Source organism: Cadophora gregata (assembly GCF_030347475.1).
Source record: "Cadophora gregata isolate MNR1 chromosome Unknown scaffold_10, whole genome shotgun sequence".
Classification (NCBI taxonomy): Eukaryota; Fungi; Ascomycota; class Leotiomycetes; order Helotiales; family Ploettnerulaceae; genus Cadophora; species Cadophora gregata.
This window is the reverse complement of record NW_026695933.1, coordinates 924,851-1,978,602: the sequence shown is the minus strand read 5'-3', so window position 1 is coordinate 1,978,602 and position 1,053,752 is coordinate 924,851. Positions and strand designations below refer to the sequence as shown.

The following is a 1,053,752-nucleotide window of genomic DNA, read 5'->3' as shown; positions in this document are numbered from 1 at the left end:
TTGGGAACTTCTTGTAGACGGCGGTGACGGTCTCCTGGGTGAATCGTTGACGACGCTAACCTCCATATCAGCGAATAATACCTTTTCCTGTTCGCCTATTCTCCTTACCTTGATGTCGCCATCCACAAGGCCCTGAATGAGTCTTACGACCTTCTGGACGACCTCTGCAACTGCACCGACAGCATCGGCGCTTCCTCCGATGTCGTCTGGGAAGCTGTGATACTATCAGAAATAGCATGATAAGTGTCGACGATTGCACTTACGAGACTCCGCCAGCTGTAACGGCACCGGCGATTGAGACAGAGCCGGTATCACTGGAAACAGTGGTAGCCCGCTAGTGGCTATTAGCATGAGTTTGAACTGGAAGGCTACAGTACCACGCTTACCTTGTCCAGGGGAGAGGCGGCACCGAAGGCAGCAAGGCCAATGGTAAGAACAGTGAGGATTGTCTTGGGGAACATCATTTTGGACTGGGGGGTTTCTTGAAGAAATGGAGGAGTGTAAAAAGAAGGTGGTATTAGAGAGAGGAAATATAAATGAGTGAACGACTGGATAGCAAGTAGAGAAGACTGTGCTGGTGAAGAAGAAGTTTCTCTGTTGTGCTGGATGGCCCTCTACTTATACTCATATTCGAAGCCATTCATCTTGTGAATACTGACTCACCTTCTCCCGGGCGTCGGCTCTGTCTCGCAAAGGATTTTGGCATGATGAGCTCGATTTGGTCGCCAAGATTGAAGGAACTCGAAACCCATGATACCAAAGTTGAGATTCTATGTCCAAAAAAGTCTATTCAGCTCGTCTGTTATCACCGACAATAACAAACCCGGCAAAAGTTGACACTGTTGTGGCTAGTCAAGTAACCTGATCATTCAGCAAGGGAACTTGAGGGGTTTCTTGTCCTTCCGGAGTTTCAGGGCTTAGCCTCCTCCCTATGATAGTCTCCGTGCACCAGGAGTCGAGCTCGTTTACGGACGAAGTTGAGGCTATACGGATGTATTTCGGGCACGAAGTCGAGTACCCGATGATCAGCCAAGCATCAGCCAATAAGCTTACCAGTTTTAATATCAAACCTTATCTCACAAGGCTCCATTCTGCATGAAATTTCTCGTCCGAGAATGATTCTAGTGGCTTGCCAAGCTGTCAATGAGAGACATCGTATAACGTGCGGACCGGAATCTCAAATCACCATATGGAATTACTCTATCAAGGTGTTCGCCAGGATGTTTTGTTTATTACGAGCTACCGGACGTAGAGCCTCTTCCGTCACAAGTAAACCTTAACTGCACAGAGGCTCAAAGTGCTGGCTTAGGCGAGCATGTTATCTGGCCTTCCTTCAACTCAGATGATCCAAAAAAACTGATCAGATGAGAGGGAATGATGAATCAGTTTGTATCTTGTTGGGTCCAGTCGAGGCTCACATTAGAGTCTTCCTGCATCTGTGTGAGGAGTAGAGTGCAGTACCAGCACAGCGCTTCTGTTTACCTAGTTCTCGTCAAGCCGGGGTAATGCCTTTACATTGAGTAGTAGATTCAGGTTACTCGCTTTAGATCTTGCAGACCTCTAACTGCTCTAAGCGTACCTTGTTCTGACACAAACCCAAGATCTACGAACGGAAAAATTCGTGCCGTTCCAACGGTACCTTTTTCTAGATTGTGGAGTCTGAAGCGATTTTCCCGTGGCATTAAGTGCCAGCGAGTCTCCACTGAGTCTCCACTATATCGAGCTTCTCTCAAATGACCCCCGTCATGAGGATCCCCCTTGTTATGCATAAATGGGCAGGTGCATAGGCGAGTCAAGAGAGAGGGTCTATGTTATCAGATGGAGGTCTCAAATCACTTTAATATATTTCGGTGTGCCCAAAAGTGGTATTTGCCGAAGAAATCCCGCAGACTCTGCAGCAGAAATCTCCTCTACATGTGTAGAACAATCGATTTATTTGGATGCTACTCTTATTGTCACCAACGAGCCATGAGTCTAACATGGAAGTCGAAAACTTCTATGGCACATTGCCAACTGCATCTATTATTATCTAGAAAACATCATTTCCAACGATGGGCAAACATGGGCGCTGAATGTTGTCCTGCAGCGTTGCACACGGAGGATCTCCGGCAATGAAGACTCTGGAGATTTCAGTCCCCAGGTCTCGAAGATCGGCAAATAAAATTTGCCCGATTTAATGGGCCTATCCCCACGATGTTGTGCGAACGGATTCATTGGCATTTTTAGTCTCAGGTAGGATGGTCAGTAATAAGTCGGCTATGTCACCGGGCCGGAGGCCAGTCCGTCAATAAGGTTGATCAAGATTCAGGATGAAAGGGCCTGGACCAGCAGCTTGCTAGCAAACGGATCCCATGTTTGGATTCTCGGGACTCAACCGACAAGCGAGTCATGAATCTCACTCAGAGCTGTCTCCTCCACGGCAGCTTTCTCGTCCGTGGATTCTTCACGATTGGTCTGGCACGGCTGTGTAGAAGTTGCCCGACATACCAGCTATACGCCAATCCTCTCATCTGGTGACACATACTCAGGAGGACAATTGAGTAAAGCATCCTTGATAACAGTAGCATGACTCGATGTAAGAGATGAGTGGAGAGAAGTTATCTAGGAGTTCATCAAATATACTTTTCAGTTCTGCACATGAGAAGGTGCCATCGAGGTCGAGACCAAGGCTTTGAGTCCCTTTGGATCATCTTTCATACTCAATGGTCGGTTCTAGAATGGTGTCTGTGATACACGTGTCTGAGTTGTGAAGCCCTTACTGGTGGTTAAGCAAAGAAAGATTCGAGAAATCACCGAAGAGCAGAGAGATTTTTCAGACGAATCACATCTAAGACGTCCTGGAGTAACAATCATCTGCACAAGAGAATCTCTGATTTAGGTAGGTAGTATTCTTAGCTCGCCGTGGAAAGGTTTTCACTCATCGCAAGCCGGTTATTTGCGTTTTTGTCAGTCCCACCACAGTGGATTGTTGACAATGAGCTGAGTCTCAGCAACGTGGAATTCGGCCAGCGACGCATATGGGAGGCTACCTGCCTGGAAGTCATGTATCTACGCGATTTCAGACAATACAAGATAGAGGGGGTTGAATCGCCACGTAGGAAGGAGGCAAGTGACAGAACGGTGGCTGCTGATGACTATGTCAAAGTTGAAAGTTGAAAGAGGATCAACAAGGGAAAAAGAGTCATATTGCAGTGCGAACAGATCAAGAGACCATAGGCGCAGAATTGTCGGACAGTAGTGATCTTCGATCACACGATTAAGCCTTACACGCTTGGCTTTGATGGCAGCAGTACGCCTTGTCTGCGGTCGTTTCTCTCTACTCTCGGAAACACGCCTCGAACTACGTTGACAATGTAACGAGTCAAGCAAAGGACATATTGGAGTAATCAGCAAAGACAATCCATATTAATTCATCCAACCAATGACTGGTTGAGTTGAACCAGCAAAAGACTCCACTAAGTTCCAGATCTGGCTTGCCGAGGCGGCTGTCAACAAGAGTTGTCTCGGGTGAACACCGAATCGCCTCGCCTCGTCTCATCAAAGCTCGAGCCACCTAGGTAGGACGAATGGTGACCCACGTGCACTTCGGATTCAATTCTCTCAAAGGAAAAAAAAAACGCAGAGCAGATTGTTGGAATGCAAAGTGGAATCAAACGCTCAAAGGGCAAAAGTACAGCAGAAGAACGAGTACGTGAAGAAGGAAAATTATCACAACGTACTCCCCATGTCCTCCGCACTCCTACCAATGGAAGTAATCAGGGCCATCAAAATCTTCCATCCAGGCTGAGGCTACTGACTGACAGCTGTGCCGAGGACGCGCTCAAGGCATCCGTAGGCATAGTCACAAAACCTCTTCACGGTTCAGAAACATTCATTTGTGCTCTCATGCTGTACCTTCTTCCCAAACCTTTCAATGCCCCTTCATCCTTGGATGGCACACAGCTAACTTGCCAAAAGGCCGAGTGGGAAGTGACAAGCACGAAAGTCCCAAAACAATCATGCGAGTTGTAAACTCATCTCCTCGAGACAACACAGATTTTGACGGGGCAACCCTCAACAACCTGGTCAACCAACAAACTCCCAGCATGGGCAAAATATCTAGTGTTCGAGAAAACACTTCTCACCAGCGACGCGACCATCACCAACCGATGGATCCTAAACAATCTAGACGATGACAACACCTAGAAGTCATACAAATGGTGCCGCGGGCTCAACATCGATAGCATCCGTACATCGAAGGAGATCCACGAGCTCTGGATGAAGCTGTTATTCGAGAGTAATGCTTCCCAATTCAATCGCCTCGTTGAACGACGACTGTAGAACCAATCGATTGGCGCCCCTCCGCCGAACAAGCCTGTTTATCTCGTTAAGATCGCATCTCTGATAGAACGAGCTGTTTTGCACGATCCGCATGTTGACAGTGATGCACTCGCTTCTTAGAGATACGTGCAACAGCTACCAGAGGGGCCGGATACTGAGCAGTTATCTTTCATCAGAGCGGTTCTTCGTCGTCTGAAAAGGTTGAAGTGTTGATCGTTGAGACCTACCATTGCTACCGATGAGTAGATTGATGGTGTGGTTGAATCTATCGACACTTGTTCTCCATTGAGAAGATAGATATGGTCGAAAGCCCAGATCATGGCAAAAGCTTGACCAGCAACCAAGTGGTACTCAGGACCGCGGCGTGGAGCCAACGCAGGCTGCTTCAACCAGCCTGCTAGCTGCTGCGATGCAGACTTCGGCGAAGCAACCTGACGATGGGGGCCATACGGCAAGAAGTAAACGGACACGGAGCCTACCGTCGTCTAATGTTCCATTGTCAATCTGCTCATCGTCCAGGGCTCGATATCGGCAACAGAGGATTCACATTCGATGATACCAGCGGGAGCACTTGGCGCAACCGCTCTCAATACTTGCCTTTCGTCGTATGGCAACCAACCAAGTGCAGTACAGGACACTGGTCCGTTCACCAAGCACGTTCTTCAACCAGGTAGTAGTCTTGCCAGACTACAGAGGTGGAAATTGACGAGGTGGAAGATGCAGAGAAAGATTCCGAGGGACGAGGTGCTCGACCAGGAACAGGGCCTGGGATCTGGTGATAGCGATGACGACGGACCAGAAGATAGCGAGAATTATTTCTACTCGGTAGAGTTGCCCTCAGATTTCTTAGGCGGTCTCCGTTTAGTTGTGCCTGGTCGTGGCAAATGGCACATTGGTCGCCGACTCGTACGATTAGCGGCCAAGATGCTTTGCCGATTCAAGAGCAGCGTCTTCTTGCAGCAAGTTGCAGGAGTACTTAGCAATACAATACTGCATTCTGAGATTGCCGATCCAAATAATCAACCTGTCAAGGGTGTTGAACCCGTCTGCTCGTCTGTCGCGTACCAGGAATGTGGATATGTCTCAACTACTGTAATCCCCTAGCGATGTATCCTTTCTCACTCTCCACGAAACCATCTTCCTTTGTGTGCTTTCTGGAGTTCTGGGACCTCATTGTCTCTTTGTGTGGATATTGCATTTGAGTTGTAAATGTGATGGCGAGACTGAGTTGCCGTATTCCCGCGACCGCACGAGGAGGAGTTCCAGCGTGTTTGCCAGAACAAAGAATACGCCCTACTTTCGAACCAGGAGCAGTACCAGGCCATGTGTATAGTTACCTGGCCATCAGTTGCCGCAACATCGACATGGAATCGATGTGATCGATTAGTCTGCAAACCGTCTGCTTTTCATGATATCGCTTGGACATTTCGACAATGCTGACACGGTCTGTCCTGCGCTCAGCAAAGGATCAAAGGTGAACTCGATCGAACCCTAGGCTTCATGGCAAAAGTTCTCATCACAACATTGCGATGAATCCGATCGATCTGTTGGCGGAGTCCGACCAGTATAGCCAGCGTCCAGTCGAAGTCATGACTGGCATGGCGCTTGGGATTGCGTCGATGGTATTGTCCTGGCTGAAGATCATGACGGGAATCCGATTCGGGAGGCGCTGCAGAGGTGAATTGAGCGGGTCGGACTGACGCAAGGTAAGTTCAACCACAATACTTACGAAACTCCCATTCACTCCAATTTAGGAGTTCTTTCGATCCTTACCGCTCAGTATATGGTTTCTCTTGCGAAAACAGGAGAGATAAAGGCCTCACGACGCAACGTACAAGAACAGAAGGAGCAACCCACCTGCCTACCTCTTCGATTGCTTGTCAAGTCACCTTGACCTCGGACCATCCTGAGGTTGTCTCCATCTTCCGAATATATTTCCCTCTTTCGTTTCAACATCTTGCGCAAGCGCGATCTCCGGCCATCTCGCTGACTCACCTCCAGCAACTTTCATTCAATCAATTAACATTACCTCAAGTAAACCATTACCTCAGGCAAACCGAAGAACTATTTCAGCTCAGCCTTTGCAAGTAACCTCCATTAACAGCACCTTGCTGGTCAGCAGGAATTTCATGCGGTCCTTTAACTCCAAGTATCATCCTTCCAGCATAGTCCAAATGGCAGTATTCGAGGAGATTGGCAGACAGGCTGCAGAGATGGAAAAGCATCCAGGACAGCACTACTGGGAGTTGTGGCTCGATGGTGTCGACCTGGGACCTGACTTCAAGCCAGACATTCGACCTCGACAAAAGCGACAAGCCTTTCTCAACGCAGAGAAGAATATGGGGTATCGAGTCCACAAGAATAAGAGAACGAAGACCAGAGGTGAAGAGAGGAAGAAGCGTTCCATGTCCACTGAAGAAGCTGTGTTCTGGGCAGTCATCGAACCAGACCATGGTGACTTTGCTGAAGAGTTCATCAAGGCAACAAGAACTTCCTTCGAGAAGCGAACTAGGAGAGAGCATGAGGTCATCAACATCTACTGGCGGTCGGGCCTCTCCCTCGATCCGGTATTGAACTTCGAGAATTCGGAGGTGACACAAACGTAGTTGGAAAGCCGTCTGTTTGGAGTGATTTGGTCTGGGGTATGTGTGCCGAAATTACTCGGAAATATTGAATGGCGCTGACTCTGAAAGAAGACAAGCCACCAAAAAAGGAGATGCCCAATCGAAGAAGAGCGAAGAAACCAACAAAGCCAACATCATAAACAATAACAACGAAACGTACCCCGTTCGAGCGTGGAATCCTGATGAAGTCTGGCAATTGGTGTGAGATTTTCCTGCATCTAAAGACTGGGACTTCCTTCAGGAGTTATACCCACTGGCGCAGGTCATCGAAGCTTTCCAAGGCTCCAAAGACGACACTGGTGTCGACCAAGTTGCGATGGTATGACACCACGATTCTTGACTTCCAGCATCTGTCACTTCTTCGGTCCAGATGGCGTTCACAGGCGCTATGATTCTCGCTGTCACAAAGTCCACAAGCGTCTCCGCGCGCTTTTCATGGCCTCCAATTCGATGTGTGCGAGATTACACTCTTGGCAACGATGGCTATTCTCGTCAGATAAATCACCGACGACCCGCCATCACGACACTAATCGGTTGGAGTTCATCACCACGGTGAGATCTGGTTGGCGGATCCAAGAAGCCACCGGGCTGGACAAATATGCTTAAGGCCAAAGGAGGTCAATTGTGGGTGATGGAAGATATTGGCGGGCCAATTGATGGGGATATGGAATCCACTGGATGGCAACTTATGCATGGCCGGGCGGGCGGCGTCAGGGGGAAATGAAAATGTGCCCATGATGGCAAAATATCCCAGCAGTTCCCCGCAGGTTTTGCTGAACCGGAAACACAAGGCCTGGTTTTCCCTGCTGCAAGTGGCTCGAGTGGGTGTGTTTACCCTGTCGCTTAGAGTGCTTGGCCCCTTGCGGTTCCTGTCGTGCCTGTCGTGCCCAGTCATTGGCGATCTTTACCCCTGACTAACTGCACTGGGAGCGGGATCGCTGCAAGCGAGCGCCCTCGCTGGCCCCTGGCGGCCCCCTTTCGCGCGAAATACGATCAACTCAATTTCCTTTAGCCCAAGCCCGCAACAAGCAAAAAATGGGACTGACAGCGCGAAGTGCCTTCTGAGTGGAAGACTGCGAGCTGTCCCGGCGCACGCTGGCTAGTGCAGGAACGACAACTGGACGAGCGCTGCAAGTGATCGCATTTGCCCTTTCTCCTGAAGTGCAATGTCAGCCAGGTATAAGAGCCCATGAGCCGCCCTTTTTGTCTTTCTCTCCTCAAGCCAACCACTTCATCACACTCGTTTTTGACTCTTCGGATCATTTTCACTCTTTAGTATACTATACTTAATTGTTCTTCATACTCAATCCATCTTTCCCAAGATCAAATAATTCCCCCCCAACCGTCAAAATGAAGGCCTCTATGATCTCCGTCCTCGCCGTTGTGGCTGCCGCTCAGGCTGGATACGTTGCCTACCCAGAGGGCTACCCAGTCGAGTCCACCTCTACCTACGAGGCACCAAAGCCAACCTACCCAGCTTCCACCTCCACCTACGAGGCACCAAAGCCAACTTACCCAGCCTCCTCCGAGAAGGTCTACGAGACCGCCTCCACTGAGGCCCCAAAGCCAACCTACCCAGCCTCTTCCTCCACCGCCGTCCCATACACCACCTCCACCGTGTATGAGACCAAGGAGTACACCATCACCTCTTGCGCCCCAACTGTGACCGACTGCCCAGGTAAGCTTTACAGAACGTGGAATTTCAGGACATCAGAAAACTAACAAACTCAATCAGTTGGCCACAAGACCTCCACCATCATCACCAAGACCACCGTCTGCCCGGTCGAGGCCACCAAGACCCCCGAGGCACCAGAGTACCCAACCAAGACTCCTGAGGCTCCTGAGTACCCCACCAAGACCCCAGAGGCACCAGAGCACCCAACCTACACCCCAGAGGGCCCAGTCAAGCCAACTTACACCCCAGAGGTCCCAGTCTACTCCACCAAGACCAACGAGGGCCCAGTCGAGTACCCAACTGGCAAGCCTTCCGTGTCTGTCCCAGTTGCTCCTTACCCAACTTACCCTGCTTCCACTGTTGGTAAGTTATTCTCCCTCACTCTCAAAGTTGAAAAAAATCAAGCGGAGAAGCAAGTCTAACAAGATCAAATAGTCACCAAGCCATACAGCACTGGATACCCAACTGGCTCTTACCCAGCCAAGAACACCACCGTCCCATACGTCACCAACGGCGCTGCCTCCATGAAGGCCGGTGGTCTCTTGATGGCCGTCGGACTCGTCGCCGCCCTCTTGTAAATTCTCCCATTCTCTCATTCTTGAAAAAACATGCAGCGCATTCGCATTCGAGGCGTTCATAAGGAATTGATTGGACTTTGTGGGAAGGGGTTGGGGTTTGGAAAATGGTGTGTGTGTGTGAAAGGACATAGCCGAGGAAGAGGAGAAGGAGTGAGCACATAATGGGGTTATTCTTTGTGATTTAATTTTTTTGAGGTGGTGTGTTGTAGGTATGTTTGGAAATATGAGAACGGTTGAAAGAAAGAAGAAGTAAGAAGAAAGAGAAGAAGAACAGTTGTGTGTGCGTGTGTTTTCATGTATACAAATCTTAGACCGTGACCGATTGTGGTTCGTTTGTTTTGGATACTTATACCACTACTGAGCACTGAATTTTCTTTTTATTTTTCTCTCCATGAAATGAAACTTTTGTAATGAGACGATTAAGAGTATGAATGAGCTATTGGGATGATGGAGCGAGATAATCTCGGGTTACTTTCGATATCTCGTGAAGTTTCTACAGTACGTTCGAATCTACCTAATAGATAGATATCTTCACTTCTCCCTCCATTCAATTCCTCTTGTTGATGTCTTGAATTGAAAAAAGTGACACGATGGATGCACCATCCTAACAACAAACAGCACAGACTCGACAGAGTCATATGGGAAAGCCCGAGCTCAATCAATAATCGCAGTGTTGCACTGCCCGCGGATCCCCCAAAGGCGAAACGCAGAATTTTTCGTGTAACCGAGATGAGATTGAGATGAGATGAGATGAAGTCGGGTGCGTGCGAGCCGGGTCTCGATTCTCGAATCGTAGGGCCAGGGGCGGGCGAGAGGCTAGGCTCGCTAGGCTGGGGTAGGTTAATCCAGGAACCGAGATGCTAGGACTCTAGGAGGCTAGGTATTTCGAATGATTTAGCCTCCCCAATCAGGGACTGAGGTCGAAAGTTGACGTTGCGGAGGCTAGGTAGGTATGATTCTAGATTGATTGATTGATTGTTGGTTGAGTAAATTTTACAGTAGGATCGAATGATTGGCGTTGGTTGGAGATTTGTTCTCTGGTAAGGTGAGGGAGGTGAGGGTGGTGAGGGAGGTGAGGGTGGTGAGGGAGGTGAGGGAGGGTGGTGGTAGTGTGGATGGATGGATGGATAAACTTGCTGTGCTGGTTGGTTGGATCGATGGATCGACGCATGGATGGATGGTTGGTTGAGTCATGAAATGAGATGAAATTGAAATTGACTCGTTACATTTGACTGGGGTGCTGCTGGAAACAACAAAGCAACAAAACAATGAGTGAACTGTGTGCATCTGGTGGAGATGAGATGAGATGAGATGAGACGCTTTGACGGCTTTCGTGTTGTATTCCAACCATGTAGATATTATTATTCTTTTTGGTCGAGTTGGAAGGTGCATCGGATTTGGAGTACGTGACTACCCTTGATATTGTCGGGGGGTGGGTGTGGGTGTGACTTGGTGATTAAATCTCAAATTTTACTTTGTGGGGAGGGGAACAGGACAGGGAAGAGTGGACGAGTATTGGGGGAACGAGGGGAACGGGGTCTGGGGACGTTGGGGATGAGAGATGAGATTGAGTTCCTGGGGAAGACGGAAATTAACTGCAGGCAGTGAGAACTCAAAAGTGCGGAGGATATGGGTCGTTTTGGGAGTTGGAGGTTGGAGGGTGTGAGCTAGCTGTGGGCGATGCGAGTGGTTGGAACTGAGGGTTTGAAAGCTGTAGATTTGGATAATGTCTACGTTCTTTGATTCTTGGATGAATTCGAAAGGAAGAGTAGGACATGGCGTTGTTCCGGTTATGGCATATATGTGGAATGGAGCTGGAGGAAGTCATGAGAAGTGAAGATCTGAGCGGAGGAGTTCTGTATATTTACTGCAAACGATAAGATGTGAATAATGAAGTGAACAAATCTCTAGCCTGAGACCAATCTAGGAGCCCGATCAAGTTTGTCTCTACCTACTGAGATATTTAAAGCACCTTTGAGTCCTTTTGACTTACTTTCTGCTGTCTTTCTGAAGCCTCGCAGATACCAAAGGACCTTAATTTGTTGTGGTAGACACTTCGGCTGTGATAGATGCTGCAGATTGATTATTGTTGTAAGAACCCCCTCTACCTGATCTCTAAAGAGGACCTACACTGTGATATGTTGAATGCGGTTCACTGGTTATCTACTTTCTGCTTTGGTTTTGGGAAATGATGGTACGAGGTTCTTAATGACAGCAACCAAAAAATCAACAATGTGCCCATTCTTGACAATAACATTCTATCTTGACCAATTAACGTGACATCTTGAATCACTGAACTGGATACTCTATCACTTGTGGACTGTTGATTTAAGTTGTAAGATCGTGCAGTCGACTGTGAATGGAATCGGTAGCTGATACGACTACCCTTCTGGAGAATTCCGGGTGTCCAAATTAAACATCAGTCGCAATTCGGTTTGCCATGGACGTGTTGCATTGGGAGAACAAAAGACTTGAGACTCTTTTATATTACCAAGAACTTGATTGACGAGTGAAGGCGCTGGGTATTAAGAGAAGGATGAATCAAATTAATGTGAGTGAATATTGCTTCAGTTTGAGGAACACGAAATATCTCCAGCTCCACTCGAGCCAAAATCACCTAAGGAATTAATCTCACCAGCCTAACATTGTGCTACTAACATTCTCAGTCATAGAGTATGTATTTAAATGAAAATACATCTGTTTTTGTTCGAGAGCGTGACAAAAACCCGCAAATATAGTCGTCTCAGGTCGTTGCTGCTGCTAGTATATCTTAGGAGAATGCTGGAAGATAATGTAGAGTGTGATATGGTCATGTGAAGCCCAGCCGAGTGAGTTGAGTGTAATGGGTAAACTTCTGACTGAGATTGTAGCTCGGGGGCGTGGTGATGATCGGATGTACTGGCACGGGCAACATTGACAGCAGTAAGTAGAGTTGACAGTGACAACAACTTTGTGGACGCAGGAGTTGACTAGATTGCTGCTGAATGTGAAATCATGGTGCTTGAAGACTTAATTTTAGATGATGTTCGGTGGAATGGAAGATTAGAGGATTGTGTAGCTTTACCTAAGAGAAGAAATTCCCCACGACACTAGCTGTCCCTTCAGAAGTAGCGAAATCGAGATATTGCAATTCAAAAGGCAACAGGATTACAGCAAAATCCATTTTTCCAGGGGTATCTTCAAGCCTACACAGAACTCCAACCAGAAATAAACTCAATACATCCCCTCCTTCAACCTCTCGCCAATCCCCTCCATGCCACCCCCCACAACCCTCCTCTCGTTCTCCCTATCCCTCCCATCCTCCCCAAGAATAACACACTTCACCACCTCCCCCCTCTCATCCACAATCGCCCTCCCAATTCTCCCATCAACCCACTCAATCCTAATCTGTTTCGCCTCCGCATCCGCAGCACTAATATCATTAATAACCTTCTCCCTCCCCTTCCCCTTCCTCGACTCCTTCTCATCTAACTTGAACTCCCTCCTCAAGCTCTTGATAACACCCGTGCGATTATGATACGCTACCACCTCCCTCCTCAGCGCTCTAACAAAGCGTCGCAAATCCTGCTTCTTGCCTCCCGCTCCAGCACTCTCAACACCCATCGCCGTGCTGCCTTTCCCGTGCGGTAGGAACTTCTCTGCGAGAGAAGAGAGCGGTATACTTGCTGGCACGGTATGGCGATGAATGCGCAGGAGATCGCTACCCTGCCAGGGCTTGTTCAGCATGATATAGTATGGCTTGACGAACTTCCCCGTGCTGGATACATCGATGCGGATTCCTAGGACATTGCCGCCGTCTACGGAATTGGGGTCTGGGTCTTGTACGCGGAATGTGGTTATTCCTGCGCAGGCGCGGTAGAGGTTCTCTTGTGTGTGTGCGCGTTGGGCGGTCGATGCTGCGAGGAGGAGGGGGGTTGTGTCGCTGGGTTGGGGTTGGGGTTGTGGTTGTGAGGGTTTTTGCGAGGCGCGGAGGCGGGTTAGGGTTGCTTTTGTGTGTCTTGAGGAGAGGATTGTTGCTGCTTGGAGTTTGCGCTGGGATTTGAGGGAGGATACTGGGAGTGAATATGTTAGACGAGTTGTGGTGATGGATGGAAGGGTGTTTACTTTGTGCTTGGAGGGAGGAGATCTCGTCGTCGAGTTGTGCGCCGATCGCGTCTGAGGCGGAGGTGTCTTCTGTCGAAGGGAGCATGGTTGTTGAAGTGTTCTATTAACTTAATCAATGGCTTGATGGACTGAAATGATAATGCGATCAATAATACAGGTGTCTAAGCAGGCGATGTCGTCGTGATACTCGAGAACGATGATGGTTGAAGTCAACACAGACTGGAGTCCTACGCGTCGCTTCGTTATCTGGCGCCAAATCCCGTGCTTGGTGGGCCGATAAGGCACGAACAAGCACGAGCTGGACATCAGGTCTTGTCTTGTCTCATGCTGCTAATCCTCCTGGATCATTGTCCCCATCCCTTCTCAACGTCTTCCACATATTATCTCTCTTCTTCTCTCTGTCGTCAGCTTCAAGTTCTATTCATTGGTGTCCTGTTCATGTTCTCTGCCAGCCGCCGGCTGCCTCGTCCCCTCCTTTGCCCCTCGTGTTGAAGAGGCCACGTTCGCTTGACAGTAGTGTTTCGTGCCTGGCGATCCACTCGCACCGCAGGCGGCCAGAATCTCCAGTCCAGTCCCCGTTTCTTTATCCCGCGGGACTTTAGAGGCCAGCGAGTCTCTAAAGCTCTGCCTCAACACCACATGTATGCCTACTCCATTAGGTGACACCATTCCTTCGATTTCTGTTCACTCGCAAAGCACCCTTCACAATAACCAGCGTCTACCGTTACACCACGATTCGCAATTCCCCCACGCGCAGGAACTCGACGATCTCGCCCCAAGCACCACTGGACAACGTCACAATAGAAACAGAAATTCCTTAAGCTTAGAAGACACACCGGAGGATACGCACCTGCTTACCGCAGACTCGTCAGGCGAAGAAGAAGACGATCCTTCTATGGGTCCCAAGTCGAGAAGGCCGCGATCCAAGGAGCCAAAAGGCTCGTCCTCTTCTGCTACAGGAGGGGAAAACGGTCACCTCAACGGCAGTATGAATAACAATGTGGAATACAGGCGCAAAAATGCCTCGCTCGAATCCCCAACCATTACAGCCAACCTGATGGCGCGCGAATCTTTTACATTAGACGACCATGTCCCCAAAACACCAACTATGAACAACCATGGCTTCTTTGAGCTGCCCATGTCGGACAGGAGGAATTTTGGCTTGCTGGTCTTGTTATACTTTCTGCAGGGTGTTCCGATGGGGCTGGCGACTGGCTCAGTACCTTTCTTACTGAAGCCTTACATGTCATACAGTGCGCTGGGCGTGTTCAGTTTAGCATCCTACCCATATTCGCTGAAGCTATTATGGAGTCCAATAGTCGATGCAGTATGGAGTCCCAAGCTTGGCAGGAGAAAGAGTTGGATTATGCCCATTCAGATGTTGTCTGGGATCGGTATGATATGGCTGGGAGCAAGAGTCAAGGAGATGATGGTTACAGCTGGCGCAGACGGTGGGGCTGGGATATGGGGATTTACCGGATGGTGGTTCTTCCTGGTCTTCATGTGCGCGACGCAGGATATTGCTGTAGATGGTTGGGCGCTGACGTTATTGACTCCGGGCAATATCTCGTACGCTTCTACGGCGCAGACAGTTGGCTTAACTGCTGGCCAGTTCATGTCCTACACCGTATTTCTTGCCTTCAACTCTCCCGACTTTGCCAACAAATGGTTCCGAAAGACACCTTTGGCGGAAGGTGTCATGACACTCGGGGGATACTTGACATTCTGGGGATGGGCATACATTATTGTCACGCTTGGTCTCGCAGCACTGAAGCGCGAAGAGAAGACCAGGAATGAGGACGGCATTTGGGATGTTTACAAGGTCATGTGGGGAGTTCTGAAGTTGAAGAACATCCAGACGATCATTATCATTCATCTGATCGCCAAAATCGGCTTCCAGGCCAACGACGCAGTTACCAATCTGAAGCTCATCGACAAAGGATTCAGTCAGGAAGACCTGGCTCTTACTGTTCTCATCGATTTCCCCTTCGAAATTGGTCTCGGTTACTATGCAGGGAAATGGTCCACGACTTACACGCCTATGCGCCTCTGGTGTTGGGGTTTCGTAGGTCGTCTAATTGCTGCTGTTATTGCTCAGATCACGGTTGTCATCTTCCCTGCCAAGGGTGTTGACACTTGGTACCTACTTGTGGTCATTGCCGAGCATATCTTTTCTACCTTTACCAGTACCGTCATGTTCGTTGCAGTCTCAGCATTCCATGCTAGAATTGCAGATCCTGTCATTGGAGGTACCTACATGACATTACTCGCTACGTAAGTTTCCTTTTCAACCCTGGTGATATTTGGCTTCTAACAGTATGCAGCGTATCTAACCTCGGCGGTACCTTCCCACGATTCTTCGTCCTCAAACTTGTCGATGCCTTCACAGTAGCATCGTGTATACCTCCATCAGCTTCTTACGTGCTCGACTCTAAGCTTCGAGGTCCTCTCGTTACCCAGCCTTTCTCTTGCGCCTTGTCAGCTGAGAAAGACAGGTGTATCCAGGGAGGTGGTCGTTGCGATATCACGACCGATGGGTACTATGTTATGAACGTGGTGTGTGTGATTATAGGGGTCGTTACGTTCTGGGGTTATATTAAGCCAGCGGCGTTGAGACTGCAGGCCTTGCCGCTGAGAGCTTGGAGGACTTCGGAATAGCAGCATGATGGTTGAGGGGAGGGCATGATGGAAAAGGGGGTGTGTAGAATATTGTAGATTACAACTTAGAGGGGTGGATGCATAGTTAGCATTTGAAAGCATAGCATTGAATAAGGATTTTGTGCAAGCTTGTGGTTGACTCGCGTTGGATATTCGCCCATCCTCCTTCTGTCAGTCTCAATCTCTGTCTAGAGAGCGCTCATTTCCACCTGTCTCAAGAAAATTCAAAACTTATCCTTTCAGCGAGTCATCTTTTCCTCAACTCATTACCTCCCCTATCTCTCAGCACGACGAAGCGAAACAGACCTGATAGCCTCGTCTGAGGCAACGTGGAAATGTCAAATCCCCCCATCCTTCCAATCGGGCTAGCCTTCCCTCGCTCCCGCTCAACGGGCCCCTTTCCTATCCACTCGGATGCAGACCTGCAAGAGATCCTGATCCTAGGAAATCTCCACAGAGCCCACTCCTTACTTCCCCCAGGGAAAGGAAAGCTTCAGATTTCTGGGCTGACTTGACCGCTTGACTCGTTCTCTAGAACCTCATCCCAACAGATTCACTTTGGGCTCGAAACTATTTGCCCGAATTAAACGGGATAAGTCCGCCTTGGGAGCTGAAGTTCTTAGAGCTCACATTCGATTGAGAGTCGCAATTGGCGCCCAAAAGGCGGAACTGCAAGTCGAAGGCGGATCACGTTTGCCCTACTTTTACATGCAGGACGAGACCAGACAAGAGGTACCTGCACGGTACTGACCTGCAGCATGCAGAGTCGGTGAAGAGGATCCAGTCAGGTCCCAGTCCCATCCTCATCCCCATCCCAATCGCCGAGTACAGCACATCACATCCATATTGCACGGTAGAGCTACAGCAGGGCAAGCAGAGGGAAGACAGCCTATCCTGTACGAACAGATGTTCGTCCGTCGATCAATCAATATCCTCGACTGTACGAAAAGCCACCCTCCCCACACTCAGCAACCTGTCGGAGTACAGAATAGGCGGATGCCCAACTGAGGCTGTCTGACTGTCGTTGGGTCTTGGGCTTCAGTGCTGTGGGGTTGGATGCAGAGTGCTGTGGCTGCTACATATGCGTGGGCACGAATTACACCCACGGTCAATGGCGATACCACAGGCTGCAGATGGTGCGCGGCATACCCACAGCCATAGAGAAAGGGACAGAGATAGAGACAGGGACGCCGTGGAGGATAGGGCTAGAGATCCAGCGAGAGATCGAAAGGCGAGGCGGCGTGCAGGTGCTGCACCACTACCACGCTGGTCGTCAGCGTCAGCCTCTTCATTGGACGACGCAGAGAAACTCTGCCACTCGCGTGGCGAGGAAAAGGTCACAGTCGGCACCGGTGCCACCAGAACTGGGACGGAGACGGGGAGGACTCGATACAGAACTCGACCCTGCGTCGTTGCGCAGGAGAAGGTTATATAGACTCGAGGGGCAGCAGCAGCAGCATCGTAGCCGTCATCATCGCCAATTGTCCCATAGCTCCAGCGAGGGGATTGGGAGGGAGAGAGACGAACTTACTTCCACGCCGACGCTGACAAGGACCATGACGACGGATTCGCATGCTACGAGGAGTTCGAGGAGGGATGCTACGGGTGCAGGTGCGAGTGTGAGTGAGGGGCATAAGAGGAGGGGACATAGAGATGAGGAGAAGAGACAGAGGAGGAAGAAGAGGGAGGAGGAAGGAGACGATGCGCCAGCGCAGTATGTATATGGTGCGCCAGCGGAGAAAGCAAAGACTGCGACTGTGAGGGTCTCTGAGACAAGGAGACTTGGAAGAGATGGAGAGAGCGATGAGGAGAGGGAGAGGGAGAGGGTTATTAGCTCGAGGAGTGTCAAGGAGAAACCGAGGGAGAACAAGATCAAGGTTGTATATGTGACGAGGGACGAGACCAGAGCGTCGAAACATAAGGAACCCAGGGTCAAGACTGTGAAGGAGGATAGACCTCGTGAGTCGGACGCTTCTGAGTATCGGAGTAGGATGCATCAGTCGAGGAGGAAATCTGTGGTTGAATCTCTGCCTCCGTCGCCACCTAGAAGGTATGTACTGGACGATGCTTGTGCTGGGTGAAACTAAGGTTTTGTAGACATACGTCGAGTCGAATACCACACTCCGAAGCTAGACCTGCGTTGAAGAGGAGCCATACTACGAGTTCGCATGTCCCCTCTACTAGATCACATATACCTTCCACAACAGGGACAAGTCCAACCGCGAAGCGATCGAGTTTCATGGGTTCGTTCTTTGGTCCAGGAATACAACCGCACCACCATGAGCCTGAGAAGCTGTAAGATCCATTATCCTTCTTCTCAAACTGACATGCTAAACTCCCCAGTGTTGAATGCCTAACCTGTCTCTCCGACGACATCCCCCGCTCCAAATCCGCAAAACTAAAATGCGGCCACCGAATGTGCCATTCATGCTTAAAACGAATCTTCCGCCTCTCAGTCAACGATCCCCAACACATGCCACCGAAATGCTGTACCGCCGACCACATCCCCCTCAAGCACGTCGAGAAGCTCTTCGACATCAACTTCAAGAAGAACTGGAATCGGAAATTCCAAGAGTTCTCCACCAAGAACCGCATCTACTGCCCCGCTCGCAGGTGCGGGGAGTGGATCAAGCCGGGGAACATGCATAAAGAGGACGGGAAAAAGTATGGGAAGTGTGGGCGCTGTAAGACGAAGGTGTGTTGTTTGTGCAATGGGAAATGGCATGGGACGAAGGATTGTCCGAAAGATGAAGAGACGAACAAGTTGCTGGAAACGGCGAAACAAGCTGGTTGGCAAAGATGCTATAATTGTAGGACTATGGTCGAGTTGAAGGAGGGCTGTAATCACATGACTTGGTATATCTCTCCCTCTCGTCTCATGTTGAAGTAAACAAAGCTAACAACACCCAGTCGATGTACAGCCGAATTCTGCATGATCTGCGGCCTGAAATGGAAATCCTGCAACTGCCCCTGGTTCAACTACGAAGCCGTCGAAGAAGACCGTCTCAACCACATGCAAATCCCCCGTGACGTCCCTGTCAACGGAGGCAACGTCCCTCCAGATCCCATCGACGACCGACCCCGCCGCATCCGCCGCCCCCGCCCGGCAACCTACCACGAAGAACTCACAGAGCGCCAACGTCAAGAACGCCGCGACGAAGCCCTAGCCCGCCGCATGCAGCGCGCCGCCCTCAACGACGCCGACGACAACTACCAAGGCGGAATCGGCGACATCCACGGCGTCGGGAATGGCGCCGCCCACTTCATGAATCAGGATTATGTCCGCGCAGCGCATAATATCCTGACGGGGAATTTCGACCAGGCCACCGCGGCGGCGAATTATGTCATGGGTGTCGCGAATGCGAGGGCCCCGGCACGGGCGGCGAGGAGGACTATGAATGAGAGGTACCCCGTGCCGGCACCACCTGCTCCGCCGCCGATGCTGAGGAGACATACGGTTAGGGAACGCGCGTATAATGATGCGTTGCCGAGGGTGAGAGCTGCTGAGCGGATTGTGCCTAGACGGAGTAGGACGGATTATGAGGCGGAGGCGGCGGTTCATGCACCGCTAGGGAGGACTCCCCCGCGTCCTGAGAATGCTTCTGCCGCGAGGGTTGATAGGCCTAGAGAAAGGGAGGGCAGAGGAGCAGGGGAACCGAGATCTGCTGTTCTTGCGGGCCTTGGGGGTAGGGGGAATAGAGTTAGTGCTTGGAGGAGTCATGTTCAGCCTGGTGTGGAGCCGGAGGAGGGGGTGTTGAATGTGATCCCTTAGGGGAGCGAGATTTGAGGATTTGTTTTGACGGTGAGATACCTATATATATATATCTTTGAGCTGCAAGGAGAGACTATCATCGACGGTGTATCGATCTCTCGGGTGGGACGAATTTAGCAGCTGTGGGCTGGAATTTCGAGGGTACGGGGTGGAAGTGGTTTATATGGGCCGGCAGACTACGGTGGCATGTTATTCATGTTTTATATCTTCGGGTTGGGGATGGTATATCCTTTTTAATGACTGAATTGTCTTGTATATACCCCATTTGGCATTTGTGGATGGATGGAAGACTGGCTTGTTCGAATACGTGGATATGGATGTGGATTTGGGTTTGGGGTTTGGGGTTTGGAGCTGTATTGTATGTAGAGAGAGAGATATGATCTTAACGACATTACATTCTTAATAATACAGTAAAGTTAAGGGTAGTGGGTTGATACGCTTATTTTGAAGGTCGAACGGGCTGTTTGTAGCTTTGCTTTGCTTTCTTCAAATTCTTCCCTTCATAATACTTCTTTCGCTTATGCCTGGACGCACATTAGATAAAGCTCTTAATTAAATTTGTAGTAACCATATCGGATGTTTCAAAACGCGAGGGAAGTGGACATGCTGCCTGCCTGCGTTCTTTTTATTTGTTCAAAGAAATCTCGCTTAGCCAAGCACATCAACAAAATATATCCCTTTGACAAGTCTTAAGGTGAAGGGTCCAGTGTTGAACACGATTCCTTAAGCCACTTTTAAGTAGTCATACAGGCCGCTGTGTTAAGTGCGTTGATCTAATTACGACTGACAGTGCAACATCAACCACTTCTCCCGACACTTCGGACAGCACTTCGAACAGCGATCTATTCACGGGTTTGTATTCTGTATGCTACGTTCTGAGAAGAGCTAGGAAGCTAGAATTCCACTGCGGAAGAGTCATCTCTAGACCATTTTTGTTCTTTCCATCTCAAAAGCCGTTCTTTCATCTACCATGGTAGCTGTAAAGGCTTAGGAAGGTTCTTTCCAATAGTCTCCTCCGCCGTTGCAAGACCCTCTATATACCATATGTCAGCACTCCAACTATTTATACAACCTACCTATCGACCACCCCATCTTACTGGCAAAAAGAGAACAAACAAAAAGTATCACTTACTCGGCCCTTCAAGCGCCCAAAACTCCCCCGTCTTCTCCATCGTCAAGGTCTCCTCCCAGCATAGAATACTCCCCGCTGCATCCTCCTCACTGACCGCACCCTTATCTTTCCAGTATTTGGAAACACCCCTCATCGTTCTCGTCATCTCCTCTCGCATAAGCCCCGGATGCACCGTAGTCACAATCACGCCGTCATCCTTTAGCTCGAAACTAAGAAGTTTCCCGACCATGTTGAGCGCAGCTTTAGAGGCGCGATGTGCGTAGTCACCGCCGTCTTCTTTAGGGTGGCGGAGTGTGATAGACCCGGATTCACAGGAGACAAGGACGATTCTGCCGCCGCGGGTGAGGAAACCGTTCGCGTGAAGGTTTTGGATTATGAAGGTAGGGGAGATGGCTATTATTGCTAGAGGAGCAGGGTTATTAGGGTTTTGAGAACAGGGGGAGAGAGGACGAGGGAGGGGGGAACGAACTGTATGTTTTGATTTCCAGGTCCCAATCCGGACCCCTCTTGAGATTTTCGTAATCCTCTTTGTGATAGCCTGGTGTGTAGATCTGCGAGTAGCATCAGCACATGTACTTCCTTCAATCCTCCCCTACACTCCCTAAAACTCAAACTCACCACAACATCAAACCCCCCCTTCGCCTGCCTCTCTCGCGTACCATGAGCCAACAACTGATCCACTAATCTAACACCTACCCCACGCTTTTCCACATCAATGTCCGTCAGCCAAATAATATTCTCTCTAAATTCGTCCCCTTTTTCTGTTAAGTGAGGCGCGTAGTCTCTTCGAGTGGTAGCGTAGACAGTAGTGTAGGTTTGGGAGGCGTAGAGGTTGGCGAGGGCAGCGCCGAGGCCACGGGTGGCACCGACGATGAGGATATTTTGTGCTTGGGGCATGGTTTGGGGTGGAGTGGAGTGAAGTGGAGTGGATTGGAGTGAAGTGGATTGGAGTTGTTGTTGTTCGCGAATGTTCGACTTGAAAAGGCTCAGTAGACACTTAGAGGGGGGGAGGTATATCGTTATAGGGGAGAAAGGGGGGTGTATCAATACCCGGGTTGGAAGGGAAGAGAAGAGAGGAGTGTAGGCTAGGGTGATAGTGGTGAGAAGGGGAATGAATGGGAGGGAAAAGAAGGAAATTGAGGACAGGCGAGGCGGGGGTTTTTATACAGATACATACAGACTGAATATGAGCACTTTCTACAGTTACTTTCTATAAACATACGTTTTTTGACTTCCGGGTCGTTTTATATCTCTCCGCTGGGCTGCTGCGAGGGTTGACATTTCGCTTCAGGCTTGTTTTCAGTGGTCTCAGCGCAATCACGTGCGCATGTCAACCCTGGCAGCAGCCCAGCGGATAATGGAGTCAATTGTTTACATTTTTTTTTGGAGCTAGATTCTCTGATTTTCATTGGATCTCTGTGATTTTAAGATTTTCCCTGACTCGAGCTGATATCCAGTCTTTGTCTGAACGTCTTTCGTTAGCCTTTCCCCTTGAACATCCCTCATTCTCTCGCTCCCTCCAAGGTAAGGTCTCCAAGGAGAGGTCTCCTAGTTCTCTACTACATTCTGCTTCTCTTTCCTCCTCCTCCTCCTCCCTCTTCCTTACCTTTCTTCCCTCCCTTTCCCCTTTTTCGATTACTCTAAAGTTAGTTCGTGCTTTGATAGTAAGACGAAAAAACAAAAAAGAGCTCAGAAGGTTCGGTCCGAGCTACTAAAAGCTTAATGTGTCTGTAGTTTTTGAATAAAATTACTGCAGGCTTTGGACCTATCTATCAGATATGAATTTTGTCTGTATTTTACCATTGAAAGTACAGACATAATACAGATAAATTACAGTTGTTGTCTGGATAAAAAGCCCGTAGGGTGGTAAGAGGAATGTTTTGCTTGCTGGAGCTGGTTCCGTTATCTCATGGAGGGGCAACTGTGGTTAAACCAGGGTCCAGCTTGAGTCAGGGCACTGCAGGTGTATGGCATGCTGCCGTCAGTGGATCATAGTTTGGGTTAGGTGTCGCACTTGGCATGTGAGATGAGCTGGAGGGGTAGTTTTTCAGAGGATGGGCTGGGGCACATTGAAGTGCACCTGGAGCGCGTTTCATATTGTTTTGTTGAATACACTCTGGACATTCAGAAACATGCAAACAATTCTGTTATCATAACGTTAGGAAGTCTCTCATAGCTGATCAGTTTTGGGGGAGAGTGGGTCGAGAACGGCACAGAGATGGTAGAGAAGCTGACATGGTAGATTATCAGGTAGTGGAGGGGTTCGAGACACTTCCCGGTGGGCATAGCCGCCATTGTGGATGTGCAACGTCACCATGAATGACTAAAGTATTCTGCATCCTCACTCAGTCTCACGAAAATAATCTGGCATTACTTTGGACAGAAGTGGGGCTCTCCAGCAAGCAGTCGCAGATTATCGACTATCACGCATAACAAATCGAAGGCGATATTTCCTTAAATCCCGAAGCCCCGATTCAAATATCAGCCTCTCGAGGAAAAGCCTTCTCTTTCGTGCCCATTTATGATTTTGATTTGGTTGCCCATCTCCCTTACATATGATCTCCAGATCCAATTTCTGCACGCTACTCCAAGAAGCTTGTAAGCTCCCAGATCGATGGGCAGGTATAAAACGGCCTAGTGGGCTGAGAAAATCTTCCTCGTAAGTTGCTTACAAAACCTCGGAGTCGTAGAAGCAATTGTTAGGAGTTTGCTAGCTGAGTTGCGCCGGCAGTGTATACCTAGCCCTCGATTGGAGCAGCCACACACCATGCACGTTTATCAACATGTTCTTAAAGAAAAAGCGTCAAGGACTCGGTGAATCCATCCACTGGCTATTGCGCTCACCTCGCCCTCGTGACCGAGCAGCGGGCGTAAAGAGCCCGGTAGGATCAAAAATTACCAGACCCACTCACTGACCAGCTTCATCACCAATAATCATTGGAACAAGCTTAGATGGTTCATTACTGTTTTGTGCCATCGCAATCACCAGCTGCAGGTGAATATTCTTGATGACGGTCGAAGTCTAGATTCTATAATCAGTAGGAAGTGCGACACTTGCGCTTGAAGATTCATTGATTGCCCATACAGCAAGATCGGGAAATGATACTTCCTTGAGACGGTGGGATAGGGCTTTTGTCGCTCGTCCGCGACAGTACAGCCGACCAAAATCAATCCTGAAGGTTGTTTTGACCGCCATCACCTAAGCGAAAATTTAGCGCGCAGCTGACTCAACGTCGACCTAGCCCAAGGCCAGCTTGTGATAGAGCTTTTGTCCTTTCGTCGAAGATTCTTTGTGTGAAACACAGTATAATTATCGCTGGAGCGATAGGTTACAAGCCTAGATTGATAAGCTCAGTGACGATTCTATTCTGTTGCTGTCCAAGGACTAGGCTTGGGGATTACTGTTATACACCTAACATCCTTCTTAATTCTGAGCAATGGCGCGCGAAAGATCGCTTTCGAGGATAGGTACCAACCATTTAGCGCGTGCATCCAACTGAAGTTTGTAGGACGCACGATCTCGCAAGAGGTCCAGAGATATTGCTAGGAAAGACAAGTATTCCGATGAAGAAACCTGTACAAAGGAATATCAAGGTAGTCTCATGGTCGCCATTGAGTGCGGTTTGAGTACTGACTCTTCATACATCATACCGAGGAAACGACGGCCGCTCTCGTGCAGCATCTTGCAACACTAATCTCATATTTGCCTTTGTCCTGTTGGAATGTTGGCCAGGTAAAGGACACTTGTGAGACTGTTAGCTTCTTTGTTACCTAACCAGCCTAAGATTTTACGTCCAGCTGTTCATTGCAAAATATACTCAAAGCTCTCACAATCAAATTGATAAGCATGCTCCACCAGATATAGCTTTTTCCATGGCTGATAAGGTGTGTCGTGACTCTTCATCTTCTGCGTACAGGATTATCTGCGTCCTGTTATTTTGCGTAGAATTGGAAAGACCGAAAACAAGAGTAACATGATACGTCGAATTTAGTTATCAGTTTGTATATCCTCTTGTTGATGGTGGCTGTCGGGTCCGATTGTCAAAGGTCTAGACTTTTTAATGATATGGGTTTGAATTTGGGAATTCTAGCAAACAATTTAGGAGTTCAAGCACAGTCTAGTGATAACTTACGTGTCCTTTACAATGTCCCTTGGCAACAGCTAATCCTTTATCCCGTACTGCATTTATTTCTATACCCCTTCTGCTTTTTCCTCTCCCTCGTCCTCTCCCCACAGGACGAACCGCTAGTTCCGTACCTGTAATTCCTTCGATATCCACAACTCGCTCGCTCTCCATTATGATTGCGTACCCCTTTGTCTTGGCCCATTCTATGAGTCCCAAACCTCTGTAATCTTTTACACTGATATCGGCTCCCCTTGTGCTGAACTCTACCACACATTCCCCTCCATCCACCCTGTCGCGCTCTTCGGGAGAATCTCATATCCCTGTAGCCCACAGTAGGGGCGTTCTGTCTTGCGCATCTCTGAATTCCATGTTGACATCATTGTCCATGAGCACACGGATTGTCTCAACATGAGTGCTTCTGCCAGAATACTGCTTGTCGAAAGCCAAGTGGAGTAATGAGTCTCTCAGCTGCCACACTACTCCAGATTCCCGTAAAGGCTCTAAGATTGGAGCCATAGAGGCGTGATAGCCAGGCCACAAAATGCCATGATGTTTCAGGTTATCGATCTTTGTAATATCCGCACCTTTCTGAAAGAGACATGAGATAAAGGCAGTCGGGTGGCTGGAGTCTTCTCTGTTACTTGCGACTGCCAGCTGGAGCACTGTCCACCCTTCAGCGGTCTGCTCGTTGATGTCTGCACCATATTCAAGAATCTAAGCCGATAATTCGATTGCTGCTGTCATACCGGCGGCAAAGTGTAAAGCTGTCCAGCCGAGCGGTGTTTTACAAGAAATCAGATCGCTATCAGAGGCGAGTAGATACCTAACTGCTTCTATATTTCCGCGGTAAGAAGCTTCATGTATAACCCCTTTTTCTTGAGAGTTTGATGCATAGGGAGACAGGCCTTTGTTGAGGAGTAGGGAAAGTATTTTCGGGCATGCTGATGTGAAGTTAGAAACTGAGGCGTTTAAAAGTGGGTTTTCGTCTTCATCAAGGTGCGTTACACAGGCACCTTTCTCGAGCAGCCTCTTGACAAAATAGACATCATCAGCTAAAACAGCTTGGAAAAATGGTGTCTTTTTGTCAAATTGCTTCATATCCTCCCCATTCAATGAGTTCACATCAGCTCCTCTGTCCAATAGCATATCAAAGATCTCTCTTGCTCGGCTACCCTGTCGCGCCATCTCATGAAGCGGCCTCATGTATTGATACTGGTCATGACAGCTTCTGGCTTCGGCATCTCCTCCAGCTTGTAATAGCAGTTTCACGACCTTTTTTCATTTCCTCTGCGCATCTTCCTAGGGTCCTCTGCGTACGCAATTGTGTATGGGCGTTTCGTCCATATCGGGCTCAGGCAAGATTGCTCGCAACAAAGCGTAATCAACACCCTTTTGGTCAAGCGTTGAATCAGTAAGTATGAACTCAACAACATCTTCAATCCAAGCAGCGGCCGCTAATTGCAACTCGTATGCCACCGCTGGTCCTCTCGGGACTCCATCGTCAAATGAACCACGCTCATTATTTGCCAGCCACGCAAAGACCTCCTTAACACATTCCAATTTTCCAGAGCTAGCTGCGCGATATAACACTCTTGAAATCATGCATCCACCTTTCCCGATCAATAGTCTTAAAACTTCCAAGAATCCAAGCGCGGCTGCTTCACAGACTGCGTCACTCGCGCTGCCGCCCTCTTCTTCATCCCAGTGCAGACGCAGCTGTGGATCTGCACCATGGTCCAAGAGAATCTTGACCGAGGTGATATCATTGTTCGCTACAGCCACTCCGAGGGGTGTGCTCGAAGGGGAGTTGAAGGGATTTTTCTCGTATTGATTGACCATGCTGTCTGATATCTTCAGCAGCCGTTCGAGCTCAGCGTGATCCCCTCTGGATACTGCGGCTTGCAGGGGCAGCGAGGGCTGTGGCTTCCACTCCTCGCCAAATTGTGAATACTCTTTGTCCATGATGAGTTTTACAATCCGTTATCGTGATAGTGGTTGCTTATGACTTGTAAATGAGGTACAGAAAGAAGTCTCGCAAACCTATTGTGGGAAAGCTCAACGTAGTCTGTATTACCATACTCGCTCATGCCCAGGGTGCCCCACCTGCAGTACTTATGCAGATTTAAAAGTCGTCTCCGCTCTGGTGCACAATTACATATTTGCATATTTTGCATTAAACTCGAGGCCCAAATCGACACGACAACATGGAATGACGACATCCACAAGCTGGAAAGAAGACCATACACGCATTAGCATCAAAGATTTGTGCTGGTGCCTCGCGAGTGTCCGGGTTTGGTGAAATCTAGTTTCCAGGCCTTGCTTCCTGCCAATAGTCTTAAGCCGAGCGCAGCTGCGCAACTTCGCATCTCCCCTTTCCTCAGCCGTTCAGTTCTACTTTATTCTATGAGCTGCAAATTGAATCCCATTTGGACGTTCTACCGTGGCTCATGGGATCTACAGAGAAATGCTATGTAAAGGCTGGAAAGATGATCCGAAAGAAAATCTTCCAATTTACGAGTACATAATGAAAGTCTCGGCCCGTTTCTCGCGCAAACAAAATTTCGATATCGAAATAGTGAAGGAACTCGAAAGCGACAAACAAATCTATTCCGTTTACGAGAACGCCCGACTGACTTCATGCACCCGACGATCACAGAGAGAACGAACAGTGAAAAAACATGAGTTTATGAAATACCACAACATGAGACTCCATAGGACGTGAACGATATCGAATTCAAATGTTACAGGAAGAGGTCGGCGAGATGGAGCTCTGAAAAGTACGGTCAATTTAAGACCGGACAAGTGGAATGAGGAGTAGTCTCCGAACTCTAAAGAACGCACTGACCGACCAAATCCTTCCGGGCGAGAGTGGAAGCGAGCCGCTAAGCTATAACAGGAAGTATGTTTATGCCCGCCCTCCTTGTGTTGCTAGCCCCACCAAGCGCGCCGCACCGAGTGTCCTGCTCGCAATTCAAGAAAAGAGACCATTACTTCGATCTAGATACCGTTGTAGGGTACAAATACTTTTCAAAAGCAGACGTTCCAAGGAATAAACACATATTTTCAGTTAATCCGGAATCCATTTAAACATTCGATATAGAATATAAAAGCCGCCTCGCTGAGGACGACACATCATCTTCCTTTCATACTCGACAACAAAGTGAAATAGCTTTTTTAAATCTACTGCCGCATCTCTCGCTTTTATTCTTTTCGGGAATTATTCGCTAGCGTCTAGCAGATTTACTTAAACGAGGTGCTTGAGGAATTATCCATTGTCATCTACAAAGGGTTAACTACAAGGAACATTTAGCTGGGAACATCTAGGAGGACAAAATCTAGCAAGCTTTTGTAAATGACACGAAGGCCCTTTGAGTAATCAGGCTTCGTCTGTCTGCTGACATCTCGAGCAGATCACATAATGGGAGGGTGCCACGCGATCTGCCAAGTTCAGTACTGGTAGATCGGTGGATGGGCCAGGTCTTCTCATCTGCGCGGTGATCTACCCCTCTTGGGTTAACATCGGCTGGAAGTGATACGCCTGGTCAGCCCTTGATGACTCGATTCGGAGAGCGGGACAGTTGACCAGCCCTAGAGCTTTGGACGCGGTGTCCTGAGTACGTTTACTTCCTATTATTCTACTTGAAGGCACTCTAGATGGCGTACCAAATCAGCAGCGCCCATTTCCCTTCTACACCATTGCTTCCAACCATATTGTCGGAATTACCAAGAACAGGTATGACATCCACCCCAGACTTAACCACCGCTACTTTTAGGCTATCTGGCAAATACCCAAGAGTAGGAGATGGTGCATAACATTGGCCTTGGTTGCTTTCTGCGATCATTCAGCACGAATCGCGGCTTTTGAGATTTTTAAAAACTGTTCCGGAGGTTTAGCGCCAGCTTCACTACACATGCAAACGTCGTGCATCCACCAATTCCTACTACTAAAAAGACGTCTTTGATAGCGTCAAAAGACATTGCTATCCCTACCACAATATCCTCAAGGACCTCTGTCGTAGCTCTCTGGTAAGTCTGCTGATATCCAACGTCTTTGCCACGCCAAAAAGTCATACTAATCTTTATGCCGCCACTAGTGCTAAAATCAGCAGTCCCCAACACCCTCAGAGTCACGAAACGGGCTCGTCCATCCGCTTCCGACAAGTCGCACATAAATTCTGGAGCCTTCGCTCCAAGCCAACTGTATGGTAACTAAAAAGGCTTGAACAAGGCGGTCGATACACAATCGGTGGTCGGCGGACTGCTCGTTTCTGGGAGTGGAGGGTTGGCTTAGGCAATCCAGGAAATGTCGGTTCGGACCAAACGGACAACGGTGAGATGGAAAGTCAGCTTCAGGATATTTCGACATTTAGTTGAACAGGGCGAGAGGAAAGAATAGTGTTTGATAACACAGCCGGTATTCTGCGTAATCCAACATACAATCCGCGGGTTTCTTACCGAGCTGGATCTTTCATAACTCATACCCCACCACCTCAATCTCCACCAATCAACCGATGCTACTGCTAAAAACACCATTAGTTGTAAACAATCTCTATATGGTGCAAGCTAACATCTAACAGGGGCTCTTGATATTACTGGAGGACTAGGAAAGTTTATCTTCCCCCTTACTCTACTCACCTCTTGATTTAGGACGTCTCAAATGAGAGGAGTGCTCTACTCTACCATCTGCTCTGTACTACACAGCTGCAGACGTAACAGAAGGGATGAGCGGCCACGACTCGTATAGGCTGTGATGGCGACGGTTTTTGGACCGACACGTAATGGATGTTACCGTTGGCCAGCTCCTGAAAATTTGTGTTGAGGGAGAAGCCAAATTGCCTCTTGATGTACGCTGGCCATTAAAGTTGGAGATGGGAAGTGTAGGAGTCAGGTCATTGGCTTTGACCTTTACAGGTACAGATACCGCCCGTTCAGTGCACTGCCACCTTTCATGAACAGATACATACCCAGCGGACTATTTCTTGTGGAAGCACTGGCCAGCTCTGAAGTCTGTGGTCGTGAGTTTTCAAGTGAGTCTATATTTCCTTTCAGATTGTGGCAGTGGTATCGATATCGGACTTCTTATATTTTACAACAACATCCGGTCGAGAGGACAACCCAGGGTAGTCATGACACTGCTTGAAAGCAAGCTTTAGCACTCTCACTGCACTTTGTGGAACAGTGGCCCTACCACAATCTTTGCTAGGTAAAGTTCTATTCTAGCTTGTAGATGGCCGAGAAGCTTGTAGATTCTACTCCACTAGCTTCTGCCAATTAAACATCATCATTGCTAACACGGTAGTAGGCTTTGTACCCAAGCTTGTGTTTCCAACCACTCTACCCCGTTCAAGATCGAACTTTGTCCGCCGTCCAACCCCGCCAATTTCATAAGCTCTATCCCAAGTTACCTTGCACGAAAGAATCAGAGGGGGTTCGAAGTCACTGAGGGCAAGCTAGATTATATGTTAGATAGGTCTAAGCCTTGAGGAAATTGAGGTCAAGGGAGGTGTTGCAATATCTGGAGACCTTTAAACTTAGGGAGACAGATACACTACAGCCGTAGAATAATCACATCGGTGTTAAAGAGAATAATGACAACGAATAGGCGTTAAACTGTCCCACCAACGATTTATTGGCAAGTGACTGCGGATTTGGCTTTCCAGGCTCCCAATCTCGCTATTATTCTTCCACTCTGGCATGGCTCTGATAATAGTACCCAGCATTTCCTGTAGAATCTTCAGATTTCGTCATGCGGGTTTCGTATTCGGCGTGGCATTCAGCTTACATCAAAGTGCCACGGTGAATTAGGCAAGATGTGTTGTGACTCGTCGTCCAACTGGTATAAGCTTCACCTGTTGCCGTGGTGACTTTTGTTGGATTCTGTGCCTCAAACTTCGACTTAACTGTTGAAATTTTCAAACCCAAAAACTTCTGCCCTTCTCGACTACCAAAGGCAAAAACTCGCAGAACGTTTATTTTCAGTTTTTTTTTCTGAGGCAAAGTTGGTACGTACACATTTGCGCCATGCATACAATCGCACTTGCCTTTGGTGAGCTGTGCTAACCATATCACAGAACCAAAGACACAATCTTCTCCTTCAACCAACACAAAAACACTCCAAATGGCTACTAACAAAGAAGCTATGTCCGGTTTCTTCATCGAACAGTCTCGCCTCGCGGTTACAATGAGTTCAATGCCATGCGCACTCTGCGACAGCAAGGAAGCAACACTCTGCCCGACTTGCGAGGATGCTGCATTCTGCACCAAACACTGCCAGGCCGAAGGTGAATGGATCCATAAATTTCTCTGCGCAATAAAAGACGAATGGGGTCGGTCGAATCCACGGCCGAACGAAGACTCGTATATCGCGATCTACTTCCCAGTCGACGGAACTGGTCCTGAGTTCTACTGGTCGAATCACAGACTCAAGGTTCAGAAGAACGAACTGACGGGCACTTTGGAGAGAAGTGACCTGCTGAGTGTGGATAGCGATGAAGTCAATTCTGGAAATATCGAAATCACGCATAACCTCGTCACCAAGAACAAGCTTCCGTACCCTTTGACATTTACTCTGAGAGACTGCCGTGGCGTTGATGGATCAACGGTTAACCTTTCCATCCTCGAGATGACACAGGGTGACCAGCGTGGTCTTTGGGCTGGACCAGCTGTCCTTTACCGCTTCAAAGATCACATCTCGATAGCTGATCTGACCTACTTCGCCACCTGCCTTAAGACCTTCAAAGATCCGGCTGGATCGTTGAATCATGCTTTTCAGTTGAATAAGCTTGAGAATGTAGAGAAAAGCAGACCGGAACTGTTTGCAGCAGTGAAGGGGAAGGTTGCAGCTAAGATGTACGCGAGGAAAGTTGCAAATGCTTCTCCAGAGAATAGTGAAGTCGAGGTTGTAAAGCCGAAGGAAACTCCACAGAAGGTTCGAATTCGCCTTGTACTTAATGGGAGAAAATAGTGGTAGCTCATTTATCAAAGTGGAGTATGGGGCAGCTTTGTTGAGTCTCTATGACATGCAACCTCGTTTCCACGAGGACATGGTCCGGATCGTAGCAAGGCTTTTGCCCTGGAATATCGTCGTTTGCAGGGGAAAGTTCATCTTAGACGTGAATTCTAAAGCCTTGCTATATCTTCTAACCCTGTGCTAAAAAGAATGGTTCCTCAAGAACGTGTGAAATCACATCTAAATAGGTTGCTATGACATTTGTTTTCTAAATTGGGCTGGGCTGGACAACATCCCCTTTCCCATTGAGTAGAGTAGCGATGAAATTTATAGCAACCAGAACGGGTTTTCCGTCAACACTTGAGTGAATTTGTATCAATCAGACCGGCCGAAGAAAATCTCCGAGATGTTTCCCTAGCCGGGTATAACAACTATCTTCTCCAACTCTACATCCGCACCAAACATCTTCCTACAACAACAAAGACAACGTCTTTCAACCACACTATCATCACCAACTGCCATCATCAAAGCGTCATGGCTCCCCCATGCTGCTGCGTTTATGGCAAGCCAAGCACCATGCAGTGCAGCCATTGCCATTCTGCAGACTACTGCTCTGGTCGCTGCGAAAACAACGATCTTCCTTCTCACCAAGTCCTTTGCGGAGAAATTACGGACTTCATCTCTTCCCACCCAAAGCCATCCGCAAAATGCGTTCTGGCGCTCTACTTCCCAATTCTTCCACTTCAACAAAAGGGCTGTACACCAGAATTCATCTGGTTTGATGGCAAGAACAAAGTTGCAAACGATCAAGTTACTGGTGCCATTTCCTATGTCGATTGCCTTGCTGATGATGACCACAAGAACCCCAACGGTAAGGGTTTCGAGATCTTCGCAAACTATGTCAAGAAGTTCGACTTCGAACACACCGTCATCCTCTACATGCGGCACGCCTTCCGATTCGACGGCTCCCGTGTCAATCTCAGCTTGGTAGAAACAACCAAAGGACAACTGAGCTCCCCTTGGGGAGGTCCTCTGGTTGTCTATTGTAGGCGTGGGCTCAGTATGGACTCCAATAGGGTGGATCGAGAAATCACATTATCTGACTTCCGGACATTTTTGGACTTCTGCAAAGTTTATGGAGAGGGTTCCGGTAGCATGCTGAAGGAGAACATGCTCCTTGAATTAGAGATCACCAATGCCAAACTCTTCTGGTCAGTTCTCATTCAGAACTCTGGTGGAATCGCAGCCAAAGGTGTGGAGATCTCTTGTACAGGCGATATGACAATCCTCGGTCGTCGCAAGTACATTGGCGTTGATGTTGCTGTCAACCATCCCATCTGGGATACCTTCAACATGCCATCAGATCCCACTGTGGTCTCAGGTATGATTGGGGTTCCTCTCCGCATTCAAAGAATCTATCCCGATGCTCGTTTCGCCGGAAAGGGGTTCGATACGATGGAGAACGATGACGCAAGATATCTCGACATCGAAACTGTTAAAACATGGCGACACTGGGGTATGCCGGACTCGGGTTATACAGGTCAAAGCGGTACAGGGAAGATTTTCGGCCGGGTCTTGGTAGTGAGAGAGGATATGAAGGATATTACACCACAGCAGATTGAAGCCATTGCAAGCTTTTTCCGACAAGAGGTCACACCCAAAATGCGAAAGGCAGGGAATGAACGTTTGTCAAAGCTGAGTGCGAAATCGGCTCAAATCGAAGGCAAAAAAACACTGACTGACTTGGTCTCGAGAGCCAAGTTTGAGGAATTCTTTGACAAGTTTAAGGCAAAGAAGATCAAATCTGGAGACACTTCTTGGGAGCAAGCTACTGTGCCAGAAGCAATTGATGGTGGCTTCCACGATGATAGCTTGACTCGTGTGGCTCAGCAAGTTGGCGGATTGTCAGTAAGCGGGCTGGAAACCTTATGTGGTTGATAGAACTGGGGTAGAAAGTAAGGTGCTGAGATATTGGTGGATGGAGGTGATGCTTTGACGACTGCTGATAGCTTATATTTGCGAGACTTTTACCACAAACCATTCGGCTTAATACAAGACATGAACTCAACTGCTCTCTTCCGTTCACAGCAGCAGCTGGAGAACATCAAGTACAAGGATGTCGCCATTTAGTGGTTACCACCATATCTCATTTTAGAGAAGATTCTATCAAGCACATACAAGGCTACAACCAATTTTGCCTCTGTGCCAGCGATCATGCCAGTCCCTTTCATTGTGATCTTGCAGTTCAACTTTCAGCAAGAACGCAATTACTCACTTTGAAAGCGACATCGTACAGAACAGAACCAAATAATGAATGCAGTCGTGTCTATGTCCATGATTGCGGATCTTAGCATGTTGTGTTCTTACCAACATCTTTGAATAGTCCGTCTAGATACATCGAACTTAACTATTCAAGAGATCATCAAACACGACTTTGCGAATATGATACATCACATTCAGCACATGATTTGTGATATATATATATATATATATAAGGTGAACAGAGAGCGCGTTCTAATTCACTAGCGTCAACTTGCGTTTGCCTGACAGAAGAAGCAAACAATCTACTCCGCGTATCGAATTTTCCCAAAGTCTCATAGATTATATGATCTCAAAGAGGGAACGTCTGCAATCTACATCACAACGACACCGCACTACGCAACTTACAATGTCCCCCCAACATTGTACATGGTGCAACAACTTGCTACCAGCACCAGGCGTCAATAACGACAACAGTCCAAATGCTTCACTTACCGGAAAACAACTTGCTTCTTCCCCTTGCCAAACATGCAAATCAGCGACCTACTGCTCGGCTCCCTGTTCATCCAGCGACATCCTCCACCACACCCTCTGCTCCAACTACGCCACCTTCATGGCCTCCACACCCCGCCCATCACCCTCACACAAACTGGCTGTCTTGCTCCCCTCCGACCTCGAAACCCCACGATTCATATGGATCAACACAAGACTCCATAGACAGAAGTGGGAGAGTGCACTATTCGAAGACCATCTTGGTCCAGATCAGCCTAATGCACAATCGATTTGCACCACCGAGGACGTGACCAGGTCAACTTCAGCCTCATGCACCAAGGAACAACTCTCAAACTCAGGTTCAACCATGCCCAAGTGTACATCGACACTTGTCGTAGATATCAGATCTTCCTACGCCGAAGACGGATCCTTGCAGAACTACTGCATCGAAAAACTGATTCCGACAGAGCTCGCTCAGCAATGGCGAGGTCCAGTGGTCATCAGTCTCAAGACCGGCGCGTCCATCACCTCCCCCGCCGCCACAGCAGGAGTAGGCCAACCCAAGCCACCTTTCTACTCGGATTTCAAACTCAGCGATCTCAACAAGCTGCAAAGCTTCCTGCAAGCGTATCAACTCCCTGGAAAAGATACAGTCCAAGGCGTCCGACTCCACTACCAAGGCGAAGCATTACCCTTCAAGAAGCCAGCCCTCTCGGTTGCACTTATCCCCCAGGATCACGCTATGTTTAACAACAGCGTAAACAACAATAACAACAACAACAACAGCCTCGGTGACAGTCCAAGTACAGAAATAGATACAGAAACCATCATTCCGATCTCCAGATCTTTAGGAATTCCAATCCTCATCCACCGCGCCGGGAAAGCCTCTTACAATTCCCCTTACAGTTCCACTTACATTTCCAACTACCAAAACCAAAGCCAAGACCAGCAGCTCACCACCTCCCCTCAAAAGCAAACCACCATCCACAGCGGCAACCACTTCAACCATAACCCTTCTCTCACCCACCTCACCCTCGACACCATCCCCCGCAGCCCAACATGGGGGTCGTCCACCTCTTCCTCTTCCTGCTCCCCCACAGGAACAGTCCTCCTCGCCCGCCTCGACAAAAAACCTCTAACCCCGCGCCAAGTGGAAGCCCTTGTATGCTATTGTAAAGATGTACTTTACAACGCGATTGACAAGGTAAAGCGAGAAGAAGAGCGGATGGCGGGGAAGGGTGAAAAGAGCTTGAAATTGAGAGAGCAAATGTCAGCGAGACTGGTGAACAAAAAGAGTTTTGAGAGGTATTTTGAGATATTGAAGGAGGTGAAGGGCGTGGTTGATGGGGAGTGGTGGGAGGAGAAGTCGTTGTTTGATTAGGTAGAGTACTTGATGGGGATGGGGATGGGGATGTGGATGTCACTACAGTGGCAAGGGCTCCATATTCATGGAAATAAAAATAATCTCCATTGGTATAGAGAGGATTCCATAACTACAGAGATTCCTTCTATACCAAAAGAACCTCATTTTTTATTGTGAAGGTGTGTTTTGTGTGAGAGTGCTTATGAAGTGTTGGTATCGTACTGGTAGACAACAACCGGACTAGGCTGTATGATCTCAACTCGAATCAGGATAAGCAGACAAGCAATCTGCCCATGGCGCCCAAGCCCAAACGAATTGCCAGTCAACAACCTATGGCAAAGAAGTTCAGCTACACTAGGCAAGCTCCTCGCGCCAGGCCATAGATACACTCTACTCTTAATGTACCAATCTCTATCTTCAAACCAAAAGAGTGCAAACACTTACTCACTTCCTCACTCACTTACTTCCTCACCCAAACCCAAACCCAGACCCAGCGACTGCCCCTCACAATCTCCAAACAGCCGCGTACGTATACTAGGTCGTGTTACTAACTTCCTCACTCCCTCACTCCCTCACTTCCTCATCGCAACTTCCAAACATCCACAAAACTACCGAAAGAAACGAAGCTAGTTTTCAGAAAAATGAAGGGATATATTTTTTTATTTTGATTTCGCATCATCAGATATTGCCCCGCCCTGCAATATATATCCGTACCCTCCTCGTGAATAGCCTAGCCTAGATACTGGATCTTATTATCTGGCTATACTGTAGTACTGAGTTTTCGTGCTTCTATCTATATGTTTGTTGGTCTGGTTTGTTGGTCTGGTTTGTTGGTCTGGTTGGTTGATATCCTGTTTTGTCATGTTTCTCATCTCATCTGCTCTTCCAAGATTTCATTTCACATACCACCACACCACCCACAACCACATCCATCGAAAGTCCTCAATGCATCGTTTCAAAACACAACTTTTCCACCCTCATCAATCCACCTCCTCACCCCCTCACCCCCTCACCTCCTCTCATACCCCACCCTCCCCACCTCCCTAACCTCATCCCCCATCCTCCTCAAACACAACCCCTCACAGAAGGCGCCCCACTCACCCCTCGTGCCCTCCCTAACAGCAGTCTGCATATCGACACCATACCTATTGCGATACTCTCTCTTGACGGCTTCCATGTGTGGTCTATCCCAGTGGTAGCGCACGAGGCGGGAGATGAGCAGCTCGGTGCGGATGCTGTCGGATTTGGAGAGCGAGAGCGCGTGGTGGACGAGGAGGGCGTCGCGGACGGGTTTGTTGATTACGCCGTTGAGGATGTGGGCTAGGAGTTCGCCCTGGGAGGATGGTTAGTTTGGAGTTTCAGTGGAAGGGTGGGGAGAAGGATAGATAGTGGGATATGAGAGATGAATACAGGACAGGGGGGGTTGTGATATGCGTTTGGTTGAGCGAGATGGTGATAAGAGGGTGTCATTTAAGACATGAAAGGAGACCCCAGACCCTAAGACCTGGAGCAATGGAACCGAGACTTGATGGTTCCGTATCTGGACACTTCCCAAGAACCACATTTCTCTTCAAACCGTGAATATAGAAACGTGATCCAGAACTCCGGAGTGCTGATCCAGGACTTGAGTTCGGAGTTCAAGCATAGAACGGAACTTCGACAAAAAACAACCGAAACATGGCAATAGAAAACGAACAGCGGAAAAAAAACTCACCACAAGATTCCCACTCTTCTTCAACATCTCCCTCGCAAAATTCGCCCTATACGTCGCCTCATACAGCCTCAACACCTCCCTCAAATGCGCATCACTCCTCACAACCACAATCCCAATCATCGCGCTCTCCCCACCCTTCTCGCTCTTCACAGCCCTATACAAATCCTTCACATCATCCTCAACCAGTCCCCTATCAAGACCATACCCAGGCCTCTCCTCCATCTTCCTTTCCTCAAGGACAAGCAAGACAGCTTTCTTGAATTTATCCTCTTTGAGTTCCGTCTTCATGCATTTAGTCAGCGAGTCAGAATATTTCTTATCGCTAAACCCATCCTTGATCTCCCTGATCTCGCGATTCGTCCTCCCCATCAAACTCTCAATCAACAACTCCCGTCGGGACTTCTCTCCCTGATACCAGAAATTCGCCCAATAAGCCTCGCTCTCCCACTTGCCCAGCGCACACGCATAGCACGCTTTCATGAGACTGGGATCCTCCTCCTTGAGACGCAGCTTGATATGCTTGGCGATGTTGACACCTTTCTTCTCGGAGCCCGTCTTGACGATCTTCTTGTACTCGACGCGGAGGTCGAGGATCTGCTCGTGTGTGAGGCCGGGCAGGATCTCGATGAGGGGTTGCGTGTCGGGCGCGCGCTTCTCGCCTTTGAGCGCTTTGGCGAGGATGGTGGCTTCTTCTTCCGGGTCGTGGAAGCGTGCTGTGCGGCGGGATTTCTTGCCTGTGCGGCGGTCGTCGTCGGATGAGTCCGGGGAGAGGGGCTCGATTAGGTTGATGTCGGAGTGTGCGTGCGAGGCGATCATGAGGGGGGAGGGCATGGGTGAGATGGATTGGTAGGTTCCGTGGTAGGCTTCGAGGAGGGGACTTCCCGGTGCAGTTGCGAGACTCAATGTTGCTCCTCCGTGGTGGCCTGATGAGACTGAGAGGGAGTGCATTCGTGGTGCCAGAGCTGCCGGGTTGGGAGATGCGTCTCGTCGTCTGGATCCTGGCTCTACAGTCACGATCTTGCTTTGAGATGTCCTAGCGGGATCTGAGATGTACTGTTGCTCTCTCCCATGTCTAGATCCCGAATTACTGGGAATAGAAACGCTGGAGTGCGAACCATGCCTATATTCCTGGCGAGGTGGACTAGCTGGGCGCCCATACCCGCCAGCAGGATTGTACGAGGTCTCTGTTCTCTTCGAGTACGTGATTGTCTCCTCTGGTTTCGCATATTCCCATTGAGGGGGCTCAGCGTATTGTCTGGATTGACCTTGTTGCTCAGGATACGGCATCTGACTCGGATATCCTCCAGGCGGTTGATATCCCGATGGAGAAGCCGGACGAGCGTACTGCCCCCCCGGAGGAGGTTTGTATCCCGAAGGCGAAGGAGGCTGAACATATTGCGGTGTACCATGAGAAATGCCTGCCGCAGCAGCAATACTATGGTGTCCAATCTGCGCGTTGAAACTCGCCCCTCTCTCCCTTCCACCATCCCTCTCCTCGTATCGTCTAGGATCATATACTCCTCCAGTTGGGATACCCTTCCTGGCATCTACCTCATACTTCGACGGCGGCGCAACAGGAGCTCCATATTCTTTGCCTCCACCATACCCCTTATCGGCATAATAATCCTTCTCCCTTCCCCTCCCACTCTCATAGGTCTTCGTGGGCCTCTCATCCTCCACAGTCGTCTTGTACGCCCCAGGCATAGCATATCCCCTCCCAGCGCCCGCACCAGGCGGCGACGAATCGCGATCTCGATACTGAGACAATGAACCGTACGAACTCCGCGGGTCGCGTGGATCCCCTCTTGGTTCGGCCGTCACGACAGCGGGACGGTCCTCGTAGCCGCCGGGCACTCCGTAAGCCCTTGAATCCTCATATCCTCGCGAAGAATCCTCATAGCTTCGAGGTGGTGAAGGTGCTCGCACGCTCTCGACTCGAGAGGAGTACTCGTCGACTCTGGAGCGGGATCTCTCGCGCTCGTCTCTTCGGCCAGGGGACTTCGAGCGACCCCGCCTTCGGTCGTCGCGTGGATCGAGAGACATTGTTCACTGTCTATTCTGGCCTTCAATGCTGTACAGTTGCTCGATAATAAATCGTATATCCAGATACGCACTGTAGAGATGCAATTGAAGCTGTGAAGGAGCAGTGGAAGAGAAACAAAAAGAGAGAAGTAAAAGATTGCGATCGCTCGATCAACTACGGTACCCAATTTCAGCTGAACGAAAATGCTCTAGTGCGGGGTGAGAAATAAGGGCGGCTGCCCAAACTCAGCGGGGCATGACAGCGCCTTTATCGTGCAGTGCAGCGCAGCAGCTTTGCGTCCCGTCCCAAGTGGTGCATCCAGCGCATAATCCGCCCCCTGTTACCATCATACAGTCAGTACAGCTGAGCGCCACAAGAAACAATTGGGGCCCATTTTGTTGAGACGCAGCGTCTGAAAGACCATCGTCGTAAGAGCAACGTATCAGGGCGTCCGTCATATAAGAAGTAGAGAAATGCACCTTGGGATGCAGTGATCATTGACGATGTGTTGGTGATACTATATGTATCATTTTCTGCTTGTGTGCATCAAGGGAGCTGTGGGGGAATCAATTGGATGGCAGTGGGTCGAAACACATTTACAGGGGTGTTTCAGCCTTGTAACTTAGCGCCAGCAGTTAAGGAAGCCGGCATCACCGAGTACAAGATGAGAGAGACCTGAAAGCGTCTACGTCCGCTGAAGGAGTCTCTCAGGAAGAAAGCAAGCAAGCAAGCAAGCAAAGGATTGGAAAGGGAAGTGACCAGGTTCAAGCTGCCGTGTTCAACTCAACGGAGAGTCTCCCTGACCTACCGCAGAGCAACTCGAGAGAATTATTCTACTTATCGAGAGGACAAACTGAAGAATGTCCACTTCAAAGAGCTCAATCGGTACATCCTAAGCTCGAAACGAGACAGAACAAGTGGTGCACGCTTCATAGAACACTGAGCGCCATGTGAGTATCATGAGTCAATTGATAGACTACTTCTCCTTCCCCGCTATCATCAATCTCAAAGACTGGAGCCTGGCCTCCCATCCTTACCAGCCAACGATCCCTAAACAACTTGGACGAACTGGCCAACACCTGGCACTCCGTCTACCAAAACATAAACCACATATGGTCCAGGTGGAGCCACGTTGTGGTTTGGTGGGCCATTGACGTACAGTGTCTGAGCTGGTCCTCCTCGTGCAGACTTGGTGATATCAAGATTCAGCATACGATGGCCCATGTGGACGGAATGAGTGACGAATCCTCCGTGATAAAGAACGACCTTCACATTGTCCGAAGCATGTGGTGGAATGAAGGTAATAATCATCTGGCTTCCATCAGCACGCACTGTCTTGTTCTCGATGACAATATTAGTAGGTCTCTGATTCGCCTTGTCGCCCTGCAAATATGGGGGAACATAGTTCTCAACACGCCACTCTGTGACATAGGGATTGGCGGTATTTGGTTGAAGTTGCGGCATCTCAACTGGATTCGATCCAGCGACCATGAGGGTGCCGTCGAGAAGTAGAAGGGCTACGGAATGGTACAATCGAGGAATGTTAGAACGAGCCAGGGTGCTGAAGCGCTGACCAAGTGGCTTCGCTGGATCGTACAAGAGAGCCTCCAAAGCAGGTGTATCTGCAAGGCCAAATCCTTGAGCTCCACGACTTCCTCCATTGAGCCAAACAACCGTCCCATCCGGAAGGAGAGTTCCCTCGACCATGCCGCGTCCTTCAGGCATTGAATCCATCTCCCATTTGGCGTTGGCATTCAGAGGCTGAATTCGACCACAGCTAGGATCCGTTGGGCTGGTGATGTCTTGGTAAGCTCCTCCACCACAAATGACAATATCGGGAGCCCAGTTGTTCTTGCTCGACAGCGGAAGGAGTACACTGCCACCCGTGTTGGGATAGGTGCGGTAATCGCCAGGAAGGTCTGGCAGCTCCTTGACTACTGTGTTGGATCCGACACTGAAAATCTGGGAAGCCTTCGAAACGAATACAAACAACGTACCGTCGTTGAGGAGATGAATGAATGGATACATGTAGTATGGCTGATTCTTCTTCAAGATTTCCATTGGGATGTTCGCTCCTCGAGTGACAGCGCCGGGACTGAGAATCTCGTAGGTCGGGTTATTGTTACTAAGAACGGTAGGATCCAGGCCGTTCAAGCTTCCGGAGGCGACAAAGATTGTTCCATCTGGCATGGTTTGTGCAGTTGCATACCAGCGCGCACTTGCAAGCTTATTACCAGGCTCGCTCCAGCTCTTTCCATTCAGACCTGCGTCTGTGGATGATCTTCCCAGGTAGCGAATCGCATTGAAGCCGTCGCCGATATTGGGATCCAGCCAGGTCAATGGCCCGTTGCCTCCAACCGAAATGACACGGCCGTCAGCAAGAAAAGTCCCTCCTGAGCAGAAAGCGTTCGTAGCATATCCGAGTGGCACTGCTGTGTTTGTGTTTGGATCGTACTCGGAAGACATGGCATAGTACCCATTCGCGGTTCGCAATTCCGTGTAATTCTCCAACTTGTCGAGAAAGAAGACACGACCATTAGGCATGAGACCAGCATGCATAGCAGGGACACCAGATCTGCCAACAACACGGAACGTTCCTCCGTTGGGAGCTGCTGGAGCAGGACTGGGACCTGGCGCAGCAACAGCAGGAGCATTCAAGCAGTTATCAGACTGGCATCCGGCTCCGCAATGGGCGCTTGTCTTCCCGCTATGACTGGTCAGACCTGCCTATCAGAAGGGACTGATGTACCTACCAGAATCCATACATGGAACAGCAGTTTCCGTTTGGCCAGTTGCCGCAGACAGTGTCGCCATTTGAAGTTCCACAAGTTCCATCGGTTGTGACACGAGCAGTTGCTGTTGCTCCAGGTGCCATGGAAGTTTTGACTGGGCCAATCACTGGCTCGCCAGATGTGGTAGCTGGTGCTGTTGGATTTCCGTCTTTACAGCCGCTCTGGCAGCCATTTGCGACAAGGCAGTGTCCATCGGTAGTTCCGCAGAATCTAAAGAGCATAAAGTCAGCACTCTATCCGCATGTAGCATCAGTTGACATCCCCATATTGAGAGCAGCAACCACCATATGGCCCTTTCGAATCACATCTTGCGCCGCCAAATTTGGATCCGCACTGCCCATCGCTTCGGGGAGGTATTCCTGAGGGGGAAGATTTCTGCGTTGATGGATTTGATTTTGTTGTTGATGTTTTGTGGGAACTGGATGGGGCTTTTGATGCCGGCTTCGACGTTGGTGATCTATGGGACGTAGAGATACTTGACTGGGGTGGTGTACAGCCACTTTGGCATTTGTTTGAGGCAAGGCAGTGATCGGGGCTGGAGCCACAGAATCTTGGAGGGCAAGTAATTAGATAAATGGTAGGTATATATGGCAAGAACGAAACGGAAACATGAACAGCTAAAAAATGAAATGATAAAGTGTTTAGATACCCACCCGTACTGCGAGCAGCAACCTCCATAGGGACCCTTTGGATCGCAGGTTGCACCCCCGAATTTCTATCTTGTCAGCAAGGGTTTCTCCTATGGAAGGGCAAGACTCACAGCACCACATTGGCCATCAGCACGAGGAGCTACGCCAGAGCTTGTAGGAGGTGGGATTGAAGTACATCCAGAAATACACCCTGTACCACAGTGGCTGCCAGTGTCAGTATGTTTCGAGATCAGCTTTCTCCGAGACTTACTCTGCACTATTTCCGCACCAACCATATTGCTACTTCCGTCAGCGATGCTCTCCTCATCCGCGAATTCCACCTACCGAGCAGCATCCACCAGTATAGACCTTGCTGTTTGGATCACAGATCGTATTGCCGTGGGCAGGACCGCAGCTGCCATCGGTGGAGTATGGACCATCTCTGACCTGAACCTCATGAGCCTCAGGTCGGAACGTAGAATAGTGGATGGAATCTCGGCGTTCCGTAGGAACACATCTGGTCACGTCAGTAGCTGGATAGTACAATTACCAATGAACCTACTGTCCAGCTACGTTGCAATCCTGGCCTCGCAAACAACCATTGTATATGCGGGGATCGGTGAGATTGCAGCTCAATGGGACATGCGTGAAGACGATGTTGGAGGAGACGGAGGCCGCAAGGCCGAGAAGAAGAGTAGTTGCTCTCATGATTCCTGATCTGTATGAAGTCAATCGGTGCTCAAACTTGTATGTGTGTCTTGGAGCTCTCTTTTTGAGGCATAAATATGGGCGATGTTTGCGACGCTGCGTTGCTAGGTGGTACCATCACGAGTTCTTGGTCCTGGAAGGCTGCATGTTGCCGGCCATTGATTGAGAGCAACTTACATTGGGTAGCAGGTGTGTACAAGCGGATCCAAAGTCGGAACTTGATGCAAGGAGTGTAAGGAAAGAATGGAATGAGTGTGAAGTAGGTAGAGTAGAGAAACATGCAAGACCGAAGCCTTGCACGAAAAAATGTAAGAAAAGTGAGGAATACGAGTATGTAGAATGGAGGTTGACAATGAGGGGGAGAAAGGAAGTCGGTCGAGGGAGACGAGATTAATCAATGAGTGAAAGCGCAAACGGAAGGAGCGTCAATAGCAGCGAGACTTCAAGCAGTGACGACAGGAAGGCGCGACTGTTTCATCAATTATCTCCAGCTCTCCTATTTCCAGCATCGTATTTGAGTCTTCTAGGCCTAGATATGCCATCTAATTTCCATCGACGGCAGGAGGCGTGTTTAAGTGTTTTCGGGAACGGGCCATGCAGAACCGGACGTTTTTAGTTGATGCTTAAGCAAATTACCACGGGAACTACAGTGGTGATTGCGCACAGCTCTGTAGGAACACGAGGGAATTTTACAATTTCTCGAGAATGCACCATGAATACTCTCAATTTCAGGCATCGTTGGCCTTCCACGGGTTGTTTGAAATGTCCATGTGTTGAGTTGCTGTTTGTTGGGGTTGGCGATCTCGCGAAGCCGCAGGAAAGGGGTCACACAAGATCTAATTTTGACTTCGAGATCCGGAGCTTTTCTTACTCAAGCTCACACGGGAACTAGAATAGCGTTGTGCTTCTCCAGATTATCTCCACCTCCGTACTAAAGCTGGGTATGGCCGCAGACTTTGTTTTGGAGGCTGTGGTCTGGACAAGCTTCCGCAAGCTTTTGGCTTGCTGATCAGCCGCGGGAGGAACAGCCCCAGAAAGGATTGATTTCCTAAGGGCTGTTAATCTCGGAAATGACAGTTTGGCTGTTGCGGACAAACCAGATCTCGCTGCTGGTGCAGAACAGCATATATGCCACATGCCGATCGTCCAGCTTGTCCTTCTCCTCCTCTTCATCCTCAGTCTAAACCTCTCCGTCGCGCTCCGAGCGTCGTCCTGACGAAGGATCCGGGACTCAGAATATATCAAACAATCCATTCCAATGTCCTCACCAACTCAAATCCTTCTTTGATATTCCCAGCACCTTCGCCATACCCGCAGCAACAGGTTCACTCTCAACCTCTCCCCTCCTAACTTCTTTTCCTTGTGCTCCCTTCACAGCGACCACCTCCTCCTCGTCGCCTTCACCATCGACATCCCCATCAAAAATCCCCAAATCCAACCCCCACCTCTTAACCTCCTCTTCAACAACCCCCTCCCACTTCCTAACCAACGGATGCGCCGCCGCAACATCTGGGAAAACCACCTCTCCCTCCCCATCTCCTTCCTTCCCCACCTCAAACTTCCAAATCCCATCCTCTCCCCAATACTCCCTCCCAAAAACACTCGTCGTACTCAACTCCTCTTTCGCACCTTTCACTAATCCCTCCATCCTCGTCCTCTCCCCCTCCATGCCCAATCCCTCCCCTCTCAACCCCGCCAATATCCCCTCCAACAACCCCGAAATCTTCCCAATCTTTAACCCCAGCACAGCGCCTAACCCATACCCCTCATCGAAACCCGCCTGTACACTCTCCCCTTTCCCTTTCGTGACGCCATCTCTATATCCTTCTGTTTCATGTTTTTCGCGCAGGCGTGGAATATCCGAGGGTTCGAGGTTTCCTGTGGAGGGGTGCTGGGAAGGGAGGAGGGAGGGTGAGGATGGCGCAGAGCCAAAGACATCGTCGAAGTCGTCGTTTGCGTATGAGGGGAGTGGATCGTCTGCCATTACAATTACCGGCGTGGCTATTGAATTGGAGAGAGATTTATCGTGTATCATACTCGTAGATCGCTGTATTGTTGAAAGAACGCCTGTTACTTCTGTAGAGGAAAAAATACTGCCCCTCATTTTCTGCCCCGCGCTTTGCCAAGACTCAGCCTTGTCTTCAGCAGTCTCCTGACAGGCTCGTGACTGAGAGTATCGGGAGGATGCATTCTGTTATATTTTTCAAAGAGCAAACGGGTCTATGGCAGTAATTAAGACGTTAATCTACTAATCAAATGCCTTTGTAGCTTACCTGGGCAAGCTGTGGCTGCACCTGGAGAAATCGCCTCGCTGGAGTAGTGGTTAACTCGTCTGCTTCCCAAATAGGCCTTGTTTTATACAAGACTTTATTCTGTAAGCAGAAAACAAGGGCTCGAACCCCTTGCGAAGCATCTAAGAGGTCTCTAGGACTGTCATTGTCTCTTTTTTTGAGCTCTGTTTATTAATCTGTTGAACGGTAATGATTTTTGGAAGGTTTGTTTGCTTCGACTTGGAGAGAGAAGCTAAGCGAGGTGTCGTGTTTGTCACCTCCTCCCTTACTCTTGCTTTCGCTGTGCAATATCTGAGCGATGAACCATGACCAATGATGTGATCTATGACTTTACTAGCATTGCATAGACAAAATTGTGAATTTCCTCCACATCTAGTTCCTTGTCCTGTCTCAGAAGTCATGCCTGTACCTGTGTATTTGCATGGCACAGCAATCGGACGTTAACGGCCTACTTGGGAGGTTGGGGCTTGGACCCTAAGCATTGTGCTCTCAATAATAGGAAGAAATGTGATTGAGGGAACGAGATCAGATTAAAGAGCCATAGCGACATCGTAGGGCGGAGTTGACCAAGAACTGGAGCATGACTCAAAAGAAATACGTGAGAAGGAAGTTTACGCACACGGGCACAAACATTCAAGGCTTGGACGTATCCAAATGAAACTGTGTTCAAGAGAATAGCTTTCCATTCTGATTCATATTCCTGACGTAAAGACCTTAATTGAGAGTGGTGTTGGCCAAGGAAACATAAAACCCTTTACACTTCGCATCCAACCTTGCTCAAAGCCCGAAACCCTCCCGATCACCTCCCAGACTTCAATAGCATTCTAATCAAGTAGCATCTTCCTCCCTCATAATTGCCTCATCATAAATATCCTCCCACTGCAAATCGACCTCAACCTCTGCAGCATACAGCTTCTCAAGATCATCATGGAGGCAACGATGCATCCGTTCTTGAAAGACCACCGGCAGTTCGGTTAATCCATTTGTCTCTGCCAAATAATCTCCAACCATGAACAGATTCTTCGTGGACACCTCATCCAACCTAGGAGGTAGTTCAATCACATGCTGCAGAGCTTTCCGGAGAAAGCGCATATTCTCGACTCGAGTAGCGAAGGCTCTGAAGTCGATGAGGAGGTTTTGGAGGTTATGTTCGGAGACGGTGGACTTGGAGATGTCCAGATCCTATTCAGAAGTCAACACAAAGTCTTGAGATTTTTGATTGAGACCGGGGCTGACCTGAGGTAACCTTACTGCTATTCGAGCTTGCAATAATTGATGGTAGCTAATTGACACTTCATACTTGAAGTACTGTCAGACACGTCTTTGGCGCCGAAGCATCGTCTCGCATGGAAAGACTCCAGATAATCTCTTCACCTCATCATCGTCAAGAATCTTGAAGTCGTCAAGCTTGTTAGGGCTTATATGCTCTGAATCGTAGATTTGTTTCGTAGACAGTCTGCAGTACTTAGCCCTGGGACACCACAAGAAGTGACGGCTGCCTTACAATTTCAGCATTGATGCAACTAGAGCATTGTTGCCTCGTCCCCATCTAGTCTGGTCTGTATGGTCCCAGCTGTTCGTCCTACTTCCAGATATTTGGTCCAGATCTATTGGGGCCGTGATTGAAAGCTCCAATTGATGTTCACAAATCAGAAATCCATTGACCTTATCAATAGCTTGCTCTGCGCTTGAAGCATCGGCAAACTTGACATAGGCTGTTTTACTCCCCGGTAGCTTGGCTCTCAAGGCAGCTTGTGAATGTGAAATCGAAGTAAACTCCAGAGAAGTGTCCAGAGCGTGGTTTGGGGCGAGATCGACTCGCATCAAGCCATGGCAGTGGGATAAGATGTCAAAAACGCGTTTGGGCAGGAGACTGGTCTCGCGACAGACGACAAAGGCGCCATATGCTTCTGGCTGGTAGTCCCCCATTTCGTGACTAATGTCTGGAGATTCTGGCTGGACTTGAACAGTCCTCAGTGAGATGCTGATTGTCAGAGTTGTGTCATTCGCCGTCAGCAAATTTCGCAGTGCGGCAGCGGATCATTGACAGGAAAGCGCTCTGCCGGTTCGGCGAATTTCGAAATATGAAGAGGGATCTATTCTATGTCACATCAGAATGGCAAAGCTTCTTGTGTCTGGTGAATTGGGTTCTGTTGCACCTTCGCGGTGGGTTTCTGTGAACTTCGTACCGTAATCTAGAGAGGCCCCGACCTCGGGAACGGATTGAAGTCACAAATTTTCATCCTTTCCAAATCAAATCAGTTTCTGTGTCTCGGGGGCGCTCGCCACCGAAAGTAGTGCAAGTATTCACCTTTCGCTCAAACTCTTCATTTTCACAACACGCTGCCGAAATTGGCTAAGCGCGTTCGCTTAAACACCTTATCAACCACCTCTATATCTTGAGCACCCACGCTCCGATTCCTTCCAAGTTCAAACCATCGTCGAGGCTATTCATCTTCAAAGAGCTACAGCAGCCTCACGCTCGTCTTCCTTTATCAACACACTCCTGAGCTCCCAACACAGACGTCGACCTTCATTTCGACCGGCACCTCAACCATTGTGCCTTGAGCTCCGCCGACCACGCTTCCATACCTCCAACTTTACATAGAACTTCGATGCACACATCTAATCGCGTCACTCCCCGAAGTATGCCTCCGTGGACGGCAACAAATCACCACACACTCTCTTCCCAACAAATTTGGTGAAGCTCAGTCGCTCACTTTACCCAAGGTCGAAGTCAGACCAGACCCGGGTTTGACTGAATGAAAAGATCCAAGGAGATCGACGTTTCGACGTCCTCCAATGGACAACTGTGTCTTGAATCTGCAACTTAGAGGTACAAAGTATATTTTTAGGTCACAAGCACTCCCACAACACTTTTACGCCCCCTACAAACGAACAGATCTAGTGAGTTCAGAGCTTTCATATGACTAGGTTTTAATGCAGCAGCTTGAGGCGTAGTCTTTCTAATCCTTGGCAATTCAAATCACTGCGATCTAAAGATCTGCAAAGTTTATGTGAAATGTTAATGTTTGCGAGCTTGTGGGGGCTGGAAGCTTACTGGAGGAAGTACTAATTGAAATTGTTGTCAAACTCATGGAGAATGTCGGACTTTCACAGTCGTGACTTTTCTTGTCTTACTGTGACCTTCCCAATGCAAAACAAAGACTCGGTTAAGCGTCGCAAGGAAACATCGGCAACGGAAGATCAAACTCGGCAATGAAATAATTCCTTATCAAATACTTAAGGTAGCAAGATTAACAATGTCATTATCATATCATAGCTCAAATTCATTTGCACCTGGTGCAGCGTGCTCTCCCACCCTCTCAGTTCGTCGCCTTGGTTCACCGAATAGTTACCGTATGCTCACCCCCTTTATTCTCCAACCACTCATCCACACAAACCCCAATAATCTTATACTGCCCCAACGGTCGGTTCCTACAAATCAACAGATTGCCCGACCCACCCGTCTGCACATACCCATAATCCCTCATCGAGTCCGTAATCCCATGCGTGAACTCCTCTCTGACCAAAGCCCTACCGCTCGGCCACCAAAGTTTCGGCACCACAGACTTATGGATCTTCGTGCTCCTGCAACTGCTGGAATACGCTCTATGCGAGTCGGTGTTTCCTCCATATGCGACCAGACTGAACGCTCTGCCGATATCGCCGACTTGGACAAGACCGAGTCCGTCGCGCAAGACTATCCTGTCTTCTTCCAAAGTCGCGGAAGTACCACCTAGTGAGCACCCCTCAACGGCGGTGATAGCTTCGAATATCAGTGAGAATGGAGCAATGATGATACAACCACAATTAACAATAACCTCGCACGAGATCTTCTCCGTACTCTCATTCTCCAGCCTCGACCCACAATCCGTGATGGCACCCATCCTGAAATTCATCGACCTATTATGGACCCTGAAATCATGGGGATGCGGATTCTCCCAGCCCGTTCCACTAACACATCTATCCTCCCATCCCGTCGGCTTGGCGTTGGGATCACTGATATCCCAATACGGTTGCAATTTACGGAGCAGCCTCCTCCTGTACTCAACGACGTCTCCACCTGGGTCCATGATACTTCCCAGCATCGTCGCGCATTGTACCAAGATCCTGCCTGTCTCGTCTGGAGCCACATCGCGAGGGTTGTCGTTCACGGGTATTGTCTCACTGCTGAACACACCGGTCTTGACTTTCTTCCCGGCGTTGCATCCTCGGAATATAAACTGAAATCCTCGGTCGCTGTTGTTGAGCGATATTCGCATATATTTCTTCGGCGTTCCCAGAATGCCTGTTACTGCAAAAGCCTTCGCCAAGCCCTTTGGCTTCAGTCGTCCTAGATTGACAACCGCAGCGAAACAATCTGTCGTCAAAGGATTGTTATGATTCGCAACAACTGGGATCCAGTCGCACTCTCCACGTTCCCCACTGCTGATCGCAAGTTTCGTCCATGCCAATCCCGTCTTGACAGACAGCTGCTTGAAAAATGCATACGAGATACTTTCAATGTTGTCACCGTTCAGATCCCTCTCCACCTCTTCTGCAGTAAACAACCCGCTAAACACCCCAAGAAGTCCTCTGAAGATATCTCGTCGCTGTTCGCACTCCCTTGGTGTGATTGAGATTGCCGAGAAAATATTGCAGACTCCTTTGTGGTTTTCATACCACCAGGATGGGCCGCCATTAATGATATCCGTCCTGGCCGAGCTGATCCCTCGAACCTGGGTCTGCAGACTATTCAGCACCAAGCAATCTTCGTCCAGGATCCGCAAGATCGCATTGACGGATGCGGTCCTCAGAACTCTTGATGTCGTAATCCAAGTATGCAACTTGTAAGCCTTGTCCTTTGAATCAGTCGCGAGATCCATCCAAGTGTTGAGTTCCCCGATACATGAGATCTGGTCCTTATTCACGCCGTACATGGTGATGTTCTTTCCCAGCAGCATTTCCTGGAATGTCCACACGCGAGTGAAATATGGGTTGTTGAACAGGGAGCGAACTCTGTTGATGCAGGTCGAGTAGCAGTTCAGTACGCCCATGTCAATGCCTGCTGATCTCACAGTCGAGTGGTCCATGGGGAATTTCCAAGTTGACGTCCCCCATTGAGACAGGATATTGGTAAGCTTCTCAGTCAAGAAAGCCTCAGAAGCCAACGACGCCCCTCCCATGTTCGCCAAAATATGATCAATGAACTTCAGATTGTCCACGATATCCTGTGGGTTCCACACCTCGTCCATATCCATCAGTATGTAGCATTTTCTGGCACTCTTATAGTATTGGTACATCTTCGGAATCTCTGATGACATTTCTCGCTCATCATCTTGTGCCAAGCAGATGCAGTCAACCCACAAATATTGAATATCGTCTTTGATCATCAAGCGTTTGATGTCTTCGAGTTTCTGTTGCGCCAGCTTCACGTTCCAGTTCACACCTGGTATCCCGCAGTTGTAGGGTTCTTGTTTCTCGCCCCATGTGTATGTGATGATGTCGAAGTGGTCAATTCTACCATTTGGATTGCGAGGTTGCTGACAGTCGATGACCTCGAAATTGTCGCCGGTACGGCTGAGGAGTCGGAGAGGGAGGGAAACAGCCATGGTGTGATACCCCAGATAGCCTTCTTTCTGTTAGTACATGCTCGCTATGAAGAGAAAGGTAAACTCACTGTTGAGGTGTTGTAACTGACAAGTTCACGGTTCAAGTCGTGAATGAAATCCAGAGCCACAAGATAAGTTCTTGTCAAATGTCATAGAGAGAAATAAAATATGTCCATGGGATCACCTCGAGCTGAAAAGTGCACGACGCGACGAGCTGAAAATAATTATCGCAGTGACCCACGCTAAGGCTTCTTGGTGATCCTCCTCACCGAGTTGGCGATCCTGATCATTGGCCAAATATGCCTGCCACAGCGCTACGGTATCGGGCTGGGCCGCCCCTTGTTAAGATGTTGATGAACAATAGGTCAGCCTCATATTTTCCTTGTCTGTGGCGTTGCTTGGCGGACCCTGTTTAGGAGTTTGTGGAGAAGCCATAAGCGCGTACAAAAGTCCCCCACCATATCGACAACAGCTCAGGATAGGAAAAAATTGGTTCGTTTCCGCGACTGAGAGCAACAACAGTCATGTTGTGCGGCACTTGGTCTGGCGCTGAGGAAGCAGGCGCTTGGTTGCGCCGTAGCTAGTAGCTAGGACAGGTCCCTTTCAACATAGCTTCGGAATACTTGGAATATATTAGAACAATGTGAAAAGCCTTGCTATTCCCAAGATGTGAATAAAGTCGAGGGAATGAATGCTGTTGATCATGAAAACCGATCACAACTGCAAGTCGAGAATTCGAGCTGGCTTTGACCTCCCATACCTTGATTCTTAGTTACAAAGGAATTGAATTACCGTCAAGCTACTGTACTTATTTCTGAAAAATTACTATTCTATGTGATTCGTGTCTAAAAATTCTCCTGTAGTTGGCTTTATCAAGTATATTAGGTAGATGGGGTGTTGAACAGATGGGAGGCAGGAGGGTGGGAATGCTGACAAATATCTCGGCTAATTGTTTACCAATAGGTAGGTTGGTAGTCGACGGAACGTCAGCCCAGGAAAACAGAGAAGAATGATCAAAAAAGTCTGTCAAGTCTGTGGGAATGAACATTCTACTCACCATAAACTTACATCACTACACCATACCCTCAAAGGTACTGGGAACTCGACGACCTCACCCACCGCCAAGTCCGCTACGATGTCCAAGCATATGTACCAGGAGGTTATCTTCCTGCAAGCCAAGTTGGACTTCGTGCTTCGGAATGCGCTGCTACTTGACCAAATGCATTTAGCATATCTGTCCGCAGCTGTGCGAAGAACGATACTCACGATTCACAAAAAATTCTGTTATCGGCGACGCTGCTTTTAGCTTACCATAGTCGGACAGGGAAATCAAAAAGAACGGATTCCTGTCAAGCTACAATAAGGAAGAGAGCACTTACTAAGCTCTTCAAGATTGGCAGCTGTACATTTTCCCTTGACCAATAGTACGAATGCTGACCCTATCAGTGGCCACCCGAGGTGTTGCTGCTGCGGACCCAGCCTACGTTTCTTAGCAACCCTTTTACTCGACGAGGGGTCTTTTCACCACGGAGGAGAAAAGTCTAAGAACACGAAGAGGCGCAGTAATAGTATCCTGAGCCTGGATATTAGCTGATAAGTAATCGATGGGCCTGAATGATACTCGTAGCGAATAGTAATGTTTCTGTGAACTGTTAGTCTAAGGTCATCCTGATTTGCATCTGCTACAATTGGTTGGAAACTTGACAGAAATGTTTCGTTTCCGCTTGTTTCAATATTTGTAACTCTCTGGACAGATTGACGGAGTCTGTCAAATGTCTAAATATAATAAAGTAAGTGAATACTATGACTCATGTTGTATAGAGGATGTTGGCCAAATGACAACTAAACCAGAAGCCAAGGGTGACAACCAAAAGACTGCTTAACATTAGTAGAACGAAGATGATGATCAAGTTCTTGCCACTCATGCAAGTAAAACATCAGTTCATGAAACTTTAGCCACATTACAACGCTGTAGCGTAAATATCTTCAGGTAGAAAACCCGAGAGAAAGAGTCTCAAATCACTTGTTCTAAGCGACTGAGGCGATGCAACTAAGCTGGCCGACACCTGACAACTAATTGGCATAAGCTTTCTTCCCCTCGATAGCCGTACAAACACAGACTTTCATGATGTGGGTGAAATAAGCTTGGATATAGAAGTGTTTAAGCACCGAGACTCGCAATGTTAGCGCTGAGAACTAGGTGACAGGGCTTTGTTTACTCGTTTGACAAACAGACAACTAGTAGTCCAATACCTAGCCATACTAATAAGTCTTCACCAAGCTTATAACCTTTGCTCTATCGCAAAAATAACGCATCTAGCATCTGATAATCACTTCTGTCTCTCTGTCAAACGCATCGACCCTGAATACGTAAACACGTCTATCTACGAGGGGCAGAACTGCTACATAAGTCAAGCGCCTTTACATATCTTTGCCCGCTTCAAGTTTCATTCCAACATTTGCCTAGATCTGGGAAAGAGCATACAGCAATCAATCTGATTTTGAGATTGTAGGAAGCGAAGGGAGGAGGAATTACTGCGAGGACACGTGTGTCGAGCTCGCATTTCTTCTTCGCTTGGCCCAGCATCTGGTCCACACCCTCACTTGCTTTAAGGAGACAACGTGGAAGCGATGAGATGGACAGTCTTCAGACATGTGCTTTGCTACTAGGCTTTCAGGATCCTAGCAAAATGTAGACGTCCACACATCAAGGCGAAATGAGAACCGCACGTCTGTCTGGCACCACTGAAGCAAAATTATCACGATTCCAACGGCCTCGATTGATCAGCCATCATCAGCCCCAGAAAAGTAGAATACAAAGATTACATTAATTTTATATATTATCACCATCTACAACTCATGCTCCCCAACTAATAATCATAATGCCTCCTAATAATCGGCCTCGCCGGATCCCACGGCCCATGAATCTCATTCTTATACTTCTGCAACCCAATAAGCCACCACGAACACCCCCCCATCGCCAACCCCGTCGCAAAAACCCCAATAAACACACCCATCAGCCCGCTCTTCCAAGGGAAATCCCAAAACCCCTCTCCATCGCCGCCACGACCAAGAATCAGGCCCACTCCACCGCCTGCGCCAACAACGAGGAGAATTGTGAGGGCCATATGGCCGCGCCAGGATCGCTGCTTTGCGTAGCGACGGAAAACGGGGAAGAGTCCGAAGACTTCGATGGAGAAAAGTGTGAGGGAGAATACCTCCCCTGTGCCTTCTAGGCGTGAGGCAAGGACTGTAGAAGCCATCAGTGCGGCGTTGGTGCTCAGACTAGCGGGAATATTCTTCACGCCAGAACCAATGGATGTCTCGGCTGGTGTGCTGTAATCGAAGAAGAATATATTGATTGTGAAAAGTAGGAAGGACATAGCCCAGATTGAATCCTCGGATGTGGACATGGTGAGGGATTTGAGGATTGGAGAGAGGCCGAGGAGTGTGAAGTAGATTAGGAGGGCGGATTTGGCTGTTGAGAGACGGAGGGAGGTTCGTGGTGAGAGAGGAGGCGATGAACCTGGAGAGGGGTAATTTGGAACGTAGCGCGGGGTGGGTATTTGTGGTGCTGAGGCCACAGATTGGATCGAAGAGGCCGATGCGGAGTGTGAGTGTCTGGCTAGATTCGAAGTACTATGGAGATTGGATGTAGACATAGATGCTGGATTGAGGTTGGATAGAGAGCTTGATGCTGATGCCCCGTGCGTGAAGATGGGCGGAGATGGCTGCGACTCTTCCTGTCCTACCCACCAATCCCACAATAGCCATCCCAGAAATGTGCCAGTCGATCCCCATCCTACTACTGAACCTGGAGAGACGCGCTCGGTGTATATTCCAACGAAACAGACGATGAATATTATAACCGAGCAGACATGTTGGACAATCACTGTCGAATCTGCCACCAGTGGCCAGAAATCATATGGTTGGAGTCGCGGATTCCGCTGCAGATGTTCGAGGAAGGTATCTTGATCGGTATAATTATCTGGGTCTACATGCCATCAGCTCAATGCTCAGTCGCCGACGCGCGCGATACTTACACGATTGCTTCACCCAGAGCAACTTCTTCCAAGTGCCCTTCTTTCTCCTACTAGCACTCCTACTATCGCCATGCCTCCCCCGTCTCAAAGGCCGCAGATCTCCAGTACTTCCATTGGTCATGCGCAGGTCCTTCAACTTGTTCACAGCAGCGGACTGCTTGCGTGGTGGTGAACCCTGATAGATGGCATCTTCAGGCGCGAGCAGCGTGCGATCTGTCGCAATTGGATGGGAAATGAGGGCTGGGAGTGTGGTACTTCGTGTCAGAGGTGGGAAGGGTTGTGTTGTCGTCGCAGATGGTGGAGGCGCCTGGTTGGGCACCATAACTTCTTCATGTGAGGTCAGATGGAGGTTGTCAGCCTCGGGAGATTTTGCCCATGAAGTGCTCGCTTGGCAGTTTAAGGGGCGGCGAGGCTGAATGCCAGGATTCATCATCTTGGATAACGTAGCAGAATATAACTTGTAGCTTTTCGGCAAAGAACTATATTCTCAACTCACATTTTCAAAGACAATAGATGCACTCGAAGCTTACCCATCAATATCCTGCACGTGACGATTTATTGATAGTCGAGGCTCTCCAAACTCCTTCTTCTGCTTGAGCAATCATCAGTACATCAGTCACTTCTTAGACGAGAAGCGATCAGTGGTGCTAATCATGCCAGTTTCACGATAACGAAAGTGTCTCTTCTCATGCTGTTTCTAGCTCATTAATGGACCTTGAGAATGGGACAGTTCAACCACAAATGGTCCGAGATCTACATCGTCAGTTCAGCAAAATACAAATCTCCTTACCCCAGAAGTTACATCTGCCACGGCGCAGCACCATTAATCTAAAAATGTCCATCACCCATCGGTTGTAGATACCAAAGCTGCCTCATCCAAGCCTTATGTTCCCATAAAAAGCACAAAACTCCTAGATAACACGCCTATGGTTTCCTCCACGTCCCCAGCCAAACCCATGATGCCTGTGAAGGAGCCTCTTCATCGGCAACCTCTAACAAGATCTTCAGACCAAAAACATCCTTTTCCACATGGCAGCTGCAGACTGCAGCAGAATGCGCGCTCGAACCCCTGCGACGATCTAAGTTGGCGAGTTTCAGGGTTCATCCTCACCCCCTTTCCCACCGACAAAACCTTCCTCTTTCTTTAGATCATAAACACGTCTCGAAATGGAACACGGGAGAAAGAAACATGATCAAAGTTGATGTGCTTTGCAAAGCATGAAATGTTGGAATTTGAAAGCCCGGCTGTCGGAATGGAACAATGGAATGAAGTGCGTAAGCTTCTTCAAAGGCATCCAAAGGAAGAACCCTGTGTTTCTAGCTCCTATCGTAAAATACCAGATCTAGCTATTCGTGGGTCTTTCCCGTTGGTCAATCTCGTGTTGGCTATGTACGTACCTTGTCCTGCTGGGTCCAGAGCTCGTATCCGACAGAGCTTTGTTTCTATTATATGGCCCCACACTGGCATGGAAGACCTGAAATCTTTAAACTTCAAAGCCGCAAACAAAGAAACAAAGTCCGGAATTGACGGTTTCAAGAACGAGTTGAGATGAATGACGAGTGGCGGCCGTGTTTCCTGTCGGTCAAAGTCTGAGATGTCGATTGTTTGACTTGGCGGTTTCGAGCGCAGAGAGATCTTAGTGGACGCCGCAGGAGGCGCTTTAGTTGCCAGTAGTGTGGGGATCTGTGCTGTTAACACATGGGCTGGGGGTTGGTCGTGTCCGTATCTGGCAAGGCATGGTATGGAATCCATGGATACCTACCGATTGATAGAGTTCTGTCTCTTCAGAATAGAAGAATATCAAAGTATTTTGAGATGTTCCAAACCATAAATAAGATAACACTGGAGCTTCGAGCTTGCCGGCTTCTCGTCCCAAATAATGCAATTCCTCTGCCAGCTTCTTCGGGGTATTTATTCCCACCGGAAAAACTCAAGACGCAAATGTCCAGTTCCAGCCTTCCATTCATCTATGTGTGCGGCGTTATTCAGCATTGATGCGCAGGTAATCAAGCCACCAATGCAGCATCAGCTCGAACATACTGGCAACGAGCGAGAATGAGGCGAATGCCGACAATAACGACAATAATGTAAAGCGACTACTGACGTTGTATTTTGGCACAGACAAGACAAGTAGACAAGTGCTACTCTGAGAGTTGCCGGCATAACCTTGATGAATAAGTAGAATAGCGAAAATTAACATCTCCAGGCTTTGGGAGGCGGGAAATGAAAACTTGGCTGTTCCGCGGACTTCTGCCATCCAGCCAAACCACTTTCAAGACTTTTCTTCATGCATCTATGACCATGACTGGAGCTCCTGTTTTGATCTGAGATGTCTTGAAGCTGCTCTGTCGTGTGATACATTTTGCAGCTCGCAATGCCGGAAATGTTCAGGCTCAAGGCCGTTTGCGTAAGGTACTGAAGGTTACATGAGCTGATGAGCTGCAGCGGCTAAACATGGGGTTAATGCGTCTGAGCCAACGGTAAAACCCACTGGGTGCAAACACTGGACTTGGAGTCTTGGACCTTGGGCTCTGGCCGGCGCGCCCAGGGAATCCACCATCTAGACTAAGCCACCAATCCCTGTGCTCGACTAGCTGAAAGAATGTTACTAAATAGCATCACACTTCGATGTCATCCGTATGAGGCCATAGCCCTGTTCTGTATCATCGTGTACCAGTGACAGTCAGTGCAGGGCAGGGGTCCTGATGCTTATTAGTTGCTTGATGGCACAGTTGCACCCGGTAAAGTGCGTGCGCTGGGCGGATAGGCTGGATCTTTAAAGGCTGTGTTTCCCCTCCTCCTATGTACCTCCAATATCTTGGAATCTGGCAGCCAACAATTTCTCCGTTTGCGTCGATGCTACATCCCTCGTTCCTAACAAAGCAGTCGTAAATCTGAAGAGTGCAGGAAGGTTGTTGAGAGTCAATTGGAAGTAAGGGATCCTCGCGCTCTCCTTCTTCGACTCAAGCTTCGAAACTCTTGACCTTCGGGAAATACCCAGCCCCATCGATCTCGACCTCAGCATCTCACAATGAAGCCAACCTCACCACTCTCGCTCCTCCTCTTCCTCCAGCTTGCATCTGCAGCTCCTCTCCCAGAGACTCTCTTCCCCTCCGACTGTCACTATACATCTTGCGCAGGGTTTCGCTCGGCGCTCCTCTCCTCCAAGCCAAATACACCTCCTACCCGCCTCACAAGTCCTCACTTCCCTGCGCACCAGCTGTCCTCCCCCGATACTCTCGATGTAGACGCATTCGATAATCGACCTTTCTCCCCCTCAGAGGATATCCGTCCCAGCGTCGCGCTGACCTCTGATCGCCCTCTCTCCTCCAGCTTTCTCCTCTCCCTCGCCAACCCCGCGTCCAGCCCCTCCATCCAAAAAGCACCGCAGTCAACGAGCTCGGAAGATTCGCTTGCCTCGAAACCAACCAGCGCATTACCGAATCTGCGAAGGGAAGACGCGGAGAGGTATTGGGCGTCTCTGCGACCTGCGAGTGGAAAGAAGGAGGACGAGGCTGTGGAGGACGATGGCCAGCGCCGTAAAGTCGTGTGTGGTGCCACCGGTTTTATCGCAGAGAGCTATGTGTCTTTCCATGGCGTACGTCTGGCGAGAGATTATAGCGACTTGATGGTTGTCGGTATCGTGGTGCTGTTCTTGGCTGCGGTGGTTGCGCTGGAACTGGTGGAGCGAATTGAGCATGTGTAAGATAATCACCCGCTCGCTTGTGATGTATGTGATGCTAATTGTTGTTACAGCGGCAGATCTTACGGTCGTCGACGAACACGGAGGGGACAAATATTTTTGGAGGATGATGAGACGCTCGCATACATTGTGAAGAAGCCAGTATCTCTACAGGCGGATTCTTTACAATATCAGATCTCACTGGGTCAACATCAGGACGAGAAGGAGGCATTTCAGTATGATAGCGATGCAGCTGAAAATGTTTGAAGAGCATGGTCCGGAACGGAACGATTTTTTTTTTGTGGGATTGGAAGCCAGGAGTTGGAGAGATCAAGACATACCCAGCGGCGTTTTCAAAATGGATAGGAGTTACATGGAGGAGGAATGGGGTCGTAGACAGGTCCTCACGCTCAAACCTAGATATATTCCTAAGAAAAGAATCCCAGACTTTCAACGGCTGCCTGCCTGTCTCCTTGTTCCCTCACAAGGCGATGCCACTCGCATTGTTCTCATAGGGACAATAAATAGCCAAATTAGAAATATTTGGATGGCTGCTATTCTGCCAGCGCATTTCCATCGTCACATATTCAAATGGTTTCCATTTTGTTTTCTCGTATAAAGCCTATTATTCAAGGAAGGTGCCTAGTGCTATCTAAGAGCGAGGAAAAAGCAGAAGCCCTTCATAATTATGGTCAAACTGGGAAGCGCCAGGATCGCTACCATTGCAGCTGACTTTGAAGTAAACAAGAGACAAAAACTCCCAGCTCAACCCTCCCGTCCAACGTCATCTTCGTCCGCAAACGTCCACCTCGACGGAAATGGAATCGGCAGCCGCTACTCACTGTACTATCAGCTTTTGTTTCAAGCGCGACTGTCAATTTTGAATACTCACGAGTCACGACGCCCTCTGGTTTCGTCCAGATCGGCGACTTGCTGAAGACCAAGGGAGACTACACTGGCCTCCTTGGCAACGGAATGGTGGTCGGCAATCTTGATAGCGGTCACTGCATTCTACTAGATGTCAATGGGGATCTGTGTAAGGAAGAGAAGTGCTTTCTATCGTACTCACCAGCCTCACTGGACCCTGCCCTTCCAGCAGATAATGGGAATTGGCAGCTGCCGTACTCGTAATTACAGACCATGCCTGTGGGACATGCGGTGGTTGGACTGCATTCTATTCGAGGTTGGTATAATCACCTACCTGCGAAAGTTTAACATCTGTGCAAAAGTACTTACCACGATTGCTGGAAGTGACATCCTCGGCAAGCAACGGGCGAATGCATTTGCCAAATGCGCAAATCTTACCCTTTGGACAGTCGCTAGGCTTAGTGCACTCTGTCTACTGTTAGTGTTGAGACGTGCTATGAAATGGTGATGGCTATATATCCTACTCACCATACTCATTGGAATCGACCTCCTCAGCAAGTAAAGGCCAGACACACGTGCCCATAAGGCAAACCTTGCCTTTGGGACAATCATTTTTGAACCAACATCCTGCTTGATATTTAATACCGTTTCATGGTATGATTAGAATAATGAGTAGCCTACTCACCCCACTCGCGGGCATCGACACCGTCAATAGAGAATCGCATACAGCGATTGAACAGACAGAAGTCTCCTCTGGGACATTCGGCTTGTGTATTGCATGCTGCTGCTGTTCAAGGTTAAACATGCTTGGCGATTGTTACAAAGGGTTCAGACTTACACTTCGTTGACTCGCTGTGGACAGTGGGCTGGCCTGGGTGGAAGGGACTAATAGAAGTGCTTGGGATTTCGATCAATACGTTGAGATTGCTTGGTGCTGCTGTTGCAAGGGAGAGAATGCCTGCCACGGTGAAGGCAGTAATGGTGGAGAGTTGCATGGCGACTTTGAATGGGGGACTTCCAGCTATGCTCGTGGAAGCAAGTATCTTGGAAGAGGCGAGTTTTGGGTTTCTCGATGTGTGACTTTGGAAGACTCATCATTTCAACTAGCAGCAGGACACCCTTTTATGTCTTATTGCTATGGTTGTACAGTCAAGGTAAAGATATTAGAGGTCCAGTGTACAATGACGATTCCAGGGACCCTAGCCACAGCACCAATGATCTCTGTCCACACTGTCTCGGCACTCGGGAGGTATACCATTGTCGATCGTGCACAATGGTGACGTATTTTCGTAGAGAAGAACGTCAAATCAGCTTTCCCCGCGCTTGTTTTCCTCGTTTGGCAATGTCACATTGAGCTTCGGCTGTCGCCTTAATGCTGTTTGTGGATTCAGGGGCGAAGGTTCATTCGGCTCATTTAAGCGAGCCGTGGTGTTTACATGTTGTTTTGCCTCGCCGATTACACTGCAGATCCTAAATTATCTTGTTTCATTGTTGGATATGGAGATCATTTACGCAAGACATGGTGTACAGGATCATTTTGGTAGATCAGTCAGCCAATTGAGAAATGGAAGAGTTCGCCATCAGGGCCGCTTCCCAACGATGAGTTCAGCGACTTTAACCACACCCCAATTTTGAACCAATTGAAAGTCTCTTTGTGATGCCCTATTAAACATTATCCACCTTGATGGTAGGCATTCAAACTCTAGCACTTGAAAGCTCTTGGTTGTACTGTAATTTCCACAAACGGTCTGATTGTAAAACAACTTGCTTCTCGGTCCTACATTGTGCCTGGTATTGTTTCGGCTAGTTTGTCGGAACATCCATATTGGCTACTGGATCAGTTTCTAGACCAGCACACGAGAGTAAAGCTAGTGAATTAGCGGCCTGTCTGAATGCAACTAGACTCGTTGGAGCTGGTCTCCATTCAGGATACGATATGTGCGGTGGATTTATCTGGTTGATCTGCTTTTCAGACCATCTCATCTTGGGCACAGTTTGGGAACCATGTTATCAGAAGCAATACAACGAAAAAGCTACTGCTGCAGAATCGAAGCTGGGATCAGTCAACAGTTTGGACGCTGGCCCTGCTAAAATCAGAACTTATGGTCGAATTGAAACAAGGACACTCCTGTCGGGATATTCCTGTTGGCACTGAAGCCAATGGGACCAAGGGTGTTGTATCTCTTCAAGTGCGACACGCGGCCACCTCTCCAGGCTGTGCCACCTGAAGCGAAAACACCCATTAGTGAGAAATACAGGGGACGTGGCGCTGTGAACCTGCTGAATTTGGTGAGCCTCGCTTGTTTAGCGATGGATTGCAGCAACTGCTACAGGGGTCTTCAGGCTACCCAACGAATCGCACTGAAGGTGATAAGCTAAGCTGCTTCTGTCGTTGGCGGGCCACACACCGAGATAACGCAACGAGGCTGAAATGTCAGCGTTGTGCCTGGTGGCCTAGGATATGTAAATGCTTCAGCCTCTCCTTCAAGCATCCAAACCTTCTAACTACAACCACATTTGACAAATCCTTACCTTCCGCTGGATCAAATTCAAGATTTCTGAATCCTAAACTTCCGTGGTGTGTTGCTTGCTTGAAGCCTCCTTGTTTTCAGTTGCATGTCGTCATACCTCGATTTCATTCATATCCGCTTCAGGTGTACGTCTTCCACCCCGCTTCTTATACTATGATTCGTCCTAATCACACTGTGCTGCAATGCAGATGAGTGAGCTGGAAGATGGTGTTCGAGCCAGCCAGGAAGATATTCAGCGTATGCTTGCACGAAGCTACAGCATTTGGTCATCTTACTCGAAAGACACAAAATCTCAAGACGGCCTGCCACCGTACCACCTCCAGCTCCGAAATATTCTTGGAAAAGTTCCAGCATATCTGGCTAACGGCTTGACCGAAGACAGCGGACCACCACAGTTACGGCTGGAACAGAGAGGTTCAAAGCAATCGGAATTGTTCATTAGCGGACACTCAATCTGGCGGACCGCAAAGGAGTCTTGCGGTCTCAAAAATAAGATTATCCCTTATCAGATACTGCTGGGTACCCAACGTTCGACGCTATGTTCTTTCACGACTGATTCACGTTTCACTAACTGGCCGGGTCTGTATGGTAAACGGATTGCTGTGAGCGGCAACGTCCTTGCGGTTCTAGCTTTTGCGTGGGCATATATTCTATCAGCCCGTTGGCTCGAGATGCAACAGTCCGACACTACGGCACAGTGTGTAGAACAAGAGAACCGTATTTTCTATATGGTAGCTGAAGCCAAAGGTATTTCTGACAGTGCTGAAAAATCTCCAGACGCACTTCATATCGATCTCGGAAGTGTCGACGATGATGCAGCGCGTTGGTGGGCTGCGATTTTGGCCCCAGGTGAAGGTTGGAGAGCAGAAATCACGCGAAATACCACCGTTTACCGATCTCCGTGGTCCATATGTATAACAGCCACACAGCTGTTCAGAATACGAAGATCAGGACACCATGAAGCCTCTTGCAGAGGCCCATTTGTTCCGCCATCCTCAGACGCGGCCTTGAGATATCTCGCTGACTTTGTCGTGCATCATTGTATCGACAGCCAATGCTCCGTGGCTTTGGCTGCGGCTTTAACGTTTCCGTTTCTTGGTTCTAGGAGCGCGAAGCTCCCATTGCCAAATATGATATCGCCAAGCACTCTCCCACCTGTTACGCCTCGCTCGCTCATTCCCGAGGGTCACCAAAAGAAAGGGATAGTTTGGGAAGAAGGCAAATTACTTTGTTACTACATGACCCTGAGCTGTAATACCCGTGGGATGCATGCTCTTCTTTGCAGCCCTTTCTTTGATGCTCAAGTCCCTTGCAACCTTGTTAGTCCATGGTTTCAACCGATCATAGAAACCTTTGACCCTTTATTCAAGAAAGGGGATCTCGAAAGTGTTGCGATAATTATGGGGAGACGGCAGCCAAAGCTGGCAGCGCTATGGATGGGAGCCGCCATCAGCGGAATGGCAGATCCCATCTTGCAATGGGCTCGATCAGGGCTAACAGCAATCGAGCTACACGCCGCTGCATGGACTGCCACTACACATTCATTCATTAGCCTCGTGTCTGACGATCTATATGGTCACGAGGATCAGGAAATTTCTCGTTCAGATGAGTGTCGTTTGCTTTTTCTTACAGACGCTGAGGGCTATTCTCGGATTCCGGTCTGCCCTTGGAAGCCATTCGGAAACACAGCATTGGGCGATACTGAGATCGAAGTCCGAAACCACGGGAAGTGTACGGGACACTATCTGCAATACATTGGCTGGTCCTGGAATTTACAAAATGAAAGTGAATTGGAAGATCCAGGCTTTACCGCTGATGTGCAATGGAATGACTCGATCGCAAATGCTGTCGACTTTTGTTCTACAGATCAACTAGATGAGAGGATTTTGAAAAATGATATGCTGTCAGAGCATGCAACTCGGAGTATATTTGGCTGGCTGCGGAGTTCAGGCTGGCCAAAGGGTGAGAAGGAAATATATTGTCACTCATGGATTGGGTTTGATGAATCAGATGAGGAAATTGATGATACAAGTAGTGATGTTGGCGAAATCGACAATACCATCAGAGCTGTTGAAGTATGGCTAACGGAACAATTCATGACAGGCTGGTATTCAGTATTCTGATATGGAGAGCACATAGAATGACCAATGAAAATCATCTCTACCCAGCAGGTCCTCTAAACAGCTTCCTTCCATCACTATGCAAAGTCCAACATATCTTCAAACCCATCAGGCCCGCCGCCTGGGTGAGCTGGGCATTTTTTGCATATAGCGTATTTGGTCGATGTCGTTAATCCGGTGTCGTGGCTCATGGTTTGACATATCTTCCACTTTACTCGACATTTATGAGCTTTGCAGGTGTAGTAGTTGTGCTCATTATTCGCGTGGCCGCAACTGGAGTTCGCACAGAAGCCATTTACCCCGGAACTTGCAGTCATGCTCAGGGTCCTAGATATCAATACTAGTCAGTCTTGGGTGGTCTAAGCGGATCAATTGTTACTAGAAGTAGTACATACGTTCCGAAAGTGTAGGGCCGATGTTTCCGGCTAATTCAGTAACTATGCTCGGTGCAACAGCAATACAAGACGAGAATCAAGTTTATGCTAGATAACTTATTAGAAGCAGTTCAACATCTTTCACTGTACTTGACTTACGGCCAAAAAAAGACTGAAGGATGGGCGGGGTGCTGGAATAAGAGGTCAAGCGCAGGGCATTCATGGGAGATATATGTCCATCAGTAATCCAACATTAGCTCTAGCAGCTCGTGGGTGTCCAATGGATTGAATCAGATATGCCACCAGTGCTGAAGTCAGCTAGCCAATCCGAGGAGATTGGCATCAAACGCCGAGTAGCACATTCCAACAAAGAGGGGGACGTTGCTTAACGGCAGAGGCACACGTACTCAAGTCGAAGCAGCACACCAATCCCGCCTTTGAACTCACCTACGAAACCAGGGTAGCACTGAACCAATAAAATAATTTGTTGTCCCATATCTAACCTTTATCGAGAAATCATCAGGCGTGCATTCATGCCCTATGCCTCAAAAGGCAGAAGACGCCCTGGCCCCAGCAGCAGAATCTGTACTTGGTCTGTTCCTCCCCCGGCTGGCGAGAACTCACGAGTGAACCAACCGCTGGTCCTCAGCCGAATCCAAACGTCTTGCAGATAGTCCAATAATTCGCTCCTCAATAGTGTCATACAGACAGTGTATCGCGCGTACAAATCTATGGAAGAAGAGAAAGATTCCTTGCCCCTGTATCTATGGGTTCAGACATCTCCCGACTTCCGATACGACACAACCGTATGGGCAAGGAACAGTCAGGTGAGGAATCCTTGACAAGCTCCACAAGCCCGATTCAGGTCCAATGAATGCTTGAGACATCTGCTGCACGAGCTGCAGCAAACGTACTCGGTGATGTTGTTGAAGTAGGCGACCCTGGTAACGCCCAAGGCTTTTAGTGGGAACCCGCGCCAGATTTCTACTAACAAATTACTTTCACATATTTATAGACTTACAATCTGAATCTGCTTCTAATCTAGTCGAATCGGTCTTGATGGTAAATTTTGATGATATGTGAATACCAAACAAAATAAGATCTTTAGTACTTATATAAAATGTTAGATAGGAGAGCGGGTGCCTTTTAGTGGTGTTTTCGCTTAATTTTGATCTTCAACAACAACACCGAGTACACGCCCTTTTCTGCCCACCTGTTCTGCAGGATTGATCATAGTTTTTGGGCAGCAGCACTTTATTGGTACCCGCATCTTCCGATATAGTCAATCCTGCAGCCAACCCAGTTTGTCACTTTGTTACTTTGATGCGAGCTGTATGACGTGCAAGAAGAGAAGTGTAACAGTCATGATGTCTCACGGTACTATCGGTCCGCTCGGTCCAATAATCGAAGAAAAGAGCGCTGTAGTAAAGTGAACAGTGGGTTGATGCTTATAATCAGAGAGATAAGATAAATTAGGGTGCGCTCTCGCTGGATGAAAGGGTTATCTGCTGCTGCCGCCTGGATCGAACAGATCGGACTTGCACATGGCGACGTCCGCTCGTCAAAAGTGCTTTTTGATGCCGAGCATCACGTTAAACTTGGTGATTTTGACCGTTCTATCAAGGTTGGAGAACACCTGGATTCTGGTAGTGAACACTTCGCAAGGCTGCTAGACGAGGAGGGAGGCCAAGATCGCGGAATGTATGGAAAGACTGGCCTCGCACTGAACAATTTGCTTTGAGCTCAGTCATTTATTCTTTGGTACAGCGCTACGATCCATATGAAGATAAATGATTCAATAGGGATCACGGTTCTGTTCGCATCGACAAGTTTCAAAAGATGCAATTCCCTCTCCTCTCTGGATCAACTCTCGATATAGTTGTACAAGAATTTTGGTATGGGTAGTTTGAGAGTACCAAGCAGCCCTACGATAAGATAGCTTCACACGGAGGGTGGTGTGAAGAACCCAAGGTCAAAAGGCACGGAATTGATTTTTTTTAAACAGTGTAGTCATTAGCTTTCCTCTTTGCAAAACGCCAACAAACGGGTGTTCGTTTCCAACCAACCACACACGCGAGCTATGCATATGCAGTGGAACCCACCTCCTTTTCTGAACTTTGCTGCCAGGAAACCATCATTTCTACGACGAACACACCAAACATGACTCTTCCAAACTCCAGCCTGAGCCACTCAGATATCATCCAAAGATGTCACCATCCAGACCGGCAGATCATCGGTGGATTGACGTATGGAGATCTCGTGATAAAATTATCAGAAGAATTAGTCGTCAAGTTCGGCCCCGGCGTATCAGTTGCGGAGGCAGATAACCAGAGAGCAGCATTCTCGCTCCTGGATAACAGCATCGTGCGCGTTCCACGCGTTGTTGACTTCTTCACCAGCACCGACAGGGGCTACACCAAAGGATATCTCGTCATGGAGTACATTCATGGGGATATCACAGACTCGGTGTCTGTGACTAGCAAACAGATTGATCAGCTTGTGAAGATTCTTACATACTTCTCGACTGTGCAATGCCAGCGCCCTGGGCCGCTGCTAAAACCAGGTGTATCGTTCGGGTTGCTTTGGGAGGAGAATGGAAAGCCGATATTTGAGAGTGTGCAAGAGATGGAGCGGTGGTTGAATTTCAGGCTGAAAGGCGATGAATCTAAGCTCGAACTGGGACGGTTTCCCTTGGTCTTGTGCCACTTGGATCTTGCTCTTCGGAACATTGTCTGGATGAAGGATGACACTGTGTGTCTCTTAGACTGGGCCTCAGCTGGGTTTTATCCGCGATTCTTCGAAATCAGCCTTTTGTTTATGGCGGGTCCGGAGGGCTACGAGACGACTTTGATAGATCGGATGGAGAAGTTGACGGATGTTGAGGAGGCTCAGATGGCCCTTCTAGAGTGTTCGTATTACAATGGTATAAGATACTACGTCGTAGGTTTCGGTTCTTTCTTTTGCTACTAGCTTTAGCTGACAAGGGTTCAAGCCTGAGTGTCGTGAGTTCTCAAAGCGATCAGACTAGTTGAAATATTGCTCAAATTGACATACTTACTTCATTGAGTATTGAAGCAGGATGAGCTTTGCTAGTACGCTTCTTGTCACATGGAGGTGGATATTGAAAGAAGGCTCCCGTTGATTGCGAAGGGAGAATTCCAATAGTTGTGAAATTTTCTTCTCAATCATCGTCTCTTCTACTTCTGGCTCGTCATCCAACTCATCCCAACCATCTACCTCGCACTCCTCAAAAACGCAAAAACACCACTACTATACCCCGCCAACGCCGCAACCTTCACCCTCTCCGCCACCTCCCTCCACTCCTTGACCGCCCCCCTCAACTCCTCACTCAGCATCAGGTTCTCAACATGTAGTCTTAGAAAGACCGCCATCCAGGCCTGCACGACGTCGAAGTCGCGGTTGGATTTGAGACGGCTGGTTAGCGCGCGGACGAAGTGCAGTTGTTCGTTGTGCGTGGGGTCCGGGGAGAGGGAGCGGATCTCGAGGTCGGCGGTGGAGGGGGAGAGGGTTTTGAGGTGCGTGATGAAGGGTGTGTCTGTGGGGTTGGGTTTGGTTAGCTTGGTGGTGGAGTGGGAGAAATTGGGGGAAGGGGGAAGGGGGAAGGGGGAATGCAGAAGGGAAAGAAAATTGTTGGACGTACAGTCGCCTGACTCGCTACCGGCACGCAGCGTAATGGTAAAAGCTCCTTCTGTAGCTTGTCTACCCATCTTCATGATCCTTGAGCGTTCGGCCGCTGTGGTAGCAGCGGACTCTTCGTCGACTCTCGACACAGGCATAGCGTTATCAAGGGCTGGGAGGAAGAAGGGTGCCTTTTCGGGGAGTTTGGGCGCTTCTTTTGGTTTGTTGCGCTCTTTGATTTGGTCGAGGTGGAGGAGAGTCATCCAGTTGCTTTTTGGTACCAAACTGAGTGACATGATGTCTTCGCTTAGCTGGTCTAGGGACGGAACGGGAGGAGAGTCTTCAGGCTCAGAAGACTCGTCTTCGAAGGCGCCGGAGAGCAGACCTTGACCGTTTTCGCCGGAGACGGTTGGGCCGGATATGGTTGCGATTTCGCTTTCTGAGATGTGGCGTGTGGGGACGTGTTTGAAGAGTGTGATGTTGTTCCAGATGTTGACGCCGACTTGGCCTTCACAAGTTGTGGCTAGGAATTCGCCAGTTGCAGAGAAAGATAGAGCTGTGCATTGAGTTTCCATGCGAATGGCGTCGATGAGATGACCGGTGGGGAGATCCCAGACTCGGAAGACGCAGTCTTTTGAGGCGGCGATTATCCATCGACCGTCGTTGGAGAAGCAGAAGTCGTTGATGGCGCCTTGACATCCGCGGAGTTCTCTGATGGTCTTCTTTGTGGCCAGGTCGACAACCCTGATAGAGAGGTCTTCGCATGATAGTGCGACTAGATCATTTGGCGAGTGGTATTTGATGCCAGTGAGGCCAACTTGGGGATACCAGTCTATCTCATCAACGAGCTTTCCACTTCCAAATTCCCAAAACTTGACTTTACCATCAAGCGAGCAACTGATGACGTTCTTGTTCAGAGAATCCACGACCAGTCCGGTGACTGCCTTTCTGTGTTTGCCAAGTCCAAGCTGGAATGTGCCAGCTTTTGGTGGTGGTGCAGCCCCTTCTGCTTCCAGCTGCAATTGAAGCTTGATTTTCTTTGCTTGGACTTTCGTCAGCTTGCATGGATACCTTTGTCGATGTTGTCCAGATTGCAAGTTAAACGTATCAATACCACCGTTCTCTGATCCGACAACCGCAAAAGTACCACAAGGACTCATGGCAACACTGCTGACATATCCACCATCACCAGTTTCCAATGCCCAGCGTCCTGCCCTCTTTCGTCCCCAGAACCATGTGCGGGCAGCAGAGTCTTGTCGATGGCCTGTCACCACGCTTTCCCATCCAGTCATTCCACTTGATGTAGCATCTGTAGGCTTCCTATCTCTGTTGATTCCTTTCTGCCAAATAGCACCATTTCCAGCATTGGCACCGAATCCGCCATCGCGATTCAAGGACATGGCCACGCATGTAATCTCAGGCGCTTTGAGATCCTCCAAAGAGCTTGATTGATTTGTCAGTGTACTAGCAAGTAAACCCAGCTTTTTGGCCTTCTTCCGAATAGCGCCCTGGCTGAGCTCTGTACTCTGTGCATCCTTTCGTAAACTCCAGCCCCACAGACTTCGATCCTTCCCAGCACTCAGTAGCCACTTTCCTCCACTATCCGCACCATCGAAATCGGAAGGGAGGAAAAGAAGTTTCGTGACAGGAGCTGCATGCCCGCTCCTTGAATGAAGGATCCGAGGAATGGGAGAAAATGGCGACTCGTCGAATATCCAAGTTTTCAGAGAGTTGTCCAGTCCACTTGTCACAACCACTTGTTGACCCCAAAGAAATTCGACCTTGCTCACGCCACCTCCAACAGTCGCTCCAGCATCTGATGGTGGATTATGGGCTCCTCTAAGTATTCCCATGACCCTTCCGCCATTGTTCAGATCCCAGAATGTCACATCGCCTGTATCTGGACCAGCTGTAGCCATAACTCCTGCCTTTCGTCCATCTTCACCAGCACCCAAGTCGTCAGTCCGGAATGAGATTGAAGTTATTGGCAAATGTCCTCCATCGAGCTGTATCACAGTCTTGTCGGCGCGAATATCGTGGATGATCAGAGGTCCTTCTGAATATGCGATTGCCAGTAGAGACAAAGCCGGAGTAGGCTGAAGCACAGTAACTGAGCCACAATTCGCAGCAGGTGGCATAATCGTGAAGATCAATCTTCCAGAACTGACGTTCCAAATCTCAACCCCTCCATCTTTCCTCCCTGCAAATATCTTATTCAAGTATGTGGGCATATTCGTGACTCCGCCTGTCAGCTCGTTCCCGCCTTTTGGTGCTGCCGTTGGGTATAAGGTGGTATAGTGTTCATATGTAGCCGACTTCCAGACTTCAATCCTCGTCGTACAACATCCTATAATCCATGTACCGAAGGTCAAAATCTGTTTGATAGGTTCCTTGACGTCTGTGGGAACCTCTAACTCTGCTATCTTCTTCCCCCGCTTGAAGACCCAGAATCCCGGCGATGAATCTACGCCTCCAAATGCTGCGAACACTACATCCTTGCTTGCCAATGTCGCAGTAATATCTGCTGGGGTTTGCGGTCGAGTAAGGAATAGCAGGCCGAGGCCGCGCTTGAGATCGTAGGTCTGTAGACATCTGCCTACGGAGGTAGTGATTTGAAAAGTCTTCTGGCCAAGGGCGACGGATGTGAAGGGCACTGAAGTCGAAGATACCAATCCGATAGTCTAAAAATATATTAGCAGGTCGTCCAAAGGGCAATCCTTCAGACATTTATATACCCTGAAGGGCGAGAAAAGCTTCGATTCTCGTCTTGTGGCTCGCGGCGCATCAGCCCCATTGAGCCTCTGCCTCTTCGTGACTGGGCCATCGTGACCACGCTCAATCAAACTTGACGGCATCTTCTCTATGATTGGATATTAGCCGTACAATTCGCAGAGTCGTGATGGTGGTTGCAGCCTTTACAATTGCATGGTGTTGATGTTGATGTTGACTTGCTTTGGAGCTTCGCAACTTTTTTCGTCGGACAAAATGATAATTTCTGCCGATGTCCCACCCCCACCCCTGCAGCTGAATGCTGCACTGCTGGTTCCGTTGCTTTTTGCTTTCTGGCCTCGCCTAAGTGTGACGGACAGCGACAGTGAGGCGGGCATGCGTGGGGGATAGCCCAGAAAATTGAAACGTGCAGGCAGCTGTACGTCTCTCTAATTTCCCCCTTCTTTCTTTCCTTCTCCTCTGTATAATCCGGCATTCCATCTGTGAATAGCCTCAATTCCTGCCCACCGTGTCACGATGGCTGCACCCCTCTCAACATGCCTGGATGCCAGCCCTGCCCTCTGAATCGGCGGTCGCTGCTTCTAGGCCACGCCCCCTGTCCCACCTCACGAACGTCATAACTGATAAGGAAAGAGGAGGACAGGACAGGGGATAAAAAATGAAATTCCACCTCACCTCACCATGGCTTTCGCCTGCGTCGCGCAGCCTTCATCAAGACAATTCCTCTGCCTCCTCCCCGTCCTGCGACTTCTACTCGACAATTGGAAGTCCTAGGTGACCCTGAGTCGCCTCCCGCTTCTGCCCATGGAAACGCCTGTGACCAGTGGCATGTCCACGACTAAGCATCCTAGTCCAACACCACCGACAGTGGAGACGACAACTTCTTTGCAAAGTTCTGGCCCAGATCTGGCACAGACAAATCAACCTCCTACAAATCCTCCCTCGACGGCCAATACCACCCACACTGCGAGTATTCCCAAATTGAAACCTCGTACGGCGTCACATACCCTCTCCTCTGCTGCGGGAGGACTCCATCCAACAACACGAAAAGGCCGATATGCGGAGCCAGGCACAACGGAAACTCATTCAGACCACGCCAGTATTTCCATGCCCCCTCCTCAACACAGACCCTCTATATCACGGTCGCGAACCTCTTCAACATACAGTCAGCGAGTGAACGTGGCGGATTTGAAGGCGGTGGTGGGTACAAGCAGGAGGACAAGCAGAGACGATTTTGCCGTGGAAGATATTGATACCCCAAAACTCTACCCGGGAAGCATGGCGGACGAATCGCAGAAGCTCTCTCAGTTGCCAGACCCGGCCCTGAGGCAGAGACCCTCAATGTCAGAGATTGACTCGAAGAGAATGTCGGTGTCTTCTGTCTATTCTCTGAGTTCAGCGCGGGCAGGTGGAGCACCAAGTTCGATTGCTTCCGCAAATGGCTCGGAACCTGGCACAGGAGCGACAGCAGCGTCGACAATTGGTGGGAGAACACCATCAGGCGCACTATCCCCCAATACCAAAGGCCAACAGGCGGAACCTGGGACATCTGCTGTCTCTGTCACTACTTCTTCTACAAGTCAATTCTCTACCCAAGGACATACTGGCCACCAACTCACACCTCGAGAAACTCCACAAGCAGCAAACGAGATTGCGAAACGGAATGCTGTCCAAAGAGGAGAAGGAGCGCCTAGGAGTCAACCACCAGGAAGATCTCGTAGTCGAGCAAAGAGAAGATTCAGTGGAAGCACAGGCGCAAGCAGCCACAGTCCGAGCAGTGAGAGAGGAATGCACTCCAAGAAAGACAAGGACGAGGAGAAGGCAGCCTCGATCGGAATCATTGGCGTATGTGCGCTTGATGTTAAGGCTCGAAGTAAGCCAAGTCGGAATATCTTGAATCGCCTGATATCAAAGGGTGAGTTTGAGGTGGTTGTGTTTGGCGACAAGGTTATTTTGGACGAAGATGTGGAGAATTGGCCTGTCTGCGACTTCTTGATATCATTCTACTCCGACGGCTTTCCCTTGGATAAGGCAATTGCTTATGTGAAAGCTCGGAAGCCGTTTTGCGTCAATGATGTACCCATGCAGAAAATTTTGTGGGATCGCCGAATCTGCTTGATGATCTTGGACAAGATCAATGTTCCCACCCCGAAGCGAGTAGAAGTCAACAGAGATGGTGGACCAAGCATCCTGACCGCGGATATGGCGCAACACTTGAAGGATACGACAGGAGTGGTTCTTGAAGGTCCGGAAGATGGCACGGGTGGTCAATGTAAAGCTCCTCGAAAGGTCGAACTTCTCGATGACGGAGACACTTTGAGTGTGGACGGAACACTCCTAGCCAAGCCATTTGTCGAAAAGCCAATCAGTGGCGAGGACCACAACATCTGCATTTATTTCCCCAAGAGCCAAGGTGGGGGAGCCCGAAAGCTGTTTCGCAAGATCGGCAACAAGAGCTCTGAGTGGGTCGAGGATATGAATATTCCAAGGGCAATTCTAGAACCAGGAAGCAGTTATCTTTATGAGAAGTTCATGAAAGTTGACAACTCTGAAGATGTCAAGGCATATACCGTCGGACCAAATTACTGTCACGCTGAGACTCGAAAGTCGCCAGTCGTTGATGGCCTGGTTAGACGAAATACTCATGGCAAGGAAATTCGGTACATCACCAGCTTATCTAAAGATGAAACTGCAATGGCAAGCCGCATCGCCACAAGCTTCGGGCAGCGAGTCTGCGGGTTCGACTTACTGCGCGCAGAGGGGAAGAGTTTCGTAATCGACGTGAATGGTTGGAGTTTCGTCAAAGATAACGAAGAATACTATGACCAATGTGCGAGGATTCTTAAAGATATGTTTATCAAGGAAAAGCAAAAGCAGCTGGGCGTTTCATCTGGTATCCCTTCGGGAGTTGCTTCACCTCAGCCAGATGGAGCTATCAGTCCAGTAAGCCGAAAAGACACATTTCCCAAGGAGGGCCATCGATCTGCACTTCAGCAGATTCTCGCCAAATCGCCAAGCATGTCTAAACTTCACGCACATGCACATCATCACAAGAAATCGACACCTCATGGTGGTTCACCGGATGTCTCTGCCGCACCGACTCCAAGAACTTCTCCTCCTGGAACAGATAGAGGCATTTCGTTACCAACGGTTCCAGCCCAAACCCTGCTACCGCCTCCTGCTGTTACTCTCCCGAATAGCGCGCCATCTACAGCTCCGTCAACAGTCCCATCGACTCCTACACCAGCAACCAGCACCACAAATGGCGAGATGGCACCTCCACCACCTCCAGCACCAAAGCATACTTGGAAGCTGAAGGGCGTAGTGTCCGTGGTCCGTCATGCAGATCGAACACCAAAGCAGAAATACAAGTTTACTTTCCATACCAGACCATTTATAGATTTGTTGAAGGGGCATCAAGAAGAAGTACTTCTCACAGGCGAGGCTGCTCTTGACAGTGTGGCCGTTGCGGTTGACGAAGCACTCCAAGAGGGAGTTGAAGATCGTGAGAAGCTCCGGACACTCAAGAATGTACTCGCCAAGAAGGGTGGATGGGCTGGCACGAAGGTCCAGATCAAGCCTATGTTCCGAAAGCGAAAGCCAGAAGAGCTACTGGTCACTACCCTGGGATCTCTCGATGAAGCAGGAATCAATGATGTCTCAGACGCACTACAGGATCTCAAAAACCATAGCACTAATGCTGCTGAGGACAGCCATGAAGATGGCGAAGAGCCTGTGGGTAGATCACCAAAGAGGCAAGATTCATTGTCCGGCGTCACACTTTCCAGAATAACAGCCGCAGAGAACAGTCTCATTCTGGATAAGCTACAACTGATCGTCAAGTGGGGTGGAGAGCCTACGCATTCAGCGAGATATCAATCTCAAGAATTGGGAGAGAATATGCGCAATGATCTCCAATTGATGAATAAGGAGGTTCTTGATGAGGTTCATGTTTTCAGCAGTTCTGAGCGACGTGTCACCACAAGCGCGCAAATCTGGGCTTCTGCTTTCACTGACCAAAAGGAACTTCCACCTGATTTTATCACTGTCCGCAAGGATCTCCTCGATGATTCTAATGCCGCAAAGGATGAGATGGATAAAGTGAAGAAGAAGCTGAAGAGTTTACTCCGCCAGGGTAACGAAGCCCCGCCACAATTTGCATGGCCCACAAACATGCCAGAGCCTTCAATCGTGCAGAGATATGTGGTCCAGCTTATGAAGTTTCACCGAAGGGTCATGCGTGCCAATTACAGCAAACTCTATGGAGGAGCTTCATCGTCCCTGAATGCAATTGCTAACCCTGGCGATAAAGAGAAAGGAGAATCAGCCCCGGCTGGTGGTGCACTCGCGCAAGCTACAGCAACTGGCAACATTCAATCTCGTTGGTGCTGTGGTGAAGATGCTGAGCTGTTCAAGGAGAGATGGGAGAAGCTGTTCGGTGAATTCTGTGATGCGGAAAAGGTTGATCCAAGCAAGATTTCTGAGTTGTATGATACCATGAAGTTCGACGCTCTACACAATCGTCAATTCCTGGAATGGGTCTTCACACCAAGCAAAACCATTCTTGCGGAAGAAGAGGAGGCCATTGCAGCAGAATCCAAGGGTATTGAGAAGCAAAAAGAGCAACCCAGAGAACCAGAGGAGGCTGTTGTTGACAGTCAAACTGTTTCTTTTGAGAAGTCCGATACGAATAAAAGCCTTCATAGACGAATGTTTAGACGCCGCTCTGTTATGGTTGGAAGCAAGACTGCTGAAGAGACACCCGAGCAATACTTCCGATTGTTTACAGGCAGTAGTCAGACCAAGGCGAAGACTGATGCTAGACTCGAGAAGCTGAGAGAGTTGTACAAGATGGCCAAGGTTCTGTTCGATTACATCTGTCCTCAAGAATATGGAATGACAGATGCCGAGAAGCTCGAGATTGGATTATTGACATCACTTCCTCTACTCAAGGAGATCGTCCAAGACCTTGAAGAAATGCAAGCTTCCGACGATGCCAAATCATTCATCTACTTCACCAAGGAGTCGCACATCTACACACTTCTCAATTGTATCCTTGAAGGTGGTATTCAGACAAAGATAAAGCGAAGTGCCATTCCGGAACTCGACTACCTCTCGCATATATCCTTTGAGCTGTACGAATCGGAGAACAAAACACCACCTGGTGTCGAGGATGTTGCAAAGTACGCCTACTCGATTCGCATCACCATCAGTCCCGGTTGCCATACTTTCGACCCGCTAGATGTACAGCTAGACAGCAAGCATTGCATCAGCTGCGCACCAAGACGAAGCTTGACTTCACATATGGAATGGACGGAAGTCATCGATTCATTACGGGCGAAGTTCCATCAGTAAGCTCTCTCCCAGCTACTCTCGATATGAACCCGGGCTAACAAACTACACAGAGTCAAACTCCCCAAAAGCTTCCTAGCAGTCAACCTCAGCGAATCGCACACTTTCCACAAGAAAGAAGAGCAAGAAGACCAACTCTCACCAACCAGCACCACCATCAACAAAGGCGACTCCCACAACACGACGCAGAGTCCCGCAGAGCTCCAAGAAGAGGCTGCTCTAAGCGAAGATTTCTACAGAAGGCCGAGTAGTCTGAATACCCCACCGACGAAAAATACCCTGGAGCAGATGCAGACTCAATCGACTGAGGCGCCACCGCCCCCAACAAATCAAGATGCTAGTACTTCTTGATTTCTCGACCGAACTTGGAAAAATAAGTGGGGAGTCCAACGAAAGACCCCTACACCGTCTGTCTGTCTCCTTACCTCGCCGTGCTGCAGACTCCACAACCAGCCCCTCGGGATTATGACACTTGTTCTTGGTGTCTCTCTCACCGCTCGCTGACGCCGATGTTCTCATTTTCAAGCGCCTGGTCATATCGTGTCGCGTAGCGTGTCATCGCATGTCATCTCACCCATGCATGTTAATGCAAATCCGAAAACTGACAGGTCACTTTCCGCCTTTCTGGACGCGCTGTCTGTTGGGGAGGGAAGGGGAGGGAAGGGGATGGGGAAGGGTCCTTCCTTATTCCCGACTTATTGTCTGATTGACTTACCGCCTGGCTACTTGCTTGCGTGCTTGCTTGCTTGCTTACTTACGCTCGTCCTCATTTACTTCTCGGATGGATCTCTTCCGAGGACTTTTCGTCTGATGTTCTAGTTCTAGTTCTAGTTTAGAGTGCGAGAAGGTGTGAGTGGAAGTGGGTGTTGTGGTGTTGCGGATAGATTAATTTGATGGGTGGCGGGAGATGGGCGGCGGCGCTTAGAGGATACACTAATGGATGAGTGGATGGATGGTTGGTTGGTTGGTTGGTGGGTGGATGGTAAATCTCGGGATGCTCATTCATTTTCATGGTTAACGAAATGAATTGAATTTGGAATTGATGGGTTTTGATGGTGGTGGTGTGGTGGTGGAACGGAACGGTGTATAACGGTTCATACACGGCCAGGTCAACCAGTCAGTCAGTCAGTCCGTTTTAAAAAGAGTATACACACACATACGAGGCGTATCTAGATTTTTTTCCGACATGTAAAGAGTGAGTGAGTGGGTGAGTGGGTGAGTGGATGGGTGGATGGGTGGATGGCTGTACATATGCATAATTCACATACTTACTCGCGAGCTGTGATCGAGTAGAAATGAAAACATGTTATGAGAAAATTCTAGAGTTTAGATTACACACACGGCGGCGCTTAGGTATACTTGTCATCTGGTCGTCTGGTCATCTGAAGCGCTGGAACGTTGGAGCGTTGCCAATCGAAGTCTTGAGGTGAGGTGTTCTCAAATAGGTGAGTGAATGAGATCCTGGAATCTGGGAATAAGAAACGAAAGTGGAGGTGAGTTGAGAAGTCAGATCTGATGGTGATTGGGAGTGAGAGGTGAGGTGAGATGTGATGTGGGATGTGAGATGGGATGTGAGATGGGATGTGTTATGAGAAGTGAGAGGTCGTTTTCAGGGTCCTCGTTGAGAGTGGCGTCCGTGGCTGTCGTGGCTATCGTGGCGCAGGGGTAAACGGTATGGGGGCTGGGAAGGGAAACGGAGAGGGAGATTTTCATCGTTGGAGGTCGAAAGCATTGCATTGGAGTGGAGTGGACCACTCATTCCCAAGTTTTGCTTTTCGACTCTGCCTTTCTTCCCTCCTGCAAACCATTCATTTAGGCGTCTGGCTGTTTCTCCTTCCGAGGGGTTTCTTTTCTTTTTTACCATTCTTTTATCCGTTGCTTTCCTTGCTAGGTGGTGTGGTTTTTAGGTTGATGGATTGATCATTTAATATAATAGAACAGTGAAAATAGTGATGAGTAGGTACGTACGTACGGACGTATCGGACTCGGAGTCGGACTTGGGATTGGGATTGGGATTTGATTCTTATTGGAATGGGGTAAACACTTTATGAAATGGAAGTGTTGGACTCAGGTTGCCTCCGTCGATTCCGGTTTTTGCTTGTTGGTGGGGATGGTAGTGAAGCTGTTGGTAGTGGTGGAAGCTGAGGAGTTGGTAGAAGCTGAGGAGTTGGTAGAAAGTTGAGGAATCTGGGATGGGGTATGGGGTTTGGGATACGAGATACGAGATACGGATATGTTGGTCTCCAGGTAGTCGGGTAGTTGGCTTGGTGGCTTGGTGGCTGGGTGATTGGGTGGTGGTCATTCTGGGCAAGAGGCAGACTGATGCAGAGATGCGGAGACAGACTTATGATGTGAGAAATTCCTTGATCCAGGGACCTATTAATCAGGAAAGCAGTAGTTGGAGTTGGAGTTGGAATTGATGGGTTTTGAGGTAAGCTTGCGAGTAGTCGAAATAGTGAGGGGAAGTAGGTACCTACGGAGGTACTCATTCATGGCCACATACCAGAATGCTTCTTTTATCAGATGATAACGGGCTGGCAAGGCAATGCATGCGAATCGGAGTGGTGGAGTATTGTTAACCAGCAGGCTTCCCCCTTCCTTTGGTGGTGGTGCTGTTCAATGTCAATTACTTGAGTGAAGGGAGTACACGCAGCTGGCCGAGTTCATACGCCTATCCAAAAAGCCAAGTACTTTGCAGAGTCCGGAGGAAGATACTCATTCCCGTCTCATTCTATAGATCCGTACATTACTCAATCATCCGGGTGGGGAACCGGCAAAATCACCAGCCTGTTGGTTATGTTGGCTCTTCTAGATCTCTCCTGTTGGAGTGTTCATGCAAGGGGAGACAATTTTTCAAGGAAGTTGCAGATCCCGTGAGTGAATATGACCCGAAAACTTGGTTGCTCTGAGATGAAAGGATGGGTTTAGTTGGGGTTTTGCGTCATGGGTCGTGTACATGTGCGTGACTTGAGGTGTTTGGGGAAATGCTGATGATAAAATTGGAGAGAAGGTAAGGTTGGGAAAATAAGGTGAGAAAGCAGGATATTCCGAGACAGATCCTGATACCAGGATCTAATGGCATTTATGTGATTTGGATTTTGAGGAAGTAAGGAAGTGATGATATGGTATTCTGGTCTGGAATTTTGGATCTCGATCTTTGATATGGCAGTCCATATCTTAGTTGCATATATAACTATTCAAACGAGCTATATCTCGCACAAACTAGCCTGGTATTTTGACTGTCGAACATTCTGATAGCTCGCCTGACGATCATGATCCTCAACTTGATCATGCGGCTCCTCTTGCTGGGTTTTGGGAGAACATTGATATGCCAGTCCAGAAACCGTACCAAACTTTGACCTTCGTTCTAGAAATATGAATTCGGAAGCTCCATCTACCGTCCCCAACTACCGGCTGGAGGGATTATTCTTCGAAGCTATATCGGTGCTGCGATATACTTATAGGGATGACTTGTCTTGGAGCAAGGGGACAGGGGAGACTCAATGTTACTGTATTTTCGTGGTAATCAAACCGGTGAGCTCGTGAGTTCGAAAGCAGAAGTAGCCGGATATCTTAAGTCTGATCTTAAAATATGATAGCACGCTGCTACCGTAACAGTACATTCGTTACACTCGTTAGAGGAACACCGGAAAAATTGTAGTCGCCTATATTACCATCGTGATAGACATACATTTTCACATATCAACTGGACGTTGGCATCTCATGTCGTGGCACAACATGTGGGGCCAACCCACACAACATCACTCTTCCCACATCAAAGCACAAGACAAGAGAAAGAAATGTCCGAAAGAAGAAGTTACAGGACGTACGGAATACACAAACCCCACCACGTTTCAAATTTCCAGAAGCATCATCGTGCATATCGAGGCGAATGGTCGAACCCCTCACCCCTCCCTGCGCGCACAGATTCTGAACGGTACCGCTCTTGGCAGGTGGTGTTCGTGCGAGAGAACCTAGCTAAGCGCATGAAGATCCTGGTCATGCCATGTGGTGCACGGAAATAAGATGATACTCTATACTTCATTGTGCATACAATGATGGAGATGTATGAGGACGAGTTTGGTGATATTAATAAGGAGGGGATGTTGGGGTTCGCTTATGCAGAGGGAGGAATAGGAAGGTAGGTTCCTTGTTTTGACGATGCTGCTTTTTCTTGAAGGTGGCAAGGGAAGCGGTGTGGACTGTAAATATGTGATGTCGGCATGTCCGAGAAAAGGGAAGGAATCACGAGTTAGAAAAGTTGCTTCAGGGCAGGGGGAACAAGTTCTTGATTTATCCCAGGCACGGGCAAGCAAGCAAGTGTTGCGCGAGATCGCCTTACCCGTTTGCACCATCACTGCCCATCCTCCGCAAGACCAACTTGAAAGAGGAAAAGCCCAAGCAAGAGCGGGACATGTGCGGACGAACGGTACGAAGGTACCTTCTCCTCTCGTCATCGATCACCTGCAATAACACCTCGGCAGGAGATCACAAGCACCGAGGATAGATATTGGAGGCAAAGGCTCCGACTGGAGCCATTTACGAAGCTATCTTGATATATCCAGGGTTAATGATATCCTGGCGAGGAAGGTAAAGAGTGTAAATTAGGCCGGAGAGAGGTCGATGTTTGGAAAGTTTCCCAAAGAAGCGACCTGCAGGACGGCGTATGCAGGTCGGAGAATATCTTGTTATACCGGTACTTTACCAGAGGAATCTTGATGCTAGTGGGGTTGTGGGCTAGTGGCAGGTGAGACTGAGACAGTGGGTTGGATCTAAATTCGCTGTTTTGGGGGACCTGCATGCTCGATATCAATGAGGGGAGCTTGTGGTGGGGTACGGAATCGGGACGATGGCCGACTTCATTTTCACCTGTGCAACAGTGAGGTCAGTAAGAAGTAAAAGGGTCAACTAACTGACATTCGATTCTTCGTATACACCCAGATCTCGGAACTTACTGTAGTGGGCATTTCCTTTGTCTTCCATTGCTGATCGTAAGTTAAAGCGAGATCAGAAAGCTGCGCCACTAAGTCCACGGAAAATAGCCAAAATGATGTATCACCAACTCGCTCCGTGAGCTTCCAGAATACCCGTATTTTGGAGATTTGGGCGTGATAATGCACGTATATGTCTCACGGCGCCATGTCTATCTTCCCCTTCCCGAAGATCTCACTCAGTCTTCCATCGATCCTTCTTTCAGCCCACTCGCTCATCGACGGCACTAGTTTCAGGGGTTGGGCAGCGAACATGGCTGGATTGATATCCGCGACCCGGTAAGCAGTTTCCCCGTTGAATCTTTGGTCCCATGTTCTTTCTGGATTCCTTGTTCTTTCTTTAAAATGAGAACCGTTTCTGAACCGTTTATTTGCTCTACATTGTTGATTGCGTATGCGCTTTCGGTGATTGGCGTTGAGATGCGGCACAGCTCGGCGCATCGAGTCGGGTTGCCAGCTGCCGATTGCTATTCGGAACACGGCAGCATGATTAGGGCAAGCAGGGGATTTGTGGAATTCGAGAGGGCAAGCGTTAAGTGATGCGAGACGGAAAAACGGTTGGAGCGAGAGCTGATGAGGCTCGATGGTAGATCGGTATCAACTAGATTGTTGCATGGATGGTCTCGGGATCCGTATGGCTGACAATTTAAGGAACTTCGTCCCCTCACACCATCAGATCTATTTCTTCTCGGAATTCCCCCATCATCTGCATTTAGAAGGCTGAAATCTTGATCGTCCTCCTGGGGGTGCAGGGCATCAGGAGATTATTCATCCCACCCGTATGCATCCAAGTACATCAACTACAAGATCTCCAGTCTGCACTGTGCCATTTTAGGTCTCAACTCCGTGATTGCCAATTGCTAGGCTACCATATACCGGCAACCTTAACCCTGGGTTTCTGGAATTCCATTTGAATCCCTGGATCTTCTAGACGTTAACAGGTCCACTTTTGTGGAGCGCCAGTGATGCTCAGACAAGGTACGGATCGTGATTCGTGGTTTCGGTCGTTTGGAGCTGATATTTGATGCGTTGTATGATTGAGTTCTTGTCAGAATGACTGGAACGGAAAATTTCAAGTCGGATTACCACTTGAAGAAATATCGAAGAATATTTTCTTCTTGGGCAGCTTCACGAGACGCCGGCTTCAGTTTCCAATACATTAATTCTTCGTTGTACCGGTACTTTCGCATTCCGGCTGGCGAGATCTCTCGTTCACTTCCACAGTTCCATATGTTGTGCGAGCCCTTGTTTGAATGCCTAGCCTAAGCCCTGTAGATTCTCTCCCATGCGCGCTTCGGTGGGTTTGACAGCGGATATCCTGCCCCTTGCTTTGCAATCATTACCAGGAATGAGCCCTTGCACCTCCACTCCCACCCCTAACGGCCGCCACGAGGCGCCTGTCATCTCTCGCTGTCCGGCAATTCTGTACGACCTATACTTGCGAACCATGATGCTGAGTTGGCACATGGTAACTCGATATCTGCTGGGCCGAGGAAGTATAGGTTGCACATTCTAGCTTGTCTTCCCTTGCAGGCCAGCTTACATATAAAATGAAGCCTAATATTGGTACAGCACAAAATGACAACTTGAACACAGCTTTGTTGAATTCGCTCAACTGGATATGAGAGGTGGTACGACTCTTGCTTCTGACAAGCCTGATCCTGGGTGATGTTGCACGGGGAAGTGATCCCGCAAACCTAAATCGAGGGGAATGGCAGCAAGCTGTGATCGCAAAGAGCCTCGATGTTTTGGGTTTAGAAAGAGGGCGAGGATGGTTTATTGGTCAGGAGGGAGGGACGTAAATAGAGTAAATTTGGTGGGGTAGGTGCAAGTAAATGTACGACTTGGATGCCGGGATGAAGCTTTGCAGACATGGAGTAACTTTCCACGCTTCAAATGTTCAGGAGACAGGGATATCCACCGTAAGAAATGCGATCAGACATACCCAGACCAGCCCGCAAAAGCCAATTGCAGCATCCATGAAGTCATCGATGTGCAGTTCTTCCACTCACGCCCAAAGCCCATCCTCGGCCGCAATCCAGCCCCAGGCCAGCCACGCCCAAGACGCACGGCGTCAAAGGTTATTTGATAGTGGCATGAAAAATCTCCTAGCTGCCTGAGTTATATCACGACCGCTCATGTGGCAGCAAAGTCAGTGCGCAGCACCGTCTCCCAGACCGTCCCAGTCCCAGTCCAGTGCCGAAGGTAAGTTATTATTTTCCATGGGTACGAAGTGCTCGTTTAGGGCAAAAATAAATGGCACTAAGTCCTTCGAGAGATCCAGCACGTCCTCCCGGACTCCGCGCGACCTTGAATTCTTTCGCACGAACCAATAGGAGAAATTACGCAGCTGGCATAGAGAATTTATCGTACGAAGGCTCGCAACGAATCTCGCTGATTTTTACCTTTCCATACCCTGGCGCTGTTCTGATCAAGTGAAGTGTTGGATGGAGTGGTTGATGGTGGTTCCACTCTACTACTCGACTAAGTACCAACCAAGACGTCGGGCTGGGCACTAGTACTAACCTCACCTCCTGGCACACACCACACCACTCCACACCAATCCATCTCAGGCACTGGAGCAGGTACTTCCGCTGTCCCCTTCTCTCCACCTACCACGATGTACCCTTCTCACGCTTGCCGGTTCCTGCAACTGGTTGATACCTACAGGTCTTGTGTCCCCCTGAATTTCTGGTCCTTCATGTCTTGTCCGTCGTCTCGCCCCCCTCCTCTCATCTTCACTTCCGTTCTCCTCTCCATCCCTCGACTCTTTCTTCCCCATGACTTGAGTTGTAGCGACGGTGGAACTTGTCCCTGCCAGATCCATGTGTGCTTTTCCCACGGTAAGGACCACTTATCCACATTTGTATCCACATCCACGAGGCATGCCAGTTCACCCATGCCGATTGCCATACTAGCCACGAGCGACCCGTTGTAACACCAGCAAGAACAAGCTCTATCCCTCCTCTCATCTGCTCTACTTTTATCCTCCGCCAGACGGTCCCCTGCACTAGACCCTCATTGCAGGACACTTTGTCCCCCTTCTGGCACCAGCTTAACTTTCAACTTAGTTTGGTCTAGGTCATCCGTCATTCTGGTTGAAGCTGCCCGGGAGGTCATCCCTTAGCCTCTTAGCTATTTCTTCTTACTCTTCCTGGGATGCCAAAGACCTTACGATATGCATATGCAGCTTCCCCGACGAACGTATATACATCCGGTGCTCTCTTCGGTTGCTTTCCGCACCGGCTCGGTATATACTTTCACTACTTTGCTCCATACATTTCAACGGTACATACGCACCAACATCTCCATCCATCCTACATAACCTGATCCCCAACGAACGTACCTGCACAGCTCGGCCTCACCAAAACTACCTGGGGAAGCATTGAGAGGGACAAAGCAGAGAACAGCAAGGAAAGAGGTTCTCTAACACTACTGTACCGTTTTGATTGCACAAAGGGCGGGTTTGCTTGCTTGCTTGCGTGGCTGCCGCTTGCCTTTGTTGTGTCCTCCAGCTTCTCTGCGTTGCTTGTCCTGCTTTGTCTTGCACTGCTATGTTTCTATCCGTTGCTTCTGCCTCCCTGCATCTACACGCTACGTACTTGGCCCTCGAAGTTGGCATATAATCTTTCCTCAAGGGGAAACTGATTACCTAGCCTCTGGATTGGCTAGACAAGGAAAACGAATTTCTTTTGGTTGGGCATTTGTTATTCACCTTTGTCGAAGGAGACAATATAAAGACTTGACGACCTCCTCCGACTTTCGACTTCGAGACGAGGAAGCAACAAACATTCTTATTCACTTTCGATTTGGGACGCCCACACAAGTGCCCCTATCCATTCACCCTTCAAACAAGCGAGGTGTTGATTCACAGATAAAGCAAACCTATTTCCAAGCAGTAGCGCGTTTGCGAAATCCCGTCACCTCAGTCTCGAGCTCCAACCACAACTACAACTCCAACACACCATCACCACTACTCAGTTTGCTCGATCTCTTCACATCTTGCAGCGTACGGAAAAGGTACGAGAGCCTCCTCCATGGACAGCCGATATTTCTTGAAGTGTCATGCTAACCCTCCGCAGAACTTGCCTATCAATCTAAACGGTTTTGCCAGACCCCCACGCCAATACCTCACCTCCTCAAAAGACTAGGCACGATGGCTGTCCCAAACTACTGTCACCATTCTTTCAACCTTCTCAAATCTGAGTCGACGCTCATTCAATGGGTCTGCTCCATGTGCCACTCTGGTCCACATTGGTATATCTTTGAGTGCAAGTATTGCAAGTTGAAGACGTGTCGGCCTTGTACGAACAAGGTCTGACTCGCGTCCTCAGCACGTTGCTTCCCTGTGAGCTGCGTCTGCTCATTGCTTGAAGAATCCGCGTACGGTTTCGGTAAGCTCGATCTTCTCATATCCTTACACCATTTGAACCATATCTCAACTTATCCTTTCAATGAATTTCATGTTCATTCAGTCCTGCAATTCCGTTATCATCTATCCTAAACCACATCCCTGATACATCCCAACTGCCGAGTCTGAGATCCAGCGCTATGCTATTATTATACAAAGTACTCTCCTTCATCAGATGAACTGCGTTTAGCCAAACGGAAACTTCCCAGTGGAATAGATCCTAAGCGGGATGTGACAGATGATGAGTGCAGATAACCAAGTTATGCGATAGCGATCTGACCCCCCTTGCTCACTTCTCGAGATCTCCCCACCACCCCAATATCACGATGAAAATGGAAATGGAAAGAGGATGAATGAAAGTATGGAGCAAATCCACTGACGTCTATGTCCAGGTTCTCGTCTTTCAATGCCATCCAACGTCACATATCGCAAAAAGCAATCTCCCCATCGTTCCGGCAAACAAGTAACTACGAACGACTAGCGCAACCCGATGTCCAAAAGAAAACACCGAAAATCCTCTCAAAACAGCTAAACGATCCATTGTACAGTCAACATGATTTCCGAGCCTCTATTGCAACTTCCAGCCTGTTCTACACTGTTTGATCTTCTCGCCTGTCAAATTTGGGGTCCAAAACCTGGTCGCCTATCGCCTCCCCCCACCACATTTTGGAGTCCAGTGTCCAATGTCTCAGCCTCTCACAATCGACCGAACACTTTATGCCATGCCATGTCATGCACTGTGGTGCGATGCGGTGTGGTGTGGTTGCGGATGCCTGCGGCTTTTGGGCTTCTTTGGGCTGCATGCATACAGATGACAGCACGGGAGGGCCAGGGGTGAGGCAATCTGACATGTCACTCTATTTCTGACCCGACTCTCTGACGACCCTTCTCGATTTCGACTACGATGTCACGAATCTCCTTTCTTTTGTTTGTCTACACCGATGCGATGATGATACACCGGACCAAGCAATTTGATATTTCCGAGTTTCCATTCCCGGCCTGATGAGAAAACTTCCAACGCCTCATCCCGACAACCATTGTCATCTACTGGGCATTCCATCAAATGACCTAGCAAATTACAGCTGTCTGCTCAGATGACTCGATAATTTGGAGGCCAAATACTGGAGCGCTTTCCTTCAGGGACCGGATGTTTGCTGTTACAGCTTACGAGGCATGGCGTGTCATTGCTTGCTTGTTTTCCTCTTTGAAAGAGCGTTGGGCAACAGGACAACAACACGCAATTCTGATTCAGCACTTGTTTCCCCATCTGCATCAGCGTCCAACACAGCACGTCAACGCAGAGTACAGCACGACCAGCTCGTCGGGCTCTCTCTTGCCTTCTTCTCACGAATACCTCACATGTTTTTTTTTTATTTCCTCTTTCTGTTCTGTCTCTGTACTTCCAGGCAAGCGAGGTGGCTTAGACATGGCTAGCGGGCGTTTCCCAAATTTCCGAATTTCTGTTTTATCTGATTTCTGGTTTTCGTTTCCATACCCGAACTAGGATGGCTGTTTACGCGAAAAGCAAAGCAAGTAAGGAAGCAAGATTGACTGAAAGAATTAAGAATGAGGTACGCAAGTACAACTGGGCTGGGTCCTGTTTCTTCCATTTGGGCTTTGGGCGTTACCTGTTATGATTCTGAAATTGATTGACTTTGTTTTTCCTGTGTTGTTCTGGTATTCATGAATTGAATCGCTTCTCTTGATGAGAGCAGGGATGTAATGAACATGACCTATGTAATCTACTCTACTCTACTCTTGCGCGACATGAATGACTTCAAACTCTGGAAATATACTGCGCACTGTCCCTCCGCGATGTATGATGTCTCAAGCCATAAATCCAAGCCAAGTCTTGAAATTTGGAGGAACAAACCTTGCACATCAAACTCTAGCCAATCTTCTTCGTCTTCAAAAAAGCCTTTCAACATTTCACATGCCGCGAGACTTCCTCTCCTCTTGCTCCACACAGCACACCATCCACTTCCGGTTGCCCGACAACACTACAATAGATTACACTACAATATATCCTACCCCTACCCTACATCATATTAAGTCCTCACTCATATCGTCTCCTCCCAGCACAAAGCTCCTCACCAACCTCGTGCTAATCAATAAACCTCGCTACCTCCTAACATGACGTTGGGACAACCTTTTCCCAACAACGCATCCATCCACCTGTCGTGTAACCATGTAACCGCGCTCCCATCCAACTCTCAATCACTCAGTCACTCGATCACTCACTTGATCATCACCGTCCACGTAACGTTCCCTCCTCAACCCAAATGCTCTCACTGGCACCACATAAAAACATGCCTGAAAACTTTCCCACTTCTCCATGTCAGTGTCCGATCTATTCCCGTCACAGTAGGGCTGTAGTCAATATAAGGCTTGTTCTTGTCTCTCTCCCTCTGTCCACGTTTCTCACACGCAGGGCGTGTGCTACATGTGCATGTATGCACTACATGACAGACCACAAAATAAATAAGCTTAAATACGTTGGGCCGCGGCGATCATGCAAGAGAGTGTGGACTTCGGCGTGCTGGCAAGATATGTCGTGTGACATTGAATTGATTCATCCCGATCCTGTGAGTGCCCGTCATTGTATGGCTGTACGACATAAGGCTGCGTAGGGCTGTCATATCCTTGTGGTCTTGAGTCTTTCTAGAAGTATTGGACGGGAGGTTAAACATGAGGAGGAGTGTATGGCGATCATGCAAGTATGGTTGCGTAGATAATGTGTGTATCCTACTTGCCGTGTTGGAGATATCGACGGGGGAAGAGATGGGTCGGCCCTTTTTTTCCATGAACGAAGTTTTCTACGGCCCTTCTGTTCTGCCCTCGCCCGTCAATTAAGGATACAAATGTCCATTCACAGCCAAGAAGTCCCATTTTTTTCCCCTACTAATGGCACGGTTGATTCTATTGGACTTCGTGTAACATAACAGTTAGCACTCTTTCTCTTTATGTTTGATTGACTGATAAATACGTAGCCAGCCTCATGATGGAAGTGATAACTTGCAGCCTTGTGACTCAGATGAGGTGCTGATAGGTAGTGGCGCCGCGTGGCATGGTGGTAAACTTGTGGGAACATACAGGATCTGATGGGTAGGTGGGAGGTAGTGTCACCTTCGGGTTTGGGGATTGATGAGTGGATGGAAGATATCACTTTTATGGGACTTGGTGGCTGTGGGATCTGCTCGCCTGTGAGGAGCTAAAGGAAGACAAACATTTGAGACGAGGTCGAGTGAAAGTACTAGAATCACCATGTGTATGTTTCGAAGAGATAAATGTTTAGATATTGTTAAATGCTGTTACTGACCATATTTTACGTGATCAGATCATCAGATACTTTGCTTGCTGAACCAGTTCTGGAAATCATATCCGTTCTCAGGCGTTTTGGCAAATGCAATCAGAAGCGCGAGAACAGCAATGTAGAACGCGAGACGGTATTGGACGGGGATGGCGGAGATATAGGGGAACTTTGGTGCTGGCGCTGGGTCGAAGGTTGACAGTCTGGGAACAAGTCCATCTGGGTTTTGTTAGCTCTTCTCGAACATATATATACTTCTATATATTCGTTTGCGAGCCTCTGGAGACTTAATACGAAGGGAAACTCACTCCATACACTCGTCTTCTCTCCCTTCTCTACTACCACCTCATCACCAACACTCAACGTCCCAGGCCCCACTGGGAAGCCGTACCTTCCAAAGACTGGCTCCCATTGCTTCCCCGTATCTACTCTCCTATCCTTCATCATCTTCTTCAACAGCTTCCCACTTTCTCCGTCTCCCATCTTCCCATGCTCAAGATCCACATTAACACTAATACACCTCGCACAATTACTCGTAAGAACGACCTTCCCGCCCCCATTTGGGAAAGTCAAACTCGTCCAGAGATCCTCCTCCCAAGCCTTCGTCCCATCAAGAATGATATTCGGGCGGAACTTCTCATGAACGGCCTTCTCATCGCCTGGTAACCGAGGATGGAGGTCACCGAGTGAAGCCTCGGACGTCACGAGCAAAGCGGCATTATCTGAGAACTGTATGTTTGAGGCCTGCGTCGGGATTGCGCCTTTCATTTCTTGCAGCCAAGATGAAGCTACGGCGTCGGTCTTTGGTTTACGGATCCCGAGGCTGTCGCCGATGAAGGCGAGGACGACTGGGTATCCGAAACATGCCGTGAACCAGTCGTTGATGGAGGCATCCATTATCCATGCTGGGTAGGACTTGCTGGTGTGGAGATCTATCTCGATTTTGACTTTATCATCGAGGCTAGGTGTGAAGGGGATGGTGACCTTTGTTTCTTGGGCTGGGTTGGGAGGTGTGATTGGTGGAGAGGGGACTCGGTATCGAACGATGAAGCTGGATGGTGAAGAACTGGGTGGAGATGAGGCAAGCTCGCAGTGAAATAATGCCATTTCTGGTCTATCCCCTACAAACATATATGCCCAGCTTCCATCCTCCTGGGGTCGGAGAAGAAGGTATCGACGGTCGTGGAGCAATCCTTGGGGTGTCAGGGTCGCGCTGGGAAGAGACATGCCTCGAAGGGATTTGATAGGGTAGACGATGAGCTGGGAATTGTTAGTGAAATTCTATCTTGCTTTGATACTTGATCCTGGCAAAGGAGGATCTGAATCAAGGCAGGGATCGGTCCCACCTCTGTGACCTTCATCTTGAATGTGGCCAGGTTTTAATATTTCTTCTCGGTACACTCGAATATGATCATGCGGTGTTATTGCTTATCGTGCGGAGGAATGTGTTGTCGTCTTGAGGGAGCTCAAGTTTAGTTTGTTATCTTTTACGTGTATTTTTGAAGAGTCATCATTTTTACGGACAAGGGATAACATCATGCATCTCAGGCACTAAGTGCGGGGTCATGATTACCCCTCCACCTTTGAGTTTTCCTTACAAACCACCAGCAATGTTTACGCAGGAAAGTAAGCATCGGACTTGGGACTCTCCATTTACCGGACCGGGATCCGGTACGATACCTAAATATCAGTACTTTTGTTAATTCTCGGATGCCTGATTACAAGCCCGTGTGCTTGTACTAAGTGAAGGACACAGCTGAAGCAGGACGCATCGATGAATGGATACGGAAGAACTTCCGCGATGCGAAACAACGGGGTTCATTGAAACGTTCGGTCTAGATCCTACATATCCTTGCTGATTGACAGGGAAAGAGGACTACAGTATGTGGGATATTCCCGAGGACGGAATTAGGGTTTGTGATTGCATTTAAGGTTTGACACATTCGACCAGGGGCGGGAAACCCCTTGCAGAGTATTTTGAATCGTTGGGTAGGAATGGGTCCAAAGCTGTCTTGGGTCGGTACTTCACGGTATATGAGGAAATAATCAGGGAAGTGAGGACGTGGATTGTTTGGGGAGGATTTGAATCCCGGTATGGAACGAAACCAGAGTCTTGGTAATTTTGGGGGTTAGGACTTTGACGTTCAGATGTTTCCTTGACCCACCAGACGGAGATGGAGGGTCAGGAGATTCGGAATTTGGCTTTAAACATGTGGTCGTAATGCTAGGATAATGCTTGGAGTTTGTGCTAGGGACAAGAGTGTTTTGATAGCACACTGGGTAACCCAAGTTTTTTTTTTGGATTTGGTATTGAGTGGAGGAGCAAAAGCTTGAGAACAACACAAAGAACCGGGGCAGAGATGGCTACCGTTCCATGCAGCATCATATTGAATACCCAAATCAATCTTCATAACATATGTTGCATAGACAATTAGTTGATACCCAATAAACAGAGTAACTCGTAGCTCTTACAGGGGCTCAGATACCCAGTTTCAACAGCTGGATGCTCGGTAGGGCTTTTTGATGAGGGCGGGCAGCTCAGAGTCGCTAAGACCTTCGGTGAGAGAAACGCGATATTCTACAACTGAAATACTTTCTCACATCACTATACTCAAAGAAAGAATCTCCTTCTAACTTGTACAAGTCGACTCAATCTTTAAATAAGAGTAATTTTAATCTTTAATCAAGGCAAATTCGATTATGAAAACAAAAATATACATCTTGAAAGTGAGTGACCTTCAGTAGTATTCTCGCTTATTCAGCTGCCCGGCCCTTATCAAAAACCCCACCGAGAAATGCCTAAAAGTTACCCCGCACTACCCCGCACTTAACTGAAGGGCGCTGAAGCGAATGTTTTGATCAGGATATTTAGCGAGCTTCCTGCGAAACGCTTCACACTCCAATACAACAAGGAACTTCAAAGGTAGCTGTCAAAGATATGAAAAACGTGGAGTAAAATAACACTGTATAACAATAAGATCAGAACTTCATTTAACATAGTCACTGCTCAAAAGTTACAAAGACAGGCACCTTTTGCCAATACCTCAGATCGTAAAGCTATAATAAAAGACACAGATTTAGATGTCCTTTTCTCGAAAGTAGAAATATACAGACTTAGTAGCGTATCCAAAAGAATATTCTAGATCTCGAACTTATTATCCCAACTATCAAGATGCTCCATGAAAATTCAAAACTTTTGAGGATTCACAGACGGGTCATAAAAAGAGAGTTGAGGTAGAGACGGTGTATCATGGAGCGAGGGTTGACGTGGAATTTCGGTCCACCCGAATGGTTCGACTGCTAATGCAAATTCGCCGATATAGTGAATATAGGTTTGGAGGGCGTGATCCTTCGAATCTTGAGTTCCTTCGTTGTCCCAAAGTGAGCAGAGACATACGCCATAAGAGGGTGAAAGTCGACTTGTTTGCTCTTTCTCGAGACGATTCATGAGAATCACCTCGTAGATTCTTTCCTCGGATTTGTAGATGTTGATGTAGGGATCTGGGATACTGGATTCAAGTCCTTCAAAAGCTGGGAAAGAGTCAATTCACTCAGTCCATTGATGATATCAAGGACATAGCCATGGCAAATTAGTGCCTCCTGATCATCAGGAAAAGAGATGGTGGCTGTAGACTTCCCACAAGCGATGTAGCCAGCTTTGAGACCTCAGTCAGCTCGTGACGTCCACGCTCGCGGGTTCGAATCTCCCCAAATAGCAGGCCAATCGACGCTCCACGAAGGGTAACCACCATTTCTCTTTGTTCTAGGATTTCCTAGGGAGAGAATATCCAGATCACCAGGCTTGCTCGATTCCTCAAGTAAGATTCGCTAATTCATATCTGTGACCACTTCCTCAAGAGACTTATCATAACCAGGGACCGGAACAATCTGAGTTACATTCATACATAGTCCTAAGATACCAAAAGTCTTGTCTCTCGTCACTGACGACATGGCTGTACAAGAGTACCGGAAAGCGGAGATGAGATCCATGGCTTTTTGCACTTGTTGTAGAATATACATCAAGTTCAACATGCTGATGTAGTCTTTCAAGCTATTGTGGAGTAAGGTGGATGCTGGTCGATCACCCCAGATTGCGAGAAGACTAGAGCGAAGAGTTTTTAGAGGGATGGTGTACTGGCCCTATGTTATGTGCACGGAGGGAGAAAGGGCGACTACTTGTATTATCCAGACTCTGTGCCAGTAGGGAATTGCGACTAGTGTCTGGAAGTCGGACCAGGTCTGAGAGCTTCCACACTAATTCTTCAAGAATGTAGCGGAAAGCAATCTTACCATGATTCGATTTCCATATATTCTCTCTTCCACCTTGAAATCTTCTAGTTCGTGCAAAGCTTTTGACACGGGATGCGTCTGTTCTTGTAAGCACAGGTACGACACAAATTCTCGCTTAAGCAGCACGCTGGAAGTGGTTAGCCCAGTTGGGCTGGGGAACAAACCATGTTGGAACTTCTCTGCGTCCAGATCTGCCCACATTGTTCCCACCAATATCAGAGCCAACCGACAGCAAAAATGAATTTGCCAACTCCACAAGATAGAGTGCTCTGGCTCAAGGCCATCCAGACACCGGGTGAGATTACTGATGCCGAGAGGCGCAGTATCCTCAGAATCGCCGACCCAGAAACACAGTTGGCCAACTCGCTTTCAATCAGTGGTCTAACTCCTGAAGAGTTTGAGGATAAACTCTTCATCCGGCCTGAGTCAGTGATTGAACGGGAGTGTCTTCTCATTCAGCATGGGTATCACATATGGAACAATCAGGAGGCAATGGCAAATGGTCAGATGGATTGGAATGTCGAAGATCGAATGTCACGCATCCACGCTTCCTTGGCACTCAAGAGGCCGCGTGAAAGAGAGGTTGAGAGGGCGCTCAGCAATATAATGGAGGCTCTCATGATGCAGAGACAGGACGCGAGCAGGCTCAGGATGTCCGGGGTTGCGGAGGAGACGCACCAGCCTTGTAGATGGGTACAGAGACTTATCGATGCTGAGATTGAAGCTGCATCTAATAGTGATGAGGAAGCTATGGTATGAGGGTTTATTGTTCTGAGAGACGCGATGACAACAGCACCATATAGCGATGAGGATTGGACGCTTTTCGTGAAGAAACTAGAAAAGGAGATTATTTGGGGTGTGAAAAGAGTGAATGGCAATCAGCGGATAGAAGCGACTCGACGATTGATTTGGGGGAAAGAAATGGTTGACGGGAACCGATCTCGAGGGACTGCACAGGTATGTCAAATTATGTTGCTTTCTCACTGAGCACTTCCTTGACATGTATACACGTAGGTCTTTCCAAGCTACCGTTACATCAGAGGCCAATGCGTCTCCACATATCATACATAAAACCTTCCTCTTGGTCACTTCCGAGGTCATGTCATCTTTCGTCGATGCTGGCACCTCCGATTACGCCTCTCCTGCCTGGATCTGGGCCTATGAAGCTTCCACCAAAGATTCACTCGCTCTTGTTCCTGCTCTTACGCCTGCCACGCACGCTCTACAACCAGTTGCAGAAACTCGATACGAAGGCAGACTCAAAGTATCTGCCTACTCACTATTCACTTGGTTCTATGCGGCGCGGGCGGAAGATATTTACAGCATGAAACTGTTTTGGGAAAAGGCTCAACAGCATCCTGCGGGAGTCTGGGAGATAGAGACGTCTATGGGAAGGTATCATCATCCGCTTGTACTGACAGACAAGTTTGCGGAGTATCTCTTTAACACGTATGAGTTGGATGATCGGCGGTAAAATCCGGTAGACTCTTCAGAGCAAGAGGGCACAAATTGCACCAGATGAGATGTTTGCAAGTTCTGTGGAGTTTCATTGCTCTCTTCTTGTTTTGCCCGCTCTGAAAAAAAGCCCTGTCCTCCGTGACAAGCTGCAGACTTCGCGATTCTTTAGCCATCTGTATCGCATACTTCAAAGAGGAGCATTCTTGAAAGCATTCAAGTTTGCCCCCGTGGTTTCAGCCTCCAAGTTCAGTTGGGCAAGGTCGTCCAGTATCTCCTCCGCAAAGTCCAGCAATACTGGGTCTTGACTTGTACGCTGAACATTGAGCCCAAATTCCCCTCAAAAGGGTTATCCGATTGAGAACCCAATTACGTATGAATATATCCATTCGAATACCCCACGCTTCGACCCCTTCGTCCCAGATGGGCAGTGTATTCATGAAATAGCCGTGCAAGAACATGTTGTGGTTGAAAACAGTCTGAAACTCGGCGAGGCTATCGTGGAGTGCTAGGATCAAGCTGTTCATGTTCTGAGCTATTCTAGGCATGCTGAGATAGCTCAAAACACCCAAGACTTGAGCTTCTTGTTAGAATATGTGCTTTGGGCAAGGAAGATGTACATCCACCGCGAATTGCAGAGGTGGCATTGGTTTCATGACCAGGAATAGTGCGGTCATATCCATTTTCAACCCAAGTGGTATCAGCGACAGGAGCTTTAAGGGCCCAACCATAAACAGGGAGCAACCAAAGAAGAACGAAGGAGCTCGTACATCTAAAGTAAAGGCATAACTGTTCCCGAGAATGGAACCGTTCTGAGACAGTCCGAGGAGCGTTCCTTAGAAAGTAGTATTTCACGGAAGAACTGCCCTGAGACAGTCCATTATTTCCCTCTGCCTTCGCCTCCAAGGTACATAAGGAAGAACTTTTAGAGCTCTCCGTGTCTTGTCCCATCGAGTACCATCGTTTAGACATTTCAGTGTAAATACTTCGAGAGTTGCATCTAAGTAGATTGTCAATAGAACTTGAAAAGATTTCACTTCATAGCTCAGCTGCTTTGAATCGTCAAGCGTTTCTACGAGTATAAACTCTGTCTAGTTTTATAATTCTTGTTATTACGCTTCGCAGCAGGCATATCATTAAGCGAATACAAAACAACGCTAAAATGTCCTCATAGCGGTTGATGGAATCAATCAAGCTCAATTCCAGAGCCTCTCACATTCACCTGACACTTGAATCACATGAAATCTAACACTTTCATTTTTCCAGATGATATTCACAAATTGAAAGAATACCTCTCTGACTTGGAGAGGAGGGAATGAAACAACAGCGTACTTCAACTGCAATTCTTCCACGACAACACACACGACAACACAAAATCTTTGCAGAGATCTGCTAGTCATTTTCCTCTCACGATGCAGCTCTTGCCACCTGAGCGGCTGAACACTGGTCGTGATATCGTCTTCGGAGTGGGTGAGGTTCGCTATGTGGCCGTTCACGAGAACAATGTGAGTTCTGCTGCTTAACGGTGCGTTCAAGGCTACGCCAGAACTGAATCGTGCCTAGAAACTTATCCCATCCCTGAACCGAGAGTTCAGTCTTGCCACGGTCTTCACGCTGACGTGCGATCAGAATCCGTCTGAAGTGACAGCTACATGGGTCCAGGAGCAGGTAGCAAGGTACAGCAACGAGGACGATGTCTTCAACGAGCAGTTCTTGGCCACCGTCATCTTTCATGTCAGGAGCAGCCAAGATGAATCTATCAAGGTCACGGATGAAGCACATATTCATCTTCGAGGGTGTGGAACTGAGCAAGTGGTATGCACTTCGGAGCCACAATTACTGCCAGGTCCGTTCGCGATAGTGGGCAGCCAACTCAGGGACGTCTGGAAATTGGTCGACGATGTCAATGGCACCTGTATGGTGACTTTGAATCCAAACCAGAAGTAATTACACGTTGCCTCTTTGCTTTAGTCTTCTAGCTAATTCGGGACAGTGCCAACGATGGATTCAAGCCATTCCCTGTCCTCAGCTCAGATGACCGATTCTCTAGCTTTGCACTCCCCTCGCGAATCACAAGTCGGGCGACGTCGAATTCACTCTTTGCTGGTATGCGCATCTTGGTCAAAGATAACATTCACCTCAAAGGCATAAAGACGTCCGTCGGTAATCGAGCCTTTTACGAAACATACCCTCCACAGCCTGAAACAGCTGAATGCGTGAAGAGATTGATCGATCAAGGAGCTGTGATTCTTGGTAAAACCAAGATGAACTCCTTTGCGACGTGGGAAGAGTCTGTGGAGTACATTGACTATCAGGCACCTTGGAATCCTCGAGCAGATCACCACCAATCTCCCGGAGGAAGCAGCTCTGGGAGTGCGTCGGCTGTTGCTACGTACGACTGGCTTGATATGACCATTGGCACAGACAGTAAGTCGTATCTTTTGACCTCGTAAACCAGGGTACTCACCAACACTGTTCAGCTTGGGGAAGCGTCACTCGACCTGCTCTGTGGTGTGGTTGTTATGGACTCCGTCCGAGTTTTGGAGCAGTCTCGGCTCATGGTATTGAACCATCCTGTCAGTAAGTTGTTCTAGTGTCAAGTTAGTGACTAGTTTTGAATACATTGGGGTCTTTGATACAGCTGGGATCCTTGGGACAGACTTGAGGAAATGTAGAGATTTTGCTGCAAAATGGTTACGGGCAGAGGTATTGCAGAAGAATCCTAAGGTGAGAGTCATTTCTGTATCTTCGTACTGTTACTAAGATTGAGTTCTAGCCGTTCAGCCTGGTTCTTTTCCCGCTCGATTTCTGGAAGGCCATTGATCCCAAACAAGCCAACATGGGTCGTGAGTTTGCGCAATTGGTCGTTGCTCATTTAAAAGCAGACTACCTCGAGATCTCTTTTGAAGAACTTTGGCTTGAGTCGCCACCCAAGGATGCTCAAGGCTGCACACTATCCGAATACATTGATTGGGCAGCCAAGGTTCAGGATTACGACGCATACCATAACTGCGATGACTTTCGGAAGAAGTATCAGAAGACTACTGGGCATGCGCCATATGTATCGCCACCAGTTCAGAAGGCGTGGTAAGTTTAGTACTGTTCTTCCTTAGATACCTGGCATCGACAACTCTTAGACGCCTCTCTCACATGATTGACAGGGCATTCGCACAAACCATATCAAAAGACAAGCGGGACAAAGGATTTGAACACATAAAGACCTACAAAGAATGGTTCGAAACCCAAATCTTGTCTACGGCGACCGGAAATGTTCTTGTAGTCATGCCTATCGAGTCAATGAATCCAAGATACCGAGATGAATCCCCAAAGTAAGCAGACGGCTTAACCACTTGAATCTCTACACGCTAACACTGAATACAGATTTGAATACCCTCCACCAGGCATCAACGCTCTTACTCTAGCACCAGTTCTCGAGGCCCCCGCTATCACAATTCCAATTAAGTCTACACTATACTTTCAAAAGCCATGTTGCTAATGGTTCTTGCAGTTGGTGAGATTCCGTATCACTCTCGAGTTACTAATCGCCAAGAGAAACTCCCATTCGCAGTGGCAGTCATGGGGAATCCAGGCAAGTTGTCTTGCGAATTTTGCAATGTCGAGAACGGTCAGGTTAATTATAGTCTCTAGGGACCGATCTAGCTCTCATGGATACAATGCATGACATCCTGACATACGCGAATCTACCAACCAAAGTAGAATGTGGTAGGAGCATCTTCTGAGCATGGTTACACGTAGCCAGGACGAGACGACAGCTCTTACAACGATAATTGCGTGACTAGTTCACTCGATTTCCTCATGAAGACATACTCATCTGTCCTTGTAGCTGGCTCCAAAATATGCTCGGGGTATTAGCACAGGTTAGGAGTCAAGAATTTACACGCTATGATTTACATATGCCGAGAGTTGTGCCTCAAAAACTGTGCTCTCTTCACCCTCTAATGGATGGTCAAAAACAAAAACGCAGCGATCACGTTCTGATAGATACGTGGTACGGATCGTAAGTATGTACTGGTTGTCCGCGTTTCCTTCATCGTATTCAAACCAGGGTACTGCCCTTTTTCTCCGCAGAGTCTGCAGCCACACCACACATACCTCATTGCTTTCCGATCAGACCCGACACTATGATTAGTAATAAATGCTTTCAGATGCAGTTTAAGCGATTAATCGGGCCCAAGTAATAGCGCGCTAATCATAAGAGTGAGAATAACGAGAGGTCAACAAATGTTTTACATTTAGCTGACATATCAACGTGAATTTTTTGAACCCGCGCCAAATCGATTTAAGTGGCCCTCCAATGTACACTGGTGTTGATGTTGATTTTAGGATCTGAAGTGTCTACTGCATTGAGCAAACCGACTTCAGACCAGGCTGCATACAGCCTCAACAAACGTGGTCCAGAACTCTCAAGCAGAAAGAGAAGATGCGCTCGATACTGCATCGTGGTCTTCCTGCTGAACCGGGTGTGAGGCTCGACTACTTGTGTTGAGATGATACTTGTCAACTTGCTTCCCGCTCATATCTTTACGTTCATGCATGACATCAAGCACGATACGAATCTGCTTGAGCTGTACGTGCTGCATACACAATCGAGGAGAGCATTAGCACATCCCTATCGACCAAAGGAGAGCGAGAAGATGACACAAATTGAGAGAAGTACTCAAATTCCCATGCCTTGGTAGCTGAGAGACTGACTCTTAGTGTTCACCAGATCGAGACGCTATCAAATCCACTAGGCACTATCCCGAGAAGACGCGACTACACGACACTGAAAAGCCCTACACCATGAGATATAAGCCTGAAGAGGAGATTCCACAAACAAGTTTCATGAAATGCGAATGATCAATGACTGTTGCTACGATTATGCGAGCACCTAGCTCCAGTCCATTACAATCTGAAAGATGTGGTTGATTTCCAGTTGGTCGAATTCCATTCGACGATGTCGTAGACAACATATGGGACGGCGATAATTCACAAGACTTTTAGATACAATATGTACGAGAAAATATCAAGAAAGCTTTGGGAGTCAAAGTTGTATGGGCTCTAAACTATGCGGTACGTAGGAAAGCGACACAAAAAGGGCGGCACTGCACGCTCTGAGACTTGACACGGGTGAGAAGACGTGACGCATCATTCCCTGTCTTACTGGTGAGCGAAAACTGTTATTATGATTAGACAATAGCATTGGCACAAGTCAGTACGTTACTTGCACAATACATGTGTACCAGTCTTAATTCCGTGGTGTAGATTTCACGAAGGAGGAAAGGGAACGAATGGTTCCCCTTCTCTTTAGAGATTGAGCCGAAGATGTTCTGAAAGGACATTGGCAAATTGTCAAATAAGCATAGTCTGCCATGGGGTTTGATACGACGATTTGCACACAATTTTCGCGTTGTTCTATGGAAATCCGTCAAGTGGCCTTTAAATGATTTGCCTCAGTCGCTCAGTTTTTTATTCCCAAGATATGATAGTCAACGACGTGGTATTCAAGGGCTTCGTGACGGAGAACTTGTGAGTCGTGTATAGCTCTAAGGTAGGATAATATGGACAGAGCCAGTCAAGTCCTGGCGCAAAGCTCACTTCTTAATATTCTGTTAATGCCTATCGAGAGTGGGCTCTGTGCCTGTACTCATTTCATCGACGAGTCGGTCCCTATCTATGCTATCCTGAGCTCGATGAAGCAACGACTGACGATGAGTCCATGTTAGCCAGATGACGAGTGTCGTGATAGTCAACGGTGCGGTCACAGCCCAATAGATCCAAAACCGGCCGTTTACTATCGGCGAGCCTTGACTTGCATTCCAGTTGAGTAGAGGCATGGCGAACAATGAAGCCACAAAGGTAGCTGGCAGGAATGCGACAGTGACAGCGGCCAGAGTCTTCATAGAGGATGAATCTCGCTTGCTTGCTGATGCAAGCGTTCTTGAGTCTTTGGCGATTGCGATGTTGAGCTTTGCGTCTTTTTGAGCAATCAAATTGAAGAGCTAGTACTTTGTCAGAAATTGCATATAGATAGTTGAGAATCTCCCGAAACTTTGAGGCAAATTGAGATTCTGCAAGGGATAGAGGAAGTCTTTCGGTGAAAGGTGTCGTACTGCGGTAAGCTGAATCTGACTACGTTGGTTCAGAAACTTTAATTGTGACTCCTGTACGTCTAGTCTCGTCCCAAGTATTGTATCCAACTCTTTCCTAGTCTTTGCCGATAGCGATATTCTTTCCTGGAGAAATTGAGAATACCCTTGCATATGGTGCTCGGATGACATGGTCGAGACAAATGCCAGTGCTTCTTGTGATACCTTTGCTATTCGCTCCTGGCCTGCCAGTGACGTTGCACAACCACTAATTCGAGCAGAAAGCGTGGCATATTCACCCTTGGCGACTCCAACGAACGATTTCTTCCAACCATGATACCCAGTGCGGTTTTCGACTTCTGCAATATTTCGATTCTCGCGCAGTAAGTCTCTATCCATTAGAGTGCCAAGTATGATGATAAACATGTACCCCACAGCCATCGGATGACCGATAAGTGCCGACTGATATTGTAGCAAGTTTTGCGCTGTTGATATTATCCACGGATCTCCCAGACAAATCCCTCTAGTAGCACCAGTGCTAGTGTCAAAGGACCAGGCAAATACCAGGAGGTCAGACAGGAAGGCAGAATAACTTTTTACATTTCCGGTTTGGAAATTCGCAAAGCCAGCTGCTGCAGTGGATCCATAACGAAGAGCCTTCTCAACATGGAAATGCTTTGATATAGCATCGAAATTGGACTCGCGAATATCGTAGCGCCAGGGTATTGTATCTTTTAATAGAGGAACCCATACCAAATGCAGCCCGCTAGAACGTTCTTGGGCGCGTAACCAATTGTCGACGTTTGAGCTGAGCAGGCGCGTTGTCTCTACAGGAATCCGCGTTGTCTCAGCACCGATAAGTGCGTCAGTCACCTCGAAATCTTGACAGCTGGAATTGAAGGCATGTGATGTGTACCGTACTCCGTGGTCTGCGTAGAAATTGCAGAGTCCTTCCATGAGTATGGCAGCAAAACGTCAAGGGTGTGGGCGTTACTCCGAAAATGAAGCCAAGCCCGGCTGAGCGCTATCTCGCCAGTCGCACACGCTGTAGAACCTCAACGAATGATCTACGGTACACAATAATTCATACGGGATTTGAGCGAAAAGAGCCTGTGTCAAGCAGCTAGTACGCCAAAGATGGGCAAGATGGGCGGGAGGAGGATTGATCACGGACGAGCGAGGCACATATGAGGAGCTGAAAGTTGTCGCCAAGCCACACTCAGCCCATGGAAGTGTCTGCATAATTGCATCACGTGCCCATATTCTGTTTTTGGCGTGATTCATATCCGTCACAGGCCTTCTGCCTTAAGCATAAATCGAGCAAGATACAGGTGTACGGTTCTGTATGGTTAAGCAGCTGAAGGTAGTTTCAGCCCCAATACTAATTTCGAAGTTGACAGTACAGTACGAAGTACGTTTTATAAAATGGATCTCGTCCAAAATTTGAAGGCTAAGTAATCAATATGCTTATCTATTCTATGGTCGCTGACTGGTCCAGTTTCAAGCGCTCTCCTGTGAGGTTGAGAGGTTCGTGGGCCTGGAGGGAGTGGTTCTTATGGATGAAACGATTTAGAAGTTAAGTTTAGGTGATATTCGGGACCTCCACATTCACCAATACATTATGCAATTGTAAAGTGGATATATATCAAGCACTATTGAGCCACGAATCCCGCAGTAACTCCCTCGCAGTCATCCTATCTTCAGGACTCCAAGTCAACATACCCCTCACAAAATCCAAAAACATCTCCTGATTCCTGCCCTCAAGAATATATTCACACGTTTCCAGCGTCTCATCCTTCGCAATCTCAATCTTTCCTGTCCACGCTCCTAATCACACGCGATCAGCTCTTTGAAGCAGTACCTATCTAGGTAGGCAGGATGAGCCACCAAACAGAGGAAATATTGAGATACGTACCATCCTTCCCGAAGAACTTAGGGCTCCGCTTTCCGCGCTCGAGAAGATCTGCTGGGGGGTATCCGAGCAATGCAATAATTTCCGCGAGATGGGCTCGTGTCGAGTAGCCTTCCCCATCTGGATCCTGCGCATAGAAAAGATGCCTGCCCTCGAACATATCCCATATCTAATCACAATCCAGGGTTAGCATCGTCTGGTTTCAAGGTTTTGCAGTCATCATTTCAAGGTATCGCAATCGAGTGCCGAAGACAAAACATACCAAAGCTCCCAAGTTCCAGATATCGACTGGATAGCTCCAGCCAGCTTCCAGCATCATCTCCGGAGCTCTGTAGATGACTGGCTGTGCGTAATTTGTTTGCACTTCGACGCCTGAGACGGCAGAGCCGAAGTCGCTGAGGACTGGTTTGCCGAATTCTTGTGGTCGGGCGAAAGCCCGTGAGGCGTAGATGGCTTTAGCGTCGACGAGTTTTCGGGGGGAGGGATGTTCTAATTCAGCTTTGGTGAAGGATTCGAAGACCGAGGTGTCTTCGATGTCGATGAGGATGTTGTCACATTTTATATCTAGCCATCATCACTTTTAGCATTTTGAGAGTAATGAGTACCTGGTGGAAGTGGAAATCAGATTGGGGCGAGTGCGTACCTGTGTGAATCAATTGGCATTCTGTATGCAAGTAATCCAAAGCAGCCAGGACGTCTTTGAGTGCAATTTTCAATGTTCTCTCCGGCAATCCGTTGTTGACTAAATCTCCATGTAAAAGATCAAGTAAATTTCCCCACATGGGTTGCTGGACGAGGCAGTTGTGATCTCCGCCAACACGGGGAATACTGAGTGTATCCAAGGCTGTCCTGACAAGTGTGAAGCCCCTGTGAGAGGGGTTGGCGCTACTTATCTTTCGATAATTGTTGAACTCATCCAGCATATTCGTTTCTCGTGTGTATGCTTTGATAGAAAACATAGCGCATATCACGAGCTAGCCAGACCGTTGACGTCCTCCCAAAACCCAACTTCCCAATAACTTGATATCGCGATGCAAGGACTTCCCCCGGTATCATAAGATAATATAATCCGGCTTTGAATTCCTCGAATCGTTCCTCTTCTAGAACGATAGAGTCCGGAACAACTTCAAAGCCTGTAGTGGGAAAGCGCAATGGAAGAGATAGCGGCTTTCGTAGAGAGGCTTTTGCCCAGCGGAATAGTGAGGCCATGTAGTGAAAATAGAAGCTTGATGTTGTTGGGAAGAGCAATGGTCGCTGAGGATGAAGAAACATGCTACCACCTAAGATATCTACTTGACTGCCAGAACCACACAATTCCAGGGTCACAGCGCTGCAGCGAGGCGCTAAGATGTTGGTGGTCGCCTGTACTACAGGGCATATGCACCAACTTTGGGCCACACTCAACGGTGTATTTGGGATGATGGAAGAGAATGAAGGAATGATTGATGTGGTGCATAACGACTGCAGTCTTATATTGTATTCTTGCTTCTGAGGGTATTGTGAAACAACTCTGTGTATCAACGCTTCAACGATCTATCTAATCAGTCTAGCTATTCTGCTCTACTCTACTCTATCCAACGCATTCTGTGATGAAGCAATGAACGAACGGTCTATGTTCTAGGTCTTCTGAAGTCTTCTTTCCTGGCCTCGCACTGAGCCGGTCAACCAATCAAGTATCCAGTCTCCGAATTTCCGTATTCCAAATTCCACCCCATGCCGATCCAAACCCAGTCTAGTCAAAGAGAGTGTACATATCCAGCTGTACACCCTCACGATCCAACCATAAGCACATTATGATCAATCCAGGATCATATCCAACGCCTTTCCCCATCTCCCAAGTCCCTCACTGAATCTTCAAAAACCCCTCAAACGGCTCACAAACCTCCCTAATCCTCTCAGCCACCCCATCGCCAGCCTCCCCCTGCACCCCAGTAACCACCAAATCCACCCACTTCCTGGCAAAAATATCCTTATTCTCAATCGTATAACACAACAACTCACAAACCTCCTCATCCCTCCCCACCCCGCCAATAAACGCCACCCTCTCCAAATTCGGCGGCAACGCCACACTCTGCAGCCTCGGAGTCTTCATCCCAAAGAGCTGATGATCCCTCATCTTCAATTCCGTCAAACACTCGAAATCCCTCAACTTGAGCGGATTTTTGCCCGCCAACGACGGACTATCAATAGTAATCTTCTGGAGGGAGTGTCCCGCCGAGCGACAAGAAAGAATGTAATCTTCCATGTACTCGGGGCTTTCCTCCAGGGCGGGTTCTGGGTCGGAGAGCTGCGTGATGGTGATTTCCTCGAGGGCTTCGGGGAGGACGAGCAGGTCGGCGAGCGCGTCGTCGTGGATGTCGCAGTCGAGGAGGGAGAGGGTTTTGAGGCCGGTGTACCAGGGTTTTTCGAGGGATTCGAAACCGCGCTCGTCGAGCTTGGCGCGCCGGATGGTGAGGTGCTCGAGGGTGGGGTGCCCGAAGATGTGGATGTTTTCTTGGAGGTCCCAGTAGCCGTTGTCCTCGCGTTGGTAGTAGAGGGAGCCTGGGTGGGTGTTAGTGGTGATAGTGAAGTAGAAAGGAGGTGTAGATGGAGACAGGGAAAGGGGGTGAAAGGAGGGATGTAATATGGTTAAGGCAGGAGAGACATATATGAGTAAGGTTGGGGAGGAGGGTATTATATCATATTCGGGAAGGTATGTTGGATGAGATGAGTTGAGATGAGAATATGAAGGGCGAGCACGTGAAAGTAAGATCCAATTCAGCCTCAGCCCATCCTCAACTTACAAGTCTTCAAACAAGCCAAATCAAACGGCCCATTAAACAAATTCCCAATCCCATGACTCAAACTCTCGGGCACCGAAATCACCAAATCCTCCAAATTACTCATCGTCGAAATCGTATGCGAGAACCGATCAATCGGGTGCGGCGTGTCCGTCAAACACAAAATATCCGCCATCTCCGCACTGGGGAAGTCGACCCTCACATTCTGGATGAGAGAACCTCGTCGCGGCCTCGTGACCAGCGATTCGGAGAAGAGGAGGTGGTGCTTCGGCTGGTCGAACAGGATGGATTTGTAGAGCACGGGGTCGGCGACGGAGTTCATGCGGCGGGAGACCAAGCACATGGAGGCGAGGTCGCGCTGGAGGGGCAGCTGGGACATGATGTTGATGAGGAGTTCGTCGGGGAGGGTTAGGAGTTCCCGTGATTGTGATGTCTGCAGTGTCTGTGGTGTATGCGCCTGGGGTTCTGGTTTTGGTGCTTGTGTTCGCGCTGGTCCTGGCCGCGTGGGGATTGCGGGGTCGTCTGATGCGTTCGCCATTGTGGATCCGGGGAAGGGAAGGAATCCGGGGAAGAGGGGAGGAGGAGGAGAGAGGAAGGCGGGGGAGAAGGATATTTTTTGGGGTGGTGATGCGCGTTGGGAATATTATCGTGAACTGGTAGCGTAGGATCTTTTTTTTATTTTTGGATGTCAACCGATAGGGATAGGGATTACCGATGACTGCGACGGCGCGTAGCCCAATACTTGCAAGTTGCCACGGTTGCCACCAACAAGGCTGCTTTCAGCCACGTGCAGGGAAGCAGGGCTGGGCTGGTGCGGTTGGCTTGGGAGGCTTAAATACACGTGATTCACCCACCCCCTCTGGTTGACATCTCATCTTGGATGACTGGACATGCTCAAATTGATATATTTTGACGATTGAATTGAATCGAAGGTGTTTTCTCGGTTAAAGATTTTCGCGCTCACTCAGTACCAGGATTTCCCCCCTCCAAAAACTTGAAAAACGTAACCCGATTTCCATCCCCATCTTTCACAGTAAACTGTCTATAACCCCACTCCTTATCGTCTATCTTCTCCACGATGCCCACCCTCCCATCATCTACAAGCTTCTTATAAAATGCATCCAGTTCCTCCGTACCAAGCGCAACCCAGGCTGTACTGGCACGAAACTCGTCTGCTTTACAGAGCCGAAAGTAGATGTTGGCTGCGGATTTGGGTCCGTTCGCAAGTGAGCAGAAGGTAGGTTCGGGGTCGGTGGGAGATTGGTGGATCCCGCCGATTTTGAAGCCGAGTTCTTTGGTGTAGAATTCGACTGTAGACGTGATGGAGAGGGAGCAGAATTCGGGGATGATTTTCCAGGCTGAGTTGGTGGGATGGGCCATTTTGTGGGGTGAAGGATTTGGCTTGCAGCGAGGCAGTGTTGGTGAGAGCGATTGAATACGATGTGGGGATACGTAGACGACAGAGAAACTCGTGATGCTGGATATAAATTTTTTGGTTGCGATGGAAGTAGAGATACTCAAGTCAAGAACCTCGGTTTTGAGGTTGGTTAGTGAAGTGGGGTAGTGGTAAGATGGAGAATGAATAGACCGAAACTAGGTAAAATGAAGCTTTCCAAAATTACTACCGGGAATTTCAGATAGGCAACCATGGCCTCTAACCCAAATCCAGGAATCATCTCTGCATGAACAGTACAATCATACTCAGTAAGAATCAACATTCGCTTGTTGAACAGGCAGAAACGCAGCACTCATGGAACGAGCAGACAGAAGCGGAAGTGATCTTCAACCATGGCTCCGTAACACCCAATATCAAAAAAACAGACAAAATGTCGCATATTTTCAGAACGCATAGCAAAACATAAAACCCAAACCTTTCCAGACTTCTTAAACCTTCATGCAACTGCTGAATCAGCTCGCTTTCAAGCGAGAAGAATCAACCCCAAAGAGTCTCCACTTAGACAATCTCGCACCCAGAGTGGCTTGTCACTCAGGCTATGCTCAGCTCAAGCCTCTAAGCCAAAAATGATATCGTTTCTAACAAAATACGAAGACAAGATCCTCCTCTTCTTGATTGAAAGAAGGGAACATGATTTTCCTCATCTGGAAATCGAACCTTCCAATCATATGCCGGGGATTAGCCAGCGAAGGGGTCTAGCGGGGTCACCCCAATACAGCTAGACCAGCCGTGCTAGAGCTCTGGATTGCTGATTAAGGGCATTTGTCAGATGGCATCATCCATTTGGCACTGGGCGAACTTTGTCTTGAAGCTCAAAGCATCAGGTCAGCCTCTCCAATCCTCTACAAACACCACCACCAAACTCCACTAGTAGCCACGAGAAGCGCTAGGTAGGTAGGTAATAAATTCCCAAGCCTCATGTAATTGTACATTCTCCTCATTCTCCAATCATCTCCAATGTTCTGGTCCATCGCGGCCTATCTATAAATGAAGCTCCTCTTCATTTCCAGCTCGATTTTTGTTCTTTCAATCAGCATCTTCTACAGTTCGCAACTCAGAGATATCTTCTACAGCTTCAAAGCCGTCAAGAATACAAACATCAATACCGATACAATCAACCAAACACCAATTCAACCCATCACGACGACTTCAATTCCAGCAGAGACGACCTCTATGACCGCAGCAAACACAGTCAAAGCAACCATGTCCAAAGCCCTCTCCCACGCAAAGATCGTCCCTCGCCGGTCCGCAGACCGCGGACACGCAAACCACGGCTGGCTGAACACATACCACACCTTCTCGTTCGCCAACTACTACGACGCGCGATACCAGAACTTCGGGTCTTTGCGCGTGCTGAACGAGGATCGTGTTGATGGCGGCAGTGGATTCCCAACCCACCCTCACCGAGATGCCGAGATCTTCAGCTATATTCTGAGCGGAGAGTTGACGCATAGGGATAGCATGATTAAGAAGGGCGCGGAGGGATCGCAGGGTGATGATTTCTACAGGATGAAGAGGGGAGATGTGCAGTTTACTACAGGTGGAAGTGGTATGTCTTTCTTTCCTTCACTAGGGTCCCCATACCCTTGCAATACTTAGTTCTTTTTATTAGCAAATACTGACTGAAAATCCACAGGCATCGCCCACTCCGAACAAAACGAATCATCTGAACAAGTCCACTTCCTCCAAATCTGGGCCCTCCCCTGGTCCCGCGGCCTCACCCCCCGCTACCACACAAAAACCTTCTCCGAATCCGCAAAACGGGAAGCCTTCCTCCCAATCCTCTCGCCTCTCAAGGGCGGAAAATCCGCAACCCCAGCTCAGGAGAAGGCAGCTGAGGCAATCCTCCCTGACACTATTCCTATACATGCGGATCTGGTCATGGCAGCGGGTATCATTCCTGTTGACAAGAGGTTCAAGTGGACTATTGGAGGTGGTGATGGTGTGGTTACCAAGAAGGCGGGGAGACATGTGTATGTGCATTTGCCGATGACGAAGGGTGGTGCGTCGAAGGTTAGGATTGATGGTAGGGAGGAGGTGGTGTTGAGTGAGGGGGATGGAGCATTTATTAGCGATGTTAATGTGGGGGATGTGTTGAGTGTGGAGAGTGTAGGCGAGGCAGAGGCGGAGGTTGTTGTGCTGGATAGTGATTAGATGGTCTAGGACTCTTCTTTGACCTAACTTTTGTATTCTCGCTCAAAATACCAATTCATTGATCTGTACTCATCTCGGTTATCTCTGTTTACACTTCTCCTCTCTCTTGTCTGATTTTAATTGCCTTCTCCCCAAAGCCCTCACGTTCCTCTCCTTTCCCTTCACCTACCTCTCCCAACCCATCTTCCTTTCTCAACACCTCACCTATCTCCCATTTCTACATCCAGAAGCGAATCGGGATTGACAACAAGTATTTCAGCGACAACACTCTCCCATTATCCATTACCGAAGGAGAACGATGGGCGAGTATCATCGCACCAGACAGTGAGATTCTTGACTTTTGACTTGCCATCTTAGAGTATTTCTGCACTTGCAAACCAAACCAGAACAAGGCACCTTCGCCGTAGTTTGCATATTTCATCGCGTCATTTGCTTCTTGCTTTCGAAGAAACGTGCGTACGCTTCCTTTTTATATCCCACTTACCTTCCCTGCCCAGTCTTTCGCCCTTTCCCTCCCTCCTATTCGGCGGGCCGCTGGGGTCTCTTCAATGGCATTGATTTTTTCTACGGATTGTTATTCACTTACCACTATTGATTCGCTCTGCTATTCATTCTCATCTACGTTACGCAGTCCACTGTGGGTGACTTGGAGATCTCGTTTCTATTGTTATGGGAGTATTTATTTACGAGTATGTGTGAGAGAGGGTAAGGAGAGGAGGAGGTATTTAAATCGCAGTGGAACGTCTTTCGTTCTTCCTGGTCAAATCAAGGTACGGTGTGTCAGATAATTGACACTTATGCTGTTCTATGGGAAACAAGCCCTTTACTCGGAACGAAACGAAATGAGTAGTTCGGGATGGTGGGATTGTTGTGGTCAACTTGTAGAAGATGATCTTGATGAGTCTTTTCTGGGGAGTGTTGAGATCTCAGTATGTACAAGGATAGGAGGGAGGGGGGACTGACAGCAATCTCGCTGATGACAATAACATGTCAAGGTTGAGATGAAAGAAAAGCTGCCTATCTACAGTATCTCTTCGTCTCAGACATTTCAGCTTTCTGTCAAAAGAAAAAGAATGGAACATGCTTATACTCTCACTCCTCCTGCTTGCATGGATAAGTCTTCCCCAGACATCGATCGACACACAGGCATGTAGTTCATTGTCGTCTTTGACTATGGGCTTGTCCGGCGTATTCTTGAGAAGAGGGATGTTTATATACCTGTTTGACAACTAGGAGGTCGAAATACAGCAAGTGATTTGGTTCCAACCTCACTACTAAGAGATTGATTTGGTAGATTCACTTCACCCATGGTTGCTTGGATACGTGAATGTTCGATTGTATTGACTTCGCTTCTCTGGATGAAGGGAATTGCCGTGTTGGGAGCAGTATGGTCAGGGAAAGTGTGGAGTGCTTGGTCGGGAATGCAGCATGCTTTTCGAATAGGTAAGTGTGGTCTGGGAGTATATATTAGATTCGCTTCTGTTCTCTCTACTCGGTAAGAGAATTCGTTGAACCTCCTCGTGTGGGTGTAGTGGTGAGCCTGATTCCACTTGTGTCTTGATTTCGAGCCAACATTCAAGTTACATAGAAAGATTATGCCTTTAAGGCAAGTTTTCTCCTCGTCTATTGCAAGAACCCTTATCTCTCGTGTACAAAGAAAATGACAAGTCTGCGCGGTTTAGGTGACAATGGATAATCTATTGACAGCGGAAAGTAGCTAAGATTCATCGCAAAGCGATATATCTTCATCCCAGTACTTAGATATGCTATACTTATCAGTTCTCATTTCCCCAGCAGGCTTGACATGGAGGACTTGAGAAAATAAAATACAGATATTGGTGTGGAGCAAGGCCAGCCACTATGGCGTTGATAAGTTCTTCATTGACTATGAGATTACTGATTCGGAGTTAGGTCCTTATCATGCATGTAAAGATGTAGCATTGCTGGTTACTGGGAGAGGGAGGGTGGTACGATGGAGGTAGGAACGATGTTGAGGTGGTGAATGAGCTTTCTGCCTGAAGACTCTGGACTGTCAGAACTTGAGAAGCATGAGGGGGATAGTTCGGAGTGGTGAAAGCTTCTCTGCCTACCTCATATGGGGAGAGAATTACGAAAACCATACTTGGGGAAAGGCATATGTTGACATAGGTGATCTATCTGACGAGTTTCATCACTAGCAAGGATCCGCTTTACAGAACACCGATAGTCAATTGGACTCCTGAGACATCAGATTTGATATCCTCTAATCCTTGCCCTCAGAGCACAGTTTATGTTGAAAAGGATTCGTGCAATAGTTTATCGCGTCTCATTGAGGGAATTCTGATTTCCGAGCCTTCTCCATCTCGCTGTCATTAGCGTTCTTCGCTGCCATTTTCGAGAGCACGCTGTCCTTTGTGGCATGAGTACTTGAAAGCTAGTACGCAAACACAGCTTCCATTGAGTTCTACCAATCAATGAAAGTCTGTATTTGTTTTCGGAATGTCTTCATGTTTTGGTACTATCCAATACGACATGAGTGATTCCGTTCCCATTACAGTTTATCGTGTAGATTTAAACTTTACTGTCATAGCCCGTCTTGCACACGATAGCACACATATAGCCTTCTACAAAGCAAGAATAGCAAGCAATATGGCGAAAACGTTTATTGGCTATGGACTAAAGGCTTCCCACTATCCCTGCTCTGGTTTTGCGAAGACTACACGCAGCAAAGCAGCCACTAAGAAATACAAGCATGCGCCCAATTGATATCCCAGCTCCGATGGGCGAGCACTTCAATTATCTCACCCTCTTCTGCGCCGCATGAACTTCCCTCTTATGGCGAGGCAACTTGTCCTTGCGAGAGAATGTTTGATAACACTCATCGCACATGACACTTTGAGAAGGATACCCGCTCTCTTTGGCCCAGACCTTGTGGTTGCTCCAAACATGTCGATCCTTTTGGCTTTGGCTCTTTGCCTCAGCCCAGCCACAGTCTTCTTTGGGGCATTGTCGGTGGACGGAGGCGTGACTTCTGAGGGACGTTAGATAGAATGCCCTTCAGATATATGCGAACTTACTTCGCGTCTTCGGTATTACATCCACGATACTGACAATCTTTCCATGTACAAAGGGAGCGAGCCCTGGAAGTTGTCTTGCGTGGAGTAGGTGGCATAGAGTCTAAAGACCCCTTGCTTGCCTCTCCTCTGGGCTGATCGCCTTCATTGAGATGTGACGAGACTTGTCCCGCCACGCCAACGTCAAATGCCCCTGCGTGGGGTGGAGACAGCATGCCATCACCTCAGAAATGATGGATGGGCGCGGCGTCACTCGAATAGTTCTCCAAATCTTGATGCTGGGTTAGCAGCAGTGCCGGATCGATGGTAGCGTCAAGACCCCACACAGGAGTTGGCGCGGATGTTGATACTTCAGATTGAAGCAATGCCGAGTCCGTGTTGGAGATAAACCATGTCATGGTGTTGTCGTAGCCTGCAGAAGCTGAGTAGCTCTCGTCGACATGAGAAACAGCTGGGCTATGTGAGAAAGCCATGGTGTAAATTAAGGCTGTAGCGAGCCTCTGGGCGAAAGGACTATATTGCTGTACATGGAGCGACACTTTTCCACGAAAGGGCTGAGGTTGAAATATCAGGAGAATACGGGGCTGTCGGGCGTAATTTTGGTCCTTTTGATCATTGGTTGGACCTGGGGTAGGCCAAGATTGGCAACACTATATGGATGCTGCATCTCTGATTACGTGGTCCAATAAGATGTGTATGACCCCCCATGAGCTCTGTGTTGCCCCCAATGAGATATGTACTGCCTCTTGTGACATCATCAGGCAATATCTAAGGCTGACTCCATGGTGCTACGTAGAGTTGAGAGCCTTCAGTTCTATTGTGCCTATCCTCTCCATCATATCGTCCTAGACACGCTATGGTAATGGTCTCATCCCAAGATTTCCATATGGTCACCGACAAAGTAGCATCGACTCGAGAACGTGGCGAGGCTCGCAAACAATTTTTGATCAATTCGGCTTTACTGAGCCTGATCGAACCTGTTCGTGGAGAACCAACAGAATGCCTTCTCGAGTGTCACCCCGATGCCGATGTTCTGAAAAGTAGTCAGCTAAAGGAAAAATTCCTTTACTCATTCGCGCTTATCTGCTCAACTTCAAGCTCCGGCAAGGAGACCGCTTCGGCCGTCTGTATGGAGCAGAAAAGGCCGTCTGGAACCATTCTACGTATTGCTCGCAATCGTGGTCTATCACAGCAAGACCGTATTGGGCTTGAAAAGGTGCTAAAGATTCTTATCGCTGCTGCAAATGGAGGTATGTAATCATTTATGGCCTACCATGCAGAGCTACTCACACTTCGCCTAATGCAGAGAAGCTATCAAGGCAGGCGGAAAATGAAATTCTTGAGGAGGTGGTTCTTTTAGACCAAAGCCGCATATTGTCGCTGGTACAAAAGCTTGAGAAAGCTGGAATAAGGCGTGTCTTTCAATTGGCAATGTCCGAGATGCCCAGTTGCGAATCCAACCAAGAATTACTTAGGGAACCAGGTTTTGGCCAGTGGATGAAGACATGCCCTTTCATAGCTACACCTAAAAGCTCCTCCGAGACTTCTCAGCTGAGCTGTCTGGTGGAATGGGCATCGCAGGCTCGATGGGTATATCAAAAACATTTGCGGATCTTGCTCGCTTACGGCTCAACGCCGAATCCGCCCTGTATGGAAACTCTTTACAAACTTGCTCGCTATTGGGGAGCCATCAAGTCCATGGTCAAACTTGCCGTGAAACAGCCTGAGCTCTTTGCTGGTATTCACATTCAGGATGTTGATGCCCCCATGCCGGAGAAATTCGCACTTCACCAGGAGAAAACACCACTCCGGAAAGCTCTCAAGCGGCTACTCAAGAATGATTGCGAGATGACGTTGGATAAGTTGGCCCAGCGCTGGGATTCAAATGATGTAGAGGTCGATTTGCGCAGAGCGTGTCGCTTAACGCTTACACTCCATGCCGAAATGCAGCTTCTCGACTTCTATGACCGCAACCCAGCTTTGGTGCCCCAGCTACGTTTCATGGGTACGAGTAAAAAGGCCTGCTATCTTTGTCACGAATTTCTACTTCGACATCCACTCCACATCAGAGTATCAGCTTGTCATCAAAAGGTTTACCCTTCATGGATGCCGCCATCCTCCCGTGATATTCCTGGAGTGGTCCGGAGCAAGGTTTTTTGGAAATTCAGTAAACATATTGAAGATGTGACTGTAGAGGCGCTGAGGACAGGTCTAGCGGCTTCACGGCGGCGTATGAGCAAGGATTCGACTGCAGGTCCGTCTTTAACAGCAACAGCGACTGCACCTACCGAGGTTTTGGGCACAGCAGCTACTACAGCGATACATTCCGTCTACGGGCGATAGCTCAACGGACGGAGGAGCTGAGACAACAATGGCTGGGCTATGAGAAGGGTAAATTGTTCACACAAGAGAGGCATGAAATGCTAGTATACTCCGAGATCAAGTTGGCACGCCACGATGGAAAAAAATACAAATGACTCGACTTTCCAGTGTCTACTAACACGTCCCATATATGACTCTGGGCAGCAGGACTCAGCTGTGAGACTTAGTTGCGAATCGTCACTTCAGACTCAGCGTCACAATGATACTTTACATAGCCGCTTGGTGCATAATATGTCGAAAGGGGGCTGACCTTTGTTGAGAAAGACTTGTTATGGCGATTTCTTTCACGGCAGATATGACATTAAACCTGATTGAATTAAGCTTTGTTACGAGAGTAACTTGAATTTCAATTTTGAAAGAAATCAATCAGACATTAAAGCGTACACAACTATTGAGGTTGATAGGTCTAGGTTGCAGTACGTTAAGCGAGTGGACGAAATGAGCGAATCGAAGGTTAACGATGTACGTTCGATATGTCACATACAGACTTTGACCGGGCGAACACAGCCTGCCTAACTGCTAGCAACTCGGCTGAACCAGAGCCAATCAACATGGAAAAGGGCCACGATTGCTTGCTGCCAACAGCTGTGGGGGGCCATCCACATACTACTCGGCCTCATCAAGATTTGAGATCGCACCGCAACTTGTTGCTGCCAACGGCTGCGGGGGGGCATCCACATGCTACTCGGTCTCATCAAGATTGAGACCGCGCCGGATCTGAAATGAAGTATAGAGAGGGAGTTTTGGATATTAATCCTTCATACAATCTTTATTCTACCATCACTCATACCATCACTCATACCATCAAATATGACGGCCGCAGACATCCCAATGGGAGACTATCGAAGCCTTTTAGATATCATCGACAGCCTCCGTGCGCAAGGAGTCGGCCGGTATGTGGACCTTCCCGAGATCATAGTCTGTGGTGATCAGTCTGCGGGCAAGAGCTCCGTCCTTGAAGCTATTTCTGGCAGGCGATTCCCTACAAAGGACGGGCTTTGCACTCGTTTCGTGACAGAATTGGTCCTGCGCCGAGGCCAGAACGCCAGCACTAAGGTATTCATCATACCCGGCGAAGCTCGATACGACAAAGAAAAGGAGGATCTCGAGCATTGGCAACCCCGATCCAATGTAAATAGTGACGGTCTCGAAGCAGTGACAGAGGAGGCAATGGAAGCCATGGGGAATTCGGATGCTCGAAAGTTTTACGACGATATCCTTCGCATCGAGCTCACTGGCCCCGACCAGCCGCATCTAACCATGGTAGACCTCCCTGGTCTCTTCAGGACTGGTAACAAGGAGCAATCAGACACAGATGTCGACACAGTCCACGGCATGGTTCAGAAGTATATGGCTCGGCCTAGGAGCATTATTCTAGCTGTAGTTTCGGCAAAAAATGAGTATGTCCTCCAGGAAGTGACATCAATGGCCAAACACGCCGACCCAGAGGGACTACGTACTATGGGGCTTATCACCAAGCCCGATACACTGGATACTGGCTCCGATTCTGAGGCGTACTGGGTGCGCCTCGCGCAGAACACTGAAGTGGAGCTCCGTCTCGGGTGGCATGTTCTTAGGAACCGCAACTTCGAGCAGCGGGGCTCGACTTCAGCCCAACGTGATGCCACCGAGAATGATTTTTTTTCCAGAGGCATCTGGACTAGCGTCATCAGAGAGCACTGTGGTGTGGAAGCTCTGAAGAATAGACTCAGCTCTGTCCTCAATGACCAGATCCTGTCTCAGCTGCCAAGCCTAGTTCAAGATGTGGAGAATGGCATCCACGAGTGCACGGAAAAGCTTGAACGACTTGGCCCTGTCCGGGGAACTCCGACGGAGCAGCTGAAGTATCTCCTTCATCTGAGTGAAGAATATACATCCCTGACGAGGCAGGCGATTGATGGCACGTACGGGGACCGCTTCTTCGGCTCTCGAAAGAAGCATGATGGATATCCTAGGAGGCTCAGGGCTGTGGTGCAGAATCTTCTGCATGAATTCAAACAGGAAATGTTCTCGAACGGACAGAGCCAGAGAATCGCCGATTCGGAGAGTGAAAGTGAGGACGAAGACGAAATCAGCGAGTCGCCCCGTATCCTTAGGTCTCGATACGTTAAGCAGGTCGCCTCTCACTTGAAGTTTAGCAGGGGACGCGAACTACCAGGCCTTTTCAACCCGCTTATTGTTGGCGATCTCTTCGAAGAGCAATGCGAACCGTGGCGAAACATTGCGAAAGCGCTGGTCGAGGATATCGTGGAAGCTGCACATCAGACGACGGAGCTCGTGATCCGACACGTTGCTGCCAATGATATCGTTATTCAGGTGCTTAAGTTTGTCCACGACATGGTAGAAGAACTCAAAATCGGACTGCACGCTAAGGTTGACGAGTTACTGGTTTCTGCCACGCAGCATCCCATTACATACAATCGGCAGTTGACGGACAACGCTCAGAAGGCCCAACAGGCACGGCACAAGCGTGCTATCAGACAGCTCATTCGAAAAGTATTTGGCTCACAACATTTCGATGACGTGGACAGAAAGATCAATCTCAATCCGGTACATTTCGTGGACCTTCTGGCACAGGGTCTCGAACCCAATATGGAGCTATTCGGAAGCTCCACAGCGGTTGACTATATGGAGGCATATTACAAGGCAAGTTGCACCTGGATTGACAGTGTCCGGAATACTGACTGTAGTCCTACTATTCTAGGTTGCACTGAACAGATTTATCGACGACGTTAGCGTGCTGGCAGTTGAAGACTGCCTCATCGGAAAGCTTGCTGAGCTCTTCCGATCGGACAAGGTCTTGGACATGAGCTCGGATGATATCTCTCGCCTCGCAGGTGAGACCGCAGAGTCTTCTGTCGAGAGGAAGCGTCTGGTGGATAAGCGCAAGATGCTCGATGATGGATTACGGGGTCTCAAGTGCTTACCAAAGCAAAAGAAATTCACCCGCCCTGCTGACTGGGATCCGGTGTCATCAGGAGATGTGAAAGAACAGCTGGAAAAGACTACATCCGATTCAGAGAGTGCATCAGTCGTCAGCTTCGATAGATCGCCATCCCCTAAGAGGTATTCTTAGGACAGAATACACCTACCCCATCATGGAAACTTTCAATTCGATGATGTCAAGTCTACAAAGATCAGGATCTATAAGGTTATCCAGCGTCCAAGAAAGGGTTTCCATAACGGCCGCTTTGGTATTTTGGGACTGATAATTTGGTAGCCATTTGTTGATTTTGATTTCAATTCTGCAATACATACTCTCAAGTGCACCATGTCCATATATACCAAGTTCTTGCCAAATGGCATGCACAAGCAGCGCGCAAAAATTATCCAATAACAAGTAATCATCTGGCGGTCTCATTGGGGTCGAAGATTGAGAAGTTGGCCTTTGATCTGATCAACCACTTGAGTCAGAAATGTTATTAGAGATTCTGATAGGAGAATGAATTTGCCCAACATGGTTTAGGTTTTAGGAAATATGCTGTCAATAATACTGCTTTGCAAGCTTTCGCCGGGCGCTGGTTTGAATTCACTTCATTCTTTCTTGGTCCTAGAGAATCACCACTTCTTGGATATAGCACAGATTAACGCCAGTAGCAATCGGCTTGAAATGAATTGATGTCGAAAATACAGGTTCCTTCCTCTCAGATCCCTCATTAATGAGGCTATTTCTTCTTGGGAGTGTCATGAATTGAGGAACGGAGCCGCACATCTTAATTTGGGCTTACCTTATACCCTCCTTATTTTCGATGTATGTTAGACAAGAACAATATCTGGAAAATCCGAAATCAATTCTGCCATGTCCCCCTCCAAACTGTTAGGATGACTCAAGAGACGAGTCACACGGGTGTTAGCTCAAAACCTGGGCTTGGTAATCCAACGACGGTGGTGCTCTCCACGCGCCGACGTGTTATCGCTGAAAAACTGCACCAACTGCTGGTCGTTGTTGAGTGAATCAGAAGCAGTGTCACTGAGTTTTCAAAATGGTAGCTTGATCTTTTCGCTAACTGCTTGTTGTTTTGAAGGTCGTTCTCGCCTCAGCTAAGCGAGCCGCTAGAAGCCAAGCAACGATGAAGCTCTTCATAATCAGCTATACGTACAATGTGTAACGACAAAATAGCTCAGGGTGTATATTAAGCCTAGCACTTTGAAGATACCTTCTGTTACTTTCTCCCTTGGTCATTTCCTTCGGTGCCGTAGGAAAACTCAGGTTTCTCTCCACGAGGTTTATCTCGACCAGGTTTATCTCAATAATATGTTTGTAAAGACTGGCTCCAAGATCTTCCACTAAGCTGCTGAAATATATTCATCTTGGATCATCTGTGTTCACCTGAATGTTTGATTTCTTGTTCAATATCCAAAATAGGAAACTGGACCCAGCCCCACACCTCTTCACGCCCAGATCTCTCAAGTCCTCAATTTCGCATGATGCATACAGAACTTCAAATTAAGATCATTAAGACTAGAAAACAGAAGTTTCGGGTGGATTTATCATTTACAGACGTCATTGATGAAGGGAACGAGTCAAATCACTGTTCGACCATTGCGCGCGCCAAGCAAACACACCCCTCCATGAGGAAAGATTTGGGCATACACATCCAGATCCAACCAAACGAAGCTACTAAGTAAGGAGAAGATAAATTAAGGGTGAACCGCTCATACAAGTACAGTACATTCTTCACTGTTCGGAACAACTGTGTACGTCGACTGAATGCTGCTGTTAGCGAACACTACCAGCCTCGAGAGTCAGGAAAAGAGTAATCAGTTCGACGGGACATGGATCAGTCAGCACCTGTCGATCATGCACTACGACATGATGTCTACAGAGTCCCTAGTAATCATCAAATTTCTTGATCGGAGGTTTTCTAACGCCAGAAAGTTTATCTCTTGACCTTTCGGATCTGTAAATCCGCAGACATGGTAATGTTGAATGAAGTCTGTTTATCTTCGCCACTATAATTCTACTAATTCAATGGATTGGTAGAGAGAGCAACCACAACCAGGGAGAACAGGGTTATTGGCTTGCCATGATCAGGGGCTGATTGATAAAACGGAACTAGAATGCGTGAGATTTTGGGTACATAGGTTCAATTCGCCCGGCGTTGTAGATTAAAAGAGGTTTTATGTCTGAATGGTGTTCAAAGTATATAAACAGAGTACCGTATAACTCCAACTGTACCTGCTACATATGGAGAAAGAAGATGTTTGGGTCTATCAAGACGTTGCTCCATGTGTCAGAGTTAGAAATTGGTTGTACATATGCAGAAGTAGATAAATCTGATAGGCCAATGCAGACGCGCTGAATACGCGCTGCAATGACAAGAGATCACGAACAAGGTGCAGTAACAGGAAGGATAGCGCTCAACATCCAATGAAATAGGGTCGGGAATGCAGTTGGCTAGTATCGAAGAGGACAGTGAAGATCTTGGCAAGCTTCCCGCTTGGGTAATGGTCAGCATGCATATATGCTTATTTGGTTGAGCACAGTGCTGAGTAACTCGACAGCATGAAGAGGAACCCATAGCACGGCATATCAGTCGAGACCTTGCCACGTGCGTGATGTACCACTGCTACGAGGCGGTGACACGAGGGGTAACGTAAACGCATCGCGCAACAGATGCTGTTATCAACGATTGTTTACATGCATAGAACGGTTATTGAATGCGAAGTCTCGGTAATCTTGCATGAGGGTACTTTTTGTGTTGCCGAATGAAGCAAGTGGAGAAAACGACTCTCAATGCGGCGTCCTGAGCGAAGTCGGAGGCGTAGATATGAGGGGAAATTCAAAGCGCTCGGATCCGCTGACAATGCTGTAATACTGTCGAAAGAATCAATCATAGGCTACAGGGTATAGGTATGCAGACTCATGATTCAGCAATGACTGTGGATCTCGCCTAGGTTGGCAAGCGAGGGGGAGGAGCGAGGAGCGCCTCAACTTTACCTCGACAAGACATGTTCTTCTTGTGGGGTAGATTGATTGAATTATAAGAGGTGGTTTAGAAATAGATACTTATGGTAGAAAAGACGAAGTTGTGTTCTTGCAGGCTAAAAAAGTATATCGTTTGGTAAGTTGAGGATACTGTCAGTTTGGATGTGTCAGAGGGCCATAGTCGATGGTGTTCTTGCACGTGAATGGGGTGACTTGCGCAGCTGCAACGACAAGACAACTTTCAAAAGGCCATTTTCATGTGTGAGGAACTTATCGAGATAGGATACTCCCTCTTAAATCTAACAACATATCTTTGGGCAAGTCACGTTGTCACTCGGTCGGATATGATCTTAGGCGCGGCGAAATAGCCTCGGGGATTGTGGTAGCCTCAGTTGGATGCAGAACTATAGCAGACTAAATCATCCACTAAACTGGAAGACTTTCAGAACACTTATCTCAAATGGATTTTGAGCTGCAGCGAAGAGTGTTGACGTAACCAAAACTGATGACTTTGGCGAGATTTGACCTCAGAGGATTCAAAGGAAATGATCTTGACATCAGTACATTTGCTGAAGAACATGAGTGTTGGTGATTCAAATCCAATATACCCCCACAGTAAGTGCTTCGCAGATTCTGGGGTGCGTGGCCAAGTGGCTGGTCGGAACAACCTCCGTAACTGGGGGTTGCAAAGCTGCAACCTAGGTATATCAAAACAATATTCTCATGGCATGCACGCGACAACATGACGCACCCATCAACTCAAAGTGGACGATGTGTGACATCAAAATAGTTCGAGACAGTACGGTGAACGAAGAACAACAAGCAACGAAGCGAAAAATCAGAAATGCCGATGAACCGAGTTTAGGAAGTCCACGGAAGGCTTCGACATTTCTAAGCCCGGCAGTGGCACACTTCAAGACAGCCGCTCAGTGTTGCTAGAGCGAATGTGGCGCCCGCCCAGCAGACGGAAAGAACAGACGAATAACAGTACTAAATCCTGCAGAGAACAATTCTTAGAACAAGAGATTGAATCAGATGTTGCACCTTTTGGCGAGCGGAAGCGGAAACAACTCGTCCCAGATCTCCAGCGCTTGCTCAGCATAAAACTAATGATTACAATCCACGGGTATTATTGAAGTTAAATCCGCCGCCGCACTAGCCGGATATAGTAATATCTTTCGGTGATTCTCGCGACTGCCCCTGAGCTCGCGACTTCGCGTTTTCAAAGCAAGGGATGCACGTCAAACTCTGTTGGCCGGTACTTCAATTCCCCCATGGCATTTGGCGAGGGTTTGTTTGATGGAATAGGAGAGGATGACGAAGCATATCCTTGGTAGTACGGTGGACGGGGACACATTCTCGCGTATTCCTAAATTGAGCCATATTCTTGGAATAGCATCATAGGAATTGCCTTTGAACTCTCCGTTCCGGTCAGAGGGTCTTCCTGGCGGTTAAATTGGACGTATGGATTTGGAGCGCTGGATACCATCTTGAATGCATCTTGCCAAGTGCCAGATGCCGGCAAAGATCTAATTGGGATCAATTTGCTGCACGAGAGACATGGGGCGCTCTCGTTTAGTGTCGAAAGATACTTCCATCTTCGATCTTTTTTAAAGGCGGGGGATGAGCTGGTATTTCGTGGGAATCGAGCCCTGCAAGATTCTGCCAAGACCATCGATTCTTGCTTCCATTTTGTGCAAACCTTTATGCTTGACAATCAACATGATGCTGGTCCGAGCCGAAGCCACAAGACCACCAGGATCCAGGGCAGCTTGTTAGTGGATGAGCCATCATGAGCCACTGCAACAGAGATGTGGTGCACCGCCAGTCCTTGGCTCGGGGTTCAGACGCTGCCGACCGCCGCTTCTTCTACGAATTTACCCAAAGTCAGGAGATTTCTTGCATCCTCGAAGACCGAGTTCGGCTCCTGTGCTGAATATGGAGGATTTATACACAGACGACCCCCCCCCCCCCCCCCCCACACGCCCCCCCCCCCTGGTCAGACGAATCAAAAGCTTCAGAATCTCTAGCAATTGCGAAGGTATAATAGCTCAAACAGCAATAAAATCACATATCTCCCACGCTCCGGTTAGCAAACCCCCAGAGGGAACCCCGTGCTTCACCTATGCTCTAACCCTAACTAACCTACTAACCCTAACTAAACCTAACTAACCCTAACCTTTAGGAATACACTCGAGAGTTGTACAGGCGTAAGTACTCAAAGTGCCCCGCAAGTAGCATTGATAGTACTTCCCTATTGGTTGCAAGGGGGGGCGTGTAGGGGGGGGGGGGGTCGTCTGTGTATAAATCCTCTGAATATGGTCCAGCTGATGTTGCTGGAAAGGAAATTCAACGGAGATCTGCGGCATATGTTGACGAATCGTTGCGGGAGCTCCCGAATGTCTTTCATACATTTCTCGAAGTGTCTTGTGCTCTGAATAGCGGAGCGGAATATTCTCTTGTGTCCGTGGAATGCCCGTGGCATACGCGGTTTACAAATCGCCGGTGCCCAAATATCGCTTATCAAGCTGAACAAAGACATAACTGATATTGGACAAAGAAGCTGTACAGTTCCACCTGACCCAGGAAACTAAAGAACTTTCTCTTGGGTCTTGGGCCAAGATATCTGATTTAAGGGGTGTTGTTGATGTGCACCGCATCGTAATCTCGTATCATGACGGAGTGTGAGTCCTGCACAACGGGAACGGGATCTCATGTCATCCGGGCCCACGAGGCTTTCGATATCCCTGTGCAAAGCTTTGGGCACATCTTATCACCGATGATCTTTAGATAGGCGTTCTGGAACGATCATGGAAGCGTGCCAAAAGCCGACCCAGAAGCCGCCTAAGATTTTCAACGGAGTAAAATTGTGTAGCTTCACTACTGTGTGGCCAAAAATGAGCCTCATGCTGCATCTCATCATGCATAAGTTCGAAAAGCCACCGACTTCATAGTTTCACAAGACTTTGTTTGGATGAATTAAAGATGTGGACGTGTCCAAATGGGTCCAGATCTAAAAGCAATTCGTGGAACTAACTTTCAAAGCTTCTTTCCATCCTTTTTGGTGACGGCTGCATCATGATGTAAACCTTTACGTCAAATTGACACACAAAACACGATCAACCTAAGCGTACCCGCATGTTTGTGCTCGTCCCAGCACCCTCGCGTTGTTCGTTCTGATCTGTGGATCAAGTGGAATTCCACCAGGATGGTCACGATATCTGCAAGGGCAGGCGAGGCGTGAAGGGTCTTCGCTCAATACCCATCCGGTGCCAATTTCGGGAATCACTTTCTCACTTCATCCCGTCGTAGATTCTCTCTACAAGCACCATCTACGGAAGCCATTACTAAGATGGATGCGCCGTGGGCCGAATTTGATAGTGGTTGTGGTGTCCCTCGGCATGTCAGCCCTGTCCACAAATTTTCTTGATTACCAACCCTCGGGATGAACCTGCAAACATTTCGGTATCAGAGGGAAAGTGAACCAGAAAGACTGAGATGATGTGATACGAGATTACAGAAAGATTAGCAGTACCCATGAATGCTTGACTGTACTTGATGAGTGAGGAATCAACAACATCGTAACTCTTTGTACCGTGCTTGATTGATCCAGGTTACGACCAACAAGTCAGCGTTTTACTGTGCTTACGTGGTCAATGAACTCAAGATTGGTCAGTTCGTTGCGACTGCTCTGTAACTGGTCGAGTAAAATTGTATGATAGTAAACTATGCCTGGCGATATGGGGCTCCAAGCTTAACATATGCGATAGTGCTTAGTACCGCAGATTCTAGGCATCCTGTCGTTCAATCCCACCATTCATCAGAACTTGCTGATTCTGAAACTTGGTGATCGCAATCCAGCCAGTAAATTGGCCCCATAACTTTCTTTGTTATCATCTACTGGGCATCAACGATTCTTGCCCCTCGAGTCATCATCCTGCTTCTCTTTGAGCTACCTGAATAATAAAATCCGCGTCTGGACCCAACAAAGTTCAACCTGCTTAGTAGTGAGCCTCATAAGGTGCCACATACATCACAAGGTTCGAGAACTGGCAGCCTGGCTGCGCTACAACCTTCCTTATCATGTTCCACATGAATTAAGCTCAAATTAGCCAGAGTATGTGCGGCCGGTGGCATTACCCAGGAAATCGAAGGGGGATCAGGTTGGCAAACTTATTTCATGTTAAAAAACAGATCGAGGGTGGTAATGTTATGCGAGTTACATGAGCCACAAGTGGACGAACAATTCGGAATTTCGTGGTGAGTGATTGATTCCCCGAAAACCTTCTCTGAAGCATTCTCAGCGAGAAACTCGTACTACAGCGTCATCGTGGGTGATTAACCCCCAAGGTTAGCCGCAATGGCCCTCCTATGGATTAGTGCCAGTAACCTTGTCCCGCAGTCCACGTCGTCTCTAGGGCTTCGCTTTCTGGCTCTTACTGTACGTGAGGCTTTTTATCCTGGTCCCATGCATAATCTCGGCCTCTAGCCAATACCGACGGATCTTTCATAACTTGTGTCCGAGAAGCATGTTTGGTCCGCCGTACAATCGGTGTAAGACCTTGTCGCGATCCGAGAAGCTAAGCCCAGACATGTCCCCCCAGCCCAAGCAAATGCTCATAGCTCCATAGCCTACTCGAATAATACAAAGGCACGCCCAGCTCCGGTCTCCTTGTTTTCATGATGCTATTGAATTTCAAGTCTCAGATTCTCTTTATATCCGTGGCGCTGTTCCCCCACACTGTTCACACTCTCTCATATCATGAACATATAGCCCATCACAACACTTCTGCACCAGACCCTACTTGACGTGCAGTCATCAACAACAAAGCCGCTCTGGAATTGCTTCCGCTCTCGGATCGATTTCCTATCCTGAAGATAGCTCTTGATCTCCAGGGTCCTGTGAAGTCAGCACTTGACAGACCGTTCCCCTGTCTCAAAGGAGACTTCTCGGATATAACAAGCTACTAAACCAGCCGCCCTTGGATGGGCCCTCTGAATCAGCACAGTCACATGATCAAACCCGACTGTTCAATATCGAGCTTGGATATCCGTTTGAACACTCAAATACTTCAGCCTCCCCACTCCACCACAATTCTTTCGATCCCTTTTCAGTATGTCTAATTCTGGTTTACCTTCCCCGCCATTGGACGACAACAAATCACACCTATCAAGAAAGATGTCGAAGCCTTCCAAGTCACTCAACAGAAGTTCGAAAAGGTCGACTTCATCACACGAACATAGTTCAGTTGTGTTAGATGGACGACATAAAAGAGTTTGGAAGGCATGTGAAAGGTGTCGCATGAAGAAGACCAAGGTATGATATTTGTTTCTGGATATCAGATTGTCCTTGCTGACTTATCAAGTGTGATGGAGAGTCACCATGCAAAAGATGTAAAGACGATGGACTAGTATGTACAGCTGGAAGCAGAAAGAAGACTGAATTCAAGCAATTACCTCGAGGGTGAGTGCCGACTTAGGTGCCAAAAACATGTCCGAGCTAATCACTTAGTGCCAGGTACGCGGAAGTTTTGGAGAACACCCAATACGCCCTGATCGCAACAGTTCAAAAGCTTTACACAATGATCCGCAATGGCGAGCAATGGGATCTAGGGGAACCTGAATTGAATGATAGAGGGCAACCAGTTATTCACGATATCGCCTCCAAGCTGGGTTGCATACGCGCCTCACCAGACCTTCCATACGCTTTCCCTGAAGGAGAACAAGACTTCGCTGAGTTACAAGCACAATTACAATCGGCGAGATCAGAGATGGCATCGGAGGATAATGGAAGCCGCAAGCATTCAGAAGATTCATCGTCATACTCTCCCGGGCTCCAAAGAACAGACCGAGCAAGCAGCAGTGAAAGCGACCACTCAAATTTGTCCAAAGACTACAATCAAATGATGTGGGCGCAGAAACAAGCCGCTGCAAAGATTGCGCCTCGGAAGCCTGCGCCGTTGAACATTGCGCAAAGACCATCATTCGAGGAGGAGCCTATGTACCAGAATCGCCCTTCGTTGGATACCACCAACTCAATGCCTTCGCCCATATATACCGACTACCAGACAGAATCGCCCATGTTCCGCAACGCCTCACCCTTCTCTCCGTGGGCAGGCACAGATGAGTTTCTTGGACCGGCGCATGCACTCGATCTCACGGCACACTACATGAGGCAACAAATACAGATCCCGAGATCATCGCCTCTAGCGAGACAAGGCGGATTCGATGCGGATGCGCTCAAAGTAATGCAGATAAACGACGGATTGAACTTTGCGGATGGAACTATCAGGCCAAACATGCTTGATTGCAATACTGGATACGACATAGATCAGATGGACAGCATCATTTTCACTGGAGACTACGAGGCGCAGATGGGTATGGCGTAACTCCAATGTTTACATCGGAACCCCTTTCTTCTTGGAAAATGGGTGGGCGGCGCGTTTGATTTTGGTTACGAGTTTTCTACTGTCTAATGATTCCCATTCTTGTTCAATGCTATCCTCAACGGGGTGTATCTATAGAGGTCATCACAGGTCCTTCACTCACATGTCGGCCTGTGGATTTGGCGTTCAGGTTGATAGTGGATATTCAGGGCGGACAAACCCTAATTGATGGAACTCAATTCAAACCTTTCCCACTCAAACATTCTCATCTTTAAGTGGTGTCATTCCCAATCTGGACCACTTTACCTGGAAAGTCTATCATGCACCTGAGGCTTTCCTCATTGTCTCGAAGTAGAATAAAGTTAAGTCGGGGCTGGAGCCATTCCTGACCAACCAACCTCCTGATTATACTGTACGGACTACGGACTTTATGCACAGAGTACAGACACAAATCCCACCAATGCCAAGATTTGGCGGCATGCAGAGTAAGTAATCGACACGCAGGCCCCAATCAGTGGTTGCTTACCTACGTACCACTAGTGGCTTTTCTCCAAGACTCATGATTACACACCACGAGCCATAGCAGATGCCAGTCAACGGAGCTCTCCAAGAAGCTCAACGTTTGGATCGGTAGGGAGTCAAGTTCGGTAGAGCATTACCGACTCAACCTTGTCAGAACGAACGAGTGTGACAGGATACTGAATAGGCAGACTCAATTCCCGGCTACTCGCCACCTGTCTGAACTTTCGAATGCCGTTTATCCAAACAGATCATGATATCCCCGCCCGTTTGCTTTACAGCCGAGGAGCATTTCAAAAACTCTGCTTCAGACCATTCCCCACCCCTCATGTGTGAAGCTCTCCCGCAGGTTGTGGAATGTAACTAAACCTCCGCCGTACTACTGATATCCGCCTTCGGCCGAACTCAGCATCTGAGTAATTGAGCACGAAGAATACCGCGGCCCCAGGATTCTTTCCCCTTAATCTGGCGAACTTAAGTTTTTCTTCTCGGCCATGGAAGAGGCCAGCCTGCTGCCTGAATTAAGCACATTAATCCAACACCACATTTTGATCCGATAGAGTATTCTTCGCGTCTCAGCAGGGATGTGTGATTTGCTGATGGTGGGTGGAGCGCAGGAGGGAGAGGGATTCGACAGGTACGAAGTACGGAGGAGAAGTCCGCTCGGATAGCCAGGTCAAACCGAGCCCGAACCCACAGCAGGTAGCCCGACACGGCGGAAGGTTTTCGCACATCCCTCGAGCTACCCATGCAAGCCAAGCTGAACGTTGACCTTTAAATCTTTGAATGGCAGCTTTGGATTCGTTCGGCCGCTTGCTGGCTTCCCTTTGGCGTTTTGGGGGCGCCTTGTCTGGATATCAATTGGGAAACTTACAGACGGGACACATGTCATGACATGGAATCACCAGCGTGGCTGGGTACGGTAGGGAGGATTTTCATCTTGTGAAATTACGAAATGGTCCCAAAGTGGATGGACATCTTGACTGCAAATTGACGATCATGCGCCGCTGTCAGCATACGGGATTGGAATGATGTTTGGCTGTAAGTGCGAGTACACGGCGTAGCTTAGCTGGCGCCGCAAGGCTGCGGCGTCCATAGCCTTTGGGACGAAATATTAGGAGCAGTTTCAGGGCTGATGACTGTATTTTTGGTGTCGCAGATAGCCTAGACTTGTGACATAGCGGGGTATCCAACTTCTTTTGATCGAGGGCTCACTTCGTCAACTCAGCCCATTATTTGGGGGAAATCATATCAGATTACTACGATCGTTGTCTGATGCCTCCTAATGGACAAGCTTATTCGTCAACTTATAGATGCGCTCTCGATGCCTTCTTGAGTCGGCGCCGTTTGCACCCAGCAGTGGGCACGATACCCACTATCGCAGCGCCACTTAGAGATCCCGCCTCGGAGGTTTTAGTAAGCCGAGTACTTTTGAGGTGGCTTTTTCAAAACGTGCTCGTAGCTGTGTATTCCTATTTGGAAAGTAGTCGGACTCAAAACCTTCATCTAGGCAATGCTACTCTCTGTGGAATCAGCATGTTGCAGGTAAGTGGTTCGCTGTAATCAGAATATGTGCGCTGTACCCCTCGCTTATTTCGAGGTAGGTGAAGCTTTGGCGTTGCATACATGTCCTGCTCGTTGGGATATGGATATGCATGTATGTAGAGGATCTCTATGTTACTGGTCAATATCTGCTATTTTTCTACAGACTGCCGAGGTCAATCCAACTTGGCTTAGATGTTCACGTAAGACGGTCATGACTGAGCCATTTGTTGAGGCTTCCATATCGCGTATCTCTGATAGGTTTGTTGGTTTTCCTAAATAATAGAATCTCTTCATTTACCGCAAGCATCGAACTGTGGAATAGACATGAGATCTTTGTCCAATAGCTTGAGCACTGTTCCACGAGCTTAGGTGTTATGAGCTTGAGCATCATGGAAGAAGATTTGTATCGATCTGTAGTGTGGTCGTGAGGCAAATACAGGGCCCTTTAAGCTTAAATTCCGCAGTTGCGCCTCCCACGGCCAAATGCGGCAGGTGTTTTGGTGGTAGCACACCCAAAATCAAGGGACTGATCATTCTGACCACCGCCTCTATGGTCTCGGAGTCACTTCCGGTATGTGTCTGTCAAATCCCCCGCCAGTAGTTTGCCATCACAGCTCTCGGGAAGTAAGGAGCTTTTACTCTGGAGTGGGGTCAGCCAGGAGTAGCTTGGCAGCATCCCTCTCCGAACTTCCCGAACAAATTTTGGATATATAAAGACGCCGCAAGACATGTACTTCTAACATTCCTTCGAACTTGAACTGGATACCAGGATGTACGCGTCATTGCGAAGTGTTACATCGGATCCAGAAGACCTGGGCAGCTCAGCCTCGGACTCATCGTATACGCTAAATCGACCAATGCAAATGGATCGGATACGGCGAAAAAGTTCCTTTCGTGGGCACCAAGAGAAAAAGATGTTTGGCTGAAGCTGGGAGGGTGTTATCGGCGGTTGGCATTACACCAAAATCGTGTTCGGACCCGTTTTCGCATCCGGTTAATAAGATTGGCGATATACGGCGCTGCGAGATGTGGGCGGCACTACGGTCGACTTCTTGACAACGAAGGACAAATTGGAGGCTTAAGGCTTGGGTGAATTGTGCCTGTCGTATGATGATCAGATGATGAGCTTGGAAATCTCGATTGCATGTGGACAAGCCTTGGGTGGTGCGGTTTTAGGACTTTGAACGCTGGGCCGTCCCGTTTGATGGGGGTTGCGGGCTCCTGGTGAACGCCGACTCGCTTGGAACTGGATGCCGAGAGGATTTTGTTGGAAGCCCGAGGCGCGAACACCTTGGGATGATGAAAAGTTTGACACCTTTCAAAAGCTGTGAGAGACTTCCTGCAGTTCCCAAGGTCAAGACCATCCAAGGAACATACCCAAGATGCATCCAGTTAAGTACATGCAGTTCATGCCAACTATTTCTTCGCGACATGCACTTCCAAAGTATGGACTCTTTTCGCTTGGCTGAATTCCAAAGTATGCTGTCATTTAGCTGTCTTGAAATTCTCCGATCAATTATTGGCCGTGCAGCAAAAGTTTGTTGCATGATGGTAGGGGACTGAAGCTCTTCCAAAGTTCGCTGTCGCAATTATCTACCTTCTGTCGATCTTAACATGGTCGAATGATTGGCTCTTGATCAATCTTACAGTCATGGGTTACTTGAGAATTCGCCTGCCTCGACATGCAAGAAGTGGTTGGTTTAACTTGGTTAAACTCTGAAGGGCAAAAAAGTCAACATGACATGATTTTCTGAGCTACATACCCGCCCTGAGTTTTAATTCATAATCTTCCAACGTAACATTTGTGTGGTTGATTTCATGGCATTAAGAACACACGCATCAAGACATGTGTCAAATTTGTCAGGAAATCGCGCCAGACTGCCGAACAAACTCCACTTGAAATATCAAGTCAGTCGCCTTAGTCGGGTAGTTGACTTGGTTTCCACCAGCTTTGAAGACACTTCAGTTCTTGCAGCTTCGTAATCTATGACGATGTATTCCAAGGCATAGTCAAGTTATTTAATTCCTTTTTTGTTCTGGATTACAATCGAGACATTGCCACGTTGTGCATCTAGGTTAAGATTTCAAGATTTAATGTTGGTGGCTGTGCAAGCATGGCAGACCTTGCCAAAGTCCTGCAATGTTGCGCTGTCTGTTTGCTAGGCTATCCACTCTGGACTTGTAACTTTCCGTTGCAGATCATATATTATTGGAGTTGGATAAATACATTACTTTTGATTGCTACATAGCACATCTCCTTACCTCTCTCTCACTATGGGTGGCAATTCTGGACTCGATGTGCCCATGTATAGTTTCATTCTTGGGCATATGTAACGATGCAGGGAGCTTCCGTTCTCGTTAGGAATTTCCCGCCTACTCAAAATAGCCAGCTTCAAGTGTGTTTGATACCTGGTCCTAGCCGAGTGATGCGACAAAGTTATGCTGCACACTTCTCCATGGCTTTACAGATGGCTCCCCGCTTTCAGCACCGGAAAGTTGAAGAATGCCTTGAATCTATGGAAAACTGACTGCGATCAAGTAAAGAGGGTGGCCGCCGATTTCCGAACCCTAGCTTTTCTGGAAAGTTAAATACTTAGTTCTATAAATAAACAGAATCGCTAGATTTTAACAGTAGATATCTTAATTATGGCTTCAATTTTACTTATTTAATTGGAAGATTGTTGTTTAGTCAATTAATTAGAAAAGAAATAAAGTTTGATAGGACTTTTAAAAGCAGAAGAGGCTAAGATCAACAATTCAAGTCTCTAGTTTTATAAACTAAGGTACAAAGTCTCATAGCAACAGAATAGCAGCAGGCGTCAAACCTTCGAGGGTTCGGAAATCTGTGGCCACCCTCTTTACTACAATATGCACGCAGCATGCAGCAAGGTCCAGCTCTCAGGATGCGATGATCGCTCCGTGCTGGAGGTCGCTGTCCTATGGACAGTGACGCTCTTCTGGTTCCGGATACAAGGCTAAGAAATTATTGATGCTTTGCGAAAAATGCCATTACTCTATGAAGTTAGGCGGCGAAAATTTTATTGCTAAAACTTTCCTGTAATAACGGTACGAGTGAGTACAAGAAGCGAACCGGACGAGGAACGGCTAGCCCGGCTGAACATGCTGCTCCAGGATGCATCTGGTAGCCACAATTACCTTATTCGCAGCGCATTGAAATTCCTACAACTCCTTCTTGATAACCATTAGAAAAGGCATACATCAAGGAACGCCGGTGATATCATGTGAGTAACAATTAGAGCATGGCTTTCGCTTCCGTTCTTGTTTACTTGCATACCAAGCTAAGCGAGTTGGCGTCGAGGAGCGAAGGGACTTCATGCAACGAACGCCATTGTGAAAGTCCCACCTTCTCTTACATTATACAACAAGCAGGTTTCTGTTTTTGTTATTATTTTATCAAGTTTTGAGTTCATCTGTATTCAATACTGTTGAGATCTGGCAGGACTTCGCCCCAGCTCGACCCCGCACGAACCGCAAAACATTGACTCTTTGAAGATAATTGGAAAGCAATAACAGGCCGTAATACCTCCTAACTGACTTTTCACATCAGTCAATATCACAATATGAAAGCTATTAAGCAGAAGAATGCAACGAAATTGAGAAGGATAAAATCTTCGGATTTACTACAGGTGAGGTAGAACACCAAACGAAGAAGCCTTCATCTAATTTACTCGCCTGTTAGAACGAAAGATAGAGCAGTATGAGCCAAAAAAAAGAAAAAAAAAAAAAAAAAAAAAAAGGGCAAATGACAATCAAAAATGAAATGCCAAAGAGGGCTTTTCGGTTGGAATGGTGGGAAGGGCCAGATGAGGTGTTCCTTCCAAGTTTGAAACTGAACCTAGGTCACCTTCCCTTCAGCAGGCCAGAATTCTGTGTACGTAGACTCGTGTTCCAGAACATTGCTTATCAGACTGATGGAAGCAGGGAAAGAACGATTTTGAGAAATAATTCGTGTGACACGTGCTGTTATTCTGTCAAGTCTTCTTCGTCCTTCGAATAGCAATCATTCATACAACATAACGCCTCATCAGTTACATAAGTTTCATCGAATCATATCATACTCGGAATAACCATTCAATCGTTTCGTCCAAAAGCTACAGGGAGCTCCATCCCCATTATCGGCCTTTGTTCCCAAGGCACGACCATCGTGTTCGAAGCACTCCACCCCACGCCGAATTCCGCTTGGATATTACCATTGCCAAACCGGATCCTCAAGAACAGGGACTCTCGTGCTGTTCGATGAATCGGCTTCTGCTCATTTATCCTATCTGTTCTCACCTTAATCCCCAATCCAAATAAACAATGGCTCAGCACCGACGACGTCTCAGAAATCTCTGGACCAGAATCACCAGTAAACTGCATCGCAGAGCTCCAAATTCAGTCAACGACATTCCCGATCAACAGCTCCCAGATCACGTCGAACCAACTTCAAACCAATCTCAAAACGTACAGCAATCCAACAACAACAACAGAAACGATCCCCAAGAGCTCACATCAGTTGTGAACAAACCAAACCATACCAGTACGAGCCCTGACGCTGTTCCTGGCTTTCCTCCACCCCGAAGTGGTCCAACAGGGGGCAACCACCCTCTATCACCCTTCAGCGCCGTCCCCATAGACGGACACACACACTTCCACTGCTCCCGCTGCTCCATCATGATCAACTACGACATCTGGAACATCTGCGCGAAAAACAGTCACCTCAACCATGTCCCTCGCCCAGGACCTTGCAATCACTGCGTGCAAGCGGGCGAAGAAGTCAAGACATCTTGCAAGACTATCAGATGCGAGAGATGCATTGGAGAGCAGGGAATGGCGAGTATATTGAAAGTGCGAGATCAAGCGTTGGTGGAGATGGGGTATGTCAGGCGGTTGAATGGAGTGTGGGAATTGCCCGGGTATCCGGGGAAGTGGGGGAGGGCGCCGTGGGATTTGGTGAGGTGTGGATTTTGTACGGATAAGAAGCTGTTTCCGCAGCGTGTGAACTTGGATGCGAGGTACAAAGAGCTGTGATGGATGGCTGACCTTCGAGATGTGGTATGAGTGCGTGAAATGAGATGTCTAGAAGTGGAGGGAGATCGTGCGGAGAGAAGCGAGGATGATCGGTGAAAGGAAACTTCTGTATCAGCGAGCTGAGTCTTGTACACAGCAAAGATTTGAATATTGAACAGCGAACAGGAAATATAAATACCACAAAATGAGGAATTAAATCAAAGCAAAGCAAAGCAAAGCAATATATTGTTCACAACGTGCCCACACCCAAGACCAAAACACAGAACTCATACCCTTACTCACTACCATAGCTAACTCTCCGTGAACACCCCAACCAGATCCTCACTCAAAGGACCAAACTCCCCTCGTCCCCATCGTCAGACTCACGCCCAGCATCAATGACCTCATACTCCTCATTGCTACTCACCACATCCCAGCCCTCACTCTCACCCTCGCTTGAGCCGTCTAGCTCCTCGTTTGGCGGGTGAGTGAGCTCACCTCGCTCAACCAAGTCACAACTTGCCGATTCACTTGCATCGGCAGTGGAAGTCTCGAGCTCAGTATCACTGGCAGTGGCAAGGATGACTGAATCATCGAGATTTGAGTCCTGGACATCGCTGGTACTGTGTGCTTTTAATTTTTCGGTGGCGAGATAGAGGATTGTTGAAGTGGCGAGTCCGTTGAGGGAGGGATCATCCACATCCCCATTCTCATCCTCAATTTCATCCTCATCCTCATCTTCATTCTCGTCCTTGTATTCAGTACAAGTGGCCTTAAATGTAGCTACACGATGTCAGCGATCTTTCTTCAGTTTTTCAAGAGGGGAAATCGCAGAAATCTGAAGTACTCACTAAGTTCATCAGTAGACTCAGAAGATTGCATGCCGCCGCTAATGTATAGACACTCCAGTCCTTTTCCTTTGCAAACCAAGCACCCGGGTCTTGTTCCATCACAGGTTGTTTCCGAGAGACGACAGCTGCCGCAGGCACGAGGTGGTGGTGGAGGTTGGATTTTAGGGGTTGTGGAGGTAGGAGATGGGACAGGAGCGGTTTCTGGGTCTGCTTCTGGCTTGGGAGCTGCTTCTTTTGCTTCGTGGATAAGTTAGCTTCAATCTCACATCCAGATAGAGATTCGCTCCGGTTATGCTCTACAAGAGATAGAAGGGCTAAAGGAACGGGGGGAGAAATGAGAAGAGGGAACATACCATGCACGCCTTTGCTCTCGCCAGCCACAGTACCCTTGATGTACAAACACTCTACTCCTCTCTCCTCACATGCACCACATCCAGGCTTACCCTCATCACAATCCAACCCCGCAAATCGACAACCACCACACGCCGTAGCGGCTTTCTCGTCCCATCCGGACTTCAGGTGGTACGCACAAACCGTGTCGTCGAAACAAGCTAGGCAAGGAGTTGCTGTTGCTAATGTTGGCTGTTGAGCATCGGAGTTGGTAGTCGTAGCATGCTTGGAGCGGATGCTTGGGGGTCGGTAAGGTTTTATGGAGGATGTTGGATGAGGATTGGAAGGCGAAGTGGGTTCGAGGTGTGTTGAGCATGGGATTAGCTTGTCGAGGCAGGCGAGGCAGGGAGTTGTGAAGCCCGGGAGAGGACTGGTAGTTGTTTCTTCTGATGGAAGGACGGGTGGAAGTTGGATGAGAACCTGCTTTGGTAGTCGCGATTTAGCTTCAGGGTTAACTTTCGGGATGACTTCTGGCTGAGGCTGTTGTTGTGGGGTATGGCCTAAGCGAATATCCTCAAGTCTGGTCTCCAACGAAGCTAGGAAACGCGGAAGTTCGGACTTTGATTCTTCGATTTGCGTGGTTGAAGCTACTGTATTTGATATGGGCGTAGTTGCTGATAAAGCTGTACTCATTTGGTTTTCTTCGAGGCGTGCTTTAGCATCACAAGGTCCGCAGAGGCCGGAGATTTGAATCTTGACGTTGACTTCACGGCAGGCGAAACATGTACGTGGCACCTCGTCAACTGTAGATACAAAGCATCATTAATCAGAATCTATGCAGTGAATTGAGGTGGTTTGAGAGGTGTAGATGACTTACAGCGGACAGGTTCGGTTCTCCGCGGATTAGTCAAGTATTGATAGCTGCATCTCTTCTCTGTATTCTTGCACTGAGTGCAAGTAGGTAGCGCATGATCACAGAGAAAGCTGTTCGTTTGACAGCTGATGCAGGGTTGGAATGCCCATTTCGTTGGAGTTGGAGGTTTCCAGGATAAGTCGGGATAGAGCTCTGCGAACCAGTCGCTGCTGTCCAGTTCCGCACTGGACTCTGGCTGGGAAGCGGAGGCTATGGACTCTAGTCATGCTGTGAGCGAGCTTGCATTAACCTCAGTGACGGAAATCTTTACCTTTAACCTGCTCTGCCAATTGCCTACGTTTGCGTTCATTCTCCCTGAAATTTTGCTTCAGAGCTACAGATCGCAGCAAAGATTCCTTGCATACGCTACAATAGATTTCAGTAGCTTCCGGATCCAGCTTACGGTCAAAGCATCCGGCACATGTATTCAAAACCTTCCTCCCATCTATTGTCTCATGAGAAATTTGAATCTGTACATTGAGTATGGGACTTACCTGATTCAAGGACAACCTGTAAAATATTGGGGGCACGCCCTGAAGGAGAATATGCTTGCACGGTCCTCACCATGACATCTGTACAACGCGGACAGGTGACATCCTCCGCGGTGCTGAGCTTTTCACCACAGCCTCGACATTTGACAGCACCAAAGTGCATCGAAGACTCTGGAGTAGTATCTCCCTCACCTCGAAGTAAGCTCGATGCATCATCTTCATTCTCATCTTCACCCTCACTAACCGAGCGGGTGTCCTTCAGTTCAGGTTTGTACAAGACAATACACTCCCCATCACAACAGAACAGACATTTATCACACCAATCTGGATTCGTCGCACATTTCCTCCTCGTCGCTTCACAGTACATGCACCATGTCACCATCCCTCTCCGTCTCGAAGTCCCATCTGAGTCGAGATCACACGCGCCACCCATGAGTAAGCACCGGAGACACGCCCTGTCTCCCTGCAGTACGTTACAGTCGTTCAGGCCTTGGAGGTGGCAGAACTGGCATGCAGTGCGTGGGACTGGAATGTGGGTGTCTGAATGCTCCGATGTGAGGTTTGCAGGTGCGGATGAGAGGACGGATGAGTCCACACCGCTGCTTATATGGAACACACTGCCATTGTTATGGCCGTCAGGATCTGAGTGATGGAGGTTGTATTGCGCACGTGTGTATTCCGTGATGTTTTGTTCCTGTGTTTGTTGGATGGTTTGCGCAAGGCTGGAGTTGCTGCCTAAAGAAGACACCTGGGAGTCCTGGGAAAGCGAATCTCTTAAATCCATGACGTCTCTCTTCACAAAGGCCAAATTGAAAATAAAGTTGCGCTTCTTCTCTTGCAAGAGCAGCCGATAGTCACATCGGGGTTCTGTGGATCTTTAATCCAGAAGGGTTTTGTAGAACGTAGAGATAAGGTTGCGGTCGGCGGAGGTGATGCGGGGTCATGGGAGCTGTGAAGCTGACAGCCGTCCTGTTGCCTGTGAGCTGCAGTGTAGCGAAATATCCCTGTCTTCTCGCGTCAGCCGCTTAGTACGATGAGATAACTGTAGGTGTCCTTTGATTTGGTGGGTAATAGGCTGGGCTTGATAGGTGTTGGATTTGACAGGTCGGTTAAAGGCTGTGGGGATTGCAAAGTTTAGGCAGTCGGCTTGGGGTTGATTCTGATGAGTAGTGAGTTCCAGGTTGTTGACAGCTCGAGACCTTTCAGAGAGCCGGATTGACATTAAGTCTGAAATGACGACTGCATCGGCAGAAGTTAAGCTTAGGAATGGTAGAACATAAGCAGTCTCTGGGAGAAGTAAATTACACCCTGTTGATACCGACTTCATTCACCATACCAGAGTGATTAGTCTTCGGCTCAAGCAACTTTTGTAGGATATTCTTTGGATCAGCCAAAGGCCAAGTACATAATATTACATAGCAACCCGCTGATACCACCCAAATCATGGACCACACTGTCCATACTTATCCGTAAAATCCGAAACATGCTCTCCAGGCCCAATCATAATCCTCCTAAAGTTAGGATCCCAGAGCTTGAGACCATTCGGTCGACTATCACGAAATCGTCAGAACTGTTCCCTTCACATCAAAGCTCGAAAACCTCTTACAACACTTCAAGCACAGATGACCCAGCTCGCTGAAGCTAAGTTGACCTGTGCCATCTTATTGCCCATACTTGTCAAGAAACTGCGAAGTATATGTCCCTCGCTCACACAGAATACGGATGTGGTTCGGATCGACGAACTTCAGACCATTGGGTCGACTGGAGAAGGCGATTAGATATGCGGTTTGCCATATATATTTCGAAAGCAGAGCAGAGAGAACTGAACTTCCAACACAACTGATTCCAGATGAGAATGATCACTGTCCATATTCATCAAGGAATGATGCAGGGTTCTGCCCCCGAATGATCTTGATACGCATATGGTGTGGATCCCGGAGTGCTAGACCATCTGGTCGACTGTTGGGAGCGGTCAGAATGAGATGAGAACAGAGGCAAATCACAGCCAGCTCACTTCAGCTGAGCTTGAAAATCCTACTGCCCGTTCCCATTAAGAAAGTCGGCCGGCTTCTTCCCGACTTTTACCCACATACGGGTGTGGCTGGGATCTCGGAAAGGGAGACCACTCAGTCAACCGTAAAGGTTTGGTGATAACCGCACACGAAAGCAGATATGGCATAGAACAAGTACAAGCAAGACAACCAAAATCACGCAACAGGAAGGGTAACAAGCCACACAATACGAAATCCACAAAACTCACTCCTCTTCCACCTTCAGCCTCCCAGCAGTCTTCTTCTTCCCCTCCCAAATCCTCTTCTTCTCAAAGAAGATATACGCAGCAGGATATACGGGACTCTCCGCGCCTCCCATCATCTTCTTCGCGCCGAGGAACGTATCCAGCGTCTTGGGCGTACATCCAATGGCGCGCACGAAACTCGCTTTCGTGAAGGGTTTCAGGGTTCCGTCTTTTTTGGGTTCGGCCGGGTTGCCGTTCTCGGGTTTCTTGTTGGATTTCCCTAGGAGGTCGTTGATTTTGTGCCGGATCGTGGAGCAGGTGTCGTGCATGGGGACCGAGGAGGTGCTTTCGCCGGGGAGGGTGAGGTCGAGGAAGGTGGATGCGCTGGGGTCGTGGGGGTGAGTCGTATCATTGCTGCCCGGGCGTTTGGGTGGGGAGGGTTTGGAGGTCGCGGGTTTTTGCTTTTTGGGGGTGGGTTTGGTGGATGGGGATTGCTTGTCTGCTTCTACGGTTCCAGTTGGGACGATGTCTTCGGAGGAGGGGTTCTCGATGGATGTGGGCCCTGCTTTCTTGCTTTTCGACGTCGTCTTCGTTTTGGGAGGGATGTTGACCGATGAAGACGGCTTATCTGCGAGTGCTTTTTTCGTTGCAGGTTTAGCAGAGGCTTTCTTCGCAGACGACTTCGAAGGAGAAGGTTTGGACGTGGTCTTCGTGGTGGAGCTGGTGGATCTCGGTGTATCGCCTGGTCTGATAGCAGGATACGGCGCAGGGCGAGCTCCTGAAGTGCGTCGTGCGGCTTTAGGCATGATGAGTGGTTTGGTGTTAGACTGGAAAGGATTGGGATGACTTTGTACGATTGATTGTTGGGGAAGAAGGGGGTGGGGAGAAATGTGGGATTTATGCGTTTGTGCTGGGCCCAAGTCGCGTCGAGATTGAAATGTTTACGCGATTGTCAACACAGACGTCACCACCTGTGATGTCATGGCGATCTTCGGGGTCAAATTTCCGAGCTACATTATCAGAATCAAAACTTTTCCGACTTCTTGCATTTCTGTATTCAACAAGCAGTATTCTGGAACGATATTGGTTGCGAGCACTCAAGTGGGTGGTTTCGTTCTAACCTGGTACATGGCGGGCCTGGTGAGCAAAGTGTACAAAGATAGCCGACTCAGCAGCCACTTTCGGTTCCCCTTCCAGTTTTCTATCTATTGCAAGATCTTGCTATGCTTCGAACAGTTAATTTTCTTTCCAATTGTCCCAAGAATTATATGCTTAGATCGCCAAAGAAACGGTTTAGTCGCAGAATTCTTTCTATCCAATTTATCTCACCAATGATCCCCTACAAGCTCCAAGACGTTTCATCCACTTCCATTTAGCTTGGAGTTCACCACCTCTTCCAGAGCTGCCCAGGCTTCTTCAACCACCGCTATCTCAGGATCACCAACATAGCGCGGCTCATCAAACGCATGCTTCGCATTTTTCGCAACAAATAATTTCGCAGGAGTCGGTCCTATCCACAGTTAACTTGGACCGTACAGAACACAAAGGTCTAATCACAACGCAGAAGTGCACAAATCGACTTACCAACGACCTTCGTTAGATTAACAGAAGCTTGCAAAGGAACCGGATAATCCGCATCTCCATGCACCACAATCGTCGGTACGAAATCCTTCCAACTCGGATCATCGAGGCTTCGATCTACACCCTCCATAAACGACGAAAACATCTTCTCCTGCAGAAACCACGGCAAAACTTGCTGTCTAGCATGCGTAGGATGGTCTTCTTCTCTAGCAGGCAAAACGAAATCCGGATTCCGACTTAGATCAGACAGCAGAGATTTCGGATGGAACGCCGCTGCCGCAGGAGTACTCCCGACGCTGACGGGCTCATCGAGGAAATGCTGTATGTCAGCTTGAAGAATCTTGGGTTTTGACGGGTCTAGTTTCCGCTTGAATGTCTCGTCGGAAGTGGTGGTTACGCCATAGTAGCTGAGTATAGCTATCGGACGATGTTCTTTGAAGTGGCCGCAGAGATAGGCCAGGTATCCGCCTTGAGATTTCGCATTAGCATCCCATGACTATATCATTGATATCGGGACTCATCAGGGAGATTTACCAGCACTTTGTCCTACAACAATAACATTCTCGAACGGCGGCAGCTTCTCTTCCGTGCCGGCCAGAATTCCCGGGAGGTCTTCTCTGACAAAGGAATATGCATCCTGGATATCTTCCAGCATTTCTTTACCGCTGATCTGTGGCAGCTTGCGGTAATCGGTACTGACCAGTGGCCATCCACGCTTGAGAGCAGATTGTACAATGCTTGGACCAAGATGAGAGCGGTCGAATGCAACGAAGCCTCCGCCGTGGATGAAGAGGACTACTGGTGAACTTGGAGTGTATTTCACGCTGCCGGCATCTGAGGATCTGGTATAGACATCGACTTTTATGTCGACTGAACCGACGGTCTTGAATGTGTGAGTAGTTTTTGTGGCCATCGCGAGGTAGTGCTGGAACAATAGGGGTGTATGCACTGTAACTTGGTAAGTGGAGGAGAAGGTTTCTTATGTGCTCTTCTTATGTGAGGGCAGTTTTCAATGACAGCGAATTTTGACTTGAGGCCGTAATTTTGGAACCGGTGGAACTGGTATTTACCAAACTTCGGCTATGACAGTTTGGTCGGTCTACTCAAGGACACGCCATGATGACAGCATGGTACCAATCACGTGAGGCTACCATCATCCTACGCAGAGCAAAGACAACGTATTCAATACTAACAGACTATGGAACTCTACAGCCCTAACCGTCACGAGCATTATTTATTCTCAGAAACAGACAGACAATCAAATTACTATCTTCGTCGCCTCTCTGAATATTCTCACTTGAGCATCACGTGCAGGTAAATCGCCAAAAGCAACCTTCGAGTCGACATGCGACGCGCAACAAAACGGCAACTCGTGGCATCGCGACGTGCAACAGATCGCCCGGCCCCAAGACACTTGCGAGCGCTAGCCAATGATGGCCGGAATCCGCGTGGTGTGGCTGAGTTCCGACCCCACCTTTATTCTATTCTTGGCGACAGTGGAAAGTCTGTTTTTGTTCTTGGAATATTATTGGGGGCTGGGAATGTGAAGAACAGGCGGAGGGTTGGAATATCTTTATCTTGGGATTTGGTTAATTATGAGATGGATATTGGGGTTTGCGGTTACGTGCGTGCTGGTGCAGGTTGGCTTGCCGGATTTTATTTGTGGTTCAGAACATGGCCGGGCGGGCACCGCTTGCCGTTCTAGAATTCTGATCCCGTGCCCGCCCCCACGCCTGCCTGCATTTCCATTCACCTGACTTCCAAGTTCGTCCCTCGGCTGAGGGCTCAGCCTTCTCTTCTAAGTATCCCAAGCCAAGCGAGGACTTTGTAAACATCAGGAAATCTACTGTGTTGCGCTTTGAAGCATACCCCGTCTTCAAATTGTCACGACTCTGTGCAACCTCACATTGCTCAAGTGACTAGTCTTGGCATCGCATTTCTCTCAACCTTTTGTTGCATTTCGACAAAGGGCCGGGCCAGTGAAGTGCGCCGGAAAGGGCCGCACCCCGCATGAGTTGGCCGGTCAGGAGGCCTGGCTGCGGGGGTAGCTGGCCGAATCTGCATGTCATATTGAGAAGTTACTGTTTCGTATTTTGAGTTTATTTTGTCATGGATAGCTGAATGGAAGAGATGTGAGACCACTATAATTTGTATACCAAGCGGGGCAGGAAACATCCCGTGAGTGTTTGGCTCTGTTGTTCCTGTATGTCGCTTAAGTGAATCTGCTTCCAGGGACCTTATTGAGCCGAGCGCCAATTGCTGATAAGAACCGACATACAATCAAAGGATAGCATCGTATTCGGATAGTAATTCTCTCTTTAATGTTCAAGAAAAGGCCCATGGTCGCCATGAATGCTCGGAGTATCAACATGATCTCTCTGCAACGATCGAGCGTCAGGCAGATTTCATGATATTCGGATAAGAAAGAGTCGCGTGAGCAAAGTACAAGCACACTGACAGTAAATGAGAGAGTGACAGCAAGGGGAAGACACTGTTATGAGATCTACACTCACTTAGTATGGTGGGGTCGTGATGAAAGACACTTTTGGCCTGTCCAGAACCCGTACCTCGAAGCAACTTAATTCTAGCACCACCCATGTTCAGCTTTGGATCGAATACTTTTATCTCAAGTTCTCAAATCTTCGTGAAATTTCATTTCATACTGTCATATTCTCCATCTGGCGAAGGGCAAGCTTAGCCTTTTTAAGGTGAGGGCATTCACTCTCTGACGCTCACTCACCCCGCCATCCTGCAATGTGGCTGTGGCCCTCATATTCCTATATTTAAACTGTTCTTTACAAATTGATCTCAGCTCAGAATTTCCACAGATGCTCGAAAAGCTGAACACGCTGTCAATGACTGGAATTAGAAGCTGGGAAGCACCTTTTTGAAAAATACAGGACTACTCCTTTCTGAAAATCCCGATTTGCACTTACCATCATTGTAAGATTACTAAACCTACCTACTCTTGAAGTCTCCAATCAAGATTAGCTTGCCGCAACTTCGACAACAACAACAACAAGCCAATTGACAACATAAGCAAAATAGCAAACACAACCCTTGTACAACAAGACTTCGTTTCTTAGCTCTAGAGAACATGCATCTAGCTCAATCCAATCTCCAGTGAAGGCATAATCTTTGAATTGAGGAACACTTTGGCTCAAAGAGTGTAATGTTCTCCTCATCTTAAGAAGAGAGCACGACAATGCAAGAAATTACTCACGTGTCCTTGATCCGGTCTCCAATTCTTCGCTCCGTAGGTCGAACCGGATATGCCACGTGCTGCGGACTTTCTCTACAAGTGGTTCACGCTTTATGGGAAAGGATCCATGGCTAGCTGCGAACTTGGAGATAGCGCCCAAATAGACATCGTGATTGCTGTAGGGGAGGTATGTGAAAACGTTCTGCTCGGTCCATGACTTTGTCTTTCGTCCTTCATTGTAGCCCCATTGTTCGCGGGCTATGCCGGCAAGATTTCCGCCTTCTTTGGAACTGAGGAGGAGGCTAAAACGGAGCCTTGTTGTGTCTGGCGGTATGTGGATAAGATTGCGAACGCGATCTGGTTCGGAAGCCTAGGGTTCAGGCTTGGGTTCTGGCTCAGAATTCAATGGAGATGTGCGTGCAGGGTTGCGAAAGGGAGCTGGTTGTGAAACTAGAAGCCCGGGCTCGGGCTCTGGCCGAGATGATGGAGGGGTTGGCGTGGGTGCTGGACTTTGCACGTCAGGGCGAAATTGGACAGTACTTGCAGACTTATAATAGAGGATACGGGGCTCTGGATCTCGTGTCGAGTCTTGGATTCTTCGAATCTTGAATGGGAGGTTATAAGGTGCCGCTTTGTACACTGTTTTTGTAATTTTGACAGGCAGGTCTTTTCTACACGTCACAACGATTAGCTCAAATGCTCATTGGACTTCAAATCTTCTGAAGAATACCGGCAGAAACATGGCCGTAAGGGGGAAAAGAATGAGGAGAAACGGTACTTCTGCTGTGCATCAATCCTTTTCTTGGGATTATCCAGATTCCAATATGTCGACCCAAAGGCTGCTCGCTTCGTAGCATGTTTCTTAATCTGAAAACCAGCATCCCGTCCACTTACTCCCTGATCATGTTCAACACTGGTCTCTTCTCCAATCTCCAATTGCTTGGTGTTCACGCCAGGGCCACCACTTCGAGTTATTCGAGCTCCACTCGTAGATCCCCGGACCTGTCCTTCACGCAACCGACCACGCTCACCTCCAGGAGTATTCAGATCCTCAGCCTCGGCATCTTTTATTAAGGCCAGCCGCTTCGAAATGTACCCTGTCTCGACCGGGCCAGGAGGAGCAGCGCATTTTCGAATCAATCCCAATCGACTCTTTCGGTGTACTAGAGCTCGTGGTTCCCCCTCAGCGGTTGGAGCAGCTTCCTTCGACAAATCCCGTTTGAGGATGCGGAGACGGACACTCGTGAGCTTCGTGCCGCTACTTGAATAGATCTGTCTGATGAGTCTGAGGTTGGGGGGAGCGGGAGGCATTTCTCTCTATGGACGGCGTCCTAAGGCGAGGCTGCACACTGTAGGTTTTGTTCTCTGGCGCCCACATGGTCTGTGCTGAAGCTCCGGTACTGTAACGGCCGAGAACGGTTCCCAGGACTGTTTCTCGCTTGCGCCTATCCCGTTGTTTGTTTACTCGACTGCAGGAGAAGGAAGAAGTTTTCCTGTTGCTATTGAGGAAAGACCCTTGCCGGCTTCTTCATTGAAGAAATCATGTATATTGGAACTCCCTCGTCCATATATTAAGTTTCTCAATTTAGAGTCGTGCCTCAAACCAGTTGCAAGATCTATTAACATCGCACAGCTTGTTGAACTTTTTTGAAAGAGCAGCAACTCTGTCATATTCTAGACCCATGAACAATTTTAGATATATAATTGCTACAGTTAATTTTCGATGTTATCTGAGTTGATGAAACATAGGTGAAGTTCATCTTCCCCATGCGCCATTCTCGAAATATGTATCGATATCCCTTCCAACATGAATATGAGCAACAAACTGGAACCTAGCAATCTATCACGTCCTCTTCTCAAAGCCACTGCTCTCCATCAACCATTTCCCAAAATCTTGCAACTCGGGCACCAGCTTTCTGCACTCCGCCACATCAGCTTTGCAACCCACCTTCCTGAACCAGTCAAACATCATCCCCATCTCTCTTACTCCCTTTTTGATCCCCCATCCCACAACGGCGTACGTCTCTGGCATATCACGTCCCAAAGTCTCCCGAAACACCAGTTTTGCCTGCTCAAAATTCAACTCATCGCCGGCAATTGACATCGACTTCCCCTTGAACATGTCGGGCAGTAGGAACGCCTTGGCAGCGAAAAGCCCAACGTCTCGAGTGGAAATGAGTTGAAGAGATTTGGACCCTACACCTGCCCACATACTGGCGAATCCCTTTCCTAGGAAATCGGGGGTTAAGTTATCGAAGAAAGCGACTGGGCGGAGGATGGTCCATTACATGGATGAGCGTGTTTCACGAATCCGCTTCTTGAGATATTGCTCGATGCGATGCTTTGTGGCGAAATGATGAATCTCCGTTGGATTCGTGTCACTGACTACATCTCCACCTCTATCAACAGACGTGAAGACAAAGTGACTGACGCCATTCTTGATAGACTCGTCGATCAGAGACATGGCTTGGTCGTCCTCTGAGACCTTTGTTCGCGGCATGGTCATGCTGAAGACGCCGTATATGTCTTTGTGGGCAGCGAAGATGCTGGTTGGAGACGAAGAAGAGCCTTCGACGACGGTTATGTTTGGCATCGAGTCGAGTCTTTTGGCCGATGGGGAAGTTGCGTCGCGGGTCAGGGCGAAGATCTGGAAAGGTGGTGGAGTGGTGCCTGAGAGGGCCGTGATGAGACTGCCGCCTTGCTTGCCTGTCGCACCCACAACTAGGAGCTTTCTTGCTGCCATTGTGACAGGGTCGTGAGCTGGATGGAAATTTCAGATTCGAATTGTGAGAGCCCAGGAAGCTGGGAATCGAGAATTCGGCAAAATTTATGCCCAACAACAAAAAGCTTAGAACACAGTACATGTCATTCGACTGTTCTCATCTCGAGGAATGTTGTTTATATACATCTGAGCTCCTCAGAAGCCCTTCAATTTCTTAGCATCGTCGAAGACAATGTTGACGTCGACACTTTGATTCGACCGAAAATCTCGGACGAATTGGTCCGGCCGGAAGCGCTTGTCCACATGCCATACCCTGCCCGCATCAGCTATTCGGCCAAAGCATGATACCGGATACAACTAACGCGGTTCAAAGCATTGAATCGAAGTGAGTGGAGAACTCACTATGATATTGTATATTTCCACAACAAACCTGTGTTAGGAAGAAACGAAGAAAACAAACTCGAAGCTCGGATGACTTGGTCCAACGAATGTCAGGACAAGTGAGGACACTCATCAGGGCACTCATCAGGTAACATCTCCACGATGGTATTTGGTGCACGGCTGATTTAATGGTCGCAATGACGAAAATGGGTGTTGCAATTTGCGTCAAAAAAAAAGTCCCTTCATCAAGCGGAAAGAAACATAACAAGCGAAACAACTATTGTCCCACATCATCCGTACAAGGAAACCTGCCAACCTCCTTTGTTATATCCCGATAATGAGAGGTACAAAACCAACCAAGTACTTGTTAAGCAGTGTCTTTGAGAAGACATGATAGACATCGTATCAGGTTACCAGAGTCAACAATCCCAATGCTCACCGAGACAAATGCTGCAGCGAGTATCACGAATCTTACGACAACTTGTCGTGCTCATGAGTCTGGGTCGTGAAGGCTGAATATCCGATCTAGGGTGTATGAAGGCTTAGCAAGTTTGCAAAAATCGTGGAGTCTTGGCATAGAAACTCGGTTTTCTGAGGTAGACACACTCTGTTGGCCAGCATCAGCCTTGGTGGAAAGATGCTTAGAGGATACCTGGACGCCAAACTAGGGGACCTGTGTTCAATTGGCTGAAAGTTTCGTTTTACAGTCAGAGCTGGTGAGAAATCACATGAGCTGCGTTGAGCTTACCGCCCGTATTATAATGTGAAGCAGCATCAATTCGATGGCCTCAGATCGATAGAGTCATGGCTGGGTTCGAACCTACTTCCTATCAAAGAAGTAGGCATCGAGCTTTATCAAGTTGAAAATCATAGGGAAGTCAGATGGATTTGTTACAAGTGGCACGTGGCAATATGAGGAAGCGAGAAGCAATGAGAAGTAATAAGAGAGGGAGAGAGAGTCAAAGTAGGATGATAGGAAAAGTATGTATGTATTTGCACCAATCGTTACGCTATTTCTTGGTCGTATGTCAACTGTAATCCGCTACCCTCTTCCTTTCCTCTTCGCTTTTTTTTCGACGAAAAAAACGTTGCTTTGGTCAGGAGGTTGGGTGCAGGTGGGCACGCGGTGTCCTAAGCGAGATCAGGACCAATAGGCCCCGCGTTTGACGCCGCCCCCTTCTTTCGACTTTCCCTTCGATAGTCTTTCTTGGCCTTCCCCCCTTCCTTTTTCTTTTGTAATATGACGCCATTAAATATCTCAAAGACACGTTCAACGGTTTGGTCGCACCTTTGGGGGTCTAGTGACTCCAATTCCGTAGTCAAAGCTTCAAACTTTGACAATCTTTTGGATGGCTTGTCTGCCTCAGCTGGGAAATCTGGCGAAGACGTCCGGGATACGGACAAGTCTCCGGTTCCACCAACCGTAATCCATTTCGACTTAACCGGTTCCTCCGTGTTTGATCCAGTTGAAATACCTGGCAAAGATGGCTGAGGTTCGATCACGTTCTCGTGGTTCTCCTTCATCCACTCGGCTACACTGTCTCGGTAATATCGAATGATATCCATGTGATCCTCCATGGAATGCTCCTCACTGCCCTTCTTTGTATCTTTAAATGAATCAGGAAGGAAGCTTTCCAATTCCGCCAAATCCCGCGAAATCTGCAAGTACAACTCATTCCAAGCGCGAACCGTCTTGAGGATCCCCGCCTTTGAGTGCACAGCTTGGTTACGGTCTGCATAATGTTGCACTGCTCGCCACGACGCTCTCTTAGGTAGGTAACAAGTCGACAAGAGTTTGTCTGCTGCGGTATGGAAAGACCCTAAGAGGCCTCCGCTGGACACAGTTTTATCGTCATATTCGAAACCAATAGCTTCCGCCCATTCTGCACAGTCGCGCGGGAAGGGGAGTTTGCTTCTTTTGGCGATGTTCTTCAGATCATTGTACACCTTGCCAGAATAGTCGCCTAGGCGTATGTGTGCCTGATATTCCTCCAATGTATATTCTTCCTTGACAGCATCTTCTGTACTTTCGAAGGGTAGAGTAGACTCGGGTGATTTGGACAGTTGCATGGGCGACAGCTTTTCGAGATTTGTCGTCGTGTTCTGTTGAGATGATTCACCGGAGCTCAAAGTCTCCCCAGTGGTCGCTTTCGAAGCCTCAAATGAAGCTTGGACTGTTTGATCTAGCCCAGGATTGACGGAAGAGGAGGAGGATGGTGAAGACATGATGACTGGGTCTGAGCCAGTGCTGGTAGAAGAAGCCGAGAATGCTGGAGTACAGATGTCGATGGGTCGATTTGAGATACAGATGAAGCAGAAGTTGAAGAGACCCATCGTAGATAGAGCACCCTTAAGTAATATCTCGAAAAAAAAGTCATTGTGTATTCCATACTGTTCTTTGTTTTGTCACTGTCCCCAAAGAACTGGAGCGTGATCTAGAAAACAGGCGAACTTGCAATGTTGTTCTACAAATGCTTTGTGAAAGTAAAAGAAAACAAAGGTCACAAAGAACTCAAAATGGGATTCATGGTTGAGATACAGATTTCCTTTGTTCTCAAAGAAGGCAGGAGAAGTTGGAGAACAATGTCGGAGTATCCGCTGGGCTGCTGCCAGGGTTGACTTGCGCACGTGATCGCATTGAGACCGCTGAAAACAAAGCCCATTGGAAGCCTGAAGCGAAATGTCAACCCTGGCAGCAGCCCAGCGGATAGATCAAGGAAAAGAAACGAATAGATTACATTGCTCCTAGATACACCTACAACTGAAACTCATCCCACACCTTGCAAACCTTTGAACCCAAGCCTTTGAGATGATTTGTCTCTGACGAATCCTGTTGGTTGCCGTTAACAAATCTTTCGAGTGCTTTTCTCGTCGCTTCTCCTGCTTGGAAATCTATATGTTTCGAACTCTTCTTGATGTATCTCAAGCACGGTTTTGGTTCTCGGGAGTTTTTTGTGTCTGGTGGACACATTACAGACTCTATCAAGTCTGAATGGACCGCATTACAGCCACGACGATGCATAGGGGGGACTCCTTGTGGGTAATATTCTTTCCATGCGATTTGACTCCAGCAAGTTCTCAGCCTCGCTACTGCGGCCTCGTCCTGAAACAACTCGTTATCCTCAGCCTGAGCAAGAGACTTATTGGACATTCGAAGCTGTTTCACCTTCTCAAAGTATGAATCACACTCGGATTTGCTGAAGCGCTTCGCAAGGGGGAAGTCCGTTAGTCTGGAAGTCGATGGGAGTCCTAGTTGCAGCCGCATCTTTTGCATAGGGGCTGAGAGCGGGTTTAACGTCAGCATCCAACGATAGCGTGCCTCCAAGTTATCAGTAGACTGAGGGAACATAGATATAGGACCATCTGGCTCAAGCCTGATCCTTTCCCACTCTTTTACATAATCCGATCTCCCATTTTCATTATACCAGCACATTAGCACCTCCAATCGCATCATATCTGCGTTTGTCCCAATAGCAAAATCCAACCGCGTCTCTACGTTGATAAAGCTATTATCTAGTGACCATTGAATAGTGGAATCGTCGCTCCAAAAACTGTCCCCCACCGCGGTTCCGAAGCGAATGGTGTCTTGCATGGCATTTTCAGCGTTCTCGAATAGGTACCCCTGGCTGGTCATGTTCTCAGGAACGTGTATACGAACTTCAGGGACGCTCCTTAATCGGCAAAAGGGTAAAAGAACATTCATATAGTCGTAATCCAGTGTCTGATCTGTTTTCAATGGTTCTCCATCCGGTCGAGTCCATTTTCCGAGCGACGAGTCAAGGAAGTGGATTTCGAGACTAGGAAGGCCACCCTGATGCTCGAGCATTTGGACCAAGTTTCGAGTGTTCTTTATCAGAGAAAGAATCAAGCTTGGATTTCCTTGTTCAATTGCATTGATCGATATCCTTAGCTTTTTCAGCATTTGGTACGGCAGATTTGAGAATCTCTCGTAGAGCTCGTCGCAAATGCTTGTTATCATCCATCTTGCCCCATGTGCGTTCTCGACCGTAATCCATTGAGACCAGACACATTCCACATGAATGTCAAGAATTTCTTCGTCGTACAGGTAGGGTATGATCTCCTCACTCAGTTGGCGACCAGCTCGCAGCACTCCAAGAGCATTTCCCCCTGTTGACGTATTATTAGATCCAGATGAACCGGTGGTCGGTCGAAGATTTCTCCAAATCTCTGCTCGGAGTTCACCAGGGAAAGCCTTGAGCAAGCCAAGGTTGTGTGCAGTCATGTTGATGAGTTGATTATACTCCGTCAGACAGGGTGTTAATAAGAAGTCATAGCAGATGAAACTGTGAGCGGCAGAAACTAGGAGGAGGAAGTGCTTCATATGTGGTCTCCTTCGGCCCATTAGCTCAAATAGCGCTGTCCATTTGCTCAACTGGCATGCGCTCAAAAATGTGTCTTAACTGAAAACGGCGGCGAATCTTTATTCCACAGTCATGCCAACACTCTCTTAGCTACGAATCCGCAATCTTTGCCAAGTACATGCTGATTGGGAAACCAGGGGAGAAAGGCTACAAATAATAACGCACGAATCCTATTGCTACACTCTGATCTGTACTTAATAGACTTCGTGGAGAGATGGAACTGAAAAAGATCATCATTTCCTTACCTTTGCATTGTTGATACTACATCATTTGCCTGAGTCGTTTTCGCCCAGAGAAATATTTCATGCGGGGTACGAAAGTAGTGAGATTTTCTTTCATACACAGCATTCCTCCGCTACCAATAGTCATGAAAAATCTACATTCCATAAACCCGAGCACAAAGAGTATGTATGGAAACAATATCATACGCCGAACTCAAAGAAAAACGGAACTCCCTAGTCCCATCCGGATATCATACAACATTCCAACGCCACCCATCCCCACCCACACTGAAATCATACTAAGTTTCAGGTGCTCGAGAAAGTAGAGACTGCACTCAGCCTAGATATATGTCCTCTCAAACATCATACTTCCCACTCCGCCGCTTCTCCCCCCTCCGCAGCCTCAACCAAATCGCCAAATCCTGGAACCCCATCGACGGCCTATTCAACGGGCTTTCCGGGCCTGTGTACACTAATAAATCATACAAAAATGCTCCGAATGTGCATCCCAAGAACGGGACAACCATTGGGATCCAGAAATAGTAGCCGCCTGCGCTCCATACTTGGTGGCCATACCCGAGGATGTAAGACATCAACCGGGGACCGAAGTCTCGGGCGAGGTTTATAGCGTAGCCTGTTTCCCATCTGTAGAGGGAATTAGTACTTGAATCTTTTCAGAAGTGATGAACGAGAGAATGCGAAAAGAGAAGACATACCCAAAACATGCTCCTAGCCCAAAAATCAAAAAGAACAAAGCAAGCGGGAACATCTGCCCCGCTCCGGTCTTCCCCATCGCTCCAGGATTCGAGTCATCCTTCAACGCAAAGATGACCAGCATCAAAATCGTACTCGCAATAAACTCGCTAAAGAATTGACTAGCTTTCGTTAAGAACGCCTGCGGATATGTGCAGAAAATGCCGGCTGTGGCTGTACTGCTCGGTGGAACGGTGCGAATACCGTGGCCTTCAACTTGGTCAATTGCGCTGATGTAGTTGGCATAGACCACTCCGGAAGCACAGAACGCGCCGAGGAGTTGAGCAATGAAGTAGATTGGGAAGCGCTTCCAGGGGAGTTTGCGGAAGAGGCAGAAGCAGAATGTGACGGCGGGATTAAGAAATCCGCCCGAGTCGCCAGCGACGTAAATTCCGAGCATAACTCCTAGACCCCATCTGTGTTTTATGTTAGATCGTGATGTGATGTCGGGGAAGGACAGGTTATGTATACCCCCAACTTATACTCTGATATGGCCCGAACCCGTTTCCGCCTGGAGCTGTTGTCTGCCCTGTGCTGAGAAGCACTTGTGCTACACTGCCATTTCCAAAGAGTATCATAACAAATGTACCCAAAAACTCCGCGAACGGTTCTCGGAACAAGACTCTGATAGAGCTCCACCTCAAGTGCTGATGGACATCGTGACCATCTACAATTGGTGCCTCGGGAGCCAGCCCAATCTTCGTCCGTATGGTTGAAATGGTATGCTGCCGATCGATCTGGCCTTGTGTCTTACTACTTTTTGTGCTATGGGCTGTGCTGGCAGTTGGGTAGTTATTCAGGTGTGTATTTGGCGGTGGTGATGATAGGGTGGGACTTCCGTGTTCTTCGCAATCTTCGAAATGTCCATATCGAGGCGTATCTGAGGGCCTTCGAGTTGCTGGGGACGGGCCAACTACGTTCGCTTGTTTTTCGAGGTGATTCGCATATGCTCGGTCGGAATTTTGGATAGCGCTGTCGGGATCTTTGAGACCTGGTCCACTGCCGTACTGACCTTCATTGTGATGCGTTTCCGCCCAATCTTTTGCTCGAGGACTTCCTGATGGCGAGTATGCAGTACCGTCGGAAGACATCGTGATGTCAAATTATCAAATATGTGCTGTGCCAGATGGTTGATGGAAATGACTTTTCCCCTTATGCGGCGTGCAAAACAATTATGAAGCTACGAGCTCAGACAGCTTTAATCAAAACATATAAGAAAGCTGTGGTAGTATTGAGGACGGTACCCCGCCATGCAAATCTATCGTCATCGTCCATATCTGGAGCCCCTGGCAAAGAAGACGGCCTAGACACTTGACTGATTTGGCACAGGCGTTCACGCCACTCCCGCAAAAGCTCTCCTATAATCGAGTTTAGAAGGTGTCAAAGGAGGAGATCGCGCTTGATCGGGGCACGAGGCCGAATGTACGGGAGGGTGGTGAGACCGGAGCATAGGTCCCTTTCGCGGCACGAACGACCTGTGAAATCAAGTGAGATGTCAAAATGAGGGGTTTGTGAGATCAGCGTGAGATGACATCGACATCAACTGTAACATCGCTCGGCACTACGCTGAGGAGAAAGTAGTCTCACAAAGCTGCTTCAACAGATTCAACCACTTGGTTGTGATTGTAAATAAAGTATGAATGATGCGAAACCATGCATATTGTTGATATCGATTTGTTGAATTGACTTTCACATATTCAAGGTCAACCCTTCGACACCACAAACCCCAGATCCTCGGTAACAAGAGGAACATACTGAAATGGGGGATGACTGGACTGTGTCTAGACTCTGGTGGGACACCTGGGGTAAAAGTGGAAAGGGTGGTGACGTTAGGCGACCTTGGCCCCCATGGGGAATGAACTGGGATCGGCGCCACTGACGACAACTTCAACGTTTCTTCTTGGCAGATTGTCTGGCATCGAATCAATCTTCGATACGAGTACGGATTATTATTGTTGAGCCAGCTGCTGTAAGAGAAAGAAGGCTGAAGTATGATTTCGGGCAACAAGGCGCTTGTCCAGCCTTGAAACCGTTTTCAAAGGTGCGATGCGATCAAGATCGTGAAAGGATGCATGCACTCCGTCTCACTGGCACGAGCGATGTCAACCTCGGCATAAACTCATGTATTCTAAGTGATCTTGATTTTGATTTTGTTAATGCGACGCCTGTTCGTGTTGAACTTCAGCGTGCACGCACAGGTCTGCGCCAACGACAGATATCTCGACGAAGCCGCTTCAGCAACCTCAAGAATATCCTTCTCAAGATCCAGCTGCTCCCACTTCCCCAGCTTCATCCTTAAATCCTTCAGTTCTTTTGGAATTCATATCAATCTAGTAATCATATAGTATGTCCCGATTACTATAAGTTCAGTTTTAATATTAGTAATTGCCTTCCTCTAACAAAGTGTATCAAAGGATGCTCCAAGCTGCATTGTGGGTGCTGCCCCTCCACAAAAGGGGGGTATTAAAACAGCTAGCATCTGGGCCGGACTGCACCCAGTGTGGAGGAAAACAGAGCTCTGATGCAAGTTGGCAGGGCCACTTCTATTGCACCAACTCAGAATGCCCTTTGTACCTGTTGGGTTGACGGAAAGTAATGGTTGGTCAGGGATTTTTGGTGGAAATCAGGGTACAGCTCATAATTACATTTCGGCGGGTTCGATTTTCGCTTTTTATACACATATGCATCTTATCCAGGCCAAAAAATACTGGAAAACCGCTCACTGATCACGATCGTCTTGAACATGAATCTGAAATGTTGTGAACGGCTCGATGGCAAGCCACAGGTGCCCGACACTGTGATTGACGGAGCGTTGCTCCAAGATTTAGCGTAGCCGAAGTTTAACCACACACCAAGAATAACCACGACCTTCCCGCTCCAAGCTTCTTCCCTGTTATGCATATCCCTTTGTTTACCGTCGTACCATGGAACTTCCACCAAAAAGCGAAGATGTATTCACTCAAATGGCTAGAACAAACCACCGCAGAAGAAACGAGGCACGGCGAAGTGCGATGTTAGGACCATGTCTCCTGCCCGACCGAGCGATCAATGGCCGAAGCTCGACTGGTCTCAGCTCCCTCACAGTAGTGCGATCGAGAAGATAATATCGACTGGTGACTGGGAGTACCTCCGATCAGAAGCCTCGAGACTCTATCCATCATCTCAGCAGGTTCCGTGTTCTATTGATCTTACTCGTTTTGCAAGCGGTCGCCAGAACGCAATCTTTGAAATATCCTTCTCCAACGGAACATACTGGGTCGCCAGGGTGTCCCTTACACAAGATGTCGAAATGCAGATGCTCAGCGAGGTTGCTACGATAAAGATTCTGCTCGAAAAAACATCGATACCGGTGCCGTCGGTCTTAGGCTTCAACTGCCAGAACAAGAATTCGTTCGGGTTTCCGTATATGTTCATGTCAGCTCTCTCAGGACGGACTCTCGATAAGACATTCGCGCTCTCCGTCCCGGAACAGCATAAACCCAAAGTTGCCGGCCAGCTGGCAAGATATTGGTATGAGCTCAGCCAGGTTACTTTTGACCAGATCGGCCGGATTTGGGGTGGACCCGGAGCCGACGATGACCTCCGCATCATATCCCTGCCGTGCTTTGGAGCTCGGGATTGCGAACCTGGACTTTATGACATCGGGCCGTTCAAGACTTCTGGTGCATATTTCTCGGGTATCAGACAAGGCATGAACAATCTTCTTCGTGCCCAGCACTGGGACGCTTGGCCACAGTGGTCCCGACCGTGCCAGGCGCTTACAGACGTTATTCCCTCATTGACCATAGCGCCACGACGTCGACGCGGGCCTTTCCCTCTTGCCCATACAGACTTCCACTACGGCAATGTGCTTTTAGACGACGACTACAATATCACCGCAATTATAGATTGGACCAACGCGCATACCGTTCCGGTCGAGGTATTTGCAGCGTGGCCCGAAATCATGATCCCTGGCTCAGCCTCGAACGAAGTAAAGGTAGACAAAGCCCATTTCCGAGACTTATTCACGAAGGCGCTTAAGAATCTCGAGTCAGCAGCCGAATCGGGGTCAACGAGTCTGGCGATATCGGGCTTATTGGATTCGTCTATGTTGACTGTGGTTCATCGGTGGCTATTCACCGTGCGAAACGTGCCTCACACACTACGGGCCGCCTCGGTGTATGCAGATATGGTACTGCGGGCCTTGTACGGCGATGAAGCAACCGTGGAGAACTACAAATCCGTACGGAGGAACAAAAAGAAACGCACAAGCGGAGGTCTCGGAACCTTGGGATGTGGCTCTCCTGGAACGGGGTAATTGTGGTGACAGTTATGGCTACGCTGGCGCAACAATAGGCCGGAGAGGGCCCACATGGACAAAAATAGGTTTGAGAACGTTATCGTGAAGTTTGCCCGAAATTCGAGAACCTCAAATTTTTGGCTGGGGACGGAGCGATCTTTACAGGCAGATCTTGATGTAATATACGATCGTTGTATGGACGATCTTGGCGTTCAACACGGCAATCGGCCGTTTGGAGAAAGGAGAACAGCAATTGCATAGACGAGGCGAGGACTGGGGATCAGGATTGCGCGGCGTATTTGGGAGTTTGAACTTCATTTCTTTTTGCTAAAACGGGTGTGGGTGAAACAGTACGATACAATGATACCAGGGGTGCCAATAGACACGCGACTTATTGTATAATACATGATTTCGGCAAAAATTCAGCTAGATTGATGAGACCACAAGACATGAAATACGACTCTCCAGCTCAGGCAGCGTACCATTGTTAACAAAGAAGGGTTTGAAATTTTGTAGGCTCCACAAGTCCGCCTCGTCTATCGTGCAGTCGAGCCCCCTTTCCTGGAAGTAAACAATGTCTCCTGAAACCACTTAAACATGTGAGCTTGACTATAAATTCCTTCTGAATTATAAGAATGTATGCTGTCAACAAAAATCAGACCGTCCGTCCCAAAATCCACTCGTCTCATCGAAAGCTACCCGGAATGTTGCCTAGGATCCGTAAGGGTGGGGCACGGGCACAGTGCATCATGCATCGAAACCAACAATGTCCTGATAACCTTGAGATATGACTCCGTTGCTTGATACCAAGAAGGGCGGTGAAGCTGCTGTGACTCAAAGTCAACCACAGTCGTCTTGCGTGCCGAAGGTCAAAACGAAGTGGGAGGTTATCACAACCGCCTTCCCACCTTTATGTTGACATTCATTTGGGGGTCCAAAAACAAATAATTTCCGCTTGCGCTTACAACATGCATTTCAATCATGGGCTCCTCGTCTCTATCATACCAGGTCTGCTTACATTGGCCCAATATTCACACCTTGAGCTGAGAGAGAAGCAACGATCTGATTTCACCGTTCCGCCAGAGCACTTTTCAGGATCTCTTGTCACCTCTCGGATACTCAACATACTAGAAGATGCTACTCCCTTCGACTTTTTCGATCCTTTGTATGCTGGGAATAAGCCATCCCAGATTTCCCTCAAACTTCCATACTCAGCAACAAGGGTGATTCCGTCCATCGAAAGACCAGAAGAGGGCTCGTGTCACTGCAGTTTTCAGTATTTCGGTGGTGTAGCCGCCCTGAAACTTGGTGTAGATGAGAACAGTGAGCCAACATTTGTCTATTCTAATTTCAGCATGTACTAAAAATGAATCTCCAAGTTAACAGCCCACTGGAGGGCAAACCCCCGCACCAAACTCCCGCAATTTCATCCGATATCACGCAAAGAGACCTCTCTCATGAGAACGACAATAGTGAGTGTAGAGGCTGCAAGGTTATAGATGTGGACTTCAGTAAGGATGGTCAAGCATTGAGAAGACCAAACTTCGGGGAGGATTTTGCGATTTTGCAGACTTTGCCTGATCTCGAATATCCGTCGAAGGACGAAGGCCCTGAAGTCACCGAGACTATACTTGCAAAAGGCATAAAGGAATTTAAAGAGAAAGAAAAAGAGAAGGAAGTGATAGAGGATGATGAGAAGGACAATCAAGCCCAACCGGTAGGTTTATCCTCAGTATCTGTTTTCAAGTCCTGAAATCCGAATAATTCTTCAGCTACGACTTCATACAACGGCGTGTGTTTTGGCAATTGAAGTAGAGTAGTGCTAACGAGTTAAACAGTCTATTGACAGTCAAGGTAATCTCATCAGTCAAAACACTGTTGAGGAGCAAGAGTGCCCTGAGATGGATACGCATGTCTTCCATTGTGGTGAATGTGGCGGACCAGATGAGCAAGGAAAGTGTAAAGGAGTAAGTCACCATCGTTATTTTGAGACGAGTATCAGTGAAGCTAATTTTGAAGGATCCCGAATATGATTACGAATTCAAGGGCTGCGATTGTGCTCCAGATCTCGATTGGAGCAAAGATATACCTGGACTCAAGAGACCGAATTTTGGCAGAGGGTCGGCTAGATTGATGAGATTACAAGATATCAAGTACGCAGATTCGTCAGACAGGGGAGCAAGTACTGTTTAGGTTCACATGGAGATTAAAGCAAGTCCGCCACGTCGAGCGCGCTGTTCAGTTGAATGCATGGAGCGGTTCAATTTTAGATATGGTTTGGAATTCGGACTATCAAAAGTAAGACAATGCGGCAACAATTTCCAAACACAGTCTCTACCATAGTCGGAGTTGTATGGAGTCTTCTGTATCTACTGCGCGATATTTGTTCTCTATTTCCCCTTTCATCATCACGCAATGGCTGTGCGGCGGGCGAGTGAGAGGGACGGGAATGATTACAGTATCTCGCTTAATTTGGCGAGCTTGGAGCAACCAACTTTCAGCCTGTCGTGTCCTCAGAAGTGGTGCCACTATGTATTCGCGTTGAGTTAGGTTAATTTCAACGGCAGTTAGTTATTTTTCTCGTGTCTTGTAGCTCATTGCAAGATTGTGCAGTTCGTATAACTGGAGACTTTTGGATGGCTAGCTTCTTCGTTTTCAGGAGGTTGGTGTCCGGGATTGTTTTTCTGACACTCAGCAACAGCATCAGTTTATTGTAGCTTGGTTGACGAGAAAGTGCTCGACCATCCATTCATACTACTCATAGACGAGATAACTGTTAAAGGAACATGCATTTTTGTCTTGTGTTTATTCGTTTCCTCTATGCCGCGAGCTTAGCAATACCTGTACTAGGCCCTAACTCATCGCCGAGAAAAGAAAATAGAAAGCCAAAGCACCCCTCCACACGCCGCCCAAGAAGACGAAGAAAAGAACAATGACTATTTCATAACACCAGGGTGCTCCGAGGGCCCCTACCTAGCAATTCATTGTCATTAAACTTGAACTCAGGAACCCTTAGTCTACTACAAGAGGTGTCAGCAAAAATACTAGATGAAGCATCAAAATTGTAGTAAACATACAACCAAACGCTCCTTAATCCAGTTCTTTGCCTTAGTGACACCCAGCTGACTACCAGTAAAGACAATCTGTTGCTCGTTAGAGCCCTCCTTCTTCGGCAATATGTCAGCCTTGCAGCCGCTTCGGCGAGCAGTGCCTTTGATGATTATGCCGACATTCTTTCCCAGCTTCGCCATGTCTCTATCTGTCAAGAGAAGGGTGATCTCAACGCTGGCTGGCTCGAGCTTGGCGTTGGCGGCATTGTCGACGGTTGTCTTGTCGGGCTGGTTCAAATGTAGGCATCGGTCGAAGGGGGGGTTCTTTCGCCAGTTTGGATTACCCATCTTGCTTGAGTGGGCTCGGGGATTTGTTTCTACGAGTGAGGGTGTTGTTTGGGTGCTGAAGAAAGCGGCGGCTTTTAAGATGTGGTCGAAACACTGAAGTTTTGTGAGCGGAGATGGGGTTATTTCTTGAGGAGGAAGAAAAAGTGTTCTTGGTGCGTACTGGTACTTCTGTGTCGAAGTCGTGGTGTCAAGGAATTGAGGAAGGAGAGTAAGTCTGCTTGGAGTGGAAACGGTGGGTTTATATGATAAAAAGGAAGGTTGCCTCCACGCAATGAGTACGCTAGCGATGCTCTCACTCTCAGCAATGAACTATGAGTACCCCACATCCCTCATTTGCTATACCAACCTGCACAGTGAGTGAATCATTTGTCGCAATATTGTTGTTGTGCTGCTAAGCGAGATGTTGGTGGTCTCGCTTCGACAGAACAATGTCTTAATCGGGCAATGTTTGGACTGGTTGAACGAACATAGAATGAATTGAACCAGTAAATAGACAGCTGAGCAGCAGCAAGTGAAGAGTATGTCGTAGAGCTTCCAGCCATTGGTAGGCGAAGAGGTAACGGACATCCCTTCCGAAAGGTATGGCCTAGATTGGGAAATACCAAAGACGGGTGAATCGTTCTTTGTCATCCTACTCTCTCCCAAGAAGCTTTATGGGATCCTACCGTCAAGATGAAGAAGCTCGCAGAACAAAAGATATCGTCATTGATGGCAAGTCTAGCACACAGGATTGCCCGGGGTAGATTAGAGGAATGAAAAGCAGAGTGCCACGGTAGTGCATGCTCTTATATCCATCCAGATAGGAACCATGCAACGGACAACACTTGATCACCCTCCCTCTCCCCAAGCAACGAGCACAGAGCCAACTCGTCATTTATCAACCACAAACACATAAGTTTGAAGTTACAACTACCCGTAATGCTGTCGCGTGTCGTCTTTTGCGAATGGTATGGCAAACATGTCGAATTGGAAATTACAGCGGAATTTGGGCAGCTAGAGACTGCATTGTGTATATTCAAATGAATTTATGGGTTGACAACTGACCTAGACAAACATTATGGGGCAGTTGACCTGGCGTAATTTCAAAGTCATTATATTCTTGACTTACAAGCTGCCTATTACCATGTCAAAACCTACTCTGAAATGGCCCCTTCGAGCCTCAGTATTTCTCTTGCTTATGCATGAAGTATCAGCTCCGATTCAAATTACTCCCCTTACACAGTACCGTGATGTGGCTCATCTGGACTTTGTTACTACTGCATGATTTGCATTTCAGGTCATTGGGTCAGTGGAGCGACGCTAGAAACGGCGCCTGGCTTGACCCGAAGGTGGCCCAGACCACGACTGGATCTGAGCTTTCCTCTTAGAGTTCCACAACACCACACTGGCTCGAACAAAAAGCGCTATTTCTTTTTAGACTTCCCCTCAAAGCCTCGCTTGAACTTTCTCTGTTTCCTGTACTTGGCGGATTAAGCTGAAGTGGGGATTGAATTCTTGCCTGTCGTTCCCAGTGACCGTCAGGTGCCCGAAAGAAGTGCCCGAAAGAACATCGATGACTTGCTCTTGCACCAGATGAACAGACCGTCAACCTAGAAACAAAGTGCTATGCATCCACTACAATGCATTATCCTCTCTCTCATATCCGACCCCTCACATGCATCATGACATCGCACAAAAACCCAATCGGAGAAAAGCGACCAGGCCAGCCTCGATGCTCTGCAGCTAACATAGCGTGAAGTCCACAGACCAGCCGTCCGGAAACCCATACAACAACATCGCAAAGCGCCTCAATTGACTATCCAGGCCTTCACCACGTCCCTGGAACAAGAAAACTGAAGACGTGGCGTGCACCTACCCCAGATCTGGATGTGAGCTCGTGAAAAGCTGACTGGTAGTGGTGTTTTGTTATCGTAAGTATGGGATAGGCGCGACCCGTCGCGACCTTGTCGAAGCCACATATCAAGCGCATTTCCTTGCAGCTATGGATAAGAGGCTTCTGCACCCCTCTGCATTTGAGGGGTTTGGATCAGGATTTTGGCAACTGCTGAGTGTTTTGTTACCCCTCAATGAGGTAGAGAGCCGTAATGGCGAACACTTCCTCGCATTACAACGGCACTCCGTTACACATCATTTGCTATGTCTTCTTGGTCATTACATATGTTGCTGTTTTGCTTCGTGTGTTTGTTCGGTTGAGGATTACAAAGGGGTTCCAGATTGATGATTGGCTGATGGTTGTTTCTCAAGTAAGTGCTTGATTTCCTACATAACCGATCCTGGCACAAAGATCTAACTAGACCTAAGATCATCTTCACTGTCTCTTGTGCATTTGTCCTCTTCGGAATCCAACATGGCATAGGAAGACACAATGCAAGTCTCTCGACTCAGAACCAAATCGACGGTCTCAAAGTACGCAGGCCCTACCTCCATCCCAATCCACAACACAACTGACCCAAGCTAGTTCCAAGCATTCACAACAATATCCTACGTTGCCAATATGATGACCCTCAAACTTAGCATCGCCATCTTCCTCCTACGAATTGCGGTTAGGCCACTATATATTTGGATTCTACGCAGCAGTATCGTCGTCGTAGCCATCTGGTCATTCGTCATCTTCATGTACGACATCTTCCAATGCTTGCCTGTACAAGCACAATGGGATTTCACGATTGAGCATCCAAAATGCGTGACTGGGACATCGTTTGTGGCGGCTGCATATTCGATTTCGGTCATGACGATTGTGACGGATTGGTTGTATGCGCTGTTACCGATCCCGATGTTGTGTGAGTGTTCAGTACTGGTTTGGGTTGAAATTGGAGTGATGGAAACTAATGATGCTGAATAGGGTCGGTGCAAATGACCACACAGGCGAAGGTTACAGTGGCTTTCATTCTCTCGCTGGGTATCTTGTAAGCAAATTCTTTTCATATCTCATCAAGCTCCAAGCTGACTCTTTCACTCCAGTGCCAGCATAGCAACACTCATCCGCCTTCGCTACCTCATCGAACTCACCGATCGATCAGATGTCCTGTGTAAGAACTCCCACCATCTCTTCCTCCCTGCTCTCCCTCTCCTTTCTCCCTCAGACTTACTTACTGACGCCCCGTTCTCCACTAGACGCAGCAACACCCGCCACAATATGGACCATCGTCGAACCCGGTCTCGGCATCACCGCCGCCTCACTAATCACCATCCGGCCCCTCCTCAAATCCTTCAACCTCCACGGCTTCCAACACCCCTCCTCAAACTACAACTCTTCATCCCATGCACGAACCCAACGTCAAAGTTTGAATTTGAATCCATATCATAGTCATAGTGAGACTTGGACGTGGACGAATAGTACGGTGTCGAGTCCCGGGTTGAAGGAGGGTGGGAGGTGGTGGATTGGTGGGAAGGGATTGGGATTGGGATTGGGACTGGGAGAAGGGAATGGCAGTGGAAAGGTGGTTGTGAGGGAGAGAGTGCTTGAGAGTGATGTGGGTGTTGTGCTTGGTGGGGGGGAGAGGGATGGGGGGAGTGAGGAGTGTATTCTTGAGGGGAAGGGAGGGGGGATTAGGAGGACGGTGGATTTTGTTGTTGAGAGGGAGAGGGAGTCAAATGGGGGGTTGGAGAGTGTGTAGCGAAGTGTTATGTCTCAATTTAATAATATAATGCGATTGTCTGTTACAAAATCAGTGGCATTGAGCTGAGACTCCAAGACTGCGTTCCGTTCTTCCGGATCCGGCATCGGATCCGGCATCGACTTTGTTAATACTATCTAGCCCTTGAGCCGGGGCAGTAAAACGGAAGTAGATCGCATCTCAAGAGCCAGATTCAAAGGTCCAATATAGAGGTCTACAACAAGTGAGTACAGAATGGTTGATGGTTTGGGACAGGCACCAAGCGTGTTGACTCTTCCCAGAAGACGCAAACAGATACATGCACCTTTCGATTGATTCAGCTGATCGACGATTATTGAAGAAGAAATCTATTATCTACATCCAATCTTTAGATTATCCTCCAGGTATCAAGAAAAACCAAATTGTATGTCCAGAAATTTTCACATCACAAGTCATCCTCGCTTGGCTCCCCTATCCACTCGCTAGGGCCCCCTGCAAAACAACACCCCCTCTTCTCTTCTCCAACCCACCTAAGCCTTCCCGGCAATCCCCTTCCTATAAACCCAACTCCTCGCCCTCTTCCCCCAAATATACATAGGAATAGTCGTCAAACTCGCCGCAATAGTCAGACCCCCAATAACAAAGAACACATTCCTAGTCCCCTGAGTCGCCAACCAATTATTAATATAATTGACCAGCCCAAACGCAAACATGTTCTTGACGAAATTCATGGCTGCGAACGCCTCGCCGGATTTGTCGCGGTGGCAGTCGACGACGTAGGATACGACGCCGGTGGTGCCGAGCTGGATGCCGAAGTTGATGAGGCCGAGGCCGACGATCACCGGGACGGGCCAGGGGGAGAGGGCCACGGCCGATTGGCCCCAGGCGAAGAAGCCGGTCGCGGTGAAGAGGAGGTAGGAAATCATTATTGGGAGGCGGAATTCGGGTTCTGTGGGGAGGCGGGAAGTCAGTCGTCGTTCTTGCGAAACTTCCAGGATGGGAGGGAGTTGAGGATCTTACCGAATGTACCGCCATTTCTCAAAGACATTCTTCGCACGATACCATCGATCAATGGGCCAGCCAAGAGCGTAGCAAGTACCGACGCGACAAAAGATGACAGATTCGTTAGTCCAACAGATGTGACGGAGAAGTTATATGGCGGAGCAGAGAAGATCTGCGAAAGTGTGACGGAGATACCGACGAGCCAGGAGATACATGTTGTGAACAGAAGTGTGGCCCAGAGAACGGCGGGAGAGGCGAGCATGACGAATGGACGAAGAGTGGTATTGATGAGAGAGACGTGGTTGACGTAGCCGCTCCAAGGCTTCATTTCTTGTGCAAATGTATATGGTGCGTCTGCGGCAGGACTGGCTGGGCTGGCTGGGCTGCTGGTTGGTGATGCACCTGCAGTCTTTTCGTTGGTTTCGACATGTGCGGCGTCCATCTTGTGCGTGAGTGTGAGTTCGGTCATGACCTGTGAACTGTTAGTTGGGTATTAATGAGATTGTAAGTGGTGACTCTTACGTTGTTGGCGCCAGTGTCGAGATTGACGGCTCCTTGGCGGTTGAATGCTGTCTCCGGCATCCAAAAGAATATCATGATGAGAGCGAGGCCAAATGCACCTCCCATAGCGTAGAAAGCTACTCTGTAGTTGCTTGCTTCGATGAGAGCACCAGCTAGATGAGAAGTCAGAGATGCGCGGTTCAGGTGTTTATGTGCGAAGACTTACTGATTGGTGCTGCCAAATTGATGCCACCCAAAACACCAAGATTGAAAACAGCAGATCGATAACCACGTTCATGAACGAACCTACTTAAGTCAGTCCAATTTTTCACACAGGGCCTTTCGTTACCACTCACCAAACATCGGCGATAGAAGCAGGAACGAGCGCCTCCAGCGGACCCATACAAAATCCCTGAAGAACTCTCGCAGCAACCAAAGACGCAAAACTCTTCGCAGCAGCGGCCCAGAAACACGTAACCATCAAGCCAACAGTGGTGATGAGATACACTGGTCTCTTGCCATACTTAACCGCGAGAGCATTGCAGATCAGACTTCCGAACGCGATGGCGACGATGACGCCACCCTGAACACCTTGGATGAAGGTTGAGAGACCGATTTCGAATTCTGCTGCGAGTTCTACGAATGCAGGACTGAGAAGAGGTCCGACGGCTGTGGTGGTCAAGATCAGCACTCATTCAGATTGAACACTTCTGAATTCGGCTGCCCACGGGGCTGAGGTGGAGTAACTTACCGCCAACGGCACCACAACTAAACGCAAACGCAATAGTAAATCTCTCCTTCTTCCATCTTGGCCAGTTGTATGGATCATTAGGCGAATCCGAAGGTTGAGGAACAAGCACTATCTGGCCTGTAGGGTCGTGCTTGAGGATACTGGAGTCAACACCATTTGTGTTGAAGTTCTCGCGGCCGAGTTCATTGAGAGGAGCTGTGCCGGGGACATGCTCGAGCTCGTGGTCTTCAAGGACACCGAGACCCATTGTGATCTATGTCAATCAGACAGTTTGTAGGTGCTTGGGTATCTTTTTGAGTTTTGGTGTAAGAGGAAAGGTATGAAGGTGTGGAGATGCAACGAAGTCAAGAATCCGGGGTACGTCGAGGGTTGATATAGAAAGTCACCCTTTACAAGGCCAACACCCTAGATCTCGAATAGACTTTCCCAGGTAGCCTAGCAAGTTATGAATCCGAGTCACGGGCCAGCAGGAAGGGCTGAGACACGAAGCTGGAATCCGGGGGAGGGAAGTCAATGAGAAGTGAAGAAGAATGATTCAGTGGTCTGGATGGACGCCATCTTAGATCCCAAGCAAGATGCTAAAATGACCCATGGGGTCGCGTTGGGCTCCACTCATGAGCTGGTCGGGGAGGAGATCCAAATGGAAGTGGACTTGGCGGACAGGAACACCTTGGTGCAGGTGACTTTGAGGGGGGTTAGCCGAGTTGTGGGGAAATACTTTTGATTGTCTGGGGGCTCGGGACAGGGAAGCTAGGGAGTCGCAGGGGTTGTGCGGAGTCTGGTCGCTTGCGTTGCCTCGACACAACAAAAGATGGGGAATGACATGGCCCGTGAGAAGTTTAATTTTATTGAGGATATGGGTATAGCATCGGGGAGGAGATACCAAGCTTATGACAGCCGCGTACTGTAGGTATTTGAACTTGGACGATTTTGTGGCTTGTTTTGGTTTCAAGGAGATGCTGACCACACTTCGGCAGCTGTACTTTGAGAGCTGATGGATGTTCAAAACGTGGCAGGAAATCCCCCTTCAAGGATGGGGCTTTTCTGAGGATGGGAGGAATTCCGAATGGCTTCTCCCAGTTGCCGTCCCGAAGCAGGGCTTCACGTGGTAAGTTTTGGACCCAATTTTGAGCTTAGGGGACCTGGACTCGGCGGTCGAATTGTTCTGGGTGAGAAGTCTTACGCTTTCTGTGCTTTGAGTCACTTCGTTATGCTTAGAGTGAAGATAATAGACGGTCTTTCACGCTTCATTAATTCAACCTCTCTCCTCTACTCGTGCAGCTACCTTCCGATCTAAGCATATCCCAACGCCCAAAATGCATCAAAATTATGCCTCGTTATATCATCCACAAGTTCCGGTGGCTCTCTAATTGTATACTTGTCCCCACTAATTTCGGCCGTGAACCCAGTCATAGTTGTGTTGCTGGTGAAGTCCTGGATGGCACTGATAAGTGTTGACATGGGTGTGATGATCATCGTGGAGAAGAGTTTCTCGTCTGCCAGGCCAGTAGCTATATCGGTTTATCAGATACAGTTTTTCTTCTAGAAGCAATGGAGAAATGAAGAGACTTACCGATGCAATTTGGGCAGATCCCATTTATCCTGATCCCTTCCGGCTCCAACGGTTTCGCAAGCGCCCTTACAGCACCCACAACACCATGTTTCGTGATACCATACATCGGAGCAATTGGGAATGGATATAGTCCTGCATTGGAAGCTGTGCAAATAATTTGGCCTTTATGCGAGGAAGTGTTCTTCCGCATGTAGTAAACCGCGAGTTTGATTGCTGTGCGCGGTTCTAATTAGCTTTCGTTTCCCAAATCTCTAAGGTATGCCACTTTGAAGCGCAGGAACGCAGTTGCAGGATAAAAGAACTCACAATACAGAGTCCCCACCAAGTTGATATCCAGAGTCTTCAGCACAGGCTTCCTCGGTCCTTCCCCCTCCTCTTCCATCTCGAGAAACTTCCCAATCTCACTCACGCCGGCATTCGCACAAACAACATCCACACTCCCAAAATCCTTGTACACTTCCTCGAATACACTCTTCTGCTCATTCCAGTTCGAGATGTCGCATCTGTGGAATTTAAATGCGGTCTTTGGGAACTCGGTCTGTAGCGAGGGTAAGAGATTTGGCAGCGGAACAGAGATATCGAGGATGGCGATTTGGTAGTTCTGCGATGCGAAGTATTTGACAAGGGCGAGGCCGATTCCTGATGCGCCGCCTGGAGAGTGGTGTTAATACTGTTTTGGGCGATTTGTGGTTTGGAGATAGAAGATGAAGTTGGAGAGATAAGAATGAGGGGTAAGTTTGTACCTGTCACGATAGCTGCCTTTCCTGTGATCGATGAGTTGGCCATGTTGAGATAAGCTCAGGATGTTTCGATTTCACAAGAATGCCTGCACAACTGAAAGCAAATTGATGGTCCTGCCCCAAAGTTTCAAAGATTGATGTCGAAGTCCAGACAAGAAATAGCCGCATTGCACGACAAGTAGCACACGGCGTCACACCTCCCCCTCCACACCCCGGAAAATCACCCAACTACTGCGCAAGAACGAACTACGTCAAATAATTTGTTTTTCTGTTCCGAACACGCTCGAACTTTATCAGCACAAGGCTGTCCATTTACATCATCCCATTCCGAGAAGTTTCCCGTCCAAATCTAAAGCCTCGAATCCAATCATCCCCTCCAATCCCCCCTCTCCTCCTTGCAAAGCCCCACGAAGGCTGGCAGCCCCACATCCCCAAACCTTCTACCCCAAGCTTCTCAAGCCACTGCCTGATATCCAATAGAAATCAGCAAGGGATAAGTTACTCGAGCCGTCGAGTTGGAAATGGAAGTAATTCCGTTCCGGGATTCCCCCTTTCTCATTCTCCACTGTGGACTGAAAGCGTTTTGGCGAATAACCTTGGGATTTACCCCGCGTCTCGTCTCGGTCAGGGTGCGCAGGAGGGGTTCGGAAAGCTACCCATGCTCTTAACTTACCCCACAGTTTTCATTCTGCGACGGGAGGAGGGGAGGGGTTGGGCTGGTTCGGGGAGGGAGATCGGGAGATACGTTTATACGTCCGAGCTCTGGTTTGAGGCACTTGGTTGAGAAGATACCTACCATTACATGTGATCAGATACTCATATCCACAGAGATCTTAGGATTTTTTTGAGTTGAGGATCTGAGCTTCTTTTGTTTACTTACAAAATATCCTTGCGAATAACTCAACATAGATATCCATTAAACGAGTTTTCTGCGAAGTCTATTTGAACGCTTTGATAGGAGACCGAAAGGAGACATCGAAAATGGCAGCAATACCCTTGCGAGAAGAGACTCTTAAAGAGCTTAAAGATAAAGTCGTTGTCATCTCAGGTATATTGAGCCCTTCTAAAACTTCTCCTTTCATCTCTCACATCTACACTCACCACTTCACATTCCACATCTCACTACCTCATTCCTCTCAACTCAACTCAACTCCATAGCCAGGAAAAGTAAAACAACACAGACAAACTGACTTCAACTCACCCCCAGGCTCCGCCCACGGCATCGGCCTCGCCACAGTCCAACTCCTCCACACCCACGGCGCCCACGTAATCCACGGCGACTGGGACTCCCAAGCCGGCTCATCAATCGACTCCTCCATCGCCTCCTCCTCGGCATCAAAAGTCCAAGTCCCCGACGGCTCAACGACATTCGTGCAAACAGACGTCACAGACTATGATTCTGTGCTGAGGCTGTTTGATACGGCGTTGAAGAAGCATGGGAGGGTTGATGTGGCGATTAGTAATGCGGGGGTGCAGGAGGCGGGGGAGTGGTTTGAGAAGGGGTTGGATTTGGAGGGTGTTAGGACGGTGAGTTTTGTCCCTAGTTCTAGTATCTAGATTTCTTGTTTTTGAGATTCAATTCCTTTCAGAGGCGAGCCAAGACTGTTCAGTTGGGCTGATGATAAGTAGAAACCAACGACCAAAACTCTCGATGTGAATCTCCTCGGTTGCATGTATTTCGCCCGCATAGCTTGCGTGTATCTGAAAGAAGGAAATACAGCTAAAGCAGATAAATCTCTTATCCTCGTCTCTAGTACTGCTGGATTCAAAGAAACACCTGGGATATTTGCCTATACGGCTGCTAAACATGGTGTTATTGGGTACGTTTCTCATTCTTTCTGCTCTCTTCTCTTCTCCTCACTTTCGCGCTCATTCTCAAATCCCCTTTATTCTCCAAATCCATCTCGTCTATTTATTCCTTTTACTCCTCTTCCCGACCCCAAAATCCATTCTCTTCCCCCACACAATCCCAAAATCCAATTCCAAACCCCCAAAAACACCAAATCCAAATCCTCCCAACACCACTAACCCCCTCCCCCCCAAAACACAGACTCCTCCGCTCCCTCCGCCCCTACCTCCCCACAACCCACCACATCCGCACCAACGCAATCTGCCCCTGGATGACCGACACCGCCATGGTCCTCGGCATCCGCGACGCCTGGCTCGCTGCCTCGCTGCCGGTAAACACGCCTGAGTCGGTGGCGAGAGTTATTGTTGAGACTGCTCTGGGTGCTGTTCCTGAGGGGGAGGAGAGGTTGAAGGATGAGGGGGTGGTTGAGGGGGAGGGGAGGGGGAGAGATGGGAAGGCGGCAGATGGGGAAAATGGCAAAGGGGAAAATGGGGATGGGAAGGGAGAGGGGAAGGTGAGGTATAACGGGAGAGCGGTTTTCGTTGAGGGGGGGAGGGGCTGGGATATTGAGGTGGGTATTGAGGGGACGGAGGAGAGGTGGTTGGGGAGGGAGGTTAGTAGGACGCTGGGGAGGGGGCAGGTTGTGTTGGGGGATGGGAAGGATTGGTGAAGCGAGGTGAAGTGAGGTCTGAGTTGAGGTTCACTCGCTTAATTGAGAGCTCGCCTCAACGGCATGTCAGAAATTCACTGGTTGTAAATAGTTGAACTGGACTTTTGTCTTGATTGAGTACATTATTGCATTACTCTTAACACCTCAAAGTGTTTACGCCTCAACTTTCAACCCCGGTCCTGGCCCAGGACCCTGCCCCTCCAAGCCGCCCGCACCATCTTTCAACAACCCCTTCAACTGCTTCAGCGTATCCTCACAACCGACCTCCATCCCCATAAGCACCTCCGCACTCCCCTTATTATTAATGATCAGCTGCGTAACCAGCCAGTAGTTGTATCCATTGCGGAAGAAGCCTAGACAGGCCCATGAGTTGCTCGGTATAGATGCGCGGATTGTGATCCAGAGGGAACGCCATCGTGAGAGGGCCGCTTTGATGAGTGCTATGTTGGAGGTTGGCGTGGATGGTGAGGTTGAGGGGTGGGCTGTGGATGGGGGGAGAGGGGTGGATGATCCGGATGTGGAGGGTGAGCGGGTGAGTGAGTGGGGGAAGTGTGTTATCTGGGTGTGAGCTGAGACGTAGAGGACTGTCGGTTCAATTAGCATTGATACCACTGAGTCGACGTGGATTAGGTTTCGAGAATGCAGACTACGTACGATGAATCATAATAAACATATCCATTGGATTCAACCCTAGAGAATTGCCTTTGGTACCATGGCCAGGTGCCTGACTCGGTCTGAAAAGGCTCTGAAATGCTTCCATTGTCGTCAGATTACGACTTAGCACAAAATTGCGCTGACTGAAGGGGTGCATAGTAGCGAAGAATGCTTCTTCACTTGGAAGATCGAATTTCATTTCTGACATGGAGAGACGACAGGGAAAGTTGGCAAAGAAGGAGAATGCGCAATCGAGGAGAGTCATGATATTTATGAGTCTACTGGCGTATTAGCGATATTGGATCGGGGAAGGGAGTCCGAGGCTTACCGTATCCGAGATTCTTGTTGTAGCCATAATATTTCATCTTGGCTATCTTCGAACTCATGTCGTGCTTTGGTAAGACCAAGTCTTCTTGCTACCTGTTTCTTGTCAGACTAGTTTGTGCAAGGAATGATTGAATGACTACCTTCACCACGACACCAAACCTAGTGTCTGAAGCACGTTTCCTGGAGATCATACTTCCTGCCCAGAACTGTACACATACCATCAGATATGCTGCTTGTAGGTACTGGAAGGCCAATACGCTCAGTTCAATAGATTCTGGTGCAGATATAGACGGCACTCTCAGCATATGCCGGATCTCATACTCATCCGTCAAGTCCTCTAATGAGTAGACATACAGTTCCACCAAATCTAGTACCAGCTTGGCCGTGCTGACTTCCGTGTCAACTTGGGAATACATGGCGCCCATCAGCACCATCGAGGCGAGAAGTGGTATTGGAGCGGTGTCGATAGTGAAGGATGGCTGGTGGATGATTGGACAGTGCGGATGCCAAAACTCGAAATAAAGGCTGACGAATTTTTCGATTCGCGATGGCGTGAAAAGGAAGTTTAGATTTTGCGATACGTGCTCCTGTTCGGGAGGGCTAATCTGTAACGATAGAGCTTTTCCGAATATAGCTTCAACGACTGCAGCGGATTGCAAACTTGGAGGTTCCCAGTCCCCAACATATGACCATCCAGTGATTGGCTGTTCGGCTCCATACATTGGGACTTCACCGAAAGGACTACTCAGAAAGCGTAGAAGGTTTTCTTCCTCGAACAAAGACCAGTCGATAGATTCATCGTCAAATGCATCGGAAGGAGCGCTTCCATTATCACTGATGTTTCCGAAGATATCAATCACGTCAGCTGAGTTTGAGGCTGTGTGGGCGTTCCGGAAGTTGAAGATATTCCTTCGTTCGTGCGAGGATGGGAAGCGGAAGCATTCGATGAAACTTGCGGTGCCAGAATTGAGAAGGAAGTTAATAGACCCTCTATCGGACTGACTGTTCTCTACTCCAGACTTCGGAGCTGAAGTGATATGAGCGAAGTCCGGTGAGCGAGACTAGAAGATGACTTACTTTCGCTTCGGACCGTCACCCCTTTCGATAACAACCTCGAGTATTTACAGTCTATTCTCTTATGTCGACAGGTTTTACAAGGGTTGTTTCCATCACAGCCAAGCTTCATGGATGTGCACTTGGTAGGTTAGTCAAGCTTGAGCATGGACCAGAATTGGGCACTCACAGAATCACATGCATGTGACCTTCTACCACCTCTTGCTGCTTCTGGTATTGAGCGATTCTTTCTTTCGGGACATGTTGGATAATGATCTCGCAGGTTATCACTGCACCTCATCAGTCTTATATCATTTACAGGATGGGCAAAACTTGCCTTCTCGTGAAAGCATCATTGCAGAAAATACATGAATAAGGTTTGACTCCCGAATCTGTACCACAATCAGCATAACCCGACTCCCTTCAATGTTAATCGAACTCTGATAAATCAATCACTTACGCCTCAGTTGATGTCTCTTCAAGTGGTCTGTTCTTGAGAACCTCTTGCCGCAGACGGAACATTGTACTCCCTTGGTGGGGCCATCTCCTCCTATCTTTGCCATACTTGAAGCCGAGGACGGCATGCCGAGAGCTAGGCTACCTAATTGACAGAGAATAAGGTCGGGCCGTAGGCGTAGGCGTAGGTCAAAGGATCGGGGAGTCGATGTTTATCTTCAATGGGGAGGAGATGGGGGAGGAATGGATGTCGTAATGAAGGATATCTTGGGGTCGGCACGGAGGTGTTGTCCCAATGGAAGGGGTGTTGTCGCAGTGGTGGTAGCGCAGCTTTCCCCGCAGATCTGGAATCCCCACCATCCTCGCTAGCGGCAGGACATTGGGTGCAACCACCACCAGAAAGGGTCACCCCTCCGACAGCTTGCTGACACATCCTGACCCGAACACTGTCCAGGTCTAGTGGGGCTCGAGGGGAGGCTGGGCTGGGCACGAAAGGAGCAGCATCCTGGGTCTGGTAGGAAGTTGAGAGTTCACGTGGAGGGCATATCGGCAGTGCTGTGACTGGACAGCCAGAGGCGAGAGCTCCACATCGTGTACATGGTGGCTTGCTTTATCTTCTTCAGGATATCTCTGCCGTCCTTTGACATCACTTGAAGGTCGATGAGAAACGATTGTTGAGAGATTGATAAGCATTTAAAAAGGGAAGCCAGCAATCCGTGCAACAGTTCTTAGGATTTTAGAGCCTCATGGGGATGAAAGAAGAGTGTTGTTGAAGCCTTACAGGAGCTTTAGAACTTTGGAAGCTTAGAACTCTTTGCCAAGACGAATTCTCATGCGAAGCTCGACAGAAAAGAAGCTGCGAAGTCTAGCTTGACAAGCCGAGAAGGAAATAAGACGTAAATTGCAGTCAAAGTAACAGCTCAAGAACCCGAGTGGAAAATTCCGTATCAAATAGAAGCCCTTCCCTTGGAAGCGGAGAGATATCAGACCCAAGATACTCGCACTGTTGAATATACTCAAGATAACAACTTGAAATTGGATCAGCCGCAGAAAAAGCAAAAATTACTAGGGCTCCAGAAACCCTAAAGATGTTCTGCTATTTTAGCAGGAAGCTTCGAACATGGTTCAAAGCTCGAGAAATGATTTCTTTCGATCGTTTTCAGAGCAGATCTTCGAATCCAAGTAAACAAAGAAAATCTATGAGTAGGACTGCTTGACTACAAATACGAAAGTAAAGAAAATCCCTCGATATGCAGAAACAGGGCGAAGCAGCATTGTCCCTCGTCCATGAAATGACCCCGCGCTGAATGAAGCCGTGTGCACAGCTCTCATGCCCATGTCCTAGAGTCGGATAGCAAGTACCGCTTAGTACCAACACCACCACTCCACTGCTTGAGTACGGCACATATGTTCTTGACTAAAAACAAAAGCCAGGTACTCGTACTTCAAGAAAAATGGATCCACAACTCGAATTCAAACATGGAAAAACCCAGATGTTCTTGGAAATTTCAGTCGGGGAGGAGTATCATGCCATATCGATAGCAATAGTAACCGGCACCATAGCCTAATAACTATCAACCACAACGGAGATACTCCTCGGATTCCCCAGAAAGGAGATAGGCAGAATTTAAATATGCTGTAAAGAGTTAGACCCACAGATTCGCATCATTCTGACGAAGTCACACATGACTACTGACAAGGTTCGGAAATCTCCCCAGGCGACATGTTAGCCGTTGTTGGTGTCCTGAGATCTTGTCGGGGAGGAAGGTGGGATGGGATGGACACTGAACAGTCAGCTTGCTTCAGGGCCTGACCAAACTGTGGAGACCCCTCTCTCGCGAATCTGTCAGCGCTAACCCCACTGTTAGCCGCCTGGCTAGAATATCGCTCAGCAAACGGTAATCATCACTCATCCAAGTCCTCGGCGGTGGTTTTCGTGTCTTCAGCTACAGAACCGGGATCCAAGGTTCACGACAGCGTCATGTTGTATTGCCCTAAGCATTTGAGACTCCTAGTCTCTTGTACTAGGTAGGTATGGCCGATCAGGTAAATATGGAGCAGTAACCTGCTCCTTCTTGTGTCTTTCATTCGTGTCTTCACTTTCCTGTTTCTCCACTGCTGGTCTGCAATCATGCCAGTGTTCACAGAATATTCTACTTCTTCGCGTGACTTACGCGTTCTTCCTTCTTTTGCCCCTCCACTGCCACGTCTAACACCCAGTTTTGAACCCGTCGAGGGCGAGGAGAGGTATGAAGTTGTGATTGCGGGGGTGAGTATCCAATTCCAAGCCTCCCAAGCCACCACTGATAATTTCCAGGCAGGACCAGCAGGTTTATTTCTCGAAGTCCTCCTCGCACGGTACGGCCTCAGCGACAAATCCCTCCTCTGTATCGACTCGAAACCCACTGCCTTGAAATCTGGCCAAGCAGATGGTCTGCAACCACGGACACTGGAAGTGCTGAAGAGCTTGGGACTGGCAGACGAGATCCTGACAGAAGGTTGTCAGATGTGGGAAGTGGCATTTTGGAATCCAGCTCAAGACAAGAATGGAGGAATTGAGCGCACATCAATCGTGCCAGACGTTGCGGTTGCGGCGAGGTTCCCTCACGAAGTCACAATCCACCAAGGACGAATTGAGCGCATTCTCGAGGATGATCTTAGACGGTACTCTGCACGTGGCGTGCAAAGATCTACCAAACTTACAAAGGTTGTGCTTGATGAAGCTGGAGATGCGGAGTTCCCTGTCCTGGTGGAGATGGAGGGGCCAGAAGGCACACGAAGTGTTCGGACGAAACATTTGGTGGGAGCAGATGGGGCACACTCACTGGTTCGCAGATCAATGGATTTCAAGCTAGAGGGGGAGACTTCGGATTTTATCTGGGGTGTTGTGGATTTTGTCGCGGATACCGACTTTCCTGACATCAGACGACGATGTGCGATACATTCGGATAATGGGAGTGTGATGGTCATTCCGAGAGAGAGGATCGCGACTGGAGAATATTTGACGAGACTGTATGTCCATGTTCAGGAGGAGGTGAAGCCTGAAAGTGACATCGCTGGAGAGGAAGGCGTGAAAGGCGCCAGTAAGGCGGAGTCAAAGGCCAGGAGAGAGAAGATTACCATGGAGAGCATATTTGCACAAGCGCAGGAAGTTCTCAAGCCATACTACATCAAACCGAGACGGGCAGATGCTGTGGATTGGTGGGCTGCATATCAGATTGGACAGAGAGTATCCGAGAACTTCGTCAAGCAGGATTCGAAAGGCGTGAATAGAGTGTTTATTGTGGGCGATGGTAAATCCTCCCTCCTCCCTGTCAACTTCAACGCTAATATTCCCAGCCTGCCATACTCATAGCCCAAAAGCCGGCCAAGGCATGAATGTGTCCATGATGGATTCCTATAATCTATCATGGAAGCTTATGCATTATCTCAACGGCTTATCTCCGATCACTAATTCTCGAGACACCATCCTCGATACTTTCGAGACAGAACGTCTCACCATAGCTAAAGAGCTCATTGCCTTCGACAAAGAGTTCTCGTCCATGTTTTCAGGCAAGATTGGTGCCGAAGGAACAGAAGGTCTTACACATGACCAGTTCCTTGAGGTCTTCAGCACAGGAAATGGATTTACAAGTGGCTGTGGAATTGAATATCCCGAGACTTCATTGGTTGAGAAGAATATTCCTACAGGCTTGGTAACCGGCTCGGATTACCTCGGTGGCATTCTGAAGCCCGGTAGGAGACTTCTCAATGTGAAGGTTAAGAGACATGCAGATGGCTACAGGCGAGATCTGCAAGATGGTAAGTCACTGCCCTCATTTGACACTTTGCAAGTACTCATCAGCTAGACTTCCCCTCCACCGGCCGATACCGCATCCTTGTCCTCACATCAACCGACCTCCTCACCCCAAGCAGCCCCTCTAGTCAGTCCATCGCCCATATCCCCTCCCTCCTCGCCTCCTTCCCAGCAGGCCTGATCGAGCTTGTCGTATTACATCCTCTTCCCTCCAACACCTTTGAATGGAAAGATCTCCCAGTAGCAGTGAAAACCCATGCTGAGATGAGTTTCTACAATGGCACGGAACTGCAGGATGCGTATGCTGTTTATGGAGTTGAGAAGGAGAGAGGGGCAGTGGTGGTTGTGCGACCGGATGGGTATGTGGGTTGTTTAGCTGAGTTGGGGAAGGGTGAGATGGGCATGGGGAGGGTGCAGGGGTATTTGAAGGCTTGTTTGAGGGTTGTTGGGGAAATGAATGGGCATAGTTGAGTGAGGATGTGATGCATGTTCTCTGTTTTGCTTAATAAGTGATTTCTTGAACATGAAGATCACGAGAGTAGTATGTTAATCTACGCGCGTTTTCTAGGAGAACTCAAACGTAGTGCATCTTGAAAGTTTACATTCCAACGAAGAAGCAACTCATCAAACACATCGCACATTTTCCACTTCGAACATTCCTTCCAGGCAGTTTAGCATCTTCCTCCAAGACAGTAACCGCGAATCGCCTACGAACCCACCAACATCCTCCCCACCCCCCAATACAGGGTTTCTCCTTACAATCCACAGTCCCTTCCTCCAAACCGTGCGTCTCCAATCTCTAAGAAACCCCCCTCCAAGAATTCTATCAGATGCTACCACCACGAGCCCATCTCCTCATCCCCAAATAACACCCAATCGCCGACGCCACAACCATAAACGCAAACCCAGCGATGATAGCAATAGTCGCTATTCCGAGTTTCTCCTGTGGCTTTAGTGGTGTTGGTTTGTTGTGAGCGAATGCTGCTATGTCGAGGGCTGGGCTTTGAGAGCTGCTGGTGGTGGTTTCTCGCTTGTGGATGGTTTGGGACGACGGTGGGGGTGTTAGGGATGGTTTGTTGATGGTTCGCTTAATCTCTTGGGTGGAGAGGGTCGGTTGAACACGACAGCGGAGGTTGGCAAGGATGGAGAATGGCGAGGACGGAGATGGTAGCTGTGCAGAATACAAGGCAGATGAGGGTATTCAGGTTCATGGTGTACTCTGCTGTTGAGAGTTGATTGGTGGAGTGGGTTTTGTGCGATGGAAATGCTTGGAGGGTGATGGAGGAGCGGTCGATTATTCATGTTCGGACGGAGGTTGGCGAATTACAATCATCTAAGTGGTTACGTTCTGAATGCGTAACATAAGACATGTGCTTATTGTCCTACATATTGCACTTTCCTCATCGAGTCAACGCCCGGGACTCATTTGTGTGAGACTATGAGACAAGAGGCGTGGAATATCATATAATCGGATCACTACCACCTTTCCCTCCAACCTTTTCTACCTGATTAGTCAGGCCAGTAGATCGGTCTCACCCACATTATGAGCAATCTTCACCCGGTTGGTATGATCTCCCCATTGGCCTCACAAGTACTCGAATGCTGTTATGCTGTTTCAGACTTCTTGGTCCGATTTGATAATAGAAGCAACGAACTAGATTGACAGAATTATATCTACTACCCTTGACCCACCCTTGGTGACTTTCGGTTTAAGCTTACATTACATCTTGACTACTTCGCGATCCAATACATCACTGACCATACCAGGATCATGAACAGGGCAATGCCTCCTATCGTAACAGCCAGCTCTGCACCCTTGCTTAGGTGAGACGGATGTTCCTCGCTATCCTCGTATCTTTGTTTTCTCCTGTTGGCGCGGGTCTGTCTGAAGATGTTGAGATTCTGGCACAAGGACGTTGCTTGGAGTGCTGACTGCTGGTTGGAGGTTGGTTTATTTTACAAGTGGAGACGGTTGCGTTGTAAGGCTGCAGACTGCAGTTGCGAGGACAGCAACAACGAGGAAGGGGATCTTCATGTTGTCACGATGTTAGATTACTTTGTAAACGCGGTGAGAGAGAATGAGAATGGAAAAGGGGAAGGAAGAAGGAGTTGTTTTATACTTGGCTGACATCAAAGGTATTCATGGGGATGATTATTTATATTGCAGAATGTTTTATTGTCATTCACAAAGGGTTAAAAGAAGATTTAACAAGCTAAATCACTAGTCTGGGGGCAGGATCTGAATCTCAGGAGAGTCAAATGAGCTTGTTAATGGTACTTGCCATCAAGGGGTGCTCGTAGTCTGAAAAAACCATCAACTGGACTCTTCCGAAAGATTCAAGCAGGTGTTCCACAATCATCTTCTTACTTCTTGTGCGGATGCTATCAAATCATTCCCAAAATACTGATTGCATCCACCGCATTCCACACAAAAAGCAGGCCTCAAAGAGCGAAAGCAACCCCAAAGATTGTGCCGAGTATGGGTCCCGCACGGTAGCTATTTCCCGAAGATTTCTCCTCCTCTTCCTCATCCTCTCCCAATTTCACATCCTTCTTGCGACGACGCTCAATCTCCTCCTCGTCCCCTTCGATGCGAGGGTGAAGGAGGGTATCAATACCGTAATAGATGACAAGGCAGATCCAAACGAGTAGGAGGGATGCGAACATGAATCCAATGGCGATTGAGGCGATGCAGCCGAGTTTCAAGCTAGAGGGATCCTTCTTTGCAGCATCTGGGATGGATGTCGGGTCTGGGAGGATGCCAGGGATTGTGAGGGAGAAGGCCGTGCCTGCCAGAATGGCGACGATGCTGAAGGTGGTGTGCTTCATCTTGATGGTGATGTGCTTGGTGGTTTACGCTTGTGGTTATTGCGAATGGGCTAGGACCAACAATGGCTGGATGTGATCGAGATTTCGAGTCACTACTTATTATATCTTTGAAACAAAGAATGAAAGGGAATGCTTTGAAGTCGAACTTCTCAAAGCACTCGCCGCTTAGTAGACGCCGCGCTAGTACTCGTTGTCAGGCAGACAAACACATTCACACACCTCATTGTTCTGCAACTCTGTTGTCACGGAAGGCTATGACTAATAACAGTTGATGTCGTGTGACAATGTCATTCAGTGAAAATGCTCAAGTCGCAAGCCAGACAAAGGACACTAAACGTTCAAAATAGATCGCATCCAAACAAACCTCAGGCGGGTCGCACGTGAGCTTGTCCAAACGACTTGAGCATCACCTTGCGTGTATTTGTATATTATATACAGTTGTCTAATAGGCTCTAAGAAGAGTGAGCCAGTAGACACACTTTTACAGGGCACAACACTAAAGCGAGGCGCCACGATTCTGATGTTTGCCTATACTACAGCGCAGGTGCATTAACTTTGGACCCTACAGAAAGTGTGTTCCGAATGGCAGCCAAGGGGATATAGAGCTGGTGCGCCACCCATAACCCAAAAGCAAACACACTGCATTTCCCACGTCTCATTTTTTTTTTTTTTAAAAAAAAACTTTGAAAGAAATATCTCTAACCCCCATCCGATCTCCACTATCTGCTTGGAGAACATACTCGCAAGCTGTAAAGAGAGGAGCGGACCTGGGCGTAATTTTGCTTTTGTCTTCCAGTGGGAAGTGAATACAATAAGAACCAATAAAAGAAAGCATTGGACTAAAGGCATCGGTCTTGAAATGAAAATGGCTAAGCATTGAATATCATTTGAAACCTTTTCCTACGACGACAGATTGTTCTGACAAAAGAAGTCACAGAAATCTGTTACTGAATCAGGTCAGATGCCCTTTCATTGAAACACCTGCCCTCACCACCAGCGGCCAATGAAGCAATCTTCACCACGTTCTTAACCTGCCTCCCATCTTATTCTTCCTTCGCCAACTCGTAGAAGTCCCGAGGTCATTCTCGGAAATAAACTGAGCTTCACAGCAAGTCGCTTCATAAGGTTCAATCGGGTGAGTCGAAGGCTGAGTCGAAGACTGAAACGTTGGCTTCTATACGATTCGTGGTAAGGAACATCAGGCCTTCGTAGTACTCCAGAGATTGAAGGGAGACTGTACTGTCAGCTTAGCATAACTTTCGTTCGGAGAAGAGCCCTCGAAATCTATGCATTTCCATCGCACAAGATGCTGGTAGTAAAAAGGAAAACGTACATGACTCTGTTTCAAGCATGTTTTCGACTCCAGAGAACCCATGAAGGAGAATAATTCTTTCTTGACCTATAGCCTGTCAGTATTATCTGAGAATAAGGTGTATGAACTTACACCTTTCTAGCCCACGAACCTCCTCTAAATGTGTCCTACTGTTGCCAATTGTATTGCTTGCCATGCATAAAATGGTGTCCCTGGCGCAATATATTTATATGCCCCGTCGCTGTCCTCAGACCTAGACTCTGCCTCTGACACGGCATCTGGGATATGACGCTCTAGCCAGCCAAGAATAGCTTCCCCGAACTTCCTCGCAGTCCTAGAGCATGCTTTAGAACACGCCTTAACGAGTTTCTTCATAATTATTTTCAATAGCAATGCCTTGAACTTCAGTCTTGGGACGTCTATATGGTAGAAGATAACTGATCTTTGTGGATGAGAAGAGATAGAGAATTTGTCTGAGAGTAGTTTATGTGGTGTAGTAAGGGCAAACCAGTGTTAGCGTACCATACTTCAACACTCTGGATGGGACGAATTGGGTTCTAGGTTGCATCGCTTGTAGCGGCTTTCAGGATTTGCCTCTAACCAAATCGAGATCTAGATTCTGGGAATCCGGCAAAAATCACGAGCGTGGCTAAGCTGGGTTCTCAGAGCCTACTGTAGAAAACTGTGAGAATATTGTGTATGGTATACAGAAGAGATTGCCTAATTTTTCTCAGTCTATGGTCGTATGTGAAGGATAGGCACTGTTTCACGTATATATACCATCCTCGATGGCGGTGAAACCGTTTCCTCAAATATGGGAGCGCCTCAAGTATGTATTGTGGGTGGCGGACTAGTTGTATATATCCCTTGGGTACTGCTCGAGATTTTCAGTAGTAGGGTGTAGCAATAGAGTCGCGTAGACACTTGCCATGTTGGTGAGGAAGGTGCCAGCTCTACAGGTCAAAAATTGGATTAGATTGAAAGTAGTTGCCCGGTGGATACCGAAACAGCATGAGTGGAAGCAGAGTCCTTTCAATACCTAGTTCTGGCAAGTATATTCGTTTCCTTGTCTTTCTTTTATCAACATCAGCGAATTCAGCCAATATGAATAACATCATCATCAATAACAACAACATTGTTATCAACAATGGGCCAGCGATCAACCAGTTGTAAGTATATCATCCCTTATTTCGATGTAGTGCTTTCGACCATGCAATACTAGTACTGACTTACACTTAGCCAGCCACAATACCCCAGCCGCCGTCAGAGTGAACCATCCAGCACCCGTTCTCAACCTTTCTCGCACCTCCGAGCAGACCTCAATCGCCCCCTCCTCACCCTCTCAGAGCGGTACGTGGACCTTCGACTCCAACTTTCCGAACACACTTGGGAAGACCATACCCACTGATATAACATACATAGCTTGGCCGACGAACCACAAACTTTTTCCGGTCGGGCGTGGGAGGTGATGACACAGTGGTGGCGGTCCGTCCGCGAGAGGTGGAGGGTGATGTAAGTGATACTACTCAGTATTACCTTGGGATAGTAACTAACGCTTTCAAGTCGGAGATGGAAACGCTGGATGGTTTGCCTGACAGTAGTGGGTATTGTGTTTGGAATAGTTGATCACTTCATCCGTTGGTGTAAGCGTTAGCAGGTATGGGACGAGGAGAATATCCACGCACCAGAAACATAAGTATAGTATTTTAGTGTATGGCATTGACCTCATATGCTTGCGTCAATACTTTTGGGATCAGAAATTGATTAAGAAGTCATGATCTGGTTCCAGTACATTATCATAATCTTTGATCTTGCTGAATGTCATCCACCGACCTTCCAAGCCCAGGCAGAATACCGAAGTACCAAGCGACCAGCGCAAGACATCCAACAAAGCCGTAGACACCCAACGTCCAGCCAAGTATAAAATCTCGGTTGCTACCCCCTAACTTCTGGTTCATGATCACCCCATCATCGGCCTTCGAATGTTTCAATCTTCCGTCGGTCATGCCACCTTTCTTTTGACTTTCGGCTCTGTTGACTAGATAGACTGACTTGTGTAGTTGATCTTCGTTGCTTTGCTCCGAGGGGCCAAGAGTGGCTCGGGCATGACGAAGCCTGTGGCGTAGACGTTGGCGTTACCGTTACTGGCTGCAGGCGAATGCAGGGTATCGGGCGCGGCTCCCACTTCAACGTGACTGGCAGTAGAAAACAATACTCCACAGAATAGGAGATTAAAGAATAAGGAAATTATATTCATGCTGTTGACGCGGAGCTCAGAATGGGGTGATGGGTAGGTCTATTGATGCCCGAGCAGTTCTCCTTGACAGCCTGGAGAGGTAGATAACGTCTAAAGCACATGCTCAAGAAATTTTATAGAGAACCTGGAGTTGTTTGTGATTCACGAAGTTGCCACTAGACTAATACTTATCATCACCGAAATGCCTCATTTGACTCTTCCTTATAGCTGACCCTACGTGGTCTTTTTGTAAACACAGACTGCTGTTGCCTGATCATGAACGTCAGCACAACGACGAAATTATAGATGACATCTGTGGAGGCTAGGACACAAGGACTAGGATGGTTTGTGTCCCAGCATATAATGCTGGCTGGTACATCTGGTCGAGGACAGATTATGTGCTACTTCAGTTGTGCCTGCGCACCTTACAGGCCGACACAAACGGGCCAGCCTTCCCAGTGAGCGTTTCGGAAAACTAGACTGGTAGCATATTCGACAAAGACAAACAAAAGTGAGAGAAATCCAGAACAGTATCATACATTCCAACTAACACGATCTATTGATATCTGAGGCACCCAAACGTGTGTGACAGGCCAATCAAGGCCATCTACTCTTTCGTACGCTTCTGCGACGTGAAGGCATCGGATTCAAGCTGCAAGACTCCGAGGGGCAGTGATCACATGGGGATTACGATCCACTGTAGCAGTAGGGAGTGGCAAACCTGGATCCACTTAGCACATACGACTACTGTGGAAACAAACTTCCCTGCTCCACGCCATCTAATCATAAAGTTATCTCCTGCTACTCTCATAGCCTCCAGATTTTCACAAGGGAGAAAGGCGAAATCCTCCTTGATGGCCGTACAAGCAGGGCGAGGTTGGTCTAGCGCGTAGGTCATAAAACTAGTAGGTAAGATACTGGCATGCTCATAGTCTACGATATAAAGGTCGCCTTTGTCTGTAAAAATAAAGTTTCCTTCATAGAGATCCGAATAACAGAAGCATAAATCTTCATTTTGAAAATTGATGCTTAAGCGATTCGTCTCAGGCATATTTGCAAGCTGGTAGACCAAGTGTCAGTCTTGGTATCTCTAGTACTTTAAGAGCAACTTACAGCTTGAACATGATCTTGTAAGGCATCGACTGAGAATACTCGACTGAAGCAACAGCATCTTTGAAGAGGGGATGCCGAATGGTCCCTCCACCTATCGGTCCAGGGGAGGCGTTGTCAGGAACTTCGAAAGAAAGGAACAGCTTAAGTGCTCTAGAAACTTGGTTGAAGTACAGGTCGTGTAAGATATCCTGGTTAAGCAAATCTTTGAGCGTTTGGCCCTGGACGTACTCCATGACGATATATCTTGTAGAAGCTTCTTCTAGCACGCGGTAGATTTTAGGTACGTGGATCCCGATTCGTTCCTGCTCGTGTAGTGCTTCAAGCGCATTGAAGGCGAATTTCTGGCTGGATATTTCTGACTCAACTCCAGACTGTGAACCTGCAATCTTGATGAAAGCAATCGGGGCATTGTGAGAGGGGTACACTACAGTGCGTGCACCATGGCGGTAATATGCTCTGCAAAACTTCAAGATCTCCTCATTTGAAGGAAGCTGCACTGACATGGTGACCGGTGGGCGAGGTGCTGACACTGATCCAAGAGAGAGAAACTGGAAGCATAGTAGTCAAGCACATTTAGTGACGACGCGACGTAGAGTGAGAGAGCGAATAATACAAAACCGGCACTGGCAGAAAATGGCGGTGACCTGTCAAACGCCTTAGCTGCACCAGGAACGCTCTTCTAAATGCACTGTAAAAGTCCACTGAAGCGAGCTCCTAAGTTGCGAAAAGAAGTGAATATTAGTGATCCTTACAGGCTGTGATGCCCTGTAAAGTCACTGAAGCACCCACTGTCTGTTTGAGCTTGGCGGCGTGCCTGTGGGGAGGCGCTTCTAGCAACTAAGCAACGAAGTAAGGGGATACACAATTGCATAGAGAACATCTAAAGCACAGATTCAAGAAAATTTATTAAAAACATAGATTTATCTTATAAATCACGAAGAAGTACTTTCGCCTTGTTACTCTTATTACTAGACATATCTTTATCGTCACAGAACTGGCTTAGTCAACATATTCTGAATGAACATTCGGTGACAAAGTCTTGGCTTGCTCGCGAGGGTGGCTCAACCGCGTCTCGGACTTCGCCCAATTGCAAGGCACAAAGTTCTAGCTTCATGCAAATATGTTTGAAGAGAAGACTAGAATCTCCCATGACATATATTATGGACAAAGAAATTCAACCCTTCTTTCAGATTTTGCAGTGACGAGCCGAGAGGTCTTCCGCTCCACCTCCACCTCCGGATCACCCCGCCCCCACATTTACCCCGAACCCCGGTGTCTCCGGATCCATATTCTTCCTTTTTGGGATCCATATCAACAGCCGCAAGTTTCACATTCCATGGGATTTATCGTTCTTCATGCTCATCATAGAAATATCGTCTCTTTGACAAGCAGCCCCTTACCATCAAAATGCTACAATTGACCCTTCTCACAGTCCTTGTGCCAATCCTTTTATGTATTGGATTGATCAAGGTAGGGATGGGCCACTCTTGAGAGGACTTCACATTAATGCTTTCAGTTCATTCATTACAGCCTTACTGATCCACTAAGCAAAATCCCTGGACCTCGACTCAACCGCTACACAAATGTAGCCTTGAAACTTCAAACTATGCGTGGACGGAGAGTTCACTACATCCATGAACTGCACTCAAAGTATGGCCCAACCGTTCGTATTAGTCCAAGCGAAGTCGCTATATCAGACTTGGCTTCTACCCGCGAAATTCACCGTATTGGCTCAGGGTATCTCAAATCTGAATGGTATGCCAAATTTACTGAGGAGAGCGAGGAGTCCCTAGGTATCTTTGCGATGATCGATGCCAAGCAGCATGCAGTACGGAGACGACTGTTCTCGGCAGCTTTTTCTCAAGCCGCATTGCTTCAATGGGATGATGTACTTCAATACAGAACGACTCTTGTGATCCAGAAAATCAAAGAGCAAGCGATGAGTAGAGGCGGTGCAGATATATTCTCGTGGTTTACATTCATGGCAACCGACATCATCGCCGAGCTCGGGTTTGGCGAAAGCCTGCACAGCCTAGAACATGGAAAGGTGATCTACCCCAAGTTCTTTGAGCATGTAATTGACTTGTGGGTACGGGCCTTGAATGCATAAAAGTTGACGATGAATGCAGAAATCAAGCTTCTCCGAGGATCTTGAAAAGGTCATGATGTTTTCTGGCCTTCGCTCAGAATTAGGCTTTGTCGCAACAATTCTATCCCATCTCCCAATCCCAGCAGTCCAATTCTGGCTTCAATCCGCGAAAAGAATAGCGGCTTACGGTACAGAGGCAATAGCAAAGAACAAAGCACTTGCAGATCGTGGAGAGACCAAAGACACGCTGTTCACTAAGATGCTCAGGGAATCAGATGAGAAGACTGGAACCCTGTCAGATGCTGACATACAGCGGGAAGCCGGCAATCTGATCGTTGCTGGAAGTGATACTACAGCTGTGACACTGACATATCTGGTGTGGGCGGTCTTGAAGCATCCCGAGATCAAACAAAAGCTGTTGGCAGAAGTCAGCAATCTTGGCAATAACCCGAGCAGCAAAGACACAAATGCTCTGCCCTACTTGACAGCTGTAATCAAGGAGACTTTGCGCCTATACGGAGCTGCGCCGGGTTCCTTGCCTCGTACTGTAAGTGTTGGTAGCTTTTTCATCCTTTCGATCCGTATTTCTAGTCGCCGTATTCCAGTATTTCATTCTAGGCTTTCCTGACTATGATGCTCAGGTACCAAGGGAAGGTCGAACCCTGGGATCCTACTTTATCCCGGAAGGAACTACCGTCAGCACCCAGGCTTACACACTACACCGAGATGCAAGAATATTCCCCGAGCCTCTTCAATTCAGACCTGAAAGATGGATAGAGCCAACTCAACAAATGAAAGACGCGTGGATGCCTTTTGGAGGAGGCTCTCGAGGTATTTAAAATTTCTTGCTTCCAAAGCATACGTTACTGATAAATCTAGTTTGCATTGGACTTCACCTTGCACAGGCCGAATTGACCCTTGCAGCTGCGAAGTTCTTCAAGGAATGCTCAAGCGCCACAGTCAGAACTCGTGATGAAGATATGGAACAAGAGAATTATTTCCTTGTTGCGCCAACGGGGCATAAATGCGAGGTTGTGCTTGGAAATTTGTAAGGCTCCGCTGTATATAGGTAAAAGAGATCCGGGGTCGTTGTCCATTCGGGTAATGATACACCCCCCCCCCTATTCTCCTATCCCCCCCCCCTATGGGGCCAACTAAACCCGATTAAAATATGAAGCTCGAACCTCAAAAAATCGTCAACGTAACTCAGATCACAACAATTCAACTCGAATTTATCAAGTAAGGGCGCAATGCCCGAGCCCCGGAGCTTGCGTAGGGCCGTGAGGGAGTAAGTCCCTTACGCAGTAGGCACAAGCCTTATAAAAAGATAGGTAAAATTTTGGATGCCGAGCGCAGCGGACATTCAGGAAACAGAGGATTTCAATTGCGTTCTGAAGGAATAAAAATAATCCAGCGCCGGTGGGACTCGTAGAACTTGAGTGGTTGAGTACTTATCGGATGCCCCATAGGGGGGGGGATAGGAGGATAGGGGGGGGGTGTATCAATACCCGTCCATTCCAAGGTTCGAATATTCTGGAAAAAGTTTATATATGCTTATGCATGGACTGGGAATATTTCCACAACGACAGTATGATATATATTGGCAGTATGCCTCACAGTACTTACTCGAAGTCACTCCCCTATCCGACACGAACAAATTATTTCGCTTATTAATTACATTGTTATAACCTTTCACTTCAGCCGAGTTAAGTTAATCATAAGGCTTCTTGCACGAGATAGGGTTTTGAGAGTTCCGAGTCAATCCCTGAGAGTTTCGAGTTATTTTCTAAGCTTAAAATCAAAGTTAAGTATTGAATTTACAGTATCAAAAGACAATGGCCAGTCGCAAACCCCTAAGGAGACTTTGAGCGTAGCACGGAGCTAGATGTGATGGACTGATCATGATAAGCGAGTCACGTAGGTAAGGCTAACGTCGTAAGGTTGTGAGGCTAGAGTTATATAGCGAACCTAGGACTAGCCTAGTTCACTAGCAGCTATATCCTCCTTACTTATTCTCGAGGCTCCTTAGGAACCTCTTCTTCTCGCTATCTTTTCTACTTTATATTATAGCTATTAATAAACCTTTATTATACTATTATATTAGAAAAGACTAACCTTACTTATAAAGGTCCTAATATCTACTTTTACTAAATTCCTTAAGTATTTTTCAGGTATAGTTAAGTTGTATCTTTAGCCCTCTTTTTTCTACTTTACCTCTTACACTTTATTATTTCCTTAAGCACTTTCTAAGTATAACTAAGTCGTATTTATAACTTAGGTACTATCTCTTACTTTTTATTTTTATACTTATACTTCCTTATAAGTAGTCTTAATCTTTTCTAAAAAAGTAATAGAATATAATATAGTATTCCTCCTGTTATTAAACCTACTACTTTACTAATACTAAGGGAAAGAAATCCGCTTTTAACCTCTTCTCTCTTATATATTACCTCTTATAAATGTAATAGTAGAGAGAAGAATAATATTATTCTCTTAATCTCCTATAGTAATACTATATCTCTTAAGGAGAATAATCCTTAGGACTAATAAGACTACTCTTAGGAGGAACGTGCTACTCTTATACTAATAGTTAGAATTATAAAGAGCTCTAAGGAACTTCAGAGACTAGCTAAGTGTAACGGTCCGGTATTTACTCGCTGTAAATACAGAACTGTTACACTTTGAGCACCTTCTTATCAGAGGTACCGACTCACGAAGATAACATATCCTCTGTTAAAGGATCGTTAAACGACTACTCGGCTCCTACTAAGGTCTTCGACTTAAAGAATATACCTAAGATCGCTGCCCCGGATCTCTATAACAGAGACCGATCTAAGCTTAGAGTATATCTTACGCAAGTTAAGCTTTATACGGGCTTTAACAGTTACTAGTTCGCTATAGAGACTAATAAAGTCCTTTAGGCTTTGTTCTTTCTCCGGGGATCTGCTTTCAACTAGATCGAGACCTTCCTCTTAGACTATATTTAGAACTGAACTAAAGATAGGAGAGTCTTTACGGTAATAACTAAGGAATCCTAGAAGATCTTTATAACCTTCAAAGGTTTCGAGTATAAGATTAACCGTGTCTTCGGCGATATTAATTAGAACTATACCGCTGAACGGAATATCTAGAACTTAAAGCAGGTTAGGTTAGTGACCACGTATACTATCGCCTTCTAGTAATTCACGAATTAGACTAGCTAGAATAACGACGCCCTTCGAGTATAGTACTATAAAGGGTTAAAAGATAGAGTAAAAGATAAGATAGTAAGATCGGACGCGCCTACCGACTTATAAGAACTTATCGAAATAGCTATTAAGATTAATAACTAAAACTATAAGAGGGCACTCGAGAAGAAAGGCTAATACTACTCCGGAATATATATATACTAAGGAAGAAGGGGTAATAATAAGAAACTATTCTATTTTTAGGAAATAGAACTTAACGTGACGTTCCGGAAGCTAAGTTATTAAGGAAAGCTACGTAGCAGCAGGCTATCTAAGAAAGTTATGAGTAAGTAACGAGAAAAGAAGCTATACTTCGAGTGTAGCTTTCCTAGTTATATAGCTAGCTCTTATCGATAAAAGAAGTCGTGGATAGATAAGAAATATACTAACGTAATAGGATATGGCTCTTATAATAAACTAATACGATAACTTACTACGACGTATTAATATATAACTATAGATAAGCTCAAGGAGAATCATATCTATACCTAGTTAAGCGATTCTAACGATAGTGAGTGAGATTCCGCGAGTGTTATAGATTAGCTTAAGTAAACTGTCGTTAGCACGCCCCCTGAGGACTATATATATTAAGATAACGATAGCTCTAGGCTAGATAATAATATAGAGCTAATACTAAGTGATAATAAGGAGGAGGCCTAGGAACCCGAGTAGACTCCAGAACTAGGGCTACCTTAACCTGAACTCTTAAGACTAAGAGTAAGTGAAACTTGGGAAGTTACCTAAAGAGAAAAGAGCTTATATCAAGTTAGCTATAATACTCGCTACTGGACTAATATAGCTACTAGGGTTACTTATTAAGAACTAGGCCTTGTCAGCTTAAGGGGTTTACTATAGGGGGTAAGGTACGAAGTAGTCTACCGGGACTATAAGCGTATCAGATAAAGAATAGCCGGCAGCTAGGAAGGACTGATAACCTTTATATAGTATTTATTACTCTAGAATACCGTTATTCTTAATACTAGCGCGCTACTAGAGGTAGGCAAGGAATAGGAAATCATAGCTAAGAACTAATATAATAGGATATAAGTCTATATCGATAATAACAGCTAGTACTATTACAAGATATATAACCTAGTAACATACACTAAACTCGGAATAGGGCTTATATATAAGGTTAGCCTAAGCTATAGTAATCGAAGGGTATAGGAAAGTGTCCTCGACTATAGTATATATTAGGAATATTTCTATATACGGTAACCTACTACTATTAGAGATAAATATCTTATGTTAGAAGTTAAAATTAAGAGAGTTAAGCTTTAGGTAATAGTAGACTCTAGGGCATAAGGGAACTTCATATCTCCTACTATTATACTTAAGCACTACCTGTTAATTAAAGTAAAGGATAAGGGATACTATCTAGTACTAGTAGATAATAAGGTTGCCTCTGATAGACTAATCGAGGTCTAGACTACTCTAGTCTATATAGGTATCGCCGGATACTCTGAAATAATCTAATTCGATATTATTAGGATTAGAAGGTATAATATTATCCTAGGGCTACTATAGATAGAAAAGTATAATCTTATTATCGATTAATAGATAGGAAAACTTAAGTTTAGTTATTACTAAGACTACTATTATCCACCGGGAATAGAAGCAGTAAGTATTCAAGAGGTTAGCGCTACTTCTAAGGAAGAGCTCGGATACTAAGATAAGGGTCTACTAATAAAGGATATACTATTAGTATATAAGAAGTTTACAGCACTGTTTAAGGAGGAACAAGGCATTAAGGCCTTACTAAAACACTAGGACTACAATTATCGGATCGAGTTAGAACTAGGTACTAAACTAATATTCTAACTACTTAGGGAATATTCCGCGATAGACTTAATAACAATTAAGTAATATATTAATAAAAACCTAGTGAAAGGATTTATCTAAGAGTCCAAATCTCTATAGGGGAGTAACGTCTTATTCATAGAAAAGAAAGATAGTAGATAATAAATATATATCAACTACTATCGATTAAATAATACTATAAAGAAAGATTGTTATACACTACTATTAGCCAAGGAGCTACGGGATAGACTCGTTAGAGCTAAGATTTTCACTTAGCTTAACCTACGAGGAGTGTATAACCTCGTTAGAATAGCTAAGGGAGAAGAAGAAAAGATAGTATTTCGCACTTGTTTCAGTTACTATAAGTATATAGTTATACCCTTTAGCTTAACTAATACACTAGCTATATTTCAGCGTCTAATTAATAATATTTTACGGCTTTACTTAGACGTAACGTGTATATACTATTTGGACGATATACTAGTCTACTCTAAATCAGAGGAGTAACATATGAAGGATGTTATAGCTATTCTCTAGAGGCTAGAGGACGCTTACCTATTACTTAAACTAGAGAAGTGTAACTTCCACGTGGATAAGGTTATCTTCCTAAGCTATATAGTTACTACCGCAGGATTAGCTATAGATCCTAAAAAGATTAAAGTAATTATTAAGTAGATAGGGCCCACGAATATTAAGGAAGTATAATTATTCCTCGGATTTACTAACTTCTACAGGCGATTTATTAAAGACTACTTGAAAATCGCTAGGCCACTTATAGAGTTAACTTATAAGGATAAGGAATTCTACTAGTCCGATAGTACATGAAAAGCGTTTAAGGTACTTAAAGCGGCTTTTATCACAGAACTAGTACTCACTTCCTTCACCCCTGATAAAGAAATACATATAGAGATAGATTCTTCGGACTACGCTATTAGAGCTATACTTAGCTAGCTAGGCGAGGACGGAAGATAGTAACTAGTTGCTTACTATTCGCGGAAACTATTACTAGCAGAACTTAACTATAATATATATAACAAAGAGTTGCTAGTAATTATAGACGTAGTACGCGAATAGAAAGTCTACTTTAAGGGCGCCGCCTATAAAGTACAGATCCTAACGGACTACAAGAATCTTATTTACTTTACAACTACTAAAGAATTGAACTAACGCTAGGTTCGATAGTATAAAACACTCTCTACTATTAAACTTTGAATTTCTTATATTAAGGGAACGGAAAACACTAGAGCTAACGCTCTAAGTAAGAAACCAGAATATCTTGTAAATAAAACTCATGAATCCTACACCGTACTACGGAAGGATAGTGATTCGCTAATAGTTAATTACTGATAGCTAGCCTTAATAGGCTAAGTCGCTAAGAAAATCTGGAGGGGCTATACTAACGACCTGGTTATAGCTGAATAGAAGAAGCAGCTAGGCGAAGGATTCTCTTTTACCTTAGACGGCACGCTTCTGTACTAAGGACGAATCTATATACCTACTAGGGATAGGATTAAATTTGTTATATATTAGTATAGGCTGCCCGCTTATAGACACTAGGGGGTAGCTAAGATACTGTCTAGGCTATCCAGGGAATACTACTTCCCAGGTATAAGGAAGGTAATTAAAGACGTAGTAGCGTCGTGCGATATATATATCCGGAATAAGGTATTATACTATACTCTATATAGGCTTATAAAGTCACTAATAATACCACCTTACCTATAGAAATTAATCGCTTTAGATTTCGTAGTTAAGCTATTACTCTTGAAAGACTTAGTTATAGGAATCGTATATAACTCGATCTATGTGATAACGGATAAGTTTATAAAGTACGTGTATATAGTACTAGTACTTAGAACATAGGACGCGCTTATAATAGCGTAAGTATTCCTTAGAACAATCTTCGTAAGCTATAGAATACTAGATAAGATTATCTTAGATAGAGATAAGCTCTTTACCTTGAAGTTCTAGAAAACTCTTATCACGCTCTTAAGAATAAAGCAGAAAATATCAACTGTATTCTATCCTTAGACTAATATATAGACAGAACGAATCAACTAGATAATAGAGACTTATCTTCGGTGTTATATGAACTATAAGCAGGACGACTAGGTGTAACTACTCCTACTTGCCTAGTTTATATATAATAGCGCGGATCAAGAGACTATTAGAGTATCGCTGTTCTACGTGAATTATAAGTATAATCCTACAGTATACAACCTACTAATAGCCGGTTAAGGTACCGCGCAAGAAGCTATACTATAGGCAGGTGAGCTTAAATAGCTCTATAAAGAATTATCAGCTGATATTCTCTTTATCGCGCAGAGATCTACGATCTACTATAATAGAAAGCGTAGCATAGGACTAACACTTAAGGAGGGGGATAAAGTCTACTTACTTAGAAAGAATATCGCAACTAAAAGACTAAGTTATAAATTAGATTATAAAAAGCTAGGACTATTCAGGATTACTAAAGTCAAGGGACTAGTTAATTATTAACTAGCTCTGCTAAAGATAATAAATATCTACTTAGTATTCTATATATCTCTCCTTGAACTAGTACCGCTAGGAGTACCGCCTGCTCTTATCATCGAAATATAACCGGTTAATCTGAACGCCGAATACAAAGTAGAGGCTATCTTCAACTATTAGAACTACTACAGTAAAACACGATATTTAATTAAGTGGAAGGGGTACTTATAATTAGAAAACACCTGGGAACCTAAGTCTAATCTCTATTACCCTAGGTTACTGCGAAGTTTCTATCGACGAAACCCAGGTCTTCCTAGAAGGAGTTCCTAAAGTCAGGCAGCGGTTTATTAACTAGGTGGAACTCAGAGGAGTCGCCGGTAGGCAGCGGTGTAAGTAGCTAAGCGGTAGAAGCTTGCTTCTCTCTCTCTACTACTTCCCGCGCCTCCGCTTTCTCTACTCTTTCTTTTACCTTAGCCTCGTCTAACTTATCTAGAGTTCTTAGATTACAACGAAGTATTTCCCTCTCTCGCTTACGAAGCTCGGCTTAGCACTACTTAAGCTCGCGGACGCGAGCTAAGCTAGCTATAGCTACCTCGAAGGCTATATCTCTCTTAAACTTCAGGCGATCTTCCTCTATACGAAGACTTTAGAGGTTATCAATAGAAACCTAAAGAGTATTGTATTTCATACCGCGACAGATATACTCCCTATACCTCTAGGACTTCTTATTCAGGACTACGTAATTGCGATAGTAGCGAATACAATTAGAATATAGTATACTAGGCGAGCCGTAGGAGTTGATCGTTTTAGTAAGTACTATTCTTTATTTATATTTAGTAGTTTTAGAGGATATAATGAAAGAAGAAGACGGCTATAGGTTATTATCAGTATTTCCTTTAGTATACTTAAGCGTGGGGACTACGCTAGGCAAGAAGGGGGATAGTGTTATGAACGCACTTAGAAGGAGTATCACGTGTATCTTAGCCCTGAGGCTCGGTAGTATTACTGTACAGAGAAGCTAAGAACTAGGAATGAAATCACGGGACTATATATCACGTGATAGTATAGAGCTTTTAGAACTATAGGATCCAAGGTTCCTAGAGCCTGGGATCATAGGACTTATAGGGATCTAAGGCTAACGAAGGTTCTATATAAGACTAGCATATCTACTATTAGATAGGAGCTTTGTACTTAACTTCAAATAGTATTCTGATACTTAGTAACTATCTTCTTATCTACGTGATACACTTACCTCTCGATTATTAGAGATCAACTGTAGCCTTCTGTATTTACAGCGAGTAAATACCGGACCGTTACACTAAGCACTAGGAGAAGTAAGATAAAAGCTTTTATAAGATACTAGAGATACTTAAGAACTTAACTTCTAAGTCTAAGAAGTCTAAGTTATTAAGCTCTTAATAGTAAACTCTTAACCTAAGGGATAGTAATAACTCTAATAATAGTAGATCGTCTAGAGATAACTAAGATAACACCTTTTAGGTATTAGTAGAGCTTACTTTTACTTACTAAAGATACTATAAGAGACTCTTACCTGAATTACGTATTAAAAAGTTCTCTAGTACCTCTAATAGCTTAGAATAGTATACTTAGTTCGCCTCTATAATAAGTAAGCTAGATATTAATACTAACTACTACTTAAGTAAGAAGGCCTAATAAACTATAGTATATAACTATACTAAGAGCGACGCCTAGAGTTATCTACTCTCTTACTTCGAAGTTAGTACTATAGACCTTTTTATAAATACTAAGGAAATACTTAGCTACCTTAGTAGTATCTATAGTAACGCCTTTAAGTAATAAGATACTAAGATAGCTTTAAATAAGCTCTAAATAGTAACTAGTAAGTTATTTACTAAGTACTACCTGAAGTTCTTAAAGCTTATTTAGGATACCTATATCTTATTCACTAAGAGCTTTACTACTTACTTTTATAACTCCTTATACCTAGCTCTTAAGGATTAGGTAGTCTATAAGTTCACTTCTAATAGAAGTTTCTAGGACTTTATCTTTATAGTAGATTTCTTAGATAAGGAGGTACACTAAACTTAGGAATAATATCAGCAGATTATAATAACTACTTAAGCTCTCGCGCTAGTAGTTCGCCTCTTAACCTCTACTTTCCTAAAAAGAGGCTTAGTTACCTTTCTACCTTCTAATAGCGTTCCTATCCTTACTACTCTAACTCTAGTAGTAGCTACTTTAAAAGCGATTCTCTCTTCTCTTAAAGTAGTCACGTGCTATAACTGTAAGAAAACAAGCTATATTACTAAGAATTACTCGGAGCCTTATATAATAATAGTTATAGAAGTTAAGGTACTAGAGAAGTACTTTAGTATTAGTCTTTTCTCTAATAAGAAAGTTAATAACTCAGAGGAAATTCCCTTAGACTCGGAAAACTTAGAACCTTAAGAGAAGACTCTTTCTTAAGGTAGATACTTAATCTTAAGGAGATTAATATATATTAGTTAATAGGTAATAAAAGTTTTATTATCTCTTATATATTATTTTATAATAGTATTAGAATTATATTACTTATACTTTCTAACTCTAGAGCAGGCGATTTCGCTTTTATTAATACTTACCTTACTAAAGACTTTATAAGGAAATTTAGTATAAAACTTACTTCTCTACTTAACCTTATATAAGTGAAAAGCTACGACGGATAAGCTAATAATATCGCCTCTTATATAATTCTTCTAAACGTTCTAATCGACTAATATATTTAGAAGGAGATCCTATTTATTCTCTTAGATCTTAGGAATTATAAGATTATTTTAGGATAGACTTAGATAGCTTACTTTGATATTTAGTTAAATATAAAGGACTATTATCTCGTTTAGCTATATAATAAGGATATTCTCGTAGTCCTCCCTTGTTTAATTCCCCTCTCCTAGGATACCTTACGATTATTAGACTTATCGTAGATATAAGTAACTAACTAATAAGATATATTCCGATATTAAGTAGCTATAGATACGAAGGACGCTCTAAGACCCTTCCCCTACTAAATAATAGTTTAGATAATAAGGGACATAGGAGAATCTGCCCTTATAAATATATTATCTACTAAATCTTGATACTTATCCTTTTCTTCTTAAAGATATTATATGATAAAGCGAGAGGACTAGAAGAAATACTATTAGTTAGAAAAGGAACGAGACTAATAACACTAAGAAAATTAGAGGATTATCTAAGAGCCTTTTACCCTGACTTATAATAGCTAGGTATAGGACTTAATTAGATAGATAGAAAAGGAACTACACGACCTTACTTTATATAAACCTCCTATTATAGTTCTAAAGGATATAGTATCCCCTTATTAGTACTCTACTAAGAAAGGGAAGACCCCTTTAAAGATAGATATCGCTGAGATTAATACTATAGTATTCTACTATATTCTATAGCTCCCTAGATCGGAATTCTTTATAGTAACGCTAAACGAAATTAATAAGGTAATTAACTAGGTAGCTTAGAAAGCTAAGTTATAGAGTTCCTCTGAACCTAAGGAATTATATAAGGATATCTTAGATAAGAAGCTCCCCTGCTAGTATAAAGAGTTCGCTAGCGCCTTCTTAAAAACAATTACTAACTCTTTACTAGACCTTATCCCGGGCTTAGACTATAAGATTAAACTAGAAAAGGATATTAACTATAAGTACAGTCCCTTATACTAATAGAGTAAAGCAGAGCTCTAAGTAATAAAGAAATACTTAGAGGAGAATCTAGATAAAGGCTTTATTATCCTAAGCTATATCCTATTTACTTATCTAATTCTCTTTATAAAGAAGCCTAATAAGAGCTTACGATTTTATATCAACTATTAAAGATTAAATAAGATCACCCGGAAGAATAGGTATCCCCTACCTCTTATTAATAAGGTATTTACTCAGTTAGAATAAGCTAAGATCTTCACTAAGATTAATATCTAGAGTATATTCTACTAGATTCGAATAGACCTTATATCTAAGGAATATACTACTTTCTACACTTAATATAGGAGCTATAAGTATAAGGTGATACTATTTAATCTAATAAACAGCCTAGCTACGTTCTAGTGGTATATGAATAATATACTCTTTAACTACTTAGATGATTTCTATACTACGTACTTAGATAATATTATTATCTATTTAAACGACCCCTTAGAATATGAGGTACACGTTAAGAAGGTCCTATAACGCTTATAATAGTATAGGCTTCCTACTAATATTCGGAAGAGCGAATTCTATATTAAGAAGATTAAGTTCCTCGGCTTTTATATTATTACTAAAGGAATTAAGATCAACTCTAAGGCGATAGTATACGTGAATAATTAAGAACCCCTTATAATAGTCCGGGGTATCTAGTTATTCCTAGGGTTCTATAACTTCTACTAGAAATTTATCCTTAACTATAGTAAAGTCGCTAAACCGCTAGTAGAACTTACTAAGGCCTTAGTCCTATTTAAGATAACACTTACTTAGCTAACTATATTCTAAGCTTTAAAAGAGGCTATTCTATCTCCTACTTATCTTAAGTATTATAATACGTTATATAAAACACGGATCGAGACTAATACCTTAGATAAAGTAATCTTAAGAGTACTATCGTAGAAGTATAGTAATAGTTAGTACTTAGTCGTATTTTTATCGAAGATAATAAACCCTACTGAACTTAACTACGATATCTATAATAAGGAAATACTTACTATCGTGTGTTCTCTTACTTACTAGAGAGTAGAGCTAATATCGTAAACAGGATACTAACGTTTCTAGGTATTCTTAGATTATAAAGCGTTAGAATACTTTATAACTACTAAGAAGCTTATAAGATAATAAGCCTATTAGTTAGAGATCCTAGTAGACTTCTACTTTACTATTATATACTACTTAAGAAACTAGAACGCTATAGCAGATATACTATCGCGAAGGGAGTAAGATATTAATAAGTAAATTAAGATAAAAGACGAATTATATACTCGGACTCTAATCTACTTAAGCTAGCTAGACTTATATATTCTAAAGGAACTAAAGAAGCTCTTAGACGTGTACTACTTAGCTCTAGTTAAGTTTAAGCTAGATAATGAAACTAATCTAATTATAGAGCTTATTTATATTAATTAAATATACGAAGCTCTAATAGTTCAATAGGAAGAATTAAAAGAGCTTAATTTATAGTATACTTTCCGGGAAGATAGCCTACTCCTATTTAAAGGTTAACTATAGATCCTAGATATAGATAATTTATATATATAACTTATCTAATATATTTATAACTAAATCTCTATAGCTTATCTTAAGAAGACTAAGATATTCAGCTTACTCCGCACTAAGTACTACTAGCCTAGTATACTTAAGGATATAGCTAGGTTCATATTAAACTACTTAGCTTATAATTATATGAACTATTATTAAGATAAGATACTAGGGTACCTCTACTCTTTACTAATCCCTAACTGCCTATAGTAACACTTAACTATAGACTTTAAGAGTATACTAAAAAATAAGTTTAAGTATAATTCTATACTTATTATAATAGACTATTTCTCTAAAGAAGTAACGTTAATCTCTTATTTCTCTACCTATATAGCTCGCGACTTAATATAACTATTTATCTCTAACTACTAGAAGTTTAATAGGCCCCCGGAAATAATAGTATTAGATAAAAGCTTATAGTTTATCTCCTTCTTCTAGAATAAGTTCTACTATATCTTTAGTATTAAGGTTAAGCTCTCTACTACCTACTATACTTAGATAGATAATTAGATAGAGATTATAAATTAATACTTAGACTAATATCTCTAGCTTTTTATTAACTACTACTAGGATAACTAGTCTAAACTCCTATTAATAATAGACTACACTTAGCTAACTCTCTTACACGAGTCTCTAGGAATATCCCTATACTAGTTAAAGTACAGGTATAAGCTAAGGACTAGTTAGGATTAGGATAAGCCTTAGCTAGAGGTCGAATAAACAGTTACTAAGAAGCTGAATATCGCTAATATATAGGCGTTTACTTGTTATTACGAATAGGTCTAAAGGAAAGCCTAAGAGTTCCTTCGCGACTAATAGAAAAAGAAGTAATATAACATGAATAAGTCACGCTAGGAAGTTAACTAAGAGGTAAGCGATTCTATATAAGTAATAATAAGAAACTAGAAGATATACCGCCTAAAGAAGAAGCTAGACAATTAATAGGTAGGCTTATTTAAGGTCCTTAGAAAAGAAAGCTACTTATTCCGCTTAGACCTCTTAGCTTTAGTTAAGGTCTACCTTATATTCTTTACAGATAAGCTTTAGTAGTATAATAATAACCTATTACTTAGATAAGTATTATAGGAATAAGAACTTATCTAAGTTAATATCGAATAAGAATAGAAAGTCTAAGATATCTTAAGAGTATACTTTAAATAAGATAGGACTCTATAGTACTAAGCTAAATAGAAGGGACTTAATCTTAACTCTAAATTCTACTCTACCGGAGACTTTATAACTTATTTATATAAACTTTAGGATTTTTATCAGGCTTACCTTATAGAACTAGGACCGCTTAAGCTACTCCCTAAATAGTTAACCGCTTAGGAAGTAGAGGATAATAATATATATAACAGACTAGTAGATAATACTATTATATCTAAGGTAAATCATAGGAAATTTTTTCACGGCTTAAAGATAAGCTTTCCTTAGAGGGGGAGGTAATATAATAGACTAATCACGATAGGCGAGTCACGTGAATAAGGCTAATATCATAAGGCTACAAGGCTAGAGTTATATAGTGAACCTAGGACTAGCCTAGTTTACTAGTAGCTATATCCTCCCTACTTATTCTTAAGGCTCTTTAGGAACCTCTTCCTCTCGCTATCTTTTCTACTTTATATTATAGCTACTAATGAACCTTCGTTGTGCTGTTACACTAGAACGATGAATGTATCTTGATATAAAGGCAGAAAGGGCTAGCGAAGTCGGAATCTCTTGCCTCTACATGGCGCTGGCTATTAACTGGTCTATTAGTTATAGATCAGGCTAAAAGAGTACGTAAACAGCGAAATTAACGCGTTCAAGCACCTCTCTCTTCTTTTTTCAAGTTATTATAAAGAAAAGGCTTAAGACGCGATTTTCTCGCCTACTAGCTCACTAGAGCTCTCTTAACGACTTAGATCTGAACATAGATATATTAAGATAAGACTAAGGTCTTATAATTAACTTTAAGTTGCTAAAAAATATATAATCTAGAGACTAAAAGACCTTCTTTTCAGATATAACATAAATCCAGTCTTCTTTTAACACGCTGAGTTATATGTTAATAAAGCTAAAGGCTATAACCTGCGATCAGTTTAACTAAAAACATATAAATGCTTAAAATAAGAGAATTACTAGATAGAGGCTTTAGAACCTCTAGTGATAGAGGCGAAGTGATAAGAAAGGGCCTATAGAGGTATAAAACAGAGGTAAGAACAGATAAATCAAGGTTTATAACCACTAGAATAATATACTCTTTGTAATAGCACGGTTTAGCGTTAGCTAGCACGTGAGCGAAATAACCACGGATCAGGTGATAACCTCTCTATTAGCGCGAATATCAAGCTGAGGAGCCTTCGATTCTGTGGAGGGCGCTCGAGCCTATATAGACAAATTCACCGGGCTATTCCCGATTAGGCCTAATTACATTTGACGTAAAGCTTGACGTAAACTCCTATAGTAGCGTAGAGCTATTTCCTCTTGCGTATAACTAAGTGGGTAACTGTCGGTAAACCCCTTCCAAGTTGACCGAGCTCTACCGAGTCTTACCGAGCTCTAGACTCTTCCTAATCGGGTATAGTAAAGAAGTGGTTACCACTACCTTTACACTCTTGAACTAGAATCGGAGATCCTAGTCATATAAAGTACAAGAGTTCGACTCTAGTCCTTAGGGAGACAGTTTTATAAGGTTTAAGGGAATAAAAGGGGGGAGGAACTAGGACTTAATATCAGAGGCTTATTTAGAGGATAGTACTTGCAGGTAAGTACATAGATAGTATTAGAATATGGAGGGATTCAGGCCAGATATCACGTGCACCGCTAGGCCAAAGACAGCTTAGTCAGGGGCACTTGACTCTTTATATACTACAGCTCCTTCTGTAGATAGTTCTGCGAGGCTTACAACTTGTGGCAACTGAACCCGTAGTAGAGCAGAGGAGTTAACTACAGTCAACTCTACCGTCCAATACAAACAGTCTCACCCACTGTTGTCTAGCCTTCCTCACCCAGCCCCGTGAATATGCTATGCAGTAGGCCACACCTTTCAAAAGATAGGGCAATTATATACTTAGTCTTATATAGGGGAGAGCTATTTGAGTTACTATTAAAAACTAGCTGTAATATAGAGTTTATAGTGCCTTTTAAAGGTATTAAAGAGACTAAACAGAGAAGAGTATAGTTAGTTACTATATGTAGACTCTAAGGAGTTATAGCTGTACAAATTTCTGTATATAGTACGTCTACATAGCGCTTTTAGCAGCTAGAAAGACTATGGAATTCCAAAAAAAAAAAAAAAAAAAAAAAAACAAAGGCAGAAAGTCTCGGGTGCATTGCCGTCGCTGAACGTCGACAGTATCCCCTGCATCTGTAGTAAAATAGTTCCATGGTAACCGCACATCCGAGTGAGCTGTGCGAGTCGAGTCGAGAAAATCATTCTGCTGGGCGCAGCCAATCAAGAAGATTCAACCTAGTTAAGGATGCAGGCACTTCCGTTCCGACAGGTCACTCAAGCACGTCTTGAGGTATTTACGGTTCCCCTTCCATGGCGTCGTAACCTTCGGACGGCAGAATGATGGGTAAACCTTAAAGAGTGGTGCTCGTCGGCTCCCACGTTACGCGCCACCGATCAGAGCAGGAAAGTCAAATGATAGACGAACCCATCTATGCTCATCCTGCAATTAAGCTTAGTGTCCCTGCAGACGTGTCATGAGATTTACAATTACCCCCGGCAACCACGTTAAAGGGTGGAAACAGCAATTTTGAGCTGCTTCTTCAACGGCAAATGAACATTCTCGTGGTCCTCTGTCAACATACCTAAATTAAAATGCGTTAATCCTTGCCCCATTTAAAATAGCTCAAATCCCTTCCTTTCAGGCTTTCAGGTATAAAATCAAGGCAGGGAGTCTCCACCGATTTACTTTGGTGCGGGGTTGTACGAGAGGGGGATCTCCTCCGCAAGGTGGGGAGTGACAACTTGCTAAGAAAAGTTAATTTCGCTTGCTCTTCTCAATTTCTTGTGCTGCCTACCTATATGCCAGTGTGGTTCGGCCGTCGGTGTTGAAAGTGTTCCGAGAAGAATACGGCTCGATGAGAGCGGATTTGGGTGGAATCTCTGGAAGTGTACGAAGGTACCATACATTTCGTTTAAGTTTATAAATGACAAGCTTCCTGCACTTTGTTTGAAGGTATCACACTCAATCGAGCCGCAGACGCCAAAGTCACTCGGACACAACAGCTTCTTCAAGCACAAATATGTTGAACACTTTTCTTACTTTGTTTCTGTTCCTGGGAGGCACGGTGGGACTGAAGACGGTCAAGAAGGATGTTGTGATCATTGGCGCTGGGTCTTCCGGCGTTTACACTGGAATTCGACTCATAGATGAAGGGAAAGACGTCGCAATCATCGAAAGTTCAAACTCCATTGGGAGCCATGCCAATACATACTACGATCCAGTTACGGGAAACCCGATCAATGTTGGAGTTCAATCTTTCCATAATACTACCGTTGTCCGGGACTATTTTGCAAGACTCAACGTCACCGCCACCTCATACACTTACCCTCAGTGGCCAACCGTGAACGTGGATTTTAGCACGGGAAAACCTGCGATAAACTATACATCCCCAAGCTTTCCAGACATCGTCGCAGGTTTCCAGGCCTTTAGGGATGTTGTTGCAGCAAACTACGCCTACTTAGATCACGGATTCCACTTACCAGATCCAATTCCGGAGGAGCTTTTCCTGCCATTTTCCGAATTTGCCAAAAAACATGGATTCGAGGTTATTCTCCCAAGCATAGCGGTTTTCATTCAGCCAATCGAGTTATGGAACGAACCTACCCTCTACGTTATCAAGAACTACGGTCTTCAATCTATTGAAACATACCTCGGAAGTCTCGCCGGGGCCGGAGTCTTCAAACCGGATGATGTGAATGAGATCTACACCAGTGCGGCGGAGATCCTCGGAAGCAGAGTGATCTTAAACTCCTCCGTTCAAAAGCTGAAGCGTTCATCCACTGGTGTGACTCTCCAGGTGAAAACGCCTCAGGGTGTCATCTGTATTGAGGCCAGCAAGGTCGTTATGGCTGCGCCCCCTTTCCTCCGCAATTTCGCAGGCTGGGATCTATCATCGCACGATAGAAACCTTTTCAGCAAGTTCATTGCCAAGAATAGCCACATCGCCATCACCCACAACCCAACATGGAATAACACTTCTTACAATGGGGTCGGACCTCAATCCACTTTCGGTACTCCTAGACTCCCCGGGACCGTCTCAATGATCCCAACTGGCTTCACTGATTCTTCCTACTACTCCTATGTTGTGTTTCTGGAGAACACTCCTGTCGAGACTGCACAGGCATTGTTCAAGAAGCAGGTGAAGACCTTGATAGCAAATGGAGTGGCACCAGCGAGCGACAACACAATCGTGGAGTGGTTCAATCACAACTACTACATGAACCATGTACCAACGGCTGATATCAGGGCTGGGTTTTATACCAAGTTGAACAATTTGCAAGGGAAGTCCAACACTTTCTATGTCGGTGCTGCCTGGGCTGGGCAAGATTCTTCTATGATCTGGGGAGTTGTTGACGAGTTACTACCGAAACTCTTGGAGTAAGTCTTGTCGGTGAGCAACCTCGTAGCATGATCTGTTGGGTCACTACAGGCATCTGCCAATCCAGCTCAAGGATTTTGTAACATAACATTCTTTGTACATATTTATATTAGATAGCCAAGGTCAACAAGTACCTTGTGAATGGAAATTTGCCAGTGCTTTAAGCAGCATAGATATCTCTGCCATTGCCACATAGGCTTAACCTTAATCCCCAATGGACGTTCTCACAGATAGTATAAACGGTACTAATCGTGATTCAACAGCTCAAATTCTTCACAAAGTAGCATTATCCACTGCATCTAAATCTGTATGCTACCTTGGAAGTATTGACGGTTTCATCAACCCCGTCCATTTCGAAAAGGGTGGCCGGTCGGCAACACATGGGGTCATTTGGCTAGAGTATTTCCACCATGAGGTTTTGATGATGGAATGGAGAATATTAATGCTTACTGTCTCGCCACCTCAAACATTTCCATACTTTAGAATGCCCTTGCTTAAATTAATGCGCTCGTAGAAAAAGAAATGTAGGGAATTTTACTTTTTGTAAATGACCAAGTGTTAATGATACTTATTCAAAGAATTCCATAATCCCCATCCCTTTAGCTATCCTAGCGAATCACAGCATTGCCGGGCTACTACAATCATGATCGAAGTCTCGCAAGTACGATACTCACGTGATGTTTACATAGAAGTCCGCTGCTACCTATTGGTACCTACAGGGCCCTGTTCTGCCCTCTTATTTCCAGCTTCCTTTCTTTTCCCTCCCATCTATACTCCGTCTTCTCGGGTTTCGCGAACCTTCGCGGTTGACATCGTCGTCTCCGAAGTCTCTGCACTGTGTGGGCCTACCCTTTGCCTCTCTGGGGTCCCTTTCATGACTTAATCCCAACACTAGTAATCCGAGAGAGAAAAATGCGTATCGGAAGGACGACTTCTAGAATGATTTTTGAGTTGATTTTCATATACTTTTTGGTTGACTTACTTGCCTGTATAAGTCTCCAGCCTTGACATGCGAGCCTCTGAGGTGGAACGGTGGGCATCACCTTGAATGGAGTGGCCACAGCAGGAGAAGCCTATCCGCCTTGCTGTACCCGAAGGATTGGGTATGAAAGGGCATGTGAGGCGACGAGAGAGATGTAGAAAAATGAAACATGATATAGGAAGCAAATCTCATGATTGTATCGAGCTTCGCTGACTTGGGGCTTCGAACATTCTAGTAAGAGATGTTTACTTTCCCCTATCACCTGACGTATCAAACACACTTACACACTTTTCACAGGGAGAGTAAAACCTGTAGCAGCACCCTAAAATTAAGCGAAGAACGCTGAAATCTGTATGCTGCGATGTCGTCCAGGCGGCCCCAGCGCCTCGCTTCAGCGCCCGGAAATGTGTGTTTTCGGCAGTTGAGGGGTCATGGACGCCTTGGAATTTTGCTTTGTATCGAAGAACTTGGCCAACGGCGACTCACTCTAAAAAAAATTACCAAGTAGTCTTTTCACAGCCAGTATCAAGTCACGATTCGCTCAACCATAATTATTCACAGATGAAGCTTGACGAAGACAATACCAATCAATACCTATTGGAAGTTAGTGCTGGCCAGGCGTGAAATGGGTAACGAACTAGGGGACAGAAGTCTGTGCGTTAGGCATTTTCCTAGGTGACAACCATGCCCTAGATAAGAAAATTTGAACTTATTTAGCTATTATTAAATATAAATCTTATAATAAATGTGTCTCCTCTTTATGATTTCATATTCAAATCCTAAGTTATTATAGTATTAAATTAGTAGGTATTTAGTTTAATTAACAGAGTAAATGATGACTTTGAATGGTTCGCTAAATGTGTAGTGAGGAAAATGCCCCGTGTAGACGGACTTCTGTCCCGTAGTTCGTAAGGTTTGAAAAAGGAAACTTCAGAAACTCTTTTCGGACCCAGACAGCATTACATCAAAGGCAGTAATTTTAGTTCGCCGTTAATTTCGGGACTGTACTTGCGCACATGGTTTCATGTAAAATGGATTGCATTCATGTGACTCCATGCTCTTGACCCCCAGAGCTCCGCGATGATAATGCTCACATCTTTTCTCCCGAGACCCTATCACAAATGAGATCCCTAATCTCTCTTTGAAAAGCAAATCCACAGCAAGCACCCTAAAACCGTAGCCCCCATCACACAACCAAAGCAAATAGCGAATATCTGCGGAATCGAGAATTTCTGAGGACCCGAAGTTGGAGGTGGTGTTGTAGTGTCTTGCCGACTTTCGAGAGTCTTTGTCGAAGCGGCTCGGTCTTTCAGGAGCGCTGAGGGTGAGTGTATTGTGTATGGTGGTGGCGATGATGCTTTGTTTTGTGGGGATCTGAGAGATAGCAGGTTGGTAGGGTCTTCTCCTGGAATGACGTAGCTGAGGGTAATGGCTGCCCAGAGCATGAATATGAGGATGGAGAGCTTCATTGCCCTTACTTGGTATGTGAGTCGCTGTTGGTGTATGGTAGTTTGGTCGTATGTGTCGTCCAAGAGAAAAAGGCCTCAGGATAAATAGATTCTTGAAGGTTCTGGACACGAGGCTTGTCTTTGTCGTGGAACAGCTGAAAAGGTTGTTCCTCACGAATCTACGTGGGGTCTTTGAGGGTGTTGCAGGGTTGATGCTGTGGGTGTAGCATATGCAAGGAACATGAAACCCAGTAGAAGCGCCAACAAAGCATATTTGGTGGCAATAGGCTGACAGTGAATTGCCGATCATTCACAAATGTGACAACAATGACGTATCATGGCACTTTAAATGACTGACAGGAGCGCTCTTTGAGATGAAGTTGCTTGACGTATCACGTGCGACTCAATGGTAATTAGTACCTAGGTAGCTATTTATAAATTTTGAATTCCTGGTATATACCGGTCGATTTAAGCCAGCTTACTTACCTGTTTGAAGAAGCGTTTTTATAAACGTGAGCACTCAACCATCTGCTTGTGTCTAATGTCAAGCCCAACCAATCAATTTCCAGTATTCGATGAGCTCTCAGGGTTTGAGAGCCCTGTATTTCCAAGCTCGCTTATTCACAGCACTACAGGGCCAATGTGTGTTGATGCGTCAAAGTCTCTCAAGTTCTCCACGATGAATTGCAATAATACGCACTTTACATACGTACATACTCCTCCGAAGAGTCTTGGTTCTTGTATTGCTGTCGCTCAAGGAGGTATGTTCAACTTGACTAAGCAGTCATCAATCCTAGCTTGCTAGCAGCAGCTTCAAATCCTTCATAAAATCCATCACTTCAACTACACGTCATTTTCACTATGCACATCGCAGAGCTTGTGAAAGTAGGAAAAATAGATTTTTTCATCTCAAAAATGCGGTTGTGGAGGGGAATGAAGGGGACCCGCCTCGCCACAATCCGTACTCCATTGCTCTAATGCAACCAACCCAGGATCAAACTGCCAGGTATAGACTCATCACCACGCTGCCTAGTAGCATAGTACGAAGCAGATGCACACTCAGACCAGAAATTGTGTATGAAGACCCTGAGACCCCGTCATCATTCCCACCAACATCAAACCATCCACCTACTCCTCCTTTTCCACCGCTTCCTCCTCCGCGACCACTACCTCCACGTCCGCCTCCACCGCCTTTACCTCCTTTGTGCTCTGTGAGGTTGACTTTTCCGGCGACAGTATCGGGTGAGAGAAGTCTGAGAGGTTCTATATTGTCTGTTTGAGGGAGGGATGAAGGCGAGACTTGCTGAGAAAGTTCTTGCGGGGTGGTTGTGAGGATGACCGCGAGTAATAGTGTAGATAGCACCATGAGGTAAAAGTACAGGAGAGTATTGTACTTCATGGTTATGGATTTGGTGCAGTGTTTGTGTTGTGTAGTGGTAGACTTGCCGAGACTGGACAACTTTTACCGTTGGGAAATTTCGGCGAGCTTTATACCTGCCCAAATCCGTGTCTTCGTTACTCCGAAGAAACGAGTCATCTTGAACTATGTTCGACATTCTGTCACCAGGACAGTGTGGAGGTTATCTTTTGTCACGTAATGAAGCTTGGTTCCTGTGATTGGGTGAATGGAAGGGAAAACAATCTTCCGCTGTTCTTCTTGACGTCCAGAAAATCACAGCATAGAATATCTTTCATTCGGGCACAAGATTGTCTGATGATTCAAGTATGACTGGAATAATGGTCGATAATAGTAACGCCTCACTTGTAATATTGAGGAATTGAGATTGAATAGAAATCAACAAAGAAGCTCTACCATCGGGTATTATCCGGCTTCTGTCATTTTCTCCACCTCATAGTCTCCACCCAACGATCCCACTAAAAATTTCCAAGTTCACTATTCCCTATATCTAACCAAATAAACACTTCCCGATCATAACATGTGCAAATCATGTGCATAATCAGGGGATATGACGAAGTGGTATCGTGCATCATTTGCATCCTGCGATGCAGCTTGCCGATTAGCAGTATTCATGACTTGATGAAATCCCGTGTTCGATCCGCGGTATCTCCAATTCTTTTACTTAATGCGTTAAGCACATTTTTTTGGTCTATTGTTGTCTGTGAAATTTTTGATTCTCCTCTTTTTCGTAGCTTGGCATTGTGGAGTGGAGGCCAAGCGACGAGGGGTTCAAGTGGGGTTCAGCAAGCGAGAAGTAAATAGATCGTATTTATCAGCTGGTCAATGGCCTTCATCATAAGAACGAGACTGAAGAATGTAATAATAACAAGCTTTGGTTTGTGCTAAGCCTAATAACTGTGGACTTCCACATTTCATAATGCTAATAATATTTACATTTTCGAACAACGTCTCTTATTTTCACTCAGCCCACACGACCTCTAAAGGCTTAACTCACATTATCGCTTTTGCCTCCTAACTGACTCATCCGGTCTCATCTCATCCACCCCTCACCCCTTCATATTTCCCATATTCACCCTCCCAGATTTCGCCTCCTACCCAGCAGGTGCGATAGCAAGTATCCCAACCAACCCCACCAACGCCGTCCACCCCATCAATATCGCCATCCCCTCTTCCCTACCCGCATCATCTGGCCCAGGCCCACTAGTGCATGGTTGTCGTTTCTCGGTTTTGTGTTCTGTTCCCTCTCCACTCTCTCCGTCCTCGGATCTTATCCTCGCATCCGGACTGGACAGTCCTTCCATGCTATTATTCTCCTGCATCCTTCCAGTTCTGGCAATGTCCCGTATTTTCTCGTGCGGATCTTCGTCCGTACGGGCTTGTTGCTGTGTGTTTTTGCTGCTTATACTATCTTCGTTTGATGAAGTTCGCTCTTCTATTTCGTCTCCCATCTTAACCTGTTCATCGTCATCTGACTCATTTTCCTCAACTGTATTGTCTGGCAAGCTCTCTTCATCCCCGTCCCCATCCTTTCCTCGTTCCTGAACTCTCGCCACAATTCGATCAACAACCCACTGCACAACAATAGTACGCGGCGTGAACTTGACTGGCATTTCAATATCTATACCTTCTTCTTTCTCTCCACCATCTCTTCTATAGTTATCCTCATCTGTTTCACCACTTTTCACATCAACGGGCAGTATGGCAACCGTGCTAGCCGTCTCGTTATTTACTCCATGTCTGTGGAGGTGCTGGATTGGGTGGGCATCCGAGTGGGCATCCGAGTGGGCAACGCGGTGGCGGTATGGTGCTGCTGAGACGAGGGGGACGAGTGAGAAAGACAGAGTGAAGATGAGAATGACCGCGAGTGGAATGGACAGTTGTGTCGTTGGGGTAATGGTGTACTTCATTTTGAGGAGAAGGAGTTGCTGATGGAGCGTGAAGGTCTATGAAATCTTGAACTTCTAAGTATTTGGATATGAGTTTGTAGCATACGAGGTGCCCAAAAAGTCTTAGGATCATGAGTTGAGGAGGGTTTTGGGTTTTATCTGTCTTTTCAGGGCTACAGGAATTGATCCTAGAATCACGAGTGTTTTAGATCTGAGGTTGGAGATTAAAGAAAGTGGGACGTGACTGAGATCATGGAATGAAAAGGGAAATCATCGGAACCAACTGGCTGATTGGAGACCGCCCAAATCTAAATAATCTTCTGAATCAACGCCACCAGCCCATTCAAAACCCAGACTCGTCATCTAGAAACCATTCCCTACTGCCCTTGTCCACTAACATCCTCAATTTTCTCTGCAACATTTCTGAAGATGCCCCTCAGTCGTCTTTGATACCACCATCCCCAGTACGTACTCAAACACAGGAACCCAACAGCCACAGCCCCAGTCCTCACCCACCACGTATGCGCCGCCAGGATAACAGCCGCTGAATCCGTACTAAGATTCACGTACGCCTCACTATCATCTTCAAACCTACCCCTCCAATACCATACTGGTAACGCGCAAAGACAATTCCTATACACGCCAACCAACTGCATGATCGTGCCACCTATTGCTGTGAAAATACTCGCTATACCAAAGAGCGACGCGAGACTCCAGAATGCGATGCAGCGGATGAAGTTCCAGCATGTAGATTTGGTGTAGCGGGTTGGACTGTGAAGTTTTCCGCCGGGACAGATGCTGCAGGCTGAGAGGACCCAGATCCAGAGTGAGATTTGGAGGGTTTGGGTTATGAAGTAGAGGAGGAAGGTTAGGGACCTACAGGAGAGACCTTTTTGTGGCGTGTAGTAGGAGGTGAGGAAGGCGAGGAGGAAGGGGATGAAGAGGGGAAGGATGGTGAGGATGATGATTTTGGACCAGGTTGAGTAAGTGAGAATTGTGTGCGTACGGAGGTCGGAAAGTTGTTTTTGGGGCGGCGTAAAGTTTGAAGGGGTTTGGAAAGAAGTCTTTGGAGCCAGATTGATTTGGATCGACCGCGGAACCACATCCACTGTGTTTTGTAGCGAGAACGGAAGGATAGTGCGAAGAGGTGGAAGGTCGGAGGGTGTTTGATGGTGGGAGTTGAAACAGCTGACTGGAATGTTGATGGATTGTTGCCTGCTAGGAGCAGGGAGGATATTATCGCAACATGTGGGATCGTCATCCACCTGAAGGTATCAATTATGGAATGAAAGGAAGGATCTTGAGGGCATACCACATCCCAAACGCGAGAGCGTGCGCAATATCGTTGTTGCCAAGGTTTGCAAGAACGTCGAAGAGCGTGTAAAGGAATCCTCCTGCGAAGAAGACTATGGGCACTCCTACAGCAGACCCAAACCTGGTAGGTCAGTATGGACAATAGATAGAGGATACGTGACTACATACGATGTCTGTGCATCGAGCATGGATGGCAGCCTCGTGGACGGATGTGGCTCTTGAAGCAAGCTCTCCAGATCATTCCAAGCATCCTCTTCTGTTTCCAGATCCCTGACTTCTGCATGGCTTTCTTAGTGGGGAAACTAAGCACGTGGAGTACACGCTCACCGTTGCTCCATCTGAAGTCCAGATTTCCGATGAGAATGATATACAGAAGTCTTGTAGCAAAATTCTTGTCCAACCTCCCATGTTGAAGACCTTGCTGTACAAAGTCCAGAATCCGACTATCCAGGAAAGCCTCAAAGACTCCACTGAGGATCACGGGTCCAGAAAATGCAAAGCAGAGACAGAGCCAGGTGATTGTATCAGTCAAGACGATAGTAGCGGCTGCGAGAAACCGCAGCGGGGTCATGAAGAAGCTCCAGGTGTTGTCCAGACTTGGCATGAAGAGTTTGTCGCTTACTTCAAGCTTCCTGCGCCTGGGAATGCTTAGACAAAACACCAGGCATGGGAAGATAAATGCGACCATTGGCCCGACCCATTGCTGAAGTTTCTTCGACTTGGAGATTTGCCAGCCAGGGCATTGTTGGTTGCACCATTTGAATGATGACCGAACGACTGGAGCACCAGAATGGTTGCCGTTGTAGACAGCTGTGCATGGAAACTGGTCTGCATGCAAGAAATCCGAGGCTGTGGTTCCCGGAGAGAAAAAGGTTGAATCTAATATTACTAGGCTGCCATTATCAAGGCTGAGACCAGTGCTGATGGCAGTGAAGCAGCAATAAGCCAAACTCATGCCCCCTAGAAGTGGGTGATGTGAGGGCGGAGGAGTTGAACTAAAGTTGACCAAAGCAGGGAAGAGATCACTCAATTCATTGTGAATTCCATCTGATTGGTCAGTGCCTTCCAAGGCGAAAGCAGGCATGAGGAGGAGTGCGATTGTGATAATGCGCATCGTGGTAGCCACTACAAGATCACAAAGGTAAGATGGTCGCGGCATGAACATGTTCCCTGTTGCTTATTATAACACTTGCCAGTGGAGGTCAGGCTCCTTGGACAACTCATCCGCAAAAGTGCAGAGGGCTGTGAGGTTGGCTGCAGTGACAATTCGAACGGTTCATGTATGATGCCTCTTCGCAGCTCAGATCACAGCCTTGCGCCTCCTCATTGTAATTGGATCATATGAGCTGGGTCGTTGCGAACTTGGGCGAGTTTATCAAAGGTGCCAGGGACTTTGAGGCTGTGTTGGGCGCCACACCCTAATTAGATGGAAGTACTGAAGCACGCAATCTGTAAAAGATAACCGAAAGACAAAACTTACGCTGTTACGCCCCGGTTCGTTGGGCAAAGAAAGCTGATTTCCAAGATGAAGTTCCAGAAATTCACTGGGTTCGCAACCCAACATTGTAATCGGCAGATTCGACGGACTACTGCATGACAGAAACAATGCCAATGTAGTACGAGGATCGGCTACAACTCGGATACTTGAAGTCATGCCGACGATTTTCGGAGTACTTGAGGTTTGCCAACATGAAGCGCTTCTGGAGAAGAAAGTCGGGAGATCTCTTTCGTAACAGTTGCCTGGTATCTGCTACCAGGAACGGGTGAAACGTCCTCGACGGACACCTTTCATTGCTCAACGCTACACGGCAGCGATTTTATGCCGTTACTCAGGATATATTGATAGAGAGAGTGAGTAGTTGACACCAGATCTCGATCATGGAAGGGTACATGGTTGGCGTAACCACTGGACTCCTCCTGCCCTCCAAGCAGGAAGCGATTCGTAGTTGATAATGTGAGAATTGATCGCAAGGGTACGTGGGATCACGATCCAGCCAAATGCAGAAAACAAGCCACGAGCAATTCCTCCCAACCATCTCGTCACTGATCGCCAACGCGTGGTCGTGGTCTCTTAATGCAAGTCGGTCATGGTAGCCAATGTAGGTGCCGCGGTCGTAAGTCTATATCTGCCAGTAAACCCATGGGGCCAAAATCAAGGCAAGCAATTTGACGCCGGAGAAATGAGAAAAGCCTTACGAACATAACACAAATGCGGCTCTTCTTGCAGCTTCTTTCCACAATGCATCACGGACATGATATCGACGCCGGATGCCACTAGACATAAACCAGCTTCGATGCCATGGCGGGATTACGCCGCAAAAGCAATTAGTACTACTGATGCTGTACCACACTCTGCCGCAAGCTCGACGCTATCTCCCCACGTACTAGGATTGTAGCTTAAGCTTGTGTTGACCAAAAAGGTGGTGTTGATGGTTGGATGTGGTGGTGTTGAAGACAGGAGAAGGGGGGTCTTGATAGATCGACAGCTTTCTTATCGCCGCTTGTGCCTGTGCCTCCCGCCTCCATCGCGTCATGGGCAGCCTCCTCCCCACTTCACTCCCTGTGCCACTGCCATGCCCACACAGGCATCACAAGCCTTGCGCCCTCGCTCTGCCACCACGATTACAATCACCCCTCCTTCTCGCTGACCATGGAGTTCCATTTCGTCCCATCATCCTCCCTGCCTCGACAGCATGGCATTGGACACGCTCCTCCCAGCCCAGAGCACTGAAGCTCTCGCGATAACCAGCAACGACGCAGCGTGCGCGGACCCTGAAGACGAGGCTCCGTCGGACTTCACTTACAGCGATGGAATCCTGAAATGGGACTCTTCTGAGATCCGCGACGACGATGTCATCATCGTGATCAATACCTTGGGCGGTACAGCCGAATACACAATATTCAGTCTGGAAGCGGAGAAGGAGGAGGAGAAAGGTGAGGGGGAAGTGGAGGGCCAGACGAAGCGCCCGTTCAAGCTGCGGACCACAAATGCTATGATCCTGCCGCAGGAGTTTCTGAATAAGTTTCAGTTCCAGGGACTGCCTCCCTATCTGCAATCTGCGAAGGATGTATATGTGCTTATCTCGACGCTGTCTGGTACTGGTCTGGCCGTGGCCTTCTTCGATGACATCTTGCATCCTCTGCTTCGGGCAGTAGGTTTCGAGGATTCAAGGTATACGGTTCTCAAGACGAAGAATGCGGACTCTGTGAAGGAGTTCACGCAATTCAACTTGGTTGATCGTGCGAGCGATGGAAAGGAGCAAGTGGTTATCATGTTGAGCGGAGATGGAGGGATCGTGGACACGATCAATACTCTGTTGCAAGAAAAGGGGCGACCAAGGTACTTACCTCGACTTTTCTCGAAACATTGCTAACTTCTCAGCTCATACACAAAGCCGACGTTTGTTCAACTTCCCCTCGGTACCGGCAATGCGCTCTTCCACTCCCTCCACAAACCATCCACTCTCCCCTCTATCTACATCCAAGGTCTCCGGACCCTCCTCCACGGCTCGCCCAAAGCCCTCCCCATATTCAAAGCCACTTTCTCGCCAGGCGCCCGGCTCCTTACCAACGAAGGGCAAACTGCAACTTCATTACCAGACAATGCTGTTTATGGGGCAGTCGTAGCAAGTCACGGCCTGCACTCAACTCTAGTTGCAGACTCCGATACGACTGAATACCGCAAACACGGTGACAAGCGCTTTGGGCTCGTTGCAAATGACCTCCTATATCCCAAAGACGGAGCACCGCACAAGTACAAGACAGACGTGACGTTTTTCAAGGGCTCGAAAGAAGAACTTCTGGAGCGCCAAGAACACGGCTACGTCCTCGCAACACTAGTCAGTAACCTGGAGCGTTTGTTCACCATCTCACCCGAGAGTAAGCCCTTCGAAGCAGCTTTGCGGGTGGTACACTTCGGGACGCTTAGTGGAGACGAAGCTATGGAAGTTATGAAAGCGGCATATGACAATGGGCGGCATGTACAGAATCAAGCAGTTGGGTATGACAAGGTAGATGGGATTAAAATCCTGTTCAGAGAGGAGGGTGAGGATTGGAAGTGGAGGAGATGTTGTATCGATGGATCGATTGTGGGGGTTGAGGATGGTGGGTGGATGGAAGTTCGGGTTTTGGGTGAGGGGCAGGAGGCGATTAACGTTGTGGCTGACTGAGATTGATATGTTTTTTGATCACCTAGATGAGCCTGCTTTGGTGCTAGACTATTCTCAGTTGTAGAGAGCATTGACATAGAGTAGATTTGCAATTGTGCTATGAGTCTCTTAAGAATGAGCTTCTTCTACTCTTTCACGTCGAGCGGATGGACAAGATTGCTATTGAGAAAGGATTGCTTCATCTCTCGTCCAGAGTTGAGTCTCGTACGATCTACCAGAATTGCTGAGTGCAGAATTGAATGGCTCTTATGGTAGAGGCAATGAGGACAAATGAGTTGCAACAGTGCAACATCGTCTCTCAACACGCCGGATAAAGTCCCGTGACTCAAGCCAATGTTGACATGCGCCGCATCATCGCGTCCCCCTCCCTCACGTCGGCCTTCCCTAACATAGCTACCTGGGTAGACCACATCGTATACCTCAGTCAATTCTTCCTCGAACAATGATGGGTCTCTCACGTGCGGATATTTCAGAGCTTCGATCTCTATTGCGGCAAGCTGTGATTAGTTGCTCCGAACGATGCCAATATCAATCTACTAAATGGTAAGCAAGGTTTGTCGTCACCACAAGCTTCATCCAACCAACTTCACCTTGAGATTGATACTAATTAAATACGTGTTGAATGTCCAGGGTCGCTGAACTTCTCGATGCTCTTCCGGATGATACTTCGGACACTGACTTGACACTCTCTACAGATATCTTTAGCCCACAAACAGATCCAGTCGAGCTGCAGCTGGAACAAAATGAGCTGCCCCAGTATCTCATGGCAAAAGCTCTCTTCGATTGCCACGAATTTCAACGCTGTGCAGCCGTTTTTATACCTAGCACATCTTCCGAGCATGTATTTGCAATGCGAACTAATTCGAATAGTCCTGCCCATGGAAAAGTTCCTCCATTGACATGTAAAGCAATGAGCCAGAGAGCGCTATTTCTGGCTGGGTATGCCCTCCTAATAGCCGGTGAAAAGGAGAAGATGGAGGAAGTGGGCCAAGTTCTTGGGCCGTCAGATACTGGTGCTATCGTTAATAAGCAGTTGGCACCTATCAGAAAAATGCTAGCTACTTGGTTCAACGAGGCACAACAAAAGTCTCCAAAGCATGGGCGAAGTCAGGGCTGGCTGGAATACTTGTAGTGATTTCCGCACTCCAATCTCGTGGACTCTCAGGCTAATTGTGATTTGAAGGTACGGACTAGCTCTAGCGAAAGATAAGAATCATGATCTGGCAATATCATGGCTGCTGAAAAGCGTTTCGCTATATCCTTGGAACTGGGGTGCGTGGCAGGAGCTGACCAGCCTAATCCGTGATGGCGAGCATGTGAGACTCCAGCCCTTGCTCAGTTTTACCATGCATCAATAACTAACAACGAACGAAGTTCAAATGGGTTCAGTCCCAACTAAACCCTACTATCATGGCTTTCATCTTCTCAGTCCACTGCCGCCAGGAGCTGCATCTTCTTTCGACATCTCTTGTTTCTGAGATTTCTCAGTTGCAAAGCATTTTTCCTCGCAGCTTGTTTCTTGATAGTCAACGAGCACTGGTCTTTTATCGTATGAAAGGTATTCATCCACTGGCTTCCTTAATAGCATCGTATCCTGATCTAAAGACAGATCTTCATGAAGCCAGCTCAATCTTCTCGAAAATGTTGGGGTATGATCCAAGACACCTGGATTTCATAGACCACTACTCGAATATATTATACAAACTGTAGGTCTTTTCTTTTGTTTTTAAGCCAAAACTTTCCGATGCTTGCATTGACATCTCGTGACCGCCACAGAAACTTCAGAAATCAAACAAAGGCTAACTTCCTCCTTACCTAGAGGCTCCCGCGAAAGGCTTGCCTTTGTGGCTCAGCTCGCCTCTACCATTGATCGGTATCGACCCGAGACTTGCTGCGTCATTGGCAACTATTATTCTCTCTCTTCGCGCCATGAAGATGCCATTACCCATTTCAGGCGTGCGCTTCTCCTGGACCGCAACTTTGCCTCAGCTTGGACATTGTTAGGGCACGAATATGTCAAACTGGAAAACACCCACGCTGCTATAGATTCTTACCGGCATGCTGTTGATATCAACAACAAGGATTATCGAGCTTTCGTCGGCCTAGGCCAGGCATATGAAGTGCTGGAAAAGCCAGCATTTTCCTTGTACTATTATCGACGAGCAGTCGCGTTGCGCCCGGCTGATATGGACCTGTGGCAGATGATGGCCAATTGCTTGCAAGGTATGTCTAGATTGCCTCAGGCGATAGATGCCGTGAAGAAGGGTATTGCCTGTGCTAGGTCTCATACTGAGAACTATTCCGGAGGTGATCTGGATACCACATGTCAACGCATCGAGCTGCTCTTTCAACTAGCCAACCTGTACGAGGAATCTCAAAATCGGCCACATGCTATTAAGTGTCTAGAGATCTGCCTAGAAGAATCTACTGCAATAGAGGGCAGTCTCGACAAAACAGACGAGACCTCGAAACGCATAGTCACATCGATCCTACCCAGCACACGATTACTTTTGGAACAGTGGGCAACGGCGAACAGTGAATAATTAAATAGACGTCTCTAATGTCATATTCTCAAGGCCAGGACATTCTAGCACTCTGAATCTAACTTCCTACATCAATTTGACCGGCTCTCCTCATCCTCTTTTTCGATCGGCATATCGGCAGAGGTTTAGCCAGAAGAAGAAAGTCCATTACCTATCTCCTTATTGTACCTACAAGCCTCATCCCACAAATACCTCGTCTCACGAATCTTCTCCATCTTAGAAGAGTGCACTGGCCATTCGTTCAACTTGTGTTTGGAGCTGGAAAAGAGTTTGGAGAGTGTGGCGTTGACCTGTTCAGAAAATATCACTGATTAGTTCATTGTTTCCAGATCAGTACAAATGAAGAACGGTGGGAGGGGCCAGGGACTCACGCTAGTATTACCACTGTTAATACCGCCATCGCCCCAAATCCCACCACCAGCTTTCACATCATGATCGATAAGGTTCAGGTACACGGAATCGACTAGCTTGATCAGAGCCTCGGGGATCTCTTCTTGGAGGTCAGACTTGAGAGTGGCGAGTTTGGGGTTGGTTTCGGGCTTGGTCTGCCAGGTCCTGATATCAAGAGGGTCAGCATTTATTTCGTTGGATGAGCTTGTGTAAATTTCAAAGTCGAATACCGGATTTGAGATTGAACCACGGGTGCCGTAAGATAAGGGAGTGATTATGGTATGCATGGGAGGAGTCTGGGCGTAACGACTTACCAAGCAATGTCAATCACATGCCCCACGCACTTGGACATCCACCAATCTGCAATCCACGGCTCGGCGTCTAGACAGGCTTTCCAGTATGAATGGCGATGTTCAGTGTAGGATGTGAAGGGGATGGGTACTGTCTCAGCTGGGCCATGGTCGGGTAGGAAGAGTGATTCGGGATTGTCTTCTTGAGTAGAGCAGGATGGGAAGAAGTCGTCTTTGAGGAGGAAATAAATAAATATTACAAACATATCAGCTCTCGTTCTTCTCGCTTTCCACATAAGAGAAGGCGGGCTCACATCGCCACAGCCATCGCCCCCTATGAAACCATCCTCGCCCTCGCCTGCGCATTCGCCTTCCCCAGCTCACTCTTCACAAAACCCGTCTCCGTAGCACTCAACCTCAAGAAACTCCTCGGCACCAATTCCTGAAACCCACTGGTGCTCGCGCCACTGTAGAAGAAACTGGCATAGCAGAACTTGCGCAGCCAGTGCCATTGTTGGCCCGTTAGCGGGAGTGCGAGGGGTGATTTGTGAACGGTGGAAAGGAGGGAGAAGAATGGTGTGTAGGTGTAGTGGGAGTGGAGAATGTGGAAGGCGATGAAGCGGTCTTTCGGGGGGATGGCGGGGGAGGAGAAGGAGAGTGTAGGGTGTGTGGCGAGCTGGGTCAGGATTTTGGATTTGAGAATGGCGGGGTCGGGGGCGGTGACTGGAGAAATTAGTCGGGGTGGAGAGGAAAGGGAGGAGAGGTATGTACCGCAGAGTGGTGTACTTTTGTTTTTGGGTGGCATTGTGCCGGTGGATGACAGATGCCCACAGATCGGAGGACTCTCAGACACCAAAAATTGGCAGAGAGAAAGCGGGAACCAAAATGTGAAGCCCAGCAGCAAAATGAAAACTAAGACAGCCGATGTTGCAACGATCAGATTAAGAAAGGAAAGCAAAGCCAAAACTGGCTTTGAGAAGAAACAGTGCAGTGGTTTGACAACGCTATTTGAAGAGCTTCGAACTGGAGGAAAACCAAGTACAAGAACGAGACATGATATGAATTAAGTTTCTGCAGTCTCTAGCTTATTTGCTAGCTTAGTAAAGATGGGTCCTACAAATTTCTTAATTGGTATTCTCCATCTTCATCGACAAAAATGAACCGAAGTCGGTTGAGACATCCAGGCTAGTAGAGTGAGGTACTGGGCAATTCACTTGATCAAGTGTTTGTGTTAATATCATTTTACGAGACTGATATTTCAGCATCTTCGAAATTCTGTCGTCAGCTTAAAATCGTGTTTTAATATTCTAGAGGTCTTCCGGTAACTCAAGGTCTTTGGTCCCCGATAGCAGAACCAACCACCACCCCTCGTCTCGAACACCTTTCTTCTCTTAAGCGTTTGTCTTCAATATCTCCTTCACTTGTCTGCTCAACCTAAATTACTTCAAAGTCTCTGCGAGGTCTTTGTGCTGTCATTGACTATCACTGCATTCACTGCCTCAAAAAATATACCCCTCTTCACTCGCTTGGTAGCGGACCCGCTTTTCAAAACAATGTCAACAAGTACCTAGGTACCTTTTTTGACTTTCAGAAGTTCCCCGGCCGGTTTTACTTCAACACAAACGACTTTTTCAATTCATGCTACCAGCCAAGGTTTCCATCTGATCCTCATTTCTTGTTTGGTAGGCAAGTCATACATCTGTGCAGACTAGAATGTGTCCTTTTAGGCGGACCTAAGCGAGCGAAGATGACCCCTCGGATCGTGACGCATATCCGGGACTACAATCTGACACAAGCCCAGTGTCCAGGTTAATGGGGATTCAAATCCTCTCAAAAAAGCAGTCTGCAGTAGTGAATCATATCTTTATTCATGGTCCAATTATTCGTCTTATCTCGCCAACCAACGCAAGTAAATAGCAACATGGAATTATTCCGCACCAGCCCACCTCAGCCATTGTGCCTAGCTCAGCTCAGTCAACTCTCAACCCGTATTATGGACCGCGGATATCGTGCGCCAGTGTCGTAGATATGTTTAAATCTACTGGATCTAAAATCTTGGAAGGATTGTTTTTGGGCAGGGGTTTCGGTGACTGCTTTGAGTGTACCGTAAATATACGAGATACCGACATGTCATTTACCTCCCAAGATTCTGCTACAGGCCTGGAGAAACTCCCGAGGTGCGCAACTTGACAGCCTTGCATATCACAGACATGTGCTCATGGCAGCGAGGAGGCGGTGTAGCTGGTTCGGCTGCATGATAGTCCGCGTATTACAGATATTCACCTCATGGGCTAGCAGAGCTAGATCTTATCAGATGGAGATGAAATGAGCTTGAGGTGGCACCAACACATGGCATGCCCCGCGTAAGAGGGCGGAGACGTTTACGCCCTTTGGCGCAGCCTCGCTCCATTGATGCGGGATCTGTCACCGAGCTGGATCGTGCATAAGACCAGGGTTCAGTATGGCTTCTCTTCATTCTAGATCATCGATGGAATGTATTTTACGTGCACGATTTGGTGAATTGGGCGGTGTTGAAAAGGTGTGGTTGCACATCTTTGCGCAAGCGAGGCTGTGTCTCACCAATCAGTTTGCAAAACGAAAGGGCAAATATATCCTTCCAGGGGCATCGGGGCATTGGAGCATCAGCAAGTACTTGTCTTATGACTCTTGATAAGTTCCTATCCCATATACCAGCTAATTTTCAGTACAGTGCCAATAGCGGTGCATTATTGCGCAGCCAACACTCGCCCCAATGACTCAATCCAACCTTGGTTGGAATGTTGCTATCTGGCACATCACGATCATGATAGGGAGAGTCTGCTTGTCACATCATTGCTGCCTTAGAATTCCAAGTTGACGTTCAAGATGCTGTGGCAGTGAAGCTAGGATGATGTAGAATTTGGACTACATTTCCTTGTTTTTTAAAGGAGGTTTATGTTCGAGGCTACGCAGTAATGAAGGCTCATGATGAGTATAAGTTATAGGGCTCGCTCCCCTCCAGAAGATTCGGAGATATTGTTCTCAGCCATGCGATGCTTGCTATTGAGTAAAGTCACTTGAAGCAAAACCTTTTCCCAGTCATGCCTTCGAACGAAGCTCACGTACAGTACGTGCTCCCTCCAAGACATCATGGTCATGATGAGGACCCCCCGCGTACGAGGCGAGCCATAAGCAAACGGGTCCCTGCTCACTATATCCTATCTTGGTCGACCCTCATCCTGGCTATCACATGCTACGTCCTCACATCCCTCTACGCGTGGCACCCTGAAGTAATCTCCCACGAGAAGATCTTCGGCGGTTCGCCGTCCAGAGCCCTTCGGGTACTCACCGTCCTGTCTACCCTCGCCAACTGGATCTTAGCCGCGACCATCTCGCAATCTTTTGATCTCATGTGGGGAATGCTCCTCGCTCGTAAAAACGGTTTGTGTCTGTTGAGCGGTCTCGCACTTCAGCCAGGAACAAGTCTGGATGGCCAAGCTGAGATCATCTGTAAGAAACATCAAGGCGGAATGAAACCACGCGCCTGGAGTGTATTCAAAGTTTTGAGTATGACCATAATTCCAATACTTGGAATCGTAGTTTTGAGTAAGTGTCTTCTCATTAGAATACCGAGATTCCTCCAAGTCCACTTTTGACGATTGTTAGGGGATGTGGAAGCAATCCCAATTTTCTATCAGAAAACATCCGATCCGGTGGCGAAAGCATACAGCGTCGGGGCCTTCAACGCCACCTTAGCTACTATTCTGCAGCCTCTGACTGATGGAAGTTTCGGGACGCGATACAAGGATTTTCTTTCGGATCCAGATCTTGTGAGAGAAGTCAGCACCAATGCCGACCGAAAAGGATGCTCGATTGCTCATTTCAATGACACAAAAGTACCCTGTCGGTCAAAGTTTTTGATCCCTGGAGGTATTGAACAGTTCGCCCCTCAAAGTTTAAATGCCGAAGGATTCTCGGGTTCAGACGATGTACAGCCAGTGCTCGCCAAAAACCTCCGTGGTCTTTATCTGGAGTTCGAGCAAAATAATGGATCCGTAACGTTCGACCAGAAAACAGACTGCATCCGGCAGGGTTATCGACTCGGGGCATATCAGCTATGTCTGAAAGACGTTGGAGCCAACCAGATTGCAACTTGTAAAGTTAATAGTGCAAGGCTGTCTATTCATAACTGACATGATTACAGATCTGACTCCTTGTCCAAAATCTCTCGCTGCTAACATGGCGTGCATGAGCAATGCAACATGGCCAACCGACAAGGGCTGGGGGACCACTCTGTCAACATACACTCGGCTCGCCAACGTTACTTACAATGGCTTGAACGGCACCATAATGGACCACAAATTCTCACACGACACTCCTACGCCTGTCCAAATCGCTGCACCGGAGCTCCTCCAAGTTTTCCAGGTGCTCTTCAGCCCCGCTGATCCTAACACCAAATACGGACAATTCCTTTCTCGTCTAGGCATTGTTTCAAATAGACCTGTGGAACCTTTGACTATTTGGCAATACTTTCAAGGTCTTACAGAGCGATCTGAGACCGATAAGCGGGTGAACAGACAAGCTATGATGGGCCTTCAGTCTCTCTTGGCCATTCCAATCTACCACTGTCAAGCGAAAGACTTTGCTGAGCTACGACGACTACTTCTTTCGCAGATTGACAATTCGCCAATACTTGAAACGCTAGGAGTTGAAATCGTCAGCTCGTTTCCTGCGGTGGAGCCAGATACCGATATCTATCCTGCAATAATGAGGTGGACCCTAGACGTTGGCCGGCCCAGTCTTCTCGCTTATATTATTCTCGCTGGGACGACACTGTCCTTGTGCATTATGGCCAATGTCATGGCAACATTCACTGATGTTGGAAGGAGATCCAAGCACATGGGGTCATTTCTTCTTCTTACCCATTTGTGCGATTGTGAGACCACGTATCGATGTGGAGCACCGTTTGCAGAAGGAACAGAGGTTCCACTGGAGCATTTCCGCGACTTGGAAGCTGGACAGAGACTAACGAAAGCTGCAAAAATGCAAGTGAAAATGACCGAAGGGAAAGCTCAGAACACCTCGGAAGGCTTGAGATGTGATGTTAGGCAGGTAGAAGTGCAGATCGTTGAGCTCACTAGCCGGAAAGAGGTGCAGGATGGTGAGACTCTGTTTCGGCCGAAGACTACCTAGGCTGGCATTCGTCATTGTCTCAATTTCTAGAGAGGGCTACCAGCTTGAAAATGCATTTTCTCGGAGGGTGTCATTGAAGCTTAAGAACGTTATCGGCTATTTTATATATCATGAAACTGTTGACATTTACTGCTGATAGTTAGTAAATTGGCAGGATCACATGATAACGCGCCAGTCAATGAGGTTACATAACTTCTAGCAGTGGACAAATAACACACTCTTTGAATCCTCCTCCTACGCTACGGAATTGACCTTCGTTCTGAGACCTTGGTCCTTTTCGCTTAGTCACTTTAAGCTCGCGGCTGCCAAGCCAAACCAGACGGAAGTCTATTTCAACCTCTACCCGCACCTCCACTGACCTGCTCATTCCAACGTCTTCCTCGTCTTCAGCCTGCGTGCCACATCAGCGACAACCTCGAGTCGCCCACCTCTTCCCACTTTATCTGCCTTTTTCGCTGCCGGACCAAACACGTCCCAAACTTCGATATACTTGTTCCCGCTTGCCTGGCTCGTCCCTATTGCTACAAATGCCTCCTTCATCCTCTCATGGCCCTTGATCGCCTTGTAGTCGTCCATCGTGACTGCATTTCCTTGCTTGTCTTTCAACTCTTGTGTATTCAAGGCGCCAAGTTGAACACAGTAAAGCACGAGAGCTGCGAGGCCGGCCGCAAAGGCTGTTGCGACAGAGGAGCCAGTCAGAGTCTTGCACTTCTCCAAGGGAGCATTATTGGGCCTGTCTTTGATTACATTATGCCCTGGGAATATGAAGTCGACGTCGGCTGGGTCTCCGACCCATTTCCATACGGTGCCTGAAGCTTCTGCGGCACCGATCTTGAAGAGATGCTTCGTCCCACCGCATGCTGCCGGGAAACTTCGATCAGCTGCAACGCCCTGATCGTTAGCAGCACAGAACATGAGAATACCGGCGCGAGCTGCGCCTTCAATAGCTGCTTCGAGATCGATGATATCAGTCGCGTTCGTTGCAGTACGCTCAATTGTCCAGGACATAGAGATAATATGCACCTTTTTGTCGACTGCAGCACGAACGGCCTGGCATGGAGTTAGCGATAGCGGCTCAGAGGTTGAAGGGGACGGACTTTTGCTGCACTCTTGGCCGTGATTTGTCTCTTCATGTTTTCACTAATATGCTCGTCGAGTTTAACGACGTAGAGCTGAGCTTTTGGAAACACGCGGCAGATGAGGCTCGCCATAACGGTCCCATGCCCACCACTTGTCACATAATACGGCTTACTCAAGTTCTGATGGGTGTCTCGCTGACAGAAACTGCGACCTCCTATGATCTTGGCATGAAGAGATTGCTCGTTTATATCTACGCCATCGTCGATCAATGCAATGGTGATTGGTTCAACGGCCATGTCTCGAGGGGCATCTACGTTCTGGATGAAGTCGGCAAATTCGTCCATACATGTCAACCAGCGATGGCGGTGTTCCGATTGTTCATGGGCAACATCGACAAGTCCTCCTGTGGGTGCCTGCTTTTCCGGTTGTTGCTCCTTGACTACATCAATCTCAACTTCCGGGCGGAGCCTTGCGAGGCGAGTGCGAAAGTCTTCGATATTGTTTTCAGTCCGCCGGCTACTTTCAAGGCCCTGGAGCAATCAACATTTCGAAGTCAAAAGTAAAGCAGAAGAATTAAACTTACTGGCTCGACGTGCAAGTGCACTTTCTTTAGCTTTCTCAACAACGGCAGCCCTCCTGCCTCACTCCAACCGCGTAAGACAGCATTATTTCCACTCCAGTACAAGCAAACTTCTTCCGCATCAAATGCTACAGCAAGAATGGTCTCGGTGCAAAGATCAAGTTTCCTCCAGTCCCAGATTTCAACCTTGAACCCCGCTAGCGCTGCTTCAATAGCTTCATCGCTATGGGCTGGCTCGCTCATGTCATCAACAATCACACGAATGATACGCTGAACTTTCTTATGACGCAGAAAGTTGAAGAGAAACACCATATCGCTACGGCCTTTTCCATCAGATCGAGAGGTCTTCCGCAGCTTCGTCGATGCCGGCTTTTTCTCAAGACGAAGACTTGGCAACGCGACATATTGGAGGATGTCTTCAAACTTCAAGTGGTCGAGCCCTTCTTCAATACGATCTTCGCTGATGATCTTGGAGGGCGAATCGTAAAGATCAAAGTAGATCTGGTTTTCTGTATCGTCGTCAGTATCACGACTTTTCACCTTTCCACATGTTACCTACCTTGATTCCGACCATACAAAAAGTCGACTACATCGTCATGATTCCTATGTCGCATACAATACAGTTTCAAGTGGTTCTTAATCATAGCTGCGCTTTCCTCGGTCACCTTTGGTTCTTCTTTAGGCTCTTTTTTCTTCTTCTTCAGCTTGTCAGTTTTGGCTGCAATTGGAGTTGCTGGATTGGAGCCAGCGAAGCCCATGGGTACACCTGTCCCAAGCTTCAGCTGATCCCCATGTCCAGTAGCGCCAGTGCTTTTGGCAGCGAATGGGCTTTCCATTCCCGTCGCGACCCGACGGAGTGGTGCAGGCTTGAAGTTGTCCATTGCAGGTACCGCACCCTTGGATCCAGCACCGGACTTCCCAGCCTTCGGGTCGACCGTTTGAGTGGCAAACTTCTTGTCTTTTCCCGGTACAACTTGTCCATCCGTGCTACCTTCTTCGTTCTTCTCTTGATTTGCAGTTTTCTCCTTCTCTGCAGCGAGCTTCGCCTCCTTTTCAGCTGCCCTCCTGGACTCGATGCGAGTGTGTTCATGATACTGGTACGGCGACAGTGATGGATCAGCGTTGGTCCTCTGGTCCATGGCCTTGTCGCATCGCGCTATAAGTACTTCCACAATTTCCAACTGTTTGTCTGTACATCGATCGTACGCAACAGCAAGGTGGAGCGGAGTATATCCTTTGTCCTCCTTCGCTTGCAGAGTCGCCTCGTCTGCAGCCTTGATGAGTGTGATGGCTAGTTCTGGAGCAACATTCCGGCGGATGGCGACATGAACGCAATTTTCTGACTTGTAGCATGGGATTCGAAGGATCGATGCGATGTCCTGGGAATTCTTACAAATGAATCGAACGAATTTACCTCGCTTCTTGTAAATAGCATGGTACAGGGCCGTTTTTTCATTGTTGTCTTTCTCTCGCAGGACTTGTGGGAAGCGGTCGATGAGAAGTTTTACGAGTGGCTGATAAATGTCGAAGACTTTGTCTTTCGCATCATCTACCAACATATGCAACAGGGTATTGTTGTCCCCGTTCTTCTGGCCGAGGTACGATGCATTTTCTGCTGCAAAGGCTTCCACTTTGGCGGGGTCCCGAAGGTCTAGCTTTCCTTCCTTGAGCCAGCTTATGATGTCCTTGAATCGTTTCCCAGCGCTCACATCATCCTCATCGTCGTCGTCCGAACTTGCTTCACTGGCATCTCCTGGATCCTGCTCCTGTATAGGTGAATCTGGTGGATGTCGGTCCACCATAACAAGCTCCTCTTCAATCTCTGCACTCATGATTGTTTTTTAAGATCGCATCAAGTATGGATGAGTGGAGAGTTAATTCACGTTCATTGAAGGAGACACAAGACTGTCAAGACGCAACTTGGATGAACGAAAGCCAAAAGCGGACCCCAGCCTTGAGGACAACCCTCGGCAACAGTTGCTTGTTAAACTCGAAGATTCTGCACACAACCTTACCTCCGGACAAATGTGAACTCTCCTCGTTTCAGCTGCAACCCCCTTTTCAAGCCTCGGCCGCTCCTAGCGCTGATGTGAGATGCTTGTGGACCGGGGTCTTCATGCAGCTGAGATTATTGTTTGCCGAATGCAGTACCGCCCGAGGCGCAAGAAAATCTGGGCATGAGGATTTGTCACACGAGGCTGAAGCTTGAAGCACTGTGATGCTCTCAATCCATGAAAGAGAGTCAAAGCAAGAACGATCGATTTTGAGAGCAAGTCGGGTCAGATTCAAGATATCACTACGTTTCAAGATGGCTCAATCATCGTGCCCTAGCATGTGTCACCTCACAGAGGCCCTCCAAATTTATGGCCCCCAATTCTTCGATATCGTACTTTTGCAAATTATTGGTCGGCTCCAGACTGGGATCAAAAAGAACCGGGTCGTCTTTCGGCTTTCCTCCAAAGACACGCTCCATGGCACTCTTGACGTCAACTGTGGCATTGATCTTGACAATGCACTGGAAGGGATTCTCATCCTTCCTCTTTAGAAGAATTGCAGTCCGCATGCTTGTGGGAACTCCAGTCTTTGTGGTGGCGTTCTCCTGTAGAGTCCACGAAGCACAGTTTGGCTTTCCCCAGTTCCGGCCTTTCAAATCGATTGATCCGGTGACTGTCGTCTGATCATTCGTGTCTCGACTGACAGTCTTCGTCCAACCAACTTTAGCTATTGCGGTCGCGCCCAAAAATCCACCCCCAACGTCCAGACCGGCTTCGCGTGACACCTCTTCATGCTGAGAAGTGGGTACCAAAGATAGAACTCCATCTGGCGATATTGAGAACACTTCAGGGCCTGTCTCACCTGGCTTCATGCTCCCAAATTCGAGCGAGATACTGACAGCTTGAAATCGCCTGGCCTTCCTGCGGGAATCGAATCGGAATTGCAAAATTATGAGTGTCGAGAATGTCTCGCTTTCCGCTGAGAAGAACCCGTGTATCACATCAAGACAGGAGCATCGAATGTCCACAGCCCCATGACGTTCAATATAATTACTGCGCTGGAGAGGAGCTGCAGGGTCATTTTGTGTTCGAAACGAGCTGCCTTCATCGCCCCCAGGAAAAAGTCCGACTTCGAAGAAAGGTAGTTCGTCTGATAATTCTTCATTGGCAGAGTCGTCGGCGGGGTTGTCGAAAGCACCCATCGCAACACCAATAGTCTCTTGCGCAGACGACATCTTGTAATGACAGAAATTGCAGAAATTGAGGTGTACTGCGAGTTCGCAGGTTTCGATGAGTGAAAATGTGCTCCGGGATAATATCCAACCGCCGGAGCGCAGGGTACGAAGAGTTCAGAAGAGAAGAAGCAGAGAAATCGCAAGTTCCGAGTCAACGAGTCATTCATAGTTGTCCTCTTTAATTCAAGAGTCTAACTATGAGTATCGTCAGGCCGTCAACTTGCTGTATGACTGGCGTGGTTTGTCACAATTCTGGATTGGCCCCCAACCGCCCCCAATTGTCACCACCATTCTCACCACTAATTTCCACATCAGAAAACGCCACCAGGCTGAGATAATCCCTTGTAACATCGGGTACACTATCCCTGCAAAAATCTCAGCCTTGGAGGAAGTAGCATGGGTAGCTCATCGGATCCAATTTATCGTCAGGGTGGAGTGTCAGCCTTGAAGTGGAGCTTCTGAATCTCGATATTGAATCTGAACTGCATTTTCTCCCTTCTTCACAACGATAACAACAACAATGTCGGATACCGCATCTGAGTTTTCTGAGTCCGCGTCGTCGGCAGCCTCGGTGGCGATAGCTGAAGCTAAGGATGAGGAAAGCACAGCGCAGCCTGCAGAAGAGCCTACGGAAGAAGAGCAGAGCTCAGCGGCAAGCGAAGAAGACCTCACAGTGGGCATGGGGTTACAAATTCTGGCGGGAAGCATAGTGGACTTCGATCCAGAGGGCGATGATGCGCGACCTTTTGAGTGAGTTCGGTTCCTCACATTTGGTTCTCATAAGAATAGAAATTTTACTAAATGGTATTCTCAGTGTCGTCGCAGTTCACGGCTATCATGGTGATAGACATACTTCCTGGGGCGGACCGTACAGCAATTGGCTCGAGGATTCGCTACATGTTCGGTACCCAAGCTCTCGAGTTTTGACTTTCGGATACGATGCGCAGGGGATCAAAGGGACTTCTACAAGAGCGGGTATAAGGGAGAAGGCTGTGCAATTGCTGGATGAGTTGGTCAAATTGAGAGAGCCAGAGAAGCCTGTTAGTACCTCACATGGCGCACAGCTCAAATACTCGGCTTATTGTGTAATCTAGGATCTGTTTCGACCCTTGGTATTCATATCACAAGATCTAGGTGGTATAATCGTAAAAGAGGTAAGAGTGCTAGAAAGACAGAAGCTATGGTCGCTAATCTGAGACAGGCATTTTGCATTGCAGCTTTTGAGTATCAGAAGTACCGATCAATAGTGCAATGGGCTCGGCTATTCGTATGTGATCTCAGTGATAGTCTTGTCCAGATCACTGATGCCTGCTCAGATTTTCTTCGGCTGTCCCCACAGATGTACGAGTGTGCAAAATATGGAAGATGTGATTGGGAATTTGCTCTACGCCAGCCAATCACCCCGCCCCATCGGAGCTTTAAGAACGATCAGGGAACTTAGTCGATCGGTCATCGAGATTAATGGATCTTTTGTTCTCTCGAAAGTGCCGACTGTTGGAACGATAATAAACATCTATTCAGAAGACGAAGATATGGCTTCGAAGGTGAGTACCTTCAGGTTCCGTTTAGTAAAGCGAGAGAAAGACCAAGTTGCGAGAGAACATATCCGAACTGATACAACTTTAGGTGTTTGAAGACTACACTGTGAGTATTGATATTGCGATGGGTGGAAGCCGATTTGCGAAAGCTGGAGCCCTGCAAGAGATCTCTCATACAGCGCCGGAGGACATATATGATACTATCGATCTTATCCTGGCGGCCTATCCAAAGCGTGATTTACACCTTGGTTCTCAAATCTATGAGCAAGTCTAACGTACTTTAGCTTCGGAATATAATAGAGATACGGAAAGAGCTCTCCGAAACCTTCAGCGTCAAGCAGCAGTTGCGTATCCACTCGAAAACAAATGGGGTCCTCATCGTCGATGTAGCTGGCTCAGCGATGACGAGACTTACAAATCATGGTTCGACAGCCACGGCGCGAACCTTCTCCACGTCCATGGGACCTCTGGAATCCTCGATGTTGGCGACTATCTGTTCCAAGACCTCAATACCAAAAGAGAGGACACAGCACCCTTAATTCATTTTACCTTCGACAAGTATGATGACCAGCGGAACTCACTTGCTGGCATGTTGAACTCCATCCACGCTCAAATCTACAGCCACCTTCCAGTCTATCACCCTGCCGCAATTGTACCAGAGCAGCAAATGATGTACTACAGTACGTTTTGAGCGACTCTCCAAGGTTTCGAGATTCAGTGGCCGTGATCTTTGAAACAACTAAAGAGCACAATGGCTGACTCTGTTATCATATAGGCAGCTGGACAACGCACGAGCTTTTCACTATGTTCCGCAATTTCTGCACGAACTTGTCCCATTCCGGCTGCTACATGGTCATCAACGGCTTGGACCAATGTGATGATACAATCTTACTGTTCTTGGAGAAGTTGTGCTATCAAGCTAGTATCACGGAGTACAAATTCAAAATTGTGCTTGTCAGTTCCACCAAGAATAGTATCCAAACCGCTCTTACTGGATGGCCAACAATCAGCACCGATGAACATGATCCAGTCACTGATGCGGAAGTGCTGAAATTGGAAATTGAGCGTGAAGTACTGAGTCTAGTGCAACAATACCCCGCACTATACGAATGCGAAACAACTGTCACAGAGAGGCTTCTCAAATGCGGCGAGGATCTAGATTGGCGTCGGATTGTTTTGAATGAAATCGAGGATGACAATGGTCTACAACAACTGCAAGGGGAGCTGGACAATCTGGAGGTAGCCAGCCCCCCGAAGTCACTTCAACGAATTCTGTCCAGTATACCGACTTCACTTCAACCATGGTCCAGCAAGGTCATCTCTTTAATCCTATATTCGTATCATCCCCTAAGCGTTTGGGAGTTAGCTCAAGCAGTCTCGCCCAAGCTATATTGCTTACCCAATCCCGAGGTACCTTTTGATCGCCACTATGAACACTTCTCTACGTCGCTAGAAACCTGCTTTAAGGGAGCCATCATCGTGAAGCATGGCTTGGTTTTCTTCGGGCATCCTGAGGCCAGGCAGTTCTTTGCATCTTCCGACACGCGACCAGACGCGGGGAGGGCAGCACACGCAGACATTTTCGATATATGTCAGGATTTCATATCCTCGAAGGAGGGTCAAGATTCTCTACAAGCTCTCGTTACTAGTGCAGCCCACGATATTGTAGAGCCGCCGATCTTCGCCCACCGATACGCCTTCTTAAACTATGCTGTCAAGTATTGGCCAAAGCATTACCAAGCTATAACGAAACCTTCACTGGAAGCAGATGACCCACCCTTGAGCAAAAAATACGCACAATGGATATTTGACTCGGGCATCATGCGGAACTGGGCTGAAGCTTACTGGTCTCTTTCCAATTCTATCTACCGGAGCGACCGGGGATTTCTGTCTTTTCTCCCAGTCTTTGCAGGCCTTGGCCTTCGCGACATAACCTCGGCGATCATTCTCCGTGATGCTGGAAACCAAGGATTTGAGAAAGATTGTGCTCTTGCGCTGACAGAGGCAGTGCGATATGGCCATGGCACTATTGTTCTCATGCTTCTGAAGTTAGGGAGTTTCACCGAGACAGACATGCTCAGTGCACTCTTTGCTGCTACTGCCTCCCTTGACGATACCATCCTCGACGACCTTGTTACCTATATTGGAAAGAAGTTCCCAAAGTTTGAATGGCCAGCAACAACTGTTTTACGAATTTGCCAATTCGGGCATGACAAAGTATTGAAAAAGATACTAGATCTCGGGGCCTCGCCAAATGACGGAATCGCGCTCCATGACATGACTCCTCTATTTGCTGCCGCACGTGAAGGTAAAGTGGAAGTTGTAAAGCTCTTGTTGGAATCCAAGGCTGGTCTCGAGTCAAAAGCACAGCATGGCCGGCATCCCCTTCACGCAGCATGCGTCTTCGGCCATGCTGAAGTTGCAAAGTTGTTGATAGCAGCTGGGGCGGACGTCAATGGTCTGGATTCCGAAAATGAGACACCGATCACGTTGGCTGTGCAGTGGGGAAACTACAAAGTTCTAGAGGTCATGGTGAAAGAGGCTTGCATTTTGGACGGCACTTGTGGGGAATTGAAAATCAGGACACCATTGACGATTGTTGCAGATCTTGGATTCATCAAGTGTGCTCGAGTGCTGCTTGAGAATAAAGCATCAACTGAAGTCGTTTGTGCAAGCGACTGGCCGCCTCTTCGATATGCCATTACAAGGGAGAATATGGAGATGATTAAACTCTTGCTAGACTCTGGAGCTGACCCCAGCACCACCCACGGTGGCGAACCCCTCATCACAAGTCAAGCCATAGATGGAAAGTTGGAGGTCATCAAGTTATTGGTCGAGCACGGCGCCACCGTGGATGCGATCAACTCACAAGGAGCAACTGCCATGCATTGCGCAGCGGAGAAGGGTTTCACTGAAATGATAACGTATCTACTTGACCACGGCGCTGCTCTCAATTCACAGCTTACGGCAGGACACACAGGTGTTCTTCTCGCTGCTAGTTGTGGTCATGCCGATGCTGTGAAATTGCTCCTGGATAGAGGAGCAGATATCTCCATTCCAACCACTGATGGCTGGACCGCGATTGGACTTTCGTACGACAATGCGGAGGTGACTCGTCTGTTGATGGAAGCGGGTGCGAATGCTGACAGAACGACCAACTCCTACACACCGCTCTACCTGGCTGCCATGTATGGCTACACCGAAGTTGGTAAGTCACCTTTACCCGCGGAATTTTGAAAGATGTCGAACAGTTGCTTCATTTGTCCATTCTTCGCGTTACCCCAGTCCAAATCCTTGATCTTCAAATGTGCGAAACCAAATTCTAATCTCACATTTAGTGAAAGTACTCCTCACTTATCCAATCAACCTAGAAATCGAGTACATTAGTGAAGCACCCGATGGGCCTAATAACAAGTACACAGCATTGACCATCGCCGTAACCAATACTCAGACTGAGATTGTAAGATTATTGCTTGAGGCCGGAGCAGACGTCAATCATCTATCCGAGACCAACAACTTTTGTACACAGTACGCAGTCCCTGCCGACTCAAGCATGATGCGGACTTTGATGGAGTACCGGCCAAAGCTCAATCTCCAGGACAATGACGGCGATACTGCGCTATCTTATATCCATGAGACGGCACAGCTTGAGACTTATCAGATCCTGGTGAATGGAGGCGCTGATCTCGAGATCCCCAACAAGCAGATGCACACCGCTCTCGGTAAAGCAGTAATGCAAGGTACGAGGAATGATCTTGTGAAGTACTTCATTTCAAAGAGAGCAGATCTGAATCCGGATGCTGGGAAATACGGCGGGCCGCTGCACATCGCATGTCGCTATAAGAATTTTGAGGCTATCGAAATGCTCGTTCAGGCTGGCGCAAACGTGAATCTCGTGACAACTGGCACATCGGGTACCCCGTTGCAGTCTGCAGCCCGGTGCTGGAACGTTGTCGCAAGTCAAGACATGCAAGAGAAAATGATTCGGTATCTCCTGGATGAGGGCAAAGCAGATGTCAATGTAGTTGGAGGTATGCAGGGCTGTGCGCTGAACGCCGTTTGTGGGTGGGCTAGCGCTGATATGGTGTCTTTGCTTCTCAAGAGTGGCGCCAAAACCGACGTGGTAGATGAAATGGGACGTGCTGTGATTCATTATGCAGCGATGCAGAGTCTTGCAAACTTGCAGCAGATCATTAGTGCTGGGGTAGAGGTCAACACGAAAGATGCGATGGGCAGAACCGCGATGCACTGGGCCGTTGTCAGCGGGTCCCTTGAGGTAGTTGAACGAGTTTACAGTCTCTCGAGGCGACTCTTGGATCAACCGGACAATGATGGTTGGACGCCACTATTATGGGCTGCTCGAGGATGCGAGACCGTCTACAAAGAGACACCTTCCAACGCTCAGGAACAGATCATCTCGTTTTTGATCGACCAGGGTGCAGACCCTCTCGTGAAAGGCAAAGGTCTTGAAAGAGAGTGGACTCCAATACAAATAGCCAGATTTCATGGAATCGACGACGAATTGGTTCAGTTCTTGGTCAAAAAGACAAAAGAAAAGCTTGGGAAAGAAGAACTCTATATAGAAGCGCAACATGCATGCCCGAAAGCCTCGGAACAAGTCGGCTCCTGCGATAGTTGTCATTGTGTAGGTTACTTCTCGCCTGCTATCCATGCATCAGCTAACACATACCACAGCAAATGCTCGGCAACCGGTACAAGTGTAATGACTGTCTAGATTTCGACTTCTGTTATAAGTGCTACAAGTCTCGCCTTGTTATGCACAACAAAGATCACACCTTCCAAATCCTTGGCCCAGAGTTCGAAGTCGTTGTTGAAGTTGAGAAGGAGAGCACCGAGGAAGATGACGATGATACGGATGATGATACAGATGATGACACGGATGATGATGAAGATGAGGAGAAGGCCAAGAAAAGTTGAAGGTCGCTGAGTTTTATGGATTTGAGCAACTGAATATCCTTTCGGGCTCATTTCACAGCTCTCGGCAAAATTCATCACTTGGGGGATTGGATGTGTAGGCTTAAGTGCTAAGAGCATCGAGTGGAGCCTACATACACACTGGCGACAATTAGCGACTGTTGAGTTCGCTCAAAGCCAAGGCGGAATTGAACTTTTCGTGTGCGTTAGGTTGGGGAAGGGTACTGTTGAACGACAAGTAGCTTTGAGTAGGCAGGTCCTCTGAATGGTTTCTGCTGCGCCACAATAGCATCAAGTCGAGCGTCTTTCTGGTACTACTACATGCTCAGACAGTCGTGACTACGTCATCTCAAGGCTAACCACATCGATTGTTTTCCAGCACTGAAAACGGTTGAAAGTTCCTATTACACTTGTCGCCTTCGCCGCCAAAAACCTGTCTCATATTATTACAAAAAGCAGATCGAGTGCTTGATTTATATCATTCCCTCAGTTCAGCACTTTCGTCGCTTGAGACCCTGATCAAAATTTCATTACTCTGAAAGTCTCCCGTTCTCATTCCTCGATCCATCTCCAGTCTCTCGACTTCTCTTCCACTCTCATTGACCCAGACTCCCATCCAAGACCCCACCGCTTTCGCTCTATATTCGTCGCCTTTCACAAGGGCGACCTTAGGCTCTTTGAATTCCACAACAGTGTCGACTTTCCCATTTGCAGGAATGTGGACAATGCTTTGGTCATTGATGGAAAAGTATCCCTCTGGGGGCACACGATGATTGATTTTCATGTCCAAACATGGGGCTTTGACCCCACTATTCGTAGATGTGAAAGACACAACTCCGATTGATGGTAAAGATACATCTAAGGGAGAAGACCATCGCAGGAGGAAGACTTCGTGTGGTGAAGTGTTCGCGAGTGTGATGCGAAGCTGAGCCGAGCCGAGAATGGACGCCTCTGACACTTCCGATGACAATGTGACCTCAATTGGAATTGATGAGGTAGTCGTCATCTTTCTGGAGATGACAGAAAAGTCGTCATAGACGAGAAAAAGAGCGACGAAAGTGAGAAATGCAACCGCTGTCGTCAAGATGGTGCGATGGCTGGCCATTGATTCGGCGTTCAAAGGCAATTGCAAAGAAGGTAGCTATGGTATGAAAGTCAGAGATGCAGAGGGGTTGGAAGATTGGAAAGCTTAACCGCGTTAATGCGTTACATAATCCCAAGTATAAATCATGTGAGTCCAAGATACTAACTTCGGAGCTTCCTGTTTCATCCTTCAAGCCTTGTCTATCTGCGGTTCGCGCCGACATGCATTTGCCAGCTGCCATATTTGTGGGGTGCTTACAAACAAAAACATGTAAGCGATCTATTACTTTATTAGGCAGGTCACTGATATTACGTGCACCAGGATGCTATCTACGGAGGTACACGATTCAAAGTGCCATACATCTCGCTTGATAATACCGGAATGCTTCCGACTACCATTGTTGTGAAATCATGTACTGAGAAGGTGATAGAAAAGGATCAAGTATCTGCCACGCCAGCAAGTTCTACCTTGATGTTTAAGAGCTCGCTTGTGTCAGTCCGACCGGCAGTTCATCAAACTGCCGCAGTCCAAGAATCTCAAGACAATCTATTCGCGCATGAGGAAGCTCGGAAACAAATCACAGGGTACTTGGTCTACACCTGTCAGACTCCAGAGTTTCTAGACCAGGAGGAATTCCCATCTCATCGCCGATCATAATCATATTTGCCGGATAACAAACCTTACTCTGGTTGCTCCCGCCCCTTCCTGCAACGTTATCTCAACATCGCAGGAGTTTTTGATTGGCGGTAAAATATTCCGATAGATGATGCGACAGACCGAGGCATCGATGCATGTCATATAAGGTATGATAAGAACGGTAACCAGGTTCATGCTTAACCAAACCTGATATCTTCTGCGGATTAGGGGCGGGGTTGGTGATGCCAAGATTCGCTATAAATTCTCGCTTCATTTTGACCTTCCCCTTGCGACCATCTCGCTTACAGGCATATCCTAACTTCAACATGGTTCGCTACCTAACCAAATCACCACCTTAATTCTGTGAACGTCTAGCAGTCAATCTATTAGGATGAGGAGGTCCAAGGAGAGCTTGTTTATAAGGCATTTGCGGAGTAATGGGCAATAATCAACCTGGATCAAAAGATCAGCACAAGCAGCCCATAGGTCACGTTCATGTGTACCAAAGTTCCGCGACTCAATGAGAACTTGCTCGTACATCCTTCAACTACAAGAAAGCTGTTGGGAGATATGAATACGTAGAATGCTTGTCCATAGTTGCCTTTCTCCAAAGTGCACTGATGATTTCGATTGGACTGATCGCTGTGGAAAGACTCATTCAAGCAATGAGTCCCGAATCGTGCATGCCATATGGTATGCTTAATGCATCTTGGCATTTCTTGGTATGCATGGGATTTAATATGGAAGAAACATGTCGATCTTCTTGGATTCTGAGCTTCCTCATGGAGATCAGGACAGGAACACTGACTTTCAAGTGGTGCAAAATGCTGCCGACGAACTAATCGCGTCGCTTCGGAGCTCTGAATGTGCCTCGAATGGAGTGTCTAGAAGCTGAAGATCATCGATATTATCCTAATCATTGATTTCTAGCTTCCTCTTTCCGTAATCCATCTCCGTTCAGATGAATGTCTGCAACTCGAAACAGAAGTTCGTCCCATGTCGTGGAGTCCTCGATGTTCTCTCAGGATTACGACCTTCTACTTTAGAATCGGATCTCAAGTTCCTCATTCATATCTCTGAGCATTGAACTTCGGCTCTCAAGCGTTGTTACCGCTTAAGTTCTTCCAAGCCAAGCTTGACTTCATCTCACTTGAACATAAATAATCCCTTCGCTCCCTCCGTTCCATCTTCAGCAAAGCACAGATCACATTCATACCCACTCTCACTATATCCTTCAAGATGCATTTCACTCCAGCTTTTGTTACTCTTTCCATACTGTCGGCTTTTGGGGAAGCCGCAGTTATTGAGAATGGCAAACGGGCACTTGGCTTGGAGGTGACTCTCGCCCCAGCTGGGAACGCTGCCGAGGTCATTGCTACCGTGAAGAATGTTGGTGCTCAAGACTTGAACCTCTTGACACCAGGTACTTTTCTCGACACCGCCCCTGTCCAGAAATTGAGTGTGGTTGATGAAGCTGGTAATTGATGCCCTACGACTTCTTCAAAAACCATCATACTGACTTTGCAAGATGTTGCTGTGCCCTTTACTGGCATTTTCCGTCGCCTGCAAACCTCTGATCTTGCCCCAGAGTATTTCAAATTCCTTAAGGCTGGCGAGGAATTCACGACAACGATCAATACTGCTGAAGTGCACGATCTTCAAACAAGTGGCACTTACACCTTTTCTGCTGAAGGAGCTATGAGATTTGCCATCGGAGAGTCAACTGAACTTTCTGGAGAGGCTGTTTCCTTCAAGTCAAACATATTGAAGATGGCCGTCGATGGCGCCGCCGCTGCTGTTGTCCCCAGAGCAGTTGATATGACCTTTGACAAGCGTACGGTGCTTCAATCCGGATGCTCAAGCGCACAATCAGCATCAACCAGGAATGCACTTACCAATTGTGCTGCCCTCGCCAGAGCTGCATCAACTGCTGCAATTTCTGGCTCAGCGAGCAAGTTCAGCGAGTACTTCAAGACAACTGCATCAAGCACACGCTCTACTGTTGCTGCTCGTTTGTCAGCTGTCGCCCGGGAGTGTAGCTCAAGCACTTCTGGAGCTACCAGATACTACTGCACAGATGTATTTGGTAAGATCTCCTCACCCAACTCTGCGAAATCACTTTGCTAAAAGTGGTTTTTTCAAGGCGAATGCAAGTCAAACGTTCTTGCATACACTATTCCAGCACAGAATGTGATTGTGAACTGCCCGCTTTACTACAGTGCCCTTCCAGCTCTCACGACCACATGTCACAGACAAGATCAAGCAACTACCACCTTGCACGAGATGACCCATGCTCCAGGAACCTACAGCCCCGGAACTGTTGACAATGGTTACGGTTATGCTGCGGCCACAGCTTTGTCGACCTCAAGAGCTGTTGCCAATGCTGACTCTTACGCACTTTACGCCAATGGTAAGTGATTGCATTCAAAAAGACTAAATCTTAAAGATCGTTTCTGACTTCGTGGCAGCCATCTACGTCGGATGCTAAGCTATCCGCCTCTCACATCATGGGAGAATATTTCAACCGTGCTCTACGAGACGTGAGGATGCGTAAGAGGAGCGGAGAGCAGGATTTCACATTATGACAAGGTGTTAAACAATTGAATGTCAAATTACATTTGGGCAATTTCGAATCTGTCAAGAACGCCTCTCCTCTCAACCTGTGTGAAATGACTACAGTCACAGAAAGTAGAGATGGTACCCTTGGCTCGCAGAATAATTCTTTGGGGTATGCAATTCGCAAGACGGGGTATCCCTTTTACTGACAATTACCTTCAACTTGTCAATGGCGGACGTGATCCTCGCGGTGGCGACAGCAGCGAAAGTCTCTTCCTCAATTACTCTCGAGCGTAGGTTTGGCAAATGATTGTTGACAGCAATCGTCCCTAGATCTGAAGTTCCGGGATGGCCGCATGGCAATTCACATCCTCTTCCGCCAATATTCTAACCATGGTTGACTGACTCTCAACTTCGTCAATCCAAATGACCCTTCCGAGCACCCCGAAAAATTCCCCGATACACCAAAGGCTGACTGATCGATGGTCTGGTTTGTCGCAGCGACGATGGAGACCCGAAACACCGATTCGCGCCACCACGATTTTGACGCAGATTCTTTGTTTAGCTTACCAAACTTCCTAGCCGAGAATCGCGGAAAGGGGGCCTCGGTTCGGGAATAGCATCATGACCTTCAACTTCTGCGTCACGCAGTTCTCCTCAGGAATTCGAACGTAAAATTATACTTTTCCGTTGAAAAACTTGCCTGCGTTTCAGAACAAATTACATAAACATGAGATATGATCTATCACAATCCCGTTCAAAGTTTGTGGCCTCGCATAACCTACAAATTTACCAGACTTCCCGTTTCCCTCGGCTACGACCCACCACGCCAATAATCCGAGCGTGGCGTCCCAAAAGATCAGCTGGATTCCCAGCAACGAGATTAAGTTTACCAAAGTTGAGGGATTCGACGTGCAACAAAGTTTCCAGAATGCTGCTATTCATGATGCTGACGGGAGAGGAGTTTGCTTTAGGAGGTAGTGAGACGGGATGCATTGACTATGCTGGGGGCTTAGCGAGAGACATGATTGATGCGGCTCTGGCACGGATAGTCTAGGCTGTGAGAAAGAAATGAAGTTTACCAGAGTTGAAGATTTCGATGTGCAACAAAGATTGATTTCTCTATGATTCGTAATCGGACGGAAGAGAATTGTCAGACTTTACTGATGGTCGTTGCTTTCACTGTCGAAATCTTTGACGAGTTGGCACGTACCGCGTTTGGAGGCCGCGCAATCAACATACTGTAAATGGGTTTGTGTTACCAAAGTTGAGAATGTCGACATGCAACAAAACCCAAATACTTTGACTGATATATGAGATATCACATTTGAAAACACGAGTCAGAAGTTGCAATGGAGACGGACAATATTGTCAATAGCGCGACTGGATCGGTTGCAGCAGATTAGCGAGGCAACCCCTGTAGGTTGACTTACCAAGACCTCAGGCGGCTCTGTGCACAAGACACTCTAAATTGGGTTACCAGATTTAAGGAATCCGACGTGCAACAAAAGTTTGTTTGTTTCTGCCAGTTTATGATAGATATCCTGGGTTTTGGGCTGCTTGCAGGGGAGGAGTTCCAGCGTGGTGCCATCGCATTGATGGCGAGGAGGCTTAGCGAGTGGGCACCAGCGCATTGGGAGATTTCAAGCGAATTCTGGTGACTTCGAGCTTCTGGGAATGAAATTGGCTTACCAGAGTTGTGAGATGCGAAGTGCAACAGAAGAGATAATTTTTGTTGTGATAGACAGTATGCCAAATCGTTCTCCCTCTACGTAGTTGGGGATGAAACGCTGATTGCAAGAATGGCATACTCCCTTTATTCTTGGGTCTGACAATGGAGTCTCCAAGACAAATCTTCGCTGGGGGGTTCTGGCCAGTAGAATAGAATAGACAGGATTTCCTGTTCGGCAAATGGATTTTGAAGTCCGAATCTGCGGTAATTAGACTCCTGCGCTTTTCAGAGTACTTGGCAGGCCCTATGAGACATACTCTACCTGAATATTCAGGTCTTAACGTCTGTGATCTCTTGCATGACGATGCTTTAAGATTGTAAATATAGTGTTTTCAAGCTTGTTTGCCCTGTTTGCATTCTTTTGATTGTGATCTGAAGACCGCACAGAGCTTTTACCCTGTTACTTGGCGGACCCATTGTCAGACCCAAGAATAAAGGGGGTACTGTTGACGAAGATTAGCGAGTCCACCCCCTGACGGCGTTTCGCGGTCCCCGAAACGACCGGCTATTAAAAGCTGCCATGTGGGTATTTGGGTCTCTGTTCTCTCTTGATCCTTTCGACGCTACTTGAATGTACAATAAAGTTTTAATGCTACGCTTTCGCCAGGAATGAATACACAGTAAGTGTACTATGCTACGCTGAACACGCTGGCTTCCCTCCCGGCTGATTGTAGAAGGATATTGCAAAGCAAGACCCCAAAATTCTATGTACCGAACGCTCCGAATAAAGGTGCCCAGACACTTTTCTCTGAAGCGCTTGTCGCCTTTCTTTCTTCTCTCTCCTCCTCCGCCTCCGCTCTCCTCGCTTCAATCTGAATGGCTCTGTTCAACTCCCTTGCAAGCTTTTCACATGCTCTAACATCAAGGATGTAAACATGAGTGCTACCTTCAACATCCAGTATAAGCGTCGCCAGTGTCCCCCCAGAAGGAGCCGTGCGGATCATTTCATCATGTTTCCAGATCCACCCTGCTTCCACTGTGTTGTGACTGTTATTTCGTGTTTGGTCCATGGCTTTTTCTGTTTCCACGAGTTGTTCCACGTCTTTCATAAGTTCGACTCTGGCTTTTTCCTCCTCTGAAAGATCTTTTCTTTCCCGTGGAAACGTCTGAGAAATGCCTCCGAAGATGTGTGGACTAGGCCACAATGCTGGTACTTTTATTCGCGGCAGGTATTGGTTTGTCTGTGGGCCTGGAAGTGACGGAGCTGTGCATCTCATTACAGCTGGTGGAGGACGACGTAATGGTCGGCAATGACTCAGATTTATTGTGTCCCTGCCAGCATATTCTTCCCCTAGTGTTTTCCTTGTTTGAATTATGTTGTCCTTTGTCGAGGAATTCAACCCATTCCTGAGTTTCCTGGATCCGTTTAGCCATGAAGAGGTCTCCGAAGCTGGTGTTGTAAGAGGCGTCGAGAATTCTGAGATCCCTTCGTCGGCAGGGGTTTTCAATTTACAGTTGCCGTTCGATCTTGCGGCACCACTGGGCCTCATGGTTCCATAAGTTGTGGCATCGTTTACTGGAAGGGAAGTTGACGGAGGCGAAGTGGCTTCGGAGCTCTGCGGCATTTTGTCCTTTATGATGGACAGAAGCTAGTCGCTCTTGAGTTCGATACTGTTGAGAGTGATCGGATTGCGAGATTCGTTGGACAATTGCAGGACTCCCGATAGCTAGTGCGTTGGCGATGAGCCTGACAGCGAAAGACATAGATGATAAGTTATCCTTCTGGAGGCTGAAAAGCTGAGTTGGAGAGAAATCTTATGATCAAAGAATGTTGCACTTAATATGAGACACCAAGGACGAGCTTCAGAACGAATGTATTGAAACAAATGTGTGGGTGTACATATAGATGCTGATATGGGTGAACGTGAGAAAAGTGGAAGAGGTTCAGAACCTGAGCGAGTAGAGGATAATTACTAAATGGTCGAAAGTAAACTGTTATGGACTTGGCTCAAGAGCAAGAGAAGGAAGGCAAGTGCGAATCATGTCTGTCAACATCACTCGTCAAATGAACCAACAAACATAGGTCCTATAGGTAATGATGGAAATCGCGACCGAATATCAATGATTGTAGGTTTATGGTACTAGATAAATATGAATTTAAATTTAGAGAGAAAAGTACAAAACATAGCGAAAGCGGAAATAAAGTGGCATGAAGCAGAGTGACACTGTCCAAAATGGCAGGGAAACTCTGTCAGCGAGACTTGCTCGTGATAACAGCACCCAAGGCAAGATCAAACGAGGCTCCATCGGGGAGCGAAACCAGACTCATCATCTGTATAATCCAAACTCGTGCGCTGTGTCACCTTACATTTACAGTTTCCACATGCCAGTAAGCCCAAAACCTGAACCTATCCACCATGACTGTCCACGTGACCATCACGCGACACTCTTCAATCACTTGACCATTATTTCTCCCAGAAGTCTACAAGCCTCCCCACTTATACTCCACCTCACGATCGCTCCGTTTATATTTCACTCATTGGTCAGACAGACGACCTACCTCCCCCAACCACCAAGCCTACCCCTGGAACCAGATCACATGTCCGCTTACCTCTGCATTCAGCCGCGCTCATCCACCCAATCGGTGTACGCACGCTACTGCATCGGTACCGGATGTTCCTGAAGATCGCTTTTGGTGGTAACATACGCTTTGTGGTGGTGGGTTGGGAGGTATACTGAAGTCCCCTATATATAATAGAGGCACAGCAGATGCGAGCGAATACGGGTGTGTTTGGTATGTAAGCCTCCCTCGGTTCGTTACAGGATGGAAAAACAGAGTAGGTGGTGTTGGTAGGATTGTTGGATTTGTAAACAAATGATTTGGAGTGTGTAGATGCGTTTGAGGCTGTGAAGTAAGGGTGAGTGGAGATCGACGCACTTCGTCTCTGTACTTGGTGAAGATAGTAGCTGAATCAAAGGCTAGGCTCTACTGGGAAAATGTAAACAAAGATCTCCGAAGAATTTTGTACATGACCACCATCAGCACCATGACAGCAAACCACGGACTTCCTCCCCTCCCACCTCGCCACTTACTCACCCTCCTCCCCGAAGCCAGCAGTCAGCCGCATACCTAGTACTGCAGTATGCAGATCCATGACCCTCAAGTGACACCTGCGGGGTAGATCTACATGTACCCACACACACACACATACACATACACACCTACCTAGAAAGGTACGGAGGTACATCACCACAGCCCAAACCGCTCCGCCATCCCGTCAGCGCCTCTCCCCACCTGCAATGGAATATCAGAGTGGCGTCCTGCAAACAAATTTGATTTACGCCAAGGATCAACGTCGTCAGTTTCATCCACTTTTCGTAGCCGAAGTTGACCGATCGATGTGTTACCATGGTAAAGAGAAGTATGGTTCAGACGATTATGCGTACGTTTGTTCTATGAATGCATCATTGATATCTTTAACCTTAGATGAGGGGAACGCGAGTGGAGATTAGATGGGGCGAGAGAGAGAGGGCGAGGTGAAGTGGTGATGTGATGATTGTGTTTGTTTGTTTGGTAAATCAAGGACGAAAGTTTGGTACCGGCCGTTTGCTGACCTGGATACCGCCGAGATCTTGCTTGGATGACGGCTCCTGTAGCCTGTAGATTATGTATTCCTACTCCGTCGTCTTCATCTGGACTGAGAAAAATTTGGAATTTGTGGGGAATCCATACATTGAAGCTTCAGTACCGTGATGAGCGAGAACAGTTCGATCGTTCCTTCCTATGCACGGCTGGGGTAAACCCGTGTGCTCTGGTCTGGTCTCGTCTGGTCTCGTCTGGCCTCGTCCACGTAGCGCGGACGGGGGAATTGCGATGTGGTACAAAGGACGTTTGTTGATATTGGAAAGCAATCATGTGTCCTGAACAGCGCTTGAACACGTTGATCATCCGCTCCCGCCGAGCCGAAACCTTGAATCCAAGAGTCTAAGGAAGGAAACTTCCTTCCTTCAGGTCACGAAAACCTTACGGATTATCCAATAGGGTGAAAATATGCAGATATGGGATTGTGGCACCAATCACAACAAGTGTTCTTGGTTGGAAGGAAAATGAAAAGGGGTAAACAGCAGGTCGACGAATCAGAGGTGCAGAAGAACGGGATTTGATTGAGTTTGGTTTGGTCTGGCTCTTTGGCCAACCTGTGGGTCTGTCTGGAGAGATTGCAGTAGGGGTCTTCGAAGGAGGGGGTGGGGTATATACCGGAGGTGGTAATGTATGGGGATACAGTCCTCCTGTCGTACTATCCTCAATACAGCAACCGAGATAAGCGAGAGAGTTGTTCCATGAGGCTTGCTTGGTCCTCCGTCCTATACCCACCCTTACCGCAACAACACACACGGTACATATATTTAACATACCCTAGTAGAGTACCTGCCGTACCCCAGAAGCAACGTACGTGCATTAGATCATCCCCACCTCAAGCCCCCCTTGCGTATGAGTAGCAGCAGCAAGGGCGGCAGCTGCATGTGTACACTGCGCATCTCTGCACGCCGATATCGAATCCTGGGGTCCTCGTGCGAGGCTTGGCGGGTCTGGGGAAAGCAGGTGAGAGAGGAGTAGAAAGTGACATGTCGAGTGTACAGTTGCTCCGCCGGTAAGTTGTTCCGAGGAATGAGGGGTAGGTACCCAAAGTAGGGTATGGAGGGAGGTCCACGTGTAGGGTCTGAAGGTTCGGTGCTTTTGACTTTAGGGGTGTATGCTTGTTTTTTTTTTGTTTTGGCTTGTGCTGTCAGGAACGGAAATGAAGATGCCGAGGCGCTGCTGCCGCGGTGTTTTTGAGGAAAAGAGAAACTGAGGAAGGGAGGGGTGTATGTGATGTCACTGAAGCTGTGCAGATAGGGACTGTGAACACTCCGTCTTGTGGAGTCTAAGTCAAGCGGCCCGGCCCTTGGTGGTATAGCTTTGTGCTCCGAGTGGGTCATAGAATCTTTTGAGTTTTATTCACTAGGCAATGAGATGCTTAAAATTTGAGGTTTTGTGTTGTATCATGACATTTCGACTCGACCATCAAGGCCTGAAAGGCATCCTATGCTAACTTCTCAATGCTATGCCCAGTCTCTGCCCCTCGCATTTCATTTCGTATGACTTCATCCATTCATTCATTCATGCCCAACATAAAATTACAATTGCGCCCAAGTTCGTCATCGTCCGAACAACCAAGACTTTAAGATGCAAGTCATCTTCCCCTGACACGTGACTACCCGGAAATCCCTCAGCCAGAAAGGAATCAACCCTTTCCAGCAATTTCCCCAGACTGAATAAAGTTCATCCCACCACCTGTCACTTTTGAGTGTGGCGGTGCGGATGGTGACTGACGCGCAGCGTGTTGGTGTGGAGCCATGGTGTTTTATATTTACTCTTAATTCGCTGTTGGATAGCGAGGCAGACGAGTCGGGTCTGCGGCCCGCGACTCCTTCAGTATATGACAGCCACACCCAACGACAGCTCTGCTTGCTGTGAAAGGCTGATTGCTTCAAATTCGGAGTCTGCGGACTCGCATATGTTCAATATATCGCGCGGTTGTTTGTCCCAGTACCATGGGAGCAGTCGGCCCTTCTGCCAGCTGCTCCTGAGTGCAGCGTTTCTTTCTGTCCTGTGCAGCTTCGGAGATTTTGAGAAGCAGGATTGCACACCGGTTGTAGCAGACAATGACGCGGCATAAAGTCGTTTTGTATAGTATCGTGGTATTGGTGATAGTGGAGTTTACCCTCCAAGGTAGCTGCGGCGGCGCATTTCTGCCTCGCGAATTATTTCGGCGGAGAGACTGAGACTTGGCGCTAGGTGTGCATAGCGCTCGATTTCCATGACTACATCGTTGATGATGGCATCGACTGTGTCCATATGCGGTACAAGCGTGGATATGATGCTTGAAAGTGAAGGCGACATGGTGGCGCCCATGAGGAGGAGAGTCTGAGAGACGATGGATAGTGCACCTTGCCAAAGATAAGGCATGTGACCTGCATGACTATTGATTGTTAGTAGGCTATTATACACTGTATTTGTTGGAACTTACTGCGCTGTGATATGCTCTAGCTGTCGGATTGAAGCTTCGAGGCATTTGCGGCAATTCTCACGGACCGAAGGATCCATAGCAGCTTGCTCATTATCCAGCACCGCAAGGATATACGGCCTGAAAATAATAGTTCGGCAAGCAAAATAACGTAGTCGCAGCACCGTCTGCACCGGGTCGGCAAGCATTGTTCGGCTGTATGGAAACTGCAGTGCTACTGGGAGGCTTTCGTACCACTGCGCGAGTTGGAAATCCAACTCCGCTACCACAGGCTCGAGACTTTGTGTCGAAGCCATCGAGTCTTTTGAGTAGATGAGTTGGCTCACTCGATTGAGGAGTCTTCGGAGGGCAATTTCTGCCAGAAAGTACCACAGGTCATCTCGACCAACACTTTCTTCCTCTTCAGGCTCGAAGCCACCTGGTAGTCCAACAGTTTCCTCGAACTGCACGATTCCTGAGTGTGGAAGGTCCATCTCAGCCAAAAGATCGCTCTCAAATAGCAATGCATTCCAATAGACTCTCTCGCTAAGTTCTCTCTGGCCGAGAGGAACTCTTCCAGGTGCGCTGAGAAGTAGCTGCAGTTTCGTGCTGGTACTGCTGAGCAATGTCCACGCTTCCAGAGGTCGGACAAGGTAGAAGAGGTATGCGGAGGCGAGAACGGTGCATTGAGCAGAGAGAACTGAGTTTCTGGTCATGAGACCCGGGAGTAATGCCCATGCTGCTGCGAAGTATGGCAGTCCTGGTGGGTCGTCGCTGGGCGGTACTCTAGAAATGCTAGCACTGCAGCTGGCTTGGCCAAGAGCCAGCACCAATAACACAATACAGCTTTCTGGCCCCTCTCGAAAACCGTTGGATAAAGCAATGCGATAGTGATTTGTCCAGTTGTAAGGATTGACACAGGCATACCACACATTGACCTTGGAAAAGAACGCTTCGATGTATGCCGAGGTATTTGACAGGTCCAAGCAGGGAGTTTTGGACAAGGCGAGAGGTTCTCGTGCCATTTCGAGTTGAAGTAGAATTTGAGGGTCGTAAGGTCGAGATACAAGATCCCGAATTAATGGCCATTGAAGGAGATGCAATGCAGCGTTAGTGTGAACTTTCGGCATGGTGGAGATGTTCGTTGGGGTGGTCCATGTGCCAAGCCCCGTTGCGGGGATCATGGATACGAAGTTGCTGGTGCTCTGCATCATGATGTCTTCATTGCTGATGGTAGTTGCTCCATTGATTGAAGGAGAACCGGTTGAGATCGCCATACTCGAGGTTTGTCCGACAAGATTATTTTGTAGAAGACCTTCGATTCGGGTGAGGTGTTCCAGAATCAGTTTGTCTCCAGCATCGAGTTTAATTCCTGGTTCCCGATAAATGCACTCTGCCCCGAGCTCGGTGCAGAGCTTGCATTTGGGTTTGGTTCCATCACATCTTGATTTTCTGGATCGACAGATCTCACACTGTTACACAAAATTAGTTGCTGGCATAGATTGAAGCCTGTAGACTTACAGCTATGGTGGCTCTCCGCCTGGGGTAATCGATGCCAGCATCTGTGCTCCTTCTCTTCAATGGGTTGATACCATCGTCACTGTTCTGTCTGTGCTGTACGCCGTTTGTCATGGACTCTCTATCTCCAGAGGACTGCGAAAGATTTCGTGCTTTCTGGGCTGAACCCAGTATGCCCTCGCGGGAGAAGTTCTGCACACGGCGGGAGTTGGGTGATTTGAGTGGGTTTGGTGAGTGTAAAGCCCCGTTTCCGTTCACACCATTGCCGTTTGTAATGAGCTGTAGACGAGGAGATGGGATATCAATGTTGAACTTGTCTCTAGAAATGGAGAATGTTCTGCCGCCTCCGGTGGCAGAGGTCGGAGAGGCATCTGGTGATGAGCTTGACATTGTGCCTGGTGCAGGAAGAACCGACAGTTGGGGTCATCGAAAAAGGTCCTGACAGCAGAATAAGAGGAAGCTGGCAGATGAAATTGCAATCATAAGACAAGGCTCAATCTCTATGTGTGACTCGAGGTTTCTAAAGAATATGAAGGCAAGGTAAGACAAGGCTTTGTTGATACGGGATCCATACCATATCTATTTTCGAGAAAGAGAGAGATTGATTACGTGCCGCGTGCACTACGCTGACATGGGTGGCCGATATCTGCAGGGTTCCCTCAGATACACGACTGGGTTGGTGATTGGTAGATCAGACGATGTGCTCCAGCTTGAGGAGCCTGCCGCCACCACGAAACCCTGTGATGCTCATGCAGGTTCGAGTGATGGAGAATCTGGGGTTCGGTAGGTGACGGCCGAAGGGAGGGCTTCTGGAAACAGGGTGGGAAAGCGAGGCTCGATATTAACCAAGACCAGCAGCTGATGAGACAACCGTTCATGCTGGAGGGACTGGAGCAGCATTATTGATGGTCGGGATGCAGATGCACGACTCACTCGAGCTACTTTAGCGGACGCATTTCCCCACAGTACCAACTGCAGTGGGAGCGAGGGGTTACAAAGGTACTCCAGCACTTTTCTGGTGCCACTACTACTACTACTGGCGGCGACAAAATCAGGAGTGGGATGGACCACTACCTCCGCGAACTCCTTTTAGGCCAATGGACTCAGGGGCTCGGCGTGAATAAGCGAGTGTTTTCAACCCACCCACTTGAGGCAACCGAGGCAGCGCCGACACCACCTCACTGCATTTTTGAGGCCCATGCCATCACTTCACTTGCTCCCCGCCTCATCTCGGCATCCTGCTGGCACAAGATGATTGCCGTTTTTGAAGTTTGAATGTGCCTGTGACGCTGTCTGCAGTTCGCATCTCCAGTTGGAGGAATTGCGGACTCTTGGTCTCCGCCGAAAGCGATACAAGTTTATTGTTTGGTTCGTGGCATGGTTTGGTCACTCGAGATTAGAGCCCACCAGGGAGCTTGGAGATCTTTGATGTTTCGCTGGGAGCGCTCTGGTTGGTTGATTACCGACGCTATACCGCAAATGGACCCGACGTGCATAGCAGCCTTCCAGCCTCAGGCGAGATGTGCTGACATCTTGGAGTGAAAATGCCTGGAGGCGAGTTGGATTTGAGAAGGAGCTGAGCATTTCCGTGTTATTTCATATTGGAAACCGACTAGTAAGGTTTATCTACTCCTTTCTGGGACCAGTAATGGAAACTCACTTTTGGCGCCGTGGGGAAATTGTTGATCTCCATGTTCTCCAGGTCTGAGTTTGGGACCCTGAATGACTTGGCATCTGATATTCCACGTTGGGCGAAGATCAAGGGACTGGAAGGGCAAAGATTGCTGGTCATGAGACTTTTTGATTAACTTTCTTATCTTATGAAGGACTTCAATCACACTAAAAGATAGGGGCAACAGCTCATATCTGTGACAAGGCGATGTCAAAACTCTGGATCGTCACGTGCATCGAAACTCTCGGTGACATGATGTTGCGGCCCGATTGTACTCTGGAAAGGGTAGGTAACAGGTCCAGAAGTTGTTACTTCCGTTCTTAATAATGTGAGAGTTCAGACCACAAGTGCCGAGAGATCATAACACGTCTCTCCAATACCGAAATTCTAATGTTCTTCTCTTCATGCAGGAGTGAGAGGCAAACAACTTTGTGGAGGCAACATGACGCTCTGGAGGCAACCTTAAAAAAATCTATTCCTTGAACTGCGGGAGAATTATTCTCCAGGCCGAGAACATGGAAATAATCCACCTGGAGAAACTTTCCGGGAGGTGTTCCTGACAATTTGTCTTGCTTGTGAAGCTGTACTTGCCGCGAGAGGGCTATTCAAAAAGTTGCAACCTGTTCGGAACATACTTCCGTGGAGCACACTTCGTAATGAAGCACGACTCCCAATCTGGATTACGACAACGCATGAAACTGGTCTTTACAGAGCTTAGCAGATAACGTATTCCTCGAATTCGTATGCTACCAAAAGCACGAAATGAGTAATTGCAAGCACTAGATATTGAATGCATTGGATGGCATTGGATGGTACTCGGGGAGGCGTCTAGAACATGCAGCCAGCTATCTCTGTTGTAATGAATAGGTCACCCAGAAGAGTATGACTTCTTTCAGTGATCAGAATAACCAGAATATTCAACTTCCAGCCCTGGACTGCAGCACAATGCCCAGGCTGTTCGAATAAATATGCGGGTTTGAAGTATTTCGCATGTCAGTCACGTGGCTATGGCGCGATCTCTTATCTTAGCTTATCGCAAGCGACTTGGCTGGGCTCGCCAATCTCTCTTCTTGATCGCGGGACCTGCTTCTTCTCCAAAGACCGTTCAGCCTAATATCCAACCGCGCTTTCTTCAATGCCGACCTCTACTCCGTTGTACAGTGGCGGAACAAGGGATCCAGAATACTCCCACGTTCAGTTGGATCCTGGCCACTCTCCTCTCGCATATCCACGTTCACGGAGCTCGTCCACGAGCAGATCGTTCCCCGCGTCGCGTCCATTTTAGTCTCTTTCGAGCTTCACCAAACCTTCCCTGAAAGCCAAATTTTCCACGTACCTACTCAATCCACCTTCCCCTCTCCAATTCTACCGGCAGATACTAGACCATGCTAGCTATCAAAGATGGCCTTCCCTGCCTTGTTGAACCGGACAACCGGAGACGGCCTCTTATTGTTGATGCTTGATCTGCATTCAGTGGTAGGTAGTTTTTCCGTCACATTTTGTGGTAGGTAAAGAGGTGGCCCCTTCTAACTCCGTGACAATGTTCTAAAGGCATTGTCCGTTTGTTTCTCTTCACTCTATCCCCTTGTCGAGCACATCGCCATGCTTTTCAAGCTTCTTACTGGTCTCCTTGCGGCTTCTTGGTCAGTCCAAGCAATTCCCTCTCCCGATGGACTTGGCTCAGACCTTACTATTCTGATCAACAATGATGTCCTCGGTATGTCATCCTACGAGTCATGATATTGGCGGATCTTAACAAATCTCTTGAAGGCCCGCAAAGTCCATCTGCGAATTCTGGAGTAATTTTACTTACCCCGCGATCCAAATCGTCCGCAGCTTCAGCATGTGCTGCTCTCGGGGAACAACTCTGGTCCCCGGAAGCATCTGCCGCAAGCATCCAAACCAATCTTGATTACCTCTCCTTCCAAGCCAAGTATACCAAAGATCAACGATATTGGATAGCTCCCCAGTCGTCAGATGCATCTGTTGGGCGAGCAATCGATGGGAACGGCCGGATAGTAAACACCAAGACCTTCAGCGAACACTCAAGATTGCCAGCTCTTTGCTCTCAATCTGCGCCATTCTCGAACGAAACATATCAGGATACTAGCTCAAAATGGCAGACAACAGTTCGGTCGAACAATGAATACATTACTGGGTATGTTTGGCACGTTTCTGTAGCCGACTAGGAAAATATATCGATAGGAAAATATATCGAGATGATCTGACAAAGGATTCGCAGATTTCGAGACCGTCTAAGCTTTCGATTCTTAGGTATTCGATACGCTGCTCAACCAAAACGATTCACATATTCGACGCCGTACAAAGGAAGCGGCAACAATGCCTCAGCGCTATCTTACGGTTCCCAGTGCATCCAACAATGGAGTGGAGGTTCAGAAGACTGCTTGTTTCTCAACATCTGGACACCACATCTTCCCGCTCATGGTGGAGATGCGAAAGAGGACCTCAAGCCGGTCATGTTTTGGATTCATGGCGGCGCTTTCACTAGCGGAACTGCAAATGATCCCACATTTGACGGTGGAAACATCGCTTCTCGAGGAGACGTCGTCTTGGTTGCTATCAACTATCGTCTCTCCACATTGGGATTTTTAGCGTTGGATGATGGAGTGACTAAGGGTAACTACGGACTTGCAGACCAGATCAATGCTCTTGACTGGGTTCGAAAGAATATCCAAAACTTTGGAGGTGATCGCGATCGCATTACTATTCTTGGACAGTCTGCTGGAGCCGCCTCGGTGCGGGCACTACTTGCTTCACCGAAAGCCACTGGCAAGTTTCAAGGCGCAATCCCACAGAGTAATCTCGGCGGAGGTGGCTATGGAACAACCTACTCTTCCTGGTTGGATATCAAGACTCAAATGTCTTTGGCTTCAGATGCGATCCTAACGGAGACGAATTGCTCAACTGCTGCCTCGAGGGTGGACTGTCTTCGAGACATATCTGCCACAACTCTTGTGACTGGCACTCAAGCCAGATACTTGACCGTCGATGGGACCTATCTCGCCTCATCAGAACTGATTTTGAACTACAAGGCTTCGGACAGCCTGTCAAAGGTCCATCTCATGGAGGGGTTGATGCGAGACGATGGAGCCGCAATCGTCTCCTACATCAATACCACTAACCTGACTAAGTCTATCACAGACGTCGGATTTGATGCCTCAAAAATTGTGTCGTCCCCGCTGTTCCCGCTACCAGTCACCTCCAATGCCACGTTAGATGTGTTCAACGTCACATCACGAGTCGCAACAGACTCTATATTCCGCTGCTTAGACCAAGCAAGCTCCTATGCAGGAGTATGGAACAAAGTCTTCGCTCCTAACCAATATTTCTACGAGTTCAACCGCTCTTATCAGACTTATGGATGGGATCCCAATGCACCCGTCTGCGACGCCCCCAAGACCGCAGATCACCCCAACGGCGATCCGGACTTGGAGTATTTCAAGTGTCACTCAGGAGAGCTGTATTATGTATTCGGTACCCTCACCCGAACAGGCTTACCGCTCCGGGATGAGAACGATCTTCCATTCTCACATTTCATCCTCGATTCCTGGGCGTCGTTCGCGAGATCTTACAACCCCAACCCGAACATAGGATACTTGAAAGCAAGGAATTATACGAACACAATCAAAGAACTAGAAGTGGCAGGTGAATGGAAACCAGTGGGCACCCAAGGCCAAGAAATGCGACAACTGCAGTGGCCAAGCAAGCAAGTCGGCTTTCGTGATGTTGAGCAGTGTGAGGCACTTGGTTGGCCGCTGGATTACTATTCTCGGCCATGATGAGATCACGCAGCGGTGGGTCGTAAAAATGTTTAGTGGAAGATAATTGGATATCTATCTAAGAGTTATTTCATGTCATGGAGGGCATCTGATTGAGATACATATAGCTATACATAGCAGGAAATGTTATCGCAGCTAGACACGTTTATGTTGTAAGGCATTCTTGATTTTTCTCTAATTAGACTTGCAGATAAGTTTGGATCGTAAGACCGCTCTGTGTTACCTTCCTAGTTCATGATACTGATCGCTTACGGACAATCCCTAAACAACTCAACGTCATTGTGACTTGCAAAGCCACGCGCGTTATTATCATTGTCCTTATACCGTAAGGAGCTTCTATACCCAAGCACCATCTGTCTTCAACTACTAACCCAATTCTACGAGTAGGCATAAGAGGACTGTCGAGCAAAAATAATAGGACAGTCGTTTCTAGAGACGGGCGTCAGCCAATGAGACAGGGGTTGCTCCCCTGGAGCTCATCATCGACGTAGGACCCCAGGACCCCGCTCGTCACCGAGTAGCCTCGCAGAACTCAACTCTATGAGTGAACATCTTTCCGATGATCTTGTCAGACTCAAAGACTCAGTATTTCTCTCTTCTTATGCGGTAAGTCGCTCTCTTCGAAAATCAAGTTGGGTCTGAAACCTACTAGTCGATAGTCACAAGTAATACCTGTATTGCTTGGGTCTCACGTGTGGAACATGCGATAGGCGCCTTGATCTGTCACGATGACTTCAATCTGGACGCGAATTAGAAAGGTAGCATACCTCATCCTACATACCACCATATTTTCCAATCCAAGACAAGAGCTCACACCGAACAGTCCTCAATCGTAATCCTCTCAGTCCTCTACTACACATTCTTCCCACTCCTCCACAGACCGCTAAACAACCTCATCTCACTCGCAACATCTCAGGCTACAGCAGCCGACTATTACAAATATATCATCGGATACATCCTCTGCGAGCAATGTCTGCTCTTCCTACTCCACAGCTTGACACCCGGCTGGATCGTTATTGTTGCTGCTTACGCTGCGGTCTTTGATTACCACTATAGTGTGGCGGAGGTGACCGTGAGGATTGATATCTTGAGGAATTTGGGGGTTTTGTTTTTGGCGAGGGATATTTCGAGATCGAGACCGGTTGCTGTCTCTGGCTCTGGCTCTGGTTCTGGGGCTAAAGCTCAATCTAAAGATCGGTCTTCTTCTTCTTCTTCTTCTTCCTGGTCAACCTCCAACTCACGTCCTCGACTCGACGATCAATATCTTTTGATAATATCCTGCTCAATCTGGCTTGTGTTATTCACCAGGAGCGTGTGGTTCAATATCTCCAGTCTCCCTCCGCACCCATCCACACAGCTAGACTCAGATTCAATTCCAGATCCAAGACCGGAAATTTCCCTGTTACAGCTGTCCGACGAGCAGTTTCAAATCGTATGGCTTGTTTTCTTCGCGCGTATTGTGCTTGCGATTCCGTGGCGATCGATCGTGCTGGGTGTAAAGAGAGATGGGGAGGTGAGGATGATGATTTATAATACGAGGGAGAAGAAGGATTGTGGTGTTGAGGGGTGTGGGTTTGGGTGGGATGAAGATGAGGAGGAGGAGGTGCTGGGTAGGGAGGATGAGGGGGAGGGGATGGGCGGAGAACGATACGACGAGGTTTTGGAAGGAGGGGAGAAGATGGGGGTGGACGGTGTGGGAAGTGGTGTGAAAGATGTGTCCGTGGGGAAAGGGGAGGAGGAGGAGAAGAAGAAGAAGAAAAAGAAGGGTTTGTTCTGGTTCTCGTGTAATCTGAATTTGATTTTGGTTGCGCTGGGAACGGTTGCGATGATTGTGAATTTTGGGTGGGAGATGGGCTGGGCTTTCGCTTTGGCGAGGGGTATTGTTGGGTATCTTTCTTGATGTTTTCATATGCTGCTGCACGCGTGTCGTTGCGATTGTTTTGATAAGAGGACGAGTATTTGGTCTGGATTGAAAAATCAATAGTGCAGTATTCTTCGGTTTTATATACAAAGGTATGTAAAATAATACAGTCTCCCTTAGCTTGCTTGATTCGCACACCGGGCCGCACCACCCCTGCTACAGTAGCGCAGGCCATGTCTCAGCGGACGAAGGGATAAGGTCGAAAGCGTCCAATTTCCACGTTGACGTGGAGATCCTCGAGCACAATCTTACAGCTCCCAGTGTTCTACTCGAGCATGTGAGGCTCTGGTTTAATATGTACGGAGAGCACTCGAGATCACGGGGAATGAAGCATCACATCTTTAGTAGTTTCAGTCCTTCCAGGTTGATATGCCACCACTTATAGGATATCTAGTTTTGACAACTATTTTGCGTGTCACTACAGATTAGGAGAACCAAAGAAAGCTCTGAATAAGAAATCATCGTTGGGTGTTGCTTCATACTTCAACTCATGATCAAGTGGCTTTCTGCTTGACAACTCTCGCGATCACATCGCTCAAGTTCTCCACTGGTAGCCCAAGCAGCTCATTGGCTAGCAGCCCATCCTTCTTGAAGTTCGCTCCTCTATCTGTGCTATCGGCATAGAGTAGCATCAAAATAAGGAGCTTCAGTCCATCAGAGTGATCCTTGTTGTCGAGTTTCCTAGCTTTCTCGAGCGCAGCCTCTTCAGTCATTCGGCGGACCTCCCACTTGCTACCAGTCGCTTCCTCCAGTTCGCCGAGGACTTGGTTTTGAGACACGGTGAAGGATGATATGAAGAGGGGCTTATTCTTCGTCTCTTCTGGCTTGAAGAGCACCTTTGCCACAGCAGTCGCGACAGTTCCCATGTTTGTGGTTGACCACTGCTATTCTCCAGAATCGTAGATGTGACGGCCCTTTCCTCGACATGGAAATCCAACCATCCACTTTCTAGACCCCAATCGAAGAACTGACCTGCGTGGATGGCCGTCCAAGTCAAACCGGTGCTCTCCTTCGCCTTCAAGTATGCGATGACCTTGACTTTGTCGGCGTACAGCGGAACAAGATCAGCGGCTGCAACGCATGTGTTGTTGCCATACTCGGAAGGAATGAAACGACTCACCCCAGCTTGAATGGCAGCGTCGATCATTCGAAGGTGCACTGTGTATGGGCGTCCAGGAAGGGCATATATGAGAGCGTCTTGGCCCTTGAATGCGTCGACAAGCCGGGTGACTGGGTAGTCGTCTTCTATCTTGTAGACCTTCACGTTCGATGGAAAGGTGGATTTCGAGCTCTCACGTGTCAGGACGGTCAGGTTGAATGCGTTGGACTTTTGGAGAACGGCGAAGAGCTCAGTGCCAAAGAGGCCTCCAGCCTAGATACTGATTAGCAACGGCACTTTCAACAGGCGAGACGATTTGGAAGAAAGTAAGGCACTCCCATCACCATGACATTCTTGATTGTTTGCGACATGTTTCGTGAGAAGTTGCTGTGAATCTCGGTTTTTTGACTAGTGCAGGAAACGGCGAACGATCTCACAAGCAATGAGCTTAGAGGAGGATATCGATAGCAAGGGTCTACAGTAGGTAGATGGCCTCTAGAGAGTTGGGGTAGTGGGGTAGTGGGGTGGGGGAGGTCGAGTTGAGTTGAGGTGAGGTGAGGTGGGGAAAAGGAGGGGTCGTTTGTGTTTTGGACTTAAATACTTTGAAGTAAACAAGCAGGAATCGTTTAACGAGGTGCTCCCAGCACGGCGTGAACCGGAGACAGTACACCCTGTCAACGAACGATCTACAACGCGCGACTGTAACGAAACGAAACGAGCGATGAGCTCGGGCATCACAGCAAAATGTCAACAATAGTTAGTAGCAGTGGCATGGCATGCCTCACAGAGCAGTTGTGATTTGCGTACCATGCCATGCTGCAAGGCAGGCATTGGTGTTTTTGCCATGAAGGTCGTACCGCTGCTCAAAACTCCGGTCAAGCTCGTACCTACCCCACAGCCAAACAGACCAGTCATGGCTGTTTGTTCCATGCCAACAGGCTCACGGTGAGGCAGCGCAACCTCTCTCAGGAGATATCACCTCTTCCACCCTTCTGCATCAGTCACGTTCGGGTGCTGATAAGCCACGGGGGGGGGCCACGAGGAAGAGGTTGTGCAGGGGATATACGCCGCGTGGATGGAGCCGATTGCAGACGGGACACGCCGTTTCTAGATAGACCCGCATCAAGAGTAATGGAATCGCTGTTTCTGCGGGGCTCGCAGAATTGGCTTTCGACAGCGACTGGGCGCGCGATGATGGTTCACGTTCGGCGAGAAATACTTACGATGTCCCAGGGGCACGCCTTGAACTAAAAAATCTCCTTTTCTACAGTAGTCCAATAATGCAGCCAGCACGACGATCCGGGTTTCGGCACCGAAAACGCGGCCCAGATGTTGATGGTCTCCTCGACGGTCTCATATCAAAAGTCAAAATCCAGGAGAGTTTCGGCTGAGGCTGAGAGAAGCTTTTCGCTGATCTTGCTGATCGCTCCATTAAACTTCGATCACTCACAAAGTCAAGTCTCCATCAAACTCAAAAAGAGCTCCGTGCTGGATCTGCGTCTGAACCACAAAGCCATGGCTATTTTAGTTCGCCGACTAGAAAGGGGGCGATATCTCTGGTGAGGGGGTTTGTGGATGCACTTTTCTATGGTGGGCTTTTGATGGCTTCATTCTGGAAGAGGTGTGATTGGGTGAGCGTTACCACTTTCTTGTTGTGGTCTAGTCAGGCACAGACGGGGTCTAGCCGTCCGACTGCAACCGCTTACCCCTTTTTTTGACGACAAGCTTCTGTCCAATTTGCAGATGGTTGAGAGTACCAATCACCACACGTTGCGACAACAGCCTGAATTTTGACAGAAGGAATAAGAAAGAATACGAGAACGCCTCCAGCAGTTCAGCGCCTTTTGGGGGGATTTGCGAAGGCACTTTGGCTGTCAGAACTGTTGAAAATCACTGTTGGAGAGAGAATACTTACGACACCGAGTACAAGATTGTGGACTCTTCATCTCGATAGCATCCGCTTTTGAGTTCACCCCCGCCTTTTATAAGAAGGCGCATGGAGAGAAGACTCACCGATCTGACTTCAAGGATGTTAAAGAGCTCTGATATATTGGTGTTGGTTGCACTTGGTGGCATGACATCCATCTAATCTTGCCAAGCGAGAAAAACACTTGGACGCCGAAAATACGGGTCTCCGGGTAAGCATAATAACAATCCCATATCGCCATTCGCTAGAATCCGATGGACTTTGCTGAGAGATATGCCCTGAATGGTCAGCTCGAGGAGCATTTATGGACCCCCGAGGGGTGTGCCTGGCAGCGGGGGTTCTAATCACGGTCTTAAACGACTGTGCCGCCCTTGGGCGCATCAATGGATCCTGCAACAGTTTACCGAGCCCTATCGAGGCCTCTCTAGCTCAACCTCCCCGGCGCATCACACAGTTCCAAGCCAATCCGTCAGCCGTTTTGGGCGTCACTCGTGCTGGACCTGCTTTAGCCAGACACAACAACAACCCGGAAAATTGTGGCTGTCCAAGAGAACTAATTTGACATACTGGGCTGGGCTCAGCTAGACCAAATCCATTTAGTGATGGCTTTCCCTTCTGTTTCTCCGCCTTCTCTTTCCCTTCTCTCTCTCTCCACCGACATCACCATCTTCACTCATCCTCCTCCTTCCTCCCTGCGGTGACCGTTGTGCCGTGCAGACTTTTGTTTGCGTCCTCTCCTTGACGATCCAGTCATCACAATCTTTACAGGCTTAGGCCATACCACAATCTTTTCAGGTTACTTGTCATTCTTTCTAGCATAATGTTTTCCACCAGATTCATCGCCGCTGCGGCGGCTTCTCTCTCTCTAATGTCCTCAGTTACGGCCGATTACAACCCAGCTTCTCAAGCGAACGTGGCTATGTACTATGTATGGAAAACGCTTTGAAGGAACGCATGGACATTGTGCTGATGGTGGAACAGGGACAAGGACCAAACCAACAGCGCTTGGCCCATTTCTGTGATTCTTCAGCTGTCGATATCATTCCTATTGGATTCATCAACATCTTCCCTAACTTGGCGAACGGATTGGTTGCCGAGAACTTTGGAAACCAATGTTGGGATGGAAACTACACGGGTCCTGGTTACAACGGCGTCAACAACCCAAAGAATAACTTCCTTTACAAGCAATGTCCTCAGCTCCAGGAAGATATCTACTACTGCCAGACTAAAACCAAGAAGAAGATCTTGTTGTCCCTCGGTGGTGACGGAGGAAACTACCAACTCAATGGAGCAGCCGATGGACAATACCTTGCCGATTTCTTGTGGGGCGCATATGGACCATATAACGCCTCATGGGTTGCAAAAGGAGGTGTCCGACCCTTGGACCGTGGTCTTAGCAATCTCGACCAAACCAAGACTATCGATATTGATGGATTCGATTTCGACATTGAGCGAGCGTCGCCAGGTTTGTCAACATTCACAAGGTAACACTTTCGCTAATCTTTTGTAGACAACCAAGTCGGTTACATTGCTTGCATTAAGCGACTCCGTGAACACTTTGCTGCTTACAAGGCCGCCAAGCCATGCTCCAAGACATACTTGATCTCTGGAGCTCCTCAGTGTCCTCTCCCAGAAGGTAACATGGGCAACATGATCGCGGGCGCCAAGTTCGATCTTCTGTTCATCCAGTTCTACAACAACGGTGCCAACGGATGTACCGCACGTAATTGGATCACCAACAAGAACGCCGGAGGGTTCAACTACAACAAATGGGTCGCCGAAGTCAACAAGGGTGCCAGTGCCGGTGCGAAATTGTATCTTGGTCTCCTCGGCTCAAGCGCCGCTGGTAACTCTGCCGACTATCTCACAGCTCTCGAGGCTCAGTCTCTCATCGATGCCTGGCACGGCGCTGCCCAATTTGGAGGTGTTATGCTCTGGGAAGCTACCTATGCAGAGGGCAACCTTCCTTCCAGCTTCCCGGGAAAGAACTATTATCAGATTATCAAGCAGGTTTTGAACAAGTATGCTCCAGCCACCACTGCTCCAGCGACAGTTTGCAGCACGACAGTTTCATCTACCCGATCTTCCACTAGTTCATCAAAGACATCTTCATCGACGAAGATCTCCACAACATCTTCGACAGTTAAGAGCTCATCTACATCGAAGTCATCATCGACATCTTCTAAGGCTACGAGCACGTCGTCGTCGTCATCTGTGAAGCCAACAAGTTCATCGTCTTCAGTGAAACCATCAAGCTCGTCTTCTTCGATTAAGCCCACAAGCTCATCATCTTCCGTCGCGCCATCAAGCTCAAGCTCCTCCGTCAAGCCAAGTTCGTCATCAATTGTCGTTTCATCCTCGACCTCGTCTTCGAAACCAGCAACCACAAGCTCCAGCAGCATTCTCACCTCCAAGACAGCTGCTGGAGAGTTCACCACGACATCTTCTGCTTCCAGCGCAGTCCCAACAGCAACCGGATGTTTCTACAAGGGATGCTTCACCGAAGCCGAAGGCATACGTGCCCTTTCCAGTGATGTTCTTGCTGATTTCGAGGGCATGACCATTGAGAAGTGCGCCACTTTCTGCTCAGGATACACTCTGTACGGTCTCGAGTACACCGGCGAATGCTACTGTGGAAACTCCTTGAACGCTGGAAGTGTCTCCGCCCCCGAGGCTGAGTGCAACCTTCCTTGCACCGGCGATGCTTCCCAGACCTGCGGTGGAGCAAACAGACTCAATGTCTATGAGTGCGGAGCTCTCCCAACTTCCAGCTCCACCTCTGCATCAGCTACATCAAGCATGGTTTCGATCTCGATTTCAGAATCCTCAAGCAGCTCTGCGACTTCGACAAGCGAGTCATCGAGCTCAACTTCAGAGGCAACAGTTTCTTCAAGCAGCTCCGCGACTTCGACAAGCCAGTCATCAAGCTCATCTTCAGAGGTAACAGTTTCTTCTAGCAGCTCGGAGACCTTTGTTACTCCTAGCATCAGCATGACATTTAGCTACAGCGCAACCAGCAGTTCTGAAATTGTCACTCCATCGATTAGCAAAACTTTCAGCTATAGCGCTACAGAATCATCTTCATCGACAAGTTCCGATATTGCTACTCCGACACCAAGCTCGAGCAGCTCAAGCGAGACCTCCAGCTCCGAGATTGTCACTCCAACACCAAGCTCAAGCAGCGCAAGTGAGACATCTAGCTCTGAGAGTGTCACCCCAACATCAAGCTCCAGCTCTGAGATCGAGACCACATCATGGAGCTCATCATCTGAGACTACTTCAAGCACAGCGTCGGGACCAGTGACATCAAGCACCTCTGTGTCATCTTCGAGCTTCCCAACTGGCCCACACTACACTAACTCCAGCACGAGCGTTGGACCCACCAAGTCAGGATACCCAACTGTAGTTACTTCAAGCTCGATTCCAACATACATCCCAACTTCGTCCAGTGTCACCAAGTACACAACATCGACTGTCTGCACCACCCGTGTTGAGACCATCACCTCTTGCGCACCAACAGTCACCAACTGCCCAGTAGGAAGTGTTACCACCAAGACAATCCCACTCTACACTACGGTCTGCCCAGTTACCGAGACCGAAGTCAAGTCGACCAAGACACCAATTGGTAAGCCAACAACGACTCTAGTCCCAGCAACCTACAAGCCAACAGGATCGGTCACCAAGTACACCACCTCCACCGTGTACACCACATCGATCTACACCATCACCTCATGCGCTCCAACTGTTACAGACTGCCCAACCAAGCTCGGCCACGTAACAACCGAGATCATCAAGCTCTACACAACCGTGTGCCCAGTAACCGAGAAGACTCCAGTCGCCACCCCAAGCACCTATGTCCCTATCGAGACTCCCGTCGAGACCCCAGTTGAGACCCCAGCTTACACCGGCGTCGCTGTGCCATCCAAGTCCTACCCAGCCGGCGGCGAGTATGACTCCTCGACCACCACATTGAGCAGCACCACTACTCAGTACAGGACCATCAAGATCGTCAAGTCGACTGCCACAATCGTGCCTGTGCCACACACCACCCTGGCACCATACCCAACTGGACCAGCTAGCGAGGGATACCCATCTGGAACAGCGGCGCCAACTGCCGTTGCCCAAGTTACTTCCTCAGCTGAGGGTGTGACTAGCACAAAGACTCCAGTGCCTATCTACGCTACCGGTGCTGCTAGCTCTTCGCGCAGCGCTGTAGGTGTGATGGTTGCTGTTGCTGCTGGTGTTGTTGCTTTCATGTTGTAAAGTGATGCACAGCTCTATTTTCTATTTGTATTTGTCGATTTAAGCGATTTATGTTTCTGGATGTGAGGGAGGCTTGGAGAATAAATGGGGCATGCGTGGGGAGGTATACAGTCTGGCATGGACTATGGATGTTTCAGGGGATGAGGTGCATTATTGGAATGAAATGGGATGGGAAGATAGAGCTGAGGAAAGAGCTCATCGAAAAATATCAGGGGATGGAAAATAGAGGGAGAGAGATGGATGGATATGTATATGTACATGATTCTCTGTACATATATGTCACAAATCACTTTATCTATCTCGTCTTTCGCTTCGGCGCCAGTATCTTCGTAACTTTGTCATTGGCCTCTCAAAGTCGATCTTGTTACCTCGGAGGGTAGTGAGGGGTAGTGACTTAGCAGGTAGACTTTGATGATGGCGATTTACTCTGATTAGTAGGAGCGTGGTCCTACTCGAGACTCTCATATCCAATAAAGACAACGAAGTACAGTACCCTCTAGAATGTAAACAATCGCTTGTGTCCAGAGTGCCCTAAGCGACTCGCTGAGCCACGTGCTGATAGCGAGATAACGGCTCGTTCCTCCCTGAAGCTCAACCTTAATTCTCATCGACCCCGCCATTCTCTCTTCACTTTATTCCCTCACCCCACTACCTACAATTCTACACAACTCTCTCTTTACGAATTATCCTTACACAGCATCTATAAACCTCGAACACCATCATGGCAGACCTCAACCTCCAAGAGATTCACGACCTGCTGCTCAATGTCGCCCAAGAAGCAGGGCGAATGATGCTCGCAGCAACACCCTCCTACCTCTCCTCCGGCACCAAATTGAACTGTACCTACCTTCCCCCTCCCCACCACTTCCTCTCTCACCTCCCCATCTCTCAAATCCCCATCAGCTAACCCCCTCCAGCCGCCGACCTCGTCACCGAAACCGACAAAGCCGTCGAAAAAATGGTCTCCACGCGCCTCCTCTCCGCCCACCCAACCTTCCAATTCATCGGCGAAGAAACCTACTACCCCGGCCAAAAGCTCACCTCCGCGCCAACATTCATCGTCGACCCCATCGACGGCACTACAAACTTCGTACATGCCTTCCCTGCGTTCTGCATCTCCCTCGGATTTACCGTCGACAAGATCCCCACTGTCGGTGTTGTGTATAATGCGTACTTGGATGAGTTATATACTGCCATTAAAGGACATGGCGCCTTCTTGGTACGTAATGGAGGAGAGAAACAGAGGTTGCCGCTGAAGCAGGAGCCGGAGCCACTGAAGGATCTGAGTACGTGTCTGGTGGGCACGGAGTGGGGGAGTGATAGAACAGGAAACAATTTCGCGCTGAAATGTAAAGTGTTTTCCAAACTAGCAGCTTCAAAGGAAGAGGGTGGTGCTATGGTCCACTCGCTGCGGGCGTTGGGATCAGCGGCTTTGAACCTGGTAGCTGTGGCGAGTGGACAGCTGGATGTGTACTGGGAGGGTGGATGCTGGGCTTGGGATGTGGCTGCGGGGTGGTGTATTTTGGTTGAGGCGGGTGGGATTATGGTTGGTGGGAATCCGGGGGATTGGGAGGCTGAGGTGGAGGGGAGGAAATACCTTGCTATTAGGGGGGCGCCGAGTGGGCAGAAGGAGATTGTGGAGGAGGTTTGGGGGGTTGTTGGGGAGGGGAGGTTGATTTATGAGAGTTGAGGAGGGACGAGTGATGAGTTATGACTGCGAGAGAGTGTGTATAGAATGCATTGGTGCCGTCCATAGAAGGCATGGCTTGCATAATAGATGCATGGGATAGACATAGACTGCATGGAATTCAATACATATATCAAATTCAGTCCCGGCATTTCAGAGCAAGCGATGTGCTAGAAGGATACTCGAAATCCTTTCCATTTGTACAACTAATCCATCGTTATCAAGTATCTACACTTGCCACCACTCCTCCCTCTCCTCCACCCACCTCCTCTTCTCCCTTTCCCATCACCACCCCCAATCCATTCTACCCCGTAACAGTAAACCAATTCCCCCTAACCGGCGCCCCCAACCCGGCATCCCTCACAAAAGCCGTCAAATTAAACCCAATCCCTCTACTCACCGCGCTCGTTTGCGAACTCGGCACCTTAAACCCAGCTGGCTGCGCATACAATATCTCAACATATTTATGTGCGTATGGTGGGTTTTCGGCTGGTGGTGCTGGACCGACGTAGGCTTTTAGGGAGGTGTCTTTGGTGATTAGGGTGTAGAAGGGGGAAGGGGAGGTGGTGGGAGCAGAGGAGGTGGTGGAAGAGGTGAAGCCTGTGAGGAGGCAGTGGAGGTTTGTTATGCGGGTGCCGGGGGTGGAACCGACGAGGGAGCCGGGTCTGTGGGTGGGGAGGAAGAGGGTTACTTGGGGGGTTTGAGGTGGTGGTGATGGGATTTGGATAAGAATATGGGGGTTGGGTTTAGGAAGTTAGGGAGAGAGAGGGAGAGGGAGAGGGAAAGAGGGGGTAGGCGTACACATCGAGATCTGTTTCCATATCAGTCACTTCATCACTTTTTAATGGTAACGCAGAGACAAGACTTACCAATCATGAAGAAGATATAGGTCCCATTCAAAGCTTCATCTGATGTTCCAATCGTTGGTATTTTCGCTGTCTCTGTTTGTTTACACCTCGTTAGAGCTCGGATTTCCACTCATGCAAGGCGAAACTCCTCACCAGCTTTTGTGAGTGCCAATCCAGGTGTCACGGACTTGGTGCCAAACTTGACTTGAAGCGTAGAAGTGACATTGGGAGTGAAACCTGGTGGTGTTTGGGCGAGCGCCGCGGCGGCGAAGAAGAGGGAAGTTAGGGTAGTGAGCAACATATTCGCAGCTGGGTATCGAAAAGAGGAAATGAAGAGCAAGAAGCGATGGCTGGAACGAAAAGTATGTAAAGCTTATAGCTCGCAAAGCACTACAGTCTAGATGGCAAGGTTGTTTATTGGATCGTGCTAGGGATCGAAACAGGCCTCAAGAAGGCAAAGTTGTGCTCGATAATGCATAACAATATCGTTTGGGTACTTCTTACTTTACCACAATCAGGCTGAGACTGTATCATAGTGCTGTATATATCGGTAGTCGTTATAACCGCGCCGGCAATGGATTTTGGTTGCTCACTTACCCCGCAGATCGAAAGTCACAGGCTGTTTACATATATTTTGGTAGCCGAGATCGTGAAAAGGAGAAAGGGAAAATAAGCGAGGAGGTGAGAATATTTTGATGTCTTGCCGTCTTGGCTTCTTGGGTTTGATTACCACCTCAAGTCATAGAGCAGTGGATGATAAACGGCAAGCTATTCTTGAGAGTCTGCTTGGGCCAAGGCCCTTTACAGATTCATCGCGTACACACCCAAAGCAAGCCCAAAATTCAAACTCAGAACTCTATTCCAACCTGGAGTCATGATGATGGTATAAGTGTATTGCTTTCCTGAGATATGAACACCAACCAGGACCTGTCGTTTGTTGCTCCTATTTGGCAACCTTAACTTGATTAGCATTCGTTTGCGTTTGCGTCCACATTCAATAAATCATTTGGGTCAGAACAAATCTCCCGCCACACGTGTCCCAAACGGAGGTTAAGGTATAGATGGAAATCTCGTCAAAAGCCAACCAGCCAGCCAGCACGACCTTAACTCCCCTTTGTTTCCAACTCGCGACCAAGCGCTCACATTTCCATTCCAGAACTTCTTTCACTGCCCCCCACGGCGAAATCCGAAGTCGCGAAATGCAACAAAAGCCAACACTCACACTCGCACGGCTCTCGCCATCTTCGCGTGTAAGTTAAACTATGGCTTGACGTACGACGCCCGATGCCCGCGGCAATTCCCGAAAGGTGCGAAATGCAATAAAGCCACGTCGCTTTCTAGCTTCTACCTAGCATTGGTGAAGGAGATAGTTCGCTGGCATGTATTATAATATTCTAATAGATAGAAAAGATTGATACGCTCGAAGTAATGTACCTTGCGAGTTGCGGTAGGTACCGCAGTCAGAACATCATTCTCGCTTAGCTTACCAGCGACCTCACTTTCTATGAAGGTGCAGAGGAGAGGTCGTAAAGAAGACAGACGATTGAGGATGTTATAGAGTTTCATTTCATAGACTCACTCATCATATAGACAGAAGGTTCTCATATACAGCATATACACTCGGCTCCACTAGCACGTACTCCACTCGACTCCATATCAGTCATTCTGCTCCACTATGCTCCATTCCATTCCAATCCAATTCAGACTATCCAGCTGCGATAATGCCCAAGACAAAGCTCGAAATCTATAATCTAATCCCTAATTCCAATTCCCTACCTAGGCATGCGTGTGTATCGAGAGTCCCCAAAATCGCCAAACTCCAAAACCCAAAACGTGCAGAGACAAGGAAATATGAGCAGAGGCTCAACCTGATGTATGAGCGATCAATGCTCTGTACTTCGTAGACAATGAAATTCACCAGGCAGCGACTGGCATTCTGTAATAAATTAGTGGGTTCTGACTGTGGGACTCTCGATTTGAGATATAAGCAAGAGAGACAGGGGCATTAGATAGCGGTTATCTCTTCGTCGACGAGAACGTCAGGGTCGATGTCTGCGCGGTGTGGTTGTGTATTGATTGTTACGGGGTCTTCGAGGTAGACTAGACGAGAGAGTCAGAATTATGGGGGGAGCGGTGGATGCAGGATACAAGACAGGATTGGAGGAAAGGAACGTACCGTTCGGTCGAATAAACCAACTGCACACCGAAGCGGCCACAAAACAACCCGTCAACACCACGAAGACAGCCTGTGGAAACGAGCCCACGGTACCCGCATAAATCGAGCTGAAAATCAGCGGACACACCACTCTCGCCAGAGCATGTAACAAGCCCGTGGCACCAAGCAGCTGTCCGATTCTATCATGAGGCACATGTTTCGTAAGCGCAGACTGCAATGTCGGACTCCCAACACCTCCCAGCGACGCAATGATACCAGAAAGCACAAACAGCGCCGGCGTTCGCGCAGCAGCGTACCCAGCAAAGCCAATGATTTCACAGACCACAGCTACACGGACGATAGCCAGATCAAGCCAATCAGACCCTGTATTCGGCTGCGGGACAGCAAATCCAGACTCTCTGCGCTCGCGGTTGGCCCGGCGGGTGCGCACGAGATAGTTGAGAGAGGGGAGGATGATGACGAGGGCGGAGACGCGGCAGATGTTGACGACGGAGCTGAAAACGCTGGTTTCGGGTGTTTCCCAGCCGAATTGTAAGTTGACGTAGTACACGACTACTGTGAGGGCTCCCATTGCTACACCGAACACGATGGTGTCGACTACGGAGAGTAGGATGAGATTTGCACGGAGCTTGTTGGAGGTGCCTGGGCCTGTTGGCCAGAGAATCTTGAGAGGTTCGAGGATGTTGGCTCTTCTTGCGAGGGCGGAAAGTCCGAGTTGGCCGTTTCCTACATTGATGGGGTTGATGACATGTCCGTCCGGGTCGACACTACCGGCCTCCAGCAAATATCTCGCCTGGGCTCGTTCTTGACGTTTCTTGGTCAGTGATTCGGGTACGACCAGGAGGATGAAGGTAATGAAGAATGCGTGGATCGAGAGCGCAAAGTAGAAAGGCGTGATGATGGAGTCGGTCAACTTGACCAGGAGGGCGGCAATGAGAGGTCCGATTGCGATTCCTGCGAAGAGACAAGCATGAAAGTATCCAAAAGCCACAGCTCGCTTTGGTGGTGGAGTACAGTCTGCAGCATAGGCGTGCGTAAGAGCCATTCCAGTTGTGAAAGAACCACATAGTCCATCAAATACAGCGCCAACCAGCACCCACTTGTAGCTGAATCGATCCGGATAAGTTGCCACGATAATGGTAATGACCTCTCCAATCAAAGCACCCGCGCTGGTAAGTGTGAGGAGCTTCAGCCGTCCGTAGCGATCAGACCAAGACCCAATCTTTGGAGACATTACGGCACTTATGATCCCCGTAGTCACTGTAATATAAAGCGTGAATGTTGTAGCCAATGCTTGGACCGCGGGGATGCGACATTGTGGATTGCTGGAGCCCAATATCACCGGCATGATGATAGAATTCGGATCCGAAGCAGACTTTTCGAGAAAGTATTCCCGGCATACCAGCGAGAGGAGGAGATTCAACTTCGGGACCATAATCCCACCTACTGCGGTAGCAAAGAAGAAGAATGGGGGCAACAGCCAGTACATCTACCATTATCAGCGCCACTCTGTTCGCAGACCAACATAACTCACAGATGGTTTATGCCTCCAATTCAATCCCTCGAAATCTGCTTCACCCTCCCACTGCGGCGCATCTTCTCCATCTTCACGTCCATTATTTGTGCTGTCCGAAGCACTGCTCCCACTTGCCAGCAGTGGGGTAACCTCGCTGTCCCTCTGTATCTTCTTGTCCAAGCCAGCATGTCTCCTCAACGAGTTCTTTGCGCCCCAAATATCCCTTCCCGTATCGCCATTATCTCCTCCCCGAGCGGTGTCCGCAGTCTCACTGTCGCCGTTCATGGTTGTACCCGTCACTCGTGTAAGCTTATCGGGCGGTTCCTGGATCCTTAGGTCGCGTGTCTGTGTCGCAAGAATTGGGAATGCGCCTGGTCAGATTGTGCGAAGCACCGCTTTCTACACTTCAATCTTGCGTGTATAATAGAGTGATAGTAGCAAGATCATGACAGAGGTAAAAGAAGGTGGTTGTAAAAAGAAAGGTGCTAGCAGGATTCCAGATGTCGTCCTCATCAGCTTCCCAGATAGGCTGGAAGTGGGTCCGAGTCCCTTGCGCCGTGGGCGGTACAGTAGCGTGTCCAGGCTTGGTTATCAATTTCTGGCTTAGATATGTCAGTACATTTAACACGTCAAGAGATCCCATTTGCTGGGAATGGAAACTTGAAACATGGCTGGCGTATCACGACATGGCATTCTGGCAAGTAGTGGATTGATACTCTACTGCGCAGGTCCGGATCTGGAGCGTTGCTTTTTGCCAAATGCTTGATAAGGTAATCAAACAAGCACGCTGCACCAGCCGATTGGAACGCGCTATTGGTAAAGTATAACTTAGATTATCACCCAAGGTTTGAGTGCAGCAATACATAGCCGGCTCATTGTTATTCATACGGCCAAGGCTACATCTACCGTTTGATTCAGCTGCTATTACTTAATAGCCAGAAATGGATCTGTTCTGGTGTTTTGACGGAACTCCATGATCGGAGTGTTTATTTCGATGGCCGAGGCTTGCGTTTCCAAGGGGCTTGAGTGGTGACATAATGCATTCCTAGCTGCAAATGGTCCACAACGGCACGGCGATAACACCTAATCTCCATTCTTGTCTAGCTGAGGATTCGACAATCCGACAACAGAATTGTACATCCTCAAAGCCTTCAGAAACAATATATACAGTGCGCTTTTCCTCTAACGTACACGTTTCTTGTTGGTATTATTAAGTTGATGTTGCAAATGTTTCCCCAACTCCCGTTCCTGCAAAGAACTCCTTACTCGCTCCACACTTTGCATTCGTACAAGCTGGACATCTAAGTCCCATCTGCTTACTGCAGATTTCGCCGCTGTCCAGATGTTTCTTTGCGATATCTGCCAGTGCTTGGATGAAGACTGGAGATCCGTTCAGACTCTCTGATCTCTTGATGGTGTCCTTGTGACCTGATTCGCCAATGACTTCCTGGTCCAGTTCGAATAGCGTCTCGATATGATCAGATGTGAATGCCACAGGGATCAAGATGAGGTTCTTTTGCCCCTTCTTGATATAATTCTCAACCGTATCACTTGTCTGGGCTCCAAGCCATGCTTTTGGTCCAACTTGTGATTGCCACACTAGCCGGTAGGGGTTGGAGTGGTTCAGTCTCTGCATCACAGCATTGACTGTTGCAGCAACCTCGGCAGGATATGGGTCACCTGGGAATGTTAATAGATAGCAGAAAATGGGATGAATTAAACATACCTCTGTTAACAACATCCATCGGCAAGCTATGAGCCGAGAACAAAAGCACCACATCGTCTCGTTGATCCTCTGGGTATGATGCGAGTTGATCCTCGATATTGAGTGCGATAGCATCCACAAGTCCTGGATGAACCGGCCATCTATCAATCACACTCCAATTGATTGATCCATCGTTGGCAAAGTTCGGCGACTTTCCTTCAAGCTTTTGTCTCCATTTCCATAGCTCATTCAAGCTACTTCCTGTTGTCGAACAGCTGTATTGCGGGTATTGAGTGAACGCCACTGCTCGTCCTCCCTTACCGCCACCGAATCCATCCTCTAGCAGTTTATTGTACATCTCTTCAGTCAATGGATTGGCATATCGAAATGCGACATATGGTTTATGTGGTGCAGTTTCTGGTGAGATTTTGTCCAAGATCTTGCACATCTCCGCCGCTTGGTATTCTGACCATTTACGGATTGGAGACCCGCCACCAATCGCCGCATACTGCTTCTGAATCTTTGGGGTTCGACGCTTCGAAATCAGAGGGCCAAGGTAATTCTGAAATCGCCCGAGAGGAATCAAGTCTGCATCTGCCTGTGTTTACATCAGCGGGTAAATATAGACAGGCGGGGGCGGGGGCGTACAAAGAGACGACTGAGAAAGTCTCCAACTTCATCAGTTGTAGAAGGTCCTCCCATATTCATGAACACCATCGCAGTAGGCCCCTTAGAACTTGTCGCATCTTGCGTGACTGGTGGTACCGGCGTCGCAAAGGATCGCAATTGATCCGCACCACCTCTTTGCCATAATGACGATGCTGGTTTACTCGTAAGCTTGGAGATGGTGGACGGCGAGGCCCTTTTCGTGACCTGGCTTATGGGTGTTCTGAAAGCCATGCTGAGGGATGTAATGGCACAGTTGAAGAGATGTGTTATGATATAAACATCCCGAGGTTGTGCTGTCTGTCTCAGTAGGCTGTTTGCGTAGCCTCAAGTCCACTCAGAACTTAAATGCACAGGGTTAAGCTGATGACGGAGCTTCAAAGTGCCGAGATGGTACCTAGCCAATAGCTGGCTGTCGATTTGAAGAGGGGTTTCACGTGCTTTCGTGGTCGCGACACTCCTTCACGCGTCTGCCTGTTTGGTTGCAACCTCAAACCGATGGCATCAACTCTGCATCCTCTGTGTGAGGGTCCTGCAATAGTCTATCACCACCCGCGAATTCGCTCAGCACAATTGGACCTTTGAATACATCAACGACAATACATGCCACAACATCAACATGTCAGATTCAAAACCATCATGGAAAGCGGAAGAGGAGGAGGAAGAGGAGGATTACGATGAGACAGTAAGCTCGCCGTGCCTATATCTTTCCCCTGCTAAAAAAACATAGAACTACGTATCTCAAAAAGATGCCGTACTCTTCGCTATCGACGTCAGCTCCTCCATGCTTGCACCCCCTCCTCTGTCCGAAGACAAGAAGGCCGGAACAGACAGCCCAACACTCGCAGCTATCAAGTGCGCATACGAGATCATGACACAACGTATCATATCCAGTCCAAAAGACATGATGGGCGTTCTGCTGTTTGGTACGGAGAAGTCCAAGTTCCAGGACGAGGATACAAGCAGCCGTGGATCAATCGCGTACCCTCACTGCTACTTGCTCTGTGATCTGGGCATTCCATCCGCCAAAGACGTGAAGGAATTGAAAAATATTGTGGCAGATTCCGAGGATGCGAAGGAATTGCTTGTTCCTTCCGAGGAGCCAGCGTCAATGTCGAATATGCTGTTCTGCGCCAACCAGATATTTACAACTCGTGCACCCACTTTTGGCTCTAGACGCCTTTTTATCATTACCGACAGAGATGATCCTCATTCTACAGACAAGGCGGCAAGATCGCAGGCTACAGTGAGAGCGAAGGATTTGTATGATCTGGGTGTCATTATTGATCTCTTCCCCATCTCACATCCTGATCATGAATTCGATCGATCTAAGTTTTACGATGTAGGTAACTGTAACCCGGATACCTAACTCTGCTGACTTGGCAGGATGTAATCTATCGGGACCCAGCGGAAGGAGGGGATCTTGCTGTGGTATCGACGAACTTGAAGTCCTCTGGAGAGGGTATCTCTCTTCTCCAAAACCTCATATCGGACATCAACTCAAAACAGGTTGCGAAAAGAACATTGTTCTCAAACCTGCCATTTGAAATTGGCCCTAATCTTACCATCTCAGTTAAAGGCTACAATCTCCTCCAAAAGCAAGAACCCGCCAGATCCTGCTTTATCTACGAAGGTGGTGAAGAACTTCAAATTGCTGAGGGTCGCACTACCAAATTATCAGCCGAGACTACGGACGAGGTGCAAAAGACAGAGATCAAGAGGGCATACAAATTTGGAGGTAGCCAGGTGGTGTTTACCGTTGAGCAGCAGAAGAAGCTGAAGCAATGGGAATCTCCGGTACTCAGAATCATTGGTTTCAAGCCCCAGTCCATGCTTCCGGACTGGGCATCGGTGAAGAAAGCAACCTTCATCTACCCAAGCGAGGATGGCTACATTGGATCTACTCGAACCTTTGCGGCTCTATGGCAGAAACTTCTGAAGGACAAACTCATGGGTATAGCTTGGTTCATAGCTCGAGCCAACGCCTCTCCTCTCATTGTTGCCATCTTACCTTCGGCAGAAAGATTCGACGATGTTACAGGCGCCCAAGTCATTCCTCCTGGACTCTGGCTGTATCCTATTCCATTTGCTGATGACATTCGCGAACCTCCCCCGGTGCCAAAGCCACTTGTAGCTGGCGCGGAGTTGATTGATCTCATGCGTATGATCATTCGACAGCTGCAACTTCCAAAGGCTATCTACGACCCAACCAAATACAGCAATCCTGCTCTTCAGTGGCACTACAAAGTCCTGCAGGCCATGGCACTTGAAGAGGAGCTTCCAGAACCGAGTGAAGACAAAACGATTCCCAAATACCGCCAAATCAACAAGCGAGCCGGCGAGTACATCCAGAATTGGGGCAAGGTTCTGGAAGAGCAATCCCGTGCATACACAAGAGCGCAATACGGCGATAACGATGGTGCGAAGCTGAAGCGAGGCAGCGATGCAGAGGAAGGACCTCAGAAACGGATCAAGACGGAGAAGAAGGGGTTAGAGGGCATGAGCCATGGTGATCTGAAGAAGCTTGTGGCGAATGGCAGTCTTGCAAAACATACAGTTCCTGAGTTGAAAGATTGGTTGACGTCAAAAGGATTGACTTCATCTGGTAAGAAGGGAGATCTGGTTGAGAGGATTGAGCAATGGGTTGAGGAGAATTGAGGTCATGTTTGGCTCTTTGGGATGTAGGATTACGGATGGGATTGTAAAATCTGGGATGGGTCTGGCTTGTATGGTGCATGTTTGCGATAGGACAAGGAGTTTCTAACAATACGAATAGATTTACAGTCAAAGATGCAAGCAAGCGGCTCAATGTCGTAAATTCTCCACGTGATGTATATCCAACGCATAATATCGCCCCCAGGAGCAAGGTTTCAACCTGATACCCGGGACACAACACATCACACCACACCACATAAACTCTCAGCCACGCAAACGTACGTGCGCTTCGAGGTAAAGCACCAAGGTATTCCCGGCTGGGTTTTTTCCCCGGCTGCAACAGCAGAACGACACTTCGTCTAAAGTTGAAGATGGAGATGCGATAGGTTCGCAGCTAGATGGAAGTTTGAAGGGATGAAAAGTCTACGAGGGATAGGCTGGTCTAGTGAGCAAGAAGTGCGATCTGCCTTGGCTGAATTAGGATCGGCGGGTATGATGGTGGATGGAGGGGGTGGATGATCGAAGGATGGATGGATAGAGGCTGAGTTTCTTTGGACGAGTGAGACAGTTAGAACAGCACGGCGATTGTGGTATGGTTGGTCGACGATATATGAGAGATCGCGGAGGGCTTTTATCCAAGATGAGGATTATCAAGGAGCTTGATATTTGGTGAAGAGGGGAGGGGAGGAAGAGAGGGGAGGCGAGATGAGTTTGCCAAGGGAAGAAAGGAATGTAACTTATGTCCTTGGTTGAGATCTTCGAGTTGCGAAGAGCTTACCAAACGCAGTTTCATATGCCATGCATGCCATCTCAAAGCGAGTTCAAGCAGTGGCAGCGACTCGTCTGAAGGACAGAACGAACGCAATAATGATATGCAGTGATGCGCGCCTTCCGTAATGTTACAGACTGGGATACCCATTCGCAATGTGGTGTTGCTGCTTTGTTGTCGGTCGTAGGATTCCTGCGCCACTCTACTGCTGCTGAATTGAAGCATGCTTACCTACCTTAGTCCTTTGAAGGACAACTAGAATTCCGTAGCTAGAAGAAAGTCAACAATGGCTGAATGGTACACTCGGTACAGCAGATTAGGAAATAGAAAACTAAGAAGAAACCCGCCGACGCAACAGATCAACAATTCCCAAACTCCCCGTAGCTTCAATTCAAAACTTGGGCAACTCCGCCCCCTGAATGTTCGGATGGATGCCCAGCGTTGCTTGAACCGTGCTTGGAAATCTTAAGTGGGTTTGGCTGGCTGACGAGACACCGCGGATCCCAACGGGCGGCGGCGGCGGCGGCGGCGCAGGGCAACTGCAGCCCTGCCCAGCAGCCCAGCGCGCAAGCTAAATCCGTCCGCCTGCGACACGGAGAGGGGGGCAGGGGGGCAGGGGGGCTAAGCCACGGTCACTTTTTGCATGGGGACGTGAGTTTGATCAACCGCAGAACTGCTGCAACTTCTTTTTCACAAGGCACACGACAGCTACCGATATACGAAGGGAAGAAGATACGCTCGTTTGTTACGACTGGACTCGATTTTGCGCAAGAAGGAAAGAAGGGAAGACGATAATACGGTACGATACGGAACTGCGATTCTGAACGGGGTTGGATCTATTTACATACCAGGACGAGGCTGGGCGGCAGGGCTTCTTTGTTCGACCACCGAGCAGCGGACTTTGAATCTCGAAAGGAACTGAATTTGGCGCATCTTTGACCTTGCCTGAAGATTTTACGGTTTCGAGATAGAGAGGGGTTACACTGCGACGAGGGCAGACCGGAATCATTCAGCAACAGAAGATTGTGAATCACCAAGGGGCGCGCTGGGAATTCCGGAAACTGCGGACAACTTAGGACGATTAATAGGAAGGGTTTGGGGAATATACACGATCTTCAAGATTTTAGGACGTGAGATACGGAACTTCTGCGCCGTTGTGCTTCTTTTCGAATTGCTCTGGATGAGCAACAGTCGCAACGATGGGTCTCCTTACCTTCAACGGCACATGCAATTCCACACTGGAAGAAATGCGGAGTAGGTCTCCAAAGTCGTCGGAGAAGTAATCATGCTAATAGTCGCAGTCGGTAGTTCGGAAATACCTATGGTTGGCACCATGACTTTCCATACCATAGGCTTGATTGTCGCAGCTGCATGCGCTTTCATAGCTATTCTCCTCTCTTTTTACCTGATTTGGATGCATGCGCTTCACTACACCAAACCTTATGAGCAAAGACAGTATGTTTCCCTTCTGTACACGCAAAATGACATCACTAACAAATCCAGCATCATCCGAATCCTCTTCATGATCCCGACCTACGCCGCAGCCTCCTTCTTACAATTCCGCTTCTACTGGCACGCCGTCTACTTCCAAGTCATATGCGACTGCTACGAAGCCTTTGCGATCGCGTCATTCTTCGCGCTACTCTGCCATTACATCGCGCCGGATCTGCACGAACAGAAGATGTATTTCCGCAGCATTGAGCCGAAACCTTGGGTTTGGCCTATAACTTGGTTCAAGAGCTGTTGCTGTGGACAGAGAGGACCGTGGAGGACACCGAGGAGTGGATTGACTTGGTTCAATATTATTTGGACGGGGGTTTACCATTACTGCTTTATTCGGGTGTCGATGACTGTCACGGCAGTTGTTACGCAGTATTTTGGAAAATATTGCGAGTCTTCTAATTCGCCGGTGTTTGCGCATATCTGGGTATGTTATCCAGTGCTTTTACTTTGAATACTACTGACCCTGTTAGATCCTGACCATTGAGAGTATTGCAGTTACGATTGCTATGTACTGCTTGATCCAGTTCTACGTCCAGCTTCGACAAGATCTTGCTGCTCATAGTCCGTTCCTCAAGGTCGTGGCTATTAAGTTGGTCATCTTCCTCTCCTTCTGGCAGTCTTTCATGATCAGTATCCTCACTTCAGAAACGTTAGACGTGGTCTCGCCTACCGCAAAAATCGCATACCCAGATCTCAAAGTTGGAATTCCATCTTTGCTGCTTTGTATCGAGATGGCTTTATTCGCCATCCTCCACCTCTTCGCATTCTCCTGGAAACCTTACGCCTCCTCCTCATCCGGTTCAGATTACCCCGTCTCCCACCTCAAGAATACTCTCGGTCCTAAGCAAGGCGGCTTCCTAGGCATCAAAGCCTTCATCGACGCCATGAACCCCTGGGATCTTGTGAAAGCCTTCGCCAGAGGCATGCGCTGGCTTTTCGTTGGAGTAAAAGATCGCGAAAACGATTCCTCCTACAAAACCTCCTCCTTTGATATCAACAACCCTCAAAATGACGACATGTCGCTTCAATCCACCAGCCCTGCGGGTTACAAGCGTACGCAAAATTTACCCATTGCAGAAGAGTTCCGCAGAAGTAAATTCGGCATGCCGAGTTTCGCTTCCGGAAAGAAAGTAGATGATGAAGGAGCAGGCTTGATAGCACACGCGCAGCCCAATCCGCTGAAATCTGTATCTTCCGGCTATGTCCCAGCGAGACAGAGGTACGATATCAATGGCCAGGATATCAGTTCAGGCGGAACAGTATACAGCCCCTATAACCCAGATCGCTCGCAGACCCCAGCGGGAGATATAGGCATGGCTATCGCGGAGCCGCCAGAACCGTATCAGAGCCATGTGGTGCAGCAGCCTTCAGAAACGGATAAGAGGAGACAACAGACCCCTTCTGAACAGTGGGCGAATTCGAGGCAACCTTTACATGATGAAGCCAAGGCGGAAGTGGAAACAGAGGATGCGAGGAGGCCGGTGGTGCATAATGCGCTTTGGGGCCAGCAGCAGCAACAATAACAAGCGCCGAATCCAAATCCAAATCCGTATCAAGAGCATCATCCGAATCAGTTTTGAAGAGATACGCTGGACCCTGGGAAGGGAAGGATGGATGTATAATACGAATGATGCCACGATCAGCGATGGCATGACAGGGAATTGAGGCTGGTTCCTAATACTGATACTGTGGTCATCTGCGCCGTGGATACTGGATTTTGTACAGTACGTAATGTCGGCTGGTACGGTTTGGGATGGCATCGTAGGGGCAAAAGGGCGTTTCTGATATGCAGAGTTTGCATATAACTCGGATCGGTTTGGTATCTGAGCGGGCGGCGTTGGGATATCGATTTGCTTTCAGGAGATGTGTGGATTGATTGCGGAGGATACAGACGGTGCGGAGGAAGTCGATTCGCGGACTGTTTGCTACCTTATTGAGGGCGGGGATTTATTGATGTTAAGGACCCACCTTGTAGTATGGGTAAGCCTTGTGAAGGCGAGTAAAGCGAAGCGAAGCGATGGCCTAGGATGGAATGAATTCAGATCGTTTAAACACAAATTCGCGCACTGTACCTATGCTCGATGAACTCACCTTAACTCATGCACTCACGTCCGTTCTCATGTCCTTCTCTCTTATCACACTCGTTACAGAAACTCAAATCGATAGGAACTTCTAAATCACTAACTCACTCAGGTCAACTAACTGCCACATCTTTTTCCCAGAAGCCGCAGTCTTCGTTCTCGGTCCAAGTACCAACTTGTTCCTGTCATCATTTTGTGGGTCTCTATTTACAAAGCTCGCTTACAGATAGCAAATAGCGCCACTCGGCCTCACCTCGTCGTCTGATCTGCTTTGTTGCTCAAAATGTCTTTATACTTGGAGAAAAACTCACTTCGTAGCGCCATTGTACGTAATATAATACTATCAAAGGAAGTAAGTTGAGTTTATTCATGCTTTGTCCGTTGCTTTGTTCGTGGCTTCCTCATTTGTGCTTGGATCTTTCAATTCGGTAGCGATGCTTTGATGGTGAACAGCTCTTTCCCTTGCTGTAAAGATTGTGTATATACCTTTGAAGTATTTTCGAGCTGCAGTCTTCCATGATCAATCGATCAAAGGGAAATTTTTGGTCTCTGGTTAACCACTGTTTGGCCGACTCTCGATTCTTGGTTATTGATTTTGAGACCCTCTGGTAGGGTAAGCTCGTCCACGGCATATGCTCGAATCTGTCACGAGTTCCTCTTTGCCACGCAGGTGAATATCCAAAGAGTCCGGAACCCAATTTGAAGAATCCTTCTTTCGTCCCTCGCACTTAAGAGCCTTTCAAAATCAAGTTCACTTCACGGTCAGGCAGCAGCTCTTGGTTAACTAGCCAAGCCCAAAGCTTCTCCCGCAATTATGGGCAAGAGATCACAGCACAAGAAGCAGCTCCGGGCTCAGCACAAACGCCAGCAGAGCAAGAAAGTTGAAGTTCATCCTGCATCTGTTCCAGTCAAGCCATGTCGCAATCGACCTAATATTCTCACCTTACTCACTATTCCGCTCGAAATCAGATACAAGATTGTAAGTTTTTTCCAATATCTTAACTATTTCTTTCTCCCTTCTCTCTGAACAGTATCAAGCCCTTGGCTTTTCTTCCTATCCAATTTTCGAGCCTCGAGACCACTCAATGAGCCCAATGCTGACCCCTCCACAGTTCGACACCATAGCCAACGGAACCCATACTATCACTATCGCACCAAATCTACATATCTACAGCCCTCTTATCGGTCTCACCTTCACTCATCCTCAGCTCGAACATGAAATCGCACAATGGCGTAAATGCTACACTCGACCTGCGATTCACCCTGTCTTTGGTGACTTCAACCCTACCCACACCACATTCAAGATCACTTTCCGATCCAACGAGCGAAGAGTCACCCGCATCTACGAACCAGAAGATGCGAAAAGCAAGATGCTGAATTTAGAGCTGTGGAAGCGCGCTATGGATTTGGTTGGCACCAACAAGCAATTCGAGGTCAACATGGCGATCAGATACCTCACCAAAAGACTGTGGGAATGGAAGCCGATCATGGGAAGACATAAGAAGCACACAGTGGAGTTCCGAAAGATGCAAGAAAAGTTGCGGCACCTGGTCTTTGATGAGGAACTTCATGGCAACGTATTTGTCATCAACTCTCCTCGGATGTATGAAGAACCATTTGGAGAGAAGCCAATGCTGGATATCAAGCCTGCTGTGTCGAATCGTCTCCCCGCTACCTCGAGCAATCAGGTAGCCTGCTACTATCGAAGTTTGGGTATGCAGATCAACAGTGAAGCCTTGAAGGACTTAGAGCGTTTTCAAAATCCTCAAGATTTGGAGGAGCGTCAGGCGGCTTTCAGGGATGTCAAGCTCGAAGAAAAGCCGAGATTGATTTGCGCAAACTTTGGCCATTTTCGCCCACTGAAAAAGACAAATGCCCACATTACTGTGAAGATGAATACACGCACACTTTCAACACCTGGTTCACCTTCACTTGCACTACTAAATTACACCCCTGAAGGGGCTCTCTCAAGCTGGCTCTATTGAGTTTCTGGCACCCAGTCTGTTACAACATACTTGCACTCGAGCATTTGATACCAGTCGAGCTTCTCGGGTCATAGGATAGAGAGTCTACAGCTGACTATGATTCAGCTTTTGCTTATTAGCATTTTGATATTTTGCAAAGCTTAGCATTACATTACCAATGAATTATGGAGCGTTCTATCCACTCATCCACTCTTTCCATCCTACTACTTGCCTTCCCCAGAACCCCACAGTAGCACCATCCCCCCATCCCCATCCCCATCACGCGCTTTCAGAAGCAAGGAAAACATGTAAAACACACATCACGGCCGCTGCCCCTAGAAACAGAACCGGAATCGACAATCCGAATATACTTTCTGTGATTATTATCTGGCATCTTGTCGTGTCTGTATATATTGGAGGGTGAATATTTGTGAGGTGCGAGATTTGTTTGTAGATTGTTGTGTAGGATGTGCAGTTGGTTTGTGAGGCTGAGATTAGGAGTGGTGAGAGTGTGAGAATGAGAATGAGGATAATGAGGGGTTGGAACTTCATTTTGTGGGTAGTGAGTTGGTGGCGTAAAGGGTGCGCTGTTGGGCGGGTATGCTGCTGTGTGTGGGTGGTGGGATTTTGGGATAGGAGTTTTTGGAGGAGATGGTGTGTTGAGATGGATGGGTATGTGGCTGTGGTATTGGACTACTGGTTTATGTTATAATCAATATTTTATGTTCTTAAAGTAGCTAGGAGAACAAGTAGCCTCCTACAACCCAGGTGATTGAGATTCAATGCACTAGACGATAGCAAATTTAGGAGCTGCCTTGGGAGCGGTGATTCATTCACCACCCGTGAATCAAACAAACACATACACGGAACACGCCCCGCCAGCTACAGCAACAAGCACAAAACCCAACCTTTATACACTCTATCCATTGTGTATTCTATTCCATCGAATATCTTTGAACCGTTTCATCGTCCAAAGGACGAAACTGCAAAGCCGCAGGTTGGCACCCTACAATGTACTTCATCTCCTCCATGGAAATAGTAACATTTGATGCTCCATCGACAGAGGCGACTTGGATAGTAACTGTTGCAGTATTGTTAGCTTCGATCGTGTTTGCTGCTATGCTGACTTCGTCGGGGGAAGAATGGTAGGATGAGATGTCTAGAGAGCATGATGCGTGAGGGGCATGGGTGAGGGAGGTTCTGGTCGCTTTTCGGTGTCTCACGAGGAAAGTGAGCAGGTTGGTTGTTTGGAAGTGTGGATATCACGATCGGGTCTCGTTTAGGGGATGCACTGGCATGTTGGATCATTCTGGTGTGGGCTACAAGCAGGTGAAGGATTCAATATGATTCTGCCTCTTATACACATCGGGCAGGGGTAAAAATGAGGCATACGTCCGATGTGCATGAGATGCAGAGTTACGCTGAAAGTCCGGCCGCTATAATTGGTTGGTCGAGCGAATGCTGGACAGACTCTGTTGCAGCTCTTTTCTAGCGTAGATCAGTGACCAGACAAATGCACTTTACCTGGAACCCAATTCGACCTACAGATCTTTGCAAAGACAACAAGTCATTCCGAATGAGACTTTGTGGCACTCGCCAATTCAGACTCTTCTTTGTGAGGAAGATCTAGATTGGAGTTGTGATTGAAAGTGTCAAGACATTGGCTTGTTTACTCCCGGGACATCTAAGCGAGCCTGTTAAATGACAATGATCCAGCGACCAGAACGGACCACCTAAGCCTCAACTTCAGCGATGCTTGAAGGGTGCAGAACCTTCATGTCTCCTAGTTGTTTCCGGCACTGGCAAAAGAGTGTCTTTGGAACCAACGTTGCGCTTTGTTGCTCACACCGTGGGCTGCCTACATAATCCAGCGGTATCCGCAGAAATTTCCCATCTATCACCTCGCACTACACCGAGATCCACCACTTGGAGATTCGGACTATGATACTGGCACGAAGACTCATGTACCCCATGTGTCAAAATGGTATTTGTGTACGAGAGGGATGAGACTCCGTACTCTTGTAGCGCAGAAGAGTTTGTGGCATGGAGAGTATGCGGATGTCGCCGTTCGCGTTCGCATCCTGGAAGTAGCTGTACAGCGAGCGGTTGGTCGCGAGATTCTTGTTGCAAGGATGGCGCTTTGTGAAGCGATGTTGTATATGGTCTCCTACCGTGCGATCCTGAGCATGCTCAGGGATATCGAGAGTATGCTTGCTGAGGAGGCACTTGATGGTTGGGATTGGAGAGTGGGTTTGAGAGCTCAGCTGGATGCAAGAGATCGGCTCTACTACAAGGAGATTGGAAATTTGAGTGCCGTTGCGGAAGAGAGGTACACGCTGGCTAGTCTTCCTTCAGGGATCGCATAGTGGGAGGTCGTCATTGAGTTGGATGTCCATCAATGTCTTTGTCTTTGGCTGGGAGTCGGGGTCTGATGAATTGAATCGAAAATGAAAGCACACTGGTGATCACCTTTGGAAATATCTTTACCACGTGAAGCTCTTGCATTGGTACGAACAAGAACAAAATATCCAAGTAGTGTCTAAGCACAGACATGAAAATCGATTCGAAAAGTTCCAGGCTGCGTCGGTGTATGGGCAAACCACATGACGACCCAGTTTGCCCCGGCCGTTGCTCATATTACTCCTGCTCTCTACGCTTTGTCCATTATCATCAAGGGACTCCGACCTGCGCGATCCTCAAGTAAAACTGTCGTGTGATTTTGAATTAATCATCTCGCGTTCTTATGAACTCATTCGCGCTATGGCTGTCCTCCATGAAGATGCGCAGGTCGTTAAGAATTCAGATGATGAAGTCTATTAATTCGATTTCGCTACCTCTGCCTTTATGAAACGCGATAAGCCTCTTACCCAGAGACTCGTTAGTGCGATGACGGGGAAATCTATTGAGAATCCATGGTTCAAAGAACGCTTTTAAAACGAAGCCGCTGCACTACAATTGCTCAGAAGTCAAGCGAGGATTCCAGTACCAGGCTTAAGATCATGGGAAGAGGACAGTGAAGAATTGCTGTTCCTTGAGACGGATCTATTCCTGGAGTCCAACTCAAAAGAGCTGGGGATAAGTGCCGGATGCCGAACCTCCATTCCCTCGATGGAGAAAATTTGCAAGAAGTGCGACTTATCGCTGATTTAATAAGGGATCTCTGTGATTTAGAAAAGCTTATATATTCTTACCTCTAAACTGTGCAGCTAAGACTTTATATTTTGACTTTCAAAGGTTAATAGTCGGTCCCCCTTTGTGAAGCTGCGGGCATTGTAAGCGAGTGCCCGCAGCTTCACAAGGGGAACTGACTTTTAAGTTGCGAACTCTAAATCATGTACTTTTGTGTATTTTATAAGATTGAGTCAGGTTCTGCATAATTGTTGAAAAAAAGGTATAGCGGCAAACTTTGTTCATATGAATTACATATTTGCTAAGTGACAGGATAGAGACTTATTCTGCATCTTTCTAATCTTTTTGATTCTCTAGAGAGGCTGCAACGGCTGTCGTTGGTTGTTTTGGTTATTGGTATTGGTAGTTTCGTTGGCCGTTGGCCATTAGCGCCGGCCCGTCCCGCCCGCTCTTGAAGCCACTTGTGGCGGAAGACAAAGACCTTGGATGGCTTGATTGGGGCATCAAGCTTTTAAAAATTTAGAAATAAAATCAAACGGGTGGAGCAAATGTGATAGACGGGCCAACGTTCGATCTCCCACACATCTTCAGCCGAAATCAGCCCAACGGTTCACAGCCTGCCGCTGCCCAGACCTGTTACTTGTCGAAGACTAGTCCACAGTGAAGGTCTTGCAACCATTTCCAAATACTGAGTCATGTACCTGACGTGCGAAGCGTTGGAGGGTTCCGAATGTAACATGCGCCCCTGGCTACATATCTGTCCCATAAATTCGTTACATAGACTTGGTTGGCAGTCGTTCCAACTCCACTCGTTCCCAACCGCCCCGCAGGTTCAAGACAGGCTGTCTCCGGGGTTCGTGTGACCCAGGCACGTGTCACAGCTGACCAGCTTCTGCACCTGCAAGACTCGTCAAAACGTAGCCGCATTCCAAGCTAATACGAGTATCCCGCATAAATAAAAGTAGCCGATTATGGCGCGTGAAGAACAGCACAACAGTTTCAATTAACGGGGTTTTTCGACACTCAATGAGCAAATGTACTTCAGACTTTCAGACTATCCTTCTAAATGCTCTTAAAATACTTATGTGACCTTAGGTACATTTGTTAGAGGTAGTACTTTAAAGTCCTCAGCTTGTCGCAATTCAACACCGTATCCCGATCGGCCACTTATATGGACGTGGGATAGCCCTCCCCCACTCCCCACCACGACCCCCAACTTCTTTTTGCAATGAAGAGAGCTGGAGATTGGCCAGCGTAAAAATCTATGTTCTTCTCTACTACAACTGGCACTGCTTAGCAGAACGGTTATGCGGAGCCTGAGTTGGGCCGATAGGGCCAAAAAAGTTTGGAGAACACTTGGTTGCGAGGGGTCGTAGTGGGCCAAAACCAGTTCTAATCACGCCACCTGTCCAACAACAGAGGAAACGACTGTCAATCAAGTATGTAATACCAGAATCAAGGTTCCCAACCATTAAAGAATCATGTGGCATGGTGACAGATGTACGTCAGGCATGTCACGCGCTATCTGATGGAAGTGTTTTGACAGCGGATGTTACAGGCTCGTCCCCTGATGATACGATTCCTGCTTGGAGGGATGGCCAAGTCCTACTGGGCTTAGAAGAGCTGAATATGTGCGGTGGAGTCGATAGCTAGCTGACTATGGAAAGTGTATGGGGCATTCGGCCTTTGCCCCAGCTGGATGATTCTACAATAGGGAGCCTTATGGGGTTCTTTGTGTAGACAATGACTGTAACTTGTCTCTAATTTGTTTGGATCTTCTATAGTAAGAAAATGCAGACAATGTCATACAAAGCCTGCTGTAAGTTTGTCAAAAAATGTAGACAGATCGGTGGACTAGGGCAAGGTTAGGTAGCTTAGGCTTTTCATGTCACGAGTGAAACACGAAGTCAAAGGGTACACACAGACCCTCTGACACACCGACAGTAAGATACTTACTTTCAGGTCACTCGGAAAAGAGAGGGAGAAAAAGAGAGGAATAAAGAGGGAGAAGAGAGAGGAAAGGAACGGAGGGGAAGGGGGAGGGAGAGGGGGGAGAATAAAAAGTAGAGAGACCTTACCTTGGAGGGAGACCTTTGAAGGAGAGAAAAAGAATGATTTCCAAGGGTAAACGCTAATACTTGCAGACAAAGTCTAGATATTAGCTTGAGTCAGGAGGATCCTCGAAAACCGGGGAAACTCAAAGAAAATCAGAGAATCAAGCGAGGAAAATATAATTGTCTCAATTACAGACAGAAAACAACCTGGAAGTTTAATAAGCTTGTTTACGGATTGTTCAACTACAAGAAAGGCAGAAAGGCAAAAGAATCAGCTGTTAGATGTCTAAATACGAAGAATGTGCAAGTCTGCGTATTTGTCCAAAAAAAAGTAAAGCAGCAAAGTTAGTTCATTTAAAAATGACAGTTGCTAACTTTCTCTAACATGCACTGATAAGAAAGGAAACACTTTTCAGTGGAGAGGATGAGCCAAGCGGAATCCCATTGGATCATCTACGCTCGAGCAATATTGTCGTCTGACACGGCGTTTGTGGTATCAACTCCAGAGAGATATTCAGTACATCCGGGCCCGCTGTAGGTTCTTCTTCTTTCAAGGCAGTGCCTTATGCTGAAGTGTCTACGAGAAAGTCAGAAGATGCAAGCCTCGGTCTTTCCCCACTTGTTGAGCATGTGCTCACAATTTATCAGCCGATCTGCTCTATAAGAACCCCTATCCCCCATCGTTCCATCCTTTTCTTGCCACTACCACGAACAAACACACACACAAACACAAACAAATATCAAGCGACCACAATCTTGAACCTCGACCAAGCGATGTCTGGAACTATAGCGCCACCCCTTGTCGACTCCTGCAGTTGCAAAGAATGCTCCTGTAGAACTTATGCATCATGCGCTGATTGCGGCTGCGACGCGTGCGCAGATTCATTCAATGGTATATGCAAAGTGAGTCTTACTGTTACTGAATATCTAGTCGTTTGGTCTCGTCTTTCTGACACATAATATCAGTTGTAACTAGCACCTGGAGAGCACCATCTTCAATACATTCGCACAGGAAGACCGCTTCCCTTAACTGCGGCACGGGCCATGACGAACTACTTCCCCTGCAATTTATTGGTTTTATGATCTAGAGGTGGCATGGAGCTTGGGTTCCCTTGTGGGTCCAGTCGATGGTAGGATGGCGTGGGTTAAGATTGATTGAAAGCACACTCTTTCTGGTTGGGATAGTCGCAGTTAGCAGGTCAATGATCATGTTTACTTGCTCAAAATTGTTGTCTGAATGTGAGCTGAGCAAATTTCGATTGAGTAATTTCTCTCATGTCAATTTTCCGGAACTAAATGCAGTCTGCTGTTGCGGATCTTTGTCGAGTACGATGAGCCGGGGCCACTTCATCCGGCTGTGACAGTCCAAAATCTTACAGCGACTGGGTTGACTGGCGATGTTGTACTGCGCGAAGGAATTCTGAACATTATCAGGAGGTTCAACATACGATTAGTCCGTAAGCACACTTGGTCAAGACACGTTACGGTTGAAGCAGATATATGTGACTTTTCCTTCATTTATCCTCCCTCTTCAACCACTCAAAATGTTAATACTGAATTGGATTTTAGTCTCTTAACATTAAGAAACAAAGATCAATCACAGCATAGGTCACAGAAAAACGATAAAATGGATAGGATTTTGTAACTAGAAAGGGTGCTTGCAAATATAAGCGAGCATTAGCATGAGAGGGTAAAGATGTGAAGCGAGTGACGTCTAATCTTGAGCTCGCAAGAATCACAGGACAGGGGATTATGGAGCAAACTTTGGCACTCGCCTTCAACGCTCGGCTAGCGTCTTATCGGGTATACCTAGTGAGATTGCACCCCGAGATCTATCAGCCGTTTACACCAACGTATAGGTACAGAGCACGAAAGGCAAGATCCACTCTGGCAGTTACATCTTATCATTCTGCAAGAACGGCTTTTTCGACCTTCTCCGCGTTCTCGTCAATCAAATACACTGTTATGTTCTTTGTTTTACTTGCCTCAGGTACTGAGGAGGGACGCAAAACAATAGATAACTGGCATAAAATCTGGTGAATGCTTAGCAAACACTTCCAAATTGGTAGAATAGGCGAAGGCGAAATTTCTAAGGGGTCCTCCATCAACCGCTCATAGTCTGACGGCATATCGTGGTGGCTCCGAACATTGATACCTCATTCTCGATAGTCTCTCAATAACTTGATCTCTTGTGATGAAAGGTTCCCTCGCTTTCCACTCTGACAAAATGCTGGATTTATTCGTAACTCAAAACTTGTTGGCTGGAGATCATGCTCAAACATCTTCGGAGTCGGATCAGTCAAGAAATCACAACAAAATAATTTTCATTACTATCACAGCGCTGCCAAAGTAAATCGAAATATAAGTGCTAGCGAAAATAGGATCAGATTTTGTATTATATAATTTAAAGCAGTATAAAACATAACTGTCAAATAACAATCTGAGAGACTTTGAAAGTCCAATGTTTACACCGCCGCTTATGTTCTTTCTAGCTGGTCTTACAGTCTATCTTTTAGACTCGATATCAATTCCAAGATCACAACCGTGCGTTCCATTTCTTCAGCCAAGGTCAAAGACTCATATGGGCTGCCTTCATCATCCAGCTCGGCCGGAAAGTACTTAACCAGGTTGGCATGTTCCTGACCAGCAGGAACATCATCGCCGGTATCTTTGTAGCACACAGATCGCTCGCAAAGCTTCAATCCGCCATCAGAGTTGTCCCTATCGTCACTAGCCGAGTCAGTCTCGTCGCCGGGGAAGCATTTGCAGAACCAGGCCCATTCCTTCTCCTTGGATTCCGAGTCTAAATTGTCTGCTGTGGCTTCTTCCTCCTCCTGCTCATCTTCATCTTCGTCGTCTCCCTCGTCCTCGTCCTCGGCATCATACTCTGTGTCTGTCAAGAGGTTTGTAAGTTCGGAGGATGGAACAGACTTAGGAAGAGCACCCTCAGATAGTGGATGATGGTACCGGCCACAGCCGTCGCAATACTCGATATTGTCGAGATCGAGGTCGTCATCGGCTACAAACTGTGGCTCAAGATCATGTTCTTGCTCTCTTCGTGGCTCTGGCTCTGGCTGTTGCTCTATCGAGGTATCATTATCCAGAATCTCAGGAAAGAATTCCTTGCAGCACTCACACCAGAAAGTTTCCTCGATGATCTCGTACTCTTCATCATCCTTTGACTCTGACAAAGCTGACTCATCAGGGACAGGGAAGCGGTACCTGCCAAAATCGTCATAGAAATCCAGGCTGTAGTAATCGTCAAAGTCCTCTAGACTTGGTTCGTACGGTGTATACTTTCTCCGAGCAGGTTCAGGTTCAGACTCAGGCGTCTGAATTCCGGTCTCTGTCTCCTCTTCATGTTGACTGCTGCCTTTCTTCTCTCCTTCTTTTCCAATACCAAAAAAATCAACGAGAGTCCAGTCAGGCTCCTCAGCAATTCGTAGCCTCGGTATGATCACATCGCGGATATGTCTGGTACGTGTGCAGATCTTGCAGCCACACTCTACTTCTTCATCCTCCATATCGCTGCCAGCAAGAGAGTCGGCTCTGTCCTGGGCCAGCCAGGCTTCGGGACACTTGGAATCATGGTATTCAAGCCCGATGTCGTGATCGCAGGAGGAGCAGATTGGGGTGGGGTCCGCGGTTGATGCTGCCATGGTGGCAAGTCTGGAGTCAGGGCTCGCTGATCGCATGCTGTCTGGTTGTGGTTGTGATTATACTTGTGGAGAGGAAAAGGAGAAAGTCGCGGCTGGAATTAGATGAGGGGCGAAGTATATATAGAATTAGTGGGGAAGATTGCTGTTTATGTTGCATTGTATTTTGGGAACAATGCTGGCCTGCTGAGTCAGAACAATGCATACCGAGGAAACAAACGTTGCCGGAATCTCTTTCAGGGGTGGCAAAGAGACAATGCTTTGATATTTTCTTTTCATTGAGCTTCTTCTTGAAAGGCTTCATTGTCGCCTGGTGTATGCTTTTCTTTGACCGAGCTCTTTCACGGAACTCAGCCTTTACATATCTTTGGTTGGCATGCGAAAAAAGAAACAATGCTTATTGTTACAACCGCTATTATTTATCGTTAGTACGATATGACCGAGATCTCAATTGCTTACTCTTGCTACCAGTCTGGGATGTACCTAAGTACTGTTACATACGTACCTTAGGTACTAAATGACGTCAACAAGCGAGAAGTAAACACCCCAAGGCTCGCTTAATCACCACCCATCATAATTCATGTAGAATTGCCTGAAAGTATTGCTCGAATGAGCCCCAGTAACCGGATTAACCACATATTGAAATGAATGTCAGTCAATGGAACGATTCATTGTTGTACTATGTTGATCTTCTCCCAAGCCGCGCTGGTGAAGCGTTGTGACAGAGCGATCCCGACCAGAACTGACAGCGCCCTCGAACAAGTCTATGACGCCTGAGAGCGCCTCTCAATATTCTAAATCCCGTACATGTTGCCAGTACAAGTGGCCACAACGAATTGAAACATAGACAAAGAGAAAGCAAAATTACGTGGACCCCGTATCTGAAGCCCAGAATCTCTCCCCACCACCGAGGACCTCCTCCAAAATCCTATCAACATGCTTACCACTCCAAGGACTCGTACTCGGTCTACTTTCCGTCTGAGATTGACCCAAATCAAAATAATCGAGATAGCTATTACGTGTAGGCTCCAGCAGGGTAGCTTCCTCCACAGAGCTTTCGTCCGTAGCTACGTTTTCAGGAGCAGGCATAAGTGACTGCGGAATCGACTTGCTGGGAAGTAGTTGGCCATGTAACGACAGCCGACGAGGAAGGTCCTCGGTGGTTGGATATCGCCCGACTGCTAGCGACATGTCTATGCCGAAGGATATGCGGAGAAACGAGACCGGGGAGCTGATGAACACGTCCAGCCAGTCTTGAAGCGCCGAAGAAGTCCGAGTCAAGGATTTCGAGTTACCTTCGATAACATTCTTTTCTGAGCGTGCCGCTTCGATCGATCTAGTGACCACATTTTTGACTACCGTGGCTCCAGTATAGCGATCTTTACATAGATCCATGGCTTCGTTCAGAAGCCGCAGTTGTCGTCGTTTACCTTCTGCCCTGGTATTGGCCGTTGATAGAGTCTGCAAGTCAATGGAATTTAGGATGATTGGAAGAGCCAAGTAGGCGACACTGATATTCTTGTTAGCAAGAAAGCCATGAGCATTGGGCAGTCGGTGAAACTTACGCGCTCACGGGGAGATACTTCGCAATATCTAGTTGAATGAATGCCCGGACTGTTTCCGATATGCTTGATACTGACATGTGAAGGGCGCTCCCAAGGTGTTTCATGCGTACGTCATGGTTTCTCGTGTCATCCCCTTGCAGCATGAAGGATTCCAGTTGGTAAAGTGCTGCTTTCGCAGATCTAAGTACTCGTCAGTGGTGAAGTATACATGAACAGTGGAGTGTGGCTTACTGGAAGTAGATGGAGGTCAAGCCACTGTAAAGTATGACCGACTTGTGCTTCTTTGACCAATCCCCCGGCACGACCCACTCGACAAATCGAGCATGCCACTCATCAAGACGGTCTTGGCATATCTCCATCTTCCTCGGCATTGACATAACATCATTGTAGTCCAGCTTGTCGAATGACCGGAATCCATTGGCTGGATACACATGTGAAAGCGTATCCGTTAACTCCACCGCAAGGTCTAATTGTACCAAGAACACTTGTGCTAGTTCCCGTTTCGTTTCTGCATCATAAACACAGGAACTTCTGAACTCCGGCTCGAGATCTTCCTCAGAAAGCCGCGATTGAGTGAAATCAAAATTGTCTCTTGTAATTTGAATGCAGCGACGCACACCGAGAGGAAGAATTCTGTCCCGTAAGATGATGCACCTAATCACATCAGCTGGCCATAATGAATGAGATGTACTGCTTGACGTACCACCAAAGTCTTTTTCTGATGAGTTTCTCTTCTGCTGAAAGTGTACAATCCTGGTAGTACATGGATACATTTGCGGCGTTCGCAAATTGAATTGAGAGACGCAGCCATGAAGTGTTCGACATCTTCCACCACAGGTCAGCTACGTTGATGAGTTCGGGACTTGTGGCCACTTACGGCTTCACGCTCTGATGAATAATATGTCAAAAGTAATGCTCCCTGGGATAGTGCTATTAAATCAGATGTTGTATCAAAATCGTGAAGCAACTTCGCGCGGCGATAAAAGCATGTTCGCGCTTCAACGTTCGTCTGAAATCCCAACTGACGAACAGTCTGATCTGATATAAACTGAAAATATACAATTAGTCAGAATCTTGTTATAGGATCGTTCTAACTCACACCACAGCTCACGAATAACATAGCTCTGAAGACGAACAATGGTATTTTCTGGTGCATAGCACGCTTCCCGTTTCCCTCTCGAGGAAAATACATTTCCCAGAAAGCTTTTTCGTCAATGATCGGTAGCACGGGGTGGACATGCAGAAAATACTCTCTAACAAGATCATCTAGTATTGGTCTTGCTGGGAGATGAAAACACCCTTTGTATTCTAAGAACTTGAAGTCTTCTGGCGCAATATGGGAAAGCGTCTCCGCCTCCAGGAAATCGAAATACGAATAAATCATATCCGGATGGAGATTTGAATTGGATGCATAATTTGAAAATGGATTGATTCCCGAGGAAAATGGAGTGTTCGGAGCTCGCGCTTTGTCTGCGACTGCTGCGAATGGTGATATGTTTGTGGACATATCGTCAAGAGGTGGTCGGTTCGTCCCTGAGATCTCGATTGGAGGAAAGCCTGGAGCTCCATCAACAGGTTCTAAAGGCTTCAGACGTACTCTCTTCCTGTTTAAAACAAAATTAGCATGTATCACATGACAATGGATCATTTTGGAGCACAAACCCTGCGCGGATCACGCATGTAATTCCATCAAGGCGACAATTCGTACAGGTATTTCCTCTACTCATGACATCGCACCGAACTTTCCTGTGAGAGATCAGCTCAATTCCTAGGTACGAATGCTCCAAAATACCTCTTGTGACACGCAACGCAAGCCTTTCTTGCCCTCCGCCGGATAATCCGGCCACTGGGAGCTACATCATGAGTACTGTGAGGAGCAGTGTCGCCGTCCTGAGAAGGACGACGCTCCTGTATCTCATCGTCGCCTGATTCAGGGCTCGACTGGTCGAAGACAAAGTCTGCTAACTGGTTGAAGTCGTCAACTTCCATACTGTCGTGTACTGGTATGAAAGCTCAATGTCGTGAGGTGCGCCCCTTCGCGCTTTAAATGATAAACCCGGGTGTGAGAGGAAGCCACATTCGTCGCCACCTACCCGTCGATGTCTATTTAAATTTTCAACTATTCAGAACTCTGGGAACGTCACACGTCGTCGGAGACAAGAGACATGGCAAATTGCAATGGACAAACAAGAAGTGCATGATCCGCGGTACTAGAAGAAGGCTCGGATGATCGTCTCGGTATTCTCCTGGGACGGCGCCGGATGGGTTCGCTCTTCTCGTCGCCAAGAATGCGGGGTGCGGGGGGATGAAGGATCGCCCACCACCCAAAGTTCGCTTGCCGATGTTCCATGGCAAATTCGGCTGCGAAATAGACTGAAGCCACTATTGGCTATATAACCGCGGGAGTTTCCTTCGTTTAGCTGGGAGACTATTATTTTGATGTTCCACGAGTCAGATGATGGCTCTGAGAGGAGGAAAGCATTCGTCAAGCTGGCCGGCCAGGTTGACCAAAAGAGGACCAGTTCCATGGAGCTGGACTCAGTGACGAGTACCCGGCTGAGCGCCAGGGGAAAATGCGGGGGAGAAGTATGCTTGTAATGTTACGGCTGAGCTTGTCCTCTTAGTCCAGATGTCTGTGCCGAAAGAAGGTCGGCTGTTGATATATAAGTACGGAATATACGCTCATGTCATAGATATATATTTCTCAAAGTCACACGCGCGCCGCCTGGCAAGTATATCTTCCAACCGATCGCAATGGTTTCTTCAGGAGACGAGAAAGAGTTCAAAGAGAACGACCCTTCAAATGCTCATATCGAGTCACAAAACCAAAGTGACAACGGTGCACAATGGAGTGTTCGACAGATAATCGCTACCGTGTCCCTCTCCATTCTTTGGGTTGGTAAGTCCTCCTAATCTCACCATAAGTTGACGACATACTCACGCCTTCTCAGGTTCCCAGGTGCCTCTCTATTTCACAGGCGGTATGCTGTCATACATGGCCGCTGACCTCGGGGGACTTGCTTTGACGTCGTCCGCATGGATTCCAGTGTGCAACACTCTTGCCGTCGCCTCAGTTGCACCTTTCTCCGGCTACTTGACTGATATCTTCGGCCGTCGAAATATCACACTCATTGGATCCCTATTGATTATGGTCGGCATTGTCATCGTCGGCACCGCACATAGTTTTGGGCAGGCGATAGTTGGAATGTCGATTGCTGGAGCTGGAGCGGGTATTGGAGAACTGACGGCTCTGGGAGGGTAAGCATAACCTCAAGTTTCCAAGAGAAGAGACTGACCGTACAGCGTGGCTGAGCTTGTCCCTGTCAAACACCGTGGACTTTACCTGGGAGGCATTGTCTCATTCTTGATCCCGTTCACGCCCTATGTTATGTATTCACAGCTCTTGTCGACTCGGACCTCGGAAGGTTGGCGATGGTGTTTTTGGATTTCATTGTAGGTTCTTCTCACAACTGTTCAGAAATAGTGCTAATGGCTGAACAGGATCTATAACTTCGTCGCATTCGTGGGAATGGTGTTCACTTACTTTCCCGAAAAGCATATGGTGATCGAGAAGGAGAGCAAGATGCAGACGTTAAAGAAGATAGACTGGCTGGGCGCAGTATTGTCAATCGTTGGCATCACCCTTTTGTTAGAATCCCAGGCCTCATCAGCAGAGCGAAACATGACTGACTGGATATACAGCCTCGTCGCACTTCAAGCAGGTGGTTACACTCATTCCTGGTACGTGCTGGCAAACCCGTTTTCTCCAAGAAGAGCTTTCTCAATAGGCAATTACTGACTCTTCATTGCGTACAGGAAATCCGCATACGTTCTGGCACAATTGATCATTGGGATCCTGCTCATCATTGCCTTCGTGATCTGGGAATGGAAAGGAGCGAAAGTTCCAATGGTTCCAAGAGAGCTTTTCCAGGGACAACAAACTGTTGGTGTAACATTCCTGCTTCTCTTCGTTGCCGGCATGAATTTCTATTCCTTGATCAACTGTAAGTAGTACTCAAATCGAACTTTTGACTGGCAGCCAACTCACCGTTTCTAGTCTTTCCACTCACATTCTCCAATGTCTACGCTCCTGATCCAGTCCAAGTGGGTCTGAAAGACCTAGGGTATGGCATCAGCGTCACAGCGGGAGCGACAATTCTCAACTGGGCTTTATCCATCTTCAAGAACCACAATCGCGAGCTCATGATAGCCTGTTGCATCGTCATGAGTACGTCTCCATCCCATTACCAAGACCCAACACTAACATATATTCAGCGGCATTCAGCGGCGCCCTCGCAGTTGTCAACCCCACCAACCCCAAAACCGCCGTCGCACTCGGCACCATCGCAGGGTTCGGCGTAGGCGGCGTTCTCGTCCCTCCATCCACCATAGCCCTCACCGTCTGCCCAGACAGTCTCATCGCGACAACTGTAGCGCTCTCCCTCTCCATCCGCGTCATAGGCGGTTCCATCGGCTACACCATCTACTTCAATATATTCAGCGAGAAGCTCACAAAAGCACTGCCGACATACGTCGCCGGGGCTGTTGCTAAAGCTGGACTTCCAGAAGCAGATATCATGACGTTTGTGGGGACGTTCTTGACGGATCCCACAAGTATAATGAGTGTGCCTGGTGCGTCGCCTGCAATTGTGGCGGCTGCGACGAGGGCTTCTCAAGAGGCGTATTCGTATGCGTTGAAGTATGTTTGGTATACGTCGATTGCTTTTGGAGTTGTGGCTATTGTTGCGGCTTGTTTCTTGGGGAATAATAGAAAGTATTTGACGGATCGTGTGGCGGCCAAGATTAGGAATTAATGAGATGATTGAATTTTATGCAGAAGCAGAAGAAGTAGAGATAAAGCGAGGTCGGTTATGACTGCAAGAAGACATAGAGTTGATGAAGGGATTGAAGTCGAGCAAGGACGGAATAGAGAGATTCAAGACAGAGGTGTAATACTTATTCTGCTAACCGAACGCAACATCGACAAGAAGCAAAACCAATTGTGAATGAGAGATGACTTAGTGCTAAAGTAGGTATGAGGTACCTATTTCCAAATCACGTGACCAACACGTGCACAGCGTCAACGAGAGAAAACCTTAAGGCTCTGGACTTGCTGAACCTTTGTCGAATACGACCATCTGCTGCCTGCCGAAACCTTTGCGACTGTATCGTCTTGTGGCTATCTCCCACGGCCGTAACGAGCTTGTGACTTGCGCCGTAAATCGAAACACATGTTCTTCCTTCAGATCTGGATGAAGCCGCAAGTGCTCAGATTCCGGATGCGGCATTGTTGCTCACCCAAGTAAAGCAAGTCTGTAATATAGAAAATGATTTGACTTGAAAAAGAGTGATCTATAAGGTCGATATGAGCCGAAGAAATACGGAACCGGTGCTGAAGAGGCAGAAAGACGTGCTGGAGGTATGCATTAGAATCTCACTTATTGCCCTGTACGGCTCTTTCTCCTGCCATTGCTCAATATTCATTCCATGACATCAATCTCAGGGAAAGCAATCGCCACCATCCGTTCCGTTTCGTTTTGATTTGCGGATAATTGCATGAAACGCATGTCGGCCACGTTGTACGACCGTTGGAAGGTACATGTCAGGCATCACAACTTGATTGCCGACTGTCCCAAATGATGGGAGCTGCTTGGATTAACTGCAGGTCGCCATCCATTCTGGATCTGTTACTTGGAGACCCCAGCGCATCTCCATTTGCGCAGGAAGGGGCAGGCACCTGAGATGGTAACAGAGGCCTGAAAAGTGGTTATGTGAGTGCGTTTGTCAGATGTGTGACCAAGGGAAGGGATTGAGCGGATGTAACATGTCTTGTACATCCAACCTTGAAGATACCTCTTCACTTACAAATATCCCATCCCTCGATAAATGAACATAATCAATTGCCCTTGCCTTGAACGCTCCCCTCGATCTATGAAAAGGCGTTGACTGCTCCTTTTCTTGACGCCACCTCCAAAGATCAACGACCTTAAGGAAAGACTTATCAAATCCTCAGAGCTCAACAACTTCTGCATCCAAGATCCAGAGCACATAATGTCGGCAACTTCAACAGCAACACATCTCAATTTCGACTCCACGTCGACTCCGCTCAATCCGAGTTCACCATACACGAATTCAAACCCAGCAAGCGACTGGTCTGCTCTGGCCATTGCCACAATCCTCTTGACGGTCACGGGCTTCGTCACCGTTATTGCCGTTCTATTTTGGATTTTTAGGAAGGAGAAGCTCGCCAGGGAGGGAGAACGGAGAGAGACAAACGCCAATTTCTGGCCTGGCTGTAAGTCTGCTACCGAAGCTTTGGAGAGTCACACAGATTGATGCTGAGTATTGATGTTCTTCAAGTTCCCACTCAGAGGATGGAGCAAAGGCAATCGACAAGAGTCTTGCCTCGATATTGTCAGGGCTGATTGACGAGGATGAGGAGGATACAGGGGGTTCGCGATGAGGCTTGAATGGACACTTTGGAGACGGGACAACCACGGAAGGTTTGAAACGCGGGGTCTCGTGTTGACGAGAGCTGCGAGCTCTAAATGTCCGGCTTCCAAACTTTGTAATGTGTGAAGAAGTGGCTTCAATTGTACGATATGTGGACGTTTCCTTCAGTTAGAGGTTGTTCTTGCTTGATCTCTTCACTGTCGTTCCAATGAATCTAAACACTTAAGACCTCGTCTTCCCCAACCACTTCTCAGCCCTCGAAGAAGCAAACAAGTTTAGTCCCAAGCCTTTCCGTTTCCACTCAATGCGAATAGGGGGGCCGAACACACCACAGCGCGTCTCCTAATTTCACCAACGCGTTGGACGCGGAAAGGCCAGCTCAGGCCAGCTTCTCCCCCGCCATGCTCAAACTACCATACAACTCTATCGCCAGGGCGTTTCCTAATAGAAATCTTAATCATGCAATAGTACTTCTCATTGGTGCCCGCCCCCTATTCCAAGTGTTTTCCGTTAGGTTCCTCTTGATCGCGCCGGGAAAGGAGACATGCAATTGGCGAGGTGGACCACCCAGGACCCAGGCGGTGAGCACGGATGTTGTGGATATCCTCACAAGTTTGAAGCGATTTGCAGGGATTCTTCCCACAACACAACCCTGGATTTGGGGCCGATCCTTATTATGGAATTCTATCAAGCTGGGGGGCTCTCCTCTTTTCCTTTCTTTTCCTTCCGTCTTTCACTGGGAGGCTTCTTGTTTCCCCAAGTACAAAAACTACAACTTCAAAAGTGCTTCAATGCTCTGTTGATTGGTGCCCTTCAGTCAGATTATCCTGCCAGTTTACTACGGCAAGCTCCAGTTTATTCTGCCCGATAGGACGAAAAGTTTAGTCTTTTGTCGGCGGGATTGGGTGATCCAAAGGTTCCCCGGCCACAAATAGTCCAGAGACGTATCATTTCATTGCCCTTCAAAGGGATCAATCGTGTTTGCCCTGCCCCGATCTCAATAATACTCATCACTTCTCCCAAGAATCAAGCATCCCTCGACTCAGCTATTGACACCAAAATGGCTGCTCCTGTGTCTGCCCAAGCTGCTCGAGCGTTAGAGCAAGTGAAGATGGTAGGAGCTCCTTGCGTCGTGCCTCTCTGCATTTCGCCAACTGATAGCTCACCAGGGCCTATATATGCTCTATGGAGCTTCTTACTTCACTGAGGATGAATGGATCAAAATTGACGGTTTGATCCATAAAGGACAATATGTCTTTACGAATGGACCTTCTCTCCTCGACGGCAACTTCGATGGAGAATTGATGTCCTTCGACGACGGTAACAACAAACCAGACCTTACCATCCAGATGAAACCCGATTCGTCCTTTGATACTGTGAAGGAAGATACATTTGTGGTCACTGAGACCCAGGTCGACTCTCCGACTGAGTCTGATCGTGCTGATTCTGCGACCGAGCCAGCAGAAACTCCAACCCATACCTCAATTGAAACTTCTTCCGATGACGAGGTTCCTGCGAAAGCTGCAGAACCCGACCCAGCCATGTTCGACTTTTCCCAATGGGATCCTCCTGCTGAGAGCACCGAATCTACAAACCTTCCCGAGCCTTCCGAGGCCACACCCGAAGCTGTGAGCACTGAAGTGCCTGTAGAGACTGAAACCGAGACCAACACCGAGACCAGCGCCGAGTCGCCTGCCGACGAAGAACTCTCTACTTTCGAACCCCCAAAACGCGAGCCAGTTGAGATCCCATCTGCTGGTGGACTCGCACTTGGATATACACAAGCACAATTGGACGAAATAAAGGCTTTCAATCAAAGTCTCACAAAGGCTGGCAAGAAAGGAAAGCGCAGAGCACAATCTCCATCACCAAGCTCCCAACCATCTGAAGCAACGACACATGCTCCGACTCCCAGCGAGCATGAAAATCGCATTCAGTCATGGGCATCCGAAGTCGATGCCCAAGAACCAATGGCCGAAGCCCCATCACCAGGACCGGTACTCCCAGTGATCGCCAACGAGTTTATTAAGACCTATGGTCGACAACCCAAAAGTATCAATGATCTTGTTCAGCCAAATAATCCTGCATTTGTGCCATTGGATCGCCGTACTCCTCGCATCGTCGCTCCGATCAAGAAACCTAAGTCGACTGGTGGCACTCAAGTGTTTCCTCAAGTAAATGTTGCACCTGGGACAATTCTGATCGCACAGAGCAATCAGCCAAAACGCAGCACAGTTGAGCTCGACGTCAGATCTGGTGATCATATTCGAATGTTGAAACATGTTTCGGGCATAAACCACCAAGCGCAGAATATGCGTACCAACCTTAGAGGCCAAATATCCGAGAATGTGTTCAAGAAGAGCCCAGATGTAGCGAAAATTGACCCAACGGCGGAACAGCAACGGGCATTTTCGCAGAGGACACCAAGTATCAGCAGCAACGGACTCGACGGTATGGAGAGAAGAAACGCCGCTGAATGGGATGATGTGTCAGTCTCGAGCAGACAAAGATCAGTCACTGCTGCAAAGCCGAAGCCCTTTGGTGGTTTGGGGTCATCTAGGTTTGCGGTCTTGGACGAGACGAAGAGTGTTGTCAGTTCTGCCAGCGAAGACATGGTTTCGCGAGAAGAAGTCGCAAAGATGGTCGATGAAAAGGTACGTTTCTTCCTCCTTTTACATGTATTACTAACAAAGATAGTTCGCACAACTACTCGCATCTCGCAATGGTGCACCTCCTCCTACTGGTCCTCGTAAGAAACCCAGCATGAATGAGCCTCTCCAACCTGTTACCCCCAAAACTGTGACTTGCTGGTTCTGGGCAACACCAAACAAAAGCTGTCGTTTCACTGCTGATGAGTGTCGAGATCTCCACGCATTCCTTCCCCCCTCTTCCTCGACCCCTGCCAATCTTCGAATGGGTAAACCTACATGGGGAGCACTGGCCGATTCCATCCCCCCTCCTACCACGGCTCAGATCCAAGCTCAAATTGCTCCGACACCAGCTCCTTTGGCTTTGGGCCAAGGTGAGGGAGAGTCTATGATGAGAGATCCGTCAAAAGCTTTCAAGACTTGCTGGTACTGGGCGAATGATACCTGTCAGAACACGGCAGAGACATGCAGGTACCTCCACAACCACTGTGCTGCGGGAGTTGCTCCCAAGCCAAGCGGATGGAAGAACAACTGGAGCCGCTGGGGTAAGTCTGAGGCAACGGATGAGTTTGGCAGGAGTGCCACTTGGCGTAGAGACAATGAGCAGAAAGCCGAAGATGAAGAAGAAGGAGAGCTGGTCTTGGAGACTGTAGATGATGGCGGCGACTGGAAAGAGGAGGATGAAAATGGCTGGGGAGAGAGTGCGCAGCCACCGGGGAGCACCACGGGCAGCTGGAACCAAGACCACCTGAACAACGGTTGGGGTGATCCAGCTGATAAGTATAAGCCGCCCCATGTGAAGGCTTTGGAAGAGAAGTCGTTGAAGGAGCAAGTGGGGTGGTAAAGAGCTTTTTTCTTGATCTTACATTGGTATTTTATCGTTATTATTTGTTCTCAAGTCTGTTATTTGGCTTCGTTATTCGGCGAGGAAAGAAAGAAAGAGTATACTATAGGACCAAGAGTCTATTATATGGGAGAAAGCGAGAGTTATTGAAAGAATAAGGAGAGAGCATATTACTGTCTGTCGGAAAGGAAAAAGATATTTGTTACAAGGAGATGCAATTAGTATTCCGAGTGGAATTTAGTCAAGTCTATTGAATAGGATGGGAAATGGATAATTTGGATATATACAGAATAGCATACGTACACAGATATGAGGAATGAAATATAAAAATTAAAAACGGCTCTGGGTTCTTCTCTTTTGATTGTTGGATTCCCATAATCACATGCGAAGCAGCAGGATCTTCAAGACAAGATAGGAGAGACCCGCCCTCCCGTCCTCTACACATGTCCGCTGACCAGAACATCGATACTCACAAACCAAAGTATTGCTCTCCAGTCATGACATTCACTCGATGATCAATCGATGCGTTATAGCTCACAGTATCTATCCCCCAGACTCTCATTCAGGCGAACGACTCAGTAGTTGAGCTGAATTGTGCTGGATTCGTTATCGCACTGGGCTTGGGACCTCGGCACAGATACAGTAAGCTGCCTGCCCTAGCCGAACTGTTTATGCCGTCTCGGTTAAGCGTCTTAGTGGGGTGAAAAAACCAGAGGAGAAACCCACACTGCAGGGGTTTGTTCGGGCGAAAATCTGAAAGAGAGAATGAGAGGGTGGCTGAAGGGTAAAAAGAGAAGGATGGAAGGGGTTTCTGAGGAAGGTTGTAGTGATTCTGGGATAAGAGAATGGAAGTGTTGAATGGTGTTGAATCAGGCGATGAATACAGCAAGAGTGCACTCTTGAATAGATTCTACCGTCCAACAGGTCTGTTATATCTGATCTGACCTGGAGTTCAAGCAAACAGCTTTCTGCGGCGCCCCTCCGGCGACCCTCAACCAGCCAACCGGCATCAAAAAGCAACAGAGGGAGGAATCCCTTTAGGACTCACATTCAAGAAAGACCATTAAAAGCAAAAAATCAAGGCCTTGACCCGGGATTGAACCGGGGACCTCTCGCAAATTGTACTCAGAGTAAATCCCTAAGCGAGAATCATACCGCTAGACCATCAAGGCTTTTTGATTGGATGATGTAAGAGTTTTTCTTATGTAGATACTTGTCACAATTAATAGAATTGAGATGTGTGGGTGGAAAATTTCTTGAGTGAGAGGGGCTGGAGGGTGAAGCGAGCCAAGACACGGAATCAGAACTCCATTAGGAGTGTGCTGGCCTTGTGGGGTTTTTGTTAATCAGAAAGACGTGCTAGTAGGAACGTCTATGCAACAATAGGGAAGAAGGATCTAGGAGCTCAGAGACTTCCAATACAGGATATCAATATCTCGAACTATCTGATACTGCAATGTCCCGAATGAGGAACAGACAATGTCGTGAGCATATACGGTCTACGAGTAAGATGCCTTGGTGCTACTTGATTCCCCCATCTCAGAGCCGGATGGCCCAGGGTTCTCCCGGGTCACAATCTAACTTTCATACAGTCGTTTAAGGACTACTCTGAGTATGATTGCGAGAGGTCCCCGGATCAATCCCGGATGAAGGCATTTGCTTTGTTCTCGTGTGCTATTGGCGACTAGTTTGACAAAGGACGGTTGAGGATTGACAAAGTAGTAATAGATGGTTCCCATGGGATTACGTCCCCGGAAGGGAACTACACCGCAACCGTTGGAGCTCCCCACTAAGCTCGCCGTGTCTTCTAAGACTTGACTCCTGCTTTCAGGAGCCCGCTGGACATATTAGAACGATGTAGATCAAGTTGGGTAAGGAAAGCTAGCTATTTGCCCAATGACTTCCTTTACATCTCCATGGGGTAAGGACTTGACGCTTTCCGTCACGCTGGGCTTCTCGCCTCCTATAATATACCCAGAGTGCTTCAAAATGAATATCAATCCATAACTTGCCCGCTGAAATATCCCACAGCTGTTCGCCAAAGTTGATACTACACTTCGTGTTATCACGTGATACTCCTCCGACTGGATTTTGGAGTAAACTTCACACCAGCATCTAGCTAGTGGTTGTGCTGGTCAACGCGCAGCCTACTGAATCATAAAAGTTAACGGTATTTTCAAAAGACACTCTTAACCCTCCCTCACCCATTCGATATCAATACTAACCATTAGCAAAGCTCCAGCAGTCCTTGATAGACCCATAGTCCAATCACCCCCTCTTTTGCCACTTCTCGATATTCCAAGAAGGCTCATATTGTCTAAAATCTTTATTCAGCGTTAATTATGAGATGATAGGCAACCTGTTATGAGGATCGCTTATTTTTGACATTCGGTAATGGACAACATCCTGGACAGCAACGTCTCGCGTAAACCTGTCATTGCTCGAGAGCTCTCCGCTTTGTGACAGAGTGAATTAAGGATTCGAAATTGGTATGATCTGATTGTTCTTTTCTTGATTTAGAACATTGAGAATTCATGATGCGCCAGAATTGTAGCCCAAATGCAGTCTGCTCCGCGAACAACTTCGACTTTTTCTGTGACCGTTGTCACTTGGCTCGTTAACATGGAAATCAACAAGACGTTACCTATCACTTACAATTCCTTAGTAGTGTATTCGCTAATATAAGAAGATGTTGACAATACGCCTTTTCCAGGCTGTGTAAGGATGTCAATGACTGACTTCATAATTACTGTGTTACCTGCATCAAGCCAAGTTCCCTACTGATAACTCCATGATATCCTTGTTTCCAGACTTTCGCTACTATTTCTAAGATTTAAAAAGGAAACGTTTAAAGATAGATCTTTACTCCGGCAAAGCAAGAAACCACACTGGTCTCAAACCAAAGATCCTGGATACCCTCATCAACTCATCCTCAATAACCGGAACAGTATGATAAAGCACGATTCCAACCCACGAAATTCTCAAAGCTGTCAACCCGATTGATTGCCATGTTGATCTCGGCCCATTCAAGCCCAGTAGGTCAACTGCGCGAACGAGAAGAACTTCATACAGCACGCAAGCACCTTGCATCCAGAGGAACGATGCATATCTCACGGCACTGACATTTGGAACATCTCTTGGGAGCGTGGCTGAATGTAGTACGCCGGAGAGTCCGAATGCCACGAAAATTTGGATGACATATTTGGTTGTCGACTTTTCAGGAAGGTTGAGAGCTCGAGAGATTGCTTTACCAGGACCGGTGAGGAGCTTTTGCTGTCAGTTGCTACATATCTCACAGCACTTTTGATGTGGTAAACTCACATTCCTAAACAACTGATGCCAAAATACACCCCAAAACCCTCTCAGCCCTCGTTCTGCAATTGCAATTGGACTCCCCATCACACTCGGCCAATTCTCTACCCTTCCCCAGAAATCATCAACTAACCCCACCCCACCGAGAGTAACAAATAACGCAGCGGGAATGGCACCCATCAGAGTGAACACAGAGTACTGCTGCAAGCCCAGGACAGCAATCCGAACGAACCGAGGAGACAAGAAATCTAAATGGTACTTCGCGAAGAAACCACCCAGACGACGAGGGAATGCCTCGTCGATCGAAGTCTCGATCTGCATGTACGGATCAAAGTACTGGTATAGATTCGTGACATCCATGGTTCCGATACAGAAGACTATGAGGAAGAGTTTCTGAACGACGAACGCAGTGCGTGATTTGCTGGATGGAGGAGGTGGTTGGGAAGAGTAGAGGACGGTTTGGCTGGTTGATGTTGCCCAGCTGATGTACCGGAAGGATATGACGAGCTTGGAAACCCAGATAGAACGTTTGTACCATGATGCAGGATATGCTTCGGCCCATGCAAGTTGATGGGAGCAGTTGGTAGTGGGTGAAGTGTTCTTGACGTCGCTTTTATCTGTAGACGCTGATGCAGAAAGCATATCAACGATTTCTCCCTCGCTGTCATCTTTCTTCTCTTCTCCACCGGCTGCAGGAGGTGCTGGTGGTGAACTTCCGAAATATAAGAGAGCGAAGTCTTTCCTGGGGTCACGGAATAGAAGAAGATCTGTTGCCCATAGAGCATGTACTGATGCTATGTATCCGAGGCCAAAACTCCATGTGTAGATGTGACAGCTCCATATCAGTGGTAGGAAGGCAGCTGCAAGTTTCATGTGTGACAGGACGGAGGGGGGCGTGAGCAGGGCCGCGTGGAGAAGAACGTGAGCTGTGGTGTGAGCACCGAGAGCTTTGAAGAGCTTGTCCATTACTGCAGAAAATAACAAGTCAATAACGATCTTTGCATAGGAAAGTAAGTATTAGCTTACGAAGGTGTGGGGAAAGCTCCTGGTTATGTTGCCATCTGGCCTCGTACGAAAAGCTGGTGCAGCGCAACCCTCCAGAGTCATGGGACTTCGTTACAATGCCACATGTGTGACTGTCAAACCAGATTTATTCATGAAGCTAGGAATGGTATTCTCTCATCTTCGACCACCGTGATTAACCCCACCTGGAACCAGTAAGTTCAACTTTCGGGGACTTCTTTTGACAGAGAGGGGGCAGTGTGGTATTCATTATCTCGGTAAAATTTACGACTAGAATGAGAGTACCTTCAAAAATACCAAAATCCAATTACTGAGATGTCGCAGATCCCGACAGGCTCAATGTTCTCAAGTGTTGTGGACCAGTCGGAAGGCATTTTCGTGCTGCAGCTGCACCTGTGATTTAGCGACGATCGCCTGGACTCCAGGCTTTGGTGCAACCTCGCCACCCGAACAGTCAAGATCTGGACATAGCGCAACGTCACAACGTGAAACTGGTATAATATATCGCTCGAAGGTTTGACAAAAGCTATTGAACACACTCTTAGAAGTAGCAGCCTTTTCATACATCGAATGCCGTTGATATTTCACTTTGGACATAGAAGTGCGGGGTAATTTTACCCCGCAGTAAAGCCTGGAGATGCCTGTGGCGTCAGCGCTTCTCAACAACGAATAGCCTGTACCTCGCCCACAACTGGAAGACAATCTAGATATGCACTAAGTGACTTCCAACATTGCCGCGTGTAAGACATGATTGATCTCAAAATACCGTATGGTTCACTAAGTTATCCGAGAACTACGGCCGAAGCCACCCAAACACAACGTAGCAAGGTATTCACTCTGTCCATCTAAATAATATGCCACTCACCAAGCATCTCTCCAGCCATATCGTCGTCGACATTCTCTTTGACTTCGCCCACAGAAGTGTCTTCAGTCTCTTCATCATGTACAGCTTTCGTTTCTGACATTTCGCCTTTTGTTTCATTCTCATCATTCGAATCTTTGGCTTGCTCCTGTTTGGTTCTCTCAGTCCACACACCCATCTCGAACATCATAGCTCCTGCACAACAGACAGCCAACAGCAACCATGGATTCTTCATCTTCCTTAGACCTGAGCTCTGAGCACGTAACGACTGACTTGGGGTGCTGGACAAGGACGATGAAGATCTCGAAATCGAGTTTGAGCTTGACGGGCTCGTCCCTGTACTTGGAGGTGAGACCGAGCTGGAAATGGAGCCTCGCCTTGAAGCCATCGAAAGCGTACGACTTGTCTCCAAAGTCGAAAAATCCGAAACAGACGTAATGACCTCAACCAGACTTTCAGTCGCAGTACTATGCAGCACACTATCCGTCGCGGGAACAACGTGTCCATTACTAACAGTCACAACAAACGTCCTTCCTCCAATCTCCTCACACCACTGAGCCGTATTGGCAGAGCATAGTCTCGCGGGCGCGTGTTGACTTGGTAGTTTTGGGGAAGCAGGGGTTGGAGTGAATGTATCTGGTTCCTGAGGGATGCCCCAGCTATCGAGAACGGAAGTTACCGTTGTGATAGCGGCGATGATGAATCGATCTGCGTGGTCGACTCTCGTGATGGACTCAGCTCGATATGAGAGCTGTGTTCCTTGGGTATTGTAGGTTTGTGTTTGTACAGTGGTTCGGGGTGGTGGGAACACTGTTCGAGTCTTCGTGACCGTCACCCGAACGGTCTTCCAGACAACACTCGTGGTCGCTGCTGGAATTCCGATCGACGAACTTGAAGCTGTTAGTGCTGTGAATGACGCGCTTGTGCTTGGCTCTCTACATCCCAACGGTGACATGGAGCGGTCGTGGGGATGACATGGTGGCAGCGATATCGAGACAAAAGTCTGGCTGTCGAATGGTGGCGTGACGGTAAATACAAGATTGCTCGAAGCTATGAGTTTTGGGATCTCCGAGATTGTTTTGAGCCGTGGTAGGTCTGTTGTTATCGAGGGTGTTGAGGAAGTATTCCTCTGGCCGTCATGGGCAATACCGACAGTGAAGAATGAACACAACGTGCTTAACTTGACAAGGACATACCCAAAGAATACCATATTGAAGAATACTAAAAGGTTTCCGCAGTTCTGAATTTTGTATCTGAATGATTGCTCGTTCTTTTGTGTCTCCCCAGTCTAAGCAAGACTCTGGTGGGGCCTTTTTTCAAGTTGAAGACAGGAACGAGGGATCTGGAGCAGAAAATTCCGTACATACCTTTGACGACTTATAATAACAGTTGGAGAATTGCACAATCATAGACTTAAAGATCCTGATTTCTGACTCAGGCTAGGCGAGTGAATGCGCTTAATATTTTAACGAGATATTGAGGAGGATGGTAGATGTGATTAACCATCTTCAAAACAGTCAACCTGGCGAATTTACCAAAACCGGAACCTCCAACCTCCATGATAACTATACCTCCACGGCTTATGGATAACTTAAAATGGAAAGTCCTCTCCGTTCCAGCCAGCGAAGTGACCTCCAGTCTTCTCCCTGGTAGCCTCATCGATCTGCTTCACAAAGCCAGCAGCACACTCATCAGTCGGCGTAAAAGCTTTCTCCATGCCTACAGCTCTGGCTCCAGCATTTCCCATATCTGTTTGAACGAATCTACATTATCCACATATTAGCATTACTCACAAATTCACGTATACATATCGTGAGTAACCTAGACCACTTGACGAGAGGTTAGGAAGGCAACTCACCCTGGATCCATCGCAAACGCCACCAATTCCTCATTCTCAAAATGAATCTTCCTCACGAAATAATTCCCAAAGGCTTTCGACGCACCATACGGCGACATCGGATACGGTCTCAACTCCATCCCCGTAATAGTCGCCAAAGCCGAGCTTGTATACACGAACTTGGCACCCTTTCCAAGTAGCGGAAACACCGCTTGGAACAGGATCACTGGTGCAAGACGTTGATCTGCCAGTGGGTTTGGATTTGAGAGATGGAGACTGAAGATACGGGAGTTGGTGGGGCGCTACTGATGCCCGCGTTGGCAATTACGATGTCGAGGTTGGTGATGGAGTGTTGAGTTTTGAGGGTGGAGATTGCGGAGGCGGGATCGGTTTCGGAGGAGCTGTCGATTTTGACGATGATGAGGGTGCTGTCTTTGCCTTTTGGGAGGGAGTCGAGGGATTTTGCTGTTGAGGGGTCTCGGACGGCAGCGATGACGGTGTGGGATGGGCGAGCGAGGTAGATCTCGAGGAGACCTTTGCCAATTCCTGGAATGTATCAGTATCATTTCAAACTCTCGGGATTGAAAAGTAATTACGAACCTCTGTTGGCTCCAGTGATCAGGACGGTAGTGTTTGCCATGTTGTTTTGTTAAATGCGAAGAAGCTGTCTGCTTGGGAAGAGAGCTTCGAGTGTTTGATGTTGATTGAGATGGAAGTATAGTATGGTACAAGAAGAAGAAGAAAGTGAGGAGGACAAGCGGAATATATACCCATTTCATCATCCTTGTAATATATCTTTCCTCAACTCCCAATCCAGAGGCAACAAACCCCTCGCTTATCGTACAGCAGCCAATAATCCGACCGTTCAGTGGGTCCTTCGCAAAGCAGCCCAACCAAAATAAACCTTGAAAAGAGGTCTATCCAGCTTTCCGAAAGATGGAGGATTCTTTGTAATTCATTAGACATGCTTTGCTTCTATGCAGATAAAATCCGTGCTTCCAGGCAAGGAATGGACTTCTCGTCCGTACGCTGAATAATGTTCAGTGCTTGTAAGGTAGGAGGGGTACGAAGGTTGGACGCGGCCGCGAGGCGGGCTGGGAACCCCTGAAGCGGCCGCCGGGCGGTGCTCATGCCCGCTAGTTTACGCAAAATGCATTCCCGCCGCATTATTAATCAGGCTGTATTGAAGCACCGGACATGGTAGCCATATGATACGATAATAGGAAAAGATACATGTCAAGTTCCATCACAGATACAGCTCCAGACGCGCCAGAGACCCACCCAAATGCAGCCGTTATTTCATCCATTTCCACCCTCTCATCGAAAACATATCACCAGGGCATCTCATGGCTTCCTCTCGCCAGCAACAGCGTCCTCAAATACCTTTACAATATCCAATATCTTCCCATCATAGCCACTTCCACCTAGGAACGTAACGCCAAACGGCAGTTTCGATCCTCCTTCCTTCTCGACCCAACCAGCATTCACGCTTACGCCGCAGAGATCCACCACATTGCCTGCATGTGTGAACATGCCAACCTTGGCATTCAGACCCAGCGGATCAGCTTCCATCTCCTTGATCGTTGGATGACATGGTGTTGAAGGAACGAGAAGAACATCAATGCCGCCTTCGAGGGTGTTAAATGTCCGCTGCGCTTGCATGGTATATTTAGCTTGGAGGGATTGATCGTGGAATACATTCCAGGGCTTCAATGGAGATTCAAGCGCGGCTGTGAAGAGCGCGTTGGTTGTTGGATGAAGGGTTGAGAGATTTGCCTCGAGAAACTCGTGACCGATGGAGGCGATCCGTTCGTGTACAAGAGAAGCATTATAGAGTAAGTCTGAGGCTTTCTCAAAAGGTGTATAGTCCACTTCGACGAGACGGCCACCGCATGACCTTAGCTTCTGGATTGAGACCTGGAACAGATCTTGATACTCTTTAGAGCAAGCTAACAAAGCTGAAGGCGGAGGAACACCAAATGTAAAGCCTCCATCTTTCGGCCCACGGAAGTCTTGTTTCCACAGCGTCAGGCTTAACGGCGTTTTGGCGTACGGATCAAGACAGTCATGCTGGTCGATAATATACCACACCTTTCTGGCATCTGTCAAAGTTGGCGCCATGACAGACAAAGTGTCCAAGCTTTTGCAAGCAGGTACCATTCCACGAGCAGAAACGGTGCCTTTGGTTGGCTTGAATCCGACGATGCCATTGAATGCTGCTGGTACACGGCCACTTCCAGCAGTATCAGTTCCAAGTGTAAATGATACGAGACCAGCAGCTACAGCAACAGCAGATCCAGAAGACGACCCTCCAGATATGTACTCCTTGCTGTATACAGAGTGAGGAGTACCATACGGGGATCGGCACCCTGATAGGCCAGTTGCTAGCTGATCCATGTTGAGCTTTCCGATGTAGAGTGCTCCAGCATCAAGCAGTAGTTGGACTGCCGGTGCTGTTGCTTTCGCAGTGTAAGCGAAAGCCTCGCAGGTTGCCGTCGTCACAACACCTTCCACGTCGATGTTATCTTTGAGCGCAAATGGAATACCATACAGAGGAGGCATGGGCTTCCCAGCGTACTTCTCCACGAGAGCCGTAGCCGCAGCGAAAGCATCTTGTCGGCTCTGTTTTGAGATCCACACAGCAGGATCAAGCTTCTCATACTTTTCGATGCGGTCAAATACCGAGTTGATGACATTCTCCGGGGTTTCTAGCCCGCTCTCGTATCGTTGCTGGAGCTGTGCAATAGGCAGAAGTACATCTTCTGATGCTGGCGGGGTAGATGGTGGGGTCAATTCTCGAGACTTTGATGCTGCTGCGAAGAAGTCCGTGCTGTTTCCAATATACCCAAAGAGCCCATCCTGTCCACAAACAATGTCCATAGATGTAGTGACCATCTGTGCATCGAAGCCGCCGGTGCAATCTGACAGGATGCAGCACTCGAATCCCCGATCGTTACATTCTCGGAGAGTGGTGGTAACACAGCATCTGCTTCTTGTTAGTAACACTACGAAACACATCTATTCTCGGAACGTACTCCGTGGTGACGCCAGAAAACAGGATGTGAGTGATTCCTCTTGCCAGCAATACTCGGTGCAGGCCTGTTCCCCAGTAACTTCCTTTTCCAGGCTTATCGATCACTGGCTCTCCAGGTAGCTGTCTCAACTCATCGATGATATCGTGTCCCCACTCACCCCGTACAAGCAGTCTTCCCATTGGACCCTGATCACCAATGCCCATTGTATGATGTCCATTTGGTGCACTTATCTGTCTCAACTTCTTGGATGGAGGTAAATCGGACAGATCTGATCTATGCCCTTCTCTGGTGTGAATGATGTGCAGTCCCATATCTCTGGAGACCTCGAGCACTTTTTGCAGTGTAGGAACGATGTTTCGAACTGCTGAGAAGATCTCTGGATTTCCGCATTGGATCGATCCAAAGCCATTGGGATCTACGAAATCTCGTTGCATGTCGATGATAATGAGTGCAGTCGTCGCCGGTGGAAATGTGAAGGTGTATGGGCGCGCATTGGGAAGAGACATCTTGATAGAGGAAGCCATGTTGAACAGTGGAAGTGATGAATTGAGTTTGATTGAGTCTCTCGAACTGATGAAGCTCTCAAGGACTTAGATTTGGCTCGACGATGAGTATATATAAATGATAGAGGATCCGAAGCTAAAATTTCAAGGATAGTGGGCAGTCTCGAAGATCGGGTTTCCAGGAACAATGTTTGCCTGTTACACCTCCAAATGCTTCCCACGGAGCATGGATTGAGGAGAGAATCGATGATGTTCTGGCTTTCGGAGGTAATTGATCTCTATCGCGAGCCACCTCGAAGATGGTTGAAGAGAGAATAACCCATCTCATTCGACACTTCTGGCCGTCGGTCAATATCATGACTTTGAGGCCGTCGCTGAACTCTCAGCGATGCTATCGTCGCGCCGATGGCTGTGGGCCGTAGGCTTGCCGAAGGCATTTGGTCAAGATGGCCGCTGATGATAAGGACTTGGAGCGAAGGGCGGGTGTTACAGTAGTGGCGTTGTGGGGCAACGGTGATTTGATGGCTGGTTATCTCCCGCCCAGCCAGTAATAACTCAGTGAGTCTGGCGAAATGCCGCCCATGCAACTGGTGAGCTTGAGCATCTTGGAAGGACAAGAGGTACATTTTTGAATAACGGTTAAGAGTTGGAAGTAAAGTACTATTTTCCCCAGTAAGCCCCTTCCAAGGTTGTCGCTTCTCTATTTTCCCAGCCATGAAACGCCGATCTCCTTTCCAGATGCTCTCAAGCATTCACCTCCTTGCCGAATATCTTCTAGTACTCTTCATTGCTGAATCTAAGTATAGCCAACCTTCTCAAGCATAGGCGACAGCTAGATTGCTCTCATAATGGTTTTTCATTATTCCACATGCGTCAAGAGCCCACCCGCACCTGGAAGAGCGAACACGTTAATTGTCGAACTAGGACAGTGAGTACTCGAAAACATGTGCGATCAAGCTGATGAGCCGTCGGGCCAACGCCATCAACTCGCCGTAGCAGCTCGGAAGCGTAGGCATGAATCTAGAGATCGCACCACAGGACAGGCACTTGGACTAAGCGTTGCATTTCGGTACTTGGGTATCTGGCCGTATCAGCGGGCAGCTCTTCTTCGTGGAGAAGTTCACAGTACCATCCAGTGATTGGTCTGAATCTGAGAACATTGGGTCCAATTCTACAGAGAAGCCCCAGCTAGAAACCTCGTTGACATCAGTCTTCTTCGTTTCGTCTTTTCTAATGTCTGTCTGCAGGTCGAGTGTTCTCAAGATCACGCCTTCTTTATAATGTAATTCATCTTTCAGTCTCTGTCTTACGAAAAGAACTTTTCAGCATATTCAAAAGTACCGTCGATCTCTTCTTGAGAGAACTCATGAATTTTGATCTTAAAAAAGTCTCTTTTTCTCTTACAGGCGTTTCTCAACTGTTCGATTAGCTCTGGTAATGTAAGGAGAGCTATATGATTAGGACCTCAAAGAAGCAAGTCGCTTGTTGATTAGGCGCCACGGGCTACAAGAGGAGTAGAAGTAGAAGCTACCATTGAGACTTTGAATTCACAGATTGCTGAAATGGCGAAGGGGCAGTGGAAGAAGTCGGTCTTGAGCAGAGGATATAAAGAAGCCACACCCCACTCTCACTGGACGCCTAGCGAGTAACTTATCGGCAGCGAGGGTCCTCGACCAATCTTCTTGCTAGAACCTCCACATATCTATTGGTAGGGAAGGTTTCACACTATGAGCTCTTCGGGCAAAGTGGCAGCGCAGGGCCCTATGCCCTCCGGCGAGCGACGGCCACGAATCCCAAGGCACCCCTTATCGCTGCTGGGTTTCCCCAGATATCGTGTTATCAAACACGGGTCACGGTAGCGATACACCACGACAGCTTCTATCGCAAGATACACAACTGGTTCTAAACTTTCACAAGAACATGATGCTGTCGATAGTGATGGTTAGAAATGCATATAACACCGCGATATTTCCTCGAATATTGAACGTCGACATCAGCAATATCTTCCGGCCTAAAGATCAGACCTGAAGGAGATTCCAGACACTGGGAAAAGACTCAACACCAGACAGATAACAATCAACACCATGGCTTTCCGTCAGCGGATCAGCAAAATCAAAGAGGGTGCGAAGGAGAAGAGAAAGCCTTCGGGATGGATTCTTCCACAGCAGAAAAGCTCCTTTGGAGACGAAGGCACTTGGTATTTGACTTCCAACTCTCTATTCAGTTCATCATTCTGACCTGAGCAGGACAAACATCGACATGGATGTCACTCCTCTGGATCGACGAACATGGACAGCTGTGACCATGGCTGGGTTTTGGTTCTCAGATGCGCTGAATGCTCAGTCCTGGATGGCTCCCTCTTCCATCCTCGCTGTGGGGTTGACTTGGCGCGAGGCTATCGTCTGTATCATCTTCGGAAGTCTTTGCTGCACCGTCCCTCTCGTTCTCAACGGAGTTCTTGGAGCTCGTCTTCACGTTCCCTTTCCAGTCGCCATGAAGTCTTCCTTTGGCTGGTACTTCGCTCGCTTCGCCATCGTCGTCCGCATGGCTACCGCTCTCTTCTGGCATGCTATTCAGACTTACACAGGATCTACGGCAATGACTCAGTGCATCCGTGCTATCTGGCCTTCGTATCTTGACATCCCCAATCATATACCAGAGTCAGTTGGAATCACCACTCAACAAATGGTCAGCCACGTCATCTTCTGGTCTGTCCAGTTCCCGATTCTGCTTACTCCTCCACACAAACTTCAATGGTTCTTCATCTTTAAATTTGGTAAGTGCTTGGTTCAAAACATGATGCTCAGTTCCTTGCTAACCTCTCAAAAGTGGTGGTAACAATCACCTGTGTTGCAACCGTCATCACCATGACCAAGAAAGCCGGCGGTTCAGGTGACATCTGGAAACAAGAATACGGTGTGTACGGTGCCAAGCGCTCCTGGCTGATCCTCTCCTCCCTTTCATCCATCACTGGAGGCTGGGCAACAATGGCAACCAACATCCCAGATTTCACTCGCTACCTGAAAAAAGAACAAGGCGTCTACTGGCAAGTTCTCTTCCTCCCACTTATCCAGCTGGTCCTTGGTCTCTTCGGTATCATCAGCACCAGTTGCGCCATGGTCGTCTACGGCGAATACATCTGGGACCCTCTCACTCTCGCCGCTCAATGGGACGGCCCTTCAGGTCGAGCAGGAGCTTTCTTCGTCGGCTTCGCCTGGGTCGTCGCTCAAATCGGAACCAACTTGTCCGCTAACGTCATCTCCTGCGCCAACGATATGACCTCTCTCTTCCCCAAATACATCAACATCCGGCGCGGTGTGATCATCACCACCATTACTGCAGGTTGGATCATGGTCCCCTGGAAGATCATCCACAGCGCTGCCTCGCTCCTCTCCTTCATGGCCGGTTTAGGTATTTTCCTCGCTCCAATTGCAGCTATCTGTGCAGCCGATTTCTGGATCACTAAAAAAACACATATCGATGTCCCGGCTTTGTATAAAGCACACGGTCGCTACAGATACAACAAATATGGCACTAATTGGCGCGCCGTCATTGCTTTCCTCATTTCTGTCGTGCCGAACATCCCCGGCATGGCAGCTTCCGTCAATCCGAAAGTCGACGCTGGTGGCGCGAAGTACATTTACTACATGTTCTATATCTGGGGATTCACGAGCGCGTTCACGACTTACAGTTTGTTGAACTATTTCTGGCCAGACGCAAGTACGCTTATACCGGAGACCATTCATGGTGATGAGGCGTTGTATGATGCTGATGGGGAGGTGGTGGATGCTGTTGAGGAGACCGGCAGCGAGAAGGGGAGCGGGGATTTGGGAAGCGAGAAGAAGGCTGTGACGAGCAAGGATTATCCGATCTAGGCTGTTCAAAGACTTGGGTGTTCTCGATTTCTCGAGACTCTTTAGATCATGTACAGGTCTTCTTTTATTTTGTTGGATAATGATTTAACTTGGAGATCTGGAGTGTTGAGCGTTTGTTGAGGGTGTATTTCCTTGGTCGTATTCCATATTGATGATTGCTTTGTCGTTCTAGAGTTTGGAGTGCAGAGTGGGAAATGGAATACCAGAGGAGGACTACGAAATAATCAATCTGATAAGAGGATGAATATAAATACATTCGTTAATGTTGCGGAAGCTCTGTCAGAGATATCTCTCGATACAATTTCTCTTGTCAGATTACAGCCTGAATTACGTGAGCGCAATCTCTGTCGGTCGCAGCATTGGCGTCTTGAACTTCACGTCCAATTCGTATGATGGAGCCTCGTCTGTGACTGTCAGCAGAGTATACGCAAAGAAGATACTTTGGGTTATGACTGACATGGCCCACTCTCCTCAAAAGGTGTTAATATATCGTCTTGCCGTTGCACTCAACTATGGCTAAGTCTTTATTTCTGGAAAGCCGGAAGGTCTTCTTCGGACTAAGCCGAAGCCCAATGGCACCGAGTCCTTGAGTACTGTACCACAGGGCATTGCTTCGACACCCTCATAGCCAACCTCGATGTGTGACTTGTGATACAAATCGCCCAGCTCGGGTTTTGAGCATCCGGATCCCAAACATGGTCCCCGTCATGACTATGGCGACGTTTCCTTCGGATGGATCGTCTTCAACAACCTCTCAAACTGAGGCAAGATGTCTTCCACATCTTTCAAATCAATACGACCAAAGCCCGGCATTCGCACCCCCACCAAAGCCGAAGTCTTGCGTCTGAGCCTCCACATTTCCCGTTGCATTATCATAGGCCCCCACTGGCTCAGCATCATCATGATACTGTCTTGAAAAGTACGGCGTGTCAAACGAGAACTGACTTGGCGAATGAAAGTCTCCAGTCACAGGTATATGTGCATTCGTGAAAGAGAATTGATCCGTGCTCTCAGATGCAATGCTACCACTCTCAATACTGTGATGCTCGAGAGTTGTAGAAGGCGTGGCCGGTGGTCGAGTAAGGACAGTGTGAGTGCTGGCTTCTTCTAGCAGGCCGAGATTGGCATCTAGGAGGACCATAGCGGGCTTCATGTACCGCGCACCGTTTTCGCTGTTGATTTTCAAGGTCCAGCGGTATTCTTTGAGTTTCATACGGTAGAACTCGCCTTCTTCTTGGGTTGAGACCGTGGATAAAAGTAAGGTGCCGAACACGCTTATCAAAGCGAAGTTCTGTGGTGATGCGAAATACCAGAAACTAGAGAGATGTTGAGGTTTGAGAGATTGGACAAAGTCGATAGCGAACATGAATCGTTCGTGGGCTACTGATCGACAGATTCTGTAGAGCTGTGGATCGGTGGATGGGGAGAGAGCAAGGAGGATGCGCCTATGGAGAGATATTTCGGTGGCGATATATGCGAGGCGGAGATAGCCTACTGAGTTGAGTTTCATTACGTGGGTGTTTTCCATGGAAAGGCAGTCTGGGAGGTTGGTGAACCACTCTTTAAGGCGAAGTTGGACAGGTTTGACTTTTTCCAGGACGATAGTCAGGCCATTTGGGCCTGCATTTGCGATATCTAGATACAGTGATCTGTCAGTTGATTATTTTGTGACAAAGCAATATCTGGACCCTACCTCTCGTCGTCTTGACTGTGAACACCGTCTCAAGGAGATCCGCCAATATTTCAGACAGCGATATCATGTGACTGAAAAGAATCCTGCCTTTTTGCACCTCAGAACTTCCTTCTTGCTCATCCTCAACTCTCTCCGGAAAGTCGGCATCAGTAACAGCATTCAGGGCCCAGTTCGAAGAATTTATCAATGCCGGCCGTCCGCTGCCGAGACTATTCCACTTGTCCTGCATGTAAAGACCCCAGCCGAGACGTTTGCGAAGGCCCTTTTCCCAATCGGGGATATTCCAGTTTGAAGCATCTAGGTGAAGACCTAGTCCGTAAGCAACACTGATGAGCTGTGCTGTCAACTCAGCTGAGTCTGCGTCGGTATGTTGCAGAAGTAGGAGTCCAGCTTGGACAGTCGATAGTTTTGGGCGATGGATTGTGTCACCGAAAGCTTTCCTAGCCAGCTTCTCCAATTCTTGTACATCTGGTTTTTTGAAGCTATTGAGTTGGTCGTTATATGACCAATACTGAAGCGCTAGAAGGTAAACAGCAGCCAGAAGTCTGTTATGGTCAGCGGCGAGCGGAAACCAACAGAGGAAAACTTACGGCGGGGAGAACTCTCTGTATGATCTATTGTACTTTTCCAAGTACACTTCCTTGTGAACAATTGGGAAGCTTGGAAACACAATTCTGAAGTACATCGCCACAAGTGCCTTGCCATGTGGTCTCACAATGGCTTCAATTTTATCCAAATCGTCAAGCTCGTCCTCATAACCCTGAGTTCCCGGATCCGGAAGCAATAGAAATGCCTCACTAGAACTCACCCTCCTCAATGAACCTCCCATGAGCTGAACTTCGGACTTTCCCGAGTGTGAATTTTTGCCCAAGAGAGAAGGCTCCAACCCCCGCGTAGCTCCGACGAATTGGCTGTGGTGCTTGTTCTGCAGCCCAAGAGTCTTTTTCAACAGACTCGGACCCTCCAAATCATCATACTCTTCAACACCTGTTCCATTCGTGGTACGAATAACACGTATTTGAGTCCTTGGGGATTTCTTCGTCACAGAAGACGAATTGGACTGCCTGGGAGCTTATCAGTGATCTGCACGTGATTCTACTCCTTCTCCTTTCATCCATCAGTGCGGCATACCTGCGCTTTGAAACTTCGGGATCGTCTCCATCTTGAGGAGCTTTCCGTTTCCGAGACTGTGGGTTCTGGACGAATGTACATTCCTGATTGTGGAACTTGCAGAGCACGCAGATAGGGGAGTCGTCTTCGAGGACGCATCGACTCTTTCGCTTCCTCTATCACGCTGTTATCAGCTCCCCTTTCGGCGAATATCCCAACTTGGAAAGCGAGGTTGTACATACACATGCATCACACGGTCTATCCTTGCGTTTCGACGGTTGTGGGGAGGTCATATTGTCACATTGCAAAATGGGCTGTTAGAACCTTGTGTGAGACGCGTCTGTGTTGAGGATATCGATATCGCACTGTAAAAGCACTTTTGATGTCGCTGACTCAGCAGGATTTTATGAACGTGGGGACAAGGCAGGGATAATTGTGCACATCCTGCAGATGTCCCCCACTTTATTGGGGAAGGGTGCGCCACTTCCAGCCATCTGGGATTTTTGAAGTTTTGCTGGAGATTGGAGCAGCGAATCAGAGGACATGGATATCCGATAGGCGAGGTGTGCTGATGAAACTGACACATGGGAACTGAACCGAGCATGCCGGTACGTGGATGTTCGGTAGTTCAGCCGGACTTGAGAGTCTCACTCTCAGAGCTTCTACAGATGCATTTATATTTTCCAGAGGAACAAAGATGGTATCAAGAAACTGCTCCGATGGTTGCTGGGACAGAGATGGCACCTGCCAACAGAATGGCTGCACTGCCGAGACTCCCCTAGAACTAATAAAAATTCATCATCGAAACCAAATGCAGTGTTTAGCCATTATTGGAAGGGAATTTAAACAAGTCACTTGTAGTCTTAGTCCTCTGTATATGAAACTGTTTCATGTGGAAACTAAGGTGCATCTGAACAGAAAGTTAACTACCATTCATGTCATCGACGAGATGCCCGAGAACGAGAGACACGACGGTACAGCATTCTTGGTCTATAATTTTGTTTAAACTCTTTCAAAGAAAGTCGAAAGAAACGAGTCGACGAAGGAGCTGTCATTCATTAAAATAGTACCGTGGTATAGATCAGCTCTTGTGGCGGGCGGGATACTTCGCAGCGTTAATTTTCAGGCTTTCAGTCCCCAGGGGTCCAGGCTGATCAGCCCCAAGTGGATCTGCCGCCAGATATTTCTTATGCCTTTCCAGAGATGCGTCCCATCACGAATAAGGAAAACTCTTTGTGCTACTATACTATGGTACAGGCATCCTTAGAATACGGTTGTATAAATCTATTTTTCTTGATCCCATGTTTTTCCGTGGAGGTTATTCTTGGCGAATGTGAGATGTCGTCAACCAACAGGCTGGAATTCTTGCAAACGAGGGGCGGCACCACCTTCACCAGAGAACCAACGATACAATCGAGTATTGCAACGAGAAGCATGTTCCAGCGGCATGTTTATGCGACCCTACAGCGAGTGCACATCTGCAAAGCCACTAGCAAATGTCAAGCTCGAGTCCCCTCTGGCCTTTTGAAGGTATCCGGGCGCCGCCTGACTGGCTTGGCGCCCCTGAGCAGGATGACTTCAAAGCACGCCACAGCGATGCCTCTCCTCCTCGCAGTGAGAAATGATAATACCGGTAAAAAACCCATTTGTCTATTATCTGCACCAGTCGCTCATCTGAGATTAGTTGAGGAAATATCAGAAGACGATCTCTATAGATACAGAAGACACCGCTGGACGTCCGTTCACATTCCAATCCATAACAAGGCTTGATGCTGAACCCCAACAGAATAAATGAATCTTCCCGATTGGAGGAAAGGTACCTCAAATTCAATCTTCAAGCACTATTAGAGGTCGCGGTTGCAGCATGCTCTAGCAATGGTGCCCGTCGTTGTTTGTCTTTCCATCCACAAAATTATGAGGCTTCTGAACTGATTCTATTTCATGTTACAGGTACCAAGGTCTTGAAGTGTAAAGAGGGAATGAACAACAAAGCATATGTTCTCACAATGGATAATGGCTCTGAAGTGTTAGCAAAACTCCCAAATCCATGTGCTGGGCCCTCCTTCTACACAATAGCATCTGAAGTTGCCACCCGCACCTTTGTAAGTTCTAAGTCAGGCGGTAACAGAAGCCAGGCACTGACTTTGCTAGCTACGTGATGCTTTGAGTATTTCAATTCCTCGCATAATCACGTGGTCTGCTAATCGAAGCAATCCTGTTGGGGCAGAATATATCATCGAAGAGAAGGCTGTAGGGGAGCCTCTTGGAAGCCTCTGGAAATCTTTAGACACATTGCCCATGAGCGACCGAATGGCTATTGTGGACGAGATTCTCGATATCGAGAAGAGACTTTTGTCAATAAAGTTTGCTAAGTCTGGTTGCATCTATTTCAGAAACGATATTCCAAACAGCGAACCTCTTCAGACTTCCACACCATTATCATCTCAGATACTGAACCGATTCACAATGGGACCACTTGTATCGAATGAATTCTGGAGTGGGCAAAAGTCAGAGATAGATCTCAATCGCGGACCATGTAAGACCATACATTTAGTATTTTCTTTTTGTTTTGAGGCTAACAATGAGAAGATGGAAGTCCCGAGAAATTTATCGAAGCTACTGCACGCAATACAAGAAAATTCATAGAAGAATACGCTCTTCCTCGCATGAACTATCATCGTTCGCTTACAGAGCAGGAGATGCCCCACGAAATGCTTGATCTTTTAGAGCGTTATCTACAGTTGGCTCCAGCCATGGTGCCTCCTCAACCGTCCGAAGACCTCGATATCCACGCACCAACACTTTGGCACCCAGACCTCCATCCTAACAACATTTTTATCAATCCTGAATCAAAGAAAATATCACACATAATTGATTGGCAATCCACATCGAGTCTCCCACTGTTCTACCACTCTCACGTCTCAACCGTAATCAAGCACCATGGCCCTACACTTACTGTGCTAGACGACCTGAATTCCTGGACTGAGCCCCCACAGAATTACAACAGTATGGCCCCGGATGAGAAGACATACATCGACAACGCGATCGGCAGTGAATTTCTTCACAAATACTACTTATCTTCCACACGAGTGAAGAACCCCACCCGATGGGCCGTCCTACAAAGAGCATAAGAGCTGAGTCTACGCACTGAACCTGCGGCTTGGGTCCAAACCTCATGGAGTACTAATGATACCTTCTTCCTTCGCCGGGCATTGGTGCGTATTGCAAATCGATGGGAGGGCCTTTGCCCTGCTGCCGGTCCCTGTCCTTGGGTCTTCAGCGAGGACGAAGTCGCTGCTTACCAGCATGAGAAAGAGACCAGAGGCTATGTTAGCACTTTTTTGTCCTATTTCCAAGATAACTGGGGTGTGCCTGCAGATGGATGCGTAGAAGTTGAACGGTATGATGAAGTGCGAGCAGAAATGAAGCGCATGAGAGATCATTTTGTTAGCAGCGCGGATGACGAAGAGGAGAGAGCCCTTGCTGAGAAGATATGGCCGTATGAAGATGGAGCGGACGCCTGAGTCTGGATATATGTCGAGGCATGTAGACGGAATGATTTCTTCCGAGTTCTCAATGAGATCATGTAGATAATGTAGATATCGCCGGACCACGCTCGCACTGCAAGCGCATCTGCATCTGGGCCTGAGATTTAACTATCGGATTTTCGAGAAAAATTCGAGAAATCGACTTCAAACAAGAAGTTGCCATGAAGTCTCCACACGGGTCGACTATTAAATCCAGGTCAGCGCCCTTAACATTGATATATGTTCAGGAGCGACCCAAAAGATGGATCTTGCAAAAGCTCTCTCGCAGTTATGCGACGTTCGGGGAGGTAGCAGAAAACCTTGAGCATAATAGACAAAACGAGGTCGCGTTCGGCTTGGTTAGTATCAGGTCGCATTCGTGCGATTCTCGCCGCGAGATCTCTTTCGACATCAGGAGTCGTTGTACGCTCGTACCAAGCATCATCAACTTCCCCTGGGAACCAAAATTTCCCCTTCCACTGGCCAGGCATCGCTCCAAGCTGCTCGACCCAGCTAATTGCCGTTGAACGACCACCGTTGCCGTAGAAGACGCCGTTGCCGAGATAAAGAACGGCGAAGAGACACATATAACTCCACATGTCGCTCGCAAGACTTGGATCTGCCCCATGGAGTCTCTCGGGGGCACAGAAGTGGTAAGGAGACTGCTCTTTGATACGCACCGTGGTCCCGTCTTTAATTGTGAGGCCAAAATCCCCCAAGTAAATTTTGGAACCCACCAAATTCAAAGGGGTAGCAATCTGTTGCACCAACTCACCTCGCTTCCACAGCGAGTCGCCCAGGGACACCTTCTTTGGGCGGCCGAGCATTTGATATTTGGTTGCTGTGTCGTAACCAGCGAGGAGAGGATTCAGGTCCCACATCAGCGCGCCTTCGTTAAGGTCTTCAGGCTGAATTAGCATGTAATCTTGGGACAAGGAGAAAGCATTTCATTACCGCGGTGCACCAATCCAACATCGTGAAGGCTCGCAAGAGCTATAAGCAGCTGCTTCGCAGCCGATACACGAGTAGCCACTGGTAATTCTTTGACGCGGTAGCCCAGGCTCGGGCTGAGGAGGGGAAGCACTAAGACGCGATACTGATTGTCACCGTGACCGGGTAGCAAGAATGAGCCTTGATGTATAACAAGGTGAGAAGTGTCGCCAACGGTCTGGAGAATTTCGTTCTGTATCTGGTACTCATACTCCCCTTTCTGGCCTGGAATTAAGATCTTGAGGGCAACGTCCCTGTGACACTGAGAATCGTGAGCCATCCAGACGGTGGAGTAGCCACCCCAGCCAAGCTTGTGCTCGATGCGATATCTCCCAGCCAGCACTTCTCCAATGCAAACAGGATAGTAGATTCCTCGGTAGTATCGTTCGAGAGGCTCGGACTCGTCCTCGACGTCGCCCTCTTCGTCAGAGTCCACAAAATCGCCATTGTCGGTGCAACATCCTTCTTGGTTAAATGTATCTTTCATCGTTTGTTAAATTCGTCGATCCGGAGTAGAACAGCTGTAAATTTGAATAAAGAAGATACTGCTTTTGCCTGCGCTAGGTAGATTATGGATGGTAAGGAGTGTGCGGTCTTTGTTCTTGGTTGATTGTACTTGAGACATTAAATATGCAGGTGCAGGTGATAGCAGGCGGAGTAGGCTCTTGTCACCCGCCGTAGTCATCCGTACAGCAATATCAGTAACTAGTATCAATCGGTATTTTAAGCGACCCTCACGAAAAGTGTGGAATCTGCCTTTCCGACCCACCTCCAACTTCCTTAAGGCAACTTAAGACTACTTGAAAAATAGATATCTATGAAGGTTAATATTAATCTTGTAATTATATCTATTTTCTATAGTGTGCAGTGTGTTATATATTAAGAAATAATCGATCTGCTGAAATCAAAGATTTTTGAGATTCCTTGGCTCTAGCTTAGCTTAGGGTTGGCTACGGGAAGCTAAATGAATCACTTATATGGAACGTCTACTTTCGCGATTTTAGGGAATACTACTTAGCGCAGTACTATACTACCTTTTAATACTCTTGTAACTTTTATAGAATATAAATATAGTATTTAAAATATAGCGGATTTTTCTATTAAGTTAGAATTAGTATTAGAGGTATAGTTATAAAGCTAGAGATAAGTACTTTAAAGAGGAATAGGATACTAAGGTATAGAAGTTTAAGATTAAATCTATATAATATCTAGGAAAGAATAAGAACTTAATATATAAAGAATACTAAGAGTATATAAGATAGTATAAGACTAATAGAAGATATAACTATATTTTATTAGTATAATAATATAAGGAGTAAGGAGTTAGGATAATAAGAAGTTTCTTAGGCTAAATATAAAGTAAAATTATATAATTTAAGTAAAGATAGTAGGGACTAATAGTATAGCTTAGTAGCTATATTAATTAGCTGATATATTACTATAATAAATAAACCTAAGGTTAAAGAGCTGATATTTTAAGCTTACTTACTTAGCTTACCTTACTTATAAGTATAAGATAGACTTATTAATAAGTTTAAAATTCTAAGTAATATATATTCTTTTTTAGTGTTTTTAAGTAGATTTCTATTATATATAAGTAAGCTGAAATATAAAAGTAAATATAATATATAAAGTAGTTCGTAATAGTGTAATAGTCCGGTATTTACTCGCTATAAATACAGAAAGCTACAGTTAATCTCTAATAATTAAGAGGTAAGTGTATTATATAGATAGGAAGATAGTTACTAAGTATTAGAATACTATTTAAAGTTAAGTATAAAGCTTTTATCTAATAGTAGATATACTAGTCTTATATAGAACTTTCGTTCTCCTTAGATCCCTTAAGATACTAGATCCTTAGATCCTTAGATCTATTTCCTTATAAAGAGATCTAGGGATCCAGGGATCTATCACGTAACTTATTATCTACTATAATCTAAGTAACTATTATTACTAAGCGTAAGTATATAGTAGTACTACTCGCTATCCTATATTATTCCCTAGTTAGTACTACCCTATTAATAGTACCGCTCCTTTATTAGTACTAATACCCCTATAGTACTACTAATAGTACTATTAGTATCTAGGTGCTAACTGAACTATAGTACTAAGGGGTTTATAACACTATCCCCCTCTTAGCCTAGCGTAGTCCTCATGCTTAAGTATAACCTTAAGGAACGTTAATAGTTACTAATAACTATCTTCCTTATCTATTATATCTAGTGTTATAAAGAAATTAAGTATCACTTAGATAAAGAAAAAACAAAGTATCTAGCTCGTACTCTGTATTAAGCGTGCTATATAACTCGTAAAGCCTTATTCCTTCTGCTATAGCTTTTCCTGTACCTACTTCTTAGATTTATTTATTTCGAAATAATACTTTAAGTATATTCACTTAAAGCGTTATAATTATAATACCTTAGGGTATATTAAGAAGTTCACTTTTAAATAACTTATATACCGGTTTAAGATAGGAAAAACTGTAACTCCTACTCGCTCTCTAATACCTCTCTCTAAGTCTATCGAGGATAATCCTACTTCTTAGTTCCCTACCTTTAAACCTAACGCCTACTTAGCGTTCTTTCTTAAGAGCTTGGTCCTTAACCTTAGGTCCCCTTCTTTCTAAGTAAACCTAGATTTCTTTAATAGAATTCCTATAGAAACTTAAGGTAGTAGAAATTAGATTTAAGTTCCTAAGTGTTTTCTAATTATAAGTACCTTTTTCATTTAATTAAATATTTTATTTTACTATAGAAATATTAATAGTTAAGAATAGCTTCTACTTTATATTTAGTATTCAGATTAATTAGTTATATTTTAGTAATAAGAGCTAGTAGTGCTCTTAGTAGTACTAGTTTAAGGAGAGATATATAAAATACTAGGTAGATATTTATTATCTTTAGTAGAGCTAATTAATAATTAACTAGTCCCTTAACTTTAGTAATCCTAAATAGTCCTAGCTTCTTATAATCTAATTTATAACTTAGTCGCTTAGTTATAATATTCTTTCTAAGTAAGTAGACTTTATCCCCCTCCTTAAGCGTTAGTCCTATACTATACTTTTTATTATAGTAAATCGCAGATCTCTGCGTGATAAAAAGAATATTAGCTAATAATTCTTTATAGAGCTACTTAAGCTTATCTACTTATAGTATAGCTTCTTATATAGTTCCCTGACCGGTTATTAGTAGATTATATACCGTGAGATTATACCTATAATTTATATAGAATAGTAATACTCTAATAGTCTCTTAATCCGCGCTATTATATATAAACTAGGCAAGTAGGAGCAACTGTACCTAGTTATCCTATGTATAGTTCATATAACACCGAAGATAAGTCTCTATTATCTAGTTAATTCGTTCTATTTATATATTAGTCTACAAGTAAAACGCGGTTAATATCTTCTATTTTATCCTTAAGAATATAATAAGAGTTTTCTAGAACTTTAAAGTAAAGAGCTTATCTTTATCTAAGATAATCTTATTTAGTATTCCGTAGCTTATAAAGATTATCCTAAGAAATACCTGCGCTATCGTAGGCGCGTCCTATATCCTAAGTACTAGTACTATATATATATACTTTATAAACCTATCTATTATTACACAGATTAAGTCGTATATAATTCCTATAATTAGGTCTTTTAAGAGTAGTAGTTTAACTACGAAATCTAAAGCGATTAATTTCTATAGGCGAGGTAGTATTATATCATGTACTATAGGGAGGAGCTTTATATAGTATGAAAATCTTGATTTATTAAGGTATTTTAGAGCTCCCTTATAAGAGAAAGCTCTAGGAGTTCTAGTTATATAAGTAGCCTCTAGTTAGCTAAAGCGCCTTAGGGAGTACCTTAGGTGCGTTAGGTGTATAATATACCCCCTCGCTTAGCTTTATAATAGTAAGTAAAGCGATATAAATAGTATAGATAATACTACCTGAACTATAATAAGAGTTAATACTAACTAATAGCGTTAGGTCTTAAGCGCTTAGTAGCTCTAAATATATAAACTAAGTAAGTCCCCTAGAACGCTCTTTCCTTAAATAATAACTTTAATATAATATTAGTAAATATAACTAAAAGCTCCCGCGCTACCCGCGCCTTATATACCTCTAACCTTACTACTACTCGCGTAATAAAGAAGAAGACTATAAGTTATTAATTTAAAGATTCTAATATAGTTAGTGTTATAAGAAATCGTTAGAACTACGCTAATACTTATAAAATAGGCCCGTAGCTACTATAGCTCCCCTACTGCTACTACTCTACTACTATTACTATTACTATTACTACTACTAGTATTAGTACTAACTCCTACCCGCTGCCCTACTATAGCAGGAGCTATCTGTGCTATACCTTATAGCTATTATATTCGTAGTAGTTTATAAGGTACATTAGGCGACCTCTATCGTAATAAAGAGATAACTTCACGCTGTTTTTATTATTATAAAAATAATAAATCAGGTTATATTACTACCTTCGCTCGTGCCGCTGAACTTTTCACTAGCTACTTAGTAGCCTAGGCCCTCCTAAAGAGCATACGTGTAAGTATTTCCTTATATTATAGTATTAGAATAACGAAGTATTAAGGTATTAATATTAAAGTACTAAGCGAGGCTAACTCTATAATATATATAAGCTCTTATAATCTGCCGGGCTACTATTTAAAAGGCCTTAGAGGCCGAGGAGAATAAGGATAAGAATAAGGATAAGATCTATACTGCTATCTATAAGTTATAATAGTAGTCTTATAGATTTTAGACGTTATCTAACTATTAATATTAGCTACTACCTCTACTCCTGCCTCTACTCTTCGTAGAGAGACTACTATTCCCTCCCCTCGCCCTATTTTTAGCGCTATAGGAATAAGCTCTAGCTCTATAGGAGCTACTATTATTACCTTTATAGCGTGTTTAGCTTTATATACCTCTGCCTTAGTAGAGGTTAATATTATAGTTAGCGCTACCCGGCAGTTAATTAACCTTCTTCTTTCTTCTTAGTAAGTAGTATAGGCTTTATAACTTTTAAGTAGTAGCTTAGGAATATTACCTCTTTATTATTATAGTTTAAGCTAGTATATTAATATAGCTTTATAACCTAGAAGTTATAGCTTAAGATCAGGTCCCTTACTCTTCGTGTTATTTTAGCACAGCTTTATAACCCTAAAGTAGTAGCTTAGGATTAGGTCTTATAATTCTACTTCTTCTCTTCTCTCTAATATCGTTTAAGAACTATAAATATAAAATAAAGGAAACATAATAAAAGAAAGTATCTATATAGATTATATAGCTTAAGTAAGCTTCTTAATATTAGCTCGAGAGTCTTAAAGGTTTAAAAGAGTAATAAATACTTTAAACTTCTACCTTAGTAAGTTTTTAGTTAAGCTATTAGCTAATATATTATTTATCAGGAGATATATTACCTGAAAACTCCCCTTTTTATACTCCTATTATAGCTATATATTCTATATATTAATATACTGAAGCTTTATTAAGATTCGCTAGTTCTCTTTAACTATTAACTAAATTATCTGTTTATTATTATAGAATATATTCCACGGAGCTCTTATATTAAGCCTTAGCTCTTTAAAGAACCTTTAAAGCACTATTACTTCCTTAGTAGTCTGTTCTACACTAAGAAGCTCTGCCTTAGTCGTTGAAGTAGTAATAGTATCTTATTAGGAGGCTTTCTAAATAATAGCTCCTCTAAATAGTATAATCAGGAATCCTTAGGAGAAATAACACGATTTAGTATTATCTATAAAAGATACGTCTAAAGTAATAAGAAAGTATATCTCTCTATTCTTCTAACTATAGATAATAGCTAGGAATCTTAAGCTAAATAGATATTATATAATCTAATTAACTGCCTCTAAGTATAGCGCGCTTAAGTTAGTAAGGAAGTATAATAGTTAAGAGGCTATAAAGGCGATATCTAGCCGGAGTATAATAGCTATATATAGTACTAACTTAACCTTCTCTTAATATTCCTTAATTTACTTAAAAGTTACTATACTAAGGTTCTTAACTAGCTTATAATATAGGAGAGGCGTGCTAAGGTACTTCCTATCTACTATATTAAACTTCTAAGCTATCTTCTTAATATAAATATTATATAGGAGAGATACTATCTTCTTTTCCTTATTTTATACTACTTGTACTCCTAAGAACTATTCTATATTTCCTAGGACTATTAGCTTATACGCCTTATATAATCCGTCTATAATTATCTAGCTCTCTTTAGTATATCTAATATAATATAAGACCTGAATATTATTAATATAAAACGCTATAAAGATAGTTTTATACTAGTTTATAAAGATATATAGCTCTTCTGCGAGTAAAGATAAGTCTAGCTTACTAAGTATTTTTATAAAGTCGCTATACTAGAGTACAGGTAAGTCTCTTAAGCTATAAAGCGCTTAGTTAATTTCTACTACTATTCCTAGTCTTTTCTAGCTTTCCAGAGGGAAATATAAGACTAAGATACTTCTCTTATCTCTCTTTATATTAATAAAGGCGTTAATTATATTAAACTACTTTACTTCTAAGTCGAATTAAGCTACTAGTACTATTACGACTTAGAATAACTTTACTATAAGTATAGCTACATAAGTTAAAAATATTATAGAGTTATCTTATATATTACCTCGTATTATAATCTAAGACTTATAACACTTAAGCTATCTTATAGAATCTACCTTATAAGTAAATACCTACTTTAAGGGAATTAGTAAAGTAGCTATATCTTCCCTAGGAATTAGTCTCTAATAGTCTCGAGCTTCTAAGTTTAATATCTCCTTTTTCGTATTAGCTTTAAACTACTTACTATATAAGTAACTCTTTAGCTCTCTCTAGTTCTTAGGTAGCTTTAGGAGCTTCCCTTGATATTAGTTTTATAAGTTAGAAGCTCTTACCTTTACTTAGATATCTAATATAGCGCTTAAAACTATTATATAAAGTATAATAGTATTATAGCTATTAGCTCGCGTTAGAGTCTTACTATAGAAGGTCGTAGTAAACTCTTAAAAGCGCGAGTAGCTATTTTATCTTAGAGCTACTACTATAAAGTAATAGCTACGTATAATAAGCTTTTTATATTCTCTCTAAGCTTCCTAAGTTACTTGGATTTAATCACGCTTTATTACTTACTACTATTAGTAGCTATTTCTAGCTACTTATAGAAACTTAGTCCTTATTACTTTAGAAGGAGCTTCTAGAAGCTTAGTAACCTATTACTTAAGGTCTTATAGCTATTAGCTAGGTAATATAACTTAAGAGTATATTTATTAGCGTGTCTCCTTAATACCTAAACTAGTATTATTACTACTTATAATATCCCTTTAGTACTAAGGTAAGAGATAATTAGTCTCTATAGCTTTAGTATCTCTTAAGGCGCTTTAACTTAACCTCTTATAAGAAGTTAGATCTCTACTACTATTAGCGAAGTTATTATTATAAAGGATTATATTATTACTCTCTACTCCTGAGGTCTAACTCTTATAAGGGAGTAATTTAGAGGTCTAAGGGAGCTCTAGCGAGTTAACCTCTATTAGCTCTTATACCTCTAGTACTACCTCCGAGCTTTATAAAAGCTCTATTAGAGTAATATCTATTAGTTCTAGTACTTCCTTAGTAACTAGTATAGTAGTCTTAATACTAACGTTAGCTTTAAATATAGCTTCGTTTAGTTTAGCTATATATTCCGCTATAACTATATTAGTAATATTATTAATACTATACTCTATATCTAGAGTAATAATATTCTTTTCTAGGTCTTTAATAAGCTCTTTTAAAGTAGAGGTAAGTTAGCTAACTTTCCTCTTTTTCTCAGGGAAATAGAACGTTATCTTATTAAACCGGATATTACACGTGATTACTATATAACATAACTAGAGCACCTAGATCCTATATAAGTTAGAAGTAATATAACTAACTAAGTATCTAACGTGCGCCTTAAAGCTAACTTTAAAGCTTTTATAATTCCTTCTAGCTTCTCTATTAGTTATAACTAGATATACACGCGCCTTATATATATATACTCTACTCTAGTTAAGTCTTAAGTTAGTTAAGAGCTTCTTTACTATTAGTAGATCGTACTACTAAAAATAGTTCTGAAACTATTCCTAGAGTACTTAATTTAAACTCCTTATCCCTCGGCGTGTGAGAGAACTTATATTATAAAAGTAGATTACTATATAATATACCTCTAGGTAAAGCTTCTCTGGTAAGTTTATTTAAATATATATCTTAATAGATTTAGTAATAATCTCTTATCTTACACGCTCCGCGCCGCCTATAGGTTCTTTAGTATATAGTAGGGGATTCTTTACCTCTATCTCTTCTCTTATAGTCTATTTCTTATACTTTAATATACCTCGAATAGCTATAACTAAGGTATTATTATTATACTAAATAATATAGACTAATAGTCTATATTAACACTTAGTCTAACGCTTAAAGTTCTCTAAGACTAATATAATATAACTAGCTAACTTACTTAGTAATATATAGCTAAAGAGCTTCCTACTATACTTATTCTTAATAATAAGTAGCTAGTAAGTGCTATTATAACTTATATTAAAGTCGAATAAGTCTTAGAGGATTTAGTAAAATAGCTTAGCTACTTTATTCTCTAACTCCTATCTTAATATAATATTTCTAGTATATATAATAGTATAATCTTTACACTAGATTCTCGATACTCTATTAAATTATACGCCTCTCCCTGCTTTAAGTAATACTTATAAAGTACTCTCTCCTAAATAGCTAGTATATAAGTACTATAGTTATAGAGTTACGAAACACTTCTTAAGTAATTAACTTAATAATTAGAAACCTTACTTATTTAAGCTATGACTTAGAGTTAGGTATATTATAATAGGTATACGTATTAAAGTCACTAGGTTATAAAAGTAATAAGAGTATCTAAAAAGCTTATATTTATTACGAACGTACTTAGGAGGAGTATCATATGTGTCTTGGCCCTGAGGCTCAGTAGCCTTACTGTATAGAGAAGCTAAGAACTAGGAACGGAATCACAGGACTATATATCACGTGATAGTAATAGAGCTTTTAGAACTATAGGATCTAAGGTTCCTAGAGCCTTAGATCGTAGGATCTATAGGGATCCTTAGGAGATAAAGGTTCTATATAAGACTAGTATATCTACTATTAGATAAGAGCTTCGTACTTAATTTTAAATAGTATTCTAATACTTAGTAACTATCTTCTTATTTACGTGATATACTTACTTCTTAATTATTAGAGATTAACTATAGCCTTCTGTATTTATAGTGAGTAAATACTGAACTATTATACTTTAAGTACCTTCTCGTCAGAGGTACTAACTCATAAAGATAATATATCCTCTGTTAAAGGATTATTAAATAACTACTTAGCTCCTGCTAAAGTCTTTAACTTAAAGAATATACCTAAGATCGCTACCCTGAATCTCTATAATAGAGACTAATCTAAGCTTAGAGTATACCTTACGTAGATTAAGCTTTATACGAGCTTTAATAGTTATTAGTTTACTATAAAGACTAATAAAGTCTTTTAAGCTTTGTCCTTTCTCTAGGGATCTACTTTTAACTAAATTAAGACTTTCCTCTTAGACTATATTCAGAACCGGACTAAGGATAAGAGAGTCTCTATAGTAATAACTAAGGAATCCTAGAAGATCTTTATAACCTTTGAGAGTTTCGAGTATAGGATTAACTGTATCTTTAGTAATATTAATTAGAATTATACTACTAAACGGAATATCTAGAACTTAAAGTAGGTCGGGTTAGTAATTACGTATACTACTACTTTCTAGTAATTCGCGAATCAGATTAGCTAGAATAATAATGCTCTTTAGGTATAGTACTATAAAGGATTAAAAAACAGAGTAAAAGATAAGATAGTAAGATTAGATACGCTTACTAACTTATAAGAACTTATTAAAATAACTATTAAGATTAATAACTGAAACTATAAGAGAGCACTTAAGAAGAAAAGCTAATACTACTTTGGAATATATATATACTAAGGAAGAGGGAGTAATAATAAGAAACTATTCTACTCTTAGGAAATAGAACTTAATATAATATTCCGGAAGCTAAATTATTAAGGAAAGCTATATAATAGCAGGCTATCTAAGAAAGTTATAAGCGAGTAATAAGAAAAGAAGCTATATTTTAAGTATAGCCTCCCTAGTTATATAGCTAGCTCTTATTAATAAAAGAAGTTATAAATAGATAAGAAATATACTAACGTAATAGGACGTGGCTCTTATAATAAACTAATATAATAACTCGTCGCGACGTATTAATATATAACTATAAACAAGCTTAAAAAGAATTATATCTATACTTAGTTAGGCGATTCTAATAATAGTAAACAAGATTCCGCGAGTATTATAGATCAGCTCGAGTAAACTATTATTAGCACGCCCCCTAAGGACTATATATATTAAGATAATAATAGCTCTAGATTAGATAATAATATAGAGCTAATACTAAGTAATAGCAAGGAAGAAGCCTAGGAGCTAGAGTAGACTCTAGAACTAGGGCTACTTTAACTTAAACTCCTAGGACTAAAAGTAAGTGAAATCTAGGAAGTTACTTAAAAAGAAGAAAGCTTATATTAAGTTAGCTATAATACTTACTACTAGACTAATATAGCTACCGGGGTTACTTACTAAGAACTAAGTCTTATCAGCTTAAGGGGTCTACTATAAGGAGTAGAGTATAAAGTAATCTACTAGGATTATAAGCGGATCGGATAAAGGATAGCTAGAAGCTAAGAAGGACTAATAACCTTTATATAGCACTTACTACTTTAGAATACTACTATTCTTAACACTAGTGCGCTACTAGAGGTAGGCGAAGAGTAAGAGATTATAGCGGAAAGTTAATACTATAGGATATAGATATATATTAAGGATAATAGCTGATATTATTACAAGATATATAACCTAGTAATATATACTAAACTCGGGATAGGGCTTATATATAAAGTTAGCCTAAGCTATAGTAATCAAAGGGTATAAGAGAGTATCCTTAACTATAGCGTATACTAGGAGTACTTCTATATATAGTAACTTACTACTATAAGGGATAAGTATCTTATATTAGAAGTTAAAATTAAGGGAGTTAAGTTTTAGGTAATAGTAGACTCTAGGGTATAAAGGAACTTTATATCTCTTATTATTATACTCGAATACTACTTATTAACTAAAGTAAAAGATAAGGGATACTATCTAGTACTAGCAGATAGTAAGATTACCTCTAAAGGACTAATTAAGGTCTAGACTACTCTAGTTTATATAAGTATCACTAAGTACTCTGAAATAATCTAGTTTAATATTATTAGGATTAGAAAGTATAATATTATCCTAGGGTTACTATAAATAGAAAAGTATAACCCTATTATTAATTAGTAGATAGGAAAACTTAAGTTTAGTTAATACTAAGATTACTATTATTTACTAGGAATAGAAGTAGTAAGTATTTAAGAGGTTAGCGCTACCTCTAAGGAAGAGCTTAGATACTAAAATAAGGGTCTACTAATAAAGGATATATTATTAGTATATAAGAAGTTTATAGTACTATTTAAGAAGGAACGAGGTATCGAGGCCTTACTAAAATACTAGGATTACGATTATTAGATTAAGTTAGAACTAGGTACTAAACTAATATTCTAACTACTTAAGGAATATTTAGCAATAGACTTAATAACAATTAAGTAATATATTAATAAAAACCTAGTAAAGGGATTTATCTAAGAGTCTAAATCTCTATAAGGGAGTAATATCTTATTCGCAGAAAAGAAAGATAGTAGATAATAAATATATATCGACTACTATTAATTAAATAACACTATAAAGAAGGATCGTTATATACTACTATTAGCTAAGGAGCTATAGAATAGACTCGTTAGAGCTAAGATTTTCACTTAGCTTAACCTACGAGAAGCGTATAACCTTATTAAGATAGCTAAGAGTAAAGAGGAAAAAATAGTATTTTATACTTATTTCAGTTACTATAAGTATATAGTTATACCCTTTAGATTAATTAATATACTAGCTATATTTCAGTGTCTAATTAATAATATTTTACAGCTATACTTAGACGTAATATATATATACTATTTAGATAATATACTAGTTTACTCTAAATTAGAAGAGTAATATATAAAGGATATTATAGCTATTCTCTAGAGGCTAGAGAACGCCTACTTATTACTTAAACTAAAGAAGTGTAACTTCTATATAGATAAGGTTATCTTCCTAAGCTATATAGTTACTACTGTAAGATTAGCTATAGATCCTAAAAAGATTAAAGTAATTATTAAGTAGATAAGGCTTATAAATATTAAGGAAGTATAATTATTCCTTAGGTTTACTAACTTCTATAAGCGATTTATTAAAAACTACTTGAAAATCGCCGGGCTACTTATAGAGTTAACTTATAAGAATAAGGAATTCTACTAGTCTAATAGCGTATAAAAAGTGTTTAAGGCACTTAAAGCAGCTTTTATCGCGGAACTAGTACTTACTTCCTTCACTCCTAATAAAGAAATATATATAGAGATAGATTCTTCGGACTACACTATTAGAGCTGTACTTAGCTAGCTAAGCGAGGATAGAAGATAGTAACTAGTCGCTTATTATTTATAGAAACTATCACTAGTAGAACTTAACTATAATATATATAATAAAGAGTTACTAGTAATTATAAACGCGGTACGTAAATAAAAAGTCTACTTTAAAAGCGCTGCTTATAAGATATAGATCCTAATAGACTATAAGAATCTTATTTACTTTATAACTACTAAGGAACTAAACTAATAGTAGGTTCATTAGTATAAAACACTTTCTACTATTAAGCTTCGAATTTCTTATATTAAGAGAACGGAAAATACTTAAGCTAATACTCTGAGCTGAAAACTAGAGTACCTTGTAAATAAAACCTATGAATCTTATATTATACTACAGAAGGATAGCGATTTATTAGTTATTAATAACTAATAGCTAGCTATAATAGGATAGTTAGTTATAAAGAAAATCTAGAAAAGCTACGCTAATAACCTAGTTATAGCTAAATAGTAATACTAACTAAGCGAAAAGTTCTCCTTCTCCCTAGAAGAAACTCTCTTATTCTAAGGATAAATATATATACTTACTTAAGATTAGGCCGAATTTATTAAGGACTTCTACGAGCTACTTACCTATAAATACTAAGGATTAGTAAAGATACTATCTAAGCTATCTAGGGAATACTACTTCCTTAGGATAAGGAAGGTAGTTAAAGACGTAGTAGTATTATATGATATATATATCCGGAATAAGGCGTTATACTATACTTCATATAAGCTTATAAAGTTACTAATAATACTACCTCGCCTATAGAAATTAATCGCTTTAGATTTTATAGTTGAACTACTACTCTTAAAAGACCTAATTATAGGAATCATATATAACTCGATCTATATAATAATAGATAAGTTTATAAAGTACACGTATATAGTACTAGTACTTAGAATATAAGACGCGCCTATAATAGCGCAGGTATTCCTTAGAATAATCTTTATAAGCTATAGAATACTAGATAAGATTATCTTAGATAAAGATAAGCTCTTTACTTTAAAGTTCTAGAAAACTCTTATTACGCTCTTAGGAATAAAGTAGAAAATATTAATTATATTCTATCCTTAGACTAATATACAGATAGAACGAATTAACTAGATAATAGAGACTTATCTTTAGTATTATATAAACTATAAGCAGGATAACTAGGTATAACTACTCCTACTTGCCTAGTTTATATATAATAGCACGGATTAAGAGACTATTAGAGTATCGCTATTCTACGCGAATTATAAGTATAATCCTATAATATATAACCTACTAATAGCCAGTTAGGGTACCACGTAAGAAGCTATACTATAGGTAGGTAAGCTTAAATAGCTCTATGAAGAATTATCAGCTGATATTCTCTTTATTATATAGAGATCTACGATCTACTATAACAGAAAGCGTAGTATAAGACTAACGCTTAAGGAAGGAGATAAAGTCTACTTACTTAGAAAGAATATTATAACTAAATAACTAAGTTATAAATTAGATTATAAAAAGCTAGAACTATTTAGGATTACTAAAGTCAAGGGACTAGTTAATTATTAACTAGCTCTACTAAAAATAATAAATATCTACCCGGTATTCCATATATCTCTCCTTGAACTAGCACCGCTAAGAGTACCGCCTGCTCTTATTACTAAAATACAACCGATTAATCCGAACGCTGAATATAAAGTAAAGGCTATCCTCGACTATTAGAACTACTATAGTAAACTATAATATTTAATTAAGTAGAAGGGGTACCTATAGTTAGAAAATACCTAAGAACCTAAGTCTAACCTCTACTACCTTAGGTTACTACGAAGTTTCTATTAATAAAACCTAGGTCTTCTTAGAAGGAGTTCCTAAAGTTAAGTAGCGGATTATTAACTAGGGGAAACTTAGAGGAATCACTAGCGGATAGTAGTATAAGTAGCTAAGTAGTAGAGGCTTACTTCTCCCTCTCTATTACTCCTCACGCCTTCGCCTTTTCTACTCTTTCTTTTACCTTAGCCTTATCTAACTTATCTAAAGTTCTTAGACTATAATAAAGCATTTCCTTTCCTCGCTCGCGAAGCTTAGCTTAGCGTTACTTAAGCTCGCGGACGCGAGCTAAGCCAGCTATAGCTGCCTTAAAGGCTATATCTCTCTTAAACTTTAGGCGATCTTCCTTTATCTGAAGACTTTAGAGGTTATTAATAGAAACTTAAAGAGTATTATATTTCATACCGCGATAGATATACTCTCTATACCTCTAAGACTTCTTATTTAGGACTACGTAATTATAATAGTAGCAGATATAATTAGAATATAGTATACTAAGCGAACTGTAAGAGTTAATCGTTTTAGTAAGTACTATCCTTTATTTATATTTAGTAGTTTTAAAGGATATAATAAAAGAAGAAGATAGCTATAGGTCGTTGTTAATATTTCCTTTAGTATACTTAAGCGTAAGGACCACGCTAAGTAGGAAGGGGGATAGTATTACAAATACACTTAGAAGGAGTATCACGTGTATCTTAGCCCTAAGGCTTAGTAGCCTTACTACACAGAGAAGCTAAGAACTAGGAACAGAATCACAGGACTATATATCACGTGATAGTAATAGAGCTTTTAGAACTATAGGATCTAAGGTTCCTAGAGCCTTAGATCGTAGGATCTATAGGGATCCTTAGGGGACAAAGGTTCTATATAAGACTAGTATATCTGCTATTAGATAAGAGCTTCGTACTTAACTTTAAATAGTATTCTAATACTTAGTAACTATCTTCCTATCTACGTGATATACCTACCTCTCGATTATCAGAGATTAACTATAGCCTTCTGTATTTACAGCGAATAAATACCGGACCGTTACAATATTTAAAGAAAGTCAGGTTAAACTTTCGAACTAGCTATCTAATAACTATACTTATCTAAACCTCCCTATACTATAAAGTAGTATTTTTCCCTAAGTACTATAGCCTAGCGTCTTTTAGTAATGCCTCTAAGATAATATTAATATAGAAATCACGGACTATAGTAATATTATTAAGTAATAAGTCTTAAGTATTTAAACTATTCAGCTTAGCTAAGGAGTTCTTAAATACTTATTTCCCTTTACTAACTACTAGAATTTATTACGTTCTAGCTTCTATATAGTTATTATTAGTTAATCTCTTAAAAGAACTTAGAACTAGCTTATTCTCGTGATTAACTAAGTACTAGGCGCTATAGTTATTAACTAAGGTACTCTCTAAGAGTATATAAGGAATATCAATAAAGTCTGTAATATAGATTCCAAGTGTCTCTTTAAGGTCTAAGAGCTTTAAATTAATAGTAGCTATATTAATATTTCTAGGGTACTTCCCTTTAGCTTACTAAGATAATAGTTCTTAGTCCTTACTAAGCTTCTTCCTAGTAATCTAAGCTATAGAGATAGTAGTCTAGCTTTCCTTAGAGATCTCTTAGCGTAGTTCTATATACTTAGGTGCCTAGATAGTCTTATGAATCCTCTTGATTTACTTATTATTTAGATAGAATCTTATACTATTAGCTTAAAAGCTATTATAAGCGAAACAGAGCTTCTAATACTTAATTAGAAGGTACTAGTATCTGATTCTATAAGAGTAGTTAGTCTTCTTATCTTCTTAATTTAAATAAGAGTGATTCCGAGAGCTTCCGGAATAGTCTTATAAGCTTCCTATATTAGAATAACTACTTAGTATTAGTATAGTATAGAAACTATTAGCTCCTTTACCTCTGTTCTAGTAGTGCTCCTCTATATTCGCTATAAACACTAGACTATACTCCTCTAGTATTATACTATACTAATATCCTAGAGTGTTATCTCTTATAATATTAGTAAATACTTAAGTAGCCTAAGTCTCTAACTAAACTAACACTATATTTAGGAAAGCTTATATACTACGTACTCTTTATATATCAGGAATATTATACGCTCTTATAAGACGGAAGTTCTTTTACTATAGCTTATACTATATACGAGGTTTAATTCGCGACTTCTTATCTTAATATATTAGTAAGCTAAGTATATTAGTATAGTCCGAAATAATAAAGGTTAGTACTACTACGTCTAAAGGTACTATATCACGCTTAATAGACCTAACTAGTACTTGTAGTCCTATAGCGCCCTTAGCTATATTATTATTAATTATATTAATTAGAATAGACTAGCTAATAGTACTATTTACCTAGTTAAAGAGGTTCTGAATATAGTTATTAAGCGCTATCTATTTAGCTAGCTTATTCGAGTACTCCTTTATTTAAGCTTCCTAGAGTACCTTAATATCTTTAAACTTAGCTTCTAAGGGCTTACTTATAAACACCGGCGGTTCTATTATACTCTCTCTTTCTTTAGTAGTAGTAGTATTCTATTTCACTAGTAAATCTAAGTTAGCTTATATTAATAACACTATCTACTTACTAAGGTAACTATTTGTTTCCTTTTATATAAAATTATTAATACTTAAGAGATTCGGTTATTACTTAATAATATTTCTAATATTATTAACGTTAAAGTTAATAAATCTCTAGATTCCTTTAAGTTTAGTATAGTACTAGAAGGTTATCTACTACTAGAGCTACTACTTTCTTTAATCGAGAGTATCGCCCTCGTGTTTAATTAACTTATCTTAAAGGTATATCGATATATCTAAGAGGCTTTCTATAGAACTAATAGTATTAAGAGTATTTCAGGAAGTTCAGGGAGGTATTTAAAAGAGTTCTTTAAGTAGCGATATAAGTATCTCTTAATACTACCTGTAACTCTACTTATACTACGTAGTATACTCGTATAGTAGCTTAAACGAGCGAATATAGCTCTTAACTATTATATACTATAGGAAGGAGCTTTATATAGTATAAAAGTCTTGATTTATTAAGGTATTCTAGAGCTCCCTTATAAGAGGAAGCTCTAGGAGTTCTAGTTATATAAGTAGCCTCTGGTTAGCTAGAGCGCCTTAGGGAGTGCCTCAGGTACGTCAGGTGCACGACATATTATTAGTAACTTTATAAGCTTATATAGAGTATAGTGTAATACCTTATTCCAGATATATATATCATATAATACTATTATATCTTTAACTACCTTCCTTATCCCAGGGAAGTAGTATTCCTTAGATAACTTAGATAATATCTTTACTAATCCTTAGTATCTATAGGTAGGTAGCCTATAGAAATCCTTAATAAATTCAGCCTAATCCTAAGTAAGTATATATATTTATCTTTAGAATAAGAGAGTTCCTTCTAAGGAGAAGGAGAACTCTTCGCCTAGTTAGTATTACTATTTAGCTATAACTAAGTTATTAGTATAGCTTTTCCAGATTTTCTCTACAACTAACTATCTTATCGCAGCTAGCTATCAGTTATTAATAACTAATAAATCACTATCCTTCTATAGTATAATATAGGATTTATAAGTTTTATTTATAAGGTACTTTAGTTTTTAGCTTAAAGCGTTAGCTTAAGTATTTTCTATTCCCTTAATATAAGAAATTCGAAGCTTAATAGTAGAGAGTATTTTATACTAATAAACCTACTATTAGTTCAGTTTCTTAGTAGTTATAAAGTAAATAAGATTCTTATAGTCTATTAGGATCTATACCTTATAAGTAGTGCCTTTAAGGTAGACCTTCTATTCATATACTATATCTATAATTACTAGTAACTCTTTATTATATATATTATAATTAAGTTCTACTAGTAATAGTCTCTGTGAATAGTAAGTAACTAGTTACTATTTTCTATCCTTACCTAGCTAGCTAAGTATAGCTCTAATAGCGTAGTCTAAAGAATCTATCTCTATATATATTTCTTTATTAAGGGTAAAGGAAGTAAGTACTAGTTCCGTGATAAAAGCCGCTTTAAGTGCCTTAAACGCTTTTTATGCGCTATTAGACTAATAGAATTCCTTATCTTTATAGGTTAACTCCGTAAGTAGCTTAGTGATTTTTAAGTAGTCTTTAATAAATCGCCTATAGAAGTTAGTAAACCTAAGGAATAATTATACTTCCTTAATATTTATAGGCCCTATTTACTTAATAATTACTTTAATCTTTTTAGGATCTATAGCTAATCCTATAGTAGTAATTATATAGCTTAAGAAGATAACCTTATCTATATAGAAGTTATATTTCTCTAGTTTAAGTAATAAGTAAGCGTCTTCTAGCCTTTAGAGAATAGCTATAATATCCTTTATATATTACTCTTCTAATTTAGAGTAAACTAGTATATTATCTAAATAGTATATATATATTACGTCTAAGTATAGCTGTAAAATATTATTAATTAGACACTGAAATATAGCTAGTATATTAATTAATCTAAAGGGTATAACTATATACTTATAGTAACTGAAATAAGTATAAAATACTATTTTTTCCTCTTTACTCTTAGCTATCTTAATAAGGTTATACGCTTCTCGTAGGTTAAGCTAAGTGAAAATCTTAGCTCTAACGAGTCTATTCTATAGCTCCTTAGCTAATAGTAGTATATAACGATCCTTCTTTATAGTGTTATTTAATTAATAGTAGTCGATATATATTTATTATCTACTATCTTTCTTTTCTGCGAATAAGATATTACTCCCTTATAGAGATTTAGACTCTTAGATAAATCCCTTTACTAGGTTTTTATTAATATATTACTTAATTGTTATTAAGTCTATTGCTAAATATTCCTTAAGTAGTTAGAATATTAGTTTAGTACCTAGTTCTAACTTAATCTAATAATCGTAATCCTAGTATTTTAGTAAGGCCTCGATACCTCGTTCCTTCTTAAATAGTACTATAAACTTCTTATATACTAATAATATATCCTTTATTAGTAGACCCTTATTTTAGTATCTAAGCTCTTCCTTAGAGGTAGCGCTAACCTCTTAAATACTTACTACTTCTATTCCTAGTAAATAATAGTAATCTTAGTATTAACTAAACTTAAGTTTTCCTATCTACTAATTAATAATAGGGTTATACTTTTCTATTTATAGTAACCCTAGGATAATATTATACTTTCTAATCCTAATAATATTAAACTAGATTATTTCAGAGTACTTAGTGATACTTATATAAACTAGAGTAGTCTAGACCTTAATTAGTCCTTTAGAGGTAATCTTACTATCTGCTAGTACTAGATAGTATCCCTTATCTTTTACTTTAGTTAATAAGTAGTATTCGAGTATAATAATAAGAGATATAAAGTTCCTTTATACCCTAGAGTCTACTATTACCTAAAACTTAACTCCCTTAATTTTAACTTCTAATATAAGATACTTATCCCTTATAGTAGTAAGTTACTATATATAGAAGTACTCCTAGTATACGCTATAGTTAAGGATACTCTCTTATACCCTTTGATTACTATAGCTTAGGCTAACTTTATATATAAGCCCTATCCCGAGTTTAGTATATATTACTAGGTTATATATCTTGTAATAATATCAGCTATTATCCTTAATATATATCTATATCCTATAGTATTAACTTTCCGCTATAATCTCCTACTCTTCGCCTACCTCTAGTAGCGCACTAGTGTTAAGAATAGTAGTATTCTAAAGTAGTAAGTGCTATATAAAGGTTATTAGTCCTTCTTAGCTTCTAGCTATCCTTTATCCGATCCGCTTATAATCCTAGTAGATTACTTTATACTTTACTCCCTATAGTAGACCCCTTAAGCTGATAAGACTTAGTTCTTAGTAAGTAACCCCGGTAGCTATATTAGTCTAGTAGTAAGTATTATAGCTAACTTAATATAAGCTTTCTTCTTTTTAAGTAACTTCCTAGATTTCACTTACTTTTAGTCCTAGGAGTTTAAGTTAAAGTAGCCCTAGTTCTAGAGTCTACTCTAGCTCCTAGGCTTCTTCCTTGCTATTACTTAGTATTAGCTCTATATTATTATCTAATCTAGAGCTATTATTATCTTAATATATATAGTCCTTAGGGGGCGTGCTAATAATAGTTTACTCGAGCTAATCTATAATACTCGCGGAATCTTGTTTACTATTATTAGAATCGCCTAACTAAGTATAGATATAATTCTTTTTAAGCTTGTTTATAGTTATATATTAATACGTCGCGACGAGTTATTATATTAGTTTATTATAAGAGCCACGTCCTATTACGTTAGTATATTTCTTATCTATTTATAACTTCTTTTATTAATAAGAGCTAGCTATATAACTAGGGAGGCTATACTTAAAATATAGCTTCTTTTCTTATCACTTACTTATAACTTTCTTAGATAGCTTACTATTACACGGCTTTCCTTAATAACTTAGCTTCTAGAATATTATATCGAGTTCTATTTCCTAAGAGTAGAATAGTTTCTTATTATTACTCCCTCTTCCTTAGTATATATATATTCCGAAGTAATATTAGCTCTTTTTCTTAAGTGCCCTCTTATAATTTTAGTTATTAATCTTAATAGCTATTTCGATAAGTTCTTATAAGTTAGTAAGTATATTCGATCTTACTATCTTATCTTTTACTCTATCTTTTAACCTTTTATAGTACTATACCTAAAGGGCGTTGTTATTCTAGCTAGTTTAATTTATAAATTACTAGAAAGTAGTAATATATATAGTTACTAACCCGACCTACTTTAGGTTCTAGATATTCCGTTTAGTAGTATAGTTCTAATTAATATCGCTAAAGATATAGTTAATCTTATACTCGAAACTATTGAAAGTTATAAAGATCTTCTAGGATTCCTTAGTTATTACTATAGAGACTCTCTTATTTTTAGTTTAGTTCTAAATATAGTGTAAGAGGAAGGTCTCGATCTAATTAAAAGTAGATCCCCGGAGAAAGGACGAAGCCTAAAGGACTTTATTAGTCTCTATAGCGAACTAGTAACTATTAAAGCTTATATAAAGCTTAACCTACGTAAGGTATACTCTAAGCTTAGATTAGTCTCTATTATAGAGATCCGGGGCAGCGATCTTAAGTATATTCTTTAAGTCGAAGACCTTAGTAGGAGCTAAGTTATTATTTAATAATCCTTTAATAGAGGATATATTATCTTTATAAGTTAGTACCTCTAACAAGAAGGTGCTTAAAGTATAATAGTCCGGTATTTACTCGCTATAAATACAGAAAGCTATAGTTAATCTCTAATAATTAAGAAGTAAGTATATTATATAGATAGGAAGATAATTACTAAGTATTAAAATACTATTTAAAGTTAAGTATAAAGCTCTTATCTAATAGTAAATATACTAGTCTTATATAGAACTTTCGTTCTCTTTAGATCCCTTAAGATACTAGATCCTTAGATCTTTAGATCTATTCCCTTATAAAGAGATCTAGGGATCTAGGGATCTATCACGTAACTTATTATCTACTATAATCTAAGTAACTATTATTACTAAGCGTAAGTATATAGTAGTACTACTCGCTATCCTATATTATTCCCTAGTTAGTACTACCCTATTAATAGTACCGCTCCTTTATTAGTACTAATACCCCTATAGTACTACTGATAGTACTATTAGTATCTAAGTGCTAACTAAACCGTAGCGCTAAGGGGTTCGTAACAAATAGCTATATAGAATATAATCTTTAAAGTAATATATCTTTATAATAAAGAATAATATAAGTATAATTTTTTAACTAGGAAATACAAAGAGAGCTGAAATATTTAATTCTAGAAATTTCTATAATATAATATAATAGAAACTTAGTAGAAGGAGAATATTAAAGAAGTAGTAAATACAGGGGATATAAGGCTAGAGCTACAAATAGAAGTAAAGGCTTTAGATATAATAGCTGAAATAGTAATATCTCTATAACGTAATATACTATAGATATAATTTTTTAACTAAGAGATACGAAATAATATAAAATAATTAATTCTAGAATTCTTTATAATATAATAATATAGAAAATTAGTAGAGAGGGAAAATATAAAGAGTTAATAAATATAAGAGTTACAAGATATAAATAGAAGTAAAGGGTTTAGATATAATAGCTGAAATAGTAATATCTTTATAATATAATATACTATAGATATGATTTTTTAACTAGGAAATACGAAATAACTTAAAATAATTAATTTTAGAAGTTATACTAATATAATATGCTAGAAAATAGTATTATATAGCTTTCTTAATATAAATAGGTATTTTATAGGTAGTACTTTATAGTTTATGATAATATAAAGGCACGTAAGTATTTAATAACGTGTTAATTAAGGCTGACTTAATAATTATAGCTGAAGCGACTTTATAAATAACTCTCTTAGATAAGTTAGTCCTATATTTTTAATAACTCTATATCTATACGATAGAAAAAGATTATATTTATATTAAATAAAAGCTAAATACTATAGGTATATATAAATAAGTTTTTTATTATTATATATAAAAGGATTTAAGTGTTAAAGGTAATTTAACTAAGTTTACCTTAAGTTAGAGATATCTTTACTTTAGTAAGTTATAATTATAAGTTTAGTTATTTACTACCTTACTAGCGCTAAGGTAGTAGCTTTACTATTTCTACGATTATATAAAGACTTCTCTCGCCTTCTTTTTTAACTTTTATTCCTTCCTTTAATAATACCTTAACTTTATAGTTAATCTTTAGCTCTACTTCCATCTCCTTCTTCCTTTTCTATTATAACTTTAAACCTTTAGTATTCTATTTTACTTTCTTTCTTACTCTTACTATTATCTAAATAGTACTCTTACGTGTTTAGTACTTACTTTACTATTATCTTTACTATTATCTTTAACTTTAACTCTAACTCTAACTCTAACTCTAACTTTAATTCTAACTTTAAGAATACTTATAAGTAAGCTCTCTTACTTTTAGTACTTTAACTTAGCTAACTTTAAGCTAGCTCTTAGTCTTTTCCTATAATAGTTTCTTATATTATAAATCTTAGCTTTATATATAGTTAAAGAGATTTAACTCTTACTTTAGTATAAAGTTAACTCTAAAAAGCTAAGTACTTTCTTCCTTTAATTTATATTTCCTTTAGTTTACCTCTCTCTTGCTTAGCTTCTCTAAGCTAGTTAGTTAGTAGTTCTTCTTCTTATTTACTTAAGCTCTTATATTAAATAAAAGTACTAATAGATCTTCTTTAATACTTAATTCTCCTACTACTCTTTAGTAAATAGTTAACTTTACTATTAGAAGCCTTATATTATTATATCTTAAAAGTAGTATAAAGAGATATTATACTTTATATATTAATATTAAGCTACTTTATCTTTCTCGCGGTCTTTTTATATTACTAAAAGGTAAGTAAAAGAGTAAAAGCCTCTTAGGAATATTCCTATTTAGCTCTATTAAGCTATAAACTACTAACTTAATAGCTTTAGCCTACTTAGGAAGTTCTCTCTTACTACTTATTAATTAAACTAACTATTATCTTAAGCTATTAATTTAAGGCTATCTTACTAGCTCTATTATTTAAAGCTACCTCGCTAGCTCTATAACTCTATAACTTAAAGGGAGGATAAGAAATACCTTAGGAGACTAGGAAATATCTTAGTTATAACTATTCTAGGAAGTACTCTCTTACTTTACTTTTTAACTAAACTAATTACTATTTTAAGTTTATATATTTCCTTAATCTAAGGCTACTTCATAAGCTCCTCTATTATTATTTAACTTAAGGCCTCTTCGCTAGCTTTATAACTTAATATAATTAACTTAGCTATAGCTATTTCACGTAGTAATCTCTTACTTTAACTTAATACTAAGCTAACTACTCTTATAAGTTTATCTCCTTTATTAACTTAAAGCTACTTCGCCGGCTCTATTATTTAAGGCTACCTCGCCGGCTCTATAACTATAATATAAGGGGGGAGGGTAAGAAAGGAAAGAGGGTAATTACTTTGGCTATAGTTGTTTCGGGAAGTACTCTCTTATATTACTTCCTAATTAAGCTAACTACTATTTAAAGTAGCTTTTTCCTTTATTTAAAGCTACTTTACTAGCTCCCTTTATTAATAACTTATAAGGCTTATTTATAATAACACTAAAGGTATTATCTCTTATTATCCTTTTATAAGGTACTATAGGTAACTTTAACCTCCTACTACTACGGAAGAGTTACTTAACTTTATAAAGGAGTATTAATAGCCTTGTTCGCTATTACTTACTTACCTTATAAGCTTTATCTGTCTAGCTAAGTATTATTATTTACTTTTAACTTACTTATATTAAGAATAGCTAATAAGCCTCAGATAAGGTTAGCCTATATAATAAGCTTACAATAGAGATTAACTAAGTCAGGTTAATCGTACTATAAGACATATCGCTATAACGTAACTACCTACTACCTATTATAACTTCGCTATCGCTATCGCCTTTACTATCGCCTTCGCTATCGCTTTCGCTATCCCTATTTATTATTATAGTTATATACTAACTTTCTAACTTACTAATCTTCTAACTTCAAATAGCTTTAAGAGGTAGCTAAAAAGCTTAGTTACTTAGTAAAGGAGTAGGCCCTTACTCCTTTATAAACTACTAATACTTAACTTTAACTTTAATTATATTAACTAGTTCTATTAATAGCTTAAGTAGTTAGGCGAACTAGTCCTATCTAAAGCTAAATATACTTAAGGCTTTATTAATATACTTAAGCACTTATTAATTCTTTAGTAACTCTAATATAATAGCTATATTAAGCTTACTCTCCTTAGAGAGTAAGTAATCCTATCGAAGTTATAGTAAAAGAGAGCTATTATAGTAGTCTGAATAAGCGGAGCTCTATACCTTTTTTTCTAGTAACTCTAATATAATAGCTGCGTTAAGCTTACTCTCCTTTAAAGAGTAGGTAATCTTATTAAAGTTATAATAAAGGAGGGCTACTATAGTAGTTTAAATAAGCGGAGCTTTACGCTCTTTTAGTACTCTATCGGAACTATCAGAAAGATATTAACTAAGTTCAGTATTAGCTAAGACTATATTTAAATCAGATAGTTATAACTATAATCTTAATACTAGCCTTAGTATATTAGTTTTAGTAATACCTACTGCTTTCCTTTTTATAAATTAGTTCCTTAAAAGGGCTTCTTTCCTACTATAGATTAGTTCTTTAAGAGAGCTTCCTTATAAAGAGAGGGGAAATAAGTAGTTAATTAGATATCTATTATATTAAGTACCTTTAGACTCTTAGAATCTTTTAATAGAAGTATACTTTATAACTAAACTATAACTAAGCCTAGTTACTATTACTACTATTAGTATTAGAAGAATCGCTAATAGAAAATATAAAAGATATAGAAGATAAGTCTTTAGAGTCACTTTCTCCTACTCTATAAAATAATAAGATAAGTACCTTATCTTTTCTCTTAGAGTTAGAACTAGAATCTATACTTATACTTAAACTACTATTACTATCTTCTAATTAACTTAAGTCTAGTTTATCTTTATCTTTATCCTTATAATATTAATACTCTTATTTTATATAATATACTTTTATAGTATTAATCTACTTTTACTCTCTATAAGGTTTAAAGTATTCTTTTATATTAGTTCTAGCCTCTTAAATCTAATAAAAATACTCTTAGAGACGTTAGTATATAAGAATATATAGCTAATTTAAGCTAAGGGAGAATATCTAAGCTTTTAGGTTAAATTCTATACCTTCTTACTTAAGGATAGACTTATAAAGAGCTTCTGTTTTAAGATATAAGTATATCTCTGAATTATAGTCTTTAACTTCCTTTTCTATTTCTACTAGTAATAGACTATAATCCGAAGAGTGCGAATTAGTACTAATTTTATAGCTATAATTCCGGAATTATTTTCCTAGGTATTAAAATATTTTATCTAGCTTTCTATATTAATAATAACTAGCTTATTTTTTATCTTAACATATATATCTAGTGTTTTAGTTCTTAATATACCATATAATTTACTTCTATATAATATATATATATATGAATATCACGAACCAGGCTTAGTCTTGGTACAAGTCACGGGTTAGCACTATAATACTGATAGTACTACTAAGTAGATAGCACTAGTCGGTGTTTAGTACTAAAGGGTTAATAGTACTATTAAGAGAATAGTACTAACAAGAGAATAGTACGAATTAGCGAGTAGTACTATACTCTACGCTTATTATCATAATAATAGTTATATTAATTATAGTAGATATAGGTCACGTGATATACTAGCTTGCTAGACAGGCTTACGAGCTTATACGCCCTATAAGACGTCTTACACGGCTTGTATAAGAAGTCGGAAGTTCTATATAATAAGTAGGTAGTTTCCTAGATAGTAGAGCTTCGTGCTTAAATCAAATAGTAAGTTTACACCTAGTTTACTACTACTTATAACGTCTTAATTCCTATTAAGAATTAAGTGTCTTATTATCTTACTTTATAGCTAATACTAACTAATAAGTCTATACTCACGATACTAATCGAGTTAGAAACGTTATACTTTAAGTACCTTACTTGAAGTATTATTAGTAAGATATAATAGCCCTTAAGGAAGGATCTATCGTAGGAGAAAACTCCTAGACTAGTAAGAAGGAAGATAAGGTTACTCCACCCTAAGTTAACCTACCGGATACCTTCCATAGTTAACGATCTAAGCTAGGATAGTTCGTACTCCAGTACTAGATATACCTAGCCTTTAATAGAGACAAGTTTAAGGCCGAATCTCTTAAGGTCTTATAGATCGCCTTATTCCTCCGTGATACTATAGTACACTAGATCGAACTAGCCCTTAGCGACTACCTTCTTAACTGATATATAACCGGAGCTTACTCTACTACTATAACTAAGAAGAATCGCGTTATCTTTCGTACTATCGCAGGATTTACTACAGCTATTAAGGGAGTCTTCAGAGACTCTAATAAGAAAGAATAGTCCGAGAAACACTTACTTAGTATCTACTAACAAGGATCTGTTTATAAATACACTACCGAGTTCTACCGTTACTCTATACGACTAGACTAGACGAATAGTAGTTTAAAAGCCTAGTATTATAAGGGCCTAAAGGACTATATTAAAGATAAACTCTCTAGGGCTAATAAACCCGATAGCTTAGAGGAAATGATTAAAACAGCTATAACTATTAACGAACGGATCTAGGAATAATAGAAGGAAAAAAGAGGGTATTTTACCCTTACTTAATACAAGAAGCCTTAGTTCCTAGAACAATATAGGAAAAGAGAAGGAAACTTCTAACCCTACCCTAATAATAAACGGAGTTATTATAACCTAATAGAAATAGATAAGGCTAAGAGAGGAGGTAAGGGCTAGGCTAAGAAGTAGAAACAATAAGAGAAGAGCTTATATTATACTTATAGTAAGGCCGGCTACCTCGCTAGGGACTACTCTTAGAATAAGAACAGAGAGAAAGCCCCTCCTAAAGATAAACGATAATTCGCTTTAGCTAAACGAAAGACTAAGCGCTATAAAGCGGCAGTACTCGAACGAGTTAACGAGGATAACAGTTAGGAGGAAGTCTTAACTGAATCCCTTAAAAACTAGCGAATTAGTAATATAGAATCCCTAGATACTTAATAAGAAAGCCAGGTAACTAATAATTACTAAGTAGACCAGCTGCCTATTATTAACGAAAATTAGGCCCTCTGCTCTTATAACAGAGAATAATAAGTCTAGATACACGTAGGAGATAAGCTAGACCTAGCGGAAAAGCGAAGGACTTATAATACCTTAGAGCGAGGCCTTAGTTATATTATTATCTATCAAGACACCGAGATTATCATATTTCAAGAGAACACTGAGTATATAAACTAATGATCTAAAAGATATATAGTTAGCCTTATAGAAGAACCCGAGCCTTAGGAATATAGCTAGCTAGACGACTATCTAGAAGTTAAAGATATATAGGTTATAACTATAATAACTAGCGGAAAATAGTATTAAAAGCGAAAATAATAAGTATAGGAACCCCTCTAATTCTAGAGGATAAGAGAGGAACTTATATAGAGCTAGGTTAACCTTAAGGAAGATATCCTATATACCCTTATCAGTTATAACTAAGGCTTAAGGAAGTAGATAGATAAGATAATAGGAGAAATCGTTAAGGAATAAAGGGATTTACCTGTAAAACCGTAGGAGTACCCCGATCACCTCGATTACCCTAAACTCGCTGCCACCGGAGAGATAGACTAACTAGTAGTCCAAGTAGAGCTAAATAGGAATATAGCTAAGGCCCTGATTAACTTAGGAGCTATAGGAAGGTTTATTCACTTATAACTAGTAGAATAACTAAATATACCTATTATACGTAACCCACGCTTTTATAGACTTACTTTATTAGATAGGAAAAACGTAGGAGTTAATAGGTAGATACGAGATAAAACAGTAAGTATTGAAATAAAGATACCTAATAGTTATACGGAGTACTTATTATTCGATGTTATCCTAGTTAGATAATATAATATTATCCTTAGAACTATATAGATAAATAGCTATAACCCTAGTATTAACTAGAAAGTAAGAATACTTACTTTTAATAGATATAACTATCGCCGTAGTTAACTATCCGGCGAAAGGGAGGCTAGCGCTGCTTCCTTAAGGATAACGCCGATTAACTTTACACGGAAGAGTCCGATTTCTAGCTAAAAGGAATCTGAAGGTTATCCTAGATAGAAGGATAACGTACAAGAATAGCTGCCCGTACCTTATAAGAAGTATATAAAGATATTCGAGGATCTATAGGATATAAGAGTATTACCTGAATATTAACCCTAAGACTATAAGATTAACTTTAAAAAAGGGTTTATACCTATTACAAAGAAGCTTCGCTACTATAATTACGCTATCACGAGGACACTTAAGGAATAATAGGAATAAGGAGTGAAGAAAGAATAGATTCGGAAGTCTAAATCACTATACGCGGTTAATATATTAGTCGCTAAGAAAGCAGGGGATCCTAAGGGAAGACCTTATAGCGACTATTATATAATTAATAACAGGACGATAAGGGACGTGTATCCTTTGCCTAATACTTAGTACCTACAGGATAGGCTAGCTAGAGCAATAGTATATACTAAATTAGACTAATGTAACGCGTTTAATTTAATCCGAATTAAAAGAGGGCACGAATAGAAGATAGCTTTTATCCTACCCTTAGGCTTATAGGAACATATAGTAATACTATTCGGACTTATAAATACACTAGCTATATACTAAAGGCAGAATAATAAAATTCTAAAGGACTTCATCGGAAAATTCGTAATATATTACTTAGATAATATCCTAGTCTACTTAAGAACTATCGAGGAACACTAAGGATATGTCCTATAAGTTATAGAAGCCTTATATAAAGTAGATTCTAGACTAAAACTATCGAAGTATAAATTCTCAGTTAAGTAAGTCACCTTCCTAGGATATATCATAAACCCAGGACAAATAAGTATTAACCTAGAAAAGGTTAGAGTAGTAAAAGAGTAGGAGTTACCTAAGAACGTCAAGGATATATAATCCTAACTAGGATTTACTAATTTTTATTAACAGTTTATCTGAAACTACTTTAAAATCGCTGAACCGCTTACTAACCTAACTAGGAAGGGTATCTCTTTCACCTGGACTAGCTAGTGCAAGGAAGCCTTCTAATGAATTAAGAAGGAATTTACTAAGGAACTAATCTTTTACAGTTTTAATAAGAAAAGGGAAAGTATAATTAAAACTAACGCTTCAGATACTTATACTAGTGTAGCCTACTTATAGCGAGACAAGGAAAGCTAACTACACCTAGTCGCCTACTATTCCGAAAAAATATCCCCAGCTGAATAAAATTATAATATATATAAGAAAGAGCTTATAGCTATTATTAAAGTATATAAATATTAGAAGATCTATCTATAAGGAGCCAAGTATCTAATTATCATCTACACCGACTATATAAATCTTTAAACCTTTATAATCACTAAGGTTTTAGATAATCGATAGTTAGCTAAGTAAGCTAAGGAACTTACCTCTTTTAATCTTATAATTAAGTACGTGTAAGGAAAAGATAATACTAGAGCTAACGCCCTAAGTAGGCTGCTAGGGTACGAAAGAGATAAGATCTATAATAAAACCGCCTTACTTAAGGAATTAGATAATAGGGACTTAGTCCCTTATATCCGAGAAGCAGCGGCCTTAGAACTTAAGAGACCTTAGGCAGAAATACTAAAGAAAGCTCAGGAGCTTAAAAAGTCTCTCCTAAAGACTAATAACTATACTATAGTTAAGAAAAGATACGTGCGAGTAAATAAGAAGCTATAGCTCCCGCTTAGCCTAACTAAGGAATATATTCAGGAATAATATAAACTACTCGTATACAGATATTAAGGGGTACGAAGAACGTACTTAAGGATTTCGTGATACTACTAGAGTAAGGGACTTCACGTAGTAGTTAAGGAGGTAGTTAGAAATTATAATACCTATATCAGGAATAAGCTAACTAGGCACGTACCTTATAAGTAGATAATCATAGTACCTATACCACTACAACCTTAGAAATCGATATTATAGGATTTTATTAGACTATTACTTATATCCAAAGACCTAGCTATAGGAGTTAGCTATAATATAATACTGGTTATTATAAAGAGACTTACTAAATATATAAACCTAGTACTAGTTAAATTAACGCTTATAGCCGAGGACCTAGCGCAGGTATACCTTAAAGAAGTGGTCTCTAAGCGTAGAGTACCGGAAGAAATAGTATCTAACCGGGATAAGCTATTTATATCTAAATTCTAGAAAGTATTAATAAGTTTCCTTAGAACTAAACGAAAACTCTTAATAGTATTTCACCTTTAGACAAATAGAGAAAATGAACAGATAAACTAAGTCATTGAAGTATACTTATAATACTATATTAACTACTAATAAGATAACTAGGTAGGACTACTACTACTTATAGAGTTCGCCTATAATAGCTCGACTATAGAAATAACTAACGTAACACTATTCTTTACTAACTACAGTTATGAACTTATCATATATAGAGAACTTAACTTAATAGTTAAGGATAATAATACAGCTTATATCTAGGTCTAGAAAATTCAGGACTTATATAAGGAATTATCTTAGGAACTCTAGTTCATAGTAGAAAGAAACGCATACTATTATAATAAAATGCATAGCTAGGAGCTAACGCTATAAGAGGGGGATAGGGTTTATCTTTTATAGAAAAATATTAACACGTAGTAGCTAAGCGATAAATTAAACTATAAGAAATTAGGACTGTTCAAGATTAAGTAAGTTAAAGGACTTTTAAATTACGAACTCTAACTACTAAACATAATAAAAAAGATATTCCTAGTATTCTATATATCCTTATTAGAAAAAGTACTACCAGGCGCACTACTAGCTCTAAAAACAATCGTAGAACCTATCAATCCGCTTAAAGAATATAAAGTAAAGGAACTGCTAGATTATTAGTATAAGTATAGTATTATTAAATACCTAGTGAAATAGAAGGATTACCTATAATCCGAGAATACTTAGGAACCTAGGTCAAACTTTTACTACCTGAAGCTACTTACTAGTTTCTATTAACGAAACCTAAGTCTACCTAGAGCAGGTCCTTAGGGTTAAAGGGAAGGCCGACTATTAGGTTATAAGAGGGGTCGATATCACTGGAACTAAGACGTTCCGCGCTTATTAACTTAGCACTTTTCTATACCTCTTTTACTTTCCGCTTCTTCTTAGCTTCCTTTTCTAACGCTTTAAGAGCGTCGAGCTCTTCTATTAAGTTCAGCCCGGTAGTAATTATCTTCTACTGCCTTTTATAAAGGAAACGTTTCTATTTCTTTAAACAAAGGATTTTCGCTATCGCCTCCTCTTCCTTAGTATCTAACTTCTTAATCTAAGAGTTAAGGGACTCCTAATCTAATGCTATCAGTATATAGTTCATAGTACGTATATCATATATCTTATTTAAATAGGTATATCAACTATACTAAGTTAGTTTAGGATCGCGGGGCGACACACAGTCTTTGCAATTCGTATTTTTATATCTAGTACAAGGTACTATGATTTTTCTACTTAATTCAATCTATCGCCTAAGCGTAATATAATCAACTCTTTTAGTTAAGCGTTCAGGTAGTATAATAAAAGAAGAAGATAGCTGTAAGTAGTCGTCGATATTTCCTTAGGTATACTTAAGCGTAAGAACACGCTAAGCTAGAAGGGAGATAATATCACGAACTAGGCTCAGTCTTAGTACAAGTCACGGGTTAGTACTATAATACTGATAGTACTACTAAGTAGATAGTACCAGTCGGTGTTTAGTACTAAAGGGTTAATAGTACTATTAAGAGAATAGTACTAACAAGAGAATAGTACGAATTAGCGAGTAGTACTATACTCTACGCTTATTATTATAATAATAGTTATATTAATCACAGTAGATATAGGTCACGTGATATACTAGCTTACTAAACGAGCTTACAGGCTTACGCGCCCTGTAAGACGTCTTACACAGCTTACACAGGAAGTCGGAAGTTCTATATAATAAGTAGGTAGTTTCCTAGATAGTAAAGCTTCATGCTTAAATCAAATAGCAAGTTTATACCTAGTTTACTACTGCTTATAACATCTCAATTCCTATTAAGAATCGAGCGTCTTATTACCTTACTTTATAGCTAATACCAACCGACGAGTCTGTACTCACGACACCGACCGAGTTAGAAACGTTACAATAAATTAGAGAGCTATCTTATTAATCTTTAAGCTATTAAAAAAGCTAGCCTCGTGTAAACTCTTAAAGTAAGCTTTCTATCCTCTTATTTATCCTTAAACTAGAAGATCCTACTAACACTTAATACGAATATTTTTCATTAAAACTCTGTATTAGTACGCTTCTTTCTATAGTATACCTAATCTATTCTATTTAAGTTATAGACCTACTTAATAGTTAGTAATTAATTAAGTCTCTAATCTCTTATCAGATCTAATATACTTTAGAAAGCTAAATCTCTTTATAGTATAGATATATTAAGCTTAGTTCGCGACTTAAGTCCTATTAGATAACCTAATATATATATTAATAATATAGCGAGAGAACCTATCGATTATACTATAGATCTTAAATCTAAAGATACTAAGCTTATTATAGCTATTAATACTCTATACTCGTATTAGCTCTTTATAAATATACTAATACTTAAACTATTTAGTCTTCTTTAGTTTTCTACTAATCACTTCCTCTTAATTAAGCTTATTAATAATCTTTCTATACGCTCTATAAGAGATCTATAAATTAAATAGCTTCCGGATATCTTCTACTATAAATCTAATCCTTTAATATATAGATTAGCTAGTAGCTAAAGCCTCACGGATTATAGCCTCTACCTTAGTAACTACTTTAGGATTATTCCTTTTTAACCTTTATTATAAATCGTATTATTTATATACTTTTTTATAGATATAATTCGATAAGTTAGGATATTTATAGTATTCTCGTAGAGCTTCTTTTATTTCTATATATTAGTAGTTTCTTTATTAAAGTATTTTATATAACTTTATAAGGTTTAGATCCTCTTATTCGCGCTTTCTCTTATTTAGCTACTTCTATTTTAAAAACTAATTATAGAAAGTATATCTCTTAAGAGTAAAATCGAAGTACCGGATATAGATCTATTTATAGGTCTAATTAAGTATTAAGTCTTATACTATATAAAGATTCTAAAGCTCCTTTTAAAGGGTAACTTAACGTGCTAGCGGATACCTTTAAGGTATAATAAATATCTCTTTTATAAGTACTTACTTTAAGTATATAAGATAAATAGGAGAGTAGGAATATAAAGTATAATTAAAGGTAAGATAATATAAAGTATTTTCACTTAATAGGGTATACCTTACTTAAAGTAATTATAATAAAGACTTTATAGAAAATAAAGTATAATTAAGGGAAAATCTATTTAATTAGCTAGCTAATAACCCTTAGAGCTACTATTAAGTTACTTAAACTTTATATATATTTTCCTTATACTTGCTTTAGTATCTTATACTTAATAAAGTTGAAGTTATAAGTAGAACTATACTTATTAGATAAGTCTACCTAGTACTTAGTTAAGATCTAGAAGACTAATATTAATAGAGAAACTAATCTCGTTTTTAGTAATAAGGTTAGACTAGTTAATTAGAGGTTTACTATCTTTTCGGAATATAGTAGTAATATCTACTTATAGTATTTTAGCTACTAGAAGCGTATATTCTATAGATTACGAGGCTTTAGTAATATTATTAATAGTAATATCAGATTAGTGTGACTTTCTAGTTACGTATATTTTTATATATAAGTTAATCGACTTTACTTTAGTCTCCTTTTTAATCTCTACCTTAATAGTAGTATTAGTCGTATCCTTATTATCTAATAATAATAAAGATAATAACTCCTTTTCTTCCTTTTTAATAGTTTCTAGCTTAATTTAGATACCTGCTTTTATAATAGTAGTACTAATAAATTTAATACTTTTATTTCTCTTAATTTTAGGTATAGTTAGAGAGATAATAGGAGAGATAGAATTAGATCTTCTTTACTTTAAAGCTTTTTTTTTCAGTTAATCTTTTAGCTTTAGAGCTAAAGAAGATAGGAGATTTAATATAATATTTTTTAATAGAAATAACTATTATATACTTATTAGGTGTACTAAGTCTAAGGTAATAGAGGTCTTACTATTACTTTCTATTAAACTTCCTTAAGCTATTAATAATATAGAGAAATTTACTTAGTAGCTATCCTAAGGGCTAAAGTCGAATATTAATCTTCCGTTTAAAATTAATATTAAACTTAGATAACGATTCTATCTATAAGTCTGATTCTCTTACTTAAGTATAAAGCTAGTCTTAGATAATTAATTATAATACTATATTCTTAAAGATCTTAAAAAGATAATTTAATACTCTAACTTTAACTAAAGTAGAGAACTTAAGGTTATTTAAGAATAACGTAGCTTAGAAAGATATCTTAAGATTATCTTTTAGATTAATACTAAACTATTAGAGGAGCTCTAAGGTAAGTGCCTTATTATTTATATCCTAATCTTTAGTATACTTCTTTTCCTTTACTATTTAATAAGTAAGTTCCTCTTTATTAATATAATAAGTTAACGTAAGTATAGATCTAGTTATAAAGATCTATAAAGGTCCTTCCCCTTAAGCTAGTTTATACTATCTCTCTTTAGCTATCTTCTCTTACTTCTTTACTTTCTGTTTCTTTTATCTCTACTCCTTCTTAATATCTGTAGTACTTTTTATACTTATAAAGATAATACTATTATTATTACTATTATTATCTGAAGATCTCGTTACCTTAGTACGTTCTAATAGTAGTATAACTAAGGGTCCTAGTAAGTTCAGCCCTTAAAACTTAGCGTAGCTAATCAGAGTATAAAAGTTAGCTAAATCGTTCTTAATAATATTATTATAAAAGATATATATTTTAGCTATAATATCTAACTATATAAAAGAGTAACTAATATAAGAAAGTACTTCTTATATGTTAAGGAATATAGGAAATATATAAGTAGATATATTAAGTTCCAAAAGTAAGAGGAAGCGAAGTAGTAGTAAAGTAATAGAAAATTTAATAATCTATATCTTAATAATTACTAATAGAGATAAAAGGAAACTTATATTAATAGAATTATTATAATTAATAATCCAGATTCCGAGAGTATTATAAAGATTATTATATAAAGAGGTAGCTATATATTTAGTATTTATAAAACTATAGGGCAAGTAGGGTCTATCTAATATTCTATATAATAAAGTGTCTTACAACTGCTCGTATTAAGAGAGATATCTACTTATAAGGTAATAGAATAATAAGGTACATTATTTGTCGTGTGCGACAGGCGTGGTAGCTTGAAAGGTGGTTTAACTACGTCTAATTATTAAAGGGGGAAGCTCTAGCGTAACTAATAATATACGTAGAATAGGGGTTCGCTTAGGTAAGCTACCCTACTTATAATATACTCCCTAGTTATATAGAACTCCTACCGATTAGCTATTCTATATATAAATAAGCTATCGAAGCTTAAAACAGATAAAAGAAGCTTTAAAAGAGTATATAACCTCTCTAGCTCTAAGCTAGGAAAGAAAGGTCTAGAAATACTTTAATAACATAAGAGAGTTAGGGACTATCATATAACTTCCCGGCGTGCGAGTGCTCTAGCTAAACGAGGCTACTTAGTTAGTAAGGAGCTACTTATACTAATACTAAGACTAGTAAAAGAGGAAGCCTCCTGATTCCTAGTTACCTCTAATAAGCGTTTAAATATCTCTAGCGCTAGTTAGGAAATACCCTTTACTTTTAATTAACTCTCCCGAGCTTCCTAAGTAGTAATATTACTAAAGTAGCAGCTCTTAGGGTACTACCCTTTCTTTTCTAGTACTTTACGTAGCTTAGAATACCTTAGTTCTTTAAGCTAGGCTAGTAGGAGGCCTTAGTTATTTTAAGATAAAAAGAGCCTTAGGAAAGCTAGAGACTCTTCTCTTAGTATGAATTCGATATTCCTATATTATACTAGCTACTACTTATATCGATTCCTATCCTTTAAATAAGGGTAAGTATACCTCTTAGGGCTATCTGAAGCTACTCTTAAGGTAGGTATTACTATAATAAAGATTCTATAGCGCTCTTATACTTATTACTATAAGTATCTCTTTAAGATTATTCCGTACTCTTTTAGTATTCACGAGTTACTCTTACTTATTATTTCAGCTTCTATATATTAATCTAGCTAATATACCCCTTAATTAGGAGCTAACTTTATTATAACTGCCCTTAAGAAATCTTTAATTACTAGTGCTCTCTTAACCTCTAGAAGCTTATAGTTCTAAGCTCGAGATAATACTATAAACTATTCTATAAGCTAAACTAAAGGTATAAAGCCTCTAAAGGGGTTCTGAGCCTAGTCTAGTAGCTCCTGATACTTGTTCCGTATATACTCCTATATTATATTATCACTCGGAGTAAGCTTTAACTTAAGAGCTCGAATAATATTCTAAAGAGAGAGCTTCTTTTTAGCTATTAATCGCTAGACTTAAGGCTTAAGTAGTATTAACTCGATTATCTTTCTTATCTATTTCTAAATTAATAAGTATATAGTTCATTAGGTAGTCTAACGCACTTATAATTAAGTATATTCCTTTTACCGGAACTAGTACTTTTCCTTAATATTAGCGAAAATAGCTTATTAGGTAGTTAGCTAAGAGCTCTTAACTTAAGTATTTTGAATATTATTATCTTATTCCTTTAGAGGTATTAGTCGTTAAGTATTCTTAATATAGAGTATTTCGTTAATTAATAAGGGAAAGGAATGCTCTTCTATAAGTAGGTATAGAGCGTTAGCAGCTATAGAATTAATATACTACTAGCTACCTAAGAAGGTAGCTTAGCTCTCTAGCTTTATATACTACTTAGGGAATAACTTCCGGTCTTTTAGTTACGTCGCTAAGTATTACAATAGGTCTTCTATTATGAGTTTTAAGGTACCGGAAGCTTATAGGTAATAAGGTCTGTAATAAGGAAGATCGTAGTTTCTAGTAATTTAAGGTAAACTAGCTATACGCCTTAAGATTACTTAAGTAGCTTAAATAGTGCGAATATAGCTCTTAACTATCGTGTGCGATAAGCGTGGTAGCTTAAAAGGTAGTTTAACTACGTCTAATTATTAAAGGGGGAAGCTCTAGCGCAACTGATGATATACGTAGAATAAGGGTTCGCTTAGGTAAGCTACCCTACTCACGATATTATTACTAAGTAAGTAAGTATACGTTAGATAGGTCTTTAGTAATAAAGAGAAGGCAAGTAAGTAGAATAGCGGTATAATTATACTTTCGTACTTAATACTAACTAGTCCTTACGCTATACCTATTAATCCATGTCGGTTAGCTTTGTAAGTAGTATTAAAAAAATTCCTGTACCTTAATTAGATTTTAATAAGACTATTATATATTATTAGGGTTGATATTAAGGTATAATAAATGATGGAAGTTGATAAATAGCGAAATATGTAAAATCGCGAAATTAGAGGTTCCGCATAAGTGATTCATTTGGCTTCCCGTACTTGGCAGTGCCCAAGGAAGTAGAGCCGTAAATCCTACTTTTCAGGCCCCCTCTTATAACTTTAGAATTAAGACAAGGCATTTAAAAAGCTTTAGGATAAATAAAAGTGAACATGCAATTATTAAGTCCGCATTTACAGCTTATAATATAGAGGTGTTGTTGAAGTGTAATAATTCGAGGCGTTTTCCAGAGTTAAGTGAGGGCCAGAAAAATTGCGAGGGCTAGCCCCGCAAAATTGATACTAGTTATTGATATTGCTGTACCTAGCTTGCTGCACGTCACGTTTTTTTGATATTCCGGATTTGTACATATCTACCTATCTGCAATCGTTTTCAAAAAAGAAACGGCAGCTATCGAGAAATCATTAATTTTGAAAACCGAGAAATTCTGCAGGATAGACCATGCCCCTGTTTTGTTCCTGCCGAGAGCTAGCCTGCTGCCGAGCACATTTCAACAACGCGGAGGGTTGTTCAGCAGCTCCTGCTCAATGTTTCCATCAAGAACAACTAAAGCTCTCGAAAGACGTCGGACTACCTCTACCGTCGTATATAACTCTCTGTGGATATGGACATATGATTCTATCATTCTTGGTCCCCTTTTTGTCCGTGAAGCTGATCGGTAGTGTATCTGGCACAGTACCATTTTCAACCCAATCACGCAAAGCATCGAAGACAGTCAAAGGTTGTCCTCCGTCGCCTTCCCAGCAATGAGCCATGCCAGGTACCTGGAATACCCTGTAGTGATCATGCACATCTGGAGATACCCGTGCAACGTCATCGTAATATCTCATTCCCCCACGAGCCGGGAGAATTTGGTCAGACTAAGAACGTGAGTTGCTGTTCCAGTCACCACAGACAGGGATGGCGAAACTCACCAAGCCATGATATCCCAATATTCTCCCACCGCGCTCGAAGAACTCTGTCATGTCTGGCTCATTGGTGCCCATATGTCGATACTCCTGCACAGACAATCGAAAGAGACGATCAAACTCTTCGTGTGTCATGGTTGAACAGTCATACTCTGGATCCTTCAAAACGAAGAGAGATATCCACCATGTGACAAGCTCGTGTGGCTTTCCAGCACAAGTACCATTGTCAAAACACACAGTTGTGGCAAGTGCTTGTCCCATAGGACCATTCCCAGATAGATCACTACCTATATGCACTCCCGGATAGAGGGATTTGCCTTTGCTTGACCAAGGACCAGCCCAAGTTGCATTCGCAATGAATGCTGCCCCTTTGCTGACATCCATCATAACTCCAGAACAATTGAATCTCTGTCCCACTACCGAGAAGGGGTCGAAGTGACACGAGTCCGGGTCTGAAATGATTCCGTCTACCACGTCATCATCGCCATCACACCTTCTGGCTGCGGCAGCTGTAATCTCGTCGAGTTCACATCCATGAGGATACACTTTATGTATATTCATGAGCATCTGAGGCCAATACATAGCCATCAGGACTTCACCCCAATCAATCGCAGGAGCTGAAGCCGCAATCCCATCATAGGCATCCGGATACCGCTGCGCCAGCATAAGTCCCTGTCTACCACCCTGCGAACATCCACTGAAATACGAGTACTTCGGAGGTTCTCCGTAAAACGAGTTGATGAAACTCTTCCCAATGATGGCTTGGTCGTTCACCGAGACGGAGGCCAAGTTTTGAAGCAAGTACAGATTCACATTCCCAGGACTGACCTGCCCCCAATTATTGGGATTGGTCTCCGTCCCAAGACCTGCATCAGTAGTGATAGTCGCGTAACCTTCTCCGACCGCAGCTGACATCTGGAATTGGGAAAGAAGCCAGCGGCCCGCAATGTATCCTCCTCCACCAACGGCTTGCATACGGCCGTTGTAGTTGTGGAGAGGGAGCCATGCTTCGACGTTGATGGTGTTGTTTTGGCCCGGGTGGGTGTAAGTTACTGTTATGTTGCAGAAGTCAATGTTGCTGACATTTAGGGATCCGTCGTTGAAGTTGTATTGTGCTGGCACTTCTTGAGAATAATTGGTGATGAGATTTGTGCTTAGGTTGATTATCTCAGCTCCGAAGAGAGAAGGCTGAGGTATGAATGAGGGGGAGCAGTGGGATGAGGAGGCACCACCTCCTAGGACATATTGTACCTACAAGTAGGTCAATTAGCTGACTTGTAGGACTGATTGACTCCCTCGCTTACACCCGCCATGGAACAGTGAATTGACGAGAGTCGATGGTTTTCACACCGGTGCAAGTGATGAGCTGGGAACGGATATTTGAAGCACTGTCAACTCTTCACAGCTTCCCAGTTTACGAACCACATGAGATCATGTGTAAGCTGACAACTCATGTCAGCAACTTGATGAACAGCTTACCTAGTACGGAATACGACGGAAGATATGACGCTACGGCGGTACGGACCTATCGCGTGGTGAGCAAATGTGGAGAACAACATCTTAGCGAGTCTACCTAGAATTGCCCCCTCACAGTGACTATGCTTGTTGACTCTGGTTACAGCAATGAGAAATGTCACTGATCGTCTCTTCCTAGCTTGTTTCGCTCAGTAGGATACCTTTCTTGATCAAATTGCCAAAGCTGCTCGAAAAGCACTTACGCTTACGGGAGTAGCACTCCACCAAAATATCATCAGAACTTGCACGAGCTTGGACAAGTCCTTTGTGAACTGATCAAACTCACTGCAGAATCTACAGTGATTATGGCAATTAGCTCAAAAAAAATATTCCCTACAGAAACCACCAATGAATATTATCTTCTTTCGCCTGAACTTCGAGAATCAGCATACGAATCTGTTCCTCTCGGTCATCCCTCGCCGTCTCGGCTGCTCTGTCCTTAAGCGGATCTGTCGTGGGTTTCGCATAATGTAGGTAGGCATTCCCCACTAAAACCCCGGTAGATCTCAAGGATCCTCAAAGTGAGCAGCTGATGGAGGTCGTTCTGAGGGAATGGGAGCAGATCTTCTTCTCGATTCTTGGGCATATCGTCAGGGTGTTGAACAGCTACCGACACTGGCTACGCTGAATCATCTGCATTTTATGACACATTTACTGCAGTGGTTGTCTGCGTTTTACCTTATCTACAATCTCGAGGTACTGGTATTACAGACAGTTTACAAAGACATTGCAAATAGTGACTGTACGGGTAGCCACTTATGGTTAGGAGTGGCTGTGAGCTGCCCTGATATGTTCCAATATTGAAATGCAAGTCGTTTGAAGTCGATTCTTGCCATCCAGTACTTTCAACTGTAAGTGAACACGGCTCGCTGCTATTGCCATTATCGGCTTCTCCATTAGACTTATTCGTGTTCACGGTCGAAAGCGAGATTGTGTGATCTTTGTCTCTTGCTGCAGCTTTAGAGCGGCGAAGCTTTCTTGTTCTGAATTTGTTTCCCACATCCCCATGAATGAATGATGGCTGAAGGGACAAAGTTGCACGAGAATCTAGTTTAGGCTGCCTTCTCAAGAACTTCTCAAGAAGGGGGGTGTGCCACGTGTTTTCCGATCAACATAACATACGATGACAAAATTTTCAACTACCTTACCTCACTCTTACACCCCACTATCCCGGCAGATCATCTTAATAACGTCTAGTGGCACAAAGATACTGCTTGGAACGAGTTCTGGCATGTCTCTCACACAGCCGCTTTACTTGCCTACGCTGCAACTCATGCAGTCAATCACCTGTTCTACAGGGACGAGAATGGGCCTGTTTCCATGTCAAGCGACACCCTGAGGCCAGTCAACAATGCAAGCGAGATACTGGCTACCTAGCGCACTCTCGTCAACCAGCTCGAAGGAGTTGCTCGACCGAGCTCCTTTTGAGTAAGCACAACCTGACATAAACAATAATTAATAGAAATCATATCAACTCAACTCATTTGAATGTTGCCAAATCTTTTCATTCCTATTCCTAATCCTAATCTCCAAAATCCGAGAAGCATAACTACGTACAAGAAACGAGAGTTTTCCCCCACCTATCTACCTCGAACTTTTAACTCTGATCTGATCTGATCTCCAAGTCCGCTATCTTCCTTCCCCTCCTCTCTAACCAGGAAGACCCTATGCTCAAATATCCAAAACGAAGGTTAATGTGAAATCGTAAATGTTACACAATTGCAAAATCAAAGTTCAAATGCTAAATCCAATACCAGAACCAAATCCAAAAACGCCGATTCCAGTCCATCTTCCCGCCAACCTTCCACAAGCTTGGGCATCATCCGATGCAAGACCCAACTTCCAGTCTCAAATCACCCAACCATTTCCAATTTGACAAAACTAAACACAGAACACAAATCACCTCTCAGGACTCCCCCTCCTCTCAATACTCTCCACCAAATCCAGGACTTTACTCTTTCCCTTCTCCTTCCTATTCGGACTCGGACTTCCACCCCTCGCCATCTCCCATTCCATCTCCTTCTCCATCTCCCTCACTCTCTCCCTCTCACTCATCTTCTCCCTATCCCTCTCCTTCTTAACCTCAACATCGTGATCAAAGATAGTCTCTTTTCCTTTCCCCTTCCCTCCACCGTCCGTCCTATTGAGGTCTCCTCTTCCGCGGCCATCGACATTCACAGCATCATCGATGTCAAGATCAACAAGTAACGGCTTCCCTTGACTCTCGGCATGACCCTCTTCGCCACCAGGTGTCGACATTGGCATAATCAAGCCCCTCAAACTCTTCCTCCCACTCCCCTTCCGACTTCTCAAACTCCCACCCGCAACACTACTGGCAGCCTCGCTCCTCATCTCATCCTCATCCGCGTTGACAACTCTGAGTTTCTCCTTCGGAACCGTAAACATAACCTGCACGACCCGATTCTGCACCGCCTGTTCGACATCCCAGTCCTCGTCATCAGTACCAGCTGAATGCGGCGTATCAGTGTAATGCCGCGCGAACTGAGTTAGGTCACTGGTGAAAGTGTTAGAGCGGGTATGGGTGGCGCTGAGATCTGCACTGTCCTCCCAATCGCCTTTGCCTTGTTTACGTCGCCATAGTGTAGCGCCTGCGCTGACTGTACGGCGTGGTTGGTCTCGAGTGGGACTGACGTCTCGGTAGATTGGGGCGTGAGGATTGAAGGGCTCGCTAGCTTCTCCTTCTGTATTGCTGATGAAGACTCGGCGGAGACTACCGAGCCATCCTGCTCGACCTTTGCCCAAGACGAAGGGCTTACTTTTGGAGGGGCTACCTTGGCTGAAATCGGGGTGTGAGCGTGCTGGTGAGTAATCGCCTGCTGAAAACTCGTCGACTGGTCGGGGAAGAAGTGTTTCTCCTTCTGCTTGCAGGGCAGGGAAACTGGTGTTTGCGGTGTTGAAAGAGCTTGACGAGCCGCTACCTGCGCTTCTCGGGAGTGGGACACCGGTATGGGTATCGAAAATGGGAGAGAGATTTGAGCTTCCAGTGACTGTAGATGCGAACGGATTCATGCCTGTGATAAAACCTCGGAGGGAGTTTGATCTGGAGCGTCCTTGAGAGCTAGATCCCGATCTAGAGACACTAACAGTGGAGATGTTGACACTCCTATCGGTACGCTCACTCAGATTACTAGCTGTACGACTACTGTCTTCTTCGGCAGAAACTGAGCTCACTGTAGTGGCAGCAATGAGCTGCGCACGTCTCGTAGGTGATATCCGTCCAATATTTGAGTGAGACCTAGCCTGAGAATTGAGGAGTGCATCTGCAGCGGCCCAGTCTGAGACCCATTCTTGGATTTCTCGCTCACGAGACTGCGCTGGACTTTCTGCTTCTGAGCTACTGACGCTGCGATTGCGGCGAATCGGCGCAGCGAAGTTGGCCGCTGGAGGATCCTTAAATGGATCAGAATACCTGCTCGATTCGGCCGGACCAGGGACAAAATTGGGATCTCCAATTGCCATGCCCACACCATCCACTGGATGATGATTCTGATCATCCTCATCTGCTTCGTAAATGGGATGAATAGGTCCGGCAGTCCCGAGACTATTCGTTCGACCGTGTGCGTTACCACTGCTGAAATCGAAGGTGGGAGTCGGCTGATAGGCGCCCCGAGCGTTTCGAGAATGTAGTGGCTTCCGAGGAATTTGCTTTGGAGGTTGTGGAATTTGACCTCTGTCTCCAAGTCCATGAATACCAGAATTAAGATTCTCGTAGCCAGCCACAGCACTGTTGGAGTCGTAGATAGGATCAACTCTCTCTCCATCCTCATTTCGACCATTCCACCGGCCATAGGACCACGGAAATGCACTTTGGCTCATCTCTCGGGTAGGCGACTCATAGAAATTCGAGGCTCCGAGGCTTAAGTTTCTCAAATCTTTCTCCCGTGCCTCTTTTCTCATACGATGAACTCGTCGGTTGTAGCAGAAATAGAACAGAAGAGCACCCACAACAGCTGCCAGTCCCAGTCCAAGGCCAGCACCGAGTCCAACTCTTGTTGACGTCGATTTCGCCTTTGACGCTGATGACGCACTGGCTGAGTTGCTGGCTATGGCAGCGACATAGGCTGGATTTGTATAGTCACTCGTCCATGTCATGCTGGTAGCATTGAAGAACTGTGGCTGCACGCCAGTTGCTGTGTCTCTCTTTGAGTTGCCGGAAGAAGAGATATTGTAACCACCAAGCACCATCATAACGTTTCCAGGGAGCATGACAGCGCCATGACCATACATCCCATTTCCAGATGGCTGTTCATCCGGAACAGTCCACTGCCAATCTCCCGTCCCTCCAAAGCCTTGTCCTAGATTCAGAACGGCAAGTTGTGGATCTGCAGCTTGAGAAACATCTCCCACCCATCCTCCAAGGATAATGATACTGCCTCCATCCTCGGTCAATACAGCCGTGTGTCCAGACCGACTATCAACCTTTGTAACAGTATTTTTGACAGCCAGCTCCGTATTCGCGTTCGAGGTCCCTGGAGAGTCCACAGTAACGAAACTCCAGCTTTCCTCTGGCAGACTCCAGATAGCAACCTGACTCATGTTTATAAAGGCAGTCTGTGTATGTCCTCCCACCAACACAAAGCTCTGTTGCTGTGTCTCGATGCCCGATCCATTCGAATATGTCGGTGTCAACCCCGTAATCGAAAACCCAGCTTCAGCAATTGGCGGACCTCTGCTGGTGGGGACTTCGAGTGTGTAGGTTGTTGGAGAGGAAGAGGTCGAGGGTGCGAGTCGTAGCATATGATTCGAGTATGAGGCTGCAGATTGCCATGTTGAAGCCGTCGCAACTTCAGTTGGACACATGCCACCGAAGACGTAGATCTTCGTCTGCGAAGCATTGGCTTGGACAAGTGTTGAGAAGCTGAAAGCTGTAGAGAGGAAATCTGCGCCAGGTAGGGAAGCAGCCATGACCCCGCTACCTGTGGTGGTTGTCTCCTCCTCCCATGTTCCGTTGCCAATTGTGCTTGTGTTCGAGGGAGTGAAGCGCCAGAGTGCCGCGCTGGTGGATGTTGCGCAGGATCCTGTGTAGACTGATATTTCTCCTAGGGTTGAAATCGATGGGATGAATGCATTGCTTTTGTTACCGCGAAATGGCAGATCCGAGGAGATAATATCGAGAGTTAGATTCGAAGGAGAGATGATCGAGGATATGTTAAGTGACACAAACTGCGTGGTATCCGAGTCCGGGGACAGGAACGCATATGCAAGATCCCTATTGTTCGAAGTCGTCGGCGGTAGGAGGATGGTGGTTGGGTTGTATGGTAGTGATTGGGAAGTGGCGAGTTGGATGAAGAGACTCAGCCGGACGACTGTGATGGGGGTCTTCATGGCGATCCGCTGTTCGTGTTGCAATGGGAGATTAAAACCGGGGTAAAGGATATGTCGAATGGCTTCGTCCTTTGATCACATTATCGATATTGCGTTCGTTGACTTGCCCCGTATTGACAGCGTGCTGTTCCAAAGGTATTGGTATCTCATGCGCTGACCCGTTTGTGTCCTGCTCCTGGCTGCACTCGTCCAACCGAGGTCAACAAACAAGAAAAACAACCGTCTTTCCCTCTCCACAGTCCTTAACAAATGGCCAACTCGAGCCCAAGAAGTCGTATTGTCGTCGTCTCTTTCCCTCCAAATTGTCAAGGGATCATCATAAAATCGTGGAGTAAAGAAGCAGATCTCAGAAATCGAAACTCAGACCTCAAAAGCGGCCCATGTATCATCAAGGGTGTCTTCGCGGCCCATGTAAACACGCGCCACCGAGCCCCACGGTTCACGGCCTCTGAGCTTCCCCAGCCAATCACGGAGAAATAATCCCCTCCTGCTCGAGGGTCCAGGCTTGCGCCATTGCTGATTACAGGGGCGGCTGTTGCTGTGGTGATGGGAGGGGACGGAGGCATGTGAAAATTTGTTGTGGCCTTGTCTTCCGATAGTGGCCAAGATGCTAAGGAAAGAATTCCTTCTTTTCGTGAGATAAGATGCCGCCTTCCGTGGGATGTTGTATTAGAAGAGTTTGTGGACTGAATGTTGGTCGATGGAGTCATGATTAGTGATGATAGATCTCATTGCGCTGTGATGCGATCCTTCAGCCCTTCACCAAGACATGGACCAGTAATCTGAGACCTCGGCCGTGCTCATGATTACGCATCTAGCATCATAGCTCGTCGCAGTGGATTCGGCGGGGTAGCTTCCCCAGATTTGCCCCTCCTGAAGCTCATCCATATCTGTCTCTCAGTTCATCAAATATCTCAAACCACACAATCGAGTCAAGAATCAAAACATGCCAATTTGTACCCTCCATATCCTCTCTCTCACCTCACCTATCTCCAAATTCCTCCAGACCCTCTCCACCACCTCCCTAAAACCGCTAACTACATCCCTCATCCACCGGTGGATAATCCTTCCCTCTTCCCTATCAATCGCACCCCTCCTCGCGCAAAATATCCACTGGGACATCCTCCTCATCCTCCCGTCTCCATCTGATACCCGACTCCCGGCATCCTTACAAGATCTGATCCAGCATCAATGGACCATTGAAGTCGGTATCCCGAGTCGCATATTGAAAGGCTATGAAGCCAAGAACAGCAGACTGCTGAACCCCAGGAAAGAAGATCTCCCGGCTCTAAGCAAGAGGCTGGAAGACTTGAGAAATGGGAAGGGGAAGGGAGGCGAGCTGAAAGAAAGCTCTCAAGATCTAGAATTAAGTCCCGAACTCCTCGCCTGGATCAAGAACTTCACATCATCCGGAACTCGAGAAAGCACCGGCGCAGTCTCCATGCTGAACCTCCTAGCCTTCAAACCCGGCATGAAAGAATCGTATCTGAAATACGGAAAGGCATTTGCCGAGTCGGCAGGGAGTAGTAAAGGCGGTGATGCGAAGATTGTAGGGAGTGTGATCCAAGGGGGAGATGGTGGGAAAGAGAAGGGGGAAGGGTGGGATGAAGTTGCGCTGGCGCATTATCCTAGCTTGTGGCATTTTGCGGATATGCTTGCGAGTGAGGAGTATCAGGATGTTAATAGGAGGTATAGGGTGGGGAGTTTGAGGGATACGTGTATTCTTTTTACGAGTGAGGTTGGGATTCAGGAGATGAGGGGTGCTGCGGAGGGAAAGGCAAAGCTGTAGGATAGATTAGGACATTTCGAGATTATTTTGGTCAGAAAGAGTAATTGAATGTTGAAAGTAATATATCTTGGGGCTTGGCTGACACTTCTCTTCCAGGGAAGAGCATCCTATGCATACATTGGGTAATAACCGAAATACACGTGCCCGAGACGCCGCAATCATCCTCATCAACAACCTCTCCAAAAAAGCTTTCCACCGTCCTCATCAATAAAGTCTCCAATGACCTTACCTCAAGAAATGCTGGCAGCAGCCAAAAATAAAAATTTCAAATTATCGGGGCGTTGCGCGAAGATTTGTTATCACAGCCACAGTGGCGCCTGGGTTGTTGAGCGAACAAGAAGTGCTGACTCAGAAGTGCGCCTTTCACGCGTACCAAAGCCTGTGAGAATCGTGGCCAGTGTGCCTGTCCTCGACTTGCACAAATATTTCACTATTCATCCATCGATTAAGCTTGCTTAAGGCCGTCCCAGGCTTCCAGTCCCTGATTTCCTCCGTCATTATGTCATACAAACCTCTTTCGGCAACTCTTAACCCTGTTCAGCCACCGCGACAGCGAGCTCAGAAGGTTGACGACTCTGTCTATGTCAAGCGTGGGACGAGTAACCAGATTCGTAGAGAGGTTGAAGCTATGGATTTCGTTCGCCGGCATACCTCCATACCCGTTCCTACCGTGCTTCAAATACATGTTGACGAGAAAGATGCGGATCCGAGCAGCTGGTTCTCGATGGCTACGATACCCGGCTCTCCTCTAACGGATGCGTGACCTAACATGACCGTGGAAGCGCGAGAAGCGACCCAGACTGACCTTCGCACTTACTTGCACGATTTACGGACTATACCACCTCCAAAATCGGCCTTCGTGGGGTCTTGCAGAGGTGGGCCAGCATACGACCACCGCCTCAACAATGGCTATCCTTGCGGCCCTTTTCTTTCAGAATCGGATTTCAATGATTTCCTCGTGGCCCCTGTGGCCAGATGTCCTCGGAAAGAACTTGTCCCTCAGTATCGCCGACAACTTGCCGACAACCATGGAATTGTGTTCACTCATGCGGATCTATGCGGGGAGCATATATTTGTTGAACCGACAACTGGAAGAATCACTGGGCTCATTGACTGGGAGATGGCCGGCTGGTGGCCTGCATATTGGGAGTATACCAAGTCACGGTTTGGCAATAGATATCAAGTATGGTGGAAGAAACTAGTAGCCAGTGTTCTGGACCCTTACGAGCACGAGCTTCGAATCGAGGAAGATCTACAGCAGTTTTGACATGTAGGCATTCCAACGTCTTAGCTACTGGTCCTCTCTAAGCCAGTACTGAATCACGTTGTTAGGGTATCCTTCTGCTCGAAGCCAATCCAAGGCGTTGAGGCTCCAGCTCTGGCAATTCCATCCCGAAGACTCAACATTGTCAATCGGCACAGCTTCCAAGAGTTGCTTGAAGCGAGTGTACTTCTCCACGGGGACGAAGCCGACTTCAAGCTGGCCATTTTTACTGCCAGATCTTGAGAGATCCACGCTTTCTTCACCGGAGTAGTAGAAAGCCCCTGGCATCCCGCGAAGCTGAAACGCATGTCCAACATCTGGGGTAGAGGCGGTTTGGAGGAAAAAGGCCCAGTGATAGGGCTTCTTCTTGGTTGGGTCCTCCCACCGTTCCCCACGGTCGTATGTTACAATAGAAAACGAATATCCCGACATGTCTTTCTAGTCCATCGTTAGCAAGCGCTTCTAAGCAAGGATAGGCTGAACCAGACGGTTGAAACTTAGGATAAGTTGATCGGTGGCTTGTCTCATGAGACGTCTGATTACTTTCTCGAACTTGGTTTGGGCTCCTTGGGCAATATATATACATTTTCACCACATATCATTAACACACCCACCTAAGCGCAATATACAGAGCCGCATTCCGAGACTCACCACCATCGATCCCAGCCACCCGCTACATGACCCCTTGACGGGCGTAATTCGAGCTGCGTGTTACTGTTCTGTTGGTTAATGCCGTAGTGTTCCGTTTTACTGTTCTCCGAATGGCTTCTGTAGTGCATTATGCCATTCTTTTGATCCTGACGGCGCAATCCAAGCTCCGTATTACTGTTCTTTTGGTTGGAGCCGAGAAGTGCATATACAGTTGTTGGAGTGAGCGTGCGGCGCAAGCAACCAATAGAGATTCTTGTCGTTGGAAGTGGTTTCTGCAGTGAGCGGCAAGTCACACCCCCACGAGTTCGAAACATCCCACCACGTCCATCAGGGAAACGGCTGCCAATCAAGCCTGTGTAACGACACTCTACCCTGCTTTCAATGGAAACAAATATGTGAGTGATATGGGGCGCATGCTGCCTGCACGTCAGGTATCTTCTGTGATACGATTTCTGGCGGGGGGTCGGTAGCGGCAAGCTCGCCCGACTGGGCTACGAATGTACGGTGCATCAGATCGGTTGGCCCAATTGACGGGGGATTGTTGGCGACTGTCCAGGCAACAATATGTATTGATAGGAAAGGAAGCGCAATTGGAGGAATAAAGGAAGGGAAATATCCTTAGACACATAAGTTTGTGCAATTGCGACGTGGCTCGACCAAGGCCTACAAGAAAGAAAACGCCAGAGAACCAATCAATGAATGACTTGCAGCCTCATGAAAGACGCCATGCCATGGCTTGCTTATACACCAAAGGTTCGAAAAAAAAAAATGAATCCCAAACTATAAGTCCCCTTGAGTCTCCTTAGTCTTATCTCTCTCTGCTTAATCTCTGCCAGTCTTTTATCCTTTAATCACGAGTCAAAATCCAGTCTCGAGATACACCCGCGACCGGCAAGTCCCCAACTACCGGCCAAACCACAAGCTAAAATTCTTGTCTACCAACAGCCACGATACCACAGAAACCATGCTGGCACTTTAGGGTACATCTCAGCCCTAGCGCTCACATTTGCTGAACGTGTAGCCAAGGTTCCGCCAGGCAAATCAAAGCATTTGCAATACCGCAGACTGCTGTGAGACACTGCCACAGCACACAATCCTACCCACCTTATATCATTTAAAACGAGTGTCAGAGACAAAGACTATGAGCTCGAGGTGCGTTGCAACGGCAAGGTCTTCTATATACGAGTATCACCAGCAAACTTTCAAAATCGCCAGCTATAACAGCACATCATCTTGACGTTCAAGAACTCTTTTGTTCAATGGAAGAGGAGTTCAATGGCATGTACGAAGACGAGCCTCACGATTGGATTTTGAAGCCATTAGAGCCCCTGGGGTTTGAGTTGGACCGGGTGGGGGGAGGGTTGATTGATGCTACCTAGCTAGCCATCCCCTTAACTGTCGTCTCAATCACACTTTTCACAGGGAGTGCACAGCCTGTAGCGAGGCCCTGCTATTAAGAAAAGAACGCTGAAATTCGTGGGCAAGCTCTGTCGTCCGGGGAGCATTAGCGCCTTGCTTCAGTGCTGTGCCCTGTAAAGGGTTTTTTTTTTTTTTTTTTTTTTTTTGGCAGTCGAGGGCATAATGGGTTAGATCCATTTTCAAATGCATGTGCTCGAAACAACGCATCTATCACCACCAACAAACTGTCCAAGGAAGCCTTCCTTCCACCTTCCTCATCAATAAAGTCTCCAATGACCTCACCTCAAGAGATTCTGGCAGCAGCCAAAGATAAAGACTTCAAACTTGCCGGCTGCGGCCTCTTTGCCCAAGTCTTAGTCTTACTTGAACCTGGAATCGCTCTCAAGATCTGTGATGAGCCGGGAGAAGCCAGCGAAGTAGAAATAAAAATCTACGAACGATTGGGTCTTCATCCCCGGATTCTGACGACCTATGGGGAGTGTGAGTCAGAAGCCGGTAAAGGTCTTGCCCTCGAATACCTGCCCGCCGGACCTGTAGTGCAGCATTTAGCACTTGAGAAATACTCCGAAGAGAGGCAGCGGTCAGTGGATCGAATTCGTCATTCTCGGTGGAATTCGTCCTAATAGTCTTATAGATGGCCAGCTCAAGTTATTGAAGCAGTTCAATACATCCATTCCAAAGGCATCGTTCACTGCGATATAGGAGCGCACAACTTCATGGTTTCAAAGGACGGGTCACTCGTGCTTGCCGATTTCTGCGGCTCCAGTCTCGATGGCTCAAGGGCAATCGTAGCTCCGTCAATACGTTACTGTAGACCTGTTCCCATGGAACAACGGTCGTTGAATATCTGTGTTAAAGATGATTCCTTTGCCGTTGGTGTTGTGTTGTATGAGATTGCGGTTGGAAGTCGGGTTCTAGAGGCTAAAGATGACAGGGACGTCACAAGGCTGTATGAGAAGGGAGAGTTTCCTAACTTAGAAGGGATTGAGGCAAGGCTGGCGAAAGTTATTAAGAAGTGTTGGGAGGACCGGTATGAGAGTGCTGATGAGATCCAGGCTGATTATGCGGGTATGTAATCTGGAACGGGAATTATGGAAGATTATTGGTGAGGAGTCACCAAATGTACCACAGTGATTTAAGCATATTCTTCATGATTGAATGGCTTACACTCACATTATGATCTCCAACATCTTCATACCCATTGTGCGCTATGATGATGTGGGAATTGGCAATTGTTTTGGAAGAAACCACCAAAGCAGCCGTTTCGCGAACAAACAGACTTTTCAGATTCACAATCCCCGAATAATCCCTTTCGTTATCCAGCTAGTGACCAGCGACTAGGCAGAAATTCCAAGATGCCACGGAACGCGACGACCTTTTCAACCAGCCACTGTTACCTGAAGGATATTCACACCGAGTAAAAGGGCCTGGACTTCTCAGCAGCGGCGATGTTTGCCAGAATGGAGCGTACTGGCCTTTTCCATGTCTGTGTTCGCGCGAGGATCCAATCCAGGCTGAAAAGTATCGGTCCTTAGATCTAATCCATTTTAACCCACAATTATCAGCAAGTATTTCGTGTGGCCCGCAAGTTTATTTGAAGCATCAAGGCCCTGAACGGCCAAAGGTCTTATACTACCAACGCCGAACCCAGGATCACGTTTGTCTGGACTCCAAGCTCCTGTGCATGAACTTCTATCAGCTGGCAAAGGGTAGAGCAGTACACACAGATGGCGTGAGTGTCTTTGTTGAGTGCAATATCATGTCAAACACGATTGCCAGTCAGCTCGAATCTTCTGGCACATCTCCGGTGGAACATATCATAGTGCTAGAAATTGAGTAACTTAAGCATGGTCATTACTGAATTGAAATGCAATAGACTGCCTCAATATATGGATCGCTCCAATGAAAGCACTTGCCACGCGTGAAAAATGGTAGGTCAAACGACTCCAGCAAGACAAAGCCAGGGCTAATTACAAATCCAAGCTAACCATGTTACGCGAAACAAAACAAACCTTCTGGCCCCGAACTACGAATACAGCTCCCCCTCAACAGGCCGTACCACCTCTCCCCCACCAAACCCCAAATGACCAAATTGTTCACCTCCTTTTCCATCAACCCCTCTCATCACAACCGGAATCTTCCCCCACCTCACACCCTCCTCCGCTTCCCTCCCCGAATGACACGCCGCACTGATCGCTGCACTACAACTCGCCGCCAACGGACCATCCCCCTTCATCCTCAGCATCCCAAACAAATTCAACACCAACACCATCGTCCCTCCCACCGCCAATACCGCAACCATCGGCAGAAGCGAGAACCCACACACCGCAACGGAAGCCTCAGATACCAGAGACAGGGCTTGAGTAGGAAGACGAGTATCTTGAGGTCTAAACACATCGATCTTAACAAGATAGAGACTCTGCGAAACAAACCAGTGCAGAATACTAGACAGCCCAATAATCGGCACCGCATACCGATACGGCAAACTAAGATAATAGCTCGAATTCTGCCTCCCCTTAGGTCTCGAGACACGAAGAGGTTTAAGCCCCGCGCGTGAAGACGGTGACGAGAAAGCGCTATATTCAGACGTGAAGCATATTGCTGTGAAAGCGGCGTTGTAGGTTAGGTACACGAAGGAGAGGATGATTTGCGGGAGATTTGCAAGGAGGACGGCAGGGGCGAGGCCCCGGACGTTGGTGAGGAGGTTGCTGGGTTGGATTTGGGAGAAGCCGGAGGAGAGGAGGGCGGAGGAGGGGAGTGCGAGGGCGGATTTGCCGTAGAGGAAGAGGCCGAGGACGGTGCCGAGGGTGATGAGGTAGCTTTTGGGCCGGATGTTAGCTTTTCCTTGCTGATATATACAGAGAAGAGGAGGAGAAAAAGCCTAGTGAACTTACAGCGAGTTACAGAATATCCACCTCTTGACACTGAGCGCACTGAAGCGGCGTTGACGTCGAGAAGTCCACATTCGAGGCTCGGCATTCCAATTCCCTGCTACAAAGTCTTTCTTACTCCAGGTACACATACCAGCCGTATTTGCATCCGGCTCAGCCAAAAACGAACTGACTGCATCGCCAATAGTGATCAGAGGCGCATAATGCATGGTACGGATGGTGTAAACCATACAAATGAGTTTCGACACACCCAAGACTATTACAACAGCCAGGATAGCAACATTCACCGTAAACTCGCACATCTCAGGAACGACTTCGCTCAAGCAATATTGTATCTCTTCACCAGAGTGGAAGTTAAAATGCCATTGTTGGGTAAGAGAAGTCAGGAAGCTGGATGATGCAGTGGAGCAGTCGTCTCCAAGTGTACATATCCAGTCGTACGAGTTAGATCCGTAAATCCAGTTTCCGTACTCACTGCTGGTCAGAAGGAGCGCCGAATTTGTCACATTAGGATCATTGTAGTGCAAATCGTGATTGTCGAAGGAGCCAAGTTCGACTGGGTAGCTGGGAGCTTTGGTGACGATGACGAGATCTCTGCGTCCGACGGGGACTTGCACACCATATGCTTTCACGCAGTCTGACGGAGATAATCTCTCAAAAGAAGTCATGGCCGATCGAAGTTCCAGCAGAGTATTGTTGTTAAGATCGATATCTGTTGAACCGGGGAAGATATTGCTGTACCTCTGCACGAAAGGCGTGTATTGCGGCCCACTGACGAACTCCTCGGAAACGTACGCTACAGAGTACATCTGGCCGGCAAGCGACTCAAACATAGCAGAGTTGTATCTACGAATTCCACTGTCAGTAGATGCTTGAAATGGCAAAGCTTTACGGCAAATTCTTACATCCAATGTATCGGCACCGAACTAATCGCCAACACCCACCACAACCTCACCCTCTTACCCGCCAACCTCCCACTCCACAAATTCCTAAAACTCGGAACCCCTACATCCAACCAATCCTTCCTCGCATGCGCTCTATCAATATCCTCTCTCGTCGGCGCACACAGACACTGCTGGCAGTAATTGCTCGCGCCGAGGAGGAGCGTTCCCAGAGCGTTGATCCCCAAGTGTGCCCATAGCGAGTATTTCTTGGAATTAGAACAGGCCCCTGTGTAGACTGTGGCTAGGCCGCCCGAGAGGGGGAAGTGGATGCCGGAGTAGATGGCGATTGCGAGGTTGATGATTAGGACGGTGAGGACGATGAGGATCCCGCATTTGACGCCGAAATGCCAGCGTGAGTGGGAGGGGTTGCGGGGGAGGGGTTGGTGTTCGTCTGTGGACGAGGGATGGGGAGGGGAGTTTTGGAAGGGGGTTTGTTCTGAGATGAGGGTTTGGATTTCGTGTTTTGACATGTTGGAGGTGTCCTACAAATCCGATTATACGGGTGTTAGAGACACATCAACAAGGTCAAAATTTTGAATCGAGAGGAACTGGTGTTGTGCAAATCCTCACGTCTCTTTAATCGAAAAGAAGCACGGCCTTGACTAGAACACCATCCATCCCTCGTCTCCCTCTCCTTAGCTGAAGGGTCCATTCCCATCCGAGACCATCAAGGCTTCTCCCCCATCGATTCAGCCTCGCCCGTCCGTAAACTGGCCAACAATGGCAAGGCTTCCTGGGCGTGTCAACAAATGCGGGGGGTGGCTCGCTTGTTAGTGCGCATTAAGCGTCGAGGCTTCAGTTAAGCTTTTCAGCTGAAGGGGTCTCGATCCATCAGTCTACCAATCCAGTGTGCCATAGGACCCCGACTAACTGGTTTGGCATAGGGAGGCGCAAGCCTAGATCTCGTCGCTGCCACAGTGTCGGTATCATGCTATGCGCTGGGTTTAGGGTATGAAGGCCTGCATCTTTTAGTTGAAGTGAATGGGATTCTGGATCGTGTTAAATCTGGTGTATCATAATTGACCAATGCGTTGCTTCGTTCATAGAACTGCAGAGGGCGATCGTTGCGGAGGAATGGTACCCTCACCTCCGTGGGCGCTCGTCCAGACACAAGAGTAGAAATATGAGAGCCGCGTGCCTCTCGATTAGTTGATAGGTGTTGAAGTTAGCTTGCTCTAAAAGGCATGATTCTTTTTCCGACTGTGTAAATGATATTGGATCAAAGAGTGAGACAAGAGAGAAGTAGAAACACGCGTAGGTATCTGGATCTGAGTTGTCCACTGTGGTGTGTTGTAAAAGTTGTTGATTTTTTTCCTCTTTATTATACACCAGATCGGGCCATAATCTCTCCTTCGTCATTCCCCCTTCAGAGGCATGAACGTACTGTTGAAACAGTCTCATCGACAGTCGATGATATGCCCTTCATAGACCGCTCAAGAATTCCGGCTCCAGAAAAACCAACAATATGGAAATCCCTACTCCCCGCAATGCACGCTGTAAAGAATACTATGTCCTGTTTAAACGCTACCTTTCAGTAGCCACGGATGAGCCAGCAGCTCTTTGGCTGTCTTCCTATCTTCTGGCAACCACTGAAGCATCTCCTTCATGAAATCAAGAAAGAGCCGTTTATCCTCACCTCCAAGAGAAAGTACAGATCCATCTAAACTGATACCGACCGGAATCAACTCCTTGTACATAAAGTCACCTTCAGTATTGAAAAATGGCCCCCCATAATACTCGCGAGCAGTCCAACAAAGCCTTCCCTCTGAATTGGGCACAGCATGGCTCCATTTGACGGCACTCCATCGCACTTCTCTCTCGATAAGTGTTTTCGGTGGGGTGCCCAGCAATGCAATCATCTCCGCGAGATGTGCTCGAACATCGTAGTCTCCTTGGCTGGAGCGAGTATATGTAAATAAGTCCCTTCCCTCCAGCATATTCCAGATCTATATGTCGTATCACGTAAGCAAGACTCTAGTGAGTTGGGAGTTAGTGAAATAAATGGAAGATTTACCAATACTCCGAGGTTCCAGATATCCGCGCTGTACGTCCAGCTCGTGCCTAAGAGGACTTCTGGAGCATGGTAGAGAGGCGCCTGAATAGGGTGCAATAGAGGCTCAGGCCCATCTCCGGATTGTGCCAAGCCAAAGTCCCCTATCTTGGGCAGGATACGGAACGATTTAGGTGGTCCGAAATCATTGTGTGAGAGGTAGGTTGACCTTCCATCTTTGATCTTCCGAGGCATAGGATTTTCAGCTTGTTTGTGGACGAAATCTTTTAACACAGACGGATCCTCGAACCCCAGTAGGATGTTGTCCGGTTTGAGATCTATGATGGGATAAGCCTGGGTATGGCAGTTGGGTTTTAGATGTAGTCATAATCTCACCTGTGTGGATGATGTGACACTCTGAATGAAGATAATCGAGTCCCTGGAGGAGAAACCTAGTGTATACCTTCACAAGCGCAGGTGGTAATTTGCCGTTCTCCCAGCGCCGCTGGAATAGCCATAAGGGCTCTCTCATAGGCTCATATACCAGGCACAAGTGAGGTCCCTCTTGACCCAGGACTTTGAAACTGTCAAGCATTGTCCTCACAAATGAGAAGCCACTGTGTGATGGATTCTTGTTGAGATGGCGAGTGATAATCCGCTCATGTTTCGCTGCTTCATTGTCGATGCAGTCTGATGCGGTAACCTTCACAGTCACGTAACGGTTGTGGTTCCACCACCACCTGTGACCACGTTAGATTACATATTTAGAAGCGGGCTAGCACATACCGTTGAGTGTCTTGAGCTATCCAGACAGTGGATGTAGTTCCCCATCCAACTTTCGCTACTATCTTATATCTATTGTGGAGTAGATCCCCTGGGTTCACTGATAAAAACCGCTTTGCATCGTAGCCAGGGATCTTCTCCTCCTCTATTGGGATATCAGGCGGGAGGATTGTTGGTGGTCGAATTGCAGACATTGCAAGACCCCGTGAAGTAGCTGGATGTCGAAGGAGTGGTAGAATTCGAGTAAACAAACTTCCTGCAGTCGACATGATACTTGATGGATGATGATTGATTGGGTTGGGAGTTCAGAGTCCACATCAAGGTGTTCGCAGCTCCAAATCTCGTGCTCTACGGAGACCGGAACAGACCACCAAGCCCTTGGATGAACCGAGCAGGGGTAACAACAAGTCGATGAATCAACATTGACGAAATTGGAGGCAGTCCATAAGATCAAGACTGAGGTCAAACTGAAACAGCTCTATATCCCAATCTCCAGTTTGGCTCCAAGTTCATCTATTCTTGTGAATGTAAAAAATGGCGGGGGTACCATTGGGCGGCGGCGCAGTTTTCGCTTCCAGCCTTGATCAATCCTCAATAACAACCGCGAGCCTTGGGAGCAGGACGTTACATTGGGACACTGGGACTGGCACTAATTACTTCATACTTTGTTTCAAAACGTCAAGTGGGCGTCTACAGTGCATTCAAAACACATACATCGACTCATGAGGGCCAATAGATACCACGGAATTGATCCTGATCTAACCACGCCTCAGCCCTGCATATGCTAAGTAGAAGTCACCATCTGAGTTCAGTAGCCGCGCGGTAGGCCAGCCAATCTCTCACAATCTCCAGTGCGTCTCCTTATTATTTTTGGAATGACTATGGATCTGAAGTCAATCCTTCTCAGCCGACTCTATTCATAAGTAAGAACAATAGCCGCTTGCCTCTTGGGTTCTTGAAACCGGCGCTTCGCTTGCCCGTCTGTATATACAGAGACTAATGCTTCACCACCTCTTCTGCTCAGAGCGCCAGAACAGAAGCAGATCCCAATTTTCAAGTCGTCCTACACTTGCAGTCGTGGACCATGAGTAGATATTTCTCCTCCGCCGTGAGAACAGCGGCAAGAATTATATGGACATTCAAAGGCACCACGAAGAATCTAGAGATGGATGTAGCAGCTGTCGAGCAAGCTGTCTTGGCGACACCGGAACTTGCAAAGAAGGTTAAGAAAGGTATTGTCAAGTAAGTGCCTACAGATATTCAGCATATACTTGCAAATGATGGAAGTCTAATCTGATATAATGGAACCTGCAGTGGTGATCCGCATGCCACCAAATATGCCGATGGTACCGAGGATCCCATTCACATTTCAGGCATACTTGGCGACGGGAACCTGAAAGGATCCAGGAAGGCGACATCCTTCCACTATTATCCAGAGACTGGCGACGTTAAATTCTCGAATCCGAAATACCCCCCTGTTACTGGCGCGTCGAACGTTGCTGCGAAATCTTCTTCTTCTGCTCAATCAGGGGCTCAGGTTCCCGCTCATCAACAGGCACCGGAATGGGTGTGAGATGAAGTTACTCAGAAGTACAAATATTGGGACGGATATAAGTGGGTCGAGCAGGAAGACGGTTGAGCAACGACTGCGGTGATGAGCTCGGCACATCACGCGAAGTTTGTTCCTTCCCATAAGATGAGAGAATTCCGAAGACTGTTCGTTACATGCCTTGATTTGATAGATTCGGCTTGTATAGAGGGTACATTTGATTTCAGACGCGACTTTGAATATTATTGACTATAAATTTAAGCCAGTCAAACTTTGCGGGGGGGATGGAACAGTACACCACTATCCGTATAAAACACCATCGCTTTCGATCACCTTTTCGTTATTCGTGCTTCTTCTCCGGATTAGTCTTCTCGTTGACATTTCTGATATTTCGCTGCTGAATATCATTAGGAGAAGCGCATATCTAGACCCCACCTTTACCACAATGTCAGCGCTCATGTTATTCTATGCTCAAGATTTCGGCAGAATATCAAGTAAACATCGCGTTTCGTTTGTACCAGTAACCTCGCTGAGTCGCAGGAAATCCGACCAATGACTCATTCTTAGCTGACTGCTTGATGGTATGTGTAGGGCAGGAGAAGAAGCACCACGCAAGGTAGCTTCAGAGTCCGAGTCCCAGCTGACATCTTTAACTGCAAAACACAAAGAGTACAGCCAATCTTCCCCTCGACCAGCCATCAAGAATATAAATCCCAAGGCGGAAGAAACCTGATTGTTCCAACCAAATTACTCATCGATGTGTAAGGTCTGAGCTTGTGCTAAGTTTGTAATAAGGAGAATCCCGAGACGTCCAGAAAAGAGATGAGAAAATTAAAGAGCGGAGAGGTAAATCCCTCGACCAGGTACGAGAAGTTAGACATTTCGGTTGGTTGAGCTGACTGCTGCAGGACTGTATACTTTGAGCCGCACCACACTTCAAGATGGTACAAGTTGTATCGTTTTGAGGGCGACTCATTAGTATGACTTTATGACATGTAACAATGCAGTAGCAAATGACACCATACACTTTCATCTGTGATGTGATCTTGAGATCATGCTTCTAACTAACCACTCCGACCAAGTGTCGATATTATGTGAAAGAAGCGTCGAAATTATGTGACGGAAACGAGACACGATGATAATATGACGAAGTGGATATCGCACAACCACAGAAAACGTCAGCGACCCCAGAACCGAGTTAAAGTTGCAAGTAACCCCTGAACATGACCAGTCGGGAGGACTGACTCGAATGGGAGGCGAGCAGTGAGCCTGAGAAATTGATGAGAAAGGAGAAAGAATGTTATGATGTGGAAATTGAATGAGATGGACCTACCTTGTTGTTGAGATTAGAAAGAGAAGAAGAGAAGTCAAAGCAAATAAAAACGGAAAAGTCAATTCGATGGTCGAAGTAAATTTATATCAGTCTGAGGACTGAGAAATCTCCGAAAAAAAAGTAAAAGCCGACGTTGAACGAGAGTCTACCTTTCACTTGAACCTCCCCCTTCCCCTGTCTTGGAACAGACAGATCAAGCTTCGAATAAAATAAAACAAACTCCTTTCCAGAAAAACCAAACGAGATTGCAAAGAAAGAAATTATTATCAAACCTCATCTCCCAGCTGCGTAGGTAGGTAGGTATTCATCTCACCTTACCTCAAACCTTTTCCAAACCCCACATTGCCACCCTCGAACCACACATATGACACCTCATAAGCGATTGGTCAAGCTGTAAATAGTAGCAGCAGCATCATCCCGGATTGGACTGAATTGGATTGGATTGGATCGGATTGGAGAGGACCAAACTCTCACGTGCAAGGACTACTGCAGGTACAATATTGGGAAAGTGGAAGGGTTGAGTTTTGAATACGAGGGACCGGCCCTGGCAAGATTTGGTGTGTGGGAGAGTGTGTGTGGGAGAGAACTCAATTGAGATGAGGGTGGTGTGGTGTGGGAGAGAGCAGAGGGAATGTAAACAAAACTCGGGAGAATGTTGGAGGAGGAGGAGGAGAGGAGGAAAGGATGTAGTGTGGTGTATTATTGGTGTGGTGAAGGTGTGACAATGGGTGTGGTGTGATGAGGGGGGAAGATATGTATGTGTGTTTACGGAATGGGGAGAGATAGTGGCGTTGACACCACCGATGCGAAGAAATCAACCCCGCATGAAGCGATGAAGCGATGAAGCCTCATAGCCACGACATGGGTGCGCTGCACGACGGAGAATGTTGAGGAATTTGAGGAACTCCTCTCGCTCACTCTCCAGCGACAACAGATAATAGCCAAGTTGATAACACGACCCTGTGACGACGTAAACAATAATCAGAATAATCTCAAAACAATTTCATCGGCGTCATCGTCATACCCGGAAGCCGACACATATGCCGAAAGAAAAAAAAATTCGATATTCTAACCTTTCGGCCTTTGAATTGAGTTGGGTTTTGGTGTTGTTGTCCTTCCCAACTCTTTCTCCTGGCTGACATAATCGACACTTGCCGCCGCTTCCAACAGGCTGGCTACAGAGGAGCGGAGCGGAGTTCCACCGGGATTGCAGGACGGGTTTAGGGTTTTGCCAATTGCCACTGGCCTGGAATTGGAAAGCAGTGGGCTGGGATCCTTCCAAGGTTTGGGATAGATGAGTACCGGAATGGTTGGGGTGGGTCCTTGTCCGTTTCTTTGTTTATCAGAGATAAGAATAATAAGACACGGTGTCGCGCTCACTCGCTCGCTCACAAAGCCAACATTCCTGATCCAAAATTTGTGTCGTTGTGGGTAAACAAAGGAAGAACTACACAACCGGAACGAGCGGGATGGGGTACCCTATTTACGCAAAAAGATAATCCCACGCTTTTCATGTTTGCTAAAAGGAAAAGGAAATTGACAACGGCAGAGAGATCGCGATCTGCGCCACAGTTTAACAAGCCGCTGAGTTTCAAGATCCCAGGCAAGCGAGAGCAAAGAGAGCAAAGAGCCATGTCAGCGTTTCCGCTTTGGGGATATATGGGTGTGTGTCTTCATCTCGGGCGTATCGGCGGTATGCAGGTGAGTGGAGAGTAGAGGAGAACGCCGGTGCGGAGTGGACCAATAATGACGAAAGGTGATCGCTCTCGCTTGGAGGGATGGATGGATACTGAATAGGGATGGGGCGGATGTACGAAACGAGCAGACCCGACGAGATCAGATTTTTTGGGTGCACAGGCTTGCAGGATTGTCTGCGGGGGAAAGGAGGCGAGCTGGGTGTGATATCATTTGGCGATCTTTGAATTGTTAAACGAGTGACTCTGACTGTTGATGCTGTCCTGACTCTCTGGTTGCTTTCGTGATCAACATCGTATAAAAAAATGTGGATGGACAGCCAATGCACCGCACAACCCTTTTGGTTGGGCAGTGTTGAGGCAATACGAAGTCTGCTGAATGCCGCTGATAAGCTAAGGGAGACAAGCTTTCGTGACCCCACCTCATACGATGCCGTGGCGCTGAATTCTTCGTAATGACGACGCGAGACTCAGATTGACCAGTGAGAGGCAACTCCTGGGCTTCAATATCGCCGGATCAGGAATCAAAGGACTTTGCGCGCATGAGGACAACCAATCAGCATAAGTTTTGATGACTCGATTTACAACGTCTCAAAAATAGAGTTGGAGAGGCAAACCCGGAAAGGATGGATGGACGGAGTCAACAAAGGAAATGCGAGGAATGCAAAACCCCCATACCCCTGTTTATCTCGCCTCTCGCTGCGACCCTGGCTCCTGGACATCCGAACTCAGGTTCAGCGGCGAAAACCAAATATCCCTCCCCCGCCCTGATTCGCTCGACCCTGACGCCATGGACGGCTGCATGGCAAAGTTAAACCGCAAAGGGGAAAGGGAGAATTGCATAACTCGAGCGCTGCGCTGCGCGGTACGGTATTATGCAGGGATCCAGCTCGGATTACGATGCGACTTTGGGCTTTTTCTGCTTGCTGCTGTAACAGGAGCCCAAAGTCAAAATATTAATGATAATACAGTAGTGAAGTTGCTCGTGAATAATTATTATCAACGGCCGACATGCCATCGAGCAAGCAATTCCTAGTTTGGGAGAAGCACAAGGCTGGGATGGATCAGAAAGAAAGGCTCTGGCCTTGCCTTGCCTTGCCTTGCCTTGCCTTACTCCTTGTCCCCTCGACGTATCCAAGCTGCACAATTTCTCGCTTTATCCTCCTCGCTTGTCTAAACTGGCTGCATAATAATCCCTAAATTTACTTGACTTGACCTGGCCTGACCTTACCACAGCCGTATCGGTCCACCTCTCCGCTTCCTCGGCCGCCTACTTCTACCTGACTGCCTTGGTTTCTTGTTCTTAACTGCCTTTCAACATCCCAGTTTTCTTTGTTCTCTTCAACGCCTTGACAAACTCTGTTCATCCCATCCCATCCCATTCCCATCCCCATAATACTGTAGCGCGCGGGTTCATTCACACCCACATTCGTTTGTGCGTTCCTTGTTCATCGTCCTCGTCCTTGTCCTTCTATCCTACTACAGTACTCCACTTCCTTACCACCCTCGCTGGCTACGAGTCTTCCTCTCCCCGATTATTCAAACCTTTTTTTCTTGACCTGCAGCGACCGAGGCCACTACCACCAAACCTAAGCCGCACTATCCAGCGCTAATCAACATCCCCCCAAGTCGATTCTGCACTTCGCCGGCAACGTCAACCCCAACCCCAACCCCAACCTCGCCAATCCACGCCAGGCAGTTCAACGCAGACCATCTTACGGACTACTACTACACCAGAGCCGACCGGACAACAAGCTAGACAGGTGCTGATCTCCACGGCGGCCCTTTCCACGCTCTCAACTTTGGGCCTGTCCTTCCCACGCTCGTTCAATTCTCACTCGTTTCCCGTTCCCACCACCACTCCACCCACTACTACCTCACCTCACCTCACCTCACCTCACCTTCTGGCCTCATTTCTTGACTCTCCCACGTCGAGTCAACACCTAACCGCGACTGGACGACGTGATATGGCGGTGATTGCATTGTGATTATTCACATTCTGACCCTTTCCAATGGGATACCTTGATTGATATTCCTGCCGATTGTTTGCATTCCACGGCCCATATTGTATCGCGGCCGCAGATCGTCATCTGCACACTCCGAGACACCTCTTGTCAACAAACCCCATAACATCGCGGTTTTCGTAACTGCTCGACTTTTCAACCACGATGGCCTCTTCGATATTCTGGTCTGCACGACTGACCATCGCTGCGATCTTTCTCCTTGGTCTCTGCCAGCGAGCTGTCGCCCAATACGAAGTACCTTACTGCGCGACTTTTAATACAGCGGACTCTGATACTAGAAGTAAGACTTTCCAAGACTCCAGATTCACCCGATACTGACAAATATTCCTCTAGATTCCAGTATATACCAGTCGAACAGTCTATGCTTCAACTACTGCAACGGCATTACCCCCCTCAATAAAGTACAATATGCTTTCGCCGTGGTGCAATGGCAGACATGCTGGTGCACCGACTACGCACCTTCATCTTCAACGACTGGCTGCACTCTAGATTGTCCTGGCTGGCAGGAGGAGAAGTGTGGCAATACGAGCCCCAGTCTGTTCGGATACATTTCATTACCTTCGTCTCCTAAGGGAACCAAAGGACCCTCAGCAGCAACATCAAGTGTCGATCAGGTTAGTATCCCCATGAAAGCACCCCCCTGTTCTTGTTACATTGCCTGCTGGTCGTTCGCCTTTTTGGGCTTTGTTTTTGACTATAAATCTGGCAGGCAACGGTAACGTCTTCTTCTGCATTGAGTACCAGCTCGACTCTTGAGACCATCACCTCAACGTCCTCAACTGTATGGCCATCTTGATCATAGTTTGGAGATCATCTGCGAGCTTTGCATGCTGGGATTGATTTCTTGTTTTGATGCTAATTGTTTGCAGACTCCAGATACGACCACCACGAGTGAACAACCTTCGTCGACCTCCTCTACATCCTCATCGTGGACTCCTACTCCAGTCGTCTCCTTGGAAACCATCACGGGTCAAGTCCGTACCGTGACGGTAACGCCTACAGTACCTCCGAACGCACAGGCAACGAATGAATTAACACCCTCGAATGAAGGAGGTGGTGGATTGGGTACGGGAGGAGCAGTTGGGCTCACGGTGGGACTGGTTGCACTCGTCGCAATTATTGCTGCTGCGGTATTCTTCTTCATCCGCAAACGCCGCCGGGATCAAGAAGGGTCCGACAACCTGAGCAGGAGGGGAAGTTCGGCAGGATTTGGAGCAGCCGTAATACCATCTAGGACGATGAGCGAAAACTCAAGATATGTTCTAGGAACAGATGGACGACGAGTAGTAGAAACGTGGGAGCCTGGAGAGACCGCCGAAGTCAGAAGAAGTCGATTAATACCAGTCGATCAACGATTAGATCCATTCTCGCCCGTCTACCAAAGAGGAGACAATAAGAGTCGAGAGAGCGTCAACACAATCCGAGACGACCACGACTACTCAAGGCGGATGGTCACAGGCGGCACTGGCATCCTTCGAGCCACCAACCCTGACTAGAAATATCTCTTTCCCTTACGCATACGAACGTCACGACACTTTTCTTTTTACAATCATCCAACTACATACAAGGGTTTGGACGCCATCCCACCTGTTTTTTTTGTGGCTGGCGTCGGCGGCGTTACATTGGCACGGACTTCGGGGATCAGGTCAGGTCATATCACATAAGGATCCCGTTCGAAAACGGACAAAGGGTAATTGGTTTGGCTGAGGAGGCCGAGGCTGCGGCTGCCTTAGGAGTGGGAAGGAGGAGAACGAGTTACCCTTTTTGCATGCAGTTATCTCACGCCATCACAAACGGAATGGCTTGGGCCTGCCGGTCGGTGTTCACCAGTCACTCAAAAAATACATGCATGCATGGGTGGTCTTCGTTTCCTCCTCTTTTCTGTTTTCTCCTTGTTTATTTTCCGAATTCATAATTGTAGTTATAGACGCATATTGGCTGGGGCAGATGATGGGATCCATCGATCGGGGTGGATGGCATGGCATAAGTAGTGGTGGATGTTGGATTTTTTCAGGGGATTTTATCGATGCATGGAGTTTAGCATTGGAGATGGGAGATGGGAGGAATGGCTACTCGACAGACGTACATACATACACGAGATAGAGTGCGTGTGTGTATATCTTAATCTCTGGAGAATGAGGGAGAGAGGGATGGAGATGGAGGATGGAGGAAAGAGTACATGATGGAAAGAAGTGGCTTGTACATAAAGACCAAAAAATCAAAAGATGTGACTGACTGATTGCCTGATTGATCAGAGCATACATATATGGGTGCATTTACTGCTCGTCTGGGTGACAAATGAAACATACGAAAGGGACTCTCTGGAAATTGTGGTTCATTTTTGTGTTGTGTGAAGGCGATGGACGTAATCTAATCAGGCTTGTGGTACACAAAAGTGAGTGAGTGATTATCTTCCATCTTCTCCTTGTATCACTTCCACTTCCCGTCCAATTCCAAGCCCTCTCATTTATTCACACGATCTACATCGTCCACAACCAAACCAAATCAAACTCACCCATCTGCGTGCAACCCACTGACTCTGGAGAGAGAGGGGAATCATTAGATCATGTAAATGGGACGGTAATATCACAATGTTTACTTCTGAAGATATATAAGTACAAGTATGTCCTTAGATTTACTAGTAATAGTGCAGTACAATTTCTTCGATCATTCATTTACAAGCACTGCCTTCCTGCTTCTGCTAGCGAAGTGAGTTACCTGGAAGGGTATTGGTAAAGTGAAGGAGGGAGAGAAGGGGGAGGGAGGAAGGGAGGTATATAAGAAGACCAAATTCAACCTATCTTCTTCCTTGAAATCTGAACCTAAGCGGGGACATCAGCTGGGTCAGCTGATGTGCGATGATGAGCGCGCTGATGGTTTGTTGGTTTGTTCTCAGGACTTGCTTGGTGCTGTTCCGCCGTGAGTCCTCCTGCTTGCTCTTGATGCAGCGAAGAAATGTGTAGACTGGCAAGTAGCTAGAAGACTTTGCTGTAGCATGTCGCAGAGCAAGGAAGAGACATGAGTGAGAGTGAGACTGAGGAATTGTTTGATCTTCAGACCAGTATCTTCCTTCCCACTGTAGGGGTCTTGATAGCTAACGAACGACGCGTGATCGATATTTTGTCTGAATTCACTCTTACATATCATGATTCATTTGCTAAGAAATTGCCACAGACCTCGTCATCTCCACTCCGCACTCCAGAAGGAGAGTATATAAAAACGTACGAAGACCTGAGATCCCTACTCTTCATTCACGGAACAATAACTGAAGCGTTATTGGCGTAAGGTCTCTTGCGTCTTGGCCGTTGATACTTGGAGTTCCAACGGTTGTGAGAATCTGATATGGTCTAGATTGAAGTAGTGAGGAAGTCAAAAGGAAGTAGGTATTTGGGAAGTTTGGGAAGGAGCCAGTATGCTTTGAGACTGGGCTGCGACTTTGCTTTGCCAAAGGGTGGTGTGTTGCCATTACTGAAGTGCTGTCAGATTTTACTTGGAGCAGAAATGACAGATATGTTTCTGTATGGTGATGAAGATCGTATTCAACTTTTTACACCTGCATATTTGAGTTCTGCTATCTGGATACTCCGTTTCTCTATGTGACCGTATTGATGGCGGGTCTGTCATCAACCGCCAAGTACCACCATGTAATAAACCTCGCTGCTTCTTTCAGCTCTTGAGAGATAGTTTGGTATCGAGTCCGCATCTGCTTTATATATATTTGAGAAGAGAGAATGAAAAACATTCCGAAGATTTTCCAGCACAGATACACTCCCTGATTGGGTGTGGGTGAATAATTGAATGCCTTGTGTTTTGGACAAATGGCAAGGATTTGTATTCTATGACAATGCTTTGGTAAATACATTTAAGCCTGAAGACAGATTCAGGTGATACTGATGCCATAGATATATAGCTCTGTTCTTAGAGTCTCAGGATCTCCAGTTCAATTCAAATATATCGCCATTGGTCCACAGGTGGATATGTCGACGACGACATGCACGTTCACAGTACTTTTTGTCGTTTGAGGACATGTAAAGCAAAGAAAGGTACATATATTTGGATCTCAAATGATACATATCAAGTCCTCGGAAGGGAAGATTGAGGTAGCTGTGAATTGGAATGGTTTGGAATTACTGTTATCGCTGGATGGGTTGTTGTCATTTGCCGTTCCCACCAAAGCTATTTTCGAAAAGAGGTAGGATTCATGACAAGCATTGGACCCAGCCCAGTTGATTTCCACGCCACTTCCCCATAGCATGACTCTCACGGGCGAGCCAAATATGAATAAGTCTTGAGCTCGAGGAGATCCCTAGTATCATGTGGTCACCGCCGTCTGCAAGTCTGGATAGGAAAACGGTGGCGGAGGATGTTGGAATTTATATACTGTTCAAATTCCAGTTGATGAGATAGAAAGTGCTTCTTGACTTGTTTCCTACATGAGTGAATAAGATCAAAATAAATAATGAGGACAAGTTTGTTCGTCAGCAGGAACGCCTCTTGAGTCAAGGCTCTGACTGTTCATGCCAGGGTGCTCGCTGGTTACGATATATAAATTAGCTTCCGCGGCACAGATTCCCTCTCCTTTGACATGTTGCAAATCTCATGCATGGAAACACTATATTGGAAGCTTGGAGAGGATAAAGGACAAATAGGATGATGGTTGTTTTGTCGAGTGAAATGGCCTGGATAAATTCTGGAGTTGAGCTCGTCCCAAATCCAGAGATAGAAAGAAGACGCTGCCCCTCATAGGAAGCAAACTCCATCTGAGGCTATTAACTCCAAGAGACCGGTTTGTTGTCAAGCCAGAATCTGCTGTCGATTGATGTTCCATCACAGGATACATCTGGTGTGGGCATTAAAGTGAGAGTTGGGATGAACTTAGTGCCTCCAGATATACAGAGGTATTAGTCACTTGTGAGCATTACACACGTCACCATTTGATCTTCACCTCGGACGTTGGCAGTTTGCTCCTCATGGAATGGGAAGCATCGAAGCTATATTCAAACCTCTGTGCTAGTGTGAATGTCTAAATAATATTACGAGTCACTCTTCATTTGCTCCCTATCGGTTCACTCCGGCTACATATATAATGGATTGATTTGAACGTAACGAAACCAAGCGTGACTGGGCTGATCAAGAACAGCAGATGGAGTGAACGTCTATAAATTGACGAGAATATTTTGTACCAAATCTATCACAGATGTTACCAAGAGACCGACAGTTGGAATAAGTCCCTGGACCTTGGTGAGGGAAAAATTCGGAATGTAAGGTAACACTCGTACATATATTTTGTAGCTGTAAGGCAGATTTTATCCTAGCAGCTTACGACAAAAGTATGTCTTTCTGGTATCTGAGCAAGTGAACAAATGAAAATATTTCTGCTATCACCTTGTAAGTGTTGTCAGCTTTTCCTTTTTTGTTGACTTGGGAAATTTGATTCGATAATGCTGCCGGAGGCCAAATCCCGGCGAGGATATGGCATTGACCATTGATCGCTAGCAATACATATTAATTGACTATCTGTCTTGCTCACATGCCAGCCCATACGTACGAGTTATCTTCTGTTGTGCTCGGATCTCGGCCTGGAGAAGTACTGGAAGCTGCATCCAGGTACAGCATGTGGAGCCTGTATTTTAGCGACCGCATGTTGATTCTTCGCTTATTCTGTGGACCAAGCGATGTGCGCTACCCACCCGCTCACGAGTGGGCTGAAAGACAACAACAGTCTTCTTGAAGCTATTCCGAACTTCACCCAAAGACATCGTCCGACGTCGCAATAATTCAAATTACTTATCTTTTGCGATCGTACGGTGTATGGCGTCTTATGTCCTCTGCGGGGAGCTGCCCCACCAAAGACGAAATTTTGTGTGGACGGATATGTAAGGCGTCATTTTGGAGCTGTTTGCGTAATGCATAACATTACAAACCAACACAACTATCCTGTGTATAAGGGTCATGATATCTCAAGAAAGTGCCAACTTCTATCTAGCATCTTATTTGACTAAAGTTTCAAGCTAGCTCTCAAACCAGCCGCCAAAATGCCAACCGAATTCATCAGTTTAACCTTCCCAAATGCCTCTACGGAGATCGCCCCCATCCCCGGAGCAACCATCGATGTAGACTACCTCGTCAGATACGCCAGAACACTTGATGACTTATCCTATAACTATACGCTCGTACCATACGGTTCATCAGGATACGATCCTTTCACAATCGGTGCAACCATCGCAGCTGCCACCAAAAACCTCAAAATCATCATCGCTCTCAGACCAAACACCCTCTACCCCACTGTAGCAGCAAAGGCTCTCGCAACTTTAGATCAACTAAGCAATGGGCGTGCAGTCGTCCATTTCATCGCCGGTGGCAGCGACGCCGAGCAAGCTAAAGAGGGCGACTTCACCAACAAAGTCGAGCGCTATGAGCGCACTGAAGAGTACATCAAGATTCTCCGCCGAGCCTGGCAGTCAAGAGAGCCATTCGACTGGGAAGGAAAATACTACCAATTCAAGCAATTTCACAGCGATGTCCCTCCCGTCAATGGCACCATTCCCGTTTCAGTCGGTGGATCTTCTGACGAGGCATACCGCATCGGTGGTTCACTTGGCGACATATTTGGCCTCTGGGGAGAACCTTTGAAGGAAACCAAAGAGCAAATCGATCGTATCTACGCTGAAGCTGAGAAGGCTGGTCGAACTGACCGTCCTCGCATCTGGGTGACGTTCCGTCCCATCCTTGCTGAGACAGACGAACTCGCTTGGGCGAAAGCCCATCGCATCCTCGACGCTCTGAAAGCCAATCGCCCTAATGGTGGCCCGGGAGCATTCGGACTTGGAAAGCCAGCTGGCGAAGCCCCAGCTCCTCAGAATGTTGGTTCGCAGCGATTGTTAGAGATTGCTGCTAGGGGAGAGATCCAGGATAGAGCGCTTTGGTATCCGACTGTTACTGCGACGAATGCGAGGGGAGCGTCGACGGCGTTGGTTGGGTCGCCGCAGACTATTGTGGATTCGTTGCTGGATTATGTGGATTTGGGGGCTGAGTTGATTTCTATTCGTGGGTATGACAATTTGAATGATGCTATTGATTATGGGCGGTATGTGATACCACAGGTGAGGGAAGTGCTGAAGCAGAGGGCGAATGGAGCGGCAAAGGCGTAAGGAGAGGACTTGATTCATGAAGATGCGTTTTAGCGGATTAGCAGAATTATCGCTGTAGCGAAAATAATGATCCGTTTTATCTCATTTGGTGTTATTCTGAGTTTCGCTGATCAAAGGGTACGAAAGCATGCTTAATTTGGTATTACTTTGAAATCATACTGCAACATTTGTTTCTGAGAACCCCTAGTCTTTCTAACATATCTTCTACTATCTCATTGATATGTGTATGGACTTTGCGTTTAATGTGGAGACCTGGTGAGCGACACATGGTAATTCACGAACCACTGTGGCCGATCAATACGACAAAGCTAGATATTCTACTTTCTCAACACCATATCTAAGCAGTAGGAGAGAATATTATGAGAACAAGTAGCCCAATTGATCTGCGTCTGTGCACTTGAAGAAGCCGCTGTGGGAAACGCCGCCTTGAAAGTCATTATAGTGGCTCGATTACGAACTGAGTTGTAGGAGAGAAACCGATTGTGTATCGCCGGCTACAATTCGGGAGTATTTCAACTAGCTTGTTGATCTTCGCTTAGAATTGGACTTTTAATTTCGTGTAATTAACACCACCTGGGAAGGTAGCCCGCCAACTCTGCTGCACCCCACGGACACCCACCAACGGCGCACAAACTCGTACCCGCCACGAGCTGATTCTCAATGGCAGCACCGCATCGACTGAAGGATTGGGTAAGTCAAGCATAGGTGGTCCCGAAAAGGGTCTTGTACAATGCTTTCTTGCAATTCTTGTGGAACATTGGACCAGTCATTCCCTCTCTCCTCAAGTCCATGAAGTTCAGCTTATCGTAAAATCCACGAAGGCGGCAACAACTACTGCGATGACTGCGACAAGACTGGCCTTATCGAAAGTCCTCGCCTCTACATTTCCATCCAGAATCTCCGGAGACGTATGAACGGAAATGCCAACCTCAGATACTGCCGAGCAAGAGGCTCTGACTCAGTCTTGGGGTAACACTTCGTCGCTGAGGAAGACAAATGGTTGCCAGTCTCTGAAAATGTCGTGAGGAGGCACATGCTAAGCAGATCATCGACTTCAAAGTACGTTCGTTTGTAACCACTGAGCATGCGTGAAGAGATGATCCTGATGATGGTAGCTATGACTACATAGAATTACAATAAGTGCCTTTTTGAAGAAACAGCTTCGCAGAGACCATGTTTTGAGTGCAAGTGCGACTGATCACAGCCACCTGTTCCACGTCGTGAATGATGCATGTTGGCACTTGTGTTCCCGGCGATCGTGTTTATCTATTGCCTACTTTCCAGAGTAGCACACAGACATACAAAGACCTTGAAGCCTTTCAATCGAGGAAGAAATATCCTCGTATTGATGAGCCGTGTGCTGAGCACTTCACCAGGTCGAGATCTCGTCCCCACGACTCAATTTTCCTTTCTCCAGCTCGTTATCTTTGATCAGATCGGTGGCTCCCCTCCAACCCCTGACGCATTTGATGTCTCAAGCATCCAGCTCGTGCAGCCCGTTGCAGGGTTTAGAGCTGCTTCGGGCTCGCCGAGTAGAGCTGGAGCTGCAGCTACATGTGATCAGATGCGTTGGCATGTTGGCTTCTGCGATGCGGCGAGAGACGCATTTGATTGGCCGGCTAGAGTTCCGAGCCTGGTGGAGAATGCTCTTACTTCAGATGTCTATCTCAGCAACTCACAAGATTTCAACGACCCTTTCTATGTAAACGTCTTTGCTTTTCGTGCCAAATCCGAGGATCAAGGATTGCAAACATGGCAGCAACCAGTCGCACCCAATATCAGCACTTTGTCCCCCAATTCCTCCTCAGAAACTTCTCGCATCCTTACAAGCCAGTAAAGAAAGACCCTAAGAAGCAACAGCATTCAAAGCTTAAGGGCGAGAAGAGGATGTACCGTGGTGACCGTGTGGTGAATACCATTGACTTGTCGTCGCAAACACCTACTCCATGTGAGGCACGGGTTGATCGCATTTTCGGTCAGATGGACATGTACCGAGACTCAAATAAGCCATCCGCTGAGCAACAGGAGATAGAAAAAATGTTCTCCAGGATGGAAGGCCAAGCTAGTATAGCCTTTCGCAAGATCACGAAGGCATTCGAAGGGAAGGAAGAGGTACTTTGGCTCGCACGCCATGAGAGAGATCTCATTCGCAAATTCCTGTTTCTGCTCAAGTATCGTGGATCGACCTTTCATCAACGGTTCTATCACGAAATCACCGAGGACTGTGAGTCAGATGATAGAGAGTTATTATGGGAATACATGAAAGATAAAGGTTTTAAGCGGCCGATGGATGTGTGGTTCAATAACCTGAAGATAATCATGGAGCTGAATATGGATCCTGAAAAGGCGTGGATAAAGGAACTGCCAAAACAGATGTATACGGAAGATGCAATGTGGTTCATCTCACATGTGCAAGGTATGTATATGGCCATTTGCACACCGTCCAATCCGATCGACGAGTTCATCCTCACGGATAACTGCTATAATGTCTTCGAAGGACCGAACTCCTTCGTAATTGACAAAACCAGTGGGAGGCTAGAGCCAGCTTATTACGCTCCCCTCCACGAGTTTGCGCCTATATCTCCCAAACTAATGATAGTCTTGAGAAGCTTTCTGCTACCAGTGCCAGAGGAGGATGTAAACCCCGTTATCAAAGCGGAACGGAATCTTTGGAACTTGGGTGTACTTGATTGTGTCTACAAAGAGGAGGTGAAGTCATTACTCTCTGATCTTCCCATTACCAAGGCCCAGAATAACTATAGTGGTATGGTCGACGGCCGACTTGTATTGAATTCAGATGAAGATGGAACATCAAGAAAGAATCACAGGTTCTGCTTCAAGTACTTTCCTCTCGATACCAAGCACGTCCATACCATCAGTGCAATATTGCTTCAAAATAGCTACACGTGCTCCAGAATCGTCTTTGGAACGAATGAGAGCCTCTTGCGGACCTTGGACGCGCATCTGACCTCGCCATGGAATACAATGATGGGTGATGATGCTAGTGTTCGAATCGAATTTCTGAGGCGGCTGGGCGCGGTAGCAAAGCTTTTAGGATCCGAGAAAGAACCTATATGGACAGAGCCATCTGATCCCGAGGTGCGAGACAACGAAGGTGCTAGGCTCAAAATACTCGAACAGAGAAGATTGTATTATCAAACGATCAATAAAGACGACTTGGATCCTAAACCAGATACTGACAATGAATTTCTGCAGCTCTACTATCGCCTCGGTAAGTCGACACCCTCTAGAGATATTGACGTTGCTTTTTCACTAACCTCCTTTCGAGGCGGTTCGGACCATACTCTCTTCAAGGACGTCGAGCAAGCCGGCCTTATGTGGAAGTTACGAATCAAGATTGATTCTTGGTCTCAAGGGGTCGACGAGTCCATTCGTCAGCGAAATCGATTGATCCTAACTGATATTTATCTCAGCTTTCCACCTCGTAGGGTGTGGCTATACGGGAAGCAAGTTAGATTCGCCCATTTAGAAACGACAGAAGAATTGGAAAATCTTGCGGATAATGGAAATTTCATTCGAGAACCTGAGGATATTATTGCCCAAGGTTAGTGTACTTCTCCGCTAGGTACCCTACAAAAGTTTCTAACTGAATGAAGCTTCCCAAATAATACGGCCTCAATGTCTTTCTCAGCTAATGTATAAGGCCACCATGAACGACATCTGGATGAAAGAGCGATCGGAAGTTGATCTCTGGGCTAAAGTCATTAAAATGGATGAGCACGCGCGAGCGCAATTCACGTTGCTGAAAAGACTCAATGGCTGTCATCCTCGTAAGTTTACCATCGGTTGCCTATATCCTGTACTATGTATCGCATCTAATATACGATATAGAATCTATCCGTGACTGTGGTAAGCTATACATGGAATTTCTATCGCGCTCAGCTGGTGCTTAATTTCCAGCAGGTATCAATTCAATTGAGAAGCTTGCGGCGAATCTGGATGCTATTCAGGTCCAGACACCTAAGATCCCCCTATTGACGGCGGACGAAGAACATGAGCTCTGGATACGAATGAGGGTAAGGTCCAACTTCAACAAAACACTTCGAGGTAGGCTCGAGCCAGCGCTGCTTAAAAGTCTGAAGAAGGTGTTTTTCGAAATTTTATATCCAGCTCCTGTACCTTCGGGCACATGAAAGTGAGATTTTGAGTATCACTCTTCCGTACCTTTTGTATCTATTTCCCGTTTTCTGAGCTCTCTTCCTTGGTGGACTTAGTTGCAGGAATTTTGCTTGGGCTGAACCCGATATAACTGGTTTCATTCTTTAATTTTTCGAATGGTTTGGCTTGTTCGTAAAAGCCCTCACATACCAAAATGTCGGATCACAAAATGTACTTACTGTGGCAGGCCTGATGCAACATGCATCGGTGGAATGCTTTGTGGCCAAGGCTGCACAGCTAAGGGGGTGCTGCTTCTTTGAAGGACAAAGGTTTCTTCTGGAATACTTCAAGGGTATGGTCCATTTGAAGATAAACAGCGAATATACACTTCGGAGTCATTGCAGAGATTCTTAAGTACTGTGAGATCATGAAGGAAGGAAAAGACTTTTCCTGCGATTATCATACGAGATTCTTATCTCTCAAAGTTTACCTAGGAACCTTGCCTAGATACCCAAGACAGATGTTGTGTCACGTGTTCTAAGACAGAAAAGAGTCTGTCTTTATTGACTCATTCACTGTCTTCTTTCAAAAGTGAATACTGTCGTAAGAACTGGTATTCACTCAACATTGTATGAAACAAGACCTGAAAGTGCCCATGGGCACCTAGAAACTCCCGTCTATAAAAGCCACCATCTTCTCCACCGTGGTCCTTTCTGACTTTCTTGCATCAATCAACTGACAAGTATTCTCGATAATTACTCTCACAATGAAGAAAATCTGGTTAAAATCGACAGACAAAGCCCTGGCTCTCCTCAAAGAGCTTCCTTTGTACCCTATCACCTCAGACAACCCCCTTCATCAGACCCTCGACTCGGGTAGCAAAAAGACGCTATAGCCGAGTTTCCTGACGTTGTTGAAGAAGACAAAGCTCTTGAATTGTATGCGCGCAAGCATATGATTGATGGAATATTCTACTTGGGAGATGATGGGAAACGATATGTGATTGGCCCAGGTAGGTCTGCAGCATCGAATCTCAACCTTGACCAGTATTGACTGACAATTATGTATTAGATATCAATTATTTCTCAGAAAAGGATTATAGTGATCAGCCTTGGCATTATTCCTTCCACCTGTTGAGGACGACAAGGCATGCCAGACGAAGGGCATACATCGACCGTCCTAAGCCGGCTGAAGATCGAGCGATCGTGACCCACTGCAGTGAACAAGGCTGGAATGTACCTGTGGATGATCCCAGACATTTGATGGCGCTGCCAGCAGGTAAGGTTCTTAAATTTTTAGTCCCTTAATAGTTCATATATACTAACAATTCATCTAGAGATCCTCCGAAACATCCTTGAGCTATGCCTGACAGTGAGCAGACCATTATCACTACAGCCAAATATGACGACAAGCGGCAGCACAGCATACTTCCAGAAGAAAAACCACACCATCATCACTCCCAGTCCCTTCAATAATGGGGGAAGTCGTAAAGACAAACCCTTCGTGAGAGTCGCACGCCAAGACGACTATGGCCCATACACTGAGCTGAGAAGACTCTATCGTGCAGCAATTGATGCAACCTGCCTGCGGGCTTGCAAGAAACTCAATAATATTGGCAGCGAATTATTATACGGGAGAAATGAGTTCTTTGTCGACTTGGATACCGTCTGCTGCCCTTCATACATTTTGGACCACAATGCTATGACAGGCTACCAACAAAGACCCTACAAACCTTTCCCGGAGAATGACCCAGAAATCCGCCAACGCATCAAGGAAATTCAATCCGGGGTTCAGTTGAGAGATCCTTATCACTGGATATCCTCGGCGAGTTTTCTACGATTTCTCTTGACCATCGGACCTACCAACACTTCGATGATCAGGAGTCTTCAGTTCAGTGGCAGATTCAAGCTTCATGAATGCTCCGAATTTACCTGTAACTATGATGACTGCACCGATGGTTTGATTGAGTGCCTGCGATATTACTTGCCATTTGTCATCGCTTGTTGCCCAAACGTTCAGAAAGTTACGCTCTATGCAGACGAGGATTATTCTTTTGATGGTACTCCTGCAGATGTTGCTCAGAACCGGGATAAGGTTCTTGCACCTTTCTTGGAGGAGAACATGCCAAAGATTCCTGGGCTGATAAATTTGGACGTCTTTGATGGACTTGAGACCATGCAACGCTTGGCATGTGCTGAGCCTGCTCGCAAGTTGTTGAAAGACAGAGCAAGTCAGCAGGCTAAGGCAGTCTTTGAGACACGATCTGTTCAGCAGGAAAGTGCAGTGGCTACATTATCTGGCATGAGTGAGCCGTCAGAAGACAGCGAAGTCGAAGAGCCCATCATCAACACACAAGATGAGACTTCGGCATTGCGACGCTTGTGGCGAAGATCTAATTTCGGCCTCCTTCCATGATCTGTTCGACTACGGAGATTATGATCGTCAGGACGTACATATCCCACGCCACGACATATGTTTAAGGGAGAAGTACTGGCTATAAGAGCTCAATCAGCAATTGAGACTGGACGATACGAGCGTTGCGAATACTACAAGACAAGGAGTGGCAAATTTTTTGACTAGATTATTCGGAGGGAAATTCAAGCAAGTTTTTGATTTGCTTTGGGTTTCCATTATATGCTAAATTTTTGAAGGGTCCTCTCTTCTCTTCACGAATGAATTACAAATGGCACAAGGAACATTAATTCGGGGTAACTCTGTGGACAACACTTCCTTTCCGTGGATACGCAACTTCTTAGTTTTAGGTAGGCGAGCGCGCATAACAGTAGATTTAGGGATCTAGACGGTTCAGCATCTTTCTTAATCACTTTATTTTCTCACGGCCTAGCGGGACGATAGGTGTTGTTTACACTTACATGAAATAAGCGAGTGCGGGGTAAGTGCGGGGTAAATTATTCACCTGCTCAACTCGAAATCCAACATCATACAAGCACGGATCCATCCCTTCACCATTGCCAAGTTATAAAAGACCCAGTACAAGTTCTGTGCGAGTTTTCAGTCCACAAGGGAACCTACATGTACCACAAAACGTCCAAGAAGTTGGAATGGAGAAAATTTCTAAGCACTTTGCGAGCTGAGAAAAATAATGGATCACCCGTAGGCAATCGTTGGAATGAAACGAGGGTAGGTAAGTTTTTCTCAATCCCTATTTCTTGTTAAAGCTACTCCAGAGTCGATAGGCAGCTTGTGGAAAATTATCGTTGTCAATGTCACAGCCGTTGTCATTGCTTCTCCACGCTTCGAATTCCTCTCTCCATTGACTCGAGGTCTGTTCATTGCCTTGTTTCAGCCAGTATCTTGATAAATCACACACATGAAATTAAATATCCAGTGTAAGTTTTACTCAATTTGCACAAAACATCAGGCCCACTCTTCCACTAAACCCAAAAAATGCATTGATGTGACCATTGTTCTGCAGATTATGACACCCGCTTGTTCAAGCCTTTAAATATATACATATCTGCAAGAGATACGCGACACAAACACTACTCAGCAGATTTCTGCTCTGTGATGTGTTTAATGGATAATGAGGTCTCGCTCGGTTTCTTGGATTCACTCCTTTCCTCAGAGGAAAATCACCACAGCCTTGCAGTTCCTTGTATGCCACAAGGAATACTGAATTTCTCGAGAGCTATAAGGGTCGCTGATTAAATACAATCTAATCTGAAGCTTCCCGGAAGAATAGTCAGACTCGGAAATTTTGGACGTTGGATTCATGCTAGTACGCAAGCTTCTTCTCCCCTTGACTCGAGATCCCACCCTCGCCTGCGAAGAATGCCTTCCGATGAATGTGCATCCTCTGCTTTCAGCGAGTCAAGAATTTTTCAACAAGAATCTGATATGTCAGCTGCCCAATAACTATCAGCAGCCCAACCACCTCAATAATTGATCAACTGTCAATTACCCACATTTCCACCAAGCCGTCTAATCACATCCAATAGATCACGACCGTAATCCACAAATACAACAACAAATAAGTCCTCAAACACCAACTTTCTTCTACTCGAACATCCATGACACTACTCCTTAAAGCCACTGACCCCAGCAAATCCACGCAGCCGAAAACCATGGGTTCGAATTCTCATGTTGGCTCGGAGAGCTCTGAGTGATGTCTCCAATGGCGATGAGGGATTTTATACCCCCTCTCAACATCCACTCGCGATTCACTTTGTCAAACTTAGGGTTTAGGGTTTTGATTTCTATACGGCTGCGAAGTGAATTTTCTCCCCCTCCATTCAATCAATCCTCTCCGCAGCTCAACTCATCAAATTCTCAGTCAGAACACCTGATGCAACTATCCGGGCTAAAGACTAAGCAAATCCCAGTTCTGTTCTACGAAGCAAGATAACTATAAAACCATCGACTCTGTCATCTCACCCTACGTCAACGCGCAAACACCTACAAGATCGAACAGACACTCAGATGTATGTTTGAGGCAGCCGAGATATATTTATGATGCTCTACTGTGAGGTACATATGGTGTGGGTGTGGGATTTCGACATTTCAGATTAGTACCTTGTACGCCGGGTATCATTTGATCAATGTGAAGAGATTCATTTGTCTCGCAGCCTACATCTGTAACTCCCTTCTGGGGCCGTTGTCACAGCTCTCACTACTGCCATTTCCCATCTCACTTCCAATCCCAAATGATGCCTACTCCACATACCACCGCTCCTCCTCGAATTCAGATCACTCCCGACCGAATAAAAGTCACCTTGAGAGATTAAAAACTATTCTCGAATAGGGTTCGTGGGTTATCCAATGAATTTCGAGCACCATATATCTTCTATTCCGGACGGACGCCACATAGTCCATCAGGGAGATTGATAGAGTCTTTGAGGTTGGCGTGGTGGGAAAGAAGGAAGGGTTTTATATTCGGAAGACCGTCAGGGTGACGAGGTGAATTTCGGCCTTTACTTCACATCATACATTACTAATCCATGAGTTACTGTTGAAAATGTGTTAATGTCGGTAAAATTTTGACAGTCCATCTATTCTATCTATTTCTACTTAAATTACAGACTCCTTTAAACTTCGCTATCAATCCAAAAAGACCAAATCACTTCAACAATCTCCCAACATCATTCAACATAATACTCTCCACCCTCCCATCCCTCCTCTCAGGCGTCCCATCCCCCCTCTGCACACCCCACCCCGCTCCCCATCCAGGAGGCGCACCTCCCCCACCAGCATACCCATCGCCGTGACTCTCCATACTAACACTATACCCATTCCCACTCGCATCACTCTTCGCCCTCCCATGCACCTGTCCTCCCTCCCCCTTCTCACCACTCCTCTTCCCCCATCTCCCCGCCGCCGCACCACTCTTAGGCAACAACTCCGGACTCGTCATAATCCCCACCCTGGTCCTCTTCCCCAGTATGCCCGGACTCCTAGGTCCTAGATTAGGACTCTTGACATAAGTGAAACCAGCAGGTTTGCCGCCCTTAAAAGGATTCCATCTCTTCCAACTCCACCACGGTCCAGCTCCAGAGACTAATCCACCACTACTACTCCGCGAATCGAGAGGCAGGCCACCTCCTCTTGCTGGACCTCCTTCGCCAGCGAGTTCTTCGAGTGTGCGACCTTTAGTTTCAGGCACTAGGAAAGAGACGATTGTGCCGCAGAGCATGAACAGCGCGAAGATCTGCATGAGATGGTTCAACCACGGCGCGCAGTGTTTACCCACACAGTCCTTCGCTGCACCTTTAGAAAGAAGAGGTTGAGCAATGACCTGCGCGATGATAGCGCCTATTTTTCCACAGGCTGCAGAAAGACCATGGCCCGTTGAGCGATACCGCGTGGGAAAACATTCGCCGGGAATGATGAACGTGGTGGTATTTGGGCCGAAGTTGAAGAATAGTTGGGCGAGGATGTACAGGGCGAGGAGACCGCCTTCGGTGAGGGAGTCGTAGGCGAAACCTATTATGACGAAGATGACGGTAAGGAGGAAGAAACCCATGATTTGGATTGTTTTGCGACCGATTGTATCGATGGTTAGGACGGAGAGCCAGTAGCCTGGTAAGGAGCCTGCGCAAACGAGGATCAGGTTGCCGATGGCGGTGTTGAGGAGGGTGTGGTAGATTGTGCTGCCATGTGTGTACCCGATCACATTTAACACAATGCTATTGTTCAGACTGAGACCGTAGAATGCCAGGTCAAGAAAGAACCAGGCAGAGGTTGTGCCGAAGATTACTTTGAAGTTCTTCCACTGTGAGAAGTAGCCCCACACGTCTCGCCAGGATGCGCGTGGTGCGATTAATTTATGGCCGATTCTTTGCTTAGTCTGTTCTTGGGAGATGGGATCGACATCTCCTTCTTTCTGGTTGTTCATGTATGCTTTGATATCGGCATGGGCTTTCTCAATGTCGTGTTTGATATCGAATGTGTAGCGAGGCGTTTCGGGGATGGTGATGCGGTAGTAAAGTGCGAATATTGCGGGGAGACCACCGAATCCGATGATGATGCGCCATGATCGATCTCCGGCAAGTTGACAGGCGGTGTGACATGTTGAAAAGGCTGTTCCGGTATTGATGAAAGAGCCTTTGAAGCACATGGTTGTGACAAGTGCAACTAAAGCTGCAGCGAATTGCCCAGCACCTTGCATTGAGAACACTGCTGCCATCATAGCACCTCTCCAGCGTGTAGGGGCGAATCTGTAGTGTGTCAGCAGAATATCTTAGTGAGGTGCCTCAGAACATTTTCGCCAAATATATGGGTGGCAAATCATCCGCCGCGAAGTTGCCCCTCCTCTCCCGTACTTTGGCCTTCTCTTCTCACATAAAATAACAAAACACTTACTCAGAAGTAATAACAGCACTCAATGGATAGTCTCCTCCAATCCCAATTCCCATTACCACTCTCCAGAATATCAGTAGTCCTGTCATCGTCACGGCCTGACTTGGAGCCGCCAAGCTTTGGGCAAGAGTCGCTGTAATGATAATAGCCAGTTCAATTCCATACATCTTTCTCCGTCCAACCACATCAGCAAGCCAACCAAAGCCCATTTGGCCAATAACCGCCCCTCCCGAAGTTGCTGCTTTGATTGCCGTGTTGACGTTCATTGGTAAGACGCCATAGTTTCCTCCAGAATTCGATCCGGGTGTTGGCGGGCCTTGCCAAAATACCATTCCAAGGGTCGAAGTGACGAGGTTGATTGCAAAGATATCGTAGGAGTCTGTGAAAAATCCTATCCCTGCTACTGTGACTGCCCGTACATGATACCTGCAAGAAGAAAATCAGATGAGTTCTCGATTCATGAGTGGAGACAATGCAGATGCGGAAGGTACGACTCAGGACTACCCAACTCTATTGAGCACTGAAGAAGTTTGAATTGCTTACCACCCGAATGGAACTTTGTCAATCTGAGCAACGCTAATCAGCACGGTCCAGGTTCATAACGCAAATAAACAAAACTGAGCAAACTCACTTCAGAAAGCGCCAACCTCCTCCTCAAATTCGGATCTTGAATATGTGAATAGTCATTGTGGAAATTGTGGAAGGCAGCATTGCCTCCCGTGGTCCGAGGGAGGTTCACTGGGATCGCAGGCTCCGGAAGGTAGTCCATCGGAGTGGTGCAGCCTCGCGAGCAAGGAGTTTGAAGTGACCTCGCTACCTTCCAAAATGTCCTCTCCGGATTAACTGGGTACAGTTGCTCGGATCGATATAATAATTCTCAGATACCTAAGGCCAGAGCTATATGAAACAATTGAGACTTCGTGACGTTGAAGTGGATTGAGTCGTGATAAGGCTTAAAGGTTCACACGAGATTCAGGTAGGACCGGGTTTGCTGACGGGCTGACAGACAGATGCATGTATGCTGCACAGCATGGGCTCTCCGTCTAGGCAGCCATGAGAGCGTGCTTGCGCTCGAGAGCGGAGAGATGTCCAGATGCACTCTTCGAGATACTCGATATCACTGTGGTGGGTTGGATTGACGTTGATGTCGATCAGGTCGGAAGGTCGGACGTTGACATTGAAGTACCTCAGGGAAGAGAAGGGTCGTCTCCAGCTTCACCCCACTTGCATCCCGCCTCCCTGGTGGCGTCAAGGGGGAGATGTTTGGAGACTAGGCCGGGCTGTCAAGCAAGCCGAAGAATCGAGTGGCACGATTTCGCACGTCCTGGTGGGGTGGAAGAAGGGTACCTCTCCCCCGGGTCATGGAGGTGGTGATCGTTTCTGTTCTTCTGTCTGGTGGGGCCACTCAATAATAAAGTCTTTCACAATCGAAGGACGAATGATATCTTGATATCAACAGGAAAATGTGACAGAAAGCGTAAAGTTTGCATATCCTCAAACCCGGGCGTCAGAGGGAGTGCCGGTCACCTGTGTACTAAGTAGATGGAGTGAGAAAGAAAGTCATTGCTTCTACAGTAGGCTAGCTTACCGATACTCCCTTCCCTGTCCATCAGATATTGGTACTGTAGACTGACAGTTTCGCGGGCCGAACCTGCCTGTAGTCTCGCGCAATGCAACCACGAGGGACTCAGTCCGTGTGTTTCTCTTCTCCCCCTCCCCCTCCCCCTCCCCCTCCCCCCCTGAATCCCAGGCATATTCCTTCTCCTAACCCCAGCAGCGTCAAAAGCGAGCACGTTTTGTTCGGCCCACCAATTCCGTCCCGTCCCAGCCCAGAACATAAGTACCACCCATCACCTGAAAGTAACACATCCTTCTCGACGATATCACACATCCGAATCCAGAGCATCGTCTCCAAGAACGCCCAGTCCGCCGAGTCCGCCATGCACTTTTGTTCTTTTGCTGGGCGAGCTGGGCGAGCTGGGCGAGCTTCATTTTTGCCTTCAGCAGAGGACCAGAGGACGTTGATGTTCGAACAACTTACAGGGGCCACAAGCGAGTTGATCTCCCACGTGCGGTGACCCGCAGTGCTGATGGGCTGAAGTGAAGTCGGGCTTGTCAATCCCTGTCCCTGCAGCGTGATGGACAGAAGAGCAGAGGGCCAGAGGCACAAAGGCGATCGAAAACGCCCTGGGACGAAAACGAAACTCGAGGTGTGGAGGAGGCGTGTGCACGAAGATCAAACTTGACGTCCCCGGCTGGGTTATGCGTAAATAAAATGTCCCGGGCGAAGGAGTGAGAAGCCTGCAGCCTGTACTACAACATGATCAGATATTTGTTTTGACGTTGGTTTTGTCGGGAAGTTACTTGCTGGAAGCTTTGGTGATGATGATGATTTTACTTGCCGAACGAAGCGCTCGCGTGGGGGGGCCGGGGTCGGATTTGGTGCTGTTTGTTTTCTGTCCAAGCTCTTTGATCTCTTGACCTTTTATCAAAAGCCTTGCGAAGAGATTCCAAGATTTGCTTGACATCTTGGGTCTTGACTTCACTTATTGGCAGGAGTCATAAGACCCAGCCTTCTTATCCCCAGGCATGTAGATTGTTCTTCATCTGCTCCAGGTCGCGTTTTGAGGTTTGTTGTCCAAGGTTTGTTACTATCAATTGGATGTTTTATTGTTCTCGGCATCTTCTTTTCGATTGTATCAAGTGCACATGAAAAAAGTTTCTTGCTGTTCTGAGCTGATTTTTGCTTCGGCATAGGATACAGAAACAGGTCTGATATGTCTTATATTCGTTGGAATCACGAAACTTTTGTCCCCAATAGCGTCAGCATCACGGATCCTTGGAAGGTGTGGGGCTGAGACGGATGTGAATCTCAGGTTAAATGAACTGTTCGAGAAATATGTTACTCAAGGCGAAGACTTTGATGCCACGCTAAAACACGATGATAATTTGGAAGTTTGAACTACTATGGTGAATTCAATTCTAGGAACGGTATATTTAAACACCCCAATCCTCAGTCCCCCTACTTAAACAAACAAGAGCATGACACTTGATAAGTTTAGAGTTGGAAAAGGATGGTCATCACAATGATCACTCATACACACCCATGGGGTATGATAAGCTTTAAATGCGAAAGAATGAGAATATATGGTGATTACATGAAGAAGATAATCGGATCTCCACTAGAGTTCAAGTGATGTTCTGGTGCTCCGTGATAGCGACAAATGACAACAAAGCTAACTTTGACGGCAGAGAACACTCAACTCACAACGAGCTGATACACGATGGTTCAAAAATCACAATTCTTGTAGCCATCCACAGATTCTTCAGCCCCATAATCACCCCCGAAAAGCCCTTACATCTCTTCTTCTCAAGCCAAGCTCGATTTTTATTGTCCAGAGTGAAGATTTGCCTGTCTCTGGAACACAAACTTTGCGGCATCGAGCCTCCCGCTCAAAGCTACGACTAACACTTGTGTTATATACCGGAAGATAGAGCTATTCCAAATCTGTACCTGCATGTGTTTCGTCACGACCTAGGTAAATTGTCTCTAACACGTGACTCACTTCACAATCCACATGTGTCGTCTCTTTCCTCTCTTACTTTGGCTCAAGCTATTCGTATTGTAGTCGAGAATTAAGCATTTCATAGATACTAAACTTTTAGGGGACTTCGCCTGCTAACATATGGCAACATGTGTTCACCTATCGAGGCCAGCTGGGATTCCCCTCCTTGAGTTTTTCATGGAAAGGTGAGACGGTTCAAGCTCTTCATCAGCGTTTTCGGATATTTCGAAGTGAACTTGTTCGAGGTTCTCCCTAACGATACGGATGAAGAGTATCCTACCTTCTACCATTCACTAAATGCAAGAAAAGGTGTGAGATGATATCCCCCATGCACGTGCAGCGCGACCGGACGAATATCATGATCCGCTGGCACGTGCTCCTCGAAACACGTAGTACCTTCCATGAATATATGCTCATTCAGTTGTATATCTGAATGTTGCAAAGGGTCAGAAAGCAGAAGTAAAGCAAGCTTCGTGGACGAAGGTAATTTCGTCTTCCCATTTGTCGCCAATAGGGCGAAACCTTTGATCGCAGGTACTAAATCTGGGAAACACAATGCTTGACAGACAATTCATCGGTTACTGTGGTAATCGTGATCTCATCCAGCTCTCTTACTTGCTACTTGCATTTGTGTATGTACGAGCAGCTAGCTTCAGACTTCCACCAAGAATATATCTGGTTCTTTGTTTGTTTCGGTCGCGGATAAGCGAAAGTCAGCGGAGACAAGGTCTGTCTGTCTAGGGCACGTTTAGCAGAGCTCATCACCATAAATTCCACGCACCCACATCTTGGACTCTCGCTGACTCAAAAATAGCAACATATTCTAGTTTTCATCTTTTTCGAGAGTCAGGTTGGTCACGATAAGCACTCCACCGTCCATGAACCCTGTCGAGCTTCGGATGCCGATTGGCTCAGTCGTATTCCAAGGGTCAAATGCCAGCTGGGGTGCATATTAGCGGCGCGAAATCATTCCAAGGACCTCAAATCCGTATAGAATTCTCGATGAACATTGCCTGACACAATGGTAAATATACACGAAGTTTGTCTTGTTGGATTTACTGCATCAATATTCCTACCCGTTCTCAGAACTCCCACCAGCATGCTTCCACGATCAACGGCCAATGGCACCAGTGATTGGTCCTGCTCCCATAGATCATCACATCAACTGATTGACTTTACAGCTTCAAATCACATTTCCTCTGTGTCAGCGAAAGAGCCAAGTATCGTCCCGAAAGAAGCAGTAACCAGATACCGTAAAAGCGGCCCCAAGTCTAGAAATGCTTGTATTGTATGCAAGTGAGTACCCACATTTCCCTACTTGGCCATGCAGCCAGGTATTCGAGCCCCCAAAGCTTCTAACACGGAGGCAAAATAGAGTCCGACGTGTTAAATGCGATGAAACCAAGCCTTTTTGTCTGAGATGTACATCGACCAGCCGGAAATGTGAAGGGTATGCACCTCCACCAGCCCCTCCCATCAAGCCGGTTAGACGTGGGTTGGTCCCCGTCCCCATCTTGCCGAACCCTGCTACACTCGACCCAGAGAAGGGAGCTAAGGATGGCACTCTCTTATCTATTCTACCTAATCCTTCTGTGGACTTAGATGGGAGTTATGGTGAGCGGAGGAGCTTCCATTATTTTCGGTAACGCCACATGGCTGATTCGCCGGGCAACTTCGAGCCGCATTTTTGGGAAAATGTTGTTTTGCAGTTCAGTCATCGATACACTGCTGTGAAACAATCATTGGTTGCACTTAGTGCTATTTATGAGGAGTATGGACGGAATCAGAGTTCGGAGAACCCTGGCGCGGTTCAGTACAGTGATTTGACAATACAACGATACAATAAAGCTGTCAGAGAGCTGTATGTACGAGCAAGCATTATCACTTCTCCCACTCGCTTTTTTCACTTCTACAGGGCAGACTTGACCAATCGTTGCTGATTGATCTGATATGTAGTGTGAAGTATCTCGCCACGGGAGAGCAGAACACCACTGTCGCTCTCATATCATGTTTGATCTTCGTGGTCCGTACTGGTCCACCTCCAAACATCACTTCAATGCTACCTCGAATATGTCTGAAGCTGATCATCTGGCATTTCTAGTGGATAGAGTTCTTGCAAGGAGATCTGTCAACAGGAATCCGCCACCTAGAATCAGGTCTCAAAATTTCTCTCCACCCACGTCTCATCTCAACCAGCACATCTCCATCGAGATACAGCCGAAATCAACGCCTCACTTGACCGATCCTTTTCACGCCTCCAGATCCAAGCCGAGATCCACGGCGGCATGCCAGCAGACTTCCACGCCCTGACTAAAACAAACCCAAAAGCCGCACCACCCATCCCCTCATCCTTCGCAAACATATTTGAAGCCAGGGAATGGATGGATACTGAACTTAACTCAGGAATCAAATTTCTTCACGGACCCCAGAGCTTACCTAAGGATGCTAAAATGGATGTACAAGCTGTCGAGACGACCAGGCTGTGGCACCTACAACGCTTCAAAGAATGGTCCGAGGCAACAGAGCGAACGATAGCTGAGTCTGTCCCTCTGGAAGGACACCCTTACTCATCCGTGGCGCTATACCTCCAGCTCTACTACACCTGCGTCCTCATAATCTTCAACACCGTAACCCGAACCTCAGAAATGGACTACGACAAGCACCTCGCCAACTTCTCGCGCTTATGTTCCCTCTCCGAACAGATCATAAACACTTCCCGCTCCGGAACGCAAATGCTCTCCTTCGACATGTGCATCATCCCACCCCTCTTCTTCCTCGGCCTCAAATGCCGCGACCTCTGACTCCGACGCAAAGCAATCTCCTTGCTGGAACAAGCCCCGTACCAGGAAGGCATGTGGCGCCGGGATAACCTCCTGGCGGGGTGTAAGTGGAAGATGGAGACTGAGGAGCGGGGGAGGGGTGATGTCCCTGAGACGGAGCCGTTGCCTGAGTCGGCGAGGATTTCGATTCCGGGGCAGTATATTGGGGATCCTGGGCCTGTGGGAAAGGGATATGATGGGGTGCAGTATAGGGTTAGTTGGTACACTTCTGTGGAGTGGTACTCGAAGGCGGTGCTGGTTATGAATGAGGCTGATTCGGTTGGACCATTTTCTGTAGTGCGACGACCAGGTACCGTTGTTTTTGTTCAGGGACGAGTACCAGATAAGCTAGCTGGGTAAAGCCACTTGTTCTATGGGTGATAGGGACCCTGAACAAGTTTTCTGGTCTGCTAGGTAACATGTTGAGGCTTGGGCATGGCAAATCTATGCCACGCCAATACACTGTCAGCCTAGCAAGTGAATCTTGCCTTTGATTCACCTCAAAGATGAAGATTTCTTGGACGTTCGAAGAGTGTGATAGTGTCAATACAGCTTTTGATAGAAGAGGGCAGAGACTCCCGACAGCATCCTTAGAAATGACAGTGGTAAAGCGAGGTCAATGCTCAGCGAGATCACAGCTCAGCAATTGAAAAAGATGGCACTGAAAGGCTAGCTTGTGCGTAGTAACACTGAAGAACGAGGAGGACCTCGATTGGTGCCCACGTGGCTATTGGAGAGCCGATGACGGCAGCGTAAAAAGGTGGTATGCTAAGAGAAGTCTCTGGAGCGTGCTACAGAGCCTTAAGTACAGGGGAGAATCCCGCTTCAATGCTCGGCACTTTCAAGACTGAATGAAGCCTTGCGACAAAGCTGAGCTTTAGTATGGAAAAATACAGATATTAAGTCAATCCATGGCTTCTTAAAATTGTTCGATCTGCAGCTCTACCTTCCCAGAGCCTCTTTCAACGCCTTAATGGTGACACGATTATACTCTTTCCCGCCCTCCAATATCCCATCCATCTGCATAACAATATGAGGCGCACCTTTAATCTGAACATGCTCAACCTCCACCCCCGCATCCCTCAACTTCCACACATAAGCCAAACCCTCATCTTTCAAGATATCCATCTCAGCCGTAACAACGAGCGCTTTCGCCAACCCTTTAAAACTCTTCGCGCGAATCGGGCTGACCCTCCAATCATCATCAAGTTCTTTTGATCGAGGATTCCCAAGGAAATGGCGATGGAAATATGTCATGCGTTCTAGAGGCAGTGGTTGGGTGTTTGCGAGGTCTCGGTACGAGGCGTACGGTTGAGAAGGGAGGAGAGTACCGTCTGGTGCGAACACATGTAGGTCGCAAACTGGAACGGAAAGGAGCTGGAAGGCAAGAGGGATTGAAGCGTCGCGGCACATGTGTGCTACAACTGCGCTGAGATGACCGCCAGCTGACACGCCGCCAATAGCTAAGCGTGAGAGGTCAAGGTTGAATTCGGAGGCCTGTTGTCTCTGATCTGTATTTTGCCTCGTCAGACTATTCTCATTCAAGCGGAAAACAGAATGACGGACCCAGTTTAAAGCTTCCCAACAGTCGTTCACCGGGATAGGATATTCGAACTCAGGCGATAGCCGATAGTCAACATCGAAGACAACAGCGCCAACTTCATGAGCAACTCTCTTGCAGAAGTCGAAGTCTGTCTGCAGACCTCCGAATACCCAACCACCACCGTGAAAATTAACATAGACAGGTTTCAGTCCTGTTCCAAACTTCTCAATATCAGGCTCGAAAATCCTGATGTCGATCTCGCCTCCTGAGACCGGGCATTTCTGGTCTGTGATTTTCAGAGCACCTTGATCGACGAGAGCTCGACCGTAGGTGATCAGATATGCATCTGGGTCTGCACGGAAGCTTTCTATGGGAACTTGATGGGTTGCTAGGCGGCCAACTGAGTACTTGTTGTAGTATTCGATGTACGTTGGCTCAAAATGGGGAATCAGAGATAGGGGTATGCTATTAAGAAGAGGGTGCGACTGTGTCTCGGCAACCTTGGTTGAGACAGCCATCGCATCAAATCAGATATACGAAAAAAACCTGTATCAGTCGCACTGAAAATCAAAACGAAGACAGATGAATGTCGAGGTCATGTATAAATGGGTATCTGAATTTGGTATACAGAAGATAACTGAGATTCCGTCACGACCGCACTCGGGAGTGGGGGTCGATCGTTCGGGCGACTTGCCCCGCACTAGAACTCGGGCACAAGGACTTCAAAGAATCTGGTGCGAAAACTACCGCTGAATATTGAAGCCAAGTCTAGGCTATCGCTGATGTTGCTGGATCCTTGCTGTAATCATTGACAGATCATTATGGATGTTCAGATTGCAGCTGGGCTTTCAAGATGGCAACCTGTGTATGGGCAAGTAAGTTCGGCGTCAAAAAGCGGTATTGCAACGTTCAGACTGAGTATCACAACCCTCACGAAACCAGTGGCATGCTAGAGGCCGCAGCTGGAATCAATGGATGAGGCTTCCCAAGATCAGTTGGACTCTGAGACGATGAAGCCCTGCCATTGACAAGGTCTCCAGTACCGGGGCCTGGCTCAGGCCCCTTTCCCTTTTTGCGAGTCCTCACCGTCTTCAATTTGTGATAGTCCCTTTGTCTCTTCATCGGATATTCTTTGCTCGTGCTGTTTCCTTATACTATGTCCCGTCCTTGGTCGCTGATGGGCCAGAACCCAAGTGCGATACACTCCATAGAGGAGTGGTGACAATACGACTGTAAAGCCCGCAGCAATCATCATTGTAGCCTAGCAGAATTCAAGTCGTTCGCACAATTGGAGTCAAGCGTGCCTGAGCGAGCCAGTCTCTGTATTGATCGAATTCCTCCCGATACACGACCTGGTACCAAGGATATTCGTCATTTTCAGAACACCTCCATGACCACAATGTGCACTTCTTTCGGTCTTCTGGCGCTGGGAAGGCGAGGTGATCAGGATATCGGTGTCGCAGAAGAATATCGATTATTGCCAGCTGCGGTAGAGGTGTGAGATTTTTTGTACGGCTGCTGAAGTAAGGTCCAAGTTCGTGGAGTTGTATGGTGACCAAGCCTTGGTTGTCATCTCGAAGTAGGGTGTTGTGCCCGTCAATTCTGGCACCCAAGATATCGAACTCCAACTGCCTATGGAGAACGTTGTAATGTGCTGCAGGATGCGGTGCTTGGAAATTAGTGAGGTGTTTATGTGGTCTGAGGAATGTTGATGGTCATCCCAGATGGGAAGATCAAGTGTACCGAGTCGGACGAGGATACTGCGATCTTTTCCCCGGCCATCTCATCCCACCATAGCTGTCTATTTAGTGGTACCGATATGCGTCCACGGCGTAGAGGAGGCCGAGTGGTAAGAATAATAGACCAGTGGCTGCCATGTCGGTGATGATGTAGTTGAGTCGTGAAGCTTAGTCCTGTCCGGTCAGCGCCGCAGAAGTTTATCAGGTTTTGCCAAGACCCAATCCCACTGAGCTTATCTCAACCCTTGCGAGGCTCAACACCTGGATGCTATTTTTACCTCTATCTTATCAAGATCCCGTTGAAGATTCGTTGGTGGTCTGCCACAGCTTTACTTTCTGTCTTAGCAGAGGAATGTAGAAAAAGTTGACGACGTCACAGTTGATCAAACAAACAGATGTCTGACTCCACAAAGTAACTCACAGGGCATGAAGCTTTCAGTACCTGGCGAAACGACGATCCACAATTTCGGCAACTAGCTACGGACAGGCAAAGGTTCCTTGTCTGAAAAGATGTCATCAAAGAAGATCGCTTCAGATACTTGGAAATTGGTATCATCTTACAAAGAAGAAATACGGGAGGGACAAAGGCGGGGCAGGGAAGAAAAGATATTTTCGTACACTACCGTAGGTAAGCTTGGCTTCTGAACGACACGAGCTCTGTGCCGTTTCCCCTGAGCGAATCCGGAACAATTGAGGCACAGCCGCCGAGGTGAAATTGCTCCTGGAATTTATCCAAAAACCCGAACAAAGGAAACGTCAAACGACCTCTGACACATATTTCATGCATCCAAAAAATACAAGAGCACTTATAAAATCCCATGTGAAGTCTCGATATGTTGGTTCAAGGGGTAATGCCCGCACTAAGCGTGAAATTTAACTTCACATGCAGATGATGAACAGCCTTGTTTCCATTTCCATACTCCACCCAATCTTGGCGTTCCGACTGATCCTCAGGACTCAGGACTCAGGAGAAGCTCTGACGAGCACAAAAGCGATCCCGATTCAGTGTTGCATTGACAATAATGGCGGCCTGGGGCTTGTCAGCTGGTGATGCTGACACTCCACCATCAGCTTTTCAGACGATAATAATAATACGAGGCTGACAAGGTCCTGCAACCACTTAGAAGTCGTGTCCCTTCATGACCTTCTCCTACTGTAAAATGGGTTCCACGCTTGTCAAGTTAAAGCCCGCGCCACCCACCCACAGCGCCTCGCGCCCACAGCACCCACTGCCCGTTTGGTCCAGCTGCCGCTTGCCGTCACCCGAACAGTCCCTCCTCAACATCCGAGTCCATCAAAGGCTGCGAACTCAGGAAAGGAGACACGAAGCCTCTTCCTTTCCTCTTCACTACGCCGGGACGAGTGCTGCACTAAACATTCATTTTCCAAGATGGCTCTGCGTCCACCTAGTCGCTCCGTGGGCATCCGTTTCATCGTCGTGTGCGCCATTTTGCTTGCGTTTGTCCACCTGCATCTGTATGAGGGAGAAGGGAGGGTGTATCAGTCCACGTGGGGATGGAGGACTGAAACCGACAGAGGACAGAACCCAAGTCCCTACAACGGGACTATCGAAGAAGGATGTGAAGGCTTGACTGGATTTGATCGAATCGTCATAACTGTGAAGACCGGAGCAACAGAGGCATCAAAAAAGATTCCGACCCAGCTACGGACGTCATTGAGATGTGCTCCATACGTCTACATCTTTTCAGATATGGCGCAATCAATTGGGGAAACTCAGGTTTATGACTCCCTGGATGATATCGCTCCATCGATTGTGGATGTCAATAAGGACTTTGATATCTATCGCAAACAGAAGGAGCTGCGTGACCCTGAGAAAATCATGGCCGAACTTTCGGATATGAGAGATTCTCGGATCAAAGATGACTTAGCTGCATGGACTCTGGACAAGTACAAAAACATGCACATAGTCGAGAAGATTGGGGCTCTCAAACCTGAGATGGACTGGTATATGCACATCGATGCTGACACCTATGTAATGTGGCCCAGCCTCATCAGGTGGATCCAACGACTCGACCCATCGAAAAAGTCCTACATGGGCTCGCTAGCCTTGATCAATGACTTGCCGTTCGGCCATGGGGGAAGCGGTTATCTGATGTCGAGGGAAGCAATGCGTACTTTCGCCGTTACCAATAACGGCACCGCCGCCAAATGGGACTCCAAGATGCACGAGGAGTGCTGCGGCGACTGGGTTCTTGCCCAAGTTCTCAAGGAGTACAAAATGGATCTCAAGAACTCCTGGCCCACGATAAATGGAGAAACACAATCGACTATTCCCTTTGCCGAAGACCATTGGTGTCAACCGCTGGTGACACTTCACCACATCTCCTCACCCGAGGCAGAACAATTGGGCAGCTTCGAAGCGAAGCGAAAAGACAAAAGCGTAAGCAAAGCAAACAAAACCCCAAGAACAAAAGAGAAAACTGACACATCATCAGAGCCCCGTCACATATGAAGAACTCTTCAAGGACCTCGTCTCGGATCTGATCCCCGATGAGCTCGCAAATTGGGACAACCTCTCCAAAGACGGAACCGTTGCCAACATCGCCACAGCCGAAGCATGTGTCCACGCATGCCAAGCTAACCATAAATGCCTGCAATCGCGCTACGACGGTGCAGAATGTTCTATAGGAACGAAGCATTTCTCGCTGGGCAAGAAACACGAGATGAAGGACGGACTGCAATGGTCCAGTAGCTGGAACAAGACGCGTATCGCGGAATGGGTGAGGAAACAGAAACCTTGCGGGAAACTGAAGTTCCCTCATCAGGAACGGCCGTCGAAATGGCTGGACGGAAGGCCTTGATGGCCAATGTCTCGCTTTGTGATCTTCGAATGTGAAAAAGTTGCTTGGAGTTCAGGTTTGGACATTTGACGGCGTACCGGAAAAATACATGCATATTGTAGGTGGGAGATTGTATAGATGTATAGCCATCACACAAAATGTACTATAAACACGACAGGAGATGGATAAGGATCACGCTGTATGACCAGAGTTGTAGATTAGGATCTGACAGCCGTTCATTCTCGGTAGGCGGAAACGGCTATCATTTGCCAGTCTTGACCGGCTTTGAACTGTGAAAAAGTTAGCATCTGAACTTCCTTTGCTGAAAAGATATGATCTGTCCCTTCTCTTTTATCATTGACTAATGTTTATGATTACGACGCGTCAACATCGTTGCCGAGATTGTGCCTTGCCAGATCCAGTGAGCCCCTCTCCAAACCAGGCCCTGATTGGCGGAATCGGGGACTTCGGGAAAAACTCCACGCGGCTTCGACTTTAAATAAACGTGAACCTTAATCCTTCAACGCCATCGAAGCCATTCAATCCGAGAAATGTGTTCTTAGATAGGCACTAGATGATAAGATCTTCGAGCAATCACCATGTGGGGGAGAGAAGACGTCGAGATTGAATGTTTTGGAGTTGCCAGGAATGAAATGCGGGAGCTTCAGGTCGAGGAATACTCTACGACTTCAACTTCGCTTGCGGACACACGACTAGCCGCCTCCTGGGGTCCTGTGTCTACTCATATCTTGACACCACAAACGAAGACTCGAGCACATGACGCTGACGACTTCATACTCCTCGATGCGGCGCATCCCGAAGGCGGAGCTCTTCGCCTGCGTCCAACTCTGGGTAAACACCTGGTTTTTCTCGACTGGCGAAGGCTTTCAAATCCAACGAACCTTCTTTCCAGACTCATTCCTTTCAACCGAAGCCAACGAAGTTGTTTCATGGTTTCGGCCATGTAAGCTTCTCGCATTTTGACTGCCTCGAACCCCAGTCCGCGATCCTCGTTTTGTTCCAGCTACTTCGCCACTTTGTCTCTCCATCCTCAACTTCATGCTTTCTACCGAATACGATCTCTTCAAGCTTTCCAAGAGTGCAAATGTTCTCTTTGTACAGAGTTTGCATGCAATCAGGTTGCTTTGCGCAAGCCAGCGTACAGTCTTCTGCGGAAGCGATATCGGGAACAATCTCTCCCTCAGAGCGATTGTCCCAATCTTCAAGATTGTGATCAGGAATCATGTCGAAGACCATTCCTTTAAACAACTCGGAATATAACAATGGAGCCTGATTGTACGGTCTTAGTAGGGTATTTCTGAGCATGAGTGTTGTGTTCAGTGTTCACGTACGTTTTGATCAGGTCTCTTCTCTTCAAAAGCCTTCATTTGTTCCGACTCAGGCGTCGAGATGTGATGCAATGTAACGATTGGCATGCACCAGACTCCGGGATGGAACCACAATGTAGATGGGGTCTCCCCATTGAACATAGGGAAAGAATTGGTGACGGGTATGCCATATTCCTGTAATGCGAGAGCCAGCAGGGCGTCTCCATAGCGGATCTTGTCCATCTTAGAATCCCAGCGTGCTGCTGTCCCATTATATACGACAGCAAGATCTCGAGATGCGGCTTTAGATAGGAGAAGTCCACTTCCGCCGTGTGCGAAGGCATGCCCGCTGTCATAAGTCTTTGCACCTATAAATGATTTCTTGGCAGAATTAAGATTTGGGAGCCACGATAGCAGACTTGACCATACGACGTACGTATCTGCGTCGATATTGAAATACCAGTCCATATTTGGTTTCAAGGCCCAGCTCTTCTCCACAATGTGGATATTCTTGCTGTGAAGGAAGCGGATGTCAGCATCGTCGTTCGTCAGACAGACTGAAAGTGCCAAAATTCAAGGGATCGACAAAACTCTGAAGGAAGGACTACAAGCATGGTTTCGCTCATCCAAAACCCAATATTTACACGAATCGAAGATTTGGAGATCACTCACTATTTGTCGAGCTTCCATGCAGCCAAATTTTCCGAATCGCTCGGGTCTTTCATGGTTCTCAATTGGCTTGCGATCAGAATTGGGTCTTGTAGCTCCTGCTGCTTGCGATAGATATCGAAATCTGAATTTCCATCTCTTACTGACGGCTCAATCGTATCAAGTGCATCATGCAATTTATGACTCCCAACATCTTGATTCATATCTGAAAACCACAAAATATTCTCGACGGGCACACATCGTAGAGACGTCCTGAGCTGCACTGGGACCTTCTCAGCTGCTTCTGTGGCTCCCGTTCTGACAGTGATTGCGATACGATCAAAACCTGTCAAATTGCTGCAAAGGGGATGTTGACTATTGTTCGTTGTCGTGACTTTCGGCTTTCGCTGGATGATTTGCCAACGCTCGGAAGACAAGGCAAATTGGGTGACGCCTAGAAATAAAACAACTGCGACAACAAGGAAACGCAAGCCAGTTGAGCGGAAAACCGGCTTTGCTGTGAGTGATAACATTGAGTACATGGACGTGCGGTGCTTTGATTCCAACATTCGCATGCGAAACAAGGGCAGTAGGAATAGATATGGAAGTTCAGCCGCACAACATACTAACATATGAAATCCACAGCCTTTGGCGACCACGGCCGTAGCCCCTTTCCAATCTGACTCTATTTGTGTCAATTTGCCATACGAAAAAAGTTGGGGGTGTTGAAGGCCCCTGTTCAATCCATCCAATGAAGCAGTTTTAGCGACCGAGTCTTAGCGCTGTGCCACAAAAATACGACCTTCCTGCACAAACGTTTGGCTGTGGCATCGAAAATAACCAACAAACTGTCTACCTTGAAACCAACATGAGCTGATGTTGGATATTGGATCTAAGAAGGGCGGGGATCAGCGTCCTTAGACACATCTCAGTCTCCTCAAGACAAGCAGCGGAACATGTGTGGGAGGAAATAATGAAGAGATCAATGACGACACAGAATAAAAGCAAAGACTCTGATATTTCTTTGAAGCTCATCCAAAGGTATAAAATGGCCCTGCCTTACAGTCATTAGAGATTTCTTGCACTTTTTATGAATCACAAGGTCCCATGCTCTCTTGGCACTTCACTTGGTCCGGAGTACCCGTCGTAAAGGCTTTGGAATGAATTTGGACCCTCTCGCTTCGATCCGCACCGGGGTTCTTAGGCCGGCCTCGTCTGTCTCCATATCGTGTGTTCAATCAGCACACTGTCACGATACAGTAAAGCTTTCAGTAAATATACTGTGGCATTTAACGTAACCCCTTGAACATTCGCTCCACTATGTCAGACATCGCCTCTCATTAGCCCTAGCAGGACTTCTCTACTTCTGGCGGCAGCTCTGCCAAACGGAGGGTACAGCGACTCCTCAAGGGTTGCATGGGGAGCGGCGCCTGACGGCAACCGAAAGCCGCCCCCAAATAAGCGAAATCGTGTAAACAGTCAGCATTTTTTCAAACACTTCAAAAAGAATTTGGAATGACACTGAAGACAAGCCTTCATTTAGCTGTAACGCAAAACGGTTTTGCGTCATCGATCAATCTGCTCAAGACTCTCCTATCTCTTCCATGAGATCTCTGACAAAATCCACAAATCAGCAGGGACCTGAGCGCTCCCAGCACAGTGGTAAGCCTCTGGAGGCCTGCCATTTAGGCAGTTCTGAAGCGGCTACACCTGTAACTTTGTAGAAGAGTACTGATATGGTTAGTCAATGTTGGTTCAAATGCCCTGAGCGTCACCATTCAAGGAGGACGCAGGAAGATGAATCCTGCGAAGTTTTCCCGCGCTGAGAGCTCTGCCAATCCTTACTTGGCTTTACAATCGCCTTGTCGTCCTCCCAGGGGGGAAGCAAACCATCTGGGAACTTGATGGGTGACCCGCTCAATCTCCATACACGCGTGAAACCAACATCTCACCGACCTCGCTAAGAGATGAACCAGTTTTCGCATTACTCTTTCCTAACCTGCTCAGATCGAGCAACCAGAAGAACCATTCCTTCTTTAGTTGTTAGCAGTAAAAGCTAAAGATACAAGTCGCTGTGGTAATACTACTTTGCATTGCTCACTTAGGCGTCAATGTGCTCGGGCAGTCGCAGAGGAATGTCTTTGTGAACCGACCTCCAGCGACGAATCCCCCTAGAATTGCAGGGTCTTTCATCGTGGGTTCTTCGTTGAGAATCATTTGGAGCAACAAAGGAAACAGTCTCGATCTGTTCATGAATCAGATTCTACCAGACGGCAACTCCTCGAGACTCCAATATCTCCCAAATTCGCGTGAGTACAACATTCCTCGCCATGCCCAGCTTATTTCTTTGGGCATTTTCCATTTTAGAGTCACAGGTGGTCTTCAAAGCACGACGGATTACTTGTGGAAAGTTGATTTCAGTGGTACAGGTGGCAACCCGAAATTCGACCTCGACTTCTCCCCAACATTCTACTTTGCACTCGTGGAAGCTGGGGACCCCGTAATCTCGACTCTCAGTCAAGAAGTGAACTTCACATACAATGGGCTGTCATCTTCCAGCTCGACTCAGACCATTCTGTCTAGTTCAACATCATCTCTCGGGAGTAATACCGCACCAACCCTTTCAACTGCCCCATTAGCTACCATCACGAGCACTGTATCTCTGCCAACTGCCACTTCTCCTTCAACCTCTTCAGAGTCCAACACAGGTCTGTCCTCGTCTGCAAAGATTGGGGTTGGAGTCGGTGTTGGGGTCGGAGTTATTGCTCTCATTGCTGGCTTTGGATCTGGATACTGGTTCTTCGGACGCAAGAGGGCGGCACCACAACATACATATCCCGAGCAAACGTACCACGACAGTCCCCCAGCGATGAATCAGAACGCACAGTTCAAACCAGAGCTTGTGTCGCCAGGCCCCAAACAGTTCGAAAGATCGGAGCTGCAATGAGGTGGTTTCCAGAACCCAACCCAACCACGCAGCGTCAAGAGAGAGGGGGGATGACAATCTCGGGAAGGCTCCTTCTCAGCCCTTGGCTTGATTAACTCGATCTATTTCATTGTCAATATCAACAATACCCTTCAGCCGGACTCCAATGCTCTAGCAGGTCATCGCTTTTCATCACTTATCAAATAAGAGCTTCGACGGAAATGACTCCACAAAGAAGGTACAGTAGCAGCATTAGGCTCATGTGCAATTAAATCTCCTTTGGAAGAATGCATTGAAAGTCCCTATGCATCATTTCACAAATCTAAGGACAGCTGAAATCCGGTTCATACCTCCACGTATTGTCACTTTGGTCCTCAGACACCACCATTGCAGCCTTTTCTGAATAAAGTGATGTGATGTCATTCTCTTCCGTAGATGTTGCAGGGAGGGGCCGAGCGATTCACAATTTCAGCAATAACCAGCTATATCCCCCCGAATTATTATTTGAAGAAGATCCAGTCGAAGTTTTTCGTGTCCAGGTGTTGGTTAGTATGTCGCTCCTCAGATCCATACTTGTATGTGACTTATTCTTCACAAGTACTTCGCACCTGAGGCAACACGTTTCAGCCAACATCCGATGCGGCTTCTGGGTTAATCCGCGCCGCTCCATTTCGCTCTCAGCCACCTCTGTTTCCCCATTCCACCTACATTGCCTGCCTCGCCGGTGGAGACAGCGGCTCTCTTACTGATGTGCAATTGCAATTAGGCTCCAAAGGGTGCTGAACATAGTATTCCTCTCCGTACCCATTCAGTCTGCCATCTTTTCATTCACCTTGTCCAATTCGCATCTCAATTCTCAACATGTCTCAACACGAGACATCCTCGCTCAAGACATATTTCGACGAGATAGCCGAGACCAACGGTGATGATGAATGCAGGGCTTGGCTAGATAGGGTTTTCGACTCGAAGGCTGAATTAGCAACTTTTGTTGCTAGTCGCCGGGGAGGTGGCGCTGGGAAGTATGTCGGTTTCCTTAAAGGTTCCTTCAACTTCAGCTTCCGCTTCACCTTCAGCGATGAAGGGCCGGACGCCATTATTCGGTTTCCAAAACCGGGACACACAGCTACAGCTCTTAGGGACGAAAAGGTCACGAACGAAGTGCAGATTATGGAATTCCTCAGTCAAAATACTACTATTCCTGTCCCACGTGTGCACAGCTGGGGCTTAACTGTAGAGAGCCCACAACAATTTGGGCCATTTATCATCATGGATTATGTTGACGGAACCCTTCTATCGACTGTCTTAAGGCAACCGACTAAAAGTGAGGACATGATTCTCAACCCGGCTATCGACAATACAACATTAGATAAGATCTATTATCAAATCGCTGATTACATGCTTCAACTTTCTCAATTTACGTTCAGCCGCATCGGAGCTATCTCGAAAGACCACGCTTCAAATACGTGGTCTGTTACCGGAAGACCGTTAACATACAACATGAACGAGTTGGCGACTGTTGCAGGCTACCCTGACAAGCAATTTCCTACCGCGCCTTTTGACAGAGCAAGCAACTATCTCAGGTCAGTTGCAAACGAGCACTTGACCCACCTTTGGACTCAACGTAACCTCGCCGATAACCCAAAAATCGCTCAGGATCGGTTCATTGCTCGTCATCAGTTCGCACAGCTTATATCAAAGTACTGTGTTGACGATGCTGGTCCATTTCTACTCTTTTGCGACGATATGCGACCTTCGAATATGCTTGTGAACCCAGAAACCCTTCATATTACAGCTGTGCTTGACTTTGAGTTTACAAACACTATGCCGGCCCAGTTTGCCTATGACCCGCCCTGGTGGCTACTATTATCTGGGCCGGAAATGTGGCTTGATCGTTGTTCTATAGACGAGTTTTTGACCTGCTACGAGCCTAGAATGGAGCAGTTCTTGCGAGCGTTAGAGCGGGTGGAAGAGGACTCAGTATTGAGGAAGCAAGCAAGTGTGCTACCTCTTTCTAGCCGGATGCGTGAGTCGTGGAAGAGTGGGCGTTTCTGGTTTAATTACGCAACAAGGAAGAGTTTTGAGGTGGACGCTATCTACTGGGCCGCATTACACGGCGGCGGTGGTGTTGAGTTACTTGATGAGAAGGCTCGTTCAGAGTTGGAGTTATTTACACAAAAGAAGATGGAGCAGTTGATGGCATACAAAGAGGAGTGTACTGCTCGATTTTCTAAAGCAGAAGAAAATTAGCGAAAGGGGGAGTTTCCGAATATGATCGTAAGCCAATGTCATTTTGCATCTTTAAACCAAAAAAAATCATTATGAGTAACTTGCAACTACGTGGAGAATTTGATAGCGCAGCGCGCAGAGATAGACTCAAGTATACGCGTGGAAATGGAGCTGTTGAGGGTGTATGATAAGGGGTGCTGTCTTGGCTTCATTGAGATTCATAACTGGATAACCCATACATTTTCATATTTCTTGGTTTCTGCAACCGTCAAAAGTTCAAATGAATTGCTAGCAATATGAAAACAAAGTTGATAATGGGACGGACATAATAATGAAAGAGACGCAAGGATGGGTCGCTCATGTAGATGAAGAAGGAGCAGAGTAGTTGGTATGAGAAGAAGTATGCCCCCTTATTGTATTCGAATATCTTCCCGAACAAACTTCCTTTAGAAAAAATCCAAAACTTCTCCATACAAGCATCAATGAAAAATTCTCATAAAATATGATGTACCTCCATACGAGATCTCCCGGTGCTAGCCTTCGTAACAGACAAGTGCTGTCTCTCTCCACAAAAGGCTTATTGAATTCCAGTTAGAGCTTCCAACCCATGTAGATCGATACAATTCCAGAAGTATACCTGGGTGAGAATGCAAAAATCTTAATTGGTAGTGGCACTACCTCCGCCACCCCTGCGCTGCTGAGAATTCTCTCCTGCTTTCTTCATTGCCTCATCCATCTCCCGCTTCTTTCTGGCAGCCTCGCGCTTGCGCTGAGATTCCTCGGCTGCCTTTCGCATGCGCTCTTCTTCCTCATCGCTGGGGACTTTAACGAAGCCGCCGCTGTCGGTCATATTGGTGTTGTGGTGTTCGCTTGGTATGGAATGGACTTGATGAAGTGGCAGAGAGGGACTTGGGAGAACCAGATGAAAGTGAGAGGGGTGAGGAGTGAAGCAAACATCGTGTTCCCACTACCCTTATATAGACCTCCAAGTCCATCCATTGCGTATAGGCAGACGCACTGAAATAGGGAGCTGTCAGACTGGACCTCATGCAAGCGCCTACTCTATCACATCAAAAAGTTCGGTGTCCCGGATAGCACAACCCCGGCGGTCTCCCTCTAGGCCATGTTGCAGCCAACATCGAGAACTACCAGGCAGCCACTGGGTCGATTAGGTAGACGCTGGTTTTCCCCTACTGTGGCTACACAAACGGCCAGCAGACGCAACAGGTAAGGAGAAACGATGAACGTTTATGCGATGCTGGTGCGAACTGACCTGTTGTGATCTTCACCTTCAGCCTGCTGGAGGCAAATGAGAACAACGACCAAGGTCCCCCGATTTGCGCAAAGGGTTCCTTATCTTTCCCGACCTGTTCTGCGCAGTCCTGGTCTTTGCTTTGCAGAACTTCTGCTCTCGAGTGTGCTACTCGCTATGGGACGGAGCGGGCCGATAAGCCTGACATCCAACGCCAAATAACGAAGTAACCTCGAATGTTCAGCCCCACAAGAGCTTGCCATCACCACCGACAACGCCGTAGATCAGTAGATCACTTCACAACCGGGCTACCTCTCAGTACACCATGCTCTTCAGGCCCTCCACCCCAGTGATCTTCTCACCAGGCCCAGGAAGCGAGTCAAGGCATATACGTTTGATTTCTTTGACTTATGATTGTAATAGGTTCTACCATGCAGACTGAGGAGGAGCAACAGTTGAGGGACCGCAAATGAAGCAACAGCAGGAACAAATATAGCGCGGACTGCATCAGCAGTAGGACTTCTTTAATAAAAACATGGAGAATGCATGGGATGTTGATGATTTTAACACATATCTATTGTTTCAATAGCCTGATATTATCACTACGCAGTCGCTGTCTCCAACGTGAGAACGCTTTCGCCTCTCACCAAATGCCCTACCCCGTTTCCCATAGACTTTGCTACTGTTGCCGACTTTAAAGCCACCCGCGATGATAAAGACAAGATGCTCTTCCTCGCTGTTCAAGTACAATATAGCTTCATCTCCTTCGATCGAGTTGTGACATTTTGTGGTACACCTCATGTACGGTAAGTCACCGAGCTTAGGTAGGCCAGTGCGAAAGAGAGAGGTGTCGCTTATTTAGTGACTAAAGGCGAGGTACGGACCGCTGAACGGCAGGCTTGGCTTGTCTGGTAATGGAGACACTGTCGTTCCGCGACCAGATCAGACCGAGAAGGGAGGGTCTTACCTACCTAGAAGATACTGTAGAAAGGTCATCTGACTGCAGCGTGATATCCGAAATTGGCTGTGCAGCCTTGCATAAAGTGCAAATCGAGGGCAAAGGGCACGGAGGGCATCGAGTCTAATCCGAGGGGCGTGGCGCGGGGAGCTGGCGGAGAAGTGAGGGGCACCCCACCTGATTATCACGGAGTGCAAGAGATTGTGGAAGACGCTTGAGAGAAGAGATTGTAGTGAAAGGGTGTGAATTTCTCATTCTATAACGTATTTGATGTCCTCCATCTAGACGGAAACAGAAATACTTGATTGTCCGCCTTTCCCAAGACGAAAATACGCCAATTCCAAAGGCAAATATCAAATAGTGACATTCAATACAATCATGCTAATCAATCGTGCCAACTTCCAGTTCTATATATCCTTTCAGACTGTTTGTATTACCCAAACACCATGCAATGCCGCGCCGGACCCAATGCAAATCATTATTATATCGTGACAGTGGTTGTGTACCAATCATTGGTGTTCCGTCGTGTATGGTACACTGTATGCCTCGGTGGTGTAAGGAGGTTGATGGAACTTAAGTGCAATCCACTCGTGTCGCTGGTAATCGTACTGCCAGACCTGGAGAAGAGTCTCTTGCTCGATGGACTGCGAGAACTCTGCCGAGAAGTAATTGTCTTGCGAACGGATCTCAATGTCCTCAAGTGCCTCTTCGATGTTCTCAGTGAGATCGTACGAGGGAACGTCGTCTACAAAGATGTCCTCTTCTTCCGCTTGTTCGGCCTTGGTCGCTGGCTGGTATGAAGCAACGGGGCTGTCGGTGCATGCATCGGCATCTTCGAAGAAATCGCTCTCGATGATGGGAAGGGCTTGGGTGGAGTTGTTGAAGAAGAGTAAATCCTTATCGGTTGGGGGATAAGTTGCGGACGAGTACGTCTCGTTGCTCTCCTCATCGAAGTAATCCGCAGTCTCATCGACAGTGCCATTGTTCCCTGGCAAGTCGACATTGGCTATGAAGCAGAATATTTAGCCTCCATTGAAATTTGTTCATGAATCGTGGAGAATAGGCTCACCTCCAACGTTCAGGGCCCGAGTGTAGAAGGGAGAACCATTGCCAGATGTAAAGGTGCGGCCATAGTGAGAGGCATCTGCGGCAGATGTTCTTCCAGCAGTGACTAGAATATGTTAGCAGGATGCAAAGAAAGAAGATGGATCTGGAAGCTAGAACGTACCATCTGATGGAAGAACGAAGAGGTCTTGGAAAGCAAAGATAGTTTGCTCCCCAAAGGAAGTGCGAGATGGAGATGAAGTGCAGGACATGTTGATATTGTTCGTTGGTGATACTCTAAATAATAGCAAAGTTTTGCGGTCGAAGGCGACTTTTGACTCGATGGTTGCGATGGAAGTGAAAATGAAGATGGGAGACAGAAGAGAGTTTGCGTGCGAGCGCTTTCTATTTGGACTATCTGCTTGCGCTGCAGTAGCAGTACCGCGAAAGTGTGCTGCGCCCCGTTCATCTGGGCATTGCCACGTCAGCGCAGCCAGCTCCAATCAGAGGCACACAAAAGTCCTGCTGATGGCAGCATATTTGCTCGCGCAGCAAGCCATTATGCTTGCGCTACGCTTGTGGTTGGCTGCGAGGCGAGACCAAAGGTAATCCCTCAATCGCTTCTGTATTCCAGTGCAAAAACCTGTTTCTGCAGTCACACTGCATGCACAGCCTCTCTATCATTCGTCCTTGGCTTCACGGGTGTCGAGGGCAGCTTTCCCGAATGCCTCTTGGTTGGCCGAGAACATTTGATCGGGTGAGACGGCACTGCAGGTTGCATGCATGTTCAGCTGTCCAGGTGCGAGAGCGACATCAAATGATGTGCAAAATCTGACTGAGGTGGTGCCAAGGGCGCAACCATCCGGGAACGATCGGGACCAAGTCGATCCTAAAAATGGAGGTTGTGCCAAAGCTATTTGATTACGCTGGAATGGATGCACAGCCAATGAACAATGACCATTCCGTAAGCGGATAAATGCAGCGCTGCCATCGCAGCTGCAGGCTTGTCGCTGACGCCTAGAGTGGCACAGTGAGGAGGGTTTTGGTGAAGGTCACCAGTAAAAGGACAACGTCAAGTCACCATGGCCTCTCTCAAATCCTCTCTTCAGTTATTTGTTAATCTTCCCGTCTGTATCCTCTTAGTGGTCCCGACATCTGAAATTTTTGTCACAAAAGTTGTCCCTGATAACCACATCAAGATCGAAAGCTCCTGGAATTCTTCTGCTGGTCGTGACTTACTGCTGCGAGAAACTTTCGCCGACTTTTGATCCCAAGCCGACATCAACACCAAAGAAAAGAACAGATAACTGATTGATAAGATGCCTAGTCAGCGTTATGAAGAGTAAGTAAATTTTTCAGTGTTGTCTCGAACTTCTCATTGAAGAACCGATTTCTTGAATTATATATCTAATATCAACAACAGATCCCGCTAAACTCGCCTTCTCTGGAACGACTCAACACCATCTTCTCTTACGACAACAACATACCAAACACGGCCCCACCATCCTTTCACTCCGCTTCCAGCTCAACCCATGATCTGCCTCACTATAGCAATGAGAGCGCAGCATTGACTTTACCTCATAATCAACCATCAAGTGGTTCCTTTCAAGATATTCGGAAGACATCAGACTCAGAAGGCGATGACGGGATAAGTCTGTGGGGTGGAACGAGTGCCAGAGCATCGATGAGCCAAGACCACGCTGCTGCGAGAGAAGATGTGATTTTGCAGCTTATGAAGAGAGTTGGGGATCTTGAGGTTAGGTTGGGTATGCAGGGAAATGTAAGTCAGGATGTTAATGTCTGAGTGAAGTGCCGCGGAAAGTGCTGACGATACATCAACAGACGAAGAATGAAAAGAGCGATTGTGATATTGAAGCCTTAGAGACGAAAATGGGTAGAGAGTGGACTGCTAGTGCTAGGGGTATAGCTATTGCAATTTTGATGGGAGCTCTCTTGTTCTTGGTATCGTTTTGGACTTTCCTGACTTTGGGTGTGAGGGCGAGGCATTAGCTTCGTTTGACTCGGATGCGGAAGAAGAAGCAATCCGAGTTAGTTCTGATCTTTGTAAAATTATACTCTTGGTTTTCTACACTTGTGTAGTTAGTACATGGGGATTGTTCAGCCCGGCCTCATATCAAACTCAAATCGAGAAGTGGCTGAAATTGACTAAGCGTCTCTTGAGTGAGAAGACGAACTCGTCGACCAATTTCGGGGAGCTCAAGGGAATTCTGCACAGCAACGTCAGCTATCGATATTGACGATGTTTCACCGTCCTCGGGTTTTCCAGTGAACTGATTGAAAACCTCACCTCCTACAGAGCTGACGTACCCGTCAATTCAATAGTTGCTTTCCCCTGTGCAAGTGATAACTTACTGAGAGGGCTCGTTGCATAGATCTTGACCTTCCTCCAAGTTTCCGCATACTGAGCGGAAATTAGGCGGGCAAGGTCCATGACCTCGCAGCTACTGAAAAGACCGATGTTCAATGTAGTTAGAGAATAGATTCTCCAGCGTCCCCAGCTCTTCTCATAGAAAAATCCGAGCCGGCGATCTCGGCCCCCGAAATCAAAACATTCAGCCACTCTAAGTCTCTAAGTCTCTAACCGAGCCTGCAGATTCCACACGTAAACCCTCCCGTTGTCAGCCACTCTAAGTCTCTAACCGAGCCTGCAGATTCCACATGTAAACCCTTGCCAGCCACCAGCCTCGGCCTCCCAATGTGCAAAGCCCCTCATTCCAAATGTTCAAGCCTTCAAAACTTGGCAGGCTTGCACGGTTCAACAGTGCTTACCGAAAAAACCTGCCGTCCAAACGTGCATGTCTGGGATATAAATGAGATTTCTTGGCGATGGCATGGGTATGATCCTGCCACCTTCCTGACTGGTAGTGCAGCCGATACGTAGCAAGGGCAAGGCTGCAAGGTACCTTCGTACCTACCAGAGTATATTGTGCAGCGGGGTAATTGCCTGTATTGATACGAATCTTGTAGTTCTCCGCATAATGCGTTTTGCGTTGCAGGATCTGTCACTTGCGGGGTTGAAGGATGGATCAGGAGGATGAACGTGGTGTGGGATTGTGTTTGTTGATTGGAGTCCTTTGGGTGATGGAAACAGGACATGTTTGAGCACAGGTTGAGCTGGTTCAGCTGGAGACAATGATGCGATACCTGCGTGTGGGTGCTCCGGCAGTGTTGAGCACATGAAATCATATTGATTGCATTGTCTCCAGTACAATACAGTGAGTTTGAAAACAGATAGGTATCTCAGTACAACTCAATTCAACTAATCGCTGGCCGCACAGCGAATTGAAACGCATTTTTTTGCTGGCTGCAAAACTCCACGTAAAAGCCCACTAAAATTTTGTACAAGAAACTCCAACTCCGGCTTCATGGTACTCGGCGCAAGGGGCTTTCGTGATTATGTGACACTGATGTTGACCGTCTTCGTAATACCCAGTTCTCGACCCTGCATAGGCAAGATATCATCCAGAGAATCCGCATCTCCTTTGCTGGCAAAGTCTTCTTCGCTTTGCGTATTTTGAGTGCTCCTTCCCAAGGCACTCCTCGTTGGCTGATTGCGTGTCGTTACTCGTACATTATACTTCGAGCTTCTCGTCCCTTGGCCTGGCAGACTGTTCATTCCAATAGCATCTTCATGCATGTAATATTTGTGTCGTTGTGCATTCGAACTGTTTGTGGCGCGTGTACGGAGGTCGAGCATAGTCTTGAAGAGAGGACGGAGGGCAGGAAGCGAGGCTGCCAGTAGACCGACGTAGAGCTCAATGGCATTCCAGATGCTGTATTTGTCGTCTCTTGTGGAATCTGGATTGGATAACACCTTCACTTGGAGCGTTGTCTTGACAATAGAGCAGACACAGGCGCTATTGCCATATTAGTGGAAGTTTAGGTCCGGAGTACGACAGAAGCTTACAAGTATCCGAGGGAGAGGATACCAATGAGAGAGATTTTGGTTCGCATGTTCACTTGCAATTTCCAAACGATTGGGATTGGAAGTGAAGCGAAAAGCACATCAGTGATGATGTTGACAACTGCATAAATTAGTTCTTCATGTCCCAATCAATTTTCATTAATTAGATGCCTACTGCTATTGAACAGGCCCTAAAAGCACATATTAGTCGGGATATATAACATAAACAGTGTGGAGTAGTATTGGACTTACAATATCGGTGAATGTTTGGATTGAAAAACACTTTGCATTTGGCTCACTCGCTGCATCCCAGCTGGCTCGAATCGGTAGGCATGAAAATGCGATGGTCTATAAAATGTGAGCAGTTTGAACTAGTGGAAATCGATGCTGTCGACTGTGGGGGATTCTGTTCTTCTGGGTGCAAGATAATGGCAAGTTTGTAATGTAAAATGGCTTACCCCAGCACTGCTCAAAGTGAAAGCGGCCAAGAAAGCTATGTTAAGTCAGTCTTGTTCATTCCGTTGAGATCATGATTGAGGACTGACCGATAACACAATAAAGGAAGATTCGGTGACCCTTCCCGGCAGCGAGCCTCAACAAGAAGAATGCAACAGAAAGTTTGACGAGTGAGATTCCAACAGTGACGATCAGTGAGTGAAAGTAAGTCCAGTGCATTAATCTGATGTACTCGTCTGGCCTGATTGACTTTGTGTGCATCCCTTTGCCATTGTGAGTTTCCCCAACGAAGCAAGTGAAGACACCAACACCACAGATCGTCGCCGCAAGGATAAGCCAATCGTCAATGCCCAATGTCTTCAACATTACAGCCCGAACATACATCCTCGCCGCCATCACCACGACAGCAGCGCCGCAAAAGACTCCATTGACAGCCAGAATCGAAGGCGCATTTGTCGACCGGTCGACAGGTTCTGTTGATGTGATTGTATCCATCTCGATAATCGAAAGCTTATTGCGTTTGAGTTCCAAGAAGCTGGTCAACTGTGCCGATCCTCTCCTTTATGAACAACAAAATGTGTTGATCAGCTTAACAGGTCACGGTGTGGTGTGCGGTGTGTGGTGTGCGGTGTGTGGCCTGTGGGGTAACGCCTTCATATATTATTGATACGTCAGGTTCGAGTCGATGTACAAGTGCCCAAACATATTTCTTCGTGTTCAGGCCGTCTCTGTCCTGGATGCCATGTGTTATCTGACCAAGAACTGTGCACTTCTACCTTACAAGGGGAAAGATGTTCAAAAACAGAGACGGCTGCTACACATAAACGTTTAGAGACAACGCCACAGACGCCTCTGCCTTGTTCGGCTTCCCAGTTGAGCTTGAAGTGACGGAGTTGCCAGACTTCCGTCCGAAGCTCCTGAAGGTTTTCGTTGCTCGACACATCCAATCGAGGAAAGTGCCCGAAACTCCACTTGCAGTACATGCCGTTCCTGAATTTTGCGACTTGGAAACGCTAATGCAGCTAGGGACATAGCTTAGGAATCAAGGCGTGTATCTCTTGTCCGTTTGAAAGTTCAAGGATTGCCCTGCAGGTCGTCAAACTCTGATAGGAGTGGATATGGAGTGGTAGCAAAATTTCTATATGATCAGCGAATACTGGATCTGCTGGTTCATCTGAAGTGTTTGAATCGGTCTTCCATCAACCACACCGGTGGCTCTAGTATTGTGAAAATGGCTTGATAGAGGAATTGCCCAGACGTGGGATCTACAGTAAACGTGGGCATCATCTTCCTGAACCAGAAACTGCCCGCCGGATCGGCTATCGTATGAATTCGTCTGAATTTTATCTGAAAGCTAATCTTCGATTTTTCATGGCAGCGGGATCGAGCCTCGCTTATTCCATGGAAGGAAGGGTCTGGTCGTCTGAGCAGCATGTCATCCCTCGAATCCAAGATCTGATGAGACCAGGCCATGATCATTGCATTGGATGAAGGCAGCATGCTGGAACGACAGGATGGTACGATTGGTGGTGTTACTAGACCAGGGAGGGGGACAAATCCCTGTACAGTAGATTTGCGCGACGCGGATGAAGATCCGGCTGACGACGCTCTGAGGATATCCCAGTAAAGCATCTTTCAACATGGTTCTTTGACGTTCGGGAAATCCGCATTCTCTCTCCATTATTCCTCCGCACCACACTCCTAGAATTTACGATTTCTTGAATGTTGTCTCAGTCGGCTAGCAGTTCGAAAATTGTAGAATAATCTCCAAGAGGTATCGTCATTTTCAATAATGGGTTCTCGATGTGACCATTTGATCACGGATAGATAATTCATGGGATGGGTCGGGAGGGAGAATAAGGTAGGGGTGGATTGGTGCGGGTGAAGGTGAGGGTCTCTTGTCAGGTCCGTCCGTACAAGCTCGGTAGCTTAATTTGACCCAATCGTAGACAGAAATGATTTGCCCACCCCCGCCCACATCCCGAGGCGACCCTCTTTTCGGCTGGTACAGTAAGGGTAAGGTTACCAGGGCGAGGGAAAAGTCGTTTTGGAAGCGAGCATTGTCATATTGTCATATCTGGGGTTTCGGCCTCTCTCCTGAATAAGCTTATTATTGTAATCCCCACAAGCACATTGCAGCCAAAACAAGCCCTGCGGGCAAGAATCACTGCCTCATGGGCAGAACGTGGCGAAGTGACATATCAGGAGTGGATTAAAAACAGTCAAGGAGGCTTCCGGGAAAGGCGTGACCGGACTTGAACAGAATACAGGAGCTTCCCCGAACTAATAGCAGACTATCAAAATGGTGCATAGGCCTAGGAATGGAGGAACGAAACTGGGGCGAGACTTGGTTGGCAGCCCATCAGATCTAGATATATTTGGGTTTAGGTTGATCTGAGAGCCTATCTCAAAAGTGACAAGGTCGCTAAGCATCCTTCTGGAGTCTTCGTTTTGACGGCGGAACGCACGGCTGGAAATCTAGTGCTAGCTTGCATGACTTCTTGACCAGTAAATTTTGACCTGAAAAGCTGAAAAGGGAAGAAAGGATATCTTTAACCCCACAAGAGCCCTCGGTACATCCGAGCTAGGGCGTCCCTGAAGTTTCTACCTGGGTTGATTGGTCGGGTGGATGAATTGGTATATTTGCATGAGGCTATACTGCTAGGAAGCCTATCACTAGGAACCCCAGTACACACATGGAAACATCTCTGGCTGCCAGGCTCTCCAGGTCCTTCCAATCCTTCCAATCTGCTTGTCTTCGGGCCCACTTCCCAGTGGCGTTTGCTCTTCCCGTCCCGAACTATTGGCTTGATAGTAGATTGAATACCCAGCTCGACTTCAAATCGAGAGACCAATATCCGGCAGTTTTTCATGCCTATCTTCATGCAAATAGACGACTGGGGTGCCACGAGGTTCAAATACGCTCGATTTCGCTCATGCATTCTTCAGGAGTAGACGCCATCTCGCTGTCTTTTTAGGTTTCAAGTTGATAGTATCTTTACCGGTTCTATTCCAAGCTTGAAGCTTCCGAGCGCTCGCATACTTCCAATCATGCTCTTCCAAATTTCGGCTGTGGTAGCGCCTCTGCTGCTGGCTTCTTCCGCATCTGCAGCCTCGTTCACACCTGCTTCCACCACTGCAACTGATCTGTTGTCTGGCAAGGGTCTTTTGAACCTTGCAATCTACCAAATCAGTCAAGCTGCTAAAGGGCAGCAACAGCCATGCAACCTCGGAAACGCTGCCGTTAGACGAGAATGGTAAGCATCAATACGAGGAGGGCGTTTGGCGAAAGCGGAAGTGCTCATCATCTGACTAGGTCAACACTCCTTCCTGCTGAGCGAAAAGCATATACGGATGCTGTTTTATGTCTTCAATCAAAGCCCCCAAAGACCAATCAGACACTCGTTCCTGGAGTCAAGTCGAGGTAACTTACGCTTCCTTCAAGTTTCACCATTGTACTGACCGTATTGAAGATACGATGATTTTGTTTGGACTCACATTGAGCAAACACTAAGCATTCACGGAACAGTATGTATTACGAAGGATCGCAGCCAAAACTACCATGCTTATTAAGACTTAGGCAAACTTCTTGTCATGGCACAGATATTTCACCTGGACTTATGAACAAGCACTCAGGAATGAGTGTGGCTACAAAGGTTACCAACCAGTGAGTACTCCTGAGCGCATCACTTAAGAAATGCAAAAGCTAATATTCAGCAGTACTGGGTAGGACTCCCTCCTGTCAAAGCGCTCCTGCAGAAGCCAATTTCCCAAGAAGAGAACGAGCTAATTAGCTTCTTTAGAATTGGGGCAAAAGTGCCTTCGATCCTATCAACTCACCAGTGTTCGATGGCTCGGACACTTCCATGGGTGGCAATGGTGACTTCGAACCACACAACTGCACCAACGGTCTCCCGACCGGCCTGAACTGTATACCTCCTGGTCCTGGGGGTGGCTGTGTGACCAATGGTCCATTCAAGAAGTAAGTCACATCACTGAATAGATGTAAAAGATATCCACACTTACATCATACTCAGCATGAAAGTTAATCTCGGCCCTATCTCACCGACTCTCACCATAGAGGGCCTTAACGCAGTCTCGCCAAGTACAGTTTATAACCCACGCTGTCTCCGCCGTGACATTTCCCCATGGGTCTCCTCCCGTTGGACAACTGATCAGAACTCCACCGACCTCATCACCCAGAACTCAGATATCAACAGCTTCCAGACCGTAATGCAAGGTGATTTTGGATCTGGAAACTACGGTGTACACACAGCTGGCCATTTCACCATTGGCGGCGACCCAGGTGGAGATCTCTTCGTATCGCCAGGGGACCCAGCTTTCTATCTTCACCACGCTCAGATCGATCGCACTTGGTGGATCTGGCAGAACCAGGATATCAAGAACAGACAGAATGCTATTGCTGGAACTATCACCTTGTTCAACAACCCGCCTAGCAGAAATGGAACACTGGAAGATGTCATTACATTAGGCGTTAATGGTCCTGATACGACGATCGGGTCTGTGATGTCTACGCAGGCTGGGCCTCTTTGTTATATTTATGTTTAAGTTCTGGTTCAATCATTTTTGGTCTTGGCAGTTGTTTATACTTTAGATCTTGAAAAGCCAATCTCCATTTCTGCATATCATAATAATACACTTTCACCGTCGGGAAGTTCCTTGACATCTTCCCGAATTACCGTTTAAAGTTTGATCAATTACTGCTCTTGCACGTCGGCTCAAATTCTCTCCCCCACAATATTGTCTCGGACCCCTCTCACCTCAAAAACGTATCTTTTTCTTGGATTTGACCCGGCAGAAACCGAATTTCCACACATAAACTCAAACAGTCCCGATTCCGGAGAACTGACCGAAAACCCCTACCAAACCCCGCCAAACACTCACATCTCACATCTGACAAACCATCTCATGTCACGTTATTCTTGCACAGACTTGAAACTAGAGCATCTTCGTTCCTCGGATCTCCCGACCCATAAACTCCGTTCACCAGATCCTACACTCCTACACTCTTGGCGAAAAGCAAATCTGGGAGGTCCCCTACCCCCACCACGTTCGCTATCGCATCGCGCATAATATTTGGTGCCCAACACTACTGTAATTTACCTACCGTGCCGTCCCAAAGTTCGGTACATATCCCTAACTCACAAGCTTGGGCGATCTCAATTGAGCCGAACCACCGCTACGGTAAAGCTAGCTCTTCACTATTCTGCATGCAGAAGTTAGAAACGTTAGAAACGGTCTTCCTAGCTTCTAAATGGCACGGTTGCAGCACAGCATTATTGCTACCGTTACTTCGGCGCTGCGCTGCGCTGGACAAGGACATGGATGTGAGGCTCTTCTCGCCGGACTTGTCGATCATTAAACTTCACGATCTTTGGGACTAAGTCGCGGAGTTTATTTGTGATGCAGTTTCAAAACCTGTCTCCTATTCTCCTGAACCTTCCGTGGTACTTTCCGTACGAGGAAGGAGGTCAACGTCCTGGCGCTGTTTGGGGAGGATTTATACACAGACGACCCTCCCTTGCAACCAATAGGGAAGTATTATCAATGCTACTTGCGGGGCACTTGGAGTACTTACGCGTGTACAACTCTCGAGTATATTTCCAAAGGTTACAAACGGTTAGGGTTAGTTAGGGTTAAAGCGTAGGTATAGCACAGGGTCCCCTCTAGGGGTTTGCTAACCAGAGCGTGGGAGATATGTGATTTTATTACTGTTCGAGCTATTGTACCTTCGCAATTACTAGAGATTCTGAAGCTTTTGATTTGTCTGACCAGGGGGGGGGGAGGGGGAGGGGGAGGGGGGGGTCGTCTGTGTATAAAGCCTCCTTTTGGGGCTCTTCATTCCTGATGGACATATGGCTAGAGCTTTTAAGAAAAGTACCGTTGAAACGATCTCTGCACCGATGCAATCTAAGTTTGCAGTTGAAACGGCAGAGTGAACAGTAAACATCAAACTTTTGTCTGTCTCACTGGTCTTATAGGGAAGAAGTTTCCTGGCTCTGCAAGTTCGAATTTCCTATGATAGTCTTCGCACGCCCTGTAGTACAGCGAGTGCCCAGAAGTCAGAGGCGCGCTGACTGTTAGTGATGCCATTCTTTTGACGAAATGTGGATTGGGCTACTTCATCCAAATCGCACGATGAGTTATCCATAGCGAAAAGATTACTTCTTCTTGACGATGATGCGATTTGGCATCGTATCTAAGAATCAAATTGCCGTTTTAAGATCTCAACACAACGATCAATTTGGCCATCCCAATCTGTTTCCTCGGAACTCCACCCCTTCCGAACTATGATCCAGTGGCCGGTGGCCGATATCCTTTCAATCCCCCTAAATTTTCTTTCAGCCCCTTTTCCATCACTTTCTGTGTTGCAGTCCTCGGACCTTGCCTATCAGGTCTCAGTATCCTCAGTGACGACGGCAGTTTGTGCTTTCTCATCGTCGGAGCCAAAACGTCACGGAGCTTTTGGAGATTTATTTCGCTTCTTTTCACATGTTCTTGTAGTTTATGTTTGGACAGCCGGATGTGCAAAGGCGGACATGAGCTGCGACCAGACCTCGGACCTCGGAGTCGAGAACGGGGAGAGTGTGCGCTTCTGAGATGTATGGAAGGTCTAGGAGACATCCTTCCTCCTCGAGGACTGAGATGAGGAAACTGCGGAAGCAGGTATCTGCCAAAATTTGATGTCAATTGATGAAATCAGGCGGGTTGTTAGATGAGTTACAACTCCAGTCAGCATTAGCCCTGCTTCGAAAGAATACTGGTCGTCGATCAGACGACCTAGATCTCCGGTTTCTTAAACTTGCTTCGTCGAATGCTGCTGATGTGAGTGTTTGATCTCCAACATAGCTGTTACACGGGTTGTGGGCAAACGCTATCGAAAGAAAAAGTCACCTTGCTGATCAAAGATCTTCCGGGTGAGCATTCCTGGACACTTGACCAGTATCTCACCGCTGTCACCGTTGGACAGCCGAATGACTCCTACTGGTAGTGGTCTCCCAATGCCTTCTTTTGAACCAAAATCAGCAGTCAAGCCACTGACTGCAAGATATACTATCAGTGATGAGATATTAACATGGCATAAAGTAAATACACCGTGGCGAGGTAAGCGAGAAAGTCAAAGCAGCAAAGCTGGCAGTCAGCCCATATGAACATGAACTACAACGATCAATCACAAAACCTCATGTATTTGGCACTATTCCAATCCCGCTATGCTACACAATTATCCCACATACCAAGGTGTGGTCTATGCCACTTGATTCATACAGCATACGAAATATGGTGGATTCGTCATCCCAATTCAGTTCGAGTCTGCACCTTTTTTTCTTCGAGAAAGTTCTCTCACAATTACTCCTTACGCCTAACTCTGGTCTCTGGACCTTGATCTCAAATCTTACGCATTTATTCCAACAATGATTCGCGCCATGAGAATGCTAGATTCGCAATGTATTGAGTTCGCATTGTATTGATTGATATCGATTCGACTCGCTAACGCCTGAAATGCTCGTCTCGCCGTGCCTCGCCTCCAATCGATCGGTCGATGATTCGCAAAAAAGGAAATATCTCCAAACATCGTACAATTATCACTTCAACCAATCAACCTCAAACCGAACAAATGCATGGTCTAGATGCATATATATGTCCTCGTGTCTCCTCCAGTATTGCGGTTCTTGCTCCAATTTCATCGGCGGACTCTCTTGTCATGGCCACTTCGGGATTCCATGCCGCCCTCATCGCTGCGTCGCTTTCGACCGCTGCCGCCCCCATCTTCTCTGCTTCCTCGCCCGTCTCGACGCTCCTCCCCGCTGCCTCGAAGATCACCGCTGCTGCGTGTGTCTCGAATACTCCGGCTACTACCTCCTCTCTCATTCCCTCTGTCGCCACGCTCATGCCCGCGCTCTGCTCCACGCTCGCCAGTCCAAGAGGAATTAGGGTCACGAATAGTATGTTCTCTACCATCCCTGCGACTGCCGTCTCGCTCGCGGTCTCCACGCTCTCGATCTCTGCCACCTTCTCTGCCTCCCGTCGATTCTCTGCTGGCCATTAAATCCCTCGATGGTGCGGGCGACGATTTACTCTGGTGTCTATCCTTCTCTGGCTCGGTCCGCTCATTTGCTCTGCGGTCACTGCGGTCACGATAATCACTTCTTTGGGAACGATCGTCCTCGGGAGCACCGCGCTTCGACTCGCGTTCGCGTCCTGGGCTTCTGGAGTTCCGGCGGCTTTTACTTGAGCGTTCCCTTCGTCCACTGCGATCCCGGTCGCGCTCTTCATTTGGTGCTTCGGATCCAGTGATTAGATCAACGCGCGCAGGGTTTATGAGATCTCTCCCGGAATCTCTAGCAGTCTCTTGTCGAGCGGGTGGAGGCCCGGGTGGAGGAGGTGGAATTGGTAATGACGGAGTTGGTGGGCCTGAGTTCGGTGTCTCAGGGCCCATACCCGAGCTCATCCTTCCTCGACCACGAACATTGATTCTATCGGGGGTATTCTGCTGTCCGGCTTGCTGCAGCATGGTGTTGATACCAGCAAGTTGTCGTCTACCACCGCGAGCAGCACGCTCTGTCGCTGATGCGGGGCCAGTGGGAGCAGCAAATCCATTTGGACCAGCATGGATAGGACTCGCCTGGGAACCTCTGGGGCCTGATGGAGGGCCCGAAGTTGCCAAAGGTGGTACATTAGGTCTTGAACGATTGTTGTTGTTGTTCATGTTCATCTGAGACTGAGGTTGGGGCTTAATCGTATCATCACTGCCGAATGCCCGCAGTCTGTCCGGGTGTATTGGCGCGGCTGGCTGCGAAGCTGCCTGGGACTGGGCGAGCGGCTGAGGAATGGGGCCCCCAAGTTGTTTCAATCGATCAGGATGAATCGTCGATGCTGGAGATGGTGTCACGGGTGTAGCAGGCGTTGCGTTACTGCCGGAAGCAGCAGGCGTCGAGTCGAACTGGCCTGATGCAGAACGTCTTGGATGGCGACCTCCAGATGGGCCTGTAGGTGGCTGCTTTTCTGGTGTCGGGGGGCGAGGCAGGTCTCCAGATCGTGCATTTTGGTGGGGTGGCATCGGGGCATTTCCCATGCGATTGCCTCGGCCGTTTCTATCACGGGGTCCAGACGGGATATCCTGAGCAGGCGCTGAAAGACGACCGAAATTGGGATCTGGCTGTGGTCTGGTTACAGCGTTCAACCGGCCATGGTCAGGATCAACAGATCTAAGCGGAGGTTGATTTTGCTGGTAGGCAGGCCTGTCGTGTGGACCGCCACGCTCTCTATCCATGGGTCTATCACTTCGCGGACCTGCTGGTGGCTGTTGCGCATCTTCCACACGTCCACGAGAAGAATTATAAGACTCTGGAACGTTTCGTGATTGCCGGTCGTCACGTCGGGCATCCGAGAGGTCTTTATCGGCGCCATGTCTCCGGGGTGACTGGGGTCTTGAAGAAACTCTATCTCTCGGTTCTTCCCGACCTCGACGAGGTGAGTTTGATCGAGAAGAGTTCTTGTCAGCAGAAATGAGAGCAGCACGCTCTGGATTGATGATCTCTTGTCGTTCCGGGTTGGCTGTTGGCAGCTTCTCAGATGAGGCGGCAGGCGCACGGTCTGATAATTGTCCAGAAGGCCTAGGAGGAGGCATTTCACGGGATAAACGACCGCTGTCAACTTCTCTTTCTCTTGCAGTGCGTTCGATCTTGTCGCGAGCTGAGTCAGCTGTCCATCGAGGCGGTGGGTCAGGTCGAATTCGCTCACGGTCTGGACCGGGCGCTCTGTCCGAGGATCGTCCAAACTCTCTTGATGCAGGTTCTGGGGCACGTCTGTCGGCGCCGGGGAAGTCGCGAGGTCTGTCTCCAGGTCTCTCGATAGGTCGGTCTCCAGGTCTACCGCTCGGGCGATCTAGTCTGGGATCTTGTAGGCGGGAGTCTCGACCATCTCTTCGATCCCCATGACGAGAGTGTCTGTCGAGGAGATCACGACTGGGGAATGGTGCATCCGGACGACTTGGTAGATTAGGACTTCCTCTGTCAAGTACCGATGTCGAAGGAGTGTTTCTGCCTATGTCCGGGCGAGATGGAACATTTGCTGGTGTTGACTGCAACGCTTTAGCTGCCTTGAAACGATCTCGCTCAGCAAGCACATCGATCTTCTTAGACTCCAAAGCTGCAGATGGGGGAAGGCGCTTCGTATCTCGTGCATTTTCTGTCGAATCACTGGACTTCGTAACACCTCGGGAAGTCTTCGCATCGTCAACTTCGCCGTCCTCGACCTCCGCAGGAACCGAAGTCCTGGGGGTCGAAACACCTTGAGAGCTGCTGCATGTTAGTAATGATACTAGTGTGGGAATGTTGGACGAACCTGGCTCGAGAACCGGGCTTGAATTCTGGAGCAGTAGGCTTCAGAAGGGATTTCGCAGCTGCTTTTCCGCTGTCTTGACTCGCATTTGCCGAATCGTTCTGGGAAAAGGTTAGCCAAGTATTGGAACTCATACGGTTGTTGAACTTACTGCCGCGTGAGCCATTGATCCAACGTGACCAAACGCCTGCACCATTACCCATTTAGGTTCTCTTTTTTTCAATTGAACCAATACTGCATTGCCGGTGAGTGATAAATCTTCGCGTGTTCCCTTTTCTCTGCTCGCAATAACCTCTAGTTGCTCCAAAATCTTGGTGCCATGGAAGTTAATGGCCGGAAATACCTCAACAACGGATTTCAAAACTGTGATCGCATTCCGAATATGCATCCACTCAATTCCTGCCAGACAATCCCGGATAGCCGTATTCAACGCTGTATGCCAGCGGAGAAGGAGACTTTTGAAGCCGTTATCACCAGCGTGTGCAACCAACCCCTTTGGCTTGCCTTTATCGTCAAGAGCCTTCGCGAAACCAGGGAGATTTCCGCCGGCACCCCAGGCCTCCTTCTCAAACACAGCTGAATCCGCGTGCCAACGTGATAGATCCATGAGCACGAGTCTAAGGAATCGTCCTAAATTTTCAGCTTCACGAACAGTGCATGCGAATATGATGGCACGAAGGCGATTGGGCCGGAAAATTTGACTGTATAGTGCCAAAGTTCGGAAGTATGGAACACCATTCTCGTGCAGAAATTTGACCATCTTGAAACAGTATTCGGAATCGCTTGGCGACAACAAGAGCCGGGGCAGAAGACATTTCTCGAGGAATGCTTCCATAGCAAAGTTTGGATTGAGAGTTTTGCTAAACCACAGCGACTTGGTCTTGAGCAGGCGTGTTTTCTTCTGGCTGAAATTATTGAGTGCTTCTTTGAATTCCGCAATCAATTTATCCCGAGTCGAGGAAAGGTTCTTCTTCTTCACTTCCTTGGCAGCGACTCCTGCCCTACTCATATCTGTTCTGTCCTTTGCCACTTCCGAGATTTCTACAACCAGCCGAGAGATTTCGCTCTCATAGCTGCTGTTCGGGATAGCCAGATCGCCTAGTGCGGACGCCCAGAAGGTGACATAGAGTTCGGGACTCAATGATCTAAAGGATCCCTCTGGCAGAACAGTCTGCACGGTCTCAATTATTGGTTCGAGGATCTTGTGGAACGGATCGCTGTTGGGTGATGGTGGGGTCTCCTCCTTCAGATCCGCCATTTGTACATCTTCTTCCAGAGTTCCATTGACAAGGCTCGATGTGTCAGCCTCCCCGCCATCAGCGCTCAGTGGCTTTACATCTGCCATGCTAATGTCCCCTTCCGTATCGGCCAAGGTAGTAGGGGTGACTGGCACATCGGGAAGGGTATTGGTTGTCCCATTCAAAATCGGAGAAGCGGCATTCGACCTACGATAGGCAAGACTTGGTCGTCCAATGAAGAATGCAAGTCCAGGATCCAGACCAAAATCCTTGAGCAATTCCGGAATTTCAGGGACTTGTCGATCAAATTCCTCAACTGAGAGGTTACTGCGAAGGAGCTCGAGATATTGTGAGAGCGCCTCTTGCGTGTCGTCCATCATCGTTGCCAGTAGCTTGATATGTGCATCAGCATCAGAGATCTTGTAGATCGCAGCTTGTCGGTGTTGTGCAATAGATATGAGCAGCTCCCCAGAGAGATTTGACTCCGTGAGAGCCCTCATCAGTCGTTGTGAGGTTTTTGTAGATTCAAAACGCTTGTCGTACAAAGTGATGAGGGTATGCTTTCTCAGCTCTTCGCCACCTGTCATGGCATGGATTTGAGCGTTCGTGAAGTCGGTGTCAGGAACTATGCCAGACATTTGGGCAATGAGTTCCTTCAAAATGACGAGATCGGTAGAGTTGCCGCGATACAATTGATCGGCAACGTATCGGAGGATAGGTGAGAGGTTCAAGATTGAGTACCGTTTATAGACTTTGCCTGAGAATCTCGACAAAGCTAATAGCCATCGGCTGGGAAGCAAGGCAAATTCGGCGTTCGTTCGATTTCTGTCTTTGCCGCCAAGAGCACTCATGAGTGACCACACCAGAACATCATAACCCAGACTGGTAAAGTGCTTTGCACACTCGACCACTACTTCGGTCAAGTTATTGTATGACTCAATCTGGCTCAAAGCAATGCCAAAAACAATTCCTGGAGAAGAGTAGGCAATCTTTGCCAGTGCTCGTGCCATTGGTGACACATTTATCTTGCTGATACGCTTCATGGTGCTCAAAGTCTCAAGCTTTGTTCGTGCAAATGCCGCCTTTATTGCAGGCACACGCGAGATCTGGCCCTCGAACCATTCGGCGTATATAGAGTATCTGACTGCAACCGGGAAGAGCTTCAGTATACCCCAGATCTCGCTAACCACTGCGGAGTTGGCATTAGTCAAACTAAGAGCTGGAACGAGAAGTCTTTTCAGCAGGTCCTGCCATCTGTCATAATTATCTTTTGAGCGGTCCGTCCTCAGACTGTCAATACCGATTCTTGCGATCTTTGATAGTAAATTAGCGTCTTTGCCAATGTTGACCCCGGACAGGTTGAGGAGAGTGCTGCAGAGAGTGAAGAGATCATCGACATTTCGGCAAACAGGTACGTCATCAGCCCATTCGTCCCAGTAAAATCGATACGATGTGCTATCGTTGGTGTCATGCTTGTCAGGGAATGGCCACCGAAGTTGCTTCTTGACAGGTAGCTGTGCGAGGCGTACTTGTCCCTTCGGCACTCCACTTTGGTCTGCTTCAGCAACCCTTTTCGTTGGACACTCCACGTCTTCAGGGTTTGCAGCCACCGGTTTCACATCATCGTACAGATCTTTGATAGAGTGGTGCAAGATGCGATTGATGAGGGGAATGAGCTCAGGATATGCCTCCGGAAGCCAGGGGAAGCGACCAAGCATGAACAGTGATTCGGGAATTGCACCGATAGTCAAAAGACAAACAAGAAGTTGGACTTTCTGATCTTGTGGTTCTTTTGCCTTATCCTTTTCCTGTGGTTCGGTGGTTGGTTTAGCAGCAGGGTCGGATTTGGAGGAGGCGGCTTCTCTCGTTCTACCGCCGTTCTTTGGATCATCATCCGTTAGCGCACCGGCCATGGTTAGCGCATTTGTTGCTCCACCACCAGGTCGGCTCAGCTTTTCCTTCTCGGCGAGCTCTTGTTGTCTCGTTTCCCTCACAGCTGGCATATCTTCGTCCAGCGGCCACAGGTGAGGATACAGATCTCGCAATGAGATAAATCCGATCTTGATCAGCAGAGCCGTGAGGTAGATTAGATTTGCGGGTAATGTATCCTCGTCGTCGCGAGCTTCGGAGGTGTAGAAGCGTAATTTGAAGCCCAGGAGTTGAGCTGCAACGCGGTTGCCAGATGGTGGAAGTGTTCCAGTGTGTTTGATCCATTCCGAATCGGCATCAAACTCAGTATCGCCCGAGGCACTGCTGTCCAAACACTGCTGCTTTGTTTCGTCATCAACTGCACGCCGTCCGCCGACCTCGAAAAATGCATCCAATCCGACCACGCGGGCCCGGTCCCAAAACAAAATGTCACGGGCCATTCGCTGCTGCTTAGAGATCTCTTCTTCTTCAGGAGTCGTAGTCCATCCTTGGGAGCTCGGTAGTGCCCAATTTGGAAGCCCACTATGTCTATCTCCGTCGATTTCGCCATGTCGAGGCCACCATGAGCTAACGCGCAGAAGCTTGATAAAGAACCGGAAGTGTTTGATCAAAACAGCAGCAAAGACGTCCAATGTGATATCAAGTACGCGTCCCACATCCAAGTCGAACGTCCCAATCAAGCCTTTGACTCTCTCAAATGCCTCCTCGACCACCTCGCCTGATGGAGGCTCGCTTCCACTTGTTGTGAACAGCTCCGTAACAAGTTTCGAATACCCTTCTGTCTCTTCTCGTAACAAGTTATAGTTCCCTTGTCGATACAACTGGTTGGTAGCCTTTCGAACAGCCATGCGCTTGAATGTGTCCTTGGTAAGTCCGAGAGCTTCTAGGGCGTCATTGTCGAAATTGAGGCGCATCAGGTCAGGCGATATTTCCGTCGCAATTACAAAGGGTGTCAAGGCCGGTGTTTTCGTACCGTCTTCTAGCATCATCGATAGGATGTCGAGGAATAAGACGGGCGCATTGAAGACCCGTGTTGTTTCATCTGAGGAGGTGAAATCAAGTTCCAGGATACTCTTCACGCAATTACCAGCGACCGTCGGGTCCATACGTCCGTCCACAGTCGCGCGAATGAGCTCTTGAAAGATGGAAGATAAATCCGTCGTATCTTCATCTTGAATAGCTTGTCTCCCTGCGCTTGTAACTTCTTGCCGGCTAGTATCCCAGGCCGCAAGTCGCTCTTCGGTCAGAAAGGTGTAGTCGAACGGGGCCGGATCAGGTCTGGGGAAAGTAGTAGGGGTTTCGGTAGTGGGTGTCGAGGTCTGCGTAGCTGTTGGAGTTGGAGCCGCGCTGACGGGTCGAGGAGGGGGTGGAGACATGGGACCGGGCGTCGGTGTCGATCTGCCAGCGCCAGCGATATTGAGCTTGTTCGAGAAATCGCGAGGATCGTTCCTTCGGCCTCCTCTTCCCCCGCCTGTACCTCCTTGCCCTCCACGACTCGATCGTCTGCCTCCATCGCGCATCTCTGATCCTCTATCATGCTGAGCTAGATTTGTACCCTGCGGGCGGTGCGGCGACGGTCGGCCTTCCCCTGAATCAACTGACGACCTTTCTGGTCTCTTTCTCTTCCCAGGGGGCGCCATCTCCACCTCTGTCTTGGCTTTGCGATCAATCTCTGTACATGTGTAGTGTTGAGCTGTAGTAGGCTGGGAGCTGGCCTGCAATGATGTAAGTAGATGGGGTAGAAAGAATTAACAGGAAGGAAGTTGCGCGGTGCGATGTGGTATGATGGGTATCATCAAGGGCGAGTCGAGATCTCCAGTGGAAGAAGGAAATAATGTCGAGATCGCGATGTTGGAGAACTGAATGAGCGTGCCGGACAGTACGATGCGGCTCTGAATGAATTTACTGTACAAAGGCAGCTTTGAGGTCGCGTTGAATCTGGCTTTAGCGTGCACGGACCTGAAGCCTCTCCAGCCACACTCACCAGCCACACCCTGCACGGGGAAAGGAAGAGGAACATATTGTGGTAAAATATTCTAGTGCTATCAAGGTAGATTAGTATCATCCTGCATTATTTCCACTTCTCAATAAAGCTTCCAAATCACCTAACACTAGTCCCTTGACTTCGCGGGATATTCGATGAACAGACAGAACTCGCCGCCCCGATTCCAGATGCCAGACTGCGCAAAATTAACTGTCCTCGGGTTCATGATGCTTTCATACTGCACTTCCAGCAGGTCAGTCGCCATATGCTGGAATCTGAACAATACGCTACTAGATATCATGGCTCCTAGGAAAGAAGAAATGGTCGCTGAAGATGGCTTAGGTGCACTTACGAATATCAACACGTTTAGAGAGGCAGAAGTTGAAGACATCACAGCCTAGTGATGTTTCTCTAAGTATCCCTTAAAGCAGAGACATTGAATTCTGGTTTCAGTACAATATACTTAAACAATCATGTTCCTGCAGATACCTGCTATATTTCTCCGAACTCTCATGTAGCTCTCTGCCAGTTATACTAGCACCTAGCTATAAGAAATAACACGATTATCTCAGTTGTTTCTCATGCTCCATGACTCACTACATTTCTCACGGCAAGTGTCAAGGAAGCAATGCCGATAGTATTGCCTGAAGCGCTCTTGAGATTGAGCGCACGAGCGGCTCCCGAAATGCGGGGTTCGCTTAACTAAGAAGCCCCTTATTTACTAAGGTACCCCGCTGAGCAGAAGATCCACGACGTCCCTGGGACCACTAGATAAGTTCTCTTCCACACTTTCATGCTCTGAAGCCGAGCTTGATTCGACGCGTCTTCGTAGTGTATGTTATTCATGACATCTGTTCGGCCTCTGTGTGGCTCCTAGCTCTAGTAGTCTGCTATCCCAAGTATCTTGATGTCGTTTGTTCCTCATTGACTGGTTGAGCTTCTGTACTATGTATCTGCCGTTCTCTGATAGCCCTCTTCGAGTAAATGCTCTCATCCGTGGCTCCCGCTTTAAAGATCATAGGCTCATAACCCCGCATTGAGAAGGATTGTAGTCAATTTAGTACCGGAGCCTTGAAGTATAAAAAATGCCTGTCACTCTATCTGACCTGCCTGAAAGGAAAGCTACAGAAATCCCTCTCTCATATAATACATCGTCCTGTTATTAACTAGAAAAGTCATCCAAAATGGCAAGCAATGGCGAAGATGTAAACACTTCAGACCTCCACCCTAACGGCGCAACCCTTAAAATGCCTACCCGTAACACCAACGGCACCTCTCGCCAACCTGGCGACCCAATGATCCTCCCACCCGGAATATCCTCTTCTCAATTCCACTACTTCATCGCCCGCGCAACCTCCGTCGTCGGCCCTAAGAACGTCGAAGTCATCCTCCCAGACAACAGTCTCAACGACGGTTCATACGAGAATCCCTGCCATGGCCACGACATGCATGCGATCTTCGACCGTGACTACTTCGTCGCCAGCGCTGTAGTCTCACCTCGCTCCGTACCGGAAGTCCAGGAGATGATGAGATTGTGCACGGAGACGGGAGTGCCGGTTTGGCCGTATAGTATTGGACGGAATACGGGGTATGGAGGGGCGACACCAATGGTGCCGGGAGTGTGGGGTTGAACCTGGGGAAGAATATGAATAGGGTGTTGAATGTTGATACAGAGGATGCCTGGGCGTTGGTGGAGCCTGGGGTAACGTTTTTGGGACTGCATGAGTATTTGGAGAAGAATGGGTTGAGGGAGAAGGTTTGGTTGGATGTGAATTTCAACTCCGATGCTGTTCATGGTTCGCCTCAAACTTCAAATGGCGCTGAGACTTGCAGGTTCCTGATATAGGAGGAGGCTCTATCATTGGCAATGCTGCTGAAAGAGGAGTCGGTTACACGCCATACGGTGTAAGTACTCCTAATCACGTCAAACTCGAGTCTCAGCTCACCTGAATAGGACCATTGGATGATGCACTGCGGTCTCGAGGTCGTCCTCCCCAATGGCGAAATCGTCCGCACCGGCATGGGGGCTCCCTCTGACCCAACGGTCTCCAAAGACCCTAACCTCCCACCTCACGACCAGCCTGGTAACCGAGCCTGGCATCTGTTCAACTACGGCTTTGGTCCCTACAATGACGGGATCTTCACGCAATCCTCCCTAGGCATTATAGTCAAGATGGGAATCTGACTCATGCCTAACCCAGGGGGCTACCAAGCATACATGATAACCTTGCCACGAGACAGCGATCTTGCTGCAGCAATTGAGATCATTCGCCCTCTCCGTATCCAGATGGTTCTACAGAATGTCCCTACACTTCGACATATCGTCCTCGATGCAGCAGTACACAACCCGAAATCTCATTACACGAAAGACATCGATCGGCCTCTCAACGACGAAGAACTTGTCGCCATAGCAGCACAGCTCAAACTGGGCAGGTGGAACTTCTACGGCGCGTTATACGGACCTGAACCAGTTCGAAACGTGCTATGGACTGTGATCAAGCAAGCATTCTCCAGTATCGAAGACGCGAAGTTTTATTTCCCTGAAGATAGGACGGAGGAGAATAGTATTCTACGAACTAGAGCCAAAACGTTGCAGGGTATTCCGACGTTGGAGGAGTTGCGGTGGGTGAATTGGTTGCCGAACGGCGCGCATCTATTTTTCAGTCCTATTGCGAAGATAAGTGGGCAGGATGCGACGCTACAGTATCAGGTTACGAGTAAGAGATGTAAGGAAGCGGGGTTGGATTTCATAGGCACTTTTGTTGTTGGGATGAGGGAGATGCATCACAGTGAGTCCTTGCCCTCCTCCTTGATCGATTCGATTTCTTTTCGCATCGTTTCAAATATCATGAAAATAGATGTGCAATATGCTAAACTTCCATCAGTCGTCTGTATAGTCTTCAACCGTGAAGATCCCTCGAGCAAAAAGAAAGCGCACTGGTTAATCAAAACACTCATCCAAGACGCATCTGCCCACGGTTGGGGCGAGTACCGCACGCATCTGGCTGTCATGGACCAGATTGCCGAGACCTACAATTTCAATGATGGGGCATTAATGAAGCTTAATGAGACGATTAAGAATGCTATGGATCCGAAGGGTGTGCTTGCGCCGGGGAAGAATGGCATTTGGCCGAAGAGTTATGATAGGGAGAGCTGGAGGTTAGACAACAAGTAGAGGTTCGGAGGTAGAGAGAATGAGAAGCTTTGGAGAGTCTGATGTTTGACGGTTCGAAGGGGATTCTGGATTTTGTATTGCTATCGTATCTGGGGCAGTGTTGAATGGGTCTGCCAATTGCATGTTCTGTTTTGCTTACAAGAATGTAAGCGAGCTCCTTGTGGAGAGGGCTAGCGTCCTTCATGCCCCGTCCCCAACAGCAACATCATCTAATTACAACTTGGCCCAAGCACTACACCCAGAGAGGATCTACTAGTGAATTATGAATTATGTTGGAACGTCTTGCAGCCCGAGGAGTCCCTTTACTGGAGACTCTCCATATTCACCACCACATTCCCGAACGGCAAATATCAATATGCCAAGGCCCAGCCTGAAAAGTAATATAAACAGTCAACATCACCCCCTACAGTTTCTCTCTTCGAAGATCTGGATCTTTATGCTGTCCAACATCACGGAGATGCTTGGCGCTGGCCACCGCTGCGAAGGTCAAAGCGGGCTGCCTGTAATACATTCTTGTAGAAACATTGTGGTAAAAATCAGGATCTATATCTTAGTTAAGTGCGCAAATCAAACTTAAAATCACTGAGGTAGGTCAAAGAAGTGACAGCAGACATGTAGTTGACAGTAGATTTACTTTTCGTGAAGTTGTGCTCAACAAGGCTTGTAGTTAAGAGCCCATAAAGGAGCTTCAGTCCTCCTAGTTTCGGACTTGAAGTCTCACGTCGCGAATGTATTCTGAATCACGTAGACGGTCGCTTCGACTCCAACGGCCCACCTTCCACTCGTCATTTGAAAATGCCTTTCGATTTCTTTGTGTCCTACTCTTCGATACATTCCTCGTTCATTTATACCACCAGGGCCACCCATTGAGTGAGTGAATATTTTAGATTCACTTGTGGAATTTGTCAATTAAATATGCTAACATGCTAGTATAGAGCTACCCAAAGAAGCAAGTGTCATTACTTGCTGGGTGACGACCTCCACGGAGCAAAGTCGGTGAAGTATGGTAAAGTAAACAAACGTGGCCCGCAGGTCCAGATTCTTGAAATCCCGACTTTTGGCTCATAGCTTCGCTTGTTGGGTTGTTTTCTGCATTGATTTTGGAATGTACGAATTTTTCGAAGCGAAGATCAAATTTTCTTCAAGTTGAAAGTTCATTTTTCTTCAGTGTTGGCAGTAGTGGAAGCTGTAAATTGGGATTCAAAGTCATTCATTTACCTCCTTCTCGGGAGACAAGTAGAAGAAAATCGTGGAATAGACCAATTTCCTACCAAGCGGCTCTTGAAGCGCTTTGCTAACTCGTATTTACCCCAAGAACCGAAGACCAATCTTCCGCCTTGATAAACTCCTCCGCAGTCGAAACCGAAAAATCCACACCAAGCTAGGTCGGAAATCAGTAAATCTCTTCACACAGTACCAATGTTGAAAACTGACATCTTTCGGACTCACCACACTTTTATCCCCACCATCATATCCAAAATCCGACGTGTACCCGAACATATCCGCCAGCTCCTCACCAATGCCTCCAGGCATAGCATTCTCTATAACCTTGCGATCCATCCGGACAAAAGTACACTTGACGCCGTGGATACGACCCCACAGGAGGACCCATTCGTTCCAGCTCATTAGGGAGCCGAAGGCGAGGAGGTTCTTGCCGGGTGGGAATTGTACGAGGGCTTTGGTGCATGTGCCTGGTGAGGTGGGTTAGTGGTTTTTTAAAAGGGGGTGAGAGGGGCACAAACCGGTGTCATGCCGGGCATCGACCATGGGCACAGGCGCATCACCATCCATGGGCATACTGAGTATGTAGGAGCCATTAGATTGCTGAAGGGGCAACTGTGATCGGCTCGTGACATCGGTAGCGCCAAGGAAGAATACGTAGAATCAACAACCAGAACACAAATCCAAGCAGCTCTCAATCTCCGCGCCCCTAAAAGCACAAAGTATTTAACTCACCTTAGCAGGCATACTCAGTGGACTAGAATTCCAATTCGTCATATACAGCCCAACCTGCAACAACGAAGTCTTCCTCTCCAACTCCGGATACCTCTCCCTCAAATACTCCACCGCCTCCCACTTCGCATCAAAATGATAATTATGCGTACACCTCCCCCCACTCAACTTCCTCGTCGGACTCAACATCGACAGCACGAATCGCTCCAACGTATCTACCGTCGCGTTCGCGGCTTCCACAATGTTACGACCTTGCTGGACTTCGACGTCATAGCCTTCGACGTTGATGAGACGACCGGATTTCTGAGTTGCGGCTTGGACGGAGGGGTCGTTGAGGTTACCCCAGAAGTCGGTGACGCCAAAGATAATGGTTGAGCCGGCGAAGGCGTTGGTTAGTGAGGAGGCGTCGTTGAGGTCACCGGCGATGAGGTGCACGCCTTTATCGGACCAGGTTATGTTGGTTTGTTGGGGTTACGGGTGATACCACGGACGTGCCAGCCTGGCTCTCTGAGAAAAATTTCGGCGACGGAGGAGCCCTGATCTGTTCAGTATTATGTGGTTTGATGGATTTGAAATGATCATGGACGAGAGATTTGTTAGGTCGAATAGGCTTACCTGTTTTCCGGTCACCCTCACGATAGTGATGATTTTCTGAGCCATGTTGAAGCCGAAATGTATGTGATTTAAGTATTTCAAGTTAATATAGTCATGACAGGCAGGCGGCTCGAAAATTGCTTAGATATGTCTATTGTGAGGATGTATCCACAGAAGATAATCGATAGAACTACTGGAAAAGCCAACACTAGGTGTGAACTTTCTGGAAATGATTGTATATGTCAGGCACCAAAGTATTATACAGCCCCACACTTTGAGTTCCCTTGATTTCAAAGCTGATAATGTGAATTGTCGTTTTACCGAAGCAAAACGCCAACGTAGTCCCAAAAACACCTTCGGCAACGGTACATCTATCAAAACACGCCACAAGCCACAATTGTTATCATATTTTACCCTGCCAAGCTCTCGGCGCTTACTTATGTAACGGCACGCTATGGCTTCTTGATCGCTGGTCATTTCCCACCAGGTGTTTATAAGTGTTGGGATCTCGCACAAGACGGAACACCGAGAATGTATGTACTTTCATCGAGAAAGGCCAGGCATAGGAGGCTAGTGAGAATGTGATGGGATTAGCAAGTCAAAAGTAAAAGGGTTGGAGAAATCGGAGTAGGTAATCATACCGATTTCTGAAGCCGGGACAACAATTGCACCGCACCCGACAAATGGATTTGCTCATTCGATCAGAGTCCATGTACTCAAATGCAGGAGAACCCCACCCCTGGCAAGACAATGATTGCTGCACTGTTGATTCTGCTTGTATCATTGATTCCACTACTTCGTATCCTATGTAATATCTATTATTAGACCCTCAAATGTCAAAGTTATCCTTTCTTAGATAACATTCCTTACATCAGGTTATGCAAGAACCCCCGTTGTAGCTATAATGTGCACGCCATTGTTGACCGTGAATACTTCGTCACTAGCGCAGTGATCTCGCCCCGATTCTGGCCCCGATCTGTGCCTGAAGTCCAAATGGTCATAGCATGATGAATTTCAAAGTAGAAAGCCTTGCCTACTTATCCATGCATACTCGGATCATCTAGCTTGCTCATTCTCTCGTCCGCCTTCAGGCTGCCTTCCATGCCCTCACTGATCTGACCTGCTCATAATCGTCTAGATCTCTCAACACCTGATTCATGTGCTGATATGCTCTAGTCCAGCACTTGAATATGATAGATCCAAAACGAATGCCCTCTGTACGCGGCAGGTCTTCAGTTCTTGGCCACTTGGGGCTTTTGCCGCCGCATTCAGTCTGGTCGGCAATGACATCCCCCTCGGAGTATCCATCTGGGCCTTCATCACCTCCGTCACTTCCACTTTCGTCGTCATCATTCGTAATTTTAATCTCATCTTCAACGAAGTCAATGCGTGGCTGCTTGGGGTCGCAGAGATTTATTCTGGTAGAGATCTCATACACGACTGAGCCGAATTGAGCTATATCTGTTTTGACAGATGCACCATTGTCATTGACTGCCGCTACATCCAGATGTGGTGGAATAATAGTCGACTCGCCAAAGTCGCACAACCTCAAGGAGAAGTCGTCGGCAAGGAGGCAATTTCTGCTGCCAATATCTGCAAGGATAACGTTCCTGTCATGACAAAATGCCACGGCAGCAGCTAGGCTGCGAATCCACGTGATCTGAAGCTTCTCATCAGGCTCTTTCTTTGAGAGATATTCTTGCAAAGTGCCATTCTTCATATAGGGCATGGAGATGACTGGGTTATAGTGCTCCTCGTCATCATGCATGGGAAGCTGATAGGAGGCCGCAATGATGCCTTCGTGGTGCCCCAAATGCTCGTAGACTTGCATCTCGGTCTTGATCTTTCTGCAAGAGACTTCCATCAACCATTCAAGTTCACGGCGTCGAGCCTGAGTCACGTTCTTGGTATCGTACTGCCGTGGCATCTTCAGAGCCCTTTCTCCGCTTTGTACAACTTCTCCGGTAATACCAACTCCTAGAAACCGTCTCTGGGGATTTGCATCATTAGGTGCTGTCAAGTCCTGCGACATTTAGGCAGGAGTTGTGCTGATAATTTGGATCGTAAATGAAAGCGTCCGTGATGTATTTTTGAATGATGTTGTCAGCATTCATGAGGTTACATTAATTCTCCTTCCAAGCGAGGGAGCCTCAAGTAGGGTGTTGTGCCCCGGAGTTTGGCCGACAGAAGATTTCACTGGCTAGAACGCCCACTGTCAATGCACCTTTGGCTGGCTTTAGGCACGGTAAGTTACCTGCCCACTGGGGCATTTGAGAAACCATGTCACAGACGGCTATATGACGCAAGCAACAACAAACACCAAAATGTGTACTCGTTAATGAGTGATGAACCATCTCCACATCCTCCATTGGTCTCAAAGAATTATGCATAACCCTTGGGTGAAATCTACGAAGTTCTTTGAGGGAGCTTAGAACCGCGTGCAACTAGTGAGATACGACAGCGCGTCTGCTGTCCGCCTTACTTCGTCCCGAACTAGATTTGCTCCCTCCTTTATCCTTTTTGTTTCCACCGTCATCCTTGCCATCGCTTCCTTTCCCCTTTCCTGCGCATGTTGGACAGTTGTATTTTCGATTCGTATACGAAGCCGGCCAAACTTCTTCGTAGCCTGTGCAAGGGTCGACGCCCGGCGTAGGACAATACTCATAGCGATCTTCCGTCGAAGTAGTGTGGCCACACTTCCAAGTAACTACTGTGGAATTGACGTGCCAACACATTCTCTAGATCTGAAACATTCATTAGACGGTAATGCTTCCTATTGTATGTGATCCAACGGTGCTCACCAGTTAAGATAATGACTTCGGAAGGTCTTCGAATGAATGCTCAATATTATTGAGTAAAACTGAAGAGTTCGCCCCCAGGCAGAAAAGATTGCCACCTAAAAATGAAGGCCCAAGTACTTCAATGAGCAGTTCAACGTTTGTACGAGTAATAAATGGAAGGTTAACTTTGTGTTTCCAATTGTCTAGCCATCGCCATCAACCTTATATGGCCGAATCGCCAGGTAGTCACACCACTCTCATGACTCCTAGGTCAGACACAGCTTCGTCAACGTCCATCATATGAATCTTTGCCCCATAGAAGGTGCTCCCTTTCCCTACTTATGCATATTGTTGCCTAGACAGTGCGGTCTTTATCACCAATAGTTCTTTCGAGGGATTTCGAAAATTGCCTGGTAACCAGGCAATGAATTGAGGCAAAATATCCATAATCGAATCGGATGCACCACATATTTGCCGCTCTCCAATTTTGCAGAAACGGTGCGTCCCACCAAAAAGTGCAAACGCCGGGAGATAACGCATCCATCCCCAAATCGCGAGTGATGCAAACATACCTGACGTGCCTGGAAAGGTTCAAAATACGGGATACACCCCCCCCTCATGTTCCAACGGAGACTACGCAGTTGTACGGATTTGATTCGCAGTCGTTTCTTGCAGCCTGAAGGTACTTACAGGCCTAGAGCGCATCTGCTGGGGTCCACGCAGTGATCAATGCCTCAAGGCAACAGCTCCCAAGAACTCGCTGCGAATAGGAACGGGGTCGAGGCCAATGGGCTGTGACGTGAACCAGTAAGATTTGCGTTCAGGGAAAGGATGCAAACTGTGTGAAAAGCAGACGAATGACCCAGCACTTTATGTCCTTTCTGGCGCTTTATCCGGAGACAGCTTCGATGACGACAGGTCACATTCACCGCATCTGCAAAAGGCCGCAGCAGGAGCAGGGGCTTAATGGAGAGGAGGGAGATCGTCAAAGGTGTCGATTAGGCTTTCTAAGAAAGAACTGCTGGTGCGGAATGTGTCAGTTGTTTGTGACTGCTGCGCCCGTCCCTCAGGCTGATAGTGCAAAAGCACGTTTTGGTCTCATTTGGTTACAATCATGTAGTCTTGGCATAATAGTTCAGTCACAATATTGCGACTAGTGTTTAAAGAAGCCTTGCTCTGGAACGACAGGTTGCACCGTATGCGTATGGAGAGGAGAGATGAGTACTGAAGGTGTTTGGGCGAGGGGTTGTACGATGGACTTGACGAACAGATGGCGACATAAGACCTCAACGAACCGGCAGATTCATCTTGGTGAAGGGATACGGTATTGCTGTACTTGTCGTCGCAACATGTCTCGAAAAAGACCCCACATGGATATCGCCAGCAGTCCTCTTCGAAGCAATCATAGATGAATACTTGCCATGTTACGATAGAATAAATAACGCAGCCAAGGCAGAATAAATCGACTCGTGATAAAGGAGCGTCCGCGTAAATTGCTTCCATATCAGCATCCATTGAAGATATGCGCCATTTTCAAGATCGATGATCTTCAAACAATCTTTGTCCACTGTTTGACAGTGATTGTGGGTGGGCAGCATTTGCCGCAATCGAAGAAGATTGGGCTTTTCAGGGTAAGTGGTAGCTGACCTGTTGTTTCTGAATGTCGATTGACAGATTATCGCTTTGGGAGAACTCCCCTCTTTATACGCGTGGAAGCCTCATCCCCAGAAGCATGCGTGCACCACACGCAGACGTACAGGACGGAACAGTGCAGCCTCGCATGCGTCCGTGGATCGCAGGTGCAAATGAAATGAGACGAAGTCGGTTGACTTCATGGCTGAACGGACCAGATCAACTTGGGGTGCGCTGTGGTCCGAGTCGTCGAGACTGGACCCAGCTCGCTGACGATAACGAAAGACACATCACTGCAAACATTGAACGGTAAGTGGAATATGGTATATACTCAGCCATACGAAAGGCAAACACAACAGCTTCTGAACCCATCCACACGCGTTTCACTCACCTGACCCTGTCACAAACAGTCACAAACGGACCCGCCACCCCACCCAGCCAAAAGCTCCCCGTCTTCACATCATGCACCGCAACCGTCGCGCCAGGTAAGAACTTCCCCTCAATATCCTCCAGCACCTTCTCCACCTTCCACTCCCTTTCTCCATTCACTACATCAACCCTCCTAATCCTCAACACCGTACTCGGAATTTCTCTCCTCTTCTCCTTCTCCACAATCGGTCCCTCGAGATTAGCAACCAGAGCCAACACGTCCGGGAAGCAGGCTGCGAAGATATCGCCGTTGGAGTCGATGCTGAGGTTATCGACGGGAATACCAAGGGGGATGTCAGGTCCGCGGGTGAGTGTGCCGTTGGATTTTGGGGAGGGGGTGTAGGTTGATATGAAGCCTTTGGCGGAATTTGCGACGTAGATTGTGTTGTTGTTTTTGGTGTTGGGTGGAGAGAAGGCGCCTGTGATGCCGTTGGCGAATTTGAAGCCTTCTGTGAAAGCGTGGTGGCAGTCACCGGAGAGAGTGCAGTGAGTGAGACTACCGCCGCCAAAAATCATTTCTAAGAAGCGGAACTGTGGAAGTTGTGTCAGTGATTGAATAAAATCTCCTATAGGGGCATTTTGTGCGATTGGGAAAAGTAGGCATACCTTTCCAGTCTTCGAATCATGGTCATTGGTGATATATACCCCTCCATTCCCATCCGCCAACAGCCCATTCGGCGTCGACACCGTCTCATGGAATATCGTCTTTACATGTTCTAGCATCTTGCTTCCCCTCGTATGCTCGAACACCTCAATAGTAGAATTCGCTCCTAGATTCTTACCATCTAGGAGATTACCATTCGGATCGACTGGCGGTCGATGATTGTTCATCCAGAAGCGAAGACGTGTTGGTGAGAGGACTTCTATTTCAATGCCATGGACATCAATTTCGTTGCCACCAGTTGCAGAAACATAGTTGCCTGTTATTTCTAACTTGTGGAGACCGTAAAGACCATCTGGACCGGGTTCGTCGATGTTGAGGACGGACACGTGATCGTTGAAGTCTCGTGCCGAGAGGTTGTATTTATCTCCCCTTTTTCAAGATGTCAGTAGCGAGAACTTTAAATTAAGACAAAAATGGAATTGGGAGTCGCATTACCCAGGACTCCAGCCCCTCCTACTCGCAAGAGACGAACATGCAGCGAATAACGTCCTTCCCTCTTCATCTAGCACCATGTCCTCGCATGAGTCGAGAAGTGGGTGTTCAAGCCTGCGGCATTGGTACGGGAATTCTTCGATCTTTTGATGGGTTCGACCAATTCCAAATGTGATGAAGAGAGTATCTCGGAGTACCACCTGCCAGAGAATTGCTAGACATACGACGGTGCCTGGAAGGAAGATGAGCGTCAATTTGCCCATGTTTGGGATGGGGTGGATTAATGGTCGAGAGAAGGATACATTGGACATCTGAGGAAAGTTTTGAACAGGAGCTGCTGCATATATAAGGTAGACATGTCTCACGATCCTATGCACGAGCGGATTTCCACCATTGGTGATTTGCTGAGATTGTCAAGAGGCACAGTAAATCCACTGTAGTTAGGGATTGGATTCCGTGTTGTCTCTGAAGCGAGAGCATCATCACGTGTGGTGTGCCCCTCATCATCTTGGCATTGTCAGATGCTTGACCAGCTGGTCTCCATCCCGTCCCCAACATCCAAGCCTTCGCTTTTGCACCACAATCATGATTTCTGCTTCTCCACGCTCCACACATTGACCTTTGCACCAGGAACCTCCTGCAAGTCAATTTAGTTGCCGACGTAGCAATGCAGGTTCGGCCAGTGAAGATGGCTAGAAGTTTACCAGAACCTTGCTCGGCTGCTCGTCAATCTTGATTTTTTGGCGATGTTGAAAGCTGGCAGGCTGGAAAGCGGGACAGGGACTGTGAACGTCATATCTTTGAACGGTAACGGGTCTTGTGTGCAGAGCAGAGGTAGGAGAGGGGTATATGTGAGTGTTTCCTTTGCGTTTATGTTTTGGTTTGAATTGATTTTAATTGTTTCTCTGTTCACCACCCTCCAAGAAATCCTTACATTTTCTCTCAATACCATCAATTCTCTGTCAGTATCTCCCAAATCTTCAACGCCCAGTCCTAAAGCAAAAGCAATCATGGTTAGCGCATACCTCATCATCTCGGCGGTCATCGCCTTTATTGCTGTTGCTCTCGGCGCAGCTTATACAACTGGTGCTTTGGATCCGGTCATTGAACAGATTGGTATCATGTTCTTCAAGGCCAAGGCCGAAGCAGAGAAGAAGAAGCTACAAGCACAGGGCATGAAAGAAGGAGAGGATTTTGTTGACGGTAAGTTGTTCTTTTCAGCTTTCACTGTTTGAGATGCTTGTAAAAGTATATTTTGGCCAAGGCTATCATACTGATGACAACGTCTCAGACCAACTTAAGGGCAACAAACAGGCCAGCGATGTGGCTTCAAGTCTTGGAGGTATTGGTGGACTGAAGAAGGGACTGTAAATGAGCCGATATGATGAATGGATACATAAGTGTCCGATATGATTGGACGAATGACGGCTTGGTATACGATGATACGAATGGACGATTACTTGGTTCGGATGGCAAAATAAAACGAATGGGCAATTGATATATAACGAATGGCGAAATAACGGTACCTGAGTTTGGAAGATACAGATAGTGTGTCTGTATACGAGATCTAATGAAGATGATTTGCTCGTACAATCCAAGAGCAAAGCAGACCGGGCTTCGGCTATCCAGGAACGCTCAACTCGGTTCCTGCACTTGAAGACCAATCTAAAAAATCCCCTTCGCCACCATGTATTCCGAACCTTATTCGAATGCCGATGTCTGATGTCGTCAGACAAACCTACTTCTCCTGCACCTAAGAGTAGATACCTATATGCCGTTATGAAAGCGGGAGTCAACACGTGTTCTGGCACCCACCAAGACCTGCCAACCGAAGAGCCTGCAGGGACAATCCAGGATCAATAATGCATCACCCACCAGACAACCATCTTGAGTGTTCTCCATGCAAGGTATATAATTAAGGGATCAAATCTCCGAGAAACGTACAACGTGAAGCGGAGTTTGATCCGGTTGCGGTTGCGATTGTTGTTGTTTTTTGCTTCTTTCAGTTGATCTTTTCCCAGAGATGCCCAGTCGAGCGCACTGTCGTTTCATGATGTCAGTTGTCCGGCTGGATGCATCGGTTCGCTTGACATCGCCATCGGGGCACCTCGTAATCAACAACAAGCCCCGGCCGTTCCGACAAGCAAATTATCAATGCCGTACTCCGTAATATTAATAGCTTAACGGACGTATCATAGGGATGGTAGGACTCTAGCCGGAATTTTTTTTCTTTCAACGGCAAACTGAGCTGTCTTACGGCAGCGACTCGGGGCCTTCTTCTAGTCAGAGGTCGAAAGGGTCTGGGTCTGGCCACTCGACTGACCTGACTGACTGACTATTGACTTCCTCAGCCTCACTTCCGGCCGGACTCAGCCCATTTATATGCTTCATTGCCGGCACTTCCACCTTTGTTACTTGAATTTTTTTCTGGCGATGGTTATGAAGAATTCTTCTTCCTTGTTCCCCTGTGCATCAAGTATTGTTTTATCCTTGGAAATCCGAACGTTTGACGAAAACGAACACAAGGTCCGCGCGCACCGTTCATAAAGGTGCCTTTGCTTCAAGTTGCAAGCATCCCTCACCCGGACAACCGAAACGAATCAGTCCAGGATCCCACTCCCCTCTCCACTCGCTGTCGCATAAGCAGCGTCATCGCCAGCAGCCCTTTCGTTTTCCTTCCCCGCCATCCCGACGGTCCTTTGAACCTCAGGAGCAGCAGACCAGAGCAGAACAGCCTGATTTCATCTGTTCCTGTTCGCTCGCTGCGACAGAGAGTCGGCGGTTCGCTCGAATGAACTAACCCGCCAAGATGCAGCGAGTTACTTCGATGCTCCCCTCGTGGGACAAAACGAAGACGGGCAGCAAGAAGGGCTTCGACAAGGTGTACGCCGTGGTTGATAAATGTGAGTCGCAGCGGAGCGCACCGCACCCGCAGGCTGCCGATCGCATATTACAGAAAGGATTGCAAACTGACAGCTTTTACAGTGGGCGCACCGATTAACAAGTTCTCGAATAAGATCGGATCCGAAGCATTCTGGCCTACGACTCTCGACAAGGAGTCCGACAAAGCCGCGCGCATTTTGAAATCATTCTGCAGTGAGTGGATTTTTTGTTGGTTGCGCAGATTGGCACAACAAGCAATTACTAACTCGTGGCAACCAGAGGATGGGTTCTACGCCGAGGAAGACCGCCCTGCGACTGACGGCGTACCGAAGGGCAAACAACGAGTTCTGAAGAAGATTCCAGAAAAGGTCATACAGAATGCAGTGGGATTGGCAATATTTACGACTATGCGGACGGGGTTATGGGTGTCCGGGGCTGGAGGCTCGGGCGTGTTGATTGCTAGGAAAGAAGATGGAGAATGGAGTCCTCCTTCGGGAATCATGCTACATACTGCTGGCTTGGGATTTCTCGTCGGTGTCGATATCTACGACTGCGTAGTGGTCATCAATAATCGCAAAGCTCTCGATGCTTTCACCAAAATCCGGGCTACACTTGGGGGCGAAATCTCAGCGGTCGCCGGACCTGTTGGTGTTGGTGGCGTTTTGGAGAATGACGGGAAATGGAAGCAGGCGAAGTAAATTCTCCTGATTCCCTCTAACTGATCTCCTGACAGGAGAGAGCCAAATGCTAATTTCCAATAGCCGCCCTGTTTTCACTTACCTCAAATCGCGAGGTTTCTACGCTGGAGTCCAAGTCGACGGAACGGTCATAATCGAGCGAACGGACGAGAACGAACGATTCTACGGAGAAAGGATTGGCGTTGCGGATATTCTGGCTGGGAAAGCAAGACATCCTCCATACGAGGTGAAGATGCTCATGGAGACGGTCAAAGCAGCGGAAGGTCGGAGCGATGTTGATAGGAGCATGATGGACTTGTTGGCAAATCAACCTGCGCCGGGAGATCTCGAGTTAGAAGTGCCTGGAGCGAATGGTCCAGTTTTTGGAGTCCCAGAACCAGACGATCCAGATCCATACGGTGTGCTGGCTTTGGAAGCTGAGGGATTGGAGATTCGAGAGGCTGGCACAAAAAGCAGGCCCTCAAGTACACAATTCGAATTCAATCCAAGTCCGACAAGTCCTATGTACAGCAAATTCCACAGGAGAAGTATGGATACTTTGACAACGAGGAGCAACAGGGAGAGTTACATGTCAAACAGGAGTTACCGAACACGGACGAGCACCGATAGAGCAACGCAAACTACCGAGATGGGCACACAGACGGACGATAGATTTACGCCTAGCACGAGTCCAAGTCGCAGCGACCAGGGCAAGAAGATTGTGGAAGAAGATGAGAAGCCAATAGTCGTCGAGCCAGAGGAGATTGACTATACGAAAGTCGACCTCAGCTCGCTTAGCAGACTGAATAACAGCGATGACTTTGACGGTACCACTGTGGCTGATAGTCCAAGAGGACGCAGTAGTACCGATCATCGCACTGTCTCCATTGACACCAGCTACATGACAGATGATGACGATGATTATGAAGAGCCCGTGATCTTCGAAGCTGCGTCAGCGCAAGCTCAAGTCATTACACCTCAAGCCATCAAGGCAAGAGGAGGCTTAGTCGACATCCCAAAACGTCCCCCACCACCACCTCTACCCCCGCGGAATCTTGCAAGACCTGGAATGGTCGACCAAGCCAGCGGCCGATCTCCTTTGAAGGACAGTTTCGAATCAGTTGACCTTCACGGCATCAGTCGTCAAAGCAGCGAAGCTCCTCGCAAACTCAGCGATGCAGCATCAGAGAAGAAAGGCGTTGAGGTTGAGAAGGCTATCGTGATGGAGGATCTCGAGAAGACGGAATCCAAGGACTCGAAACGCGAATCCTTGGAGCAGAAGGTCGAGCATGAGCTTGAAGGACAACACATGAATAATATTACACCTATCATCTCTCTGCACAAGCCGATGGATGACGAGGATGAGAAAATGGCGTTGAAGAATAGGGATGACGGTGATGAGGATACCTTCCACAGTGTCCCTACGACGCCGAATGAACATTTGGAAGTCAAGCCAATGACTGCTGTTGCTTAAGAGTCGGCGTTTCTTTCAATCAGGAAACTAGCTCTCACCACAAAATGGACCGAGCATTTCACGACGCAAGACATTTGCACACCATTTTTTCGAACGACGGAGCGTGAAAACGGAGAACAGGGGATACATGGAACGACTACATACTACTCTTCATTTTTATAATGTTTTGATGCTTGATTAGCGGGTTTGGTTTGGAAATATTTCGGTCTGGTCTGGCTAAGCACAAGCTGGAATGGTTGGGTTCGCAGGGAACTGGGATATCATGACGCTTGCATATACTTTAAACATAATCTTCACTTCGGAACGAGGAGATGAGCAGAGATCGCCAGGCCCAGCAGGTCTGACGACGGGGACTGGTAAATGACTGGGAGATGACTGCTTGCAGCAAGGACCTACTCGTCCGGGTGGAATGGGAATGGATTTGAAGTGTGGGAACCAGTTCTGGAGAGTACTCTGCTCCAGTGAATGAATATCTTATCAAATGAACAGGGATTTGGACGATGCGTGTCTCAGTTTCAACTTTGCACTTGAACCCCAACCACGGATTGACTGGGCTTAACTCCGTTGTTCCCAGATCCGCTTAAAGTTTCTCATCACCATCAACCTACTTGCCAAGAGCCCCGTTTCGACATTCCCTCCATCGCTCCACGTTGTCAATCCAGCATGTCGTATCAGCCCACCAATCACAACTACCTTATTCCCCAGCTCAACTCAACCATCTGTACATCTCACCCTCCTTCCTACATCATCCACCAGGAATCACGGAACGACCAACCCTCCGCAAACACAGCGTTGACCAAGCAAAAATGCCAAGAAGTCGGGACTCGGGGGAATCAATGGCTTTGTGGTGTGTTTGGCAGGTCGCTTCGCTTAGCCTGCTGGGAGAGTTGGAGAGGAGAGGTATATCAATATTGCGATTTCCCCTCCGTTGTTTAGGGTTGGATAGAGAGAGAGAGAGAGACAGCTTGTTTGAAAGTAAAAGTTCTAAAATTTCATCTCTGTGGGTTTTCGAATTTGGGATTTGGGAATCTGATTGTTGAGTTTGTGTTGGAAGCTTTTGAAAGGAGCAGAAGAAGGAAGGGAAAAGAGAGAAGATAAGAAGCGAAGAGAGGAGAGAAAAGAGAAAGAAAATATGGACGCAGCACTGGTGACTGGTTGTAGTGAGGGTGGACTAGGAGAGGGTATCGTGAGGGCCTTTTTGGCTGAAGGTATCTATCTGCCCTACAATACCTGTTCATTACTGGGAACTTCCAGCACAGCACGTCTCCGAGAACGTATCAATACTACCTATTTCCTTCCCTACTTTCCTCTGTTTATCTAAATCTGCCTACCAAATAACTAACTAACCCTCTCCCCAAGGACTCCACGTCTTCGCCACCGCCCGCTCCATCTCCTCCATGGCCTACCTCCAACACATCCCCAACATCACTCTCCTCGCCCTCGACGTCACCTCCTCCGAATCCATCGCCTCAGTCCTCTCATCCGTCAAATCCCACCTCCATCTCTCCCCAAATACCAATAACGGAACCCACCCAAAGCAAGACCAGTCCAGCCCCCGCCGCCTCAAATACCTCATCAACAACGCCGGCATCGGGCTCATCCGACCCCTCCTCAACGGCACCGGAATCAGCGATGCCGAACGCCTAATCTACGAGACCAACGTCTGGGGTCCATTGGCACTCATCAGGGCTCTGACGCCGTTGATGATCGCTGGGAATACGGTTTCTGGCGGTGGCAGTGGGGAGTGTATGGTAGTCAACATCACCAGCGGCGCGGCGCTCGTCCCGCTGGCTTGGCATGGGGTGTACTCCTCGTCGAAGGCGGCGATGGCGTCGTTATCTGAGGCGATGGGGTTGGAGATGGAGCCGTTGGGTGTGCGGATCGGGACTGTGATTCTGGGGATTGTGAAGACGAACTTTCATGCGAATATGAAGGATCAACGTGTCGAGAGCAGTGAGGGTGGCGGTGAAGGTGGAGGTGAAGATGAAGGTGGTGAGAGGGGCGATGAGAGGTATGAGCTTGCGGAAGGGAGTTACTATGAGGGTATTAGGCATATTTTGAGGGATCAGGCGAGTGGGAAGATTCAGCAGGGGAATATTTGTACTGCTAAGGAGGCGGGTAGGCAGATTGTGCGGGATGCTGTGAAAGGGAAGAAGGGGAAGACGTATATTGGGAGTTCGGCGGGGATGATGAGTATTTTGGGGATCATACCGCAGTGGATTGTGGTAAGTTCAACTCTGTGATTGGCTTCGTTATTTATTTTCGTCTTTGTTGAGGGAAGCGGAGCTGACTGGCGTATAGGATGCTGTCTGTAAGAAGACGGGCCAGCTGGAGGAATTTGTCAAAGCTTAGTGAGTGGCTGGGATAGGGATTAAGAGTGTGATATTGAGCACTCGGTACCAAGGTAGAAGCCTAAGAGAATTTCGGGTCCTGGGTGTTATTCATGCATTATTCTGGGCAAGATACACTTTCGCAAATGCAGTGAAAGTAATAAATAGATACGATTGAGATCTACAAAACTGGCATTTTCCGCTTCTGAAGATAATTTTATGAGTTCACTCGCCAATTTACTTGGCCAACAAATAAGCCCGGAAAGTTGGGAGCTTTCAAGACAATGGCGTTGTTGATTGTTATTCCGCACTTTCAATAAGCGAGATTTATTTACAACTCGCGGGTGCTGGAGAATCCTTTGCAGTGAACTCCATCTTCATCCCAGAACTAAACCTATTGTCTTTGAGCGTTGAGATGGCAGGATAAGGACAAAGAAAAGCTGAAAAAGTGAAGCAACTTGAGTGAAACAATGAATTGAAGTTGTCTAAGATTGCAAGTTCTTTGTCGCCTGACTTAAATCGCCAACAGTGTTTTTACACATCGAATGACAGAGTAATGTTTCTAGAGAAGAACAGAAGCTCCGACACAGACTCAAGAACTGGACTGCCCATTTTATGAAGCTTTCCCAAGGCACAAACCAGAGGACCTTGCCTTCCTAACACATATTATTCCAGCTTCAGACTTCAGAGTACACAAACACCAGAAACAGAATTTACCATGTGTCAAGGAACAACTACAACCATGAGCTGCGGCCATAACCTCCTACACTATACATCTCGCTGCCAAGGCTCCGTTAAAACGCAGGTACTCTGCAAAGACGTCCAGGGCCCCAAGCGCCACATTGATGATACGTGCCATGAGTGCCATCCACCATACGCCATATCTGAAATCAACAGAAAGTACGACCACCTTCATAATACACTCATGGTGTCGCTAAGGTTTGCGAGGTCGAGAGAGGCAGTGACGGAGATTCAGGAGGCAGTCCAGGAGGCCCATCATCAGAGAGGGAAAGAGTTGAGAGCTGTAAGTCTATTGCGGTGGAATGGCATGGTGGTTTGGGAGCCGACCGACGACACCGAAAAGTGATAGAAGCACAATGTATGACCCCGAAGTTGAATACATGCCTTTCGAAATGTGACTGAGCCAGTGCTGTTGGTGACAAGAGTCGACGTGGTTTTGATTGATTGAAGGCTAACCAGAAAAGGGCGATGGCAACCAATTCCAACGACAGCAACCGGAAAGCAATTTTACTTCGCTCCACGATCTTCTCGTGCGCTGTTCAGGACTGCTGACTTCAGCAACGGCTGATTCCTTCCCTCTTTGCCCTGTGCAAGGTCCTCTGCTCGAATTCTCATGTCTTTCATCTGGGCTTTCGCTCGGTCTCTCGAGCCTTCTCCATTGCTTTCTTCGCATCCCTGTATTTTTCTATGCGTCGTTTCCCAAATGAGCCATGTCGCCATTTGTCATCTGCGTTCCGGAGCAATGGAAATTGAACGATGGCGGAAAAAGTATCGAACACTCTTTGGAGTGAAACCTCGTGACGCTCTGCAACCTCAGCGAAGGGGAGTAATTCTTAGCAAGTTTCAGCAGCATCCACAATCCTAATAACAAGATTGGTTAGCATACAGATTTCATTGTGGCGTTACATTACATACAAGTTCGGAGAGTGTCTTTTGCTCAGGCGCGCATTCGGAATCTGGAAGGTCGTAGTATTGGAGCTAACACGCCCACGAGTTACAGGTATTACTCCGGTGGTTGCTTTTTCCGGTGTGATACCAGTTGCTTGTGACCGCGTTTCATACTCCGCTTTTTCGAACATGATATTTTCTGGCACAATCGGCGACCCCACATGATTCAGTCGAGGCTGGGTCTTCTCGCTGTTTCTGCCGCTTGAAGGATTGACGTTCAGAATTGGGGACCTCGTATGGGCCTGGGCGGCGACATTCGGCATCCAGGGTAGTGTCGAATTCAGAGGCGTTGGCCACGGTGGAATTGAGTACAGGGAAGGCTTCCGTAAGATATCAGACGACTGTGTGAACGGGATGTTATTGCGAGGGCGGATTGGCGCCACAGGAGTGTGTAAAGAAGTTGCTTGAACTACTGGCGGAAGGGTTGTTATCGGAGGTGACGCGTGGGGAATATTGATGTTGTTCAATGCTGTCGTTTCTGAAGGTGGAGATGTACCGTGGGTGTCTTAGCGCTGTGCAGGAGACTGAACGCGACGAAGGAGCTCTTCCCCGGTGCTTGGTGAATGTAGAGGCTGAACAGTCGAAATGCGATTTGATTCTGGCGGCAATGGAGCCTCCGTTTGACTACCATTCTGGTGCCAAGGCCCGCCACCTCCTGTACTGCTCAACCTGTTGCTGATCAACGAGTCATGAGATGGTGGATTCGCTGTTGTAGCTGAATCAGAATCAGAAAGTTCCATTAGGAGCGATGGCTGTTGGGAGAATGAAGGTTCATAATGCTGTTGGTCGGTGCTGTCGAAAATGTCCCCTACATTACTTGGCCAAGCTGATATCGCTGGAAAGCACTGATCTGGCCCATACACGTGGAAGTGTTTCGAATCCGTATGATATGGAGAGAATAGCGACGAAATCTCTTAAGTTGGAGATGTGCGAGGAGATACTTGAACACACTTCCGGAGAGGAGTTGGTCCAGCAGCTGTATCGTCTATGCTCTCGTCGTGCTTGCGCTTATTCGGATGTTGAGCATCCAGATGTATGGGTTTCCATGGGATACTAGGGAGAGGGCGAGGTTGCAAAGTGGGCAGAGATTGATCTTCCCAAGCGGCAGCGTCCGTCAGGGAGGGAAACTGGGAAGCGGGCGCCGAGGAATAGCTGGGTTCTGCAAACCATGGACATTGAATAGTCGAACAGTTACTCTCACCGCATGATGGAAACGATCCAGCTCGTATGGGTAGGCTTTTCTCCTCCCCAATATGACACAATTCCAATCGCTGAACCACACCAGAGCTCATTCGTCGAGCAGGTTGTGGTAGCACATTGTAAAATTTGGGACTTGGAAGATCGATTTGAGGTCTACAGTTCTGACCAAATGGAAATGTCGAATTAGGATACTCAATCCTATTGGATTGAATACGGTCCTTAACAGAAATGGACAAGTGTCATACCTTCTTCGCCTCTTCTTCCTTCGCGTTGGGGCAAAGAATATGATCTGCGCATCATCATCTTCACCGGCTGGAGGCTCAGCTCTAACGCCATCCATGGCAGAATTGTCTCGCTGCAGATTATCATCGTGGCACGCTTGTTGCTCATTTATGGATTCGAATTGCATTGGATCCAGCTCCGCTCGGCTGTGGAATCGCAATACAGCTGGAAGAGAATTGGAACGAGCCCCAAGAAGCTGAACATGCCTGACTTGGGTCATGATGCAAAGTAGAGTATGGAAAGACGAATGTGAGAATAGGAGATCTGAGATTACAGAGACATGGCTGGGGAAATATGATAGACGACAGAAGAACAGATGTAAATGAAATTCTTTGAGCTGGAGGACCGTGAAATGCTGTGAATTCAATGGACCACAACGACCACACTTCCCTGAAAGAGTTTCGTCTGAGTCTGCAGTTGTCCCAGAACTAACAACAATAGTAGCGATATCAACCATGGTTGTATTGTGAAGTATTACAGTATTTACCTTTCGAGTGATGGATGAGTGAAGTTGAGAGCCGTGGAAAGAGATGAAGAAATGGAGGGCAAGGCTGGAGTCTTGGCAACTATCACGTGGAAGACCAGGGGCATTAGCGCCAGGCTACCACCCCGCGATCCACCATTAGGTACTCGAGCAGCTCCAAGCTTGAAGCTCTTGATAGTCAAGCTCCTACTCAAACACAAAACCACCAACAAGAAAGCACCGCAAAACAAACAAATCTAGGCACGACTACTTACCGACAACACATTTCTTGTGTAAGCCCAACCATGGCTGTCGAAAGCGCCCCAAATCCTCTCATCTCAAGCCAGAAATCGTCAGACACTAGCCTTCAAGTTGCCTTGCACCCCTTGGTCCTTCTCACAATCTCCGATTACATTACAAGACATACGCTTCGCCAACAGAAAGGACCTATTGTCGGGGCTCTATTGGGTCAACAGAATGGCAGAGAAATTACCATTGAGCATGCATTTGATTGTTTGCTCGAGCAGGTTGACGGAGAAGTTGTCCTACACCAAGCCTGGTTTGAAGACAGGTTACAACAAAGTCAGTCAAGTCTGCCACAATGAGCAAGATTTCTGCTAATGCATGTTTACAATCTAGTGAAGGATGTACACAAAGTCCCTGCTCTTGACCTTGTCGGCTGGTACACCATCCTCCCAACCCCTGGACCACAACCAAACCATCTCCCGATACACAAACAAATTTTACAATCATACAACGAATCTGCCATCCTCCTAGGCTTCCATCCAACAGCAGTTCTCGAGAATTCAGCTGGCGGCAAGCTACCTTTGACCATATATGAGAGTAACTTCGAAGCAGAAGATGTTGCTGTGGATAATGGAGAGGACAAGGAGATGAAGGATGGCGAGCCGCAACTAGCGTTGAAGTTCAAGGAGCTTCCCTACAGCGTCGAAACAGGAGAAGCTGAGATGATCAGTGTGGATTTTGTTGCCCGAGGAGGAGGTAACGCTACGGCAGTGGAGAGTACATCCAAGAAGTCATCAAGCAAGAGCGAACCAGCAGACAAGGGCAAGGGAAAAGCACGAGCAACGACAGGAAATGAGGACTCGGAATCGAGCAAGGGCGATGACCATCTGTCTCGAGAAGACGAGGAGTTGATCGCTTCTCTTACAGCCAAGGCAAACGCGATCAAGATGTTGCACTCACGGATCAACTTAATTGCGGTGTACCTGCAGAACCTACCCCCTTCCTATATCTCGAGTACCGTTCCGGAGGGCGCCGAATTCAGCGACAAGCAGTACACCCCGGTCAGCCACTCGATCCTTCGCTCGATCCAGGCGCTGCTCGGCCGCTTGAGCCTCCTCATCCCAGCAGACAGTGCAGCATTCGAGCATGAGCTTATGTCAGAACAGAACGACGTCAATCTTGTGTCACTATTGAGTACCATCACCGGAAGCATCAAAGAGGTCAGAGAAACGGGCAGGAAGTTCGCAATTATTGACAACCAAAAGGCCATGAAGTCAAAGATAGACCGAGGTCATGGCGGACCGGGATGGGGAGGATCGTTCAATGGAGTTTTGGGCGTCGGGGACCTCATTTCATGAGCGAGCTGGGGTTTCGGGTGACAGACACGATTTGCATTTTCTGGGCGTCCAAATGGGTGTGGATAATAACGAATCCGGCGTTATTTTGCAGCGATCATGAGACGACACGAGGTAATCGATGACGAATAGAGCCATGATGAGAGAATGAGAATACCATTATAGAATCCAAGTCATGAGTGTAATCTACCTTGCCCGCGCTCGCTGTAACTTTGTTTCTTTCCAACACTTTTTTACCCTCTAAAACGAAAGAGCCACCCACCCACGACGAACAGAGACTTGAAGAGCGAAAGTTAATAAACAGATCGCCCTGGCTGCCAGCAGATCTCTAACAATCGAATAAAAAGAAAGCCTATTACGCTTCAATGACGACCTTGATTACCAAGTTCCCTTCATCATCAACCGTCCGTCCCGCCAATTCAAAAGCCTTCTTCGCCTCGGCCAGTCCCTTGAACTTATGGGTCACCATATCGTCCAAACTCGGCAATTTCATGGCTCCCTTTCCAGCCAAGAGCCGGATACCCGTCTGGTACGTATTCGCGTATCTGAAAATACCAAGGATGTCTACCTCACGAAGATGAGCAGCGGAGAGTGGCACTGTCTGGATTGGCGTTCCCATGCCGACCATAATGACTTTCCCGCCGGGTTTGGTGGCGTAAAGAGAAGTCTGCATGCAGGCTTCCTTGCCGGTACATTCGAAAGTGACATCGACTCCATCATCTTCGTCATCTTCTAGAGGGGACATATCTGGTCTCGCTACGGAGAGGACATCAGCAGCTACTGCCTTTGCGCCGTCGAGACGGTCGCTGATGCTGCTGTAGCTGCTGAGCGGAGTCATGGCTCCGTCTGAGCTGGCTGGAGTTGAAGTTCCAGAGGTGAAGATTGAGGAGGATGAGGCACTTGAGTGGAATGGTTTGGGAACGACGTAGCCGTGTGTTGCGAATCCCTTTTTTATGGCGTAGTTCACCCGGCCTTCATCGACGTCTATGATGGTCACGAAGGTGCAGCCGGACTGGCGGGCCATCGCTGCAACGAGCAGACCGACGGTGCCAGCACCGATGACGAGGGCCGTGGATCCTGGTGCTGGAGAAGCACGATTTAGAGAGTGGATAGCGACAGATAGAGGCTCGAGGAGAGCAGCTGCGTCGAAAGATATATGGTCTGGAATTCTGGAAAGAAGTGTTAGCCAATTGCGAAATTTCCCGATTTCGTGTAACATAGACTTACTTGTGACACCAGATGGCTGGATGATTGATTCTCTCTTGAAGGGTTCCTTGGAAATGAGGAACGCTCTTCGCACTACTTCTGAATCTCATCTTCTTGCAGAGGTTGTATCTTCCTTTCCTACATATCGTACATTGACCGCAGGGAATGCCGACTTCGAGGGCAACTCTGTCGCCAATTGTGAAGCCATTGACCTGAGGGCCAATTCCCACAACTACACCGGAAGATTCATGGCCAAGTGACAAAGGTGCGCACGCACATAGGTCGCCATTTGCGAACTTTTTGTAGTAACTGACATCTGAGCCGCAGATTCCCGTGGACTTGATCTGAATTTGAAGCTCGCCTAGTGCAGGTTCCTCGATACTTCGTTTTTCCTAAACAGAGGGTCAGGGGTATGATCTTATGTGCATCTGGGGGAGTGGGGGAAGCCGTTGCGTACCAGTTGTACCTCGCGGGGTCCATGTAAGACAGACGCCAGAACGTGGGTCGTTGGTTTCGAGGGGATAGAGTGGTGGGTATGGGAGTGGGATGTGATCATGACAAGACTCGGGTCCTCCGCCATTGGAGCCATTTTGATCTCTGAGACAGGCACGAAAGCTTTAGTCAAATTCGTTAAAAAAAGAAAACAATTTTGCGGGGTTGACTGGTTCCTCCACGATGGAATAATGGGGGGATACGTGGGGGTTCAAATAAGTCTTTGAATTCCCCCTTTTCCAAGCTAATCTTTCAGACCGACTTTCCATGATGATTAGGGTCGATGACTGTCAATGGGATTTGCCAGTTAAAAAGCAGCTTGTAATCTCGATGATTGAAAAAGGTTCATAATCATAGCAGGGACAGTCCAGGGACGGCGTTTGATACATGGATGCCGGACGGCGGGCAAGCATGTCAAGTGTGGCTGGCATGGATGAAGATGGAGGGGCATCATGGCATGGCTGGTGGTGAGCAAGCGGCGAGCTCGCGAGGTACCGGTTGGGTCCGCCTGCTGCAAGAGCTGCCAGAGCTCCCTGAACCCTGCCCTTGCAGCATGCGCGGCATGGTTCGGGCCCGGGCATGTTTTTCCTTTTATCGGGCCTATGGGACAACAGCGTGGTGATATAAGAGGCCAAAATTGCTTTCGATAGCTAGGAATAACTACAATGGACTTCCCATAGCTCGTCCTGTTGACCGTGGGATGCTACCTGAAGTCCCGGGAGCTTGGGGACTAAAACCATACTTGCAACAACTTTGGATTCAGGGTTAAGGCTATTTTCCCACTGGTCGCCCGCTGTCACCGTGCCGCCCGTTGTTCAATTCCGAGGTTCGTTGGGAGCTCTGGAACTATGTTCTGGTGGACGGAAGTCGTTGTCCCGCTGGGACTGGTCACCGAAGATCAAGACACATGTTATTAATGGCCCCATTGCAGCTACTCTGACAGACGGTGAAGCTTCACAACTAGCCGCATCGGAGGAAACAGCGCAATTGCTATTTGAGATATCGTACTACCGCATGCTTTCTTATCGTCGGCTTGTACGGTAGTACGTCGCCATACCGCTGTACAACTAGTGTGCGACTTAGGAGATGTCTCAATCCACTTTGATGCACGATGTGCGGTGAGTTGGCAGTTGATCTTGAATTGCGAAAGTATTTCCATTTCACCGACAACAAGCCAAGGATCCCAAGCATCCCAAGGATCCAAGGTATCTCGGCTTCATTCCATAGAGAGGGGGCGAAGGACGGAGGGACAGAGCGCCGCGGCTGAAAGTAGTTGGGGTGTTGCGGTGCTGAGCCTTGCTCCTGCTGGCCCGCTTAGCTTGACGTGTGGCCTAAGCGCTGCAGCTCTGCATCTCTGCATCTCTACATACAGAGCATCGGGGCTCCACTGGGAGCTCCAATACTGATATCAGAGCTCGTAGAGCATAGCCATTGGTTTGAAAGACGATGTCTCGCTTTCAAGTGCATCTCTCTTTCTCTCTCTGACGTGGCCGAAGTGCAAGATCGGCATGTGAAGAAGAAATTGAGGTCGATATGAAAATGAAGGGCGATATGATTCGCGTCATCGTGGCATCGCTATTGCATAGAGACTCATATACGGCCTCTCGAGCTCTTCAAATCAACTGTTCCAGCTGCTGTGGTTCACGAATTGGTATGTACTATCAATGTTACAAAGAGGATGTGGGAATACAACGGAAGTCTTGTTGACTGGGATGGCTGCATGCATACCACGTTCTCGGATCACCGTGGCCACGCTAGAACGACGAGGTCGCGAGACGAGCAGCGGCATTTCTGGCGTCAACTCTGTCCTCATCATCCTCTTCCTTGACGTCTTTGAGCCCACCAGCACTCGCACCACTGAGAGCTCTAGCCCGATTGGGACCCTGGCCGTCTTGCTCATTTTCCTCTGGCACATTTGACATGAAGCTGCCTGAAATACTTCTGCTGAGCACATCTGGGCGACGAGGGACGCCTGACCCTGTAGAAGCCGGGAAGTTAGCAGATGCTCGCTCATGTGGGGAAAGAGTTGGAGACGGTTGCGACTCCGAGAGATAAATCGACTCCCCAGGAGTGATGCCGGGGAGGAGATCCGGAGCTCGCGAAACTGTCCAGATAAGGATCCTCTCGGATTAACTTACAGCTATCCCCGTTCTTGCCTTGACTAGTCGCCAGACTGGCTCTCCGTCCTACATTCTCCCTGCCTAGTCGTGAAAGACCACCGGAAGAATCGATTGCCCGGATGTCGGGCCTGATACTTTCAAGTGTTGCCAAAGTTCTTCTCTCAGCTTCGATTTCGCGAATCACATATTCCCGGATGCTGAGTCTCAAATCCGCTGCCGTCCGTGCAAACCATCGACGCTGCTCCTGCAGTAGATTTGCAGTCACCCGCTGTGTTTTACCCACAAGATAAAGCTCGTTACTTCGAGCTTCATCTAATGCGGAAATTGCTTCGTCGACTTTTTCCCGTCGAACAGACGAGCTTGCCTTCAATCTATCTGCAGCATTCAGCTTGCTCCGAGTTAATTGCTGAGCCTGTAATAGCTCGCGCAAGAGAATATGACGATTTGTGAGGGTCTCCTTGACGATGAATGCGTCCTGAGAATGATATTGCAGGGGGTCACCGATCGTGGTTGCTTCAGCAGTGGCTTGAGCGGCGTGGAAGTCTCCTGTAGTCTGAATGGTCTTTCCAAGCTTGCGATAAGCATTGGCAAGTCCTGAATGGGGTTCTTGAACGCTCATGGCACCAATCTTGACACCGAAATCGGACTCAGCAAGACCAACACCTGCACTATATGAGCAAATATCAAACTATGCACAGTGAATGCCACTTACCCCTTCGAGCCTTGACAAGCTTATCAACCTTGTGACCTGCATCCATGGTACCAAGGTAAAAAAGCTTCACGATAGGTCGTGCATCTTGTAGCTCTGGTGTATCATCGGGAGGGGGTGCAAATTGCTTGATGACCCGTCTACGCACGCCCGTCGCTGGCTGCTTTCTTTTTAACATCGGGCTGTATCCAAAATCGCTTTCTACAAAGAGAACCATCTCGTCATCTTTCATCAACACTTCGTTCGCGCAAACATAGTTTAGCCATCGCTGAAGGGATGCCTTTACTCGAGCTTCATCTTCGTCCGTACCAGCACCAGCAGACGTTAACGCGGGGGGGACTGCTGGAACAAGTGCTTCTGGGTTGGATGATACGAGGTGATCGGCGAGCTTGATAAATTCGGAGTGTGTTCGACGGACATCTCGGAATTGTGTAGTTCTAAACTTGGGGAGGTTGGTCTTTAAAGTCAGCATGTGGCCAACAAATAATCGTTTCATGGCGTTTAACATACATGAATATCAAACCTCAGAATTGGATCCTTCCTTCCAGTTCGCTCTAGGCCTGTAATCTTTGCTTGTAGCTTGTATTGGGGCGCCTGAGGTTGCTGCTGTTGTCGCGCGCTAGAATGATATCTTTGAGGCTCTGCTCTATGAGGTTGTGCCTGATACTGCTGCTGTGCCGGCGCTTGCTCCTGTTGGCCAGCAAGAAACGGCTGCTGCTCGGTCTGGCTCCGGACCGATTCGACGGTATCTGGCCTGCGCCCTTCGCTCTCCGTCACAGAGTTTGTCCCGGTACTGCTCTCAGGTCTCTGATAGCCCCCTCCACCTATTATATCCTCGTTCGAGTATCCCGCAGCTTGTGCATTTGGGTTGTAAGGAGTTGGGGAGGGGGGCACATCGCCAGAGGTTGGAAAGGAGCTTGTTCGCGCATGCTGAGGTGATGGTACCGGCGATGAGCCCCATGGCGATGCTCCTGCTGGATTATCAGCATCATGAATAGATGAAGAATAGTCCATGTTGGTTCCAATTGCTAGTCTAGGATCCTCGGTATCGCGGACAGGCCGTTTGGTGGGCGGTCGAGGATGGTGCCGTCGCGGAGCTGTTCCAATGGCAGAATATTGTATTGACTAGTTTGGCATGAGCGACGTTGCCTTCGAATGGTCACAAACCGGATCGTTGGCGCAGAGGGAGCAACCAGGTGAGGTGGATGAAGCAATGATGAAGCTCACCCAGCCCATCAACAAGGCTTCCGTAGCGCGGGAGGCATCTGGGAAGCGCCACGCCAGTCCCGAAGCGCTAAGCGAGTGCTGTATCAAACTCAGAATTTGGATAGCTTCTCCGTCCAATTGATGCCAGTAAGTACTTAGCACTTCGAAATATGAGGTGATGCGTCTTCTGAACTTACAAGGAGGGTGTCTATCATGGCATCAACGACTTCGGCGGCTTACTTTAGTCAACAAAGCGTATTTTCCTCGAGCATATGCACCACGCCAATACTCAACTTCTCACCTCCCTAGTCATGGACATGATCCAAATGTCGAAGCAACCAGGAATATCGGAATAATAGCACATATCGATGCCGTGAGAACTATGTGATTCATTGCAAGTCTCAAATGACTGACACCTCAACAGGGAAAGACAACGACAACAGAGCGAATGCTCTACTACAGTGGCATAACTCGAAGAATAGGAGGTGAGACACTTTTCATCAAGCCTTATCTTAGTCTCCAAACTTTCCGAACTTGGGCATCCTTGGATTTCCCATCTCTCTTTCATGCAATGCCTTCACTCCACCAAAGCAATCTTATGTATTAGACGGCTCGTTGAGGGGGTCTTAAATATCACCACGTGACTTGTTACTTGTGCTTTCGGTCAGATTGAGATTTGCTTCTGATCTAATATCCTACCAGATGTCGATGATGGGTCTACCGTCACGGATTTCCTACCTGCCGAGCGAGAGCGAGGAATTACAATCCAGTCAGCAGCGGTAACATTTCACTGGCCACCGCTACACGAAAGCCAGCTGGCCAAACCTGATTCCCCAAGACATCTCACACCTCACACAATCAATCTGATAGACACTCCCGGGCATGCAGACTTTACCTTCGAAGTCCTTCGCTCACTACGTATTCTCGATGGCGCAGTCTGCATTCTCGATGGTGTTGCTGGTGTCGAAGCCCAGACTGAAAAGGTCTGGACCCAAGCGAACTACTACAATATCCCCAGGATCGTCTTCGTAAACAAACTAGACAGGGATGGAGCAGCTTTCAACAGGGCTGTCAAGGAAATTGGATCGCGACTCCGTGGCTTTCCAGCCGTATGCCATATTCCGTGGTGGGAAGGCGGCAAAGGCAGATTTACGGGTGTTGGAGATGCTATCAATCTCTGTGCTCTGAAGTGGCAAGATGGTGGTGATGGGAAAACCATCCAAAGCTTCAGTCTCGATGAGCTCAGCCAAGAAGACTCAAGTCTACGAGAAGAGCTGATCAAAGCTCGAGCAGCTCTCGTTGAAGGACTTTGTGAATTCGACGAAACACTTCTGGAGACATGGCTAGAGTGTGACGACGATACTTTGGCTGTACCACCCCAAGCTATTCGAGATAGCTTGAGAAGATGCATCATCGATGGCTCTGGACGTCTTATCCCAGTCTTTGCAGGAGCAAGCTTCAGGAATATTGGTGTCCAGCCATTACTCGACGCCGTCGATGACCTCCTCCCCAGTCCAACCGAACGACCAAGCTCAGAGGTCAGCGTCGGGGAGAAGCGAGGCAGTCTTTCAGATCTCCTAGATGGCAAACTGTCCCTCGCTTCAAGCTGGAGCAAACATCTTGCCAAGAAATCCAGCTCCGCCACCTCCATGATTGCACAATTCGAAGCGTGCGCCCTTGCATTCAAAGTTGTCAATGATCCTCGCCGCGGGGTACTCGTCTACATCCGAGTCTACTCAGGCTCACTAAAGCGAAACGCAGCACTCTGGAACACAAATCTCCATGTCACGGAGCGAGCCCAACGGTTGTTACAGATGCAAGCTTCTGACGCTGTTGAAATCTCTCACATCCCTGCAGGACAAATCGGCGTGATAGCTGGCCTCAAGCACGCTCGTACAGGCGATACTTTAATCTCCTACCCTGGCGTAAATCCCAAAAGTGGACCCCCAGCACCCCTTAACATGCTGCAACTGCGTCCCATCAACGTCCCACCACCTGTATTCTTCGCAGCAATCGAGCCACACAGTCTTAGCGAAGAGAAGAACGTAGCCGAGATCCTCGCGAATTTGCTCCGAGAAGATCCCAGCCTTCACGTCAACATTGACGAAGAATCCGGCCAGATGTTACTTAGCGGTATGGGAGAACTCCACTTAGAGATCGCGCGGGATAGATTGGTCAACGACTTCAAAGCAAAAGCAACAATGGGCAATATCGAAATCAGCTACCGTGAATCCGTGATCTCAGCTACAGCGCCCCATAGGATCATCTTCGACCGCGACATAGCAGGCAAGAAAGGCAAAGCTGGATGCGAGGCATCAGTCTACCATCTTGACGATCAAGTCCCAGCACCCGACTACACTGTCACTCGCGATGGGAACTCCATCTCAGTGAACATCCCGACTTCTTGGTTCGGCGAAGAAGACGAAAGCTCTTCCTTACCGAAAGAGCTACCTCTGGCAACAGTGCGAGAAGCTCTCGTGAACGGAGCAGTCGCAGCTCTTGCTCGAGGCCCTCGGCGTTCGTTTCCCATGCATGACTGCCATGTGACTCTGATATTCGATCCATCAACCGATCTCTTCGGCTCGGACACGTCCCCAGCAGCGTTATCCTCAGCTGCACGACTCTCGGTGCAAGCTTCACTCAAGGAAGCGCTGAATGGAGATAATATTGCACTCATGGAGCCAGTGATGAACGTCGTGATATCCTGTGATGAAGGATCTCTCGGTGCGATCGTTCACGATATCTCCTCTGCGCGTGGAGGACATGTCCTCTCGCTAGAGTCCAGTGGGAGCGAAGAGTCCGCATCAGAATTGCCGGCCATTGATCCAAAGAGGATCTACGCACCTCCAGATCCATTTGCTTCGTCAAGTAATTCTGATGCGTCTGGGCCTGGTCAGGCTAGACAGATCCATGCGAGAGTGCCGTTGAAGGAGATGGTAGGGTATTTGAAGCATCTAAGGAGCTTGACGGGTGGAAGAGGGACGTTCATCATGAGTGTCGATAAATTTGAAAGGTTGTCGGGGCCCAGAGAGAAAGCGATGTAATTGTATGTAACTCATCAGTATGCTTAATTGTAACAGTAGCCAAGATAACAATCGTTATGAGCAGCATGACCCACCGTCTTCTTGACAGGGCAGTTTTACAAGGAAAGATATACAGGAACACTTCCCGGTGCAATAGTAGCTCCTCGGTTTAGTCCAGAGAAATTCTTGGAAACGATGCGATCATTCAATGACGTTGAGCTAAATATACAATAGCAGAACAATCTCAAGTCATGTTACCATAAGCCTATCTCCTTGAGGGGATCTTTGTAGCGTAAGAATACATGAAGCACACAGTTCCGCTGTCCAAGACGGTTTAACGCTGAACTTCCAACCAAACAGTAATATCGACGTTACAACTTCTCTGCCCTCAGAAATCCTTACCCAGTCGTGGCCTCATGTACTGTACGTGGTGATACATTCGTGGAGCACTTGAAAAACGAGTCGTATCCCCCTCGTCGTCGTCATCTTCTTCATCCTCATCGATCTCGCCACTCTCCTTGCCAGATTCTGTGTCTGATATCTCGATGAAGCTCTTTCCTACATATCTATCGGCTCTCTTAGTCGGGCATTGTTGGGCGTCCTTCTGGCTTTTATTCTCTACGATTGGCTGTGGGTTCCTTGCGTCGTCGAAAACATTGTCATCCCCATCTTCAGTCAAGTCAATGACTTTCGTGTGAGCAGCATTCTTGGCAGAGCTTCAAAGAAGTCGTTGGGGGTTGCTAGAAGCGAGTGCAATATTCTCGCGTCGCGTTCCGAACTCTCGAGGCGCGGGTATCAAGTCGTATGGAACAGCCATGGATCGACTTGGTCCAGTTTTCTCATTACGACTCTCCCTACCTGATATCGTTCCATAATCTGGCAGCACATACTTGGCGGATTGCCTTATCTGAAACCCTCCACTGCTGTCTGAATCCTTCTCAACTGGATTGACTTCGTTGTGAGATTCGGCATATTTACGAGGAACAGGCCCTTCAGCTGTGTTACCATCAGTACGTTCTTCGCCCTCCGGTTTATCCAACGATGCTATCCGAACGTTGAAATCTTCAATGGGTATGCCAATCACAGCTTCCAGTCCTGCCAAATCATCTTTATCAGAGCCTTTTGCATTTCTCTGATTTTCTTGTTGCGGAGAGGATCATTCATGCAACGCGTGATACGTCTCGCATCGGCCATCAGCTCCCTTATGTTTAGCATATTGTACTGCTTTCGGTGGACAGCAGCATGTCGGATGTGCTGCAGATTTTGTAAAAGTTTGCGGAGATCATCGTAGTTGAGTAGGGAGCGACTTTCAGCAAGGGCTTGAACAACCAAATCTTTCAGAAATCGTTTTGTATCAAACGATCGAAACCACTATGATGATTAGCTCTAGTCTCGAGGTCAATCACAGCTGACAGATCTCCGTTATAATATCGATAAGATTACTATTCACTTAATAGAATAATAGTGAGGACGTTTCTGCTAATGGCTCCATCAAAGGGCACACTCACATAGTTCAGCTCAGTCTGTTCTGGCTGCTGCCACTTCATGTTCGTGAGCACTTGTGGCACCCACTCTTTGGTCCAATAAAATAGTGTCTCCTCGACCAGCTTCTGGGTGGTGGCGAAGAGGGACATCTGCAGCCTGAAAGGCACATCCTGATTGCGGCCCGCTGGGCTAGAGGATCGACGGCCGGATCGGAGGACGTATCGAGGCGGGATAGCTAAATTTCCTACACATCATTCGAAGTCAATGCCATCTATTCGATCATCAAAAGAGTTCGTCAGCTCCAGACATACTTTTTGGCGACACGTGGACGACTTCCTGAGCAATTGTCGCTGCGGCAAGCAGAACATGAGCTGGGTTTGGATCTGCTGCTCTCTTTGGGACTGAAGACAACTTTTGCACTCGTCCTGAGCTTGAATCAAGTCGAACTTTCTCAACGGTATTTTCGCTCGTATACCGTCTGGCCGATGGAGATCTGGACGGAGAGGACAAGACTACGGGGTCCGTCTTCGTCCCGCTGCTGCGCGTTCGTGCCCTTGCAAATTCATGTTAGCTTGGTTCAACTAGAAGTAAAGGTGAATATATTGAAGCTCCGTGGAAGCCTCTGCGATGACATATCTTTGCTTGGAGTATTGCCGTGGCGGGTGATTCTTGAGGGGACACCCACGAGACTGTGCTATTGCCAGAGCGCATCCTGGTAAGGCCCCTTGAGATCTGCTATCAATAATGTGAGAAAAGACATGAACAATATAAGACCTAATGTTGGCTCAGATGTCACTGTGCGTAGGAAGGGCAGGCGCCAAGACCCCAATCAAAAGGAAGGCGCGATGAGTGTAAACAGATGACGGCTTCCCGCAGCTTTTCGGGCACTTACATTAGACTTTTGGGCATGAGTAGCTTGGCGTTGCTTTTGATTTGTAGCTTCTGAAGATCTCGATGCTGAACTCGGTCTCAGAATCGGGAAGAGTTGATGGTGCCTTAGATATGTATCTCAAGGTAGCAAACAATGTCGTGCCACGCTAGTGGCTAAGCGAGAAACTAGATGGAGTAAACATCTCAGGCAGCTAGCTGGTGTGGTATTGGGGACAACTTCAATTCACTCCGTTCGCTTTGAAGGAAGAAGGATGATTGAATCTTACCTCCATATCGTGTATTTCCCATCGGTTCGCTTGTGTACTGTGCTAAAAGAGCAGAAGCATTGCCAAGTTTGACGGACCTTCCTCCCCTAGTTATATACTTTTGCTGACTAGGTGGACACGAAAGAAGTGAAAGCCATCATATAATATGATACCATATTGCTCTTCCAAGAGCGGATTCGAATAGAAGCGACTTTGAACAAAAAGGATACTACCTCAAGTTGACTGGCGAACGATTCTTCAACCTGAAGCTGAATCCTGCGTCCAAGACCTGCGGCTGCTCTGACTCAGGAACCGAATATCAGGTAAGTTACGACAATGTATTTGTTATGGTATTGATGAAACGCTTATTGAGTACTATGACCGTAGCAGGGGTTTCCATCATGATCCAACAGCGCTGGCATAGCCATCACCACGAGCCGCGGACTCGGAGGAGCTGTGAGCATAATATAAATTCACGATAAGCACGCACACTGATGAATCAATCAAGTCATGCCTCCTAGGCAGACACCAAGTTTGTGTTTGTACATAATTATCTGGGTATTTGCCGCCGTGTTCTAGAGCCTCTTGGCTCTGACCAAATCGACGATATCTGATTCGGCTGATTTCCCAAACAATTTGGCGGAAATCCATGTAATGAACACGACCACCATCCGGGCGCCCTTCTGACTGACTAGTTTATGGGTATTATCCGCTCCACAATACACTACGCGCTACCTTTCAAGCCCAGCTTCGAATCGACTCACCATGGCTAAAGAGCCCTGTTGTGGGGTATGTCACAGCCAGCCACAGCAGCTTCGAAAACGGCTACCACGCACTTGAGGGAAACTCCAAGGGGAACTCCGAGCGGAACTCCGTGCCTCTCTGATTGGTGCCCTACCTATTGGGGAACATATCGGAGGTGTAAGCTATCGAGTCAGAGCAAGTCCTGCTGGCTCGTTTAATTGTGCGATGCCGGCTGTAGTCGAATTGATTGCAGATTAATGAGGTGTGCCATGCTTCCCCACATGATTCACTGGTGGGTTCCTCATTGGTGAGCATCATTGTTTGGTCATGAATTCATCGTCATCAAGTTGGTAGTTGTTGCTGTAAACTGCGTTTGCGTCTTGATACCGAATCTGCCATCTCGGAGAAAACTCGCTGCAACAAACAGGTGGCTTCTTCAGCTTCCAAATGCTCTTCAACTGCAATAGCGATGCTTTATTCTGTACTACTTGGACCAATAGGCCAGACATTATTTGACCAATCAGATCGCGAACCTGCTTGCCCGGTAGTGGTTCAGCCACAGGGCAATACCAAATGCCGACAGCACACTAGAGTTCACTCTACAGCGTACCCAATGGATCTCTATCTCGCGTGGCTGAGAGTAGAATTATTTCCGCTGGGTTGGTATGCTGTATATTGCCTTTTGCTGAGCCGAAGTGTGGATTTGATTGCATTTCATTGCAGGTCATGTTTCCCCAGATTTCGCCACAGCAAACAATTTGACATGCATCACATCACAAGTTTCTATTCCAAATAGACCGACACAACCCATTTCGAGTTTCAAAATGTACATGTTGAAGGTTTGGAGCAAGAAAATCTTGATTTACGACGTTTGTCCAGTGTTTACGGAAGTTGACTCAGTGATGCGACTCCCGTCGTTCCGCCGGCGGACCAGTTCCTGGCATAGATTAATAGCTATCCGAAAGAGCAAGAACGATCTTTTGATAACACAAATACATATTTTTCTTATGCATAGAGGTGTCACCGTGATCAATTGCGCGGGGGTAATGCACGACAGGGTGCTATTAGCCATCTACCGAGATAGCATTTAGCCATGCATTACATCGGAGACACACCTCAAACATACCTATCGAGACTAGCATGCTTACTGATTAGAATGACTCCGAGGCTTAGCTTGTCGTTGTCAGTCCATTCTCCAATTTTTATACTTCGATGCTGTTTAACCATATTAGATGAGTGTTGCCTTCTTCAAGTATGGTAGACAAGGTAAGCATGGCACAACTCCCGTGACAAGTCCCAATAATGATAAGATTTATCTTGATAAGTTCAAGCAAGAGCAATTTTCTGATCGTTTCCTTCCAGTGGGTCATTTGTTGTATGGATTTCTGTTTATCCAAATTACCATGCAAAGAAAGCATAGATCTTGGCGCCCAGCTCCGGCATATCCAAATCCAGAACAATAAGACAACTGCCAGTCCATAATAATACATATATCTCTTAATATTCTTTGAAATGGGTCTGGAACTTCCCTTTCCTCGAATATCTCCCGTCAGATAACAATGGCTTTTCCTCCCTCAACGTCTTCCCCTGGAGGGAAAAACGCGACCGCACCGGGCGGCAACAATGCCACAGCTATTGCGGCAGCTGCCAGGAAGGCGGCGGCGTTGAAAAGAGCCCATCAACGAGTCATAAGCGAAGAGGCTGTGGAGCATTATGCTATTGCTCTGGCTGGTGTGATTGTGCTGTTCACGATATTTCACTGGAGCCGATTCTTGTATAGTCGATATGCCTCGAAGGGTGTTAAGAGATCAGGTGCTATGAAGATACAGGTGTCTATTGCTCGGTGAGCGTCACATCAAACTGTCCACGGAGTATTGTGCTAACCTGACCTGTTTAGAATGGTTCGGCACATTCTCACCCACAGAGTCCCAGGCTTCACTTCTATTGGACATGCAGTGCTTGTAATGATTTTTCTTCTCCTCAACATCCTCTTCCTGTTCATCCACATGGATTATACCACAATACTTCCGTTCGCTAAGCGGATCGGATGGTATGTTTACTTTCCAAACCCGATATGATGAGCGTAATTCTCACAGAAGTACAGGATGGCAATTGGCAACATCGCATTTGTTACCTGCTTAGCTCTCAAGAACACCCCACTCGCGTTTCTGACTGCGTATTCATACGAAAGACTCAACATCCTCCACCAAGTAGCCGGCTACACAACGGTGATATTCTCGCTGCTCCATGGGATCTTCATATCAATCGGGTTTATCAAGATCAACATGAGGAAAATGTTACAAGAACATGAACAGACATTCGGCATCACTGCAGGCGTCGCCATGTTCGTAATGATGACATTTGCCCTCCTTGTGCGCCGGATCCGATACGAAGTGTTCTACGTCTCCCACATCGCGATGTTCATCATTCTCATCGTCATGGTTGGCTTCCACCAACCGCATATCGCTGAGAAGGGGGCTATTGCAGTCATATTTGCGGGTACTATCTGGACTTGCGATCGTATTCTGAGAGGGTTGCGAGTGCTCTGGTACAGTTACGACAATCGAGCAACCATCACTCCTCTTGCCCATGGAGGAACTCGGATCATCCTCCGACGCTCTCCATCTCGAGCAGTTCCCGGTACTCACTGTTTCTTATGGATCCCAAAGATTAGACTTTTCGAAACCCATCCTTTCACAATTGTCAGCAACTCACCAACTTCCTTGGAACTCGTCATATCCGCGTATGACGGCTTCACCAATGATCTACACAACTACGCTATCAAAAATCCAGATGCAATCCTCCGCGCTTCAATTGATGGTCCTTATGGCGCAATTCCGAACTTCTCTAAGACTGCCGATAAAGTTATTCTGATTGCGGGTGGTAGCGGAGCATCGTTCACATTCGGCATTGCCTTGGATATGCTCAAAAAGCTCGACAGCAAGTCAAAGACGACCATTGATTTCATTTGGACAGTCAGAGAGCAGGGTAAGTGCGCCAATCAACTCTTCTTTTGAGCTGCAAGCAGTAGCTGACAATGAGCCCCAGAAACTCTCGCCTGGTTTAGCAAAGAGCTTGCACAACTTCGGGCGTCGCCAAGAGTAAACATTACCCTCCACTCTACACGACCATCATACACCGGCTCACCTGCCTCACCCATCGATGACTCGTCGCCAATCTCACCCACTTCACCCCTGGACATAGAAAAACAGCTTTCATTCGCAAGCACAACCCCTTTCGCAACTCGTCATCCTGACCCATTCCCCATTGACGTCGAAAAGACACGCGTTATAACGCACGGCGGGCCTGCGAACCCATGGGATTCCAGCACTTCCGTTACATCTGTAGCTGTTCTACCCGGAAGACCAAACGTCGATGTGTTGATTCGAGACATTGTAGCTAAGGCGACTGATGAGGAGAGAATTGCAATTGCGGCATGCGGGCCAGATGATTTGATGTGGTGTGTTAGGAAGACAGCAACGAATTGTATTAAGGTCAAAGGACCCAGTATCGAGTTACACTGTGAACAATTTGGCTGGTAGGGGTTTCTTTTGGAAGGTGTTCTTGGATTGTGGTGTAGGTTTAGTCGAGGGATTGGGATTACTTGGAGGATTGCTGAGTGTGGATACCCTATTCAAGGATATTTCTTTTTTTGTTAAAAACATTCAATTCTTACAATGAAGACTTCAACATATTCGTCACAGAAAGAAATTACTCTACATCCTCAAATCACTACATCGCACTAAGACTTGATCGTCGCCCATAGAAAAAGATTAGGAAAGTCTTGCTCACCCACAGCATTTTTCCCAGAGTAGAATTTAAACAGATTATGATAGATCATTTCATGGGTAATAAGTCTCTATTCTGCCTCTTCCAGCATTCTTACATTTGGAGTAATCGAGAAGCATTCAAGTGATGCTGGTATGTTTCTGTACAAGATACGCCAACAACTCGCCAAGATCTGGGCAGATGTTCCAGTGTGGCTTAGTTAAGTGCGGGGTAATTCAGGGCACTGGCTGCTGGATATTAGCGGGCTTGCCCCAGGGTGACAGTGACGACTTCGCTGGATTTTCAGGCAGAATGCCCTGAATCTTTAGCGGTCTGCATGACAGGTTGCAACACACGTGTCCACTCAAGAAGAGGAGAATACGAGACCTTTGTCATTATGGTGTCCGAAGCAGTACAGATCTTTCTTGGGAGATATCGGCCCTTTCCTTTATATTCAATACACAGCTATCTGATCATCGAGTTGAACCAATGGGCTTCGCTCATGTGAAAGCTTGAGGTTGGACTCTACAAAAGTCAAAGCACTGATTCCACCAGGAGTCCACTGCGCTCTATTGTGAGGAAGAAAAACGGAGATCTTCGAATCCGAAGTGGACGAGATAGATGTAACATGAAGCATATACTCCGAACTCCATCCTACCTCTAATCATCCTCCAGCCAATTTATCCAGCTAGTTCGAAAACAGGCCAGCCGACCGCAATATCTCCAGACGCCAATGATACTCCTCCCATAGTTACGATGAGCCCTGACCGTTAGTGGAAGATTGTATAAAAGAGAACAGAGAAAGAAAGGCTTCAAGAATTACAGCCTCATTCGTTGTCGCAATGTTTCCGAATCCAGGGATGTTGTAAAACTCCGTCCAAAGAAAGACGCTTGGAAGGGTCGAGAACAAGGAGCTATCGAGTATAATTAGCCAATCTGAAGAAATATACTTTGACAAGGAACCATACGGAGTGGACAAAATCCTTCGCGCCTTGGGACAAAGAAGCTGACATCGGCGTCATCTCATTTCTCGCAATACGTCTATGCGTCATGACTTGGCTGTCTTCAAATGGCGCTTCTCCCATCAAAAACTCATAAGCCAACACTCCAAGTGTCCAAAGGTCAATTGCGCTGGTATAATGTATTTTACCCGATGTTATCATCTCTGGTGGCAAGTAGTCCAACGTTCCACAGAGCGTCTGACGCCGATTGCTTGTAGAATGGACACTATATCCAAAGTCCGCTAGCTTCAGCTCTCCATGGAGACCAATCAAGATATTTTCTGGCTTGATGTCGCGATGCATAACATGCTTGCTGTGCAAGTATCGAAGAGAGTCGGCAACTTGAGCAAGATATCTGGCAGCTTTCGGTTCTGTGAAGCGTCTCTCCTTTTGTAGGACTTTGTAAAGTTCTCCACCAGCAGCGTACTCCAGAATCAGGAATATACGTTTCGAGTCGTGAAAATGATTGTAGAATTTCAAGACCCCGGGGTGCTGAAGATTGCCATGGACCTCGATCTCTCGCCGCACAAGATTTTCGGCACCTTCACGTACAATCTGATCCTTGTATAATGTTTTGAGCGCACATACAAAGCCAGAGGGACGATGCAGAGCCAGATAAACCCGTCCGAACTTTCCTTTGCCCAAGGGTTTCCCGATCTCGAAGAGACCAAGGTGAAAGGCCTTAGGAGGAGGCAGCTTAAGGATCCCCACATGCTCATCCGAGGCCTCAGCTATTTCTGTGGAACTTGTAGATATGACTTGCGTGTCCGTCGACTTGTGTCGTGAGATGCTTGAGGAATAAGACTGGGCTGACGAGGGTGAGATTCGATTGTGAAGGGCAAGTTTTAAGAGCGATTGGTCTGGTCTCGAAGAAGTTTGCAGCTTGGAGGGGTCATTCGCTCCGAATCGAGCCTTCATTGCAGCAGATGGCGGGTCATTCTAGAATATTGAGTTAGCCTGCTGTACTAAAACCGTATATCAGAATTGGCGGGCGGAAATGATCAGTTACCTGTGCTTTCGGCCACCCTGGACAAGTCTTCGTAGGAATGAGAATTGTCTTGACTAATGAGACCATGTTGGTCGATTCGGTGAGTCGTGTCTTTGGGACAAATAGCGCGCTGCCATTATCGACAGGAATACCAGCAAACAGTTGCGGGTGAGGGGGCGCGACAATGAGGGAGTTGACCGCGCACTGTAAACAGAGCAGAAGGCTGTTGGTTTTGATGAGCGGGCTCCTGCGCCAATGGGGCGGGTGATACGGAGGCGCACCTGCGTTCCATCAGAGGTGCATACCGATTACGCTGTTGTTATTTGGCGAGCCTCAGAGCGCACCCCGGTGCGCCGACAGTCGATCGACTGGGCAACAGCCTCGTGCCTGGTGGTGCTAATGTTGGAGATATGTGAGCGGATGCTGCCTGTCTTCCAGCCTGATAGTTGTCGCCAAAATCTCTTTCGAACGTGGAAAAGTCTTTGCCTGACGCACATAACTTAGAAATAGAGGATCAGAGCAATGGAAAAGTTATTCTCAGACGTGCTTGTAGTGTCTGCGTATGGCAAAGGTGATCCTTGTCAATAGCGTGTTTTTCCCCCCTGGGTTCTGTAAGGAGACGCTATCAAGTTATTGGGAATCAAGAGCCAAACAAACACCGAAGAAGGATTAAAGTCACGAAAAATCAATGCCAGGGCTGGAAACAAAAGGCACAGTGAATGCTGATAGTTCAGGAACACTGACACGCTAATATACTAACAGAACAATGAATGTGAGTCCTTGGTCCTGATAGCAGCACTGATGCTAATAATGTACCACTCAAGACTGTAAACAATTCTTTACGATTCTAACATCAACGTCTGCCACGCCGAGGCGTTTCAACTCAGTATGTAATCCAAGAAGTTCAGTACTGTAAAGTCAGCATATCCTTCTGTGGAAATCAAGAAATGAAGAGGCGTAGTCAGAAATGAATGAGTACAGAAAAGGGGATATACAGAGTCCAAATACACGGCCCGATCATTTCATCCCACTGATTTGTAGTAATCAACCACAACTTCGGCATCTTCCATCTCCTACTAACATCCTTCAATCTAAACATCGCCGTCACCAACGCCGCATGTTGCTGAAATGACATATACCTTCTCTCGGAATGCGCCAAAAGTTCAGCTTTTACTCGCGCGGACATCTCATGCTCGCCACTTATACTCCGAAATAAAGAGTATTCTGTGCTGTGATACCTAGCACACAAAGGCTCTGGTGGTGGTGATACGAGAGTCAGATGTTCCAGCTTGCGGAATGAGAGGAGTTGGGCGAGTATGGTGTCGGCCTCGACTCGTTGTATATCCATCCCTCCCACTGCCAGATGGCGAATCCTGTGGAGTTCTCTTGTGGGGACGGCCTGCACGCGGATAGGCTCCCATTCTAGCTGGATGGTGTCGATGTTAAGATTCGCACGGATCTGAGGTGGATGACCGACGGTGCCAAAATGCAGTTCCCAATTTCTTGCTTCGTGACGCGATTCCTGGCAGATCTGGAGACTGACTGGGGTTTTGGCGGTGCTGTAGAAGCGACCAGTCTGAACGTTGTAGTTGACTTTCACAAGTCTTGGATCTGGAAGAGCGAAGCGCCAAACCGTGATTCGGAGCTCTACTGGGAGGCTGCTGAAGCGTTGGAATGATTTTGGCGTTGCCAGAGACGTCATACTGATGGTCTTTCCACAGCTGCAGTAGATGGGAACAAAACACGGTGGACTCGGAGACGGTCGACTCGATATGATAAGGATGCAATCATGAAAAGGATTGAAAGGACGGGTTGCCTGTTCTGATGAAAATAATACGTGGTAGGCATTAAAATTCCATGCCGACGAGTAGTGAGGAGGCTGAAATATGTGAGTCTGCCAAGAATACGAATCCTTCCTTCCGCTCCAACGGCGCACAAATGACTGGAAGGAAGGATGATGCATTGTCTCAAGAAGAGTAGGGACAGTCCAATCGAGCCTGCCATCTTCGTACACGATTTCGTATATCCACAAACTTGAGCGTCCTGTATCATGCGCACCGCTCCTCAAATGATCCTAGACAACAACTAGAATACCATACTGAACCGGGATTTCGCAGCCGACAGATTCTACACAAGTCAATCACTCTCCAACAATGCAAATGGATTGCTCGATTTTGGCTTTCCCGGTGGTAACTCGGTCGCAGCTTGGTCTCTCTTTCGCTTCTTCTTCGATGATGCTTTCGATTTGGTGTCATTCTGAGCAAGATACGTGGGAGAAGAGTCCAGAACCTTCAACACTTCCCTCAAGTTCTTCAAGAACTTCACACCATGAGAATTTCGGACGATGGAAGACGCAGTCCCAAGATCGGGATAGTCGACCAATGTTGGGACAGACCCTAGCAGGGAATGTAGACGATGGACCGCCTCAGGTATTGAGGTTTTATGTCCAGTTGCAACTACCAGACTTGTAATCTGCTGCAACATTCTAAAAGAATACAACGAGCCTTGAAGTTGAGCGAAGAACTGAATGACATCCCATCCAAGGTACCCAGACGGGTCGGAAAGTTTTGGATAAGAAATACGCTGTAGGAATAGCTGACTAGCCGCAGTTTTCGAGCTGGATGCTGACCATTCAATATCTTGGTGCACGGCAAAAGCCACCCAAATATGCGTTTCTGTAAAATCTGGCAGTTTATTTTTTAGGGTTTGGAATGTTTCCAGCACGGCGGTGCACGCCTCGGAGATGTCAAGGACTTCGGGAAGCATCAGCTCCCGGCCTCCTGACTTTTCCAACTGCCTTCTATGCTCGAACACACTCGACGCTTGCTCGCGAGTAGGAACAATGATATTGACGAGGCCATATGCAAGTTGCCGAGTGGCCGTCGAAGCTTCCCAAGCATTCGTGCGAACAGGGCAATCAATTAGAAATGGCAAAAAAACATGAGGCGACAGCGAAGCAGGTTTCCCACTTACCAGCGGTTGACCAGCAATATGAGCAAGGCTAGGAAATTGGAGTACGTATTCAGAAGTTCTTGGATCCAAACGTCGAAGAACTCGGAGGGCCTGTGCATATTCTATGGACATCTCCGATTCAGCGCGCAGCGGAGCATATTCTTTGAGGAAGTCATCGAACATCTGCCTATGGCTTGTGATGGCTTTGAGAGACTGCGCTTGTGTGAGAAGTTTCGGAAAGGTCCCTTGAGCATCCATGAATATTTCGAATGCCAGTGAATGAAGACCGTGGGATTTTGGCAGTGTCAGACGCTCACTGATGGCTGCTGGGTGAAAAGTTTGAGTGCGCAAGATTCCTGGACTATCACCTGCAGTAAGTTCTATATCACTAAAGAAAGTCACTGCACCGTTCAAGCCTAGATCGTGCACCAGAAGGTCGGAGTCGCTAGTGAAAACTATTCCACCATCTTGCTTCAGATATCTTGCACAGTACAGGTCTGCCTCTCCTGGAACGACCTCGGTAATATTGGCATATTTGCTCGACGAAATCAGAGCTTCGAGAATTGCTGGTACGACAAATGACACGGCAGGAAGTGTCGTTAGGCCAGAACGGACAGCACCGCCTTGAAATACAGGTAGTGGGGCATCATTGGCTTTTGGAAAAGAGGACCGACAAGGCGCGTTACTTGTCTGATGGAACTTAGTCAATTGATGTGTCGAGCTCTGAAGCCTTTCTAGCCGGACATCAAGCTTCGCTTGAGGCAGGTAGCCATCAAAATATATCTTCTTTCTGGACGTTGTCAGTGGCCATATCCTGCACAAGGAAGTCCAAATCTGCTCACATATGCACATTGCTTGCTCTGACGGTATCTAGCCATGAAATAGCTGTGTCTGCTAATGCTCGATAGGACGGTGCAGCTTCCAGTGCATTTTGGGCTCCTGGAGTAGCTTTGAGACAGAGGTAGTAGACCTGGTGAGCGAAAGAGGGGCCGTCTATCACAACTTGCTGGCCATCCAATGATGCTGCATCTGCATAAGGGCGCAAGAACGTGGTCAGATGTCGGATCCCCATTCCTTAGGGAAGAGGCTTTCAATCAACCTCCAACAAGAGCTTGAATTTTGTTTGCTGATCAGATGGCTACCTGATTATCGAAAGTGTGACCTGACACCCACAGGACAGGCTGTGGATGAACTGTGGTGAGTGCGAAGAGGTCTTGGCATCATGTCGCCTCTCATTGCTCCGCTCCGTTCCACTCTGAAAATTAGGCGACGGGACTTCCACCTACCTAGCTTCAACTTTTCTTTCTCAGCTCCACCTCCTGCTATTTTCTTCCTCGCCCACCAACTCCAGCTTCACCATGCGCAATACCCTCATATTCGCTGGCAGCTCCTGCCCAGGGCTGACGAACCAAATATGCTCGAACCTGGGTATGGCTCCGGCCGCTGTCGAGCTCTCGCAGTTTGCAAACGTGAGCAGACTTTTGTGCGACCTCTGTTATGGCTGGGCTGACAATTTCCCAGGGAGAGACTAGCGTCAAGATTATGACCAGTATTCGAGAGAAAGATGTATTTGTGGTTCAATCGGGCAGCAGTAAGATCAATGATAGTATCATGGAGCTTCTCATCTTGATATCCGCTTGCAAGGGAGGCTCAGCAAACAAAATCACTGGTCAGTTCATTTTTCTCTCGTTCGCAATTCTCCCGTACTGACTCGGTGCAGCTGTTCTACCATACTTTCCATATAGCAGACAGTCGAAGAAGAAGTCGCATCGGGGCGCAATTACTGCTCGTATGCTTGCCAACCTCCTTCACGTCGCGGGAATCAACCACGTTATCACAATCGACCTACATGCCTCACAAATGCAAGGATTCTTCAAATGCCCAGTCGACAACCTGCATGCGGAGCCTTTGATTGCGAGATGGATTCGGCATAATGTTCCTAACTGGTCTGAAGCTGTCTGCGTGTCCAAGAATGCTGGAGGTACCAAAAGAGTCACATCTCTGGCAGATGCTCTGAAGCTCAACTTTGGCATGGTCACAACGGATAAGAGACGAGGTGTGAATATGAGTGGCAGTTTTGTCATGAATCCGTTGGACCACTTCGACCACGATCTGGACGATGCAGATGTTAGTAAGCTCGAGATCGATGACGATGAACGCAGCTTTAATTCGGATAAGAAGCCTGAGCTCAGCAGGATCCAAACAAGTAGCAAAGAGAGTCACAAGTCGGATCAGTCTACATCCACCAAGCATAGTCCTCCACGCAAACCAACACATGCGCGCCAGGATAGCAATCCCTCCCCACGAAAGCCTCAAAATTTACCGTCCCCGCTTCGCACCGCACACAAAGGGCCAACTGCAACAAGATCACCCCTTGTTCGCGCTTCCACTACCCCAGCACGATCTTCACCCATTGAAGAAGAGATTGGAGAAGGAGACGAAGCTGAGTTCACAGATGAACGTGCTCGAGACATCATCCATGGTCGATTGATTCATGGTCATATTGTGCCTGATGATTACCCCTCACCGACCCAGTCTGCCATGTCAAGCTCTATGATACTCGAGCGACCTGAAGATGATCCAATGGAGATGTCGAGAGCCTCTTCTTACTTCAACCCTGAACCACATGCGCTTGGCGGTACTGCTGATGCTACGGCAACTTCGGACGAGGAAGAAGAGGGCTTCAATAATCCGAGCTTGGAGCAGATGATTACCTTAGTAGGAGACGTCCGCGGTAGGACTGTCTTCCTCGTTGACGACATGATCGACAAAGCTGGCAGTTGGATCGCTGCAGCTGAGTGTTGTGTCAAGCGCGGTGGTGCAAAGAAGGTTTATTGCATTGCCACTCACGGTTTGTTTGGCGGCGACGCACTTGAAGAGCTTCAAGACTGCGATTGCATCGACCTTATTGTCGTCACGAACTCCTTCCCAATACCTCCGGAGAAGGCGAGAGAGACCAACAAACTCGTCATCTTGGATCTTTCAAATTTACTTTCTGAAGCTATTCGAAGGAATCATTATGGCGAGTCTATTTCTGCTCTCTTTTCACATTCACACGACTAAATCTGTTATTTATTGTAAGCCATTTGATTTATTTCCCCAATTCTGTTATTTGTATGATTAGCGTGGCGTTCATGGGAAGGCGAAGGATGAGTGGTAAGGATATGACCGTCTTGCTCACTGCACGGATGACGGAGGAGTTTAGAGACAAATGATAACGATTTTTTTATGATAACCAATTGCACTGAGCGATCTTGGTTGTGCTGTATGTCAGTCTTTTCATTTTTGTCGACATGAGCTGGACTGCTGCAACCGCTCTGGTCCAGGCAAAACCCGCGATGCATTCTTTAGTGTTTGCAGGAGCTACTTTCATCTAGAAAGCAGTTCCTAACGGAGCGTGGGGAGATTGAGTTTAGTCCTTCGGGGCTCGTCGGGATTAGAAGGCACCTTGTTCATGCGTATGCTACAACCTTTCATTAGGATGGGGGCCAAGGGGCAAGAGAACTTCCTGAACAATCCGTTGTTACGAATTCCACTTCGGCCACTACACGTACTGGCTTCGTGCATTAGACCAAGCACAATTTGATCAGTTGTCGTGGCCGGCCTCTTCCGTATTTGCCAATGTTTCAATATGCTATGCTCATTTATTACATATGCTGCCTTATGCATGTACCACTACATGTGTGTTGCCGTGCTTATCATGTAGTTCATAGTCAATTGTACAATGATGTCCCAAACTCCAGAGAATGCTTGCTGTTCCCTGCTGCATGCACATCACAGTCGTGCTGAGATCTCAAGACTCTCCACCTCCTTCTGGCTCACCCAGCTTGAGACCTTCCTAGGAGCCACTTCAGGCTCAATCTTGTCTTCCCAACCCATAGCTTTCACGATCCTCCTCCAACTCTTCATTGCTCTCTCTGCATGCTCAATTGGCACATTTGGATCCTCCTTTAGAAGACTCCTATTGAACAATTCCATGGAGATCCATCCTTTGTACCCCAGTCCCTCCTTCTCATCGCAGATAGTCCTGAGGACATCCAGCACCGGTAAGTACCCTCCTCGCTCCTCCTCACACATAAACAGCCTGCAATTCCGACTCCAACTCATCCTCGGCTTCTGCCCCTCCACGTGAAAAGCATGCGTCTTACTCATCGGCGTCCTCAATCTCTCCGCATCAACTACCTGCACATAGAACACCTTCTTCACATCAATCGTCCTCGCCATCCTCCGCATACTCTCCCTAAATGTCACATCCGCATTCACACACTTCCCATCCGGCGAGCATGGATCCGCATATTCCCGTCCAGCGATATTAAACGTATCGAGACACAGCCCGAAGTTATCTCTATCGACCGCCTCAACAACAGCCCACGCCTTCTCCCACGTATCGTTGAACGTCCCCCAGCAGAGATTCTCATACGCGAACTTAAATGGTGGGTTCTGCGCTGCTCCCAGATCGGCAATCTCTCTCAGGTCTCTCGCCACGACATCCAGGTCTCCAGTCACACCCTCAGTCATGAATGTACATGGGATCTGGATGATATCCGTCCCTAGGATCCTCGCAATGTCAAACCAGAGATACAGTTCTTCTAGTTTCGCAGCGCGAGCTGAAGCAGAGAGGAGACCCTCACAGTTACTGAAGGGGCCGATGCCCATGATTTCGAGGTTGAGGGCGCCGCATTGCGTGCGTATTTGGTGGGCGGCGAGGATCTGGTTTGTTGGTGTTGGACCGCCTGGGAAGGAGGACGCGAGGTAGAGGAGGTCTTCGAAGAAGATCTCAATTCCTGGGAGAGAGGCGGATGCCGCGGCTGTGAGTTTCGGGGCCATTGAATGTGCCCATGCTCGCTGTTCTTTGTTAGCGATGTTGATATGGTTGGTTGGGATGAGTGATGAACTTACGCCAAGAGACATGCTACAGATTGCTGGTTTGTACGACATTGTGTATTATCTGATATATATAGATCAACTCTAATGGTAATAAAAGAGTACTGAGGTGGTCGGTGAACAGTCTAGTCGAGACCAGGATCGAAGAGACAAGTGATTGAGAAGTGTTCCAGTACGACAGGTAAGTTTCCAAGAGATCCGATATGAGAAGATGTTCAATTTTGGCCGGTCCGTGAAAGAATTAAACTCATATCATAACTTAAAAAGATAAAAATAAGAAACGAATATCTAAGCACAAATATCGACCCACCATGCCCTTATCAACCTACATCCCCTCTCCAAGACCTATTTCAAGCGGAAGCACATGGTTCGCAAAACCAGTGGAAGAGGTTATTCGCGGCCTGGCTCGGGAAAATAATCTCCATCCGCTCTCAAGCCTAGGCCTAGATTGCCAAACCACGTTCGCTTCTTCTATTTGTCCTAGAAGTCCATTGGACGACGATTCACAAGTCTAGCAGGCTTGGAAAGGGTGCGTCCTGTGTTATGTTGCGGCGATTGGCAGGCGGATGAGGATTTTGCCGTTGCGACAGTCTTTTTCCGGCGTGGGGGCTTGGCGACGGTGGTTGTCCGAGAAGTCCAAGGGGTTCGCTTAACCTACTTGAGCACGCCGAGAGGTTGTTCTACGTCGAGACGAAGGATATCTCTACCTGCTTAAAGATTCGAGATCCGGGTAAGGACTAATTTCAAATTGATTCACGTCGAAAGTCCTGTCCAGCCGACCTGGGGCTAGGCAGTCGTGGCGCAAACGAATTCTTCCGCTTCGCTGTTGTTGACATCCGATCGTCGCCTTTCTCACTTCCTGTAGCACATTCCGAACCAACCGCTTGGGTTGGTACAGCATGAGCTGCTACTACATAGATTAGCTTCCTCCTTGAGATTTCCCTCTTTCAGATAATTTTTTAGATAAAAGTGTTTCCATACACTCTTTTGCTTCACTTCAAGAATCCGAGTTGGCCATCTTCTGTTTCCAGTTTCGTACCCAAACAAAACAATGTCTACCTGTACTACTTCCCCAAAAATAAACATCATAATCATAGGCGGTGGTCTGATCGGTCCCCGTCACGCCCAATCCATCATCTCCAACCCGTCAACCCACCTCCTCGCCCTCATCGACCCAGCACCTCACGGACCGGAAACCGCGTCGTCCCTCTCAACCCACCATTTCCCATCTATTGCCTCGCTCTTTTCTTCTTCCCTCCCAAGACCAGCCGCAGCAATAATCTGCACACCAAATAAGACCCATGTTCCGATTGCACTAGAGCTCATCGCGGCTGGTATTGATATCTTGGTTGAGAAACCCATCTCGACTTCTATCCCGGAAGGGCTGGAACTCATCGCAGCAGCAGAAAAGAAAGGTGTCAAGGTATTAGCAGGTCATCATAGACGCTTCAATCCGTATTTGCTAGCAGCGAAGAAAGCACTTGATGAGAACAGTCTAGGTCAAGTCGTCGCTGTGCAAGGGACTTGGTGTCTGCGCAAGCCTGCTGCGTATTATGATGGGATAGGAGAATGGCGAAGGAGTGGTGAGAGTGGAGGAGTGGTGCTGATCAATCTCGTTCATGAAGTGGATCTTTTACAGTACTTACTGGGGCCAATCACGATGGTCTCTGCTATTGAGACGATGAGAACGAGAGCATTTGATGCCGAGGAGGGAGCTGCGATTGTACTTAGATTTCAGAGTGGTGTTGTTGGGACATTTTTACTAAGTGATTCGACGCCTAGTCCGTGGAATTTTGAATGTGGGACCGGTGAGAATCCGATGATTCCAAAAGTTCGAGAGGAAAATTTTGCGGGTGGCTTTTATAGAATTATGGGTACAAAGGGGAGCTTGAGTGTACCTGATTTGACGAGATGGACAGGCGAGTGGGATGAGAAGCTTAGCAGAGAGGACCTGCAGGTTCAGAAGGAGATTGTACCATTTGATCAGCAGATTGAGCATTTTGTGAGGGTTGTGAGGAATAGTGAAAGGCCAGGGTGTACGGCGGAGGAAGCATTGAGTGCAATGACTGTTTGTGATGCTGTGAAAGAAGCAATGCGGTCTGGCAGGTGGGTTGACATTATCGGATTTGAGGTCCAGGTAAGAGGAGCGTGACTTAAGGCATGCAGAAACGAATTCGAGAACGAAACTCAAGAAGCGAAAAGTTTTACGGATTGCCAAAATCTTCTCATTATTATTATATATTAACGTACAATCTGTGATAAATACAAAGAGCTAAGTACAATGAATAGTTTATACATGTGTGTGTATGTACGTGTTGACTTGAGTCCATAATTTTACCATGTGAGCCTCATCAAAGCCGGATTGAGCGCAATAGGGAGCAAAAAGTGATTCGCGACAGAGAGCGCGAGAGGGAAGATTGCAGTAAATTGCCGAATTCTCCACTGGTATGGAACAGCATATGCACATACAAAAATCAAGAGGAGACCGCCAAGGCAGTATGAGAAGCGTCCGCTGAAACGGTTGAGAATTTTTGGCACTTCTCGAAAAAAGTTCGAATTCTCGACCTGTAAGATGTTAGTGACTGCTCGTGATTTCTGCCAATATATTGATAGCGCTGGTACCGTACCTCTTTATTAGTTGTTGTCCATTGAATGTTGATAGAAAACATATGGCAAAGTAGTGCGCGGCTGACGGAGAGAGATAAACCGCCGAAGAGAATTGAGAACATCAGGACCCATTTGAAATTCTCGAACACTATTTTCAGTCAGATTATAGTCCGTGAAGGAGACAGAGAGATACTTGCATGACTCGACCAGATTTGTTCTTGTACTGGTTCGGTACCTTAACCAAGCAAGACAGATGTTGCTTAAAAAACTGAAAACGAATACCAATCCAATGAATACGTTGAAAGATGGAAGATACCAGTGATCAATCAAGGTATCTGCCCATCCAATCAGAAAGAAGTTGACCAAGCTGAAGATCCAGGCGGATCCGATAGCATAGTAACTGGCAATGTAGCCAATCGTGCTAAGCTTAGACGCTATTGGTGTCTTTGATGTGACAAAATGACGGATGAGTGGTGTGAAAGGGCCTTTTCGCAGCCAGTCTTTCAGCGGATTGAAGACTAGCTCACTACAGCCGTAGGCGTATTTTTCCCATCGCGTAATCTCATCATAGATTGTCAAGGAGACGCCTTCCTTGAATCCTTCCCCAGTATACGTCGCGAATCTAATGGTCCAATTTTGGCGTTGAAGGCGAAGTGACATGTCGAAGTCCTCCGAGACACTGCATTCGGACCAGAATTTAATAATCTGGTCTTCGTCAAAGTACGCGACGTCTTGCATAGATGACCAACGTAGCATCGCGTTGTGGCCAACAAATGGTCCAACATCACCATTCGATACCATATAGCCAATGGCAGTATAGATTAAGTCCGTAAAATACCTAAAGATATAAGCGAGAATCCGTTGACTTCCACTTCTAAACTTACGAGATACCACTTTCAAAGAAATCTTTGGTCACATGCAACACCCCGGAAGTGTACTGTAAAATACCAACTTCAGGTGATAATTGCATCTCATGCACAGCATCAAGCAAGCAATCCTCAGGGATGCGTGTATCAGAGTCCACTAGTCAAGAAGGTCAGCTTAGGCACGAGCGGTTCGACGATGGCTCATACCCAAAAGAATATAATCTCCAACTCGAATATTTCCACCCGCCAATGGGCTGCAAGGCAGCTCGGACATAACTTCGAGCAGACTTTTCTCGTACTCCTTATCCTCGTCCTGCTGTGACCAGGTTTCATCTCTTGTAACCCTGGCAAGCTTCTCTTCGAGCTTAACGCTTATCATCAAGCCAAAATTCATATTTGAAGCCTAAAACGCAATGTTAGTAGGATGCCCCGCGAATAATAGCTGTGTACACTGACCTTCTTAAATCTGCCCCTTCTGAGAAATTTTGGCTTTCCTGTTAATGCAACGGGATTATGAGCTGGACGGGCAACCCAGCCAATGTTGTTTTTCTTGTAGAATTTTTTCCTATTGTCGACTTCAAGCTTGGTGAGTCCAGAAAGCATTCCATCATCGTTCACAAATATGTTCGCTGACCCTCCTTGCATTTCATATGTTGAAATGGCCGCTTTCAAGGACATTATCGTTGGCTCAACGACAGTAGCTAGACTCTCTGTGTAGATCGGGCATTGGATGGTCACATGAGGAAGTGCCTCCAGTCTTTTTACTCGAGGCGGCGGCTTCGCGGAGTAGTATGTCGAGTTTGTGTGGCACTGCCCCACAGGGCCTAGGAGTTGGAAGGCACAAACAATGACAACTTGCATGAAGAACTAGACTTAAGTCAGTAGATGCAGCAGCATATTTGGCGTGTGTGGCATACCAGTGCTAATAGAAACTGTATAGGTGTGAATGCAATAGCTGCCAGTCGAGCATACGTATGATCGAGCGCTGATTCCTGCGCCAGTATCTTCATACCAAGCCCAACGACCAGTAGACTGAGTGCTAGTGTACAGGCACAGATAACACTGTTGATGTATGTTGGACGGCGTTCAACCACATACCCGAGCTCCAGTAATGAGCCGCCATCTTCGTAGAGAGACGCGGGCTTCAAATCGCATCCTGTCGCAGTAAACCACGCAATATCGACTAGTTGGTGCTCCAAATCCGCGGCTCGATCTAAGAGCTTCGTTGGGCTATCGTCCCAAACCAGAATATAGGACTCTTCGAGAATAAATGCTGCACATTGATGTCTTTGAGCCAGCTTTATATCTTGAAGTGATGGCAGCACTTGAATCTCAAGTCCTGATCTTAGTGTCACTCTGTCCGTTGATTCCATGACTCTGAAGGCGGTCTCGACAACTTTTGATTTCAATGTGATGACAATCTTTGTAACGATATGAATTAGCAAGTCTCTCCTAGGTGGGTATTTTAGGGGCAAAGACAACCCGAGGTTCCTCTGTGTACTGACCTCTGCGTTCAAATCAACCAATGCTTCAGCAAGTACACTTGCTGAAAGAAGGACAGGTGCCGTAATATAGCTGTTCCAGCTGTCTCTCATAAAAGCTCCTTCCTCTAGAGAGTCGAGATCCCCAATCCAACATCTGCTGCGCTGCTGCTGGTAGAGGTACTCGACGATCATCTCATGCTGGATGGTTGCGCCGACAAGATTTGGTACAGCCAAAACTGAATCCCGACTCTCAAGACGCGGTTGTGGCTGAGAACCATTTTGCGAAGCAACTTCCCAGGACCCATGCTCAGACTTCTCCTGTTGGCCTGACAGATCAACATGGGGGTCAACTGCCGGTACTGGAGAGTTCAGATCCCCCTGCATTGCTCAAGAAGGTATTACAGAGAAATGGCTACACACAGAAGCTGCGTCTCTGAAAAGGGCTTTAATAAGACACATATTCTGAACATCATATTTAGAAGGCTGGATACTTTGTAGATCTTTCACAGTACCTTTGAGAAAGATCCGGTGGCACTTTCTAGCTGACATCTTGATCTTCTACTTAGCAGATTGTTTACCCCAGCCTTCTTGTCAAGCGACAGCAAGAAATGTGGTTGCCAGAGGCTTAGTAGTGGCGATCTTGAAGCTATGTAACTTGGTACTATTAGGTTATCGAGATCGCACCGAAACCGATCCAGATTTGTCTCGGATCGTTTGACAGAACTGCACTGTGCAGCAAGAGCCTCTCTTTTTGTCGCAGACCCCAAATGCGAATCGAACGTCGATCATTACACTAATGCAACTCATTGTTCCTAGCTCCGATTGGCGAAGGCTGCAAATGTTATAGCACATTGATCTACTAGAGACAAATTAGTGAATCGTTTAGTCTAACGGTGTGGACTGGAATGTGATTTCCACCTCACGTGCCTCATAGCAATAGACTTGGAGGGGCAGTTGCCCGGGGACAGCGCCGATCAATCCTTCAAGGGCTAGGTAAGTGTCGCAATTCTGTGAAGTCCCACTTAACTAAAGGAAATTGAGTTGATCGTATTTCGCGCGAAAGGGGGCCATCAGGGGCCAGCCAGGGCGCTCGCTTGCAGCGATCCCGCTCCCAGTGCAGTTAGTCAGGGGTAAAGATCGCTAATGACTGGGCACGACAGGCACGACAGGCACGACAGGAACCGCAAGGGGCCAAGCACTCTAAGCGACAGGGTAAACACACCCACTCGAGCCACTTGCAGCAGGGAAAACCAGGCCTTGTGTTTCCGGTTCAGCAAAACCTGCGGGGAACTGCTGGGATATTTTGCCATCATGGGCACATTTTCATTCCACAAACCTTTTTTTTTTTTAAAGCCTGAATCTAAACAGAAGTCCATGGATTCGCCAGCCACCCGCAAAGATGCCGCATGTTCACAATGTCCAGAACGACACTGGGGACCCATCGAACCACAAACTCGACAAGCAAGGACACGCAACGTCAATTAACTCTGATGTTGATGTTAATGGGATCCAGAATAACGCGAAGCGAGCGACGGCGGAAACAATCGAATCTGCGTCTGAGTACAGTGTTCGAAGTAGGAGATCTTATATACGACCTTACTATCGCTCGAGATTGGTTGCAAAAACCGAGATCGAGAAACCATGGATGAGAGAACGCCGGCCAATATGGCCAACAGTAATTCCTTGCTTTGGATTTGCTTGCGGTTTAGCTCTGATCGCTGTTATGGTATATCTCGGAGTGAAGTCTGTACCTAAGCACGAATACTGTCTCGTTATGGAAGATGATTTTGACGGGCCGACTTTGAATACATCAATTTGGCAGCGCGAAGTTCAGTTGGGCGGCTTTGGGTTGGTTGCTTTGCCATGATAATATCTTTAGATTTGGACTAACTTGTGTAGCAACGGCGAGTTCGAAGTGACCACAAACGATACAGCGAATGTCTTCTTGAAAGATGGAAAATTGGTTATCAAACCAACACTTCAGGATCCGAGTATCATTGATACTCCTTATGCTCTGGTAAATCTGACGGCAGACGGCACTTGTACGTCTGATATTTGGTACGATTGCTGGGCTGCTACGAATGCGACCAATCATACCATAATCAATCCTATCAAGTCGGGCAGAATCAACACCAAAGCTTCTGCCAGTATCCGCTATGGCAGGGTCGAAGTTAAAGCAAAGATGCCCACTGGTGACTGGTTATGGCCTGCCATCTGGCTACTTCCAGTCAATGATGTTTACGGCCCTTGGCCGGCTTCTGGAGAGATTGATATTGCCGAATCTCGGGGCAATGACCATAACTACAAATATGGCGGAAACAACAAGATCATCAGCAGTCTGCATTGGGGACCAACAAAAGCTTTGGACCAAAGCTGGAGAGATACGAATACTCAGCGAAATTTACACTCCACGTACTCCGCAAAATTCCACACATATGCTCTCGAATGGAGCGAAAAGTACCTGTATACATACGTCGACAGCCGCATCCGTCACGTTATCTATACCAAGTATACGAAGCCTCAATGGACGCGTGGACAATTTCCCCAAGTCAGTGGGGGAGAATTAGTATCAGACCCGTGGAACACGAATCGTTTCAACACTCCATTTGATACTCCCTTCTATCTCATCATCAACCTTGCCGTGGGAGGAACAAACGGCTTTTTCCAAGACCCTGACGACCAGAAGCCGTGGGTCAATACAGCTGTCAATGCTTCCGCTTATTTCTGGGCTGCGAAAGATTCATGGCTTCCAACTTGGGTAGAAGGTAAGGCGCAGCTGGAGGTGGAAAGCGTCAAGATGTGGCAAGAGTGTGGTTGATCCTTTGAAAGTGATCTCTCTTCATGATGTAATTTATTTTTTGAAAATCGATTTTAAGATGTCCGGATCATTAAGCCGTATCTATAGCTCGGACAGATGATGTGGATCCTGAACTAAAGTAACTGGGGAAACCATCTTGAGCGACGCTGTTAAAACAAGCGTTAGAGTGGAGAGAGTGGACGGTAGTGGCTGGCTGTCAGGAATGTGATTCAGATATCGTGGTGGTTGAAGTGAGTCGAAGAATGTGACTTGGGGATCTTGGGCAAAAATGCCAACCGGGTAACCGGGAAACCGCCCTATACCATGGTGTTGCATGGCAACCATGTTGGAATCAAAAGGTTAGATAACGATTGGTCCCCTCCTCGAGTGAGACACATCCAGACCGAGGTTTTGATAGTGGCGGGGTCAATATTGGGTCAGCTTGATTAAACTGGGAACCCTAGGTACCTTCCAGGCTCGCGGACTTCCATTTCTGACAAGTATATGAGCATGCCCTTGTTATGTAGAATTCAGTGCAACAATCAGTCAGAAACGAGTTTCATCATGTATCCTTCCTTCATCCTTCTCGGGCTTCTTGCCCTCGGTGCCTGCGCAGAGATCTCGACCGTCCACGTTATTGTCAAACGTGCTGTGACATACGCACAAACATGCACCTATTACAGCACAGTGACAGCCGCTGGTGCTCAACTCACCACCTCCTTCTTCTCTTCAACTTGCAACTCGCCTCTAGTGTCTGGACCTTTCGTTACCCAAGATTGCTTCACTGGACTTGCTCTAGGAATATCGTCATGCTCGGCTGCAGTAACGGCTAGTGCTTGTGCTCCCAGCACAACCACAAGAACATCCACGACCTTTTTTCTAAACCTTGGGGTTTTAATCCCAATCGGCACAGGAACGACGACTATTACTACATCAACATGTTCAGCCACAGCCTTCCCACCCAATCCGCTACAACCTGCCGCCGGAACAGTTTGTCTAGCAGACAATATTGGTGGCGTACGCTCTCTGTCTGGCCCTTCTACGAGTTCAAACTCGATGACCAACGCAGCTTGCAAGACTTATTGTACCAGCCTTGGATTTGCATATTCTGGCACTGAATATTCCTCTGAGTGTTACTGCGGCAACACACTTCCTACAGTGTCCTCGTCTTCATGCAATATGGGATGTTCTGCTTCCGGATCAACAGAGATCTGTGGAGGCCCCAATGCTCTGTCGGTTAGCACCAATTCTGCTCTTGTAACATCAAACATTGCGGCAGCATCTTGGTTCGCTCAAGGATGTTACAGTGACAACTATCCTTCGGTAAGTGACGATATTCGTTAAGTCTTGGCTCCAGAGTAAACAATGAAGCTAACAGCGTTGCTTAGCGAGTTCTCGCTTCGACGTCAACAACATCCTCAACACTGACTATCGAAAAATGCATTACCTTCTGTAATGGTGCAGGCTATACTCTCGCTGGACTAGAGAACGGGTATGAATGCTATTGCGCCAGTACTATACAGTCTGACGGGTCAACCTACGGTGTTGGCGGTCAGGCAGGATGCACCTTTACCTGCTCAGGCAACTCAACGCAACTCTGCGGCGGCAATAATGTTCTCAATCTCTACTCGAAGAACTCAGGCGCACCGACTGTTGCAGCAGCCGCGGCTCCTGTTCCGGCAACGGCAAATGGTTACACATATGTCAATTGCTACGCGGATCAGACCTCAGCGGGCCGAACACTTACAGTCAACAAATCGACCATTACGTCAGTAGAAGCCTGCGTCACAGCCTGCAATACGGCAGGCTTCAAATATGCTGGAGTTGAGAACAGGAATGAGTGTTGGTGTGACAATGTTATCCACACCTCAACAACCCTTGCCCCCAAAAATTGTCTTTTACCATGTACTGGAACACCCAGTGAAAGTTGCGGTGGTATCAACGCAATTGGTATCTACCAGGGTACAGCTTCTACGAATGTCAGAATTCCAGGAACTGCTGGAGGATACACGTATCTTGACTCATTCGTCGATCCAACTTCAGCTCGTCTTCTACCTATGCAACAGAACCTAGCCTCAAACACGGTTGGCAACTGCGCACGAGCTTGCTCCAATGGAGGCTATTCGTATGCTGGAGTAGAATACGGATCGCAATGTTTCTGCGGTTCTTCTTTACCTGGCAGTCCTACGGGCGGACAGACCCCGAATATACAGTGTACAGGCAACAGCTCGCAATTCTGTGGAGGAAACAACATATTACAAGTCTACAGCGGAACCCCGGCACCAACAGTTCTAACTCCACCTGTCACTAATGGTCAATGCGTGGCCGACAACACCAATAATGTACGAACACTCTCCACTTCTGGAGGCTCATCATCAAGCATGACTCCAGCAGCTTGTAAAACAGCGTGCGTAGGCTTTGTATACTATGGAGTTGAGTATGGCTCTGAGTGCTGGTGTGGTAACAGCTTCCCTTCTTCAACCGTGGTTAGTACACAGTGCACTATGCAATGCTCTGGAGATGCAGCACAGACCTGTGGTGGCAGTTGGGCTCTTAACATGTACAATTCCTAGTACCTTCCGTATTGAGATGGTTAAAGCGTGACGAGGAATGAGGATGGGTTCTTTCTGTGCAAAGTTTCGCTCGGTGTCTTTTTTCTGTTAGTTTTGGTGTAATTTTGAACGAAAAATTGAAGTGCTTGTTAATTAGTTATCTGATCGGGTTGATTGCCATGAACAAACTGTTTGACATGCCTAACTTTTCACTCTGTACGTAATGCTCAAAACAGGCGGTGTGATTCAAACAGATAAGAAATGCAGAATGCAAATTCTCTTTACATGCCTTCCGCAAGCCTTCATCGGACGATCTTGGAGCTATTGTTTATTAGAATGCTTCACTCCGATAGCGAGCTTACCTCTGTACAACAAATCGTGAGATCTATTGATGTAGAGTTCGGCGAATGTCAAGGGAGGAAGTAGTGGATAATACGTGATTAAGGACGATTCTTGAATTGCTTGGTTTATAACTATCGAGAACTTGAGACTTCTTATATACATAAAAAACATGCTTCTACAGTACTTTAGCTGCGAAAGAGCTTACATAATGTAATTTAACAGCCTAGGTACCTTACGTACCTAATGGAATTACCTAGGTAGGTAGGTAGGTAGGTACCTAGGTATGGGTCGTGTTAATGTCACGTGGTAGCTTAGCGAGCTTAAGCGAAGGCTCCATACTCGAGTGGTGAGGATTACGGAACATAACGATTAACAGTGGTAATAAGGATAAGCAATTATCTTTTGAGATGTTTTTTTTTTATTTTATTGTCTCTCAACAAGCAATTAGAAAGATTAGACATTATCGATTGTGATGTTTTGGCGGCATGACAGAAATCTCCAGTTCAACCCACGGGCCGAGGTGTGAAAAGCCTCCAATTCGAACCCTCCCCACTCATCACCACTGTGCCGTAACTTGCCCAAACATCCCTCTGCAACGCATCCGCAATCAATTGCGCATTGGACCAACCACCAAAGCAGACAGTCAACTTGATGGGGCCGGTCCTGAAACCACTCACCCAGCCATCATCAACTAGATGCTGTGCGAAAAGCTTACCTTTCATCGGCCTCAGATAAGTCACATCAGTTCCCTTGACCGTGGTTGTCATGTTCGGAAAGACTGTGTTGCCAGAGCCGTGAGCGACCACAGTATCATATGGGTCAGCATGACCTGGTATCCTTAAAGCATCTGAGGCCGGCCGATTTCGGGCTTGAAACCACAAATCATCCCTATTGGTTTCTGCCTGCGGAGTCAAAGAGTGAAGAATCCCCCCAGGACGACGTGGGGTTGGGTTGGCGATCTCAAATTTCGCCGTGCTGCCCTGAACCTCAGCACTACGAACCGCCACGGGCATTATTCGATTGTCAGTGATGCCCAGGTAGCTTCCGCTTTCCAGGATACCACCCCCGAGTCCTGTCACTGCACCTGTCACCAGAGCAAGAGCTGTATCAGAGCTGAACAGTGGCTGTCCAGTCAAAAGAGCCGCCGTCTCCCCGCTGGCAAAACTTCCACTTGCTCCTCCTATTGTCCCCGACACAGCGGTTCCTACAGCTGTGACAGCACGTTGACTCCAGCCAGCTTCGAAAGCAGACGCCATAGCCGCTCTGCCCGCCGTACCACCTGACCCAGCTCCTACAGCTCCACCAATGAACCCTGAAGCAAGATCTATTCCTGCCCGTGCGGCTGTGAATTTCTCTCCATTGATAGCAGCCTGCGTTCCGTCTCCAGCGACACTACCAGCAGCCCCAGAAACCGCTCCAGCCGCAATGCTTGCTGAAATGCATTCAGGGCCGAAGACTGCTGCTGCGGCGCCGCCAGTGAGGACTCCCGCAACGACTGTCGCGGCAATACCCACGACGAGCCCTGCGATCATAGCCCCTGTTGCTGAATGACCTGTGCCGTCGAACAAGTTGACCGGATCTCCTGAGCAGAATGCATACCGATTCTCTTTGTGGGAGCTATCCATTGTGATGAAAGAGCCTTGGGTGGGCTGGTACCAGCGTGAACGTAGGTATACAAGTCCGCTCATTGTATCAGTGAGTTCTTGTTGGAAGCCAAATTCATAAGCTGGTGTGGCAGTAGGAGAGGTTGAACTCTCAATCTTAGCACCATACGCTTCGTAGTAGGAGGATGTGTCACCTGCTCCGGCCATTTTGAGTGCAATCGAGCCTTGACTCTCGATGAAATAGGTACTCGGACTTGAGCCATCTGCAGATTGGGCTGCAACACGACTGCCTGAGGCGAGAAGGTATGACGCACCCGAAGGTTGAGCACCTTTCGTTTCGGTGGCGTTGACACTTCCACTATCATAGTAAAAAGTGGTCTGACCTAACGAAGAGTCTTGTGAAGATAATGCACCATTGGCATGGTATCCAAACGAAACCTGAGCTTGCTGGTTGGTGACCATGAGAAGCTGGTCATCAGAAGCGTAGCTGTATCGCCTTCCCGTGTCATCTGAAATTTGTCGCCCATTGAGGTCGTATTGGAATCCAGGATCGGTTCGCTGATCAATTGAGTTGTAACTTCTGTTCATTGTTTTGCCATCCACTGTAATTGAGAGAATGTTAGAATTTCCATCATATAGATATTCTCTCGTAGTCGACACATTGGTGTTCGTGTACACAGTGGTGTCCTGTCTTAGCTGGCCCAGCCCGTCATACAAAAGCTCTCTCCGATAGTTAGATTCAGGAACGGATGGAAGGGCTTCTGAGGACACAACCACCTCTTGTAGTTTGCCTTTGCTGTTATACGTGTAGTTCACATCCAGTAGCGTTTTCTGCGACTGGCTTTGGGTAACCACAAGACGATTTACCCGGCCAAAACCATCATATGACAGGTCCTTCTTGATGGTCTGACTTCCGTGGATCTCATTGCCAATCAGCTCTCCTTTCGTATGGTTCACTACACCATAACTGAAGGTAATAGTATTGGTTGTTGATTTTCGTGATGAAATGCGGCCTTGTTCATCGAATGAGTTTTGGTACACCTACAGAAAGCTGGTCAGCGCAAATACACATCGCTAATGAAACTCTTATTACCGTCTGTAGAGCGTCTGAGTCCTGGAAAACACGAGAGTACTGGTCCAATTGGTAGGTCTGTTGGGCAGTATCCGAATACGTAACTGCAACAGCGCAACCGTCCAACGCGTATTTGTAGTCTGTCTTTCCAACGTCGGTCGATATCTGAGATACCCTGCCGTTTTCAAAGTAACTCTTACTCAAGTTCTGAGAGGAACCCGTGACACTCGTTAGTCTTCCGAGTGCATCAGCTGTGTAGAAAACTTGACTTCCATCGAAACGGGTGAGGGTAGTCATATTTCCATTTGCATCATATGCATATTTTTCTTCCTGGGCCATCTGGTTTCTGTATGTAGTCAACAGATTACAGTTGTCTCGAATATTTATAGCGCCAGGATGCTCCGTTGGTAGTGCGTTGTAATACTGCACTGTTTTGGTTTGCGTGTAGCTTGAACCAAAGATGTCGTAAACGACATCTCGCTGAACAGTGTCATAGGCGTTATCTGTCATATCGTTTTTGCCGCTCGTTAGTCGTCTCGAGATACTATTCTCGACATTAAAAGTCGAGTTAGTTGTCTCCAGTAAGATTGGCTGACCATTCGTGGGAATTTCCAATAGGCTGGATTGGATGACGTTCCCAGAACCATCGTATGTGTACGACTTTCCAAGTGAGTAGTGGATACTTGTGTCTCCGGAGTCTGCGTAGCTGGTCGTAAACACATTCCTTCCATATCCATCCAATTGAGCTGTTCCTCGAAGGTCTCCGTTGATGCTATGACTCGTGCTCAATCTGCTGTCGTCGTAAACATTTGTTTGGACGTTGCCTTGGGGGTCCGTGACTGATAGCACACGATTGAAAGCATCGTAAGCGTTGTACGTTGTTACGAGCCCCAACTCATCCATAGCCGAAACCATCAGTGAGAGTGAATTGTATGATACGCGCGAGAGCACACGGGTCGGGTCTGAGGACTGCTGTGACGGGACGCCATTGTCTCGCATCTCGATTTTTCGGCCAAGGACATCAAATGTCTCTCTTGTCACGTATCCTGATGGGCTGGTTGAGGTCACCGTATTTCCACCAGTACCCAAAGTATAACTGGTGGTTGTCTGGTTTCCGAAAGGATCGGTATGCTGGATACATCGGCCCAGCAAATCATACGAGAAGGTTTCAGTCTGACCGAGTGGAAGTTGTTTCCACACTGTCGGCCCTTGTATGCTTTTCATGTCATACTTCGTGATCGTGGCATGCCCTTGTGCGTCCGTTGCAGTGACAATGTTAAAACCATCATTATCATACCGATAGATGTTCTGGTTGGTATATGAAGTTACGGTCCCTGCTGGGATACGAACACCAGATGACCAAGAAATTGTCTCGGAGGTGATTCTACCATTTGTATCGTACCGCATGGATTTGGTCTTCCAGGGTTGTATCTGACCTCCACTTTCTTGGTATTGAGTGATTGAGGATTGAATCTGTTTCTGATCATCGGTAAGAGTGTACAAGACTTTCCTATGGAAGCCAGATACCTCATCGATGAAAGTCTCGTCTTGCAGCATCTCTCCCCCCCAGTTTGCTCTGACATAGTTACTTTGCGTACTTTTCTGCTTCACATAATCTTGCTTGGCAGGATCCCAGATCTCTTCTATGTTCTGTAGCATGCATCCATACTTATCGTACGTTGCAGATGATCGTCGCAAGCCCTGGTAAGCTGGGGGATTTGTGGTTCGGTTGTAATGCAGCTGCTCGGTGACGGTTGGGTACATGTAATTTGTGCTACGGGCATGCTGGTCTATCGCGATATAGTAGGTATATCGGGCTTGATACGACTCGATCAACTGAGAGTTCTGGTCAACTCCGTAGTGGAATTCTTGCATTGGCAAGTGCAAGTAATTGAATAGAACGCGAGTTGCTGAAAGGATGTTACCAGCAGCATCAAGATTTGAGATCAGAGTATCGTATCTAAAACATTATTAGCTTTCAGCTCAAGAGAACTCAAAAGTCTTACGAACCGGTAATTATCGTCATTTCCGTCGATCAAAGAATCTGTGAGCCCACCGATCCTGTAACCTGAGGTGTATCCAGTGTAGGTGCATCCACTCGTTGCTTCGCCAAATCTGTAGTTCGTTTGACTCAGTATGTCACCCGTATCGTCCATTCGATAATGGTCTTGAACGGCGGCGAGCGAGCACTGATTGCCATTGACGTCATAATAGTAGAGTGTCTGATATTCGAATCGACTTGTCAGAGCGGTTGGATGTCGAATTGTGGACAAGGAGAGTGCGGATGCAGCTTCAACGTATGTGAAAGAAGTAAGATTGCCGATGGGATCGACGACATTCTCAACGCCCTGGTCCGAAAAGTTTACTTGCCACTGCCCGCCGTCTGGAGTTGTAATTTGGAGATATTCTCCGCTTTGATACCCAAACTGGACCTTCTGGCCCCATGAATCCAGAATATAATCAACGAGAGCAGTACTAGGGCTCGCTTGAGGATCAACGTAACTATAATATACTGAATTCCCGAAAAGATCGTCGTGCTCAAGGACTTTTCCTGTGTCATCGTAGTAATCGAGTGTGCCGTCAGTCATCTGGAACCGCCACGCATATTGACCAGGACGGCCGGATGGCAATGGTTGACTGGGGACAACGTTCTCAAGCTTGATACCATGGTCGTTGATATACTTGAGTCCAGATTGGTACCCAGTTTCATCCGCCCCTACATGTCAGATTCTCAGGGTCAGTATAGATCATTGGAAGATGCCGCCTCTAAGTCCGAGCAAGTACAAACATACAATTTGGATCAATGATATACGTGCGCTGTTGTGTGGTGACGCTCTTCCCAGGAATGAGAAAAGGGAAGCTAAAAGTCCAATTCTCAGGGAGCCCAAAACTCTTGCTCTGGCCAGCTGAATAAGTAAGATTCAAGGCACAGTCGATGGCAGGTGTGATTCCCCGAAGGTCGACCAGAGGCTTGGAATATACAACAGAACTGCTCAGAAGTTAGTTTGTTCATTTTGATCTTTCCAGCGTTTCAAACAGAGAAGTTAAGAGCCCTACTTCTCTTCATCTCGGACGGGAGTAGTCATACCCAGTATTTCGGTTCACTGATTCGTTACCTGCAGGTTGGGCACCATATGCTTGGGATCCTTGATACTCTCCAGACATTTTGAACAAGCAAACCTCGTTCAGAAGTTCGTTACATTCTGAGTTCCCCTCTCGCGGGGTTTCTGACTTATAATAAGCAACAATGTCGACAAGTGATTCTGATCACATTCTCGAGTGATACAATGCATTCTCGATAGCATTCTTGAAGCTATGAAGTAAATCAGAATGCCATCAGCTCTATCTTGTTGTCGTATTCTAGGCTTATCAATAAAAAGAGACAGTATCCTCGGAAGTTGGGCCAAGTCAACTTCACATACCGAAAGCCAAATGTTTCCCATAAAGCTCGATACGGATACTTTTGGAATAATTATCACTTTTCCACAAGTGTATGCAACTCACCCAATCTTGTTTTATTACATACACATCTTAGAATGAATATTTTACACGGGTTTTTTGTCTGATACAGAAATCAGATCTAATACACTCAGAATACGAAGCTGGGCCCGGTCCATTTAATTCATCCTTGGGCATGAAATACGTGGAATCAAAGCTAGCTTCAAAATCGGAAATACCACAGCTGATCAGTTAGCAAATGTGTCTTTGGTGACAAACTACTAGTTCTTACCTCAACTGATTTATTGACTTCACACTGAGCTACTGCACACTCCGCTAAACCAACGTAGCTTTGTCGTCTTAGAATCTACTCCAGAAGTGAGATAGTTGTGGTTCAGGCGCCGTACATAGTCTCACTCCATTCTGAGTTACCTCCCTTTGAGTGTCTCAAATCTTGTACCTAACTTGGAATACTGTCTCAATATTGACCGTTGACAGCAAGCCGATCGCTCCACATCCGGTGGCAGCTGCCGCACGTGGAATGTGTTCCCTCGCGGGGAAGTTTTCTAGTATCATTCCTCGAGCTGGCTCTTTACTAACCTCAAAGCTCTATAAATATAGGCTTGCGAAATGAATAAACAGTACATCATGATTTCATAGTAAACGATTTTTCGTTCACCACCAGCCTTCACAGTTGAATCAATTGTAACCAAGACAATCTCGTTTGTGCATCCAAACAGATAATGTGCAAATATTCGCTTACTTCCAACTAGATTGCAAACTATTATGTTCTCAAAGACGAACTTGCTCTCCGCTGCCCTTGCGGTTGGATATCTTGCTGTTGGCACAAGTGCTGGAGCAGGTAAGTCTCCCTACATGACAAAACTTCGGGCAATGGCTAACCACGCACCAAAGGTGCCTATGTGAATGGTTGCGTTTGGTATGCCACCAAGCCTATCACGCCATTCAATGTCACATTTCAAGTCCCTACAAGCGTAGTCCACTGCATGGCAAGTATTTCCTCAATTTGATCTTTTAATCACGTAACTAATTTGCCCCAACAGTACGACAAAGGCACCAACGCCCAGGCTGTCGTCACTACTGATGGTCTAACTTGTGCCTCAGTTGGTCACGTCTCCGGCAAGTCATCATCCTCGGGTGGTGATACATGCGCTACAGACGATAGTCGCTGGGGTATTAGCTACACTGCAGGTTCGAAGTCTGGGACTACATACAGTACCTGGAGTGCACCAATTTTCAAGAGCGATCATATCGATCTGTATGATCAGAGCCCAGGGACCAATATCTGTGGATCAGCAGCAAAATGTGATGCTAGCAGTATCAAAATTGGATCTAGTGGAAATGATAATGTTTGGGTAAGACTATCGCAAAACGGCAGAAAATCTGTTTCAAAGAGCCTAACTAACTATATAGATTATTTTCGACCCGGCTGCGAGCTCGAAAGCTGACGTCAAAGATTCTGAGGAGTTGTAGGCTGTGAGAACTGAAGGTTGATTGCGTTAAGTTAGCCTTGACTGATTGAATGGTCTGACCAGCGTAATGTATCAGCGCCCCAAGAGAATATCTAAGACACTGCACCAAATAATATTTTTTTTTAAAAAAAAGGCCAATGTGCTCATAACATGTTCGTTAATTCAGTGAAGTTCGATTTCTGAGGTTTAGGGCGTAGCTACTGATTTGAATCGCTGCGCGAGTTTGTCACGGTCACAACACTTGACTTTAATAGGATAGACTGTTAAATGATATTTAGGTGTTGGGGCGAGCAGTGAGTCTGGACTGGAGCTTATTCTGATTGACAAGTAAAGCAAAAGAAAGTTAGAGGATGGGTGGAAGTTGAAGACTAGAGTATGCGTCACATAGTGCGTTAATCATATAGTACTCTACTAAGATTCTTAATGAGCACCAAAAATGATATATAAGTATATTAGGATTGACAGCTTTGAAGCTGAGTTGACAAGTTCACTGCAAGAGTCCAGTAGCCTAGCTACGTTGTCTTTATGTTAGCATGCTCCATTCAGGCTTTGACTATGCCATATCGGTTCTTACTGATGTAATATGCAATTTTGGAGGTCCTTTTATGCTGTTGGGCAAGTCTGTGCCGATTCGAACCCTTCCTTACGCCATTTCTAGTGCTTGATATTTCCATCTATAAGTAGTCTGCTATCTACTATGATTTCCTACACAGTTTCCAAATGACCCGCCTTCTCTACCATCTCATCTTTATTCAATCCGATTCCACTACCCGCAACATTGTGTCTGAACTGCTCCTCATCCTCTTTCAGCTCCACCAATACAATCCTGTGGGCATGTCTTGGCTTCAAGTCCTTCGAGAACAAGCGATCCATGCTCTCAAGAGGCACACCCTTCGTCTCAGGAAGTAAAACCCATACAAACACAATGGAGCAGATCATCAAGCTCGCGAAAAAGAAGTAAACTCGATAGCCCATCGCGGTGGACATCTGAGCTGTGAAGTGTGCAACAAGAAAGTTGAATAGCCAATTGGATCCAGCTGCGAAGGACTGACCAAGCGTTCTTACATTCTGCGGAAACATCTCGCTGTTTTATACCCAGGGAGTTCCATTCCACGATGGAGTGTAGAAGATGGTTCAGAGGTAGATGAATGCCATGGCGGAGATGCCGCCGTTCGAAAGCGAACCGTCGGATGTAGGGTTGTTCTCGGGGTCGGCGATTTGGATATATGCTCCTACGTAGAACAAACAAATTGCTCCTCCAAAGGCGCCATACATGAGTAGATTACGACGACCTAGATTGTCAATGAGAAAGAACAGCCAGATCAGTGTAACAATAGCCTTGATGACGCCAAAAATTGCGGTTGTGAGAAGGGAAGTGTTTGTTGCAGTGACACCAATAGACTGAAAAACAGTAGGAGAATAGTAATTGATCGCGTTGATACCGGATGTGTTCTACCAGAAAAACAGCGAGCATCCGAGAAAAAATCGATAAGAAACCTTGCTGTCATTGACCAGTGCTCTGGGTCGTGTTATTGTCGGCTCGCTTAGGTATTCTTGAATGAAGCTTACTTGAATGGCTGCCAGAAGCCAAGCCCAACTGTCGACTGCTGATGCTCAAGTGCAGCATCGATTGCTGAAACCTCTTCAAGCACATACATATGATCCGAAGGTAGTTTTCGGAGCCAGCAAAGATTGTTGAGCGCTTTGATGCGTTGATTTCGTGTCATCATCCATCGGGGTGACTCTGTGATGAAAAAGAGACCAACAAACATCAATCCCGCTGGAATCAATTGAACGGCGAAGGGGATTATCCATTGCTCGTGGTTCACTGGTAGGGTCACAGAGATTCCATACTACATAGGTTAGCTCTCGAATATCTCAAGTGTAGGGTAAAACATACGTTTATCCAGAAGCCAACCACGCCTCCAATCTGCCAGCCCATTTCATATAGGCCAACCAACCGTCCACGAATAGCAGGTGGTAATAGTTCCGAGATATAAATTGGTGTCAAATTCGAAGCACCTCCAACTCCAATCCCCGCCAACACACGACCACCGTAGATGAGTCCAAGACCTCTCGATTTATTGGCACCAAGCATGAGACCAGCTCCAAGGATGAAGATGATGCCAGCGAAAATTTGAAGACCCTTCTTTCGTCCTAGGTAGTCACCAGCAGCATAGGCGAAGAAAGCTCCAAAGAAAGCACCTGCTTGGTACAGCGAAACGATATTTTCTGAAATGAGATTTTGTTCGTGCGTGGAATACTGTTCCCAGTCGAACTCTTTCTTGAAACTGTCGAGGGCGAGAGTGCCACCGATGAAGGCACTGTCGTAACCAATCATCACGGCACAGAATGCCGCTCTAAATAGGTGTCAGAACGGATGCTCCATGTTCTGTGACGATGTAGAAACTCACACTGCCGCACATGTATACACTCGGAAATTGTATACGCATTTTGGCGTTGGCCTATCTGGAAGACGTGTCAGAACTCGATGCTTCGCATAGGCTTTTCGTAGGACCTACCCTCTACAAGACTGAGAATACTCATCTTGAAATTTAATGAAGAACTTTATGTCTCCTCTAATTTTGTGATCCAAATTGCCCAGAAGTGCTAAGTGAATATTCTGTGACTTGGGGATATGTTGGTTTAACTTCACAAGTCCAAAACAAATAAGGCAACAAAAAGTCAAACTGAAAGCACAGAGCAATCGTGACGGGATAGCATGGACAGAAATCGTAAGTCTTAACGGAAGGCCTCTCTAATTATATAGTGTCGGATAGATTGTTAGCCCTTGGGAAAGGGGTTTTGGAGCCCCCAGATACGAAGAGACGAGGATGATCTTGGGATGGAGGCGAGCGACATGGGGCAGGGACAAGCATCCTTGGGCGACTTGCCACAATGCAGCCAGCCGGCGGATGGCTGGGAGGCTAATCAGCACCAATCATGCGGGATGATGTACATGGTGAGCGCAAAACATTCTGCCCTTCATTTTAATGGAGATGTTGTGCATCAGTTTCGGAGATTGGACCTGTCATCGCGGATTAATGATCCCGTGGCGGCAGTTGAATAGTATCTTGCTGTCGTGTTGACGACGATATACATCATCGTTGAGAACGAGAGCAACAGGGGTCGTCAAGATTCCGTGCGCACAGGCCAAAAGCACTGAAATCCTCACCAAAACTACTAACTTTGCACTCTTATTGTACAACAACAGTCTTATGAAATCGTATAGAATTGAGAATGTAAAGCCTAGTGCCTAGGTATAATAGATTATATAACTAGAGATCTAATTATACTCGTCTGTTGTTAGAGTAATATATTATCATACAAATCTTTGCAGGGAAAATAAGTCTCAAGTAATTACTTGAGTATTATAAATGATATAAAGAAAGTTCTAGCCTGAGAATCAATCTCCTTGTTATGAAGTTTCTTAAGGTATGTACTTATATCTAGCTTTAATATCTTATTCTAACACAATAAGGTCGTGAAAAGGGCGACTTTTGGTGATATTTCGGCTATTTTGAAGGGGTGCGCACGGAATCTTGACAACCCCTGTTGAGAGTTCATTCCACTCCACAAAACCACGACTTCATCGCCGTGGCATGCATTACGTTGAGAATCAACAGACAAGATACCTCCAGCTATTTCGTCGGATAACCTTCCTTTGTTGGTCAATAACAAGGTAAGAGGTGCCAACACGTTTTCAACTGGAGATATCCGTCCCAGTTTCTTGAGTGCCATCACATAGTAAATAATGGTAAAAGCGCCATAGCTTGGAAAGGATTCACCACAAGCATCAGCGATTTGAATATCCAAAATCTGAAGTTATGCCGCCACGTCCACCTATCCATGTGGATTTCCTGCATAGATTTTCAGTCCTGTAGATACGCGATGTTCATCTTACTTCCCCGCTTGAAATCGCAAGCCTAAGGAAGGTTCCTGGTGGCGGGTAAAGACTTACACAGGATAGAGTCAATATCATCGATATCTAAACTTCATTCTACTGGTGCGCTTTATCATATAGAAGAACGGATAACGACCAGCTACTAAGCAGAACGGCTCGAGAAGGATCTTGGGTCTCGCCTATTGAAATACTTATTGTTTTCTATTCTGTCTTTCAGGGGTCCTTCGCTTAGCTTATTTTTCGAAGTCAATAGTCAAAAAGTAGATGCTCTTCTCAACCACCTCAGTCACGGGCTGAACATGTCAATAATCGAGAACAACGGGTGAGGTCGTCAAACATCAAGGTAGTGAGTGGTAGGATGGAGCTTTCTGTAATCGCAATCTAAATTTAAGGCCAGCCTCAGCAACTCCCTAGACACTTGTTGAGTGCAAACAAGCTCTCGTCAGACACCAATATCCAGGTGGCTTGTGATATAGAAATAATTTCTATTTCAAATCACATAGCAAGTATGTATCGCAGAAGTATCTCTTTATTGATTGTGATATTTGCTTACAGCTGGCGTGGAGGGGCAATCGCCAAGAGCTATTGCCACCTGATGTGGATTTTCCCCCGCAGCGGGGTCGTGTGGAAACCCGGGAAAGACTTACTCCGCACTACGACAGCGGGTTATCACATCTCCATGGTGTCTGACATCAACGAGATAGGTGCTTATGAAGAATCTTAAATGCCTATCAATATCGAATACCTAAAGACATCCCACGAGAAACTAGCGTTTGTCTTGTCTAGTGTCGCTCCATCTTTTATTTCCAGCGGACACCTTCCCGAAGAGCTTCTCTGGCTGCAGGTGCCCTTTTGGAGCTGCATTTCTAGATTCTTCAAGCTCGTATTGAAAGTGGCTTTTGTTTTTGCCGATGCTGGATCTGAGCTCTCTATCAAAAGGGATCCATAATCAGTCCTCTTTTGACAATATCTAGACTTCGTTGAACACGGAGATCTTCTCTCATACAAGAAACCCTCGATTTCATATTCGGCAGATATCATCTTTGTGGAGACGCAGGTTTTGGGCAGTCCACAGTCAAGACTCCTCAACGGCGGTTTCCAGAACTCCTTAGCTATCCAGGTACCAACGACGACTTCAAGATGTCTCAATCACTGGGCCACATTCAGACCCCCATTCAAACAGAAACACAAACACAAACATCACCCCCTGCACCATCAACATCACATCTCGATCGCGTAGGCTACCTCTTCGGTTACCCAATCGCCCATTCCCTCTCTCCTCTCCTACACGCCACAGTCTATTCCTCTCTCAACCTCAACTACGAATACATACTCTACGAGTCCCGCTCAATAGAATCATGTCTCGCGCTCACCCGCGACCCGAAATTTTACGGCGCCGCCGTCACCATGCCGCATAAAGTCAACATAATTCCGTACCTCGATGTTCTCACGCCTGAAGGCGAGGCGATCGGTGCAGTTAATACTATATTCTTGCGGTCAGCGCCAGATGGGACGAGGCTGCTTTGCGGTACGAATACGGATTGTATTGGGATCCGAGAGGCAATATTGCAAAATACAACCAGTGAAGATGCAGTGGGCATGAAAGGAAAGCCGGGTATGATAATTGGTGGTGGTGGGACGTGTCGAGCGGCTGTGTATGCGCTGAAGAATTTCTTGGAGTGCTCGGAGATCTATCTCGTCAATAGAGATAAGTCAGAAGTCGATGCTGTGATTGCAGAGTGCACAGCGAAGGGTTTCGGTGGGAATCTGCGATATGTGTCTACGGTGGCTGAGGCGAAGTTGTTACCTGCGCCAAGAGTGATCGTGAGTGCTGTCCCGGACTTCGAGCCGAAGACTGAGGATGAGAAGAGAGCGAGAGGCATTGTGGAGACGATGTTGTCGAAGAAGGAGAAGGGTGCGATTTTAGAAATGTGTTACCATCCTAGTCCGGATACCGCGGTTGCGAGGTTAGCAAATAGGAGTGGCTGGCAGCTCATTGGGGGTATTGAAGCCATGATATGGCAAGGTTTGGAGCAAGATCAGATTTGGCTAAGGAAGAAGGTGAGTACACTGCCGGTGGAAGAAGTGAAAGCAATTCTGGCTCCCAAGGAGACGAATGCTCGATTATGAGAATTCGAATGTCAAAATTGACTGGGAACATTGAGAGGAGTTTGGAGTCCAAATTCAACTTGGGGGGGGGTGATTCTTGTCAAGTAGCATGGCTTTTAGTCTTGTCTCACCACATATAGAGGGACCTCGTCCTTTAAAAACCAAGCATTTTCTATTCTATCTGTAAATTGGTCTGCCAATATTCATGCTCCTGGTCTTGAATAATCTAACCCCTCTACTCTCTTCCATGTTTCCCTGACTACTCTCTCCTGGGCTTGCCTACCAGTCTCCCCTTCCGCGTCACCAGCTGGTCTCACAGCCAGGTAGAGCCTGCTGCCCAACTTTACGTCTTCAATCGGATCTGTCTCCGGGTTCTTCGGAGGATTGGCCGAGGTGATCAATCCACCCGCTTCACGCAGGATACATATCCCAGCCGCAACATCCCTGTATAAGATTCAGTCAGATATCAGTGAGGACAGCAAAAAAAATACACATACCATTCCCAGCAGCCTCCTTCCCACCAGATATCGAAGGCTCCACTAGCAACATATGCAAGGTCCAAAGTCGCACTGAAGATCCATATATCAGTTACGCGTCTACAGCTACGACATCCTCGTTTTCAAAGTCCAAGATTCCTCGATGACCCATTCAGGATTGGGGGTAAACATACCTTCCCAAACTCCTCACCCCATGTACCATCCCGCCCTTCCCACCTCTTCCCCCAACCTCAGCAGCCATATTCATAAAACTGCCAATCTTCCTCCTCATATTCCCACCTTCAACATCCCTCCTATCCTTACCCCATTCACAGCTGAAAATACAGCCTTTCGGCGCCTCTTTCCCCAGTACCTGCTTCGGACTATTCACATACGGCAACGCCCTCCTTGGTTTAGTCGGGTGTGCATCATCCTGGAATGCGCCGTGGCCGTTAAGTGCCGAATATGTGGTGTCGAGCATAGGCTGGTAGATTACGCCTACGACGGGTTGGTTGTTGAGACAGAAGGCGATGGAGACACAGAACATGGGGAATAGGTGAGTGTAGTTTACTGTTCCGTCGAGAGGGTCGACGATCCATGTTGGAGAGGCGGTTACGAGATACTCCTTTGATGAGCCGCTACTGTATGTCTCTTCTCCGATGAATCTGTGGCATTGTTAACATCGATTCAATTCTCTATGTGGGAAATAAAAGTAGGTTGTTGGGTCAGGAAGCGGTCGATCTAGAAAGAGCAGACATTTGGCAATGAGACATTTAATAGTCAGAGTTCGTAATCAATCTCGAGGCTCTTTCAAGCCATCAAATAGGCTAAATAAACATGTCCATACTTATGATCTGGATATTTCCCCATAATCTCATCCTTTACAAAAGCCTCAACATCTAGATCAAACCACGTGATTAGCCCGCTTCTCGCTCATGTCCTTACTCCCACATTGTCCCTGTGCTCAAACTCACCTAAATCTGTCTGCGTAACAATATCCACAGCATTCATCTTCTCTTCCTGTTTTCCAACATCCCTCCCACTCTCGGCACCACATCTCTTCTCCACGCCATCCAGCAGGATCTTACCTGCTCTACGGCCGAGATTTAAAGCGAATCTGTATATTTCTTGGAGCTCGGTATCGCTCATTGTTATGTGTGGAGAAGAGGTCATGGCGGGTGATTGGTTGGCCTGAGGTTTATGAAAATGTATGATTGAGCGTTGGCTGTTGTGAAAGAGTGCGAGATGGATTGTTGTTCTGTTCATAGTCTGAAACTGTGTTGATGATTCCGCCGATAGACGTCATTAAGCGCTTTTGTGGGTCGGGGAAAGTCCTCTGCCGGGTGTGAGGTACGAATGTCGATCTCGAAATATCAAACGGATGCCATTGATTGGTCTACTGAAAGCTAAATTTGCTGAAGTTATTCTGGGGATCTCAGTGAAGATGTTCTGGATTTGTTTTGGAATTTGGGCTCCCAGTAAATGTCGCCGAACACCCACACGACATCCAAGCGATATCAAGGCTCTGAAATTGCCAGCACGTCGAACGCAGGCACTTGTGGGCGTCAAAAAAGTGGTCTCTGTGACGGATACTTGTGGAGTAAAATGTGACCTTCTTCACTCACATTTCTATATCTTAAGATGCCGACCATATCGATGTCGCATCATTCATCTAAGTATACATCTTCCGCAACATCATCAGCGTCTCCGAGATTCAAACTCATCCATTACCCCTCTGATCCTCCGCAGCACTCAAAGCCTGCAATATTTGCCCAGCTTCTATTCCCTCGTTCTCGTCTGCTATGCCAGCTCCAGGACCTGCAAATCCTCCTGGCACCAGCCCAATCGTTCCACCGAACCCAGACCCATCGAAGAAATCGTTCGTCTCTGCATTGGAGCTCGCAACTAATTGCTGGAAGACGGTATTTTGGTGCAAGGGATCTGGTTCTTGACAAAATGCGTAAAAGTCTTGGTTCATGTTGTCTGAGTCGGTGAAGCCGAGGTTCATAAGACTCTGATCCCAGTTGCCTGCCCTGGTATGATGTCAGCTTTTGTGTTACAGCAGAATCCTTCCTTATCCATGAGGAAATCTAAGACGAGGACGAAATTGGCTGAGGAAACTACTGGGAAAGAACCACAGCTGCGAGATCTCATAGTCCTCAGCAAATTGAAGACCTTCAAATGTAGTATGCCTTGCGAGATAAGGAGAAAACGAAGAGAGACTTACCATTCCGTTGCATCAAGCCGCATCAACTCATTGAACACAGGATCGAATTCAACATCCGCAGAGCTCATTGTTAAGGATCTATGCAGTTGAGGATTGGTCGGCTGGCTGATGTTGAATGAAGTTTGTGGGGCCATGATCTGGGGTGGCTTAAGAGGGGTATGTCGATTGTTTTGCTTGTTCGATGGATGCCGCTTTGCTGACCCGATTGTTGCATGCACATCTTCGTAAATGTTGCGTGGATTTTGAGGCAATCCATGGCCAGACGACTGCCCAAAAGAAGGTCTGTTGGATCGTAACTGGCTTACCCCTGAAGACAAAATTAGAACCAGCATCATCTGGCGAAGTGAAGAAATCCAGATGATACTTCCGTCTTCAAATTTGGAGATTATAACTTACCTCTAGGTCTCAACGCTTCAGCCGGTGCTCGAGAGTTCTGAGGGCTGAAAGGATCAAATGCGTCATAGCTTGCTAGACTTTGAGGCGTCTTCCCTGACATGGGAGTATCTGAATCATGATCCATGATGAGATCATAAGCCGCCTGACTGTGGCTTCTTGTAGCTCGTACCGTCGATTGGTATGCTGTTGATGATTTGAAAGCTTCAAAAACGGGCCTGCTCAACGGGTTAGCACGGCTTCAATTTCGGAGCGCAGAGAAACTGTTAAGTGATTGGGAAGCTGGTAATGTGCCGATATTACCGGCGGAGAAAACTTACCATGCTGGCTCCATAATATCTAGACAATTATCCAGGCTCCGTTTCCAGTCATTGAGCACAATGTGAGTGCTCTCAATGCTGCTATGTACCGCATGGACGATATCGTAAGCTGACTTGACAAAATACTCGTACGTGGGTGGAACAATGAGGAGACCAAAAGTATTAGAATGTTGATTCATGAGATCGACGGTTTGGCGAGCCGATCTAGTGCAAGGCTCCAAGTTGACTGTTTCTTGGCCATTGTGGTTGGAAAGCAATTGTGATGTGGCCAGTGTGGTGAAGTATACATTATGTAAGTGGTACTGGTGTGGAAGTAAAGACAGAGCTTGTTCACTGCCCTTGGCTGTTGAGTCGAAATACAAAGGTGATGACTGAGATTGGCTCCAGATGTGCAGCTTTTGTAGAAGCACTGTACTAAATTGAAGCGTGTTGGACGCGCTGGAACAACAGCACGCGTCGTTCAAAATCTTGAGAACTTGGACGAGCCGGTTGAATGTACTCAATATCGATGCTGGCATTCGCGAATTCCCGGAACTCCTCTTGCGAACTGTAAGGCAGTCGGTCCATGGGTCCCACTCTTCCAAGCCGTCCTCGTCCAGAAGTCCAGCAAGATCCGCGTCTTCGGCTCTGAGGTGGGGCCGACGTTTCAGGCGAGCCGCGATGAGAGTCTCTAAGGCGAAACAACCTAAGAAAACATGTTTAAATCGAGACTTGGCTCTTGAGTCGACTTCCGAAGGTTGGTCGAGTTGCATGTCAATAGCAGCTCTCACAGCTTGACCAATTAAAGACCATGCACGACTGAAGTGGCCCATACCCAGGTTTGCGAGAGTGAGAATCAGCAAGGCTTGTACATGACCTAGATTCAATCAATCAGTCTGACTATCTTGGGGCTAGTAACGACAGCGGGCTTTGGAATAGTCAAGTTCGTGCTGCAGGGACAAGTATCAACCAGTAGGGGGACAATCGGACAGCTAACATGCCCAAGACTAAGTAGAAACTTGATAGAAGGAAGCACCCGTAGCATGTAAGACAATTGCAGACAAAATAATATCTGGGCTCACCAAGTTGCAAAATTCCTTCCTCATTCGGTATCAAGGACCTTGCTTGAGCGTACATCCTTTCTGCGGTCCAGACCATTTCTCCCACAGCACCTAGTGCTCGCGGGATATTGTTGATCGCTCTATGCTGAAATTTGGCGTATGCAATTGCAGCCCAGAGTACAGCGTTGTCACCAGCTCCTGCTCTGAACATTGTTTTTCTTAGCTCTCAATGACTTATAGAAGTCTGGCAAGGAGGTGAAGTTGTGGAAGTGGGTGGTGAATTACATACAAATTGCTTTCACCACGGTTTTGCGAATACTGATACGAGGTCTTCAGAAGGTCATGCTTTTCGATAATCGGAAGCCATGAATGAGTATACGAGAAGTATACATCAAGAAGATGCCAAGTTTCAGACGGCAGTTCTGGGAGTACATCGGGAATTGCAGCTGGAGTCCCGTTCGAAGGTGCAGCATTACCTTGATAGGGACTGAGGATAGATTCGTATTCTTTAGGTAGGAACGTCGGCTACATGAAACCATTAGTCTTTGGTGTCAAACTGATATAGGGACACCCTTACATCAATAGCTGACATATTTGGTGGTGTTTGAAAATCTGGCTGTGTCATAACATCAGGCACCCGATCAGACCAGCCACTATAAGAGTAATCCGGTTCCTGGTTTGCAACGTTCTGCGACCTAGACTTTGATGGCTGCAGTGAAGCATTCTTTCCATTCATTTTAGTACCTTGCCCGTCAGAGTTGAGTCGTTTTCTCTTCGTTTCCATAGGCTCTTGTGAGGAAAGAAGTCTCTCAAGCTCCCGTGAGATGGTTGACTTCCTCCATATTTCCACCAATGCCTCAGAGTTGGTCTCATCGGTCCAGATACTTAATGGACTTTCAGTACCTAGACAATGTTAGTTATGATGAATGCATTATTGAATTAGGTCAGATATTTGGACAAAAAGAGAATGTCATGGGTGAAATGACAGCGAACGACGAGGGTGCTCTTATTTCGTGGCATATAACACGAGGACATTCATCCATTAAGAAAGTTACACAATCTTTGCCATTTGAACACCAACGTCCTGGACTTCAGTAAATGTTGAGATGCTGTAGAACTTACTCTCTTCGTCGCCAGCCAAAGCCGACAGAATACCATCCTCCACCTCTTCAACGTCACGTATAGCCAGGCCCCAAAGCTTTTCTAGCCCTCTTACATACCCTTCAGGCAGACCTCTCTTCTTAACATTCGCGTCATACGAACATTCGCGGCCGTTGGAGATACATGTTGAGCATGCCTATATTTGACAACATTGGTCAGCTTCAATGTTCAAGTTTAAGGCCCACAACATCCATGCTCCCCTCCTATCTTTCCCAATGAGAGTGAAATTATTTCCCCGTCGTAAACACACGTTCTGCCCTTGCGCGTTTGGTAAAACCACTTGATTTCCCAGGGCCGGGCAGGCTTCTCGTTTCCTCCATTCTTATCTATGCCTTTCCACAAGATCCAATACCGCAATCAAGCAAATCGACACACGAAACTGTCTCTCACCGGCTTCTTCCCGTCGCATTTGTCCTTTCGACTTCTACACTTGTCGCATGCCTGCGACACCCGTTTCCTCGGTCCGCCATGCTTCGATTTTTTCTTCAACTCCCCTCCGTCTACCTCAGGCTTATCATCACTCGCTTCTGGCTGTCCTTTGCCCATCTGCGCTACTTGTGCCATTCCCACAGCACTGTATGTACCGTCGCGATTGAGTTACTGAGGATGCTTGAGCGTCATTGCCCACGTGGCAGGGCTTCGAGGTCCGGTCATGCAGCGGAGAGACTTCGAAGCTGATCGTCCGGGGTAGCGCATGAGGCAGATAGACGCTTTTCGGTAGGCTGGCTCTGGTTGTTCGACACGCGGGACTCGAATCTTCGCAGAGGTTTTCTCTGGGGACCCCAAAGTCCAGTTGAAGCTCAACGATTCGCTCGATCTCATTGGCCGACAACCCCATTACCCCACAGTCTTGGTGGTCTCAATTTGTGAGCGGGTAAGCTCTCAGCCGGCGCTTGTTGCCTCAGTCCATACTCGTAGTCCAAACGGGTGGTTCGATTTGGGGGAATTCTGAATGTCTTCAATCTCTTTCTCCTCGTTGACCTTTTCAATCTCCAACCTGCGCAACAGCCGCAGTTTCGACTCTCCTCCTCGTCTGCCGTTGAGTGCTCTGGATCAACAAGTGCGGCTTGCTTTCCCTCGTTCACCAACGTTTGGATTGGCTCTGCCCCGCTTCCTCGCTGAACCGGAATCCACGCCGTTCAACTATCCAACACGTGATATCGAAACATCATTGTTCCAACCGGACGACGTTGGGATCGTGGAGGGTGACGCGAGGGGAGATTCTAAAGCTCTAGGTCTGACTTGGGACATTGGTAGCAGCGAGATGTCGGCCATAACACAGCTTGAGGCACCCCTGGCGTATCTGGACAGCACAATTCGAGCGCGGCCAAATGTCCGAGACTTTCTCCCCAATGCCTCGATCGTCTTAATTGGTTCAAGGGGTTCCGGGAAGAGAACTCTTGGGTTTATTGGTGCCATGCATCTTGGAAGGAGATTGATTACCGAAGATTACTATTTTCAGGAGGCCACAGGAATTTCCAGGTATGTGGCTACTATCTGCTCATCGCCTGTATGCTACTCCGCTATCACAGATTCACTCTGAGGTGTCTGTGAATTGGCATTATTTGATATTCCAACACGAGCCGCATAAATGCAGTACATGTCGCCTCATTGCCCTAGTGGGATTCGACATATGAGTCCTACCAGTAACCAGTTTCTATAAACATAATAAGCTAATATGTACTTAGGGGTGCTTATATGCAACAATTTGGAAGCTTGGAGTTCTACAAGAAGAACATAGAAGTCCTCAAACGTATGTTGGATAACCATAGATCAGGATGTGTGATCGAATGTGGCATGGGCAGCTTGTCAGGAGCAGCTCAGAAGGCCCTTCACGATTATTCGAAAACCAATCCTGTGATTTACATTACCCGGGAAAGCGAAAGGATCAAGTCGTTGTTGAGACTTGGAGATGACGAAGCTGCTCGCTTGGAAAACGCAGATTTGGCGCATCGAAACTGTTCGAATATGGAATACTTCAACCTATATGATTCCAGCTGCGATGGAACAGAGACACCACCTGAAATCGGTTTGTCGAATGTCTCGTCCCGATTGAAATACGCCAAAGAGGACTTTTCAGCTTTTCTCGATTTCTTAACTGGGCAAGGCGTTGTTCGCAGTGGATTCGAGAGCCCATTCTCGATAGCAGCTTTGCCGGCGGAGTTCAGATCCTATACTTACGCCCTATCACTACGATTATCCGTCATTCCAGATGTGGATTTGGCGGATTTGGAAGCTGGTGCAGATGCTGTTCAATTAAAAATTGATACATGGTCACCTGACCTTCAAAAAGTCATCGGAAAGCAGGTCGCAACTATCAGGAGAAGCCTTGGGGTTCCAATTATTTTCCAGGTTGAAGACTATGCATTTGAGAACTCACAATTGTCTCTACAAGACCAGGAACATGCATATTTCTCGTTGATGGAATATGGCTTGCGTTTAGGCGTGGAGTATATTGTGGTGGACTTGAAATACTCCTCGGACCGCTTTTCCCACATCGTACGATCTTCAGGCAGAACAAAGGTCATTGGATGCCATACGCACAGAGAAGAGAATTCGTGGGGCTGGGATGATGAATCTCGAATGATTCAGTATCGGAGAGCTCAGTCATTGGGTTGCGATATCGTCCGTTTCGTGCGGAGGACATCAAAAGCGAGTGATAACGACACTGTCCGCCAATTCGTCAACAAGATCGAGTCATTATCAGATCGTCTTCCAGTGATTGCATACAATATAGGAGAAAACGGCAGGCCCTCCCTGATCGCCAATCGAATTTTCACACCAGTCACTCATCCAGCCATGCAATCGACTGTGAGTAAGAGCCAAATTCGACAATTCCTCCCTACGGCAGCAGAGGCCATGCAAGCACGATACGAGACTCGAATGACCGATCCGATGCATTTTTACCATTTTGGTGTCAGTGTTTTCTACAGTCTGTCTCCAGCGATGCACAGTGCTGCATATGAGGAATGTGGGATGATGAACGACTTTCAATCTCTTCAGGTGTCTTCTCTCCAGGATATCCAGCAGCTCTGCCAGGACGCCAACTTTGGGGGTGCCGCCATTACCCAACCCTTCAAGGTCGAGATTTTGTCCCATATCGCAGCGAAGAGCTACCACGCAAAAGCCATCGGAGCTGTAAATACTCTGCTCCCACTTCGGACTCTTTCGAACGACACACCACTCGACGGAAGTACCCAGTCACTTTTACGGCATGCGAATCAGCGAGGCAAAGCTGGAGCCATCATTGCTCATTATGGCGACAATACCGACTTCATCGGAATTATGACTTGCATCAGGCGCAACTTGTCACCACGAAACGTCATCCAGCCATCGAAAACGACAGGTCTGGTCATTGGAGCTGGTGGTATGGCTCGAGCAGCTATCTATGCCATGATTCAACTGGGATGTCGGAAGATTTTCATTTACAACAGAACCATCAAGCATGCCGAAGGTGTAGCTCAACATTTCAACTCATGGGCTTCTGGATTAAGTAGCGACGGCGAGATCGTCCGCGTACTGAGATCTGCTACCGAAGACTGGCCAGCGAGATATAGACAGCCAACGATGATCATCTCCTGTGTGCCAGCAAGACAAGTCGGCTCTAGCGCTCCTGCGAATTTCGAGATGCCGATGCAATGGCTTGGAAGTCCTACTGGTGGAGTAGTTGTTGAGGTAAATACCATTAGCTGAATTTGACTTGCGCCTCTGACTAATCTGATTGATGTAGTTGGCGTATTTACCCCTCGATACTCCGCTCTTGAAACAGATCCGCCGAGTACGAGAACAGACAAAACAGGCCTGGGTGATAGTTGATGGTTTGGAAGTCTTGCCTGAACAAGCTTCTGCTCAATTTGAGTTGATGACTGGGAGACGGGCCCCGAAGCGGAGGATGAGGGCTGAGGTTATGAAGAATTATCATCTCTATGAGGAGGGTGCAGCGTGAGGTAGTAGTCCATTGACGAATACAGTAATCACCTGGCTGGGAGCACATGTTTCAAGGCTAATTGGAATGCATACGATAATTCAATCCATTTGCAGGATATTCAATTTATACTCAAACGAGAGTTAAGAGCCTTGATTCCAAGCATTATCATTCATCAGTTAGTGTTGGCATTCGGAGGCCGCCAGCGCGCGACTGGTAGAAGATATGACTCCTCGGACGAATGGCTCATTGAGAATAATTCAGTTGATTCCTGAGGGACTCGTGTAAACATGCAGATAGTACCCTTTCCTCGGCTCATTCACATTCAATGTACAGGGCTAAGCCAATTAGCATACCCAGCTGAGTTGGCCCTTGCCAGTTAACCATTGTTGTCATCCTTGCGTATCTAAAGAGGAAGCAAGATCTTGATCTTGTGCACAGCAGAGATGAGTTCTAGACAACGATTGGTCTTTGTGCAGGGAGGGATCTTCATGTTTCGGCTATTCAGAAAATCTCACTTGCTTGGTAAATCATGAAGGAAGGCATATTTTTCAGTGCTGATCCGAAACCATCTACACTTGTCCAGACATCATAGTAAAAATCAAATATTTTTATGCGGCCACTAATGCCAAATTAACAATTTGCAGCTGGACTGTCCATGTTTACTTTGACTTTGTCACGTGCTGCCTGTCCAGGATCGTTTGTCACTTCTTGTGTCATTTGGACTATGATCTCAGATCATTTGGTAATACGTAACACAGTGATCAATTAAGACTATCCAGACCCCACCCAGCACGAAAAACAGACAGAACTGTAAGCTGGATAGCTGTTCAGGTTTCATTCCCAGCCATTGTTTGTCAGTCGCCCCCTGTACTTTTAAGCGATGAATAATCACCTGCATTGTGGGGCCGGACCTGCAGTCATGCTTGTCTGCCCACCATACTACATTGGGATTATGTTTCTTCCAATCATGCTCTCTCACCACTGCCGAATTGAACTGCACCCGGTACTCGAAGATCCCTCCATATCTCCTCTTGAATGCAAAGTTGAGGTGCTAAAACTCCACAAGCCGCTTAGAGACGCTGACTCAACCAATCTGCATACCGAGAAAATTGGCACTGGGGCATGTTTGTCAGGATGAGGCTCGACCCGATGCCGTTGCGTGTCATGCAACCTTATTTCATCGCACGAGATCGATTAAGTGCCACCGACCATGTCTTGACTTGCATTAGAGTCGTCGAGAGACCGTGGTAAAGAGTTTGTTAGATCCACCTCGCTTTCTTCTCTGCAGGAGGTTGAGCTCTTCGGTCAAATTCTAAACCAATACATTTGCTCGATTGAGATCGTGAAGCGGTGACAGGAGGAAGAATTGGCCTTCCAGTTGACGACTTTCAGTAGCACGAACTGCAGAGCTTGCCCCAGTCAGTCCACTCTGCCAAGTCATTCCCCTGTTGCGGAGATGAAGAGGCATGCAAGATGCGATTACTCCCTTGCTGCAAGAGGCAACGCCGAGCTTCATCCCGACGAGATCAAGGAATCCTAGATCCGTTTTCACGAAAATGCAAGATCGGAGAGGGGGGAAAGCTGTGGCTAATATAACTGCAGAAGTATAAGTAGAAGGGAAGATCACCGTCAAGTTGGATGTCACCAAGCCACTCAGACATTCAGACTTGCAACTCCAAGATCTTCTCTCTTCTCAACTCTTTCCAAGATGAAATTCTCTACCGTCGTCGCCACTTTGGCAGGAGCAGCAGCCGTTGAGGGTAAGTTGCCTCATCACAACCCTTCACTTGATAGGTACTAACAACTTGCAGGTACTGGCTTCACATTCGACCGTCTCAACAAGACTGACGCTGTAAGTCAAGACAAGACTTGAAACTGTCATGAAGCCAAACTGATAGCTGTTGCAAGGTTCTCCTCGTCGTCGACCACCAAATTGGTCTCACTGAATTGGTCCGTGACTACGGTGTTGTTGAATACAGAAACAACATTCTTGCTCACGCGGCTCTTGGCAACCTTTTCAACCTTCCCACCATCTTGACCACCTCTGCTGAGACTGGTAAGCTTTCATCCGAAGTTCGAAGAGACCAAAATACTGATCAATATACAAGGACCCAACGGTGCTTTGCCAAAGGAGATCATCGAGGTAAGAAAAATAAGTCCAAAATATAAATGCCAAGTGTACTGATCATCAAATAGATGCATCCAAATGCACCATATATCAGTATGTATCTTAGTCTTCCACCCTCATTGCACGACATAAGCAAACTCCAACCCTCGACAATTTTCAGAGCAGAGGCTAACAGAAACCGCAGAGCGAAACGGCGAAGTCGACGCCTGGGACAACGCCGAATTCCGCGCCGCCGTCAAGGCCACCGGAAAGAAGCAAGTCATCCTCGCCGGTATCGTTACCGAAGTCTGCACCTCTTTCTTGGCTCTTTCTCTCAGAGCCGAGGGTTACGATGTTTGGGCCAACACCGACGCCTCTGGTACTTTCAACGACAAAATCGCCGCTGATGCGAACCGCCGCATGGAGCAAGCTGGTGTCCATCTTTTGGGCATGTTCGGAATTGCCATGGATCTCATGCGCGATTGGAGAAACACCCCTGGTGCTGCTGAGGTCTTGCCCTTCCTTGATGTATACTTGCCATCATACTCGCTTGTTGCAAGAGCTCATGGATACGCCATCACCAATGGCAGCTTGATCGATGGCGAGCAGCAGATCTTGTAAATGTGGCATTGAAAAGGCCAAAGCTAAGCGAAAGATGACAAAGGAGATAGCTAGCTGGCAGAATTGTAGGGGTTGAAGGGTGAGAGGCGCTGTGGAGGTGGTAGTGGTAGAGGTGGAGCCGGAGATATATTTCATTGAGTGGAGAAATACAAAGCAATGGAACTCGATTTTCATTCAAACTGCAAGCTGACTGGAGTATACCCATTTTTGAGGCAGCAGTGACCACTCAAAAACGATTGCTAACTAAAGCATATATTAAATTCTGAGCATGATTCGATTGGAAGGTAGGATGAAGATGCAAGAACAACCCGGCATACACACCGAACGCCCCCTTCAATTCCAAACTCCACAACGCACAAAATGTCCTCACTAAAAGCTCCCCCAATCAGCCGGCTTCCCAACCTCGCCCGGCTTTGGCTCCATCAAAAATTCTAATCGATCCTCGACCGTAACCCATCCCTTCCTCTTCGCCACAATAGCATGTCGAATAGCATCTCGCCAGTCAGCAAACCAAACCTCTTCTTCCTGGACAGCGCATCTCCTCCCTACACCCCCATTTTCACCCCTAGCTATATCAGCATAAGGCCATACGCTCTTTACAACTTCGTACTTCTTAGTTCCCGTAAAGAGCTTGGTGACATCGGAGAAGAAGCGGTTGACTTTATCTGGGGAGTGGACAACTACACGACTGTGTGTGAGTGGGAATGAGAGAGTGACGTGACCGCGGTATGATGTGCTCGAGATGAGCGAGAGGAGGCGCCCTTCGAGGTAGGATGTGTCCCAGTTGATAACTGTCCGATCAAGGACAAAGCTATGTTTGGTCAGCTGACATATTCAATTACAATAATGGGTAAAACCTAAGTCATCCAGAATGGATGGAAATGAGCTAAAGAGGGCATATGAAAGGGAAAACAAACCGTTTAATCGAATTTTGATCTTCACAATACCTCCTCGCCCATTCCTCAAGACTCCTCAAATCCGGTACCAATGCCTCTTTACCCTCCCCTCTAAACCCCATCTCGCCCTTTCCAATAACCTTGACATAATTCATCCTCCCACTTCCAGCTTTTCCCTCTTCCGGGACAATCAGATTCATCAGGTTCAACCTGACATCGAAGTCAACTTCACCATTGGAACTCTTCCCAATAATTCGGATTTGCGGCTTTGGCGGTACGGTGGCGAGGGATTGGATGAGAGAGATCAATTTGGTGGGGTAGATGGAGAGTTCGGGGGAGTAGGATGTTAGTGTTTTCTGGTCGTCGGACAGTGTGAATGTTGGAGGTGTGTAGAGGGAGTAATTGAGACGTGGTAGGCCAGGATATGTCGGTTGTGGTTGTGGTGCCGGCGCGCGGGTCATTGCTGAAGAAGTTGGTCCGGAATAGGGCGGGGGTTCGTTCGTTTGCTCGTCATCTTGATTTTGTTGTTGGCTTTGTATCTCTGGATGCTGTTGCGATGAAGAGGAAGATGGTTCTGTATATGATGGGCGATGGACTGCCACGCTGGGTTCTGAGATGCCTTTGCGTGGGATGGTGGGCTCACGCGACATGGTGTGAGATGCTTGCACACGGTGACTAAGGTACGAGACTTTGAGAGGCAGTCGTGGAAAATGGATTTGTTAGAGGAAATAATGGCGAACGTGAGATTTATACAGAATTGATGAAGTCCATCTTCGAGTGGTGAAGATGATGGAAAAGGCTGAGGTAGGTCATGGGCTGTCCAATCAATTGGTGTGGCGCAGCCATTCAATTGATGCCTAATCGAGTCGTCATCTTCACAAACGCCTCCAATCTGCGAACCGAATTACCGTTTTGAGAAATAGCTTGAACGGCAGCGAATCAGCTGAATTTGACAAACATTTATTCGAGTGTCTAAAGCTCAAGAGCCATGCCATACTCCAGCAATTAATCTACCAACATCGTGTCGTCGTTATCGAACCTTGGAGCTTCCGGCTCAAGAAGAATACCTCTACCTCTACCCTCCAACAATTCTCGTCTGACTTCCGGGCCAATCTTCGAGTGTCCCTTTGTGAGTAGCAGATCCAACAAAGCTTCTCTCTGGTCCTCGGTGATATCGTTCCTATATCTTTGAGCGAACGCCAGCAGACATTGATGCCAAATAACCGGTAGTTTTGTATCCTTTGATCCAGCACCAGTTACGCCTGACATAGCCTCCCCTCCGTTCGTTGTATCCACCGTGCGGAATCGTAAGAAGTGGAAAACCAGAGCGTCGATAACTTGGTAGGGTAAAGCGTACTTTTTCTCCAGCATAGCTCTGATAAAGATATTTGTCGCACCACCTCCCTCGGTACCTGCTGAGGATTCTTGAGCAGCAATATCGCAGAGACCCTTGATCGCAGCCGCAGAGTGAAGGACCGGTACTGAAACTCGGACAAGAACTGCAGAGATAATCTGGGCTTCCCGCAACGTGCAAGTACCGCTCCCAACCAAGGGAAATAAGAACCCCTTGAACCATGCCGCTGGTTTGTATAGACCCTTCTTCAAAGCATTGAACAGATGTACATTCAGCTTCTTCGTCTCGTGAATATCTTCTCTCACCCTCTCCAGCACTATCATCTCGAAAAAGCGTTGTGCAGTGGCCGGCGTACTCGACACGAATATCTTGGTCGCTTCGTAGATCGCATTTGGAGTCCATGCTTCTGGTCGGGTAATTTCGATGATATCCTCCCATCGAGGAACCGTGGGAAGGATCTTAAAAGGTTTGGGGAGCTTTCCTGACTTGTACCTCGACAATAAAAGCCCAACTCTGTGATTTAGTTAGTACCTATCTTTCTGAATCATCAATGGCGCATACTTTGTGTAAACCTCCACAACCTTTGGCGGTATCTCAAAATCCTCATCTATTGGTCCTGGTGCAGAGTTTCCACCGTTTGGGCCTTGTGATGCCTCATGCATAGCAATCTTCTCCAATATTAGATCCGCCAGATTCGTCCCTGGGCCTTCGTCCTCCTCATCGTCTGCCATACCAGGCCAGCCCTGCCTCAGCAATGGATCTTCTTGAGTCGGAAAGAACTTATTGAATGTCTCTAGATCATCCGGCGCAAGCTCAATCTCCTCGACCTCCTCATCTCCCCACTCCTCATACTCTTCTTGTCCTGGCACTTCCTCGTCATCGTCGTCCTCTAATCTCGATTGAAAATCGAAGGCTGTATTTGCTGTTTGTACAGAGTTCTCTTCTGCATCGTCATCTGCAAGTTCTTGTCCCATGCGCAGAATCTTCCGCGATGCTTTCGAGTCCACGAATTGGTCGCCCTCATCCTGGTGTCTTGACTTGCGCTTCTCACCCTTGATCTTGAGTGGAGTTGCCGTGAGATCTGTCTCGAGAGGATTATGTCTCCGCCCTTGGCGAGAGCCGGATATAGGTGTCGTAGCTTTCGGCATTTTGAGGAGAGTTGTGGCGTGATGAGAGGTCGTCGCTGTAGCTCTGGGGCAGAGGGACAATCTTCAAAAATATTTCAGTGGAAAATGTTGCCAAGGCCCTAAGATAAGATCCGACCCCGCGAGATTTGATGCCTTAGCCACAAGGCACTAAAGCATATGGTCAGGAAGATGTCTTAATTCTCACAGCCAGTCACGGCTACTTGATGATGGTATATCCTGATATGTGGCACTTTGATAGAAATAGGACAAGAATATCCTTCTTTATTTGCCTATGAGTCGTTGCATCGTTACCTCATTACATCATTACATCGTTCCATCGTCCACCTTCCCCTATTCTAGCAGAAGCGAACGCCATGACCATGTAAACAACAAACTCCCAAAGCCCCTCCAGAGCTGTACACAAATTTCATCCTCCAACAAGCAACTCCTCGTCAATCTCGTCTCTACCCATCAGCGTATCGATCTTAGCGCGAACCACATTGGCATCATCTTCACGTCCCCAACCACGTAGCCACCCCTCGAGCACAAGCATGAACTCCGGCACCCACGAATGCTTCAGTCCCCACTCGCCAACAATAATACTTATCGCTTGCCTCAAGGTCATCTCGGCTGCCAATGCATTCTTCTGAGAGTGCTGGCTGCGAGATATGAGCTTCAATGAATCAACTTTTTCAACAATGAATTGGCCACGAGCTTCATTGTCTCTGATTAATAAGAGAACATGTTGGCCAATTTCTTCCGATTCGTTGTATCGTCCTTGTCTATTCAGGTTATGTGCCAGATTGAGCATAACGCGCGGTGTGTATCCCTCAAAGCTGTTTCCGGATTGAGCGAGCAGGTCACGAAGGAGTCGTTCTTCTTCAAGGTGGTTGGTATTACCGAACACGCGTTTGATGTAATCAAGCCGAACAGAAACAGCTAGTCGATTGAAAGTGCCAAGTTCAGTCTCGAAAGTATCACTCGAGCACTTCCACAATTGTCCCATAGCCTCTTCAAGGCAATCCGAATCAATAGCCCCGAGTAGGTGACATATTCTACCCCATGGCTGGTGTGGTTGGGTTACTCTCGCAGACATGCCTTGAATAAAGGTACGCATGATATTTGCTACTTCTGGATAACCTGTTTGCAAAAGATGGATAAGCACCTCGAGGAAGCAGGCGAATGTGCGAGGATGTTCCGCTTGCAAAATTGGTTCGACGAGTGCGGATGCTTTGGAAAGCGCCCGTCGAGACTCGACATAGAGTCCCTGCTCTAAGAACATAGTCGCTGAGAAACAGTACGAGTCAAAGTCATTGCAGAGGTCATTGCTCATTTTGGCCCCATTCGGGGTGAGGAGGGTACCATTCTCGTCAAGGATCAAGTTTCGACAGGAGTGTTCGAAATATGCTTTGATACTGTAGAACATATTTTCAGATATATGCAGACTCCGTGGTAAGGATGGCGAATGCGATATTCCTGAACGCTTGGAGAAGAATGAGTCGATATCTTCGCTATGCAGCTGAATGACGAATTCATGGTCCATTAATGGCGAAGCTGGTGTCCAGATGGTAGAGACCATGACACCGTCGGAGCTATCGCTAGATAAAGTTCGAGACAATGATATGTCTCCAGTAGATGACGCTTCACTTGACCTAGATCTATCTGTCTCATCCTCATTTGTTTCGGGTGTGTCGAAGGAGGGGTTGTCAGACGACCGACTCCCAGGAGTAGAGCTTCTATTTCCACTGTCGAGTGATGATCCAGGAGTGTTACGAGGAGTGCTTACAGTCGAATTGGTTGGCGACGGTGTCCAGTATGAGATTTCTGGTGGTGTTGAAACTGTCACCGGTATTTTGATCTTTGGCAACCCACGACCTTTCCTTGTGAAGTAGAGGAACACTTCTTCCATGTTTAAATCACGTCCACGGAGCTGGAATGAACTCTTCTTGCCTATAGCATCACGCTGATTCTTCTTGTGGAGAATTACCACCATGTCGCTTTCTTTATGCTTCTTTTCGAGTCCCCACCGTTTGAGTCGAGATTTGTACATCTTAGCGCTGTCGGATGTTAGAAGGCTTCCACGGTGATTTGGGCTCGGTGGATTCCTACGTAGCTTTGAAGCCATGGTTTCTCATAGCATTTATTACCTCATTCAGTGTTTTCCCTTCGTCCATATAATACTGTTTGATCAGAAGACGATGTCTCTCCCAGTCTCCCTGGGATGAAGGTATCTGAGGTTCGGCCATGCTGTTGCTTTCGCTAAGCGACGAGGCCGAAGAAGACCGAAGTGACATGTTTGGTCTGTCTGTGACGTTTAGCAGAGAGCCAGATGTCTGAATACCTCGATCAGATTCCGATTCTCTGAAGAACAAAAGCGTCGACGTTGGTGAGTTAGGCCCTCAGCCCTGCTGTGCCGCGCATGGTTCTCGATCGGGAATAGCTTCATGCTGGCACTATGCAAAGTCCTTTTTGATGATTGGGACCCTCAATGAGGCTGAAGGCCGGGGCCGTACGGATGGTACTTTCGTGTAATTGGTCGCTACACGAGGTATTACTTGGGGTTGTGGCATTTCGCATGAAATCTCATCAACCACCCGTAGGCCGATTTACCATAAACAAGAGCATGACTCTTAGGTCGCCTATACGTTGGGCACATTTGGGGCGGTCTATGCAGACCTGACCAATGTCTTTGAAAGTCCATCACACTTTGGCGATGGAGGTTCATCATAGAGCAGGTCTGGCATCGGGTCAATATGAAGTGTCACATCTCCTTGGCTTCGATAAATGCTGATTCCTACCAGTGCTCTTAAGCTGTCGCCACCCCTGAGGATTATCGTATTATTCCAAAGTGTACTCAGTTTATTTCAACATTCTATCCTCTGTCTCACATTAACTCGAGAATTGTCGAAGCTAAATTGCAAAGATCGTTGCTGCGACATCGGCAAATCAATACCTTGTTTCTGGCCTGGGAACTCCTTCATTGTCCCCTTGATATCACTACTTGCCACTCACCTGTCATCGAAAGTAGTTTTTTGGAACGTGGAGAATCTACGCAGATTTGTACTAGCATCAGTCATGCGTTCGATATCCACAACATCGGAAAGCACCCACAAAACGGGTCGAGATCCATCAACGTGAGAAGTTGCCCTTCATCTGTCCAATCCGAGTTGTCTAAAAATCAGAACTAGGTCTCATCGATCGCGTAGAATGACTTTGCGCCTCGGCGATAGCACAACTACCCACTCCGGCTACCATGAGCAGCAAAGCCTTCCCACACCAACCGATTCCGAAGCGTATGCAGCCATCAATGACTCCTATCCATACTGGACCACCTCGAAAGACACCTCAAGTCAGCATAGTGCCTCGATCAAAAAGCACAAATCCCTCACTCCTCACCTTATTGAACGACATGATGAATACTACACATACACGGATGCCGGGACAACCTCACGATATGGCGCACATTTATCTGACACTCCAGTGTACGATCGTACCTACATCGCTGGAGAGCGATATGCCAAGTCCATAGATGGCCGTTTCGCTCCAGATATCTACATGTGTTTCCCACAGGATCTCGGATCCCAAACTGACGGTCCTCCGTACTACAACCAGACAGAAAATTATGCTGGAGAAATCCGTGGACAGAGAACCCAAGGCAGCGATTACCTTCAGAATCATGAATTTTGCAAGCCGTTACAAAATTCTGCATCTCCTGTTCTCATAGATTTGTCAGGAATCGGAGCGCAATTCGGCTCGTGATCGTTTTAGACCCTCTTGCTTGTCATTCGTTCTTGGTGCATGGAAATGGGAGTCCGCTCATGAGAAGCTGTGGCGGCGTTGAGGCATTTTGTCGCGGAGTATGCGGATGTCCACTTGAATTTAAGGGCTCATGGACTAAATTTGTAACATTGCATGTTCGCACATCATCCCACTGATATATGCTTTAACCATATAATCCAATATCTTCAGGGATCCATGAGCCTCGATAGAAGAGCGAGATTGATGTCTGATATCCTAGTTCTGATTCCTCACTCCAACAAAGTATGAATTGATAGAGCCGACTTGTATGTCAATACCGAGTTGCAATCTCGATTGCTAAGAGGCTTTCCGGTCTACCTCTATCGCCTGAGTATGTCGAAAGTTTCGCGCAGTTAAGACTAGAAAGCTCCATCCTCCAAGGACTGTGTCTTTGTAGCTTCAATTCACTACGCATTCTCTCAGAAGGGAACCCAAGCCTATATTTTCATTCGCCTCGTCAGGTGGACAAACCACCTTGCCACCTTCAACCAGCACAAGCTCATCAATCTTTTCTTCAGAATACTCCAGACGCTTATAAGTCTTCAAGTCTCCACAGCTCGTATCAATCTCCCAAACCCTCGTTCGTCGATGAAACCGCTTCCTACCGTAAGAACAATATCCTCCAAATCCACTGCCACCACCATAGCAAAGCCAAGGACCCAAATGAGAGGCGTCTTGTAGCGGGTCATCTTGTTTCCGAGGCAATAGCGCACAAAAGTCATTGACATGATCATGGCCACACGCTAGGGCAGAGATGTCTTCTCGAATGAGGGCGTCGTAGAAGTGGGAATTAAAACTAGGCCCCTCCGTCGGTTCTCGTCGTTTACCACCCCTGGTGATGAGACTCCGGTCTCCATATTCGGGAACAGGTATGTGTAGGAATGCCAGAGACAGATGATTGCCATCTCCGTCGTGCTCTTTCTTGAGTCTTTGTGAAGTAGATGTGAACCAGTCGATCTGGCTTTGTTTGATTGGGTCGTAGTCTGGATTGTGGATCTTACTCGCTATTTGTCCATGGGAATCCAGGAGATATAATGTTGATAGTGAGGTCTGTGATGGTGCAGGAGCCATGATCTGAAGATAGTAATTGCCTACGCCATCGATGCTCTCAGGCCCAGACTGGCACAGGCTGAAAGGCAAGTCCTCGAGTATTCTCATTTGCGCCTCCCCTGTGGATATCATATCAGCAGATGCCATTGTAACCAATCTCACTAATTGCGCCTGCGACTTCCTCTCTCTGGATCGAATGGGTAACTGAAAGGTAGGGTACTCACGAGATAACGCATAGCTCCCCTCACTGTCATGGTTGCCAAAGACAGCAGCCCACGGTATCGACCGCTCGATCAAGGGAGCAACGACCTTGAAGAGCGCCGACTGGCTATCAGGGATATCATGATGCAATTGATCTCCGGTAAGAATCACAAGGTCTGGCTTCTCCTCATCCAGGATCTTTCCGAGAAAGTTAACAGTGAGGGGATCCGCTTCGCTTGCAGGCAGTGCTCTCCCTTCACCATCAATAGCATCTTTGCAGACACCAACACCAGTAACCATGTGCGTGTCAGATATCTGTAGGATCTTGAAAGTTCCATCTAAACGGGCTCGCAACACTGGCCGATGGCCACTAGGCTTTGCGTGTGATCTACCTTTCAGTATACTTAATCTTGCTACTGGCACTTCTGGCTTGGCTTTCAACTGGAGTGATGCTTCCATGATTCTCCATTGCGGTCTTGGATCAACAGCATCTGAACCAAAAAGAACATCTATGTGGGTCACCGCTTGTTGAATATCTCCATCGTAGCTACTTCTCCGCACCCAGATGTCGGCAGCTCGATTTTCCCACGACTTATCGTCGCCATTAGCAGGCTCGCCAACTCTGATGTCGGTGAGGACTAAGTCATCAGGTCTGAGATCTGTCTCTTTGGTTTGCGCCACGTGCAACCATGCACTCTGCTTGGCGCTGTGTAGATAAAGATCCTTCTCTTTACGATGCCAATTTCTTCCATCCAACGCGCATTGTTCGCAATTAGAAGGGCTCTCATGTGTGGAGCAGAAGCATATCGTGACGTCTGTGATAACCGTTCCAGAGGTATCGAGGTAAACAGACGACGGCTCAGTTCTCGCAGCCATCCTTGAGGGAGGATTTGTTGACAAGCTATAGGAGAAGTAAATTCGAACCAGTTCAAGAAGACACAGTATTATAGGGAGGATTGCTAAGAGTCTAAGCAGCGCAGACATCTGTCATGATGTTGACGCGTGTTACCCAGACAGGAAAGATGAGAGCCTGCAGGCTGGGGAACTAGGATGTTCCAGCCGCTAGGTCGCCCAAGACTAGTGGATCGCTTAGCAGTCCAATGAGCAGAAGCTAGCGAACTCTTCCACCTTCTCCAGACAAAACAAGGTACAAATGAACATTATCATTGGTCTTTTAAATTATGCAACTTCCCAATCAGTTGTTTCTAAGAAGCCTATAAATCTAAGATAGCTCTGTATATGCAAGAATAGGCCTTGTTTGTCGTGGATGTTGAAAAGTAGATGGAAGCCGATGTTGAGAAGGATCCTAGTGCGCGGCATTCGGGGGAAGAGGGGAGACTTCAGTCAGTCCTACATAAGATTCACGCATTGCGAGCAAACACGACTCTCGAGCTTTTAGTGGAGTGACTTTCGCACATGCTTGTTTTGAAGGTTTCGGTATACTTGACTCAGTAAGGAGCAAGTTTCAACTTGTTGGTAACAAACTTGTGCGTTAAAGTTATTCGTGTTGCTTTGCAGCAGTTGCGATTTTCCGAATTTGGGATAAACTTTGGTTCTAATTCACAAATTGCCCTAAAAGTATGCAGCGAAGCAGGTCCGATGAGCCCACACGTGGCAGACACAGCCTTAATCGCCTATCAAATCCAGCTACACATTGAACTTCTCCCAAATCAGCTCGATCTTCTCTCCCTTCACGCTAGAGTTGAACCATTCGTAGATCTCGACCTTATCCTGCACTGCCTTCGCACCTCTCAGAACATCTCTCTCAGCCACCTTCTCCGTCGCCATATACAGCTCGACCGTCGCCAGATTGCGCGCAATGCAGGCTCTGGAGCCAGCTCCGAATGCAAAAAAGTATTTGCTAGCATCTGGAGTGATGTTCTCCTCTAGCCATCTTTCAGGCTGGAAGCTATATGGGTTCGGGTAGACATTAGGATTCAAGTGGAGCTCTGTGGCCGAACATCCAACGAGCGTGCCAGCGGGAAAGTGTGTACCTTTGAACGTCCAGCCACCCCTTGGAACAATGTGAGGTAACCTGGTGGGGTTTGCCATGCTCAGACGAAGACCTTCTCGGACAACACCTGACAGATATGGGAGAGCTTGAATGTCTTGCTTCGTCTCGCCAGCATTTGCATTGGCAAGAATTTCTCTGCGAAGAATATCATATCTGTACCGCATGTCAGCAATTTGATTCGAAAGAGAGGCGTAATACATACTTTTCAGGATGCAATGCTAAGTAACGGCAAATGGTGGACAGGTTCATGCCAGTCGAGTCTGTACCAGCGAAAATGAGATCTTTACACTGAGCCATAACCTCAGTCCTCTCAAGTCCAAGAGGGATCAATCTCCCAGGGTAGTTCTGAGCCCCTTGAGGTGTCGAATCAACGAGCTGTTCTACGAACTTATCAACAACTTGCATTGACAAAGCGGTGTGCTCATTTGGAAAGCATTTCTCAATTGCCCACTCAAGCCAGATGAACACAGTAGTAGGCAAATAGAAGAATCGGCCGACGGCAACAAATGCGTCCACAAAGGCAGAGACGGAAAGAGTCTTCCCTTTCTCTGACGTGCCATTATAATTCTCCTGGAATAGGTGTGTTGAAACAGCATCGACAGCCAGACTCCTTGACAAATTCAATACATTGACTGGACGTCCTGTCGTAGCTTCTTCTTGCATTCGGTCCACCATGCGGTCTACGCATCCATATAATGCAGCCTCATTTTCTCGGATGCTCTTGGTAGAGAACATAGTAACCACAGCTTTCGCCCTAATAGCTCTGTGATCTGGATCGAGCGCAGAGAATATCGTAGGATGGCCATCGATATCGAAGTTCGCATAGCACGGAGCTTTAAGAAATCCACCTCTCGACACATATATAGCGTTTATAGCATCAGCGTCGCCAATATCGACTTCATTCGGCGAGACTCGAACAAGGGGTCCATATCGAGCGTGTGCGGCATGAATAACAGTCGCCTCGTCACCAATGTACGAATGGTAGTACAACCATAGAGATGATGTCTTCCATAGCAGAGGACCTGGGATGTGTGCGAGAGGGTGGAGCGTTATCCGGTAGATGCAGCGGGAGAGGAAGAGGGAGACCGAGATGACAAGAACTGTGAGCAGTGGGTTACCCAACAGAGCATTGAATAGCACCTCGACGAGTCCCATGATGCCTGAGAGCTGAGTGCAGATCAATTGAGGTTACTGGAAGAGAAACGAGAAGTTAGTAAACTTCAAGCAGTGGGAGTCATCGAGGAGTCATCTACGTCAAGGTGGGGGAATCAATCTGATGAAGTCGCCCAGCGGGGTCGAATGGCAGCCGCCGGATCATCCCATTGATTCTGATCCATTGCAGACTCGGGCAGGCACTGCATCTGCACATGCGACTTCAAGAAATGTCTATCGTCGTAATTGGTGTTACGCGATAAAGCTAGAAGTGTGTTGTAATTGAAATGCTGTGGTACCTATGGAGGTCGAGATATGCCCGATGTGGAAAGTGGGGGCCCGTGCCACATCAAATCCCATCTTCAGGCCATCCCTCTTTTCCAATCACCCCGTCACTCTCGGATTTCAGCCTTCATTGTCTTTTAACCCCAACAGAAAATTCGCTTCATGGTCGATATGATGTTCGCGATGACATACCAGCAAGACGGCCAGCGGTGGTCCGCTTGTCAAGTGATGCTGCCAGAAACACTGTCTATAGCAAGCTTCCAAACGCCCTTCGAAGCCATTACCCTCGACTATACCACGTAAACTTTCTGTACGAACTTGTGGCAGAAACTCACAGGTCTTTGTATTGTTTCATTTTGTTACCCTGGAAGTTTTCTCCTTGGTCGTCTAGCAATTATTTCCTTGAGACTCTTGATCCTTCGGGGAACCCTCTTCACCCCGACAAGGGCTATTGAGCATATTCCCAGGCAATACAAGAATGAGCGTGTGATTTACGGGAAGGAGCGCTCTGATTGAGAGTTCCGATTCCATCTTTGAACTTCTATTTGCACAATATTTATCTATTATTGCGAGTATACAAGTCCTGATTCCGCATGCGATCATTTTCAAAGAGATAGCAGCATAACAGGTTAATCCAATATCCTTCGACACCACTCAAGCCTCAGCATCTCTATTTTTTATTTTTCTTGTACAAAAAGTATTATAAGATGTTGCTACGATTTGTGTCGTTCTGTTTACTGAGGGAAACCTCAAAAGAATACGGACGCAAGTAACCGAAGCGAAGGATGGTACCAACAACAACAGAAGCACCCCCGAGTTGCCCGCCAATCGATCACTTAATGCAAGTCTGCCATACTTAAAAATGGGTTGCTCTTCTCATCCAGGTTCTGGATGTCATCCTTCCGAAGACGGACAAGACCCGACTCCCCAGAAACGTGTTTCAGCACCGTTCCACGCCCAACCCCATTCGCAGCCAATGCTTCTTTTGACGTTCCGCGCTCAACACCTATTCCCTAAACAAAATGCGATTGGACAACCCTATTCTGAATTACCTCGGGCCAGCTGATCTCCCGCTTCCCATAGTAGGTATTTTCAAACAATCGTCGCTCGCTTGAAACGACACAACATCAGATGGGCGTTGCATGCAGTCTGGCTTCTTCGCAGCCAATGTTTGCTTCATCTGAAGATGAGGCTGTGTCATAGATCTCAAAAAGAGTTTTCTTGCGAGCCTAGAGGAAGTATATGAGTGTCGTGTTCCCGTTTCTGTCCCGTCTCCAAGTATAATCTCCTGTACTAACAGCACCACACGTACGTAATATTGATTATTGTCCAATACCACTAATACAACATCTACGTTCATTCAAACTCACCATTTCACCGTCGCCAACATGAAAAACTCGGTGATCTTTTCCCTGGGCCTAGCAGCCTTCACAACCGCCCTCCCAACCCTCGAAATCCGCCAGACACTAAACAACACAGCCAACAGCACCGCCTGCGCGACTGGCGTTCACATCATCGTCGCGCGAGCCAGCACTGAGAAACCCGGCGAAGGCATAATCGGCGCCGTAGCGAAACAAGTCGAGCAAGCAGTTCCTGGCTCCGATTCAGAAGCAGTGGATTATCCTGCTACGTTGCAGAACTATACGTCGTCCGAAGGGCTAGGAGTCAGTGGCATGACGAAATTGATTGAGAACTATGCGGCGAGATGTCCGAATAGTAAGATGGCACTTATGGGGTATTCTCAGGTATATTTCTAAAGATCTGGGAAAGGATTGAATGAAGAGTTACTGATGATTTGGTACAGGGAGCGCAAGTCATCGGTGACGTGATGTGTGGAACCAGCGAAGCGAACTTCACCCCAACACCACCACTCAACCCAGCTCTATCCAAAAACAGTTCGTCTCCCCTCCTCCCCATCACCTCCACCAAGTCCCAGCCAAGCTAACACCCACCCCAGTAATAGCAATAATCCAAATGGGCGACCCAACACACATCCCCAACCTCCCGCAAGACGTCGGCAACAGCACCCGCGCAGGCATCTTCCCCCGCCCCAACATCACAGCCTGCGAAGCCATGGCGCCCATCACCAAGAGCTTCTGTACCGCAGACGACCGCTTCTGTGATAGCGGGAATAGTATCCCCGTGCATCTGAGCTATGTGAGGGAGTTTGGGACGCAGGCGAAGGATTTTGTGGTACAGAGGGCGGCGGCGATGAATGGGACGAGGAAGGCGTAGATGGTAAGAAGAGCGGGGAGGAGAGGGAGAGGGAAAGGGTGTATATAATTATGAATGTTTTGTATATATTGTGTGTTGGTAATGTATCATTTTCGAGCTCGGAGATCGAAGAGGGTATTTGGCATCTGGCTTTCTTGGTGATTCTGCACTCATGTTTCTTCGTCACTATTTCCTATCCGTCGTCCACACTCATCTCTTAATCAAGCCTTTGTGGCGAGCCACACCTTGTCGTCTTCAGATGTTGGAGTTCAATCATCCACGGGTGGAAAGGCTTTTTACATTTCACAAATCCGAATAGAGATAAAGAGGAGGGGTATCGAAGGGCAGGGTAGAGTAATGTGAAGCTGGAGAACCTGGATGGCTATCTGGGGTCAACATCTAAGCGAGTCAAAATTAAGAGGATATATCCTTGCATAGTACACAGGTGGTCGCGTCAATTTTGAAGAGACGACTGCAGTAAGATATGAAGAGGGTACACTAGAGAATAAATACGGGTGGTCATTACGTAGGCAGTAAAGTTTCACAGCCCAAGGAACAAACGTATACAAATCCAATTGAATTTGTATAAAACCACTCCCGGCGCAATAAGCAAGCCAAGCAAGCAGTCATTCAAACCATCGATCGATCGACCAGTGAACCACTAAAAAGGTATCTAGTAATGCAAATCAACCCCAGAGCACCAAGCCATCCTTCCTATGCCATCCGAGCAGAGGTAAGCTATGCAATGCACCAACCCGAAGTCCAGTAGAAGTAAGAAACGCTGTCAAGAAGCAAGCTAGAAAATGCACCCCAGCGCCTAGCCATCCTTCCCCAGTCTGTACATGGGTAGGCTGCACGCTCCCAAAGCAAGCCATTATGGTGACAAAAGTACAAAGAGGGTAAGCCATCCTTCCCACTCTGGGTAGGCTATACCATGCATCCAATCCAAACGCCATCATGAGAGAAATAATGTCATCGAGACAACATCACCCGGAACGTAATTAAGGGAGAGGAGCATCGATAAGCTCAAAGTCGTCGTCATCGAGTCCAGCCTTGGGGACAACAGGTTCGAACTTAGTAGCCTTCTGCTTCGGGCTCTTCTTTCCCTTCGCCTTGAGATGAACAGTCTCGCCGGAGTTATCTAAGACCTCGTACTCGCCCTTCACAATCTCCTCAGTCTTCTTGTTAAGCCATTTCTTCTCTGCCAAATCGACCAAGCCACCAAGATCAACCTTGCGGCCCTTGTCACCAGGGCTTGGTCCCTTGTTATCATAGCTGTAAAGGATATCGGCATCGGCAGCGACGGCAGACTCTCGGAGTGCAACTTGGATGGCAGATTCAGTGTTGTTGGAGTGTTGAGGAAGGAGTTCGAGGAGTGATTTGGAGAGACTGGAGCTTGTGTGGTCCTTAGCATCCATCACGGCCGAAGCCTTGCGGGCGAGGCGTGCACAACCATCGTAACCATCGTAGCTTCCGTGTGGCTTAGGAGTCTTGTTTGCATGGGATTTGGGCTCATTTGGCCTGTGTAGTAGCTTGTTAATAGAGATCCTACCAGTTTTAAAAGAAGGACGTGATGTGGGAACGTACATTTGGCTATAATGCTTGTTGGGGCGGATTTTCATCCTTTGGCCCTCATTGCTAGCGCGCAAGACCTCGGCATTGTTGTAGCTGACAATGACGCCAGGTGATAGTCGAACACCGTTGCTCCACTTCTCTCTCTTGTCCTTATCTTGTTTGAAGGGGAGACTAGCTGATCGGATATCCTTCCGCTCGACAGGGTCGACCGGGTTTCTGGTGGAAACAGTAGACATATTTGCAGATGCTATTGATTTGTTGTTCGGTGTGTTGTTGGAAAAGTCGGAGGTGATGTTCGTAGCTTAGTTGGTTAAGTAGCTATGGGCGTGAGTCAACAAACCTTCCAATCCGGAAGTTCTTTGTTCTCGAAGCTTAGAATAACCAATAAAGAGCTGGAAGCTTCCAAAACGGGTGAATGATCGATGCTGTGTAATAAAAGTCTGGTTGAGAGGGAAGACACGTAGGTAGAGCGAGTTGAGGTTGATAAGTGATATGATAAGAGGGTCGGATATCGAAACGAAGGAAGTCGCCGGATGACTGGACTTGTAGCTGCCGAGTCACAGGAGAGAACGGGAGATTAAAGGAAGGCGCGTATTATCGAAAACTGTAAATAGGAGGACTGGCCACACACAGTCAAGTGGTAGCCGAAATGACGAATGAGCCCGAGCCCGAGCTGCAGCTGGAACAAAGCGATGGGGATGTGCAAGTGGCCGTGTTGGGACAGAGGCACAGGATCCGGCAGTGACTCAACAAGGCGAGGCGAGGCGAGGCGAGGCTGAGGTGATGCTGCGATAAGGAGAGACTAGGCTAGGCTGAGAATGGTGGATAATGGGCAAATGAATGATTTTATCCGGACAACGTGGAATGAAGAGAAAAATGATATTGGGAAATGGTGATGGATGCTTGGTGTTGTTCTTGAATGTTTGAATGTTTGATATGTTGAGGAGAGGAGGAGAGAGAAGGGGGGCAAGAGAGAGGGAGGGACGCGTCTACTTATTTACCTCCACCCAGGGCCCTTATCACCTGGATGGCCTCAGCAATCACTCACTCGCATCCGCAGCGATATCAGCCGTTAGCCATGGCCATGACCATGAAGCGTCCAGCCCATCAGCGCAGCAGAGACACGATTTGTCCGCCGCCGTCATCACTGGCTTTGCCTAGGATGGGCAAGGCTCCTGATCCTGGTGTCACCAGACTAGGCTGAGCGAGTGAGCGATAACAGAACGATGCTTCCCGACATCTTGCGGAGGAGGAGGGACCTGGTGGACCACAAGGCGCAAGGAGTCCTGGACCAACGGAGATTGGTAGCCGCGCGGGGGTACGATGAGGTCGGGTGGAAGAGAGAAGAGAGGAGAGTGGAGGAGGAGAGAGGAGAGATGAGGTCGGTGTTTGGGATTCCAGTCCCGCCGCCGGCGAGAGAGCGATAAAGCTGTGTGATCCACGCTTGCATGATGCATGCATCGCGATAAGAGCTCGGCCATCCAAGCAAAACGGCATGTGCTTGAAGCTGGCCAACACAACGCAGACTGAGATGCGAAACCTAGGAATGAGGGGAAATAACTTCATAAAAGAGTACATCCAGTTATTCTACACGTATTCAAGGACATGATTCTGAATGGCTACTTTCTCCTCGAAGATTACTTAATGGCACAATCGAGGACGCGAGAATGAGCTTCTATTTTGGTCTTACCCGAGCTGGTCTGGGCTTATCAAGTTATCGCGTCAGATCTCCAGGTCCTTGTTTTGACGTGCCTCAGCCTTCGTGCCTCGGGCAAACAAGCCGGATCTGCCTTAACCTCAAGGATGAGCTTCTGCCAGCTTTTGTCCTCAAGACTAACCTGTTTGATATCAGAAACTGCCATCAATACAGCTTGACCGAAGCAGCTGCAGCTTGCGATGCTATGATAAAGCATTCCGTATCGAACGAGGTCGCTAATTGCGTTCCAATCCCAATCCGGTACAACAAACCCCCACCACACTTACATAGGATCCAGGTCAGCAGGCACACCAGTCGCCAACTTCGTTCCTTTCGCGGTTTCGTACCAGATGACGATTGTGGTTCCGCTGTCAAACTGTACAGGTGCTTCCTGCTGTTGAAACAGATGCATGATGACGCTTTGGACGGAAGGGGTCTGGGGTTCAGAGTGTTGCACATGGCTTGCTCGCTTGATCCAGGATACAAAGGTCCGGTTGGTCTATTGGGCCACCTCGGACGTGGTGGCTGAATGCTAACTTCCAGGTCGCCCTTATTTTATGATGCCCCTCTTAGAAAGTTGAGAAACACAAGCCACCTGGGCTAGAAGTCATGTGAAGTTGCAATCCCATAATGTCAGGTGACCCAAATCCACGTGACTGATCTCCAACTGGGGGTCAAGGTGACTGGAGGGCAGATGGGCTTGCTTCATACCTAAATGCTCAGCCAACGTCCGATGAGAACTTGGAAAACTCGCCGGACTCTGTTGCTATCCAACAGACTTTTCGATTCAATCGCAAGTAAGCTTCGCTACTGTCAACAGTCAACAAAGAGCCTCGTTCCAAGACCGTTCTTCCAGTACGGAAAGGTTTCCATCATTTAGCAACACCTCCTTGTCTTCAAATGTCCTAGGATGGGGGCGCTTCTGCTACTTCATGGTCCTGTTGACGTGAATGGTAGGCTTCTCGCTAATCCGGAGAGAGGGCAACAACCCGAGTGAGATGCCAAAACGTGCCTGTTGTCAAGAAATTGAAACAAAGCCTTGAAGTAAGAATGACCTACGCTAGACATCTCTATATCGCGTCTAAACACCATCTCTTATCGATCTGAGATAATTGGTAGATTTCCGAAAATCACCTAACTTTTCTGTTCGCTTCGTCAGGCAACAGCAGCCCCGCACGTCAAAACATGGTCCCACATTGAACTAGTTCCATTGACCTTCTTCCCTAAAATCATATATCAACGTTCGCGTTGCCCCAGACCTCTCATTCACATCCATTCAACTTATATCTAAGATACTCATAAGTGCACGAAATATTCATGATGGATTCCTCGGCCGAAACCAAAGAATATAAAGGCAACTGCCACTGCGGACTCTTCAAGTTCACCATCTCAGTTCCAGAACTCAAATCCGTTCGAGTCTGTGATTGTAGCTATTGCTACCGCGTATGTCAATTAATCTAGAATTCTCAAAATGAAGTGGCTGACATGGCATGCAGAAAGCCATACCATGGGTGTTTCCAGGTAGTGATCTGAAGATCCAGAGCGGAGAGGATGAATTGAGCACCTACCAATTCGGTCAAAAAGAACTATTGCACTCGGTGAGGAGAAATCTTTCGGTGTCTAAGGGAGTTGGCACTGATATTTTGTCAAGTTCTGTCCTAAATGCGGAAACACCATCATAGCCAAACATCTGCCATCTGGCACGCACGGAATCAATGTATGTTCACTCTAAAAGTGTTATTATCCCAAATAAAAGCTTAAGTCTTCACAGGCGCGCTTACTCCAGTCATTGGACTTGAAAACTCTGGAGAAGACAAAATACGAAGGCACTTCAGGCGAAGAACACGGAGCAAAATATGTCCCTCCTTCAACTTATCCTCCACCATCCACCGCGAAGAATGTCGAGACATCAGTCGAAGGCGCTAAGCTGGATATATTTCATGGTAACTGTCATTGTGGAGCTGTAGCCTACACAATGCTTTCCAAGCCTCTGAGTGAACGCATGATCATTTCTTGCAACTGCAGTCTATGCTACCGCGTATGTCCTCCCCTCACCCTACACTTCAAATTCAGGCTGACACCTCCTTAGAATGGAGAGGTCTACACCTACCCACCAGCCAGCTCCGTGACATTCATCGGCAAAGAGAATCTTACCGGTTATCCGTTCCTTTCTCCAGACTCACTTCACAGCTTTTGCAAGATCTGTGGTACGTCTGTTTGTGTACAGGCGTTGAAGGAGGATGAGGATTTGTTGCCGATTAATTTGCGGACGATGATGAGTGGTGTTAATGTGAAGGATTTGAAGATCACGGAGTATGATGGTGCGAAGAATGATCCGCAATATGTTGTTCCTTGAGAGGATGCAGAGTTGGATCCCGAGATGGTGTCGCCACTGGTCAGGCGCGACTCGGCTGGCGTGGTTTTGAAGACTCCTACCTCACTACTGTGCGTCAAGTTGATTCATCATAATCCAAAATACAAAGACTCACATCTCATGTGGAATTTAAGTGAACAAAATCCTTCGCCTAGATCAATATGTTTAAAACTGCTTCACTTTTACGACTTCACACTATGCCCGTCTTTGTTAATCAATCAACCAGCCAATCAAACAATTTAACACAAGCGAGAAAGTCTGAAGGAAAACAACACAATTTGATTTGTGCCTTCGTACAAATTCTCTCCACTCCCATTTACATCATCATGTTTCCAAAATTCCCCTCCAGTTACATAAAGAAATATCCACTGTCTATTGATGAATCCTCCCACAGACATTAAATGATCCAGTTGTATATTCAAAAAGCAGCATATTTGTGCCACCTCATGATCAATGTGACATGATGCGCCGAATACTGCAAGTCGATTGATCAGTCCCAAAAACGTCCTCGAGATTTTCCAAGATGTGTAATTCCTAGCCACGGCCAGAATTTCCACTCGGGCCGATAAAGTGATCGATTTCATGCCATGAAAACCGTCTACCGATAGGTTTTTTGCTGGTTTTTGTCCTTGGCTACGTGAATGGTCTTTGTATGATTGCCATTCGCATCGTAGCCGTCAAGTGTAATGTGCTCCGACTCATCCTCCGGGCTCGTGTGAAACATGGTTCTATAATTTCCTCGGTATGAGCCAGTAGTCTTGAAATAGGTCAATTCAAAAGTATCTTACCTCATCTGTGCTGTGGTCGTAGATGGTGGAAGCTGGTGAAGCTCTTCAGCAACTCTCTTGGCATGAGCTTCGATCGTTTCTCTGGGGATGGCGCCTGCCAATCTGCGGTAACTGTCCGATTCCGTGGAAAGGAATATCTGTAGGAACCTTTTTCCTTTTTGAATTTGTTTCAAAAGAATGGACATGATGCTTGGGTAGGTACAAATAGAGAGCCGTAGACATACACCAAAGGAGAATAAAAAAATAGAAAAAAGAGCTGTCGAGCGATTCGAGGAGTATTCTGAACTGTAGATAGAGAAGGATATGAATTATAGAAGCAGCAGGTAGAAAATACAAAGAATAGTCGATTCTTATACCTGAAGGCAACCTTGGAAAGTTCCCCTCGGCCCACTTTCAGTTTGCAATCACTCACCACTCGTTCAATTGTTCGAGAAACTTACCGCGCGCCTCCATATTGTGAAACTCGTCCGATGTCAATCACCATGTGAAATGTTAGGAATTCGCAGCCTACCAATTTTGAAGCGCTGGGTCGGATCTGGCCAGCGGTAAGAATGCCTGCAAATATGGGCGAAATGCGCTTAACCCAATTAGGACTAGTGCCGCACCGATCTTGACCTGCACTGGAGGATCTCCTATCCTGAGGAAAAGTATTATCATCTTGCCATCACGGGTCACAACTGGTTCATTACATGAATATTGCTATAAAATGAGCGCTCTATCTGCCCGACACTTTCAGCAAGCACAAGTTTTGACTGCGGTCTCGAAGCGTAGATACCGACTCACCGAACATGCTAGTACCCACCATCAACATGTTTGGCTTGCTCGCTCCGAAAGGTAGGGAACTCACTGCAATGCCTTCTGCTCTTCGCTATGCCGATTAATTATTACTAGTGATGCTGGCCAATACATCATCAAGTCCCCACTGCGTTGCAAAGACAGCGAGCAGAGCATCGCTATGCGCCAGCTGGATACGGAGATGATGATTCTCAACGGCCCGCTCAAGGACACTGAAGGCATCCGACAGCTTGTAGATCAGATTGATCTAGCGATGGGAGTTGATAAACAAACACGAGCAGGCGTCTTCGAGCATCTAGATTTCGATCTTCACAAGTACCACCTAACCCAAAAACACAGTTTTTCACGTCTCCAAATTAAGACAATTGCACGGCAAATCCTGAAGGCTCTCTCACATTCGCATAAGCAAGATATTGTCCATACAGGTTAGAAAGAACCTTCTGATTAGTGTAACAGAAGCTAAATTCCCATGTTACAGACCTCAAACCCGAGAATATTGTGTTCTCGAAGTCCGCAAGCACAACCACTTCTGAACTATTAGTTAAGGTCATCGACTTCGGAGTCGGTATGTTTTGTGGCACAGCCAAGAAAGCATAGGTATTTCTCGCTGCTGACATTATTTTAGCGTCGCAACGAGGTGAGGAAAGACAGCACATGATCACGAATCCGTTTTGGCGGAGTCCTGAATCTTGGGTCGGCCTTCCCTGGGGCACTCCGGCTGACATTTGGTCTTTTGGAGCTGTTGTAAGAGGCTCCACATCACTCTTTTGTACCATGAACACTAATCTTTACTCTGCTGCTCAGATGGGCTCCCTCCTCATGGAACCTGGTGCAAAGCTCTTCCAGCCTATGGGTGGTCTTGCAGGTGTACCTGCTGAGGAACGAGATCGAGAATTCTTGCGATCACTGTGGACAATGATCCAATTTCCCAAGACATTTCTCGACCGGATACCCAGGACATGGCGAGACGAGATTTCGAACTTTTCACCAAGGTTGGCGCCTAATGGAGTGCCCATCACATTGTCTTTCATAGGAGATATCTTTGAGGTCCCGAAAGCAGACTGGGCTTTTGTTAGAGATATCTTGGAGGTGGATCCTGATAAGAGACCAACTGCGGACGAGCTTCTTCAACATACCTGGCTCGACTCCTGAGGCAGCCATATCTGTCTTAACATCGCCGTTTACCCTCACTCAAGGCTACATTGAAGCAGTTATAATAATAGTAATTGTGCTCACGGGAGTGCCGAGTATGAAGGCTGTGGCATTTGACGGAATAACGTGGTGCTAGATGGGAGCGGGAATCATCCAAATGGGTCAACGAGAAAGCCTGTACATTTCTCGGCGCTGAAACACCCGATTAAGCTGATTTTGACGGACCTAGATGGGAATACTCGCTATTCTTATGTAAGTCTGAGAAAGATATTTCAATACATAGACGAGAAAAGGAAGATGTATTATGTATAGCATCAATCAGCATTCTCAATGGATAGTCACCATTTGCAACAGCCCAGCATCCGCAAAATCGATGTAGCTCCCGGCCATATATCCGACACCGGCTCTCTCATATATGCTTTCCTCATTGGATACCGATATTGGTGTAATCACGAGAACATAGTGTGTGGTTTCCTCAACACGTGTCTTCGCCACCGCTCTGCCCATAACCACGCATTTCAATGTCTTTGCTCTTGCTTCTGATGGCTTATCCATGTCATAGAAAATGCGAAATCGAGTTTCATGATCCTCCGCAACAGTGTATCCTCTAGCAACAGCCTTGAGTCGTCCTATATTCTGGCTGCCATCGATGTCCGAGTCTTTTGTCGTTCCAGTCCACGGACTTACGATCTCGTCGGGAGTCCAATACACGTCTCCCAGCGGAAGATCTAAGTAGTCGATCGGGTTTTTATAGCCCATCCACGACCAGCTAGGAACCGCGATCGGCTCTCCAGATAACAGAAGGACTTTTTCGAGGGTAGAAACGTCTTCAGCTCTTTTCCAGAGGAGACTCCGCTGAAGAAGGCTGCGACCATCGTCAAAGACGCCGAATCCACCTTCGACCTCGAGATCACGTAGGAGCCGCTTCTGAAGACCCGAGATGGCAATTGGTCGATCGGTCCAGCGGGTAAAGTCAAGTCTGGAGTACTGTCGGTAGAAATCCTCGTAGAGACGGATCCGCTCGCCTCGATCGCTGCCGCTGTTCTCGATGGCTATTTTGGAAGGGAAGTTGGGGTCGCCGAGGAATGATATGAGCTTGCTTCGGGTGTGTTAGTTTGTGAATTTCGATCTACAGGGGAACAGTACTTCTCCATCTTGGTCAGGGTTTCGCATCTTACTCCTTCTCCACACTCGAAATAGGTTTATCGATCTGTGAAGAAGATAGTCCGGCGGGCCAAAGCCCTCTCTTGCATCACCCATCCGCGCTCACTCAGTGGACCGTGAAGGACGTGACTATCGAAGTCGTCCATGAAACGACAGACATATACCGTCTGTCCACCCATCTCAAAGGTTAGAAAATCGTTTTCCTTCCGTTGAACCAGAAAGCCATCCTGCGGTCCCAAGGCACTACTGGCCGCGAGTATACAATATGCAGAGCTGAACACATCCTCCATTCGTAACGCCTCCGTAGCAAAGTCACCATCGTCACCTTCGCTTTTCTGTATGATGCAGAGCGAATCGATCCAGAGATATTGTACGCCGAGCTGCCGAGTCGTTTCTACAGCATTTTTGAAAGTGTTTGGGAGCTCGTCGAAGGAAATAGACTCCTCATATTCCTTCAGATTCTTCTGATTTGTGCAGAAAAATTCTGGGCCTGGTCCCCAACGGTGGGATAGAGCAGTATATTGAAATGAGTCTGTCGTTTTGGTCTTGTATATTCGAAGGGCGGGCTTTTCGCGGCTCCCGAGGTAAAGGAGTCTGGTCGGCATTGTTGATGGCTTGGATGGCACGCATTTGGGGTGATTGGCATTGCAGTCTTGGATAAATTGCCGGGCGATGCCAAAATGGGTCTTACTTGCGGCTGCTGGCAGCTTTGGCAATCCTATTTGAATGAAGTTGGCAGTCAGGCTTTGGGCTTCTGCGTTAATTGTCAGAATGGGTAAATCGTGCTGTGTTTGGGTACAAGGGGTTGGGACTTGCCTGGACTTCGACAAAGGGACATGACAGGTATTCGACCTTCATTTAACTTCAACATAGACTGGTCCCTCGTGAAGGTTACTGACGTAACGTTGCCTACGCGGAGATGTTTGGACACCTCCCAACGCAACTTGCAAAAGTCGCAAGTCTCAAGCTTCAGCTCAAGATCCGAAAATGAGTCTTTGATGCTGAAGAGCGGCTGGAAAAAATCCATTTTTTGACATGCTTCGCAGCGTTTTGAAAACTGGCCGTGCTTCGGAAAGAGCTTCTCTGTTTCCACAGTCTTGACAACTTCATTTGCGAACTTATTGTCGACCGGAAAGTTCGTAACATCTATCTTTGCTGCATTGCGATATTCGTTTCTTCGAGCCTGTGTGACTGAGGGTAATGAAGGCATCAAGGGCACATTCAATGTGATATTTTCCGATGGAGTCGTCGCAAGTCTATTGGGACGAGGAGCAGGTTGTCCAAGAGCTGACGCGGGATTAAGGAAATCTGGTCCCGAAGATCGCAGCCTAGGCAATCGCAGGCTACTGCTTCGGGATTGCCCTGTATACCAATAGCGCTCGTTTTCTTCCCCCTTTCTCACGATTTCGTCAAGTGCTTGGCGAAGCTCTCCAGCTGTGGCACGAGACCCAGCGCCTGTCTTTAAACTCACGACTAACAATTTCGTCCGGACAATACGTAGGAGGTCTTTAATAGCTGAGTCTTGTCCAACTTTGCATTCCTGGTCTCTAGAGAGCAGATCCATGGTCTCTGAAACTGCAGGATGCACCTTGGCTCGCTTATTCTCGCCTTTGCCTTCTACTTCAAAATAGGGGCATTGTTGATCCAGTTCGTTAATAACATACATCTTGTTGAACTCGTTCAAAGACCAGGTTCCATAGAGAAGCCATATTATGAATTCCAAGGTGATACAGCCGAATGACCAAATATCTTGGCGTCGAGATCTACCCCCCGACTTGGTCGAAGATTCGAGAACTATCTCAGGTGGCTCATACCTATATGTTGAATATTTCATACTGGTAGGAGGTCTGAGTTCCGTCAGGACAGTGTGGTGCTTAGCCCTATAAAAACATTAATAGATGAGCAGTACATTTGAGGCGTCTCTGAGGAAGTTTAGAGAGCCGTGCTTCGAGGGAACAAAGATAGACTGCTCAGCACTTACAAGCCCATATCAGCAATCTTGAGAATACCCACGTCGATATCAGAATCAAGGCCTTCTGTAACTGCTCTTGTTCGGACGCGGAGTATGTTTTCTGGTTTCAGGTCACCATGGCGGTATGATCCATCACCTCCACCATACCCGTGTAGCTTTTCCAAGGCATCAGCAAGTCCACGAAGCTGCTTGACAACGTCTCGCACGAGCGTCACACTGAGGTGTGGGTTTGTATCGGCCTGCCAAAATTCGTGTAAGTTGCCACCGTCGGCCCATCGAAACAAGAGATATCTATCACCTCCCCTCGTGATAGTCACAACGAACTCGATAATATTTGGGTGTGGGAGACCCCCGTTACACTTATTGATGTCGATATGAGCATTGACCTCCTTCTTCCATTCCGCTTTCAGTGTTCGGAGTGTTGCCACGTCTGTCGAATGAATCCCCTTGAGCTGCTTCACAGCAATTCCCGATCTTTTGTTGTTGAACTATTGCTTGTCAGAATTAGCGTGCAGCGGTGTTGACCGGTTTTGAACGCACCGTTAATATGGGATCCAGATGATGGGATGGATGAATTTCGACCCGAAACACTTCCCCGAACGCACCAGTTTTCCTATCGCTGTCTTGTGAAATGAAAGGGAAAATGGCTTTGGGGTGAAGTTGCATGTCTAGTTCGTCGCTTGAAAAGACCGGCGCTATGTACTCGAACTGATTTGTAGCGGAAGTCGCGTATTCGTCTTTTGCTCCATGGAGGTTGATAAGGATTGTCTCGAAAGAAAGTCAAAGCTGCAACGTTCCTAGTTGAAACTGGCAATGATGCGTCCTCAAACGAGATGTCCGAAAATTGTTTCACGGCCATGATCAAATCATTGTCGGTGAGGCCAATGTCGAGCAAGATAGCAAAAATTCGTTTCCCATACGACAGTATATATGCGAGAAGCTCCACATTTGAACTATCACTCAAGCTTTCTCTGGTAAGGGCCAGCTCCTTGGTAACAGAATTTCTCGACATGAGTACTTCGATACATCCCGCGGGGAAGAATTCACGGTCATCGATGACACTCCGGACAGGTGTATTCAGGATCAGGTCGCTTAAGCATTCTTCGCTGTCGGAAGTACCGGAATAACTTCCGGGATCCTCTGCATTGGCAGACATGGCAATTGCTTCAAATGCTTCGGAGTTCTTTCGTAGACGGTGTTCTAAAGCTTTGAAAGATTCAAGTACCGCTTGACAAAAATCGCAAACAATACTAATCCACTTCAAAAGGGCTGCTGGGAGTAAGGCTGCCAACATCGTTTAAAAAAGCGGAGAAATTAAACAAGAGCGGAGCCTCAAGAACTCTGAGGGCGACTTGCTTTAGTAACCATGCAACCAGTCCCGCGTAGTTCAGCAGGCGTTCATCTAGAACGAGGAAGGCTGGACGAGCAGCTGGCTGCATGTGGGAGGGTGTGAAGAACCCGGGCGCCTCCTTCATGCAAACCTGAGCCCACGCACATCCGCAGATTGGGCGAGATTGTGGCTATTAACTTACTTCATTTGATATGCAGATGCTTCGAGCACCCAAGAATACCCCACGAGCAAAGGATGTGGCTTGCGGCTGACAAGCCTGTAGAAGGCTACCTTCTTCTTCGAGACGCTTGCATGATTATCAATATGCAATGTCTGCAGTAGGCTAATTTAGCCGGCCAGCCCCGGCCTGGCATCGTAATAGTTTCTTTTTGCTGGGGTAAACAATTTTCGCCGTGGACTTGGTGAGAAGGGTGACCAACCATGCGATGGCAAGATCAAAGCATGGCCTTGATCATTCCCACGATCTCCTTGGAACTGACCGGCGTGACCTACGGGTTCACCTTGCTTCCCATAAGCCCATGAAGTCTATGCAAGTATATTTTGAACATCATTTTCATTCTCGATTGATCTCATTCATGGCGCCCAGGCGAAGAGGTTTCTTTGTATCCGTAGCCGTTACTATGCTCACATCTATGCAGCATGTTCCCGAGTCTCGTCAGCACCTCTTGACAGGTAGCACGGTCTCGTTTTTGGGGGTCAGTTGCCTTAATGACGAGTAAGTCATCCCGAACCATCTCTATGAAGTCGCGAAGGAACGCAGTACATGAATCTTTGGCGAGGAGTTGGCTGATAAACTAGAACTCAGTGTTAGTGGTGTCCAAATGCGTAGGTGTGTTTAATTATAGGCTCACTCTCGAGACACAGGGCTTTATTTCCGCTCTGTGTTTCCTGCCCGGAATCTCTGGCTTCAACACATAAAAGGTTGGGCAGTCCTGGCCAAGGACACAATCCTCCTTCATTCTGTCGAAAGAAAAGATGCCGACCAGGTCCCAGCCACCCATCAGCCACGTGATGAATTCGAGATACAGACATCCAAGCGTCCACATGTCATAGGAACGACCAATTGCACCCGTTCCGTCTATTTCCACTTCCGGCGCCTGGTAAGAACGAGACGTTGCAAAGTTGGATTTCGGCTGCATAGACCTCGTATGATGGACGCTCATTTCCGCAAGTCCGAAGTCAGAGAGCTTCAGCGTTCCTTGTTTGGTACTCGCGTGATCTTTATCTGGAAACCAAAGGACATTTTCCGGTTTTATATCACCATGATGTCCGAATGCCTCATCCTTTGGCTGTGGCCGAAGTTTCGAACTTTTGTACTGGTGAATCGCCACGACCCCTTCCGCTATACCTCTACACTGCTGAGCTACCCATAGCACTGTGTCTCGGTCCATAGTTGGAGTTGGCTTCACTTCCATCCAGTATCTCCTCAAATCGGCATCAGCCCAGTGGAATATCAAGAAATAGGCGCCGAATTGCCGGTACGTAGCCAAGAGAGAAACCAAGTGCCTGTTGGTGGGTACATCTGGGTCGCTGAATCGTTTGAGCATTTCAACTTCCTTCTTGAACTGTTTTTTGTCTCGAGAATGGAGGCATTTCACTGCAAAGCTCCTGGTATTGTGCTGGTGGTGATATTTAGTGATTTTCGGAGCTCGCGTAGGAGATATACGGCTTACACTTTCGCAGTTGCTACCGAAGTTGTGATGATCAGGATGTATGTCAATCTTTGAAACCCTTGAGAATCCACCTTCAAAAGCTAGCGTCTTGCCGATACGGCCTTCGTCAGGGCTGCATGAGATGAACGGTAAGATTGCTTGGTCTTGTAGTGGGTAATGTTTGACTTGTTTGTACCCTCCTTTAGCGAAAAAAGGAGAGAGTGTAGTCCATTGGTAGTGTTCAAAATTTCTAAAATGAAGCTGTTTCCATTGCTTGCTGAAACAACTTAAGTGTTTTTCCGGATTACGACTGAGTCTGAGCTCTTTTGAGCCTTTCGAATCCATTCGCTTGGCCAGAACCAGCGGCAAGTCGCTGTCGGAAATGCCAATATCAATAAACTTGGTGATAGAACGTGTCTTATCGATGAGCACCAGGATCACAAAGATTTTTCGAAAACAGGTGACTTTCCTGGATCCATCCTCTTCATAACTTGTTCCGCAGATCTTACTGGCATAATCCGCAATCGTTTCCTTGCTGTGGACATCGGCGAGGTGCTTCGATAGTTCTTTGTATACACACTTGAAATTCACAATGGCAGAGAGAACTTTCCTGGGGAAAACTCTTTCTTACCCTCTTGAGTTGGAACAAGGGCCTGGAAAAGGCGCTCTTGAAGGGTTCCCACGAGCTTCTTGGAATGTTGTCGCCCAGCAACAGGAGATGTAACTGAAAATGACGAATTTCGAGACCTGGATTGCCCCACTTTAGCGTACAGAGACTCTCCAAAATCGGTAATCTCACTTCGGATTTCCAGTTTCCTCGGGTCTTTTTGAATGCTAGGGATGCCACCGTCTCCTCGGAAAGGCGCAACTTCAGCTGCACTTGGCTTCGTTAGAGGGCCATTCTGCAAGAACAAGTGTTAATAGAAGCGAAAGAACCTTGGAGGGGAACTTTCTTACGATTCCTTCAAAGATTGGATCAGTATTGAGGTCGCCGCTCGCATTTTGCTCGCCTGTTAACCCAATTTGTCCTCTCAGGAGGCCATCCTGGTCTTTACTTGAATGAGGAAGTTGCTCTGCGTCCGAGTCCGAGTCATCACTGCAACTTGAAGACCACGAATTAGATTCGGAGTTGAGGTAGTGGATTGGCTCTGAAGTTTTATCCTTCCGGAGGAGTCTTTCTCTGCTCGAATCTTGATCACTTCTGCTGAGATCACGTCCAAGGTTTCGCCGAGTTTGCCTGACAGCTCTGCTGTCTTCATATTTCCTACTTCTTACAGCATGGATAGGTTTCAGTTGCCGTTGAGGATATCCATTTCTGTCGTTAGATGGAGTCGACTCGGGAGTATTTTCCGCCGAAGTTGCTGATGCTGTGTCGTCCTCGTGGACGCCGGGCGAACCCAGGCCTTCCACAGCTTCGGAGCGAGCGATTGGCTTCCTTGTAGTGCTGTCATCGGGTCCGCGTATAACAATACTTGGGGTTGGATATTCACTCTCCGAGAGCATTTTTCCGACAGGGAGCAGAATGTATGGCAGAAGATGACAAAACAAATAGACGAGAAATCCACCAAGGAGTAGAATCTCAAACGAATTTCCTACAATGTCTTTAATATGCGTTTCCAACATTGTGATCAATAGCTGAGCCGCAACCCAAGCGCGATATCATGTTACTTGTATGCACTCTATGTGCCTCGTCCAGTTCTGCACTTTAGTTGCGGCCCCGCTGGTGCTGCAAGCCGGACATTCAGGCTGGCTGCGCCCCAAACTCACTAGGCGCCGTGGCGCACACCCTTTGCTCCCCATGATATTTCGACTGGCTGGAAGCCTCATCACTCAATTCAGCTCTCAACAGTCTCAAGATTGACATCCGAGGCTGTTGGTTCGTGATCAGGCTGCATCGTGTGCAATCGGTGCAGATTAATGATCCGGGGCTCATGACTGCATCTGTGAGAGAACTCCCAGGCTTAAAGAGAAGAAGAACCTTTGGAGAGCCTGGTGTCCTTAGCCAAGGCAGATTTTTGCTCATGTCTAGAGTCGCAATCCATTTGAATGCATCTCGGTGAGCGACAGTGGAACGTGTGTGGTAAGGTGAGGTGGAGGCTGAGCAACGTGCCGTATGCAGGCGACAGCCAATGAAGGCTGTGACCGGCGCCGAAACCCAAATAGCAACCATCAAAGGGCGTGACGTGTTCTGCCTCACATAATCGTTAGAAAAAGAACGACTTAAAAGACTACAGAGCCTCATCGAGTCTCCTTGAAAATCATCGAAATCGAAGTCTTCCGTTATCCAGATCCCATTTCTCAAGCCAAGATCGCATACATGTTGCAAGAATCAGCAAAAACAAACGAAGTCGCCTCGAGAGACTACCGGGCCAAAGGCGTGGCGATGAGGGAGAAAGAGAACAATGTGGTCATAAATTGCTCTGAGCTTCCGGAAGATGATAGTTTCACAGCAGAGCAACGGACTATTGACCTGGAAGTACAAATTTTGGCCGCAAAAAATGTGAATCCAATGAAGTTGGTGACCTTACTACGGGTAAGGTTCGGCATCGGTCAGTACGAAATACAGGTATGTTTCACCTCTTTGGCTGCTTCCAACAATATCAGCTAACGATGACTAGCGAATGCCCGGGGTGTATAATATTCGGGCACCAAGGCGTCTTTCGGTAGAAGAAGTCAAGGGATGCAGATGGTATTGACACCAAAGAAGCATCCCAGGAAGCGGGGGTGAATAGATGAAGATGGATAGAAGAACAACAAAGACGGTTACCGTGATACTAGCCAAATGATGGGGCTCATGAGTCGAAATTGTTGGAATGATATGAAGGCTCTGTGGAAAGAGAGAGGTGAAAGAAGTGGGTGACGAGGGAGACAACCCTACATTGGCAGAAATCTACACCAGTGTGAACTATTTACATTTAGCACTGAAATGCAATATCGTAGCCTGAAGCGCAATGTATGAATCGTGTATCATGGAGTACGTCCTACCACAGAACTAATATTCCAACACCCAAAGCTATTGCAAGTGTAAATGCACTTCCAGACCCAACAGGTCCCGATGCTGCACCAGTGAAAGGTGCCAACATACCCTTGCAGGTATTGAGGCTTTCCGTAGCACTTGCTCTCAGAGTGCCATTGCTACTATTTTTCTCAGCTCCAACCTCTTCAAGACCCTGAGCAACAGATGTAGGAATAGCAGTAGGAGAGTCGTACGCAGCTTCCACCCCGGGAGGTTTATTCAACAACACAGCAAACGGCTCAACACTACTCGTGCTGACACTGATCCGTGCAATTCTACTTGAAGTGACAGGAAAAGAGTGCAAGAAGGACGTGGAGGTGACATTCCACTGTGGATACGGCACTGCAGACACGGTAGCTGTTGGCATGGTATACACGGGGTTCGTGAATGTTGGCGTGTAGACTGTTTCGACGTGCGGCGTGGCGCAGGGTGTGAGTCTGAGTGATAGTGGTGACACAGTTTTGATAGTAAGAGATACGAGGGCTTCTGTTCTTTTTAATGTTGGTGGTGGTGAGGATAAGGGAATTGCGGTGAAGGGAAGAGTAATTATTTTGAAGAGATTGTTGTATGTGTAGTGAGGATGGAGGAAGTTGAGAGCAGAGCAATTTTGGATACTGATACCACAGTGTGCAGAGATCAGGACACAAATTTGGCTGGAGAATGGTCGCTAAGATGCAGGGGTTCGCCAACGGAACATGCTGTCGTGTATAAAATCTTGGTGCTGGTGATGAGCACTTCTGTCGCCAGGCTTGCCGGGCAATGGAGTACTGTGTCGGCACATGATGTGAGCGTTATGATCTCGGTAGTATAAACAGTCGATGTGGTAAGTGGTGGCGCGGATGTGATGGTGCTGTTTACTATTGGTCTGGTGTAGAATATGCCTGATGGGATGGATCTAACGGCAGTAACCTTTTGGGTAGAGGATATACCTGAAGCCTGAAGAAAAAATCTACCCGTTGAATTGTTCGTTAGAGTTGGGATGACATGCGTAGCAAGCGGTCCTGTAAGAAGTGAGACAGTCGTGGGCGGCATCGGCAGCACCAAACTTGTGGTGACCGCATTCAGTGCCGAATCCGTCGACAAAGCCGTCCCGGACGTCGCGGTCTGCCGACTGAGACAAAGACTCGGCAACGGCAATTCCAAGATTGTAGTGATGACAGCCGGACTCATGCCAAACTTCGAAAAGTTGATCTCCACCACAGCATGAGCAAAAGCACCAATGTTAACATCCAAGCTTTCTGTGGTGGACAATTCACAAGCTGGTGTGGTAGATATCGTGGCCTGGTATTCGATGAGATCTGCGAAAGTGCCGGGTTCGAAGTCGAAGCCTGTGCCGAAGAGAGTCACGGTCGTACCTGCTTGGACACGTACCCTAAGAGCGGCTTTAAATGTGGCGCAGCCAGACGTAATGAGTATCGGTAGGGCCTTCGCTTCTGCTCCATTACTTCAGGAAGTAAGTCAATAAAGCGGATAACTATATGGAAGTTGGGAGAGCAACATGTAATTGTAGATACTTACAACCCATGATCAACGATCCCCAATCAAAGGCTCAACAATAATATACAGTCCGTCGGAAACCGCAAACTCAAAGCCAGCCTGCATGTCCACAGTCTCGCTTAACGAAAGCCCCAAATCTTCAAAAAGCATCATACCAAAGCTGATATCTTCACTAACCGCAGCTCCAAGTGGTGTCAAACTCGAGAAATAGGTAGCGAGCAAGTCGTGTTCTCTGTAGCTTGGATGTCGAAATTGAAATGGCCAGCTACATCCTCGAACGAGATTTTGATATTGAGACCGAAAGCTAGAGAGATAAGGTCGAGGGGGTTCTCAAAGAAAGATTTGATATCCTTGATCATGTCTGTGTCTTTGGACGCGCCGGTTGTGGTTACTGTTGCGGTGCCCGAGGTGGTACATTCTAAGCAGGTGATCTCGAGGCTAGATTGTGTTGCGGAGTTAGGATCGAGTGGAGATGAGTGGGTGCTGTTGATGTTAGATCGAGAATTCAGAAGGGATGAGGAGTAATAACAGGTCAATAAGGACATCGTTTAGATGTGAGGTTGAAAGATCATAGGAGCCGAGCTTGATGGACGGGAGACGCTCTTATAGTTCTCTTGTGGGGAGCACTTGTATGCCTTTTGAACGAATAGTTGGGACTGCTAGGCATCCACAGCTCAGAAACACAATAGAAATGATGAGAATGCGAATCAATGCAGACATGGCGATAAGAAAAGGAGAGTATAGGACAGTTGACAAGGATAAAGAACGAGTGTAGTCGGTACAAGATCAGAAGGGACTGTGATGAACAAAAGCCACAAACGAGTGTGTAAATACTGTGACATTTGAAGAGATACTAGGAGTGCGATCGAACCTTATAGAAACGTTGCTGTATCAGGTATCCCAGAACATGTCTAGTACACCTACAGTTGCAGTCAAATACACATCCACGAGGCTGGGGACCTCAACAGGGGCGACAGAGTCCAGCAGGCTAATGGAGTTTTTACCCCTAAGCTTGGCACTGAAGCTTCCTGCCTATGAGGAAGTTTTGATAGTATACCCAGTATACAATCTGAGAGAGCCGGTAGGCAGAGTGTGGGGGAAAGACATGCAGCCGAGCGGAATACTTCAAACTGCCTTGTAGAAAGGGTACAAGGCCACTTGGCCATGTCGGTGCCCCTTGAACTCTCACGCTACCAAGAGACTGCAGAACCCCTTCACTCGTAAATGTTATTCAAGGAGGTAGTGACAGCTCAACCACTGATGCGGTGTATCCTGATCACGTTCGGTTGACTGGCAGGACGTCTCGTTTCATGAAAAGGGGCCATCTACGCGAAGCCTCCCCTCAACCGCTCATTCGCCCAGCCTATCGGCGCTAAAACAACACCCTGGCTTACTCACGTGCACCTATCTCAAAATTCATGGTTCGAAGTTGAAGCTCAGCCTTCCGTAACTTCACAACGGCAAAGTCGAGTGCAGGCTCTTATTTCCGCCAATATGTCACTCTCCAGCTATCTCGCCTCCAAATATCTCACAGCCGATACCTCCTCATCTAGCACCGGCAAGAAACGCAAACGCAAGACCCCAAAGGAAACCACTGGTCTCATAATCGCCGACGACGACGCCCTTGGCTGGGCACCCACCACTTCAACAAACATCGAAGACAACGACACACCCCTGACTATCTCCAGCGGCTCAGCTGAGTTCCGCAAGGCCAAGAAGAAAGCGTGGAAGACCGTCGGTGTCCCGGCGCTGCAGCCGAGAGATGAGGACGCAGAGGCCGCAGATAGGATAGTTGCGGAGGCGGCAAAAGAGAATAATGCTGCGATGCACGAAGATGAGGGGCCTGTTATTGAAGACGATGGGATAGTCAAAATGGGAGATGGAACACATGCGGGATTACAGAGCGCGAAAGCCGTCGCAGCTCAGTTTGAGAAGCGGAAACGAGAGGAAGCACAAGCCTGGGAAAGGGAACAAGCAGCCCTTGGACTTGGGACTGGGAAGGGCGGGAAGAGGAAAGAAGAAGAGACTGTTTATCGTGACGCTACCGGACGAAGAATTGATATTTCGATGCGGAGACAGGAGGCGAGACGGGAGGCGGATGCGAAGGCGCAGAAGGAGAGGGAGGAGCTAGAGGCGCAAAAGGGGGACGTGCAGAGGGCGGCGAAGGAGAAGAGGAGAGAAGAATTGGATGAGGCGAGGTTTATGACCGTTGCGAGGGGGGTGGATGATGTCGAGATGAATGATGAGTTGAAGGAGGTGGAGAGGTGGAATGACCCAGCTGCGCAATTCCTGAGTAAGAAGACGCCCGGTAAAGGGAAGGGTGGGAAATGGAGGAAGCAGGTCTATACAGGTGCGGCGGCGCCGAATAGGTATGGCATTCGTCCTGGGTATAAATGGGATGGTGTTGATAGAGGGAACGGGTGGGAGGGCGAGAGATTTAAGGCTCAAAATAGAGCAGCGAGGAACAAGGAACTGGACTATGCATGGCAGGAGGATACGTAGTCGATTCAACCAAGCAAAAACAGTCAAAATATTCTCAATGCGGGTCTCATTTTATGTCTATACTGTGAAGAAGGCCTTCTGATGCAAAATGCAAACCAGCAAATCCTAGCATCAATCTTGATAGACGGCGGAAGATAGTCATGATACAGGGATTTTCGTTCTCTCCAAGAATGCTCAGATCCATGCCCTCCCCAAGATGTCCATCAATCATATTCCCTATTTTGGACGGAGAAGTTTGTCGGAACCGTACTTCGAGTTCTCCTTTACGAGATTAATGAAGTGCTTCTTGTCCTGCTCAGTCTGAACACGACCAGAGAAGCCCTTCAAAAGATCCTTGAGAGTGATACCTGAAGCTGGTAAAGCAGCAAGAACCTCATGGGCCTGAACTTGACCAGTGGCGGGCGATTGTGCACGGCCTGGTGATCCTACCAATGAAGTCAGTAACAGAAAGCCAGGGGAGAGATATTTGCTTACCTGATCCAGCAGCTGGGCTACCAGAACGACTTCCGCCAGCGCCAGGAACAGGACTGCCAGCTCTCGACCCACCGGGAGTATTGTTGAAGCGAAGTTTAATAGCCTTCTTCTTCTTACCTCCATCTGACATTTCTCCGCCGGTTGCCTCACCATCGCTTGCCGCACCACTCCGAACCGGACTTGGGTTTGGTGGCGCAGACTGAATGTTGCTAACTTTGTTGGGATTAACAGTGAGCTTGACGATCGAAGACTTGCGAGGACTTTGGCTTCCAGCTGGCTCCGGAGACATTGGGCGAGATCCAGGAATGGGGGTTGACGAGCCACTGGCACGAGAAGATTGATGCTTCTTCTTGAGCTTTTTTCTTGAAGATTCGTTTCCACTGGATTCTGAGAGGTTTGGAGAACCAGGTCTCTTTAAGCTCTTCACCTTCTTCAATGGGTCAGAGTGCTTAGGTCGACCAGACGGTGTGCTAGTGCCCTTTGACGAAGCACCAGAAGGAAGCTTTGAAGCTGATTCCAACTTAGCTTTGTTTTTGGCCTCCTCATCCTTCTTGCGGTCAATCTCCTTTTGCTTCTCCTCATCAGAGGTGTCATCGTCGCTCTATTCAGGGTCAGTAGGATCATCTAGGGCTGGCATTTTGACATACCGATTCAGAGTATGGATGGTCAGAGTCGCTGTTATAGATGAAGTTTCTCTCACGCTTTCTCAACGCCTTGGTAACTTCTTTACCGAGCTTTCTTCTCTTTTCTTGCTCCATCTTCTCTTCCTCTTCTTCTTCGTCAACATCGGCTTCATTGGCTTTGTCGAAAACATTTGCCGCTTGACGGTCTCTCTTGACTCGGCTCTGGGCATCTTTCGTGTCTTCATCATTGTCAGGCTCAACTGTGACCATCTCATCATCGTCCTGGAATAGATCGCCCTCCTCGAAATCGAGTTCATCCATATCTTGTACCTCGCTCTTTCCAGCATTTTTAAAGGTACTGCTTTCCGCCTTGACGGTGTACAGGTTGGACATGGCCTTTTTCGATTCTTGTGCCATTTTGGCATTCTCTTTCTCCTCGTTACTCTTCATCACCCATCTTGACTCCTTAATCTTCTTGGCAAATTGGGCCTCGGCTTCCTCGGTTGTGAAAGGCGTAAACTTGCCCTTGGATGTGAATTTATACCACTTTTCAACAGGTATCATCTTGAAGGTGCTCCCCTCGACCACTAAGATGACATTCGTATCCGACAGTGCGGCTTCATAATTACCAACCCATGTATTCTTATTATCCGCATCCTCCAAGTGCCATGGTAATGCCTCCTCGTACTTCAGATCTGAGAGTTTCTTCTGCTCCTCGGTTTTGTCGAGCCGATGAACCTGTGTGGTCTTCTCGTTTCTGAAAGACTGGTTCTTTTTGGCAGCAAGGGCTGAGGCATTGTTTCCAGTAGGTGCGATTTGAGCCAAATCCGCTGCCTTTTGCGCTTCCTTCTCCGCCTTTAAGATCTCCTGTCTCTCGCGCTCCTTGGAATCAATGGGATTATCCGTCATAACCGTGTCTTCATCCTTGATTCCCTTGCCAGGTAGAATTTGTCTTGGGTCTCGTCTATGCAGTAGAACAGGTCGAGTAAACTCATTCTGATCACTGGGGTCGACACCCTTCTTGGAGGCAAACCGAGCAATATGATACCGCAAGCCTTCCCGGAGAGCTTTCTTCGAAGTGACAAGTGGGAAATCGGTATATGATCCAACCGGCGGATTGGTCCAACCTCCATTCGCAGGGTCTGCGCCAACACCATTCTGCTGCATTGTACCAGGCCCTACTCCGCGCGGAGCATTCACTCCATTCACAGGATATTGAGGGAGCTTTCGACCAGCACCCGTTCCAGTACGCTTTGGCCCAGTGGTATTTGGCAGGACATTCTGTCGTCGAATGGGTTTCTTTCGTGCTACGAGAGGGTCTGCCGCCTTGGGCTTTCTTACAAACTGACTGCGAGGAGGACCGCCATTGGGAGTTGGGCCATTCGATTGGCCTGAAGGGGAGGCGCTCATGTTGGAGTTGTTGAATGGGTATCGAGGTTCCTGAAATGGAATGCAAGGTCGCAGAACAGCACCGAGATCGGAGTGGTTGTCACCAGCGCCGGTGTTGTTGCTGGCCTAGCTGGACTTCATGAATTGAGGAGAGCTCGGCGCGCCGTTGACGCCTACGTTAGGGGAGCTCTATGCGACCCAAGGGCGGATCAGGTGCGGTTGGTGTGGTAGTTGAATGAATGTGGTGGTCCGGGTCGCGCAAAGAGGAAGAAGGGGATGGTTTGTCGTGGTATCAAGAGACTTTCTTTGTTGGTTGGAGGAATGCGAGCCTTTGATGGAGATCGAAGTAGAGGTAAGTATTCCGTGAAGGTCGCACCGAATCTCCATCGCAGGAGTTGAGCCGCTGGTGACTGGCGCTAGTCAGGTGGCTAATCCCTGCAGCTAGCTAGACCATGTTGGGCAAGATGCTTCTGCCAAGAGCAAGCCTCGATTCACCAGCCTCGTCTTCGCAGGAGAGAGCGACAGAATCAACCAGCTACAAAGTGTAGGAGGACAAACCACAACTTCAATTTCATGCGAGGCAAACAAAGCTTCACCTCCACAATTACGGGACAGTTGAGATAAGGAGAACCTTCTTCATAAATATAAGGCTGTTTCAAACCCTCTGATTCTTTGGATGGCCATGGAGGATTTGAGCAAGCTCTGCATGCATCAACTTACCACACCGAGCATCAGAAACCGCCCCTCAAGTCAATATCAGAGACGAACTCCACCTCTTGGAAGTTGATGTATACTCAGAGACACATCAAGCCAATCACTATTTTGAGCAGCCACTTGGTTGCACAAATGACCAGGATTCAAACGGATTCACTTCGTCAACACACTCCAATATCAATCGCCATATTCCCTCAAGATCCATTGCTGGAGCCTTCTCTGTCACATGAATGGATTTTTGGCTTGATGTTGGGCAATCAAGCTTGAATTTCATGATTGAGCAAGCCCGCGAGATAAGAGACGAGACCTGAACTGCGTCGACATTTCCCGTGTCTCGAGGAAGTGCCCTGTCATTACACATCTCTAGCCAAGTCGGCTCCAAGCCTCAAGATGTTTCCATCAAATAAAGATTCAGCAGGGCAAGGAAATAGCACCTTAGAAGACCGCTTACGTGGACTGATACTCAGTAACTCAGATCCAATGTTGATTCCAGGTGCTGGACGTCCTGCTCCTCCACCTGGTTTACCACCTCCCGTGCTCCAATCAAATGCAACCGGCCACCATGACAGCTATAAAGCTCCAGCTCCTCCCCAGGCTCCATTCGAAAACGCTGCCAATCCTCTGGCGCCTGAGCTGTCGTCTCCTCCGGGCCGGAAGAGACCCAATCAGGCCCAACGAAGACAAATGAATGCTCAATTATCCATACCAATTGATCCTCGGCCCAATCCTGGAGTCCAAGCTGGACGTGGAAACGGCTTTTATGGTCCACCCAATTCCCACTATGGTCATCAAAACCTTTCCAGCAGACCTCCACACCAACCTCATCGTCACAACCAGCAGCCTCATCAGCAATATTCACCTCGTTTTCAAAATCAAGGTCCTTCTTCTCCGTACTCACCGCTACCAAACTACCAGCAACACTCTCCCCAATCACCAATGCATCACTACCAGTCGGGCCCACATGCAATATCCCATCCAAGACAAAGTTCAAACCACTTCTCACCCCAGCATCAACCTCCACAACAGAACGTTTTCGCAAGGCCTCCCCCGCAGAATCGCCAGCTGTACCAACCAGGCTCTCAAACAGGACACGGTGGAAGACCATTTAGTCAGAACCCCCAAGAATTAGCAAGTCAAAGCTCCCACCTTGAATGGCTTGTTGAACGCTTCGTACCTGGTGTTGGAATCGATCCTCAAGAAGAAGCCGAAAAGGAAAAGTTCAGAGCAGTTGTGGAACTGGCATGTCGAGAAGCTATCACTGAGCATGAAAAAGCGGAGCTGGGCAACGAGAATTTTGATCCATCTACCGTACAACTGCAGTGTTTTGGCAGCATGAGATCGGGCTTCGCTACAAAGGCTTCGGACATGGACCTTGCCCTGCTCACTCCCAAATCTATTCCAGCAGCAGATTCTTCAGAGTCGGTCATTCCTCGTATATTGGAGAAAAAGTTATTGGGACTTGGTTATGGGGCTCGACTTTTGACTAGGACGAGGGTTCCAATTATCAAGCTTTGTCAGAAACCTACAGAAAAACTGCTCTCGGATCTACTACAAGAGCGTCAAAAATGGGAAAGCGGGTTCACATCAGATCACGAGGACGAAGATGATCATCATGAAGCTATCATTTCCCCAGTGGTCAATAAAGCTCCTTCGCAACAAGAAGATGCTGCAAGCCTATTACTAGTGGCAGAACGACACCAAGCAACAACTATCGAAAGTTATAATGAAAAGTTGGCGTCATTAAAGCAAAAAGACCAACAATCACTCGGGGACTATTGCAATTTGGCGAAACGCTTACTGAGACGGCTCGGTGGTAGAGATATTACGTTGAACTCGCCAGACCTCGATGAAAAAGAATCGAAGATTCTCAATGATGTGTGCAAAGCTTTCATATCAGGTCTTTCGTCTGAAGCATTGTCTGCAAGACTCCGGCAATATCAGTCAATTTTACCACTCTTCGATCCAAACTTACCATTCGTTCAGCGCTCCATTCATGGTGTCTGGACCCAAATTGAAGGCGAGCGCTTAGCTATGGCATGGGATTCGCGCCCGCTTACTGAACCAGACGATAAGCTAGAGTTTGAAGCTATGGGTCTCGTTGAGGCATGGCGAAAGTTGCAAGATCGGACAGGTGCTCTCATGGAGCCTACGATTTACAACCGACAGCTATTTATGGCCTCGGAGAAATTGAAGAAAATCAACTCCATTCAATTGGTTGCCTTGGAGCAAACTCAACACGAAGATCCCGTCTACTATCAAGCAAGAGCGCAAAAAATAATGGACGAGTTGACAGGACGGGGCCAGTCTTTCCTTGAATCTAGTATCACACCAATAGTCGTTGCTCATTATATTGGCGGTATTGGCAATGAACGCATTCGTGAGGTCATTCAAAATACAGCTCATAGCGACTCGAGTCTGAGCCAAGTTGGTCTTCATCACCGAGCGCTTCAACTGGCACTTGATATCGAGCATGCTCTTGAAGTAGGAGTCTATCTAGACTCCGATCGACCGCACGTCGAGCAATATGTCACCCTGCTTCGATCCCGCAAGCTTGACGGGCCTACAATTCCTCGAAACGAAGTCGAAACCAACTTGATTGCAAGGCTGCGTAACTTACCTGATCCTACTCTCACCTCTCTTAATAAACCTCGAGATCGATACAAAGACCATCTCGAATTTCCAAAGACAGATATTGGCATCCAATGCGATATCAATTTCTCAGCACAGCTAGCCATCCATAATACGCAGCTCCTGCGCTGCTATTCTCAAAGTGATCCACGGGTGAAACTCATGATACTTTTTATCAAGCACTGGGCCAAAGTTCGTGGAGTGAACACACCATATCGGGGTACTCTTAGTAGCTATGGCTATGTTCTCATGGTTCTCCACTACCTTGTCAACATCGCTCAGCCTTTCGTCTGTCCAAACTTACAGTTGATCCACAAAGAGCTGCCGTCATATCTACCACCAGCTGATGTTGAGGCTCTTACCACATGTCAAGGTCGAGACGTACGGTTCTGGCGCAATGAAGGAGAGATAAAGAATCTGGCGGATCGGCAAATGTTGAATCACAATCATGACTCCGTTGGCTTGCTTCTGAGAGGTTTCTTCGAATACTATGGTCAAACCGGACAACTGTCAACCTCCGCCGGGAGAGGTTTCGATTGGGGAAGAGAAGTATTAAGTTTGAGAACACAGGGCGGTATCTTATCCAAACAGGAGAAGGGTTGGGTTGGAGCAAAGACCGTAATCCAAACTACCACCATTGCTGCTCCTCCAACGCCATCTTCGGCAAACACTCCGAACGTTGTCGACCAGCCCGAGACTTCCCCTGCAGTAGACACCCCAAAGACTCCCAAATTAAATCCCAAGACCGTTGAAGAAACCAAGGAGATCAGGCATCGATATCTTTTCGCTATCGAAGATCCATTCGAGTTAGATCACAACGTCGCCAGGACCGTGACCCACAATGGAATTGTCAGCATCAGAGATGAGTTTAGGCGAGCATGGAAGATCATCAAGGGTATTGGTAAACCATGGGAGGGTAGTGATGGGCAGTTGTTGGATCCATTCTCTAACGCGGCAGATGAGAAGAGCGGGCTGCAAGCTCTGATGAATTTGATCCATGGCCCTGCACCTGCTGCAGCACCTATGCCTGCTCCAAGGCCAGAGGTAGAAAAGGTCGAGACGGGTGCGTGAGAGGGTTATGGGGATGGGAAGGTGCATTTTGGGCCGCGTTATTACAGGAATGGTGGCATGAATCAAAAGTGTTAGATTAGATTGAGGTTGTAGGCCTCTCGATCGAAAGCATGATTACATTTGCCGAGTCGCAGCAAGTGTCCTCTCTGATAAGTGACTTCAATGACAAAATTCTTATCAATGATCCTTTCAATCACTGGAGTGTGAAGTTTCGTTGCTAATTAATAGACTGAATAGACTTGGGCAGCATGGTGTGATTTCTGGCTTCTCGACTGATAACGGAAATTCGTAATTAATAGCAAAGAAACTTCGATGATAGTCCGGAGACCAGTAAGCTCAAACCAATGCAGTTTGAGGCATGTTCCTCTCTTGGTGGTGAACTAGTGGTCCCAAGGCTTGGAGAGCTTTATGTACCCCGCGCTAGTGTCCTGATTGCCGTCAAGGGTGCCCGATCCCGAAGCCCCGCAGTGCTGTAAGCCGCTGGACAGTACCGAATACTACTGAAGTTCCATTAAATACCACTAACAAGAAAGCCGTCTCTGCTGCTCGATTTTTTCTCAAGATAAAACAGAATATCCTCAATATCTTCGAATTAATTTTGTCAAAAATATGGAGGCATCAGGAGCTGTTGAGATCGACATCGAGACGATTCCCACAGCTAAGAAGCTCGTCTCCCGATGCCGTGAGTTCTTTGCCGAAGTTGATAATCTGTAAGTAGCATTACGCCTCGATCAAAAGATAGGGGGTAAATAAGGAAATGATCACTGATTGTCCGATTCAGCACACCGGGCAAAGCCCTCGAAGAAAAGCTCAACACCGAATACGGTCCTGGCAGCCCGTACTACGAAGACATATGCCAGTATGTCCGTGAAGGACTGAAGGAAGGCTGGCTTGCATCAACCGAAATCGACGGCCCAAACTACCGCCGTAGTAAGATCTGTTTACCTTCAGCGGAGAACCGCTATTTCAGTATCACCTCTGTGTACATGAATAGTGAAGACGTCTATTCGGGACAGTATCACATTCATCCATACGGAGAGATCAACTGTGTCGTACAGGTGGACAAGGGAGCTGAATTGAAGGGTATGCAAGGCTGGCAGGGTGCTGGTTGGACTTCACCTGGGCCAGGGACGCACCATTATCCACAAGTTCGCGGAGGTGCTTTGGTTGCATTATTTTTTCTGCCTGCAGGACGAATTGCGTATAATGCTGAACCAGGGATGCCACAACCTTTGTCTGTATAGCTTTATCATCTGGTGTGACAGAAGTGTATGTTGAGATTACAGGCGAGCAGGTGCAGAGACAGAGGCTTGGCATGGGAAAGAAGCCATTCGCTCATAAGCAATGTAATATCCCAGGAACATATGTTTATTGCTTGAATCTGTGATACACCGGAACTCCGGCGGCCAATGCTGCAGTCCTGATTTGGTTGATGATGAATGGTACAAGACGGCACGTGATGCTGTACCCCTCATCATCGATTACATGATCATGGCTCCTCCCCTCAAACTTTACTTCAAATCCATTCAATTCAACTAACTCTTTCTCAACTTCAAAAAAGACGGACAAGATTATTATTCCGGCAAAAGCATCCGATTCCAACAGTCAATACTGCAGCCAAGTAATACAATGCCTAAAGGAAAAGCCATCGCAACAGTCTCCGGTCGTAAGATCGCAGAAGCAGATGAATGGGAAGTAGTTGAAGGAAACGTTTATGTACGATCTCCATCTTCCAATCCAAGGCCACTGGTAACTAATGAGCACGATAGTTTCCACCTTCGTATGTATGAGCTCATCGTGAATGCTATGACTAATGACTCTCGAGCTCGGTCGACATGTCATCCCTAAGCAAGACCGATCATTCAACGCACTGCCCTTGGAAAGGCGATGCTGCGTACTACACCATCTCTCTCGATAGTGAGTGTATGACATGACAATTATGGAAAGAGTCCTGACCAGAGGCAGAAACCGAGTTCAAAAATGCTGCTTGGTACTACCCAACACCAAAAGAAAAGGCTGCCAATATCAAGGACCATATTGCTTTCTGTAGGTTCCTCTGTCCGTACATCGTCCCATCCGTGTTATCCAAGAGGCTCGAAGATTTAGCATAGGCCTACTCCCTGGATACGATATATTGATTGACGAGAAGGTCATGCTGAGGGTATTAACTTCGATTTGGCATTACTAACAAGCCTTTTCAGACAAAAACATCGTCACTGTGACAACTGAGTAGACTGCTGGTCTCTCTGCCATGACATGTGAAGGACTTTTGGCGGTTGTGTGTTTTGGGAACCTTGTTGATCTGATATCTTTGTGGAATGGAAGGCCTGTTGACAGGTTGAGGACCAGATCCCCTGCCTGGACTAAAAGTTGTAACAAAATCATTGAACTGACTCGAAAAACTATTCTCGTTTCTGTGCTGAGAGAACTTTCTGGCATGTAATAGAGCTCGCTGATTGCTGAAGAAGCCAGCCACTGGACAATGTGATAAAACAGTCTTCCACCACTAAAGACAGGTCGATGTCCTGTAAATGGAAGCACCATGAGCTGACATTGTGAAAGAAAGCTGTAAACCGGGCAGTAGTGAAGTATATTTAAATGAGATCAAGAGGATATTGGGTACATTTTGGATTACTTATGGCCAAGGTTTACCTGACGCGCTAAGACGCGACCTTCCCCCACATCGCGTCTCCCAGCAAAAGTCATTCTTGAGATCTCGAGTACACCAAAGCGCAGAAATCGAGTCCTTCTCCATCACCATGGACGCCGCAGACCATGCTGCCCCTGGCTATAATAATGGGAATCGCGCATTCCTTCAATCCTTTATGGCTCGTGGGACCCTGACTCTGAGGGAAGCAAAGCCATTACTGGCGGCTATCTTCTCCCTCGAATCCGGTCCGTCCACCACCCTCCACAACACTACTTGCGTACTGACACACCTCGCAGACAGCCTTGTTGAGCCAGACGACGTCACGCAGGAAGATCTCCACTCTTACATTTCTGCAGCCGCAGATGCAATTTCTCCCTTCGACTATGAAATCCGAAGCACGCAACACCAGGTCACGAAAGAACGAATATGGGCATTCGTAAACAGTGTTAGTGACCCCCTTACCCAGATGGCCACGATCCGAACAACAGAAGAAACATTTTACATCAAGCGGTTTCTCGACGCCATGTTCATAACCTACAATACGCGGCGGAGGGAAGTTATGGCAATCAACATCATGCAAGCACTCGAGATCAAGATTCGGAAGGCAGGCAGAGAAAGCGCCGCGGAAGAGGGCACACAATCACAAGCTCCTGATAAGGGTCTCACAGCCGAACAAGCTGAAGCTCTATTGAAGAGCCTCGCTGAGGAGGGTTGGATTGCCAGGAGTAGAGAAAACTATCTCACCCTTACACCTCGTGGTCTGATGGAGTTACGGAGTTGGCTGGTTGAGACATATAACGATAATTCTGAAGGAAGTGAGGAGTGGCAACCGATCAAGTTCTGTGAAGCATGCAAGGAGATAGTTACTATTGGCCAGAGATGTACGGAGGTGGATTGCACTGTGCGCATACATGATATTTGCCAGGCTGGCTTTTGGGCGTCAAAGAAGGGAGTGAAGAAGTGTCCAAAATGCGACACAGCTTGGGATGGAAAGCACTATGTTGGTCAGAAAGCTGTCACGACGACAGAAGAGTATCTGAAAGGGAAGCGGAGGAGCGGTGTTAGTAAGAAGAGGCCTGCTGAGCCATCCGATAGTGAGGAGCAGGAGGAGGATGAGCCAGAAACAAGTGCTATGGGGAGCAGAAGGACAAGAACGAGACGCGAGGCTGCGACTCCCAGTGATTCTGATGAGGATGAATAGATGGATACTTTTCAGTGGATAGGATGATGTAGGGTTTGCAATATGATAAGGTGTAGGACGGCAAATCTGGAAGGCGTTCATGGAGTCCGTGGCTGGGACTATATATTCAAGAATAGGATTTAACGGTATCTTAGTACATAATCATGTACAGTATGGTTGCTTTGACCAGCCGACACTTCCTCAACGGAGTAGCAGGGCCTGTGGTCCTTTATGAGTTATGTCTCCAGGGTGAAGAGGACACAGACCGCCTCATTCAACATGCGCTATCATATGAAGTAGCATTGCCGTGTCCAGATGAAAGTGGATCGTTTCATACAAATAAGTATCGGCTCCAGAACGATCATATAGAAGAAAGGCAGGATCGGTGGTTTGTACAAGGTCTGCTCATTGGCAGGAGTGGGGGAGTAAAGTTGACGCTAATCCCAAAGAGGGGAGTGGTTAAGCATCTCAAGGGTATCCAACATTACGTCTTGTCTGTCGTCAACCACCACCGCTTCTCGTAGAGATCTTGGCTTGGACCAAGTCAAGTTCCCAAAATGAGAGAAAACGCTCCAAGCAGCATGTACGAGAAGATAAATTCCAACTCCTCCCCAGCAACGTCTAGACGAACATACCGTCCCAAGCTACCAGTCTCAGTGATTACAGCAGTCCTGTTCATTTTGGGCATCCAATTTATCATTCTTCCGAAATATGTCTACCAACTGTCTCCTAGTGAGCTCCGACTCACGCAATTCCAACTTGACGCCCTAGATGAAGGACTTCGTAAATGCCAAGCAGACAGAGCACCTCCGATACAATATCCCGTGACGACTGCAGGTTCTCGAAGCAATGCCCGATGGAATCCTAGCACTGGACAAAATGAGACTGTCATTTTGCGAAACGCCACTTTGTTCGACGGGGATAAGATCTTTGGAAATGCCGTCGACATCGTCTTCAAGAAAGGCATCATTGAGTCTGTTTCAGATGCTGGGCAGTCAATACTCATACCAGGCGCCAAGGCATTTGGCTTAGACGGCAAATATGTGACGCCTGGCTTAGTTGATATGCATTCGCATCATCTCTCAAACAGTTGGCCTTTGCTCTCATCGACAAGTGATACCAACGAAATGAACCCTGCTACCGGGCCTCTAACACCCTTCGTCAGAATCGTGGACTCCTTGAAAGCTTACGATATTGCTACCACCATCATTGCTTCTGGTGGGATCACTACTTCTCTCATTTTGCCGGGGTCGGCGAACATCATGGGAGGCGAAGCTGTGGTCGTCAAGAATGTTTTGAAGTCTGGTGATAACGAAGAGTTTGTCGTCGAAGAACTTCTGCTTGAGCATGGTGAGGCGGTAGAGAATCGAAGACGGTATATGAAGATGGCTTGTGGAGAGAACCCAAGACGGGTGTATAAGCATACTCGCATGGGTAACGCATATATCTTTAGAAAGCAGGTCAGTAATATCTTCATTTCCCTTGTCTCTGGACCTTAGTCGCCTGTGCAGAGAAAGGAACCTTGGGCTTTCAATTCTAACATGCCATTCAGATGGAAAGAGCGAAGGAATTGAAGGGCAAGCAAGATGCGTGGTGTCTTAAAGCCGCTGCTCTGAGAGAGAAAGGCAATGTTGCTCCGATTTCCAGCTTCTTAGATGCATCTTCAAGTGATGACAGCGCCACAGACTATCTAGAGTTTGATTCTAGTATTGCTATGTTGCGAGGGAAAGTGGGTATCAATGTCCATTGTTACGAGCCTGAAGATTTTGAGGATATGATCAAACACAGCAAGGAGTTTGGATTCAGAATTCAAGCTTTCCATCATGCTTTATCTGCATGGCAAGGTAAGTGCAGCTTCCTGTTTGCAAAATGAACGTTGGTTTCAGGAAGCTGACACACGTCAACTGCGCTCTAGTGCCTGAAATGATCAAAGCGAGTGGCGAGTGAGTTCACCAAAATCACCAAATAGGGTTCTGGAACTGATTAAGTGATAGGAACATTACAATTGCTACATTCTCTGAGTTTGGATTCTACAAGAAAGAAGCATATGAAGCAAACTTATGGGCAGGGAAGATTCTCTCTGATCATGGAGTTCCTATTGCATACAAATCTGACCATGTCGAGCCTGAGACGAACGCTAAATATTTGCTGTGAGTTATGCAACGAAACCCAGGAACTCCACTAAACAGAGTCTCCCAGATTTCAAGCAGCAACTGGCCACTCGTTCCACCTTCCAGAGCTATTGGCCTTGCAGTCTGTCACAAGCGTCCCAGCACAGTCCATGCAGATCGACCATCGAGTGGGATATGTCAAGCCTGGTTATGATGCAGATCTTGTTGTCTGGGACTCCCATCCGCTGTTGGTTGGAGCTACTGCATTACAGGTCTACATCGACGGGAAGCCCACCTTGGACCCTAAGAAAGTCGAAGAGAGTTTATCCAGCGTTCAGGCTGCTACCTCTCAGGATATGAGTGTACCGCTGATGCGAAAGGTTATTTCTTCAGACATCAAGGAGGAGTTCTGCAGTAATGTCAAGAAATCTGGGACGAAGTTTACTATCACTGGAATCAAAACCTCTTACTTGGAAGGACATGCTGCAGCAGCAATAGCATCCGTCAACCTTACGATGGTGGTTGACGATGGCAAAATCGTATGCTTTAACTCGCCTTCGAACTGTGCCAGCATCAGTGCAGACAGTCCTGTTATTGCTCTCGAGAATGGGCATGTACTCCCGGGACTCACAGCAGTTTCTGTTCAGCTTGGCCTGGCAGAAATTACCACGGACAGTGCAACGTCTGATGGAGAGATCAAGAAATCGGCTGGCTCTGACCCAAAGCATGCCGTTTATGCTAAGTACGGTGTTCATCTCGAAGGTAGAGGCTTTGCGAGAGCCAGAATTGGAGGCGTAACCAGAGCAATCACTGCTCCTATGTCTGAAGGCTTCACGGCAGGTATCAGTGCTGGTATCAAGACCAGTGGGAAGAAGACAATTTTGAATGGTGGAATTTTCCAAGATGATGTCGCCCTACACTTTTCCATTGGACAGTCCTCAAAGGGTATGTTTCGTGTGTTGCTTGTGAGTAAAGCTAACACCTTGGGCAGGAACTGATTCATTGCCAACACTTTCGTCTGAGATTTCGAAATTACGCGAGATTCTTGTTGAGAATGACAAGAAAGATAACATTTATGGCAAAGCTATCAACGGAACGATTCCACTCGTTGTACACGCTGATAACGAGGTACGTCTCTCTCAATATATTTAGAAACAAGCTGACGCATGTTCAAGTACGATATCATGCAACTTATCAAGATCAAGCAAGACAACCCAGTTCTCAATCTAGTTATTCACGGAGGCTATGGAGCTGCACTTGTAAGTCTCTTGCTCTTTTGAGCAAGTTTCCCAAATATTGACAGTGGCATGACAGGTCGCGAATGAGCTTGCTGAGGCCAAGATCCCCGTAATACTCACCGCCAACCGCGGTGCTCCAGCTGCCTTCGAAGCTCGTTTCTCACTGCCAGGGCCACCTCTCAGCAGATCTCCCGCAGCAGTTCTCACTGAAGCAGGGGTGAAGTACGCACTATCGATATTCGGCGAAGGTAATCATTACCCTACCAAATGTCCCTTACTTTTCTATTCATCAGCTTACAAGACTAGGTGAAACATCGCATATACACAACATACCCATTGAAGCTGGCTGGGCAGCAAAGTATGCGGGATTGTCTGCTAAGCAAGCCGTGAATCTCGTCTCGAGGAACGTAGAAGACATTCTTGGGCTCGAAGTTGACGAGACGAAGAGAGATTTTGTGGTCTGGGAAGGCAATCCGCTAGGGCTTGGAGCAACCGTTGTAGTGGGTGTTGATGGTGAAGATAGGGTGGTGAGTATGTGCTGGCCCGAGTCGAACTAATATTCTGCTCGAAATAGAGGAACTTCCTTCACCGGTAATGGGGGCCAAGACGAAGTACCGAAGCACCAGGAAGCAGCGAATATGTGGACGACCTTGGACTTGGGTTTCATCGCTGTTGGGTATCAGAAATACTAAGAATAGCAGTACAGTAGATTGAATAAATAGAAAGCTGGGTAAGAAGCCAACTGCGTCGATTTAATGTTCATAATGGAGAGGGAGTTCGCAGCCAAAGTGTTGAATATCATATTTGTGTTCACCGTATTGACACTGAAGCGAGAGTCACTCGGCACGGAAGGGGGTTCAACCGAGCCGAAGAGGACCCGGCGGGAGGGCATGTGAGGTCGTCTGTGACGGAGGCAATCCGATCCAGTTTCAAGAATAAAGACACCCTCCTCCCCTTGGAACCTACAACTCTAAGTTCACGTACACCCACGACCACGAAACCGCAATCATGAAGATTCACTACATCGGCGTAAATTTCCAACGCTCCCACCTGCCGCATCTGCCTTACTGACCGCCTTGTACAGATAATCAAGAACGAGAGCAAGCCTTCCCACGAGCTATGCGCCGAGAAGGACTTAACTGCATACTCGCGATTCACTCGTAATAAGTAAGGATGGATCCTTGAGGAGAGGACGTAGCTGGGTAGCGGAGAGCTGGGCTGATGAATGGGGTAGTTATGGCGAATTCATGACGCTGTTCAGCAAGACTGTCGCCGAGAGGACTCGACCCGGACAAAGGCAAGATGTGGAAGAGCAAGGTACGAGACTTGGATTTCAAAATGCTTGTTACATGGTGGAGAGAATAGCAGGCTGATGATCATCTGCAGATTATACCTTCCACGCCTACGGCCGCACCGAAGGTATCGCGGGTATAATCATATCAGACCACACCTACCCCGCGCTCGTAGCCCACCAACTTCTCTCCAAAGTTGTCGATGAGTTCCTGGCAAAACATCCACGCTCTTCCTGGGCCAACTCTACACCTACCCTCTCTTTCCCCGAACTCAAGGACTATATTGTGAAGTATCAGGATCCGGCGCAGGCAGACAGTATCATGAAGATTCAGAAGGAGCTCGATGAGACGAAGATTGTGCTGCATAAAACTATTGAGAGTGTTTTGCAGAGAGGCGAGAAGATCGATGATTTGGTGGCGAAGAGCGATGGCTTGAGTGCGCAGAGTAAAATGTTCTATAGTAAGTGGGCTGTCTGCAGACCTCTCTTGATTCCATGTCCATATGCCATTCTGGCAGACATCTGCGGTGTTTATATATGGAACGAAAACTAATATGCGACATTTTAGCACAAGCGAAGAAGCAGAACTCTTGTTGCATGATCATGTAGAGTGGTGTTGGAGGTCTATGGTTTACGGGCAGGCAGGCAGGCAGGCGTTTTCATACCTTTACGGGCTGGATCAGCATAGCAGTTTTCCGCAGGTTCGTTCAGATTGTACATGGGTCGCTCTTTTGGTTCATATGTGCCCAATGACATTTCGGTATCCAGAAATGCATTCGAGCTTTGAATATAATATAGGCGTTACGAGAAAGACATTGGAACCGAGCTGAGACTGAAGTGGCAAGTACCAGCTTGCTAACACTAACCACAGTAGGTACAACTGACTGGAAGAAATGTCATTTATCAAAAACCATGATATCCACTGAAAAATCCACCCCTCTAACTCCGGATGCAAATGCAACCATGCATTACCGTGCCATGCCAAAATTCTAGACATTACCGTCACCCATCATGCTCGCTCACATGCAGCCCTCGCTGTTAGCTCAAACAGATAACACACAAACAAGCGCTCGCTCGCCCATCCAACATGCAAAACTCCAGGGTATCCAGCAAAGAAACAGAAAATCCATCACAGTCCTCCAAGCCCATTTCCTAACAGCACTTCCTCCTTGTCTGAACCTGTCCCTGGGCGTCCCCAGCAACCCCCTCCCCTTCCTCAATATAATTCTCCACAGGGACTCCAAACCAACTCCTCCTATCCCTCCCAACTCTAAAGCTTCCGCCAGGTCTCATACCATCAAAATATCCACCCTCATTCCCCATCCCTTCTATTCCCGGCGTCATCCCAGGCGTATTCGTCGCACTCAGTACGCTCTCCCGTATCTTCCTATTCTGCTCAACCAGCTTCCTCGTAATAACACGAAACACCTCGTCAACGCCCTCCCCGCTCTCAGCACTGACTTCATGGCAGCAGTCCCAACCTACTTCCTGCCCCCAGAACCCGCTACTCCGTTTACTACTGGGGCTCCTCGCACCATCGACGCCGAAGATTCCGCCTGCACCTCCACTCCCATGTCCTCCATGTCCCAAAAAACTGCGATATGCACTTCCGCTCCCCGCTTGATCGAGGACTCCGCCGGGTGTGGCTGTCGCGGGAGGTGTGCTGCTCATGCCTGGCGCGAGGTTCTCTGCTACGTAGGCGATGCAGCGCTCGAAAGGGACGTGTCGCTGGGAGGGATCGCGAGCGACCATGTCGGCTTTTGTGCCGACGACGTGGAGGATTATGTCGGGAGGGAGGTTGCGTCGGAGTTCGGTGAGCCAGACGCCCATTTCTTCGAAGGAGGTCGGGTCGGTGATGCTATAGCAGAGGATGCAAGCGTTGGCGCCGCGGTAGTAGAGTCTGGAGATAGAGCTGGAGAGGACATATTGGTTAGTGTTTGCATGTGAGGAATGCTTTGGAACGTGATTGTGGCATGAGTGGAAGAGGGCAGCGTTCGGGAGTTAGATATGGTGCCTCTGACTTTCGGCGCAGTCAAAATTGTATTGTAGTGAGGACATACCGAAATCGTTCCTGACCCGCTGTGTCCCATATCTGCAGCCGCACTACAGTATCACTCTCATCGTCGACTACGCGTTTCGTGAGGAAGCTCGCACCGACAGTCGATGTAGTATTTGCAGGTGCAAACTGGTTCTTGACATATCTATTTCAAAATTAGCTTCCCAAGTACCATATGCACAGATTTATACCTTGTGAAAGGGAATAACCAACCTGTGTACCAAAGAAGTCTTTCCAACACCTTGCGATCCCAAAACCACAATTTTGGCCTCGAGGGATTGTGCCATGTTTCTCTGCCCCGGACCGGATGTCTCGCTTTTTGGTACGGTATCTGCCTGTCCTCCTATCGCCAATCGTCACCTCGGCGAGTCTTCTCCCGCTTGCCTCGCAACGAACGTAATCTCGTGGCAGAGATAACGCGATGCAGGAACAAGAATTGTACGATCGAAAGAAGTACAGGACCGCAAGTGAGAAATAGATATCGTAACTGTAGGCTATTTTGCGGCGAGTTGTTTAGCAGCCTGCTTGCTGGGCTCACTTCCGACTTGGTCTCACAACAAACTTCCTTCTTGGAGAATGTCTCATATCGTGCACCTCATCATAGGCGTTTGTTTGCAGCCTTCTCCTCTATCTCTGTTTTCCGTTTCTGTCGTCCCGCTCGAATTACAAAGAGAAAAGTCGCGGTTGAAGAAGGACGTGCGGTTTTTGAGCGTGTTGAATGTAGGGATGGGGAAAAGTAAACAAAACAAATGTTTCGCATGAACAGTAATATTGTGGTTATGGCGAGATGTGGAGATACGAGGTCTAATCGAAATTAAAGATCACCGGGATAGGACGACGATTCTCGGTATGACCGCATACACGGCTGAGCAGCGGCTGGGAGCTGGGGTCAGGACAAGGCTGCAGAGGGTCTATCACGTGGAGATGGAGAATGATATCTATCCGTGTGTGGAGAGAAAAGCTGAGTGTTTAAGTGGTGGAGAATGTGGTGAGATGTCCTGGTGATCGCTATCCGAGTCAGTTTGGAAACTAATCTGGGACGTGGAGTGAGTCTAGGTGAGAATGGTGCCGGGATGATGGGCTCAGCCTTGTGATGAGAAGTGTGGGGTTGAATGCCTCGGGATGAAGATGGTCAATAACATATGATAGACGAAAAGACTGAAAGTAAGACGAAATTTTATTAAATAATGGACACGGCCGGGGAGGACGAGTCGAGTTTTATGACGACTCTATTTGAAAAAAGCTAGCTACTCTGTATATCCATGTATCGCGCTTTGGGGGTGATCCTGGATCTACTTCCTATGTAAATTCATAACAAAACAACCTCCGTTCTTCAATTCAGATTGAACTCTACTATTAATTCATAGTTTATATTAGTCTAGAATATTCGAGTAAACATAGACTTTGGGATCCTAATTCCCTTGACTATCCGTGGCGAAGGTGAGTCGCGGAGAAGCTAGGCATCTTGATTGTAAGGAGAGCTGGGGTAGAATGTCCAGGTGTTATGGTGGATTTCTGTCTCTGGGCTAATTACCTTCACTCCATTTGAAGCTCCTGGAGCATGGACGACTTGCGATTTGCCACTGTTGACATGCGAGGCGAGCCTTCAATTCTCTCTGGGTTTTGTGATGTGCAGAACACTTTGTAACCTTCTTATGGCGTATTTCATACTGAACCTCCCTTTCCCACATTCACGTAAGACCAATTGCCTGTACCCTTTGCATGTTTCCCCGTCATCTTTTCAAGTTTTCACAAGCAGGTTGCCTGCAAAAGTTCACATCTCCTGCTACTTCTCGGCACCACTGGCCTGGCAGCCTTGTATCGCCTACTGCGCTTCTACGAGTAAAGGTTTAATTGAATAGGTTTGTAAAGATCTAGCTATTCTTCTATAGAAATCTTTTTCATGTTGTAGGTCTTGCCCTCGCTTTTATATATGTGACGGAGTCTTGTGACATATAAAATCTGAGGGAGGATTGTAAAACAATTACAACATATAGAAAAGGGCTAAAATACTTAGAAGGTAAAAGACAAAACAAACTCCCCCCGGCTAGTGGGAGAACAAACCCTTTGATGATATGGATTTGCTTTTTGTCGACGTTCTTTCCTGGAAATTCTTTTTGCTTTTGTTTTGCAGTGTAATTCTCCCTGTATGTATTCGATTTCTGATTTTGTGTATTTGCTTCAGACTACCGCAAGTGTCTATTGCTCTGTATTCTTGCGGCACTGTTGTCGACGAGTTGTTAGGTCGTGATCTAGTTCTGAATTTGTTGCTGACTTCCATTTTGTCGTGTCCTGTGCCGGTTGGCGGGCGACATTCGTTAATTTCGGTAGATGTACTATCAAAATGCTTGGACCAAGATGTCTGTGTGCGGCTAAAATTCACTTGAGACTAGCCTTCGAGCCGCGCTCAGCGTGATGGGTGAATATCTACGAAGGGTGTCTATCTAGTTTTCCTCCAGTAGCGAGTCTAGACGCTTGCAGACTACCTAGCACTTCAGTGTGGTAATTTGAGGGAGCAGGTTCCAACACGGGACTCATGACCATTGAAACCGTGGTCTTTCAAACCAGCGACGAGTGGGTAGTTACCCTGGGTGCCGCCGAGAGTTCTCGTGGGCATTTCATAGCAGGATTTCAGGGCATTAAGAGCCAAGTTTACATAGAAGATAGTGGGCCTCTAGTCTCACCAAGAAAATAGCCATGACATGATACTGAGAAACTAGTAGCGACAATAGCTAAATTGAGCTCGCTGATAATAGTCCAACATTTAGGAGTCCTGAATCATCCTGCGTTTCTAACGCAGCTAGGACGGGAAGATCCTCCACAACTAAGCACTCATGTCGAATGAGGAGCGATACTACTATGATTGAAGAAGCTACTGTCTCCATTACATACACGAAACTTTCATGGTGATGGGATTTATGGATAAGTGAGGGCTCCTACCGACGCCGAAGGGCCTTGTAGCGATGCTACGTGCCAATGCTTTAGTCAGAAAGAGCGACAGAATTGTCTTATTCAACATTCTAGCAAGTAATGGACATCTTCGTGCCTGAAGTTTTATTGACTATGTGTATTGCTGTTGACATAAGATCTTACAATCTCGCCTAGAAACTTGGCATCCCTTCACCAAAAGTGGTTGGACTTTCAGCCCTGCGGGGAACGCTACTTCCGGGTAATATTCGTCCGACTCGAAGTTAACATGCCGCGATCATCTTCATTTTCATTTTCATCCCTATCTTCGGAATCAATCTTCTCAGTATACCTTCACAGACAGCAAACTCTGACAATGAACCATTTAAATCACTATGTATCCTACCTTACCAGATACCCCAGACTCCTCGCCTCAGTGCTTCTCATAGGCGCTCCAGTCGCGAATCTGTTCTATATGCACTGGTCCCTCTCTAGATTCGTAAACCATGGGAAAGAACTTAAACCTCTTACCCCTTCCATCAAGAAGACTGTTTCATCTATCCCAGAAGAGGCTCTCTCATCGGACCATGTCATGTTTCACGATGTAAGTCGCATTTTAAAATCCTTCTCAAATTCAGGAGTTTCAACGGATGGCATTCACTCAACGACCTTCTAGTGGGCACAACGATCAATACCAGCCTCCAAAGTGCCTGATCTCAGCTCCGACGAGCTGGTCATTTTGTTCCTCAGACACACCATGAAACTCTTCGCTCGTCTGCCTCAAGCCTACATCATGAAAGCTATAGCCAGTCCTGAGCAGCGCAGGACATTCGAGCCTTCGTACATCAATACTCTCGACTTCAAAGTTGGAGACGTAGTCCATGCTATGTATCGAGTGATAGCGCGCAGTGAAGGGAAAGTCGAGTTTGAGATGACTCCATTAGTGGGTGTTATGAAGGGCGGCAGGTTGGTTGTTACGGTTGAGAAGAAGGGAGATGAATTGGTTTGTGGGAATGAGACGGTGGTGTGGAAGAATGCTGGGGAGAAGGAGTTGATGCATTTGGAGAAAGGGATTGTGAAGTGGTTTCATGAGATTGCTTCGTGGCGGTTGTTGAGAGCTGGGACGAAGTATCTGATGGATTTGAAGAAGAAGAAGGAAAAAGAGCTATGATGCGATTTCCGGATGAGGTGCTGGGGTAAAGGAATACGTGGTGAACGGGTCCTCCCAGAGGTATTCAGGATTTTGGAAGGATTGTACATTATTTTTTCTATGTTTTGATACCCCCTCCACTGCAAATTACACAGTCTTCTTATATCAATCTTCTAGGACCCACCAGTTCTGCACATTTATTTTTTCTGTCCAAGGACCCAGGCAAGACGTCTGCTCCGAAGAAACACTGCTAACATTCTCTTGTCAGATTCAACCTAAGACTTGGCACTCGAATCTCCACCACTGCACCACCCGTCTTCTCCCTGACAAAAATGAACCTGTCCGCAGACTCGCCTCCATAAACAATCGCATCACTCGTCTGCCACGACGTGCAAAACTCTTCTAGCTCCTCCCATTGCGGTAGTTCCGACTCCGGCTTCGCAACCGTCGTATCCCAATTCATCCTCCAGTCCTCTTCTACCAATACCTTTCCGTCCACAGTTAATTCTTTGGACACATCTGTAGGATACAATCGGTACTCGCCAGTCAGGTTTCCGAGTCCAACGGGTTGAGCATCCCAGATGGTGTGAAATGCGTCGAAGATATCCGAGCCATTACGTGTCAACTCAGTCAGGCGCAAACCCGGTCCATCGTCAATTGTGATTTGCAAGCTCGCTTCGACGTCATCTGAAGTATTCGTGTAGTTGCCGGTGTAAGCATAAGCCTCTAGTCTAGTAACATCTTCGACAACAGGCATCAGCACTCTCATGAGCGCCCCTTCCAGAGCATTCTGGACTTCGACACCCTTCCCACCCGCGGTCAAAATAATGAACCCTAGTCCATATTGCTCGATTACGCCGAGTATTGCTGCATATGCGACTGCTGCTCCACTTTTTGTGTATACATCTATGGTATGTGGATGAGTCGAGGTGAGTGTTTGAGCTCTATAAATCTCCCAAGGTATGCTAATGAGCGTTCTGATATCCGTTGTCGTCGAATGCGGTTTGAGCCACGCGTTAATTTGGGAGCGGGTTAGAAGTCTGGGATTTGGGGACAATATGTCCAGGAGAAGTCTAGATAGGTCGTGTGTCGTTGAGAATAGACCACCGCCACTTGCTGCGTATCAGTACAGGCGTTCTGAAAAGGGATTGAGGTACGTACGGGGCATTATCACCATAGTCAGACCCCCAAGAATTCTGAACAGGTGGAATGACAGCTTTATCATCGTCACCAGGTGAGACACCAGTGTTTGTCAAGTTCAGAGGCTTGACAATCAGATCTTTTAGGAGCTGGGTGTAATTTTGACCAGTTGCGTTTTGAAGAGCGTAAGAGAGAATTGTGAATGAAAGAGAGGAGTATATGGGTCGGAGAAAAGGTGCTGAAACTGGATGGATCTCTTTCATGTTCTCCAGCAGTTCTTTGCAGCTATCAGTTAAAATCTCTTGCCGAGGGTAGGAGGGGAAGAGATGACTTACGTTCTCTCGTACATCCTGGATGCAACCCAATGATTCCACAGTCTGGGAATGCTGACTCAGGGAGTGGTGGAAATCCAAGGAGCTGATAGAGTGGAACGAGAGCGTAGATTTCCGGAAAGCCAACTTAAAAGACGTATCAGCAAAGATTCTTTCACAAGTCCCAGAGTCAAAACTTACAAGTAGCTGGAATCCCAGACAAATGGTCTCCCAATGACCCCAGGGTAATATTCTCCCACCTCACTGGGCTGTCTGCACTTTCCAACTCCGGCAAATACTTAGTAACAGGATCATCCACCCTCAACCCCGTTCTCAACAAGATCAAACCAGTGACCAGCTTCGAGATAGATCCAATCAAGTACTGGCTATCTCCATCGACGTTCTTCGTACCGTCAACGTTGCCACTCGCTAAGTGATGGTATTCCCATAATGGTGTTTGTGCGTCTGGTGTGTCAAGGGAAACGACAGCGATGGAGAAGGAAACATTGGGGACTACCCAGGGAGCTTGAAGATTGCCGGATACGGCTGAGTCGAAGAAAGAGGTCAGGTTTTTCGTGGCGATTTGGATTGCTGGGGAGGTGTGGAGAGTCGTCGGACGGGGTAAAAGAGGTCCAGATGGTGGACAGCCTGCTGCATTAGAGAGACTTGGGAGCCTCAACAAGCTTGCTGCGAGAAGGATGTTGTCATAAATTGTTCGTATAGCCATTGAAAGAGACTGCTTGATAGGAACGAGATCGAACTTTAATCAAGCCTCACGGAGCAGCGCTGCCAGGGCTATATTTATACCATCCAGAATCAAGGACGCCAAAGTATTTGTCTTTGGTGGCTGCTCGTACCTATCAACTCCAGAGTACTGAATTTGTCCATTATGACTTCATGTGTCTCTGCAATCCGTAGATCTCAACAAACCTCCGCTCAAAGACGGCAGGCACAGACGTCTTGCTCTGGATCATCATTCAGGTACCATCTTGCGCCAGAGTAAGCATGCACAGCAAGCTCTTGCTCTCAAAAGATGGAAAGTAAGATCGGAGGTACTGTGATAGGGAGCTAAACTTTATCTTTGTGGAGAAGGAAGTCGGTGAAGTGACTTTAGTGTGTCCGGGATAGTTGCCGAGAAATCGCTGACAGGGATCTTCGTATCGTCCCGCTGTTCTTGGGATTGGCTAACATTGTGACCGTGGTGTCTCCGAGACATGTCAGCCATCATGGGATGAGAGTCTTTCTATCAGATTTTCATTAGAGACTATTAGCCCAGGCCGCTTTGTCGTTCACTGTGCTTGCCTTAAGCTTTATTCTGAGCCAGGGAAGAAATCCAATAAACAGCTTTAAGCGAGAGGTCCACTCAAAGTCAACAAAAGGAGGGGGTTTCCGGTTGTGACAGTCCGGATCGTGCCTGTTGTATCTATGCAAGCAATTTTATCTTCAACTTCGGAAGTTTTCATCAAGCTGAATCAGTATTGAAAAAGAGAGGCGTACTTCAGGAACACGCAATGAAGGCTATCATTTCTTGAAGTTGACATTATAGAATTGTAAGCTCTTTGATCAACTGTTTGCAATAAACGGCGATGTGCAAAACAACCTGCAAGAAATTCGATCGATAATTGAAAGGATAAATTTGAAATCTAATGAAATCGTCGACGAATCAGTAAGCCTTAAAATCTACTGCTACACTATCTCGTCATCCCAACTATCTTTAATCGATCCTGAAGCCATCCTCAGTTTCGGATCTCCTCAGACCAACATATTGATGTTGAATACAAGAAAGTCTCGCTGATGCCTGTCCAGGCAAACTCAATGGTCATGCTGATAACTTTCAACTGCGCAGCACTGCCTAGACCAATGCACTCTGACATTTAGTGAGGCAAAAGCGACCCCGCCTCGTCTCTCAACGAGATCCTGCCACCACGCTCGCGTCTCAAAGCAACAAACAAAGTGGAATAGTAGATACCACTACGTTATCGTCAACACTGCATCGCTATGCAAAATCAATAAATTCAACGAATGCAACGAAAACTCACCCTGCGAAAACCAAGGACACGACAGTCGAAACTATCTTATGCACCGTTCCATGCCCACTCCTGTTACCCCAGAAGTCCCAGCTCCAGACAACAAGCCAAACCCATAAGATAGTCACGAGACCGGATTTGATGAATTCGATGCGCAAAGTTTGCTGGCGAGTTGGTGAGGAAAGTCGAAGTTGAGTGAGGACGGTGAGGAGGAGGGCAAGGGCGAGGATGGGAGCGATGGCGACGGTACTGGTGGCGCTTGTTAGTTATGAGAAGACTTGGGTAGGCATGGTGGTAGTTTGCTGGGAATTCTGGGGAAGGTGTTGTGACTGATTGAGAGAATGGTGCTTACAGATAATTGAAAAGGTGATGGGTATACCTCTCCGTGTTGAAGAAATACAACTGTGAGACCTCAAGACCAGCAATGAAGGCTTGAAGAAGGTAGGTGCCCTCTAGTAGGGCAGTGTGAATGGAGGAACTCATGCTGGGTTTCTAATGGTTAAAGTGCTCCTGGTATGATAATCGGAACAAAGATCTTCGGAGGAAAAGGGAGGGCGGAATTTGGAGGTGGTGGAATTTATAGGTATTTTGGAATAGCATGGGACGATATGAGATGTCGTGGTTGCCTTGTCAGATTGCGTAACGAGGCACGCGCATGTGTCGCGAGAACCGCCGCAAACTGGGAACCCGACGTTACTTATTCACTGGAGAAACTGAGTGTGCAGTGAAGATTGATGTCATAGTTGTTTGAGTGTGCGTTCAAAGATCAAAATCTTATCTCAATAGCTCTTTTCAGTGCAAATGCTGGGTAGAGATCCGGTAAGAGCTGATAGCTCTTCCTCCTGGAGGGGTCGGTGAGAGGCGTCCTCCCCTGCATTCACCCCGCCATTTTCTGTACATGAGGAAAACTCCAGGCGTGATTGGCACGGCAGATCGTGCCATAATGAGGAGTACACGGCATCCATTTGGAGACGTAGTTCATCATTGGAAGCTTATTATCGCCCGAAATGAGACACTTTGATGCTGGTACTATTACCAAGTTGGAAGCCTACTGGCTGAAATGGTCAACAGTTCTCGGGGTATGAACTTCCAATCAATGATGCGATTATGTCCTGTTCTTTCAACATTCTATCCTAGACCATCTATCGGGGTATCCTGTACGCCATCCCCGGCCTCTGATATTAAGCTCCAAAAGAGCCTACCAGCCTTCAACCACGGTAGTCTGCACATCGTACCCTCCAATGATTCTTACTGTAATTCCCCAAAGGATGTTGATAGCATCCGGGTTTGTCCCAGGTACGGGCTTGAAATCAAAACTTCCAATTAAAGCCGCCAGAATAACTTTATTCTCCCCAATCGCAAATCCTATCGTCCCGTCAGTATAACAGAAACATTCCATCCAAGTAGACTCACCTCTTCCTATACATCCTCTAGGCCCATGCCCAAAAGTCAGATACGCCAGACTATCTGTTGCACCCCCAAGCGCCTTCTCCTTGCCCACAAGCCACCGCTCTGGATTAAACTCATGTGCATCTTCACCCCAGAACTGCTTCGCTTGATTCATTGCCCACATGTGCAGTCGAACTGGAGTACCTTTTGGAATAGTTGCACCAAGAAGATCAGTGTCTTTCTGAGCTACACGTCCAAGAAGAGGCACAGGTGAGTAAACTCGCATGATCTCCTTGCTCACTGCATCGAGGTATGGAAGCTTGTCGAGAACTTCTGCTGTTACCTCCATTCCTGATGATGGACTAGGTAGGTTGGCTCGAATTTCGGCGCGAAGACGTTCTTGAATGTGAGAATAGCGAGGCTGAGAGAGGAGGTATATTCCCCAGGTTACGGCGGTAGCAGATCTTATAAGTGAGCCAATCAATCTGAGCGCTTGTGGGGTAAACTTACGTTTCATGTCCAGCACCTAGGAGAGTTTTTGATTGATGCACTAGGTCCTCGGTGCTGAAAGCCTTCGTCTTCATAGCAGCTGCGATAATGTCGTTCTGACCATTCTTATCCATCCAATCCAAGTCATCAACATGTTTATCCATGTCCGCCTTCCTTTCTTGAAGTAGGTTTCGGACCCAATCTGTCACGGCTCTCTTGCCTTCACGAAATAACGCGCTATTCTTCCCAGGTAGCAGATTGACCAATTTCGGAGTTGTCAAAAACGAGAGGACGAATATCAGTTGCGAATTTTCGTTCGCCACGAATGCCGCCCGGTAAGAAGTATTGAGCGCTGTATGAGGGTTTGACAGGGACGAGAATTCCGAGCCAAAACCCGCTTGCCCGATAATATCCAAAGAAATACGACCAGCCCAGTCATCGATGTTGACTGATGCAGAGGCTTTCTCAGCTTTGGGTCCGGTCTCCACTTCGCGCTTGATTAGAGTGACCATCTCGGAAGCTTTGGTCCAGAATAGCGGGTAAACACTTTTGATAGCTTTGACGTTGAAGGCTGGCAATAAATGTTTTCGTTGATACTAGTCTTGTCAGAGACAGTGAGCACATACCTAGGCAAGAAGACAAACCTTATGATCCATCCCCTCTGATACCACAAGGCCATTGCCCAAGATATTCTCCATTATCCGCCTGATTTTTGGATTCTTGACATATTGGTCCGCTTTAACTTGCAGGAACTCGGCAGCCCCTCTTGGAGTTGTTACAGCGACCATCTCTGTGTTGAATACATCAAGATAGCGGATGAGTCCATCATTCGGAATTGTCTCCATCCAATTAAGCACCTCTCTCGAATTTCGGGGCTTGAAGAAAGATTTCCATCCACCCTCACGCTAGATCCGGTTTAGCTGTGGGAAGGTAATACCAGCGGATCGACTTACTGGTGCCTGCGGTAAGGCTAGAAGGGGACTGAAATAGAGAGGGTACAGGAAAAGGCCCCATGTTATGTGAAATGGAACATAAAACAGCAATGCGTATATGGAGGCTCGGGCATATGAAAACGACGATGCAGAGTGGCTTGCAACATATGTCCCAAGACTAAGAGATGCAAGCGCAAATGAGACCCGTACAGCACTCGCCATCTTGAAGAACAAATGAACGGCAGTAAATTTAATGGAAGCAAAGCAATTGCTGGAAGGTCTACCAAGCAATAGGTACGGATGGATACCAGCTTATATGCAATATACATGTAGCCACACGAGGCGAAAGCCACACCCAGCTACACTGTGGTCGCCATCTTTGGCATCGTGAACCTGCATCTCTCGTAGGCTCTGGTTGGCCGCAAGTACGAATCCAGCCCTTCATTGGGCTGGCACTGCACAGATAGGAGGCTGACATCGGCCGCTGGGCCTGGGCATCTCACCTCAGCCGTGTTCCAATCCACCTTGTCCTTGTCCTCAGCGCAACACGGACAAGAGCAGATTACTCGCCATCTCGAACTCGGAAGAAATCGAGGGGAAAAGTGTCAGCAAGTCAGCAAGTCACCAATATGAGGGGTGGCCCCGACGCTACTGTCGGGTGATGCCAGATCAGCAAGAAGAACCATGCGCTGTGTGGTTCAGCGGATCCGAGCAAGTGGTTGACTGATGTTGCTTCCAACCTGAACAGGAAGTTTTGGTGTCTCGTAGGTGTGGAGGAGATGGGAGAGGGACAAAATGCCAAGTTTGATCATGTGGGCGGTGTACACTGGCAGAATTCCACCCCTCCAAAACTTTTGTGACCCATAAAGGCTGAGGGGCGGGGATAAATTAACAATAAATTCCCACCACAATGCCTACAGAATTGGAACAAGTATGTGCCACATCATTAAAACTGAACACTGTGCTAATTCAGCGTAAAGCTGGTCGACTTTGTCTCTCATGGCAATACTCAAGTGCGACAGCTTGGTGAGTTCTCCACCCTTCCATACCAGCTAGTTGAAGAAACTGACGATTCGTCCCAGCTGTTGAGAACCTCGTCCCATACTCTCTTACAGACCCCACGATATTCAAAACAAATGACCTCCTCCCCATAAAAGACTTGAAGCTGTTAGTGCGAGATTACGAAGTACGGATTGCCTCTTAATCGTCCTGTTCCGAGCTTGAGCTGACAAAATCCAGAAAATTGCCCACGATGCGACCACAATCCTCATAAACCTGACTGCAGACCGGGAGATACTCGAGAACCTAGCTTCGGATAGAGACTTCGTCAAGACATTACTAGGCCGTGTGACAGTATGTCAGTCTCCCATCTCTTGCACCCCATCGTCCACTGATTTCTGTTCCAGAACCCAGCGGAACCCAATGCGAACCTCATTTCCATGCTACTAGCCAACTTAGCCAAGTACGACGAATTAAAAGACATATTGACGGTCGAGGCACCTGCGCCAAAAGAGTTGGCGTCCAACAACAAGGCAATCGATCAACTGTTAGACCTGTTCGTAAAAGGTGCAGATGGCACGTACAACAAAGCAGCCGACTTCGACTACCTCTCCTACCTCTTCGCAGACCTCGCAAAGCACAAAGAAGGGCGGCGATACTTTCTCACGAAGCAAGAATACGATGGCGTGGTCCCGCTCACGAAACTTGTCGTCTTCACTGAACACAGGTCGGATATCAGACGGAAGGGAGTAGCGTCGACGATCAAGAACGTCGCGTTTGAAATCGATGCGCACCCCTCTTTCTTAGATGAGGACCAGATAAACATACTTCGATACCTACTGTTGCCCATAACTGGCAATGAGGAGTTCTCCGACGAGGAAAGCAGTTCCATGTTACCGGACCTACAGCTCCTGCCTCCTGACAAGCGGAGGGATTCAGATCCATTGATCATACAAACGCACATTGAGACGTTGATGCTGCTTACAACGACGCGGCAAGGCAGAGATCTGATGCGCGAGATTAAGGTGTATCCCATTGTCAGAGAAACGCATTTGCATGTGGAGCATGACGAGGTCAGGGATGCGTGCGAGCGACTAGTGCAGGTTCTGATGCGAGATGAGGAGGGAGAGGAAGTGGGCGAAGGGATGAAGGCCTTGGAGCGGATGCCTAGGACGGGAAAACCAAGTCATCCTCAGATTGCGGCTGGGGCGGGGAGTTGGGCGAAGCAGGATGTGGAGGAGGATGACGACGACGACGACGATGATGATAAGATAGTCGAAGTATAGAGATTAATCAGGACATATTTTGTATCTGTTCCTGTGTTGTTCTTTGGAAGCCCAGCAGTTTCGTAGCGGACTTAACCATAATTTGGTCTTGTGATAGTTTGGTAATCACGGATCCTTGCACACAGTGAAAGCCAAGCTAGTAATCGTTGCATCGTATTTACAATCCGGTCTAATTCGCCTGGGAGACTGCTCCCTGAACTGTCTTTATTCTCCCCGAAAATTCAGATCCGGTTCCAAAACTTAGCATTACCACTCGCTACCCCTTTTTCTGCCGTAAACATCGCTAAACCAGACGGCAGGGCAATCTTAACAACAATGAACGCGTCTACCGAGGTCCCGTAAAGATTCGCTACCGAGCTCAGAAGAACCTGGAAGATAACCAATCATACTACTATGACGTGAAGGGTACGCGATGACAAAGCGCAGTTAAGGCATGTCAAGAAGGCGTTAAGGGGAATCAGTGTTCCATTTCATGTCATAAACAATATCATTATTCATGCGTCCACCCCTAAGCACGGGGGATTATAACAAACCCATACCGCAACCCCTAAACACCCCCTAGACCAACGTAAAGTTGCCACTGGTCCCGGTAAACGCTGTAATCTTTCCTCCAAGCACCTTGCTATCCCCATAGTACTTGAATCTATACGTTCCCTTCTGCGCATAGCTCTCCGTCTCCCAGCTCAATACAACATGCGAGCTCCCGATCAAACCATCATCTCTGTACCACGTATACACGAGGAACCAATCGCTATCGTCGCGGACCTTGGTCCATGCTCCATTAACAAGCATCTGCACCTCAGCGAATGTTCCTTCAAGACGCAGGTTGTTACGCGGGTTGGCAGCCACAAAGGTTACATTTACGACGGAGCCGATGGAGTAGGATGCTTTGGGCTGGGCCATGACAGATCCATATGAAGTACCTGGATGAGGAGAGTCCCAAACGACATCGGTGATGAGGGAGATGGAATTATCGGAGTTGTCAGGTGGGAGGGGTCCAGAAGCAGGCTGGCTGGTATTGCTAGCCATGAGGTATCCGATATTCTTTTCAGAGAGATACATGTGCGCGCTGGATGTCCAGGGACCGAAGAGTGTTGATGCACCTTCGTAGCGCTGAATGCCGTACTCTTCAGGTGTGGCGATGTAGTGTGCGTATGTGTTCGCTGGACCGCCGAGCACGACTTTGGGGGAAGTGGTGATTCCTTTGGCGATAGCTGCTTTTGCCACGGCATCCTTCCAGCGGCGTCCTGTCATGGTCGTTGCTTCTCCGGGGGAGATGATCATGAAGAGTTGACCAACGCGGAAGGACTGAATATCGATGATGTTGGGTGACCATTCATAGGGGCCGTGCATCTCACCGACATCGAGGAGAATTGGCTTGGGTCTGTGACAAGCTACTTGCTTGGCAGAGGGCGTGGTGAGAACATCTCGAACGAGAACCCAAAATGGGTTCTGGGTTTGAGAGTCGTTATTTGCTTGAGTGAAGTCGAATGCTCCTGGCCAGTCGCTGGTGCCGGCAGCAAATCCTGCACCGAGAGCAGCTGGGCAGGACTGAACAATCGTTCCGTTGGGCAAAGGGAATTGGAAATACTGCATATCTTGGAAGGTCTGAAGAGAAGTCAATATCGAACTGCTCATTATGAAAGACTCGTATAACTCACGTGGTAGAATTTTACACTTGAATCAGCAACAGCTGTTCCAACACTGTCGAGAGAATCCTATAATTCGTAAGTCTGCGGCTCAATGTTTAAATTAGAAGATGAGCTTACATATAACGACTTGGCTGCCGTGAACACTCTTCTGCCAATCTCATAACAGCTAGAAATGCCAAGATCAAGCTTCTGGAACGCAGGACCTGTGTTCTGGTTAGTGATATCATCATCACAAACTGGAAACTTGACATACCTCGGCCGTGGCAAGCCTGACTGGTGCCACCGCATGTACTTTTATCAAAAGTGCATTGAGTTCCAGTTCCATCGTCACACCATGCTCCCAAAACATTGGGCGATGTGTCCCCAACACTGCTCTGACTGAAAGCGGCTACGAATCCAGGAGCAGCTTTGGGGTCAGTCAAAGCTGCCTTCTCGAACAAGTAGGACGTGACACCCTTGTTATCTGGAATCAGAAATCAGTAACTGGTCACTGAAATAGCGTTTCTGGCACGAAACATACCCCCTGTGACATGGGTATTGTTGGCTAATGCCGATGTTCCGTGGACACTTCTGAGGTTAGCTGAATGTCCTCCGCTACTTTGTGTATTTTCTGATTTTCTGACGACCAACATGGAAGAACCTGCTCGAACTGAGAATTGGGAAACATCTTACCTGTGCCAGCCAAGAACTCCAGTGTTCTTTCCATCCGAGGCACGTTTGAAACGCAACAAAGTGAGGGTAGTATCAACATTACTAGCATACTTGGCTCGCTCCGCAGCTGGGTTTGCGAGATAAGCGTACAGACTGCGGTTGATATTGGCGTCCGTGACATTAGTATCGCCGTACTTAAGATAACCAGGTGCAAGGCTTGCGTGGGCTCTCTGAATGGAAAGAACAGTTCTGTGATCTGGTCAGCGGCTCGTTCATATTCAATAAGAACTTGCATACCCGTCAACAATTGCCTGGTAGCTTTGCTTGGAGAATCCAAGTGTCGTGATTTGGGGCAGGAGATAGTTGTTGTAAGCTCCAGGTCCGGAGTGTGAATGAGTTCCTGTCAGAGCAATGTTGCTCTGGTTGTAGATTCCCAATCCAGCACCCTTCAGCGCATTGACAACACCGTATCTGATTGCTGTATCGCCATTTGCAATATCAAGAACGAGGTAGACAAATCGATCAGATGGCTTGTTGACATTGCCGATGATATAAGCACGTGAGTAGAGACTATCAAAATCAGTCACATTGATCACTCCATGAACGGTGTAGCTTACCGTTGTCTGAGACCAGTTCCAACTTGATCCAGGACAGCATATCCCATGAAACCGATCTCAACAACAGGTCTAGATGGTGGTCAGTCAACGCTATCGCTCTCAAGTGTATCGACAAACCCTGTGATGTCAGCCTTTCCAACTCCTAAAAGATACTGCTGGTCTCCAGCTCTTCCCAGGTTGGCTAAAAACTCTCTCGATTCATCATCCATGGGCTTAGCATCAGTAAGGTCCGGAACTGACTCGATTTCGGATGTCCATGCCGAAGTGATTCCTACCAAAGCCAGTAAAGCTACCGCGATCAATGCAGCAACTGCGACGTAGAACTTCTTGTTCCGTGCTTGGCTGCGACCAGGGAGAGCGGTAGTCTCATTTTCAGCCTCATTATGGTGCTTCTCCTGCTCTGGGAGGGCTTGGTATTCTCTGTTCTGAAAAAGAGACGACATGACTGAAAAACTACTACAGCATCGACACAGGGAGCAGTCGGTGCAAGAGGCAGGAGGGACGATAGATGGGCAGCGGTCCCTTGTTATAGATACTCCATGATGTGGATGAAAGTATGTAATATGTCCTTACTCGAGGTGGCGGCACTGCCAGGCACTGCACTTGGTCAGTCTGCTCTTTCCCATCCTTGATCTAAGGCCTGCACGACGTGGCACTGGCCGAGGCTTGTCAACGAGCTGCCTGTCTCGCTGAACTGCTCTACACTTGTGACTTGACCATGCAGAAACGGCATTGCCTATTGCGACTCGATACCCGATGAAGTCAAGATACGGCGACGATACGTGCCTGGTGGTGCTCTGCAATGCTCTGCAAATACGCCTAATCTCCTCTCCAGAGTTCAGGTCCTGTGGTTGACGAGAGGGGTTGTTCGGCGATCATGCCCCCTTCAGACCAATCAGCCGGCCAGGACGCTGTGGCCCCCAGACCAAATGAGACACCGTGAAATTACAACCATGGGACCTGCCCAACCCGATCCACAGCGGGCAGGTAGACGGGGACGGGGGAGTTCGATGCGGATGCATAGCTCCCAGGAGACTGAGGGAGGACGTTTATTACAGGTTAGATCATATCTGCCGGTTGGAATTATTGCAGGTGTGACCGTTACACGACATGCGCTTGGACGTATGGTATCAATAATTAATCTTTACTTTGCCCCTTCCTCTGGGCGCGTCGCTCTCCCAAGATTCAGCATTTAAAGCCTTAGTACACTTGCCGAACAATATTTCAGAGTTTGCTTGATCGTAGAGTTTGAATCGGTTAGGAATTGATCTAATCTATCAATACGAATAGAGAACAAGGTTGTTTATGAATCGTAGCAGGACCAATTACACCCAGGTCGAGGCGATTTAAAGTTACCTGACCTTGAAAAACACGCGTATTTGAAAGCTAATGGATCCAGAAAAATATCCAGGGCTTGTCTTTACTTAAAGAGCGCAGTTCATGTATCATGCTTGCTTTTAATTAGGAAGGTCTTGTTCTTGTTCTATAGTTGGCAATAAAGGATTTGGTTTCACGAGACCATTCATTTGCCGAGGCATCTCAAAACCCCATAACCAATTTTGCAAAATCCGACAATAGCTCCCTCAAATCATGGGGTGACAGTCTTGAATGAAACGAGTTAACAGAGTACTGTGAACTGGCTTCCCCGGATTTTCTAAGCGAGATCTGAATGCCTACAACGAACAGGGGGCACAAATGAAAACCGAAGATCAACAATGAGTCGCTTACTAGTCGTAAGTTGGGACAATAATATTACATGAGTTATTGAGAAGAGATCCCCCGTCGAGTATCCTCTCACAAGATCATACTTGAGACTGTAACAGCTCACGAATCCCAGCAAAGTCGTACTCGGCCATGGTTTCTTCCCAGAGCGCATCCATCACTTTGTTTCCTTCTTCGGAGTATACAAGGCTGGCAAATCTGAACACAGGTCAGCACTACGGAGGAAATCTCCCTATGAAGCATCGAGAATACTCGAAACGAAGAGAAGGAGTGAAGTAACAGGGGCCAGGCAACTTACGGTTGAATCTTCCCCTCACTGACAAAGCAGCCATGTGACTCTTTACCCCTCAATACTACAGCATCAACATACAACCATGCACCATCTTCTACCGATAGGGCGGTCAACAACTTGACGACGGAGAAAACAGCATTCATTACCACTGGTGCTTCGCGAAATAAGCGAGTGCCCTTGCAGAGTCCGGGTTGGACGAAGTTGACAATGGCGTCCTCTGGATCGAGAAACTTCAACAAACGGACGAAAAATAGATGACCGAGAAGTTTGGAAACGGAATATCGCTCTAGAGTATCGTAGGACTGAATATTCGTGTTGTCGAATAATGCAAGAAGAGGTCTCCTATTTCGATTGGGAAACTTTGCTGCTAATGCTGGTCCGGAGTTCACGATAGTAACCCTGGGAGTCGATGCCATTGGTGGGATTTTGCCCTTCAGTTTTTTCAGAGCTTGAACAATGAGAATCGCTAGTAGGAATGTGGATAGGTAGTTGACTTGGATGTTTTCGCAATGGCCCGTACTGGGGCAGGTTGTCAGTGTTGAGTGGGCGATGCCAGAATTTAGGATCGTCATGTCAAGCCTATCCAGGTCTGTCTCAATGCGTCGTGCGAAAGCTTGAATCGATTCGTATGATAACATATCTAGATCCCAGACATCTATTCGAGAAGAAGGATATTGTCCTCGGATGTCTATTTTGACAATCAGTAAGTGGAGTTCTATGATACTTCGCGAAAGTCGACTGTCACTTCAGCAGATCATCGCTATTTCCATATACTTGCACGCGAGAAAGTGGGGAGATTCTTACTTGCAGCAGCTCCTTCTCCCTTCTCCCTGGACCGGACAGCGAGGATCAAATGCGACAATTTGAGACAGAGAAGATGCTTGGCGGCATGGAAACCCAATCCCGAATTCGCACCTGTGATGATCGCAACTTGACCTGACAAGTCCACATCCTTTGAATGAAGAATTATCTGCGGTACACCATGTTTAGGGAAGAATCCTGGGAAAGGTGGACTATGAAATGGAGTCATTTCTAAAGATGCCGAGGACTTGTTACTGGTAGGAGGATTGAATTTAGCTTAGAGTAAACATGAGAATCGATACGGAACTGAAAGAAAAAGACGAAGACCTCATGTACCTGAATAATCATATATACAGGTACTCTATAAGTAAAGTCTGGTTCACCATCTTCAAAACAAACCTAGAACTCGCTAAGGATGCTTAATTGGGGAGTACTTCACGGGTCTTGGCGTCAGCATTGAGACGATTCTCCACGCCAAGACCACGATTTGTTCCTCGATAGGGAATATCTTGGTGTCAGCGCATGAAGCTTCATCTTTAATCCCCATAACCTTTTCGTGGTTTTCTGTCTTTCGATACAATCAGATCACAGAGCGGTCAGGAATAGCAAACGTTGACAATCGACCACCTGCGTTATGTCTCAAAATGCTCCCCGCCCTTTCATCATCACGACCTCCTTGGCGAAGCCGGACCGAGCAGCAATGAGAGACGCCCGCAGCTATGCAATGCGCGGTAAGAACAGTGGGAAACGGCGTAAACGAATATACAAAGACCAGCCCATAAGGTCCTGGGTTGATGACCAACTCGCAAATGAAGAAAGCCAAGATATGCAGCTAGTCTCGCCTGTCCCCAACCAGGTCAATAGACAGATCGCGTCGGAATGGACTATATTGAATGTTGCGGAGGACATCGGGCCCCATCCACGTCAAATGCTCGATCAGTGTAGGTCTGGTTGATGACAAAAACGCATACACAACCAAGCAAGTACTGAGTGCCACATCTAGATTTCTCCATCCTGGAGGAGACTTCCTATGCCAACAAAATCCTCGCCAGAAATGTTTTCAATCGCCAAGCTCCCCTCTGGATGGAGCACCTCGGCCAGAGTGCCACATATTTGAATAACCAGCTCTTCGTGCTTATAGCATATTACGATCTAATCATTGCGAGGACCTTAGCCATCAGACAAAGCACAATTTCTCACATGACCAGAGCACTTAGTCTTCTACAAACAGATCTAAGAACAAGCACTCGAGCAATATCCGAAGCGACGATTTCTACCATCATTGCATTTGCCATGGTGGCATTCATGTCAGGCGATACAGCGTCAGCGGAAAAACATCTTCAGGGGCTTGTCAAAGTGGTAGCTCTGCGTGGCGGTCTCCGTTCTCTGAGATCATGTAGATATCTCCAGACCAAATGCTGCAGGTTCGTTGCCAGTCATTCCTCCCCACCAGATCCCATCTCATTGGAGTCAAATTAGGCTTGATCTCAGCTTTGCTATGTGCACTAGCTCGACTCCCCTCTTCTTCACAGCCGGGAATATCTCTTGGACCTCGTACCTGCCACGAACTATACCAGTACAATCAACAACAGCTATACACCGCCTCCTAAGCGACTCCGGAATCGCTCCTGATACTAATATGCTTGCTGTATATTCCGACCTCCAGGAATTCTCTCGAGCGGCAAATCTCGCTGCACAAACAGGTCGCAAGCTTGAGCCCGATCTCCTACAAGACGTCATGATCTCCATTCAATATCGTCTTCTGCATCTTAAGTACGAGAATTCTGATCCTCACGAACTCTTACGAGTCATCATGTTAGATTACTCGGCAACTGTTCTACTTCTGCTATTTTGCCAGTTTGGCGCTTATGTCTGGCTAAACTTTCCATCGTTGCAAGTGTGTTTACGTATACATGTTCAGACTGGAAGTTCAAATGAGAGATCAAGAGTATGGCTCTGGCTTCTTGTTGTAGTTGGGTTGTCGCAGTTGGATTGTGACATGAAAGACCTTGAATCTTATCTAGCATGTACTGTACGAGATTTAGGGTTGAAGTCGTGGAAAGATGTACTTGTGGTTTTGAAGTCGTTCCTCTGGATTGATGTGTTGCATAGTGAGCGAGGAAAGGCTTTGTTGACGGACATTGTAAACTAGGATGATAGATTAAAGTGACAGTGAGTCCTCATCTAGCAAATGCTTCATTTGTGCTATCTCGTCTCCTGCCATTTTTGCTCCGTAGAGCCTGGAGAGCGCTACAGCACTGCAGCGCATCCTGTAACGAGTTCATGTTGACCAAGTCTCGCTAAAACCCAGGCTGGTCCAGTGCTTTGGTTCCAGGCCAAATAGCCTGAAATAATACCCTGTGCCTGCCTCAATCCAGCGGACACATTTCCTTTTCCCGAACAGTAAATGGAGTCAAAAAGGGTGACCAGTATCTATCTTCGGCTACATAATTATGAATATATAATCTAAAAACAATAAAAAAAGCTACTTTATTTGGGGTATCAATGTAAGTCTCCGCCATCTAGATTATCCAAATCCCCAACTCATGGGCCAATTCAACCCTCCGATTGGATCATGCAGCTCGATGCAGGACGAGATCATCAATCCTTGGATGAGATACAAAGCCCTGAATGTCCATCAAATATGCAGCTGATACACACAGATGCCCCTCATGTAGCCTAGTGTTGCATGCAGGTACCCTTACCCTTTGATCTCGGCATGATTGTCTCGGAGGAAACACCTCTTCCTACCTTATCTATGTAGGCAATTAATATATCCTTATCCTCCCACTTTTCATATTATTCTTTATCTAACGGTCTGGTTGGCGGGAATGGGGGCAGAAGGTGGATGGAATTCTGTGAGATTGGAATTCATGCATGTGCTTGGATCTGAGATCGATGCAGGTTTTCCAATATCGATATTGACCCTGGTAGTATCGTACGAGATTGTCACTTTCCTTCTTTCTGTTCCTGCTCTTGAATGATGCAGCTGCCCAGCGTGTCGTACCTACTACCAAGTCTTCAATTTGGCAAACCCGTCGCCCATCCTGGAAGTTGGAACACATCTCTTCCATTCTCCTTTTCCCTCTTCCTTCTCTTTCTCTTTCCCATCCACCATTTCAACAACCCTCTGCCTTAGGGATAGCCCCTCGCCATGACCCCTTCCATTTCAAGCTTCGGGACCAATACACCACATAAAACTACTCGAAGCTGTTCATCTCGGTACCAGATTCAAACTCACACCCATCTCTGTCTACTTCTTGTGTACCCACAGTACCTACTTACTCGATCGGCTTTCACCTACCCCTCAATGTTCATCAATGGGTCCCTTACTCCACTGGTACCACAATCCACAGCTTGGTACCATGATGTCATCAGAGGAGACATTCAGAAGCTGGAGAGTACCGAGTGGTTGGTGCACAGGATAGTATTCTGGATGATTGAATGTCCAGAGTTAGTTTGTGTCTAGTTATTGGACCTGACTTCAACGCAGTTCAACGGTAGAGCAAAGCAATACGTTGAATGGGGTGAGGTGTATGGTAGATACTCCACAACCTGAAGTGAGCACTAGTGGGGTTCAGCTCAAATCGTCTCTTTCCTATCAAGGTAAGATACGTACTTCATCATACACGACACCGAACAGGACGGATAAGAAGAAGCCGGACGACCAAAAACTTACAAACAGCATGTGGCATGTGAAAGTACTGATAAAGAAGTCTAAACTTTATTCATACTATATACGAATGGACTATGAGAAGCCAAGCTCCGTGTTCTTTCTCTCGTCCTTCTCTCTCTTCCTTCCCATCTATCACGCTCAAACCATGCAAAAAAATCCCATGAACGAGCAAACAAACAAATAATTCACATTCATTGATTGATGAGCGTGTACAAAAGTCGAGGAACGCCCATTATTATCATCCCGCCATAGCAATCAAGCCAGAAAACAAACACCAAAATATACACGAAAGGCTAAGTCTGTCTGTCTGTCTTTAGAAAGAGGCGACGGCGATGGCAATAGCCTGGCTATCAGAGTGTGAGATGGAAATGCTGATTTCCTTAACACCAGCCTTCTTCGCTGCTGCAGCGGCACCACCATGAAGCTGAGGAATGTTAGTTGTGGTCAGAGTCGGTGATGTGGGAAGAACTTACAGTGACAATTGGAGCACCCTTCTCGTTGTTGATAATCTCAATCTCCTTCAACGGCGCACCAGCTCCCTTGCTTGCAACACCCAGAGATTTGAACACAGCCTCCTTGGCACTCCACTTGCCAGCAAAGGAGGACTGAGGACTTGGTGCCTTCAAGCAGTAAGATCGCTCAGCATCTGTGAAATTGCGCTCGAGGAATGTGTCGTTCTCAATGTTGATTGCTGAGATGTCTTCAACATCGACACCAACCTTGTTGCTGGCGGTTGCGGCACCTTTAGCCAAAGACTCGACCATTTGCTTGGTGGCCTCGTTCTTGGCCTTGTTGATTGTCTTTTTGGAAAAGCCAGGGGCGTAGGTCAGAGTCGACGTCTTCTTGTCCATTGATACACGTGCATCAGGGTTGAGGAAGACCTCTCCCTGCTGGTCATCGGTGTATGGAGAATGTGTCTTGGCCACGAAGATCGTGTTGGAGATCATTCCGTTGTGGAAGTATCTGTAGGTCTTCTTTTGTCTGGACTCAACCTTGGCACAGTAGGAAGCGTAGGTAGCTTCATCGAGAGTGGCGAACAGATATCTTGGATGAATACCAATCACTTGAGCACCCTTCTGACCGAAACCGAACGAAGTAACAGAGAAAGCCTTGATACCATCGGTCTGAATGCTTCGGTTGGGGTAGACGATGTAGTCAAATTGCTCCATGATTTGGTCAACGTTATCGGCATTCCTGTTGCCAGGAACCAAACCAGTATCGAGAACTTGCAAACATCCGTTCATCATCCAAGCACCGGCAGCACCCTTGGGATGACCTGTGAGGTACTTCTGGAAGATACCCAAAACAGCGTTACCCTTCTTTCTGCCGAGATGCTTCAATTGCTGGCAGATGACAGAGGACTCGTTCTTATCGTTAGCCACAGTCGAGGTACCGTGGAACGAAGCAACATCGAGATCGTCGATAGTAAGACCCCAGGTAGCAAGGGCACCACGAAGAGGAGCAATGGATGGATCCTTCTTCCAGAATGTGTTGCCGAGACTGTTCAAGACTTCACGCTCTTGACGAGCAGCTTCGCGCTCGATATGGTGTGCACGTTCTTGAGCATACTCAGACTCGTTGAACTCCTGGCCTTGAGCCTTCATAGCATCAATCTCTTCATGAAGATACTCGAGCTCTGATTCTTGCCATTGCTTGATGTTCTTCTTTCGGAGATCGATTTGACGGCGACGATACTTGATGTCAAGGAGTGGCGATGGGAACTTGCTGGGGTTCTCACGAGCGGTGGTGAGGACACCCTGTCCAGGAGCCGGAACGGATCGGCCAATCTTGTCAGTGGCGGTAGTGGTCAAACCAAGGATACCATAGATGGGAACACCCATATCAAGAGCAAGCTTAGCTGTCATGATGACTTGCATACCGCAACCTTGGGATTCCATGAAACCATTTCGGGTAGTGGTGGTAGGTCTGGACATCTCAGCTGGGGTACGGCCGTGGGCAATTTCGTCCACAGCATTGCTGGTGGCCTTCATGTTGGCGAATTCGTAGGATCCTTCCTCTTGGAAGTCATCAAAACCACCGACGAAGCAGACACGAGCCTTGCCCTCAACGATAGTCTCGTACCCGATGTCAACGGACTCGACAGCAGTAGCGCAAGCACCGACTGGGGTTTTGATAGGTCCAGTGGATGAGAGCAACAACATATTGACCCAAGCGCTCATGGTGTTGATGAAAGACTCCTGAAGAATGTCCTTCTGGAGCGGCTTGTCCAAGAATCGGTCCTTGTACATGCCTCTCAGAGCGTGGGTACCACCAATACCGGAACCAATACAGTTACCGACCTCGGAAATGTGAACATACTTGTAGAACTCGTATGGATCGGTAATACCAGATGCCAAAAGAGACTCGACAGTGCAGACAAGAACGAACAGAGTGACGGGGTCGACCTGAGAGATGATATCGTCGGGAATACCGTAGTGCTTAGCATCCCAACCAGTTGGGATTTGACCAGCAACCAGGCGGTCGAATTGCAGAGCCTTGGGGATCAGGAGTGTTGCTCCCTTTCTCATGCGCACAATGTACTCGCCAGATTCAGGGATCTCAAAGATCTCAGCCTTGTCTCCGTGCTCGCGCTGGAATTCCTCGGCTGTCTCCTTGGAGGTCTCAAATGGCTCTAGATCTTCTTGGATAACGACCTCTTGAAGGAGTTGCTTCTTGTTGGGATCGTAACCTTTGAAAAGCTCAGGCTCGATAAGACGAATACCAGAGTGCTCAAGGATGTGCTTCTCGTACTTGGCCTTGATGTCTTTGTCATCGACGGGCTCTCCAGACTTGGCATCCACCCAGCCGGCATATTGCTTGCCCTTGATTGGACCATTGTGGTTCTTGATGAGTCCCATAATCCATGCCATCTCAACACAACCCTCGAGGGAGAACTTTCCGTGAGCTTCCATCTCCCATCGGGTACGAGAGTTACCCCAAGGTCCAACTTCAGCGAAACCAGTGACGACAACGACCTTCTCAAGGTCAACCATACCCTTAAGGTTCTCGTTGAGCGGCTCGACCTCTTTCTCCCAGTCTGGAAGGCGAGGGAACTCGAATTTGATGTTGGCACGGGGCTCGATGGTGACCTTCTTGTAGAGAGCTTCGCTGTCTTCTCCGTTGACGATCTTGTTCTCAATGGCGGTTTCTTTGGTAACAGCTTGTCGGACCTCACTAGTCTCCATGATGTCCTTTCTGAGCTTCATCATCAGGTTCTGGAGATCTGGGATAAATTGGAGGCCACCGTTCAGATCAGCAAAGACTGGCTCAGATTGGCAAAGGTCAACAATTGATGGCGACATGAGGCCGAGCAAGTTGAAAGCCATCTCCTGTTGAGAGAAAGTGCGGACACCGTATGCCTCGACGCCCTCGGCAACAATGTTGTTTCCGGACATGAGACCAGTACCACGGGTCCATCCAATAACAGCACCGCAGATTGTGAGGAAGTTACCCCAGTTCTCGGAGTGCCATCTGTTGAACAAAGTCTCCAGTCCCAATTTGGATTCAGAGTACAGACCGTCGTTACCGAAGGTACCGTGGTTGGGTGACAGGGGCAAAACGACCTGAGCTGGTCGAGTTTCGAAGCCGCGCTCTGCCTTTTGCGTCTTAACAGCTCCAAGCATGCGGAGAAGGTTTGTCAACATGATGCGGTGAGCAAGCTCAGACTTTGAGTCAATGCTATCGATCTCACGACCATTCTCGGGAATAGCGGCGAATGGGACGATGAAGTCCAGATCCCATCCAAGACCCTTCTTGGTGTCGTAGATGTAATCGATCAAAGCCTCCACATCTTGCTTGCTTCCTTGGTTGAAAGGCACAACAATGAGTTGAGAGCCTCGAGAGCCAAAGCGAGAGTACATGGACTGATAGTACTCGGTAACCTCGCGAGAGAAACGGCTGGTAGTAACAACAACCTTTGCTCCTCCACTAATCAAGCCTTGCAAGACATCGGCACCGATAGAACCGGCACCAGCACCAGTCATCAGCACATTCTTTCCTTGGAAGGTAACACCATTCTTTGCAGCTGTCTCCAAGCCCTCGATGTAAAGACCTGTGAGCTTTTTGCTGTACTCCCATCCATGCTCATCCTTCCGCTTCAAATGTAAGAAGGGTATTGTCTCAACCTTGCCAGTCTTGGCATGAGGATTGCGAGCCTTCTTGACACCGTTTATCTTGCCGTTTCCGTTCTCTTTGGGGATGATTTGGCCTTCGCTCATGGCCAAGGATCGAATGACATCGCCATAGAGTGCCTTGATCTGGAGCTGAGATGATTTAGAGAGCTTGTGTTGTTGTTTGATGAGCTTGTAGATACGACTGAGATCGTTCTGAACCTTGGTACGGTTGCCATACTCAGAGATCTTGCCACCATCAGCCATCTCGCGAACGTAGTGCTCGAGCTTCCGTGCACTTGTTCGTGGGATTTCTGCATATGACAGGTTTCCGCGAGCATCAATCGTGGTATGAGGTCCAGTTGGAATACCGACATCCTTGTAGCAAGGAGCTGTGTCCAAAACTTCACGGCAGTTCTCGATGAGTTGCTGGCCGAGCTCCTTGGCGAGCTGGTATGTCTCGCCACGCTCTGTGGGGCAGTTATCAATGTGATACTGCATGAACTCCAAGAGTGTAGGATTTGATCGATTCATGATGCGAATGCACTGGCTGACAATTTCTCTGTCCACAGCCTTTAGACGGCCAAAGATAATGTCGTAAAACATGGTAAGGGCGTCTTGGCGAGCCCAATTCCAGGAAGAATCGTACACTCTTGCTTTGAGTGGTGTGAAAACTGGCTCAATACCGGCAGCGTAGAAATCACCATGCTCAACATTCCAAAGATCCAATTGTGCTTGGAGAGTTGCCTGTGATTGTTGGGAGCCAATGAAGGCCTTTTCTCCAGCGCGGAGGTCCATCTTGAGATATCTGGCGAAAAGCTCGAGTTGTTGTTTGAAAAGAGCTCTTTGGTCCTTGGTAAGGGCATCGATTGCGGCTGGGTCCATCATCATTCCGGCTCCCGCAGCGCCTGCATCTCCACCAGCAACTGGCGCAGAGAGACTGATGCCTGCATTGCCAGCGTATTTCTGGGAGACATCGTCAAGGAATGCCTTGGCATCATTCTCAGATCCCAGACGAGCTGCAGGCTCCATGGTGAGAGCTAGCAGTAGAACACCATCCTGTCTCCCGGATCCAAGACCCCATCTTGTTTCGAGGTATTTTCTGGCTGAAGTAATGTTGAAGCCACCGGGCATTTTCGAAGAGATCAATCGTGCAACGAGGGAGGACGATTGCTTTCCGAGCTGGCCATTGAATGTAGCCTGCATAGAGGCTCCTAACTCATCGAGAGGGGTATCTTCTGGTTTCTCGGGTGTAGAGCCGAATTCCTTGCCCAAGTCACCGAGAATCTCGTTTTGGAGGGTGGATTTACCTGTGGACATCAAATCAGCTTTTGCACGTCCCTTGAGGGCAGTGTTACTTACCACCAACCAAATCTTTGATTGCCTTGCTCAGAGGAATTTCCAGAAGAGGTTTCTTAAGCTTTTGAGCAATCAGTGCTCGCACAATATCCACTGCACCAACGGGAGCATCTGGAACTGAAGCTGCTGGTCCAGCACTGGGAGGAGGAGGAGCGGCTGCTGCGGGGGGTCCGCTTGACGAAGGAGCAGAAGCAGCAGGTGTAGACTGAGTAGCAACTGGCTCTGGCTCGTCTTCCACTGGATCGACATCGTAGTAGATTTCCTTCGCATCTTTGTTGTAGCAGAGAATTTGTCTCTGGACGGATTTCGCTGCATCGTAGGCTTCGTACTTGGACGCAATTGTCCTCTTTGCCATTACACCCAAAGTATCCGCCGGACCGATTTCCACAATGCGCTCAGTTGTCTTTTCTGCAAGAATCACATCTTGCGTCTCAATCCATCTCACGGGCGAGGCAAATTGATATGCCAGCAACTCCACAAGGAGCGTATGGGCGAGCTCCTGCTCGACTTCGGGACGCATGTTGCAGGATCGAACGTCCGCAGACGTATTGACGGGTAAAGAGGGGTATCAAAGAGTTCGATTTTAGAGACAGGTAGAGAAGTCGATTAGTTTGCCGTCGAGTAGGCAGTTGTAAGTTCAGTCTAATTTGAAGTTTCCGAGAAGCGACGGAACGCTGCTGGGACAATGCAAGGAAACAAGCAACGATGAATTACAACAGAGAAGGCGTATGGTGAGTGGTAGAAGGAGGTTTGGGAGGAGGGAGAATGTGAACAATTGATCCAACAAGACCAAATGTTTTGCGAGTATGGCAGGAGGGAGATGGGAGATGGTGCGGAGAAGTAGAGAGGAATCCAGCAGTGATGATCCTCAAGCTCACTCGGGTATGTCTGGCTGTTTGGCTGTTTGGCTGTTTGGCCTTGTTGAATCGAACATCTTTTGCTGGAGCTCCCAACGGGTTGTACTATCTAACCGTCCTTGGCCTAGGCGGCATCGACCCTGGTCCAAGAGCTGCAGGGCCGCACCCATTCCACAACCACCAGCAAGTAAGGTAGGTGCATCCACATCCACATCCACACCCACCCTGACGGTCCAGCGGCAGCGACGTAATATTCTGCCCTGCCTTCCCAACTTTTACTTCCGTGCTGTGCTTCTCTGCACCAGCCAGGCCTGCTGAGGGGCCGAATCCCGCATCAATCCGCATGTGCATAGGTACGCATCTCAGCAATCTGCAGGCACCTTCTTATCGCGAGAATGCTTCGGGCTGCTCTAGATACCACCGTTCTTCAGTGAGGAAGGGAGGGTTGGAATTTGGAATGTCTCGTTTCGCTTCGCTGACTCGACCCCTATCCAGGCTCCCAGTCCCAGGCTCCCAGGCCAAGGACGAGGGTCCCTCGTTAACTGTGACTGGGGTGCATAAACAGTCCCCAGTAAAAACATGCCACTCTCCTCAGTCCTCTCCACAGAATGGAGGCACGACACAACAACGTCCATGCCTAGGCGAGATGAAAAAAGTCGGTCAGCCTTTTGCAATCTCATCAGCCTCACCAAAGGACGAAAGGAACGGCCAGATGTTTGCACCGTGTGAACCCAATGCTTGATGCTATTGAGTACAAAATGAACACATCACGAGGTGGAATGTAATGGGTGTGTCTGCTACGTGTTGTCTCAGCAAGGTAAGACGGCAATGGAAGTATTGCCTTGTTGCTTGTGGCCGGAGAGAAGGCTGACGCTGATGATGTTTCTGTGATATTGTACTTCACAACTTCAAATTGCCTACCAATGTGAAATCAAAACTTGAATAGACATCGCTGTACACATCCGAGCGATAACTTCTACCTAGCAAGCATCCGTATCAGTGAAAACTCTGAAGCGAAGTAAACAGAGCAGACCTATTGTTGAACTTGCTCAGATGCTCGCTCCAGCTGCCCCTCCATCACTGCACTTGCAGCGTAAATTTACCTCGCTCTTCCCGGCCGTCAACCCTCAACCCCTCATGTCCCCAGCACATCTCTCCCTCTCCCCACGACTAGAGCCCAGCCAGACCCAAGTTGTGTCTTTCGTCACCTTCTGCCCTTCGTTGCGACTCTCGCTACCTTGCTTAGTACTACTACTTCCTGTACTGTACTGTACTCAGCGGTACTGTCCTCCCCCTCCTCTATCCAATCCAAATTGACCCGCTGTGTTCCGTAGCGCACTCCCTCACTCCTTAGCAAAGTGCCCTACCTCCCTACCTCCCTGCCTCCGTAGTGCTGCCATGCCGCCCATGCGACGGGGTGTGGCGTCCATGCAGCCATGACCCGGGATCTACGCCCAACAGGTTCAGAAGCGAGTTAGCGGGTCCGGCGCTGCGGGCTTTTTGGCGAGTTGAGTTTACGTTGAGGCCGATGGAGCTCAATTATTTCCAACGAGCAGAGCAGAGCAGGCAAGCTGCAAGGACGAACGGACACACCACTTCTTCTTCCGCTCACAGATATCGTCAATTGATCCCCCCTCCATACTTGCAGCAGCTCTTCTCCTCTGCTTCACTCAATCCTCCCTTCCTTCCATCTCTCTGCCACATCATACATAGAACGCTCTTTCCTTATTTACAGCGTTAGCACAGTACTATTTGTTGATCCGACATCTCTCCCTTCGCTGCTCCCCGGCAGCTTCAATTTCGTGTCCTTCCACTCCTGCTCTTTGCTGAGTTTCTGGAGATCATAGAATAGGTCAGTTCTGCATTGCGAGCAATCCCAGGTTCCTCCAAAATCTACAAGTACTGACTGCTGCAAACACAGACAGTACTGGAAATACCCCCCCTAAGTAATCTCCCACCATGTACGGAACCTCAACAGGCCCTCAAACGGGCGTGTCGACCCCACGATCCTCATCCTCCCTCCGCCCTCTCGTCCTCTCACACGGCTCTCTCGAGCATTCCTTCTTAATACCCACGAATCTCCATTTCCACGCCTCACAGATCAAGGAGCGTTTTCTCGCTTCCCTGCCCGCCCCAACAGACGAATTAGCGCAAGACGATGAGCCATCATCGGTAGCAGAACTCGTAGCTCGATACCTTGGATTTGTTGCGCAAGATGTTGACGAGGGGGAAGACGATGCGCAGGGCTCATACGAGGATGTTCTGAAGCTCGTCATCAACGAGTTCGAAAGAGCGTTCTTGCGAGGAAACGAAGTCCATGCTTTGGCCGCCACTCTTCCTGGAATCAATGCCAAGAAGCTCGAGGTTGTGCGAAGTTACTATGCCGCTCGTGCAGCCTCTGGACGAGCTATCAAGCCCCATGAATCAGCTCTTTCCCGCGCGGCTGATGAGACTGCTACCATTTACAGCATTTTCGGCGGTCAAGGGAACATCGAGGAGTACTTCGACGAGCTCCGCGAGCTCTACCAGACATACCCCTCATTTGTGGAGGAATTGATTGTTTCTGCGGCAGAGCTTCTGCAAACTTTGTCAAGAGATCCAAGAGCCGAGAAGCTATATTCAAAAGGTCTGGATGTTATGACCTGGCTCCACGACCCAGAGTCAACTCCAGACGTGGATTACATGGTGTCTGCACCTGTCAGTTTCCCTCTGATCGGTCTTGTTCAGCTCGCCCACTATGCAGTTACCTGCAAAGTTCTGGGTCTTACTCCAGGACAATTCCGTGAGAGAATTAGCGGAAGCACTGGTCACTCGCAAGGAATTGTGTTAGCCGCTGCAACAGCTGCCGCAGATTCATGGGAATCTTTTGACGAAATTGCCATCTCCTCATTGACCATTCTCTTCTGGATTGGATCCCGCAGTCAGCAAACCTACCCAAGAACTTCTTTGGCTCCATCTATTTTGCAAGACTCGATCGACAATGGCGAGGGTATGCCGACACCCATGTTGAGCATTCGAGATCTGTCACAAGCCCAAGTTCAACAGCACATTGATGCAACAAACCAATACCTTCCGGAAGATCGGCACATTTCCATCTCTCTGATAAATAGCGCTCGCAATATGGTTGTGACTGGACCACCGATTTCCCTTTACGGTCTGAATTTGCAGCTCCGAAAAGTCAAGGCGCCAACCGGCCTTGACCAGACCAGAATTCCGTTCACGGAGCGAAAGAGTCGATTTGTCAACAGATTCTTGCCTATCACATCTCCTTTCCACAGCAAGTATCTCGCCGAAGCCACCGCCCACATCGATGAGGATCTCAAGGATATACAGATTCTCAGTAAGTCGCTTGCAATCCCCGTGTTCAGTACCAATACTGGGAAGGATATTCGGGAAGAGGTCAGCGGCAATATTGTCCCGACTCTGACCCGAATGATCACCCATGATGCTGTCAACTGGGAGAAAGCTACTGTCTTCCCTGGCGCCACCCACATTCTCGACTTTGGCCCTGGTGGGATTTCTGGACTTGGTGTCTTGACCAGCCGCAACAAGGACGGAACTGGTGTCCGCGTCATCCTGGTCGGCTCTATCGATGGCACCGTCCCAGAAGTTGGCTACAAGCCTGAGCTCTTCGATCGTGACGAAGAACATGCTGTGAAGTACAATGTGGATTGGGTTAAAGAGCACGGTCCACGCCTGATCAAGACCTCCACCGGAGAGACCTATGTTGATACCAAAATGAGTCGACTTTTAGGTGTTCCTCCTGTCATGGTTGCCGGTATGACCCCATGTACCGTACCCTGGGACTTTGTTGCAGCAACCATGAACGCTGGTTACCAGATCGAACTGGCTGGAGGCGGTTACTACAATGCTAAGACTATGACCGAGGCGTTGAAGAAGATTGAAAAAGATATTCCTGCAGGGCGGGGTATTACAATCAACTTGATCTACATCAACCCCCGCGCCATGCAATGGCAAATTCCTCTTGTTGCTCAGCTCCGTGCCGAAGGTGTGCCGATCGAAGGTTTGACCATTGGGGCTGGTGTTCCCTCCATCGAAGTCGCCACTGAGTACATCGAAACCCTTGGATTGAAGCATATTGCATTCAAGCCCGGATCTGGCGAGGCTATCCAGGCTGTCATTAACATTGCCAAGGCAAACCCAACCTTCCCAGTTATCTTGCAATGGACTGGTGGACGTGGTGGCGGACATCACTCTTTCGAGGATTTCCATCAGCCAATTCTTCAGATGTACGGCCGAATCAGAAGATGTGACAACATCATTCTTGTTGCAGGTAGTGGTTTCGGTGGTTCCGAAGACACTTACCCATACCTTACTGGTGCTTGGTCAGGCAAGTACGGATATCCACCAATGCCTTTCGATGGTTGTCTTTTTGGCAGTCGAATGATGACTGCTAAAGAGGCACACACCAGCAAGAATGCCAAGAAGGCCATCACTGAAGCGGAAGGTCTTGATGATGCACAGTGGGAGAAGACATATAAAGGCCCGGCTGGTGGTGTTATCACTGTCAGGTCTGAGATGGGTGAGCCAATTCATAAGCTGGCCACTCGTGGTGTCAAGTTCTGGGCCGAGATGGATGCCAAGATTTTCTCCCTGCCAAAGGAAAAGCGTGTTCCCGAGTTGAAGAAGAACCGTGACTACATCATTAAGAAGCTCAATGATGATTTCCAAAAGGTCTGGTTTGGTCGTAACAAGAATGGCGAGACCGTGGATCTCGAGGACATGACCTACGGAGAAGTCGTTCGTCGAATGGTGGACTTGATGTATGTTCAACACGAGTCTCGCTGGATCGACAAGTCCTACGAAAAGCTCACGGGGGATTTCATTCGCCGTGTCGAGGAACGTTTCACTCTCGGTGGAGGAAAGCCTTCTTTACTTCAGAACTACTCCGAGCTGGACAACCCATACCCAACTGTCAAGAGGATTCTCGCAGCTTACCCAGAGTGTGAGACCCAATTGATCAACGCCCAGGACGTGCAGCACTTCCTGCTCCTCTGCCAACGCCGCGGCCAGAAGCCAACTACTTTCGTGCCATCTCTCGATGAGAACTTTGAGTTCTTTTTCAAGAAAGATTCACTGTGGCAATCCGAGGATCTTGAAGCTGTCATCGACCAAGACGTCGGCCGAACTTGTATTCTGCAGGGTCCAACTGCCGTCAAGTATTCGAAGATCGTAGATGAGCCCATCAAACAGATCTTAGACGGCATCCACCATGACCATATCAAGGGTCTCACACAAGAGATCTATGATGGCGACGAATCCAACATTCCTGTCACTGAATATTTCGGCGGGAAGCTCATTGATGCTGAGCCAGAACTTGATGTCGAGGGCCTCACGATCTCACAAGATGCCTCCAAAACAACGTACCGACTTTCATCGGCACCAAGCGCCACCCTTCCATCTCTCGACTCATGGTTGACTCTTCTCGCTGGCAACAAGCGATCATGGCGTTACGCTCTGTTCGCTTCAGAGGTCTTTGTTCAAGGCAAGAAGTTCCAAACGAACCCAATGAAGAGAATCTTTGCTCCTGTCCGTGGCCTCTTTGTCGAGATTACCAACCCTGACGAGCCTTCGAAGACTGTCATCACAGTCAAGGAACAACCCAGACCAAACCACTACGTCGAGGTAATCAATGCTAAGCTTACTGGCAAGAATGAGATTTTGGTCAACATGATCAAGGATACCACCGCTGTTGGCAAACCCGTTTCTCTGCCTCTCAAATTCACATACCATCCCGAGGCGGGATACGCACCAATTCGTGAGGTCATGGAGGGTCGCAACGATCGTATCAAGGAGTTCTACTGGCGTGCATGGTTCGGTAACGAGACTCTTGACCTCGATGCACCAGTCACGGGAACCTTCAACGGTGGAAAGGCCAAGATCACCAGCGAGGCGATCAATGACTTTGTTCACGCTGTCGGTAACACCGGTGAGGCTTTCGTTGATCGCCCCGGTAAGGAAGTTCTCGCTCCCATGGACTTCGCCATCGTCGTTGGCTGGAAGGCTATTACTAAGCCAATCTTCCCCAGAACCATCGACGGTGACCTTCTTAAACTCGTGCATCTCTCTAATGGCTTCCGCATGTTGCCTGGTGCCGAGCCTTTGAAGAAGAACGATCAGGTGGAGACCACTGCTCGCATTAATGCTGTCATTAACCAAGCTTCTGGCAAGATGGTCGAAGTGTGCGGAACAATTACCCGAGACGGACACCCAGTCATGGAGGTTACCTCACAGTTCTTGTACCGCGGAGCATACACCGACTTCGAGAACACCTTCCAACGTAAGACTGAGACGCCAATGCAAATCCACCTTGCCACCACCAAGGATGTCGCGGTTCTCAGATCCAAGGAATGGTTCAGTCTTGATGAGCCGGATCAGGAACTCCTCGGCCAGACCTTGACCTTCCGTCTTCAGAGTCTGATCAGATTCAAGAACGAGTCCGTTTACAGCAGTGTTGAAACCAGAGGTCAAGTGCTGCTTGAGCTGCCAACAAAGGAGATCATTCAAGTTGCCAGTGTCGAGTACCAAGCTGGTGTCTCTCACGGTAACCCGGTTATCGACTACCTGGAGAGACATGGTTCTTCTATTGAACAGCCAGTCAACTTCGAGAACGCTATACCCCTCAGTGGCAAGACTCCACTTCTTCTCAGGGCTCCGGCATCGAATGAGACATATGCTCGTGTCTCCGGCGACTACAACCCTATCCACGTTTCCCGGGTCTTCTCAAGCTATGCAAGCCTGCCAGGAACTATTACACACGGCATGTACTCTAGCGCTGCTGTTCGCAGTCTGGTTGAAACCTGGGCTGCTGAAAACAACGTTGGTCGTGTTCGCAGTTTCCATGCTTCTCTTACTGGCATGGTCCTTCCTAATGATGACATCGAGGTCAAGCTTCAGCACGTCGGTATGGTTGCTGGTCGCAAGATCATCAAGGTCGAGGCGAGCAACAAGGAGACTGAGGACAAGGTCTTGTTGGGTGAGGCTGAGGTTGAGCAACCAGTTTCGGCATACGTCTTCACAGGACAAGGTTCTCAAGAGCAGGGTATGGGTATGGAGCTTTATGCCAGCAGCCCTGTGGCGAAGGAGGTATGGGACAGAGCCGACAAACATTTCTTGGACAACTATGGTAAGTACATCCAAGTATTCTCCAAATACCATTTATTGACATTACCTAGGTTTTGCAATCACAAACATTGTCAAGAACAACCCCAAGGAGCTTACCATCTACTTTGGGGGACCTCGTGGTAAGGCGATTCGCCAGAACTACATGTCTATGACATTCGAGACTGTTGGCTCGGATGGATCCACCAAATCCGAGAAGATTTTCAAGGAGATTGATGAGAGCACCACCTCCTACACCTACCGATCACCAACCGGTCTCTTGTCTGCTACTCAATTCACTCAGCCTGCCTTGACTCTCATGGAAAAGGCAAGTTTCGAAGACATGCGCTCCAAGGGTCTCGTTCAGAGAGACAGTAGCTTCGCAGGTCATTCTCTCGGAGAGTACTCTGCTCTTGCTGCTCTGGCTGATGTCATGCCCATTGAGAGTTTGGTCTCCGTTGTCTTCTACAGAGGTCTTACCATGCAAGTTGCTGTCGAGCGTGACGAGACTGGGCGTTCCAACTACTCCATGTGTGCTGTCAACCCAAGCAGAATTTCGAAGACCTTCAACGAGCAGGCTCTTCAATACGTTGTTGAGAACATTGCCGAAGAAACCGGATGGCTTTTGGAGATTGTCAACTACAACATCGCCAACATGCAATACGTTTGTGCTGGTGATCTACGTGCTCTCGACACTCTCACAGGTGTCACAAACTATCTGAAGGCACAGAAGATCGACATTCAACAATTGATGCAAACCTTGTCTCTTGAGGATGTCAAGGCTCACCTCGTGGAGATCATCCAAGGTTGTGCCAAGCAGACCGAGGAGAAGCCTAAGCCTCTCGATCTTCAAAGAGGCTTCGCTACCATCCCCCTCAAGGGTATCGATGTGCCTTTCCACTCGACATTCTTGCGCTCAGGTGTCAAGCCTTTCAGATCCTTCTTGCTCAAGAAGATCAACAAGACCACAATCGATCCCAGCAAGTTGATTGGAAAATACATTCCCAACGTCACTGCCCGACCATTCGAGCTTACCAAGGAGTACTTCGAGGATGTCTACAGACTGACAAACTCACCAAAGATTGGTGCCATCTTAGCCAACTGGGAGAAGTATGAGGAGCCACACACAAACGGAGTGAATGGCACGAGTGCCACTGCTGTAAACGGCGCATAGTTGGTGGCTGATGGATGAAAAATGGATGACGTAGATGTTCAGATGGTACGGCGTTTGGGGACTTTGTAGAGATGCATGATTTGTTTGCTTTGCGGTGGATTCCAAGTAGCGTTTTCTAGTTTTGTAGAGGTTTAATGGCGAGTACGCTTTATAGTTCTAGCTGTATATTGAAAGAATATTTCTTATAGAAAGGATCTCTCGTGAGTACCTGTGCCTCGTTCCTGAATTCATGAAATTAAAGTCTCAGAATAAGGAAGGAGGTAGATTTGATCTCTGTCCACGCAAGGTATATTTGGGAAAGTGGAAATCCGAGCTCGATTCCGAACCAATCCGAAAGTCACAGGCGAGGAGAGTGCAGAGAAATAGTCGAAAACTGAGGGGGAAGAGGAAACGAAAGTCAAATCTAGAGTCCAGCGAGCTTTGCTAGGCGCATCTTTAGTTAGCGTTCATCCCACTGATGAGATCTCAATGCGTCACCATCTGCCGAGTCACGACAACATTCAGGGATTCCCCGCCTCCACCTCCACTTCCACCACAGTGTCGCTCCGTGCCTGGTTCGCTTGCTAGCTAGTAGAGGGAACTTCAAGCCGATCTCATGCGTACGCTTGGGTTGTTGCTGGAGGAAATGGACCGGTGCATGCATAAGTGAACGGCCATTGGGATCTTTTAGGTTCAATTCCGGTCCGAGTTTTTTGACTTCTGGGGAGATCTGGCTAGGGGAGACGGGATGGATTGGACGAGGACGAGAGTGCATGAGGGGTATGAGCGGCTGTTGAGGTCGGATGGATGATCTTGGATGTTCACCATGGGCACAGATAGTAAGTATGGACGGAGGAGCAACCGCTAGCATCTTAGAATATTAGGTGGTGGGTCTTGGGGTAATGTTTCTGCCGTTCTTATATTTCTCTTGCTTTCCTTTTCTGGTTTGTTCTTGGAATTGATCACTTGCTTAATTGTCAGTCTACCTGTCTGTCATTCTTCTGGCTCGAGCGTCGTACACACAGGACTGTGACACTTAATGGGCATCTAAAGAGCTCTTTGAATCGTTCTTAATTCCTGAAGCGAAGAGTCAAAATCACATATTGTTAAAGCAATCTTCCTTTGCAGACAATATGCCCAACTCAACTTCTTTCTTACTTGCGCCGTTCTTGGGCTTCTTCACCCTCGCAAATGCCCACTACCCCTCAGGAAACCTCACCGACCCATCCGGATCCTGCCTTTCCCTCAGCACCGTCTCCCTCCCGAACACAACCATAAACTTCGTCAATTACCTGCCCGCTGGTACAAACATCACGTTCTCGCAAGACTACGATCTTGCATCATGCGGCTATGTAAGTCAAGTCATAAGCGTGGACTTATGTCGTGTGGCGATGGAGGTCAAGACTAGTGAGAGCAGTGCGATCACGCTGGAGGCATGGTTGCCTGGTGAGGAGTGGACTGGACGCTTTTTGAGTACGGGGAATGGAGGAGTTAGTGGGTGTATTCAGTATAATGATATGGCGTATACTAGTGGTTTGGGGTTTGCTACTGTTGGTAAGTCGTCTTTGATATTATCATGGGATCCCTGAAGTTTTGGAGAAGTTTTGAAGATTTCAGAGCTGACGGATTGGATGTAGGAGCTAATAATGGGCATAATGGGACGAGAGGTCTGGTAAGTACATCATGAGACCTTTACCTCATGCCCTTGAAATTTTGGATCTGGAAGATAGAAGCAGTACTTACTTGAACCCACAGGCTTTCGCAAATAATTCGGACGTGGTTCATGATTTCGCCTCACGTAGTATGCATACAGGCGTCGTGATTGGCAAGCAGATCACAGAAAAGTACTACGGTAGCGCCCATAAGAAGTCGTACTACCTAGGCTGCTCGACTGGTGGTCGCCAGGGATTCAAAGCTGTGCAATCTTACCCAGAGGACTTCGATGGCGTTGTAGCTGGTGCTCCTGCTCTCAACTTCCCAAACCTGTCAAGTTGGAGCGCCTTGTTCTACACGCTTTTCGGTAATTCTACTGATGCTTCGTTCATCACTGTTGCCCAATGGTCAGCACTCGTACATCAAGAAGTATTGAACCAGTGCGATGGCATTGACGGTGTTTTGGATGGCATTATTGAAGATCCAGAATTGTGTCGGTTTAGACCAGAAGCTCTACTTTGTGCACCTGGAACAGCGGCCAATTCAACCACTTGCTTGAGAAAGGAACAGGTTGAAGCTGTGAGGAAGGTGTTCACGGACTATTATGGTGTGGATGGGAACTTGATATATCCCAGAATGCAGCCGGGGAGTGAGGTTGCTGCCAGTCGGGCTTACTATACCGCGGGTCCATTCCCGTATTCGACTGATTGGTATCGCTATGTGGTCTATAGTAGGTTTTTACTTTACTCTATTCCCGTAACTAACTGTTGTACTTCTGCTCTGGGTTGAGTAATTTAGCATTCTTGGACGAGTGATGAACTGACGGAAAACAGATGACTCGAACTGGGACCCAGCAAGGTACACCATCGATGATGCAAAAGTAGCGAATGATCAGAACCCATTCGACATTGCTACTTGGCACGGCGATATTTCCGCTTTTCAGAAATGCGGTGGCAAGCTTCGTATGTCCAAAGATCTTGAGCATGACTTAAGTACCAGAAGCTGACACCCAAAAAGTGCATTACCACGGCCAAATGGACGCCATTATTACGTCTGAGAATAGCCCTGTGTATTACAACCTTGTCTCAAGGACGATGGGTTTGAAATCTTCGCAGCTGGATGAATTTTATCGATTTTTTAGAGTCTCTGGAATGGGTGGGTGAAATTCTTCCGCTGCTCTCCCGAATATTGGAGATCAGTGTCGTTTTGCTGCGACGTTGACATTGAACAGGACATTGTGCTGGTGGCGATGGAGCTTTCATGATCGGGAACCGTCTGGAATCAGTCACCTCTACTGATCCCCAAGATAACGTATTGATGCGTATGGTTGATTGGGTTGAGAATGGAAATGCACCGGAGACGATCACTGGAATAAAATATGTCAATGTAAGTTTTGTCTTCTTCGTTGACTTAAAGTTCGAAGCTGGGGCAAGGTCAATTGCTGACTGCAAATAGAATGACAAAGCTCAAGGTATAGATATTGTGAGAAACCATTGCAAGTACCCAAAGAGGAATATCTGTGTAGATCCAGCGAACTACAAGAATCCGGAGGCTTGGAAGTGTGTTTGAAACTGCCGCTTGCTGAGTACCAGCACATCTTGCACAGAAACATCTTGCACATAAAAAATCACAGACGTGGAATTTGAATAGAGCGGTAGCTTAGAATAAACAAGTCTCAAATGTTCAACTTGCAACAAAACTCATGATCGAGGATGAAGAACGTGCCAGCTGACATTGTTGACATAAAACCTCAAGCTCGCTTAAAGAAGCTCCCAGGGGTAAGTGCCAGATTTTGCCCCGAGAAGCTGTCGGAACCTTTTTATCCCCTCAGATAAGTCTCATAGTATCCATCTGGGCAGGTATGTTATAAACCATGATTATGTTCCCATGGAGGATAAGGATATGCACATGTCACATATCACATGATCTGAAATGGCTGACTAAGGCTTGCCAAGCCGCAAGGCATCGCGTCTCAATGGAAACCGCGACTTCAACGAGCTGGTCGAAAGCCGCAGGTAACTTTTGGGCCTCCCACCTACACAACCTCGACCCTCGAAATTGGCACGCATTGTCAAATCCGCAGTCGCTTAACGAAAACAAATCAGCTGCCCATTGACTTAAGCCCCATTCGCCAAAATGCCACCATTCAAAGACGACCACATCCTCATTATTGCGCCTGGTTCACAAACAACCCTCGCGCAACTGGGCCTACCAGAATCATTTACACCTGCCTCGCATAGATTCAGGACTCGGGTATTCCTTGCGCCAGATGGAAAGAGTTACGAGCCACATAAAATCCAGTCTAGAAAGAAGGAGCCGGTGATCCATGGAGATGTTGCGATGGGAGGAGCTGGTGAGGGAGAAGAGGAGGAAGAATTGGTGGAGCTGCCAGAGGACGAAGAGGGTGCTATTTGGCCACTGAAAGGTAAGTCTTCAATTGGAATCTTAGACTGGAACCATGAATGAGCGCTAATGGTCTGCAGAGGGTCGGATTGATGATATGCCTGCCTTCTTCGCCCTCCTGGAACACATCCGAGCTACTTTTAATGCCCCTCTGCACACGCCAGTCATGTTGATTGCGCAACCCTGTTGGACGGCGAAGAACCACGAGGATCTCACCCAATTCATTTTCGAGAAGTTCAAAACCCCAGCGTTGTGTATTATGGACAGCGCATTGGCAACTTCATACGCATTTGGAATCCCAGCCGCAACAGTCATCGATGTAGGCTTCGAAAAAGTGGATGTTACTGCTATTACCGACTTTCAGATCTCGGGGAGAAGCACAGTTCATGAATCTGGAGGGGAGGCAATGACACGGAGGCTGATGGAGTTGTTGAAGTCAAAAGATTTCACCAGAGATATGGCGGAGCAGTTGAAGAAGAGCATGATTTGCGAGATTCTCTCCCCTGGAACGCCATTACCTGGGACGGAGGCGGCGGATGTCCCCGTTGAAGGTGACAGCAATCCAGCAGCTGCAGCGACCACTGGTGCATCTTCATCTGGTCCAGACGTGAGGATCACTGACCCACCTCGAGTTCCTCTTTTGGAGGAGGCGGATGAGGAATATGGACTTGATGACAAGCCTATCGAAGATGACGGAGTATTAGACATTGCGACTATCGTTACGAGTGGGAAAACACAAGATTTCTTAGCGAAGAAAGAAAAGGAGAAAGCAGAAAGGGCAGCTGCCCGTAAAGCAGACCGTGAAGCAGCAAAAGAAGCGGCTGCTGCAGCTGCTGCGAGACCCTTGCGATTACCTAATTCCAAGCGTCCGCGGGCTACCTTCCACTACGAGGAGGTTGTTCGGGATGCGCCAAACGCGAAGAGGCAAAAGACGCCTGAAGCAGCAGCTGCTGTTGAAGAGCCAGTGTCTGCTGTCGACCCCAAGCCAGATGACGTGAATCCACCTGTGGATGGTGCACCAGCTTCAGTTGAGGATGAGGCAACTCGACGAGAAAATACCAAAGCTATTCGCAAAGAGGAGAAGCGAAAAGCTCTAGAGGACAAGGATCCCAGCATTCTTCGGAGGGACATTGAGATTGGGACCGAGCGTTTCCAAGCTGCAAGCGAGGGCTTCCTTGACGCTATCGCGGATGCAGTCTACAGAACGGTCCTTTCAGTCAACGAAATTGCAAAAAGACAAGAAGCATGGGATGCGTTAGTCATTTGTGGCCAAGGATCGAAAGTTCGGGGATTCAAGGATGCCCTGATCACGACTCTCAACAATCGATATCTGGTATCTCCCAGTTCCGCAACAATGTTTATGAGCGAACTTCCTTCAAATCTCGCAACTCCAAGCGGCACAGGATCCATGACTCCTACGGCATCATTCGCTGGAACCCCACATGCTCCTCCCACAGCAAGTGCCGTCAATCCTCTTCTTCTCGCTGCCACTACAGCCTCCCACCAGGCTCTCAATCCCAACCTCTCCTCCGCGTCCTTTGGTGGTCAGCAAACCCACTCCTCGCACTCGCAATCACCAACCAGTATCAAGGTCGCTGGCCCTCCTACATATTTCCCGGAGTGGAAGTCGTTCGACGAGGCGGTGTTCCTTGGTGCTCAGGTTGCTGCTAAGGTCATCTTTGTAGTGGATCAAGGGGCGTCCAAGGGCTTTCTTTCTAGAGTCGAGTTTAACGAGGAAGGACCTACTGCAATTCATCAAGTGTAAGTTCGCTGAGGCTTCTACATGACATGATTACTAATTCATCATAGTGGATTGCTATACTAAGGATCTAATTGGGCGGCGTTTGCTTGGTCTGGATGTAGGATAGGGTTATCGCTAGACAGGTGTTACAGGATTAAAGAAGTATACCCTTCTTAAAAAGTTAATATCCTTTCTACTAGCTTTTGCATGACTTGGGGAAATGAGAGATTGTACATTGGCAGTGGCTGCTGATGTACAATGACAGATTTCATGACAAGCGAGACGTCTGCTGCATTTTGTAATGTCGCGGGTATGTATTTTGTTTCTTTGTTGACTTTTTCTTACCATGTGATCTGCTTGGAGTTTGATATTGCTATAAGTCGCAAACGCTTATGGCGTTATCCCCCATCGTGATGCTCACCTCTCCTGTCCATTTCAAGCCGGCCTATTTCGAAATGCATTCACTTTGTTGCTCAACTCCACCATGAATGATGGTGATGGCTTCGACTATCAAGTTAGGCGACCACGTGCACAACCGGTACCATCCCTGCCACCATTGCCTACTACTATCCTCGTGTGCTCCTTCCTTCCTTCCTGGAACTCCCTCTTTCCCTCATGCTCGATACCAAACCTCGAGATTGTCATTCCTCCTCCCCTCAACCACGACGTGCCTTAATCAAGGTATAGGCAGTATCCGACGCGTCTTCACAACGCTCTTGATGAAAAGCTTCGATTGCTCTATCAAGCTCTTCAACTCTTTCTCCTCGACACCGTCCTGCCGATTTTTGGCTCCAGCTTCTGATATGGACAAGTCCTCTCCTACAATGCGCGTCACCCGTGGCCGTACCGGCAAGCTCCCGACTCCTGCGAGACGAAAGGAGTTCGTCTGCGACTTCAATGAGGAGGAAGACAGTCCACCGCCGAGTCCTTCGCGCAAGCGTATCAAGCTAGCTATGGAGGAAGTCATTGACACACAAGGAGTCCAAGAGGTTGTCCCTCAGAAGAAGCCTGGCCCAGTCTTCGAGGTCTTCAAGACCAACAAGAAGTTGGAGGATGGATTGTGCGTCGTACGTGCGCTTGGAGGAAGCCGATATGAGATCGTAAACTTGAAGAGTGTCGACACGCAGCAATTCTCGTCAGAGGAGACTGGTGCTATCATCAAGGGCAACGAAAGCCGTCACAATATCCTGGACATTGGGGAGAAGGAGTGGGAGGCAGTCAAGTTCACCCTCGGTCAAGCTGTCCGCAGTGCTAGTGAGTTGTCTTGTGTGCTGTAACGTGAGCATGACGCTGATAGTCTATCTAGACAAAGCTATCTTCCGTATCCAGAAGCTCCCATTCGAGTTGCGCCTCTTGATCTATAGTTTTGCCATGGTCGGCTCAAAGCCTCTGCATCGTTACAAAGGCGACACGCCAAACGTTGCACTGGCACCACTGATGCAAACCTGCAAGTATATGCTAGAGGAGACCCGATCTGTTTTCTATAAGAACAGCTTTCACATCAACTCGTGCGAGAAGGTTCCAGGAGACTATTTGACAATCGTTCAACCCCACCTGAGAGAAGTTACCTTCACTTGGGACACATTTGGCAGAAAAGACGCCAATGCAATCAAGTTCTTCCACGCCTGTCCAGATTTAAAGATCTTCAACCTCCGAGTTGACGCCTTTCTTTCAAACCCACGCGTCTGGCACAGACGCCAATGGAGCCACCAGCATGTTGCATCTATCAAGAAGTTCAGCAGATGCCGTGGCTTTGATGATATTGTTGAGTTGAGAGGTCTTGAGAAGGTCAGAGTTCAGGATCATGGATCAGATTTCACTGCCGACGAGATTAAGGCTTTTCAAGACTTCCTGACGCCACTCTTGACGGCCCCTAAATATGTACCACCTCCCGTAAGTCACTGTCTCTCAATGATGTGCAAGTCCAAGATTGCTGACTCTTATTTAGAAGCCTATGAAAGTCGTCATGGCCACCAAGACCAAAACAAAAAAGTCTCGAAAGTCCCGGAAAAGCACCAACTGGGAAGATGACTCCGACTACGCTGCATAATTACAGATATTTGAAATTCGGACTTTCGATCGTGGCGTTATGGATGGTATTCTGGAGGGCGTATACTGGGTTCCTAGAATTTTTGATGAATTTCCACAAATAGAGACGTTGGGTGGTTCAGTGTCTTTCGCTGAATTAGAGGTTTGCTGTTAGCTACTGCGCTATACTCCTGGTGAAATCATGGCATCGGGAGGGCTTTGCGACGTTCTCTTTTTCTTTTGCCGGCGCCTCGCTATGATTCTGCAGTGTCTTTAAAGGTAGGGAGGATTTCTTGACATTTGGAGCAAGATCTTTGCTGTCTGATCACAGCCTAAAAGCAATCGGCATGTGTAGACTATTTTTCCTTTCCATCTCGAGTAATGCGAGGTAAGAGGTCAATTAATCCGCAGCTTAGCAGATGATGGTGTACTTCGAGCGATATAACTTCATAATGCGGTTTCAATAAATACGGATGTCTTGCATTGAATCTATCTGCCGTGCTTCATAAAGTATCTAATCGCTTGCCTTGGTAGTTTCAATCTTAGCATAACCATAACGGTTATCCACGCCACCGAATTCGTCGGTTTCCCAGTTCCAATTACATATCAGTCCAAATCATACAACAATCATTAAACATAAGGGTATCAATCATCACACGTATCGTCATTTCATCGCCGCTCCCTCTCGACCTACCTGTCCCGATCTCTCCTCCTGGATTCCTTCTCCTCGCTCCTTTTACTAGTCGGCCTTCTCTCCACATGATCTCTCTCCCTATCATGCTCTCGATCCCTCTCCCGGCGCTCGTGGCGATGTTCTCTATCGCGCTCACGCTCACGACTGGACTGTCTAGATCGGTTCTCGCGGCTTGATCTATGTTCGCGGTCTCGCTCTCGCTCGTGGCTTGATGGGTTAGATCTGTGCTCTCGGCTTGATCCGTGTTCACGCTCTCGCTCAGTGATCCTGCGGGAGCTGCTAGGACGGTGGTGGCTTGAGCTTGGTTCGCCGTTGGATTCTGGGAGCATCACGTCGTCTTCGAGTTCGATGATGCGACCTTCGCTATCTACCTTTGCCTCGCGCTCGAGACGGACTTCGCGACCACGCTTGTGGCAGTACCAGAACACGAAGAGGAGCACTGTAGAACAATTAGTGCCATGTTGATGATGGAAATGAATAAGTCCGAGTGAAAAATGTAGGAGAGAACTTACCAAAGAGTCCAAGACTAAGCAAGACATTTGTACCCATGAACGCTGGCCATCGGAGCTTCAGTGTATTCATGATAGCTTTCAGCATGGATACCACTGCTCCTGGCTTCGTCACCAGATCCTTCAAACTTGTGGGCTTGAGGAACTTCATCGCTGCGGCACCAAGTCCCGCAGCACCTCCTGCTGCAGCCTCACCACCACCAGCGGCTGCCGATGCAGTATTGAAAGCTTGTGCTTCAGTTGCCACGGCCAATAGTTCAGGTGCCAAGTTCTTCGTCAACTTATCCGGCAACTGAGTGACGAGTTTCTGCAAGAAACTAGGTAGATGATCATAGCTCTTTGCCAATGTTCCTTGCGAATCGTCGAGTAAGCCGACGAGATCATCGTATGCTGTTGGGACGCCGTTCACGAGATCCTTCAGGATCACTGTAAATTTCTGGAGGACTTGCTGAGACTCGTCGGAGATGGAGAAGGCGCGGTTGTTGATCGCGGAAAGGTTGAGGTCCTCAAGAACTTTGTTTATGTCGTTTTCTTCGGCTGCGGCTTCATTTGGTGTCACGACTTCTGGGTTGGGTTTCAGTCCATCTTTGTCCTTATGCTATAAAGCCATTAGTCTCTTGCCAACATGGAGATATATATATATATATATATATATATATATATATGGTATACCTTCTTAGTCCCAACTCTAGACAAAAATGAAAATCTCCCAGGCTTTTTGGCCTCGGTCTCCACATTCTCCTTCTCCTTGCCCTTTCCTTTGTCTCTCGAAGCCCGGCTGTGTTCCTCCTCAGCTACTGTATTCCCATCATGAACCACCATCTGCGACGCATTTCCCGAGAAATCTCCAGCCTCTGTCAGATCGTGGGGTCTCGCAGGTAGTGGAGGAGGTGTGCCCTCTGCCGAGATTACACGACGAAGAAAGTGCTCGTCTTTCTCATCGAGGAGTGGTGATTGCTGGCCTGCTGCAACTTTCTTCTCTGCTTGGTGCTTCTTGACCTTCTTGTAGGCGAAGTATTCCATCATCTTGCCGGTATTTTATGGTTCTGCACCAGGTTTTTGGAGAAAGGTGAAGTTGTTGAGAGAGTTTGCAGGAGTTGGCAGTGGTGCGTTGATGTTGGATGTGCTTAACTGCTCAGCCACACTTGCAGATCTTGCCGCCACACGTCATCGCTCCACAACCCAGCCACCCCTGTCACTCCGGCTCGTGCCGGCGAATCAATTGTTTACGCAGGTAGGTCTGGCATAGCCAAGTACCACATGCTCTTATTCTCCGGGCAGTTTCATAACAATATGAGGTGTGGCGGGTCTTTATTGCAGGTTAAGCTCCCAGCTTGTGTAGAGAAACACCAAAAGCAGGATGTGTGGGCCCGGGAATATCTCTGCACCATTAGACAGACGCCTTGCTAAGTATCATTACGTTGAAGATGGCAGAAGGGTCGTACATTCTCAGGAAGATTGGTCCTTACAGAAGTCATGCGGGGTTGAAATGAAAAAATTTCTGACTTGGGTTTGTTCGATTTCAGCAAGCAGCACAATTCTGTCGCTTTTAAAGGTGTTTGGCGATTGCCTGACTTAACCACAAGCCTCAGGTCAACATGCAGCGTTTGGCGCTCGGTAATACAGTACGAAATTCCTTAGAACGACGGAAACTTCACATATCAATAGCTTCATACAATAAATCAGCACCTTCTCTTAGCTGCAGGCAATGAATGAGTCTTCGTGTTGTAAGCTGCCCGGAGTCGTTTGCACACCCGTGGAATCAGGAGGCATTGTTGTTAATTCTCGACCAGCAATCCATCTGAACCTTCAATTATATAGTCCATTGGCCAGTTAATTGCATCCTGGCCTTCGTATTTTGTTGAAATCTTAGCTGGCTTCGACATGGTGATGAAGTGTTGCCATCTCGCTTAAGCAGCTTGCCCCCTAAACAACAAAAAAGCAAAGCAAAGCCTGTTTTCGATATTGCCAACAAAGCTGCCTCTAGATGACTCTAATTTTCCTCTAAATATTCATAGTGTGGTCCTGCTTCTCTCAGCTTCGTTTAAGGCTATTCTCAATGAGTAAGGTGAGAAACTCTAGGTCCATGGATGCCACGCGTTGTCAGCACATCATTGTTTATCTCCTAGCATGTGCGAAGGCTCTTAGCATTGTGGAAAGCTTCTCTTGTTGTTCAGACATGGTTCAGTATCTGTTTCATTTTGGTATCGCGTTCTAATCATGCTAGAATGCAGCTTTAACTGTAGTGGATGAGAGCAACAATCACCAATAAGCTGCCAAATCTCAAAAGAACCATGCTATTCTGGCTCTTACAAAGGGCGGGCTGATATCCTTTTGGGCAGAGAATTTTCAGATAATATCGACAGTATCCAAAAGTAGCTTTCATCAGCTGGCACGTTTCTTCTGGTGGATCAGACATGATTCTGTGTTGTGGACATGGAATGAACAAAACAAGCCGACCTTCTTGTTATTAGCAGACTGCAGATGATGCGGCGTTTCCTAGCAAAGGTTCATTACTTTGAAAATCCCACAAAAACCTCATATTATGATTGGATCGTCGTGCCGTGAAGAGCATTAGTTTCTTTTGGTCGTGATGGTGTCGTGCGGTACTTTGCTTTTCCGTCTCGCAGGGTTTCCTCGACCATGACATATGTACATACAACTACATCCTACTAAAGGATCTCCTCAGGCCAGACAACTACCCAGTTCTTGTCTGCAGTAACAGCTATTCCATTCTCGGCTTGTCCTTCAGCAGCCTCAGTGATCAATGTCTGCAGCGCCTCATACTTCTCCAATGTGCGGTTGACCCACAAGTGTACACCTCCCTTATCAATATCGACATTGAATTGCATGTAAGTATCACTCCCTGGAGTATCTCCAGCCGCGAGAACGGGCTTCTTCCACATGTCGATATAGGTCAGAACAGCAGCCCACTTGCCGGCATACCACGTGGCTGGAGTCCAAAGATATGTTCCGAGTACGAGATCCAAGTTGGCAGTCTCGTTATAAATACCAGCTCCGATTTGCTTGCGGGAGGTGGTAAGGTCGCCACTGGTGATGTTCCTCATCATGACCGAAACTCCGAGGACGTTCTCAGGCTTGATGTTGAACCCGTACTTGGGATCAGAAACGACCATTCGTACTACTTCCTCGTTTGAAGCACTGACGATGTACGGAGTGATACCGTTGGCTGCGAGCTTATTGATGAGCTCGACTTGGCCACTGTATATTTTTGGTGGGTTGATTTCTGTTTGTACCACAATGTCTCCGTCCCAATACGACGTGGGAATGGTCGTGTTTAAGACCATTAAGTTGTCAATATGACCCTTTAGCTCGCGAATTGAAAGACCGGCGTATACTTGAGCAGCCCATGGGTAGCACACTGCGTCATCAATCTCACAAAGACGGATGTAGTAACCATGCAGAGTCTCGGTATAATTGGCGGTGTCTTTGAAATCGATCAACTTCAAAGACGGGTCAAGAGTTTCGCGAGTAATAACCCCCAGGTTTTCCAGGTAGGGCAAGGAAGACTCCTCGATGTCGTACCTCCATATAGTGTTATCCGCGTCAAAAAGTGCAAAGTTTGACTGATTGGCATTGAGAGAGATCATGCGGTCTAGTGCTGTTGCTTGATCAGATGGCCAATGTGACAGCCCGATATTATGTGTCGAATTGTGAATTGAATGCTTTGGTGCAGCTTGAGCAGCCAGAGCAAGAGACCCGGTAGCAATTGATCTGACGACGTGCTTCATAATGGCGAGAGACGATTTTGAAGTTGACAAAGACAGGCGGAGTGTCAAATTCTATCTTGGGAGTGGCAGTGGCTCATATATGCATGTCAATGTTTTCCCTAGGCTTGCTCATAGTCAACAAGATCAACGGACTAATCTCAGCCAGGTACGTAATTCATAAGATGTGGATATCCAGCTACCAAGGTACTTCGACTTAGGATCCTTGGCTCGCCATTATGACGGTTCGAAAACCAGTCTTAACTAGCGTGTTCTTCACATTGATTTCTCCGCTTAAAACTTCAATTGGTGCACGGTTTGGAGCTGAACGGAAACCAGGCCTCGTGATAACCTGACTGCTTTTTCAACGGTTGCTGGAATTTGAATGTATATCGCAGAATACAGACTTACTGCTTGAACTTCAACAGCAATGGCCACTCTAAGATGCTATCATCATAGCTTCTCTGCTCTCCATGTACCCGGTGAGTCGATGATACTGATCTGTTCGGGGGATTAGTGGAGAAGAAGGTTTGGTACGCGAAGATGACCCGAAGTACAGGCGCTCATCTCATCTCTCCCACCCCATCTTTTTGGTTTCGAGTCATGAAATGTAGGTGGAGATACTTCGGTGATTCTCTATTCCAGGATGCTGAACTTTTCGGTAATATAAATTTGATGACCGCTGCTGGGACAACCAACTTCGTTATCAACGTCACTAGCAAGTTGGGTCTGGCCTTGAGAAGTTTAAATTCTCTCTGTTCAGTACATGTATGTTGAATAGATCGAGAGTAGCTTTGTTGTATCTGCTGTACTGATTTGTCTCGATAAAAAGTTCACGTTCACGGTTCTAGTCTCCGCTCAAATAATTCCTTTGCTAATTCTCGGCTCCGAGCATGTCAGGCGCATCCGCAAGTAGATTCCATACCCTGCCATGGAATGAGCGTGTGTTACACTGTGAGCTACACAGCTATCTCATTCAAGTAATACTGACATACCATAAGCTACACTGAGCCGTTACTCCCAACCAAGTTGCTTCTGTGTATGCTGGCGATGCTGAAGACGCTTTTCTGATTCGCCGGAGCGAAAAACAACGTTATTCATAAAGAAGATAAGTATTCTTACAAAAGATATAATATAAATAAAATATGTAACTCGGACACTTTGCGAGTGAATTGCGCTTGCGCGATGCGCATGCCTGTTCCCTTCACGCCGCTCGTTCCTGCCTTCCAGATTACTATCCTCCACATCTATCCAAATAAGAAATTAATCACCATCCAACAACGTGACGTGGCTCGTGAGTCTTTCCAACTCCCCTCGTGTGGTTTAATCTAACAATTATCGCAGTTTGGTCTAGTGGTACGATTCGTAAGGCTTTCTAATCACATCGGTTGTCCTCTTCTAACTGTCTCAGTCGCTTCGGGTACTCCCTGGGTTTGTAACTCAAACATGTGAGAGGGTGAGTGCTACCTCTTGAAAGTTGTAGAAATCATAGCTAACACTCCAAAGTCCCGAGTTCGAACCTCGGAAGAGTCCGTTGAATCTTTTTTTGAGCCTTCAATTGCTCGTCACAACGAGTGCTGTTGAGAGAGTTGATCTGTTTGCGGAATTTGTCGCTTAGCTGCTGATGTCGGTTGGGTGGTTGCCACCTGCCCCTGAGCCAGGACCGCTTTAGCGAGCTCATGCCCTACGGGGTTTTTCATGCAGACAACGTCTGTAAATTATCTGTATTTTATCTGTATTCCTAGTAGTAGTAAAACGTAGTAAAATACAGATAAAATTCAGATAATATCTGCTACAATTTTATTAAAAAAATACAGATAAATTAGCGTGTGTTAAGGTACAAGAGTTTAGGTACCTCAGACTTTTCATATTTTAATATAAAGTTAAACATAGACCTTTTACTACTTACCTCCGGAATATTCGGAAGGGAGACCTACCTTAAGAGGGGAAGGAGGGAGACCTACCTTAGGAGGGGAGGAAGGGAGACCTACCTTAGGAGGGGAGGGAGGGAGACCTATCTTAGGAGGGGAGGGAGGGAGACCTACCTTGGAGGGAAGGGAGGGAGACCTACCTTAGGAGGGAGGGAGACCTACCTTAGAGGGAGACCTACCTTTAAAGGAGAGAGTAGGAAAAGGGAAGGGAAGGAAAGAAGGGGGGGGGGGAATAAGAGAGGGGATGTTTAACTTTATTAGTTAGAAAACTCTTAAAATATAGATAATAGCTGTATTTCCCTTAAATTACAGATAATATCTGTATTTTTACTCTAAATTTTCAAAAATCGATTAAAATTAGAGTTTCTAGCTAAGAAAAATACAGATAATTAACTAAAATACAGATAGAAAATCCGTCTAAAATACCTGTTTACAGATAATATCTGTAGGAAGTGCAGATAGTGTCTGTAAAAAAACCCCCGTAGGGATGGCCCAGCTTGCCGCTGAACCTATCCCGCCATATTAAGTTAAATGTGCCAGTTTCTTCACCCGCAAGGTTCTGGGTTGACCTGATATCTGTTTTCCTAGTAGCTCAATGATCTTGGAGACATCAGTTCAAAGCGCTTACTAGGTACCAGGTAGGCTCACCGCGACAACCATCATCGTCAACAACCCCACCTTCGAGGTGAGGTATCCGAAGACTCTCCCAGGCCAATCAAACCAAAAAACCACAGCCAGAGAAGCGAGTCAGCACTCAAAACCCCTTACTGTATCGGCGTCGATCTAAGATTTCCCCGGGCCCGGGTAAAACACTCTCGTAGCCGAATGCGAGTACACGGTGGTAAAACCAATCGCTAAAACAGTCGTACCTGCATCCTACTCCATCCTCATCGGGAAGGCGAGCAAAATGCCCAGCCAATGTGGCCAAGACGGTGACATCTGGCTTGCGTACATCTATTCACCCCACCAATAGCGCTCCGAGATCCCACGATCTTTTGCGCAGATGTCGGCGGCCTAGAGTCTGCTGTTGGAGACACTGCTGTCATGTGTGCGACCTGTGAGCTGTGATTCGCGAGATCTTGTTTTGAGGGTTGCAGCAGGCGAAGGTCTAGCACTTAAGAGGGGTTCTCGTCCCCGCGTTAATTGTTGGGTGGCTTTTTCAATTATGAAGTTTTACCGTCGGTGGCATCACAGTTGAAGCTGATTGATACTGTAAGTTTTCCTTTGAAGAAGAGCTCACACACTAACGGTGCTTAGGAGAGTCATTCTCGTTGTTGTACTTGTGAAGTGGTTGCTGTCTCACGATGTGGATCCTCCTCGTCTTTCTCGGATCAGTGGCGAGGATACTCGCCCAAACGCAATACACGGCCACAGCTGCGGCAGATGTTGAAAAGGCAAAGGCTACAGCTTTAACACTGAGTCCAGTTAGCAATGTCGTTGGAAAGACTTTCGATCGCTTTGTGACAATATGGGCTGAGAACACGGATTATTCTATGGCAGCAGGAGACTGTAGGTCCCGATCTCGTTCCAAAGTTTGAGTTTCCTACTATCGAATGCATGATATGATCTGATCCTTTGTAAAATGATATTCAAAGAGTGGAATATTGACGCTTGTTCAGCCAATTTTGCCTTCCTCTCGACAATTGGAATTACCCTCAATAACTATCAAGCCATCACGCACCCATCACAGCCCAATTACATAGCCGCTGTGGGTGGATCCACTCATGGAATTTCCGATGATGGCTTCTATCGAATCTCAGCAAGCAGCAAAACGATTGTTGATCTACTGGAAGCGAAAGGCATCAGTTGGGGTGTGTACGGCGAGGATGCTCCATACAGTGGATTCCAGGGAAACTATGTGAATCAGAAGAATGGAAAGAACGATTATGTCAGAAAGCATAAGTAAGTGGATGTTTTCTTAGTGTCTCTTCTTCTTGGCGTTCGAACAAGACTTCAGAAGAAGCTCCGAAATTGACGCAAGACTGACTGATTGAGGACTTAGTCCGCTCATGAGCTACGATTCTGTCACATCCAATATCAATCGTTTGGCTCAAAGCAAGAATTTTACTCTCTTCGAAAAAGATTTGGCTGCCAATAGACTACCGCAATGAATGTTCATTACCCCGAATATGAGTGTGTTCTCAACCTCTCCTATACGATGCCATCAGACTGACCTCAGCAGCCAACGATGGGCACGACACTTCCGTCACAGTCGCTGGCAAATGGATGCGATCGTTCATCGTCCCTCTGCTAAGTAACCCTCATTTCATGAAGCGCACTCTCGTTCTTATCAGTAAGAATTTCTTCCCTCCGCCAAATACTTGGCATTATCTGAGCCAGGCTCACACTGAATAGCCTTTGATGAGACAGCAAATTACCTCAGCAATAACAAGGTCTTTTCGCTGTTACTGGGCGATGCGGTACCGACAACAGCACATGGTACGACTAACAGTACATCGTTCAATCACTACTCGCAGATGGCAACTGTGGAGCAGAATTGGGATCTTGGGAATCTCGGACTAGGGGATAAGAACGTCAATTCATTTTACTGACTTCGTCTTATGTAGCATTCATTTGTCGGTAGATACCCATTTGTATTAAAACATTGAATGTTCACAGCATGAATCTCCACAGATTTATAGTGAACTTCTATTTTATACTTGGTACAGCGCAGCAGATTCTCCCCACATCTCCTTCAGACCAACAGCAAAGCCCCCCAAAGCAGCGTGAAGGCAATGTAAAACAGGAACAGGTTTGATCTGGTAGTCTGGTCAGATCACATTCAAAGATGTCTAGATCCAATAGCTCACGGTAAGATTGTGGGTTAAGCAACAGCCTCGAATCCCTCCACTCCGTCAACCCCTGCACTTCAACAAAACGCAGCTCCAGCACACACAATAATTTTATCATTCTTCACCACATCTTCTGCACAGCTTTGCGGCTTCATGCGATAATCTACACCATCATGAGCATACGCGACCAAACGACCATCATCGACCCAAGCTGCAAATCCAGGAATGCAGTCGAACCAGTAGTGGTTGTCGCGACCCCGCGGTTTGTTTTTGGAAACGCAGACTTGAACGCCGTTGTCTTGGATGAAGCCTTCCATGAGGTTGTTTTGAATTTTGGTGAAGGTGTTGACGCAAGCGTGGGTGGGGATGGGGAGGGATATGATGATGAGCGACGCCGTGTGGATTTGGAATCGCATGGTTGGTTTTGGATTGGTGGGTTGAAATAGATGGAATTTGCAAGTCTGCTTTTCGTATCAACGTAGATGATGGTATATATGTTTTATGAAGCGGTCGAGTCATACAGAAAGACGTGGCAAGTGTATTTATCTCCTGTGAGACCCATGGTCAGGAGACCCCCACTCGCATGTTGTTTGATACACCAACCCCGCGCCTAAACTCTTACAAAGTATCACCCACCCGTCGAAGGGTCAAACTTTTAGGCACCTCACCCGCAGCACTTTCAAATTTAAGCCATGGATAATTTCATTATAAATAGCTCAGATATTTGCGCTCCACGCAGAAGCAACCGAAGGCAAGCTTATTGCCATCTTCGACGAGAAAACCCCAAATCCAGCAACGCAGAACTTGTTCGGAAAAGCTTCAACAACATCATCCCCCGGCATTTACATATCGGGCTACACCAATTAGTACTTAAAGGCCATTGGCTGGAAAGATACAGGTAATTGTGCATCCAGTCTTCGTGAATCTAAGACCCGGCTCGCAGCATTTACAGTACGTATGTGTTGAGCTCTGTACGACCGGGTGAAGTGATAAGCTTGTTGGCACTTGGCCACGAACGTACGACGATGTCTACGAATCACTTCATGACTGTACACCAAGAGAACACAGTATCCCACAGAGTGCAAACAATCTGAGCTTAGCGTAACGAAAAATCCGATACAGCGGGGACCATGGCATGATCTTGACATCCTGGATACAAATAAATAGTACTGTTTATGTGACCCCTTGTAAGCGAAGCGGGCTTTTGGTAGAGACCACAACTTCGAAGGAGGCCGAGGATGGAATGTCATCCCAAGATTATGCTTCAGACTTGATGATTTGATGATTCTTAGGCGACACATATTACCTACAGATTCCACATCCTTGATTACCTTGGTAGTACCAGGTCAATTATCAGGGCATAGAAATGTATATTCACGTGACTTGAAATAACTCGAACTCTTATCGATAAGCAATCTGCAAGCTAACCTGTCAACATCAAGCAATCTACATTATTCTTCCAACGTCTCAGTTGACACAAAATGGCACAATATCGGGGGGTCGCGATCATGGGCGTCCTGAGCACAGCTTTCCTCGCTCTAGTTGCCAGTCTCATGCTTGTAGAGAGCAAAACTTCCAACCCCGTTCTTTACTGCCTATCCAACCCAGCTTCATCATCGATCACAACACTCAATGCTTCTCTACCACAAGCTCAATGCTTCAGGGTCCAGAATGGGCTGTTCACTGAAGTGTTGACTGAAACTCCTACAGGAATAGAAGAGGAGATTGTATACCTTAATGGATACGTACTTCCTGGAATCATTGAAAGCCATGGGCACATCTTGGCGTATGGGGAGATGCTGGAGTCTGTCTCCTTATATGGTGCAGACAGTATGGAAGAGGTGAGAAAGAGGATCAAAAGCTTTTTGAAAACCCACAAAGGCGGGAAGTATGGTTCACGTGAGAAGTGGATTCGAGGAATCGGATGGGATCAAGCCTTTTTCGGTGGTGTGATGCCTACAGCTGTAAGTCTTTCAAGATAAGGGCAGACTGGCTCTTTGAGACTCTTACATATCAGGAAGAACTTTCCACTGACAAAATTGCAGAGTGAGCTTGCTGAGGATCCCGCGTTAGCAGATCTCTATATCATGCTAGACCGCGTCGATGTTCACTGCGTCCTCACCTCTCCAAAGGTGCTTGAACTGCTTCCAGATCCGCTACCAGAAGCACCACCTGGTGGAGTTGTCGTCACAGATCCCGGTCCAGGTGTCTTTTGTGATAATGCCATGGACGTGATTGTGTACCCAATAGCGCCGAAGCCAGGAATTGAACAGAAAACACGGTGGTTCAAAACAGCTCTAGCTGAGCTGAACAAAGTCGGTATTATTGGAGTCGGAGATGCTGGCATGAGACCGGATGACGTTTCGATTCTCGAAGGTCTGGCTGAGAAGGGAGAGCTTACTCTGAGGATCAATGTTATGCTGGAGTGTGCGGAAAGAAATACCTACTGTCCAGACGAGACGAAGAGACTGAAGTTATTGGAGGCGCCAGCTTCTGAGGGATTGGGAGAGAGTACATTGATGTTGGGTGGTGTGAAGCTTTTCGCGGATGGTGCTTTGGGATCGTGGGGTGCAGCATTGTTGGAGCCTTATTCGGACAAGAGAGAGACGAGCGGGACTATGTTGATCAACGAAACAGAGTTGACCACTGTTGTCAACGAGGTAAGTTATATTCATATGCCGGGTGACAGTATGCTAATATAGTTAGTGGTTCCACGCTGGGTTCCAAGTCAATATCCACGCAATTGGAGATCGTGCGAATCGAGCTGCAGTAGATGCCTTTGAAAATGTTCTTGGGCCCAACTGTAACGGATGCAATGAGGCTAAAAGGCTGAGAATTGAGCATGCTCAAATTATTGTGAGTATCCCAGACCATTGTATATCGAGCAGGTATTAAGCAAATCCAGCATTCAGAGGACCAGAAACGTATTGCCAAAATGGGAATAATCCCAAGTATACAGGTAAAAATCCACCAATACTGCGCATGAAATGACATCTAACCTTTCTCAGCCTACTCATGCCACCTCCGATATGGCTTATGCTCTCGATCGACTGGGGAAAGAGCGCATCTCCCACTCAGCTTACCGAATGGCGAGCCTATTCCCATCGAAATCTGCGCTCGAAACCTCGAAATACCCTGGTCCAGTGCTTGGATCCGACTTTCCCGTCGAGCCACCTTCTCCTTTCGAAGGAATGTACGCCGCAGTCACCCGTCTAAATCCACATACCGGCACAAGCCCAGCAGGTCATCAAGGATGGCATCCTGAGGAATCGTTGACTGTAGAACAGGCTGTTCTGGGGTTTACGAAGAATGCTGCATATGGATGGTTTAAAGAAGGCAAAGCAGGTGCTATTGAAGTGGGAAATTGGGCTGATTGGATTGTTATTGATAGAGATATTTGGGCTGACAAGACTGGGAAGAGCCTCAGGGACGTGATTGTCAATGAGACATGGATGGGTGGGAGAAGGGTATTTCCGCCTTCGGGAGGCTCCGAAATTGGTGGTGACCAGAAGAATTCTTCGAAATGGCTGCAAGATACATTGCGTCAAGGTATTCAATGGATGACTGGAGGTGGACAAGAGGAGTTATAATTGACAGCATTAAGTGGTCGGCTATCTTTGCCAGCATTTCTTTACGTACCATAAAACGCCTGACCTTACAAGTCCTATAGTTCTTATGCAAAAAGGTTCCTTGCGAGTGAATTATTTTGCGAGCTATCCCTCCACGTTAAGAGGGAAGATACTGAAGGAGGGGATGATTCAAATCAGTCTAAAGCAGCCTTAAGGATCTAAATTCTAGCACTTCAATTTCTAACAATTTGATATATATTTCCACATATGAAGATATCTCCTGGGTCAGAGTTCGAATCCGGGAATTCTGATGTCAGCTTTTGCCGCGACGAGGCAAAAGGCAAGCAAGTGGAGCCTTTTGGCGTTGTTTTGGATCCTCGCTTGTTCTCCGTTTCCAACACGCCAAGCACCCCCAATCAACGGGAATCCTCCCGATCGAGGGATCTTCGACGTCAATTCGCTTCTGCGAAACACTTCACGGCTTGACTTTCCGCTGACAGCAACTACACCAGACCAACAGCCGCCACCAGGCAATCCGCCCGTCTCTAAATGCGCATCCAACATCAATCCTGATTCCTCTAGATGCAGGAAACCCCACAAGATCTGCATTCTAAGAGCTCGGCACTCCGAGCCGCGCCCCATTCGGTTGCACTACCTCGTTCATTCTGAGGGCCGCATTGTTACAGCTGGATTGCAGCGCGGTTGGTAAGAACATGGAATTGCATCTGATGTCCCCGTTCTAGTCAGGGTTTTTTCGTCTGGTCTTCTTTAAACCCGCTGAACCGCACAACGCTTGGTGTTTGAATGACTCCTTGTGTGAAACGAAGGCGTTACGGAATACGGACTGTATGGTTTATCCTTTCCTCTCTCAGTATCGTTGGACCAACCAACACTTCAGGAGAGCTTCGTTTCTGCCTTCCCTTGAGTTCTATTCCGCTTTCTATTTCTGTCTTTTGAATTTAACCCCACTAAGTTGCCGAATAGTATTTGGTACTTTGGGTCTGCTATTCTTCTTCTTCTCTTGTATCTTCATCCTCTTGGATATTCTTGAGTTGGTGATACCTTCATAATTCATTTCGATTCGAACATAGCAGCTGGTCCTGTCTCTCTGAGAGAGCTCTACTCTGTTAATTGGCTGTTTCTGCTTTGCTGTATTGGAACCATTGGAGTATTCAAAATTACTGGTAGCTTGTATTTGTCTTTGAATTCCCTTCCCAGAATACCCTTCAACATGGGTCTCCGAATAGTTCAAGGTCAGTCAATTCCTCCTCTCTTCATCTCCTTTCCAGCATGGAAACTAACACCACGCAGTATGTGGACTCTGGTTCTGGGTCGCATTCGCCTTCTTCATCATAGTCGTAATGCACCAATCCCAAACTCTAATCCACATCCCCTCATCGCCCTCCTCACCAGCCTCGCCATCAGCTTCCTCCCATGGCCTCACAACCCTCCAACGAATGGCCCGTTCCGAAACCGCCTGGCGCTCATCCGTTACTCTCCGCCACCAAATGGCCCTCGCCCACCCTCAAAACCCAGCAATCCCTCTCTTCCCAGCCCAGAAGATGTCGGACTTCAGCAAAACACCCTACACCCTCTGGGACTTCTTCCCAGCGACATACACCTGCCCTCACGATATCCAGCGAGTGGGTCGGCTAGGTGATGGAGGCAAATGGGTCTGCGGCATGTCATTGTACGAAGCCAAACCGGCGGTAGCAGTCTCGAATCCGCATCAACCCAGACGCCCCTCGACGATTATTTACAGTTTCGGCGTCAACGACGAGAGTACGTTCGAAGCAGAAATGCTCGCACGTATTCCAAGCGCTCAGATCTTTGCCTACGATTTCAGCGTTGACAGGATAGGAAGTCAGATTCCTCCCGCCCATTCAGCGCGTGTGCATTTCTCGAAAGTGGGTCTAGGTGGAAAGGACGAGTTCGACAAGATGCCGCAGTTCTTCACGCTGCAGACGCTGATGGATATGAATAAGCATACGTACATTGATATTCTGAAGATTGATATCGAGGGTGGGGAGTATACGGCGCTGGATGCGTTTATGGATGCTTGTGATCGCACAGGGGGCAATATGCCTGTTGGACAGGTCATGATTGAGTTGCATTTGGTGGATGATCAGCATGTCAACTTTGAGAGATTTACGAAGTGGTGGGAGAGACTGGAGGGCTTTGGTATGCGTCCCACGTGGTTGGAGATCAATCTTCTGGCCGTGACGCTAGGGAATGGAAAGACGGACCCAAGGTGTGTGGAGTATGTGTGGGTCAACGCGAAAGATGAGAAGAGTATTTTGTTGCAAGAGTAAAGGCCACATTTGGCTCTGCTTGTTCTCGGTCGTCAGATAGTTCTCGTTCTCGGATACACATATTGCATGAATTGCATAGGAAAGGCGTTGGGGCGTTCTGGATAGCGGCGCTGTGAAAAGCGCCTAAATTACAATAGATACTATGGAACTTCAAGTATTTGCTGAATATCGACTATACCCATGTTCTCTGTTGGGTGACATGTAGCCAACATCTACAAAACCTTCAGCTCGGTTCGAGGTGACTGCCCGGAGTTATGGTAGTGTTGTACTCCAAGCTGGTATTCGTTAACTGGTTCTCTCCGCCGAAAGGGGCCATAATCGTAGCTCATGGAAAATTCTCTGCATACTGAAGAAATTTCATTCCTCTTTGGATATCGGAACCTTCAGACAAGAAAGGGTATCGTGAAAGAAAGCTACATTTACAAACAAATGCTCCTGCTCCACTCCAACTGCTCATATCCAAGAATCCGCTGCAGTAATAGCTCGCTCAGAACCCCAGAACCACCAACACCATGCCTTTTCATCCCACGTCGTGCAATCATGTCGTCAAATAAACCTCATAAAAACTCCATCTTTTCATCGCGGGTACATCACCGCCCGGTATAAACTTCCAATCCCGGCTGATGGTTCGAACTCTCCGCACTCCCTGAACTTCTCACACTAACATTACTCCTGTCAACGCTCTGCCTCGAGCTCCGATTTCGACTTAGTGGGAAACTCGGTATACGGCTCGACAAGCCAAATCCACTCCTCGAGCCTGCACTAGTCGATAACCTGCCACTCGTAGGACTCGAACCCATTATCCTTCCACTTCCAATGCCCAAACTCGACGACCTCCCTCCCCCATCTTGTAGGTTCTCCACGAAAGCCGCTGGGAAAAGGCCCCATTTGCCTTTGCTGGATTGACCAGACCAGCACCACTGGTCCTGGAAGGTATATCCTATACAACTTATCCTATCTCCCTTGCTGAATTTCAACCATCCTCCATCCTTGGTGTCCTTTGGCTTGAAATCCCATCGCGCTGTAGCGATCAAGCTGCTTTGTGGGTTCATGAGGACGTCTTCTTTGGCTGGCGTATCAAGCATGAATTCGCTTGCTGGGAAAGCGCCTCGCTCACCGTCGTGATATCCCATACACCATTTCCCGCCAAAGCGTTCGGGGAATGTGATACCTACTATTCTGGCTCCGTTTGCGAACTTGAGGACCGGGTTCCCTTCCGGATCTCGGGAGCTGCTGCGAGTGTTCTTGGGGTGGTGAGTGCTGGTGGCTTGACCTGAAGGCCGGGTAGCTACTTTCTGGGCGATTTCGATCATGCTGTATGCTGAAGTTGAAGGGTGGGGTGTGGTGAAATGGATGTCAAAATCAACAACTTCAGGGGCTTGGAAGCCGTATAAGGTTGTGATACCGGTAATGTTTGGGAGGGGCCGTTGGTGTTTCGAAAGATGGCGGAAAAGTTGAGAAACGGAGAAAAAGACTGTGGCGTCATGTTCTTCGGTGGTTTTGTGCTCGTCGATGCAGAATATACACTTTGATAGGTGAGCATCATACTGACCAGATCAGGAGTGAACTTACGGCGTAGATTGGTTCTTCTACAGAGTTTGTCTTGAGATGGCATTTGGATATGAATCTTTGTCGCCATCTGATCCCACTATTGCCATATATTCCGGAACCTGTACAGTGTCAGCTGCTGTCGGTGAAAAAAAGGTGGGCCATTTACGTTCTAGCAAATTGTCCTTCTCCACCTCATTCCAACCCACTTCATACGAACACTTTATACACCTCGCCGATAAAGCTACATTATAGTTGCCCTGATAGGGCTGTTAGTATCCTGTGTTATTAACAAAGTCAAGGTGGTGAGAATTATACTTACAGATGGCCTCTTCACAATCTTCAAGCCATTCTCTCCCCTCAAAATCGCCTTGGCTCCTTCACAGAAACCACCAAACTTATAGAAAGAAGTATCATGCCGAATCGGATAATCTATAGATTTCATAGATGCCGTTGGCGTAGGTTGGTGGTAGACATCATCCGATCCTACAACTATCTTCTCATTCTCATAGTCAATTCCATTCGCAACCTCAAGGCCCGGCTCAACACCTTTCCCAAAATCCGGAGTCTGAAGAGTCGTAGCCAGAGCGCCTCCTCCAAGGCTTCCCCATGTGAGATTATCCGTACCCCCCGAGCTACGATGTTCACTGAGCGGCGGGCTCAACGGCGCAGCTCGAAGACCGAATATCGAGTCCTGGCTATCTTTTCTTTGAGATGGACGCTCTGGAATAGAACTATGCCGCGATCCTTGCGAAGCCTGGCTTCTTTGCCTGGTCATCAAAGTGCCATACCCGAAACTAGGCCGTGGACCGCTGATAGGACTTGTAGCCATGCCTGAGCTGCCCAGTGCAGGCGAAGTGATGAGTGGACCATCAACGAAGGATTCTCTTTCTCTCTCCTCGTCGATGGAAGATACGGATTTCCGTATTTCGTTGAGAAATGATAGTCTTGACTGTCTCCTCCTTTCGAGGAATTCTTCATTTGCGTCAACGCGAAACCTTACAACATCCCTGGATATTAAGCGATTCTCTGCGTCGGGAAGTGACGAAGGCGAGATATCTCGAGAAGGTTGGCGTCGCTGAGAAAGACCTCCAGGGCTACCCACAGGCGCACCCAGGTGGAATTGTGAAGGACTATCGATAGCCCATGGATTCTTAGGCTTCATTGGCTCTGGGGGACTTCCAACCACCGGCGAAACGGCTTGAAGGGTGTCAACTGGGGAAGTACACAAGGCCGACGGTGGTAATGGCTTCCGTAGTGTAGGTGAGCGCTCTACTCTCATGCTTGCAAGCTGTGCCCTGTCGTCTCTCGGCTTCTCCTGCGCGAGGTCCTGGGTCGCGAGCAATCGATCTCGCAGAGCATTCAATATGTTTATACATGTCGTGCTGCAGTTCTGTGCTTCCTCCTGCGCATCCACGCACTGTGCCGGGCTAAAAGATACAGGATCCTCCTCGATGTCGTCGATTCTATCTCGAACTTCGTTCTTAAGGTTCTTCAGCTGGTTCTGGATCGCTTCTAGAATTCGTTTGGTTAGCAAGCAACCACGAACAGGGCTTCCCCATAATGAGCCAGAGCCGAATCAACTCACTGTCCTCAACCAGTGCTCTGGTAAATGGCTCTCCGCATCTTGCAGCATTTTGACGATAGGCATCGACAACTGCCTGGGAGCTTCGGTCCAACGATTTCTGCAGGATCTGGGCAGCTTCGGAAATCTGCAGCGCTTGCGCAGCTGGTACTGTGCTTGCAGAAGAGGTGAGCCTGCCGGCGACTTTGATTCCTGCTTCCAAAGCCTTGAGTAGAGCTCTCACGGGTGCGACGAAATCGTCCCCCATTGCTCCCGCGCCGTCAGTGGCCTCACGTCTCGGTTCAAGGTCGGCGGCCAGGGATCGCAAGGTCCAGTTCTTATCGGGCGCGTGGTCGATCGTCGCGATGGCTGGCTACTGTTACTAGGTCCGTCCTATTCTGTCCTGTCACTATGTTTGGTTTGTGGGCGAAGAAGCAAGTTTGGAAGAGAGTTCTCGGGAAGGTGTGTGAGGTCAAGTGAAGGATGGTTCGTATGGCCAGATAGACGTGCGACTCCGATCGGTCGGTCACTTGGTCTTGGTCTTGGTACTGGAACGAAATGCAGTTCAGCGGCTCTGGGGTTTGGCAGCTTGGTAGGGAGAGAGGCTGGGCTGGGCTGGACAGGCCCACAGTCCGCTCGCCTTGTGTTTTGTTCGCAGAAGAGGGAGAGAGAGGGGTGGAAAAACCACAGGCTTATGCCTTACCCTACAGCACTCACAGTTCGCTCTAATACTGCTGCAAAGAGCCTAGAGGCGTTCTACTGCCAAGGGGTTCTTTGGGCTGTCTGGGCTGTGCATTATTGGCAATGCCCCCCTTTGCCCAAAAGATGGGACGAATAATGGCCTTGCTTTCATTTCCACAGCTCTGCCACTGCACGTGGTGGAGCATTTCCGTCTTGTGGTTCGCGGGGAACACGGAAGAGAGGGCTGTGAAGCAAGCACTGAGCGAGTGCTGCACTGAAGCTTGAGAATTGAAACAGTCGAGTACAAGTAGTGAAGTGGAGATACCGGTAGGTCCTTTTGTCTTTACCAGTATCCATTTAAACTTCTCGAAGTCTACGTCACATCGAAGATCTAGGCATGGGTAGTTCAAATATTCCCTATCAAAATCCCTCAAGTGAGGCTTCCCCTCTGTCCCAAACAACTCCACCTTTGATCTGACAGCTCCCCGCACTATCCTCTCCACCAATGACAAGCTTAAAGCTAGACACGATTGGTACTGTAGGATGTGATCCCGAAAGATGGATCCCTGAATAAGTTCCGGATAAGCTAACTTTGGCCATCCTTTCCCTGGTGTCACACAACCCTGTCGTTGACGATAGCAGTAGGAGGACCAAGGCCCTCAAAAATGGCAGCCTGGAGCTTCATGTACCGAGCCGAGTCCTCGGGATAGATATCGTGGCAATTGCGCCATTAAATGATGTCAAACGAGAGGGAAGGCTATCGTGGATGTGGTCGACAGGAATGTATCTTCAATTTCCCCTGATTTCGACTTGCAGGGCCTGTTACTGTATCCTTCACCAATTGGGTGCATTGCAGTGTAGCGCCAAGCAAGAAGTGCAACCACGGAAGAACTCAACCATCAACGGCTCATGCGAATCTACATCAACAAGAATATGTAAAACCTCTGCTTTGTATCGCTCTGAACAATTTCTGATTTTCGAAACTGGTTTTAATCTGTAAATCAAGGCCTTTCGATCTTCGAAGCAGGTCGGGTGAAAACACGCAGGGCCTCGCCCGGCTCTGCTCCAGTAACTTAAGCACACGCTCAAATGTAACAATTCACACACCAATCAATCCCACAGACCAATGGGACAACCTGCCTGTATTCGTTCTGATACTGGAGGGGAGACGTATTCAACTTCAAATTGTACGGATCACATTCATTGCCATTTCCGTGGCTGTCACCCAAACCTGCAAAGTATGCGCTTCGGAGCAACTCGTCCAACCTGCATCGAGCCAATTGCTATCAACTGATACTGGTAATATTCTTACCTTCACGGCGGCGCGACGTGATCCGTTCTTTTGCGAATACTCGCTAGAGGAGAATGTAAATTGCGTCAAATCTGGACACCGCTCAACCGGGTCAAACCCCAATCGACAACACCCGAGCGCTTGCTGCGAACCATCAAGATATTCGATGATAAGGCCTCGGCAGAAATCGGCTTGGGTATCTCGAAACACCCATATGCACGCAACATTCTTTAGCGAAGCCGATGCGTAAAAGGCGTCTGGTAAAGGAGAAGCGCCTGCTGGGGGTGAAGGTGAAAGCTCGGAACACACCTGGCCCTTAGGGGTCACCCCTAATATGGACAGAGGTTTGTTTTCTGGAATAGAATATAGGAGAGCTGATTGATTAGAAGTATATACGACGTAGTCCTTCACTGCCCCGTCATGATGAGGCCCCACAGTGAAATCTCCTCGATGAGGCGTACGTATCTGCTACTACTTTAGCTGTGCTTTTGGGAGAGCCCAGGCTATGACTCACTAGATAAGAGTAGTCATACTGCAGAGGCTGATTTTTAGAATTGATCTTGAGCCGAACCCCAAATGCAGATATCTTGTCTGCTGGTGGATTTGGCACATACAGCCATCTGACAAAAGGATGGATTGATGGTGTGAGTCGCGCAAACGTTAATTCTGCGAAGGGTGTAGCTTGAGTATGGGCATGTATTGCATGTGTATAGCTTTTAGTCATGAAAAAGGTGATTCCTGAACAAGAATTCAGGTCGATAGTCGCAAGACGGATATCAGGTGCCTGAGAGGGAAAGCGAAAACATGTCACATTGGCAAGATTCGGTGTGTCCGTGATCTGGAGCCGTCCTGGTCCAACGATTGGTGCAAGGCGACCAATGCCAAACTTAAGAACACAATTAGGCAACCTCGTAACGTTGCAAGAAAGATGTGTCTAACTGACCTGAAACTCGATAGTTAGGTTCTGACTGGGCTTGATAGTCGTGTAGACAATGAAATCAGAACGACGCTTGTGTGCCGAGGACTTTAGCCTCTCAATATACACGATGCCCCTTGAATCAATCGTTAATTCAATGAGAGAGTTTGATTTGTCTTTTCTGGTGACCGGAACACTCCCACGGCGCCAGACCTCAACTTGATGAAGAGGTATTGATATTGAGTCATCAAACTCTGTGTGAGAGAGGAAGACGACTAGTTCAAGGACTGTGGAGAAGCGTAACAAGTCATGTTGCCCAAGAAGGGTCCATATCATGGTGGTGATCTCGCTTGGAAGCCGTCTCAGCTCATTGAGGCTGTATATGTCTGCTGCAAGGCGGCTGGCGCGGTCCGTCTCTGGCTTTGGAGGGAGCAGCAGTGCCGGGCTTCCAGGCCACGGATATCTCCCAAGTGAAGCAGACCAGAGCCGGTGCATTTTGTCCGGGTGAGTTGCCCGTTTCATGTACAGATTGAAACAATCCACATGAATCGTAGCGGTCTCTCCGGCTGATGCGCACCTGCTGCATCGAGGGAATCGGCAGAAAAGTCGATTTTGCTCGATTTTCCCATAAGCTGCCATTGGAAAAGTGAGAGCGTCTAGAGCTATGCAACAGGCCCCCTCCGCTTTTCCAGTATGGAGAACTTTGTATATTCACGATTAGCTTTGCACCCATGATGCAGATGGTAGCGAACGAAGCACACATACGGGTAACCAGACGCTCTTCGACATGGAAATAGAATCCACAAGCCCCGCACTGAGAATGAGTGCACACATGCTGGAGTTCTTCAGGTTCTTCAGGACTAGATGACCTCGCGCTTCGTAACATCGTGTCCTGGTACTTGTCAGTAAGGGTTGGCAGTAGATACAGAACAGTAGGCGCTACGACCAAGCACTGATGCCAGGTGCAGCGCCATGAATACTCCTTTTTTTCGAATCAAAAATAGCGAGAACGGGGAAGAATAGCCGAGGTGATAAAAGATTGCTGGCAGCAAACAATGCTGCAATGCCACGAAGGCTTTCTTGCTCGCTTGACCCGAACCACAGTTTCTTCTGCATCCTCATCATTCACTCAACATCTCAAGCGAATAGATAGTGCGCCATGTATTTTCAAGGCATCGAAACCTGTGATCTGCGGTATAAGCTCCGTTAATAGACTTTATCTCACCTTATTCCCAAAGCTTGAATGTTTGAGCTAGATAAACCTCGCTTGAACCGAGGCCAGGGGACAGATATCGAGTTGATTGCGCGATTGAACGGTGTCCAACAAGGAGAAGAATTGATCGACAACAATTTAAATTACACGACAGATATGGTTCTGCAGTTGCAGGGCAAGGGTAGCCTGCCTCGCAACATCCTATGAAAGGACTTAGAGAAGCATCGACGACGAGCAAGAATCTACTGAGGATGATCGAATCCAAGGCAACTAACTATATTCAGCTCAAGGGTTTCTGGGTGCGCAAATCGATAGTTCCGTCAACCGTGGCCTTCCACTCTCCGAAATAGATTCAGCCGAGCCTGGTTGAGGTCCGACCGACTACTTAGCTTGAAGTACTCGGTGAGGAGACCAGCCGACGGAGCCGGCCCTTCAACACTCGGATACGATACAATAATGGGCAGAAACCCAGGATGTCGATACGCAAAATAAGCTGTTGAAAAACAGAAAACATACCTAAATTTTGGAAGGAGACGAAGAGAGAAAAAAATCCGTGAGCCTTGTCTTGGAGACGGGAGGAAAGCGCATGAGCATTACCGCATCCCTCCCAAAACAACAAAATGACCAGAGGGGTCACCAAGCGCTTCAGACGAACACGAACGACAAAAATTAAAAAAACAAGAGCCTCCTCCTTACAGCCTCAGACTGCTATGTGCAACAAAAATCAGGTCGGCGTGGACAGACCAGACCCTCCCCGCGTTTCCATCCCTTTCCTTCCTTGTCCTCAGCTGTTAAGGGAGATCGACAATCGGCACAAGGAGCTTAGTCCAGGATTTATGCTTTTTTGGGGGCCGTTGGCTTCACCACCGGCCGCTGGCCTACAGAGTCTAGGAGGATTTTTTTTTGTTGAAAGCACGTGGGATTGTGATTTCTGCTCTTCTCTGTGCTCTGTGCTGATGTACTGCTTTCTTTCTCTTATCGACTGCCATGCTGGAGGGAGGGAGCCATGGGTCTTGCGCGCTGAAAGACTTCTCAACATCTCGCTCAGAACAAAAACTGCTGCTGCTGCTGCTGCTGCTCAACCTCCCAAGCATTACATCAGCACATCCCAAACCTCAACATGCTCGTTCGTCATGGGCTGACCCATGCACTAGTTTCTATTTTAAACCCCCGAATAGCTTTCTTGTTGCACATCGTCTGCTGCAACCGGTGTTCAGTGCTGCATGACTTAGCGAGCGCGGTCCATGCGAGGGAGGGATTCCCATTTGCTGGTGAGGAAGACCCCTGCACATCAAGGCATCATGGACAGACACAGGAACGAGGTCGCGCTAGTATATCGTCTTCCCGTGTCGGAGCTTTGAATCTGTCAATTTTCCGAGGTTGGCCCTTGATATCTTTCCTGTTCACATTGAAAATAGTGTAGCTCTTGAAATGGGATTTGTTCCTGTCCTTATCAAAGGTGCTGAAGCTAGCATCACGTTGTACTTTGTGAATGATATGTGGTGAATTAGCTTCGAAGAGATTCTTCGCTAATGTGTAAACAAAGATGCTCATCATCCTGTTGCCACGCTCATTGATTTGAGCTGCAAAGACCTGCTGGTAAAGGCACCCGGTTGATAGAAGACTTTGGATAAAAATACTCCTGCCATGGGGTTTTAAGGGACCTGAATTGAGATAGGGTTGTCCGGATTCCGTCCGAAATGTCAGGACGAATCATGCCTTGGACATTTCCATAACCTCGAGATCCGGCTCTTCAACATTCTGAACACACTGTAACAACAAGCCCGCTTATAGCATTATCATAACCATCATTACACCCCGAAGTCCATGCCACAGGCACCCAATCATGCCTTCCTCCCTCTCACAATCCTCGCCAACCTATCTAATCCAAACATCCTCGGTAAAACCCTATCAAAAATCCAGCTCCCAAGCCACGTATAAACAAACCAAATCAGTGTACTCTTATTCCCTCTCCAGAGCCACTTCTTCTGTCTCCAGCTCGGCTTCAACGCCTCCCTAACTACACCCCTCGCATAATCGTCCGCCTTCATTGCCCCATCTTGACTATGCTTAACCCTCCTCTGAAAATCTGCACTGATATCCAGATACAAACTATCCTTTCCAAGCACTCTGTCGGTCCTCGCAATGCGACTCTGTACGCCGCCCGTTACCACAACAAGGACCCTCACATCGAAAGGTTCGAGTTCGAGACGTAAGGTTTGCGAGTAAGAGTGTAAGGCAGCTTTGGAAGCATTGTAGACAGATCCGAAGACGTAGGGGATTATGGCGGCTACGGAGCCGATGTTGAGGATTAGACCTTTGGAGGCGATGAGGAGGGGGATGAAGGATTGGGTGATAGCTATTACGGAGAAGAGGTTGGTTTCAAAGCAGCCGCGAGCATCGTCGATATCGACTTCAAGGGCGGGCATGGTACAATTACGTCCTCTGTCCAGAAGGAAGTATTAGCTTTAATCTCAATCCCAAATTCACTCTCGGTATTCTGTTCCTGCCAGGAGCGTAAGTGGGGAACGGAGATAACTTACGCATTATTCACGAGAATATCCAGCTTCCCACCCGTCAACTTCTCAACTTGCAATCTCGCATCCGCAATACTCTCTTGGCTCGTAACATCCAGACCGAGAGTCGACATGCCCAGCGCCTCGAGGTCTTGGATAGCTTCCCTAGTTCGTGCCGTTGCTATGACATGCAAGCCTGGTGCCAAACCTTATCAGTTCCCCTCCTGAACATCTGTTCCTTGACGAGTGATAACAAGCACTTGTGCAAGAACGGTTGAGGGACTACTTGCTCACCTTTGGCGTGAAATTCTCGTGCAAGAGCATGACCAATTCCTCCTGGTGAGCACCTATCCTCGAGTCAAATTTGCTTGTTCCTTAGGTACCTAGGTATTGGGAGAGGATGGATGTCACAGGGTTTTGCGAATCGGATGCAGACGAGACATACCCGGTGATGAGGACACTCTTTCTCAAGTTTTTTACGGACATAGTGTGAGTTGTCTGTTCAGGATCTCATTTGAAGAATTCCTGCGAAGTGTTCTTGAAATTCAAGGCTGAAGCTCTCTGAAGCTCTTTTGGCGTTCGCAACGCTGAGCCGAGGCACGTGCTGGCGCATTGGATTGCTGGTCTCGAGCTTGGGACAGTGCACACCCTGAAGCTCGCAAGGATAGGTAAGCGGCAGGCGGGGGCGCAAAAGTGGTCACATCGGCATTTGATTAGGCATGAAGTGTGCAACCTCTTTTGTACTTTGCCCAGATACAATAATGCTTCCTTCTCGAAGCAACTCTATAATACCTTCGAAACTTTTATGACTCCTGAAAGAGCCCAGATTTCACCGGCCGTTACCCACTTTCATCTCAACATAAAAAATCTGAACAGCAAAACAGAATATTTGGATATCTCCCAAAGGAGATGTGACAGCAAGTCTAAAGCAAGATGTTCAAATCATGGGAGAGTATTGTCGTCACCAGAGCCATCGACGACCGACATTGCGTCTGGCAGTCCCCCCAAAGTTATATCCGCCAAAAGACGGAGGACCATATGGCTGTGGAATGGTGGTTGGGTATGGACCATACCCCCATGAGTAAATCCCGGGAGATGTTGGAGTCTCGACTGGTAGATCGATTGTAGAAACAGATGTGATCAGTGTAGATGGAACCGAGGGGTCATCCGTTGATGCCACAAGGGATGATGTGGACGAACTTGTGAAAGCACCTGGGAAACGAAAGTTAGCAAAGCTCAAATCCAGTCAAGGTGTGGACTTACCATCAGCTGTCGATGTGGAAAGTTCGGAGGTTGAAGAGCCCTCTCCAGAAACAGTGGATAACACTGTGCTTCGTGTCAATGTGCATGACTTGCTGCTCGGCAAGTATGCAGTTGAGGTTACGAAGACTGTTGATACAGAGGCCGGTGCAGTGCCAGTTCCGCCCAAAGCCGTCGAGGAAGAATTTCCAGGATATGGAGGGCCGGCCGTGGTCAATGGAGGTGTGTCGGTGAACGAGCCCGAGATGCTACTCGATTCAGTTGTTGTGATGCCTATTGCAGAGCTAGTCTCCGTAAAGCCTGGAGAGCTACCGGTTCCTGTGGGCGCGATCAACGTACTTGAGATGGAAGGAGATCCGTAAGGAAGTGATGAAGACAACGAGGCTAAAACTGTCATACCAGAGCTAGTTTCTGTAATAGAGGCACTTCCGCTTGCAGTAGGAGACGCAACGGAACTCGCGTTTGACGGGAAACCGTAGGGACCAGACGAAGTCAGCGATGTCACAACACCGATAGCAGAGCTTGTTTCAGTAATACTTGAGTAGCTACCAGTTCCTGTGGGACCAGCTACAGCACTAGAATTGGATGGGAACCCGTATGGAGGATAGAACGAAGACGAAGAAGTCACTACGCCATCATTTGAGTTGGTGGATGATGGAGAGCTTCTTGTACCGGTTGGAAGGGCATAGCTGGAATTTGAGGAGATCCCGTACGGTGCTGATGTCGTCGAGCTGGACGCTCCGTCGTCGGAGGCTGTTGATGAGGCAATAATTCCAGTGCCCGTTGGGCCAACGGCCGAGGTTGAATTTGAAAGCGGAAAGGGAGCGGACGTGGGAAACAACCCACTGGCGGAAGATGTACTGAAGCCCCCAGAAATCGTTGGCGAGTATGGCGGCAGTGTGTATGAAGACGCACCTCCAGATACTGTCGAGCTTGGATAAGGACCAGTGCCGCTTACCAACGAACTCGTATTGGTTGTTGGGTATGGCGGTGTTGTCGAGTCGGTAGACGTGAAGATTCCACCCGAGATGCTAGATTCCGACACTCCAGTTGTTAAAGGGCCTTGAGTGCTACTTGAGGTTGCTGGTACCGTGACAGTGATCTGAGTAGTGATGCGAATTGTCGTGTCGGTACCAATATTACCGCTGGCTGTCGAGCTTGTATCAGCTGGGAAAGGTGGAGATGAGGTGGATGACAAGGTGTAGGGTGCTGTTCCCGTAGGATGTGTTGAGTAACCGGTACCGGTTGGATCCTCGGAGCAAGTCGTATTAGTATAGGGGTAGGGCCCAGCCGTGCTCGACGCAGACGTTGGGATGGCTCCGCTTGGCGATGTTGAAGTTGCAATTCCATCAGTTAATGTGCTCGATGTATCAACCGAAATCAAGCTTGTTGAACCTCCAGTGGGTCCAAAGATTGTCGAAGAATTGGAGTTATAGTACGGCGCTGAAGTCGGGACAGATGAGCTGGAAACGCCCAAAGAAGGTTTTGAGGTTGTGGTTCCGTCAGTCAAAGTGCTCGAGAAGTCAGGGGACATAGAAGAGGACTGGATCCCGGTGGTACCGACTGATATTGTCGAGTTGGAATTATAGTACGGGGCTGAAGTTGGTACTGAGGAGCTACTGAACCCTAGAGACGCTGTCGAGGTCGCAATTCTCTCTGACGATGTGGTCGATCCATCCAGCGAAGTCGAGCCCGTGGATTGCTCTGTAGATGATCCAGTCGGCTCAACATAGTTTGATGAGTTGGAACTATAATATGGAGCCGAAGTGGGAATTGATGAGGTGCTAAATCCGATTGACGGAGTCGAAGTTACAATTCCTCCAGTCAGAGTACTTGATATCTCGACAGAAGATGTGTTTGTGTACAGACCCGACGAGCTTGAGGGTAGGACGATTCCTGAAGAGCCCGTAACAATTGGCAGAGATGTGACAGCGGTTGTTGTGATTTGAGAAGTTGCAACGGTGGTACTCAGATCCTGACTCGCAGATCTAGAGGTGAACGTCGATGGTTGGGTATAATCGATGCTGCTCTGTGTTGTGGATGTCAGCGGTCCTTGGGCGGAAGAACTCGTCAAAGGAATTGATGATACCGATGAACTCGATGCACTTCCAGTTGATGAAGAAGAGAGTTTGATGCTTGATGATGCCACAGGCAGGGTTGAAGTATTTGGTGCTGTTGCAATACAGGAACATGCGGAAGAAACTGCTGCTGGAGAGTCTTTGCACTGGGAAAAGTAGCTTGGAAGGCTTGTCGTTGCCGTGTTGATGGTTGTGGTGTACGTTGCACAAAAGCCTGCAGCGAGAGATGAAGAGCGAATGACTTGACGCAGACAGTTGTTCTTATTACACTTCACGGGCTTCGGTGTGGTGACAGGAGGAAATGAAGTGATTGGAGGGTACGGCTCAGAGCTTGTGCTCGATGTAACAACCACTCCAGCTGTCGAGGATGTCTGGCCTTGGATCGAGGTCGCCGAGGATGAGTGGACAGCACTGGCTGTTGGCATATAGGTATCTGAAGTGATGGTGCTTGACTGGGAGGTAAAGATGCCGATAGCACTGGAGGTTGTCTCCCCCAAGCTCAGAGTTGAGAAATCAGATGTAAAATCAGATGATGCGCTGCTCTCAATTTCAGAAACTTCCGATGATGTCGACGGTCCAATGCTAGTCCTTGGTGAGGTATACAGTGGTGGAGACGATGTCGTACTGGTGAAACTACCTTCAGCAGTGGGGGTCTCGACCCTGGATGAAGCAGAGCCTGTGGCAGTTGACAACCCAGAGCTGAAGAGAGAGCTCAGAGTTGGGGATATGCTGGACGATACGTCCGAGCTGGAAGTGTAAGCCGGAGGCGATACACTCGGTGAAGCAATAATTGACGTGCTGGTTGAAGATTCAGGGGTAGGGACTGCGAAATGACATGTAAGTTGCTGGTGACCTTGGAAGGCTTTGGACAGCTTACCAGTGTAAGGATCTGAGGAAATTGCTTCACCGTCAGATGTGGCAGTTGTTGAAGCGGGTATGTTTGCCTGTGAGACGGTTGGAGCTGGACCATAACCTGGGTAGGTATAACCTCCTCCGTACGCAGCCGGATTCCCACCATAAACATTGTACTGGCGAGGAAGATTGGCGATATCATCAGCTTCGTGGTCTGCATGGAACCAGTTTGGAAGACCATAGATGCCTGGTGCGAGTGCCAGAAGGATATATCCTGTGGCGAGGGAGAGTGTGTTGACTTTCATGTTGACCTGCAAACCAAAACGCGTCAGCACATGTATTGTCAACAAATGTGAAGGGAGAAGAAGCCAGGAATGCTCACGGCAGCTGAATCTTACTTTCGTACTTTCCAATGAAGGAGAAACGAATGTGGTGCTATTTGAAGCAGGTAACGAGTGATGAGGGAGACGATGCTATGGGTCAGTACACCTGAGCACTGTCGAGACCCAGCACGTCGATGGGATGAGACCGAAGACGCAAGTTGAAGGTGAATGGAAATTAAGAAAGAGAAACGACTGTGGGGGGCGAGAGAAGAGGGTGATATAAGACAGCGAAGGACGTAGGTAGGTAAGGTAAAGTAATGTAGTAAGGTAGGTGATCAGTATAGGAAGGGGGAGCTCGCTTCGGACGGGAAGACTGTTCCGGAGTCACCCGCTTCAAATTGGAAAGGGGAGGCACGTTTACCTAGCGAAACCCCAACAGAACAGAGCAGAGCAGAGCAGAGCAGACGGTGTTGCCTGCCATGAATAGAAGCCTCTTGGGTCCAGACTGAGATACCTTAGGTAAGAGACAGATGGAATGAGGTGAGAGCCAGTCAATATTCACAATTTTATCACGTCATCAGCCTTTTTGTTTCAACAGGACGTACGAGGTTTGAGTGCCAGGCCCGTTTGTACTCGAGTGAGTGAGGAGAGAACGAGGTTTTACCCCGCTCACCATGGCTTGAGGCAGCCAGATCATGCCTCGTTCATTTGGAAAACATCTTTGCCATCGACTTTCCGGGTCTGGATGTCATATCTGAGTTTCACAGCATGCTATTCTAAGGCGGCTCAACTGCAAGCCGTCTGTGGTCCATCAACTAAGGTAGGCATGGGAGAATCTCAACAGCTCTGCAGTCTCCTGTCGTGCCTGCATTGGTGTGAAGATCTTTCATCAGATTATTCCTGATTTGAGCATTCAAGAGGCGATTTTGCACATATTGAAAGCCGAATCGGTCAATGCTGCATCGGTCTGAGCTCGGCTTGACGGGAGACATGTCTTCCAAAGCTCGTATCACTCACGAGCAGCCTCACTGCATGACCTCGACATGAGAGGTGTGACTCCGGTCGTCTGCAAACGCAGCGTTGACCCCGGATAGCAGCTTCTGTGCTTGGGATATTCTGTTTGCAAGAGCCAGAACGCTGGCGTATGATTGGTGGATATGAGATCAATCTCCTGCGTTTGTACAGGAAAGCTTGTCAGTGCTAGATACAGCTATCTTGTATGACTGCCGATCTTCATCTCGGGCATATCAGCCGATTTCGGAGATCTGAGCTGTCACGACTGATGCGGGCTAAGGTTGTAGCTTGAGATCTGGACGGGAATGCAAGACCTACATGCTCTGGGTCCAATCCCTGATTGCCTTGATATTTGGTGTGGATGAACAGCAGAGAGCATATCTTTCGAGTTCAAAGATTTCACACTTGAAAGGAGACCTGAACCACAGCAATTCAAAGAAGGGGTTTGTTTCTCTAAGACTAGAACTACTCGCCTCAAATCAATGCATTTTCTCCCCAGTCAACGCCGCGCTTTCATGATTCTTCATTCGTACAAATAAGATATGCTGGAAAAGAGGAGGAGAAGAGGTAAAAATGAGCCCCTGTGATGTGGCTGCATGCACTCGAAGCCGTGATACGAAGCCTCGAAGCGACCCGCCTGCGGCATTGCGATCGGACGATGATTGCACAGCCAACGCCAATCTCGGGAGCGTGCACACATACACTACGCTACCTTCTTGGTTCCATCACGAGATTTTGGCGAGGTCATCTCGGTCATTGCGGTGTTGTTACCCTCGATACTGGATGATGAATTAGTACTAATGGACTGCTAATTGTTGGAAATGTTTCAGAAGTTTGAGCAAAAGCTTCGGACTGTTGCAGCTGCTTTTCTTCAAGTAGAGATATGGGGAGGTTGGGGCGGGAGGGTACTTACTCTGCAGCCCACAATGCGGCACCGACTGGGAATTGGTCAGTATCAGGTGGAGTCGCATCCGTTGGGGAGGATTATTACGTACCAGTGTTAGTGAATGTGAAGAAGATGCTTGCGAACGGAATAAGTTCAAGCAGGGTAGCAACAGTTCCAAATCTAGAAATTGTCAGCTAAAATGCGAGTGATGCGAAAGCAACAGAAGCAAGGATTCGATCCAAATAACTGCCATGAACTTTTCTACTGGCATAGCCAAGTTGTGGAGCGTGGGGTTTTCTCTCCATTAAGTCAGAGTGACACAAGTCTCGCGAGTGCCACAAGTATTGCCGTTCCAAGTATATTGCATGATAGTGAAATTGGTACGGGCAGAAGAACTTACGCAGTGTATGGGGCTGTGTTCTCCTTCCACCAGGCCTCCTTTTGCGGGTTCGACCACTTTTTGAGCTGGAAATACTGCGGAAATGTCAAGGAGTGTTTGTGGAGGAGGTCATGGGCAACTTACACGAGTGTGGACGGAGTTCCCTCTGGCACGACCTTGAAGCGCAACAAAGATGACGGTACCCACAACTGGAATGAAGTTGAGAGGCAGGTACATGACATAGCGGATGAATGCCTTTGGCGTGAACCTCTCAAATGGCGACTTGATGAGCTTGCCGAGCTTCTCCATAGGGTCATTGAAGTTTCCTGATTTCAATTGACGACCTTCGGAAAGGACCCCAGTCTGTCTGCGAGAAACCAAGACTCCATCGAATGTATCCACCAATGCATCTTGTAACAAGAAAGTTCGCGAGAGGAGGTTGATCAAGGTGGACGATTCGCTGAGGGTGAGCAAGATCGTTGTGAAGGCAGCTAATGGGCCGTTGACGAACACGAGCACGGCAAGTTGCGGCAGGTATGCTACCAAGAACATGGCCACAACCACAACCACAGAAAGAGATAGGGTTGGTGCAAGCTTGGATAGGAGAGGCTTCCACAGCGATCGGTGGCTCAAGAAGTAGAAAATGCCCTGGATGTGTCAGTACGTTTCTACAGCTCCTCTTACGAGAGATAGCACGGTAGAGCACAACATACCTTGATGGGATACAAGTATGCACCAGACTTCGCGGCAGATTGTGCCAAAGCTCTGGCCTTGTTAAAGTCCTCGATACTGCAACAAGTCTCGTCAGCTCTATATCCCATGCAGACGACCGCGGATTTGTTCCACTCACGCCACCTCTTTGGCCTTCGCCTTGGTCTTGTCCATTGTGCTTGACATCTTCGAGGGTAATTGCGGTACTGTGTACTTTTGCAATGGGTTTTGAATGTATTAGAGAGATTATCTGGCGGATTATCACCAGAAAACGTTGCAGTGAAGTGGAATATAAACAATCCAGCTCAGCCTCGAAGTTGAATGATCGCGCCAAGCCTGCAAAACTTAGTGACGTAGTTGTGGCTGAAGCTCTACTCGTAGCTCCTCCCCTCGCTAGGCTTTATTAAGCGGCTTGCCCCGCGTTTTCAGGGGCAACGAAGGCAGGCGAGGCAGGGCAGGGCGGGCATGTGAAGATCGGACGATCCATCTCCTCGCTTGTTGCCAGCGTTTTCCATCCAGACATCTGCACCTTTAGATCATATCCAGATCCAGGTGAGGAAAGGAGAGGAACTCCTTCATTTACTTGCCTGGTATATTTGGATAGCGGCTCTATCTCTGCTGCAGATCTCACTTCACATGCTGCTCCAAACTTTGAAATCGCCAGATATCATTCAGCAGAGCCATTGATTTTCGTGGCTTCATAACATAATGCAAGTAAATACAGGCCCCTCCCTAACCGAACTTTTCCCAGAATATGAAACCAATAGCGCATTCCCGGTATTGGCCTATCCAATGATCCGCGTCTACTCAGTAGGCGTAAAATACCTGTGTCTCATCCGCATTCTGTCGGATCTTCTTGTTCGTTCTCTGGAGCCAAATTCTCAATGCCCAAGACGCCGCAATTGTAGCGAAAGCAAATCCACTGTTCGCTCCCATTCCAATCAGGTATTTCGGCCCGTCGGACTTGGGATACAGGTATGCAGTATAGATGTAACTCGCGTTCGCAACCACGTTCACGATTGAAAGTGAGATAGCTTTCTTCTCATTTGTCTGTCCCAAGGTGGCAGAAACCCAGCCCAAGATGACGGAATTGACAGCGTATGCTCCAGATGCGAACAAGAAGCAGGAGATATAGCGAGCGGCAGTGTTCATGGTAACGCAGGAGATTATGAACCCCACCATCGCAAGACCCATGCTAATGGTGATGTGCCAGGTTCGTTCGTTCAGCTTGCCAGAGGTAAGACCAACGAGGTATCCGACGAAGCCAGAAACGAGATATGGTGGACAAGTGAGGGCTAGGGTGACGGTTCTGTTGAAGCCGAGCGACCCGACCACGGTAGGGAAGAAGTTGTTGAATGAGCATGCCGAGAGATGCATGTTCTGGATGAAGCACAGGAGATAGAGTCTTGGATCTCTAATGGCTTGCTTGAACCCCTCCTTTGCACCCTTGTTCGGGGCGAGACCGACGGTATCTTTTTCGATTCTCTCGACAGCCATAATCCTCTCCTCGGGTGTCAACCACTTGGTGTTGCTGGGGTGATCTGGTAGGAGGTACATGGCAGCTAATGCGACGCCAAAGGTAACGATTCCTTCGATGATGAAGAGCCTGTATACATGATCAGACCATTTGCGAATAGAAAAGGTGAGCATAGTCATTGGCTTACCATTGCCATCCCTTGATTCCTTGAGCGCCCTCGATTGTGTTGTACACGGCCGCAGCAATCAATCCAGCGAACGAGGTTGCGAAGATGTTTCCGCTGTACAAGATAGCAATTCGAGTAGCTACCTCCTTTCTAGTGTAGAAGATACTGAGAAGATACAAAGCACCGGGGTCTAACATTGGTCAGTAAGTTGAGCACAATAGTGTATCGTTGACAGATCGAGACTCACAGAATGGCGCTTCAGAGATTCCAAGAAAAAATCTGACTGCAACGAGCCCGGCATAATTGTGAACTTTAGCAGTCATAGCGGAGACGAGAGCCCAGGCAGCCATGCAAGCTCCCATGTAGAGTGAAGGACGGATCTTGGTTGAGGACATCAACATATTGGAAGGAATCTGCATAAGAAGATATCTGCAAATCATCAGTTTTCCGAAGTACATGAAAATGAAGAGCTAACATACCCAACAAACAAGATAGATATACAAGTGTTGTACTGCGAGCCAACCAGGCCTAGATCATCCTCGAGACCACCCAATCTAGCATTGGCGATGGCGTTTCTGTCAAGATAGTTCATGAAATACATTGCCCAAAGAGTAGGCATGATTCTGATATCGAGCTTTCGTACCAAAGCGATCTCAGCAATGTCGGTCTTCGCAACAGCGCCGGAATAATCGCCGACGTGGTCCTTGCCAGCAACCTCGAGGTCTTCATTGTGGCGAGCATAATCTGCCTTCTCGTCTGAAACGCGTGCTGCCATTTTGAGAGTGGTTTGTAGTGTGCTTCGGGCAAAGAAGATTGGTGGAATTCTCCAACTTGACAATAAGAATGCTGATGTATGAAGAGTGAGGAGAGAGAGAATGGGGAAATCAAGCCATGCATATATAGATGACGAAGAGAGAAATGAGATGATGAAAACGACCGACATGTCCACTAGTCCACTTTGAAGGCTTTCCCCGGACCTCCACAGCTGTTCCTCTCCAGACCCCAGAATCTAGACTCCTCACTTCCTCGGTGAAAGCATCGATTTCGTGGCAGCTGTCACATAGTATCCTGAATTCAGCGGGGTGCGGAGAATCGGGGTCGTCCTGTGATGTCCGGAGAAGCGCTGCGCCGACCGCCTAGGGGTGGCTTGTTGCGAGAAGCTTTTCTGTCTTAGGTAGAAATTTATTGTGAAGTTGTGGTGGGATCAATCAAATTTCTTGCCAAATAAATGTTGAGATCTACTGGCATTGCTTACTCTAATTTTGTGATTCTGGGTTGACCACCCCATTGTCTAGCATCTTTGTAGTACATCGTATTTCATGCTTCGGGCCGTGGTACTTCAGGTTCCGTCCAGTTGCAAGATGCGATGTTTTGTTTTTCGTGGACTTTTTCACTGCTGGTTCAACAAATTTTGAGCCTTGCTGATCTGTCACAGCAGCCATTATTTCATTGAACAAAACAAGGCAATAATCTAGCTTAGGTAGCTGTCCATAGATGATATTTCGAGACTTGGTAAGCTAAAACTGCTAGTTAGCATTACCAACAACACAACTTCGGCATGAAGCAATGTGTCAGTGAATATGGACATCATAAGAACAAGATCAACGAGTCGCATGTAACTATTTCGAAATACTTATCCCATTTCGGGGGTTTATTTGCCCTCCAGCTAGTATTATGTGGTTTGCACTTGGTTGTGCTGATGTCATATAACCGCTTCACGACACTAAACGTCCCTAGAGCCTCCACAAGTACCACAGGTATCACAAATGACAATAGCTTTCGGAATGACCCATTTGTTCTAGGGCGGGGTGCTATCCATTCGGTTACCTTCGGCAGAGATCAGTACTGTATTTCTATTTGAAGTTTGAAAAAGTCAGTAGTCGACCGTGGGACCGAGATGTGACTTGGTGTTAAAATCTGGCTCGGCTATCGGTAATGTTTGAAAAGACTTCTGCTTTGGATACACTCCTTTTGATATCCATCACTAGACGAATCTGCCTTTTCTTCGCATCCTGTACTCCGCTAAAGAAACCTTCTTGCAACCCATCCAAATACAATTCATATGCTGGCATATAGACTTGCACTGTAAGAGAAATATCAGTATTATGCCCAAAACAACTCTTCATAGGCAGACAGAGGGAAATACTCACCGAATTTCACAACCTGCTCGTCAGTCATTCCACTCCCCTTTTTCTCTAGCAGCGCATGTTCCTGCTGTGTCCTCCAAATATACACATTCGCCAGATCATCCGTGTCAAGATGTACAAAGAAGTCGAAATTCTGCGGCCCCATGAATCCTCTACAGTATTGGTCTAACTGTTCGTTAACCCAGAGCAAGTGACTCAACTCATGATCGGCAATTGTCGAGGTCGAATAGTCAGACTCGGGCGGTGTCTCAATTTTTACTGTCGACGATCTTATTTGTATTGCATCTTGATGTTTCTTGTCGACTGCTTCCCTCGCAATTGGTCTAAAGCCAACACACCATCCCTCAAAGATGACAACATCTACTGGTCCATGGACTGTCCTCCACTGATCCCGAGGCGATCGATCACCGTCACCTTGGAAGAGACTCTTGTCAAAGATAGGGATCCATATATCAGACTGAGGGCTCTCGAATTGCTCAAAGAACTCTTTGGCGAGCTGGGTATCATGAGTGCCCGGCTGTCCCCTCGCACCTAGCAACTTATTCTCAGGATGTTGCAGTCGCAGCGCTGTCCGTTCTTGGTGCGGCAGGTAGAAATCATCAAGCGATACCTCAATCGCGTTGTATTGGTGTTTTTCACACAGCTCTTTCACGAGCGCAGATGCGAGGTGAGACTTCCCAGAGCCTGTCGACATAAATCAGCTTGGGAATACAAGATCCCAAACGAATGCGAGGAAAAATACTAGAAGCGTACCCTGAAGTCCAGTTACTCCTAGAATGAATGGACGATGCCCATCTCCATGAGACTGATTCTTGATCTTTTCTTGGATGCGTGGAATGACATGCTCCAGAACTACAGATGCTCGGTTATCCCCCATTTTCAATAGTTCTGCTGTCTGGAGCGTGTACTGCGAGCCGTGGATCACAATTGTCAGAAAGAAGAAATTCCGCCAACAAATCTGTCAAGATTTACTCGAACCTTGTAATGGTTCTAAACCTCGTTCATCCCAAAAACACGAAAACACAGAATTGAACTTAGTATGACTGAAGTGGAGTTCCATGGGAAGCATTGACAGGCTTCGGAGAAGCGAAATCCCGGCAGCTGCACTCCGGAGAAGCTATCTTTTTCGACCCCGCGCCACCAGTACCCCACCACAGCCATCACTTCTAGTTTCGAATGTTTAGATCTATATATCGTGTAGAATTTAATCTTGCTGGCTCATCAGTTTCCTCGATTCTAAACATCAATTCCTTCTCTGACCGATTTCATAGCCAACCGTCTCAAGAATTAAGAAGACATCATCAAAATGAGCCCGTCACTAGTCCAAAGCCAGCCAACCTACCGAATTGCCTCGATACCAGCAGATGGTATTGGCCCAGAGGTAATTGAGGCAGGTGTTACAGTTCTCAAGAAGCTCGCCGCAACACTCAAAACTTTCGACCTCGACTTCACCAATTTTGACTGGGGCAGCGACACTTACAAGAAGACGGGGAAATATATGCCAGATGACGCATTGACGACTCTGAAGAAATTTGACGCTATTCTTTTTGGTGCTGTTGGCGCACCTGGTACGTGATTCTCGACAAAAGATTGTTGTTTTAGCCAATGCCTTTGGGTTTTAACTTACTCGGAATAGATGTCCCCGATCATATTTCCCTGTGGCAGCTCCGTTTGGCAATTTGCCAACCTCTCCAACAATATGCCAACGTGCGCCCAACAAAGGTTTTCAAAGGTACACAATCACCACTCCGGAACTGCAAAGCCGGCGAATTGGACTGGGTCATTGTCCGTGAGAATAGCGAGGGCGAGTATGCAGGTCACGGCGGACGGTCTCATACCAACCAGCCATGGGAGGTCGCTACGGAAGTCTCGATTTTCACACGCCATAGTGTAGAGAGAATTATTCGATTTGCGTTTGAGATCGCTAAGGGAAGGCCTAAGAAGCATCTTACTGTTGTGACGAAGAGTAATGCTCAGAGGAATGGAATGGTTATGTGGGACTCAATTGCGGCAGAGGTGGCCAAGGACTTTCCGGATGTGCAGGTTGACAAGATGCTTGTTGATGCTATGACGGTGAGAATGGTGCTAAAGCCTGAGTCATTGGATACGATTGTGGCCACCAATCTGGTAAGTGCCGTGATGATCTCCAAAAGAGCAATCATGAACTAACTTATCTCTAGCACGCAGATATTTTGTCGGATCTCGCTGCTGCTCTTGCCGGATCGATCGGCATCGCACCAACCAGTAACCTCGACCCAACAAGAGAGAACCCCTCCATGTTTGAACCTATCCACGGTTCTGCATTCGATATCACTGGTATGGGAATTGGTAAGAAGCCTCATAACAAACATCAAGATTAAGACTAGTACTGAGATACATTAGCCAACCCTGTTGCCACATTTTGGACCGCCTGCGAGATGTTGACATGGCTTGGAGAGAAAGAAGCTGCGGGCAGTCTTCTAGATATCGTTGAGAGTGTTTGTGAACAGGGAATTATGACGAAGGATCTTGGTGGATCGGCTACCACGCTTGAGGTGACGACGGCTGTATGCAAGGAGATCGAAGCGAGACTGGGGAAGCCGAAGACTGTATGATCGATCTGATAGCCGTTTCTCACTTTGTCTAAACAACGTTTTGGGTGCAATCTACAAATTGATGACGCATGGTTAGTCTCCGTGCCCTGGTATCCGGTTGGATGTAAGACCCAATTCTTGGGTTATATTTCCAGACTCGTTTGAGTCGAACAAATATCAACCTATCCCTTCCACTGCGAAACGGAACACTTTTTGCACCTTTCGTAGAGTGGAGTCGACTAGAGAGTAGCGAGCCTTGGGTAGTATGTTATATGGAGCCTCCCAAACTTTAGGTAGCAAATATTGCGTCGTTTTGCTAGTGGAGCCTCATTTATTTCTGAAGATCTTACCCACAGTTACAGCACTAATTATCTTGGTACTCCACTTTATCGAGCATCAACAAAGTGTTCCGTTTCGCAGTGGAAGGGATAGGGTCGGGGAGCTTGCGTCAATTCCATGTCATACTCAAAGCTTCTGTAATTCGTCTCTATCATTCATAGAAGAACAAAACGTAGTAGTACTGTGCCTTGCAAAGAAGACATAATAAATACATGGAACGAAGGCCTGGACGACTACAATCTATTCTCGCCTTCGTAGTATCGACCAGAGAAATTTGGCTCAACCATCTGCTCACCCAGCTGGTAAGACGCATCCATCAGTTGGAAAATATTTTCAACTCCGTCGAAATGATTTCCCATGTCAAACATGCCATTCATGCCAAACAGTGTAGCATCGGTGAATTGATCTGGCGGTAAAGTGCTCGCCGCTGGACGGGACATTGAGGTAAAAGGTCTTGGGATACTACGATCGCCCTGATTGCCACCGATTTGAGAGGATTGCTGTGAACTCATGGACCTGAAGTCCGTATTTGCTGTAGGGGGAGAGGTAGACTCGTCCCCTTGTAGAGAGCTGTCAGGTCGGAGCCCATTTAGCTGTTGCTGTTGTTTTTGTCGACTTTGTAGTACATTGGAACTCGTACTAAGGGTATCGATTGGTCTCGGAATACTGCTTTTTGGTGATTGCCCCGGTCCAGACACATTATGGAAGCCATTTAAAGATTTGCTTGCCAACGCTTTATGTAAATCTCTTAAAGCGGAAGCACATGCTCCTGGCCAGACACTTCCTCTCATAGCTAGAATGTCTAGGATTTTGATACATCGTTCGGTATCTCTAATATAGGTCAAGAACTTTCCTCCCTTAGTTAAAGGACCATTACTTACCGTTGAGCTAATTGCACCGAGTAATGGCCCTCGGACGCAGCGTAGACTAGTATCAGCCCACTGCAGAAAAAGTCAGCAGTCACTAGGACGTCCCGTCGTACCGAAAAGTCCACACACCTCATCCAGATGCACCAAGTAAATCCCGGCCAGCATAACGGGTTGAGAATACGGCCATCACGAGACCCCGATTCATCCATGCCCGTTTGTAAGTGTTGATAGACTTTTGATACAATCTGTTTCGAAGCTCCGATACATTTCTGAACCGCTGATGCAAACATAGATGAACATGGTGCTGAGGTGATGACAGGGCGGTTAAGCAGGATAGTTGATTCATGCTTTTGCACAATCAAGAGCAGCTTGTGTGACTCTTTCAGAGACGAAGCATGTCCCGGGCTGGTCAAGTCCCCGCCAGGTTCTTCGTCCTCCATGTAATGAGGGTCTAGCAAGTCTTGGGCTTCATTCCACCATTTTGAGATCTCCGAATCAACATGTGCAGCTTCATCCGGGTCCGTGGTGCGATGTAAAACTGATTTATGACGAAGCTCCAAGATTAAACCTTTGATGTAGCCATGCCGAGCAAGAAAAGCCGGAAGTAAGAGCAATCGTGGGTCTGGAGTAATCAGTATATATATGTATGGGATGTGAGCTCAATACCTTGAGGCCGCTGTACATTTTGTTCTTCGCCAAGATCGTCTACATGAAGCTCTTTGTCGGAGTAGCATACATCAACATCGTCGTCTTTGATGTCGAGCGGAAGTCCAAGAGATTGAGACAGATATCTTTCAAGGCTGTATATGGTCCAGAAGAGTCTCCTACGCATGTCCGCATCAGCAACAGAAAATTGCTGGAATCTAGATGGACATCTATGAAGTCCAAGTTGGAAGGCAATTCTCGTTATCAATCCACCAATTCTTGAAGCTGCGTTCAAGCGCAACATCGACACCAAAAATAGCTGTATTGCAACGAGCGCTTGAAGACTAGCTAGTGTCGACGGCTGTAGAAGTATTGGAGTCAAGCACGATATGGCATCGTCGATAGTATTGAAGACCAAATTTGAAGACACGAGCTTTCCACGACTCGGAGGCATTTGTCGTCGATCAGCCACTGATATTGATAGCACTGAACGAACTGTTATCGAATCGACCAAGCTGAGGCTCCGTAGTCCGTCCAGAGATACCCTTTCAAGCACCCCAAGAATACTAGGTGCATGAAGAAATGGAAAGGGAGGATGCCAATTGTCCCAGTACTGTTGGCTCCAGCAGGCGAGATCATCGAATGTCGCAACATGCGAAGGATGAGGGTCAGAGAGCTGAATGATCTCGCTAGGGTGCCATATACAGCCTGATGGGCTTCCACTTTGCAGACGGTCATCTTCTCCAGGAACGAGTGCCTCATCGATGGCATCGCTCTCGCGGCGGTAGTTCCTAGCAAATGCCGACTGCACAGTTTTTACGAAGTATATACCGCTTCCACTTCCGACGAAGCTTGAAGAGCCTTTCGAGAGACTTGGTCTCATGTGACCGAGCTCTTGCGGAGAAGCGCTAGTCATGTTGGCGGAAGACATGGACTGTCGCCGGCGTTTTCGCCTGGATTCTCCATCTCGTGGTGAGTAGGAGTCCATCCTGCTATGGATCGTGGATATGGAAACTTCGGACGGTAGTCAAGGTCATGCTGTTTAATATAAAATTGGTTGCAGAAAGAGTGAGGCACCAGCTGGTCCGAATGAAGACCTGAGTTTAGGTTTGCGGGGTACAGTCGAGCCTGGGGAACAAGCTTAGCGAAGAGACCAGCGCGTGGGGACAGACAACACAACAACACGGCTACAAATAATTCCGTAATTAATGTTATTTATAATTACATTTATCCACCTAGGTATTTTTATGGCCCGTTTGAAATCCAAGGTCCGTAGGCCTCTGACTCTCTGAAACATTTTCAAAAAGAACGATCCGGATCACACTGGAAATAATTTAATCCTGGAAAGTTAGCGAGTTTTGAACGGCATGAACCCCTGGACTCGAATACCTGGCATACCTAGGCAGGTTGCAAGACATTTTTGGCCCCAAACACTCGATACTCGACAAGTTACTTGTTGAATGGGTATGGTGGAATCAGATATATTTTAGGGTTATTAGATAGGTAGCCATGACATGCGAGGCATGGGATACTTCCTGCAACATCATCGTTCGCTAATTTAATCCAGATAACGACTTGGCTAATCGAAGAACGAAGCTCGCCAGTCTTGACGAATCTAATCTAGATTTCTCTTCCACAGTAGGTCCGGTCCAGAACCTCAACTGATTGTTGGCATTGAAATGACTAGAAGGTGTGTTCCGGGCCAGATAGGTAATAAGGTACCTAGTTCAAGCCACAAGAAGTCAGCTGGTGAACCATCACGAGTTCCCCACCTTCTACCTAACTTACATACTGCTTGACGCACAGCGACAGGGTTCGGCTTTCGCTTCTCCGCCCTTTTTCCTCAAAAATCCAAGACTGTGAGTACAAACAGTCAAGGAGAAACGCTCTCCTGGAACTCGTCCTTCTCCACAACCATTCAAAAACTGGACTGTGGGCCATATGATTCGCTGAAACCACGCGCGATTGGCAATGCGCCCGACCGCTCACATGAGCACCAAATCATGACCGAGAATCACGGTGGTTCTTGTGAGCCTTGCAAGAGGAAGAAATGTAAAGTGAGAATTCTTTTCATCAACAAATGGACATGGCCTAAGCTAATATTTCTTCAGTGTGATCGTCAATTGTAAGATTCGGTTCTACGGGATTCTTGGGAAGGAATTCTCGTCCAGATTTTCAAGATCACTAACACCTCTCAGGCCGTCCTGTGGACAATGCGAAATATCTAAGCTACCATGCACATACGGCGAGAGCACTAAACGGTACTCTCCCTATTCTCCGTCCTAATTCAACCATCTCACTAACCAAAATTTCTGCAACAGAGGCATACCAACCGGATATCTTGGCCTACTGGAGCAACGATTAGGCGAGACTGAAGTCTTGCTCTATCGCGCTCTATCCGAGCTTCGAGCTCTCAAACTCCAGCAGAACAGTTATCCTGGTGTAACTAGCACGTTGGACATCCCTGATCCTATCACAAGGGAAGCCAATGCCCCGAAGCCAGTCAGGATGGAGGAATGGAAGGAGTATCCATTGAAGTATGAAGAAGAAGTTGAGAGATGGAGACAGTATATGAGCGGAGGAAGAGAAACTTCCATTGGCTATGGTAGGCTTACTTATGCTCCTGTCAGTCAATTCTTTTTAACCAAATCCAGACGAAGGATTTTCGGGCGAGCAATCTCAAGTAAACAACTCATATTACAGCAACCCAACAAACCAATTCTCCAATCCAGACCCATCACAAACATACCATGATACGGATATGGATTTCAATGTTGCGGCAGGTCTGGTAGGGCTCTCCCAAAGCCATGGTCAGATCCAGTTACAAACTCAAAACACAAACAACGCCCATATCCCACCACCATCCCAACACACCAACGTCCTGAACCCCAGATTCTCCAACCCAATGCCTCCTCTCCCAGACTCTGCGAATAATCCTTCGCTCCAATCAAATTATACAGCCGAATTTAATTCTTCAAAGGATTTGCACATTAATCGAGGAATATCTAATCAGAACCTTGATCTCGACCAGAACCCACAAACGAATGCCATACTTGAAGGGTCAAGCTCTAACACTGCAGTTGGATGGGAAACTCCACCTTCTGATCCTACTTCTGGTGCAACAGGTCAAAATGCAGGAACCCAAAGGCCAGTTGAGTTGCTGAGGTCGCAGCAGTTGTCTGCGGCGTTCAAGAACATATATTATTGAGATAACGGTAATTACAATAGTGTTCAATAGTAACGAAGATAGGAATCAAAGATGGCGCACGACTTGTTCCTCTATATTTTATCGCTAGAAGGCAGATTAAACTTGATGTTGGGGATTTCAGAACCGGCAGCATACTCCTTTCATCTAAGTGACAATAATCCTTTACATGACAGCATTTCGACAAAGTATCAATCGTCTCCTTATGCTGAGGCTACAAGGTACGTACATTGTATAATAAGCTTGCTTGAAGGTGACGAAGTTGATATCTCGCTTAGATGTTGACCTGACCAGGGGCCTAGGACAAGACTACATACAATATTATTAACTTGGGAAGATGACGATAAGCTGCTAAATTTCTAGAGAGAGTAGTGCTAGCTTATATTGTTTCGAAATTAGTTCAGACTAGCAGAGCTAACACTACTAGCACTTTCCAACATTAAGTAGAGAGACCTTAAAAAAGGAGCGCTAGCCACTGTGGAGTGCAACAAATATTGTTAGCAGAGATGACTGAAAGCAGGCGAAGGTTGGTTTACTCGTGAACTTTTCTCACGGCCGTCGTCAGAGTTGTCTCTTTTTCCGGCGCCAGTTTTCCGTTCCTGTGTTCCAGAGCTTTTCGGGTGCGTGTTCATTATCTTATCATCGGAGATCGGATTTACTGTCGCGCCGGCTTTTTGAGCTAAAATGTACGGAGCTCGAAATGCTTAGCATTCTCTCCATCTCTTATTCGGTCCCGGTGTTTGACTTTCGACCTCGTCAACATCTAATCTGACGCCTCACAATATCTACATAATGTCTGCTCTAGCAGGAGTAAAGGGTGAGACAGGTTCACAGGCAGCAAAATCGTTGGTAAGTCTCTCATTTTCTTTGCAAGCTTCGCCACTACTGCCACTTCTCAACGCGCAAACGTTTATATTGAGTTCATCCCTTTCCTACGTAGCCTGCTGACTTGTCTGGAAATAGTACCGACAATTATTACGACAGGGAGCGCAGTTTGCATCATACAATTTCAGAGAATACGCCAAACGGAGGACGAGAGATGCATTCCGAGAGCATAAGGATGTGACGGACTCTAGAGTGATTCAGGAACTCATGCAGAAGGGCTTAAAGGAACTACAATCTATGAAGGTATGGGCAGTCTTCCTGGGTTCTGTTGGGACCATCTGCAAAACCTCCATGGCGGGAGAAGTGACGACGAAGCATAGGCGGAGATAGCACGGTCTATTCGGCTACCTATGGATGAAGAAGATCCTGGGATAATGCTGACGGAAAACAGAGACAAACAGTTGTCAGTCAATTCTTCCAGTTGGACAGACTTGTGGTCGAAGGAGGCAAATCGGTACAGCTTCCCACCCATTGGAACAATCTCATATCCATTGAACCTTTGTTGACTTTTGGTATAGGGAAAGCAAGGCGGCCAGAGAAATGACATAGTCAGACAGAAAGATACTGGGTAAGCTAGTCGGTATCTGTCATGATCCACGGGTTTTGTCTAACAGATTTGCAGATGGGATTGATGAGCCAACGATTAACGAAGGACCAAGATCGAACGGATAATTAGATGGTGTACTGAGCATCATGGGAGAATGACCATACTGTACATTCCTGTAACATAGGCTACTTTGGGAAATTTATACCAAGCATCATGGATCATTTCCGCTCCAGCCACCTAGATTTAATTAATGAAAGTTGACAATGGGAGCTCCTCCCAAGCGCATTCTCTTCTATGTATATCGGCTTCAGAAATACATGGAGGCCGAAACTTTAAGCCGCCACAAGATAGAAACTTCTCAACTTGAAGCCTAAGACCGTACTTTTGAAGCACATAAGACTTGCAGATAGTGTTGCTTCCAGGTCCGAATCAGGCAAGGCTTTTTTATAGGAAGGAATCAGAAGTATTGATACCGCTAGCTTTCTTGTAGCTTCTCGCAAATACCTCAAGTATGCATTTTACGTCGGTGAAAGAGCTTCACTGAGGAAACTCATACATACTTAAAGTCTCCTCATACTGGTTTGGAGATCGCCCAGAAGGCCCCCGTCCAGCGCGATTTCATCAGCCTCGTCACGTGACACACAAACGCCAAGAGCTGTGAAGTCGCGGTCCAGGGCAACATCGCGAGAACCTCAAGGCTATCCACCAGCCCTGATATCCAGCAGCTTCCCTTCCTTAATCTTTCTCTAGAAGCATTCCATAACCCAGGCGCATCATACTCTGGATACATGTGAGTTTGAATCACTACCTAACCCCGAAAGTCCCATCAATTGATCTGTCTGTCGCACCTCAACATTGCATTTGCTAATTATTGCGCCTCTTGATCCAGTATACTTACTCCAAGCCATTCGGCGGCCGTTCGAAGCTAGAAGAAAACAGTCAGGTGCAGATCGCTGGGAGGTCATATGGGGACTGGATCATTGCGACAGTACCACAAATATCGGAACGTCAGCGGTCTCGACGAATATCACTAAACCCTCCGCCAGACAGTGAGAGATCCGACGCATTCGGATAAGCTAGTCGATTGGGACCTGAGCACATATCACACCACTACCTGACCGGGTATCTCAATTTGCAGTGGCACGAAAGTAGCAAATCTGGGTAGAAGGTCGCAAAGCGCGCGGAGTGAGCGACAGCTTGATAAACTCTCCAGCGGTAAATCATGGCACCTAGTGTAAGCTTCATCCACTCGTCGGCAGGCTCCTCTCTCATGTATTTTAGTATCGCAATGCCAGTAGGCGTCAAAATCGTCCCGGAGTCGACCATGGGGAGTACGAAGGTATACCAATCCGTCACTGGCGCCGTGATTTTGTCACAGTAGCACCTCCGCCAACAACAGACAGTACGACATCTCAAAGCGACATTTGGGCTATTGAGCTTCCCTATGGAATGCCAAAAGATTCGCACCTCTTACCTCAACACAGTCAAGACCTATTACGTGCCGCGCGATCGGGGAAGATCTATAAACGGCCGGCACCCGCCGATGAAGAGGAGGCTGACCCTGAAACGGTCATTGGTGACAAGCCTGAGAAGAAAGACGAGGACCTGAAAGAGAAGGGATTTACCGCGAAATCATGGAAGCAGGTGCCTCGACATCTAGAGGGAGCGGACGTTGTGTATTTGGCCAAGAGACGAAAGGGATTGGTTACTGCTTCTTCCAAGCCACTGCCGGTCCCAACTGTGACCAAAGCGACAGTGAAGCGAATTGATGCCGCAGGTAATGAATACGTCCAGGATATTGTCGTGCCTCAAGGCCAGGTGGTAGAAGGAGAAGTTCTTTCACAAACTCAGATTCCAGATCCGAATGCACCTGTTGGTCTGGCACCGGTCCAAGCCACGCCTCCTAGACCCAGGCCAAAATCAAAGAAGAAAGCGAAAGGGCCCGGAAGAGGACGAAAGAAGAAGCCAGTGGCCCCCACTAGTGCGCCTCAGGTCCCACTGGCTGTTGGGGCGGCTCCCTTGCCAACAACTGAGGGAACAGTTGGTCCTGATGTGAGTACAGTTAACAAAGTGATGCGGCCAATGCTAATCGACGATAGGGAATCAAGCTTGAGAAGGAAACAAGCTCGACACCAGTATCCAATGAGGATACCGAGATGGGAGAGGGTTCGGCAGCTAACTCAGACGATGATGATGGCGAGGACGGTGAAGACGGCGATGAAGGGGATGATGACGAAGGTTCTGTTGATCCCCAGGATTCACCATCGAAACCATCACAACAGTCCCCCTCAGCCGCTTCGGCGCCAATACTACCTCCAATCACACCTCTCGATCAAGCTGATGTTTCCATGGGAGGAACGGAATTTCCTCACGTGCCACCGAGACTTCTGACCGACCGGTTTGAGGCGAAGTCAGGAAGCCCACTGAAAAACGTTGTCATGACCACCTCTACACTCACTTCGCCGCTTGAACCACCATCAGCCTCGTCACCAACAAAAGATTTACCAGAAGTCCACCCCTTAGCATCGGAGGATACTCCCTTGAGCGCTAAAATGGAGACGCTCGAAGAAGAGATGCAACAAGAAGTGCATAGAATGGCTCCTGATGACATTCCACTTCCACCACCAGAACCCACGAATGTAGAGGTGGCTGCGGCCATAGCGGAGCGGGTTGAGGAGGAAGAGGAAGAGGAAATGCTCTTGGATATTCTGGACAGGGCAAAAAACGCTGAGATTGGTGCACCACTCGATTCTCCTTTAGTGTCCGCTAGCCCGGCACATCGGAGCCCCCCAGTCGAAACGGATGCTGCTCCATCCGATCCTGCTCCTCAGGTTGAGAGCGAAGTTCACTCAACCCACGCCACACCTCAGGCAGTGGTCATATCGGAACCAGCTCAAGAGGGAAAAGCTCCCTCCCCCGAGGTTAAAGAGACCCCAGGAGAGCAAGAAGCTGTCCCAATTCCACCTCCAGCTCCAATCTCCGAATCTGTTCCAGTTGCTGAGTCAGAAGCTCCTCTTCGAGAGCCGTCCACCATTGACGAGGATGATGATGACAATTACCCGGATTTACTTGGTGGCTTAGAGAAGTCTTTGAAAACACCTGAAGCGAGAGTTGAGACACCAGTTGCTGCCCCTGTGTCTGAGATCTCTCCTGAAATGGAGAAGGCTGTAGTTGATGCTAGCGTAGGGGACGGACTCGCTGAGGTGACCGAGGCGACTGAGGAAGAGGTCAAGAAGGATGAGCAGAATACTCATGATTCGGAAGAAGGAATGCTGTTGTGAAAGGAATGTTCGCTTAGGCGTCTATGGTTGGATGTTAGGTAAAGGCTGGATTGGCGCTAGGCAATTATTGGGTATACTTAGCTTGGGATATTTGCTTTCATAGTGTGTACATTACTTTAAGTTCTTCAAAGATGCCGTCCTGTAGACTTCGCGTAAATTGGCACTTTTTAATCGAAGAGCCTAGATGTACACCACGTGTTCCAGGTGATGAGTGTTCTACAATTTGGGATGTGGTGAATGCCATAGAAGCAAAACACTCGATATTTTGTAAACTTCGTGTCAGGAAAGCCAGGCAATTATCCAAAATCCTATTACTTTTTCGGGAAATGGCTTTATAGGTACTCACGCTCCTGTTCCTGATCGGGTGTTTCACTTTGTAACATGGGTTATTAGACTGTCTGAAATGTCGAATAATGATGTCGATATCGAGCTTATATTGAATATAGAGGTGTGTTTCAGCGCCAGTAAAGATACTCAAGCCGATTTAAGGTAAGTCATTGAATAATTAATCCACTCGTTGCTAGACATTAGTCAGATGCTTTGTTTCTTGAGTGTTATACGCCGAGGTGGCTTCAAGATATTCACCTTTCTCGCACTAGCTGGGAGAAATGGTCTTAGGGCACGAAAAGCAGTGTCTGAGGGGATTATCATACCTTGAACCCTCTACTCCAATCCTACTTCTGTATTTCTTCGTAGGTAAATTGGCAATGTGATGGATAACCTCAAGATAGGCCCCCCCCCCCCCCCCCCACCCCCCCCCCCCCCCCCCCCCCCCAGTTTACAGATATAACGATTGAACAGTCGAATGAACAGATCAATAACTTCTGGAGAAAAACACTCGTGTTAGAAGTGCTTACTACATGATAGAGGAAACTTGTTCTCAACTCACCAAGTCCTGGACTCTGGAACCTTTGATACGCCGCGGAATCAAGGTATAATGGCTTGACAAATGCTGTTTCGTTAATTTCATGGTAAAAAAAATTCTTTTGGGTTATTTATTGAGCATTACACTATAATAATCTATCTATAGGAGCCATTCTTGAGGGGAATCCGTTCCGATTCATGTTGGTTTCCCAAAATAACAGCTCAATAATTAAGTTCAAAAGCTCAAAAAAAAAAAAAAAATTGGCTCTCTACTCATGATTCCAGAGCTTAGTCGCAGGAAATATTCTCGTCTACCACTTTTGCATCGCTGCTGAAAGGCTACAGAGTGTGACATCAAGACGAGTCTTTGCAAACTCTTTGTTTACGTTGGAAGCAAATCGCTCGGTAAATAGAGTTTAAGATCTGACCCATCTAAGCGAATGACGATCTTTCAGGCAGAAAAGGGGGAAACAAGGGTCATGTTGAAGAAGACTTTGATTGATTGTTATCAGCACAACTGGTGGCATTCACCGGAAATAGCACAGTAATAATCTTCTTACCTTGCGGCAGGATTACCTCTTAGGGTGAAGTTCCTGAGTGGTATGAGACATACGGATTGGGCGGAATATCTGAGTCTCACGCACCACCCAGTCGGGAGCTTTGGCAAATTGATCTTTTTCAAGATCACTAAACTTTTCCATTGAGAGGGTCGAATTTCACTCAAGATCAGAACCAGCTAATGAGGCACAGCAGCAATCCTTTCAAAAGAGGAAAATTTTGTCAGCTACTCTAGTGTATGCGTGCTCCACATGCGGAACTGACCCAGATGTAGGCAGCTTTTGATAGGTACGATCGGTGACGGGCTCCGCCGATCCAAGGCTTAATAAGAATTTACACACGAAACAATGCACCTGGTACCTCTTTATATACTTGGCATCTCTGTTCAGCTTCGTGCAACGCAATCTTCTCCTAGACTCAACATTAAATCTCCAAAGCCAGAACCTCAGAGCAGAAGCAGAAATGGAGTCGATCAATGGACATAGCAAAGCATGCTGTAACATCCCACCCGTTGTCTCGAAGGGCTACGAGATCAAGGGCAAGTATGAAACCATTGGAGGCTTGAAGACTTGTAAGTATATCTATCCTCAAATAACGTTACGCATGCTCATGCTCACCCCACTTTCAACAGATGTCACTGGTCCTTCGACGGCTACCACTGCCATCTTCGTGATCTACGATGTATGTCATGTATTTACTTTTAAGTCCACATATCTTGATAAGAAATGAGCCCAGCAGCGATATTTGGAGTTTGCTTAGTGATACATAGGAGGGGATGTCGCAACTGACCGAGCCGTGCTTTTCAGATCTTTGGCTACTACGAGCAAACCCTCCAAGGCGCAGACATCCTCGCAACCGCTGATCCAGAGCAATCTTATCAAGTCTTCATGCCCGACTTCTTCGAAGGCGTTCCAGCCGACCTTGCCTGGTAAGTACTATTCAATTCCTTCACCCACTCTTCCTTTCAATTAGACTTGCAAGATCAGGTGTAGATCCCGAAGTTCTAACGAGAACAGGTATCCACCCACAACTGAGGAGCAGAAGACCGCATTATTTGGCTGGTTCGCGACTCGAGGCCCTGCATTGGGCGTAGAGAAGACCCCCAAGATACTCGCTGATATCGAGGCCGCGTATGGGAAGAAGACATGGGCCGCTCTCGGGGTATGATCCTCCACCCTTGCTTTCAGGTTCCCCCCGCACGCCCATCCGCATCTCCAAATCCGAATCAGAGTTGTACCACAGCTAACACACACAGTTCTGCTGGGGCGGTAAGGTGATCTCTCTCACCTCAGGCCCGTCCACGCCCTGGACAGTAGCGGCACAATGCCACCCAGCATTCGCCAGCGCCGACGATGCAGCGAAGATCACTATCCCTATGTGTATGCTAGCATCCAAAGAGGAGGATGCGAAGGACGTGAAAGCGTTCGATGAGGCTCTCGCAGTAGAGAAGCATGTCGAGACTTTTGAGACCCAAATCCATGGATGGATGAGCGCGAGAGGGGACTTGGAGGATGAGGCTGTAAGGAAGGAATATTTGAGGGGGTATGAGACGCTGAGTAAATGGTTTGGGAAGCATATTGGGGCACAGAAGGCCAATTTATAAAGTCTGTTTGGCGCTGTAAAAAGACACCGATGGATGATAGTTTAGATAGAGAATGAAAAGATGCTCGAGAGACGCAAGGTGATTGAGACTTACCTTGGTAGTGTTGTTCCTCCCCAAGGATTTCATAACCAAATGATCGTATTTTCTCGTGCGAAGATAGGTTGGGGAATACACGCATTGAGATAAAAGCAGACCGTAAAGCTATCATACTATTGAGATACATGACATACCCTCCTACTATACAAAGGCTCGTTCCCCAAATTTTGTCAATCCTCTTCGCCGTCTCCTCCCAAAACAAATGAAAGTGTTATTATGCGGCAGTTGCCTCGTTGCCTTCACTCGCAGGCTTCGCCGCACCTGTCTCGGCCTTTGCAATACTCTCCTCCTTGCTCTCATCTGCCTTGACTTCAGGTTGAGCAGCCGGCTTCTCTTGGAATTTTGGCTCTGCCTTTCCAACAGTTGACGAGTCAGGACCTTCAGCGTCAGGATGAGGTGGGGCGACTGGGTTCGCATCTTCAGGCTGAGGAATCTCGTTGCCTTGAGCGTCAACCAAGCGAGTGCGGGTCTCGTACCGGGTCTTGAAGCTGACTTTGCCTTCAAGAGCCTTGACTTGTTCAGGGTCCAATAAGTTGCCGTCTTGGTCTCTGTACTCTACCTTCTCCTCGCGAGAGAGAATACTCTGGCCAGCCTGGAGAGGAGGAGGGGAGACCTTGGGTTCTTCAGGGGCTTCAGAAATGCCAACTCGCTCTTCCACGATCGGCTTTTGTTCGCCTGCAACTGGTGGAGGTGCAACAGGGGCGTTGGTGGGGATCAGAGGCGAGTCTGTCTTGTGGACTTCCGCGTTGACATTCGCAGGTACACCAGAGTATTCAGAATACTAAGAAGGAAGTCAGCCACGGTTCGGAAGCATCCTTGAAGGAATGTGGGATTCATTTACATCTGTGAAGAAAGTATTGCAGTCCCAGTCCCAGGAGTCGAAAAGCTTGACCTGTTTGCAAGCTGACTGGGTCCAGGGATTGCCATATGCAAGAGGGGAGTAAAGTCCAAAAGTTATGATGGTCAGGGTGAGGAAGACGACAATACCAAGGCGTCCGACCAATGGGTTTTCACGGAGCCCAATGCCAGGGATACGAGCCGTGACATGGTCGTAGATCTGGCAAAGAGCAATAACAGCAAAGTAGAGTGCTGGGAAGTAGTGGTGGAGGAATAATTGACGCTGAAGAAGGTAAAATGGGAAGTAGTGGAAAGCCCATGCCAGAACCATTGTACCAACTTCATAGTCGAAGCGTTTGAAAATAACGTTGTTATAATCCTTGAATCCTCGTTGCCATCGGAGGACGGCTAAGCCCTTGAAGATGACATAAATGACGACTGCCAAAGTCGAGGTCCACCAAACAACTGGGTTGCCGATGAGATAAATTTGTCGATGGTCCTTGCCCCAGAAGTTAATACCACGCTTGAGTATTGGCCAAGAATCGGGGCGAGAGTCCCATGCGTGAGATTCGACAAGTCCGGCATTGGTGTGATACATGACCTTCTGCAACTCCCAGAACTTGCCAAAGAAGCCAGGGTTCCTGTAGTTGACCTTCTCCGCATCGGCTCCTAGGAGTGGGTGCTCGTTTTGCTCCACATACCAGACACTATTTGGAAGAGTTCCCCCCTTGGCGCAAGTAACCTCTTGCTGTTCAGAGGCCCATTCAGGAAGCTTGACCTTGTGTGAAAAAAGTACACATCCAGTCATAACATGAACAAGCTTGAACTTGGTCTGGATCGTTCGGAGACGCTGTTTGGCTTCTTCGCCATCCGACATTTTCTTGATGATCTCAACTCTGAAGTAGTCATTGGCATCGCCCTCAAATCCTTCATAGCCATAGGCGGAGACCTCATTCTGCCAGTCAGCCTCGGTAACAGGGGGTCGAACATCGTGAGAATGGAGGCGTCTACTTGTGGTCAAGTGGAAAAGCTTGATGGTATCTCCATCCTTGACAAAGGTAGGAGGGGTGAGAGCGTCCCAAGCGAGAGATCCGTTGATCGGCTCGCCATTGATGTCAAGAGGTTGGGTCATGTTCTCAAGGAGCCACACATTGTTCTCATCCTTGTGGGGGTAGAGAGTGATCTGCTGTTGCTTGCTTCCTGTGGGGTACATAAGGTTGTGCGAGTGCAAGTATCCTCCTTGAGTGTTGTGGTGTCTGATGCTAACTCGGCTACCAAGTGCAACATCGACTGGGACATCTTGCATAGCTTTGGAGTTGAGCGTGGCTTGGAACTCAGAGCTCATGAATCCATCTCCATCACCTGGGTTTACCAAGCAGAGAAAGTGAATTCCGAACATAGCCATGTAGAATGTTACTGGGATGACGATGAGACAGAAGACTCTCGATACCACATGCTTGGCGAAGATGCGCTATAATGATCAGTAAAACCCCTCATAGGCGATACTTTCGGGACTTACAGGGGTAACCGTCTTCACGTCTCCGAGAAGAATCCAAAGTTGCAGAATTGTCAAAACCCCAACCCATGCGATTGTGAGGAAACCAACCCACTTCACACTGGCTGTTGCGCCTAGTCCAAGACCCGTCATGACCAACCAGAACCACCATGTTGGCTGGAAAGCCTTGGTAGGACCTAGTTCATGTTGATTCGTGAAAGACGTGAATGCCAATCCAGTGAAAGCAGTGAAAATCATAAGGGGGGAGTCGAGGAGGATCAATCGTGCTTGGGTGAGGAGACCGTTCTCTGGAAATTGTATTAGCACGAAATCCAAAAATCAATCGAGATTTGCTCACCGAACACAATTAAGAGAGCACCCATCGCAGCAGTCCAAGTTCTACATCCGACAGCCTTCAAAGTCAAGAACATTGTTGGGACCAAGAAGATACCGCACAGGGCTGGCAGCATCCTCATGGCCACGTATGGCACACCAGGTTCAACATAATCCTTTCCAATGTCCTTGAAGTCGAAATCTCCATTGAATCCAGCAAGCCATCCAGCGAGTGTGAGAAGCAGTTTTGCGAGCGGTGGGTGCACATCCATAAAGAATTTGCCCTTAATGTATTTGGATGCGAATCCTCCAAAGCTACAGCGACATTAGCAATTGCCAGGAATCTATGGAATCGCAGAAACGTACTGTACTTCATCAAATACCACACTGCTTGGCTGGTATATTCTGAATAATCTCACAACAGCAGCCAAAAATGTGACGGCAATCATGACCTGGTAGTCGGATCCTGGCAAGAGGAACACATCGTTGTCCTCAACGCCCTCGGACGTGTAATCATTGGATTTCTTGATTGACTGAGACGAGGGGCTTCGACCGACCTTCGAAGGCGTCGGCGAGCCAGCTTTCGTAGGACGAGCCATGTTGGCAGAGGTGTTGATGGTGAGGTAAGGTAGGACGAGGAGAGAGAGGCTGTCAGTGGAGCTTTATGGCCCTGCGTGGCTCCTGAGAAACACCCAGGATCCAAAGGAAAGGCGGATTCAGTCCCTAAAAGAAAGTAAGAAGAAGTCGCAACAGTATTAAAAGTGCAGCATCGAAGACGAAGTTGAAGGACTGCTGGTTGAAGGGTTGGGCGAGAGTCCGCTTGGGGAAAGGAGAACAGTACTTGTATCCATCCCTTTAATCATGAAGCCAGATCGGCTGAGAAAGTTGACGGGGCGCGACAAGCTGGCTGCGCTGCCACATGAGAGTTATCTCTCCAGACTCAGACATTCAACACCAATTAATTTTCATATTACATCTACACGGGGTTCAACGTCCAAGTACAATTAAACGTATTTTGACATTTCTAATGATCAGATCGCGTCGAAACAGAGTTCGCGGACGAAAGTCCAGGAGCTCCATCCAAATTTAGAAACGCCAGAGTTCCAAATCGAGTTAAGCGTTGCGGGAGCTAGGACACGAGGCTGAAGGTGTCACTCTGAGCGTACACTCGACGAAAAAAATTGATTCAAGGAGCATCGCGGACCTGTTAATTATAGATATACTGGTGTATGAGTATCATAATGACCTATAAAAATCATCTGCTATCAGACCAAATCTTTCCTGCAAGAACTCTTCCTAGAAATGAGGACACAAGAGCTCTGAAGCCTCAAGTATGATCTATTAGCAACCAGTTACGCCAGCATTTACCTACCGAGATTCTCTGGACAATGTCGAAACCAAGGTGTAGAGACGGAAAGCACGTCAAAGGGCATCGATGCTCTGAAGTGTCTCTCCTGTGAAAGCAATTCGCATGTACCCTTATCTACAATACAACGGCCCATCCCATTCACGCTCTAAAGATCCAGCAGCGATCCAATTGGCTTCCCCTAGTATCCATCCTTTCCCCACTTGTTGTACTTCTCGTGTAGCTCCTGTTTGACCGTGTTAGCAATTTTGCACTGAATACTCGGTACAGTAATTCTTTCTTCATCCATAGCTCTTTCTAAAGACCTGGATGAATAATATTCCTGCCAACGAGGATAGCCTAGCTCTTGCTCCAGTCAAGTTTCAATAAAACCAGGAACCAGTTATGAGGTTCCGTTGGCAAAACTCCATGCAGGGTAATGTAGGGGATGCCGACGGCATGACTTGCTCTACTTCACCCCAAGCCTGAGGAACACCCGCTCACTCATTGCCAGCCAAAATTTGTCCCTCCTATAGACTTCTAAGACAACAAAGAAGATTCGTACCTTTGGCAAATTGACGTTCGGCACAATTACACTGTGCAGCGCGCTGGGAGCGTCCTTGGGGGGGTTCTTTGGGTCGCCACCGGGGTGGTATTGGTACTTGTAGTCACCTCTGGCCTTGTCGCCTTCGGTGGTCTCTCCTTGCCATGGCATGCTTCCGGGAGCAATGCTAACCTTCGCCTCGGATGTCGCTGAAGTTGGCTTGCGGCCTGCAGAAAGGTCAATTGAGTCCTATGAATCTTCAATTCGAGGGGCAGATGTACCAAAGTAGAATCCTGCAAGGCCGAAAGCTCCAGACATGACGGCCAGAAGGATCTGCAATCGTGGGTCAGCGATTGAATTGACGGTATGATGTGAAGCGCACATAGAGCTCGGGATCCCTCTTTGCTCCCTGGTTCAAAACATTGCCTTCACTCTTGGCTGCGGCAGCAGCTCTCATGAGAGTCGGTCTCATTGATCGGACGAGTGTTGGTCTCATTGTGATTGTGCGGTGGTTATTGGATGTTCAATGCGATTTGGCGTCGATGGTACGATAATCTTGAGGAGCTTCGAGGTTGCTCGGGTGTTTGGTAGGTGGTGGCCTGAATGCCTGAGAGGAGGTGGGCTCGGTGGGGCAGATTTCTGAGAGGCAGTCCCGAACTTTGTTCCCTCAACCTCCTACCGTCTTCACATCAATGGGCAGTACAAAAGCTCATAGCAATAAAAACCACGACATAACAAATCTCGCAATCATGCTATATCAATGTCTGGACTAAATTGTCTTTCTAGACACCAATCTTTTCTAGACCTGGGCAAATAGAAATCCCTTTAAGCTCTCACACCACTTCGCTAAGTCATTTCTTGGAACACTCCAACAAGTGAAGTAGCAAATGATCAACCATATGAGGGGCTAGATTTCTTGATAAAAGGGTCTCATTACTTACTGACTTAGCTATTTATGTCTAGAAGTGGTGCATGACATGTTACAGTATGAAGCAAGCGACCCGAGCCGGAAGTGAAGTCAACAAATCCTTTGTCAACCTTCTTGATCTTGGGCAAATAGAATTGCTGGTCGGAGGAAGAGCTCACATTGGACGGGTTCTGATATGGTTTGGAGGATGGCTATTGTTCCTGAGCATTGCGTTATTTCTGTCACAATTGCTAGTTCTCCTTAAACCGAGGATAGTACTGCTCGTGCTTGATTGAATACACCAAATCGCCAACTGTGATGGTTTACTCACATCACACTCCATGCAGTGAAAGAACGTCTGAAGTTGAAAGAGCAGAGCAGTCCTATTTTCGTCCAGGACCAAGACATTCGAAATGCATGCCGTTGGTGTTTACAACGCCGGAAGCAGAATATTGATATACAGGTATGGAGTGTACTCTTTAACTCCACAATATCACAGAACATTCCTCGCAAGACGAGCTGTTCGTTACGGAAGTTTACCGCGAAAATAAAGCTTCCATAAGCGTTCTCCTCTAAATGGATCTCCCGAGATACGTTCCCTGAAATCCCCAGTCACCCTCCCTTTGCAACAGGATTTCCCCGGCCATCACACGAAAACGTCATGGGAGGTTCGCTCCGTGCAGATGCATCTCCAAATCAAAAGCGAGAAATTCATGCACCCCTCCCAGGTGCTTGGGTCTGCAATTTCGCGGCCCCTGCGTCGATGCGGCCCAATCGAGAATGGCATCGACCGGCGTCTCTCGTTCTTGGACGTGGACGTGCAGGCGTCGGCACCTCATCCTGTACAGACGCTTGGACTTTGCTACGGCAGAGCCAGTAGCAGTGAGCGACTACTGAAGACTGAGCAGGCGAGGCGAGGCAGGGCAGGGCAACAACAAGAGCACAGGGCTTCGCCTCGCCTCGCCTCGCCTCGACCCCCTTTGGCAGCGACCATTTGCTTTGCCTGCTTCGCTCTGCTCCAACCAGGCAAGCTGAAGAAGAACTCAGATTTCCCACACCCACACTCCTTACTCCTTACTCCTTGAGCCGATTAATTAATTCCATCAGCAATACCCCTTTGTTCGCTTCGATTCGATTCACCATCCGCACTTCTTTCGTGTGTCTCCTCGCGCTCGCTGCGAGTAATTAATTTCCGTTCGACGCTTCCACGCGCTAGCTTTGGACACGACCCAGATTTGACTTCACCTACGCAAGGCAAAAAGGATTGTACCGGTCCGAGTGTGTGAGGGATGTTATGAGATAAGGACTTTGGGAAGAGAAGGGATCCTCTTCATCCGCGGCGATGGCGTCTCAGGACAATAGAACAACGATCCCACAGCCTTCGAATATCCATGTTTCGAACCAGGTCCCAACGTCCGAGGCAGGAGATGTAGAGAGTATATTATCATCGCGAATGACAGATATAGCCTCTGAGGATGGACGAGAACATGTGGCAAACCCTTCGACAGGCTCAACCACACAGCAGCCTGGGCAACGACGTAGTGTTCAAACCAATTCTTCCAGACCGACGACCAGCGGAGTTTCGAATCAAAGAGGCCCCTGGTCTCAAGGGCCAGCTTCTCGAAGAGGACATGCCTCAGTCAACAGCACAGCACGGGGTAGCGTTTCTACTATTACTGGCCCAAGACCAAAAAGTGGCAGGTCTCATGTGCCATCCCTCACTTCCCACGCCTTCTTTCGCCCGATGAGTTCACAAAGGTTACAAGCGCAAAGAGGAGGTGCAAGACCACCTACCTTGACACAACAAAGCGTCAGTGAGAGTCTGGCTCAGGGTGGGGGTATGGTCAGGAACAGCGTCAATTCCAACCAAGCGGCAAGGCAAGATGATTCTGATGGCCCAGCACCACCGTCGAGAGGTACGGAAATGACTGAGCAGGAGATGATGGAGAGGGTGACTGCAAATACAAGCCCAACCCAAGGCCACCATCCGACTGGAAGTTTGACCGACAGCGTGCGACCTTTGCAACGAGGTGGACAAGCTAATGCTAAAGGACTGAGCCTTACGATCGACAAGAGTTACAAGAACGGGAATGGTCTTGCAACACCTTCAAAATCCCCACGGTCATTCCGTTCTAGCTTCCTCCTGCCAACCCGGGGCGATGTGGCACCAGCCAGCCCTAACCGCAGTAATCAAGGGAGAGAAAAATTATCTTCAATTGCGTCCTCACCTGGTTTGACACCAGTTGATCCGCCAAAAACCGCTCCCAGGAATCCAAAGCTTGGAAATAATTACGAGTATTTTACTGGTAACACTGTTTTTTTCTGGGGAGGGAGGATACAAAATACTCGACATAGACCTATCAACATTGCCACAGGGCTCCTGTTCATTATTCCTGGAGCCCTCTTCTTTATATTTTCCGCCTCTTGGCTTTGGCACAACATCTCGCCAGCGATACCCATTGTCTTCGCCTACCTCTATTACCTTGCCATGTCGTCTTTTATACATGCTTCCATCACTGATCCGGGGGTACGTACTCAAATACTCGTCATATAAACTTACTAATTTCTCCAGATTCTTCCTCGAAACCTTCATCCAATGCCACCTCCAGAGGAGAACGAAGATCCCCTTCGGCTGGCACCTCCAACAAATGATTGGACCATGATCAAATCCGCTCAGTCTGCTACAGCAGCCATGGAAGTACCAACCAAGTACTGCAAAACTTGCAATATCTGGCGACCCGCACGTGGCCATCACTGCCGGATTTGTGATAACTGTATTGAGACGCAAGATCATCACTGTGTCTGGATCAACAACTGCGTTGGACGACGAAATTACCGATACTTCTTTACCTTCGTCTCATCTGGTACGCTTGTCGGACTTTATCTTCTCGGCGCAAGTCTCACCCAGATTCTGGTGTACATGAACCAACAAGATATCTCTTTTGGCGCAGCGATAGACCACTTTAGGGTGCCATTCGCTATGGTCCTTTACGGTGCTGTTGGGACACCATATCTTCTGGCGCTTATGGTATATCATCTCTTTCTCATGGGTCGTGGCGAGACCACTAGGGAATATCTCAATTCCCACAAATTTCTCAAGAAGGATCGACACAGGCCATTCACTCAAGGCAATATTATCAAGAACTGGCTGGTAGTGCTGTGTCGACCTCGACCGCCTACGTATCTCAACTTCAAGCGACAATATGAAGAAGGCGATCAGCGCTTTGGCGAGCGCAAAGGGAAACGCACGGCTCCTTTAGCGAAAGAAGTCCAAGGCAAGGGTGTGGCCATGGAGATGCAAGACGTCCCCGCCGAGAGTAGAGGCTTTCAAGGTCCTTCGGCATTGAGAGAGAGCAATGGACAGCCCCAGGCATAATCAGTCCCGCTACTCTCTATTATATTTTACTGTTTGCGTGCTGCACAATTTAGCGATGTTTGTTTTTTTTTTCTTTTGGAGATGAGGATGGAATTGGAAGGGCGGGATGGGGAAGGAAAACCGCTTGAATACCTACTTAGTGCTAATTTTGTCTTTATATTTTGGGAGGGTTGTGGTGAAATACCTCAGGTGTTTGTTTTTAAGACATCCTGAGAGGGGCCTGACGGCGTGGCTTCTTTGTATCATGAAGTGGAGACTTTGGGTGGCCAGTCAAAGACTATAATTGGTCTGACGTTGTAAGGGGACATGGATGAGAAGGTGAGGCGAGAAGAGGGGATGGTGTGTATAATTTTTGGATGCGGTCGTGCTATAGATATACCCGCTGCGTTTTACTGTATAATTGGCATACGTTGCTGTGCAATACCATCGGAGAGCCTTCGATTTCTCGTCTATTTTCTGCTTCTCCTTATCAAGTGGCCGATCGAGCAATAGCTTCTCCTGCGTCTTCGACTGCCTCTAGGCTACATTCACCTCGCAAAGCATTTTCTGCTTCTATTGTACGAGTATGCCAGCCGTTTTAACTTCTCACAAGTGATAGCGACCATGTCTTGAGCAGAATATGAAGACCCAATTCATTCGAAGATGCCACAACCTTAACTCTGCTAGCCAGCCACGGAACAAACCTTGAGATTCCCAGGTGCTGTAGGGGAACCTCGCAAAGCTTTGCTGAAAGTCTGCTTCGGGTCAAGAAATGTATAGAGGACCATACATGTCTTCAGCTTTTGGTTCTGAAGGCCCTGCTGTTACATGAGTATGTCGGTAGCTTGTTGACTTTCCCCGGTTGCTAGCTGCAACTACCACTTGAAATATCGACCTTGAAAATAATGTTCTACAAATATCAAAAGCTGCTTTGAAATGTCAGAGAGTCATTTGATTTAAAAAGTTTGTATTACTACAATATCACAATTCATTTGTTGACATCGATATCCTTGGTCCTCCGTCCTCACAGCTATTAGTCTGAAACGACTTCTATGCCGTTTTGGTCTTTCAATTGAAGTTTTGCCTCGCAGTCCTTTTCGGAATCACTCTACAAACTACTTTATCATCTTTTTGTGAGTATTATTTACATCCCCAATCTATGCCGAGTTCCTTCCGTACTTAAGCAGGATGTTCCGAGAAGGGGGGCAAAAACTCTGCAGAGTGGAGACTTCGGTAAAGACCCTCTTTACATCCCACACCACACACTTCACTTTCCTGTACAAATCGCTCACCCCAATACCTATTCAAATAGAACAGCCAGAATATATCATCTGGACAGATGGCCGAGCTGGTTATGGCGCCAGGTTAAGGTTTCCTTAGCAACAATCTCCTGGTCACGAAAGTGGCGTGGGTTCGGTAAGCTCTTCTCTCAGAGAAGATTATCAAACAACGCAAGAACTAATTTCGTCAATAGAGTCCCACTCTGTTCAATTGAGATATTCTTTTTTTTGTTATTTTACCTTAATATCTTTTACTTTTAGCATCAGCGATGTAATGACAGCGCCTACAGCTACATATTTCTAGCCTTTTGAGGTTCCGAAGATTGGCCTTAGTCGTTTTCATATTCTCTTGGTCGAGTCCTGCTGCAATATTGTCTTGCGCACTTTCCTATCTATCAGGCAGTGAACAAGTTGTCATCTTTTTGCTAGGCCAATACCATGGAATCACTCGCGATAGGACTATAGGATCAAATGTCACAGAAAGAATTTATGGTAAAAGCCTTAATGGTCTCAGTTCATGAGCCAAAGTTTTGATAAACAAGTGAGCGGACTCTCACGTAGGACTGTACTTTATCCAGCTTCCTTTTGACATATGGACATCTTGTATGTAGACCAGCTCAAGTAGTGGCTCTCCTTTGGTCACTTCTGCAAAGGCTAGTAAACGTGAGGAAATGAAAGCACTGAAGTGTCAATGATGAATAACGAGACGCCCGAGTACATGATGTATGTTTGAGGGTAGCTGGTAAATGATATGAAAACAGCAGATTTATGCCAAAAGTTTGGCGTCAGTAGTCTGTCTCCCTATTCAATCGAAATTCTTTGGTGATAAAAGTTACTCGAGTTTACTCATGCGTCCAGTCAGCATATTAACGTGTTGCGGGAAATCTACAAGACATCGTCTCGGCCGAGCAGCTTCCAAGTAATTCTGAAGCTGATTGGGATACGAACAAATGAGACTCACCGGAGAGATTTTCGGCTCCCTTGTGGCCCACTTTGCGTCAATCAACTGCATGGTTTATTTCAACGTGGGACAGTGTAGTGATAGAATCAAGGCTAGCACTCCCGGAAATGAACAATCACCAAGGGTTTACTACAGCAGTGAAATCAAAAGACTCTACTGATCTGTAAAGATCAAGGAACATGGTGGACAAGTAAGGGAGTATGTGAAGTGTGTTCTGAAGAGGAAGTGCTTGTTGGGTTGGAGCAGTCCCGTTTTCTGTCACTCGAGAGTGGTGAGTATTCCCACATTAGGGGCTGTAAAAGGGATGAAGAAGCTTACAATATGTCTAGAAATATCCAATGTAGCTCTATTTGACCCATAAATCACTGAGAGTGCAATTTGAGTCTATTCACAGTCCTAGATCAAATTTGTTTTGTGTTGCATTTTATCAGCATTTCAGTCTTATCACCGTACCGTCGCAGGTACCCCTGAACCTTATTATATTTGTTTTGACTGATTTCATTATGAAATCTCAATCGTTCGATGCGCCGCAGTTTCTCTGTGTGGAGGTAGTTATTTAGTCCACTCAGGTCTTGGCATGGTGGTGTTTCGTTGAAGTGACTGAGGAGCATCGCAGGGTGCAGACAGCTTATACATGAACAGACCACCGGTTTGTCCAAGGAAGTGTGTTGGAATTACATGAAGTGAAGTGCAGCACTCATGTACGTTGCAGCACGAAGGTGAGAGACGAGCTTCCAGAACTCGCACTTGCGCCATCGATCCTCTCACTCTGTCAGGGTTAATGCTACACGACAACCTAAGGTCTATAGCTCTGCTACAGTTTACATTGACATCACTGTCACTGGCATGAGAAATTCGAGGCTGTCGAACTTCACAATCCATCCTGACTAGGTGCATGTTGCAAACGTCACTTGAAAGCAGACAGTTGCTTTGAAAACATTGAACCTTGAACATCCGGTTTGAGCATGGCCAAAGGTCAAAGAATTTGTTGTGTTCGTAGACGTCGTGACTTTGAATTTGTCGAGGTGATATTGTGGCCTCCTGTAGTCCGGCCATGGAGTCCGGCCATGGTTCGCGAGGACCACATTGGATGGAGCGTGGCGCAAATAGTCAAAACACACAACAGTCACGTTGCACCCTGCAAAACCACTGCAACTTAATACAAATCTGTCATGTATGAACACACCGATTGCTGATTTCAGATACAGGTGGCATGTTGGGAATAACTTTCAAGTGTCATGCCTGGCACGGTAAGGGTCGATCAAGAACTCAGATCTCCACTTTTGAAACAGGAGAAAATGTTAGACACATTGGTGTATAAAGATATATCCAGAGATTGAAAGAAGTCATGCAGTACTTGATACGTTGAGAGGATGTCTTTGATCTCAAGGCTGCTTTGTTTATGTTGTTGGATTGGCCCCAGAGCTGGCCGCCACATTACGTGCCGGAGCGGATGAGCCTAGCAACAACAGAACATTCTATGCAATCCGAAGGGGGAAACATATCTTAACTGGAACCCTTTAAGAAGAACGAGGCCGATTGCAAGGAATATGTTTTTCACCTACAGAGGTGACTTGAACATATTTCGCTTCGTATGGTTCTCAAACCAAAGATGATATCTAAAGCTAGCACCTCTTAGCCCAAGGCTGAACCGTCTTTGAGCCCAGAAATTGTGTGCTTGTGATGTCAGCCGTTCGAGAAGATAGGAGGTGCATTCAAAGGGGTCACCAACAAATGAGGAAGAAACACCAAGTTATACAGGTATTCGAAACACTGACTTCCTCCCTTGATCCCGAGACTCTGTCATCGCTTGAAGAAACACAATTGATAATATATGAACTCTTGTGTAATAGAAACTTGTCTTCAGGCTTTGGAACAAAGAACCTGTTTCGCAAGGAACATAAGTGAGAAATTGCGGTCTCCCTATTCGCTGGAGTGTAGTATTGTTTTTAAGCTGCTCCCTCCCTCAGATCCCAGCCACGCATTTATAAGTCTACCACCATACGAACCTTCCTTCCTTCTTCCCCGCAGACAACACCAGACCACATTTCTCGAAAACTTGACCCTTCAGTTCTCCCTCTGCACACGGCGAACCATTCTGTCTTCGAGATACTGCAAACGCGCAGCAAACAGACAAAGCTTTTTCTCATCTCCACCTCGCTGCGCGAGGGCGCCCTCGTCAGCCCAATCGGCAATTTCCGTGCACGCCTCAGATCGCGCTCTTGATCAACAACACTCCTTCACCACATGCAACGCGACAATGACTGAAATCGCTAGGCCATTCGATCTCGAGGACACAATGGCGACAATTCCTTTTCCTCCAGCTCCCAGCATGAGACGCGCCTTATCCGCAGACTCCGTTCTCAGCGTCATAACCGTTGATGATAGCTCCAACGCGCTATCCTCCTCCTCTACACCTCCAACTAGTATTGGCGACCGGGCCAGCGTGTCATCTGCTTCTCTAAAGCTTGACGATACTACTACGATAGCTGCGCCAGACACCAATGGACGCAGTCGTCGCCAGCGAGCCAGTATTGGGACGTACAACGTGAAGATCCTCAGCGGAACAGCAATTCATGCGCCAAAGAAGTTCAGCAAAGACCCAGCAGTCCGTGACTCTGCGTCTTCTTCGCGGAGAAGAACAGTCTCAGGTGATACACTTCTCGGAAGCCTTAAATCTACAAACGCATCCACTACGACAATTGAGAAGACTGCAAATCGACTTGTCCAAGATGGCATAGAGGCACTCGATCTGCAGTGGTCTGCTAGGGCACTCCCAAAGTCCAAGAGCCAGAGAAGCCTCAGCGGAACCCCAAGGAAGAGTGCGAAGCAACGCGATTTGGAGCGTCGCAAGTCGTCCCGTGCTGCACCAGATGTGGTTCAGAGCCTTACCAAGAAGCTCAGTGTTTTGGGAAAGAGAAGTCGCCAAACATTTGATGACGGCCTTGCTGGTGGACTAGCTGGACTGGCAAAGGCAAAACGAGAACTACGAAACCTTGCCGATACCAACGAATTTGCGAAGATTGATACACAACCAGTTCTACATGAAGTTTGGAGCAATGGCAAGCTGGTTGTGCCCGAGAACCCACGAAAGAAGAAGAAGGCTGAAGAGGAGGCCCTTGCCAAAGAGAAGGAGAAGCAGAAGCAGAAAGAGGAAGTCATAAAGCTTGCAGAGAAGCCCAAGCCGGTTGGCAAGAGACAGAAAGTTTGGCTCGTCAAAGGCTTGTACGCTGGCCAAGATCGAAATATTGGAAGCTTGAATTGGTTCGGTGAATCATCTGAGAAGCTGAGAGGAGACGGAGAGAAAATTGCACCTTTCAGACCAAACAACTTCATGCCGCTGCCAATGTGGCATGGACAACGGTTGCTTCACGTTGGACGCGACTTCAAGTTGCCTTTCGATGTCTGCTCCCCACTCCCTCCCGGACAGCCAAAGCCTGATGAGTGGAAAAAGACTTCAAGCAGTAAGTACAAATTTCGACTAAAATCTCGCACTTTGCTGACAGTATTTCCAAGATCGTTTTGTGGGTGAAGCTGGGGCTTTATGGAAGAAGTCAGGCCTGTTTGATAGCTTCTGTTCCAAGTGTGTCTGTACTGCAGAGGGTGGCTGTGATGAAAACTGCCAAAATCGATGCATGTTCTACGAGTGTGATGATACGAACTGTGGCGCTGGCCGTGGACACTGCACCAACCGCGCTTTTGCAACTCTTCAAGAACGACGCAAAGCAGGCGGAAAGTACAGAATCGGTGTTGAGGTTATCAAGACTGCTGATCGAGGGTATGGTGTTCGAAGCAATCGCTGCTTCGAGCCCAACCAGATCATTGTTGAGTATACAGGTGAAATCATCACTGAAGATGAGTGTGACCGTCGTATGAACGAGGATTACAAGAACAATGAGGTTGGTCTTTCCAATAGCAGCACTGCATTCTGTTTACTGACATATTACAGTGCTACTACTTGATGTCCTTCGACCAAAATATGATCATTGATGCTACAAAGGGCAGTATTGCTCGATTTGTCAACCACTCATGCAATCCCAATTGCAAAATGGTCAAGTGGATTGTAGGTGGCAAGCCTCGGATGGCTCTCTTTGCTGGAGACGGACCTATCATGACTGGTGATGAGTTGACATATGACTACAACTTCGATCCATTTTCTGCCAAGAACGTCCAGGAATGTCGTTGTGGCAGCGATAATTGCCGTGGCGTCCTGGGCCCCAAGCCAAAGCCGAATCCGAAGGACATCAAACCTGTAAAGGAAACCATTAGAGCGGCGCTCAAGGCTGGTGTCAAAGCTGGAAAGCGAAAGCTTAAAGAACTGTTAGGGGGTGATGAAGGAGATGAGGCAGATGCACGTAGTCCAAAGAAGAGAAAGATGAAAGCAGCCACCGGAGTGAAGAGATCGGCTTCGCGCGCCAGTTTGCAGAAGGCTAAGGTAGCGGCAAAGGCTATCAAGAACACCGTTTCTACTCAGCTTCTCAGTGCTCGCAAAACGGCTACTACCAAGCGAGTTATCAAGAAGACGTTGAAAGCCAGTTCCTTGAAGACCTATGGCAATCGAAAGACCATGGTCTCCTCACGAAATTCGAGTCTCACAATCGTGGCGACTGAAGGTAGCCCACGGAGTCTCAAGAAGTCAAGTGCGGCGAAGAAGAGTGTACGAAAGACTGTTGTTAAGAGTGTCCGTGGCGCCAAGGCAGCTGCTCGAGGTGTCAGCGATGAACAAGATGTTAATGGCGGCACGATTCGAGTCGTAAGTGGCAAGGACGAATAGTTTCATTGGAAGCCGGGCGCAGGGAACACTGGGATATGGGTACATCTTTAACGGCGCATTTGGAGTTGGATGCGAACTCTGTCATTCATTTGTGACTCGTCTTCAACAGGAGTCACCATGTATGATTATCTACTAATTCTTCATCGAGCTGAGCATTGCGTTTTGATTTGGGCGGGAGGTTGTGAAAAACACTCTTTGGTCGTTCTACTTCACAGAGTTTTAGCTAGAGCACCGTAGCCGCAATCTGTCCCTGCTGAACATTGTGCCTCCAGTGAAATCCGAAAAGTCAAAATATTTGGAAGTGGAATCCCACCCCAGCCCACCTTGCAGTCTTCTCCACATATTCCAGAATGAAGCGACCCCCTTTTCCATTCTAGCGCGTCCAAGCGCGGCTCTTCCCGTGCATGGCTTTCAGTCATCGAAATTTATCTTGATACCGAACCGCTCGTCATCACACATCTGAATATTTTCGTCCCAGCCATACGACTCCACAGTCTCGACGACACCTCATACTAAACTTTATTTCTGGTCATGATACTTCCATAACATCCTTTTAATCTCTAATACTCTGATTCGCTTCAAATTTCCGCTCGAGAACGCCAGGTTCTCACTCTCCATATTCATGAATACCAAATCCGAACCAGAAAGCCAACCAAGACGCCCGCTTGCCTCACCACAACTTCTGCAGTCGCGAGACCATGGAGATGGAGGTTCTCAACCATCAAGATATGCAGCTTCGATAGCGACGAAGCCTGCCCCTGTGGCAAAGTCATGGGCGCATTTCGTTGCTGGAGGGTGAGTACCCCCTGGGCAAAGGACATCCCAAGCTAGTATGTGCTGATTTCAACTGTAGCGTTGGGGGAATGACAGCTGCAGCACTGACAGCACCTCTCGATGTCTTAAAAACGCGTCTACAATCCGATTTTTATCAAGCACAACTCGCCCAGACTAGGCTTGCAAAAGGCATCTCGCCACATGCACATCTCTCTGCATTTCGAAGTGGACTGTTACATTTCCGAGAGACTTTCCAAATACTAGGCTCAGTGCATAGGATCGAGGGATGGAGGGCTTTGTTCAAAGGCTTGGGTCCGAATCTCATAGGTGTGGTACCGGCACGGTCTATCAACTTTTTTGTGGTTGGAAATGGGAAGCGCATCATTGCCGACTATGGGAATAATGGAGAGGAGTCTGCTTGGGTTGTTCTGTGTGCTGCGGCTGCAGCTGGTATTGTCACTTCGACGGTTACGAATCCAATCTGGTTGATAAAGACCAGGTTACAACTGGACAAGAACGTGGTGGAGAGGGCGGGTGGTGCGGCCCAGAGGAGATACAAGAACTCTTGGGATTGTATAAAACAGGTCGTGAGGCAGGAGGGTGTACGAGGACTGTATAAGGGCATGAGTGCGAGTTACCTGGGCGTTACGGAAAGTACATTGCAATGGGTTCTGTATGAGCAGATGAAGAAATCGCTGGCGAGGCGAGAAGAGAGGATCAATCTGAGTGGAAGACCGAAGACTTGGTGGGATAATACTGTCGAGTGGACGGGTAACGTAGGGGCTGCTGGAGGTGCCAAACTCGTTGCAGCTCTTGCAACTTATCCACACGAGGTCTGTTTTGAGCCCGAAATCACAAGACCAGATTGCTAACAGTTACCAGGTCGCCCGTACCCGTCTTCGTCAAGCGCCTACCGAGAATGGTCAACCCAAATACACCGGTCTCGTTCAGTGCTTCAAGCTGGTATGGAAAGAAGAAGGCATGGTTGCCATGTACGGAGGGCTCACGCCTCATCTCTTACGAACAGTTCCAAGCGCCGCCATCATGTTTGGTATGTACGAGGGGATTTTGAAGTTATTACATGCACCGGAATAGGACTGCAATAGAGAATCAGGGCAACCTTTGTAGTGTATGTCTGGACGGTTCGGCGTTTGTACGAAGCATAGTATTGGTGGGATGTATAAAACTCGACTTCACTCTCGGAGCCTGGCATATGGGTGTATTATAGAGGATGGGCAGGCGTTGGTAGGATTGGAGGACTGTTTGGATCATCACCACTAGTTAGATAGATTCGGCGGTCAGTTGTCATCATTATTGTACCATCACATCCTGCCATGCCGGTCATTGTATGGCTTGTGAGCATTATTGAATATCATGAAAGTTCGCCAAACTTTTCCTCCAAAGTAGAACGCTTCGAAAAGGGAAAGGAACGCCACATCCATACGCCTATAAAACAAACCCCCTAGTAACGCACACGAAATGAAGAAACATCCGCCCACACTCCAAGCTCCATTCGGACCCTCTCCATCGTACATTCATACTGTGTGCGATCTGTGAAGCGAGGCAAGGTCATGCTGGGTATTGATCATAGTAGACGGTCGTGGCTTTTGCAACTTCCTTGGTCTCCGCTTGCCGGCCTCGTTCGGTGAGCTTCACCATGCGTTACGGTCCCAATTAGGGTCTGTGACAGAGGTTAGCAGCTACTCATCACCACTTCGAAGTTTGATTTGTGAAAGTCCCACAGTTCCTGGAGCTTCTAAGCCGGCGCAACAAAGTTCCACTTACCTTGAACAAAGCCTGCCAGAACTTTGCTACCAGTCTGCAAGAGTGGATGGCCCACAACAATTTGCAAGAACCGCTGCAAACCTTCCCTCCTGTGCTCGATCACATCATCGCTGAACCGGTTGGTAAAGACCTTACCGGGCAGAGGAGGAATGGTCACACGGGCAGATTCTCTCTCCAGGATGTCGCGGAAATATTCGAAGTCAGAGTAGCGCCTGCGGACATTGCTGTGGCGGAGCTTGAAAGCTGGGATATTTGTACGGCATACGATCTCGTAGTCGGTGTACATGCTACGGCCCATACCGTGTGTTCGTGGATTCTTGACCTGTGGAGATGAGGTTAGCAAGGCATATTTCAAGCTGATACTGGCGTAGGGAGGCTGCAGATGCCAGCGCTCTTCGAGCTTGAAACTTGCCTCTATCTCTAGGAAGTTCTCTGGTGGGCCATAAATCTCCTCGAAGCTCTGCGTGCGTGAATCGGGCATTGCCTGCATGGTGGGTGGTATTGGTTGGCGCAAGGCCTCCTGTTCCTTGTATATTGCTTGCTTCTTGAGGCGAGTGCTTACTGCGCTTCGTATGGCGCTCTGGAGATGCTCTTGAAGATGGGGGAAGAGGATCGTGTGACGGCTTGTAACTTGAAAGGAGGCCCCGGGCGCGACTATGCATGAGGAAGGAGCTTCCACTTTGGAGCTGAGGGGCAGATTCCCCACGTGACTCTGTCCTACCTTCCCCTCTTCTCACCTGATGATTCTTGTTGTTTGTTTGCAGATCAAGGCTGGACATTTGGTCGGTACTGTATCGTGTTTCCTTGACTGCTCCTTATTGCTCTCCAACTAATAACGCTTTGTTTCATTCGTGGCCAAGCGGCAACACACCGAACTGAGCTCGAGGACATTCACAGCCGTTGTCCACAAATCACATATCATAACCTTCAGGTGCTTATACACACTTCTGAGATCTGTGCTCTACGCGCCAGTATGACCACCATCCTCACAAAGCTGGGGCTATTCGCAGTACCACTTGTGAGACTCATTGCGAAGCTGTATGATAAATGCTAATAGCTCTAGCTCCTCTTGGTACTTACCGGAATTGCAGGGCAACCAGCCATGAATATCACATCCCAACTTGTGCTGTTGCCAACGAACAATCTAGTTATGCATACACTCAAATCCGAGCCTTGTCCCTCCCAATTCCACAAGCGCTTGCACTGTTGACAGTGGTTCTACCACTCATCACCGGAATTTCTGCTCAAGGCACATATGGACTGGTCCGGCGAGCTAACAATGAGCCATATCAACTCACCATACCGCTCATTGGCGTCATTGGCTTCCAATTAATCTACGAGACCGTGATTGCCACTTTGGCCTTGACCCATATGATACCTCCTTCGGCGTTGAACTGTGAATTGGGAAGCAAGTGGCAGAGTTTCTGGAGGATGAAAGATGGGATTGCTATCAGAACAATCCAGGATGCTTTGAACTGTTGTGGATTCAACACTGTCAAAGATCGCTCCTGGCCTTTTGGTGAGGCCACTACCTGCTCAAAGACATTCAAGCGAACCCAATCTTGTGTCGTACCTTGGAGAAGATCAGAGCAAAACATGGCTGGGCTGCTATTACTTGTTGCCGTGATTGTGTTTATTATCAAGGCATGAAGAGCCCTGTTCGACTAGAATGTCTTTCTGGAGCAGTGACTAACCTTCACTTGAAATGAAATAGGTCCTCTCCCTCATCTCCCTCCTCACCAGTAATTCATTCGGCCAATCGAGATGGGCACGACCTTTCAAGCAGATTGGACATGCTCGCCATGTTGAAGATGCAGAACAGCCGGAAGAAGACAACAGAGCTACCATGAGACGACTTATTGAGGAGAATGTTGAAGAATATCATGACGAACCAAGTGACAGAACATCGACTCAAGCACTTACTGCTCCGAATGGAGAAGATCATGGTCCAAGAGTTGAACCTTCTCAGCTGACGGGCCCTGGCAATGAATGGCGGGATTGAAACGGGGTTTCGGAGGGATATTTAGCTTGTCACACGCATGGAATTAGCAAGTTCAGAGTTTGGGAATACGTCTGGCTCAGGATTGCTTTGGTAGGGGGTGCTATGAACCGGTAGTATGCTTTAGCTGTGAGCGAAATTATTTCAGCCAAGCGCGGGCATAGTCAGGAAGCATATACCGGATCTTTTGAAGAAGATATGTTCACATTAGCAGATTTCATATCAACAGATTCACACCTTCAAGAAGCTATAGTCGAGCTCCCGCCAAGTTTAGAAGTAGCTTCTCATTCAATGTTGAGACACTAATTCCTACACATCATGGACATGACCATTCTAGCGAGCGCTTCCATACTTCCTATGTATCAAGGCCCCTTCGAGACTCACAGCAGTCTCCTGTCAATCCACGCCTGGCAGGTCCCCAGCTTCCATGTATGAAGCTGGAGATTGGTTAATTCTTCTTCAGTTTTTATACCTGCAACATACCTTGAGCTAGGTATACAGTATTAGCACAACAACAAGTAAACACAGCAGCAACTCACCAGACCAACATTCCAAAGAAGAAGACGATCCATACGGCACAAACTTATCGAAAATTGAACCCAGCTTCTCCATGGTCCATGGGGCCTTGTTGTGAAGTAAGTTGAAATATTTTCTTACTTCCACATCTTCCTCTTCACTTTTCTGACAATTAGTAGTGCGCAGCCGAATATCAGAGAGGCCAAGAATGTCTCCACTGCTTCCACAATGTCTGCTGGGAATGTGCTGTTGGTCGTCCTCATCAAAACTTGTAGCAGAACAGTTGGGCGGCTGACATGTGACAGTCCTCGAGTGCGGTTGTGCGAATGTTGTGCTGTTGATTATTCATATAAGCGCCGTGGGTGGGAAAGCAGTTGGCGAGGCGCTAAATTAAAATTAATTGAGTTTTTGCGCTTCGTACAGGAGCATCAAAACACCAGATAGTTCCACACAGTGGCGCCTTGTAGCATTTATCGGAGTCGCCAAACACTCGGTATTTGCACGAATGAAAGGAGGGCCATGGTGTCAAGTGCATGTTTATGAGGCCTCTCCAGCCTCTCCCCTTTTATGTATTGCCCCAGAGTCATGGTTAGACACTGCAGTAAACGAATAACTGCGTTCATCAGATATGCCCGCCGTCGGCGATTAGTTGGTAAAAGGACCATGACAACACAAGACTCGCAGTCTCGTCGTCCACCCTCACGAGTCTTGCTTCCAGGTCAGTTCATCACTTCTACAAGTGTGGGTCTTCTTTGCTCATGGAGTCAGATCTAGAGAACAGCGATGATATCTTCAATTACACTCGAGGTCGTTTCGTATGTGATGAAGAATATGAGATGGCACAGCGCCAGGTCCGCTTCGATGTCAACGAGCTGGCTCGCATCGCCACCGAAGCTGTCGGAGCGAAATCATGCGTTAGTGTTGAAAAGTATCCTGATGGCGTGTACAACAAGGCTATGCTTCTTACTATGGATGATGGAAGTCGAGTTGTGGCGAAAGTTCCAAATCCGAATGCTGGCAGGCCTCATTTTACCACCGCAAGCGAGGTTGCAACCATGGATTTCGTACGTTCTGGCCCAGGCTTCATGTACGAAGATGATCTGACTGATACATTGCAGGTACGGAATGTCCTAGGGACTCCTGTTCCCAGAGTCTTGGCTTGGAGTTCTACGGCCCAGGAGAATCCTGTAGGCGCAGAGTATATTGTCATGGAGAAGGTGCCAGGAATTGAGTTGGAACGTGTTTGGCCAAGCATGAAAATTGCAGACAGATTTACTCTCGTCAAAGCTATCGCCGGTTTTCAGAAGGCCTGGACTTCAGTTTCTTTTCAGCAATTTGGTGGCCTTTATTATTCCAACAATTTAGAGAAAGGAACCGGAAATGAGCTGCTGTACACCGACGCAAATGGCGTTAACGTTACAGACGCCAAGTTTGCCATTGGGCCGACCACAGCGCGCGAATCTATTGATTATCGAAGAGCGACTATCGAATTTGATAGAGGACCATGTAAGGTTCCAAAGTGGGTGTTCCTGCTCACGTAACTAATGAATACCAGGGAAGACGCTGGAGGATTACCACGCCGCAATCGGGCGTCGAGAAATAGCTTGCATCAGTCAACTCTCCAGCCTGCCCAAGTCCCCAATTACCCTCTGCGGCCCAGGGACCTACCAACCAACGAGAGATAGAAAGCTCAAAGCTCTACACTGCTATCTCAAGTTGATCAAGTTCCTCCTACCCATAGATGGATCTGTTGGATCATCACATCTGTGGCACAGCGACCTCCACGTTGCCAACATATTCGTGAATCCTTCCAACCCTACCGAAATTGTGGGAATTATTGATTGGCAATCTACTGAGCTGGCTCCTCTCTACTGCCATGCCCGCCAACCTCATATCATCGATTATGATGGCCCATCTGTCCACGGTTTAGAGCGACCCCAGCCACCAAAGGACATAGAAAAGCTCGATGGAAATGCAAAGGCAAAGAAGCAAGCACAAGATTTGTATTTGCAGCAATCATTGTGCTCTCTCTATAACACTTTCACTCACCACCACAACCCACGGCTCTATGCTGCCCTCGAATTCCAGCAAACGACCAGCTACCTACTTCTCCTCCTCGCACGTAATCTTCTTGTCGACGGTGAGGCAAGCTATCTGTCACAAGTCGCCGAGTTAGAGGCTACGTGGGACACTTTCCCAAATGCCAGAAATTCTACTTATCCGTTCACATTCTCCGAGAAAGAGCGGCAAGAAATGAAGGCAGATGTCGAAAGTGTAGCACGTGGCATGGAAGCAATGCGTTCGATCAGGGAGAGTATCGGGGAGTTATTCCCCGAGCAGGGAATAGTTAGGGCAGACCAGTACGAAGATACTCTAAATGCGTTGGAACAGATGAAAGATCAGGTTATGGATGAATTTGCGAGCAATGAGCAGGAGAGAGAGGTATGGCGGAGGGAGTGGCCATTTGGGACATGAGATGGCAGGCGAATGAGTAATTTGAGCTGTCGCAGTAAACAACGCCTTGATTGTGGGATGCAAATATTGTTTCTGCTTATATTTTACACCTCATGGCTACTCTCGATGGCTACTTCCAATGCCTTTTGATGTCCATATCCCTCCACCTTCATCCGATCTCCACTTCCTCACTTTAAAGGCTCAGCGCTTAGTCGCATCCTCTTGTATTGTATCACAGATAGCGCCTACTGAAGCCTGGTTGTATCCCTCCTAGAAGCTGTCGTCACTGGTCAGGCTATTGTTCAGCTTGTGTGACTAAGATTCAGAAGTTGCCTGAAAACCAAGAGCAGATATTTCTTCACATAGTTTTGTACATCAATGATGTATTTTCTCATTATTAAGCATATATCAATTCAGGGTACAGATTTTCGAGTATTATACATGTATAATGTTTGCTTCAACTTGTTCGGGGGGTTGCTATTCGAAGATTGAGAGAGTGGTATTCTTTATGGAACCGATCTTGCCCAGATGGGCTGGAATCGGAGAGGGCCAGGCATCGACAATGAGCTTCGGTCGTAGGAGAATGGTAACCTTGTAACTCCGCCATAATTAATAATATAGACTTGTAGATCTTCAACTCGTGTCAGGAACAGTCGCTTGTGTGTTCGCGGCAATTCATAAGATGAGGTCAGACTGGCGTGGGGGCCGTGACAGGCATGGTCACTTGGATAACAAAATTGAGAATAAATTGAATGGAGGGTACTCTAAACTGGTAGCTAGCTGTTGGTACAATGCATTGTTCAAATGAAGAAAGAAAAGGAAGTCGCGAGACTGAACAAAGTTCTTCAAACAAATACAGGTACAACTAGAATACACCAAGGGGAAAATAAGCGAGAAATGAAAACAAAAAGGCATTGTATGCAGGAAAGGAGAGTGCCAGCTGGTAGCACAACAAGCATGAAATTGAAACCAAATAACTAATAAGAGGATCGACTCGCGTCGCACATCTGAAGGAAATCTATGATCGCTATGGTGGAACTGAGATGTTTTTGCCAATACTTCCATCCAATGAAAACGGGAAACACGAGTGTCGCGGCCCATCTCGCGACCTGCCTGCCTGAGCTGACCGAGTAGAGAGAAGTGTCGTACTGGGATGGATGGGATGGCCGTGACTGGTTACTGAAGGGGGCTTGGATGCCAATTAATACCAGGCGGACAAGGCGCAGAAGGTGAAAGCAGGTGATCGTATGTGTGCTGACGATGTTGCAGGCGAGATTGTGTTGGAAGGGGTTGATTGACTTGGTGCATTGGTGAAGTGGAATTTGGATTTGTATTGCTATCCGAAGTGAAGTGAAGAAGTCGACGTGGTAGTTGCAGCTAGCCGCAGCAGCAATAAGCTCTCGTACATGATCTCGAGCAATTGAAGCACAGGCTAGCAGCAACGGGTCTTGCAGATTGAACGACGTCGCTGGGGAGGTTGGTGAGGCAGAAGCGAGAACGAGAACCGTTGTCGAAAGACGATGCCAACTGCGAAGTCAATGACCGGATTTAGATCGTGAGTCAACCGCCAGAATGTGTATGTATGTATGTATGATCCGAAAGATCGAGTGCCAATTTCAAACGGGAGGAATCTAAAAGGGAACATCAGTTAGCAGGGTTTCAAAGCAGGTGAGTCAGGTGACAGGGTGTCGTCTTATCGGACGCCCAAAAATAAGCGAGTGCATTTGTTCCAGCTCGGCCAGCTCCGCCTCAACTTAGGCAGGAACAGAAAGAACTTCTTGGAATGAGAGAGCAGACGAAAGGACTGAGTCACCTACCGGCAAGTGTGTTGTAGTCATCGCTCAGGCAGAATCGAGTTTCAGTTGCCTGTGTCTGAGAAATACAGTCAGTAAAAAGTGCGGGAGATTTTGAGGTCGGGTGGGAGTTGAGCACGTACCAGTGTCCCTCTCAGCTGGGTCTTCTGCCATGTTGATGCCCTCAAAGCGCGGCATTCTGTCACCGTAGTCTATTGAACGATAACAGTTAGTATAACGCCTGTAGGATTGCAAGGCAATGTTGGAAGGAAGGCTGAAGGATTCGTCTGAAACATTTTTGCGCAAGGTGGAACTAAGTTATGACATACCTGGGTCTCTCTCTGGCTTCTCGTTGGGTGCCTCTCGTGATGAAGCGAAGCGTGTGTTTGGGTTGGTAGATGCGAACATTTTGGACGTGTGTTGAGTTCTGGAATCGATGATTGAAGATTGCTTATTGATTTTGAGATGAGAATGGATGAGTAGTGTTTCTTGTGTGCCTTAGATCAGTGTCTATAATACAAGGGAAAAAGAAAGGCATTCATGAGAAGAAGGCTTCCACCATATATATCAGTCATATTGGCTTCAACTGGAGCTGGACACAGCAACGGGGCCATGCCAGGCATTGCCCATCATTAGCTCGTTGTAGCCTCGGCGTCCTTGTATTGCAGGTGAGCAATGTATGGTGCCTGATGGCCGGTAAGTCAGGAAGGGCATGGTAGAGTTTCGCCCTGTCGTTATGCCTTGCTGGATCATAGTAGTTCAGTCAGAGTCACAGATGGGAATCAGGTAGGTAGGCGAGGCAGGTGAGGTAGGTACGATCATTGGAATGGGGTCCAAAGGGCAGGCAGGCACAGGCACAGGCATCGGCACAGGCACAGAAGAGGCGAGACAGGCAAGGGCATCGCCTAAAAAAGGAGCGCGGAGAGCTGGCGCTGGCGCTGGAGCGCTGTGTGCAGTGTGTGGAGGCCGGAGTCTTAGCCTCTAGGCTTCGACTTCAGGGATTGGGATTAGCGGGTACGGGGCCAATCAGCCAGCCTGCGCCATTCGCCAGCGGTGGAGGGCAGCATCCTGCCCTTCCCCTTCCTTCCCGCCAGGCGCAGAGCCACTGCCTGCAGCATGCCATGCCGGTCATGTAAGTCACGAAGTTAATGGATGTCATGGTTACTTTGTTTTCCCAAGCCTGATCCTCTCTCCTTCCAATGCGGCGCAAGACTGCAGTCTGCGAAACACAATTACCATCCCAATAATCCGCGTGGGAGATGTGCCGGTGCTGCGTTTCGAGCTGCACATGCAGTGTACGAGTAACTTACAGTACATGCAGTACCTAATAATAAGGTACCTACTGCAGGCCAGGCAGGTCAGGTCTGGCCGGTGACTCTCCAGAGCACTGGGAAGCTCGTTGCCTGCAGCCCAGCCAGGCCCGTACCGTACAGTACAGTACAAGGACCTGTAATTTACTTTGGGGATGTTTTTGTCAGGTGAGTCCCTGCGGCTTCTGGAAGCTTTCCTAAAACGTTCACAGAGGAGTCAAAGCCCGCCCACTCCGCATCATTATTGCTCAAAGACAGGGCGTGCAATACCTCCCTTCAGCTCTCGTTTTCCACCCAATCATTTCATACAATCCCACCCAATCTGCAAACCCCTTCCCTACCACCCCACGATTCCGAGAAATAATTTGTGGTTTTGTTTCAAGGGCCTGCCCTGGTGGCCGTTTGCTTTGAGACCTTTCCAGTACTTGGTCGTTCGCCGCAAGGCCCAGAAGCGCGGCACATATTTCCACTACTACCTTTCATCTTGTCTTGTCTATCTGACAGCCGCTGATCACTTGCTTGTGTACTCTGTACCGGCGTCGTGGGAGCCAGTGATGTCACAAACGGCCCTCCGGACGATTATCGAGATCGTCGAGTTTTCGATCATCAGCCTCACTTTTCTGTCAAGACGGTCGAAGGTCATCTGCGTTTGATTACGAACTAAATCACGCTGCCCTCGAGTGAGGCATATCGGCTATGCCCTCCAGCATCTGTGTATCCACTCTTCACCGGTCAAGCAAACCGCAAAGAAGGGCGCGAACAAATCTGTAGTTGAGTCATTCCGTATTACAATCTCACTGCTGCACACGCCGGACGAATGAACGAAACAAAGGAGCTCTCGTTTCAGCCGCGGCCTTTCTGCTGTCACGCTTGCAGTTTGAACGGTGCAATTGCAGTCAAGAAACGGCCTCCCGACTTCAAGACGAGACTAGATTGTGGCAGTGGATCTTCAGGGCTGTGGCGGAGGCCTAGCTACTGACGTCGTGGATGCATCCCCCCTGCTGGATTCATCGGTGCCTTGCATAGGGACGCTGTTCGGCCGCTCATCACAGCAAGTGCCATGCAGGGTTGATGTCCACCGGATGGGCTACCTGTATCCAGATAATTCAGAACGGGTGCGAAGTCCACGCCGAGTTGCAGAGTCACTTTCTCAGAGTCTCCCAGTCATTCCAGTCATGCCTAATGTCCTGCTCGCTACAGGCTGCCACGAGTAGGTGACTGTTGTCACAGCTGTCACAGGGAGAGATGCAGTATAAGCAGTTTTAATCTGGTCATTGATTCCGACTTTTCTTCGTTAACGTCGTCATTTACCTCTTTTTTGCATGTCCTGTCTTACAATTATGTCGGCCGTTAAAGTACAATATCATCCAAAAACGAGATCCAAGACCGAGAAGGCGGAATTGTACACAAGAAGGGTCAAGTAAGTACAGAAACCACACCCGCAAATGCCTGTTGTGCGTTCTCGCTACATCAAATCCCATCTTGAATCGCCGAAACACCACTGCCAAACCAGTTTTGGATCGTCCTGTCCTCTCACACATGGCTCAAAAAGTCGTCCAAGAAGATGCATGCGAGCCGTCCAGCATCCGTGTACTCGGAATCCTCGTCCCGATCGGAGGATCTGTGCAATCGCACAGCTTCTTCTGAAGAATGGTCAGTCTGGAGCACCAACTGGAGTGAGGAAAGCCTACCGTGCTTGCCCACAATTCGTTGCAAGTCCATTACAAATCTCACAACATCCCGATCCACAGTCTTGGACTTTCCCTGGAAAGCATCAATGCCATCTCGGATTGGGTTGCAAGCCTCCTTGCCTCCTTTCCGAGTCTTGAATTTCCAATGGAAGATCTCTTTGCACCTCTCAAAAAGTTCCTTCTGCGTCAAATGTACGAGGTCCTGGAATAACACTCGTTCTGTCGACGCTTGATGGCCGTGGTGCTTTATGCGTCCTTCGCAGTAAAAATAGGCTGCACCGAGTGTCTTGTCCATTACGAGGATGAGGATGAGGAACACGCTGAATGCAAGCGCCCACTCCTTGTCTTTGGTGGCACTTGGGTTCGTGGCCCAGATCATGGCACCCCAATCCTTCAATACCGACTGAATCCGTCTTTGTTGTAACATGAAGAAAGCCAACTTGATCTGCCTTTGCGCACACCTTGGAGACGACCGTCTGTGGTATTCCTTTCCTAAGTGGCTTTGGACTTGTTGTAACGAATTCGGGTCGAGGAAGAGGCTGCGTTCGAGGATTACCGAGGTTACATGCATTTCGAGGGCTCGGCGGAGGAGTTCGGACTGCGGCTCGTTAGATTCACACAACAGAGGGGATCTGAACACTACATACTTCGTTATCAGCCGCATGACCAGCGCTGTAAAATGAGGCAACTGCTTCAAGAAGACGTGTTGGGAGTTCCGATTCTTGGTCAATATAAGCCGTTGGTATGTACGAAGCAATGCCGCTCTGCACGATATCCTGAATGTATTTGGAGTAGGCGTCTTGCATCTCGTCCATCGCAGCAAGCGGAATTCCAAGCGGTGGACTCGACTTTCGCACTAATTGCGGTCGAGCGTTTCCGTTCGACACTGTTTGATGGAAGAATCCCATCTCCGAAGAACTGCTCCGCAGAGCAAGTGCAACGACTTCCGCCTCTAGGAATTTTGGATAGCCCCAATCCATTCGAATGAGCATGTGTTGCGTGCCCCAACTCGATGCATTCCTAGTTACGAAAGACTCGACGTTGGATTTGGTGAAGTGTCCCATAAGGTAAGCTGTAATTGTTAGCCACGAGACAAAATAGTAGAAGGGGAAGCTCCCACATGGAACGAGAAACGTGTATAAGGACTCCAGTGGGTCATTGAAGCACGAGAAAAGACAGAATCGCCTCTTTCCAGCCAATCTTGCACACTGTTCGCAAGGTTTTCCTGGCGAGCATGGAGAGCACTAATAGTTGTCAATTTTGCGTGTGGCACGTTACTAGAGATGTATCTACCTTTGTTTTCGATATATGGCAAGCCCAGCATGCTTTCGCTTCACGGACATCTCTCGCTTGTTTCTTTTCTACCGCTGTCAGTCCTCTTTGACGTCCACGGGTAGCTTTAGCTCTCGGAGCACTTGGGATAGAGTTGAAGATGTGTGAATGGTGGACCTCAGGTTCCTGAGCCGGTGGTGAGGGAGCATGAGATAGCGGAGAGTTTTGCGACGTGGGGGATCCATGGGATGGGGCATAGCTGCTGCTTGGATTGGAAATAAGCGCCCATGATTTGCTGTCGTTTTCGCTGTTTGGACTGAGATGGTCCAGGTTGAGCTGGTTCATATTCGAAGGGCCAGCATCCAAGAAGTCTTGCCTGGCTAAGTGGGTCTCATAAGGCGCACCGCGAATAGGTTCAAATGCTATGCCGCCCGCAGTTGCATCAAGTTGGAAGTGACTGTCTTGGGCAAATTGCGAGTTCCATGGAACATCCGGCTGAAAGTCTGCATTGTTTATTGTCTGATTTTGCTGGGTTTGATGCGGAGCGATCAATGTTGTCGCAGACCACTGTCCGCTTTCCGTTGCATACATCATAGCGTTGTCATTGTAAGTCCAAATTGGTGATACTAAGCCATCATGATCAAATGGGAAGTCTTCTGTGAATAAGTGTGGTGAGTTAGTAGTCGCGGTACCAGGAGATGGCGCATCAAACGGAGGCCCAATTCGGTGGAAGCCGTCTACCATTATCAGTATTAGGAGGGAGGATCTGCCAATGCTGCACGAGACTCGAGGATAATCCAATCACGGCCATCAATGAAGAGAGGATCGTAGAGACTTACTTGGAAGTACCAAATCCTGCAATTGGTTTCCAGCGGAATCGAGATTAGAGTTGGTAATTGGAAAAACGTAAGTGTCAGAATTGGAGGAGGCCGCGGTATTTGCTGCCGAGAATGTTAAGCTATTGAAGCTGCCAAAGCTGCCAATTTGCAGATCAGACATGGACATATCATCCATTTCGGAGTCCAAGGTGCTAGTCTGGGGAGTACTTGTGTTCCAGGATGCCTCCTGGACATTGTTGCCGGACATCTGGGGCACATCGCTTCCTGGAGACTGGCCATGATTCCCACCATAATTCTGTGACGAGTTCGGGAGGTTCGCGACCAACGTATATGAGTTTGGGGATGAAATTGATAACCATGAGTTCTCATCCGATAGGTTTTGATGCACTACCGGATTGGAATTGAAGTTGGAGTTTCCAGCTGACTGGCGGTGAACATCAAAGTAGCCACTCAGGATATCCAAATTAGGGCCGGCGCTCTGTTCGCGGAGCTGGCCATACTGGTCATTAGTACTATTTCGTGAAAATAAATGCTCTGGCGATGAAGGGTAAGCTGCACCAGCGTTATTGTGTCGGGTCGAGTAGCTTGGATGGTTGCGATATGCGACTTTGGACTCCCTCCTGCCTGGACCAGCTGGGCCCCTCACTCTGCGCTGTGGGATGGCACCAACACCGACGCCACCGGCCAGTTGCGAGCTCATAGTTTCCAACATCGCTAAGACATGTTCACAGCGCTCCTATCTTTGCTTCGTTTTGCTGACGTTTGATGGCGAGGCGGGAACGGCCCCTCTATTGACTGACTGACTGAGTGAACTGACTGACGTTGGTGAGGGGGAATGGGGGACGGGACAGGATTGCCACGACGGCAAAAGGACTTTATGGGTGTCAGGTCCAGGATCGGCTTTTCCAGCATACAGGAGCACGCAGTACGACATCGATCCGGTGCAGCAGTTCAGTGCTGGCAATTCCTCGCGGAGCCTCAATCCCGTCAGCTCACACTCACACCTCCAAAAGTGTCGCTGCCATTGGGCGAGCGTGAGACCGAGTAACTGTGTTCTGCATGACACTAGCTGCATCGGGGTCACCGAGTAGGAATTAAGCGGGTCGTGGGGGACTTTGGGCGAATACCAGCGCGCGAGAGTTATGCATGTGTGCCAGAGGACTGGAGATCGATTGGGATATTTGTGCTTGACCCGAGGTTTTGTGCAGCGATGCTGCGTTGGACGTGCGTGGGAGGAGGCCAGTAAGTATCTGGTGATTCGTAGATCTTCCGCTGTGCTTGCCCCACATGAGGGGATGAGGAGGGCGAGTGGGTCGGGTTAGCGATGTTGATGGTGACACCTACTCGTAAAGGTAGGTAGTTGAGTATCTGGATCGGGATGGGCCAGAACTCTCTACGGTGCGAGCCGTTAATGTTTCAGTTGATCGCTACCTTACCTTACGAACTCAATTGAACCTTTGGTAACCGAGCCTTTATCATGAGGCTCTTGGGAAGTCCCGTTCTCTCATATGACTTCCAACATGTGACGAACCTTGGCATCACTACCTACTGAGCTCGGATTACTGATGTACTTGGAGAACTTACTTGGCCAGAAGCGATTGGCCACTCAGTATAAGACTGCACGATCATACAATCACGAGCAAAGCCAGTATTGGTCTTTGCTACGAAGCTCATGATCAGGCGCTCGTTTAATTGTTTACGACTATATAATGGAAGCCATAGAATTGGGCTTGGGCTAGATTTGCCAAACTCGGTCACCTGACAAGCAGCCTCAAGAACCGAGACGAATACGTGAACTAGACGTGGTTTTGGTGCATGGGGAGGAACTGCTGAGAAGTTGTTTTTGAGAATGCTAGTTGCTCCGGGGTGATCATTTGATCACAGATCACTTGTTTGGACTACGCTCCATGTCAATCCCAGGCACTAGAAGTGCTCATAACTGATCTTCAATAAAAAGGTGTGGACTTGGCGACAATTGTTCCACTGGAAAATAAATAATTGACTACTTCATGTTCGCAATTTGCTTAATCATGACCTCAACCCAAGTACTCTCTTTACTGACCAGTGTACAAGAGCCGCAACATAAAGCCTTTCAGATGAGGGGATACCTGCCGAGTCAGGTCGAATTAGTTGCTGCTACCAGGTCATTCCATTGTATCGCGAATCTGAAGGTGAGCATCAAGCGTTGCATTCACTTGACCCAGACCTAAACCAAATTCTAACCCCTTGATATGGCAAAATAAGCATACTTCTACCATGTACAAGCACCCACATATATGTCACGGTGATGCCACTTTAAAATCACGACAAGCTCATGGGTTCTAACAGACTGATCGCTTCTTGGTCGGCTACGTCCGCCTCACCGCGATGAGTCAGTGAGCTTTACTTCTTTTTGCTGAGTATAAGTTATTGGATTTGATTTTGCTAGGTGATGACTCTAGAGTTATAAACTAAGCTTTTGTCTTGTTGACGTCCTCTGTTCAGATCCCCATAAGCGAGCGAGCCCCTTATCCGCCGCCCACCCCCTCCAAAAGCATGCCCCATGGCTAAGTAACCCAATCTCCTCGGTTATTTTTTAACTTCCAGCGGCACTATTCGGAACCTTGTTAATTGTTGAATATCCTTTTTATCTAGAATAGCCTACTCTGCCGAGTTACCAAGTAGCGAGACTTTTATCTACCTGTTCCTACTTTTGAGCCTAAGCCAGGAAGCCATCTGAGCATTGTCACTCTTGACTGATGTTATCTTCGACAGCCCTATGTACTAATAAATAGACCAGCTAACGTACAAAGGAGTCACAGTGATTCTGCATTGTTGGACAGGGAGCAAGCAATTCAGTGAGAATGGAGTAGATCGGAGATAATTACTACATATTCAAGTACCCAAGAGTTCAAAATTGTGTTGCTTTCACACGTGCGAGGCCAACTGCAAGTACATATCAATGTAGACAGGCGAGTATTTAGAAACATTTGCATGCTGAAGGTCTTCATTTATCATAATCGGGCGCAAATCGACTGGCCAAACCCACAACTACAGGCCGTGCTCTTTACCCACCCATCATACCCCCAAGTCACCAATGTATGTCAAGTGCCCAATTCAAGCTCTTTTTGCAGAAAATCACCAAAACGCCATCCATTCCCGGTTGGGTATCAAGTCTCCAATCTACATCCAATCGATCGCATCCCATTGCAAAGCTGTACACTAGAATCGTCGCAAAAAATTTGATCATGGCACAAGCGTATCTCTGATGATGCACAGAATCCCATTATCAGGACATATCTTCGTCCTATTCAACTGCTTATCCCACGGCCCCGTCGGGCCACTCACGAATTTTCTAAATCCAAAAAACGGTGGTGGTTGTTTGGGGTCGTCATCGGGGTATTGTTGGTCTCCCCATCGTCCCCTGTAATACATGGCGCCCACTGGGCTGCCATTGATGGATTCAAAAGAGTGATCGTTACCACTGTAGTTGTAGTGGTATGCACTTAGTGTTGGATCCCAAAGCAGGCCCTTACTGGTATAATCCTGAAGAAAACCTGCAGGGAGATTCAGGTCAGGAATGGTGTGGTCATGCGTCCCTTGAACGCCGTAATTCGCATGGCTTCCTTTCGCCGAATATGAGATTGGCCGTATGCCCTTCTTCTCCACGGCTTTATACGTGAATGCTTGGCCGTTGCCGTGCTGGCTGAACCACATTGCTTGTGGTGTTCCGTTGTGGAAACGAATCATGTTATGTTCCCAGTCCCCAATATGATCACCGAGCTCCTGGAAGAAGACATTGTTCCCTTGGTTGTAGGCGTAGAAATACATGTAGAATGCATCAACCTTTCCGGATCCCCGGTCGTTGACTATGATTGCAGAGCTGGTAATTTCTCTCGTTTCTCCGGTTGAATCGGGGACTATGCCAGTGAGCCATACGGGCTCTGTTGTGACGTCGAGATTGGAAGTCAAGTAGACATTGCGTCCGTTGTTGCCGTATGCATTGAGGATATCGAGGTTCTCGAGAGTAAGGGGAGAAGGAGGGTCTTCGATTGTCGTTAAGTTGATGTCGGGATGAGTATTGGTAACTTGGGCGTAGATATCGGATGGAAAAAAGGCTTCCTGTTCATGAAGCCACACCAATGGTGCTGTGTACTGTCAGTAACTTGATCCTACATCGCGCAATGCAACCGTGTACCATAATCCAAAACATATTGAGGGACACCTTCGACTTGGCGAGCTTGTATTGATAGTCGAGCAAAGGATCGCTGCAGCAGCAGCAGACATACAGCAAGGCCTACCAACATGATCTAGGAGATTGAATCAGCAACTTTCTTCTAAAATCACCCACGGAAGATATACCCTCTTGATATAGTAGCATTGTTCCCTAGCTTGTCTCTGACAACGTTCCACCTGCACAACGCCGTCGCGGATACACCGCACCTCTCCCTTCTCCAATTCGCCTGTCTTCCACCACTCCATGGTTACCACCTCGACCTTCTCCATTCATTCAAGCTCAGCGGTGTCGTCAAAATTGCCTCGAGCCTCCAGAGAGGGCAATCTTGGTTCGGACCAGCACCGTCTGCGGATCGCGTCCCGATTCCGGGGTTCGTCAAGGATCTGCGGGGAGACTGGAGCGGACGCTAGGGCAGATGAGTGGGCTTGGTGGTGACAAAAGTAGTGGGACATGCAGAGCCCGCTCTTGCATGTATGTCGGGATGATGAGCAGCTATCAATGATTGCCCATGTCGCGATGCAGAGGAAGCTCGAAAGCAAGCAAGTAAGGAAACAAGAATGGCAGGGTGGCAGACTGCCAGCTAAGTACCGCGCGGAAAGGTCTCGTCCTCGTCCTATGACGATGCGCCTTTAAGCTTTCTTAGCGGGTTCGGCTGGCTGCATCGTGCTGTAATGATTGGGTCAGTCTTCTACGACACCGGCCTGCAGAGTCATGAGTGGTGAAACCTGAGAGTGCAGTAACCTGGAATATCTTGATTGCACGGCGTGGATAGGCGAACTGAAAGAGACATTAGGAGAAGTAACTTAAAAGACAAATGCAGCATCAAGATGTTTAGTTGAGGAACAACGGTTTTGCAAAACACAAGTTGTCAGCATTTGCGAGTTAAATTTTTGACTGAGCGTCGACTAAATGACCACGTCAAATCCTCCAGTTGCCATGGAGCCAAACACAAAGAAGAATGTGCGTTAAAATCTCGAGGCTTTAAATATAGATATGTACAGCCGCAACGCCTACCAGGCCACCTTCAACTCCGAAGAAACAAAAAGCCGCCCCCCGCAGTCCGGTTCGTTGTGGGTATCAAATCATGTAACGCCAATTCCCAAAGTCCCGAGTTGGGGTTTTGTCCACTTAAGGCTCATAGTCGGGAAATTTCGCTCTCACCGACGCAATTTCCTTCTTCCCAAGAGGTACCTGTTCCCAATTCAGGGGGAGCGGCTGGCCGGTCCTGTCAGGAAGTTAGTCAAGTCACTGGAATCGACACATGAACTTACTTCAGCATGTTGACTTTCATGTTACGCGCTCTATCCTTGAGAGCCACCTGGTCACGTTGAACATCCCATTTACCCAGATGGTGAATCGTAGACCACGCACAACCATATTTTTCTATACGGCGTGATAAGAGGTTCGAGTCCCGATCCGACCAAGCTCTGCGGCCCTTGGGTACTTGGACGCCCTTCGCTTTGGCTGTGGCATAACGGGCGGCTATACTGATCTCAGAAGCTGTCGGAGGTGGTGTTTCTCCGCTCGATTCGGTGTCCGAGTCGTCTGAGACCTGGCTTCTTCTCCTTTCGGGCTCTACTCTTTCCGACGTCCTCTGAGCCTCAGCACGATTCGAATCACCACGAGGGCTCATTTCCTGGTGGACACGCTGTCTTTTCTTAGGAGGCGATGTATCATGGATAGGAGAGAAGCGAGGGCCAGGAGGTGCAATAGCTCTTCGATCGGGATCGATGTGTCGTTGATCCTCCTGAAAACCTTGATCTTCACTCTCGTCACTGTGGTGGCTTTCAGCCCGTGTCCTCTTGGGAGGTGAATGACGAGCTACACTGTCCTGACTTTCGTCCCAAACCACTTTCTCTGCATCTGGCTGACGATCTATGAGCCTTCGCTTGCTTGCCATTGGTTTGTGGTTTTCTTTGTTTTTCTCTTTGCTGTTCTCGTTCCAAGCAGCGGTGTACTCGGCTGTGGAGCGTGGTCGATTGTCCAAGTCTTCATCGATAATCGCCTGGTAATCATCGTCGTGTGATTGCACAGAGTCTGTATTCCTATTGCCTTGAATGGGGACTGGCACTGGAGCTGATCGTGCTTTCGTAGAGCGCGGTTGGGGGCGAGACGACGATTCTTGGGAAATAGGAGGATCCTGGACAGATGAATTGCCGATCGTCTTTTTCTTCAGTCGCATAAGGGTCTGAACAGAACCGGCCGATAAGAAACTAAGCTGGTTAGTTTATACAGTCAAAAAAGCGAGCTTGACAGGTAAAGTATCTCAAGGATTTGACATGCCGGGAACTCCAAAGGCAATCTTACCTCTGGTTACCACTTTGCGTGATGTCAGCTGCTGGTAGTAGCTCCCGCTTTCTGGTAGCAGGCTGTGGTGCATCGTACCGAACATCAGCTTGACTATCATTGGTTTGGATAAGCTCTATGAGAGACTGTGTAATCTCCTCGATGCCTCCTTGTCCACTGACGGCTTCAGATACTTCGGTAAAGCGCCGTCGACTCCACTGAACCATATGGGTTATGAAGGATATCCAGGGAAACATCTCATTCAGCTGATCGAAATCAACTAAATCACCTGCTTGGCGAGCCTCCTCGCTATAACGAATTGTGGCACTGAGCAAACCCAGTCTCTCTTGGATCATGTCGACTTGAGTTTGTGAATATGTCTGGCCGGGCCGTAATATGTTCTTTAGTACGCCACCGTCTGTCAGCTCTGCGAAACGACCATTTTGATCTGCCTGGTCGTATTGGTCGTAGAACACGTCCGCAAGGGCTTGGTCAGGTGTGAACCTGGCTCCATCCTCTTCCATCCGTGACAAGTTCACAATGGCTGCTTGAGTGTACAGGTCTAGAGCCAGGTCAAAATTCTCGTCCACTAGATCTTCATCTCCCACAACTTCAGATTCGTCAAATTTGCCTATAAATGCTTCTGGGAATATTCTGCATACGCCCTGAAGAGTGCTCTTGGCTTTCCGTTCTCTTGGCTGCAAAACCAGGAATTCTGACAAAAGAGTTGCGAGATTAGCAGCGTGAATGACGGGATCTGGGCGAAAATTTCCTTGCTCAGGATTGTCTGTTCCGAGGAGCTTTCGGAGAACGAAGGAAGATTGGATATATATATCGCCGCCGTAATAGGCCTTCGCTGCCATGAATCGTTGCTCATGAAGCCGTAAGTGTTTTCCGCGCCGTGATCCGAGTATTTTCAAGTCTTTCACAATCGCGTTTACCTGCTCCTCAGTCTCAATTGCACCAACTGGAGCAAGCTGCTCTAGGATTTTGGAAGCGCTTTCCAAAAGCTCAGGGAGAATCTCTGCCATTATTGGATCCAGTTTCGCGATTTCTTGTGCCGAGTATGATGTTATAGCTGTAGTTCCGGACATCTGTGACATGGCACCCGGCGACTGGCCCTGGTTTTGTACTTCGACGTTTTCAATTGGACTGTCATCATCGTCAGACGGCTCGAATCCTCCAGCCTCCTCGTCACCTTCATTGTCTTCCGCGACGATAGAGAGATCTGTTTCATGGATCAGCAAACCTTCCAGAATACTGATATGACTCCTCACCTCGATTGACAGCAGGTTTCCTGGTGTGCTTTCTGGCGCGAGATCCTGTGCTAGAAGCACTCCTGCCGCTCTCAATACTGCTCACACTGGTTTCGCGCTCTCCCCTCCTGCTTATTCGTTTTGTGTTTGTAGAAGCTTCCTTGTGTTCTGGATCAACGCTGCGACTTCGACTGGATCTTGTCCGCCGTCCAACTGGGCTCTGGGAATCTGTCGGTGCTTTTGGAGGTGAGGATGCCTGATTACGCGAGGCAGAGGAGCGCGCCGTACCTCGTGGCGGCATTTTGGCGTGTCGTTGGGCGGTGTTTCGTTTCAATGGGTGGTGACAATGGTAGGTGACGTCCAAAGAAACTCAGGTCGACGCGACAGGTCGGGTTTGTTGACTGATGGACGCCCGCGAATCTCCAGGTCAGGTGACGAAGCCGAATCCCTGTTTTCATCAACCGCGCCGTGGGATGTCATCCATGCCAGGTGAACATCGGCCAGCCGGGCCCCCGGAGAAGTGCCAAAATTAGAATGGAACGCGCGGGATTGAAATTATTCTGGAAGTGTGGAGGAGAGGGTGGTGGACGCTGGAATGGAATTGAGACAGATATACACGAGGTGATGGAATTGGTGATTATTGAGTGAGCGATTTGGGAGGATGGGTCAGTTGAGTCAAGATAGGTAGGTACCTTAGTGCTTGGGTAGAATGTGACACTCAAAGCAGAGCACACCTATAGGTAGGTAGTAGGTATTTCATTCATCGCCGCACTCTCATCCATATCTCCTACCCACCTATACCTGCCTGTCATGCACTTCCTCTGTTGCTCTCTCGTTTTAATGGCTTTGTTTGGTGAGAGCTCTTGAGAACTTTCACTCGCTACAGTAATAATTATTGATGGACCTCAAGCCTGTGCCTGTGCCCCTGCCCTGCCCTGCCCTGGCTGGCCGGCCGCCCGCAATAGGGAACTTTATTGATTGCCCCCTTTCCCATTATTCAGGCACGCCAGCACCGCCGCCAAAAGCAAAGCGAAGCAGAGCCCCTTGTCAACGCATGAGGCTAGGATTCTACCTGGCCTGGGGACCACTCCACTAGCGAAAGAACAGGGAGACCAACAGCCAGCCCTTTTCATCCCCTACATCGCGACTTGAATTCCAGCAATTCTCTCGCCTCTTCACCACTGTCTTCTTATCTTTCTCTCTTCTTTACGCTCCTTCCACTGGTCATATAGCTCGCAGATTCGACTTCGAGGCCCCTACCCAGATCAATCGAGCTCGCCACGTCACTTGGATCCAGGTCGTCCTCCTGCATTACGAGATCTTCACTCGCGTGCCTCGTCTTTTTACTTCTCTACACGATTGCTGGCCACTGACTGCGGAAGCAAGCTTCAATATATCACAATGAAGTTTCGCAGACGCCCCGCGCCCTTATTGCTTCTCCTTCTACCATCTTTGGCAACAGCTCTCGCAGTCGGTGCTCAAGACAATAACCAGGCCACACTTTCCAAAAATTCACAACCTCGAGATGCACGGATAGATCCCATTCCAACCCCTGCGGTCGATCTCAACACCAAGTCGAGGTACGAGATAGGAACAAAAGATGCGCCAGTAGATGGAAAGGATGGAAAACCACACGCCGGTCCCTTCGTTGGAGACAAAGACATAAAGAAACCAAAGGTCGGTTCCGAGGAAGAAAAGACGCTGAAGGAAGATAAGACAGAGCTCGTCACACCAGACGGAGAGAAGATCCCACAGGTCAATGATGGAGTAATGGACGACCCGAGTAGAGAGCCACCGAAACTAGGTACAACAGGCACAGAGGGGGGAGTCAGTGAAAAAGACAAGGTGCGCAAGGCTCAGGAAGGCCAGACCGGAGAGAAGTTAGAAAAACTGCCAAATTCACCAAAGGAAGCTCCGCCTCTTCCTCATAGCGAGCAAACAAAACTCGACGGTGAGAAGATCAAGACGTCAATTGACAAGGACAGCGAGGATGGAGAAGGTCTTGCCGGACTCGAGGTATGCCCTTTGGTATATTTGCTATTCGCTGGAGCTGACTTTGACAGAAACCAAATGACCTTCCGAGCACGCCGAACAATCTTCCTCTCCCACTACCAAATTCCGCCAACAAGGACCATCTCGACATCTCAAAGCCGGACTCGAAATCGAGCTCTAAGACTACTACGGCGGAAGACGAAGCCGCCGAAGGCCTTATCCAACCTCTTCACTCATTCGTCTTGTCTCTTACCATGATTCTGTTTTCAGAAATTGGTGACAAGACATTTTTGATTGCGGCTCTTATGGCCATGAAGCACGACAGACTATTGGTCTTTTCAGCGGCCTTTTCGGCTTTGATCACTATGACCGTACTTTCTGCAGTTTTGGGCCATGCGGTTCCTACATTGATTCCAAAGAGGTTTACGAACTTTCTTGCATGTGGACTCTTCCTTGTCTTTGGCGGACGACTGCTGAAAGAAGGTTTGGCAATGAGCCCCGAAGAAGGTGTCGGAGCAGAAATGAAAGAAGTTGAAATGGAGCTGGAAGAGAAAGAACATCTTGCCCGACAACAAGGCAGGAGAAGATCGTCAATTTCACCATATGCTTTGGAGATGGGTTTGGGACGAACCAGCTCGAGGAAGTCAAGGTCAGGATCTCGCATGCCATCACCACCACGAAGCCCGTCATCTTCACCAGACCGCTCGCCTTCCCCTCCACGTTCAACAGTAAAGGGAGTCATGGGTGGTTTGCACAACCTGCTTTCTCTGCTTCTCAGCCCTGCCTGGGTACAGACTTTCGTAATGACATTTTTAGGCGAATGGGGCGATCGAAGCCAGATCGCTACCATTGCTATGGCTGCTGGTCAAGATTACTGGTGGGTGACTGGCGGAGCAATCAGTGGACATGCTGTATGTACGGGGATTGCAGTCATCGGAGGTCGAGCAATTGCTGGTAAAGTCAGCTTGCGAGTTGGTAAGTGCTACAAAACTGCCCATCTAAAAGAACCATGACTAACCCTTCTCAGTAACTTTGGGCGGCGCAATTGCCTTCTTAGTTTTCGGAGTCATTTATCTCGCAGAGGCCGTCTACTACTCTTAGACAACTGTCCTTTCATCTGAGCCGTCATCGTAATATCGGCTAGAAAAACTCGTTCAGTCCCGAGCCGACTCGAGAAGAGCACTTTCCTTTCTAATTTCACGCCAACCATCCTTTTTCTTGCTGTATACGATAAGAATGTGTATGGATCTTCTTTGGGTATTCGGTGGTGCTGATGCGGTGAAAATTCGGGTTTTTTTGTCTGGGAAATGAACCGGTTCGACAATGCATATATTGGAGTCTGCTGGCCGAAATGAACTGTTAAGATTATGGAGAGAGGATGGGAGCTCGAAATGCCCTTTGAAGAAAGAGGCGTATCAGAGACCGGGGAATGCTGGTATCCATCTCTTTGAGCGAGCGATGCGGTATCAGTTCAATAAAGTACAGATAATAGAGTCTACAACTCGTTCCACAAGAATCGTAACATGCCGTCGCGATGCTACTTCAAAGCTTCGCGCATACTACGATCCTCTGTTTTGACACAGTGCTCATACCTACACTGGGTACGGAGCGTGCTTTAGCATCTTTTGTTGACCTTTACCCGAGCCGCAGGGTCTCAACGCCTTCACCCCACCTCTTCCCACAATTCCCAACCCACCCTCGCCGAATATTGTCCCGGGGATACCGCAGTAGATACCGATCCAACCCACCAAGCAACAGCTTCCAGCTTGCAGCTTGCAGCAAAAGACGGTGACGTGCACCGGATAAATTCTACCTCTTGTGCCTTCAGCGCATCTAGAATTTGCACAAAAAGCAAGGCGTAAGGCCCACAGCAGCGCTTTCGGAGATCTGGCCCGCTTGCTTGCTGCTTACTTCGCTGGCTGGAAAGGAAGTCGAGAGCTCTCAAGCTTAGAAATCTTCATGCAGACCATCTCCGGGTCGGTTTTCTAATCAGCTTCGGACCTTACTCTACCTATTTTTCGTGCACTGTTCTGTTTGGTACAGGTATCTTCTCCTGTCTTGGAATTGCCAGATTCTGCTTTTTTGTTAAGGATTAAGTTTTGGAGTGTTGCACAAGAATTGCAGGTTGAATTGATATCAGAGCAACCCCGCACCGCCTCGCTCGCAGCTTGCTTCGACTTTCACGATCCCCATCCCATCCCTTCGGTCCATTAAATTGTTCGGCCCATTTTCGAGCTGCAACAGATTGATTCACGAGTCCGATTTTTCCGGAACTATCATTTAGCCCACCTTGAGTCCTGAGAGGAAAGCGAAAGTGAGGATCTACAATTTATACAGCATTTTGGAAGGTCAAAGCAGTAACAATGTGGGCCGGAACATCCTCATCCAACCCGACTTCTCCAACCAGTCCTACGACGCCAGCGGCCTCGAAGCCCACTTACAGGCTGAAGAATCAAGGCCGCAGAATCGCACAAATCGTTAAGCTGAAGCCGGAGTTTGTAGAGAAGTATAAGGAGTGTCATGCGAAGGTCTGGCCAGAGGTTTTGAAGCAGATTAAGGATTCGAATATTGAAGATTGTGAGATGTTGATCTTCCTTCTACTTGAATTTTTGCTCTTGGAGATGGTTGATTCCTGATTGAGAAACTGCATGCTAATGTTTGTTTCTTGTTCCAGACTCAATCTTCCATGATCCGGAAACCCATATTCTATTCGCCTCGTTCAAATATGTCGGCTATAACTGGGCAGGCGATAGTAAGTAACCCTTCCATGCTCCGCGGCGCGATTGCCCTTCCCCACATCCATTACTTCTCGGACAAAGTACTGACAGACTTCCAGTGGAACGTATGAAAGAGAACCCAAAAGTCCAAGAGTGGTGGAGGATGACAGACAGCTACCAAGAATCGTTCGTCCCCGGCGCAAAGAACAGCTACGATGGAGTTCCACCATGGTGGAAGGGTGTCGAGGAGGTTTTCTACAATCCATGATCCGGTTTCATATCGGCTGGAAGTCGAATGTCCAGTAGTTGGGGAGGACAATGAAATGATCATGAAAACGACCCCATCAGACCATTTACTTCTTCTCTCCAAATCCAAACAGCCCCCCAAACAATCCGGGGCCTCCTCCATCCCCCCCAGTCCCTCCTCTCCTTGCTTCTCTCCTTATCCATTCCTTCAGCCCTTCAATATCCTTCATCTGGCTCGGATTCGTGATCTTCGTGCCGACTTGCGCTTCTCCCCGATCGAAGCTCAAGAAAGTAGGCATGCTCGTAATCATATAGGTCATCCCCAGTCCGGAGTCCATGATATCCATGGAGTCATACTCGATCTCGCAGAAAGAGACACCACCCTCTGCCTCGCCTACCCCGGCATTGATGAGGTCCTGCAGGATAGGCGAGACCGTCTTGCAGGTATTGCAGTAGGAGGCTGTCCAGAAGGTCAGGAGGGGTGTGCGAGACGATGTCGATAGCGATAGGTACGAGTAGAACTCATCTGGACGGCGCACTCTGCGGTTGATTGGTGTTAGCATGCATGAATTCCGGGGAAGTGATTGTGGGTTCCACAGGTCAGCTGGAGTCAGCGGAGGGGAGAGGCGCTCACGGGGTGAAGATGCGGTTCTTGGCCTGCTTGTTCCTCGTGGTGGAGAAGTGTCGGATAGGGATCGTATATGCGCATGTACTCGAGACGAACGGGAACGGGAACGGGGCGACTGAGACTCGCAAGAGTCGTGTCGTATGTCTTGTGATCATGGTGGTGTTGGTTGTTGACAATACTCGCGAATGAAAGAAGAGTTGTTTTGTCTCCTGAAGCTCCAACCCCCGTCAAAGTGCAGCCCTCAACGTGGAAAGTTGCGTCATTACGCCGCTGCACCAAGACCCCAGGCCCAGGACCCTTCTGTTCCAGCGAGTGCCAGTCGCTCGCTGCTCGCTGCCTTTTGCATCTGACAATCTATCCATCCCATCCTCCAGACATCCCGAGCTGGGCGGGAGGATATTACATGCATGCAATAAGGCGCAGTATTTTTGATTTTAGATTTCTTTCTTCAGTCTTACTCTTACTCTTACTCTTACTCTTACTCTTATAAGTACCCTTGCCCCCCAATTCTCAATTTTCTCCAGGTCTTCCGTTCTGCCACCGTTCTCGATTCGTCCCTCCCAGGTTTGACCTTCCTCCCAAGACTCTCAGTGGGCCTTCTTGCGTTGCGCCACTCTGCGCCGACCGAGTCAAGAAAGAACAACTGTTGAGGCGTTCTTTCATATCCATATCCCAAAACCCCTCCTGCGAACAACCGGGAGCACTGGGATGTCTCCTGCCATTCCATTTACCTCGTCCATATCGTATTTAGACCTTGTTTGTTCCGCTGCGTACATTTCTATGTCTATTGCGCCTATCCCTAAGCACTTCTCTTCGACCCTGTATTAGAACTACATCATTTTTCCTTTTGCTGCTAGGAAGTTACTCTATCGCTCCGTCGTCTGCTTTACAGCCATCGTCATATTGGAATAATACCCATCTCCGGATCTGTGAGCTACGAGCCCACCTCAGTATGCCCGAAAATGAGCACGCTGAAGTAAGACCACCCATCAGTACCCCAACCTCAGAGCGAGCGCGGTCCTTTTTTGGCCGTAACTCTGCCTCTGATGTAGACCTGGAAGTCGAGGAGGAAGGCAAAGGCCGGCCGACAAAATGGAGCATGGGCGTTTCAAACGACCATGCGACTCATGAAGTTCCTGGTAAGCCTTCTATGCTATGAGAAGATCAAGGATCAGACACTAAATTTACGACTCAAGGTTCTGTCCTCCTCCTTACTGGCGACCATAATCAACCTCTCGGTCTTCGAAATGCGCCCGCTAGAACGTCTGCCTCCTCTCTCCCTGCACAACCACAAAGTCAGAGTAGACGCCAGTCGCACCACTCCAGGTCTGCGTCTGGCAAGAAGACAACACAGGACGGAAAAATCATTCTTACCCCGCAACCCGAGGAGTCTGGAAACGACCCACTGAATTGGCCGACATGGAGAAGAGATGCGGCACTTCTATCACTCGGCATATACTGCATGGTTGGAGGAGGAATGACCCCTATTCTGGCGGCAGGCTTCACAAATGTTGCTGATACGTACGATGTGACCGTCCCAAAAGTTGCTCTGACCACTGGGCTTTACATGATGGGAATGGGAGTGGGCTCCGTATTTGCTTCTCCTACGGCAATCCTTTATGGAAAACGACCTGTGTACCTTGCAAGCGCGGTGATATTCATCGGCACCTCCATATGGTGTGCTGCTTCACCAAGCTACAACTCACTGCTTGTAGCACGAATATTCCAGGGAGTTTCTGTCAGCCCAGTTGAATGCTTGCCATCTGCTACCATTGCCGAGATATTCTTCCTTCATGAGCGTGCCTATCGCCTGGGCATTTACACACTGCTGCTTCTAGGTGGTAAGAACTTGGTGCCACTTGTCAGTGCTGCCATTATTGAACGGTTGGACTGGAGATGGGTTTTCTGGTATGTGACCACCCAGAGAACGGGGATTATGAAAGTAGCATCAATAACAAAGACAGGATTGTGGCCATGGTTGTTGGCTTCTGTGGAGTGTTACTTTTCTTGTTCGTACCAGAAACATTTTGGGATCGTGCTCCAGTTCCAAAAAGTCGAAGTAGGAGGCCTTCAAATACAACCTCGAGATTTTCACTATTCTCCGGAATGAGATCACCGAGGCCTCCACCGGCGCCAGCTCCAGCACCTGCCGCTGAACTGGAAAAGCAGGGAGATGGGATCACAGACGATCCAAATCAAGAGAAAGCAGTTCCATCCCCCAATCCACCTGCTTCCAAGAGGCCATCGAATATACATCGTACAAGTACCTCGCGTCACCTTCACGTAGGCTTTGTGCCAGATCAGCGTGACGACGATGACGAAAATAGCGAAGCTTCTCCTACAGCTGAAAGAAATCCATCTCGGGTACTACATGGCGCGGCGCATGATTTCAAGGATAAGGTTGTACCCACCGGTGGAGTGCCCCCGACCCCCTTCCTGCACAACTTCGACTCCCCTTGGTATCGCGATATTGAAACCAATGCTGCGGATTATGTGACCGTGGGAGGTCCTACTAGAAATGGGACTAACATGAATGTTGATGGGGGAACATCCGCCAATAGATCAGGGATGTTGCTTGATGACGAGTCCTCCATCCCTCAGCAGAATTCCCAAATTCAGCGATATACGACAATTCTTCGCGATAGGCCAGCGTTGACATTCGTTCAGCAGCTCAAACCATACAACGGCAGGCTTCACCAAGATAATTGGTTTCGAGTCGCCATCCGGCCTTTCATTTTGTTCGCTTACCCCGCTGTTCTTTGGTCTGCCGTTGTATACTCTTGCGCAGTCGGCTGGTTGATTGTGCTTTCGGAATCCGTTGCAGTAATTTATCGCAGCCGTGAAACTTATGGTTTTTCTGCACTTTCGACTGGTTTGATCTATCTGTCACCGTTTATCGGCGGTGTCCTGGGTACAGCTGTGGCTGGGAAGGTTAGTGATGTTATAGTACGCGCCATGGCTAAACGCAATGGAGGCCTCTATGAGCCCGAGTTCCGTTTGGTAATGGCTATTCCGGTTGCAGTTACAACTGTTATCGGATTGATGGGCTTCGGATGGTCTGCTGAAGTGCACGACGCTTGGATTGTTCCCACAGTCTTCTTCGGCGTCATCTCGTTTGGATGCTCGCTAGGATCCACAACGGCCATTACATTCTGCGTTGATAGCTATCGCCAATATGCTGGTGAAGCTCTTGTCACACTCAACTTTAGCAAGAATATCTTCCATGGCTTAGTCTTCAGTTTGTTCTTCCCTGGCTGGCTCGAGCATTCGGGCTCCAAGTCCGTGTTCATCTGGCTTGGGGTCATTCAACTCATACTCATGGCATTCACGGTTCCCATGTACATATTCGGAAAAAGAGCTAGAATGTGGACCGTCAGAATGAACTTGATGGAGAAGTTTTAGAATGGCGTTTTTACTAGGGTTGGTTGGAAAGTCAAGGATTATTCATGCTAGACGGGTTTGCATTGAGGGAGTTTCACGGGCTAGATGGCTTTTAAGGTGCATCTGTAGGAGTTCATTATACCAGACTGCTTGCTTTTAGTTTCATTACAGAATGCCATGGCTGATGCAAATTCGGGCTGCTAGAATCCACATGAAGTTGGTCAAACCACTGGGGATGGGACCTTCTGGAGTAATGTGCTTCAATGCCGTCTTGTTTCTGATGCACAGGTTTTTCTGCTGAATTTTGGAAGAGCAAAGGAGTTCTGGCCAAGTTTGTGAGGCCAGGGTTTGTTCTCAAAGTTTCGCAGTTCCATTCACTTCAAAGTCGAGATGCAAAAGAAAGGCATGAGATGGTAAGACTTATATGTGTTTACATGGATGTCATATCGGTCATTAGTAAGACCTCAGTGCGTTACGAATATACTAGGAAATACCGCTACACAAGCCCGCGGTGCTATTGTAAGAAGGTCTGGAAGGCAGAAATATCAGAATCACACTGGACGAGTTTCAAAAGGGGTAAGAAGGTAATGGCAGGTTAAGAAGAAACCAGCCTTTGAATCGTTCTTGAAGGATCTTGCCTTCGAAGATGAAATAGATATTGTTCTTGGTCGAGCTGGTTTAGAGGAGAGGCAGCTTTTTGGTGGCGAGGGGATGCAGCAGTCATTTCACTACTGGTAACGGCAACGACCAGTGAATTATTATTACTCAATAGTGTACATCTGATTTCTTTATAACTCCATTTCCAGATCTAGATCCTATTCTTCGACCAAATTCTAAATTCCAACCATAACCCGGTCTTTCCACCTCACTGCGTCTCCGCAAATCATAGTGCCCCCAATCGCATAATGCAGACATCTCACCACTTCTTCGTGTACCATCCTGTCTTCTTCATCCTCATCGTCATTGCCAGGCGGACAAGCAGGTACTTTTATCACACGTTCAAACCTCTCCCCAGCAAGCCCACCCACCAAGTCCTCGATCATAGCATCAAACAGCGGGACGTCACCCCCGTACAGGGCATCCATCAAACTCCAAAATTCCATTTTGCCCCACACCAACTCCAGCCTCTTGAAATTCCCTAGTCTCGCCCGACTAGAAAGCGTATTCAATACCTTCCTCAGTGCTCCGTACTCTGGTCCCAGGCTCGACATATGGATCGTAACCCTTTCAATCAATCGACTCGCCGTCTGCCCCATAACCTTCAATGTCCTCGCGATGCCAATTCCACGACCCACCTCTCCCAGCCCTTCAAAGTGAAATATATTCTTACTCCAGAACGGCCCGGCGGTCTCGTTGTATATCTGGCGACATGTTGAGCGGAGCGAGAGACTCAAATAATCACTCTTCCTACTACTGAGGAATATATCTGGTGTCTGGAATATAGGATCATGTGGTGTGAGTGCCACGGGATCGTTAATGAGGTGGAGCTGCTGCTTCTGTCTGGATTTGCTAGGTTTGATGGCGCGTCGACGGGAGGATTTCAGGGTGCTGGAGCGAGGGAGGAGATAGGGCGCGATCAATCCGGTGGGGGATACGAGGCAGTACGTGTAGATCTCATCGCGGATTTCGCGCGGAAGGTCGAGGAAGGAGGGCATGAAAGGGTTGTGGTTGATGGAGTATGATTGACGGTCGGAGGTTGAGGCCCTCGATATGTGAAGTCTGGGGTTTCGCGACGGGCCGAGCCTTGGCGGACTGAGGTTGTTTTAGGCTTAGAGTACACGTACATCCCTACGTTCATCTATCTTCGTAGAGCTGTTTAGCTTTGGAATTACTAGGAACGATAGAAAATTGTTTCAAAGATGGAAGATCGATGCTTGGACAAAATCGAATGAACCATGGATCAATTGGCTACGAAACAGCACTGTTGCCGAACATAATGCAGGTCAAGCACTTCAAAATATTTTGGCATGAATTCTTCAGGTAAGAGCTGCGAAAAAAAGAAAGTCGAGCCAAATAATAGCCTCGGACCATTTCTGTACGTTCAGCGAGCGACACAAATCATATCCAGAATTCTTTCGTTCCACGTAAAGGCTTGATTTGAAGAGTGTCAGCCTTTCCTTTAGCAGCTCGAGAAAGCTCTGGCAGGAACGTAGAGATTTTGACTATCTTTGAATACCTATTCTAAACCCCAAGAGCTATAAAGCTCTCCAAGAAACAACAAACAGCTGGTTTTCGTGGCGGTCCTAAAGAATAGGAATGATGAGCACCCCATTGAGTGAGACCCCTTTTACTCTCGGCTATAAGGCCTGAAAACAAAACTGTCCATATGCTAACAGAATGTCTGCACAGCGTTGAAGTGTCGAGGCCGTCGTAGATTACACTAGGTGTAGTAAGAGCTCAGCTTTTCGTAATCAGAGCCCCACGTCGAGAGAAGATCACGTATCAAGTGGGCACATCTGTCTTTGCCTTTAAAAAACTGGTCCTCTACCCACCACGCCTCCAAGCTTTTGGCTTGCGTTGACACCTTTATAGTCACCTCCCGGAGGTTACTGTGCTTCTCAAAGTTCCCAAGCTTAAATGAAATGAATGTTTGGCATATTGCCGAGATGTTCCAAGTCAGAGAAAGGATTACAGACGTTGTACCAGACTTCCTCACAATTTGTTTAGCAAGGTCACCAATAAAAGATAAATTTTGCCTCAAATCTCGCCAAATTGTTTGTTTGCACGAATGTAAGGTCGGATGCCATACGTAGAAGAGTGATACAGTAATGAAGCCAGACTACTGTTGAGTTTTGCTTGGAAGTATTGAAGTGACAGACTTTAGAGTACAGCAGCTCAAGTGGAGAAATGAATGCATCTTTGGCTAGTTCTTGGCTCATCTCGTCTACCGCATGGAGATATCGTGCCGTTTTGGGCGTCAAAGGAATGGCTAGACTTGAAAGCTTGAAATAAAAGAACAACTAAAAGGTTCGCCGTAGTAGGAATGTCGCGCAGCATCACAGAGAACGTCCATTGGCAAGACCACTGGATTGTTAGATAGATAAACATCATGCTTAGTCACTCCAAACCTGTTGTGCGACCTAGACCAGCAAATAAGGTAACACCTGGGTATTCCCCAGCGCTTGGGTCAAGTAAAGTACCCAGAGTTGTGCAAAAGATGCTGCAACTCAACCGACAAAGAAAGGACTGAAAACGAGTTGTTGAGTCAAGTCACAAGGGGCAAGCACAAAGGGTTTTCGCAGTGTACGATAGCACTCTCAAGGAAACGATCACACCTTGCAAAGTCAAGCTTTGTTGTCTGACAAGCATACTTTTACAGTATTGGCAACCCGGCTCATTGTTCCATCCGAACCTAGATGACATGTCAAGCCTCAACTATTCTCTTTTACGGGCGGCAAGATCGTCTGAAATAGAAACTCCTTCGTACTGTACTTAAGCGCGTCCTTGTTTCATCGAACAAAGGTATCTATCAATAGAACTGTATCAAGAGGCGGCGCGTCCAGTGTTGATTGACACTTGACAGACGCCTCTATTCAGGCCCCGGCTAAGTGCCAAGTCGTCTCTTTAGCCGACAGCCACACGGCGAAACACGCAAGGATTGTCCGGAACACCTTACCAGAGCCAATCAGTCCGCCGGGACATGCGTGCCATCGTCATAGGCGCGGGCCACAACGCTGTCTCAAGTCTCTCAACTCTCCAGTCTTCGCCTCCAGTGCTGTTTCTCTCCTCCGGCTTGTCGCTTTCCCAGGTTGCCATCCCTGTTGGAGCCCTGTCACATCCACATCCCTCCCCTGCGCATGCCAAAGAAACGGCCACTGGCATCATTGTCTTTGCTCTCTTGCGTGGCTGGCCAATACATATAGCCAAGCCGACCGGGGCCAGCTGGACATCGCGACAGGGAGAATAAAACCACACGGACGCACAGCCCTGCCTGCTCTCTGCCCTGTCCTGTCCCATGAACATATCAAAAACCTGCTGTTGCCCTTCCCTGCCCGATATCGACATTTCCTCCGCCTTCAAGAATAGCTGGTGATTTTGATTCTGCACTCTTAGTACCTGTGAATCATCTCATCACATACAATTACCTCAACCGCAGCTGGCGACCTCCCTCCTTCAATAAATTCATGTCTCGATAATCGCCATTTGCAGTCCGCACCATGTCTACGACGACTAGCAGCGCCGCTGCGGCGACGACCACAAAGACCTTCGGGGACGGTCAGAGTCAAGAAGGCATCAGCCTGGTAGCTTTCATCACTGCGTTGGCTACTTCGCTGGTTATTTTTGGCATCCAGATGCTGGCATTTATCTTGCTGAAAAATAAGCTGGCCCGCATATTGTGAGCTCCTGAAACATGGAATATGGAAGCTTTTGTTAACATGCCACAGTAAACCAAAAACCTACCTAGTCCCTGAACGAGAGCGGACAGATCCCCCGCCACGAAGCCCCTGGGGCTGGCTCGTTGCCATATTCCGATTTACCGATCGAGAAGTCATAAACAAGTGTGGTCTCGATGCCTATTTTTTTCTGCGATACCTGCAGACACTCTTGGTCATATTCATACCTCTGGCGCTCGTTATTCTGCCGATTTTGGTACCCCTCAATTATCATGGAGGACGTGGGCCTCACTATGCGAATGAGACCGCAGGTACAAGCGAACAAGGAATCAATGTCAAGGGATTGGATGTGCTAGCATGGGGAAACGTTCGACCAACGCATACCCATCGATACTGGGCGCATTTGATTTTAGCATTGCTCGTTATTGTTTGGGTTTGCAGTGTCTTCTTCACAGAATTGAGAGTTTATATCAAGGTCCGACAAGACTATTTGACCTCAGCCGAGCATCGATTGAAGGCATCAGCAACTACTGTCTTGGTCAGCGCCATACCATCGAAATGGTTGACTACGGAAGCTCTCAGTGGGCTTTACGATGTATTTCCTGGAGGAATTAGAAACATCTGGATCAACCGAAACTTCGATGAATTGCTTGAAAAGATCAAGCAACGAGATGAAATATTCCTCAAATTAGAAGGTGCTGAGACGGAGCTAGTTAGGATGGCAAAGAGAGCCCAGAAAAAGCAGCTCGAAAAAGATGAGAAGTATAATGCGAAGCAATCCCGACAAAAGCAAACTAAAGTGGACAAAGAGCAGCGGCTGAAGGATGAAAACGCCAGGGCTGAAGCATTAGCTCAATCTGGGGGCGTGAGCACGGGAGATCCACATCAGGTACCTCATACGGTTGACGATGCTATAGATGAGGAAGAGCAGAGAGCAAGAGAGCAGGGTACTGAAAACGGTACACATGGAACAGAGCGCAAGAGAACTTTCAAGGTTCCTGCAATTGGTGGAGGTTTGGCTGCCGTTGGGCAAGGATTTGAAGCTGTTGGTCAAGGTATTGGGAAAGGCTTCAACACAGTGGGAGATACTGTTGTTGGCGGGGCTCGAAACGTTGGGCGAGACATCAATAACCAGGTCGAGACAACGAACGGCTTCATGAATATGGATGCAGGATCCATAGCGGAAGACGATGCGTATGATCAATACGGCCGATATCGAGGAGATCTTGCTACCCGTCAAGCTGCTGCGGCTGGTGGTCCCTTTGGCGCTGGTTCCGACGCGGACGCGGAGAAGCGAAGACAGCGACAAGCAGCCGATGAGGTCTCACCAGTATCTTCTAAGGCTCCTGGACTTCATGGAGGTGACATGAGGTTGCCAGGGAACAAAACACGCCAAGCAACATACCAGCAAGGTAATGACGGTGCAGCCGATGATAGTCGGGGTTGGGAATTTCTCAAGTTTTGGAAAGCTCCATCAGGAGGTTTTGCCTCACCTTTGCCAACCGGTTATGAGCAAGGCGACGAGTTTCCACTCACACAGGAGGATGGTGGTCGAGGATCTGTGTCCAAACCCAGAGCTGACGCAGACGAGAAAAAGGGATTCTTGCAGAAGGTTAAATCTGCCATCCCTTTTCTTGGCGGCGAGGGGAAGGAGAAGCCCGACTACCCTATTGCATACAATGAAGAGTACATGGAAGATGCACACGGTGCTGTATGGGAGCGCTATTTGAAAGAAAAGGACCGACCAACTCACAAGAATCCGAAAGCTAGCTGGTTCCCTGCTTGGCTGACCTGGATACCATTTACTGGCAACAAGGTCGATACAATCTACTGGTGCAGGGGAGAGCTTGCCCGTCTGAACCTCGAGATTGAGATAGATCAAAAGCATCCAGAACGCTTTCCGTTGATGAATTCCGCCTTCATCCAGTTCAACCATCAAGTTGCTGCACATATGGCTTGCCAATCTGTTACCCATCATGTGCCGAAGCAGATGGCCCCCCGGTCCGTTGAAATCTCTCCCAAGGATGTCATATGGGATAACATGTCCATCAAATGGTGGGAAGCCTGGTTCAGAACTGCGGTAGTGTTCGGTATTGTCGGTGGTATGGTGGTTCTTTGGACCTTCCCTGTCGCCTGGACGGCTTCTTTGGCTCAGATCGAGGGACTGGCAGCTGAGTATCCTTGGCTCAATTGGCTCAACAAGATCCCGCACAAAGTACTCCAAGCGATTGCAGGTGTTTTGCCAGCTTTGGTCTTGGCTATCTTGCTGGCTCTGGTTCCTATGATACTGCAGTATCTAGCTTCCGTTCAAGGGGCCCAGACCGGTTCCGAGCAGCAACGGAGTGTGCAGAACTACTACTTTGCATTCTTGTTCGTACAAGTCTTCCTCGTTGTCTCTATCTCTGGAGGTGCTCTTGCAGCACTTACCAATGTAACGGATATCACTTCGATTCCGAATACTCTCGCAACTCAGCTTCCGAAGGCCGCAAACTACTTCTTCTCCTACATGATTCTACAAGCATTGTCAACGAGTTCTGGAACCCTGCTTCAAATCGCTACACTGATCATGTGGTACTTACTTCCAAAGCTTTTTGACAACACGGCCAGACAGAAGTGGAAACGAAATACAACTCTCCCAACCGTCACGTGGGGCAAATTCTTTCCGGTCTATACCAACTTCGCATGTATTGCTCTAATCTACAGCGTTGTGTCACCCATAATTATCATCTTTGCCATCATCACATTTACGCTCCTCTGGATTGCACATCGCTATAACATGCTTTACGTTACTCGATTCCAACTCGACACCGGTGGACTGCTTTATCCTCGGGCCATCAACCAAACCTTCACTGGACTGTATGTCATGCAGCTCTGCATGTTTGGCCTCTTCCTCTTAGTCAGAGATGAGAACGACAATGCAAGCTGTATCCCGCAGGCCATCATAATGATACTTGCCCTTGGGTTTACGGTTCTCTACCAGTATCTGCTCAACATATCTTTTGGGCCTCTACTCAACTTCCTGCCGATCACATTCGAGGATGAAGCTGTTCTTCGAGACGAAGCTTTCGAGAGAGCTCAAGCCCGTCGTCTTGGCCTGGACGAAACTGAGGAGGATGATGAAGCGACCGCAATTCCTCAGCACGATGGAGCGATCGAGATGTCGAAAATCAACTCTGGAGGAAAGTTCGCCAAGTTCAATCCCGTGAACATCGCCCATGGAGCCGGAACTTGGGCTGCCAAATCGGGTCGCCAAATCAGAGCAAAGACCGTTGGCAACAGCACTGGCAACGACGGAGCCCAGGAAAACGTCTCTCCCCAACCTCATCGTCGTAAGCGCCATCGTGATATCGAGGCACAGATGAAGATTGCAGATGCTTTGTACGGTGGCTACAATGATGAAATCGAGGACCTAACGCCTGATGAGAGAGATGTGCTTGTCAGACATGCGTTCCAACATTACGCTCTTCGGGCTAGAAGACCGACTGTGTGGATCCCTAGAGATGATATTGGAGTGAGCGATGATGAGGTCAAGAGGACGAGAGAGTTTGCTGGGAATAATATTTGGATCAGTAATGTTGGTGCCGCCTTAGATGGGAAGGCTAGGGTGGTTTATGGGAGGAATCCTCCCGATTTCTCAGAGGTTGATCTGATCAATCTTTGATCTAAAGGAATTTGGTTGAGGTGTGGTTCTGACACTAGACATGGGTGGACATTGGAGGGGAGTGTCATTGTACAAAGCTTGGGTTTAAATTTAGCGGCATGGCGTTGGGTCTTCCGGCATTGCTTTATCGTCTTGTGCGGCGTGGTTACCACAGGATATACACGCATGGAAGAGCATTATATACCAGCTGTATCAGCATCACAGCATAGAAATGAGTGAAATCAAGACTTCAACAACATAGAGGCAACCTTAGTCGATCATATGCCAGTAAAGTTTCCTCTCGTAATAAGGACTCACTGGGAATTCTCTGTCTCGGATCCTCCTCTTTGAACCTTTCCCCGCCTCGGCGCAGGCACATCAGGCAACAGTTGAACACCCAAAATCCACCTACACACTTCCCTTGCACTCTCCTTCGCCACACTCTCGCTCTGTCCTCTAACACGCTCCTCGTCAGTCTCCCACACAATGCCTAGAATCCTGCCCTCCATATCCCCCTCTTCTTTCTTTCCTCCGGATCGACTCTCCTCTCGTAAGACCAGAATCCGTATGATATAGACAAGGTTACCTGTCCAGCTACGGACCATGAAGAGGCGCATTATCTCGGGGCCGGTACTCTGCTTGTGAGAACCTTCGGGTAAACCTCCAGAAGTCCCACCCTCTTCCTTCTTCTCAGAACTCGACTCTGTTCCTGAGTCCTCCTCCACATCCTCATCACTGTCCTCCCCGACACCCGTTCCAATTCCCCCATCACTACCGGCCTGGTCATCATCCCCATCCCTCGAATAAATAAACCACTTATCTTCCATTTCTTGAGGCGAAAATCCCCGTCTGAGATTAGCCATCTGTGCCGGGGACAGAGGGACGTTCCATGGTGCGGACACAGGTTTGGAGATGGGCTTCTGGCGCGTTGGGGGCGCGGTGCGTGGTTTTAGGCGTTGTAGATCGGAATCATGACCTTGACCGTACAGAGACCAGTGCTACGGAAGGGGTTAGGATATGTAGCATAGAAGCTGTTGACGGGTTGAGGAGCGAGAGTCAATGAACATGAGCCTGAGCTCGATCGCTAAATTATGAAGATTTTAGAGAGAGAGCGAAACATGACCTCCTACCATAAGAGCAGCTCGTTCGGATGGTGTGAGTTCTGGAGATGAGGTATTGTTTGCAGGATCTGCTGGTGAAGGCGCAGGGGAGGAAGACATCGCTCCCTGATTGCGTAGGTAGATGTGAATATGTGCAGGAGAACTGGTGAGAGTTTTGGCTTTGGACTTTGAGAGAAGAACAACCAGAAATACGAAATGATGGGTGGGTGAGAAGTCCTGGACTATATTTCTAAGAATGGCTTGTCTATTGTGCTGGTTGCCTACAGCTACTGGTCAGCCCGGAGAGGCTGAACTTTTGATGGGCGAATAAGATGCAACCGTGATGTAGCTCATTGGCCAGACTCAAGCGAGCTTCCAATAGAGCCACTTCCAGATTTGATACCAGACAAATGAACTCAGCTGTGAACACTTGCCTGCCTGTGAACAATTCGGATGGTTTATACATCATATCCCTCTCCAGGCGCTTTCCGGATTGCCGAAGAGGAGTGCTAGCCCCAATTAATATTCTTGACACAAGATCCAGCCTCAGTCATTCGTCAATCTCCCAAACTTCGGCTCAATGGAGACAGCCCCATCACCATCTATGACCTTTCCTCTATCCCATTCTCTCCCCTCCCCCCTCTTCGACCATTTAACATCCTCCTCTCGCTTCTCTCCTCCTCTCTCCCACTTGCTGACCTCCTCCTCCGTGAATCCAGCAGCTCTTAGTCTATCTGCACCCTGCTGTTTCCACTTCTGACGATCCTTCAGTGCCTCCAACGCTTGATCCCAATCATTCTCCTCATCAAAATCAAGCTGTACATCAGCCGTAGGGTCGTAATTAGCCGAGAAGCGAGAATCGATTCCGGAGGCGTTAGATATCGTGCCTCTCCCTTTCCGCTTCACTTCTGGGATCGGAGGTGGGCGTGGCCCGATAATATCATCCAAGGGATCAGAATCGTAGTCTGGTTTGCTTTCTGGTTTCTTGGATTCTGTATTTGAGGATTTGCGCTCTCTTGATGGAGAGCGGTGGTGACGGTGTGAGCGATGGGATCTCTCTCGAGATCTATCTCGTGTGGGTGTTCTTGAGCGTTTCCTCCTAGGTGATCTGTGTCGGTGTCGGGACTCTTTGTCTTTGCTTCGATGTTCTCTGGGCGATCGGGAACGTGATCTATCTCTCCGTCGCTCTCTATCGTGATCCCTCTCTTCGGAAACACCTATATCCCTCCGGCGATGGGCTCTATGACTTCTGGGCCTGTCGTTATCTTCTCTACTATCTCTATTCTCCTCCCTCGCACGCTTCACTCTTGGCTTCTCTTCAAGCTCATCATCCTCACTTGAAGTATTCGGCCTTCTCCCCTCCGTTCCCACTTCCTCGACTCTCCTCCTCTTCGCCGACCGCCCCCCAAGAATGGCCGCGATATCGCCAAGTTGCCTCCTCCTAATATCACCTGCGCCACGGGCCCTCTCTGTCTGCTGTGGACTGCTGGCCAAGCTCTGTAGCCTTGCGCGAGACTCGGCAGCTTCCTTCGCGAGCAGTGCTGCGTTATGATTATCAGTATCTTTAATAATATTTCTCAGGAAACGAGTATTCGGTTTCGGTTTAGTCCCTGGTGGTCTGTACCTATCAGCCTTTGTTTTTGAGACATGAAATACATTGGATAGAGAGGGGCACATACTTGGAGGGCCCAAAAGCTTCTAAGCCAACGGAGGAGTATTTGATAGAGCTCTCTTTGGCGTCTTTAGCCATGAGATTGGCGACATAGTCATCGGTCAGCTCGTCTGTCGCCATGTTTGCAGCGGGAAGAAGTTGGCTTCCACAGTGCGTCCAGTTGGTTGGAATCGCTCTGGGCAGTTTTTGGGGTCGTCTATTCTGCCGAGCGGTGAAAGAGATAGGGGCTTGGCAAGGCAAGGCTACGGCTCGAAAGTAAACAAAGCTCCATCGCGATACATTGATCCATAGATAAGAGCGTCGCTCAGTGCAGCATTGGCGGAATAGAAGCCTCGCGTTTTGCAGTATTTCAAGTTCTGTCTCCTGTCTTCACGCTTGATCGAGATCAATCCACGCGTCTTGTCACTCATTTTTACCCCTCCAACTATATCCGCGCAACCACATTGTACCAGGAGACATTTGCGCCTCTACTAGCAACATGGCACAATCCCACGAAGATATTCTAGACACGCTTCTAGACGCCCAAAATGGACATGAACTTTCTATAATCAAACTCAGCGAGCCAGTTTCCGGTCAGCTGAAACAAAATTCAGGGGAGCGGACCTCAGACGTGTCTGCAGATGTGTTCGACAGTCCTACTCCTGCAAGTCTCGAAGCGGATCTGGCACATTACAAGGTAGGCAAAGTTTTCCTAACTTGCATCGGGTTTTCGTTAATGCTTCCAGGAACTTTTTTCCAAACTCCGTTTCTCCTACCTCGAACAAGTCACCAAAGAGAAATTCATACGCGCGATCGTCGGAGATCCACCTTTGGTTGTTGAACATCAAGAGAACATCGAACTAGAAGCTTCACTCGCTGTCTCGAAAGCTGCTCTTAAATCGCAAAAGACCGAAGTCGCGGAACTGGTGGCAGAATTAGAGAAGCGAGGCCGGGAGTTATGCCGAAAGTACGAGAATATTCAGATGCAGACCTCACAACTGCAAAAGCTACCACAGCAGATTGAAGGGCTAGAAGCGAGTATCGAGGAGCTGAGGGCGGCGCAACAGCCTGGTTCGAATCCAAGGCTGAATATGCCGTTGGAGAAAACACTTGCGGCTGTTGAGGAAAAGGAGAAGGAACGCGCGGAATTGGATAGGCAATTGGAGCAGTTGCAGGTCATGGTTCCAAGAAAGACAAAGGAGCTAGAGAGGTTGAATGCTGAGTTGCAGCCTTTGGAAGTTAAGAGACTGGGTAGTACTGCTTCGGCGAGAGAAGCGAAGAGGAGGAAGGAGGAAGCGCTGGGTGGTGTTGGCGATGATCTAGAGGAGAGAGGGAGATGGTGGAGAGGTGTTGAGGGTGGCTTGAAAGGCATGCTGGGTGTAGAAAACTAATGAAGAGAGGAAGCTTACTGGGGTTGGGAATATGGGTATACCAATGGCGTAAGACAGGCGTTTCAATGGGGTGACGAATTGCTGGTTTGTTACGATGATGTGTTCTGAACTTGGTTTACCTCGATAACTAAACCTTTACTTGAATCGTCCGTTGCCTATGCGAAAGTGGATTTTATCGTTGGGGAAGGTTAAATGTCTGTAGGAGTCTGGGACATTCATTTATCATTTTGCTGTATCTAAGATTCAATGGCTTAGGTTGGCAATCCAAAGCAAGTTGCCATGACTTTCATACGCAACCCCTATAACGGATTTTTGGCTGGATGTCTCCAAGTCTATGCAATCGTTCCCTCGGTTTATATGTGTCATATGTCACATGTTGAAACTCTGACTTGAAGAAGCACTGCCAGCTAGGGAGTAAGAGAACAGAAAGCCTGCTACGTTTTTATCTATGAGATGGAAAACGAAATAGAACGAACGAGATTTGAACTTGACCTCGGTGTCTTGATCTGAATTGTCGAAGAAGCATTTGAGCTCTGGAAATAGCAAAGAGTTGATGATTGTCCGAAAACTTTTACGGACATTTGACCTTTCCGCAAGCATGAGATTGATTGAGATTGGCCTAGGTAAAAGGACAATTCTAGTACATTTTCGACAACGAGGGGAGAATATTGACACTTAATTTCGTCGACATTTTGGCTGGATATTTGAAACTCCAAGATATCATGTTGGGAAGTTATTCCAAGTAATGTCCTATGTTGAGATTGCGACTTGAAGATGCCTACACTGTCAGCTGGGTGAGTTGAGAGAACAGAAGATCCCGACATCTTCAAATATCGCGAAGTGAGAAGAGGACATTTAGCATTGGGAGATATTAAGGTAATCAAGAACGTAACAATGACCCAAGCCCGCAGGTTCTTCAGACAAGGTTGTGGTGGGGAAGCACAGTATGTCTAGGTCGTGCCTTCCATTTTTGGATGATCGAGGCAGGAACCGTGGTGACTGCCCTATCTGCGTTCAGCGGAGTGCATCGTGACTTCCTCCTTTCTAGCCCACAATCATCTATATTTCTGCCTGCCCCTCCTCCACTTCTCTCCATCCTTCAACACCAACAGTTCACCTCAAACCTCGTGTCGCGTCTGTACAACCAATCTAACTGTTCCAATTTATTATACCCAAGTAAATAACGAGAGACCGCACGCATAACCATTGTTGACCATGGTTGACAAGGTATGAGTTCACTCACCTCCCCAAAAGTACTTTTGGAGGACTGTTGGTTAACGAGTGGCAGGTTGCCATCAATCACGGTGAAGAGGGCGATGAGGAGCCTCGCCTCACGTTCTCACCATCGATAATCAGCTCTACAGAAGGTAAGAATCGGCACTGTCGATTAGGGCACCTTTGGCAACATACTGACAATGATTTGGTACAGCTGCTGCGAAGACACCCCAACCGATTGATGTGGACACGACAGTGACATCCAATCAATGAGGAAGGGTCGTGGCAGAAACATCGTGTACGACGATGAGGACGATGAGACTGATGAAGAGCCACAGCCAATGAAGAGAAGTAAGCCCCTCCTCCGTCGTGGTGATAGAGACAGCCTACTAACTGTGGTACAGGAAGACTGGTATCTACTACCTTTGCCATTGACCTGGACAAGGATAGTGATATTGAGATTATCACGGTTGGCAAGAAGGATCTTACGCAGATGACCCCGAACAAGCCAGACGAGAAGAATAACGTTAAGAAGAGCATCAAGAAGTGCATCAAGAAGACAGTCAAGAAGACATTCTTCGATGAGGTCCAATTCGTCAAGGATGTCAAGGATATCAAGGACGTCGAGACATACAAGAATGATGTTGCGGCCGGCATCTCAACCAAGGATGAAGACCTTGGTGATGACGAAGGCTTCATTGATGATGAAGATGATGATCAACCCAAGAGAAAGAGTAAGTTTCCTCAGCGAATCGACACTACCGATTTGCAAGCTTCTCCAGAGTACTTTTCGAAGCACTTGCTAATATAGAGTAGGACCTTACAAGCCTCACAAGAAAAACCGAGGTGAGGGCAAGGGACCTGCTCGTGAGTGTTCCTTTCCATCGACGGCGTCTATTTGCATCTTCACATTCAAAAGTACTTTTGGAAATGCTAACATGAAATAGGTGTCAAGAAGTATACAGGAGGTAATCACGCCAAGAAGGCTCAGGATGACCCAACTCTAGCACCATGGGCGGTGGTCAGGAAAGATATCCCAGATGATGGACTGGCTCGCAGTATGTATCCTTGACCCCTTGTAGAGCATCGCTGACTCTGGAAGACAAATTTGGTAGAACCAAGGAGGAGGTAATTCAGAATAGAAGAAACGCAGCGAAGGTTCGTCGCGACAACAGGTCTGAGCAGAAGAAGAAAGATGATGCTGCTGCTACCAAGAAATGGCGCGAGGATAATGCGGAATATGTCGAGGCCTTCGACTGGCTCCGACATGCCGATCAAGTCGCGAATTATACGCTTGAACACAGAGAGAAGCTTCGCCTGGAAGGCCGGGAGAAGTGGCATCAAAGGGTTCTCAAGGACTTTCTTGAAAATCCTGTCAAGGGAGTGAGAGTTCCAGAGACAGGCAGAGAGCTACAAAAGAGATGCATGGTTCTTACCGAGCTTCCGTTCGAAGTAAGCACTCTCGGAGTTCACGTCATCATCTTGGCTCGAAAGAGTTGGAAGGCAGAGAACAACGAACACATCGAGCTCGAAACAACGAATTGGCTTATTTTCGGCAAGTTTATGAGGGATTTCCTGGCTCAGACTCCTGTGCTGTCAGCAGAATCAATTGTCTGGCATGGCAGATGTGCCAGTGCTGCTTTGCCATGGGTTACCCGGGATAATGCTGATGGCCTGCCACTTCACTTTCTTGATCCAGATCTTTGGAACGAAACCAATGACCGAAAGTTCAGCAATTCCTTTTCAGCTGCTCGCGATCATTCTACTGTTGTAGTTGTGGGCCGCGGCGTTGATGGGGGATCTACCAACACAGACAGCTGGACAGGCCTTCAGCTTCGGTATCCGAAATTCGACATAGTCCTGGCCTACACTTTCGCCGAAGTCTATGCTCGCTTCCGAACCCCACTCGATAGTGATTGGCTTTACAAAACCAATCCGTATGATGAGCGGATCTATGCGTTCTTCCCTCTTCGAGACCTGATCGATCATGTCAGCGGGGTTAACCCTCAGCCAAAGTTTGCGTGGCTCATCTCTGAGTGGAAGGCAGCAACTGTTTGGCGACAGGCATTCTCTGTGGCATACCAGTTCCCAGAACCGACGAGAACCGAGAAGGTCAAGGAGGTCCAGGACGCATATTTTGTCCAACGATTCCGCCCACGAAATACCCTTCCTCTTTATGTCTGAGGAGTCTGTGCAAAGTACTTTTGAGTTGAGCTCATCGGCAGTGCCGATTCGGACGATGTCTGAATGGCTATCTATGCATGTCAGAATCAAGCCATAAATTATTGCTTATTGCTGGGAGGCTAGAAGATTTATGGACATTTTTACTAGCTTGATGATCATAGCTGATGGAGCAGAGAGGGATATGAATAGCATAGCATAGCATATGTGTACACATCGTGCACCACGATTAGCTCAACAATATGGCAATAAATAGGCATTTGAAAAGTACTTTCCAGTCTTACAGGTTGGGGAGGAGTACACATCGTGCCTTGTTCACCGCAGTGATTATAGAATACGTGTGAATCGGTAGTGTTGATTTGAGGCTCAAGGACATCAGAAGCTGGTTTGGTGTGAGGATGCTCGCTAGATTTTTGAAACGCTAGTCCATTTATGGTTAGCTCCCTTAGCCCGCACATTTGAATTTCTGACCTCAAACCCCAAGATTTGAAAACTCCGCCAACAACAACACCCACGACAACAACCACCAGGTAAGTCAGCGCATTGTTATAATTGACTGGAATGTGTTTCTGATGCTTTGGACATCTGCTGACATTTTGCTGTGCAGAAATCCGCCAAAATGAGTACGTGTCTCCAAACAAACGCATCTCACGCTCCGCGCACCTCTCCCAATCCCTCTCAACTCATTTCCAATTAATTACGAGGCAATATATACTGATACCCGCACAGCAAAGGGCACGAGCAGCTTTGGTCGCCGTCACGCAAGTTGCCCTGGCTCTTTTTCCGTTGTTTTAAAGCTAATATCCACATAGAACAAGACGCACACTCTGTGCAGACGTTGCGGTCAGTCCACCCGAAACTTTCAGAACGATCGAACCAGAAAACCAGAAGCTGGAGATGAAGAATTCTTAAACTGACGTGGAAGCTCAGGTCGTCGATCCCTCCACATCCAGAAGCACACCTGCTCGTCATGCGGATACCCAGCTGCGAAGATTAGACAATGTACGTTTTACTAGATTCTCGGGAAGCAGAATGAAGATACGGAAAGCGAACGATAGGAGGATGTGGCGACTGACGTTATGACAGACAACTGGGGCGAGAAGGCCAAGCGTAGGAAGACCACTGGTACCGGACGCATGAGACACATGAAGGGCGTTCCCAGACGATTCAAGAACGGCTTCCAAACCGGTGTACCAAAGGACTCGAGAGGACCAACTGCCAAGGCCGAATAAATTCAATCATCATCTGCGGAGTTGAACTGGGAAGGGTTGCGGATGGATTGCCTATGATGTCTTCAGGACTGCGATCATGCTAGCGAATGCAAAATTTGCAACAATGGGGTTTTAGCTGCATGGTGAACTGTGAGGATATCAATAGGCCGGTTTCTTTAGGGTTCATGCATCGCTTCATTGTTCTTGAACGGAATCAAAAACACACTGGCAAAATCGTCACATGGAAACTTACGTATCGCTGTGAGGCGGTGGCAGGTGCAAATCGATTGGTACTTTATTCTGCATTATTGGCCTCTCTCGAAAATCTTCACTCCACCATCTCCGCCCACGAGGTACAGCAGCTCTCTGTCCTCTTTTCTTTCCTGAATATCTAGGTCTTCTTCAACTCTATCACCTGCAGTGACTCTTAGTACCCCACTAACATCCCTCGCGGTTCCTGTATCCAAAAGCCTCAGATTCATGATGACATCTGCTTGGTGAGCCGTACTTAGCAAAATAGCCGAGTGGTTTGCTTCTAGGGGTGTTTGTTGACTAGACACCAGCGGTTGGTCGGCTGAGAGCGTCATGATAGTTGCATGTACATTCTGGGATGACATTAATCGCAAGTCATAACCACTTGTAGAAACAACATACCTCGCGGAGATCCATCAGCATTTCTTCTACTTGTACAGTGCCAAGCTCCTCGCCTCCAGCTGCTAACAAAAGATCTAATTGATCGATTACAAGCAATACTTTGCCTGTCCCTTGCGGGCCCTGCAATGCTTCAATGCTCTCTTGGATGTCTCTGGTGATAGTTTCAAGCCCCGGTTTTGTGATGACCCTTTCTCCGCCTCTTCTAGCTAGAGCGCTAGACTGCCGGGGCAGGAAGAGACCACCTATCCCATCTAAGAAAGCAAACCTCTTCTTAAGAGCAAGCTTGTCAAGATCCAAACCCTAAACATCAAAACTTTCAGTAGAGTCCTTTGAAAATGAAGCGAGAAAAAAAGGGCCTCGCAAATAGTACACCAAACTCAGTGACAGACTTAGGCTTACCAGTCTCCTTGCATTCTCCTTCCAGAATGTCAAGTCTCTCATAAAGCTCACCAACAAAACCTTGGGCTCATCCTCAGAATCCACCTCCGAAGATACCTCTGAACCAATCATAGCGCTATAAAGAAAGCGCAGGACAAGCCAGTTCGAGCTGGCGCCCAAGACGCTCGTCAGGAGCACCAGAGAAGCTTCCGGTGGGAGTTCCACGTACGGCTCCAGTAGAGGCGGGATTCTGGAAGACATTTTCGTGCTTGTTGTTCCTTGAGAAACCTTTCAGACGCCCGATAAATTTCGCAGTGCCTTTTGGCCAAGGGAAGTCACGTGCACGCTGACGATGACCTCTCATCAGATTGTTCCTTCTGCTGTTGAGGTCACGATCATCTCTAATCTCTGGCAAAGCTTTCTTGTGGGGTTTTGTGTCTTTGTATACCTCGCTTCAGTAAGGGCTCATACAGGACATAATTTCTAAATCTGCTCCATATAGTTCTTGGAACTCTCGGCTCTTGGTTTCTTGGTCCCACTGAGTATTTTCACTTGGTGAGAGTTATCGTGGTAAGTGACAAAGGTATCAAGTCTATCCTCGCAATGTCATATCTTGAAAGTAACACTGGAGCCAGACTCGCCAATTAGTAGATACTTCATTGAAACCTGTCAGTTTCAAGATGGAGAACCATGACAGCGCGGTAACACATCTTGCCACTGCAGTCAGGATATTTCATGCTCAAAAAGACGCATTCCGGATATATCATGGCTCAACAAACAGTACCCGTCAGTCACAATATCAGCGAGACAGAATGATAGATACTTCTAAGCTCAACAATGTTCTCAAAGTCGATACTAGGAGCATGACCGCTTTGGTGGAACCCAATGTCCCAATGGATTCTCTGGTCGAGGTTACTCTGAAGCATGGTTTACTTCCTCCTGTTGTAATGGAGTTTCCAGGAATCACAGTCGGAGGTGGTTTCGCTGGAACGGCTGGGGAGAGTTCTTCTTTTCGCTATGGCTTTTTCGACCGAACTATCAACTGGATTGAGATGGTTCTTGCCAATGGAGAAATTATCAGAGCATCCGCGACAGAGAACTCAGATCTGTTTTATGGCGCCGCTTCATCATTTGGGACGCTGGGTGTGACGACGCTCCTAGAGATCCAACTGATAGAGGCTAAGACATATGTAGCCTTGACCTATATCAAGGTCTCCAGCATCTCCGAAGCTCAAGAGGAGATTGAGAAGGCCACTAAGGACAATTCAAATGACTATCTAGACGGTATCATGTACTCGAAGGACAACGGGATCATCTGTATTGGTCGCCTCACGAACAATGTCCCAACCGGTGTGAAGGTTCAAGGATTCACACGCCCGACAGATCCTTGGTTCTATATCCACGTTCAGCGCCTCATGAAGAGTCGTGCAAGCCCAGTCACTGAAGCAATACCCGTTGTAGATTACCTTTTCCGTTACGACAGGGGCGGTTTCTGGGTGGCGAAGTATGCATATGCCTACTTCATCACGCCGTTTAACCGAATCACCCGCTTCCTTCTCGATTATTTCATGCACACTCGGGTGATGTATCACGCTCTCCATCAAAGTGGTCTCTCGTCGTTTTACACCATCCAAGACGTTGCGATACCCTTTGAAGAAGCAGCTACATTCATGTCATATCTCGACGAGAACTTCAAGCACTACCCGATATGGCTCTGTCCACTCAAACAAAGTGGCAGCGCATCAACACATAGTCTTCAAGTCCTAAAAACCAACAAGCGGCGTCCTGAAATGATGCTCAATTTTGGGGTGTGGGGACCTGGCCCGAAGAAACGAGAAGACTTTATACAGTGGAATCGAGCATTTGAGAAGAAGGTGGATGCACTTGGTGGTCAGAAATGGTTATACGCCCACACATATTATACCGAAGAGGAATTCGATGAGATATATAATCGAGAGCAGTACGATACTTTGAGAGGGAAATACCATGCAACGTACTTGCCGAGTGTGTATGATAAGGTGAAGGTCGATGTTGAGAAAGAGAGGAGATTGAGAGCAGAGTCGAAACTGAGCGCTTTCTTATGGAACATTTGGCCACTGATGGGATTGTATGGTGTGTATAAAGCTATGATTGGCGGAGATTATCTTTTGCCTAAGACAGGTAAAGAAACTTCCAAGAAGTCATGATATTGAGGAGTGGAAGAGAGAGCTCGGGGTTGTACTTAGCAGAGAGGGCACGTTGGGCCGTCACCAGAGGGAAGGCACTTTCGCGACATGACGAGCTTGCTACCATCATGAAAATTAAACTATTATATAGCTTAATCGTTCGCTGATTGACTATTATCCGCTCAGTACTTGAAATGCGCCTCTAGCCATTCCCAGCGACTGGCCTTGGCCTAGAAGGTATATTGTTCAGGGGATGTATCTTCACTATTTTGTGGCTCCAAAGCTCGATGGTTGTTATAGGGAAATCAAAGTAGTGTTCTGGTACAGATTTGTCTATAGGAAGCACGCCGACGCCTTCTCGAGCAATTCTTTCTAATCTTTCCGCGTCATATCACGAGGATATCCTCTCATGGACCAGCCTTCCCTTGACCCAGACCGCAAGAGTGTTTCTGTCGTCACCATTGAATACCCACTTCGCAATCCGCTCATCCCAATTCTCCCATCCAAATATATCAACCGGTCCTGTGTCGCCCTTCTCGTCACCCCCAACTTGACCCATACCAATAAGCTGAGCATCCCATTCCATGCCCAGTCGAAATCCACCAATCTTATCACCCAGTCCAACGACATTTGCTCCTCCTCTGGTAGCAAGATACAACACCTCCTCAACACTCAGCTTCGCTGAGTCGTCCCCTCCCATAGCTACATGATTGCTCACAAGAGCAGCCTGTCTGACAGCCTCCAGGATGCTAGGACTGTAGCCTCCACTCATATCGGTCCCCAGTCCGACTTCAACACCTTTGTTCAACATCCACCGAACCCTGGCTGTACCCGAAGTAATTGACGAATTGCTGACAGGACAATGACTAATCTTCCCTTCTCTCTTCTTGATCAGATCGATCTCAGCCTCAGAAAGATGCACCGCATGAGCCAGGATGGTCTTGGGGCCAAGCAAACCATGGCCATCATACACTTCTGTATATGAGTCAAATTCGGGGAAGAGCTCGCTGACCAAGGCGCACTCATTCTTGTTTTCTGAGATGTGCGTTTGGACGGGGAGGTCTGTTTCCTTTTGTATGGCACCGAGGCCGTTCATCAAATCTCTGGAGCAACTGGGTGCGAAGCGTGGAGTAAGAATAGGCGTAATGAGATCATTGGTCGGGTCGATACCAGCGATGTGCTTGATAGTAGCTTGGGTGTCAGCTAAAGACGTTGCTGCAGATTTATCGCGGTAGTAGTCTGGTGCCAGAGAGTCCATACAGCAGCGGCCAATGAAAGCTCTCTGGCCTTTCTCGAGACAGAGGTCTGCAAGCAGGTTGGTGGATGGTACCGAAATAGTGGCGTAGTAAGATGCTGTTGTCGTTCCGTGGGAGAGAGTACGCTCGATCACGCGGCTGTAGACTTTCTTTGCTTTTGCAGAATCCGATAAGCTGCTTTCCATCGGAAAGGTATAGGTGTTCAGCCAGTCAAGCAGAGTGCTCTTGCCGAAGATTCCTGCATTTGGGTACTGTGATGCGTGGATATGAGTATCTGAAGATCGTCAGTAATAATTCGGTCGGATTTTGGAGCAAACAAACCAATGAAGCCTGGAAAAAAGAATTGTCCCGGTCGAGACGTTCGCACAATGACCTCCCCAATAGTCCATCCAAGTTTGGGGTAGACGGTCTCTTCGATCTTGTCCTGGCCACAACCCCTCTCAACAGCAACAATCACCCCTTTCTCATTAACGCAAACAGCAGAATCATGCAGGAAATCCAGTTCCCCCAAGCTCTTACTGTGTACAAAGCTCCCCAGAAACAATGTCTTTTGACACAAGGAGGATGCCATGATAAGGTTGGGTCTGTATATTTGTCTCGTTTAGACTACATGGAATTCGGTCACAGTATCAGCTTTGCGTTGCGGATAGCTTTCTACTTCAAATTGGAGCGCAATGTAAAGATGTGTTTGTCATTTTATGGTGCTCTAACCACTGCAAGTTCCGTTAAGATGTTACTTGTCCCGTTTGGTGCGACGGAAAACGCCGATGTCCTGAAGTGGGGTGGCTCTTCACGCAAGTCAAATCGGCAAGTTCAATATATAGATCTATACAGCTTCTCCCTGGGAGATGCTACATTTGCTTGAGGGACCAATAAACGAGGAACATATCTCTGGTAAATTCGAAGAATACTCTGCACATTGGATCATCTAGGCGAAATTTACAAGCCCCCAGTCGCAGTCAATTCTCATCTATTTGTGCGTGTTCTCTATGATGGGTATTTCCCAGCGCCTACCATTTATGAAGTCCCAACCCCAGACGCCATAATGTTGTCCATTAAATGCTTGCTCTTCGAGGGGCCATTGTACGACGAAGAGCCTTCTTCTCTTCTGTCTCATCAACCAGCGGAAGAACTCCTTGCTCTCGCATTTTTGACAGATACTCTTGACCAAATTTATACCCAACCTGATATATCTCATCAAACTTTCCGAAATCTAGCGTACCATAATCATCAATCGGAGGACGCATGTAATGACAGCCTGGAGTTGTCTTTGCTCTCTCTAAAGCATCGACACTGGACACATAGGCCAGTCGTGCTTGGATTTCAGCAAGTGTGGGCGGATTGGGAAACGAAGAGAAAGGATTCCATCGATTTGCAAACGCCCAGAATCCTGACAACGAATCCCCGAAAGTTTGTGGCGTATCGTCATCGAGACTACCCACATCAATGGCAAATATTACATCTGCTCCTAAAGACTTCATGTGTGAGACAGTCAAGTTGTCGACGTAACCTCCGTCGAGAAGCATACTACCCTCATCACACAGAGGAGGAAGAAGTCCAGCTAACGACATAGAAGCCCTGACATACCGCCAAGCATACCCGCTAGTGTGGATCTCCGATCTGCTCTTGCTAATATTTGTCGTGTTGCAGTAGTATTCAAGCCAAAAGTCCTCAATCTGTGTATTTCCAAAAGTCTTGAAAATACCACGATTGAACTCGTGGCCAGTAGTATACGATGCAGATGGATACGTCAAATCCAAAGCAAATCTCCACATGCTTGCCATGCGCCCTGCAAATTTCTTTGCTCGACCGTACATTGGCACAACGTCCGCATCACGAGCGTATAAAGCACCAATAAACGCGCCAATGGAGGTACCTCCAATGATATCGATGGGAATACCAGCTTCTTCCAAGGCCCGAATAATGCCAACCTGAGATATTCCTCGAGCTCCTCCACCGCCAAGGACAAGCCCAATCGACTTGCCGCAAAGACGCCTTGCAATCCTATGGAAATCTCCTTTGAAAGGGGTCTCTGCGGAGTACAGTGGCGTTTGCCGGACTCTTCGAGATGTGTATTTTTGGATCTCTGCTTGGATCACTTGAACGCGTTGCTTTAAAGCCGACCCAAATTTCCTGGCTTGCGGGTGTACTGGCACTGAGCTAGAACGAAATGCCATTTGAACATGATGGTGACCGCCGTTGATCCACACGCGATTGCGTAGCCAAGCTCTTGTCAAGCCTTGTGGCGAGAATCTGTCGGCATGTAACAGAACCAACTCCTTTCGCGCAGTCGTTTTCATGCCCAACAGGAAACGTTCATACTCGCCTATTGCAGGTGAACCTTCAGCTAATCCGACCAAGAGAATACAGTCAGCTTGGCTTATGCAGGTTTGGGTCCACGGGGAGTTGACGTTCGTATCTGAATATTGATAGGTCAGTGGCTTGCCTTTTAAAGGGACATAATAAAGGTGGTTGAGATGTGTCAATCAGAAAAGGTTATGTTGTTGTTGTATTTTTGTCTTCATCGAAGATTCGGGGTTAAAAAGATTATCATCATATGACAGGCAAGAACGAAGAGATCGGAAGTACTCACCAGCAACATACAATACCAAGCCATACTTCTCCTCGAGATCAGCCAGATACTGGGAGAGCTTCAATTTTCCCATTCGACTGAATGCATGCCTTCCAAGATGATTCAGAATCGCGGCATGATTAAGGGACGTAACTCCGTTGGTTGCTCCTATTTGGGTAAGTGCATTTGTCAATCGACTAGCGAATTCAACAACAGGCACACCAGCTGTGACAGGGAGGATTGCCACAGTTCTAAGATTAATAGTGGATGACACTTTGTTGTTTGTGGCGCCGGTCGTCTTTTCCTTTCCTTGGAGGAAGACCGGATCCTCTACTAGGGACCGCATGCGCGACGCTATAATCTTGGAGATCTTGATAGTGATTCCAGGATGTTCTTGAGCGAGACTGTTGAAAAGTGTGCGCGGAAACTTGGCGAGCTCAGTATCTCGGATCGCGTGGAGTGTGGCAGGTCGCACTGATTCTGTCATGACCTCCAGCTCCCCAACACTTTCTCCTTGACCATACTCGCCTACAACTTTCATTCCTGCTTCTTCGTTGTTTGTGACCAAGCGCAAACGGCCGTTGAGAACGATATATATTGCATCGCTGTCATCACCTTGGTGATAGATAACCTGGCCTGCGTTGACCTGAACCCACTCCAGCGCGAAGTCGATGTGGAGAATCAATCTCGGCAAAAGACTTGTTAATCGCTTTGCCATAGTAAGAAGTACGACAGGGTACTTCTCGACTATTCTTTCCAGAGAGGACCGTGGCAGAAATCCAACATAGACGTCTGTTTTGGCCACAACATCAATGAATGATCGATATGACGAGATGGTACCGATGTACCCGGCGATCCCACCGGGTTTGATCAGCGCCAGGCTCTTCCGACCAGCAGACCTTCGCTTTTTACCTTCGGTACCGCCATTACCCAGAGCCGAGCCAGATGTGCGAGAAGATCCAGTGCGTGTCCGGGAAAGTGGAGCCAGCGTTTCATGGCCAGCTCTTGCATTTGACGACGTTTGATGGGAGTGAGCTAGTACAATAGATTCGGACTTGTCATCGAGAGGAACGGTGACATCCAAGAACCCATCAATGACATAGTACAATCCAGGATTACGCTCGCCTTGCTCTACAAGTACAGAGCCTTTTGGGAAGAACACAATCTCAACTTCATCTTTGAGCTCATGGGCAAGGCCTTGCGTACTTGGAAAGCCACCAGCACTGATCCCTCCGGATGTCATTGACTCGGTATCCCCATCTGCAGATCCTTCGTAAGGGTCAATGAAGCCAAATGCATTGTTGCTGAATACAGCCTTTTGCCGACGCTGATCGTACGAGACAAGTCTCGGTGACGCCTCCACTGAGTCTGACATTCTCAGGGCATTTTTGGTGTTTGTCAACCCGATGGCTTTGAATATGCACTCCAGAATTGACCCACGGAACATGCTGTCCTCATCTATGGACTCTTGACGATGAAGAGTCCTTCGAGGATTGACGGGGCTATTGAAAGGATTGAAAGATCTTTGCGCAAGAGGACTTTGAGCATCATGGTGCCAAACTTCGGGGCCATTCCCTACCGAGTGACCAACAGAGGTTCCTTGACCAAAGTTACTAACTTTACGGCCGCCATTGCGAGACATTTGTATGTTTGTTAGAAGATCCCCAGGGCTTGGGCTTGCGCCAGTATCACTACCCGAGATTGGCTCTGCACGTACCGAAACGGAAGATGCTGTTTTCCCAGACAAAGCGTGCAAAGTTGCCTCCTTCCGAAGGCTGTTGCTGGATCGTCTCCTGCGGCCAGCGCCTGCATTGTGCAATGCAATACCCTTACTGCCTTCCTCGACACCGATGCGCTCGCGTTCGCGGATGAATTTTTCTTTCAATCGTTCCAAAGCGTCCCCTCGCAGAAAGTTGGGAAGCTCATATGTTGTATACTTGTTCATATGCTTCTCTGTACGTAAGACCTCGCTCGTCAAGCCAAGATAAGAGTGTCCTGTCGCCAAAGTCACCCTTTGTAATCTTGTCAGAATTACCTGAACAATGTGCGCAGTAGCTTTCGGATAGACTCGTGTAAGGCGGCGAAAAGCACTTGCGGGTATGATGGCAATGGTGGTATCCACAGTAGCTCTTGCCACGATATCTGGGTGGGCAGAATTGGTCTGAGTCCTTCTGGGCATTGGTCGTTGCTTCAAGGGCGGTCTGTCGGGATCATCAAGAGATAGAGGGGGAACGCGAGGAAGCGTGCCGCCAGCTGTCGGACTCGCTAGGGTGGAGGAGCGGTCGCGCGAGGTAGACTGGCCTTTTTCACTTGGGGCACCGTAAATAGGACTCGTTGGTAGAGAAGGAGGCGTTTCGTGGTGGTTGTGGTCATAGGCAAAGCTGCCGCTGGAGGGAAACTGCTGACGACCGTATGCGGAAGATCCGCTACCCTCCGCCTCATCATCCTCGTCATGTCTGAGCTTAACATCTTCCGTAAACAAAGATAGAATTGAGAATAAGGACGACATGGGGGCGCCATTCTTCACTTCTGTCAACAATTGGTAGCCCTGTTGTGTACTTCGCCGGTATTGTCCCTCTCCACTATCGGATGAGTCGTCTGGGTGAAACCCTGTTTCCGAATCCGAACCTCTACTTTCCCGAGCAGACTTGACAAAGATCTCCACCAGGCCATCTACGACCAGACAGAAGCCCTTCTCCTCTTCCAGATTCAGAGTCTCCCCAGCAATTAATTTCCTTGTCTGCATAGTCCTTGTGAGCTCGTGGAAGACTGGTCGCTCCAAGTATCCAAACACTTTTATAGCACTGAGGAACTCGTCCAAGTAATTAGAAAATCCAGACTTGGAACCTTCTTCTTGAGTGTCCGGATACAGGTCGATTTCCGGTTCTTTTCTTTGGGGTTCTGGCGGCAACCGAGCATACATGTTCAAGAACCTGTACCGGACGAACCAGCTCAAGGTCGACACAAGCGCAATGGCAATCAACATTCTAAGAATGGCGAGTTAGCAAAGACTAATTGATAGGGATCAGACCGACTGACAAAGTGGTTGCATTCATAGTGAATGTCAAGCTTGTAGAGAAGAGCGTGAAGAGGAACGTGGGCATGGTGATAGTTGAGAAAGTGATGATCCAGTAAAGAAATCCAGGGATCACTTTGATCATGAAAAGAATCATTCTCCCAAACAAACCGAACCAGGAAGACTGGGCTTTCTGCTTTTGGATTGTTGTGTTTGCCACAGCCAGAGCGGAAGGAATTGCAGACTCCATAGCATTTGGCAGGCTTGTGACGCCTTCAGCAAATGCGGAAATGGTTTCGGACATGGTGATGATAGACTGCTGAAAGCTATCAGCACTCGCCCCAGAGCTCTCTCCCATTTCGACGATTCATCCTCCAGCTTCTGGAGCTTTCATATCCTGAGAAAGAGGCGGAGATTGGAACTGTGTGGTTGGTAAACGTGGTAAGTCATGGTCGAGGCACGGGGTTAGAAAGCGAGCTCAAGCCTGCAACAATACAGGGAGACCCGAGCGGCCGCCGGGATTCGCCGGCCGCTCCCCACCAACCCAGTCCAACCCACCAAACATCAAAAGATTCCGTCGTGACTCCAAAAACAACCAAACCCCATACCAACGCCAACACCACCTTTGCGCAGCTACCAGTCCCAATTCTCACGAAATAACGACTCCAATTATTGGGAGATACAAAGCATCCGCTGCGGAGCACAAAAGAAGCCCCCAGAACCCGACTTGCGCCACCACGCGCAACCATTGCCATCATGTCGTTAACAAATTGCCGCTTCTATGAGGAGAAGTTTCCAGAGATCGATAGCTTTGTGATGGTGAACGTCAAGCAGGTACGCGCTTTATAGTCAGGTTGGAGGTGTTGCAATATCTGACCTGTTTTCAGATCGCAGAGATGGGGGCATATGTTAAGCTCCTTGAATACGACAATATCGACGGCATGATCTTACTCTCAGAATTGTCGAGACGTCGTATCCGAAGTATCCAGAAGCTCATCCGAGTTGGCCGGAATGAAGTTGTTGTGGTTCTCAGAGTTGACAAGGAGAAGGGTATGGACATATCAGTCTGTAGTGGATGATGAGACTGACAAGGCTGGACTCTAGGGTATATCGATCTTTCGAAGCGTCGAGTTTCACCAGAAGATATCGTCAAGTGCGAAGAGAGATACAATAAGAGCAAGATGGTACACTCAATTATGCGCCATGTTGCGGAGAAGACACAGCACCCTATTGAGGATCTCTATGAGCGCATCACCTGGCCGCTGAACAAGAAGTATGGACACGCCGTAGATGCTTTCAAGCTATCCATAACGTAAGTTTCATCCTGCGATGGCCTGTACACGTTTACTGACTTGATCCTGAAGTAATACCGACGTCTGGCAAGAAGTTTCATTTCCCAACGATGTCGTGGCAGACGAGCTCAAATCGTATATTGGAAAGCGCCTGACACCCCAGCCAACCAAAGTTCGAGCAGATGTGGAGGTCACCTGTTTCGGCTACGAAGGAATCGACGCTGTCAAGACGGCACTGAGAACCGCTGAAGCCAGAAACACCCCAGACAACCAAGTTAAGGTGAAGCTCGTTTCGCCTCCTCTTTACGTCCTCACAAGTACTTGTTTGGAGAAGTCTGTTGGAATTCAAACCCTTGAGGCGGCAATCATCGATATCAGGAAAAATATCGAGGGGGCTGGTGGAAGCTGCATTGTGAAGATGGAGCCCAAGGCGGTAACAGAGAACGACGATGCCGAGTTGCAGGCGCTTATGGAGAAACGTGAGAGAGAGAATGCTGAGGTTAGCGGAGACGAAAGTCAGAGTGAAAGCGATGAGAATGCCGTGGAGGTGATGTAAGGCATTTTGGGATAATTAAAAGCATTCGTGATTCAGAATTGCATTGCGGGCGCATAGATGGCTAAGTCTACAGATGCAAGGCTATATTCTAGTATTGTCTGAATGAAATAAATCAACTTCATAAAGCATTGCAGCAAGGAGCTAAAGGATCCAGCCGCGCAAGGCTGGCTGAGGCGGGATCGCAAGGCTGACGCTAACTCCTGATAATTAGCCTTCGCCTCCAACCTATTCATCGACACCAACACTTGCAATGTCGGCCAGTCGTGTATTCTCTCAGCTAAATCGCAGACTCCGTTGGAGACCTACTTGGCGAGAAGTTCGATATAGGCCATTAACCATCTTACCTTGGATCCCAGCCGTGATCTTCTTCAATGACCATGTGGGAGAACATGTGTGGATAAACGGTCAATCCATGTACCCTTTCTTGAATCCGTCGTTCAACGAGGATCTATCGAAAGATTTGTGCTGGAACAGTAGGTGGAATCCTACGGCAAATCTTAAGAGAGGCATGATAGTCTCGTACCAGCAAGTCAAACTGCTCAAAATTCGATCCCATATGCTTACGAGTGAAATTTAGGAGTCCAGCCCACCCAGAAGTCCTAGTAGTGAAACGAATCATTGCTTTGGAAGGAGATATCGTATACACACGAGCACACTGTGCAGTGCCGACCATTCAGATTCCCGCAAACCATGTCTGGGTTGAAGGAGACAATAAAGACTCGACCAAGTCGCTCGACAGCAATACCTATGGTCCTATTCCATTGAATCTGATCACAGGAAGACTCACACATGTTATATGGCCTTGGAGAAGCCTGGGAGCAATACACTGGGAAGAATTCAAGGGAAGAACAAGGGTCATTAAGGGCACGAAGGATGCTGCGCCTGGATGGGATTGAGCTGGATGAAAATATGCCCTGAAGGAGAAAGGGATGAAGCATGCACGCTGGGTCTTTCTATTACCCCTTCAAACCTGCAAAATGATCTTCAGCTCGGATAACATGTATATTATGAACGAGATACCCAATCCCTTTCTGCATGGTCATGGCTTACCAACGGACCAAAGTCTTGAAAGCTTTGTCGTTGCCAGCATATCGTATCTAGTAGAGCGCTATGAAAGTTTTCTCCGATGAGGGCAAGTTTAATATCAATTACGAGTATGCCATCATTGAATTGAAGATGATCTTTATTCACAGCAGTGCTATCAACATACCTAATGCTGACGAGATTCTCGCTGGCTCATAAGCACTGGTATGTGATTGGCCAGCCTCGTTCTTACATAAACATTTTTTTGAACAGGAGGCATCTACGAAAGCCGCGCTTCAGTAACTGCAGACAACAATCGGTCATTATTCCACCAAGACAGGACATAGTCACTCAGTGTCTCCGTACCGAGAAGCCCTGAAGGCGACTCAATTGGAAAATTGAGAAAGGACATGTCCTTAGGCTCTCTGGTCGACAATTTGTTCCCCGGATCAACAACGAAAAACCAAGAGGGTCGCAGCCAGTTGGGCTTCGCTGATGATGGACTGGAGGGCGGGAAACATACCTTCGCGGATGCAAACTTTAGTGCAGGGCGATTCAGGACAGAAGATATGGCACCGAAAACGATTGAGGAGGAGGAGGGACGACCACCATACCTACATGTGAGCAGAAATCCAGCAATTGAGGTACCAATACTGAAACTTCATAGTCTATGATAGCTGGAGGATTAGGAGGTACAACGGGGGATCTATTGATGCATTCTTTGGATACAGTGAAGACGCGACAGCAAGGCGATCCTCACATGCCGCCCAAGTATGCTTCGATGTCTTCAACTTACGCCACCATATTCCGGCAAGAAGGACTACGACGTGGATTGTACGGAGGCTGGGTGCCAGCCATGCTTGGATCCTTCCCCGGAACAGTCATTTTCTTCGGAACGTATGAGTACAGTAAGAGGCATATGATCGATTACGGCATAACACCTCAGTTCGCCTATCTTACAAGTGGTATGCTTCCGACAGCGCTTTTTTCGCAGGGAATACTAACTACGAATAGGATTTCTTGCGGATTTCGCTGCGTCTTTTGTCTATGTACCCTCAGAGGTACTTAAAACCCGATTGCAACTCCAAGGTCGATACAACAACCCTTTCTTTCAGTCAGGATATAACTACAAGTCAACCGCACATGCTGCCAGAACGATAGTCCGCCAGGAAGGGTTCTCAGCTCTCTTCTATGGGTACAAGGCTACCATATTCCGAGATCTCCCTTTCTCAGCATTACAATTTACTTTTTATGAGCAAGCTCAAACATGGGCTAGGCAGTGGAAACAAAGTCGGGAAATCGGGCTGCCATTAGAGCTATTCACAGGTGCCTCTGCTGGAGGACTGGCTGGCGTAATTACTTGTCCACTCGACGTAGTAAAGACGAGAATCCAAACCCAGGTCAATGCGACCACACAACCGGCTCCGAAACAACCATCCTCATCGATGCCTGTACCCGCTCAAATAAGGGTCGGACCAACAGCAGTCAAGCAACAAATCAGATCGATTTCCACTTCGTCTCCTTCAACGCATATGCCACGGCCGGGTTCAATGAATCTTGACACATCTTCGGTCGTCACCGGCCTTAAGCTCATTTACAAGACCGAAGGCATAGCTGGGTGGTTCCGTGGGGTTGGACCTCGATTCGTGTGGACGAGTGTCCAGAGTGGATGTATGCTTTTCTTGTATCAAACGATTTTACGGAATCTAGAGGGGTTTAATTCTTCTGAAAACCACGAGTCAGCTGTATGAATAAGAAGGGTTCCAGTGGGCAGGGAGGGAATGGAGCTCCGGAGCATTTTGTAAGCATATGTAACTGTATACAAAAGCATTGGGCGGCGTTAAGCATATATCATGCCGGATTAGACAATAGATCAGAATCTTCACTTTTTGAGATCCTCGCTTCCTTCCCGCTCTCATGAGCTTGGTTTGATATTGTAGTAGCAAATCAATAAAAACGTAGCTGCCGGAATCAGACGGTTTCCAACTTATTTTGGAATGACAAGTGCACTTTAATGACACACTTTAGTGAGCGATTATTCTGCTCATTTCAATTGTCATAGATCATTCTTAACATCTGATTACACAAGTTGTATTGAACATTTATGATCCAATAAATAGTACGTTGACCTAAGCGCGCCAATGCCGTATGGTTTTCTGGATCAACGAGCCAGCCTTGCGAGCTTTCACCTATTTTCTACAGAGAACCACGACCCTGACAACCAGCTGGCAACGCCAATCCAGCCCCAGAAGTCATTGTTCTTACGCGATATAGATGCAATGGCCACAGCATCATCCCCACAATGCCGACAACTCTCCCTGTGCCTTCAAAAGGTGCACTTCGAGCGCTCCGCAAACTCGCCCTCGGCACATCATGCACAATCGCATTCGGAGCAGGTCTGCTAACAGAAGACCGTCGACGTCGAATTCATTCTGCTAGGGAGGTCCACGAAAATGCGAAGAAACTCAAGTCGTCCAGGAAATATCACAGTGCAGGCACAACATCTTTGGAAGCATTGGAGGGTCAAACTTTGCAATATCGAGATGCAGCATTCTGGCTACCGAGTAATGTCTTGAAAAGCACAGCATCTGCGGTACTGGGCCCTTCCGAAGACTCAGATTGTTCCAGGACCGAATCGCCGACAGAAGATGAACTGCCAACGGAGCTCTCAGATATTCCGAAATTTACACCACCTCATCTTAGGGTTGCCAAAACGCCTCCCCTGAATGAGCGCCGTCCACCGTTGGGACCCCGAACGTCTGAAATGGCGGATCATCCAAAGCGGCAAGCTCACAATCGCCAAAGAAAGCTTGCGCACGATGTGAACAAGCTACTTGCACAAAGCCCGCCCAATGTTGATGAGGCTACTGCTCTATTCTTCGACTCCCTAGAGGAAAGATTGTTAGTAGACAAGTCCGGTCTATCACAGTTGATGATTGATGCCTCCGTCCATCTTTCCAAGGCCTGCCAGCTGGAGTCTATGTTTGCCAGCTCAGCAAGAATTCTGGATATCATTTTGGGCTATGGGCCGATCAATGAAGAGGACTTTTGGGAGTTCCGTCCTCTCAGCGTCATACGATCGCTCATCTCTGTCGAGGGGGAAAGGGATCATCCTCCAGTCGATCCTGAACGCCTGGGAAAAGCCTGCTCAATATATCTCACGACGTTCAGGGAGAAACCAAAATCGATGTCGTCAGATGTGCGGCTCCTCGGTTGGGATCTTTGTAAGGTGACTTGTCAGCAAGGCATGTTTGATCTGACTTTGGCGGTATTCTCGCGGCTCGAGTCTTGTCGAGCTGGCGAATCACCTATAGCAGTTGATTGTCTCCTAAAGGCTACCCACGGTAAAGGCCACCACAAGAAAATCTTCCGGCATTTCCAGAGACTGTACACACAAACCCGTCCAGACCAGACACAGTTTTTTCAAGTATTGAGTCTAGTAATCGACTCGATGCTTGTTCTTGGAAAGTTAGAGCAGGCCGAGCAAGTTTTGCATGCTGCGAACGTCATGGCAGAGGGAGGTGATCTAGACATGTCAACAACATGGTTCCTCAAAGTGCTTGGTGAGGAATACAGGACACACCGCGACCTGGTCCGACTCCAGGCCCTGTTCAGACGCCTCCAACCACTATATCCACGCACCCGTCACCCACAAGCACTTTACGGTGCAATGATTCAATTCTGTGTTGAGTCTCGTGATGAGGAGCTGGCTTCATCGTACTATCGTGAGCTTCGCGAATCGATTGATCCTCGCCCAGAAGACTTGCGTATATACGGTCATTTTGCTCTTGCCAAGGCTCATCAAGGAGACTGGGAAGGAGTCAAAGCAGATTTCCATAAGATGAAGAAAATTGTTCCTGAAGATGATGAAGTCTACAGTAATATTTTCACACCCATCCTCAAGGAATATGCCAACTCGCACTCAATCGACGAGATTGAAGATTTCGTCCAGTACTTCTTAGTCAGGTTCCACTTGAGAACGAATTCTCTCATTATGAATGCGATGATCGATGTGTATTCGAAAGTGCACGAAGTGGATGCCATCTCTCGGTGGATTGCCTATGCTACGGCGGATGGATATCTAGTCAGATCAACCACATTTAATGCCATCTTGAGAAACTGCGCATTACACTTCCAGTTCTCATTTGATGAGTGCTTTAAGTTATATTGCTTGGTCCAGGAACTCGGTTCGGATGTGGTCGACAACAACTCCCTACGAATCCTTCGAAACGTTGCCATGAGTCGTTCCCCAAATGATGCAACCAGGAATGAGAGGCTTCAAAAGCTGAAGCACCTAGATGATCCAGTCCATATCTCGGGCAGCAATGAGGTCTATCGAGCGATGACAGCAACGTCTGCACAAGGAAATCATATTGCAGTCCTCAAAATCTACAAACGAGCTCAGCTTGATCACGTCTATCTTGAAGCTAAACATCTGAATCTTGCCGTTCGCGCAAGCCTGTTTCTTCATGGTCCGAACGTGATTGAGGCTGTGCGACTTATACGAGACTCCCAAGGCAATGGTATGATGGATGTCACCAATGCTATAGCATCCGTCTTCGTTCACCAGATGTCAGATCTATACGAAGATGGCAGTCAGGTAGATACCCTAGCCGAGCTTGCTGATCGAACCATATGTTCTTTCGAGGAATGCAAAATGAAAGTACCTCAGAAAGTGATCACACACACGGCAAGTGTTCTTCAGCGACGAGGTAGGAATCGCATGGCAATTGATCTTTGGGACTCAATGTCCCGGCGTTTGAATATTCCGAGCTCAAGTTTCGACCTTGCAAGTCTTACGACACTGCTGAAGGCATACATAGGGTTAAGAGATGGCCACGGCGTTCGCTGGGTATTCCAGAACCTAGTCTTCAACAAGCTGTCACCTGACGCTCAGCTGAAGTCAACGGTGAAAGAGGCACGGAGGGAGGTTCGGAAGCAATTGAACACAAACCCAAATTCCGAAAGGCTTCATGATTGGTGGACTATGCTTGATGAAGCTTACCAAGAGGTGAAGGGGATGCGACAGGAAGCCCTTCTTAAGAAGGAGGAAATCAAAATCAAGGTTATCAAGATCATGGAGACTGCTATCGAGGACCATGCGATACAGGGCTGTACAGTAAAGGCAGAGCCGCAAGGGCACGGGCAAGAGGGCTGTCAAGAGAAAGGAGTAGATAGTTGGGAAGCAGGAGGCAATTGGGTCGATCTCGATACGGAGATGTCTCACCGACCTGAACGACTCGTTAGTGCTGTTGGGAGCTGATACAGAGTGAATATCATATGTACATTTGATGTAAATAGCATAGTTGGAGCGATGTGAAGAATACTCTTTTGTGACACTATAGCACTGGTTCACGAGTGTCCTAACGACGGCACAATTGCTTACTCAAATACGACACCAACCGAAGCATTTGATTGCTTTTGGAATAGGCTAGATATTGATCAACCAATAGGAAACAATCTCTGACTTGGGGCTGTGGGAGATACTCGTTCGCTTTGACTACTCAGACTACTCAAGAAGGTGGGAAAACACACCTTTATGTGTCATAGGCCCGAAGCCCATCACTTGCATTATTGTTTAGTGGATGCCATAATCCAGGAATGCGTTCGACGAAACTTGCGCTAGAGTTCCCATGGACTTTCGGTACCGGCTTCCTTGCTTATTCGCGTGCCAAATATTTACTGGAGCAGGTGTCAACAGCACAGGCTCGATTCGCTTCACCATTGCATCTTAAAACCCACCTATCGATGGAATTCAAGCCGTGATGTCGATAGTTGCTGAGTATGGACGATCGCATACCCCCATTGTGTTCCCGACGACTGACCTTTTTTTCAAAGCCAGGTTCGTCGCGTTGACAGCGCGCTAGATGGAGTTCTACACCTGGTACCACACTCGGCCAATGATGCCTTCTTTGCAGAGCAGAGCCATCCGATATCATACTCCCCTCGAATCGTGGAATTGCAGAGCATAGTGAAAGCTCTTTCAACGACTTCCTCCTCAAGCCCACTTCTATCATCATGGCGAATTTCCCAGCTTCTAGAGCGGGCAGCCCTTTCCGAGTTCGTGGCAGAGGACGAGCAGGATCCAATTACGAGTAGATATGAAGCTGAATTGGAGTGGCTGTTAGTGAGCAAAGCTACAGTACAGACTTATGGCCTGTTGATGAGCACACTGCTGGAGCAAACTATTCCTCTCAATAATGACATATGGTACTGGGATGAGGTGCTGGGATCATACACTTATTCGAGTCTATACACGGTCCAGACGTCGCCACTGAGATTCTGGGCGTGGTCGAAGGATATCTACAGCGACACAATAACCCGACTGGAAAGAGTTAGGGAATCTCCCTCCGACGCCATATCTGCGAGAGAAATTGGGACAAGCCTGACGGAGCAATGGAAGCAATTTTACGGGCTCGTCAAGGAGAGTATAAGAGACAGTTCTGTTGCGCATATTCAGCAACAGGTTCTGTCCCCTATTGCCCTCTGTAGGTCACAAGCCAGACACAATCAAGCGCGTTTACGACGACTTCGAGAGATGGGAGCAAGCGGTTTGGGTATGTTGATGGATGAAGGGATGAACTTCGAAGTCTCTGACGATAGATCTGATGTGGCCAAGACGGAGGAGGGTGATATGCAGGAATGGAAGTTTGTGGTGGAGAGAAGTGTTGCCTTGATGGATACTGTTCTACGAAATGTCACCACACTTGATACTGGCATCTCCGAATTCGAGGATAATGTCTTCGCGACTGTAGATGATGATCCAGAAATCACGACTCGAGAAACTACCCCGACAGAAGTGGCGAGACCCTCGAAGTTAGGCATGCGTCTTCAGCATATCCTCGAGATCCATATCCCGAATCATATTGCATCCTCTCAGAATCTCGCAGCAAGATATGGTCGTCCTTCAAAACTCATACGATACTGGTTGCCAGCAACCGCTCTGCTTTTGTCTTCGACAACTATTCTAAGGATTTTCGTCAATAGAAAGGCAGCAATCGTGGCTTGGATTAGAGACCTCGGTGCAACAACTCGGGATTTCTGGCTCAATTGGGTCGTTGAGCCTACGAAAAAGGTCATTGGTACGATACGTCATGACAAAGAGAGTGAGGTGGCTATCATGAGCAAAGAGAGCCTCAAGGGTGACCGAGAAAGCTTGGAACGAATGGTGGTCGATTTTGCAATGGACAATCCTCAGAGCTCGACTGGTGAGGTTTCTCTCAGTGAAACTCAAATAGCTGATATCAGAGCCAAGGTCAAGGAAGGCGATCTCACTCCAGTACTTCGAGCATATGAGAAGGATCTTCGGAAACCTTTTGTGGGTACTGTTCGTGGTGATCTTGTACGCACGCTGTTGATCCAGGTTCAAAAGACCAAAGTAGATGTTGAAGTTGCTCTAAGTGGTATTGATGCATTGCTCAAGAGCCAGGAGCTGGTGTTTGGATTTGTCGGTCTTACTCCCGGTATACTGGTCTGTTTTGCCACATTTCGCTACCTTGGAGGGGTGTTCGGAAGCAGGAGGGGGTTGAAGCAGGGCCAAAAGGCTGGACAGACGGTCAGGGTGCTTCGCAACATCGATCGCATCCTCACACTTGCCACCCCAACACACAACAACTTACTGTCATACAAAGACCACGGACTGCTGCTGTGCGAGGTTCATGTCCTGCGACAGCGAGCTCACAAGCTGTTCCCGAACAACGTTGAAAGGGAGTTCCTAGAAGATCTTTCTGATCTTGGAAACATCAATAGTGGAATTGGGCAGCAATTGAGAGTCCTCGAACGTATTCGATGGGGTTATGCCAAATGGCTGAGGTGAAACAAAATCATAAAAAGGTATCCATAGAGCGAAAGAATGTAAATATTCCTGGGCAGGGGTTCACTTGATCCCCTGCAGCGACTGCACGACTTTTCCACTGCAAAAATAAGTCATCGTTCACCTCTTCCCAGTCTGATCATTGTTGAAACTTCTGACACCTTCCTCCCTAAAGTCAATATTCTGAAACTCAAGTGAATGTCATCCCGTCATGCCACCGTCTGTTGATAAGTCCTGCCCGTTTGGGCAAGCGATACGGCGAAGAGCCGCTACTTGACCTCCTGAGCCAACAACCCTGTGTATACAGACCTCACCAAAACGCCCGCCCAAGACATACCACGATCACATCACCTTCACGAAGTTCGTAGGAAAGTAAGTGCGGATACAGAAGCGAGTACCCCTACATCCAAGTACCACCTGAATCACGGATCCAGTTGCGAACCCTTACCGCGCATCGTCATCGCTCTTGCCGCACCGCCTCCCACCAGGCTTCTCTTGCAACATCAGCGACTCCCCGCCGTACTACCCCACGGAACTGTGATCTTAGAAGGTCTTCGCTCCTACGACAAAGGAATATTTCACCTTGACCACTGCGCGACCAACTCCGAGATGGCTGGGACGCGTAATTATGACTTCCTGGTTCGCCTGTCCCTGCTGCGCTCTTGCATCACTGGTTGCTAATATATTCTACAGATCAAGCTCTTGCTGATCGGCGACTCTGGAGTCGGGAAATCATGTTGTTTGCTGCGGTTCAGTGAGGACTCCTTTACGCCATCCTTCATTACTACAATCGGCATCGACTTCAAGATCAGGACGATCGAGCTGGATGGCAAGAGGGTCAAGCTACAAATTTGGGACACGGCAGGACAAGAGAGATTCAGGACCATCACCACTGCTTATTACAGAGGTGCAATGGGGATACTACTGGTCTACGATGTTACTGATGAGCGTTCCTTCAACAGTATGCACCCCGCACCCTCTAACATCTCCACAATACCTAATGTATGCCTGCAGATATCCGAACCTGGTTCTCAAACGTTGAGCAACATGCGACAGAGGGGGTGAACAAGATCCTTATCGGAAACAAGTGTGATTGGGAAGACAGACGTGTGGTTTCTACGGAACGGGGACAGCAGTTGGCAGACGAGCTCGGCATCCCATTCCTCGAAGTCTCGGCAAAGAGCAACATCAACGTCGAGAAAGCTTTCTACAGTTTGGCGGCAGATATCAAGAAGAGAATTATCGATACGGCGAAAACAGATCAATCGACAAGCCAGGGTGTAGATGTTGGAGCACAAGGAAATGGAAATGGTTTGGGAGGCAAGTGCTGCTAGATAATGTGAGAACGGAAGGAAACGCATTTCGTTTGTTAAGAACAGATTATGGGGCGGAGTTTGGTCATATCATATGGTATTACAAATTGAAGGCAATTTTTGCCTATCCCGTTGAGGCTCGAGGTCAGAGAAGTGAGGCATGCGATGGATTAATGGAACGTAGTACTGTACATGTGAAAGTCAATTCAGTCTTGTGTTACCACAAGATCTCTGCATTAACTGTAGGGGGGGTATCATCCCCCGGCTGCGGTGATCTATCTGTAGGAAATGGCCGTCGATGCCACTCTCTGACAAATCTTCGTGCCTCATTGGAGTCTTTGAAGGATATCGTATATCTCGCTGGGCCACGATATCTCGACTTAGGGCGGCTATTACCCTCTTCGCTATCAACATCCTCCCCAGTAGACTGAGCATTCATCTCCAGCTTCACAATTGCTTCGCTCTTTGCTCCAGCAAGCTTCCAGTGCAGATTACGACGTTTGCCATCGTCCATAATCGCATTCTCCACTTCGTGATTTTTGATATCACCGCGGTCTGTACTGAACAGAATGATGTTCTGAGCCTTTTCCTGCCTGGTAACTAGGGGGGCCGGACCACCTGCATCGATCATCCACTGTAATCCTTTGCTATAAGGGGGCCGGAGTAATCTTAGTGAAAGTTTGCCGCCCGCAGGTACCAAAGTGAAATTCCGCAATATGGCGTCTACATCTTCTCCTTCCCGAAGCCGTGAGCGGCCGTAAGGTTTTGAGAAGAAATCGTTCGACTTTGACAATTCCAGCAGCCGCATAGTCTTGTCTAGGTATAGTCGTGCGGCCGCAATGCTCGAGAAAAGCAGAAAGTACTGGCCGAAGGGTTCAAGTGTAAGGTTATCGCGGGCAGGTATAACTAGTACATCTTAGCAGGAGGTATGAATGTCTGGTAGTAGAGCACATACCTTTAAGAATTCCATTCGTCCAACTTTCGATATGATTGCCCTTTGGTCCAACTCGGTAGAAGTCACTCTCCTCGAGCGTCTTGCTGCATGCCTTCAGAACAAGAATACTGACTCTACTTTGCTTCCCAACAGACCCCACCGACTTTGTATACCGATCCTGTGAGGCTACCTTTGGCGCTAAATTGGGCTGAACTCGTACACTACGTGTTCTTGTGTTCATTTCTGGGCTTGATGTATGTTTCTTCCTGTTTTCCTGGCGTACTTGCTCATGGTCACGGTCTCGCTCGTCTGCCTCTTTGCTTTCCACGGCCCAGTTGAATGCTGGTAGCTTCTCCAGTCTCTCCCTGGCTTTCTTCTCCCTCCTCTGCCGCGCGACTGCCTCCTCTGGAAAAAGCTCTTCGAACAGTGACAACGTATTTGGGTTCGTCTGCGGTTCCTGGACAATGTATTGTGAATCGCTCGTCTCCCTCAAGTGTGGGGAACTGGACATTGCGCCTGTCCCGTTCCCACCATCTGGTGGCTTCAATGGGGAGCATTGACTGGAGCCATTGCTGTCGTTGTTTCGCCCTAATAATTTGTGGTTTTGCCGTTGGTGGTCTTCCTCTAACCAGCTGGAGCCATGAACAGGCTGTTCAATGGCTTGGGGCTCGACTGGTTTCTTCTTCGCCGGTCCCTGAGATAAATCGAGTCCATGTTCGCTCTTGGAAATCTTGAGATTCAATCTCCTGACATTAGACCACTGCAGCCTTCGCAATTGCCTCTTGGTCAGCTGCCGGCTTGTACAATCGTTGTAATCGTCTTGAGCTCCATCCGCGTAATCTGATTTATGAGCCCGTTGTGCAGCTTTTGCTAATTGTCTCGTGGTCCATGCTGGCAACAAGAACTGCGGAGGCAGCAAGCGCGTCAACAGCATCAATGTTCGCCAGTGGCACGTTGTTGGCACTGCAATGTAATGGTGATGTGAAGTAACTTGGGGCGAGCGTGAACGTGGGCATGCTCTGAGAGCTTCAACTTGGCGAGGCGAGGCGACGGAGCAAGCTTCCTGCAAGGCTGCACAAAATTATTTTTCAACAAAACTTTTATGTTTCCACAACCACCAACGATGCGAATTAATTTCAAATCCACCAACTCACCATGTCGAAGATTCAGGATGCGCAGAAGACCTTGGAGGTCAAGATTCGACCCTTTGCCAATCAGAACTTCAAAGACCGCCCTGATCAAAACGGAGTGTCACGTGTATATCTTTCAAGCACAGCACTCTCCGAGCTGAATCTCAAGCCCGGGATGCTCTGTCATATATGGAAGAAAGATGAGCTTGAGCATGAGAAAAAAGAAGCTATTGCTTGGCTTACTACAGAAAAGAGTACTAATAAAAAAGTCATATACATGTCGAAGACTTTCCAAGATGTGTGCGACTTCAAGCTAGCGGATGATTTGCTCATATCTGGTGCCGGTGTTTTGGGCATAGCAGGATCGATTTTTTTGCGAGACATCACTCAGCAAGAGTCTGCTGATACTTTAGATATAGAGGATGAGGACAGACCTCATTGGGAATGGTTTCTTCGAGAAAATCTTGGTACGTTGCGCACTGTCTCATACTCTGGTTCATTTGGAGATTTCTTCAGAGTGGAGACACATTAGGATCTAGAATTTGTATTTTACATGCAAATAACCAAAGAAATAACGGCGAAATTCATCCTCATTACAAAGAATCATCACTATTCGACTGCCCAAGCATAGCTAACAACCCTTAGGTCGTGCGGAGGTGATTTTCCCTGGCATGGTGCTCAAGAACATTTCCCTCAGAGGACCTAAACGAGATTTCATTGTTGACTTTATCAATGGGAAACCGGCCGGTCTGGGCAAGTACGACTCAACCACTGCCGTCAAGATATCGAGTCGGATTGAAGCCCCAGCGCAATATGAGGTCAGTAGACCCTCAGCACGCCTCGAAGTTGTCGATATTGCCGGCATCGATCAAGCGCTCAAGAAACTTAACCGTTTCCTGACCAACTTCGACCGACAATTTAAATTCACTTGGGCACAGAGATCGTGTGCCGTGTTACTACATGGCGGCCATGGAACAGGGAAGACCTATCTACTCAATAAGATACTCAACACTGGCTGGAGCAACAATGTTCTTCGTCTCGATGGCGATGCCAAAATCTCGAATGTTCGGTCGACTTTCAGAGATGCTAAGCTTAGCCAACCCAGCATCATTGTCATTGATGACCTTGAATCTCTGGTGTCAAAAGAGGATGTCATGTCTATCAGCATGGCAAAAGCTTTTGGTGAAGAGCTCGACATCCTCGCACAAAGCCATTCTGGAAGCTCATTACCACGAGTACTGGTCATTGCAACTGCACTCAATTCGAGCAATATTCCAATTTCACTCAAGAAGAGAGGCCGGTTCCGAACAGAGATCTCGCTGCCCATACCTGATGTAGCTGCTCGAAAGGCTATTCTTAAATCTCTCGAGCCACCAATTCACCCTGATACTCGCGAAGAGACGCTGAACAAGCTTGGCGACCGAACACATGCCTACACAGCAGAAGATTTGGTGGCTCTACTGGATGCTGCATGTGAGCTTGCTGAGGAAAAGGCCGAAACAGTCAGGGAAGAGAATGAGCAGGGCTTTTACCTCGCACAGGAAGATATTGAGCAGGCTCTACTTCTAGTCCGACCAACAGCTATGCACGACATTACACTTCAACCGCCAAGTGTCCGCTGGGACGAGATTGGAGGACAAGATAGTGTGAAGAATGCCCTTCGTCGTGCTGTTGAAACCCCTCTACTGGTAAGTATTCGCCTACTATGCTGAAAATATCTCTAACCGTTTCCAGAATCCGGAACGTATGAAGCGAGTTGGGGCTTCGCCAAAAAAGGGGCTCCTTCTGTACGGTCCGCCTGGATGTTCAAAGACCTTGAGTGCCCAGGCCATGGCAACAGAAGTTGGATTCAATTTCTTTGCCGTCAAAGGAGCCGAGTTACTGAATATGTATGTCGGCGAATCTGAGCGAGCAGTTCGCGATGTGTTCGCGCGAGCACGAGCAGCCAGCCCCAGTATCATATTCTTCGATGAAATTGAATCGATAGGAAGCAAGAGGAGTGGACGAAATAATGGTGTCAATGTTCTCACCACATTGCTGAATGAAATGGACGGTATCGAGACATTGAAAGGTGTTACTGTCCTTGCTGCCACCAACCAGCCTCAAGCTCTCGACCTCGCTTTACTACGACCAGGACGATTCGACAAGCTACTCTACGTAGCACCACCCGATCTAGAAGGCCGAAAAGAAATCCTTCGGGTCAGAAAACGGACCATGGACATGGCGGATGATGTTGACATTTCTAGGCTTGCTGAGCTGACGGACGGCTATTCTGGTGCTGAGCTGGTGGGCATCTGTCAAACTGCTTGTGATGATGTAATGGAGAAGTGCGAGAAGACCGGAGAGGAATTACAGGTGCATATGGATGACTTTTTGAATGCCATTAAGTTGGTTAAGAAGCAGATTACGCCGAAGCTTATTGAAGGATATGAGAAGTGGGCAGCTGGCGCAAGAGGGGATACGGACTAGACGAGCACAAATCATTTCAGCGGTGCTTGCTGTCAGAACGGGATTTTCCAGATATCAGAGAAGACATCGACATATAATGTTTGATTTATTGAGCTGCTCCGAGAATCAGAGGGCTTTGGGGTACAGAATGCCAGGCGGGATAAAGGACCTGCTTCCTACCAGTGTTGCACCCGCTTTCGAGACAAATTTTGGAACACTTATTTCCAGCATTCTGGAACAGCCCTATGCAGCATATTTCCAAGCAGACCTTGAGAGATTACAACTTCGGACTTGCGGTGAAGTCAAAATTTCACTTAGGTTCTGCATTTCATGCTAGGTCTTGACTACCTACCGGCAGCACCACTTCCAGATCAGTCACTTTAGCAGTCGAATCTAGACCCCTTGATTAGCAAAGTAACATAACTTTCAATTACGAGAAGAATTGCCCTATCCTGATATCGTAAGCAAAATATGCTACCTTTCAACTGTGTTCCAAAGTCTAGAATACGGGGGGATTCATGGCGATAGAGAAGACAGGAGAAGATAAAGTCGATGTTTCCAAGAAGTTCCTATCACTGGTCAAAGACAACACTTTATACAAAAGCAAAGAGATGAGAGGTTAAAAGAGCCAAATGGAACTCAGAAAGCAGACTGACCTGGTAGGAATAAACACCAGACAGTAAGACTTTCCGCCACAGCGTATAAGTTTCTAATGAAGCTTGAAACCGTAAACCGATTAATGCAATTGTCAATGTCCTCCAGCCTCAATTTTCTAACTGCGATCTTGACCCCGACGGCATCTGGCGGCTCAGTACCCTCAACTGATTCTATAAACTTGAATATGGGTTCATTCTCTCCCTCCTCTCAGTGCTCATCATCCACGTAACTTTCTCTTACCCAACCCTTCCGCCAGGCCACTACCTCCCGGGACCGATTATTCCGCATTTATACCGCACGTGTCCACAAAGGTAAATACGGTAGTGACTCCGGGACGTATAATACCGAAGGTAGGTTTGTACGGCAGAAGTTTGAGGATATCTATGTGAAATTGGTAGTGGTGATAAGCAGGGCATAGCATTTGGGGAGTTTTGGACATATCCGGAGGACAAAGACTTTATGCTGATCTAGTCGGATGGGGAGCTGCGAATTTTGACTGAGAGTATTTGATCTACTCGCTACATTGGTTTGGTTTCTGCTATGATATGACTGATGACTGATGTAGCGATTACAACATATGTTCTATTGTGGTCGGAGGATAGGAGGATGAAGAAGGGTGATATCAGGCGGATTTACGATGGCAGTCTGTTCCTCGAGATTGCTGCTAGAGGAAAGAAGTTGGGTGTAAAGGGAATACTTAACGGCTCTTTAGCTGTCATGTCTAGTGGTGCTAAAGATGAAGATATTGTTTGTTGTTGTTGTGGTAAGTAAGCGAGGCCCTCTAATTCTGTCGTTGGAGGTACACCTAAAAACATTCACCGTGAGAGGCTTCGAAGCAATATAGCCACAATCTTTTAGCCACTGACGCTGCTACCGTCTTCTATACACACCAGCCATCCAACTTGCTCTCAGCAAGGCCAATCCCCACGCCATTCCCAGACTGTCCCAAATCACATTCAGCTTGCTCCCACCAACCTCTTTCCACCCAATTTGTACCTCTGCAACCCGAATCCCGGGCGTGGTACCAATTTGCTCCCCATTTTTGCCAGTAATGATTCCTGGCGGCGCACTCTCAGCGAGCATCAACATCTCAACGTCGAAGATCCAGCCTTCAGCATGCATGTAAGGAACAATATGGGGCAGAGCGGCCCGAGAGAATAGTTTGAAGCCGCACTGAGTATCACGAATTCGTGATGTAGCTGGAGGGGTGAGGATCTTGAGCAGCGCATGGAAGGAGTGCATCAGCACATTTCGTATAGCAGAACGCTGTATTCACTTAGTGACATTCGGACCAGAAAGCTTCATGATTCCTCACCTTGACAACCGCTTCACTACCCACAAGGTGGGATCTGCTTCCTACTGCAACAGCACGGTTTGGCTGATCAGCTACCGCTTTGCACCCCTCTACCAGTTTTGCAAGGTCTGCAAAAGCAGAAGCTCCATCCGCATCTGCAAACACCGCAAAAGCACCTCTCACGTGTCTTAATCCATGAGTGACAGCCCCTCCTTTGCCTCTATTCTCCTTCAATTTACAAATTCGCAACACATCATGTAGCTTGTGTTTCCTAGAAAATGCGAGCGCAACCTCCACGGTGTTATCTCTACTCCCGTCATCTACAAGCAGAATCTCGTAGCCACCCATACCACTCGCATCGCCTTGGGAAGCTCCCTTGGCTTTTGGTGTACGTCCGTATTCTGCATCCAAAAATGGTACTGCTTCCTCTAACATAATCTCAAGCCGTTCTTCTTCATTGTATGCGGGTATCACTACACTCATTTCCAGTTGTGCTTCTTCAATATCGCCAGTGTGCTTCTCTGAGAAATCCTTTATGTTCTCTGCCTCCTTTCGGTGGGATAGCCATTCGTCGTGCCAGCATGGGAGAGAAATTGGGCCTGTGGTTGATCCATCCGGGGCAGTAGTTATGTATGTCTTCTCTGAAGAAAACGGAGGTCGCGGAGTAGGTGCTAGTATATATACCGCAGCATATATCTGAGCGCTGGGTCAGCTTGAATATTGTCATACGAGGGAGCGGGCTGCCTACCGAAGTCAGAACAGTGACAGCCGTTGTAATTGCTAAAATGAGGAGAATTGGTAAAGGGGTCTGTTCGAAATTCTCATAGATGATCCAGAGCAGTTTCTGCGGAAGTTGGAGAAGTGCATCCATGGCTGGAAAACGCAAAGAATGAGCGACTTGGTGGTTCGGACTTTTATGAAATGCGCAAGAAATGATCGAATGTCAACATTGGATGTACCTGGCACATAATACATGTGGCTACCGACTAAATACACATAGTCCGAATTCAACTGAAACTGGTACAGGTGAAAGTGGAGAAAGACGTCGTTGTCGGCGCAGTCGTGTTTCTCTAAGACGAATTGTGAACACGATTCAGACGAGGCCAGCTCGGCGGGTAGTTTTAGCGTTCCCGGGAGGCTGAAAATGATGTGGCTTACGAGGCTACATGGCGAGGCTGAGGCTGTGCTTGCTTCCTATGTTTTCGCGCTTCTTTCTGTGTCAGTTTTTCGCTGCTTGAAACACGTATTCATCAATTACCCGACCTTGGTGCCGAAAGTAAAGGATCCATATAAAGACCTACAATGTTGACATCCACTTGATGAATGCCAAGCTTATATTCGCTTAGAAGAATCCACCCCAAGTCCACAGCAAACAAAAATAGAGAATTTCCACAAGACATCCAAATACCTGTTGCCGTCGCCCTTGAGATGATTGAACCATGGTCAAAAGTCATCAGTGACAAAAAATTGTGTTTTGACCGACGCAGGGATCGCTGGAGGAAGGTTAGAACACATTGCTGCCATGTCGTATTTCGAGAGTACTCACAACCTGCAATCTCTTGATTCGTAGTCAAGCGCCTTGCCATTGGGCCAGTCGGCCTTCAATATATCCCCTGCAGTCCTATCTGGATACTTATCCTCAGAGGACTTTCGTTGTGGGTCATTTTGGCAAGAGACTGCGGAGTCAGTTGCCCATAGTCAGCATTCTCAATTCTCGGCCTGCAAGACATGGTCTCGATATCCATTCATCTGGATACTATCTTCGACATCATCTACCAACCACAAGTCCATGAAAAAGTACAAGAGAGACCCCATTGATTCATCGAGAGCTTCCTTGGAAGCCTCAACCCATTTCGTTCACGGCACAAAACCTACCGTTCTTCTGTCACAAAGCCTTCAGGATCACGGTGTCAGACTCTTAACAAACTCAACCGGCCGCAATGACAACAGAAACTCACCTCAACATTATACCTGCTACTGCGGTCATGAAAAAAGGGTGTCGATAAAGCTATGACACCACATAACATGTCACTTCGAGCAAGTAGTCATCCGAGGGTATCACGGAAGGACTTCATTCCCCAAAGCGCAATATGACAGCTGTGCTTATCAAATGTTCATTGAGTCTGTGTCATGAGACACTGGCGGTATCTTTATCTGCATCATCTGTCGTGTCCCTAGCCACCCATCTATAATACACGTAACAAGCAAATCCGTGATCGTGATGATAAGATGCTCCGTCTCACTAGTTTAAAGTCCCATAGCCAAGCAACAGCCAGATGAAAATGGGCATCTCATAATAACAACTTCACTCGACCATAACTCCATACACCTTCCTTGCAAGACGCCGCCCTCTTTGCTGAGTTTGATGCCCTCTTTGCTGAGTTTGATACTCTCTCAACTTGTTGCAAATGAACATGACTTTTTCAGTTACCGCCGTCTCCTCCTGGACTATCGCCACCGGTTTTGATAGCTGTTGATAGGCTGATAGCAATCTTGTTCTTGCCACCGGTAGCCCCGTTCTGACTGTTGTTGAAGCTCTTTTTCCTTCTTAGCACACTGCTTGTATTTGATGCCACTGAGCTAGAAGAATTTCGACGCTTCGGATGCGTAAGCTTACTCATCTCGTCGTCATCTTCTTCCTCGCGGCGGCGTTTTTCTGAGATCTTCTCTGGAGGAGAGGGGGTGGAAGAAGATAGGGGAGTAGATACACCATTGCTGCTGTCCTTTGCCGATAGGGTGGGTGGTGTGTTCTCGTCCGTCTCCTCAAGTATTCCAGCGGACAGATCGGTCTCCATGTTATCGTTCTCCTCATCAGAATTGTAGTCAACCAGAGGCTTTGACGCAGGTGATGCACCATTGACAGCCGGTCGACTAGGTGATGCCTTAATGGCCACATCGTCTTCATCATCTGATGTGTTGAAGTACTCTTCCTCTTGGGCGTCGAGATCCTTGATTCCTTCCCACCTGGTCCCTCTGCCCGTTTCTGGTCGTTTTGGGGTATCTTCCTCGGTATCTAAAAATGAACTCTCCAAGTTCGAAGCAAAACCCTGGGTCTGGTCATATCGGATGATATAGTTGTTGAAGGTGTCGACGTATGTGATCTTTGCCAACTTCTCCCTGTAATTTTCAACTAAATGACTAATGATGTTCTTGATGTTTTCCCTCTTGATGAAATCGAAAAACTCCAAGCAGGCTGAGTTCAAGAGATTATCACGCGGCATTGTCTCGATCACCAGGTCCAATATTGGCTCGAACAGCTTCCCCTGGGTCATCTGTTGATTATAAAATTCGTCTTGCAGACCAATCAGATTACGGAAGAATTTAAGTGCGGCTGCTAGCGTATTAGCATTGAACGATGGTTGAGGCTTGCATTACTTACTTAGACGCAGATACTTCTCTGGACTCTTGAGAAGCTGCGCAATTCGTTGACCCAACTTCTCTGAGAGAACGAAGTACTTGCTGTGATGAGTGTGTTGTCTGACGAAGAAGCAAAGTATCTCGATGAGATAGATGAATAGGGATACTTGATGAACGCTGAAATCCATGTTTTCTCGATCTTTCAAGTCTACCAGAGGCTTAAACAGCTTCTTGGCGGAATCATCATAGAAATCCTTTACAAACTCAGCTTGCTGAGGATCAGGCTGTGGTCGCATCCTGCCTGGAATGTCTCCATTGCCTCTAGACATATTGTCGAGCGGGCCATTCTGTGAGCCTGGGTCAAGCAAAACTTTGATTGCATCGGCGATTTGTGCTTTGACTCCGAGGTCCGCTTCCACAAGGAGGAGATCAATCAAAGAGTCTGTGAGAGGTGTCTGTTTCTCATTGATTTGACGAAAGATAGTCTGGCGTATCATTTGTGGATCATGATCGATCATGGAGACCAAAACGTCCGTGGCTCCCACTCGAACGCCAACATCGCTGTGGCGAAGAGCGAAGTTAATTACTGATAATAGTCCATGCCCAAGGAAGTTATTGTAGAGCTGTTGTCTAGTGGGTTGTTGAATATTCTTGGCAATGGCACAACATTGTTGAATGAACAGTACGGCCTCTTTCTTCCGCTCCTGATCCGTTTCCTGTGGCCCGAATACTCCAAAAAGCTCCTTGAGAAAAGCGGGATTCGTTTGTAAGTGACCAACGATATCGACCTGGTTGAAGAAGATTGAAGAATTGAGCACAGAGAAAGTAGGATCATCCAGAATCCGAGCCAGTACAACATCCTTCAGATACTGTAGTCGGTATGTGGCGTGGATCTTCTTCCGGATAGTTTCATCGTCGATATGCACGACCTCCTTGTATCTCCCTTCCTTGCTCAACCAATGCCGATGATTTGCTTTGTGACTGGGAAAGTCTGGATCATATTCCAAGGCTCCCACCACACCAAGAATAAGCTCGTCCGAAACTACAAGGTCCATGATGTTTGGGTCGTTGAGCAAGATCACCGTCTTCATGATATTGCACAGCCGGTGAAGACTCGGCAAATCTTCCATATCCTCGGCCATTTCCACCAAAGGTATCAACTTTGAAATGTAGTCTTCATTGAGGACGTACTTCATTAATGCCTCCCGTCCTTGGGGCGAAGCGTGTAGGCTTCGCACTTGTGATTCGATTTCCGCGAGATTGCCTAGGCCGGGATTGGGGAGAGAGAGGGTGTTGCTGAAAGGATCAGTAGAAATATCGTCCGATAAGGCATCATCTTTTGGTCTAGTTAGTAATGAGCAGAAGAAGGTTGTTGTGCTGCACGTACCAGGTCCTGCGATCGCAAGCAACTGTTGTTGGATATTATGGATGAATTTCCTGTCGTCGTATCAGCAATGAATATTGGGTCGCCTGCTCTCAAGAAGATATTTAGACGCACCAGATAGCAGCACAGCCGTCTCCCTCCTGGAAGCTGAGGGCCATATCAATGGAGGTTGTTGTTTCGGTCCATACTATGAGCGTATCTGGAGGAGAATCAGCATCGACCCACAACCAAGCCTTCCCAATCATGTGTACCTTGTTGCTTTTGGAACGAATCCTCCTTGCAGATGCGAGTTTCTAAAAGAATCTTATCTGGTTCATCTTCCGACTGCACAAGCACGCGAGGTTCTTCTTGACGGGTTGCTTCATTCTGTAGGAAAGGAGTCAGCACGGTATCCACAGCCTGATGATTCAAGGTCATAGCCAGAGCGCATGCACCTAGTGCGGTAACAAGGAAAGGACTGGCGTACAAAGATGAATGAAGCAACGCAGAAGCCTGTGCCTCGATCGAACCAGTCGTTGTTCTTCAGCTCATAAACCTTCACTCTCTTCTTGTCATTCGGCGGGTTAGGCACCGCTTGTGCCATCATCAGAGGTTGTAGTTCCCCCTCAAGATTTCCCGCAGAGTAGTCTTCGGAGGATGGTGTAATGTCTATCGTCGCCGCAAGAGTTTCGGTGGTGATCGTCGCCACGGTTGTGATTTTGCGATTTGCGCCGTACCGATCGCGCGCGTCTCTTCGAAAGGCAGGGGGGCGGGTGGTGGAAGATCTGATTAGGGTGAGGCGGACGCGGCTCTATTCACTCCTCCGTTGTCGTTGTGCGCGAGTCGCCGTATTGTTCTCACGCTGCTGCTGCTGCCGACCCCGAATTGTTGGACGTTCGTTGTGTCCCTTGGCTGGGCTTGATTCTGACGAGAACTGGATGGTGATCTTGCGCTCACGGGGCAGCCTTCACTAGCGTGAAATTGGGTCGAGATCAGATTAGCGGATGGCGGCGGCGCTCAGCTCAATCAACTCATCGTGCCCATACCACAATGCATCGGCATCGGCTCCATGGCAATTCAGCGAGGCCATCCAATTCGGTTTCTTAAGTGACCTCTAACCTCTACCTTAATGATATTACTACGTCTGCCACTTCCCCCGTCACTCCTCCTCTTCCATTCCCACGTCACTCAGTTGGCATCACGTGCCTATACAAGTGAAGCGCTTGGGCCTGCCTTTCTGGTGGAGCAACCTAGGCTATTTTGGGCACATTGATTGGTCGTAGCACGAGCCTCGGCGAGAGCTCGAGGAATTTCGTCATTCGTTTCAGATATGATAGGTATGAGCTTAAACGATCCTTCGCTTCCATAACATGAACATCAACAATGACGACCGGTCGTCATATTGGATTATGTTAAGTTTATATTGGATCTCCGGTCTGTCATTGCTCGATTTCCCTGCTCTATTTTCCGCAAAATCGTAGCGAGCCGTCCAGCTGGACCTTTTGTCATGGGTGAGAGAAGAAAGTTTTCCATGCATGTACAGAAGGGTTGACCCTGGCTCAAAAAATCAACATCTTTCCAGAAGATGGTCGTTCTCTTAGTTTGACTTTGAAAAAACAGGCAACTTGGCAGCAGATCAAAAACATTGACTGCCCAGAGTGGCTAGGGTTTTCTTCCAAGTGCTGGGACAACCTCAGACTTCAGAAAGTCTCTCCTAGCATCAGACAATCTCGCAAGCAGGTACTTCAATGCACGAGTCCTTAACCATGTAGCATTGGGCATTGGGCGTTTCCCTTGGGCCCCCTTGGGGGCCCGATATCAAAAATAATGACCTTGGAGATTCACTTTACTTTGGAAACCTCTACCCCAAGCTTCTATTTGCTCGGTCAATGCCAGCTCTGATCGAAGAGTTGTTATAATCCAGTCGTTATTTGAATTTTGTATATTCAGGTATCTCGAAAAGTGATTGAGCGATTCTTTGGGTTATTCTATTGGAGAGAGAGTAAACCTCCGCCGGATACTGCCAAGATATCGTGGATGGAGAGTGCATACTTTACTTTCGCAACCCCTCGCTGAGGTTGAGGAGGGCTTCTCGCCCTACGAACCATGATCCATTCATCGTCGGGCGCCTTGTCGCTGCGTTATCGATTGAGAACAGGCGACATTGCATTCTTCTCTTCGGAACTGGCATTCTTTCAAACAGAACAAATCCTCTCATGTTGACATTTCGTCATGAGGTTGGATTAAGCGAGAGAATCTCGTTGAACGATGTCACAATCGCCTGCATATATTGCAGTCTTGCTGGATGCTCCCAGTCATTCTTCCACATAACCAAAATATAGAAAAGTGTATTGACGATGCTAGCAACGTAGGCTGCACATCTTCCTCCTCGTTTGTCAGATCAGTTACTAAGTCAAATGTCATGGTTCAATTAGAGTTTACCTTCACCAACTCAGCTCTAACCAGAAGCTAAAGCATTATGGGAAGACGAGACAAAAGTTCGGGATAAGTGTACCGAGCTACTCATTCAGGTGGAGTCTCTAGGAGGGCTTTTGGCTCATGTTCAACTCAGAAATCCGAGATGGCGATGGCTGTTTTGGTCATCTTAGGAAGTTTCGACGACAGGACCAGAGCTTGCAAACAAGTTTACCTACCACTCATTGGAAGCCGAGCGAAAGAGAAGCGAGGAAATTGACATAGTTACCGTTGACGATATTACGAGAATGATGGTAATTCTGGCAAGGTAGAGCCAAATCCAGTGCACTCAAGCTAACCAGTCTACCCAGACAAACTTTCATCGACGATTCCTGCAAAGACCGCGAAACAAAGCTATCGCTAAGCTCCCCTTACTGGATAGGAGCACCGCACTCTGACCCAGATGTCACCCATGCCGGCGGACAAATTGATATAAGCAAGAGACCAGTAACGCTCACACAATGAACATCTGTTGTGAAGACCTCTAGGTCCGTATTGTTCCGCACAGAGAAGCGCAGGATCGATATCTCAAATGTGGCGAAACATGTTATCATTAGCTCTGGCGACACTTGTCATTGAGATTACACGCCTGTGCCAGGTGTAACAACTCTCTCCAAATATAGACGATGTGGAAAGGAGATAATGATAGCCAGAGAAGAGTCGAAGGCAAGAGTCGAAGGACTTGGACCTATCTGAACCGAGGCTTGGATGGAGGTAGAAGCATCAGAGATGCTTATGAACACTGCCAAGAAGACGCGAGAAGGCCAATCTGATATATTGGATTCTTCGTGTATGCACAGCAGGGCATGCCCAGTCCTCACCTCAGAGACTGATGCCGAGGCAAATAGCAAAAGCTTGAAATGCTTTCCGGCATGAAGTGCGTCGAAATGCAGAAGAAGACGGAAGCGTTTCCGAATATTCCAATGTGGCTTGCGGAACCGTCCATTTTCGAACTGCCTGCATGAGGTGTGGATGATGCATTTGCATATGTAGGACAGGCTGTTCGTGCAGCAGGCCATGCTTTCTTGTCTTCAAATGTGGGTAGCTGAAGCAAATATGCCGATTATGCCCAAGGTCCTTCGATTGCACCACAGCATGCGGCGCACAGGATTGTGATGGGGGCGTCGTCAATGTGAGACTCAAATTCGACCCTGAAGAGCTTATCCATTCGCTTGCGCGGGAGGTCTTACAGTCCCCCACTCACCCTGAAATTCCCGATACGATAGGTTTCTGGACCTGACAATCCGTCTTTCTTACCGAAGAGCTCCTAAAGATCCCAATTCGTGCAGGTGGTTCTTGAAATCTCAATCAAGTTTGATGTTTGTGCAATTCAATTCTGAGCGAACCTCATCCAGCCGATCTCGACCACAGCCCGTTGAAAATTGTCGATGAAGAAAACGAAATGGTCCAGGCGGAAACAAAGTGCACTGAAAGACGAGTGTAGATCTCGGCGAGACGCTGCATCCCTGGGTAGATCACCAGGAAATCGATAGAGAATCGGCGGGCACCCCAGCAAGATTTTGTTTGATCAATGATCACCAACCAGGCTGGCATGCTTACAAAAGGAAGCGATTCCGCTGTGTGCTGCACATCGCAGAAGAAAGGAGAGACAACTTATGCAAGCGGTCAAGAGATAAGGAGAGGATAGCTGAGATAGACATCGGAAACTGATAGATACCCTGGAGCGTGAACACTCGATTTGGAGCGTTCGGAAAAGGAGGGTACCTATTCGGTACTTGTGCAGAGTCCTTTTTGGACGAGCAATGAAGATCCATTGCAGAAAGAGTGTTACAGCTGAGCATATGACGTTCTTCCAGCGCAACTCCAAGCAAACGGGAACACAGCGTTGCAGGAGGTTTCGTCTTGTCTTGGCTCTGAACCCGTCTTGACTATCAACTTGACAAGCTTCAAGCTGCAGTCATCCGGTCGGAACAGACATTGGATTTACGCAGGGGGCCCTGGCATACTTCGTAGAGCCATACCAAAATAATTCTGTATAAAAAACAGATGGATAGGAACATCACAATCGGGCTGGCTTCCGGGGCTGGGCTGACAGATTGTCAGGGGCAGCAAAGTCTAGTGGCAGCCATCAATTGGAAGTTTGGAGACGCCGAGCCTCCTCGTTCGAGAAGGACCACTTAACAGCTTGTTTCTTAAGCCTCCTTTGCTGCCGCAGACTCGATGCGGAACGAGACAATATTGGTTTAAGGAGTATGTCGCGATCGTCCAGGGTCCAGACGCCTGGCAGCGGCCCTATCAGATTCCTGCTGGAGGCGAACAGTCACTGGAAGGTCATCCCAACCTCAACGGGAATGATTTTGGATGGATGCGTTGAACGTTCAAGAGAGAGAAACTTGACCTCTGACGGTGGAGTCTCTCCCCCGAGACTCTCCTGCAGATCTTTGCAATACGGACTCGACATTTCGACAGCGAGAGCGCGCATGCCTGTCTCCCTGTCCTGTCTCATTAATATAATTCACAAACGCGAGTTCGAGTTACATAAGGTTTCTGCTAGCCCAGCAGGCTGACACCTCACGAGCCTCCCGAGCCTCCATCAGTGCTTGATCCAACGCTACTGGCGGGAGGGGAGGGATATCAATAGTGGCCAAATATAATAATGTTCCCGCGCTTCTTATCGTGAGACATATATTTAGGTTTGGACTTTTAACTTTGACCCAGAGTGGATTAGCAACAATCAGCCCAGGCGCTCGGAAAAGTCAAACTCAGCCATGTGTTTCAATTGAAGGATACGGGGAATAGGGGAATCAGGACGTTTACAGCTTTATGAAGACCTCCTTCGTACCCCACAGTACTTTCGTGGATATTATTTACCGTTCCCTGACGCTGAGCCAATCCTTCGAACTTCATGGCTAAACAAAGTTCCGAGCTGGATGATGCGATTAGCTGAGCTTTGATGTATACGGGCCTTACCATCCATCCATCTGCAGGTTTCGGTGCCACGCAGGCTCCCATGCCAGGGGATATGATAGTGGGCCCACGATCTGCTGGCATGGGCATTATTGCCAGCCCCGTGGAGTGGATGAATGGACATCCGACCCTGCTACAGTATGTACTGTATGATGTTGAGATACAGAGGTTCCTGGCCTGGGTACAGGAAGAGATTCCCATGTAGTCTGCTCTGCTCCTCAGGAAATCCATTGACAGCACTCCGTGCCTCGTACGACTGCCTGTACGACTGCCTGTACAGGGAGGAGGAGGACTTAGTACTTACTGGCAGCCCATTGAACGTAGCCCACTGGAAGCGAGCATCCTCATCCCACATGTTCGCCACACGAGATTGCGTACCCTGTTGTGCTTCGCTGTACTGTACTGTACTGTACTGTACTGTATTCAGGTGAGATGTATTTCCAGACGAGGCACGGGATTTGTGTCCTCGCCTAGGTGTTATCTTACTGTACGAACGAAAGTACTGTACTTCGTACTTTACTTCGTACTCATCTCCTCACCTCGCTCCGGTGCAAGTCAGACCCGCTGTCGTGCCCTGGTCCTTTCGTTATCAGTTGGCAGTTGCCGGGACCAGGATGTGTGCCAGCCAGAATCCAACGTCCCGTCAAAAGAAAAATCACCGCCCAGCCGGGCACCGCACACCACCATCCAACACACCGATATCCACTCCACTTAGTACTCCACGGCACACTCCAGTCCAACGTTACGGACGAAGCTATTCCTGATGGAGGCCTTCGCTCAATGGACCAGTCCTGTTTTACCGTGTAATATTTTTTTTTTAATCGTATTCCGACTGTCGCTGGGGCTGCCAGTGCAAGCCCAGCTTCAGCTGAGAGGCACGGAGGAAAGCATCGAGCTATATGCATGAGCGCCTCGTATCCCTTTGGTTTGAACCCAATACCCATTATTGCAGGCTCAGGCTCCCACTTGACTCTTGAAAGGTACCGTACGGTAGGTAGGCTTACTTACACTACAACAGTCCCCCTCTCATGTGCACTTCCTTTCCCACCGCACCGCACCGCACCGCGCTTCCTTCTTCCTCTTCTTCCTCTTCCTCTTCCTCTTCCTCTTCCTCTTCCTCTTCCTCTTCCTCTTCCTCTTCCTCCTCCTCATCCCCATCATAATATTTCAAATTCACTACCCTTTCACAGATTCTTAGTACGCCAAGGTGCCAATTCTTCAACCAAAAGCGACTAAATCACTGTCCTGTCAATCTGTCCACTATTCAGAACGAAATCATTGTCAAGCACAGGTAACTCAGTTGGTGGTTTTCGTTTGCTGCTGGTGTTAAACTGTCCAGTAAGTACGAGTTGGGACTATTCTCCATGGAGCAGCACTAACAACCTCGTCCCAGACTATCGCCAGCCGTCTGGCACAGCGCCGGTCTTCCGCCCTTGTCTAAACTAGACTCCCGCAAACCTCGCTGATCACTACTTAGTGAGGCAGTCGGTCAGTCAAGAAGCCAATTAAACAAGTGCGGCCCGATATATATATTCCAAGGTCCTGCAGAGTCAAGGCCCGCAAAAGCCTCAGCAGCCTAGATACGAGCGGGTCAACGTGAACGTCAGAGCTAAGGAGAGCGGTTCAAATACATCGGCGCCCCCAACCGTTTTCCATCATTCCAGACGTCAATTACAACAACAACCCACAAACATGTCAATCTTTTCGAAGCTCAAGGCCTCGAAGAAGGCAGCAAAGGAGCACAAGGCGGCGGAAAAGCAGAAGGATCCAGAGGCAGCTGTCGTTGTTCCCTACAAACATACACCTACCCATGCTGCTGTTGATGCCTTGAGCGGAGCCCCCTCAAGTTGGTCGAGAGATGATAGGTCTAGGATCAAAGCACAGCATAAGAGAAGGAGCGAGATGGTCATGAGCAGAACCCCAAGCTCTCTCTCCCAAATGTCATACATGAACCCAGGAGCTAGCTCCAGCTCCCAGGCACCGCCACCAATGCCACGGAATTCCAGTTACAGCAGCTTCAATCCAACTTGGTTCGATAAGACTGACGGTGTGATCGACTCGAGGCAGAACAAATATAGACCTCACCGAGGTCATTCATATCACGACTCGGGCCTTGGACCCAGCCCATTGGGAAGTAATGGTCAATCCAAAGGTACTTCCTCCACCAACTCGGAACAAGCATCGAATCCTCTCAATGCATTTCAATCACATCTGGACAATCGACTGACTTCAGATGCAGAAACATCCCCAGTGGTCAGCTCTGGTAACAGCACCAGCTCGAACAACTCTTCCGACAACCTCGAGATTGCCGGTTTCAAAAGACCACCTGTCTCAGAGAATCAAATCACACGTGGCGAGAATGGCAAACCTCAGGGAACTGTGTTTGCTGAGCAAGACATCTTTGATCGACTGCACACCAGTACACAAAGAAAATTAGGCGAAGCTCCACTTCACGATACTCTACCAGCACCGAAGCCCAGGACTCCTACCATGGTGGCGCCAGTTCCTGAGATTAAGCAGAAGAAGCAAAGATGGAGTCTCCTCGGCAAGAAAAACAACGCCGCTGTCGCATCGTGATCCCTCGATGCAGGAACCCTACCATTTTTGGACGTATGATCCATGAAATTCGGTAGGATGCAGCATGTGGGTGGTTGTTTTACCGAAATAGTGGAAGACCTGGATCACAATATGCGAAGCCGGGAGCACGCATACCCGCATACCCGCACATCATACTTTCAGCCTGCATACAACATTGTTTTTCTTTCGCGTTCGAAATTTGGCAAACGCAGCTTCACAAACGCATCATTTCTTAGCCGACTGACGGACGGACCGCCGATAATTTCCTTTGTCTCATCATAATGTTTTTTGGAGTCTTGCTCAGGCGACTCTTCTTGATTTTTCTAGCGCCACGAGTTTTCTCTCCTGTCTCATGGACACAAGCTGTTCCACCACCACACCTTTGTGTATCAAAGGGGAGGAGGAGTCTGTTGCCTTGCAACTGGTAACGGACGAGTACAAGGGAGTTACTGGATTGGGACGGCTTTTGACATGTTACTTTTGCGCGGAGTTATCTTAGATGGCTGGACTACAGAACAACGGATTTTTTTTATTTTTCTGGGATTGGCTTTCGATTCGGTTTCTGGAGATGGCAATGCAATGCGTTAATGTGGCTGGATATAAGACAGGGTGGGCAGGGACTGGAATTGGATTGGTATTGGACATTATGATTGCTGCTTGCTAGCAAGACCACTCCGGGTACACGAGAGTGCGAGAGTGGTCACAACATGTGCATATACAACCCCCACACAAACAGGATAAAAAGTATCTTTTGTACGATCTTGATCAGCGGTCTACCTCTCATTCTGATCTGATTTGATCTTCATGCTGTGCTCGCTAACTACTGTATCTCTTAATTTGACAGCACACCGAGCAATTGTGCCTTGCAGATATCCCAAAGCGCTGCCCCAGTGCTCGGTACCACAGGGCGAGCTGATCATTCGAATCTAGATCAGAATCAGATCCCCCGCAGTGAGAAGTGACAATGCATTGGATTCTAGGGTACAACAGACCAGCCTCCCTTACATGCCGAGCCAATTACCTCCACAATTGAACCAACCCCTCAACACAAGACAGTATGGCATTTCCAGAACACCAAGGACGCCACACAACATGCATTTCCACCTATCTAGCCCTACGTTATCCGATATGCGTAATCAACCCTAATTTATCGAGCCGATTGATCGGTTGTCCTCTAAATAATTAGCTCCCACTAAGTATCGTCAACCTCTTGGCAAATCCCGGCGCAACACAGAGCATGTGGGTCAGTGGCCGTTTAAGGCTCGACAAGATCTATGGTTTCTTGAGAGAGTGCTTGGCCTATCTACTTCAGGCAGGTAGGAACGTTCTTGCAGATGTGTGAATGTGGTGCAGTATTTCGATGTGTCAAAGCCAAGGAGAACATCTTCCCTCGTTCACGCGAGATCTTGTAAGTAAGCCCTTGGCTCCATGTTTAGTAGTTGCACCACGGAAGTGAGATCCGAGTAATCTATTGACTAGGAAGTCACAAATTTGACATTACCGTCTCTCTCTACTCGCATATGAAGCAAAATGCAGAATGTTCCTCCTCTTTTAAAATGACGATTGTTTCCCCACTTGGACTATAGACGATTACTTTTCAGTGCAACAGCTGAGTCTAGTGTGGAGACTCCCGGCGATGATGAGCACATATCTAGAATTTTTCTTCCACATAGCCAAGGATTCTCCATTCCAGTGGCAGTTCTGAGCGAATATCTCGTTTTCTCGGGACCGGTTCAGATCACACAACGTGGAGCTGGGCAAGCTCCAGCTCGTCATATCTTGTCTAGAAGAAAAGTTTGCAGTAAACTTCCAGTTAGGGTACCAGAATGAGGGTTGTCTGGTAGACTTAAAGACTAGAATCTGGAAAAGTGGAGAGACTTGGATCTCGATGCTTGGCTAGTACTCCACTTGCGGATGGCCCCGGTTGTGGGTACTATTGTGGATGTGTAGATGAAGATTGACGACATCTTTAGTAGGATGGTCCGTTACTATTCATTTCAAGATATGATCCATAAGTTTGAAGCTCCACTGCATGTAAGCGAAGAGTCAGATGGCTCCTTCGACCATTCTTCCCCGTCATAGGTATTCTTTCATCTTGGTAATCTAGTCCAGCTGCGTTCTTTTCCAAGTTTCACCCACTCACCATGTTACCTCATCTTTGTTTTCAAGCTTCAACCAGGTTTTGTGTGACAGCTCTCTGCCACGTGCTGTGAAGCCGATTTCGCTTAGGATGGAATGTAAGTCACTCTTTTCATCATTTCCAACCATGTAGACTTCATATTTCTATTCTGTGACCTTTTTCACCTCGAAGCATTTATCATTGTTGAGTTAAATGACTTTTATTCCTTTGTGGCTGCACATTCACCAATCAACTTCATTGGCACACGGGAATACAAATGAGGATAACAATGCACCTCAGAGCCAAGTAAGACGTCCAGTATTACCTTTGGAACAAGAGACAAATCACGAATCGGAACATTTCTTGTATCCCTCGGTAGAGTCGGTGATGGCTTGGAATCGATGCCGCAAAATCATTCCAGGACTAGAATTCGACCATATACTTCCACCCAGAGGAAAGAGACATGGTCTGCTTGTCGTGGGTTTGTATTGCTACGGTCATCATGAAGAATGAGATATTTGATCCAGTCGATGTCAGTGCTGTTGTTGACATGAGGCTAAGCGAGAACGTGGTGAGTATATTGAAAGACGGCATTGGCCTCAGCATTCCTGATTGACATGTTCATTCTCAAACATCCTCTGTTGTGGGAAACGTGGTCTAGATAGAAGTGTCGCTTTGCTTTCTTCCGGCTGAGATGCCATTAATGTATGGGATGAATACATTCAGTCAAGTTATGCTCTCGGGCCACAAGAAGCGATGTTGAGGGCTGAAGGGAAAACTTCAAGGCCCAAAAGGTCTTCTGAAGCCACGCAGCTAGCTTCACAAGCTCTTTTTCTCGACCAAGAGCCCTAGCTCAGCCTGATATCCCAGAGCCCACTCAGCAGCCGACTTCATTGCATCATCTGTCAACACTTTCGGGACATACCCAAGTCTCTCCTTCGCCTTTGTGGGATCGAAAGTTCGATTCAAGCACACCCACTCCAGTTTTCGTCTCCTCAAAAGCTATTTGATGTTACTTAGAACCTGTTGTGACTTCAAGACCAAAGCGATCGTGCTTACCTGTGGCTGCTTGAATCCAAACGAGAAGATGAAATAAACCCACTCGAGAACGAACGCAACAGCCATCAAGATGGAAGCAGGGACGACCTTGGAGTCTTCGACTTTTTGATTGTAACCAGCGTAGACCCACAATTTTCTCCGCAACTCCCAATAGGACATTGGGTTGTCGTCCGTGATGAAGAACCCCTCCCCATCGACTTTAGGTGCATCGGGGTTGGCGATGCCAGTGAGTAGAGCGCTCATGGCAAGGATGTGAGCGTGTGCTGTATTCTCGACCTATTTGGAATTAGTGGATATTCAGTGACTTGGAAAAAGTACAATCGTACAGCGAGGAAGTCTGCGCGTTTAGTGCCATTTCCAATTTGGTAGTGATGCTGACCAAGTCGGAGAGCCTCGAAAATCTGCCACACGAGCGTCATATCCCCAGCTCCGTACATGCCTCCAATTCGAAGACAGCAGGTGCGTAGACCACCTTCATTGCTAGGTTCTCGACTGTTTGCTAGGAGAACCTACGGAACATCAGTCCAATTACTCGTGACACAGCAAAGGTATGGAGGCTTACCATAGTATCAGCAATGCCTTTCGTACCAGAATAAGGATCAAATCTGCTGATACTCATCTGGACTTCGGAACTTGTCGCATCCTCCGTTGCCATATACGACTCTTTTCGCCTCAAGATCGTAGCCGAGGACGTGTAAATAAAGACCTCAACCGAGCTTTCCTCCTTGGCACACTCCAACAAATTTGCCGTCCCATCCACATTTACTTTCTTGAGTAATGCCGCATCATCAGGTTCATGTGTTAGAATGGCGCTTGACAGAGCAGAGGCGGTATGTATAATGACCTGGGCATGATCGTACAGATGACGTGTCGAACTTGGGCAAGCGAGGTTATGTCGCATGTGTGGTACATAACCCCATCATAGCGATTTCGATCGGTGTTGATGTCAATGACGGAGATCTCGGGGTGGTGTGAGAGAGTATTCTTCTTCTCGAGGAGGGACTTGACAATATGGTGGCCGAGGAAACCGCATCCACCGACTACAAGGACTGCTCTGGATGACTGTGACATTTGGGCAGGAGCCATTCTGAGTGGTAAAGGTGGATGTAGAATGATGGGATTTTCAAGATCGAACGGAAGCTGATTTCGAGATGCAGCTAAGAGAGATGCAGAGAGAGATAGGGGAGGAAGCTTCCCAGCGTCAAGCTTCATGATGTTGAGCTACCAAGAGGAAAGTGAATTTAAATAGACAGACACCCATGCGACACTACCCTCACTGTGGCAAAATTGACAGAGGTGAGATTTTGATGCCAATGTATTCATCCGAAACGAAATGGAACAGGAGGCTAGCAGACCTCGTACATACGCGTCGAATGAGACATATCTGTCCGTGTTGGCAGCTACTACGCGTGCACGCGAGGATTTGCTGGATGGTCTGGTTCAGTATTCATTACGGAAAGTGGATGAACTACCAGGACTGGTATGGTAGGGAATGAAGATAGACTTGCATACATACCGGCAGCATTGCAGGACGTAAGTCACTATATCTTGCTTCATCTTCAATATTTACGTTTATCCATGTTGCATTTCGCTTATGCACCGATTGCAATGTAAGTGCGGAACCCGTGATCATTCGGGTTCAACGCTGACAATGACAGCTGAAGAGTACATAAGCAGAATTACACTGCGCATAAGATTTGAGAGAGTTGTGAACAAAATGAAGCAAGAAAGTCCCAGAATCACATGCAAATCACGAGACTTCAGCAGTATCCTGCCATTGACCACTTCTCACTTCATCCACCACCCATATCATCCACACCTCAAATAAATCATCCGCAACTTCAAAATGCGTCCTCCCATCTCCTTCTCACACATTCACCGAAGTATACGACAACCAAAGCATCTTTGCCAACACTTCCCACAACAATACAGCACAACAACCTGCAGGATGACCACGTCCACCTCAGCAGCACCGCAGCCAACCTTCTCATCAAACTACCCCCCTACCCAAGGAACCGCGGATCTAGAACCTTTGCTGAAGATCAATGGAGGAAAATGGACGTTGATTGAAAGTGGGAAGGGTATTGAGAGATGTTTTAAGTTTAAGACTTTTAAGAAGACTTGGGTGAGTGATCATGCGAGAAATTGTCTTATCTGCTGGGTCTCGCTTAGGTACTAGCATTTGTTTGGCCTCGGGATTCTTTGGTTGACATAAATGGATAGAAGGGATCGTTCTATATCACATGGATAGAGGAGACACTTGGATCCCGAGGCGTATTACTTTTGCTGGCGGGGTTTGAGCCCTTGCAATCACGACAGGGGCTTCTTCTTTCTCTCTCTCTCTCTGGAGATGAACTGGACAGAGGGAAAGATTGGAAATGGAGACTAATAGTTTATCATCGTATAGGAGTTCATGAATCTCATAGCCGCCGAGTGTGCTGTGCAGAAACATCATCCCGAATGGTCTAATGTAAAGTTACCTTTCCATCCTCTTGCAAGTCCTACACAGCTCATTCCACCTCAAGGTCTACAACACGACATTCATCCGGTGGACGACCCACTCTCCACCGGGCCTATCAGAGAAAGACGTGTTGATGGCCCGGTTCTGTGATGGGAAGGCGGGAGAGTGTGACGAGGTTGTGGTTGAGGATGATGGTCGCGGAGATGTAGGGAGAGATCTGGTGGATAGAGTTGCGGTTGAGGGCGGAGACTGTTGTGATCCGAAGAAGAAGAGCTCGTGAGATTAGAGTTCCGGGCAAGGGAAGTAGGATGTGAGGTTTGTGTAGAATTCAGGGTATGAAGAGCTCGAAAGGTGGACGACTAGGAGAGATCCGTCGGAGGTTGGAGCTTGTAGAAATTTAGGTCTTCGAATTCCCCTGCACTGGTCAAGCAGTCTTTAATGGGAGAGGATGTAATATGGTACGATCTTGTATTAATTAGGAGGGTACTATGTAACCCAAGTAATAGTCTAAACGGGGCTTCCTTGCCCCGAATCAAAAACGCCAGTAGTAACCAATGCACGTGTAAAGCTATGCTGGAAACAATTAACCCTTCACCCATCCGACCAGAGCTTCTAGTCATGCTCAGTTGACAGCTCTAGTGTCCTGGTCATACACCGACTCTTCTGCTCTCTGCACTCTCCATTTGTACACCCACCCAGAGCATATATTTCACTGGGCTTTCTTTGCCTTCTTAGCTTCTTTGGCAAGCTTGCGCTCACGTCTCTCCTTTGCAGCCTCTGGGCCAGCCTCAGTATCCATGAGATAATCCCACCATCTGAAACTGCTTGCATAGTTGCCAATGAAACGCTCGTGGTGGACGTCGTGGTGCTCAGCTCCTGCCCAGAAGGGGATGATGTGGTGCAAGCTCCATGGGAAATCGTATCCGCTGTGAGCATCAATGGCTTGGAAGAGACGTGCTGCGATCCAGAGATACATTGTCAGGACGTGGAAGTTGCCAGTGATAAGACAGAAGACAATGGGGACAACGACTGTTCCAGCGCCAAGAACCATGGTTTCGATAGGAGAGGCGTACTCGGCAGCGAGGCCAAAGGGTGCAGAGTATTGGTGGTGGATCTTGTGGATGTTCTTGTAGAAGAAGCCGAAGTGAAAGAGACGATGCATCCAGTAATGCCATGTATCCTCCAAGACGAAAAAGATGGCGATTTGAATGCAGATTGTTTGCCAGGAAGGGAACGGCACGCCAGTATCCATGCCGCAAGAGACAGCCATCGGGTGGAAGAGCCAGATTTGAGGTAATTCAACAGTGAAATGACTGAGGAGGACGAGTTTTGTGCAGGCCCACTGTTCCTTCACGGTGGGAATCTTTTGCCCCTGAAGCTTCCACTTGTTGAAGTATGATATTCGATCGATTATTATCCATGGCAGACTCCGGCCGAAGTAGACAGCTTCGTGCATGACGAAACTCATGATTCCGGTTGCGAGGACATCATTTTGCATGTAGGCGTACCAACTCTGCATTGCGCGTTAGCATGAGTGGTGGCGGCATGACAAGGGATCACTTACTGCCCAGAGACGCTCAAAGATGTTCAAGTGAACATTGTACTTGGACAGCTCGTTGTAGATACCAAAGTAGGTATCGGGAGCTGCCAGGGTGGAATTGGCAACGAAAGACATGGCTGCGGCCGCGAGGGAAGGGAGATGGTTGTGTCGTGGAGGCAAGTTTGTTGAGAGGCAAACGAAACGAGACGAGACGAGATAGGAAGCGCGGCAGTGGTATTTTACTGTAATAATTTAAGGTACCTAGGCTTTGCGACTCTAGCGGGCCGGGCTCAGGCTCAGGCCACTGCAGCGCTCCCGGAATTCTCGATGCCGGGCGCTGCGAGTGCGAAAGGGGTAGCACGTGACTAAGCACGTCAGGAAAGTGGCGAGGGTGGCTTGGGGCAACCCAACCCAACCCAACCCAACCCGAGTACGACTCAGATGAGATGAGATGAGATGGATGTTTCTTGGTTCAGTCGCATTGAAAAGCGGTGAGTGAGTGAGTTTTGCTTCCGAGTTCCTACGCTTTCATGAACTGGTGATTACATAAGGTAGAGTACAGCGACTGCCAAGCAACGAAAGCTTTCTGTCCCTCGCCCCACAGCAGGTAGAGAACCCTGTCGATTCAGGGGAGAAATCGAACGCTGCGCCCACCAGCGCCTATCGCCACACCACACCCTGGGCTCGACTGTTTGTTGCACTCGTCCGATTTCAACAATAGTCTCATCCCGCCTCTTTGTGGTGCGACAACTCTCACTCCGTCAGTCCTCGGTCGATTACCATCAGACCACAGTCTCGACATCTAATTTGCCTGGTCCCGCCTCCGAGAGCGAGCCACAGCTGCAGGTACACGAGCCAATTCCTCCACTCACATCATACAGCCTCTTCACATGCTCGAAACCTCCTAAAAAGTCCCTCGCATCCTCTCAAAGATCCTCAAGGATCCACATAATACCTCGACAATGTCTTCCAGTCAATTACAACGCGCAAACGAGGAGCGCAGACGTGTGTATCATGAAGCAGATGTAGTGGTGGTTGGCGCCGGTGTCTTTGGATGTGCCGTTGCATTTGCCCTTGCAAAACAGGGACGGAGTGTCCTGCTTCTGGAGAGATGGTTACAGGAACCAAATCGTATAGTTGGAGAGTTGCTGCAACCTGGAGGTGTCTCTGCTCTGGAGAAGCTGGGTTTGGCGCATTGCACAGAGGATATTGATGCAATTCCCGTACATGGGTATGAGGTCATATACTATGGGCAAGGAGTTAACATTCCCTATCCACCCAATGCTGGGGCAGCACCAACCAAGGGAAGCCAGGAGTACACAAACGAGAAGGGTGGCAGACCAGAAGGAAGAGCTTTCCACCACGGACGCTTCATTTCGCAACTACGGAGAGCTTGCGCCAGTCAAGCAAATATTACAATCGTGGAGACGGAAGTCACAGATACTATTACCAGCGAACACAAACCACAAGTACTTGGTGTCAAATCCAGAACACTGAACCCAGAGACAGGAAAGAAGGAGGAAGATTACTATTTTGGACAACTCACAATCATTGCCGATGGATATGCCTCTAGGTTCCGCAAACAATATATCACGAAGCAACCTATTGTGAAGAGCAAGTTCTACGCGTTGGAACTGATTGACTGCCCGCTGCCTGCTCCTTTCCATGGAACTGTCATTCTCGGCGATGCATCACCAGTTCTGCTCTACCAAATCGGCACACACGAAACTCGAGCTTTGATAGATATTCCAGAGAATCTTCCAGCTGCGTCGGTGGACAATGGAGGTGTACGTGGTTACCTAAGGAATATTGTCCTTCCAACACTCCCACCGCAAATGCAACCATCTTTCGAAGCTGCTCTTGCAGATGGAAAGATCCCCAAGAGCATGCCTAACAGCTTTCTACCTCCCAGTACGCAAATGGAGAGAGGTGTAGTCGTTCTGGGTGATGCCATGAATATGCGTCATCCTCTTACCGGGGGTGGAATGACCGTGGCGTTCAACGATGTCGTCTTACTCTCCGATCTTCTTTCGCCCGAACGTATTCCAGATCTTGGCAACACTGGAGCCATTCAGAAAGCAATGAAGGATTTCCACTGGCAACGCAAAGGCTTGTCGTCAATCATCAACATCCTCTCTATGGCTCTATACAGCTTATTCGCCGCCAACGATCGTCAGCTGAGTGCGCTGAAGAAGGGCTGCTTCGCCTATTTCCAGCGAGGCGGCAATTGCATCGATGGTCCATCCAGCCTTCTCGCTGGTATCATTCGCCAACCTCTTGTCCTCGTCTACCACTTCTTTGCTGTCGCTGTCCTCTCCATCTGGCTCGTTATCCAAGACACCATTGGCGGATTTCTCGGCTTGTGGAAACTACCCTTGGCGATTGAAGAGAGCATTCGTGTTTTCTACAAGGCTTGTGTGGTTATCTTCCCCTTCATCTTTAGCGAGGTGAGGACCTAGATGTTAACGTTGGTGCGGATGGTTTTTGCGGATGGTTTTTGCGTTTTAGCGTAATGAGCAAAGATGATGATTTCAGCATGTACAGTACACTAGATGTGCGATCATGGCGTGGCGTTGAGAAATAGGAAAGCATGGCATGGCAAGGCATAGTTCTAATAAGCCAGTCTTCCCACATAATATAATACTAATCTTAGATCACATTCTTCTTTCAATTTTCGGTTTTCCTACTACGTGTGTGCTTTGTTTACTTTCGTCTCGTTTAATATTCTTCGAAACTCCTCGCCAAGACGTGCATAACCGAAACTCAATGCTTACCGTTCAGTGCAGCAATACCGGAGGAGTCTCGAACATCTTCATCCTCTCTCCTCATGAAGTAAACTCTCCCATCCCCTCAAATCCCTCCATGCTATCCCACGCAATAGCTCCAGCACCTCCAGCATACTCATCTAGTCCCCAGTTTGCCTACCAGGAGGTTAGCTGCTTCAAGTTAACAGATAGGCGGCTACGTACCATGTCATACGGATCACTATTCGTGTCTGGGTAGAATCCCAAACCATTTCCGCCTTCTACATCTGGTGGCAGCCAGGTGTCCATGAACAGGGGCTGGTTAAGTTCTTGCGGTATGGGATTTGTGGCACTAAAATTGGAGTACTGGGGTTGAAACTGGTCAATATGGTTCGAGTTTAGAGACTGATGTGCTGAGTTGGCATATGTTCGCATCTCCACACTGCTTGACGCTGCAATTGCAGGCACTGTTACAGGTGCCGTTGATGAGGTCATTGAAGCATGGCTGTGAGCTTTCGAAAGTAAGATCCGTATGACGGTGGCGGCTTTCTTCGCTTCCTTTGATGTCTCCGCGAATCTTTGCCAGATATGATAGGATGTCGTCAGAGCTTTGACGATGTCTGCTCTACCCGGATAAGTACGGCCTCCATCCCCATTGCTATGTCTCGTCGTTCTACCTTCACAGTCCCTCTCAACAGTCTCGGAATTCGAGTCTGCATCCGAACCTGGTTTCAAATTTTTGATCTCCCAATCCAAATCCAAACAAAGCACCGTCGTTGCAACCAAAAACTCCATCCTCACCAGACTGCTGATCTTCCATTTCTCCACCTCGAACCTACCCCCAACTCCACACTCTCTCTCCACCTCTTCCTGCCACCCCAGCATCACTATCGCAGCTTTCACACACAGCAATCTACTGTAAGTATATCGTTGATCTTTCCGCGCAGGCACAAGGTATTTTCTATGTAATGTGATCTGTGCTTTGTGGAACACGAGAAGTAAGAAGATCCGGCATATGATCAAGTGTGAAGGGTCGCTTAGTGATTCGCCGAGAGGCTTGATTTTCAATATGTTCGGGATAGAAGAATATGCTTTGGAGAGGAGCGTATCCATGTTTAGGATCTCCGCGTATGTAGAAGGCTGAATCCGTGTAGTAAGCTCGCAAATCGAACTAAACACATCCAGAATCCTAATTTTTCACAACCAGGAACTGCATGGGCGTATGATCTGTCTCCGGTCTAGACAAAGGAAGCTCCGTAATATTCTCAAGGAAGTCCGTATCCAGAAGATTGGCAGGCTCACGCGTATCACATTGTCCGGCTTGATCATACTGGGTAGGCCGACTTGCACGGATGTCACTCTGTCCCACAGGGATATGATTGCCCATTTTCGACGTCGCATTTCGATCTCGTAGGGGGAGAGACGCGGGAAGTGAGACCCATCGTCGTGATATCCCATTCGTAAAGCAAGACGGACTATGATGCCAAGCAGGATGTAGATTGAGAGCTGGGTGTCGGGGGAGTGGTGGTAGGTTATGCTCATGTAGAGCAGGAGAGTTTCGAGGGTGTGTGGAGGGGCTTTTTGATAGGATCCCAGGATGAGACATTGGGTAATTTTTTGGAGGTAGTAGGAGGTCTGAGATGGTACTGTGGTGCCGGTTATTTTGTTGGTGCTGGATAAGGCAAGCTCAAGATTGCACGAGGAGAGGCAGATGATGGAGAAGAGGAGGCCAATCCACATGATAGGTGTTTCGAAGGGGTTGGCCCAGAAGTTCTCGTACTTTGTAGCTTTAGAGATGACCAGTCACACTAAATACTATATCAGCACTCACCTGTTTGAGAAACGTCGTGCTATGGATAAGCCCTGTTCTGAGTCAAAACACATGCATTCGCAAACCCAGCAGCAGCATACCATGAGCAACTTCGCCTTGAAAATACTGATTCACCAGCTCATCAACTACCTGCCTCACCGGAATTGCCATGATGATCTCCTCCTTGGTTGCGCTTTGATATTGCCCGAAAGGAAGTTCCAAGCCCCCAAGAACTGGCTCAGGCTCGGAATCAACAACTACAAAGCCATCTTCAAATTGGTCCTTGAGGTCTGATATCTGCCAATGTGTGAGCACTTCATAGAATCTCTGGAGAGTGGTCTGGAGTACTTCAGCAAGGATTGCAGTCCAATGTGCACTTTCAAAATAATTAGCTCCATCATTCTCCAGGCTGATACTGCCGACTCCATCCAAGACTTCGTCATCTTTCGACTCCCATTGATCGTGACTTTGAGATTCAGACACTCTCAACGAAGCCTTTTCAGCAGCTTGACCTTTGTTTGATTTCTCATTCAGGCTCCTTTTCAAAGAAATGACAAGATGCTCAAGCTGTTCAAGTTTGTCTTGCATATTCAAAGGCTTTGGTATTTCTGGCCGAGGCCGAGAACCAGTTCCGCTGATAGGGACATAAGTACACGACGCAGAGAGACCTCGCATTGCGCAGGTGGAGCATGGTGTGCGGCGGTCACATTTCAATCTACACATGTGTTAACCTTTGTTTATGGGAAAATATTATGAAAATATTTACTTTCTTCTTCTGCAAAGATTACAGGATAATTGAGGCTTCTCTCTGCGCCGGTTAGCGGGTGAGCCTATCAGATTGGTGGTATCAGACGGATTTGGATTGGGCATGTTGCAGAGCTGAAAGGAGGAAGCCATGATTGGGATGGCTGGACTTTTGGCTCGGGTGGAACACGAGGGCTCGGAATCGGGACTTCGTGGGTTATTGGCTTTTGGATGAGGTACGGAGGAGTGGTTGTTGAACTGAAGGTTGAGAGCAGGGATTTGGTTAGATCCGACTTAATCTTGACGTGCAAGATTTTGAGACTCGCTTATTGATCAACATGGAGTTCAGGAAACAAAGAAACAAAACTTATGTATAGTCTTGCATCACGCAACTTAGCCTCACGAATAGATATCAATTTCATCGTGGCTCCTCGAACGTCAGACATATTGGTAGTTTACTTTAATTGATATCAGAACCGTCAATAATTATATTGCTGTTGCCAATTTCACTTCTCCGTAGATTGTATCGCCAGCACCGACACTCCATCCTGAGTGACATAAACCTGCGTAGAGCCTCTCCGACTGTACGTAACACCTATGGTTTCTAGTTTCAAAGCAGATCTGAGCAGAGCTAATGAATGATATCAAAAGACCTCGTCTACTTCAGAGTAAGGTGTTGAAGTTACCCCTGTGCAAATTTCAGAGGATCAGGGATAAATGTGATGCCAAGATCAGAACCGAGGATCAACGCATCATCAATATCAACGACGGGTTTTCAACCAAGCAGTAGCAAGACAACGCTATGAAGGTATTGCACGACCTGTCCTGATCGGTGAATCTATTGCTGCAATATTCTGTTTTAGACTCGTCCCTTGTGGTTAACTAATTACCTATTGTCCTAAAACTCAATGGAAGTGTAGGCCTGAATCGCTTATAAGCTTGGAACGTATTGATTCAAGATCGTAGAGTAAAAGTAACCCTTTATCGACTTAATACAACTCGACTCTAATACAGTTTGAACTTGGCTTCTGATAACGTTATCAATAAGGTATTCACCGTCTACGAGGCTCGTAATTGAAATTTGAGATGGCCAGGAGAAGCACGTGAAAAAGGCTTGTTTCTTTCCTCGGCTAGCTCCAGCGTATTGAGGATCTGGAGAATAGAATACCGGAAAACGGACTGGGAGGTTGAGATATTTTATAGCTCACATGAACACATCGAAGGTTGAAAACCACCCATTGCCCAAAATGGTCTTACAGCTTTCTTTTTGTCACGACAAGAAGCTGGTCGTGAAGCCGAAGACATCATTTGGTGTGGTCAGGCGAGTCACTGCCCAGTTTGTTGTCCATCCAAGCCACAGTCTGCTGCTGACCGCATCCCTGCCCTCCCCTGCCATTCCGCCATGCCGCCACGCCCATGCCCTTGTCGCTCTCAATCGTAGCATCCCGCCTGAGCCACAGCACATCGCATCACATCACATCACATCACCATAACCATCTCCAGACTGCGCTCCTTTCGACCTCAAGACGCCTGCGAAACGTCGACCCCACCCCAGAAACAAACCCACGCAGGCTTGTCGAACTATCACCAAGCACCAAACTCAAGATCAACTTCAGACCACTTTGGATGCGACCTTCCCTCTGCATTCAGCAGCCGTCGAGCTGATTAGGAGCCCGCAGTGGCATTCGTACCCCCATCATGCGGCCTCCGAGAGTCATCATAGCCGTGGCCTTCTTTATGACCACGGTTTTCTTGACATTCCTCAGTCTACGCTCGTCTTATCAGCCGCAGACGATCACGACAAGTACTCCAGCGACCCCGAAGACCGGAATACGATCGTTCTTTGCTTTCCGAGCACCCTTCTCCCTCTTCCCGCCGAATGCCATCATCACTTTGACACATGATAATACGACTGCTTTCCTAGCGCGGCCTGCTGGTTTTGGGCCTCTGCTACCATCAGCCGGCCTTAAGGGGCAGGTATGGATTGGAAGTGGGTTCGGGGATGATTCAATACGGCAAGGCACTATTGCGGCCGGAGCAGAAGGGGAGTTAGGATGCAGTGATGTACCTGGCTGGGTTGATAGCTATGCAAAGTCGAGCGCGGCGACATCTGAAGGGGCAAAACCCGCGGATGGAAAGGCTGCGACGAATGCGGGGAAATCAAAATCCCAGAAGCGGGCAACAGATGAGGATGGCCCATTCAACGACGAGACTACTCGGCAAGAGAGCCCTGACGCGAAGGAGGACCCTTCGAAGCCACATGTGGACGACGGAACTGATGACTACCTACACCACCCATTACCGGAGTCAACAGTCACAAAACCAAACGAGAAACCACCAGCAGATTCGAAAGGAGACCATGCGGATATTCAGTCGATACAAGAGGGAGCAGAGATATCAGGCAAGATTGTACTTTTGAGCCGTGGCGGATGCGGTTTCTTGGAGAAAGTGAAGTGGGCACAGAGAAGAGGAGCAATTGCTCTTATGGTTGGAGATGATGTGCAAGGAGGTCCTTTGATTCAGATGTACGCTCGAGGAGATACCTCGAATGTTACGATCCCATCCATATTCACGTCTAGAACTACAGCACATCTTCTATCTTCTTTGATCGGCCCAGGAAGCTTCATTGAAGATGTGGTCGATGAGAACGGCAAAGGGAGTCTTAAGCTCCAGTTTACGGATAAGCTCAAGAAAGGAGGAGTGAAGAAGCAGGGATCCCATCCAACATTCACACCTACCACAGGATTACCCGAAATTACTGGGATCCCACGAGCGGTTTCGAAAGTTTCACAAAAGAAGACTTCCAAGGCTGTAGGGAAGATTGCAGATACGACATCGAAGAAACCGGGATGGTTCAGATCTATCTTTTTTGGCTCTGGTGCGGGAAGTTCCAAGTCAGAGGTTAGCCGACCACCAGGGAGTGGTAGGCTTGACTGGGTTCTGGTTGATGAGTGGAAGGATGATGACGAAGTAACGACTAAGAAGGTGTCGACGAAAGCGAAAAAGTTGGACGACAGCAAGGGTACCGAGAGCAAGCCTGCCCCCAAAGCTCCTGGAGACGATTTCCAGATAGGTGTTCAGGACTGGCGTGATCCGGATTTAGTGAAGAAGCCTGGGAAGGACGGAGAGGTGAAAGCTCCTGTGGCTAAAGTTGAAGGAAAACCGGTTGCTGCAGTTCAGAATGCTGCCCCAATCCCAACTTTGAGTGGGAAGAAGCATACTGGAGGTGCTGTCCAGGACGTTCCCGAGTTCTCTCCACCACTGAGAGGCGGTAGCATTACGCCAGGAAGTGGAGAATACGTGGGCAAGGGACCAGAGAATGCCCCCCAACCGGCGGAGCAGAAAGCTGCGACTACGAATGGAAATTCTAATAGCCTTCTCACCACGATCTTCGGAGCCGATGAGGAGAATGTCGAGATTTTGCCCAACAAGAACGCTCCAGTTGAGCTTGCAAAGGAAAATGAAGGAAATGGAGAGAATGAGGAGGAAGGATTGTGGGTTACTTTGACGCCAACAAGTGGAGCAAGTCCATTCCTCGATACACTTCTGGTCTTGGTCGTAAGCCCATTGGTTACCTTGACGGTAGTTTATGCTCTGTTGTTGATCAGATCTCGCATTCGGCGCCGTCGCTGGAGAGCACCAAAGTCTGTAGTAGAAAGACTACCCGTCCGGACATACCAGACCATAGTCCCGTCAAGGAGCCCATCGCCAAGAATACCCAGAACACCGAGTCCTAACAGTTCGACTGCAACTACACCACTCCTTGCAAACTCGCCTCGGACTAGACCTCGTCCACGGTCAAGAACCACAAGCGGATTACCAGAACCTGGGGATTCGATGCGCAGCTCAAATCCTTTACAGGTCCCTGTGATGCCGTCTCGAGCACCAGAGCATGAGAAGAATGCCAGTGAGTCTAGCGAATGGAGGAAGCACATGGGCAAGCAAGTCGAGTGTGTTGTTTGTCTTGAAGAGTATGTTGCCGGGGTTAGTCGTGTGATGAGTTTGCCTTGTGGCCACGAGTTCCACGTTGATTGCATGTAAGTCGACCCGATGCTGTGTCAAAAACTTCCACTGATAAAAGTAGAACACCTTGGTTGACTACACGCCGACGAACGTGTCCAATCTGCAAGGGCGACGTGGTACGTTCGCTTGCGAGGGGATCGCCGTCGAGTCCTCGATATGAACCATATCACGACGACAGCGACGATGATATCCAAGCACAAGCAGCAGAGTCCATCAACAACTCTTCTTCATCTGCACTACCTATCGGAAGGAGCTACGACAGCCGTTCGGACATTGAGCAAGGCATTGCTTCTCCCACGCCTACACGACCACGCCGAGCTCCGCAGTCAGGTAGCTGGCGAGCCCTTCTTGCCAGCAGTCTCGGCTCATCATCACGCAGTCCTCAACCTCAGCCAGAGGATCGTGATAGGTGAACCTGTAGTGTAGACAACATATTCATATTCAGGAGCATTGCTTCAAGCAAGTGCTGTTTCTTTTAGGTTTCTAGGGATCTGTTGCCCTGTAGGGCAACCAAATGGAAGGGAGGTTGGGGTTTATGGATTGGACTGGATCGGAGCACAGCGAAGGCGCATACCACTCGTTTATATCTTCTTTTTATTTTATTATTTGTTGCTGCGCTACGGCAGAAGAGCAGCGTGACTGATCAGTCGTGGAATTAATATCCTATCGAGATATTGAGAGGAGCGGCGGGCGGGCTGTAAGTATTGTCAGGCAGTCTAAAGATAGACATGTACGTACAGAGAGGACACCAACTGTCCTGGTTTTTCATAGAGGAATGAGAGAGACTTGAAACCACCGATAATTGACTTGTACCTCGAAACCGAGGCAAAAATTGCGACGACTCGAGTCCGTACGTATACTGATACAGCTTACCTGAAAGCACCTGGTCGAGTAGGTCTCCATCTCCTTGGTTCTCCTGAGCCTCCCCTTTGTTTATAATCTTTGAGGAGGCTAGCTTAGAATTCCCTCTCTTGTTTAAATGGGCAAATCGGATGTGACTGTTTGATGATTTGGACTCGGCCCGTAGTGATATCTACCGAGGTGAAGTGCTCAAAGGGGCTGAGGACTTACATCCTCTCATCCGCTCAATGGCCTTCAAAAGCAAACACATTGTTGTCAAGGCTTGGTGAAATCAAAATATACACGGCTGCTGAATTGTGTTTATTTCCAGTATTAGCTAGCTCTACACAGCTGGACAAAGTGGACTATGTACTGTACCGCAGTACCTCTTTCTCAACGCCAAACTGCAATCCCATCTATCTATCTAACGCACGCTGATGCAAAGAAGTACCTATCATACAGAATCTACTCCAGCCATCTCCACGTCTCAGCCCTCAAACACTGAATGCTGCAACTCAACTCCGAACTGATCTTTCGCAATAAAGCGCATTTGTTTCTCCAAATCATCATCCATGCCCTCTCCCCACCCAAGAACCTGCCTCAAACGACTTCCCCACCACACGACATCGCTGCCGAGAAGAACGAAGCGAAATAGCAAATGCCGCCATGCATTCACCCATCTCTGTGCGAAACTTAGATCTCTATCATCAACAAGACTACGGCTGGCCCACCACCCAGTCATCTTAATCCTATTGACGGGCGAGCCTAAGTACTGGTTATTGCCTTGAACGATCCGCATGTTGCGGCCGATGAAGAGCAGTTCGCGTGGGAAGTTCTCCTCCTCAGACAGCACCTCGCGGATACCCTGGCGCATGCGCTCTTGGACTTCGTAATGTCGTTCTGCTGGCGTAAGGCCCTTGAGTTCGCCAGTGATGCGTTGCTTCGTACTACTATCCCCCCCTTCATATGGGCGCATGAGTGTTGCTGAAGCAAACAGATCGGGGGCTTTGACTCCCCACGAGCTGGTGATCTCGCTTAACGTCTCGTTATCAAACGTCATGATTGCTTTCCAGAACTGGCAATATTGGCGTCTGAATTTCGGGTTCATGGACACGTATAGTCCATGGTCTATCAGGACGAGTTCCGGCTGTCCGTTCGGTTGCCGTCGGATGAATATGTTGCCTGGGTGAGGATCACAGTGCACGAGACCCCAAAGGAACATCTGGGCGGAGAACAAGTCGATCATGGTTGTCATGACTTGCTTGAGGGAGAGGCCTAGTCCACCTTTTCCTGAGCGACCGCGCCAGTCATCGCGGGAGGGCTTGAGGAAGCCGGTGCCATCATTGGGGCGGGTGGGGGTATTTACAGGTGGGAGAGGTGTGCCTTTTGCGCCGGGAGAGCCACGTCCATTGCCACCGAGCCAGGTTCCTGTGAGGGTCTCTTTATCCCAGAGGCGTACCCCTTCAATCCACTCTGCTGTCATGACCCGCTTGGAGGAGAGCTCGCGGTAGACTTTGGGGATGTAGACGCGACCTCGGAGACGGGGTTCACTGGACACGAGTTCGGCCATCTTCTCGGAGTTATTGGCTTCGTTGACAAAGTCTGTTTCAAGCATCAGGCGCTCGGCGATGTAGGGTACGAGACTGTAGAAGGGAAGATCGAACCAGTATGTGTAGACTTTCATCATGACCCTGGGAATGTTAGTCTTTTTCTGTCTGGCAAGGTGGACCACTTACTTGAAAGCCCAGAGATCCCATCCAACCTGCTGTTCGATCTCTCTCTTCTGGACTTTGATAGCAACCTCTCTCCCATCTGGCAGTCTTGCCCAGTGAACCTGCGCAACAGATGCCGATGCCCTAGCTTTCTTCTCCATGACACCCTTCCCAGGTTCATTGCTGAAGCTTACGCCGAAAACCTCCTCGGGACTTTTACCCCCAAAATCCTCTCTGATAACCTTCTCGATGTTACTCCAAGTATTCTGCGGAGCATCATCGAACATCCTCGAAAACATTTTCTGGAATTCAGGTGGCAGAACCGCACTCTGCATAGCGATCGCCTGACCAATCTTCAAGTATAGCCCTCCATTCTGGTGCAGGAGCTCGAAGAGCCTCTCTGCGTTCCTCAAGTGCAAGTCCGTTATGTCGCCACCCAGCCAGGGTTTCGGTCTGAAATTGAGCTTGTAATCTAGTGCTACTACTATGCCCAGGCCAAAAGTTCGAAGAGATCGTGTTATGGAAGAAGCGTAGAACTGTGTATCAAGAACGTAGAACGTTCCCCCCACTAAGCTGACAAACAAGAGTCTGCGACCCCATTTAATCGTGCGCGGGTATAGCTTTGCGGGACGAGCCTTTCCGAGGGACTCTGGAGATGGCGGAGTGAAGGACTGGAATCTCTGACTTTGTATTGAGCGGGTGGAAGCTTTCGAGAAGTTTGTCTTGCTCTGTGCTATCGAGGGGCGATCATTTCTGAGGGTCTGGAGAGCGCGATTTGATGTACGCTGAAACGATTGTGAATATCGCATAGGAGTATATGGAGTTCTAATTCGGTGCCCATTGTTGCACAGATATTGTCCTGCAGTACGTACTGCAGTACGCAGTGACATTGCTTCGAAAAGATGTAGACATCAGAGTAGAGCTTCAACATCTCGTCATATACATTCTTTTCATTTCAGATATGGATTAAGGTTACCCCGGTTGCCGTGTCTATCTTAACTCCGATCTAGTCCACTGGGCTCGGGCTCGGGGCCGGGGAATTCCTCTCCTTTACCTCGTCTTATTTCTGGAGAGTTGGGAATCTTGGATGACAAAGTGGCACAGGCTCAGTGCCAAAATTGGGACTGAATTCTCTCTTCGAAATCTGATAACACCAGTCTCGTGAGTTGAGTTCTTTGACCGCATTCCGAGGTTTCCACAGGCAAAGCTTATCCACTCGCTCAGGCTGACGAGTTCTTGAAGCGGCAACAACAGCTCAGAACAGCTATCATTTGGTAAGAAGTGGTACCGCTGGTCGCAAGCTTTGAAACGAGTCTCAAGTATGCAGATTCTAAATATACCACAACTAATGCATGCCATGAGAATATCCTCGACTAAGATCCAATTTAACAATCCTCAATGTTTGTCTGGACTTCCAAATCATCGATCAATTCTCGCCAGATGCTGAGATGAGCTGTCTGCTTGGTGGCCGGATAAATGTGAGAATTATATCAAGCCACTCTGCCAGATGCAGCAGCTGGTCCGCTCGCATCAGCATGCTTCCAGAAACAGACTTTCCGCGATATCCCATGTTCGCATATTCGCAAGGATATCTCGCCATGCAGACTGATTGGAGCAATCTTCCAGGATAAATTATGAAGATTGCATTCCCAGCAACACCATCCCCTTAACAGTGTCTAGGCTGGCCATATCAAAATATGATGATGGCTCTGCTAGGCCGGAGTACGGAGCATGTACTTTGCTGCTGTACAGTCCGCGGAAGCTGTGTTTTCTGCACAGTAGAGGGGTGTTGAGCTAGGATCTCGTCTGAATAGCGTCACTGTGAGATAGCAAGACAGTCCCGGGGACCGCAGCCAAGATGTCGCGATAAGTGTGACGGGACTCCAGTTACCTGCAGAAAAGACCCACGATAATCGTGGAGGGAGATGAGGATTGCTGGGTTTAAGCTTGTACCTTTTGATACCCGGGACAACCGACCCATTTGTTTGAGATTAGAGCAAGAGCCTCTTCGTCTCGAGTTTTTGAACGATGACATGGCCTGGACATGATCTGCCACAGAGCAAGCAGGGAAGAGAAGAGAACAGGCAAGGGGAGATCCCGTCCGCTATCACTGTTATGTATGCTGTGCACAGCTCCTTGTTTTGGAGATTTGACATCTTCGTGACTTGGACCCTCGATATCTCGAACCATACCATACCTTATTACCTTACCTATCAAATATAATATCGTGACATCGATCACGTCGTACCGGTTTCCTGTACTTGGTACTTTACTTGTACCACTGCTGCACGCCGTTCTTCGTATCCCATCCCACCGTTGCCTGCTCCCTTCGTTCGGTGCAACGCGTGGAAGATCGTGGCTGAGCCGCCCTCTTGTCTTGTCCTCCTCCTCCTCCAGAGCCAGAAAACCGAGTCCATCGTCTGAGAAGGTCGAAACCACCAGTTCAGTGAGGTCCGACAAGCACAAAAAGTATCGCTCCAGCGTTCCACAGGGACCTCTTCTGCAGTGCTTGATGCTCGTCTCGTCATCCACAGCTAGAAACATCGACTGGTGTCGACATTGACTATCGCTCTATCGCGACGACATTGCTTCACGACAGTGCTGCCGTACTTCCTCTGACCTATTCAACGTTCCTTACCTTCCTCTACCATCAACAATTATCGCAGGTCGCGCTGTTCCACCTCTTGCCCAATCCTTCGAGTTGAACTCGCTCACCAGAGTGGCTGGGGTGCCCTGAGGCCATTGGTGCACTGCACTGCACCGCATTCTGCAGGACAGCATAGGATATCGAATCGAATTGCCAACTATTCACAAGACCAGACCAAGTGTACCGTCGCCGTAGCCCCAGAATCGCAAGGTCGCGACGATACTAGGCCTGAGGGTGCAGTAGTATAGAGTAGTTTGGTACTGGTTGACACCATCCCCCCGCCATTGGCTTTCCAGAACCTGATCCAAGTCTGGCCCTCCACACCACCTCAACCCCATCTCGTCGCCGCCTCTGCCAACTTCATAAACCACCTCAACTTCGACCACGATCTTCACCTTCGTCGATTTATTGACGACGAGGTGCCACTCTCGTTATCTAGTACCTACGGATCCGGGTCTGCGAGATCAATGCGAGCGGAAAAAGGCGACGATACCGAATCCCTCTCATGCGAAATCCCCTCGAGTAGAAGATTACCTCATTCCAACGAAATATTGAAATACTGCCTTGCGCATTGAGAGATCGCAACTTCTTTCTGAAGGCCGCGTCTTGAAGACGCCGGCACAAATACTCCTGTTCAAACACCCGTTTTCCCGATCACAAAATGTTGAGACCAGCGACACCATTGACGATCTTGCTGTTCGCAGCGTTCTTCTTGCTCCTCATATCCGTTCTCTCGACGCCAATTATTAAACAAATTCCCTTGGCTTCGTTTGGAGGAGTTGATTTTGGTGTGTTTGGATATTGTCAGGGTACAAAATGTACCAGTATAGAGATTGGATACAATACCGGTCAGTGATCATAGCGGGTGGTTGTGGATAGCTCCACGGATACCTGCATGAGCAAGTGGATCTGATACTGACTTTCATAGCAACTTTATACAACAAGGAACAAACAGACAGTTTCGACCTGCCAACTGAGACCAGAGCAACTCTCTCGGCCATTCTTATTGTCCACCCCATCGCAGCACTATTCACCCTCGTCATGGCCATCATGGCTGCAGCTGCACACTTCCACGCGCCTTCACATTCTCCACGATATCTACTCGGGATCTTCATCCTTAGTATTCTGACCTTGATCACATCTCTTCTGTCATTTTTGATTGATGTTCTGCTCTTTGTCCCACACATGGCATGGGGATCTTACATTGTTTTAGCAGCCACCATTCTAATCGCTGCTAGTGGTATTGTATCCTGTGCAATGAGGAGAACGTTGGTCAGCCGAAAAGCAAGGAAGCGCCGAATTGCAGAGAATGCAGAGATGAATGGGGAGAATTTCTATAATCGACAAGGACCGCCTCCGGCGCCAGCACCTCCCGGCACTACTTTGGTTGGAAGTGAGTCTGCCGTCGACAAGCTGCCTGCTTTCGCTACATTTGATATGGCGAAGAAGGATCCAGAAAGGACGAGTGATGAGAGGATCCCCTTGACAACCAGGACTCCATCTGAGACCTCACCCAATGGTAATGGAGCTGCAGCTATGGGAGGAGTCGACAGATATGGAGCACCTCCAAGAATGGGAGAAGCTCCACTGCGTGATCAATATGGCAATATCATTCCACGACCAGGAGGTTATGGGGGAAGGAGTAGAGATCCATCAGCAGACCCATCTTTGAATCGTCAATACTCAGACCATTCGATGAACTCGAGAGGTAGAGGGGGCCCTGGTGGTTATAGGGGAGGACCAAGAGGTGGTTATGGGAATGGACGTGGTGGACCACCAAGGGGAGGTTACGGACCACCTCGTGGTGGGGGCTATGGAGGTCCTTACAGAGATCAGATGGGTCCACCTGGTCCAATGGGCGGTGCTATGATGAGAGGAGGAAGGGGAGGTGCACCTCCAGCCTACGGAAGAGGTGGCTATGATAACAGAGGGCCACCAAATGGGTATGGCCAGAGGAGACCTCAGCCTGGAGGATACGATCCATATGCGCCTCCAGCGCAAGGAGAGTATGCGGCATACAACCCAGATGATTCTAGAAGTAGTCTTCCTCGAGCTGAATCACCACCACCACTGCCAGGACTTGACACCGATGGTCCTGTTGGGCAAGCCATAGAAATGGATGCTACGACCGGCAGTCCCTCAACTGCTCCAAGAGGGTTTGGGCAGTTTGGCAACATCAGAGAGAGTGACGGAGATGTAGCTGGAATGGTTGGACTCCAACAGCAACGGTTACAGCAGCAGCGTCAAACTGTTGACAGTGACGTGAGCAGATATAGCACTGAGGAGTAAGTTGTTCCGTCATTCATGTTTTCCAGAAACTAACAAATCCAGGGCATATGTTCCCCCACGACAAGCGTGGGGAGAAGCCGGTCGTTCATCTCCGTTGAACCCAAACTCACAGCCTGCTGAGTTGCCAAGTCCTTCGGGAGCAGCTCACAGACGTATAAGTTCGGCTGGAGACAACTACTATGAAGATGTGGATCCTAGATTCGCTACAGAAGAGCAAGCAACAGCACATACGGCAGTTCCAGGTATGGCATCAGGCTACCCTCAAAGGAATCCTTCCAACCAGAACCAGAATCTTCGACCCATCCAGCCCGTCAGTAATCTGGATGGTAGCAACTCCTACGAAGACCTCCAGTCGGGATCACGTAGTCCTGCAGAATCAGACCGCTCGAACTTCACCTCAGTATCACAGCGAGGAGTCAACCCTAGATGGAACGGTGGACCGGGTTACGCACCAATGCCAACCAGACGACCCGCACCTCAGCAAAACGATATCCTCCTCAACTCAAACCCCGACTTCCAATTACCTAGTGGTCGTGGTCGAGGAGGATTTCCTAGAGGAGGTCGACCAAGTCCAGGACCAGGAATGGTACCAAATAGCGCGTACCCCACAACCAACGGCATGTAGACACATCTGAATACGACGATGAAACTTTTCACCATTCAATCATCACACACCACTTTTAGAATCTTGTCAAATACCCACTCCGACATGAGTACGAACAAAAATATCCGCAACGTAATATACTCCGCCAATCGCGTAAATACTTCGACTCCTCGTTTCCTTTTTTTTATTTACCTGTTCTCTTCGTCCATATGCCACGATTCGTTAGAATATTCCGCGGATGGATAGTTTTGACGTCGATCTTCAGTCAAATATCGGCCCAGGCGGTTCCAGGCGTTCAGGTGTCATGTCTTTTGGCTCAATGCTTGCATACACACGAAAACATGAAATGATTCGATGTATCCATCGCCGGCCAGCAAATACCGACATTGAAGCCAGGTCACTTGGCTAGCTAGCAATCTTTCACCATCGTCGCAGGCTTGTATATGTACATACAATATGGAAACGATACACGCACCAGTGCAATCAATTTTCAACTCTGTTACATTTTCCCAGGTTCGAGTTCTCTGCAGCGGGTCTTGCTAGGTTATTCTAAATAGGGAGGAATGGTGTTCCTCGCAAAACAATGAGATTAAATGAGGTGGGAGGAGGTCTGGGCGTCTCTTTTTTTGTTGGGGGGAGGGAAGTGAGGGAAGAATGGGGATCTTGGCTACAGAGCTTGAGATAATGGAAAAGGATAGGCATGTGTAACAGCTGCAGCACTCTGGTGAGATGAGAGGATTTGGCTGGGATGCGTAGAGAGCAAGTTGAAAACGCCCAGTAATAATGAAGATATTGTAAGACGCCGTGAAGTTCTGTCGGTTTCCTTCTGTGATGAGAGCAGCCCGGATCAAGCTATTTTCATGCCAGTTGCTGGCTCGCTTTTGTAATCCATGATGATGAGAATAGCACTGGAAGAGCTTTGAAGCTATTGAATAACACGGATTTGCGGTACAAAGAGTAGGCTAATTGCAGTTGCTTGATATGTGTATATTCTACGCTAACAATTGCCTTCCAATAATGTGTCTGCTTCACGAGACAGGTAAACAAACGCTCGTTCTTGTCCGCTCTTCTGAATTCAGAAGTCAAATGTATGTCAACTCCTTAAAGTTCTCATGAACTTCATGACGACTCAGCCCACCACACTCCTCTGCTTTTCAATACTAAGGACGGCTTTCGGGGTAGTATAAAACTCGTCATCGTTGCCGCCAATATCCCCACTTCCGTTCTTCGGAGTTGGCTGTGGTTCAGTACTGTCAATTGATGGCTGGGTTGGTTACGTGTGCCCATTTCTAGGGTGTGTCGTTCTTTGCTGGTAATCAATCTTATCTGATAATGTCGAGCCCATCTCCCCATGTGCTGGGTCTAGTGATACAGAGTGGGAACCTGTCTGAAGTGCTGGCTCCGATACTCTCCCGTCCTGTGTTTTATTGCCACTCCCTGGGGGCATATGATAACCAGCAGACCTAAAAGGCATGCCACGTTTTGCACATGACTTCTGATGTCTTTTTCTTGAATCAGAACGATCAAAACTAGCTCCACATATAGCACAGTTGTAGGGTCGCAACCCAAGATCTATACAAATCAGTAATGTTAACAAGATATGGTTTGAAACTCACGCCGCAGATTATGCCGGTTCAAATGCTTTCTTTGCCGATAGGTCTTTGGGCAACTGGGACAATGAATTCTACCATCTGGACCCAAAACAGGTTTGAACGACTTCAATGACTCCGGTGGTTCGTTGAACCCTTGCGATGTGGGTAGGCGTCCTCTCCTACCCTGGGTACCAACAAGCCGAGTGAGGCCTTTCAATTGTGCATAGCATCCGGTCCTGGAAACTACGTCGCGTGTATTACGTAGCTGTGTGGATCCGTAGTGAAGAGGAAGCGGTAGCTGCTGGGTTGATGTGTACGGCCCATCAGGCGTATGAACCTGATGGAATCCTTGAGCATTTTGACTTTGCATATGAGGCACATTGGACGAGAATTGGTTGTAGGATCCAGTGTGTCCCTGAAATGGCTGTTGCACGGGCGTCCCGTACCCATTGATATACGGCGCCATGTTCTGAGCAGGGGCTGGTAAGGAGTTCGTCGAAGTTGGCATCAGTGACGTATCTCGCTGCTGAGGTGGGTAGGCATGGTGACCCTGGACGTGTTGCGGGGGAAGAGGATTAGATCCACCAGAATGAGGTTGCTGGCCATTCGCAAACTGCTGGGGAATATCAGGTATGTTTCCCGGACCATGCCAGTTGCCGAATTGAGGCTGTATGCCATACAACAAGTCTCCTTGCGGCCGTTGGATGTAAGAATCAATCTTCGGCACAGGGTTTCTGCCTAATACCTTCTTCGTGGCTTTTTTGAGCGATTCAGATATCGACTTTCTTCTGTTCTTGAGTTTCTTGAGCGATTCGGAGAACGAGTTCCTCCTTGAAGTATTCTCTGTGTTCGACTTCCTTGATTGCCCATCCGCATCTGTTTGGGCACCCATGGTAGTGTTAATGGCCAAACCCCTCGAAGTCATGGTATTCTTATCACTGGCTTCGTCGGAGCTGGATCTATTCCAGGAGCTCTTGCGCCAGGACTGACAGCTGTTGGGTTGTGATTGCAGGTTCTGTGACGATTGGAGACCGCCCAGGTCCTTGTCAACGTGATGGGGGTTGGCTTTTCGTCTCTGGGGTCGAAGACTGTCAGTAACACATACAGACTGGGATGCTTGGGGAGAAATTAGCCATGTTGAATGTTGCACTGGATTTAACAGGTTGAGAAACTGACTCTGAGATGTCTGTGTGTAAGGATAAAATTCGAGCCAGCACGGAAGGTAGCTTTAATCTGGACGGGAAGCAGCTTTGGATAATGATGTATCGATATGTAAACCGACCCAGCGCGAGGGAATATGATGCTGTTATGAGTAGCATTATTTTTGGAGCCTCGAGATAGAGCACAGGTGAGGGGCCTGCTTTCGTCCATTTTGGAAGGAGCGGCTTGATCAATCTAACCTCGCTTACGAGGCATCGCATGGAGAAAGCGGTAGGGTTGATCCCATACACAGAATCCTCCCTGATCGCTGAATTAATTGCTGATCAAATTGGCAGTTCCTCAGGTTGTATATGCTCGATCATGTAGTAAGGGCCTTCTCTCTCCGGCCTCTTCGTCCACCGCAGTTACAACAATCGATATCCCACATCCATGGCTTCTTTGAAAATTCCATGCCATGACCAGACCGAGAATAAAAGGGACACTAAACATTGTCAACATTTGCTCTGATTTGAGGAGTTTCGAGCTTACCTGGCGATTAGGGTGAGCCCAATGATCCCAGTGAGCATAGTGTTGACATTGTTGACATCTCGCTTCTTCCAGGCTAAGCCGTACAGCTCAACCGAGAGGAGGGTGGTAATGAACAGAGCTATCTTGACAACCTGTGAATTTCGGTAAAGATCTGGGTTTAAGTTTTGGCGAATGATGAAAACTGCTTCATTGCCGATGGCGACGAGAATGAGAAAGAAGAAAATAAGGATTGTGAGGTATGATCTAGTATCGTCCGTTAGTATGAGAATGGAACTGTCAAGAGTGCATACGGTCCCAGCACCCCTAAATCCCCTTTAAAGGCCCTACTAGCGACAAGAAAGGTTACAGCGTAAACATATACAGATATCGTGATGAACTGGACAACCAATAGAATGATATGGAGAGGGCTGTTCATTGACGGAAGTCGATTGCTGACCCCTGAGCGAGGCATTATGAGCACTATGAGAAAAGATGAACTGCTTTGTATCACACGAAGCTGAAATTGAAACAGAAAAGAAAACGCTTCAAAAACAATTTGTACTTAGCGTAACAAGGGATGCCCAAGTTGATATTCTTTTTGGAGATTCATGTCACCCTACCAAGCAAGGAGTTTTCTTGCGCAGCGAGGCTTAGGCATTGAGGCGAAATGCTGGTGAACAGCTCTTCCCTGTCCCACAATCCAACGACCACACAACTACAAGATGTTCTCATCATCACACGGCCCCGCTCGATTCGGATCTGAGATTAAGCATGATGGGCGTTCGAGAAGCAATTTTGCATTGAGACACAGAACTCAAAACAAAGCTTGGGTCACGTGGTCTGTATCAAACAAAGTGGTCTGGGATGGCTGGACCCACGGCCAAGGCTCATCGTGATCGTTTCCTGTTTTCCCCGCACTCCCCGGGCGAGAAATTGTTGGTGATCTCGAAATACCGTTCAAGCGCCTTCTTGGTGTTGATGTTGTGATCTGATCGTGGAGGCTCTGAGTCTCTTGGATGTTTGGCCGGAGATAATTCAGATTCAGGAACCAGGAACCAGAAAAGGAGAGATGCAGCCAAGGATCCAAAGTGGATTTTACCCATTTTACCCCTGAGTTGCCCTGAAGTGACAGGGAGGTGCTAGGCTCGATTTGGCCCATCTCCAGAAAATGCTCCATCAGGCGCTGAGTGCTGTATGAGTGAGGTGAGAGTCGGAATCGAATGGATGCAAACAAAAGAATGGAATCCGCGAGCATCGTCGGTTGCGGGGATGAAATGCTGTGCATCTATATGGCCCTGTATAATCCGTGCAGTTGGCTGCAACTATATGTATATGTACAGTACCGATATGTACAGCCTCGCCAGAAGAAATCAATTCACGATACTGTTCGGAGGTAATGCTGCTGTTAAGTTAGATGCCGTCCCAGGTATCCACTCCACTCCACATGCACAGAGTTGGGTCCCGGACTCCCGGTCGTGCATCGCAGTAGTAAATTACAGTGCAGCGCAGTGTTGAAAAATACTGGCAGCAGGGCACGGCAGGGTACGGTAAGTTAGGGATTCAATTCAGCAGCCCCTTATTTGCGCGTGAACGAACCTGAATCTGCCTCTGACTTCTGGCCACCCAGACCGCAGACTGGGCTACCTTCCTACCTACCTACCTACCTACCTACCTACCTACCTACCTACTTGGACTAGAGGCCAGGACTGGACGGACTACTGAATCTGCATTGCTTTATTGAACATTGAACAGACTATTTCATCGTCACCTCCACCTCCACCTCCACCTCCACCTCCACCTCCACCTCCACCTTCACCTTCACTTCTTGCCTGCCAAACGACTTCTCCTCACTTCACTCTTTCTCTCCTGAACCCATTCTTTCGCACATTGACATACTGTGCTCTTTGCTTCACCTTCACTTCCCTTCCCTTCCCTTCCCTTCCCTTCCCTTCCCTTCCCTTCCCTTCCCTTCCATTATTCCGTCCGCCTGGGGCTGCATTGTAAAGCCATAGCAATTCGCTCCGCCGGCTGGTCCCCTCCCCTCCCCTCCTTTCCGGCTACGACTAAGCACTGCGCCAGCTATCTCGTTAGCTACATCAAACGCTTCTGGCTTTGTCTGATCGCGAGCGACCTTAAGCCCTACGACGTCGACTACATTATTGCCTCGGCCTCAATAGCTACGATACAGCGCAATTCGTACACAGCTCGGCTGCTCCAATTTCATACTTTCGCGCCTCGAGCTCCTGGCCCAGCTCCTGATCCGAAACATCCTCCTTGTACCCCCAGCTCCTTCGCAGATCGACCAACGAAGTTTCGAGACAATCGCCTTTCACCGGTCTGCAAACGCGCCCCTTCTGCCCGCAGACTCGAGATACTCAATTCACCTTTGCCTCCCTTCCTCCTTCCTTCCCTCGACCGATATAAAGCCCGAACCGCAGGTTTCGATTCCACTGCAAATTAGGGGAGACAAAGTCACGGCACGATCCCTGCCACTTTCGAGACTCCTCCGTATCCAGTCAGCATGGTTTCCTCATCGCGACCACGAACACCAAGTGCGAGCCAGTCTCCACCTTCCGCAGACAAGTTGGCGGCAATTCCAGAGGCCTCGAAATCACATCCTCCCCGTCGCTCCTCCCTCGGCCTCCTCCTGCGCAGATCCAAGTCCGGCGAGTTCAAACCAAGCAAGAAGCAGCAAGCGATCCTGAAGGAACAAGAACTCGAGAGACAGCGCAAGGAATTAGCCGCCATCCCGAAATCACCTCCTCGTCTTCCAGATCTCTACAACGGTCAGAAGCCAGCAATCCTTCCATTCGGCGGCGAGGACCGTCCCGACTCGGTTGCAATTATATCAAACAGATCCGGTGCTTATCAGAACGCTCGCGTGTCGATGGATCCCCCACGCACCTCGATGACGGTTGGTAGCGTTCCAATTCCTCCCATTCCATCTAGCGGTAGTCGAAATGGCGATTGGGTGGATCCTTATGCTCGTACGGAGAGCATGACCCATCGTGGGAGATACAGCTACGCAAGTAGCGCCGTTAGCACAATCAACAGTCCTCGTAGAGTTAGGAGACGGAAGGATCCAACACCGTTCAAGTAAGTTTTGCGTTACTTTTCGAAGAATGGGAATTGACTTTACTTAGCATCTTGATAATCGGTGCGCGCTCATCCGGAAAGACCTCGTTTCTTGAATTCCTCAAGACGTCTTTAGCTCTCCCACCAAAGAAGAGGTCCAATCGTCCAACCGAACTTGCAGATGACATATTCGCTCCTCAGAACACCAAGAACGGAAATTTCGAATCTCATTACCTGGAGACGGAAATTGATGGCGAACGTATTGGTCTTACCTTGTGGGACTCGGAAGGTCTGGAGAAGAACGTAGTTGATCTGCAGCTTCGGGAGATGTCTTCTTTCCTTGAGAGCAAATTCGAGGAGACTTTCACCGAGGAGATGAAAGTTGTCCGAGCACCCGGTGTTCAGGATACCCATATCCATTGCGCTTTCCTCTTGCTCGATCCGCTTCGTTTGGACAGGAATATTGCAGCATCCAAGGCTGCGGCAATGAACGGCAATGGACATACTACGAATGGAAAGTACAACTCTTCTCCTCGGATTGTCGGCGGTCTCGATGAAGACCTTGATTTGCAAGTTCTGCGCTCATTGCAAGGCAAGACGACGGTTGTTCCAGTCATCTCCAAGGCGGATACCATTACCACAGCTCACATGAGCCATCTCAAGAAGACCGTTTGGGACAGCTTGCGAAAGGCAAATCTGGACCCCCTCGAGGCCCTTGGACTTGATGATTTCGACCCCGATAGCCCAACTAGAGATGTAAACCGAATCGACGAAGGAGACGAAGATGAGGAGTCCGATAAGAACTCTGGCGACGATCTTCCAATTCAGCACCAAGATGTCACCACATCTCCAAAATCCAACAGACTCTCGACAGGTTCAGTCCGCCGTCATAAAGGCGATGAGTCCGAGTCTCAGGAGATTCCATATCTTCCACTTTCGATCATCAGTCCGGATATTTACGAGCCTGGAGTGATTGGACGAAAGTTCCCATGGGGATTCGCAGATCCAATGGATGTAGAACATTGTGATTTCGTCAGATTGAAGGAGGCTGTATTCAGCGAGTGGAGAGGAGAATTGAGAGAAGCGAGTCGAGAGCTTTGGTATGAAGGATGGAGAACGAGCAGACTCAAGCACCGCGAGGTGAGACGATAATCTGTCCTACTGAGCATGTCTTACAAGCCGGAGGCTTGCTCTTGGAACGGCCTATCCATGATACCGGAGACATGGCGATTAATTTCGGTTGTGATACTCATTTTTCTTTTGTTGATCGATTGCATACCCCTTACTTCGTCGACGCATGCTTTGTACTACTTCCCCACAATGCGTATCAAGGATGAGAGGAATACCTCCACAGTGGAATTCCTAGACATGAGATGTGCGATAGCGTTTGTGCAGATAGCGTTTTGAATTTCGATTCTATTGCGCTGGGCGCGACATTTTTACAACTCTTTTGATGGAAAACCTCACTGGAAGTTTCGATAAGGAACTCATGAAAACCTATTTGGGGGAGGAAATATTGATCTCGTGGAGAACCTCACTGGAAGTTTCGATAAGGAACTCATGAAAACCTATTTGGGGGAGGAAATATTGATCTCGTGGAGATGGATCATCCAATACCTTTTGTCTTCTTGAACCAAGATTGTCACGTAGCGCTGACTACTGTATGTTTGTGTTTTGATGAATCAGAAGCTTTTTTTTTTCCGCCTACCTCTTGAGCAAATGGCTTGACTTTTAGGCCGGATCGTTTACTGATTAAATGGTGGAATTTATCATGTTGTCGAGATTAATTTCTTTGATCCGAGGCGAAGTGACTGAAATCCTTCTACTCTTCTTTTGCTCTTGCCCCTGTGTAGTCCGGCTGCTTCTCACTCATACTAACCCTTTCCCTCGAGTCATACGATTAACTCTCCCAGGCGCTCCCTGTTTCCTCAACGTCCTCTTCTTCTTTTCATTGACCAACTCATCATCATCCTCATCGACGAGTATTCTCCTAGATCTACCCTTCTCCTTTCCTGTAAGAGGCACCTCCCGCTCCCTCCTTCTCACCACTCCTCCTCTCCCATCAACAAACCCCTCCCACTCCGTGATAGCAGCAACCGCGGCCTCACACAGAACACAACTAACCCGCCAACAATAATACATCAACACTCCACAGAACATCCACAACAGTATCCTCCCCACCTCACCAACCTCCCTGCTCTCACTCGTACTCGCTCTCTCATCAGATCCAGCACAAACCTTCTCAGACCCAACATCGTCCTCTTGCTTCCCAAGCAACACCACACCAAGCACCACTACGAACGCCGCACCGATCCACGTCATCCACGACCGTCCTACATTTCCATCCTCAATCGTCGACGACGGAGAAAGCGTGAGAATGTCTGAGTTGGCATAAGCACTCACTTGAGTCGGACTGTGCGGCGTGTTTGGCGGTACGTGGATGAATGGAGGAGACCCAGGTGTGGTTGAACCGACGCTCAGGCGTCGCCACACGGTCTCGAACAGAGAGATGTTTGGTAGGCGTTCTTGCTCGAGTTGAGCAGCCCGGACTCGGGGTTGGGGATTGACTCCATAGGTTTGGACTTGGTGTCGTTGCGAGCGTTGCTGGTCTTGTTCCCTTTTCTCTCGTCGTCGCAGGTCCTGGGAGTGTTGGGCGAGGAGGGGGCTGGGACGGTTCATTTTGGGATGATGCAGTTAACGATACAAATTTGTTGATCGTTCCGAGCTGTTCCTTAATATTCACAGGGCTCGGGAAATTGTAGTTGTAGTGAAGGGAATTTCCCATGTATGTGGAGGGTGCGCAGTTGCATCGAGACCACAAGGAGACATAGGCTTGAATATTTGGGCTCGCGTTTGGAGCTTGAAGTGGTAGAATTGAATGCGGTTCTTTGTTCTTCTGTTGTCTTTGTTGACATACTCGGTTACGGGCGCCTTCGACGAAAACGTTTACCTTGCAGGAGGCGAAAATTCTCGAGGTTTGCACTTGGTACCTCGCGATAGCTGCAGTTTCTGAGATATGAATGTGCTTGATCAAGATTTGAAGCCACTCGACATTCATTGTAGCTCATGGGCTTGCAGAATGGCATTGTCTCGATATATACCGCTGTCGTTGTATCCGGATGCAGAGCTACCTCTCTTTCTGCTGCACGCGACGCGATGCCCTTTTTCCGATCCCGGCCAACAACACTTCAACACCTGGACCAATAACGGCCTTGAACTGATTTCCTCCGAGCTGGAAACGTTTGGATTTTCGTTGAGGGGTATGCTGTTCTCAGAAAACTCAAGCAGATTTCTTTGTCTTGGACCCTGATTTTGATTGCCGATCCATCTTGGCAATGATGGGGGCATCAACCCTTCATCTCTATCAAATTGAGGTCGCCCATGAGGATATTTGGCGAAACAGCAGTAAGGATTATCGGATACCGAAGTCATGAGAATTCTATAGCTTGTTCCGGGTCTAAAACAAAGCCACCCTCCGCACCCTCCGCACCCTCAGCGCCTTCGTTACTTGGCTGACACTGAACGGTTCGCGACTAAGTCACTCCCAAGCTGTCCAAAACAATTATTTGCGTCTAACATGATGAGGCCTGCTTCTGAATTGATTGCCAAGAGAAATCGTTTCATTTCGTAATCGCTGAACATCTACGCAAACTCAATTTTATATCCGAGCCTACCTAAAGTCCCTATAACCCAAATGCATGCTGAACCTCATTTACCATACACCTGCCCGCTCGATTACAACTCCTTCTTCGACTCCTTACCCACTGTCGGTGCGGCCTAAGGAGATATTAGCGAACGAATTCTCAAGTACGTTGACAAAGACATACCTTTGCAATGAAACTCTTGCCAATAGCAATAGTCTCCACCTGACCTCGCTGTCTGCCCCAAAACCTCTCTTCTGGAGTACCGTGACCCCTAAGAGTCGATTGCCTGGCCTCCTCTTCCATTGTACTTCTACTAATCTTCTCGCCAGCTGCAATTCCACCAGCAGCCGCATAATCAGCTTTCTCTCTTCCTAGACTCTCCTCGAGGTATTTCCTACATCAATTAGTCACGGTTCAATTGATGGGAGGGACAACTGACTTTCGGATAAGATATCTCTCCGACCGTTCCTTCTGCAAGCCTGGGCTATCGAGCTTACTCAGAGCTTTACGGACACCAAGTTGTACAGCGAGGAAGATATGTTCGGAGAAGAACATTGTCAAGAGGAGACCCCAAACTTTGATATCCCAGGGAGTTCCCGATGGACCAAGACCGTCTCCACTGAAAAGATAGACAAGGGCTGCAGATGTCAAACTTCCAAGCCAAGCCAGAAATCCAAGTGCATCCAACCATGGGCCGATGGAATCTCCTCTCCATGGCACAGGTCGCTGAGTCTCCAAGGCGATTTTCAAGGCATCCCCACGAAGCTCGATCCAGTTGTTGATGAAGAACGAAACGCCTGTCAATGGCCAAACAACCGAGAAGAGTGACAAGTAACCTTATTCTGTCAGCAAATGCAATTGATCCAGTGGTAGATGGTTTACCAAATTGAACGACCATCTCTCTGAAATCAGTTGTGACGTCGTAAACGTCTAGCTCTGCCTCATTTCTCACGCGTGTCAAAAATTCTGCCTCCTCCGGGTGATCATCCATGGAAACATTTCCAGCATCACCTCCACGTTTAGCTGCTCGATCTGCTTGTACTTCCTTCACCTTGTGGAAGACTTTCCTCTTGGCAAACGGAACAATAACTTCAAGAGCAAAGCTAACAATTTGAGCTGTTACTGTAAAGTAGATGACCTGTTTCTTGAGCCTGTCGGGATTGATTTGGAAGCCAGATTGTGGCGTAGACATTTGCTTCTCATTTTCAGCAAAGGGCTTTACAGCCAGTTGGAACACGTCAAGATATGGGACAATGATTTGTGCAAATGGCACATAGACAAAGGCTGTAAGAAAGATGGGAAGGTATGAAGTGATGAAGTTCAAGATAAAGATCTTCGAGATCATAGCAGCTTCGTATGCTGCAAACTGTTAGTGGTGTTGGATCGAGTTGGGGAGCACTTACCATCCTGTGTCTCGTAGTTCTCAACATCGGTTAGTCTAGAAGCAAACCCCGTCAACAGGGTAGATAAAGTAGGCATCACAGTTGTGAGGATCACTGTTGGCAGGAAAACCTAAAACGGTCAGAGTGGCTTTGAGCATGCCAGAGAGTAGACCTACCAGATAAGCTTTGAAAGGACCATCATAGACTTCCGAAATGAAAATCTCAATTCCGAAGCAGGTTGCGATCAAACTTCCAAGTGCCAGAGCTGCAGCAATAGCGAATGGTACCTGAAGTAGTTGTCTTGCAAGTCTTTTCGCTGGTGAGTATATCTTAACGTCCTCTCCTGTGATTGGATCTCTCATGATATTCTCATGCTGGAAGGCAGGGCGTTTCCGTTGAATCTTGGAGACCCCCCGGACACCCCATTGGACTGCAAGATCAGTCTCCTGTTTCTTCCAATATTCGACAAAGACAATGCACCATAATCCGTTGATAATTGCATATACCGGCGAGAACTGTCCGAGTACGAGCCACGAGAATGCTCCAAATCCTGCGGGAAATGTGAGGAAGAGGAAGTAGGATTGCAGGAAAGAGAAGTAGAATGCGATTCTCTCGCCGAACTTGTCCTTGATTGCCACCAAGTCCCGAGCATTGAGGAAGTATTTCGACGAGATATCCTTGATCCATGCCTTGTTAAACGTGCGGTCGTGTAGAGCGAATATGGACTCCACTCCTTTCCATTCTCCCTCTTTCGGTGTGATTCCAGCTCCCCCATCGCTTGTTGACTTTGTGATCAGCAGGTATGTGAGTCGCAGACGTTCGGCTTCGGTAATAGGTTCATCGTCTATTGCCTTTTGCATCTCCTTCTCCGGGGCAGCACTTCGTACTCCATAAAGCCAATCTTGAACCCTGGATCGATAGACCTCTGCCCTCAGGTGCTTATCGGAAGCAACTTTGACGAATATCAACAGGGAGCAATTCTCGCTGTTTCGAACTTCGGTGGCTAGGCCAACATCGTTGAGGGCTTGAATCAATTTTATGAATTGCTCTTCCGCTTGGAGTTTGCCTGCAGATCGTTAGAGACGTATTCAGAGAGTAATCCGTGACAAGCACACCTGTTGTTGCAAAGCGGTAATTGATCACATAGTCAACACTGGTCCAGTTAGTCTTGTTTTCACATGTGGAATCCAAGGGCATACTCTAGGTTGGTGTGCAAAGCATTGCCCGTCTTGGAATTGGGCTCGTAGAGACTCTTGACAGTAGCCATGACTCCTTCCCAGATCACGGATGCGGTTTCAAGAGTAAAAGATGTTGGAAATGCAGGCGGGGGAAGAGGAAGAGGGGGGAGGAAGTAGAGGTCAAAGAAGTTGGCATTCTACTGCCGTGGGACAGCAGGGCAATGGAAGGCTGGCGTGCTGGCTTCTGGCTTCTGGCTTCTGGCGGCATTGGACTGGATTCCAGTCCAGTGGCATGACGTCGAAACGAGCAGTGGTTCAGGGAAGCTGATCCCTGCGGTTGATCTTCCCCGCCCAAGCGATGGGACGGAATAATAATGGATCGAATGGGATGTCGCTGCAACCTTGCCCTGCGACCATGCCTTGATGCCGTCGTCACAGAGGACACTTCTCCCACCGACCTTCAATATCCAGCTTCAATGACGGCTTCAAGATCAAGGCATCTTGCTGCCGAATGCTTGCATAGCCAACACCGGTAATTGCCCACCTTGGGGGACCTACCCCTCCAGCATGTCCCAATCAACAGTCCGACCTCCAAAGCCTGCGCAGTGGCCCTGGTCTCGACGCAGAAGCGCTTTCGACCCGCCGACCATCCTCGATAACTTCCTCGACTCGCCTCTACGATATCTTGTATCTACAATCTATGCCATCCTCCTGAGCCTTCGCGGCGCCTCGTTCAAACCCCGCAAAGACAAGCCTAGAGTGAAGGTTGTCTGCATCTCGGATACTCATACCAATACTCAAGATATCCCGAATGGAGATGTGTTGATACATGCTGGAGACTTGACAAATGCGGGTACGGTCAAAGAAATACAAGCACAGTTGGACTGGCTGGCTGGCTTGCCTCACAGGGAGAAGATATTGATTGCGGGAAACCATGATAGTTATTTTGATCCCAAATCAAGAAGGGACGAGGACAAAGGGAAGAAGCTGAACTTTGGGTCTCTTCATTACCTTGAGAATAAGGCCATTACTTTGAAGTTCAAAGGTGGACGAAAGCTCAACTTCTATGGAGCTCCAGATATTCCTAAATGCGGTGGTAGTGATATGGCGTGAGTGAGCTCTTCGCTGGCAACACATCTGGCTGACAGGGTAGATTCCAATATGATCGTTCATCGGATCCTTGGGATAATCGGATTCCTATAGAAACAGACGTTCTAATTACCCACACCCCTCCACGCTATCATCTCGACCTCAACCTCGGATGTGCCGGCTTGCTCAAGGAGATCTGGCGTGTCAAACCACGGCTTCACGTCTTTGGACATGTACACTCGGGACATGGCCGAGAAGCCGTTTTCTGGGACGAGGGACAAGCTGCATACGAGAGGCTGATGGATAGGAAGAAGGGCGGAATACTTATAGATGTATTGCCGAGCCCTGCTTGGTGGGATGCTTTGATGGTTGTTTATTATGGGTTCAAGGGTATTCTTTGGCAAAGGCTAATGGTTGGACCAAAAGGCGGGAATGGTGGCTTGATGATTAATGCTGCTCTTGTATACCAGAGTACGGTCGATTTGGGAAACAGCCCTGAAGTTGTAGAGTTATAATTTGCTTGCAGAGAATGATTGACAGCTTTTCACAAAGTCACAAGAAGATTCAAGAGCAAAGCTGGTCAAACATCCATTGATTTCTGATTCTAAGGGAGCTGGTAGCGGCAAGGACCAAGTTTCTCCTGGTACATGATGTATCTATTTAACCCCGGGACTTCCTGATTCATTCGGAGGTACAAAAAGTGGAAGAAATAAAATTTACAATGGCACAGTAACTTGTCACTTGTTGGTAGGATCTCTCGTCAAAGGATCGTTCACTTCCAGGGGCATTGTTTATTTTCGGTAAAGATAAGTCTTGGAAGTCACGTTGCTTCAGAATCCGAAGCTTCTGGGCGGACGATAGGCCACAAAACACGATCTAATGAAAGGTGGGATTTCAAACCCCACTCTCGGCGAACGTTGGGGAAGCTGGAGACCGTTTGACCAATCCTCCCCGTTCCTCCGTTTAGAATTGAGGGACTGTGGATTTGACATTGAACAAGGCTTATCTTCTCGTAGACTTCATCTGCTAACGATCAAAATGACTGCGACAACTATCTCCGCTGCGGAGGTCAACCATCACAGGTCAGACGACAATGCCTGGATCGTCCTCAACGGTGTCGTATGGGACGTTTCTGGGTTTGCTGCCAAGCATCCTGGTGGAGCAAAAGTGATCCAAGAGCATTATGGGCTTGATGGAAGTGAAGCTTACAACGAGATCCATGGCCCAGGTGTGGTTTCCAGTTTCCTCGGGCCAGCCAAGCGAGTAGGAGAGGTCACCGAAGGGACAATTCCAAAACCAATCCCCAAACCACTTTCTGAAGACCAATTTGATCAGCCAAAGCCACAGAGACCAGATTTAAATTCAATTGTCAACATAACTCAATTCGAAGCTGTTGCTGAGGCAAATCTTCCAACGAGAGCATGGGGTTATATCTTCGGAGCAACTGAAGACGGTGTAACTCATAATGCGAATTTGGATTGGTACAAGCGGATTATGTTTCGCCCCAGGATTTTGAGAGCCGTTGGTACAGTCAATACCAGCACTCGAATAATGGGGCAGAAATACGACCTCCCTTTCTTTATTGCACCAACATCATCACTGAAGCTTTCCCATCCGGATGGTGAACTTGCAACGACGAGAGCATCAGTCGCCAATGGCGTAGCTCCCATTGTCCAGACATTAGGGTCGTATTCATTTCCAGAGATAATGGAGGCGATGCCTGATGGTCACCCATTCTTCTTCCAGCTTTACTTTTACACAGACCGCGTTGAAACAGCACGACTGCTAAAAGAAGTTAGCAAGCACAAACCGCAAGCCATCTTGTTTACCGTTGATCTGCCAGTCATCAGCAAGCGAGAAGCTCCTGTACGACAATCTCACACGTCTAACAGCGGAAGCCCTCCTCAAGCTGAACTGGCTCCGCCACCTGGAACCAATCCAATGGACTCTAATATAGACTGGGATTATATCGCGTGGATCCAAAAGCACAGTGGGGCACCAGTTTTTCTCAAGGGTATTCAGTACGTCCCAGGCATGCCTGTTTATTATTCTTTTTCATCGTACCAGAAATTGCGAATTTCCTAAGACATGTTTAGAAGCTTCGTAAGCATCTACAAGGAAATACTAACTTCCCATTGCGTATAGATGCGCAGCTGATGCTCGAAAATCCTATGAGTATGGTTGTGCTGGGATCTATATCTCGAATCATGGAGGCCGTGCTTTGGATACGGCCGTTCCATCCATTCTTGTGCTCCTCGAGATTCAAGCCACTAGCCCGGAGATATTAGAAAAAATGGAAGTTTTCATCGACGGAGGTGTTCGAAGAGGAAGTGATATCTTAAAGGCGATTTGTTTAGGTGCAAGCGGGGTATTAATTGGTCGTCCATTTCTATATTCGTTACAGTATGGCGAACCAGGAGCAAGAAAAGCGTTCAACAGTAAGATCTTTATCCCGTCCAATTCTCCCGCTGACAGGATCCTAGTTCTCCGTGAAGAGCTTGAGATTGCAATGCAACTTGTTGGCATAACGAGCCTAGATCAGGCGCATCCTGGTCTGCTAAACACTGCGGACATTGATACCTATGTTTACCGCGGGGATGATCATCCGTGGGCGCGGAAAATTGTGCGCAGTAGGCTATAGATTGAACGGACAGGTTGTAGTACTGGTGCGTTGAGGCAAGTCAGCGAGAATGGTGTTGGGATGGTTATGGATCAGCAAGATTTTGCAAATCAGACATCTCAGATGAGTGACATGTCGCATGAAGAATTGGGTACTCTAAGGTCGGAAATCAGCCTGTTACAGTGTTGGTTGTTGTAAGGTTGGCTCATGGTGAGCAACGACGGGGTCAAGCTTGATAAGTAGAAGCTACCCGCCGACACAATATTGGTAGTTTAATGTCTACGGATGTGATCGACCTGTCCGATTTCTATTTTGTGCTTCAACTTTTCCGCCCTAAAAAATGATGTTACTGCTAAGTCCAGTTCGTGTATCAAAGACTGTTAACAGATGAGACCTAGATTCCTCTAAAAATTTAATAGGAGGCTTCGATTCGCTACATTTCAAATAATCAGAACTTTTTGTTGCACATCGTCAAGGGCGACCTCAACCAGTCCTTCGGGATTCCCAGGATTCTGTTGAGTACTATTTGTTCGCTTAATTGGAGAGGGCGGAAGCTTCTGCAGGAAATTCTAAGTGGCGTCTAGATGTGCAACAAACCCAACTATCGGTGCTTATGCCAATCATGTGATGGGCCTGAAATGTTTGTGAATCAATACTCACTTTTACGTCGTGGTCCCTTCTCTTTGACATTGTCGACAAGTTTTGTGTTCATGATAATTATCTGTCATTGTTATTCGAGGAACCCGTTCTTCGGCTCATGGCGCCAAGTCATGTCAGCCGACTGTCTAAGGGTTTTCAGCTTTGAATATAGACCAACAGGGCTGATTCTAGAACTTCTAGTCCAAGCTCTTGCATACGCCTCTTTTCGATCCAGATCTGAGGGCTGCTGATATATCTAGGAGGGAATTCCGGAAAGCTGTTCCAAGAATTTAAGAGTGTCATGACCTAAGGCGATAAACAATAACACATTTCCCGTCAAAAAGAACACAATGCCCAAAGGAAGCTGTTGGTGTAAAGCTGTCAAATATGAATTCTCCGCCGAACCGGCCATGAAGGTAAGACAGCTCAATTGTCTCGATCTTCTCATTAATCCACGGCCCACAGGTTGTCTGCCACTGCCTCTCCTGCCAGAAAATATCCGGATCCGCATTCACAGCCAACATCTTCGTTCCCAAATCCTCTCTCAAAATCACCTCAGGCTCAGAGCACGTGAAGGATTACGTGCAACCTCACGAAACTGGTCTCGCTATCACACTCACATTCTGTGGAAATTGCTCCACCGCAATTTACAAGCATGGCGGAAGCGAAAAATACGAGGATTACTTTGTGATCCAGGCTGGTACTATCGATGCGGAAGAAGGGGATGGTGGTAAGATCATGGGGATCGACATTGTTGTTCCCGATGAGGAGTATTGGACGAAATTTAGGGCTTGCTGGTTAGGTCCTGTGAAGGGTTTGAAGCAATTTGAGGAATTTGCTTGATGCCAAAGACAGGTTTACATGGAGTATTTGTTTCTATCTAAGAATGTTCAACTTGATTATCTAAAGATCCTAGGGACTTGAATATTCCCGGCATTTCTGACTTCAGATTCATTCCTTACAGCTTCCCCGGTCTCTCTTCGCATGTTTCTCATACAATCCCGGCAAAACACCTGCAAGTATCGCCATCTCCTCAGTAGCATGTCTACATAATCCCTCCGGCAAGAATCCCGGTACCGCATTCTTCCTCACCTCCGGATCCGTCACACCCTCGATATCCCCAAGCCAGAACCGACTTCTCATCCGCACCCCAATCTTCTCTTTTTTGATCAAATGGATTAGATGCCCCATGGGAAGTGTTTCCCCAGTCTCGTCATTCCAGTTTGACACCCTCCCACAAACAGCCACCTCATACCCCCGTTTCTCGAACTCCTTCTCCCAGTCATCACCAAAATACAGCGCCGGAGCCAAGAACGAGATTTTCAGTTTAGCGAGATGCCCACCGATGTATTCATGTACGAGATGATGACCTCCGATATAAGTAGAATTGTTATCTCGAGGTCCTTCCCAGGAGGAGTAGACGTGATCAAGAGGATGCCAGAGTTTGTATTGGTCTGTGGTATGGAGCCAGCCGAACCACCATTTGATCATGTCACCCGTGCAGTTGGGCATGTAGGTTGATGCGGCGATATGGTACATGCCATCTGATGTTTGGGCGTAGCCTGTTTCTACCGATGGATAAGGTGCTTCAAGGAGGAGTTTGGCATCTTGGAGGAGAAGGGGGAATGGTGCTGCTTGTGGTGAAGATGTCATTTTGACTTGCAATCATGAGCTCCACAACTGTCTTGGACAATGTATTTGTAGCGTTCCTATGTGTAAATACCTCAAGATACTCTGCAATGTTGAAAGACAACACCGACCTTTGCAATTATATGCCCTCGCTGATTACTAAAAGACGGAGCGGAGTGATGGGCTGGTAACGGGAAGGTTGACGTTTGCAGCCTGTAGACTGACTGCGGGGGTGGGGCGGATGAGGGGTCGAGTGGGGAGCAGATCGCTGAAGTACGCCTGCACGGAGGACACAAACTAGAAAGTGGCTGCTCCGAGATTCAAGGGTTTATTGCTCAAGTGAACGAATTACATCAATTACCCATACAGTCAAACTTGCACCGCCTATGTGCATGATCTTGTAGCTACTCCTAAAGCCAGCTCTCTTACTCCAGTCCCGCCTTCTTCATCAAGTTCGCACTGTGAATCCACATTCTGAATGACTTGCCGTAGAAGTAGAAGATAATGGTCGTCAAGTAAACACCGACATTAATAGACGCAATGGTCATGAAGACAACAACAACCCCAGCAGACGTAATCCAGTCATTGATGAACCAAGTCCAGATCCAAGCAATGAGTGACTTCAAGCAGGAAATAGTGACCATCAATTCGCCAGAGAGCTGGTCTTGTTAGCACCCAAGTCATACACGTGGACGGAAGTGACATACATCTTTGTGACAATCCAGGGAGTAAGCCATGGCAAGCGTTGCTCCCATCTGTGCACCGGCTGAGAGGATTCCGAATCCGACAATGGGCCCTGCCCAGTGGGTGTGTGCGTTATATGTCAAGGACGCAACCAGGGCCCCGAAAAATGTCAGGATGACTGCGATGAGACATGCCGGTAGGCGCATCTCTGGTTCTCGAATGCCACGATTCTTCTTCGTTGCCCAATTGGCGATGTTATCTGCCAGCGGCCCACAAAGATATGTACCGACCAAGGAACCAATAAATGGCGAGATAAAGACCAGACCCTGAGCTCCAGAATTGAAAAGATAAGGACTAGAAGAGTCAGTAAAGTCGACAACAAGAGACTGTAACCTACGGAGGAGCAAAAAGTTGGGCAACAACTGAACCAAGAACCACGTTCCATCCAAGCGACATCCCGTAAACTATGGATGACCACATCACCGTTGGATAAGCCATCAGGACGAAAGGCCGAAGAAATGTTTTCCTCAGACTGACACTATGGTCCACAACAGAACAAAACGCCAGACTCTGGAAGTAAGTTTTCTTCGGAACCTGTGATTGTACCGATACATCATCATGGGAAGTGCCCTCGAAGTGGGGGCTGTCAGCCTTGCCAGCGGTGGCATCATCAGCTTTCTCATCATAGTCGGCTTCAGGTGCTTTGATTTGCGGTCTGCTGCCGATAAATTTGGTCTCCGGCATTGCAAATATCAGGGTGATCTGGTTTATGAAAATGGAGATGGCAACAATGAAGTAGGCCAGCGCATACTCAGTGTTTGTATGATAAAAGCCGAGACAAGTGGGCCGATTTCATTGCCACCCAACACTCCAAGCCCGTAGATGGAGATCTTCTCGCCTCTTTCGTGTAGGTAGAATATGTCAGTGACAGTGCTTGGTACAATTGCCTCGATGGGAGCTTCAAATAGTCCCAGAAAAGCTCGACCAACAATGAACGGCACATATTTTTTTTCAGCAGCAATTGCCAACCAGATGCAAGCGACTCCCATTAGAAGGTTTGAGACGAGATAGACTGGACGTCTACCATACTTGACAGCAAGTGGCCTACATACAAGTCAGTTACATACGGAAACGGGACAATGGGGTTCTCACATCCAAAGGAGATTTCCGAATCCTTGGCAAATTAGAGTAGCACCATTTGCATAGGTTATATATTTAAGCGATGTGCCAAAGAACTCTGACAGCTGAATCATTCCTGTACGAATCAGCTTTGCAGGTTCACCAAAGAATATTTGAACTCACCTCCTGCCATCATCGGCCCGGTAACAGCTCCGTTGAATGCATAGGCGACTCCGTTCATCAGAACTGTCCATTTCCATGGAGTTGACCATCGGAGAGGATCGTTAGGATCGGTAAGTGATGGTTGCGGGACAAGAAGTATGTGGCCATCGCCAGTCTTGGCATGCTGAAGTGTGTGCAGGTATCTACCAGATGTACCTGGTCCGTCATCGTCCATCAAGATTTCAGTGCCAGGTGCGTTAACAAAACTTGGCTCGATGAGGTCTCCGGACTCGGCTCTGTTGTTTAGGTCCATTATGCTGATATGTTGTAGCAGATTGAAAGAATAGTATTATCAACAAACATTCGAGTTCAATCCTGAAGGCCGAAGTACATAGTCGCTTTATGATCGACATATCCTTTGTTGCATTGCGGGGACCGCCCACATTTCTCCCCCACAAACCTACAGTCGCCCGTTCCAAAGTTTATTCATCCAAAGCTCACTAATAGTCGGCGGGCCACCAATCGTCGTAACTCCTCAGTCGGTGGAAGCGGGAGGCCGAGGTAAGCAAAGGGCCGACGTAAATTCAAAAGCAGCGAGCACAAGGTGAAAGACTGGGTTCCGTGACGATAGGATTGAGCCTAAATCGATATTGGGTGGCGCTCATTCGCAATCGAGATCCAGCGATTGAGGACCTTATCCATTTCGTACGACACTCCCCACCTGGAAGATATTGAGTTGAGGTTTATTTGTAGCGAGTTAAGTTCGTACATTAAACTCTTGGTTATGGAGTTAGGCGTTGTACTTGAGTACCTGCAGCTCAAGAAACGATTCATGTCAATGGTAGCAGGATCAGAAACGTTGGCTTGAGCATCCAGATCGCTTCCCCATACACTTTCCCACTTGAATGCTCTTGGGGTGGTGATTGTGGGAAACCCTGCAATAGATCGAGCGCTGTAAATGGTGGAGACGGCAAAGATAGCTGCGGGAATGTCTATGCAAAGAGGAGTTAGCAAGCGCCATGCAAAGATGGGGCAGAACAAAGGTATGGCGATACATACGGATGGCATGAGCTCGACTGAAAGGCATCTTCTCCACGATATCCTGGATAGCTAAAGCATGTATAACAGCCCGCATGCCATTCACACTTTGAGACCACACACCAAGATCAAGCTCACCAACGTCTTGCTTGCTTGTACCATGGAGATTTTGCGGAACATCAAAAACAGCGCATAGCTTCCTGCACATTGACGTTGTTGGTGATGCTAAATCGAGAAATATTGAATGCCATCTGATGAGTAGCTCGAGTTGGTCAACTGAAGGTATCTGGTTCTCCAAGTGCTCTTTATATATTCGAATGAGCGCTGCTGAAATCTCATTTTTTCGTGGAGTTCCGACAGCAATTGCTCCACCGGCTTCTTGGAGATCTGCGGATAGTGACTGTAATCCCTCAAGTATCACTCGCAATGTGAAGTTGGAAAGGTGAAGATTGTCTCGAGAGGGACCAGAGAACAAGATATTGAAAAGTTCTCGAAAAGACATGCGATCATTGCTTGATTTTTGCATCTCTTTGATCCACTCATCAGCAGTAGCCGCATCAAAGGCGGCATCTGATGCAGGCATGAGCAATGGATTAGTAACGTGTCGAGCACACGCAGCGTATCCCGAGAATCTGGTGAAATCGAAATTAGTTCCATCTTTTTCTTCAGTATAAGACAGGTAGAGAAGGAGGCTATTTTTCAGTGCTACTTACTGAGATATGTGCCCATCTAAGACATAGTGACCCAAAACTCCCCGATTCTGTACTTCTCGTGCTGCCCACAGTTTCCAGGCTTCGATCTTGTCTTCTTCTGCCGCTGATAGAGCTGGTACAAGGATTGCAGATCGATCAACATTGAACATCCCACACTGCCTGGCCCAATAGAAGCCAAGGCCATGGAACGTCTGACTTGTCATACGTAGACTTTCATTTTTGGACATGAGTGCACTGTGGTGGTCAGTGATGGTCTTTTAGCAGATATATATCAGAGGCAATCTAAGATCTTAAAATGTCTGAAGTGTAACAGAACCCAGAGAGCACTTACTAGGTTTGACCAAGTACTGCTGTAAGTACCAATTGAACACCTTCACACGTGTCTCTTGGCCCCCTTGTAGCCATCAAGTGCTTCCAATTTGTTGCAACAGCAATATGTGCCAATCTCCACAAAGCCTCGCCTTTCGGCACAGCATCTTTTGCTCCGACAAATAGAGAGCCGAGAGCCATGATATTCAGCAAAAGTGGATGGCTGGACTCCTTGACTACAAATGTTGCTTTATGTAACACTGGAAAGGAAGGTATGAATTTGTCAAAGAAAACATGCATGCATGTGTCCAGAAACGAAGAAGTAATCCCCGTATTCATGATCTCCGAGGTCAAATTCGAAGAGAGAACGGATATGAGTCTGCTCATCTGCTGCATGGCTTGATGACCCTGACCACTTTGACTGTCATCGTCGAGAGGAGGCAGTACTGACCCAGGACTATCAAAATTTGCTTGGAACTGAGTGACAGGGAGAGTGACAGGCCAGGTACTGCTGAGATCTGAGGTCAAGAACGCGAGCATGTCATCAGTGTCAGACCATGTTGGGAACGGAATGCTACTAGATGGTTGGAATTGCTGCTGGGCACCAAGATAGGACTCGTTTGGTAGTAGTTGACCGTCTGCTGATGCCGCTGGGCTAAACTCGGTCATGGTCATGTCGCTTCCAGCTTGACCGTTTGATGGAGATTGTATCGATACTACATTTTCAATGGCAATTGAACCGCTCCGGCTGTGTAGCTTTCTGTGTCTCACAAGCACATCTTGTCGACCAAACTCTTTTGAGCACTCGGGACAAACGAATGGTTTGTGCTTTGCATCTGGAATTGTCAGCTAGCATCTCCGGGTTCTTAGCTGGATGTTCTTACGACTCCTTTCATGTCTCTGCAATGATATTGATTAGTAAGGTTTCTTAGTTGGGGAAATGAAGGCAGACCGAGAGATGTTCCGCCTTCGTAAAAGCACGCTGACAAGTTTTACACTGAAATCTCTTCGTCATATCAGCCCCCGGACTTTGGGCCTGTGAGCCTGAGCTGTTTGTGCTCATTGTGCTCATTGTGGGAATTGCTGGATGAGCTGAGGGCAACAAATATTCGACTTGTCACCCAGCTCGATCCCTGGAGAGCACTGGATTGGGCTCGCCGTTCTAACAGCGTCAGTAATCGGCTCGCCACCTATGCAGCAACACATGCAGAGGCCTTGGACACTCTCTTTTGCATGGAGTGCCCCCGATAATCTTGAATGGTAGTGGCCGGTTCAGAGATATTGGCCCGGGCATTCGGTACTGCAGGTATCCTTGGGGGGAAAATGGCGGGGTACCTTAGGTCGGTCGGTTGGTTGGTTGGTTGGTAAGGTCTGGGGGCGGAGTGGCTGGTCACGTTGTTGCCACGTGCGAGTTTCTATGGAGAGGTGAGTAGGTAGGTACCTTACCTCAAGGAAGTTGACAAGCACAACCTGCCTAGGCAGGTATTTAGTACTGTAGGTAATTTACGTACCTCTAAAGAAGTAAGGTGGGATGGTATCGGCTATGTGCTCTGTGTGGGCGTTGGAGGTTGCCTTAGGTATCTTCTCGAGGTACGGAAGTACACGACAGTGCCCCAGGCCGGCCCAAGCACTCTCCGGAGCGAGTCAAAGACAAACCCGCCCTAACCTCGCAGCCTCGTAACCTGTCTGCCTGTGAGAATTAGGTTAAGCTTCTACTTCTCTTCTACCCATGGCGGCGATGGAACGAGAGTATCAGGAGTCAGGACAGGACAGGACAGTCAGGTATCATTGCTTGCCTTAGGCATGTGTCAGTGTCAGTGTCAGTGTCAGTGTCAGTGTCATTATCGTCACTTGTCTTTGTCTCTCACTGCCCAGTGCTCTCCCTGCCCTCCCTGCCCTCCCTGCCCTCCCTGTCCTCCCTGCCCTCCCTCGGCCCCTCCCTTCCTTCAATGCTCCCTTCCCCTCAGGTGACCGTCGCCGCAGCCCGCAGGTGAGGTGAAGTGGAGAACTCCCATTTCCCCACGTTTCCCACTTTCCCCACCAACACCTCGCAACCTCTTTGTCCCACCTCACATGGATCTCCCTCCTCCAACCTTGGCTCATGTTTATTGAGGAATTCCGCCGTCGTGATAACTCAGTCGTCACATTTCCCCACGGGCATGGCGGTTCATCCATGTAACAATGCCGAATGCGAAGCCCCGAAATCTAGACCTCCCCGAGGAGCGAACTCTCGAAAATAGCCTTATTAGGACGCTGTTGGAACTTCTCGCTCATCATCCAACGTTCCCTCTCTTGCTCATTCCAAGTCAGAATACTCATTTGAACTCTAAGCTACGATTTTTGTCTTATACTCAACACAATGGCACCTCACTCAGATCATGAACCTGATGTCTCTACTATCTCAGATGAGAGAGAACTGGATATCCCAATCCTGATTGTTGGGGGTGGTCCCACAGGACTTTTACTTGCTCATATGCTCACACAACTTGGTGGTATGCAAAAGACCGACATTTGGCGATGCCCGGCTTACAAGTTCCAGTCAAATCACTAATTATCGAGCGGTATCCAACTCGACTCGCAGCACCAAAAGCTCATGCTTTGTCTCCTAGAACTCTGGAGTTATGCCGACAATTTGACCTTGATGTGAATGCAATCCGCAATATTGGCACTAATCGAGACGATGCTTACTGGGTCAATTTCGTGACGAGCTTGACGGGTCAGTATGTTGGCAGCCTTCCTTACGAACGCATGGATGCGGAGGTTCTTGAGCAGACTCCAACAGTAGGACGTTCTTCCCAATCTGTTAGAGATGACTGACGTGGCTTCAGATGATTCACAACATCTCACAACCAAGATTTGAAGAGTTTGTGGCAGCTCGGCTAGCTCAAGATGGAGTAGTAGAGGTCCGAAAAAACCATTCTTTCGTCAGTTCTAAGCAGGTAAGCGTCTCAAATGTATTTCATTACCATCATGCTGACACGAAAAGCTTGACGACCGAGTCATCACAGTTGTTGAAGATAGATCCAACAGGACAATGTACGAGATCTGCTCTCGACATGTTGTGGCGTGTGATGGTGCCAAGAGCAAAGTTAGAGAGACTCTGGGGATAGGATGCGAGGGAGAGTCATCGTGTAAGTTTGGGATCGTGGAAGAAATGATTCACTACTGACACATGAAAGACGAGACCATGATGACAATTCATTTCAATGCGCAGCTTCGAGAAGTTGTAGGCAATCAAGTTGGAATGTTGCATTGGATCATGGACCCTGAAGTCTCTGGGTTTATCATCGGTTATGATCTGGATGGTAACCAAGTTCTCATCTGCAATTTCGATGTGAGGAATCTACAAGATCAAGCTCATATTCTTATATGCTAAATTTGACTAGTCCGAAAAGCATCCAGTCGAAAGCTGGAACGAAGCGCACTGCCGCAAGGTTCTGAATGCAGCGATCGGAAAGTCCATTCCTTTCGATGTGCTCAGCTGGCGACCTTGGGTCCTCAGTAGGAAGGTTGCCGAAAGCTACTTCAAAGGCAACGTATTCTTGTAAGTCGCTTTGCAAATGGAATGTACACCTACTTACAATCACAGAGCGGGAGATGCGGCTCATTCATTCCCGCCTACAGGCGGTCTCGGTCTGAATTCAGGGCTTGCAGATGTACACAACTTGGCCTACAAACTGGCCGCTATCCACCAAGGCCACGGTGGACCATCTCTCCACAAAGCATATGAGAATGAACGCCGTCATGTCGCTCTCGTCAACTCCCAGCAGAGCGTAAAGAATGGACAGCAAATCTTTGGACTCCTGAAGATGCTCGGTACGACAGACAGCGACCTCGCTACTGCAAAGAAGAACCTCTACCGCCGTATAACAGACCCGGTAACCCGATCCGAGGTCCTCAAAGGAGTAGAGGGCCAGCGAGAGCATTTCGATAACCTTGGCTTGCATATCGGCTATGTCTATGGCGATACGGAAATCCCTGCATCTGCATCTCTTTACACAGCTTCCTACCGAGCTGGTGCCCGTCTACCTCACGCCTGGCTATCCGGCCCTCCTTCATCGCATCTCACTTCTCTCCCAGCCATCTCGAATTCGTATGTGAGCGAGTTATCCCATGCTACAGTTTCTGAAAAGCAATATTCCACGCTAGATCTCTTGAATTTCGACGCTTTCACTGTTATATTTTCGTCAATCTTCGCTGCCGAGTGGTCTACCCTCGTCTCTGAGCTTCAACTCCGCTTGGCCAAATCCAATGCCAGGACAGTCAAGATCAACAGTGCCGGTTTGGGAAAGGACTTCAACCTAGTAGCTGGAGCTCGTGCCAACGAGTGGGTTATGGGGATGCAATTAGAACATGGGGCCGCGGTACTGGTGAGGCCTGATCAGCACATTCTGAACTGTTACGGCGCAGGAACGAAGGTTGGTGAGGTGCTGGATGCGTTACTTGGGCACCTCGGAGTGTAAATAGAAAGATAGATGTGGATTATTCCGATGTGGTATGAGACATGTATAGATACTCCAACAGAGCGTACTTCTGAATCACGGGCAAGTCTAGTTTGCTTAGATCCGACTCCATTCGAAGAGGGCTCGATGGACTGGTGACATCAAAATACTCCATGATACCTAGGTAGTCTCACTTGGGGAATCCTGCTGCTCGACACATGCGAGTCCAATCAGCGGCCACGTTCGAAGATGGCGATCGTGCTTAAAATAGCAGGGTGATGTTTTCGGAGCTCCACGGCTATGGAACGATGAAACCGAGGGCATCTCCAAGCCTGACGGTTGTGGGTTGTCAACTTGTCGCTTGGACGAAACGAGATGATTGTGGAGCAACCCTTAAAGACGTTTCACATAAATCGCAATCAGACGAACCTTTGCTAACCTTGACCCCAACATTTCAAACTGCAACCCATATAGATGCACTTTCGCTCTTCATACTCGTTGAATTCTTGTCACAAGTGTCAATCGATCTTCCCTTCCGAGCCCTCAGTTGGGATATCTGTGCCTCGGCATAGCTCCAACGACCGATGAATGAGCTCCAGTCGGGAAGCCTGAGCTCGGTTTGATAGCTTGTTCGATCGCCTGATCCTCGATACGTGCCGATTTGTTCGAACCAGATGAAGCGTGTCCCTATGGCGGCCATGGTCAACGTCAAATACATCACTGGCCAGTTGCAGCCGCCTGTGTAAATCCGCGAGAGTCTGTGTCTTTCTGCGAGAGCGCCTTTTTACAAGCATCGTTGATCCAGTTCCAAATCCCTAGGCAGCATGCTCGTACTATATTTCTTGTCAAGCAATATAGTAAAAGCCATTTATACATCCGTTCAGCCTTATATTTCATCCGTAGAAGTGCTTGGTCGAAGCTCTTGAACTCGTTCACCCTTCCACCACCTACCAGCAATCCTTTCCCACTCTGCTCCCTGTCAATGCCCTGGCAAGTGCCAACCCTGTGTCTCACTGCTATGATAACCCCGGCGGAACCAAAAGTGATGCCAGACATCGCGATCTGCACATAAGGGCGCTGGTTGAGGAGTAATTCGGGAACTGCGTGGCCGAGGCTGAAGTTGAGTCTGTCATTCAACAGAGCCACTCACACACTCGTTCCGAGGCTTTTGCCTGCCCAACTGGAAGCTCGCAGACCTACTGGGTAGAGACAGATGAAAAACAATCACAGAGCCTTTGTAATTCTCAATGTATTCACTTGCTTGCATCTTCAGGTCGGACGCCGAATCTTTTGGCTCATAGTGGGACTGATTCTAGCAACGGTAGTTTTCGTGGAGGAAGTACTGCTGGGCAAGCCAAGTCTGGTATTCTATTTTTCAGATCAGTCATTATCAACCATTCTTCTCCAACGGGAAATCGGTTTTCCATTGAATGATTGTTTCCACTTGTTGTTTTCTCACTCTCGAAAGACGAATGAGGGCGATATAAGGTTAATTATTGGAAGCTGCCAAAAACATCCAAAGATCCAACTAATACTTACGTCACCTCTCAATACTTTATCTTTCTCAAGTCTCTGCTCTCGTTAGATGCAAAACATTTCATCTCATGGCCCGGACCAAGACTTTGGTTTCTATTAATCCAACGTCTTTTGGATATACAGTAGAATTCATCGATTCCGAGTCGTGCATCGAATCCACTCGGCACCGGCGCCACACTAAACTTCCAGTAAGCCATAGTAAAACCGGTTCTACGGAAATGCCGTCCCCCCACATGTCACCCGCAACACAACAGCCCACTACTACTGAGTTGTCCGAGGTCTCCGAGCTATGGGTTGATCGTACAGTACTGTAGTGCTAAAGTCAAACCAAGGGATTCCGCTGGGCGGGCGTTACCCCTGCTTTTCGCCCAATAAATTAATCTCAACACCGAGAACACCTCGGGTCCCTGCCAAGAGTTATTATTCAGCCTCCCCCTTACTAGTGACAGAGGCGTAAACCACAATCCGAATCTAGCCCTCGACCTCAGCTGTGGCTTCCACCTGGCTAAACTGTCCGCCTTGAGAAAATTGGACAGTAAGTGAACCGACTGCTTCCTATTGGACCCAAGGTTCTACTGTTTCGACGTTTCAATAAAGCCTCAACCGATTGGCCAATCTGATACTGGCGGCATGAAGATGCTTCAACCTGGCTTGTCATAGCCTTTACCTAGCACAATTTCTGTTGCATGGTCGCTTTGACACAGCCGGTTGAGCAGATGATCGACACGGCATACCATCGAGCAGGCATTCATAAAGCTTGATCGCTGCCCGTCCGGGTTGGATCCATGTGAACAGTCGAGCTGTCCTGTCTCCGAATCATGGGGTTTGCATCCTCCTGCTTCTGATGCCAGTTTTTTCTCCATCTTTTCTTTTTTTATCTGAAGCACCGCTTATTCCATCTTTCGTTCAAGAAATTTTTCATCAACGTACCGGCTTTTGGGTTCACCATCCGCTTTTTTCCCCCTAACACCTCTTTCAATCTTTTCCTGCACTTTGGCAACACCCCAAAATTGTCGATGGATGGGGGGAAGATGATCAAAGATCACCCGCGGGAGATCTGGGAAATCATTGAGGCAGATACAGCACAGCATCCGGATTACGCAGTGTTCTTCTTCTCCGGCAAAAGACTAGTACAACGAATGGCATTTGGCCTGCTCCCCAGCTTCGTACAACGAAAGATACGACCATGCCACACGAAACCCCAACGATTACATCCGACTTCATACCTAGATGGCTTGCGAGGAGTTTCGTCGTTCATTGTCTTTCTAGGACACTATACAGAGGAAAACCTGGGCTGGTATACCGAACCATATGGAGCTTACGAAGATGGAGCTGCTTCATCGCCACTTCAACTACCTTTCGTCCGAGTAATTTACTCTGCTCGGCCAATGGTTCATGTCTTCCTCATCATATCCGGCTACGTCCTCTCCTACAAACCTCTCAAGCAGATCCATTCTCAGCAATATTCCGCCCTCGCAAACACACTCTCTTCCTCAGTCTTCCGACGAGCTCTACGACTCTTTCTCCCTTCATTTGTCACACTGTTCATCATGGCATTGGCGTTGTTCTCTGGACTCTCGAATGACAGGTACGCCGAACGGCAAGGCAATCTTTCATCACAACTACACCACGTATGGGATACATGTGTCCGGCTTTTGGGGGCCTCTTGGGCAGTGGACAATTTAGCATATCCTCATCCTTTATACAATCCGGCTTTGTGGACGATCCCAGTCGAGTTCTCCCAATCTATACTTCTTTTCGCCGCTCTGCTCGGACTTTCAAAGTGTCGAGCAAATGTGCGGCTATTTCTACTGGCTGGCATTATCGCATTTTGCTTTTACAGCGGGCAGCTTTACACTGTTGAATTCCTAGGTGGCATGTTCATTGCAGAAGTAACACTTCTTCGAGACCGATCTCTCAGTACGCCATCTTCAAGTCCGATGCTTCCAAAATTTGAGGATACGGCTCGAGATGGGGACTGCGGATCCAACGCCAGACAAAAATTGATCCAACTATTCTGGCTGGCCAATGTCTTGTCTGGGCTTTTCATTGCATCTTGGACAAATGATCATATTGAGGCAGTATGGGGCTTGAGATTCTTGGATTCGCATACGCCGGCGCCATATCGTGGGCAGCAAGTTTGGTTCTGTATCGGGGCATTTCAGATTGTCGCAGCATGCACTCAGTTGAAATGTTTGCAGAGGATCTTCACGACTCAGATTGCTCAGTACCTAGGAAACATCTCTTACGCTCTCTACTTGATGCATAATCTGTGTCTCACGATCCTGGAGCCACGATTCAATCCGGTCTTTGATAGTTTTTTCAGCAAAGCAACATTCTGGGGAAGGCAAATGTCATGGATGGCAGGAATCTTTATCTATGTTCCGACTGTCATCATCGTCGCAGACTTATTCTGGCGCGTTGTCGATACACCGACAGTCCGCTTTGCTAGATGGTTCGAATCAAAATGTGTGGTAGACAAAAAAGGATAAGGGACAGGTTACACGGACACCAAGGAGTTTGGTTTCATTTTTGGCATTGGGAAAATGGGCGAGGAGGCTCCTCGTCTTGTAATATGGAATGATATTAGCGGCAATGTATAAAGTAGATGATTGGAGATACAGAACAAAGCTATCTGCTAAAATATGGGCGAAGCTGTCTCCTAATACAGTGCACGTTCGATCTCATGCTTCTGCTCTCGCCTCAATTTCCCTTTGGAGTTCCCAGCTCTAGCGAGTCGCCACAAAGTCAAATCTCATTGTCAAGGCTTTCCAAGCTTCCAAGATCTGACATGCGACACAGCTCAGACACCAAGCCCACAACGATCTACTCCACCTTTTTATTTTGGGTCCTCGATTGCACACCATTCGGACATCCTCAACCATCGTAATCCATGACCCACCTCCCCGATTCTTGCGTCACGTCGTGTGAGCGCGTCTGTTCATTTGAGCCAAGGATCACGATATCGATTATCGAAGCTGCAAACCTCCCGGCTTTCATCGCAGCACCCGGTCAAGGAGTGATCACCGAATCGGCATTCGGGGGATTGGACAAAAAGGAGGTTCGCTAAAGCGTATATATCTAATTATCGTAAAGCCGTGGTGGGTTCTCATCAAATTGTTTATCGAACCATTACACCCAAACTCCAGGGAATTTCCCATTAAACATATCCACCATCTATAGCCCTTTCCAGAACACCGTCTTCTGAATCTCAAATGAAGCTTTCAAGCACTGATCCCCTCCGAATACTGACGCTGTATATTGTCCCTTTTCACAAGCCCATGCATCTCTATTCTCGTCCCACACAGCTGTGCTGTACTTGTCGATTGGAATAGTCACCGTCACGGCTTGCTGAGGGTCCAGTCTCACCTTCTCGAAACCCTTTAATTCCTTCACTGGCCGCTTGAACCTTGAAGATTCTCGGTCCGCTGAGATGTACATTTGGAGTACTTCTGAGCCTGCTCTACTCCCGGTATTCTCAACTACCACCTGGATTTCTTCCGAGGATACTCTGAAATCTCTCAATGCAAAGGTTGTATAAGACAGTCCGTGTCTGCAACTGTCAGCATTTTTACTCACCTCCTTCCAGGGTCGACTTACCCAAAAGGAAACGCAACACCTCGACCAACAGCATCATGGTATCTATAACCAACAAAGATGCCCTCATCATACCTCGCCTTTCCATTGTCACTTCCGAAGGTCAAGAAACTTGCAGTGTTCTCCAGTCGATCTGGAAACGTCATAGGCAGCTTCCCACTGGGGTTCGCCTTCCCGAATATTACGTCTGCAAGAGCAGTACCACTTTCGTTACCACCGTACCAGCTGTGGATCATGGAATGTGCTTGAGAGCGCCAGGGCATCGAAATGGGAGTTCCGGCCTGGGTGACGATGATTGCGGCAGGGTGGGCGGCAAGTACTGCATTGATCAGCGCATCGTAACCCTCTGGCATGTCCATGGTTTTACGATCCCGACCCTCTTTCTCGTAATCACCCTATTTTGTCAGTAAATCGTCAGACACATTTGGCAAATGCTTACATTAAGACCTGCAACAACTATAACATTTTGGCAGCTCTTGGCAGCTTCAACAGCTCTTCGGATCCCCTCTTGATGGTCCAGTTTCAAAGAAGCTCCCAGTCGACATGCACCGCCTGGTAAGTCAATCATACCACCCAGTAACTTCGATGTCAACGCACTTCCGGCTTCCATTCGGAATTTATATGTCTTCCCTTGTTCCATTTCAAACGTAGCCCTTACCTCCTTCGAGCCGCTCCCAAAGAACATACCACCTGGTTCTTGAGCCGTTGAATTATCGATCACAAGCTTCTCATCTATATACAGATCTGAAATGCCAAAAGAAGCCAGACCAAACTCGTACGTCCCTGAGCATTCGGGGATGAATGTCCCTCGCATGGAAATATAGAAAGTCTCACCGTTTTGGGCATGCTTGTAGTCCATCAGCTGATATGCGGTTTCTCTGACTGTGGTCTTGTCGAATGGAATTCGGTCTGGTATAGAAGATGGCTCACGGAAGAACTCAATGGTTGCACCTGGCAGTCCATTCTCGTCCAAGGCGTTGTTTTTGTTTAGGACAGGCAGAAGCACATGGCTGTAAACGCCCGCTTCGTACAGTACCTTCGTGCCAGGTGCTATCTGCGACATGATTCCTTCGTACGCAGATGTGGTGTAGTATGGATGTAGGCTTGCACTTCCTCCTCCACATGCAGCCGCGTTCTTGACATTGGGTCCAATCAGAGCAATACTGCCACAGTCAGGGCTAAGAGGCAGTACCCCGCAATCGTTTTTCAATAGGACAATACTTTCGGTTGCGAGTTGGCGATTGACTTCCCTATCTTCTGGGAGATCCCTTGTGCCTTCTTCGCTAGCTACTTCTTGTTTCGATAACTTCTGGACGAATCGGAGAACATTGGTGGCTGCTGTATCGACATCTTTCATCTGAAGCTTCCCTGTCGAAAGAGCTAAATTTGCTGCCATTGAGCGATGTAAACTTGGCCCCGGCATCTCAAGATCCAGACCTGCTGCAAATGCGGCATCGGTCGAGTAAGTCCCAAACCTACGCAAAAATAAGTCGAGTCACAAATGTAGTCAGGAGACCTACCAATCGCTGATAATCAAGCCATCAAATCCCCATTCTTTTCTCAGAATATCCCGGAGCAAGTGCTTGCTCTCAGAGCAATGCACGCCCTGGACTTTGTTATACGATGACATGACTGCATCCGGCTTGCCATATTTGAGAGCCAGTTGAAATGGCAAAAGGTATACCTCTCTCAACGCACGGTCGGATATGATCACATCGATACTCCTCTTCTCCGTCTCTTGATCATTCGCAACGAAGTGCTTCAGAACTGCTGCACTTCCACCACTTTGTACACCTTCGATTATCCTCGCAGCCAACATCCCGCTCAGAAAAGGATCCTCTGAGAAACTCTCAAAACCACGACCGTTCAGAGGTGATCGATGCATGTTGACTGTCGGCCCAAGCCAGGCGTGTGCGCCCTTGGCTTTACATTCTTGCGATAAGAGAATACCAGCAGCCTGCAAAAGTGCCTTATTCCATGTTGCACCAAGTCCCGAGCCACATGGGATACAGAGGCCAGGAACACTGTCGAAGAACTTAGATCCTCGCACGCCGTTGGGGCCGTCAGAGCATTTGATTGATGGAACGGACAAACGGGGGATGGGGGCAGTATGCCAAAAGTCATGACCTAAGAAACGCCCTCTATGTTAGCAAACGGCAGGCCAAATATGCTTTAGGATTTAGGAGAGGCTGGGTACCGGCTGTAAGGGCTAATTTCTCTTTCAGCGACGCCTCGTTGATGATTTGATCAATGTCCATCAAATTACTAGAATTCTGCCGTACAAGAACCATTGTGACTCTGAAAGGCTGAAACTGTAGATTGACGAAGAGAAGTGAGAATGGGAAAGGCTGTAAGAAAAGCCACGAGCAGTCAGCCTTGTCCCTAAGCCTTGAGACTTGGTGGCTTGGCTTTGGACCCTCTTCAGTGGTGGATGCAGGTGGTGTTTATTATTTCCCCCCGATAGCCGATGGGATATCCACTATGATTCCGCAGACCCGTATTTCTCCATTTCCGAGAACTGGGGTGCAACATCCGAGTTTCGGAAATGGGATGTGGCCTCCTGGCATTGAGATCGGGATTCATTCCAGGAAGGCAATAGGGTGGTGCTTCGGTTCACCGGCGTCGCTTGTTTTCATGCCACTATTCGTGCTATGTGGTTTTAAGTAGAGCACGGAGCAATCAATACGCATATGATTCATGGAAGGTCAGTACCATCAGAAATAGAAAGTGTCATTCTGGTCTGATCCAGGGAACCTCTCGGAGCTCCAAGGTCCATTTTCCACCCCGTTTTGCATTCGCAGAAAAGGATCCATGAGCATATCATATTCAGCATTGCCCATTGCAAAGTCTGGGCCAAGCATCCAGGTCATATCGTAATCGGCGGACCCTCCTGAAGTATCTTGTCTGTCTCCAGATTCAGCGGTGAAGTTTGTGGCCATGGAGTTGTTGATTTCAGGCTGCATAGCTTGTTGTGATCTGGATATTCCTGCGGGCTGTGTGAGTGTAGATGAAAGTTGAGAGTCTTGCACTGCTTTGTTAGATGGAATGAGTTCGTCCGCATCATGAGAATTGGCCATCTGCCGAATTTCAGATAAGAAACTGTGTTTTGTGAAAACCTGACGAGGTGGCAATTGCAGATTCACATCTATTGCTGAGCCAGGCGAAGGCTGGACGTCTTCTCCACCACTTCTTGATTGTCAGCTTGTACATTAGCACAGATGTTGAAGCTGACTTACATGAGTTGGTCAGACTCTCGTCGAATATCACGCTCTGCAGCTCGTACAATTTCCTCGATTTTACCCTTCTATTGCAGGATTAGACGAGGCCATTGAGTACGGTTGGGAGTCTTACTAGTAGCCTAGAGGTCGGGTAAAGCTCCGTGTGTCTTTGCAGTATGTCTGAGCATGCCATACTTTTCTTGACAATAACAGATCTTTCCATGGCCTCATCGACGAGAGGACCAAGAGATGTGATGATCCTGGCACACTGAAGTGCACAGATGCCAAGTGCCGTGTCTGTAATGAATATATCTCTTCCCAGCCTAAGTATGCTTTCAAAAATGTTCGCCACATCCACTGCGTGCTTCAAGCAGCGCTCGCGACAATCCTTTAGAAAATTAGAAGTGAGGCCTGAGAGTATTTCATCAGGCAATGCTTCGTGGAACCCTGGGATGGTGAATCTATACAAATCACAGTAACACAGATTCCACCATACATGTAGCATGATATATGTTGTTCGCTCCGGAGTATAGGCACGTAAGAAGAAGTTCCGCTCGTTGAGAGCGTAGGTTGGGGGTAGTGCTGTCGAGAAATGTTGGACTTCGCTTGCGAGAGACTCCAATTCCAAGCGAGCCTGTGGAGTGATGTTCTGCCGATCCACCATTTCATGAGTAAACCTGCAATGTCAGCTTCGTTTGAAAAGAGCTCTCACCAACCCACTTCTGTATTCGAACACGTATCTCCAATATGCGGATCAAGAAACCCATCATGCCAATATTTGACTGGTTGTCCAAACCCGGCGCAGGCTTGAGCAACTCGGTCTCCACCGGAATATCAAACGAGAAATCCCGCTCATGGCAAGGCAACTGCAGATGAATTCTCTCCGCAGAAACCAAGGTGAAATCTGCTCTGCCATTGGCCAGTAAAGTATCACTCATGAATATCGACCACATTAGACGGCGTCGACGTTCTTGTCCTACAAATGTAAGTTTCTTGTCGGTGTAGTTTAATCTCATGGCGAAGGCAAACCGAACAACGAGAGCAGAAAGGGCCATCACTTTGCCGAATTTGCGTGACGTCAAGCGATCGAAAATGATTATCAATAGTGTCTCGACTACTGACAGAGAGGGCTCCGAAATCATTTTCAGTACTTGGTTTTCAGCCTCGTTTATCCAAGTTGCTGCTTGTTGGCGTTGGGCATCACTTGTTGCTAGAAACCTTGCTGTGGCGCCTAGATAACCGGTTACTTAGTAATTGAAACGTCATGGATTATTTCAGAAGTGAACATGGCAACTTTTGAGGAATATTTGGGTCGCTTAAGAAGCAAGGCATGGAGTTCTCAATAGTTACGTACCGCAGAGTGCTTGTAAGAGATATGGACTGTGTGCATCTTTGGACCAGTTCTGGAGGAATATCGCACGGTGAAGGAAACTCTGACCAGGAATCGGGTAGATGTATTCAAAGAATGCGTCGATATGCTGCCTGACAATGCCTTTATCTGGACTGATGCCCCTGAGAAATCAACTTGACTGCAGAAATGCGAGGAGAAGGCGCTCACAGTGGTACAGATTGTGTATTTGATGAGTATTGACATTCAGTCCCTCGCTGTGAACATCTCTCACATTGAGGAAGCTCTCCAGAACACTTTGCCTTTTGGCTGTGGCAACTCAGGCAAGCTTTTCTCCCTCGTCGGCGCTCAAGGGTCATTGTAGAAACCGGTGATCGACCCTGAGAGGACTGGGGGGCTGTACTACGGACTTGTTCATCTGGAACCTTGAAAGAACAAGTGAAGCCCAGTCTCAGGCAATTTTCACAGCCAGCTGCAGATCCATCACAACGGACCTACTTGAATCAGTCTCGAAAATATGTGCTGCTTTCGGTCGGGATATTCTCCGCAGTACCTTACGATTTCGGCATTGGAAGCAAATTCGTGTCGGTCTCTTCCCCGGTCTTGATGCTCGCAATGACTTGCGAGACGTACTCAATCCTTCCCTCATTCTGTCCTAGATTTAGGTAGGAGGAACTGTTGTAGCCGAGCCACGTGATAGCTGTGCCAGCACGTGGTAAAGCAGCTTCCTTGAGCTGAGCGTCCGAATCCAATTTTCCTGCCGTCTTGCTGCAGTGCTTGGTTGGAAATGGAGAAGCCGATAATTCGGGGAGAAATCACAATGATGGGGAACGACAGCGCCGGATATTCTCACAGACAGAAACTTAAATGTCCCCCCGACAGCCGCTAGCTCCGGAATTGCCTCAATCTCGCTGGTGGACACAACTCCACAAGGAACACCACGAGACATTCCTCCAGTGCCGTGCACTCCATGTATTCCCCGCTCTTTGCCTTTTTGTCTCCCCATTTATGCCCTCTCCCCCTAAACTCCACGTCGTGGCATCCAATGGCAAGCATCTCCAGACCCCGAACAGCTCCCTTTCCTCCACACCCCAGCCGTGTTGATTTGACGGGTCACCCTTATGCAGGCATTTGGTCTCGTCTAGGATGCCAAGCACTACCAGCAGGGCTCGGTCCTGTAAATTCCTCCCCTTTGCTTCCATTCTCTAGTGTTGTCGAATTCTCCACTATTTCGATACTGCTGTTTCTCCAGGTCCGCATCCGATCTTGACTCGCTTCTAGGATGAATAAGATTTTATATAAGACCTTCCCACCCCTCACCCGAGAGCGTCGTTTAATCTGTAGCCAATCTCCTCTTTCAGCATACGAACACTTGCCAATAGGCTCTCCTCTCCTTCAAGATGGTGTCCAAAAACTCAGTACTCCAGCATTTCAACAAATCCTTGACCCTAGCTTGCATGCTGATTGCCGTCTCAACATTCAACTATGGATTTGACAATGCCGGATTCAATACTACACAAGCCATGGACGGCTTTCAACAACAATTTGGAAGATACAACTCCGCAACGGGCAAATACTTCCTCCCACCTTCATGGTTGTCCCTGTTCAACAGTCTAAATTACATTGGATTTGGAGTGGGTGTTATGGTAGGAAGTCTGGTCAGTGCTAGATACGGTAGACGCATGTGCATGTTCTCGATGAGTTGTTACGCACTGGTAACAGCGACAATTGCCATCACATCTACGACTCGCGAGCAGATCTTGGCTGCTCGAGTTTTAAATTGTAGGTAGTATTGCCATTGCGAAGCTTCAGTGCTAATTTGGAAAAGATATTTACGTTGGTATGGAGCTTGCTGTTGTTCCAGTGTTCCAGTCAGAAATTGTTCCTGCCCCCGTTCGTGGTTTAGCTGTTGGGTCGTACCAATTCAGTTTGATGGTCAGTGATATCGAAAATCAAATACTCAAAGACTAACATTCGGCAGTTTGGGACCCTTATTGTGAACTGTGTTTGCCGTGGCACGAGCACATTGGAGGGAAATACAGCATGGAGAATTCCAATTGGTCTTTTCTATCTCGTGCCCACCATCGTACTTTGCCTGGTCTGGTTTATACCAGAGGTACGATCTCTGCTCCTATTCAAACCTTTCCTATCTGACCCAACTTCTAGTCACCACGTTGGTTGTTGACAAAGGACCGAGTTGAGGAGGCAAAGGCTGCATTCTACAAATTCCGGGAAGGGTGCGTTAGCGATGAAGAAATTGCTGCCGAGTTCGAAGCACTACAATTGGCATTAAGACTCGAGCCCGAACAGGGGAAATACATGGAGCTTTTCCAAGGCGTCAACAAGAAGCGAACTGCTATCGTCGTTGCCATGAACTTCTTCCAACAAGCCACCGGTCAGGCTTTTGCTTCGACTTATGGTACAATCTTCATCAAGGGTCTTGGCACGATCAATCCTTTCAACATGAGCATTGTCATGTCTGTCATCAATCTGACTTTAGTCAGCACGGGTCTGTTCCTCAATGATCGGATAGGGCGAAGGTGAGTCTATCAGTAGATCCTCCGAAACCATTTCCTAACTTCTATCTAGACCCCTTCTCTTCATTGGCGCCAGCATTCAAATCGCTGCGATCCTCACTATGGGTGGTCTCGGCACCGTCTCAAACCCCACAGACGGGCATAAAATTGCAATCGTAGCCATGCTCATTGTGTTTTCGGCCGGCTTTGTCTTTGCATGGGCACCTCTGACTTATGTCATCACAACCGAAGTCTCCGCACTCCGCCTTCGTGATGCTTCTCAGCGTACGGCCTCAATGGTCAACGTTCTGATGAATTTCGCTGTCAACTTTTCCCTCCCATACTTGCTTTATGCACCATACGCCGCCCTGGGATCAAAAGTCGGATTCATATTTGGTGCGATTGCAGTTTGTGCTTTGATTTTTACGTTTTTCTGTGTTCCGGAGTGTAAGGGGAGGACACTGGAGCAGGTAGACAGGATGTTCATCGAGGGTGTTCCATTGAGGCATTTTGGAAATCACCATATCACCGATCCAGAAGAGACACTGGAGAAGGGAGATTTGGGGGTTGAGGTTAAAGCGGTGGAGAAGGTGTAACTTGATATCCGGAGCTGTTGGTCAAAAGTGGATACTCACTTAGAAGTAGCCAGGCATATATTGTATTCAGAGAATGTATCAAGACGCAAGCAAATTTCTAAAGCATGAGGGTAGCCAAGATGGACGATGAGGAGCTCTGTGATGCTGAAGATGCCCTCCAGGGAGCCTCGTGGCTTTTTGACTATTTGATGTCGAGCTACGTACTATTCAAATATACAAGAGTTGAGATTGAATGACAGTTCCAAAGCCGAGACTAGTTAATTTCGGCTATTTCTATGAGAAATCGAACCGAGCATGTAGAAGGGACACTCGTATAATGGAAGAGCTATAGGTACATATTCAGTAGGTATCACGTTGATGTGTAAATCACGTGACATTTATGTTCTTACAAGGAAAGGCGCGGGACTAAGTACACTATTATGCCCAGAGTTGTTGCGTAGCAGATAAGTAGTAGATAGTTTACCGTCTGGGCGGTATCATTTTTCTAGGTAATTGTTGCCTATCAATCTTGATTTGATTTAGTACAGTGTACCCAGGACACTCCTAAGCCTCCTTCACTTCAAGGTAGGTATCTACATAGGCAGTCATCATCTAGAGAAGCCTGGAGATGTTTCGGAAAGCAAAGAAAGGTAAATAAGGCTACTTGGGCGAAGTACATCCCACAGCGATTCTTCCGGTACCTATACAACAACAAGGAAGGCACTCTGGTAGTCGGAGACGCTAGTTCCGAGCTGATACTGCACTCTTTGCGCTGCATTCTTAGGCGTTGCAAGCAGGTGTTCAATAGGTACAGGTATCCAAGTGAAAACACATAATGTAATGTCTCCATTGTCGCCTTTGGGCGACCCTCCAACTCGCATCCTTCAAGTGTTGTTTCAAAAGCATGACACCCAATGAGGAGACATTTAGAGCTTGATTTCAGGCCCACTGTTTCTGAGTCAGCGGCTCTTGCGGCGTATGATCCACCTGCACCAACGCTTGGATTGCTTCAGGTCCATTCCAGGTGTGGTTTGGGAGCCGGCAAAATTCCGAGCTGTGGGGCCCACTTTTGTGGTAGTTTTAGAATATGAAATAAGCGAATTTGCGACACAACCAAGTACCACAACAGCTGATTAACATCTGTAATTCCCTCGTGGCGCAATTGGCTAGCGCGTTCGACTGTTAGAAAGCAGTTCAATCGAGAGGTTGGTGGTTCGAGCCCACCCGAGGGAGGAAGAGCCACAATGAGGTAGATAATCTTTTGCTCTTTGGCCATTCTTACCTAGTCTCTGTTTTGAGCGGACACTCTGTTGTTTTGTGTCCCTGCCTTGCTTATATTTTGTTCTATGAAGCGTCGGTTTCCATTTATTCATATCGGGGAATGGTGTTAGTTGTCATATTTTCTATTCTGGTGCCTGCCGAGGTAGATCCATTTCACCCTAGTTAGTCACTGGCACTGGATCTCCGAGTTACCTATACTTCGACAAACGAATGATTACTAGATAAAAGAGAACCAAATACGACTGTGTTCTAATTTCGTTAATGGTGAACTCAGTTAGCAGAATGAAGTTTCTTTGTCTGTTGCTGAGCTGCTTAGGTACCCGGAAGGGGTCGTCTAAAAAAAGCCCAATAGAACTAATACATCGAGGACTTAACGTCCGCAAGGTTCAAGCTCTTTGAGGATCGCCCAGATTACATACAAAAGTGGTAAAAGCTCGTTGTAACATCGAGGCTAGCTAGGGAACTGTCACAGACAAGCTTGTGCCAGATTCTATTCGCAATATCGTGCATTTGAGTCGAAGAGGCCTGTTTACTGCTCGCTAAGAGATTGAGGAAGCCAGTCAAGATCCAGACGCTTCGACTTGATTGTATGGAAGTCTGTACTACCATTGTAGCACATGCTATCAGGATGTCCTCACTTTATACTTGTTCAATCAGTCTACAGCATATTCTCGGCTGTTGTGTTGTGGTAGGCGAAGGCTTTCTTACTACCTCTTTCTACATTGAACGCCTACATTCATTCACAGTATAGTGAATCTTTATTATTGGCGATCTTTATGTTGTCTATAATCTCTCCGAATTTTCAAGAGACAATTCTTTTCCAAAACTCTACAACTACAAATCTTCCTCATTCCTCACAATTGCAACTTAATCGTCTCCAATCCGACGGTGGACAACGAGGTGGTCCGTGCACTCGAGCGCGATCTCGAATCTAAGATGGCGAAGAGAAATATCAAGGTCGTTTTGCGACGGGGAGGAAAGAAAGTCGCAACCAAAATGTCGGCAGGAGAAGCTTCTCCCCATAGAGAGGCGACGCCTACCACTTCGACACCGATCTCCTCAATTCCACAAAAGCGCGCACTCGAAGACGATCATCAACCCGCCATCTCCTCCCCCTTGAACCCTGACTTCAAATCCAAACTCCAAGATGATGCTCCCCTCGCGCGAGAGCGAGCATCAAGAGCCAAGAAGGAATCTCTGAAGAAGCGTGAATCGAAAGCTGGTTCTCTGGCCCCAGATTCGAGCGCGAGAGCTACTCCAGATCCCAAATCTGCGAAGAGCAAGAAGAGCGAACCCGATCTCGCGCCCATCAGATACAAACTACCTCCACCCAAATCTACAGACTTTGAAGCTCCTAGGGGACCAGTATTCATACCTGCGGATACAAGGACAGCTCCAGATGGCTCAGAAATCCAATTCAACGAGACAACGGACCAGTAAGCCTCTGGAACAATTTCATCTCCTAGCTAACATGTCTTAGTGTCTACAATAAGAAGGGCTTTCATTATACCCATTGTATCGCAGATCCAGCCTTCCCATCCTCCCTCTTCTATCGACAGTCCGAAGCAGAACCATTCACTCCACGCTTGAACTTCGAAGACACTTCTACGCATATGTTTTTGGACGAGTCTGGCAAACATGTCACAACAGACAAGGGTTTTAGAATGGCAAAAGCCAACGTAGGAGTAAGAGAGGGGAGGTGGTATTACGAATGTAGGATCACAAGTGGCATCCCAAAGAGGAAATTAGGTGCCCCGGCCGAGTCAAATGGTCATGTTCGAATGGGATGGGCAAGACGGGAAGCTACACTGGATGCGCCGGTTGGGTATGATGCCTACAGTTACGGACTTCGAGATGCATCTGGTCAGAAAGTCTTCATGTCTCGGCCCAAAGACTTTTTCCCAAACAACGAGGATATCAGAGAAGGTGACGTGATAGGACTGGAAATAAACCTCCCCTCAGAATCGCTCCATCGAAAAGTTGTAGAGGGACATTACAACCCCGCGGTCGATCTAGAGGACGACGGAAACATTGGGGTCGAGAGGCCGGATATCATCCGCGACAGGGTCCCTATCCGGTTTAAGACACACCTCTACTTTGAGCAGATCGAATACCAAGCAACCAAGGAACTTGAGGAGTTGATGAACCCATCTCCCGTTATTCAATCAACAGGTGGGGTTGGTGGATCCACACAACAACCAGGACCAACACACCCAGTACCGGCTCTTCGAACACTTCCCCATTCAAACATCAAGATATATAAGAACGGACACTACATTGGCACGCCCTTTACCAATCTTCTTGCCTTCCTGCCGCCCGCTTCGAAACCTCTCACACAAGTTGGAGCAAGAGAAGGACTGGATAATGGTATGCTAGGATATTATCCTGCCGTGTCTGTCTTCAGAGGCGGAGCTGCAGAAGTCAACTTTGGGCCTGACTTTTGGTTTCCGCCCCAAGAAGAGGGTGAGCCTGATGATGAGGTCGACATGATTGGAAGTGATCAGCCAGTAGCGACAAAGATAGCAAAGCTCAGAGCGACGGGCGATCGGTTTGACGAGCAGATCGTGGAGGACATTGTGTACGATATTGTGGACGAGGTTGATTTCTGGATGCAAGATGGCGGTGTTAGCGGAAAAGGAGCGACAACTGGTGTGCGTTCTGCAGCTGGGGTTTCGGCAGATGATGGGATTTCTGGAGGAGTTCTGGGTTCGGAGGAAATCAAGGAGTTGGTCCAGGAGGACGACTGAGCTGGAGTTGGGAATTTACCTGGTATATTGCATTGCAGATGCGATTCTCGAGATCTGGCTCAGCAGATAGGATTTGATGTACCACCATCCACATGTGCCAGTCAATATCCAATTTTTGACATCTGTAACCGTTCTTCGATGGCACTTAGTCTTCGTTCGTTGTCTCTGATCATTCCCATGACATCTGCCAGCATGAATCGTGATTCCGTTGTTTCTACTGCAATTCTGCGTGTTTGGATCTTACAGCCATTTAGTATCACTACAATGTCACAGGATTGTTTGCTTGACCTTCTGGAGCTTTTCAGCGATACTCTCGATCCCTCCTTTACTTCTTAACCACAGCAATCGGTGGGAGAAATCGCATCTGTAGTGTTGTTGAGTTGCATTAAAGCTCCATTCTAGCTCCTTTTCTCGGCCTGTATGAGGTGTCTCCAGGAACGGACGTTCATATCTCTTGAAATCGTGTATCAGGTCCTTCACAGCATCATTAATAACTTTTGTTGGTCCACCTTCATCGTAAAGTGATCTCTGCTTCGAATCTCTGTCGTATGTCCCCTTCTCACGCCGCCGCTTACGTTTAAGGTATTCCCGTTCTTCATATAGTGATTGACGGAGCGTTGAGAAGGCGTCTCGTAGTTGCGACGGAGCCGAGACAACAGTAAGGAAAGCTCCCCAAAAAGCGTGAATCCAAATGGCAAGTGTGAATGCAAATGAGATAAACCCGATGACAATGGATGCTATGCTGATGGAAGGGATGGGTGCCATTATTTTGTGGAGCTAGATCCATGTACAGTGCGGGGTTGAAAGCTTGATTCGAGAGGGGATTCGCGACGCAATAAATAAGATTAGAGCTTGGATGTTCCGGGACGACCGGAATTCTTCACGAAACCACCACTACGCACGAATTGCTCCAAGCTTAATAAGGATTGGTCTTGTTGATTACTGCTGGACACTAGAGTCAGGAAACCCTCACCCACAATACACAACTTCATAGTGTGAAGAGCGCCTATGGTATGTTTCGAGGAGTCGAGAGAACAATTGTATGTGCGAATGCATCCTTTTCGTTCCATTTGGTATTGTCGTGATCAATAATCCCCTTCCTTATGCGATCCTTTTTCCATTTGAGCCACCGCTATTTGCAATTTTCTTGTCTCGCAAGTGGTCTTGTCAATGGTCATTATTTTAATTGACCGTCTGATTCTCTAGCATGCCGATTCAAGCACAAGTGGAAGCAATGAATAAAGCTATCCAAGCAGTATTGTCCAAAGACGTTTTACAAAACGAAAAACAGCATGCTATTCAGGTTCATTAAACATCCAGGACTTGTTCTCCTGTTCCGCCTGGAGAAAGACTGGGAGAATTCTCGAGTCCACGTGAATATACTGGCTTCCATGAGAAGGAAGCGAAATGCGCTGTGAGGCACAAGTTCTACTCCTTTCAAGAATTTGGGGCATGTTGAGAAGACCAGATATTTGAATGGATATGGTTTTACCGCAGCTGGCTGCGCCTTCACCTTATCGGGTCACTTTATACCGACCCAGCATATGCATTTGGAGATCTGGGTGTCAGATCGCCTCCAAAATGGTTACTGAAGTCTGCCCCCTTTTCTAGAGAACTGAGATTCGAGGGGAAATTCTGAAGTGCGTGAGAGACGCAATGGCCAGCCTGTACGGCCATTGATCCCTCAAAATTTGTGTTGACGTGAGGGAGATTTTCTGCTATCATAGTAGAGTGCGTGTGGAGTCTGGGAAGGTATATACAAGGCATTCCGGATCATCTTCTGCCTTCATCCGATCCTTCATAGTCAAATCGCGTTCAAGAATCGAGCAAATAATGCTTAGAGCTGAACCATGAGCCACGCCGGAGAATGCTGCAACTTTTCTGCCTCTCACGTCACCTCTCCCCGAATAAAGACTTTTCTGGTCCTCCAACCCTCCATTGCGGACAGTTCTGTTCTCGTTCTTTGAATTGGTAGTGGGTATGTTAAGTCTGCCATATTAATGTCGCAAGAGATGGACACGTTTTTGTTTAACGGCAATTTCCCTGCACAAATTCAAATCTTAGGATTAGGAATCGCGAGAATCACTTGAGCGACTGTTTGATGTTTGTACTTCCTTTATAGAAAAGAGTGGCAAGAGTACAGAGGTGGGCCAGATTAGCCGAAGCGTCGAACGAAAAGGGGAGCTGTTTACAATACCGAAAACTTTGTGTCTCTTGCGTCTCCTTTTTCTTACTCGAATGGTGGAACACAGGCTTTTAAGTAATGACAATGCTCTTTAGAATAATCTTACTTTGAAAATCTACCGGTAGTGGACCAACACAATGAGGTCCCAAGGGGGGAGAAGATCGGAACCTAGATGAGTTCCTTGAATTGAAACAGTTTTCTTACTATTTAAGTTGTTGGATGACAGAGGACGAATTGTATGTTCTCTCTGTGGTATTTCTGTCCAATAATAATGGCAATTGCGGGTCAATATCATATAAAAAGTTCTCAACCACAGGCAGAAATTCATGTATTGAATTCTTCGATATTACGCAAGACCCCATCGGATCAACACGGACACAGTAAGTAACAGAATCCGGAGATCAGCTTCTTGTGCGGTACGTCAAAGCACATATAGTTGCTATTGTCTGCGCATCCAATCCAAGAAAGATACGTGCTCCGAGTCAGAAGTCGGGATGCCGAGCTGAACTTCTGCACTTCTCGGTCCTCGTCGAATAAGCTGTCAGAAGATATCCTCAAAAACTCCAGCCTTACGTCAGTGACTCCGGGTTTGTCATTGACAAGACTGTTGGACGTCGAATCAAGCACTCTATTCGCGTCTGTAGATATTGGAGCACATGGCCTGACGCGTGGCTTCAACTACAACAGCCGGACTTTTATGGCGGACTATTGGTGAAGGTTCACGGATGTCCGAATGAGATGTATTGTTCACTTGGCACAACTGTTAGTGAGTTCTTGTGCTAAGCGAGCCAAATGAGGGTCCTCCGGCGTCCAGTTTATAGTAGGTACCGAACCAAACAAACCTAAATCCCGTCGCTTCACTGAACATCAAATCACCACTAACCCTCCCACAGCTCCTTATTGGAGATTCGCACGAACAAGAACGCTATCAATCATAGACCCTGGAATGACTTCAGAGTGATCAGCCATCCCTTCTCCACGCACGACGCCGCGTGTCTCTCTGCATGATGTTGAAACACACCGGATTACACCGTACTGTTGGACAGTCCCAAAATACGCCGTGAGGCGCATATAAATCCGCCGGATCTGTACGACTGGGTGCATGCTATCGGCGTGGATTCGCAAGCTTCTGACATGAGTATCCCGTACTTGGACCTCCGAGACTACGTGTTTTATCTGCGTAATTCTATAACATTCGTCGATCATCGTGTCATGGCATATAAACCTCGCTGCGCTTCCGCTTCGGGGCTCTCTCCATTAAATTACCTTTTATTTTTGAAATTAGTACTAGTCAAAAATGATGTTTACATCAATTATTCTGTTTGTTATCTCTTCAAGCGTCGTAAGAGCAGATTGGGGACCAGGCGGCGGCTTTGGTTGGAATGGGAATGATTGGGGAAATAATTGGGGTTGGGGAGGAGCGCCTGACTGTGCTGTCAGTTTTCGGCGACTTCCAGTATCAACCAACTGACATTTTTTTTTAGAAAACATGCTTCTCCTCTATCTTCCCGGCTCAATCCACTGCTTGGTCCAGCGCCTGTGCATCTCAAACTGTCATCGACAATTGCGTCACATCAGCGTGTCCTACAGCAACAGCTCAATATGCAAGCGCTTCTAGCGTCAGGTCCGAATGGTGCTCTTCGTACTCTAGCTGTTCTACTGCATCAGACTCTTGCACCACCAATTGGCCATGGTGGGGTGGAGTGAATGGTGATGGATGGGGAGGTTACTGGGGTGGCAAAGGGTCGGGTGGAGTTTTCACTGTCACCGTTACAAGTGGACAGGCTACGGTGAGATATATTTATCTTCGATGCGCTGGGATCAAATTTATGCTTGCCGCTATTAAATAAAACACATATGACATTCAGAACGGCTACTGAACATTTGACAGGGCCTCACCACCAGAACCATCACCGTGACTACCACAGCAAGTGGAAGCCAGGTCAGGAGCACCGAAACACAGACGGGGACTTTTGTCCTTGCCCAGGCTGCTAACACTCCAACCTCAACTCCTACTTCTACGAACGGTGCTGCTCAAGCAACAAATGGCGCTGGAGCCTTGGTTGTTGCAGCTTTGGGTGCTTTTATGGCTCTGTGAACGGCAAATATAGAGACTTCGGGAGTTAAGAAGATCATAGGAGTTTGGATCAACGAGCCTTTCAATTTGAGTATTTGGAATCAAAACTGCAACTATGGGTAGCGTAAAAATCATGTCTTTTTCATACATGTACCGGTCATCTGCTATCAGTCCTTCATTTAGGTTTTAGTTGTAGTTCATTATGATTACTATCTGAGTACTATCCTACAGTCTTTACTTGCCTCTTTTACAGATGGGTCCTTCTCGACGTGCCTCGTGTTTGGAAACTTTCATCCTTCTCATTTCTCTTTTCACTGATCACGAAGCTTCCACCCTTTTCCCCATTGCTGAACTTGGTGCCGCCACTAAGGATGGAGTAATCGCACCCCAAGCATTGAGAATAGCGAGTATTCAGCTCTCTCCTGACTTCCACTTCCTCTACAGCCAAATTTGTCATCATTTTTCCTCTTGAACATTGGTTTCAAGTAACAGTCAAACTTCAAGTCGGTCTCGGTTCCTGTGGCGCTACATCTGCGGTGTGAACAGATGAACTTCTTCGTCGGTGCTCGTGGTCGTGGTATAGACGACGTAGTGCCGATGTGTATTCAGTTCCTGTATGTGCTTGACGGATTTCACGAAGCCTTGACCGGAATGATGTGCGATCTCGCGGTACTGCTGGAGCCGGAACTGCTAGTGTTGCAGCAGCAGGCGCAGGAGCAGGAGCCTCGCTTGTCTCGGTTGTCTGCTCTCTAGGAGCGTCCGGCTGGGTCGGCTCGAGATCATAACGACTGCGAATATTAGTAGAGTACATCTGAGATCCGACAAAAGTAGCTTACCAGATTGGACAAGTTCCCGAAACGTTCAAAAGCCATGGGTCGATACATGCCGGGTGGAATCGGTGACTACATGGCAGAACACGAACTTCTTCACTTTCCACGAAGTCTGCGATGCAAATCGAGCACTCGGTACCCGTTCCAAGCTCAGCATTTTTGGTATCTGGAAGTTGATGTGACGGAGTTGGTTGACTGATTTCGCTTCCTGGGTTGGCTGGAGTCTCTACCGACTGCCTGCTCGTACTGGCGTTCGACTCGTCATCGCCCAGTCCTCCGGCAAGCTCAACATCCTTCTGAGGTCCAACCTCCGCACTCCTGTTATTGGCACCAAATCTCACAATGGGGATGCTCTCAAGAACTGCCATTGCAAGTCCCTTCTTCCGCGTCTGTTTGGGCCTTCCGGGTAATGCTGGACGAGGACCATATCTTTCTGGGTTCCGTCGCCTTCTGATGAGACCTATCACAAGAAAGCCGCCGAAAAGTACAAAAATCACTACGAATGCGCTTATAAAAACAGTGACTGCAAGGCTTGTAGGTGGAGTGCCGCCATCTCTGGTTGCACTGGACTGTGAGGGGGAAGCACTCGAAGTAGGGGTAGGTGTGCTCATAATGGCGATGAATTCTTATCGGCGAAAGAGGAAGTGATATTGAATTGATGTTCTGTAGATGTTTCAAGACTCGGCCGGAAGCCAGCTTGTTTTATGTGTTGTGTCTGCCCAAACCTTGCGGTGTTAGGGTCATGATAAGCAGGGTCGGCTGTGATTTGTATTTGACTTGCGAGGGGTGGCTGAGTGTGAAGGCCGACCACCGTGCTGACTTTCTTCGACCCGTGCTCGCCGTGGAAGACACAGGATCTCCACAAATTGTCTGCCATGCCTGGGCACATTTGATACTATTGAGTTTGACAGCCCGGTGGTGCTTCGAATGCGAGTGCGCTTCAGCAGACTGGACAAGCCAAGCGTTCGAGAGCGTCGCCGCAACCGACCCAAGAAAGTGGGAAGAAGACATTTCGCTCGGCATCCGACTTAGCGAGCCTCGAGCCTACGTGTGCGACGAGATGAGCCTATGGCGACCCGGGCAGACGGAGCAGTCAGAGTATATTTACTTCGGAGGCCAATAATAATCACGCGTGCTGTATGCCCAAGACTTCAACGTCATCACAGCACCATACCATACAGTAGCACAGCATAGCCCACCTCCCACCAGCAACCCTTCGTAAGCGAGGCTCCGCCCCTCTTGAGTCTTGACTTTCCGGCAATCCGACCCTGTTCACAGCATCATCAAGATGTGATGTGTGTAACCAACCTAATCCGTCTCGCCTGTCATAAGACGCTGAACATTTATTTGGTTGCACGCGTCCGATCTGCTTATTTGATTCCAAATTTCCAGACCGCCAAGATGAGACGTATAGAGAGGCCTTGGTGACTCTACTTGCAGGCAACAACATCATCTCACGCATTCGCCTCGGATTCTCGAGACTGGCACTGCCTTCCCAGGAACCGAGGTTGGTGCGCCTTGGTCTTTCGATGAGGTATTATTATTTGCTGGAATGAGTGTGGTACATTGATTTCAAACTCCATGGAACTTTCGTTTACAGTACTTCTTTTGCCCTGCCACTTCCCATCCTTTCCAGGCTCTGGCCAAGCGCTATTCTTGGCGGAAGTTAGAGACAATGTCCGGCAACACTACTTTGACAGTCTACAACGATCGCTGCAGCAACTCGGATCTTCCAATCTTCGCGAAAATGATAACAGTAGATGACGTGGATCTTACCATAAAGCCGAGGGCCACTCCGAGCCATCCAAGCGTTCGCTCTAAATACCAGGGGGGTGTTCCCTAGGTACTCTTTCGTTGTTTTTCTTTCTTTCGGCTATCTTGGCATCCAGCTCCCTCGCTCCGTGTCGCTGTTCATCACAACCGTTGTCCCGTTCTATCTTCCAACGGTTCCACAACATCAAGAGCATCTCTAGAACAATTTTGCGACATGAAGTAGAGTGGTTTAGCTCTGCTTGCATATCTTCTCCGCTGTCTCAACCTTTCAGTCTTTTTGTCTTGGCTGATTTATTTTCTCCCAATGGTCGGTATGGCCAATTGTGGGCTTTCCGTTTGCTCAGAGATCATTGTATATATATCATCAGCTTCCATATCTGAGAAATGTTGACCGATTTTTGGCCGTGCTCATGAAAGCCAGACGACATCATCTTGCAATTTTCGATTGGACGAATGTCTACTTCAGGTGACGAAGAGAACGAATCTCAGATAAGAAGAATTTTAGAGGACTTGAAAAAACCTCGATCCACTGGAGTTATATTTTCAAAAACTTGTGCTGTGCAGTTCTTGTCAACAAAGCTTAAGCGAGATCCACCTTCCACATGGATAACTTCCTCTCCCATCTCCTCCCCCAGGAATATCAATCTCACGTCACAGATAATACCGAGCGTGATTTATCTTGCGGTTGAAGTGACTCAATGGTATATGCTGTTCCTGCACGCTTATGATACTAATGGCGTTAGCGGAAGCAAATTGAACAGCGACAGTTGTCCATCTATCGCCATATCAAAACACTGACACGGAAAACTCGAGGGATAAGCACGTATTTTTTTGAATCTAAAGGACAAAGCGGGCTAGGAGGAAAAGATTCACTACTACTCCTTCCATTCGCATGCTGCACATATCTCATGCGCACCCAGTCACTCACTGAAATTGGATAGAAGTTCCTGGCCAATTCAACCTAGGAACTTCATGTCCTTTAGCTATCATAGCACTTTGCACTACAGTAATGACCCCCGTAGTCCTCATCGTGTGAGTCTCATGGAAGAATGTTTACTTGCGACGCGAGGGTCATGTGCAATATGCTCCAGTTTCATAGCCATTGAGAGAGTCTTAGGTAAATCTCTTAATACCACAAGGTGGAAATCTATAAGTCCTATACTCACCCGAGAAGAAGAACCCTTTTGCACTTAATATGTTGCCCAAAATATACATTCGAAGAGTACTACCTACGTGCTGACATGATTCTGAACTGAAAGCTCACAGAATACGAAGAAAATATGCCAAAATCAATGGCAAAACACCGAATACGAGAGTTGCATCAAAGAATTCCAAATTGTACATGTATGACTGCAATTACTCTAATATTGAGTATCACTCCCTGCCTTGGTCGAACCCAAGAGAGTTTAGAGGCAAGTCTAGATGATCATCTCCTCCGGTCTGTCCTTAACGAAATGTCTGCTGTTATCCTCCATCCGGAGCTCGTGTAAACAAAGAGAAAAGAGTAAGCTTCACTAGATAATGAGTGCGGTGCTGCTGAGCAGCCGGGCACTTTATAATTTTGTGAAAGGCATACAGCAGATGCGAATGCTCTGACTTCAATTATGGTGTCATCCCTTTCAAGATGCGGTAGGAAATGAACAAGTCTGAAACGGTGTGTTTGCAAAGCTAAATACCACCGTACGTAAATAAGAAGAAACGCAACGCTATCTGTACCAGCGGCAGTTGTTGCCGATATCATGTTCCCAATGTCTGAACGCCGTCGTAATGCATTCCATGTACTCAATGTCACTCCATAACTAAGCTTTTTTGAAGGGACTGCTCTTCTCCAACCAAGTACCAAAATCTTGCAATTCAGGATACTCCTTCCTAGCAGCCGCAATATCAACCGCGTATCCGTCCGTCTCAAACCACTTGAACATGGCACCAAGATCCTTCATCGCAAACTTCACCAATGTGCCTACAGCACAGAAAGTAGTTGGCATCTCAACGCCCATCTTCTCCTTGAATATCGTACAAGCCTGCTCGTAATTCAGCTCGTCACCTGCGATGCCAATCTTCTTGCCAGCGTATTTGTCCCGGTTGAGAAGTGCCGTAGCAGCAAAGTAGCCAATATCGCTTGCAGCAACGAGTTGGACTGGTTTCTGGCCGACTTGGTTCCACATGGCAGTGAAGCCCTTGCCCGCAAAATCCGGAGTGAGGTTATCCATGAAGGTGACTGGTCGGAGGATGGTCCACTTCATGTCCGTGCCCTCGGCCATGCCACGGAGGTGAAGTTCAATTCGGTGTTTGGTGGCTATATGTGGAACTGGCGTGGCATTTGTATCTGAGACCTTCTCTCCTCCTCGATCGGCAGATGTGAAGACGAAGTGCTTAACGTTGTTCTCGAGACTGGCTTTGATGAGACCATCGGCTTGAGCCTCCTCTGCACCTGCAGGGCCGTGAACTGTGACGCAAAATACGGCATCGATGGGGTATGGGGATTCTTTGAAGATTTCTTCAGGAGCTGTTGGGTCACCGGAAAGAGGCTCGACACGAGAGTCTAGAGCTGCAAGGGACTTTGCTTTTGCGGAGGAGGCATTGCGGGTGAGTGCGAGAATGTGAGCATCGGAGGGAAGAGACGGATCTGCGAGAAGAGCTTTGACGACAGAGCTGCCTTGAGTGCCGGTAGCACCAACGATAAGGAAGGTTTGGGAGGTCATTTCGAAGTTGTGTAGGTGTTGACGTGGGGTCGAAAATGGATCGCGCGGCTGGATGGCTGTGTTGATGAAGGCGGGGCAACAAAGAATATCTCGATTTGGATCTTCGACTAGAGCTCGAGAGGCAGAGCTTGAGAACTGGCCAAGGGATTCGAGTTGTATATGTAGGAGCTTGAAGTTGCTTGTTTGTTGGAGCTTGTGAGCGTCTCTCCAATGGGGAGGGAGAGGCAGGCTGAGACGAGGCTGGGTAAAGTCACTGCGGGGTCATTGAGGCACTGTCGGAAGGTGCGGTGCGGTGCGGTGCAGTAGGCGCTCTGCTCTGCTCAGGAACAGCTGCTTGATTGGAGTGAATAATAGGTAAGCTGGATATAGAATTGGGCAGAGAGGGGGAATGGCTGTGAAGCTGCGACCTGAGAATTGTGAATGGCAAGATTGCGGTGGCTTGGACAGGAGTGTTTGAGGGCAGGTTATGGAAGGAAATCTACTGATACTTATGGTTATAAAAACTCAAAGAGTCGGATAATTGCACAAGATGAAGTCCATCGTTGCGGAGTCTCCGGCCGTAAACTGCGTTGGCTTTGTTGGTTGGATGTCGTTGGTGGATGTCGTTGGTGGATGTCGTTGGTGGATGTCGTTGGTGGAAGGATCATCTGAAACTCTACCCTAAATTCCGGCGCATCGGCAGGTACAGACGTGGCGGCGCGACTGTCACCCGACCACGTGATACGATAACGAGTCTGTCGTCTTAGATCCGGGCTGATGTTCTTTGTTTCTGGTCGTCGTCATGTCCAGGGATGAATCCATTGTTGAAACCATGCGCAGATGTGGATGTGAGAGCTACTCGTTGATGGCTTTTCGGTCTAAGTCCGCACGATCGGCGCCTGGTTGTCGCTTTTCATACAGGCAAGCATGTTTATCCACAGCATGTAAGCCGACAGCGAGACACTGCAAAGCGAATGTCTGTTATTTTACAAAGTTCTTCCACAGTACATGACCCTCTCACGTACTGTGATTCTTACAGTCTCCTTGCTATCTCATTATGTCCTTTAGTAGCCTTCAAGCTCCTCTCTCCGTAATCTGCCACTCCTACAGCTTTGCAAATGCAAATTTTTACCCGTCCATTCCACTGCCTTTCAGAAAGCATAGAGAACAATAACACTTTTGGTCAGCCGCGATCAAGTGTAATTTGAGATTTCCGTCGAGTTCGTTTGGGCCGTCACCTCTACACCACCGAAGGCCTTCCTTACGGCAGCCCCGATATTTCCAGACACTACCCGGAGTGATGCACCTCTGGTCACATCAACGCCTGTTGGACCACGAGGATTCATCAAGATGTTTCCCAGATCTTTCCTGGCAGCAATAGCCATGCATCTGAAAACAGTTGTTTGCAATGGGGAGATATTCTCTGCCCTTGCCGACTCTGTCATCTTGGTAATGTCTTCCGATGCGGCATCGATTTCAAAGGTATCCTTCAGCCATATCTGCACCGTGCTGCAGGTGTTTCCAGATAGGATTGTGGCGCTAGGGAGCAGCCGCAGCCAAGACGATATTGTGAGGATTGTAGAGAGCGCTGAATTGACTGCAATAGCAGGCAGGGGTGGCACATCAGTTTCTCCAAGGGAGTTCGGAGCTTGGGTGATATCTATACCTGTGCCCACTACCAGACTTGTGCTTGATACAGCGGCTGGTGCTTCTTGGCCTTGCTCGGCGGCATCTGAAGCCTGGCCACGCTTTGCTACCGGATCGGTGTTTAGTGATGCTGGTTGTGATGGTTCACTGTGCCCAGGGGCAACAAGCACTTGGCTGTCACATACAGCTGTACTTGATTTCAAGTCTGCGTTTGATGCAACCTCTTTTGGACCTGATAGGGCTACTCTCTTGGAAGAGGGCTCGATAGTGCTTTCGGAAATTTCATCATTCTTGCGCTTTCGTAAGTTCGCCGTCCTTGACATCAGAGCTGCGGGAGACCTTGAAGCATTCTTCTTTGGACAACACTTAAAGCACATCATCTGCCTCCAAGTATTTGTTTCGAAAATGGAAACGTCATTCAATCTACTGAAATGAATGAGAAGCTCCACATCATCGGTTCTGATGTTGAACCCGAAAGTTGACATGACTGCTTCCTTAACCCTTTGCGTGTTGTCATCCTCCGAAATGTCGAGTGAGTGATCCTCCCAGGCGATCAGAATCTCCTCCGAGGTAGGCTCAATAAGATTGTAGACCGGCGTGTCATCCTTAAACTTGCCCTGGGCATGGTATTTTGTGGAGAGTCCCAGAGCGATAGCAGCCCTGACCGCATCTGAATTGCTTTGAGTATCAACGAGTTGGAGGATGTGATCGAATGACATCGTTTGGCGCTTTCCATGGAACGGGGGGCCAAGAGGATGTATTGCCCACTTAATTTCAAGATCCGCGTGGAATGGCCGAGCTGTGAAGTAGCAATAGACATCTACGCATAGCTTGTGGTTCCAGCCAAGGTACAGGCGTGGATACCTGTCAACATTTAGCAGCAGCCAAAAATCATTGAAAGCAGAAAGGCACCATTCTTCAGCAGACGGTCTGACATGATGATCTGCAGGATCTCCTGAAAGTGTTGCTGGGCTTGCCACACTGCAATGAGAAGAGTTAGAGACCGCCAAAGATCTCCTCCTGCTGGGGGGAGGATCCATTTGACGTGGATATCTTCACTGGGATCACGGGCTTGAATAAGACTGTACTTGACCAGCGGTGGCCAATATGAAATGATCCACAGAGAAAACGTCGACAAAGGCTCGTAGTCCCACCATAGACATGGAAGTTGGAGCCTGTTGGGCTCTTGAAACTTGAGAGTTGGGGATGAAGTGAAGCACGCGTTGCGCGTTTGTGGTTAAGGAGGAAGAGTAGAGAGTTCCGCTACGATGCGTAGTGCCACGCGCCGGAGGGACGAGAACAAGGTGAAGAGGAGAGGAGAATTTTACACAGCAGTCTCAATACCGGTAGGTAGAACGTGGCTCAAGCACGTGGAGAACAGCAGTCGGCCATGGACCTAAGTCTTGCAAACAGCAGGACTGGACTGACCATGCATGAGACAAGAAAACCTAAGGTACCTACCTACCTACCTACATTACCTGGCTAGGAAAGTGCGGTGCGGCAAACCAAAGCATGAGGTACGAGTAGGCAAGGTAAGGTAAGGCAGGTAAGGAATTGTTCCCCGGTGCCCAACACAGGACACAGGGCATCAGTGCATCACAGCCTCGATTACGGCACCTACCTACCTACCTACCTACCTACCTTGACTCTCCAATGTCCTGGCAGTTTGTAGATTGTATGGTATGGACAATTTCCATTTTGAGTGTCCAAGATCTGCTCGATACTTTGGGACTTCCAAACTGGCAACTACACTAGGTATCTGCCTACCTTACGAGCTTACCTACCAGGAGAGTCAAGGGGTTGTTCTGAGGAGGAAGATCGGTTACTGTAGCTGATTCGATCCACCCCTGACGCTGAACTAGATGCACCCACGCTAGCCCGTCCCGTCCAGTCATCAACATTTTCTTCGATACCTAGCCTAGGTGCCTCTCAGCTCAAGTTCACGACCACGAAGTTGAGACTCGTCTCGTCTATTCGCTGATACAAATCCCATTTACTCATATTCTACAGACAGTTCACTTGAGCCCGTGTCAAAGTTCAGCTCATCGCCCGCAATGGACTCAGCCTCGGCCCTCGCCCAGTGGCAAACGCAGCTTGCTGCCATGCGAGCTGCCCTAGCAAAAATTAAATTGCCTACACCTACAGCTGATTCCTACGGCTCCGATATTGATTTCGATGAAGATTTTACTTCAGGAAACAGTGGTGATGATGTGTGGGATTTCATCGATGACAGCGAGGAGGATGTGTGGAGTAGCGATGCCCACGACCTTCCAGACGCCGAAGCTCACGGGCCTCACTGGTTGCAAGCAAAATGTGCGGAATTTGCATCAAGGAAGCAAGGACTCTCGGGCGATGATCTCCAGGAACAGATCAGCGCTCTTTTGGCTTCCGACAGTGCCGAAGAAGAACTCCAATCTACGTTGACTGATATTATTGGTTTCGATGACCTTGATTTTGTCATCGAACTGATTTCTCACCGCAAGGAAATCACCAAGCCCGCCCCATCGATTCGTGGCGCTGCAGCCACGGATGGTCTCTTTGCTGGAAAGCTCCAGACCAGGCGTGAGCGAGAAGAGGCACTGAGACAGCGGGACTACGAGCACAAGAATGCTCAACTTGGCCCTGCTTTGAATCGAGATGGACCAGTGTACCCACACGTCTATACCACTCATGTCGCTGGTAATAAACTTGACTCAAAGGGTCGACAGTATGCATTACCAGTGGGTCATACTAGGAAAGAGGAGCGATTCTACGAGGAATACACTATTCCTGCTGGGAAAGTTGGCACTCTCGGTCAAGGAAGGAAGCTTGTAGAAATATCGGAAATGGATGGGCTCTGTCGAAACACCTTCAGAGGCTACAAGACCTTGAATCGAATGCAGAGTCTTGTCTATCCAGTTGCATACCAAACGAGCGAGAATATGTTGATTTGTGCTCCTACTGGTGCTGTAGGTGTTTTGCTTGTCGTGCTCAACATTATGCTGACCATTCCAGGGTAAAACTGACGCTGCCATGCTGACAGTACTACATGAGATAGGGCAGAATATCACTCCAAGCCCTGCTGAGCAACCTGAGGCAACTGACTTTGCCGTCAACCTCAAGGACTTCAAAATTGTTTATGTCGCACCCATGAAGGCTCTTGCGGCTGAAATCACTCAAAAGCTTGGTAGTCGACTCGCGTGGCTCGGTATTCAGGTTCGCGAATTCACTGGAGACATGCATCTCACCAAGAGTGAGATCGTAGCTACCCAAATCATCGTCACTACGCCAGAGAAATGGGATGTAGTGACTCGAAAAGGAACTGGCGATACTGAGCTGGTGCAGAAAGTTCGTCTGCTGATTATCGATGAAGTTCACATGCTTCACGATGATCGTGGTGCTGTTCTAGAGTCTCTTGTTGCCCGAACCGAGCGTCAGGTAGAAAGTACCCAGTCTCTCATCCGTATTGTCGGCCTCTCCGCCACTCTCCCTAATTATGTTGATGTTGCAGACTTCCTCAAAGTTAACCGCCATGCCGGGTTGTTCTACTTTGATGCCAGTTTCAGACCGGTTCCACTTGAGCAGCATTTTATTGGAGTAAAAGGTAAAGCTGGTACCCGAACATCCAGGGATAACATCGACACCACTGCGTTCGAAAAGGTACAGGACATGTTAGAACAAGATCATCAGGTGATGGTCTTCGTTCACTCCAGGAAGGACACGTCTGGTACGGCAAAGATGTTATACGAAAAAGCCATCGACCAGGCTTGCACCCACCTTTTTGATCCAATGGAGCATCCTGGATATTCGGCCGCTATCAAGGAAGCAGCTCGCTCCAAGGGACGAGAGATCCGTGAGCTCTTGCCCAAGGGCATCGGAATTCATCATGCAGGAATGGCCCGATCTGACCGAAATCTCATGGAAAAGCTGTTTGGTAGCGGAGTTCTAAAAGTCCTCTGTTGTACTGCGACACTCGCTTGGGGTGTCAACTTGCCAGCTGCAGCTGTCATCATTAAGGGAACCCAAGTATACAGTGCCCAAGATGGTAAGTTTATTGACCTGGGTATTTTGGACGTCCTTCAGATCTTTGGTCGTGCTGGTCGACCTCAATTTCAGGATACTGGTATTGGCATGATATGTACCACTCAGGACAAACTTGCCCATTATCTTCAAGCAGTCACTTCTCAAGTTCCGATCGAGTCCCGCTTCTCGAAGCACATGGGGGACAATTTGAATGCCGAGATTGCTCTGGGGACGGTCACTTCTGTACCAGAAGCAGTTCAATGGCTTGGCTACTCCTACCTCTTCGTGCGAATGCAGCGAAACCCTCTGACGTATGGTATCGATTGGTCTGAGATTCGAGATGACCCCACGCTCGTTCAGCGCCGTCGGTTGCTGGTGATACAGGCAGCAAGAACCCTCCAGCAGAGCCAAATGATTATCTTCAACGAAACAACCGAGGAGCTTCGAAGCAAAGATGTTGGGCGAATTGCCAGTCAATACTACATCCTCCATACAAGCATTCAGATCTTTAATACCATGATGAAGCCCCTCTCCAGTGAAGCGGATGTGCTGAAGATGATTGCTATGAGTGGAGAATTCGACAACATCCAGTCCAGGGATAATGAGTCCAAAGAGCTTACAAAGCTTAGAGAAGAATCATCTCCGTGTGACGTTGGAGAGAAGAATGATTCACCACAAGCAAAAACAAATATCTTACTTCAGTCTTACATTTCTCGAGCATCATTAGAGGATTTTGCACTCGGCAACGATTCGAATTATATTGCACAGCAATCAGCCCGAATCTGCAGAGCGCTCTTCATGATCGCGCTCAATCGGCGTTGGGGACATCAATGCCAGGTCTTGTTATCCATGTGCATTTCCATTGAAAAGAGGATATGGGCTTTCCAGCATCCTCTACATCAGTTCGAACTGGCGAAGCCAATCTTGAATCAACTCGACTCCAAGAATGGGATTTCGATAGAAACCTTGCGAGACATGGATGCCGCAGAGATTGGTGCCCTGGTTCACAATCATGGAGCTGGGAAAACAATTTCGAAGATCCTGGACAACTTCCCAACAATTAGTGTGGATTCCGAGATCGCCCCTCTGAATAGAGATGTACTGAGAATTCGCTTGTTCCTAACACCCGACTTTCGATGGAACGACAAGTACCATGGCACCTCGGAAAGCTACTGGATATGGGTCGAGAACTCGGAAACCTCAGAGATCTACCACCATGAGATGTTCATTCTTAGTCGGAAGAAGCTTTACGACGACCATGAATTAAACTTCACCATTCCGTTGTCTGATCCATTGCCGACCCAGATCTACGTGCGAGCTGTGTCAGACAGATGGCTAGGAGCTGAGACTGTCCACGCTGTTTCATTCCAACACTTGATTAGGCCTGATACAGAAAGCGTGTACACAGATCTGCTAAACCTCCAGCCCCTGCCCATCACTGCTCTCAAGAATCCTGCATTGGAGCAGATATACGGTCAGCGATTCCAGTATTTCAATCCCATGCAGACGCAAATATTCCACTGCCTCTACCACACATCAGCAAACGTGCTACTGGGCTCACCCACTGGCTCTGGTAAGACAATTGCCTGTGAGCTGGCTATGTGGTGGGCTTTCCGAGAGAAGCCAGGCTCAAAAGTCGTTTATATTGCCCCCATGAAAGCCCTTGTGCGTGAGCGAGTCAAGGACTGGGGTGCGAGACTTACGAAGCAAATGGGACTGAAGCTTGTAGAGTTGACTGGAGACAACACGCCGGACACCCGCACTATCCGAGATGCAGACATCATCATCACTACCCCAGAGAAATGGGACGGTATTTCCAGATCTTGGCAAACAAGAGGATACGTAAGACAAGTCAGCCTTGTCATCATCGATGAGATCCATCTGCTTGGAGGAGACCGTGGTCCGATTCTAGAGATCATCGTCTCGCGTATGAATTACATCGCGGCACAATCGAAGAACTCCGTCCGATTGATGGGCATGTCAACTGCCTGCGCAAATGCCTCAGACCTTGGGAATTGGTTGGGTGTCAAAGAAGGCTTGTTCAACTTCCGCCATAGCGTTCGTCCAGTGCCACTGGAGATCTTCATCGATGGTTTCCCTGAAGTCCGCGGATTCTGTCCATTGATGCAGTCAATGAACAGACCCACGTTCCTTGCCATAAAGACTCACAGTCCTGATAAGCCAGTCATCGTATTTGTAGCTTCCCGCCGGCAGACAAGGTTGACAGCAAAGGACCTGATAAACTACTGTGGCATGGAAGACAACCCTCGAAGATTCGTAAAGATGTCGGAAGAAGACCTTCAACTAAATCTTACTCGGGTAAAAGATGACGCATTGAAGGAGGCTCTCAGCTTTGGGATTGGATTGCATCATGCTGGTCTCACAGAATCGGATCGTTCCCTGGCCGAGGAGTTGTTCGCAAACAATAAGATTCAGATTCTAGTGGCAACTGCCACCTTGGCATGGGGTGTCAACTTGCCAGCTCACTTGGTTGTTGTCAAGGGTACACAATTTTTCGATGCCAAAACTGAAGGCTATAAGGACATGGATCTCACAGATGTTCTTCAGATGCTTGGTCGTGCAGGTCGTCCCCAGTTTGACACTTCCGGTATCGCTCGCATCTTCACCCAAGACTCAAAGAAGGCTTTCTATAAGCACTTCCTACATACTGGTTTCCCCGTTGAATCTTCTCTACACAATGTATTGGATAATCACTTGGGCGCCGAAGTGTCAGCCGAAACCATTACCACTAAACAAGATGCTCTTGATTATCTCACTTGGACATTCTTCTTCCGCCGACTGCATAAAAACCCTTCTTATTACGGCTTGGAAATCTCAGCCGAAGAACACAATACCATCTCTGCTCAGCAATCAGCTAACGATTACATGATATCAATGGTCGATAAATCCCTCGGTGAGCTGGCCGAATCCAAATGTTTAGAGATGTATCCAAATGGAGATGTCGACTCGACCCCACTTGGAAAGATCATGAGTTACTACTATCTGTCCCATAGAACGATTCGCCACCTTGTCAAGCATGCGACCCGCAACGCAACCTTCACAGATGTTCTTTCTTGGATGTCAAGTGCAACAGAATATGATGAGCTTCCAGTCCGTCACAATGAAGACCTCATAAACGCGGAACTTGCCAAGAATTTACCACTATCCATAAAAGCTTTTGGAGACCTGCCTCTTTGGGACCCGCATGTCAAAGCATTTTTGCTCCTTCAAGCCCACATGTCTCGCATCGACCTACCGATAACCGATTATGTGGGTGATCAGACTAGTGTTCTCGACCAAGCAATCCGTGTCATCCAGGCCAGCATCGATGTCCTTACAGAGATGGGATTCTTGTCAAGCTGCATGCAGATGATCACTCTCCTTCAGTGCATCAAGTGTGCTCGATGGCCTACTGACTACCCTCTGTCAATACTATCAGGAGTTCCCGTTAATCAACCCCCTGAAAAAGATCTGCCTTCAACCCTGCAGGACTTCTCAGCCGAATCAGAACTTGCGTATCAGCGCACAGTGGCCAGTCTGGATGTACCGCGCCACAACTCAGCAGCTTTTCAGAAAGGTGCAAAGGCAATCCCATGTCTCAAAGTAGACGTTCGGGACCTGACTGCTTTATCAATAACGGTGGTTCTTACCCGTCAGAACCTTCTCGGTCCAGATGGCAAGATGTACGCGCCGCGGTTCCCGAAGTCTCAAACCGAGGGATGGTTCGTAATACTCTGCAAGGAAGATAAAGACGAGATCGTTGCCATTAAGAGGATCGGCTGGAATCCTGGCGGCCCAGGTGACAAAGGAAAGACTGTAGGTGGGAGAATCACTGCGAAAGCAGCAATAAAGTTGCCTGTAGAGGAGAGTGGGCTGATCAGTGATGGGAGGAAGATGGATATCTGGGTGAGTCTTTGTCTGGCCCAAGAACATGCGACTGGTCATTACTTACGCTTGAATAGGTTGTGAGTGATGGATACCTTGGCATGACCTACAAAGTCAAGGGAATCGAAATTCCTGACGCACCAAAGGTTGTCGATGACGGCAAGAAGGAGAAGCCGCGTGATGAGAGAGCTGGTGGATCCTCCTCACATAGATCATGAATTTGCAACTTTTAACAGGTTTGAATGGACGATGGTATCCTCGACTAGCTTCATGGATTGGATCATTCAACTGTACATGTTAACAAACAACTTGTCTAGATATCAGCGAGCTCATTTCAAGCTATGCATTTCTCATGATGGGTGGTAAAGCGAAGTTTTAGTTCCGCTAATCGGGACCTGCTACTTTTGGTAATTTTAGTTTACAAATTCACGAGAAGCTTTTAAAGGAACACTTCAAAACATGTCGATAATTGGTCCTTTCATGTTTAGTTGTTGACAGTCAACTTAGCTTTGTATACACGTTCGCAGAAAGTTTGATACTTGACACTTACGAGTTTAGCCATCCCATATCATACTCAGTCTGTCAATCCTATATCATGTCCTCGTCAAGGACGATTGTTATCATTGCCGGTGAATATGCTAGAGCAATCTGCCCATAAATCAATCATTTGACCACATCCAAAGATCCAGCCGTGAACTCAGCACCAAACCTACTCAATGTAACACCCCACAGGGTATCACGTTCTTCTGCTCAGGTATGTCTGACGCGGCAGTCGTTACCATTCTCTCGACTTCCTAGGTTCTGTAACGACAATCTAACTTTGACGTGGCCTCCGAGTTATTCATCACCTTAGCTCTCGAGTACATCCAAGAATTTCACCACCCATTAACAATGCCGAGCCCAAACTCGTACATCTCAAGGATATCGGATAACCGAAAGGAGACTGTGCTAAATTGGGAAATTGACACAGCCGAGAAATTTGCTTCGATGAGACGATCCACCATTGTTTAGGATTTGGGGCGAGCTTCAGCAGCTCTATGTCTGATATTGTCGACAAAACATAGTAATTAATTATTGACACTCAACATCTACGGCCGGAAGCGCGTTGACGTTTGGGACACAAACATTGTCCGAAATCCTTACCGTAAGCAACGCTCCTGCTGTCCGATCTCGCAAATTGCAGCATTAAAAAACCGTAAGAGGAGGGGTATCAGAGTTCTAGAATTCGACCATGCTCCTAGAGAAGCAAAAGGTACAAACCGAGGGGTAGTACTAGAATTAGTAAATGATTACTTATCCTGGTCACTATACAATACTAATTCCTACACAACTAGTACTGCTGGGATCTATATCTACACTTGTTGCCACATGTGTTGTGTAATCATTCCAACTGAGTAAGCAAGACAACTAACTGTCTTGGAACTTACATGTCCTTTTGCTTATATTATCAGCCAAGAGGTAAAAGTGGACGTTTTGAATGGGGAACATTGATTTAACCAAGTCCGATACTTGAGTTGCGTCGATCACAAGGGCGGTAATACGTATAGTAAGGCGCATCTGATATGTATACCACTTGTGATACAGGTCAGACCAATGTGCAAATTCTAAGAAATCAAGACAGCATATATAAACATTCAAGTTCAGGCATAAGTCTCTCATCGGCCGAAGTACTTGATAAGATGGCAAAATGCCCAAGCCATTTGGTGAAATAGTCGCCGATATGCGAATAAAATCGCACATTACGGCTATCATTCACTACGTAACATTTCAACGACTCGCTTTATCGAACATTTGCTTCCTCCTTTGAGGAGCCAAGCGTGTCGGATGCGTCAGTCCGCGTAACGGAATTCCGCCGTAACGAGTAGACATGAGCCTGGTATTTTGTAAGCAATAAGTATACACCAGCCAAGAAACATCAGCTTACCCTTCCCAGTTCACACTACCCACCTAAGGTATCGGAAAAATGTACCAGTCGAGCAAGGATCTCGGGGTTATGACAATCCCCATTGCCGCAATGCAGGCTACTGACACCCCACTTAGTGGAGATGTTGGTTGATGTTGAGCAGGGCTGTAGGGGGACTTGATGGGATTCTGGACTTTCCAAATTCTGTACTCAGGTTCTCCTTGTGTATTGATTCTTCCCTCCGAGCAGAGCGAAGACGTGGATGATGGTATCGCCGAGACCCACGGAGATAGTCGTCTTCTGTGCATTAAGAGGTCAGATCGAAGGGCAAAAGTGTTGAAAGTCGGCAGACAGATCGAGTCAATGATGAAGATCGAGATACAAGAGATCAAGATCCGATCCCTGGTGTGTACCAAACATCTTGACATCATGAATATCCTTGGGCATAGTGCCGCCTAAGCAATAGACAGGACTAAGTATCAAAGTAATTCCAGTTACAGATAATGCAGGGACATCTCCAACATCTCCATTTAGGCTTGATGAATGATCTGATGGGTGTGATCTCAAGCTTTGCGGCGACAGGAGGCACGATCTGGAGTGCAAGTTGGATTATATTATGATTAAGGTACATCTGCATGGGGATATAAGGCTGACGCCAAGGACCTGAATGTTTTTCGAGATGAGTGTCGAAGGGATGGATGACTAGATTATTAGACAGAGATATGGATGGAATCGATGCCAAAGGCCCCCACCAATTTCGGGGGCTGATAAGATGCAAGCAGAGTCTAAATGCAGATACCAGGAAATATGATTGGAGGGACTCGATGCTGGTATGCAAGAATATACATTGATGCCCTCACTAGGCCAGTCACCTCCACCCAGACATACCTAAAGGCCGGCATTCTCGGTACGAGCCGTCTGAAGCGAATCACTGCGCCAATTGTCAAGCAAGTCTGTTCATAACCTTCGATCGATCAAAGGAGTTGCAAATACGACACTTGCACTTGCTCTAGCAGATGATGACTATCTCACCCCAGTAGTATCATGCAACAGTCGTTGCACTGCACTTGCTTGAGCTCTCGCTAAGCGCATGACCAAAATGGAAAATGCTGAGCTCGCCTGGAAACCCCGGAGCGCCGGAAGGAAAACAAGTAATTTGTCTTGCCGAGATATTGTTGTGTGGAGAGTAGTAAGGAAGGTTGCTAGCTGGCTGGCGTTTTTATCTGGTGCTCTCTTTCAATACCGTAAGTGACATGCCGATTATGGATACATCTCGCCGCGTCGGGGCGTAATTATGACAAGGCGCCGAGGGTTTTCCGAGTCAACAACCAACCTGACCTTTTCGTTATGCGGACTGTCGTGTGTGGGTTCACGGGGAAATGGGCTGGGCCAAGGTAAATTTGAATCTACTTCGTTTCCCAATAATGCCCGTTCGTTCTTCGTGAAGCAGTGCTGAGTAAGTGCTGAGACTTCCTCCCGTCCACAACAGCCTGGAACGATTGGCTAATAGAAGACCTCGATTCGACATAGAACAACATGGGGAGGTATGGCAGCGGCAGCTCCATGCACGATCTCGTAAGCAGCAACAGGGAGGAGGAGGAGGAGGAGGAGGAGGAGGAGGAGGAAGAGGTTGGGTCTTGGTCGTCCAAAGTTCAGAGTCCAAAGTCCAGCGTAAAAGCCGAAAACATTAGATTGATATGTCAGCAGTAACAAACGAGCCGAGAATTCCACCACTTCGACTCGGGGATGTAGAACAGGCCAATCGCAGAGCATGCATAGTATAGAATCGAGCAAGCTCCCGCAGCCATGGAAAACATCATTGCTGCGTATCGTATCGTATCGTATCGTATCGTATCGTATCGTATCGTATCATACCATATCATGTCTAGGTGGTGGAGACCACAGTCGAGCCGGACATTCTGGATAATCACACTCGCTGCAGTCCTGTGTTCCTGCATAGCAATTAAATGCTGGTGGTATTATCCTTGATGCCATTCCATGATTCCAGTGTCTGAGTGAGGGCGAGGGCGAGGGCGAGGGCGAGGGCAGAGGCAGGGCCAGGGCCACCCGCCAGCCCGCCAGCCCGCCAGCCCCGAATGTTCCGAAGTCCGCAACCATCCACGTGACCTTCCTCTCCATCTCCATCCCCGCCTGTCTGTCGCCTGCAGGTGTGCTCTAGGTAGGTACGGAAGTACCTACCCTACCTACCCTACCTACCCTACCTACCCTACCTTAACACAGGTCCCTACCAGCCTACTCGTAGGTACCTGTACCTCTACTCTACTCTCTGCCTACCTTACCTACCTACCTCTGCCTACCCTGGGCCGCCCTCATACCACTCACTCACTGGCTGCAGTGCGGAAACGCTGGTAATACCTAAGGTACCTAGTTACCTACCTAGTTACCTACCCTACCGAGCCTACCTAACCTACCTACCCTACCTACCCTACCTACCCTACCTACCCTACCTACCCTACCTACCCTACCTACCCTACCTACCCTACCCTACCTACCCACCCTACGGACTCGGACCCTAAGGTATTTTGCCTACGAATACGTCTTACTTTACCTCCGCTACTTACCACCAAGACTCAACCTCCATTTGCTGCAGCCGTCCACAATCACAATCACAATCACAACAAATACACACAGACATTCACATACACATACTCTCACATACCTTAACGACGCACCGAATCCTGCACGGCAAAAGCCCAAGTCAAGGTCAAGCCCAACAGCAGCAGCATGCAGTCGATCGCCCCGGCACCTGGGCCCCAGCAGGTACGTCCGTCTCTCGTCAGTGAAAGCGAGCGAGCGAGCTCTTTACACCTCGCAGCCTCCTCTCTCAAGTCTCGACACCCTCACTTCACCTCCACTCACCTGCATACCCAACCCCTACTCCAAGCCCGAAGTTCTTGTTTTGTTCCCTAATAGCCGAGATCCATTGCACTGGAGCTATCTCCTCGTAATCCGGAGAGGCTTCGCGCTCTGCTTGTTCCTCTTTATTCCCCAGCCAGCGCCGCCCCGTCCACTTCCCATCCCACACCTCTCGACCCTCAGCAAGCTGACTCACTTTCGCAGGACATGAACGCTGATAATGGTTTGACGCCCCTCCCTCCCCCTCCCCTCCTCTCCTCGCCTGGCTCGCTTTAAGATACGAGTAATCCCCTAGACCCCGTCACTACCGTACGTACCTTGTGTGTCCGGCTGCTGACATGATGCTTGCGCCTTTCTCTAAAGACCTACGCGCTCAGCTCTCAGCTGTTATAAACCATGCGCCAGGCCCTCATGGCTATAACGATGTCTCCCACCACTCCTCCAGCGCAAGCCCTCACGATCACAACATCGATCCAGCTATTGGCGGTCCGGGAGGAATCATGAGCACCGGCGGAGACAGCGGCGGGGACGACAGCTTGGGCGATGGACGAAAGGGCGGAAAGCGAGAGCTCTCACAGTCGAAGCGCGCAGCGCAGAACAGAGCAGCCCAGGTACGTTGTCATGTCGGCGAGTATTTCTTATGGTCGTGTTGTTCACTGAAGTCGGAGATGCTCGTTAAACTTTGAAAATGGTCTCTTTGCTTTGTCAATTCTCATGTCATCAACACCACGAACCCAAGCTTACGTAACATGCCATTCTGCAGCGTGCCTTTCGACAGCGCAAGGAAGGATATATCAAGAAGCTCGAGGAGCAGGTTCGCGATTTGCATAACTTGGAGGATAATTACAAGGCCATCCAGACCGAGAACTATTCGTTGCGCGAGTACATTATCCACTTGCAGTCGCGGCTCATCGAGTCACAAGGCGAATACCCACAACCACCGCCAAATGTCATTCTGAACCACCCGCCACGCCATGATCAACACCCAGAACACATCCAGCAGCAGCATCACGATGCACCCGTTGCACCTATGGCACCCATGAACCAGCTCCAGGCATCTGCAGCTCGAAATATAGCTGCCGCTAGTCTACAATCGGGAAAGCACAGTCAGGAAAGCAGAGAATATGAAGAAAGCAAAAGATATAAGCAGAGCACTGAAGACAGCGTAGAGCAGGAAATTCGTACTCGACTAGGTGATCAATCTGCCATGTCCTTGTAACAGTCTCCTTGGGTAGGCATCATGGGGTTGAGGGCTGGCTGGCGTTAATGGACATGGATGACTCGCAAGGGTGTGCACTCTGGCATGTGGAAATTATGAATATACGGCGTTTGGGACTACTAGGTTATGATCGCTTTGGCTGGTTAAAGAACACTCTCATAGTTGAGCAGGAAGCAATGAATGTCAATGTTTGTTCTCGCCAAGTAACTCGTGCTGTTTCCCAGTCCCTCAAGAGTAAGCGTTACCCAGATCGTGTTCCTGGGAGCAGTGAGCAGGTATCCTTTGATCATGAATTACTTCACGTACCTTCATATATTCCGCGCCTTTTTCAAGGTACTCGTCTCTTGTGACAGCAGCTGTCTTCCACTTCTCCCCCCCAGCCCATTTCGCAGCTCCCTTCCAAGAATCCATCACAGAATCCTTTGCTCTGCGAACATTTAGTGGCGCTTCGGCAGGCAAATATGCTCTCAATCCTTCCCTAAGCCTCTCATCAAAGTTCAGGAATAGAGAGCTACCTCCTGTCAAGAAAATGTCTTTCAGGAATACATCCTGCGTACCAACTCCATTTAGGCGTTGAGTCAAGATGTCGGCCGCGATCTCCACAATGCCAGCTTGGTCGAGGCCGGCGATTGATGGTTGAAATACCACCTCGGGAACTCGGATTCGCTCCACGTTCAGATGAAGCTGGTGTGCCTCTCCTTGGCTCTTCATGTCGAACGGTCTCGGTCCACGTAGGAAAGCATGCATGAGGCTCTTGGTCCAATCGCTTTGTGCGTCAAGAGTATGCTGGTCAGTGAAGTCGGGGTCGTATTTGAGTAGGTCTGCTTCAAGAGTTTTCAGAGTGACACCGAAATCTTCCTCTTCTTCATCATCACTGCCGTCGCCTGTAGCAATCTGTCTGTAAACACCCCAGTCGTCATCGTTGGCACCAAAATTATCATCATCTCCACCTCGGCGACGCTTCTTGGTCGGATTGTCGGAAGCCAGATTTGCAATGCTCTTCATTCTGATTTGGCTTGCGAGCGACTTTCGATTACCTAGATCAGCCTTGAGACGATCTCGGTCTTTGATCTTCTGAATCAGGCCTGCTCGAGCGTTTCTTCGCTCCTGCAGCCAGCCCTCCAAGTCGTTTTCTCGCTTCTCGTCATCAAGTCGTTGCTCCTCAGCAACACGAGCCTTCTCTTTCTCCTTCTCGGCTTTCGCCCTGGCACGAGCTTCATGGTTCGATTTCATGAGGCGTTGGTGACGTTTCTGTTTAATGCCAGCTTCGTCCAGTTGATCGTCCGCGATTTCCAGCAAGCTGAAATCCGGTTCCTCGACTTCCTCCTCAACTTCTGGACCCCCAACATCCTTAGTCCGTGCCTTCCGAATTGACTTGTCGAGCTCCTTAATTGTCCTTTCGAGAGCTGCTTCATCCTTTAGATCCTCAGCATCGAGCATTCGCTTGATCTCCTTCTTCGTCTCGTCGGCCAGTCGATTTTGTAGGTCTCGATAATAGTCAAGCTCTTGTTCCTTGCGAATCAACTTCTCCAATCGCATCTTGGCAGCCTGCTCCTGTAACCTCCTACCGCTCTCTTTCCTTTTCTCGGCAATTTTCGCTAGCTCTTCCTCGCTCTTCTGAATGATGACTTCTTCGGTGTACGGGTATTGAATGACATGATCGCGGTCCTCGAGGCCACTCCAGTCGAGATATTTGCTCAATTCCTGGTCATATTCTTGGGAAAGATAGCAGTGATCCCGGAGTAGGTACTCCATTTGTGAAGAATTGAGTTTGCCCGGAAATGTAGGGTACTTCAAGCGGATGAGCTTAAGAAGGTACTCAGCACTGTGAGATCCTCCCCAGTTCAGTCGGGTAGCTTGGGCGAGAATCGCCTTTGAGTTCAGCACCGGAATAACGTGGGTGGAGCTATGCGAAGAGGAGACAACAAGTCCAGTCTTGCCATCGTTGAAGTCGTAGGAGAATAGGGAATCGATACCAAAAGCCAGCGAAGGGGCCGAATATGCCTCAAAGATAATCTCAGTCATAGCTGATTCCAAAATCAGTAAAGTTCTTGGATGCCTTTCGAGAACTCACTCTTTCTTGAGTACGGTAGATTGGCGACAGCTTCAGTCATGACAATGGGAACATCCACCCCTCCATTTACGCCATCCATGCCCAATTTGATGAAAACATAGTCCAGAACCGATTCCATAACATCCCAATTGCTGACGATGCCACTACCTGCCTCGAAAGCATTCCTCATATGTCCTCTAGCTGTAGTATCGGCGTACACATCGGCACCAACAAACGAGTATGTCTTGCCCAGCTTCCGGTCTCGATATCTGGAATATATGGGCACGAGATTCAGTCGAGGAGCAGCCTCGAAGGACCATCCAGCTCGAGTAGCAGAAGACCCTGTTTCGTAGTTTTAGCAAGGGCCATTGATGTTGGCGCATTCACAGGTTTTGTACCATTATCGATGACAATTGCCACCCCTTGATTCCTTCTCGATTTTGCCTGCCGATATCCATCTTCCTGGATGTCAACAAACTTCTCAAAACGGCCTTCTCGAGGCGTGTAGAGGCGTGGCGGCGGCAGTGCACTCTCCGGCTGTGGAGGTTGAGCTTGGGATTCTGTTGCAGAGGGCGCCATTGTCGTTGAAGGAGATGTAACCGCGATCAGGCGTTTAGGGCATGGTGATATTTTACTGAGAGAAGAGACAGTTTGGAGGTATTGGTAATTGAGCTTCAGACGTTCGTGAGCTAAGTAGCTGACGGCCAACAAGGTCTCTGGGCTGAGAGCTCGAGGTCTCGCGGTTTCGCGACGAGGCTGGAAACGGTGATCTTGGATCCCGGCGAGGCTACGATTGTGCGGACAGAACAAACCACATACTGGTTGCAACGCAACCCTACAAAGGATTTTAAATCATGCAGCTATTTGTGGGATACTATATCATTTCTCAAATTCAACCCATAATCTAGTTAATCTCAATCTTAGCCTTAACGCCACCACTCCAAATCCAATACATGCTTCACTCGAAACCCGACCCACTGAGCCACTACGAAGGATCTTTGAGGGAATCCGTTGCTAGATATCATTAGGATTATATTGTCAGAGTGACTGACCATGACTTACCTTCCAGGTGGAAGAGGACGTTTGACTGGTAGTTCTTGAACATTTGGGCGACAAGTTCAACGTTCATATTCTGGATGTTGATCTCCTGTCGTGATTTAGCAAAGGCTGTGAAAGAAGCCTGCTTGGCTCCATTTCGTACCTGAAGACTTTTGTTCAGAAGCATAATAGCTTCATTGAGTTTCTCCTTCTGAATATTAGCGGTTGCCTGAGAGTGGAGGTGATTTCATCACTTACCACATTGGTAATGATTCGAGAGAGCAGCAAGTTCTGCTGATGCTCGTGAGGGCTTTCCTATAAGAGAATCAATACAGTCGCTTTCTCTAGCCTTGAGTCTCATCATACCATTTTGCGTCCTTGGAATGTTATTGTCGCGGCATTAATTCGCCATATCGACGCGTTCGTCTACAGAACCAAGAGCGGGCACAACATCACGTGGATCCAGACCTACGTTCCATTTGCATGGAAGCTCCCGTGAACAAACAGCCAGCCTTCCTCTCTACCTCACTCGATAAACGCCGAAACAGCAATACAATGGCACCCCAACCCTCCACTGAAGAAGCAGATGCTCATCAAGCGCTCCTTGACCAGCTCGACATACACGCAATCCATAAGCCGTTTCGCAACCCTCATTGGAAGCCCAACCAGCGCCGCAACAAGAATATCAAAACTATCCTCGGCGACGCAGTCCGCAAAGAGGCCTCCCTTCAACCTACCAACGAGAACAGTGGCGCTGCAACTCCTAATCCAGACGAATCTTATGTATCCACAGATGGCGAATCAACCCCCGCAGTCTCAACGCCTGGTTCTACACTTCAACCTCCCAATCTCGCGCAAGCTTCACGGAACTTGTCGAAGCTGGTGCTGGAGAGGAACATGAGGTCGAATGGATTTTCAAACGCTCCCAGTGCGACGTACACGAACATCGAGTCTGCGCCGTCTTTGGCACATCCAAAGCATTACTGTGATATTACAGGATTGGGAGCGCCATACACAGATCCTAAGACTAGATTGAGGTACCATGATAAGGAGGTCTTTGGGGTTATCAGAACTCTAGGACAAGGTGTAGCAGAGCAGTACCTGGAAGCCAGAGGAGCGCATACAGTTCTCAAGTAATGAGCAATTTGCTTGGGGAGCAAGTGTAGAGGGGACGGAGGGTTGGATTTTGGCGCGGCATACACTGAGGAAGGATGAGCAGATGGCCACATGTTGCGGCGTACAAGCTCCAGGTAAGCAGAAATTACGATACGGAGTTAAAATCAAGTCTTGCCATAATGGCAGCATATGATGTGTTGTCTGCCTCCAGAGTACCAAATGGTGCTGGCTGGTAAATTCTTAGAAGCAAACACCATTTCCTATGCTGCCAGCTAATCCTATTAGGCAGGCTCTCTTCATTCCGAACAATCCCAAATCGATCGAACGGCTTTGTATGATGGGCGGGCAGCAAGGTGGAATGAGCCGGCAGGCGGTGCAATCCAGCAGATACAGCTTCAACGCCAGGACACAGTCTGTATGACCGACAAAGTCAAGCGCATTCAACCCACCGAAAGTCTTTCGACTAACGGTTCAAGAAAGAGCTCCGGCTTAATCGCGATCAAGATTCTCATTATCTGCCTGAAGCACGACGGGGTACCGAGAAGATATAGAAGAATAAACTCAGTCACCAGAGCAAAGATGCCCCAGTCGTCGCGGCAGTTCCCAATTCCGGAGTCCTGGGACTCAACATGAGACAAGTGATGAAAAACAAACCTCGATGGCAGTGCCTTTCTCAATTACTCACTATGAACACCACCGGAAGTGATATCCGACAGGTCAAAGTAAGGCCATATTTGCTGCTACAAGTAGCTGGCTGGTCTGGATCTTGAAGATCGAGAAGCGCAAGAAAAATTCCAAGCTAGAAAAGCCCACCCACTCGGCAACCAGCCCACCAAGTTTCCCAAGTGCCAAGGCATCCAAGCCATCCCTCACCAAAAAAAAGTCCGCGTTCTGATCCCTGCGCGTCTTCCCAAGCCCAGCTCTCCCTTCTCCTTATCGTAAAGTCCATTCAAAACTCACGAATTTCGAATTTCGAGTTCTGTCTCCTACACAAGTTGAAAACAGCAAGATGCCTACCATGTGGTTATCCGATTCGCAGAGTATGTTCCCCTGTTTCCCGCGATCGGAGCAAAATCGAGGCTCGAAAATCACCAGCAGGAGCTTGAAAAGGGGCATCGAGACACTTGATGCGCCGGCTACAACACCAGGCTTCGAGGAACGCTTTGCGGGATCTTTTGCTAATGGTTGAGTAATATAGAGATTGGCGTAGCGTTCTGTTCAGGAGGTATGTTACCCTCGTTACTATGTGCTGCGGCGCACTACCTACAAAGTACTGACAGGGAGTTGCAACAGGTGGATTCTTTCTCATCTGTGGAGTCTTCATGTTCTTTGATAGAGCAATGTAAGTTTTCCGTTCCCTCTGCTTCTCGGAATCAAGCTGACCAAATCCTTCAAGGCTAGCAATGGGCAACGTATGCTATTTCCTGTCATATCCATTCATCACGGCTCACCCGGGCAGATTCTTTTCCTCCTCGGCCTAACAATCATTATCGGACCCCAGAAGACAGCGCTCTTCTTCGCGCGCCGCCAGAAGCTCAAGGGTACAGCTGCGTTCTTTGCGGGCCTCTGTCTGATCTTAATGCGCTGGGCTCTGGTCGGCTTCTTGGTCGAGCTGTACGGGATATTCATCCTGTTTGGAGACTTCTTAGGTACGATTGCTGGCTTTGCGAGGAATATACCCATCATTGGGCCGTGGATTGGTGTGGCTGTTGACAGAATGGGACTTGGTGGTGGTGCGCAATTACCAGTATAGGGGAGTTGTGATGTCACCAGACCTGCGTAATTAATGCGGTTGGCTTTGTAATTTGCGGAACGTTTTCAAGATGTGGGATATGATAATGGGTAGATGGCCTGTACAGGACATGCGGAGTTAGTATGTGTTGGCGTTTAGGCTTTGATACAGCTTTTGGGTCGTGGTGTGGTTGAGCTCAAGCTCCTTACCCGGCCATTCCGCCGGGAGACTTCTTCTTAATATACCCAGAATTTGAGGGACGAGGACCAGTTTGTCGAAAATCCCTTATGTTTCTTCTCTCCCGAAAATCCGAGTAAAAAGTCGTGAATTCATCCACCTATGCAAAGCTCCAAGCCCTCCCCGTTCCCTAAGGCATCTGCAAGGCTATCTATCCACATCCTCCTAACTACCACTCCCATGATCCATCGTCAAAGATACTGTTCTAGTATCGGCCTCTGACTCCCAAAGAAGGTCTCGCCTACGTTTATGCACATCTCTGCCCTTCTCCACCCCTCTAGAAAAATCCGAATCGCTACCAACCCCACCGATCCATTTGTTTGAATGTGCCCTAGTAACCCGACTTGATGAGGTAGTCTGCCAGCTGTTCGACAGTTGTTGCTGAGTTCCCGGCAATCATGCTCTCGCCATAGTGGGCTATGAGGATAGCTTGCTTGGTCTTGACAATGACGACGCCCTCTCGGCCCTGAGGAAGTATTAGCAATAGCAAGAGGGTTGACTGCTGCCAAATCTATCAAGATATCGCAAACGGTTTAGGAAAAAGAACACTACCTTTCTGGCATAGAGACTTCTATCTTCGGCTTTTGTGAGGACGTATCTCTCCCCACCAACGTGCAATCCTTCAGCATACAGAGCATCGACCTTTCCTGACAAACCATTGATGATCTCCTTCATCTCAGTGGCAGAGACCTAATGGAGGTCAGCATTTTCGGACCATGATCATCAGATCGCCTCCCTCGCCACCCTTAGAAAAGGTAGACGTACGTCGAAGTTTGGACTGGCAGCCCACTTGCTGTCACCCGCAATGCTGTAAATAGCTCCCTTATCGACATGGCCACTAGCCACCATGCTATACTTCCATCAGCTTCGATTCCTCATTGCCAAGTTTCACCTATTCGAAGTCGATCCCAGAGACGTACCTAGAGTCAACATATGCTGTGGTCTTCAAGTCAGTGTGTGTTGCAGGAGGGGTAGCCATTAGGCAGTTCCACGTACCTTGCCACGACATTTCGAGCGCGCTTAGTGCAGAGTAATGGACAGAGCTGAACAGGTGGAAGATTCTATGCGAGGATGAAGCGGTGCTGAGCAACAAGGATTCGGAGTAGGTCGATGTATGATGGAAAGTGGTTGAAGTTGTTGTGACTTGCGTCGCTGAGCTTGGCGCAGAAGCCTTTTTGGAGGGGTCGCGGACGGCACGCTACGGTAGCTTGGGGTGATAAAAGTGGAATGCCTCAGCCGCCGCTACAAGACTTGGAATACTTTACTTCACTTGACTCATTCCGGTTTTCAGTTCTTCCAGCTCGCCAGTATAGTAGCAGGTATATTAAGACTCCTGGTAGTTTTCAAAGTACGTGCTTCAAGTGAATTATCTGTCTTGAGTTCATTGCAATACCTTACTCCCCGCTGTTAGCTGCTGCCAACGTCCAAAATTACTCGCCTCCGTGGACCAACAACGCCAGCAAGCACTGTCAAAGGCAGAGCGAGCAGGTACAATAGTATCAGCGAACTCTCGGCGGACAAAGAAAGGGACGGCCCTTGCTGTGTTTGCTGTCTTGGCTGTCTCGACGACTAACCAATACGCAATGCACTGTAGCAGAGTCTCTCAGGGGATCCCGAACGCTGCATTTATCCTCTGATGCGATTCGACACTGGTATCAGACTGCAGATCTCTTGTAGAAGGCATCGGCATCATTCTTCGTTGTTGCTTTTTGGAGCAGACAAGCTCGAGGGAGATTAACATGCTCAGCTCTTCTGCAGTTGCTTCACCGAATTAGACATGTTGTGAAGCATGTTATGCCCAGATTGTCTGGCCGCCAACACTAACTAGATACTTGGGATAGAGTTGTCAATGATCCCCCCGGCAAGCCCTAGAACCGCGGGGTAGGAAGGGGAGGGGAGGGGAGATAGCAGTCGTCGATGACAGCGGCTCTTTAGACTTTGGCGAAGTGTTCCAATATCAAGATCTTCGAAGTAAGGTAGTGAGTGATGTGTGGCGTCATGTGCCACGCTCGGGATCATTCTACCTACTTCGGGCTGCACTGGTTCAAGAACATGGAGATCCGAACTTGTAGAAACGATCACCCTTCTAACTCATGATCCCCCGGTATCACGATCATTCGCAAGCGCATCTGCCGCTTTCATCAATGTCTGTGGGAGATCTCCTTCCCTTTGACGGCCAAGCCTTCAGGTTTTGTGCACGGTCTGTCCTCGGCTCCGTCCAGTCCAATCCACGTTCCATTCAGTTGAAACTGGGAGACTGGCCATCCACAGATGGATTCGGACAAAACGTACAGTAATGTCAGTCATCATCAACATCACGAGCCCTACCTTAGGATGCAAAGGTGAAGAAATCGAGGAATAGGTTATCCAAATGATAGGTACGGACCAGTTCTTGGTCAAGAAGCGCTGAAGCAAAACCCCAAGAAGTGGATCCGCACTTCTGCCTGGGGGGTACCTTAATTTCCATTAACCTCATTTAAACGGAGCCCTGATTCGTGATTCGTGATTCGTCGTGCCGGATATAGGTACGAGACTGCTGCTCTACGATTCGGGATCGGAAGGCCCCGCAGTTAGTGGCCATTGTTGTCGTTATTTCATCATTATTATTGCAGGCCCTGAGCAAGAGTGAAAGAACTTGATTTCCATATGTGGCATAGGGGATGGTAGGAAAATGGGCGTTCTGTTCTGATGTTGATGTTTCATCTCATTGCTCCCGTCTTTTGGTTCTATGATTGGATCTTTCAATTAGACGCCTACCTTCGAGGCCAGGGCTTGGAGAATCTACGCAGCGTAAACAGCAATAATAATGTCCTCAAGACCGCTAGACAATCAAACCGAAGGTGGGACCCAAGCAGCGCAGGTTCGCTCGCTCTCTTCCACATCCTCGCCTCAACAACCACAACAACCACAACAACCACAACAACAACAACAACAACAACATGACCCATAACAGCGCGGCCGGCCATGGGCAACAACAACATGGAATGAATGCATCACCAGTCATGCTGAAATGCAATCCTTCCGCCTTGCTGAAGACTTCTTCGACACTTGTAATTTTGGCTTTTATCATCGCCAGATTGAGTGCTGTCGTCAACCCCTGCAATTGGGCCTCCCGTAAGATTAATGCGGTTCCGGTCCCTTGTCTGATACACGACAGCATCACAGGGTCTATCCCTTCCAGAATCCGTCACAACCAGCGCCACGAGCGCAAGCCTCCTCGTCCTCGTCGTCCCTTGTCAGAAGCAGCCGGCATCTCCACGCTCCTCCTTTGGTCCTGGAGGGCGATCAACCTGCCCACCTGTAATCAAATTACCATCCCATCAACCTCAAACATTCACTCCACGGCTCAGATGCAGGGCTGAGAGGCGAAAGGTACGCGCTCAGCGTAGATAAGTAAATTACTTCCTCGAACTCTCTTTTCTATCTTCTTCCGCTCCATTGCTCTATCTGGTACCGGCTCTTAGTACATACTGGGCTCCTGGTGAACCTGTCCACTCCTTTGTACAAACCCACACATTCTTTAGTCGAGCATAAACACCACACTCCTTTGTTTCATATTCACTCGTCAATTTGGGCGCCGAGTTCTGGAGGATCCACTGATCAGTCTCAAACCAACCCATCTCTGCCACCTTACGAAATACCTCACTCGTTAATCCCTCAACAGGCTCACCACCGAGGCATCAGCGATGGGCAGGCCACATCCTCTGTCAAAGTCGGTGTGGGCCCAGTTGGGGCGTGGCACGAGAGGTCGAGACGCAGAGGATTCTGGTGCGCCAACTCGTGTATCAGAAGATGCACAGGCCACAAACGTCAACCCAAACGCTGCCGCATTGTTTGAGTTCGATCAGCAAAACCGAGATCAGCTTCCCGAAAGGCCTAGCACCTCCGCTGGACCTGCATCGAGCCTTGCGAAAAGGAGAAACGCTGAGAAGAGAGAAACAAAGGACGACCTTTACTTCAATCCTCTTGCTGCTCATGGCGTAGGAACAACTTTCTACAATTTTCCACTGCCGGGCTCCCGAGGCTCCCTCCCTACTCCTGCCAGCTCGCCAAAGGACCTTCATCACCCCGCTACTCGTAAACCGCATGTGACTCGCCCCTCGACCCCCGAGTCTATTGAAATAGCGCCCGGAAATATGAATGTCCCACAGGGTGAGATCGGTATGGCTCTCGGGAGTCCACAGCATCCTCCTACAGCATGGCAACAGATACCTATGGAGCGATATACCGAATCGCCAGACCATATAGACGACGAGATGACTAATTCGGCACCAGCGAGGCAAAAGACAAGCAAGTGGAAGCTACTGGGTGGTCTTTTTGGAGGGAAGAAACATGAGGCGCAACCGGTTGCATTTTACCAACTCCAGCCCGAGGCGTCACAACAACCCGTCAACCACGGATTCGATTTCGGAGAACCAGCAGCTAGTGAAAAGCCCAAGTCTCGAGGTCGAGGACGTTCGAATTCCAGTGCTCGCAAATCAAGGAAGCACAAACCAGAGATGAGCAGATCAAATACCGTACCTCTCCGCCTTGATCCTGAAAGATCAGGGAGACAGAAACAGACTGGGACTCCAGAGATTACTATTGACGGAGGAAATGTTATCTACGATGGCTTTCATTCGACCCAGAAAGGTGCTGGACTGCTTGATGTCGACATACCTTCAGTTCAGATGGAGAGGTGGGTATTGGAGCAACTCATTATTTCCGCTTCTAGACTTCTAGAGACATGTCATTTCCTCTACAGAGGCTATCCTCTTCAAATATTTCAGACTTGGTAATTGCTTACTGACCCTTTACTTTCAGATTTTCGATTATGTTCGGCGCAGTCATTCAGAAACCCCATTCGCAACCGTCCTCGTTGCTAGCTAGGCGGCAGGCTACACTAGACAAACTCAAGACAGTTAACGAGGCCCTCGCTTCTAAGGTTAGAAGCCCGCATGTCCATTGGGCTCCTTCAAATGACTGGTTCTAAAGGTGGAGATAGGAACGCGAATTAGAGGCCAAATCCAAGTTGTTAATGCCCAGACGAGCGACCTCACCAGGGTTCAAGACTCAAAGTCCGGCATTCTCGCTATTCCCAAGTACACCTCGAACCAGGGACGCATCTCCTTCGTCGCGATCACGACCTTCAGTTACTCTTCAACGATCCAATACTTCTCCAGCCGCTCTCTCTCCATCGCGACCAACTTTCGCGCCTGGAATCACCAACGAGGAGCATGCAAATCTCGTCTCTGCCGACTCACCCACAGTTCCCATCCGCCAGCACCCCGACATGTATAGAGGTCCCCGGGCACTAAGGAAAAAAGAAGAACCAAAAGCGTTCGCAGAACCAGCACCTGAGCCAAACAGATGGTCACCTGACCAGTCTCAGCTACTACTTGATTCGTCCAGTGACAACGAGAACGAAAAGGAAGACGAGATACCTCTCGCCGTGACCGTTCCCATGAAGCCTAAACTCCCCGAACCAACTTGGCAAATGGTGAACCCTGCCCACGCTACCAACGATTCGGTCTCTGGAAGCTCGACGTCTGGATCCGATCGTTCAACCTCAACATCCGCATCCAGCATTACCACACCCCTCAGCGCATCCACGGCCCCCTACCCAGTCATCAAATCCCTCCGCGTCAACTCGCCACCTCAAACACGAACAGGAGCCTCCAACATCGCACAAAAACCAGCAATGGCCCGCTCAAGGAGCGCCACCACAGTTGCTGCGCCTAGCTCCATTCCGCGGCGTAATGCCAGTGCCGCTGTGCAAGTCTCCAGCTCCAAGTCAGAGGATGAAGTACGTCTTGAGACTGCTGCAGACGTGTCAATAGCTCGTCAGATTTCCGTCTCCCGTCAGCAGAGGCACCTGCTCGTACCAATTAAGACGAGTCTCAAAACATCAAGTACGGGAACCTCAAGCAAGAAGTATCTCAATTCCTCGAATCCTAGCGGAAGTCCTATGAATGACCGTGTGGTTGGTGGCCAGAACTTCCCGGCGCCTGTTAGCGGCATTGGGGCTATCGGCAAAGTTTCGAGTCCACTTGGCGCCATTGCAACAGCCACGAAAGAGGAGCATGAGCGGGGAAGAGGAAGCCCACAAGTTGAGAGGATAGTCAGAGGGGAAGCTCCCGCGGAAAGATTGGTACAAGTTGCGAAACCTAGCACGCCCACACTCGTTGTTGTAGGTGACGGCGTGGGTGGCAAGGAAATGGCTTGGACTGGAGCAACTGCCAACCTGAACAAGCCGCTGTCGCATCCACCTGTCGGGTTCTCAGAACGTAGACGACAAAAGGAGGCAACTAGTTCGTATTCTCACACGAGTCCCATTGTTGGAGAAATCCATGTTGGTCTTGCAGTTTCAAGAGACAGTTCGCCCACACGACATGCGAGGGACTTATCGCACAGGAAGAGCGAGAGGGTGGTATTCGAACGTGTCAGCGTGGCTTCCAATTGAATTGTCCCACACCCACGTATCACATCCACCGAGTATTTTTGCTTTCATAAATTTGTTTGCCGGCGTTGGATCAGGGACGACAATATATTCAGAGAAATTCGATACTCTGGTAGTATATTACGGGAACATGCATTATTGTTTTATATTCCAGAAGCGATGACAGGATGGGATGGGTTGTGTCGATACCTATGTTTCGGTTCGTGACTCTGCACATAGCAATTGAGGATGGGATATAGGACGGAGTAGACTCTTATGAAAGCAAAAATTTCAAAATCTAAGATTGAAGAACTCTTAGCCCCTGGACGATGTCTACTCGTCTCCGGATGCACATCCAGTTTCCAGAAATGCTTATATGGGAGCAATTTCTGTGGATATTGGGGTCTGGTAGCTCTGAGAACTACCAACTCTAATCCTGCGCAGACCGACTCTGGAGCCTGGTCGCTTTCTCAGATCGCCTATATAGCTCACTAAACGCTTACTCGGCTGCGGTTGATGGCTTGTATATTTTTACACGAACATAATCACGCAGAAGCTTCACATAAATGAAGCGATTTCAACAAGGGAGCTGATAAGAGGTGACCTCCAAGTTCCAAATCCCAAGTACAACCTCTAAGGTACTCAAAGCTTGTCAGTCCAGTTAGCGCCACTCCCTTACCTACTTGATATTTCCTTCCTTCTACTATCTACCCGTAGATACATATTTGAAGCTGTTCACGTCCCCGGATATGACCTGTGTAACTCGATTACCTGTTTTGATCTTGAATCGAGGGGAGGTATGAAATCATTTGAATTACAATAATTATTTAATGTCAAGGGTCATTTCCGCGCGGTGTTTCTGTTTTGATATCGATGCCTGCATTAGAGGTCGAGTTTGTGTTGCAATCCGTCATCATGTTCGATTCAGGTTCTGGGCCGCTTGCCTTCCACTCTAATTTAAGGAAATCCTCTATACCGTTCACTTTCGAGTAGTCAGACCTACACTAAGAGATGGGGTGGCAATAATTTAAGAATGAGTGACATACGGAATACATGCTTGATAACTTTCTCCAATTACTAGGGCAGGAGATGAGTCTCGAAAACAGGATTTTCAAAGAGTTAATACCTAAATTATAAGTTCGACATGAAAGTTTTATAGAACAAAAGTTGACTTTAGCCGCCGTCTAGATTTACCCGTCTACTTAGGTATGTTGTTCTCTCAACAATAACCACGTGACAAGCTCTTCTTCCTGACCTACCTTACATCCCTTCCAATGTTGTTCCCCCAACAAGTCGCAATCTTGAGAAGGCAGTACGAGATTAAATTGGCAGTCAATCAAATGGTCACAAATGCTCCTCAGACTGATTGAGTGGCATGAATGACCTTTCGATAATCACCATTTACGTCCTTAACATAACTGTACATACTGTTGATGCACTTCGGCATGTTTTGATTAGTCTCGGCTAATTCCTGAGGTTCCGACTTGCCATGAGGCTGCAGAAAACTTTTTCATAACTTTTGTAGACAAATAATTCATCATAACTACACGTAGAATCAGATACTACTAACCATAATATCATTTCAATCTGCCAATACATGACGCGGATCAATTGCATGACATATTATTGAGAGGACCGAAAAATCAACCAATAGACATTAAGTTGGTCAACAATTAAACTCTCCCCATTCCAATCCCGTGGTATTAAAAACAGATTGGAAATAATTAATTATCAACCATAACATCCATCCCTCAAAACTTCAATGAACAAGAAGAAACGCTACATAAATACCTACATGTTAAGAACTTGTCACATACGCTGAAACGACAGGGTATATGTGAAGTACAACAGCAAAACGATTCATGTTGGCAGTGAAACAGATCAGCAACTTTGAGCTCACGACACTTGTTAGATTCAAGGCATATCGCTCCGCTTGAAAAGTCCAAGTTTGTGATTGAATTTCATCATGCCCGACCGGTACTCGTTACTGCAGGGTTAGCGGAGGAGGAGAATGCCTCAACACCGGCTCCCTGTCTACCCATCCCAGTTGCATCTTGAGGACTATTTACTGGGTTTCCACCGGAGTGTCCGTTCTGTGAGTCGCTGTGTATACCGTTGGTGCCATTGGTGGGGTGTGCACCTGAACCGCTGCCATGGGCTGGGACATTGGCACCATCCAGTCCTCCGGTATGACCAAGCTTCTCGCGATCATATGCTCCATTTGCTCTATTGGCTCCACTGAGGTAATGGGTCATTCGAGGTTGGTCATAGCTACGAACGTGGATACCAATGTCCTCAGGCTTGATATTTCTGTGAGCCCAGAGAAGGACCAAGCCGAATCCTGGTTTAGCGAGCACGTCTAGGACACTGTAGAAGATAGCCTCGGAATCAGGTGAAATGACATTGCCACCTTCGGAAATACCCCAAGCAATGGGATAGAGGAACCACAGACCCATAGTCCACCCTGCAGCAAGGATGTAGGACTTCTTGATGTCCGTTTGGTTGGAGGACCTAATGCCACCTGCATGTTTTGGGCCGACATAAACCACATTGTAGGCGATGAAGAAGAGGGAGATCATGGCGAAGACAAAGTAGCCCCACTTGTATTGTGAAGATACAAGTGCACCGACAAGACCAGTGACAATCATGATCTCGTCAACGAGAATTGTGATCAGAATGGTAGACCATGGAAGGCCTGCTGTCAAAAGGACATCAAGCAGGAGAAGCTGTAGCATTATTAGCAATAGTCGGTGGTTGGGGAGGGGACGGACTTACCGGAGTCGTGATGACCCAGTCGATGTACCGCACATAAAAGATCTCCCGATAAAGACCGGCGACCACCGGATCGCTGCGTTGGAATTCAACCATGATGGCAGCATATCCAAGATTCGAGGCCATAGTAAAGTATGCGATACAGGCTACGAAGCAGATTGCGGCGGTGATGTAATGGAAGATAACATATTCAAGGCGATGACTGTGTTTGGGTGCTACCCAGATGTGGGCATGAGCGATGAAGGCAAGTGCACTGACTCCCATTATCGCGGAAACAGCCCAGTAGAGGTCCGAACCACCTGTGGGCGGCGAGTGTCAGTGAGATACATCGACAGTGCAAGGGAGCATACGTACGAGAGGTGATGTTGATGTCAGACATCCGTGGGTAGTTGAATATATTGGGATTGGCAGTTAAGGCATCTCTGCCGGCCAAATGATCAAAAGCTGACATCTTCTGTGGTACTCCAAGATGTATGGGCAGAATTAAAGACAATTTGATTATGTTTGCAGTGTAGGAGCGCGAAGACGCAATGATTAAGGGATGGTTGAGTTCAAGGAGAGTAGTACACTGGCGGAGGAGGGGTACTATTACTGATATTATTCTGGAATAAGCACAACAGATAACAGTCGAAGAAAATATTATAAAGAGGCGAGGTATTGCATTATATTGTATTGGGAAGTCTCGACACATGCTGTGTTGTGTTGGCGTGTAGCACAGTGAGGAGGTGCAAGTGAAGTGACGTTGTTGATGTGTAGTCCCTCCCTGTTTGGGATGGCGCTGGCTGCACATGCAAATGCCTCATCACACAAAGGAGAAGGAAGCGGAGACAGGTTGGTAGGTGTAGCCAGCGCTTGCCCTTACTGCGTACGAGCAAATTCTCCTAGCTGTCCCACTAGGATAGTCGGCTGGTCGACAGGGTAGATACAGCCGTGATGACATGCTATGGTATGCATATGGCACTGCGTTGTGTCTGGACAAGGCTTGATAGTTACCCAATCAAAACGACTAACCTTCTTCAGATCATCAGACTGATAGTATACCACAGCCATCTCCAACGGGGTCTCATGTATGCACCAGCAGACCAGCTCATCAGAGATTCCCGGCAGGGGACACTAGGAGGACTCTACCACATACTAAGCAGAGCATGCAAGAACGCCACTCGGCCGGCAGTTGAATCATGCAACCAAGCGATCAGGTCACAAACTCAAAGGAACAAGCATCGCAGTTTTGCAGGCATGCAGCAAGCTCTCCAACCATCGAGCCATCCTATCATTTCTACACCTCAAGCGAGAACAACAAAAGCCGGTCACGATGCTACAGTACTTCCGTACTGTACGTCTCGGCTAGCAACAGCGATCAAGCCTTCCGAGATCCACTAGACCCCTGTCTAACGTCCCCGATCTGACTCAAGCACCAGCCATTTCTCATTCTTCCTCCTACATGCATGCGGCATGGGAAAGGAAATCTGGAGAACTCCCATCTATACTCTACATACCCACGTCATGATTTCCTGATTATGATAACAAAGACAGGGAGCAACGCCGACTTGGACTACTCAAAGCCAGTGACCGAAGAATTGCCTCGGCAGAAACCACCTAATTGAAACAATTCAGGTAGAGCTAGGGAAACAACACGAAGTGCGATGGCAAGGTCGGATTTGCGGCAAACAAGTTGGTTGATCAACAGAAGTAAGTAATCATGGGACCTCCGGACAAGCCCATGCCACGACCATCATGCCACAGCCATTTTTCGAGGTGCAGATAAGCATGCAGTCCTAGCCTTTGCCGATCCGGCATTCAAAAAGGCTTCTACTGCTTGTGTCGGAGACAAGAAAGAGAAACGGTGCCCGCAAGTGTGGCGCTACTCTCCTGACTAGCAAGCTTCACCATCCAAAAACAAATCACAACGTCATCAACTTTCGACCACATCTGTCAGCTCTGAAGAAATCGTGAATTTACGAGAAGAAGCAGGAGGTCTGCTCCGGAAAGGGAACAGGATCTAGTGATTGGGAGGTTAGTTAGAAGGAAGAGGTGCTTCAAAGTCACAAGCTAATGACAAATATTCGGCAGTGACCATCCAACGTGAATTGAGTTCCATAATTATGTTGAGCAGAATTAGCAGCTGCCTTTGGTACGCATAACCCTTATTCCCCAATCGTACCTTGTTCATAACAAATCTTGCTCAGGCCATGTGGTGTTGCAAAAATAAGAGGGTATGGTTGCAGAAGAGATGGCCAACCTGGCGCCGGAAAATGCCAGATGCGATACTGTACAATGCGAAAACTCCTGCCACTTTTCGAATCGAGTAAGGCTTCGCTGTGATGATTATAAATGCTCTCCAAAATAGTGGATGCAACTTCACAAAGATATCAATGCAAAGCTTATCCTATGATATCCAATATCCGCTTCCTCACCGCCATCCAAACATTCATGCCAAGATTCTCGCTTGCCTCCATCTCGGTAAAGACTTTTTGTTGTGGTATGGGTAGATGCCGAATTGTTTCCACTGGCCGCTGGTTGAGAATCTCGTGCTCACTGAACCAATTTCCATGCAGACCATAGGGTACTCTTTGTGGTAGTTGTACTTTGCATACCACTTCTTTCATATTCTTGGCATCAATGATCCAGAGCTCGCTCTTGGAACTGATGTCTGCGATGCCACTCTGGTCGAGCTGACTCTCATCAAAGACATAAGACAGAATCCATCCGTCATCTTCTGATGTCCCGTATTTGCGTGGAACAAATCTTGACTCTTGCGCATAGAATCCTTTGGGTAGCTTAAAGACTTTGATCGGATCATTTGCATCATCCGAGGCCAAAATCTCAGTGACGGTTCTTACATCAACACATCCTGTGATTGGCGTCGGTGGATATTCATCTGCCTTTTCGATCAACGCAGTAGCATCAACTTTGACCAAAGAATCGATCTTCACTGCCCGGCCCAACGCAGCTCCAAAAGTGCTATCTGATACTGAGCAGCCGTAAATGTAGCGGGCTGAGGACATGGACATGTCATCTCGTATGGATGGAAACTCGAAAGGCATAGCAGTCAATGCGAATTGATGAGTAATCTCGTTCTGTGCACTAGAAAGCTCGAAGCGGTAGTAGTATAGACGGCACTGTTCTTCCTCCGGCGTATACTTGGGAGACATGACTTTCTTTGGAATTGGCGATGCCACGTCTCCAGCACTGAATACCAGCGCCGCACTTGTAAGCCGGCAAGCAAGCATGTGAACCGCAGCTGTCTCCACTCTATCAGTCCCCAGGCTGGTTTTGGTCTCGTCCCATGTATTCGCAGTGTGAAATATGCAACAGGGATTTGTCTCGAACCAACGGACCGCTTCGGGATTCCATCTTGGAAATATGCCAAATCGTGACTTGCCAGAAGGATCGTATGATACCACAGGCTCGTTTTTAGCGAGATTCCTTGGATCCAGGGATAAAGGCAAGTCCAGGATAATAGTGTGTGTAAAGGAAACTCCAAAATCATGCATCATCTTTGCAGATCCAATACCTGGAACGGCAGCATTCACAAGTCGACTGGGTGTTGTAGGGGTGTTTGTTGTCTGCGAGCTTGGTATAATTGAAATCATTGCGAACGGAGAAAGAAATGTTGAGTGGAAGAGTATGAGTTCTTTGGTGCGGGGATCGACTCGAGGGTGTGCTGTTGTCCATTCCTTCATGAAAGCAAGTAGACCATTCCCTCCAAAAGTATCACCTGGAACTCTCTGGGTAACTGGCTCTCCTTCTGCCTTTCCACCGTCAAACCATCCAACAGTCTCCAAACTCGGTAGAGACACCCGTATTGGTGGTCCACTTTCACAAGTAGCCAATGCCCTCCCATCATGATATAGGATTCCAGTGTTGGCAACACTGATCTTCTTAATTGCTTGCTGTGAGCCAGGCAGATGAGAGAGGAAGACTAAGAGCAGCGTTCGAAATATTCGTAGGATGATGCGCAGTAAAGTCGATGCTGGATTAACAAGTGTTGCAATACTCGGGAGAATTGGAATTCGAAGAGATTGGGTGGTAAGAGTCGAGAGGTAGGCATCGGTCAGGATATATTGATTGACAAATGCTGGACATATTTGCCCGTCTCCTTGTCTTTGGAATGCAACCCCGCTGAGCATGCCATCTCCGTCAAACCAATGTGCATCTCTTCCCAAGTCGAAGGAGGCCGAGGGCGGATTTCCTCCATTCCTCACATATTCCCCGCCAGCAAGTTCTTGAGGTATCGAACCGGTGTATGGACAAGCCGTGAGGGGTTGAACTCGGTGGATGGGAGCGAAATTGCCATGAAGATATGGATGTGGTCTCCCTGGCCTAGTCTCCTTCTCATTGACGAAAGTCATGAGTGAAGCTTGACACTTGGATCGCAGGTATGGACATATGTAGGTCGAGGAGTTCTTGTCCCAAAAAAAAGCTTTCTAAGAGGCAATGGATGTAGAACACAACAATCAGAAGTCAAGCTCTGCTGCGGCTTGCCTTGGTCGGTTGGAAAAAGCTGGGGTAGATAGGTGAGGCAAGGTAAGGTAGGGTAAGGTATGATGAAATGCCGATTATTCGTTTCCTCTCGTTCTATGTTCCGCAGTGTTAACCAAAGAAGAATGGGGAGGGTGTGGTAGTGGTAGTGGTAGTGGTAGTGGTAGTGGTAGTGGTAGTGGTAGGAGATGTGATTTCTGCGATGCAGCATCTCACGGACCTGACACAAGAGACCTTACAAGGTAGCACTTACAGAGTAGCACCTACTCGTACCTCCCACGTCTAGGTGGGGTGAGGAGGTAAAGATTGGTACTGTAGGAGTAGGGAGGGGGAGGTGGCCATGACGAAAGCGCTTTCCCGTTCCCGTTCCCTTCCCTTCGCTTGGCTCGACTATTCGAGGCGAAAGTATGGATACCTTACCTTTAGCCTCCTACAGCAGGTACGAGTAGTTGACGGGATAGCGAAAACAAAAGCGAGTGACGACTGACGACTGGTGTGATGAGGGGAGAGGGAGAGGGAGAGGGGAAAGTGCAGCCCCTGTCAACCTACCGTACCGTACATAAAGAACGACAGAAGCAAAACTGGGCAGCTGACCAGCCAGTCAGCTGCCTGACTGATTGCCCTTGAGGTGATGCACTGGTAATGACTTCCATTCCATTGCAAGTTCAAGATCAACCTGTCAAGGTCAAGATCATGACCATCGAGCTCTGTCTGCTCTGTCTGCGCTATGCTGCTTTGGGCCAAGCCTGCCGTACTCGCACATCAACACAAGAGTAGGTAAGAGCTGATCAAGAAGCAAGAGCAAGATCAAGATCAAGATCAAGATCAAGAGCAGCAGAGCAAGAGCGAGAGCAAGAGCAAGATCAAGGCAACATCAGTACCAAGACCAAGACCAAGACCAAGACCAAGACCAAGATCAAGACGTCATCGAAATTGGAAGGACGTCGGGATGCAACACTTGCAATGATCGAGGCGAGGCGAGGCGAGGCGGGGTGAAGCTATGGCCACCTGCAGGCCCTTCAAGCCTGCAAGCTTAGCGAGCCAATCGATGCTCTAGGAAGGGGAAGGGGAAGGGGAAGGGGAAGGGGAAGGAAACCTTGAGTCGGACCTTGACTGCCCTGTCGAGGTCCATTACGGTAATGGAATGGATCCTGGCGAGCCTGGACATGAGCCTGAGCCTGAGCCTGGACCAGGAATGGCACCTGGAAGTCCATGTCCCATCGCACTAATACAGTACTGTACTGTACTGTATTATCACTAATTTTACCAGGCTTTAAGGTAAATTTACCTCAGGGCTGGGCTGGCGAACGCAAAGGTCCATTATTATTATTGTCCATTACCTACCTAGTACCTACCTTATTATCCATATTCCCACTATCCAGTGTCCTCTGCCCATTCATTACCTTACCTATTGTCTCTTGCCCACTGCCCACTGAGCATTGTTTATTTGGGCCCTCTCCCTCTATCTCTCTCTCTCTCTTACCCTCGCCTCTCATTACCAGTCTTGGCTGGTCATGTCACTCACTCAGTCACTCACAGTCACCACCTTACCTACCTGCCTCAATTTATCTACCTACCTAGGTAATAGGTAGGTAAGGTACTCACCGCACCTGCTCCATCACTGAGCTCTGCCCTCTCCTGACCATCCCTCTCTGAGCCTTCACCACCTGCACCGGCGGACAGCTCAGCTCAGCACAGCACAGCACCCCACATCACATTACATTATATCACGTTTCGCACATCTCCAAACGCTACCTACGCTAGGGAACTACTGCTTCCGCGTGACAATGACTCGGTTGTGTTCTGTGTTCTGACCTGTTCTCGACCTGTTAATATTGTACACGCGAGAAACCATAACCATGGGTTTCGAGTACGCTCTCGTGTAAGTTGGAATTCCTTGTCTCGGCCGGAAACCAACAAAGCAGCTGATTGACGCAGTCATCTGAAGTACACAATTCCACCAGGCATTGCCTTGACACTCCTTTACCGGCCTTTTCTCAGTCGGATAGACCTGTACAAGATCGCATTTCTGATCTGTATTGCTGTCATTTCGACCATTCCGTGGGACTCCTACCTCATCCGCCGCAAAGTATGGACCTATCCACCTCACGTGATCATTGGTCCGACTTTGTTCAACATCCCAGCCGAAGAGGTATTCTTTTTCATTATCCAGACATACAACACATCTCTTCTGTATCTACTGCTCAGCAAACCAGTATTTCATCCGGTCTATCTTCCAAGTCAAAAAGACCGGGCGACACGATGGAATTTGGGACACGCCATACTAGCGTTTCTTGTCACGGGAGGTGGATTTTTGGTGTGGAAAGGGAACGAAGGAACTTACATGGGATTGATCTTGGCATGGGCAGGACCCTTTGCACTCCTCCTCTGGTCGCTGTCGTCTCGGTTCTTGCTCAACTTGCCATGGCTCAGTACCACAGCGCCACTTGCTATACCAACTCTCTACCTCTGGGTGGTAGATACTATAGCCTTGAAGAGAGGGACTTGGACCATCGAGTCTGGAACAAAGTTCGGAGTACATCTGTGGGATGGATTGGAGATCGAGGAAGCAGTATTCTTCCTGGCTACCAATGTCCTCATTGTGTTTGGTTTGGTGGCGTTTGATCATGCCCTAGCCATTCTCCTGACCTTTCCGAAGTTATTTCCAAAAGTTCCGGATTTGCCTTCGCCGTTCATGCTTATCCAAGCCCTCTTGATAGATATTTCGAAGTACGACGAGGAACGGGTGGCTGGAATAAAGCAAGCTGTCGAGAGGCTTAAGAAGAAGAGCAGGAGTTTCTATCTCGCCAGCTCCACATTCTCCGGAAGGCTGCGAACTGATCTCATTCTACTGTAAGTTTCTCATGGTGCCCCGATGGTTAGCAAGTCAGTTTTGTCTGACTAGGCCCAGCTACTCTTTTTGCAGGGTTGCCGATGATCTTGTGGACAACGCAAGTTGCGAGGCCGAAGCCCGGAAATGGATCGGTAGACTTTCGCACTATCTTGACATAGCATATGCATCTAGAGAAGCTCGAATCGTCTCCAAAGAACCAAGTGTTCATGCATTCGTTACGGAGAACTTCCCAGAGTCAGCTCAGCCAGCTCTGAAGCTTCTGCCAACGCACCTGCTCTCATTCGGGCCTTTGTATGACTTACTCGAAGGCTTCAAAACAGATCTCGGATTTTTGGAGAAAGGTTCCAACAAAGTACTTCAGAAATTTCCTATCGAAAAAGAGCCTGATTTGGAAATCTACGCTGCACGGGTGGCAGGAACAGTAGCAGAGCTATGTCTGGAGTTGGCCTTCTTCCACAGTAACTCGACAACGACGGAGGCCCAGCGTGATCACCTGGTCAGAGCTGGTGGCCGGATGGGAATCGCCCTTCAATATGTCAATATTGCCCGTGACATCGCGACAGATGCAGCCATTGGAAGAGTTTATCTGCCAACGTCTTGGTTAAAGTCGCAGGGTCTTGCTCCCAGAGACATCATCGACAACCCGCATCGGGAAGAAATAGAAAATTTACGCGGCCGACTTCTTGACAAGGCCTTTATTATCTACCGAGAAGCAATCGGTGCCATATCCCAATTACCAGATGACGCCAGAGCACCAATGAGAGTAGCTGTGGAGAGTTACATGGAAATTGGCCGAGTATTAATAGAGAAAGGATATAGATTCAAGGGGGGAAAAGCCACAGTGCCGAAACTTAGAAGGCTGAAAGTCGCGTGGAAGGCATTGAATACTGCGTAATGAGAAATAGAAAATCCTCAAAACCACCTCATGCTGCGCGACCCCGCTGTTCGTTTTCTGCTGTGCAACCTGATGATGCTGAGACTCTCTGCTAAGACTAAGAGGAAGTACCGGGATATAAGCTGCACGTCGTGAACCCTGCACGAGACGCAGTACAGTACAAATGCAAGGACAAGGACTACACCTATCCGAGATCGAGATCTATCCACGTCATGATTCGTCCAATGCAAACAGCAATCAGGAGCAGCCTTCTCCCGCCTCAGTGAGCTAGAACCAGAGCTAGAACTGACCACCAACAGCCCATCACGATGTGAACGCCGTACATTCTTTCCCACCTGCGAGTCTTCGCACCGCTGCAGCTTCCAAACCTCAGACAAATATTGCAATGGCACCTGCCGACCAGAAGCCGACCGCCATAGTCGTTGGTAAGCAAGCATCGACCAAGCTACAATACCCCGCCATTCCGTGCCCTGCAACCCATTCCAGCTCTCCCCAACCCCAACCCCAACCCCAACCCTCACCCAAACATCAACTAACCCTCTTCATAGGCGCAGGAGTTGGCGGCGTAGCAACAGCTGCCCGACTCTCCAAGGCCGGTTATTCCGTGACCGTTCTCGAGAAGAACAGCTTCACAGGCGGCCGTTGTAGTCTCATCAACCGCTCGGGTTATCGATTCGACCAAGGCCCCTCCCTCCTCCTTCTTCCCAAGCTCTTCCAAGAAACCTTCCATGACCTCTCCACCTCCCTGGAGGCCGAAGACGTACACCTACTGAAATGCGACCCAAATTACAACCTATGGTTTGGAGACGGCGAACGCTTCGAGCTGAGCTCCGATACGGCTGTCATGAAGCGCGAGATTGAGAAGTGGGAGGGCAAGGATGGTTTCGAGAGGTATCTGGCTTGGTTGGCCGAGGCGCATAGGCACTATGAAATCAGTGTGAAGGAGGTGCTGCATAGGAACTTCACGTCCGTGTTTAATCTGCTGAGGCCGAGCTTCTTGAGACACCTTGTGGCACTGCACCCGTTCGAGAGTATATATTCAAGGGCAGCAAAGTACTTCTGGACGGAAAGACTGAGGAGGGTATTTACGTTTGGAAGTATGTATATGGGTATGAGTCCGTTTGATGCACCAGGGACCTATTCTTTGCTACAATATACGGAGTTGGCAGAAGGGATTTGGTATCCGGTTGGAGGATTCCATGTCGTTGTTGCTGCGCTGGTCAGAATCTGTGAGAGGTTTGGAGTCAATATTCGACTTAACGTTGCTGTGTCGTCCATTCTCACATCACCAAACGGAAAGGAAGTCACGGGCGTCCAGCTCTCAACAGGCGAACAGCTCTCAGCAGACCTAGTAGTTATAAATGCAGATCTGGTCTACGCCTACAACAACCTCTTCCCAAACTCCTCCCCAAGCTACGCCAATTCGCTCCAAAAAAGAGACGGCTCGTGTAGCTCCATATCCTTCTACTGGTCCCTTTCCCAGACCATTCCGGAGCTCAAAACTCACAACATCTTCCTCGCCGACGAATACCGCGAATCCTTCGACTCAATATTCGAGAGACAAGGCATCCCAGATGAACCCTCATTCTACGTCAACGTCCCCTCGCGAGTTGATCCCACCGCAGCTCCAGCCGGAAAAGATGCTATCGTTGTCCTCGTCCCTGTCGGCCATCTCCTCAACTCCGCTACCTCGAACATCGACAAAGCAACTTATGGAACAGGTCTTCTTCCCGAACAAGACTGGGATACTATCGTCTCCTCTGCACGCAGAACTATAATTTCAACAATTGAGACCCGGACGGGCTGTGCCTCTCTCGGACCTCTAATTATCCACGAAGAGCTCAACACGCCTATAAGCTGGGAGTCAACGTTCAATCTCGACAAGGGCTCTATTCTAGGCCTCTCGCACTCGTTCTTCAATGTCTTAGCTTTCAGACCGAAAACCAAACATCCCAACATCTCAGGCGTATATTTTGTTGGCGCTTCCACCCACCCGGGGACTGGCGTGCCGATCGTACTTGCTGGAGCGAAGGTTACAACTGAGCAGATATTAAATGACAGAGGAAAAGTTGTCCCGTGGGAGAATCAAGCTAGGCAGATACGAGATCACGGCGCGGTTCAGGGGAAAGGCACAAGTCCATTGGATGTGTTGAGGCGGAGGGAGGGCGCGGTATTTCTGAGCGACATGGGAATTCTTACACTGGCAGCACTGGTGTTGGCCTTGGTTCTGGCATATGTCAACAGCGGTTTGAGTGTGACTTGGGACTGGGAAGGCAAGAAGGGTTGGGGCACCGGTAGGGTTTAAGTCGCGGTCAATAGACGGGGAACAAAGTGCTTGGTAAGTTAGTTTAATAGAAGAAGGATTTGAGTCCAGTAATGTGAAAAACATAATGCAGAGGGACCCTTGATCACTGTAGTCTCTATTGAGCGTGATTTCTTTCATCTGAACTATCATTCGATGCTTCAAATTTCCGAACCATATGTATAGGAGGAGCTGGCAGTATACTTCGGGATGAAGCTTCGCGTACCTTAACTGACACTGTGCCATGAAAGCGAACAATATCGCAAGATGTGGATTGCCAAAGCAGCTTTCACAATGAAGGAGATTCTATCCCTGGAGATATGTCTGTCAGTGGTACTGATATTTCAAAAAGTAGCTTTAGAAAGCACCCTGCACCCAGTAAAGTATACGGTAGTGGTGATGCGATTTGGTAGTGAGGCGTATCAAGATCTTCACAACACGAGCAGAGCAAGTGTCACTCACAGCAGGCGAGCTTAAAACAGTGGTGCAATAGCCATTAGATTATCAACTAATGCCCCGATGTTTCTCTAACCATTTACAGAAGACATCCTCCGTTCCCGAGATCGAGCATCCATGTACACGCATGGCCAGTCCCAAAATCTCGTCACTTGCAGATTCTCCACCCCAGATCGCAAATAACAGAAAAAGAAAGATTCATGCCACAACTTTGAGTGCGCGTGGATTTTTCCTCTCCTCCATCCTTAACCACCTTTGACGTCCAAGATGCAAATGCCAGCCCATGTGGGAGACTCTGATCGGAAAGACTCAAGAAGAACGAAGAATGACGACAAAGAACTGTTACCAAGTAGCGCCATGATCCCAGCCAACGTTAGAAGCAGTAGTAGCCGGAGGTAGAGTAGCTGCTGGAGCTGGTCCATTGCGAGGAGCAACGTTCTGAACCGGAGCACCCCAGCCACCCCTATTAGCAGCAGGAGCGGAGTTCTGAAGGGGAACGGATGGAAGAGAGCCATAGTCTGGAGAATTGGCGTAGTGAGTGGGTTGAGCTGGCTGGTCGCCATATTGCTGATATTTAAGAGGTGCAGCAAAGCCTTGTGCAGGTTGACCACCATATTGAGCACCAGGCTGTCCAGAGTATTGGGGACCCTGACCATTGTTTCGAGGAGCGTGGCTACCATACTGAGAGCCACCATATTGAGCAGCCTGAGCAACATATTGAGGACCACTACCAAAGGGAGCACCATGACCATGTTGGGTGACTGAAGCAGCTGGGACTGGAGCAGGAGCTGATGGGACACCCCAGTTTGATTGCGTAGGAGTTTGCTGACCAAACTATCTAGTATATTAGCACTGGTTTGTTCTGAAGTTTGGGGAAAGGAGATAAGCTCTCCAAGACACCAGCACAACAAGATAGGGATATGCTAACCTGAGAAGGAGGGGCAGGTGGACCCTGAGAGGCACCAAAGTCACCAGATGACAGGCTTGGAGCAACAGGAGCTGGAGTAGCTTGAATAGGAGCAGCCTGAGATTTCTCAGTGGCCCAATCAGAAGTCTCAGTGGGAGCTGCAGCCTGAGCATCAGTTCCCCAGCCATCACAACCGCCCTCACTATAAATGATTAGCAACTGTATCGAAGAAGCGACCAAGTACAGAAGACTTACGCATTATCCTCCTCGTCAGCATCCTCGAACTTGAGCCCGGCGAAGTCACCAGTAACATTTCCATCGTCATCAGTGGTGAAACCCTCCGGAAGGAACTCGCGAAGGAAGTCGGGAATAACTTGACGAGTCTCGAGCATGAGCTTTACCAATGGTTCGGCAATATCAGCGTCCCGACGGGGGTCGTAGAATGAGGTAGCTAATCCCAAGTTGCCGATACGACCAGTACGACCTATACCTAATGTCACTTTTAGGTCTGAAAGAGGGAAAGGGGCTTGCTTACCAATTCGGTGAGTGTACTCTTGAATACCACCGTATTGAGCAGAAGGAAGGTCAAAGTTTACAACGCTGGTTACAGCATTCAGCATGTGCTATATAGATATCTTGGAAGAGTTGATACTGACTGCATAACCTTGTGAATATCCAAACCACGAGCAGAAACACCGGTAGCAATTAGAACTGGTGTCTTGCCAGATCTGAAAGCACGGATGGAGTCCTCACGCTCACGCTGAGTACGACCGGCATCTGGACAAGAAGAGAAGTGTCAGAAACTGAATGCACGTGTTCTACATGTCAACGCTGACTACTCACGAATGGATGTGCAAGGGATGTTATTGTTGAAAAGGAAGTCATCGGCCTCATCTGCAGCTCGCTTGCTGTTGACAAAGATGATTGTTCTAGCAGGTGGAGCGGAGAGAAGGAGATCCAACAAGGCTTGCTTCTTGAGGTGAGGCTCGACGAAAATAACATCCTGCTTGATGTTTTGGTGCGAGGAACCGGCACGACCAACATGAATGCGGACATGGTTATGAGCCAAGTGCTGAGTGGCGAGTTCACGAGCCATCTTTGGGAAGGTGGCGGAGAACATCAAGTACTTGATATTTCCCTCCTCCTGATCTGTTTATCCCTTCAGTGCTTGCTCGATTTATGAAGGTCAATAAACACTTACCACCACCAGACATGATCTGCTTGAGCTCAGCTTCCCAATCTGTGTTGAGCATCTCATCGGCCTCGTCAATGACCATGTACTTCAAGCGACGAAGAGTGAGGAGATGGGGGCGATTGATAAAATCACAGAGACGACCGGGAGTACCAATCAGAACATCACAACCCTTCTCCAGTTGACGAATCTGTTCGGCGATTGGACCGCCTCCGTAGACAACGGCTGGACGAAGCATGGAACGATAACAGAATCGACGAGCCTCGTCAAAGATCTGAGTAGCCAACTCTCGGCATGGAGCAACAATCAAGACCAATGGCTCGGCACGAACACCTGGAGTTTCGCCTGAAATGAAGGTGGCTGGATTTGGGCGTGGAGCACACAACTTCTTAGCCTTGCCCATCAGCTTTGATAATATGGGAATCAAGAAGGCTGCGGTCTTGCCGGAACCTTGCATACAGTCAACAAAGGAAGATTGATGAATTGAATACTCGGTGATTACCTGTCTGAGCACATGCGACCAAGTCATGGCCTTCAATAACCGATGGAATGGTATATTGTTGAATGGGGGTTGGGACTTCGTAACCAGCAAGCTGAACGTTTTCTAACATCACAGGATGCAGGCCAGCATCAGAAAAGTGCTTGATGGGCTTGATTCGGATAGCACCTTCCTGTGAAACCTCGATCTGAGTGACACTATGCAACTCGTTAGTTGTGCTCCATACAGTGGAAGGGATCACCTACTTCTCGAATTTGATGCCGGTGCGGACATGGTTCTCGGAACCGAAGAGCTGCTTCTCAAGATCAGGAAAGCGAGGAACGACATCGCCGTATTCGTCATCCCAAGTGTAGATTTTAGCGTTGCTGGCCCATTCACCAACCGCAATGCCACCAACACCTACATCCTCGGTATCAGCAGATTCACCAAGACCGTTTGATTGAGCCTCTGCAAGCTCCTTCGAGGACTTGGTATAGAGGTCATAATTGTACTTGGTTGGCTCAACCCAACCATACTCTTGTGGGTTCTTTGCTGGTACAGCGGCCGGAACAGCTACGTGGACACCCTCGGAGGTTTGTTCAGGAAGAGCAGCGTGCATCTCAGCAGTGCCCCAATTAGCCATGGTGAAGATTGTTCTGTGAATGATGTTAGCCAAGTCCGGAGATTCAGTCAGTGTTTGTAGGATTGAGAGAGACTATGGAAAGAGAACTTGTGTGTAGGTAGGGGATGTATGGCTGTCAGGAGAGCGCGAATGTGATAGACGATGAAACTTAGGTGAAGGATAAGACGAGGGCAAGCGCAACATGAGGATGGAGGAAGATGCTGTAAAGCTGCCCGTGGGTTGTGGACATTCTTACCTTCTGAATGAAGAGCAGTCTTAAGGTTATCTGTAAGGAAGAATCAATGTCACTAAGCTGGACATAGACCAATAATGCGGAAGTAGGTAGATGGCAGGTCAAACGATACGCAGGAAAACCAAAAAGCAGAGGATGGAGCATCTGCCCCACTCAGTGAACATCCAAGCTTGATTGAATGACCACCAATGTCCCCAACACAGAGTTCGAGAGAGCAGGGAAGTGGGAGAGGGATGTAAGCTTACATGCTGTTTTGGTGTTGACAAGCAACACGATGTGTAAGGGTGATTTGGATCTGGGGAGAATAACGCGTCAGTGATCGAGGTTCAGGTTGAGACGTGATCAAGTGAGACGAGGTGAAGTCTTTGATGAAGGGCAATTGGGACTGGAGATGGAGAAAGAAAAGAGATACAGTAGTCTTGCAGTGTCTTGATCGCGACCGCGACTGTTGACGCTGGGGAACTTACTTGAACGAAGCTGGAGCTTCCAGAGATACCTTAGGTACTTGACATACGAAAGCTTCAGAGGAGGAAGGATTGATCGAGAGATCGAGGGGGGGAGACGAGAGAAGAGGTTGTGTTGTGTGTTTTGTGTTGTGTTGTGGAAGAAGGAAGGGAAGAGGCGTGGGAAGGCAGAAGGAGAGGGGGTTTATATAGAAATGTATCGAGACGAGTTCCTTAGCGCGGGAAGGAGCGTTCGGCCACCTCGTCTGCTCTATTCACCCTCCCTCTGGGGCCACTAACCTTTCAGGTTCATCTTGGACTCCTACCTAGGTAAATTTCCCTCTTCAAATTTAGTTCGGGTATGTTTGAGGCGAGAGAACCTAGACAGGAAATGGGAAGAGAGGAAAAGGGGGAAGACCAAATTCTTCCGTCAGAAGTTTTTCTTGCTCCTACACCAACAGCTGTCCTGGGCCTCTGGCAATAGCAAAGGGGGCAAGAGATGGGTCCGGGAAGTACAGATGATCGAATACATGGATATAACCATTGAAGAGACAAGCATCAGGCGGACTTCGTTGGAACTACCGCTTCTTACACCTTGACTTGATACTTTGGAGCACCTGCCTGTCAGCTATGGTGCACCAAGAATACTAACAAGAACTTCAATGCAGCTTCCGCAACGAATCCCCAGCCTTCAGTTCTGGCACAATTTCACTTCGTTAAGGTCAATCCAAGTCGACGACACACTCTACGGATAGAGTGCGCCAGAGGCTCTACGCAGACCCAGAGGCTTCGGAATTGGGGAGAAGAATTCCACTCCAAACCTCCAGAAGGATTGCGAGATTTCGAGACCGAGCACACGACAGGAGGATAACGCGAAAAATTTATCGAGAAGGCAGAGTACTTCACCCCGGAAGAGAATGATCAGATCCACAACGCCAGCTTGGCCACGGATCAGACATCCTGCGCAAGTCATGAATAGAGCTAGAACAGGAGGATCGCGATCAGTACGCAGGGGTACCTGGGATGGCATCCGTGATGGAGCCGAACCATGTGCTCACACAATACCCAGCATTCTCCCACAAGCAATCGAGCTTCCGCCTCACAATAGTGGTCTAACTCCTCCCATCTTAAATATTCGACCTCCTCATCTTTCAAAGACTACAACACAGCCATGAAGTCCCCGAGAGACATTTAGTACAAGCATAAGAACACATAAACATCATGGAAAGGGTGACCGCGATGTACGACTATATACTGTTCACCATTCAACCACGTAAGTCGAATGCCAATGATGTGATGGACCAGATGCAGATTTCCCAGTAGCATAGCTCGAGGATCAATACTAAATTTATTTGCAGATGTCAAAACAAGTCACACCTCGCTTCAAGAGTAAACAAACCCTCCAAGGCGAATTGGCTTCTGCCTCGTTTAGATGTGGAGATATTTCGGCGCTCGAGCCACCTTGACACAACGAGATACTAACGAGGTACAAAGGATGTTGATTGGATGATTCCTGGACTACAGGTCTTTTTCAGATGATTGTATGCCAATGGGAACAAATGATTTGTCGAGGAGTGGCAAGATGAGACTTGAAAGATTTTGTGTCCTTTGACAGCTGCATATCGGACACTGCCGGTATTGCAGGCAATTTGTGCCAAGTTCTTACGCCTATAATATGAAAACGACTGGTTGTGACTTTGGACAGGACTCTTGGATGAAGCTTTCAAAAGCCGTCTAAAACATGAAAGGGGGGCCAAGGGCCCTGGCACGCAGTAAAGCTTGGATGCCAGAAACCAGCACTCCGTCTTAGACCAATTATCTGCCAGACGGATGTGATGTTTATATGGGCAGATAACAACGAAATGGACTTTCAAGAACATTTCGGCATTGATGACCTCAGACTATTACCCGTGGGTTGTGTCATCCAGTCAGAGGAGCAATACCCGATCAATTTTCAGCCTATTGGAAACCGGCAAACAGGCTATGCGACTCCTGGAACGACCAAGATGCTTGAAAGAGTCGTTCTCGCCAGAACATATCTGGTCGGATAGAGGCGTCCGTTCGACAAAGCCTCCATGACGCTGCTTGATGAAGAATATCATAGGAGTCTGCGCCACGAACCTGCGCGGAAATATTTCCAATGGAAATGAACCGTAATTCTTTTTCCTTCGCAGTGTATAAATTGATGCATGGCACAAATTCCTGTCCTGGTACTTCTGTCACAGTTGTAGGCAGCGTAGTTACAACCCGTTCTTTGGCCTTTCTCTTCGGGTTTGGTGCGCCATTCCGACCACAAGCTGCGTTTCCCTACATCGCGAGCTTAGACCGGAACCATTGGAATTGCTTCCTGGTGCAATAGATCATGATGTGAAACATAATCAGCCAAATACCGTCCAAGATAATATGGTACAAACAAAGGGAACAAAGATCTATCCTATACCGAGGACAATTCAACTGCACCGAAATTTCCGGGATAATCTGTTGAATACGCGCAACTGGCGTGTAACATGTTTGCCGAGAAATTATGTAGGATGTTGCAATCGTTGAGGACTACTCTGAATCTAAACGTACGAGGAGGCTTAAAGACATACGAATGCTCAGTGGCATAATGTCTGCAATCGAATATGAGAAGCATCCGTCGTGGCATTTGAGTAGTTTCAAATACCAAAACGGTTGATCTGCCAGCTAGCAAAGTCGATCATTGTGGTTGTATGATTGCAGCAAATTGAAATGGAATCAATATTTGATGTTGAACTGTTGAAACTCTGTTGATCAAACAGAAATTTGGTATAAGAAAGACTCCGTGGCGTTGAGGCGCGATAGTGCTGCGCCTGGGCGCAAATGGTAGTCATACACGACTCGTTTGGAGATTCCTTACGCACCAAGTTGAATAGTACGCCATTTCGGAGTCTGAGGATGATGTTGGGTTTAGGATCGGCGAAGGATAGCCAAGTGATTTGACAAGGGCTGCGAATGATGGTTTTGAAAAGGTGTGAGGTTTTTTGGTCGTATTTCTACCGCTATCCTATTTTGCTATTTTCGAAAACAGCTATTCTTGCGATTTTGGTTCTTAGTAGTTCGATTGCTTGGGCAGATTTTCGTTCTCCTTCGTGTCTGCGTACTGACCAGGCGTAAAAGCCGCAACTCTCTCGGGACGAAGTTAATCGCGATTGACAGGCTTTGGGGCCTGGACTTCGAATGAATATGTACTTCGATGCAAGATGCAATACTTGCGGCAGATCAGCTGAAGAATTAAAGTCTTGCTTATTGAAAGCTAGACATATGTAGTGCTGCTTTTGCTTCGCTGGTGCTTCACGGGCTGTTAAATTGGGAGCCGACCGCGGCTGCTGTAGAGGGCCCCAGGTGATCTGTCCGGAGAGGTGTCAAATAAATCGCCAAACTAGTGCTGGGTGATGCTGTCTTGAACATCTTGTGGTCGTGGTGCCGGTAGTCGATGTGGAGCTTTTGAGGGAAGTCCCTGGAGGTGCCAGCCCGGCATGAAAGTGTCGGAATGCTGTCTATCCCCCGGATAGGACCTGTTTGCTGTTATTCGAAATCTTCAATGATTGGCCAGCATGCGAGAGCAATGCAGATGGTAAATGTACTTTATTGATTGTAGCATGTTATGTCGACAAGTTTAGACATGCCTCTTGCGCGGGCAGCTCATCAGACGATTTCCTTTGCAATTTGGACGCGAAGGATGAAAGACATGGCTAGGTAAGCATCATCTCTGTCATTCTCTCACTCTCCATTTTGAGAGCTTGTCCGGGATAGAGAGACAGAATCTTAACCACCAGCAGGAAGAGCCACTAGTCTGGCCAATGGAAACTAAGGTTAGTGTGGAAATGGATTAGGTAATTTACCTTCTCCTTCCTCTGGTAGATATGGAACGGCTGGGCCATCGACTCTTTTGGTAGCTTCATCAGTAAACCTCACTCGGGGCAGTGACAAGAACAGCTGCAACTGTCTTATACTGCATCTTTCATATTCTAACTAGTATCTCTCGAATTTGAAGTGGATCGTCAGCCAAATTATGAAATGGTGGGTAAGGAAAGCATGATATTAATGCACCCTTTCATTCTCGGCCAACAATGCTTCATGGTCGACTTTGCGTCGATTGCCAACTCATCGCCGTGGCCTTGTAGGACGTCGAAGCGATGTGGATCGTTCGGGTGGTAAGAGTTCCCGTCTTACTGTATATATCAAAGTCTAGCCCGAATTGCTCAGATGAAATATACATTTAGAAATCCTAAGTAAGTACTCGTTTGGGTATGTGATCCCATGTCCCGATTCGATCCCTATACTCGTACAATGCTATCCGTGCCAGAAACGCCCTTGACCTCTCATGTATACAAAAGTCCTATTTCTTATCTCCAAATTTCTGATGAATAGCTCGGATCTGCTCCTCAACGTTGACATTCTGCATCATATCCAAGCGACGGTCACCCTTTTCTGGAGCAACACCATCGTAACTAGTAGCTGCCTTCTTCCTCCTCGCAATTTCCTCTTCTGAGATGATGGGTTGACCGGTCACGCCATCGAAAAGATCACTACGTTGGCTAGCGAGACGCTTGAGGTTATTGGCAACATCCTGGGTGGACAGGTTGGTTGTAGCATAGCGGCTATCTGCCTTTGCTTTCTGCTCCTTCCAGCGAGGATCAAGAAGCTCGACTGTTGGCTCGTTAGTTGTGGCTCCTTGCGGGGGATATAGAAAATGCATACTTCTCATGTGTTCCTCAAGCTCATTCGCGGGCATCTGTGTCCTACAATTTGGACACAAGACCATATTCTGCTTGTTCGCAGCTCTAGCAGCTGCTCTCGGTACGTAGTTCTCCTTGATTTTCATCGGTGCGGCAACGGCCTTCGCTTCAGCTTGTGCTTGCTGAGCACGTTGTCTCGCCTCGGTTCTCTCGCGGATGCGCTGCTCTTCTTCGTCTTCTTCATCCGTGTTCCGCATTTGAAGATCTTGGTATTGTGGTTGGTAGGTAGGTTGAGGTATTGGTGGAGGAGCCATTTGCTGTGGCTGTTGTGGGTATGAGTTGTAGTAGTCTGTATCTTCCGGCATAGCTTCCTCGATCCGCATGTTGTGAGAACTGACGGACATCATAGCCTTCTGATCCAGGGAAGCAAATTGAAGCTCCGAGAGAGATGTTGGAGGCGGGAGATGTGCTTGGTCATCTGCTTCCGTGAAAACCACCGTCTCGACAACCACAAAGTCATGCCAGTCAATCTGTTGATACGAAGTCTTCTCCTTCTCGGCTTCTTCCTCCTTTTTCGCCTTCTGCTCATCCTGAAACTTGAACCATTCCGCCCTCTGCTTCGCCCGGCCCAGAACGTGAAATTTATCGTCCACATTAGCTTGCAGCTCCTTGATTCGCAATTGTTGTAGCTTTCCACCTTCTCCATCCATTCCGCCTGCTCTCAGCAGCATCGTATATTGATCGATCAATCTCTGGAAGAAGCTGTGAAGGGTATGATTCGGGCGCAAGAAATCAAACTGATAATTCCCCGTCTCCCTTTGCGAAAGAGTCGTCATGAATTGTCTTCCGTTCTTCGCCACGAATAGCGCCGTCAATCGCACAACCTCCAAATCTTGCGCACTGATATTTGGCATGCGTGCAGAGAAGTGGAATTCGGGAGGCTCTGGTGGTCCTTGAGGCTTCTCGGGTTCTACTTCTGCTTCTCCAGCTCTACCAGCTGCCACAGCAGTGCCTCTACCTTCCTTGATCTCGCTGAGTCGCCATAGGTAATATGCATTGTATGAGTCGTTTGGGCTGAGGAAGGAGAACTTCGGGTTATGCTTCTCCTTCTCTCGAATACGATCTAGCAGTGTCAGTCTGTGGATCTTGAGGGTTGGAACATCGGCACTAACCCTCAAAGACATTGCCGTTTCGCGCCACGTATCCTGCCGTCTTTTCAAGGATAGCTAGAGAGTGTCAGTAGAAGTGAAGGTAAATTTGGAGCTGAAATGCGCACCTTTAATCTCTCTTGGAGGCAGCACAACACCTGCAGGCGCTTTTATTTCCTCAAGCACTGCAATTGCATCGCCATTAGTAGCTGAAGGGGCCATACTGAATGGCTTGTGGGGTGTTGCAGTCTACGAGTCTCGTTTCTGTCCGTCAATTGATCAACAAAATGGAGGTTCTGCCTGCCGCTAAGATTTTTGCAGCCTTGCCTTGCCTGGAATCAGCCAATTAGATCTCTGACCTTGCATAGGGCGCCGCCCATTTCAAGACACCTCGAAACCGTTCTTTCTGTTCCAAGTCTGCTTTCAAATTCGGGTAACTGGGAGGAAGAGGCAGGTGTAATGAACCGTCCTTTAACGATTCTAGGACGATTTCCCACAGGAACAGTCTCAACTAAGAAAACGTCTCTCAGAACGCCTTGAGAAGGCTTCTTTGCCCAGGGACGGCCCTGGACATAAGTGTATATGATAGATACCTGGATGCTTTATCTTAGGCTGAAATCCCTTACAAAGTTACTTCGATTAGCATCCCTCAACCACCCTGTATTCTAGCTCACACGTCGGAATCTTACAACCAACCTTTTCCTAAATTGATCTATGTAGATCCTCTTAAACACTAAGAGTAGGAGGTGATCTTGTAGGAGAGGCACCAAGTATTCAATTGAAGTAAAGATAAGTCAAACTTAATTCCCTTCTCAAAAGGAACAAAACGGCTCTCACCTTTAAAGTAGAAAGAACTGCCCCTAAGAAAGGAAACGTTCCAAGGCGGTTTTGACGTTTTGGAGAGGAACACAATTCTAGGAAACAACTGTCTACAAATGATCCCGAGACCGTTCTTTTACCCTTGCTTTTGCCTCTAAGTTAGCTCTTGATTCACACGAGCTTCTGGCATTACGAAGTTCCTTTACCATATATCTGTGCGCAGAGTCTTCATGTTGGCCGGTAACTACACTGGAAAGCACCAAGATACCAAATGCGTATTCAAAATAATCTATTATCTCGTCTTTCGTCGCTGTCTTCTAGTCTTTGCTATCCTCCTGAGCATCCTTTGGCGTTATCTTAGCCAATAATTATGTTCAATAGTGTAGATCCCTTAGTATGCCCAAACGCCTGATCAATAACCATTACAGCAACTCTCAAGACGCCATGCACCATACGAAACGCCGCTCTCCGCCTCTTTTGTCGACTTCCCACTCCCACCCACTAGATACACATTAAGAAAAATATTTCAGGACCAGCTGATCCCTTCTTTACTTAGTCGAAGGATCCTGGAATTGTAATAGAGAGCCTGTGGCCTCCCTCTTTCTCACCTTCCGCAGTAGATCCCACTGTTAGCGACTTTGTTGACTGGGTTGAGTTCCTTGCATTCTCCACCGTTGCAAGATCACCAGCAACCTCTGTTAGATTCCCGAGTTCCTCCCCTACAGAGGGCATCGGTGCAGGGTTTGGGAACTCGGCCGTATCCTCCATGACAGCAACTCTGCTTGCCCTCGGCGAGCTCAATTTGATATCCACAGGAGTGACATCTCTCGGTTGAATCTCCCCGGTCCGCTCCAGTTCTTCACTGATCTTCTTCTCCTGATCTTTTCTCTCCTGGCTTATGCGCGGGCTCTTCATCGCATCGGCATTGCTGTGGTGCACGGGAATTACCCCTCCACCAACCCGGCACCAAAACATCTGCTCCCTTAGCCTCACACTCTCTTCCCATGCTGCTTTCTCCGACTCTTCGTCGTCACATCTCCAATGCCCATCCTTCAATATCCTTAAGAAGCCGAGGAAATCACAGGTGGAGCGAACCCGACCAAGGCAGTACTTGCATAGTGGATATCTCTGTGCACTGTCGCTCTCGCTCGTTCTGAATCTATGACTGCGAGTATGGGCGGGGTCCTTCCGCGACTCTCCACACAGCGAGCAAGAAAATGAATAAGGTTTTGAAGAAGTGGGCATTGGCTCTACTACCAGAGAGCCTTCACAAACCGCATTCAATACTGTCCGTCTGGCAAGCCAGGAAAGACCGGGAGCTGCATCCAACCTTAATGTAGGCTCTATATCCTCCGCTTGAGCTCTCTTGTAGAATTTCGTGTCCTTTAGAGGGGTCAATGAATTTGGTCCATTAGTCGATCCGTTGCTGACTGTAGACGCGGGCGTTGTTGGCGTTGCAGGAGATGAACCAAGCGTTCCAGCGGTCGATAAAGAGGTTGATGATCCATTGGTTGGGCCGTGTTGCGAGGGGTTATATCCTCCGAGTCCTAAACCTACACCAATACTCCCATAAGATCCGCTCGAGACTCTGCTGCTTGCTGGAATATTCTTGGACATCCGCAGAAGCGATAAAAAGTCATCGTAGGCTGAGAGATCTGTTCGAAGTACCGGCTGCAGAAGATGTGTGAAGCTCGTTGGGTATGACGGTGAGATAGCCTCGTAAGCTGTTGAATGTGGTGCTTCAGTGTCCGGCGTGGGCTCTTCCTTACTATCGAATCTGCTCAGGCCAGGAGTCGAAGGAGCTGTTTGGTTAGTTTGGTCGTCTCTTTCTTCCGTCAAATGTTCCATAACCTGTTTCAATTCCGCCAATTGCTCTTGATGTGATCTTAACAAGCTCTCAGTATCTGCTAGCTGCGCTTTCAGCTGGTCGTTCTTCCGCTGAACATTGTCATGATCCTTTTGCGCGGCTTCCCGAGCTGTTATGACCATCTACAACCATCAGCTATTAGCCCCATTATCATTTCCCTGAGTACGTACCTTGTTAGCTTCCTCGAATAAAGCTGTGGTCAAGTTCTCCAATTCCTGCTCAATGTCCTTCTTCTCCTTCTCTACCTCGGCCCTTTGTCTCCTCTCCTCTGCTAGACTGGCAAGAAATTTGGCCTTCTCGGCCTCCACAGTTGCTTTTTGGATCGACGCTTCACGAAGTAGCGATGTAGCCTGCTCTTGGTTCTCCTGCTCAAGCTGCTTAATTCGAGTCCGGGCGCTCTCCAACTCGTGCCGTGTTGCGGACAGCGAATCGTCCAGGCTCGTTTGATGATTTATTGCGTTTATAAGCTTATTGCTCAAGGTGGCTACTTCATTGCTCAAATCCGGGTGCTGAGCAGGATTCGCTACCCCACTCTCACTTGCTGGAGTCATTGATCGACTTCGAGGATCTGGCAGTGTACTCATGTTCCCATCCTCATCACTGAATGGGCTTCGAACTTTCCCAGTTGATCCTGGCGCGTTGGATACTGTAGCCATGGCATGCAGGGCAGATGTGCTTATTGACTTCGAGACTGGCCGCGGCGGTTTGGGTGAGACTTGGGAAGAGCTTGTTGTTGAAGAGTACGATCGTATGTGCTGTAAGGACCGCTGCGATGTTGGGTGATTGTGCTGCGAGAAAGCAGCTATCTGAATAAAGCTACAATAACATCAGCTGGGTAAGTAATCAAAGGTTGATGGAAGTCCGTAGACACTTTCACATACTCGGACATTCTGGATGTTCCTCAGATGTCTCAAGGTGCTGGGTAGACCTTGATATTCACTCTATCTTTGCTCGACGACACGCTCGGATCTGGGACGCAATCCAGAATAGAAAGGCACTTCCCTCAGGATTGAACGGTTAAAGAAGCCTCGAATGACCGGTAAACATCATTGGAAGACAACGAACAGCAATGAAGAGAGTGGGCGTGAGTTAAGCTGGAGCCATCGGGTCTACCTCCACGAGTTCCGCTCAATGCCGTTGACACGTCGTTGCAGTTGTTGAGAGTGGAAAGGAAGGAAGGAAGGAAGCAGCAGCGGAGAACAGTGAAGCGGTGGAGCGATGGCGATGGCGATGGCGACGGGACGGGGATGACAATGACAATGACAATGACAACGACAACGACAATAATGACATGGACCACCACCACCTGGGGGCAGAGGGCAACCTTTTCGTTTCCTTCCTTTCTCTCCCATGCCCTGCTACCCTTCCCTGCAAGCCTGCCTGCCTGCCTCGCCTGCCCTCGTGTCGGGAATCGGGATGGATGGGGATGGGCGGATGGCGGGCAGTGCTGGAATCTGACAGGCTCGGCTGGACTACCTACTGGACTGGACTGGACTGGACTGGACTGGACTGGACCGGGCTCGCCGGGCTGGGCTGGGCTGGGCTGGATTGGTGGACAAGAAGCCAAGCCAAGGTCAGTCCACGGAGTCAGGACTCAGGACTCAGGACTCAGGACATGGATCCCTAAGGGGGCATGGGCGCGGGCGCTGGCGCGGACGTGGGCATACAGGACATTGGTCGGTAAATTTGATACAGAGGAGAGAGGTAAGCTGTAAGGTAAGGGTAAGGTAGGCAGGCAGGTACTGTAAATTTACAACAGTATGTACCTCGTACCTAGGTACCTACCTACCTACCTTACCCAGGTACCCAGGTACCCAGGTACCCAGGCTCGGGCCAGCTCATTACAGTATTTGGTCATGAGCTGGATCAGTCGATGCGTTCTTGGCAAAACACAACGACGGTGCACTGCGCTGCACTGCACTGCACTACTACTAATGTTCCAAGCGAGCCTACAGCAAGTTACTCCGTGAAGAGGCAGAGAGGGGAGGTAAAGTTTAACTTCCTCTCCTCACGTTGCAAGCAGCTCGGACTTGGTCAAGGTCCTGTGCTGTCTAGTCCTCTACTTTCATGTCCTGTCCTGTCCTGTCCTGTCCTGCAATCATTATTGAGTTCGATTCGCAGACAAAGCAAAGCGCTGGCTGGCTTACACGCAGGTTTGTCGATTTAACGTTTTCAGTATCCAGGCGTGTCATGCCATGGAAGAATCCCGTCGAGGTGGAAGACACGGTAACGCAAAAATACAAAAACAAATGACCATCGTCATATTTCACGCCAGAGCATGGTGGGGCTCATGTCAGACAGGGAACGGAGAATGACCCACAGCCATGCCTCGCAAGGTAACCCAGCGAGCCCAGGCACCTGGAGTCCTGGACTGGACTTGACTTGACTTGATTTAAGTTCCAGGTTCGCTCGCTTTGATCGGAGAGCGGCGGATGAACTGCTGGAACAAGATTTGGGCTGAAAACTTTGCTGGCGACAGAGGAGCTGACAGGAGCTGACAGGGATAAGAGTGTCGTTGATATCAACTGTGGACTTCTGGACAGGGTGAAGGTATCGCTTCTATTCTCCTTGTGAAGCTCACGAGAAAGTATTAACACTAATGACAGTATAAGTAAGTTCTACTCATCGGCACTTTGATAGCCAACAGAATCAACATTGTCCTGGCTGTGATTTGTTTAATGTAGGCGAGCCCCGGCATGTCTGTCGTTACGAAGTTAGCAGCGTTTAAACTTCTAGGAGTAGAGGCCAATCAATTATTACTGTGCACTTCACTGCTGCCAGAAGCCTGGACCTCGCCCAGGATCCAATCCTAAATTCCTTAACGAAGCTTCGACTGCCCCAATCCTCATGCCCTTCCTTTCCGGTTTTTAAGCTTATCCTCGAGCACATCCTACATCAACGCGTTCGTATCTCGAGATGGATCATCCTTGTTTTCGTCTGGGGTGGCGAGGTACATCACTGCGTAACTACTGCTGTTCAAAACAAGTCTCTGGAAGCAGGGACGAGTTTTCAGCAGCTAGTGCTGCGGTGTACGAGTAGCACAACTCCGACCACGTATCTCGTATTGCTACTGCTTTTTGCTCACCCGAATTCATCCTTTGTACCTCGTATCATCTCAAGAAGCTCTTCTTTGACATGCGGAAATGTCCTTGACCTCCCCGAGCACGAAGTAATAAAATCGAGGTTGAGCGCGCCCGAAAATACTGGAGGTCATACATAATTTCTGCTTGCTTTTACTCTAAGAACATTACAAGGCTTAGTGAATGTATATTGAGGGCTGTCACATCGCCTTGTCGAGATTACAAAAGCACCAAGATGATTATCAAACGCCGGGAATCCCACATGTTTAGCTGTGAATTGATTCAGGGAACTCCTCAGCAAGCTCTGAGGCGAGCGTCACATATTGAACTCCCTTTGTAGCTCTCAGCCAATCTCTTTAACAGATTGACTTTTATTCTCGACAGCTCTGGTTCTTTATTGTCAGATAGTAGCATTAGACCTGCTCAACGGGTTTTGCAGCATATCTTATTGTTACCATACAGAAAGCACATTCCCTGAAGGCTTTATGGTATGCCTTGCCGTGAAATGATGCATGAGCAACTTCCAAAATAGGAAAGACTACCGAGAAACTTCTCACTTGTAATGCCATGCTACTAGAGACAAATGTGGTCCCTTCTGCTATGTCTTTCTTCTCAATTACAACGGATTCCTTCTTGTTCAACTCCAAGCTCCTTCCACTTCCTAGTTCTCCAATTCCCAAGCGCTATTCGTTGTCGTTGATGTTCAACATCCTGAATTTGCCTTGTCCAGTCCAGATCACGACACGTTGTCCGTGATTAGAAGTACTCAGATTTCTTAGACAAGCGTTAGCAAAACATCCTTCGGGTTCGATAGATCTGAATTAGCTCATCTATGCGAGGCACAAATGTGTCTATGCTGCCAGGACCAGCAGTGTCTATACGTGCTGCCTTTTAGTTGCCATGATGTCTATCCAAAGGTTAGCGGAGTTTCATGCATTGAAGATGGCACCAAGAGCAGTCGTTGAAAGTCGTCTTCCATATTCGAAAGGCACCTGGTAAAGCTTTAGTGAAGCAGTGGTAATATGCCACTGGTTGTGTCCAGTTCGTGTCAGTATGACGTAGTCAGGTTGACGCAAAAATGTTCAGTTGTAGTAATATCCGTGCACTTAGAATTAATGAGGAAGAAAGGCCTTGAGCTGATATGCTCCATCTCCTTGAAGAATAGTTGTAAATTTGTAAAGATAAATTTGTAAAGACAGGGCCTCTCAGCTCACGTGTGGAGCAACACTACCAATTATCTTCGAAGGTGGCTTAATTAAGTCGGGTGATATCACAGCTGTGTCTTGGATTGCATATGGACGGAAGATGCTGGTTAATATATTGACTTTCATACCTTCGTTCTTGGGGAGTTGTTCATCTGATGCTGATCTGTCGTTTGAAAGTTTGAAAGTGCTGATTACATACAATTTATTCATCCATTTGACACTTTATTAAACACGTCAACTTCAAATCCTCTCGATCTCGGTGATTTTCAAGTAGAATGCTGAATACCTTCATGACTTGGCAGTGACGATCAGAACTCTAACTCGTCACAGAGCCTTGAAAGGCCTACGCGTGGCTAATATCTTATCTCAGGCAATCTCTGGGATTTGAGTATCAGATTCAGGGAAGATTCGGCTGCTCGACGAGATAGAGGTGCTAGTTTGGGATGGTAGTCTTCGTTCCCACTGCAGTAAGGTCTAGGTAATTCGCTAAGTAAGCAAATACCGGAACACTTCATGTCCACAGTTTGTTCATCATTTGCTCACATTTGAGCCAATCTGAGGACATTGTTTCCCCCTGCATACTCATAACATGGAGATATTGCGTCTGGCCATCTGTTCTTGGTTCTAAGTTGGTTATTCACGTGCTGATGCAGTTGCCTGCTTGAAACACTGCCCCGGAAGCTCCACAATAAAATTCAGAAATGCTACTACAGGAGCTTACAGACACATCGTTTTAGTTAAAACGATATCAATCATACAGGGCCCCTGGGGTTCTGCCTCTTCGAGCCAGGACCTTACAGGAGAAAGCAGGTTCCGATCCACCGTGGAAGGTGCAGTGGGAGGTGCACTTTCCTGAAATAACAACCTCTCAACTGCTAAGAATTTCTTATCACTATCAATTGACTGTCAATTAACGGTTACCAGAATTTTGTAACAGTGATATGATTATCATTCTAGGAAAGTGCCCCTCCCACGGTGGGTCGGAACCTGCCTTTTCCTTTAAGGGAGGACGAGCCACCTCATGTCACGTTGAACCTGAAGTCATGTGATCAGATGATGATTGTGAAACAGAGGAGAAGCAGCTTCACACCCTAAGTTTCAGATAAGGCATGTCTGCCAGAATACTACTCCTCATTCGATCTTAATGATTCCAAACTTGTGAAATCCATATCTACCATGATAGCCTATCGGTTCATCCGATCACCGCGTCGGCCTGCTGAGTTAGTACGCAACAGTAGTCAAGACAGTCAAACTAGCGCCAGATGTCTGTTCAAATTCGTTTTTGAAACTGTTCGAAAGAAAGTAGATGTGGAATCAACAGAATCCGGAAATGGGAGGTCTTTGGACTTACACAAACGTCACTCTGAAAGATTTGTATATGAAGTTCTGCGGTCCGCATTCAAGATGCATCTCTTCAGTATTGTCTACAGTAGATCTCCCTTTCATAATATATCTGCAAGCTGGGCTCTTTTGCATTCTTTCATCTCAAACGCTAGGATTTATCCCGTTCATATATATCTATCATGTTCAGCTTACCAGCCATCCTGGCTGGTCTTGCAACAGTCCTCTTCACTTTCGCCATACCTCTCATCATTCCCCCAGGTACATCTGGAGCACCCCTTACCATCAGTGAACATGGGCACAGTATACCTCTACGAGGAGAATCTGACATTCACCAAGCCATGAGAGGCGAAAGCTCATGTACAGCAGAGCATGCCGGACCAAGAAGCAAGGGCTCGAACGTTGGAGAAGGCCAAGGACAAGTAGCAGCTTCGACCAATGCGAAGGTGGTCTACTTCATAAGCAATGGCGTCAAGAACTCGATCGTTGCTCTGAAAGTAGCAGGGGATGGAACTCTGTCACAAGGGTCTGTTACCTTGACTGGTGGTGCCGGGATGAGCGGAGTAGACGACAAAGGAACTGTCGCAGGTCCAGATTCCCTCTTCAGTCAAGGAGCAGTTAAAGTAGCAGGGAGCGTAAGTCACCTAGTATTCCCTGAATTGGCAACCTACTAAGGGAATCAGCACATCGTAGCCGTCAACCCAGGCTCTAATACTCTTTCCATGTTCTCGATCTCCCCGACTGATCCAACGGTTCTTACAATGGTTGGTCAAGCAGCTGATACTATGGGAGAGTTTCCGGTGAGCGTTGCCGTCTCCACGTCCCTCTCACAGGCATGTGTTGCAAGCTCCGGAGCAAAGGCAGGAATAGCTTGCTTCTACATGTGCCCCTACAACGGCCTCATGCCACTCGACACTGCTCTCCGTCCTTTTGACTTAAACCAAAGTACACCGCCAGTTGGACCTTTTAATACAGTCTCCCAGACTTTCTTCAACAGGGACTCCACAATGCTCATCACTACCGTCAAGGGAAACCCCATGACGAACAATACTGGTTTTCTTTCCGTCTTTCCAGTGGTGAATAGCATCGTATCACAAACTGAAACGCGGTCCTCACCAGCCGGCACTGGAGTTCTCTTCGGTGCTGCTCTCCTACCAAACTCATCAGACATCTTCGTCACAGATGCGTCATTTGGCAGTGCAAGGCTATCCCTATCTTCTGTAAACACTGCAAGGACGGTATTCTTAACCAAAATTGCTGATCAGAAAGCTACTTGTTGGGCTGCCTTTTCCGCACTTACCGGCACAGCTTTTGTTACCGATGTCGCCGTCAATCATCTCGTTGAAATTGATCCTACCTCGGGGAGTATTGTCAAGAACCTGGCGTCGACAAATGGAAACCCTGGATTGATAGATGTGGTGAGCGCTGGAAAGTTCATCTATGCTTTGAGTCCAGGAAATGCGACTGTTGGTGCTGCTGTAACGGTCTTTGATGTGTCAGGAGGTAGTGGCAGTGAGTACTTCTTTGTTTGGGGGTGACCTATGCTAAGACTTTGCAGGTACTAAAGAGATTCAGAATTTTAGACTGAATGGAGTGACGTCCAGTGTCATGGGTATGACTTTTGCTTAACGCTTGGAAAGTAAAGGTGTCCATTAAATCATGATCAAGGTCGGTGGTAAGTATAAGCTGCAAGTTAAAATGAGGAGAGATCAATTATTAGAATTCCAATCGAATAAGATCAAACATCTACTCATGTATCCCAACTTCCTGACAAGTTCGGCTTTTAGAGAATGCGCCAACGGTATGAACATGAGTAAAGCAGAGGAACTGCAAAGTCATGTGAACTCGATGGTCAATGCTTCAGTGAATGGTCCGAAGCATATTCCACAACGAGTATTTCCTTCTTGGAACACTTGTTAGGGCCTAAGAGAAGTGGGAACCTTTTCTTAAGCGTGACAAATACGGTTCCTGGGCCAAATGCGGAGGTGAAAATGGGGAAAGACACAGCACGCTATTTCATGGCAAGTCACCTCTTCACCCATAGTACAGATTTTTGTTCTTATTTTTTTGGCGATGTATTCAGCTCTCATTCCCTGAGATAGTGCACAATGTCCCAAGTGTCATGCAACGCTAAAGTCCTCTGCCAGAACTCATGATCATCCCAACCCCAAAGAAACCCGAGCAAACCCTGCAAATCGAAAGCTTAAATGGTGGTCTCGTATGCGATCGGAACGACAGTTTCTGGTACATTGTCCTTCATCGAAATTGTCCGGGCCTCTCTTGGCATCAAGGGTTGTCTCTTCAAGTGAACGTGGGTGCCATCGGTCTTCGACTTCTTCTTGAGCTCGGCGTTTTGCTTGACTCGGCGGACGAATTCTTCTCTGGAACGGGACAAGGAGATGTGCTCGACACGGAGGTTGACGCGCTTCTCGATGTATCTGTGCTTGACCTTCTTGTAGATGATGACTCCGACGGCGCTCTTGGTGACGTTGTAGATGACTCCAGTCTTTTGTGAAAGTTAGCACCTTTCCAGCTCATTTTTGGGATTTTGGAATGGGAAAATGAAGTATTTAGACTCACTTTACCATGGTAAACTTTATGCGGCATGCTAGTTAGAGTAAGTATATATCCAATCTGTTGTTGTCGTGGTTGGTGGTTGAGGTTCCCAAGTCGCCCTCAAGACTTCCACTCAAGCCAACGAATGTTGCCGGACCACCCCAAGGCTTATAACATGAAGTCGAATGCGACTAAAAGAGGTGACGTACCCCTTCTGAACAGCACCGTTTGCCTTGATATCAACGATGTCTCCAACCCTGTGTACTGTCAACTTCGGCCCTTTGGCCATTTGGGCTCGGCGCATTTGCACTCACTTGTACTGTCTCAAGTAGGTAGACAACTTGATCATACCCTTCTTGCGGAAATCACGGCTGAATGCATACTATAACAAACGACTATCAGCCTCTCCCCAATGTGCCAAAACCATTGCAGGACTTGTAAAGAGGGTCGTGGGGAGGTGAAGGATTCGAGGATTTCCAAGATGATGCTGGCGCGATGGAGACGTAATGGGAGATTTTTTTTTTGGAAGTATAACGTACCCGAGTACCGGCGCGGAGACCTGCTGGATGACCCATCTTGACTTTATTTCGTAGTTGTCGACAGGAATTGCTGGAGTCGTATGGCGTTCAAGATCGCGAAATTCAACTGAGGTGTTTTTCGGATCTCAGAGTGTGTGTCGCTTACGGCATAGGGCTAAGCCTTAAGTGGACTAGCGTTGTAGATAGCTCGATCCCACACTTGCATTTTCCTGAATTGTGGTTCAAAGTTCTGAACTTCAATTACGACTTCGACAAACCACGAAAAGCGACAATGGCGCCAATTTCGTACTCCAAGACCTACAAGGTTCCAAGAAGACGTAAGTCTCAATATTCTTTCCCCTACTTTGCCTTGTCTCCAGCATCTAGTCGCGCGACGCCCTTGGGGTACTTGCGTGAAAAAGCAACACATGCGCCAGAACCTGGAAACCCTTCGAGATAGTTTTTACTGACTTCTCATAGCTTTCGAGTCTGCTCGCCTGTAAGTTGGCCACTGTATTAGAGCTTGTCTCTGTACATGTCACTGATTATGTCCTAGGGACTCTGAGTTGAAGCTTGTTGGAGAGTATGGACTCCGCAACAAGCGTGAGGTCTGGCGTGTCCAACTCACGCTCTCCAAGATCCGTCGTGCTGCGCGGTATGAGTGATCCTGTAACTTCGCAGATCATAGCTAACCTGCCATAGTCAATTGCTCACCCTCGAGGAGAAGGATCCCAAGCGACTTTTCGAAGGAAATGCCCTCATTCGTCGTCTCGTCCGTGTTGGTGTGCTTGACGAATCCCGCATGAAGCTCGATTATGTCCTGGCCTTGAAGATTGAGGATTTCTTGGAGCGCCGTCTGCAAACCTGTGTCTACAAGCTCGGTCTCGCGAAGTCTATCCACCACGCCCGTGTTCTCATCCGTCAAAGACATATCCGAGTTGGCAAGCAAATCGTCAATGTCCCATCCTTCGTGGTTCGCCTGGACTCCCAAAAGCACATCGATTTCGCCCTCAGCTCGCCATTTGGTGGTGGACGACCTGGTCGTGTTCGCCGCAAGAAGGCCAAGGCTGCTGAGAAGAAGGATGGTGCTGATGATGGAGATGATGATGACGAGGAATAGATGCAATAGGATAGCTGGCATATGGCCACGGTGGATTATATTCTGTGAACGGTGTTATTCAATGGACATCGAGCTGGAGATCCCTAATGGCGTTAGAGATATGCATCAAAAGCTTCTTTGAGCAACGTTCGCCAGATTCAATAAAAAACTTGCACAAAAACAATGTGATTGCATTTTCAATTTCATACAAGTTCCAAATGCGGGATAATAACTCCCGTCCCGATGCAAATCTCCCCAACGCCAGCTAATGAAGTGTTTACGACTGCAGCAACACGTCATCCATACCCAGAAGTTCAGCCATCGGGTCGTTGGCCGCAGTACGTTTCCTTCTGTAGTTGTCCATGTCCTCTTCGGAGACCCCACCTCTCATTTCCTCCGCTGTGCGCTTCTTAGCCAGCAATGTGGTCGTAGACTCAACCATCGGCGTCTCGAGCACTTCTTGTGATCGCCACTCAATCGCTTTGGCAGTTTCCAGCCCAGGTTCAGAGTCTCTGAAAACTCCACCAGTCCGGAGAATATCCGCCTCTTCAAAAGCCTTTTTGCCCTCTTCGCCAGTGCAGAAGCTGTTCTTGATCAGAGAGTGACAGCAAGAATAACCCCAGCGAAAGTTAGACCACCAGCTGCCCCATACAGAAGCGTGGTTATTAATGAGGACGTCTTCTGGGTACTTTGACTTGGATGATGCTTTTGGGCCGCCCTTGATAGCACCCGTATCATCGTACTCAAGATAATTCTCAGACTCTATCACAGCAGCAGCGCGAAGTGTTGAGGCATTCGAACTGACTTCTCCACCATACTTTTCCAGTAGCATCTTCTTGTGAGCTTGTCGCTTAGCCTCTGCTTCTTCCTTCTCCTTCCGTCGGTAGTATTCTCCAGACGTAGGATTCGCTTGGAGGTGAAGCTTCGTATCGCCAGCCTTCTCCTGTGATTCCCAAGCATATTTTTGCGCCTTTTCAAACTCCGCAGCATCTCCTGATGCTCTCATGAAACCCTCTTCAGCGACCAAAGCTGCAGCGGTATCCGCAGTGGCTCCACTATCAACCATTGATCTCGTCTTGGGATCGTATTTTGCCGAATCAAGGTCCAGGTTTAGTAGATATTTTGCAGTATCCTCTCGAATACGCAGTTGTTTTGTAGATGTGCTCTGATGTCGTCCCATATCCGACTCCTCGGCGTACTTCGCGTCATCTTCACCCTCATCGTCCTCTTCATCCTGTTTTACTTGCGCCTGTTTCAACGCCTCGAGCTCCGCATACTCATCCGTAACAGCTTTATATTCCTTGGGGTCGAAGCCATTCCACCTATCTCTCTTCGCATCCCAGCCCATTTTCACATCTTGAATTATTTCGTCCGCTTGGATATCCTGCCCGGTCCACTTCGCACCTTTTGCTCTGGGTCTGCTCAAACATTCTTTGGTCTTGTGTGTCATTGCACCACAATTTTCGCATGCGCCTTTGCGAAACTTCGTCGCAGCAGGGCCAACCTTCTTCCCTCGATCGTACCATTTTGATTGCTCTGCTTGTGCCTTCTGTAGACGTTGATGTTCGAGATAATCGTTTTGGTCATCGTCCTCGCCGATGTAAAAAGGCTTCTTCGATATAAATGATGGGATGTACTCGTTTGCCTCCTTGTTTGCGGCCGATGGAGGGTTCGGCTTCCGAGGCTGTGCGCCAGCTGGAGGCATCTTCTATGTTGCTGTGGTCGATAAGGACGAAGTTGCGGAGTTGGGAAGATTCTTGGACGCAAAGCAGGCAATCTAATCGGCACGGGATCTCGTGTCCTGTTTCGCGTCATGACATCCACACGCCTTTCTTCAAGCGAGCTACTTATATAAGCACCTACCTAGTACCTACCTGCATTCTCTACGTGCTACTACACGTGTTGTTAATGGTGATGGGCGACAGGCCATGCAATGCCTGACCGCATTCCGGAACTCACGCATCCATTTTTCTGTCCATGATGGATCTCTTTCGTGTCCGGCTGAATTGTATCGACCACTACCAGTCGACTCCTTCCAAGTTTGATCCCCTCCTCCGAGGGGACATCAGGTCTTCTCAGATATCTAAGGAGCCAAAGGTCCCTGTGATTAGAGTTTTTGGAGCCACAGAAACGGGCCAGAAGGTCTGCGCTCATATTCACGGTGCATTTCCGTACCTCTATGTAGAGTACAATGGGAGTCTCGTGGAAGATGAAGGTATGCTGGGCATGGAGGGAACAAGTTTACAGAGCTAACGTGTAGGGAGTTGGTGCCTACATACACCGTCTTCATCTCTCCGTTGATTATGCACTCGCTGTCAGCTATCGGCGTAATATGTATGATGGGAATGCAAAGTTCGTCGCACGCATCACTCTTGTGAAGGGTATACCATTCTACGGGTTCCATGTGGGGTACCACTTCTACCTGAAGATATACATGCTCAATCCGATGTATATGACAAGACTTGCGGATCTCCTTCGACAGGGTGTCATTATGAGAAAGGTGTTCCAACCATACGAAGCTCATCTGCAATACATACTACAATGGATGACGGACTACAACTTATATGGCTGTGGGTATATCGACTGCTCAAAGGTCACATTTCGAGGACCAGTGCCGGGCTACGACGAAATGGACAACTCATCTCATCTCTGGCATGACCGCTCAATTCCTGACGAGCTGATCACCGACGACTCCATCCTATCGAGGGTTAGCCATTGTTCTCTGGAAGTGGACATCTGTGTTCAGGATATCCTAAACCGGCAAGACATCACATCGCGACCTCTGCATCATGATTTTATTGAACGCCTCAATCCCATTGCGCCAGATGAAAAACTAGTCCATAGTATGGCTGGGTTGTGGAAAGATGAAACTCGACGACGCAAATCTCGAATGACAAATCCAGCTCCTGGGTCCAGCCCCTTTCCCGCAGATGTTATGATATCAATGTCAGCAGATCCCAGACATTCTCAGCCAGGTGGATGGATTCATGAAGAAGAATACCAGGGAAAGATCAGCTCTCTAATTTCTGAGGAGAAAAACAGGAGCGACGGTGCTAAAATCTCTTTTGAGTCATTTGTGAGGACCACGCCATTCGAGTCAGCTGTCAAGACGAGTCTGGAAGCAGTCGAAGACTTGTACCCAGAGAACCTTCGGCCTATTCTGGATTTGACCCAGAGTACGGTCACAGATTGTGTCGGTCATGATGTGGATGATGTGGGAATACGAGAGGTCGACGAGGGCAGAATTATCGGCCTCGATGACGCCGAGGATGACTTTCCTTATGATTCCGATGAAGATGTGATGCGACAGCTGGATCTATCTCAAAGAAAGAATGGTGACCTTCTAGAAGAGGAATTTGTCGATCCAGGCGATGCTCAGCCTTGCCATGACATGGACGATAAGATCCCCCCCAACGGTGACCTCGGCGGCGATTGTCTTGATGCCGTTGATGTAGAATTTCGGGACGTCTCTCCAAGCTCCCCTGAGTCTTCCCAGACAGGTGTAGATTCGGCGACCATTGCAGCATCCTTACAGAGTGGGGACAGATATCCGTCCGAGGAAAGTTCCGCGCATCTGGTCATGAAAAGGTTGAAACGTGTGAAGTCTTCTCAGAATGGACTGGATGGCGATAGAGGCGTCCAAAAGAGACGCTTAGTATCACACGGCCAGTCTTTTGCGCTAAATGACGCTCGCATTTTCAATTCTACAATTACTGAATCCAGTAATGGCGGCGTGGTCAACTGTCCAGAACTAACCAATGGTGACAATAGTCTCCCTCTGGGCAAGCAGGCCGATAGCTCGGTTAGAAGAATTCATGGGGTAGTGACCGGTCCAAGAAACTCGCAAGAATCTCGAAAAGCGGCCCAGGGCTCCCCGACACAGTTTCTAGGATTTCCTGTTGCCAAAGACCCTCGTGATCCCAACACAGTCCTGAGGTTGAGTCAAAAGAACAGTCCATTGATAGAACATCCAAGACATGCATCTTTTAGCCTATTTATGGTACCATCTCTCTCGGACCAAGGATCAAGAAGCTCGTTACAACAACCCAGTACAAGTCAACCTTCCTCAAAGATTCCAACTGTCTTAATGACCATGGAAAGCCAATTTGGGAAGTCAAGGAGCCGGCGAATCCTCGCACTCAGTATACTACCACCTTCTAAACAGTATGTGGCTTCGAACATACAATTGTTCGGCATGCTTCCAATGATATATCAGGATGCCTATTACAGCGACGAGCTTGATACTCCTGATCGTGCCAGAGAATGGGCTGGGAGGGAATTCAGATTGGAAAGCTTGACTGTTCCGTTTCTACCCGACTTCGACTCTGTTTATTACACTTCGGATGCAGTTATTGGAGAAAGAAATAGTGTCCCACCTGATCGGACCAAACAGGCGAGGCAATATCATATCCAGCGACAGAATTGTGGGCTGCGCAGTTGGGTCATAGCTGATCCGCCGCCAACTTATTCTGATGTCGCTGGATGGGGGCGAAAGGATCGCTTAAAAAGGAAGACCTATGAATATAGTTGCAGGGGAGAGCATCCGAAAGCGACACGCAGCAGGACCAAGTTGTCCCAGATTGACGGTCCTACTCAGAAGAACAAGCACGGATTCAAGTATACACAAGATCAGAAATCCACTAGTGTCCAACACGAAGCACAGTACATGAGCACGATGAGTTTGGAGGTCCATATCAACACAAGAGGAAGTTTGCTCCCGAATCCGGAAGAGGATGAAGTCCAGTGTCTTTTCTGGTGCTTACAATCCGACGAACATGGCCTCCAAGTCAACCAATCAACAGACAGGGCACATATTGGGGCTGTTGTTCTCTCAGTCGATGGGGAAATCACTCAAAGGATCGCCAGACAAGTCTCCTTCGACGTCCAAGAAGAAACTTCAGAGCTCGATCTTATGATCCGCATGGTCGAGATTGTACGTAGTCATGATCCAGACATTCTCACAGGCTACGAGGTACATGGTGGCTCTTGGGGATACCTCATTGAGCGAGCACGCCTGAAGTACGACTACACCCTATGCGACGAGTTCTCACGCATGAAAGCCCAGTCGCATGGAAGATTTGGAAAAGACAACGACAAATGGGGTTTCAACAACACTTCAACAATTCGAGTTACTGGTAGACATATGATCAACATTTGGCGAGCGATGCGAAGCGAACTTAATCTTCTACAATACACCATTGAAAACGTTGCGTTCCATCTGCTACACCGACGCATACCGCACTTCACTTGGGCTGACTTGACCCAATGGTACATCAACGGCAAGCCTAGGGATCTAGCAAAGGTGATCAGCCACTACGTAACAAAGGTCCGGCTGGACCTGGAATTGCTTGAGCAAAATGAGCTCATTCCGAGAACCAGCGAACAGGCTCGCTTGTTGGGAGTTGATTTTTTCTCGGTGTTCTCTCGTGGGTCTCAATTCAAAGTCGAGTCGCTTATGTTTCGCATCGCGAAACCAGAGAATTTCCTTCTTGTGTCGCCAAGCAGGAAGCAAGTAGGCGGTCAGAATGCCCTGGAATGCTTGCCTCTGGTTATGGAGCCACAAAGTGCATTTTATACAAGCCCCTTGTTGGTCTTAGATTTCCAAAGCCTATATCCAAGCGTCATGATTGCATACAACTATTGTTATTCTACCTTCCTGGGTCGAATTGTTAATTGGCGGGGTACGAACAAAATGGGATTTACCGAGTACAAGAGGCAGCAGCGATTACTTGAGTTGCTAAAGAATCACATCAACATCGCTCCAAATGGAATGATGTATGCAAAGCCGGAAATCCGGAAGTCCCTTCTGGCTAAGATGCTGGGAGAGATACTGGAGACTCGAGTCATGGTAAAGAGTGGAATGAAGGTGGATGAGGATGACAGAGCACTTCAACGCTTACTCAATAATAGACAATTGGCACTCAAGCTGATCGCAAACGTCACCTACGGGTATACTTCGGCCTCCTTCTCGGGACGAATGCCCTGCTCCGAGATCGCGGATAGCATCGTTCAAACAGGTCGAGAGACTCTCGAAAAAGCAATAGCCCTTATACATTCCGTTAAGCGATGGGGCGCAGAGGTTGTTTACGGAGATACGGATAGCTTGTTTGTCTATCTTAAAGGCCGGACCAAGGACCAAGCATTTGACATTGGTGAGGAGATTGCGAAAACAGTCACGAATATGAATCCTCGGCCCGTAAAACTAAAATTTGAGAAAGTCTACCTACCATGCGTCCTCCTAGCAAAGAAACGATATGTCGGATTCAAGTACGAAAGTAGAAATCAAACGAACCCCGACTTTGATGCCAAGGGTATCGAAACAGTCCGAAGAGATGGCACTCCAGCTGAGCAGAAGATCGAAGAGAAGGCGCTCAAAACTCTTTTCCGCACGTCTGATTTGAGTCAGGTAAAGCTTTACTTTCAGCAGGAGTGTGAGAAGATCATGAAGGGCTCAGTCTCTGTCCAAGATTTCTGTTTTGCGAAAGAAGTCAAGCTTGGAACGTATAGCGACAAAGGTCCTCCACCTCCCGGAGCCCTCATAAGCACCAAGCGCATGCTAGAAGATGCTCGAGCAGAGCCACAGTATGGAGAGCGTGTGCCGTATGTTGTCGTCACCGGAGCTCCTGGGGCACGCCTGATTGATCGTTGCGTTGCTCCCGAAAAACTCCTAGAGAACGAGCACAGTGAACTTGATGCTGAATATTACATTTCGAAAAACCTCATCCCCCCTCTTGAGCGAATATTCAACCTTGTCGGAGCAAATGTACGCAGCTGGTATGATGAGATGCCTAAAGTCCAGCGAGTCCGTCGAATTGACGCCAGTCTTCAGCTTCAAGGGCTCTCAAAGGAGTTGACAATCAATAGAAAGACTCTTGAATCTTACATGAAGCCATCGTCATGTCTAGTCTGCAAGGAGAAACTGGAAGTCGAGGGATCAATTTGTCCAATGTGCTTAGCAGACGAGCCGACCGCGTTATTGAAGTTACGAAGCAGATTAGATAGTGCCGAGAGGAGATTCATGGATCTTCAGAAGATATGCCAAGGCTGCTCAGGTATCTCCCCTTTGGATGAGGTGCGGTGCGACAGCAAGGACTGCCCCGTCTTCTACACCAGGACAAGGCAGAAAGCAAGGCTGAAGACAGAACGGTCCATAGTGGAGCCTCTCATGAAAGAGCTGGCAGGTTTGATGGTACGTATGGAAGATCTAGAATGGTGAGGATGAGAGGACAACATTTAATAGCCTCGGAATTGGAGTTGGTCTCTCCGTTCAGAATTGTGTCTACTTTTGCAAAGCGATGGAGATGCATGAAAAGGTTCTCTAGGAACGGGCGATGCACGAACGAGGTTGCGTGACCGCTTTGCTTGATGATAACTACTGCAGGCTATGAAATCGAGGCCTGCTCAAGGAGTCAAACATGTAGAAGAATGAGAGCAGGCACAGGCAACCACCTACAACCAACAATGGTCTGCCTTGAGAACATGCCTAGGTATAATAATGATAAGGATGCATAGTGACCAGCGATTATGTGACCTTGACATGAAGCATAAAGTGGCCAAGAAACCAAGGACACTAGCTGGTTGACAAATCTATTTTCTATTTATTCATCTGGTTGTTCATTTGTTTGTTCATCTATTTATTTACCTCGCTCACCTTCCAGGGGCGAGAGTCAGCCGAACCGAGCCCCAGCCAGCCAGCTGCCAGGGAAGCTAGGTACAGTAGCCAAGGCGAGGCGGAGGGCAGCGGGCGGCGGGCGGCATGTGGGGGCATGACATGCAATAATCAGCCTGCCCTGGCTCTGGCCCTGTCCTTTGCGTGCAGATCCAGACAGATAGCGAGACAGCCAAACTACCTATTCACAACTTCATGCTCGACCAGACCACAACCTCATCCTTCCCGATCTCACCCCCACGACGGTCATTCCTCCCCTCCTACTTTCACCCTACCCGATCTGGCGCGGACACCTCTACGACGTTATTGATGTGCCCTCCGCTACTTCCAGTAGCTATCATTCGATAGACACCGTGCCAGGATGGGCAGTCTGCTTGGCCCTCTTTTCATATACTTGCTTGGTGGCCTTACATTTATCCCGATTTGCCTCCTCGGAATTCTATTGCACGCTTACCTCACATTTCCCGTCCGCAACGATACAACAAACCGGGAAATTGACGAGGAGTCAATTGTGCAGCCAGGTGACGACAGCGATGCCATCAAACGAGCACAGAAGACTTTGGGAGAGAAGTTCCAGCCTCGAGACAGTCATGAAGCTGAAGTAGCTGCTGGTTATTTTGCTGTCTCAAGAACCTATGTTCCAGGTGGTGTTGGAGCTCTTCCACCGGAGAGGACAACTCCTACTGGGTCTACCACTGTATCTGCACCGAGTCCCAGTGTCTATCAGACTATGTACAGAAGTATCTTCGACAGGAAACCGGTCAGTAGTCCGATCGAGAACAAAGGTGTGAAAAGAGGAAATAACGTGTTTTACGTTGTGCTGAGGTAGTAGTTTCAAGTCCGAGCTATGTATCATGATTAACAAGCAGTACAGACACGGCCACCTCATGCTGTTCGACGATGACGAGCAACTCGAAGTCCGCCATGTCATTTCTTTGGCCCATCACGAAGTCGGCATATATTCTGGCGGAGATGAGACACCCGAAGGAGAGCTGTTTATCAAGAGGAATGCACTTTGCTTATCAAGGAGGGCCGATGTAGGGGAGATCACACCAGATGGCAAGGCTTCGAAGCCGTTCTTTCTCTTCTCGGAGAACTGCTCAGAAAAGGAGGACTTCTACTTTGCTCTCCTACGGAATCAGGAGAGGAGACCGGATTCCAGTTACAATCCTCCAATTCCGCTACAGTATGATGTGAAAGATATTATTACGCTTGTGCAAAGATTACATTCGTCAGAAGAGCATCTGCAAACGCGATGGGTCAATGCTTTGATAGGGAGGGTCTTCTTGGCTCTCTACAAAACCCCCGAGGTTGAACATTTTGTGAGGGCCAAGATCACCAAGAAGATCTCCAGGGTCAAGACTCCCTCATTTCTGTCGAAGATTTCGTTAAGGCACATAGACATGGGCGAAGCAGCTCCAGTCATCACCAATCCTCGGCTGAAGGATTTGACCGTGGATGGAGAGCTCGTTGTAGAAGCGGATCTCAAATATTCTGGGAATTTCCGGATCGAGGTGGCTGCTACTGCTCGCATTGATCTTGGGTCTCGCTTCAAGGCACGAGAAGTCAATCTTCTTCTCGCGGTTGTTTTGAAGAGAATTGAGGGCCATATGCTAGTTCGCGTCAAGGCCCCGCCATCAAATCGGCTCTGGATATCTTTCCAGACCATGCCAAAGATTGATATGAGCATCGAGCCGATTGTCAGCTCTAGACAGATCACGTATACCCTAATTTTGCGGCAAATCGAAAACCGGATCAAGGAAGTTGTTGCAGAGAGCCTGGTCTTCCCAAATTGGGATGACTCTCCATTCTTCAATAGCGAGGACAAGCTTTGGAGGGGAGGAATATGGGCGGATGAAAGGATCAAGCAGCATCCCCTAGATGCTCAAACTGCTGCGGCTCAAGAAGGTGATGTAGAGGAAGTCGAGAATCTGGACGCTGAGAACAATGAGGCTATTTTAGCTCTCCCGCAAATAGAGAAGAGCATATCGTCACCGAATGTTGAGGCATGCCCACCCGGCACAGCATATGCGCGCAAATCGGCAAAATCGGCGATGAACATAGCAAATACGAAAATTAATGGTTCATCCACAAGCATCGATATCCAATCTTCTGGCGCCGAGAAACCAAGAGCTCTCCGATCTGGCTCCTTTGCGAGCGCCTCTTCGCCGATCGTTAACACCGATGTGATAAATGCCGATGTAATTAAGCCGTCTTCACCACCGGAGCATAGCCACGCCATGGCAGCGATTGCTGCATTGTCCCATAACAATTCTCCCGCCCAAACACCGATTGGATCTCCATCACGTCAATCTCGACTAGAAAAGCCTGGAAGTCAGTCCTCAATGTCCTCGAAGGCATCGTTTCAGTCCGACAAGGATAGGGACATCGGCAATGAATTGACACCACAGGCGTCTATCAATGTGTCGGATTTCAACAACCATTTGGATATGAGTTACCCTCCGAGCCCAGCGAGTTTAAGTGCGGTCTCGTTCAGATCAGAGGCTCCATCAACGGGATCATTTGGCTCCCTGGGTCATAATCCAAGACGTGAAAATTCAACTTCATCATCGAGTAAATCTGCTACGGCGGCTGAGACTAAAAGATTATCTCTAGCAGCTGTGACGAACGCAGCTGCGACTGCAAAGAAATGGGGGTGGAACGCATTGCAACGAAATGGAGACAAAACTGGTAATTCCGTGGAAGAAGCCTCTACTCCTAGTCGACCGCTGGTGATGGGCCGTGGGCAACCCCTCCCTCCACCTGGCGTACCCCTTCCACGCCCCGACAAGAAGACAAAGACTGCTCCGATTCCTGTCCCCAAAAGAAAGCCCATCCCTCCTCCAGATTTACCTCCCAAGCTCAGCGATACTGCCTCCGATCGTAATTCGATTTACAGCCAGCAACACGCAATTCCCCCACCTCCCTTGCCCAGACGCCGGAGCCGAGAAGCCGAGAAGTCAAACAGCGGCGCTGTAGATGACGGACTTCTCGTTGTTAAGGCACCAGCTGCCGACTCTGAGCCCACAACTCCAATGACTGAGAGCGAGCCCGTTTACATGCAACCATGGGTAGATGATTTTGATGAAGATGACGTCCTGGAAGCGAGTTTGCAGTCAAAACCTAGCCCAACACCTCCTAAGCTCCCCAAGAGGAGACCAATACACCGAGTCTTATCAAGTAGCCCGGAGGAAGATGGGCACAAATTGCCATCTTGGCTGGCGGCTCAGGAGGAAGAGGCAAGAGCAAAGAGCTCATTCGTGGATGAGGATGCAGGTCTGTAACTGCTGCAACCAATCGTAGAAACTGATATGACGCGGATGGTGGGATGAACACTATTGGAATGGGGGCGTTGGTTCGGGACTGTCCGTCCCTGGCGAAGTCGCATGGTATGGCTTCTGGGAAATGAGGGAGCACTTGGGTACACAGACTATTGGAACGGCCCACTCTAGTAGTCATGAATCTACGGGGTCGTTATAGTAATTTACAATGGCAGATCCTGTGAGAAAGCTTTCAAGAGAGCATACCACCAAAGTGTCGTGCACAATTATTAGAACTTTCAATCTTCCTAAATCCAACCGTCTGGAACTTGATCATCTCGGCACTAGCATCGTTCAACTCAGCTTCCCTACCTTATGCCTGGAAATGTCTTCCAATATTCCATAACAATCGGTCACCAAATTGACTCGATAAAACAGTCTACTTGCTATCATTGCTTGCGGCTTGACCTACCCTAAAACAGTCAAATCAAAATTTATAACCTAGAAAAATATTAGTCCCCAGACAGCAACTTGATGATTATCGCCTGCGCAACAACTTTGGGTATAATAGTGTACTCGGTCCCGCACTCCCCTCTAGGTAGTAGGTAAGAAATTTGTGATGATAATAGTCACGTTTCTCTGTTGGTTGACTTCCTGGTTGCCTCGTTGCCAAGGTAGGTAGGTAGGCAAGTGCCCTCGTAACTACGCCACATTACGCAGCCGTCTCGCTAAGCAGTCGCCGAGGCGGCCATTAAGTGATGAAGACGACCACTAAAATACAACCTCACTCAGCTACCACGAGCGTTCTCCTCTTCATATTCCTTGCCTACATTAATTGCTGGCTTTCCACATCACCCAGACGAGACGAGTTGGCGCGCGCTGTGAGCGCTTGTCAAAATGCAGAGTTACGCTTCGACAACGCGAAATGTTGACCATACCAAGTTTGTGTCCTTTAGAGCTTCCACTTACTTCAATACGTCTTTCGGGAATTGTTCTTTGTTCTGTATGCTAATTCGATGGCGATTCAGGTCCGAAGGTGAGCTTGCGATCAATATCCGAAAGGCGACGAGCATCGAAGAGACGGCTCCGAAACGCAAGCATGTCCGAAGCTGCATTGTATACACATGGGACCACAAGTCTTCCGGGGCCTTTTGGGCCGGCATGAAAGTGTTCGTTCTGCAATAATTCTTACTGTGCTGCTGGACTGCTTTGAGGCTCTGTTACCGGCTAGGCCAAGAGGCTCCAAGTCCAGGAAGACAAGGCTGACATGATCTGTCTTCGCAGGCAACCGATTCTCGCGGACGAAGTACAGACCTTCAAGGCGTTGATAACGGTCCACAAGGTTCTGCAAGAAGGCCACCCAACGACCCTGCGCGAGGCAATGGCCAATCGGAGTTGGATTGATAGTCTGAACAGAGGAATGGCTGGAGAAGGGCTTCGGGGGTATGGCCCATTAATCAAGGAATATGTGAACTTTCTACTTGCAAAGCTGTCTTTCCATGCTCAGCACCCTGACTTCAATGGCACTTTCGAATACGAAGAATACATAAGCTTGAAGGGGATCAACGATCCGAATGAAGGTTACGAGACTATTTCCGACCTTATGGCGCTCCAAGATCGAATCGAGCAGTTCCAGAAATTGATCTTCTCGCATTTCCGAAGTGGTGGAAACAACGAGTGTAGAATCTCCGCATTGGTACCCCTTGTCCAGGAGAGCTACGGAATCTACAAGTTCATTACTAGCATGCTGCGTGCTATGCACACCAGTGAGTTGAACGCCATTTCTGTCGCAATTCCTAGTTCTGATAGCATGTAGCTACCGGAGACGACGATGCCTTGGAGCCTTTGAGAGGACGATATGATGCCCAGCACTACCGTCTGGTCAAGTTCTACTACGAGTGTTCTAACCTCCGATACCTCACAAGCCTAATCACCGTCCCAAAGCTTCCGCAAGAACCACCTAATCTCCTCTCCGAAGATGACGCTGCACCTAGACTACCCCAAAGACCAAAACAAGAGATTGAGCGGCAAATCACACCCCCGCCAGCTCCGAAGCCCGATGAGCCCGATGACATTGGAGAGTTCTGGAAGAACGAGCAGGCAAGACAGAACAGAGAATACGAGGACCAGCAACGGGTTCTTGAAGAGCGACAAGCCCAGCAGCTCTATGCTCAGCAACAGGCGGCTCTTCAAGCTCAGCGCGACTTTGAAGAGCAGCAGCGACGTCTTGCGGAACAACAAAGACTGGATCAGGAGGCCCTTTTGGCCCAACAGTATCAACAACAAACACAGGGTCGGTTGGCACAGTTGGAACAAGAGAACCTTGCCGCTAGGTCACAGTATGCCCAGGATCAGCTCATGCTACAGCAGTATGACCAGAAGATCAAGGCCTTGGAGGGTGAGCTTGCCCAGCTGCAGAACAGCTACGGTCAGCAAATTGGGAGCAAAGATGACCAGATCCGAGCTCTTCAAGAACAAGTCAACACGTGGCGCACAAAGTACGAGGCACTGGCAAAACTGTACTCTCAGCTACGTCATGAGCATCTAGATTTGCTGCAAAAGTTTAAGGGCGTTCAATTGAAGGCTGCTTCAGCACAAGAAGCCATTGATCGACGAGAAAAGCTTGAGCGCGAGATCAAGACCAAGAACCTTGAACTTGCAGACATGATCCGGGAACGAGATAGAGCTCTCCACGACAAGGACCGACTCACAGGTGGTAATCGAGAAGAGCTGGAAAAGTTGAAGCGAGAACTGCGCATGGCGCTTGACCGAGCCGATAACTTGGAGCGAAGCAAAGGTAACGAGCTCTCGTCGATGCTCTCCAAGTACAACAGAGAGATGGCAGATCTCGAAGAAGCTCTGCGGAAGAAGTCCGAGGCTCTCAGAGACGTTCATGCAAAATACAGCGAAGGTGGTTCTGATGCAGAACAATTGTTGCGAGAGAAAGAGGATGAGCTGGAGGTATACAAGCAGAGCCTGGATGATACCCTGATCAAGCTCAATGAACTGGAGATGTCACGTGGCGACACCGATCAAGCCTTAGATGGAGAGATCGACGCCATGCTCCTGTCAAATATTGGCAAGATCAACGACATCATTGACTCCGTGCTGCAGAGCGGGGTTCAGCGGGTTGATGATGCCATGTACGAGCTTGACTCTTCCATGCAAGCTGGAAATCAGAATGCAACTCCTTCCTACGTCCTCTCGCAGATCGAAAAGGCCTCTTCAAGTGCAATGGAATTTGCTACATCCTTCAACAATTTCATTGCGGACGGGCCCAATAGCAGTCACGCAGAAATCATTCGAACGATCAATGTTTTCTCGAGCTCCATCGCAGACGTTCTGAGCAACACCAAAGGTCTTACGCGACTTGCTACCGATGACAAAAAGGCAGATCAACTCACTAATGGCGCTCGCCAATCTGCTTTGTCTACTGTCAAATTTTTCCGTGGCCTACAGAGTTTTCGACTCGATGGCATGGATCCAATGCAGAAGACGGACGTAGTCATCAATAGTAACAACGAGGTATTGATGAACCTGCAGAAGCTGAGCAAGCTTGCAGACTCATTCGCGCCTAGCAGTGGCAAGTTGAACACCAAGGGTGATTTGGGTGACCTCGTCGATAATGAACTGAACAAGGCTGCTGATGCCATTAATGCTGCGGCTGAACGCCTTGCGCGTCTCAAGTCAAAGCCCAAGGACGGGTACTCGACCTACGAGCTCCGCATCCACGATTCCATTCTCGACGCTGCCATCGCCGTAACAAATGCCATCGCGAGACTCATTAAGGCAGCTACAGTGACACAGCAAGAAATCGTTCAGGCAGGACGTGGCACTGCTTCCAAAAGCAACTTCTACAAGAAGAACAACAGATGGACAGAAGGCCTTATCTCCGCAGCTAAGGCTGTTGCCTCCTCGACCAATACCTTGATTGAGACCGCCGATGGCGTACTGTCTGGACGAAACAGCCCTGAGCAATTGATTGTCGCCTCAAATGACGTTGCTGCTTCTACGGCACAACTTGTTGCAGCTAGCAGAGTAAAGGCAGGCTTTATGAGCAAGAGCCAAGAGTCTCTAGAACAAGCCAGCAAAGCTGTCGGTGCAGCATGCAGAGCACTTGTGCGACAGGTCCAGAGCATGATCAAGGACCGTGACCAAGAGGATGACAAAGTGGATTACGGCAAGCTTGGTGCACATGAGTTCAAGGTTCGGGAAATGGAACAGCAGGTAGACTTCTTCTCTTTCGGAAAGTTGTGATGATGCTAACCAGTGACTTCTAGGTCGAGATTCTACAGCTGGAGAACAACCTGGCAGCAGCGAGACAGAGATTGGGAGAAATGCGGAAAGTCTCGTACCAGGAGTAGATTCGTGTTCTTAGGATCGGAGCCAGGAATTTTAGCTTACTGCATCACACTTTTCGATTCACATATATTGTACATGATGTCTGAAGACTGAGGTGCGCACTCCGTTAGTGCCCATCGTTTTTCACGCTCTGCATACGGTGTGTAGTCTCCGAGGAAGCACTTTTGAGTGAGCAAACACAAACAATTGGGCAGGAGTTGGAATAGGTATTGTGGTGTGATTCTATGTGTTCTATCATATTTCAATTGACCTACAATATGCCTCCTTGAATTTTGATACCCGGATCCCATACAGGTTCAAGTCCTATGATAACAAATGTTCTCGGCTTTTGAATACTACATCGCTCTCCCAACTCTTTATTCTTGTACAACACCATGAAATCATCCCGACAGAATCGACATTCCTGTCAGCATTCATCACATCCAGGTCTGCAGGTATCTTCCCAGATAGTTGAAGTAGGGTGGAATGTGAAGTCCCGTCGCTTTTCTGCATAACAGGTATAGCTTTTGCGTATAAATAGAATCTCCAGCCGCTTTCATGGCACTCAACGAAATACAGGATGAATGGCTGAGCTCAGACAACTCAGCTCAGAGCACTTACAATTACTGGAAGCAGCAACATGACCTACAGCATCGGTCGCATATTTGCGCACGCACCAACTTTCCGTGGGCAAGAGACCAAATTTGAAGACACGGGCCGGGAGGGAAGAACCAGCATGGAGCAAGGGGTTAATGATAACCAACAAGAAGTTAGTAGACTTCGGGATAGACTAATCTGAAAGTGCTGGGCAATGCTATTCGCCTCTATCCCTTTCATAAGTCGCGCTCGTAGATGTACTTCGGCCTGTCTTGGTCCTGGTGGTCGCTCATGACTTCGCGAGTTCCTCACAGACTGTGCTATGTAAGGTAGGGACTGTGGGATGCTTTTGGTCTTGCTCTCCAGCACTGGGAGGTCCTTGAAGTCCAGAGTTTCCTCCTGCACGGTTGCTGATGTGACACCTCAGGGCATCGTCCCTGTCCCTGTCCTTGCCATCCCGTCCCCGTCTCCACCCCACTCCCCACTCCCCACTTCACCTGCAGCAATCCCGCCATCTGAGCTGACACCTCATGATTCGATCCACCAGATGCGGGATCTAACCCGGGTAGCGAGTGCAGCCCTGGCTAAACGTACACTAGCGCCGAGCTTTATTCTCACGACCAAGAACAAAGAGAAGCCATCACTTCGCTGCAAATGGACACTCGGTGGCTCAAACCCTTCCAATCGTTGTCATCGGATTCCTTCCCTTGCATTATGTACATTTCAAAGCATGCAATGCAAGCCGAAGTCCGCTGCTCTGCCTTTGCGCCTCTCTTCCCTGCCTTGTATTTGCCCTCCGTCAGTGTTTGAATTCATGCAGCCTGAAGGAGGCCCGTCGTAGTCGCCAATCGATTTCTAAAGGCTCTCTGGATGGTCCGGAACTACAACAGTTAGCAGATTTTCCCAAAGCAAGGGTGTCAACATACCGCTAGGAACGAGATATCCATCATGCATAACACCATGCTCAACAAAGGTATCCAACGAACACGGATCGTCAATGTTGGCCGTGTTCCATGGGTTGACGTGGTGGCTCCTAAGCAGTCTATCGAAATCGATACTACCTTCCGATGGGTGGTAAAGATCCGACATACTTCCAGTCCATTCATAGCTCTCGGTGGTTGGACAAGGTAACATTGAGGCTACATCAAGTCTGGTCTCAATCGAAATGGCTTGTTGAGCCCCAAGATTCGGACTCTGGATGTTTCCAGTCGCAATGATAGGGGCTGAAGCAAGGAGGCTATGTTGCGGCTCTCTGTGGTTTGTTTGCGCTCCAACAATACGTCTGGCAACACCTTGACTGATGTATCCAGCAGAGCCACAGAAAAGCACAATGTCCTTTTCCGTCAAGCTCGAATGGAGAATCCGTTGGCTAAGAGCGTGGAGGTCGGGAAATGTGGTTTGTTTGAATATCAGAACCCCTTCGGCGTTCTGCTCGCTGGTCCAATTGAGAAGCTTGAGGTATGCTCCAACGCCGATGATCCCCATCCGCGGACAGATAATGCCCAGATACTGGTCCAGCGGTGCTCGTGGTTTTCCAACGGTGTTGCGGATTTGTGAGTACGCAGCAGCGATGATTGTCCACTTTGCTTTGAATGGATCGCACTTCCATAAAGTCGTGAGATAGATAGAGGCTTCCTTCTGTTGCAAATGGGGGAAGAGGTTTTGGTAGAAAGCTGTTCGAAAGTTAGCAATCATGCTAGCGATGAAGAACGAAACACTTACATCTGAATGCCATCCAAGAATTCAGTGATTTCTTTGGCAATACTGGTCGTCGCGCAATATGCGGCGTACGAAGTCTGAGTTGCTGATGAAACAGTTGAGGGGTCTGTTGCTGCCAGCGGATAGCAGTAGTGGCCTGCCGCTGATTGAGCATAGGATAGTTCATCAAATACTCATCAGGCAGGCTTGCAGAATTTGAGAGCTGCGCGTGAGGAGGTAGAGCCTTCTTCTCCGGTGAAGTCATTGCCGTAACGTACATGTTAAGCGCAGCTGCTGCCATCATGACAATTTGTGGTCGTTGCTTGTTGTTGTTGTTGCTTGAGTTGCGGAGATTCGATATTTTCTTTCCTCTATTTTTTTGGGTTTCGATCTGGAAATCGCATGAGATTAGAGGGGTAAGGGTGAATGCTTTAAGCAAGGCAGAACAAAGGAATCCCGTTTTCCTCGCGCTAACCTATTATGGCGCAATTAGGCGCTCTGGTATTCACTGATTCATTACCTTCGCGTAGAGCTGCAATATACATGATTTTATGATGAGATTTCTTATAGTGATTAGTTTCTATTGATTGTTGATCACTTGAGCTTTCTGTAAGCCATAGCAAATCTGAAAAATGGACAGTTGTCGGTCCCAATCTCCATCCCCGCTCCCTTGTAATGCATACATAACATTCTCGAGAAGTGCTCCAGTGTAGTTATCCCGTCAAAATCATAACGCTTTCTTTTGCCACTCTTGAATCCCAGACTATATGAGGGAAATGTGCAGAATCCAGACCATGTCATATGCCGAAAAGAGTCTCCAGGTGCAGGAATACCGTCATCGTGCTGTATACGTTGTCAGTGGCTACTTACACTTGCTGTGAAATACAAATGTGGTCAAATTTCTTACCTCGAGGGACTGGTCCTGATTAACGTCCTATAGAATTTGTGTCAGCTTAGTTTTCATGAATGCCACATACCCAGTATTTAAATGAAACCTACCTCGTCAAATTGTTCTTGAACTGCATCATATAGAAGCACGATTTTCCTCATCAACTTCTCGCCAGCTTTGGGAATTTTCTGCTGTATAGCAATCCATCCAGGTGCAGGCTGTGCTGAGTTATCCAGCCAGTTATTCCATGGATGCTTTCCATGAAGCTTATCCGGTAGGAATGCCGGCATGGCATAGACTTTTGGAGTTGGTAAGAGTAGATTGCTGAATGGCTGATGCATATCAGTGACGGGGCTGTATGCTTGTTCTTTTACTTCGAGAAGTTTCGTACGAGTTTGCTCAATCGATAACATAGCACCAGAAAGCAGGGCTATTGTATCAAGAAACTTGTCCTTGAGCATTTCCGACGGGAACACACGATGGTCATCGCGAAGTCTGCGACATTGATCCATGATTCTACGAAGTTCTGCCTTAACAGCTGCAGGATTTAGGTCGTAAGGACAGATGCTACTTGAGGTTACCCCTGCGCTCTTCAATAGAAGGCTATGCGAGTAATAAACGTTGCGAATGAAGCGCCGAACCGTATCTACGATGTGACCTTCTTTGTTTTTCAACAGCGCGTCGGTCAAAACTGCTTCTCCGTCAGCAAGAATCACGCAGTATGTCACAGGCTGCCGACCTTCTTGCCGTTGAAACCGCCGCTCATCTTTGCAGTCCCCGCTCAATGGGTTTGTTGATTGCTCAGTTTCGACGTCGACTTCGCCAAGGAGTGATTCTTCAATCAGCTCAGGCAGTTCATACCATTCGTCATTGAGGTCCGTGATTGTCTGCATCGCAGACTCGATTGCGGTTTGGAGATTCATGGGTCCAACTTACTTCGGTGGACATGGGCAGACGACTAACCTCCAGGGAGTTATCTTGAGATTCCGCAGAGTTGGTTCGAAGATATCACTAGTTTGTGAGATCCCGTGCTCGGACTTCATACACTTGAAAGGTGAGTGTACGTGGTGGTGGTGAATCCTAGGCGAGAAAATCTTGGTGCTAGCGTCAACACCCATTATTTCCCACGAACTCATTTGCGCAGCAATTCTTCTTCCCAAATACACTCCACAACTTTGTTGTTGAGATAATCAACCACAGATACACACTTCCCAACCTCCATCACAGTTGTCATCTATCAGCAAAGCTCTTCACCATACCTCTTCCCTTGTCCACGTCGCAATCGCCATGGCTACGCAGCGTGTCTCGCCCCCTGTGCCTGGCTTTGTGCCCACACTCAGCTTGAATAAGAAGGAATTCAAGCTCCTTTGCAGAAGGGACGCTCGCCCTGTTCTCAACCATGGACAGTATGGTGTCTTCTCTCACCGCTTGAAGGAGAAGCTTCGCATTACCATTCTGAACTATCCTCAAGGTGGTGATCACACGGTTACTGGCAATGTTCACAAGTTCATCACCTTGCATGTCTCAGACCTCAAGCTTAACAAGGTTGTCTATCTAATGACTGCTACGTCTGTCATCGCCATGGTAGACAATGCTGAGACTCTTGCAAAGCAACTTGCGTAAGTTCATCACCATCGCGTTGTTTTCGTACACTAACATCCTATTTGAGGGATTCTTTTGGTCGTACCATGTACATTCACCGAGGTCCCAATGACGGTTTGCGCATCGGTGAGCTCAAAGATTATGAAGACTTTTGCAGCATCGCAGGCTATACCCTTGTCACTGAGGCTCATCCCCACCCCTCCTTGATCCGTAGTGGTCTCTATTTTGGCGATGACGATGGTGATACCGATTCTGCTGGCGAATCTGATCACAAAGTTGCCGATACTGCTACTCCCAGCAATGTCGATGCCTATATCCATCTGAAGCAAACCGCTGTGGTCTCGAAGGCTCAGGGTAAGAGTCGTCGGGCCAAGAGAAATGAGATCCCCAAGCCTCAAAACGCCTGGGTCTTGTTTTTGAACGACAATTATCACATCGTTAAGGCTGAAAATCCTCACATGCGGACAACCGAGATCTGTACGTTGCTCTCTCCGTGTACAAGACATGTAAGCTGACCGTCAATAGCTAAGGTCATTGCTGGAATGTGGAAGACTGCTAAGGACACTTCGATCGGTATCCGCTATAGAGACCTTGCCGAACAGGTCAAGACGGAGCACGCCGCAATGTATGGTGACTACAAAGTCAAGCCCCGAAAGTCGAGCGAGATTAAGAGACGCAACCCCAAGAAGACCAAGACTGCCATCTCCCTTCAAGCTGATCTCTCCTCTGCTGACATGTATGGCTTGGGCATCGATACGTCGGAGTTCCGAAACACCAACTTCAGCCTTGGCTTTGATCACGAGAGCTCTGGACTCTTTGCTGGTCAGGAGCACTTCACTGCCGCCAACCCAGATGCCCAGTTGGATACGGTGGTCAACGCTACAGACTTCGGTCATGCTGATGGGGCTGCCTCTACTATGAACATCCAAGCTAGTTCCGACTTCAACAGTGGACCTATCTGCAGCACGAACATGCATGGTGGTTTCAGCTTCTCCGGTCCGGCTGATCAGCTAAGTATCGCCAACAACGGTCATCCTGGCTACACCATGGCTGGCGTCAACGATGGTGTTGTCAGAAATACATCGCTCGAGGATGCTCTTGAATTTTCAGACCGCTTGGCTGACCCTACCTTCTTGGACAACTTCACGTCGTACCCCATCGACTTGCCAGGACAGCATCAATTCTGGGAGTTCACTTCAAACTTGAACAATCATTACAGCCACTACTAATGTGCTTCCTGAATTGATTGCCACGATGCGGATAGCTTACAGCAGTCAAAACCGAGAAGCAGCATCAAACATCGTCGTTTTCAACCCTCTTTTCGGCATCAGCCAATGCTCCAATTACTATCTCTACATTCTCAGATGAACAACTTGTTCAATCTGTGCTGTCTACCTCGCATCATCAGCTCGCTGTTGCTTTGGTCTCTCGATAATGCTCTTCGATACGGAAATTCCATGCTTTACTGTCCTGCTTGGCTTGCCTGTCCCTCCCCTATCTACCATTCTTGGCAAATTTGATTAGGTTTGGTCGCATGGGGCATGCTTTTAGGGCGAGGTTCATCTGATCACGACCGCACTGGGCGATTTTTCTTTTTTCAAACAATAAAACACAAAATGGCCTTCCTGTACATCAGTCACTATAGCTTGCTTGTACGAACCTGCACTGGTTCGACCTGGATTCCTTGGACTTTCTGCTTTGGAGGGATAACAGAGTTGCTAGCAGTCAGAAGTTGCTATGAGTTCGTTCATAGGATCCACTGCGGGCAGATAAAAGGAAAACTAATTATAAACATACAAACATCTACGTGAGCCTCGCAATCCAACTTGATTCATTTGTATTACTTTGAAAAAGGGGTCTGTTTACTGCTTTGTTGTGACCCGTTGCCATGAGCGACCACGTCTTGGCAGATGCAGGACGACCACCAGCTTTCGCTCCTTGCCCTAGACCTAACTTCTCCAGCAGGACTGCAGCCTAATTTGACGAACGTCCATCGTTCGTTGTGCAAGTATTAATCTGAATGAGCTGTATTGAGCTCGCTGCAAAATTCTTATTCGGGGGCTGGTTAAGTAGTGCGAGGCTCCAGCCTCATGAATTCACCGACACTCCATCCAGAAATAGGAGATCTGGCAGAGCTCCAAATGGTGCGAAATAAACTCATATATCAGGGCTTCGGGTTTACGTTCTCAAGGCCCCTACAGTGGTATCGGGTCACCACAGGTGAGTGGGAACATAGCAGCCGTTGAGATTTCCCCTACAAGGAGAATTCCAAGCAAAAGAAGAGGAATCGGGAAATCACGCCCAGATTGCAGTATCTTTGCTGGCACCCTCCGCGTCTTAATTCCATTTGCTTCGAGTGTTCTCTTCACAGATCTTTCTCGGGGTGTTGTAGCAAACTCAAATACCACAGGGTATTCAGAACCATTACGTTTGAGCTGGCGTGCCTAGTTCATCCCAGTGAAGAGTGCTTTTCCATCCTAGATCCCGCCTGCACAACATGGCCCAGGTATTCCTCTCTAATCTGCTCACTACACACTGACGTTGTCCCTCCGTCATCTTCATAAAAGGTGGTCTCCAGTATTGCCCCTCCCCGTCTCCAGGAATCAAAATTCTGCTGTTTACGTCGCGCTCTTCAGTATGACCTACCGCACAAAACGTAGAAATCAGCATTGACTCCGTGAAACCAGTGATATTCAGACCTACCAGAAGTTTGGTAGCCATCCAGGTATGCGTTGTCGCCGCCACAGAGTTGATCTGCACGTACCCTCTCATCGAAAAGCAGCAGTCAATTTCCGTCTCCAGTCCAATCGCTACTCCATATGAAGGTTCCACACCGCCATTGTGAGTTCTTCTCCTTTTGCCCAGATGGGCCTATTGGTCGAGGGCACATGTAGAAAGATCTGCCACAATTGGCTCCCGCTTTCTTCGTGACAAGGCTGATGCAAGGCTCATTGTGATCACATCGTGGTGCCACCCGTTTCCCGAGGAGTTTCGACCAGCTTTCCTTCGATACGATAGGATCAATGACGCTCTTTTGGTCTGTAAGATTGAAGGGCTTGCTGTGTGAGTCTGTTTCGAGTTTATGCGAGATCTGTTGTTTCTCGGCATGTTGATGGGATGGCGTTGGAAACTCAGAGGAAGCATTATTGTTTGCGAAGAGGAGAATATCAGATTCTTCATCGGACATAAGCGGAAAGTGGCCATCTAACTGCTGTGTTTTGGGCTTGAAGAACCCTTCAAGACTGATTTGCCCCTTCTCTGCTTGTGCTGTTGACACTGACAGAATACCCGATTTCCCTCGCTTTTGGGGTCGGTTGAAGGGCAAGGCCTCAATGGGCCGCTTGGCAGGTTTCGTATGAAATGAGTCGGAAGGTGACATAAGATCTTTCGCTCGTCTGGTGCTCGATGAATCGTTTGCTTGTGTTACCATTACCAATTTCTCCGAAGCCTGGTTGTTCTCGAGGGCCTTTGCAGTATCCTCATTCATCCTAGTAAGCCCTCTCTGTCGGAATGATGCATTGTTTCGGCCCTTTAATTCAACAATAGACATTGAGCTCTCAGCCCTTAGTGGTGCAGGTTTCTTGTTGAACATGTCCCGTATGTTTCTTCGACGATCGAATTCCGGGATAAGCTTGGCAGATAACGGAAGCAGGTTCTTTGTTGACCAGTCACCCTGTCTCACACCATTTTTGAAGAATCCAGGGCTCATAATGTCTCTCACATACACCTCTTTGCCACCAATGTCCACTTTTTCTCTCAGTGTGGCGTATACAGGACAGTGGTCTGAGCCCATCAGACCTTCTTGTATGTCAGACTCGCAGAACCAGTCTTTCCAATCCTGGCTACAGAGTACGTAGTCGATCCGAGACCCGAAGTTTCCAGGTCTAGCATTGATTTTTTGCTCCCAGCACGTAAACATCCCTGTGCGAGTTGGGTGGAAGGATCGACATATATCCCACATAATCGGTTCTTCCATACCCTCGTCTCTCTCTCCATAGACCTTGCCTCCAACAAGAAGTTGGTTTAATTTCCTCCTTGCAGGAGCGGAGAAGTATTCCTCAATGGTCAGGTGTTGTTTGCGCAACTGATCTTCGACCTTGGCAGTATCCATCTCTTCTCGGATAATGTTCAAGTCACCAGTCAAGAACACCCTCTTACCTGCAGCGACCAGATTCCGGACACGAGCATCCAAAGCATTTAAGAATCCTATCCGAAACTCGTCTCTCGATTCGTCTCGATTTGCAGGACAATAGGTACCTATCAAGACAAATGCTGGGAATTCAAGCACGACACAACGACCTTCAGAGTCAAGAGTAGCGGCGTCAAGGGAGCAGTCCGAGAGCTGGCTGGTTGTTGGATAGCCACCGATCTGCTGGTCATCGGGGAGATTGGAGAAGCTTGTAGTTGAATTGGGAAGGGTAAGAACACCTGTGATACCCTCATCGGCTCGAATAGGAGCACACACAGCATTACGAGTGTAAATGGCAACCCCTGAGTATCCTGATATATCTGTCAGCTCAAACCTCTTTGTATTCACCAGCGTATTAGGACCTTTCTTGTGCTTTGGAAGGCTGAAGAAGACATCCCAGCCAGGAACCAGAACCATGTCATCCTGCAGGTCCTTCCTTTGGATTTTCGTCTCTTGCATCACAACGATATCCGTCTCAAGGATATCAAACATGGCCTATAGCAGTGAGAAGACGTTCCGTGCACTATACAGGCCCTCCAGGCAACTTACGGCGAATGTTCTTTCTTGACGCCAAGGCTGATAGCCAAAAGGATTTCTGCCATGGTGTCAGACTCGAGATTTCCTCGTTCAAATGATTCTACAGCAGCAGAATTGCAAGTCCTAACCTGATTCCATTGACTGTATTTCATTAGCCACAGCTCTTTATCAGAATCTACCTTTGAACATCCTACCGTTCCAAGTTGTGATTCGAAGACCCCGCTTTTCTCGGTCACAATTGTCCATGGTCAAAATGTAAAACTGACGGGACGCCCTACGATAGCCGTATGGCATGAAAAAGCCTACCCAGAGAAAGTGATCTCAAGTTGCGAGTCTTGAACTGATGATCTTGTCGCGCGATTCGCGTTGGGCGGCGTTCAAAAGACGCGTTGAGGTCACGTTGTCAGATGTTGCGCACGTGATGTTGAGCTAGGAAGGGTACCAAGGAACATTGCTTAGGTAAGGCCGACAGCTGCGGTTCATGACCGCAAGCGTACGATTCTCCTCAAATGAACCTCTCTTACAGCAATTAGAGCGTCAACAACCAAAATGTTCCCTCAACGAGCCATGCTACGCACTTCTCAGCGCTTAGCTGCCCAACTGCGTGCCCCAGCTATCCGTACTCCTTTCCAAAGACGATTTGCGAGCACGGAGAGCTCTGCCTTCCATGGTGCGGAGGACAATGCTTTCAACCGCGAGAGAAAAGCCGTGAAGGACCATGCTGCTGCTACGAGTGGTTTGTATCCTCCATATTCGGAGACGGTCGTGAAACTGATATATTCGCAGATTTGTGGCGCAAGCTGTCTATTTAGTAGGTAACCATCATAGAATACGAGAAGATGTTCTGCACGAGGAAAATCGCTGACCTTGGCTCCTGCAGCGTTACCATCCCAGCACTGTTGATTGCAGGTGCTAACGCATATGTCTTGTGGAACGAGCATTGGAGCCACTGGGAGCACATGGAGCCACTGGAGGAGAGACCCGAATACCCATACCAGAACATCCGTACCAAGAACTTCTATTGGGGTGATGGGGACAAGGTGAGTCCTTCTCATTGCTATCTTCTGAAGTTGATTGTCAGCTAACTCGATCTCCAGACTGTCTTGTGAGTTTGCCCTCAAGAAACACTTTTGTCTCGGTGACGAAGCGCAGTATGCACGAACGGTAATGCTAAACTAATATACAGCTGGAACGATAAGGTCAACTACCACAAGAAGAGCGAGTAGGCGATCGGATTGCTTATTGGAAGGAGTGTCTGCTGGTGGGAATGAATTGGATTTCTTCGAACGGTCAAGACTGTGTATTTCTCATTGAGTCCTCGGAATACTAGAAGCCAAATCCGTTTTCCTCACCCCTTTGAACCCCTGTGATCATACTGGCTTTGTCGAAGGTGTGCCGTGGGAAGCTTCGTTGATTGGAGTGTGGACAGATAGATAAGCGGTCGGAATAATGTGGGAGAACCTAGAAACAATGAACTATTGCAGGGTGACAGGCGTCACACCACCGCGATTATCTGAAATCTATGACCCAATGCAGTAAGAGGGATGTCTGTGGAAGGCGCGACACAAGCTGTGTACAATGGGTCAAGCCTCAACATATATCAAGAACTCAAAACCTCAGGAGCTGGCCAAGGGAGGTAGCGAATAACTGCTGGGTAGGTTCCTGCCCATGGGACGACAAGCTTGACGCGGTCTGCAACCACGGAATTTCTCAATGACTCCCCTATTCTGCAAGTATTAGCAAGAAAGAGCAGTTTACATGCTAGGACCGATCGGAGGAACAGTGTGAAAAGGCTGCTTCATACAGGAGCGGGTCTGCTAACATAATCCGTAAAGTGATTGCAGCCGCAGCAAAGGCCATATGAGGAATGGCGTGGAGCATCATGTTGACGCTGTGATGGTTAGAAAGTGACTTTGGTCCTTATTTTATTATCGCTATGCATCGAATTATGGATATCATAGTTTCAAGCTCAAACCAACGTTCCTTTTTTCAAGTCCAGGTAACCGCTGGCATAATCATTCGCCAAGATATTCTCCCCCCAAATCTTCATGATGGTTGCTTTCTTTGCCATCATTTCGGACTGGCCCTTGATATCCTCTACAGCTGAGTACTCATCAAAAGCGCGACCGACGAACTCTAGACACCTTGTAAGGTTCTGTTTCCTCTTCATGCTTCCTGGCTCTGCTTGTCCAGCAAGTCCCATGTACGCGTCGGCCAGGAAGGAATATAATTGAGCATTCAATGTACAGTTCTCGTATTCGAGAGCTCGAGGAATAATGGCGATTAGAATCTGGCACGAGGCCTGAAACTCCGACAAAGAGGTCATGATATTAGCGATGCTGCCCATTGCGCCCCAAAGGGCTGGGATAAGCCGTGCTCGCCAAGCAATGCTTGCTGCTCGCACTGCAATTGAGAAACCTTTTTGAGGCCGTCCAGCTTTGTCTTGTAGTAGCGCCTTCATTGTGAGAAGCTTGATCCGGAGGTTAAGATCATCCCCATCCGCCTTCATCTCAAAAGCCAACTGCTCAATCTTAGCCAAAGCTCGACCGTAGTTTGTGCGTCGAATAAGATAGTCGATGTGGAGGGTATTGGTTTCGAAAGCAAGATCTGTATCGGTTTCAGATCCATTGCACTGGAGCAGCTGTGAAATGAGGCAGTCGGCACCACTCAAGTCATTCCTGTGCAAATATCGCTTGAGCCGAAGAATGCCTCGATACTTGAGCCAATACTGGTTAGATTTCCAAGACCGAAGCGAGTTTGCATCCAAGCCTTCTAACTTCTCCATGGCCTCGTCATACCGACCTCTCTCTACAAGTAGATGTGCAACTCGGCATGTAAATCTCAAGGTGTCGTCAAAGAGAGCAAACCGAGAATGACAGCTAAGGAATATATCGCAGTACTGCCTTGAGAGACGAGCCACGCCCAGACGTCCCCATAAGGAAGAGTGCATTGCTATCTGCGGGCCCATCATGCTTTTCATATTTTTTTCAACGATGAGTTGCGAGCTCTTGAGGAGGTTTTCAAGGGCGGTGGCCACACTTTCTCCATTTGACATTCCAAGTTTTGCTTCGCTGAGTAACGATGAGCTCCAAAGGGTCCACATCCCGGTCTCCTTTGCTTTAATTCTCAGAAATGCAAGGCCCTCTCTCTCAACACCTAGAATATTGGTAGAATCGGTCCGTTTCATGATTTTGGGATGTGCCTTGCCGAAATGGTACAGCCAGTTGAGGGCGAAGTTCAGGCAAGCCATGTCTTTGTTTTCCCTGGCAATTGATACGGTCTCCAACATAGCAGCTACAGCCTCATCGAAGCACCCGAAGTCAGCCTGTAGAACAGCGAGATTCATCAAGGCGTATTGGTAGAAGAGGCGGTCACGATTTTGCATTGTATAGTCAAAGTATCGGTGGAGGTTGTCAAATGATGTAGGATAGTCTCCGGCTCTCCATGCGTCAAGGAAGCTGGCCGTGAATCAATTAATGGTCAACTATTCATGATAAAATGACTTACTTCAGGTAATGGGACAAACTAGGGATTATGATATTCTTATCCATGATACTCCTGAATTTCCTCTTGACATCGTCTGGAATCCTGTTTCCGAGCTCTGACACTGTTAAAAAGAGCTTTGCCGGACAGCGAACGCACTTACTCTGCATCTGCTCAACTTGGAATTCCAGTAACTTTTCAACATCGTCGGTGCTAAGTCCTCCCTTATCAGAACCCTCTAAGGATAAAGCGCCGTACGTAATATGCTCCAAAATTTCCGTTGCTTCCAATCCCCACTCCTGTTGTCCTTCGGCGAGCGCCCTGTTTCCGGCCCAGCGCTCAAGTCCGCCATTCCTTCTCGCCCAGCATAGCCTCGACTCTTCCCTCCACTGGACAAATGCAATCCACAATGACAAGGCGTCACTGAATCTCAATCGCTCGTATTCCACCTTGGCTCTGCGAATGAAGCTTCCGAGCGGGGAAGTACGCGAGAGAAGAATCATGTCATCAGAAGGAGGGGGAATTCCCAACTCTTCATCTTTCTTGATCTCCTCATGGTACCTGGCCAAAAGATTGCCCCTTGTTACAAAGAATAAATGCAGTGCATCTAAATTATCTACTTCCCACAATTTCCGGAGGAAGTGGTCCCACAAAGATCTTCCTGGTAGTCCAGCAGCTGCAGAGTGGCGTGTGAGAAGGGATTCAAAGCTTTTTAGGTCGAGGATAAACGGTATTGTGTGCAGCAGGTTAGCTTCTCGAGTCTGTGACTTGAACGCAGAGGGTAGCAGCTGATTGAGTATGAATGAGAGGATAGGGATCGTAGACGAGTTGGGGACAATGGCATCAGTATAGAGCTCGATTAGCGCCAGTAAGCCAATCTTCGCAGGCGTCAGGAAACGTGTCATTGTCGCTGCTTCGCCGTCTCTTCGTCAGCACAATGATGTATGAGGCACATCTCCACGTCCTGAGCTTGCTGTGTGATTATGAGAGGCAGCTGACGAGATTCGATCGTTGGGTTCTCTCTGAGTGGACGCGTCAAGCTGGGGAACGCGACATCCATTCCTCTGCCCAGTGCACGTGATTACAGTAGAGCACGTCCCGTCCCGTGCCTTGCAGAATCTCACCCAGACAGGTAAGGTACTATCGACTTGCCCTCTCCAACTCACCTGTAGAGCTTTTCGAGGTGGATAAGCACCTGGGCATTCTTTCCTGCTGTCCTACCTAATCCGCAAATCCGCTGCTTTCGGCTCGATTTGCTACTAACTCTGGGGAGGTTGAAATAATTGGACGGTGACATCTGAAGTATAATCGGCTCCACGCCCATAAACCTACTTTGGCTGTTTTATATAATCTGATACTCTCTATACGGTATATACAAGATTCCCATCACTGCCACTTAGACAGCCTGACTGATTCGATCAACTCAATACAGGTTCATCCTGTTGAAGGTAGCTCCATGAGGCTTCCGATTACATCTGGAGCTTCTTGAGTGTGGCTGGACCCTCTGACGTGAGAATTGGGTACTCCAGATCGACATTCATGTTCTGTACAGGCCTTTCACCAAACGTCAGAACCAAACTTTCGAGGCTTCTGCTCGCAACAACGCGGTTCGAGCTTTGAAGCAGCCCATTCACTGTCTTGCTAACCAGATTTGTATTGTCAGAGAAGTGTCACAGTCATAGCTTCATCAGGAAGTTCTAGGCAATAAGGAATGCTCGATATCAAGAAAAGTACCTCCATGTTTGGGATCTTGTCAAGAAATCTGTGCCAGGAGCGCCTATTCGGTTTTAGTGAGGAGTGACACAAGTTATCTCCAAGCTATTTGGCCGGAAATCTATCCCAAGAGAGTTGCAGAGAAGACTCTACAGAGCACGAAATTGGCTGACAGATCTTGGAACCTGTCGCTGTTCCTCCGAGAACTGGACAAGGTCGACTTTACCCTCCAATTTGTTGACTTAGCTCGTATTTCAACCTTGCGCGATTACCGTTGTTGTTCAGAATCACAGTATGATCGGCTGGCCTTTCACTATACTTTACCTTCTGCTCGCCTTCCTTCATGGGCATTCGCCTGACTCTCCACCGCTTGTATCTCTACCTGCTCAGACCACTGAAAAAAGCTACCGCGCTCGTTATCATTTCACGTGGAGGCGCCATTCCCTAAACGTTAATCAAAAGATTTCCGAGCCTTAACCATGGATCCGGCTCAGAATCTCAATGAATTGCTGGATTATAAACTCAACTGTCCGTATACATCGCCCGGGTCGCAGGTATCGTCAATTAGGTCTCAAATGAGAGCATGTTCCGCTTCTCCGGGTTGAAAACTATTTCCCACAGCAAAATGCTTCGAAAAGAGTATTTGGGCGATGGTCTTGACACCTTTGGGTCAGTAATCTCATGCAACACAGTAGCAAAGGTGCGAGCAAGCGATCCTATATTTCCACAGCCTGCCCGTCATTGTACGTGGAACCACGACATCATTCCGAAATCCCAAAAGGCATCGCTTCAATGTCCACGACCTTCAAAATCTCGTCAGAATTGGGAAGTTCTTCATCTGATAGTCGATCCCCCTGTGTGAAGCTGCGGGCACTCTACCTGAGTCCTCGAAGGTAGCGGAGGGGAACCGGTTGGAAATCACTTGTCTACTTTATGGCTGGTCCACCGAAGGTAGCATGTCTACGGCGGAATGACAAAGGTCGCCCCCTCCTCGCCGCGTTGTTTGCTCTTGCCTGTTCTCATCTATTGGCAAAGCTGCTTGACGAGGATATCTGTCTTGCGCCTTGCCACTTCGTGCGATAGTACCTTCCTTGTCCAGAGCGGCAGATGTAATATCTCTAGTTGTATTGGAGGTTGCGATGCAAGTGCTATCAATGGCCTTCTATTTGATGTATAGTTCCTTTGGATTTGCAGTCGCGCAGGCATGTACATTTGTATTTCGTTCTCAATTCTTTGCCTCCATGATTGTCACCTTAGTCATACCAGGGTCCCTTCAGGGAGGAGGCCAAGCACAATTGACTGCGTATTCTTTTACTATGGCGCGTGCCAGAACGCCCGCCCGCCCAAGACGTATCTATACCCAGACTTGGTCTTGGATTGCAAAGTATCTTTCTACTAAGCCCCAAGCCATCACAACAAATGAACAAAGCCAAGGTCAAGCTCCCTTGGATATGTAAGCTCAAGAACGAACTCAAGTAGGGTGGCCTAATCCAAGCAAGCTCAGACTCTCTCATTATGAAGCAGAGAATGGACGTCAAGAGCCGTTGTCGTATTGAGAAGCTGGAAGAAGACTCCCTCCTGTCCCATGCGCATTCATTGCATGATGTTTTCACAGGCTTTAACAACGACGTCTAGACTCCGTCTTGTTCTCGTAGAGTCCAGATCGAGTCTAGGTTGAGTGAAATCCTATACAGCTTCCAACATCGGATCTGGCTATCTCAATAAATGTCCGTTCTCGAACATTTGGAAGTCTGGGCTGCCATGGCTTCCTACATCGGTCGGAAGCACAGCTGTGTATGTCGCAGTATATATCTTCTTGACACTGACAACTTTATGGCTAACTCGTTAAGGTCTCGGTCCTTCTGCGATCAAGTGAGCTGGCTGGAACTTTGGACTGTGCAGCTCTGTTACTCCCTTTGGGCCATTCACAACAATATGTTTGGTGCTCAGTCTATCGCCCAATCTTCGAAGTTTGATATTATGACGCAGATATGAATTTGCAAACAGAGCTCTGCAAAGTTCTGGAGATAAACAAAGTGTGTGGTTAACAGATTGAAACCATTCCCGCATGAACCTGACGCGGGTTTAGACGCGTCGGATGCTTTGCTGAGTTGGAGGCAATACAGATATAGATATCTTGCCAACGTACAATAACGACCATGGGAAGCAGTATGATCCTTGATATTATAGCTATGAATCCTCTTGTTGCAGCTCTGTATTAATCCCGTACCATGATATACATGTAGACTTCCAGCTCGTATGAGACCGTCGAGGTCAAGCCTTGGTAGTACCCAATAATAGAAGAATCCAGTTGCTCTCCTATATCAAGTCGAGTAGGACAAGTCCGAGACACGCATCTCCATTGTCCGTCATGGTCATTATCGCCCTTTCTTGTCTCCCGTCCGGTCTTGTACTCCGATTATAGCACCGATTTGTGATTTCCGCTTCCGCTCCTCCCCCCTTCTCCGCCCGTGCCTTCCCTTTTCAGCCTGACTAGACCTAGATCTAGATCTACCTAGACTCCATCCCGGTCGGACCCCTCTGCCTACCTACCTTAAGGTACCTTGCAAACGTTCATTCCGTCCCCGTGTCACGCCTACCTAGGATATAATATACAACGGGCCGGAAAACCTATTATTCCAGTCATGCAAGAGACCTCTGAGTTTCTTTATAAGACAGCCTTCTCCCCCTCCCTCCTCCCTCCTTCCTCCTCCCCCATTCTTCTACTTTCTACTTCTACTTCTGCAATACGAACGCTCACTTCTCTTTTTTTCCGCACGCACGCACGCACCCACTCATCACTTTAGTTTTTTTCACCTTGAATTTGATCTCTGCTTACTGCATTCACTCTCCCCCTTCATCTACATCCCATTCTGCTTCACTTCTTACCCACTCTGCTCTTTCAAACCACCATGTCTTCTCCAACAGGCACTACCTCTGCTACCAACTTCAAGGCTGATCGCGACTCCTACTTCGAGCCATCTCCTGCAAGCACCTTCAGTGGCAGTGCGTCAAGTAATGCTGGGGATGGTGACTTCCCCCGGACTCCTGGTGATGGTAAGCTTTCTTCAACTTAATTCTATTCTCCAGCTGTTCTGTGATCTAATCCTCCTCTTTTCGCGCCTCGGGTGCAATTCATACAAACTTCGACGCGTCTCCAAACATATCACTTCGTTCCATACGCCCTCCAAATCCACTTCACTTCCAGATCACGCATTACAAGGAGTGCATTCCGTTGCTCGGATCCTTCAACTACAACCCACATGCTCCATTACTCGCTTCAAATCCCATTGGGCATTGTTGCATTTGGTGTCAGTCCACACCCTTATAGCCCTAATATTATTTTTTGCAACTGCATGGTAATTTGTTACCCTATATCTCTTAAGACTCCATTTTCGGCGCCTCTTGCTACTCAATTTGATAGTTTCAAAGTTCTCATATCACAGGGTACAGACCTGTGATCCTTTATGATCTCTCATCTATCAAGGCTGCGATATTCCAGTCCCTTTATGCCTTCTTCCCCCAATCTACCTACAAACTGTACCTGTATTCTCAGTACGCGTCTTGTTTCCAGTCTCACCCGTCTAAGATGTATGCTACATTGCATGACTCGTTATTTATATCCCTCCAATGCCTGTTCCCCACCCGTGCGATCGCAGGTGCTCTCGTGTCTGATTTCAAGGCTAAGACACTTCGATGGAGTCAGCATCATATATAGTTTCGTCAGTGCTTTATCGTGGTTACATATGCTCGAGTCGACTACTGTCTCTTTACGGATGTCGATTAGCCCTTCTTCTGCTTTGATTGCTGCCCTTCACCCACTTTCAAGCTAAGTTCATGCTGACTTGCCAAAAGAAAGTGACCTCATGAGCAAGCTCTCTGAGCTCTCTGTCAGCGATGGAAAGGCTACGGCTCGGTAAGTTCTTCTCCCAGCAACCTGCTTTCGGCTGAGTCAGGCGCTGAGTCTAGAAGTTACTCGCCACCATTCGTCCGCAATGGCTCTGAGAGCAAGGTCGATGATCCGTTCACTTCCCCGCAGCCCTTTTCAGTACAACGAACTCCAACTGGACCAAAATCCAAGGGCCGCTCATCCAAGGAGGACAGTTGGCGCTCCGGTGCTTCTTCAGGTTCAGATTCAGGATGTAGCTCCCCATCTGTCACTGGACTGATTCATAGCGCTCATGGCGGCCGTGGTGTATTCATTCAGGAGTGTTTATCCGAAGATGGTGATCTCAAGACGAACGAGCAAGTTCTCATCAAGTCCGAGGATGCTCAGGCTATTTTCCCACCATCCAGCTGCGTCTTCGTCGCCAAGTAGGTTCCAGCAGGTTCTTGTTCGCGAGGGTGACGAGGCTCTTGAAGTTGCGGTTACTCAGATATTTCGGGAGTACGGAACTGTTTACGTCAAGATTCGTCGTGATGCTAAGCACATGCCATTTGCATTCTGCCAATATACTGTAAGCCTTTTACCTCAAATTTATGGTCTAACTATCCATTTTCTAACCCCTGCTAGAATGATTCTGATGCTGAGCGAGCCATCAAGGATGGTCGCGGCCGCTTGATCAAGGGCCGTCCATGCCGTTGCGAGAAAGCAAAGGCACATCGTGAGTGCCCCGTGTCTCTATTTCAATAATATACTGACCTTAGACCAGGCTTGTTCTTCTTTGAGCGCAAGTATGGCCAAGTTGTCACCCCATCCGAGGTCCAGGAACTACTTCGCAACTTTGGCAGAATCTCCTTCTGCAGAAATGTCAATCAAGTCGAGCGCGCTGCATATAATCTCAACGAGGGTGTCATGGTTCAATTTGAGATGTACGACGAGGGTCAAGCTGCTCACCAGGTCTGCACATATCGTTCCCAGCCTATACAGTGCTAATACCCCTAGAGGCATTCCGCAACCACAATGAGTTCAAGATGCAATGCATGGCCAATATGGGATCTCCAGCTGGTCGAGGTCTCAACAAATCCGACCCTGTACATCGCTCCTACCTTGATACCTACGATGTTGACAAGCGCTCTATCTTCGTCGGAAACCTCCCGACCAGCATCACTGAAGGCGAGATCTTCGACATCTTCCAGCAATTCGGCAGCATTGTTCAAGTCACTCTGCACAAGAACGATTCCATGATCGACAGTAGGCAGCATATCCAACCATCAAATTCCCATCTAACTTCAAACAGTCAATCAAAAGCACTGCTTTGCTTTCGTGGAGTTCCAACAGCAGCCCGCTGTCACCAAATCTTTAGTGGCCATGGTAAGTTTAAAGTCCACCTCTACCTACTACTTCTCTACGCTCACATGCTACAAGTCTGGCTATGTCCTCCAGGACCGAGCTATTCGAGTCTCTCAAAAGGATACGGAGGCTGCCAAGGCTCGCACACGACGCCAACCAGCCAGAGTTGCTCCGTCTTTGACTGGTCTATACCAATCTCCAGCTGCTCGTCCTGTTGGTCGGCCGCAGGCTTCTCCTTTGGCTAACACGTCTCCTGCTTACGCTTCTCCTTACAGCTTTGCCCAAGTTGGTCAGTATCATAACTACCAGGCAAATGCTTTCCCAGGTCAGGTCCAGTACTACTCTCCATCCTACTCGCCAACCGTCTATTCATCTCCTTCCTACTACTCCTACACTGGTAGCCCATCCTACACTCATGGAGCAACCGCAACCGCAACCATTGCCGGTAGTCCAACTCATCCGCAATTCTACTACAGTGGCTATAATCAGTACGCCCCGCCTGCATCGTACCTGCCCACTTCAAGTTCAGTTGCTCTTCAACCACAGGTCAACTACTACACTCAAGCCTACTCCCCACCAACCACCAACATTATCCAAGACGATCGCACCGCAACTCCGACTCCACTTGGACGCCCAGCTGTCATTGACAATTCGTTGGAGTCTGAGTGAAAGTCCAATACTCTGCTCTGGGAGTCATACTGCTGGATCTCGCCAACAATGTTGGATCGCTGGCACTCAAGTTCCCATCTTTGCTGTCCATGTTTTCTGTCTCTTGCACTCATATATCTTGTTGTGTCTTTTGGTTCCTTTCAGACCTTCGAATAAATTTGTCGTCGTGATAAATCTTGTTAACTTGCAGACATATGGCTCCATGTATACAGCGCCGGCATGTTGTTCTTACGTACATCTGTTCTATTCCTGCCGAGAAATCTCCATGCAGCCTGTCAGATATCTACTGTGCATTAATCTTCCTCGATGTTCTTGCCCCATCGTTGGACGAGATTGTCGCACGATAGGTTTCGAGGCACATTGCGCAAAGGTCTTCGATTTATACAGCCGCCGATGTACCACCACAGCTAGATCTCGATACTAATAAATTGCAACCAAATATTCTTTCCATATATGACAGCCTGTGACTTTTCACTTTGCTTTCCATTCCACTAAAATTCCGGAAGTAAAGATCAGTGGTACCATCAGCATTTTCGGAACAGTCTTCTATTTTAGGGGAAGCTTTTGAATTACCATGCCAACCTGACTCGTTGGAGTCCCCTTCTCTCGATAAGAACAAGAGCAGGCAGACCCTACAGATTGAATGAACTGACACCCGATCCGTACATGCCCGTAGAAACTGCTTATCTGTAGATGGATTTGAAAGCTAGTTCCACGAACTCCAATGTCAGTTCGATCTAGATCATTTGGCCACGCAGAATATTTCTCAGTCTAACAACAAGCCGATGTTATGCTTAGTTTGTTATTTAATTAAGCCACGAGCAATGTCATGAGATCTGCGGTATCGATATATGAAGTCGACAGTGACATTTATATAGCTATATCCATTCTAAGAACTAGATCAAACTTTGACGCATGGTTCATGTATTTTGATATGTATACCAGATTGCGAAAGCGCCTAGAATAGAGAGCTTACGACGTATCATATGTATTTCTACAATCAGTCGACGATGCATCATGTTTGTTCAATGAGGTTGAAGATAAGACTCATAGTGCCACTGGCTTCCTGCCTTGTTTCCATTCAACGAGACTGGCGAAAGATGGGTATAATCTTGCACTGTAGCAAACCAAACCTCGAGCACCCAAATGACAAGGGTAGTACTCAAAGTACAAAGAAACACTCTGATACAAAGAAGTGGATTGAGCAAATATCGAGATATCATATACCAGAGGTGTGGCATTTGTCAAACAAGGGGCGGAGAGAATAACGGATTAGAGATAATCTCTCTGAGAAGCGTAGCTATCGTGGTTATCTCAAGTGTTGTTGCTGTTGATGTTGTTATTGTTGTTGTGTGCTCAATGGAATGACGGCTTTAAATATTCAAGTCTCCCTGCCTGCCGGATCAGGTAACATGACCTCCATACACTGACTGCATTACCTTGGTAAGGTAAACGCCAAAAGCAGGTGAACTTGCCACTGTACTACTACATAACGAACATTCCGATCGGATCGGTAGTATCAATAATAACTCATCGTTGCCATTGGTGGATTCGCGATACATATATTGGTCTCGAAGCAGAAAATGAAATTCGAAGTAGACGATCGGACTCCCTGCCGTATTTTAAGTACAGGACGTTCTGAAATGGCCCAGCAGAGGTGTGGCCCGTATTTTGGGCATTAATAGTAATAGCTAAATGAGGCACCGTTGTTAATAGGCGATAAGTCGCTGGAGACCTTTAGGTCTCAATTGTTCTCTTTGGCGATAGAGGCAATTGATGTGACAATCGAAATAGACGACGGGATCAGCCGCTGATGCGAGAACCCCAGTGCACTTATGCAGAACTCGCAACGACACGACTTATTATGGCGGTGATAACTCGATGTTATTGAGTTTATAACGTAATATCGTCTAAGCCATGTGAATTTATGTACCCAACGCCATGCTAATATCCGCCCAGGGTAATTACACAACGCCTCTCCCTATGCCAAAGGTACAAAATTTCCAACACCGTCTTCAAAAATCAGCCTACCCGTCTCGCTCCAAATAGTGTCAAGCTTAGACTTGTATCGTTCTCTCCTACATTGGGAGTGGGCTCTCCTAACATCTCCCAGCGTTTCAATGTGAATGGCGTCAGCTTCACTTTTTCGACTGAATTTTCTTCTGGGTCAGTCACGGAAAGTGTCCTATCTTTTTGTCTCAGGAGTAACCATTCTGTCGGGTTGGCTGCAATGCTAAACAGATAGGAAATGGGCGGGCTGGATGTGACATCTCTGAGGCTGCGGATGCACTGCTGGCGAGTATCATCGGGTAGATTATCAACTAAGTGAAGGGCTAGGTCGAAAATCTGCTCAATGAGGTTGCCGACGGCTTCTGTCCCTGTATCCAATGCCTGTAGATGGAGGAAAATCGCAGAGAGTGTGAGTGTGGCTTTGGCACGGTACTCGTGCCCTTGCTTACTTGCTTCAAATGCCCCAGCGTGAATAGTCACAAATGACAAGAGAAGTGGGAGCCACCTTGAGACGACGGAATCCCTGATATCTTGCGCCTGGGAATTTGTGAGAAGAAGCCATGTACCGTTAAGAGCGATGACCATATCAGAAGCAAGACTGTTGTTGGTCGAGTCTTGAGCAGGTGAGGCAGATATGCTGTGTGCCGTTGCATTAATAATATGTAGAAGGTTCTCGGCACGTGAAATGCGGCCAGGAATCCAAGGACCGTCACTGCGGTTTAGTTTAGGGTTGGGAAACAAGCCTAGGAACTGCGAGTCGGCTCGTTTTCGGAGATGTTGAGATATGGAGACATCGAGTAAGGGAATGATGCTTGCCCAAGTCGTCTTTCCAGCCTCCACTGCGGATTCTATTGCTCGATCGAAGGCAGCTAGGTGCTCTGATTGAGCATGGCCCCTGTCTAGTTCGGCTTCCTGAGATTGCAGCATTGCTCCAAGCTTGACCTGGCAGAATGGTAAAGATAGGTCATCAGCGATGTTCAGAAGAAGTTCGGGCGTGATACGCTCGTGAGCACTACTGGCAAGGAGGAGTTTGTCCACGGTTGTGTTGATAGCATCCACGGCACCTAAAACGGAGCTTCGTAGTAAAGGGAAGATTAAGTTCTGCGTAAAAGCAACCGCATCTATCAATACATAGTATCGATAGAGGTCACACATTTCTTGACTGCAAAACAGAGTCTGAAAGTTGAGGGGCTGGGAGCTTCCGTTGATGACTGCCAGTGAAGACTCAAATGCATGACGAATGACGTGGAGTGTAGCCGCAGGGGAGTCCTTCCGTGCATGCGACTGCTTGATCCGGAGCCGATAAGCTTCTTCGAGTGTCATGACTTCTGGAAGGTCACAATCGGTGGTAAGTAGGTGCAACAGCTCCAGCGGGGTGCGGGATGTGAATGACTGTTCGATATTGACTTCTCCGAGGTTTCTTTCGTTGTCCAAGCCACAGTTTGCTAGGACATCACGAAGAGCCAGACATCCGAAGCTGATCAAAGGGCCGAACGCTTCTATCATGTTTGGGCGGCTCTCCTTTTGTAAGATTCGACTTACCCACGCCACCATTAATACGTCAAATTGGTTAGCATCAAATGTCCTCAGACGGGTGAGTAACAGGGAGCAACTACGCTGCTGCTCTGGAGATTTCTGCCATGACTCCTCCAATCGCAATACGATGCGGTGGAATAGTCGTTCAAGAGTGGCCTGGTCCATACTGTTTCCACTTGCCAACACTCTTTCAATTTCGTCCGTGAAGTCGACCTCCGCTGTCTCCACGATTGCCATATGGTCCGAGACTGGCGAGCACGCATCTGCCGCGGTCTTTCTATCACTTCTGGCTAACTGTTGAGCAAGCTGCTGTGCGATATTGTTCTCATGTGGTAGCCTCGATGCAAGATCCGAAAGGGACACTAGGAAGCCTCGTGGAACCGCATCGCTTTCTTCGGTCAAGGCACGTAGTCGACCCATAAGGATATCAAAGAGCCCATTCAATGCACCGATGGCAGAAAACGTTTCGAGATGTAGGTTCAGAGTATCAGTACAAGAGGCCAGAACCTCAGTGTCATTGGAGCTCGTGACAATCTTCAGCACATCAGCCAGCATCGAGTAGTCGCTCAGATCTTCAAGATACCCGCGGACGGTACTAAAGTCTGCTCCTGTGATAGCAGAACTTCCTCCCTTCATTGGTGACACGTCCCAGTCATCCAGCGGCGGTATCGTAGGCTGCATCATTTGCAGCCTCACTTTCTGTCTCAGCCAGAGCCCCAACTCCGATCTTATCGTTCTACTTAAGTTTGGTGGAAGATCTGTGAGCTTGCTCGACTCAGCACAGCTTCTGGATTCTAGTTCAAGATCCACACCAGTTTGCATGCCCGGTAAATTCCCATTCATGAACACCAGACAGTCCTGGATTAGATCGTTCTCATCATCTGTTGACAAATCCGCGCGATCCATCAATACAGTACGGAGATCGGAGATGCTGTCGCTGATATTGCTCATTGGAAGCTCTGCTAGGAGTCGGGAAGAGAGAGGCCCGTCCACCGCAACATCTGTGGAATCATAGATGCCGCCCCGGGCTATCAACCATTGTAGATACCTTGGCGTAGAGAAATGATCCGAACGTGCCAATTCAGATACCAGATGGAAGAACGCAGGCTTATTGATTTGGAAGACATTGGACGTGGACGTGGACGCGGAATCGAGAAAGCCCAGGATGGATCCTGTGACGTCCGCCCCAAGTTTAGCCCAGTATCTTATTATACGTGCTGCCACATAAATTCTCGTAATCCCTGGTCGGTGAGATGACGTTGACCACTCAAGAACGGCTAAACTGAGCATATTTTTATCATCGTGTACATCCCAGCATCTCCGAGGCAAGTGGTCTGAAAATGGTTCTCCGAGGGTCTTATCCAAGATCGCAATAAGGCGTTGGCGAGCAGTAGGCTCCCTCAAAATGCCTGTTTGGTTGAAGCGCGAGTTGCGTCTGTCGATTGTTGCTAGAACGGGTAGAAACTGGGGATCCCCAGATCCGAGATGCAATCTGATTGTTTCCTTGTGACTAGCCCACACTCTAGGTGAAACGAAATTGTCAGTGCTCGCAGACATCAATGCTTTCAACAGGTCCTTCAATCGATGGGAAAGAGGGGCTAGTATGTCATGATCCGCATGTTTGGAGAGCTTTGCGCAGGTAAGTATTGACCACGTCTAGCCACAAATTTGGACACATACCTCAGCTAAATGATTAATCAGAGCAATTGATAGTCGGCGTCCATATTTGCGGTACCTCAGGAGTTCTTTCCAGTAGACCTGGGTAATCAAAAGCAGCATGGGAAGCTTTGTCTGGGGACTATTCTCAAGTGAGGATACGAGCCAATCCATGTAGTGCTCTCGATCCAGCAGATACTCAACGTGAAAGTGTGTGACTAGTCGTATTCTGCTCCATTGTCAGCCGGAAAGCATGTACCTATAGTACGACGGTTACGTACGCATAACTTATTCGAGCTTTGAAGTCCTTCTCGCCACAGGATCCAATGATGCTCTCCAAGAACTGTTCAACGCAAACCGTAAAATCCCGGATCCACTTCGCGTCTCCACCCATTGCAAATGTTCCACTAGCCCCCTTCCTACGGAACGATCGCAGTTCGTTTGCGCCAACACATTTGGCTAACCAGACAGCTCTTTCGATGGGTATGTTCTTGCTCAAAGATTGATCCAACAGCACCTTGCCCCTTATTCCATGTGGAATAGACCGGCTCAGACGTCGCAAGGAGATTGTTGGATTTGCCAGGTCCTTCAGCCACAGTTCTCGCTTTGTATCTGTCACAGTAACTCGAGGTGGGGGCTTGAACGTGGATGCCGAGCGTATTTGGCCATGTGCTCTACGTTGAGCAAGCACGTTGGTGAAGAGAGAAGAAAGACTTTGCAACCCGCTCTTATGCTTCAGGGAAGGAAATATGGCGGACCTGGCTGAGCCTGTTTCGTTCTGTGTCATCTGGGCTTTATCGAAATATCCCTGGCGTATAACAGGCTCGGAAAACTGGTCTTCGGGGTGGTTTCCTGTCCATGGATAGAAATCCGCATGCCCTGTGAAACATTAGCACGGTGGAAGCCATAGATATAAAATATCACCTACCATTGGGAAAATATTGAGGAGCAATTGCCGGAACTTCCAATGTATATGGTTTCGGGCGAGCATCTTTCTTGTTGTTATTTACAGTCAGCGGTCGCTGCTTTCCCGGAAAAGGCGAAATATGTTGTCCAGGCCTCACTGGGAGAGGCATCGGCTTGATCGTAGTATCATATTGGCCCCCTTCATGCGCCGACCTCGGATTGACGACGCTTGGCACGTCAAAGTGAAGCTGCGGTCGTCCTCGGGGAGGCAGGGACGGCCTCCATGATGGAGTCGTTGCAGATGATGGTATTGGGGACTCGGCGACGCCTGATTGCTTCGAGTCCGTTGATATCTCCACCCTCAGTCGCGAAGTGCCAATTCTTGGGCGAGCCGCTTCTCCATCAAAAGCTAAGTCCACGAAGCTGCTATCATTGCCTCTCCGCGTTGGCGACGAGGATGTGAATTGCTGCGAGTGTGTTCTAATCGGCGGCGGCCTTTGATGAATGGCGCCCGTTGAACTTAGAGAGCGCTGAGGGGGCTGTCGGCCCACGGGTCTTGTGGTCATGATTCGTCCATCTCGTGGGGAGTAAATGCGATTTCTGGTGGCGTAATGGGGAAGGTATAATCCGCGCGATGCGCAGATGCTGTCCCCAGGAAATGAGGAGTTCGATTTGGAAGCTCAAAAGGGGTATGGAGGTTGTGAGCGCAACGCAAGGTGTAATATCTGGTTGATGTGATGTGAGGTTATCGATGGGGTGTTGTGGCACCCGACCGCACCGCACCCGCACCGTAGTCTCGGCGGATGTGGACCAACTAGGGACCTACCTACCTTACGAGGTAATCAACACCAATAATGGAACACGGGCAGACAGGGCACTGAGGGCACCAGGGTGGATATGGGCATGGAGATTGGCGTGGGCGGTGGCGATAGGATAAAGTTCCCGCCAGGGTGTAACCGCTAGGCTTGACGGGATTTGGGAAGCACAACCACTGCACAGGCATGACATGGGCATAGGTTGACGACGGTTTGCCTACAGAGGTAGAGGTTTGCTGTTGTTTACCTATTGTAGTAAGCTGTGTGCATGCACCCGCGCTGACCTTAGTAGCCATCATGGCCATACATACCACGGGCGACTACAGGCTACAGCCTCTAGACACTCGTGGTAGACTGATCCCAAGCCCATCTCTTGGGTTCAAAACGTGAACTTGAAGGATCAATGACAAATGAAGGTAGCTTGACTCGCCTCCTACTTCTGTACCAGATCTGGCTCGTTTTAAGAAGTGGTGCCTTCACGACGTGTCTTTGCTGCACCCTTTGTTGAGGTGTATGAGCAAAGGGGAAGAAGAAATCTGTTCTATTGTAGTTAATAGAGGAATTTACCAAAATTGTTACCCTAAAATCTAAAAGAGAGGATCTCACGAGTGTACACAATCATACTAAGGTGGCTCGGAGCAGTCATTCCTAGGTAGCATCTGCATATTTATTCTCGGTATGTGAGTCAACGCAGGCGGTTAACAATCTTTGAGAGCAGCTGTCAGTCTCTTCTGCAAGACAATCGACTAATCCGCAGAATTGAAATGACCGACCCAAAAGAAGATGAAAAGAGGCACGCTTCAATGGCCCAGGAAGGGAGATGGGAAAACCTGGGGACAACCAACTCCCGGACTGGTCAACTCTGGAGCCTACATAGAGGAACCTCACCGGGCGGCTAGGTAGGCAAAATGACCGTTAGATTGTAACAATACCGTATGAGGGCCATCGCAGCACAATAGTCTCTTCTTAAAAGCGGCACGTTGATTTCCTTCCCCAGAAAGGGAGGGAAACTTGAAGCATGCTGGTAAGCAAGAAAGTGCATTCTTTTCTTTTATGGTTCCTTCGCCATACAAAACCGAGAATGATGTGCCTATCAGCAGGTTGCGATCCTTATAGGACTCTTTCTTTTATGCGTTTAGGCTATTCCCTTCCCCGAAGGACAACGAAACAGTCGACTGAACTAAAATGTAAGCCGAAATAGCTGCAGTTAGGAAGACAGCTTCGACATCGAGAGGTAACTACAGGGAAGATAGTTTGCTGAAACTGTTCTTTGCTCCACGCATTTCCCGTCAATGACACAGTCCCATCATGCCAAAATGCACAGGAAATCTGGGTATTGGGCTGGTCTGGATATTCTATTTGTGCATGAAAGCGAGCATATGGGTATCACGCTCAAGATTAATTTATAAAATTACAGCCGAAGGAGACTACCTAGGTACTTATATTTCCCAAGTCTATAGCAAGATGTGGAAGGGTCCAACGTACGGATATATTGGAGAATGGGCAGGTTCTTTGCCAAGCCGGCCTCATCGGCCCCCTGCTTGTGGTTCGGCTACAAACGCTACGTTATTCCGACACTGGCATCGGCTCTGAGGCTCTGTGATTGCACCTTGTGCAGTCCAGAGACACCAACAGCGAAATCACAGCAACGCCCTCGATCTTCTATATCAGATAGAGTAGCCATCATGTCAGCCAAGAAAGATATGAGGAGGGCGGATTTGAGTAAGAGCCCTGTACTGCAGCTTGAGCCAAGTCCATTGCTAACAATGTATCCCAGTAATTCCATTTCAGATGCCTCCATCGAAAGAGAGCTCCAGTGATCTCAGTGGAACTCTTGGGAGCACCTTGCCAATGGCTGCCATGTTTACAAGGAATAAATTCGTTGGGTGGTACGTACAGGTTACGTGGAGTCGGGAGAGCCATTGCTGATGGAAAATAGGGCATCCGTGGTTTTGGCAATCCAGAACTGGTTGGGAGAAAGTGCTGAGGCAAAGAGGACCTCCAGCCAGCCGGCATACTTCTCGGTCGGAATGGGAAGTGGGTAGATTCTTCTTGTGCACACGAACATGGATTGCTAACGATTGATAAAATAGTCATGGCGCTTGTTGTGGTATACTCCCTTTGAGTCACTTTTAACGACCACTAACTAACACTGCATTCTAGACTTATCTACCAATGTTTTTACCTCCCCCAGCAGTGCCTGGCGCTGGTACCGGCACAGAAGCTCCAGCAGCAGCACCCCCCTCTTAAGTGGTATATGATTTGAGGCTGGGTTGTGTATGATAGGGGCGAATGACCTTGAAAATATCTACCAAATGGATGGTCTTGGGCTTGAAAGGTGACACTGGCCGTATGGGCACTCCAATTTTGGAATGTAGGTGGTACTTTATGAGGAGGTCTTTTTTGCAATCAAATTTGTCGTTGCGGACAAAGCAGTGACTTGACTCAAAACCCAACAGAATGCCATTAAGCCATTCTTGTTGCGCTCCTCAAATCTAGGGATGGACGTTCACCTTTAAATATGATATGTAGTAGACCGATCTTAACTAGCGTCAGGACCATCGACTGTCTCGGAGATTCGACGAGTATATTTTTTAGTTGAAGCTAAAGGTCTGCTATGTGTCCGAGTTCACGGAAAGTATAAACAGCTGTATGATTGATGGCATCTAGAACCTGGGCGGAAATATCAGAAGTAGTTTATATGACAATGACAAGAACCAAGTCGCAATGACCCAATAGTTGAGGGGTTCTCGGGTGATAAACGCTGGCGATTACTGTGTATTTCCCTATGATAGATCCAACTCTGGGACAGCACTCGTCAGCTTCGCTCTGAGTGCTGTCCAAGATACGCGCGAGTCTGTTCGCCTTCGCCGCGTGGTGAATGCACTCCGTTGCCAAGAGGCTTCAAAATTTGAAAGAAAAATTGCCTTAGTTCACAGATATTGATACGGAAGTGAATCATGGGGAAAGTCCCGCTCAAGGGCTCAGATAGAGCGGCATAAGCACCAAGCCCAGCCTTGCCTCATACCTAGGTAGGTGTCTTCTGGACTGGAATGGAAAGAGAGGAAATCGATGGGGCGTGACAGTCGACGAAGTCAACCAGTTCTCAGTTCTCGTCACATTTCACGAAGGACAGAGAAAAAAACAGGAAAGCACATGTCAGTGGTGAAAACCCTGATTCATCAAGAGATTCAATATTGAAGTCTATTGAAACTTGAACGAGCTCTTATACCAGCAGCGGCTTCAGCCCTGTTCTCAGCTCAGCCTGAACTCTGAGCAGGTTTTTACTTTCAAGGTTCATTTTATTTGACTGCCTCAGGTGCCAAATAACAGGCTCCCACTCACGTGTCGGGCACACTGTAAGCCTTACCGTGTTAGTCCTAGCTCTTTAGCTCCTTCCGTTTCCAGCGCCCCACCTCCTTGTTAGAAAACCCCTCCAACGCCGCGCTTCCTTGCCCCAACTCAACGTCAACCTCGTTCCATTCCGATCCAACTCCAACTCCAGCACAACACCCATACCCTCCCGGTCAACATCCACACTCCATTCAAATCTGCAAGAACAGCAAACCAGATCACTTCATCTCACCACACCCCCAGACTTTCGCCTTCTGACACAGCGAAACTCTCTCGCTCTATTAACCATCTTTTCACAACAAACCCTGCCCCCAAAGACCCCAGGAACACTCGAGTTTATGTCAATCGAAAATCTCAAGACCTTCGGTGAGTCTTTCCTACCCACCATTGTCTAGTGGCGAGATTGTGCGCATCTCGTATTCAAGACATGAACCAGTCAGGGTGAACTTGCTTCGATGTCATATTATTTTCAGCCCCCCATTCCCTCTTTATATCAGGAGCTCTCAAGGTCGCGCGCTGACAACTCTTGGCACATAGACCCCTTCGCCGAAGCCGACGAAGATACCGGAGAGACCAAGCAGTCCCAAAATTACATCCATATTCGTATTCAGCGTAAGTCCTCTCTTTGACTCTACGAATAGCATAGCTCTTGTGTCCATCATCGACGTCATGCCTACCTGGAAGACTGACCTGCTAACTCGACCTTGTCTACAACAGAGCGAAATGGTCGTAAGACTTTGACCACTGTCCAAGGTCTCCCCAAGAAGTTTGATCAAAAGAAGATTCTGAAAGTCATCAAGAAGAAGTTCGGTTTGTCACCATTCAGCAAGCGCTCATGGCGGCTAGTATACTAAACATCTGAGACAGCTTGCAATGGCACCATCGTGGTTGACACTGAGATGGGAGAGGTGATCCAGCTTCAGGGTGATCAGCGCAAGGATGTTCAGGAGTTCCTCACGGACAAGAAAGAAGGCCTGGAGCTTGATGCCAAGACCATTAAGGTGATATTTGTGGATCCTAGTCACAGCACTGAAAAGCTAACGTCATGTCAAGGTCCATGGTTTTTAAGCCAATCGAATTCTTCCCCACGAGCTGTTAATACGAGGACCTTCGATAGGAGTGTGTTTGCAACAGATCCCTTTCCTTTCAGCTTCTGGCCTCGCCTCGTTTATGACTAGCTTCGACATGGGCGTTTCGATTGATACCCGCGGATTCTTCACGAGAACGCATTGATGACATGGGAATTGGGATGAGATATTTCTTCTTCATTCGGTACTGGTCTTTGCGATTTGTTCTTGTTCGGGATATGTGAGCAACAGTGTTTGGACGCCTCGGCATTCCTCTAGGACAGAGGTCGGCATAGACTCTGATGCCCAATATTATGATCCCATAACCTTATATTTCCATGACACTGCAATTATTGAGCCATGTTCCAAAGGATTGACAGTAAATGTGAGCCCCTGAGTAGGGTGGAGAAGAGGTTATGTTGACTTTTTTGATGGACTTTCTGTATCTCTCCCCAAAAGAGAACCTCGGTCTTTGATGTTGTCTTTCATCCTCGGAATCAAGTTGTTCGGCGAGGTTGGAAATTTCTGATAACTTGTGTATATCGTAGGGTATAAGAGATAACACAAGATACTTACAATATTGTGATCCAAAGTCTGAGCATGTATTATAAGGACGATGTATGATCCATTTGTTCTAAATTGTTCTCTGGATGGTCCTCTGGCCTTATTTGATCTTAAAAAGGCAACAGGAGGTATGGCTCAAGGATGGTGTATTCTGTCTGACGTGCACAGCCGGGGACGGAGCGGAGCTTTGGCCGCCAGTGCCGACCTGACTTCCAAAAAAAAGTGTCTGCTTGCTTTGTAGGGCGAAGCTTGATTTTGCTCGTCGACCTTCACCATCGCCCCCCTCTCTCTTCCCACCGTCTGGCATTACTCTCAGTCATCATGACGCATCTGATCTCATTTCGGCAGCCACTGCCAGTTTTCCGAGCTCCACGGCTCCCCTCCTTTTTTACACGGCGACAGTGCTTCTCCCAATCCTCAATTACCCACTACCAAGACCGGTCAATACAAGCCCAGCGTCCCCGTCAAGCCCCGGATCGTAGTATGAGAGTCGCGTCAAAGGAACTGCAGCAGTACCCTTCTGATGTTGGCCTTCTCGACTGTGTGTGCCCCTCTCGTGTTCCCTCAGTGTACTGACAATCCACATCGTAGATACCTTCGTAACTCCCAGTGGCAGCAATGCACCGCGCCTATTCGATTCTCCGTCCTCATTTGCAAAACTTCGATGGGAACATGTCAAATCCCGCCTCCGAGACCGAGTGTCCTTACTAGTCTTGTGGTTTGCCTCGCCCCCGAAAAAGAGCTTTTTTAAGCGCGCCTTGAAACTATCTCGTTCGAAAGTTACTCCGACAGCTGTCGCACTCCACAGGCAAATGTATACAAGCTTTGCCGAGGGAGATGTTACTACTTTGCAAGCACTGTGCGCGGATGGAATATTTGACAGCTTTCGAAATCGGATAGGCAATAGGCAACGGGGCGAGAAGGTGGTTTGGGAGCTGGTGAAATACAACAAGGGGCCAAAACTGGTTTCTTACAGAGCTGCCAGGTATCCAACAGATGGCGGCGCTATTAGACAAGCCGTTGTTCGGATCTCCTCGACACAGAAATTAACGAGGTGGATCCAAGGAAAGGGTGGTGTGTTGGAACTGGTACCAGGATCCGGAAAAGAAAAGGACGTTGAGGAGTACATGGTGGTTCAGAAGACGATACACGACTGGAAGGAGGGCGACTGGCAGGTTTGGGGGACAACTTCGGAGACTACGATAAAAGATCTCAAGGAGTGGGAGAGGAGGAAGAGTGAATGAAAAGGGTAGGGCAACCACGTGCCGATGTGTTCAATCAGCATTGTATACTAGAGACTGTTAAGCTCGGAGAAGAGTGTATAATATATGTATATGTCCAAGAGGCGGAGAATATATTTGAACAAAGTTAAATAGTGGCCCTGGTCAAATGGTCAAGCAAGTCTACTAGAACCAGAGGGACTACAACTTCTAAAACAAGAACAATACCACTCTAATCACAATCTACACCACACTCTGCCTCCGCCATCACTATCATGGCCATAATCGTTGCTGGTTAAGCGCGCTAAGCTACTCCAGCCAGTCGACAACTCAAAAGAATTTTCCTTTGTGGTCAACAGTGACAAGACCTGTCTGGGGATGATTTTGGGTTTGATCGTCGTTGGTATATTGAGAGGCACCGCCTGTCCCACGAGCAAGGTACGCTGGGCGATCAAGAGCGTCAAACCGGTGGCCTCTGATCCTGGCCTCAAAAAACTGGTAGGTGAGTCTCACAGCCAAGGCACCAAATCCCCAGAGCAAGCCACCAACAGGCGCAGCAACAAAGGCTCCAAACGCGCTCCAGTCGTTACCATACAAGCCTCCTTCTAACAGGATGAGCTTAGCCCCCTGTAGAGCGTTGCCGAAGTAGATAGTTCCGAAGATGAAGACGGACATAATGCCTCCCAGTCCACCAACAACCACCTCAAAGCCTTTCCACCAATAGAAGCGGTCGCTCAATCCTAAGATCAACACCGGAATGGTGGAAGCTGAGAGGAGGTCCGATATAAGGTAGATTTGAAGGATGCTTGGTGCTCTCAAGGCAATGACCACTATTGGGAAGATGATGAGAATCACTGCTCCACGAATCCACCAGATGCTAAGTTTATTGCGGAAGAGGTCGTTGGAGGCTGTAGAAACCATGGCAGACTGGAAGCTGTCAAAAGCGGCTGTGCTGAGAGAGACCACCATCACGAGTACGATCCCAACTGTCCAGGCAGGCAGTTGCTCGAGGAGGAGAAAGAAGGCAATACTACCATCCTGTTCTGGATTGGTCGGATCGAATGCACCGGACCAAGTAGCAATAAGGCCAGACATACCAACGAGAGTGAGGATGATCAGAACAGCGACGGCCGCCATAGAAATCCCAATCCAGAGATCCTTGTCAGTCTTGGATGCGAAAGCTCGGATCCAAAAGTTGGAAAGGAAAAAGTCGTTTGTCAAAATTGCGACTGGAAGAATGTAGAGGAGTTGCCAGCCTAGTAAGCTGGGCCTAGTGAGGCCAGACGAGTCAACAAGGGATTTTTCTATCTCTGTCTCAACGCCAACGGTGATGGTAGCTATGATAACTGGAGGGGAATGTTAGCAAGTGTCAAGCAAATATGGCGTTAGTGCTTACTCAATCCGACAACCATTGCACCTTGAATGTTGTCTGTGATAAAGGAGATTTTGAATCCTCCTAGAGCTTGTGGTTTTGGGTCAGCCAAGAAGCAAACAAATACTTGGGTTTCTCTTATTACATGTATAGATAGTTGTAACTGCACACTCTACAATTACCATGGGGAGTCCGTCTATACTAGAGTCAGTACCTGCATAATGGGGCACTGCAGAGATGTGAACGCCAAAAGGTCTAGGCCAAGGCTGGGTCGTGGTCAAAATGGGACATTCGAAAGGAACTTACCCATTCCTGTAAGAGCTGTCATGATTTGTTGCAGAGCAGAGAGTTCCGCAACCATGTAGAGGAACATGGTCACGAGTGTGAGGAATGACAGGTAGAGGGCTGTAATGATGCCATAGCGTTGTCTCGTCCACTCTGTCAATACAAAGCCCTCTGGGCATTTCTTTCTTATGATAGGGCCGAGTAGGGCAAAGACCATGAGAGGCGCTGCAGAAGCAACTGCATAAACCACAACTCCTTGGACACCAGTAATGGTTGCAAGCTGAGGATATGCAAAGAGGATACCGGATCCGAGGGCTGCATTTTTCAAGATGCTCACATTAGCTCCATGATCTTGCAGGGGAAGGATTTTCAAAGCGGCAGACACTTCCCCACGCAAGCATTATCTTGAATCGGGTGGTCACGGTACAATCTCAGCTTCATTTCCACAGAACCAAAGATCTCTCCCGTAAGAAGTTGGATCACTAGCAACTGTTTCAACTCTGCGCCCGTAGTGAAGCCGCGCCAGTCCTCCTGGAAGAATCTTCACTGAGAATCAAGTGATAGCAATGTGATCAAAACAGAAAATTCCAGGAGGACCAGCGGTGTTGACAAATACGAACCTCTTCACTGCCGATTCCCTTTGTCTCGAGCACTTAGATAGATTGCTTTGCTTTGCGTCTGCTTTGTGGGTTGTTTCAAGGACTGCCGCACTTTGATCCCAATTTGGCTTTCGCGCGCGAGTACTACTAACCAGACGCAATGAAATTCAAGGCCAGAGGTAACGCTTTATTATTGGTCAGCACATGTTAATGCTTTGGGAGTTGGATCCCGTCGCAAGAAAATCGTCTCAGAGAGGTGCAGAGAAAATTTGCGACACGCTATATTTGGGGGATCCTAACCAGTTTGCGTTCTGTTTGACGAGAGATAATCGCCCTGTCTCGAAGTCAGAATCGCTTCAATGGGGACTGTTTGTTATGGTGCACATAGAGGCGGAATACCTTGGACTGGTGTCTTAAATTCCATGCAATATAGCAGCCAAATACCCTTCGCATAAATCAGTAAGCTAGCTTCTGTGTATGCGACTGAAGCCTGTTTCTACGCACAGGAATGCACCATATGACAGGTAGATGATTGCATTGCTTGCTTGGGTGGACGGCTGACCCATTCTCGGGATGATGATGGGTATGGGGAGTTGGCGCGAAGTATGGTGTGCAAGAGGAAAGGAGAGATAGCTTTAATCTGTACTGGTGAGTGGTAAATTGGTTTCTGGGAAGAATTCAATGCGCAATCTGCCGATTCGTGCGGACGCTAGCTACTCTATATGAGATGCAGTGTTCGGTAGAAATCTTGATCGTGATCTGGCGAATGTGGGAAAGAAAGATGAGGATTTTAGCAGACAAGAAAAAGGAAGTACGGTAGCAACGCACCTCTGAAATCTATTTAATCTAAATTACCTATGAGTGCAATAGGTACCTTAGTCCTGTTCTGCCCCTCCCGATGCACTAGAACACACAGGGCAAAGGTCCATTAGCTGGCGCCGGCCAGTGCCGGTGTCTACGCCTGTCGTGCTGATTATTACCTAATTACCCTCCGGATAGCGAAAAGTTTGTTCTCTCGGCTGACTTGCCACTCTCATACAACGGAAGGAATAGGAACGGGAAAAGGAAAAGGGTCCAGACTCCAGAGGTGCCGATTTCAGTTGGCTCACTGAAGCATCTCTACGGATAATCAATTGCCGACAGGCTTTGCTCCTATCTATCCGGACTACTACTGAAGCTCCCGAACCGTCTCTTAAGTTAGGTACTGTTGCACTGAGGTAAGTCGCCTTGTTTCATTATCAGCCGCTATCACTTGGACATTTTTAGCGCACGATCCTCAAGGGATTGCATCCAAGTTAATCATTAATAGAAATCAATAAAAACTTGATAGTAAATCTCAGCTGCTTCGAAATATTATACGTCTCTCGGAGTAGAAACTCTTTCTAATTTTATACTTCTTATTATCCAACTTCGTAGAAGGCATCTCTTTCAAGCGAATCCCAAACGACGCTAAACTGTCCCATAGCGGTTGATGGAATATCATCGGGACGCAAGCACGTTAGCCTGGCTACCAAAACATCATGTCTAGGTCGAATATCTGTGTTTGAACTATGCCATGATATATCAGGATTAGGATCTTGGTCATTCCAATCCAATACCTGATGATAGTAGTGTACATTACTAGCTGCCATGCTGACTGTTCGTTTCTTCCCTCTTTCCCACAGACCCCTAGCAGATCAGTCATCATCGAATATCTGATAAGTGTTCTGCAGTATCGTGTCAATGACACGAACCTGCCAACCTGCGTCTTGAATATTAGGTCCAGTATTTGCACCCATGAGGGTAGGTCCAAAGACGATCGCCAGGTTGCTAGCATTCATGCGATTCGAGGGTGAGTTCTCCTGTACGCGATTCAAGTGAAGTGTCAAAGCCCTCAGGGTTGCGTAATTTGGATCTGGGAGGCTGTTGATTATGGCGTGCAGCGAGTCCCGACGAACAATGTCATCGTCATTTTCTAAATTTCTTAGTTGGATAGAGCAGACGCGACTTAGCGGTGAATACTAACTAGCTGCTTCGATGAACCCGGCATAATGCTCGGCCGTTAGCAGAGGATCAGGGAGATCACGGAAAAACTGCTTCAGAAGGCCAGCAACGCTATTGACATCGTGGAAAAAATTTGCAGGGTCACGAAAGTCCACCTTTGAAGCGTCTATGTGCAGATTAGCTTGCTGTTTCGCCGAAAACCAAGACTTGGAGACTTGCCATTATCAAACATAGCTTTGATTTTGTTCACATGCGACGACGTCCCTGACAAGCGATATATCCCTTCAACTTCCAAACCGAAAAGATCTACAGCCTGGATACATTGGTAGACAACCATAGGTACGGCCGATCCGTCTCTCTCAAATAGTTGCTCGAGGCTCAGTCCGAAGACCGGCTTCAGTGGAGGGAGATTGACCACACTGAGGGTTGATGGTGGTTGCGAGTATGGGTTCTGGGCTGGGAGCGCCTGTAGAGGCTGTTGAAAGCTTTGTTGAGATGGCTGTGGTTGCGTATTTTGGAAGGGAAGTGTTGATAGTTGTGGAGGGCCGCTGGAGCCAATCGAGCCAGACCCATAAGAAGCGCCATTCCCTGGCCCACGAGATGGTCCTCCGCCCTGCATGACTCCAAATTGCTGCATCGACGGACCCTGGCTGAAACTACGTTCATGCTGTGGAGCGGCTGGCGAAGATTGTTGGTTGAACGATTGAATCGCCTGTCGTGCCTGTTGTGGGGGTTGTGAAATATTCAGAGCTGGAGGGGGTCCTTCGGTCCGCGCCCCGAACGACGTTTGAGGGTCTGATTGACGCTGGACCGGGGTAGCCATGGGTTGTGTATTGTGAGAAGGGGGGTTCAACACCTGGCATGTTTTAGTCTCGCACGATAGAGAGATAGAAGAGGCTTACCGGATTTTTCTCATACTTGATTTCTGAAGTGCGGGCAGGGACTTTGTTGGCGAAACTACTGATGTAGTTACTAAGATCTCTCTCGTTGTTGATAGCATACACAGCTTCACGTAGACTACGGGATTGGTTTGCAGTCTCGTTGCTCTTCGACGGGCTGACGTTGAGTCCGTTACTCAGAAGGAGCTTTTCGTTGAAAGATGCTGGTCCAGTCAGTCTCAGCTATCATAGACGGATTGATCACATACCAAATTTCTGCATCTGCAGTGTTAATGCCGAATCGCATTCCTTGATCAGATCCTCGAGGGCCTGGACAGCATCGGGTCTCGTCTTGGACAGAAGTTCCGCCTTTTGACTCTGTGCTGCTTGTACTTTTGCCGCATAATCTTCATCGGCAGCTCGCAACTTCCTCAGGAGGTCTTCCTCATGTTGCTGAGCTGATTTGGGGCCTTTCAGACCAAATTTCTTGCCTTGTTGGCGATCTCCAGTCTTTGCTCGATCATAATCTTCTGCCAACGAATCATACTTAGCTTTGGACTTTCTCATAGCTGCCTCCGAATCGGCCACTCGCTGCTCTGCAGTGAGCCCGGTCGCCTTCCAGTGCTTTCGCCCACGCTCTATACTCGACGCGATCTCCAGAAGGTCTTCGTGCATCTGGTGTAGCGACGTCGCGAACTGTGCTCCATTGTCCGACATTCGTTCGTGGATATTCGTAACTTCCTCGTAAGACTGTAGAAAGGAGCCATGCCGATGCTCCGGTCTCCTGATATTCTCGGCCGTTATTCGACAAAGTTTTTTGAGTCCATTCGAATGCTCTTCTTCTAATGTGGACCGTTTCTTAAGAAAGGTCGCGAATTCCTAAATTATGTCTCAACGTCGATACTGGGCAATTGGCACCAGGAAGAACTACCTTTGCCGATGCTATGCTCTGCTTTAGACGATTCAGTAAGGTGGAAACTCCAATTTCAGAATTGACAACATCGCGGACGGCCTTCGCATTTAGGTTGGGCTGGATAGGTGGAGGCGCAGCAGTTGTCATCGACTCGCCATTGTTCACAGAAGAAACATCGTCACCATTGGCATTCGGAGCTGCTCCAAGCGACATACTACCGGCCCTTCCGCGCTGTTGACTGGCAAATTCAAGGGGGTCCGAGAGCAATCTGTCGGGATTGTTGTCATCGGCCATTTTGGCAAGAGGAGATGTGGTGGAGGGGGATGTGAGGCCGAGGCTGAGGGTCCTGTCGCACCTCAATTGTCATTAAATATCTCTCTTTACTCTTGGGTTGAGGCGCCACCGCCTGTACGTTCTATCAGGAACAAGAGCAGAGTTTGCTTGTGGTTTGGCGATGTCGCAGACGTGGTATTCTTGAGGTCCTGAGGTTGGTTGGAACAGGGCATTGGTCTACAGTACGAGGCCAGCAGGCTAGTGGCGCAGTTCCCGTCTGCTCGACTCCCAGCTGGATGTGAGTGACCGAGGATGACCTACTAACTGCTCAACCAGGTATAAGTAGGTTAGGATTCTAGAAGTAAGAATATAGACTTGCGAGGCCACTCACGAGCAATCCTAAGTCTAGCAAGCGGTCTACAGTACAGTGTCAAGAAAAACTGTGCCTAGGTATCTTTGCCCTCCCGGTTCGCTCACATTCCACTCATGTTTACTTCACGACGTCACGTATCTTGGTAGAAGTTTCCTCTTGCTTTATCCTGAAATCACGCATTAAAGTTAAAAAAAACCCAGAAGAGCCGGAATCTTCTTGTCCATTTGTAGTACATCTATAGGACTTCATCGGATGAAATCATTCGACCTCGTAAAGAGCACTTAGATCCTCACCGCGACAGAGACCCTTTCGCGTGGGTCTGATTACTAGTCGTCGTCGCAGTCAAGGGCTTGATGCAGACAAATTCTCACAAGATGGAATCCTCCACTGTTTGATTCCTGTGCGGGTTGGCCCACAACCCGTCCCCTATTTGGCTTATTTTCTCCATTGAGCTGTGTACGGTTAGGTCGGAATCTGACCATAACTTGTCGAGCATGTAGGCACATCAAGATGCCTTATCGATTCCATTTCAAGTTCAACCTGACTGTCGGACTAGCATGTTATTGCTCCACTAACGCCAGTCATTGACTCCTACATTTGTTCTGAACACAGATGCACATTTTGATGGACTGACCTGACTGAACTCCATGGGAGCTCTCTATTCTTATCCGTCTCACTCCCAAGCCACAATTGCGTGCAACGGGCCAGTAAGTCATGTTAACAGTAATGTGGCCACCAAAGATAACTTACAAATGGCAGTGCTCAATCGAGGCGCAAATAGAAGTACAAGTACACCTCACAGAGTGCCGGAAACCATGGTTTAAATTTAATCCATGGAAGCAAAGAGGCACAACTCAGATCGAACGAAGGGCAATGAGGCATTCGCTTGGCTGAACCTGAGTCGGGAGAGTAAACGAGCTGCATGTTGTTTTCTTGGAAGACTCATCTTCTTGGGAGGGCTTGTAGGTATATGTTAAGCTTCGTTAAACTCGCATCCTATTCTTATGTCATTGAAACAACGTTTCCTCCAAACTACAGTCCACGGTACACTCTCCAGTCTTCTTTCCATCCAATCCAGAACATCTACTCCCGCCTAACAGCACGAAACCGTGAAATGAGTCTCTTCAAGACTGCAAAGTGCGTGGCGCTAGAGTTTACGCCATGGAGCAGCTTACAAAGGCGGCCGAATGTCATGATAACAATCAGTAGAGAAACGACAATAAAGGCAGAAGCGATGTTTCCCGTGGGATCGGATAGTCATTCAGCCTAGGGTCAGCCACATCAGGCTTCCACAGCTGGCAAGTGCAATGATCAAATGCGGCTATGCAGCAGGCAGGAGTATCTCAGTCGGCCAGTAGAGGATACGACTGGCCAGCCTGCTTCATACCATCAGCAACGCTGTTGCGCCATAGGCCGAGAGGAACAGAACGACAGTTTGTCTGGTCCAACTTGGTGTAGGTGGCCTGGGGTTGAGAGTGGCTCTGTCGGCAGCAGACTCGTTCGTCAGAAAAAGAAGAAAGGTGACAGGAGTATGAAGATATATACCTGGATTGCAGATAGTTCTATTATTTTTCATAGTTCTCCTCTGCCCCATAGCGGCTAATCTTGGTGGCTACGATCTATGTGGCACTCGCTCAGACTCGTTAACGCAGTCTTTCCATAAACACATTAAGTCTCATCTGTGTGGCTGCTTTGCGAATGAGGGTGTAACCCGTAGGCTACGTAAGCAATAATGCAGCGCATATGTTATTGCATATGCCCTTTTTCTGTTTGGAAAAACATCATCGCTGTTTGGTAGCCGCTGATTCGTGGTCCAATTACTCTTTAGCACAGGCTCGACTTGTAATAGCACAGTTCATACGTGTACAGCCAAGTGCGGTCCTGTCGTTTTTCGCGGTTTGATTGAGGGCTGTCTCATCGACCATCGAGACACTGTCGATGTGTTGCAACCAAGGGCAATTGCGTACAAAATCCAACACTGATATGACCAATCCATCTGCCAAGCCCGACGGGAGGTTGCTGTACTTGAACAGTGCCGGGGAGATTACACATTGCCAGACATCGCTAGCATCCTCACGTATTCCGCTTCCTTGTACCTCACGCAATACCCGTTCTTCCTGAAGAACTCAAGATCTAACACTTCGAGATTTGGGCTTCGTTTCTCAAACAAATGCAACAGGCTTGTTGTGGAGTAGCATCCCACTTCCCCGTAGATGGGCGAGTCAAACCAGAAATTACCGGTCTTCAGGCAGTAAGTATATGCTGGATTATGTCGCACATGGCATTCCCTCCCTTGAGGGAGAGTGAAGCTCCAATTGCGTTGTTTCACGAGATATTCGGCGAATGACCCGTCCTGTGGGTGCTGGAAATCATGGAAAACTCGGTCCAGTGAATGATTTTCGACCAGGAATTTATCTCTGGGTGATCCAAGTGTTAGCAAATATCGCCGCTTCCAGTGCGTACGGAAGTGTGCAGCATAGTACACGAGCGATAACGGAATCCATATAGCAGAGCAGAATACCACATACAGATTGAATAGAGTCGCAGAAAGATCGAAATTCAACGGTGTCGGTGCCGAAGGAGTGCACAGTTCCGAGCCCAGCTGCACATTGGTCAGATAGTGACTGGTAAAGGTGGTGGGGAATCCGACTTCTTACATTTTGTAATTGTGAGCAACGACTGTCCCAAGACTTTTGTTGCAATTGGGGATGATCCCAAACACGTCGTCGGGACTCTACATTCAGGCCTACTAGATCCTGGTATTGGGAAAGGGAATCAAAGGCACTCGGCTCGTAGGTGGTTGAGCCTGTGGTAACGAGCAAATACTTTGCAGTTGCACAGCCAGGATCTGAAGCTGCCATGCTCCGAATCACCCAGTCTGTTGCCAAAAAGCTTTCATCTTTTCCGTCCTGAGTTGGGATGACGATATCCTTGGGTATCTCAACGTGTATAACTCGGGCATCAAGAGCTTCTGTTACCAACAGGCCAAGCTCGGGGAACATAACTCTATCTGACTGGTATACCAAAGCTCTCCAACTCGGGTTGTGCTGTGCTTGGAGAGATCGCAGAGTGGCTGATAGTCTAAAAAGACGATCCTCTGCATTGGCGGGAGAGGCACGAATAAGCACACAAATATCTGGCTTCCTTTCCGGGATAATGGAAGCTTCCTTGTCGCGCGCAAGGCTCATTTCAGTGGAGATGTCTGCCCATACGTGCTCCTTCTGTGAGATCTTTAAAGCGTTCTTCATAGCGATGCCATATCCGTCGCCAAACTGAGCGCTAGGCTCCTGAATCGCAACACGTCTGAATTAGTAATTGAGTTCTATTGACCTGGGGGGCATATGATATCCGAGGGGAATATGGGCCGACACTATAGCTTTGGGATAGCAGAGAAAAGACGACCACCAAGAAAGTCACACCTACAATGGCGTTGCCCTCACCCCACTCGTTCAATGCATTTACGAAGAAGAAATTCTCCGAGCCCATCGGATTCTGCGATGATCGTATATCAGTAAGTACTTGATTGCAGCATGGCCTGGTACTATTGGGGGTGCATTTTCACTTGATAGCTATTGTGAGCAGGTCTCCCCTGTCTGAACAACGTACTGGTTCTGCTTTTATCTTCCGAAACATCTCAACGAGGTGGTTTTGCCATGTCCTGGGATGACAAGTCGGTAGTGCCACTGCTAAGTGATCGGTGGGATGTCTAGGAGTAGTGTCCCAACATGCCTGAAATATTATGGGTTAGCTACTATCTTCACAAAATTCCCAAAGTCGACTTTTTGGGCTCAAAATGGCGTATGGTTATCTCGCTCTTTTGGTATATATCCATTGAAATCACGAACTGCAGTGCGTAAAAGTGCTTTCCGAACAAGACGACTCACCAATGTCCCTCGATGATAAACTCGTGCCAATTTTTTCAAGGACGAAAATAATGCATGATCACGCCCACCAGCATGAGGCGCAAACTCGTTAACAGCATCTGGCGGGTGTCCGACCCAAGCATCTGGGATCCTGTCACTTCCCTCCCCCCAGCGTGTCTCTATGATGTCCATACCGCCGAGACCTTCCTCAATGGCCCACTGCCGGAATGCGGCGAACATCTTGGGGCCAATGTGGCCGATGTGTGCTGGGTTGTACACCACAAACTGAACCTTCCCATTCGATCGAATATACTGCGGATGTCTGAAAAAAGGCAGAAGCCATTCGAAATGCTTTCTCCAAGCAACGTGTAAGCCATAGTCTTGTGCAATCAAGACTTTGCCATTGCCTCCTGATCCATCCCACCTGGCAGACCATGGCTCATTCGCCCAGCTCAGCATGAAAGGAATATTGGGCTCGCCGTCTTCTACCATTTTTTGAATTACATGCTCCATCACCGGGCGACCAGCAAACCAATAGCTAGGTTATCAAGCGAGTCAGCAGCTATCCCAATTGGACTGTGCTAGGAGGGGATGAGATATGTCTTTCCAAACTCTGAAAATTAGGAGCAGAAGCAAAGAGCACCCTCGTTACCTACTGGTGAAAGACTGCGCCGTAAAAGCCGTGCTCGCGAAGAAAACGGCCCTGGCGCTCCCTAGTACGGAATTCGAGGCCATTGTAAAAACCGATTGACTCATGTGGTCTAAGTGTTTCTAGTCCAAAGGAGTTATGTGTCACCTTTTTGACATTGACCCATTCGGTAAAGTTCTCTCCGTGCAATCTGTTGTTGTCCTCAAAAACGTAGTACTGTGGGAATATGTAGACAAGCGGCTTGAGAGAGTAGCTCCCGAAAGCCTCAGCTGCATAGTTCTTGCTAGGAACCGGAGACTTTTGGTGCTGGAGATACGGAATAGAGGACTGATGAAAATAGAGTAGGCTAGTACACAGCGAGAGGATGCTTAGAATCGCGAGCTTCTGGATGTAGCGAGAGCACTGCAGCACCATCATTGCATTATGAAAGGAGGGGGCCGAGTAGACTTGGTGCCAGAGCTACCGTACATCGAAATAGACGCTTGCAGATACGGCAACGACTTGTGACGCTGTCCCGAGACTGGCTGAAAAGATTGATAGAACGTTAAAGGAGAGGCGTAAAGGTTGCGAGGCTTACCTATGTTTGTTATTCTGCAGTCACTGACCGCTTTACCTTGAAACGAAAATAGTGGAGTGCTAATCGTCGGCGTAGCCCCCCCAGAGACCCATACTACTACTAACCCCCCCTCTGGTAGTCGGTGGAATACCTTACGGGAATTAGCCTAGAGCTTTCTACGGTAAAATAACTATTAATAATAGGCTATTAAGCGAAGAGCGCTAAAGCTTCTATCCTATTTATTTATAGTTAGGTAGCAAGAGCCTAAAAACCGGAGTTAATATTAAATAACTAATAGCTACTATTAAAATAGAAAATAACTAGAAATAAAATTTACTAATATCTTATTTAAACTAAAGATATATTAGTATAGTTATTCTCTGAAAAAATAGTTAAGTTATATTATTAGATTGTTATAATAACTATTATTTTAAAAAAACTAAGATATTCTATTATATAATAGTTATACTATAGTTAAGCTTATATTACTATAGAATATTATAATTAGTTATTTCTAAATATTAAAAGCTAAGAAATAATAAGTATAATTATACTATAATAGTTTAATAACTATAGAATTATTAATATAGCGCGATTATAGACTTTATAGTTATATATTAATAACTAGATACTAAGTACTACTAATTAATTCTACTAACTAAAGATAATTATATATAAATAATTAAGAGTTAAATTATATAAAGGATCTAGCTACTATAGACTTCTAGTTATATTATTCTTACTCTTTAACTTCTCTTACTTTTTATCTGCTTTACTTAGTACTAAGTGTAATTTATTAACTAGTACTTAGCTTTTTTATCTAATACTTAACTATACTTATTAATTAAACTTATCTTCTTATATAAAACTATCGCTTAAGAATTATAGATATCGAATACTAGCGCTATATAAGCTTGTCCTAGGTTTAGTATATACTTAGTAAGTATATTATATATATATAGTATACTCTTAGCCTTTAATTCTAAGGGGTAATATTCTTTTAAATATATCTTTTAATATTATAACTTCTACTTAATTAAGTAAGTCTTCTACTAAATAAAAGCTTATTCTACTATTATATAGTAGTTAAGAGTTATATTTATCTTTTAAGTACTTAGTATATATATAATTCTATTACTTTAATTAAGCTTTTTATTAGAACCTCTTAATTACTTCTTAATTCTTAAATCCTTATAATTCTTTTATAATTATATTTACTTTTCTAACGAATCTAAAATCTAGATAATTACTTAGTACTAATATTATATACTTAAAACTATATTAGTAAAAAATTCTAGCGCTAAGTGTATATACTACCTGCTATTTTCGCTATTTCCGCTGTTTAACGGCCTCTTACGCTTAAAGTAGCTTTAAAATATAAGAGGCTACTATATATTAGCTTAAAAAATAAGAGGCTGCTTTATATGCCTTAAGCGCCCTCTATAAGACCTACTTTTATATATAAGCTAGACCTAATTAGGAAAGATATAATATTTTTAATTAAAATTGAAAACTAAAAGTTAAGTTTATTTTTAGATTTTAAACTAACTAAAAACAGTTAGACTAGCGTAGATTTTAACTAAGAATTTAAAAAGACCTGTACTTTTTATATACGTCCTTAAAACTAGTCTCGCTATATAACTACTAGTACTATAAAGATAGAACGTTATATAAAGTACTACTTTATATATTAATTAATAGAATATAAAGATAAAAGTTATCTCTTAAGAATTTAAAGCTATAGAAAAGAGAAAAGCTTAAAAGCTCTTAAAGTTATATACTTTAGAAAAGAAGCTAGCTAAAGTACTTCTTAAAAGGGATAGCTATAGCTATAGCTAAGCTAGCTAGAAGTAAAAGAGTAGTCTTTATACTTTATATATTATATAGTATTATATTATCTCCTTATTTTAAAAAAGCTTAATCTTAAGTATCTATTTAATTTCTTATTATTATTTAACTTATTATAGTTATTAATACTATTTTCTTAAGCTTTTATTTACTTTAAGAGTATAGCTAAAGAGCTAGCTTACTTAGGATATTATAAGTAGAATTCATAGAGCTTATAAGGTATATATTTAAGGTTAAACGCTAGGTACTATATAAGGTTAATATCTCTATTTAACTATAAGACTTTATATAATAGGTTATTATATTACTTTTAATAAGTTAGTATAGTTTCGACTTTTTATTTATTATTACTTATTATATTAATAGGTAGCAAGAGCTATTAGACTTATCCTAAGAGTAAGTTATTTAAGTACTAGTATAGCTTATTAGAGAGAAAGATATTATAGATTTTTTATCGAATACTAGCGCTATGTGAGCTTATCCTAGGTTTAGTATATACTTAGTAAATATATTATATATATATAGTATACTTTTAGCCTCTGATTCTAAAAGGTAATACTCTTTTAAATATATCTTTTAATACTATAACTTCTACTTAATCGAGTAAGCTCTTTATTATATAAAAGCTTACTCTACTACTATATAATAGTTAAGAGCTATATTTATCTCTTAAGTACTTAGTATATATATAATTCTATTACTTTAATTAAGCTTTTAACTAGAACCTCTTAATTATTCTTTAATTCTTAAATCTTTATAACTCTTCTATAATTATATCTATTTTCCTAATAGATCTAGAATCTAGATAATCACTTAGTACTAATATTATATACTTAAAACTAAAAAACTTCCCTACTTAAATAAAGTACTTAATACTAAGTATAAATATTCTAAGACTCTAGCTTTATATTAATCTAGAAGCTCTAAATACTTTTTCTTTTATTTAAATTCTTAATAAGCTCCCTCGGATTATAAAGTAAATTGTAGCTAATATAATAGCTTATAAGATAGAATTATATAAAATCTTTTATACTAAGTATAAGATAGAGCTTATAAGCTAAGTAGTAGTATAAGGTTTAAGAACTCTATAAAGCTCTTTAAGTAAGAACTCTAGATCTCTTTAAGCTATTCTAAAAGCTCTAATATAAATTATACTAATAAAAGCTTTAGATTATAAAGTAATAGTAAAAGCTAAGTAAGAGCTATAGAAGATAAACACTAGGATTTAGTAACCTTAAATAACTTAGTACTAAAAGCTTTATAAATAAATTAAGAAAATAATAGCTAAGTAGTACTTTAAAATCGTAAGTATAGAAATTATTATTAATAAGAGCTTTAATATCTAAGTACTTCTTTAATTATTTAAATATATCCTAAATTAGATAGATAATACTATTTAAACCTTAATTAGAAGTAAATACTAATTATTACTTAAGTTAATAAAAGAAGCTAAGCTTAACTTTAAGACTTAAATTATATCTTACTAAGAGCTTATATATAAGAGTATCTTATTATTAGTATCGCACCGGTAAATAATTAATAAGTATATATTAATATACATTAAAATCCAAGGTTTAGTTTAAAGGTATTTAAAAGTATGTATTATAAAGAGTATCTATAGGTTAGAATATATACTACCTTCCGAATAACCCCTAGTTTATATCTAAAAGTAGTCTATCCCTTAACTAGGATTACCTATACCTTTGATTTCCTTTTATATCTCTATAGTAAAGGTCTATAGACTAATACTAGTAAAACTTCTTTTAGAAATAAAAGGTTTCTAATAACTATAAAGGAATTAAAAGAGAGAACGTAGATATAATAATAGGAACTAAAGATATAACGAAGTAACGAATATCTGACTTATATATATTAGTAGCTAGAATATCTTTAGTTACTATCTGAAAGTATCTCTCTTATTACGCGGGAATATAAATAAATCGTAATCTATAACTAAACTATATCTTAGAATATAAAGAATACGTATAAACTTATAGAGAATTAAATAATATTATTATTAAGTTAATATAAGGTTCTAAGGAGTCAGGGAGTTAATATTCCGTTTAGTAGTAGTTAATAATATAGAGGTAGAAGATAATAGTAATAGCTAAGTAATAATAGTAAATAATATCGTATTATATCCGAATTAGGCTTAAATCGTGTATATCTATTTATATAAAGATAACCTCTCTTTTAAAACCTTTTCTTTTCTCTATTAAATAATAATAATAATAATAACTATAAGTTTAGAATCGATAGTATTTACCTTAGAGATTCTCGCTAACTATAAGATTCTTTAAAAGATATTAAATAATTTAAGTAATTCAAGAGTAAATATATTTTATTCTAAGAGCTAGCGTAGTAGTAGAGCTCTTTACTAATACTAATTAGTACTAATTCCCTACTCCCTTAGTACTCTCCTAGCTATGTTCTATATATAGTACTATAGATATATCGACTATTAGAAAAAAGGTAATCTAAAACTATACGAATTCTAGAGTTCTATAAGCTTAAAATACTAGTATTATACTGAGAATAAGGATAAATACGAACTTATAAGTATCTCTTAATCTAAGTCTTTTCTATAACTCCTCTAATAATAATCCTTTATAATTAACGGAAGTAGATCTTAATATATATAGCTCTTAAGTATTATACTTTTATTAATACTCTTACTAGTAGAGATATAGCTAACCTCCTTAAAGCTAGAACTACCTTATAGAATATTATCTCTATTATTAAAGCTAATATACTAAGGGATATACTATTAGCTATAGAAGTTGTATTAGTAGAGGTTTATACTATATATAATAAGATAGCTAGAATTATAGAATAGAATACTATAAGTATTTCCCTTTTCTTAACTAACTCTCCTTACCTCTCTTTATAAGATATAATCTAATACCTTATATTATAAGTAATACTTATAGCGCTATAGAAATTAGGAACTATATTAGGGAAATAGAAAGCTCTACTAGATAATCCGGGTCTATTAAAGTATTATATAAGGATAAGTACTTAAAGGACTTCTAAAGGCGATTTAAAGGAGAATTTAGCTAGTAGTCCTAGTAGTTCTAGTTCTAGTAGTAGTTCTAGTAATAGAAATAGCTTAAGTACTTGCTCTTCTAGCTTTACTATAATTAATTAGCTCTTTAGAGTAGAGGAAAGTAGTAATAGTACTCTAATACTTAATCTAACTTCTCTACTTTCTCTTCCCTAGGGAGAGAGAGAAATTACTAATAGTAATCTTAGAGAGAATAGTATATAAAAGTAAAGGTTTTCCGGCTTTATTTCAGATTAGTTTTATAGTTAGTTCTTTATAGTAATATCTTCTTTATACTTTTATATAAGAGTAGCTCTTTATAATAAAACTAGTAATTAGTCCTTATTAAAGTATTATTATAAGGCCGCTTATTAGCGCTTTAAATCAGAGAGTAATTATCTTAAAATAAAAGTTATTCTTATTACGATATCTTACTTAATTATAAAGAAATAAATAAGTAATAAAAGAGAGTTATAAGGAAATTAATATAAGAAAAATAAGTGAACACGTTAGAACGCCTCTACTATAGGTCTAAATCGACCTTATTTAACTTCTCTACTTATCCCTTTACTTTTACTATTAACTAGTTAGTATTAATAAACTTTTAAAGAGCCTTATTTAAACTAGCTTTTATTATAGTATTAGTAGAGTTACTTACTCTATCGATCTATTATATCTCTATCAGTTCTTTATACTTATATAATTAATAAATTACTATAATATTAATTATTAAATATTTCTCTTTTATAGTACTGAGTTTAATAATATATTTATAAAGAGATAGAGAATTAGTATAAACTATAGTAGGAAGCCTTAGGAGGCCTAGCTTATTAGTTACTATATTAACTATAGTTACTAGAGATATTAATATATTAATCCCTACTACTATAGTATATAATTCTAAAGTAAGTACTACTTAAGTAACTCTCTTATACTTTATAGAACTTATATATATTAAGTTATTAGAAAGAGAGAACCTCTAAAACTCCTCTGATTTAGTTCTAATTACTAGTATAAAACTAATCTAAGAGCTAAGGTCTTTATTATTTATAAAAGATCTATTAATAAAAGCGTAGATCTTTATAGAACTTAAGTCTATAGGAATATATTATAGACCTCTTCTTAAGTTCTTTATCTACTACTTAAGATATAGATTTAGGGCCTTAATATTATTAAGTATTAGATTCTAGTATTATACTACTACTAATAGATTAAATATAGCTTCTAGCTAATAGATTATTATAAGGTAAGCTCTATAAGCTTATTACTCTATATAGATCTTCTTATAACCTCCCTTAGTAATATCGACTTACTTAAGCTTTATACCTAAACTCTTCTAAGATATATAGAAGCTACTCTCTTCTATATAAATAGTATACCTATTAAATATTAGCGATTCAGATTAGTTTAGGACTTATATTAGCTTAGTTATAAATCCGGCTTAATTAATTACTTCTTATTCCCTTACTAGGAATATCTTATCTCTTAGAATAAGAGTATTATCTATTTATATCCCTATAATTCTGAACTCGTTAGTTCCTTTAGTACTTACTAAGAGGTATAGGTTATAGGTTAATGTTTCTATTTAAAGGCTCCTTATATAATACTTATAATATATATTAAACTAGTAGTTTCTAGACTTAAGTATATTATATAATAGAAGTATTATTATAAATATTATTCTAAGTAGAAACTCGTTAGTAATCTCTTCTAGTAGCTATATAAATATCTTATGAAGAAGCTTTATTACTACTTAAGTATAAGCTTAAATAATATCTTATATTACTAGCTTTAATTTAAAGTTATTCCGGATATATTCCGGATAGCTAAGTATTATAGCTAAGTATATAATAAGTTTTTAACTAATCTGTTAGATTGTTAGCAATTAAGTTAAAATCTTTTATTTACTCTTATTATTAAAGTATTAAATAATAAGCTTAGATTTCTTATATAGGTTTACTATCTCTTTACTCTTAACTTTATCTACTATTCTAGACTTAAAGATATATTAGCTTTTTACTCTAGGGTTATCTTTATAAATAAGGATAAAAATACCTCTTTTAATAAGAGCTTTATATTCTACTTAATAGGATCTTTAGAATAGTAGTCCCGGGGTTATAATCTTACTTTCTAATTATAGCTAGATAGAAAGCTCTTAATCTCTTATCTCTTTCTTTATTAAGAACGCTTTAGTATTATATACTATATATATCTTAGTATTATAATTATTATTAATTATTAGTAGTCTGTTAATCTGCTCTATAAATAGGATCTTAATATAGATAAGTTTTAGTATTAATTCAGATATCTTCTAGATTTATTATTCTTAATATTAAGTATCTTCTAGTAAATTTTCTTTTCTTTACTTAATACTAGAGCTATTTATAGTAAATAGTTAAATAGAAGTAGAATAGAATATCTATATTCTACTATTCTTTATATTGATCTTATAATTCTTATTATTTATCCTTAAGAAATTATAAGATTCTTTTTATTTCTTAGATTTCTCTCTCTAGATAAGTATTTTATTATTAATCTATAGATTATAAATATAAGTAGTTCTAGGGCTATTTCAGGTAGCTAATATATTATTAACCTTACGTGTAATATAGAGCTTATATATAGCTTCTATAGTTTTCTTAATAGTCGCTACTTATTATTTAATTAATAAATTAGAAGGATCTAATTCCGTTATCTTAAGGTATACGCTAAAGACTAGTAATATAAGGACTAAGCTATTAGGCTTAGCTATATTATTTATAGCTTTAATAGCTATTTATAAGTATTCCTTAGTATTAAAATCTTCGTGTTATTCTATAATAATTTTATAAGTATAGCAGAGTAGATAGTAATATCTCTCTACTTTACTAATAAAATAGTATATCTCTATTAGAATAAGTTTAAGGATAGTTCTAATTAACTTAAGTAAGCTTTGAAACTCCTTAGAGTTAAAGTTCGTTTTATAGTTATAGACTAAGAAGTTAAGTAGTCCTAAATATATATTAATTTATATAACTTTAAATATATTAAATATAGATTAAGTGAATACTAAACTAGACCTTTTTTAGAGCTATCTCGCTGCCTTAAATCCTATTACTTTATTAATTATATAAAGAGTATATTAATTACTAAATATCGTAATATTAATATAGATTATATAGTTAAAGTTAATATTGTTATAGAGTCTAAATCGGAACTAATACGGAGCGTTTATATACTTCTAGTAATACTTATATATCTCTTTCACCTATTATATAATATTAGAATCCGGTATATAACTTACTTAGTTTAAAAGATATTATAAATATTATACTAATAAGTAACTAAATCGCTTATAGAGTCTACGAATCTCTGTTTCTATTAGGTAATAAGCTAATATATCTCTATCTGAATACTCTAATAATTAGTAATATTAATTTAGAAGAAGCTATATATACTTATTTTTCCGGATAATTAAGTACTTAATATCCCCTTAAACTAAGGTATTAGTAAGGTTATTATAGTAGATCCCTAGTCTATTAAGTTATTAAAGGTATATTAAGAATAGTATATTAGTATCTATAATTATAAATTCTAACTATCTAATAAGTATATTAATTATAATAGTTTCTAATACTACTCTTATACTAGCTCTGTAATAGCACGGTTTAGCGTTAGCTAGCACGTGAGCGAAATAACCACGGATCAGGTGATAACCTCTCTATTAGCGCGAATATCAAGCTGAGGAGCCCTTGATTCCGTGGAGGGCGCTCGAGCCTATATAGACAAATTCCCCGGGCTATTCCCGATTAGGCCTAATTACACTTGACGTAAAACTTGACGTAAACTCCCATAGTAGCGTAGAGCTATTTCCCTTTGCGTATAACTAAGTGGGTAACTGTCGGTAAACCCCTTCAGAGTTAACCGAGCTCTACCGAGTCTTACCGAGCTTTGCCGAGCTCTAGACTCTTCCTAATCGGGTATAGTAAAGAAGTAGTTACTACTACCTTTATATCACCCCCCCCTTTGAAAAAATCGAGTTATAAGCCTAAAAGCGTAATAAAACGATTAAAAAAACAAAGTAGAAGTGATTATTATATATTAGAGGTTAAAAGCAAGTAAAAAGAGGTATAAAACCAAACTAATAAGCAGATAAAACAAAGCACTTTTTTAACGCTAGCAGTGTTATAACTGCAAATGGTGTATATTCACCAGATATTCCTGGACCGCTTGTTCCTCATTAGGGTTAGCCTTTCGCCAAGCCTTTTCTATTCGTATTATAATACGGGCGATTTCGATGAGTTTTCGGTTCCAGGCTCGTACGTAGGTTGTAATACGCTCTCTATTAGGTTTTAAGCCTTGTAGCTTATAATTCGACTTATAAGCGTCTAGCGTTAAGAGCTTTTTATCAAATACCTGATAAAAGGGGTTTGCTACGCTGTCTGGTTTAGCGAAGAATCGAGCCATAGGCTTAGTAAGGTGAAGTAAATACGCCGGTAATAAGGAAGCTAATTCGCTAGCTTCTAAAGCTTGTTGCGGCGTAAGCTGTAGAGCAGGGAATCTAGGCTCTAGTTCGTTGATATTAGTTGAATCGTCGACTGGGGTTATAGCTGTAATAGGCTGTTCTAGCCAATCTTTGGCCTCTGATTCGCTTATAAGATTATTACTTGTAAAAGTAAAATCGTTGTTTTGTAATAGAGCGTTAAAGGCGAGCTTTGATTGGCTAAGAGGTCTTCCGCCGTTGATTTTGTGATAGTCGTATATAGCTTTAGCTGAATTACCGAAGCTGTTTACGTCGTACCACGTGTTATTAGGGGGGTAGTCTCTCTACTCTACTTGATATTGTATTGTATTGTTGTAATAACGATGAGCTAGTATACGAACTAGCTCGTATTTGTCTTCGTCGTATTCTACGTTGTCTATAGTGTCGGTGATATTTGATTTGTTATCGGCTCGCTTATACGCTTTCTGTAATCGAGAGGGGTTGATAATAGGGTGGATTTTTATTGAAGGAGGTAATTCTAACTCGTAGGCGTAGCTTACTTGTTGTATAACCTTATAAGGACCTCGCTTAATAAAGTCTAGCTTTTTTGAGGGCTATATCGACTTGAGGTTTTCCGTATATAACTACACGTGATCTCCTATAGTAAAATCGATGTCTCGTCTCGAACGATTCGTATACTCTCTTTAAGAGGCCTGCGCTTTGCTTATATACACCTTCGCACGCTCTATTACGTTATATATACGCTGTGAGGTGTTTATTGTGTTACTCCTTTGAGTACGTTCGTATTGCGTAACTGTGTTATTATCTCTGGTACGCTGCGTATTAGCGTCGAACGGTGGTAGAGCTAAGCGAGGTTCGTCGTTAGATCCGGGTCCTAGAATTGACGCGGGAATTGCCGTGTTTTGGTGTGGAATTGACGCCTGTGTGGAATCCGGTAACCTAATATCGCTCCCGTCGTATAGTGTAGAGCTATTTCCCCTCATACTTTGGTTACCCTTTTGCACGGTAGAGCTACCCTTTAGCTCCCGCACCGGTGTATAACTGGTACCACTTAGCGTAGGATCTGGTCTGGATATTTGTTTGCCTTGATATTCCTTGCTTAAGTGTTGAGTAGTCGATCTTAACACTTGACGATTATTCGAGCTAGCGTTATTACTAGCGCCTGAATTTAAGGACTCTGATAGAGTTTTAGATCTAGTTATAGCGGCTATATCGTTTTTTCCGATATTATTAGCGGCTTCGCTAGATAATTGCTCCTAATCAAAGGACGTCTTAGGCTTATAGCTGTTAAGTACTTTATAAGGACTTAGCTACCCTAAGCTAGCGTGCGGTAATATTAACTGCGCGTAGTCTAATAAGGGTAGTATTTCAGACTAGTTATCTTGATAGTGATTTAAGAACGCTTGTAGTCGCTGTTTTAAGTAGCGATTATAGTTCTCTGTTTGACTGTCGGTTTGCGGGTGATACGCTGTAGAAAGCTTTAATTTAGTTTCTAATAAGTGATATAGCTCTTGCTAATATTTAGAAACGAATTGAGAGCCTTTATCGCTTATAATCGTATCCGGGGCGCTGTAGTATCGATAGACGTATTTTATAAATAACGCAGCTATTTGCTTAGCGTTTATTTGTCTATTATAAGTAATAGAAATCGATTGCTTTGTAAAACGGTTTATAACTACTATTACGTAGTCGTAGCCGTGTCGATCCTTTGGTAGCTCTGTAAAATCTATGCTAATATCGCGCTAAGGCTTCTTAGGAATCGGTAAAGGTTGTAATAACCCCGGCGTTTTATTCGTTGATTTTTTAGTCCTTTGATAATCGTAGCACCTATTGACGTAGTTGGCGATATTAACTAGTATATTAGACTAATAATATCGAGCCTTTATAAGCTGATAGGTCTTATCTCTACCGGGGTGAGCTGTAGAGATCTGATTATAAGCCTCCTTAATCAGCTGATATCGTAAATCAGTGACGTCAGGGACTAATAGTCTTCCTTTATATAATAATAGCTCGTTTTTAAGCGAGAAGTTACTATTAGGCTTTTCTTTTGCTTCTATCCTTAGAGGCTCGTAGGACTTTTCTTGTCTATTAGCTCTTAAAAGCCTATCGACGAAGTAGGAGTCGTCTATAATAGTGCTTATAGAAGCTAGCTGTAAATCCTCTTTTATAGCCTCTTCCACTTGATCGGGTTGTAATAACGATTTCAGATGATACTTTGCTTTTATAGTGTCTTGATTTTTAGTATCGCTTTCGTCCCTTGTAAGAATATCGGCTTTAGCGTTTTCGGAACCTCTACGATAGCTAATAATAAAGTAATAATCAGCTAGCGCTTCGGCCTAACGCGCTTGTCTATCGGTTAGAGCTTTAGTTGTTATAAAATACTCTAGCGCCTTATAATTAGTGTAGATCTTTATACGCTGGTGAGTACGCTCTAGGTCGGATCTCCAGTTTTTAAGCGATTTTACAATCGCTAATAACTCTTTATCGTGTATCTTGTAATTATACTCAGCGGGGGCCATAGTCTTAGAGTAGAACGCTACGGGGTAAAATTCGCTGTCTAGGTGTTTTTGAGATAATATCCCTGCTATTACGCCGTCGCTAGCGTCGGTTTCGATTATAGTCTCTAATTCCGGGTCGTAGTAATGTAGTATAGGTGCTGTAATTAAGCTCTTTTTAAGCTTTTCGAACGCATCTTTACAGCTATTATTGAACTTAAACTGTACTTCCTTTTTTGTAAGATTAATAAGCGGCTTAGCGATTTTACCGTAGTCCGCTATAAATCGTCGATAGAAGTTATAGAAGCCTAAAAAGCTTTGTATTCCGCGTACCGAGCTAGGGTCTTTCTAATCTCTTATTACAGAGATTTTATCTTGATCGACTTCTATTCCTTCAGTTGTAATTATAAAGCCTAAGTATTTAGTTCGTGTAACTAAAAACTCGCTCTTTTTAACGTCGATTTGTAAGCCGGCGTCTCTTAGCTTTTTAATAACTTTTCGCACGTGATCTTCGTGCTCGTTGATATCTTCGGAATATATAAGAATATCGTTAAGGTAGGCAGTATAAAAATCGTCTAAATAGTCTAATAAGATGTTATTTATATGCCTTTGAAAAGTAGCGGGTCCGTTTGTAAGACTAAAAGGTAGCACTTTACACTTATACGCTCCGTAACGCGTTCTAAATGTAGTTAGCTCCTCGCTATTAGGGTCTATTCTAATTCGATGGAAAGCTTGTTGAATATCTAGCTTTGTAAATATCTTAGCTTTACTAATACGAGCTAGTGTCTCGTCGATTAAAGGAATCGGGTAGCGATCTTTTCGCGTAATCTTGTTTAGCTTCCTAAAATCGATATAAAAGCGTAGGCCACCCCCTGGTTTTTTAACGAATAAGACCGGCGAAGCGAAGGGAGCGTTCGAAGGCTCTATAAAGCCTTTATGTAAATTATCCTCTAAGTACTCCTTAGTTAGGACTAGCTCCTCCCGTGATATATTATACAAAGGACTGTATTTTAAGTTATGAGGTTTATCGAGAACTATCTTATGATCGTAGTCTCTATGCGGAGGTAGCTTATTAGACTCTTGTTTACTAAAAGTGTTGTATAAGTCCTTTAAAAACTCAGGTACTTTCGCTGTTATTTCGCTTCGATCCTTAGGGGAAAGCTCGGCTATTAGCTGATCGATTTCGTATAAGCTAGTTGTAAATAGCTCAGTTCCCTGCCCTTTATCTCTATTTATTATTCGACTAAAAGCAGTAGCGCTAATAGCAAAAATATCTAGAGAAGAGCTAGTAGGATTTCTTGATTTTAGCAGGGTAGGTGGATTGTGACGTAGGGTAACTGGTTTGTGACGTAGAGTAACTGGTTTGTGAGAGCTAGAACTAGAAAATCCTAATAACTCTCTTTCCATAGTTTTAAGCTGTTCGCGTAGCTCGCTTTTAAATGAATTTTTAGCCACTAATTTAGGGCGATTCGCTTTGCGCTTCCTTTTCTCGCTTATAGCGATAGGTGCTAGCTTAAGCTCTTTAGCCTCTTAAGCCTCTAGACGTCGATTGACGTTATCTTGATGATTTTTATCGATTAGCTTCTTTTTAAGTTGCTCTCGTCCAATCGATATTTCCTTATGAAAAGGTCTAACGCTCTTAAGAAGCTCGCTAGGCCAAATCAAGGCTTTTCCCGCTATATCTGGTAATACTTTAAAGTACTCTAGCTAAATGCGGCCTAGAATAAGGTTATGATTACCTAATTCTAGTAAAAAGAAAGGCATATTAACCATTCTACGCTTATTAATCGTAAAAGAGAGAGAGAGATAAGACGTAATCTGATTATTAGCGATTCCGTTGTAGCCTTTTATTGTAATAGGCTGTAATAACCGTTGAGGTGTAAGGCCAAAGAGATATTGTAATTTCCTAGCAAAAGGCTTATTTAGGAAGGCGAAGCTATTAGCGCCTGTGTCGATTAAAGAGCGTAATTGGATAGAATATCCGTTTTTACTAAGGCGACAAGGGTAGGTAAAGTGTGGACCGCCTATTAGCGTCGATAGGTCTAAGTTAGTTAGATCTATTACGTCGCTATATTCGCCTAAAAGAGGGTCTTGTTTTAGGCCTCTTCTTTTAAATCAGCTTCGCTCTCTGATTGGCTGATTTCGTCGATTTCCTCTTGATCTAGCTCTTTAAGATCACCTGATTTAGGCTCAGGGTATTGAGGTGATAAATGCCCTACCTTATTACACTTATAACAGCGTACTTCCTGATTAGGCTTTGTAGCTGTAATAGCTGTAGTTTTTTCGGTAGTCTTTTTTACGTAATTGTTATTATAACGATTTTGCGTCCTTTGCTCTCTATGAGCTGATCCAGAGGTTTTAGAGCCGCTAGTTATAATAACAGACTCTTTTCTTCTTTGATAGGCTATTAGCCTCTCTTGTTCGTGCGATTTTAGCGCAGCTTAGTAAAACTCGTTGAATCCGTTGATAAAGTTTACTACGGGTTTTATAGTAGCTCTAAGATCAGGATATAACTTCATATAGAAGTGGTCTTTTAAGCGATCCCTAGGCTTTCTAGCCTTATTAGTAAGGCGTAGGAATTTAGCTTTGAAATCACTAAAATCGTCGGTAGACGATATGCGTAAGCTGTCGTATTCGGCTTTGTACGTCGATATTTGCTTTGTAATAAAGATCTTACGCAAATCAGCTATTAGCTCCGTATGATGCGTATAAGGATCCCCGCTATGCGTATCGTGCCTTATAAATAAGGCTTCTTGTGCTTTACCCTCTGTTATATTATATACGTAGGTTATACGAGTAAACTCGTCGTCGAAGTAGTCCTAATTTACTTTTAGCTTAGAAATAATCGATAATTCCTATCGCTTGAACGTAGGGTTTACGCTATCTATAAGCGGCTTCGGATCACGTATTTTTCCGGTTTTACGCCGCTTGTCGTTATGTCTAGGAAACCTGTTAGGGGCCCTTACGATAGTAGCTCTAATTGTATCTCTAATAAAAGAGGAATTTACAGGGGAAATTGGAGGTAGAGACGCTCTAGGAAGCTCTCTTTGAATTTGAGTTGTAAAGCGAGTCGTAGCGTTCGCTTCTCTGATTGGTCGATTAGGTGACAGAGTTGTAATACGTGTTATAGGCGTTTTTTCCTTATCTCTTTGCCTACCCCTGGTACGTTCTGTAATATTTGTTCCAAGTGTATTTTCACGAATATACCTTGAGGGGCTTTTGTCTCTTACCTGATTAGGGTTAGAGTTAGAGCTTTTTAGCTCTTGTAGTTCTCGCTGTAATAAGCGATTCTCTTTAACTTGCTCTCGTATCATACTACGTAGTTCGGCGATTTGGTCTACCAGACTCTTATTGGCTGAATCTCTTTGTTGTAAGCGAGACCTAGGTCTAGCTGTAGAAGCTTCTTCTACCTCTGATTGGTCTACATTGCTAGCGCTAGGTATTTGCACTCTAGCAGGGGTACCTTGAACCGAGGAGAATAACTCAGCTTCGTCGTTGACTCTTGATTGGTTCGATTCGTCTTGATTTTCCGTAGAAGTCGTATTTCTACTCGGAGAGCTATTATTACGGCTACCCCGAGTATCGTATTGAGAGCTTATAGTTCGTACTATTAATTAGCCGCTAAAATCGCGGAAATCGGTTAACGTTTGACCGAGATATCGTTAAGTGATGATAAAGGGTTTTTAAAGGGTAAGTCGATTGTGAAAACGACCCCTTTAGTGTATAAGCTTAATAAAAGCTCTTTTCACTATCATAACGTAGAATGGTAACCGTTACGTTGCGTACTAGCGTATCTTGTCCTATTACAGAATGATAACCGTTGTAATAAGTACTAAAATAACTCTTTTTAGCGTTTTACGCTTATAAGTTGAATATATATTCAAACTCAAGGATTTGATTGGTTTTTTCAGGGAGCCGCGCGTATTAAAGAATAGGGGCTATAAAAACGGTCTTTTCTACCGCTGCTAGGAGCACGCTAGTGGGCTCGCTTAGCTCTCTGAAGTAGCTCTTATTCGCTGTCGTAATGTAACAACGTTTCTAAGAGGGATATTAGCTCTCGTAATAGCTAATAGCGAATAAGACGCTAGTCCGAGTTGGGAGTGTTCTTGACGACTAGTATGACGCTTAGTGGTCGGATTGTATAGCTAAGTCCCGTGACTTAGTTAGACGTTTAGGGTTGATATAAGAGTGTTAGGTAATAACAAGCACTTATCTGCTTTTGGCTAGCCTCGCAATTCTAACTAATAGTAAAGCTAGGCGATTCCAGCTTTTAAATAACGCTAGGCTAAGTGTAGTTTTGTAACTTCGTATAAGTTGTCTATTGTTGTATAACCGAGTGAGTAGCGCTGGTAAGGTAGCGACGATAAGGGTCGAAAAACAAAGGCTCGCTTAGGGTGATGAGTATAAGTCGTCGGGATATTATTACGCTGTTACCGGCAGTGTGATTTGAGCTTGATATAATGTAATAGCACGGTTTAGCGTTAGCTAGCACGTGAGTGAAATAACTACGGATCAGGTGATAACCTCTTTATTAGCGCGAATATTAAGCTGAGGAGCCCTTGATTCCGTGGAGGGCGCTCGAGCCTATATAGACAAATTCCCCGGGCTATTCCCGATTAGGCCTAATTACACTTGACGTAAAACTTGACGTAAACTCCCATAGTAGCGTAGAGCTATTTCCCTTTGCGTATAACTAAGTGGGTAACTGTCGGTAAACCCCTTCAGAGTTAACCGAGCTCTACCGAGTCTTACCGAGCTTTGCCGAGCTCTAGACTCTTCCTAATCGGGTATAGTAAAGAAGTAGTTACCACTACCTTTACAAGCTCTGAATTAGATCTAATAATATCCCGCTTCTCTTTTATTAAATATAACTTTCCGGGTTTATTATAAAGCTTATAACTAATTAAGTATCGTGTACTATAGGGAGGAGCTTTATATAATATAAAAGTCTTAATTTATTAAGGTATTCTAGAGCTCCCTTATAAGAGGAAGCTCTAGGAGTTCTAGTTATATAAGTAGCCTCTAGTTAGCTAGAGCGCCTTAGGGAGTGCCTTAGGTACGTTAAGTGCATGATATACCCCCTCGCTTAGCTTTATAATAGTAAGTGAAGCGACGTAAATAGTATAGATAATACTACTTAAACTATAATAGGAGTTAATATTAACTAATAGCGTTAGGTCTTAAGCGCTTAGTAGCTCTAAATATATAAACTAAGTAAGTCCCCCGGAATACTCTTTCCTTAAATAATAACTTTAATATAATATTAGTAAATATAGCTAAAAGCTCTTATATCGCCCGCGCCTCACGCGCCTCTAACTTTACCGCTGCTTACGTAGTAAAGAAGAAGACTATAAGTTATTAATTTAAAGATTCCGACGTAGTTAGTATTATAAGGAATCGTTAGAACTACGCTAATACTTATAAAATAGGCCTATGGCTACTATAGCTCCCCTGCTGCTGCTACTCTATTACTACTACTATTACTATTACTACTACTAGCACTAGTACTAACTCCTGCCCGCTACCCTACTATGACAGGGGCTATCTATACTATACCTTATAGCTACTATATTCGCGGTAGTTTATAGGGTACGCTAGGCGACCCCTGTCGCGACGAAGAGATAGCTTTATACTATTTTTATTATTATAAAAATAATAAATCAGGTTATATTACTACCCTTACCCGCGCTATTAAACTCTTCACTAGCTACTTAGTAGCCCGGGCCCTCCTAGAGGGCACACGCGTAAGTGTTTCCTTATATTATAGTATTAGAATAATAAAGTATTAAGGTATTAATATTAAAGTACTAAGTAAGGCTAACTCTATAATATATATAAGCTCTTATAGTCCGCCGGGCTATTATTTAGAAGGCCTTAAAAGCTAAGGAAGATAAGGATAAAGATAAGGATAAGATCTATACTACTATTTATAAGTTATAATAGTAGTCTTATAGATTTCAGATATTATCTAACTATTAATATCAGCTACTACCCCTACTCCTACCTCTACTCTCTATAAAGAGACTACTATTCTTCTCCCTCGCCTTATTTTTAGCGCTATAGGAATAAGCTCTAGCTCTATAGGAGCTACTATTATCACTCCTACGGCGTGTTTAGCCTTATATGCCTCTACCTTAGCGGAGGTTAATATTATAGCTAGCGCTACCCGGCGGTTAATTAACCTTCTTCTCCCTCCTTAGTAAGTAGTATAAGCTTTATAACCTTTAAGTAATAGCTTAGGAACGTTACCCTTTTCTTATTATAGTTTAGGCTAGCGTATTAGTATAACTTTATAACCTAGAAATCGTAGCTTAGGATTAGGTCCCTTACTCTTCGTATTATTTTAGTACGACTTTATAACCCCGAAGTAATAGCTTAGGATCGAGTCCTATAATTCTACCTCTTCTCTCCTCTCTAATAGTATTTAAGAACTATAAATATAAAATAAAGGAAACATGATAAAAGAAAGTATCTATATAGATTATATAGCTTAAATAAGCTTCTTGATATTAGCTCAAGAGTCTTAAAGGTTTAAAAGAGCGATAAATACTTCAAACTTCTGCTTTAGTAGGTTTTTAGTTAAGCTATCAGCTAATATATCGTTTATTAGGAGATATATCACCTGAAAACTCCCCTTTTTATACTCCTATTATAGCTATATATTCTATATATTAATATACTGAAGCTTCGTCGAGATTCATTAGTTCTCTTTAACTATTAGCTAAATCGTCTATTTATTATTATAGAATATATTCCACGGAGCTCTTATATTAAGCCTTAGCTTTTTAAAGAACTTTTAAAGCGCTATTATCTCCTTAGTAGTCTATTCTATACTAAGAAGCTCTGCCTCGGTTATCAAAGTAGTAATAATGTCTTATTAAGAGGCTTTCTAAATAATAGCTCCTCTAAATAGTATAATTAGGAATCCTTAGGAGGAATAACGCGATTTAGTATTATCTGCAAAAGACGCGTCTGAGGTAATAAGAAGGTGTGTCTCTCTGTCCTTCTAATTATAGATAATAGCTAGGAATCTTGAGCTAAATAGATATTATATAGTTTAATTGATTACCTCTAAGTATAGCGCGCTTAGGTTAGTAAGGAAGTGTGATAGTTAAGAGGCTATAAAGGCGACGTCTAGCCGGAGTATAATAGCTATATATAGCACTAACTTAACCTTCTCTTGATATTCCTTGATTTACTTGAAAGTTACTATACTAAGGTTCTTAACTAGCTCGTAGTATAGGAGAGGCGTGCTAGGGCACTTCCTGTCTACTATATCAAACTTCTAAGCTATTTTCTTAATATAAATATTATATAGGAGAGATACTATCTTCTTTTCCCTATTCTGTATTACTTATACTCCTAAGAACTATTCCATGTCTCCTAGGACTATTAGCTTATATATCTCGTATAATTCGTCTATAATTATCTGGCCCTCTTTAGTATATCTAATATAATATAAGACCTGAATATTATCGACGTAGAACGCTATAAAGATAGTCCTATGCTAGTTTATAAAGATATATAGCTCCTCTGTAAGTAGAGACAGGTCTAGCTTACTAAGTATCTTTATAAAGTCGCTATACTAGAGTGTAAGTAAGTCTCTTAAGCTGTAAAGCGCTTAGTTAATTTCTACTACTATTCCTAGTTTTTTCTAGCCTTCCGAAAGGAAACACGAGATTAAGGCGCTTCTCTTATCTCTTTTTATATTAATAAAGGTATTAATTATATTAAACTGCTTCACTTCTAAGTTAAATTGAGCCGCTAGTACTATTATAACTCGGAATAACCTCGCTATGAGTGTAGCTACGTAAGTTAAGAATATCGTAGAGTCGTTTTATATATTACCTTGTACTATAATCCGAGACTTATAATACTTAAGCTATCTTATAGAATCTACCTTATAAGTAAATACCTACTTTAAGGGAATCGGTGAGGTAGCTATATCTTCCCTAGGAATTAGTTTCTAATAGTCTCGAGCTTTTAAGTTTAATATCTCCCTTTCTGCGTTAGCTTTAAACTGCTTACTGTATAAGTGACTCTCTAGCTCCCTCTAGTTCTTAGGTAGCTTTAGGAGCTTCTTTTAATATTAGTTTTATAAGTTAAAAGCTCTTACCTTTACTCGGATATCTGATATAACGCTTGAAATTACTATATGAAGTGTGATAGTGTTATAGCTATTAGCTTATATCGGAGTCTTACTATAGAAGGTCGTAGTAAACTCTTAAAGGCGCGAGTAGCTATCTTATCTTAGAGCTACTATTATAGAGTAATAGCTACGTGTAATAAGCTTTTTATATTCTCTTTAGGTTTCCTAAGTTACCTAGATTCGATCATACTTTATTACTTGCTACTATTAGTAGCTATTTCTAGCTGCCTATAGAAACTTAGTTCTTATCGCTTTAGGAGGAGCTTCTAGAAGCTTAGTAACCTGTTACTTAAGGTCTTATAGCTATTAGCTAGGTAATATAACTTAAAGGTATATTTATTAGTACGCCTCCTTAATACTTAGACTAGTATTATTACTACTTATAGTGTCCCTTCGGTACTAGGGTAAGAGATAATTAGTCTCTATAGCTTTAGTATCTCTTAAGGCGCCTTGACTTAACTTCTTGTAAGGAGTTAGATTTCTACTACTATTAGTGAAGTTATTGTTATAAAGGACTATATTATTACTCTTTACCCTTAAGGTCTGACTCTTATAGGGGAGTAATTTAGAGGTCTAAGGGAGCTCTAGCGAGTTAACCTCTATTAGCTCTTATACCTCTAGTATCACCCCTAAGCTTCGTAGAAGCTCTATCGGAGTAATATCTATTAGTTCTAGTATCTCCTTAGCGACTAGTATAGTAGTCTTAATACTAATGTTAGCCTTAAATATAGCTTTATTTAGTTTAGCTGTATATTCCGCTATAACTGCGTTAGTAATATTACTAATACTATACTTTATATCTAGAGTGATAATATTCTCTTCTAGGTCCTTAATAAGCTCCCCTAGAGTAGAAGTAAGTTAGCTGACCTTCCTCTCTTTCTTAGGGGAATAGAACGTTATCTTATTAAACCGGATATTACGTGTGATTACTATATAGCATAGCTAGGGCACCTAGATCTTATATAAGTTAGAAGTAATATAACTAACTAAGTATTTAATATACGCTCTAGGGCTGACTTTAAAGCTTCTGTGATTCCTTCTAGCCTCTCTATTAGTTATAACTAGATATATACGCGCTCTATACGCGTATACTCTACTCTAGTTAAGTCTTAAGTTAGTTAAGAGCTTCTTTACTATTAGTAGATTATACTACTGAAAATAATTCTGAAACTATTCTTAGAGTACTTGATTTAGACTCCTTATCCCTTAGTGTATAAGAGGACTTATATTATAAAAGTAGATTACTATATAATATACCTCTAGGTAAAGCTTCTCTAGCAGGTTCGCCTAAACGTGTATCTTAATAGATTTAGTAATAATCTCTTATCTTACGCGCTTCACGTTACTTATAGGTTCTTTGGTATATAGCAGGGGATTCTCTACCTTTATCCCTTCTCTTATAGTTTATTTCTTGTACCTTAACGTATCTTAAATAGCTATAACTAAGGTATTATTATTATACCGAATAATATAGACTAATAGTCTATATTAACGCTTAGTCTAACGCTTAAAGTTCTCTAAGACTAGTATAATATAACTAGCTAACTTACTTAGTAATATATAGCTAAAGAGCTTCCTACTATACTTGTCCTTGATAATAAGTAGCTAGCGAGTGCTATTATAACTTACGTTAAAGTCGAATAAGTCCTAGAGGATTCAGTAGAATAGCTTAGCTACCTTATTCTCTAACTCTTATCTTAATATAACGTTTCCGGTGTATATAATAGTATAATCTTTATACTAGATTCTTAATACTCTATTGAATTATACGCTTCTCCCTGCTTTAAGTAACGCCTATAGAGTACTCTCTCTTAAATAGCTAGTATATAGGTGCTATAGTTGCGGAGTTATGGAACGCTTCTTAAGTAGTTAACTTAATAATTAGAAACCTTACTTATTTAAGTTACGACTTAGAGTCAGGTATATTATAATAGGCGTGCGTATTAAGGTTACTAGGTTATAAGAGCGACGAGAGTATTTAAAAAGCTTATATTTAAAGAAAGTTAAGTTGAACTTTTAAACTAGCTATCTAATAACTATACTTATCTAAACCTCCTTATACTATAAAGTAGTATCTTTCCCTAAGTACTATAGCCCGGCGTCTTTTAGTAACACTTCTGAGATAATATTAATATAGAAATCATAGACTATAGTAATATTATTAAGTAATAGGTCTTAAGTATTTAGATTATTTAGCCTAGCTAAGGAGTTCTTAAATACTTATTTCCCTTTACCGACTACTAGAATTTATTACGTTCTAGCTTCTATATAGTTATTATTAGTTAATCTCTTAAAGGAACCTGGAACTAGCTTATTCTTATGATTAACTAAGTACTAAGTGCTATAGTTATTAACTAAGGTACTCTTTAAGAGTGCGTAAGGAATATTAATAAAGTCCGTAGTATAGATTCCAAGTGTCTTTTTAAGGTCTAAGAGCTTTGAATTAATAGTAACTACGTTAATATTTCCGGGGCACTTCCTTTTAGCTTACTAAGATAATAGTTCTTAGTCTTTACTAAGCTTCTTCCTAGTAATCTGAGCTATAAAGATAGTAGTCTAGCTTTCCTTAGAGATCTCTTAGTATAGTTCTGTATACTTAGGTGCCTAGATAATCTCACGAATCCTCTTAATTTACTTATTATTTAGACGGAATCTTATACTATTAGCTTAAAAGCTATTATAAGTGAAACGGAGCTTCTAGCACTTAATTAGAGGGTACTAGTATCTGATTCTATAAGGGTAGTTAGTCTTCCTATCTCCTTAATTTAAATAGGAGCGATTCCGAGAGCTTCCGGAATAATCTTACGAGCCTCTTATATTAGAATAACTACTTAATATTAGCGTAATATAGAAACTATTAGCTCCCTTGCCTTTATTCCGGTAATACTTCTTTATATTCGCTATAAACGCTAAACTATACTCCTCTAGCGTTATACTATACCGATATCTTAAAGTATTATCTCTTATAATATTAGTAAGTACTTAAGCGGCCTAAGTCTCTAACTAAACTAATACTATATTCAGGAAAGCTTATATACTATATACTCCTTATATATCAGGAATATTATATACTCTCGTAAGATAGAAGTTCTTTTACTATAGCTTATACTACATATAAGGTTTAATTCGCGACTTCTTATCTTTATATATTAGCAGGCTAAGTGTATTAGTATAGTCTGAAATAACAGAGGTTAGCACTACCGCGTCTAAAGGTGCTATATTACACTTAATAGACCTAACTAGTACTTATAGTCCTACGGCGCCCTTAGCTGTGTTATTATTAATTACGTTAGTTAGAATAGACTAGCTAATAGTACTATTTACTTAGTTAAAGAGGTTCTAAATATAGTTATTAAGCGCTATCTATTCAGCTAGCTTATTTAAGTACTCCCTTGTTTAAGCTTCCTAGAGTACTTTGATATCTTTAAACTTAGCTTTTAAGGGCTTACTTATAAACGCTAGCGGTTCTATTATACTCTCTCTTTCCTTAGTAGTAGTAGTGTTTTATTTCGCTAGTAAATCTAGGTCAGCTTATATTAATAACGCTATCCACTTACTAAGGCGACTATTTATCTCCTCTTATATAAAATTATTAATACTTAGAAGATTTAGTTATTACTTAATAATATTTCTAATATTATTAGTATTAGGGTTAATAAATCTCTAGATTCTTTTAAGTTCAGTATAGTACCGGAAGGTTGTCTACTACTAGGGCTATTACTTTCTCTAATCGAGAGTATTACCCTCGTGTTTAATTAACTTATCTTAAAGGTATATTAATATATCTAAGAGGCTTTCTATAGAACTAATAGTGTTAAGAGTATTTCAGGAAGTTCAGGGAGGTATTTAAAGGAGTTCTTTAAGTAGTAATATAAGTATCTCTTAATACTACCTGCAACTTTACCTATATTACGTAGTATACTTATATAGTAGCTTAAACAAGCGAATATAGCTCTTAACTATCGTGTACTATAGGAAGGAGCTTTATATAGTATGAAAGTCTTAATTTATTAAGGTATTCTAGAGCTCCCTTATAAGAGGAAGCTCTAGGAGTTCTAGTTATATAAGTAGCCTCTGGTTAGCTGGAGCGCCTTAAGGAGTACCTCAGGTGCGTCAGGTGCACGATATTAAGACTACTTGTATTTCTTTTTAACGCTTTAGTATTAATTAAAAGATCTTAAAAAATTATCTCTAACTATTAAGTAATAAAAGCTTCTATTATTATTTTAAGCTTTAGTTACTTAACTATACTTTAGAGGACGTGAATTACTTTACGCTTCTTAAGGTACTAAAGAACTTACTTTATATTATACTTTGTTTTTAACGTATAAAATATAGTAATAAAGTATACTATTCTATCTCTATTCTCTATATCTACTTTAGTATTATTAGAATAGTTATTATTATCTTCTGTAGAAGTATTAGAATTGTTCTTTTTATAATCTTTATCAGGTCCCTTAAACTAGTTCTAATTAAGCTTCGAATCTAACTTCTCCTCTTTAAGGTATATTATATATACTTTATAAGACTTTTCTATAGGCTTAATACTCTTAGCTTTCTATTCTATAAAATACCTTACTTTTAAGGCTACTTACTTCTAGTTAAAGTAATAGCTATTATAATAGTTTATCTTCTTATAGATAATATACCCTATATAACTTAGGAATACCTTAAATCTATCTCTATATTTATTCCTTAGAGAGAACTTTATCCTTTAGTCTAAGTAGTAAGTATTATTATTTATAATATATATTTAGAACTAATTTAGATTATTCCTAGAGTATCTCCTAGATCTAGATCTGGAATCCTGTGTTATATCTACGCTTATAGCTATATAAAGGCTATCTATTAATATAGGGAACGTCAGAGGTAGCTTAAATAAAGCTATTTTAAATAAGGGATTTCTTAAAACTCCTTATACTAGCTTATTATATAATATTTTATTATTTCATATACTATTATCCTTAAGACTTAATTAGATACTTTATAATTCTCTTATAAAGCTTTCTAATTGTATTAGAGCTGATTTACCTTTCTAAAGTAGCTTATTCTGAAATATAGAAAAGGTTATACTAAACTATTAACTTAAGTATTAATTAGCTCTCTCCTTTATCTTATAATTAGTATAAGTAGCTCGTACTAGCTTATTAAACGAGTACCCTTTATTCTAGAAGTACTAGTAGTAGTATAATAAGGCTTTATCTTAGAGTATAGATAGAAATACCTTATATTATAGCATGAACTCTACTAATACCTATTAGTAAAGATTAGTAAAGATATAAAGCTTCTTATTAAGATAATCTCTAGCCTTACTATATTAAAGCTCCTTAGTATATATCTTACTAAGGCTTACAAGTAATTTAGCTTATTCCGGAGATATTAGTTCTATAATATACTAACTCGGATAAATAGGTTCTGAACGTAGTCTGTTTTAACTAGGTACTTAAAAAGGAAGTAAAGTCCTATCCCTTAGGTATATTATAAGAGCTAGGGTAGGATCTAGTAAACTATTATCCTTTAGTCTCTATACTAGAGGCTGATTAGTATACTATCTCTTTAGTCTTATTAGAAATAATTCCTCTCTTTTAATATTAATAAGGGGAGAGGCTTTATATAGATTTTCGCTTTCTATAGGAGGTTTAATATATAAAGGTCCTTAAGAGTCTAGATATTAAAATAAAACCTATCCCTTTAAGGGATTACTTATCTATATCTTCTCTTAGCTATCCTAATATCTTATTTCTATATTATTAAGAGCTATAATCTCTATAGATAGAGATAATATATTAAGCGAATTCTAATAAAGTATTTATTATATTTAGTTCTTTTCTTAATTATAAGTCTGAATCTTATCTAAAAAAAGGCTAAATAGTAGGTCTAGTAGTAGTTTAGTTTCCTATTTATCTAGCTAGGTATTCTCTTATACCTAAACTACTACTATAAGAGCCTAGGAAATCTATAATCCCTTTTAACGTTAAACGTAGACTTAATTCCTTAAGAGATAGTCTTAGAGCTCTTATTATTATTCGCTTATTATCTTCTTAAAATTATTTATTATCTAATTTAGAAAGTATTTCTAAAAGTCCTAGAATAATATCTCTTCCTTAATACCTTTCCTTATAGAATAATCTATAAATCCTCGAACTAGACTATTAATATTAGCTTCTATAAGACTAGCTAAAGGTACTCTAAGAGCTAGTGTTCTATCTTATATTAAGGTTCCGCTACTTCTAACTTCTACTTTAGGTTATTCTGTAACTTAGTCTATTAGAGTTACTATTATATTAGAGGCGATTCGTAAGTATTTTAAAAGTATCTTTTATATCTTAGAAATATCTAACTAAATAGCTCCGGAAATATCTTAATAACTATTAAAGAGTAACTATTATTCTTTAGTAGTATAGAACTCACTTTACTTAATTTTAATAAGAGTTCTCTAGTTACTTTATAAGGCTTACTCTACTTAGTTTTAATAAGAGCCCGCTAATATTAATTCAGTGTTATATCCTAAGAGTTAACTCTATTATATTTAACCTATCTGTTCTATAGTATAAGGTAACTACTAATTAGTATTAGTATCATACTAGTAAATAATTAATAAGTATATATTAATATATATTAAAATCTAAGGTTTAGTTTAAAGGTATTTAAAAGTGTATATTATAAAGAGTATCTATAAGTTAGAATATATACTACTTTCCGAATAACCTCTAGTTTATATCCGAAAGTAGTCTATCTCCTAACCGGGATTACCTGCACTCCTAATTTCCCCTTATATCTCTATAGTAAAAGTCTACGGACTAATACTTATACTATATTCTAGATATAGATAAAATACTTAAGATTATAGACTTCTTAATTACTATAAGTAATTTTAATTATATATAATCCTATAAGTATTACTTCTAATTTAAAGAAGTTAATAATCTTAGAAAAAAGTAGTTATATACTCTTTTATAGCTTATATAACTATCCTATATAAAGGAAGTTAATATATAGTATTATAAGCTTATAAGTAGTAAAAATAAGAGATATAGTTATTTTACTACTCTTAGAAAAAAGAGTAATAAAAGATAAGGTTTTCTTACTCTAAGATCTAGTAATAGAATAGATTAAGTATTTAAGAAAAAGTACTTATACTCTTATAATAGAATATATAAGTAAGCTCTTAAAGATTATAGTAAGCTCTAGCTAATAGTATATAAAAAGCTCTTTACTAATACTAGTAAGTATAAACTAAACTTAAGTAAGAAGAAATTAAAAGAGATCTATAAGTACTTTATAAGTAAATACTAAAAGCTACTTAAAGTAAAGTTTAAGAAAAGTACTAACTTATTATTTCTACTAGAAATTAAAAGTATTTTATAAAAGTAAGGATTAAGCGAATCTTTAAATAAGCTAAAAGGCTCCTTTCTTAGAAACTTAATAGATAAGAGAGAAAGATAGCTTAGTAATAACTATATTATTATACTCCTAGACTTAGATTAAGTATTCTAGCTTAGGGTCTACTCTACTTAAGGAGCTTATAAGTGTTATTTATTATTAGTAAGTACTTTTCTAGATAACTATAAAGCTATTAATCTTATAATAATAGCTCTTTATTAGAACTAAGCTTATTTATAAAAGTAGATCTATATAATACTATAAAGTATAGAAGCTCTTAGTTATTAATTATTAGATATAATACTTATATACTTATAAATATAGCTATAGTTAAGAAATTCTATATAAATATTATTTTAGAAGCTTATCTCTAGAATATAAGCTTATAGTATTATAAGATAGATTATATACTTAGATAGCGCGATAATAATTAGCCTATAGGAGATTATCTAGTAATCTAATAGCTTATTTATAAACTTAATCTTATATTCTTTAAATATAATAATCGTTTAAACTACTCTTCTAACCTTTATAAGATCCTATTTAGTAAAGCTAGTATTATAGTATTTATAAGTGTAAATTATCTAAGGAATTAAGTATTCCGCTTATCTTATAATTATAATAAATCTTACTTAGATTCGGAAATAATATAATATCTATAATTAAGATACTTAGGTCTAGATACTCTTTAAAAGCTAGTAAGAGCTTTAAGAGAAGTAAGAATAACTAATACTATAAGACACTTAAAATATAAGTACTATATATTAGTATATACTACTTAAGTTATATCTTACTACTTACTAGAGTAAAGATTAGTAAAGTTATTCTAAAGGATTAGTTAAGATTTATTTAATTTCTTAGAATACTTTAGAAACTATTCTTAGCTCTTAGTACTTAAATATAAGTATAGCAGATTACTTATTAGCTATATACTTTAATTAAAATCTTAAGATAAAGTATTTAAAAGTATTAAAAGCTTTAAGCGCTAGGTATATACTTAGTTTAAGCTCTTAATCTATAAATTTAAGTATAATTAAAAGAAAGTAGTTATTATAATTTAAAGGTTTATAAGGTATAAGATATAAGTAGATAAGCTTAGTATTAAGCTTAAGCTCTCTCTTATTACTATATATAAACTAAATAATATAGTGAAATAAGCTAGCTAAGAAGTAATTATATAAGTAGTAAAAATATAGCTATCTATAAATTTCTCTAAAGAACTTAGATTAGAATATACTTTAGTAAGTATTTACCTTTATAATAGGTGCCTTAGTAGAGTATAAAATTAAAGATTATTACTAGAGATTAATAACTAGTAGTTTTATAACTACTTTCAGTAGTATAATCTTATGATTATAGCTTATATAACTATAGATTTTAAACCTAACTAAAATAGAATCTATATATATAGATATAAGGTATACTTACTAATAATAAAATAAGTACTTAGAAAAGAAAAAGAGCGTTTAAAGTTAATATATATACGTATATAAGCTACCTTATAAGTTTCTATACCTCTAATATCTATAAGATCTAAGTATTATAGCTTAATTATATTATTATTATATAAAATATTCACTTTAATAAAAAGAGTTTTTATATCTCTAAGAAAGAAGAAGTAAAAATCCTTATTTAAAACACTTAATTACTTACTAAGCTCCTATAAGAAGATAAGTAAATAGAATATATCTTAGATAATATAGAAAGTATTCTTAGTAATAAATAAACTAAGTATATAACTATATTAAATAAAAGGATTTTACTTAATCTCTATAAGCTCTTAAAGTAAGCTTTATTTATAATTATTAATAGTAAGAATTAGAACTTAAGAGTAAAAGATTATACTAGAAATATAAGTACTATAATTAGACTTCTAACTCTAGAAGATACTTTTAAACTAAAACACGTACTTAGTAGTTAAAGGAATAATAAGTAGTTATTAATAAATATATCTAATCTAGGACTTATTTTAAGTATAAAGTGAAATCTTAAGGAGTTAAGTTAAAGTAAATATAAGTAACTTATAGATCTAGAAATAAGTATACTATAGGACTAAGTGAGAAGTTCGCTTTATTTAATAAGGATTAAAGTATAAATTCTAATTAAACTACTTTTAATAATAATAGAAGAACTTATATAAGTACTAGCTATAATAAGAGTACTAAGAGAATAACTATAAGCTAAAATAATAAGAATATTAAGAGCTAATATATATATATAAAAGCGCGCTAAGAGCTTACTAAATAATAGTCTACTAAGCTTAAATACTAGAAGTAATATAAAAGTAAGATAAGAGCGTAAAAGAAGAAGTAAAGAAGAAGTATTTATAATACTTAATACTATCCTTTAAGAAATATATAAAAGTAACTTAAGTATTAGAAGTAACTTAAACCTTAAGAGTAATTCTTTTAAAGGTATATATATAGATCTATTATATAAGCTAGATTAGCTTCTTACTACTTTTATACTTAATTAGTATAAAATAATTAAAGAGTAAGAAAAGCTTAGATACGTAATATAAATAATATATTTAATAATTATAATAGTAATCTAAGTAAGCTATTTAGTATTAGATAAGAAGATCTTACTTTTTAAAATTAAGGTTTAAGACTTATTACTAGAGCTAAAGTAATAGATAGATCTTAAGAATTATCTAATAAAAGAATAGTTTATCTAAGATATATATTTAGAGATAAAGAATATAGATAAATACGAATATTAGAAGCTAGAAGTATATAACTCTAAGCTAATAAGCTTACTTATTCTCTCAATATAAGTGTTTAAGTATAAAGTAGATAATAATAGATATATAAGTAGATATTAATCTTATATTATTATTTATAAAGATCTCTAGAATAAGAATATAATTATATTAATATATATAAGTATACTCTTAGTAAAGTTATTCTATATAGCTATAGTACTTATAGCGAAATTTAACTTAGAAATTAAGTACTTTAATATAATTAATACTTTTATTAATACTCTTAGGGATATTAATAGTAAAACTATATACTATTAGTTCTCTCTTAAGTTCTAAAAGCTTAGCTTTATACTATAAGTTAATTAAGCTCTTTATAGAATAAGAGACTTACTATACTTTTAGTATAAGTATATTAATAGTACTTTAATAGATCTAAGGCTTTCTATATACTTAGAGAAACTTTATATATTTATAAATAAGAAGTATAAGATACTTATCTTATTCTATATAAATAATATCTAAGTGCTTTACTACTATAATAATTATCTACTTAGTAAGTAGATTATTAGTAAGCTAAAGAAAGTATATAATATATATAATCTTAGAGATATTTAGTAATTCCTTAGAATTAAAGTAATATAAGATAGAAAATATAAGATAATTACTCTTATTTATAACTAATATATTAAGAAGATCACTTATAAATTTAAGTTAATAGATAGAAAGTACTTAAGTATACTACTTCTATATATTAATCTTTAAAAGTATATAAGATAAGCTACTAAGAAGTAGATTAAAGTGTTTTAAGAGTATATAAGCTTAGTCTTATATATAGTAATTATTATAAGACTAGATATAGCCTTTACTATTACTATACTCTTAAGGTTTATAATAAACCCGGGACTTAAGTATTTTACTACTATTTATTAGCTTATATATTACTTCTTTAAAATATATTTCCTAAGTATTATATATAATAGAAAGTATAATAGCTCTCTTATATACGTGTCTAATATATCCTTTACTAATAATATAGAAATATAATACTTATTATAAGGATATATAATTATAATATTTAATAGTCTAGTAATCTAGAAAATAAGCTTATAAGCTATAATAACTACTTTAATAATAAAAGCTGAATTACTTTTATTAAAGTATATAAGTAAAGAAGTAATAGCTCTATAGTAGTTCTTTAAAGATCTAGTACTTAAAATTAATAAGATATAAGAGATCTTTTATAATAATTAATAGATAATTAAACTAGTTATAAGTAAAAATAAAAGAATTATAATAAAGCTTTACTATATAAATATTTAAAATATATAGTTAAAATAAGAATACGCTTATAAATTATTTAAAGTAACTTATATTCTAACTACCAATATATCTATTAATAAGCTTATAAAGAATCTATCTTACTAGAAATTTTAAGTACTTTAGAGCTTTTCTTAACTTTAAGGATTATATATTAATAATAGAAAAGCTTTAATTATAATTATTTTAAGCTATAGTTTAAAGAAATTATATAAACTTTTTATTTATACTTTAAATGAAATAAGTATCTTTCCTTTAGAATATTAAAAGATCTACTTAATCTTATTATAAGCTTAAGTAAATCTACTTAAAGCTTAGCGGAAATCTAATAAATCTAGTATAAAGATCTAGTATAAATCCTATAAAGTAAAGAAAAAATCTAATAAAAACTAAAGGAAATCTATACTTTAGCTTATATAAGCTTAGCTATCTATTAGTTAATAAAGATATAAAAGCACTAAAAGTATTTATAATATACTTCTAATCTAATATAGATATCCTACTAAATCTACTAAGTCTATTATTATTATTATTATTATTATTATTATTATTATTATTATTATTATTATTATTATTATTATTATTATTATTATTATTATTATTATTATTATTATTATTATTATTATTATTATTATTATTATTATTATTATTATTATTATTATTATTATTATTATTATTATTATTATTATTATTATTATTATTATTATTATTATTATTATTATTATTATTATTATTATTATTATTATTATTATTATTATTATTATTATTATTATTATTATTATTATTATTATTATTATTATTATTATTATTATTATTATTATTCTCTTTATACTTATAAAAAAGATATCTAGAATATATTAGGATCCTACTAAATAGATTATTATCCTTCTTATCTTCCTTAAGATACTTAGTCTTATTATATATTAGCTATAAGATCTTAAAACTAAGAAGAGTTTAACTTATAGTCTTATTATTCTTATTAATAGTAATAATTGAATATATAGTAATAGAAGTAATTATATTAGATATAAGAGTATATATATAATTAGATATATAATTATAGTAGTAATCGCTACTTAAAGTAGTATTAGTATAATAGTAACCTTTATTACTCTTACTAGAGAGCGCGGATTAGATATATTTAAAGTATAAGTAAGTAAACTTATTTCTTATAAGTATTATTAATATATATTAATAATATAGATTCTAAGAAATAATTACTTAAGAAGTAAATAGAATAATCACTTACTTTTAACTCTCTTTATAAGATTAATCTTCTTATATAACTTTAACTCTATTAGAAGATTAATAGAAGTAGAAGTAATTATAGACTTATAAGATAACTCTAAAGTAGTAATAGTTCTCTTCTTTCTACTAAACTTAGATATAATAATTAGTAAGAGATTATTAATAGAGGAAGAATAGTATAAATAACTTAATAAGAGAGTAAATAAATAAGTATAAGTATAAGATATAACCTTAGAAGAAGAAAGAGACTTATTATTATCTTTATTATTATCGTAAGTATTATTATTAGCTTTACTAAGCTTATCTTAAGAAGAACTAGAATATAAAAGTAAAGTATAAGTAAAAGGGAACTAAGTAAAGAGCTTATTATTATTCTCTTTATTAGATTATATAATAACTTCTTTATTAGAAGTAGAATTTTCGAGCTTTTTATTAGCTTTTTATATATAAGTTAATTAAAGTAAACTATATATATATATAAAAAACACGTATCTCTACTAGTAATAATTATATAAGAAAGTAAATATTAAAGAATAAAAATAAAATATAAATTACTTACTTAAGTAACTAAATAATCTCTAATTCTCTTAGTTAAAGCGGAAATAGTAAAGAAATACTTAGTAAGAGATCTTTTTAGTATAGACTTTTTCTTAGAAGATTTAGAAGTAGATTAATAAGATATAATAATATAGTAAAGAGATTAATTACTTAAAAAGGTATTAGAAATAAGTAATAAAGAAAAGAAAAAGAAGGAATATAAAAGTAGAATATAAGTATAAGTATATAATATATAATAAGCTTAAAGTTATAAGATTATAAAGAGAAGACTATATTTATATATATATATATATAAGCGTATAGTATAATCGCGATTACTTAACTTATAAGTAAATCACTAACTAGATCACTTGAACTAGCTAATTAGAAAGCTCCTTTAAGTATAATAATAATTACTTACTATTACACCTTCTAAACCTATATATAATTACTTAATCTAGCTAATTAGTATACTTATAGCGTAGTAAACACTATATAATAGCCGTAGAGCCTTACTTTAAATTTAATAATACTCTATATATAGAATATATATATATATTACTTAAATTTAAATACTAGAATAATTTCCTTTAAGAATCTTATACTTAGATCTTTATATATTTACTTAGTTTAATTAGACTATATATAGCTTTAAAGCATATTTTAATATTTAGATTTCATTTATTTATAAACTTACCTGATTAGATAATACCTTACCTCTAAGCGCGTCTACTATTATATATAACTATAATATATTTCTTTTATTACTAAGTATATAAGTAGCTAGATATAAAATAGTTACTATATCAGATTTAATCTTATATTTAGTATATTTAATAGTAAGCTCTTATAGATTTAAATATACTATAAGAGTATATTAAATACTAGCGCTATATAAGCTTATCCTAGGTTTAGTATATACTTAGTAAGTATACTATATATATATAGTATACTTTTAGCTCCTAATTCTAAGGAGTAACGCTCTTTTAAATATATCTTTTAATATTATAACTTCTACTTGATCGAGTAAGCTCTCTACTATATGAAAGCCTGCTTCACTACTATACGACATTTTTATACTTAATAGGATTTTTAGCTTATATAAGTTATATATTTTTTCTAAGACTTTAAAAGAGCTATTAGTAAGGTTATTTAACTTATAAGAAAGCCGGAATATATTATAGTACTACGTGTTAAGTTATATAAAGTCGCTTATATTAAAGTTTATAACGCGATAGGATTTATTATAAGCTTTAGATATATAATCCTAAGCTTAAAGTAAGTAAGATTTTACTATATCTTATACCTTTTAATAATATAAGATATATTTCGTAACTTAATAGGCGTTTAGCTTATTTATTAGTAAAGCTAAGTCTAGGAGACTAATTTTTTAATTCTATATAGTTTAAGGAGTATAACTATAAACTACTTTATAAGGGGATAGCTTACTAAGAGAGTTATAAGGTAATATAAGTTAAGTATAGTTTATAATTAGTAAGAATTCGGAATAGTTATCTTAGTAGTAGCTAATAAAAGGCTAGAGGCGTTATTATAAGTATTAGTTATATATTTCAGTCTAGCTATTTATTTATAAGTAGTTAGCTATTAATAGCTTATATTAAGAGCTTAGGATTAAGTTAAATTATTTCTAAAAGGTAGAAATAAACTAAGGCTTTTTATTTAAAGTTATACTAAGTAAGGCTCTGAAATACTTATAGATATAGTAAATATATAATATAATAAGCTTCTAAGAGTTAATACTTTTTTAGTAAAAAATAGAAATAGCTTATTTACTAAACTTATTAATAATAATAAGTATATTATTATAGCTATATTTATCTAAAGGGAATAAGTAAAACTCTATAGTTATATATTCTTAGAAGTAAGTAGGTATTAGTAAGAAGTAAAGAAAGCTAAGCTTCTTATCTCTAAGGACTTATATTTAATAGTAGGTATAATAATTTATATAATAGTATTATACTATAGTTAATATATTATATTACTAATATTAAGCTAATAGTAGTTATAATATCTTTTAAGCGCTAAAATATATTATCTTAATTTTATTATATATTTCTTAAATAAGAAAAGTCTAAAAGTAGTTTATATTAAGTATAATAAAGTAGCTATTATAAAGAAGAAGGTCTTTTTCTATAATAAACTTATTTAAAGTATTAGAAAGAGCTTACTTTTATAAGGCTTAAAGGAAAGTAATAGCTTTATTTACTTTAAGAACTTAGTAGATTATAGAGATAAGTAAGGAAAAGCTTATAATATCTAAAGAGAAAACTATAATATTAGTAAGCTATATAAGATATAGGTTTATTATTAAGAGGTTAGAGTTAACTTAGTTATACTAAAGGAGCTATTATAAGCGCTAGCCTTTTTTAGTAGTATTCTATATACTTAGTTCCTTACTTTACTAAGAGAGAGCGTTTATAAAAGGGTTTTATATACTTAGATAATAAGTAATTATAAAGTTATAATTAGTAAGTGGCTTAGTTTAGTAAGCTTATTAAGTATTTAGTTATTTTAAAGTTATAAAGTATTTAAGAGCTTTATAATTTATTACTATATAAATCTATTAAGAGGAGCTAGTAAGCTTTATATACTAGTAGCTAAAGAAATAAATAATAATAAGTATCTCTTTATTATAGATAGCGTAATTAAGCTTAGCTAAGAGTATAATCTTTAAAAAGAAAGTAATAAGAAACTAGTTCTTACTATATTATTAGAAAAGTATACTTATAATTATACTATTACTTATATCTATCTTAAGAAAGTAGAGTAAATCTTACTTATAGTATTAAAAAAGAGACACGCTAGTTATAGTATACTTAAAATAGTTAAAAGTAGCTTAATAGTTTATAAAGAAAATAAAAGAAATATTATTCTTTATTAGTTAAATAAGAGGTTTTACTATAATTATATAGTCTTAAATAAAGCGTTAATAGAAGTTATAAAAGCTAAAGAAGGATTATATATTTTTTATAGTCTAAGAGTATTATTATTAATATATAATAGTAATTTTCTTTAAGTTTACTTTAAGGCTAAAAGTAGAAATAATAAAGCTTAAGTACTTTATATAAGTAATATTAAACTTACTCTTCTTTAAGTTTACTTAGAGGCTAGTATTAGTAAGCTTTTTTAAGATTCTCTTTATATAAGAGTAATACTTAGCAGAGTGATCTAAATAAATAAGAATATTATCTAAGTATATAATATAAAAGTTATTAAGGTAATTAGAAAGTATATTATTTATATAGTACTAGTATATAGTAAGGCTATTTATAAGGCTAAAAAGAAGAACCTTATACTTATATATTTTATATTAAGTATAGAAGATAATATATTCTTTAAAAGCTAGGTCTATTTACATTTAATAGAAAGCTTATTAAAATATCTAGCTTTATAAAGATCTTAGTACTTAAGATATAAGTAAGAGTCTTATTAATAAGAGATAAAAAGTACTAGTTTTTTTAAGTAAAGGAATTTAAGATTCTAAAGTTAATATATAAGTGAAAGAAGCTATTAGCTTTTTAAATAAAAAGTATAAGAGTAGTAAAAGGAGATTAAGAGAGCTTAATAAAGCTTTTATCTAAATTATCTACTATATACTTCTTAATAGTCTTAAGCTTATTACTAGATATCTTATATAAAAAGAAATACTTAAAGCTTTTCTTACTTTCTCTTTTAAGCTTAATTTTATAGTTATATAAGTAATATAATAAGAGAAGGTTACTTTCTGATTTTAAGAATATATATATATATTCTATATATTCTATAAGAATAGAAAGCTTTAAATTTAATTCTAATAACTATTAAGCGACTTATAGTAGTATTTAGTAATAAAAGGCGAGGTTAATAGTTAACTTAGAGATAATAATAGTATATTAATCTTATAGAGTTAAGTTCTTAAGTAAAAAGTCTATTTTATATAAAGTAGTTATAAAGATTTTATTATTTAATTTATATTTATATATTATATAAAATATAACTACGCTTATAATATATACTTTTAAACTAACTAACTTCGATATATTATATAATATACTAATAACACTATTTCTATATTAACTAATACAGTTATTAGAGAAGTATCTTATTCGAGAGAAGAATAAAGCTTTTATAGATATAAGCGTAAGAATAGTATTAGTTAGCTCTTATTATATTTAATAAAAGAAAGCTATAAGAGAAAAGACGTGATTTATAGATATTAACTTTAAGAGAGCTATATTTAATATATTTAAATCTAAAAAGGAAGCTATAAGTAAAGTAATATAATTTATAGATATATTCTTAGAAGAGATATAATTCTTAGAAAAAGTAAGAGAAAGAAAATTAGTAATTACTTTTTTTAAAGAGTATATAAAAGTATTTTCTCTTTTCTTAATCTTCTTTCTTTTTAATTTATATAACTTACTTAGGCTTAAAGCTGAATTATAAAGGTAGTAGTATAGTACTTATAAAAGGAAAAGTTTATTATAGCTATCTTTTATAAAAGTAGAGAATAAATTATCTATTTTTTTCTTATTCTATAAAGAATTTAATAAAGAGTCTATTAATATTAAAAGTTATTCTTTCTATTCTATATAAGAATTTAGTAAGGAAGCTATTAAAATATTAATAATAGTAAGGGAATTAATAGTAGTTTATTATTATTAAGTACTCTAATACTTATCTAATTTCTAGTCTTAATAATTAATATCTTATTAGTATTACTATTAAACTTACTAGTATTATAAATCTTATATTTAAATATTATAGTTATATAAGATTATAAGTAAGTAGTCCTAAAGCTAGTATAGTTATTATTATAAGATATCTATAAGAACTTAGTATTATACTAGCTATTCTTATTTAAGGATAACTCTATAGTTTCTTAAATAAGTAATTAAAAAAGGAGTATAAGTTTATAGATACTTATTTATAATTAGGTTTAATATAATATAATAGGAAATTACTTTACTAAAAGTACTATTATATTTTTTAACTAAGATAAGAGTTAGTAGATAATAAAATAAAAGTTTAAGGAAAAAGGAAAAAGACTTAAGAAAAGAAGAATTAATAAAATAGTATTTATTAGCTTTAGAGTTAAGAAGTACTAGTAATTAATATAATAAGCTATTCTAAGAGAGAGTTATTATAATAATAAGAGATTTACCTCTAAAGAGCTTTATTAAGTCTAAATATTATATATTTTATATAGAACTTAGAAAAGAGCTTTTACTTAAGCTTATTCTTTTCCTTAAATAATAAGCTTAAAAGGTAATTTAGCTATAATATCTTTATATACTTCCTTATTATTACTAGAGCTTTTCTCGGAATTCAAGGTCTTTATATTAATAGTATTTATAGCTAGAGTTACTATATATTAAGTATATAATATAAAGTATTAAAAGAAAACTAAGGGAGTTAAAGTATATAGTATCTTAATATATATAAGAAAAGTATAAAGTTAAGAGAGAATAATAAGTAAATTTAAGTTTACTTAGTAAGAAGTAATATCTACTATAGTAAGTTAAGTTAAAAGTCTTAAAGGTTTAATAGCTTTAGTTAAGGCTTTATATTATATAATATAGATAGTTTATTTAGCTATTTATCTTTAGTCCTTAGCTTAAATAGCTACTACTTACTCTCTAAGAGTATTATAGTACTTATATTCTAAGTGTAATTAATAATATAATCTAAGTAAAAGCTTATCTTAAAAGTTTATTTATAAGATAATCTTATTAAATATTCTAGCGGTTTAAGCTAATATTTAAAATTAGTAGTAGAATTCCTAAAAGCTTATAAATAGCTTTATAGCTAGTAAATTATAGTTATCTTATATAATCTATTATTTATAAGAGTTCAAGAGAAAAAAGATTACTTTCTTAATAAGATCTTTAGCTTCTATTAGAGTACTATTATTATTAAAAGTTAGCTCTAGAAATATAAGCTTAAAGTAAGTTCTAGCTATACTTTTAATCTAGTTTAATAACTAATCCTTCTTATAGTTAGTATTTATAAAGTATAAAGCTTAGTATTAAAAGATATTTTATATTTAAGTTTCTTATAACCTTAAGTTATATTTAACTTTATTAGATAATTAATTCTGAAAGTTAAAGATCTTTTTAATATATATAATAATTAATATTTAAAAGAAGCTACTAAGAGTAAGTAATATCTTTATAAAAGTTTAGTTTATAAGAGAGCTATTAATATAAGAGTCTAAAAGCTTAAAAGTAATAGAGTAAGCTTAATATAAGCTATTCTTATAGAAGTAATATAGTTTAGTTTTATATTATACTTATATATTCGCTATTTTAACTTATAAATACTTAATCTTAATAGTAGAAAAAAAGAAGAGAGTTATATTATTCTTATAAGCTTATATCTTTATATAGAGCTATATTACTTCTTTAAGAAGTCTTAGATATATTATATTACTACTCTTAGTAATATATTTATTAGCTTATTCTTCTATATCTTACTAAGAAGCTTTACTTTTTACTTTTAAGCTTTTTAAAAGAAGTATTATCTTTTTTTAAAGCTTAAGTTATAATAGAAAAGTTTAAGAGAGCTAGAAGAATTAAAGGAAAAGAAGTTAAAGTTAATATAAGTAAAGAGAATACTATTCTTTAAGCTAAGCTTAATATAAGCTTTCTTTATATTAACTTATACTTAAATACTATAGTATTATACCTTATAGTAATATATTATAAAGGAATTTAGAAAAAAAATATTTATTATTTTTCTAAATATAGAAAAAAGAGCTTTAAATAATATAACTATTAATACTATAAAAATAAGATATTATATAAAGTATTACTTTATATATTAATTAATAGAATATAAAGATAAAAGTTATCTCTTAAAAATCTAAAGCTATAGAAAAAAGAGAAGCTTAAAAGCTCTTAAAGTTATATACTTTAGAAAAAGAGTTAACTAAGGTACTTCTTAAAGAAGATAGCTATAGCTATAGCTAAGCTAGTTAAAGATAAAAGAGTAGTCTCTATACTTTATATACTACGCGGCGTTATATACTAAGCCTTTAATACTATAAATATCTATACTAAAAAATAACTAATAAGCTTATAATTCGATTCGAGTAAATTCTATATAAGAGTAAGTTACTACTTTATCTAATCAGGTGATATAAGCTTAATAATACTCCCTTATAAGATATACTTTTATAAGTACCTTTAATATCCTTAGTATTCTTAGTATTACTAAGCTTTCTAAGCTTACTAATATATATTATATAATAAATAAAAAATAGGATCTACTTTTATTTTATATACTAGTCCTAATTAGGCTTATAAGCACCTATAGTGTCTTAGTCGCTTTAGGCACCTATATCGTTAATTTAAATTAGTATATATCGCTTTAGGGGTTACTAGCTATTAAATTAATTAATATGTAACTTAGGCTAAAAATCGCGAAAATAGCGCCTACGGCGGCTAGCCGGCGGCTGCCTGGAGCCAGATCTTTTTACTAATATAAAAGATTTCCTTACTTAGATAGAGTATTTAATACTAAGTATAAATATTTTAGGACTTTAGTCTTATATTAACTTAGAAGCTCTAAATACTCTTTCTTTTATTTAAATCTTTAATAAGCTCCTTCGAATTATAAAGTAAATTATAATTAATATAATAGCTTATAAGATAGAATTATATAAAATCTCTTATATTAGGTATAAGATAGAACTTATAAGCTAAATAGTAATATAATATTTAAGAACTCTATAAAGCTCTTTAAGTAAGAACTCTAGATCTCTTTAAGTTATTTTAAAAGCTTTAATATAAGTTATACTAATAAAAGCTTTAAATTATAAAGTAGTAATAAAAGCTAAGTAAGAGCTATAAAAGATAAATATTAGGATTTAGTAACCTTAAACGATTTAGTATTAAAAGCTCTATAAATAAATTAAGAAAATAATAGCTAAGTAGTACTTTAAGATCGTAAGCGTAGAGATTATTACTAATAGAAGCTTTAATATCTAAGTACTCTTTCTATATAACGGTCTGTTATTTACTCGCTGTAAATATAGAAGGCGGTAGTTAATCTCTGATAATTAAGAGGTAAGTATATTATATAGATAGGAAAATAGTTACTAAGTATCAAAATACTATTTTAAGTTAAGTATAAAGCTCTTATTTAATAATAGATATATTAGTCTTATATAGAACTTTTATTTCTATAAATCTTTTAGATATAGGATCTATAAATCCCTAGATCTCTTCTCTTACTATAGAATCTAAAGATCTAGGGATCTATTATATAATATTAAGTCACTAGAACTAGCGCTTTTAATTATAATACTCTAGATTATATAATATATATTAGTTACTAGGGTACTATAATATCCTAGGAGAGGAGTTCTTTTAGCTTCTTTTACTTAAGAGCTTTATACGCTTAAGAGAACCTTTTTAGAAGCGCTAGGCTCTTAGGTAATTTATAATACTATCTCTTTTCTATACTAGCGTAGTCTTTATACTTTAAGTATAACCTAGTAATAACTATTAGTAGCTATCTTCTTTATCTATTATATCTAGTATTATAAAGAAATTAAGTATTACTTAAATAAAGAAAAAGTAGAGTATTTAGCTTACGCTTTATATTAAGTGTATTATATAACTTATAAAGCTTTATTTTTTCTACTATAGTTTTTCTTATACTTACTTCTTAGATTTATCTATTTCGAAAAGATACTTTAAGTATATTTATTTAAAGTATTATAATTATAATACCTTAAGGTATATTAAGAAGTTTATTTCTAAATAACTTATATATTAGTTTAAGATAAGAAAGATTATAACTCTTACTTATCTTTTAATACTTTCTTTTAAGTCTATTAAGAATAACTTTAACTCTTAGTTCTTTACTTTTAAGTTTAATACTTATCTAGTATCTTTTCTTAAAAACTTAGTCTTTAATTTTAAGTTCTTTTTTTTCTAAGTAAACTTAGATTTTATTAATAGAAGTTTTAAAGAAGCTTAAGGTAATAAAAGTTAAACTTAAGTTCTTAAGTGTTTTCTAATTATAAGTACCTTTTCTATTTAATTAAATATTTTAGCTTATTATAGAAATATTAATAATTAAAAATAATCTTAATCTTATATTTAGTAATTAGGTTAATTAGTTCGATTTTAGTAATAGAAGCTAGTAGCGCTTTTAGTAGTACTAGTTTAAGAAGAGATATATAGAATACTAAGTGAATATTTATTATTTTTAGTAGAGCTAATTAATAATTAACTAATCCTTTAACTTTAATAATTTTAAATAGTCTTAGTTTCTTATAATCTAATTTATAACTTAGTTATTTAGTTATAATATTCTTTCTAAGTAAATAAACCTTATCTCTTTTCTTAAGTATTAACCTTATATTATACTTTCTATTATAATAGATTATAGATCTTTATATAATAAAAAGAATATTAGTTAATAACTTTTTATAAAGCTACTTAAGCTTATCTACTTATAATATAACTTCTTATATAATTCCTTAACTTATAATTAATAGTTTATATACTATTAAGTTAACTTTATATTAGTAAAAAAGTTCCTCGCCGCTTATTTATTATTTAGTAGGTCGCGCCAATAGCGCTAGCTAGCGGCTATTCTACTAAAATAGCTGCTCTTTTATCTTAAGGCTAGCTATAAGATCGCTTTTAAATAGCTAGAATAAGCACTATAGAAAGATCTATATTAGTAAAGGAATTATACTTTAAGTAGTTATACTTTAAGTAGTTATACCTTAAGTAGTTATACCTTAAGTAGTTATACCTTAAGTAGTTATACCTTAAGTAGTTGTACTTTAAGTAGTTATACTTTAAGTAGTTATACCTTAAGTAATTGTACTCTAAGTAGTCGTATCTTAAGTAGTTGCTTTAAAAGTAAGTAAAGTAGTTTTTATTAAAGTAGTCTTTATTAAAGTAGTCTTTATTAAAGTAGTCTTTATTAAAGTAGTCTTTATTAAAGTAGTCTTTATTAAAGCTAATAATAAATTAATTATACCTACTAGTACTTATTAGAATAATTATCCTTTATATCTTTACTTATAAAATAATAAATATTAGATCTTTATTTATACTATTTCTACTTATATAATAATATAATAAGCTTATAATTACTTAGAAATCCTCTTTATCTATTACTATATTCTATAACCTAAGCGCACTTAGTTATTTATACCTTAGTAATAACTTACTTATTATAATCTTTATCTTATCTCTTATAATACTATATTCTAGATTTATATTCTTTAGAACTATATAGAATTTACCTTAACTTAAATACTCTACTTATATATTCTAACTTACTCTTTTTTTATATCTCTCTTCTATTACTATAATAATACTAATCGTAATCTACTCTCAGTCTTAAAACCCTACTTCTCTCTTATATATTCTAATAATTTATTAAAATAAGATAATCTTTAACTTAACCTTATATATTCTATCTACTAATATAATATCTTCCCTTAGAATTTAGCTATATATAACTTACTTATTAAATATCTACTACTACTTCCCTTTATCTAAGTCTTATATACTAGTTAATATTATATTTTTAAATATATTTACTACTCTTAAGCTTAGTAAAGCTTCTACTCTTAGTATTATAAGTATCGCTCTTCTAAGTTTAAGTACGCTTTTCTTATACTAAGAGTACTAAGCTAGCTTATCTCTTAATAAATTTCAACTTTAGTAACTAAGAGTTCTAATACTACTAGATAATATTTATATTTTAGGCCTTATAATCTATATTCTAGATATTAGTATATTAGTTTTTATATTACTATTACTAAGTTAAGTAAGCTTATTAGTATCTAAGTCTACTTTTACTTTCTTTTTTTTTCTTTTACTTATTCTTTTTTATATCTATCTCCTTATATAATATACTCTTTTATTTAGCTATAGCTTAGTTATTATATCTTTTACTTCTAGAGATTATTATATTAGTAAGTATAAGTAGTTAAGTACTTATTTACTTAATCTATCTTACTTTATAACTATTAAATACTATTTTATTCTTAGATTATATCTACTAGTAATACTTCGATCTCTTTTAGTTTAGTAGCTTTTAAATATTTCTTAGTCTAGATATCTTTATTATATCACTAAGTTATATAAGCCTTAATATGTAAGTTCACTAGAGCCTTATCTTCTATATTTAATATAATATATATTACTTTATCTAAGTCTCCTTATAACTTCTTAGTATTTACATTAAATAATATCTATATCTTAAATCTTAAATTTTACTTATTACTAAACTAAGTATCTTACTTAATAATATTACTTACTAGGAAAGCTATAAACTTATCCGACTAAGAAGTCGGATTTAGCTTACTAGATCTTATATAATATAAATATATTATTACTTAAAGAAAGCGAATATATATTTTACTTTCTATTATTATTCTAGTATATATATTAACTACTCTTTTATACTAATTAGCTTACTTATTATTTATTTATAATAACCTAATAATAAAAGATATAATTACTTATAAGTTAGTTTCTTATATAGGCCTGCTTTAATACTATTACTATAGTATAATCCTTAGGCTCTTATTAGTTAATAACTTTATTATAATATAAGTATTAAGAAAAAATCTTAATATATATAGATTAAGAATCTTAAAATTAAAATTTCTATTCCCTAGTAATATAAGATATAAAGACTTATTACTATTAAGAAAATAAGAAGCTAATTTATATATTAGCTATATTATATACTTATTAGCTTCTAACTTCTCTACTAGCTTACTCTTTAGTATATTTATCTGATCTAAGCTAAGTTATTAGCTTACTTTCTAATATACTTTACTAATATTAGCTCCTTTACTTAATTACTTTTCCTTATCTTTCCTTTTATAGATTATATAACTAGATTACTCTCTTATATCTACTTCTAACTAGACTACTTTAATAGATTACTTTTTTATATCTTTCTCTAATTAAACTACTTCAATAAATTACTCTTTTATATCTTTCTTCTTTTAGATTACTTTAATAAATTATACTCTTATATCCTTCTTCTCTTAGATTACTCTAATAAACTACTTAATTATATCTCTTTCTTATTAGATTATTTTATTAAGTATACTTTTTATATTTTTCTCTTACTAGATTACTTTATTAAGTATACTCTTTATATATTATTTTAATTAAACTACTTTATTAAGCGCGCTTTTTATATATTATTTTAGCTAGATTACTTTATTAAATTACTCTCTTATATACTCTTATAATTAGATTACTTTATTAGACTATCTTTAAGTATAAAGTTTAGATTAAAATTACTTCTTAAGACTACTTTTCTAGTAAGTTATTTATTTTAAGATTATATTAGTAAGCTACTTTATATATAAGTTATTTATTTTAGAGCTAATTTAGGAGGCTACTTACTTATAAGTATTACTTAAAGTAAGCTACTTTAGCGGAAAAGTAAGTATATAATTATTATTTTTAAAGTATATTATATAAAGAAATACTTATATTATTATACTTTTAATAGAGAGTTTAGCTCTAAGGACATATTAGAAGAATAGTAGTTACTAAACTATATAGCTATTATAAGACTTTAGCTTATTAGAAGTATTATTCTTACTTAATTAATATTTATAAAGCGCTTTTAATATTAGTAAAGATAGTTTACTTAAAGTAATCTAATAAATCTTAAAGTAGCTTATAAAAAGAGTAATCTTATACTTTATAATTACTTTATATTTAGCTCTTCTTATTAGTAAGAAAGTATATATTTAATTTAATTCTTTTACTATTTAATATTTCTAGCTTTTTCTTTTTCTATCTACTCTACCTTATTAATAATTAAATTACTATTTAATTATACTATAATAAAAGCTAATTTCTAATTCTTAACTATTATACTAATATATTTCTTATAATAGTTAACCTTATAACTACTACTTAAGTAGGATTCTCTAGACTTTAATATAAGAGATATTAAGTAATTAACTAGTTCTATTTTAAGTATATATCTTATTATTAATAGTATAGTTCTTTATATAGTTCTATATTTAAAATAATATTATATAGATATCTCTATTCCTTCTTTTATTATCTATTTATAGCTATATTATTTTCTATTATTAATATATACTTATATTATTAAAGATCTAGAATATCTTACCTCTTAACTTATTATTATATATCTATAAGAAAACCTAAGTATAGTAATTATAGACTTTATTATAAGAAGTATATAAATTATTTTTACTTCTTTACTAAAAGAAAAATACTAGTACTTAGAAATAAGTAGAGTTTATACTTATTATCTTAACTTTACTACCTTTAAGCGCTTTATAATAAAGAGCTTAAGAGTAGATATAAATATATATAATATTAAACTAAGCTAAGTATATTATATATTTAGTAATATACTTATAATCTATTTTATTATTACTAATAAGCTTACTTTTTATTTTACTATTAATATCTTATTTAATAATATATAATAATATAACTATATCTCCTTCTTAGATCTATATCTATAGTAGCTTCTATCTTATAATATCTTACTTAATAAAACTAGAAGATCTATTACTTTTACTACTAGAAGATACTAGCTTATTACTTATATACCTTAAGATAACTCTAACTAATTCCTAAGTATTATAATAAAGCTTAAGATATATTTATATCCTCTTAATCTTTTAAAGTCTTTCTTTATAAAAGTATATAAGCTTACTTATAAATAATTAATTATTAATAGAGAAGATAAAATAAATAAAGCTTCTTAGTTTAATATTAAAAGTAATTATAATATAATATTTAATAGCTTAATCGTAAATAAGAATAAATAAGAGATAATTAAGAATAATATTATTAACTTAAATAAATTAGATCTAAAAGTAGAATTTAATAAAGCTAAACTACTTAAAGTTAATTATCCTAATAATTCAGATATATTTTAATATATTATAACTAAGTATTAGAAGTATAAGCTTAATAGTATTATATAATTATAAGTTCTCTTATTACTTACTTAATTTAACTCTTTCTAACTCTCTTATATAAGATAATAGACTTAATAGATTTAATTATAATTATATACTTTACTATATAGAATTAGTATAATAATTATATATTCTTTTAATTATAATCCCAAGTACTTTAAACTTAGATAGATTATAGCTATATATAAGTTTACTTAGAAGATTCTATTAGTTTAGATATACTTAACTTTTATACTTCTCTAATTTTATTATAGTATTACTAATAGTTAATTCCTAGTATTTTTTATAAGCTTAAGAAAGATAACTATTATTTTCACTACTTATTATATTTAGAATATATATAATTATATATAGTATAATATCTCGCTTAACTTATAATAGTATATTAACTACTCTAGTAAGAATATTAAGAATCTTATTTTTATTTATCTATTAATATAATTAATATTAAATACCTTTAAGTATTATTACTTATACTATTACTAATTACTTAGTTACTTTATAAAAGCGAGGAAAAGCGCTTTAATAGCTTTAGTACTAATAGGACTACTTATTATATAATATTATAAGTTTAACTTATACTTAAATCTAAAAGAGATTAGTAAAGCTTCTATTTTAGAAAGCTATAAAAATAAGTAGAGCTACTTTATTATAAAGTATTATAAGAGTTTAGCCTTAACCTCTAAGTAATAAAGAGATCTTTAAGGTTTTAAAATATAATAGCTAAAAGACTTTAATAATCTGAAAGATAAGCTTTTATTTATAAATAATCTTATAAATATATTAATTTAAGTACTATACCTTATAAACTCAAAGGTTTTTATTTTATTAATTACGGATTCTATTAATAATTACTTTATTTAAAATACTAGTTATAAATAAATATATAATTAGTTTCTTTATACTTACTAAATATAAATTAATAAGTAGACTAGTAAAAGCTATATAATAAAAAACTACCTTATTATTAGTACTACTCTACTTTCTTAGCGCTATATTATAGCTTATATATATAAAGATAAATTATACTTATATATATTATTATATATTAAAAAAGTTACTATAATACTTAAAGCTTAAAATTCTTATTTAATATAATCTAAGTATTAGATAATATATCTTAACTTAAACTTTTATAAGATATCTCTTATCTGTATATCTAGAACTCTACTAATATCTAGTTTAAAAGATATAATTAAACTTATTAAGTTAATAATATAAGATAAGTAAATAGTAGATCTTATTTTATATAATTATATAAAGATTAAGCTCTAAGAGTTAAGAGTTATATAAAGTAAGAACTTTAAGTCTAGATATTATAATAAGGGAGTTTTTACTAAAGTACTTTAAGTTCTCTCTTTCTTAGTTAAATAATTATTTATATAATTTATACCTAAGAGTTATTTCTTTACTTAACCTATTATTATAGTCTCGCTTAATATTTTAAAAACTTATATATATAAATACTCTGGTAACTAGTAATATATAGCTTCTAAAGTTACTTAGTTAAATTATAAACTATAAGCTTATACTAACTTTATAGCTAAAGTTAAGTATAAATTAAAATACTAGATTATTAATAGATATATTAACTTCTCGCTTAGTAATTCTTTCTATAAATCTTATATATATATAATATTCCTTTTCTTATTAAAGATAATTAATCTAAAAATTAACTATCTTTTTAAACTTACTAATAATAAGTTTCTTAGATTAATAATTAAGTGTATAGATCTAAATACTAGTAGTATTATCTTCTTACTATTTTTCTATACTAATAAGCTAAGTGATTTATTCTTTAATAATATATAAGTAATTTATATATCTTTTAATAAGATAGATATTTAGTAAAATAACTTTTAAAAGTATTAATTACCTTTTTATAATAATAAGAATAAGCTATCTAGATATATTATTATAAGTTATTTTCTTATTATTATTTATATCTAATTAATAGTATATTATTAAACTAACCTCTTATTAGCTTTATACTTATAGGATTATAAACTAATACTAATTCTTAGTAGTTATAATATATAATAGTAGAAAATACTAAAGATATTATTATTATTATTATATCTTATATAAGTAAGAAGTAGTATATTAAAGCGCTATTACGCTTTTATATTATCCTTAAAAGAATAAAAGCTAAAATATTTATTAAGAAGTAATTCCCTGCTTAATTTATTATTATAATAAGCTTAGTAATTATAATTAGTCTTACTTTAATTAAGGTAATTACTATAATATTTATAAAAGTAAATTATAACACTTATATAATGGACTAGGGATTTCCTATTACTACTATTAAAGTAATAAGAACTAGAAAGTCAAATTATAGCTACTTATTAATAAATGGAATATAATAAAGTAATAGATTTTAGAGATAAATAGTTTATAAAGAAGAATCTAATAAGTATAAGATTATAAAAAAGTTAAAGTAAAGCTAATATTAGTTCTTCTTAATATAATTCTTAACTTAGCTAAATAATATTTAATATAATAAGTAAAGAGTAATAAGAGTTAAAAGTATATCTATTAGATACCTAGCTAAAATTAGCTTATAAACTTATTATATAAAGTATTCCGCTAAAATAATCTATTTTACTAGAAATAGTCTAGGAAGTTATTATATAAAGTAGTTAGTTAAAGCTACTTACTAATCTATTTAGCTAGAAAAAGCTTATAAAGATATTATATAAAATAGTTAGCTAAAGTAATTTAGTATAAAGTAAGTAGCTAAAGTAGCTTCTAAGGTTATTATATAAAGTAATTAGCTAAAGTAGTTTAGTATAAAGTAGGTAGCTAAAGTAGTCTTTAAAGTTATTATATAAAGTAGTTAGCTAAAGTAGTTTAGTATAAAGTAAGTAGCTAAAGTAGCTACTAAAGTTATTATATAAAGTAGTTAGCTAAAGTAGTTTAGTTTAAAGTAAGTAGTTAAAGTAGCCTCTAAGGTTATTATATAAAGTAGTTAGCTAAAGTAGTTTAGTATAAAGTAATTAGTTAAAGTAGCTTATTAGTAATTAGTATAATAGCTAAATAATACACGTGCTTAATACTAAATCTAGTACTCTATAGATTTAATAAATAAATTAATTATAAGTATTATTATCTAAGTATATTTATACTCTTAAGATATTTTATTACTTTCTAGTTATTTATATAAGTTATTATCTCTTTAAGTTCACTAGTTATATACTCAATTAGCTTTATAATACTTATATAATTAAAAGTTACTTTATATATAATTAAAACTCTTTTATATTATTTCTAAGTTTTATTCGTTTATCTATAATTATAAAAGAATTATCTTAAAGTCCTAGTCCTACTTATTTATATTAGTATATATATATAATAATTCATATACTTATTAGAAATTATCCTTATTCTTAATTTCTATTACTAGCTTTTTACTTTCTTAACTTAAGAGTTTATAAATAAGCTTATATTACTTATTTAAATTACTATATAAATCTTCCTTAATATAATATAATAAGTCTATATTACTAAGTACTTAATAAAACTTATATTAGCTTAAATACTTAGGCTATATATTAATACTTGCTTTTTTCTTATATCTATCTCTTACTATTATATATATCCTTATAGTAAGAGTATCTCTTAAATTATAACTTTCTCTTTTAATCTTTATTATAATATTATATTATATAAAAGTAGTTTTTAATATTATTTTATATATAAACTCAGCTATTAGCTTATCTATCTTTATTATATAACTTCTATTTAACTTACTATCTTTACTCTTATACTTTTTAATTATTTTTTTCTTTTCTACTTTAATACTACTTATTAGATTACTACTTATATAAAAGGAGCTAAGCTTTATAACTTTAGTTAAAGACTTAAGAGATATATTTATTTATATTAAACGCTTATAGTAACTAGATTATAGTAGTATATATCTTCTACTTTAAGGCGATAGTATTATATTCTTACTTATAATCGCTAAAGCTAGTAATAATATTTACCTTAACTTAGCTTTATTCTAGCTATTATTATCTCTAAGATCCTTAGTCTTAATTTTTCGAAGCTTTTATTTAAAAACGTATATTACTTTTTAAGCGTATATAATTAAGTATAAAATAGCTTAATTAGTTTTAACTTATAATTAAGAAGTATTATCTTACTTTTAAATTAAGTCTACTATTATTTATTTAATCTTACCTTAGTCTGCCTTACTAATCTATTCTTTAGTATTAACTTTCTTCTTAGCTTAGTATTAATTATAAGAATTAATCTATAAGTCGATTAATATAGAAAACTTTAAGTTAAATATAATTTATATTAAAATATTCACGCTTAACTAATAGCTCTTATATTATACTATAATAGCTTTCTATACTTTAAATTAGGTATTATTAATATCCTAAAACTAATTATCTTATTTAGTCTTATTATTTATAAGAAAATATATAAACTTAAAGAGCTAGTTCTTAGGGTTTAAGTTTACTAGATATAAAACTTATTAATAAAGTATAATTATATAAAGAGAGGTAGTTATTTTACTTTTTATACTAATACTTATTATTATATATAAGTAGCTAAGGTAAGTATCTTAGTAATAGTAGATAATCTACTGAATTCTGAAGTAAAAGTATAAGTATAATTAATTACTATACTTTTAGTAAGGCCTCTTTTAATTATATAAGTATTTAGATATCTTAAGCTTTAGCTTAAAGAATATTTACTAAATATTAAGCTTATTAGAAAATTCTAATAAGTATAATTAGATTATAATATTTATAATTAGAAATATAAATCTATAATAATATAAGTTTAGTAGTTTATATATTATTAAAATAAATATATTTATATTCTTAAAGGGGATATTATACTAACTTAGATTAGCTAAGAATTATTTATTATCTTACTTTATTTAGATTAGAAATCTTTACTTTAAGTACTTCTATTAATAGAACTTAGCTAAGCTACTTTCTAAAATATTCTTTAGATCCTAATTATCTTACTAAGTTATATACTATAATATTCTTCTTATCTTTACTTCTTTAATTAACTACTTTACTATATTTACCTCTAACTAAACTACTCTAATAAATTACTCTTTTATATCTTTCTTTAATTAGATTACTATAATAAACTATTCTTTTATATTCTCTTTTAATTAAACTACTCTAATAAACTATTTTTTTATATTCTTCTTTTCTTAAACTACTTTAATAGATTACTTTCTTATATCTCTTTTCTATTAAATTACTTTACTAAGCTTAATCTTTATATCCTTCTCTTATTATATTACTTTACTAAGTGCGCTCTTAATATTCTTCTTTAATTAGATTATTTTATTAAATATACTTTTTATATATTATTTTAACTAAACTACTTTACTAAGCACGCTTTTTATATATTATTTTAACTAAACTACTTTACTAGATTATTCTTTTATATACTCTTATAATTAGATTACTTTATTAGATTATCTTTAAATATAAAATTTAAATTAAAATCACTTCTTAAGACTACTTTTCTAATAAGTTATTCCTTTTAAGATTATATTAGTAAGTTACTTTATCTATAAGTTATTTACCTTAGAGTTAATTTAAGAAGCTACTTACTTATAAGAGCTACTTATATAAAGTTACTTTAGTAGAAATTTAAACGTAAGCTTATAGTTTAAAAGGAGTATTACTAGAAGAAAGACTTTTTAAATTTTATATTATATAAAAGAAGTTAGCTCTAAGGATTTAATATATTAATAGTGATTTCTAAGAAGTATAATTATTTAGAGTAATCTTATTTAGAAATAAAGCTTTAAATCTAGATTATTTAATAAAGTTTTCTTTAGTAGTAGGTTATAACTTTATTATTTTAATAGGGAAAGTAAGGTTAAATATACTAGTAGATATAGCTTAAAAGTTATTATATTATATTACTTTATTAAACTTTTTATATTTACTTTACTACGACTTTACTTCTATATTATTATTTTAGTTTCTTTTATAATATACCTCTTCTATATATTTACACTTTTATCTCGATTATAGAATCTTTACTCTCTACTATTATAGTAGAATTATAACTTAAAAGCTTAAGTATTATACTAAATAGCTTTACTTAATAACTATATATATAACTTAGTTTAAAGATTATTTCTTATAAAATTACTATAACTAATATTAAAGCTACTACTAGTTCTTTATAAGATAATAATACTATTATAAATAGTATAAGCTATCTTATAGCTATAGATTTTAACTAATATACTTTAGATATTAATTTCTTTACTTAAGTTATTTAGTTCTAACTAGAAAACTTATTCTTCTTATACTATATATATATTATTAAATATCCTAAATATTTAGCATACTAACTTATTATAATATATTTATAAGAAGACTTAGATATAACTATTATAAACTATTATATAAAGTATAAGTAATTAATCCCTAGTACTTTACTAAAGAAAAGTTACTAGTATCTTAAAATAAATAAAATCTATACTTATTATCTTAATTATAATCTATTTAAGTATTTTATAATAAAAAGCTTCTATATAAATATAAACTCTTATAAAGTTAAACTAAGTTGAGTATATAAAGTATCTAAGGATATTTAAGTAGCTTATTTTATTATTAGTAATAAGCTTACTTTCTATTCTGCTATTAGTATCTTATTTAATAATATATAACTATATAACTATATCTTCTCTTTAGACCTTTACTTATAGTACTCTTCTTCTTATAATATCTTACTTAAAGAGATTAAAAGGTTTATTATACTTATTACTAGAAGATATAAAATTATTACTTTTATAAACTATAATTATATATTATAAGATTAAAGTATTATAGCTAGCTCTTAGTAACTTATAAGGCTTTCTTTAGTTATAAACTTAGCTTAGCTTACTTTAATAAAACTTAATATATTAGAACTACTTAGAAAAGAAGATTCTAAGAATAGTTCTAATAAAAGAGCTTCTATTAATACTAAAAAAAAAGACTTTAATAACTCTAATATCTTAAAGGATTCTAAAAAGGAAGATTTACTATTTAAAAGAAAAGAAAGTAGATATACTAAAGAGCTAGAAATAGATAAATAATATAGTATTAATATTAGTAATATAGATCTAGTAGATATAAAAGAAAAGAAGCTATTATAAGAAAATTTCCTTAATAAGAAGTTATATATTACTACTTATTAAGAGTTTAAAGAGTACTAGTAAGTATAATATATATAATAGTATATTTAATTTTATATTATTAAGTGTTTATTATCTAACTTTTTTATATAAGATAATAGATAATCTTATAGATTTTAATTATACTTTATATCTAATAAGCTAGATTTAGCTTAATAGTTATAAATTTTTCTATTATAATCTAAAGTGAATAAAATCTAAGTGATAAGTCTTTATTTATAGCTTTACTTAGATATTACTACTTATATAGATATACTTATCTTATATAAGTCTTAAATTTAGAGATAGAATTAAGAGTGGATATTTTATAGTATTAAGTATAAGCCTAAGGAAGACTACTATATTATTTACTAAATTTTATTACTATTATATATATAACTATATATAAGACTAAATCTTATATTTCTTAGATAAGTATATTAACTAAAGGAGATCTACTATTATAGATCTTAACTTTATTTATCTATTAGTAAAGTATATATTAGATTAATTTAGGTTTTACTATCCTTACTATTATAACTTACTTAGTTACTTTATAAAGCGGAGATTAGATATAGTAATTATATTAGTATTAATAGCTTTACTTAAGATATAAGAAACTAAGTTTAAAGCTTACTTAAATCTAAATAAAAGTAATACTACTATTATATTAAGAGGATACTAAAATAAATAAGGATATTCGATTATATAATACTACTACTTAGGTATTATAACTCTAAAGTAATAGTAGAATCTTTAAAGAATAGAGATATATTATCTTAAGGCACTTAATTATCTAAAGGATAAACTTATAAATAATAAGTAACTACTAGATATATTAATAATTATACTATACTTACAGAATTCTAAGGTTTTTATTTTATCTATAAGTAATTTAATTAGAGTATATTTCTTAGAATTTAAAGAGAATAAATATTCTTATTTATAATATATTAAGCTATTTAAAGGGGAAAAAAAAGAATAATACTTATAAGATTATTAATTCTAAAACTATTAAGTATATAAGCTCGCTTTACTAATATATAATAATAGCTAAGATCTTTAAAAATAAAAGCTACTTATATATAAGTTCTTATAAACTAAGATTAAAGCTATAATCTCTACTTAAAACTATAGATTAAAGTAATCTATATTCTAATAGTAGTTCTTTAATTAAACTTTCTATAAAGTATCTTATATTTAGATATCTAGTACTTTATTAGTTTCTAATCCTTTAGATATTATTAAGTTTATTAAATTAATAATATAAGATAAATAAGTAATAAACCTTATTTTATATAACTAGATAAAGAATAAGCTTAAAGTACTTAGAGATTAATAGAATAAGAATTTAAAGCTTAGTTATTATAATATAGATATTTTTATAGTAATTATTACTTCTATTACTTCTCTTATTAAAAGACTCTTCTTACGCTTTATAATAAAAAGTAAGTTCTTTAGTTATATAGTTATTAAACTACTTCTAAATAAATTCCTAACTTATAAGTATACTTACTCTAGGGAGTAGTAATAAATTACTTCTAATATAGCTCTTATTAATTACGAATTATAATATAAACTAAATAAAAATACTATGTAGAAGTATATTAAGAAATATAAGATAATAGATAGATTTACTCTTATTTTAGTAAGTAATATATATTATTAGTCTTATATTTATATAATATTTTCTTTTCTTATTAAAATAATTAATCCTAAAATAAAAGAACTTTTTAAATTAATAAATAAAGAATTTCTCAAGTTAATTTTATTAAAAATAAGCTTAGATAGTAAAATTATTATACTTACTTTTATAGCTAGAAAAAAAAGTAATTTATTCTATAATAACTTATAGGAAATCTATATATCTTTAAATAAGTTAGAAATATAGTAAGTAAAGTATTAGAAGTATAATATACTTTTTCTTAATAATAATAATTAGTTATTAAGATATATTATAATATTATTATTCTATATTATAGTATATATCTAGTTAATAGTATATAAAGATAATACTTCTCTAAGCTTTAGCTATACTAAAGTATATTTATTAATTATAATCTATAGTAACTTAAGTATATTAAAAACTAGCTTAAGTAAGATATTATTAAAATTACTTCTTATATAAGTGAAAAAGAATATTCTTATAAGCTTATTTATTTCTATACTAATCCTAAAAGTAAGATTATAATTAAAAATTAGTACTTAGCGCGATTTATTATAGCTATTAGTTTAGTAATTATTATAAGTCTTACTTTTATAGAAGTAGTTATAGTAATATTTATAAAGCTAGATTATAATCCTTATATAATAAAGTAAAGCTATTATAAGTACTAGTAGTAAGGTAATAAGAATAAGTTAGTTAAGTTATAACTACTATATAATTAAGGAAATAAGATAGAAGAATAGATTATTAAAATTAATAGATTTTAAAAAATTATTTAATAAGTATAAAGTCGAAAGAGAGTTATAAAGCTAAAGGTAAAGCTTAGATTAACTATTAAGATATCTCTAGATACTACTAGTATTATAAGCTCTTAATAGTATACTATAGAGATTACTTATTTTTATATATAAATTAAAACTTTATATAGTTATATTATTTCTATACTTACTTTTAAATTAATATATAAAAAGTAGCTTACTAAGTTACTAATAAAAGTAGTCTAGTAAAACTATAAGAAAAGTAGTTTAGCTAAAAGTAGCTTACTAGGTTACTAATAAAGATAGTCCGGTAAAGCTATGAGAAAAGTAGTCTAGCTAAAAGTAGCTAACTAGGTTATATATCTTAAACGACTTTATCTTTAGTTATTTTAAGGAACTTAGCTATTAATTTATTAGGATAAATAGCTTTTAACTTTATAAGAGCTTACTAATAAAAGTAATCTAGTAAAGCTATAAGAAAAGTAATCTAGCTAAAAGTAACTTATTAAGTTATATATCTTAAACGACTTTATCTTTAGTTATTTTAAGGAATTCAGCTATTAATTTATTAAGATAAATAGCTTTTAACTTTATAAGAGCTATACTTATATTAGAAGTTAAATTTACTAGTAGATTTTCTTTCTTAAAGTAGCCTTTAATATTATCTTATAAAGTTCTAAACTTTATAGCTTATTCCGCTAAGCTATAGAACTTAATATAAGCTATATATACCTTAGTAAGATTATAAGATTAATTATAACTAAGTTTAACTTTAGCTAATATACTAGCTCTTATTCTATTTATTAATAAAAGAGCTTTCTTATTAATAAGAGTATTAATTAAGCTAGACTTCTTAAACTTAGTATAGCTAAGAAGATTAATAGGAATATATAGAAGCTAATCTAAAATATTAATATTATTTATAAGGAATATTAGTTATTATTCTTAGGAAGCTAAAGAAGTATATTTAATAAGATTATAATAGTAACTTACTTATATACTCTAATTATAACTTATAATCTAAGTATATATCCTTATCTCTCTTAATTAGTACTTTAAGCTATTAAAGTAAAGCTTTCTCTAGCTCTACTATTTATTTCTTATACTTAACTTAAATTTCTATATTATTATTATTAGCTTAAAGTATTAGTTAGAATATTTACTTCTACTTAATACTAGATATAAATATACTTAGTAATATAGAACTTATAAAAGTAGTAATACTTTAATATAATCTTTAGCTTCTACTTTAACTTTAAACTAATTAGCTTTAGCTTTTATATAGTTAGTATTAGATATTAACTTATAAGTTATTTTATACTTAATAGTAGCTAATTATTTAGCTATTTATAAAGTATCTATCTTAAATATTTATACTTAAATTCTAAATAAAATATTAGTTAAATAGATTAAATCTAATAGTATATAAAGTTACTAATAAAGTCTTAATAGTAAATTAAGAAGTATATATTCTCTTTTAATTAAGTATATAAAGATTTATAAATATTATAATATATAAGAGATATATAAAAAAGATATATATATAGAACTAATATATATAGCTCTTAAGATAAGTAATTATTATAAAGTTAAATCAGAAGGTAAATTCTAATAAAAGTAGTCTATATACTATAAGAAAAGTAATCTAGCTAAAAGTAGCTTACTAAGCTACTAATAAAAGTAGTTTAATAAAGCTATAAAAAAAGTAATCTAGCTAAAAGTAGCTTACTAAGCTACTAATAAAGGTAATCTAATAAGGCTATAATAAAAGTAGTCTAGCTAAAAGTAACTTACTAGGTTACTAATAAAGGTAGTCTTTATAAATAATAATAATACTTACTACTATATCTATAGTTTATAATCTTATAAGATTACTTAACTTAATAAAATTATTTTATAAGATTAGTTTAATATTCTTTTAGGTTATCTAATTCTATCTTTTATATTACTATTAGTACTATACTATTTAAGTAATTAATTTTTAAGTTAATACGAACTTAAAAGATAATATATATTAGCTATATAAAGAAGTAGCTACTTAAAAAGTAACTTACTAAAAAGCTATTAAGAAAAGGTAATCTAGTAAGAGAGATAGAAAAGTAGAAAATAGCTAATTAGAAAGTAGCTAAGTAAGAAGTAGTTAAGTAGAAAGTAATTAGTTAAAAAGTCACGCTTATATAATAGCTCTATTAAGTAAAGGACTTTAAAGCTAATATAAGCTATATAACTAGTAGTAAAGAAAGAGATATATAAAAAAGATATAATAAGAAGAACTAGAATAAGAACTAAGTAATTATTAATAGTAATTTACTTTACTATTAGACTAGTAGAATACTTATAATATATTAAATAATTTATACTATTATCGCTATTTATATTTATTAATTAACTTAAGTAGCTTCTTAAAGTATAAATATAAAGTAATAGAAGTCCGGAATATATAATAGTAATAGTTAATAAAGTATATATTAATATTACTACCGGACTTATTAGAATAAGTAGAAATAGTAGACTAAGATAAAGGTTATATATTAATAGATATTAAGGATAATATTAAAGCACTTACTTATAAGATAAAACCTCAGGTTTTTAATTATAAGCTAAGTATCTTATAACTCTAAAGTATAAAGTTAATTATAAAGAAGTTAATAGTCTTAATACTTATACTCTTATTATAAACTAAGCTACTAAATAGTTTATTAACTAAGCTATTAAATAGTATTCGGATATATAAATAGAAGCTAGGAATAATAAACTTATAAGTATTTAGAAAGACTCGGATCTAGAATCGAGTAATATAATAGAAGTAATATACTTAGAGTATTTTCTTTATAAAGATAAGAAAATTAAGGCTAATAAACTATTAACTAATAAAGACTTACTTAAGTTAGAGCTAGAAAATTAACTATTATATATTTATGCTATTTCAGATAAAAATATATATAATTTATTTACTAGTACTATAGATTAGAATCTTATAATATAGTTTTATAATACTAGTATAAGTAAGGGAAAGATCTAAGAATAGTTTAATAACTTTAACTTTCAGATAATAAACTTTACTTATAAGAGTATATTAAGATTATGCTCTAATATAATATATATAATTTATTAGATTCCGTATAATATCCTAAGAAGTAATTAATAGTATTATAAAACTATATATATAGATTTTTAAGTAATAAGCTAAAAAAAGGAAAAGTACTAGCTTATTTATTACTTAATTAAAAACTATTTAGAGTTCTTACTAAGATACTACTTATTTATACTTAATATATTATAAGCTCTTATAAAGAAATCATATAAGCTATAAGAATAGTAAGTTTATAATAAGATAAATATAAGAATATAGAAGTAGAAGATATAAAATAAGCTTATCTTAGGAATAATATTAGTTCTAGTAATTTTAGCTAC

At 46.1% G+C, this 1,053,752-nt stretch overlaps 332 protein-coding genes and 3 non-coding genes across 363 annotated transcripts in view; 159 read left to right on the top strand and 176 right to left on the bottom strand.

Moving 5' to 3' along the window:
• ONS95_002011 (uncharacterized protein) overlaps positions 1–464 on the bottom strand; it is a gene marked incomplete at both ends in the record, with an annotated part of 801 nt that extends 337 nt beyond the window's left edge. The window contains 4 exons of the mRNA XM_058495239.1: positions 1–55; positions 109–214; positions 264–334; positions 387–464. The exon at positions 1–55 is cut by the window's left edge and continues 100 nt beyond it. Coding sequence (XP_058355550.1) covers positions 1–55; positions 109–214; positions 264–334; positions 387–464 — 310 coding nt within the window. The remainder of the gene's footprint in view (positions 56–108; positions 215–263; positions 335–386) is intronic.
• Positions 465–3,611: 3,147 nt separating this feature from the next.
• Positions 3,612–5,787, top strand: ONS95_002010 (uncharacterized protein). The gene has a single exon (XM_058495238.1). The coding sequence runs from the start codon at positions 4,873–4,875 to the stop codon at positions 5,422–5,424; it is 552 nt and encodes a 183-aa protein (XP_058355549.1). The 5' UTR covers positions 3,612–4,872; the 3' UTR covers positions 5,425–5,787.
• Positions 5,788–6,449: 662 nt separating this feature from the next.
• ONS95_002009 (uncharacterized protein) lies at positions 6,450–6,926 on the top strand (the record flags this gene model as incomplete). Its single annotated transcript, XM_058495237.1, has 1 exon — positions 6,450–6,926. The coding sequence occupies one exon, from the start codon at positions 6,450–6,452 to the stop codon at positions 6,924–6,926; it is 477 nt and encodes a 158-aa protein (XP_058355548.1).
• A 1,098-nt stretch (positions 6,927–8,024) lies between these two features.
• On the top strand, positions 8,025–9,900 carry ONS95_002008 (uncharacterized protein). Its single transcript, XM_058495236.1, has 3 exons — positions 8,025–8,622; positions 8,680–8,982; positions 9,055–9,900. The coding sequence occupies exons 1-3, from the start codon at positions 8,295–8,297 to the stop codon at positions 9,195–9,197; spliced, it is 774 nt and encodes a 257-aa protein (XP_058355547.1). The 5' UTR covers positions 8,025–8,294; the 3' UTR covers positions 9,198–9,900.
• A 2,299-nt stretch (positions 9,901–12,199) lies between these two features.
• Positions 12,200–13,386, bottom strand: ONS95_002007 (uncharacterized protein; the record flags this gene model as incomplete). The annotated part of the gene is made up of 2 exons (XM_058495235.1): positions 12,200–13,249; positions 13,302–13,386. 2 exons carry the CDS (start codon positions 13,384–13,386, stop codon positions 12,411–12,413), a joined length of 924 nt encoding a protein of 307 aa, XP_058355546.1. The 3' UTR covers positions 12,200–12,410.
• On the top strand, positions 12,472–16,077 carry ONS95_002006 (uncharacterized protein). Its single transcript, XM_058495234.1, has 2 exons — positions 12,472–15,575; positions 15,626–16,077. Exons 1-2 carry the CDS (start codon positions 13,945–13,947, stop codon positions 15,957–15,959), a joined length of 1,965 nt encoding a protein of 654 aa, XP_058355545.1. The 5' UTR covers positions 12,472–13,944; the 3' UTR covers positions 15,960–16,077.
• Positions 16,078–20,578: 4,501 nt separating this feature from the next.
• Positions 20,579–22,112, bottom strand: ONS95_002005 (uncharacterized protein). Its single transcript, XM_058495233.1, has 5 exons — positions 22,041–22,112; positions 21,482–21,948; positions 21,333–21,414; positions 20,864–21,265; positions 20,579–20,764 (listed from the first exon to the last, which is right to left on the bottom strand). Exons 1-5 carry the CDS (start codon positions 22,081–22,083, stop codon positions 20,697–20,699), a joined length of 1,062 nt encoding a protein of 353 aa, XP_058355544.1. The 5' UTR covers positions 22,084–22,112; the 3' UTR covers positions 20,579–20,696.
• Positions 22,113–26,117: 4,005 nt separating this feature from the next.
• Positions 26,118–26,952, bottom strand: ONS95_002004 (uncharacterized protein; the record flags this gene model as incomplete). Its single annotated transcript, XM_058495232.1, has 1 exon — positions 26,118–26,952. One exon carries the CDS (start codon positions 26,950–26,952, stop codon positions 26,290–26,292), a length of 663 nt encoding a protein of 220 aa, XP_058355543.1. The 3' UTR covers positions 26,118–26,289.
• A 4,059-nt stretch (positions 26,953–31,011) lies between these two features.
• On the top strand, positions 31,012–31,954 carry ONS95_002003 (uncharacterized protein; the record flags this gene model as incomplete). Its single annotated transcript, XM_058495231.1, has 2 exons — positions 31,012–31,036; positions 31,128–31,954. The coding sequence occupies 2 exons, from the start codon at positions 31,012–31,014 to the stop codon at positions 31,952–31,954; spliced, it is 852 nt and encodes a 283-aa protein (XP_058355542.1).
• A 561-nt stretch (positions 31,955–32,515) lies between these two features.
• ONS95_002002 (uncharacterized protein) lies at positions 32,516–33,877 on the top strand (the record flags this gene model as incomplete). Its single annotated transcript, XM_058495230.1, has 1 exon — positions 32,516–33,877. One exon carries the CDS (start codon positions 32,516–32,518, stop codon positions 33,875–33,877), a length of 1,362 nt encoding a protein of 453 aa, XP_058355541.1.
• Positions 33,878–34,607: 730 nt separating this feature from the next.
• Positions 34,608–36,071, top strand: ONS95_002001 (uncharacterized protein; the record flags this gene model as incomplete). Its single annotated transcript, XM_058495229.1, has 1 exon — positions 34,608–36,071. The coding sequence occupies one exon, from the start codon at positions 34,608–34,610 to the stop codon at positions 36,069–36,071; it is 1,464 nt and encodes a 487-aa protein (XP_058355540.1).
• Positions 36,072–37,062: 991 nt separating this feature from the next.
• Positions 37,063–39,810, bottom strand: ONS95_002000 (uncharacterized protein; the record flags this gene model as incomplete). Its single annotated transcript, XM_058495228.1, has 2 exons — positions 37,063–37,386; positions 37,768–39,810. The coding sequence occupies 2 exons, from the start codon at positions 39,808–39,810 to the stop codon at positions 37,063–37,065; spliced, it is 2,367 nt and encodes a 788-aa protein (XP_058355539.1).
• A 1,030-nt stretch (positions 39,811–40,840) lies between these two features.
• Positions 40,841–43,919, bottom strand: ONS95_001999 (uncharacterized protein; the record flags this gene model as incomplete). Its single annotated transcript, XM_058495227.1, has 7 exons — positions 40,841–42,497; positions 42,544–42,792; positions 43,236–43,297; positions 43,343–43,436; positions 43,483–43,511; positions 43,557–43,728; positions 43,774–43,919. The coding sequence occupies 7 exons, from the start codon at positions 43,917–43,919 to the stop codon at positions 40,841–40,843; spliced, it is 2,409 nt and encodes an 802-aa protein (XP_058355538.1).
• A 1,264-nt stretch (positions 43,920–45,183) lies between these two features.
• Positions 45,184–45,984, bottom strand: YAE1 (Essential protein Yae1, N terminal; the record flags this gene model as incomplete). Its single annotated transcript, XM_058495226.1, has 1 exon — positions 45,184–45,984. Exon 1 carries the CDS (start codon positions 45,952–45,954, stop codon positions 45,184–45,186), a length of 771 nt encoding a protein of 256 aa, XP_058355537.1. The 5' UTR covers positions 45,955–45,984.
• Positions 45,985–46,224: 240 nt separating this feature from the next.
• Positions 46,225–46,331, top strand: ONS95_001997. The gene has a single exon. It is a non-coding gene; the product is annotated as a tRNA-Gly (tRNA).
• Positions 46,332–47,038: 707 nt separating this feature from the next.
• ONS95_001996 (uncharacterized protein) lies at positions 47,039–48,139 on the bottom strand (the record flags this gene model as incomplete). Its single annotated transcript, XM_058495225.1, has 4 exons — positions 47,039–47,392; positions 47,447–47,509; positions 47,585–47,666; positions 47,715–48,139. 4 exons carry the CDS (start codon positions 48,137–48,139, stop codon positions 47,039–47,041), a joined length of 924 nt encoding a protein of 307 aa, XP_058355536.1.
• A 1,221-nt stretch (positions 48,140–49,360) lies between these two features.
• ONS95_001995 (uncharacterized protein) lies at positions 49,361–52,136 on the bottom strand. Its single transcript, XM_058495224.1, has 2 exons — positions 51,873–52,136; positions 49,361–51,824 (listed from the first exon to the last, which is right to left on the bottom strand). The coding sequence occupies exon 2, from the start codon at positions 51,802–51,804 to the stop codon at positions 49,555–49,557; it is 2,250 nt and encodes a 749-aa protein (XP_058355535.1). The 5' UTR covers positions 51,805–51,824; positions 51,873–52,136; the 3' UTR covers positions 49,361–49,554.
• A 2,538-nt stretch (positions 52,137–54,674) lies between these two features.
• On the bottom strand, positions 54,675–56,280 carry ONS95_001994 (uncharacterized protein; the record flags this gene model as incomplete). Its single annotated transcript, XM_058495223.1, has 2 exons — positions 54,675–55,798; positions 55,848–56,280. The coding sequence occupies 2 exons, from the start codon at positions 56,278–56,280 to the stop codon at positions 54,675–54,677; spliced, it is 1,557 nt and encodes a 518-aa protein (XP_058355534.1).
• A 2,599-nt stretch (positions 56,281–58,879) lies between these two features.
• On the top strand, positions 58,880–59,797 carry ONS95_001993 (uncharacterized protein; the record flags this gene model as incomplete). Its single annotated transcript, XM_058495222.1, has 2 exons — positions 58,880–59,550; positions 59,605–59,797. The coding sequence occupies 2 exons, from the start codon at positions 58,880–58,882 to the stop codon at positions 59,795–59,797; spliced, it is 864 nt and encodes a 287-aa protein (XP_058355533.1).
• Positions 59,798–60,364: 567 nt separating this feature from the next.
• ONS95_001992 (uncharacterized protein) lies at positions 60,365–60,672 on the bottom strand (the record flags this gene model as incomplete). The annotated part of the gene is made up of 3 exons (XM_058495221.1): positions 60,365–60,371; positions 60,423–60,534; positions 60,600–60,672. 3 exons carry the CDS (start codon positions 60,670–60,672, stop codon positions 60,365–60,367), a joined length of 192 nt encoding a protein of 63 aa, XP_058355532.1.
• A 9-nt stretch (positions 60,673–60,681) lies between these two features.
• Positions 60,682–61,566, bottom strand: ONS95_001991 (uncharacterized protein). Its single transcript, XM_058495220.1, has 3 exons — positions 61,236–61,566; positions 60,767–61,184; positions 60,682–60,704 (listed from the first exon to the last, which is right to left on the bottom strand). The coding sequence occupies exons 1-2, from the start codon at positions 61,390–61,392 to the stop codon at positions 61,075–61,077; spliced, it is 267 nt and encodes an 88-aa protein (XP_058355531.1). The 5' UTR covers positions 61,393–61,566; the 3' UTR covers positions 60,682–60,704; positions 60,767–61,074.
• A 1,290-nt stretch (positions 61,567–62,856) lies between these two features.
• Positions 62,857–65,051, top strand: ONS95_001990 (uncharacterized protein; the record flags this gene model as incomplete). The annotated part of the gene is made up of 2 exons (XM_058495219.1): positions 62,857–63,053; positions 63,117–65,051. Exon 2 carries the CDS (start codon positions 63,117–63,119, stop codon positions 65,049–65,051), a length of 1,935 nt encoding a protein of 644 aa, XP_058355530.1. The 5' UTR covers positions 62,857–63,053.
• Positions 65,052–67,394: 2,343 nt separating this feature from the next.
• Positions 67,395–72,004, bottom strand: ONS95_001988 (uncharacterized protein). Its single transcript, XM_058495217.1, has 4 exons — positions 71,797–72,004; positions 69,084–71,742; positions 68,481–68,978; positions 67,395–68,385 (listed from the first exon to the last, which is right to left on the bottom strand). The coding sequence occupies exons 1-3, from the start codon at positions 71,914–71,916 to the stop codon at positions 68,656–68,658; spliced, it is 3,102 nt and encodes a 1,033-aa protein (XP_058355528.1). The 5' UTR covers positions 71,917–72,004; the 3' UTR covers positions 67,395–68,385; positions 68,481–68,655.
• ONS95_001989 (uncharacterized protein) lies at positions 67,583–68,450 on the top strand (the record flags this gene model as incomplete). Its single annotated transcript, XM_058495218.1, has 2 exons — positions 67,583–68,362; positions 68,415–68,450. The coding sequence occupies 2 exons, from the start codon at positions 67,583–67,585 to the stop codon at positions 68,448–68,450; spliced, it is 816 nt and encodes a 271-aa protein (XP_058355529.1).
• On the top strand, positions 72,005–79,083 carry ONS95_001987 (uncharacterized protein). Its single transcript, XM_058495216.1, has 2 exons — positions 72,005–77,142; positions 77,197–79,083. The coding sequence occupies exons 1-2, from the start codon at positions 72,596–72,598 to the stop codon at positions 77,492–77,494; spliced, it is 4,845 nt and encodes a 1,614-aa protein (XP_058355527.1). The 5' UTR covers positions 72,005–72,595; the 3' UTR covers positions 77,495–79,083.
• Positions 79,084–79,730, bottom strand: ONS95_001986 (uncharacterized protein). The gene has a single exon (XM_058495215.1). It carries the CDS (start codon positions 79,630–79,632, stop codon positions 79,189–79,191), a length of 444 nt encoding a protein of 147 aa, XP_058355526.1. The 5' UTR covers positions 79,633–79,730; the 3' UTR covers positions 79,084–79,188.
• A 1,574-nt stretch (positions 79,731–81,304) lies between these two features.
• On the top strand, positions 81,305–81,616 carry ONS95_001985 (uncharacterized protein; the record flags this gene model as incomplete). The annotated part of the gene is made up of 1 exon (XM_058495214.1): positions 81,305–81,616. One exon carries the CDS (start codon positions 81,305–81,307, stop codon positions 81,614–81,616), a length of 312 nt encoding a protein of 103 aa, XP_058355525.1.
• A 6,076-nt stretch (positions 81,617–87,692) lies between these two features.
• ONS95_001984 (uncharacterized protein) lies at positions 87,693–88,049 on the top strand (the record flags this gene model as incomplete). The annotated part of the gene is made up of 1 exon (XM_058495213.1): positions 87,693–88,049. The coding sequence occupies one exon, from the start codon at positions 87,693–87,695 to the stop codon at positions 88,047–88,049; it is 357 nt and encodes a 118-aa protein (XP_058355524.1).
• A 310-nt stretch (positions 88,050–88,359) lies between these two features.
• Positions 88,360–91,351, bottom strand: ONS95_001983 (uncharacterized protein). 2 transcript variants are annotated; one of them, XM_058495211.1, is made up of 4 exons: positions 91,202–91,351; positions 90,164–91,115; positions 89,865–90,074; positions 88,360–89,472 (listed from the first exon to the last, which is right to left on the bottom strand). In XM_058495211.1, exons 1-3 carry the CDS (start codon positions 91,214–91,216, stop codon positions 89,887–89,889), a joined length of 1,155 nt encoding a protein of 384 aa, XP_058355522.1. In that variant the 5' UTR covers positions 91,217–91,351; the 3' UTR covers positions 88,360–89,472; positions 89,865–89,886. The 2 variants fall into 2 exon arrangements, with proteins under 2 accessions (XP_058355522.1, XP_058355523.1); XM_058495212.1 differs by having other exon boundaries at positions 89,375–89,472; positions 89,639–90,074; positions 90,164–91,351.
• A 3,031-nt stretch (positions 91,352–94,382) lies between these two features.
• ONS95_001982 (uncharacterized protein) lies at positions 94,383–94,904 on the top strand (the record flags this gene model as incomplete). The annotated part of the gene is made up of 1 exon (XM_058495210.1): positions 94,383–94,904. The coding sequence occupies one exon, from the start codon at positions 94,383–94,385 to the stop codon at positions 94,902–94,904; it is 522 nt and encodes a 173-aa protein (XP_058355521.1).
• Positions 94,905–94,928: 24 nt separating this feature from the next.
• On the top strand, positions 94,929–95,619 carry ONS95_001981 (uncharacterized protein; the record flags this gene model as incomplete). Its single annotated transcript, XM_058495209.1, has 3 exons — positions 94,929–95,012; positions 95,065–95,102; positions 95,160–95,619. 3 exons carry the CDS (start codon positions 94,929–94,931, stop codon positions 95,617–95,619), a joined length of 582 nt encoding a protein of 193 aa, XP_058355520.1.
• Positions 95,620–97,012: 1,393 nt separating this feature from the next.
• On the top strand, positions 97,013–99,096 carry ONS95_001980 (uncharacterized protein; the record flags this gene model as incomplete). The annotated part of the gene is made up of 7 exons (XM_058495208.1): positions 97,013–97,105; positions 97,164–97,543; positions 97,594–98,027; positions 98,182–98,327; positions 98,377–98,687; positions 98,762–98,929; positions 98,982–99,096. 7 exons carry the CDS (start codon positions 97,013–97,015, stop codon positions 99,094–99,096), a joined length of 1,647 nt encoding a protein of 548 aa, XP_058355519.1.
• A 1,746-nt stretch (positions 99,097–100,842) lies between these two features.
• ONS95_001979 (uncharacterized protein) lies at positions 100,843–102,870 on the bottom strand. Its single transcript, XM_058495207.1, has one exon. The coding sequence runs from the start codon at positions 102,644–102,646 to the stop codon at positions 101,603–101,605; it is 1,044 nt and encodes a 347-aa protein (XP_058355518.1). The 5' UTR covers positions 102,647–102,870; the 3' UTR covers positions 100,843–101,602.
• A 464-nt stretch (positions 102,871–103,334) lies between these two features.
• Positions 103,335–104,524, bottom strand: ONS95_001978 (uncharacterized protein; the record flags this gene model as incomplete). The annotated part of the gene is made up of 4 exons (XM_058495206.1): positions 103,335–103,516; positions 103,605–103,770; positions 103,864–104,165; positions 104,245–104,524. The coding sequence occupies 4 exons, from the start codon at positions 104,522–104,524 to the stop codon at positions 103,335–103,337; spliced, it is 930 nt and encodes a 309-aa protein (XP_058355517.1).
• A 920-nt stretch (positions 104,525–105,444) lies between these two features.
• On the bottom strand, positions 105,445–106,919 carry ONS95_001977 (uncharacterized protein; the record flags this gene model as incomplete). The annotated part of the gene is made up of 2 exons (XM_058495205.1): positions 105,445–106,142; positions 106,385–106,919. 2 exons carry the CDS (start codon positions 106,917–106,919, stop codon positions 105,445–105,447), a joined length of 1,233 nt encoding a protein of 410 aa, XP_058355516.1.
• A 422-nt stretch (positions 106,920–107,341) lies between these two features.
• ONS95_001976 (uncharacterized protein) lies at positions 107,342–107,761 on the bottom strand (the record flags this gene model as incomplete). Its single annotated transcript, XM_058495204.1, has 1 exon — positions 107,342–107,761. The coding sequence occupies one exon, from the start codon at positions 107,759–107,761 to the stop codon at positions 107,342–107,344; it is 420 nt and encodes a 139-aa protein (XP_058355515.1).
• Positions 107,762–108,639: 878 nt separating this feature from the next.
• Positions 108,640–110,068, top strand: ONS95_001975 (uncharacterized protein). 2 transcript variants are annotated; one of them, XM_058495203.1, is made up of 3 exons: positions 108,640–108,731; positions 108,911–109,386; positions 109,474–110,068. In XM_058495203.1, the coding sequence occupies exons 2-3, from the start codon at positions 109,011–109,013 to the stop codon at positions 109,989–109,991; spliced, it is 894 nt and encodes a 297-aa protein (XP_058355514.1). In that variant the 5' UTR covers positions 108,640–108,731; positions 108,911–109,010; the 3' UTR covers positions 109,992–110,068. The 2 variants fall into 2 exon arrangements, with proteins under 2 accessions (XP_058355514.1, XP_058355513.1); XM_058495202.1 differs by having other exon boundaries at positions 108,640–109,386.
• Positions 110,069–112,766: 2,698 nt separating this feature from the next.
• Positions 112,767–113,259, bottom strand: ONS95_001974 (uncharacterized protein; the record flags this gene model as incomplete). The annotated part of the gene is made up of 2 exons (XM_058495201.1): positions 112,767–113,001; positions 113,048–113,259. 2 exons carry the CDS (start codon positions 113,257–113,259, stop codon positions 112,767–112,769), a joined length of 447 nt encoding a protein of 148 aa, XP_058355512.1.
• Positions 113,260–113,268: 9 nt separating this feature from the next.
• Positions 113,269–113,517, bottom strand: ONS95_001973 (uncharacterized protein; the record flags this gene model as incomplete). The annotated part of the gene is made up of 1 exon (XM_058495200.1): positions 113,269–113,517. One exon carries the CDS (start codon positions 113,515–113,517, stop codon positions 113,269–113,271), a length of 249 nt encoding a protein of 82 aa, XP_058355511.1.
• Positions 113,518–113,900: 383 nt separating this feature from the next.
• Positions 113,901–115,387, top strand: ONS95_001972 (uncharacterized protein; the record flags this gene model as incomplete). Its single annotated transcript, XM_058495199.1, has 2 exons — positions 113,901–114,294; positions 114,351–115,387. 2 exons carry the CDS (start codon positions 113,901–113,903, stop codon positions 115,385–115,387), a joined length of 1,431 nt encoding a protein of 476 aa, XP_058355510.1.
• An 849-nt stretch (positions 115,388–116,236) lies between these two features.
• Positions 116,237–118,502, top strand: ONS95_001971 (uncharacterized protein; the record flags this gene model as incomplete). The annotated part of the gene is made up of 2 exons (XM_058495198.1): positions 116,237–118,072; positions 118,131–118,502. 2 exons carry the CDS (start codon positions 116,237–116,239, stop codon positions 118,500–118,502), a joined length of 2,208 nt encoding a protein of 735 aa, XP_058355509.1.
• A 7,969-nt stretch (positions 118,503–126,471) lies between these two features.
• ONS95_001970 (uncharacterized protein) lies at positions 126,472–127,744 on the top strand (the record flags this gene model as incomplete). Its single annotated transcript, XM_058495197.1, has 3 exons — positions 126,472–126,672; positions 126,722–126,819; positions 126,874–127,744. 3 exons carry the CDS (start codon positions 126,472–126,474, stop codon positions 127,742–127,744), a joined length of 1,170 nt encoding a protein of 389 aa, XP_058355508.1.
• Positions 127,745–134,125: 6,381 nt separating this feature from the next.
• Positions 134,126–134,836, top strand: ONS95_001969 (uncharacterized protein; the record flags this gene model as incomplete). The annotated part of the gene is made up of 1 exon (XM_058495196.1): positions 134,126–134,836. The coding sequence occupies one exon, from the start codon at positions 134,126–134,128 to the stop codon at positions 134,834–134,836; it is 711 nt and encodes a 236-aa protein (XP_058355507.1).
• A 325-nt stretch (positions 134,837–135,161) lies between these two features.
• On the bottom strand, positions 135,162–138,184 carry ONS95_001968 (uncharacterized protein; the record flags this gene model as incomplete). Its single annotated transcript, XM_058495195.1, has 6 exons — positions 135,162–135,598; positions 135,667–135,903; positions 136,020–136,799; positions 136,874–137,128; positions 137,181–137,354; positions 137,404–138,184. The coding sequence occupies 6 exons, from the start codon at positions 138,182–138,184 to the stop codon at positions 135,162–135,164; spliced, it is 2,664 nt and encodes an 887-aa protein (XP_058355506.1).
• Positions 138,185–138,841: 657 nt separating this feature from the next.
• ONS95_001967 (uncharacterized protein) lies at positions 138,842–140,442 on the bottom strand (the record flags this gene model as incomplete). Its single annotated transcript, XM_058495194.1, has 2 exons — positions 138,842–138,950; positions 139,661–140,442. The coding sequence occupies 2 exons, from the start codon at positions 140,440–140,442 to the stop codon at positions 138,842–138,844; spliced, it is 891 nt and encodes a 296-aa protein (XP_058355505.1).
• A 552-nt stretch (positions 140,443–140,994) lies between these two features.
• Positions 140,995–142,130, bottom strand: ONS95_001966 (uncharacterized protein; the record flags this gene model as incomplete). The annotated part of the gene is made up of 3 exons (XM_058495193.1): positions 140,995–141,146; positions 141,221–141,685; positions 141,752–142,130. The coding sequence occupies 3 exons, from the start codon at positions 142,128–142,130 to the stop codon at positions 140,995–140,997; spliced, it is 996 nt and encodes a 331-aa protein (XP_058355504.1).
• Positions 142,131–145,106: 2,976 nt separating this feature from the next.
• Positions 145,107–145,730, bottom strand: ONS95_001965 (uncharacterized protein; the record flags this gene model as incomplete). Its single annotated transcript, XM_058495192.1, has 1 exon — positions 145,107–145,730. One exon carries the CDS (start codon positions 145,728–145,730, stop codon positions 145,107–145,109), a length of 624 nt encoding a protein of 207 aa, XP_058355503.1.
• Positions 145,731–146,262: 532 nt separating this feature from the next.
• ONS95_001964 (uncharacterized protein) lies at positions 146,263–146,631 on the bottom strand (the record flags this gene model as incomplete). Its single annotated transcript, XM_058495191.1, has 1 exon — positions 146,263–146,631. One exon carries the CDS (start codon positions 146,629–146,631, stop codon positions 146,263–146,265), a length of 369 nt encoding a protein of 122 aa, XP_058355502.1.
• A 72-nt stretch (positions 146,632–146,703) lies between these two features.
• On the bottom strand, positions 146,704–147,162 carry ONS95_001963 (uncharacterized protein; the record flags this gene model as incomplete). Its single annotated transcript, XM_058495190.1, has 1 exon — positions 146,704–147,162. One exon carries the CDS (start codon positions 147,160–147,162, stop codon positions 146,704–146,706), a length of 459 nt encoding a protein of 152 aa, XP_058355501.1.
• A 1,491-nt stretch (positions 147,163–148,653) lies between these two features.
• Positions 148,654–149,856, bottom strand: ONS95_001962 (uncharacterized protein; the record flags this gene model as incomplete). The annotated part of the gene is made up of 1 exon (XM_058495189.1): positions 148,654–149,856. One exon carries the CDS (start codon positions 149,854–149,856, stop codon positions 148,654–148,656), a length of 1,203 nt encoding a protein of 400 aa, XP_058355500.1.
• A 421-nt stretch (positions 149,857–150,277) lies between these two features.
• ONS95_001961 (uncharacterized protein) lies at positions 150,278–151,843 on the bottom strand (the record flags this gene model as incomplete). Its single annotated transcript, XM_058495188.1, has 1 exon — positions 150,278–151,843. Exon 1 carries the CDS (start codon positions 151,763–151,765, stop codon positions 150,278–150,280), a length of 1,488 nt encoding a protein of 495 aa, XP_058355499.1. The 5' UTR covers positions 151,766–151,843.
• A 387-nt stretch (positions 151,844–152,230) lies between these two features.
• On the bottom strand, positions 152,231–154,459 carry ONS95_001960 (uncharacterized protein). Its single transcript, XM_058495187.1, has 3 exons — positions 153,350–154,459; positions 152,842–153,294; positions 152,231–152,770 (listed from the first exon to the last, which is right to left on the bottom strand). The coding sequence occupies exons 1-3, from the start codon at positions 153,967–153,969 to the stop codon at positions 152,482–152,484; spliced, it is 1,362 nt and encodes a 453-aa protein (XP_058355498.1). The 5' UTR covers positions 153,970–154,459; the 3' UTR covers positions 152,231–152,481.
• A 577-nt stretch (positions 154,460–155,036) lies between these two features.
• Positions 155,037–157,670, top strand: ONS95_001959 (uncharacterized protein). The gene is made up of 2 exons (XM_058495186.1): positions 155,037–155,222; positions 155,293–157,670. Exon 2 carries the CDS (start codon positions 155,901–155,903, stop codon positions 157,173–157,175), a length of 1,275 nt encoding a protein of 424 aa, XP_058355497.1. The 5' UTR covers positions 155,037–155,222; positions 155,293–155,900; the 3' UTR covers positions 157,176–157,670.
• A 217-nt stretch (positions 157,671–157,887) lies between these two features.
• Positions 157,888–159,719, top strand: ONS95_001958 (uncharacterized protein). The gene is made up of 4 exons (XM_058495185.1): positions 157,888–158,480; positions 158,537–158,874; positions 158,996–159,124; positions 159,177–159,719. The coding sequence occupies exons 1-4, from the start codon at positions 158,126–158,128 to the stop codon at positions 159,348–159,350; spliced, it is 996 nt and encodes a 331-aa protein (XP_058355496.1). The 5' UTR covers positions 157,888–158,125; the 3' UTR covers positions 159,351–159,719.
• A 440-nt stretch (positions 159,720–160,159) lies between these two features.
• Positions 160,160–160,555, bottom strand: ONS95_001957 (uncharacterized protein; the record flags this gene model as incomplete). The annotated part of the gene is made up of 2 exons (XM_058495184.1): positions 160,160–160,174; positions 160,235–160,555. The coding sequence occupies 2 exons, from the start codon at positions 160,553–160,555 to the stop codon at positions 160,160–160,162; spliced, it is 336 nt and encodes a 111-aa protein (XP_058355495.1).
• Positions 160,556–161,929: 1,374 nt separating this feature from the next.
• On the top strand, positions 161,930–164,172 carry ONS95_001956 (uncharacterized protein; the record flags this gene model as incomplete). The annotated part of the gene is made up of 5 exons (XM_058495183.1): positions 161,930–162,798; positions 162,857–163,335; positions 163,398–163,461; positions 163,517–163,584; positions 163,670–164,172. Exons 2-5 carry the CDS (start codon positions 163,050–163,052, stop codon positions 164,170–164,172), a joined length of 921 nt encoding a protein of 306 aa, XP_058355494.1. The 5' UTR covers positions 161,930–162,798; positions 162,857–163,049.
• Positions 164,173–164,466: 294 nt separating this feature from the next.
• ONS95_001955 (uncharacterized protein) lies at positions 164,467–166,652 on the bottom strand (the record flags this gene model as incomplete). The annotated part of the gene is made up of 6 exons (XM_058495182.1): positions 164,467–165,100; positions 165,172–165,625; positions 165,676–165,827; positions 165,881–165,960; positions 166,011–166,323; positions 166,406–166,652. 6 exons carry the CDS (start codon positions 166,650–166,652, stop codon positions 164,682–164,684), a joined length of 1,665 nt encoding a protein of 554 aa, XP_058355493.1. The 3' UTR covers positions 164,467–164,681.
• Positions 166,653–167,902: 1,250 nt separating this feature from the next.
• ONS95_001954 (uncharacterized protein) lies at positions 167,903–169,194 on the bottom strand. The gene is made up of 3 exons (XM_058495181.1): positions 168,722–169,194; positions 168,285–168,629; positions 167,903–168,191 (listed from the first exon to the last, which is right to left on the bottom strand). The coding sequence occupies exons 1-3, from the start codon at positions 168,762–168,764 to the stop codon at positions 167,917–167,919; spliced, it is 663 nt and encodes a 220-aa protein (XP_058355492.1). The 5' UTR covers positions 168,765–169,194; the 3' UTR covers positions 167,903–167,916.
• Positions 169,195–169,439: 245 nt separating this feature from the next.
• ONS95_001953 (uncharacterized protein) lies at positions 169,440–171,319 on the top strand. Of its 2 annotated transcripts, XM_058495179.1 has the most exons (4): positions 169,440–169,766; positions 169,926–170,245; positions 170,348–170,538; positions 170,769–171,319. In XM_058495179.1, exons 1-4 carry the CDS (start codon positions 169,700–169,702, stop codon positions 171,235–171,237), a joined length of 1,047 nt encoding a protein of 348 aa, XP_058355490.1. In that variant the 5' UTR covers positions 169,440–169,699; the 3' UTR covers positions 171,238–171,319. The 2 variants fall into 2 exon arrangements, with proteins under 2 accessions (XP_058355490.1, XP_058355491.1); XM_058495180.1 differs by having other exon boundaries at positions 170,348–171,319.
• On the bottom strand, positions 171,320–175,399 carry ONS95_001952 (uncharacterized protein). Its single transcript, XM_058495178.1, has 8 exons — positions 173,732–175,399; positions 173,609–173,663; positions 173,462–173,561; positions 173,296–173,413; positions 172,359–173,245; positions 172,220–172,311; positions 171,892–172,169; positions 171,320–171,821 (listed from the first exon to the last, which is right to left on the bottom strand). The coding sequence occupies exons 1-8, from the start codon at positions 173,853–173,855 to the stop codon at positions 171,391–171,393; spliced, it is 2,085 nt and encodes a 694-aa protein (XP_058355489.1). The 5' UTR covers positions 173,856–175,399; the 3' UTR covers positions 171,320–171,390.
• Positions 175,400–175,633: 234 nt separating this feature from the next.
• ONS95_001951 (uncharacterized protein) lies at positions 175,634–178,907 on the top strand. 2 transcript variants are annotated; one of them, XM_058495176.1, is made up of 4 exons: positions 175,634–175,996; positions 176,045–177,020; positions 177,067–177,528; positions 177,576–178,907. In XM_058495176.1, exons 1-4 carry the CDS (start codon positions 175,859–175,861, stop codon positions 177,992–177,994), a joined length of 1,995 nt encoding a protein of 664 aa, XP_058355487.1. In that variant the 5' UTR covers positions 175,634–175,858; the 3' UTR covers positions 177,995–178,907. The 2 variants fall into 2 exon arrangements, with proteins under 2 accessions (XP_058355487.1, XP_058355488.1); XM_058495177.1 differs by having other exon boundaries at positions 177,067–178,907.
• A 1,058-nt stretch (positions 178,908–179,965) lies between these two features.
• ONS95_001950 (uncharacterized protein) lies at positions 179,966–180,352 on the bottom strand (the record flags this gene model as incomplete). The annotated part of the gene is made up of 1 exon (XM_058495175.1): positions 179,966–180,352. One exon carries the CDS (start codon positions 180,350–180,352, stop codon positions 179,966–179,968), a length of 387 nt encoding a protein of 128 aa, XP_058355486.1.
• Positions 180,353–181,479: 1,127 nt separating this feature from the next.
• ONS95_001949 (uncharacterized protein) lies at positions 181,480–181,860 on the bottom strand (the record flags this gene model as incomplete). Its single annotated transcript, XM_058495174.1, has 3 exons — positions 181,480–181,586; positions 181,686–181,751; positions 181,797–181,860. The coding sequence occupies 3 exons, from the start codon at positions 181,858–181,860 to the stop codon at positions 181,480–181,482; spliced, it is 237 nt and encodes a 78-aa protein (XP_058355485.1).
• Positions 181,861–182,768: 908 nt separating this feature from the next.
• ONS95_001948 (uncharacterized protein) lies at positions 182,769–183,318 on the top strand (the record flags this gene model as incomplete). The annotated part of the gene is made up of 4 exons (XM_058495173.1): positions 182,769–182,833; positions 182,904–183,014; positions 183,087–183,176; positions 183,228–183,318. The coding sequence occupies 4 exons, from the start codon at positions 182,769–182,771 to the stop codon at positions 183,316–183,318; spliced, it is 357 nt and encodes a 118-aa protein (XP_058355484.1).
• Positions 183,319–184,929: 1,611 nt separating this feature from the next.
• On the bottom strand, positions 184,930–185,516 carry ONS95_001947 (uncharacterized protein; the record flags this gene model as incomplete). Its single annotated transcript, XM_058495172.1, has 2 exons — positions 184,930–184,960; positions 185,014–185,516. The coding sequence occupies 2 exons, from the start codon at positions 185,514–185,516 to the stop codon at positions 184,930–184,932; spliced, it is 534 nt and encodes a 177-aa protein (XP_058355483.1).
• A 538-nt stretch (positions 185,517–186,054) lies between these two features.
• Positions 186,055–188,542, top strand: ONS95_001946 (uncharacterized protein). Its single transcript, XM_058495171.1, has 5 exons — positions 186,055–186,483; positions 186,530–187,060; positions 187,143–187,649; positions 187,744–187,933; positions 187,982–188,542. The coding sequence occupies exons 1-5, from the start codon at positions 186,421–186,423 to the stop codon at positions 188,152–188,154; spliced, it is 1,464 nt and encodes a 487-aa protein (XP_058355482.1). The 5' UTR covers positions 186,055–186,420; the 3' UTR covers positions 188,155–188,542.
• A 14,923-nt stretch (positions 188,543–203,465) lies between these two features.
• ONS95_001945 (uncharacterized protein) lies at positions 203,466–205,625 on the top strand. Its single transcript, XM_058495170.1, has 2 exons — positions 203,466–203,968; positions 204,050–205,625. The coding sequence occupies exons 1-2, from the start codon at positions 203,928–203,930 to the stop codon at positions 205,452–205,454; spliced, it is 1,446 nt and encodes a 481-aa protein (XP_058355481.1). The 5' UTR covers positions 203,466–203,927; the 3' UTR covers positions 205,455–205,625.
• A 1,938-nt stretch (positions 205,626–207,563) lies between these two features.
• Positions 207,564–207,902, bottom strand: ONS95_001944 (uncharacterized protein; the record flags this gene model as incomplete). The annotated part of the gene is made up of 1 exon (XM_058495169.1): positions 207,564–207,902. The coding sequence occupies one exon, from the start codon at positions 207,900–207,902 to the stop codon at positions 207,564–207,566; it is 339 nt and encodes a 112-aa protein (XP_058355480.1).
• Positions 207,903–208,875: 973 nt separating this feature from the next.
• ONS95_001943 (uncharacterized protein) lies at positions 208,876–209,280 on the bottom strand (the record flags this gene model as incomplete). Its single annotated transcript, XM_058495168.1, has 1 exon — positions 208,876–209,280. The coding sequence occupies one exon, from the start codon at positions 209,278–209,280 to the stop codon at positions 208,876–208,878; it is 405 nt and encodes a 134-aa protein (XP_058355479.1).
• A 1,112-nt stretch (positions 209,281–210,392) lies between these two features.
• ONS95_001942 (uncharacterized protein) lies at positions 210,393–211,208 on the bottom strand (the record flags this gene model as incomplete). The annotated part of the gene is made up of 1 exon (XM_058495167.1): positions 210,393–211,208. The coding sequence occupies one exon, from the start codon at positions 211,206–211,208 to the stop codon at positions 210,393–210,395; it is 816 nt and encodes a 271-aa protein (XP_058355478.1).
• Positions 211,209–212,055: 847 nt separating this feature from the next.
• Positions 212,056–214,966, bottom strand: ONS95_001941 (uncharacterized protein; the record flags this gene model as incomplete). Its single annotated transcript, XM_058495166.1, has 4 exons — positions 212,829–214,966; positions 212,670–212,778; positions 212,500–212,622; positions 212,056–212,452 (listed from the first exon to the last, which is right to left on the bottom strand). Exons 1-4 carry the CDS (start codon positions 213,664–213,666, stop codon positions 212,056–212,058), a joined length of 1,467 nt encoding a protein of 488 aa, XP_058355477.1. The 5' UTR covers positions 213,667–214,966.
• Positions 214,967–215,194: 228 nt separating this feature from the next.
• ONS95_001940 (uncharacterized protein) lies at positions 215,195–216,670 on the top strand (the record flags this gene model as incomplete). Its single annotated transcript, XM_058495165.1, has 2 exons — positions 215,195–215,841; positions 215,884–216,670. 2 exons carry the CDS (start codon positions 215,195–215,197, stop codon positions 216,668–216,670), a joined length of 1,434 nt encoding a protein of 477 aa, XP_058355476.1.
• A 322-nt stretch (positions 216,671–216,992) lies between these two features.
• On the top strand, positions 216,993–220,166 carry CDC23_1 (Anaphase-promoting complex subunit 23). 2 transcript variants are annotated; one of them, XM_058495164.1, is made up of 7 exons: positions 216,993–217,213; positions 217,301–217,798; positions 217,854–217,986; positions 218,045–218,228; positions 218,280–218,319; positions 218,490–218,893; positions 219,543–220,166. In XM_058495164.1, exons 1-7 carry the CDS (start codon positions 217,113–217,115, stop codon positions 219,554–219,556), a joined length of 1,374 nt encoding a protein of 457 aa, XP_058355474.1. In that variant the 5' UTR covers positions 216,993–217,112; the 3' UTR covers positions 219,557–220,166. The 2 variants fall into 2 exon arrangements, with proteins under 2 accessions (XP_058355474.1, XP_058355473.1); XM_058495163.1 differs by having other exon boundaries at positions 217,366–217,798; positions 218,280–218,376; positions 218,490–220,166.
• Positions 219,339–220,159, bottom strand: ONS95_001938 (uncharacterized protein; the record flags this gene model as incomplete). Its single annotated transcript, XM_058495162.1, has 3 exons — positions 219,339–219,503; positions 219,585–219,768; positions 219,918–220,159. 3 exons carry the CDS (start codon positions 220,157–220,159, stop codon positions 219,339–219,341), a joined length of 591 nt encoding a protein of 196 aa, XP_058355475.1.
• A 61-nt stretch (positions 220,167–220,227) lies between the features above and the next one.
• Positions 220,228–220,698, bottom strand: ONS95_001937 (uncharacterized protein; the record flags this gene model as incomplete). The annotated part of the gene is made up of 2 exons (XM_058495161.1): positions 220,228–220,616; positions 220,665–220,698. The coding sequence occupies 2 exons, from the start codon at positions 220,696–220,698 to the stop codon at positions 220,228–220,230; spliced, it is 423 nt and encodes a 140-aa protein (XP_058355472.1).
• A 1,163-nt stretch (positions 220,699–221,861) lies between these two features.
• ONS95_001936 (uncharacterized protein) lies at positions 221,862–225,170 on the top strand. The gene is made up of 5 exons (XM_058495160.1): positions 221,862–222,070; positions 222,135–222,538; positions 222,604–223,478; positions 223,539–224,027; positions 224,077–225,170. The coding sequence occupies exons 3-5, from the start codon at positions 222,974–222,976 to the stop codon at positions 225,063–225,065; spliced, it is 1,983 nt and encodes a 660-aa protein (XP_058355471.1). The 5' UTR covers positions 221,862–222,070; positions 222,135–222,538; positions 222,604–222,973; the 3' UTR covers positions 225,066–225,170.
• A 53-nt stretch (positions 225,171–225,223) lies between these two features.
• Positions 225,224–228,979, bottom strand: ONS95_001935 (uncharacterized protein). Its single transcript, XM_058495159.1, has 4 exons — positions 227,285–228,979; positions 226,729–227,234; positions 226,163–226,675; positions 225,224–226,115 (listed from the first exon to the last, which is right to left on the bottom strand). The coding sequence occupies exons 1-4, from the start codon at positions 228,555–228,557 to the stop codon at positions 225,429–225,431; spliced, it is 2,979 nt and encodes a 992-aa protein (XP_058355470.1). The 5' UTR covers positions 228,558–228,979; the 3' UTR covers positions 225,224–225,428.
• Positions 228,268–238,904, top strand: ONS95_001933 (uncharacterized protein). The gene is made up of 12 exons (XM_058495157.1): positions 228,268–230,704; positions 230,769–230,994; positions 231,049–231,108; positions 231,156–231,221; positions 231,271–231,498; positions 231,581–231,725; positions 231,777–232,172; positions 232,268–234,700; positions 234,831–236,137; positions 236,188–237,781; positions 237,833–238,314; positions 238,376–238,904. The coding sequence occupies exons 1-10, from the start codon at positions 230,475–230,477 to the stop codon at positions 236,428–236,430; spliced, it is 5,334 nt and encodes a 1,777-aa protein (XP_058355467.1). The 5' UTR covers positions 228,268–230,474; the 3' UTR covers positions 236,431–237,781; positions 237,833–238,314; positions 238,376–238,904.
• Positions 229,043–229,954, bottom strand: ONS95_001934 (uncharacterized protein; the record flags this gene model as incomplete). The annotated part of the gene is made up of 1 exon (XM_058495158.1): positions 229,043–229,954. One exon carries the CDS (start codon positions 229,952–229,954, stop codon positions 229,043–229,045), a length of 912 nt encoding a protein of 303 aa, XP_058355469.1.
• Positions 236,906–237,752, bottom strand: ONS95_001932 (uncharacterized protein; the record flags this gene model as incomplete). The annotated part of the gene is made up of 2 exons (XM_058495156.1): positions 236,906–237,568; positions 237,678–237,752. 2 exons carry the CDS (start codon positions 237,750–237,752, stop codon positions 236,906–236,908), a joined length of 738 nt encoding a protein of 245 aa, XP_058355468.1.
• A 482-nt stretch (positions 238,905–239,386) lies between the features above and the next one.
• Positions 239,387–240,635, top strand: ONS95_001931 (uncharacterized protein; the record flags this gene model as incomplete). Its single annotated transcript, XM_058495155.1, has 4 exons — positions 239,387–239,624; positions 239,676–240,233; positions 240,291–240,557; positions 240,616–240,635. The coding sequence occupies 4 exons, from the start codon at positions 239,387–239,389 to the stop codon at positions 240,633–240,635; spliced, it is 1,083 nt and encodes a 360-aa protein (XP_058355466.1).
• Positions 240,636–243,139: 2,504 nt separating this feature from the next.
• Positions 243,140–244,209, bottom strand: ONS95_001930 (uncharacterized protein; the record flags this gene model as incomplete). The annotated part of the gene is made up of 1 exon (XM_058495154.1): positions 243,140–244,209. Exon 1 carries the CDS (start codon positions 243,998–244,000, stop codon positions 243,140–243,142), a length of 861 nt encoding a protein of 286 aa, XP_058355465.1. The 5' UTR covers positions 244,001–244,209.
• A 2,685-nt stretch (positions 244,210–246,894) lies between these two features.
• ONS95_001929 (uncharacterized protein) lies at positions 246,895–251,791 on the bottom strand. Its single transcript, XM_058495153.1, has 3 exons — positions 249,944–251,791; positions 248,447–249,894; positions 246,895–248,398 (listed from the first exon to the last, which is right to left on the bottom strand). Exons 1-3 carry the CDS (start codon positions 250,328–250,330, stop codon positions 248,137–248,139), a joined length of 2,097 nt encoding a protein of 698 aa, XP_058355464.1. The 5' UTR covers positions 250,331–251,791; the 3' UTR covers positions 246,895–248,136.
• Positions 251,792–253,214: 1,423 nt separating this feature from the next.
• On the top strand, positions 253,215–255,412 carry ONS95_001928 (uncharacterized protein; the record flags this gene model as incomplete). Its single annotated transcript, XM_058495152.1, has 3 exons — positions 253,215–253,329; positions 253,383–253,770; positions 253,855–255,412. The coding sequence occupies 3 exons, from the start codon at positions 253,215–253,217 to the stop codon at positions 255,410–255,412; spliced, it is 2,061 nt and encodes a 686-aa protein (XP_058355463.1).
• A 540-nt stretch (positions 255,413–255,952) lies between these two features.
• Positions 255,953–257,312, top strand: ONS95_001927 (uncharacterized protein; the record flags this gene model as incomplete). Its single annotated transcript, XM_058495151.1, has 2 exons — positions 255,953–256,018; positions 256,236–257,312. The coding sequence occupies 2 exons, from the start codon at positions 255,953–255,955 to the stop codon at positions 257,310–257,312; spliced, it is 1,143 nt and encodes a 380-aa protein (XP_058355462.1).
• A 515-nt stretch (positions 257,313–257,827) lies between these two features.
• ONS95_001926 (uncharacterized protein) lies at positions 257,828–258,803 on the bottom strand (the record flags this gene model as incomplete). The annotated part of the gene is made up of 3 exons (XM_058495150.1): positions 257,828–258,096; positions 258,306–258,705; positions 258,777–258,803. 3 exons carry the CDS (start codon positions 258,801–258,803, stop codon positions 257,828–257,830), a joined length of 696 nt encoding a protein of 231 aa, XP_058355461.1.
• Positions 258,804–261,179: 2,376 nt separating this feature from the next.
• Positions 261,180–264,622, top strand: ONS95_001925 (uncharacterized protein; the record flags this gene model as incomplete). Its single annotated transcript, XM_058495149.1, has 3 exons — positions 261,180–261,287; positions 261,341–261,824; positions 261,870–264,622. The coding sequence occupies 3 exons, from the start codon at positions 261,180–261,182 to the stop codon at positions 264,620–264,622; spliced, it is 3,345 nt and encodes a 1,114-aa protein (XP_058355460.1).
• A 642-nt stretch (positions 264,623–265,264) lies between these two features.
• ONS95_001924 (uncharacterized protein) lies at positions 265,265–266,450 on the top strand. The gene is made up of 2 exons (XM_058495148.1): positions 265,265–265,461; positions 265,540–266,450. The coding sequence occupies exons 1-2, from the start codon at positions 265,344–265,346 to the stop codon at positions 266,310–266,312; spliced, it is 891 nt and encodes a 296-aa protein (XP_058355459.1). The 5' UTR covers positions 265,265–265,343; the 3' UTR covers positions 266,313–266,450.
• Positions 266,451–266,465: 15 nt separating this feature from the next.
• Positions 266,466–267,601, bottom strand: ONS95_001923 (uncharacterized protein). The gene is made up of 4 exons (XM_058495147.1): positions 267,311–267,601; positions 267,179–267,250; positions 267,111–267,120; positions 266,466–266,974 (listed from the first exon to the last, which is right to left on the bottom strand). The coding sequence occupies exons 1-4, from the start codon at positions 267,456–267,458 to the stop codon at positions 266,614–266,616; spliced, it is 591 nt and encodes a 196-aa protein (XP_058355458.1). The 5' UTR covers positions 267,459–267,601; the 3' UTR covers positions 266,466–266,613.
• A 1,124-nt stretch (positions 267,602–268,725) lies between these two features.
• Positions 268,726–271,611, bottom strand: ONS95_001922 (uncharacterized protein). The gene is made up of 3 exons (XM_058495146.1): positions 270,868–271,611; positions 269,334–270,822; positions 268,726–269,257 (listed from the first exon to the last, which is right to left on the bottom strand). Exons 1-3 carry the CDS (start codon positions 271,132–271,134, stop codon positions 269,163–269,165), a joined length of 1,851 nt encoding a protein of 616 aa, XP_058355457.1. The 5' UTR covers positions 271,135–271,611; the 3' UTR covers positions 268,726–269,162.
• Positions 271,612–271,736: 125 nt separating this feature from the next.
• On the bottom strand, positions 271,737–273,527 carry HEM15 (ferrochelatase hem15). Its single transcript, XM_058495145.1, has 3 exons — positions 273,203–273,527; positions 272,576–273,152; positions 271,737–272,529 (listed from the first exon to the last, which is right to left on the bottom strand). The coding sequence occupies exons 1-3, from the start codon at positions 273,452–273,454 to the stop codon at positions 272,060–272,062; spliced, it is 1,299 nt and encodes a 432-aa protein (XP_058355456.1). The 5' UTR covers positions 273,455–273,527; the 3' UTR covers positions 271,737–272,059.
• Positions 273,528–273,718: 191 nt separating this feature from the next.
• KU70 (ATP-dependent DNA helicase II subunit 1) lies at positions 273,719–277,017 on the top strand. 2 transcript variants are annotated; one of them, XM_058495143.1, is made up of 3 exons: positions 273,719–273,905; positions 273,951–274,562; positions 274,607–277,017. In XM_058495143.1, exons 1-3 carry the CDS (start codon positions 273,840–273,842, stop codon positions 275,876–275,878), a joined length of 1,950 nt encoding a protein of 649 aa, XP_058355454.1. In that variant the 5' UTR covers positions 273,719–273,839; the 3' UTR covers positions 275,879–277,017. The 2 variants fall into 2 exon arrangements, with proteins under 2 accessions (XP_058355454.1, XP_058355455.1); XM_058495144.1 differs by having other exon boundaries at positions 273,719–274,562; positions 274,607–276,763.
• A 236-nt stretch (positions 277,018–277,253) lies between these two features.
• Positions 277,254–280,254, top strand: ONS95_001919 (uncharacterized protein). The gene is made up of 4 exons (XM_058495142.1): positions 277,254–277,898; positions 277,946–278,099; positions 278,148–278,571; positions 278,618–280,254. The coding sequence occupies exons 1-4, from the start codon at positions 277,844–277,846 to the stop codon at positions 279,668–279,670; spliced, it is 1,686 nt and encodes a 561-aa protein (XP_058355453.1). The 5' UTR covers positions 277,254–277,843; the 3' UTR covers positions 279,671–280,254.
• A 788-nt stretch (positions 280,255–281,042) lies between these two features.
• Positions 281,043–282,213, top strand: ONS95_001918 (uncharacterized protein; the record flags this gene model as incomplete). Its single annotated transcript, XM_058495141.1, has 2 exons — positions 281,043–281,207; positions 281,341–282,213. 2 exons carry the CDS (start codon positions 281,043–281,045, stop codon positions 282,211–282,213), a joined length of 1,038 nt encoding a protein of 345 aa, XP_058355452.1.
• A 1,982-nt stretch (positions 282,214–284,195) lies between these two features.
• On the top strand, positions 284,196–284,558 carry ONS95_001917 (uncharacterized protein; the record flags this gene model as incomplete). The annotated part of the gene is made up of 1 exon (XM_058495140.1): positions 284,196–284,558. The coding sequence occupies one exon, from the start codon at positions 284,196–284,198 to the stop codon at positions 284,556–284,558; it is 363 nt and encodes a 120-aa protein (XP_058355451.1).
• Positions 284,559–289,873: 5,315 nt separating this feature from the next.
• On the bottom strand, positions 289,874–291,034 carry ONS95_001916 (uncharacterized protein; the record flags this gene model as incomplete). The annotated part of the gene is made up of 1 exon (XM_058495139.1): positions 289,874–291,034. The coding sequence occupies one exon, from the start codon at positions 291,032–291,034 to the stop codon at positions 289,874–289,876; it is 1,161 nt and encodes a 386-aa protein (XP_058355450.1).
• A 712-nt stretch (positions 291,035–291,746) lies between these two features.
• Positions 291,747–295,445, bottom strand: ONS95_001915 (uncharacterized protein). Of its 2 annotated transcripts, XM_058495137.1 has the most exons (9): positions 294,690–294,739; positions 294,389–294,561; positions 294,259–294,342; positions 293,696–294,200; positions 293,474–293,644; positions 293,300–293,421; positions 292,828–293,250; positions 292,597–292,776; positions 291,747–292,541 (listed from the first exon to the last, which is right to left on the bottom strand). In XM_058495137.1, exons 3-9 carry the CDS (start codon positions 294,321–294,323, stop codon positions 291,896–291,898), a joined length of 2,112 nt encoding a protein of 703 aa, XP_058355448.1. In that variant the 5' UTR covers positions 294,324–294,342; positions 294,389–294,561; positions 294,690–294,739; the 3' UTR covers positions 291,747–291,895. The 2 variants fall into 2 exon arrangements, with proteins under 2 accessions (XP_058355448.1, XP_058355449.1); XM_058495138.1 differs by having other exon boundaries at positions 294,389–295,445.
• On the top strand, positions 295,351–297,410 carry ONS95_001914 (uncharacterized protein; the record flags this gene model as incomplete). Its single annotated transcript, XM_058495136.1, has 8 exons — positions 295,351–295,495; positions 295,548–295,854; positions 295,900–296,049; positions 296,098–296,244; positions 296,299–296,337; positions 296,413–296,600; positions 296,654–296,824; positions 296,872–297,410. 8 exons carry the CDS (start codon positions 295,351–295,353, stop codon positions 297,408–297,410), a joined length of 1,686 nt encoding a protein of 561 aa, XP_058355447.1.
• Positions 297,411–297,579: 169 nt separating this feature from the next.
• On the top strand, positions 297,580–302,879 carry ONS95_001913 (uncharacterized protein). Its single transcript, XM_058495135.1, has 5 exons — positions 297,580–298,891; positions 298,957–300,163; positions 300,219–301,703; positions 301,747–301,798; positions 301,913–302,879. The coding sequence occupies exons 2-5, from the start codon at positions 300,110–300,112 to the stop codon at positions 302,539–302,541; spliced, it is 2,220 nt and encodes a 739-aa protein (XP_058355446.1). The 5' UTR covers positions 297,580–298,891; positions 298,957–300,109; the 3' UTR covers positions 302,542–302,879.
• Positions 302,880–303,622: 743 nt separating this feature from the next.
• ONS95_001912 lies at positions 303,623–303,713 on the bottom strand. The gene has a single exon. It is a non-coding gene; the product is annotated as a tRNA-Pro (tRNA).
• A 1,364-nt stretch (positions 303,714–305,077) lies between these two features.
• ONS95_001911 (uncharacterized protein) lies at positions 305,078–307,424 on the bottom strand. The gene is made up of 5 exons (XM_058495134.1): positions 307,162–307,424; positions 306,880–307,061; positions 305,863–306,821; positions 305,281–305,808; positions 305,078–305,191 (listed from the first exon to the last, which is right to left on the bottom strand). The coding sequence occupies exons 3-4, from the start codon at positions 306,817–306,819 to the stop codon at positions 305,404–305,406; spliced, it is 1,362 nt and encodes a 453-aa protein (XP_058355445.1). The 5' UTR covers positions 306,820–306,821; positions 306,880–307,061; positions 307,162–307,424; the 3' UTR covers positions 305,078–305,191; positions 305,281–305,403.
• Positions 307,403–309,161, bottom strand: ONS95_001910 (uncharacterized protein). Its single transcript, XM_058495133.1, has one exon. The coding sequence runs from the start codon at positions 308,946–308,948 to the stop codon at positions 307,722–307,724; it is 1,227 nt and encodes a 408-aa protein (XP_058355444.1). The 5' UTR covers positions 308,949–309,161; the 3' UTR covers positions 307,403–307,721.
• A 168-nt stretch (positions 309,162–309,329) lies between these two features.
• ONS95_001909 (uncharacterized protein) lies at positions 309,330–309,715 on the bottom strand (the record flags this gene model as incomplete). Its single annotated transcript, XM_058495132.1, has 2 exons — positions 309,330–309,501; positions 309,597–309,715. 2 exons carry the CDS (start codon positions 309,713–309,715, stop codon positions 309,330–309,332), a joined length of 291 nt encoding a protein of 96 aa, XP_058355443.1.
• Positions 309,716–309,798: 83 nt separating this feature from the next.
• ONS95_001908 (uncharacterized protein) lies at positions 309,799–310,215 on the bottom strand (the record flags this gene model as incomplete). The annotated part of the gene is made up of 2 exons (XM_058495131.1): positions 309,799–310,121; positions 310,176–310,215. The coding sequence occupies 2 exons, from the start codon at positions 310,213–310,215 to the stop codon at positions 309,799–309,801; spliced, it is 363 nt and encodes a 120-aa protein (XP_058355442.1).
• A 704-nt stretch (positions 310,216–310,919) lies between these two features.
• Positions 310,920–313,134, bottom strand: ONS95_001907 (uncharacterized protein; the record flags this gene model as incomplete). The annotated part of the gene is made up of 2 exons (XM_058495130.1): positions 310,920–312,561; positions 312,611–313,134. The coding sequence occupies 2 exons, from the start codon at positions 313,132–313,134 to the stop codon at positions 310,920–310,922; spliced, it is 2,166 nt and encodes a 721-aa protein (XP_058355441.1).
• Positions 313,135–315,197: 2,063 nt separating this feature from the next.
• Positions 315,198–316,988, top strand: ONS95_001906 (uncharacterized protein; the record flags this gene model as incomplete). The annotated part of the gene is made up of 3 exons (XM_058495129.1): positions 315,198–315,310; positions 315,360–315,889; positions 315,943–316,988. 3 exons carry the CDS (start codon positions 315,198–315,200, stop codon positions 316,986–316,988), a joined length of 1,689 nt encoding a protein of 562 aa, XP_058355440.1.
• A 321-nt stretch (positions 316,989–317,309) lies between these two features.
• Positions 317,310–320,128, bottom strand: DAL81_1 (Fungal specific transcription factor). Its single transcript, XM_058495128.1, has 6 exons — positions 320,034–320,128; positions 319,813–319,967; positions 319,272–319,745; positions 318,682–319,226; positions 317,446–318,623; positions 317,310–317,392 (listed from the first exon to the last, which is right to left on the bottom strand). Exons 1-5 carry the CDS (start codon positions 320,082–320,084, stop codon positions 317,779–317,781), a joined length of 2,070 nt encoding a protein of 689 aa, XP_058355439.1. The 5' UTR covers positions 320,085–320,128; the 3' UTR covers positions 317,310–317,392; positions 317,446–317,778.
• An 822-nt stretch (positions 320,129–320,950) lies between these two features.
• On the top strand, positions 320,951–324,531 carry ONS95_001904 (uncharacterized protein). Of its 2 annotated transcripts, none has more exons than XM_058495126.1 (6): positions 320,951–321,424; positions 321,476–321,527; positions 321,578–321,607; positions 321,742–321,893; positions 321,943–322,327; positions 322,381–324,531. In XM_058495126.1, exons 3-6 carry the CDS (start codon positions 321,583–321,585, stop codon positions 322,920–322,922), a joined length of 1,104 nt encoding a protein of 367 aa, XP_058355437.1. In that variant the 5' UTR covers positions 320,951–321,424; positions 321,476–321,527; positions 321,578–321,582; the 3' UTR covers positions 322,923–324,531. The 2 variants fall into 2 exon arrangements, with proteins under 2 accessions (XP_058355437.1, XP_058355438.1); XM_058495127.1 differs by having other exon boundaries at positions 321,578–321,681.
• Positions 323,546–324,924, bottom strand: ONS95_001903 (uncharacterized protein; the record flags this gene model as incomplete). Its single annotated transcript, XM_058495125.1, has 2 exons — positions 324,273–324,924; positions 323,546–324,219 (listed from the first exon to the last, which is right to left on the bottom strand). Exons 1-2 carry the CDS (start codon positions 324,793–324,795, stop codon positions 323,546–323,548), a joined length of 1,197 nt encoding a protein of 398 aa, XP_058355436.1. The 5' UTR covers positions 324,796–324,924.
• A 38,248-nt stretch (positions 324,925–363,172) lies between these two features.
• On the bottom strand, positions 363,173–365,781 carry ONS95_001902 (uncharacterized protein). Of its 3 annotated transcripts, XM_058495123.1 has the most exons (3): positions 365,091–365,781; positions 363,793–365,037; positions 363,173–363,738 (listed from the first exon to the last, which is right to left on the bottom strand). In XM_058495123.1, the coding sequence occupies exons 1-3, from the start codon at positions 365,097–365,099 to the stop codon at positions 363,415–363,417; spliced, it is 1,578 nt and encodes a 525-aa protein (XP_058355434.1). In that variant the 5' UTR covers positions 365,100–365,781; the 3' UTR covers positions 363,173–363,414. The 3 variants fall into 3 exon arrangements, with proteins under 3 accessions (XP_058355434.1, XP_058355433.1, XP_058355435.1); XM_058495122.1 differs by having other exon boundaries at positions 363,793–365,781; XM_058495124.1 differs by having other exon boundaries at positions 363,173–365,037.
• A 1,011-nt stretch (positions 365,782–366,792) lies between these two features.
• Positions 366,793–370,971, bottom strand: ONS95_001901 (uncharacterized protein). Its single transcript, XM_058495121.1, has one exon. The coding sequence runs from the start codon at positions 370,645–370,647 to the stop codon at positions 367,201–367,203; it is 3,447 nt and encodes a 1,148-aa protein (XP_058355432.1). The 5' UTR covers positions 370,648–370,971; the 3' UTR covers positions 366,793–367,200.
• A 622-nt stretch (positions 370,972–371,593) lies between these two features.
• ONS95_001900 (uncharacterized protein) lies at positions 371,594–372,436 on the top strand (the record flags this gene model as incomplete). The annotated part of the gene is made up of 1 exon (XM_058495120.1): positions 371,594–372,436. The coding sequence occupies one exon, from the start codon at positions 371,594–371,596 to the stop codon at positions 372,434–372,436; it is 843 nt and encodes a 280-aa protein (XP_058355431.1).
• Positions 372,437–372,935: 499 nt separating this feature from the next.
• Positions 372,936–373,199, top strand: ONS95_001899 (uncharacterized protein; the record flags this gene model as incomplete). Its single annotated transcript, XM_058495119.1, has 1 exon — positions 372,936–373,199. The coding sequence occupies one exon, from the start codon at positions 372,936–372,938 to the stop codon at positions 373,197–373,199; it is 264 nt and encodes an 87-aa protein (XP_058355430.1).
• Positions 373,200–373,727: 528 nt separating this feature from the next.
• Positions 373,728–374,132, bottom strand: ONS95_001898 (uncharacterized protein; the record flags this gene model as incomplete). Its single annotated transcript, XM_058495118.1, has 1 exon — positions 373,728–374,132. One exon carries the CDS (start codon positions 374,130–374,132, stop codon positions 373,728–373,730), a length of 405 nt encoding a protein of 134 aa, XP_058355429.1.
• Positions 374,133–376,042: 1,910 nt separating this feature from the next.
• On the top strand, positions 376,043–376,846 carry ONS95_001897 (uncharacterized protein; the record flags this gene model as incomplete). Its single annotated transcript, XM_058495117.1, has 2 exons — positions 376,043–376,350; positions 376,405–376,846. The coding sequence occupies 2 exons, from the start codon at positions 376,043–376,045 to the stop codon at positions 376,844–376,846; spliced, it is 750 nt and encodes a 249-aa protein (XP_058355428.1).
• An 853-nt stretch (positions 376,847–377,699) lies between these two features.
• On the bottom strand, positions 377,700–380,287 carry ONS95_001896 (uncharacterized protein). Its single transcript, XM_058495116.1, has 3 exons — positions 379,567–380,287; positions 378,665–379,507; positions 377,700–378,589 (listed from the first exon to the last, which is right to left on the bottom strand). The coding sequence occupies exons 1-3, from the start codon at positions 380,073–380,075 to the stop codon at positions 377,797–377,799; spliced, it is 2,145 nt and encodes a 714-aa protein (XP_058355427.1). The 5' UTR covers positions 380,076–380,287; the 3' UTR covers positions 377,700–377,796.
• Positions 380,288–381,122: 835 nt separating this feature from the next.
• Positions 381,123–382,647, bottom strand: ONS95_001895 (uncharacterized protein; the record flags this gene model as incomplete). The annotated part of the gene is made up of 4 exons (XM_058495115.1): positions 381,123–381,551; positions 381,620–381,933; positions 381,992–382,335; positions 382,382–382,647. The coding sequence occupies 4 exons, from the start codon at positions 382,645–382,647 to the stop codon at positions 381,123–381,125; spliced, it is 1,353 nt and encodes a 450-aa protein (XP_058355426.1).
• Positions 382,648–383,462: 815 nt separating this feature from the next.
• On the top strand, positions 383,463–383,951 carry ONS95_001894 (uncharacterized protein; the record flags this gene model as incomplete). Its single annotated transcript, XM_058495114.1, has 2 exons — positions 383,463–383,620; positions 383,693–383,951. The coding sequence occupies 2 exons, from the start codon at positions 383,463–383,465 to the stop codon at positions 383,949–383,951; spliced, it is 417 nt and encodes a 138-aa protein (XP_058355425.1).
• Positions 383,952–389,122: 5,171 nt separating this feature from the next.
• ONS95_001893 (uncharacterized protein) lies at positions 389,123–390,474 on the top strand (the record flags this gene model as incomplete). Its single annotated transcript, XM_058495113.1, has 3 exons — positions 389,123–389,258; positions 389,312–389,592; positions 389,848–390,474. 3 exons carry the CDS (start codon positions 389,123–389,125, stop codon positions 390,472–390,474), a joined length of 1,044 nt encoding a protein of 347 aa, XP_058355424.1.
• A 4,539-nt stretch (positions 390,475–395,013) lies between these two features.
• On the top strand, positions 395,014–396,129 carry ONS95_001892 (uncharacterized protein; the record flags this gene model as incomplete). Its single annotated transcript, XM_058495112.1, has 1 exon — positions 395,014–396,129. The coding sequence occupies one exon, from the start codon at positions 395,014–395,016 to the stop codon at positions 396,127–396,129; it is 1,116 nt and encodes a 371-aa protein (XP_058355423.1).
• A 1,615-nt stretch (positions 396,130–397,744) lies between these two features.
• On the top strand, positions 397,745–400,875 carry ONS95_001891 (uncharacterized protein). 2 transcript variants are annotated; one of them, XM_058495110.1, is made up of 5 exons: positions 397,745–399,361; positions 399,419–399,694; positions 399,747–399,920; positions 399,982–399,999; positions 400,054–400,875. In XM_058495110.1, the coding sequence occupies exons 1-5, from the start codon at positions 397,882–397,884 to the stop codon at positions 400,281–400,283; spliced, it is 2,178 nt and encodes a 725-aa protein (XP_058355421.1). In that variant the 5' UTR covers positions 397,745–397,881; the 3' UTR covers positions 400,284–400,875. The 2 variants fall into 2 exon arrangements, with proteins under 2 accessions (XP_058355421.1, XP_058355422.1); XM_058495111.1 differs by having other exon boundaries at positions 399,982–400,875.
• A 139-nt stretch (positions 400,876–401,014) lies between these two features.
• On the top strand, positions 401,015–402,836 carry ONS95_001890 (uncharacterized protein; the record flags this gene model as incomplete). Its single annotated transcript, XM_058495109.1, has 4 exons — positions 401,015–401,123; positions 401,168–401,260; positions 401,320–401,526; positions 401,585–402,836. 4 exons carry the CDS (start codon positions 401,015–401,017, stop codon positions 402,661–402,663), a joined length of 1,488 nt encoding a protein of 495 aa, XP_058355420.1. The 3' UTR covers positions 402,664–402,836.
• A 2,489-nt stretch (positions 402,837–405,325) lies between these two features.
• On the bottom strand, positions 405,326–410,248 carry ONS95_001889 (uncharacterized protein; the record flags this gene model as incomplete). Its single annotated transcript, XM_058495108.1, has 6 exons — positions 409,106–410,248; positions 408,653–409,050; positions 407,696–408,598; positions 407,608–407,630; positions 407,068–407,490; positions 405,326–406,922 (listed from the first exon to the last, which is right to left on the bottom strand). The coding sequence occupies exons 3-6, from the start codon at positions 407,831–407,833 to the stop codon at positions 405,326–405,328; spliced, it is 2,181 nt and encodes a 726-aa protein (XP_058355419.1). The 5' UTR covers positions 407,834–408,598; positions 408,653–409,050; positions 409,106–410,248.
• Positions 410,249–412,282: 2,034 nt separating this feature from the next.
• Positions 412,283–412,869, top strand: ONS95_001888 (uncharacterized protein; the record flags this gene model as incomplete). Its single annotated transcript, XM_058495107.1, has 3 exons — positions 412,283–412,491; positions 412,587–412,653; positions 412,732–412,869. The coding sequence occupies 3 exons, from the start codon at positions 412,283–412,285 to the stop codon at positions 412,867–412,869; spliced, it is 414 nt and encodes a 137-aa protein (XP_058355418.1).
• Positions 412,870–414,391: 1,522 nt separating this feature from the next.
• On the bottom strand, positions 414,392–417,304 carry ONS95_001887 (uncharacterized protein; the record flags this gene model as incomplete). The annotated part of the gene is made up of 2 exons (XM_058495106.1): positions 417,153–417,304; positions 414,392–417,058 (listed from the first exon to the last, which is right to left on the bottom strand). The coding sequence occupies exon 2, from the start codon at positions 415,508–415,510 to the stop codon at positions 414,392–414,394; it is 1,119 nt and encodes a 372-aa protein (XP_058355417.1). The 5' UTR covers positions 415,511–417,058; positions 417,153–417,304.
• Positions 417,305–418,121: 817 nt separating this feature from the next.
• Positions 418,122–419,553, top strand: ONS95_001886 (uncharacterized protein; the record flags this gene model as incomplete). Its single annotated transcript, XM_058495105.1, has 2 exons — positions 418,122–419,132; positions 419,188–419,553. The coding sequence occupies 2 exons, from the start codon at positions 418,122–418,124 to the stop codon at positions 419,551–419,553; spliced, it is 1,377 nt and encodes a 458-aa protein (XP_058355416.1).
• Positions 419,554–420,480: 927 nt separating this feature from the next.
• Positions 420,481–422,041, bottom strand: ONS95_001885 (uncharacterized protein; the record flags this gene model as incomplete). Its single annotated transcript, XM_058495104.1, has 3 exons — positions 420,481–420,822; positions 420,885–421,374; positions 421,533–422,041. The coding sequence occupies 3 exons, from the start codon at positions 422,039–422,041 to the stop codon at positions 420,481–420,483; spliced, it is 1,341 nt and encodes a 446-aa protein (XP_058355415.1).
• A 658-nt stretch (positions 422,042–422,699) lies between these two features.
• Positions 422,700–425,010, top strand: ONS95_001884 (uncharacterized protein). The gene is made up of 3 exons (XM_058495103.1): positions 422,700–422,986; positions 423,052–423,170; positions 423,253–425,010. Exon 3 carries the CDS (start codon positions 423,760–423,762, stop codon positions 424,453–424,455), a length of 696 nt encoding a protein of 231 aa, XP_058355414.1. The 5' UTR covers positions 422,700–422,986; positions 423,052–423,170; positions 423,253–423,759; the 3' UTR covers positions 424,456–425,010.
• A 285-nt stretch (positions 425,011–425,295) lies between these two features.
• ONS95_001883 (uncharacterized protein) lies at positions 425,296–426,681 on the top strand (the record flags this gene model as incomplete). Its single annotated transcript, XM_058495102.1, has 1 exon — positions 425,296–426,681. The coding sequence occupies one exon, from the start codon at positions 425,296–425,298 to the stop codon at positions 426,679–426,681; it is 1,386 nt and encodes a 461-aa protein (XP_058355413.1).
• Positions 426,682–427,318: 637 nt separating this feature from the next.
• ONS95_001882 (uncharacterized protein) lies at positions 427,319–427,510 on the bottom strand (the record flags this gene model as incomplete). Its single annotated transcript, XM_058495101.1, has 1 exon — positions 427,319–427,510. One exon carries the CDS (start codon positions 427,508–427,510, stop codon positions 427,319–427,321), a length of 192 nt encoding a protein of 63 aa, XP_058355412.1.
• Positions 427,511–429,379: 1,869 nt separating this feature from the next.
• ONS95_001881 (uncharacterized protein) lies at positions 429,380–430,186 on the bottom strand (the record flags this gene model as incomplete). Its single annotated transcript, XM_058495100.1, has 3 exons — positions 429,380–429,876; positions 429,940–430,041; positions 430,099–430,186. 3 exons carry the CDS (start codon positions 430,184–430,186, stop codon positions 429,380–429,382), a joined length of 687 nt encoding a protein of 228 aa, XP_058355411.1.
• Positions 430,187–430,931: 745 nt separating this feature from the next.
• Positions 430,932–431,924, top strand: ONS95_001880 (uncharacterized protein; the record flags this gene model as incomplete). Its single annotated transcript, XM_058495099.1, has 3 exons — positions 430,932–431,256; positions 431,338–431,694; positions 431,757–431,924. Exons 2-3 carry the CDS (start codon positions 431,599–431,601, stop codon positions 431,922–431,924), a joined length of 264 nt encoding a protein of 87 aa, XP_058355410.1. The 5' UTR covers positions 430,932–431,256; positions 431,338–431,598.
• A 1,405-nt stretch (positions 431,925–433,329) lies between these two features.
• ONS95_001879 (uncharacterized protein) lies at positions 433,330–434,790 on the bottom strand (the record flags this gene model as incomplete). The annotated part of the gene is made up of 6 exons (XM_058495098.1): positions 433,330–433,792; positions 433,843–433,960; positions 434,015–434,030; positions 434,092–434,187; positions 434,298–434,332; positions 434,385–434,790. 6 exons carry the CDS (start codon positions 434,788–434,790, stop codon positions 433,330–433,332), a joined length of 1,134 nt encoding a protein of 377 aa, XP_058355409.1.
• Positions 434,791–436,843: 2,053 nt separating this feature from the next.
• Positions 436,844–440,100, top strand: ONS95_001878 (uncharacterized protein). Its single transcript, XM_058495097.1, has 7 exons — positions 436,844–437,552; positions 437,612–437,719; positions 437,769–437,823; positions 437,876–437,962; positions 438,016–438,021; positions 438,099–438,277; positions 438,333–440,100. Exons 1-7 carry the CDS (start codon positions 437,347–437,349, stop codon positions 438,862–438,864), a joined length of 1,173 nt encoding a protein of 390 aa, XP_058355408.1. The 5' UTR covers positions 436,844–437,346; the 3' UTR covers positions 438,865–440,100.
• Positions 440,101–441,484: 1,384 nt separating this feature from the next.
• Positions 441,485–449,842, bottom strand: THO2 (THO complex subunit 2). Its single transcript, XM_058495096.1, has 3 exons — positions 444,809–449,842; positions 444,661–444,758; positions 441,485–444,614 (listed from the first exon to the last, which is right to left on the bottom strand). Exons 1-3 carry the CDS (start codon positions 449,462–449,464, stop codon positions 441,998–442,000), a joined length of 7,371 nt encoding a protein of 2,456 aa, XP_058355407.1. The 5' UTR covers positions 449,465–449,842; the 3' UTR covers positions 441,485–441,997.
• A 1,150-nt stretch (positions 449,843–450,992) lies between these two features.
• Positions 450,993–451,439, top strand: ONS95_001876 (uncharacterized protein; the record flags this gene model as incomplete). The annotated part of the gene is made up of 1 exon (XM_058495095.1): positions 450,993–451,439. One exon carries the CDS (start codon positions 450,993–450,995, stop codon positions 451,437–451,439), a length of 447 nt encoding a protein of 148 aa, XP_058355406.1.
• Positions 451,440–451,771: 332 nt separating this feature from the next.
• Positions 451,772–451,993, top strand: ONS95_001875 (uncharacterized protein; the record flags this gene model as incomplete). Its single annotated transcript, XM_058495094.1, has 1 exon — positions 451,772–451,993. The coding sequence occupies one exon, from the start codon at positions 451,772–451,774 to the stop codon at positions 451,991–451,993; it is 222 nt and encodes a 73-aa protein (XP_058355405.1).
• A 3-nt stretch (positions 451,994–451,996) lies between these two features.
• Positions 451,997–452,983, top strand: ONS95_001874 (uncharacterized protein; the record flags this gene model as incomplete). The annotated part of the gene is made up of 2 exons (XM_058495093.1): positions 451,997–452,597; positions 452,694–452,983. 2 exons carry the CDS (start codon positions 451,997–451,999, stop codon positions 452,981–452,983), a joined length of 891 nt encoding a protein of 296 aa, XP_058355404.1.
• A 1,294-nt stretch (positions 452,984–454,277) lies between these two features.
• Positions 454,278–454,780, bottom strand: ONS95_001873 (uncharacterized protein; the record flags this gene model as incomplete). Its single annotated transcript, XM_058495092.1, has 3 exons — positions 454,278–454,364; positions 454,418–454,674; positions 454,726–454,780. The coding sequence occupies 3 exons, from the start codon at positions 454,778–454,780 to the stop codon at positions 454,278–454,280; spliced, it is 399 nt and encodes a 132-aa protein (XP_058355403.1).
• A 150-nt stretch (positions 454,781–454,930) lies between these two features.
• On the bottom strand, positions 454,931–455,596 carry ONS95_001872 (uncharacterized protein; the record flags this gene model as incomplete). The annotated part of the gene is made up of 3 exons (XM_058495091.1): positions 454,931–455,373; positions 455,424–455,472; positions 455,552–455,596. 3 exons carry the CDS (start codon positions 455,594–455,596, stop codon positions 454,931–454,933), a joined length of 537 nt encoding a protein of 178 aa, XP_058355402.1.
• Positions 455,597–456,617: 1,021 nt separating this feature from the next.
• On the bottom strand, positions 456,618–457,562 carry ONS95_001871 (uncharacterized protein; the record flags this gene model as incomplete). The annotated part of the gene is made up of 1 exon (XM_058495090.1): positions 456,618–457,562. The coding sequence occupies one exon, from the start codon at positions 457,560–457,562 to the stop codon at positions 456,618–456,620; it is 945 nt and encodes a 314-aa protein (XP_058355401.1).
• Positions 457,563–460,329: 2,767 nt separating this feature from the next.
• On the bottom strand, positions 460,330–461,892 carry ONS95_001870 (uncharacterized protein; the record flags this gene model as incomplete). The annotated part of the gene is made up of 3 exons (XM_058495089.1): positions 461,471–461,892; positions 460,978–461,404; positions 460,330–460,902 (listed from the first exon to the last, which is right to left on the bottom strand). Exons 1-3 carry the CDS (start codon positions 461,776–461,778, stop codon positions 460,330–460,332), a joined length of 1,308 nt encoding a protein of 435 aa, XP_058355400.1. The 5' UTR covers positions 461,779–461,892.
• Positions 461,893–462,477: 585 nt separating this feature from the next.
• Positions 462,478–462,838, top strand: ONS95_001869 (uncharacterized protein; the record flags this gene model as incomplete). The annotated part of the gene is made up of 2 exons (XM_058495088.1): positions 462,478–462,670; positions 462,759–462,838. The coding sequence occupies 2 exons, from the start codon at positions 462,478–462,480 to the stop codon at positions 462,836–462,838; spliced, it is 273 nt and encodes a 90-aa protein (XP_058355399.1).
• A 1,438-nt stretch (positions 462,839–464,276) lies between these two features.
• On the top strand, positions 464,277–466,501 carry ONS95_001868 (uncharacterized protein; the record flags this gene model as incomplete). The annotated part of the gene is made up of 4 exons (XM_058495087.1): positions 464,277–464,370; positions 464,453–464,563; positions 464,630–465,044; positions 465,112–466,501. The coding sequence occupies 4 exons, from the start codon at positions 464,277–464,279 to the stop codon at positions 466,499–466,501; spliced, it is 2,010 nt and encodes a 669-aa protein (XP_058355398.1).
• A 1,132-nt stretch (positions 466,502–467,633) lies between these two features.
• On the top strand, positions 467,634–468,853 carry ONS95_001867 (uncharacterized protein; the record flags this gene model as incomplete). Its single annotated transcript, XM_058495086.1, has 3 exons — positions 467,634–467,709; positions 467,861–468,726; positions 468,803–468,853. 3 exons carry the CDS (start codon positions 467,634–467,636, stop codon positions 468,851–468,853), a joined length of 993 nt encoding a protein of 330 aa, XP_058355397.1.
• Positions 468,854–470,405: 1,552 nt separating this feature from the next.
• ONS95_001866 (uncharacterized protein) lies at positions 470,406–470,783 on the bottom strand (the record flags this gene model as incomplete). Its single annotated transcript, XM_058495085.1, has 2 exons — positions 470,406–470,433; positions 470,488–470,783. The coding sequence occupies 2 exons, from the start codon at positions 470,781–470,783 to the stop codon at positions 470,406–470,408; spliced, it is 324 nt and encodes a 107-aa protein (XP_058355396.1).
• A 651-nt stretch (positions 470,784–471,434) lies between these two features.
• On the bottom strand, positions 471,435–472,222 carry ONS95_001865 (uncharacterized protein; the record flags this gene model as incomplete). The annotated part of the gene is made up of 2 exons (XM_058495084.1): positions 471,435–471,918; positions 471,966–472,222. The coding sequence occupies 2 exons, from the start codon at positions 472,220–472,222 to the stop codon at positions 471,435–471,437; spliced, it is 741 nt and encodes a 246-aa protein (XP_058355395.1).
• Positions 472,223–472,671: 449 nt separating this feature from the next.
• Positions 472,672–474,219, top strand: ONS95_001864 (uncharacterized protein). Its single transcript, XM_058495083.1, has 2 exons — positions 472,672–473,047; positions 473,105–474,219. Exons 1-2 carry the CDS (start codon positions 472,771–472,773, stop codon positions 474,067–474,069), a joined length of 1,242 nt encoding a protein of 413 aa, XP_058355394.1. The 5' UTR covers positions 472,672–472,770; the 3' UTR covers positions 474,070–474,219.
• A 202-nt stretch (positions 474,220–474,421) lies between these two features.
• Positions 474,422–475,861, bottom strand: ONS95_001863 (uncharacterized protein; the record flags this gene model as incomplete). Its single annotated transcript, XM_058495082.1, has 3 exons — positions 474,422–475,235; positions 475,294–475,664; positions 475,730–475,861. 3 exons carry the CDS (start codon positions 475,859–475,861, stop codon positions 474,422–474,424), a joined length of 1,317 nt encoding a protein of 438 aa, XP_058355393.1.
• A 1,657-nt stretch (positions 475,862–477,518) lies between these two features.
• VPS17 (Vacuolar protein sorting-associated protein 17) lies at positions 477,519–479,607 on the bottom strand (the record flags this gene model as incomplete). Its single annotated transcript, XM_058495081.1, has 4 exons — positions 477,519–477,742; positions 477,903–478,547; positions 478,597–479,050; positions 479,104–479,607. 4 exons carry the CDS (start codon positions 479,605–479,607, stop codon positions 477,519–477,521), a joined length of 1,827 nt encoding a protein of 608 aa, XP_058355392.1.
• Positions 479,608–479,923: 316 nt separating this feature from the next.
• MEF2 (Ribosome-releasing factor 2, mitochondrial) lies at positions 479,924–483,236 on the top strand. Its single transcript, XM_058508700.1, has 4 exons — positions 479,924–480,172; positions 480,224–480,284; positions 480,502–482,845; positions 482,908–483,236. Exons 1-3 carry the CDS (start codon positions 479,978–479,980, stop codon positions 482,841–482,843), a joined length of 2,598 nt encoding a protein of 865 aa, XP_058355391.1. The 5' UTR covers positions 479,924–479,977; the 3' UTR covers positions 482,844–482,845; positions 482,908–483,236.
• On the bottom strand, positions 483,211–485,206 carry ONS95_001861 (uncharacterized protein; the record flags this gene model as incomplete). The annotated part of the gene is made up of 7 exons (XM_058495080.1): positions 485,200–485,206; positions 484,944–485,042; positions 484,619–484,855; positions 484,331–484,551; positions 483,992–484,193; positions 483,681–483,917; positions 483,211–483,509 (listed from the first exon to the last, which is right to left on the bottom strand). The coding sequence occupies exons 4-7, from the start codon at positions 484,454–484,456 to the stop codon at positions 483,211–483,213; spliced, it is 864 nt and encodes a 287-aa protein (XP_058355390.1). The 5' UTR covers positions 484,457–484,551; positions 484,619–484,855; positions 484,944–485,042; positions 485,200–485,206.
• Positions 485,207–487,746: 2,540 nt separating this feature from the next.
• Positions 487,747–489,729, top strand: ONS95_001860 (uncharacterized protein; the record flags this gene model as incomplete). The annotated part of the gene is made up of 4 exons (XM_058495079.1): positions 487,747–488,030; positions 488,085–488,237; positions 488,292–489,175; positions 489,236–489,729. The coding sequence occupies 4 exons, from the start codon at positions 487,747–487,749 to the stop codon at positions 489,727–489,729; spliced, it is 1,815 nt and encodes a 604-aa protein (XP_058355389.1).
• A 1,053-nt stretch (positions 489,730–490,782) lies between these two features.
• On the bottom strand, positions 490,783–492,031 carry ONS95_001859 (uncharacterized protein; the record flags this gene model as incomplete). Its single annotated transcript, XM_058495078.1, has 3 exons — positions 490,783–490,869; positions 490,924–491,895; positions 491,966–492,031. The coding sequence occupies 3 exons, from the start codon at positions 492,029–492,031 to the stop codon at positions 490,783–490,785; spliced, it is 1,125 nt and encodes a 374-aa protein (XP_058355388.1).
• A 732-nt stretch (positions 492,032–492,763) lies between these two features.
• On the bottom strand, positions 492,764–493,646 carry ONS95_001858 (uncharacterized protein; the record flags this gene model as incomplete). Its single annotated transcript, XM_058495077.1, has 2 exons — positions 492,764–492,854; positions 492,940–493,646. 2 exons carry the CDS (start codon positions 493,644–493,646, stop codon positions 492,764–492,766), a joined length of 798 nt encoding a protein of 265 aa, XP_058355387.1.
• A 434-nt stretch (positions 493,647–494,080) lies between these two features.
• Positions 494,081–495,968, bottom strand: ONS95_001857 (uncharacterized protein; the record flags this gene model as incomplete). The annotated part of the gene is made up of 2 exons (XM_058495076.1): positions 494,081–495,686; positions 495,739–495,968. 2 exons carry the CDS (start codon positions 495,966–495,968, stop codon positions 494,081–494,083), a joined length of 1,836 nt encoding a protein of 611 aa, XP_058355386.1.
• A 98-nt stretch (positions 495,969–496,066) lies between these two features.
• Positions 496,067–498,116, top strand: ONS95_001856 (uncharacterized protein). The gene is made up of 3 exons (XM_058495075.1): positions 496,067–496,365; positions 496,418–496,565; positions 496,617–498,116. Exons 1-3 carry the CDS (start codon positions 496,255–496,257, stop codon positions 497,957–497,959), a joined length of 1,602 nt encoding a protein of 533 aa, XP_058355385.1. The 5' UTR covers positions 496,067–496,254; the 3' UTR covers positions 497,960–498,116.
• Positions 498,117–498,241: 125 nt separating this feature from the next.
• Positions 498,242–500,264, bottom strand: ONS95_001855 (uncharacterized protein). Its single transcript, XM_058495074.1, has 2 exons — positions 499,796–500,264; positions 498,242–499,741 (listed from the first exon to the last, which is right to left on the bottom strand). The coding sequence occupies exons 1-2, from the start codon at positions 499,832–499,834 to the stop codon at positions 498,671–498,673; spliced, it is 1,110 nt and encodes a 369-aa protein (XP_058355384.1). The 5' UTR covers positions 499,835–500,264; the 3' UTR covers positions 498,242–498,670.
• Positions 500,265–500,831: 567 nt separating this feature from the next.
• Positions 500,832–501,932, top strand: ONS95_001854 (uncharacterized protein; the record flags this gene model as incomplete). Its single annotated transcript, XM_058495073.1, has 1 exon — positions 500,832–501,932. One exon carries the CDS (start codon positions 500,832–500,834, stop codon positions 501,930–501,932), a length of 1,101 nt encoding a protein of 366 aa, XP_058355383.1.
• Positions 501,933–502,007: 75 nt separating this feature from the next.
• On the bottom strand, positions 502,008–505,121 carry ONS95_001853 (uncharacterized protein; the record flags this gene model as incomplete). The annotated part of the gene is made up of 8 exons (XM_058495072.1): positions 502,008–502,345; positions 502,408–502,535; positions 502,585–503,225; positions 503,272–503,410; positions 503,461–503,656; positions 503,710–504,120; positions 504,171–504,674; positions 504,759–505,121. 8 exons carry the CDS (start codon positions 505,119–505,121, stop codon positions 502,115–502,117), a joined length of 2,613 nt encoding a protein of 870 aa, XP_058355382.1. The 3' UTR covers positions 502,008–502,114.
• Positions 505,122–506,084: 963 nt separating this feature from the next.
• Positions 506,085–507,619, top strand: ONS95_001852 (uncharacterized protein). Its single transcript, XM_058495071.1, has 2 exons — positions 506,085–506,585; positions 506,637–507,619. Exons 1-2 carry the CDS (start codon positions 506,137–506,139, stop codon positions 507,553–507,555), a joined length of 1,368 nt encoding a protein of 455 aa, XP_058355381.1. The 5' UTR covers positions 506,085–506,136; the 3' UTR covers positions 507,556–507,619.
• Positions 507,620–508,082: 463 nt separating this feature from the next.
• ONS95_001851 (uncharacterized protein) lies at positions 508,083–510,149 on the top strand. Its single transcript, XM_058495070.1, has 2 exons — positions 508,083–508,857; positions 508,923–510,149. Exons 1-2 carry the CDS (start codon positions 508,099–508,101, stop codon positions 510,105–510,107), a joined length of 1,944 nt encoding a protein of 647 aa, XP_058355380.1. The 5' UTR covers positions 508,083–508,098; the 3' UTR covers positions 510,108–510,149.
• Positions 510,150–510,931: 782 nt separating this feature from the next.
• Positions 510,932–516,269, bottom strand: ONS95_001850 (uncharacterized protein; the record flags this gene model as incomplete). Its single annotated transcript, XM_058495069.1, has 5 exons — positions 510,932–513,073; positions 513,126–515,064; positions 515,115–515,820; positions 515,897–516,093; positions 516,193–516,269. 5 exons carry the CDS (start codon positions 516,267–516,269, stop codon positions 510,932–510,934), a joined length of 5,061 nt encoding a protein of 1,686 aa, XP_058355379.1.
• A 985-nt stretch (positions 516,270–517,254) lies between these two features.
• On the top strand, positions 517,255–518,141 carry ONS95_001849 (uncharacterized protein). Its single transcript, XM_058495068.1, has 5 exons — positions 517,255–517,264; positions 517,316–517,404; positions 517,458–517,552; positions 517,607–517,918; positions 517,977–518,141. Exons 2-5 carry the CDS (start codon positions 517,329–517,331, stop codon positions 518,034–518,036), a joined length of 543 nt encoding a protein of 180 aa, XP_058355378.1. The 5' UTR covers positions 517,255–517,264; positions 517,316–517,328; the 3' UTR covers positions 518,037–518,141.
• Positions 518,142–518,740: 599 nt separating this feature from the next.
• ONS95_001848 (uncharacterized protein) lies at positions 518,741–519,115 on the bottom strand (the record flags this gene model as incomplete). Its single annotated transcript, XM_058495067.1, has 1 exon — positions 518,741–519,115. One exon carries the CDS (start codon positions 519,113–519,115, stop codon positions 518,741–518,743), a length of 375 nt encoding a protein of 124 aa, XP_058355377.1.
• A 372-nt stretch (positions 519,116–519,487) lies between these two features.
• Positions 519,488–520,582, bottom strand: ONS95_001847 (uncharacterized protein; the record flags this gene model as incomplete). The annotated part of the gene is made up of 5 exons (XM_058495066.1): positions 519,488–519,554; positions 519,605–519,888; positions 519,936–520,395; positions 520,450–520,504; positions 520,558–520,582. The coding sequence occupies 5 exons, from the start codon at positions 520,580–520,582 to the stop codon at positions 519,488–519,490; spliced, it is 891 nt and encodes a 296-aa protein (XP_058355376.1).
• A 2,497-nt stretch (positions 520,583–523,079) lies between these two features.
• Positions 523,080–524,069, top strand: ONS95_001846 (uncharacterized protein; the record flags this gene model as incomplete). Its single annotated transcript, XM_058495065.1, has 1 exon — positions 523,080–524,069. The coding sequence occupies one exon, from the start codon at positions 523,080–523,082 to the stop codon at positions 524,067–524,069; it is 990 nt and encodes a 329-aa protein (XP_058355375.1).
• A 182-nt stretch (positions 524,070–524,251) lies between these two features.
• Positions 524,252–525,673, bottom strand: ONS95_001845 (uncharacterized protein; the record flags this gene model as incomplete). Its single annotated transcript, XM_058495064.1, has 5 exons — positions 524,252–524,492; positions 524,546–524,617; positions 524,719–525,189; positions 525,372–525,423; positions 525,499–525,673. 5 exons carry the CDS (start codon positions 525,671–525,673, stop codon positions 524,252–524,254), a joined length of 1,011 nt encoding a protein of 336 aa, XP_058355374.1.
• A 571-nt stretch (positions 525,674–526,244) lies between these two features.
• On the bottom strand, positions 526,245–530,229 carry ONS95_001844 (uncharacterized protein; the record flags this gene model as incomplete). Its single annotated transcript, XM_058495063.1, has 9 exons — positions 526,245–526,557; positions 526,752–527,058; positions 527,148–527,362; positions 527,465–528,320; positions 528,526–528,707; positions 528,794–529,029; positions 529,082–529,407; positions 529,627–529,801; positions 530,056–530,229. 9 exons carry the CDS (start codon positions 530,227–530,229, stop codon positions 526,245–526,247), a joined length of 2,784 nt encoding a protein of 927 aa, XP_058355373.1.
• A 473-nt stretch (positions 530,230–530,702) lies between these two features.
• ONS95_001843 (uncharacterized protein) lies at positions 530,703–534,201 on the top strand. Its single transcript, XM_058495062.1, has 3 exons — positions 530,703–531,147; positions 531,354–533,340; positions 533,396–534,201. Exons 1-3 carry the CDS (start codon positions 530,930–530,932, stop codon positions 533,609–533,611), a joined length of 2,421 nt encoding a protein of 806 aa, XP_058355372.1. The 5' UTR covers positions 530,703–530,929; the 3' UTR covers positions 533,612–534,201.
• A 147-nt stretch (positions 534,202–534,348) lies between these two features.
• ONS95_001842 (uncharacterized protein) lies at positions 534,349–536,475 on the top strand. The gene is made up of 7 exons (XM_058495061.1): positions 534,349–535,011; positions 535,196–535,353; positions 535,405–535,445; positions 535,502–535,649; positions 535,702–535,736; positions 535,790–535,814; positions 535,906–536,475. The coding sequence occupies exons 2-7, from the start codon at positions 535,302–535,304 to the stop codon at positions 536,319–536,321; spliced, it is 717 nt and encodes a 238-aa protein (XP_058355371.1). The 5' UTR covers positions 534,349–535,011; positions 535,196–535,301; the 3' UTR covers positions 536,322–536,475.
• Positions 536,476–536,690: 215 nt separating this feature from the next.
• Positions 536,691–537,867, bottom strand: ONS95_001841 (uncharacterized protein; the record flags this gene model as incomplete). Its single annotated transcript, XM_058495060.1, has 2 exons — positions 536,691–537,132; positions 537,239–537,867. The coding sequence occupies 2 exons, from the start codon at positions 537,865–537,867 to the stop codon at positions 536,691–536,693; spliced, it is 1,071 nt and encodes a 356-aa protein (XP_058355370.1).
• Positions 537,868–538,222: 355 nt separating this feature from the next.
• On the bottom strand, positions 538,223–539,719 carry ENP1 (snoRNA-binding rRNA-processing protein; the record flags this gene model as incomplete). Its single annotated transcript, XM_058495059.1, has 2 exons — positions 538,223–539,084; positions 539,133–539,719. 2 exons carry the CDS (start codon positions 539,717–539,719, stop codon positions 538,223–538,225), a joined length of 1,449 nt encoding a protein of 482 aa, XP_058355369.1.
• A 406-nt stretch (positions 539,720–540,125) lies between these two features.
• On the bottom strand, positions 540,126–541,992 carry ONS95_001839 (uncharacterized protein; the record flags this gene model as incomplete). The annotated part of the gene is made up of 2 exons (XM_058495058.1): positions 540,126–541,755; positions 541,808–541,992. 2 exons carry the CDS (start codon positions 541,990–541,992, stop codon positions 540,126–540,128), a joined length of 1,815 nt encoding a protein of 604 aa, XP_058355368.1.
• A 913-nt stretch (positions 541,993–542,905) lies between these two features.
• Positions 542,906–543,457, top strand: ONS95_001838 (uncharacterized protein; the record flags this gene model as incomplete). Its single annotated transcript, XM_058495057.1, has 1 exon — positions 542,906–543,457. The coding sequence occupies one exon, from the start codon at positions 542,906–542,908 to the stop codon at positions 543,455–543,457; it is 552 nt and encodes a 183-aa protein (XP_058355367.1).
• A 438-nt stretch (positions 543,458–543,895) lies between these two features.
• On the bottom strand, positions 543,896–545,623 carry SIA1 (purple acid phosphatase; the record flags this gene model as incomplete). Its single annotated transcript, XM_058495056.1, has 2 exons — positions 543,896–544,665; positions 544,771–545,623. 2 exons carry the CDS (start codon positions 545,621–545,623, stop codon positions 543,896–543,898), a joined length of 1,623 nt encoding a protein of 540 aa, XP_058355366.1.
• Positions 545,624–545,930: 307 nt separating this feature from the next.
• ONS95_001836 (uncharacterized protein) lies at positions 545,931–548,203 on the bottom strand. The gene is made up of 2 exons (XM_058495055.1): positions 546,964–548,203; positions 545,931–546,914 (listed from the first exon to the last, which is right to left on the bottom strand). Exons 1-2 carry the CDS (start codon positions 547,914–547,916, stop codon positions 546,395–546,397), a joined length of 1,473 nt encoding a protein of 490 aa, XP_058355365.1. The 5' UTR covers positions 547,917–548,203; the 3' UTR covers positions 545,931–546,394.
• A 118-nt stretch (positions 548,204–548,321) lies between these two features.
• On the top strand, positions 548,322–550,433 carry ONS95_001835 (uncharacterized protein; the record flags this gene model as incomplete). The annotated part of the gene is made up of 3 exons (XM_058495054.1): positions 548,322–549,943; positions 550,003–550,093; positions 550,156–550,433. Exons 1-3 carry the CDS (start codon positions 549,587–549,589, stop codon positions 550,431–550,433), a joined length of 726 nt encoding a protein of 241 aa, XP_058355364.1. The 5' UTR covers positions 548,322–549,586.
• A 980-nt stretch (positions 550,434–551,413) lies between these two features.
• Positions 551,414–552,223, bottom strand: ONS95_001834 (uncharacterized protein; the record flags this gene model as incomplete). The annotated part of the gene is made up of 2 exons (XM_058495053.1): positions 551,414–551,933; positions 552,000–552,223. 2 exons carry the CDS (start codon positions 552,221–552,223, stop codon positions 551,414–551,416), a joined length of 744 nt encoding a protein of 247 aa, XP_058355363.1.
• A 2,780-nt stretch (positions 552,224–555,003) lies between these two features.
• On the top strand, positions 555,004–556,039 carry ONS95_001833 (uncharacterized protein; the record flags this gene model as incomplete). Its single annotated transcript, XM_058495052.1, has 5 exons — positions 555,004–555,126; positions 555,180–555,281; positions 555,335–555,400; positions 555,455–555,721; positions 555,773–556,039. 5 exons carry the CDS (start codon positions 555,004–555,006, stop codon positions 556,037–556,039), a joined length of 825 nt encoding a protein of 274 aa, XP_058355362.1.
• Positions 556,040–556,655: 616 nt separating this feature from the next.
• Positions 556,656–557,030, bottom strand: ONS95_001832 (uncharacterized protein; the record flags this gene model as incomplete). The annotated part of the gene is made up of 2 exons (XM_058495051.1): positions 556,656–556,785; positions 556,846–557,030. The coding sequence occupies 2 exons, from the start codon at positions 557,028–557,030 to the stop codon at positions 556,656–556,658; spliced, it is 315 nt and encodes a 104-aa protein (XP_058355361.1).
• A 465-nt stretch (positions 557,031–557,495) lies between these two features.
• Positions 557,496–559,109, top strand: ONS95_001831 (uncharacterized protein). The gene is made up of 5 exons (XM_058495050.1): positions 557,496–557,679; positions 557,737–558,065; positions 558,119–558,205; positions 558,266–558,384; positions 558,445–559,109. The coding sequence occupies exons 1-5, from the start codon at positions 557,552–557,554 to the stop codon at positions 558,790–558,792; spliced, it is 1,011 nt and encodes a 336-aa protein (XP_058355360.1). The 5' UTR covers positions 557,496–557,551; the 3' UTR covers positions 558,793–559,109.
• Positions 559,110–559,119: 10 nt separating this feature from the next.
• On the bottom strand, positions 559,120–559,946 carry ONS95_001830 (uncharacterized protein; the record flags this gene model as incomplete). The annotated part of the gene is made up of 2 exons (XM_058495049.1): positions 559,120–559,891; positions 559,939–559,946. 2 exons carry the CDS (start codon positions 559,944–559,946, stop codon positions 559,120–559,122), a joined length of 780 nt encoding a protein of 259 aa, XP_058355359.1.
• Positions 559,947–559,994: 48 nt separating this feature from the next.
• Positions 559,995–563,222, bottom strand: ONS95_001829 (uncharacterized protein; the record flags this gene model as incomplete). Its single annotated transcript, XM_058495048.1, has 4 exons — positions 559,995–560,710; positions 560,773–561,836; positions 561,938–562,416; positions 562,632–563,222. The coding sequence occupies 4 exons, from the start codon at positions 563,220–563,222 to the stop codon at positions 559,995–559,997; spliced, it is 2,850 nt and encodes a 949-aa protein (XP_058355358.1).
• A 626-nt stretch (positions 563,223–563,848) lies between these two features.
• Positions 563,849–566,434, bottom strand: ONS95_001828 (uncharacterized protein; the record flags this gene model as incomplete). Its single annotated transcript, XM_058495047.1, has 5 exons — positions 563,849–564,073; positions 564,131–564,898; positions 564,953–565,497; positions 565,563–565,833; positions 565,889–566,434. The coding sequence occupies 5 exons, from the start codon at positions 566,432–566,434 to the stop codon at positions 563,849–563,851; spliced, it is 2,355 nt and encodes a 784-aa protein (XP_058355357.1).
• Positions 566,435–567,912: 1,478 nt separating this feature from the next.
• On the bottom strand, positions 567,913–569,472 carry ONS95_001827 (uncharacterized protein; the record flags this gene model as incomplete). The annotated part of the gene is made up of 3 exons (XM_058495046.1): positions 567,913–568,614; positions 568,638–569,377; positions 569,466–569,472. The coding sequence occupies 3 exons, from the start codon at positions 569,470–569,472 to the stop codon at positions 567,913–567,915; spliced, it is 1,449 nt and encodes a 482-aa protein (XP_058355356.1).
• Positions 569,473–570,872: 1,400 nt separating this feature from the next.
• Positions 570,873–574,884, bottom strand: ONS95_001825 (uncharacterized protein). 2 transcript variants are annotated; one of them, XM_058495043.1, is made up of 3 exons: positions 573,068–574,884; positions 572,421–573,021; positions 570,873–572,371 (listed from the first exon to the last, which is right to left on the bottom strand). In XM_058495043.1, the coding sequence occupies exons 1-3, from the start codon at positions 574,451–574,453 to the stop codon at positions 572,163–572,165; spliced, it is 2,196 nt and encodes a 731-aa protein (XP_058355353.1). In that variant the 5' UTR covers positions 574,454–574,884; the 3' UTR covers positions 570,873–572,162. The 2 variants fall into 2 exon arrangements, with proteins under 2 accessions (XP_058355353.1, XP_058355354.1); XM_058495044.1 differs by having other exon boundaries at positions 571,976–573,021.
• Positions 570,939–571,946, top strand: ONS95_001826 (uncharacterized protein; the record flags this gene model as incomplete). Its single annotated transcript, XM_058495045.1, has 1 exon — positions 570,939–571,946. The coding sequence occupies one exon, from the start codon at positions 570,939–570,941 to the stop codon at positions 571,944–571,946; it is 1,008 nt and encodes a 335-aa protein (XP_058355355.1).
• A 652-nt stretch (positions 574,885–575,536) lies between the features above and the next one.
• Positions 575,537–578,845, top strand: ONS95_001824 (uncharacterized protein; the record flags this gene model as incomplete). The annotated part of the gene is made up of 1 exon (XM_058495042.1): positions 575,537–578,845. One exon carries the CDS (start codon positions 575,537–575,539, stop codon positions 578,843–578,845), a length of 3,309 nt encoding a protein of 1,102 aa, XP_058355352.1.
• Positions 578,846–579,454: 609 nt separating this feature from the next.
• ONS95_001823 (uncharacterized protein) lies at positions 579,455–580,089 on the top strand (the record flags this gene model as incomplete). The annotated part of the gene is made up of 2 exons (XM_058495041.1): positions 579,455–579,555; positions 579,627–580,089. The coding sequence occupies 2 exons, from the start codon at positions 579,455–579,457 to the stop codon at positions 580,087–580,089; spliced, it is 564 nt and encodes a 187-aa protein (XP_058355351.1).
• Positions 580,090–580,474: 385 nt separating this feature from the next.
• On the top strand, positions 580,475–581,078 carry ONS95_001822 (uncharacterized protein; the record flags this gene model as incomplete). Its single annotated transcript, XM_058495040.1, has 5 exons — positions 580,475–580,561; positions 580,615–580,625; positions 580,671–580,762; positions 580,811–580,891; positions 581,047–581,078. The coding sequence occupies 5 exons, from the start codon at positions 580,475–580,477 to the stop codon at positions 581,076–581,078; spliced, it is 303 nt and encodes a 100-aa protein (XP_058355350.1).
• A 526-nt stretch (positions 581,079–581,604) lies between these two features.
• On the top strand, positions 581,605–582,696 carry ONS95_001821 (uncharacterized protein; the record flags this gene model as incomplete). Its single annotated transcript, XM_058495039.1, has 2 exons — positions 581,605–581,740; positions 581,792–582,696. The coding sequence occupies 2 exons, from the start codon at positions 581,605–581,607 to the stop codon at positions 582,694–582,696; spliced, it is 1,041 nt and encodes a 346-aa protein (XP_058355349.1).
• A 445-nt stretch (positions 582,697–583,141) lies between these two features.
• Positions 583,142–586,805, top strand: ONS95_001820 (uncharacterized protein). Its single transcript, XM_058495038.1, has 9 exons — positions 583,142–584,135; positions 584,228–584,519; positions 584,591–584,618; positions 584,670–584,825; positions 584,875–585,731; positions 585,778–585,914; positions 585,962–586,045; positions 586,101–586,272; positions 586,331–586,805. Exons 1-9 carry the CDS (start codon positions 583,233–583,235, stop codon positions 586,579–586,581), a joined length of 2,880 nt encoding a protein of 959 aa, XP_058355348.1. The 5' UTR covers positions 583,142–583,232; the 3' UTR covers positions 586,582–586,805.
• A 146-nt stretch (positions 586,806–586,951) lies between these two features.
• On the top strand, positions 586,952–588,147 carry YKT6 (palmitoyltransferase). Its single transcript, XM_058495037.1, has 5 exons — positions 586,952–587,053; positions 587,109–587,191; positions 587,259–587,341; positions 587,411–587,776; positions 587,884–588,147. Exons 1-5 carry the CDS (start codon positions 587,033–587,035, stop codon positions 587,922–587,924), a joined length of 594 nt encoding a protein of 197 aa, XP_058355347.1. The 5' UTR covers positions 586,952–587,032; the 3' UTR covers positions 587,925–588,147.
• Positions 588,148–592,654: 4,507 nt separating this feature from the next.
• Positions 592,655–593,449, top strand: ONS95_001818 (uncharacterized protein; the record flags this gene model as incomplete). The annotated part of the gene is made up of 2 exons (XM_058495036.1): positions 592,655–592,882; positions 592,955–593,449. 2 exons carry the CDS (start codon positions 592,655–592,657, stop codon positions 593,447–593,449), a joined length of 723 nt encoding a protein of 240 aa, XP_058355346.1.
• Positions 593,450–593,678: 229 nt separating this feature from the next.
• On the bottom strand, positions 593,679–595,606 carry ONS95_001817 (uncharacterized protein; the record flags this gene model as incomplete). The annotated part of the gene is made up of 4 exons (XM_058495035.1): positions 593,679–594,540; positions 594,590–594,845; positions 594,904–595,026; positions 595,081–595,606. The coding sequence occupies 4 exons, from the start codon at positions 595,604–595,606 to the stop codon at positions 593,679–593,681; spliced, it is 1,767 nt and encodes a 588-aa protein (XP_058355345.1).
• Positions 595,607–596,753: 1,147 nt separating this feature from the next.
• Positions 596,754–597,389, bottom strand: ONS95_001816 (uncharacterized protein; the record flags this gene model as incomplete). Its single annotated transcript, XM_058495034.1, has 3 exons — positions 596,754–596,850; positions 596,919–597,155; positions 597,259–597,389. 3 exons carry the CDS (start codon positions 597,387–597,389, stop codon positions 596,754–596,756), a joined length of 465 nt encoding a protein of 154 aa, XP_058355344.1.
• Positions 597,390–598,104: 715 nt separating this feature from the next.
• On the bottom strand, positions 598,105–599,938 carry ONS95_001815 (uncharacterized protein; the record flags this gene model as incomplete). The annotated part of the gene is made up of 5 exons (XM_058495033.1): positions 598,105–598,271; positions 598,320–598,759; positions 598,806–599,380; positions 599,429–599,689; positions 599,738–599,938. The coding sequence occupies 5 exons, from the start codon at positions 599,936–599,938 to the stop codon at positions 598,105–598,107; spliced, it is 1,644 nt and encodes a 547-aa protein (XP_058355343.1).
• Positions 599,939–600,626: 688 nt separating this feature from the next.
• On the top strand, positions 600,627–602,001 carry ONS95_001814 (uncharacterized protein; the record flags this gene model as incomplete). Its single annotated transcript, XM_058495032.1, has 5 exons — positions 600,627–600,647; positions 600,697–600,742; positions 600,799–600,902; positions 600,956–601,069; positions 601,123–602,001. 5 exons carry the CDS (start codon positions 600,627–600,629, stop codon positions 601,999–602,001), a joined length of 1,164 nt encoding a protein of 387 aa, XP_058355342.1.
• Positions 602,002–602,559: 558 nt separating this feature from the next.
• Positions 602,560–605,364, bottom strand: ONS95_001813 (uncharacterized protein; the record flags this gene model as incomplete). The annotated part of the gene is made up of 9 exons (XM_058495031.1): positions 602,560–603,609; positions 603,663–603,719; positions 603,771–603,856; positions 603,907–604,116; positions 604,174–604,220; positions 604,326–604,553; positions 604,602–604,874; positions 604,922–604,990; positions 605,039–605,364. 9 exons carry the CDS (start codon positions 605,362–605,364, stop codon positions 602,560–602,562), a joined length of 2,346 nt encoding a protein of 781 aa, XP_058355341.1.
• Positions 605,365–606,723: 1,359 nt separating this feature from the next.
• Positions 606,724–607,965, bottom strand: ONS95_001812 (uncharacterized protein; the record flags this gene model as incomplete). Its single annotated transcript, XM_058495030.1, has 3 exons — positions 606,724–606,841; positions 606,942–607,623; positions 607,740–607,965. The coding sequence occupies 3 exons, from the start codon at positions 607,963–607,965 to the stop codon at positions 606,724–606,726; spliced, it is 1,026 nt and encodes a 341-aa protein (XP_058355340.1).
• A 277-nt stretch (positions 607,966–608,242) lies between these two features.
• On the top strand, positions 608,243–609,903 carry ONS95_001811 (uncharacterized protein). 2 transcript variants are annotated; one of them, XM_058495028.1, is made up of 3 exons: positions 608,243–608,677; positions 608,740–609,160; positions 609,216–609,903. In XM_058495028.1, exons 1-3 carry the CDS (start codon positions 608,371–608,373, stop codon positions 609,886–609,888), a joined length of 1,401 nt encoding a protein of 466 aa, XP_058355338.1. In that variant the 5' UTR covers positions 608,243–608,370; the 3' UTR covers positions 609,889–609,903. The 2 variants fall into 2 exon arrangements, with proteins under 2 accessions (XP_058355338.1, XP_058355339.1); XM_058495029.1 differs by having other exon boundaries at positions 608,243–609,160.
• A 1,548-nt stretch (positions 609,904–611,451) lies between these two features.
• On the bottom strand, positions 611,452–619,296 carry FAS2 (3-oxoacyl-[acyl-carrier-protein] synthase). 2 transcript variants are annotated; one of them, XM_058495027.1, is made up of 4 exons: positions 618,663–619,296; positions 616,884–618,632; positions 611,886–616,831; positions 611,452–611,836 (listed from the first exon to the last, which is right to left on the bottom strand). In XM_058495027.1, the coding sequence occupies exons 2-4, from the start codon at positions 617,398–617,400 to the stop codon at positions 611,726–611,728; spliced, it is 5,574 nt and encodes a 1,857-aa protein (XP_058355337.1). In that variant the 5' UTR covers positions 617,401–618,632; positions 618,663–619,296; the 3' UTR covers positions 611,452–611,725. The 2 variants fall into 2 exon arrangements, with proteins under 2 accessions (XP_058355337.1, XP_058355336.1); XM_058495026.1 differs by lacking the exon at positions 618,663–619,296 and having other exon boundaries at positions 611,452–616,831; positions 616,884–617,791.
• Positions 619,297–626,209, top strand: FAS1 (beta subunit of fatty acid synthetase). Its single transcript, XM_058495025.1, has 2 exons — positions 619,297–624,884; positions 624,934–626,209. The coding sequence occupies exons 1-2, from the start codon at positions 619,697–619,699 to the stop codon at positions 626,031–626,033; spliced, it is 6,288 nt and encodes a 2,095-aa protein (XP_058355335.1). The 5' UTR covers positions 619,297–619,696; the 3' UTR covers positions 626,034–626,209.
• Positions 626,210–626,564: 355 nt separating this feature from the next.
• FAEB-2 (Tannase and feruloyl esterase) lies at positions 626,565–629,342 on the top strand. 2 transcript variants are annotated; one of them, XM_058495023.1, is made up of 7 exons: positions 626,565–627,566; positions 627,650–627,684; positions 627,768–628,395; positions 628,499–628,627; positions 628,683–628,820; positions 628,897–629,051; positions 629,121–629,342. In XM_058495023.1, exons 1-7 carry the CDS (start codon positions 627,146–627,148, stop codon positions 629,232–629,234), a joined length of 1,620 nt encoding a protein of 539 aa, XP_058355333.1. In that variant the 5' UTR covers positions 626,565–627,145; the 3' UTR covers positions 629,235–629,342. The 2 variants fall into 2 exon arrangements, with proteins under 2 accessions (XP_058355333.1, XP_058355334.1); XM_058495024.1 differs by having other exon boundaries at positions 628,897–629,127.
• Positions 629,343–629,648: 306 nt separating this feature from the next.
• Positions 629,649–632,171, top strand: ARP9 (Actin-like protein arp9 (SWI/SNF complex component arp9)). Its single transcript, XM_058495022.1, has 3 exons — positions 629,649–630,090; positions 630,149–631,829; positions 631,878–632,171. Exons 1-3 carry the CDS (start codon positions 629,802–629,804, stop codon positions 631,891–631,893), a joined length of 1,986 nt encoding a protein of 661 aa, XP_058355332.1. The 5' UTR covers positions 629,649–629,801; the 3' UTR covers positions 631,894–632,171.
• An 82-nt stretch (positions 632,172–632,253) lies between these two features.
• ONS95_001806 (uncharacterized protein) lies at positions 632,254–634,084 on the top strand. Its single transcript, XM_058495021.1, has 3 exons — positions 632,254–633,063; positions 633,116–633,702; positions 633,758–634,084. The coding sequence occupies exons 1-3, from the start codon at positions 632,298–632,300 to the stop codon at positions 633,857–633,859; spliced, it is 1,455 nt and encodes a 484-aa protein (XP_058355331.1). The 5' UTR covers positions 632,254–632,297; the 3' UTR covers positions 633,860–634,084.
• Positions 634,085–634,299: 215 nt separating this feature from the next.
• On the bottom strand, positions 634,300–636,134 carry ONS95_001805 (uncharacterized protein). The gene is made up of 3 exons (XM_058495020.1): positions 635,713–636,134; positions 635,044–635,638; positions 634,300–634,970 (listed from the first exon to the last, which is right to left on the bottom strand). The coding sequence occupies exons 1-3, from the start codon at positions 636,064–636,066 to the stop codon at positions 634,528–634,530; spliced, it is 1,392 nt and encodes a 463-aa protein (XP_058355330.1). The 5' UTR covers positions 636,067–636,134; the 3' UTR covers positions 634,300–634,527.
• Positions 636,135–637,712: 1,578 nt separating this feature from the next.
• ONS95_001804 (uncharacterized protein) lies at positions 637,713–638,792 on the bottom strand (the record flags this gene model as incomplete). Its single annotated transcript, XM_058495019.1, has 1 exon — positions 637,713–638,792. The coding sequence occupies one exon, from the start codon at positions 638,790–638,792 to the stop codon at positions 637,713–637,715; it is 1,080 nt and encodes a 359-aa protein (XP_058355329.1).
• A 1,161-nt stretch (positions 638,793–639,953) lies between these two features.
• ONS95_001803 (uncharacterized protein) lies at positions 639,954–640,386 on the top strand (the record flags this gene model as incomplete). The annotated part of the gene is made up of 4 exons (XM_058495018.1): positions 639,954–640,062; positions 640,113–640,133; positions 640,180–640,216; positions 640,275–640,386. 4 exons carry the CDS (start codon positions 639,954–639,956, stop codon positions 640,384–640,386), a joined length of 279 nt encoding a protein of 92 aa, XP_058355328.1.
• A 1,204-nt stretch (positions 640,387–641,590) lies between these two features.
• On the top strand, positions 641,591–642,715 carry ONS95_001802 (uncharacterized protein). Its single transcript, XM_058495017.1, has 3 exons — positions 641,591–641,911; positions 641,957–642,208; positions 642,319–642,715. The coding sequence occupies exons 2-3, from the start codon at positions 642,004–642,006 to the stop codon at positions 642,603–642,605; spliced, it is 492 nt and encodes a 163-aa protein (XP_058355327.1). The 5' UTR covers positions 641,591–641,911; positions 641,957–642,003; the 3' UTR covers positions 642,606–642,715.
• Positions 642,716–642,810: 95 nt separating this feature from the next.
• Positions 642,811–643,251, top strand: ONS95_001801 (uncharacterized protein; the record flags this gene model as incomplete). The annotated part of the gene is made up of 3 exons (XM_058495016.1): positions 642,811–642,832; positions 642,882–642,992; positions 643,055–643,251. 3 exons carry the CDS (start codon positions 642,811–642,813, stop codon positions 643,249–643,251), a joined length of 330 nt encoding a protein of 109 aa, XP_058355326.1.
• A 1,656-nt stretch (positions 643,252–644,907) lies between these two features.
• On the top strand, positions 644,908–647,302 carry ONS95_001800 (uncharacterized protein). 2 transcript variants are annotated; one of them, XM_058495014.1, is made up of 5 exons: positions 644,908–645,455; positions 645,537–646,151; positions 646,198–646,347; positions 646,397–646,450; positions 646,500–647,302. In XM_058495014.1, the coding sequence occupies exons 1-5, from the start codon at positions 644,973–644,975 to the stop codon at positions 647,079–647,081; spliced, it is 1,884 nt and encodes a 627-aa protein (XP_058355324.1). In that variant the 5' UTR covers positions 644,908–644,972; the 3' UTR covers positions 647,082–647,302. The 2 variants fall into 2 exon arrangements, with proteins under 2 accessions (XP_058355324.1, XP_058355325.1); XM_058495015.1 differs by lacking the exon at positions 646,500–647,302 and having other exon boundaries at positions 646,198–646,420.
• Positions 647,303–647,511: 209 nt separating this feature from the next.
• Positions 647,512–649,486, top strand: ONS95_001799 (uncharacterized protein). Its single transcript, XM_058495013.1, has 2 exons — positions 647,512–648,313; positions 648,372–649,486. Exons 1-2 carry the CDS (start codon positions 648,292–648,294, stop codon positions 649,370–649,372), a joined length of 1,023 nt encoding a protein of 340 aa, XP_058355323.1. The 5' UTR covers positions 647,512–648,291; the 3' UTR covers positions 649,373–649,486.
• On the bottom strand, positions 649,487–653,528 carry ONS95_001798 (uncharacterized protein). The gene is made up of 4 exons (XM_058495012.1): positions 651,243–653,528; positions 651,090–651,180; positions 650,945–651,042; positions 649,487–650,898 (listed from the first exon to the last, which is right to left on the bottom strand). The coding sequence occupies exons 1-4, from the start codon at positions 652,200–652,202 to the stop codon at positions 649,963–649,965; spliced, it is 2,085 nt and encodes a 694-aa protein (XP_058355322.1). The 5' UTR covers positions 652,203–653,528; the 3' UTR covers positions 649,487–649,962.
• Positions 653,529–654,345: 817 nt separating this feature from the next.
• On the bottom strand, positions 654,346–655,867 carry ONS95_001797 (uncharacterized protein; the record flags this gene model as incomplete). The annotated part of the gene is made up of 3 exons (XM_058495011.1): positions 654,346–654,921; positions 654,971–655,342; positions 655,400–655,867. 3 exons carry the CDS (start codon positions 655,865–655,867, stop codon positions 654,346–654,348), a joined length of 1,416 nt encoding a protein of 471 aa, XP_058355321.1.
• Positions 655,868–658,429: 2,562 nt separating this feature from the next.
• On the bottom strand, positions 658,430–659,587 carry ONS95_001796 (uncharacterized protein; the record flags this gene model as incomplete). The annotated part of the gene is made up of 4 exons (XM_058495010.1): positions 658,430–659,030; positions 659,129–659,297; positions 659,396–659,448; positions 659,547–659,587. The coding sequence occupies 4 exons, from the start codon at positions 659,585–659,587 to the stop codon at positions 658,430–658,432; spliced, it is 864 nt and encodes a 287-aa protein (XP_058355320.1).
• A 247-nt stretch (positions 659,588–659,834) lies between these two features.
• Positions 659,835–664,257, bottom strand: ONS95_001795 (uncharacterized protein). 2 transcript variants are annotated; one of them, XM_058495009.1, is made up of 2 exons: positions 660,365–664,257; positions 659,835–660,313 (listed from the first exon to the last, which is right to left on the bottom strand). In XM_058495009.1, the coding sequence occupies exons 1-2, from the start codon at positions 663,594–663,596 to the stop codon at positions 660,063–660,065; spliced, it is 3,483 nt and encodes a 1,160-aa protein (XP_058355319.1). In that variant the 5' UTR covers positions 663,597–664,257; the 3' UTR covers positions 659,835–660,062. The 2 variants fall into 2 exon arrangements, with proteins under 2 accessions (XP_058355319.1, XP_058355318.1); XM_058495008.1 differs by having other exon boundaries at positions 659,835–663,602; positions 663,674–664,257.
• Positions 664,258–665,331: 1,074 nt separating this feature from the next.
• On the bottom strand, positions 665,332–666,790 carry ONS95_001794 (uncharacterized protein; the record flags this gene model as incomplete). Its single annotated transcript, XM_058495007.1, has 7 exons — positions 665,332–665,407; positions 665,542–665,566; positions 665,624–665,694; positions 665,915–665,988; positions 666,038–666,541; positions 666,607–666,682; positions 666,744–666,790. 7 exons carry the CDS (start codon positions 666,788–666,790, stop codon positions 665,332–665,334), a joined length of 873 nt encoding a protein of 290 aa, XP_058355317.1.
• A 621-nt stretch (positions 666,791–667,411) lies between these two features.
• Positions 667,412–669,190, bottom strand: ONS95_001793 (uncharacterized protein; the record flags this gene model as incomplete). Its single annotated transcript, XM_058495006.1, has 4 exons — positions 667,412–668,210; positions 668,269–668,437; positions 668,495–668,676; positions 668,727–669,190. The coding sequence occupies 4 exons, from the start codon at positions 669,188–669,190 to the stop codon at positions 667,412–667,414; spliced, it is 1,614 nt and encodes a 537-aa protein (XP_058355316.1).
• Positions 669,191–670,069: 879 nt separating this feature from the next.
• Positions 670,070–671,558, bottom strand: ONS95_001792 (uncharacterized protein). The gene is made up of 3 exons (XM_058495005.1): positions 671,148–671,558; positions 670,398–671,078; positions 670,070–670,330 (listed from the first exon to the last, which is right to left on the bottom strand). The coding sequence occupies exons 1-3, from the start codon at positions 671,269–671,271 to the stop codon at positions 670,158–670,160; spliced, it is 978 nt and encodes a 325-aa protein (XP_058355315.1). The 5' UTR covers positions 671,272–671,558; the 3' UTR covers positions 670,070–670,157.
• Positions 671,541–673,332, top strand: ONS95_001791 (uncharacterized protein). The gene is made up of 4 exons (XM_058495004.1): positions 671,541–671,962; positions 672,031–672,521; positions 672,575–672,722; positions 672,777–673,332. The coding sequence occupies exons 1-4, from the start codon at positions 671,701–671,703 to the stop codon at positions 672,986–672,988; spliced, it is 1,113 nt and encodes a 370-aa protein (XP_058355314.1). The 5' UTR covers positions 671,541–671,700; the 3' UTR covers positions 672,989–673,332.
• A 16-nt stretch (positions 673,333–673,348) lies between these two features.
• ONS95_001789 (uncharacterized protein) lies at positions 673,349–676,053 on the bottom strand. Its single transcript, XM_058495003.1, has 3 exons — positions 674,842–676,053; positions 674,188–674,797; positions 673,349–674,137 (listed from the first exon to the last, which is right to left on the bottom strand). Exons 1-3 carry the CDS (start codon positions 675,806–675,808, stop codon positions 673,540–673,542), a joined length of 2,175 nt encoding a protein of 724 aa, XP_058355313.1. The 5' UTR covers positions 675,809–676,053; the 3' UTR covers positions 673,349–673,539.
• Positions 676,054–676,823: 770 nt separating this feature from the next.
• ONS95_001788 (uncharacterized protein) lies at positions 676,824–678,028 on the top strand (the record flags this gene model as incomplete). The annotated part of the gene is made up of 4 exons (XM_058495002.1): positions 676,824–676,945; positions 677,019–677,081; positions 677,142–677,425; positions 677,475–678,028. 4 exons carry the CDS (start codon positions 676,824–676,826, stop codon positions 678,026–678,028), a joined length of 1,023 nt encoding a protein of 340 aa, XP_058355312.1.
• A 789-nt stretch (positions 678,029–678,817) lies between these two features.
• Positions 678,818–679,542, top strand: ONS95_001787 (uncharacterized protein; the record flags this gene model as incomplete). The annotated part of the gene is made up of 5 exons (XM_058495001.1): positions 678,818–678,874; positions 678,989–679,153; positions 679,302–679,364; positions 679,429–679,478; positions 679,533–679,542. The coding sequence occupies 5 exons, from the start codon at positions 678,818–678,820 to the stop codon at positions 679,540–679,542; spliced, it is 345 nt and encodes a 114-aa protein (XP_058355311.1).
• A 614-nt stretch (positions 679,543–680,156) lies between these two features.
• ONS95_001786 (uncharacterized protein) lies at positions 680,157–682,922 on the top strand. The gene is made up of 4 exons (XM_058495000.1): positions 680,157–680,247; positions 680,347–680,691; positions 680,739–681,509; positions 681,557–682,922. The coding sequence occupies exons 2-4, from the start codon at positions 680,680–680,682 to the stop codon at positions 682,736–682,738; spliced, it is 1,965 nt and encodes a 654-aa protein (XP_058355310.1). The 5' UTR covers positions 680,157–680,247; positions 680,347–680,679; the 3' UTR covers positions 682,739–682,922.
• A 1,136-nt stretch (positions 682,923–684,058) lies between these two features.
• ONS95_001785 (uncharacterized protein) lies at positions 684,059–685,841 on the top strand. The gene is made up of 6 exons (XM_058494999.1): positions 684,059–684,381; positions 684,435–684,731; positions 684,792–684,841; positions 684,967–685,088; positions 685,177–685,321; positions 685,416–685,841. Exons 2-6 carry the CDS (start codon positions 684,623–684,625, stop codon positions 685,761–685,763), a joined length of 774 nt encoding a protein of 257 aa, XP_058355309.1. The 5' UTR covers positions 684,059–684,381; positions 684,435–684,622; the 3' UTR covers positions 685,764–685,841.
• Positions 685,842–686,073: 232 nt separating this feature from the next.
• Positions 686,074–689,123, bottom strand: ONS95_001784 (uncharacterized protein; the record flags this gene model as incomplete). The annotated part of the gene is made up of 5 exons (XM_058494998.1): positions 686,074–686,640; positions 686,701–688,167; positions 688,216–688,499; positions 688,550–688,839; positions 688,891–689,123. The coding sequence occupies 5 exons, from the start codon at positions 689,121–689,123 to the stop codon at positions 686,074–686,076; spliced, it is 2,841 nt and encodes a 946-aa protein (XP_058355308.1).
• A 948-nt stretch (positions 689,124–690,071) lies between these two features.
• ONS95_001783 (uncharacterized protein) lies at positions 690,072–690,909 on the bottom strand (the record flags this gene model as incomplete). The annotated part of the gene is made up of 4 exons (XM_058494997.1): positions 690,072–690,116; positions 690,435–690,640; positions 690,695–690,746; positions 690,796–690,909. 4 exons carry the CDS (start codon positions 690,907–690,909, stop codon positions 690,072–690,074), a joined length of 417 nt encoding a protein of 138 aa, XP_058355307.1.
• Positions 690,910–692,170: 1,261 nt separating this feature from the next.
• ERF2 (Eukaryotic peptide chain release factor GTP-binding subunit) lies at positions 692,171–695,457 on the top strand. The gene is made up of 2 exons (XM_058494996.1): positions 692,171–693,847; positions 693,893–695,457. The coding sequence occupies exons 1-2, from the start codon at positions 692,663–692,665 to the stop codon at positions 694,694–694,696; spliced, it is 1,989 nt and encodes a 662-aa protein (XP_058355306.1). The 5' UTR covers positions 692,171–692,662; the 3' UTR covers positions 694,697–695,457.
• Positions 695,458–698,940: 3,483 nt separating this feature from the next.
• ONS95_001781 (uncharacterized protein) lies at positions 698,941–701,690 on the top strand (the record flags this gene model as incomplete). The annotated part of the gene is made up of 3 exons (XM_058494995.1): positions 698,941–700,380; positions 700,433–700,815; positions 700,866–701,690. Exons 1-3 carry the CDS (start codon positions 699,177–699,179, stop codon positions 701,688–701,690), a joined length of 2,412 nt encoding a protein of 803 aa, XP_058355305.1. The 5' UTR covers positions 698,941–699,176.
• Positions 701,691–702,312: 622 nt separating this feature from the next.
• Positions 702,313–703,559, top strand: ONS95_001780 (uncharacterized protein; the record flags this gene model as incomplete). Its single annotated transcript, XM_058494994.1, has 3 exons — positions 702,313–702,485; positions 702,544–703,297; positions 703,347–703,559. 3 exons carry the CDS (start codon positions 702,313–702,315, stop codon positions 703,557–703,559), a joined length of 1,140 nt encoding a protein of 379 aa, XP_058355304.1.
• A 557-nt stretch (positions 703,560–704,116) lies between these two features.
• Positions 704,117–704,739, bottom strand: SNX3 (Sorting nexin-3; the record flags this gene model as incomplete). The annotated part of the gene is made up of 3 exons (XM_058494993.1): positions 704,117–704,145; positions 704,250–704,571; positions 704,662–704,739. 3 exons carry the CDS (start codon positions 704,737–704,739, stop codon positions 704,117–704,119), a joined length of 429 nt encoding a protein of 142 aa, XP_058355303.1.
• A 557-nt stretch (positions 704,740–705,296) lies between these two features.
• ONS95_001778 (uncharacterized protein) lies at positions 705,297–706,251 on the top strand (the record flags this gene model as incomplete). Its single annotated transcript, XM_058494992.1, has 2 exons — positions 705,297–705,893; positions 705,964–706,251. The coding sequence occupies 2 exons, from the start codon at positions 705,297–705,299 to the stop codon at positions 706,249–706,251; spliced, it is 885 nt and encodes a 294-aa protein (XP_058355302.1).
• A 1,176-nt stretch (positions 706,252–707,427) lies between these two features.
• On the top strand, positions 707,428–709,239 carry ONS95_001777 (uncharacterized protein; the record flags this gene model as incomplete). The annotated part of the gene is made up of 4 exons (XM_058494991.1): positions 707,428–707,482; positions 707,533–707,828; positions 707,883–708,270; positions 708,320–709,239. 4 exons carry the CDS (start codon positions 707,428–707,430, stop codon positions 709,237–709,239), a joined length of 1,659 nt encoding a protein of 552 aa, XP_058355301.1.
• Positions 709,240–711,076: 1,837 nt separating this feature from the next.
• Positions 711,077–711,419, bottom strand: ONS95_001776 (uncharacterized protein; the record flags this gene model as incomplete). The annotated part of the gene is made up of 3 exons (XM_058494990.1): positions 711,077–711,090; positions 711,155–711,223; positions 711,341–711,419. 3 exons carry the CDS (start codon positions 711,417–711,419, stop codon positions 711,077–711,079), a joined length of 162 nt encoding a protein of 53 aa, XP_058355300.1.
• Positions 711,420–712,641: 1,222 nt separating this feature from the next.
• Positions 712,642–717,592, bottom strand: ONS95_001775 (uncharacterized protein). 2 transcript variants are annotated; one of them, XM_058494988.1, is made up of 6 exons: positions 716,124–717,592; positions 715,306–716,021; positions 715,133–715,256; positions 714,660–715,084; positions 714,013–714,610; positions 713,580–713,964 (listed from the first exon to the last, which is right to left on the bottom strand). In XM_058494988.1, the coding sequence occupies exons 1-6, from the start codon at positions 716,833–716,835 to the stop codon at positions 713,855–713,857; spliced, it is 2,685 nt and encodes an 894-aa protein (XP_058355298.1). In that variant the 5' UTR covers positions 716,836–717,592; the 3' UTR covers positions 713,580–713,854. The 2 variants fall into 2 exon arrangements, with proteins under 2 accessions (XP_058355299.1, XP_058355298.1); XM_058494989.1 differs by having other exon boundaries at positions 712,642–713,964; positions 715,306–717,592.
• A 1,756-nt stretch (positions 717,593–719,348) lies between these two features.
• ONS95_001774 (uncharacterized protein) lies at positions 719,349–720,584 on the bottom strand (the record flags this gene model as incomplete). The annotated part of the gene is made up of 3 exons (XM_058494987.1): positions 719,349–720,250; positions 720,301–720,412; positions 720,465–720,584. The coding sequence occupies 3 exons, from the start codon at positions 720,582–720,584 to the stop codon at positions 719,349–719,351; spliced, it is 1,134 nt and encodes a 377-aa protein (XP_058355297.1).
• An 883-nt stretch (positions 720,585–721,467) lies between these two features.
• Positions 721,468–724,182, bottom strand: ONS95_001773 (uncharacterized protein; the record flags this gene model as incomplete). The annotated part of the gene is made up of 4 exons (XM_058494986.1): positions 721,468–721,564; positions 721,611–722,552; positions 722,647–723,853; positions 723,903–724,182. The coding sequence occupies 4 exons, from the start codon at positions 724,180–724,182 to the stop codon at positions 721,468–721,470; spliced, it is 2,526 nt and encodes an 841-aa protein (XP_058355296.1).
• A 1,100-nt stretch (positions 724,183–725,282) lies between these two features.
• On the top strand, positions 725,283–726,974 carry ONS95_001772 (uncharacterized protein; the record flags this gene model as incomplete). Its single annotated transcript, XM_058494985.1, has 3 exons — positions 725,283–725,897; positions 725,945–726,848; positions 726,901–726,974. The coding sequence occupies 3 exons, from the start codon at positions 725,283–725,285 to the stop codon at positions 726,972–726,974; spliced, it is 1,593 nt and encodes a 530-aa protein (XP_058355295.1).
• A 1,262-nt stretch (positions 726,975–728,236) lies between these two features.
• On the top strand, positions 728,237–728,858 carry ONS95_001771 (uncharacterized protein; the record flags this gene model as incomplete). The annotated part of the gene is made up of 3 exons (XM_058494984.1): positions 728,237–728,450; positions 728,548–728,625; positions 728,710–728,858. The coding sequence occupies 3 exons, from the start codon at positions 728,237–728,239 to the stop codon at positions 728,856–728,858; spliced, it is 441 nt and encodes a 146-aa protein (XP_058355294.1).
• Positions 728,859–728,943: 85 nt separating this feature from the next.
• On the bottom strand, positions 728,944–729,619 carry ONS95_001770 (uncharacterized protein; the record flags this gene model as incomplete). Its single annotated transcript, XM_058494983.1, has 2 exons — positions 728,944–729,376; positions 729,471–729,619. 2 exons carry the CDS (start codon positions 729,617–729,619, stop codon positions 728,944–728,946), a joined length of 582 nt encoding a protein of 193 aa, XP_058355293.1.
• A 797-nt stretch (positions 729,620–730,416) lies between these two features.
• On the top strand, positions 730,417–732,866 carry ONS95_001769 (uncharacterized protein; the record flags this gene model as incomplete). Its single annotated transcript, XM_058494982.1, has 3 exons — positions 730,417–730,603; positions 730,661–731,372; positions 731,429–732,866. The coding sequence occupies 3 exons, from the start codon at positions 730,417–730,419 to the stop codon at positions 732,864–732,866; spliced, it is 2,337 nt and encodes a 778-aa protein (XP_058355292.1).
• A 752-nt stretch (positions 732,867–733,618) lies between these two features.
• ONS95_001768 (uncharacterized protein) lies at positions 733,619–734,523 on the bottom strand. The gene has a single exon (XM_058494981.1). The coding sequence runs from the start codon at positions 734,498–734,500 to the stop codon at positions 733,679–733,681; it is 822 nt and encodes a 273-aa protein (XP_058355291.1). The 5' UTR covers positions 734,501–734,523; the 3' UTR covers positions 733,619–733,678.
• A 2,003-nt stretch (positions 734,524–736,526) lies between these two features.
• ONS95_001767 (uncharacterized protein) lies at positions 736,527–742,160 on the top strand. Its single transcript, XM_058494980.1, has 2 exons — positions 736,527–737,181; positions 737,231–742,160. The coding sequence occupies exons 1-2, from the start codon at positions 737,003–737,005 to the stop codon at positions 740,838–740,840; spliced, it is 3,789 nt and encodes a 1,262-aa protein (XP_058355289.1). The 5' UTR covers positions 736,527–737,002; the 3' UTR covers positions 740,841–742,160.
• On the bottom strand, positions 741,134–742,039 carry ONS95_001766 (uncharacterized protein; the record flags this gene model as incomplete). The annotated part of the gene is made up of 2 exons (XM_058494979.1): positions 741,134–741,817; positions 741,950–742,039. 2 exons carry the CDS (start codon positions 742,037–742,039, stop codon positions 741,134–741,136), a joined length of 774 nt encoding a protein of 257 aa, XP_058355290.1.
• On the bottom strand, positions 742,161–743,818 carry ONS95_001765 (uncharacterized protein). Its single transcript, XM_058494978.1, has one exon. The coding sequence runs from the start codon at positions 743,594–743,596 to the stop codon at positions 742,466–742,468; it is 1,131 nt and encodes a 376-aa protein (XP_058355288.1). The 5' UTR covers positions 743,597–743,818; the 3' UTR covers positions 742,161–742,465.
• ONS95_001764 (uncharacterized protein) lies at positions 743,805–745,278 on the top strand. The gene is made up of 2 exons (XM_058494977.1): positions 743,805–744,267; positions 744,317–745,278. Exons 1-2 carry the CDS (start codon positions 744,070–744,072, stop codon positions 744,959–744,961), a joined length of 843 nt encoding a protein of 280 aa, XP_058355287.1. The 5' UTR covers positions 743,805–744,069; the 3' UTR covers positions 744,962–745,278.
• A 1,167-nt stretch (positions 745,279–746,445) lies between these two features.
• Positions 746,446–748,360, top strand: ONS95_001763 (uncharacterized protein; the record flags this gene model as incomplete). The annotated part of the gene is made up of 5 exons (XM_058494976.1): positions 746,446–746,527; positions 746,581–746,910; positions 746,993–747,043; positions 747,124–747,234; positions 747,279–748,360. 5 exons carry the CDS (start codon positions 746,446–746,448, stop codon positions 748,358–748,360), a joined length of 1,656 nt encoding a protein of 551 aa, XP_058355286.1.
• Positions 748,361–749,873: 1,513 nt separating this feature from the next.
• Positions 749,874–750,861, bottom strand: ONS95_001762 (uncharacterized protein; the record flags this gene model as incomplete). The annotated part of the gene is made up of 3 exons (XM_058494975.1): positions 749,874–750,173; positions 750,223–750,522; positions 750,622–750,861. 3 exons carry the CDS (start codon positions 750,859–750,861, stop codon positions 749,874–749,876), a joined length of 840 nt encoding a protein of 279 aa, XP_058355285.1.
• A 419-nt stretch (positions 750,862–751,280) lies between these two features.
• Positions 751,281–752,786, top strand: ONS95_001761 (uncharacterized protein; the record flags this gene model as incomplete). Its single annotated transcript, XM_058494974.1, has 1 exon — positions 751,281–752,786. One exon carries the CDS (start codon positions 751,281–751,283, stop codon positions 752,784–752,786), a length of 1,506 nt encoding a protein of 501 aa, XP_058355284.1.
• Positions 752,787–752,929: 143 nt separating this feature from the next.
• On the bottom strand, positions 752,930–754,758 carry ONS95_001760 (uncharacterized protein). The gene has a single exon (XM_058494973.1). The coding sequence runs from the start codon at positions 754,204–754,206 to the stop codon at positions 753,157–753,159; it is 1,050 nt and encodes a 349-aa protein (XP_058355283.1). The 5' UTR covers positions 754,207–754,758; the 3' UTR covers positions 752,930–753,156.
• Positions 754,759–754,827: 69 nt separating this feature from the next.
• On the bottom strand, positions 754,828–760,189 carry NTE1 (phosphatidylcholine and lysophosphatidylcholine phospholipase). The gene is made up of 3 exons (XM_058494972.1): positions 759,633–760,189; positions 756,615–759,580; positions 754,828–756,440 (listed from the first exon to the last, which is right to left on the bottom strand). The coding sequence occupies exons 1-3, from the start codon at positions 759,965–759,967 to the stop codon at positions 755,077–755,079; spliced, it is 4,665 nt and encodes a 1,554-aa protein (XP_058355282.1). The 5' UTR covers positions 759,968–760,189; the 3' UTR covers positions 754,828–755,076.
• Positions 760,190–760,365: 176 nt separating this feature from the next.
• Positions 760,366–761,457, top strand: ONS95_001758 (uncharacterized protein; the record flags this gene model as incomplete). Its single annotated transcript, XM_058494971.1, has 4 exons — positions 760,366–760,443; positions 760,497–760,659; positions 760,714–760,921; positions 760,974–761,457. The coding sequence occupies 4 exons, from the start codon at positions 760,366–760,368 to the stop codon at positions 761,455–761,457; spliced, it is 933 nt and encodes a 310-aa protein (XP_058355281.1).
• A 250-nt stretch (positions 761,458–761,707) lies between these two features.
• ONS95_001757 (uncharacterized protein) lies at positions 761,708–762,353 on the top strand (the record flags this gene model as incomplete). The annotated part of the gene is made up of 2 exons (XM_058494970.1): positions 761,708–761,982; positions 762,035–762,353. 2 exons carry the CDS (start codon positions 761,708–761,710, stop codon positions 762,351–762,353), a joined length of 594 nt encoding a protein of 197 aa, XP_058355280.1.
• Positions 762,354–762,786: 433 nt separating this feature from the next.
• Positions 762,787–764,365, top strand: ONS95_001756 (uncharacterized protein). The gene is made up of 3 exons (XM_058494969.1): positions 762,787–763,100; positions 763,148–763,445; positions 763,495–764,365. The coding sequence occupies exons 1-3, from the start codon at positions 762,891–762,893 to the stop codon at positions 764,229–764,231; spliced, it is 1,245 nt and encodes a 414-aa protein (XP_058355279.1). The 5' UTR covers positions 762,787–762,890; the 3' UTR covers positions 764,232–764,365.
• Positions 764,366–764,782: 417 nt separating this feature from the next.
• Positions 764,783–767,743, top strand: ONS95_001755 (uncharacterized protein; the record flags this gene model as incomplete). Its single annotated transcript, XM_058494968.1, has 1 exon — positions 764,783–767,743. The coding sequence occupies one exon, from the start codon at positions 764,783–764,785 to the stop codon at positions 767,741–767,743; it is 2,961 nt and encodes a 986-aa protein (XP_058355278.1).
• A 502-nt stretch (positions 767,744–768,245) lies between these two features.
• NCA2 (Nuclear control of ATPase protein 2) lies at positions 768,246–770,296 on the top strand (the record flags this gene model as incomplete). The annotated part of the gene is made up of 2 exons (XM_058494967.1): positions 768,246–768,262; positions 768,319–770,296. The coding sequence occupies 2 exons, from the start codon at positions 768,246–768,248 to the stop codon at positions 770,294–770,296; spliced, it is 1,995 nt and encodes a 664-aa protein (XP_058355277.1).
• Positions 770,297–770,902: 606 nt separating this feature from the next.
• Positions 770,903–771,627, top strand: SEC4 (GTP-binding protein; the record flags this gene model as incomplete). The annotated part of the gene is made up of 3 exons (XM_058494966.1): positions 770,903–770,932; positions 770,987–771,254; positions 771,308–771,627. 3 exons carry the CDS (start codon positions 770,903–770,905, stop codon positions 771,625–771,627), a joined length of 618 nt encoding a protein of 205 aa, XP_058355276.1.
• A 196-nt stretch (positions 771,628–771,823) lies between these two features.
• ONS95_001752 (uncharacterized protein) lies at positions 771,824–773,474 on the bottom strand (the record flags this gene model as incomplete). Its single annotated transcript, XM_058494965.1, has 2 exons — positions 771,824–772,512; positions 772,562–773,474. The coding sequence occupies 2 exons, from the start codon at positions 773,472–773,474 to the stop codon at positions 771,824–771,826; spliced, it is 1,602 nt and encodes a 533-aa protein (XP_058355275.1).
• A 221-nt stretch (positions 773,475–773,695) lies between these two features.
• AFG2 (AAA+-type ATPase) lies at positions 773,696–776,139 on the top strand (the record flags this gene model as incomplete). Its single annotated transcript, XM_058494964.1, has 3 exons — positions 773,696–774,137; positions 774,316–775,358; positions 775,405–776,139. 3 exons carry the CDS (start codon positions 773,696–773,698, stop codon positions 776,137–776,139), a joined length of 2,220 nt encoding a protein of 739 aa, XP_058355274.1.
• A 1,506-nt stretch (positions 776,140–777,645) lies between these two features.
• On the bottom strand, positions 777,646–778,940 carry ALG5 (dolichyl-phosphate beta-glucosyltransferase; the record flags this gene model as incomplete). Its single annotated transcript, XM_058494963.1, has 3 exons — positions 777,646–778,041; positions 778,091–778,765; positions 778,818–778,940. 3 exons carry the CDS (start codon positions 778,938–778,940, stop codon positions 777,646–777,648), a joined length of 1,194 nt encoding a protein of 397 aa, XP_058355273.1.
• A 1,552-nt stretch (positions 778,941–780,492) lies between these two features.
• Positions 780,493–782,622, bottom strand: PSY2 (Platinum sensitivity protein; the record flags this gene model as incomplete). The annotated part of the gene is made up of 2 exons (XM_058494962.1): positions 780,493–781,400; positions 781,449–782,622. The coding sequence occupies 2 exons, from the start codon at positions 782,620–782,622 to the stop codon at positions 780,493–780,495; spliced, it is 2,082 nt and encodes a 693-aa protein (XP_058355272.1).
• A 6,107-nt stretch (positions 782,623–788,729) lies between these two features.
• ONS95_001748 (uncharacterized protein) lies at positions 788,730–790,769 on the top strand (the record flags this gene model as incomplete). Its single annotated transcript, XM_058494961.1, has 2 exons — positions 788,730–790,344; positions 790,432–790,769. Exons 1-2 carry the CDS (start codon positions 789,885–789,887, stop codon positions 790,767–790,769), a joined length of 798 nt encoding a protein of 265 aa, XP_058355271.1. The 5' UTR covers positions 788,730–789,884.
• A 2,938-nt stretch (positions 790,770–793,707) lies between these two features.
• On the bottom strand, positions 793,708–795,159 carry ERG26_1 (erg26, C-3 sterol dehydrogenase; the record flags this gene model as incomplete). Its single annotated transcript, XM_058494960.1, has 5 exons — positions 793,708–793,890; positions 793,948–794,223; positions 794,274–794,456; positions 794,510–794,712; positions 794,808–795,159. 5 exons carry the CDS (start codon positions 795,157–795,159, stop codon positions 793,708–793,710), a joined length of 1,197 nt encoding a protein of 398 aa, XP_058355270.1.
• A 736-nt stretch (positions 795,160–795,895) lies between these two features.
• On the top strand, positions 795,896–796,688 carry ONS95_001746 (uncharacterized protein; the record flags this gene model as incomplete). The annotated part of the gene is made up of 3 exons (XM_058494959.1): positions 795,896–796,072; positions 796,355–796,417; positions 796,473–796,688. The coding sequence occupies 3 exons, from the start codon at positions 795,896–795,898 to the stop codon at positions 796,686–796,688; spliced, it is 456 nt and encodes a 151-aa protein (XP_058355269.1).
• A 429-nt stretch (positions 796,689–797,117) lies between these two features.
• Positions 797,118–798,083, bottom strand: ERG25 (C-4 sterol methyl oxidase; the record flags this gene model as incomplete). Its single annotated transcript, XM_058494958.1, has 2 exons — positions 797,118–797,921; positions 797,973–798,083. The coding sequence occupies 2 exons, from the start codon at positions 798,081–798,083 to the stop codon at positions 797,118–797,120; spliced, it is 915 nt and encodes a 304-aa protein (XP_058355268.1).
• An 827-nt stretch (positions 798,084–798,910) lies between these two features.
• Positions 798,911–800,407, top strand: ERG1 (Squalene epoxidase; the record flags this gene model as incomplete). Its single annotated transcript, XM_058494957.1, has 1 exon — positions 798,911–800,407. The coding sequence occupies one exon, from the start codon at positions 798,911–798,913 to the stop codon at positions 800,405–800,407; it is 1,497 nt and encodes a 498-aa protein (XP_058355267.1).
• Positions 800,408–800,615: 208 nt separating this feature from the next.
• Positions 800,616–803,399, bottom strand: ONS95_001743 (uncharacterized protein; the record flags this gene model as incomplete). Its single annotated transcript, XM_058494956.1, has 7 exons — positions 800,616–800,869; positions 800,918–801,832; positions 801,995–802,471; positions 802,524–802,555; positions 802,604–802,799; positions 802,851–803,217; positions 803,269–803,399. 7 exons carry the CDS (start codon positions 803,397–803,399, stop codon positions 800,774–800,776), a joined length of 2,214 nt encoding a protein of 737 aa, XP_058355266.1. The 3' UTR covers positions 800,616–800,773.
• Positions 803,400–804,634: 1,235 nt separating this feature from the next.
• ONS95_001742 (uncharacterized protein) lies at positions 804,635–808,062 on the top strand. The gene is made up of 2 exons (XM_058494955.1): positions 804,635–807,283; positions 807,331–808,062. The coding sequence occupies exons 1-2, from the start codon at positions 804,945–804,947 to the stop codon at positions 807,680–807,682; spliced, it is 2,691 nt and encodes an 896-aa protein (XP_058355265.1). The 5' UTR covers positions 804,635–804,944; the 3' UTR covers positions 807,683–808,062.
• A 534-nt stretch (positions 808,063–808,596) lies between these two features.
• Positions 808,597–810,630, bottom strand: ONS95_001741 (uncharacterized protein; the record flags this gene model as incomplete). Its single annotated transcript, XM_058494954.1, has 2 exons — positions 808,597–809,800; positions 809,846–810,630. 2 exons carry the CDS (start codon positions 810,628–810,630, stop codon positions 808,597–808,599), a joined length of 1,989 nt encoding a protein of 662 aa, XP_058355264.1.
• Positions 810,631–811,762: 1,132 nt separating this feature from the next.
• On the bottom strand, positions 811,763–812,365 carry ONS95_001740 (uncharacterized protein; the record flags this gene model as incomplete). Its single annotated transcript, XM_058494953.1, has 1 exon — positions 811,763–812,365. One exon carries the CDS (start codon positions 812,363–812,365, stop codon positions 811,763–811,765), a length of 603 nt encoding a protein of 200 aa, XP_058355263.1.
• Positions 812,366–812,943: 578 nt separating this feature from the next.
• On the top strand, positions 812,944–816,309 carry ONS95_001739 (uncharacterized protein). 2 transcript variants are annotated; one of them, XM_058494951.1, is made up of 3 exons: positions 812,944–813,316; positions 813,397–814,753; positions 814,800–816,309. In XM_058494951.1, exons 1-3 carry the CDS (start codon positions 813,130–813,132, stop codon positions 815,380–815,382), a joined length of 2,127 nt encoding a protein of 708 aa, XP_058355261.1. In that variant the 5' UTR covers positions 812,944–813,129; the 3' UTR covers positions 815,383–816,309. The 2 variants fall into 2 exon arrangements, with proteins under 2 accessions (XP_058355261.1, XP_058355262.1); XM_058494952.1 differs by lacking the exon at positions 812,944–813,316 and having other exon boundaries at positions 813,396–814,753; positions 814,800–814,999; positions 815,047–816,309.
• A 325-nt stretch (positions 816,310–816,634) lies between these two features.
• ONS95_001738 (uncharacterized protein) lies at positions 816,635–817,845 on the bottom strand (the record flags this gene model as incomplete). The annotated part of the gene is made up of 2 exons (XM_058494950.1): positions 816,635–816,933; positions 816,978–817,845. 2 exons carry the CDS (start codon positions 817,843–817,845, stop codon positions 816,635–816,637), a joined length of 1,167 nt encoding a protein of 388 aa, XP_058355260.1.
• Positions 817,846–818,453: 608 nt separating this feature from the next.
• Positions 818,454–819,057, bottom strand: ONS95_001737 (uncharacterized protein; the record flags this gene model as incomplete). The annotated part of the gene is made up of 3 exons (XM_058494949.1): positions 818,454–818,595; positions 818,643–818,885; positions 818,933–819,057. The coding sequence occupies 3 exons, from the start codon at positions 819,055–819,057 to the stop codon at positions 818,454–818,456; spliced, it is 510 nt and encodes a 169-aa protein (XP_058355259.1).
• A 1,479-nt stretch (positions 819,058–820,536) lies between these two features.
• On the top strand, positions 820,537–824,568 carry ONS95_001736 (uncharacterized protein). The gene is made up of 3 exons (XM_058494948.1): positions 820,537–821,717; positions 821,765–824,212; positions 824,272–824,568. The coding sequence occupies exons 1-2, from the start codon at positions 821,143–821,145 to the stop codon at positions 822,846–822,848; spliced, it is 1,659 nt and encodes a 552-aa protein (XP_058355257.1). The 5' UTR covers positions 820,537–821,142; the 3' UTR covers positions 822,849–824,212; positions 824,272–824,568.
• Positions 823,566–824,375, bottom strand: ONS95_001735 (uncharacterized protein; the record flags this gene model as incomplete). The annotated part of the gene is made up of 1 exon (XM_058494947.1): positions 823,566–824,375. The coding sequence occupies one exon, from the start codon at positions 824,373–824,375 to the stop codon at positions 823,566–823,568; it is 810 nt and encodes a 269-aa protein (XP_058355258.1).
• An 863-nt stretch (positions 824,569–825,431) lies between the features above and the next one.
• On the bottom strand, positions 825,432–827,989 carry ONS95_001734 (uncharacterized protein; the record flags this gene model as incomplete). The annotated part of the gene is made up of 8 exons (XM_058494946.1): positions 825,432–825,473; positions 825,524–825,734; positions 825,780–826,176; positions 826,223–826,699; positions 826,744–826,852; positions 826,899–827,788; positions 827,838–827,875; positions 827,922–827,989. 8 exons carry the CDS (start codon positions 827,987–827,989, stop codon positions 825,432–825,434), a joined length of 2,232 nt encoding a protein of 743 aa, XP_058355256.1.
• A 409-nt stretch (positions 827,990–828,398) lies between these two features.
• Positions 828,399–829,771, top strand: ONS95_001733 (uncharacterized protein). Its single transcript, XM_058494945.1, has 2 exons — positions 828,399–829,009; positions 829,054–829,771. The coding sequence occupies exons 1-2, from the start codon at positions 828,468–828,470 to the stop codon at positions 829,502–829,504; spliced, it is 993 nt and encodes a 330-aa protein (XP_058355255.1). The 5' UTR covers positions 828,399–828,467; the 3' UTR covers positions 829,505–829,771.
• Positions 829,772–829,867: 96 nt separating this feature from the next.
• ONS95_001732 (uncharacterized protein) lies at positions 829,868–831,906 on the top strand. Its single transcript, XM_058494944.1, has 3 exons — positions 829,868–831,010; positions 831,135–831,427; positions 831,473–831,906. Exons 1-3 carry the CDS (start codon positions 829,869–829,871, stop codon positions 831,628–831,630), a joined length of 1,593 nt encoding a protein of 530 aa, XP_058355254.1. The 5' UTR covers position 829,868; the 3' UTR covers positions 831,631–831,906.
• Positions 831,907–832,598: 692 nt separating this feature from the next.
• Positions 832,599–833,091, top strand: ONS95_001731 (uncharacterized protein; the record flags this gene model as incomplete). Its single annotated transcript, XM_058494943.1, has 2 exons — positions 832,599–832,664; positions 832,714–833,091. The coding sequence occupies 2 exons, from the start codon at positions 832,599–832,601 to the stop codon at positions 833,089–833,091; spliced, it is 444 nt and encodes a 147-aa protein (XP_058355253.1).
• Positions 833,092–833,116: 25 nt separating this feature from the next.
• Positions 833,117–834,107, bottom strand: ONS95_001730 (uncharacterized protein). The gene has a single exon (XM_058494942.1). The coding sequence runs from the start codon at positions 833,899–833,901 to the stop codon at positions 833,200–833,202; it is 702 nt and encodes a 233-aa protein (XP_058355252.1). The 5' UTR covers positions 833,902–834,107; the 3' UTR covers positions 833,117–833,199.
• Positions 834,108–834,302: 195 nt separating this feature from the next.
• On the bottom strand, positions 834,303–835,305 carry ONS95_001729 (uncharacterized protein; the record flags this gene model as incomplete). The annotated part of the gene is made up of 3 exons (XM_058494941.1): positions 834,303–834,536; positions 834,585–834,915; positions 834,959–835,305. 3 exons carry the CDS (start codon positions 835,303–835,305, stop codon positions 834,303–834,305), a joined length of 912 nt encoding a protein of 303 aa, XP_058355251.1.
• A 23-nt stretch (positions 835,306–835,328) lies between these two features.
• ONS95_001728 (uncharacterized protein) lies at positions 835,329–836,155 on the bottom strand (the record flags this gene model as incomplete). Its single annotated transcript, XM_058494940.1, has 3 exons — positions 835,329–835,665; positions 835,714–835,816; positions 835,864–836,155. The coding sequence occupies 3 exons, from the start codon at positions 836,153–836,155 to the stop codon at positions 835,329–835,331; spliced, it is 732 nt and encodes a 243-aa protein (XP_058355250.1).
• A 326-nt stretch (positions 836,156–836,481) lies between these two features.
• ONS95_001727 (uncharacterized protein) lies at positions 836,482–839,410 on the bottom strand (the record flags this gene model as incomplete). Its single annotated transcript, XM_058494939.1, has 6 exons — positions 838,855–839,410; positions 838,787–838,802; positions 837,925–838,738; positions 837,594–837,827; positions 836,902–837,512; positions 836,482–836,834 (listed from the first exon to the last, which is right to left on the bottom strand). Exons 1-6 carry the CDS (start codon positions 838,972–838,974, stop codon positions 836,482–836,484), a joined length of 2,148 nt encoding a protein of 715 aa, XP_058355249.1. The 5' UTR covers positions 838,975–839,410.
• An 851-nt stretch (positions 839,411–840,261) lies between these two features.
• Positions 840,262–842,365, top strand: ONS95_001726 (uncharacterized protein; the record flags this gene model as incomplete). Its single annotated transcript, XM_058494938.1, has 7 exons — positions 840,262–840,394; positions 840,442–840,683; positions 840,731–840,841; positions 840,889–841,033; positions 841,082–841,236; positions 841,289–841,446; positions 841,492–842,365. 7 exons carry the CDS (start codon positions 840,262–840,264, stop codon positions 842,363–842,365), a joined length of 1,818 nt encoding a protein of 605 aa, XP_058355248.1.
• Positions 842,366–844,896: 2,531 nt separating this feature from the next.
• On the top strand, positions 844,897–846,372 carry ONS95_001725 (uncharacterized protein; the record flags this gene model as incomplete). The annotated part of the gene is made up of 1 exon (XM_058494937.1): positions 844,897–846,372. The coding sequence occupies one exon, from the start codon at positions 844,897–844,899 to the stop codon at positions 846,370–846,372; it is 1,476 nt and encodes a 491-aa protein (XP_058355247.1).
• A 685-nt stretch (positions 846,373–847,057) lies between these two features.
• ONS95_001724 (uncharacterized protein) lies at positions 847,058–849,768 on the bottom strand (the record flags this gene model as incomplete). The annotated part of the gene is made up of 5 exons (XM_058494936.1): positions 847,058–847,433; positions 847,481–847,872; positions 847,917–848,952; positions 848,998–849,604; positions 849,675–849,768. The coding sequence occupies 5 exons, from the start codon at positions 849,766–849,768 to the stop codon at positions 847,058–847,060; spliced, it is 2,505 nt and encodes an 834-aa protein (XP_058355246.1).
• A 423-nt stretch (positions 849,769–850,191) lies between these two features.
• Positions 850,192–852,402, bottom strand: ONS95_001723 (uncharacterized protein; the record flags this gene model as incomplete). The annotated part of the gene is made up of 6 exons (XM_058494935.1): positions 850,192–850,663; positions 850,714–850,781; positions 850,829–851,372; positions 851,416–851,926; positions 852,050–852,207; positions 852,254–852,402. The coding sequence occupies 6 exons, from the start codon at positions 852,400–852,402 to the stop codon at positions 850,192–850,194; spliced, it is 1,902 nt and encodes a 633-aa protein (XP_058355245.1).
• Positions 852,403–852,859: 457 nt separating this feature from the next.
• Positions 852,860–855,243, top strand: ONS95_001722 (uncharacterized protein). The gene is made up of 6 exons (XM_058494934.1): positions 852,860–853,091; positions 853,171–853,825; positions 853,872–853,978; positions 854,025–854,159; positions 854,210–854,583; positions 854,633–855,243. The coding sequence occupies exons 2-6, from the start codon at positions 853,444–853,446 to the stop codon at positions 855,153–855,155; spliced, it is 1,521 nt and encodes a 506-aa protein (XP_058355244.1). The 5' UTR covers positions 852,860–853,091; positions 853,171–853,443; the 3' UTR covers positions 855,156–855,243.
• Positions 855,244–856,281: 1,038 nt separating this feature from the next.
• Positions 856,282–856,367, top strand: ONS95_001721. Its single transcript has one exon. It is a non-coding gene; the product is annotated as a tRNA-Asn (tRNA).
• A 798-nt stretch (positions 856,368–857,165) lies between these two features.
• ONS95_001720 (uncharacterized protein) lies at positions 857,166–859,162 on the top strand (the record flags this gene model as incomplete). Its single annotated transcript, XM_058494933.1, has 2 exons — positions 857,166–857,851; positions 857,896–859,162. Exons 1-2 carry the CDS (start codon positions 857,352–857,354, stop codon positions 859,160–859,162), a joined length of 1,767 nt encoding a protein of 588 aa, XP_058355243.1. The 5' UTR covers positions 857,166–857,351.
• Positions 859,163–859,263: 101 nt separating this feature from the next.
• Positions 859,264–859,927, bottom strand: ONS95_001719 (uncharacterized protein; the record flags this gene model as incomplete). Its single annotated transcript, XM_058494932.1, has 2 exons — positions 859,264–859,401; positions 859,451–859,927. 2 exons carry the CDS (start codon positions 859,925–859,927, stop codon positions 859,264–859,266), a joined length of 615 nt encoding a protein of 204 aa, XP_058355242.1.
• Positions 859,928–862,190: 2,263 nt separating this feature from the next.
• On the top strand, positions 862,191–863,646 carry ONS95_001718 (uncharacterized protein). Its single transcript, XM_058494931.1, has 3 exons — positions 862,191–862,782; positions 862,832–863,137; positions 863,239–863,646. Exons 1-3 carry the CDS (start codon positions 862,645–862,647, stop codon positions 863,443–863,445), a joined length of 651 nt encoding a protein of 216 aa, XP_058355241.1. The 5' UTR covers positions 862,191–862,644; the 3' UTR covers positions 863,446–863,646.
• A 277-nt stretch (positions 863,647–863,923) lies between these two features.
• On the bottom strand, positions 863,924–864,865 carry ONS95_001717 (uncharacterized protein; the record flags this gene model as incomplete). Its single annotated transcript, XM_058494930.1, has 2 exons — positions 863,924–864,212; positions 864,261–864,865. The coding sequence occupies 2 exons, from the start codon at positions 864,863–864,865 to the stop codon at positions 863,924–863,926; spliced, it is 894 nt and encodes a 297-aa protein (XP_058355240.1).
• Positions 864,866–867,826: 2,961 nt separating this feature from the next.
• Positions 867,827–868,729, bottom strand: ONS95_001716 (uncharacterized protein; the record flags this gene model as incomplete). Its single annotated transcript, XM_058494929.1, has 1 exon — positions 867,827–868,729. The coding sequence occupies one exon, from the start codon at positions 868,727–868,729 to the stop codon at positions 867,827–867,829; it is 903 nt and encodes a 300-aa protein (XP_058355239.1).
• Positions 868,730–869,901: 1,172 nt separating this feature from the next.
• Positions 869,902–871,395, bottom strand: ONS95_001715 (uncharacterized protein; the record flags this gene model as incomplete). The annotated part of the gene is made up of 2 exons (XM_058494928.1): positions 869,902–871,219; positions 871,268–871,395. 2 exons carry the CDS (start codon positions 871,393–871,395, stop codon positions 869,902–869,904), a joined length of 1,446 nt encoding a protein of 481 aa, XP_058355238.1.
• Positions 871,396–871,969: 574 nt separating this feature from the next.
• ONS95_001714 (uncharacterized protein) lies at positions 871,970–882,018 on the top strand. The gene is made up of 3 exons (XM_058494927.1): positions 871,970–873,303; positions 873,350–878,263; positions 878,320–882,018. Exons 1-3 carry the CDS (start codon positions 872,410–872,412, stop codon positions 878,458–878,460), a joined length of 5,949 nt encoding a protein of 1,982 aa, XP_058355237.1. The 5' UTR covers positions 871,970–872,409; the 3' UTR covers positions 878,461–882,018.
• Positions 882,019–882,668: 650 nt separating this feature from the next.
• ONS95_001713 (uncharacterized protein) lies at positions 882,669–884,359 on the top strand. Of its 3 annotated transcripts, XM_058494924.1 has the most exons (4): positions 882,669–882,926; positions 883,227–883,245; positions 883,386–883,633; positions 883,786–884,359. In XM_058494924.1, exons 1-4 carry the CDS (start codon positions 882,891–882,893, stop codon positions 884,239–884,241), a joined length of 759 nt encoding a protein of 252 aa, XP_058355234.1. In that variant the 5' UTR covers positions 882,669–882,890; the 3' UTR covers positions 884,242–884,359. The 3 variants fall into 3 exon arrangements, with proteins under 3 accessions (XP_058355234.1, XP_058355236.1, XP_058355235.1); XM_058494926.1 differs by having other exon boundaries at positions 883,227–883,633; XM_058494925.1 differs by having other exon boundaries at positions 882,669–883,245.
• Positions 884,360–887,019, bottom strand: ARP5 (Nuclear actin-protein involved in chromatin remodeling). Of its 2 annotated transcripts, none has more exons than XM_058494923.1 (3): positions 886,316–887,019; positions 884,548–886,268; positions 884,360–884,499 (listed from the first exon to the last, which is right to left on the bottom strand). In XM_058494923.1, exons 1-3 carry the CDS (start codon positions 886,482–886,484, stop codon positions 884,470–884,472), a joined length of 1,920 nt encoding a protein of 639 aa, XP_058355233.1. In that variant the 5' UTR covers positions 886,485–887,019; the 3' UTR covers positions 884,360–884,469. The 2 variants fall into 2 exon arrangements, with proteins under 2 accessions (XP_058355233.1, XP_058355232.1); XM_058494922.1 differs by having other exon boundaries at positions 884,360–886,268; positions 886,316–886,636; positions 886,693–887,019.
• A 260-nt stretch (positions 887,020–887,279) lies between these two features.
• On the bottom strand, positions 887,280–887,701 carry DAD4 (DASH complex subunit dad4; the record flags this gene model as incomplete). The annotated part of the gene is made up of 5 exons (XM_058494921.1): positions 887,280–887,308; positions 887,357–887,441; positions 887,496–887,540; positions 887,591–887,647; positions 887,699–887,701. The coding sequence occupies 5 exons, from the start codon at positions 887,699–887,701 to the stop codon at positions 887,280–887,282; spliced, it is 219 nt and encodes a 72-aa protein (XP_058355231.1).
• Positions 887,357–889,018, top strand: ONS95_001710 (uncharacterized protein). The gene is made up of 2 exons (XM_058494920.1): positions 887,357–888,582; positions 888,738–889,018. The coding sequence occupies exon 1, from the start codon at positions 887,816–887,818 to the stop codon at positions 888,467–888,469; it is 654 nt and encodes a 217-aa protein (XP_058355230.1). The 5' UTR covers positions 887,357–887,815; the 3' UTR covers positions 888,470–888,582; positions 888,738–889,018.
• Positions 889,019–889,457: 439 nt separating this feature from the next.
• Positions 889,458–890,201, top strand: GOT1 (Golgi Transport; the record flags this gene model as incomplete). Its single annotated transcript, XM_058494919.1, has 5 exons — positions 889,458–889,488; positions 889,647–889,673; positions 889,742–889,790; positions 889,845–889,860; positions 889,908–890,201. 5 exons carry the CDS (start codon positions 889,458–889,460, stop codon positions 890,199–890,201), a joined length of 417 nt encoding a protein of 138 aa, XP_058355229.1.
• A 547-nt stretch (positions 890,202–890,748) lies between these two features.
• PFY1 (profilin, required for normal timing of actin polymerization in response to thermal stress) lies at positions 890,749–891,426 on the bottom strand (the record flags this gene model as incomplete). Its single annotated transcript, XM_058494918.1, has 5 exons — positions 890,749–890,883; positions 890,970–891,107; positions 891,183–891,267; positions 891,338–891,353; positions 891,414–891,426. The coding sequence occupies 5 exons, from the start codon at positions 891,424–891,426 to the stop codon at positions 890,749–890,751; spliced, it is 387 nt and encodes a 128-aa protein (XP_058355228.1).
• A 1,891-nt stretch (positions 891,427–893,317) lies between these two features.
• ONS95_001707 (uncharacterized protein) lies at positions 893,318–897,979 on the top strand. The gene is made up of 3 exons (XM_058494917.1): positions 893,318–895,095; positions 895,221–895,341; positions 895,402–897,979. The coding sequence occupies exons 1-3, from the start codon at positions 894,104–894,106 to the stop codon at positions 896,857–896,859; spliced, it is 2,571 nt and encodes an 856-aa protein (XP_058355227.1). The 5' UTR covers positions 893,318–894,103; the 3' UTR covers positions 896,860–897,979.
• Positions 897,980–898,799: 820 nt separating this feature from the next.
• OPS1 (ion channel activity protein) lies at positions 898,800–900,058 on the bottom strand (the record flags this gene model as incomplete). The annotated part of the gene is made up of 3 exons (XM_058494916.1): positions 898,800–899,561; positions 899,611–899,906; positions 899,962–900,058. The coding sequence occupies 3 exons, from the start codon at positions 900,056–900,058 to the stop codon at positions 898,800–898,802; spliced, it is 1,155 nt and encodes a 384-aa protein (XP_058355226.1).
• A 1,930-nt stretch (positions 900,059–901,988) lies between these two features.
• ONS95_001705 (uncharacterized protein) lies at positions 901,989–905,128 on the bottom strand (the record flags this gene model as incomplete). Its single annotated transcript, XM_058494915.1, has 1 exon — positions 901,989–905,128. Exon 1 carries the CDS (start codon positions 903,957–903,959, stop codon positions 901,989–901,991), a length of 1,971 nt encoding a protein of 656 aa, XP_058355225.1. The 5' UTR covers positions 903,960–905,128.
• Positions 905,129–905,844: 716 nt separating this feature from the next.
• Positions 905,845–907,838, top strand: ONS95_001704 (uncharacterized protein; the record flags this gene model as incomplete). Its single annotated transcript, XM_058494914.1, has 2 exons — positions 905,845–906,942; positions 907,001–907,838. Exons 1-2 carry the CDS (start codon positions 906,434–906,436, stop codon positions 907,836–907,838), a joined length of 1,347 nt encoding a protein of 448 aa, XP_058355224.1. The 5' UTR covers positions 905,845–906,433.
• Positions 907,839–908,223: 385 nt separating this feature from the next.
• Positions 908,224–910,143, top strand: PDH1_1 (ATP-binding cassette transporter CGR1; the record flags this gene model as incomplete). The annotated part of the gene is made up of 2 exons (XM_058494913.1): positions 908,224–908,263; positions 908,387–910,143. 2 exons carry the CDS (start codon positions 908,224–908,226, stop codon positions 910,141–910,143), a joined length of 1,797 nt encoding a protein of 598 aa, XP_058355223.1.
• Positions 910,144–910,597: 454 nt separating this feature from the next.
• On the bottom strand, positions 910,598–914,821 carry ONS95_001702 (uncharacterized protein). Its single transcript, XM_058494912.1, has 9 exons — positions 914,294–914,821; positions 914,052–914,081; positions 912,705–913,829; positions 912,347–912,652; positions 912,160–912,280; positions 912,039–912,103; positions 911,759–911,987; positions 911,525–911,705; positions 910,598–911,430 (listed from the first exon to the last, which is right to left on the bottom strand). The coding sequence occupies exons 3-9, from the start codon at positions 913,222–913,224 to the stop codon at positions 910,939–910,941; spliced, it is 1,914 nt and encodes a 637-aa protein (XP_058355222.1). The 5' UTR covers positions 913,225–913,829; positions 914,052–914,081; positions 914,294–914,821; the 3' UTR covers positions 910,598–910,938.
• Positions 914,822–918,851: 4,030 nt separating this feature from the next.
• PRP21 (SF3a splicing factor complex subunit) lies at positions 918,852–920,561 on the bottom strand (the record flags this gene model as incomplete). The annotated part of the gene is made up of 4 exons (XM_058494911.1): positions 918,852–919,162; positions 919,214–920,314; positions 920,364–920,417; positions 920,468–920,561. The coding sequence occupies 4 exons, from the start codon at positions 920,559–920,561 to the stop codon at positions 918,852–918,854; spliced, it is 1,560 nt and encodes a 519-aa protein (XP_058355221.1).
• A 1,149-nt stretch (positions 920,562–921,710) lies between these two features.
• Positions 921,711–923,681, bottom strand: SEC2 (rab guanine nucleotide exchange factor S2; the record flags this gene model as incomplete). The annotated part of the gene is made up of 2 exons (XM_058494910.1): positions 921,711–923,147; positions 923,196–923,681. 2 exons carry the CDS (start codon positions 923,679–923,681, stop codon positions 921,711–921,713), a joined length of 1,923 nt encoding a protein of 640 aa, XP_058355220.1.
• Positions 923,682–928,416: 4,735 nt separating this feature from the next.
• ONS95_001699 (uncharacterized protein) lies at positions 928,417–930,850 on the top strand. Its single transcript, XM_058494909.1, has 4 exons — positions 928,417–929,286; positions 929,335–930,163; positions 930,210–930,672; positions 930,799–930,850. Exons 1-3 carry the CDS (start codon positions 928,834–928,836, stop codon positions 930,278–930,280), a joined length of 1,353 nt encoding a protein of 450 aa, XP_058355219.1. The 5' UTR covers positions 928,417–928,833; the 3' UTR covers positions 930,281–930,672; positions 930,799–930,850.
• A 4-nt stretch (positions 930,851–930,854) lies between these two features.
• RPL21A (60S ribosomal protein L21A) lies at positions 930,855–931,782 on the bottom strand (the record flags this gene model as incomplete). The annotated part of the gene is made up of 5 exons (XM_058494908.1): positions 930,855–931,157; positions 931,232–931,259; positions 931,417–931,464; positions 931,522–931,589; positions 931,747–931,782. 5 exons carry the CDS (start codon positions 931,780–931,782, stop codon positions 930,855–930,857), a joined length of 483 nt encoding a protein of 160 aa, XP_058355218.1.
• Positions 931,783–932,017: 235 nt separating this feature from the next.
• Positions 932,018–932,845, top strand: RPS9 (40S ribosomal protein S9; the record flags this gene model as incomplete). The annotated part of the gene is made up of 4 exons (XM_058494907.1): positions 932,018–932,063; positions 932,206–932,224; positions 932,282–932,380; positions 932,428–932,845. 4 exons carry the CDS (start codon positions 932,018–932,020, stop codon positions 932,843–932,845), a joined length of 582 nt encoding a protein of 193 aa, XP_058355217.1.
• Positions 932,846–933,009: 164 nt separating this feature from the next.
• On the bottom strand, positions 933,010–934,584 carry SLU7 (mRNA splicing protein). The gene has a single exon (XM_058494906.1). The coding sequence runs from the start codon at positions 934,527–934,529 to the stop codon at positions 933,102–933,104; it is 1,428 nt and encodes a 475-aa protein (XP_058355216.1). The 5' UTR covers positions 934,530–934,584; the 3' UTR covers positions 933,010–933,101.
• Positions 934,585–934,687: 103 nt separating this feature from the next.
• REV3 (DNA polymerase zeta) lies at positions 934,688–940,429 on the top strand. The gene is made up of 2 exons (XM_058494905.1): positions 934,688–935,039; positions 935,089–940,429. Exons 1-2 carry the CDS (start codon positions 934,802–934,804, stop codon positions 940,038–940,040), a joined length of 5,190 nt encoding a protein of 1,729 aa, XP_058355215.1. The 5' UTR covers positions 934,688–934,801; the 3' UTR covers positions 940,041–940,429.
• Positions 940,430–940,624: 195 nt separating this feature from the next.
• On the top strand, positions 940,625–944,400 carry ONS95_001694 (uncharacterized protein). Its single transcript, XM_058494904.1, has 2 exons — positions 940,625–941,318; positions 941,368–944,400. Exons 1-2 carry the CDS (start codon positions 940,855–940,857, stop codon positions 943,775–943,777), a joined length of 2,874 nt encoding a protein of 957 aa, XP_058355214.1. The 5' UTR covers positions 940,625–940,854; the 3' UTR covers positions 943,778–944,400.
• Positions 944,401–944,450: 50 nt separating this feature from the next.
• Positions 944,451–948,323, top strand: SLA2 (sla2 Src-like adaptor 2). Of its 2 annotated transcripts, none has more exons than XM_058494902.1 (4): positions 944,451–944,694; positions 944,782–945,519; positions 945,570–947,980; positions 948,034–948,323. In XM_058494902.1, exons 2-4 carry the CDS (start codon positions 945,021–945,023, stop codon positions 948,115–948,117), a joined length of 2,994 nt encoding a protein of 997 aa, XP_058355212.1. In that variant the 5' UTR covers positions 944,451–944,694; positions 944,782–945,020; the 3' UTR covers positions 948,118–948,323. The 2 variants fall into 2 exon arrangements, with proteins under 2 accessions (XP_058355212.1, XP_058355213.1); XM_058494903.1 differs by having other exon boundaries at positions 944,451–944,922; positions 945,038–945,519.
• Positions 948,324–949,163: 840 nt separating this feature from the next.
• ONS95_001690 (uncharacterized protein) lies at positions 949,164–954,109 on the top strand (the record flags this gene model as incomplete). The annotated part of the gene is made up of 4 exons (XM_058494899.1): positions 949,164–949,948; positions 950,005–952,897; positions 952,948–953,357; positions 953,406–954,109. The coding sequence occupies exons 2-4, from the start codon at positions 952,566–952,568 to the stop codon at positions 954,107–954,109; spliced, it is 1,446 nt and encodes a 481-aa protein (XP_058355209.1). The 5' UTR covers positions 949,164–949,948; positions 950,005–952,565.
• Positions 949,547–950,386, bottom strand: ONS95_001692 (uncharacterized protein; the record flags this gene model as incomplete). The annotated part of the gene is made up of 1 exon (XM_058494901.1): positions 949,547–950,386. The coding sequence occupies one exon, from the start codon at positions 950,384–950,386 to the stop codon at positions 949,547–949,549; it is 840 nt and encodes a 279-aa protein (XP_058355211.1).
• On the bottom strand, positions 950,984–952,201 carry ONS95_001691 (uncharacterized protein; the record flags this gene model as incomplete). The annotated part of the gene is made up of 3 exons (XM_058494900.1): positions 950,984–951,232; positions 951,297–951,323; positions 951,389–952,201. The coding sequence occupies 3 exons, from the start codon at positions 952,199–952,201 to the stop codon at positions 950,984–950,986; spliced, it is 1,089 nt and encodes a 362-aa protein (XP_058355210.1).
• Positions 954,110–955,335: 1,226 nt separating the features above from the next.
• Positions 955,336–957,963, bottom strand: APN2 (Class II abasic (AP) endonuclease). Of its 2 annotated transcripts, XM_058494897.1 has the most exons (6): positions 957,801–957,884; positions 957,735–957,747; positions 957,619–957,664; positions 957,432–957,564; positions 955,584–957,380; positions 955,336–955,522 (listed from the first exon to the last, which is right to left on the bottom strand). In XM_058494897.1, exons 1-5 carry the CDS (start codon positions 957,850–957,852, stop codon positions 955,666–955,668), a joined length of 1,959 nt encoding a protein of 652 aa, XP_058355207.1. In that variant the 5' UTR covers positions 957,853–957,884; the 3' UTR covers positions 955,336–955,522; positions 955,584–955,665. The 2 variants fall into 2 exon arrangements, with proteins under 2 accessions (XP_058355207.1, XP_058355208.1); XM_058494898.1 differs by having other exon boundaries at positions 957,619–957,747; positions 957,801–957,963.
• A 142-nt stretch (positions 957,964–958,105) lies between these two features.
• Positions 958,106–959,101, top strand: COX13 (Cytochrome c oxidase subunit 6A, mitochondrial). The gene is made up of 5 exons (XM_058494896.1): positions 958,106–958,342; positions 958,393–958,417; positions 958,487–958,646; positions 958,704–958,711; positions 958,793–959,101. The coding sequence occupies exons 1-5, from the start codon at positions 958,156–958,158 to the stop codon at positions 958,830–958,832; spliced, it is 420 nt and encodes a 139-aa protein (XP_058355206.1). The 5' UTR covers positions 958,106–958,155; the 3' UTR covers positions 958,833–959,101.
• A 105-nt stretch (positions 959,102–959,206) lies between these two features.
• On the bottom strand, positions 959,207–959,490 carry ONS95_001687 (uncharacterized protein; the record flags this gene model as incomplete). Its single annotated transcript, XM_058494895.1, has 2 exons — positions 959,207–959,333; positions 959,429–959,490. 2 exons carry the CDS (start codon positions 959,488–959,490, stop codon positions 959,207–959,209), a joined length of 189 nt encoding a protein of 62 aa, XP_058355205.1.
• Positions 959,491–959,575: 85 nt separating this feature from the next.
• APC5 (anaphase promoting complex subunit 5) lies at positions 959,576–961,994 on the bottom strand (the record flags this gene model as incomplete). Its single annotated transcript, XM_058494894.1, has 3 exons — positions 959,576–961,064; positions 961,114–961,207; positions 961,253–961,994. 3 exons carry the CDS (start codon positions 961,992–961,994, stop codon positions 959,576–959,578), a joined length of 2,325 nt encoding a protein of 774 aa, XP_058355204.1.
• Positions 961,995–965,714: 3,720 nt separating this feature from the next.
• ONS95_001685 (uncharacterized protein) lies at positions 965,715–967,120 on the top strand (the record flags this gene model as incomplete). Its single annotated transcript, XM_058494893.1, has 3 exons — positions 965,715–965,859; positions 966,658–966,718; positions 966,775–967,120. 3 exons carry the CDS (start codon positions 965,715–965,717, stop codon positions 967,118–967,120), a joined length of 552 nt encoding a protein of 183 aa, XP_058355203.1.
• A 112-nt stretch (positions 967,121–967,232) lies between these two features.
• Positions 967,233–968,704, top strand: ONS95_001684 (uncharacterized protein; the record flags this gene model as incomplete). The annotated part of the gene is made up of 6 exons (XM_058494892.1): positions 967,233–967,259; positions 967,316–967,406; positions 967,455–967,642; positions 967,690–967,936; positions 967,983–968,056; positions 968,111–968,704. The coding sequence occupies 6 exons, from the start codon at positions 967,233–967,235 to the stop codon at positions 968,702–968,704; spliced, it is 1,221 nt and encodes a 406-aa protein (XP_058355202.1).
• Positions 968,705–969,501: 797 nt separating this feature from the next.
• On the bottom strand, positions 969,502–976,704 carry SRB8 (RNA polymerase II mediator complex subunit). The gene is made up of 6 exons (XM_058494891.1): positions 976,516–976,704; positions 976,252–976,333; positions 974,835–976,126; positions 974,188–974,785; positions 973,931–974,135; positions 969,502–973,879 (listed from the first exon to the last, which is right to left on the bottom strand). The coding sequence occupies exons 3-6, from the start codon at positions 975,376–975,378 to the stop codon at positions 970,727–970,729; spliced, it is 4,500 nt and encodes a 1,499-aa protein (XP_058355201.1). The 5' UTR covers positions 975,379–976,126; positions 976,252–976,333; positions 976,516–976,704; the 3' UTR covers positions 969,502–970,726.
• A 394-nt stretch (positions 976,705–977,098) lies between these two features.
• Positions 977,099–978,908, top strand: ONS95_001682 (uncharacterized protein). 2 transcript variants are annotated; one of them, XM_058494890.1, is made up of 4 exons: positions 977,099–977,349; positions 977,405–977,516; positions 977,567–977,737; positions 977,791–978,908. In XM_058494890.1, exons 1-3 carry the CDS (start codon positions 977,127–977,129, stop codon positions 977,670–977,672), a joined length of 441 nt encoding a protein of 146 aa, XP_058355200.1. In that variant the 5' UTR covers positions 977,099–977,126; the 3' UTR covers positions 977,673–977,737; positions 977,791–978,908. The 2 variants fall into 2 exon arrangements, with proteins under 2 accessions (XP_058355200.1, XP_058355199.1); XM_058494889.1 differs by having other exon boundaries at positions 977,250–977,349; positions 977,567–977,664; positions 977,721–978,908.
• A 411-nt stretch (positions 978,909–979,319) lies between these two features.
• On the top strand, positions 979,320–980,049 carry SUI1 (Eukaryotic translation initiation factor eIF-1; the record flags this gene model as incomplete). Its single annotated transcript, XM_058494888.1, has 5 exons — positions 979,320–979,347; positions 979,519–979,593; positions 979,699–979,791; positions 979,849–979,982; positions 980,035–980,049. The coding sequence occupies 5 exons, from the start codon at positions 979,320–979,322 to the stop codon at positions 980,047–980,049; spliced, it is 345 nt and encodes a 114-aa protein (XP_058355198.1).
• Positions 980,050–980,933: 884 nt separating this feature from the next.
• On the top strand, positions 980,934–981,856 carry ONS95_001680 (uncharacterized protein; the record flags this gene model as incomplete). Its single annotated transcript, XM_058494887.1, has 2 exons — positions 980,934–981,153; positions 981,204–981,856. 2 exons carry the CDS (start codon positions 980,934–980,936, stop codon positions 981,854–981,856), a joined length of 873 nt encoding a protein of 290 aa, XP_058355197.1.
• Positions 981,857–982,162: 306 nt separating this feature from the next.
• ONS95_001679 (uncharacterized protein) lies at positions 982,163–984,906 on the bottom strand (the record flags this gene model as incomplete). 2 transcript variants are annotated; one of them, XM_058494885.1, is made up of 4 exons in its annotated part: positions 984,488–984,906; positions 983,511–984,422; positions 983,229–983,400; positions 982,163–983,178 (listed from the first exon to the last, which is right to left on the bottom strand). In XM_058494885.1, the coding sequence occupies exons 3-4, from the start codon at positions 983,242–983,244 to the stop codon at positions 982,163–982,165; spliced, it is 1,032 nt and encodes a 343-aa protein (XP_058355195.1). In that variant the 5' UTR covers positions 983,245–983,400; positions 983,511–984,422; positions 984,488–984,906. The 2 variants fall into 2 exon arrangements, with proteins under 2 accessions (XP_058355195.1, XP_058355196.1); XM_058494886.1 differs by having other exon boundaries at positions 983,229–983,294.
• A 504-nt stretch (positions 984,907–985,410) lies between these two features.
• Positions 985,411–988,520, bottom strand: ONS95_001678 (uncharacterized protein). The gene is made up of 6 exons (XM_058494884.1): positions 987,881–988,520; positions 987,219–987,828; positions 986,974–987,173; positions 986,291–986,927; positions 986,094–986,237; positions 985,411–986,042 (listed from the first exon to the last, which is right to left on the bottom strand). The coding sequence occupies exons 1-6, from the start codon at positions 988,154–988,156 to the stop codon at positions 985,765–985,767; spliced, it is 2,145 nt and encodes a 714-aa protein (XP_058355194.1). The 5' UTR covers positions 988,157–988,520; the 3' UTR covers positions 985,411–985,764.
• Positions 988,521–989,319: 799 nt separating this feature from the next.
• Positions 989,320–993,701, bottom strand: ONS95_015017 (uncharacterized protein). 3 transcript variants are annotated; one of them, XM_058508698.1, is made up of 7 exons: positions 992,393–993,701; positions 992,115–992,237; positions 991,932–992,000; positions 991,166–991,795; positions 991,037–991,110; positions 990,054–990,925; positions 989,320–989,989 (listed from the first exon to the last, which is right to left on the bottom strand). In XM_058508698.1, the coding sequence occupies exons 1-6, from the start codon at positions 992,882–992,884 to the stop codon at positions 990,553–990,555; spliced, it is 1,761 nt and encodes a 586-aa protein (XP_058355192.1). In that variant the 5' UTR covers positions 992,885–993,701; the 3' UTR covers positions 989,320–989,989; positions 990,054–990,552. The 3 variants fall into 3 exon arrangements, with proteins under 3 accessions (XP_058355192.1, XP_058355191.1, XP_058355193.1); XM_058508697.1 differs by having other exon boundaries at positions 989,320–990,925; positions 992,393–992,909; positions 993,028–993,701; XM_058508699.1 differs by having other exon boundaries at positions 989,320–991,795; positions 992,393–992,909; positions 993,028–993,701.
• Positions 993,702–1,053,752: the final 60,051 nt, after the last annotated feature.

Bases quoted from the DNA above. Each gene is read 5' to 3' on its own strand.
- ONS95_002010 (XM_058495238.1), top strand. From the start codon at position 4,873: ATGATACCAGCGGGAGCACTTGGCGCAACCGCTCTCAATACTTGCCTT.
- ONS95_002008 (XM_058495236.1), top strand. From the start codon at position 8,295: ATGAAGGCCTCTATGATCTCCGTCCTCGCCGTTGTGGCTGCCGCTCAG. The intron at 8,623-8,679 runs GTAAGCTTTACA...AAACTCAATCAG, and splicing joins AACTGTGACCGACTGCCCAG to TTGGCCACAAGACCTCCACC. The intron at 8,983-9,054 runs GTAAGTTATTCT...AAGATCAAATAG, and splicing joins TTACCCTGCTTCCACTGTTG to TCACCAAGCCATACAGCACT.
- ONS95_002006 (XM_058495234.1), top strand. From the start codon at position 13,945: ATGCCTACTCCATTAGGTGACACCATTCCTTCGATTTCTGTTCACTCG. The intron at 15,576-15,625 runs GTAAGTTTCCTT...AACAGTATGCAG, and splicing joins TACATGACATTACTCGCTAC to CGTATCTAACCTCGGCGGTA.
- ONS95_002005 (XM_058495233.1), bottom strand. From the start codon at position 22,083: ATGTTTATAGAAAGTAACTGTAGAAAGTGCTCATATTCAGTCT. The intron at 21,415-21,481 runs GTGAGTTTGAGT...TGCTACTCGCAG, and splicing joins AGGGGGGGTTTGATGTTGTG to ATCTACACACCAGGCTATCA. The intron at 20,765-20,863 runs GTAAGTGATACT...TATGGTATATAG, and splicing joins TTGGGCGCTTGAAGGGCCGA to AGGGTCTTGCAACGGCGGAG.
- ONS95_001995 (XM_058495224.1), bottom strand. From the start codon at position 51,804: ATGGCTGTTTCCCTCCCTCTCCGACTCCTCAGCCGTACCGGCGACAAT.
- ONS95_001991 (XM_058495220.1), bottom strand. From the start codon at position 61,392: ATGCAACTCTCCACCATTACTGCCTTCACCGTGGCAGGCATTCTCTCC. The intron at 61,185-61,235 runs GTAAGTCTGAAC...AACCTTGAACAG, and splicing joins CCACAGCGAGTCAACGAAGT to CAGCAGCATGCAATACACAA.
- ONS95_001988 (XM_058495217.1), bottom strand. From the start codon at position 71,916: ATGCCGTCAAGTTTGATTGAGCGTGGTCACGATGGCCCAGTCACGAAG. The intron at 71,743-71,796 runs GTATATAAATGT...ATATATTTTTAG, and splicing joins AGCTTTTCTCGCCCTTCAGG to ACTATCGGATTGGTATCTTC. The intron at 68,979-69,083 runs GTACGTCCAACA...CCAACCCCACAG, and splicing joins CGGTAGCGAGTCAGGCGACT to ACACACCCTTCATCACGCAC.
- ONS95_001987 (XM_058495216.1), top strand. From the start codon at position 72,596: ATGGAAACGCCTGTGACCAGTGGCATGTCCACGACTAAGCATCCTAGT. The intron at 77,143-77,196 runs GTAAGCTCTCTC...CAAACTACACAG, and splicing joins TTACGGGCGAAGTTCCATCA to AGTCAAACTCCCCAAAAGCT.
- ONS95_001986 (XM_058495215.1), bottom strand. From the start codon at position 79,632: ATGAGTACCTCCGTAGGTACCTACTTCCCCTCACTATTTCGACTACTC.
- ONS95_001983 (XM_058495211.1), bottom strand. The intron at 90,075-90,163 runs GTGAGTTTCCCT...AACAAAACCCAG, and splicing joins AGAGAAGACGAGTGTATGGA to ATGGACTTGTTCCCAGACTG.
- ONS95_001979 (XM_058495207.1), bottom strand. From the start codon at position 102,646: ATGGAAGGACTCTGCAATTTCTACGCAGACCACGGAGTACGGTACACA.
- ONS95_001975 (XM_058495202.1), top strand. From the start codon at position 108,825: ATGAAGCTCCTCTTCATTTCCAGCTCGATTTTTGTTCTTTCAATCAGC. The intron at 109,387-109,473 runs GTATGTCTTTCT...GAAAATCCACAG, and splicing joins GTTTACTACAGGTGGAAGTG to GCATCGCCCACTCCGAACAA.
- ONS95_001960 (XM_058495187.1), bottom strand. From the start codon at position 153,969: ATGTCTTCCGACGGTACTGCATACTCGCCATCAGGAAGTCCTCGAGCA. The intron at 153,295-153,349 runs GTATACATAACC...CATAAAACACAG, and splicing joins TATCAGAGTATAAGTTGGGG to ATGGGGTCTAGGAGTTATGC. The intron at 152,771-152,841 runs GTATGTCTTCTC...TTCCCTCTACAG, and splicing joins GGGCTAGGAGCATGTTTTGG to ATGGGAAACAGGCTACGCTA.
- ONS95_001959 (XM_058495186.1), top strand. From the start codon at position 155,901: ATGTCTCCTGCCCGACCGAGCGATCAATGGCCGAAGCTCGACTGGTCT.
- ONS95_001958 (XM_058495185.1), top strand. From the start codon at position 158,126: ATGCATTTCAATCATGGGCTCCTCGTCTCTATCATACCAGGTCTGCTT. The intron at 158,481-158,536 runs GTGAGCCAACAT...TGAATCTCCAAG, and splicing joins ACTTGGTGTAGATGAGAACA to TTAACAGCCCACTGGAGGGC. The intron at 159,125-159,176 runs GTAAGTCACCAT...CTAATTTTGAAG, and splicing joins AGCAAGGAAAGTGTAAAGGA to GATCCCGAATATGATTACGA.
- ONS95_001954 (XM_058495181.1), bottom strand. From the start codon at position 168,764: ATGGCCAACTCATCGATCACAGGAAAGGCAGCTATCGTGACAG. The intron at 168,630-168,721 runs GTACAAACTTAC...ACCACTCTCCAG, and splicing joins AAAGGCAGCTATCGTGACAG to GCGGCGCATCAGGAATCGGC. The intron at 168,192-168,284 runs GTGAGTTCTTTT...AACCGCGCACAG, and splicing joins CTTGGTGGGGACTCTGTATT to CAATCAAACTCGCGGTTTAC.
- ONS95_001953 (XM_058495179.1), top strand. From the start codon at position 169,700: ATGGCAGCAATACCCTTGCGAGAAGAGACTCTTAAAGAGCTTAAAGAT. The intron at 169,767-169,925 runs GTATATTGAGCC...ACTCACCCCCAG, and splicing joins TAAAGTCGTTGTCATCTCAG to GCTCCGCCCACGGCATCGGC. The intron at 170,539-170,768 runs GTACGTTTCTCA...CCCAAAACACAG, and splicing joins GCTAAACATGGTGTTATTGG to ACTCCTCCGCTCCCTCCGCC.
- ONS95_001952 (XM_058495178.1), bottom strand. From the start codon at position 173,855: ATGCCGTCCTCGGCTTCAAGTATGGCAAAGATAGGAGGAGATGGCCCC. The intron at 173,664-173,731 runs GTAAGTGATTGA...ATTGTGGTACAG, and splicing joins GAAGAGACATCAACTGAGGC to ATTCGGGAGTCAAACCTTAT. The intron at 173,414-173,461 runs GTGAGTGCCCAA...TAACCTACCAAG, and splicing joins GGTCACATGCATGTGATTCT to TGCACATCCATGAAGCTTGG.
- ONS95_001951 (XM_058495176.1), top strand. From the start codon at position 175,859: ATGCCAGTGTTCACAGAATATTCTACTTCTTCGCGTGACTTACGCGTT. The intron at 177,021-177,066 runs GTAAATCCTCCC...TAATATTCCCAG, and splicing joins AGTGTTTATTGTGGGCGATG to CCTGCCATACTCATAGCCCA. The intron at 177,529-177,575 runs GTAAGTCACTGC...CTCATCAGCTAG, and splicing joins CAGGCGAGATCTGCAAGATG to ACTTCCCCTCCACCGGCCGA.
- ONS95_001946 (XM_058495171.1), top strand. From the start codon at position 186,421: ATGCTACAATTGACCCTTCTCACAGTCCTTGTGCCAATCCTTTTATGT. The intron at 187,061-187,142 runs GTGATCTACCCC...CGATGAATGCAG, and splicing joins ACAGCCTAGAACATGGAAAG to AAATCAAGCTTCTCCGAGGA. The intron at 187,650-187,743 runs GTAAGTGTTGGT...TATGATGCTCAG, and splicing joins CGGGTTCCTTGCCTCGTACT to GTACCAAGGGAAGGTCGAAC.
- ONS95_001945 (XM_058495170.1), top strand. From the start codon at position 203,928: ATGAGAGCGGATTTGGGTGGAATCTCTGGAAGTGTACGAAG. The intron at 203,969-204,049 runs GTACCATACATT...ATCGAGCCGCAG, and splicing joins ATCTCTGGAAGTGTACGAAG to ACGCCAAAGTCACTCGGACA.
- CDC23_1 (XM_058495163.1), top strand. From the start codon at position 217,434: ATGGCAAAAGCTCTCTTCGATTGCCACGAATTTCAACGCTGTGCAGCC. The intron at 218,229-218,279 runs GTATTCATCCAC...ATCTAAAGACAG, and splicing joins GGTCTTTTATCGTATGAAAG to ATCTTCATGAAGCCAGCTCA. The intron at 218,377-218,489 runs GTAGGTCTTTTC...CTCCTTACCTAG, and splicing joins TCGAATATATTATACAAACT to AGGCTCCCGCGAAAGGCTTG.
- ONS95_001936 (XM_058495160.1), top strand. From the start codon at position 222,974: ATGCCTTCGAACGAAGCTCACGTACAGTACGTGCTCCCTCCAAGACAT. The intron at 223,479-223,538 runs GTAAGTGTCTTC...GACGATTGTTAG, and splicing joins ACTTGGAATCGTAGTTTTGA to GGGATGTGGAAGCAATCCCA. The intron at 224,028-224,076 runs GTAAAGTTAATA...ACATGATTACAG, and splicing joins AGCCAACCAGATTGCAACTT to ATCTGACTCCTTGTCCAAAA.
- ONS95_001935 (XM_058495159.1), bottom strand. From the start codon at position 228,557: ATGAGTGCAGAGATTGAAGAGGAGCTTGTTATGGTGGACCGACATCCA. The intron at 227,235-227,284 runs GTAGGTAACATG...ACGACGATACAG, and splicing joins TTTGTATGGTCGGAATCAAG to AAAACCAGATCTACTTTGAT. The intron at 226,116-226,162 runs GTCCGTCCCCTT...ACTCCATGCCAG, and splicing joins CGGCCAAGAGTGCAGCAAAA to GCCGTTCGTGCTGCAGTCGA.
- ONS95_001933 (XM_058495157.1), top strand. From the start codon at position 230,475: ATGTCGGATACCGCATCTGAGTTTTCTGAGTCCGCGTCGTCGGCAGCC. The intron at 231,109-231,155 runs GTAAGAGTGCTA...AATCTGAGACAG, and splicing joins GTGGTATAATCGTAAAAGAG to GCATTTTGCATTGCAGCTTT. The intron at 231,222-231,270 runs GTATGTGATCTC...ATGCCTGCTCAG, and splicing joins TGCAATGGGCTCGGCTATTC to ATTTTCTTCGGCTGTCCCCA.
- ONS95_001929 (XM_058495153.1), bottom strand. From the start codon at position 250,330: ATGTCAAGCTCATCACCAGATGCCTCTCCGACCTCTGCCACCGGAGGC. The intron at 249,895-249,943 runs GTAAGTCTACAG...TTTGTGTAACAG, and splicing joins GGCGGAGAGCCACCATAGCT to TGTGAGATCTGTCGATCCAG. The intron at 248,399-248,446 runs GTAAGTTCCAAC...AACAATCAATAG, and splicing joins CTAGAGCATATCACAGCGCA to TCATGCAGGTCACATGCCTT.
- ONS95_001924 (XM_058495148.1), top strand. From the start codon at position 265,344: ATGGCAGACCTCAACCTCCAAGAGATTCACGACCTGCTGCTCAATGTC. The intron at 265,462-265,539 runs GTACCTACCTTC...AACCCCCTCCAG, and splicing joins CTCCGGCACCAAATTGAACT to CCGCCGACCTCGTCACCGAA.
- ONS95_001923 (XM_058495147.1), bottom strand. From the start codon at position 267,458: ATGTTGCTCACTACCCTAACTTCCCTCTTCTTCGCCGCCGCGGCGCTC. The intron at 267,251-267,310 runs GTGAGGAGTTTC...GTAAACAAACAG, and splicing joins ATTGGCACTCACAAAAGCTG to AGACAGCGAAAATACCAACG.
- ONS95_001922 (XM_058495146.1), bottom strand. From the start codon at position 271,134: ATGAACGGCGACAGTGAGACTGCGGACACCGCTCGGGGAGGAGATAAT. The intron at 270,823-270,867 runs GTGAGTTATGTT...TGATAATGGTAG, and splicing joins ATTGGAGGCATAAACCATCT to ATGTACTGGCTGTTGCCCCC. The intron at 269,258-269,333 runs GTACGTTCCTTT...TCTCTCGTCTAG, and splicing joins TTGGTTTATTCGACCGAACG to TCTACCTCGAAGACCCCGTA.
- HEM15 (XM_058495145.1), bottom strand. From the start codon at position 273,454: ATGGCTTTCAGAACACCCATAAGCCAGGTCACGAAAAGGGCCTCGCCG. The intron at 273,153-273,202 runs GTACGCCCCCGC...ATGTAAACACAG, and splicing joins ACTTTCTCAGTCGTCTCTTT to GCAGATGCAGACTTGATTCC. The intron at 272,530-272,575 runs GTATGTTTAATT...TAACATTCCCAG, and splicing joins GATGGATGTTGTTAACAGAG to GTGACCCATATCCTGCCGAG.
- KU70 (XM_058495143.1), top strand. From the start codon at position 273,840: ATGTCAGATTCAAAACCATCATGGAAAGCGGAAGAGGAGGAGGAAGAG. The intron at 273,906-273,950 runs GTAAGCTCGCCG...AAAAAAACATAG, and splicing joins AGGAGGATTACGATGAGACA to AACTACGTATCTCAAAAAGA. The intron at 274,563-274,606 runs GTAGGTAACTGT...CTGACTTGGCAG, and splicing joins ATCGATCTAAGTTTTACGAT to GATGTAATCTATCGGGACCC.
- ONS95_001919 (XM_058495142.1), top strand. From the start codon at position 277,844: ATGGGTCTCCTTACCTTCAACGGCACATGCAATTCCACACTGGAAGAA. The intron at 277,899-277,945 runs GTAGGTCTCCAA...TAATAGTCGCAG, and splicing joins CACACTGGAAGAAATGCGGA to TCGGTAGTTCGGAAATACCT. The intron at 278,572-278,617 runs GTATGTTATCCA...TGACCCTGTTAG, and splicing joins CGGTGTTTGCGCATATCTGG to ATCCTGACCATTGAGAGTAT.
- ONS95_001915 (XM_058495138.1), bottom strand. From the start codon at position 294,585: ATGGAAGTTGACGACTTCAACCAGTTAGCAGACTTTGTCTTCGACCAG. The intron at 293,251-293,299 runs GTACGTCAAGCA...TGATGTGATTAG, and splicing joins ATCAGAAAAAGACTTTGGTG to GTGCATCATCTTACGGGACA. The intron at 292,542-292,596 runs GTAAGTTTCACC...CAAGAATATCAG, and splicing joins AAGTATCTCCCCGTGAGCGC to TGTCGCCTACTTGGCTCTTC.
- ONS95_001913 (XM_058495135.1), top strand. From the start codon at position 300,110: ATGGCTGCTCCTGTGTCTGCCCAAGCTGCTCGAGCGTTAGAGCAAGTG. The intron at 301,704-301,746 runs GTACGTTTCTTC...TAACAAAGATAG, and splicing joins CAAAGATGGTCGATGAAAAG to TTCGCACAACTACTCGCATC. The intron at 301,799-301,912 runs GTAAGAAACCCA...ATGAGTGTCGAG, and splicing joins ACCTCCTCCTACTGGTCCTC to ATCTCCACGCATTCCTTCCC.
- ONS95_001911 (XM_058495134.1), bottom strand. From the start codon at position 306,819: ATGGACAAGCTCTTCAAAGCTCTCGGTGCTCACACCACAGCTCACGTT. The intron at 305,809-305,862 runs GTGAGTTTACCA...TGACAGCAAAAG, and splicing joins GGCATCAGTTGTTTAGGAAT to CTCCTCACCGGTCCTGGTAA.
- ONS95_001910 (XM_058495133.1), bottom strand. From the start codon at position 308,948: ATGGTATTCTTTGGGTATGTCCTTGTCAAGTTAAGCACGTTGTGTTCA.
- DAL81_1 (XM_058495128.1), bottom strand. From the start codon at position 320,084: ATGACCTCCCCACAACCGTCGAAACGCAAGGATAGACCGTGTGATGCA. The intron at 319,968-320,033 runs GTATGTACAACC...ACAGCGTGATAG, and splicing joins ATAGACCGTGTGATGCATGT to AGGAAGCGAAAGAGTCGATG. The intron at 318,624-318,681 runs GTAGGGTCCAGA...CACTGTATCTAG, and splicing joins CACAGTCAAGACGACGAGAG to ATATCGCAAATGCAGGCCCA.
- ONS95_001904 (XM_058495127.1), top strand. From the start codon at position 320,995: ATGCGTCCCATCACGAATAAGGAAAACTCTTTGTGCTACTATACTATG. The intron at 321,894-321,942 runs GTAAGTTCTAAG...TGACTTTGCTAG, and splicing joins AAGTTGCCACCCGCACCTTT to CTACGTGATGCTTTGAGTAT. The intron at 322,328-322,380 runs GTAAGACCATAC...AACAATGAGAAG, and splicing joins AGATCTCAATCGCGGACCAT to ATGGAAGTCCCGAGAAATTT.
- ONS95_001902 (XM_058495123.1), bottom strand. The intron at 363,739-363,792 runs GTGAGTTTCGCC...TCACGTTCTTAG, and splicing joins TATTGGGATATCATGGCTTG to TCTGACCAAATTCTCCCGGC.
- ONS95_001901 (XM_058495121.1), bottom strand. From the start codon at position 370,647: ATGAAGACCCCCATCACAGTCGTCCGGCTGAGTCTCTTCATCCAACTC.
- ONS95_001896 (XM_058495116.1), bottom strand. From the start codon at position 380,075: ATGTCAAAACACGAAATCCAAACCCTCATCTCAGAACAAACCCCCTTC. The intron at 379,508-379,566 runs GTAAGAATTTGC...TGGAATTCGTAG, and splicing joins TCGGTGCCGATACATTGGAT to ATACAACTCTGCTATGTTTG. The intron at 378,590-378,664 runs GTAAGTTCACTA...CCGGCCCAAAAG, and splicing joins TGGATATTCTGTAACTCGCT to CTACCTCATCACCCTCGGCA.
- ONS95_001891 (XM_058495110.1), top strand. From the start codon at position 397,882: ATGGCAGCAACCAGTCGCACCCAATATCAGCACTTTGTCCCCCAATTC. The intron at 399,362-399,418 runs GTAAGTCGACAC...CCTCCTTTCGAG, and splicing joins GCAGCTCTACTATCGCCTCG to GCGGTTCGGACCATACTCTC. The intron at 399,695-399,746 runs GTTAGTGTACTT...AACTGAATGAAG, and splicing joins TGAGGATATTATTGCCCAAG to CTTCCCAAATAATACGGCCT.
- ONS95_001884 (XM_058495103.1), top strand. From the start codon at position 423,760: ATGAATCAGATTCTACCAGACGGCAACTCCTCGAGACTCCAATATCTC.
- ONS95_001878 (XM_058495097.1), top strand. From the start codon at position 437,347: ATGCTCTTCCAAATTTCGGCTGTGGTAGCGCCTCTGCTGCTGGCTTCT. The intron at 437,553-437,611 runs GTAAGCATCAAT...TCATCTGACTAG, and splicing joins GCTGCCGTTAGACGAGAATG to GTCAACACTCCTTCCTGCTG. The intron at 437,720-437,768 runs GTAACTTACGCT...ACCGTATTGAAG, and splicing joins GTTCCTGGAGTCAAGTCGAG to ATACGATGATTTTGTTTGGA.
- THO2 (XM_058495096.1), bottom strand. From the start codon at position 449,464: ATGGCGCCCCCTGGGAAGAGAAAGAGACCAGAAAGGTCGTCAGTTGAT. The intron at 444,759-444,808 runs GTAAGTTCAACA...ACCTTTTCCCAG, and splicing joins GATCAATGGCTCACGCGGCA to AACGATTCGGCAAATGCGAG. The intron at 444,615-444,660 runs GTTCGTCCAACA...AACATGCAGCAG, and splicing joins AAGCCCGGTTCTCGAGCCAG to CTCTCAAGGTGTTTCGACCC.
- ONS95_001864 (XM_058495083.1), top strand. From the start codon at position 472,771: ATGGCTGTCGAAAGCGCCCCAAATCCTCTCATCTCAAGCCAGAAATCG. The intron at 473,048-473,104 runs GTCAGTCAAGTC...TTTACAATCTAG, and splicing joins TGAAGACAGGTTACAACAAA to TGAAGGATGTACACAAAGTC.
- MEF2 (XM_058508700.1), top strand. From the start codon at position 479,978: ATGCGTCTTCTGAACTTACAAGGAGGGTGTCTATCATGGCATCAACGA. The intron at 480,173-480,223 runs GTGAGAACTATG...ACACCTCAACAG, and splicing joins TAATAGCACATATCGATGCC to GGAAAGACAACGACAACAGA. The intron at 480,285-480,501 runs GTGAGACACTTT...ATATCCTACCAG, and splicing joins CATAACTCGAAGAATAGGAG to ATGTCGATGATGGGTCTACC.
- ONS95_001856 (XM_058495075.1), top strand. From the start codon at position 496,255: ATGCGCAATACCCTCATATTCGCTGGCAGCTCCTGCCCAGGGCTGACG. The intron at 496,366-496,417 runs GTGAGCAGACTT...ACAATTTCCCAG, and splicing joins AGCTCTCGCAGTTTGCAAAC to GGAGAGACTAGCGTCAAGAT. The intron at 496,566-496,616 runs GTCAGTTCATTT...GACTCGGTGCAG, and splicing joins CTCAGCAAACAAAATCACTG to CTGTTCTACCATACTTTCCA.
- ONS95_001855 (XM_058495074.1), bottom strand. From the start codon at position 499,834: ATGTCGTACAAACCAGCAATCTGTAGCATGTCTCTTGGC. The intron at 499,742-499,795 runs GTAAGTTCATCA...AACAAAGAACAG, and splicing joins TCTGTAGCATGTCTCTTGGC to CGAGCATGGGCACATTCAAT.
- ONS95_001852 (XM_058495071.1), top strand. From the start codon at position 506,137: ATGCCGCATGTTCACAATGTCCAGAACGACACTGGGGACCCATCGAAC. The intron at 506,586-506,636 runs GTTGGTTGCTTT...TAACTTGTGTAG, and splicing joins GTTCAGTTGGGCGGCTTTGG to CAACGGCGAGTTCGAAGTGA.
- ONS95_001851 (XM_058495070.1), top strand. From the start codon at position 508,099: ATGTATCCTTCCTTCATCCTTCTCGGGCTTCTTGCCCTCGGTGCCTGC. The intron at 508,858-508,922 runs GTAAGTGACGAT...AGCGTTGCTTAG, and splicing joins ACAGTGACAACTATCCTTCG to CGAGTTCTCGCTTCGACGTC.
- ONS95_001849 (XM_058495068.1), top strand. From the start codon at position 517,329: ATGTTCTCAAAGACGAACTTGCTCTCCGCTGCCCTTGCGGTTGGATAT. The intron at 517,553-517,606 runs GCAAGTATTTCC...TTGCCCCAACAG, and splicing joins CAAGCGTAGTCCACTGCATG to TACGACAAAGGCACCAACGC. The intron at 517,919-517,976 runs GTAAGACTATCG...CTAACTATATAG, and splicing joins GTGGAAATGATAATGTTTGG to ATTATTTTCGACCCGGCTGC.
- ONS95_001843 (XM_058495062.1), top strand. From the start codon at position 530,930: ATGTCGGCCATAACACAGCTTGAGGCACCCCTGGCGTATCTGGACAGC. The intron at 531,148-531,353 runs GTATGTGGCTAC...ATATGTACTTAG, and splicing joins GAGGCCACAGGAATTTCCAG to GGGTGCTTATATGCAACAAT. The intron at 533,341-533,395 runs GTAAATACCATT...TGATTGATGTAG, and splicing joins CTGGTGGAGTAGTTGTTGAG to TTGGCGTATTTACCCCTCGA.
- ONS95_001842 (XM_058495061.1), top strand. From the start codon at position 535,302: ATGAAATTCTCTACCGTCGTCGCCACTTTGGCAGGAGCAGCAGCCGTT. The intron at 535,650-535,701 runs GTAAGCTTTCAT...TCAATATACAAG, and splicing joins GACCACCTCTGCTGAGACTG to GACCCAACGGTGCTTTGCCA. The intron at 535,737-535,789 runs GTAAGAAAAATA...ATCATCAAATAG, and splicing joins TGCCAAAGGAGATCATCGAG to ATGCATCCAAATGCACCATA.
- ONS95_001836 (XM_058495055.1), bottom strand. From the start codon at position 547,916: ATGGGACTCGTCGAGGTGCTATTCAATGCTCTGTTGGGTAACCCACTG. The intron at 546,915-546,963 runs GTATGTATTACG...CATGCGGTACAG, and splicing joins TTAGCATTGCATCCTGAAAA to ATATGATATTCTTCGCAGAG.
- ONS95_001831 (XM_058495050.1), top strand. From the start codon at position 557,552: ATGAGCGCTCTATCTGCCCGACACTTTCAGCAAGCACAAGTTTTGACT. The intron at 557,680-557,736 runs GTAGGGAACTCA...AATTATTACTAG, and splicing joins TGGCTTGCTCGCTCCGAAAG to TGATGCTGGCCAATACATCA. The intron at 558,206-558,265 runs GTATGTTTTGTG...ACATTATTTTAG, and splicing joins GGTCATCGACTTCGGAGTCG to CGTCGCAACGAGGTGAGGAA.
- ONS95_001825 (XM_058495043.1), bottom strand. From the start codon at position 574,453: ATGAGCGCCTCCCCTTCAGGCCAATCGAATGGCCCAACTCCCAATGGC. The intron at 573,022-573,067 runs GTATGTCAAAAT...GACCCTGAATAG, and splicing joins ACCATCCATACTCTGAATCG to AGCGACGATGACACCTCTGA. The intron at 572,372-572,420 runs GTAAGCAAATAT...CTTCATTGGTAG, and splicing joins TAGCCCAGCTGCTGGATCAG to GATCACCAGGCCGTGCACAA.
- ONS95_001820 (XM_058495038.1), top strand. From the start codon at position 583,233: ATGAGAGAAAACGCTCCAAGCAGCATGTACGAGAAGATAAATTCCAAC. The intron at 584,619-584,669 runs GTGAGTTCACCA...ATTAAGTGATAG, and splicing joins ATGATCAAAGCGAGTGGCGA to GAACATTACAATTGCTACAT. The intron at 586,046-586,100 runs GTAAGTCTCTTG...GTGGCATGACAG, and splicing joins GAGGCTATGGAGCTGCACTT to GTCGCGAATGAGCTTGCTGA.
- YKT6 (XM_058495037.1), top strand. From the start codon at position 587,033: ATGAAGATTCACTACATCGGC. The intron at 587,192-587,258 runs GTAAGGATGGAT...TGAATGGGGTAG, and splicing joins TCGCGATTCACTCGTAATAA to TTATGGCGAATTCATGACGC. The intron at 587,777-587,883 runs GTAAGTGGGCTG...GCGACATTTTAG, and splicing joins GCAGAGTAAAATGTTCTATA to CACAAGCGAAGAAGCAGAAC.
- ONS95_001811 (XM_058495028.1), top strand. From the start codon at position 608,371: ATGTCTCAAAATGCTCCCCGCCCTTTCATCATCACGACCTCCTTGGCG. The intron at 608,678-608,739 runs GTAGGTCTGGTT...TGCCACATCTAG, and splicing joins ACGTCAAATGCTCGATCAGT to ATTTCTCCATCCTGGAGGAG. The intron at 609,161-609,215 runs GTTCGTTGCCAG...GAGTCAAATTAG, and splicing joins CTCCAGACCAAATGCTGCAG to GCTTGATCTCAGCTTTGCTA.
- FAS2 (XM_058495027.1), bottom strand. From the start codon at position 617,400: ATGCGTCCCGAAGTCGAGCAGGAGCTCGCCCATACGCTCCTTGTGGAG. The intron at 616,832-616,883 runs GTAAGTAACACT...TGATGTCCACAG, and splicing joins AATCAAAGATTTGGTTGGTG to GTAAATCCACCCTCCAAAAC. The intron at 611,837-611,885 runs GTAAGTTCTTCC...AACATTCCTCAG, and splicing joins AGGGTGCTCCAATTGTCACT to CTTCATGGTGGTGCCGCTGC.
- FAS1 (XM_058495025.1), top strand. From the start codon at position 619,697: ATGTACGGAACCTCAACAGGCCCTCAAACGGGCGTGTCGACCCCACGA. The intron at 624,885-624,933 runs GTAAGTACATCC...GACATTACCTAG, and splicing joins ACATTTCTTGGACAACTATG to GTTTTGCAATCACAAACATT.
- FAEB-2 (XM_058495023.1), top strand. From the start codon at position 627,146: ATGCCCAACTCAACTTCTTTCTTACTTGCGCCGTTCTTGGGCTTCTTC. The intron at 627,567-627,649 runs GTAAGTCGTCTT...GATTGGATGTAG, and splicing joins TTTGGGGTTTGCTACTGTTG to GAGCTAATAATGGGCATAAT. The intron at 627,685-627,767 runs GTAAGTACATCA...TTGAACCCACAG, and splicing joins ATAATGGGACGAGAGGTCTG to GCTTTCGCAAATAATTCGGA.
- ARP9 (XM_058495022.1), top strand. From the start codon at position 629,802: ATGCCACCATTCAAAGACGACCACATCCTCATTATTGCGCCTGGTTCA. The intron at 630,091-630,148 runs GTAAGTCTTCAA...AATGGTCTGCAG, and splicing joins TGCTATTTGGCCACTGAAAG to AGGGTCGGATTGATGATATG.
- ONS95_001806 (XM_058495021.1), top strand. From the start codon at position 632,298: ATGATGGTGATGGCTTCGACTATCAAGTTAGGCGACCACGTGCACAAC. The intron at 633,064-633,115 runs GTGAGTTGTCTT...TAGTCTATCTAG, and splicing joins TCAAGCTGTCCGCAGTGCTA to ACAAAGCTATCTTCCGTATC. The intron at 633,703-633,757 runs GTAAGTCACTGT...ACTCTTATTTAG, and splicing joins CTAAATATGTACCACCTCCC to AAGCCTATGAAAGTCGTCAT.
- ONS95_001805 (XM_058495020.1), bottom strand. From the start codon at position 636,066: ATGATGGAATACTTCGCCTACAAGAAGGTCAAGAAGCACCAAGCAGAG. The intron at 635,639-635,712 runs GTATACCATATA...ATGGCTTTATAG, and splicing joins CTAGAGTTGGGACTAAGAAG to CATAAGGACAAAGATGGACT. The intron at 634,971-635,043 runs GTAAGTTCTCTC...ATTGTTCTACAG, and splicing joins GCTTAGTCTTGGACTCTTTG to TGCTCCTCTTCGTGTTCTGG.
- ONS95_001802 (XM_058495017.1), top strand. From the start codon at position 642,004: ATGTGGATCCTCCTCGTCTTTCTCGGATCAGTGGCGAGGATACTCGCC. The intron at 642,209-642,318 runs GTAGGTCCCGAT...ACGCTTGTTCAG, and splicing joins TTCTATGGCAGCAGGAGACT to CCAATTTTGCCTTCCTCTCG.
- ONS95_001800 (XM_058495014.1), top strand. From the start codon at position 644,973: ATGGCACAATATCGGGGGGTCGCGATCATGGGCGTCCTGAGCACAGCT. The intron at 645,456-645,536 runs GTAAGTCTTTCA...ACAAAATTGCAG, and splicing joins GTGGTGTGATGCCTACAGCT to AGTGAGCTTGCTGAGGATCC. The intron at 646,451-646,499 runs GTAAAAATCCAC...AACCTTTCTCAG, and splicing joins GAATAATCCCAAGTATACAG to CCTACTCATGCCACCTCCGA.
- ONS95_001799 (XM_058495013.1), top strand. From the start codon at position 648,292: ATGGGTCTCCGAATAGTTCAAG. The intron at 648,314-648,371 runs GTCAGTCAATTC...AACACCACGCAG, and splicing joins GGGTCTCCGAATAGTTCAAG to TATGTGGACTCTGGTTCTGG.
- ONS95_001798 (XM_058495012.1), bottom strand. From the start codon at position 652,202: ATGAGAGTAGAGCGCTCACCTACACTACGGAAGCCATTACCACCGTCG. The intron at 651,043-651,089 runs GTAAATGGCCCA...GACACTGTACAG, and splicing joins GAAGGACAATTTGCTAGAAC to GTTCCGGAATATATGGCAAT. The intron at 650,899-650,944 runs GTAAGTTCACTC...CACCTATCAAAG, and splicing joins TAGAAGAACCAATCTACGCC to TGTATATTCTGCATCGACGA.
- ONS95_001795 (XM_058495009.1), bottom strand. From the start codon at position 663,596: ATGAAAGTCAACACACTCTCCCTCGCCACAGGATATATCCTTCTGGCA. The intron at 660,314-660,364 runs GTAAGTCCACAC...TTCGTTTCCCAG, and splicing joins TTCCACATCGACAGCTGATG to GTGCTTTCACAAGTTCGTCC.
- ONS95_001792 (XM_058495005.1), bottom strand. From the start codon at position 671,271: ATGGGGGATAACCGAGCATCTGTAGTTCTGGAGCATGTCATTCCACGC. The intron at 671,079-671,147 runs GTACGCTTCTAG...TTATGTCGACAG, and splicing joins AGGAGTAACTGGACTTCAGG to GCTCTGGGAAGTCTCACCTC. The intron at 670,331-670,397 runs GTGAGTATTTCC...TTTCTCTTACAG, and splicing joins CGAGCAGGTTGTGAAATTCG to TGCAAGTCTATATGCCAGCA.
- ONS95_001791 (XM_058495004.1), top strand. From the start codon at position 671,701: ATGAGCCCGTCACTAGTCCAAAGCCAGCCAACCTACCGAATTGCCTCG. The intron at 672,522-672,574 runs GTAAGTGCCGTG...ACTTATCTCTAG, and splicing joins CGATTGTGGCCACCAATCTG to CACGCAGATATTTTGTCGGA. The intron at 672,723-672,776 runs GTAAGAAGCCTC...GAGATACATTAG, and splicing joins TATCACTGGTATGGGAATTG to CCAACCCTGTTGCCACATTT.
- ONS95_001789 (XM_058495003.1), bottom strand. From the start codon at position 675,808: ATGGACTCCTACTCACCACGAGATGGAGAATCCAGGCGAAAACGCCGG. The intron at 674,798-674,841 runs GTATTGAGCTCA...TGATTACTCCAG, and splicing joins AAATGTACAGCGGCCTCAAG to ACCCACGATTGCTCTTACTT. The intron at 674,138-674,187 runs GTAAGTAATGGT...GACCTATATTAG, and splicing joins TCGGTGCAATTAGCTCAACG to AGATACCGAACGATGTATCA.
- ONS95_001786 (XM_058495000.1), top strand. The intron at 681,510-681,556 runs GTGAGTACAGTT...AATCGACGATAG, and splicing joins AGGGAACAGTTGGTCCTGAT to GGAATCAAGCTTGAGAAGGA.
- ONS95_001785 (XM_058494999.1), top strand. From the start codon at position 684,623: ATGGAGTCGATCAATGGACATAGCAAAGCATGCTGTAACATCCCACCC. The intron at 684,732-684,791 runs GTAAGTATATCT...CACTTTCAACAG, and splicing joins CATTGGAGGCTTGAAGACTT to ATGTCACTGGTCCTTCGACG. The intron at 685,322-685,415 runs GTATGATCCTCC...TAACACACACAG, and splicing joins AGACATGGGCCGCTCTCGGG to TTCTGCTGGGGCGGTAAGGT.
- ERF2 (XM_058494996.1), top strand. From the start codon at position 692,663: ATGGCGTCTCAGGACAATAGAACAACGATCCCACAGCCTTCGAATATC. The intron at 693,848-693,892 runs GTACGTACTCAA...TAATTTCTCCAG, and splicing joins CTTCCATCACTGATCCGGGG to ATTCTTCCTCGAAACCTTCA.
- ONS95_001775 (XM_058494988.1), bottom strand. From the start codon at position 716,835: ATGTTGGAAACTATGAGCTCGCAACTGGCCGGTGGCGTCGGTGTTGGT. The intron at 716,022-716,123 runs GTAAGTCTCTAC...TGATAATGGTAG, and splicing joins GCAGGATTTGGTACTTCCAA to ACGGCTTCCACCGAATTGGG. The intron at 714,611-714,659 runs GTATGTAGTGTT...AACGAGCCGCAG, and splicing joins GTCATGCGGCTGATAACGAA to TCCGAACTCCTCCGCCGAGC.
- ONS95_001768 (XM_058494981.1), bottom strand. From the start codon at position 734,500: ATGCCCTCCTTCCTCGACCTTCCGCGCGAAATCCGCGATGAGATCTAC.
- ONS95_001767 (XM_058494980.1), top strand. From the start codon at position 737,003: ATGTCTACGACGACTAGCAGCGCCGCTGCGGCGACGACCACAAAGACC. The intron at 737,182-737,230 runs GTGAGCTCCTGA...AACATGCCACAG, and splicing joins AATAAGCTGGCCCGCATATT to TAAACCAAAAACCTACCTAG.
- ONS95_001765 (XM_058494978.1), bottom strand. From the start codon at position 743,596: ATGTGCCCCTCTCTATCCAATGTATTTCATGTCTCAAAAACAAAGGCT.
- ONS95_001764 (XM_058494977.1), top strand. From the start codon at position 744,070: ATGGCACAATCCCACGAAGATATTCTAGACACGCTTCTAGACGCCCAA. The intron at 744,268-744,316 runs GTAGGCAAAGTT...TAATGCTTCCAG, and splicing joins CGGATCTGGCACATTACAAG to GAACTTTTTTCCAAACTCCG.
- ONS95_001760 (XM_058494973.1), bottom strand. From the start codon at position 754,206: ATGGAAAGCAGCTTATCGGATTCTGCAAAAGCAAAGAAAGTCTACAGC.
- NTE1 (XM_058494972.1), bottom strand. From the start codon at position 759,967: ATGGGAGAGAGCTCTGGGGCGAGTGCTGATAGCTTTCAGCAGTCTATC. The intron at 759,581-759,632 runs GTCAGTCGGTCT...CGCCATTCTTAG, and splicing joins ACTATGAATGCAACCACTTT to AATGTTGATTGCCATTGCGC. The intron at 756,441-756,614 runs GTGAGTACTTCC...ATCAATATTCAG, and splicing joins CTTGGTATTGTATGTTGCTG to ATACGAACGTCAACTCCCCG.
- ONS95_001756 (XM_058494969.1), top strand. From the start codon at position 762,891: ATGTCCTTAGGCTCTCTGGTCGACAATTTGTTCCCCGGATCAACAACG. The intron at 763,101-763,147 runs GTGAGCAGAAAT...GAAACTTCATAG, and splicing joins GACGACCACCATACCTACAT to TCTATGATAGCTGGAGGATT. The intron at 763,446-763,494 runs GTATGCTTCCGA...AACTACGAATAG, and splicing joins GTTCGCCTATCTTACAAGTG to GATTTCTTGCGGATTTCGCT.
- ONS95_001742 (XM_058494955.1), top strand. From the start codon at position 804,945: ATGCGGCCTCCGAGAGTCATCATAGCCGTGGCCTTCTTTATGACCACG. The intron at 807,284-807,330 runs GTAAGTCGACCC...TGATAAAAGTAG, and splicing joins GAGTTCCACGTTGATTGCAT to AACACCTTGGTTGACTACAC.
- ONS95_001739 (XM_058494951.1), top strand. From the start codon at position 813,130: ATGTTGAGACCAGCGACACCATTGACGATCTTGCTGTTCGCAGCGTTC. The intron at 813,317-813,396 runs GTCAGTGATCAT...TGACTTTCATAG, and splicing joins AGAGATTGGATACAATACCG to CAACTTTATACAACAAGGAA. The intron at 814,754-814,799 runs GTAAGTTGTTCC...TAACAAATCCAG, and splicing joins AGCAGATATAGCACTGAGGA to GGCATATGTTCCCCCACGAC.
- ONS95_001736 (XM_058494948.1), top strand. From the start codon at position 821,143: ATGGTTTCCTCATCGCGACCACGAACACCAAGTGCGAGCCAGTCTCCA. The intron at 821,718-821,764 runs GTAAGTTTTGCG...GACTTTACTTAG, and splicing joins AAGGATCCAACACCGTTCAA to CATCTTGATAATCGGTGCGC.
- ONS95_001733 (XM_058494945.1), top strand. From the start codon at position 828,468: ATGTCCCAATCAACAGTCCGACCTCCAAAGCCTGCGCAGTGGCCCTGG. The intron at 829,010-829,053 runs GTGAGTGAGCTC...CTGACAGGGTAG, and splicing joins TGCGGTGGTAGTGATATGGC to ATTCCAATATGATCGTTCAT.
- ONS95_001732 (XM_058494944.1), top strand. From the start codon at position 829,869: ATGAAAGGTGGGATTTCAAACCCCACTCTCGGCGAACGTTGGGGAAGC. The intron at 831,011-831,134 runs GTACGTCCCAGG...CATTGCGTATAG, and splicing joins GTTTTTCTCAAGGGTATTCA to ATGCGCAGCTGATGCTCGAA. The intron at 831,428-831,472 runs GTAAGATCTTTA...ACAGGATCCTAG, and splicing joins AGCAAGAAAAGCGTTCAACA to TTCTCCGTGAAGAGCTTGAG.
- ONS95_001730 (XM_058494942.1), bottom strand. From the start codon at position 833,901: ATGACATCTTCACCACAAGCAGCACCATTCCCCCTTCTCCTCCAAGAT.
- ONS95_001722 (XM_058494934.1), top strand. From the start codon at position 853,444: ATGGTGTCCAAAAACTCAGTACTCCAGCATTTCAACAAATCCTTGACC. The intron at 853,979-854,024 runs GTCAGTGATATC...AACATTCGGCAG, and splicing joins CGTACCAATTCAGTTTGATG to TTTGGGACCCTTATTGTGAA. The intron at 854,584-854,632 runs GTGAGTCTATCA...ACTTCTATCTAG, and splicing joins AATGATCGGATAGGGCGAAG to ACCCCTTCTCTTCATTGGCG.
- ONS95_001718 (XM_058494931.1), top strand. From the start codon at position 862,645: ATGATGTTTACATCAATTATTCTGTTTGTTATCTCTTCAAGCGTCGTA. The intron at 862,783-862,831 runs GTCAGTTTTCGG...ATTTTTTTTTAG, and splicing joins GAGGAGCGCCTGACTGTGCT to AAAACATGCTTCTCCTCTAT. The intron at 863,138-863,238 runs GTGAGATATATT...AACATTTGACAG, and splicing joins TTACAAGTGGACAGGCTACG to GGCCTCACCACCAGAACCAT.
- ONS95_001714 (XM_058494927.1), top strand. From the start codon at position 872,410: ATGGACTCAGCCTCGGCCCTCGCCCAGTGGCAAACGCAGCTTGCTGCC. The intron at 873,304-873,349 runs GTAGGTGTTTTG...TGACCATTCCAG, and splicing joins TTTGTGCTCCTACTGGTGCT to GGTAAAACTGACGCTGCCAT. The intron at 878,264-878,319 runs GTGAGTCTTTGT...ACGCTTGAATAG, and splicing joins GGAGGAAGATGGATATCTGG to GTTGTGAGTGATGGATACCT.
- ONS95_001713 (XM_058494924.1), top strand. From the start codon at position 882,891: ATGCAGTCGATCGCCCCGGCACCTGGGCCCCAGCAG. The intron at 883,634-883,785 runs GTACGTTGTCAT...GCCATTCTGCAG, and splicing joins CGCAGAACAGAGCAGCCCAG to CGTGCCTTTCGACAGCGCAA.
- ARP5 (XM_058494922.1), bottom strand. From the start codon at position 886,873: ATGGCGCCCTCTGCAACAGAATCCCAAGCTCAACCTCCACAGCCGGAG. The intron at 886,637-886,692 runs GTACAAAACCTG...ACTACGAAACAG, and splicing joins GGCAATTGTCATCGATAATG to GGTCTTCTGCTACTCGAGCT. The intron at 886,269-886,315 runs GTGAGTTCTCGA...TTTTGGAATCAG, and splicing joins TCTACCGTACTCAAGAAAGA to CTATGACTGAGATTATCTTT.
- ONS95_001710 (XM_058494920.1), top strand. From the start codon at position 887,816: ATGGAAGCTCCCGTGAACAAACAGCCAGCCTTCCTCTCTACCTCACTC.
- ONS95_001707 (XM_058494917.1), top strand. From the start codon at position 894,104: ATGGGCAGGCCACATCCTCTGTCAAAGTCGGTGTGGGCCCAGTTGGGG. The intron at 895,096-895,220 runs GTGGGTATTGGA...CTTTACTTTCAG, and splicing joins CCTTCAGTTCAGATGGAGAG to ATTTTCGATTATGTTCGGCG. The intron at 895,342-895,401 runs GTTAGAAGCCCG...AGGTGGAGATAG, and splicing joins ACGAGGCCCTCGCTTCTAAG to GAACGCGAATTAGAGGCCAA.
- ONS95_001702 (XM_058494912.1), bottom strand. From the start codon at position 913,224: ATGACTTGGTCGCATGTGCTCAGACAGGTAATCACCGAGTATTCAATT. The intron at 912,281-912,346 runs GTGAGTAGTCAG...CTTCTTGTCCAG, and splicing joins CATCCCTTGCACATCCATTC to ATGCCGGTCGTACTCAGCGT. The intron at 911,706-911,758 runs GTAAGTCTTCTG...AATCATTTATAG, and splicing joins GCTGACGAGGAGGATAATGC to TGAGGGCGGTTGTGATGGCT.
- ONS95_001699 (XM_058494909.1), top strand. From the start codon at position 928,834: ATGTTCAGCTTACCAGCCATCCTGGCTGGTCTTGCAACAGTCCTCTTC. The intron at 929,287-929,334 runs GTAAGTCACCTA...TAAGGGAATCAG, and splicing joins CAGTTAAAGTAGCAGGGAGC to CACATCGTAGCCGTCAACCC. The intron at 930,164-930,209 runs GTGAGTACTTCT...AAGACTTTGCAG, and splicing joins TGTGTCAGGAGGTAGTGGCA to GTACTAAAGAGATTCAGAAT.
- SLU7 (XM_058494906.1), bottom strand. From the start codon at position 934,529: ATGCCTCCAGCTGGCGCACAGCCTCGGAAGCCGAACCCTCCATCGGCC.
- REV3 (XM_058494905.1), top strand. From the start codon at position 934,802: ATGATGGATCTCTTTCGTGTCCGGCTGAATTGTATCGACCACTACCAG. The intron at 935,040-935,088 runs GTATGCTGGGCA...ACGTGTAGGGAG, and splicing joins GAGTCTCGTGGAAGATGAAG to TTGGTGCCTACATACACCGT.
- ONS95_001694 (XM_058494904.1), top strand. From the start codon at position 940,855: ATGGGCAGTCTGCTTGGCCCTCTTTTCATATACTTGCTTGGTGGCCTT. The intron at 941,319-941,367 runs GTAGTAGTTTCA...CAAGCAGTACAG, and splicing joins GTGTTTTACGTTGTGCTGAG to ACACGGCCACCTCATGCTGT.
- SLA2 (XM_058494903.1), top strand. From the start codon at position 944,651: ATGCAGAGTTACGCTTCGACAACGCGAAATGTTGACCATACCAAGTTT. The intron at 944,923-945,037 runs GTTCGTTCTGCA...CTGTCTTCGCAG, and splicing joins TTTTGGGCCGGCATGAAAGT to GCAACCGATTCTCGCGGACG. The intron at 947,981-948,033 runs GTAGACTTCTTC...AGTGACTTCTAG, and splicing joins TTCGGGAAATGGAACAGCAG to GTCGAGATTCTACAGCTGGA.
- APN2 (XM_058494897.1), bottom strand. From the start codon at position 957,852: ATGGACAATTGTGACCGAGAAAAGCGGGGTCTTCGAATCACAACTTGG. The intron at 957,565-957,618 runs GTAAGTTGCCTG...TCACTGCTATAG, and splicing joins GTCAAGAAAGAACATTCGCC to GCCATGTTTGATATCCTTGA. The intron at 957,381-957,431 runs GTCCTAATACGC...CAGATATATCAG, and splicing joins CCTTCCAAAGCACAAGAAAG to GATACTCAGGGGTTGCCATT.
- COX13 (XM_058494896.1), top strand. From the start codon at position 958,156: ATGTTCCCTCAACGAGCCATGCTACGCACTTCTCAGCGCTTAGCTGCC. The intron at 958,343-958,392 runs GTTTGTATCCTC...ATATATTCGCAG, and splicing joins CCATGCTGCTGCTACGAGTG to ATTTGTGGCGCAAGCTGTCT. The intron at 958,418-958,486 runs GTAGGTAACCAT...TGGCTCCTGCAG, and splicing joins TGGCGCAAGCTGTCTATTTA to CGTTACCATCCCAGCACTGT.
- SRB8 (XM_058494891.1), bottom strand. From the start codon at position 975,378: ATGACCACAAGACCCGTGGGCCGACAGCCCCCTCAGCGCTCTCTAAGT. The intron at 974,786-974,834 runs GTAGGTGATATT...AATGTTTCACAG, and splicing joins TCCTCAATATTTTCCCAATG to GGCATGCGGATTTCTATCCA. The intron at 973,880-973,930 runs GTATGTGTCCAA...ACCTGCGCAAAG, and splicing joins TGATTAATCATTTAGCTGAG to CTCTCCAAACATGCGGATCA.
- ONS95_001682 (XM_058494890.1), top strand. From the start codon at position 977,127: ATGGGCAGGTTCTTTGCCAAGCCGGCCTCATCGGCCCCCTGCTTGTGG. The intron at 977,350-977,404 runs GTAAGAGCCCTG...AATGTATCCCAG, and splicing joins TATGAGGAGGGCGGATTTGA to TAATTCCATTTCAGATGCCT. The intron at 977,517-977,566 runs GTACGTACAGGT...GATGGAAAATAG, and splicing joins AGGAATAAATTCGTTGGGTG to GGCATCCGTGGTTTTGGCAA.
- ONS95_001678 (XM_058494884.1), bottom strand. From the start codon at position 988,156: ATGGCCGATGACAACAATCCCGACAGATTGCTCTCGGACCCCCTTGAA. The intron at 987,829-987,880 runs GTAGTTCTTCCT...GACATAATTTAG, and splicing joins AGAGCATAGCATCGGCAAAG to GAATTCGCGACCTTTCTTAA. The intron at 986,928-986,973 runs GTAAGCCTCTTC...AAAACATGCCAG, and splicing joins TCAAGTATGAGAAAAATCCG to GTGTTGAACCCCCCTTCTCA.
- ONS95_015017 (XM_058508697.1), bottom strand. From the start codon at position 993,437: ATGATGGTGCTGCAGTGCTCTCGCTACATCCAGAAGCTCGCGATTCTA. The intron at 992,910-993,027 runs GTAGGTAACGAG...TTGATAACCTAG, and splicing joins TACGGCGCAGTCTTTCACCA to CTATTGGTTTGCTGGTCGCC. The intron at 991,111-991,165 runs GTAAGAAGTCGG...ACCAATGTGCAG, and splicing joins GTTGCTCACAATTACAAAAT to CTGGGCTCGGAACTGTGCAC.